General features: G+C 36.5%; 2 protein-coding genes, 1 non-coding gene and 5 pseudogenes across 51 annotated transcripts; 7 read left to right on the forward strand and 1 right to left on the reverse strand.

The window, feature by feature from the left end:
- Nucleotides 1-18,225: 18,225 nt before the first annotated feature.
- Nucleotides 18,226-19,099, forward strand: LOC100401404 (ligand-dependent nuclear receptor-interacting factor 1 pseudogene; annotated as a pseudogene).
- A 3,975-nt stretch (nucleotides 19,100-23,074) lies between these two features.
- On the forward strand, nucleotides 23,075-606,546 carry SYT1 (synaptotagmin 1). Of its 48 annotated transcripts, XM_078336959.1 has the most exons (14): nucleotides 23,075-23,473; nucleotides 136,299-136,431; nucleotides 154,139-154,229; nucleotides 200,292-200,357; nucleotides 212,699-212,759; nucleotides 345,554-345,655; nucleotides 375,626-375,808; nucleotides 437,324-437,508; nucleotides 443,542-443,655; nucleotides 447,246-447,413; nucleotides 450,504-450,671; nucleotides 504,135-504,252; nucleotides 598,634-598,767; nucleotides 603,502-606,546. In XM_078336959.1, exons 7-14 carry the CDS (start codon nucleotides 375,643-375,645, stop codon nucleotides 603,706-603,708), a joined length of 1,260 nt encoding a protein of 419 aa, XP_078193085.1. In that variant the 5' UTR covers nucleotides 23,075-23,473; nucleotides 136,299-136,431; nucleotides 154,139-154,229; nucleotides 200,292-200,357; nucleotides 212,699-212,759; nucleotides 345,554-345,655; nucleotides 375,626-375,642; the 3' UTR covers nucleotides 603,709-606,546. The 48 variants fall into 48 exon arrangements, with proteins under 48 accessions (XP_078193085.1, XP_078193068.1, XP_078193093.1 ...); XM_078336942.1 differs by lacking the exons at nucleotides 212,699-212,759; nucleotides 345,554-345,655 and adding an exon at nucleotides 95,178-95,236 and having other exon boundaries at nucleotides 443,533-443,655; XM_078336967.1 differs by lacking the exons at nucleotides 212,699-212,759; nucleotides 345,554-345,655 and adding an exon at nucleotides 95,178-95,236.
- On the forward strand, nucleotides 187,709-187,872 carry LOC118144735 (U1 spliceosomal RNA). Its single transcript, XR_004729474.2, has one exon. It is a non-coding gene; the product is annotated as a U1 spliceosomal RNA (small nuclear RNA).
- On the forward strand, nucleotides 465,097-466,179 carry LOC144577637 (RE1-silencing transcription factor pseudogene; annotated as a pseudogene).
- Nucleotides 606,547-699,488: 92,942 nt separating the features above from the next.
- PAWR (pro-apoptotic WT1 regulator) lies at nucleotides 699,489-811,051 on the reverse strand. Of its 2 annotated transcripts, none has more exons than XM_078336972.1 (7): nucleotides 810,922-811,051; nucleotides 809,769-810,431; nucleotides 734,914-735,045; nucleotides 725,330-725,364; nucleotides 708,688-708,835; nucleotides 706,507-706,611; nucleotides 699,489-704,644 (listed from the first exon to the last, which is right to left on the reverse strand). In XM_078336972.1, exons 2-7 carry the CDS (start codon nucleotides 810,282-810,284, stop codon nucleotides 704,558-704,560), a joined length of 1,023 nt encoding a protein of 340 aa, XP_078193098.1. In that variant the 5' UTR covers nucleotides 810,285-810,431; nucleotides 810,922-811,051; the 3' UTR covers nucleotides 699,489-704,557. The 2 variants fall into 2 exon arrangements, with proteins under 2 accessions (XP_078193098.1, XP_035112994.1); XM_035257103.3 differs by lacking the exon at nucleotides 810,922-811,051 and adding an exon at nucleotides 810,596-810,621.
- Nucleotides 811,052-817,080: 6,029 nt separating this feature from the next.
- LOC100388590 (eukaryotic translation initiation factor 4E transporter pseudogene) lies at nucleotides 817,081-822,297 on the forward strand (annotated as a pseudogene).
- Nucleotides 822,298-859,450: 37,153 nt separating this feature from the next.
- On the forward strand, nucleotides 859,451-860,443 carry LOC103795336 (acylglycerol kinase, mitochondrial pseudogene; annotated as a pseudogene).
- Nucleotides 859,451-864,491, forward strand: LOC100389323 (large ribosomal subunit protein eL28 pseudogene; annotated as a pseudogene).
- The last annotated feature ends 32,997 nt before the right edge of the window (nucleotides 864,492-897,488 follow it).

The raw sequence follows: 897,488 nt of genomic DNA on the forward strand, positions 1-897,488 counted from the left end.
TAAATAGAGAGTTGATTCAGCATTACTTGTGTAATATTTGAAAAACAGAAATGAAGTTGCAGCTATTGGTCACTGAAGGTCCTCCTACTCAGGTGTGATATCAGACAGACACTGACAAATGTATAACATAAAGAACTCGGCAATTTCTACCTTTTCCTTGCATCTCTCCATCCTATACCCAGTTCATCTTTCTAATAATGCCCTCAGACCCATAACCACTCCCTTGACTGCAGACCCACAGAGACGCAACCACTTTCTATAAATCTCTCGGTAAGTTTCATGTGGTAGATCGTTACTAAATGCTAAGTTTACAATTATGAAGAACAGATAACTTAAACCTCTAACTATTTTGTAAAAAAGCAAACAAACAACAAAATGTATTCTCAGGAATTCAGAAGAAAAAAATTTTAATATGTAGAAAGGATATAAAATAGGTTTATCGTTTATGATGGGTTTATAGTTTATGATAGGTGGCCTGGAAAACATAAGGGTCAAAACTGGAGGAAGCATATAAGGGGAATAGTTGTTTCAGATAAATTTGAAGAAAACAACACTATAATTAAATTATAAACTATTTTATATTTAAAAATGAAATTTCCTTCAACCTCTAGAGACATTAACAATGTGGACTGTTTAATTTTAGCACTATTAAGTATGTAATTTGCAAACATATAAATTGCTACAAAATATTTTAAAGTACTATATAACAGTTAAAAATCTTACACATTAAGTTTGAGATTAAAATACACCTCATTGTATTAATGACATTTAATTTCCAGATCAATCATTTTTATGTTTTAAAAACCATTCAGTTTAAATAAAAATATAAACACATGAATTGTTCAGCTAGGAAACCCACACATAAGCAGAGAAATAAGAAAATTTTGAAAATAATAAAACAATTGTAAGCAATATTCATTGAATAGATGATACGAAGTTCTTAATTCTTTCATCACGAATCTTTACATTAGACATGCCAAGACATTTGGGGTAATTTTGATAAAATGCTTAAGAAAGCTGCATCTTGAAGATACATTTTAATAAGATAAAATCATAGAAATCTCAATTGTATGCACCTAAATTTTTAATAAAGTTATTATTTGACCAACAAATACCTAACCTATAGTCTTAGGAATAGACAGAAAAACAAAGTTAATTTCCCAAATTTTAGTTCAATTCAAACTCACTTGAACCACAATTTTTACTAGTTCTTTGCAACCTGTCCTCTGAATTGTCTTTCAATTCACTCCATATTCATTCTCATTGACCTAGTTAACCTTCTTCTAATCAATTCCAAAATCCTCTGGTCTGTTAGATATGCCCAGAATCAGTTCCCCATCTGATCCCCCCAACATCAGAATGTCAAATTCTTACTATTTAAGCTAACACCACCACAGTTTTTTCTTTGTTTGGGAAAAGCTTTTCTGGTCATTAAATTGAAATGGCTGCCTTTGCCTACTTATACCTAGTTGTGTTTTTTTCTTTAATGTTTTACTAGGATAGTCTGAAACTATTCCTATCTACTTCATTCTGGATTTTGCCTGCCATCAACAGTGTGCTTTAACCCTCCCAATGTAGACAATACAGAAGCAAACTAGGTAAAGCAATAGACATAACATCAGTAGAACCAAGTTACACTCCTATACCCTTAATTGCTCCGTAATGTTTATCATGCCCTTTAAATAATCTGACTGTTAATTTATCCTCTGTAAAGTGGGACTAATGGAAATGAGATCAGAAGACTATGAGAATAAGATGATCTGGGTACAAATACTCTATAACATACAAAGTATTCCTATTATAATGCATGCCAATTTTGAAAATATTTTTGTAATATTCTGACATATTGGACTGATGTTTTTCTCCTATAGAAGCAGTATTAAATATAGTGGTTAGGAATGGTTAATATGAATTATTATTATTAAGCTTTAGGTATATAATGGATTCTATAGACCTCTGTGAATTCTCTAGAGGAGCATTATAACAATCCCTCTCTCTGTCTTTTTACCTCTACCCCCATATATATACATATATATGTGTATATATATAAACATATATATGTATATATGTATGTATATATATATGTATATATGTGTATACATGTATGTATATATATGTGTATATATATGTATATACACATATATATACATATATATGTGTGTGTGTTTATATATATAAATATATAATAAGCAACCATCTTACAAATAAACTTTTCATGAAAATTTATTAATTTATTATAAAGGTACCTGTTGATTTTTTTCTTCATATAAAATTATGATCTAAGAAGCTTTCGCAAACAGGGTTAACGTTGAGATATAAGTATTCTACCTTATTGCTAAAAATTATATGCCAGAATAGTACAAATGGCAAGAGTCTTTTTTTCTTATTCTGTTCCACGAATTCGATCACAAATAACCTCTACAAAGTGTAATCTCAAACCTGTACCTAATTCTCAGAGCTGAATATTTTTGATCTATGCAACACTGTCATATCTCCTTTCCATAGGCAATTTAAACTTCACAATTTCCACATTGAACTGACATTATTTTTAAAACGTACTTTTTCTTCATTTGCACCCTTAATTAATAACTAATTTAAAATTTTCAATTAACTGACCCAGAAATCTGGTATCCTCCTATATTTCTCCTTTATCACCTCTGCCCTCAGACTTGGAGAAGTCTTAATTTTATCTGTCAAATATCTCCCTAATGTGTTCCATCTTATCCATTTACTATCACTGACTTCATTCAGGCCCACATACATGCTGAGGCTAAGGGCCAGTAAACTTTTCTTGTAAAAGACCAAAAAGTAAATATTTTAGGATTTGCAGGACATATAACCTCTGTACCAATTACCTACTTCTGCTATTGCACCCTGAAAGCAGCCATAGACAACACATTAACAGTGGGTGCTGTTGGGTTTCACAAAATTTTATTTACAAAAAGAGAAAGTCAGCCCTCACGCTGAGATCCTTGAAGTGGCAATTAATGTCTATTCCTGTAATCTCCCTCTCAATTCCATACTCTACATTTTATTTTCTGCATTGTAAAGAATCTGTCTATGTCTCTTTTAGTTGTTCTTTATTACTTATAGATGCAGAAGGTTTGTCTTTCACAATACAAGTCCTGGGTAAAATTTCAAATTTATTTTGAGAACCCTGGTATTCTCATCTCGAGTTCTAAAGTTGCTAAAGTACTTGCCGTTCTTGGCTCCTTACTCATGGATTTGGTAAACATTTATTAAGTATATATTTTCTGTCAGCAAGGACTATTTTCTTTCGTGTGAATCTCTCTCTAGACTGAACACCTGGAGTGTATCAATCTGGTAGGCCAAATTTGCCTCCTCTAGTTCCTTTGTCAGTTCCACGTAAGGGCTTCACATTTTTATTTACTTCTTAAATTTTTTAATCTTCCCAATGTTTCATTTTCAGTTCTTAATTTTCCATCACTATGCATTTGATCTAGGTTAACACTTCAATGCTCACTCCTAGTTAGTGGAACCTAAAACGCATATTTCTTGTTTAAATTTTTGCTTTAGTTTCAATTCTGTATTTACTACTGTCACATACAAATTCTTTGAAGACATCTCCAACTGAACATAACCAAAACCTGAGCCATTAGCTTCCTTTGTTTCTTATCTTGATTAACACAACTATTAAATCAATTACTTAAAGACTCTTAGCTGAATGTAATAAAGACCACATCTTAAGGGCCACAGGAATATTCATCAAAATTTGAAACTCAACTTTTATTTATTTCAGCTCATTAATACATTAAGATAAACCCCCTGTTCTATCCACCTATCAGAGGAAAAGGTAAATTCTCTGTGGATAAATATATTTTTAGGCTCTACTTTTTTAATAAAAAATGTGATGCATTCTAAAGATATATAATATCAAGGTATGCTGAGAGGAAAAAAATGAATGACAACAATCCAATGTTAAAAAAAATGAAAAAGCAGGAACACAAAGATATTCACAACTGATAACAATACTATAATTAATAGTTAAGCATTTATTAAATAATCATAATTGATAGTCAAGGAAAGTAAAAAGGGGAGCATGAAAATATAGCAAAGGTGTGATAAAATAGAATTAGCCTTTGAAAATGAATGAAATGCATGTTCTAGAACTGAAAAATACAATAATTAAATTAAGTATATTTTATGGATTAAACAACAGATTAAATAGAGTAGAAGACAGAAATTGTAAATAAGAATTAAATTCAATGTAATTCCAAAGAGAAAATAAAGACTGCATATAAAGAGAAAAAGAATAGAAAATACAGAAAGACTATAATACAGAGGTAAAGCACAGTAAAAATGGTCTAGCATATATATAATGGGAGTCCCAGAACAAGAGAAGGTAAAAGAAACAAAGCAATATATTAAGATATCATGAGTGTAAAATTTTCAAGGAAGCTCTGTAAACCCAAAGTAGGACAAATCAGGGGAAACTACAATTGAAATAAGTTTATAAAATTATTGTAAAACAAAAACAAAAAAATTTAGAAGTGACCAGAGTGAAAAAGAAATGTGGAATATTATGCAGCAATAAAAAACAATGAGTTTTTGTCCTTTGTAGGGACATGGATGAACCTGCAGAACATCATTCTCAGCAAACTGACACAAGAACAGAAAATGAAATACCGCATGTTCTCACTCATAGGTAGGTGTTGAACAATGAGAACACATGGACACAGGGAGGGGAGCACTACACACTGGGGTCTGTTGGGGGGAATAGGGGAGGGACAGCGTGGGGTGGGGAAAGATAGCATGGGGAGAAATGCCAGATGTAGGTGAAGGGGAGGAAGGCAGCAAATTACACTGCCACGCGTGTACCTATGCAACTATCTTGCATGTTCTTCACACGCACCCAAAAACCTAAAATGCAATAAAAAAAAGAAAGAAATGTTTCAAGAACAACAATAAAATAGATAACTTCTCAACAGAAAACAATAAAACGAAATGTTTAAATGCTGAAAGAAAGTAACTGACAGCATAATTCTAAACCCTGTGAAAACATTAATTAAAATGAAGGCAAATACGAAAAACTTTCACTTCTAGACACGACAAAAGAATGAGTTCCCCACTTGCATTCTGTTCATACAACACTAGAAAACCGGACAAAATATATGAAGTAATTGTTTTCAAATATTGAATAAGAAATGCATAATTACATTACCTAAAATAAGGAAAGAAAAGAGTGTTACAATCATCCTGAAATTCTGCCTTGCACTTTCTGGACTGCATTTTAGAAAGGAGAAACTGAAGCAGAACATGTAAGTCTATTGAGCTGCAAAGACAGAGACAAACTCGAATCACCTTTGGGTTTGTCTGACTCAAAAGAGACCAGTTGGGACAGTCAGAAGCAGCTAAAATTAACAGGGAAGCCTACTGGAAAGGGTACCAAACAGAAAAAGAACAGAGATCGTGAAGTCAGCATAGAGATTACTTTGATTCTTTGGCTGAAAACTAAGATCCACATGATGGAAAAAGGGAACTTCCATGAGGGTATGAACTCAACAGCTCACATAGGAATAAGAAATAATCAGTTTCTGACCTACTCAAGTGGGGGAACCCTGCTGAACACCCAGCACGTTTAGTAAAGACCTCAGAGAGGTCATGCCTTAGGGAGAAAGCTACGTATCCTATAGTAAAGGCTACCCTAGATACAATCTAATGAAGCTGAAAAAAGCCTTGAAATGAACAAGTTAATCTTAGATAAATTAATCTTCATGCCAGTATATAATTCAATACATTTCAAAAAGAAAGACAACAACACTCAGGTGCTCAGCAATATAATATTCACAGTGCCCTGTGTATTTCTTTCCATAATCAGGAAGAAAATCAGTTAATAGAAAAATCACAGGAATAACAGAGATGATAGAATTAGCAACAAGGACTTCAAAAGAGTTATAATAAATTCAAGTATTTCTCATAACAGAGAAAGAAATAGAAGATAGGAAACAAAACAGCATTCTGAAGTTGAAGGCTCAATATCCAAAAGGAAAATTGAAAGGATAAATAAGTATCAAATAAGATACTGAGAAGAAAAGAACAGTGTATAAAGTGACATAGCAACAAAATTATCAACATCCATACTGAAACAAACAAAGAGAAAAAGTTGAATATCTGAGTTTTGGTTAACTTTGAGAATATTAAGTCTAGCATATGTATGAGTGAAATCTTTATTTAAAAGGAAATGGGTTTAAGGTGGGCAGAAGAAATATTTTAAAAATTAATGGCCCTGACTATAGATTGAAACTCTAAATCAATATATTAAAGAGACTCAATTAATCCAGCGAAAATAAACCAAAAAACTGCACACACAAAAATTATACTGCCATTGGTAAAAACAAATGATAAATACTAAATCCTAAAAGCAGTCAGACATGAGAGACTATACATGGCATAGTTTGCAGGGGGGGCAGATGATGAAAAATTACTTAAATGTGTACAATGTCTATTATTTGGGTGATGGATACACTAAAAGCCCAGCCACCACCACCTCACAAAATATCCATGTAACAAAATTGCATTTGTATCTATTGCATTTATACAAATAAAATAATAATAATAATGATCATCACATTCAGAGAAAATGAAAACATTTTATGAAGGTCGACAAAGAAAAGAAGTTCCACCCATTTCTATCAAAACCAATGCAAACTATTAAAAAATAGAATAAGTTCTAAAGGAATGAGAAAAACCACATATATTTATCAGTCTAAAATTCCATGTTCAATGAAAATATTCTTCAAAAATTAAGAATACATTAAAGACATTTTCAAACAAACTGATGCTCAGATAATTTGTGAACAGCTGACCTGTACTAACACAAAGGTAATGAGATGTTTTTCAAGCTTCTAGAAATATGAACCCAAATGAAACACAGAAATACAGAAAACAATAACGTAAAACAGAAAAAAAATGTGGGTAAAGATAAATGAATATTGTAAAACATTAATAATAATAACCTATAGGTTCTAAATACTTGCATAATTATAAATGAATTACTACAATTCTACTAAAGGTGTCCTAAGGACAAACAAAGTTAAACATTCCTATTTTGTAGTATTATTGAAAATCTGGTAAATATAAAATATATAATGCATATTAGATTGTAGTAAGCAAAGAATAAATGTTCTATAAAGCAATCACTAAAAAAATAGTAAGAGTAATGCACAAATAACAAACAATAGATGGAAATAAAACAATAAACATTTTGTTTTCCACAGAAAAGAATAAGGAAAAAATAGGAAAAAATTTTTAAGATAAGTATAGATTAAAATGTATACATAAATACATTAAATATAAATGGATTAAACCCTCATAATATTTTTAAATTGGAGAGAAATAAATATGTACATGTAGAAAAGCATACATTAAACGTAACAGCATACATGGAATGAAAGTAAAAATATGGAAAACATATATACCAATAAAGTATTAACCAAAAGAAAGTTGGTGATGTTACAAGATTTTTTTTGAAATTACATAATTATTAAGCAAAGTAGATATAACATTGCTAACAAAATAGTTATATTTCATAATTCAAAAAAGGAGTCAATCCATTTATTAATAGAGGATAAAACAATTTTAAATCTGATTGTTTCAAATACATAACTTCAGAATATCTTATAAGCACAGTCAACTAAATTCACAATCTGCAATTAATATCCACAGTTGTAATTCAAGTATTTAACATCTGTATCAATTGTTGACAAGTAAACAGACCCATAAATAATGATATCAAATATTTAAATCATAAAATTTATAAAGTGAGCCTAACTGGCATAAGCAAAATATTGCTAACAACAGACTTTACATTATTTTCAAGTGGCCATGGTGATTTTATCAAGATATATCATACATTGACCAATAAATCAAGTTTCAGCATGTCTTAAAAGATTGAAAATATCCAAACATTCAATTTTTTAAAAGCTGCAAATTAATAAGTAATAAAATATCCCAACTGCTTGAAAATTAAGAAATATACTACTAAATAATCAATGGGTCAAAGAAGAAATTACAATACAAATTAGAAAATATTTTGAACCATAATGTATGGAAATGTAGCTGAAGCTGTGCTTAGAGGAAAACTTATTCTCTTAAATGTACATATTGGAAAGAATCCAATACTAAAATTAAATTATTTAAACAATTACTTTAAGAGTTTGGAGGAAAAAAGAGCATGTCAAAAACCTAATGAAATACTAATAAAATTATTGTACTAGCAAACAAGTGTTCAAAGGAAATCAAACAAAACAGTTACTATTTTCAAAATGTAATCAAATTCATGAGTATCTATCAAGACAGTTCAAAGCATAGGAAAATAAAATGCTACCAACAAGAAATGAAATTAAATAATATTAATAAGGCTCTTACTATTATTAAAAATATAGTGGAGGATATGACTAATAACTTTTTGCCAATACTTAAATAGTTTTATTAAATCAACAAATTATTTTAAAACACTATGTACCAAAGTAGTTTTTAAAAGAAATAGAAATCAGGAAGCCCTGTAACTCTTAAATAAAATCCATTAGCAAACTTTCCTGTAAATACTTCAGTTTTAAATATGGTTACTAGTAAATTTTTTCAAACATTACAAACTAAATAGCAGAAATTAATATGCAACTATTTCAAGGAGAAAAAAAGAGAAAAATATTTTGCAACTCATTTTACAAGACCATTATAAATTTGATACTAAAATATGTAAAAATATGAGAAAAAAATTACAGAATAATTTTTCTCACAACTGTGTATTCAAATATAAGATATATCTATATTTTAGCAAACTAATTTTAGCAAGATATAAAACTACAATCTCTAATGCCCAAGTAAAGGATATTCTGGAAATGGGAAAATGACTGAACACTTGAAATGAAATCAATGTAATTTACAAAATATAAAGGAGAAAAATCATATAATCATTTTTATTAATGCAGAAACCCCATTGGTAGAAATTTATACTCAAATAATTAATAAAACACTTTCAAACCACCACAAACAGAAACATTCTTATTCTAATAAATGTTACCTACAAAAGTCCCCCCAAAACAGCATGTTTAATGCTAAATTGTTTCACATTTTCTGAGTTTAGGAATAAGAATATCTACTGTCACCACTTTTGAAATTTCTTGCCATGCAGTAAAATAAGAAAAAGATTAAGATTGGAAAGAAGTTATAAAACTATCACAATTTACAGATAATTATGCACATAAAAATCATTTTAAAACCTTGAGATATTTATGAGTATCAAAGAACATTCAATATATAGTAATAAATCTAATAAAAGTTCTGTGTGATCTCTACCTGAAAGTTTTTAGATATTATTAATAAAATTAGGGAGCATCTAAGTAAATTGGGGCATTTACCATATTAATAAATTAGGATTTTTAATCAATATTATGAAAATGTCAGCTGTTCATAAAGGTAAGTATAAATGCAATTCACTTAAAAATCATCCATACCATAACAAATGTATTAATTATGATAGATAAAATGATAATGTTATAGTCGAAAAACATGATAGACACTACCTTAGCAAAATGATCAAAGTTAGTATCACCAATAATGGAGCAAATCAACAGCATAGCCGCCTAAAGTGGTGCACTGAGAAGAACAGAGTTTCACTTCTGTGGTATTACTGTCAAAAGTATGTAATTTGATTTGAGAAAATGTCAGACAAGCCCTGATTTTAGGGACAGTCAACAAAGTAATTGTGCTGTACTCTTCAAAAAATATCAGGGTAAATTCAACTCACTCTTAGATCCTGGCATTTTCACAGAAATGCTCACAGGTATTTTTCTGGTGGTATTATCTGTGGTATTTTTCACAGTTATATTTCTGTGAAAATTGCCAAACTAATTTGAAAGAGCATATTGAAATGCCGAGGACTAAGAACTGTCAAAGTAGTCTTGGAAATAAATCCGCAAAGTATGAAAACATTATATTACCAAATTCAAGACCTATGATAAGGCAGCAATGTTAAATAAAATAGTGCAATATTGTCATAAGGATAGACAAAGCAAACCAATTGAACAGGATATAGATTCTATTAACAAAAGAAAACCTATGGTATATTGATTGATGAAAGTTGCTACTGCAGTGAAATGAGCAAAGGATCATTTTAATAAACCCCGTTTGGTCACCTAGCTATTCACATTGAAAAAAATCTTTATCCCAACTTAACACCATACATAAAATTTAATTCCAGATGGAGTACATAAGTGAATGTTCAAAGCAAAAAAGCAAAGATTTTAGATGAAAACACAGGAAACTCTCTTTATAATTTTGAACTCAAGGAAGATTTCTTACAATAGACACAAAACAAACCAGCCATAAGGGCAAGATGTGAAAGGTTGTACTACATGGGAAAAAAAAAAAAAAAAACATATGCCCAATATATTTTATTATGGTGCTACAGTAACCTTGATATCAAAACCAGGAAGTACAGCTCGAGAGAAAAATTATAGTGAACGATAGGAATGCAACCTTAACAGAATATTATAAAACCAAATCCACTAGTTTATTTAAAATATTACATTATATTATAGTTCATTTATTTCAAAAGTGCAAACATAATTTAATTAAAGTATACATTGTCCAGGTGCAGTGGCTCATGCCTGTAATTCCAGCACTTTGGGAGGCTTAGCGGAGGATTCTTTGAGGCCAGGAATTTTAGACCACCCTGAGCAACATAGCAAAACCCTCCCTCTACAAAAACCAAAAAATTAGCCAGGCATGGTGGCACACACCTACAGTCCCAGCTACTTGCAAGCCTGAGACAAGAGGATTGCTTGAGCTCAGGAGTTCAAGGCTGCAATGAGCTATGATTACACCACTGCACCAGCCTGGGTAACAGAGGAGACTTTGTCTCAAAATAAATAAATAAATAAATAAAAATATATGTTGATGTAAATCATGGAAACCACATTAAGAAATTGATAGGAAATTTCCCTCTCAGTATGTGTAAACAAAACAACAATCATAGACAAAATTTAACATCCATTCATGGTTACAATAATTAAAAAGTAAACCCCAAAAATAGAAGAAAACTTTCTTACCTTAATAAAGAACTTTGTCTAAAACTCTACAGCAAACATTAGATTTATTGGTAACATATTATAGCATTTTTCTTAAAGGGAAGATATAAGAGTGCTTTCTTTAAGTGGATAATTCACCCAATGCAATAAGTAAGCATAAAAACTGAAAATGATAGATGTTGGAAAAAAATGAAAGCTACTTTTCATACATTATATGTTTGGCTCTAGAGAAAATTGTTAAAATCTGCATATTATTATTATTATTATTAATTAGATAACAGAATTGCTAGCTATTTAATCCCTCTACAAAAAATTAATTTATTTCATTTTATGAGGAAATGTAAGTTTTAAAATGGTAGAATTTACAATAAAAATTGGTATTCAATTAGATCTAGGAAAAAACGTGCCTTGCCTTTATTAGAAAATATATTAAATTTTTATTGGAATGCTTAGAGGAAGAATTAAATAATGAAAATATAAGCCTGCTGGATAGGGTCAAAGTAAAAATAATGCCAGTTTTCCTCCAAATTAATTTAAAAACATAATAAATGATATCAATAGATAAGGCAGATTTTTGTTTTGCTGGAAATTTACAAGCGGACCCTAAAATATATATGATGCATGTTAAAGATGAAGAATAGTCCAAACATTTTGGGAGTAGAAGGAAGAATTAGTGGGGAAATGCTCTTTCAGTTATTACATTATTAAGCAGTATGCTATTATATTAATACAGGAATAAAGAGATCGATTAAACAGAATGAAGACTTTAGAAACATATATATAGACGAAAAATGATAGAGCTAGAATTGCAGGTTGATGGGGAAAGGAGAGGCTCTCAATAACTGCTTGGAAACTGGTCATTAGTGTAGAGAAATGGAATTAGATTCTGTCTCAAAGCATAAATAAAAATTATTTTTAGAAAAAGAAACCAAATATAAAATGATTAAATTTTATTAACTTATAAATATAGAGAATATGAAGAAAAATGACAGAATTGGACTACACTAAAATAAGTTTCTCATATGAAAAGAAAAAAAACTCCCAAAAATTTAAAATATGAGCCACAAGCTGGGAGAAGATATCTATCTATCTATCTATCTATCTATCTATCTATCTATCTACACTATATAGATATATATATATAGTATATACTATATATAGTATATAGATATATATAGTATATACATATATGGTATATAGATATATTCAACAAAGTATTAATATTCAAACTATATCAGGAATTTCAGTGAATCAAAAGGAATTATTTAAAAATAGACTATGGCCAAAAGATCTGTGAAGGCATTTCACAGAAAAAGAAACATGAATTGTCAATAAATATAAGATCTTGTTCTCAAATTTCTCAGTATTAGACAAACACAAATTTAAAACTCAAAAATATATCATTGGTATCCACCACATTAACAACAATTATTATTGTGATTTCTTTTCTTATCCCAATAAACATAAACATTGATGCCTAATTTGAGGCTATTTTGTTTTTACAAGAGACCCTAAATGATAAATATTTCTGATCTACAAAACCTGGATCCAATTCTTACCACAGGTGTATACCCAAGAGAAGCTTGTTTATGTGTGACAATGTTCATAGCAGCATTGTATGTAATATAAAATAATAAAAATGATGCAAATATCTAAAGATAGAAGAATGAGTTAAAAATACCTCATTACAGCGTGAGGTAGCTCACACTGCACTTTGGGAGGCAAAGGCAGGCGGATCATGAGGTCAAGAGATCGATACCATCCTGGCCAACATAGTGAAACCCTGTCTCTACTTAAAAAAAAAAAAAAAGCTGGGCATGGTGGCGTGCACCTGTAGTCTCAGCTACTCAGGAGTCTGAAGCAGGAGAATCGCTTGAACCTGGGAGGCAGAGGTTGCAGTAAGCCAAGATCAGACCACTGCACTCCAGCCTGGTGACAGAGTGAGACTGTCTCAAAAAAAGAAAAAAAAAATGCAAATGAACACAATCACACCTGTAATCCCAGCACTCTGAGAGGCCGAGGCAGGCGAATCATTTAAGGCCAGGAGTTCGAGACCACCCCGGCCAACATGATGAAACCATGTCTCTACCAAAAATACAAAAATTAGCCAGGCATGGTGGCAGCTTCCTGTATCCCAGCTGCTCAGGAGGCTGAGGCAGGAGAATCACTTGAACCTAGGAGGCGGAGGTTGAATTGAGCGGAGATCACATCACTGCACTCTAGCCTAGGTGACAGAGCGAGATTCCATCTCAAAAAACAACAAGATTGATAAGAAACAAATTTCAATTACATAAATAAATCTCAAATTTTACCCTTAAGAAAGCAAGTTGCAGAAATATATATTGAAGCATGATTTTATGTATAAAGCATCAAAAACAGTAAAACTAATATATATGGTAAAACTATAAAGTATAGCAAAATAATGGTAAACACAAAATACAAGATAGTAGTTACCTTGGTTGTGCATCTAGGGAGAAATATCAGATGGGAGAAAGAAATAGGTGATGGCAAAGGTTACCTTAATACTTGATTTCTGAAGCTGGATTGTGGGTATATTGGTGGCTTCATTGTTAATCTTTACAACGCACACTATTTCCTAATGAAGTTCTAGCCCATAGCTAAAACTCAGTCACCTCATTGATTTAGGAGAGTAGCTGGAAATATATCCCTGCTCTAGCTATGTGGATTTCCCTTGGTGTTGATGAAATAATTATATTCATAGATGTGATTTTAGCTGTTCCTACATAAATCTTTCAAGTTATTCAGTATTTCTAGAGTCTACTCAACTAGGCTGGTAGTCCTTGAAATAGTCACAGCTATTTTTAATACCTCTTAGATGTCTATTAACGTTATCAAGCCATGGCAGTGAAGACATGGAAGAGGAGTTACCCACAGTGTGATCTTCCAAAATTACTTAACATTTCTGTGTCTCAGATTTTGCAAAAATATTTGTATTTATTTATATTATTGGCCTCCTGATACTGAATTCTAGTTCTTCAGTTGTACTCAGGATAGATGTGGGGACACACAAACTGGACAACTATGGTCCAGGAGATGTCGTTTTTGTTGCATCCACAATAGGCTTCCACTCCCTGGAGTGGAAGCATGCCCACAGACAAAAAGCAATCACTCATGTTTCTATCACCTCTGTCATGTCTTTAATATCCAAAAGTCTTTAATATACAAATGAAAGTATGCCCAGATTCATGACAGACATTTATGCTGGGGCCAGGGGTAGAAAACCTGGTCTCCCTACCCTTTTTATTAGTTCAATGTCCAATAAATGAACCTTCCTTTAAGAGTCCACCAATTTATGGGCCTTATTTAGTATTAGGTGAACTAGAGACAAGTAGTACAGATTACACAAAATATTAAAGCAAACCCATATGGTTCACTCTGCAAAAAGCCATCCAGAAGTGTCCCGGAAATGATCAAATGTGTTTCTTTCTCAGCCTTTATCAGAACATTAAGAACCACTGCAGAATCAAATTTTGAAGTAGAGGTTTTGATTGTCTACCATCCTTCTCTCCACAATTACGTTATTAAAATAGTTTTATTTTGTTTTATTTATTTTTTATTTTTTATTTTTTTTTTTGAGGGAGGGAACAAATGAGTAAATGTGGAAAAATATTGGCAAAGGGTGAATTTGTTCTCTCTCTTTTTTTTTTTTGAGACATAGCCTTTGAATGTTATGTTCATGAGGTTACTTATGGAGAGGGCTATGAGAGATGATGAAGTTCTCTTTTTTTTTTTTTTTTTTTTTTTTTTTTAGGGAAAAAGAGAAAAAGAAGGGGAAAAAAAGAAAAAAAGGGAAAAAGGAATATTACTTCATTCCTAAAATGGGTTTCAATAATAGCCGATCAATATTTTGAGTGTTTAAAGTGGTTAATGCATATTTTATGTGTTTAAAATGGAGACCTCTATTGTGTTTATTTGTTCTGGCTCTGAGTTCAAATCCTGGATATCGTTATCTATTTGTTGTCTCGTTGAATCTAAATCTCACTATGTATCTTATGTATCTGGGTGTTAAGATCTCTTATTGTTACATTAATCCTTTTACCCTTGTATCCTTATAGCTTTGAAATTTATTTTGTCAAATGTGAAAATTGCAACTCCTGCTTTTTATTTATTTATTTTTGCTCTCCATTTGGTTGGTACGTTTTTTTTTTTCCAACCCTTTATTTTGAGTCTATGTATATCTTTGGATATACCGTTGGATTTTGTCTGTATCTTTTGATTGGGAGATTTGGTTGATTTAACTTTAGGGTTGCTGCCATTTGATATTAACTGGCTATTTTGTCCTTTTGTTGATAAAAATTCTTCTTTATGTTAACGCTCTTTACTTTTTGGTGTATTTTTAGAAAGGATCATACTGGTTGTTCCTTTCTGTGTATAATGCTTCTTTTAGAAGTTCTTGTAAAGCAGGCCTGGTGGTAATAAAATCTCTGAGTACTTGCTTGTTCCTAAAAGATTTTATTTTTCCTTCAAATGTAAAGCTTAAATTAGCAGGATATGAAATTCTGGGCTGAAAGTTTTGTTCTTTAAGTATATTGAATATTGGCCCCCACTCTCTTCTAGCTTGTAGGGTTTCCGTTGAGAGATCTGCTGTAAGCCTAATAGGCTTACCTTTATGGGTAACTTGATCTTTCTCTCTGGCCGCCCTTAATATTTTCTCCTTCGTTTCGATCTTGGTGAATCTAACGATTATGTGCCTTGGGGTTGGTCTTCTTGAGGAATATCTTTGTGGTGTTCTCTGTATTGCCTGGGGTTGAATAGTGTCCTGCTTTGCTAAATTAGGAAAATTTTCCTGGATAATGTCCTGGAGAGTATTTTCCAGCTTGACTTCATTCTCTCCGTCACATTCAGGTACACCAATCAAGCGTATATTAGGTCTTTTCACATAGTCCCATATTGCTTGGAGACTTTGCTCATTCCTTTTTATCCTTTTTTCTCTATTCTTGTCTTGTCGTTTTGTTTCATTAAGTTGGTCTTCGACCTCTGATACCCTTTCTTCTGCTTGATCCATTCGGCTGTTTAAGCTTGTACATATTTCACTAAGTTCTCGTGTTGTATTTTTCAACTCCATAAGTTCATTTGTATTCCTCTCTATATTGTCTATTCTTTTCAACATTTCATCCAACCTTTTTTCCAAGTTCTTAGTTTCTTTACATTGGGTTAGAACAAGTTCCTTTAACTCCCAGAAGTTTCTTATCATCCACCTTTTAAAGCCTACTTCAGATAATGGAACACAGTCCTTTTCCATCAGGGCTTGTTCCGTTACTGATGAGTCCTTTTCCATCAAGGCTTGTTCGGTTGCTGATGAGTCCTTTTCCATCAGGGCTTGTTCCATTGCTGATGGGTTCTGATTTTGAGTATACTCAGCCTTCTTAGGCTGTTTTTTTCCCTTCATTATAGATGAACCGCCTTTCTAATTAGTTTTCTGAGTCGACGTCCGACTTACTGATTCCCAGTGCTGGGATCCGAGCCACCCACTGTGGCAGCCTAAATAGCAGCAGTAAGACTGATGGTGCTCTTCTGCCCGGGAATCTCTGGTCTGGCTTCCCTCTTGAGTCCGCAACAAACGGCTCTGACTTCCCGGAGCTCCAAACTCCGGTCAGTAGGGGAAGCAGTCCCGTTGGCTCTGCGTGAAGAGCTGCTGCGCCGAGACGCCGGCAAAACCACTGCGGCGGCCACAAGAGTCGCGCTGGCGACCCGTGGGGCTCCTCCACTGGGAATTGGCTAATCGGTGAGTGACGAAAATTCGTCTAAAGATGTGGCGTCGTCTCGTTCTCTGAGCTTTCACTGGGAGCTACAATCCTGAGCTGTTAGTGGTCGGCCATCTTGAATCGATCTCCTTTATTTTGTTTTAAACACAGAATCTCCTCCCACCCACACCCAACCCTCTATGGCTTTGGGTCATTTGATTAGTCTCTCTGGACACACTTTCAAATAGGTTGAGTGAAGCAGCTAAACTATTATTCTCTATGTGTTCAATTAGATAAAAATCCTTCCTCTGATTTCAAAAGAAATTAATGTAAACTTTAATGTTGTTCTTGCTTTATTAGCAAACTGGTTTTCACTACAGTATATTCCTTTTATGATAGAGTATTTGAAACATATATCATTTGTTTCCTTTCTAAGACCTTTAGCTAACATTAGCTCAAACCACTTTTATTTTGCCCCTGAGATAGATTCACCTAAATGATATTTTCCTTGCTAACCTCAACAGCCTGACACAGTATATTACTTTTTGAGTCACTGTCCTCCTTTTCAATTCCAATACTTCCTTAGTCATATCTTTAAGAAAAGGATTTTGTAAAGCCACACAGAAAATAACTACCTGGTTATTTTCCTTTCTTTGGAAATTGTAAAGTTTTGTTGTTCAATGATGGGGCTCTAACTATCTGCTCCAGAGACTTGACTCCCATCAGTATTCTTTTCTTTTTCTTCACCCATTTCTAGATTCTCTTTATTAAATACCATGGATGTTCAGTAAAAAAATCTCCATGGCTAATTTCTTATCTAATTCTGATATAGGGAGCCTTCGTGTTTTTTTCTTTACCAATTGGTTATAAAATCACTAGCAGTAATTCCAGGATAACTGATCTTGAGAAAGATGAGTGGAAGAGAAACCAAAATGATGGCTCTTCTGTCTTTAAGAACATTTTCTAGAAAACAAACAAAAAAATAGTGCTCATCAATTTTTCACCACCAGAATTGGGTATTTCTTAATTTTAAAGAATAATATAAACAAACTTTTTTATAGAAAAAAATCTTAAGTACACAGTCCCTAAAAACTAAATTAATCATCTCCTAGAAGATTACAATGTAAGAATATTACATTCAAGACAGATGACTGTTGTCATTTTACATATTAAAAAACTTCTGCATCCAGATATGTTGGCTCATACCTATAATCTCAGCACTCTGGGAGGCCAAGGTGGGAGGATCACTTGAGCCCAGGAATTCAAAACCAGCCTGGGCAGCTTGGGAAAATCCTGTTTCTATTTTTTAAAAATGCAAAAAATTAGCCTAGCATGGTGGCACACACCTGTAGTCCCAGCTACTAAAGAGGCTATGCTGGGAAAATCACCTGAGCCTGTGAAGTCGAGGCTGCAGTGAGCTACTTTCCTGGAAGAGGTGTCCCCTTCCTCTCCACTAAAATGTCAAATAACTTGTGGAGGGTCTTCCTGAAACCCGCAGAGGAAAATTCAGGCAATGCCTCACATTGATCCGTAATGAGATGGTATCAACATCAATAGAAGATACCCAAGGAAGAAATGACAAGAAATATTTTCAAGGAAGAAGTAATAAGGCATCACATCTGAAGAGTGATGCTGAATTTAAAAAGACATTTGGCCTTACTAAAGATTTGAGAGTGTGTCTTACTCAAATTCCTGACAATTTGACCTCTGGAGAAGGTTTTGATTCCTTTAGCAGTTTGGTAAAGAGTGGTACTTACAAAGAGACAGAGTTTATGGTAAAGGAAGGAGACAAAACAGCAGAATTTTCATAAGAAAAGAAAAGCAAAAACCATATGCAACAATATTGCATGTTCTTCACATGTACCCCAAAACCTAAAAAGCAATAAAATAGATACTTAAAAAAATAAAAATAAAAATAAAAAAGAAGATGGATCACACAGAGAAGAGAAAAACAGAGAATGCTTCTAACACAAACATAAATGGAGGAGTTAGTGTCATCAGTTCTCAACCCCTAAGCAGTAGTTTACCAACTTCAGATGTGTCACAACATAATACTCTCACCAGTCACAGCAAAATCAGACAAGAAAAGAGAACTGAGATAGAATACTATACCCATTAGAAGCAAGAGAAAGGCACATTGAATTCAAATGCAGCTTATGAACAAAGTCGTTCCTTCCATAAAAACTATACTGAAGATGTTTTCCCAGTGACACCACGAGAGTTAGAAGAAACCATTACAGATGAAAAAATAGGAAGACTTAAGCAGGTACTGAGGGAGAAAGAAGAGCTCTTGAAGAAATCGGTAAGAAGATGCACTGCACTCTTGTGTGGTCTACAGAGTAAGACCTTGTCTCCTCCTATCAAAAAGTAAGTCAAAGTTCTTATAACATGAATTAACACCCTTCTACCTTTAATGCTTATAAGTGAAGAATCTATGGCTCACTATTGGCTTAAATGAATGAGATGATGGGAGGAAACCCCATAACCCAGAAATCTGAAAAAAGAAGTAGTGGCAGAAGTAGCAGCAATGATAATGATAAAATGATAATAACAGTCATTAAGTTCTTGCTATGTGCTTGGAACTAGCACTTTATGTGCATTGCTTTTTTAAATACAAAAAAAAGATAAGTGTTATGTTCTTATGTACATATTTTAGATAAGAAAACTGAGGCTTGGAGGAGTTTTGCACATTTTTCAAGGTGACAGTCAATTAGTGGTGAAGCTGAAATTCTACCCAAATTTTGACACCAGAAAATATTTAATTAATTATCTATCCTGGAGAAAGAGCAAAAAGTAAGTATCTTGAAAAACACAGATATAAAGTGAAAAGAATAATAAGATATGCATCTATATTTTAAAAAAAGAAAAATTTAGAGAAATCAATTATTTTTATTTAAAAAACAATTCTGAGTAATGATATTTATAAATAGCTTTTACCAGACAACTAGTGTGGCTACTAAAGATATAAAGTTTAAAGATGTATGAACCTTGATTAAATGTAACTCTTTAGTATCATTGATCAACCAGGAAATTCAGGCCTTTCCACCAACATGTGGAATTTTCTTGATACCTCTCTCATGTTAAGTATTCTTTCTGTGGTTTACAGAAACCTTGGCTAAGTTTCTACTTAATGAATTTCTAGTTCTAAAGTCCCTAATTCCCACTCTTGCCATAAGACACATTTTTCTCATCAGTGCCCCAATCCAATTTAGTTTCTATTCTGCTCCTGTAGCCTAAAATAGATGGCAAAGGAAGCATGAAAGTAGTAAATAGATGAATCCAATAAAAAAGGAATAAAGAAAATATTGAAAATGAGATCTTGATCAGAGCAAAATGTAAAGACAAAATTAATAACACCTTTTTTAACAAAGAAAGAGGAAACAAACCATTAAAATAGATTTTTTTAAAGTTCTGAAAGTAATATCTTTTAAATACCATACAATCAGGGGATAAGCTAATTCTCAATAGCAAAAGACATAGGAATTCTAGATATAAAAGTACTTAAGTAATGGGATAATAAGAGTGACATAGGGAAAGATAGAACAATTGATCCGATTTTCTGTTTAATAAAAATGAGGTGGCTACAATAGACAAAGATGATACACACTCTCTGCAAAGTATGATGTTGTGTCAGCCCAGAACCAGGAGGACATAACCCATTCCCAAGAGCTTGGGGAGAACTTAAGAATGGAGGGAGAGTTAAAAATCTTAGTATATCTACAGCTACTCTTTAAATAGAGTCTTCAAAATATTTATGTACAGAGAATGCTATTAATTCTAAAGTTTAGGACAATATACATGTAAAACCCATTTCTTAATTTAGCCTGCAGTCTCCCTCAAGTAATATTGGGATACAAACCTCTGATACCATTCATGTTGCCAAGGATTCTGGTTAGAGAAAGAGAATGATTGCTAGGTAAGATGTGAAGTAAACAGGAAAAGAAATTGATTAAAATATTGATGGTAGAATCAGGGTCTGGAGCAGAAATTTTAAAATCTGTATTTGTATTCTGATGACTAATTTTTTCTAAAATAAGCATACATTTTTTCTACATGCAGCTATTGGTAAATAGGATAATCCTTCTCCTCCCATTCCTCCTCCTCCAACTGCTTCATCTCCTTTTCCTCCTGTTATTTTTCCTTGTTCTCATCTTCTTCTCCTCTTCTTCACTAAATAATTGAAACAAAATTTAGAACAACTTCTATTATCTTCTTTTCTCCAACTATGAAATTATTTTAAAATAAGATTTGGAGACCGTTTTGGAAAATGGAAAGTGAATATTCACATAAAGTTACAAGTCTGGGGTGCATTATTATTATTATTATTATTATTATTATTATTATTTGAGACGTAGTTTAGCTTTTGTTACCCAGGGTGGAGTGCAATGGCGCGATCTCGGCTCACCGCAACCTCCGACTCCTGGGTGCAGGCAATTCTCCTGCCTCGGCCTCCTGAGTAGCTGGGATTACAGGCATGCGCCACCATGCCCAGCTAATTTTTTGTATTTTTAGTAGAGACGGGGTTTCACCATTTGACCAGGATGGTCTCCATCTCTTGACCTCGTGATCCACCCGCCTCGGCTTCCCAAAGTGCTGGGATTACAGAGGTGAGCCAGGGCGCCCGGCCCCTGGGGTGCATTATTTTTACACTTCTACCTCTAATGTTAAACTTCCTGTTTTTCAAGCATAACCAAAACTCAAGTATTTGTCACTTAGAAGGATACATTTATACCATGTTGCCTTCTTTTCTCATATGCTTAGAATAAGGATCTTAAACATTACATAAGTAGAAGAGATTTAATTAAAAACCGGAAGAAATGTGTTACTGTTAATTGAATTCTTGCTACATTTACCTTTGCACACCAATGTTAATAAAACTCCAGTTCAAAGTTGGATGGGTTTGGGGAATTGAGATAGCTATTTGTTTCCCTACCTGAGATGCCAAGATAATCTCAGTAAAATAAAGAACTCAATTAGGAGAGTTCTTATTTGTAGCTATTGATCAAGTTTACACAAAATACTAGGGTTTCTAAGTAAAACAAGTAAGAGGTTCAAAGGCCTTTAAAGATGTTGAGGGAGTGAGAAAGGGAAATAGTTCTCTGCGTTTTGAAAGCCTTTCACTTGTGGAGCAGATGATGATGGACCCCTCCCTCTCAGAGCTGGGCTCCGCTCCCGCCCCTAGCCTGGCGCGCGGTCCCTTCCCCCAACCCGCTGAGCCTTCCTGTTCGGTATCTCGGTATTACAAAGCTATAAATTGCCTGAGAGCTTAGAGACAATCAGGTCACCACCGCCCTCACAAGGGAAAAGCTTCTTACTTCCGAGCAGAACGGTTCAGCTGGGAAAGGAGGAAGCAGGGAGAGAATCTATGCCTTAGCCGTCACTGCTCTGGCGAGGGGTCGAGAGAGATGGGGGAGGGAGGTGGCAAAAAATAAAAAGCATTCCTAACAATGTCCGCACTTGATCCAAGTCTACAAACTTATCGGTCGCCGCGATGGAAACTCCCAGTGCACTCTCCACGGCCTGGCAGCCGCCGCTGCTGGGTGGAGTCGCGCTCCCGGCCCCACCTATGGGACGGAGCCGCTTCTCCTGCATCTCGGCTCCACCGCACCCTTCTCAGGAAGTCTCCAGGTTTCCAGCAGAGCTCAGCTTCTGCCACCCTCGCTCCCAACCCCGAACCCTAGAAGAATAGCAGGATGAGCCTCGGATAGGCTGGCGGGCCACCTCCCCGCGGCTCAGTTTGAGGACAGTTGTGCGGAACCCTTTCAGGTCCCCACCCTGCCCAGCTTTCACAACTCCGCTGGGTTAAATGGCCAAAGACAAACTTCTGCCTCTCCAGTCCCCAGTCCCGGCTTTTCAAAAACCCACAGCTGGCGAACCCACACACATCGAAACTCCTGGGTCGCTGTTGCAGTCTGGGCATGCTCAGTATCAGGGCAGGTTTTCATTGAAAGTACAAAAAAAATAAAAAAGCTTTGTATTATGCTCTCTTTCTCCTGTGCATATGGCTTGCTGAACAGGTTGTGGGGCATTCCTGAGTCTACCCAGAGGTTTTATCAGATGCCCTTGATTGTGTCTCCTTGGGATCGGTTTTCCTCTTACTTCGCCCCCTCCCTCAACCCGCCTCCACCCCCTTTCCTAAGTCGCTGTCCGCTGTGGGGATGGAGAGACACTAACAGAACTGGGATGGGCGATGCTGGCTGAGCGGATCCACCTATTATTAGTGCGCTGGGATTGGTTCCTTGGCGCAGCGTACCCGAGGTGGAGCCAATCACGATGCTGGGGCTGGGAGGTGATGGGCGGCCGCCTCCTCACTGGAGGGATTCCTGGAGAAGCTGCAGTGTGGGGATGCTCTAGACCGAGTACTGCCCCCAGTGTCTTTCCACCTCCTCCTGCAGCAGCGGCAGCGGCAGCAGCAGCAGCAGCAGCAGTTAGCAACGGCAACTTGAGGCTGCACCCCGGGCAAGACCCCAGGGTGGTGCTCAGCCAAGAAGGGGCTCGGCGCCCCGAAGGGGTGTGTGAAGGGTGGGGGCGGCCAGCTGGGACCAGCTGGTGGCCCTGGAAAACCTCCCACACACCCACACCCACACACCCCTTTTGTGTTGCAGGCTGCCCCTCCAAGAGCGGAGGCAGCGAGAGTACGCGTGTGCCTCGCGCCGGTCCACGCGGGGAGAGCACTGGGGACGGAGACCCGGCACCACCTCCCGGTCCGCCTTCCAGGTAAGGAAGCGGGACTAGCGGCGCGGCCACCTCGGCGGTGCCTATCTGCTCGAATCCATCCCAAAGATTTTCCTTTCAATACACTTGGGTTTTAGTGGTGGAAGTCTGAGACCTAGGGAGGGATCCCCGGGTGGCCTATTGTGAGAAATATGAGACTACATGTGCATCTCCTGGAAAAGCACTTTGCACAGCGCCCGTGATTTAGAGCCTGGAGTTGATGTTGGGCATCCCCCATCTTCTTGCTTCCTCTTTCCTTCTCTTGTTCTTTCTCCTCCGTCCCCCACCCCCAGTCTCAATCTTCTCTTTCTTTCCCATACCTCCCCCCCGCCCACCTCCCACCCTAAGCATGCACAGGGTTTCTTTCTCCTCCTGGAGAGGATTGTCTTTCTTACAGGAAAGAAGGGGAGTGAAGAAAGGAGAAAGATTTATTTCTGTTGAGGAGAGGGATGGGGGGCGTAAACAAAGTAGAATACAACCTCTGCGAAAATCAGAGCACAGAAAACAATTAAACTGAATAAAGGGTGTAGACGAGCCATCCAGCTTGGGCTGTCAGGGAGAGGAAGCGTCAAGTTTGACTTGATTTCCTCCTTGCAAGAGGCTATGTCTCTCACTTGATTCGTTCAAATGGAACAAAAATAAATCGACAATCCAACCCACTTTCAACTGCTTAATTGCTGTTGCTTTTGAGTGCCAACCATCTGACTTTTCCTGTTTCCATCTGTCCTGTGGGGCTGACAATTTGGTATTGCACATCAGTGTTAATATCTGAACTTTGAAAGGTTCCTTGAGTAAGAAAAAAAATTAAAAATATATTATTACTTTCCTGAGGTTCCTTGGTCTGGCCTGTTGTTGGAGGATCAAAAATGTAAAGTTTCAAAACATTTGCAAGGGACAACAGTTCTATAGGGGGGCTTAGATTTCTACTTTGAGAAAGCTAATCTTCTAGTTAGCCTTGTGTACAAGTTGATACTCACTTTCTCCCGTATTAACCCTTCGGTGAAATAAAGCAACTGTTTAACTTTTGTATGGAAGCTACACTTGTGTACGAATTTTCACTGTATTCCTCCTTTCTACTATCTATTTACATTTTATTGTCTGGATACCAAGCTTATGCCTGGCTTTATTTTCTTTTAATAGGAGAATATTTAATGGATGTAAACATGAAGTTTGTACAATTTCAACACTCCCTTTAGAAGGCACATGGAGGGTCAGTTGGACAAGAATCCTCCTGTACTGGAACAAAGTTTAGAAAGTAATTCTAGAAAGATAGCCTAAATTTTAAAAATCCCGAAGGGGAAAACATTTTTGTAACGTCTTGTTAAAAGAAGGAAAAATATATCAAACTAGCAACATGCCCCTAGCTGCCTGCATAATAGGTCAAGTAAATGGTACTTGTTGGACAGAGCTTTTACAGCAGCTTCAGCAGTCTCTAATTCCATCATTGGAGATACAAGCTTTGTTTTCCTATTATTCATCAGGGACAGCTAAGCGATGAGACTGTCAGATGGAAGGAGGTGTAGAGAAGTGCCTCGTTAGATGTAATAGGAAAGCATTCCGAATGAGTCTTACCTGAACACAGAAAAATCAGCAGATGTTAGTATACAAACCACTTCTTTCTATTTATCAGAGGAAATACAGTCTTACTTTTTTTCTTCTAGATGTCCACTTGATATAAGAAAAGGGAATCTTCTATCTTAACTCTGACCTTCTAATTTTATATCTCAGAAAGTATTTTTTCACCAGTATCTTTAATATGTAAGTTTACACACTAACTTAGAAAAGAGCTGGATTCATTTGCCATCAGTATAATGTGTACTATTTTCAAAACCATTTTCCATTTGAGGCAATGATCTCTCCTACCTAAGCAGAATTACCAAGTCACAAAAAAAAAAGATTTTCTTTCTAGGGCTTTGACATTTAAATTACTTTTTTTAAAACACATAGTGTCTCTGTTGAAAGCTAACTCTGATTTTTAGAGGTACCACCTTTTGGTTACAAGGACAAAGGGATAATAATCACTTAATTACCTCATGTGTATGTACAACTGAATTAACAAGTTTAGACATGAAAAGATGTACAAAAAGGAAGCCAGCTGCCTCCATGTGAGAAAAATAAGATTTTGTTGTCTCATTTCTCCACTGTGTTAGGAAAATATGAAAGTTTAGGTTTGGTTTGTGACATTTATTTTCATGACTCTTTGCAAATGTTAATTATAGAAATAATATGTAAAAAGATGGATATGACTAGTTTTCACATACTTCCAAAAAATTAAACATCTGTATATTGGAAATCAGAACTAATTCCAGTATATAGTGAGTGGATTGCAGAGAGAACTTAAATGATATATTATAGAAAATTATTACTCTGTTATCCCGCAGAATAGTCTAATGTCACAATTGCATACAATCTTTCTTTTTTCTCCCTTTGACAGGATATTTCAGTAAATCTCATTGATGTTTCAGAGTAAATATGATAATTATGCCTTAAGGTATTTTTATCAGAACTGAAGACTGCTAATATATAGGGAAAATCCTACTTTCACAAAAATATCACATGATTGAGAGCTGTTGCTGAGTAGTTCTGAACTTCATTTCACAATTCAGAATATTAGTTATTCCATCTATTATCAGATAGTTCTAATCAAGAAATATGAAAATGAATAGCAATGTATTTATATGATTTGCATATTAGACTGAAAATAAAACTAAAAAATAGTATTATATGCGTGTATTAATTATATGCAAGATGAGCTGGAAGATTAACAAAATAAAATATAGAATGTGTTGGAAATCTGAAAGTTAATTTGAACTTCCCCTTAGCCTAATAACACCATTGACATAATTTCAGTTCATCACTTTGATGTCAGTGTATTAAAATAATTTTTAGCAAATTCCTAAAATGGAGTTTTAGAGCCATTTAATCTTAAAGAACACACATTTAATGCAGACAATTATATGAGACTGAAATACAGTTTTTATGATTTCCAGTTTATGCAACAGCCAAGAAGAGGTATCATTAATTTCAAATTGAAAAATAATATTTATTTTTCTAATGGTAATAATTAAATAATTTGGGGAGAACAAAACAGTAAAGCAGTTTGATTATATAATGGAGCAAATCTTTGTCTACTATGACAAGAAACCCATACCAAAGTTAGATTTTCTGCCATTGTGTAATGTAGGTATGGGTCTTGCATGCATTCTTCTGAAAATATAATATTTTTTAAAAATTAAATATCTTATGTAGTTGTAATATTTTTAAATTTTCAAATAATTTATTTTGTCATGAATGAATCTGTATCAAAAGTTTAATACTTGATGTGCCTGATTTTAACTGATTTTTTTTTTTCATTTAAATTGGCCAAAGCCATTTAAACAGAGACAAAGTATTTGGCAATCTAAATAATAATTTCAGTTAGGATTTAAGGATACGTACATATATATGTTTGCATGTGTTTGTGTGTATATATATATATATATACATTCTAAAATTATGTAACTTTTTCAAAAAGGATTAGAAATTCATGGACAGTAGAATATAATTTGCTGAAACTAGGGGGCATTCATGTACAAAGTACCATTTACAGAAAGGTGATGGTGTCTTGGGAATGCTTTTAGTGGTTCTTTGGTTGAAAGTCTGGGAATACTCAGAGATAGTATATTAATGGGAACCTAGATATTTTATTTTAAAATGGGGTGCTATGGCTTTGGGCAGAAGTGATTTTTATATGTGTCATGATTGAAAAAAAACTCTCGGTACAAGATGATGCACTTCTTTATACAGGTAACAAGTCAAACTCATATTTTTACATGGTTTGGATATGAATGTGATGGCTGATAAAAATTCTGTCTTTCTAAGGCTTCTGGTAGATGTTTCTTTCAATACTTGCATTAAGGTAAATGTTCTTAAATATTTATGTAATTGAATGGCATGATTATCATTGAATTGGGTGGGAGAATGTGGATTGATACGTTTTCATTCAGTTCCTCAAGAAATGATCAATAATTTTCCATAATCTTTTTGCAAATTTGATTTAAACTCCACTGAGTGGGCCCATTTTCTTAAGTAGAAATATAACATTTCCAAAAAATAAAAAAAGCTTTTTTTTAAAAAATCTTCTTCGTCTTTTTAAGAGGAGCTAATTTTTGTGTACTATAACATAAACTGTGGAAGCTTGGCATATGAACATTACTCCATTCATATGTATTAGCAACAGTAAATAAACTTATTTAAAATTTTAATGCAAATGTATGCTAACTGTTACAAGTAAGAGAGCATACCATCACTTTCTGTCTATATCAATACAATTTACTTTTGTTTTATTAAAAAAGGAAAACTTTCCTTTAAAATGGACAATAAATATATTGCTATGTTGTAGAAATGGTAAACACTAGAGATGCTATTTCTGCAATTTTAAATATAATATTAGAGATTCTATTGCAAAGAATCTTCCTTTTAAAATGGCATCTACATTACATTATTTTTTAAAAAACAATATTTAAGAGAGTTTCAAAAGAAATTAAAACCTACATTAAAGTAAAATAACATTTATGGTAGTGTTATAAATGAATTTTCTAACATGTCTTTGACAAATGCAAAACAGATATTTTAAAGAATTGTTTCTATAATTGCTCTAATTTTTATATTTCTTTAAACCTCAAGTTCTAATTGCTGATTTCCATATTTTACCAATGGTGCAAATGAAAGGTCAAAGTTTATCTTTCTTGGTCACTGCTATTTTGGAGATATAAAGAAAGCATAGTGGTTACTCCCATAAATATCTCACATACAGTATGTTTAACATATTACTTAATGCACATAGAAAGGCATTTTGTTAAAGAGAAGCTCTAGAAAATTATAAAGCAGATGAAGATAAAAAACATGCCTCCTATTTCTTAGCTGTTTGTACAAACTGAGAGCTAGGGAATTTCCATGTAGAATGGGATTGGGCTATAAACTAGTGTAAGAATCTAGTGAAACTATTTGGTTAAGATATGATTTCCAAGAATTCATAACAGCCTCGTTGGACAACATTTCATCACAGATACTAGCTTACAACAATGCTACAGCAACCATAAATACTGTACATAAGACATAGCTAAAAGTGCCTCAATTAGAAATTAATTTCTGATTGAAATATCCAGTTAATTAAATTCAGGTGTGGTACTGAAACTTGGTCATACCTTAGCTCAAAGAACCTGTTTCTCTACTTGTAAAATGTAGCTTTGTTAATAATTTTAAAGTACTAAGGTTCCAATATTTTTTTTTTGCCAAAGGGTATTATATAAGTAAAAGTAATTGTGTCTTATTTCCTGTGATACAAAAATGCTTTCTTTTTCTTTTGAAACAGTTTAACTAAAATCAAAGATAAAACGTACATATACACTTAAATACAAACACATTTGACGAGTTTGAAATATGAACATTCTTATTCTGCAATTGCTTACATGAGAAGTACTGTCTCCTATCCTCTTCCAGGAGACAGTACTTCCAGAAGTACTGTCTCCTGTGCCTCTTCTGTGACAGCAACCATCATTTCAGTCCCTTAGGATTAGAAAGGAAAGCAGACGAACCCACCTGAAAACTCTGGTGAAAGTTTTTGTGGTGTGGCCTCTGGGGAGCAGTCTGTTGTTTTACTTGCGGCTCATTTCCTCCCGGCCAACCTCCTTGTGTGTCACTCCATGCCTACTGTGGGTAGGAAGCAGGTACTTGGATTGACTGATTGCTGCTTTGAGATTCCTTGACATCTTTTTTCATCAACATGAAGGCAAAAGGACATGAATACTCAGTCGAAACATGCAGAGCTGTAGCAGAATTATGTAAACACTTTCAAAATACCATACTGAATCATATAATTTTAGGATAATTTATGAAAAAGATTTTCTTTCTTGGAATTTCTTTTGTTTACTCACAAGTGATCCAAGCAAAAGATGAGGCTGTTAAACCATGAGTCAGTATCGTATTTTTTTTAACTTAACACCTGAGGATAAAGCTGAAAGGATTTTTTTCAAAAGAGTTTCAAATCATACTTTCAAATCCATCTGTGTCTTGTTTATGGAGACCCTTAAATAAGCACATACTTCATGGTCATTATCCTGGATAATTGACAGTTTATTTTTCTACAAAATCTCTAGATATTGTTGTGAAACATCACACTCGAGTTTGCTTTTAGGATGGATTATTAATAATGTATTTTCAGACACAATTGTATGTGAGAGTTTCTGGAAGTGTAAACAGCAAGATAACATCACAGCAGCGGGCAACACTCACTAAAGCATCAATTTAGAATTATCTGCTCTCTCTTTGAGAAGGAGAAAGAGCTAATTGACTGTCCTTTTCCCTCATAATATACTGGTCTCCCATATCCCATTCCATACAAACAGCACAGTCCTTGCTTTCCTCCTATGAAATATGGAAACTGCCTACCTGCTTATTTATTAGGGAAAAAAACATATCTAGAAAGCTTTTAGACAGATGACTTAATGGTCTTTGAAGCAAGGACAAGTGCTATAACAGTTTATTAAGGCATAGTTGAGCTCTAGCAATCTGGTTTTGAGTTATCAAGATTATTAGGAAGAAAAGTTGACACAGTTTCTCAGGAGGAAGACAAGAAAGCAAAGCACTGAAATCTGCTTCTTACTTGGAGTGTCTGCCAGATCCTAGTTTACAAGGCTGGCTTTCTGCCTAATCCCTAGCATTTTCATCAGATTTGAAGAATGAATAAAGTGAACCTTTGGGCATTAGAGCATATTTCTAGAGCACTGAGACCTCTTCTATAAATAGCATAACATCACCCTTCTATTTTAACTAATGTTCAGAATCCAAGGCCACAGATTTTTATATTTAAATATATATAAACCAGATCATTCTATGCCTGAAAGTACTAGGGTTTTATCTGTCTGTGTACAGGAAATTCTTATGTTAAAAAGCTTAATTAATAACATGACATTACAAATAATGTACCGATTTTTAGTGGTTTTATTAAATTATAATGTTAAATTTAAAAAGCCAAATATTTACCTTGAGCTACATCTGAGCCTGAGAATTCAAAAAGGGACATTTCTATAGAAAGCCAACATAGCCTTAAACTGACAAAACTGCCCTGCTTTTAAACTGTTTTGTTAAAAATACCTGATATGCAAGTTTCCAATGACTTTTTTCCTGGAGAATCTTAGATACTTTCTGAACCACTCCTAGACAGCACAGAATGGATAATGATGACAGGAGAGAGCTGACTCCTCCAGGCAAAAGTGGATGAGTTAAGTTCTGTTAGGCCTTTGAGAATCTGTTTCATCATCTATACCTATTTCTCTTGATTTCTGGACTTTTAGACCTGTATGAATTGGAGCATATTACAACTTACAGCCTGAATAGAAAAGATTTGTTCAGTTCTCAGGCTGTAAGAATGATATAGGAATTCCTTTGGGTTCCATTCCTTTCTGCGCATTTTATTCCTTTCTCATGTCTTCCCTTCCTACTCTGCCCTTCCTCCTTATTTTCTTCATTCTTTTACCTTTACATTCTTTCTTCATATCTTAATGTAATATTTTCTGATAGAATCACTAAATGAAGGTTTGGTACTGTTGACCCATAGTAATCTTCACTAGCTGGATGTATTTTATGTCAACAACCAAGAAATGTAATTTTTAGTTTATATACATTTTAGGTTAGCTTCACAAAATATATGCATAGATAAGTAAAGGAGCAGCCTTTTAATGTGTTTATGTAATTGGCATACTTAAGTGGAATGTGTCATGATTTGAATATTTTTAAATTGTTGCATGTAAAGCCTGGCTTGCCGATAATTTCTAAACCATAACTGTTTGCAGAGAGACAGAATAATCATGTTTTAGAGTCCAAAAAATGGCACATACTATTTGGCATGTTTTTCTTTATTTTCTATTTTTCCATTGCAATGGTAATAAGTTACTGTTTTCATGACAGGTGTGCAGCACTGTATTTTCGTTTATTTAATTTATTTATTTTATTGACTTACTTGATCTTGATAATAAAGAGGTTTTCTGTCTTACAGATGAAATAAAGGAGACTCAATGTTGTTACTTGCCTGCAATTACACATTTAGAAAGCCTCTTGTATTTTTTATCTATTGGAACTTACTGCCTCAGCACTTAATAAAGGAGGGAAAAGTATGTTTTGTATTTCTCTTAATGTGTCAGAACTAGCTTGCCTTTGCTTATCTAACATCATTATTGAGTATAGGATACACAGCCTTTATTTGTCTCATTGAAAAATTCAGAAAGATTTGATATAATTTCATTTCTTCTATGATTCTAATTGCAAAATAAATTGCGTTTGTGTTTTAAAATTATTCAAGGGGCATTTTTGTAATCTACCAAGAAAAGACACTAAGCCTGAGTCACTAAGCTAAGTTGGCCTTTAGTCATCGCTCTATCACTATGATGTCAGGTACGTCGTCTTATTTGTTTTCTTATTGTAAACTTTGTAGTTTCAAGCCACCACATAGGGTGCAATGAAAAGTGATTGGAATCATAAGTACTAAAGCTTTATCACTAGCTTTCTGACCTTATCTCTCATTATTCTCTTTACTGATACTCATACACATCTTCTTGCTGTTCCTTCAAATACCATTAATGGAAGTTGTGAATCTATTGATGCTTTCTATCTTTTATTCCAAGGCAGTATGGTTAAACATTCTACTCTAAGTGAACATATCCATCCCATAATTATTATTCAATTCAAATATGAAGTCTATTAGTTGGCAATTCTTTATGTTAAGAAATACATTTGGGAACAACAGCTAATAGTCAAACCATTGCAATATGAATTAATATAAGTGTGTTTGTAGCTAATCTGATTTAAGAAAACAGGAACTTTAGTTGGGAAGTGCCTACAGAAAGAATACAAAATTATGTGAGACATAGGATAGGTATTAATGGCAATATTTGAATGAGTACAGGTAATGTTATTGTTTCTTAAACTATGTCAGGCACACTTCTATGTACTTTCAATGCTTTACCCCATTTGATATTCTCAATAACTCCTTGGGATTTGTGCTAATCTTTTCATAATTTTGAAGTGAGAAAGTTGTGGAAAAATAATATTTGAGTAACTTTTCCAGGGTCATATTATGTAGTAAGATGTAGAATCAAACCTAAACTACCTATTTACAGGGACAATCACAAGTAGTCACACCATCAATAAATTCATAAATTGCAGAAGAAGAGGAACAGATGGTGGCAAAGAGGTAGAAGTACCCAAGAGATTAGAGTGACAGGCAAACTGATCCACTTTATGGTTTAGGTCAATATGAACATGATGACAATAAGATAAAAGTATGAAACTTAGAGAGCTGGGTTCAGATAGCCAACTCTGGAATGGTGAACTTTAATAAGGTATTTCACTGCTAAAGTTACCCCCTTCCCCGACCCTGCCAGGAATGAAAATGCAATAATATTTGCAAATTGTCTGGTACTCTGTTACTATATGGTGGATCTGACCACCTTTGCTCTCTCTCTTTCTCTTTTTGTTTTAAAATTTTCAGAAATTCTTTTGCTTGTAAAAATGCCACCTGACTCAAAATGGCTTAAGCAAGAAAAAGAATTTTGGAGCTCATGTGACCATAAAGTTCAGGAATATTCTGGCTTCAGTCATAGGTGGAAATGGGTGGGGAGTCAAGCCATGTAGTCAAAACCAAGCCTATTCTCCCTCTCACCACTGTACCAATAGTATTCAGTAGTTTAACAATTGGTATGATTATACCAGTGTGAAAAGTCTATCCATCAGAGGCTATGGTCTGAGTTATTTAATTCTAGTTTTGTCCTTGCCTTACTCTCTATAGCATCATCTCAGTTTAATACAGAAGCGTAGATCGTCTTCATTCATCTCATTGAAAAGATAAGAGGAAAGTCCTTTATAGGATTTAAGAAATTCAGCTTAGTAGAGCTAAGAACAGCAAATTGCAGAGCCACTTGTGTATAAATGAGAAGTTCAAACTTTTATTAGTTTTGTAAGGAAGGAAAGTTATTTCAAGGAGTTTATAAAATTTTAACCTATGTATGCTACAGACTAAACATTATCAATTTGTACAAACATGCTATACATTTTTATATTTGCTATACCCCAAATTGAAGAGGAAATATTTGGGAATAATATATTGCTTCAGTAAGTATGATGATGTACATATTATATGCCATACACCATTTGGATGCTGAGGATACAGAAGTAAAAATAGCAGACAGGTTCTCTGCATGTGGGAGGTTATAGTCTAAGGAAGAAGACCATTGAAAACATAGTTTGGTTGGTAGTTATATAATAGATGCTATAAAATCATAAAATAAGCTAATAGAGCACTAGTGGGAATGTGGTCAACCAAAAGTTGAGCCTGAAAAGGAAAAGGAGCCAGCCCTGGAACTATCAGGGGAAAGCACTGAGGTCAAATGAAGCAAGCAGCGCAGAAGCTCTACAGTGGGAATGAGTTCAGTCTACTTAGGTATAAAGACGCTAGTTTTATGTGTTTACCCTGCCTTAATATTTTAATTAAAAATAATCTGCAAACATGATTAAGAAATTTTCAAAACAGCATAATCATGTATAATCTCACCATGCTCTAAATATATACTCTCATTTCTGTGTAATATGTTTTCGGTCTGTGTTCATATGCTTACATTTTTTATGGTGACAGTCATGGAATATACACTATTGTTACTTTGACTTTTAAAGTGTATTCTCAGGTGTCTCATAGACATATATTTTTATCCTCCTGTTTTATCTTCAGAAGAGTTACTGCTTTTCCTTTGTTCTGTATATTTTTAGACACTTTCTGTGTATCATTTTTTTTCTTAAATCTTAATAATTCTTTCCCTTTCCCCTCATTTCTAAAGAAATTAAATACATGGCTTAACTCCAGTTTTATGGTTCCTATAAATTTAAGTGAACACCTTAACTTTTTATCATAGTCATGACATTTTTCAATGTAATTTCCTTTCAAGTATATTTTTGATTATATCCTACGAAACTCTAATTTAGATTTTGAAACAAAAGTAAATAAACATTGAAAACATAATGAAACAAATCATTTTGTGTCGATTATCACTTAGACATCACAGGTCTTATAGCAGTAACCGGAAATTATTTTTCCTCTATCTAGTCTCATATCCTGATTTCAAGAACTCAATAACCTAAGTCTACCCAAGTTGCTATATGATAGCAAACCAGTTACTTACAAAGGCATATTAACTTTTGTGAGACTGCAATAACACTCAATCTGCTACACAGTAATGAAGTAATAATTAAAACATCAATCTTAAATGTCCTTCTTTTTATTTCTCCTAATGCTCTCTATAGACATTATATTCTGATAATATGTTTTGAAAATGGAGTTTTCTTTGCTAAATTACTCTGGTTTGTAAGGCTCTTTTGTTTTCTAAATATTTTATGTTATAATATGTATATCATACACGTGTATATATAGTATATTTTGATTTTTTAATGCATCTGGTTCCTCTACTAAATGCCAGTTTTTCAGAATTTTGCAATGACAATTTTATCATCTCTGACTCTTCAGTGTCTGACAGATCTTAGGGAGTGAATATTTTATAGAACATTTATTGAAGGAGTATATTAGTCTGTTCTCAGTCTGCTAAAAAAGACATACCCAGGACTGAGAAACTTATAAAGGAGAGGTTTAATGGATTCACAGTTCTACATGGGTGCAGAGACCTCACAATCATGGCAAAAGATGAAGGAAGAGCAGGCAAAGAGAAAGCATGTACAGGGGAGGTAAAGAGAGAGCATGTACAGGGGAACTCCCCTTTATAAAACTACGAGGTCCTGTGAGACTTATTTATCATGAGAACAGCATGGGAAAAACCTTCCCCTATGATTCAATTCCCTCCCACGACATGTGGGAATGATGGGAACTACAATTCAAGATGAGATCTGTGTGGCAACACAGTGAAACCATATCAATGAGTAAATCTATTAAGTCTATATTTTCTAACATTTTTAACTGGCATCCAAATTTAGTACACACCTATACACAATATTAGCAAAAGTTCTATGAAATATTACTTGTTATGCACTTTCAATTATCCTTTTCTATTTTATTAAAAAAATTACTGGTCATGATCAACTAAGTTTATATTACAGTCTGACAATATATAACAACCTGTAGTTAGTTGTTTGAATTTTTTTTTTTCTTTTTGAGACAGAGTTTGGGTCTGTCATTCAGGTTGGATTGCAAGGGCATGATCCTCCCACCCTAGCCTCCTGAGTAACTGGGATTGCAGGTGATTACTACCACAACTGGCTAATTTTTGTATTTTATGTAGAGACAGGGTCTCACTATGTTGCCCAGGCTGGTCTTGAACTCCTGGCTGAAGAGATCTCCCTGATTCAGTTTTCCAAGGTGCTGGGATTACAGGGATGAGCCACTCCACCTGGCCCCAAAATTATAATCTTCTTGCTATATTCACATATAGGTAATTTTGTGTGAATTTATAACACATTATTTTAAAGTCCACAATCTAGCAATCTAGGACCAATGCTGTTATTGGCCACCATCAAGCAGATTCATGTCAGTTGGCTACCTTTTAAGGAGTTAAGCTAATAGCTCTTAAGCTTTCTTTTGGTTGTCATGGGGTTGATATTTTACACTCTTCTTTTCTTTTTCTTTCTTTCTTTTCTTTTTTTTCTAGTTGTGGATAAACTTTCTTGTACATCAGAAGACAATACACAGAAGGAATAAGGGATTACTTCTCTTCCTTTAAAATAATGAGTGGAAAAAAATAGACAGTCTATGGAAAAAAATAGACAAGATTAGCATATGTATTTAGAGTTTTGTGTTCAAATCAAGAAACAAACAAATAACATGCAAACCCTCAATCCACCACCAACTTCAGGATGTGGGAATTTTACTAAATGATCTAATTGACACCTTTCAGTGCTAACATGTGAAGTTCTGTAATTGACCATGACATTTTGCTGCAAGAAAATTAGGTAAGTAGCCCAGCACATAAAGCCTTTGGCTTCCCTTCTACCATTTGAGTATTCTCATAGTGGTGAATAAGGTTGAGATTATGTCTTTCATCTTTCAGTCATTCATTAATGTACTCAAAATATTTAAAGAACGCAAATAAAACCCGAGACACTATTAGACACCCATAGAATAATTAAGTACTGTCTAGTTAAGGGTGAAACTATAAGCAAGTAATGATTAGCTCACATGTGAGCTGTGAAATAGCATCATGTAGGATATTCTGTGGTAGCAAATAATATAAAAGCCTAAAGGGATTCAGCACAAAAGCTTTATTTCTTGCACATACCACATAGATCAGAGTGTTTGGAGGGTATGTGATGGGAGAGTATCCTCTGATTTACATAGTCATTCAAAAATCTAGACTCTGAGGGCTCCAGTGCCCCAGTGTCTTACAAGGCTGTCATCTCAATGTAAAGTTTAAGGAATTCGTTGCAGTAGGGCAAAGAGCACCAGAGAGTTTCTCACCAGCAATTATCTACTTTGACCCCATAAAAGATACATAAAATTTCTACTCACAGTCCATTAGCCAGACCCAGTTACGTGGCTCCTAATTACAAGGATATAGAAAGTATAACACACCCGTTCCCACTCTAGGCTTGGAAGAAGAGGATATTGGCAAGTACTTGAAGAGATAAGCTGCATCAGGAAAATGCTAAGCTTTGTGCAAACACATGAGAATGAATGACAGTTGAGATGGAAATGGCTTCATGTAGGAGATGATGTGTAAGATATACTCTGAGGGACTTTGGTGTTATTATGTTAGGTGTTCAGTTCATTCATCAGTGAAAACATCTCTTTTTAAAAATCTAAGTCTCAAACAATGATATGTGTTTGGTTCAGAATACCAGCACTCCTGAAAAATTTGGAAGCTGAACTAAATTGTTCCTGTCTTATTAGGATTCCTGACACACAGTCCAACCACCTACATGGCAGATCTATTTAGATGGCTGAAAGACAACTCAAATTCACCACATTCAAACTGAACTCATTATCTTCATCAACATATCTAGTCCTTCCCTAGTGTCTTCAATCTTAGTGAATGATTCCACCATTCATCTAACTGTGTTTTCTAGAAACCCAGGAGTTATATTTGTTTCATATGTCTCTCATCTTTAATCTCAAATTCAGAATGTGTAAGTCTTGATAAAATTTTTAACTCATAAATATATTTTGCCTATGTTTACTTTTCTCTATCTTCATTGAAACGCCATAATTGAAACTTGCCATCTCGAATCTGCTATCCTTAACTTGACTTTCAAGTCCATGCATTATCTGACCCCACCTATTCACCAGCCTCATTTATCATACTGTTCTTTTCTTCTGATACTGTAGCCACATTGGCCTTCTTTCTGGTTTTTAATATTCCAGACTTCTTTCTGCCTCAGGATCTTAGCACATGCTGATTCTGATGTTGGAGTGCTTTCTTTTCTCTTTTATCTGGCTAAGTTCTATGCAGCCTTCAGCTCACACCATAGGTATCAGTTATTCAGGGAAGATATATCTGACTCTCAGAATCCCTCAGAACCTTGCATTGTACCTCCTCGTAGTGATCTCTACTTTCTCTTTACAGAATTTATCAATTTATGATTATATATTTATTTGTGTGGTTATTTGATTGGTAACTTCTCCTTCGACCAGATTTGGAGTTTCAACAAAACAGGCATGATCTGTTTTCCTCATCTGTATGGGCCAGAGCCTCACAGATAATAATCAGTCATTATATTACATTTCTGCTTCAGATCCTTTGTTCTTTCCCTTTTCACTGGCTGGAATGCTCTTTCTCTGTAGTCTCCTTTGATTACTTCTTCAAACCCTTTGTATGTTTACTCAATTTTTGTGTGGTCTTTCCTGCCCAATCCTATAGTACTTTTATATCTCTTCCCCTTTCCCCAACATTGTTATTCTTAGCACTTACCACTATTTGAATACAGTTTTTAAATTTATTTATTTATTGCCTCCTTGTGATTATTAGAATATAAATTCCAGCGTGACAGAGATTTTTATATTTTTTATTTTCTGCTCTCGCAATGCCTAAAACAACACATATTTGTTGTTCCATAAATACTTGTTGAGTCAATGACTCAGTGAACTGTGAATTACCTCTCCATTAATTAGAAGAGCTCTATACAGCTCATCCAATGAAAAGAAATATTAAATTACCAGTCTGAACAATTTGCATAGAGATGACAAGCTTATAGCTTTAAAGTGCTTATAGGAAATATTTTATTTGTAGACCAAGTTACAGTTTACAATAAGAAGTCCAAAATGACTTAATTGTCTATTAGGCCATACATGGAAGCTTAAACTTTCTAGTGAAAGAGTTATATTTATTATATTAATAATTTTCAACTTAGCTATTTTCTGTCATCATCCAGTCAACTCCATCGTACTGAACTTTTCCTCCTAACTATTGCTGATTTTGTCCTCTAATCTCACATTGATTATTGTAAGAAAAAGACAGAAACCTTTTTCTAAATGGTTTTTCTACCTTAGGGTCCTACTTTCTTCCAATCCATCTTCCTCACAGTCACCTAAGTCACTGAACACAACTCTGATTATATTATTCTTCTGATTGACATACTATGCAGCTTCCTCAAAATTAAATAAACAAAAGGGAATGTCTCTCATTACCTATGTACCCATTATAATTACCTTTACTGGCTCATCACAGTACTTGTCACCCCTAAATACTTCCCTCCTGTCCCTCTCCATGAACAACTTCCATCTCTAACTACATCCATTTTATATTGCTCCCGTTATTTCTAATTTATTTTTTATGTTTGTTTATCAAGGAAATTTTTCCCAACCCATTTCTGGTAGTTCAAAGCTTATGTAATACTCTCAGCATATTTCCAGCATTACATTTGTCATGTTGTTTTAGGATTATTGTTCATATAACTACCCCCCGGTTGGTTTTGAACTCACTGGGTTTAAAGATTATGTCTTATTCTTTATATTCCCGTTTACTGGAGGAATATCTGGCACATAATAGACATTATCAAACCTTGTTGAATAAAAAGGAAATGAGTATATTTAGCCTTGATGGGGGAAACTTCTAAAGCATGCACAAAATCAGGCATTTTCTAACTGTGTTTATAATGATAAACTTGATTATATCACTAGCCATTTATGCTTTGGAGTTTAGAAAGCTTCATGCAGTCTAGGGAAACCAAGTAAACTTCACTTGTAATTTGCCTTTCAAAAGAAGAAAAGAGGAGAGGAGATGAGGAGAGGACAGAGAAAAGGAAAAGATAGGATAAAGAGGAGATAAAAGAAGAAGAGTATCGGCTGTCTTTGAGAAGCTTATTCTAGGGCTCATCTTTGACAACAGAAATGTTAAGATGATTTTTTTTTTATTGCTAAACTTGACTTATCCCTCAGGCATCAACTTAAATCAGAGAGGCTATTTCTAACCTCTCAATGACAATTTTGTCTCCCATTATATTTTCCATAGCACCCTGTATTTTTTGATAGCACTTGCACAATGTGGAATTATGTACTTATTTATGAGACTATTTATTAAATGCCATGAGAAGCCAGTAAGAACATAAACTGCAAGAGGTCAGGGGCCATGTACGCTCTATGGAAGCGGCCACAATGCAGTCACACACACAACACCTGACACATAATATAGGTGCTTCAGAAACATTTGCTGAATAAATGGGAAGATGATAAAGATGCATAGGAGACTGACTGAACTTTAAATGGGTGCTTTCTTTATCCCCTAATTTTTAAAGAAGTATGAAGTTTTCTATATTGGGAAGAAACAGAAAAGAATATTGTAGTTTGGTATATTTGAGAGAGGATGAGCAGGCTTGGTTAAAATAGAAAAACCACAGTGATTGGATCCAATCTGAATACAAATTTAATCACCCTTTGAATGTATCTACTATCATCAGACCCTAAAATTGTAAATTCAGCAATGTAATATGGCTGCCTTTTTAAAAATAAATTTTTATTATTTATATCTGAGAGTAAATATTCAGTTTTTTCATATTATAGTAGTATGAATAATTTGCTTTCTGAAATTCCTCCAGAACTGCCAAGAATTGGCAAACTCTGTGTAGTAGAGAGATTTGGATAAATAATTGCAACAAAAAATATTTCAATAAACCCTAAGTAGATTTTAAGTTTGAAAATGTTGAATACTTAACTGATTTTAAAGAGGGAATATATTTATTTATAAATTCATATCTCATAGGTGAGGGTACTGATGAGACTAAATTTAGTTGATGGTAATCTGAAGTGGGATGCATAGAAGTGCTTTAAATATATATTGCTGACATTTTAACCTTGAGGCTTTTTTTTTAATTATTTTGATAACATGTTTTCTCAGAATCAGGGCATCACAGAATTTTTTCTTCTTGTTTGCTTCTTTTCTTTGTAATGGGAACAGTCTGTGATCTTACATCCTCTGGGTGTGAAAACACATTTTCAGAAACTATCTAAAAACGCACAGTGAAAAATAAATCTTCTAGATAAAGATAAAATAGAGATTGTTACCGAAATACAGATTCAAATGACTTTTAGAAAGTCTCTTACTACTTTATTACTCAGTTGAGAATAATTATGTCAAAAAATCTCTGAGATTATATGTGTGTATTTCTACATTTTCTTCAAACAATAATACATTAAACTATAAACTTATAACAGTGAAGAAATAATATTTATTGCCATAATGCAAAAATATAAGACTGAATTTAAGGGCTCTATGATTGCAGGAACCATTTTATATTGTTTGCAATTTTATCCCTAGTGCTGGCCTAGCAATACATGGCACTTACTAAGTAAGCACTTAAAAATTTTCAGTGGATATTGCTGAATGTATTATCCTTCTTGATTTTTTTCATTTGTTTATCACTCATTTGCATATTTCTTTCGAATAAGTGTAATAACTTAATGTGAGGCTTTGGTAATAAGTCTTCATCAACTGAAATGAGATGCAGTCAAGTCTACTCTTCCAAGGTGAAATATGACTTTCTTTGTTTTCTCAGTCTTTGCTTCCGTAGATTAAATCAGAAGGTAGCACACTGTTAAGTTTCAAATAAAATATGGCAATTTAAATGCTCATTTTGTGGCAGACAATTAAGAGTGAAGAGATGATATATAATAATATATTCCAATTCCTCTTTAATGGGACCAACTAATGTTGTGGATTATTTGAATCGATGTTACCTATCAAACAGATAATCATTCTTGACTTTCTCTTTTCCCTTTACTTTCTCTCTAGTTTTTCTTCTTTCTCTATTTTTAACCATTTCTTCATATATATTATAAATCTCTATTGCATCCAAAGTGCTGAGGAGTTCTGTTACTGAAAACGCTATTTCTGTAAAGACGTTCAATATATATACTTAATACTATACATGTGAAGTGATATTTTTAGGAAAAGTATGATTCATTGCTAGTAAAGAGCAATGTTTTAAAATAAATATTTTAGCTTGTTTTTTAAACAAAAAATTATTCCATAAAATTATTTAAAATAATCTAATAATATACAAATGGAAAAATTAGTCTTTTTTCAGACATTATTTTCTTCCAGTCAGCCACTGTTATTAACCTCTTACATTCTCTAACAGAAATAGTAAAAGCCCCTAACAGAAATATTGCATTTGCAAACATCATATTTAAACTCAGTGTTCCATGACATTCACAATGGTCTAAACATTTTCAGTTAGATTATTTTATGTATGTTGGATTATATTTTACTTTATACAAACTACAGTGATTTTTAAATACATAGTTACATATTTTATATATTAGGAATAGTTTTATCTATTGCTTTTGGTTAATGCCTCATTAAGTAATTGTGTGAAACATGTTAATTTGAACTGATTTTTTTACTTTAACTGTACACTAATTCAGTTTGATAATTTTAGTTTTCTTTCTAGTAAAATTTGTGATGATAGTAACAATGCACCTGAGGTTTATTAAAGGATTTTATGTATTTGATCATGTTTAAAGATTTTTGTAAATGTTCCACTTTTTTCATACTTCAAAGTATCCTTGTGTTAACATATTATATAACATCTTGTTTGTTTAATATTTTCCCTTAATAATTGATACTCTATATCAATCTTATAATTTTAATGTTTGCATTTCTATATACATTCAGTCATTATTATAAATACAATTATATAATTATATTTAATATATCTTTGGTTTGGGGCTGCAATTGTTAAGCTTGAGAATATTAAAGCATTTGAAAATGCAAATATGTTAAGAACAAGCTTGCATATGTTAGATACATGTAAAATATTTTAAAACAAAAAGAAAAATATGGAATATGTCTGAAGAAATATGAAGTTTTAACAGTGTTTATAAAATTTGGTAAATTTAATAATAACAGTTTATATGTTTAGAGTTTTCATTACATATCAGGTGCTGTGTTAACTGTTTTTGTATATTACTCACTTAATACTTAAAAACCTCTGTGAAGTTTCAATTATTATAGTGCTTATTTTAGAAATAAGAAAATTGAGGCACAGAGAAATGATACTATTTGCTTTAAGTTCATATCTGTTAAATGTTAGGGGATTTGGATTTCAATACAATAGGATCTAGATAATTTATTACTTCATTAATTTAAATATCTCTGAGCCTTAGTTCAAAATGTTTCAGTAAGTTCTTTACTGAATGAGTTCTTTACCCTCAAATAACTTACCTTTCAGTGGGGACAGAATAATAAGTGGAGAAAAGAAGGGAAGGATGAGAAGAAAGAGGGAAGGAGGGAAGGGAGAGAAGAAAGAAAAGAAGGGAGGGAAGGAGGGAAGAAGGAAGGAGGGAGGGAGGGAGGAAGGAAGGAAGGAAGGAAGGAAGGAAGGAAGGAAGGAAGGAAGGAAGGAAGGAAGGAAGGAGAGGTGCTATTAATAAGCTTTATTTTCATGAATGCTATCAAAAATAAAAATAAAAACAAGAAAAGGGAGTAGAGAGTGCCCCAATTTGGGGATATGAAGGCAGAATACATTTTTAAATAAAAGTGTCATATAAAGTCACATTTCAGCACAGATCTGGAAGAAGTAAGGAATTAAGCAAGGGTTAGAGATTAGGACATGCCTAGTGATTTCAAGGAAAGCAACGTGTCCACGTGGGCCACGTGCTGTGGGCTGAGGAAGCACTAAGAGCTTTTTTCAGAGAGGTAGCACAGAGCCAGATGGTGTAAGGCCTTGGGGCAACTTTGGTTTTATTTGGAATGAGAGGGGAAACCAGTAAAGCATTTTGAGCATATGAGTAACACATCAAACTTCGATTTTCTTAAGGATCATTTTGAATAAAGTGTTCTTGCTGGAATAGATTGAATGGGGCCAAGTGTGGAAATAAGAAGAGAATTTGGACTTTTTGGTTTTTGATGGAAGCAAAAGTGCTCCATATCTATTCTATGTATTTCCTAGGTTTTATGGCCTGTAAGCATATTAAGAGGGCAGCGGAAAGCTTAGAAATACATTCCTATCATTTTTTTATGAGAAATGGAGTTTACCTTCCCTCATACGAGGTAGAGTTTATTATAACACTGATTTTTTTAACAGGTTACATGCTTCCTCAGCCACTTTCCAGCTACTTTGTTATCTTGGGGCAAGTAAAAAAAAGTTGGGTTAACTTCAAGGCATCTAGGAAAATAGCAGAAAAATATCTTTTTATTTTTTTCTATGATCGAAAGACTTACTAATGCACTCAAACTGTCAGAGAATGAGAAGCATTGTTAAGGGTTCATGAATATAGAGTGAGTCCAATTGGTTCTAAAACCTATCCCCCACAAAATTCCTCGAGTGGCATTGCTTTTCAAGGAAGATATTTTGAGACAAGTTGCTTTTGCTTGTCAATATTTACATTTAGTTTCATTTTAAACAAAAACAGATTGATACCAACATCCACAATGATACCTACTGTACTGAAGACTGATTTAAACAGTTGTAAGACAATATATGAAATTCTTTGAAATTAATCATTATGTAAAGGTTGCTTATTATAGTCAACTACATAGCAACAAATTTAGAATTAAAAGATGTTTATAACCATATGCCTGTGATAATCTATGTTTTAATCAGTACATACTCCTGATGTTTTTAATACATAGTCAGCAAGTATTTACCTATTGCTTGCTAAGATGAGCCTGCAGCCACATTTGAATTAAGACATTCAAATTCAGTTTAGAAATGTTTTGAAAGGCTTGGGTTGTTTTCAGGGAGGATATAATATAAACAGCTAAGAAAGACCCACAAAATGCTTTTGGAGAAAAGTGTATGATAATTTGTTATTTGTTGTTCAAATAAAGACAATGGATACTTAAATAAAAGCCACAAGAAATAAGCAGATACAAGCTGTATGGGGTTAAGTCATTCAACACATTTTCATGATCTATATTTAGGCATAAGATTAGACTGGAAGCCCACCAGTTGGTGTAGGATGGAACACCAGTTCATGTATGAAATTTTAGAAGGAATATTTTCCTTTGGGATTAAGGAAATAATGGTAGCCCATGATACTTGCACTTTCTACCTTTTACAGGAGTCCCCCTTACCCACAATTTCACTTTCTGTGGTTTTAGTTACCCATTACTATGTCTGAAAATATTAAATGGAAAAATTCTAGAAATAAACTATTCATAAGTTTGAAAATTCAAGTTGTTCTGAGTAGCGTGATGAAATCTCACACCATCCTACTCCATCCTGCCCAGAACATGAATGATCTCTTTATCGAGTATCTCCATGCTGTCTGTGTTATCTGCCTGTTAGTCACTTAGTAGTCCTGGCAGTTGTCACACTGGCTATCGGTATTACAGTGCTTGTGTTCCAGTAACCCTTATCTTACTTAATAATGGCCCATAAGCATATGAGTGGGAATGTTGGCAATTAGGATATGCCAAAGAGAAGCCATAAAGTGCTTCTTTTAAGTGACGAGGTGAAAGTTTTTGAGTTAATAAGGAAAGAAAAAAGAATCATATGCTTAGATCATTAAGAGCCATGATAAGAACAAATCTATTCATAAAATTGTGAAGAAGGAAAAAGAAAGCCATGCATAGTACATATTAGTAATAGCCATGATTTCAGGAATACCCTAGGGGAGCTGGAACATAACCACGAGGATAAGGAAGGATTTCTGTGAGGTAAGTGCTTTTGTATGTTATCTTCCCTATTAGAATAATTGCTCCTCATAAGTAAAGAGGATATCTTAATCATCTTTATATCCCAAATTATATCTCATAAAGTTAACATTCAATAAATATTTATTGATTGGATGAAGTAGGTCATAAAATACTAAAATACAATTTCAGTATCTAGCCCTTTTTTTAGGAGAAATTGATTATTAATACTTTTTTGAAAAACCAGATTGTGTTTCTCAAGTATAATATTCTTGGCTTATAGAAGGCAGATTTACATTTTTAAGATTTAAATAATTAAAACAAACTAACTGAATGTTATTCCTAAAGAGGACTGCTCAAGTTTTGTGCACCAAAAACTGTGATAGACAATTTAAACTAAGCTATTTTAAAGTTATAAATAGTAATCGAACTCATTACATGAGAAAATTACGATTTTGTGTCATTGGTAGTAGTAATAAGAAATATAAATTTGTAGAACCACATATATTAAAATATTTTTAAATCATTTTATAAGAAATTTATATATTTTAATCTATTATTTTGGAAGACTAGGTATTGTAGGTTTTAGCTTTGTTTATAGAAGACTACACATATAATTGTATGAAGTTGTTGTAAATGGATTGCTCATATTTCAATTCTTAGAACTCATCTTTATTTCCTTTCCTGGAAATTCTTGTGTACAATAACCCTGGTAAATGAATGGACCCATTTCAATATTTTATATTTAATTTCATTTTACAGAAAAATAGACTGACATAAACATCCCCAATGATACCACTCGGCTGATTTTGAAAGTTGTAAGATATTTTATGCAATCATTTAAAATTAATCATCACCTAACTATTCCTTATTATATTCAAATGCATAGCAACATATTTAGAATCAAAAAGATTTTAGCATAATGCTGGACACAGAAAGTCCCATTAATATTTCTATGATAGTTATAATCATCTTACTAATCTTGGAGTTGTTCACTTTCAGGAGTGCTTCAAAAATCACTTCTTCCAGCCACCTTCTGAACTCCTCTTTACTTTTTATAGTTCAGCATACCTCTACCTGCTGATTGGTTAATATCTTTGGTAGCTTCTGAGTCATGGTTCATCAGGAAGCCAAGGGTGTGATTTGCATTCCAGCAAATCCTCCTCCTCCCTCCTGCTCACTGTCACTTCTATTTTTACTTTGAAGCACAAGGTTTTTTAAGGCATCTTGTATTCTGAGGCTTCCTGCATTTACAAATTTACTACCTGCTTCTCTATAAGAAATGTGTACTTGGTGACAAATCTTTACTAGAAAACGACAGTTGTAATTAGATTAATACCTAAGGCCAAAGTTTTTCTATGCACATAAACCCATATTATTTCCCCCTTTTAGACTATTATCAATTTTTACCCCAGTTCCTTCAGAGTGCCTGTTGTTGTTTTTTTTAAGAAAAATCAAGACTTATCTGAGAACCTATAGTTGATGCATTGACAAACATGTATTGTATTACTACTTTGTCCAGGAATGTTTGTTAAGAGCTAGTTCAGGATTTCTTATCCTGACATCCATATTTCTTCAAGTGTTTCAGAATATTTTCTCCAAAATCATATACAAAATGTGCTGCATATATTTGCGTATGCATTGTTTTTCTGGGAATGATATTATAGCTCCAATCACGTTGCCAAAGGGTTAAGACTCCAAAGAATGTTAAGATTCATTCACTACATAGTCAGAAATATGCAAAGCACATTCCTTTGGTTGAGGAACTTGTAATATAAGTGCAGCTGACACCATAAGTGGCACTATAAAAATAAAGGTAACGTGCTCTACAATAAGTAAAAAGACAAAAATCACTTAATCATCATTTTGGAGAGGAAGAACTGAGAATTGTTCTGGATTTAGAAATGTTGCTTATGAAAGTTTATGGGACTTCTATCCAGTGTGGGAAAGATCATGAGCAAAGCTTTGGAATTAGTATTAATTAGAGTGCATGGAACATAACAAAGAGCCCATGTCTTAAATAATATTGATTTATATGGAAAGAAAAGCTATTGAGCATACGAGATATTAATAATTCCCATGGTTTAAAATGTTGACTAGTACAATGATAAATTTTAGATAACATTTCAGCTAATCACCCTTAGATTTAAACACCTTTGGATTTTGAAAACCTTAAATATTCTTCAAGAATGTTTTGTAAAATGATTCAATCACAATGACAATCATAATACATAATTAAGAAAGACAGTAGTCCATTTCCCAAAGGTGCTAAACACAATTTTCCAATAATAAATCACGTTATAGCAGTTTACACTGACCCAGACTGCCCAAACTTATTTATAGTTGAGTTTTATTAAGTATATTCAGTGCATCTTGTATCTGGGCTTCTGTTTTATTTGATTTCTAAAAAGTGTTCAAATTTTATGACTAAAGAGAGCAGACATATCCACTTGAATTTTTCACTGTCATCTGAAAAATAATATATCTTAAAGTAGAATGTTGAGGATGCTCTCCTCCCTTCTACTTATGTCATCTTCCTCCTTGTTCCTTTTTCTTCTGAGCTTCACAGTTTCTGTCCATTGCAACTGGTCTTTCATTCTCCAACTCTCCCATCCTTTTCAAAATTGACTGCTTTTACCCAAAAATTACTTTCTTCATCTTCTCCTTACACTGTCTTTCTCATTTTAACTCCCCACTATAACCGCATTTCTGTTACCTCCAATCTACCATCCAGAGTGATACTCTCTTTCCCTTCACCATTTTAAATATTGCTCTAACTTCGAGGCTTGGCTGAAGAGTAATCATCTACTGGAATGTTGTTGCAATTATGCAATAGAACTATGCCTCTAACATGAATCTCTCTAGATTTTACATAAAGAGCTCACTATTTTATTTAGACTCAATCCTACTAATTCCTAATGTATGTGTGTATTGCCTATCTTCTCACCCACACTATAATCTTCTTGTGGGCAGATATAAGTCTAATTATTATTGATTTATTGTTTATTTTACTTTGTTTTGTTTTCATCTATCAGATCATTGGGCACAAAACTAACTTTTGATATGTAGTTATTTGTTAAGACACTGGCAAGATTTTAAGAGGAGAATGACATATAATGGCTAACCACCAACATATAATTTACGGTGTACAAAGAACTTTTACGTGCTCATTCTCATTTACTAATCGTAACAATGCTATTATATATTATCATCCACATTTTGCAGATAAGTAAACAGGTTTAGAGAAACTCGCTGACTTGGTTAGGAATAGGAAACTAGTTAATTGCTAAAGTGAGCATTAAATTCAACATTTTTACTCCATAGCCAGCTTTCCATATTAACATAGCTGTCTTCTAAGGCTTTATTTTGTACAAGAGAGTTAAAAATGAAACTGTTTCTAATATCTGTTTAATCAAAGGAAAATATCTGGAACAAATTTCTCAAGATAACAAACAGAATTTCTAGGTGTTACTGAATTTTAAAGTCTCCATGACGAAATGATGGTTAACTAACATTTATTTACATAGGAAGAAGGCATTTTTGTCAGCTTTTTAAGGTGTAAAACTTAAGACAACTCAGAACATGTAGGAAAAAAGGAAACTTTGTTAGGAATGTCTTGAGAAACCTGTGACAATTTGAACTGTGCTCAGGAGGAAGGACACAGGTCATGGCTGTAGTGATATGTGTTAAGTAGTCATCCCTCTATAGCCTCTCTTTAAAAGCTAAGTAATGGGTGGCAAAATATACCAAACTCAAACAGATGCATGTCATCTCATTAGTGTCTTCTTAGATCCACAAAGCTAGTATTGATAAGCTCAAGTGCTGAGAATTGTTCAAATAAATCCTATGTGCAATAAATAGAAGATCTAAGAAAACTATGAATAAGTTAATCACTGTAATTTTATATAGTAACAGGTTTTCATTCTCTTCCTCTTGATATAAATTATTTTTGTCTCAATTCTTATGAATTGAGGACCAAGCTCTGATTATCTTTCCATATCATATATGGTCTACCTGAACTCTAGATATGGCAAGTCTTTGAACTATGTATGCTAAGTGGTTTAAGTGGGATAATACTTAATATACTTTGATTAAAAACCAGGTGGTTTCCTTCACTTATTAACCTCTTGGATTCACTAATATGGAAAACATCGTCTTACCAAGTTTTTAACATGAAAGCAACCTACCTACTGCCTACCACTAATTTTTAAAATAATAATCTTATCACTGAAGTCATAGAACATTTTAGATTCTGCACATGATATTACTCAGAAATTAGCTTAGTCACATACACCCAGGGGATCTATTATAAAAGATCAAAAAAGTTATAAACCGTTCTTCAATAATATCAAATACAGAAATTATTTTAGCAAAATGAAAAATGACCAGTATAGACCTAAATAATCAGTTGTTTCCCTTTCCCTACCTCTCTAAACACATACTTTAAAATAGGAGCCCCATCAAATTTTATATTGTGACAAATAAACAGAAGACTTCAAACTTCCATAGAAAATAACATTCATTTTATTTACTGATGGTCTGATTTAGAATTAAGTAAAAGAAGAAATGCATACTAAGTAATTGGTAAAAAGGAAGACAAGATTAATTTGATACTAGTGGGATGCAAATATATATGGATGTTTGGTTTAGCAATACATTAATCAACCAAAATTATCTCAAAGAAAAAAGTTTAATGACAATAAAGAGGAGAATTATTTTTTGAAAATTGCACAATAATAACTAGGTATGAATCCTAATTTGAGTAAAGTCATTTTCACAGAGAACTTAAGAGAAACAGTCATATTCTTGAATCAAAAATTGGGATGTATAAGTGGCATTATAATGTTTACATAATGGTTTGGAAGAGCTTCTAACTAAATTGCCCAAATAAGTTGATCTACTGCTAGCCTTTGCCGTCAAAAATATTTACCAAGCTCCACTAGGATTGTGCAGGTAAATGCAATGGCTGCCATCATTACAATGAGTATGCATGTACTGCGGAGGAGTCTACAAATGAAAACCAATTCCTGGGAATTTTGGGGCAATTCCGATATCAAAAGCAACAGTGACCAACAGTAAACAACAGGCTACTTTGTTCAATTTGCTAATAATGATTCTTGCTTTAATTTTTATATTTCCATTGGCTGATTTATCAAAATATATGGATTATTAACACTGACCATAAAGTTGTAATCTAGATGAATCATTATTACTTCTGAATGCTAAAATGCATATTTTTAAATTCGATTTTTCAAAAATTCAATTTTTTCTCCAAAATTTGAATCCATGTTAAGCATAACTTTCCGAACCAACTCACCCAGCCAAATTCTTCTCCATCTATATTAAAGAGGAGGACGGTCTCAGTGCCAATAATCACTGAATATTCAAAAAAATAAAAAGCCCACAAATTTAGATTATCATGAAGTCTGAACTATAAGAGGATATCATGAAAAAGATGAGGCAAAGATTTTAAGCCTTCTATCTGAATAAAATTTATTATGCTCTAATTTCTGCCTACACTAGACTGGTAGATGACAATGTGTTAATGAAAACAAACTTAGGAGAAACTAAAACCTTAACCAAAAATATAGGTTTAAGGCTAAACTTTTTCTCGTGTTTTATAGGTAAGCAAAATTAAAAACCATGGTGCAGTGTTAATAAATTAGAAATGAGTTTAATGTATATTTTTATACAGATACTTCTGCCATAACCAAGGCAATGATATAAAACATCATAAAGTTGTCCTTTGCATTGCCATGAAGACCTAACTTTCAGAGTCTCTCATGTGCACAGATACTACCAGGGACCTGGGGGAATCGGGAGGCTAGCAATGGATATGTTTTGTTTTTGGAAAATCTGCAAAAATAAGCTATTTTAACAAATATTGATGAAAGCACCGTGATCTTTCTACCTAACTTTGTATTCATATTGCTTTTATTATTTTTTTTTCAAAAAGGTTCTGATAATTGTACAAGTGTTGGGAAACTTAACACCTGGACCAACCCCTACATAATTTTTTCTGCTTCAATATTTCTCCTTGTCAGTCCTGCTCACTGAAATCCTTCCTAGCAGTCAATGCCTACCCGAAATACCTCCTCTTCTAGGCAGTTGTAAGAGTATGTTTACAGTCCTTTGTATCTATTTTCAGTTTAATTTTACTCAGTTTTAATTTATGATTGTGTTCTTTTATGTGTGTGTGTGTGTGTGTGTGTGTGTGTGTGTGTGTGTGTGATCAGCATAATCTAGTAGCAAATGTCTCTAGCCTAAATCAGGTTGGCAGAGACTGTATCCAAGCCTCATGACTTTCTGTCTGTGTAACACATAGAAAGTCACTTATTCTTTTACTCTGATTGAACCTCAGTTCTCTCACCATCCAATAGGCATCAGAATAGGATCATCTTCATAGACTCCTCACGATTAAATGAAACAATGCATATTAAGTGTTTATCAGAGATCTTGGACAAGGATGAAAATTCATTATGAGCTAGTTCTTACAATTATGGCTATTTAAAGCCAGGCACAGAAAGCCAAATACCAGATGATCTCACTTATATATGGAATCAGAATGGTGGTTGCCAGAGACTGGAAAGTGGGAATAGGAAGCTGTTGGTTAAAGGATACAACATTTCAGTTAGACAGGAAAAGTAAGTTTAAGAGACCTATTGAACATTATAATGACTGCAATTAATAAGCATATATTGTATACTTGAAAATTGCTGAAAAATAGATTTTAAGTGTTCTCACCACAAAAAAAAATAATAATTCACTGAGGTAATGCATATGTTTATTAGCTTAATTTAGCCATTCCGCAATATATACATATATCAAAACAGCATATTGTACAGTATTAACATACACAATTTTTATTTGTTAATTAAAAATTAGAGAAGCTAAAATTTTAAATTTTAAAAATTTATGACCAAGCCACTATTTTCAATGTATTCTCCTTTGAGGTTTTCCATAGCATCTTCCAAAATACTTTGAAAATACATATTTATTGAAATGAGTACTTTATGAGAAAATTCATTTTTTGAGACATTATTTTGAATACAAAATGAGAAAAGACAAAAAAAAAGTGTTTTCTCATACAACTAATTTGTGACATTTAGGATTATAGGATTAAGTAATTAGTTTTATTAAATAAAACAACCCAAAATTTTTCAACTGTAATGTTTATTCTGTCAAATGCATCATGTAAAATAATATTTGTTTTGGCAATTACTGAAGAGTTAGCATTTGTTTGCCTCCCACCTAATAAACAGACTAAGAAACTACATTTGGTAGCTTGAAAAATGTCATCTTCATATGAAAAAAAAAAATGTTTCTAAAGGTACATTATCATTTCTTTGTGATTAAGATTTTATTTTTTTATTTTTTTTGAGACGTAGTTTAGCTCTCGTTACCCAGGCTGGAGTGCAATGGTGCGATCTTGGCTCACCACAACCTCCACTTCCTGGGTTCAGGCAATTCTCCTGCCTCAGCCTCTTGAGTAGCTGGGATTACAGGCACGCGTCACCATGCCCAGCTAATTTTTTGTATTTTTAGTAGAGACGGGGTTTCACCATGTTGACCAGGATGGTCTCGATCTCTTGACCTCGTGATTCACCCACCTAGGCCTCCCTAAGTGCTGGAATTACAGGCTTGAGCCACCGCGCCTGGCCGATTAAGATTTAATTTTAAGTATTTTTTAAAGTATTATATTAAGGCATTCCATTTGTTATTGTTGATCCATTTATTTAGCCATATATAAAATATTTTAAATAATAACATATTTGAAGCCACAAGGCACAAAGATGAATGATTATGAAATGTGCAAAGTATTTGAGTAGTGAGAGCTAATTTTAGACTATTAAGCACAATAAAAAGTGCAAGAGTAAGAGCAACTGCTAAAATGATCTTTCAGCTTTTAGTCCCTATTTTGGCCTATGGTCTAAATTGAAGTTTATTGCTTCTGTAACTCACTGGAGTTCCAACCTAGATAAATTAGTCACTGTATTATACTGGGGACCTTATAAAAAGTATAATGGTTTAGGAGAAAGAAAAATGGGTAAAAGAAACATAAGGACAGGAGGCAAGCTCAGCTATTTAGTTACCATGCAATGCAGTTATTTTGGGGCTTTTTCTCAAATGTAAAATGGAAACAATTACACCTATTTCAAAGCTGGGTGGTGCATAGAGCATTTGGGTTCATTTCTGGTATACAGTCTGTGACTGAGCTATGTAAATAAATAAATAAATTTAAATCTAGAAATCCAAGTCTGCATACCACAAAATATCTTTATTATTTTCTTTTTTCTAAGCATTTAAAGTTTGAACTGTATTTTTCTTCTTAATTTAAATTGGTGCTTGCCCTATTTGAATTTTTTTAAAAAAAAACCTATTTCTATGGTTTTGCTAAATAGTGAATGTGTAGTGACCTCACAGGAATTACAAGAAAAACACACTGAAAAATATACTTAGAATAAGGAATATGTGGAAATATTTGATAAAGAAATAACTAGGAAAATGCCCTAGGATAAATTATGAAAAAAAATTTAGCTACCTTTTTCTGTTGAATAAATGAGAAAATGTGGTCAATAAATAAGTACAAATTGAGAAAGAAATTTATCTCCTACTATCCAAAATTTTATTTTATTTTTAAAAATTTATTTATTATACTTAAGTTCTGGGGTACATGTGCAGATTGTGCAGGTTTGTTACATAGGTATACACATGCCATGGTGGTGGTTTGCTGCATCCATTGCCCCATCACCTACATTAGATATTTTTCCTAATGCTATCTATCCCTCCCTAATACCCCCAGCCCCTGCTCTTCCTCTCCTAGCCCCCCACCCCGCAGGCCCCGGTGTGTGATGTTCCCCTTCCTGCATCTGTGTGTTCTCATTGTTCAACACCCACTTATGAGTGAGAAGATGCAGTATTTGGTTTTCTGTTCTTGTGTCAGTTTGCTGAGAATGATGGTTTCCAGTTTCATCAATGTCCCTGCAAAGGACATGAACTCATCCTTTTTATGGCTGCAGAGTATTTCATGGTGTATACGTGCCATATTTTCTTTATCCAGTCTATCATTGATGGGCATTTGGGTTGTTTCAAAGTCTTTGCTGTTGTGAAACATGTTTATAAGAAAAGGCAGAATAAACATATTCTGAAACATAAAAGAGGTGAGTTTAACTTAAAATTAAGAGCAACCACCCTTCCCAGAGGAAAAAAATCTCCAAATCCACTCTCCTCATGTAAACACAGACTGTGCAGTATTAACGATCAACAATATTTTTCTTATTTTTAATGTACAAGGCTAAGCCATTTAATTCCGTTTTTCATGTAAAACACTATGAAATACAATATATCTTAAAATACAAAATTATGTGTAAAGAAGTATTTGAATTATATTCATATGTTTTTGATGAATACAAAAAAAGAAAAAAAGAAAATAGTTTTTACTTTTCAATTTTTACATTTTTAGAAACATAATAAGGAATCTTAACATCCAACTTATAAAATATCACTTTCTATAGCAAAATTACTTTCAGTAAACAGAAACCTATAATTAAAAAATTTACCTTCCTTGAGTCTGAGAACCTCACAATCATTTTGACCTAACCCTTCTATCCTTTTGACCTAACAAAATATCTAAATAAATGTATGACAGTGTCAGTAGTCAACCAAAGACAACATATTCGAGGTAAATTTTGTTTTAAACTTTTCTTCTATTTATCATATATAGACTACAAAGTAGCACACCTTGCATTTAAATACATAATTCCTTCAAATTAATTAAACTAAAACATGTCATAGCTAGCTTTTATACATTTCTTATTGAAATAACACTTGGAAAACATTCAGGCTAATTTATCCTTAAAATTGTCAAATATCAGGATACTTGTAATAATTTTTGAGCATGAAAGAAAAGCAACTTTCCTTTCTCTGTGTTTCAAAGATACCAACATAGTAATATTACCTAGTAAACTATCCTTTGTGTAGGATTATATGAGCAGTAAGCAGAAGCTAGATTGTTTTGTTTTGTTTAATAAACTAGGCTCAAACACTGTCCAAACCTGAAAGTGGATCTTCATCATTACATAAAAAGCCTAAAAAATGACAGCCCAATACAGTTATATAGAGACATATGCAAGACTTTATCCTCATCCTTTAAAATGAATAATCAGATGATGCCATAACACTGATACCAATTAGATCTCATATGCTGATTTGCTCAATAGCACTAACAAGGATCTATATATAATTTATTAAGTGCCACAGGAGGAGCCTGCGCTAAGGCTTTACATCTAACATTTCAAATGCTCACCAAAATCATAATTAACCTATTAATAAGTTTGTACTGAAAATTTAAAATTTGGAGACATTATTTTTCCAGTGTTTTCTGAAATATGTTCATTAGAGAATACAGTGCTGAGCCTCTGATGCTTCTGTTGGCTTTTATTTCATAAAGTTAGTGTACACAGCACCTCTCCCTGAGAAGAGCTGAAATTCCCAAGTTAGAACATTAACCAAATACAAGAGCCCACTCAGAGCTTGGGTTTTGACAGCCTTCCTCACCTTTAGCTTCTAAAGGGTGAAACATCTCAGACGAAAAACCTCACTAACCAAAACTCCTAATTACTAAATAAAACTTTCTTAATGCATTCATAAATGCTTAAATGTCTGAAATTGCAAGTCTACACAGTTGAAAATGCATTTTCAGAATTCAGATTTTTGCCCTTGCTACTTAAAAACTGTAGAATATTGAGTAAATTGCTTCAACTCAGTGTCTCATTTTCTTTTTTTTTTTTTTCCGAGACAGAGTTTCGCTCTTGTTACCCAGGCTGGAGTGCAATGGCGCGATCTCGGCTCACCGCAACCTCCGCCTCCTGGGTTCAGGCAATTCTCCTGCCTCAGCCTCTCGAGTAGCTGGGATTACAGGCACGCGCCACCATGCCCAGCTCATTTTTTTTTTTTTTTTTTTTTTTTTTTTGTATTTTTAGTAGAGACGGGGTTTCACCATGTTGACCAGGATGGTCTCCATCTCTTGACCTCGTGATCCACCCGCCTCGGCCTCTCAAAGTGCTGGGATTACAGGCTTGAGCCACCGCACCCGGCCTCATTTTCTTATCTGTAAAATTGGAATAAGACTAGCACTGCCTCATAGACTTGTTTTGAGAGTTACAGTGACTTAATAAATGTCAATATTCTTGGAATGGTGCCTGGCAAAATTATTATTGTTTGACCTTGTTGTTATATAGGTTGTCCCCATAACATGCCAAAACCATTCTGTCACTTTGAGGGGGAATAACTAACAGTCAAAATAGCAAGTTGATGCCTGAACATTTACTTTCCTTCTGGTTATTTTATCATTGTGTCAAAGAATTACAAACAATATAACCCCTATTTTCAAAACTTCCTCAGCCCTCTGATCTTCTCAGAGTCACAGAAAGTAGTATTTGAATGGCTTTAATCTAGTTTGTCTTAGTAATAGACCCACAGTCTATCAAGAAACAAATGCCATTCTATGGCCCTAGTTAAACAGAATTCATGATTGTTTTTCCCCTAGGACTGCATTGCAACCTCAGACAAGAATGGCAGACAGCCAGCGGGTTCTGCCAGCTGGCTTTGTACTGCAGTCGGGGTTTTACAGAACAGGAGCACAGATATTTTTGATCCTGCAGGCCAATCCAAGCACAATTTACAGTGAAGAAGAAAACCTTTAATAGTGATTTCACATGTAGAGAAATTATATTTTTAATATAAAAAATTATAATTTCTTAACATGCATGCTTTTGAAATGGATACTGACAAATTATCAGCTAACACGTGACATTTCTTTAAAAAGTATGTTTTCCAACAACTGATTGCAAATCCAGTAAAGATATAAAATGATGTAACTTGATTTTGAAATATTTTATTCATTCATCTCTTCAATATGTCTTTAGTGAGTGCCTACTGCTTGCTCGACACTGGCATGACATTGTATTAACTTTATTATTGAGAGCTTTGATGTGGCAAATTCTGCTGTAATATCATTGTTTATACTGTACTAATACTGGAAACTATTACTCACTATAACTAGTTTCAAATAAAATCTGAGATTAAAATTTAGCATTTAATTTTCTTAATAATTAAGATTAATGCTGAATTCATTATGAATGTTTTTAGTGTGGGGAACTTTACCTTGTTCCCCAGTATACTGGAACAGTGCCTGCCAGTTAAGAGTGCAATATAATAACTAATTCAGTAAATAAGTATGAAAATCTAAGAAATGCAGAATGTCAATTAGAGGAATTAAGCTAATGATGAAAGGCTAGAAACTCTGAAAAAATATTTTCATTTCAAAAATCTACACAATATTCTTGAAATATAGTTTTTATTTATATTTTAAAAGATGTATGATATATATTCAATATATATGAATGTAAGATAAAAGATGCATGCCTGTATTTAAGTGTGAGTAGAGAGAAATACAGTCTACTCCATTTAAAAGTTTCTAAAATATACTTGTGAGATATTAATTTTTCACCTAAAAGAGATTTTTCCTTTTTTCTTTTTTGCTATTCAAGATTTTCTCTTTGAAATTTAATGTAGCACTTAAAAATATTCAGTGCTTTGTTTAATATGCAAACCTAGTATAATTGGATTCTCTGAGCCTGGCTCTTAAAATACTATGCGAAAACTTTTCCTCTAATACACTTAGTTCAATATGCTTTATATTTCTTATCAAAATGTAATGAATTTCAAAAATAATTGTATAGCTAGATTATTTTATAAGTAAAAAAGAATATTTTCCAAGATGAAGTTCGTTGAAGGGAAGTCATTAATTTTGTTATGTAATTGAATTTGGCTCCTACTTTGTAATCTAAGTTCACTTTTAGAAATATAAATTAAGAAAGTCATATGAATAGATAGACTCCTTACCTAAAGTAAAGAGAGCATTATCTTGTGCTTGTACAGTAAGACCAAACACAAATGTGGTAAACCAGGTTAATCAAATAAACGGTCATTGAAAATTGCTAATAAATGCATAGTGGTGACTAAGAGAGACTGGGGTAATCAAATTATATTTCCATAGTTTTCTGATAAAATAGATGTTTTAGATGTAAAAAAAACTGAAGGGATGTTTATTTACTTATCATTTTATACTTTCATTTAACAAATATTTATTTAAACTGGACGCTTTGCCAGACACTCTTCTATTACTAATCCTAGATTTGTGAACAAATCAGATAAATAACTGCTCTCAGGGAACTTACATCTAAGAGGAGAGGCAGATGTTAATACATTGTAACTATGGTGAAATCAGATGGATTTAAGTGTGAGAAGAAAATAAGAAATGCCAGAGAATGATTTGAGGAGACAGGGCCAATTTAGACTGAAGAGTCAAGAAAGTCTCCTTTGAACTGAGACCCAATGACAAGAAGATGCCAGCATTAGAAAATTGTGAGTCCTTTTCTCTAGGCAGAAGAAAGAGCCAAAGGTTCCAAGGGAGAGGGTTGATCTTGGTGTGTCTGAAAAACTGAGAGAAGGCACATTTGACTGGAGCATGTAGAACTGGAGGAAGGAAGTGGAGAAGAGGCTAGAGCACATGCAAAGCATACCACATAGGGCCTTGTAGGCCATGGAAAGAATTGGACTGAACTCCAAGTGCAATGAATTGTGAAAAACATATGGGTAGTATCTTATTTATAATTTTAGGAATTTATTTTATGTGAAAGAATAGAAAATAACTTTTTATAGTTACATGAATTTGGATTCCTATTGGTGAACATTCTTATTTTTTAATTTGAATACTCAACACAATCAAAATGCTTGTAATTTTTAATTCAATGTGGTTTGTCAGAACACTAGAGGCAATTAAAATCATTTGACATAATATTTTCCTTTTTATCTTTGTACATGAATGCATTTTTCAGTTCTTTTAAAATTCAATCAAACAAAATCTAAACCATTTATTTAACAATATCCTTCCTAAAGCATCACACTTCTGTAAAAAGTGTATGGGTATGTATCTCTGGTTGATTTTATATTGATCCATTGCTTCTTTGTCTAGAAAGAATAGTAATGAACAACATCTTTTCAGGTTAATGATTTAATGTATCATGAATTTTTTCATGCATTGTATCATGAAATATTTCATGATAATAAAACTACTTATTTTCTTAAAAAATAAATTAACTTTGAATTGAATGTGGACCTCCTAAAATAATTTTTCGCAAAAAGAAAATCTTCTTCCATGAATGACAAAGATTAGTATTGGTTACTGAGTTCAAGATTTTATTTTAGTGTAGTATTTTTTCCTTTTTCTTCATTTTCCAGATATGCATATCTGCCAAGCAAACACTATATTTAAACCCTGAGAAGTTCAAAAGGGATTGGAGACAGCAAAGGGAGGTCTTTATATTTCAATATCCTCTGTAATTAACATTTCTGTCTTAGCATTAATAAAACTAAGCTTTTGCCTGCTTTTGATTTTGATTTTAGTGGTTGAAGCCATTATTATTTGTGCAAAAATACAATCTAGTAACACAAGTGTAAATTGGAGGGTAATTGGAAGAGATAATTTGCTGTTATGAAAACATGTCCAAATATTTGTTCATGTTGGCAAAATTGTGATCATAAGACCAATCCAATTCTCCTCAGACACCAACTGTTTGTTGTTGAGTGCTTGGCCTTCACAGTAGTCATGAGATCAAACTCCATCATACATGCTTGAAACATCTCAAAAAATGAAGAGTACTCTTAATGAACGAAATATGAGTGCTGCCTCTTTACTGCTACATTCCTAAAAATACACTTTAGTCCTGATTCATGCTGATAGTATTAAGATGATCACAGTTACGCACATACTGTTAACGTAACTATGCCCACTGATTATTGAAAAAATAAATTGTTAAGAATTCAATTGAAAGCAAGCTCAACATATAGAGTAGTAAAAACATGAAGTTTATCTTAGGGATATCTCTGTACCTTACACATAAGGCAATATAATATGTCAGAATTTATAAACAGCCATTTTCCAGAGTGTTCCTTATAAACAGTGCAAACTAGTATAGGTAATATAAACAGAAAATATGGAAAAGAAAAAAATTTATCAGCAGTAATAGCCCTCAAATTGAACTATAGAAATACTATTGATGGATATCAGCATTCCTGGATTTTTTTTTTCCAGGAGCTTTCTCATTGTTCTAGAAAGTGGTAGACTGAGTTTTTTTAACAATCAAATAAATATGCAAAATCAAATTAAGGATAGACAAGAAATTTAAGTGTATTTTTTCATTGATGTGGGTGCACACACATTAACTGCAAGGCAAAAGTAAATTGATAGTTAGTTATTTCACTGGCAACTGTGTTTTGTTTGATCTTGACCCTTTTAGAAAAAAAATATTTTTTCATCTGTTAGTCATGGAATTTGAAGCCTGCTGTGAAAGACTCTGACACTACTAAAAATTTGAAGCTCTAAATAAATATACTGGATGCATCATTTTCTGAAAGTCATTTGTGGAATTATGTACTAAAGCAAGGACCTTAAATTCAAGTCCTACTTTTCAAATTCTACTAACATAAGTCTGAAAGCTGAATTAGAGTCATAATGTTAAATCAGCTGAATTTGGCCACAATTATACAGGATCAGTTCTAAACTCAGAGAATTGACAAAAGTCATTTATATTATACCTCGTATGAAAGTAGTATGGCAGTTCAAAGTTAGAAGTAAAATAAAAAATTGTCAAATTTGAAATGTATCTTTCAAAGTCAATGTAGATACCTTTTAATATTTTATATTAAAAAAGTTTTTTGTTTTGTGTTTTATATTTAAAAAGAAAATCTCAAAATATTTGTATATTTTATGTAACACTTGTATTATAGTTATCTGTTAACTTCAATAGGCTTTTATTCTTCATTTCTTAAAAAGTTTTTCTTTATTGATGAGATACACATATATTATAATTTCAAAGGTTTTTCTTAATTGAAGATACATATTATAATTTCAAAAATTACTGAATAAAAATGATAATTTACAGTATTCTGAATATTTAAATTATTGGTATGCATATTTAATTATCATGATCTTGAATGACAAATTATAAAATAGTTATACATAAATTAATTTATAAATGTGTCAAAAATTTTTTACAGTTTTCAACCATATTTAATAAAAATAAATTTTTGTACTCTTTAAGCTAGAGGACAATTCTCTTACCTCATTATTTTTTTCTGTTAAAAAATAACCTATTATTAAAGAACCACAATTGAAGCTATATTACACAAAACTTAATCTGTCTCATTAATAAACCAAATCAAAAGTATATTCAGTAATAAAAATTTAAAATAATCATAAGGATTATTATAACCCCTACTAACGAAAATTTAGTCATAAACCAAAATTACTAATTTTTGTTTATATAGTAAAATATTACAACTTGAAAAACAAACTGGAAACACCAGTGTGTACTAAATTTGAATTTATATTTTCATAGGCAATGTTTGCCTGTAAATATTTGTAATATTTCAAATTAGTCATGATCTGCATATGACTGAGCCTTATGATACTTTTATATTAAGTTACATGTGATTTACCCATTGGAAAGCTAATGTCAAGCTTAGATACATCAAAGAGAGATAGTGTTAAGCTGTAAAAATATAAAATTTTAATTTTTTTATAAGTATTTAATGTGCACCTCCTCTGGAAAAAAATAGTGTACTGGATCTATGGAGAACACGGATGTATAAAACATTATAACCTCTCTTCACCAGTTTTCAAGTATCTCTATCTAACTCTGCCCAACGATGAAATTCATTAATTCTAGAGTAGCTCATGATATACTAGTCAACCTCACATACAGAAAAACTATCTTTGTATAGAACACTTTTAACAAGGAAGAGTGCTGCAAGATAATGTTGTCATTTGACATTTGAGTGGAAGAGATACATATTCCATTATTCAAAATAATGCACATTCAGCCTTATTACATGAGTAATATTATATGACCCAAAAATCTATACATTAAAGTACACAAATGGACATACTTAGTGTTCTAATAACATACACACAATTTTAACCTGAAAGATCAAATTATATATATATAATTGTCATTGTATTACCTTGGCAATTAGGCATAAGAGAACTAAATGTTTTAGAAGAGATCTTTTTTTTTAGTAGAATATTTCAGTTTAAATAGAATCAACTTTTTTACTGCTCAAATCTATTTGATAGTTTTAAATATTGTCCTATAATTCTTGAGTCTCAATTATCATTTTATTTAAGAATCTTATAATGAGAAGGCCAAATGTGAATTAAACAATCTCCTAATAAAAATGTCTCGTATACCTCTCGCATTTATTTATTTATTTATTTAAGTTCTTGCCTGAATACATCCAGTACTAGGCACTGATTACTTTGTAAGGTAATATATTGTTTTAGGACCATTCTAATCTTGAGAAATGTCTTTCAATTTTCTGTAGGCCAGGAAAGTTTATCATCTTTCTTTAGTAACATGTTGCCATGATTTTAAAGAGATTAGTTATCTGTGGCTAGCCCATAGTTCCTTCTTAGTAGAAGTAAAGAAATCCCAGGGTTGGGGCAGAAAAGAATTGACTTATCTATACACTTCCATATAACATAAAATGGGTTTTGCCATTATGATCAGCTTTAGGACTAAGTATCCACTGATTTCACGAAGAATCAGAAACTTTCCCTATCCAAATTATCTAACGTGTATGTTGACAGTGGTGGCATGGTGGGAATTGAAGGAAAATGGTTGTAGTAGTAATAGCTAAATTGTCTTGAGCACTCACTAATATCAAATTTACATTCAATGTTTCATTCAGAATTTATGTTTGTTAAAATTCCTCAAACAGGAATGGTTTGGAAAAAGGTAATCCATCCACTCTTCTCCCCTAAACTTTTATTACATGGCATCTGCAATATATTAGATTTTGCTTTTCTTACTGTTATTTTCAGTTTCAATAAAATAAACATAAATATCTGAACATTGGACTATTATTCCTTTTAAGGAAAATGACCTAGAGTTTTTGACATATTTAATTTTTTTAATTACAGCATATTACAAGGCCATTAAAAGTGTTGTAAATAATGTAAAACCTATTTGAAACTCTAATATGGAGAAAAGCTACTCTAATTATATGTAATGCAGCATCAAGGAAGTTTTTTCCCCCTGAAGGGTTTCTCATATTTTATAAACACTGATGAGTTTTTCCTTCACTGAGGTAACATCAAAATTATATTTGTAATTTAGAAGTATTTCTCCTTGTCAATATATTTCAAGGAATCTGAAGAAATGAAAGCACTATTTTTTAGCATACTCCAATCAAACCAGTAAATAAAGATATGGAATATATAAATATTAAGAAATTTTTGATTTAGAAAGTACAAGTATAAAAGATGTTTTTTTAATAGAAGATGACTTACTGAATTATTTTCAATAACACTAAGAAAGTCTTGAAATAGAAACAAAAATCAAATCAAAGCAAAGTTATGGTGATTGATTTTATTGTAGGCTTTTGTATATATATTCAAAAAATAGGAAGATATTCTAAAGGAAAAATGTATTTCCTCATGACAAGTGGAAGTTTATTCAAATATTTAATAAATAGCGATGAGTACCTGCCAAGTACCTGATTCTAACGGCTGAAGATATAGCAGTGCACAGAACAGAAAAAGATACCTACCTTCATTTAGTTTATGGGATAATAGATAGAAGTATATAGACATACTAAATAGTAAATATTTAGTATGTCAGACACTAAAATGCTATAGAGAAAAGAAAGGGAGAAAGGGCATACTAGCAGTAAAAGTGTGAGTTGTTTGTGGGCCACCAACTCATATGACAGCGTTCAAGGTTTGAAGGATACCGTGGAAGCCCTGGGCTCTTGTGGAAATTAGAGTAAACAGAGGATTTGTTCTGCCTGCCTTGATGCAGGACCTGGTCAGACTGGGAGTGTCTTGGTGTAGGAAATGACCATAGTCCTGCCAGGAGGAAGCAGTGTTCTGGGCTCTATCTTTACTCTGCTAGACCACCAAGGTATCCCTAGGTTATATTGATCATTCTGTCATTTTCAGTTTAACATCGCATCAGCAAAAGATTTATTTTAGTGCCTACTGTGTCAAACGTCATGCTATATCCTGTGAATACAAAGGAAATTAAGACTTTATAACTGCACATGAAAAGCTTAAATTCTGGCACTTCAAGAACACTTACTGGTATAACTTTTTGATGTAAATTATTTAAAGATAAGATTTTCATGTTGTATTTATTAAAGTATACATTTATGGCAAAGTATGGCTAGGCAGGGAATTTAACATTTATTGAGGTTCTCCTCTTATTTGTGTTTGTGGTAGGTGCTTCATGTACATCACCTTATAAAATCAGTAAAATATTATCTTGAGTTGGGTGTCATGATTCACATTTTAAAAGAAGAAAAAACAAGATATCCAAGTTCATAAAGCAAGCAAGTGGCAAAGCAGACAATTGAATCTTAAGTCTTTATTTATTCTTTCTGTCAAAATAGGATGTCCACAGAAACCACCCCATAAAATAGATTCATTCTGTAGCTTGAAAATATTACCATAATTGACTAAACAATATGGAAAAGTCGATTAGTTTATATGAAAATACATTCAATCAGAATATATTACATAATATATTATAGAATATATAAATATATTTATGTAAATCAGAATAAATCACAATTATATATAATATATATTAATTATTTAGAATATCACTTTTCTATTGAAGGACCAAGAGATTGAGTTTTTGTCACAAAGCAAAGTGATCAAGTTTAGGTGATGATTCTCAGAGATTTACATCCTCAAAACAGTCTTTCTTTCCAGAAGTTGCATATTTATTAGAGCATTCAACACTAAATTCTTCTTTTATGCACTGATGAAAGTATCAGAGGATGAGCTGTCTGAAGCCAAAGTATAAAATGCCATGTGCAGTTAGGTCAAACACTCTGATCTGCCTCCCAGTTATTACTGTCATGAAGCTACTTTTTATTTTGTCAAATGAAATAAAAATGTGAGTTTGCCTATGCTTTGCAATGAAAAAAGCATCATCGTAACCTCAAGTTCTTAGGACTTAGTAGAAGCAAAATAATCAAAATGGCTCTTTATACGAAGCATTGATTCAGTTCTCTGCTTTATGCTTTCAAGGTAATGAGTAATTTTAATTGCCTCTCAGGTATATAGAGAAAAGTTTTTCTCCATATATTTCTTAGAGTCTGAAATATATGGAATTGATCAGTCACCAGCCATGTTATCACATAGAAAATATACAAATTTTGGTTTTGCCTAAAGTAAAAATAATAGAAAATCACACCAACCTATAATAATCTTACTTTTTTTCTGTTTTTCTCATCTTGCCAGAATTTTCAGAAACTCAACGATAATAAATTTTCAAGGATTCTTCACTGGCTGATCATCCTGAGGCAAATAACTTCATCTTCCTCAGCCTCAGCTTTCTTCTATTCACAATCTCCACAATTCCATGAAAATCCTACTCATTTGACTAATATTCATGGAACTTCCCATTTCTAAGCACAGAGGGTCTTTCTTATTCCATTATTTTAGTTGAAATACTGAATTTAAACTTACAAATTTTGAAGACTGATGAGGTTTTTCTTTTAAGTCCTGGTTATGTTATTTCTAAATATAATGTTACCTTAAGGGCACATGGCACAACTTTAAAGAAACCAGAAGCTCAGGCTACAGTGTCATTTTCGTAAGAATATGTCTCAACAATATAAAACTTAGCAGAACTCAACAGTTCACTCTTAGACCAGAATCTATGTCAATCATTCTGCTCTAACGATCAGTACTTAAAGTCAAGATACTTTCCCTAATCACTGAAACTTGATTTTTCCATATTCTAATGGTTATTTGATAATATTTCCAGTTTACCCTGTATTATAACTTTCTGTATTTCTATAAATTAAATAGGCTTAATAAAATATTGTAGTGGAAATGAGTAAAAAGGACTCACAGAATGAGTTGGCAGAGTCCACTATTTTGGCCATTAGTAAAATTATGACATGGCCAGGTTTAACCTCTTACCTGGAATATCGATTTTTTTTAACCTTACTTGTGATTGATTAGGTTCTGGGACACTAATCTCTATTATATGCTTTCATAAAGAAATGATTTAAAAATCAGATCATGTTTTGTTAATGTATGATTAAGGCATTTCAATCAACCAAAAGATTCCTAATCCCTGCGGGACAAAGAGGACATGGAAGTTGCATTTTATGACAGACTCTCTACTGCTTCTCCATGTGAATATGGAGTGATTTCTATCCAGAAATGGCTATCTTATTGGTGTTACACTGAGAAAATATATTACAGTTCTCTTTTTCTCTCGCTTCCATGAATTTTATTGTGCTCCCATTCACAATTTTATTAACTTATTGTAAATATTTCTAAAGTGAATATCCAATATATATGTATGATGAGTTTAATGACTTTATGAAATTAAAGTATGCTATGATTTACAGCCATTTATTTATAACATCTTTCAGGGTAAGCTATTTCTAAATTGCTTTGCTTCATCTGTTTCCTTATTTTGTAAGTAGGGTAATTATTATTTCTTTCTTATTATGTCTTCAAATTGTTTTCAGGATTTATAATTCCTTTTTACTCTTAAGATTCTAATTAAATTCCAACTGCAACAAAAATAACAAATATAAGCTTATGCTTTACCCATAGGGGAAAAAAGTCCAGTGACATGTATACTTCCTTCTTTCCAAAGAGAATTGTTATAGAAACCATTCTAACCAGACTTATTTGCTGCCATAAGCATAAACCTAAGCCCCGACCTCCTTGCCTAGTTCTTACTAGTTCCTTTATTGCATATCCAGCATCTGAGTTCCTAAACATTCAATCTCTGCCTAATGCCTTCTACCAAACCTGGGTTAACTTTTTTAGACTCTAGATGTCCAATTAAAAAAAAAGGCTTAGGGATTTTTTTGCCCTTTTAATTGATTCCTCAGCTTACCTTAAATCCCTGGATATTTATACTCATCCAGTTCAGACTGCATACATTTCTTTGTTGATTCATTCAATTGGTGTATATTGATTTTTTAATGTAGGCTGTTGAATTTTGCATACAATGGGGAGTAAAAACAAGCGAAGCCCTTGCCTTCATGAAAATTTCAGTCTAGACAAATAGAGTAATTAGATGATTATCGCAAAAACATGCAAAGTTAAAACACTGAAAAATTCTACAGAAGAGAGTAAAATATACAGAAGAATCTAGGCTTTCCCCAGCAGGGTACACATGAGCTGACCCAGAAGGACTAACTGGAGATAACCTAGATGATGTGCATGGGAAAGAGAATCCAGGCAAATTATGGAGAGGGCAGACAAAGAACTGAAAAGTCTCCTATATGTGGAAGTTCAGGCAATGCAGAAAAGCATGTGTAAGAAAAGATAAAAATAGAGATAGGTCATGTAGGGCGTTTTAGATTACGGTGAGATTTGTTTAAGAGTAATAGGAAGCCTCTGAAAAGTGTTGAACAAGGGAGGAAAGTGATCAGATTTGATTTTTAAATTATCATCCAAGCCTCAGTGTTGTAAGTAGATGAAAGGAGCACTAAGGTAGATGTAGACAGATTAGTTTGTTGTCAAGATTAGTTTTCTGGCTTCTACAACTAGATGGATGTGGGTGTTATTCATTGAGATAGAAAACACAGAGTGTGTGGGAAGGCTGTGAATTTGATTTTGGACATGAATATGTGTTTGGAAATAAATCCTAGGAGAGAGATCTCATAGAAAGTTGAATATATTGATTGAGAGCTCAGAGGAAATAATTTGTGTTTAGGCAGTAATTTAAGCTGTGGATGTGGACGAAAGTATACATGAAAAGATGGAGAGCCTAAGACTGACTCTTGGGGTGCTGCAACATTTCATGTCTATGTACACAAGAATGATCCTGTAAGTTGATAGAAGAAAGACTAAAATAAGGCAAATATGTGAGAGAAGACCTGGGAAGAACATGGTTTAAGAGTGAGAAAAGGCATTGTATAAAAAAAAAGTCTACTCTGAGATCACCTAAAAACTGAAAACTGTCCATTAGATTTAGTATTATGGAAGTCACTGGGGATTCCAGCAAGGGCTGTTTCAGTGGAATCATGGGACCAGATGACACAATGGTGTGGGGTGAGGAGATAAGTAAAGACAACTCCAGCCTCTCTGAGATTTTTTGGTGGTGACGTTGGTGACTCCTTGAAAAAGTGAGGAGACGTAAATGCTGGGGAAACATTTGTCATTGCCTCATTTCTTTTGCTTAATTCCACACTTGGTAGTGATAGAGTCCTATAGGCTTTCCATTGAAACTAGCCACTTTGTTAAATTACTAAATGTGATGAATATGTGCTGACGATAGTACCTAATTTGTATTAATAGAATCATAATGTCTTCTACAAGGCTCAAGGGCCAACATAATTGATGACATCTGTGTCTGACTTCCAATATTCATGACTTCCCAGGTGAGTTTTCATATTTCTGTAAGTTTTCTCAGTAACAGTTGGAAAATAGAATTTAGAATTGGGATATATAAGAAAGATAATATTAGGGATGGAATGTTAGGTGTGTATCTGTCATTTGTGATATTTTACAAAGTGAAAATGGATTCATTCATATATTTTTACCCCATTTTCTTCCTTTCTTGTTCTTATTTTCTTCTTGTTTTCTTTAAGAAATGAATACCTAATGTTTATTCTGTACTGTACAAGGCACTAGATGATAAATAGAAAAAGGAAATTATGAGATAATGATAAATACACTGAAATTGCTGAAACAGAAAAGCTATGTCAGAATGAATAAAGATAAGGTTAAAGAGAATGGAATTGAGAAGACAGGTTTGATAGATACTTTTGAATTCAAGGCTGAGATGTGGTGGTGAATAAAGCAGTATTGAAAAAATAACATTTAACAGAGATTTCTTAGCAGCTCTGTGAAGGTCTAAACATAAAGAAAGGTTGGTATTGTAATAACCTGGATATCAAATTTGGGGAGTGAATATAAATGAAAAGGATTATGTAATGGAAGTAGTCTGAAGACCCAGTAATAAACAGGAACATGCAAAGGTAAAGGCACTGAATTTGAAATCAACACTAATTTTTTTAAAGATACTTTAAAAGGGAGATTTTTAAAAATGAGTAAAATGATAATTATTGGCTTATTGGGCATCGTGTGTTGGTAGGACATCTAAGTGTTCATATAATAAGGCAGGAGAAAATGTTCACACACTTGGGGTTGTCCTGAACTAACTTCAAATTATCACTGGGAATACTCACTCAGTAACCAGCATTTTCTAAGAGATACTATACATTGATAAAAACAAAGGATAATGACCTTTACAAAAGAAGACATACATGAGGCCAACAAACATATGAAAAAATGCTCATCATCACTGGTCATTAGAGAAATGCAGATCAAAACTACATTGAGATACCATCTCACACCAGTTAGAATGGCGATCATTAAAAAATCTGGAGACAACAGATGCTGGAGAGGATGCGGAGAAATAGGAACACTTTTACACTGCTGGTGGGAGTGTAAATTAGTTCAACCATTGTGGAAGACAGTGTGGCGATTCCTCAAGGCCTTAGAAATAGAAATTCCATTTGACTTAGCAATCCCATTACTGGGTATATATCCAAAGGACTATAAATCGTTCTACTATAAGGACACATGCACATGAATATTCATTGCAGCACTGTTTACAATAGCAAAGACCTGGAACCAACCCAAATGCCCATCGATGATAGACTGGACTGGGAAAATGTGGCACATATACAACATGGAATATTATGCAGTAATCAAAAACGATGAGTTTGTGTCCTTTGTAGGAACATGGATGAATCTGGAGAACATCATTCTCAGCAAACTGACACAAGAACAGAAAATGAAATACCGCATGTTCTCACTCATAGCCAGGTGATGAACAATGAGAACACATGGACACAGGGAGGGGAGCACTACACAATGGGGTCTATTGGGGGAATAGGGGAAGGACAGTGGCGGGGGGAGCTGGGGAGGGATAACATGGGGAGAAATGCCAGATGTGGGTGAAGGGGAGGAAGACAGCAAATCACACTGCCACGTGTGTACCTATACAACTATCTTGCATGTTCCGTACATATACCCCAAAACCTAAAATGCAATAAAAACAAAAGAGAACAACAACAACAAAAAAGAAAATGTCCATTGATTGAAAATGTTACAAATCTATTAGATTTATTTACATAAGACCAGAAAGTTACATTTTACTTTAAATTATAAGTAAAAATATTTTAAATGTATTCACTTCTACTAGATTTTATTTAGTCTATTCTTAGAACATTACCTAAATAGAATATTTCAACTTTGTCATTAAAAAATGTACACAATAATCTTGATTTTCCATTTAAAATTTTTATAAAGAAGGCTTTTTTATTGCATTTTAGGTTTTGGGGTACATGTGCAGAACAAACGCAAGATAGTTGCATAGGTACACACATGGCAGTGTGTTTTGCTGCCTTCCTCCCCTTCACCCACATTTGGCATTTCTCCCCAGGCTTATTTTTAAGGAACTACATTCTAAAGTTTATTTATTTATTCTTCATAGATATATTTTATTTAATTATTGAATTTTCAGTTCTTTTAAAATTATTTTAAGCATATTTATCTTGCTTTAATTTATATTCACTGTAAAATCTGACATTGACCTAGGACTAGTAGGTAAATTTGAACTAAGCAAAATATACTCCTTTTACCTTATTAAATGTGTATTTGAGAAAATTCTTAAACTTTGACAAAATAATATTTCTTCAAGAAACAATTATTAAATTTCTATACAATGCAATGTCAAATACTTTACTAATAGTTAAGGAACTTTATATATTTTTTCTCATGGTCTCATAATAATTTAAAATCCATGCATGCTTGAAAAAATGCTTTAGTATGCTCATTTCCTCAATTATTTAACTGAAACATGTCCTCTGATGATGTCAGTGATGACTTTATAAAATGCAAAATTCCTCATTCATTCCTTGCTCTGAATAAGTCTTTAAGTAGATTTTTTCAATATGAGTTTTTGTTTTGTTTAATTTATGCTTTACTTGATTGATAATCAGATTGATTGCAATATTTGGTCTGATAAAATATGTGATTTATTTGACACTATAATGGATACATTAAATGATTAGTAGTAATTACAGTCTAACCATTAATCAGTGATATAAATGGTGAACAAGTTAACCTTATATATCACTCGTCACATACATGGGAAGATTGGAAGAGTATATTGCTATCCAAAATGTTATTGTATCTCTAGGAGTCTCATAAAAATTTAAGTATCTTGGGAAAAACAGCCATGTTGTAAAGGGCATTGAATTGGATTTGCCTTGAGAAAATCAGTTAATTTTATTTAGTGTCAGTTTCTTCATTCAGGAGATATAGATAATAATTTTTACCTATTTCACAATGTTATTCTGACTATAAATTAGATAATATATTTAGCTTTTCAAAATAAAAAGATTATGTTAACATTCAATTAATTATTCTTTTGATCACTTATCAAATTAATCACTAATGAAAATTCTGAGGAAATATATATATATATATGTGTGTGTGTGTGTAAATGTAAAAGGAACATTGGGAAATGATTGTAGATATTTTATGTAGGAGAAATGAGTTTTGTAGTGAAGATACCCTGGAAATTATTTCTGTGAGTGGGAAATTATTTCTGTTGTGCTATAATAAAGAATGAGATGCATAACTGGGACTAGAAACACAATGGAAAACTTCTATTTCCCGGATTGTCCTGGAATCTATTCTGTTAACAGTCTATGGATTCTGCACAGATGTTTTTGTATTGCTTAGCCACCAAGCACTTTAATGAGTTAGGCCTACTATGAGAGCAACAAATTATAAGGTAATTTGTTTTTATTGATGCACATGTTATAGATAGATAGATAGATAGATAGATAGATAGATAGATAGATAGATAGATAGATAGATAGATGATAGATAGATGTGTGTAGATAGATAGATAGATGATAGATAGATAGATAGATAGATAGATAGATAGATAGATAGATAGATGTTTCCACTTTAATGTCCTCATTTACATAAGTTTAAATAGATGTATGAATTACATCTCAGGCTGATTTGACTTCATTAATGAGTTCCTATACCTTTTGATGTTAGCCAAAATATATATTCAGCTTAAACGCTATATTAGGAATATTGATTTTTCTTCTTATAAAATCTCCGAATTCAGGAAGATTATTTTGTTTTCTATGTCTTTTCATGTATTAATTTATATAATTAAATATCTACTCTTGTTTGATATGTATACAGAATACAGTTTGTAGACGATTATAATACAAAAGTGAAGATTACAAATGCCATATGAGTAATACAGAATGTTTGGGGAGTCCAAAGAGGGAGTGATGTCTTGTCACAGGTGGTGAAAGTGGACATCTTGGGGGAAGTGTCTTTTGATCAGTGCCTTGAAAGATAACTAGCTATCTCTTTAAAAAGATAGATGGGAACTCAACTATGAGCTATTGAAGCTTTTAAAACAGAAAGGCATCAGAGAGATGCTTTAGGAAGATTGAAGTAGTGGCTTGAACCAGGTGGATTAGAAGGCAGGGGATGATTCTGCAGGTAAAAATGCAGTCAGATTGCTATTTTAATAATAGATCAAAGGCTCCAAAACACTGAACCCCAGCTACAGAAGCATCTGCAGAGACTTTTAAACTGCAAATTTCCAGGTCCCTCCTCAGAGCCCAATTCAATTGGTGTTAGATATAGTCTCAGAAGTAATACCAAAAACCTACAGAGTGATTTTGATTCATAGCCAAGGTTAAGAACCACAGGCTGCAATGAGAAAGCTTCTGGCCTCGCTGATAAAGACTGAAAGCAGGGTGAGAAGACAATGGGGTCAAAAAAGAAAAAAAAAAATTTAGAAATGACATAGAAGGTATTTTAGTCTCTGTTAACTGCCCAGTATTCAAAATAATAATTTCTACTGTTATTTGAATTTAATAAAAAACACTTGCCAAAAAGTTTGTCTTTTAGATGCATTTTTCTGTATTTTACCTATAGATGTATTGAATGTTTCTTTTTCTGCCATTTTTCTATTATTTACAAAACAACAAATTTTGTCTGAATAAGCTTAACATATTTCTTTTTTCTCTATTTATTCTGGCTAGAATGTTGAAATTGTTTTAATATTTGATTTTTTTCAGTTACACTGATATTTAAAATGACTCTGCTTTCTACCACAGATATTTTTAAGAAGAAAAATATTATATGAATTGATGAGAAAGAAACATTAGGTTTGAGACCATTTTCAGGGCTTTGTTATCTACTCTTCATCCCAAATTCTATATATTTTTGTTAAGATTCCAAAATGCATAAGAATAGAAATTATAATTTATTTTTAAGTGCTAACTTAAAATATTATTACTTATTTATGCTATGTTAATAGGGATGTTTTATTCTAGACTTTAATCAGATGTTTCTGTGCCTAAATGAAATTTAGTCTTATTTTAATTAAATGGTAGAACATGCCATTTAATGGTAGAAATGATGGGTAAAACTACAGGAAATGAACCCCAACAGAAGACTCAGGTTTCAGTTATCAGTTTTGTAGATATAGTTAGCTCTGTAGTGAACCTGCCAGACAGGCATTAAAATTATGGTATAGGATTCATCTGTTGAGATAAGATTTTCTCTTTTTCAACTTTATTGAAATATCTGAATAAATAACTAAGCTAAACGTATGATTTCTTGTTTAAAATGTATAAACATCATGGCATAAAACAAAATTCTCATATGAAGTAAATAATAAAAATAATTGTGAATAGGTCACCCAAAACATTTTTTTATTAAAAAAAAATTGTGGAGGGCTCAGATTTGGTTATTGAAACCAATATTCCTTTGATAATTTACTTCTCTTTTTTCTTTCAAAGTTCAGACTAGCTAATTTGACTTATTTCCCTCTTATTCTACTCTTTAATATTCTTGCAACTAAGTGAATTTAGTTATTTCTTATTGATCTGTTTTCTTGAACCATCTGTCTTTTTTTCCTATTGTGTATGTATAAAATAAGCAAAGTATTCTTTATTTATAAAGGCCTTGGTTAGTTGTACCCAATGAAACAATCAAAACCTATTTTAATTACTTCTAAAACTCTATTCTCTGTTCAAGTCTCTGTGTTTAATATTTAATATTGAAACCGTCATTTTTACAGTTTTGCTACCTAATTTCTTTTTGAAGACTTAATTTTTTTAGAGTACTTTTAGGTTGACAGGCAAAATTGAAAGGAAGGTACAGAGATTTCCTATGTACCTCCATCCTCACACATTCATTTCTTTTTAAAAAATATAAACTTGAAAACTTTTCTTTTCACAATCTTAATATAAATTCTCAAAGCATTTACAGTTGACCCTGTTCTTTATTAGAAAGTTCTCACCCAGGCTGGAATGCAATGGCATGATCATGGCTCACTATGGCCTTGGCCTCACAAGCAATCTTCCTAATTCAGCCTCCTGAGTACCCGGGACCACAGGCATGTGCCACTATGCCCAGCTATTTTTTGTGTATTTTGTAGAAAATAAAAGAAAGAAAGTTCTTTCCTATATTGAATTGAAATGTTTTCTTATATTTCCACCAAGAGCTCAATCCCTTGTGGCTATACAGAACCAATCTTACTCTACACAACAGCTTTTCAAGAATTCGAAGACAGTTATATTTATCCTCCTACATCATCTCTGCTCTTGGCAGTTTTTTATGAATCATGGCTTTGACTTCTTTATCATCCTGTCTTCTGAACGTATCCCAATTAGTTTCTATACCCAAAGTTGACTGCAGGACCCAGTTGTAGTCTGAACATCACAGCAAAAGGCAAAACCAATTTTGTTCTTGAGAATATATTTCCATTAACACCCTTTGCTGCCCACCCACACATCCCCACAAACCTGCCTGCAGATTAGCTTTTAAGATGATTGTTTCATAATCTTGACTCATATTGAATTTAAGGTCGACTAGAATTGGGGTCTTAGATAGAAGTAAAGCCTATGTTGCTTGATAGACTCAAACACAAAATTTGTTAACTCTTAAGAATTCATGTTTTATATGGAACAAAATCTTTTAGGAATTCTAAAAGTTATATATCAATAAAGAGATTTGTTATGTCTTTTGTAAGGCTTTTAAGTAGTCTCATATTAAATCCGCTATAATTTAGCTCAGAAATATACAAACAATATTAAAATAAATTTTTTTTTGCTTAAATAATTCATTAGCCTCTGTAACTTTTAGAATGTACAAAATAATGCCAGGATTTCTTTTAGATGTCTTTAAATCTGCTAGCAAGCTAAAGAAAAGTTTAAACTTTTTTAGACTCTATGGTTTAATGAAAACAAAAGCATATGTTTTATTGTAAATAAGTGGATAACTTTTCTGTTGAAATTTCGAGCAAGACACCATACATGCTCCGAATGGGCTTGACTCCTCCAGAGAAGAGGCTAGGAAAGCATTGATGTGAAACAGCCTTTCCCTTGCCATTCTCTCCATTCCAGGCAGGTTATCTGCCAAGAAGCTCATGCCTATCTGTAAAACTGCCATCATCAGTTCATGCAGCATTCATGTGTAATTTGCTTTTTCTGGACAGCCATACCAGGGCAGAGTTGACTGATTGAGGGAATTAAAAGCTACAGAATCTGGGAAAGGAGGGCTGCTCTGTGGGCATATGAGCTGGTTACATTTTGGTCCTGTTTCAAACCAGGGATATACAACTCTTGGTATGTATAGGAAAGGCAGAACTGCCTATACTAACAGCGCCCCTGAGCAGCACAAATGATCCACATGGCAAGCACATCATTCAGAGGACTCATCAGAGGAGCACCCAGACAAAAAAACAAAGCAATACACAGAGACCAACTGGGGCCAAATTTTGTATATAAATCATTCCTCATAGAATGACTTATAATGGGAAGAAAAAGGAGACAATCTGAATGGCAAAGTATTACAGTACATCCATACAAGAAAATATTATACATCTATCTATGATAATGGTTAAGAAAATCCTTTAAGATCTTCAGAAGAAATATTTAAGAGGTAGTAAATTAAGTATCAAATTTCAATGCATTATGTATATTGGTACCTCATTTTTTAAATACTTAACTAATGTGTTTGGAAAGAGAAGTAGTAATTGAGATCAAGATGTGGAGACAGGACAAATGAAAGAATATAATCAAAATTTTAAAAGATTTATTTTGAGATGACAGAGTTATTGATGACTTTTCATGATTTTTAATTCCTGTCTTTGTGCTCCTATGTGTTATGCAAATATTCCACAGACAATAACGTTACTACTTTTGTAATAACAGTATGTAATTAAAAATTAAAAAACAATTTGACAGGTATGAAAGTTTCTAGTTTATGAACGATCAAAACTAGCTCTGGGGACCTTGAGCAAAATAATGATGGGTTAGAAGGTTATTAAAGAACTCCTGGAAACTGCTGGGTGGCTGGATCCAAGCTTCTGAAAGATGTCAAGGGAGGTTTCAGGACAAGGTGAGACCAGGGAGCTGAACACAAAGCTGGATCAGGCAGATCAAGCTAATAGTCTGCCTGCAGCTGGTCCAATTGACAGTCAATCTGTGCCACAGCCATTTGAAACTTGGGCTCTCAGGCCCTGAATAATCATTAGTTTTCCTTACATTTTTGCTTTACTTTGAAAAGACACAAAAATTTAATATGATGTAGTATATATTATGAACCCATTGCCCATGGCATATGCCCATGTCTGAGCTTCCAGGGACTTGCATGTATATTTACTGCTTCCTTTAGCTTCTAGTGAAGGCACATCTCATATTTTGAGATTTCTGTAACTCCCTGCCTACAATAGAAAGGTATTGGATGCTAAGTAGTGTTAAATGTCCTGCATATGAAATAGAATGGTAACATATTATGTTAGCATATCTCTGGATATTCTTAAAATCTTTAAAATAAATGTTTACCTGTGTAAGAAAATCTAATTATGTGTGCTACAATTTCTAAGCATCTAGAACATTTCAGTAATTTGTATTATATAGTTGAGACATAATACAAATACATTTTCCTAGCAATCAATGTATGCTCTGACTTATATATGCTTTGTGAGCCTCAGACACCATGTATTAGTAGCAATATATTGTAGAGTTCCATTAGGATATTTTTTTTGTTCAAATAGCTATGATATTTAGTCTTTTTGAAATCCGAAGGCAGAAAACATAATAAGCTAACTACCAAAATTTAAATTTTAAAAAATATATATAAATAAATATTTTCAGTTTTTAGTGATATGTAGTAATTTGTCTTTTTATTAATGGATTTGAATGAAATGTGCAAACTAAATTAAAATCATGGAAATACATAATTAGGTTAATAATCTAGTGACAACTTCTTACCAGAGAAACAATAACATTTAATAGGATATGCTTTTTTCTTTCATAAGATGTTTTACAAGGTAAGAAATAAAGTTATAGATCTAATAACTGCAACTGAGTTGTCTTATGAGCTAATAGATAACAATCAACAAATGAAAATAAAAAGACAAAATATGCATCATAGAAAAATAGATGATGCCATCACCTATGAATGTGCATTATAGGTTATTGGAATGGCTTTAACACATTGAAGTTGGTCTAATAAAATTTCAAGAAGCAGTTTTGTTTCTAATTCGCATTTTTAAATTTCCTTTTTTACCCATTCACATGCATGCATTTTTGTAAATTTTTATAACCAAAGGTTCTCTAAATAAGCATATTTTATAAAAATAATCACATTGAGAATAGAAAGAGCTCTTTAAATATTATTACCTTGGTATATACAAAGTAAGTTTCAACTGGCAATTCAAAACCTTCTATGATCTATTCAGTTGAAATTAATTCCCTTCCTTTCCCTTCACGTTTCCACTAAACTTTGCTTCTACCTGTATTATCTGATTCAAATTTTCATTATATGATGCTGCTAATAATGAACTTTTAGTGATTTGCAAATTAAAGATTAGACAGGTTTGCAAATCAAAGATTAATTTGTTCAAGACCATACAGCTGATAAATAAGATATTAATACTAAGATTCAGTCCTGAAGAGTCAGACTTGAGTCTATAGTTTCCATTTCTATGCTATTGATAGATTATCTATTTTCTTCTCCGCATCATCAGTTTTTTTTGAAGGCTCGGCATTGATTTTATTTCATATTATAGCTTTTAAGACACTTAGGACCACAACGACCACCAAATGAGTAAAATTAAAAGAAAATATACCAAAAATTTTAGTACAGTTGTTGTATAGTGTGATAAGTACTGTATCTCATGCTTTTACAACTTTATGTTTTTAATATTCTATAATGAACAGAAGTTAGCATAGGGAAATAATTAAGAGTGGATGAATGAAACAAACATCCCTTTTAATTTTATTACAGTCTGTCACCTAAACCAGCACAGTCCAATGGAACTTCCTAATGTGAAAGAAATATTCTGTATTTATGCTGTCCAGTATGGTGCTTAGTAGCCACATTTGCCTTTTGAGCACTTGGTATGTTGCTAGTGTGATTGAGGAACCAATCTTTTAATTTTGATAATTTTAAATAATCACACATGGCTGTTGCACATGCAAGCACTTATTGGGCAATGCAGTTTAAGTTCTATATCAAAGCTCTTCAGTGTTTTCCTTATTGGCATGTGTGACAGCTCCTACTTACATGTGAGACACTCTCCCATAGATAAAGGCTGACAAGACGGTAAACTAGTGACTAAAAATTTAGATGCTGAGGTTACCTAAGTTTAAATCTTGACTGTGGTGCTTACTTAGTATGTTACTCTGAGAGTAGAGCTGACTTACCCTTAAATTGGGATGATTATTAAACTACACCATAGAACTGTTTTTAAAAAATATGTTATTGTGATATAATTTTGTATTTCAGACATTCAGAAAAGAGACAAGAATTATACATAGAATAACTGCATGAACTTCACTTAGAATCTCTATTTCTGAACTCTGTGTGTGTGTGTGTGTACACTTCATTATTTTCCTGAACTATGTGAAAGTAAGTTGCTGGCTTACTCCTTTTCTTTTAGATGACTTTTTTTCTAAAAACAAAGGCATTATCTAAAATAAATCAGGAAATTAACATTCACTAGTCTTAGTACTATTATCTACCCTACAGACTTTATTCAGATTTCATAGATTTCCCAATAATTTCTTATACAGCTAAAGAAAATATCATCTTATGCCTTGCATTTCATTTTCACATCCTTGAACTTCTTATTCTCAGTTTCTCAATCTTAATTTGTGTTTCATGACATAGACATTTTCTAAATAATGTAAGCCAGTTATTTTGTAAACAGTCTCTCAATTTAAGTTTGTCAAAGTTTTCTCACAATGAGATTTATTCCATGCCCTTTTGGTGGCAATACCACAGAAGTGATGATGTGTCTTTTTTAATGCTCCATATCAGAAGGTACATGATATCCATCACTCCATTATGGTGATGTTAACTTCAATCACTTTATCAATGCGTTAAGCTGGTGTCTATCAGAATAGTGTTTGCTAGTTAAGGTGATGTCTGCCAATAATTTCAGTGTATTTATTATTTTTTCCCTCTGTAATGAAAGGTATATTGGGGAAAGTTACTTTGAGAATAACTAAATACCCTATTGCTGCCTTGAATTTTTACCCACTTATTTTTGCAATTATTGATGATTCTTGTGTATATTCTTACAATGATTTCTAGAGATTTTCTAATTCCGTATGTTGTTTACTTTTATTAGTTGAGTTTCAACCTGAAAAATGATTTTTTTCTACCTAATTATTTATTGATATCCTGGCAGACTTGCATTATTCAATGGGTTTTGAATATCATTTTATCATTACATATATGTGAATATATGTATCTATATAGATAGACAGATATAGATCTATATTTCTGTGTATCTTTTCTTTGATGCTTAAATTGTCCGGGATTTGAACTAAGGGAGCTCCATCAAACTTGCTTGTATGTCCTTGTGATGTAATCACTAATTTCTGGCACAAGATGAGGTTTTATACTGTTCTTCTGCTTTTCCTCACTAGCCCTGGAATCAGTAATTTCACCAAAATTCCTTGATTTTTTTTTTTTTTTTGAGAAACAAAAATGTTTAGAAACCAAGATCATGAGGCTAGGTCTTCTTGCTGCTACTGAGTGTCATTGCTTCTAGGCCTTCTCAGCAGATAGCCTGAAAGTAGGTCAGAAATATTCATGAATATATAATTATCTATATAAATAAATACATATACAGGCATATATATTATATACATATATGAGTATATATGAGTATATGTATCACTACATATCTATGCCTATTTTTATGCCTATCTATATATCAAGCTATCCATCTTTTTTTTAAGTTATTTATTTTACTTTAGGTGCATACTGTATCTGGCATGGGGAGAAATGCCAGATCTAGCTATCCATCTTAAAAGTCCTAAATTCAAACTGACACCTCTAAAATCAACACCTTGGAGTTCATTCTATCTTCTGCCTTTCCATATTTGTAATCCCCTTCTCTAATTTAGCAAAACTTAGTTACCATTGGCCACAATTTATTTCCTTTATTTGTTCATCTTACAATATATAGAAACTAATTTCCAAATTGTTAATCTATGAATCTAAACAAGGAAGCTACTCACTAGAACTGAATATTTGTTCAGAGTTCTTGGTCTTCAGACTGATAGTACATCGTTCAAATAGTCAAAGTTCATAGAGTTCAAAAGTTAACTGAGCTCCCTCTATGCTGTGTGGCCATGTTATTCATTTGAAATATGACTCTGTTCACATTTTTGTTTTAGTATTTTATTCTAGGAGTTTTTTCCTTCCATGCTTATTGGTTCTCTGTTGTTTTTAAAGTAGGCATGTGAAACATTAAATATTCCCAAAAGTCAGAACTATACAAAAATTATACTCAAGAAAGTATTATTCCATCCTCCCTTTCTCCACAGAGCCATTTCAAAGAGTAAATAATATTTTAAATATTTAAATTTTGCGCTACCTGGCACATATTTATGTCTTAAAAAGTTTAATCTAGCTATTCATCTAACAATAGTACTTTTTCTAAGTTCAATTACACACTTACTAAGTACTACATATCTTTGTCTCAATTTATGAAACCAAATTGGAATGCAAATATGTGAACAAAACTCTTCTCAAATTTTGGTATTTTAACTCTTACTAGCAAAATATTATTTGTAATCTTTCTCACAATTGATCACAAAACAAACTATTATGTCTATTTCCCAGCTAAGAAATAATGGCTTATTTTATTCCTTAAAAAGTGGACCATGAATGCTGCATGTAGCATAAGCATAATGTTATTGCAGGAGCAATATAGGAAACATATCGGGGTCAGAACTCATTTAGCAGTGCCTTAAATGTGAAGAAAATAGCTGTAATTCTGCATAAATGTTATAATTGTCAGATTGCAGTGAAACAAATGAAGAGTCCTGAGGCACATCTGAAGAAATGAGCAGATTACATGCTTAACTAATTCTGGAAGATAAGGTTTCTAGATTAAGTCATGCTCTGCAAGAGAAACAAATAAAGCAAGTACTACATCATTAGAATCAAATTTATTTTAATGTATTTCTTTAAAGAAAAGCTTTGCTTCTGGAAATGTCTAACATTGCTATGTTTTCCTCATTAAGTCTTCTGTGCATACTTAACTAGTGATTCTAATATGTATACATTACTGTAGATATTCAATAAATATGTCAGAGAACAGATTTCTTCTCTTGGTTAAATGCTTGCAATAGTATTTCTGGATAAAATTTTAGTTATTTCCTATTTTGTGAATCATATATTCTTTTTTTTAAATTTTTTATTGCATTTTAGGTTTTGGGGTACATGTGCAGAACATGCAAGACAGTTGCATAGGTACACACATGGCAGTGTGTTTTGCTTCCTTTCTCCCCTTCACCCACATTTGGCATTTCTCCCCAGGCTATCCCTCCCCAGCTCCCCCACCACGCTGGCCCTCCCCTTTCCCCCCCAATAGACCCCTGTGTTTAGTACTCCCCTCCCTGTGTTCATGTGTTCTCATTTTTCATCACTCGCCTATGAGTGAGAATATGCGGTATTTCATTTTCTGTTCTTGAGTCAGTTTGCTGAGAATGATGTTCTCCAGCTTCATCCATGTCCCTACAAATGACACGAACTCATCATTTCTGATTGCTGTATAATATTCCATGGTGTATATGTGCCACATTTTCCCAATCCAGTCTATCATCAATGGACATTTGGGTTGGTTCCAGGTCTTTGCTATTGTAAACAGTGCTGCAATGAACATTCGTGTGCATGTGTCCTTATAGTAGAACGATTTATAATCCTTTGGATAGATACCCAGTAATGGGATTGCTGGGTCAAATGGAATTTCTATTTCTAAGGCCTTGAGGAATCGCCACACTGTCTTCCACAATGGTTGAACTAATTTATACTCCCACCAACAGTGTAAAAGTGTTCCCTTTTCTCCACATCCTCTCCAGCATCTGTTGTCTCCAGATTTTTTAATGATCGCCATTCTAACTGGCATGAGATGGTATCTCAGTGTGGTTTTGATTTGCATCTCTCTAATGACCAGTGATGATGAGCATTTTTTCATATGATTGTTGGCCTCATATATGTCTTCTTTCGTAAAGTGTCTGTTCATATCCTTTGCCCATTTTTGAATGGGCTTGTTTGTTTTTTTCCTGTAAATCTGTTTGAGTTCTTTGTAAATTCTGGATAACAGACCTTTGTCAGATGGGTAAACTGCAAAAATTTTTTCCCATTCTGTTGGTTGCCAATTCACTCTAGTGACTGTTTCTTTTGCTGTGCAGAAGCTGTGGAGTTTGATTAGGTCCCATTTGTCTATTTTGGCTTTTGTTGCCAATGCTTTTGGTGTTTTGTTCACGAAGTCCTTGCCTACTCCTATGTCCTGGATCGTTTGCCTAGATTTTCTTCTAGGGTTTTTATGGTGCCAGGTCTTATGTTTAAGTCTTTAATCCATCTGGAGTTAATTGTAGTGTAAGGTGTCAGGAAGGGGTCCAGTTTCTGCTTTCTGCAAATGGCTAGCATCACATATTCTTAATAAAGTATCTTTTTACTTGTTTTTTGAGCATGTATAAAAGTTATTTAATATAAGAAATTTCAAAACATTTAATTTTATTTTGATCTCATAACAGAAACAGAATTTAAAAAAAGAAGTATATTAGAGAATCCTTGAATGACATAACAACCATAAATCTTAATCAAATAAAGATGATACATCAAGATCAAAATGTAAAATCCATATAAGTATCACTAGCATGACAATATTTCTAAGAGATGGTTACTTTTATATATACTCTCTATATTCTTAATAGTATATAGAAACATTTTCTTGTCCATATCTTAATAGCAGGGTGAACTTAGAATTAAGTTATGAGTTGCATACATTCAAATGTTAATTTGAGTGCACCTTTGGTGTATTTTATATTTCAAGTTGAAGGAAAATTTTAATTCTGTAACAAATATCTTAGAAGATGCTTATTCATATATCCAGAGACTTTAATAGATATCCAGTTTTACCAAGAATTTTTGTAAAGGAATATGCAGATGCTTCATGATTGGTTAGTACCCATCTTTCACATTTCTGAGGTCTCATCTTCTAAATGAGGTAAATTCAATAACATTCCCCAGCTGTACCACCTCAGGATCCAAGTCCTCTCCATGCTGTGGCCAGGGCTTCCAAAGTTCCTCATTCCTCACATTACCACTCCTCTTTAAGATCTCCTTCTTTCCAGATTTTTCATACAACCGTTTTATACCCACCTCTGTCCTTGATGTTGGAGGGGTAAGTGCAACTGCCAAACATTGTCACCAGATGTGTATGAAGTCCAACCTCTTACTGAACCCCAGATTTCCTTGGGCTGTTTTGAACACCCAATCTTCGTGTGAGATTATTTTTATGAAAATTTGGTTTCAGCTTTCTAAACAATCGAACTGTAAATTTTACTGTAAGATTACTGTGGGTCTTTTTTAAAATTTTGTGTCTTCCATGCATTGTGAGATATGTCCCATTCTGCAACCTTTGACCATGGAATCAAGCCTAAGTTTTTATGATGCTTTTTGAAATTACATGTGCCTTGAGTTTGTTTTTAACTAATATTCACCCACCCGCCTTGTTGTCTAAATGAAGGGGAAATTATCCTAACAGCTTTATTTTCCTTCTTCAGAAGGAATTGATAGCATGGTAAGGAAAATAAATGTATTAGCTTTTCCATATGGCAAGGAAAAAAAATGTATTAGCTTTTATTCCAATAAGATTTCCAGTAGCTATCAGGATAATTTAAGGCTTCTGTTGCTACAATTGCTAGCCTTTCTCTCATCTGGTTTTGAAATTATCATTAGGAATAAAGCATGTATACTTTCTCCTAGCTAGCTGTCTATAGCACAGTGTTAAATATACCTTTAACACGATGCTTGTTTTCATTTGTTACTTCATTCTACTAATTTTCCCTATTCGTTCACCCAAAAATCTATGGTTTCCACCATATTTTGTTTTTCATATTTCTCCCCATGTTCATGTACTGGAATTTGACAGTATGCACTTGAGCTTGAAATAAATAATAGTAATTGACACAATGTAAGAAATATTCTGCTATTACAGGATGGAGAGAGAAATAACTTAGACATAATTTGTAACAATAATAAACGTTTTGAATATTTTTTCTTCTTGGCTGACTTCATTAGTAACTATCATAGAAGCATTTGACACTTCATTTTAAAGTATAGGAGTCCCCATTATTCTCCAGGGGATATGTTTGAAGACCCCCAGTGGATGCCTGGAACTGCAGATAGTACTGAACCCAATCGCTGTCAATCAGTACACATTTCTGTTCATCTTCCAACTACAACTTTAATACTTCTTCTACCTTAAGTAAGCACTTATCATGTGTTCTAGCCATAATTTTATAGTGAAGTATGACAACAAAGCTTGCACATTTGTTTTCCTTCTTCATGATTTCATGAATAGAAAATGCATTCTTACCATAGACCTTAGCAACTTCAGCATATTTTTTTTCTGTTTCCTTAAGTGAAGAATTTTCACCTTTTCCCTTAAAGGAAGCACTCCCAGCTTCTGTTTGGCATATCCAAATTCTCACCAACATTACTCTTGTGCGTTGGGCCATTACGAAGTTAAATAAGGGTTCCTTGAACACATGCACTGTGATATCACAGACAGTCAATCTGAGAACAGAGATGGATTCTAAGTGACTCCTGAGCAGGTAGTGTGGACAGCATGGATACACCGGACAAAGAGATAATTCATTTCCTGGGCCTGTCGGAGCAGAATGGCATGAGATTTCATCAACTACTCAGAATGATATGCAACTGAAAATTTAAGAAGTGTTTATTTCTGAAATTCTTTATTTGATGTTTTCAAACTGCACATTGACCACAGATAACTAAAGGCATGCAAAGCAACACCTTGAACAAGCGGGAAATGCTATATAGATATCTGAACCATACTCAATTGGGGATAATTTACATAAGATACACAGCATACGTATATCTGTATAAACAGCACAGGTTTCACTGTGAAAATCTTCTTAAACATGAACATAAGATTGTTAACTAAAAAAATGGTGGTAGAAAATTATATATAGTTTTATTTTATGTCTTAAATAATAATCAGGAAATTGGGATAAATATACTAAAAGTTATCAGCTGCTGGGTGTAGTGGCTCATGCCTGTAATCCTAGCACTTTGGGAGGCAGAGGTGGGAGGTCAGGAGTTTGAGACCAGCTTGGCCAACATGGTGAAACACCATCTCTACTAAAAATACAAAAATTAGCCAGGTATAGTGGTACATGCTGGTAGTCTCAGCCACTCGGGAAGCTGAGGCAGGAGATTCCTTGAACCTGGGAGGTGGAGGTTGCAGTAAGTGGAGATCATGCCACTGCAGTCCAGCCTGGGCGACAGAGTGAGACTCTATCTCAAAAAAAAAAAGTTATTAGCAGCAATTAGTTTTATAAAGATAGGAAGAATCTTTATTCAGTAATTTTATTTCTAACTTCACAATTTATGTAGTGTTTGAATGATTTACAGTTAGCAATTATTACCTAAGTAGGAAAAGAAAGATATTTTCAAAAGACAAACAATTTTAAAAAGCCAAATGATGTAATGGAAGTTGTGGAATTTACAGTCAGAAAATGTAGCAGCCATCTAACCATGTGACTTAGTAGATGTAATTTATTTCTTATGAGCCTCAGTATTCTTATCTGTAAAAGATGATTAATAATTACCAACCTAAAAGTTTGCTCTGCAAGCAAAATATGGTAAATGCAAACTGCAAATAGCAAGATACATCTTCTAGTTTTGTATGTGTAATTTTATACTGACTTGTAGATACTTATAATTCAGAAATAATGTGGTAGGGAGGGGTGGTACTGAGTAGGCCCATTTGTAAAATGATAATAACAAAATTCAATAAAGAAAGCTCATGTTTCTGTGAAGTGGGCTTTTTTAAATTATGCAAATAAGTGAGGTCATAAGAGGACAGATGGGAGGAAGAGATATGGAGAAAGAGGAGCTGTTGATCAAGGGATAAAGTTTCAGTTAAACTGGAGGAATAAGTTTTAGTAATCTATTGCACTGCATAGTGACTACAGATAATAATAATGTACAATATATTTCAATATTGCTTATAATAGATTTTAATGTCTTCACCACAAAAAAATCAGTTGATGAGGTGATGAATACATTAATTAGACTGGCTAAATTTTCCTGCAATGTATCATTGGATGAAAACATCATATTGTACTCTATAAATACATACAATTATTAATTATCACTTAAAAATAGATTAGTGGAAAAAGAAAGCTTATGTTGAAAATTGAAGGCAGAATGGGAAGGAAAAATACAATGCAAATATACCGTAAAATATTTTCAATCAACGTAAAATAGCTATTTAGTGATGGAAATAAGGGGAAGGAAAATTGAAGAAAAAGTAACATAGTAAACAAAAATGTCAAAAGATGGGAAAAAAAAATAGGTAGAGCTAATGACTCAGAAACTTTTAGAAATGGCACCAAGCTGTGAAGCCCAAGAATGGTCATTTGATTTGGAAAGGATGATGGAGGTCTCTATCACTTTTGTAGATAGATAATGACAGGATTAAAATATTTTTAAAGACTGTCTTAGTTATGCTACATAGTTGGAGGTTGGGAAGTGGTGAAAACTTAAACATAATCAAGCGATACAAGCAAAATTTGATCTAATGAATGTAATGCACCTCTTCATGGCTTCAGGTAACAGTGAGCAACAGATATAAGCTAAACTTTAGAGTAAGATAGAGATTTGTAATCTTGTGCAAATTGCTTTTCTTTCTTCAGCCTCATTTTCCTCATCTGTTTAATGAAGTTAAAGATAATAACTATTCCATAAGGCTGTCAGAAGGAAATAATGTGGTGCAATACTTAAGACTGAATAAATGGTAAATGTTAGAATTGGAAAATTCTCCAGTCATTGTGCATCACTGATTTAAGAAGTTAAATATGCAGGCTGGGTGTGGTGGTTCACACCTGAAATCCTACCATTTTGGGAGGCAGAGGCAAGCAGATCACCTGAGGTCAGGAGTTTGGGACCATCCTGGCCGAGTTGGTGAAACTCTATCTCTACTAAAAATACAAAAAAATTACTAGCCGGGATTGGTGGTGGGTGCTGTAAACCAGGAAGTTACCGGGAAGGCTGAGGCAGGAGAATGGCTTGAACCCAACAGGCGGATGTTGCAGTGAGCTGAGATCTCACCTTTGCACTTCAGCCCAAGCAATAAGAGTGAAATTCTGAAAGAAGAAGGAAGGAAGGAAGGAAGGAAGGAAGGAAGGAAGGAAGGAAGGAAGGGAGGGAGGGAGGGAGGGAGGGAGGGAGGGAGGGAGGGAGGGAGGGAGGGAGGGAAAGGGAGAAAGGAGAGGAAGGGAGGAAGGGAGGAAGGGAGAAAAGAAAGAAAGTTAAATATTCAGAGACCTTCCTTATGCCCATAGAACTCAGACGTTAATTCACATCTTGAGAATCCAAATTGATTACTTAGAACTGAGTGAACAAGTGTGTAGGCATGATGTAGATTTATCTGTTTCTCTCTCAGCAGTTATTTTAACAATTTTGCTTTGAGACCTCTAACAGACTTTCTGGAGCTGCCCTACCAGCTGCTATTGTTCTGTGCCCCTTGCTGGCAAGTACTGTCTTTCAATAGAGATGAGCCAATTTATTTGATGCTGCCTCTGGAGAAGAGAAAGGCCCTTTGGGTATAAAGTGTGCCTGTCATGCAGATGACTTCTCTAATCTAATGAGGTAGAGAGCTGAGCAGTCAGGAGAGGATGGAGTGTTGGTAGAAGCAGAGTCTGTTCTCTGCACCGACTTCTCCCATCTATATATGAATAGCTAGTACGAGAGCAAATTTCTAAAATTTGACATGACTTAACAAGGATGACTATCCTAGAGACAGTCATATCTGAGTGTGTGCATGGCTGGTATATCAGGGCAGTCTGTTTAGACGGCCATTTTTCTCTACTACAAGGTGCGTTTTCTTTTTATTCTTCGTGACAGTTTGGCTTATAAATTCTTCCCTTATTGGTGCAATTGTGAGAGACTAAATTTCATTCTTCCCCTAAATCTGTAACATCTTTAGAATATAATCCGAATATCCAAATTTAGGTTTTTGGTTTGGTTTTGTTTAATTAATTTTATTTAACCATAAATGCTTCTTTGATGAGAAACCAATTGTAGCTTGTACAATAACCTGATATTGGTGATGAAGAAGACATATGTCTGCTGCCTTAATGCTTTCTGTGCCTCAGTTTTCTCATGCATATAAGTGGGAAATACATCACTATCTTTGATCTCATGGGATTATATTCAGTGACAATTATATTTGTTCTAAGACACTTGAAATGTTATTTCTGCCTTCAAAATTATCTAATGTCACATAAAAATGGAAATTTTGAAAGATGCTATTGCAATGAGCTGTCAGTTTAAAATACTTGGATTTGGACTTTATTGAAAGATTAAAACCCAGTTTAGGTTTTCTATGTGAAATGCTTAAAATTTGTGTAAATATTAACATCACAAGGAAATCATATTCTATTTAATTTTATAGCCATCATTTATTTTTTATCTGATGTTCTTCATAATTTCCAATTGCCTTCAGGGAACAATATGCAAACTCTTCAAGAACTCATTTAACTCATATCAATTTGTACCAATAAAAATCAAAGCTTCTATAGTATTATGCAAATATTTTATTCACTTGAATAAGAGGGAGTCCATTCAATTCTACTAAGTCAGTTCTTGTATTAAAATAATTATTCATTTTATTTTATCATTTCAATTATAGGCACATAAACTTATATCTTTTCTCAAACGTAAGATCTCAGAACGTCTTACTTTCATACAAGAAATTGATGCTCTAAATCAAGCAAATTTCTATAACCTTACGATGTCTAAAATTATAAAGGTTATTGGACATCACTCCTGGTATCCTTGGAAATATTTGTTTGATTTTGAAGAAAGCCTCTAAGCAGTCAAGTTGAGTAATATTTTTAACTTACTTTTCTCTACTTTGAAAGAGTGCACCTGGGAAGAAATATCTAGGGCATGGATATTTCCTCATCTCTCTTTATCATTTTCTTTCTACTCTGTCGGTCTGCATATGGTTAGATGAATCTGTGTGTCTAATATTAGAGCAATCTTGACCCTAGTGTATCAACTTCTGTGAGCCTGGCTTGTCTGAAATGAATTGTTGGCTGAGTTATAGAGACTCTAAGAAACTCTTACTAGAAGAAGGAAGCCAAGTGGGCAAGTGAAGCGGTCAAAAAAGGAGCTAGAACTTACTAAATAAACATTTTAGTGTGTACTATCAATATAAAACTAACTCAGAACCATTGTTATGGCTTCTCTATTCTTGAATTTAGTGATAAAAATAATTTGATTTTGCCTTAAATGTAATGTTCTATTTCTTAAGGTCCTGTTTATCAAGCTCCCATTTATTTTCACTCTAAACTGCTTGTCAAGCTCAAGACCATTTAAAAAAAAATAACATTTTGCTAGTACACTTTATTAATAACCATCTCATTTAAATGGATATATATGTCAGGTGCGCTCAAATTTGTTTCAGATCACCTTGTATACTATCTGTTTTAGTATTAGTTTAATAATTTTTTATAATTCATCATAAACTTCCATCACAGATATTAGCATGAAATCTACAGGGCAGTTTTTTTTTTATAAGTCCTTGTTTTACCTCATCAAGAGAGATATAAAGAGTGAGAGAGAGTGATGTGGGGTAGAATCTGATAAGATTTAGATTTAAGGGAATATGTCTGTTTTATGTGTTTGCTTGGTTCTTTCCAGAAACATAGGAAACTCATTAGGGGAAATTGAATATAATGTTCTGTATTAAGGGATGTAGTTTATACACCTTTTTGGTCAATACAGTTATTCCCTTTATTCAGGGGGATATGTTCCAAGACCCCCAGTGGATGCCTGAAATCATGGATAGTAGCAAAACAGTATATACACTGTTTTACACACACACACACAAACACCACACACGCACACCTGTTGATATGATTTGGCTGTGTCCCATCCAAATATCACCTTGAATAATCCCTACGTGTCAAGGACGGGGCCAGGTGGAGATAATTGAATCAGGGGGTGGATCACTTGAGTCAAGAAGTTCAGATCAGCTGAGCAACAGGGCAAAACCCCATTTCTACAAAAAGGTATATAATTAGCCAGGTGTGCTGGTGCACACCTGTAGTCTCAGCTACCTGGGAAGCTGAGATGGGAAGACCACCTGAGTCTGTGGGGTTGAGGCTGCAGTGAGCCGTGATTGTCCCATTGCACTCCAGCCTGGATGACAGAGCAAGACCCTGTCTCAAAAAAACAAACAAAATAACAACAGCAAAAACGCTTGTCTTATATCATGTCTGGAATTGAAAACACCTGCCAAGTGGTCAAAAACTGGATTAATTGCCTACGTGGAATATAAAAAAAAAAAGAAGTTTGAAGTGAAAAATCTGGAGCAAAATATTCAGATTAAAATAAAATGTGAGCTGTTTTTTGAAAATGATACACTGAAATTTACTAAACAAATAAGTCAAGGCTCTCTCTGAATAATGTGGCATATAATCTTTGTCTTTAGAAAGTGGTAGAAGCATGGGTATGGCTGCACAGCCTCCACATCCTCTGCAGGTAGATGAAATCTTGAATTTAGGAATTCCAGCTGGTCATGCTCTCTGCCCTTAGAGAAAAGGTATTACGTGTTGGTAACTGGAGTATAAAAAAACAAAGCCCAGATTTTGTCTTGTACTCCACAGAAATCATGCCTTGCCCAAATCTATAATGGGCTGAATTCATTTCCAACGAATAAAATGCAAAAACATGGAAAAGACTAAAATTGAAACTGTGATAATATAAAAGATTTAAGTTGTGAGGATAGTACATCCTGGACCTAGAGAATTTTGAATCTCTCTTTGGACAGGTGGGCAACTATAGGAAGCAAGTAGGTGTCTAGAGATGGTTGCAGAGACATCCCATCCCCTGGATGGCATTGATTGCATTTTTATGAAGGTTGCTCTTAAAATCAAAGCAGACACTCTGCTGAGAGGGCTCTGAGAGGTTAGTTCTGGGTTTCATTGATTCAGTTAATCATTTATTCAATTAATAAATTTTGAGCTCCTGTTGTGAGTCAGGCAGTATGCAAGGCCCTGTTGCTACAATATAGGCATAGTTCATGTTTTCAGCAAACGACATTTTACTGCTTTGGTAAAAATAACAATTCATCAGAAGAAAGGCTATGTGCTAAGCTACAGAGCATAACAGAACTCAGACCCCTCCAAAAAGGAATATGAATATACATGAATGAATACGGATACCCTTACAAGTATGGGTTCAGGTTGGATAAAGAAAACTATGGGATTAGATGCCCTTGCTTTATGCTGAGAACTAAGAAAAACAAAAACCTTTCGTGTTAATCCTCTCTAAGGTAAACATGCTTTTATATTCTGCTTTTTATTTTCCATTTGCCAATGAAAGGCATTTAGATAGCAGGTAAAAGAAGTCTATATAAATTAAACAAAAAAGGAAATTCTTCCTAGGTTACTAAGTATTTAGAGCTACAAACATATATAAAAACTAAAAAAATTGTTGTAAAGCCATTTGAAAGGGAGTATACTTATCTGTAGCCACCTAAGTTATACTGTAGGGCAGAGTAAGCCTATTTGATCATATAATCTTGAAACCAGAATCATGTTAGCCTCACAAAATATTTCCAAGTATGAAGAGTTAATGTTTTTTGATACAACAAAGGAGAGACATAACAATCTTAAATCCAAGGCAAGCATTTAGATATAAAATTTTTAAAAGCTTAAAGAAAGTTATCTTATTATAACAAAATCAATTATTGAGACCCACTGTATTTATGTCACTTCTTTTAGAGTTACATAGAAATTTTAAGCTTTGTCTACAAATAATTACAATTTAAAAGAAAAATTTCAGTGTAGGAAAGGTTAACCAAAGGAAAGATCCTATCATATTTGGGAATGTTTGCTTAGATAAGGACATAGTATTTATTGTTTCCTCATCTGTCATATGGTGGTTTAATTAGCATTATCTCTAAGTTTCCAGGTAACTTGAACACTGTGATTCTTAAACTCTAAGGAATCAGAATTCAAATGAGGACTTGTGTGCTTGCTACCATATAATTGAAAAGTTAAACCTTGGTTATTTACTGTTTCTTAAATCATTATATATATGTTACGACTTTTAAGCAGCTTTTAGTATAACTCTTGTTGATTGACTTTGTAGGTATGCCTGTTTATTTTTTTTATTTATTCTTTAAATTGAGGATTTATAGGTAATTAGGAGGTAAGATTAATTATAAATTTTCCTTAAAAAGCCTACTTTTATGTTCACTAAATAATTAAAAAATGCATGTTCTTTATTTCTTAGTATATGTAGACTGTATTTTTCTGACTTTAATGCAGTTTGGCAATTTTTTATGAACAAGCAAGGAACACTTTATTCAAGACTATTGCAATAAGAAAAAAAGGCCAGAATTCAGTCTGAGCTCAACTCCACTAAATAAAAGGCAGATATGTTCTTAAGAGCTGTGCTAGGGGAATGTTAGACCATATGTGTTTGTAAATTGTCTTTACCAAATGGAAAGGAAAATTTTCTTATATCTTCCAGTCAAGGGTCGAGGGATGGCTTTACCGCTTGGAGCAAGGTACTCCTGAAAGTTAGGCTCCTACCCTCCAAAAGACAGAGGAATAGGAGCTCCGTCTTCTTGATGACTACATTTCAAAAGGATGGCTCCCAGGTTCTTGAGAAAGATATTTCTGGGTTGTAACACTGACAAGAAGCTTTTTAAAAAAAGATTTACATTTCAAAAGGAGGAAAGATTTTGCAATTACAAGTTTTCTAAAGCAAATACTCTAAGAAAAAAAGAGTTCAAGGGCCAGATTAATGAAATAGACTGCCTAAAATTTAATGGAGCTGAGGGGAATATTTAGTCCAACTCTGCCAATATATTATGCTGTAATTTAACTTTTTTTAAGGTTCTGTGATTTTGGACCTTCTGGATATGACTCATTGGACTCTTGGAGGTGGGGGGAAAGTAGGGACGATGCTTTGACTACTCTCCTTTACTTCTGCTGTCCACTATTTATTTCTAGAGAATTTTTTGTGGTCTTCAAATTCTTTTAGTTGAGTCAAAATTAAATATTTATTCTGGTAACAAAAAATGAAAATTATCATTGAAACACAATCATTAATCGTATTTTTAGTACTTTTTTAAGAACATAATCATGATGGCGATTAAAAAAGGGCAGTGGTTATATTACAAAGATTAATAAATTCAAAAGTAAGTCATGATAAGCAACTAGTTAAACAGAATAGCCATATTCTCATATTAGCTGCTTCTTACCTTCCAATCGAAGTAAAAAGAGAAAGGGTGTTTATATCATGTATATTAAGAAGACTGTGATCATTAAAAATTCTTTTTTTTCTTGAAAATCTTCTCAACACAAAGCCACAGTTTCTGGAAAATTCTATAGTGTGCTATAATGCTGAAAGTGATTCAGAATAAAGTTGCTCATAAAATGTCAGTAAGAAAAGCTAACTAGAAAATTTTTATTTCTCTGAAAGCCAGAGCTCTCTAATATCTACTTTTGGAATGCTGCTTAGGGTAATTAGGTATGATTTTCCAGTTACTTGGGGATGAGCAGATGTGACTGGTATTGCTGAGATCCTAATTTTATACTGCTAATGTGAAGCTTACCGAACAAAGGAATGTGAAGGTGAGATAGTTAACAGTCAATGTAAAGATCGGAAACTGTGAGTCTTCAAACTATATTTAAAATAATTATAACTAGGGCTAAAAATAATTTTTGCATTTCTCTTTTTTCTTCTTTCTTAGTTTCCATCAACCATTCTCATAGCACCTGAATTCTCAGGGCACTGCCTCTCCCTTTCCACCCTTTTCCTTCTATTTCTTTCTCTTTTAACACAGATTTTCTCCAGGAAAATAGGACACAGAAAGAACATCTACCTTCAAACAGCCATCAGCGAGTAAGTCCTGATCATGCCAGTACTCAGTAAGCCATGTCTGACAACTCACCCTTTCCTCGGAGTTTAATAGGATAAAGCTAGTAGCAGAATAGAAATTGAGAAATGTGGCTCTACTGATAAGGAAACCTTGTCATAAAGTATGAATTAGCAGCAGTTGAGCAGATTTACTTCAGGAGTGTTTCATTGCTGTTATATTGCCTGTTTTATCGTTTGGCTTCTATGGACATATTATCTGAGATAATGACTTTCAATCTATTTGCACAGGTGCAAGTAAAAAGGTCCTAAAATGGACACACAAACTCACACACATACACACATCGAAGCATACTAAATTATAGTAACAAATAATTCATCAATAAAGTAAACATTATAAAGTCTTGTGACTCGTCATTCATGATTTACTCATCACACAAATTTAAAAATAATTTTGAAATAAGTTGACAGATTGGACCAGAGGACAAATCTAGGCTATCCAGGAAGTCTAACTCTGTACAGTAACACTAAAGGAACAGCTGTTGTCTTGAGTAGCTCACACACAGGCTGCTTTTATAGACCCTAACGAGGACAAAACCAATCAGCAGATTAGAAATTGCCAGAAATCAGAGACTCTCTGCTTAAGAATCATTAAAGGTTTTGGCTAATGCTATTCTTTGTTCATCTAAAGATTTATGGAATGAGTGTCTTATGTATAAACATCTGCTTCTTCAGGGAAGCATCTATCATGCAGCCACCAAATAACATGACAGATGGTACCATGTGCATTTTAAAAGTCTTAAGATCTGTGGTATTGCTCAAGTTCCACTGCAGATTAAAACTTTTAATCAGGTAGGTTTTTTTTTAATAAAATAAACCTATCTCATAAAATGAACAGTTGAATAGTTTAATGTAAAAGAAAGCATTTCAAAGGATATTTCATTTAAATGCAAATGTGGACTATGAGTTATTAAAGAGAATGGAGCATTTCATATTCTTGTTTTTCTAGACTCCTGGGATCAAAGTCACCTTTTGAACTTGCAAAGTAAGCTTCTAAACTTATATCTTACTGTTAGGATTTAAGTTCCTTGTTTTCACTATTAAAAGACAAATGCTACCTGAAGCTTTATCTGCAGCATTAATTGTCCCGTAAAGGCAAGGGAACTGAATTAAGAGGGGAAAGGGTAGGACTCTAGAACATTTAGGTCATGGCTTTGGAATCCGAGCTCTCAGCAGTTTCATGCTTTGTGGATAATTAAAATCGATACGAAATAATTACAGAACTAGAAGGATCTCCAGATACCTAATCCAGTCCCTTGTCTCCAGTAGAAACTAGCTCTAGTCTAAACTAACTTCTGCACAGACACTCGGGTTGTGTGAGAGAAGTTGGGACTCCAGATTCATTTTCCGCACTTACCAAGAATATTGCAAATGTTTCTTGGTAACCAGTGTTCAAAAAGAGATTATGGTTTTTATGAGCATGACACTGGTATCATGAAACTATCTTCTACAGTCTCAAGATAAGTAATGGAAGGCAGTGATGGCCAAAATAAGATTCATCTCTCACATTACATTTGCAGAGATATTAGGGTTTCTGACAATGCCCCATCTGCTAGGTTGTCTTGTCATTTTTTGTGGATCTTATATCTTAAAAGTTCAGATCAGGTGCTACTTTCTCCATGAAGCTTACCAATCTCAATTCTCACTGGTTATTTTATTTTTGGTTCCTTTATTTAATAATGCTTTAGGATATATACATAACCCTATAGTAAAACTATAAATGACCATATAAAGCAGCATTTGCCATCTCTCTACTTAGATGAGATGTGCTTGAATGCTAGTTCCCAAAGCCTAACACAATACTCTTTACTTAGTCACTACTCAAAAAATGCTGGTTGATGACTTTTTTTTCTAAATCTGGTTGAAATTAATTCTCTTTATTATTCTGTTCTCAGGGAAGATGAGGACAAGAATGAGAAGTATTGAGTCTCCTGGTTTCAATTCTGTATTCCAACATTGTATTTTTCTTTATACCATTTCTAAGGCTCCTTTTTGTTATGAACTCAAACATTAGAACAGAGTGAAACAAATATTTCCAAATTCCATTAATATTCCATTTCTTTAAGTGCTTTTAAAGAAGCAGGGTCTTGCTCTATTGCCCAGGCTATAGTGCAGTGGTGCAATCGACTTGCTGCAGCCTCAAACTCCTGGGCTCAAATAATCTTCCTGCTTCATCCTCCTGAGTAGCTGGGACAACAGGTGCCTGCTGCCATGAACAGCTAATTAAAAAAAAAAAAAAAGTTTGTAGAGATGGGGCTATGTTGCTTGGGCTGGTCTTGAACTCTTGGTTTGAAGCATCCTCCTGCCTCAGGCCCCCAAAGTGCTGGGATTACCAGCATGAACCACTGCACCGGGCCACTTTAAGTAAAATTTAATGTGACCATATTACTTTGCAACAAAAGTTTCTGGATGATTCCTTGGACTTTAATTTATTTTTAGATACACTTTCTTCCTAAACAAAAGGGCCATGGTTATTGAAGTATTTTGTAATTTTGTAAACTAGTAGAATACAAAATGCCTAAGGTAATGTGTCAAGTTAGATTAGTGGACTGGACCAACAATACTTTCTGTTTCAGAAAGGTCAACATTGAAAATGTATGTGTGTCTGCATTACTGAATTGAATTGGCGAGTTGAATATTTAATTGTGTGCTATGTGAGAATAACTGCAGTGAGATACATATCATTTAAAACATTTCTTAATAGAATCTACACACACACAAATACACATATACTATGTAACACTTTAGAAGAAAGAGATGGATCGTTTTTATTGTTAGAGAAGGTCTTAATAAAATTTTATATATTACGTCTACTTTTCAAAATAGAAGAAAGCTTCGCAAAAATAGAAAACAGATTTTAATCAAGAGTTAACGTTAGACAGCCATATGGAACTGCATCCTATTTCACTGTCTTGCCATCCTTGACTACTGTTCAAAATGAAAGACTCCTATTACAGGAAATGTTTCCCATTGATTATTTCTACAACCAACAGTCTCCGCCATCATTTTTCCATATTCTCCGACTTGCATCTTACATTTCTTTACAAATGCTTCTTCTTCCTCCTTGAGCTAATAGACACATGATTAGTTCATCTGCCAAAAACTCAAGACATCCCAGATGGAGGCTATTCATCATTACACCAAGTGGGGCTGAAAAGAGAGGAGAGGGCTGAACACAGAGATGACGTCCTCCTCAGTTTCCACTGCCGTTCAAGGACCATCACTTTCCTCTCATGGAAAACCTTTCCTCTGCACGCACATCCCAGCACTGTCTTCTAATCACTGAGGACACTGAAATCTGGCTTACCATTTTCATTTTAGCCTCTTTTGTACAACTTTAGTGTCTTTGTGGAGAACCCTTCAATATGCCAACCTCCTCTACTGACATTCCATTCAGCAAACATCAAAACTAAGGTCCAAAGAAAAGAATTCACCTTTATTTGATTCCTTATTAAAATCTCTCTCTTTCTCCATTCAGGCTTTATAGCCTTTAACCCTTTCTGTCCTTTAAAATTATCCATTTAATCTTCCAGAAGCACCACATTATTGCAGACAACGACTGCTTCCCATTATCACATGTCCAGTCTTCTTATCCTGGAATTCAGTTAGCTTCAAAATTGGTTCTTAATCACTGTCTCCAGACATTTCTTTAATTACTTGCATGAGATTATAACTCCAAACATGCCTAGCTTTCCAGACTCCAAATCTTTCTCATGTTCTCTTCCATATTTTCAATTCTCTTCCTCCCCCACCACCCTGAATAAGTATTCCTTTTAAAACCCACATTTCCAGGCGTTCCATGACATTTCCATTCGAAAGTGTTCATGTCCTTCTCTAAACTTCTACAGAATTGTGTCCCACTGTCTGAAAGCATTTACTTTCCTGCTTTGTGGTTAACCATATATTTATCTAAGTCTCCTTAACCACCTGGAAGATAGAACCAGCTTACTGTATTAGTAAAATAGGATATTAGTTCAGTTTCTGCTTCTAATTAGTGTTTCTGACTTATCTCTTCACTTGTATGAACTACAGTTGTAAAATTTATCATGCAAGGATACTGGTTACAGTGCTTTGAGTTCTGTATGTGTTCTATGAAATCATCAGGAAACCGGACCAGGGCTTTCTTTCCTATGTTTATTTTTTCCACATCACTCTCTGTGTAGTAGCCTAATAACAGTAGATATTCAATAAGTGTTCATTGACTAAGAAGAAGGTATTTACTAAGTTCCTTTGTATAGAGCACAATAATTTATAAGGAGTTTCTAATCTATTCAAGTGGCTGGTTCTTCAGTAATCTACTACTTCTTTTATCCCATTTGTGGTTGGGATTTCTCATGGAGCCTCATTGTGTTCAGCTGTTCTTGCATTGCTGTAAAGAAGAACCTGATAGTGGGTAATTTATTTAAAAAAAAAGAATGTAATAGGTTCATGGTCCTGCAGACTTTATGAAAAGCATGGTTTTGGCATCTGCTCAGCTTCTAGGGAGGCTTCAGGAAGCTTACAATCATGGCAGAATGCAAAGGGGAAGCAGGCACCTCAACTGGCCACAGCAGGGGCAAGAGGTGAGGGGTGAAGGAGGTGCCACATGCTTTTAAACAAATGGATTTCTTGAGAATTCATTCACTAGCTTGAGGACAGTACCAAGGGTATGGTGCTAAGCCATTCATAAGAGATCTGCCTCCATGGTTCAATCATCTCCCACCGGGCCCCCTCTCAGATACTGGGAATTACAATTTAACATAAGATTTGCCAGGGACATATATTGAAACTATATCACCCATCTCACAGACCACAGCTTCAGCCTATGGCAAATACTAAAACTAGTAGAAAAAGCACGGCATGTCAGATTTGGCAAAACAGATTTTTAAGTAATAGTGACAAGTCATACCATGTTACAACGCCATGGTTGCTTTGAAAATACTTTGCAAAACTTCTCAACTACAATTCATCATATAGCTCTTGTACCTTGTGACTATTTCTCTAATAAAATGACATAAAATTGGTACTATTACTCACCACTGCCAAGGCTCCATCACATGATTCATCTTGCTTGAACCTTACTTACTAGGTCAGAAGTTATAACTTCTTTCTGCTGACTTGGTTGCCTATCATGACTAATTTTGCATAATTATATAGATGTTTCTTTAAAGGATGATATCTTGTAAACATTGCAATTTGTATTTTTCAGAAGCTTATACCTTTTTGGTTGTATGTACTGATAAATAATATTTAAAATTAGTTTATTCTTATAAAGATTTCAGAATTTTAAAATCTCTGAGAAGCAATATAAGCTAAAAGATGCTTAATGTTCAGTGTAGCTGAAATATGTCATATACTTAGAGGAAGGTTTTTCTTTTTAAACAGTTTAATAATGGTAAATTTGGCAAGTACCATACCACCCCCCTTTTTGCCGTGTATAGTACAAGAGTGGTGATAATGTTAGCTATTAGAGATACTGATTTTTTTACATTTGTCCTGGAAATAAAGGCTGAGTAAAAGATGAAAATATTTCTTATAAATAAGTTACTACAAACAGTGTAGTTTTTATTTAAAAAGTAAAAAAAAGCTTCTAACTCAGCCTCAGGACATTTATTTTATTTGTGTACCATCTAATATTTGTTTTGTTTTTTTAATTTTTACATTTTTAAATTTTATTTTTTTAATAATATTTCTTTGTTTCTTTCTTTTTTTTATAAAGATGGGATTTCACCATGATGGCCAGGCAGGTCTTGAACTCCTGACCTCAGGTGATCCACCCACCTCGGCCTCCCAAAGTGCTAGGATTACAGGAGTAAGCCACTGCGCCCAGCCACCATCTAATATTTGTAAGTGGACTTCATTTTATCTTGGGAGTTCAGAATGCAAATATAACAACAAAATTCCTGGGGGGAAAATGCAGTTATTGAAAACTCCCTTAGAGAATTATCAAATGCTACTTTATTTACTACAATAAACAAAAGAATATTGTGATCACAACATAAAAAATGAAAATAATCCATATTTGAGGCAGAACAGAAATAAAATTAAGTTGTAATAAATTCAAAACAGAAATATGCCTTATTTGTAATTACCTTATTTATGACAGCACTTAATTTTTCCTTTAAATATAATTTTGAAGAAACTAAATTTCTGACTAATTTTTTATTTTAATCAGCACACACACAGTGTAGCCTTATGTCATATTAACTAAGATTTATATACAGTATACCAAAGTGCTTGAGATTAATGTAGAATAATTTTGAAGGAAAAATGTTTTTTCCTTAGATGTGTGATATGATTCAACATTTGATACTTAGAATTTCCTTTAAAATGCTGCAGAGACAAATTGTACTCAAATTCAAATAAGAGCAATTTCCGTTATTCCATACCAATCCTGGAAATGTGTGTGAGAATTACAACTGCAATCACCACCACGTCAGTTTCCTTCGTTGTTGATTTCTTAGTAAAACCAGTATAAAAAAAAGTGTAGCTACAGGTATGTATAGACAAAACTGAACTTAAAAATAACACAATTCAGCTGTTTGATTTATTTCAGAATAAATAAGTAAATATTTAATTTTTACACATTATTTCTAAACTTTGGAAATATATATGAACCTTGACTTGATTTTTTTTCTTACCTGAACATCTATGGATGATTAATTGGATATTTAGCCTAACATGTTCTTTTATGTATGTTTTTCTTTGTAGGAAGTTATAAAGCTATGCACAGATATACATATACATATATAATTACACATATTATATGTATATGTTATACATATGCATATATGTATATAATATATCATACATATCTTACATGTATATTATGTCTGTGTATGTGTCTGTATATGTGTGTGTATATATATGTTTCTTTTTTTTTTGTAAAATTACGCAGTTTTAGGTTCATCAATGATGTGATTAGTCAAGTGTTTTCAAGCCAAACCTCTCTCCTCTGTTCAGGAAATGAGATTAGCAGTGCTTATATGACACACTCCTTGAATCATCAGTCTTTGGTACTAATTTAGTCAAATTAGGGTTATGCTTCATTACTAATGTAGATTTTGACAGTGTAATCCACAGACATGAATCTCATAATATTAATAGGAAGTCAATTCCATTTCTATAGAGAGAGTAAAGAATGGACAATTTCGCCGGTCCACCCATATTCAGTCCCTTGTTTTGCCTCCCACAAGCAACATGCCTCACACATATCCTACCTATAACTGAAGGCAGCCCTTCTTGGTTTTACCACTTTTTCTCAGTTCTTTAGTCTTGGTAGAAGAAGGTTTAAGGGGAAATAAAAGACGTCTAGTTCTAAATATCCAGTTTCCTCTTCAATGGCACCACTCAACCTAATACTGTTGAAAGAAAAATTCAGGACCCTTTTTTTTTTAAACAGTAACATCCGTCAGAAAATTTTAGGCTTTAATAGACTAATAATACTGTAGCTGATTAAAAACACACAAATAGTTGTATATTAGAGAAGTCCTAAATAAAACTCCTTTGTTTATATTTCAATAAAATGTCCCTTTAAAAATATTTAAAATCTGAAGTAAAAATTTCCAAAAGATCCTCTCTTCCAATGAGGGAACAGGTTTAATCAAGCCTCAAGAATTTGTAGGGCATCTGGTGAATATCAGGTGTCTCCTAACTGAAGATACAGCAGGAAACAAGATGTCTTGTTTTTGAGATGTTTACATTCTAGTCACACTTAATGGATAAAAGCATATTTGTAGCCAGGGGACAGTGGCTTACACCGTTAATCCCCACACTTTGGGAGGCCAAGACGGAAGGATCTCTTGAGATCCGGAGTTTGAGAACAGCTTGGCCAACGTGGCGAAACTTTGTCTTTACTAAAAGTACAAAACCTAGGCATGTACAGGTGGCACCCACCTGTAATCCCAGCTACTCGGGAGGCTGAGGCAGGAGAATCACTTGAACCTGGGAAGCAGAAGCTAAAGAATCGCTTGAACCCAGGAGGCAGAGGTTGTAGTGAGCCAAGATCATGTCACTGAACTCCGGCCCTACAGCCTATGTGCCAGAGTAAGAGTCTGTCAAAAAAAGAAAAAACACAAAAAAACATATATTTGTAAAACTCAGAGCTATTATGAAACCCACTAAACTCAGTAATTCTATAGTGCCTCTACCATTATGCTAAATAAGTAGTAAATAATTTTCTGATGATACACATACTCACCAAATTTGATGACCAGTGAAGATATGTTTTTAGCCAAAATACTCCAGCTTTGGGATGAAGAGTAAGTGCACTGGATTGGATTAGAATGCAGTTTAGATATATCTATTTGTTATAAGTCTACCTCTTAATAAAAAGTGTATTTTTTTTATTGGATTTTAGGTTTTGGGGTACATGAGCAGAGCATGCAAGACAGTTGCGTAGGAACACACATGGCAGTGTGCTTTTCTTTCCTTCTCCCCTTCACCCACATTTGGCATTTCTCCCCAAGCTATCCCTCCCCACCTCCCCCTCCCACTGGCCCTCCCCTTTTCCCCCAATAGACCCCAGTGTTTAGTACTCCCCTTTCTGTGTCCATGTGTTCTCATTTTTCATCACCCGCCTATGAGTGAGAATATGTGGTGTTTCATTTTCTGTTCTTGTGTCAATACCACTCTGTTTTCAAAAACACACCAAAACACAACTTTTGTTTCCTAAAAGTGTTTAATGACATTTATTTATTACATCTGAATGATTTATTACTGTATTGTGGCATAGCATCACTTAAAGTTGTTTGGATTTTTTAAAACTATTCCCGAAAGATTTACAGCTACTTTCTCCTGCTTTCTTGGCTTTTTCCTATTATCAGTATAATGTGAATGATGTCTCTCATGTACTGCTGATTTCTTGAGCTTTTAGGTACCACTTGGCAAATATATCAAACGACAGAGAGGAAAAATGGAGGTATTTTTACACTGAAATTTTTTTTCAATGCAAAGCTCTTTTCCTCATATTTAGGTTAGATTATGTGTGCATCATGACCTAGAATTGGAAACCTAGTGGCTACTAAATTGGGACTCTTCTAAAGCCAAACCAAACAATTTGAGCTCGAATTATGGACCATTCACACACGTTATTAAACCTAGCAAGATGAGAACGACAGTGTCTGACGAAAGTTTGAATCTAGTGAAAAAAAAGATTCACTTTGGGGAAAATGGCTAATACAAAATTAAAACTTTAAAATATGTACTACATTAGTGTTCTCTGGGCTGACAATATTCTCAGTGTCTACAGAGTACAGAAAAGCTAGAAATAGCTAATGTAGCTTTTGAGGATAACAGGAATTTTGTTTGGTTTTGTTCTTATGTTTTCTTCAAAATGTTGTATTTTATAGAAGTATTTATGTTATTTTCATTGGTTAAAAAACCTCGAGTCTCTTCCAGGAGGGATTGTTTAAAAAAAAAAAGATCTTAAGAAGGATGAATGAGAAAGAAATAAGTCAATATGTCTTTTATATAAATCAATCTCTTAAAAATCTCAATAAATATTTTAATCTAATAAAATACCTTTGTAGCCTACTAGCATTCTAAAATACCAACTATAAGTTTTCAAGTTCATTTCTTAGAGCTTTGAAAGAATAATAGATATATGAGAAAGTTGATGGACTTAATAATCGTTATGGGAAAAGATACAAATATAACAATGAAAGATCCTGGAGATTATTTTAACCATTTAATTAAGAAAAAGAGAGAGCCCCATTACTCAGATAATTTTTTAAAGTCAATATTACTATAACTCACTATATTAAAGGCTTTCAAAATGAAGGAATTAGTCATGGAATAAAATTTTGCATGATTAATGATATTTAATTTTTTTATTTAGTTGTAGTGCTAACTTAACTGCTAATCGAAATACAATTTACAGAATGTATTATTTTGTCTAGAAATTAACAGCTGGCTTGTAAGAAACATTTAAGTTAGGTTAATTACTGCCTTTTACATTTTTATAATATGCTGCTACAGAAAGTTAATGATGCTCACAGTATTTAGCATAGTTCATAACCCATATTTTAATGAAAATATAGTATTATTAATGATACAGATATAATATAGTCTAATTGCTGGTCATTTTATGTCTGTCCTATATAATTCTATAAAATGAAGCCATATTCATCCTGCTTATTAATTTTGACTTCACAGAGAAAAATTTGCATTTAATATATTCATGTGTATATTGGATTATGTGAATTTAATCAACCTAAGGCATGACAAGTGGGGTTTGACTGACAGATTCTCAAGATTCTAATCTGGTCAAGAATTCATTTTTCTTTCATCTTATCACAGTCATATGAGAATCTTAAATTAAACTGAACATGTTAGCATTTTAAGTAGCATCCATTTTCTTCCTGAGCGCTATGCCGAAAGTGAGATAACTACTTGCATAGTGTCCATGAAGAGGTGTTTCCATAACATGCCCTAATATTAAATTTGTAACAACTCCAGTTCTGGTGTCTCAAATGTAAGTTTCTTACAGAGGCCTAAGTTAAATTTTTTTTCTTTTTCTGTAGCAAAAATCAGGGTTCCTTGTATTATATTACCAGCCAGATTTAAGTTTCTCAAATTGGGTCACTGCTTTCTTTAGTCCCACTAAATTCAGTGATATTCTTTATGCCAGTGGCTAGTTATTGGCTATAGGACTTCTCCAAAATAAGGACTACAATTATAGGAAAGAAATGGTGTACCTCTGAGCTAATATGAGAACACATATTTTTAGAACCATAGGTTAGAAATACTAGGAAAAATGTCTTGGTATTTGTACTGGAGAAGATAATTTTTGAAATATAAGACTGCTGTGAAATGCCTGCAGAAAATTTGATAAATATATTTCATGAATAGTCAAGATGATCATATTAATAATGAGTGTGAAAGAAAGTTTTATTGCTCTTGTAAATTAATACCAACAAACCTCTGTGCAGGGCAATGATAATAAGTAAAATGTGTCCATTAGTTTCAAGATACTTCCAAGTAAATTTAGAAGATGTGAGTTCTCACAAGATAATATGGCTCATTAAAAAAAGTTAAATAATATCCAGTTTAAGAGACTTCAAATACAATTACATTTCTAATTCACTTTGAAGTATCTATATTCCAGAGACTGGCTGACAATGGCAAGTGTTTCTGAGTCATTGCTATAGAATATACCCAAGATGGGTTATTGCAGAAATAAAACTTCCCCTAAAAGAAGATAATTCAAAGGAGCCTAGTAAGGAAATTCACTTTTAAGCAAGAAAATATAATTTTCAAATTTCTCATTTTGGCTTATTGAGCATATCGAGAAAGAAGCACATCAGAAAAACAGAGAAGCCACAGAGGATAGTAGGGCAGTTCTGTCCCATTAGGATGAAAGGACAAACAGGAAAATTGTGAATCTTGGCAAACTAAATTCCACTGGATTATCTGAACTATGAAAACCTTTAAAATGTGCATTTCTCTCTAATTGAATAGAATGAGTAAATAAATCTTACAATCAATGATTGTACATAGCAACAGAATAACTTTTTTTCACAAGTTACAAATATTTTAGCATTTTTCTGTTAAGCCACAATTCTCCAATTATTTTTTCAAAAACACAAAGAAAGCAAAAGTTTCCCTGTAATTATTAGTATATACTCTAAAAGCAACTGCAATCATCAGTTTGGTGTGAATCCCTTCAGACTTTTGATAGTGCATGAATATACAGTTTTACATTATTGACATTTTTCTATAATACTCTGCTGTAGACTAGTTTTTCATTCAATCAGGAGGCATAAACATTTTATATTGTTACATGTGAACCTAACTTATAACATTGTCACTACAGTGGTTAAATAACTGTTTCATAATTAAATTAAATACTCCTTATTGAAGTATCTTTTAATATAGTAATATAAATTATTATGTAACATATGTAAATGGACAATCATGCAACATACATACTTCTAGTGGAATTTACATTTTTACAGTTTCTAATAAGCCTCTGTGATAGGAAGGGACTAATTTCAGTGAAATATATACAGTTCCAGGGACTTTTTAATATATTATTTCATAAGATTACAACATTTATTTGTGGAAATTCTGGGCACTGTTTTACAGTAGAAGACAATATGTTTCCAAGAAGTTGAAACATTTGTTGAAAGACACATAGCTAATATGCGGCAAAGCAAATATTCAAAATCATTTGTATTTGGATGATTCCTTGCTCATTCCAGGTCAACAAACTTCAAGAAAGGCTCTTTAAAAGTGTATTTATTTGATTAGATCATGTTTTTTTAATCAGATGGTTTGAGTCTCAAACTGTCTTCCTTAACCACAAATCTCTGATTTGCTGTTCTAAACAGTATAAAAAGTGTACTGTTCTGATTTTCACCTAACATCCTTAATAAGAAACCTGGCTACTCAGACAAAAATGGAGTCGCCATTGCACTCTAGCCAAAAGTATCAGCTGGCAAATTGTCTCAGCAGGAATGATGGGTTTCTATATCTTTACATTTTAAATACAAATTGACATCACCATGGACATCAGAGATAAAGTTCTCCCGTCCAATGCATTTTATAGTATATTGGAACTAATGGGTTTGGTTGGAAAATGAGGTAACCCTCTATATAAATGAATACGTGTATTCTCTCCAGAATAACAGTCAACTCCAAACTCTAGTATATGGATTAAATCTTCTCTCTAATTCAGTAATCCCATTGTTTTCATAATAAATCCTTTCTTCTAACTTTTTACACAACAAATTTTTTTTTCTTTTGAGTAAAAAGCATTCATTACCTCCTAATATGTCAGGAATTGTGAGACCAGGAATTCATCTATTTATTAATTAAACAAAACTTATGAAACAATTACTGTTTCCTAGATCTATGCTAGACTCTAGGGATATAAAAACAAATTAGACATAGAAACAATATCTTCATGTAGTAGTTACCAATATAGTAGGTAGGAAAGTTATATGGACAAAAAATTGTGATAATAAAGAATATAAGGTGAAATTATAGTCCAAAGTTCATTTTAAGCTCTAATACAGAAGACATATGAACACCAGTGTTATTTTGGTTTCCAGGACAACATTAATATGATATTTAATAACATAAAAATTTTAAAGTAATTGGACTACTCCAAGATGGAGCAAACACTAGTTTAAAATGTATCATTTAATATGTGATGTCAATGTGTAATTATGCAAAGAAATAAAATGCCTCGTTAACATTAATTTAAGACTCTCCTTGTCTGTATTTTGAGTCAGTACAGTGAACAAGTTAGTCAACCTACCAGTGAGCACCATGTTAAAAGCCAGATGAATTACCAGATTTTTTGTTCACCTGAGTGGGTATTTTGCCATTGTCTAGTCGCAACCTCTGTGCATCTCCCAGTGATTTGGCTATGAGAGTGCTTTCTGGAGCTTCTGTGTCATTCAGGGCATCTCTGGCATCTGCACTTCTGTCTGTTCTAATGACCACACTCAGCAAGCACCAGCTTTCGAAGGAGACTCCGCTAATTAGCTTAGTCGACATAGCATCTGGTAACTGGTTGGTGGGATAAACAGAAAAGACTCCTGAAGTGAAGGATGGAAAAATGAATTCTCCAGGCCACAAAGAGCAAAATGAAATTATGAGCCTACAACCCAAAGCTATGAAGAAGCTTGATCATTTACATTAGCCGCATCTGTAACATTGCCTGGCACGAAATCCTGGGCCAAAATGGAGATAATTGGAATTACACAATACTCAGTGCTTCAGTTTGGCATCAGTTTCATAATATAATAAAACTTATCATTTGTAAGCCTGTCTGCTTTTTCAAAAAAAGACCTAGAACAATTTGATCCGTCCTGCTACAGCAGACACTGATGCAGGTGGTTTAAAAACAAAGCATTTAATCAGGCAGGGTTTTACTTAAACTACTTGATGATTCATCATCCAGCCTCTGCTCATTGTCAATTGTGCCTCTCTGAGCTATTATTTATAGAATATTTAAAGAGCCTGGACTGCATGTGTCTCTGTCTTGGGTTCTATTGTACTATAAATTATAGGTCCAATTTGTTTCAAATTCGGCATGGACGGTCATGATGCCATGACTCATCCTCTGTTCAGATGATTACTGTATATGCCTTAACCAAAAAAGTACTGTTGTTACTATCAGTTTATTGGTAATTCTGGAATATTTCTAGAGAACAGTTTTGTCATGTTTTAGATCCACAGAATCACTTTATTCCTATATTCCCTTAAATTCTTCTTTCCCCAGGGTAAAAATAAATTAATGGCTTGATGAACACTATGTACATTCTCATCTCCAAAATGGCCACTGCTAAAGGAGGTTGTTCAGGATGACACAACCCTTCCTCCATCATGAAAACAGACCAGCATTTCCTAAGTAGAGACTGCACGGATTTCTTGAATCACATTCTACATGCTGAGGGATTTTTGTTTTGTTTTTCTTAAGCTGATTATTAATAACAAAGTAAGTCAGAATTGGATTAAAGAAAGGAAAAATTGACCTTAAATGAAAAAAACCATGAGGACAAATTTTTTATGTCTCATTGTTAGCACCTAATAATTGTAATTAAATCAATATTTGGTTTACTTCATCCCCACAAGCTCCTTGGAAGCATAACCATAACTGTCTATTTTCTAATTACTCTATTCTAGCCTTTAACACATAGTAAGGGCACAATAAAATGAGTGGTGTTAGGAATTGATGCATGAGTGAATGAGTACAAGGTAAGTTGTGTGGCTAGACTATTGTGAAGCTAGAGAAAGTGGTTTATTTTTTAAAATATTAAAGTGGGAAAATAGAACTGTGTGATATAGGAAAGAGAAGAAATGGATATGTTTGTATCTGGTCTGAGCGTCCACTACAAAATAAACACCCCGTCTTCAGAGCACACTTGCATTGCTCCTGTGCTGCTATTGCACCCATCATATTGATTTGTTATAGCTCTTAGGGGTTACTTAGATGGATTAGTTCATCTTTTTATTTCCAGCATAGACTGTGGCACATTGGAAGTATTCAGAGTGCATTTATGAATATACTAACTCATACTAGATGAACAGTATTGTCATCAGCCAATCCTTAAAGTCTTGCCTTGTTTAAGGAGCTTTAAGGTATTGTCTTTAAAAATCATGCAAATTGAAATAATGCACCAGAAGCATTGTCTGAAAGAATTTAGACATTAAGCAAACACAAATTTTAATGAAATTTGAAAATCTAAACCACAGTATGACATTAAGAAAAAACAAATATTACTTATCCAGAAGAAAAATGGTTTTGAAATTTTTCATAGAATATTTAGGAAGAAAGAACTTGGAGCATGGAGCAGTAGAGTGAGAAGGAAAGATATGTGGGAGAGAAGAGAAAGGAAAAAGAAAGTGGATTCGATTTTTTTGTTAGCACTAAACTGGCTTTCTTTGAGCCCCTAGCCAGGGTTGATTTTTAAACATATCCAAATATTATTTTAAAGTCCTCAATGATATTTGTATGCCCACTAACATTTCAGTTATTTTATAGGGTCAGTGATATGAAGGCAAATCACTCAGATTCACATGGCTAACAAAAACACTTCATAGAATTCTTGGACCACTTAGAGAATCAGAAAGATATTTTCTCTAACTGATACTTCATTTGTGGCCTTTGAGAAATAATGCACTAATCTGCAATTAGGTCATGTCATCTTTCAGGATGTTTAGCTAAGGTGAAATGTGTAATTAGACATTTTAAATTGCATGTCACCTCCACCCACAGGGTTGACACACGTTTTCTCTTTGGTATAGCTTTGTGTAAGGATTCACTCAGCATATCCAGAAGTCACCTTGACCATGAAAATAGATCTGCTGCAAATACACCCTCACAATTAACTCAAACATTATCTGCTATTATTTGTGTTCTCTGACTTGAGTGAGCATGTATTTGATAAATGTTTTACTTTTTACTTGTTAATTTAACATAAATTTTATATTTGAAGATAAAATGATTTGTTAAATTATCACAATGACAGTATTGAGTAATAGTCTTAAAAATGATCTTATGTGGTACCCTGTGTACCTTTTCTTATGATAAAAATATACATGGAACGTCGGAGAGAGAGAGGAAGAGAAATATGTGTAAATATCTTTTTAATATTGAGCTAATTTAAGCTTCATCAGTTTGTTGTGCATATGGTATTACCCTATAGATTTGTTTTCAATAGTGGCATGTTTGTTATTATGAATAACTTTAAATATAAATATTTTTCATTTAGAATTTTGTTAAATATTAGCACATGAGGGAAAAATAAAACATGCAACTCATCTATCTGTATAAACTAATGAATGCTAGATCTAAGAGAGCCATTTGCTAAAATGTACTTAAACGCAGTTTGCCTGCATTATATTTCTCTGCTCTTTTATTGCACTATTAATCAGAAATTTAAATTTCATTTTTGAACTTGTGATTATCCTGAGTACTATATGAAAGGGAAGTGATGATGGAATTTTTATTTTAGTGTTATCGACAGTTTTCAAGGGAGATAATCAAGATCTTTATCTGAGGCTTGAAGATGAGAAAACTGTAAATCCATGTGCTGAGTTCATGTGCCTTTTGAGATTTGCTTTGCAATCTGTTAATTTCACATTTCTGGTTTTTAAATTATGTATCCTATAAAAGAATTTTTTTATGTCATCAATGCTGATTCATTTTGAAGTGACGGTTAAACAGAGTAATAATTTAACAGTTCTGTTTGGTTTTGTACAACGTGTTATATTCAGGTGGTATCTGAATGATCAGCAGGATCACAATTCAGGAGACAAGAAAAGTGTTGTTCGATCAATTTTCGAACACACATTCAGATTTTGTCAGTAGATCTTAAATGGCATAACATCAGTTGTGCCTCAGGGAAAAGTATATGCTTACTTGTCATATAGATTTTTAGGTGGTATCTTAAGCCATTTGGGTCACTATAACAAAATACCTTAGACTGGGTAATTTATAAATAACGAAAATGTATTACTCACAGTTCTGGGAGCTGAAAAGTCCTGGATCAAGGCAATGGCAGATTCTGTCTGGTGAGGGCCCATTCCTTATAGGTGGCAACTTCTATGAGTCTTAGGGGTAAGGAGGATTCCTGACATCTTTTAGAAGGGCACTACTTCCATTCATGAGGGCAGAGCCCTCCCAAAGGCCCCACCTCTTAATGCCATTTTTGGAGACACAACCATTCAAACCATAGTAATTGGCGTAATTGGTGGTTTTAGTGTCATTGAACTACAAGCTTTATAATGATCAGGAAGAAAACTTTATTTTTTTGTTTTGCCCTTAACCTAACAGTTTGTTTGGTCCATGCATTTTATTTTCTGCAACAGATTTTGTGTGTGTGTGTGTGTGTGTGTGTGTGTGTGTAGAGAGAGAGAGAGAGAAGCACTCAAATACAATGTCTGCACTATTAATTGCATTTTCTTCTGTCTTTTGAAAGTTCAAGGTCAAACTCATAGTTTATGATTAATATTTCTCTTTGGCTGAAAATAAATGAGTTGATCTGTGTGGAACAAGGTGATGATGTAAGAGGTCATGGTGTATGGGTAAGGATGGAAACTAATATAATATGAAAAAATATTGCAGAATGAAAGTGCTATGCTCTGTATTGATACTCTGTACAGATACTTTTTTGAATGGAAATGTAGTATGTAGCAATTTGGGTGAGACTATCTTAGTAATAATGGAGTACCAACATTGACAGAATGACTGGTATAGGGGGGTGAAATGTGTATTTAATAAATATTTCACAAAGTGCAATAACATTCTTAGAAAGGCCTGGAACATTTTAACATAAGATATTAATATAAAGCACACAGCCAAAGAATCTGGAGACGCACTTACTGAGTTTGAATCCTAGCTCTTCTCCCTTATTTTTTTATGATAGGCAATTTATTTAACTTCTCTGAGCCTCAGGTTCCTCATGGGTAAAACTGGGGAAATAGCATCTATCTCATTAAATTTTCTTCATGATTAACTGAATTAATATCTCTCCCACTTCTCCTGCCAGAAAGAAAACTTCAAGAGGTTTTAATATATTTCAGGGATGTGGCCCAAACACCTGAAGCAATGATGACAATCATTTTAAGCTTAAAATACCTATCAAAAATGGGGAAAAAGTGTTTATTATCAAAATTAATGACATTTGTGCAGAGGTTCTATGTTTTAGTAGCTGATTACTCTATATTTATTGAGATTTGACCTCCTTTATATAAGGGGGCTTCAAAAAGCTTATAGAAAATGTAGTTAAAAGATGATATTTAAAATATAGACCTTATTTCTTGACATAAGCTCCATCAAGTTCAAAATACTTTTGTACATGAAGAACTAAGGTTCCTGGGAATTTAAACGTACTCTAGTGCAGTTAAATGGAGCCTATTATTCAAAACCCATCTAGGCCATAAAGCCTTTCCTGACTTAAAAAGAAAGATCAAATAGGATAGGATTCCCACATCAGTGATTTTATGAAGAATGCACAGAAGATTGAATATGCACTATATCTTCTGGCCATTTTATCAAAGGACCAAGGAGTTTAGGTCAGAATTAGAAAAGGACTGGTTGTTGAAAGTCGCATTCCTGGATTCCACTGGGTGTCCACTATTTGAGGGAGACTGATGGACAAACATCTGCTTAGTTTTTCTATCGATTGTCAAATTACTGGAAAATATACCCGTGTGCCTTGATTATTAAGAATACCTAAAACCAGTCACAGTCACTCTGCCTGTTACTGAGTTTGAATCCTAGCTATTATCCCTTATTTTTTTATGATAGGCAATTTATTTAACTTCTCTGAGCCTCAGGTTCCTCATGGGTAAAACGGGGAAATAGCATCTATTTCATTAAATTTTCTTCATGATTAACTGAATTAATATCTTTCCCACTTCCCCTGCTAGAAAGAAAACTTCAAGAGATTTTAACATATTTCAGGGATGTGGCCCAAACACCTGAAGCAATGATGACAATCATTTTAAGCTTAAAATACCTGAGCCCAACACTTTGGAAGGCTCAGGCAGGAGGACAGCTTGAACCCACTGGTTCAAACTATCCTGGGCAACATGGTGAGACCCCATCTCTGTTTTAAATGAAGAATACCTAATAAGTGCTTACTTTTTTTTTTCTACTTTCACTTTATACTTAAATAAAAATGCTTTCTAAGTATTTTAAAGAAAAGTCTTCTTTCTCATCCTGCCTCTTGCTGAAGCACTTATGAAATTCAGGAATTAAGCATTATGCTTATATTATTTCAACAAATACAAAAACTCTTTGAGATGAATTTTGTTGACTTGTTTTGGAAGTTTTAATATGAACTCAGAAAGATTAAGTAATTTGCCTGTGGTCATATAGCTAGTAGGTGGACAGAGGCCAGGGTTGGATCTTGTTTCTTTTTAGAGGAAAAGCTTATGTTTTTTGTATTTCTATGGGAGTCAAAATAGCATGCTGACCTGAATCACTATGTGGATTTGATTATTTTTATTGTGTTATTTTGGGTTGTTAAGATCCTGTGCATGTTTTTTTTAAACTTGGAGATCTTAATCATGTAAGGTGTTTTCAAATAATACTCACAAAATAAGTAACTATAGAAATCCTACAAAATGTAGAAAATCAGTAACATTATACCAAATCGTTTGGTTCAGGAATCACTTAAGACTTTAAAATCAATTGACCCAACCAGCAATTTTATTTATATTACAGCACTCAGATAATTTTCAAGCATAAGAAATAACTAAAAAATTTAATTTATCTTTTCCCTTAAATCCTTACAGTTTCATGTGAGATCATAGCCTCTTATAATTCTGTTCAAACTAATTTTTATGGAAAAGAAAAACCATTTTGAGTACACGTTTCATCTTTCTTTGTGAAGAAAGTTATAGTGTAAGATAAAGGTTTATCTCCCTTCTCCAAGTATCCTTTAATAAATGGACTTTGCTTCTGAAGCCCAGGTAGTTTCAAACAACAGCACAAACATTGCACATAAGAGCTGTTACTTAGAAATAAAGTAATCAATAAACACTTCATATTTCTTTTTAAAATTTATTTCACAAATCCAAACAAAACAAGTTTTTCTGTATGTTCCTTGCCATATTTCTCTGTTTATATAATTCTTATTTAGTCTCTATCTGTTATGTTCAGGAACACACCTAATTTCAGTCAAAATATAAGGTCAGTCATGGTGATTCACGCCTGTAATCCCAGCACTGGGGAAGCCGAGACGGGCGGATCACCCGAGGTCAGGAGTTGCAGACCGGCCTGGCCAACATGGTGAAACCCCATCTCTTCTAAAAATACAAAAATTTGCTGTGTGTGGTGGTACAGACCTGAAATCCCAGCTACTAGGGAGGGTGAGGCACGAGAATCACTTCAACCTGGCAGGCAGAGGTTGCAGTGAGCCAAGATTGCACAACTGCACTCCAGCCTGGGTGATGAGAGCAAAACTCATTCTCAAAAAAATTAATAAATAAATACTATGCATTATTCTTTATGGTAATTAAGTTTTATTACTTTAAGCTGTAATTCGAAAACAGGAAACTACACTATGCTTACTCTCACTTTGGATCATTTGTGCAAATGTGGAAGACTTTCAAGATTCGTATATCTGAGAAAAAATATTTAGAAAGCTTGTGAATCTATATTTTTATGATACCTGAAATGATTTCATATATAAATATTCTTTTTTTTTGAGGGAAAAAGAGAAAAAGAAGGGAAAAAAGAAAAAGAGGGAAAAAGGAATATTACTTCATTCCTAAAATGGGTTTCAATAATGGCCGATCAATATTTTGAGTGTTTAAAGTGGTTAATGCATATTTTATGTGTTTAAAATGGAGATCTCTATTGTGTTTATTTGTTCTGGCTCTGAGTTCAAGTCCTGGATATTGTTATCAATTTGTTGTCTCGTTGAATCTAAATCTCATTATGTGTCTTATGTATCTGGGTGTTAAGATCTCTTATTGTTGCATTAATCCTTTTACCCTTGCATCCTTGTAGCTTTGAAATCTATTTTATTAAGTGTGAGAATTGCAACTCCTGCTTTTTATGTATTTATTTTTGCTCTTCATTTGGTTGGTGAGTTTTTTTCCATCCCCTTGTTTTGAGTCTTTGTATATCTATAGATATATCGTTAGATTTTGTGGATAATGTATATTTTGTGTGTTTAAAATGGAGAGCTCTATTGAGTTTATTTGTTCTGGATCTTAGTTCCAGTCCCAGATATCGTTATCAATTTTCTGTCTCGTTGAATCTAAATCTCATTATGGGTCTTATGTATCTGGGTGTTAAGATCTCTTATTGTTACATTAATCCTTTTACCCTTGTATCCTTGTAGCTTTGAAATCTATTTTGTCAAATGTGATAATTGCAACTCCTGCTTTTTATTTATTTATTTTTGTTCTCCATTTGGTTGGTACGTTTTTTTTTTTCCAACCCTTTATTTTGAGTCTATGTATATCTTTGGATATACCGTTAGATTTTGTCTGTATCTTTTGATTGGGAGATTTGGTCGATTTAAATTTAGGGTTGCTGCCATTTGATATTAACTGGCTATTTTGTCCTTTCGTTGATAAAAATTCTTCTTTATGTTAATGCTCTTTACTTTTTGGTGTATTTTTAGAAAGGGTCATACTGGTTGTTCCTTTCTGTGTATAATGCTTCTTTTAGAAGTTCTTGTAAAGCAGGCCTGGTGGTAATAAAATCTCTGAGTACTTGCTTGTTCCTAAAAGATTTTATTTTTCCTTCAAATGTAAAGCTTAAATTGGCAGGATATGAAATTCTGGGCTGAAAGTTCTGTTGATTAAGTATATTGAATATTGGCCCCCACTCTCTTCTAGCTTGTAGGGTTTCCGTTGAGAGATCTGCTGTAAGCCTAATAGGCTTACCTTTATGGGTAACTTGATCTTTCTCTCTGGCTGCCCTTAATATTTTCTCCTTCATTTCGATCTTGGTGAATCTAACAATTATGTGCCTTGGGGTTAGTCTTCTTGAGGAATATCTTTGTGGTGTTCTCTGTATTGCCTGGGGTTGAATAGTGTCCTGCTTTGCTAAATTAGGAAAATTTTCCTGGATAATGCCCTGGAGAGTATTTTCCAGCTTGAATTCATTCTCTCCGTCACATTCAGGTATACCAATTAAGCATATATTAGGTCTTTTCACATAGTCCCATATTGCTTGGAGACTTTGCTCATTCCTTTTTATCCTTTTTTCTCTATTCTTGTCTTGTCGTTTTGTTTCATTAAGTTGGTCTTCGACCTCTGATACCCTTTCTTCTGCTTGATCCATTCGGCTGTTTAAGCTTGTACATATTTCACTAAGTTCTCGTGTTGTATTTTTCAACTCCATAAGTTCATTTGTATTCCTCTCTATATTGTCTATTCTTTTCAACATTTCATCCAACCTTTTTTCCAAGTTCTTAGTTTCTTTACATTGGGTTAGAACAAGTTCCTTTAACTCCCAGAAGTTTCTTATCATCCACCTTTTAAAGCCTACTTCAGATAATGGAACACAGTCCTTTTCCATCAGGGCTTGTTCTGTTACTGATGAGTCCTTTTCCATCAGGGCTTGTTCCATTGCTGATGGGTTCTGATTTTGAGTATACTCGGCCTTCTTAGGCTGTTTTTTTCCCTTCATTGTAGATGAACCGCCTTTCTAATTAGGTTTCTGAGTCGACGTCCAACTTATTGATTCCCAGTGCTGGGATCCGAGCAACCCACTGTGGCAGCCTAAATAGCAGCAATAAGACTGATGGTGCTCTTCTGCCCGGGAATCTCTGGTCTGGCTTCCCTCTTGAGTCCGCAACAAGCGGCTCTGACTTCCTGGAGCTCCAAACTCCGGTCAGTAGGGGAAGCAGTCCCGTTGGCTCTGCATGAAGAGCTGCTGCGCCGAGACGTCGGCAAAACCACTGCGGCGGCCACAAGAGTCGCGCTGGCGACCCGTGGGGCTCCTCCACTGGGAATCGGCTGATCGGTGAGTGACGAAAATTCGTCTAAAGATGTGGCGTCGTCTCGTTCTCTGAGCTTTCACTGGGAGCTACAATCCTGAGCTGTTAGTGGTCGGCCATCTTGGATCGATCCTCATAAATATTCTTATATTATGCTAACTCAAACTTCATTCTGTCATTTTTCAGCAAATGATTCAGTCAATTCATTTACTTTTTTACACACTGATAGAAAGCTATCAATATATACAAACTGAAAAAAAGCTATAAAAATATAGCATATAGGAAGTCCACTTGCATTCAGGTGAATTTAACTTGAATACCTAGATAACTTCTGGGACTTGAAGAAGCTACCTAAGATGGAATGTACAACTGTAGCTCCCTATTTAACCTCACAGTAGTTGTTAGAAAGGAAAAAACTAAAACCCTAAAAAATGCAGCATGTATATACAGATATGCATGCTGTATTGAGGGAAACTCAGGAGATGTTCCAAAGTGTTGAATCAGCTAGAAGAAAGATTCTTTAACTAAATATGTATGTTTATAAATGTTTTTACAATAAAACTATAGGTAACTGCAAATGTAATAGCTTAAGATGTTTGTTTAGAGTTATTGAGATTATCTTATTTTAAAATATTTGTAATTTAAGAGCTACATTACATAAAAATACTGGTTTATTTTGCTTCAAATTTGTTCTTTAATCCTTCGTACACATCTGGTATTACAAAAACATTGTTTATGAATTGGCAATGTTACTTCAAAATGTAAATGAGGGTGAACTTCACCATAGATATGCATTATTCTGTTGGACAATTCTAGCAAGAGACACCTAAAAAGAAAGAATAAACACAGAGGTTCTAGCCCTTATTACAAACAACAGCTGCCAGCGCTTCTTAAAAATTATGTGCCCATCAGAAGGCTGCCGAGTTCTACCCAGTCTGAAATTAATAAAAATGCAGTTGCAATGCCAGCTATGTAAGTGAGGGAGGAACTCAGTGGAAAAGTGAGATAACAGTGGAAATGTTTTTACGTCTTTTGGAGCTGTAAGTGCATTTGAATGTCATGCCGTGAAAGGCCATATGAAGCAATTCTGTTTCTAAAGAATGTGGTTATAAAGAGTTCGAACTACAGGTATCAATAAACAAATAAATACTACTGGTGATTTTGAAATTGATACAAAGCCAAAGTTAGGAAAAATTGCATTCCAGAACTGTTTAAAAATGTCATATGAATTCAAAGTTTCAAAATTTATATATTTAAAAATCTTACCTTTTTAAATTTTACTGTCTAATAGTCAATACATCAGTAAAGACATTTAATAAAAATGACAACTTTGCCATTTATATGCTTTGCTGGTAGTTTTGCTAGTTTTTGTTTTAACCCCATTTGAACTCATTATTTTAGGGAGATTTCTTTCTAACCATTAGCCTTTTCAGACAGTCTTTAAACAAGCATTTCTAGTAATGACTTGAATTTCAGGAATTTTTTGGTCACATTTTTGCCACAGTTTAAATATATACAGCAATCTGGCAATACAATGACTTGCAAAATCAATGCTCATTCTTAAGTGAATAAGTAAATATGTTTAAAATTTGAAAAATATAAACACTTTTCTGACTCAATTTTTCTCGTTTCCCTTAACTTTTTAAAAATTTTTTTTATTGTACCTTAGATTCTGAGGTACATGTGCAGATCATGCAGGATTGTTGCATAGGTACAAACATGGCAATGTGGTTTCCTGCCTCCATCCCCCCATCACCTACATCTGGCATTTCTCTCCATGTTATTCCTCCCCAACCTCCCCACCACCCTGCTGTCCCTCTCTTGGCTCCCCCAAAAGACCCCAGTGTGTGCTGCTCCCCTCCCTGTGTCCAGGTGTTCTCATCATTTAACACCCACCTGTGAGTGAGAACATGCGGTGTTTGATTTTCTGTTCTTGTGTCAATTTGCTGAGAATTATGGTTTCCAGATTCACCCATGTCCCTACAAAGGACACAAACTCATCATTTTTTATGGCTGCATAGTATTCTGTGGTGTATATGTGCCACATTTTCCTTGTCCAGTCTATCATTGATGGGTATTTGGGTTGGTTCCAGGTCTTTGCTATTGTAAACAGTGCCTCTATGAACATATATGTGCATGGGTCTTTATAATAAAATGATTTATAATCCTTTGGGTATGTACTCAGTAATGGGATTGCTAAGTCAAATTGAATTTCTATTTCTAGGTCACTGAGGAAGTCCCACACTGTCTTCCACAATGGTTGAACAAGTTTACACTCCCACTAACAGGGTAAAAGTGTTCCTATTTCTCCACATCCTCTCCAGCATCTGTTGTCTCCGGATTTTTATTGATCACCATTTTAACTGGTTTGAGGTGGTATCTCAATGTGGTTTTGATTTGCATTTCTCTAAAAATCAGAGATGAGCATTTTTTTCATATGTTTGTTGGCCTCATATATGTCTTCTTTTGTAAAGTGTCTGTTCATATCCTTTGCCCACTTTTGGATGGGTTTGTTTGTTTGTTTCTTGTAAATCTGTTTTAGCTCTTTGTAGATTCTGGATATTAGCCCTTTGTCAGATGAGTAGATTGCAAACGTTTTTTTCCCATTCTGTTGGTTGCTGGTTCACCCTAATGATTGTTTCTTTTGCTGCACAGAAGCTCTAGAGTTTAATTAAATCCCATTTGTCTATTTTGGCTTTTGTTACCAATGCTTTTGGTGTTTTGGTCATGAAGTCCTTGCCTATGCCTATGTCCTGAATGGTTTTTCCTAGGTTTTCTTCTAGGGTTTTTATGGTGTTAGGTCTTATGTTTAAGTCTTTAATCCATCTGGAGTTAATTTTAGTGTAAGGTGTCAGGAATTGATCCAGTTTCTGCTTTCTGCACACTGCTAGCCAGTTTTCCCAACAGCATTTATTAAACAGGGAATCCTTTCCACATTGCTTGTTTTTGTCAGGTTTGTGAAAGATAAGATGGTTGTAGATGTGTGGCATTGCCTCCAAGGCCTCTTTTCTGTTCCATTGGTCTGTATCTCTGTTTTGATACCAGTACCATGCTATTTTGATTACTGTAGCTTTGTAGTATAGTTTGAAATCAGGCAGCATGATGCCTCCAGCTTTGTTCTTTTTGCTTAGGATAGTCTTGGCTATGTGGGCTCTCTTTTGGTTCTATATGAAGTTTAAGGTGGTTTTTTCCAGTTGCATTAAGAACAGTAGCAACAATAAAACTGAGTTCCTTTAGAATGAATGAAACCATTTGGTGAACTAAGTCTAACAGATGAATGTTTTCACGTGCTCCCTGCTCTGGGACATCCTGGGATCCTGAAAAGGACCAAGTACAGAAGCCAGTGCAGAGTAGCACCATTAGTATCATGTTATGATGGGCATTACAGGATGCTCAGGTACCTAGGAAGAATTCTCACTTAAATCAATAGGGCTAGAGATAGCTTCTGGGAGATGTTACCTGGAGATACTTTTGAAAATTTTCAAGTGGAAAAAACTTAACCTAGCTAAAAGTTTTAAAGAAGGACCTACCATGTTTTTTCCTGTAGAACTAAAAATATTAGTTTATACTTGAATTGCAAGGATGTCTATTAACCCAGTGGATTGTGTTCACATCTTAGCACTTTGGAACATATGGTAGAGGTGGAAAGCAATATAAAACTATCAGAATTGTTTTATATAACCCAATATGGCTCTTTCATCCATTAGTTTCTTAAAGTTTTCTTCAAAAACACATATATGTTCATTCTTCCTTTCTGAAGTAGTTTATTTCTGTACTCAAAATATTCATTGTGTTGAATATTGAGTATTTCTTTTGTTACTGTTTTCTTAAGTTTGCTACTTCAAGCTTTATTTTTTTTTTTAATGTTTTTTTAGAGACAAGTTCTCACTCTGTCATGCAGACTGAAGTGTAGTCGTGTGATCAGAGTTCACTGCAGCCTCCAACTCCTGGGCTCGCTTTCTACCTCGGGCTCCAGAGTAGCTGGGACTACAGACATACATTGTCTACTCCTGGCTATTTTCTTGGGTTTATATTTTGTAGAGACAGGGTCTTTTTGTGTTGCCCAAGCTAATCTTGAACTCCTGGCCCCAAGTGATCCTCCTACCTCAGCCTCTTAAACTGCTGGGACTACAGGCATGAGTGACTGCTCCCAGCACACTTCAGGCTTTAAATAGTTCTTACCCTCTTAAATTCTAGTGATACAAGATTTCTGTGAGTGAGTTAATATTGGGCCAATCAGCTGCCTTCATGTCTTCATGAAAACTGATTATACCTCTTTGTCTTGGTAAAAGGATAAGATTTTATCTTTGTAACTGTGTCTCCTGTAGTAGGTTGATATTTCTCTGGATCGCAAGCAGTATGGCATATAAACATGAGAAGGTAGTTATAGGATACATTGCTTAATAGTGAGCAGTTCTTAGGCATTACTAATGGCAACTTGAAACTATTTAGGCAGAGGGGCTCTTAGTACAGATAAAATGACAATCCTTCCATAAGCTGTAAGCTGTATAGTTAAACTGGAATAATTGTTGAACATGGTCTTTTCTCCTTGATATGTCACATTTTGGTAAGTGGACATAATCATTTACTAAGTAGCTGCTATTATACTTTAGCAATTTCACAGTGACACCTTTTTGACTCATAAGTTACTAAGAACCTATCAAAGACGAAGGGTAATAATGTAATATTCTCATAATTTTAGAATATTACATTATTCTTATGACATTAAAAAATATAACTAAATACAATACAATCTCTGTAACTAAATTGTATTGAGATGAATGTATTGGATTATGTTGTTTGTTGTTTCATAGATTTCTTCTCTTGTTTTAGTTTCTGTTTTTTGTTGTATTTTTGCTCTGTTTGGCTTGGTTTGGTTTGGGTTAAGCTTAGTTTAGGTTTGCTTACTTCAGTGTTTTGGATTGTGCTGACATAGAGAGTCTACACAGAAGTTTGGGTCACTCAGCTAACTTAGGAAAACATCTCAATGAGGTTGGGTATATAATGGACCAAACATACATAGGAACTATCTAATATGATTGTTACAAAGATTAAATAACTTAATACAAGGTAAAATATTTTGACCACTGATTGGCACACAACAGTCACTTGATAGCATTCTTTTCTCAGTGTTATAATTAATAAATATCTTTACTTCATAGGTCACATACCTTTGCTTTTCTTTCATGTAAACATGCTGTATAGTCTTATAATCAATAAATATTGGAAATCACTATTAGAAAACTATCTCAGTGCTTATGACTGAATTACATCAACCAAGTGGGTAAATTTGTAAAGAGATTGGAACAATTGAATAAGTATATATATGTGAGGTGTGTGCATATGCATCTCTTGCAGTAGAGAGAGAGAGAGGTTGGCCTGTGTGTATTCTCATTCCTAATCTCTATAGAATATTCTAAATCCAAGCTGTCATTCAAATTATTTTTTAATAATGTGGGTTATAAGAACAAGGAATTTGATTAATCAGAATTGGAAAGAAAAAATTGTGTAACTCAACTCGTCCATTATTTTTTCCCTGAAATCTACTCACCATGACACAGCCAAAATGATATTTCAAAAATTCGGGTCTGATTAAGTAGAACTGCCCACCTGATTAACAATTTTTAATGGCTTTCTTTTTTGTTTTATTGTGGTAAGAGCAGTTAACACACGATCTCTAGAATTAATTCATTTCTATAAACTGATACTTCATACCAATTGCCCAACTCCCCAGTTCCCCTTTCTCCTAGTCTCGGGCAACCACCATTCTATTTTTTTATTCTATGAGTTTGATGATTTTACCTATCTCATAAATTAGAATCATGAAGTATTTGACCTTCTGTGACTGTCTTATTTCACTTAGTGTAATATCCCCAAGTTTCATTCATGTTGTTATATATTGCAGGAATTCCCTCTCTTTGAAGGCTGAATAATATTCAATCGCATATATGCATATCTATATAGATAGATAGATAGATAGATGCATATCTATATATATATGACTTTTTAAACCCATTTATCTGTATTCCTAAAATAAACATAGGGGAAAACATCATGACATTGGTCTTTGCAATGATTTCATGAGTATGAAAACAATATCACAGGCAACAAAAGCAAAAATAGCAAATGTGACTACATTTAGCTAAAAAGCTTCTGCACAGCAAAGGAAGCAATGGAGTGAAAAGGCTGACTACAGAATCGGAGAAAATGTCTGCAAGCCGTAGGTAATAAGGGGTAAATTTTTAATGTAGGATCTCCGACAAATTGATACCAAAAAACCCACTGACAACCCAATTTAAAAATGGCCTAAATACCTGAACAGACATTTCTTTAAGGAAGACATGCAGATACGCAGCAAATATATGAAAAGATGCTCAACATCACGAATCATCAGAACAATGCAAATCAAAACCACGAGATACACCTAACACCTATTAGGATGGCCATTATCAAAACAAAAACAAAAAAAGAACAGATGCTGGTAAGGTTGTGGAGAAATTGGAACCCTTATATGCTATTGGTGAAAATGGAAAATGGTGCAGCTGCTAAAAAAGCAAGAGGAGGCCCCTTGAAAAATTAAGAATAGTACTATCATATGACTCAGTAATATCACTTCTGGAACTTAGTCAAAAGAATTAAATCAGGACGCCAAAGAGAAATTAGCACTTCCATATTCATAGCAGCAGTATTCACAATAGCCAAGATGTGGAAATAACCTAAATGCCAATCAACAGATGAATAGATTTTTTTAAATGTAGTATATATATGCAATGTGCTACTGTTCCACTCCCACTTTGCTTTCTGTGCTTCAGCTGTCCTCAGCACATGCTCACTCATTTCAGAGGAACCTTTGTGCATGCTGAATCATCTTCCTAGAACACTCTCCTCTCCAGTCCCAACCAACTAATTTTTAATCATAATTTAGATCTCAGTACAAAGGCTGGCACATAGTAAATCCCATAAATATATGTAGGATGAATGAAAAAAAATCAATGAATAATTAATTAAGTGTGTATTTTCTCAGAGGCTCTGGAATAAAGGATAATTTGAAAAAATTTCATTAGTGGTTTTCCCTCTATTTTAGTTAGTTTTATATTAGAATTACATCAAAACCCAACCTAAAGCTTCTCTTTCTTATATTTCATAATCATGTATCTGAATTTTTAAAAGATTCTTAGCAGGGCAACAGAAAAGAAATCCTTTATCTGCTATTATTTTCTTTTTAAAGTTAGGGTTAATGCATTAAGCAGGGGAGGATAATATATACTCTCTTTGGAATTTTGGAAGATTTGAGATAAGGCCAAAAACTTAGCTCACTGAAAATGGAATGACTGCATGAATCAAACCTACCCTGAGTGGTCACAATTGAAATAGTGAGTATGCTGTATATGGCATAAACTATTTTATTACTTGTGCTCTAAAGGTGTTATAAAACTACAGTCATACAAAGATAATAAGATTTAAAAATCTTAAGGTAAAAGAATTCCTGTAAGTGTTATAACCTGAATCTTCGGCAACTGTCTCAGTCCCCTCTCACAGAAGCCTTGGTTGTTTAGAGTGAGTAGCCAAGACAAAAGGAATTCTTTTGAAAGAAAAAATATTTGAGCCCCAAATGCTGATAAGTTTTCTTCTCCTCTTAGAAGAACCAAAAGAAAGAAAGATACAATCTCTCAATTTTACTTTTATATGTAACAAGGTTCTTGTGGTCAAATAAATGTGAGGAGTTTAGAATTCTACAAAATTATAAAATAATGATATAAATAATATTTTATTATTAACTACTATTAATGCAAATATATTCTGATATGCCACTGAGGAAAGTGATATATTTTATCCACACTAAATAAAAATAGACCCAATCTGACAATAATAAATTATTTCTAACCTTATTTCTAAGCTTTGTAAAATTTGTAATTTTAAATCATTCAACATTTTATATTCACTTTAATCTTCCTCCATTTATTAGTTCCTCGCCATATTGAAAATCAATATTTGTTGTCTGATCTATTTCTTAAATGATAGGAATTAAATATCATGGGATGTATCAGGCCTTTAAGAGATGTCACTTTTCCTTTTCAGTTTATGAAAATGCTGGTTGTCATTTTGCATATACAGATTAGGTGGCTCCTATGAGCACAGAACAATAATACTAAGCAAGTGATGCACAATCTCTGCTCTCCTGGAGCATATAGTCTATAATCCTCTATTTCCAGCTTCCTACTAGATATTTGTGCTTGGTTTTCCTATTGGCATTTCAAATATAAGATATTTAAGTCCAAATTAAATTCATGTTTTCTCCTCAAATCTACATCTCATACTAATACTTAATATCTTTAAAACTATAACCCAGTAAAATCAATATTACTTTAGCCTTCAAAGAAAGCAACTTTTTGAGAGTTTTCACAAGTGAGAAACAGGAGGCTTAGTGGGCTTGGCCACTTGCCAACAATCACATAGTTAATAAGTCCCAGAGCTGATACTCGAACCAAGATCAGTCTCCTGGCCCCTTCTCCATCATATGATACATTCTCATCACAGATCTCATGTTGCCTGGAACCTAGTAAATCATCAAAAATAGTCTTGAATAGAGTGGGCGTGGTGGCTCATGCCTTTAATCCCAGCACTTTGGGAGGCGAAGGCAGGTGGATTATGAGGTCAGGAGTTCAAGTCTATCCTGATCAAGATGGTGAAACCCTGTCTACTAAAAATACAAAAATTAGCCAGGCACAGTAGTAGGCACCTGTAATCCCGGATACTCAGGAGGCTAAGGCAGGAGAATCACTTGAACCCAGGAGGCAGAGGTTGCAGTGAGCTGAGTTAGCACCACTGCACTCCAATCTGGGGACAGAGTGATACTCCATCTCAAAAAAAAATTTCTTGAATAAACAAATATAATCAACTTTTATTAATTCAGAGTTCATATTTTTACTATGTCTATTTCCGTTTTGTTGACAGGGTAGTGGGAAGGGACCAACATTTGCTGAACATCAAATATTTATATACCTGAATCCTTTATTTCTTATGTCATCCCATTTTATCCTTATACCTCTAAATCACCATTTTAATGAAGTGAAAACCCAAGAAATTGAACAATTTTCTCAAGATTCCTGGGCAGGTGTGTGTTAAAGTCACAATTCAATTCCAAGACTGTCTAATTCTAAGAACTTAACAATTTTTCTACTACACCATTTTGCTAATCCATTTTGCCTGGCAATCTATAGAGAGTAGTTTCCTTCTTCATATGTGTAGCTTTTCAAAAGATGTATGTCAAACATTTCTGCCATATCACTTATGTCAGATAAGTCAGAATAAAAACATTGATGAGATGTCATATACTTACTTATAGTGCTTCAACCTGAACCCAGAAGCATGATTCAAAAACTCAGGCATGTGTGTTAATTTCCCTACGATGTTGGAGAAAGTACTTATTCCTTCCATATCCTACAGACACATATAAAGCATACCAAAAAGTTAATACTGATAAAAGTAGTTTCTTGCCAAGAATAGTAAGACAAATTTAAGAGAAATAATCATTGATTTTTCAGTTCTCTTAAATATGTCTATTTTTGAGTTACATGTAAAATCAATATATGCTTCTAAACTCTCTTTAACTTTTCCAGTATGTTACAGTTTTTAACAATCTGTGGTTCAAAAAGTAAATACTTGAGATTTATAAAATATTAGATCATATTTGAGCATAAGCTATTGACAGCAACAGTGTGATTTTCTTCCTTTATGTCAGAGGGGAGCATCGCATCTCAGTCAGCCTAAACCAATGATGACATATTTTCTGTTGTTTTTACCCACACCTTATACTTAATTTAACAAATATTTATTAAGTGCATAGTTGACAAGGTGACACTATGGAGGAGATGAAAAAGGCTAAGATATCATTTGTGTCCCTCAGGAATTAATAATCTGATGGCAAAAGCCAACATGTATACAATCAACTGTAGTATTTCAAAAGATAAAGCAAGTCCTTTAATAGCAATATAAAGTGCTCTGCTAGTATTGAGAGAGCAAGGCTAGAGGGCAGAGCAATGTGGAGCTTAGATTGAAGTGGCAGGATATTAAAGGCAAGACATCAGTTACGAAACTAAAGCACATATAGGCAATAACATGATAACGGCCTGAATTAGTCAGTGGACTGATAGAATAGGAGGAAAAGGAATACCAGGGGCATTTCAGTGGAAGAATCAATAGTATGTGACAATCAGATGTGAGAGTGGAAATTAGGAGGTGTCAAAGATGAATTCAAGTTTTCTTATCAGATACTGAGCTAGGGAACACAAAATTAGAAAGCTGTAGGAGAAGCATAGGACATTTCATTTGAGGCATGTGGGTTTAATATACCAGTAAACCATCTGTGAGCAGATAGCCATCAGTGGGAAATTTGAGTCTACAGTACAGTAAAGAGACCAGCACCAAAGATATACAGCATAGCAGTAATTGGAGTACATCGAAGATTATAGAAATAGAAGAGTGCTGAGGATAAAAACTTGGGGGAAATTAAACACAGATATGATAAAGGAAGAGTAAGCAGAAAAATATACTGAAGTAAAACACAAAACTAGAAAAACAAAAATGTGTGTGCATTGACATAGAACCAAAATTTTGAAACAAAGAGTGAAGAGAAGCTCAACAATATTAACAATGTTGAGAAGTTCAGAATTGAGAATGAGGTATGGGATTTGACAACCAGGACTTTTGTGATGACTTTAGTGGATGAATGGGGAGCCTAGATTACTAAAGATTATATATATATGTGTGTGTGTGTGTATGTGTATATATATATACACACGTATATATATATACACACATATATAAAATCTTTATTAATATATATACGTATATATATATATGTATGTGTGTGTGTGTGTATATATATATATATATATATGAAGAATTATAGCTAGGAGGTGCTAGAGCCTAGATTTGAACTCAAAACTGTCTTTAAAAAGAATCCAATGACAACCAAGAACTAAGAGCTTTTAATAAATCAATTAATATATTTTTAATTGACAATTTTTAAAATACTGTGACTATCACTCAAAAGATTCTTTTCTTTTTTTTCTTTTTGAAATGGAGTCTCACTCTTGTTGACCAGGCTAGAGTGCAATGGTGAGATCTTGGCTCACTGCAACCTCCACCTCCCAGGTTCAAGCGATTCTCCTGCCTCAGCCCCCCAAGTAGCTGGAATTACAGGCATTTGCCACCACGCCCAGCTAATTTTGTATATTTAGTAGAGACAGGGTTTCACCGTGTTGGCAGGGCTGGTTTTGAACTCCAGACCTCAGGCAATCCACCCACCTCAGCCTTTTTCACATAAGATTCCATTCATCGTTTCTTAAATGGACTTAATAGTAAAATGATAATAATTATATATAATAATATATTGTTTCAAACTATTTAAAAGTTTATATTAAATAGCACAAATATTAAATTATTCTTCATGGAAAGATTTATTAAAAGATACATTTTGAAACAAGAAACTAAAAAAATTTAAAATTTAAAAACATGTCGATGTTCTTCTGGTTCTCAAGTCTCCTTTCTCTAGAAATCTGAAATTGCCTACAAAGTATTGCTTTTGTTAGTTACCCTGTGCAGTCACACATGTCAGAAAGTCTGCTGCACTTGGAGCAACTGAATCCTGTGCAGAGTAAACTTCTAATTTCCTGGCTTATTCAATCCAAAAATTATTGTCAAATGGAGAGTTATGATGGACAATTACCCTGACTTTAGTTTCCTAAAGTGTGTGTGTGTGTGTGTGTGTGTGTGTGTGTGTGTGTCTATAGAGAGGGAGAGATTTTTCGTGCTTTTTTGCTTTTCCCAAATTTATTCTCCCAGAGGTTTTTCCTGCACTTGAGACCAGAGTTTACCTAAATTCCTACAGTGGTCAAAACTGTTTCCAGTATTGGTGTTATTAGTTATCTAGTAACCGATATCCAATATACCACTCTTTACTGTTCAATGGATCATGTGCCTTAAAGATTATCTCTCATGATGACTATTTAGCAAATCTCCAGACTAGATCCCTTTCTAACCAAATTTATCTTATAAAGGAGTCCTAAACTCTTTTGAATAATTTAAAATCAAATTTGAAAAATAAATTTACAAAAGATAAAAGAAAGACATTCATCTGTCCTCACTAACAAAGGACTAGAGAAAGTGAAGGCAATCAGTTGAATAAAAACAGGTTGTTAAAATTCACAGCATAGTCTGTGTTGAGATTTTTAGAAATAATAAAAAAGTGAATGTAGATGCATTGTTCCAGGGATTAAATCAGACAAGAGAGCTAAGCTTTTCAAATTCACTTTTCTGAACAATTCAGAAAGAAAAATTATATAAAGTTTCTTGTCCCTTTCATTTCACATTGAATAATATGGCAAACAATTTTTCCCAACATTTTTGATACAAAAATCAAACAAATTCTAATTTTAATAATAAAGCAAAAACTTATTTTTCTAAGTATCTTATGCTATTTTAACTTTGTGATTCTAGAGGCAAGTAAAGTCCTATGATGGCTTGACTTGAACTATATATTATAGCAGAGGCAATATATAGTCTATAATGAAAAGCATAATTTTCACTGACTAGACTGAGAATCCATAGATATGAATGCTACTTCAACTATGCTACTAATAAGCTTTGGGCAAGTAAATCCATTTCTGAACACTTATTTCAAGGAAAGGAATCAAAGGAATCATTGACCTCTTTTAAGAATCTGGTGAAAATGCATACACACGTACAATTTTGTAAAATATTTCAAGAGGTTTGTGGACTTCTAGGAATTAAAGTTCCCATTAATGAGTAATTAAGTGAAGACATACATAATCCTAAAGTGTGTTTACATTCTGTTTCTAAAACAATTTGTAATTATTTAATTCCCAATTATTTCTTAAACTAACAATAAATAATAGAGGGGTATAGGTGAAAGCCTTGCTCTTCTATTTTCTCCTCCACTTGCTGCCTTTGCCCTTTGAAACCAAGGTTCTTCTTATCTAAATATCATGTAAGATATCTTGCCACAAAGAATATTTCAGTGTAATTATTCCTTAAATATTCATGTCTCAGGTAATTAGCTGGTATAGCATCTGTGCTTTGCTTATACATCAGGTCAAAAACCTGAGGTAATGCATCAAAAACTAATCATTTCTACTTTCTCTGCCAAGGTTCACTGAATCTTTTAACCTACATTGACTATGATAAAGTTAATTTTCCATATTAAAGTAATATTCCAATTAGCCTTTTAAAAATTATACTATGGGGAAAAAATGAACACAAGGAAGTCAAAATTAAGGGTGCCATACGCAAATAACTTGGCAGGTTTTCTTAGCAAAAAAAATATATATATATATTATATATACGAAGCACATTTCTCTAAGTTATTTAAGTTGGTATATTAAACCAATTTATATCTAATCCAGTGAAATTTATGGCACATATGTTAATTAGGGTAAAATAATTGATACATTAAGAAACATTTCACTCTGTAAAAACTCAATAATTGTATCATATTAGATTTTTTCGTTCATCTTTTAGTTTTTATGAACTTATGTTTATGCCACAAAAATATCATATTGATATTAGAAAATGTAAAATACATACATTTGGATTAAGTTATATCTCCAGTCTCTCTGTCAAATAAAGGGTGCCAGACAGTTCACCATCTGCATCTATCTCTTAATTGATAATAACTAAAGGATTCTGAATTTTATGTAACCATCAAGAGAATATGCTGAAAATAATTGGCTTTTACACTACAGTAATTGAACTTCAGGTCTCAGAGAAATACGTTAAATGTATTTTGCTTTCCCGTTGGCCTCTTTATCTTCTATTTTTTTATCCATTTGTTTTGCCCAATCGGGGTTTATTTATACCTTTTTAGTAAGCTACAACTCTAACAACTGTTTATTTTAAATTAATTTTTTTTATTTCACAGGTAAAATTATATGCATTTACACGTACAACATGATGTTGTACGTTTTGAAATGTATATGCATTGTGAAATGACTAGCGTTACCTCACATAATTACTATTTTTGTGGTAAGAACACTTTACATCCACTCTTAGCATTTTTATGACTACCTTATATTATTAACTACAGTTACCACGCTGTACAGTAAATCTCCTGAACTTATTCTTTCTAACTGAAATTTTGTGTCCTTTGACCAACATCTCCCCAACCACCTCAGGCCCCGATAACCACAATTCTAAGGAGACTTCTCAAAAAATTAAAAAAAAAACTACCTTATGATCCAGCAATCCCATTAATGGGAATACATCCAAAAGAAATGAAAACAGTATGACGAAGAGGTGTCTCCATTCCCCTACATATTGCAGTGCTAATCACAATAGCCAATGTACAGAATCAACCTAAAGAATGTTTTTAATGACAAATAACCAGGGATACATATTAACCTAATATGCTACACCTTACTAGGCAAGTTGACCTTGCATAAAAGCAAATTTATGAGAATATTAGCAGTAAATAATTCCTAACATCTCGGAGACCGTTTTTAAAACAATATATTTGTTGACTCATTCAAGATGTATTTACTGAGCTACTACTGTTCTATGCCAAGTCATATTCTAGGTCCTACCCATGCATCATAAACCAAACTGAAAAAAAAATTAACTCTTGTAGATTTTCAAAGTTACTATGGTAGAGAGATGAAGAGACGAACAGTCAGAAAAAAAATATGTAGTCATTCCTTACTTAACGAGAGGGATATGTTGTGAGAAATGCACCATTAGGTATTTTGTCATTGAGCGAACATCATAGAGTATACGTACACAAACCTAGATGATATATGCTCACTATACATGTAGTCTAGATGGGATGGCCTGTTGCTCCTAAGCTCCAAACTAGTATAGCATGTTACTGCACTGAACACTGTAGGCAACGGTAACACAATGGTAAATATTCGTGTATTGAAACACAGTATAAAAATATGGTAATACAAGCTTATGAAACCATCATCTTAAATGCAATTCATCGTTGACTGAAATTTCATTATTTGGTACATAGCTAGGTTAGATAATGATAAGTACTGTGAAGAAAAATATAGCATTACTCACACATTAAGAAAACAGATCAATCTACTAAATATCAGGTCATCCAAAAATTATTTTTTAAACCAATATAATAGTTACTCCTGAAAATAGGTTCAAGAATTTTTTTAAATCATGATAAATGTCATCTCCTACCCCTCTTCATTCCCGCCTCCCTCTCAATCCATTCTTCAAAGAGCAGCTAGAAGAATCAGATCCTCTAGAGGCTTCTCATGATCCCCCTCACTCAGACCCCTCAGCACAAACTGACCCATGCTGGCCTCCAGCTTCATCATCCTCTGTGTTTCTCTAAACTCACTATATTTGAGCCATAATAACGTTTTGTTTTTTTAAGTCTGTCAAACATATAAAGTGTCTTCCTGCCTTAGGTCTTCACACACATATTGTTCCCACCTTGGGCCCATCCCCACCTCCCTAATCCCAACCCACCTCTTGCTCATTTTTCAATACCTAAGTATGATTTCTGCATGGAAACCAATACTCGATGAGGTTCCCCTGTTTTCACTCTTCAAGGGTCTTTACCTATCCTTTGGGAATTTAGTACTATTTAAATTATGTCAACACTTATGTTATACTCTGTATATTAGTCAAATATACCTCATCAGATTGCAAGCTCTGTGGGATGAGGTGGGAGGAGGGGTGGAGGCAGTTGTTTCCTTGGCCAGCGTACTTTCACTGCTCTGCACCCTGCCCAGCATAGACTAGCATTTAGAAAATTGTTCCTGAGAGAATTAAATAATAAAATTTCATCAAAAGTGTCTTCAGTTTACAACATGTAGTTTTATGCAACACATGGCAAAGTGGGTTCTGGTGGGAGCTGTGAATATCCTTCAAACCATTGGAATGAGCAAATGATTCTAGTTGAATCTGTGTTGTTTAATCGGTGGGGCTCTTGCTCCAGACTCTGCTGGAAGTCTGCTGCTCACTTGTAAGCTCATAGTCCCAATGACAGATGGTTTTTAATCTTTGCTATTTGGCTTCCAGGATGGGTATGTCTTACTGACTCATATATTTTCTCTAACATGTAGAATCTGATTCTGATGGCCATTCCCTCTGAGGAATAAGATACTTTCTGGGACTTGTAGCCATGGGAGAAAGGTTTAAAACACTTTCAGAGAATTGAGGAGAAGCCACTTTATGCTTGGAATCATTGTTGAAAAAAATTCAGTTATGAAAAACCACAAATGTGTAAACCATTAATAATCCCAGATAGCCATAGCTCAGGGAATTATTGTTCAGACACCTCATGCTAAGTATTCTAAAGAACACACACACATGGCAAACACAGGGTTGGTGATGTTTTCTACATCTTTCAGAGTGAGAAATTAGAATTATTTTGAGGATGAGAAGAATCATTTTACAATGACTAGCATATCCCAAATTTCCACCATGACACAAATTTATAAAAATATTTTACTTTATTTCCATATATGTCACCCCAATTTATTCAGAGGCAAGAACCTATCTTTTCTATTTTTTATCCCCAAGACCTGTCCAGAAAGAAAAAAAAGTTTAAAATAGACAGTCAATTAATATTTATTAAATAAATCACAGATAGTAAAGAAGTATTAGAAGCAGCCTGAGCTGAAGCTAACTCTCTCTTGTCTCTATCAGCCAGGCAAATTATAGCTCAGAAGCCACTCAGGGAGTAGAACTCTCTTGTGAAGCATCTAGTCCTTTAAACTAAGGCCTTAAGTTTTCCTGAACCCTGTAAATTCCCAGATTCTTCTATATGGATTTATGCAAGAATGATTCCGATCCACTGGTTGGCAAAGAGAACGGTTTAATAACAGCAGAGGAAATATAAAATTCTATTCAGAATACAATGAAAGCTGTTGGGGATTATGTATTCATTTATCTTATAGTACAAAAACGCAAATCTTCAAATAACAGAGTGTTGCCATGTCAGCTTCCTCTGGAGAGTTGAAAAATAAACTGTGAAGACAGCAGAATGACGTGATTTGTATTGAAGTCACTGGAATTGACAAAACCTAAATTCTTTTTTGTGATTTATTTATTTCTGTTAACAAATGACAAATTTTATAAACTAGTGGTATACAATATGATTTTAATGTATGTTCTGCTATGCAAAGCCTCAGTTCTTAATTGATCTACAGGATTCAGCTGATAATGTGAATTCTGTCTACCTGTGTTTTTACATTTGTGAAAGAATTATGCTACTTTATTACTCAGTCTTTTTGAGATTCTATAATCTAAAATTATTACTTTCAACCATCAAATATAAGGTAGTAGAAATATGGGGCAAAAGTATTTGCAGTTTTATATCAAAAATTAGATAAATGCAATAGGGAGTGCATTAAAGAGAATAGAAAGAATTTTTTTTAAGGAACAGGGAAAAAAGAAGAGAAAAGAATGTAAAATAAAGGAGAGAGGAAGGGAGGCTGAAAGGGCAAAGAAAGTGAGGAAAGAAGGGAAATATTAAAGTATTTGATAGAGCTTCCCTACCACTCAGATGCTTTTGTATGTGCAGTATTTCAAAGTTCTTCCTAGGTAAATAGCAATGTCTTTCCTTTTTATTAGCACTGCTGCAGCTGCTGTTGCTCACAAAGAGATCCACAAATCAAAATAGACTCAGTTAGCTTTTCAATAATTCTGAAAAGGTAGGAGAACATTGTCAGAGAAGGATAGCACTCCAGTATCATAACATGGAGTCTTGTTAGCAAAACAAAGTGTGAATTGCTTAGATAATTCCCTGCTGTTGGTAATTCCACTGGGTGCCTTCTGTGGCAGCACAGGCTATTTCTTCTCTATAGACCAATGCCATTGAACAGGAGATGTCAGAATAATATGAAAAAGTTGCTCTTTTGAAATGTTTAGTCTTTTAGATTTTTTTAAAATGTCAGCATGATTCATACCTATTGGTTCTTAGCCTGGAGCACCCAGCACACCAGGAACTGAGGAAGCTAGACCAGGAGGTGAATAATGAATGGGCTGCATAAGCAGAAGTCTATACTCAGTCAATAGTAAAGGCATGTGCAGAATTGCAGGCCAGCATTTTCAGAGATTCTTTCTATTATTCTCTCTCTCTCAAGGGAAAACAGGAAAACTAGCAAGAGCTAGCAAGAACTAGCAAGAGCTTGAACAAACGCCTGGACTCAGATTGGAAAACTGCTCATTTGTCCACCGCTTCATTCCTGGAAATCGCACTGGAACTGCCTGATTAAGGTATTTGGAAAAAACAAATTTTGGCACATTTTGTTGATTATTGACCTCCTTTATTCCTCCATATCTTTTGATATGTGGTGGCAGGGTGGAGGGGGTAGTATTTGTGCCAAAGATCGGAAGATTGAAGAAATGTATCTCTTTCAAAATTTTGTGATATTAAGGGGAAATTAGTATTTGTCACATCTTCTGAAATTATTACTAGTATTAATGTTTTTGAAATGCTGGTTTTGTTGGTGGGCCACTGGCTCCTTGTATAACATGTTTGCTTTCTCCCACTGTCATTTTGTACTCCATCAAATCCAAAGTTGTCATGGTTCATTATCTGTAGATGATCTTGAGCAGCCTTGCATTCTAAAAGAATATGCCATGGCATCTGCCTCTGTGCTTTTGTGGCCTGATGCACAGATGATATTTTAGCAAGACTATTGGGTGAGGGGCTAGAGGAGAGAGCAGAATTTGTCTCAGACCGATGTTTCTTTGTACCATGCTGTGTCTCATTCTTTCATACATGCCTAATTCGGCAGTGAAGTACATATATCACACTGTGACTATTACATACATTAGAGTACATAATTGGGGTTGTAAAGTATCTGTTGAATGTCTTAACTAATGAATTCCATCAAATTCAATTATCATTCTTAGACTCTTCATTAACCAATCAAATTACTCTTTTGGTATAAGTCATTTCTAAGACACATTTATTAGACATACACACAATTCTATGAAGTAAATGTGAAGTGATTAGATTATCTCATGATTCTTACTTGGAGTCCTGTGCTACTGAAGTTTGGATTTCTAAAGAATAGCCTTTCACATTGCTTCCATTGTATATAGGAGAAGTAACAGTACAGTGTGAAGCTCTGTCCTTAAGGCTATTTTACTACTATATCTTAAACTTTTTCTTTTCCCTGAGGGGGTTTGCTACAGTGAGTCACCAATACAAAAATACATAGAAATATACCAACCATATATGTCTATAAAATTAACCTAATTATTAAGTAAATATGTCTATAGACTTGTGTCATACTGAATCATAATGTTCTTCACCTTTTAGGAATAAATTATATCAGTGTTAGAACTTTCTCCTATCTCTTGCAGTAAGATACCACAGTGTAGGATCACAGTTGTTATTGTCAAAACTTTTTTTTCAAATTATTATTTCTTTACATGGCTTTCTTTTGAAACCAAGTAGTTCTGGAAATGCATATACCCAGTATTGATAGTACTGTAGTTTTCTAGGAAACAATTGCCACATTACTAATTTACATTGGATATTTCAATCATTTTACAAGGAAGGGCAGGTGCCTAATGTCCTTGTAGTATGATTCTTACCATACAGATCTTAAAATATTTCCTCTTTGTTCTCTTCTACTTTAATGTCTTTTAGGAACATTTGCATCTTCTGTCCTACAACTATTTTGAGAAACATCTCAAAATGTGATCTAAAGCTAACCTACAAAAATATGTGCCTGGGTTTCATGCCAAACTTAAGTCAGAATCTTTGGGAGTAGGCCCTAGGACTAGAATTTAAAATATACTATTAGGTGATTGTAATGTACTCCAAAGTTTAAGAAGCCCTGCTTTACAAAATGAGAGCAAGGAAACAACTGATAGAAAAGCATTGTAAAACTACAGACATATAACTGATAGCAAAAATAAAAATATCAAAATCAAGTTAAATTTGGATTTTAACTTTTTTCTACATGTTTTCATTTCTTGGGGCTGCACTAAGCATTCTAGGATGTTTATTCCACCTTTAATATAAGTCTTAAATATTTTAAATAAAGATTTTAATATTTAGTGTTAATTAAGGATATTAAGGATATGGATGTCTCTTATTTAAAAGCTTTTCCAAGTTGCCTATCGATGTTTGATATTTATAATGGTAAAAGGTATTAAATTCACAGTTTGCATAATTCATTATTATTTTCATATTTGAATCTTTAGTTTTACAAAGCTTTGTAATAGCAAGTCTTTTAATATTTTATATATCTAATAAACACCACTTTTTAAAGAATTTCAATCTATGTTTTTGTTATGGTTTTCATTGTGATGAATTACCTGGGTGTCTTACTTTCAAAAGATGCTTTATTAATACAACTAAATTGAATTATTTGAGCTTAGATTTGAATATTTCCATGTTATCTAATGTTAGTAAGATGATTTTCTCAGTGCAACAAGTAAGACATTGTTTGCCAATTTAATATACCAAACTCTAAAGTAAGTATATACTCAAATGAGAGTTAGGGGACAAAGAACTGTCTTCTGAACCATGAAAAGACAGAATGTCATGATTACCTCAGGCACTGAAAGACAGCAAATATCAACATTAGTTCTAGTAGAAAGACTACAGAGAATGTTTGACCCATAAAATTAATTTTTGCTCCCTACATAGCCAACTCCATGGAGACAAAGTCTAAAAAGGGAAAATGGTCAAAATCTTAGGTTTGTAGGTTAACTTACTTTGTAAACTAAATGTGTCCTGAAAAGACTGGAATAATTTAAATTCTCTCCATGTCCATAAGAATCATTTTATAAATCAAAAAGTCTTTTGTTTTGAGCTAGTTTTAAGGTTGTATTTAGATTATCGACAGGCACTACTGTAATTGGGTTGTATTTCAAAAGTTTTATTTAGAAGTTAAATATTTGGAACTCAAAACTTATTTTCAAATAGAGAGAATACTATACATGATGTTTCATGCCCAGATTTAATATTATGAAATCCACAAAATTATAGTAAAAGTACATAATTTATAAAACTAGAGAACTGAAGTGAAGAATCATTGAAAACAAAACTATATGATCCTCAAAATTAAGTCATTTAGATCAAAAATATTAAATTATACATTTACTTTGAATATCAATGCTAAAGGAAAGTAAATTTGCTTATAAATAAATGAGAAATTAAAAGAGATGATAGGATATTTTTCTAAAACACTGAGAAAGCGGGGTTCTAGCATAGCAGTATTCTTCCCCTGAGCAGGGGAAAATGAGATGGAGGGGAGAGATGCCAGGTAGACTTAGAGAATCAAAAGCAAAAGGATCTCAAGTATGAGTGGCCAGCAGCATCGAACTAGCTATTAAATAGAAAATTTGCTTGTAAATGGTAAGTTTAAAATCCAAAAGAACAGGTGTATTCAATTCTTTTGTTGTTGTTGTTTGTTTGCGGCGAAATTTCACTTTTGTTGCCCAAGCTGGAGTGCAATGGCGTGATCCTGACTCACTGCAACCCCCGCCTCCCAGGTTCAAGTTATTCTGCTTCAGCCTCCCAAGTAGCTGGGATTACAGACATGTGCCACCATGCCCAGCTAATTTTGTCTTTTTTGTAGAGACGGGGTTTCTCCATGTTGACCAGGCTGGTCTCAAACTCCTGACCTCAGGTGATCCACCACCTTGGCCTCCTAAAAGGCTAAGATTACGGGCGTGAGCCACCACGACCAGCCTCAATTCTTTAAAAATGAGTAAATAACACATCCATTTAGAAAGCAGCTGTGTAGAGGAATGGTTAAAGAGAGAAAGTGAGCATGCATGCGAATTCAGTGAGTGCCAATTAATGGAGTGAAGGGAGAGCTAATGAACCTCTGGCCTTCTATCAGTGGCTTTTTCTCTGAGTGGATTAACTCCTTACTCAACTATTTAGTGAATTCCACTTTCTAAGGAACTCTACCCTTTGTCTCTTTCTAAAAATTCTGCATCAAGTGAACCAAATTTACCAATTTGCTGCCTTTGTGAGCACAGTTGTTCATTTAATTTATGAAATATTTATTGAATACCTACTATGTAGTCAGCACTTTGCAAATTTTGTTACTTTTAGCCCAGATGTTAAGACACAAAGAATATTTTGTTGTATTTGAATTTTAGTATTTTGTATTTTACCATTTCTCTTTATTTTTTGTTTCTAAAATTTGGACAGTTGAAGGAAACAGAATGGGGGGCTAGCAGTGTGGATGACACAGAGAAGAAGGCCAAAAAAGGAAGTACCTGTCTTATTTCTCTATTCTTCAGGTTTTAAGGAGGTCTTAGCAGTGCTAAATAGAGCCCCCATCACTTCCACTTAACCTTAAAAACAATTGTTAGAGATGGAAAGACAAAGAGAACTATTTGCTCATGATAAAAATTCTCCATTCAAAGTGAAGAAAAATTAATACATTCAAAATGAAGACCTGCAATATAGAGCACTTTTTGAGCTGATGTATCTTACTACTAGGCTAATCTATGTTTAAGAAGCAAGAACTCAGAAAGGCATCCTGGAAAAATGGCCCGTAATTCTTCATCAACTGTAATTTTCAGTAAAATAAAAATCTAAATCTCCATTACTAGTTAATTTGAAGTATGGAAGACCATACTTCCAAAATTCCTTCTAACTCTAGAAATTCTACTGGACTAGAAATTCTATTGGAGAGACAGATGAATAAGACTGGAAAAAAAGAATGGCTCATCTTTTATTGAAGAAAGATGTTTAGAGGAAGTTTTGGGGTTTTTTTGTTTTTTGTTTTTTTGTTTTTTGAGACGGAGTTTCACTCTTGTTACCCAGGTTGGAGTGCAATGGCGCCATCTCAGCTCACTGCAACCTCTGCCTCCTGGGTTCAGGCAATTCTCCTGCCTCAGCCTCCTGAGTAGCTGGGATTACAGGCACGCGTGACCATGCCCAGCTAATTTATTTGTATTTTTAGTAGAGACGGGGTTTCACCATGTTGACCAGGATGGTCTCCATCTCTCGACCTCGTAATCCACTTGCCTCGGCCTCCCAAAGTGCTGGGATTACAGGCGTGAGCCACCATGCCCGGCCCTAGAGGAAGTTTTAAATATAAAGCACCCCTTCTTTCCATTCCATTTTCAAGAAACAAGAGCAAAGGATGAGTGTTGTCAACATTCAAAGAAGTGTCTTAGTGCAGGAATGGTCAATGTCTATGTTGAGTTATCTGAATCTATTTGGCAGCTTCTGAAAGCTACTGTACAAACCTGGACTCAATAAGAGGATGATGGTATAGTCTCACAGCCTTGTGTGAATTTTCCAAATTGTTTTTTTCATCCCAAGCCTTAGAAGTGATAGTTCAGAATTGGATGACTGATGCTGTATCATCAGTTATACTCACGTATAAACTTGCTTGATAGTATTTCCCATACTTAAGTTTCCAGTCAATCTGTCTTTGTTTCTTACACTTCCTTGATCCAACAGATTTTACTCACCATGCAGCCTGAGTTCACACCTTTGTTTATTCAACAATTTTATTAACCATCTACAACGTCAGTCATTCTTCAAAGCCTCTTGTGCAGGCCTCTGACCTCATGGAGATTACATTCTAGTAGAGAGGTATACTATAAACAAGGAACAAATATACAAATAATAAGACCCACCAAAATCTTGTTTATTCAGTAACTTTAATCATATTTCTGTTTAAATTTTCTTCCTCCAAGTTGTTTTCAGTAAGTAATCCTACTCTTCATTTTAGCTTCATTGATTCTTACTGTTTTCAACATTGCACTCAAATTAATATAATCCACTTATTTTAACTCTTTTAACATTTTCCATCATCTTAAGTGGAAGGGAAAAAGAAATTCATAAATTTGCATATTACATAAGATGAATTGCCTGATAAATCTAATACATATAGCTAGATGTAAGTAATACTAGAGTGGCTCCAATGGGCCATTATGGAATCAAATAACTCACAGCTCAGACCTCAAAGGCATCTTTTCTTATCATGAGATTTTTCTTAATTACATTTGCCAGTGGCTAAGTGTCCCATTTCAACACATTGGAATGTATTTTCTGTAGTAAGTTGTCAGTGATCATAAACTATCTGGCAAGAATTTATTCTAATTATCCCAACAACCTCCTCCAGGTTCTCTAGCTTAACCATTCTACATTTACTATGTGTACTTGGCACAAAGACAGTATAAAGATTTAGCCCCTAAATTGTTTATAAATTGTTCACACTATTCCAGGATATTAGAACTGGACAGTCATTTACATGTATACCCATATAAGTGTCCAAATGTACATCTTGAAAACGCAATAGGTTATGTCTGAACTAACCTGTTCAAGAACTAGAAGGAGAATCTTAAACGAACACAATAATTTCACATTTTAAGTTATTGCTAAGAAGAATAGCAATGTAAGAATTTAGATAGCTGAAAAAGTAAAGAATCAAGGCAGTTGAAAGTTTCTATATTTTAGGGTACTTAACTAGCTGTTAAAAAGGGCACCTCTCTGATGTCACTGAAATTTCAAAAATTTGATACAAAGATGTATCAGTAACAAGTTTGGTCTTTAGCAATATTCCATTAATAATACTGTCTTTTTCATTCAGTGAATCCAAGAATAATAATTTTCAGGCCTAAATATTTACAACCACAGCTTCATCACAATGCAGAGAACATATATTTTATTGAGTATGCCTTTATCTAGGACAAATCTTAATAGCATCTAGAGACAGACCGTCTACTAAGACAAATTATTGAGACAATTATTAAGAAATTTGTGTAAATAACTTTATTACCTCTTAGATTTTAAAAATTCTCAAAACAAGTACAACCTTTACATACCTGTGATGGTTTTTTATTCCATGGACAATTTTTCAGGAAATTAAAAATTCAGAGCACCTTAGCAACACAGTAGTATATTTACTGTTACAGTATTCCCATTTGATTTAATTTTAATGGAAAATACCCTAATGTTTTTATTTATTAACCTATGCAATATTGGCTGAAGTATAACATAAGTACAGGAAAGTAAATTAAACATACATTTTATATAGCACAATGAGTCTTTTTTCTCTTCCTTTTTGGCCATTTGATCTTGATAATTATATATTTTTAGTTATTATTATGATTTAATATCCAGAATATACAAGGAAATCCTACAACAAAAACCTAATGTGTCTATTTATTAAGATAATTACAAATTAGAAAACAATGAAGACTAGGATTTAATTGAATGGAAAATATATTAAATGTTTGTATTCATGGAAGAAACACACAGAAAGATGAATTATAATTTTCTATCAAATTTACAGAAAATTAGATGGAGTTATTGATTCAGAATAGCTGACAAGTTGACAATATGCTAATGTTAAATAAGCATTATTCTAAAGTATTTAAATAGAAACATAACAAAAATAATCCTGGGTATGATCACTTTGTTAGAGATCTGGATTCAAATTTATATTCCACAATAGAAAAGTAATTAACAGCAAGGTGGAAAGAGCAACCGAACCATAGTTATTTGCAGTTTCTAACATAATCTTGTAAGAAAAGAAGTTCAAGGTGCTAAAATTAGAAAAAAGAAGGAAGCATCAAATACCATTACAAGACACATTGTGCACTAAGGACCAAAAAGCAACTTACTGAAATTGTAGGAAAGAACAATGAATGACATGATGCAATATTCTGAGAAAAGAATGTTGAATTTTCTTTTTGAAATTTTTTAAAAAACAGTTATTTATCATTTGTGGAAAACTGTAATACAGTTCTGTTTAACAATGAAGAACTACACCACTGTATTACATCCCAATTCTCACATATTTGTAGATAAATATTGAAACTATACTTAGTATAATAAACCTAAATTTCTGAAATATGAGCACTATCACAATTTTCTAGGTGTTAAGTTATACACAATCTTGTTATTTAACTGTAAGCAAGGGAGAATCTGAGAAAAAACTTTCAGAAGAATATATTCTCTTTCTAAAATGACTCCCTTTCAAGATGGCAGCTGAGTACATAGAATAATCAAATTGGTCATTTGGGTTTAGTGGTTGTTTTTATGTTATGTAGAAGGAGAAATGACCATTCTCTGATGGCATCCAAGAAGGTGCCTCTGCGAGGATAGAATTTTTACCCCAATCACAATTGCTCATGAACCCCTTTCATATTAATGGGCACATTCCAAGTAGAAGATACAATAATAAATTCCTTAGGTTCTTTTAGGACTTTTAATTCTAAAAATATTGGGACTTCTTATATACTGCTAGTTAACTTCTGAGTATGAATGTTAGGAAATTCTGTTTTGTAATTTAGTTTTATAATTTAGGGTCTTGAATAGGACTTTACAGATTGATTTATGATCAGTATGCTTCAAGTTCCCTTTGAAATGTTCCCTTTATTGAATCTACTTAAATCAACGAAAGAAAGAATTTCAAAAAGTATTCATCCAATAAACTGTAGTTAGGAAAATGTGCATTAATCTAATTTTATTTACCAAGAACTTTGTCCTTTTCTTTAGAAAACACATTGAAGGAGGGAAAAATGAAAAACAGAAGAAAAGAGAAATTATATACAACTACAAAAATTATGTGCAGTTTTGCATGCTTTTTATGTAACCTAGTATTCAAAACGTATCTGGTTTTATCAGATTCTATTATGTTATGGACACACAGACTAGTTTCTTCTAACTAGGAAGAATATTCAAATTGAAAATCTAAATTAGTGTTTTTCTACTGAAAGAAATGTCACTGGTGAATAGGGAAAATGATTTATGTGCATAAAACTGACCTTATAAAAATAATTTCTGTGTTCATCATAAAGTTGAATTTTATTGCTATGAAACATTTGTTCCAGTTTCTTTTTGTAAATCTCTGATATACCATTAGTTTGTAGATCTCTGATACCTTAGAATATGTAACAGTTTAAAAATACCTATTGTGTTTTCCCAAAAATTATTTTGTTAGTCAGTAGTTTCTTTTGATGCAACAGTGACAACAATTTCTTTCGTGGTTTCAATTTCTTCAGTGTTTTAGCTAACATATTTTACAAACTGAAAATTATCTTTCCCTTTGATTCAGAAATTAAAAATTAAATATATTTATTAATTCACAATTATATCTCCAAAGTAAAGTAAAGGTTATTTGGTTTCTAATGCTGGCAGTTCTTGTTTATATTTAATAGAATTCACATTTCTCCTGATAGGGAAAAAAAATTATTTCTCCACATTAAGAAGGTCTTTGCATTCACATCTTGAAACTACATATTTTTGTTCTGGAATATAAATTATCTATCCATTTTATATATATGCTGAAATTTAGTTTGTGCAACAGAATATGTATCTATCTATATGTCTCTCTGTAATAGAATTCTAGACTGTGATGAGTTGTTCTCCATATACATGAAGGATTAGATACATATCTTTTTCTTCCCAAAAATGCCATCAGCATTGTCAGTCTCAGAAAACAAGTGGAAAATTGCCTCAATGTTTCTGATATCTCTTATTAAATATAGTCACAATGCAGAACCAAAAAATACTGAAGTTATATGAAGCATGACCATGAAATAATATTTTTTTAAATAAAGGACTCATGTATGGAAATTTATATCCAAATGAGTGTTGTCCTTCACTGTGGTCACCTTAGATTTCAGAAATGCTTCCATCTTTCAAAACATTTTGTTATGTGTTTGCAACTTTCAGAGCCAGTTTATGCACCAGGAAGCAGTCTTTGACAAACACCACTGTGAAGATATTATGTCATTATGATCAGTACAAATGAGGAGGCAGCCTTTCTAAACATGAAGACCATTGCTTTTAATGAGTCTGTGCCCTCTCCAAAAGTAATATGCATTCATCAAGTACACTTTAATTCGAAATGGTGTGTGCTTTTTAGACAAAAAGATAAATCTTCCACGAAGGAGGAGTACTCTGAGGCTGATGGACTCATGAGGTCACGTGTTAGCTAAAAGACCTGATAGACTATCCCCAGAACATGAGTTAAACCTTTTCAAGATTTGGGGAAAAAAGAAACATAAAGTTTTAGGCTGAATCAATGAGACCACTTTTTGCTCAACTCTTGTTATATCATATAGTTATATCCCTATCCCAGACAGGATATAAGGTCCTTTCAAGAACCCATGAGGCTATACATGACCTTCCCCTGCTACTTCTGTTTATTGGAATATAAAACCTTACTTGAGCCTCCAGTACTCTGCATACATACTTACCACTTGCTATTTACTTTGCTTAGGGATACATTAAAAACTCTAAAAAGCCAGCCTCTACCAAGCTCAGATGGGCTCACTAGCGAATTTTACTAAACATTTAAAGGAGAGATTTTACTGGTTTTCTACAATCTCTTCCAGAAGATAGAAGCAGAGGGAATATATCCTAACTCATTCCATTAGGACAGAATTACATGAATATCAAAACCAGACAAAGGCAATACAAGAAAAGAATACTATAGATCACCATCTCTCATGAACATAGATGCAAAAGTCCTCAGCAAAAGCCATAAGCCATCATGCCCGGTGAAAAGGTAGTGGAACTGTAGAGGGATGTTCTGCTTCCATTTCAAACCATTCATTTATTCAACCAATATTTACTTTTATGAGGTTGCTTCTATGTGGTCAAGAAATCAAACTTGTCATCTCTCTCATTCAGTCAGTAACTCATTAATTCACTCATTGAATCAATATTTTTTCAAAGTGTTCAATGCATTAGCATTATACCTTGTGCTAAGGGATACAATAGTCAGCAAAATAGGCCAAATTTCTGTCATCACGGTTTTACATTATATTGGAGAAACAGACAAATAACAAGATATTAAGCAAATACAATAAATCAAGATATATATATATATTTTTATTATCTATATCTCCAACATAATGTAAGATGTATATTAAGATTTATATCATGTATAGTAATATTATATAGATATATAATGTAAAGTATGCTAGTGATACATGCCAAGAAGAAAACAAGAACTTCACATGTACATAGGGGTGAAATTTATGTAGATTGTTCAGAGATGGCCTCGTTGAGAAAATAACTTTGTGTAAAACCCCAAAGGCAATAAAGAAAAGAGTCTTGATAATGTTTCCTGGAAGAGCATTGCAGACCTAAAGAATAAGACAACACAGAGACTGGTGTAGAGTGAGTGAGGAAATATGCTTGGAGCTATGAAGTCAGAGATTTAGATGCAAATCAAATCATGCAAAGCCTTGTGAGAAATGGCAAGGAGTTTTTATTTTCAGCCAAATGTAATGAACAGCCTTTGGAGAGTTTTCAACAGGGAAATGCTATAAAATAATTAACTATTGTAAAAAAAATTATTCCAGTTTCTGTATAGAAGACAAGATTTATATGTCAAGAGTACAGGCATATAGAACAATAGGAAGTTACTGTCATACTCCAGGTGAGGCTGCTACCAGAGTTGGTAATTTTGATTAGACTTGTAGCTATACAGTATTGAGAGGTTAATAGACTTGATATATATTTTAAAAGTAGAACCTATATTTTAAAAGTAGAATCTAATATGATTTATTGATGGATTGAATATGGGAAATAAGAGAGAAGGAATCATCAAAGTAATTACCCTACATTTTTTTCCTTGAACACTTTGGTGAAGTCATTTATTCTGATGGGGAAGACTCCAACAGAAATGGGTAGGGGAGGAGAAGACAAATTCTGTTTTTATGTATTAGGTTTGAGGTCATCCTTGGACTTCTAAGAGAAGTCAGTTAGGCAGTTAAAATATAGAAGGCTGAACCTCAGGGAAAAAGACTGGGATGAAGATATCAAATTAGGATTTGTATGAAGTAAGATAATCTCAATAGCAAATTAAAGAACACCTTACAAAAATTTGCTTAAATATTACTGATATTTGTTATGTCACTTTATATCTATGTATTAAATCCAACTCTAGAGAGTACCAAGATTTATTCAGTGGATAATTGATATCAAAACCCTGGGTCAGCCTCTCTGGGAGTCTCTGGGCCTATCCCCCATGTCTCCAGACTGCGCAGCATCTCAAGCATCATATCCTCCCACAGCAACAGATAAGGCAGAGTCACTGCAAGGAGAACATGCAGAAGAAAAGGGTTCTTTTAAAAGTTAGCTCTCTCTCCTGATTGTAGAGAAGAGAGAAAATCTTTTCCAGAAAATTACCAGTGGATTTCCCAAATGTCTTCTTCCATAGCTACATCAAATGTCCATCCCTATACCATCCTTTGCAAAAGGGAAGTGTATTATCTAAATTTGAGAGGACAAGTATGAGTTATTATTTGTGACTGAGGTTCCATCATCAAAGAAAAATCTAGGACGTGTTGGGAAGGTAATCATCCACATCTGCTACAGTAGGCATCCTTTTATAGATCGTATTTAAAATCAGGACCAAATGATGTCCCCAAAAATACACCAACTGTGCACTCAAGATATCTTCATCCTCTGTATATAAAACTCTTAATGGCTAGTGGAAGAAATGGATTATATCAGCCTGAGAAGGGAATAGACAGATCTATTAAATCATAAATAGAACAAGAAGAAATAATAAAAGAGCTTATAATATTCCCAGAAAAGTAGAAGAAACTGAATTTCAGAAAATAAGTTTCTGGGTTTTATACCATAATTAGAGATTGTGGGATGGTATTTGAACATGAGCTAGTGCACCTGAATGTCTTAGGTGCCTGTGAATGCTGCCATTTACCAGAAGCCTCTGTGAGAGGGGTTAATAGGTACTAACTGTTCATTTGTTTCTGAGACTCTCCAATATACCAGGTGCTGTGCCTGAAGCAAATAAAAGGCAGGCCTCTATCCTCAAAAAGTTCAAATCTCTCATGGCGATCTAGGTAAATAAGTAATACATTAAATATTTTTCCAAAGCTCTCCTATTATTTTAATTTTTTCTGACTTTAGCTCTCCTATTATTGTAATTTTTTCCGACTTTAAAAACTATAACCCAAGAAATCTATTGACATTTAAATCACGACTATCTGGTTTACACTATCTTTCCAGACATTTACTTTGTTCTATTTGTTCTATTACAGAAAAGACAATGCGAGTTGATATCTGCATGTGTTTTAAGTACAAATTCTTATCTGTGTCTGCCATATCACACTGTATTGTGAGGAGTCCAAAATTTAGGTTCTTTCTTAAATGTAATTATCTGGTACTTTCCTACAAAACAGTGTGTCTCCTATTGACATTTCAAATTTCATTTTGTTCACATATCTTGTGTGTGTGTCTCCTTGATATTGATAACAATGGCTGAAGAGCTTATCTCTTCTTGATTCTGAAAACGTAATAAAGAAGGAAAATGCAAAGTAACAGCCACATGTGCCAGTTATTCAAGCAACCATCCAATTTCTGTATGAAACTAATATTGGGAGAATATGGTATGTATGCTGCAGCTCAGGCTCATTCGTGTCAAAGAGAAATATGGATGGCAAGGGATGGTGCTGCTTTGACACACACATAAAGAAATAAAGTATTGAAATAAAATAAGTGAATGTGGTCTTATGAGAACCTTTGTTTTACTTAGAAGGCAGTTTCATGCATGTGGTCTTGTTTATTGTATTACTCTTTTTACTTCAAAACAACAGCATTTGTATTCTTATCTAACAGTTTATGAATACAAATAACATGAAAATCAGGAGATATGTTTCCTCTTTGTTTTGATTTTTATTCCACTTACTCCACTTCAATATATATCCAAGTAATCATGAAAAGTAAATGGATATTTGAGGAAAAAATATAATATTAAAGAACCTCTGAGAAATTACATAGTTCTTGCCTGGCTCTAGGCAAATTTATAATTTGTAATGAAGAAGTTTGTATAACCTATTGTAGAAATTCTTCCTTATTTCTAACTCAATTTTTTTATATTTTATATTAAACTTGTTGAAGTTTTTTCTTAGAAAATTTGTAATAAAGCATCATGTCTCTTTGGCCTATAGCGAATGAAAAAATCTCAGAGTTAATTAATGCAGAGATTTTAAAATTATAGGTCTCCAGATAACTCATTTTGTTTCCTTTGTATTTTATACATAAACACTGATTTATAATTAAAAGAAGGGAAAAGTTTATGATTTGCAATCATTTTCTGTAAAAGAAGAATAGAATTAAATATCTGTCACTATTTAAAATTAGAGATTAGGCATTTTTATCAAAGAAAATTCTGGAGAAATAATTTTGATTTTCAAATATGATTAGAAAAACTCAAACATTCAGCCCTGGCCTTTCTTTGAACTCTTTCTTAGGCTAACGAGTTCTCCTACTCTCATAGTTTTAGGTGCTGCTTATAAAATTGAGAGTTGTACATTTATAAATTTTTAAAAATTGTTTTCATTTTGTGGACAAGTATCTTTATACCAAATTTATTTGGCTTTGTGAGGATTACTGTTGGAAAAAAGACTGATCATTTTGTAATGAGTATCATTACATGAAGAGCTATTATTTCCTGGAACCTTTATTCTGCAGCCTTAGAACATAGATCAGGGGCCCTAGCAAGTTAAGGGCCAGGCTCGTCATCAAGGTCATTGTGCTCTTTATACCATTGCCCTTTCCCCAACTCAAAGTCAGCCTAATAGGAAGATTCACTATAGGGAAAGAAAAGGAATGGTGCCTTCTTTACTAACGCCCTGCATAGCAAGTAACAAATTCCTCAAAGTCATATGATTACCTCAAAGTCATTGTGGAGACTTGGAATATCCAAGAGTTTTAGAAATGGTTATGATCAGACACCTGTGTGTGACCCCAGGTAAAGTGCCTAAGCTCTCCAACATATTGTCCTTTATACACAATTATTAAAAAGGGTCCTCAAAACATCTCTAAGATAAGTTATGAAGGTAGTTATGGTGTTTCCAAACTATTTTGACTTGTACTTTGTCAGTAGCCTGAGGCTATATTAAGATATAACTTTTCATAAACAGTGGATGGCCATGGAATCAAATTAGTGACTTGTGATTGGCATTTTGAGTAAAATAAAATAAAATAGAAAAAATAAAGGACAGAAGTTGAACCAAATGCAGTGAGAATCAGTATTGCTTTGTGAAACTCTGCATATGAAATTGTGCTATAAAATGTATTTCTTACCATATGTAAAACTTTTCCAAAAATGTTTAAAAGATGTCTACAGAACTGGACCATCTAGTACAACATGAAAACGTCCTAAAAAAATATCTCTCAAAGATACAGAGCACCGATGAGCATTCAGGACCACTAGAAAGAAGCAGTGCAGTGATGATCTTCAGGGTCTGTGATAGCTTTGGGTAGTCTTCTTGTTGACGTGTTGCACTGAGAAAGGCAGCTGAGCTGTAGATGTCATGTGGGTGTAATAAAGAAAAACTCACATATGTCCACTCAGTTGGACACTTATGGGAAAAAAGCAAATAAAATAATGTGTCCTTATTTAGTTTATGTAAGAACTGCTTTTAGGTATCTTTCCTCAGAATTCATGGTGCTATCATGACTGCAGAGAAAATCATCTACATGTTTTTTCTACACACTTCTACATTTGCTCTCTGGCATTTTTTTGTTTGTCAGCAAAAAGATGGCTACTGTATACTAATAAAATCCCCGTGCACCTACCCACAACTCATTCCTTCTGATGGCTCTATATCTAATTACTTAAAGCCTGTATTATGTTTCTCTATTTTCTAAAACAGAATATGAAACTGTCAGGCCTAAATTATCCTGAATCCCAATCTGTGAAAGGACACACAATGATGGGAAAAATATATTCCTTATCAGAACAACCAGGCGTTCTCAAATATTGACTGAGCTGCATAATCATTTGGGCAAAGTATTTTCTTGCAAGAAAAGACAGTAATGTTCAAATTCTTACATTTTTATTTTCCATGAGTTTGGTGTTTTCCTTTCAGAATAATAACTTTTCATGTTCTTATAAAATCAAGTTGATGCATCAAGTCAGCCATCCTTGAAGGTATAAAGCCTGTGACATTAGGTCCTGTGATGTTGTTTACATGTTGATTACTGGCATGGGTGCCCATTCAGAAATTATGCTGTTCTACCGGGACTCCACTTTTGTTTTTCTAGAAGCAATTGCATCTCCATAGAATCTACCCTCTGGAAAGAAAACCTTCAAACAAAACACACTCTGCATTTGTTTATGTTAAGCCTCATTAAAATTTTAAAAGGCAAACAAAATTTTAAAAGTATGTACATGAACCATATGAAATTGCTGATATTTTAGTTTTTTTGACCTATAAAAATGATGATTTCATATAGCTCAATCTAATATTACTTTTCTAAAAGCAAGGCAATATTCTAAACCCAATAGGCAATTACTTTTAAATATCCAAATTCTTTCAGTTCAGCTGGTATTAGAAGCAGTCTGGTGCTTTTCTTCATTCTCATATTTAACAAATATTTTCCTAAGTTTCTACTATGTTCAGAGTACCAGGCACCTGGTAAAGAAAAAAAATAAAGCTGACACAAAATAATTATGAAACAGTATTTTCTGATGATAGTAGGTTGTTGACAGAAAAAAAAAAGTTATATGTTTCCTTTGCTCATAAAGTGACCCAAATATTTATAACTCCTTTAAATGTGTGGTTTTTCTTAAGCATTTGCTCAACTTGGTATTGCTTTTATCAAATTGCCTTTCCTTATTTCCTCCTGAGTAGATTCACTCTGAATCAACCTGTCAGTGTAATTTAGTCTCTCCCAGTTATTGTTCCCCAATTTTTAATGTAAGAATTAGCCTGTCTCTTGAACATTTTTTTGAAACATTAACAACGCACTTAAGTAAGTCTTTATCATTTCAATTGCACTAACCACGATAAATAAAACGTTTGTTCTCATATGTTATTGTTCCTTCAGTTTTGAGGAAAGAATAACAAGGGGATGTCTATGTAGTTTGTTCCTTTGTAAGGCATTCACTGAATAGACTGCCTGATGTTCTATCTAGCTCTTTCACATTTACTTGAGAAGTTGCATCATATTTTGTATTTTGTTTTCTCTTTTCTTTGCTTTCCTTTTCTTCTCCCTTTTTTCTTTTTTTCTTTCTTTTTTTTTTTTTTTTTTTTTTTGATTGGCGAGCATTCTTTGTTCTAAGGAAGATATTTTTGAAACAAATGCATCCCACCATCAATACCCGATGCTGTAGAGTTTCCGTTTTTTGTTTTTGTTTTTTTCAGAGCTCTCACTTTCTCTAAACTTGGTTATCCCACTTGTGATTGCTGCACTGAAGCTCCCCAGTTTATATGCTGAATATAGTAGGGCAATTCATGGAAGCCAGCGATTCTCCACCTTCACTTCACCCTGGATCACCTGGGGGGGTTTAAAAATACTGACACCTGGGTTTCACTCCCAAGATTCTGATTAAGTAGGTCTGAGCCAAAGCCTGGGCATTAGGATTTTTTAAATCTCCCAGGAGGAGCTTAATGCACAGTGAAGCCTGAGAACCACTGATTGAAGTTTTAACAAGAATCCCCAGGCATAGCCTTGTGCCTTTGACCTCACTGAAACCAGGCCCAATCATTGGAATAGGCTAAAACCTCATGTCTATATCCATTTTCGGAGCCCATTTTTGTAATTTGTTGGCTACCATTTATTAAGTGTTTTCTGTCCACCCGAAATTTATCAGAGTGGAGTTCAGATCTCAATAGGGGTGAGAAACAATAACCATAATAGTCTTGAAGTCATTCTTTGGTATCCACTGCCAGATTATGCTACTCACCTGACAATTTGGGCAGCTTTCTCCAGAGAGTAATTAACATTTGTGTAAAGATGTAATCACCTGAAGCAGCTATGTAAGCAAGAACGATCTCAAGAGCTTTCATTTCTAGCAGCAAAGAAATTGTATTACAGCAGCATTTTGGCAGCATATCTTAGAACATCAGTGTAATCAGTATTAGAATGAAGCATTGTAAGACTGAATAACAGAAAGAGATTAATTTCTATTAAATATCTACATCTGTTGGTTCCCCAAGGTAGATTAGGCTGGGAAAAACTAATGGGGGATTTTCTTTAACCCAGCTTCCTTTCACTCCGTGCCCAATTCCTGCAGTTGTTGCTGAGGTTCACCAGATGGATTAAAAAAATAAGAAGAAGAAGTGGCCCCAAACACGTAAGCAATCCCCAATTAATTGCTATTTGAGTGAACTGTGGTGTTTTTTGCACTTAGTCTTAATTTACATGGAAAAATGACATCTTTTTGCTTAGAAACAAAGATAGTTGTCTTTCTCTAAGTAACATTACTCACTGATAGGATCAAAAACTTGCCTGAAGTCTCTGAACTGAACTTATTGTTGTCCATAATGTCACTAATAACCCAGGTCTATCTCCACCCACGATTGTTACACTAAGGTTTACGGGTGAAATTATGGGCATAATTTGACCTCTTTTTTACTACCTTCATACCATTTACTTGAAGAGGGCTGAAAGATCTGTCAATTTTTGCTGAACTTTATGCTTCGCTGCCTCAGTGCATTAAGTAAACCATAAAAAGAGGCATTAGTAGTAATTTCCAATGAACCTAATATCCAGCTGCTCTCAAGAGAAGCCCTTGATCACCTCTACTGCCATAATTTTGGCTTAGAAAAATATTATTAAGCTCTGACTTCTACCTTAAGGAAGGGTTGGTTTAGGATTTTGTAGGGGAATCTTGCAAAGGCACCTCTTCCCTTTGACCAGTGTATTGAGACCAAGTTAGAGAAAAGCATGAAATGGGAAAAGCAAAAACCTCTGCTAGGTTTCTGTTCTGTTTTGTCAGAACTTTGTTAAAGCCCTAGGGAAGAGCTTTAAACTTCCCTTGATGGTTATTTTAGACACTAATACTCAAAGATATTCTTTAAGGCCCTCACAGTTCAGAAAAGCCACACTGACACTGTTACCTATCAAGAGTTAGGTTTCCTAACACCATATCAAACAGCATATGCAGAATGAGCCCAAGAACATTATGATTTGAGGATGCTGTAGAGTTCTATGCCACACCCTACGAATCCATATACCTGCTTTTCCTACTCAACTCTAGTTTGCCAAAATACAGAAAATGGGTCAAATAAGTCAGAGAGATAAAGAACAAAAGCAAACTAACAAAAGCAGCCTGGGAAATGTAGTGCTTTAAAGGAAACTCAGAAACAGGGTTTGGATTATTCACTGGATAAATATAGACCTGGTCACTGTATGAAGAATCTTTGAATGCTAAATCATAGAAACCATGTGAGCTAATCTCAGTGATTTTATCAAAAAAGTCACTGGGATATCTACAGAAGCCAAGGACGCATTAAGCTTTAACATCTCAAAGAGAGAGAGATCAAAAGCAAATGCCGGGAGCTCAGCAGCAGGAGTCTGGTCTCCAGGTTTCTGGAAGTCTCCTAGAGGCCCAACAGCATATGCCTCTTCCCATTCCAAACAGGCGGGAAAGTCATTTGATTTTTGTATTTTGGATAAGAGGCCCATCCTATATTAATTAGCAATAGCCAGGAAAGCTGTTCTTAGAACAAAAACATGGCCCTTGGGAATCATTCCTATGGACTGTGTGGGCAGTTCTCACTTAGGAGGAAGATTCTGTTATGACTATTTTCACAGAGTCCTTAAAATAAAAAGAGGTCATTAAAATATAGGGAAACTCATGTATCACTTTATTTCCAATGCCTTGGGCTTTTCTATTTTGCCTAAATTGCCTTATATTCTTGACAGCTAGATATTAAATAATTATGCATTGAGAGAAGGTGGTAAACTTTGCTTTTAAAAATAGGATTGTACTAGTCTGTGAGAAACCTTGAGTTACTTTTCTCTTGAGTTTCTAAGTGATACTTGAGGAGGAGAGTGCACTGAATGGATTTTCTGCCCTCCCAGAAGTCACCTCTTACCCTATTAATATATCTTTCCCCTTTCTTTTTCCCTTTTCTTTTTTCTGTTTTTCTTTCTTTACTTTCTTTCTTTTTTTTTTTTTTTTGGAAAGAGAAATGGAGAAGAAAACAGTGGAGTTGGGATGGGATGAGAGGATAGGTGAAAAGGCTGTGAGAAAGAGACACATGGGGAAGAAAAGACCATGTCTAGCAGAGAACACTATTGTTAAACAAGGTATCCCCTCACCCAGCACCCTCATGGAAAGAGAGCCACTGCTTCAAGGAATAATTCTGGAGAAGTGAGACTGACTCCACAGTCACCCCTGTCTTTCTCTTAGAGGCCCGATTTCCTGAAATGACTTTACAGAAGCTCAGAACCTCAGTCCACATTTAACAAGGAGAGACTGGGTGGATTTAAATTCAAAACAAGTGACAAATTGCTCATATCAGATCTTTGCCCCAGACCAGGTTTTGCTAGATCTGAGAACAAATGAAACAAAAGAATTACAATAATCTGAAAAGGAAAAGGAAAGAAAGAGCAGGATCTGAGACCCCCCTCCAAAATGACTCTTGCTCTCTTCATAGTTTTTCTGATGCTGTCCTTGATTAGAAGTAATTTTATAAAGTGTCTGTTTATATCCTTCACCCACTTTTGAAAGGGCTTGTTTGTTTTTGTCTTGTAAATCTGTTTTAGTTCTTTGTAGATTCTGGATATTAGCCCTTTGTCAGATTGCAAAAAAAAATGTTCCCGTTCTGTTGGTTGCCGATTCACTCTAATGGTTGTTTTGATAAAACGGTCTTGTTTGTAGATCATAACATTGATGTTCTAGAGCAGCAACACTCTGGACTATGTGACATGGCTTCTTTTAGTTCTCTGCCCTATCAATTAACCAATAAATAAATTATAAAATTCAAATAGAAAGCTCTGATCCATCAAGTAATTTTTGGAAATCCGTATCTGGTGTTTTTCAACTACATTAGCACCGTTCAAGGAGCAGTAGCATGCTCTTGGCTGTGGTCCTAAGTGTTTTTCAACCTTCATTTGTACCATTCTCTCTAGAAAGGCAGCAAACCATTTAGAGGCAATATGATGGCGTTATTTATAAAAGGTGATTCCTTTGTATATTTATAGTTTCACTTTTGGGGGGTTGTTTTTAAAGAGTCTAGATCTTTAACATGTTTTCTATATTTTTGTCTAAAAGTAGGAGACTAATAGTGCTAATCAAAACCAGGATAACCATGGCGTAAACTGCTTCTGACAGCCCTTGTAATGACAAGTTCAATTATGATTTATATCATTCTTCCTCTTCTTTTCTAATCCCTTCAGCCTGGAAGAAATAGACCATTTTGGATAAAATGTATGTTTGTCCGAACACATGTGATTAATAGCAACTGGAATTAAATTAATCACAACCTCAGTATTTGAATCTGTTTGTTATAGAGAGGACAGGTATGTGTAATGCAGGATCCAGTGTAGTACTTTGGCCGCTGAATTGAGGTAATTCAGGAATCAGTCACTGTCATTACTTGATGTATTCCATGTTAGTGTGAATGGAGGAGGGGATCATCAGGTGTAGAAGCTTGCTAATATCCCTACAAAGAATTCATTAACTGCAATGTGATGTGATTTGAAAGAAAACGTTCTAATCTTCTAATCACACATTTTAAATATGCACTTGCACTTAATAGGTGCCATGGTTTTGATTTTACAACTGCATATTATTTCATACTGAGAAATGCTGACTATTTGAAATGTATTGGTGAAGTTCATGGAAATATACAAAATGGTTGAAGTGTGAAATAAATGCAAACATTATGAATATTAGATCAGATTACATTAAATTGGATTGGGGTATGTTAGAATATAGGACAGAGTACATCTCTAAAGTAATTCAAAACTAATTCACCATTACTAAGCTGTGATTTAGCTGCAAACAAAATAGAAAGCACAGTGCAATTTTTTTTCAACTAAGCAATGGAAAGATAAAAAATTGTAAACTTCTTGGAAACAAAATACCTCCCTTGCTTTTTAACATAAGTGGTATTTTAAAATGACTTTTTAGAATTGCTTTAACCACTTCTTTTTTCTTTTTCCTTTTCTTTTTTTTTTTTTTTTTTTCTTTGAGACAGGGTTTTGCTCCTGTTGCCCAGGCTAGAGTGCAATGGCACAATCTTGGCTCACGGCAACCTCAACTGCCTGGGTTAAGCAATCCTCCTGCCTCAGTCTCCCACGTAGCTGGGATTACAGTTATGTGCCACCACACCCAGCTAATTTTGTATTTTTAGTAGAGATGGGGTTTCACCATGTTTGTCAGGCTGGTATCGAACTCCACCCACCTCAGCCTCCCAAAGTGCTGGGGTTATAGGCATGAGCCACTGCACCTGACCACCTTAACCACTTCTGAATTTGAATACATAAAGCTCTTAACCCTTAAAGGGTAATTATACTTTGTCTCTATAATTGAAGCTGTCAAGACTGAGGTTGGATTTTCTAATGGTGCCCTAGTCACATACATTATTATGGGGCCAAAGGGCTCCAATCAGCATTTTGTTTGCGGAAGAAAATTTTTTGTCATCATAATTTAATGAATTAAATATTGTTAGACCAAGTGGCTTATCTTTTACATCAGCATCTACTAGTCAAATACCTGTATACTCAGAGTCTCCAAGAAATGCCAATTTAAATACCCTAAAATATCTCTACTTACAAAAAATAAACAAAAACAAACTTAGCTACACTGTCAACAGTAAGTTTCAGATAAATTAGATAATTGGACAGTGCCTTTCCAAGAATTCTGAAAGTTTACAGTTCTAAAGTGTTTGCCAATGTGATCCTTTATCCGTCCATACCCTAATTCATATACTATTCTAGTATAAACATTACAGTAAGTATTAGGGGCTCCAAGAGATTTCTAGTTTAAACTTCAGTAGCTTAAAATTGCCATTATGTAGACAATTTACCTATTTTATGTGCTACATTTATTGGACTAAAATGATGATATTTTGCAAATTCTTTACACATTATGAAATTCATATCTTTAAAAACGTCCCTATCCCTTTAATGAAGCCACTGTCAGTAGTACAGAAGAACATTATGAAGTTTCATCATTCAGAGAATAATTTAGAGAACATTAACTTTAGTTCCTATTATTAGTTGGATTCAAATATCAATATTTAGTTGTTTTCTTTTCCTTTTGTGCATATTTTAATTCTATTTTATAAATAAGAATACAGTTTAAACAATGCATCTAAGAAGAATCTCTGACTAGAGTTGAGAAGACTAAAGATGTTACACTGCTCTCTCGACAATCCATTCTGATGGTTGGAAAGCTCATGTGCTATTAGTGACTATATAAAGGCTCAGGGAGTCAGTACACCACCATTATCTGACTAATTGCTTTGTGAAGCGCTTTTAGAAAAACTGGAACTGAAAGGCACTCCATACCACCAATTTATGTTCTATTCTTAGTGTCAAGAGGATGCTTGAGAGAACAGCATATTGTGAAGTATGTTTTTCTGGTGATAATATTTTTGTCAAAGTGACGCAGATTTTACAATACTCTCTTACTGCAAGGGACAAACTTATCATCTGTTTTTCCTGATATGAAGTTTATCCTCTGGATGTTGATTTCTTCAACTTTCTTCACTCAAACTAGTTTTTTTGGCACTTGCTTTGAATTTAAAAGAAGCTAAATAGAGTAAATGGATTAATTTCAGTGGTTGAATTAACTGAGACGTCTTGCTTTTGGTGATTTCAGGGTTTTATAATTCTATTTTAAGAGCATTCTCTGCTTTAATCATCTGCATGATAAAATAACTAAAATATTTAAGGAAAAAATACTGCTACATGTTACATAGAAATGTTTACAGATCACTTTTATTAAAAATGTATGAAAACACATATTTTGTTTCTCATCACTTTCAAACAATTAATTCAATTTTATTGTAGATTTACTACAATCCTTTACTGGTTAAAAAAATTAGCAGAAATAACATGGATAAAGTAAGCTTAAGCAAGCATGAAGTGCATCAATGCAGCGTGCTCCCTCCCCAGTCGGAAGGCTGTGAAATAAAATCAATCATGGCATATGCTTGCTGCTCCTTTGTTATAATTTTCATTTATGAACAACTTACTTGCTCTTAGCTGAAATTTCTTCAGTAGGAGGAATAACAATGTACTTGTGATTTCAACATGAAATATTCCTTGTTTGGTTTTTTTGCTCATTGCCAATTTTTTTTTATTATGAAGGGAAATTTTGCTTAAAATAATGTCTCATCATTTCACATTTTTAAAAGTTTTTCCTAATGAATGAAAATTTAGCTTTTGGACCTCAATTTCAGTATCCAGATAGGGAGCTACATAGAAAATGTTCTTGTGCTGTTTTTATTGAAATGCCCTGAACTCTTGCCCTGAGTTTATTTCATTTATATTCCAAGTCTCCTCTAACTGTGAATCCAGTTTAGCATCACTAATGACTATATATTCCTTGACTCTCAAATTCACTGAATTACTCCTTTGTGATCCTTCTGTTGTTAAGGAGATGAGGAGGTAAAATAAGGCAGAGTGAGAAAAATGGGAGCCCCCATTTTGTTTGGAAGTGATTTTATGAGATTTAACATGTTGGGTTTTAAAAATATGTCTGTTATATTAAGATCAGTATGTAGCTTCCTTTTAAAATGAATACAAGATCTTACATTTATGCAGCACTTCATCCCTAAGGAATGTTTGAAACTATACAGAGTACAGAAATCACTTGACCCACCACTGGAGTGGAACACAACAGTTGTTTAACAGATCACAACAATACTGCAAAACCATTTAAGAAAGGAATTGAATGAGAGAGTACAGCATCCAAAAGAAACTACAAGGAGACTTAGAAAAGCAGACTACAATCTCTCAACTTAGAATTTGGCTAAAATATTCAGGCCAAATGTTTCACTCCATTTTTTTTCCCTTAAAAATTGCAGTGCCTTTGACCCAATGATTGCTACCTCGAAATTTAAGTGTTTCTATCACATGGCATCTCCTAGACATAGTCCCTTGGAAATTACCTGTCTAGAACAGATCCATCCCCCAGCAAAAAATAATTCCACTTAATGACTTGCAGTCTTCACTCTTCTAGTGTAGCTGGCTCCCTACCTTCATGTATTCTTTCCAAACATCAGCAGTCCTAGTCAACCGTTAGCAATATTGCAACACACATGTTATTTAAAACCCACAGAGGCAGAATTGTAGCTTCTCAAATGTCTCATAAATATGAAAAGACACAAACTTAAGACCACTGCAAAATTAGAAAGATTTAGACAGATTCAGCGAAGTTAAGTAAATAATGTAATAGTAAAATAAACCTAATATGCATCATTGATTGGTTGTTGCTTCTTTGTTTTTAATTACAAAAGGGTATACTTTAATTTATATTATACTGCAGATCTTTCTGAACTCCTGAATATGGCCTATTCATACTTTACATTTTGATGATGTAGTCTATTTTCTCAATTTGTAAGTGTTGGACAGTTCCATTTCATTTTACGTAATTCTATAGAAACTGCTTCTACAAAGAAAAACATAGGCTTTGAAGTCAGATTAGAGCTTTTTTTTTCAATCTGGCAGGTTTGAATTATTACTTTCTCTATTAAGGATTAATTTCTTTTGTTACAATTTTAAAGCAACAATTGTCAGCATCTTGAAAAGCATCAATTATGTGGAAAAACAGCTCTGAGCAGAAACAATAAGAAAATAGTTCACCTCCATCTTTAGAGTAACTGTGATGCCACTAATAATTCCATTTTCTCTGTTCCCAAATATCTAACGACCCTGCTTCTTAAAATCTAATACTCTATTCAAGAAAAGATAATCACATGTGCTTTATATGTATAAGAAATGATAATGAAAAAGCATTCATATTCACTGGAATTTTGTTTGATTTACAGTTATTAGTGAAAGTTATCAGTTGTCTAAAATTCTTAAAGATAACAGTTGGACATTGTAAAGTATGCTACATTATTATTAAAAACAAATTATATCATATATATAAAAGTGATGACAATTGCAATTTTTGTCAAAGTAATTATAGCATGTAACTAATTCAGCTAATTCTCACTGACCTCTCTTATGTACCTGATTAATTCCAGGGTTTGGATATGAAGTGCTGAGAACAGTCTTGGGAAATACTGAGCTCTATACAAATGTTGCCATTCTTATCATACCATTTTTTTCTTTAGTTGCATAAATAGTTGGATAAATTACCTTAGCATAAGTAATTTGAATGAAATTTCAATAAAATAGCTATTTTGTTTTGTTAGCTTGGGGCTAAAGATAAGAAATATTTGATGTTGCAATTGCTTTTGGATATTTCATTAGTATCATAGTAATTGCTCAAAATAGAGTAAAAATAATGTAATTTTGATATAGATGTGAGAAGACTCTCTAGGCCAATATTTTGTGAGCATTTAATATGTCTCAGCATTCTTTAAGTACTTTATCTCATTTCATTTCATAACAACATTATTGAGAAAATATTATATCCATATTTAGATAAAGCAAATGGAGCAGAAAGTAGTTTAGTAACTTGCCCCAGGTCACATGGTTATAAGTGATAGATCAATATAGCTAACTCTAAGATCATTTCTATTAAACAATAATTTTGGCTTGGTGAATAATATGCTCATATAATTTCAAATTTTCAAAGCAGAGTTTACACAAAAAGACGAAGCTTAACTTTACTTGTATAATACCTCCATGAAACCCTAGGGTTCCATGGGAGGTAACTTGAAAACCATAATAGATAGCATCTTATACCAAGATCCTTATTGTGTGGGCACAGTAAATCTTTCCTTTAGCACTTTTAGTCCTAGCAAATAAGGCTTCTCTGTGACCATGCTAATTTTATTTGCCCTAGATATACATGAAGTCAGCAGAGAACCTTATTTCAAGGGTGTAACCAACATGTGTTACAGGCCAGCCATAGATTTTTGAAGAGTATGAATGAACTCATAATATATCAGAACCTATTTATTAATAATGTTTAACATGACAATATTTTATTCATATCATGAAATTCAATTATATAAATGCTTATTAATAGAAAGCATACCCCCATGAATATTAAAAACATGGAATTTAAGGTCCCACAAACCTGGATTGCAATCCCAGTTTTCCCTTTGCTAGATCTAGATCTAGGACAAGTGATATTAATTCACTCATCTACAATTTCCTTATAGGAAAACTCAGGCTAAAAATAATGTTTATCTCAGGGCTGCTGTACATTAATCATGTATTAAATTAGATAGTATATGTAAAACACTTGATGGGATATCTGACCCACAGGAAGCTCACAGAAATGATCCTTATTATTTTGATATATGTAATAGCATTATTATTGATATAGATACTAGACAAGGTTCTTAATAGTAAATAGACATGGCCCCTACATAGACATGTAGGTTATGGACTGAAAAGACAGGCAGTTAAACAAGCATTGGCCATGCAGTTTACTAATTACTTTGCCAGAAAAGAATGAAATTTGTCAGAGTTCCAAAAGTTTCACTGAGTTCAAAAGTCATTTCAAGTTGAGAACTAGTCACATTGAAGGTATATATGTCATGAAGGTCCCAGTCTAAACTCACATTTTCAAATTGTCCTTCCCACCACGGAAACACCTCACCACTCATGGGTAAGAATCAGATACCCTAAGAAGTACTGCCATTTGGACAGGTGCTCAGTTTGCCTACATTTCTTTTCCTTGATTGGTTTGCATTGAAAGGTTCTGGAACACCATTTAAAGATGCCAAAAGACCACAGGTGTCATCTCCTAACAACCAGATGTGATTGTGAATAGGAAGTTTAGAGAGGTTTCTCATTCAGGGTTTTCTTCTCTGGAGGACCAAAGTCTTGAAATTGACTAGAAATGCAATTTCTATTTTAGCTTGGAGAGGATATGATGGCATTCATTACTTTCAGGATTTCCTGTCTCCAGCAGGTCAACTTGTGACCATGTATGAAGATCACTTATATCAGGTTTGGGAATTAAAGTATTAGATCTGATCATCAAAGGAATGCTTGATTAGGACTAGCCTATGGACCAAGTTGGCTACTTATGACTGAAATTGTCAAGCCAAAGGGTGGCTAGTATGTAAGGAGTGGTTCTCATAATAAGTTGTCAATGGAATGCTCTATGAGGGGAAAAGCAGAAGCAGCAGTGACTGTAAACGAGATCTATGCAACAGGTGATTTTCTGGAGAAACTGGTCATGTTACTAAGAATGATGATGATGATGATATATGTTTGGCTTTTCTTGTTTTTGGCAGTCAGTAGGGATGAGTATTTGGTGCCATCTTCTGAGAGCCCCTGAAATGACATCTGTCCCATCTGTTTTATTAATTTGTGTGTGTGATTTCTTTTTTTTGTTTTGAGTTTTCTAATCTAAAATATACTATGTAGGATGATTAGATATTTGTGAGAAGACATTCTCAGAAAGCTTCAGATCTTTACTTAGTTTAAGTCTGATTGCAATGGTAGAAAAGGGTAGGATCCTGCAGCACCGTTCCTGCTTTCTCCATGATGGGCCATGCTGATGCTTTTGGCAAAACACATTATTATCACGCTTAATTGCTTTGAAACACAGTTTAGTTATAGGTAATTAAGATAGTTTGCATTGATATTGACTGCGGTTGATAGATAGCTTCTGATATTTTCTTGCTTTGTAAATTTTTTCAAGCTACTAGCAGAGTTCTAAAGAAAGAAATAGGTTTGTATCCTTACAAATATACTCCTAAGCTGGTCTGCTCATTAACATTTCAGTTTATGGAAGTTTTAAATGTTTTCAATGTGAAATTATCCAGTTGCCTTGTTGGCCATTTTTCAGCAAAAGGGCCACTGCTTCTGCTGACAGGCATGACAGCCAGTCAAGAGGAACTGGGCATAGAGGAGAAGCAAATCTCCCCTCAATATTAAGTGAGGGTAAATTACATGACAAAATATAGCCACAGTTTAAAATCATCCATAGTTCAAGGACCACATCAAGTGCCTCCTCCTCTGTGATGCTTCTGTAATTACTCCAGGCCATGCTGACCACCCTGTCCTCTGGACTTTGATGGCTCTCAGTTTATTCAGGTATGTAAAATTAAAAATAAGACATATTAGTCATTGAGCACATGAAAAATATTTTCCCAGAGGGTGAAAACATGCATGCTTTATGTGATCATTGTATTTTTTTTGTAGTAATCTTCATTACCACTATTAGGAGATCACTGCCTGGATGAGTCCTGACCAAAGCCTTTTAACTGCTATGTAGTAGTAACAGTACTGCAGGAACCTGATGCACTTAAGGACCTCTATGTTCAAATATCTGGAAGTTACTTTCTCTTAATTTAGTAGATCTTTTGAACTCAGAAGTTAATGGAAGGTTAATTTGGGAGTGGAGGGCAAAAGCTAGATGATATTTATACCTTTTTTTGTTCCCATACATCAACCTTCATTTCCTGGGAGGTGTCAAGAAAAGGTTTTGGGAACAGAAGGTGAAGAGCAGATTTGAGAGAGCTCAATTCTTATTAGAGAAGTAATGAAATAATTTCAGTGCAAAAGTTTATCAAAGACAGAAAAGCATGTGGGAAGTAAATGGCTTCAGAGATAGGGAATACATGTGGATGAAAAGTATGAGTAATGGCCGCCTTCAGTCATTCAACATTCAACTAACAAATGCTTTCTAGGTGTCTGGCACTGGTTTTAGGAAGCACTTGGAGATACAGTAATAAATATGTTAGCCAGGATCGCTGCCCTCAAGGAACTTGTACTCTAGTGAAACAAAACAAGAAAATAAACCATATGCCTATAAATAGTGATTACTGTGGTGGGGAAAACATGAACATTAAAAGGGAATAATGAGGAGTAACCTGGGAGTAGAAGGTTCATTTGTATGGGATGGTCAGAGAAGGGCTCTCTGAGACAGTTACCACTTAGTTGAAACCTAAAGAATAACAACCATCCTGGAATATCTGAAGGAAGAGGGCTCCAAGAATAGGATTCAGCATATGCAAAAGTCCAAAGGCTGGAGTGACTCTGGTTTGTTCTAGGAGCAGAGAGAAGGAGTGTGTGCCTAGAGTTTAGTACAAAGAAGAAGAGAGTATTGGATGAAATCATCAGGAGCACAGCATGTAAAATCCTATAAGCCATGACAAGTGGTTGAATTTAATTCCAATTGCAATAAAAAGCCACTGAGATGTTTTCAGCAGAGAAATACTATCACCCTAGATTATATTCAAGAAATTTACTCTAGCTATTGGGTAGAATATGGACTATAGGGAGAAAAGTTTAGTTATAATAGTGAAGCATTCATTCAAGGGAATAATGAAAGTGATTTAGACTATAATAGTGGCTGTGAGAATGATAGGAAGTAGTTAGACTTGGACCACTTTTTGGAGATGAAATAGATAGGTTATGATAATGTAGAGAGTGAGAGAAAGAACAGAGTACAGATGATTTCCAGGATCCTTGACTCAGCAGCATGTTGGATACATAAGGTGCTCCAAATACCTTCTCAGCCATCTCCCATTGCTTATTCTTGCTTTTTGAAGCCTTGTTTTCCTGCCTACTGTCCTTCTGGACGAGTGCCCCCATGTCTTCTCTCCATACCATGTCTAGCATAGCTTGAAGTACACATCAGGGGTTCAATTACAACTCCATGAATTTATTTTCTCTACCACCTGGAAAAGAAAATATGATTCAAGAATAATTTTATTCTATAGAAAAAACATTTTTGGTAAAATTTATAGAAACTTTAGCTTTGCTGTAAACATGTTTATGCTTCCAAGATTACTTGGAACAGTTGTTCTGTTTAGTGCCTTTGCATCAAATTTAAAATACGAGTGGTTCACTTTCACTACATACTTAACTTGCACAAAGATACCTCTTTTTGTTATTATGTGATAACTTCTGTTGTGGCTGTTAAATATAAGATAATATTTTGAGACCTCTATAGATGATTAGTACTTTTTAATAAGAAAAAACATCTCCATGATTACTGTGTATTGTATTTTCCTATACTAATACTTTAAATCCTAATGACTTTATTTCTACAATTTAGATAAAGAGCCCTCTGGTTGTTTGTTTGTTTTGTTTAGGAATTCCAATTATTTATGCAAGGCTATATGCTCTGTGGATTGTCTACAGCAGTAGGCAAACCTACTTTCAGTCTTCCCTGACCTCCAGAATAATCTTTGGTTGTCTGCACACTCCTTATGGATGAGCATTAGCAAATGCAAATCATAGCTATTAATACTAAATTACATGCATTAAGTTCTTACTTGCTCCCTGGCACCATAATAAACACGTGTATGTTTTATTTCATTTAATCATAACATAATTATCCCCATTTTACTGATAAAGGCTGAGGCTTAGAAAGGATCAACATTGTGTCTATTATCATCTAGCTGTTCAACCAGAACTGCAGTGAATAAAAATCCACAACTCAAACTCTTAGTTGTTTAGATTTTCATCATTTGAAATTCTATGTGCTTTCACCTGCTTCTGTTATTTGTTTCCCCATCAATATCAATTCCATTTGTTTTATTATCCTCCTAGGTTTCCTTTCTTTTATTTTTGTGTCCAAACCTAGATTTGGTGCTTTATTTCACAGGTACTTAGACCTTAGCACAAAGACAGGCTCCTCCATATTTCAACGTCTCCTGGATTCACAATACTGAGCTCTGATAATATTGCCAACATTTCTTACTTGCCTTCAAGTGTCTGTGAATGGAAAACTGCTGTGTGAGTCTGAGGTTTGTACTGGAGGTTTTACAGGTTTCTTGTTATTGCTAGATGAATACTGTAGGTTATTATTATTACTGTAGGTTAATGTTTCTTCATCCTGTTCTTTCAATATTTTCCTAGTATGATGGAGAGAGAGGTTTAAAAATCAATTGAATTAGAATTGAAAAGAGACCATGACAAGATGAAAATTGGATAGAAACAAATTAAATGATTTTTTTTTCCAAGTTGAAGTTCAAGATTGGAGTAAGGAGATATCTCCAGCTTCTCTCAGAAAACAGAAGGCGGGGAATGTCTCACACATATCTATCACATGCCCCTTTCTCACTTTGGTTGCCTACTATGGAATCCTCCATTTCATTCTAAACAAACTCTCCTCAAAATGCTTCCTTATGTGTTCATAGCAGGGACCAAGTTGTTTGTAGTAACATTTCCTACTGCCTCCCTTCATGAAGGTCTCACCTCTTTACATGAAAGTGAGGAGGGGAAGTACCTGTATTTTAACCCCTAATTTATTAAATAAAGCCCACTAAACTGTTCTCTACTATATTTTTAAATTAAGCTTGGATTCCTGGTTTAAAACATCACTTCCTCTTTAATGCCTTCAAAACACCCATATCTTCTAAACTTTTGATTGTCACTGATTATGCCTTTATTCCTTCAGTACCGACTCATAAGGTCCTTTCTTGCTATCAGTTTTCAGACCATCCCTGTGGAAGTTCAAAAATTTTTCTAGAGCCCATCCTAATCAGTTTTCATTTCTATCTGTATTTTTATTATTCATTTCATAAAGACAATTTTCTTCTAAAGCTAGATCCTCTAAATTTACCCTTCATTTAATATTTACCTAATTCCTGAGCAATCCTGCTCTCATAAGAATTTTTCATTTTCCAAACAGATTTTATTTCCCCTCAAAGGGAAGGAAGGACAGAGATGCCTTGGTCTAGGACTGTACCCTTGCAGAGATGGTGACGGGTAGCCAGATTTATATCATTATGCCAATAATTGTCGAGAAGTTCTTCCAGAATCTGCTTTCTATTTCTATTTTTGTTTATTTGTTTTTGTTTTTATTTTACTTTAAGTTCTGGGATACATGTGCAAATCTTGCAGGATTGTTACATAGGTATACACATGCCATGGTGGTTTGCTGCCTCCATTCCCCCGTCACCTACATTAGGTATTTCTCCTAATGTTATCTCTCCCCAATTTCCCCACCCCCTGCTCTCCCTCCTCTTGCCTCCCATCCCCTAACAGACCCCAGTGTGTGCTGTTCTCCTCCATGTGTCCATGTGTTCTCATTGTTCAACAAGCACTTATGAGTGAGAACATGCAAAAGTTGCATTAGAATCTAATATGAAACTGTACACAAAATAATATACTGTCATTAGTGAAGAGGAATTTAAGGAAGAGACTGGGCAGTCTTCAAGTAATAGAAACATTTATCTAACATTTATTGCCTATTTTTTCTTGTAATAAGTATTTATTAATCGCTAGGTTCTCTGGTAGATATTAAAGATTCTGTTGAGCACACAATAAACAATATCTCCTTGACTTTACATACTAGCTCAGAAGAAGGCCAATTAATCAGTTTATTACAAGGAAATGTGATAAGTGACCAGATTGGGAAATTACAAAGAAGTGTGTAAACTTATAGTAGGCCATTCTATCTAGTCAAGAAGAAAATGACATTTCATCAGAAACCCTAAGAATAAATCCTTTCCTAAAAGTTAATCCTATCCTAATGTTAAGGAGAGGAAGTTGAAAAAAAATGCGCCTGACCTCAAAGAACTTACAACATAGGAATCTATATACTTTCTGAGAGATTTTTCTAGAAATAATTTAAATAACCTAGGAAGAATTTTTAAAAACAATAGCTGCTAATTTTGCTCTTAATAGTTACCTGAGCTTTGTAAAAACAAAACAAAAGGAAAAAAAAAAAAAACACCTGTGACCAATCACCATTTTAAACCTCCTGAATTAAAATTTCTAGGTGTAGATCCTGGGAATCTGCATTGTATACACTCCCTGGGTGATTCGTATATATACAAATAGTTGGGAAGCATTGCCTAAAATATAAACATAGGTTTTCTTAAGAATCACCTGTGGGGATTTTAGGCTGGGCATGGTGACTCATGCCTATCTATAATCCCAGCACTTTGAGAGGCCAAGGTGGGTAGATCACCTGAGGTTAGGAGATCAAGATCAGCCTGGTCAACATGCTGAAACCCCATCTCTACTAAAAATACAAAAAATAACCAGGCATGATGGTATGCGCCTGTAGTCCCAGGTACTCAGGAGGCTGAGGCAGGAGAATCGCTTGAACCTGGGAGGCAAAAGCTGCAGCGAGCCAAGGTCATGCCATTGCACTCCAGCCTGGGCAACAGAGTGAGACCCCATCTCAATTAAAAACAAAGGAATCATCTGTGGGTGTATTATATCTACATATTCTCAAGCTGTACTTGAGAACCTGGAATTTCTAGAGAGGCCCAGATTCTATTTTCAGGAATCAGCACAGGCAGTGCTGCTTGAGGAGTTGATAGACCACACATGGTAATTGAGTACTCTAAAGTTCTATCACAATGTTATCTATTACAGAAGACAACTGTGGACTAGACACTGACTTAAGTTTTAGAGGCAGATTAGATCCAATCACCTAGATGATGCCTTACTTTATTTATGACCACATTTAGCACAAACCCTCTTACTCAAGCATAATTGATCAGGTGCTACTCTGATACACAAATGGCAAACACTTCCTTGTTCATAAAAATGTAAATATATGTAGAGCTGTCAATATGTAAGGAGAGAATCACTTTTCCAATTCTATTATTCGTTATTGTCATACTTCTGGGATCTATGTGGTCATGTCACCAATATATAGCCCTTGCTTTCGAAAAGAGCTGGAGGAAGATTTTATTATAATATCCCCTGGTTCTTTGTGAAGTGTGTAGGCAAAAACGGACAGCTTTCTATAAACAAGCATTCAGTGCTTCAGAATAGAGCAGAGTGCACCTTGTAACTGCTCCCTGTGCCTCCTTCCAGACTGCCTTTTCTTTGTAGTCAGAAATTTTCCTTCTGTGGTTTCTCACTACGCTTTATGATGAGGTAACCTCCTTAATGTGGCCCGCTGTGCTTTCCAGGACGTACCCCAGCCCACCTCCTGATGCATCGCCACTCTTTCTCTGCTTCATTAACAGTGCCACACCCTTTTCTATTACAAGGCCCCTCCTCCCATGCAATCCCTTCCACCTGGAGGTCTCTGCCACCTCTGCTTGCTTCCACACCAGCGCAGCTAACACTCGTCTTTCACATGTCAGGTCAGGAGTCCCTTACTAAAGAAGCCTGCCTTGATTCCCTGTCAAGGTCAGTTATTAAACACTATTTCTGTCTTGTAGAGTGCTCTTCTTACTTTTTATTATACTGGCTTTCATGAGTTTATTTGCCTTATATCACCTTTACTAGATTAAATGCAGGGATTGTGTGTTGGGGTGTGTGTGTGTGTGTGTGTGTGTTTACCATATTGCCTAAGCATAGTAGGTATTCCATAAGTATTTGTTGAAGAAGTGAATGAAGGGTTTAAAATACTCTGAGAGCATTAAGTTTATGATTTCAGTTCATTGAGTGGGTTCATCAAATAATTATTCAATATTTGCCATGTGCTGAGTCTAGTAATGGGCACCAGGAACTCTAAGAGGGCACCAGGAACTCTAAGAGGGATTGTCTAACTGTTTGTAAACTTACGACAGCATGCACCCTGAGTTTTAGCCAACTCTCTTACAAGTAGATGCTGTTGGAACACCCATTTGTATAAGTGGTAGTCCTTTCTCACTAACTCATTTCCCCGTCTTATCTGCAAGGATCTTAAGCATACTTTACTATATTTCTTCTGTTTCTTCCTCTGTAACTTCTAGGAGGTCTTAATAAAAATATCCAGTTCAGTCCAATTATAGAAAACAAACAAAAACATCAGATAGTTCTTCATTTACTATATAAAACCACTTTGATTCTAGATAGTTATAGAATATAAAGGCTAGGAGAAAATATTAGAAGGGTAAGCTTATAAGGTTTTCTTCACATAAGACAAAGATTCTACCATTTCCGTTTTGTTAGAAAATAAGCCTTGGGTATTTTTGACAACTTTTAATGAAAAACCAGTTCAAATACTTTCACCAGCAACAACTCCCAATAGTTAGTACCATTTGTTTTTTCTGAAATTTAATCTGAAACCTACATTCAGATATGATTCCCACTCTTTCCAAATACTTTATACTATTTAGAAAAATGTTTAGAATTCTTCCCTTTAACCATTCCTATTTTAGTGCAAATATTTCTTATTTTGGAAAATGCATTCTAAAACTTTGATATTAAATGTAAGTTAAAAGTTTCAAAGCTAAACTTGCACTCTAACATAAGCTTATGCTGCATAGACCTGACTCTGATTTAAATATATTTGTAATATTGTCCTTTTAAGTAACAATAAGTAACTGACTTTTTAATTTGCTTTTCCTATTTTTTATAGCTGTGCACATCAATTTATACTATATATTCTCTCTTTGACAATTTGTTTTATCTGATTCATATTGTTGCTGTCTCTATCACTTACTGCTTCACTAATGGTTTAAACTAGAAGAATGAGATCCTAAATTGCCAGAAAAATAAAAGTTTATTCATTAAATATATTTATCTAAACAAGATATGCAGCCAGAATATATGTGTCTAATGGACCAAACTGAATATAATCGCTCCCATTTGCTTAAATGAATCCAAAGTACCTAGTTGTCAAAACAGTTCTGAAGTTCAAATGAAAGCAATTTGTTTAAAGGCTTATGTGAAAGACACAGTAATATTCTTATGTCATTATCTTTATCCTTTATATCAATAATCCTCCATGTACGTACCTATTTAATGTATTCTGCTGGTGTTTATTTTTGCCAGGCTAGGTAGGCAAAGATTATCTGCACTTCCTCTAAATGAAAAATCTGAGGTAATAAGGAGAGGTTAAATGACTTTGCCAAGGTCACACAGTAAGTCTACAGCAGATCTAAGATGAAAACAAAGTGTAATGAGCCATGGTGTCTCCCTTCCTGGAAAATAATTTATCAAGCACTTATCCCAAATCAAGATTAATAGGGTCAGATGATAAGTCTTCCTTCACTGAAACACATTCAACTAATACAACAGAGATCTGTTTTTGTTACCATTTCTAAATTTTGTGTGTAATGAAACACAAAGACAGTTAAAAACAGAAGTTCTTTCTCTCTAATAATACCAAAGATTTCATATCTTTTCACTATCACAGCATCTGTGTGAGGTAGGGTATGTGTAGTGAATTTATCACACATATATCCAGATAAAAGCTAAAAGGAAAAATAGGTCTATGGCTCCTCAGTGCTCTGATATCATACTTGTTTCTAGAATTAAGACTGCATCTAGTGTGTTTCCATAAGCATTATGCTTTCCTTTGGTTCCTGTTTAAACAGCTGTCCTCAGTGCAACTGCTTTCATACTGGTTGTAATTATATTTCAATAGAAAATCATTGTTGCATTGTTATTTATAACTTGGGGAGGGAAAGCAAGTTAAACTACATAAAGGTCAGTTTTTCAGAACTAGAATCGGTTAAATTATTTACTAAGGGCGCCAGTGTCAGAAATATTATCCTCTGGTATATTTATACATTTAAAGGGGAAAAACTCAATTATAAAATCCCTGAGCATTAAATGGGTAGCAATGCTTTCTGCAACTTAATTTGAAGTGAATTTTTTAAATCGATGGAAGTTGTTGCTAATGATGTCATGGGGAAGGCACAGTAATTAAGTTAAGGTCCTGTATATGCCCAGGATTTAAATATCTGCATTTGGTCTCCCATTCGGTTTGTAACAGCTTAATAAATAAATTCCAACAAGGTATAAATTTGGGAAAATTGTAATTTTTATTTGAAATGTAGTACAGTATGAGGGATAAAGGCCACCATAAATCCATTCCACTATATACTAACTATGATGACTTTGGACATTTTAAGAGGCAAAACATTGGTCTCTTTAATTGCCTGCTCCTAGATATGGACAAGGGGCTTTTTGTGTTTACATAAATTTTCTTACATCCATCACTTATTGACCTATTAGAAATCCCTGATGGGAATGGAGAAAAATATTGTGACTCCCTAATATTGCACAAGACTGTCAAAGGTGGCTTTAAAAAACAACCTAAAGTCAGCTACCTGAGAACTTGGAGCTTCTCTGCTTTATGATATGTAGATATTCCCATTTAAGAAAAAGATGACTTCAGATCAGAAGACAAGAATATTAGAAATAATTGTAGCACATTCATTTTATACTTACTTGGGTACCAGGCATTTATTTTATATAAAGCATTCCAAAATACTTAATCACAGTCCTTGTCTTCAATGAGTTGTCTAATAAAATAACCAGGCATGTAAGCAAATAACCACAGTGCAGTGGCAGAGTCTCTAAGTGAGGCACATAGACCAACAAAGAAAAAAATTAACTAGGATATTTCAAAAAATATAATAGAGATGTTGCTGAAGAGATAATGGTTTAATGGTTTTTCAAAGTATTTTATTTACCAGCAAATTGATGGATGAGGAGGGGATTGTCAGCAATGCGTGTGATACAAAATTAGGAAATCTAAAAGGACATGACACATTGTGGGGAGGGGATGGACTTCCAGATAGTCAGAACATGTAAGAGTTGGGAGCCAAAATTGGAGGAAGAGTTTGGAAATACAAAAAGAGGTTAGGTTAATAAAGGTCCTGCATGCTCTGCTAAGGAATTTCAGGAAGCAGCTGTTGAAGATTCTTAACCAGAAAATTGACATGATTAGATTGTACTTTGATAAAATGTCTCTGTCAACAAGGAAATAGATGGATAGGAGTAACATGAGTTATATAAAACTAGTAGCAAAGAGTCTAGTATAGAATCCATGGCAATGATCCAGGCTGAAGGAGAAGAGGTCAGTAGGGATGGTTTAAAAAGACTGGTTTGAAATAAAATTGCTTATTTTTGTTAGAAGAGTAGTGTTGCATGGATGGCAACAGATAATGAGGGCAAAGAAGCAGATGAATATTTCTTCCATCAATAACAGGAGATCTAGGTTTAGGGCAAAAGATAATGTTTTTTAAAAGTTTTTCATGTTCATTAAAATCTTTCCTCTTGTATGACACAAGTGAGAACCAACTGCCAGGAAAAGAAAGAGCTGCTAGAAGTGAATTCCCCTTGGTGGGATGGGCCAAACCTAAGTTCTATAAAGCCCTAAAGAAAAACAATTGACATTTGGAGGTAGAGACTTTTTTATTAATCGTACTTTAGGTTCTGGGGTACATGTGCAGATCATGCAGGATTATTGCATAAGTACACACATGGCAATGTGGTTTGCTGCCTCCATCCCCCCATTGCCTACATCTGACATTTTTGCCCATGTTATCCCTCCCCAACCCCCCACCCCACTGTTCCTCCCTTGGCCCCACCAAACAGACCCGAGTGTGTGATGCTCCCCTCAATGTGTCCATGTGTTATTGTTCAACACTTGCCTATGAGTGAGAACATGCAGAGTTTGTTTTTCTGTTCTTGTGTCAGCTTGCTGAGAATTATGGTTTACAAATTCATCTAGTCCCTACAAAGAACACAAACTCATTTTTATAGCTGCATAATATTCCATGGTGTATATGTGCCACTTTTTCCTTGTCTAGTCTATTGTCAATGGATATTTGGGTTGGTTCAGGTATTTGCTATTGTAAATAATGCTGCTATGAACATACATGTGCATGTGTCTTTATAATAGAATGATTTATAATCCTTTGGGTATATACACAGTAGTGGTATTGCTGGGTCAAATGGAATTTCTATTTCTAGGCCCTTAAGGAAGCGCCAGACTGTCTTCCACAATGGTTGAACTAGTTTAAACTCCCACTAACAGTGTATAAGTGTTCCTATTTCGCCACATCCTCTCAAGCATCTGTTGTCTCCAGATTTTTTAATGATTGCCATTCTAACTGGTGTGAGGTGGTATCTCAATGTGGTTTTTATTTGCATTTCTCTAATAATCAGTGATGATGAGCAATTTTTCATATGTTCGTTAGCCTCATATATGTCTTCTTTTGAAAAGTGTCTGTTCATATCCTTTGCCCACTTTTAGATGGGTTTGCTGTGTTTCTCTTGTAAATCTGTTTTAGTTCTTTGTAGATTCTGGATATTAGCCCTTTGTCAGATGAGTAGATTGCAAAAATTTTTTCCCATTCTGTTAGTTTCCAGTTCACTCTAATGATTGTTCCTTTTGCTGTACAAAAGCTCTGGAGTTTAATTAGATCTGATTTGTCTATTTTGGCTTTTGTTGCCAATGCTTTTGGTGTTTTAGTCATGAAGTCCTTGCCTATGCTTTTGTCCTGAATGGTTTTGCCTAGGTTTTCTTCTAGGGTTTTTATGGTGTTAGGTCTTATGTTTAAGTCTTCAATCCATCTGGAGTTAATTTTAGTGTAAGGTGTTAGGAAGAGGTCCAGTTCCTGCTTTTTGCACACTGCTAGCCAGTTTTCCCAACACCATTTATTAAACAGGGAATCCCTTCCCCATTGCTTATTTTTGTCAGGTTTGTCAAAGATAAGATGGTTGTAAATGTGTGCTCTTGCCTCCAGGGCCTCTGTTCTGTTCCATTGGTCTATATCTCTGTTTTGATACCAGTACCATGCTGTTTTGATTACTGTAGCCTTGTAGTATAGTTTGAAGTCAGGTCGTGTGATGCCTCCAGCTTTGTTCTTTTTGCCTAGGATTGTTTTGGCTATGCGGGCTCTCTTTTGGTTCCACATGAAGTTTAAGGTGGTTTTTTCCAGTTCTGTGAAGAAGGTCAGTGGTAGATTGTTGGGGATAGTATTGAATCTATAAATTACTTTGGACAATATGGCCATTTTCACAATATTGATTCTTTCTAACCATGAGCATGGAATGTTTCTCCATCTGTTTGTGTCCTCTGTTATTGTTTTGAGCAGTGATTTGTAGTTCTCCTTGAAGAGGTCCTTTACATCCCTTGTTAGTTGTATGCCTAGGTATTTTATTCTCTTTATAGCAATTGTGAATGGGAGTTTGCTCATGATTTGCCTCTCTGTTAGTCGTTATTGGGGGTGGAGACTTTTCAGAGTTGGGCATCAAGACATTCCTGGAAGAAAAATTGTTCCTTATGGGTATCTTTATTTAGCTTCAATAAGCAAAGAGACTGGATTCTTTGAGAGTTAAAGAGTTTCCTTCTAATAATTTGGGGAAAACACATGTTAATCCCAGTTCCATGAATTACTAGTTATAAAACTTTGTATAAGTCACTTTGATTCTGAAACTCAATTGTATTATGCTTAAAATGGGAGAATAATATTTGTCTCATAATTATTTCTAAAATGAAATGAAATAGTATAAGGTGTTTTAAATTCTGCTTAGCACATATGTACTTTGTAAATGGTAGCTATTTGTCAAATTCCTATTGAAAGTAGTACACGTGTCTATTAAATTAAGGAGTTGCCAAACCTCAGTTTTATATTTCTTTATATCTTGGTTCTCTTTTTATTCAATCAACATGCAGTTTTTGAACTCTTGTCCTGTATGAAGGGGTCACAGATTTCCTGGCTATGTTCTGAAAATCTAATGGACAGAGAGAAATATTGTCGAATAAAGAAAGTACAATGTGATTTCACAGTCTACAAATATATATGAATAATATTTCATTCATGAGTATTCTGTTAATGTCCTTGTTAAAATAACTTAATTTGGGGTTTTTCCTTAGAACTTTTGCAAAAATTTGAAACCACATTAAGTTACCCATGAGGTAGCTAGTTTGAATTACTATCAGAATTTCCAGGGTTGTTTTGCAAAACCTATAGATGATGTAACTACATAAACCAATCTACACAGTGATAATATCATGATAATAATCATAACAATGGTAAAATTTAATGCAAACGTAATAATTCAGAGTGCCTACCAAGCACAGTTACTATCTATACAGATGTAATGATCAAGAATAATCAACATGGCACGTTTTATCTATGATTCATCTCCCTAGTTGGTACTATGTTAGTTACTTTTAACTTTGATGGGCAAAATGACATTACGCTGAGAGTAAATAGAAGTAAAGAATCAACCTACAGTTTTATGTTTCTCTGGCATGAAAGGAGTTTTATTTATTTACTAAACTCCTTTCATGCCAGAGAAACATAAAACTGTAGGCTAGAGAAACCAGAAGTAGAATCTGTAAGTGAAGCAAAACCAATTCTAATCAATTCTTGTTATATTAAAATACTTTCATTTTCATAATCCATTTAACAAGTAGATGTTTCTTATGATGCAAAAATACATTTTTTTTCTTTCCACACCTCTACAAATTGCTTTTGTGTGATATACTGCACCACAGGACACTTATCCAGAGAGCTAATGTAAAAACCTCATTTTGAAAAAAAAAAGTAATGTCAATTTATATGTCAAGAGAATGAATACTGCATTCCAAATTGATGTAGGATCTGACATCTCAAATCCAAAACAAATTATTTGGAAGACCCACTGTCTTTTTTTCTGACCTCTGTATTAACAGCTTTTGTGACCTTAAATGCAAATGAAGTACAATACTAAAGATGTTCTTCATCAGTATGAATTAGAAGTTCCTTAATGTATGTTTCTGCGATCATCAGTTTATTTTCCAACGTTTTTTTTTTCTCCCTAAATCAGTTTAACCAGCAGCATGTTGTGAATATGACTCATGTCATCTGTGCCTGTGGTTAACATTATGGTTAACATTATGTTGCAGCAACAAGTCCACCTGACAGATTTTTTTAGCCTAGGAAGTTGTCCATTTCAATTAACAGGATGCCCAGGACATTTCCCTGGCAGAATAATCAAAGTGCACACTGGTTCTCCTCCTCTCTGAATAAGAAGAAAATATTATGTACTATTAGCATAAAGTCAACTTTCTATTTTTTTAAAGCCCAGTCTTAGCAGGAAACCAACATAAATAAGGAAAAGTAATATGTATGTGCTAAAACTTAAAGAAGTGTGATTTCTTTATTCTCTGCATTACAGTATACATGCCAGGCATTCCTTTCCTAATTCTATCTCTCCTGTAGAAAAATAGTTGGGTACATCTATGAATTTATATTGCTGCTATTGCCTGCTGTTCCCTGTCCATTGCAATAGGTCTGGATTTTCTGTGCTCTGAAAAGAAAGTACTTTGAAGAAAATGCATCATCCTAATGTTTAAATATTGTTTACTCTATGAACTCTTTGAAGAAACTTGTGGTGTTTAACTCCTAGGCCAGTGCTAAGCAAGGCTACCTAAAGGGTGGCAAAGTAAAAACAGTGTGATGATGACTCCAAATGGCTTCATGAAGAATTGATTCAGCTTCTCAATAATACTTTAATGAGATAGGAAACTCTGACATTGTCTCACATTTAGTCAACACTGGTCTAAACTTTTAATAAAATTGCATTGTAAACCATAACTCTTTAAGTCCAACTCAATTTCTCTATGTTCTAGCCTTGATTTTTTATTCTTTTTTTTTTTTTGTAAACCTATATCAGATAAGAGACCAAAAAAAAAAAAAAAAAAAAAAGAAAAGAAAAAGAAACTGAAGCAAAGCTCCATTCAGCTATTAAAACATCCTTCCAAATGTATGCAGGCACTCCTTAGATATACCATTTTGTATGGTTGAGCTTCACAAACTCATCTCTGCAGCAGGCTCCACATTTGGCTAGGAGACAACTGAGTTATAAAATTGGTTTTGGACCATTGAGAAAAGAAATGGAGCTAAAGGACGGAGATTCTATCATGAGCCCTGTAAAGTAGGAACTATTTCTTCTGGTAAATTTCTCCTCTAAAACTGGTTTATTTTCTTTTATATGAAGCCTGATCATTATCAAGTTACCTCACCCTGTTTCTCCATACACAGCAATCCTCTATTAAAATTGTGCATATATAGTAGAGATGAGATGAGCCTAAATAATGCAAATATCTCCTTTCTTTAAAAAAATCAATTATTACTAAAAATAGTATGATAGCATTAAACAATTGATAAATTATAGCATTAGGAAAAATAATTATAAAGAAAAAGAACCATAACATCATACAATTTAGGAGCTGAAAGGATGATCAGTTAACCCCTCTGAAAAATATTTTAAAGATGAAAACTGCTGTGCACAAATGTCGACTTGCACCAAATCAGAAAGCTAGCTAGAATTGGAAGAACAGAAGTTTAGAAAATTTATAGTGCTCAAACCAAGGCTTTTTAAGAACATAATTTACTGTAATTCTTTTTATTTTATTTTTAAAAGAATTGAATTTTGTCTAAGTAGAAAATTTAACTCACCCATTAACATTTTTATTCTGTTGCCAAAATAAATGTACTTTTTTAATATTGAATGCCCCTTTTATTTTTTCAAAGCATCTTTTGACTTAATAGGTCTAAAAAGCCAAAGAGGAAAAGATGGGTGATAAAACTTGCACATTCCAAAGTGAGGGGCTAGAGTCTCCATAGAGCTCTCAAAGGCAGCTTTAAAAATTGGTTTGACAACACTGCTTCTACCTGAATAATATAAAAGAGTTGAAGTAGGAAAAAACAGGTTGTTGGAAATTAAATAATTTATTTGGATGTGGCTGTCACTGGCCTCTGAATCTTCCTGGGGGAGGGAATAAGAAAGCTTCTCTCTCTCACAAAACCTGAGGAATGGGGCTTTAGAGAGTCCATCTAGAGATTCTCAGCTGTAACACGTAATGTTTCTGGTGCTCCACTGCAGATATCTGACCCACGGCAGGAAAAGTCAAGGGTGGGATATTGTGGATGGGTCAACCCTCAAATGAAGGAACATGCATTGGAGGCTTCATTGAGAGCAATCTGTACTTACAGAGACTGACAGCCAAGAATGATGTTTCCTCTGGAACCAGATATTGAAGAACTAGCCTGTAGCCATTGTTCTTAGTAACTTTTTATTTTTTATTATATATTTTATATGGATAATATTATATTCATTATGATTACATAATTATATTGCACTTTTCATGCCTGCAGAAGAGTTACAAGCACAAAAAATTCCCATATACTCTTTACCAAGCTTCATCAATTGTTTCTGTTATCACATTTGCTTTATTATTCCATCCATCAATCTCTCTCTCTCTCTCTGTCTCTTTTTCCATGCACATTCATCACACATACACTTTTGTTTTCCGAACCATTCGCCTACAGATTAGAGACATCACACCTTTTTACTCCTAAACACTAAAGTGTGTACTTCCTAAGAATAAGCACATTTTCTAATATAACCACAATACAGTGGTCAACATCAGGAAATTTCACATTGATACATTATGGGATTATCTAACATATTGCTGGAGTTGTTTTAAATTCTTCCCAAGACTGCCTGGAAAGGCATCCTAACCTCACAGAGAGAGAGAACTGCTATTTTCCCAACGCTTGAAGGAGGAAGTGTGAAGGGCAAACAGCTGAAAATGCATGGTGTTCTAACTCAGTCTTTGAGTGTGTAGCAGCAATTCTAGGAAATTGGGGTTGGAAACAGAACAGACTCATTTACCAAAGGAGAGTTCAAAGACATATTTGCTGGGTAATGGGATTAAAAGAGGTGCGTGGCCAGCAAGCAGCAAGGCAAACTCAAGGATGGGTTGGAAATTACATACCCCAAGCTCCTGTTTGTGCCTATTGACTAATGTCAGAATTGGTGGTAGAACCCAGGGTTGTGCTGCTTCAAAAAGTAAAACACTTTTGTGCTCAGCCACCAAGATTAGCTACTATATTATTATTCAAATTCAGAATTTTGCTTGACAGCATGTTAATATAATGTGTAATGTATTTTACCATTCTAGGGCCATAAACTCATTTATTAATTTAATAATCAAATATTAACTGAATGTCTACATGGTAAAGATTCCTGAGCAGTTTGTTCAACATTCATTCATTCAACAAATATTTACAGATAAGAATAATGTACCAGACTTTCTAATTGCTAGGAAAACAGTATTTGACTAAAATGGGCAAGATCCCTGCTCTCCCCTGGAAACTACTTTCTAGGGTACATTCTGTTGTCCTTGTTGAATTTAGCAGTGTCATTACTGTAGGGGATGCCGAAATGTTTTGGTATATCAGGCATACTATGGTTTTTTTTTTTTCTTTTTTTTTATTGCATTTTAGGTTTTGGGGTACATGTGCAGAGCATGCAATACAGTTGCATAGGTACACACAGGGCAGTGTGTTTTGTTTGCTTTCTCCCCTTCACCCACATTTGGTATTTCTCCCCTGGCAATCCCTCCCCACCTCCCCCTCCCACTGGCCCTCCCCTTTTCCCCCTATAGACCCCAGTGTTTAGTACTCCCCTCTCTGTGTCCATGTGTTCTCATTTTTCATCACCCGCCTATGAGTGAGAATATGCGGTGTTTCATTTTCTGTTCTTGTGTCAGTTTGCTGAGAATGATGTCCTATAGTTATTAAGGAAAGATTTGGATTGGGGAATAACGCTAAAGAAAATTTTGATCTAGCTTTGTTCCTCTGAATGATCTAATAACTTCTTAAAGTCCTGTTTGTTGGCTGCATATTTTGTTATTTTTAAATAGTTCCAGGATAGTAGGTACTTTATGCTGCATTTATTGTGACCTTTGATAGTCTATGGCAGAGCAGAACACTCTTATTTTACATGTGCTTATAAGATGCTTCTTTAGGAAAATAAAATTTATACATTCTTGAGCAAAAGCTCACAGATGTATACATTATTGTTAATGGATTAATTATTGTGAATACCAAGTCCCAGGGTTGATTTTATATCCAAACTTCCATGTATGTTTTTAATATTTAAGCAGTTATGATTTGTCCACAAGTATTTTGACATGCTACATATGTTAAACACTCAAGCCCGAATTCAGAGTAATTTTCCTTTGGAGGCAAGAAAATATTATCTGAACCATCATTTCGTTTTACTTCAATGTGAATTATGAGTGTCATCAACATGATTCCATTTCCTCTAAGTTGACTTTAAGACTTTTAAACTCAAAGCCAAAGCTATAATGACATTTGGTTATTGAGCTTTATAGAAGCGTTGGGAATATAGAAGCAATATAATTTAAGCCTGAAAATGATGCTTAAATTATATTGAACCTTGATATTTCTAGTAGCCATTTTTTAAATCATGAGAAGCGAAGTTTAGTAGCACACTTTGGGGATATTATTTCTAGACACACAAATCCAGAGAAAAGTACACTGTGTCAGATTTCTGACTATTACACATTGTAGAATAAAAACATGATTGATAGCTGAGGCATACACACACATATAATACATATGCATATAGGTGATATATATACGTATATTTGTTTTATATATATATATATACATATATTTCTTCTATACATATGTATATGCTCTGTATTTTGTTCTTCAGTACATGTAAAGTATGCATATATATATATATATGTTTATGTATGTGTGCACAATAGCTATTAAGTGGTAGCACATTATAAAGCTTGTTTGACTCTAGAGCTTTTTAAAAAAATACCAGGCATTGTAAATGTATAAGTGACCTTTTCAGAAGGTTTGTAATATTGACAACCTCGTTGGGAAGTGTGTTTTGATTTTACTAAATAAAAGTAGATTATGTTTATATATGAATGAGTGACTAAAGTGAATCTTTTCCTTGGTGCTACATATAAGATACTGAAAATAGTTATTTTAAAAGATCCTTGAAATGCAAATGCCTTTGGCATAATATTATGATAAAGCATTGTGTTTTAAACGCTGATTTGTTAATTTTATGCATCATTTATTTGAATTTTATATAATTTTTAAAGGAAATATTACTATTCAAGTGTTTTAAATCACTTCCTTTTATAATTCCTTTTTTTTTTTTTTTTTTTTTTTTTTTGAGATAGAGTTTCGCTCTTGTTACCCAGGCTAGAGTGCAATGGCACTATCTCGGCTCACTGCAACCTCCACCTCCTGGGTTCAGGCAATTCTCCTGCCTCAGCCTCCTGAGTAGCTGGGATTACAGGCATGCGCCATCATGCCCAGCTAATTTTTTGTATTTTTAGTATAGACGGGGTTTCACCATGTTGACCAGGATGGTCTCGATCTCTTGACCTCGTGATCCACCTGCTTCGGCCTCCCAAAATACTGGGATTACAGGCGTTAGCCACCGCGCCCGGCCTTCCTTTTATAATTCTAAGTTAACAGATTGCTTACAGCAGTTAATGGTTCTAGTCAAACACTTTAAAGATAGAAGAAAATTATTAACTTGTTGGGCATAGAAATTATATCTGTTCGATAAACATGTTCCAAGTACAGTACACAGAGTTATTATTGCTTCTTGATCAAGGAGGAGTTCATGTCCTAGTTATAGAAATGAAGAAGTAAAGATTCAAGAATTAGTTGCATTATCTGATGTGTAATGCATTTATATATTGAACATTGGAAAAAATGCTCATTCTTATCCATTTAGTGTGTTCTTTCTTGATAAGAAAATGCCATCACGCAGTTTTAAAAGGCAAAAAGTTATAATAAATAAAACACTATGCTTTTATGTTATTGGAATCACATGGTTTATTTATTTATTGGTTTTTAGACATAAGAATATATTTAAAGCTAATTGAAAAATCCACACAGAACTGCATACTGACTTGGTCCTTTTATACCTAATAGACCACTTGAATTGATTTCAACAATAATCTGATCTTAGCATTTGGAAAATACTTAATATTTTTAATGTTTAATTGACACAGATTATATATATTTGAGATGTACAATGTTATTATTTCATATATGTTTAACTTGTGTAATAATTACCACAATGAAATTAATGAACACATCCATCACTACCCATGTTGTACCTCAGATCTTTAAAACTGGTTTATCTTATAACTGAAAGTTTGTACCCTTTAACCAACATCTCCTCATTTCCCTCACCCCCAGCCCCTGGTAATCACTTTTCTAGTCTCTGTTTGCATTAGTTCAAATTTTTTAGGTTTCATATAGAAACGAGATCATACAGCATTTTTCTTTCTGTATCTGCTTATTTAGCATAACATCTTTGAGGTTAATCCATGTTGTTGCAAATGGCAGGGTTTTCTTTTATTTTTATGGTTATTCTTTATACATATATATATATACTTATATATAATATATATAAATTATATTAATGAACACATCCATTGCCACCCATATATATATATTCTGATACATATATAAATATATATATGATAGATCTATCTTATATATATATCTCATATATTATGATATATATATTATATATTCTGAGATATATATCCTGCATTATTAAATAATTGCCGCATTATTCACAATAGCTACAATAAGGAAACAACCTAAGTGTCCATTCTGCTGCCTCAAGCAGTGTACATGCTGTATATATAGTATATATAGTGTATATATAGTATATACATACTATATATATAGTGTATATATAGTATATACATACTATATATATAGTATATACATACTATATATATAGTATGTATACTGAGGCAGCAGAGAGGCAATATACATTTTGCATATATATATATATATCACATTATCTTTGTCCATTCACTATCAATGGACACTTAGGTTGTTTCTGAATCTTAGCTATTGTGAATAATGCTGCAAGATATATGAAGGTGGGGGGGCCAGGTGCGGTGGCTCACGCCTGTAATCCCAGCACTTTGGGAGACCAAGGTGGGTGGATCATGAGGTCAAGAGATGGAGACCATCCTGGCCAACACGGTGAAACCCCGTCTCTAATAAAATACAAAACAATTTTCTGGGCGTGGTGGTATGCGCCTGTTGCCCCAGCTACTTGAACCCACGAGGTGGAGGTTGCAGTGAGCCAAGATTGCACCACTGCACCCCAGCCTGGTGACAGAGCAAGAGCCCATTTCAAAAAAAAAAGAAAGAAAGAAAGATGAAGTGGGGATATATCTTTGAGATACTAATTTTATTTCCTTTGGATTTCTCAAAACCACATTGAAATATCACCTCACACCTACTAGGATGCCTTCTATAAAAAAAAAAAAAAAAAAAAGCAATAACAAGGGTTGGCAAGGGTATGGAGAAAAGAGAATCCCGTACACTGTTGACAGAAATGCAAATGGTACAGCCATTACAGAAAACAGTGTGGAGGTTTCTCAAACAATTGAAAATAGAACTACCATACAATCCAGTATATCCCACTTGTGAATGTACTCTGCTTTATTTAGAGAATTGATGTTCTTGCTATTTCTTGAACACAAACAACTCTCTGCTGCCTCAGGTCATTGGGCCTTCAGCTCTCTCCACCTGGAAGTTGCTTACCTGTATCCTCAGCTGATTGTTTTTCTTACTTTACTCTGGTTTCCGCTGAAATATTTTTCCAGAGATACCTCTGCTGAACACCCTACTTTAAATGGGCTCTCCTCCCTGTCTCCTGCTTACTTCCATTAAGCTTTACCTGACTATATTTTTCTTCTTAGCCATTATTACTACCTAGATTTATATTGATTCACTTTCTCACTGAGTCCATGAAAGTGAGGACTTCATCATATTTAACGCTGGAAAAACTATCATTAGGGAGGTGTCAAAAAATAAAGTGTAAATGTATATATAAAGCATATATATGTACACTTTTTATTATATATAATAAATAATATATAGATATTACTTAGATATGTATACTTTTCAAGCCCTCTGTAGAATAAGTGCATTGGGCAGGTTGAAAACCAAAAGCTTTTAGGCAAGTGACAACCATACATACTTGAAGTCAATTTGTGATCTTAAAAAAAATTTATTTTTTTCCACAGAAGAAGTCAAACTAAAACACAATATTCTATTGATATTTTAACTTGGATCAATAGAAATAAATTATTTAAAACTACAAATCAGAAGTTTTATTATGATACATTCTGCCTGCAGCAATATAAAGGCATAGCACCACGCCAATTATCTTGAATTTGCTTTAAACAGATAAAGACCAGCCATAGAATTCACATCAACCACTGGCCAAGTTTTCATGATCTGATAGCCAACTGTGGATGGACAGTTCTCCTTATACATTCCCAGCTTGTATGCATTTGAACTTGTCCATTTCTTTATGTAGTCATTATAGATTGATAAAGATATCCAAATTTTGCAGAATAAAGGGGGGAAAAGAGAATACTGAATATGACTAAATCCATAAGATGATATTATCACTTGCTTGTTCAAGTAATATTATAAAAACACATGGTGAATTTTGTCATCTCAAAGGTGTTTCTGTGATGAATGTGTTAAAAAAACCAGAAAAATCACGTACTGTGTATTGAAAGCCTCTTCAAATTTTCTGTCTGTTGACTTATTTGTATTCTACTAACCCTGTCAGACCTTACCAGATATTTCTTTACTTCAATAAAAATTCGTTTTTAAGCATACATTACTGTATGCTTAAATTACTTACATTACTGTTCTAAAATTTTAAGTGTAAATGCTACAGAATAATGTGTGTACCTGACTAATCTAATACTATAGAAGTTCAAAATCAAAACACAGAAATAAAGTAATATGGATAGAGCTAAGTGCTATTCAAAGTTTTTTCTGTAGAGAAAATTAGAGCCTGCGTATTCATTGTAGAGACTGTAAACACCATGAGCGTAAAGTCCGAGTATGCACTGTGGGCCTCATATCCAGGCACTTAGTACTATATCTGGCACATAGTAGACACTCAATATATCTTTGTTGGATAAACAAAAATTTAAGACTATGTAAATGATCCCTTCTCCCCCAAAATTAAAATAATAATAACACAGTATTAGCCATTTATGTATAATTGGTAAATAGTTAATATAGTCTTACTTTGGTCTAAAATGTGCTTGCTCTTCTGAATGTGATATTGGGAAGGAATGAATTATATTCACTAAGCAATGAAATATATAAGCGTGATAATTGTATAATTGAGTGAAGATGTTATGCCGTTCCTTAAGTAAAAACTGAGCTTTACTCATGACCTTGTCTCAAGACCTGGCAGGGGAGATACCATGATCACGAAGGTGGCTTTCCCAGGGCGAGGCTTATCCATTGCACTCCGGATGTGCGGACCCCTGCGATTTCCCCAAATGTGGGAAAATCGACTGCATAATTTGTGGTAGTGGGGGACTGCGTTCGCGCTTTCCCCTGAAAAAAAAAAATAGTTGAAATGGGACAAGATATAGAAAATATATGTAGAGGTTCCTGCCATTCGAGGTGGAATAATAACAGTAATGAATTTTCTAAGGGCATTATTTCAAAGGACTTTTATGTTACCAGTAGTCACATAAATATTTTTCTATATCTAGTGATGGGTGCATTAGTCTCTTAATGCAGAGATATGCACAAGATATATTTTTGCTTTTGAAGTCCTACATGGTAGTAGGATACTTTCTTGTTCCTAGGTAATTTCTACTAATGCCGATATCAATTATGCCTTCAAACTATTCAATATCTCACCCTTGTGTGCTGTGAGTAGTGCAGGTTGTTTTTGTTTTATAGCCTTTGTTAATGCATTTGCAGACTGCACTGAAAAGAGCCTGAGAAAATTACTCCATATATCAGCATCAACAGTACAAATTGCTTTTGTTTCTTTTCCTTTTAATCCACACTGTGCTAGTGTGCCATATTGTACAAATCAGTAAAAAAAAATAATAATAATGTGATTAAAGCTATTCTGGAAAGTTGTAGTGCTGAAGCAAATATATATTTTTCAATGTTTTTCAAAACTAAGCAACAGAAAGCTTACAGAAAGTAAAATGTGAAGCTAAGCATGAATTCTGCCCTCTTCCAACCACAAGGATTTGAAACATTTGCAATTTCTGACTTGGTGATTAATTTAGCATCACTTGTGAAATTAGTGAAATTAAAATATTTTTAATGCATATAATGCTATTCTCTAGATAATGAACCTTGAATGAAATTTTATTTATGTAGATAATGCTAAGTGTGGACATAGGAAGTTACATGATAATTATTAGTTATTAATAATAGCTGTAATAAATGGCATTTTAAGAAGTCTTACAGTGACATTTTACAATTAAAGATTATTTTGTAACCAACTGTATTATCAAGATAATGATTTTCTTTACTCAAAAGCGACAGAAAAGTAAACTAAATTATATGTTCCTAACAAGTATTGTATAAACTCTAATACGTTAGTTTTTATGTCAGACTTGCTTCATCATTCACACTTTTTCTTTTCCTCCTTCAATACAGATCATCAGTGCCATATAGATTAAACTATGTGAAATTTTGTGATTTTAAGTCAATCAAGTTTTCTCTTCAACATGTGATGAATTTCAGTGTCAAATACACTTACTTCTATGAAAGAAACAAAAATGTTATATACTTCATAATTCACTTTTTAAATTTTGCCTTACAGTATTTTAGTTTATTCAAGTATTGTGACACAACATTAAATAAAACATTACCTGATCAAATAAATGCTACCAAGTTCTCGGGCCATACTAATCTTCTGAGTTTATCACTATTATCATGAGGAACCTGAATTTGCTCTTTGTTGCCCTCTGTAACTTTATTATAAGGATGTCTACAACATGGTCCAATCTCCTTTTCCAGTCTTCTTTCTCTCTCCTTCCCATACTTACTTTAATCTCCTGCCACACTAACCTACTGTCTAGAATCCAAACATGCCCAGTACTTTTCTCCCTCTATAACTTTGCTCCTTCATAACTGAAACACTTTTTTCTATCAAAACGCATAGAAAGAATGGTCACTCTTCAAGGACCATATGCCATAAGGCCTTTTGCTGTTCCACTGAGCTTTCATTTGTATGCATGGAAAACTCATCATAGTCTGCCTTGGGTATAGTTATATCTGGGTTTAACTCTCTCTTTCCCACTCCATCTTCTGGATTAAAAATTCTTAAATCCAGAAATTTCTTGAGATTTCTCACTTTTCTATTTTAAACAGCATTTGTGAAAATTCTTTGCCCAAAATATTCTGTCAGCAAAATATATTGAACCAATATATATTATAAGTGAATTGCATCAATTACTTTAGTGAGGCCATTTCAAAATAAAAACAATAGTTCTTTATACAGTTTTATGTTTAAATTAAGTGAAGGGGTGGAGTGTTGCCATCAGCTCTACTTTGTCTTAGAAGTATACCTACGTTGTCTTTAAATAATGACTACATTTAGATGAAATAGGTTGAATTTTCTCAGAAATATGTCACATCTCCACTAGAGGTATAATATTCTTCAATTCTTACCTCCAATGTGTACTCAATCCCAACAACTGCCATCTAAACTTTTGGAGCTGCTCATTTATATATATTACGGAAGGAATACAATGCATATGTTTAAATATATAATAAACATATTTTTGAATAGTTTATATAAATAATATCTATTAAAATTAGCTTCTCAATAAAATCTATACTAATTGAAATAATCATCAAAATAGTATTGATTATATTGATATTAACTATTAATATCACAATTATTTGACTTCTCTCATGTGAAAACTCTATCATAGAAAGTAAATAAGAACATTTACCTGACTTAGTACATTAAATAAATGCAAATTTTATTTTATACCTTCTGTAAGTACTTCTGATTTTCCCTTTTAAGTAATAATATAAAATTTGAGGTTGTAGTAAATTGTGCCTAATGTATTCATCAGGGCTTACATGTTAAATTATTTTTTGGCTTTGCTTCTTTTTGATAAAGAAACATGAACAATGTACAACACAGAAACGACTTCTCAAGCTTGTGGATAATCTGTGATAGCTTGTCAGAAAATGCAGGGGAATTTTATATTTGTGGCTTGAATATCCCTAAATCACCAAGTCATTCAGCTCTTACTCCCTCTTAAGATGATAGTTCTTGTTAGTATCCTATTATGTAACTTTTATATTAAATACATCACAGAATTAATCCTGACTTTTTCTTATAGAACTTAAAAGAAAAGTGAATGAGGGCATAGTTAATGGGCAGGAGGTTAGTAAGGTTTGAGGTATAGTAATTAACAGACTGGGAAAGAGAATAAATGAGATACAGAATAAGATATAATAATATTCTACTTTTGGAATTCCTAATCATGGAAATGTCTAGAATATATGTCCCACATATGGCAAAATATCTTCTGTGCCCCTTTTTTCTTTCTATTAATGGTCACAAAGTATGTATAATTATGCAAGCTGGCATGTAAGCCTTTACGAAAATATATAGGTTATCAATCTAAATAAATAAATATTGGGAGATAATTGAAAATTACTTTGATGTCTCACATAATAACTAAATATCTTGTAGTAATCAAGTAAGTTTTTTCATGATTACATAAAAATCGGGAGCATAGCTAATATCAAGCCTAAGTGTAATTGCAGCTCCATAATTCAACTGTACCACCAGATTGGCAAGATAAATTCTGAGTGAGAGGATGCTGTGTTAAGAAAGGGGACTGATTAAATCCTCTATGCTTTTAGTTCAACAAGTATTTATTTAGAACCTTTTATGTATATGCCAGGCAATGGGCTAGGTACTGTGAACTAAAGATTAGTTATATAGGGTTTCTTGGGGAGCTTCTATTGCCATAAACAACAATAACAAAAACAAATGTCAGTGTCATGCATTACATGATATATGACAGAGATATGAGTTTTATAGGCAGGGACCTTATCTTGTACTATTTTTTACACCACACAACTCCTGGAATAGTACCATTGAAAAATTTATTGATATTTGCCTGTTTTAGAGATTGAACTTTGGCTTCACTGGGGGCTAACTCCAGCATATTGACAGTGAGAATACAAATCACAATAATACTGTGATTTGTATTCAGCTAGAAGGGCTGAGCTTCCCATCAACCTCTGCCAACCAAGTTCGCTACTCTTAATGCAGTTCACATTTAAATGATTTCATTATGTTGACATTTTAGTTCATGTTACAACAGTTAGTAAAATTAAAAATCCACATGTGGTAGATGGTGTTACAAGATTTCATTAAAGTCTGTTAAAGTGAATTATTATATGATTATTTTCTGATTATTCCCTATTTCAAGGATATGAAGTAATTGTAATAGTCAGTTTCTTGTCAAAAATAATATAACCTTAAACTATAACCGAAGAGAAAATTACAATGCTAAGGGATTCTATGACAAATACCACAATGATGACACTGAAAAACAAAGCGAAAATCACTTGCTATAGTATATAACTCCAAAAGAATTTAATTTCAAATTAAAGTTAGATAGGGTTTCTTGGGGAGTTTCTATTGCCATAGAATTTAGTTGAATTTTATATCAGAAGACCAAAAATTCAGATCCTTATAATCTGCCTTGAGTTGTACCTCCCCGGAAATCTGCCAGTTCTAAGGAATTAATTTGATATTTATCTTGAATATCTTCTTTTGTCAGTAAAAATTAGTTGTCATCTACATTAGACACCTAAAAGATCAAAGATTGGAAGCTGAGAGAACAGCTCATCCATGTTATTGCTTCACTTGATCTGCTGTTATTCTATTCATTATATCATTTCATGGGTGAAATGAGAGACTCCTTCAAACCAAATAGTGTCAAAATCGTAAGTGAAATTGCATTGAACTCTTCCCCAAATCTCTCACCATAGTGCACCCAATTGCTTCCTCTAGTGAAAACTTTAGTAAGACTGAAAGATACATTCCTCATGTAATTTGTTGAATGCTGTTCATTTCTCTCAAATACAATTACATTATTTTAAAAGCATCTTGAATTCTCCTCAGACTAAATCATTGATTTAGAATTTCATAGAATTGCATTTATGCTCATTTTAACATTAAAGAATAATTTGATCAGAATTAGGTGGTTGGTTCTTACTTTTGATGAGCTTCTTTCTTGCATCCCCTCCTACCTTTGGTCTTTTCTGTTAATCCGTATGTTTTCATCCATTGAGGGGGTATCTAGAGTCTAATATTGTGAAATTGTGGCTTCACAAGTACTCCAGCTTCTGAACTTCTAAGTCTAAGCTTTTAAAATGTGTTTTAGCTGCTAAAGTAAATTTTTAAAATTTTACTTGTAGGGCTTTTAGAATTAAATAAATGCTGTCTATTTAAAAGGATTGTGACTATTCGGGTTAATGTGGTCTTTTGTGATTTCAAGTCCCCATGTAACGTATCTCACCCATCTCTCTAGTACTTAGATTTCCACTCACATTTAATGGACTATAATTAAGATAAAACATATCTCTAGACTTCCATAGCCATGTGGTTTTATTTTCTGCCTAACATCATTCTATGTGAACTATGTAGAAATAGATGTTCTGGAGTTAAAAGTAGTATGAAAAACGTTTTGTACTTCTCGTAAATTTATCCTGAAAGCAAGCCCATAATGTAAAATCATCATATGTAGATGAAGCTGTCATGTTGATTTTGAATTTTTTTATTTAATATAAGAATCATGCTCTTCAGGCAAAAGCCCCAGGAAAACTGATCAATTTAAAGATGTTAGTATCTTGAAAATTCTTTGGAAAGCCTTTTTGCTTTAAGGCTTTTTTTCTTCTAAGATTAGATAAATGATTTTCAGAAATCTAAGATATGTCAATAAATTAGCAAATCTGGTCTCTTTCCTTTGGGTAAATATTGCTTTCTCCTCATTTTACACATGAAGAAATTAAGATGAAGTAAACATACTAATATGAAGGTAATATATCTAATAAGTGATAAGAAAGGTCTAGAAAATACATTTCCTACCTTTTCAAAGTCCATTCTAGCATTTCAGAGACTTTTTTGCAAGACAAAAATAGGGTTTGGATACAGACAGAACTGAATTTAGATCCCAGCTCTGCTACTTATTAACTCCAAAGAAGTTATGAACTGAGTTTGCTCATATGTAAATAGAAATACTTAACGCCTACTGCACCATTTCCTTGTGAATCTGAATATGATAAACATGTGCAATCTGCTGAATGCAGCTTATTAAATAGCAGTTATAATTTTTTTAAACTATGCTGCTTCTCCATAAATAGGCATATAGCCTCCTCCAATGAATCTCTGTAAAGGGCAATTTTCATGTGAATATAAAGGTCCAGGATATCTGTAAACCAAGCTGTATTGTTGTTTATAATCTGACAACTTTTTAAAAGGTTGTATTCTATTTTTAATTGACATATGCCCTTTTGATATACCTGTAAGCCGGTGTCTTAAAGACAGGGATAAATAAGATGGTGTCTTTAGAGTAATTTAGCATAAGAAGTTGATTATTCTTATTTTACTTCTATAGTTGTTCTCTACATTGATGTTCAACAGTGGAAACCAAAGACCACTTCCTCTAGGCTGTAATTTTTGTCCTTCCCACCCTTGTCATCACAGGGTATGGTGCTGAACTAAACTCAAATATAGCAAAGCACCTGAAGCCTGCTAATCAGCTCAGAACTATAAAAATCTCATGCCAAATCCCAACATACCACTTACTTATTCAATGACACAGTGCTGGGTTTGAATATGGAGCAAACCAAGGTTTAAATACATCATTTTCTCTTCTTCAGCCTTCAGCATGTATTAGATAATTGCTACCCCATTCTCTCTACCTCACTTTCCCAGAATTATGTTCATTGTTTATCATTTCACAGACATCCTCCATCCTCTTAGGAAATGTGCAGAGTTTAGGCAGCTACCCTCGAGTACTTTGTAAAGATTTTTGATTGGCTTCTCCTTTTTATAAAGCCAAAATTATGTATCTGTTTTATCTCAGTATTCTCCAGTCTGTAACTGTTGGAGCATCAGAATCTGTGTAGATATCAATACCTTCTAGAAATGAACCAATTCCTTTGCATTCTCTTTCCCTTGTGTCTTCCTCCTCTTCTGTAGCCCCCTTCATTTGCCCACCACTTCCTGCCCGCAAAGCCACCCATTCTGCCATCACTTCCCTGCCAGCTTTCTTGCAGGAATATTGCCATGGTGGTCTTGATTTGTACACAGAATCATAAGAGACATTCTGCTGTTTTGATAATGCTGAGAAAATGACTCTTGCTCACCCCTGTAGACTCAAATGACAAGGAGCTGAAGCCATAGCTTCAGATGCTTTTAAGGCTTTTTAAATAGACCTTTCTCATTAAAGAACTATACACCTTTGAACCTCTTATGATAAATGTCCTGGCCTCTCTTTCCACAAACACCTAAGAGAATATGACAATGAGAAGAAAAAAAAAAAAAAAAAGGCAGAGGCATCACAGAAGTCCAGGGTCACCATCCAAGTTTCATGCCTGAGTAGTCATCTTTGGCAGCTGCCAATCAACATTCCTGTCCAGTTTTTAAGCTCAGAGTATTTTCTGCTCATCTTCATTTATTGATGAGAGTTTATTTAGCATCTACTCATTTTAAGTACCAAATAAAATGGGAGCACAAATATATAGTGAATGGCCTCCTGTAGTTGTCACAACAAAACCAGCATTGATGAAACTGAAAAAATAGAGAGATCATGTATAAATAAGCGCCAAATTTTATGTTACAGAATGTAAGTACCTGACAAGCTTATAGGAAAGAAAACACCTGAGGAAGCCACTGTTGGTATGGAAGGCTTTATGGTGGTGTCAGCAATTGCCAAATGGGTACTGAATTAGCTCTTCATGGAATTAAATATAGATGCTAAGAATTTCTTCAGCTTTCCCTCTTCTACAATAGACAGTTTCAATTCTATGACCTTGTAGTAAAATAATGTTTACATAAACTCCTACCATTTTGTAGTGTCTTTTGAACACTGTTCATTTCTCTTGACTTGGGGATGCTAAATGTGGAAGCAAGAACTGTGCAGAGTTACTCTGTAATAAAAAGAACAGATAAAGATTTCTATATATGCATACTTGTATCAATAGTACATGTGAATGTCACTTCACTGCATATAAAAACCATAAATTACCTTTTGCATTCTCACTTTTAAATTAAAGTCTCTTTCAGTGGTACTTGTTTTTCATTATTTGAATCAGTGCATTGATCCTTTATTCGTATTTTCTATTTTTCCTCATATCTCTTTATCTAACTCATATCAGGCTATTCTGTTTCATGAGAGTGTTCACAATGATCCATTTTAATAAACCGACCTGTACACAGAAATATTTAGAGCTAGATGTCACCTTGGAGAATCACCTTTTCCCACTCTCTCATTTCACTGCTAATGAAATCAAGGTCAAAACAGATGAAGTGATTTGCCTAAGGTTACGGACTAAATAGAGACAGAGTCAGAAATATGATTATAAAATACAGAATTTTACTTGTGTTATTATGTAACCTTATTCACTGAATAAACATTTATTTATGTGACAGGCACCACTCTAGGGACTGGAGGTCAACCAAAGCCCACCCCTAGGCACAGTTCTGCTCCTGATAGTCACATTTCTGCAAAGTTATCTTAGAAGTACTCAGTGTGACTTTCTGCTATACATTTTGGTAAATAATTTTGTTTCTTCATGCTTTGATAGTGCCTTTATCTTCACTCAGTCCCAATTAACTTCCCCAAGGTTCTCATTTAATTAGTTCACATCGTTTTTTGTTTTTCAAGGTACATACTGGCTCTCCTGACTTAGTGCCATCCTGCCTCATTATCATCCCCCCTTTCTAAAATAATTATTTTGAGTATAATGAAATGTTAAACATGATTGAACCCAATATGTGATTGTTGTAACTCTGGCTGCCAACAGATGTTTTCATAATTATTGACTTGTATAATAAAGTGTCACAACAGAAAAATGAGTAGTTCCTTCATCCCTGCCCCCTCTCCCTTTTTAAATTCTTTGTTGGTAAATATTTGCTTCTATCATAATGAGAGCAGGCTTGTAGACTTATGCCTTTGAAATGGTTGTCAATGGTTAGACACAAAAGAGAAAAAATAGAAAAATTCTTCTGCTCTAAATAGGAGGTACAATCCTTTAGCCTTCTACCTTCATTTTCAAGAAAGTCCATATTCTATATCATTGCCTTCCACACGGGTCCTACCAGCAACACCACAGGTACTTCCAGCGGTTACCTGTAACTACAGAACACGTCTTTGTTTACTCTATGACTGGATGGATTCCTTTTCTTTCACTGCCTAATACTCTTCAGTAGTTATCCAGATAAACATTATTATCTTTTACAGCTGTGGACACAATCAGATAATGTTTTGCTTAATGAACAAACTAAAATAGCCACAGTTTTGTGTAATACAGTATTGATCATGAAAATGGCATTTTATTTTTGTTTAATATTTTTAAAGGGTAGTTATATGGTCTTTTTTTGTAATGTTTATTTCTCTACAATTTTAAACTCTCACAAAAAACTACAAGGATAGTACAGGTTCTCATACGCCATGTACCTTGACTAATTGTTTACATTGTGATATATATCGTCCTTTCTCTTTGTTCTCTCTATATATGAATGTATTATATATATGACACATAACATAGTATATAATTATATATTATATATGTAATTTTATATATAATATATAATTTATATGTATAGATGTGTGTATATACACACGTGTGTGTGTATATATATACATATATATAGATATATATATATATATATATAAAGAGAGAGAGTTCAAAAATTTTTTCTGAATCATTTGAGAATAAGTTGGAGAAATGATATGCCCCATCTTAAATACTTAAAAGTATATTTCAGTATATTCCTAAGAACAGGACATTTTCTTACATTACACAGAACAGTTATGCAATACAGGTAACTTATCTTTAAAATAATACTGTTATCTAAATCACACTCTATATTCAAATTTCATCTACTGTCCAAATAACGTTCTTAGCAGCTAATTGTTTTATTCGCCCCCGGTCCAGGATCTAATCTAGAATCATGCAGTGAATTTAATTGCCATACAGTGCTTTATTTTTGTGTTGAAAAGCTTAAATTCACAGTAATGATCTGGACAGTCTCCTTTTAAAAATAATCTCTGCTTGCTGACTGCTGTTCCAAGAATAAGAATTTAAGCCAAAAGATACGTAACGAGATCCCCTAGGATTAGTGACATCTGTGCTAAGGATATCTGTGCACATCAACCTTGTAACTATTATCTAATGACAAGTTTTGGCATTTCAATGAGAGAGGGTCTAAGAAAGACAGAAGACTCTGAGTTTATCAATATCTTACAGTTTTGAAATACAAACCTTAGGATTGCCATTCTAGTCCAATATGGGTTAAAGGGATAGTGTTTATAAGTAGCCATGGAACAAGGGTTCACAATGCATTATTTAAAACCAATCCTAAATAAATATTTAGCTCAGTGCTATGCTACTGAAGCCTGAATTAAAATCAGTGTCTTCCCCAAAAGAAATGCTTGCTGTATTTAAAAGCAAAACCTGGATGAAAATATGAGTTACTTGTCATTCTTGAAATTAAGTCCTCTTTTTAAAAACTTACAGCTATGCACTTTTGAATGTCCAATACAAAAATGAATGTAAATAGTTGTCTTCCTCCCCCAAAATGCCATAAAAATTATTTGTATATTTATAATTCCTAAAGCATATGGTATTTTGCTTAATTCTGTAAACAGACTATGGTTAAGGCTACAGGGTATGAGCAGTTTGCTTTCTAGCCCCTGTCAAAGCAATAATAATCCCTAAATCTTGGATATTTTTTCCTCATGTCATGTTTTATCCTGCTTCTAAAACTGGACTAAAAAAACACTAAAATGTCATCAGCTTTACCAACTACGAATGCATATAATATTTTGGAAAAACATATACAGATTAATGTTCTTTTTAAAGTATTGTACAAAAACCTAAAAGTATCAAGCCTTAACATGAGAAAATTATTGGAGTCAGTTAATACCAATTACATTACCAAAAAGTCAGATAGATGATGGAAGGTGCAAAATAATCCTGTGCTACATTCACTTTTTCTCTAAAATAAAGAGAAGGCATTTACACATGCAAAAGACAGAAATTAGCTACCAGAAAAACGCTGTGCACATCCATATTCAGAGCATAGATTAAGAATAAAATAGTTGTTTGTCCCCTGCAGTAGAAGTTTGCCCATTCATCCTTGTGATAGATATGCATGCACAACCAAAATGAAATCAAATCCCTACAAATGGCTTATAAGTCACAAAAACTGTTTAATCCTTTCACTTCATCTCTTTGGGAAGCCTGGCCCTTGGTAAGTAATAATGTACAATGTACATAGTGTCAAGTATTCTCTTATTTTTAAATAGAATGTCCTTGTCATCTTTAACAGGGTTTTCCCTCATATTTCTTGTAAAAAGCTCTGTGTCACTCTATTTACCTTAATGTATATGTCCACAGAATCCTGCCGTAGTTTTTGTTTTAATAAAAAAGAAATGTCAGTATACAAAAGCTATACAAAGCATATCTAAAATTGATTGTGGCTCAAAGTCATGTTTTAAGAGGCAGTCAGGCAAATTTAAGTGCATTTTAACATTGCTCTTCCTAATAGATTTTGCTGGGAAACAATTGAGTTTCAAGCAGGAATAAAGGAAAAGCAAATCTTGAAGATTTAAATGTTGAACAGACGCAGTAAATGCGGCTTTGGAAATACAGCTGTCACTTCAGATCTTTTCTGCTGAGTAGCTATGTCAGCCAACAGCTAGAGCTGACATTAAAATATTTTTGTAATTCTGTTGAAAATAGATGCCTTGAGAACTCTTAAAAACAGTAACATACCTATTATAAAACCTATTTTAAATATTTTGTTCTTTCCTCATTTTCATGATACCTAAATTTTTTGAAGACTAAAAATGAGAACTTATATGAAAAGGTACTTGTCTACTTGTCTCTAGCACCATGGAAATTTTCACTTATGAGTTGTAAACATGTCAAACCAAATTAGAAATTCCTGATATCTTTATTACATTAAAGCAATTCTTAATCTTGCCTCTTGAGGATTTAATTTTTTTTACTCTTTAAACTAAAAGTTTATCTTTTTTATGCAATGATATACAATTATTTTTCTCCTAATCCCTGATGGACTTCTAATATAAACATATTTGTGTGTGTGTGTGTATGTGTGTGTGTGTATGTGTGTACACACATATCTATTAATGTATATAAACATATATATTTAAATGCATGTATGTTTATCCTATGTACTAGAATAATTAGTAGGTTATATCTAAACATTGATTAGATTCTGAAAATAGGCAAATATGAATAACATTAAAGTTTTTCAAATAGTGAAAAATATAAAATTTAAAAGTAACATGGACTATACAAGTTTGATTTGTAATAATTATATTGATACTCGAGACAATACTAGACATTTACTTGACTAAGAATCATGTGATTTATTTTAATGAATGTAATATTCTCCAATAATATCTGCCTAGATTAGTGTTATTCTAATTTCAATTTAAAACACTATAAAAAGCATAATTGACTTTTCACAAATCAGTATATAAACTGTCCACAGACTCCTAATCTCTACCTCATCAAACAACTTTAAAATCCAACGCATATGTATTATACTATATATACCAAATACGAGTATAAATGACATTTTTATTGGAATATATAGTAAGATTTTAAGTAGAAATATTAAATAATAAAATTAACATATGTATGACAATCTGAAATAATACTGAACTATGTGTAGTAAGTAACCATTGTATATATTGTTTTCCTTTTAGAAAAACAAAATAATTCTGGAAGAAAGAACACAAAGAAAATCATATTCCAGAATTCCTAATATAACAGTAAGTACTTTAATGACACAATGATGATAATAAATCTGTAAAATTAGAGCTTAGAAACGTCTTTTATAGAAATATTAACCTTTCTGTTTTCTAAGATAATAAATTAGCAGAGTAAGCAAGTTGAGCTCTCAATTTACTGGAGTAAACTGAAAATCATTTGTCTTATAATCCTCTTAAATAAGAGGACAAGGTAATCTTTGTGATACATTTATGGGGCAGAAAATGTTTATGGTGACTCCATCATTTCTTTTGGCTAGCATAGTATATCTTAAATTCTAAAGAAGAAAACAGTAATAAGCTAATTGTAATCAAAGTGCCTCATTTTCTCCATATGTGATAAAAAATTTTTGATGTGCTTGTTTATTTATAATCACTGAACTGGAATTATTTAAAAAGGCAGCTGTCTGCAGGCTTAAAATCTGCAGCATATTCTCATTAGTACATTTGTTTCTAATCTCACAACATAACTAAAAATGTATTTTCCTAGAAACATATTTCCTTGCTATTGTTTGATAATGATAATAGTTTTCCAAAATATGTTTTCACTAAGCAAAGTTAAGTACATGTTGGTGTCAACCTTTATGATAAAATTGGTGAAATTATAAAAATTTCAAGATGCAGGCAATTTTAGATTTTGAATATGTGAATATGGAGAACAATAACATAAAGATAGAAAAGCAAAATCTATGTTGGTGGCCCACATTGTATCACATTTAATACCATTGAGTTTGAAAATGCAGTTCTCAAAAATTAGAAACAAATATTAGAGTAAAACATAGTATAATAAATTAACAAAATGAAAACTCTATATATTAAAATATATCAAAATAGAGTCAAGTTAAATGGAAAGAATCTAAGTTTGATATAAAAAGTAGAAATTTCTGAATAATTTGTATAGAGCATATACAAATTATTCTTACATAATAAAATTTTCTAGCCCCAAAGAACTTTGATGCATAAGTCACATCTTAATTTTGAATGATTAGGTATAATTAAGCATCATATTATAATATAACTGAAATGTATCTGAAATATATTTTATATATTTATAAATCAATATATAAATTTATTTTTATATTTTATATTTTAATAACTTTTTATTATTATTAATAAATAATTATTAATAATAAATAATTATTAATGCCTCTGTGAGAAAGGCAGAGAGAACACTTTTTTTTCTTTTACCTGCCTGTCTGAAGATTATTATGTTACAACTTCACACAAAGTACTGTGCCAGTTACTTTTTGGTGTAGTTATGAATGGTCATTTATTTTAAATCAGAAATCTAAAAACTTTGTAATTTGAAATGTTCACACTTTTAAAAACTGTGCTTTGATTTAAACAATTAACTCCAAATGTATGAAAGTTTATTTTGAGTTTTCAGAGGAGGTTATAGACATTTTTATATCATTCTGAGTGCAAGAATAATTTAATAATCAGATTTTTCTGTCATATATAATAATTTTAAACTCTGCAAATCTGAGTTACAAGATACCAAATAAGTGAGAAATTTATTTATGACATAGAATTTTTTTATCATCTTAATAACCTAACATAGTCAATGAAATCATTCAGCCAAAATAAACATTTTTCAACATCTAAAAGAGTAGACTGTTTTAAAGTTTTGTTTTTATGTATACACAGTTTTTAAACATAATTTAAATTCTGTGCAATATTCATTGGAAAATGGTTGAAGTTTCTTAAATTACAGGACCAGACATATTTGTTATAAGCTCTTTTTACAAGAACCAAGTAACATCTACTTCACTCCCTTACAATTTCTCTTCCCTCTGAGTATAATTTCATGTGAAAACAATCATCAATGACTCATTTTCTACTCTGATTTATGTATAAGTTATTTGGTCTGTGGTTCAGGTGTGTCCTGTATAAGTTATTTGGTTGGAACTGCAACTTTCACAATTGTATTGAAATAGGATTTAGCATAGCATACATAGGAGAGATGTCATTCAAGTAATGAGATACTCTGTTCATTTGGAGTAATCTTTAAAAAAAAATAATAACATACATGTTTCCAAAGAAGAAATCACCCCTCTTTTTGATGAATTTTTATGTAGTTTGAAGCAGTTTTTCATCTCAGATTTTAATTACCTATTAATAAGTATATGCTAAATCACTCATAAATTACATGCAAAGAAAAATGACTCTTAATTCAACCCATGTAATAAAAATATAATTTATTCTTTAAAAATTCTATCAGATATTTAGGAAAAGGAATATTCTGAGTTAAATGAAATTGTCAACATATAAGAGTTCTTAATATGTCTTAACCACTAAGGAGTTCATGAGTTAATGTTAGACAATACGTGGAATAAAAGATGATATGAGATGAATGTAATAGATAATACAGTGACTACATTTTATCTATAGACTGTGCATGTGTTGCTAGCCTATGAATGAGTTTTATGAATTGTATTTGAACAAAAACTTTATAAATGAAAGATTTTTAGCATAAGAAATCTCTACAAACCTTTTACAATTTTGCTTTTAAATCCATAGCTTAAGAACAAGTTGATAGTTGATTAAAATATTACTATACTATTACTAAAGAAATTAAGAGCACATTGCATTTATTGCTCACAAAAGGCTTTGGTGCTTAAGAAAAATAAGAAATATAAGATAAAAGATAAAAATATAAGATGCATTATTATAAGAATAGAAGAATAAAAGACCATTGGAAAGTGTATTCTAAAATACAGCTAACCCTTGAACACCAACTCCCACGAAGTCCTAAACTTCCACGCCTAACTTTTAACTCTCCCAAAACTACTAATAGCCTACTGTTGAATGGAGGCTATCAATAACATAAATGGTTCATTAACTTATATTTTATATTTTATGTGTATAAAATATATACTGTATTCTTAACAATAAAGTGAGAAAAGTTAAGAAAATGTTACTAAGAAAGTCATAAGGAAGAGAAAATGTTTTTACTAGTCATTAAGTGGAAATGGATCATCATAAAAGTCTCTATCCTTGTCTTCACATTAACTAGGCTGAGGAGGACAAGGAATAGGAGGGATTGGCTTTACTGTCTCAGCAGTGGCAGAGGCAGAAGAAAACCTGTGGCTAAGTGGAGCTGCATAGTTCCAACCCATGTTGTTCAAGTGTCAACTATAGTCATTTTTCTCTTGATTACTGAAGCTCAGTAGTACTTTCAAGAATTTCATAGTCTGCTCCTTATAAACTCTAATTACACCAGATAGTAATAATCAAGAGTGTGTGTTTAAAAAAATCTTCAGATGCTCAGACATCCTTTTTTGGAAACTATTCATATTATTCTAGATTTCCCAATCCACTTTAATACAACTGGGAGTTGATACACTTATTCAAAGTGTGACAATTATGAACAACCTAGCTTTCTTGAAAAACCAAATACAGCAAAAAAAGTTTTCAGTAGAGTATTTCTTATGAAAAGCAGATTTTAACCAATAAAACATCTTGTGGCTCATTAGAAAATAAATATTATTTGCAAATACCCCAAATGTTACCTGTAAATGCTCCTGACAAGTTTTACTTAATATTTCCATATTAGAATAATAAAAAAAGCCCTGCAGTAAAAAAGTATAAGGCTTTGAGTGTGTGTAATAGTGGCATAAAGCTAGGAGAAAATTTGGAAGTCACCTATCTAATATTTTAATTTTATAGAGGTTACCTCCTCTAATATTCTCATTTATATATGGCCTGATAGGTCATTTGCCTAAGCTCTTATATCTAGCGATAGAACTGAGAAAAAAATCTGTTAACCAACCACCATTTTTTTCTATCTGCCATATTGACTGAAAGTGCGGTTATTAAAATATGAATGTGTCTGAACTGTTAAAAAGAAAACTCTTCTCCAAATTTAATCTTTCTTCAATCAAAATGTTGGCAAAAATTTATGTAAATTATTGTTTAATGTCTAGTAGTCTAAAATTGTATTTTGATATAGTTTTATTAGGATGATGTTTATAAAGGTTATATATCTCCACTATATAACATATATATATCCATATATATGTATGTATATAGATATATATATACACTGTGTATGTATAAGGAGAGCTCAGGTATATAGATATCAATTTATTTACTTATATTTAGGTATACATATATCCACTTTATACATATATCCACTGTATATGTATAAAGAGAGAGCTAATCTGAGTCTTGGCTTAATCCAACTCCCCCTACTATTTATTAATGATAAGTAGTAAAGAAAAATAACATGTGCACGTTAAGCATTCATGTGCAGAGAATCCATAGGAGAAGGTGAGGACATTCAAGATTACACAGTTAAAAAAACTACTGGGTAATAATAATAGGTAATAATACATACATTCCATCAGCAACACATAAGCAGTTACCTCAATAAGTCTCTCTTTTCTCATCTGGGTAATGAAAGATGTCTGCCCAGCATACTTCCCAAGATTCTCTGAGATCCTATTAACTATATGGAGATCTTAATAGTGGTATTTGATTAAAACTTTTTATAAATTCTTATGTATAAAATAACGCATACCAATGTTAAATTAAATTATCTTATAATATTGACAAAATTATTAAAAATATTATATATCACTAATAAAATATATTTATTTTTAATTAAAAACAAAATTTATATATAACAATTAAACACTTATTTTTAAATAAACAATTATTATTACATAAAATCTTATAGTATTATAAAAAGAAGTCCTTTCTGTGAACATTTGCCTTAATTGTTTTTGGAGTACCACGTATCATTTTATAAAGGCATGTTTCTGAAAAAAAACAAAGTTGTTGGTTGATTTTTGCTTTAGGCAATAATGATCATCCAGAAAAAAAAATTCTCTTTTTCTTGAATTTATAAGTATTTTTAATCCTCATCAGTGTTCTCCCACATAAGCCTAAGAGAGTTCATATATAGAAGGAAGGGAGTTGGGAAAGGAAAGGAAGCATTCATTGAGCTCTCATTTTACATCAGGTGTTTAGTAGGTATTGAACTAAACTTAATTTAATTATTCAAAGAACTCTTCTGATGTTATTAATGGTTTTACCAATGATAAAAATGCGATTGAAAGCTTTATAAAGTTAGCCTACTTAGTATGCAGCAGAGTTACCATTTAAACTCAGATCTGTCTACTTTCTCTTTTGAAGTTCGGATTCAGCTAAACAGGGGCAACTAGTGAAAGTAAGGCACATTTCATCTTCCTATATGAGTGTCTATGCAAAATAATGTGGGCACATTACTTTTCTTTACTACTTGTCATTAATGAATATTAGATTGCATCATGCACATTTGTCCTTCAGATGCTAAAAATAACCCATTGTAGGAGAATTTAATTATTAAAGACAGCAATTTTTGATAGGAAAAGTAGAACCAAAATCAAAATGGATTATAACCATAAGTATAAAAATTCACCTAAAGGAGAAAAACAATATTTATTTTGTTTTTAAACAATGATACAGTAGATATTCACCATATAGATATTTAGATTTTTATACATACTACATTACCTGGATTTATTCTCTTTAAAATCTTTGGTACAACTTTGGAAATTTATTCCTTTATCCTTCATTCTTTATTCAACAGCTGCTATTGATTACCCACTGTATACATAGCTACAGGTGTTTTAAATATAGGAATAAACAAAGCATAGTCTCTGTCACCAAGTAGTTTCTATTTTGAGTAATTATAAATATAGAAAAGTTTGCTTCATAAACAGAATAACAGTTTTATTAACTTATAGTCATAGATTTTCTATTCAAGCTACTCATCTGATTAACCATGATCAGATTATGGTTTTATTTGTCAAACTATTCGATGTTTTGTCACTTTCCTTGAATATTGAGTAAAATGCATTTCCCACAATTATCATTATTCATGATAAAGCTAAACCATATTTCACAATTTATAGTATTTTTAATACACTAATAAAGAAGCCTATTATAATCTTATTCCAGCATAGTACTGGCTTTGTAAATTCTCTGTATTCAAATGCTAGCTCCATCACTAATTCACTATGGGATGCAGGACAATTTTGTAGACCTCTATATATTTTGATTTCTCCATTTAGTGATATTAAAATGAGTCAAATATATGCAATGTCTTTGTTTATATGACAGTGTCTTGTTAATAGTAGGTACTGTATTCAAGTTGGCTATTATAATTAGTTGATAGAATTCAGTCCATTGTTTCTAAAACTTCTTATTAATCTTTGACTTGGAAGCTCTTATTGATATTAGTCTTTATTTTATTCTGAAAAACATTATCCTTTTTCATGACTGATATATAAATTGTATAGTTAAAAGAGATAAAGTAAATTTTCCATCACATTCCCTAAAGCCAATGCAGAAATACTACAACTTAATCTTATATTCTTAGCTTTGCTTAAGAGGGCTTACTAAATCAAAACCTTGTAGTTCCCTTTAACAGAGACTGGAGTTATGATGCGTATGTTATGACTCTTGGCCCACTGTCCATGCAACCCTAAGTGCAAGTTGATTTGCTTTCCAGAAATCCCTGTGGGCTGCTCTTTATCTAGTTCAAAAAGATGTTTTGGGTCAGATTAGACAATGTTCCTGGCTCTACAGATTGCATATAAACTATCATAAATAAATACAGCTTTTTCAGGGAACTAGTTGTAAAACTTAAGTTCTTATCTGCTGAAAACAAGTCTTAACATTAAGATGACTTTATTAAGTCAATTTATAATTAGAATCAGACTTAAACCTAGCACAATTAACTATTGTGTTGGTCAAGAATATTTAAAGGATTAGTAGAGGTAAGGAGAGACATACTCAGATATTAAGGTAGAGATAAGAATGTTAAGTTGCATTCATTAAATACTAGTCACACCATAAAAGTGCCCGGTAGTTTAAAATACACATAAGCAATGAAATGTATGCCATCTAATCTCTCATTTCTGTGATGTGAATATTTTTAACCCCCACCTTTTGTAGAGGGAACTGACAAAAGTGACTTGCCCAAGGCCATATTAGCTGTGAGAGAGAACCCATACATTATCTTCAGAGTTCTTGCTATCACTCAAAGAAGTAGGCCAAGATTAATAGGGGTTTATAATCGGTAGGAATTATAGCTAAACACAAAATTATGTATCTGTACTATTGACATTGTATCTTGCCAGTTTTCAGTAAAATTTTTCATTTTGTTATGTATAAATATAGTTAAGTATATGAGTAACTGGTTCTTATGCTGCTGTCTTGTATTTTTACCAGTAGGAAGATTGCAAAAGTTAACGTATATAAATCTTAAAATATTTTTAAGCTTTATGTATAATAAAATATTTTAATAAACTCCAAAAAAAAAGAGATAAAGTAGAAATTATTTAAAACCAGCATTTACAGTTTTGAAGAAATCATGTTAAGTCCAAAGTTAATAAGAATTTAAACCAAATGATGTAGCTATACAAATTATTAGTTTTGATCTGCTATAACATTATGATTTTATTACTTGTCTACACCAGGGTATTGCTTTGGGTTGCATTGTTCTCTTTTGTAATTAAGAATGTTTGCACTGGATAAAAAAGCTGTGTTCAAGTGCTATTTCTGTCACTTTCTACCTGTGTGTCTGCAGAAAGACAAAATAAGCTGCTTCAATATCCTCACTTATAATAATGAAAATGAATCCTACTTTATAGGTTTCATATGAGAATAATAACATGTTTATTAACTGCTTATTATAGAAATTAATGTAGTAACATAACTAAAAATTAATGTTGTTATATTTGTTATTGAAAACATCTTAGTAATATCAAAAGGGCATTCTTTTCTTTCAAATTCATTTATTTATTTATTTGAAATTGTTGTGCCACCTAACATTTCAGTCAATGATAGACTGCTTAAACAGCAGTGACCCCTTAAGATTATCACATGAGAATTTTGTTGTATCTTTTCTATGTTTGGATACATAAATACTTACCATTGTGTTACAGTTGCCTACAGTATTCAGTACAGTGACATGCACAGGTTTGTAGCCCAGGAACAATAGATCAAACCATACAGCCTAGGTGTGAGGTAGACTGTACCATCTAGGTTAGTATAAGTACAGGCTATGGTGTTCAACAACAGCAAAATTGCCTAATGATGAATTGCTCAGAATGTATCCCTGTCGTTGAGTGATACTTGACTGTATATATTAATATACTTGGAATAAAGAGAAAAGGAAAGTGTGAAGGAAGGAAGAAAAGGAGAAAAGTCTGGTTGGAAATTTTGAAAAGAAGATGAAATTTGGATTTGACAGAGTAGGATGCAAGCTTACTTTGGGAGGAGGCCACCATGAGCCCTCTCCTTGAAGGCCGCTTCCTCCTGAAAGCAAATACAGAAGTTAGACCATCTTTATAGCACTATTCCCTTTCTGAAAGGTCAAGAATAAGGCCTGAGACATTTTGACAACCTTAATGGCCCTAGAAGTAGGCTGATTCAGTATACATTATGATGTGAAGGGTAGCAAAAATACTTTCTATCTTACCATGAAACTATTTCCTTTGGAATCACAAAGGGGCCCATTTTCTCCAGCGAAAATAGACCTAACCAAACTGTAGGCTGAGTAGATGTCCAGAAATAAATTACATCCAAGACACTGTTATTACATGCACCATTTTAAAATTAAGGGCAGTATGATGCCATTACATGGCAACTCCCACTTTAAAAAATAATAAAATTTTGTATATGATGCCTGAAATTGAAATCAAATCATTATTCTTTTACCAAAGAAATCTCAGCTGACAAAGTTGCTTATTTTGCTGCATTTTTCCTCTCATGATACAGAATACTTTGTTTCTCCTCAATTTAAAATCTCAATTAATTATCTTCAGATGAAAATTTTCATACTCGTCATTTTAAGTGGCTTTGTTGTTTGAGTCGTTCTTTTGAAAACACCATAAAAATCCCTTTATAATACCGATATAGGCTATCAATCCTAACACCACTTCTCCTTTCAATAGAAAATCTTGTTATGCCTCTAAAGATGAGTATATCCCAATCTTAAGAATAACTATTCCTATTTCAGCAGAAAGTAATTCATAATGAATATTTTAGCATTTTCCTCTTTTCCTTGGAATTGAATCATTACAAATACTGACAATTTTATTTCTTTTCTATTCTTAAAGATGAAAAATCTGGTTCAGCATATGCTCCATTGTACATTTGAGCAATTTATGTCCCCTTTTCTTATGGTTAATATGAATTGCTTAATCCTGTGATTGTTTTGTTTTCCACTTTCAAAGGGATCCTGGCAAAGCCTATGCTTATGAATTTGTACAAAATGTTTCGGACTAAGGAAAATGTCTCTAAACAAATGCTCAAAATACATTGGTTTCTAACTCATATGACCCCCCCAAAGTGATATTATATGCTTTTTCAATAGTCTGAACTATATTGTAAGAAATAGTTCTTAGCAGTAGTTTTGCAAATTGCTCGGGATTTTTGCTTATCCATTTGACATTTGCATGTAGCATTGACATAATTTGCTATAACATCTCCTAGGAAGTTATTTATATTTTATTATACATATACTATTTGAGCTATGAAGGTTAGTCTTAGATGTTCCTTCTCTTTTGTATTTTAAAATGTTTTTTTCTAATTTTAGACGAGATTTTCTTAATATTGTTTATGTCTTAGATTCACTGCACAGGGGTGTCCAAGGGAGAGAATACAGTCATGGGTTCTTAGTTTCTTTTTATGACTGGGCCAGAAAAGCCCCTTCCTCGTCTCTCTTTTCTGCTTATCATTAGACACAGAAACCAAAAACTATGGCTTCAGGCTGCTAAAAGCCTGAAACAAAACAAAACAGAACAACAACAAAATAAGGCAGGTTGGACAAGCTCATGAGAATTACAATGTCACTACCTTTATAATAAATACCATTTTACTACAGAATGCAACAGACATTTATTTGAATTATGCCCAGTACCATAATTACAGAAAAAAATGGGTTTTCACAATTTTATAATTATAGATATATCCATTGTTCCCATTTTAAGAATTGAACAATAATTAGTGTGTTCTTTTGAAAGGCAAAGCCAGATTTGTCATTGAGACAGCTAAAAGAATGGAAGCAATACAGGCAGTTCCCAACTTATGAATGAGTTATATAACAAAATTGCTTTTAAGATGTTTTCTTTCCATTTTAAAAGATGGACATTTATCCAGAGTAGCCACAAAAACAAACCTGTGAAAACGCACAGCTTACACTGAACGACTATATTTTTAGCATTGGTTATGGTGACTGTTTGAGAGGGACATAAGGAAAAAAATATTTCTCCATTTTCCTGATATTCAATTGACCCTGCCCAAAATGTGAAAAATAACTAAAGCCGGCTTTTCACACAGGCTTTTCTCTCTCACACACCTGTGTGTTCCTCCTGAGGTAGTTCTGCTTTCCATCTGATATTCTTTAATGGCCTTTTCTTTAAAGTGGTTTTGGCTTTGAGTTTTATAACCCAGCTTGTCTCTTGATCAGAAGGACTCAGTACAGCTGGTTTGGGGAAATGTCTAAGAAAAAAGTAACTGGACCCAAGTATTCACACCAGCCCTGCATCCTGCATCCCCTCTGCTTCTCCATTCCCCACCCCTACCCCACAATTGGTAATTTCAATACACAAATAACTTAAGGAATTTTAGGCAATGTGGTGTCCTGGAGTGATAAATGTAGATGGTATGGGTGAAGATATTTGCAGACAGGAACTGAGATAGGTGAGATTTCAGCTTTAAATGCAGCATCCCTTGCACTGCTCTTGAAGTAATACATCTTGTTCAATTCTATACTTAGGAGCCTATAGTTTCTTTATTTTAACACATACACATTTTCCCAGTGGGTATCATGAAGCTTGTTATAGAAGCTTTGTTAATGAGGTGTGTATTAGTTTGTTCCCACACTGCTAATAAAGACAGGCCCAAGACTTGGTAATTTATAAAGGAAAGAGGTTTAATTGACTCACAGTTCCATATGGCTGGGGAGGCCTCACAATCATGGCAGAAGGTGAACAGGGAGCAAAGGTATGTCTTATATGGTGGCAGACAAGGGCGCATGTGCAGGTGAACTCCTTTTTATAAAACCATCAGATCTCATACGACATATTCAGTATCACAAGAACAGCATGGGAAAGACCCACACCCATGATTCAATTACCTGCCATTGGGTCCCTCCCACAACAGGTGGGATTTGTGAGCTAAAATTCAAGATGAGATTTAGGGGGAGACACAGCTAAACCATATCAAGGTGTAACAGGCTAGAGATAACTGTGCTTTAATTTTTCTAAAATGTAAAAGTAAATGTAAAACACATGATTATATAATATTGTTTGCCTATATTTTTTTTCAATACCACAAATGTAAAACTATCCTCTCATATTTTTTAAGAGTTACCTCTATATGAAGGAAATTGTTATTTGTATTAGCTATACCATTCCTTGTACCAGACCACCCAAAAGAAGAAAATAATCAAGTTTTTAATTTTCAATTTTCATCATAATGCTGAAAATAAATATAACTAAAATGTTTTCAGCAATTACCCCTTGCACAATGATCAAACAAATGCTGTTTGATCATTGTGTGCTGGCATCAAAAATCATGAAAGTGGCTTGATAAAGCCAGGACAGACCCAGATAGCCCATCCCTCTGACCCAGGGCTTATGGAAACATAAGGAGGCTGGTAAATGAACACTTAACTCCTTGCTGCATGCTTCCCATGTCATGAGGAGTATATATTCATATCTGTATTTCAAAAATAAGGAGACAGATTCTGAAAGGCAAACCAACTTGCTCAAAATAAAATAGCTTATACATTTTGAGCCAGATGCAGACCAAAGTCCGTGTAATGCTAAATCCTGTGCTCTTAGACTTTATGCAAACTGTTTCATGGGCTTACACTGGAATAATATCTGATGAATTTCTCTTTGCATAAGAGAGAAACTCCACAAGAGTGGTAAGCAGAGCATCCTCATATCTCAGAACCTGACACACCAAAGGTGCTCAATGCTGGTTGAAGCAAACTTTTTTACCTAGCTCTATCAAAGCAGTAACTTTACTGAAAGTTCTCTGTTCCCTTACTTTTTCTCACAAAAGGTATCCATGTTCCCAAACAAAGCCTATGTTCCTGTATCAAAAAGCTTTTATTTTCAAGAGCTGTATCTTCAGCCTTTTTAAAATTGTGATAAAATATATACAACATCAAATTTACCATTTTAACCATTTATAAGTGTACGTATACACCTCAGTGGTATTATGTACAGTCACACTGTTGTTCAACCATCACCATCATCCATCTTCAGAATTTTTTCATCTTCCCAAGTTCACTCCATACATATTAAACCATAACTCTCCATTCCCCCTCCCCACAGCTTCTGGCAGCCACTGTTCTACCTTCAATCTCTGTGAACTTGACTATTCTAACTACTTCATGTAAGTGGAATTATACAGTATTTTTTCTTTAGTAACTAGGTTTCATGTTGTATGATGGTATGATGTCAAGGTTTATCCTTTTTGTAGCATGTGTGAAAATTTTCTTCCTTTCTTAAGGATGAATAATATTCTATTGTATGTATAAATCACATTTTCTTTATCATATCTGATGATTTACTGAATAATGTAGTTGAAATGGAATCTTTTTGCCAATTCTTTAACAGAAGGATAAGATGCAAATATAGAAATGTAATGAGTTCATGATTTGTAGAATATCTCTCTTTTTATATCATAAGCCCTAAAATTAAACAGGGAAAACTTGTTCAGTTTAGGCAATTGGCAAAATAAATAGATGGGTTTAAGATAATTTAGGATTTATAAGTTATAAATATGCCACATTTTAACTACTCAGGCTGGAATTAGCCTGTCTTCATTTGATTGTCTGTTTTTAAATATTGACTGTTCTTGAAAAGATTCGTGAAGCCAGGGGTATTTTTAAATTGCCAATTCTCTAATATTAAATAAAATAATAGGGAGAGGAGCATTGATTCTAAATAAGAATGCAAATTTATAGCTGTCAAATTTTCTAGTACTATCATTTAACTTCTAATCAGTATATTATGGAATATTCTTGTTCAAGAATTGGTGTCTGAATCTTAAATGAATAAGAAGGAAATAATCTATACAGTTTTTAGTATTTTCAACAGCTTTCCTTATGTGCTAACCAATAATATTTTAGCTGGGATTTATCAATGCAAGAGACACATTCATATACATATACGTATATATCCTCTAATACACAAACAGTATCCTCTAATTCTCTAATCCTTACACTGAAAGTAGACGTCATCACCATTTTACAAATGAGGAAGCAGAGGATTGGAAAAGTTAAGTGACTTTCTCAGTTAATAACTGTCAGAGTCGGCATTTGAGAACAGGGCTTCTAGATAGATACAAGGCTGCTGCTCTGTCACCTCACACTTCCCCTACATCTGTGCATGGTTCTGGGGCACAAAAATGGATGAGACAGTCTCACTATGGTATAACTTATACTGGAATGGATGGACATTTTTAATTAATTAAAATATAGTAGTATGAGTATTAGAAGTGCTTTTGAAGACAGCAGGTAGACATAGCTTAATAGTGCCTGAAAAGCTTTGCAAAGGAAAGGGCATTCCATCTTGGCCTTACATGACTTCCTTCCATGCTGATTTTCCATTTTAATTAGTAAAGAATTTAGTTAAGTACATGATACGATTGGTTAAAGTTGAAGCTCTAATGAGATCATGAAGGTTAAATTAAAGTGTTTGAAGTTTATCTCTTAGCCGTGGAAAACAAATGTTTTAATGTTTTTGTTCGTGTTATTTTTTTCTGCTTAATCTACCATTCTGTAGAAGCCTTAGCAATAAAACAATAGTAGGAGAAGAAAAAGATAAGTTTTTAAAAAGAATCCTTTTATGAGTCTATGCTAGCTTATTTTAATGTTCTTGCATCATAGACATGATTAAAGATTTTAAGTGTGTGACCTTGCATGTTGATCAGTTATCATCTTCCTCAAGTGCTGCTCAATAATACAATCCATAATGACATTTTGTTGTTATTTTCTGAGCTGTTGGGTGAGGCACTAAAGCTAGCTTCCCTAGGTCTATGTTGCTTTAAGTTACTGTAGTGAGAAAATTTCACAGTGCTGTCATGCTTTTGGTTAATACAGTTTTGTGTTTTTCTTGGGAAAGACAATTCTGATAGTGTCCTATTGATTCAGATGTTTTCTGACAGTAGCTGCCTACCAGGTTTGCCTTCATTGACTTTTCAATGTTCTGTTACAAATAACTTGCATGTACAATTTGATATTGAAGAGCCTAGAAGGTTCCCCACTGTGCATGAAGTTAGAGCAGCCCTGAGCCATGGGGCAGTGAGTGCTTATTATCATTCTGAAAATCATCCACTTGTCCTGGGCTGTTGCCATAAAAGAGTTGTGTTTTCTCTGTTATTCTTTTTTTTCTTTTCCTGCTTCTTTTATTCTTCCAGACATTCCAATGCACTTCTTATTCTTGAAAGGCTTAAACTTCATTCTTAAATATCCCCCATGGTGACTGAATCTTGAAATATAAAGTCACAGGTGCTTTCTGATGTTTTTGAACACAGGAAATGCGAGATGGCTTGGATTGCAAGTACTTACTTTGTTAGTAAGATTTAAAAGAAATCTCTTCTGTGAGATTTTTCTAAAATGGTGAATGGTTAGAAACATATTTTATAATCATAAGAAAAATACCATTTATTGAATGCCTACCATCTGCCAAGATCTGTGCTTAGCAACTTTCATGTTATCTATAATACTGACAACTGTGTACGGTAGATATCATTAAACTATTTACAGATAAAGAAACTAAGAATTTGAGAAATTAAGTGACTTGTCCAAGAGTGATTACTTCTATCTTTCTAACTGCAATTAACTTTTAGTTATCCAAAGTGATAGTAATACCATTTGGATTTGCGGAGCACCTCACAGTTTACATAGCAGTTTCACATATGCCACCTCCTTTAACCTCACAAAACTGATAATTATATTTTGCGTTTCATCTTAAGCTTTATAAGACCATCTTGAGGCTCCAGATCAGAAATGGAGTATGGATGTACTTGTGCTGAAATATAACCCTTTGTTAAGTTGGCCTCATTTGCAATAATGGTTTCATTTCTACCGTTACTAGTCTATGCTTGCATTTTATCAGGGGAGAAGGCAGCTGGAGAACTTGCCTATTGATGCCCTTGAAGAGTTTGTGGGATTATGTTTACCCAGACAATAGCTGCCTTTAGCAAAAACATAATAATATTTTTGAGACCCAACTGCTTTGCCCCTGAAAACTATGTAGGAAATACTTACATAGCTGCTCTTTCCTGCTGTCTCCTCCCAGGATCCCAGCCTGTGGCATCCCTGCTTTTCAAAGAAAGTCAACTGTGCAGTCTGTCCCTATCTCTGCTTGTAAACCAAAGCATAATGTTCATTTATACGTAAAAGTGGGGGAGGGAGATGGAGAACCTTATAATATTACAAATAACATAACATGATAATGAGTAATAAGTACAATTTCTGCCTCATCACCAGTATTTCCAAAACCCGATGGCATCAAATTCTCTGAAATAATTTAGGACTGTGAAGTGGGAATTGACTAAAAAAAAATAAGTAAAAAGATTGTTGGATTCAATAGAGAAAATTAATAAAACAAATACAGCAACATGTACAGTACCCTCTATCCCCCATGGAAACACCAAAGCAAACCACTCACTGTTCCAAAGGCTATCATTTTTTTCAAATATCAGAGCTTTGACCCAGGAGTCTGACCTCACTTTTCCTGACCTAGCTCCTCCTGGGCGAGGTTAGTTTCTCCCTCTGTTCTGTATTCTCAAAGCACCTAAGACATGCCCCTGCTTCAGTATCCATCTCTTCTACTGAACATGAGCAAAATGAGCCTCCTCCTCATCCCTACCATTCCAGAGAGCAGTCCATCACTTGGAGCACAAAGCTTAGTGCACAGTAGATGATTCTATTCAGCCATGCAATAGAACCAGACCTTGTGCTGGTACTGAGTGCTATATTTGGAGAATATTTAGAGAAATGAGGAAAGAAGAAAGGGAGTGAAGAAGGTAGGAAATGTAGGAATGAGAGAGACAGAAAGAAAAGACTAAAGGAGGAAGGAAAGAGGGAGGGAGGAAGGAAGGAAGAAATAAGAAAGCCTGGCCCAAGATGTGAATAAGTATGTGATGATTTAATTTATTGCATAGTATTTCACATAATATCTATTGTTTACTTTCAGCAAAAAAATTTATTTTGAGAATATGAATATTTCAGAGGGATAGTCCACAGTGGAGATGGGGGAAATGGTTTTGTAGAAGACTAGATATTAGTTCTTAAATGTTTCTCTTTCCACTAATTTCAAAGTTTATTTTTCTTACTACTATAATATTTCCACTTTTATGTATGTGAAGATAAAACTTGCTCACTCCTTAGCTAATACATTTTAGAAACTGTTTTATATGTTTTATAATATAATATATGAAATGAGAATACTAAGGAATTTTATCCACCACCTACATATTACCATATTAAAATATTCCTGAATAAAGTAAACCTCACCATAAATGTGGAGGACGGGCGACGGGGGTATGATTTTTCTTTTGGGTCTATGAAACAGATTATGCTAATTTACACCAGCACTTCTAATAGCAACTAACCCTTCTGCACCGCAAACACACACACCATCTACTCTTCTTTCCAGCACTCTGTAATGTTAGTTTAGTTTCCCTCTTTTATTGCCTAGCTCCACCCTCTTCAGACCTAAAAAAGAGAGAGAGAGAAGAAGAAAACCTCTTCTCATTTCTAGGGCTCTGAGGTATCGCATTGCTGCCACTCTACCATTCTTCACACATTCAAATTAGAAACCCAAGGGTGGCCAGCACAGTGGCTTGTGCCCATAATCCCAGCACTTTGGGAGGCTGAGGTCAGAGGATCGCTTCAGCCCAGGAATTTGAGGTCAGCCTGATCAACATGGCAAGAATTCGTCTTCACAAAAAAAAGAATATAAACAAACAACAACAATAAAAGTAGCGGGCATTGTAGCACACACCTGTAGTTCCAGCTACTAGGGAGGCCGAGGCAGGAGGGTTGCTGAGTCTGGGAGGTGAAAGATAGAGGCTGCAGTGAACCTTTAGTGTGCCACTGCACTCCAGCCTCGGCGACAGAGTCTGGCTCTGCCCCAGAAAGAGAAGATGAAGGGAAAGGAGGGGAGAGACAGGGAAGAAAAGAAACCCAAGGGTGCCATGTATCAGAGGATGCTTTCTTGTCTGCTTAATCTCAAATCTGGCCAAAAATTCGAATTTCTGGCCAGATTTGAAATTAGCTGGTAGTCTCATTTTCTTCCTCTCTGCTACTGAAAGCAAACTATCCCAGTAGCAATAGTTAGCAGTCACTGCAGGCAAGAGGATAAACAGGAAAATAAAAAATGCTCTTGAGGGAAAAAAAAGTCAAGGATGATTTTGAATATTTATTATAGTATCTTGAAATCCATCATAATCACCTCCCAATTTCTTAATCAAATCTGACCAACATGTGCTCCCACTATTTGTTGAGATCTGTAGGAAAGTCAAAATCATACAATTTCTCATTGTATCATTATTTTTTGTGCACTTATGTACACAGAAGCCACTGTGTGAATTAGTTTGAAGTTTCCTTCTTTTCATTACCTTGTGGCTTAATTGGTAATGAGCAGCAAATTTTAAAAGATTAAAAATTACAGGAGGGAGGGGAAAGGAAAGTTAGTGTCCTAGATAGAGTGACAAAAATTACAAAAGAACAAAGTAATTATTCACGAGATGGGGAAAATATCTATTTTTTATTTATTTTTATTTTTTTATTTTTTATTTTTTTATTTTTTTTAATTTTTTATTGGATTATAGGTTTTGGGGTACATGAGCAGAGCATGCAAGACAGTTGCGTAGGTACACACATGGCAGTGTGCTTTGCTTTTCTTCTCCCCTTCACCCACATTTGGCATTTCTCCCCAGGCTATCCCTCCCCACCTCCCCCTCCCACTGGCCCTCCCCTTTTCCCCCCAATAGACCCCAGTGTTTAGTACTCCCCTTTCTGTGTCTATGTGTTCTCATTTTTCATCACCCACCTATGAGTGAGAATATGCGGTGTTTTATTTTCTGTTCTTGTGTCAGTTTGCTGAGGATGATGTTTTCCAGATTCATCCATGTCCCTACAAACGACACGAACTCATCATTTCTGATTGCTGCATAATATTCCATGGTGTATATGTGCCACATTTTTGCAATCCAGTCTATTATCAAAATGAATTGAATTATGGGTCAGACAGAAAAGACCACACATATACACATCCACATGTACAAACATTCACAAACCCAAATAAACATACACACGCACACACATACACAAAGACATGCACACATGGTCTACACTACACACATATCCACCCACACAAATGCAGAGACCACACATTTGCACACCTTCTCACAAACACGCTCACCCAAACATGGCAAAATTATGCTCCCAATTTAATTAGTGAAGAATATATTTTACCAGAAGCAAGGCAAAGACCACACAGAATAATAGCATGTATCAGAGTAGCCTCCCTTGATCCCAGAGTCCCTGAGGGGGCTCACAACCACCTATGAATGGAACATGTAAGCAGACCTACAAACCTAATTCTTCCTGCAACACTGAATTTTTATATGCCAGATGTCCAGCACGATGTCACAAAATCTTAAACTTCTTAACAATCTTTGTGCCTCTGACTAACATTAAGCATCATATCTCTTGGTTCTCAAAAAAAAAAAAAACACTTCAGTGACATAGAGGCCATGTCATCATCTGGGAAGAGAGAGCAGTCAGTGAGCAGAAGCCATGAGCAAAATGGCATTACCTTGTAATAAATATTGTGAATAATACTTAATCTAATATTCAATTTATACATGGGAATTAATAACTAGTGCCTAATGAGAAATAAATGAAATAATATTGGTAACATAGATAACACAATGCTTGGCACATAAAGATGCTTAAAAAACCAGAATGAGGAAAGGTGAGACAGATTTTCATTCCTTTGTTATAATTGATGATTATCCAGTTGCTCTTGGTCTGGTTGGTTTTCCTCACATGATCCATTAGCTTAGACCCTAAATAAGTAATTGCATTTTCCAACTTGATCACTATTTAATGTCTCAAGATGTATTTATATGGGCAACTGGATCTACATTAATATATCTCTGAGACCTGAATAAAACCTTAAAACTTCCAGGGATAGGTTAGAAATACAAATTATGTGAGTGTTACCATACATTGCTTCCATGTATTGTGCTTTGGGATCATGCATCAAAATGGTGGGGAAATCTTCCTGCCACAACAAGCCAGTTAGTTTGTCCCACTGTGAGATTCACCCCAGATTGCAAAATAGACATGCTTTTTCAAAAGAAGTGGTTTTGTTTAAATTCGTTGAAATGTCAAAAAGAGCCTAATGTCATAGATTTTGGTAAAAGGTAGTTTTCCATTATCAAAGTCATACAGCTCTTACCTATTTTTTTAATGTCTATTATACAAAAACAGTCCTTACGAGTATTGAACTCCTACAGTTGACTTTAAATTCTGCTCTCTGTATTGAGCAGAAAAATAGTCATGGAACTGTGGAATTGTAATTTGAAGGTGTGTATTTCAATGCCATTTAAATATTAATAAATTTTTAATTTATTAAAACTACATCAATCAAAATGCAGTCATTTTCGAGAGTCAGGTTATTTCCTAGAGGAATGTTAAAAAATGTTATTTTTTAACATTCGAGATGCTTTACTTGGAGTTCCTTAGAGAAAAATTTCTTCAAAAGCTGAGATAATATAAAAACCATAGCTTTCCAAAAAACTTTACATAAACTTCGAAACAAATAACTAGCATGGTATGAATGCAAGTGAGGCCAAGGAAATAGTCTGTAAGGAGACCTTGCAATGCAGAGGGGTAGGGGATTCCAGGGAAAATATCAATACCAACTGTACTTTTATGCTCTGTGGTGTAGGAAGGCAGATGAGAGAAGTCGGGATACTGACATAGGTTCTGGACTTTTAAAGGTTCACTTAAATTTCCCCACTTTTTTATCCTGGCACACATCCTCCCCTGTGATCAAACTGCCCTGTGCTAGAAATAAAAACTCAGAGTATATTTGTTCAAGATCACACAGATGAAGTAGAAATCATTATAGAACATATTATGTGCTTCCACGTTTCAGGGTTGAATATAATCATTTGACAATATCACCTCTACATTTTTATTTCTACCAAAACACATCCATGTGACACGCCTTAAAGAAAGTGGCAGCAATAGATATTATTCCCAGAGCTCCTGCTGTTTAGAGTCACTCAAGGTGATTGGCAAAATATTAAAGGAAATATGCTTTGGATTACAATCTTATCAATTTGGCTTGAAGTTGTAAAAAATGCAGGCCAAAAAAGAAAGTTTGAGTATTTTATGAAACCCAAACACACTTGTCAAACCTAACCATGCAAAACAGCACAAATTAAGTCAGCTTTCAATCTGGTTTTGTGCCAAATGGAATGAAACCTCTGGTGGGCTGGACAGCTCTATTTCCCGCTTTCAATTTTGGAGAGTCCAATTAGTAAATCAAACTTTAAAAAGCTGTCTAAAATAATTAATTAGGTCGTAATTACTCAGAAGCATATTTTATAGTGTACTCTAATCTAGTATCTAGTCTAAATACTTGAAAAGGGTATCAATTTCATTATTAAAGAATTAATTATAATTGGGCCTAATCCTTTGGTGATGAACGTTGAAAAAATACTCTGGGGATAAACTGTTCACATAGGCGAAGTGGATAAATTCTTTCAGAGCTCAAGAACAATAGTTACACTCTGGAATTGTTTTCTGCTTGTATTAATTCCTTTATTAAAATTTTTACAGATATCACCCAACAAATGAAGAGGCTCTTTTTCCTTTTTTCATAGGAAAAAGAGCCCTCTGTTTAAATGAATTTATCCCATATGGACAACTGATTTTCCTCCTACTCTATCCCCAAAATTTTCCATAATCAGTACATTGGTACAAAAAAAGAGAGAAAAGAGAACTAACCTGCCAGGCATGGTAGTTCATGCCTGTAATCTCCGCACTTTGAGAAGCTGAGCAAGAATTCTTTGAACTCAGGAGTTCAAAACCAGCTTAGGCAACATAGTGAGATCTTGTCTCTACAAAAAAATCGTTTAAAAAAATAGCCAGAATAGCCAGGTGTGATAGTGTATGCCTGCAGTCCCAGCTACTTAGCAGGATGACATGGGATCACTGGTTAAGTCCAGGAGGCAGAAGCTGCGGTGAGCTGAGATCACTCCACTGCACTCCAGCCTGGGCGATAGAGCAAGACAATGTCTCAAAAAAAAACAACCAACCTTTGTAAGTGCACATATTGCATCAGTCACTCTGCTAAGGAGTTTTACCTACATTATCCCTTTCAGTCTAATAATATAATAATTATATAATCCTGTGATAAATATATTATTTTTATCTATTGAGGAATTGAGTTCCAGGGAAGATAAATCATTTTCATCATTAATAAGGATAAGAGCTAGGGATTGAAGTCAGGCCTATCTATTTTCAAATCTCACCCTAAGTTTTACTATTTCAGCATTTGTCATACGTCCTCGTAGCATGTTTTCCTTGGAGTTTATAAGCACTATGGAATAATTTTTTTAAATTATGCTGTCTCATTTCCATTACAATCTAAAAGTTTATATAGTTCACCATTTATGAATATAAAACAGCTATGTTAACGGTGATGGTTCAGAAATGAAAAACATCTTAATAGAATAAAACTTTATTCATTAAGCCATGACTTCTCAAACAGAATTCTCAAGCCCCACCATGTATCCTCAGTGATGTTTTCCTTTGAAAGACACTTGTATATGACTCATACTTGCAAAACCCTACCTTACACTGCAATGCAATATTCCTTACAGACTTCTGAGTATTTTAAATTAATTTTTCAAATTCCAGATTGTGGGCTTTTTTTTAATTTTCACAAGCACCAATGATCTTCAAGCCCCTACATGTTACAATATCAACAGGTATGAAGAAATATCTAGTTATGAACTATAGAATTTGAGTTATATAATTATACATTATGAAAAAATTTTATTTAATGAACCACTAAGAACCAATATGGGTGTCTGAAACAAGAGCAGATTTTTGATCAAATGATTCTTAAGATAATAATTGCTGTTTTATGCATTTAACATTTTTATTAATATTATCTAATTTCAACCAGACCACTGAGTTATCTTTTATATATTGTTTATTTTCTCCTAGTTTGCATATGTTTTAATGAGTTTCATGAAGCCTGGTGTGATAATATCTTTGTCTCTTTCATATGCTAGTATGGTATGCCCTTATTTGACAATTAGTTTTTATCAACAAGGTTTTAATGCCACATTCATAAGTGTTCTAGCAGAAATGCTAAATACAATTTGTTTTGTCAGTGAGGTGTGGTTATGAAGATATTTCCATCAGAAAAGATATATGAAAGGGATACTATATAAAAAATAGAAATTATAATTACCTTACATCCTAATATTGATACAAAATAATATAACTTCTTACCAATTGCAAATAGAAAAAACTCTTCTTTAAAGACAATATTATATCTTCCTGTAGAAAATAATTCACAATTTTAATTTGATAATAGAAATCCTCTCTGTAAATTAATTAAAAATTCTTTTTTGGAAAAGCAGCTTTGTGTGTGCGTGTGTGGGAACTTACATAAAGATTAATTTTCCCTAATCTTTTCTTTCCTGTACCATGAAAAAGAATGCCAAGAGGGAAAAATGTTACTAGTTCTTTAACTTCCTTCTCATTTCTTCCTAATGTTCTTTTATAATCTAGCAAATCAAATTTAAAAACTCAATGTATCATAAATAATGATACCTGAGATCAGTATAGCTTACTTGTTTCTATCTACATCAGAGAGAATAAATATATAAATATAGACCATTTCAATCCCCTTCCTGCATATGTAGGTCAACGAGAATTATAAAGCCAAAGCTCTACAGTTCAATAAAGGAAAGTCAGCTAATGATTATACTTTAAGGGGTAAATTGTTGTAGTGAATTAATGTGTTCTTCAGAAGACAGTGAATAGGAATGGCAGGTGTTCATCTATAAATGGCGATGAACAATGTGAAACCAAGACCACAGGTAGTATTTCTGGTACAGATTTCACAAGAGTATAAACCACAGCAGCTAAAAACAAAACTTAAATCCATAAGCAGAATAGTTAATCAAAAACATATTTTATGCAATGTTTCGCCTCTATTTTTAGACTTCACAAAATATAATACATACACTACTAAGGCCACAATGCTGACTTAAGCTCTTATTTAAATGTATTTTTGAAAATAATTCAGAAACTTTTTCAGAACTTATGTTATTTTCATATTTGTCTATACACATTTCTATTTTTTTCAGTTGTGTTTGACTGTTGAGACTCTAAGTGATTTCTCCATTTATGGAGATTATAATATTAATTTTAATACTAATTCAAAATTTTTAGAACATAAAAAGGAATCTAAAAATCCCTGTTATGTAGAATGATGGCTACTATGACTCACATGTGACTTGACATTGACTGAAAAATATTCAAGTATGTCTACAAATGAACATTAAGGATATTGTCAGATGTTAAAATCCCTTTCTGGATCCTAGTCCTCCTGGCAAACATAAATGTTGTGTTACTCTTTGTATTTTAATGGGAGCAAAGTGTTTGGGTAAAAGAATAAATTTTACTTTTATCTCTTTCCAAAAATACACGCACTGCTGTTTTCAGATGCAAAATGGAAAAATTGAATAAAATAGAATTAAATCTCATTGTTCAACAGAGTCAATAAATAATAATTAAATGAGAAAAGTAAATATAAAGAGATGTTCAAATATAACCTTGAATATAATGCTTTTTGCAGGATTGTAAGACTTTTTAAATGCCTTTCATTTTCATCCTCTTAAATTTTTCAAAAGCTACTTAAGGTGTTGTAAGTAAATAGTAATGCTTCCATTATAACCAAAGCCTATTTTTGAAGACTGTTTATCACCCATTTCTGCTGTTTTATTAACCATTATGGACCTACCAATAAGATACAATCAGTGGCATACACACTGATCAAGATAGACTCAGGAATCTAGATACACATCCATCGGTGTAAGAACATCATTTGTCAAATCAACATTTTTATCTCCAAAATCCTCTGTAGATCTCAAGAAATTCTAGCAACACTCCCAAGAGGACATTTATTAACAATTTAATGGCTAATTACTTTGCCCAAAGACAAAGAAAGTAAGATTATAGTTTTCAGGCTAAATTTTTTTAGTTCAATTGATTATCGGCATTGCATTATCTCTTTTTTTAACCTTGAAGTCTTTTTATTCTCATAGAAATGTGGCGTTGTTTGGTACTGTGAATCTATATTGTGGCTATACTTATGCTGGAGATTGCACTGCTATTTTAAGTTCCTATTTCCAACATCAAGTTTTTTAGACATTTTTCTCCTCTCTTTTTCTTTTTTTTTTTTTTAAGTTTTACTTTATTCTGGAAAGCTAAACTAGAAAGTTGCACTAACAATTGTTTGGCATCGGGTACACGTGACCATAAACATGGGAACAACAGACACTGGGGATTACTAAAGAGGAGAGACAGGGACAGAGAAAGGCTGAACAACTACCTGTCGGGCACTATGCTCCCTACATGAATGATGGAGCATTTGTACTCAAAACCTCAGCATCATGCAATATGCCTTTGTGACAAACCTGCATGTGTGCCCTCTGAATCTGAAATAAAAGTTGAAAGAAAAAAGAAAGAAAATTATTTCGTTTTGTTCCAATTATCCAAAATTTGAGATAAGTAATAGCTGCAAGTAGTAAAAAATATTTTATGCTGTGTGTACCTAAGAATGGGTAACTCAAACCTTGGTTCCCCTCTAAACACAAACTCTAAGTAAAGGAAAAGAGGTCTGCCTTTCAAAAGAGAAGATACATAGATGAAAGAGACCGATAACTTGAAATGCTGAGCCTCGTCCTTTACAAAAAATATTTTAAGTAGGAAAATAACATGAAAATAGAATTCATGTGTGTGTTTGAGAGCAACAGACGCTTCTTCAGTATATTTTTGGCCGGAAGTATAGAGAAGTCTTTGTAAATTTTATTTAAAAGCAATTTATTGGCTAATTCAACATTTTATTTACTACCTTCTATGCCAGAACAATTATGAGTTCTGAAGTTACAATAATAAATGATATGGATCTTCTCCTTATAAAGCTCACCATCTAAGAAAGTGGGGGAATGCAAAGATAATAAATCTGTGCTGAAAAAGTACAAGGGAAGAAGTAATCATTAATACTTTCGTGGACAATAAACATTATTATAGATCAGAAAACTGGATCCCAAAGCATAAATGTGGTTAAATGCCTATTTTATTTGTTTGGTAAGACCACCATAAGACACCACCGATTTGCATAGCCTCAACAAAAGAAATGCATTCTCTCACAGTTCTGAAGGCTAAAAATCCAAACTCAAGGTGTCAGTCAGGCAGTGGTTCCTCTGAATGCCTCTAGGGAAGGCTCCTTCCCTGCTTGTTCAGCTTCTGGTAGCCCCAGGCACTTCTTGCCTTGTGGCAACATAACTCTGATTGCTGTCTCTGTCTTCACATGGCTGTCTTCTCTCTGTGTCTGTGTCTCTTCTCCTCTTCATTTAAGAATATCGTGTTGGATTTAAGGCCTACCTTACTCAGGAATGACTTCACCTTGATTACATCTGCAAAGATCCTATTTCCACATAAAGTCTTATTCATAGATACTGGGGATTAGGACTTCAACATATCTTTTTGAGAGGCATAGTTCAACACAAAACACTTACTCAGCTAGATGCTCATTAAAACACTGGATTTCTGCCCTTCTGGATTCAAAAGGTAATAATTTAATTAAAACATCAAACAATAAAATGACATGTTAGTGTTTTGCAGTTCACAGTTCTATATATAGGCATGTATATACACAGCTGCCATTATTTCATTATTATCTATAGAATTTCTTATTTCGTCTTTAAATATAAAAAGGATTATCTTCTCTAAACAATTAAAAATGATAAACTAAATTTAACTACCAATTAAAGATGGGGGTAATAAAGAGCAACAGCAACTAAAACAGAATAATCATGGATATTGTGTAATCTCTCTCTCGTAGCTTGTTTATACAGGGAGACTAATGAAATAGAATGATAAAATCATGTCCAGCAATGAGGAGGGGTATTAAATGACATCCTTTTCATTTAATATGAATATCATAAACTTCAAAGGCAAAAATGTGAATATAATAAAGTTTGAAATTTTTGAAAATGATATGACACATAAGCATAAATATGTACATAAGATTAACACATTTTATATATGTTATTTAAATTTATATACATATCCAACCTGAAAACTGTTTAATATTTGATTTTCTTATAGTTTCTAAGAATGCATAAATGGTATGCAAAAATATTTTCAATTTAATCATTATACTAAGAGATTTCAGCAAGATGAGAATTAAGAATAGGATGAATATTCCAGAGAAACGGAACAATTAATTCGTTCAATTAAGATCTGTTGAGAGCCTGCTTTATAACAGGCACTGGTCAAGGTATTGGGAGCACACCAATGAATACAATGTTCCAAGTTTCTGCCTCAAATAGCTTAACCTCAAGCAGCTTAAATTCTAGGTAAAGGAGTAAGGGGAAGGAAGGGAAAAGGGATGAATTCTAGATAAATAACAAATAAATTTTTAGTACAAATATATTCCATGCAATATTTGGGACACTTAAATAAACAATACGTTTTCAGTAAAGTAATGACAAGGAGAAGTAATAATATTTTTCATATGTCTGATGCAATAGTTAGAACATGATTATCCTTTTTCTTAAAACAGGACATCTCACTCTGTAGTCATGCTGAGGTGCAGTGGTGTGATCATAGCTCACAGCAGCCTTGAACTCCTAGACTCAAGCCATCTTCCCATCTCAGCCTTCCTAGAATCTGGGACTATGGGCACATGCCACCATGCCTAGACTGGACATAATTAACTAAAAAGGTTTTTGTTGTTTGTCTAAAGTTCACATTTAACTGGGTGCCCAATTTTCATTTGCTCCATCAAACCATCTTGGCGGGAAGAGATAGCAAATAAAGGCATTTTTAAAAGTAGTATGCCATATGGTGATACATGCTTTGGAGAAAATAAGGTAAAGTTAGAAGAATTCGAAATGTTGTAGGAAATGAGGGATCCCTACTCCGTACATCAGAGGGATGACCTCTCTAATAACGAAGCCTTTCAACAGGGACTTGAAGGAAGTGAGCAGGTGGTTCAAGCCACCAAAGCCTTCCTGGCTAGAAGGACAGCAAGTGAAAATCCCTGAGGCAGGAGAATGGTGGATCTCTCCAGGAACAGAGAATCTAGTGGGCTGGAGCAGAGGGAAGGAGGAGAAAAGCAAATTTTTGCTTACCCTTTCAGTATTTGTTGTTAGCCAGGATTAATTCTTCGATGCTAATCAAAACATGACCTTCAGCTGTATGTGTCCTGTCTCTGCCTGTCTCTGTCTGCCTGTCTCTCTTTTTCTGTCTCTCTCTTTATCTCTGCCTCTCAGCACAGGCACCTATCTATCTTCATATATAGCTTACTTATAGACCGAACACAAAGTAATGTCTGCTGCAAGAAAAAATAATGAGCAACTTAATTAATCCAGGCCTTATTTACACTTGTGTTGTCAATTTTGATCATTTGCTTATTTAACTAAATTGTTCTGCTTTCATTCCAGTCATTAGCTTCCATCTATAAATAATAATGTGTTCACATTCCATAAGTACGTTAGAGTTTCACATATTTTGCATTTTGCAAAACAGACCAAGATTCTGGAGTGTTTTTATTTCATAAAACCTCAATCAGATCCTGTGGATTTACTAGTAATTAATCTTTAAAATAACACCATATACAGGACTTTAATACCCCAATTTGTTAACCTCATCTTTTGTTTTGAAAATCGCCCTCCATTTAACATTCTATCACACTGTATGCTGCCTCGCTCCTGCAGCCTTCATCTCCACACAGCTGTGGTCTACGTGGCTCCAACATGTGGATTCAGTACTGGCCCCCAGTTGTAAATGAGAGGTTTAAAAGCCTCCAGATCCAAATGACACATGCAGCATTTGTGTTCAGGTTCTGCCTCCATCTTTGTGCCTAAATCTTTGTGTAGCTCCCCATGATCGCATCTCTAGAAGCCTGGAACTCTACCTTTCTCCTGTTAGTAACTCTTTAAAAATCTATTTGTTCCCTTATTTCTAGCCCAGTTGCTGATATATTTTCACCTGCTGATAAAATCCTCTGAATAAAATGTCAATATGAATCATCCTTCATTCTGGAGTTTTGCTTACTCATGAACTGCGATATCCCAAGTCAGCCTCTTAGACTCCTATTGTTGACTTTTCCCTAGTCTTGTGATCTGCCGTTGTCATGCTTCTTGACACAGGCCAAGGTTTGCCTGATAGACTAAACTTTCTCTGATCATCAGTTGATGCTCTTGGGCTTCACTCAAGCCTGATTCAGAATGTGATTCCAGATTCTATTGTCCCTGTCTGCCCTCGTTGGATTTGGCAGAGCCAAGACACTTAGGGATAAGGTAACCTCTGTCCCTATTCTCAGTAATGGGATTGGTTGGATATTGCTTTTTATGTCCTATTTTCCATGCAGTGGGAATATGACCAAAAACACTGTGTACTTCTGAAGTCCCCAAACAAAAAATATCATCAGAAATATCCTGATCTCAAATTAGATGTACCAAACACATATTGTATCACTCTTCCAGACCAGGGATTAGAAGAACAAGCTCTATATTTGCAAGAATACAAACCTTAACTAATTTTTTTTTCTTTTTTTCTTTGAGACAGAGTTTTGCTGTTGCCCAGGCTGGAGTTCAATGGTGCAATCTTGGCTCACTGCAACTTCTGCCTTCCGGGTTCAAGCGATTCTCCCGCCTCAGCCTCCTAAGTAGCTGGGATTACAGGCATGGGCCACCACACCTGGAAATTTTGCATTTTTAATAGAGATGGGGTTTCTCCATGTTGGTCAGGCTGGTCTCGAACTCCCTACCTCAGGTGATCTGCCTACCTCAGGTGATCTGCCTGCCTCAGCCTCCCAAAGTGCTGGGATTACAAGCATGAGCCACCGCGCCCGGCCTATATTTCTATTCTTTTTAATTTTACATACCGATGCAAAAGAGATACCAGGAGTTCCTCCATCAGTTCATTCAATTTCTTGCTTCTTGGCCAAAGTCTTCAAGGCTTTTGAATTTCATAGTGAATTTCTTTTTTCGGTCTGTGGACCCACTCTTTCTCTTCATTACATCTCTTTTGAGGTTTTCCCCCTTATACTCACTAGAACTTCTTTTTATTGCTAATCCAAATAGATGTTTGGCCTTGCCCTAGCAAACATTTACCATTTTCTTCCCAGCAAGCGTCTGTCTCTAAAGCTTGATGCATAGTTGCCAAAGAACACTTTCTTAATGTAAGTAAACAGAACCAGGTTTGATTAGGCTTTCAGATGAAACAGAGAATTGTCCTCTTCACTGTGGTGAAGAACATCTGATGCTTTAGCATTTATATTCTAGATCTAACATTTAGACTATTAGTTGTGTGACCTTAATCCCCAAGTCTTGGTTTCCTTATTTGTAAAATAAGAATATTGGCTATTTGATCTGCAAGGTCACCTATACCTCTGCAGCCTGTGACACAACAATTTATCACATTTAGCAGATGCTCTGCTCTTTAGAAAAATCTCAAGCCTTATAGAACCAGATAGAATTTAAATGATCCCAGCATCATTTTGCCCTCTCAGGATTTCTATCTCCATAGTTATATACACATTTTTTAGAAAACCCCAAGAGAGAAAACCATGCAAATTAGAGGTAAATGTGTATTAGATGATTATAAATCACAAATTATATCAACCTTGTAGGGGAGAAAAGATTTCTTTTCTCACCCATAGCTAGGTTCATGGCTGAGACCTTTATAACAAAAGTCATATTAACAAGAGAAAAGCATATATTTTGTCATAAAAATTTTATGACATATTACAATATTACATTACATAACACAGGAACCTTCAGAAGTGAAGAGCAAAGGAACAAGGAAACCTATGACCTTTATGCTGAGTTTGATGGAGAAGTGGATACTTGTAGAAGTATGATTTGATCTAATGGTAATACGCTGGGGGGAGTTTATCAGGGCCTATTTGTTCGGCTTCTCCTCTGTGTCCCTGTGTCTTCAGAGATAAGGATTTTTCTTTCCTCTGGGTATAGGGAGGCACCTCTAGAATGAGGGTTTTGTGACCTGCTTCAGGGGAGAAAGATCGGGGAAGGTGACAGCGACCTTCTTGCTTCTGTTCTTTCCTCAAATGCAAAGATACAATATTTTGTGGTAGTGTGTCCTGAGCTCCATCATATTTAAAAATAGAGAGACTTACTAAAATTTTCTGAAAAGAAATATTATACCATTTTACATTTTGTTGCTATTTTATTTGGAGCTGAATACATAAAAAGTTTCAGAATTTTCAAAATTAACCAGATCAGGTAAAATGCAGTTATGATCCCTGGCCCTCTGTTTTTTCCTTTCATAGTAGATATTATAAATATAAAACATTCATTGTGAGCATATTTATAAGACGGTAAAGTGTCAAAGCTAGGCAGAGTAGCTCACAACTATAATCCCAGCACTTTGGGAGGCCGAGGCGGGCATATCACAAGGTCAGGAGGAGACCAGCCTGGTCAACACGGTGAAACCCCAGGTCTACTAAAAATACAAAATTTAGCTGGGCCTGGTGGTGTGTGCCTGTTGTACCATCTACTCATAAAGCTCTCTTTATGACACAATATACTCTAATTTACAGACTGGATTGTCTATAAATTAATGTTTAACAAATATATTTGAATATGGAAACAACCACTGTAAGAGATCCCAAATAATTTTATGAACTAATGTTTAAAATGAATTGGGATGATTTATTAATCTAAATAAATATGCATGGTTTATCAGTGGGCTTGTCGTTGCAGACTTCCATGCCTAGACTTCACTAGTATTTACAGTGATGGTTTTTAGCCTGACTTCCTTCCTACCCCAACCCCAATTCTTCTCTGGAATTTTCACTTGCTGGATGTACTCTGTCAATTACTGAGCCAATCTTGAAAAAGTTCAGGTGTTTTATTGTACACCACAGCTCAACATGCACAAGGTTTGGAATGTCTTGCAGAATAACTTAGTAAGTTCTAGCTCTGCCTTTATTCCCTTGTCCCAGCTGCTGCATTAACCACCATGAAGTTTCTGCTTTGTTCTGCTGCTAAGCCTGAGCTCTTTTGGATAAAGCCTTATTCCTGCTTGGTTTCTGTCAGCCCCACCTGTAGAGAATAAGAAGCTATTTATTCCCATAACATTGCTATGTTCCTTCCAGAAATGGGCTACTTGGTCCAAATACAAAGCACTGCCATCCACCTAATTCTGGTATTAAACATACTGCTTATTCTTCCATGACTGTAACACATTCACACTACTGGATTCAACACATCCCATAACCACACAGAGATCTACCTTTAATATTGGATAGGACCAAGGGCAGGTATACCTTCCAGTTTCCAGTTACTTGCCCATTTCCTTTCCACTGTCTCTTGTTGATGAAATGGCTCTCTGGCCCATTCTGACAAATCCAAATAGTGAGGAAAATTAGGTAGTTCTTTGGGTCAATTATCATGTTCTTGGACAATTAATGGGAAAAGAATTGAGGCAATATATGAATATTCCTCTTTTAAAATAAAATGATATTAAGCAATGTATTGAAGGGTCAACTGCACAGTATTTCCAAGAAATAAATGAGAATTAATTCAATATATAAACTTTTACAAGAGCATTACACATTTTCTACTTTTCAATGTGTTGTTGCTTTTCCTACAAATTGGTAGCTGAAAGGAACTATGAAAAGTTAATAAAAATAATGTCATATAGAAATAAGCATTGGGCTGTTCAGTATATTATCATGACTATCTTGCTGGTCCTATTAGAAATACTATGCCCTACTAAAAAATCGTATGCTTTTTTTTCTGGTTTGATAAATTTTTGCATTTAAATTTTAAATCATTAAAAAGTACTATTCACATTTTTATTATACATTTTCTGAAATATTTTTACATTAGTTTATATGTTAGTAGGTACTGAGAAATTTTTTTTTTAAGGTACATTTGATAATTCATTTTTGGAGTTTAAAACTTGTTTTTCATGAGTTTTTTTTACTAAAATTTCAATAAGCTTCACTAGAACTATCAAATTAAGGTCACCTTTTTCCCTTTACTCACTGGTCATTGTCCAGTTGTAATTTATCCTCCTGACCATCATTTGAGAGCCAGAATAATGTTGCAGAGGAACCAAGTTGGCTTTAGACTTAGAGTCGTGTGCCTTCTCCCCTCATCTTCACTCTGTTCTTGGATCTCACCCTCTTCAGCACTCATATTTTCTCATATCTAAATAGCAAGAATATCAGTATCTTTTCTAGTAGAGGTCATTGTAAGGGCTTTTATAATAGCCAATATATGTAAAGCATTTAGTTTAGTACCTGATGTACAGTAGGAGATTAATAAAGTAGTTACTTAAAATGACATAGTAATTACCTAGCTCTGATGGAATTACCCTTTTTACATTTTCCATTATTTTTTTCTAATGCTAACAACCTGCCTTATTTTTTCTTCAATATTTTTAGTTCCAGGGTTCATGTGCAGGATGTACAGGTTTGTTACATAGGTAAATATGTGCCATAGTGATTTGCTAAACAGACCAACCCATCACCTAGGTATCAAGCCCAGCATCCATTAGCTATTCTTCCTGATGCTCTCCCTCATTCAACCCAACCCTCCAACAGGCCCCAGTGTGTGTTGTTTCCCTCCATGTGTCCTTGTGAATAAACTGCCTTCTAAGAGAAGAATATATATATATTATATTATATGTAATATATATAATATATTCACATATATTATATGTAATATATATAATATATTCACATATATTATATGTAATATATAATATACTCATATGTATTATATGTAATATATATTCACATATATCATATTTAATATATAATATATTCACATGTATGTAATATATAATATATTCTTATATGTAATATAAGAATATATTCTTATATGTTATATATAATATATAATATATTCATATATTATATCTAATATGTATTATGTATATTCTAAAAAAATTATTCTGGTATAAAAATCAAATCTTACAGGATACTTTACACCTCAAAAATTAGTTATGGCTTCTTCTCTTAAAAGGCAGTTTGTGTATATACACACACACATACACACACACACAGAAAGAGACAGGAGCACTATTTCCTGGTTTAGATTTTCAAGAAGGTCTTGTACATATTGTTTGTCCCTGGATGCAAATGAATACTTATGCTATATGGTATGACTTCATGGACAGTCCATTGTACTCAATGGTAGGTGATATATTCAGCTATATTAAGAGGAAGAATTTAAAAGGCACACGAATTTAAAAGGATGCATGAAATCCACCTAAAAATTCTGTTCTGACAGGGGACTAATTTAGGCTACAACCCTGAATCCTCAGTATTTTTAGCTCTTCTGATGTTAGGAATACCCTATAACTAAAGAATGACTAGAAAATATTTAACTTTCAATCATGGTAAAATAAAAGTCTAATATAGAAACTATTGTCACAAGCTGGCCAGAACATGAGAAAAAAATTTCAACTGACTTTCACCTCTCCCTACACAGAGATTAATACAGTAATAATTTTACTTTGATGTATAATCCATATTAAAATACACAGAGTGATTTAAATGATTCCTATACTATATGAAGCATTAGTTACATCAAAAGCCTCTGAATTGAAGCTGTAAAAGCCTTGGAACTTTATAAGAGGATTGACATGTATTTGTGAGATTATTTTTTAGAATGTAAAATAGGAAATTTTACCTAGCTAAATTTAAATCGCCACTAACACAGATTATCATCTCATTTAAATTAAGATTATATATTGTTATTTATATCTTAATTTAAAGTTGTTATTTCAATAAATTACCTAGATATTTTATACATAGATATGTGAAATACAATTAATGTATCAGAGTATGATAGTAGAAATGACATTTTCAGATATTTGAATTCCTTTGTTTTTTCTTTTATTATAGCAATTTGCTGTATCAACCACAGAAATTTTGAAACATGCATGTTATGTTATAAACATATAAATAAATAATTTTATTCTTTTGAAAGGCCACAATAATTTCAAAGAACCATTTGCAGTTGACATTGACCAAAATAAAATACACTGAAGTAATAAAGCAGATTTTAGGTCTTAAAGTTGTAGTCACTGTTGTTAACATTGAATAGATCCATAAACATGAAAAATGGGCCATCTGTCCTTTTTGCTGACTCAAGGAGAATACCTTAAAAACAAGTTTAGTACTTTCAGATAGCTGCTGATTGTTATGGATAAAGAGAACCTTCAATTCAAAGTACAAGATTTTCTATTCTTCATCTATGAGTCATTGTTACCAAAGTAAAACCTTTACTTCTTCAATAGCAAACTTTCTGCTCTTTCAATGAGATTAAGCATTTGACTAATCCTTATTTTATATTTAATATTAACTTATTGATCCCATAGCAAAACAGCCTGAGGATTTAGTTTATAGACATTTACCCAATGATATAATATCTATGTATTTGGACAAGAAAGAAAATTTTATGCAAATTACTTATTTCTTTTTACATTAGACAGCTGCATATTTCGGACATCTGGATATTTGATAACCATGAACCTCAATATGATTAAGCATTTCATTTTTTATCTAAATAATCTGGCACCAAGGCTAAACAGACTTAATAATTATTAATTAACCTTTAGGTCAAGGGAAAGTTAGAGAAAGTTCTGTTATAAGATATAAGAGAAGCCATTCACTACACTAAAATTATACTGCCCAAATCTTAATCTGAAAGGAATCACAATGGATTGTGGGTGGCTATACATATAAATACATTTTCTTCAATCTTTAAGACAAAAAAAAACACAAAAAGATGGTGGGGTTGAATATTTAGGTTTTATAGGCTAAATGTCACAAGCAAAAATTGAATGGAAAGATATACTGGCTCCCATATAAATTAGCAGCAATTATACCAGGCAATATTTAGACTCTATTCTCTTAAAGACATTCGGATTTTACCAAGTCCACAAGGTGTCTACTTGGATGTAATAGCTCCAGAGAGGCTGCCTACCAGTCACAAGGATGCTGTTAGACTAATTAGGTTAGCACCTTCCACTTTGAAGACTTCGTCAAAATAGTTTAAGATGATGGATGGGGTAGGGAATTTAGGAACCCAGGTAATGGACATGAGATTGGAGAGTGTTTACAGCCAAGTCGTGGGTTTATGATAAAAGCAGATTAAAGAGGATACTATTGTGACTGGACGGGGATTTAGGTCATGCTGTAAAACTCTTTAGATGGTATAGAGACATATGTTGGGTCAGTGCAGAGGCTGAGGGTAGTAGGAATGAGTCTGTAAAGGAACTGATAAAAGTTTGGGCCTGAAAAGATTTTTAAAAGACAGACATCTTGGAAGAGCTATATGTTATGTCAGAAACAATTGTGTGCATGTGCATATGCATGTGTACATGTGTGTGCAACTTGCACACATAACCTGCTGCTTATTCCTCAGCTCCTGTGTTTCTTCTCCCCTTCCAGAGTCAGCCATGTACTTATGAATGTTTTAGAGCTCATATATAAAATTTACCAAAAAAAAGAAAAAAGTAAATTACTACATTTTTTACCTCCACAGTGTAATCTGGGATACCATTATGTCACACAAATTCAAATTCGCATTTTCTTTTCTTTTTTTTTTTTTTTTTTTTTTTGAGGCAGAATCTCACTCTGTTGCCCAGGATGGAGTGCAGTGGCATGATCTCGGCTCAAGGCTACCTCTGTCTCCTGGGTTCAAATGAGTATCCTGCCTCAGTCTCCCAAATAGCTGGGATTACAGCTACCTGCCACCACGCCCTGCTAATTTTTGTATTTTTATTAGAGATGGGTTTCATCATATTGGCCAGGCTGGTCTCAAACTGTTGACCTCAGGCAATCCACCCACCTTGGCCTCTCAAAGTGGTGGTATTACAGGTGTATGCCACAGCGCCAGGCCCAAACTCTCTTTTTCTACAAGTGACACTTGAGGCCTATTCTGTATCTAGTCATTTGTTCTCATTTTTCTCTGTATTCCACAATTTCTTCTTCCTATCAAGTTTAAAATTAATAATTTGTTCCTCTGATGGAGTATATTCTCTGTCAATTCAAGTACTTCTGCTCTTCTTTCCCCAGGAGCTTCTAAGACCACAAAGGACTGCTTTACCATTGAATTCATCTCACTGTAAAGGAGTGTTTGTCACTATATGGCTCTTACTTTCATACATGATAGCTGACTGATCATGTGACATTACAATCTTGGTTTTTCTGCATCTCAGTTAGAAAAATAGAAGTAGTTCACTGTATGTACTATTTCTATTCTGTAGAAAATGCTTTTCTATACAATAGAAGTAGTACATATATTGACATAAAACTTTTTCCTACTGAAACTATCATGGCCAAGATTAATAGTATAGTAAGCTAGACCTCAAATGCACCTCTATTGAAAGGCTTGTGTGGATTCAGTACAGATTTTGGAAGGAATTTTGACCCTTTTATAAATGCTATCTTAGAAAAGACATTATGTAGACTTTTTCAGACTTTTGTCTTTTATTTATTTATTTATTTATTTATTATATTTCTAAAAATTTTTGTGTGTAGGTCTCTTTTGTCTTTTATTCTGCATGTTTCCACAAAGGCTTATGAACCCATCTCCCACTCAACAGTCTGCAAGAAGTAGCTTCAATAAGCATCACAGGCTTGCAACTTTCCAGGTGGAATGAGGAAATCTAATCATTGATTTATTAGTTCATTTAACATAAATTTTTGTGTACCTACTGTATCTCCGGAAGTACCCTAAGCACAAGGATGTTTGCTCTGAACAGACATGATCCCTATCCTCAAGAAAATGGTACAACAGAGCAGAAGTCAGACAATACATGAGTAAGAAATAATATATACATAAACATATACCTTATAATAAGTATGACAGATAAAATAAGTTGAGCAGTAATAGGAAATAGCTATCAGAGAATTATGGGAAGAAGATGGCTTGAATATATCCCTGAACCCTTGCTGCTGCTGTACCTGAGCCAAGCAGCTGCGAGGCCTCCTGCCCTGCTAAAGTCTTGAAAGAAAGAGCTAGGGCAAGAATTTTTACTTCATGAGCCTAGGAAGATCAGGGACCAGTTAGCGGAGGTCTAGGGAAAGGCCGCCATGCATGTGTTAGTTCTGACAAAAGTCTGGCCTGAGGGGTAAGGTGAGCAAAACCTGCCTGTGAGAGTGGTCCTTGCCAGGTGAACAAATCTTCTCAGGCTTTGAGCAGCTTCCAGGAAAAGGAATAATTTTTTAATGAAAAAAACAAAAATAAAATAAGCAATAAAAGAAATCATTGTTAAAGATAACTCCAAGAGGTTTAAAAGAAAAAAATAAATGCATATGTAAAAGAAGCTAAAAAAATGAAAGAACAAGTCAAGATTAAGAAAATATATTTAGAAAACAAATAATCCAGAAGAAAAAATAAATAAGAGAACATCAGCTATTTCATTAAGGAAAAAATTAGAATGTCAACAAATATATCAAAATATGTTAAAGCTCACTAGCAACTTCTGAAACATTAATAAAGGAGGTTGATCAAAATTAATTAATTTTTAAAAACCAAGATACTAATAAAGATGTGAAAAGGTAAGACTTAGACATTACTGACTGAAGTGTAAATTAGTACCACTGCAAAGGAGAGTATCTTCAAAACACCTGGTGAATTTGAACAGGCTCATGAGCTATGACTCAGCAGCTTTAGTAGATGAATTCCCTAGAGTAGCTCTCACACATTTCCACAGGAATTATGGGCCAGGATGCTCAGGCCAGCTCCCTTTGTAAAAGTGAAACACAGCAACAACATAATTATTTTTCAGAAGGAAAATAGATCAATAGTATTGGCTGAAAAAAATTTATGCTAGCCATATGATTTTTAAAAAGGAAATTGCTAAAAAAATTAGTATTAAAGTGTTTAAAGTTGTAAAACATACATTAAATGTAAAAAAGCATTTATATACAAACTTTGACTCTAGAAAATAGCATTATATATATTGTTTATACAGATATCCATATTTTATGAAATATAAAATTATGCAGATATGTAATATGTACCGACTTCAGCAAAATGATTGCATTTGGGAAGGAAGGGAGGACAAAAGGATAGGAGAAGCTTTAGCTGATGTCTAATATTTGATTCTTGGAGAGAGAGAATACAGATGCAAAGACGTCAACTCGAACTTCTGTGTTCATGGAAATGGACATCCTTTGTAATATTATTTTTATATTTCATAAAATCAAAACTACAATGGAAGGTTCACAAATGAGCATATATCCTAACAAGAATAAAAACTGCAGTTTGTCAAGGAGAGAGGCAGGCTTAGGTTGTCCAATGTCACAGAAGTGTATACATATAGAGTAGCTGCTGGTGTGCTTTGGGATCAGGTGTGGAACAATTCAGATGTAACTATTTACCAGATGTAAACTTTTAAAAGACTCATTTCTCCTTTTAATGATTTAGTTTTTTTATTAACAAAGTGGAGATAATCAAGGAATCTACTTCACAATATTATGAGGCAATGTACTATCGCCTGTATAAAACAACTGTCACTAGAATAAATGTTCCATAAATGTTGAAGGACACATAGTTTATTCATTCATCTAGATATTATTAAAATTTCAAGAATAAAAACATAATTAGCATAAAGATATGATGAGGGTAAATGGTAATTTAATAGTTAGAATTAGTTGAATGTACACTGGTCTCCAGCTACCTTACATAATTTACCTGATACCCTCCAAATAATGATGCAGTGGTGACTCCATCATTCTGTGTAAGGAGACCAAGACTCTACGAGGCTCAGTGTTTCGCCTAAATCTGAGGTCCAGATTAAAGTCCATATCTGACTGCTGCACTTTTTCACTTATAGTGATATTCACACTGGACTTGCAAAGGATATGACAGCTTAAACATATTTGAGAAGCATAATCCTACACTACATTGTCTTTATGAATACTAGTAGATGTTTGCTAAGGTTTAGAGGAAGGCCTACACAATTGGCCAATCTACAACTTTGATGCCAGTATAATATATTAAGTATATAATACAAATAAAATTAAAATTGCTTAACCTTAAGCTTATAGTTTAATTTTTTTAATATAGATAAATTAGCTAACCAGATGTATAAAGAAAATAATACAGGTTGAATATATTTTAGCTAAAATGCTTGGGACCAGAAGTGTTTTGAATTTTGAATTTTTTTCAAACTTTGGAATATTTGATACACAATGAGATTATCTTGGGTTTAGAACCCAAGTCCAAACATAAGATTAATTTATATTTCATATAATACTTATACACATGACCTGAAGGTAATTTATACTATGTTTTTAAAAACGTTTGCATGAAGCAAATTTTGTGCACATTGAACCGTCAGAAAGCAGAGATGTCACTGTCTCAGCCACCTATGTGGACAACCTGTAGTTATTTGGCATCACCATCATTCCTGACTCTGAATTTATATGCTAGTGATAAGCAATCATTTTCTTACAGTTACTTACACATAAGTATTAGCAGTAAGAAATATGATATACCATTAATGTGAAAATTTAATGTGTCAGGGTAGACTTTTCCACTTGTGGCATCATGTCTCTGCTCAAAAAGTTTCAAGTTTTGGAGCATTTCAGATTTGGGATTTTTGTGTTTGTGATGCTCAACCTATACAAAAATGATTCTTATGCTTGAAAATCTTCATGTCTTCTGGTTTTTAAGTCATCTGGGAAGTTTATATGTGGCAGAAAATGCAACTACCCGCATCCCAGGGCAGAGGCCTCCTCCAGTGCTCACGGTGGAGCCCACTGAAGTGTTATGACCTTGTTCTGTCAGTGATGTGTTCCTTTCTTTGGGCTCATGGTGGCATAGAAAGATGTGACCTAAGTCCGGGGAGCTGGGTCCTAATTAGAGAACTGCCAGTAACCAGGAGTAGGACCATGACACCTGGGACTCTCAGCTTCCTCTCTCCAGGTCTGTTTTGAATCCTACAGCCCTTTATGCAGTTGAAATTTGAAGCAAATGTCAAATATGTAAATTCAAGCCTGAGATGGGACTTTGAGTACTCTCCCCAAATCCTTAGAGACATTTCAAGAAGCATTTTGGAACAACTCAGAGAAATATTTGTAAAAATTAGTGGACAAAATGAATTCTAAGATTGAATTAATTACAGAGAAAATTGAGGGTCTGATAATATGATCACCAGGCTTGAATCCCAGATCCTCCAGTTACTAGTCAGTCTGATATTGACTAAATTACTTAACTATTCTACAAGCAGTTTGCTAACCTTTAGAGTTATTGTGAATATTAATTAAGATAATTCATGTGAAGCACTTAGAAAATAACTTAGGACAAAAAGAAGACATCAATAAAGTGATCTGTGATCAATTTGCCACCACCATCATCACCATCACCATTATTGTTATTATAAATGTAATCAAATGTATGAGAAAAATTTAGCAGTTGCCTGGCACAAGGGAGCTACATATATGTATACATGTGTGAGAGAGAGCCTGTGAGTAATTTTTTAGCCTCCATCATTTTTTCTACTTTTCTGTCAAGATATCTACTCTTCTCTATCAGGCGCTAGAAATAAACAATGTTATTAGTTTGAATTAAAAGGTACTGAGAAATGAAGTACCAATCTCAGAACACAGCAATGAAAAATATTTTCTACAGATTAAAATCAATGTCAAACTAATATCATTTTTGTTGGAAACTTTCCTTCATCCCCAGAAGTTTAGCATTCCCTTTTCTGAAAATTTTAGTGGTTGAATCATCCCTGACTACACAGGATATGAAATGATCATTAAAAGAAGCATCATGGTCGCTGCCTTGTAAAGATGATTCTAACAGCCTAGTTCCTTCTGAACTACTTGTGTGTTGGCTGGCCCTGACTCTGCACAAGTTGCCCACTGAAGCAGAAAAATCACCGCCAGGGTTGTCAAATATCATTGGTGCAAGGTGCCTTTCTGTGTGCCTGGCTGAGCAGCTTCCAATGACATGTAATGTGGGTTTTCTCCCAAGGCTGTGGCGTGCTGTGTGCAGCATTTCTAAGCTGAAAGACTAGTGCATGGCTGGGTATTCTTGGTAGGCCTCCAGGCATTTCACATTCATTTATAAAATGCCTTTTTTCTACTTCAAATTAATCTTATGTTCTTTCCAATCACCACTGTAATACTCTTTTGACTTTATATTCTGACAAGCTTGAAATAGCCATATAGGATTGAACTGAAGTATAAAAAACCAGCGTTATAACAGTCAGAAACAAATGAAAAACTGAAACCAAGTCTGCAGTTACCTCCACAGCTGTGTTAGTACACAATTCCGGCCTTTTCTGGCTTTATGCTTCTCAGGCATGTCTTTGTTTTGAATTAGGTTGCTGGCATTATGTTTGCAGAGCAGTTAATCCATCTCCAAAATCTGTAATGCTCCTGGTTATTCTGTGACTTGCACTTCAAATGAAACTTCAGTGTCTGGTTTATGGGAGAGCTATTAAAAAAAACAGAAGGAGAATTATCACAAGTCTCTTATGGAGCTCGTTAACTTATGGTAATTAATCTAAATAGGACATTTATTTGAATTCTATCTAAGCAAACCAAAGCAAACTTTCTCTTCCTAGATGTGCAGTTTAATGCTCATTTATGTTCAAATATTATATTTTTTTAAGTTGTTAGTCACAATTTGTGTTGCTGGGTCACCCATTCATTTAACAAGCATGTATTTGGCACTTCTTGTGTGCCTGAATCTTAGAACTGAGAGATGAATAGGACTAGTTCCTGTCCTCAGAGAGTTTCTAGTCTGTTGGAGGAGAAGCTATGCAAACAAAGACTGAGTAACGTGCATCAAGCCTAGTGGGAGTAACATGTACCAGGCATAGGGATAACAGAAGAGAATGGCATTAACTCATTCTGGGAGCTCAATGAATACTTTTTGAAGAAAGTGATATCTGAGCTGGCTGAAAAGGAGTAAGATAGTGACAATCCATAATAGAAGCTCATGTTTGATAATTTGTTACACAAAAGATTCCCAGTAATTGAAATAGGGTATCTGAACGATTTGCATGGGGCCTTCTGTTTAGCACTTTCCTATTTTCACCTGTTCATTTTTTCCTCCCTCTTATAGAAACTCCCTGAGATATATAAACTGATACTCCTCTGATTTTTCAAGTTGGAGAACTGGCTCTCAGGGTACACTCAGTGGCTATTAGTTGAATGAGATAACACAACCAATATTTATTTTTATTGAGTCCCTACTGCCTCTCTGTGCCTTAATTCTTTATTTGTAAAATTTGCATAATAGCCATGTCTCTCTCCTACGATTATGGTAAGGAGAAAATGAGATTAATAGGTCATATAACATAAATTAGCATTGGCTCAAAATCAGGATTATATAAGCCAGTTATTATTACTAGTAATTTTCTAGATAACAAAAAATTGGTTTAGGGGTGAAGGGAATCTTCTTTACCCACTCAATAATTTGAGTCTATAAAACAAACTGACAATAGACAGGTTAACAGGAAACAGGCATACAAAGAATACTAGTGTGATAACTAGTACAGACATGCCACACACTGTTTTAAGCACTGCACGTCACCAGAACAAAGTCAGGCTTTCATGCAGTTTAAACCACGGGGCCAGGGTGGAGTGGCTGAGGAGGGGAGCAAATGAAAAGAAACGAGTTGAAAGACTTGCTGGAGGAGAGAAAGGCACAGATTTCAGAAGGATTTGTAAGCCATGATGAGACTACAAAATTTTAGGAACAGAAGAGTCAGAAAGTTATTCAGATCATAGTGGCTTTGGGTCAGAAAGTGTGTGTGAGCGGGTGGAGAGAAGAGGTCAAAATCTGGATGTATTTTGAAGGTTTACTAGGCAGAATTCACTAATGGAGTAGATATATGGCACTCAAGAAAGAGAGATTCCAGAATTTTCGCCTAAGCAGAAAAATAGAAGCTTCCATTTCTTGAGATGGGAGAAGATTTATGAGAAAGAAAATTGGCTTCAGTGAATGAAAATTTTCATTTTAGACATGTTAATAATAAATCAGTGAATATAATATGGTATTACAAAAGACCAAGGAATTAACCTGCGTTAGGAAAGATGGATAGAGATTTAAAAAAATGAATGAAAGAAAAATGTTATTATGGCTTCAAGATCCAAGGTGAGAAGTGGGAGACAACAAGCCTCATAAAAGAGAAATGCTGTTTGGATCTGAATCAGAAAGATTACACAGGATGATAATTAACTGGACAGAAGAAGTCAGGATTTAGAAGGCTAGGGTGAACAGTTTGAACTCATTTACTAGTAGCTTGGCAACAGTTAAAATTTTCATAACAAGTTGATTTGAGCTAAGTATCTTAGCATTTGCCACATTATACTGAGTTATCTATTTCTGTGTTTTGCTCTCCCAGCAGACTATAAATTCTGCTATGTTTAATTCATCTTTTTACTGCTCCTGTGTAGCACGGTCCCTGGTACATGCTTGGCACTCAGTAGTTGCTTGTGGAAGTCAACTGAAAAAAGCAGTGGCTTGTGCCCAAACAAGGACCCAAATTGAAATAATAGGATGAGCTCCATTGGTTCAAATTCAAACTATTCCCACATGCAAAGGATACAAGTTTGCTGAGACCCCAGATCCAAGGCCCAAGATACCTGTATTAAGATGATAACAAGGGGTTACACTCCCTCACATATCCCCAAAATAATTTTTAGTATCCTGCTACTACCTCATTTTGTCTCATACCAGAATTGAGGGCAACCATTCAATGTTTCTTTTTCTCTTACATTTAATTTGCTGAACTCCAAGTCAAATTGAACTCTGGTCGACTTGAAGAAAATACAGTGATGTAGTTTCTCCTCCCCTGTGCAGTCTCATTTATCTATACCTTAATTCACTCAAGACTCAGAGGAAAAACACATCTGTATTGAAACATTTGTATGGCATTGATTGCTCCCCATGTGATTATTCCAACAACAACTATGTAACGATGTTACAGTGAAAATAATCTCTGTAGCTTGTTTTGTGTGGGCTAACACCCTAGTGAGATGGAAAAATAGCCTAAAAGTCTTGTCTACGTTTCCCTGAGACCTGTCTTTTCAATTAGTCACTGATATGTTTTGAAGATAAAACAAATTATCTTTTCTACTTGAAAACACAATTTATTTTTATCGTAGTAAAACTATCCCATTAAAAAGTTTTTAAGATGTAGAGAATAGATCTCATTTTAAGTTGGTACAACCTATTCAAATTTTGATACAATAAATCAAACTGAAGGTGTAGGATAGCAAATGTCTTTCTCCAGTTCCACTTAATAAACAAAACTGCATCATTCCAATATACCTGCCTCCATTTGGTTTCTTGCTCTTTCCTATCTTCCCCCAAGATCTCTCAAAACACCTCTCACACTTTCCTGTTTTACCCATCAAGCCGATATTCCCTCATTCCTAAAAAATTAGGCCCACCAGAGACCCATTAGTAATACTGGAGTTCATGTAAATCATAATTTTCTAGATATCAAGAAGTTGGTTTAGGGATGAAGGGAATTTTTCTTACCCCCTTCTGAAGGTTAGTTTGAATCTATAAACCAAACTGACACTAGACAGATTCACAGGAAAAAAATATACAAATTTATGACATGCAAGTGCACAGGGAGCCACACAAAATATGGGACTCAAAGAAGGGCCTAAGGTTTTTATATGATACAGAAAGCCCTGCAGCTCCTGGGGGCTGTGGTGACAGGTTATGGAAGGGTAAAGGGAAGAAATGCACTGTGAATAAGGGCTGTTGTTTCATTGTGCAGATAAAGCCTCTCAGGTAATAGCCCTCAGAAAGAATAGATGGTAACCTGCGGTAATATTTTCTCTGTCAGACCTTTAAAAGTGTCAAACCTATCTTTAACCTCTTTTCCTGTGAGTTAATCTTTCCTAGATTCAGATAAAAGGACCTCAGAGAAAGCATCTGTCTGCATCCCTTGTTTGCTTTATTAATACATAAATGTAAATTTATTTTACAAAAGGGTAGATTTTTAGAACCATGCTTGTGTATGCAGACCCTCTGAATAGTCATCTCGAAATATGCCAAAGAGGCACAATTTGGGGTGGCATATTTTAGTTTTCCACAGCCCCCTCTTTGAAATTTATTTCCAGAAAGTTTTGTGTATTAAAATAGGATTGATAACAGTGGAAAATTTAAGTTAGACATTTGAGATAAGACACCAGCAAAGGGAAGAAAAACGTAAATTGGAATAAGTAGAAAGTGTCTCATTTTAGGAAGTGGTGTTGTAGGATTCCCACAGTTAGGTCACTACATGGTGTAAACAAACAGGTTTTTAATGTGAGACATCTCTAAGGAAACAAAAGAAAAACAAAAATTAATAATTGGAGCAGCATATAAGCTAGTTCTGAGTCCAGCAGTTGAAAAGATTACTAGATTTGGCCTCAAAACATCTTCAGTTGAAGTGGGGATAGACAATGACAATCTGACAGATTTTAAGTTGTTACTGTGATTTCTCTGGAGTTTATCAAGTCAACCAGCTTCAGCTTTCAGGGCTTCAAGAAAAAGGCACATTTCATTTCAGTGATTTCAAGTCAGGAAAAAAATGGAAGAAAAAAGTGAAAATGTTAGTTGGGAGAGTCGCAGCCAGACATTAGAGGAAACTAAACAATTTCAGAATCCAGTCTAAATCATAGGTAAAGGAAATCTCAAAAATAATGAACAGACCTAGAATCGAATAACAGATACATTATAGTTTTCTTTTAAATCATAGTATTGCTCTCTCCTATTCCCCACTTTTAATCAAAAATAATCACAGTAAAACTAATTTATTTGCAAAATAAGTTTTAGGCTTGTTATACTTTGCCTAATAATTTACATAAGTACAGCAAAATGATGATTAATCATATAATCCCATTTTCAATTTTACATTGCTGGAACTTTTCACAAGGAATCTCAGATTAAGCTTTTGACAGCCTCTTGAGGCTGGGAAGCCAATCCAAAAAGTCACACTCAAATTGTGCCTGTGATACCTTTAAACTTGGATGAATACTTCTCAAAGTTCCCCAAAATATCTTCAGGTTCCAGGGCCTCTCAGGAAGTGACATTTTTTACTCACCTATAAAATAACCATGTTAATTATTTATCCAAGATATCAGGATAGATTTTCCAAGGGGTTTTAATTGGCTTCATAAAGTAAACTTTAATCCCTTAGAGCAATCTGGTCATGGCTGAAAATAGGACATCTCAGGCAAAGCCTTGGAAATACAGCTAAGGTTTCCAGTTGTGCCCTATTACAAAGAGAATAGATTCTTCTTGAATGTAAGCAAATAACTATATTGCTATTGAGATAAAATCACAAATAGCCTCCACACTCTGGAGGGATCAGGTAGATAGAAAAAAGTTTCAATTCTGCCCACAAAAGTACACCTTCCTATATTCCTATAAACTATAGATAGCTGAAAGAAAAAAAATTTAATGTGGAAAATGAAATATAAAATAATAAGCCATATTTCAAACAGAAAAGTCATAAAATCATAATCTTTCACTATTTTGGTCCCATGTAATAATTCTTATCCTACTTGATGTTGGGTTAGCAGTTTTATGAGTCCAGCTTTTTCATTAGAGTTCTGGATTTCTTACCCTTACCCAATCAAATAATATGATCTCAAAATCATCAGAATCCTATTTTCAATGGTACTTGTCAGAGTCTTTTCTATAAATCTCATTGAAGAAAAGAAATTTGGGGCTATAACTGATTGTGAGATGCTTTTAGAGAAGAAGCAAAACTACTGTCTGTCTATGACAAAAACTTACAATAACCATGGTTAAAAACCCAATGAGAATTAATAACAAGTCATTGACAAGGAAATGTGTTTGTGGTGTATAAATTCTTAATGTAATAACCATAATTATTACTGATAATGTGCAACAGGACTATAAATTTCTAGGAATTTTATACAATTTTGGAATACATACATGTGAATAGCATATCTATAAAAATATAACTCAGAGAAGGTTAAACATCATTTGCTATTTGGAGTGCTTCCCACATAACTTCACCTATTAAATAGGCCTAACTTGTTTAATATCTCACCTTTGTACTTTTAGGGGTCCTTCTGGAATGCCCAAAAGTTAGTTTGGGATCAAAAAGACTTAATTTTGATTTGGGGAAGGTTGTTAAAAACAAAGCTTCAAAGCATTCCATCAAAAATAGGATCACAGGTTACTGTGAAATAGTAGTTATTCATTTAACCAAATGATAATTAAAATACTTCAAAAGAAAATACAGAAAGTAGCATAATTATAGAAAAATTTTAACTATTTAACCCAGTTTTTTTAAGTAATCAAAGACCTAATAATGACAGTATAAAGCACAGGAAATTATTTTGATAAAGTGTAAAATATCTACCAATACTTTGTTTTTGAAAGAGAAGACCAAATTTAGTTTTGTATCAGTGTGCTTCTTCTATTAAAGCTCATTTCTAAAACCTTTAATTTTATTCACTTTTAGTCAATATTTTCTCACCTTACAATATTTTCTCACTCTCTTTTCCAAACGCTCTATGAACTGTCATTCAGCTTTTTATATATGATTTCTTCGTTCTGAAACAGCCTTTAAATTACCTTTAAACCGAAAGAATTATTTTTTCTTCAACAACAACAAAAAATCCTCATGCCTTCCTTATAACCAAAACACATCCTAGTTTTCTTGTACGCTTACATACAGAATTGTTTCTCTTATCTCTAGTAGTTTTAATTACATATATTAATTCGAATTTTAATTCTTAGTAATCTTATTTTCCAGTGAAAATCTGAGAAGTAAACAATCTTGAACTGTCATATGCCAACACATGTTATCAATACAGATTTCAGAATTTCTAGAAACATAAGCTTTCTCATAAAATAATTTTTCAATATGGATCAGGGTATATTTACTAGCTGACCCAAATATATTTAGTTCTCTTATAAAAAGAAGTCAAAGTAAATAAGCTTAAATGTCTGGTTAGCAATTAATATTCCAATATTGTGTCTTATTTGGAAATGATCTAAATATTTAATGAATATTCATTATCTAATTTAGTTTAACAATACTTTAAAGATGTAGTTACCTAAAAGATTTGAGAAAGCTTTAAAAGAACATATTATAAACGATAATTATTGTTAAAAAGTAAATGTATGAGGTTTTTTTCCACTTACATCTATTTAATTTACTTATGTTAAAACCAACAGCCTCAAACTAGTCCTATTTGTGAAAGATTTACCCAAGTCACATGAACTTGAATAACCTTTGAGTTTCTTACTATATTTCTAGCATTTTAAAAGTATTTAATTTATGAGGACTAATTTATCTTCAAGCCAATTTGAAACTCTTCCAAGGAATTTTATCTCATGTAGATATAATTTAACCATACATGTACACGTATATAAACATATACAAACATACAAAAATGATACAAACAAAAATATTACAGTTTTTATTTTAAAACTTTAGACCAGTACAATAATATAAAACTCACCAGCCGGGCGCGGTGGCTCACGCCTGTAATCCCAGCACTTTGGGAGGCCGAGGCGGGTGGATCAGGAGGGCAAGAGATCGAGACCATTCTGGTCAACATAGTGAAACCCCGTCTCTACTAAAAATACAAAAAATTAGCTGGGCATGGTGGTGCGTGCCTGTAATCCCAGCTACTCAGGAGGCTGAGGCCGGAGAATTGCCTGATCCCAGGAGGCAGAGGTTGCGGTGAGCCGAGATTGCGCATTGCACTCCAGCCTGGGTAACAAGAGCGAAACTCCATCTCGAAAAAAAAAAAAAAAGAAAGAAAGAAATTATTATCATGCTCTGAGTATGAACCAGAGTTCTAAACCAAAGGAATATCTACAAGAGACTCAACACCAAAAATAATTCTCATGACCTAAATTAATGAGCCTTTTAATGGCTTTAACCAAGTGTCTAACATTAGAGCAAAAAGATGCAGGCTGTTGAAAATCCAAAGCCACTCCCAAAATAAAGGCAATCAAAAAAAAGAAAAGCTTTGCTAGCCAAAAATGAGGTACAACATTTCTGTCCAGCTATATTTGCGGAGCTGTCAACCTTTTGGTAGGCCACCCACACATGAAGGCCTGATAATCTGTGTGCCCTCAATAGACAAAAAGTTTAAAAGCAACAACAGTTGGTAAGACAAACAGGAAAACAAAAGCCGTTCATCCGAGGGCAAAGGATCATTATCAAATGAGTACCCCAAAAGTCAACAGTTATACAAATTCAAAACAAAGAATTCAAACAAATTCTTATAAACTAATTCTTACAAATATTTATCTCCTGATCTAAAGGAATTTGCTGAAAAACATGGAGGTGGATTCAAAGAAGGGACGTTTTAAAATCTGGAGCCCAGAGATCCAAAAGATTTTCTCATTTAAAAAGATTTGAAATTTATTCTAAAATTATTTTTTATTATTTTAATATTGCTAAGAGAGTCTTTAAGGTAAACAGTTATATTTACTTGTGTCTCTTCTTTTTTTAAAATTTGTTCTTTTCGTAGCTACAAATAGTTAAGTTTTTCTAAATATAACCAATTTATTACAAAAGTGATTCAAAACAACAAAAGACCTCATTTATAGACATGTTTTCACCAGCAAATCTGAATTTGAAAGAAAAAGAGACAAACATGACTTTTACCACTCTTACTCAACTGGGCATTCAAGGCAGAGATCTGGGAATACTGACCTTGGTAAAAATTCTTACCTTTCTTTGTTGGCTTTTTTGTCAGTCGTCCCAGGGTCCCATTTACAGGCTCCAAAATGAGCAGAGTGATTTGTTCTCCTGGCTGGGCTCACCAACTTGTTAGGGATAATGGGAAATTTTCTCCCCTCTCTTTCTGAAGTTTCAGTAATTTGGATCCATAAAACAAACTGACAAGAGGCAGATTAACAGGATAAAAATGCATACAAATTTATTACATACACATGAGCATTAGAGTCACACAAAATATGAGACTCATTAAACAGCCAGATGGCTGATGTTTTTATATTGTACAGGGAGAATAGAGGCTTGGAGATCCTGGGGACTGTCATGACAAGTTATGGGAGGATGAGGGGAGGAAATGCACTGTGAACAAAGACTGTTGTTTCATTGTGCAGATAGTTTCTCAGGCAATAGCTCACAGAAAGAATCGATGGTAACCTATAGTAATACTTTCTCTGTCAGACCTTTAAAAGTGTCAGACCTTTCTTTAATTTCCTTTTCCTGTGATTTAATCTTTCCTAGTGTTGGAAATAGATGCTTGGTGCCACAAAGAAAAATTAGCACCAAGACAAAGGATCTTTCAACAACGCAATTTTTCTTCCTGGACTGCAGGAAGGGTACCCTCACTAGCCATCATGCCACCAGAGTACAATGGACAAAGGAAAAACAGACAGATTTATCCCTTAGGTATTTGGGGTCGTCCTTACTGCTGAGTCTGATCTCTGTTGGCTGGAGCCAGACCTCACAATCTAAACTAAAACCCGATTGGCTAACAACTTTAAACTTTTCTAAACAGGTCAAAGCAATGGAGAGCTGGAACATGCCTGTGAGCACATTCAGCACAGATAAGTACAAGGACTTAGAATGTACTACATGCCTGTAAGTATGGCATGTCTAACAACTACATAGGAAATAGCTTAGCAAAGAGTTATTAGCACACTTAATGATTTATTTTTTAACAAGAAAGGAAACTTTAAAAATGAACTTTTCTACTTCCCACACCTAGGTTTAGAAAAGGACCTCAGAAAAAGCCTCTGCCTGCAAATTTTGTTTTCTTTATTAATATAGATAGATGTAAATTTGTTTTACAAAAGGATAGATTCTTCAGAACTATGCTTGTGTCTGCAGCCCCTCTGAATAGCCATCTCGAAATATGCCAAAGAGTACACTTTGGGGTGGTGTGTTTGGTTTCCTACATTGATCAGGTGGAACAACATATCAGCTAGCAGAGATCTTTTGATCTACCAAGAGACAGACCATGTAAGTAAACTTTGCTAAGTGTAATTAATGCTGAGAGGATACGTTTCTTAATCCTTCCTGGGACAGCTGAGGAATATTACATGCAGAGATGATGTTTAGTTGAACCTTGAAGGATAAGAGGGAATATTCCCATGAAAGGAGGCATATTAGGTGAAATAAGCAGTATGTTAAAAGGAACAGAGGAATGCGACAATACGAGAAAAGAAACTAAGTGTGATTGGAAGGAAGAATCCTTAAAGATCAGGGGTAGATACTGGCGGCACAGCTATTAAAGGCATTTGAACAGGAGCATGACATCTTCACATTGGAAACAATGTGGAGTTCAAATTAGCTTTAGTACCCAGTTCAGATAAAAGTCCATTGCCATATTCACAGTGAGGTAAAACAAAGGCAGAGTCAGAGAGATTAAGAGGCTGGGAAAGATTCAAGAGATTTTTAGGAATCAGAATCTACATCAATTGATGACAAGTACCGAAGGGCAGAATAGCAAGGAGGACAAGTACAGAAGGGCAGAATAGCAAGGAGAGAAAGTAAATGATAATTCCTAGGTGCTTCATTCACAATAAATTGTGGAACAGACATTGGCTGATTTTGGAAGTGTTGCATTTAAGGGGACTTTGATTTGAGCTAGTTATATACTTGGGAATCTTTACAAAAGCAGGGAGATTGAAGCCACAGATGTGGATGTACTTACTAAAAGTAGAAGAGGTAGGGTGAAAAGGGACATGGAATAAAGCAAAAGCAACATTTGAGACTATCCAAAGAATACAGGTGTATTCCCTTACTGTAGTAGTCAAAGTCTGAGAGACCCTGAATAGGCTGGTCCCTCTTAACTATGCTGAGGGCTACCAGCCATACATCTGGGAGATAAACATATATTCCTTGGCTTAAAAAATTAATATATTATCATCCACTAAGATGCATGAGACTGCCAGAATGACCCATTAGCCAGAGGTCATTGATATCATCTATCTGCAAGAATTTAAACCTCTGAGGTCTTAGAAAGTCGTTTTTGGAGGTGCTATAGAAACAAATGTTTCCCTTTTCTTATGACTCTCTATGGCAGGCAGTATCACCATAAAATATTATGTAATCTTTGAAAGTCCCTCTAGAAAACCAATATACTCCCAAAATAAAGCTAAGGTTTTGTCAAATGAGGCCTTACCCAGCTTTCTTCAAGAAGGAAAGCAGTCCTATTGACCTCTAGGAAATGATCTATTTGCCTTCTCCAAGGAATAGTAGTAAAACTATAATAACTGTATATTTATATTTGATAATGATAGAAAATTTAAACTTTCAAGTATCCTGCTTAGAGAGGAAAAGGCAGGACTCTCAAAGCTACATTGCCAGTTGCTAACCAGGAAAAAGCTTACTTTCTTTTCCTTCTTTAGTGTGAAACAAGAGTCCATTTTGGGTGTGTGCATGTGAGTATGCATATTACTCACACATACATGTTTACCTGACATCTACTAAACATTGCATGGTCTTTTTAAAACTTGTTTTGTTTTCCTGAAATGTTTTCTATTTTGTTTTCTCTTAGTCTCTCTGGGCTTATGTTATATCTCAGCCACCATTTAATGAGTTTCTATGCTGTTCAAAATCATAGAAGTTTCACATTCTTCATATCATTTCATTTTTCAATATTTATATGAATGAGATGTTAACATCCAGTTTTATACATGAATCTCCCTCTGCAAAAGGCTCAACAGCTTGCCCAAAGTAAGTCTTTCTGACCCAAAGCCATCACATCTTCCACAAAACTGTCATCTCCAAATGAGCTGAATAGAAAGTGGCCCCTAGAAATTCTAAGTTAACTTGAACCTCTTTATTCTAGAATTTATCACCTAATGCAAAATTTTTGTATGCCAATAATAAAACTAGAAGTAAAAAACCTTAAAGTATTAGCAATAAAAGTCCAATAAGTATGAAACACCTGGCAAAAGAAATTATTTATGTTGACTAAATCTAAACTTGTCTGTCAGTTAATATTATTTATTGTATCCTGTCTCAAAGGATACACTAGAATTTCAAGTTATGAAGATGTGGTTTTAATTAAATATTTTAAAGTAGTTCTCAAAACAGTTATTTTACAGCGTCCAGTTATTCACTAAGAAAAAAAAAACATTTAATGTTCTGGTTAGTGGTGACTTAGTACATGGTTTCCATCCTTGGCCTCTTGGCCCCTTGGCCCCAGTCCAATAATAAACATGTTGTACCCTGCAGTGGTACAACAGGAGAAAACCACCTGTTACAGAGGCTCCTATTAAGACCTTTGAGGAACTGCATCTCTTTGTGAATAAGCAGCTCCTAAGAAAGATCTGACCTAAACATAACATGAACTCAAAATTGTTGCCTCTCCACATGTTATTTCAGAACCTGTGAACAGCACACTAAACAGCTTGGTAGAAGAGCAACGTCAACTGGTTCAAATGGATGAGTATCGACTTTTTATCCTTTAGAGCTTTCCTGATGCCTCTCAAGGGCAAATTAGGAAGTAATTCCAAAAAATGCAGCCAATGGTAATTTTCTACATTGTGAGCACAGGAAAGGAGGAAATAAAAGAAAAGATAAATCGGTTACCCTAGTATCCTAGCTATCCTTAGTAACTGTGTCCAAACTTGGCAATGACAAACCTGTGTAAACTTTAACCAAATAAACGTAGTGCAGCCTGAAGGTGAATTTTGCTACTTGGCTCATAGTCCTGATCCTGAGAAAATTGTTAATTCCCCGATGTCCCTAAATACTCCCTATCAATTAAGAAATGTATTAATTCAAAAAATCCATTTTCAACATAAAAGAGAAGCTTTAGCACAATAATGTTCTTTTTGTCTAAACATTATTTATTCATTGCTACTGAGAATTTTAAAACAATGCAATTTGTAATAAACATATGCCTGGTTAATGTTATCCTTTAGAGAGGAATAAAAATTAATAATTTAAAGCCATATAGTTATAAGGCATCTGGTTTGATAGAAATGTAATCTTGATGTAGAACAGTGAACAATTACTCAAAAAAGTTAGAAATATTGGAAGAATCACAACTTCTTGGGCAGTTAAAGTAGTCTGTAAATACAAAGTAGAGTTTTTAATCCTTATATTGCTTGTCATTTCTAATAATGTGAAGAAATGTATTGATAAATATCTTTAAAAGAATGAGTTTTTTAAAATACTTCTGGTTAAAAACAAACACTGGTATACTTTGAAAAAATTGTCAGTAATATCCTGTGTGATTTTATATAAATAGCGTAGACACTAATCCCCAATTATGGCAATGACTGGCTTACTGGATTCCATTGGAGATTAATCTAGTTCACATTTTTTAAAGCACAGCACTAATACTCTGGACTCCTGATCAGGATCTTCCATATTAGAATCTCAGGGGAAGCATTTCTATTCACCATTCCAGGTAATTGTAGGCATGATAAAGTTTAGAATCACAGTAATCACATGTTACTGTAGAAATTTCTGAAGATTTGTCACATTATTTAACACTCGATTAAATAATTGTACATGATCTTTCAACTTTAAGGTAATAAAATAATATATTATTCATATGCTATATATAAGCATATTCAAAAATAGATTTATGTTATATAATAATAACAAACACTTGAAGTGCTTCCTTGGAGGTATTATTTTAAGTTCATTAATATGAATTTGTTGAGTACTCACAGCAACTGTATGAAGTATTATGTTTATTCCCCCTTTTTATGATGAGGAAAAGAGGTAACTAATTTTAATAAATTGCCTGAGGTCACACAGCTAGCAAGTGACTGAACTAACTATGGACTCATGCAGTCTGGCTTCCAAACCTCTTCTTAACCACCAGGTCATACTATATCTTAAAGGTTTTCCATTGAAAACTAGTCTACTTAGAAAGTCATAATACTGGGAGAAAGCTTATAACACATTATTAATGAAAAACAAGAGGAAGAAAAGGGAAGGAGGAGGGAGGAAAGGAAGGAAAGGAGGAAGAGATAAAGGATCTTACAAAACAATATAGATACAACTATTTTGCAGTCAAAATATGCCTAGAAAATAAAAGACTAAAGAGGTATAAACCAAGATACTTATGATCTGATGATGGAGTTGCAGTAATTTACTGTTTGCTCTGTTTTCCAAATTTCCTGTAATAAGAAAATGAATGATCATGGATTGCTTTTATAATTAGAAAACAAAAATTGAGTCAGTTTACAGACTGATTACATATGTCTTAGTTGACCTGTTACGTAAATATACAGATTGATTTAGATTTTTAATTATACTTATTACTTAGCTACCTTTAGAACTACATAACTATATAACTAATAACTTTTTTTAAATTGAAGAATACTTTAATCCTTATATAAATTTTATATATTTATGTTATGTTTAGTTGCTCCATGAAGAAAAAAATGCAGAGTACATAGTGGCATTAAAATAAGTTTGCTATTTCTACACCACTTCAATGGAAAACATTCCAATCTTATTTTGTTCTCCAATATTATATACATACATAAATAAGATTATTTATCAATACATTTTATGTTATATGTATTTCATTATTCTGATCAGAATTAATTTTGTTAGAATCAAGAAAAACTGTACCTTAAAATGAAAGAACAAATATTTGTATACTCATGTTCCTAGTAGCACTGTTCACAAGCATCATTCATGAGCAAAACAATTCATAGCACTATTCATAAGTGCCACTCAGTGGATAAGTGAATAAACAAAATGTGTATAAATGTACAATGGAATATTTTTCAGACTTAAAAAGGAAGTAAATTCTCACACATGCTACATGACCCTTAGAGACAGTATGCTAAGTGAAATAATCCAGTCACAAAAGAACAAATATTATAGGATTTCACTTATATGAGGTGACTAAAGTAGTCAAATTCATAGAGACAGAAAATAGAGAGCTGTTTACCTGAGGCTGAAGGAAGGAAAGAATAGAGAGTTGGAGTTCACAAGGTACAGAGTTTTAGGGAAGGTGAAAAGTTCTGAAGATGGACAGTGGTGTTGGTTGTACACTGTGAATGTAATTAGTGGTATAGAACTGTCCACTTAAAATGGTTAAAATAGTCGTTTGTGTTATATATAATTTTCACAATAAATAAGCTTGGTATGGCAGCTTGTACCTGTAATCCTAGCACTTTGCAAAGTTGAGGTATGCAGACCACTTGAGACCAGCCTGGGTGACATGGCAAAACTCTGTCTCTACAAAAAGTACAAAAATTAGCTAGGCATGGTGGTACATGCCTATAGTCCCAGTTACTCAAGGGCTGAGGTGGGAGGATCACTTGAGCATGAGAGGTTAAGGCTGCAATGAGCTATGATCACACCACTGCATTCCATCCTGGGTGACTGAGTGAGACACCTTCTCAAATAATAATAATAAGTAAAATTATAATAAATTAATAAAATAAAAGATGTTAAATACTATTTTTTTCATTTGTTATTGTGTTCAAGACATATCACACTCTCAAAATCTTATAATTACCTATTCATAAGGGTTGTACTCCTAAAGACACTTTAATAGATATCTGTTTTAGAAACCTTGAATTTATCTCCTCCTAATTTGTCTTTGATCATAATATATCCCTGCTTATTGAACTCCTCCTGTGGCTATCATTATAAATAAAATCTGAAGTCAAAGATACAGAAGATGCTTTATAATATTGGTTTCTGTACGTAGAAATATACCTACACATGTGTCTCCTCCCTCTTTCCTTTCTCTCTCTCTCTCTCTCTCTCTCCCCCCCCCCATCTCTCTCTCTCTATCATACCTTCCTACTGCTGCACAGGCTTCTTGCTGTTTCTGGTACATACCAACTTTTTAACATTGTCAATGACGTGACACTCAGTACTTCCGCTCCTAGAAAGCTTCCCCTAGACTTCTGTTCTTTTGCAGCAAGGTCATTCCTAAGGGCCCCGTCCAAAACAGTGTTGCTTCTAAGATGCAGTCACCCTACTCTCTAACCTTCTTTCTGTTTCCTCTTTAGCACTTCATTAACTAAAGTGCTGTATGGTTCGCTTGTGTGCTTTCTTCTTTCTGTAGTGGAATGTGAGCTCCAGGAGAAGACACGTGTTGACTGTATCTCCAGTGACACAGCACTTAGCACATCGCCTGGTACAAAGTAAATACTCTGTAAATACTGGGTGTGTAACTGTTTGTATAAACATATTTAAGATACCTCACTGGCTGTCATTGATATTTGTGGTATAGATAAAATGAGATTGAGGATTATAATAGTAAGGATGAGACATTTCTGAATCAACAAATTGTTAAGTAGGTAGTCATTTGTACTCTGAGATAATATCCTGATTGTAGGTAATAGAATTTCATAAAATGGACCCAACCTTTTTCTCCACTGAGAAACAATTTGAAGATAGACATTTGTTATGTATTTTCTTAAATACTTTACATTCATTGTAGCAGTTCATCCTCACAACACAGTAAGGTAAATATTTTTATTACTATCATTTTACAGATGCAGAAACTGAGGTACAGAGAGCAATTTACCCCAGATCAAATAAGTATTCAAATTGGATTTCACTGTTAGCAATGATTCCCAAGCCAGTGCCTTTAAGCAGCATTCACTGTGGCTTCCCCTAAACACAGATAAGTTTTATTTATCATCGCATTTTTTACTACTGATTACATTTAAGATGTGTGCTCATTCAAAAAAGTGAAAACATGAGTATTCAAAGAAAAAATATACAAATCATTCCTAATCCTTTAATTAGACATTACCACTTTTTAAATAAATTGTTCTTATCTTTGTGCTTTGCATAGACAACTTAAAACAAAGTGAAAGAGGAATGAAAATAGTGAACTAGTAAAATTCCAGAGTAATACCTAAAAGATATTTTTCTCAAATGAGAACACATGGACACAGAAAGGGTAGTACTAAACACTGGGGTCTATTGAGGAGAAAAGGGGAGGGCCAGTGGGAGGGGGAGGTGGGGAGGGATAGCCTGGGGAGAAATGCCAAATGTGGGTGAAGGGGAGAAGAAAAGCAAAGCACACTGCCATGTGTGTACCTACGCAACTGTCTTGCATGCTCTGCTCATGTACCCCAAAACCTATAATCCAATAAAAAATTAAAAAAAAAAAAAAAAAAGATATTTTTCTCATTTAACATGTTACATGTTTTTTCAATTTTATCCATTTATTTTTTTTTTACTTGAACTGGAAAGAGGAGTGAAAGTTTACTTGCTACAAGATTTATTTAAAAACTGACCTGGCAGACAGTAGGTATATTCTTTTATGTAAGTAAATATAAAATTATTTTAAAAGTTTTCATTGAATAATATAGCATAATATTTATTCCACATAATTAAAATATTTTAAGTAGTTATTGATGTTAGATTCATAGTGGTTTCTGATATCTTTAGGGAAATAAGAATGATGTGACCTATTAGTGTCCATCTCAACTTCCCGGGTTCAACTGTATCTGTGAGAATTAATCATATTTTGAACAGATTTACTCTGAGCAGGCATTTTTCAAATGTGTGACAATGATCTATAAGAGTTTTAACAGATAATGGCAGGGGATGGACTCTCTTAAGAATATGTACTTACCCACATTAGTAGTTCAGTTTTACCCTTGGGTCTGTAACTTTAACTTGATAGATATTCCACATGTATATTGTAAGAATATAAGGCAGGAAATAGAGAAAAATTAATGCGAGAATGCTCCCACAGTGACAAATAATAAAATTATATTAAAATAGCTTCACAGGGATTGTTTTACAGTATTCTTATAAGCTGTTGTCACTGGAAAATAGTGTTTGTCTTGCAGTACATTGCAATGTTATATGATCGGTTATTATAAAAAATATTATGTTAACATTCAATGGAGCCAAAAAAATTTTTTTATTTGGTCTACATTAGACAACACTTATCTCAAAACGTACTTCAAAATACAAAGAATTCTTTTTTCAAATTTAATAGAGAATAGTGAAAACTACGGAAACTATTAAATAAGGATTTTATGGTGCTTACAAAACTGGATGAAAGATCATACTTCTCTTTTGAGAACTTACAAATTAGGAGGGAGTGGGATTTTTTAAAACACAATACATGATATATACAATGTGTTTACAGCATGTTCCCTAATAGCTACAAAATGTAAAGGCAATTGAGAGGAAAAATCAACCATAACAACTATGATTAGGAAAAAATGGCGAGATGCATAAATCCTGATGTTTCATCAGACTGATGGCTTTAATTTGGATCCTGAAATATTATTAGTAGACTATTAATAGGCAAGAATCTCTTTATTCCTTACACACATGCTAATTTAGCATCATACTATGAACTTGTCCAAGGGCTAGACAGAGCAATTGAACAACACTAATTGAACCCCTACTCTAAAGCCTTCCAGTAAACAAATACTAGATAAATTAGGTAAGTTCAAACACTGATAAATTCTATTACAATAATAGGATAATAGCAGAGTGAGTAAGTTGCTTGAAAGAGGGGAGAAAGGGGCCTTTTTGTGAGGTAGGGCTTTCAGGAAACACAGTATCTGAATAAATATTAAAAGCCAGTCTCAAATAGAGCATTTCAGAAAAGAAAAATAGCAGATTTAGAGATTCCGAGATTAAAACGATGTTGGTCATGAGTTCAAGAAACAATAACTAGAACAAAATGGGGTAGTGCAGTATGGGGTCAGATTAGAGAGACAGACACAGGTCAGACTGTGCAGGATCAAGAAGATATTCAAGGCAGAAAGAACAGCAAGAGCCCAAATATAATTCAGAACACACAGAGCACAATGGTTGAACATATGTGGCTATTGGGATCAAATGGCTTGGCTTCAAATTCTAGCTCTTCCACTTCCTGGTGGTTTAGCACTGACCACATTATCTATTTTTTTTGAGCTTCAGCCTTCTCAGTTATAATGCAAAAATAATGATGATGCCGGCTTCCCATGTGTGATGAGTACTACTTGGCATAATGCATATTCAGGGCTTAGCAAAGTGTCCAGCACTAACAAAGTAACCATTCTAGAGTATTTTGGAGAACAGAATTCAGTCCAGTTAGACTGTTACATATAAGGAAGAGTAATGGAAAATGAGTCTCCAAATAAAATAGGAACTAGAGTAAGCAGAATATGGAACATCAGATTATTTCATAAGCAGGAGAAAATCCTGGCACCCCTTTGAGCAGGAAAGCAATGTGTCAGCAGTAGGCTTTAGGTAGATGAATATAGCAATTGTTGATAGATTAATATAGCAATTGTTTTGGATATTGGAGATATGAAAATAAACAATTTAATTAGTTCTAAGGTAGAGACCAAAGAGAAGGACTGGATTGCAGACATCTTGGAGGTTAACTTAGCAGGACTTTGTGACTAAATGAATGAGTACAGTCTTGGGAGCCTGAGAGAATGTATAACTGAAATACAGATGGTGGGGAAGGAAGCAGTTTGAGCCAGAAGAAAATGAGTCAACTGTAGACCTGCTGCTCTGATATTTCTACAGCTATCCAGCAAGCAGTTGGAAATGCAAAAGTAGACTAAGGGGAAAAGTATTGGTTGGATATGTAGGTTGGAGAATTACTAACATTTAGATTTTAGCTGCAGCTTTCTGATTGTCGGTTGGATTGTCAGGAGAAAAGAATGGAGATAAAAGAGCAGAATACTAAGGATATAACTCCAAGGTCCAAGTATATTTCCCTAACAAGACCAGAAGAATGAGTTTATGAATGAGACAGGGGAGTGATCCACATGGTCCAAGGAAAGCCAGAACAGGGATCATATTCTACATGTCAATTGCTGGATATAAATTATACCTAAATAATGAATTTCAACATTTTAACTCAGATATTCAGTTTATGGGATGGCAAACAATTGATTTTTAAAATGTTTACAATATTTCTTGCTCATAATGAAATGATGTAAAAATTCCTGAACTCTGTGTCTTTTTCCTGTATATATCTAATTTACTTACAAAACTCTCATAGGGAACTTTTTTTTTAAACGTTCCATTTTTAAAGTCTAGAATAACTTCCTAAGGAAACTGTGAAATATTCAGACCCAGAATAGCTTCCTAGAAAGTAGGTCTTACTAATAGGGAAAAACTTTTTCTTTGACATAACAGCTAAAGTGATGAAATTATTTCTTCTTTAAATGACTCTAGTCCTATGGTGGCATTTAGAAATGGATTTAAGTGAAGTGTTATCACAAAGTCTTTTCTTTCTGATAATTTTTCCAATACTTTATCTTTAATCATAGCAGAAACAAAGTATAAACAAAATCAGCAAATATAAATAAAATTTGTATACATTGTTCTATTTTACTTGTTGTTCAACTCATGTGTTACTTTGCATTGTATAGACCAGAATTCAGGTTCATAGGAAAAAAATGTTTCTTCAAATAAGCATGCTTATTTATATAAATAACATTATGAATGAGATTAAGAAGTAGTAAAACTGATTTAAGATTTTGAAATACTATAATGTATGTTAATAAACTTGAAAATATCAGTGAAATAAACATCTGAAAAGATAGAAATGATCAAAATTTACTCAAGACATATAAAACATAAAGAGTTCAATAAACAAGAATTAAATTTTAGTTTTTACCCAAGAACTTTAGGAGATATAGTTTACCAATATTATTTTAAAATTCAAGTAATAGCTTGCACAATATAGAGAAAGTGAAATGGCTATTATTGTTTCTGATGATTGCAAAATTTGATCAACAGTATGAATAATTATAGTACTATGATGCTGCTCTTAACATAGATGAATACAAAAGTATAAAACATATACCAACAAGGTAATTCCAATAATACATTAGTGTATTGATGACATAAGATAGGTTTGTTCCAGAAATTTAAAAAATATTAAATCAATGAATTTGAAAATTTATAATATTTACCCTAAAAGTATTACCATTAAAACCAAAATATGGCATACTTATTCTCTCCATTATTTTCAAACAAGAAAAAAGTTATTCTTTGCAGAGCTCATGCTTACATGTATAGAATACCCCAGAGAGTTATTTGAAAACTGTCAGATATTCTTAAAGACTTCAGCTACAAGAATTTAGATACAGGATAAATAGCCTAAAAACCAGCAACCTGAATATCACTGATGACTACTTACAAGATGGAAATAATTTATTATCAATTAAGAAAAAAAACTAAAACACTAGATGGGCTACTGAATGGAAACAAATGTGGTAAAAATATGAATCATAAATTTAGAGATTTAATGCTATCTTCAGCAAATTACTAGAATATTGTAAGAACTTAGCATAATTCTAAAGTACATTTGGAGCAATAAAAGTAGAAAGACAGCTACAATTAAATGACATTCCTTTTTTTATACAAGAAAAAAGAATGAATCATTTTTTAAAAGAGCAAAGATGAAGATATGTGCCAAGCTGATAATGATACTAATCTCTTGGGGATGGAATTAAAAGGGATTGATGGAGGGGTGAGGCTATTTGTTTCTTGCTATACTTCTTTAGTGAGGGCGGCTTTTACTTTCTTCTGACTGTATTTTTCAACTTAAAAAAAGTTATTAAAGTAATAAAAGATGAAAATCTAGGAACTATAATCAATATAATGAATGTTTAATATTGATAAAAATATGTATCAGCTATAGTATTAAATATATTATAATAGAAAATTTTATAAATATTATCAGGTAATTGGTACTGAAAATAAATTAAAAATTTAACATAACAAAAAAATACATTTTTAAAGTAGAGATAGCCATTTTATCTTCATAATTTTGTGATTTAAATGTTAAGACTGATAAGGATACAGTGAGAGAGACACTCCTGTGCCCTTTGGATAGGAATATAAAAGGGGAAATGAAAATCTCCAGTTGTTGAATCATAATGCATTTTTATTTTCCTTCTCATATATTTGTGGATTTTTTAAAAATTCTATAATACTACACATTATTTCTATATTAAGAAAAAAAGTATTTCAAATTCAAGACAGTTATGTTTTATGTAAATGCAGCAAGCTAGAACTTTTAAATATAGTACTTCCTTAAAACACCACTTTTCTTAATTTATTTATGAGTATTGAACATGGTTATGGTCTCAATTTCTGTCTCCAGTAAGTCCATGCCTAACATTTTAGTCATTGAAATGGAAATATGGTGTCTTCTCATAAACATAGTGGTATGCATAGTAATAACTATCATAATGTTGGTAATGTTGTGGGAACTTTTCCATAGCTCAGCTGAAGACGGATGTCCTTGTTACACAACCATAAGAAATCAGGCTTGCAGACAATCTGAAGCGTGAGGAGGGCAGGGTTTACTGGGTGAAAGGAAAAGAGGGAAAACAGGGACTCTCTGCAAGGCCAGAGGCCCTGCTAGAGTGCTTCCTGCCTGGCAGATGGAATCCTAGAATCTACCCAGGAAGAAGAGGGGCCAGGCTCCTCCCTGCTGCAAAAAGCACAAACTTCTGTGGCTCCAACCCAGTATGCACCCCTCCCAATATGCAGGCCAGTTGGAGGCTTTGCCAGGGAGCCCTTCCCACCTGGCTGTCTCAGTAATCGTCAAAATATTGAACGTTATCATATGGTGGATACAGTGTTAGTCTCTTCGGAGGCATTAACACAGTTAAACATTGAACCCTACGTGATGGATATTATTGCTTTCACCAAAAGAATTGAGGGTCAGAGAAGTCACATAAATGTCCAGGATGGTGGGCCTTGGAGGAGGAATGCCAACACCTATGCCCAGCCAGATCACTTCTTTGTTTTCTATCTTCCCTGAGAGGCCATTTAACCTTACTGGAGTCAAAAGGTTCTCAACTCAGCTGTAAAATGGAAATAATAACACTTGGCAATGTTGTGAAACCCAAATGATGTAATATATGCGAAAGCACTCTGAATAACAAATTCTATAAATTTAAAGCAAAATAGAGATTAAGTATTGACATAGTTTCCCTCTTAAAAGTATCTTTCTTATTTTACCACTTATCTTTGCCCCAAACTTTAAAAATTGTGATATTTCATAGGGGAAATTATTTTTTCTTATTGAGGCCAGTATCTGAAACTTTGTCTACCCAGTGTTGCTGGTTAATGTTTTATTGCAAACTAACCTATTAGTGGCCTCTTTAAAAGTAAATCCCATCCACAGAACCTATCTTCCTGTGTAGGACTTTAGATGCAGCAAATAATAATGAACAGAAAGCTCTCCACTATATATTGCTACTGCCAAAAAATACCAGATGAGCTATGAGAGAAAATAAATTAGTCTCATATGACTTGAAATGTAGTGAACACTTTGCAAACAAGTATTTTTTAGCCTCTTAGATAAATTTTGGTTAAATTGCATCTCATTTATAACACCATGTTTCATCCTAATTTCAGTCTTTACTTATCCATTTCACAAAAGCAGTAAACCTTTTTTTCATTTCTGAACACAACATTGAAGGTAGACCCTGCCATGAGTGTAGAGTCCTACACAAGGAATAGCTAAAGGTGTAGTTCAATTATTACCTATAGGAAAAAAAAAAAAGTGAGTTGATCTCCAATTCTTTCTCTTAAGTTTTCTCTGTGATATGGTACAGGAAAAAATAAAAAACAATTTGAACAAAAAAGCAGCTTTTTCAGTTCCATAGCAATTTATGAATAGGACATAAGAAATCCTTTTTTCCTTCTAAGATAAGGACTGTATGGGGTTTTGATCTTGTTTTTTTTAATAGTGGTTGGAGAATCTGATCACTGAAGTAATAAGAAACAAATGAAACTCTAGAAAACATTTTGCATTTTGTTACATATTTACAAATAGCATGTTTTCACTTTCATTCTAAATTATTTTTATCAGAAATTTGTATCTTATCTACATGATTGGCTAATAAGACAGATTTTTTAATTTATAAACTTTAATTCTTCATACAGCAGTCTGATTGAACCAATGCATTTTTAAAATTTTTATCAGCTGATTGAAGTATAACTTGAATTAAACACATATAGACTTGAAAATAAAACATAAATAGAAGTGCACAAAAAAATGAACCTGTGATTGGTTCTTAGGAAATTAATAATAAAGGCCAACATTTGTGGAACTCTTACCAAGTATGACATGCAGTATCCAGTTATGGTATGCATTACTTCTTTTAATGTTCATAATAATTATATAATTAAGTACCATTGCTATTTTATAGTCAACTAATCAAGTGATTCGCCCAAGGACATGTAACAAAAAAAGTGATGAATTTGGATTATGCAGGCACTGGTCAAACTCTACAAGCAGTTTTCCTCACCTCTCATCTACACTGTGGGTAACATTTATTTTTCAAAATATTAACTATATAAAGTATATCAATGAAAAATGAAGAATGTTCTAAATATAAATCGTCCTCACTTAAAAATATATTTTGTAAAAAAACAGCTACAGTGAAAAGAGGATCCTCATAAGTCAGCATGATCTAGCACAGTATTCCTAACAAAGTTGAGGCTGGGGGCAGTGGAACAAAGAAGGGAATATCCCTAGAGGAATATATTAGAATTAAAAAGGAGCATTTTCATACTATGCACACATCACCTCCCTACTCTAGAATTTCCCCACCAGTTTTTCTCATGCCTTACATACCCTTTCAAATACTCTTTCTCTTCCTGAAACACCTTTTCTACCTCTCCCTCACTTCAGGGCTAAGTTCTGCAAGTTGGTCTCTTCTAGACTGTCAGAACCTTCTAAGCAAGGACAATGAGTTTTTTATTCATCTTAATGTAATAATAAACTGTAATAATAATTTATAAGTTAAAACAATTTTAAAAACTATGATAATGCCTGCCAAAGGCTCAACACTCAACAAGTATTTGTTGAATAGACAAATATATTTCAAAGTATCTCACAGTTTGCAATGCATCTTCTCATAATACCTCATTTAATTTTCATGGTAAGCCCCTATGGTGAATATAATAATCTCATTTTTAAACAAGAAGAAATCTGAGACAGAGAAGCTAAGAAACTTGTCTAGAGTCAAAAGTCCTGCAACAAAAAGAACTGAAACTCAAACTCATACATTTCAATTCTGCATCCAGTATTGTTTCTCTCATAGTTCAGGCAAGAAATAGGTCTGGCAAAGTATAAGGGCTACCTCTTAGCTACCAAATTTCATGCTCTAAAAAATTTTTGTACACTGAAGTGGTTACATTCCACAGAAATTTTTTAACTTTTCATTTCAAGTTAATTGTTTATTGCATAACACAGTGGTAATAAATAATAGATAGAATCTTTGCCCTTGGGAGAACTTAAAAGTTTAGTTAGAAAGAATCAGAAAAAAAACACACACACACAACTGCAATTCAAAGCAAGAAAGAAATGTTATAAGAGAGTCAACACAAATTTTATTAGGTACCTAATTCTATGCACCAATCTTGATACAACGTGCTAGTACATGAGGAATTTAAAAGAGGGGATTGTAGAGTCAACAAAAAAAGATACTAACAGACTCATGGATATGGTAGAATCTGAGACAAAACTTGAAGAGCTGGTTTACTTTTAAAAGACAAGTATAAAGGTAGTCAATCTGAGATAAACATGAGACATTAAGTAAAAGCTACAATGTGCATGTTTTGGAGAAAGCCAGTTTAGTTAGCGTCATACCAAAAAAATATTCTATTTCTTAAAATATAAGAGTGAAATATTAGGACCTTAAATGCCAGACTAAGAATTCATTCATAATTTGATAAGCAATGTGCAGCCATTGAGAGTTTTGAGCAGGGGAGTGACACTATTGAAGCTGAGGTTTATAAAGATCAACCTACCAGTGAATATAGGATGCTGTAAGAAGCTCAAAGTTGGGACATTAGTCAAGGTTTCAGAGATAAGGATGATAAAGTAGCATCCCTTAATTACACCATTATGTCTCAGAAAATACTTCAGTGATCTAAAATTAACACATTTTTTTAGTTTATTCCCTCAAACAGATAAAATAATTTTTAGAGAGTCCCCAGTGATGAGTTTTTATACTAAACAAAATGTTTATTCGGGTGAGAGATTGCAACTCAGTATGGTTAAATTAGATTTGTTATTTCTTAGAACTACACTCCCTTTGGTACTTGTAGAGAACTTCTATTGCAGATTTAAAAAGAAGAACATAAAGCGTATGACAATTTTTCATAGTTATTACGGCTGACATCTAAGCTGGCAGAGTACAGACAAAGGAAAGGCATATAAATTAGACAAATAAAAATTTCTCTAGATTCATCCACAAACACCAACAGAAGTGTGTAAGGAGATAATGAACTTGCCTAAGGTCACCACTGCTGAATGAACAAGCCCAGATATCTATCAATTCCAAAATGTATTTGACATAATAGTCAAGTTATTTTTTATTGCTGTTTTTTCAAAAGCCACCATTTTTAGAATATTTGTGTTTCTCATTTAAGTTAACCAAAATATTTTATGTATGCTGTCCATTTTAGCTGTCAGTAATAAGTATATTATGCTAATAATGACCATAACAACTGGCATCTCTAAACAACATAGGTCAATTTCATCGATTTAACTTGATGATTTTAGCAAATAAAATAGAAGAATGTTTGCCTTGGTGCTGACTACTGAGTATGGCACTTACTGGTACTGAATAAGCAGTTTTTTAATAACTATCTAATACTAGAGAGATATGACTTTGAAACTGCATTGTATCCATTGGCCAAAACTTTTACAGTTATAAATTTTGTTAAATTATCTACAAAAAAACTGCTATTGTCAATTGAATTTTGGAAATTTGTATATCTTTTTATTTTGGAGATACATATTGCATAGTCACCTATTAAAGTCTATCACGTCACTTTGGGAGGCCGAGGCAGGTGGATCACAGGTCAAGAGATCGAGACCATCCTGGTCAACATGGTGAAACCCCGTCTCTACTAAAAATACAAAAAATTAGCTGGGCATGGTGGCGCATGCCTGTAGTCCCAGCTACTCGGGAGGCTGAGGTAGGAGAATTGCCTGAACCCAGGAGGCGGAGGTTGCAGTGAGCCGAGATCGCACCATTCCACTCCAGCCTGGGTAACAGCAGCGAAACTCCATCTCAAAAAAAAAAAAAGTCTAACACATGCTATGTAAAAATAAAACCTACTTAACTTTCTTTAACCCAGTGCTTTCCTAACTTATTTGACCATGTAATTGATTTATCTTCCTTGGGCATCTAGTCAGATTCCATGCTGGCTTTAGGGAATATTGCCAGAGAACAAAGAAAGCAGCATTACATGCCAGAGAAAAGTGAAATTTTAATAAAAGATCTGTGCACCACTGATCCCGGTTCCCCCAAAAACTGCTATAGTGTCCTGGTCTGATTCAGCCCAATAGGTGTTGTTCAAATTTACATCAAAACATAAGTGTTTACAGGATTTTCATAGTCCCATCCAATTATGCCTCAAAAATAGAAAATTATCTCTGATTATTTTATCTCCCCATGTCTGCTGCCTCCCTCCATTCATTCAACCAGGACTTTCTGTTCTGACTCCACAAGTTCATACTTGAAACGAACTCATGAGCAAACCTTGTGGTCCTCACCTTAGCTAAACAAGCAGGGTAGTAGAAGAAAAAGACAAGGAAAGAACCTGGTATGTCTTCGCTAAGGAAGATACCTTGTGTTATGGGAACTGCCTTGGTGGATAAAGGTAGTTCTGTGAATAAACCAAAATCTGAAGGATGAGTAGGTATGAGGGAAGGAAGAGTTTCAAACAAGGTCTTTATGTGGGAGAGCATAAGTGCAGTAATTCATTCCATCCATGCAGTACAGAGCCTAAGGGAAAATATTTTTTACTGTTAGATTTCTCTTGTCAGGAAAGCTTAGAAACACGAAGCAATACCTTTAGGGTAATCTGGAGGCAGACTGAGGTGGTATCACCCCTCTTACAAGCTTGACCTTTGGCTCTTTAATCAGGTAGCTGCAGGTATTAGGAGGTAAGGAGGCTGATGCTCAACTCCTCCTACCCCTAACTCCCATATCTTAAGTCCAGAGTGGCAAAGGGGGACCCACCTACATCACAACTCCTCCTACAGTGCTTTTCCTCTGGAATTCTATCCAACCTTGGAGAAATTCCTTCATGCAGACTCCGAGTCTTTGCAACCATACCTTCAGGCCAGAACACTTCTTTATTGAGATAGAATACAGCCTTTGAAGTATGTTCCCAAAATACAAAATATGTTGGAATACTTCTGGCCAGGCCTCTATTGATAAGTTTGTTTCTTGTCAAAATATTAATTTGTCTTGAGGAGAAGACCCACCAGATTTTGAAATCAATGTGTATGCCACATATAAGCAAAATTAAAGAGTTTCTACAATTGAAAATTTCAGCATTTTTCATATAAGCTCAAAAATACCAAACTGGCAACATTCCAGTAAAATGAAGATTAAAATGTTTTTTTAAATGAAAAACTGGATTGTGTTAGTATATACAATTATTCTACATTTTTAAAAGGAAACATTCACAGGAGAGTGTGATCATTTATCTTCCTGACCAGACCTCTCCCACTCTTTTCTCTTTAAAGTTGAAAATGCTGCAATTATTCTGTTACGCCTCATAAAATAGTAAATTATCTCCAATTACTGTAAATTCACAGTAGCAGTAAAAAGCTTGTGTAGAACAACATACTCCCCATAGTCATCTTGAAATTTATTACAATATCATAAAATTATAACTCAGAAACGAGTTTCAAAAACACGTCTAGTCCATTTTTGTTACCTCTGGGTAGGACTGAGCTGTAAATAATTCCAGGAAACTATCTAAAGAGAAGAATCAATAATTATTCTTGTTAGCTAGAGGATTCAATCACACTCATGTAGTGATAAATATTTTTCCTATATGATACATTTCTTAAATGTTTCCTCATGTTCATATGCCTCTAAATTCTCAAAATTCATATTCTACCACCTCAACACAAGTGAGTGGCCTCTGAGCAATACATAAATAAATAATTTTACCCTTATGAACTTAGGAAAAACCTTTCATTTATTTGCCTTCATATTTCTATTTTCATCTAAAAGATAGCACTACCTAGAGAAATGTTTAGCCCTCTTAGAGGAAATATCAAAAATATTGTTTTAAGAGCATGAGGGTAATCTAGCCTCTGCACAAAAACATCTTGTTCTTCGCACAGAAACCATAAAGTAAGCACAGCTTCCACCACTTACATTGTAGAATATTAAGTATTTTTTAATTATAATTACTAAGTTTTATTGGGCATCAGAGTAATGCCAGATACCCTTTCTAAAACTTTAACACAACCAACTGTTCTTTTATTGCTCTGCATGCCATCCAGGCTCCATCCCAGGGCATGCCCTTTCACAGTTTAGGATTGCTTTAAATATTTCTACAGGAGTTTTCAGACATTAGCCTGTCAATCAAATATGTAGTAAGTTCTCACAAAATTTCTCACTTCCTCACACTCTGAAAGCTATAATGGGCAAACAGAGGAGACTTTAATGATGTGAACAGGATAGCATAAAACATTTGAACTTAGATACCTGCTTCTGTCACTAACTAGCTGGACCTTGGAAATATCATTTCATTTATTTGGAAATAAATTTCAGGTGCCTTGTCATTAAAATGGGTATCATGATGGTTGCCTCATAGGTGAGAATAGGATTAGTTGAGATAATTAATGGAAAACAAATAATAGCTGGTCAAGAAAACTGGCCCTCAGCACATTTTTTTTAAGCATTAATTTCCTTTTACTTCTGAGCATGATTCTAGCCACAGGGCAGGGAGAGTGAAATTAAAAAAAGAGAAATATGTGTGTACTACTGCTGAATACAGATGAAAAAAACTGGTTGCAATTATCTATAAAAAGCAGTTAGGAAGGGAAGCATCAGGATGACAGATCTAAAGATTCCTTTTGCAAAGGAAGAGGGATTGTGAAAGCACGAGGAGAGAGGAGAGAAAGAAGTTTCCTCAGCACATGTTTATAGTTACTATGGCTGATGTTCCTGTTGTTCCTAGTACTACTACGTCTGTTGGGAGTGTGAGAGGATGGGGGCCCAAAAAGCCTAACAAGAACTTTAGGATTGGTATTAGTGTTCCCTAGGAGAAGTGCTTGGGGTTTTACACTGGCAGGGATGTACACAATATTCAATAGAGGAAAAGGTAAGTGGAAATTAAGAAGGCAAAGTATTTCCTGTACAGGTTGAGGTGTTGACTTAGGATCCACACAAAATCTCTAATCAAGCAAAACACTCTCTTATTTGTATCTTATTTCATAAATGAGGAACTCACAGCATAGAGTATTAATAAAACATGCCCAACATGACTGAACTAAAGGATTTAAACTTAGGATTTCAAAGTCCAAAGTGAATGCTTTCTTTATTCACTTTTACCAAGCTCATCCTCTGCCATTTACAAGAGCAGCCTTTCACATATTCTTCCCTATGCAGACAACCACTTAGTCCTTTCCTATACTGAATTCCCATAGTATGAGATACTCACTTTATTATAGGATAATTACTTGCTGTATTCTATCACTTTCTACTAAATTGTGAGCTCTGGGAGGTCAAGGAGAATTTTGAATTTTCCATTCAGCTACATATCTCAAAGCCTACACCAAAATCCTGAGTTTCACCTTAGTTGCTTCTCTTCCTCTCCAGTGAGGAGGGCAAGCGGGATTCTATTTGGCCTCTCTGAAATCCACAAGCAGCTCTGCAAATAGAGAAGAGTTGATGTAGAGACTGATTGGCAATAAAATTAATGAGGAAGCCATGGTACCAAATTTTATAGCCTTTCTGTTCTGAACTAAAGTCAAATTCTTGAGTGTAGGAGTTTCTTCTTTAAAGCCCTGTTACTGGAGAGATTAATCTACCAGCAATACACAAAGACAGATTAGTGAGAGGTGGTGGTCCCAGTAAAATCATTCATAGGCTAATTAAATTCCTTCTTTACTCAGTTTTACTACAATTAAAATATAAAAGGTCTGTTTACATTTTTGGTGCCTGGATATGTATTGAGAAATACGATATTCTTAAGCAGGTTTTCGCTTTGCATTTCTCTGCTTTAATATAACGAAGTCATTATCCATGTGGGCCCACAGTGCTCCGTGTTAAATTCACCAACTGCTGTTCTGCACATTCCCTCAGCCAATTTATTTCAATTTCAGAAGGAGCAACCAACTCCACAGTGGATGACTGCTGACTGCAGTTCCACACCATGACTCTTCAAGAGTAAACTCGAATCAAGGAAAAAGCTTCCACATGTGAGCATGGGTATGATCAATCTCCTGTTAGCAGCCGCAGTGTCAGGCCTGTTAGACCCCAGCTTCTGCATGTGGGGTGCAAAGCTACAGACAGCTCACCTACCTCTACTACAGGACAGGCTTTGTGTGTGTGTGTGTGTGTGTGTGTGTGTGTGTGTGTGTGTATTACATTTTATATGTGTGTGTGTGTGCGTATTCCACATACATATATTTGATTATTCTCATCCATTATTTTCCACTGTTACTTTTCTTCTGAAATTTTATAGCCTTTCTTTTCTATAGCCTAATCTGAGCCTCAGATCCAGATATCTATACACACACACACATATATATGTATTATATTATTATATGTATTGTATATATGTGTGTATATATAATATAAAAGAAAAATAGGTTGTATAGAGATTTTCAAACCAATCATTAACACATATAAGAGCTAGGACATATTTGTGGTATTGTTGGTGGTGGCAGATATCATAAATTCTGTATTATAAATACTTTTAGATGAAATTATGTAACTATTCGGATAAAAGCTTAAAACTCATAATTTGCAGAGTTAGGGGGTTAGAGCCTAAATGTTCAGAAATTTCCCAAAAATGGCTATCATCAGTTTAAAATAGCTGTGTTTACCAAATAAATTATACTGAGCTAGACATGTGGATTAGCAAATCTATAGCACAGAGCTGAGAAAGGAAGCCTTGGTCCTTTTGACCTCCCTGCTCTTGTCTCTGATTTTCTCTGTTTGCTGATTCCATCAGTTAATTTGTTCTTTGTAGAGCTGATCTAGCCTTGTTTGACAAGACCCTTTTCTCTTGAACTACATTATCACTTACCCCATTACCATGTACTTGTGAATAGCATATTAGAATGAGTCATTTTGCCACTTAATATGTGTGGTTATGAATTATTGGTTGCGTATTGTCATACTCCACTAAAACTATGATTTCAATATAGAAGCTGATGCTTTGAGAAATCAGTAGTCTCTCTACTGGGTTGGGTTTTTCAAAATTTGGGTTGTGCATGATCATAAGTTTAAACATTTTTCAAGTGGAACATTAAGAACAATGTTTTCATGTAATTTGGATAGACAAGCCATTTTGTTCAAGTCTATATACAATTCTCATGTGCTAGTCTTGGTGTAAAAACTAATGGTAGACTGTCTTTTTGTGCTCTTGTTTTAAATGATAGTAATCAAGTTTACCATCTCCACCATTCAATGAAGCAAAGAGCACTAGTGTAGAAATTAGGAAGGAAATAAAAGGAGCATTTAGTGAATGTCAATGTTTGATAACACAATATTGTACACGTGTTAGCTCCTCTAGTTTCCACAAAGCCAAAATGAAGCAGTTATTGTCTGAGTTTTAGCGGTATTAAGAAATTTACCAAATGTGCCCTGTGAGACCTTTAAATGCTGTATTCCACGAGCTCCCCATACTGAACACTCTAATTTGTATGGTACATAATTTACCTGGGTGATCTCATCTCTTTACTTGGTTTCAATTGCTACATATATACTCTGGTTACTCTCAAATTCATTCTTTTCCACTGTTACCTTTCTTCTCAACCTCAGATACAGAAATCTAGCTGCCTACTAAACATCTCCTTCTTGTCCCTATACACTTCATCCTTCAAATATCCACTTGTGAATTCCCTATTCTCTACTCTGTTTCCTGTATTCTTCAGTGGTTGCTGGTACCCTCCAGCCAAAGTAGGAAAGGGCTGCTCATTTTCTTTTTCTCCATTACCACTAATATACTCCTACAAATTTTACTTCCTCAAAAATGTACAAAAGCAACTACAGAATTTGTGTCTGTTCTCTCCACTCTCCCACTAACTTCCTATTGTGTCTATCATCATCTCCTGGCTGAACTTTTAACAGGTCCTCCTGCCTTGAGTCTTAACCTCCTGAACTCTGTCCTCCATACTACTGCTGGAGAAGTCAGTAGTAAACAATGCACGTATGCCAGTTTGCTTTTGAAAAATGTTTAATGGTTCTCCATTTCCTGGAGAAAACAGGCCAAGCTCCCTAACAAGGCCCTCCTTGATCTGGTTCATGCTATCTTCTATAAAACTTCACCCCTCTTCAGTTTTTAACCCATGAGTTTTTTCTCCAGACACACAACCCCTTATATTTTTTCTCACATAACATGATTTTTCTTTAGTCATAACTTTTCTTCAGCTGAGGTCTTATCGGCTCTTTCACTTTTCCTATCTGACTCTTCCTCACCCTTTAAGATTCAGTAAATGTCACTATCACCAGAAATCCTTTTCTGATGCAGTTTTACCAAAATGTGGAAGGATCTTACATTTTGAAAGTTGTCACTATCACCAGAAATCCTTTCCTGACCCAGTCTTACAAAAATTTGTAAGGGACTTATATGTTTGAAGTTGTTAACTAAATGTCTAGAGAGTTGACTAGATCAGTAGTGTTAGAACTTAGTGAGCAGAAATATATGCTTGCAAATGAACTCAAAAAACCCAGGACTCACTGAAACAAAAAGGAACATTTCAAATCGTTTTGGAAGATTCCTTTACTTCCTGAATTAATTCAAAAGTTGTTTTTTTTTTTTTCTCAGCTAAATTACTTAAGTAGCTTTATTCTCCTTTTGAGTAAGGATGGAAGCTAATTAGGCATCCTCCGAGGCGCAGATGGGAAAAACATCATCTCCCTCCTCTTTTCTTAATCCCCAGTATAGCCAGACATAGTGAAGGTCCCAGCAGCCTCCTAAAGACCTGCTGTGAAACAACAGGATCTAAGAGACTGGGCCAGCCAATCAAGCTTAACATTTGCATGCGAAGACCTCCCAGAAGCAAGGAATTCAGCTCCCTGGCTCCATATCCATTCTACTGCTTATGGGCAATAGCATCACACAAAGAAATGGGCCTGAGCTTAGGAAAGAATAATATTTACCCAAGTCAGAATGTTCGTATGTGGTGATGAGAAGCCAACCGTTTTAAGAAGACAGAGCAATTAATTTATATATTAGTTTTAAAAATACAAATTGACGTAAACATGGAAAAATAGACACTGTGGACTACTAGAAGCGGGAGAGAAAAAGGGGGGCATGGGTTGAAAAACTACCTATTGAGCACTAGGCTCACTACCTAGGTGTAATATTCCCATGTAGATCTGCACCTGTACCCACTGTATCTAAAATAAAATTTAAAATTATATATATATATATATATATATATATATATATATATAAATGGAAAATTCGAGAGGGAGAGCTGCTTAAAACAGCTCCAAGGATTTTTATCTTTCTTGAATTTCTATTCAGCAATCAATGTTTCACACCCATAGTACATAAGTATCAAAACTAACATATTATCAGTAAAACTGGATTTGGATGGCATAACTTATACACAGTATCCTCTAAAACATAGTTGTTCCCCATGTACATCAGCTAAGTGAACTATAAGTATCAAAGAAATCTACATGAAAAACGTATGTTTATCTAAAAGTTATATGATGTTTTATGTGATTAAATTCTAAGAAAATGTTCCTAAATGTCTCATTCTTACAGCTGCAAAGCAGTGTTGACATCATCCGATCCAAATTCCCTGCTTTGTAGCTGAAAATCCAATGCATGTAGCAGTTCAGTGGCTTAATGATGGCACAGCCAGTGTTAGTCTAGAAACCAAGGTGCCTAACCTTGAAGGAAATTCATACACACACACACACACACACACACACACACACACACCTATATATATTCAGGTGTTTTATATATATATATATATGATTGGTGATAGATGTATGAACATATGCATGTATATATCCAGGTTAGGAATCTGTTTTCCTTCAGATTACTCCCAGCCACTGCCTTCTCTTTTCCTACTCCTCTGGCAAACCCACTTCCCAATCAAAAGCATCCCATTGCCCACTTACACACTGCTCACCACCCGGAATCCAGAATGTCGGGATTGAGTCCTACTCCCAAGAGACTCACTTCAAACCACCTCTTTCCCAGACATTGCTGGACTTGACACTTGAATGTTTTTGCTCTGCAGTAGATAGCCTCATGTGCTAATCGAGGGTTAAAGTTTTGTCTGTTGGGTTTCCTCTTACATCCTATGAATAATCTTCAATGAAACACAGGGAAAGCTTTCAATGGCATCAAAAAGGCAGACTGCTATTCAACATTGCTAGCCTCTGACTGATTCCAGAAGTAAAGCCTCTGTAATAAAGTATTCAATTTTACACTTCTGTTCTATCCCCACTCAGGACTTGCTAATCACAATCACCCCCTCACTACACAACCTGCTCCCATGCCTATTTCTTAGTGTTGGGTATAAGGTCAGGCCACAGACAGCCAACAAGCAATGAGTTTGCTACACTTTCTATTAGCCACCAGAGCGACTAATAGAAAGGAAATTTTCGTATTAGATGCTTTCAAAAAATAAAATTCTGGAGCTTAAGTATTGTCTTTAATGCCCTAAGGGCAGATCTTATATAGAGAAGTCAAACCTTGTGCTTGCTTAAATAACAAGAACCTGTCAATGTATTGAATGATATATAACACAGTAGATGTGATTCAAGCCAACTAGTGCGTATTGAGTTCCTAACACAAGATAGCCTGAGATATACAAGAAATGAAAAGCCGTGCTTCCATGGTAAAGAGGAACTAGGAAAAGCTGTATTTAACCACACGGTTTAATGAAAATGTTCTGCTCTTGTCATTGCTTTCAGCACTGTTTAAGTAGATGTCTTCTGTTTATCTTATTTCCTGGCAAGATTTATAAGAGTCTTCAAATTATAGATCTTTAGCACAAGTCTTGAGTACACTGTCATTTCTTCAAACTCATCATCACTTATATAATTAGATATAAAAGACTGTAGAAAAATATAAAATTCCTTTGAAAGAAATCAATAAAGAGATTTGTATTTTGAATGTACATGAACTTTTAACTAGTTATTAAAATGTTCCAATAAACTGAGCTATTACTAAGCTGGAATATACCTAATTCAGATTCCAAATGTGATGAGTAAGGCACATTTTTCTGGTCATAAATAAGTTCCATTCATTGTATTGCCTTTAAATTGAGTCTGGTAAGTTTGAGTGAGAGATATTTGAGCATTATGATATTTAAGGTAATGCTTTGTTTCCATCAAGTTCTTAGTGAGTAATAAATTCTCAGTTATTTTGAGAAAGATGGCTTTTATTTTCCACATACTGCCAAAGCCTCCAAGTTATAATTCTAACTGTTCATCCAACTCACCCTAATTTTTATATAAATGATGACACCTCCTAAGTAAAGTGATCATTAACATCAAAAAATCCATCATTTTTAAAAGCAGTTCCACTAAAAATGAAGAATTATAATGAGAATAGAACCTAGTTTTACAAGAGGGAATTTTACCTTTTCTGTAGAGACAAGTACTACAGCCACCCACAAAAACTTGTATGTTTAATTCAGTTATGATGGAAAGAATAAAATATCTTCTGAAAGCTCCAACCTAATTTACCATTTTATCGACAAGTTTCTAGTAGGCTCTAACACTAAGCAAAACAGAAGCTAGTAGATTTCTAGGCAGAACCTACCTTAACTGTCCATCTATCTAAAAATGGGCTTTAAGTTCCTGCCTCAGCATTACAAGTCCTACCTGGTACTCAGTAACACTCTGTTATTTCTAAACATCTCTAAAAATGCAATGTCTGTATCAGGTGTGTGTGTGTGTGTGTGTGTGTGTGTGTGTGTGTGTGTGTTTAGCTACCATCTCAGAAATCAGGTAAGCAAATCCTTGAGGAAACAAAATAGGAAACCATGTTAAAAATACTAACACCTAAAGTTTATTTCTTTTGGTCCTCTAGGTACTAACATCAACTCTATTCTACAGATGAGGAATCTGAGGCGCACAGGGACTGAGTAACTTGGTCAAGGCTATGCTCTTAACCACAGCACTGCATTATTGTATTGAAATCAGTTTGTTTACTTACAATTTAGAAACACATTTACTGCATAAATCCAGTGCTGCTGTGCATAGAACCTTATTATACTTTTTTCCTCTGGCTAAAATAAAATTGAAGCATTTTACATTTCCTTAATTTTCAGCAGGTGTCTAAAGTTTCCTTTTTTTCATTTTCTGGTGTTAAAACTGAACGAGCTCATATTAGTGATTCCTGATAAACATGGAATAAATAGAAATGCTTTTTAAAAATTAAAGAATATTGTTCTTTATTTCATTGACCAGAAAATTAGCAAAAAAAGGAAAAAGTCTTGAAGAGCTTTACTCTTCCCCTTAAGTGAAGAAGAGGCTAATTAAAAACTCTCCAATGCCAACAGGAGAAATATATTTCCCACCCTGCTTCTGGTTTTGTATTGCTCTTGTGTTTTCGGCTAACATTTATCAAGCACATACTATGTGCTAGACACTGACAAAAATCTGCATCTAAATAAGCAATGCTTGTCACAACCCCATGGGGTTTTCCTGAAATAAGCCACATTAAAATTGTCAAAAAGAAAACCTCTTGCAAATAGCTGATCAGAATTCATCCTCTAAAAGCCATCCTCTATCTCACACATTTTGACTCTGCCCTAATCATAGCCAGAAGTATGTTGTCTTTCAAAATTATGTGGCCTGCCATAGGAAAAAATTCTCCAGCACCAATATGATGTAATTGGAAGAACATAGATTCCTAGTGTTTGAATACACCCTTGGTAACTTTCTTGCTATATGATCTTGGAGACAATGCCAAACCTCTCAGAATCTTCATTCTCCTATCTGAAAAAGGATTATGCCAAACTCATAGTCTTCTGAGATTACAACTTATGACTCTTCTTTGGCTTCTCATGAGGTCGGATACAGATAACATAGAGATAAACTGGAAAAAGGAGTGCCCAATAAATAATAGGGTATTACTCTCACCATCATCATCATTATCACCATCACCATTGTCATCATCAGCATCATCGTATGATACATTCTTAGATTTATTGGGGGAAAATAGGTAGGAAATGAATAGAAAATGAGACTCCTCCATGTGGTAGTTGTATGTATTATACATACACTGTTGTATGTATATATGAAGTCATTTCATGTTTGGTAACTAGACAATTATATCCCTACTCTTTTTTAATATTATTAATCAGATGTTCAGTACATAAAGGTTAAAATTAAGTATTGAGTAATTTAATTATAACTGAAGAACTTAATTTGTTTCAAATGAACTAAGGGAAAAAAGCCTGGAGGAAAGCCAGGAAAGAAAGGAGGGAAACTGAGAGAAGGGAAAAAAGTTGAAATGTCAATTTTTTTTTTACATTCTCTGCCCTTGTGAGTTTTAGTTTTGTTTTTTGGGTGGGACTATAGCATAGCGTATGCATCCTTGCACTTTTTATTTCTCATGATGAATAACCCATCCATTCTTTTGTAGGTGTCATAGGGCTTAGCATATTGCTTTATCACAGAAGGTTAAATCACAGAATCCTCAAAAGAATGGGTAGAGCTCATTATAAACTGTGCAAATGGGAAATAACATATACCAATTTCTTTTTCTGTTTTCTTCTTGTTACTTCAGAACTTTATTCTTCTTTGGCAAATATTGTAGAGCAAGAAAAATGTTCAGAGGCTGGAAGCAGTAGCTCGGGCCTATAATCTCAGCAATTTGAGAGGCCAAGGCAGGAGGATCACTTGAGTCCAGGAGTTCAAGACCAAAAAAAGTCAGCTGTGTGTAGCAGCTCATGCCTGTAATCCCAGCCACTTGGGAGGCTGAGATAAGAGGATTGCTTGAGCCTGGGAGGTGGATACAGCATTGAGCTGTGATTGCACCACTCACTGCACCCCAGCCTGGGCAACAGAGCAAGCCCCTATCTAAAAAAAAAGAAAAAAGAAAGAAAGTGCTCAGAGTTCTCAGCATATTTATATAAAATTTAAAATATAAAAACTATATTATTCCTTTGACTGCGCTAATATCAATATCCAGCTTGCTAATAGGCATATCACATTACTTAATAAATGACATTCACTCGTCCTGGAACAGGTAGTGCCCAAGTTTCTTCATGTCTTTGCACAAAGGCCTCCTTATCAAAGAAGACTTTCCTAACCTCTGCAGGAAGTAAGTTCTCCAGGTTATCAATCACTACCCTCCTTATCTGGCCTTTTCTTTATTTTCTTTAAAGCACTTCTTGCAATGTAACATCTATCTATTTATTTAGTGTCATTGTCAGTCCATTAAAAAGTAAGTTCCATGAGACCATGGATTTTCTTTGCTTCACTACTGTATGTCATGGTAGAAAACTTCAACAATAATTATTTCAAGTGATAATGTAATGATTATTGAAGAGTGAATATTAAAGACTATTATCTTCTGGAAGAGCAAAGTTCTAATTGATTAGATATCAGAGACTGACAAAAATTAATATCAGCATATTTAAAATACATAGCTGATATCCTCAGTGTGTAACCCACATATACGGCCATTATTAAAAGTGGTTGGATTTTTTCTGTTTTGTTGTTGTTGTTTGTTTGTTTTTGAGACAGAGTCTCACTCTGTCCCCAGGTTGGAGTGCAGTGGCACGATCTCAGCTCACTGCAACCTCCACCTCCTGGGTTCAACCAATTCTCTTGCCTCAGTCTCCCAAGTAGCTGGGACTACAGGTGCGCATCACCACACCCAGCTAATTTTTGTATTTTTAGTACAGACAAGTTTTCACCATGTTAGCCAGGATGATCTTGATCTCGACCTCAGGATCCGCTGCCTCAGCCTCCGAAAGTGCTGGGTTTGGGCCACTGCGCCAGGCCAAAAGTGTTTAATAATATGTTAGAATTGTCACTTAAATAACGCCAGTGAAATAGCCACTTTGGAGGATTTATATAAGCAGCGTCAAATAGCCTCATTTAAGGTGTCTATCTGGACACCTCAAAATGGTGTAAGAATTATTTTAAGACCCAGAATAAGATAGTGTCCTGGATAACCTGGATCCGTAAGTGAGCAGGTTTAAGGGGTACTAGAGAGTAGGGACTCTCTTCCCGTATCTTGGACTCAAGATTGTAATTAGGGTAGGGTTTACCAGTGGCATTAATTCCGTGCTTATTTGCCAACCCTATGGTTGTCTACACTCAATTCAGTCAAACTCTGGCTTTCAACTTGAAAATTAGCACATGATAGTTGTTTACAATTTTATGACATTGACATTGGTGAGAGAGTCCTATGTAGGACTACAGCCTACCCGGAAGAGACTACTGGGGGTCTGCTGGCAGCATCTCTCAGCATTTAATCTATTGTCTCACACTGTTAATTTGGCCCCAAAATTTTATATTTTATCCACAAAATGAAAATTTTGGAATTATCTGGACTGATCTTTCTCTGAAAGCAGACAAGTGGCATTTGTTACTTAAGCATATTTTTTAGAGCTCCATTCTCTTCCACTAGGTTGTTCATTAGAGTATTCCTCCCAGTGGCATAAACAAGCTCTAGGAGATGGAATTTTCTCCATCTTCTAAATTCCAAAAATAAATTTTAGTGCCCCTCACACATTGGCTTCCTGGCAAATGCCTGACTGGCCCACACTTAATCTGACTTTGACTTAACATAGCACTGGTTGCAAAAGATATGAAAATCATGGGCAGTTTTCATGAAACAGATTGTGGTTCTTGAGCTTAGTCATGTTGAAGAGCAAGAATTTTGAAGCCAGTGTGGCTGGTAACAACCATCTGAATGTGGGAAAGTTCCTTAATGTTTCTAAAGCTCAGATTCCTCAGTTGTAAGATGGGAATAATAACAGTACCTAGCTCGGAGGACTGATATGAGAGTAAGCACCAAACAATGCTGTCTTAGGCCTGAGCAGAACAGTGAACATGAAATGACTATCACAGAGCAGTTCAACATGTCTGTTGTTTTCATGTGCTGCCAAAATCCTGCATTTTTGTGGCTGTTTCTGTTTCCAGCTGTCTTTAATCAACCACACAGAAGACAAGAAAAAGCTCATAGGAGTCCTAGAAAACAATGGTTACTTTTTCTTTATTCTGAGTAATAGAAGGGCCCTCCTTTAGGAATGAATCTTGGATCAGGCTGAAGATGGTGATTAACATTGTTTAATATGGTTTAAATTCAGCTACTTAGGAAATGAAATGTCTGTGCTGAGAATAAAAAATCATAGATAGACAGATGGGTAGATAGATAAATGCGTGATGGGTGAATAGGTAGATGGAAAAACAGAAAGAGTTATAATATAGATGGGTGGATGAGTAGATGGGTGGATGGACGCAGAGATAAAAACATTTATGGGTACACAGATGGATAGTTAGATAGACAGATTAGATAGATAAAGAGGTAGCCCAGGCACAGTGGTTCACACCTATAATCCTGGAACTTTGGGACGCCAAGACAGGGGTGGATCTCTTGAGCCCAGTAGTTCAAGACCAACCTGGGCAACATAAGGAGACCATGTCTCTAAAATAATGAAAAGATTAGCCAGGTGTAGTGGCTTGCACTTGTCATCCTAGGTACTCAGGAGGCTGAGGTAGGAGCACCTGTTTGAGCCAGGAGGTTGAGGCTGCAGTGAGCCACAGCACTCCAGCCCAGAATGAGTTTCAGTCTCCAAGAAAAGATAGATAGACAGTTAGATGATTGGTTGATGGATAGACAGACACATAGATAGATAGAAAAAACAAACCTTGGAGCTCCCTGCCCCATTTGAGTTACAGCTGAACACACTTATGTTTTACGTCTATGCTCTTCAGGCATGGAGCACTCAAGTTGCAAGGAAAACCTGGCACATTTTCCTAGAACTTCTGATTTGTTGATACCCTCTTAAAATTGTCAACATGCCCCTGTACAATTGGATGAAATCCAAATTTCTATATAGAACATAAGAAACCTGTTATTATCCTACTTACATTACTAACTTCTGTTCCTGTCAGTACTTCCTACTCTTCAAGCCAAGCTGAATTTACTGGTAATTCTCTGAACGCATTATGGTTTCTACATGATTTCTATATTCTATTCTTCCTATAATTTTGTGTTTGTGTTTAAAAAAGTATAGATATAAGACAAAACAAAAAATTTATATTTATATTTTATAGAACAAAAGCTTAAAGAAACAGTGGCATTTTATGTTAGAGAAACATGGCTGTGGGTTACAGTCCCCCGACCCTCCTGATGGTATCCTTTTTCTCTCCTTTGCCTTTATGGGTACTTTGGTGAAAATTTTTAGAAATGCATGATTAACCAAAGGACTGCAATAATTGGTGTGACCTGACTCATAAAGCCTTCACAAATTTTGTTTTATTATGCTTTTATTTTAACAAGGTATGAATTCATTTTTGCTAATACTAAATACATCGGCTATTAAAGTGATGTTGATCAGATGATACATTCAGCAGAAAGGCAATGAGATGCAATGGAAAACGGAACACAGTTTGCTATGGGCAGGAGATAAAAGGCACAGATGCATGCTCAGCCAAAGAAAGATCAAATACTCAATAAACCCATGAAATTTTCCCTCGTAGGTCTATAAAACAGCATGGTCAAGCTGATAAAAGTTCTACTGAAAGGAAGAGTCACTGTTGAAAGGAGATCAATTGAGTAGTGTATTGACTGTGGATGCAATTTTCTACAGCTTTGTAGAAATATTGATGTACTCTAGGAGGGATTACATTATAAAATGTGCTGCCTCATTCACCGTATTTGAGTATTTTAACCCCATTAAGTATGAGTGTCAGCAAAGATTTAGTACTTGAAAGTGTGCTAAGAGTTCAAAATGGTTAAGAATCTCTGTTAAATTTTGCATTTTAAATCAAGAGAATTACCAACACCTTTTATGATCATACCAGAACCAGAAAATCAGGGGTGGGGAGGAGGCAGTGGCTTTTAATATAGTAGAACTAAGTATAAATTTATAAATTTCCATTTAAGTCACAGTGCTTGCATGAAACGTAAAGTTATAACAAAGATGATTAAAATATGGGTGTATTATAAACATTTACAGAGGTGTAGTATTTTGCAAATGGTAAAGACCTCTGCAAATGGTCAGATGGAGAGAATTACACATATACAAAGGAATTAAGTAGCATTTTTAGATTAAAAGTTTGCAGATCTTTATCACAAACCTTTATAAAAGCAAGTAAACTTTTTTTCTTTATACATAGAAACATGGAAAATTAGCTACGTTTCAGTTGGAATGTGGGGTATACACTTTTAGCCATGAAAGCAGAATTTTTATGCTCATCTGGAAAGAATTTCTTTTCAGGGATAAAGTATTTTTTCCACAGTAAGCTGTAACTGAGTGTTTATATATGTATTCATGTGAGATGCTTTTGAGAGAGAAGGTGCTAAAACAAATTTTAAAATATTAATTGATCATTAGCAGGCTTTGTCCAGGCTTTTCTTTGAGCAAACTGGAACACACAGTTAATCAAGGAATGACAGCTACTGCCTCAATATCATTTGCCATTGTATGTATTATATTGAACACCATCTCTAAACTCTCTGAGTCTCACCATTGTATTGTTCAGAGACAATTCTCCATGGATGTCTGTTTCCACACATCTTCAGAGCACAGGAATTGGGTGCCTGATTCCAGGCGATCTTTTCAAGAACTTTTGTATGGCAAAGAGCTTCAGCAACTAGAAATTTGAAGCAAAGATCAAGTTCATTTGTTTGTATCTTTTATAAGATTTGTATTTTCTAAGATTAGGATTTCTCAGTTCTGACTTAAACCCACCATTTGAACATCATCTGCTTGGGCCATGCCACATTACCCCCATGGGACTTGGGACTTGGGGTGTCAAAGGGAACTTGCACAAATATAAAGCTCACGCTACTTGTTATGTCATAAATAATTAGGTCCTTTGTCTTTGAACCAGGAGTCTTTGTCTTCTGCTAGCATCCATGAATTGATAGCAGGCTAACTTGTTAGTTTACAAGCAGGTCAGAACCTCAGTCCCTTCATAGTTCTTAACACACATCTACAGGGCAAAGGTAAAACAAATAAACATTATAATAGTGATATTTAATCCAGTTGCATGTTAGGGCACTGAAAAGGGATTTGGAAATAAACTGTAATCCCACTGGATTACAATCATTTTGAGTTACTCTGAGCAAATTATTTCACTTCTTTCTGCTACTCAGTTTCTTTTTTCCTTTTTTTTAATAAAGGAACTTGTACTAAAATGCAAATGTGTGCATGTGTGTATTCTTTTTTCTTCTTATTTGCCCATTTTAAAATTATACTTTAATTTCTGAGATATATGTGCAGAAAGTACAGGTTTGTTATATAAGTATACATGTGCCATGGTGGTTTGCTGCACCCATCAACCCGTTATCTACATTAGGTATTTCTCTTAGTCTATAAAGTTTCTGAGAGAGGATGGTGACCCTGTAAGGTATAACTCTAAATTCTTAAAAGTTCTTATTTTTTTCAGTGTTTTTCATAACTGTGTCCCTTACTCCTTCCACTAGGGGTGTGTGTGTGTATGTGTGTGTGTTTGTGTGTGTATGTGTGAGATAACTTAAAAATCAGAGAACATTAGATATGGTAAGCTCCTAAGAGATTATGTACTTTAGAGACTTCCATAATTATGTTCTGATGAATCCTAGGGTTTCTTCAGAGAAAATTTTGGGTCTCAAAAATACTTGATGAAACTTTAATTTATATATATATTTTTAAATTAATTTTTAAACTAATGAAACAACATGTACACTCAGATGTTATAAGCCAAGTGGTAACACATAGAAGACCATCAATGAGTCAAATTATATATTCACTGACTTTAAAAATGCAAATGCCATAAAATTTCATTTCTAAAACAAATCTACACTGATCATATATTTGTTTTGACTGTTTTTCTATGGAAAGTTTAAAACAATAAATCACTTTGAACAGCTTATTTTACAAATTAGAAACATGAAATAATAGCAGGAATATTAGCATGATAAAAGAAGGTAGTTAATTCAAGTAAAGAGAAGACAGTGGAGGCAGGAAGTTAGCTGTATATGTGTGGAGCTATGATCATTTAGTTGAAGATTTTTATTCCTTTTGAGTTGAGGATCACATTTTGTTTCTTTTGAGTTTCTGTAGTTAAATGCTGCAATACTTTGGAGCATAGTTAACCAGAGTGAGTTTTCTTCCTATTAGAAATTGTTATCAAAGGCTTTGTTATAACTAAACAGCAAAGAAATGAATAATACCATTAAAATTATGCAAAGGACTGAATAAACATTTATCAAAAGAAGACATACAAATGGGCAAGTATATGAAAAAATGCTAAACATCACTAATCACCAGACAAATGCAAGTCAAAGCCACAATAAGGTCATCTTACCCCAGTTAGGATGGCTATTATCAAAAAGACAAAAAATAATAAATACTGGTAAGGATGTGGAACTATCATACATTGTTTGTGGGAATGTAAATAGAACAGCCATATGGTAAATGGTATGGAGTTTTCCCCAAAAATACCTGAAAATAGAACTATCATGAGATCCAGCAATTTCATGACTGGGTATCTATTCAAATGAAAGAAAATCAGTATATGAAAGGGACTCCTGCACCCTCTATGTTTATTGCAATACTATTCACAACAGCCAAGATATGGAATCAACCTAAGTGTTCATCAGTGGATGAATAAAGAGTATGTGGTAAATTGATATATATATATATATATACTATGAAATAACAGTCGGCCTTTAAAAAATGATGACATCCTCTTATTTGCAGCAACATGGATGGAGTTGGAGGTCATTGTCAAGTGAAATAAACCAAAAGCATAAAGACAAATATCACATGTTCTCACTCACATGTGGAAGCTAAAAACATAGTTTGTCTCATGGAGGAACAGAATAGCATGATAGTTACCAGAGGCTTGGAATGTGGCAGTTGGGGTGGGATGAAGAGAGGGCGATTAAGAAGTTAGTTAGATAGAAGGAGTAAGTTCTAGTGTTTGATAGCACACTAAGGTAACCATAGTTAACAACAGTATACTGGGTGTTGTATATTTCAAAATTGCCAGAAGAGGGTTAGTTGCAGTGGCTCACATCTGTGATTTCTGCACTTTGGGAGGCTGAGGTAGGAGAATCACTTAAGCCCAGTAGGTCAAGGCTGCAGTGAGCCTAGGTGATGCCACTGCACTCTAGCCTGGGTGACAGAGTGAGACCCTGTCTCAGAAAACAAACAAACAAACTACAAGAGAAGATTTGAAATGCAAAGAAATGATAAATGCTTAAAGTAATGGATATCCTAAATACCCTGTTTTGATCATTACTCCTTGTATGCATGTATCAAAATATCACCTATACCCCATAAATGTAGGGCTAAGGGCCCCACAGGGTGGTGGGTTGTCCCTTATGCTGTGCTGAGGCACAGGATCTGAGAAATAAAGAGACAGGACACAGAAGTACAAGGAAATGCAGCTGGGCTCAGGGGGACATGCCACCTGTAAGCAGAGACAGGCAAGGCCCCAAATGTCCAGATGCATCTGTATTTATTGAGTATAGGTTGAGGGGCAGGGTAGTGAGTGAAGTCATCTTTAAGGATAGTGATAGGGTCGTCAGCAATAAAACAAGGGGTCCACCCCCATTAGGTCACCTAGACTAGGAGGTGGACAGTGCACAGTAAGGGGTCCACCCCCATTAGGTCATCGAGGCAAAGAAGTGGGCCATGTGCAGTCAGGGGTCCACCTCCATTAGGCCACCAAGGCATGGAGGTGGGCCGTGCACAGTGAAGAGGGTGCAGTGTGCAATATCTCTATCTATGGGCATGCTACTCCTAAGATCTATAGGATCAGGGTCTACCGCCACCTGCTGGCAGCTTCCAATGAGTCCTATAGGAGGATGCTTTTTGAGCTAGCACAGTAACAAGAGCTGATAAAGTTCACAGTCACCAAGGAGCAATTATCCGGAGGGGTTTTGAGCCCTTGGATGCTAGAGGGATTGCCAATCTAAGGGCAGCCTTCCACAAGAACTGAAGCAAGGTCCTACAACTCCTTTATCAGGAGGAGTGGCTCTTGCCCCAAGCCTGCCATACAGTGGGTATCTTTATGATACTGAATGCTGCTGTCTGGGCCATGGATTCTTGTCCTGGTATAACTGTTTTTTCCTTAAATCATGCTCTGCACTGTGTCTGCTCCAGACATTCCTCCAACTATAAGCTGCTTATTCCTTAATTCATTCTCTGTACTGTGTCTACTCTAGGCATTCCTCTGATTATGAACTAAGATATATATATATATATATATATATATATATACACACACACACACACACACACACATATATACATATATATACACATATAGTTTTATATATATACACACACACATATATACATATATATACACATATAGTTTTATATATATACACACACACACACACATATATATACACATATAGTTTTATATATATATATACACACACACACACATATATATGGAAATAACTGAGTGGTAAGATATTCCTTAGGCACTCATTCTATGAACTAATATATGACTATATATAGAGGATTATATAAAGAGAAATAACCGAGCAGTAACACTATAAACTGAGATATTCTTCAAGCCCTAATGCTATAAACTAATATATGATTATATAGAAAGGACTGTATAAAAGGAAATAACTGAGTAGTAACACTATAAACTGAGATATTCTTCAGACACTAATTGTGCCAGGATTCTGCTTAGATCTTCTTCCTCAGTACCTATATGATGGGTTACCCACACATAAATATTTACAAATATTATGTATCAAAAAAAAGTTAAAAGGATTTTATATACATCCCTTCTTTGGAATTGCTACCTCCAATGATGAGATGATAGACCTAAACTTGGGAGAAACCAACTAGAATGAAAAAGAGATATGTATAAAAGACAATATGAAAGAAAAACCACAGAACTTAATGGCCGGTACAAGTACAAAAAAAAATTAAACATTGCTCTTGCATCCTGGTGACTGTGAAAATGATTCTATTGGTGACAGAAATATGAAAGTAGAACAGAGTAACCAGTTTTGGAAGAAAAAATTATGAACACAATTTCAGAATGATAGGAGTTTGAAGAGATAGCAGAATGTCTGCTATAAATCCCCAACGAACAGATCAGAATTGAAGAGAAAGGCCTAGATAGAATTATAGATTTGGCAGTCATCTGTGTCCATTGACTGCGGGCTTCATATATGAGAAATTATCTATTATTCTTGAATCTGGACGTGTTGATCATGTGGCGATTTTCTGCCACTTTTTCCAATAAAAAGTAAACATTCTGATTTCCTTATGGCTCAGTAAATTGCCTCAAATCTCATACACTGTTTTTCTTGTTACTGGGTGTCAAACCCAAATCTACCTTCACTTTAAGTGTAAATGTTTTAAAACTATGTTGTGTATATGCAAACTGAATTGTTACATATTCCTTTACCTGAGAAACATGGAAGCATGGAAAAAACAATAATAAATCATTTCTCCTCAATCAATGTAAGGAATCCAGGTTTACAAAGGCATATTTGAATTACTATAAAAGAAAAGGAGACCTGACAATTTCTGTTTGATTGTGGGATATATAGCATCATCAAAATGACAAGGTACATGCTGAGGAACATTTTTCTGAATGTTGGAAGAATTGACTGGGTATTCAGCAGAAACTGAATGAAAATGTCAGAGTAACTATGGCGATTTTGCAGTTTTTCACACTCTGATGACTGGTACATAGCAAGATTTGATCATGGCTTCATAAAATAAGAAATCAAACTTTCAAAGACATTGCCGGTACTAGAATATACTGGAATGCTCCTTTAGTATGCATTCAAGTTTTTTAATAGTATATTACTTGGTTAATATTTATGTCTCTTTCATCCCTTAAGTCTATATACTTTTAAATTTATTTTTTTGCACACATAAAATTATTCTAAGCTTACCTCAGACACTAGTAAATAAGTAACAAGGGCTCGACTAGTATCAATTTTATGCCTAGCACAGGGCTGGGCATTATAAGTTTAAGACATTCTAAGAGAATAGAACAGTGGTTACCAGGGGCCAAGAGATGGAGAAAATAAGGAGATGTTGGTGTAAAGGTGCAAAGTTTCCATTATAAGATGATATTCATCTTATACATTAGATTCCAGGGATCTAATGTAGAGCATGGTAATTATAGATAATAACATTATATTGTACACTTGAAATTTGCAAAGAAAGTAGATCTTATTCTCACCACACACACACAAATGGTAACAATGCCTTAACTAATTTGATTGTGGTAATTATTTCACTATATATATATATATATATATTTGGGATATATATATATCCCAAAATATCACATTGTACACATTAAATTTATACAGTTTTATTTGTCAGTTATACCTCAATGAGGCTGGGCTGGAAATGTGAGCCAGGACTTCTGGCATCATGCTATCAAGGCATTTATAAAATGATATGTAATTACTGTGTTCCTTTTGTAAAAACTCAGTTTCAATAGTTCATAAATTATTTATTCATTATTGGTCTCTCTAACAAGATAAATAAATATGAAACAGCCTTGCACTTAAGAGGGAAAAGCCTATGAAAAAATTACAAGCTACTTGGGAAGCCTTATTTGGATACTAATCAAGTAAGTTGCTCCAGATTTATTCTGTAACAAGCAAGAGTGAGAGAGTTGGATGATTTACAGGAGCATCTTGCTCCTGTGATAGTAAAAGGCACTCATTGGAACATCACCTTGTTCAACTCCATGCCTTTACTTTTAGAGCCACAGGAAACAGGGGTCAATGATGGTGAATGCATGCTTTTTCTCTTGACAGAAGTAGGAGGACTGAAAGATAATGGTGCCTTAAATGTGGTTGAATTTCTGAACAAATAAGATCCTTGCAAGAGTAATTAAAATAAGCTGCTAATTAAAAGCTTTGGCTATTTGAACTTGGGGAAGCGAATCAAAGTGGCAAACTTTCATTCCAAGTCATCTCGTTGCTCTGATGCCCAGAAGGGCAGCTTGAGACAGCATTACCTAAAAATTTCTTGAATGCCTGAAAAGAGTTGAGTTCAGCTTAGAAGTTTAGGTTGGAAAAAGAAAATGAAACACCGCATATTCTCACTCATAGACGGGTGATGAAAAATGAGAACACATGGACACAGGGAGGGGACTAATAAACACTGGGGTCTATTGGGGGGAAAAGGGGAGGGCCAGTGGGAGGGGGAGGTGGGGAGGGATAGCCTGGGGAGAAATGCCAAATGTGGGTGAAGGGGAGAAAGGAAGCAAAACACACTGCCACGTGTGTACCTACCCAACTGTCTTGCATGTTCTGCCCATGTACCCCAAAACCTAAAATGCAATAAAAAAATTAAAAAAAAAAAAGAAGTTTAGGTTGGAAAAGATGTCTGTGTTTAGACTAAATCATGGATTTTTAGATTTAACATTTAGAAAGAAAATTACTTAATTTTGATTATTCTAAAAATAAATCTACCATTCCAGTTAGTAGACTAGACATTCTTTCAGCTGCCATATATTAAACTCTTATTAACAGCCAGACATCTGCTAACTGCATAAGCTTAGTTAAATCTCACAGTAGTATTGAGATTGATGTTTTAGTTAATCCACTTTTATAAAGAAGAAAAAAAAGAATGAATAAGTAACGCCAAGATTCATTAACTCACAAGGGTGAGCCTGGAGTTGTAACCCAATGAACTGACTCCAAAGCCATTGTCTTTACTACCATATTTTGCCAAACTTGACCAGCAGTAAACCTCAGGAACCATATATGAATGTACTGGGTAAAATAGTTTCCAATTACTAAAAGACTTCTAATCTCCATTTTTTGTACTACATATTACTATTATACTTTTTTTGTAACTTCCAACATACATAATGCTCTAATAATGAGATTCTAATTATTAATAAAAATTGCTAGTGCTACTCTATAATTTTCGCTTTTAACATGTTAACTGAAGTATTTTTTACTTAAATGTTTCTTCTTGGTCAATGATTTATGGGCCTTGCTAAACTCAAAGGGAAAAAATGTGTTTGATGAAGTTTTTCATGTAAATGGTAAATCTTTTTCATTTAGAAAAAAAATCATTTCTCTTGTGTTTTTCATTAATTAGAATAGCAATGCTCAATTTTAAATATGGCCTCACCTGCATATTAAAATTGATTTCCTTATCAGGTTTAGTTCTGCAAGTTTCACTTATTTGGGAGACAAGAAAAATTATAAATTGTTTTTATTATTCCATGTTTGCAAAGTATGGGTAGTCATTTCTAAAGGTCAGATATTTGTTCCAAAATACTATTCCTTTGCTTCCACAAACACCAATAATAATTAACTGTTAGGTCTAACATTTATTATTCAATAAACTGATATGTTCCAAATACTATGCTGGGAACTTTTTTTTTTTTCCAAGACGGAGTTTTGCTCTTATTGCCCAGCTTGGAGTGCAATGGAGCAATCTCGGCTCACTGCAACCTCCGCCTCCCGTGTTCAGGGGATTCTCCTGCCTCAGCCTCCCAAGTAGCTGGGATTACAACTCTGCACCACCACACCTGGCTAATTTTTTGCATTTTTAGTAGAGACAAGGTTCCACCATGTTGGTCAGGCTGGTATCAAAATTCCTGACCTCAGGTGGTCTACCCTCTGCGGCTTCCCAAAGTGCGGGGATTGCAGGAATGAGCCACCAAGCCCGGCCGGAACTTCTTTATACTTGGAACTTTATATCCATTATCTCATTAATACAACCATCTTATAAAGCAGCTATCCTGCACAATTAACAAAAGCAATAGGGCTTAGGGAAGTTAATTAATTCTCCTATGTCTTAAATTACTAGAGACAGGCCAGGTGCGGTGGCTCACGCCTGTAATCCCAGCACTTTGGGAAGCCGAGGCGGGTGGATCACGAGGTCAAGAGCTCGAGAACATCCTGGCCAACACGGTGAAACCCCGTCTCTACTAAAAATACAAAAATTAGCTGGGTGTAGTGGCGCACGCCTGTAGTCCCAGCTACTCAGGAGGCGGAGGTTGCAGTGAGCCAATATCATGCCACTGCATTCCAGACTGGTGACAGAGTGAGAGGGTGTCTCAAAAAAAAAAAAAAAAACAACAACAACAATTAGAAGAGACAAATGCTGCTCTGAAACCAGGACTACCCGCTTCCTAGTACTAATTTTTTCCCCATCATCTTGCTGCATCCAAGATACCTTTGAAAATATTAAAAAATTAAACTGTAAGTATAAAATAAGACCTTGAGTTCATTTAATATTTGGTTTGTTCTTCATAAACATTTTAATGCACACTTTTAATTTTGGATGAATAAGAATTTGATTTGGCTGTAATTCTAAAATGTGTTTCTTTATGTAATTGGTATCATATTAACTCTTTGTTAGCCTTACTGACCTTTCCTAGCACTGGTATTTATGTATATGAGCCTGCGTTTGTATTGACTGTGAGTATTTCTTTCTCTCCTATTCCCCTTGCTTTTGTATTGACTATGGATATTCCTTTCTTTCCTATTTCTCTGCACAAATCTCTTTGCTGTCATGTTGTTAGCTGATATTTATTCCATTCCTGCAAGCAGTCATGCATAAAAATATGATAATAGATATTCATGTCCTTTCTTAAGCCCAACACATACTGACTTAACCATCACGTCATTCGACAATATTTATTTCACCATGACAAGAAGGGCAACATAAATAATTAATATTGATTTCCCTGATCTTGGATCTAACCCATACAGCTTTCTCAAGTACTGATTGATAGAAAAATACTTTACCTCTAAAGCTCTCTCACATTTAAATATTTAATTCCCATCTCATAGTTCATGAAATATTACTAGAGTACACCAAAAAAACTACTAAAAAAGCAGTAATTCAACTAAAAACTTGAGGAATCAACTGAAACCAATGAAAAAGAAACCTTTAGAAACTTGCATTCAGAGCATCAAATTTATGTTTTTAATCTCCATGAAAGAGGCAAGAGCATTATTGCTATTTAGTAAAACCTTGAATGATATTTTGCTGCATTTCCCAAATGCAGTAAGAGCTATTACTAGTAGTTTATTGGTGTATAAAAAGCAGTATCTTAATTCATAAATAGATTACTCTCTCTCACTTCTATTCACCTCCTCCCTTTGACCTTTCAGCTCTGCAACTTTGGGTAAATTACCTCTTTGAGCCTTCCTCGCTTCATCTATAATTCACAGGATTAAATATGAGTACACGCATGTAAATATTCTTTGTGTGTGTGTATGTGTGCATATATATAACAAACAATGCCTGGCTTACATGTAGTAGGTTCTTAAAAACTGTGAGTCCCATTCTTCTTTACCCTATATGTATATTTATATCATCACCTGTGTACACACCTAGTTAAATACTTTATATTTTGCAAGGCTTTCACATATGGTGGGGTTAGGGTAAGGCAAGTGTGCCAGTTGTCTTATGCACAAAATTTAAGATGGTAAGAAAAAAAACTCAGTAATTAAGTTCAAATAATATTTTTAAGCAATATTTTTAAAAATCAGAATTTATCCAAAAATTTCTGATGAACAAAACCTCAAAATATAAAATGACGGCAAGATCGGCATGACTGGCATTTCCTTCGCCTCAGACTCCAGCGTGGCTTGGCCCAGTTCTGCTTTCACCAGCATTATCTACCCATGTCCCATAACCCTGGCCCACACGTAGAAACAACACCCAAGACATCTGCATTCTTAGTCCTAGGCCTCCTGCGTAAGCTCACAGCCTCATTCCTTATTTTGGGTTTGAGGTTGAAAGGTTTAAATCTTGAATTTGGAGATAGGAATGAAGGCGGAACTCAAGCTGAGAATTTGAGAGAAAGTAAGAATGGGAGAGTCCAGAACATCACAAAGATCTAGCAATGAGGGAGCTTCATTCTGAACTTACCATGGTTGAAAGGCTATAGACGAGCACTGTCTGTTCCCTCACTTTGCAACAGCTTCTTCATCCAAGAATGATTTTTGATGATGACGTTGAATAAATATCCATGTTTCTCTAAAAGTTTTAGGAGGCACAAAATGAACTTCTGGTTTATCTTAGGCTTATAAATGTAATGGAGTATTATATAGTTACTTTTCCTCCTACTGGCCTTGAAAAAAATACCCTATTAGTTACCTAAGTCCTCATCATGTATAGGTCTAGAGTCAATGTTAATAGTACTTTTTGAGAAATAAAAATGATTTGATTACTTCCTGTTTCTATAATACTTTCCTATTATGTCATGTTGTTTCATTCCCAAATATTTAAATGCACTTCTACTAAAACCAAATCATAGACTAAGTCAGAGTGCTTGGTTTTGATTGGTTCTCTCCTGAGACAGGACACCTTTTTCTCTTTGATTTACCCCAGGAGAAAGTATTGTCACCACTGAACAACCCAGTGAACAGAATAACCAAGTTACTGAGCAGAATGAGTGAGTGATGGTGTTTCTGTCCCTCCATTACCAAATTGTGCACAAAATATATCTGCAGCTGGTGCTGCCATGTATGCAGCATTTCAGGTGGGCTATGGAGTGCCGGGAAGAGTATACAAACCTACAGAATGTCCCTGATTTATTAACAAGTATGCTGAAGTTAATGGAAACAGGGGCTCTTTATGGCAGGAAGAAGCATTTACAGACTTCTAGTACAGAAGCATTTACGAACTTCAGACTCTACACGTTCTTCTACAACATCTGCACACAGGAAGCCCACATCCTCTTCTGGAAGAGAAAGTAGTATCAGGTTTCCCTCTACAGTATATCTGCCTTTAGAATTCTTATGTCTATAAAAAACCTCTTTTCTAACAGAATACTCCTTGATACAGATTTAGTATGCCTTTACCTAGGTGCTTTCCATATATAGTGTGATCTTAAGATAATAGCAACTTCTCTGAAATGTATTGTCTTTACTGTGTGCACAGTTAAGTGTTTGTTGAGATTTTAGAGCCAATGGATGTGTTTTAGAGTCAGGCCTACCTGACTATTAAAGACCGTGTGCTTCGTTACCATACAGGGTTCTACAGATTGCATACATCAGAATCATTTAGAGTGCTTATCAGCACTTCATTGCATCTAGTACTGAATCTTTGTCTTGGGGTATGGGGCCCAGGAACTGTTAGTTTTATAAGCTCCCAATTGACTCATACGTGCTGAAGTTTGGAAATCATTGCTTTAATGTTATACTGCATCCTGGTTGCACTGATTCCTTCACAATTTGAAGTTCTGGTTGTCTTAAGAAGAGGAGCTTATAAGATAACAGATTGCCAGCACTCCTGTGACCACTACTCTTTGCTTCCCTCAAAAAAGCCACATTGTGGATGGGCATGAGTCCTTTAGTCACTATCCCACCCTGAGCTGAGCTTACCGACATCTGAATGAACTGGCAGTCAAAGCTGTACAGTGTCAAGGAAATTAGCTTCCTAAGAGTTGCTCATGAAAAATGGAGGCCAGGTTTGCCCCTTGCTTTCTATCTTGAGTTTTGTTAAAACAAAAACTATTTTTATCTGTGGAAACAAGCATGTGTGCCATCTGTTTCCTTGAGATATCAAAGTTCTGTATTGTTTTTAATTCAGTCACAAATATTTATTTTGCCCTTCCATATGATGTTTATTCATCCTCGTCTCCTTTATCCCACCAGATTTATCTGATTAAATTCAGTCTATACATTGGTACATCAATATTGTCTTTGTGTTAAATTTTTTCCTAATTAAACCTAAGGAATTTTATATTTTAATGTATTGTGACACTGTGGATTTCTTATTTCTTCAAAATTATACTCTTTTGGAAATGTACAAATATACTTGTACCTCTGCTATTACTTAAATTTATTAGTTAGGCACATAATATATATATAATATAGACATGCTGGAATGTGTGGTTTAGCTAAAATAAGCTACTTATTTTGTTTTCTTCCATTTATATTATTGTGGTTATACAGGTTAACATACTTGAAAAACATAAGAAATATATTATAATTAAATTATTTTGCATTCCATAGTCTAAATAAGTAAAACTAATGTTGTTCTAGCATTGACAATGAGAAAAAGAGGGGTCATTGGATAATTGGGAAAAAGATTAAAAATATCTTGATTAATAATGATTATTTAGACATGAAAGACAAGATAATATCTACTAAAATATAGATAAACTGATATTCAGACATATTCCACTGTCATAATTAATTTGAGCCTTGGGTATAATATTTATGGCTTCTAATGCTCTCGTAATATTTTGTGTCTTATTGAGCCCATATTTTCTAAGAAACATCGTAGGGCCATATGAACACATTGCCTTCAGATGCATAATTCATTAGGTTAAACAGTGTATGTCATTGGCTTGGGTTTCTTTCTTCAGGGTGCTGCCAAAGTACATCAGAACCCAGTTTAACTGGCAACAATTTGAGATGCAGAATTAGCACATTGTTTCTCGGGGAATGCCCTTGAATGTGCTTGAGTAGCTGGTTGTGCAAGGCATGAGCAAAATTGCTAAGAGCCAGAGAATAGATGGATTCCAGGCATCATGCAGAAATCGTGTGCCTTGCCTAGTTTGGTATCTCAGGAAAGCTCCTCAGGAAATGTCAGATCATTGTTGAATGATTAACGCACAGGCAGTGCAGACCAGAGTTATACCTGGGGACTCACAGCTCACTCATATTACAGCACACCTGTGCAGAATTCCAAAGCAAGGAATCCCTGTGGTGCCAGGTAAGCATCTCACCTTCAGGGCCAATGCTCTAAAGTTACACCTAAGAAATTATTGAGAAGTTAAGCTGCAACTTTGCTACAACTTGAAAACTTAACAAATTTTGCCTTTGTGGGGCTGGAGCTTAATATATTTGTGTCCTGGAAGAGACAATATACAGAAATAAATACAGTGCTGGCTTGTATAAGTATACTAAAAATGTGGCCAGAAAAAGATATAAAGAAAAACAAATCAACCTCCATTGGACCAATCATTAGAGCTTAGCAATGTGACTTTTTTTTTTTTTTTTTTTGAGATGGAGTTTCGCTCTTGTTACCCAGGCTGGAGTGCAATGGCGCCATCTCGGCTCACCGCAACCTCCGCCTCCTGGGTTCAGGCAATTCTCCTGCCTCAGCCACCTGAGTAGCTGGGATTACAGGCACCCGCCACCATGCCCAGCTAATTTTTTGCATTTTTAGTATAGACGGGGTTTCACCATGTTGACCAGGATGGTCTCAATCTCTTAACCTCGTGATCCACCTGCCTCGGCCTCCCAAAGTGCTGGGATTACAGGCTTGAGCCATCGCGCCCAGCCGCAATGTGACTTTTTATTAATCTCACATGCCAAGAGACCGTCCTTACTAAAATAGATGGGATAGAATATTTCCATTTGGCAAAATGCTTGCAGGTAAAGCAAAATTTAATCAATCAAATGCAAATATTAGTAAAATGAGGAGAAATAAACTCTAGGCAATTCACAATTTCATAAGAACTTTCATTTGTCTTTTGAGCAAAGAATAAAATGGCTATCATTGCTTTTAATCACTGGAGAACCAGAATTCTTTTTAGACTTCTATCACTTATTGTTGAATATGCTTGTGTCTGAGTCCTCCAGTGTTCTGAATCAGAGAATGGTTTATTTATGGGATTTGTGTCTGCTGCAGAATGCTTGGAGGAATATCACTTTTGTTTACAGAAAATTGAAATAGGTATGGTAGGGAGATACTCCTGTGTCTCAAGTATGTTTTAAAGTAGGAGGTCAAGCCCAAGTCCTTGGACAAGTGAGAAGCAGACATAATAACAAAACTTCAAACCCTAGGTTGTCTTCATGTAACCTTGTGGGTCTATGATTCTGATAAAATGTTACACTTTAAAAAAATGGGTGATTAGGTATAGAGAGCAATATGCAGTTTTCTATGATGATACTCCAAAAAAGGATTCTTAAGAACAGATCTTGTTAAGATCTTTTCATGTTGCTAGGAGCAGTTGTTACCATAGGAACAATGGTACTAGTGAGCATCACTTATATACCCATAAGATGCAACCTAGAAAGTAATTTAATTAAAATACCTTTAAAATTACATACCGTTGTCTTTTGCAGAATTTTCATGTGTATGGTACAACTTATTAGGCCCTCTTTTAGGCAAGCACATGTATATTTGCTCACTGGTAACTTTTATTGGTTTATATCCTCACTCATTTTGTTACATTGAAGTTTAGTCTTTCTTTGGCATAGAAGAAAAAAGTATTAACATTCTGAGCTTGATTGTCATTTTTGTAGGGAACTTTGAGTCACAGCAGTGATGGGTGCTCAGCCCTGATGGGGCTGCCATAATCAAATAAGAAAATACAAGAAAACATTGACACTGCTGCAGATTTACATTGTGCTTCACCCACAACCCAGTTATCTTATCCTGAGTATTATTTTGAAAACATAAAATCAGAACAAGTAGTCATCCTTAAATTCTTTAAAACATTTCTTTTTTTAAGTTTTTCATTAAAAATCACATTATCTGATCAAGCTGAAAAGAATTCAGCTCAAGCAATGTTGGGATACGCTCCTCTATTTCCCCCCTTAAAAGAATAGTTAATTAGACTATATTACACAGATATAGATTACGGGCTTGTGGTTTGCTGTTCAAAGAATATGCTAGCTCAGGTTACAGATCTCTCTAAAGTCAAAAGATAGTAAGTCTGAATTCAGGTTGTAAATTGTTAAAATATTGCCAGAAAATGAATTGGGAGATGCTGTCCTTGGCTGTGGATGTGGATTTGTGCCATGATTGTGGATTTCCTGAAATACTCTAAGTAGAGAGTCTTAGGTACTGGGGAAGATAAAGCACACCACACTTCACTGCAATAGGCTTCTGCTAATGGCACATCCATCCTCACCTCCTTAACCAATCATTTCCTCCAAAATTAGCTCATTCAGTGTACAATACATCAAATTACTTTTCAGTTTCTATCAATAAAGTGTGCTATCTATTATTACAACTGTGTAATACACTGACAGGGCACCAAACTTATTACTCCTGAATCCCAAAAGTGGACAGGAAAAGCAGAATCAGTAACACCTGTTAACAAGGATTGAGCATTCAGCAATGTATATAAAATACTGGGTTCTTTAAAACATGATAGAAAACAGAGATGTCAGTCCCTGGGCTCAAATCCCTTCCCCGGCATTTTTCAGTGGGAAGCTTCCTTTTTTTTCCCACTGCCCAGGAGATCATGTCTTATCAGTTTCCTCAGTCCACATTGGGATAAAGGAAAGAAGCTTCTGATTTGCTGTGTGAGGACCCTTTCCAAGAGCACTCAGACCTCAGGCATTCATGGCCCAGGATGCACAAATTCCATTTACAAACAACTAGGCTAGACAGCACCAGGAAGCAGGTGACTCTTGCAACAAGACCCTTCATCTGGGTCAGCCGTTGCAACTATTGGCTCAGCACTAGGAAGACTACGATACCTCTCAAACCTCTTCATACGCTGGCTCATTTCGTTTAAGAGACTTATTTCCCAAGAAATTGGTGTGGGATAAGCTTCTAATCAGCTTTCACTTTAAACCACCAATAATTCTGTTTTACCTTTCCAGGGGTGAAATACTCTCGCATCCATCTACAAAATCAAAATCAAAGCACTGTTTCATCTTATTTTGCTGTAGCCTGAAGGCACTTTCTAAATTCAACGCATTCGGAGCTTGGTACCCTCAGTAATGAGTTTCAAAGTCTGACCTTGCCCTGGACAATTTTTTTTTCCCACAAACATAGAAAGAGCAAGAACCTTGGCATTAGCAACGCTCTAAACTTCAGTTTATCTGTACGGAAAATAAAGAACATCACTTTACTCCATAATATTATAATATGAATGAGTATCAAGCTAGATAATGCATATAAAGGTATACAGCACAGCATCAAAAATATAACTCTTGTTCATTTCTACTCTTCCCCCAAATGCTTTATATGATAACAAATCCACTTAATATTCTGAAATGCATACTATATATGCCTATTAATATATTATTGAATTTTATAAATCCCTATAACTTTGACTCATCTTGATTAAAAATATACCTTTCTAATTTTATTTAGAATGTTAACATTTTTTCAAAAAATATGAATTAATGAAATTTGTCATTTTCTTATATGTGAATTTTAAAGATCATGATCTTCATAACTCATCAGAAACATTTATATTAATGTTTATTTTTTATCTGATTTTTTCCATGATTTTAATACTTTTTATCTAATTCTTTTTATGCAATAATTAGTAATAGCAAACATGTATGTGGTATGTGTGTTTACAATGTCCAAAACATCATAACCATTTTTAATGATTTTTACATATTAAAAATTACTCCTCATGACAACAGTCCAATGAAATTGATGTCATTATCAACAGCCTTATTTTACAAATGTGTAAATTGTGGCTCAAACATTTTATGTGACTTCCCCAACATAACACAGCTAATTTTCAAACCCAGATAGTTGGACCCCAGAACCCAAGCTTCAGACATAGTGTTTTAAGTCCTGTGGAGAAGAGGGAAAAGGAAATTGCCTAAAATCAAAAAGCTAGCGAGCACAATAACAAAACAAAAACCACTTCAGACTTCAAGGAGCTTTAATCATGAGAATGTACAGCCTGGGTCCTAACCATCCTTTCATCCCTAAACATATTCCCACAGACAGGCGGCACATTCGTACACCCTTAGCCATCTCACTACTCCATCCTCATGCTTCATAGTAAATGAAAGTTACAAGAGAATGTAAGGTAATGTTGCTGTAGAAAACAGTCCATTGGAAGGACTGGGACTAACAGATTGTCAGCTATATGTCAGGATCTTTCCCTGTACTGTCTCATGTAATCTTCATCACTTTAGAGAAAACCGTGGCCTAAGAAAGCTCATTACCTTTCTGAAGACCACATAGATGATTATGAAAGTTCTGGAATTCATACCTCATTCTGACTTCAAAGCCCATAACACCACCACACCACAGTAGAGAGGCCCTAACCCAAACTTCCGGTTTGCTAAGACAGTGCTTTCAGTAGTATCAAATGCTTATCTTCTCCAGACATTCACCTCAGAAGCCATGAGACTTTAATAATAATAATAAGAGTGTCTGTACTTCAACAATTCTAGAAAATAATAAACTTTAAAACATGACCTTACAAAGTGGCATGGTAGAAGAATAAGCAGAGGCTGTTGAAGTTCATCAAAGGATGTTGTCTGAAAGTTTTTAGATCTGACCTGACTTTTTAAAAAATTATGTAAAGTGTCTACAAGGTAAAGGAGATAAAAGGCTAAACACCATATATCTACTTCTAAAAATCAATAAATCTTCCAAATGTGCTCATTGTTCATAAACTGAATCTTTGCAACCATTACCAAAAATTAAGCTGCCTACTCTTCATATTTGCTCCCTTCCTCTACCTCTTAGCTAAAATAATATTTATTCTTAGCTATCATTGTCTTTATTTTCTAAGTACATGAAAAGGAAAGACAGGCCTTTAGAAAGTATATTCTTAGTGTTCCCCTAATTACAGGCTTTCTTGAAAATTAAAAGACAAAGGAGCTAAGGTATGTTTAAGGTGTACAGCCTGGGTTTTTTTCTAGACTTACACTGATTTTTAAAATATTTTTGTGAATTTTGAAACTTGGGGAAAGAGAGTGTTACAATGCTCATCACAGTAATTATAACTTAGACAATCTTAAGTAGGCTTTATGTGATTAAACCATATTAACAGACCTTAAACTCAAAAATTTGATAACTAATTACAACGTTTCTTACATTATTCAGTACCAAACACAAGTAGCTAATAATTCACTTGAACAGTCCCATCACAATGATTAAAAATATGTCAACTGATACAAAGGAAGTTACACCTAATGAATTCAGGATAGTCTGAGATTATCTACAGGAAGAAATATCAATCCTGAATGTCTTAATGTTTTAATATTTGTAAGTCAGGATGAGGGTCAAACTTAAAACTTTTCAAGGATGTATAAGGGAATTTGTATTTGGTGAAATAGCAATGAATTTCAGCACTAACATATAATTGGTTTGAAATAGGAACTTTTGATGCCACATCTGGAGAATAGAATAATATAATCCACAACAGGTAGTAATTACTGAAGGTAATTGTAATACAGCTTGAGTTGTAAACATTAATGAAAAAAAGATTTCTAAGCAAATGAAATCTCAAGCATACAAAAGACAAAAAGTTTGTGATAAATGGTTCATTTAGGCATGCAGTGCTGTGTGGGCAAAATTGGATTGCAATCATAGCCATTTCAAAAAATGAAAACATTAGGAGAAAAGAAAATTGGACAGAAATGACAGGGAAATTACAGCCTTTGATCCATTCTGAAGAACCCTTTTTTTTTCTGAAGCATCATCATGAGTGGGTAGCAAACTCCTTCCAATCTTCTGTTGAAACTTTTTTGAAACCTTGGAGACCACGAGGTGAAAATGATCAATTTAGGACAGACCATGGAAATATTTTTCAGTGATAATATTTGTTTCCATAAAATTGTACAAAACTAATTCCAAGTTAAATTGCTATCTGATCTTGAAATTGACACTTTTAATTTCAGGAGGTCTTTCCCAAAACATTTTTGACCTGTCCAATTCAAGATCAGTTATTAGACACATGCTTCATGGCAACTTACATGGAGATGGCACAATTTCACAAAAATAAAGAGTATTGTAATGCTTTGACTGATATATCATTGAGAATGTTATGGGTCCAAGAATCATACTCTGAATAATCACACCTTGAAACGTAAGTGGGTGCTATGCTATGGAAACAGATCTTTGGCTATTGTAAATAATGCACTATAGTCTCCAAAGTCCTATGGTGCTATATCCGTATGTGCAGAAACTTAAATTAATCCCTACAGCTTTGAAACAATGATGATCATAGACTTGTTCAATCATTGTTAAAATGTCTGTAATTTGATTGCAAACCATTAATATTTGAAATTACTCATTGGGTTTCTTTATTAAATACTGGTAGTCATTTCATGAGGTTTTTTGACCTATATTGTTAAATCTTGGTTTTTAAATTAGCTTCCAATATCATTTAAATTATTTCTTGCATATAAGATTATTTTAAGTTATTATCTTTGGAAGAATGTTACATCCTAAAGTTCAAAAGAAGAATTACTGGCAAATAAGTATAAGAACATTACTTTACATTTGAGTAAATAGTAGCTTTATTCTTCTGAAAGGGCTGTTTAAATCAGATTTACAATGCCTGAAGCAAAATCTAGATTTATTTTCTTAGTTTATTTGACTTGACTACATTCTGTTTTCATTAACATTTTCTATTTGACCTTTTAAATTATAGACCCCTTCTAACCTAAAAAGATGTTATTATGAAAGAAGAATGTGTGTGTGTTATATCTTTAAAAGTGAATACTGGTTTTATTGCTATTTGAAAATATTACTTAAAATATACGGATGTGAAATTTTAAATGATTTGGCTGAAATATGTTTTTTCTGTCAAGATTTGTAATTCAACTATGGGTGAAGTAGTTTCTTTTTAGGATTTATTAATCTTCAAATTCTATAACTAAAATGAATGATTTCTGTGACACTTCTAAGATTCTAATGGTACTTTTTCTAAATGACCCCTAACAACTTTTAGTAAATAATTCCTAAACAGCAGTTTTCTTAGGTCATTGTAACATACAACACGTTTTTTTAATCTGAAAGATATGAAAATCCTTGCTCTTGCCCTTGAAGAATCCATATTTAATGAAAAAGATAGATAAGTGATAAATTTAAAACTAGTGCGATAAGTGCTGTAAGGGAGGTGCTTAAACATCACTGCCTCTGGGACCGCTAGACTAGATTTTATCCCCTGTGATAGACTGCCTTAGCACACTGAACTTCCCCTGCTACAGTGTTCCACATTCTACATGGCAATTACATTTTTCAAATCTGTATTCATAATAGACCATAAACTCTACACAAGCCCCACACTCTCTCTCTTGCTTGCTGTAGTATCTTCAATACCAAGCATCATTTCTGACACATAGTAGCTGCTTTATACATACTCACTGAGGAAATAAATGAATGAGGGTAAATGAATGAAAGGTATGAAATGGTGTTTTGTTATTTAACCCAGATTAGACTAGGTTTGAATTTTTTATTTTTTATTGACAAATAATACTTATACATATTGATGGAGTCCAGTGAGACGATTTGATATTTGTATACGACATGGTATAATTAAATCAAGTAATTAATATATCCATCAGTTCATATTCTTATGTTTTCATGGTGAGAGCATTTAAAATCCACTCTTTCAACGATTTTGAACCATACGTTATTACCAACTATAGTCTAACAGATGAATGGACAAACAAAACGTGGTATAGGTAAACAATAGGATACTAGTCAGCCATTAAAAAGGAAATTGTGTCGTTTGCAACAACATGGATGAACCTAGAAGACTTTATTCTAAGTAAAATAAGCAGGCACAGAAAGATAAATTGTGTGGTCTCACTTGTATGTGGACTCTTAAAAAGTCAAACTTGTAAGTAGAGAGAAAAATGGTAGTTACCAAAAGCTGTATTGGAGTGGAGGGGTAGTAAGACTTTGGTCAAAAGGTACTAAGTTTCAGTTAGACAGGAGGAATAAGTTTCTGAGATCTAGTGCACAGCATGGAGACAGACCATACTTAATAATAATGTGTTGTAGATTTCAGATCAGGCCGTTTTTAACTGTCATAAAAGAAAGTACAAGTGAACATGATGAGGGGGCACAAGAGCCAAGAAGATAGTCCTGCCAAAGTACAGAGGTGAGAAAGAGCACAGAGTAAGCAAGTTAACTGCAAGGAATATGGAATGACTGGGCATTCATAGAAGCTGTGAAACAATGGTGTTGCAGAATAATTGTTTAAGATATTATTTTGTATTTTGATATTATTCTTCTCCATTTCAAGCACGTAACACATTCCTTGTCTAAGGGCATTTTCCTTTCAGAGAAGAAAGGAGAAACAGCCAGAAGTTAGTAGCAGTTGTTGGTTTTTATGAGAGTTTAAATGCATTGAAGAGATGTGTTAAGTGTCCAGAAAAAGAAGCATAAAGGGGAGCATGATTTTGAGGGCAAGGAGAGAATAAGAAGAGCAACTTCGCAAGCTAGGAAAGGGGAACTAGTTTGTCAGGACCTTAAGACAATGGTAATGACTATGCCACAGACCCAGAGGCTGCTGGCTTCTCCTGAGAGTCCTGTGTCCCAATGACAGAATGAAGAAAAGGGAGGATAGGGTGAGAAACCCACTGAAGAAACCATGCTGGCTAAGAAATTGAAACCATGCTGGCTAAGAAATCGGGCATCTCAGAGGTGATAAGGGTTGACAGATGAATTGTGGCCAGAGGAACTTCCATTTCTATTTGGCATTCAGTAAATTCCGGAGACTTCAGAACAACCTGGAGATTATAAAATTCCATATGTACTAACATTGACATTCCCACCTGCCAGGAAGAATGGAAACTTGGAGTCAGTTTTAGGATAATTTATGAACATAAATAAATGTAGTCTTTTTGTCATTTGAATTTGAAACTAGATTCATACGTGCTACCTAACTGAGAGAGAATTGAGGCACATCATTGAAGGACATCACATATTGAGCTAATAATACATTTGAAATTGATTCTGCAGAGAGTTGGCCATTAATGGCTTTTAATCAGGAGAATAATAGCAAACATCACCCTAATGGCCACAAAAGGATGGACTGGACAGCAATAAGACTAGTGGGAAGTTGACCAGGTACAGGCAAGGATTCAGTCGAGTTGACGAACTGGACCTAAGATCATGAAAGGAGCTGATGGTTTGAGAGATATTTAGGCTATGGAATCATCTTGATTAGATGTCTGTGGTGAAGTAAAAACAAACCTCAGGTAGCTCCCAGGTTCCTGGTTCACAGCAGGGCAGTATGGGAGAGATGTAATATTATCATTTGTCCCAAAAACTGTGAGGGATGTGTTGATGAGAGAAGGAAGGAAATGATACGGAGTTCAGGAGAGAAAAATTGGGGGCTAATCAGCAAAGTTCAATGTAGAAGCACATAAAAGAGACATGGTCCAAAAATGTATATATAGTAAAAGGGCTGAGAAAGGAACTGTGTGTATTCAGGAAGTTTCAAAGAAGACTGATGAAGAGTGAGCACAAAGCTAGGAGAGCAGTAGAGGATGATGTCACAGGAGAAACGAGAGGAGAAATTTTCTGGAAGGAGAGAGAAGTCAGCTGTGCCAGATACTACTAAAGGGAGAGAAACTAACATAAACCTAGGAAATTTGAGTCATAAGACCTTAGGTGACCTATGAGAAAAGAATGTGAGGATGTGGAAACTGAATGAACTTCAATGGGTCAAAAAGGCAGTCTAAGTGATGATGTAGATATGTTACAAAATTTGATAAGGGGGAGAGAGGGGGAGATGCAGAACCCCAAATGGGCTTTAGGACATAGGAAGTTGGCAGCAGAAAGTGGGGGTAAGATATGAACAGACACACCTCTTCTATTGGCGTGGAAGGGGAGTTAAATCCTTATGAAATCAGAATCATTTTGCACTTTGTACCGGACAGTTAGAAGTGGAAGAAAAATGCCAACTATCAAGGAGATTATTGTTTGCCTCTATTTTCTGAAAGAAATTATCTGTTATATAAGGAATATTATGTGAGGGATTATCTATTCCTAATATAATCTCATATTATCCAAATATTTATCCATTATATCTATTCTATGAGAAATTGTATGGAGGTATCTCTATTAAATGAGAGAGGAATTATAGACTGAGAGTGAGGGCATAGCTTGGAAGATTAAGGGTTTAGAAGTAAGCATAGTAAGTATTGGAAGAATAGAGTGGAAAGGGAAGCTTGACTAGGAACAGGTGAAAGGGGGATTATAGAAATTTTTGCCAGGAGCAAAGCTGTCCTTTTGGGTTCAAACTATGGAAATTAATTTACTGATGATGCTTCATAAAAGCAAGAAAAATTTAAAAAACAATAATAATAAAAGCAAGAGACATTAAGCCCTAGCAGAAACCCTAGGTTTTACTCAGCATTATTACCCTTCTCATTTATATATAAGAAAATTCAAGACCCTACAGGTAAACTACATTAATCTTGACAATAAGCTATAAACACCTGTTTCCCAAGTTGTCATCAATGACCCAAAAACAACCCAAAAGAAAGGCATTAAACTCAAAAGGAAGCCTCACTGGGAGAGGTTGAGGGGGGTGGGGCTGAGTTCTAGCCTGAGACCTAGGTATTTGCAAAATTATTTAATTTCATAGATTTCTCATCTTTTGTCATCTGGAAAATAAAAACTTTAAACTTAACAGCACTTATGATCACTATAATCAATAGGATGTCAATCAAATCAAATTCACCTGGTTTCAAATTTAGCAATAAACCCATGCCTCTCACTAACTTTCTGGAAAATTATGTGTGGGAAGAAGATCCATTGAACATGTTAGAAAACTTTGTTCTGTTTCACTAACTAAAAGAAAAATTTATTTACCATTTTAATGGTTTTAATGCATTTTAAAACTGAATGCATCCTATGTTATAGAATGCTGTGATTAAAAACAGAGGTGATGAACAATAGAGACACATTAATTATAACTGGACAAAATAAACATAAGCACAGAAGATATAATGCATTTTATATATAAATTATTCCACCTTATGATAATCAAACTATGTAGCAGTGGTAATCCTTCTTTCACTATAATGGTTATATTCAAATGCTTTTACTTCACTGAGTGGACTTCATAGATGATAATCTCTAGCATGAAAAATCATTCAATTGTCCTCACTATTTCTTCAGAAAATTTGGGAGTTCTTAGGTCTTTACCTAAAATGAGTCATTATGATGATTCTATTTTTCTTTCTATGGTTTATCTGACCATATATTCAATTAGACCTTTGAGGTTCAGAAATAAAGTCAAGTTGAATGTTCATCAGTTGGATATAAAACATGTACCACATGGAAATCACTGTTGCTAATAATATTGCCTCTATTTTACAGTCAAAGAAATTGACATTCAGAAAGATTAAAGAACTTATGAAAAACGAGCAGATTTTAGTTGGCAAATCTGAGAATCAAGCCCCTGATTTTATAAACTTCAAGTCCATTGATGTCCACTCCATATCTTAGACTTTAGCTACCTTCTGCAAATCATTAGTGTGAAGTTAGTCAGATTCACCAGCTCATGTTAACACTAACCTTACTCTTGGTTAAATTTCTGTGATGTATATCAGAGTTAAAATATTCAATGGTATGTTAAAGAGCTAAAATTTGGGAAATGTAAGAGAGATGAAAATAAAGCAAGAAATTATAAAGAGACATAAAAAAATCATTTTATTGAAGAGCTAATCAAATATTAGAATGGGCAGCCAAGAGGGATTATAGAAGCTCTGTCTCTGAATATCAGAAGGGAAGCTGTTCATCCTTATTAATTAAACATTCAGATGTCAGAAGGCAGGGACTCCCTAGGATCCCACTGTTAATATAGAAATCCATACTCAGCTGTAATCATTGTCTCTGAGGCATTAACAATCCAAACATGCTTGAATTTCTCTGCTGACATTATATTCTTTTAAAATAGGGTAAGAGTTTCTTCTCATCTAGGCAACAAATCAACTGTACATATTTTGTTTAAAATCTCTGAGTAATTTAGTAGTGTCCTAGATTCACAGAGTGATGTCCCTAAATAACACAAAATATTTGTAATGTACTTTATATATCATGAAAGACAGCCTATTACATTTATGTTTCCATTAATGCACTCTGTAACAAAATTAGAAATATCTAGTTTCACTTTTAAAATGTTCATTAGAATGGAACAAACTTCTCTGACAGACTTTTAGTGATGACTTCATTTCAGAAGGAAAAGGCCAAAGGGAATTCTTCTGTTGCCTTCCATCCCCTCTTGTGTGTTTCCTTTTCACAGAGTAGAACTTGAGTACTTTCAACCAACCAGCATGAGATAGGAATCTGTTAACAATTACATAACCTCAGTGGATAACTTGATTGCCTAATCAACCATTGTTACAGTGTGGAACAGATTACTAAATCATGTACTCAGTCTAACCAATCTTTCTGGAGGAAAAACATATTAAAATCTACTTGGGTCTAAAATCTGGTCATTTTATACCTATCAAGTACTAGATACCAAGAGTGTTACATATACAGCCTCATACTAAGAACAGCCTTGGACAAAATGAGTACTATTATTGTTCATTTTATAAATGACAAAACTAGGACTCCATAGGGTTTCACGAATGAGCTAGCAGAATTGTGAAGCTAATCCAGAGAGGTTTATCTGACTTAGAAATCCCACCATCAGTGCATGAGGCCATATGACCTCGTTTTAATTAGAGAAGCTCACTGGTGTTCCCTGTATGCACAGATGGGTTGTATGGGTAAATTATCTGTGTATGTGTGTGTCCCTTTGAGGTTGCTTGCCTTCAGTGACTATGCTAATCCCCAAACTGCCTGAAAAATGCAGGCTGTTCAGTTTATTTTTAATTCAATTATTTAATCAAAAAAATCATCAAAATTTAACACAAAAGTTCTGATTAGATGTGCTCAGTGACTTTACTCAGAGAAGGGTCCTGCTTAGTGAGCGTTACTGTCAATTGCTGCAAGCAAACACTTCCAGGTCAACTTTCCCCTCACCAACCCAGGCAGGAAGTGTCCACTGCCTAGACTGATCCTGGGTCTGGGTCATCCATCCCTGCTCCTGCCACCTCTGCACCTGCTGCAGTTAGTACCGTGTCCTTTCCACTGTCAGGCAAGCTTGTTCCGCAAGACAAAGTGAACTGCTTGCTGTTTATTGCAAGGGAACTTTTTAGCAGTGACCTTTAAAAGCACTGTATCCTATAGGCATGACTGTCATTCACCATTTGCATTGATGCAGCTGGCTGGAAGTATGATACCAGGTTATGCACCTTGGGCAATTAAACATTGTAAAAGACAGACTGACACAAGGTGAAAAAACTAAAATAGCTACTTCAGAATCAACCTCCATCCTGCTGCTATTTTAAGACCTCCTTTTTGAAATAGAAAGCGACAAAAAGTCCCCCACTTTAAATGAAACCTAAACATGTTTAACTCTCTCTGTACAAAGAATCTGACAAAAATAATTGACCCATTTGACCTTATATGATAAATCTGTGCTTCTATTCCATGTTGGTTTGATGGCGCTGTTCCTCTAATAAATACTCATGAAGTATTGGACAAATGTCAGGAACTAGATTGGGTATTTAAAATGTAAAGAAAAAAACAAGGCATTGTTTCTATCAGGGAAAGACTGGCTTCTTTATTGGGAAGGCAAACAATTAGAGAACTTTGTACTACGAGCTTTAACCTTACTATGCACTGGAATTCTTCTAAGTGATTTAAGTATATTAACTCAATAATTCTCCCAACAACTTTTTACATGGTTGCTGTTATTATCCCCATTTTACTATCAGAGAAAATAAGGCACAGAGAGGTTAAGTGACTTACTAATTTATTTACTAATACCTGCTGAAACTACGACTCAAACTCAGGCAGCTGACTCCAGAGACCACATTTCTATCCACCATGCTATAAAGCTGTGGTCCCCCATCTTTTTAGCCTCAGGGACCAGTTTCATGGAAGACAATTTTTCCACAGACCAGTGGGGAATGGAGTAGGTAGTTTGGGGATGATTCAAGCACATTACATTTATCATGCACTTTATTTCTATTATTTTTACATTGTAATATATAACGAAGTAATTATATAACTCACCATCATGTAGAATCAGTGGGATCCCTGAGCTTACTTTGCTGCAACTAGATGGTCCCATCTGGGGGTGATGGGAGACAATGACGGATCATCAGGTGTTAGGTTCTCATAGGGAGCACACAACCCAGATTCCTCACATGCACAGTTCACGGTAGGATTGGCCCTCTTATGAATATCTAATGTCACTGCTGATCTGAGAAGAGGTGAAGCTCAGGCAGTAATGTGAGCACTGAAGAGGAGCTGTAGATACAGATGAAGCTTTGCTGCTCACCTGCCACTCACCTCCTCCTGTATGGCCTTGTTCCTGACAGGCCACACACTAGTACTGGTCCATGGCCTGGAGTCTGGGGACCCCTGCTATAATCATCTAAAATTAGAGAGTGACTCTTTCAGGGGAACTAGGAAATACTTTTGAACGATGATGTTAGATGATAAAAGGCCAGGCATGGTGGCTCATACCTGTAATCCAAGCACTTTAGGAGGCTGAGTCGGGTGGATTGATTGAGCTCAGGAGTTCAAGACCAGCCTAGGCAACATGGTGAAACACTATCTCTGCAAAAAACATACAAAAATAGCTGGCTGTGGTGGAGCATACCTGTAGTCCCAGCTACTTTGGAGGCTAAGGCAGGAGAATCACTTGAGCCCAGGAGATCGAGGCTACAGCGAGCTGTGATCATGCCACTGCACTCTAGCCTGGGTGATGAAGTGAAACCTTGTTCAAAAACAAAATTGATAAAAGATAGGTTGAATTTAGTCAAACAAAAGTATTTTAAGGCAAAACATGTAGCATGTCCTGAGGCTGAACACAGTTTAAGGAACCTTAATAAACTCTGTAAAAAAAAAAAAAAAAAAAAAAGGTATTTAAAGTGTGGGGGAGAAATGAAGAAAGGCAGAGAAATTGCATTAGGACCAGATTGGAAAAGGTCTCTTATGCCATGCTGAGGAGATTGCATTTTTATCCTGCAAACAATAGAGAGACAGCCAAGGTTTCCAAAGCAAGGAAGGAGAGGTGAACGGTAAGGTGGAGCACAGGCTGGTGGATTCTCTCCAAATTATAGAAAACACAAAATGTAGAAATCAGATGGGTTTAGAGATGATGCATACATATAATATTCTGCATTTTGTTTTCTAAGACTTATTCTGAGGACTGACAAACAGAGTACTTGGGAGTGAAGACAGAAAGAGGAAACAGGTGGTTTGCTTTAGAAGGTTTCAGTTACCTATGGTCAACCACAGACTGAAAATATTACAGTATTTTGAAACAGAGAGAGAGAGAAACAGAGGGATAGACACCACATTCAATAATTTCTATTATAGTATATTATTATAATTGTTCTATTTTATTATGGTAATTGTTGTTACTCTCTCATTGCGACTAATTTATAAATTAAACTTTATCATAGGTATGTATATACAGGAAAAAAATCATAGTATTTATAGAGGGCTCAGTACTGTCTGTGGTTTCAGGCCTCCACTGGGGAACTTGGAACATAACCCCTATGGATAAAAGGAGGTTACTGTACGCAGAAAACCATTAGCATGTTTCATCAAATCCAAGGCACCATCAACTGTGAAGCACATTAATGTTAGAAATTCTAAGAAAGAAAAATACTTCCAGTTAAACATCATCTATTATTAGATAAATTCCAGTTCCTCAGATGTTAAAATGTAGCAGTGAATGAATCTCAGAATCTATGAAATATTGTATAATAACTTAGGCAAAAGTAGAATTGATCACTGGTTCCAGTCACTGAGTAAATGAAAACATAAATTAATTACAAAAATACTTATTGAGTGTTGCAGAAATACTTATTGAGTATTATATAGAAATATAATTGAGATGTTAAAAATAAGTGGCAGCTGTGATTGAGGGGAAGAAATGATAATGATTTAAGGTATTTAGAAAATAGAACAATTAGGCTTTGATATGCTACTGAATGCAGACGGTGAGGGAGAGACCTTGGAGTGATGTCTAAGATGGCTGACTAGCTAATGTCTTTAAGACCAAAAGGACAAAAAGAAGAGCATGTTGGGCTATGATATCAAGTTTGGCGTTGGACAGGTTGAGGTTGAAATAGAAGTAGGACTTACATGTGGGATCCTCAGCAAGCAGTTGGAATATTGGCCGCAGCTCAGAAAAGAAGCTAGGACTAGAGGTATTGATTTAGGACACATCTAAGTGATGTGGTCAATGAAACCATAGAAGTGGATGAAGCCACTTACAATAAAAAGTCTGGCTAAGAGGTTATGTTCACTTGAACTAAAGGAAAGAATTAGCAATAAATGAAAGGAGGCAGATTCAAGACCTACTGTAGGTCTTGATAACTGATGATCCTTAGGTATTAAGAGAAAGATGGTTCCAGTAAGAGATACAGGGAAGTTAAGAAATACAGCAGGTTAGTTGGAGAAGAGTGGAAATTTCAGTTCTAGATGTACTATGTTGGAAGTGCTGCCAAGATATCAAGTGAAAATGACCCAAGAATAGTTGAAAATGTGTTCTGTATTTCTGGAGATGGGGCAGATCTAGAGATTTAAATTTGAAAATCATCTATTCATAGTGAGAGTTGGTGCTGTGGCATAAAAGATTGCCAAGATAAAAATATTAAGAAAGAGTAAAAAGGATTCAAGCGTAGAACCTTAAAGTAATTTCTACTTTGCAGAAGTCATGTGGTGCATAATGACATTTTGACCCACGGCAGACAGCATTTATGACAGTGGTACATAAGATTATAAGACTGGGCCAGATATGGTGGCTCACACCTGGAGTCCCAACATTTTGGGAGGTTGAGGAGGGTGGATTGTTTGAGCCCAGGAGTTCAAGACCAGCCTGGGCAACATAGCAGAAACCCATATCTGTTTTTTAAAAAGCACAAAAAATATTATCCACGCATGGTGGGAGCACCTGTAGTCCCAGATACTCAAGAGGCTAAGGTGGAAGGTTCACTAGAGCCCAGGAGGCAGACGTTGCAGTAAGCCAAGGTTGTGCCACTGCAATCCAGCGTGAATCACAGTGAGACCCTGTCTCAAACAAGTAGGGATTATAAGACTGTATTTTTACTTTACCTTTTCTATATTTAAATACATGTAAATATCTGAATACCATTGTGTTATAGTTTTGCCCACAGTATTCAGTACAGTCACATGCTAGGTTTGTCGCCTAGGAGAAAAAGGCTGTATCATATAATCTATCTGTGTAGAAGGCCACACCATCCAGATTTGTATAAGTACATGCTATGATGTTTGCTCAGTGACAAAATCACCTAGCAATGCATTTTTCAGACTGCATTCCATCGTTGTTAAGTGATGCATGCCTGTGGTTCGATCTTATGCTAAATGATACTATTTAATAAAATACTAAAACTACTATATAGTGAATGCTGTTAGGTATAAGACATTTTACATCTGGTTTACAATACTTATCACTGCACAATAGATAATAAACTGTCTATTTTACAAGTGAGGAACATCTGAGGTTTAGTAACTTTCCCAGGGTCACACAACTAGCAAGTGGCTGAGTAGCGATTTGAACCTGAGGCTTTTGCTTGAAAGTCCTCATGTTTCATAATGCATCCAGCCTATACAAAGCCTATTCTCCTCTAACTTTTATACATTGCTTTTATGTCTTTATAGAGTACACATACCAAGCCCAAATTCTTACAAAAGACAAAAGTAAGTAACATATGAGAGACCCTAGCTGGGCCTTTCCCTGAGGGTATCTGGAATTGTATGCTTCTGACACTGGTATGCTTCTTTTAACTATGAAGATGTATTCTTTAATTACACACACACACACACACACACACACACACACACACACAAATAAAAAAAGGGTTTCTTGAAATATGTGATCTTCTTACTCTATTGTCAATTTTCCCACTTTTGACTAAAACATGGAAACAAATATTTTTCTACCATAATAAAGCAACAGTGTAAGATGATGGTAAGAGCACCAGATATTTGAATTCAATTTTGTGTACAATAAGGAATGGTGAGAACTGTTGCAAAATGGGGAGTAAAGCTCAATCAAAAAGGTGGCAAACCCTCAAAGTTCTGTGTTGCTAAAATTTCATATTTTGTAAGGGAAGGTGGAAATTTAAAATATTAAGTGAAATCTCCATTTATATTGTGACTCGTTATTTTAAATAGTATGCAAGTCAAAGAAAAAAATGCCTGTGAGCAAAATCCACTTTAAAAGATGACACTGTGCCACTGCACTCCAGCCTGGGCAATAAGAGTGAAACTCTGTCTCAAAAAAAAAAAGGACACCACACTGCCTTATGGTCTCCAATTTTAATATTTCCAATTCCTTCAAGTGTTTATGTTGCTTGATTTACAAACTTTACTCTCCTTTGAACAGAGACAATTCTGTCAACGTTCCTTTTAAAATATGACATCTAGAGCTAAACAAAATCATGTAGCTTCTCTCTGGCCTTCTCAGAATTCAGTGAAACTGCTACTATTTTTGTGCAGAGCACTGTATGCTAATGTAACCTAGTATTGCATTAGCTTTTTCTTTTTTTGGCATTTACATTTTACTGTTGCCTAATGAGTTTTAGTCCATAAAAACCCTTAGTTATTTTTTCACATTAACTGCCGAGATAAATCTTAACTCATCCAATGCTTATAACGAAGCAGCAATTTTGTTTTGAAATTAAATGCAAGACTTTACATTTTCTCTATTAAGTTGTTTATGGTCTAGATAGAGTTGAATAAACTTTATTTTATTTATTTGGGCTCATTATTCTAGATTTCAGGCAGAGTTTTCAATCATCTGGCTCTTTCCACAGCTTCAAATATAAAGATCTACAATTCATTATAGGTACTGTTCACAGGCACAATGAATGTTCCTGAGAAACCTTATCCACCAAGGTGCACCCAATTTTAAAAGGTCCAAATCAGAATTGACTCCTAATTAGAATATTACATTAGCCTTTAAGAACTATCCCCACAGCACCCTACAAATGCGACAGCATTATCTGCATTTGCCTGCATTATTTATTTGCACCCAGGGATGCCACAATGAGTGGAACACCTACTGCACACAGGATATAATTTCAGTGATTTCAGCTATTTGGCTTCTTCTGCTATTATCCAGAACTTCAGCCTTACATCCTCTTCAATGTTCATCTTAATTATGAAATTTTCTTTCTGGCAACTGTAAACATATGTTTAATGGTAAAGAACATTCTCTTCCTGTTCCTCTGTTTAAAAGAACTAGCCAATAAACATCAATTTATCGAACTCACTGGGGTCTTACACTCCACATGGCTTCCTTTCAGGGAACTGTGTAGGCTACAGTATCAATAATGATAGCAACTCATGCATCCCAAGGGGTCACTATGTGCCAAGCACTATCCTGTGCACTTTATGTAAGTCATCTCCTATATTCCTTGATAACATGGTCTAAAGAAGGACTTAAGAGCCAAGGAACTAAGACATACAGAACTTGAGTAGCCTCACAAAGTCAGTAATTGTCAGGGTCAATTTTCCAATAAGTCTGCCTACACTGAAAACTCTGCTCTTGATATTACTGTTCTCGTTCCTACGCAGGTCATCTGACCTTTCCTTCGGTGTAGTCAAATAAATTACTAGATCGACAGCAGAACCCACCATTACCAAAGAATGCCCTGTGTTCTGTGTTCTAAAGAGCTTATTTGGCAGGCATGTATCAAACCCTAAAGTAGAGTTCCCTGATAGTCCACTACTAGGTCTATACATTTTAGCCTTTTTAAATCAAGGGGAGAATTTCTCAAACATTTTTCTCTTTGTTAGGTCTGTGCTTTAAAGGTCAACATACACCTTTATTTCTTCAATCAGGCTGTTGGTGAGATATTGAATGAGAAAGAATTCTGGGGTTGCCATTGTTGTATGACTATCTTTTTTCCACCATGATACAGATAATTGACATACATATCTGTATCAAGTTCATAATCCCCATTGCACTTCTAATTCTGAAGCTTCTTTTTCATTAAAAAATAAGATCACAAGCATAAAATAAAGAAAGCATAACATTATCATTGGGACAACATCAAATCGGTTTTACTTTTTAAAGGAAGTAATTAAGAAATGTTGGTGCTTAACTATCAAGGATAAATTACTGGTGTCCCAAGACACTACGGCAGAGGACCATTTAGCTTGATGCATTCACAGAGAATTTAGTGGCCATCTTTTTTTTAAACTTCCATTGTTCCATCAACTATTAATTCATCTAAACTAGATTGCCCTCTGATTCTTCATTTTCCCACTTGTTTTTACAAAATATATTGCAAGAAGTTGTGGATGCATCATCACTAAATTAAAAAATATGTGTATGTGAATAAATATTGATTATTTTTCATCCACATCAGGCTTTGCTGCCATGAGATGAGAATAAAGAGAAAGAACTACATCCCTTTACCTGCCTTAGAGCATTCCCAGAAAAACACAATATAGAGAGAAATCCTTAGTAATTGCTTCTATCAATGGCTGCAGTCTCTGTTGAGCCTCTTGTTTTGTCTTTGGAAATGTAATGTTTAATAATTTGTAATATGTCAAAACTTTAGTTTCTCAAGAGAGAGGCTGTGCAGTAACAGGCATTTGGAGATCATTGTTTGCTTTCCAAAGTGGATAGATTAGATTTAAATTTTTTTATTGGATCGAGAAATATCCAGCTTTTACATTTAATAAATAAGAAATGGCAAATGAACAAAGAAAAATGGTGATGTAGACAGAACCCTGGTGCATATCTAAATTTCTGTTGAAGGAGATGTATCCCTTTAGTTTAAGACTTTGATATAAAGTAAAAGGCAAATATCTGGAGAGGTGACCTTTTGGCTATCACTACTCTTTTGTGAAAAAGTTGGACACAAATTTTGGTAAGAAGTCGAAAGAAAAGACTCTTATACTGCAATTCTTGTAGAAGTGAGGAGAGCAATAATACTTTTTTTCCCCATTATCTTCAAAATTTTTGCTGACTAGTGTTAGTGTTTAGAAATGTACTTTTTCTTAGGCAAATATCAGCTAAGCTCATTTAAGAGAAGCTTGTTCTGGGTGACATTTTTGCTGCATTTATCTTTAGAAACAATTTTTAACTCTTTTTCTATGTCATTTATGGCTGAAAATTATAATTGAACAGTTAGAAAAAAATCTCTGTTGATTAATTACATAGCGTATGTGGTATTTAAATAGCCAAATTTATTACATATTTGTAGCTTGAGAGGATTCTTCACAAATAAAAGCTTTTTTCTGGGCTGGGCACCATCCCAAATCAGATTTAGAATCGTGTTGGAAAGGTTTTGTTCACTAAATGTATTCCAAAATTCTAGTGTTCTTTAAGGACGATATGGTTGCTGATTTTATTTGATGGTTTACTGTGAAGACTCTTCTATTAAAATGTGTTTCACCGAAAATTTATTCTTCAAGCAGACGCCTTAGAAATTTATCTTGATTGCAATAGAAGATGGCAATTTAGAACAATTATTTATCCTTATAATAACTCAAGAGCTTTTATCATCAAGCACTTGCTATTTGAAGACCTGACTCCCATTGCTAAATAAGTGAATATTCATCTGATTGTTTTTAGACCTTATAACATAACTTAATCTTTTGCTAGCCTATTGCATAAACTGAGTAAATATTAAACAGGACCTGAATTGTTCACCTTCTCCACTGTTTATAAAGATACATATTAGATATGTTACAATAGAATGAATGCTAAAGCACATTTTCTTTTGAAGAATAATATTCTAGGAAACGTAACTTTCATTACTTGCTAAAGCTCACTCGTGGAATTCAATTTTTTCTTAGTTTTTCTCATTTTAACTACCTGCCTCATTACACAAAAACATATTACTATTTATAAGAAATCATTATCCTTCATTTTCAAATGGAAAAGGCAAACCAAAGACAATAATCAAAATCGGGTGTAATGCCAGATTCATCATCTTGGAGTTCCAAGATTTGATTATTCAAAACATCGAACAGTACCTATAAATTCTTTTTTACCTTTGTAAGCCATCTGGAACTCAAGAGCCATCAGATCTGCTTTTGCAAAACACTGTTTCATACAAATAATTTTTCAGAAGGCAATTTAGAATTTTGAAGTACATACCAGTTGTCACAGTCTGTCAAATTCTGCTTATCATTAATTTTTTAAAACTTTGATTATGGGTAAAGTCTACCATAATAATTGTAATAGAATACATCACTCTTGAATGTAAAAGTTTAATGCAATGCATAGAATAGAGTTCATAAGCTGACAATAAGAGCGGTCACTTCATAGTCTATGCAAGGAAGCCCCAACACTAAACTGATATATATAGAGCAGAGACTAGGAGACAAAGGTAATATTCTGAAGAAGAATATTTTATGGAGAAAAAATGAGAAATTGAATAGCCATCTAGGTGATTTTTAGGCCAAAATTTTATTTAATTTTATTTTTATTATATAATGTCCTAGTAATGGTTCAATAGCATCATAAATAGTCCTAAACCTTGGGTGATAACATATTCTCCTTCTATTTTTAGAAATGCAATTGACATCAAAATTGGTATAAAAATACCTACCTCCCTAGGTCTTGTGAGGATCAGATGAGATGATGTGAATGAGAGACTTCAGATGCTATACAAATGTTAGTTGGATTCTATGGGAAGGCTTCAGAGATGCCTTTGCACAGTGGAAGGATTCTTGGACTTGGTAGTTAAAAAATGTCAGTTTTGCTAGCCATGTTATCTTGAGTAAATCATTTAAATTTAATTCTTCTGGGTCATCCTTTTTACATGTAAAATGGGGATAATAATTTCTACCATAGTGCTGTTTTGTAAATCACCTCAAACAAAATGATATCTATAATGAAAGTGCTTTATAAAAATGAAGCATAGGCCGGGCGCGGTGGCTCAAGCCTGTAATCCCAGCACTTTGGGAGGCCGAGGCGGGTGGATCACGAGGTCAACAGATCGAGACCATCCTGGTCAACATGGTGAAACCCCGTCTCTACTAAAAATTACAAAAAATTAGCTGGGCACAGTGGTGCGTGCCTGTAATCCCAGCTACTCAGGAGGCTGAGGCAGGAGAATTGCCTGAACCCAGGGGGCGGAGGTTGCGGTGAGCCAAAATTGCGCCATTGCACTCCAGCCTGGGTAACAAGAGCGAAACTCCGTCTCAAAAAAAAAAAAAAAAAAGAAGCATAATGCTAATAATGTAACAGATTGTTAATAGAGTACTTCTTAAATATGGCATAAGTAAAGGAATGACATTTGTAATAAAATAAATACAGTTGTTTAAGTGAAAACTATATGTAGAAAGGGTTGAGAATTGAACTGAGTTCTTCTGTTGAATACTTCCCATAGTGCAATCTCAGGGTCCCACTGAAGACGACAAAGTCCTGGCCTTGCAAATGTTAGGATTTCAAGAAGAACCTCTTGAATGCTCCTTCTGCTCATAGAGCAGACTTTGGGTATCCACAAGATATAAAGGAAACAAACCCAAAACTAAAAGTTGCATTATAAGCCACTTTTATGATTGAATCTCATTCCTAGTATGCCTTTTTATTGAGAATTAATTGTATAGAAAGTATTGTCTTATGTCCTGATTTGTGGGAGAGTGTGTTTGTGTGTGCTATGTGTAGCGGAAATGGATCTGAAAGGTACACTGCAAAAGAATGTAAATATGTTTGCTTCTCTTTCCTCAAGCTTATATATTTGAGAAACATAAATTTTGATAATACAAAGAATCACAAAATAAGTATCAAATGACTTACACTAGTATGTACTATTGAGACTTACTAAGCCTACTATGTGGAAAATGGTCTTTAATTATTTTTACCATAAAAAAGTCAAGGCTTAAATGTCAGGGACTGAATATTTGTGACTATACTTTCCCCCAAAATCTAACAAATTGAAATTAAAACATTAAGAATTAAGAATAATTATGCTTAAGACAGCAGTCCCCAACATTTTTGGCACCAGGGACTTGTTTCATGGAAGACAGTCTTTCCCTGTGGGGCACAGAGGGCTGGAAATGGGCTGGTTTGGAAATGAAACTGTTCCAGGTCAGATCATCAGACCTTAAATTCTCATGAGAAGCGCAACAACCTAGATCCCTTACGTGTGCAGTTCACAATAGGGTTCACTCACCATAGAGTTCATGCTCCTATGAGAATCTAATGCCTCTGCTGAGCTGACAGGAGACAGAACTCAGGCAGTAATGCTCATTCGCCTATCTGCCACTCACCTCTGCTGTACAGTCTGGTTCCTAACAGGCCATGGACAAGTACCCATCCATGGCAGAGGTTTGGGTACCTCTGGTCTAATACATATGTATATACTTAAATTCTTCCTCTTCCAGTGATTCCTTTAGAAATGTGAAGAGACCTGGAGCTTGGGAGAGACAGCAGGATCTGGTTTGAGCCTTGTTTGAGTAAAAGTTATCAGATTATCTCCCTAAACCTCAGTTTCCTTATCTGGGGGGAAAGTCCTAATTCACTGGGTTGTTGTAAAGATTCAGCATTATAATGAACACAAGTGAACCAAAACTGTGCTAGGCAAATGCTTGAGTCTCAAAAAAGTGAGTGATTATTCAGTGTCTCAGTAATCTTTATTCTTAATAAACCCACCAAGTGATAGTTTGATCTGGCAAAGATGGAATGGGACACCCAGCACTAAACTCTTCTTTCCCACAGAACATTGCTAGTTTTTATCGGTGAATTACTAATATTTACAAACTAAAGACACCTGTTTAGTACATTTTAGTTTTAAATTTGCATTATAAATTTTTCTGATATAATCACTGGAAAGATAAAAGAGAGTTTGTTATAGTCAGAAAATAACACAATTTTCTGAAGTCTTTTTCATGAAATGTTTTAAACTAGAGCTTTGTCTTGGGAAATTCCTGCTCTTGGGCATAGTTATCATGTTGTTTGAGGTTAGCAAGGATGTGATTTTGAGGTCACAACCAGCTATTGTTTACTGAATGTGTGTAAGATAAAATGAGATGAGAGGCTAATTATCTGTAGGTTTACCTTAATTAGCAGATAACATTTTCTAATTTAACAAGACCTCCGTGATCATAATCAACAGTCAAGTTTCTAAATAGCTTTCCCATATCTTTGTGGGCCATTAATTCCCACATCTTCAAGTTTTCTACATTCTTTTCAAGGCATCTTGAATACTTGAGCAGCAATTTTCCCTGTTTGCAGCAATCACCAGTTGAATGCTTTTGTGAATGAGAAATTAAATGGGTTTTCAACAATGTAGATAGTTTTAAATGAGAGTCCCAGTGAAATTATGGATGAATCAAGGGACAGCAGGAAGTCTGTGATTTTCTCCATTTGCAAATGTCTTTCTAAAAAATGCCATCCTGAGAACTCTTTATAGATATTAACCTATTAATACCAATGCCTCATTTTTTGAGGAAATTCTTACTCTTTTTTTAATGGCTCAAAAAATTCACAGAAGAATAGTTAGTAAAGTAGCAGTGAACTATACTCACCAAATTTCATAAAGTGCATTAAATATACTACTACTCACTGGACACCTCTTTCAAAATGTATACATCCATGACTTCCAAAAGTATCGATTATAAATGTATGTAAAATGCTTCGGCATTTAAAGAGAATGTAAGAACTTCTGTAGGGGAAAAAAAAGAAATATGTACAATCTTATTTAGCGATCTGCTTATTATCGCATGAATTTGTGAGCAGAGTGATCTAGAGAAGGCTTTCAAGATGTAGTGAGACAAAGAGAATTTTGAAAACTCCTCTGGAAGAAGATGGAATCAGTGAAAGTTTAAATTCACCTGCAAAAGTTACAAGCAGATTTGAACTGTGTGACCAAATCTAGCTGCACCTAGATATGAAAGGACACCATTGGGATTTGCCATGTATGATTCTGAGAAGGAGAGTGGTATGAGTAGAACTATTTTTTTTCTTAACTTTTAAGTTTAGGGGTACAAGTGCCCATTTGTTTCATAGGTAAACTTGTATAATGTGTGTTTGGTGTACAGATTATTTCATCATTTAGGTATTTATCCTAGTACCCATTAGTTATTTTTTCTGATCCTCTCTCTCCTCCACCCGCAGTTCCAAAAGGTCCCAGGGTGTGTTGTTCCCCTCTACGTTTCCCTGTGTTCTCATCTTTCAGCCCCTATTTAGAAGTGAGAACATGTGGTATTTGGTTTTCTGTTGCTGTGTTAGTTAATGACCTCCATCCATGTCTCTTCAAAGGACATGATCTCATTCTTTTTATGGCTACATAGTATTCTGTGGTGTATATGTACCACATTTTCTTTAGCCAGTCTATCATTGATGGGCATTTAGGTTTATTCCATGTCTTTGCTAATGTGAATAGTGCTGCAATGAATGTACACATGATGTGTCTTGATAATAGAATGATTTTTATTCCTTTGAGTATATAGCCAGTAATGGGATTGCTGGGTCGAATGGTAGTTCTGTCTTTAGGTCTTTGAGGCATTGCCACACTGTCTTCTACAATGGTTGAACAAATTTACACTCCCACCAACAATGTAAAATCATTCCTTTTTCTCCACAGACTTACCAGCATCTGTTATTTTTTGACTTGTTTGTAATAGCCATTCTAAACTGGTGTTAGATAGTATTTCATTGTGGTTTTGATATGCATTTCTCTAATGATCAATGATGCTGAACTTTTTTTCATATAATTATTGGCCACATGTATGTCTTCCTTTGAAAAGGGTCTGTTCATGACCTTTGCCCACTTTTTTTATGGGGTTGTTTGTGGGGATTTTTGTAAATTTGTTTAAGTTTCTTATGGATGTTAGATATTAGATCTTTGTCAGATGCATACTTTGCAAATATTTTCTCTCATCTGTAGATTGTCTGTTTACTCTCTTTATAGTTTCTTTGGCTGTGCAGAAGCTCTTTAATTAGATCCCATTTGTCAGTTTTTGCTTTTGTTACAATTTCTTTTGGTATCTTTGTCATGAAATCTTTGCCTTTACCTATATCCTGATTGGTATTGCCTACGTTATCTTCCAGGGTTTGTATAGTTTGAGATTTTATACCTAAGTCTTTAATCCATCTTATGTTGATTTTGTATATGGAAGGGGTCCAGCATCAATCTCTTGCATTTGGCTAGCCAGTTATCCCAGCATCATTTATTGAATAGGGAATTTTTTCCCCATTGCTTGTTTTTGTCAGGTTTGTTGAAGATCAGACAGTTGTGGGTGTGTAGTCTTATTTCTGGATCTCTATTCCATTGGTCTATGTGTCTCTTTTTGTACTAATACCATGCTGTTTGGATTACTGTAGCCCTGCAGTATAATTTGAAGTTGGGTAGCGTGATGCATCCAAGCTTTGTTCTTTTTGCTTAGGATTGCCATGGCTATTTGGGGTCTTTTTTGGTTCCATATGAATTTTAAAACAGTTTTACCTAGTTCTGTGAAGAATGTCAAGAGTAGTTTAATAGGAACAGCAGTGAATCTGTAAGTTGCTTTGGGCAGTATAGCCATTTTCACGATATTGATCCTTCCTCTCCATGAGCATGGAATGTTTTTCAATTTGCTTGTGTCATTTCTGAAGTTTTTGAGCAGGGGTTTGTAGTTCTTCTTATAGAGATCTTTTACCTTCCTAGTTAACTGTATTCCTAGGTATTTTATTCTTTATGTGGCAAGAGTAGAACTATTTTTAAGGAAGATGATTCTTGCTACTACTAAATAACCATAGAAGAGGAAGAATCATTTGGCTTTCACATGAATCATGTATTATAAATAAAATAGGTCTTTCAAATGGATTCTATGTTTTATATATTCCTTCCATAATTCAAGTATTCAATTCTGTAAAGGCTTAGTCTGCCAAAATCACTGCATGATTTTCCAAAGGAGGTAGGTATACAGTAGAAAAGTGATTAGAACCATAGGTTCTGGAGCTGGACCACATGGGTTTAGATCTTGGCTACACTTTTGGCTAGCTGTGTGACAAGGATGAGCTAGTTAATCTCTCCAAACCTCAATATCCTCAGTTCTCCTATTATTAATTAAATGGATATAATAATCATGTCTTTCTCCTTATTTTAATGAGAAGATTAAATGATAGCATGTTGAGAAAGCACTTCCACAGTATCTGGCATATTATAAATGCCCAATAAGTACTAGTTATTGTTAGAATTTCTAGATTTAAAGAGATCACTTACTTTAAGGTATCTGGATTTTTACTACTACATCATGCAAATCTTTATCTCTTTCAATTATTTATTTAATAACAGAAAAATAAAAACTGAAAAATTCAAAATTGATTTTCCAAGTCCCTAAGTAATTTCTAAATGGCGATATAAACACTTTAAGTTCACAATAATATTGCATTTCATTCGAGTTTTACATCTACTGCTCGGTTATCAATTCTTTGAACTAGATAATTAAACTTCTCACATTTTAAGACAAACATAAAATACATGCATTGAATAACCTAACTTTAGGTATATTGAGACTTTATTTTATAATGAGCAGTTATATGAAGACTGCCTGCTCCCAAATAAGGACTTGCCATGCTTCAATTTTAAGTGGTAAGACATTTATTGAGATACAGGGCAAAATTATAGTGAAAAATGTGAAGATGGTATCTGAGTAATGATAAGATAATTTTATTGTCTATTTAAAAATAGGCCTTGGAAATTGGAAAATATTAGTTAAATCTTTTTTGAGCTTTTGCTGTTATTGTTTTTATTATTTTATTAGTTTTGCTTTCTCTTTTCTATCTTATAATTTTTCCCTAAACAATTGAAGTTAGTTATATGGGGCAATCTAATATGATGGTATTTATAATGCTCTGAATTAAATTTTTGAGCTAAAAAAATCAGTCCTAACACTTAAGATTTGTCAATTTTATAGTGAATTATCAAATTTATCTCTGTGAAGAGTTCCAATTATGGAACTTCTATGAACTCTCATTATTTTGCCACTGCTTTCCCTTATTTATTTTATAGAGTAAGGCATTTAAGCCTATGTTAGCAACATCTCCCCTTGGAAATACTATGATCATTTGATAATACTGGGTTTCAAACTCTAGATGCCTTTCTCACATTGCCATCATAGTTCAATTCACTAAGTTTGTGTCAAGATACTACTACTAAGATTACTAAGAGCTCCTGCTCTCAAAAAAAAAAAAGGCGTTTTGCATGTCCAGAAATAAAATAATGTGGTGGAAAAGATGTACAAAAACTCTTGAGATTTTTGGGAACTGATTAATAGCATCTCTACCTTTTCATGTCAGAGTCCTGAACCAACTAAGAGGTAGAACAAAGTATCAAGCTGCTACAGTTCAGAATAGTAGCTTTTTCCACTATGGGCTTAAATGTGTAGCCCCAGTTTGCTTCCTTGAATTGAGCTTACAATTCAGATCAGCAATGCTCCCTGTAAGCTCCCTATCAGCAAGTTCCCTGTAAGCTCACTATGCATCTGATAGAGCAGCATACAGCCTCTCAGGAGGTAGACATATGAATAGTAAGAACACTAAATGTCCTGAACTAAGCATGCTTAATTTCTTCCCCCATATGTGTCATTCAGGCCAGGTATCCTTCCCATTGCCCCACCTGGGAAAGCTGGGTGAATGAAAGGAGCCCAAAAGATGTAAGTGTTCTTCCCTTTTTTCCCTTTAGTGCGTGCAGTGGAAATTCCCCATCACTCGGTTGGAATATGAAGAATAAAAATAAGTGTTCCCATGCTAAAAGAGACAACACGCATTGCGACTCAAAGAAGAAAGATTCCAGATGGTTGGAATGATCAGGAAATAATTCAGAGAGAAGATAGTGTCTGAGAAAGGCTTAAAAGAGGAATACAAATTATACAGGAAAGTTGAAAGAACAGAGATACCATAAGGAGCCTGGCAAAAAGTCCAGAGGAAATAACTGGAAGAATTTCCAGGCATCAAAAAGGACCCAGTTAACACTGGAGTCAATTCTTAATGAATTTAGTCAGTATATCTGAGACTTTCTTTATTAATATTTAGAAGGCAAGGATAAGGCAGACATCATAAGGTGTTTACAGTTAATAAGTGCTGTAATATATATTTAAGTTAATGTGGCACTCCAAGAAAGTAGTGCGTCATTACAATAGATGTTCAGTTCGTGCTTCATTGCTGGACAAACGAAACTGGTATCTGTGTCCGTCTAGGAGGAGTAAAGATAGGAAAATAATGAACAGATTTATAGGGAAAAGTAGAAGACAGAAGTCTATAATGAAAGACTAAAGTCAAAATGGATGATATGTAAAGTAGATCAATGCCCAGAGATAAAACCCACACTATAATTATGAAAATCATTAGAATTATAATAAAAGGAATTTTGAGGGCTAAGTAGCAGAGGGTCATTAATTTATGCTGAAATCACTAAGGACGTTTCTAAAAGTTTTGGCAGAATGTGGTGTAAGCTAGTGGAGAAAGATGGATACCCATTCCAGAAGTTGTTGGTAACACTGATGAAGAATTTTAAATAGCATAAGTACAGAAAAAAAAAATTAAGTGGCTTTCATAAGCGCTGTTGATTAATAATCTGAAAGTGGTATTAGGTGATATATAATGTGCTGATCCATTCCCCTGGCCTTATAAAAATATAGGCTAGGAGGCATCAGGGAGAAATCAGGTTTCAACTAATAAAAGGTGTAAAGAACCTTGAAAAAGATTTAAGATTTTATTACGATATGTAATAAAATGTAGGTAGTCAATAACATATGATGTATGAGATACTAATAAGGAAATGGGCCAGAGTATATTTGGCCTGGGAAATGAGAGAGATCTAGGTGAGAAAAGGGAGTTGGGAATTATCAATAGCAAGGATTAAGAAAATGGGTTGAGAGGGAAGCTCCAGGAAAATGCTGACAGTACAGAAGGTGGAATAATTTAATCACTTCAGTCCTTTGGAATGGTATCACCAAGTCACTTTGGGATGTTAAAAAATTATATTCCTTCAACACTTTATAATTAGGAACAGGAATTGGCGTCATTCTATTGGAGCTTGCTGCTAACAGTGTGGGAGTTTTTAGAGACAGATAGGAGGTCTTGCCAACACATTCTAATGTAGTTGCAATGCCATCCAGTGGTTGGTTTGGTTACTTTACAGGTACTTTCCATTGCTCTTAAAGAATAAATTTTATTTTCTAGTCAATATTCATCAAAGTTTTAGAAAGCTTGTATGGAAAGTGTTTTATTATACCTTCAAAAATTGCACAGCAGGGATTTGATTTGCTATGTACTTCTAAGCTAATGGAGTTATATCCAGCTTGTTTTCTATATGTGTTATGCTCTGGGAAACATGATTTAGCCTGTCCTCTGTCGAAATTAATGCAATAAGGAACCATGAAATAATGGGACTTACACTGTATTCAATTTTAGTCCTAATAGAAACACAATGGAAAATAACATCTGCGACATAGGCCTGGTTGATCAGAGGACAGTAATGGACATTTGTTGCTGTGATTTTATTGGTGCTATGGGCTTTATCCTTCATGGTATGCTCATCAGTATAGAGACAATGTAATAAATACTTTTGACTTGATTTGTAGTTAGTCTGTTTGTCTGTAAGGTCATGATGGGTGCACTTAAATGGGAAACTTTTATTTGGCAGCTGACAACGTAAAATGAATCTAGCTGCCATTAGCAAAGTACTTTCTTAAATTTTTTATAAAAGCACAGCTTTCAAGTTAACTGCACATCTCTTTAAAAACATATTTAGAAGTAATTTCAGATACATCTATTTGGCACACTCAAACTTTTGGTGATGAAATTCCCTATTGCCACAAAAATTCATTATTTGAATCTCCATGGTAAATTAGCTTTATGAGTTAGCTATTGTAATTATTTTTCTGTGAAGCAAAGGCATGAGTAGAGACAATTTCATCATCTTCCCATCATTTCTATGTGGAATCACTAAAGAGTTTGCCCATGCAGAACCATGAAAGTCCCTGGTTTACCCCTCTATCAGCTGGCTTAAACATATCTAAACCACCCTGGAAAATGTACATTAATATTGCTTCTAAAGACCTGTGGGTTGGGCATGGCATCACCACAGTCAACAATGTTAAACTGATCAAATATTTTAAATAATTTTAATGTCAAAATTATTGGAGCCATTTCTTGTTTGATTGTTTTCACACTGTTGGTCCTTAAACTGTTTAAACTTGGCTCAGAAAACACAGAAGCAGGCCAGGCATGTTGGCTCACAATTGTAAACCTAGATGGAAGGCTGAGGTCTGGAGTTCAAAACTAGCCTAGCCAACATGGTGAAACCCCCTCTCTACTAAAAATACAAAATTAGCTGGTTGTGGTGGCACATGCCTGGAATCCCAGCTACTGGGGTGGCTAAGGCAAGAGAATTGCTTGAATGCAGGCAGAGGCAGAGGTTCCAGTGAACTAAGATGGCTCCATTGCACTCCAGCCTTGGCAACAAGAGTGAAACTTTGCCTCAAAAAAACGAAAACAAACAAACAAACAAAAAACAGAAGTGATTTGGAAAAAAATGATATTGATGTGAATGATAGCACGTCTGCAGATTTTCAGGGGTGTGGGAGCAAGAGATCTAATGTTACCCAGACCAAGTGGCAAAACTGAAGATGATGACCACAAAAGAAACACTTCACAATTCACAGAAGTTACAGTATTTTATCTTCACTCATGTAGCTAAATACTCCAGTTGATGTTAATTTACCAATATAAATTAAGCTGAGTAATTTTTTAATAAACACCGTTACTCTACAACCTGCTTCATACAATACATTTACTGGGGGCTTTGTTCTTGTTGTTGAGGTCTATATTTTTTTAACTTTATATTTGCAAACATTTTAGACTTACAAAAAAAGTTGAAAGAATAGTACAATGAACACATATTTACCTTTGCTTACACCAAATGGTAACCTCCTTGCCACATTCGCTTTGACTATCAATTTATGTTTTTTGAGTAAACTAAATAAAAATAAGTTGAAGACACTTCCACCTATAACCCTGTAAACCTTAGGGTTCACAACCCTAAGTACTTCAGTAATATCTTCTAAGAATAATAGTACTATCCTATATAACCACAATGTCAATCACACATCCAAAAATTGAATATTCATGCAATAATATTATCTAATATATAATCTCTGAACTTAAATTCCCCAGTTGCCCAAACTTTCCTTGATAGCTTCATTGTAAAAGCACATTTCTATTCTTATCAATAATATTCTCTTCCCCAGATATCTTCTGCCCAGTGTTTTCAGCATAGTTGGCCCTTGCCTGAATCACTTATTATATTGATTATTGCAAAAATGTGATTTTCTAATTCTATCATTTCCTTTACATTTTGAGACCATTTTTTTCTGTAAAGAAAATTCTCTTCCTTTTACTTGATAATCTCAATCAGCCGTGTAGATTTCTTTCTATTTCAATTTTTTGTAATCTATCTGTTACCATCAGTTTTCTTTTTTATGCTCATATTGTCCAAAATTTAGCTGGTGAGAGCTCCTGAAAACCAGCTTCTGTGTCCTTTTAACATGTCCTCAATAGACTTTGGGCATGTCCTTACTTACAAAATAAAGTATTCTAGGCCCACTTTGTACCTTGCCTATTCCAGACTTAGAAACAAGAAGTCCTGGTTTTTAATCTTTGTTTTTTTCCTATGGGCAATGACATTTGGAAAGCTACATGTGCTCATTTTTACTGTACTATTATTTTTCTAGGCTCTTTTGTTGGACAGAGTTATATTTTTTTCTTAATAATGAGTACATACTTATCCCTCCAAGTCGAATCTAATACCATAGGATGCTTCCCCACTTTTCTTCATTTCATATGTTTGTCTCAGATCTCCCGCTGGGAAAACGGTGGTTTCTAGCATCATTGATCTATTTGCCATTTGCTCTGGCCTAAGTTTCAGATTTTTAATTATTCATTTTTGTCCTTGGACAATGTACCACTAATGATGTTTCACTTAACAATGTATATTGAAACTAACTTTTTATCAGTTCATAGAGATATGCTTAATTCTTTTTTATGGCTTCACAGTTCTTCATTTTATGGATCTAACAGAATTTACTCAACCAATCCCTATAATTTGATATTTGGGATTTTCCCCAATATTATGCTGTAATGACTTACTTTGTGCATGTTATTTTATATTCTTCAAGATTTATCTTCAGGGTGAATTTCTAGAAGTAGAAACACAAAGGCAAGAGTTGCTAAAGATATATGCTTTCATCAGATATTGCAAAATTTCTCTCTATAAAAATTGTACCATTTTGCATTTTCACCATTATACTTTCTAAAATAACCAAAATCATTATTTCTCTTTGAAAATATGAACAATATTAATTAATATTAAAAAATAAAGAGTTTTCTATAACAAGCATAAGAATTTCTTATATACTATCCTCACTTCCTGATTCCAAACTCAAATTTAAATTTTATAGGTAGAATATGCCACTGCAGAAACAGAGAAGACTATAATACTAGACAAGCCTCAACATATGTAATCATTTAAAGCTTTAGTATTGGTATTAGTCCATTCTTACATTGCATTAAAGAAATACCTGAGACTGGTAATTTATTTTTTTTTTAAGCGGGGGATAACTGGTTTCGAGTTCTACAGGCTGTACAGGAACCATTATACTGGCATCTACTTAGCTTCTGAGAAGGCCTCAGGAAACTTATAATCGTGACAGAAGTGGAAGGAGGAGCAGGCATCTCACATGGCAGGAGCAAGAGAGAGTGGGAGGGAAGGTGCCATACACTTTTAAATGAGCAGATCTCAGGAAAATGAACTCACTACCATCAGGACAGTACCAAGAGGATAATGCTATAAACCATTCATGAGAAACTGCCCCTATGATTTAATTACTTCCCAGCAGGCCCCATCTCCGACATTGGGTGATAAGGTTTGGCTGTGTGCCCCAGCCAAATCTCATTTGAATTGTAGTTCCCATAATGTGAGAGGGACTCAGTGGGAGGTAACTGAATCCTAGGGGCCATTACCTCCATGCTCTCTTCATGATAGTGAGTTAGTTCTCATGAGATCTGATGGTTTTATGAGGGGCTTTTCTCCCCTTCACTCTGTGCTTCTTACTGCTGCCACATGAAGAAGAATGTGTTTGCTTCCCCTTCCACCATAATTGTAAGTTTCCTGAGGCATCCCCAGTCCTGCAGAACTGTGAGTCAATTAAACCTCTTTCCTTTATAAATTACCCAGTCTTGGGTATGTCTTTATTAACAGCATGAGAATAAACTAATCCATTGGGGTATACAATTGATCATTAGATTTGGGTGAGGACATAGGTTCAAATGATATCAGTATTTATGATTGCATTTCTCTTGAGCTAATTAAAAATATAAAATAAAACAAAGTCATTCATTCTATAGAAATTTGAAGTGGAAAAAAATTCTCGGGGATTTACTTTTGTGGATCATATTAGCAGAAGGTGAAGTACTGACAAGATAAAAATGATTGAATGCATATCACATTGTTTTAGAGTATGGATCAATCTGTACAGCATTTTTGTCACTTTCTACTCAAAATACAATCTCCTCTCCCTTTTTTTCTTTCAGGGCCCTCATTGTTCTTCATATCAACCCTATACCATTTTAGATGTCTAATATATTTAAACAATTCCTGAGATCCTATGATCTGATTTCTGAGTTTCCATTCCCAAGTCACTAAGTATGGCAGACCTGATCATGTGACTGGACCCATTATAGATTCTCTGCATGAGACATCAGTGGGCTTTCACTGCTACTCAGTGCTCTTGCTGCTCCAGTCTTCAAATGTCTGAAATTCCCCCAATGCCTCTAATACCTTCTCTTTCAGCTGTTGATCTTGGTTTTTACCTCATATGAAGACCAACAACATCCTGTTTGTGTTGCTATCAATTTTATCATCCCTTTTTCAGAACATCTTTATTTTCACTCTTTTTTCTCTTTCTTCAAGATAAGCCCACCCCTACTTCATCTTCCTTGCTCTTCCTCTGAAACTCTCTCATCTTCTTTTAATTTATAATGTTTTAAATCTTTCTCACTTCTGGTAACTTCTCTTTGTCCACACACATGTATAGGTCTCTGACATTCTAAAGATACCTTTTAACCTTGTTACCCTGAGTTACTACTTTGTCTTTGTCCCTTCAACTGCAAAATTCTGTACTATTTTAAAATCACAGCTTTTTACTTACTTGTCAAGCCCTGGTAATCCAGCTTCCACTTCATAATGCTGTTCTCTTAAACATTTCTAGTGACCTCTGATCTCTAATTTCAATAGTCTTTTACTGGTCTTCATCCTCTGTAAACTTACTTTCATGTTTGGTACTACTGATTGATTTTTTTAACTTTCCTTCTGTGATTATTCATGATAATTTGGTATAATTTTCTTCCTAAATGCTCTTATTCTCTCTTGTTCATTAGTGTGTCCCAACTCCTAAAATTAAGTGTTCCCTGAAACAGAATGCTTAATTTTAAACCTATTTGAGTAATTCACCAAATGAACAAGTTGAGCACTACCCATGAGGATATACTCCTGGATTGTGAAAATGGCATAATGCATCCTGGGGACTAAATTGACAAAGCCTCATAGTAAAAGGAGAAAAAACTATAGATATGGGTTTGTCCAGATCATATGCATATTAGTTCAAGGACTTTATTTTTTAGGACAATACATATTACATTTAATCATATCAACAGTTTTTAACTGATTGAAAGCAGAGATCTGAACTATAGTTTAAAAGCATAACTGTTTACCCTTCTAGCATTTCTGCTGAAAAAATGTCTTTCAATCTAATAACCTAAAGTAAATTCCATAATATTGGTGTATCTAAACTGCCCTTCGTTAGGGCATTAATAATCATCTGTTACTTCTCATTAGAAATCAGTTCTGTTTCCTCATTTTTAAAGGCCTAACAATTTTGGATAGTTAAATATTGTGTACACATAATACTATTGTTACAGTTTCGTTTGATGTAGGTCAATTTCTGGTGCAACCTTATCCTTGTAATAATCATTCAGAATAAGAACCAAATGTGTTATGTTCTTTTTAATTAGGAATTAAGGAATATTTCATCACACACTTATTGCCTAAGTCAACAAATGTTGATTGTGCACTGATTATGTGAAATTCACTCTTCTGAGCATTAGGGATTCAAGCTAGACAAACATTTCCTCCTGGAGCATGCACATCTCATCTGAATGAATTGAACTGGCAGAGCTGTTACGGTATATGTAGCTTATGTATGAAGCACCATTCACTTTGGGAAGAGCCAAATCTTCTGCAGTGAGTGGTGCTGCTTCATAGAATGTATCAGCTTTTACTGAACACACTAAGTTGGGCAGACAGGAAGATATTTGTCTTCTGTAGAGAGGAACATGTTCATCTTGGCCAGTGGTTCTCAACAAGGGATGATATTGCCCCCCAGGGGACATGGGCAATATCTGGAGATATTTTTAATTGTCACAAGGCAGGGGAAAGGGTATTACTGGCATTTAATGATGCTGCTAAACATCGCAAAATGCACAGGATAGCTGCTCCCAACCACCAAACAAAGAATTATCTGGTCCAAATCATCAACCATGCCAAGGCCGAGAAACCCTGCTATAGGCCAAAGGGTCATGTGGCTTAATTACTGGATTCTTTCTTAGAAGAACATATGCCATACTTCTCCCACAGCCCCTCTCCTCCCTCTGACCACATAGATCTCCTTTCAAGCTAATTTTTCCAGCCATTTTTTATTCCATGGGTTAACAGAGAATGTTCAGTTTATATCTGTACCTTCTATTTGTTTTTCAAGCTGTTTTCAAGGGTCAATAAACGCTTACCAAAGTTTTCGAGCAACCACTAAGGCAGTAAGTTCTGTGCCTGCTGGGCATAATTATAGGAAACAACTTTGTTTTTAAAATCTCATAACAAGAAGCACAAGCACAATCCACAAATTACAATTCCTTTGCAGTGTGTTTGTACCTTTAGCAGCTCACAGCAGGGCCACGTCATCGTCTCCGCCAGCCACCATTTTTCTAGCTACCTTCCTAAAATATCAGAAACAACACACTTCCCAGGGTGAGGAAACATTCTGCAGTTTTGCCCACATGGATCAGTATTTTTCTCATTCAGTCATTATGTTGCTATAAAGTAGACAATAAATTATTATGAAAACATGAATAGAAAGAGGAAGTGAGTCATATGAATCATTGTTAGTATTCTGTTTCACATGGTGGAAAACTCACAGCGATCTTGATGTTAGTCCAGAATTAATTCGTCCTTTCCCTTTCTTTTAAAAGCTGGGGAAAAAATTGAGTTATAATGTTATCATTGTGCTTGTAGAAGTATATGGCTAGGTATGAACTAAGTTACTTGGCAACAGTTGAGCTCCAAATGGGACTTATACCTTTATTAGATATATAACATTAGATACATTGTTTAACCTTTCAAGGGCTGAATTTGGTAATATGTTAAATAAATAAATAAATTGACCTAGTATCTGGCATGAGAATCCTGGGTTTGAATTTGGCATCATCAGTTTCTGGCCATGTGGCCATCAGCAAGCCACCACTGTGCAGAGAGATTATAATGAGATGAGATTAACATGGGCATTACAAAGATTTTTGCCATTGCTGTTGTCACCACCAGATAATTATCTTGCATGTGTCTTCTGTAACACAATTTAAAATCACTGTAAACAATATTAAGAGATACTATCCAGCATTCAGAATATCTAAGTTTGTCAGAATTAGGTAGGTTTTAAAACTCTATGTTTCAGCTTCTTTCCAAGTCAAATATGAATAACTATAATGCACATCTAGGAATAGACGTCTAAGAATGGAAATCTAATTTGCACCCCAGTGGTTCTTGACATCATCTTTGTTAACATGCACACTCTAAGTATTTTAGATTCACTGGGAAACTGTTGATATTTAGAAAGGGAATATTTCTCTTTAAACTAGTGAAGCTTAAGCATCTCCTTTAAAAATTCTTCTATCCCAGGATCTCTTCTTTCCTGACATAAAACTGCATGAGCTGTGTTCTGATAGCCATAGCATCTTCACTGGCAAACAGAAATTTCCCCTAGCAAAAGGAGGTTTCAAGAAGCCAATCAGTTCTCTCCACTAGGAACTGCCATTTTGGTCTGTATTACTGATCCTCAAGAGCACTGGTTATGCTCAGAAATGGAACCTCTGACATTATTTATGGATTCTGTGAATTTCTAATTACCTTTGTTCACAAGAAGTCAACCACAAATGCTTATGAGGAGTCACTTGTTTGAATGACAAATAACTAAGTGCTGGAGATTTATTAAAATGAAATTAAACACTCCTTCATTTATCTTTCACCTATCCATTTGCATTTCTATTTTTCCAGACTATTTTTCTAGCAGTTCTTTTGAGTATAGTAAGGTCTTCACCTCCATCAGGCACTTTTAGGGTTGAATGCACTTTGGAGTGATTCTAGTGTGAGATTTTACAGAAGAACTATTCTACCTTTCCAATATCCCTTCTGTGTTAGATTTATCCGGAGTACACAGATAATAAGTGGCCACATTATATCTTGTTACATAAGTTTGCACTGCAGAAGGAATGGTCTGAGTCTTCAAGGAGCTGACATCTTTATTAGAGATAAAAGACAAACACATGTAAAAAAGAGTAGCCCATTCAAAAAACATCAGTCCATTACAGCAAATCATCAGCAGTATGGAATAAAAATGTGGAACAGTAGTATATAGAAGTGATTTGAAAATATTCATGATTATATACCAGTTCCATTGAATAAAGTTTCATATCAAATAATGATTATTTTATAGCAAAGTTAACTATACAGGCTTTTTCTATAAAGTATGTCCTATATTTCCACTAACTGACGTTAGAAAATGAGAGATATTCTCCATTTTTTTTAATCTTCAGCATTTTTGGCCAAAGAAATATTTAAATGCAATCCTGTAGCATGTAACTTCTTTACTTTCTGACATTTTAATTCTCAAAAAGACTTCATTTAGTGTTATTGCATTTTTAACGTCATCTTTCTTTGTTCAAGAAGCTCCTTCTATCACCTTTTCCTCTGCAACTAAAGGATTTTCTTTATGTTCAAGGATTCCCTCATATTTACATCTTCGATAACTTTCATGTGATTTTCTAGTGTCTTCCAGATTTTACTTATTTCATAAGTATAAAATTTTTATAAGTAATATGACGTAAAATTCAATTACTTTATCAAGTCTGTAGATTCAGACTTTCTCTTATCTATTCTACCTCACTTGCAAGATACCTGTGTTAGTTTGCATTTTATTTATATTTGTTGCACAAAGCCATTGCTTTGTTAAAAGTATTCTTATGGTATACTGGAAAGAGTATAGAAAACCTGGGTTCTAGTCTTACATTGCTTGATATTTTCTTTCCTCAATATTAAAATGGGAAGATTAGACTTGACTGTGTTCCTTTGCCCATAAATTTTATGTGTGTATTTTTTTTATTCATGTACACTTCAATGTATTATCCTCCCCAGGTCTAGAAAGGAAATTGAACTTTTGAAAGTTTTTCCTTGAGAGAAAGGAAGTAATTTTATTCATGATGTCCATTTCAGTCAGTAAAAATGTCTTTAAGTGGCTAAGTGGCTCCCCAAAGATTAGATGTCCAATAAGCAATAAAGTTGGAAGTGGACTCCTGGCTCCCTGATTTCCCACATCGAAGACTAGCTGCCGTATATATTTCCTCTTACCAGATTTCTCTTGAAATTATAATTTGTCATCTTCTGTGTAGTAGACAGTGAAAGCCTAAGATTTATTTTCCTTGCAAATGAATAATTAGTGAATGTCAATTTCATAATTTCTTTCAGATTATGTGAAAGTCAAAAATAGTCATATTAATTATACTTAGCAGGCACTTTTCTATGATGAGACACCAATTCCTGGAGATGAAATGTTAATATTATTGTTTTCCTCCTTAAAAGATCATCTAATCTGGTTTTAAAAGTTCATTTAACATTGTCTTCTTTATAGATGAATTCAAAAGTGTTTTTCTAATTAGATAGAAGAAAGACAGTCCCCTCATCTAGACATTATTTTATATACACTTGCATTTAGATTTTTATTGTTTCTTTTTTCTCTTCTTCTACACCTCCTTATAGCACAAGGTATCTCAAACCTCAAGCAGCAACCATCTGGCTTGTTTTATATAAATCTCTCAACCCATTCAAGTGGCAATACACCAGTGAAGAATAAAAAGATATATATTGGATGGAGCCCAAGAACTGCACCCAAAATAGCTTTTTAAAAGTCATTGAGCATAACAGTGGGAATAATAGGAAGGTCTTAAGCGGCAGCTGCTCAGGGAGCACTGGAATAATTCTCCCATCATTATGCCGCAGGTATCGTCCAGAAAGTAATGCTCCTAGCACCTCCACGTTCTCCTTTAGTTTTTATGTCTATCACTCAAATTGCAACAGCTGACAAGCACCTGGGATTTAATTCCTGCCGGATTTCATACATTCACATTAATTTTGGTAATTTCCCAATTGTAACAGTGAGAACCTTCTCCAATTTGGGTGAGTAGCTTTAATATTTCATTGCATATTCATGTATCACCTCACGTTATTTTTAGTTTCTAATGGAGATAGCAGATGAGGCTTCATAAAAGATTAGTTGGAGCCCTAGAATAGCATTATCTCTGTTCCAGTATATTTCTTTTTTCTTTTCCTGAGAGGGCAGTAAAGAATTCCCTTCAAAGAAGGCATATTTGGTAGCGAACGAAAGGGAATCTTCCCAAGACCACTAGCAATCTCACCGATAATGTTAGAATGTTTAATTTTGATTCTCTCAATACAGACTACCACATGCCCCTGTTCAGTGATTGTAGGGCATAAGCCCATCTTGACATTTTGTTTCCTTCCTCCCAATTCTTCCCATTTGAATTATTTAAAGACTCTGTCATGTTTCATTATTTCTACATTTCTTTTACTGAAATATCAAGACTTGAGAAAGAAATACATCTTTTTTAAACACACACATATACAACACAGTTTATTCCTTTTCTATTTCAAATAATTTATTCATATTATATTGGTATCTTGTAACTTTCATATTGACTCTGCTGCTTTTCAAAATAACTTTTCAAAATGAAATTCCCTATATCATTTCCCTTATTCATCCAGAGATTTTTATAAGATCGTATAGTATGTAATATGGTAAAAAGCTCAACATACCAGAATGTATTTTTAGAATAGAGATATTCTACAAATGGCAGGGGGTTTTTATTCCATTTTATGCCTTATGAAAAATGGATTTGGAACTTATAAAAAATGTATCTGGAACATCTGAGTGCAAGATTTTTTATTGGATTTTAGAATTCAGATCTATGATTTAAAAGCAGTTTCTTCCTTTCTGAAAGTGGCCATGTCAAATTGATTTTTAAGGATAAAGAAAGGGTGTAATTGGGATTCTGAACCCTTTTCTCAGGACTTAGATTGTTTCATTTATGTTGGCTTCCTTTATCCTTATTGCATCCTCATGGAGTGGGAAAAGCCTGTGTTTTCACGACTTTTTTTGCAAGGGTTGACCACAGGCAAAGCCATAAATAAGGCTTTATTCTTCTTTGTTCCATTTCACCTTTCTAGCTATACATCTATTAAATGCCAGTGTGACTTTCTAGCTAATACTCTTTTTTTTTCTATCTTGAAGGGTAAGTCTTAATATTTTGTGGCATCACTCCAAAAAAGAATTTGCTTTCCCCCTGCCAAGAAAGAGTAAGAAAAGGAAATAGTCAACACAAGTGAATTAATCACTAATGGCTGACTTTAAGTAAAAATCCAATGAATGTGGAGTAGTTGTCTAGGAGATATAATTGGAAATTTTTCAAGTATTTGAAAACGCACAGAACAATACAGAGTCCCACTTTATCATTCTTATACAAACCAAAGATTTGAATATCAAATCACTAACCAATTTTTTTTTTAATCTTGATTTTAAAGTTCTGAAAGTAGTTCTTTCTCAATCAGGCTTCTAACTTCTATGATGGTTGCATCCACTTCAATGTTCTAATTTTTAGCACAGCTAGTGGAGTAAAAAGGTAATTGAGTAAAAAGATAACTAGAGCACTCTCTAGTTTTCTGACTTTTGGAAGCAACCGTCCCTTTCTGAATGTTATTTGCCTCTTCTATAATTAGGAGGCACAAGCGTATTTTTAAAAAATACCTCTGCGATAAGCTTCTTGGGTTTGAATTCAAATTCTATTACTCTACTAGTTCTGTGGTCTTGTTAAAAACTATTTAATCTGTCTACGCTTTAGTTTCCTTACTGTAACATGGAGATCATTGCAAAACCTACTATGGAAGGAATTCTATCAAATGATGTATACGCTTAGTTGGCTTTCAATAACTTTTAGCTATTATTTGATTCAGAGGTATGTTAAAGTCATTATAGCGATGTAAAACAATTAGATTAACTGACAAATGTAAACAGTTCCTAAAGATTTGTATAATAGCTAACATTTTATTGTTTATTAAATGTAAAACACAAAGTTCTTTATTTGCATATTTAAATTATTCTTCTCAGTAACACAGTATAGAAGATATAATTATCCCTGGTTTATCCATGAAAAAATTAACCTAGGCAGAGCATGGTGGCTCACACCTATAATCCCAGCACTTTGGGAGGCAGGCAGATCACCTGAGGCCAGGAGTTCGAGACTGGCCTGGATAACGTGCCAAAACCTCATCTCTACTAAAAATACAAAAATTAGCCAGTCATGGTGACACTTTCCTGTAGTCCCGGCTACTCTGGAGGCTGATGAAGGAGAATCACTTGAACCCAGGAGACGGACATTGCACTGAGCTGAGATCACACCACTGCACTCCAGCCTGGGCAACAAAACTCTGTCTCAAAAATAAAAATAAAAATAAAACCTAAATAAGCACATAGTCACATGAGTGAAAGAGTGCTGGGAGTGTCATATAAATGGAAGCATGTTCTCCCGAGTTCACTCTTAATCACTGGGCTGTATTGCCTTCCACTCTGGTGTCCTCTGCCTTCAGTCTAGATGACTAATGCATAATTAACTGCAGTACTACATTCTAATGAATACCAACCTGTCCATCTTTCTTGAATCATTTTTATAATTAATATCTGATTTATATCACTTCTTTTCCAAACTTGCCAGAGAACTTTAGAATATGTTGTGTATGTATTTTTCAGGCATGCAAACCCACAAAGTCAAAGAGAGTTTTCCAACCACAGCTTGTTACTCCTCTACCTTCCTTTCCTGTCAAAATCACTTATGAAGAATCAAGTTTCTCAGAAAGCTCAGCAACTTGTTGAGATTTAACCTGGAATTCACATAAAACTAGATAAAATTAGTGCTAAAAGGCCTATAAGAGCACCATAAAAGAATTGACATCAAAGCACACACACACACACACACACATTTTCATTTCAAATGTAAGAAGTCAGAGCTCTGACCCCATTGCTTTCCATAACTGGTGAGAAATATGACTTTTAAAATCGATACATTTCTTTTTTTTTTTTTTTGAGACGGAGTTTCGCTCTTGTTACCCAGGCTGGAGTGCAATGGCGCAATCTCGGCTCACCGCAACCTCCACCTCCTGGGCTCAGGCAATTCTCCTGCCTCAGCCTCCCGAGTAGCTGGGATTACAGGCATGCGCCACCATGCCCAGCTAATTTTTTATATTTTTAGTAGAGACGGGGTTTCACCATGTTGACCTGGATGGTCTCAATCTCTTGACCTTGTGATCCACCCGTCTCGGCCTCCCAAAGTAAAATCGATACATTTCAATCTCCATGTTATCATTCTAGTACAGTACTCCACAGTGCTGGGAAGAAACATCAGTGTTTCATTCTCCAGATTAATGCTCTTCTTTCAGAGATATGACTTTCTGCTATTTTAGACTATATGCCCTTCATTTGAGAAGCAGTTTATATTCATTTACTTACAGTCACTATTCACTAATATCATGGATTGATGGAGTTAAAAAAGCCTTTCATTAGTTCTTCTAGCAAGGCCAATTTTTATAGCATTTGATCATTTTACTTCTAGTTGCCCCCCCGTTTTTAAGGACTCTGTGTCCCCCTATCATTCTTTTGATAGAGTAATAGATTACATGTTTTTATCTACAAAGATTTGCCCGTGTCCCCAATAATGAAAGCAGCTACTCATACACACAAAAAAGGTTCCTGTTCCTTGTACTAATTATGCACAGAAAGTTCTACCTCTCACTTACCCATGAGATAATTGAAATGTGAGTCTTGGAGCAGAGGATCAGAGGTTTGGATGCTTGTATAATACATATTTTACTGGCTAGTAATTTGTACAGAAAAAAACATAAATATAAATATATATGTGTGTAAACTCTTTGCTCCATTTCTCAAGTATCTTATTACTTGTTTATTCTTGCAGAACTTGTTATGGCTAAATTCAAATTAGTCACAAGTTCATTCAAGATAAACACTATTCCACGGAACTGCATACCAATTATAAAAATAAGGAATGTCTTGATAAAACTTAGATATGGATATAGAATAGATATTCCTGATCTCTGAGTGTACATCAATACTGGGGTTCTTTCCTCATTAAATGTAACTTATCAACAACATATGTAAAAACTCTATTCTGCTATTCAAAGACATTCACATGAAATTTTTTTCTGTGAAGTGGCAGATCTGAGTACATGAAGAGCCTTGGGAATAAAGAAGAGACAAAGCCTTATAGTAATAATTCCTGCTAGTAGAAATATTTATAATTACAGTATGACATCCTGTTTTTAGTTGCTATGCAATTAACATTTTCTCTTTTCTTCTACTTCCTTTTACACTTAGACACATGAGGATATGTGGGTTTCATCATACCAGGATGATTAGGTAGAGATATTAGTTGATATTTTAAGAATTTTAGGACATTTTCTAGACTTCTAAAATGAGTAGGTAGTTATTTCTTTTTTGTTGTCAAAAACTTGTAGTGGACATTGCTATGTTTCAGGGACTGCACACATGCATAGCATCTTCTTTAATCCTCATGCAACCTCTGAGGACTTGCTGGTCTAGTATGGAATATGGGATATACACCGGAATCACCACAACTTAAGGCACAAAGTCATGACTGCCATGAGCAACATACAGAGATAAGTAGCAATAACCAGAAGAAGAAAATGTTGCTTCTACCTGAAAAAATATAAAAGGCTCCTTTAAGAGGTGACATTAGGAGCTGACCCAAGGAAGGGGGGGAAATGGTACTTTTAATATCAATCTAACCCCTAAATCTCCCCTTAACTTTAGATGTGTATCATTAGCATTAATCTTGTGTTAAACAAACAACATTAGGAGGATGCTTTGGCAGGAACCTGAAATGAAGACAGGGGTGCAAGCAAAAAGGAAACAGATTAAAAGCCAGAGAATGTCAGAAGCACCTAGCAAGGACTAGGAGTGAGAAGGAACAGGAGTGTGTGCTTTAGTGAAAAGAAACTATGTAGAATGAAAGGAACCAAAATCTATTTCTAATGAGTTAAAAATAAAAGGATGGAAAGTAGGAAAATTATTGTTTGATGCTCCTTTGATACAATCACCAGATGATATCATCAAGACAGTCTAGTTTATTTGTTGCCTGAATTGACCTATTCAGATGCCAAAGGAGACTCTTTGTCTTCAGGTTGGTAGGGATAAAGTGAGAAGAGTTTAATTTCTGACCTCATGTATAGGACGTTGGAGGCTCAAATGCTCATTACTTGGGGAATACCTATGAGGACGAAAGAAGACATACATCATCTACTGAGGGTCTGGAGGTTTACTATTGTTAATACCTACAATGTGGAGGGTGGGAAAAGGATGCAAAGGAGGAAAACACACTTGTTTTGAAGGTGGCCAAGATGGCATTTACCCTATAGCTAAGCTGAATGACCTTGCTTGTAGGTGAAGTATTTTGTGAAATCATTCTGGCTCACTTAGGGGCCAGCCTTGTGGATTGTCATTATTCATAGAAAGACACAGTGTTTGTTCCCAACGTTGACCCTACAGTATAAGAGTTAGGTAATGTGAATGAATTAATTATTTATTACTTATTCAAATTTAAGATTCACTGGTCTCTAATAAAACTAAAGTAAGAAATTTTTTTCTTCCTTCTTTTCCAATAAGTTGACACCAATATCTATGCTTCTCACAAATGGATTCTCTAGAATGAAGTTATTCCTTTCAATACTGCGGACTCTCTAACTGGCTAATTACACCCGAATTAAGGTCAGTCCCATTCAGATGGTTCTACATTTTATTTTACACAATGCCGTAGCCAGGATGACCCAAAATAATTTCTTAATAGCCTGAAAGAGTTCCTTAGCTTTCCAACAAACTTCAGGATAATTAAATAAATCAGGGAAACAATTTTTTAAACATTTTCTATATGCTAGGGTTGAGCAAGACACTACCTAACTTTCATGGAGCTTACAGTATGACTTTTTGAAGCATTATTTTTACAAATATGAAAAAGATGTGTCAGTAATAAATATAATACTAGGCAATGGGACATAAGAGATTTACTAGGGACATAAATAAATGTTGACTTGGCTGGCTTAGAGAAGAAGAAAACAATTGACTTAGAACCTAAACCATTACACGGATTAGGATAGTCAAGAATTAAGTGGGAGTGGAATTTGGGTAGAAAGTTTGCCAGGACTGAGGAAAACTGAGCTCCTATCAATATGGTAAGTTAATTAATAGAGTTAAAATTCAGGTGTGTAACCCAATAATTTACTTGCATCCTGGCTTATCATTACTTATTTCCATATTTTAGTTTTTTGCTATTATTAAGATTCATCAAAGCTAAGTACAGTGCCTCACACCAGTAATCCCAGCTATTCAAGAGGCTGTGGCAAAAGAATCACTGATGCTCAGGAGTTCAAGGCAGCAGTGAGTATGATCATGCCACTGCACTCTAGCCTGGGTAGTGAGACCCCCATGTTTAACATTCACAAAGTTGTCATGACCAAAATATCTTTTGTTTAATACATGAAAAATGGATGAAGCTAACATTAAATATATTCTTACACATTTCTTCATCAAATTCCATATTTTTTATTTTTAAAACAATTCATCTTGTATTATTTTATTTTTTCTTACTTCTTAGGTATTTTTAAATCCCAATATGCTCTGATAAATAATTATCATAGAGCATATGATTCTAAGCAGAAGAATTTTAAAAGTATTTTAAAAAATACAGACCCATCATTGTCATCATCTAACTTTTGTTGAACTCCAAATTTCAAATTTTTGCTAAGCACTGCAACTCATTTAAAATTATTCAGAAAAGCAGCATTTTATGCAGAGTGAGACTCTGAAAAAAAATTATCTGTAGTCTAAAAAACTTTTGTAAATAGGCCTACTATAAAATTCAGTAGACTGACTTTCCCTGTCTCGCAGTAAATCTAATATAACATTGAAAAAGATCACTATACTTGGTTTGAAATCTAAATGAAATAATGGGCTAGAATTAAGAGCCATATTTTATGAAAAATATAATTGTTTTTACTATTTTTTCCTGAGTGGTGGTGTCACCTATGTTTCATAATGTAACTGCAGTATTTCTCAAAAATAAAACATATCAGAACCACTTGGAGAGCTTGTTAAACTCAGTTGCAAAATTCTACACTTAGTAGGTCTAAGTGGGGCTTAATAACTTTTTTATTATTTTTTTTCTTTTTTTTGTAGAGACAGGTCTTACTATGTTTCCCAGGCTAGTCTTGAACTCCTGGCCTCAAGAAATCCTCCTGCCTTAGCCTCCCAAAATTAGAATGCAAACATGAAAGGATTTTTATTTTCAATGAGTAATCAGTGTTGCTGATGCTGCTGGGTCTAGGGGACCCACTTTGAGAACCACTGTGTATACACACACATGCTTGAAACACATAAATATCTATATCTTAAATTAATTTGTGATCATGAAAAGTATATGTGTGTGTTTAAATACCTGTGTGATTGTGCATCATTCAACCAACTACATTTTTTAACCATTAGTCATTTCCTAATTATGTGGCAGTGAATATAACCACTTCTAATCTATAGAACTGTTTTGATGTGCAAAGCTTTCAAAACCAGTTCTCAGCTGCTGGGAATGCCTTAAACGCTAAGGTCAAATTGTCAGTAGAATCTTGCCGGTGTAGGTTTAACACCAGTAAGATAGGTCTAAAATTGGCATTTCAATAAGCTATTTTGCTAAACTTTAATAACGCAAATTCTGTTAACCTTGAAGCCCTGATTAAAACATAGATAAGTGACAAAATTCCTATTGTTAACTGAACCCATTTTGCATATTTATTGCTACACCTTTTAATTTGTAAGGCCATGGCAGACTGTATAAACTATTCTCTAGTTGCTAGGTCTTTCCTTTGTCTTTTCCATAGTATATTACATGTAGATGCTAGACATAAGTGTAGTAGCAGCTTACCTATATTTGAAGAAAATATAAAAACCTCTGGAAAAGTGTTATCATTCTGTCATTTCTTTCTTAAGTCTAATTTTTCCCTACATTTGTCCATAATCTGTTTTCAGAGCCCAAAAATTTTAACTAGTTTTTTCACTCCACCAGAATGAAAATTGTAACTATATTTATTTAACTATTTATTTTTTAAAGAAATACTGGATTTTGTTGGGTTGAGTAGCATATAGAGTCTACTAAGTGCTTTGGTTAATTCAAAGGTATCCTTCGCACAATCATATACTTGAAAAAAGAAAGGTAACCCTGAAATATAGAAAGAGAGAATACAAGATGAATGAGCTGCGATTGGACAGTATGATAATACTGAAGTTCAAAAACGTGGACTGTTTGGCATCCAAGAAAATAACCACATAGTCATCATCAGGCGTTGGGACTGTTTATGGAGGGAAAAGAGAATGCCCAAAGTAATTTAATGAAACACTAAAAATAGTGATTTAGGAACAGATCAGAAGGTGCGAAATTCATTATTTCATCACATGATCTGACTTTCTTTGCAGTCTAACTTGGGAGAAACTAAGGAAGAGAGCATGTCAATCAAATTACCTGCTTTTCCTTTTTAGTAAAATTATAGAAGACAAAATTAAAACCACATCTCATTTCAACTGCATCTGTTGATCTCTTACCAAGAACTGTCTCCAGTGTCACAAATAATTTTAAATTGTTTGCATTGTTTATATTTAAAGACTATAAATTCTACTTATTCCTCCATTCTACAATATTTGTTACACAACTTCTGTGTGCCAAGTGTTAGCTGAAAGAAACATAGTTGTGAACAGACATCTCTTGCCCAGCCAGGTAGTTAAGACATACCAAAAAACACTAATAGCAATAAAATGTACAAGAAGCTATGTGCATTTCTAATTTTTTTTATTTTTATTTTTATTTTTTGAGATGGAATCTCGCTCTGTCACCAGGCTGGAGTGCAGTGGCGATCTTGGCTCTCTGCAACCTCCGCCTCTCGGGTTTAAGCGATTCTTCTGCCTCAGCCTCCTGAGTAGCTGGGACTACAGGCACCCGCCACCATGCCCAGCTAAGTTTTGTATTTTTAATAGAGATGGGGTTTCACCATGTTAACCAGGATGGTCTTGATCTCTTGACTTTGTGATCTGCCCACCTTGGCCTCCCAAAGTGCTGGGATTACAGTCGTGAGTCACTGCACCTGATTGTTCTTTCTAATTCTAACATATATGGATACTCCTCTCAACTCAAAGAACCTTAATTTGGAATTTAATTTTAATTATATGGAGGGAAAGGAATCAGTCCAACCTCTATGCCTTTTCTTTTAGTAACAACTGCAGAGCAGAAATATGTCCCTTTAACCTTTGAAGAGGCTATTTTCCCTTTCAACACAGGGGAAGAAAGCTTCAGATCAGAACTAATTGTTCTGTGATTGACTGATAGTTTCCCTCTTGTTACTACATACAGCCCAATGACATGCATTGTACACACAACAGGCGGTAAGAGAGTCAATCAATTAGGGAAACAATTAGTTCCAGTTTCTACAATTCATTTGATGTAGATGAAATTGCCTGAAAATATTAAGAACATCAAAGATCAGTGGTGAAACTTAAATAAATACGTTTATATTCAAATTTTAGAGGCAGATGCTTAGTTGATGCTGCTTTTCTGCAGATAGATGATGTTAATGCAATAACAATTACAATTTGGCAGTGATTAATAAATGGACTGTCAAAATCAGTCAAGTTGTGTTGATGGTTTTGGAAGGCTGCTGATTTTAGCTTTGACAAGATGTGGCTGAAGTGTTGCTGAAAAACTCAACATGATTAATTAATTTAGAAGATATAATTCTGTGACTCCCCTTCTATGAGTAGTAGTTGGAAACGAGGGAATCCAAACATTCAATGCAACCTGATTCCTTCTTTGGGGTCCATATTTAATTAGTATTTATTTCTAGCAAGTGCAATATATAGGAGTATTCTAAGATTTATGAGGTTGATTACATTGCAACCAAGAAAATATGAGTCAACTTGGAGGAATATAATTTGATGAGATCTTCAGGTCACAGAGAATTCTAGATTTAGAGCTTTTGTTGTAATATTGGGGCATAAAATTCAGGATGGGGAAGAAATTAGGATGGGCTAGGGGTGATGGGCTAGATCTAAGTGAACTCAAAGCTATGTCTCATGCAGAACAATGTGAGAGACTGAGGTCCCTCTCTTCCTTGGGGTAAGAAAGTAGAAAGTTAATAAAAATGATCAAGAACATTTCATTCAAAACAGTAGGAAAGGGAAAATGTTTAGCAATTTTATTATATTTCTTCTAAAGCAAAATATATAAATGAGTTTAAAGCCATAATTCCATTCATCAAATTTTGACTTTATATGTTAACCTATCCTTAATAATGATCAAAGCTGCATAAATCTAGAAAGTAAATCCTGATTAGTTTCACATTATCTATTAGTTTGTTCAACAAAGAATAAAGAGAATATTGGTGTTGACATGTGTATGTCTACAGTGTCTAAAATCTAACACATTCTGGGAAAAATGTCTAGAGTGGCTCAAGTTCAATCCCTCAGAGAAAATTTATATTTTTTAAAAAGTAACACTGTTACTTTGATTAAATTTTTTGCTAAAAATCTCTGGATACAACTAAGACAGCAAAGACATACGGAAAGCAAATAAATCATTACTATCACCCAGGAAAAAACAAGTTAATACTAACAAAGAAAATTAATTCTCAATATTAAATCCATTTCTAGACCAAAAAGAAAAGAATTCTCATCACCTTATTTGGGTTTTTCTAAACTTTCAATGAAAACCTTGTAGAAATTTGTTATCAAAGTTCATCTTGTAATTTGATATTAGGAATTAATTAGGAAGAAAAACAAATTGATATTCTCATCTCCTTATCTTTGGTGTTTTAGTACTTATATTGTCTTTTGTGTTTTAATTAATTTTACTAATCCCTTTAGTTAATGAATAAATAAATCAGGACCAGGGGAAAAATTCATCAGTTGAAAGAAAAGTGTAGAAAATTGTTAATTCAGAAGTAACCCGTAACAACCACAGTGAACTTGTCAGTATTGCATTGCTCTCTTGCTGATATTCTAATTTCTGTTTTATTGTTCTTCATAGAGCAAAATGTTTCACAGTTAATCTTTACAGTACTTTTGTTTCTAAGCCTTCTAAAAAGCAGTGATTTGGGAATAGCCAAATATTTGAATATAAATTGATTTTATACAATACACAGAAAACAAGTATTTTATTGATATAAATGGTTTATTTATTTGTAGAATTACACTTAAAATTATTTTGAAGCAGCATGAACTCTCTCTGGATAGTATTAGAATTTCATGCCTAAATCAAGTTGAACATTACTTTTATATGAGCTTTTTGTCTTCTGCAGTAGCATAAATGCCTATGGTTGGAAGGGTCAGGGGAGTAGAGATGGGGATAAAAGCTTCAGGAAACAAGATGTAAGTGTGAAAGATGACAGAATGTTCACGTGGGAAGAAATTGCCATAGCTTTTCTTTCCTTCATTCCTCTTTCTAAAAGAAATACTTAGATTTAAGGACTTTAGTAATTTTCTTTCAATCTGGTTGAAAATAGCAGGAGATTCAGGCTTAACTTACATATTAATTAACACAGAAAATGCCCAGACATCATAGAGAAAGACATGAAGAAGGGGAAGCCAGTGTGAATTTTTGGAATGACAGACCTTGTGTGCTGATACTCTGATGTCAGTTGACATTCTGATATTGATTTTCCTTCACTGATGAAGTAGTTATAATCTTTAACCAGCATGGCCGAGAAAGAAGTCTCAAGGGCAGTGGAGACTTTTGCTATTGTCTAAGTTCTTCTTATCCTCTTTAATGCCACACTATTCTTGCCCCTTTGGAAGGTTGTTTCTCATTCACAACCATCTCAATTTAATTCAGTCTCTGATGATGGACTTCTATGAAGTGCATCTTAATCAGCAGATTTCCACAGAGACTTTTTCTCTCTCTAACACCCTCTGCAAAATGCTGGCTGAAATTCTTACTTGTTACCATGAATAACAGCATGATTTTGCAGCTACATGTTCCCCTCTTTCAAAAGTGAATGCTCTATATTCGTTTTTCCCTACCAGCTGCCTTCCCTCTCTCCACTGTCAGCATTTTGTGATGAAAAAGATTCAGTTACAATATGTGCCCCATATTGTGTAGGGTTTATATTCACTTAGGCTTTGAGTCAGGCTTCCATTCTCACCATAGAAATGCCCTATCACCTCTCCAAATACCAATTCTCTCTAAAATTAAATTTAATGTGATATAACATGCAAAACCTAGAAATGCATTCAAAGCCTACTTCTGACACCAGAGAAAAATAAAAAATCATGAGCAAATTCACCTAAGTTTACCCACATTTATATGTTTTATTCCCTTTTAACAGAGTAATGCAATATTAGGTTTATACCAATATAAATACATATCATAAGCACTATGAAATTTTATATTGTGGTAGGGATTGTCACACTGTGGTGAGTATTTCAAATACAAGTGTGAATAAAATCCTTTCCCAAAACTCAGGGAGCTCAGAGCTGATTGATGAAATAGATACATAAGAAGACAATCATGATATATAATTCTAGAAATGCAATAATAATTCATAAAAGTTGTGATCTTTTCTTTTTCCCAATATAATGGTAAGGAAGTTTGTTTAAGAAAATATGTTTAAGAATTTTATACTAGAGTATAAAATTTTTTTCATTCGAATTATAAAGAGGGCTTCTCTTCCTGGTGACATCTTAACCACAAGAGATTATTTATGCTTCCTTCCAAAAGCTACTAAAATAGTATAATAGAAGAGAGATGAAAAAAAGTGAAGGACATAAAATTCTAGGCAACATGAAAGTACCTTAACAAATTAGAAATTCCGAATTGTTTCCAAAACATAGAAAGCATTTTATAATAATTAATAAAGATACCAGATCTGAGAAAAAAAAACTGCAACCCAGAAGTGCTTGGAAGAAATGTGCTGCAGAGAGAGGAGCCATTTTCCCCAGCTGGCCCTTGATAGTCTAACAAATTGCCAAGGGATTTCTGCCTGGAGGGTAATTACAGTGGAGTAATTTATTAAAGGAGAATTACCTCCTCACAGCTGGACAACTGGCTTCAGTTTACAAAGAGGTGCTAAGAGCCACTATGAGGGCTCTCTGAGTAATGTGGACAGGGTGTAGGACCAAACAAGAAGCAAACCACAGTCCTCTGAAGCTCTAAAGCGTATGAAAGAGTAAGAATAGTCCCTCTGCCAGACAGAAAATCCTGTCCACTCACAGAGAAATGCCTCCCTTACCTTGAAAATTGAGGGAACTCCTAGCCTATCTACTGCTACCTGCCCAGGCATTTAGAAGAAGTCTGTGTAACTATGTATACCATGCTCTCTGTCAACACTTTAATTCAGAGAAGAAGCTAACTGGGGAAAGAGATTTGCCCAATTAACAAAATGTATACCAGTCATAGACTAATCACCATAAGATTCCAGCATAGACTTCCTAGCTTCATAGCCAATGCTGTTATGCAGATCATATCTGAACCAGTCTACATAATTCAGAAATATAATCTGTCCACCCTCCCTGTCATATTTATCTTGATTAAAGGGGATTTTTTTTGTAAGCCAGATTAATATTCAATTGGTGAATCACCAACCTGTACAAATAGTGAAATGGTAAAAAATTAAGGAAATGTATTTTGAATCAGAGGGTTATCACAAGGGTCAGCCGGTCATTTCATGGAGCCATCCTTTGATCATCTCCCGGCTGTTTTCAACTCTCAGAACTTTTTACTTCCTTCTTTGCTGATGCTGTGGAGCCTCTAAAAGGCTTATAGTTTTTTAGGCTAACATTCCTAAGATCTGTAGTGGAATGGCCCATGCTAGGCAAGGGGTGATTTTTCACATGTGTATATTCTGGAAGTTGGAACATGTAAATAGTTGACTACCTCTGAGTGCCATGTAAAGCTAAGCGAGAGCCAATGAGAGAGTCTAGTCAGTTTCACAAAGAATCCTGAATAATATCTTCAGCAGCAGCTATCATTTTAAAATTTGATAAATCTGAGAATATCTTTAGACCTTATTCTATAAAGAAAGGCAAACAGCCTTCATCAAGAAATTGATAAAAATACTTTCAGTTGTTTATGTTGCTATAAGACCAAAGGATAGTGAAGTAGGGACACAAAAAGTTAGCCATATTCCAGGATCTGACCTTCAAAGTAATAGGCTCAAAAATTTGTTTAAAGTCATCTTTTGGTATGACTCACACACAAGGGGCTAATATATAAGCCATAATTCTAATAATTGTTTAGTGACTAGACACAGTGTCTTTAGATCTGTGCATTCTAGTAGAAATGCCCAGATCTAGTAGAAAAATCTGTAGGAAAACACTATATTAACCGTTACAAAATCATAGTAGAGCTCTACCCTCTAGTAAAGTTACAGTGTGCATATTCTTTATACTTCTACCATGGGGAAACCTCTAAGTTACCTTTGTAAAAATCTTTCTCATATATTTCAGTTTGATTTTATAATTTTACTCCAATTATTTTAGTGGTGCTTTGGTAGCATTCCTGCTTTTCCTCTTTCTTTCTTTCTTTTAGGCACAAAATTTTGACACAATCTTTTGGGATTCTTTTTCCCTTCTCATTGATTTTTTCTTTGATTGCAAAAGACCTCCAGTGGTTTCTAAACATAAAACTGCGGGTAAACAAGAAGAATTTTATTGTCGTATCTTCTATTTTATTCTATATTTCACCTTCTATAATATAGGGTGAATCTTTTAGTTGATTAAAATCAACACTCATATTTTATTCATGCTATCAGTGTGCTTCTTAGCTTAGTAAAATGTTAGTTTATCTGTAATGTAATATTCAGTTATGAATATAATTTGTAATCGTGTGTCCTCACTCAAATATGTCTCCTTAGCCAGTTGGATATTAATTGAGATTTAACTTATATTACCTATTTTAAGAAAAAGCAATTGCATATGAATGGCATAGAAGAAAAAAAATATCTGAGTAAATATAAACATGTTTTCTTCCAACTATGCATCATAGTTTATATAGCTTATAACTAGAATGATGAAACAAACGTGGAGTCCTAGTCATCAACAATCTTAAGCTACACCATTGGAAAAGATGCAGATCCTCCATACATCCATCGCTTTACAGTAAGGTAGAAATGACTTCTACTTAAGAATATTTAAAAATTATAATACGGCATTTTGAGAATAAGAGACATCCAACAACTTTTAAAGTAGAAGTTTGGCACACTCAGTACAAGTACTTGAGATCATGTTTTAGTTCTCTTTTAATGTTATAATATCAAATTATTGATCAATAAGTGAAGAAAGTCCAAAGAGATGAGGCAACTGCCTGTAGAATGACTTCATATCAATGAAATTATAACATCTATAATTACTGAATAAAACATGAAAAGGCAATTTAGCTCCATATATTGCTCTTGTCAGTAAGCCAGCATGCCTGTTTATCATGCAAATAGGATAGTATTTACAGATCATCCTTCAAATCAGAAACTATATTCTTTCTGAACTTTTTCTTTGAAGAGCTGAGATGCAAACTGTGGTATATTCGTCAGTCTTATTAAGCAACTCCAGATGGAAATGGCATTAAGTCCAGGCATTGGCCAAAGTGAAAATAAAAGTTAAAGAACCAGAGATAATGACCTTTTATTAAAGTTACTTATTTCACAATGTTCAATGTGATGGTCTAATGTGAGATGGTGACTTATTAGTATTTTAGAGGAAATCTGTTCTGAACCCCACTTTCTTAAAGTGGTATGATCTGGGTTTGTCAAGATGAAAGGGAAGATGTGAAAATTCATCATGGACATATCCCTAACTTTATTAAAGCATGACTTGTTGAAGAAACAGAAAATAAATTGTTTCTTATGAAGAAACAAAAGCAAAGAAGAAACAGGAGAGAGGGAAGAAGCAAAAGAAAAGTAATTTACGGCCGGGTGCAGTGGCTCACGCCTGTAATCCCAGCACTTTGGGAGGCCGAGGTGGGTGGATCACGAGGTCAAGAAATCGAGACCATCCTGCTCAACATGGTGAAACCCCGTCTCAACTAAAAATACAAAAAATTAGCTGGGCATTGTGGCACGTGCCTGTAATCCCAGCTACTCAGGAGGCTGAGGTAGGAGAATTGCCTGAACCTAGGAGGCGGAGGTTGCAGTGAGCCGAGATCGCGCCATTGCACTCCAGGCTGGAGCAAAACTCCGTCTCAAAAAAAAAAAAAAAGAAAAGAAACTTACTAAGAAACACATGGAAACTATGCCACATAAGAATCGCAATAGGGCACCTGCCTTTCAAATATGCTTTCCAGTCCTCCAAGTCCTCCAATTCCTCCTGATTTATTTGTAGAGTACTCCTGATAGATCAGGGTGTAGTTGTCCACTGCCCCCTCACTCGCAGACTTTGATGAATGATGGACACACTAAAAGGTAGAATATTCCATTGGAATGTAATATATAAAATTAAACCCTTACCTAAACATTTCAAATCTTTTAAATCAGCTTAAACCAATCACAAAACCATTTTTTTCTTTCTCTTCCATCCTTCCTTCCTCTTTCTTTTCTTTTCTTTGTTTTGTTTGTTTGTTTGTTTGTTTGTTTGTTTGTTTGTTTGTTTGTTTGTTTTTGACGATGTTTTGCCCTTGTTGCCCCAGCTGGAGTACAATGGCTGATCTGGGCTCACAGCAACCTCCACCACCCAGGTTCAAATAATTCAAGTGATTAGCCTTCCTCAGCCTCCCTAGTAGCTGGGATTACAGGCATGAGCCACCATACCTGGCTAATTTTGTATTTTTAGTAGAGATAAGGTTTCTCCATGTTGGACAGGCTGGTCTCCCAACCTCAGGTGATTTACCCATCACAGCCTCCCAAAGTGCTGGAATTACAGGCAGGAGCCACCATACCCAGCCTACCAATTTTCTTATAATTCACATCAACTCAATTCATATTTATCCAGCTCCACAGGATGCAGGGTGCTGAGCTTCACCATAATTTACAGAATGTAGGGAAGACAACCCTGTTTTGAATAGGAAAAAAAAATGTAATGAAAATCTCTTAGACTTACTGAGAATCAAATGCTTCAGGCACACATAGGTAAAGAGTATTAGCAACAAGCCAAGTTAGCTTTGCCTAGTAGAAAATAAACCTATAGCAAAAATAATTTTTTATTGTGAAAATAAGATCATAAAGTATTTGTGTATGCTTGTTTTTGGCTACAAGCAACAGCAAATGCAATACAAAATGAATTAAACCATAAGGGAAATGTATTATTTTCCATTATGAGAACTCCCAAGGTATGGTGGTCATGGGTTGATTAACACAGCTGCTCAATGCCATCATGAGGTTATGGTTAACTTTCTGCTTGTAGCTTACTGTCCATAGAGTATCTATCTGCCTTCCTTTTCACCAGATTCTCTCAGCATCATGACATGGCTGCAAGCAGTTCCAGGTATCATATGCAAATGCACACCCAGCAGAGGAGACATTACTTCCTCTGTATGTCTTTTTAAAAATTAGAAAAACACTTCAGGAAATCACCCAACAGAATTCCTCTTATATTACTACAGTTCCAAATATTGACACATATGCCCTTTCCTAAACCATCGGCAAAAAGAATAGGATTTCTGTGATCAATATATAGACTAATAAGATTTTCTCATGAAATAGGAATAAGGTAATCTCCCTAGAGCAGTACTCATCAGGAAAAAAATGGTTTGTCTTAAATTGAAAGGAAGGAATAGCTGTTAGGTAAAAAACCAACACACTGTTAGGTAAACAGTCAATGGTGTTGTTTATTATTGTCTCGTAGATTGTGGATACTCTTCATTCTTGTCTCATGTCCCCAAATTAATTCATTGGCACACAATAGAAGGTAGAATTTCAGGAGAAGTAAAACAAATCACCACTTTTTACACTTCATATTGGATATATTTAACATATAAACTTAGTTTCAGGCCCTGCCATACTCAGATATTTTAAATCTCAATGGTTTTCTATGTGTTATGTTCTCTCAGTACAGTCTCCTCTGATTATTTATACTAGAGTATGTTTTGGATTTTAACCATCTGTGTACATGGCTGTATCCCCAGGCATTCAAATGGTAAATGAATTACTTGAGAATTATTCAAAGCACCTAGTATAATATTGGACACATTGTAGACACACAGTTTATTCATTCGATCAACATTTATCTATTCATTTATTAGTGAGGCAGACTTCCATGGACTCAGAGCTGGCCTGTTTCAATTTAAATCCTGGCTCCACCACTTACTAGCTGTGCAAACTTTGGCAAGTTCTCCCATCTATAATAGAGAGACACTGTAATAATATTGCCTGACTCATGGGATTTATTTTGTGACCATTATATGAGCTTAGATGTTTAAAGCACTTATTATAATGTCTAGGTAATAGTATCAGCTTAATAAATTTTAGATGTTTGTATTTATTATTATTTCTAACGGGTAGATTGCAGCATTTTCCATCATCCTATTTACCACATTCTGAACTGTGTATGGATGGATTTTAAGGTTTTGCTTCACTATGTGACAAAACAATGACTGTTTGAACACAGTGTGATAAAAGAGGGCTGTCAGTTGCAAGCTCAGATTTTCTGTCAAGTGCCTGCAGCTCAGACACAGCAAGAATTCAGAGATGCGTTTCAGCAAAGCAATGGAGAATGGAAATTCCAAATTGTTTATTTGTAACTTCTATAAAAATTACGATGAGAGCCAATTGGATTGCTCCAGCTAAGCTGTGTCTCTTCATAACTACCAAAAGCATCTAGTACCATCTTACTATACAAAAGTTAGAGATCACTTCAATTAATATACTATACAGTGAGCACAGTCGCTAAGAAAAGCTATGTCAAATTCCATCTCTAGGCCATTACATCTAACTTTTCTATCAAAGGCAGTTGTTGAACAATGAGAACACGTGGACACAGGGATGGGAGCATCACACACTGCAGTCAGTTGTGGGGAGCTAGGGGAGGGACAGCGGGGGTGGGGAAGGTGGAAGGTGGGGATAAATACCAGATATAGGTGAAGGGGGGAAGAAGGCAGCTAACTACCTTGCCATGTATGTACATATGCACCTATCCTGCATGATCTGCACATGTACCCCACAACCTAAAGTACAATAAAAAATGGAAAAATAATAAATTAATTAAAGAGACAGTTATGTTGTAACATTTTTTAAAACACTACAAAATATACCTTAAGTTTTTATAATGCATTTGAAAAGACTCATATCTTTTCTTGATTATGAACCTGTCATTCTTATGAAAATCTTGGGAGGCTTTTTAAAGCCAGGAACATTTTACATCATTCAGTAGCACTTTAAAAATAAATGCGGTTTTTGAAACTGCAATGATAAAATATTATATTTGTAGAGAAATTGATGTATAATAAATGGATTATTAGCAAAATGATGTTAATTTTGTGCATTCATCGATGAATATGTTTTTCGTGACAACTCTAATGTACCATATTTTTAAGATTTATATCCCTATTGTAGGTTTGTATAAAACCTTCTAATTTTCTGTATATTATTATAGTAATTTAGTACTCGAGTTTTCTCTTGGATATGTTTTTGCTTGTTTGTTTTCGTTCTTTTATTCTCTACAATATAGGTCCAAAGGGGAAAATAACATAGCAATGAATACAGTTTTCACTTGCTTATGGATTTATTTTTATTTTAGCTAGTTCTTCTGAAATTTATGTTGACTACAATTGCTAAATATAATTGTAATTGATCTTCTGAGAATAAGAAACACAGTTTAAAAATTTTTTTGTTTTCCCTTTCAATGCATTACTCATAAGTAATACTCATATTTCTCCTCATTCTTTAGGAAATATGTATTTCATGTACTCTAAGAGATCATTAATTATAAGATGCACCATTATTTTACATAGCATTAAGAAAAAATGTTGCAAAACAATTTCAAAAATGGTTTTATGTTATTTGAATTTTATTTTATATTAAAAGATCATTTAGACAGATTTCATTTTGTCACTCTTGTACACACAAAAATAACAAAAATAAAAGCAAAATAAATTGGTTAATAAACTTCTAAAATTTCTAAATCTGTTTTCAATACTCAGATTTGATAATGCGCTTTTTTTCACACACCATTTTTGCAAATATTGCTTTACTGTTGCCTCCAAAATCTTCTAAATTGCTTGCGTCTCATTCTGCTAGTTTTGATGGTACAGCCAGTATTGGAAGGTTTCCGACAACAACCCGATGCAGATCCCTTCTTCAAGTCACCTTTGACTGATTTGTTGACCGGAACATCAGTAGGAATAACAACTGTGTTGGGTGTACATCGAGCAAAATGACAACCAAGTCTGGCAGACAGTGATAGTAAGATGCCACATATTGTAAGAAAAATCCCCATTTCAGAGATGTAAAAAATGTGAAAAAAGGAGGGGACTCAAGATGGCGCTGTGAGAACAACCCAGGATTGGAGCCCGCGTTGAATCCGCAAATGGTGAGTCAGTGCTGCATTTCCAGACTGATCTTTCTTGCCCACAGAACGGGGAAACTCCCAAGTATAAAAAGACACGGGACGCCAGGCAGTAGGTCTGCCTGGCGAAGCCGGCAGCCGGGGCGGCGGCGGCCGGCCCTACCCAGCAATCCCCACTGGGCGCGCTTGTCCGGGTGCCTTGTTGAACCGGCAACCTGAGACTTCAGAGGGCTGGACTTGAGACTGAACGAGACTTGCACAGAAGCCCAGCCCAGGGGATTGCAGGGACAGATCGTTTGGGATACCCAGTGGGACGAACAAAACCGCGATTTCAAACTATCCCGGGCAGACGGTCCGAGAGGCTCTGTGGGGGAGGGGCGTCCACCACTACGGAGGCAACCTGACCCAACTGATACACACGCCCACTGCTGACGCAGCCAGCCGTTGCCGAGGCAACCCGCCCCAACTGAGATACACGCCCACTGCTGACGCAGCCAGCCGTTGCCGAGGCAACCCGTCCCTACTGAGATACACGCCCACTGCTGACGCAGCCTGCCGTTGCTGAGGCAACACGCTACAACGAAGAGACTCCGCCGCAGGGCGTGGCGGAGACCACAGCAGAGCCGGCAGGAACAGCGCGAATCACACAACAGCAGGGCGGAGCCTCGGCAGTCAAACAGTGGCTAGTCTGCCTTCGAACTGGGCAGGACACCTAATTGGACATCCAAAAATAAAGCCCAAACCCCTCAACACAGAGCATTTGAGAAAAAAGAAAGGGTTGTTTAATGAGCTGTGTTGCAGCAGAATCAAACATAGCAGCCTAACAGCCCTGAATGAACAACAGAGTGCACAGCTCAGCAATTAAACCCCTATAAAGTACAAACTGTCTCCTCAAGCAGCTCCCTGACCCCTCTATATCCAAAAGACTGTCATTAGGCAGGCATCATCCTGGGACAAAGAGAGCAGAAAAAGAAACTGGTAGCATCCCTCGCTGTGCCACAGCTGCTAGAGGTGCACCCCAGACAAGCAGGGTCTGGAGCGGACCTCAACAGTCATACAGTGAAGGGGCTAGACTGGTAGAAGGAAAACCAAGCAACAGAAATACTTCATCATCAACATTCTGGGTGTCCACTCAGAGACCCAAATGAAAAGTCAGCAACTACGCAGACGACCAGAGGACAAATCCACAAAGATGGGAAGAAACCAGCGCAAAAAGGAGGAAAACACCCGAAACCAGAACACATCGCCTCCTAGAAAGGACCAAAACTCCTCACCAGCAAGGGAACAAAGCTGGACGGAGAATGACTGTGACGAAATGACGGAATTAGACTTCAGAAGATGGATAATGAGAAACTTTTGTGAGCTAAAAGATCATGTATTAAATCAATGCAAAGAAACTAAGAACCTTGAAAAAAGATTTGAAAAAAGATTCGAGGAAATGATAACAAGAATGGATACCTTAGAGAGGAATATGAATGAATTAAAGGAGCTGAAAAACACACTACGAGAACTTCGCGAAGCAAACGCAAGTTTCAATAGCCGAATTGACCAAGCAGAAGAAAGAATATCTGAAGTCGAAGACCAACTCAATGAAATAAAACGAGAAACCAAGATCAGAGAAAAAAGCGCAAAAAGGAATGAACAAAGTCTCCAAGAAATGTGGGACTATGTGAAAAGACCAAATCTACGTTTGATAGGTGTACCAGAAGGGGACGAAGAGAATGAATCCCAGCTGGAAAATACTCTTCAGGACATCATCCAGGAACATTTCCCCCACCTAGCAAGACAAGCCAAAACTCAATTGCAGGAAATACAGAGAACACCACAAAGATATTCCGCAAGAAGAGCAACCCCAAGGCACATAATCGTCAGATTCAACAGGGTTGAAATAAAGGAGAGAATACTAAGGGCAGCCAGAGAGAAAGGTCGGGTCACCCACAAAGGGAAGCCCATCAGACTCACAGCAGATCTCTCGGCAGAAACACTACAAGCCAGAAGAGAGTGGGGGCCAATATTCAACATTCTTAAAGAAAAGAACTTTCAACCCAGAATTTCATATCCAGCCAAACTGAGCTTCAGAAGTGAAGGAAGAATAAAATCCTTTGCGAACAAGCAAGTACTCAGAGATTTTGTCACCACCAGGCCTGCTTTACAAGAGCTCCTAAAAGAGGCACTACACATAGAAAGGATCAATCAGTACCAGCCATTCCAAAATCACACTGAATGCTAAAGAGCTTCAACATAATGAAGAATCTACAACAACTAACAGGCAAAACAGCCACTTTGCATCAAAATGGCAGTATCAAATTCACACATAACAATATTAACCCTAAATGTAAATGGACTAAATGCACCAATCAAAAGACACAGACTGGCAAATTGGATAAAAATCCAAAACCCATCAGTGTGCTGTATCCAGGAAACCCATCTCACATGCAAGGATACACAAAGGCTCAAAATAAAGGGATGGAGGAAGATTTACCAAGCAAATGGAAAGCAAAAAAAAGCAGGAGTTGCAATTCTCATCTCTGATAAAATAGACTTTAAAGCAACAAAGATCAAAAGAGACAAAGAAGGCCATTACATAATGGTAAAAGGATCGATACAACAAGAAGAGCTAACGATCCTAAACATATATGGACCCAACGCAGGAGCACCCAGATACATAAGGCAAGTTCTTAATGACTTACAGAAGGACTTAGACTCCCACACAATAATAGTGGGAGATTTTAACACTCCACTGTCAATACTAGACAGATCAACCAGACAGAAAATCAACAAGGATACCCAGGGCTTGAACTCAGACCTGGAGCAAGCAAACCTGGTGGACATTTACAGAACTCTCCACCCCAAATCCACAGAATACACATTCTTCTCAGCACCACATCACACCTACTCTAAAATTGACCACATAATTGGAAGTAAAGCACTGCTCAACAAATGCAAAACAACTGAAATCATAACAAACAGCCTCTCAGACCATAGTGCAATCAAGTTAGAACTCAGAATTCAGAAACCTACCCAGAACCGCACAGCTTCATGGAAACTGAACAACCGGCTCTTGAATGTTGACTGGGTAAACAACGAAATGAAGGCAGAAATGAAGAAGTTCTTCGAAACCAATGAGAACGAAGACACAACGTGCCAGAACCTCTGGGACACATTTAAAGCAGTCTCTAGAGGAAAGTATATAGCAATAAGTGCCCATATGAGGAGAATGGAGAGATCCAAAATTGACACCCTATCGTCAAAATTGAAAGAGCTAGAGGAGCAAGATCAAAAAAACTCAAAACCCAGCAGAAGACAAGAAATTACTAAGATCAGAGCTGAGCTGAAGGAGATTGAGACACGAAAAACCCTTCAAAAAATCAATAAATCCAAGAGCTGGTTTTTTGAAAAGATCAACAAAATAGACAGACAACTAGCCAGATTGATTAAAAAGAAAAGAGAGAACAACCAAATAGATGCAATAAAAAATGATAAAGGGGAAATCACCACAGATTCCACAGAAATTCAAACCATCATCAGAGAATATTACAAACAACTCTATGCACATAAACTAGTAAACCTGGAAGAAATGGATAAATTCCTGGACTCCTGTGTCCTCCCAAGCCTAAACCAGGAGGAAGCTGAAACTATGAATAGACCAATAACAAGGTCTGAAGTTGAGGCAGCAATTAAGAGCCTACCTCACAAAAAAAGCCCAGGTCCAGACGGGTTCACAGCCGAATTCTACCAGACACACAAGGAGGAGCTGGTACCATTCCTTCTAAAACTATTTCAAACAATCCAAAAAGAGGGAATCCTTCCCAAATCATTTTATGAGACCAACATCATCCTGATACCAAAACCCGGCAGAGACCCAACGAGAAAAGAAAACTTCAGGCCAATATCCATGATGAACATAGATGCAAAAATCTTCAATAAAATATTGGCAAGCCGATTGCAACAGCAAATCAAAAAACTTATTCATCATGATCAAGTAGGATTCATCCCAGGGATGCAAGGCTGGTTCAACATACGCAAGTCTATCAACGTAATTCACCACATAAACAGAACCAAAAACAAAAACCACATGATTATCTCAATTGACGCAGAGAAGGCATTTGACAAAATTCAACAGCCCTTTATGCTAAAAACCCTCAATAAACTCGGTATCGATGGAACGTATCTCAAAGTAATAAAAGCTATTTATGACAAACCAACAGCCAATATCATACTGAATGGGCAAAAACTGGAAGCATTCCCTTTGAAATCTGGTACTAGACAAGGATGCCCTCTCTTACCACTCCTATTCAATATAGTACTGGAAGTTCTAGCCAGAGCAATCAGGCAAGAAAAAGAAATAAAGGGTATTCAAATAGGAAAGGTGGAAGCCAAATTGTCTCTATTTGCAGACGACATGATAGTATACCTAGAAGACCCCATCGCCTCAGCCCAAAAACTCCTGAAACTGATAAACAACTTCAGCAAAGTCTCAGGATATAAAATCAATGTGCAAAAATCACAAGCATTCGTCTACACCAATAACAGACTTAAAGAAAGCCAAATCAAGAGCGAACTGCCATTCGCAATTGCTACAAAAAGAATAAAATACCTTGGAATACAACTCACAAGGAACGTAAGGGACCTCTTCAAGGAGAACTACAAACCACTGCTCAACGAAATCAGAGAGGACACAAACAGATGGAGAAACATTCCATGTTCATGGTTAGGAAGAATTAATATCGTGAAAATGGCTATACTGCCCAAAGTAATTTACAGAATCAACGCTATCTCCATCAAGCTATCATTGACTTTCTTCACAGAACTGGAAAAAACCACCATGAACTTCATATGGAACCAAAAGAGAGCCCGCATAGCCAAGTCAATTCTAAGCAAAAAGAACACAGCGGGGGGCATCACACTACCGGATTTCAAACTATACTACAAGGCTACAGTAATCAAAACAGCATGGTACTGGTACCAAAACAGCATGGTACTGGTACCAAAACAGAGATATAGACCAATGGAACAAAACAGAGGCACCGGAGGCAACACAACATACATACAACTATACAATCTTTGATAAACCTGACAAAAACAAGCAATGGGGCAAGGATTCCCTGTTTAACAAATGGTGTTGGGAAAACTGGCTAGCCATGTGCAGAAAGCAGAAACTGGACCCCTTCCTGACACCTTACACTAAAATTAACTCCAGATGGATTAAAGACTTAAACATAAGACCTGGCACCATAAAAACCCTAGAAGGAAATCTAGGCAAAACCATCCAGGACATAGGAGTAGGCAAGGACTTCATGAACAAAACACCAAGAGCATTGGCAACAAAAGCCAAAATAGACAAATGGGACCTAATGAAACTCCACAGCTTCTGCACAGCAAAAGAAACAGTCACTAGAGTGGATCGGCAACCAACAGAATGGGAAAAAATTTTCGCAGTCTACCCATCTGACAAAGGGCTGATATCCAGAATTTACAAACAACTCAAGCAGATTTACAGGAAAAAAACAAACAAGCCCATTCAAAAGTGGGCAAAGGATATGAACAGATACTTTACGAAAGAAGACATATATGAGGCCAACAATCATATGAAAAAATGCTCATCGTCACTGGTCATCAGAGAGATGCAAATCAAAACCACATTGAGATACCATCTCACGCCAGTTAGAATGGCGATCATTAAAAAATCTGGAGACAACAGATGCTGGAGAGGATGTGGAGAAAAAGGAACACTTTTACACTGTTGGTGGGAGTGTAAATTAGTTCAACCATTGTGGAAGACAGTGTGGTGATTCCTCAAGGCCTTAGAAATAGAAATTCCATTTGACCCAGCAATCCCATTACTGGGTATATATCCAAAAGACTATAAATCGTTCTACTATAAGGACACATGTACACGAATGTTCATTGCAGCACTGTTTACAATAGCAAAGACCTGGAATCAACCCAAATGCCCATTGATAATAGACTGGATTGGAAAAATGTGGCACATATACACCATGGAATATTATGCAGCAATCAGAAATGATGAGTTCGTGTCGTTTGTAGGGACATGGATGAATCTGGAAAACATCATCCTCAGCAAACTGACACAAGAACAGAAAATGAAACACCGCATATTCTCACTCATAGGTGGGTGATGAAAAATGAGAACACATGGACACAGAAAGGGGAGTACTAAACACTGGGGTCTATTGGGGGGAAAAGGGGAGGGCCAGTGGGAGGGGGAGGTGGGGAGGGATAGCCTGGGGAGAAATGCCAAATGTGGGTGAAGGGGAGAAGAAAAGCAAAGCACACTGCCATGTGTGTACCTACGCAACTGTCTTGCATGCTCTGCTCATGTACCCCAAAACCTATAATCCAATAAAAAATTTAAAAAAAAAATGTGAAAAAAATATTGTGAAAGAATGTATTCCGTTCAGTGTTCAATCCATCACTCAACTATGAGTCTCCATGGCATTTTCCTTAGCTTCCATGATGGGATCCCACATCACTCAATGCTGTCAGTTCTAGTAGTCTTCCATGTACATCAGTTAGGAGTGCAGAGTGAAGACTTACTGATAAAAGTCATCATTTCTGGCTATAAATTCAAAATGATGCAGAAACTAACAAGACTAGTGACTCCACACAGTAGGTTTTGTTTCTCGTAATACATTCTTGATTACAAGGTGTATATATACTCAGATCACCATCAAGTCTGAGAGTTTGTGGGATACTATGTACTGAAACTCAGATTGAGGTGAAAACCAGATCAATGGAAGTAGAATAACTGTGAAGGTGACATTGCATAGTGATCACAGATGTAAGCCCTGGGATCAGATAGCCATACTGGAATCCTGGCTTCACCACTTATTAACTCTGTGATGATGAGCATGTTTATTTTTTTCTCTATGCCTCAGTTTCTTCAAAGTTTTTCATAGCTTAAATTCCTAGGGAAAGATTCTTATTTGTCTAACTCGCCTTTTCATGGCAAACAGAGTCATTGGCCTCAATCCAATGAGCTACCCTTGAATCAGGTGCACATTCCTCCTTAAATTTGCTGTGACTATTCTGTAGGGCATGGCCACACAATGTGCATGAGCTGTTCCCCACCTTTAGAGCTGTGAGAACAATTTTACTGAAAAGGAGCTATCCATGGGCACACACTAGATTTCACACTTTGAGTACATCTCCCACCCACCTTGATTAGGATCAAGGAGAGATCCATCTCTCCTTAGAAAAAACAAAGGTTTTGTTTGTTTGTTGTGATTTTATTTTATTTTAGGTTTCAGGATACATGTGCAGAATGTGCAGGTTTGTTACATAGGTAAACGTGTGCCATGTTGGTTTGCTGCACTCATCAACCCATCACTTAGGTATTAAGCCCCTCATGCATTAGCTGTTTGTCCTGATGCTCTCCCTCTTCCTGCCCCACCGACAAGCCCCAGTGCGTTGTTCCCATCCCTGTGTCCATGTGTTCTCATTGTTCAGCTCCCACTTAAGAGTAAGAACATGCAGTGAAAAACAAAGTTTAAAGAAAGAAAAAAAGATAAAGAGATGTTAAACCAGTTGGGCCAGCTTGGAAATAAATCTAGAAAACAATGACACTTTTTGACACAGGATGTTATGATTTTTAAACAAGGAAGATTAGAGTTAGATGGGAAAATAACTAAATTCTTAATATAACCTGTCTCCTTCCATCTTTAAGAAAGATGGCTCTTGAGCTTTTGCTCAGCTTGAAGAGACAGGGATTGGAGTGGATGGACACTGGAGAATCTGGAAAACTAAATTGCCTCACATAAGAAAAAGACAGGAAAGAATTCTCATTAACAATATGAAATTTACAATTTGGCAAGTCAGTTTTCCAACCTCTAGAAGTAGGATTAGCTAGGTACTTAAACATTTAACCTCTAGTTTTTAACATAGACTTTTGCTTTTTAAGCTATTTGTCCATTTTGAGAAACTGACAGCTGCCTGTCTCTGTGCTTATCCCTTTTGGGCCCAAATTTCCTAATTCCTCATCCTATTTGCTATTTCTTATTTATGCTTTCTCACCTGCTTCCTGGAAATCAGAGTCATTTTCCCAATTGTCTAACTATGTCAGAAAGAGAACTATGAGTTGTAATTTACCACTATCGGTTTTCAGGAGATGCCATTGTGGGGGTATATTTTAGTTTCCATAATGGGAGGGAGGGTCAGCAAGCAGAAACTCGTGGGCTTTTTTAGTGGTGTGAATTGATATCTGATTCTGCTATTCTCCAACTTCACACAAAGCATAAACCTCACTAAATTCTCATTACTTACATCAAGTCCTTAGTACATGGTAAGTAAGACCGAACTAAAAGTGATTCTTGTTCTCCCCTTAGGGAAAAAAAAAATCAAAGAAAGAAAAGAAAAAGTTAAGACAATGGGGGTTATAAGAGAAAATGGAGACTGAAGCATTTTGATCAGAATGAGAAAAGAGAGAAAGAGGAGAGAGGGATATGAGAAGGAAAGCCAATAGGGCTGTAGGAGGCTGCAGAGAAGTTCTGAAGAAAAAAAGAGAGAAGACACATAGCATCTTCAATAGAGCCAGAAACCAGGGGAACAGAGATGTTTAAAGGGGATTCTTAGGGAAGGCAGCTGGTGAGCGTGCAATATTTCCTTCTGCTTACATTCTTCCAAAGACACCTTCAGCACAACACCTCTACACACCTCCTCATTGTTTGTATTGTGGAATTTATGAGATTGGGGAAGAATGTTTGTTTGTTCTATTGGCAAAGTAAAGCTAAGAAGGTCCAGTTATATTCAATTTGCAAAAGCACTATGAGAAATACTTCCTGGAAGGCATACTCTTTAAAAAAAAATTCTCCCTACACCTCTGATGAAACTTGTGTGACTTGTTAAATGGGTACAATATGGAGGTAACTAGATCCATTTGGAAAAAAAATGAAGAACCCAGGCATCTTGTGCTTTATGTTAGGCAAACCGCTGTGCTTCCACTTGTTCCAAGGTCTGGGAAACAACCTTTCGTCAGTAGCCCTTTCTTTGGAACTACCACGGTAAGTCAGCTCTCCTCCATAGTGACAGGGCTGTACAGTCTCTTGCTTCCTTCTTACTTCCCTCAAGAGAAATTGTGTTTGAACTAGAGAGAGGATATACCTTGAGCCTGACATTCAAACATCTGCAAACTTGTGGAAGATTTTGATATGCTGCTAGGCTTTACTTAACTGCCTAAGGATCTTTGGATTCGGAAAGAATTTAAATGAAAGTTTTGACAATGGTTCATTTTTTTTTTCAAAAAGATTTAAGAGTAGGTGTTATAGGTCAGATTCTTTGGGAACCTGTTCTCAAACAGAGATAGTTTACTTGGAAATGTTCTCTGTGCAAAACACTGAAGGAAGCAGATGTATGAAAGGGGAGATGCTTGCTGAACTGATCCTACAGTGTCCCTCAGAGAGGAACTAAATCGAGCCAACATCCACCACTCATTGCGTGAAGGCTCTTCCTGGGTAAGGGGCCTTAACCTTCAGCAAAGCAGCTGCTTTTGGCTAAGGGCAATTTCTTCAGAGTGACTCCCTGGCTGTGAGCACTCAGCAGGCAGCACTGCCTGAAGCTGAGAGAAGAGGCTGAAATCCTTACTCCTGAAAGCCACAGGGCACGGGAAGAAGTGAATGCACGTGGCCCTCACTTATGGATTCTAGCTACACCCACAGCAGATCAAGGAAAACTTGGATGTAATAAAATCGCTACATTCTGCCCTCCACCTCAAAATATACTCCGACACCTTCCATAATATCTCCTAGATTCTTTTAAATAATTATTCCAATAGTTAGTTTCAATATAGGGCTTTCTGCATTAGAACACTTTTTTTAGCAATAATATTTTTTCTACCTTCTCCTATAAGTGCTTTAATTTTGCATGCTGTTGTTATAAAATGCAATACTTAGAAATGGAAGTAATGCTTTGTCTAAAAATCATGATGCTATTGCAGTATAGTAGATTTTCTTACTACTTAATCTGAGAAATCTATGTCAATTTGTAGATCTAGAGATAGGTATAAATAAAGTCCTACTAAGAAGAATAATTCTAAGGGGACAGGGAAGTTGTCATAGCAACCAATGTCCGGATTTTCCTCATTTTATACCATAAAACTATAAACTTTTTTTCATATCTCATTTTTTTCCATAAGTTATTGGGGTACAGGTGGTATTTGGTTATGAAGTTCTTTAGTGGTGATTTGTGAGAGTTTGGTGCACCCATTGCCCAAGCTGCATACACTGCACCCTATTTGTAGTCTTTTATCCCCGACCTCTATACCACTCTTCCCAAGTCCCCGAAGTCCATTGTATCATTCTTACGCCTTTGCATCCTCAAAGCTTAGCTCCTGCATATCAGTGAGAACATACAATGTTTGGTTTTCCATTCTTGAGTTACTTCACTTAGAATAATAGTCTCCAATCTCATCATCACTGTAAATGCCATTAACTCATTCCTTCTTATGACTGAGTAGTATTGAATCATATATATGTACTGCAGTTTCTTTCTACTCATTGCTTGATGGGCATTTGGGTTGGTTCCATAATTTTACAATTGCGAATTGTGCTGCTATAAATATGTGTATACAAGTATATTTTTCATATAATGACTTCTTTTCCTCTGGGTAGGTTCCCGGTAATGAGATTGCTGGATCAAATGTAGTTCTAACAAAAGTATAAACTTTAATGGTACCTTCATATCTTTTCTATATTGTATTTTAACCAGTGGCCATTTTACATATTTGCTAAATATGTAGCTGCATCATTCATTCTTGAGATTCAGCTTCTGATTACATTTTAAAGTATTGTTTGAAAATCTGGCATTAGGAAATTAAACCTCTTCTGCAAGATCCAGTTTTCTCCAGAATAAACGTTTTGGAGATTTTTTTTCTTTTTCGTAATTTAAAAAAATCAGGTTTATAACATATTGAGAATGTAGACCTATAGGGAAAAAGTAGATATTCTACCACAAGGTTAACACTTTTCAATGCATCCTTCCAGCTTCTTCTCTACAAAAGATTTTTTAAAGAAAAATAGGACACTTTATATACTGTTTCATAATTTGTGTTTTTACCTGACATTCCCATGTATTTCCAGGTTTATAGATGGCCACCTTTTAGATAATTTTTATAACATCATTTTATAGATGACTATAATTAAGAAGTTTCTCTATTAGATAATTTCTGGTACTTCTAATGTTGTAAATAATGTTACAAACATCCTGATAGTAAATTGCTTTTACATCCATCTAAGATTAATTTTTACTGAGAATTCCTAGAAGAAAAATGACCCTTTCTAAAGCTTTTGATATGTTCTGTTGGTTTGGTAACTATAAAGTATCTTTCTAATCTAGTCTTCTTCCTAATTGCCCATTTTCTTGTACCCTCACCTTCACTATCTATATTTAGCCAGATTTATAACTGAATGTGTCACTTTGCGGTTATTTTAACTTTCAGTTCTTTATTTGTGAAATTAAATTGTTTATGGTTTTGCTTTTAGTTTTTGTTAGGAGACAGAGGAGTTTGTGTTTCTTTCTTTGAAAATTGCTTGTGCTGCTATTACAATAGGAAAGACTTGGAACCAACCCAAATGCCCATCAATGATAAACTGAATTAAAAAAATGTGGCACATATACACTATGGAATACTATGCAGTCATAAAAAAGAATGAGATCATGTCCTTTGCAGGGACATGGATGAAGCTGGAAACCATTATTCTCAGCAAACTAACACATGAACAGTAAACCCAACACCACATATTCTCACTCATAAGTGGGGGTTGAACAATGAGAACACATGGACACAGGGAGGGGAACATCACACACCCGGGCCTGTTAGGGGTGGGGAGCAAGGGGAGGGGGAGCATCAGGACAAATATCTAATGTATGCAGGCCTTAAAACCACCATAGCACATGTTTACCTGTGTAACAAACCTGTACGTTCTGCACATGTATTCAAGAACTTAAAGTAAAATTAAAAAAAAGAAAAGAAAATTGCTTGTGCTGGACTTTCTTTTAGAAGATAATTTAGTTTTCTCTTCAGTAATATTTCTCTTGACAATTTAATTTTCTATTCAATAATTTTTTTTGTATATTTCAGGATGTTAAATTCTACTTTAACAAACTAAATGACTGTGCCTCTAAAACTAAACACTATGTTTCCTTTTAGTAAGATGACTTGTGTCTTCCATTTACTGGCAAGTAGATTCCAAAGAAAATCATAAACACTTCTTCAGTACTGATTTAATTGTTTAATGATGCTTACATCTTATTATTAGAGTAGACCAGTGAAAGGAACCTTGGATCAGGCTAAATCTGTGTAGGACCAATCACACTATCCTGGGCAAGCCACAGTCCAGTTTCTTCTGTAAAATACGATTGAGTTACTTTTCAGGGTTATAATAGGAATTGAGAATTATCTCCTTCAATAGCAACAACAGTTTTTTGGCACAAAGTAGGTGTCCAATAAATGGAATCATTAGTTATTATTGGCCCCTTTTGGTATTATTTTATTTAAACATGTCCCTTATTTCAGTGGTTTTTCAAACTATAGGTCTCAAATCATGAGTGGATTGTGAAACTAATGTACACAACTTTGAGATAACAACTAGAACTTTTTAGAAAGAACCGAGCAGAATTAACTATATTTAAGTATTTCACAGAAGTGCTTTTATGTGAAACTTTTCTTCAGTGTGTAATATCTAGGCAGAGAGTGTGTACACTTGATGACAATGTAAAATAAACTCTTACTATGGGTTGTATCCAAAAACTTCACAAACAGGATTATATTAGATACTTGTCTGATAGTTTGCAAGTCTCTTGATACTATAGTGGCTAAGACACCTTGATTCAAATTCCAACTCCGTTAATTACTACTGTATGACTTTAACTGCCTGACTTTTACTGTATAACCTCCTATGCCCTAGTTTCCTCACCTAAGAAAGGGGTGATAATTATTCATGGAAATAATATGAAAAATACTGTATGCTTTAATATGTGTAAACCACTTAGCAGGTGCTCAATAACTGTTAGCTTATTTTATAAAGACTGATTAGAATAACTTGTGTTTCTGAATAAGCAAATAGTATACATGAAAGAATATAAAGTCATCAGGCTGGGTGCAATGGCTCACACCTGTAATCCCAGCATTTTGGGAGGCCAAAGTGGGCAGATTACTTGAGATCAGGAGTTCAAGACCAGTCTGGCCAACATGGTTAAACTCTGTCTCTACTGAAAATACAAAAGTTGGCCAGGTGTGTTGGTGGGCGCCTGTAATCCCGGCTACTCAGTAGGCTAAGGTAGAATTGCTTGAAGCCAGGAGACGGAAGTTGCAGTGATCAGAGATTGCGCCACTGCACTTCAGCCTGGGCAACAGAGGGATGCTCTGTCTGAAAAAAAAAATTTTAATGAAAAATAAAGTCATCACATTAGCCAGGACTGATAATCAGGTAGTTTTTTCATCCACAAAAATGATGCTTCCTGATAAGCATCTTATTTCCATAAATGTGAATTTTCAAGAACGAAGTAACTATTCTTAGTTTTGCTATTTACAAAAAACATTATCTCTCAAGATATGAAAGAATAAAAATAAAACACTAATTAATCAATTAGTCTTTCTTTGTCAGTATATTAGATCCTCAATTACCCATTAAATTTTTTTATTTTATAAATTTTTTAAATTTCACAGTGGTATGCATTAAGTAAAAAGAACTTTGTCTGTATTTAGCCTAACAACAGAGCAAGACCCTATCTCATAAAATGGAGAGAACTAGTCAATTATAAAATAAAAATTCTTATCTATGTATATGTGTTAGCTATGATCTCCTGGAAGTAGATCCAAAATATCTGGATTTTGGTTAAGATTTTAATAAGAATCCTATGCATCTGAGATTACTCTATTTTCAATTGTACTTTTACTAAATATGTAAGTGTGCATAGCTAACTCACAAATCGTTAGAATTTCATTTTGTTAAAAAATTGTTTGCTGATCATCTCCACATCTTTGCAAAATAAAAGGTTTTTATAAGTTCATCCACTTTTCTGTTGAGAATATGAAGTGAATCCTGTCCAGGCCTCTTTACTTACCTATTTGTGCCCCAAATCATGCCCATTCACTCATCAGAAAGCCTGAAATCTTAAGTCGTGCAGGAAAATTACAAAATTGAGAATATTTTTAGATTGGAGAATATTCATTTCTACTTCCTTAGAATACCCTCCTTACAATTGTACCTTCACATGTTCTAAGAAAAAATCTAGGAAGAGCAGGTTTTAGTCCTTCACATTTCAGAAAGTGGATAAATTATGAAGTCAAATGCCTTGTTAAAGTTAACTTAGCTAGTAAAGAAGATGAGAACAGATGTCTTCTGAATTCACAGCTACGATATTTTTATTGATCATTTTATTAATTATTTTGGGATCTTTGGGAGGTGAACAAATACTTAAAATAATTGAATAAATTAATAAAATAAAACATTCAAATTAAATAAGCTAAATAAAGTAAAATAATGAAACTTATAAGTTGTATTTCATTAGCAGGACCTTGATGCATATAGTCAACCACGCCACATTAATAGTGACTTAAAAAAATTACCCAGCAAGATAAGTGAATTATTGATCAGAGTATTGTTTACAATAAACGTCAAAAAAGTGATTGGGGTGAAAACTTACCATCAATAAATAAGATTCAAGAACCAATTATTATCATACATTCATAACATGTTTGAGTATCAATATTATAAATAGTGTATTTATAACTATTTTAAAGTCACTGGCATTTTGAATGTATGTTATCATTTATTAACATTTCCAATACAAATATTTTCTCTCTTTTTTCCTTTTAAAAAATACAAAACATTTAAAGTATAGAGCATGTATTTTGTCAAGAATTAATTGTTTCATACACATTTTGGTAAGATATGGGTTAAAAGTTAAATATACACAGCAAATAATTGGCTGTATAAATAACTAATAGATTTGACAGTATACCTAATATTGTTGGAAGAGAATGCTATTCAGTAGCTATGTCTGGTCTTACCTTCTGGGGAAAAGGTCTTTATTCACTGTGGTTCCATAAATATTTCATAAGCCAACACAAAGCAATATGCTAATGATGGACTGTTTACCCAGTGAGCAGGTGCCACCTCTGATGCTGTTTCATCTCTGGAATACCTTTGATGTGGGAGCAGTTAAGCCATCTTGAATTGTTCTGTCTTTGCTTCCCTCCCCTCACAGCTTCACCTGAACCTAAAATGGTGAGCGAGAGTCACCATGAGGCCCTGGCAGCCCCGCCGGTCACCACTGTCGCGACTGTTCTGCCAAGCAATGCCACAGAGCCAGCCAGTCCTGGAGAAGGAAAGGAAGATGCCTTTTCTAAGCTGAAGGAGAAGTTTATGAATGAGTTGCATAAAATTCCATGTGAGTATTCTATATTAGTACTTGAGTAAAAATAAGTGGTTGAAAAACACCCTATCCATTGGAAAGAAAGCAGAACTCCTTTTAATATACTATAAATTTACATTTAATTTATTACTATAGGAATGATAGTATCCCAATATAAAATGAAATATTCCTGGAAATGGAATATTCTTCTTGTCTTTAAATATACTTTATAAATGAAAATCCAGTTTATAAAAAGAAACTGCAGTTTGTCTTCAATGTAGGTAGGTTCTTTTCTTCAGTGTCTGTTTCTCTCAAGAATCCTTCATGTTTACAGATTGTGTTGTATGTATTTTGGATTTACAGTTATGAAATTATTTCATTGTAAAGATTGTTTCTGCACAATCCCTAAAGTTTGCTTTCCCAATATCACAGGTTTGATTTTCTTTCACTCATTTGTCAACATTTAAAATCTTATTGTGATTTTTTTAAAGTTTCTTTATTGTCATCTAAAAAAACCTGCACATAGGTGTATTTGGATGAGTATAACCCTAAGTTCAATCAGTGACATTTAACTTTTTTATTTTATTTTTATATTGACAGATAAAATCATACTGTTGTACAACATAGTGGCTATCATTAATAATATATCTATGGTGTATTCCAGAAAAATGTTAAGAGAGTGAATATAAAGTGTTCTCACAACAAAAATGATAGCTATGTGAGATTACACATATGTCAGTTAGCCAGGTTGAGTTATTCCACAATGTATCAGAATATCATGTTGTAGACAGTAAACATGTTTTACAAAAGATCTCTCAAACTTATTTCTCCTCTCTAACTGAAATGTTGTATTCTTAGACCAACATCTCCTCAATTGCCACCTCCCCCCAGTCACCACAGCCACTGGTAACCACCATTCTACTCTCTACTTCCATACTATCAACGTTTTTAGATTTCACATATAAATGAGATAATGTCATATTTATCTTTCTGTGCCTGGATTATTTCACTTAACAATGTTCACCAGGTTCATTCATGTTGTCACGAATGCCAGGATTTTATTTTTTTTATAGCTGAGTGGTATCTCATCAAGTGAATGTACCACAATCCATTCATCTGCTGATAGTCATTTGGGTGGATTCCATATCTTGGCTATTGTGAATAATGCTGCAACAAACATGAGAGCGAACATATCTCTTTGTCATATTGATTTCATTTTCTTTGGATACATACTCAGTGGCAGGATTGCTGGATCATATTGTAGTTCCAGTTTTAATTTTTAAAGAAACCTCCATACTATTTTCCATAGTGGTTGAACTAATTTACATTCCCAACAACAGTGTGCAGGGTTTCACCTCTCTCCACATCCTTGCCAACATTTATATTTGATTTTTGATAATAGTCATTCTAACAGGCTTGAGATAATATTTCATTGTGGCTTTAATTTTCATTCCCTTGATAATTAGTGGTGTTGGTACTTTTTCATATTTCAGTTGATCATTTAAATATCTTCTTTTGAAAAAATGTCTATTCAGGTGATTTGCCCTTCTTTTGATTGGGTTTTTTGTTTTCTTCCTATTGAATTATCTGAGGTCCTTATATATTTTGGTTATTAATCCGTTAACAGTATATAGTTTGCAAATATTTTCTCCCCTTCTATAGATTATCCCTTTATTTTGTTGATTATTTCCTCTACCATGCAGAAGCTACTTAGTTTGATATAATCCTATTCATCTGTTTGCTTGTATTGCCTGTGCTTTTTGGGTCATATCCAAACAGTTATTGCCAAGACCATGTCATAAAGCTTTCTTCCTGTGTTTTATTCTAGATTCGTAATTTTGAAACATATTTAAATATTTAATTCATTGTCGATGATTTTGTATATGTTGTGAGATAGAGTATAGTTTCATTCTTATGCATTTGGCTATCCAGTTTTCCCAACACCATTTACTAAACAGACTGTTCTTTCTCTTTTATGGGTTCTTGGCTCTTTTGTTGGAAGTGAGTTGGGAGTAAATGTGTGGATTTCTTTCTGGGTTCTCTATTGTTTCATTTGTCTGTGTGTCTGTTTTTATACTGGTACCATGCTGTTTTGGTTACTATATCTCTGATATAAAACTATAGCTCTGTATGTAGCATATTGAAGTCAGGTAATGTGATGCCTCCAGCAATGTTCTTTTTGCTCAAAACAAATTTCTTTGGCTATTTAGGGATTTGTGTGGTTCCATACAAATTTTAAGATTGTTTTTCTATTTTGTGAAGAATCTTATTGGTATTTTGTAGTGTCTTTGTCTGGCATTGCTATCAAGGTGTTGCTGGCTTTGTAAAATGAGTTTGGAAGCATTCCTTCTTCAATTTTTGAAAGAGTTTGAGAAAAATTGGTATTAGTTCTTTAAATGTTTCATAGAGATTGGCAGTGAAGATATAAGGTCCTCACTTATGGGAGATTTTTTATTACTGATTCAATCTTTTTGCTTATTACTGATCTATTAAGATATTCTATTTCTTCATAATTCAGTCTTGGTAGGTTGTAAGTGTCAAGGAATGTATCCATGTTTTCTTGGTTATACAATTTGGTGTTGCATAATTGTTCACAATAGTCTCATGACCCTTTGTATTTCTATTGTATCAGTTGCAATATCTCCTTTTTTGTTTTTTATTTATTTGAATCTTCTCTCTTTTTTTCTTAGTTAGGTTTGCTAAAGGTTTGTCAATTTTGTTTTAACTTTTCAAAAAAACAGTTTTGTTGATCTTAGTTTTTTTTATCCTTTCTGTTGTTTCTGTAGTCTCTATTTCATGTCTCCCTGTGCTGATTTTTATTGTTTCCTCCCTTTGCTAAATTTGAGTTTAGTTTGTCTTTGTTTTTCTAATTTCTTAAGGTTCAACATTAGGCTATTTATTTGAGATTTTTCTTCTTTTTGTGATATAGACATTTATTTCTGTAAAATCCCCTCTTAGAATTGCTTTTGCTGTATCCCATAGGTTTTGCTATATTGTGTGTTCTTTTTCATTTGTCTTAAGAAATTTTTGTCTTTTCAATTTCTTTAATGATCCATTAAATTCAAGAGTGTGTTGTTTAATTTCCATGTATTTGTACACTTTCTAAAGTCCCTTCTGTTTTTGATTTCTAGTTTTATACCATTGTAGTCAGAAAAAAAATCATTTGATAGAGTTTTAGTCTTCTTAAATTTATTAAGACTTGTTTTGTAGACTCACCTATGATCTGTTTTGGAGAATGTTTCATGTGCAGTTGAGAACAATGTGTATTCTGCAGCTGTTGGACAGAATAATCTGTGTATGTCTGTTGGGTTGATTAGATGCAGATTGTAGTTTAAGTGATGTTTCCCTACTGATTTCCTATCTGGATGGTCTGTTCATTACTGAAAATGGGGTGTTAAGTCACCTTTATTGTATTACAGTTGATCTCTTCCTTCAGGTCTATTATCATTTGCTTTGTATATTTAGGTGCTCCAATGTTAGGTGCATTTATGTTTGCAGTTATTATATTCTTTTGCTGAATTGACCCTTTTTATCATTGTATAATGATCTTCCAATTTTTTTTACAGCTTTTGTCTTAAAATCTATTTTATCTGGTACACATATAGTTATTCCTGCTCTCTTTTGGTTTCCATTTGAATTAGATATCTTTTTTTCATTCCTTTATTCTGTATGTCCTTACAGGTAAAGTGTGGACAGCATATAGTTGGATCTTTTTAAAATTCATTCAGTCACTCTATGTCTTTTGATTGGAGAATTTAACCTATTTACATTCAAAGTAATTATGAATAGTTAAGAACTTACTTCAGCCATATTGTTAATTGTTCTCTAGTTATTTTGTAGATCATTTATTTCTCTCTTTTCTTTTTTGCTGTCTTCCCTTGTGGCTAGGTGATTTTTCTCTAGTGGTATGTTTGATTCCTTGCTTTTCATTTTTTGTGTATCAACTAGCAGTTCCTTCTATGTGGTTACCATGAGGTTTTCAGAAAACATCTATACTTATAAGAGGTTATTTTAAGCTGATAACAAATTAACTTTGATCACGAAAAAACTCTACAGTTTTACTTCTCTACTGCTCACATTTCGAATTTTTGATGTCAAAATGTACATCTTTTATATTGCATTTTCCTCTAAAAATTATTGTAGCTATTATCATTTTTAATTGTTTTGTATTTTAGCCTTCATACTAAAATTATAAGTAGTTGACACACCAGGATTACAGTGTTACAGTATTCTGCATTTGACTGTGCACTTACTTTCACCAGCAAATTTTATACTTTCAAATGTTTTTGTGTTAATCATTAGCAACTTTTTTTTCAACTTCAAAAACTCATTTTAATATTTTTATAAGACAGGCCTCATGGTAATGAATTCCCACAGCTTTGTTTGTCTTGAAAAGCCTTTATCTCTCCTTTATTTCTGAAGGATAGCTATGCTGGGTACACTATTCGCTGTTGGCAGTTTTTTCTTCAGCGTCTTGTATAATATTCTACTCTCTCCTGGCCTTTTCTTCAGCATGTTGTGTAATATTCTACTCTTTCCTTGTGCAGTGGTAAAATCTCAGCTCACTGCAACCTCCACCTCCCAGGTTCAAACGATACTCCTTCCTCAACCTCCTGAGTAGGTGAGATTACAGGCGTCTACAACCACGCCCAGCTAATTTTTTGTATTTTTAGTAGTGGCAGGGTTTCACCATGTTGGCCACGCTGGTGTTGAACTCCCAACCTCAGGTGATCCACTCACCTCAGCCTCCCAAAGTGCTGGGATTACAGGTGTGAGCCACTATACCCAGACCTGACTTGGGTTTTTTTAAAGATCATTCTTGCTACAGTGGAAAAAAAAAGGCAGGAGAGGGAGATAGAGAGAGGCAAGAACAGAAAACAGGTTCTTGTGATCCAGATGAGAGACATAACCTGTATCCGAGAATTATTCTATAAGGACACTGAAAAACTAAATGAAGCATACAAGGAATCAGTTTCTTATTCCTCTTATTAATGAGGAATAAGCAACTTGTTAATTTGTCTGTCCACTTTTAAGAAATTCAAATTGATCTAAGCATACTCTTAGCACAGTTGTCAGTAATTACCATTCTTAGCAGGAAGATTTGTAAGCCAATAGAGATGAAGATGATCCAATACATCAAACCCATCAACTGGGAAACACAAAATCTCAATTCTCATCCTTGTTCTGCTGCTGAGTTAATGGACTGACATACCAACTCCAGGCACTTCTGATATAACTTTGAGGTCATAACTACATAAACCAAATACATATATTATGGGTGTAAACTTCCACTTAAGGAATATTTTGTCAAAATGTTTACATAGGATATGTTTTAGAGAAGCAGAGAACATAATGAAGACCATAAATCAAATGCATATCCTGCCTTTTGTTTAACACCATCTTCCTCTCTGGAAGAATAAACAATATGAGACACAAGGCGAGGCTGATTAACTAAAGGATTGAAATGCTCACTGTATACAAGCCTAACTCATTAACCCATTTCCTTTCAGTCTTTGCCCAATATTAGCACCTCCCCAACCACAATATTTAAAATTGCTATCCATTCATCTCGCCCTATCTTTGCCAGTATTTCCTGCCCCCCTGCTTGCTTTATTTCCCAGCATATTACTTAGCACCATTTTAAATAAAATGTATTTTATTATTTGGTTTTAAATTGTTCTAGCTTCCTCCAAAATTACATAAGCTCTATGAAGGCAATATGTTGGGTCTGTTTTATTCATGGTTATATCCACGCTAATACCTAGCATATAATGAGGCAGTAAATATCTATTTGATGAGTGGGTGGATTAGTGACTACCAATTTAACTTGTATCCTAAATCACTCTTCTTAGACTTTGAGGCCTTAATATTCTGAAAAATTTAATCATATTACTAAAGCATAAACTTTAAATTTCAAACACTTAGGAAAGCATCATTTTAATGCTTGACTTTGCAATAGACATTGAAAATGCAATTGTTTCCATCTTTAGCGACAACTCCTCGATCTTTTAGCCTTTCCCACTTAGAGCCGGCTATTGCTTTATTTTTTCCTCCCTATTTGTTAGTAGGAAAAGCAATCAGCTGAAAAAAAAATCTATGAAACTCTTTCTTTTCTTTTGTTTCTTTTGGGTAATCTCACCTCTTTCCTTCCCAAACCATTGTCTTAGTCCTGTGTCCCTTTATCAGGCACTAGAAATCAGACCAGATAAACAATCCGCTTGTCCATGGAGATTTGCCTTTGGCCAGCAACCTAAAATAATAGAATGTCAAAGAATCTGGGTACCACCCCTAAAAAATATTGTTGCTAGCACTCTCCTTGATTTAATAGGAAGAAAAAAGTAAGAGAACTAAAATCTTAAAGTGGTATGGTAAATCAGTGTTAGAAAACACTGCATCATAAATACAAGCCATGACATTAAAAATGTGTAATAGTGCATATTTTACACTTTCATTTTTATCCATCACAATTTTTACCACCTGTGTAATTGACATTTCTAATAGGATTTATATACAGGAAGCAACACTGAACAAAAATAAAGCACATCCTTAAAATCAAATTTCTTTAGGACCATATGTTATATAAAGTTTATCACTTTTGACTTGGCATAATATAGTGTGATACTAATGACAGGTAACAAATTAGAATATTAATCGATTTCAGTCTCTGAACTAAATCTTAGCTATCTGGCAGATGTGTTTTTTGCAAAATTGATAGCAAACAGCTTTAGTCTGTCACTTGAAATTCCCACTTGTAAGAAGAGAGGTGTCACAATGGCAAGGAGTGTGCATGTCATTAGTTGGGTAATCTGCACAGTCCAGCATGAAACATATTCAAACCAAATTGCCTGATGATATCATCCATAATACCACAGGGCTCAAATTTTTTCAAAAAAAAGGAGAAGGAAATGGTAAATGCTTAGCATTTTTATCTTTCAATTCATTCTGCACACTGTTATCTAAATGAAGCAGACAAGGTTTTTCAGAATGTTTTTTTATTTTGCAACTTTGATTTTAATATGACTAGGGCCATAGTTGGTTTGTAAAGCATGAACTCATGTCATCTGAATAGCTGTGATTAAGGCTTTGATATTCATGAGCTTCTTGAGGTAGAGTGCACCTTTAGTTAAGCACAGTAGAAAGCCAAATAGCCAGAACCTGACTCTTAGTCCAGAATAAGAGCAAGTGGATTAAGAGTAGTTGTATAATTCATGTAGAAATGTTATTGGACTGACAGTTTAATTCAGAAATTAAAAATACAAGCTCTAGACATAGACTACCAGAGTTCAAATCCTAGCTCCACTGCATACTGGCTCTGTGACCTTGGGTACATTAATTAATTTTTCTGAGTATCAGTTTCCTCCTATATAAAATGGAGATGAAAATAATATTCCCATCATAGGGTTGTTTGGTAAAGGTGTCAAGGCATATGAAATGCTTAGCAGTGTGTCTGGCACTGAGTAAGTGTTCTATAAATGATAGCTATTATTAAACGCAAGCTGTCACTTTAACAAGTCTATTTCTATTTTAGAAAAACCCTCTATTCAGGTCAGTCACCCAAATTGAGAAAATTCTGGAAACTTTGCAGCCAAATACATGTGCATTGTGTTCTTTAATTCCACTCTAGTTATGTCTGTATTAGAGAAGGCATTTCCTCATTTCATCTTCTCCTTTAATTTTTTGGGGGGTCCTGTAATTTTACTTTCCCCCTCCTTCTTTCCCTCTAGCCTACACACATGATCAAGATTCACATATCTGAAAGTGCCTCGCAAAATTCCAAGCATAGCAGATTCTTAAGAAATGCCAGTTTTCTCCCTTTATACTCTAAAAATTTCTTCCCCTACTTTACCTCTCCCATCAAGCTATCATTCTCTCTCTTTCCTTTACATCTCCACCACACTTATTTAAAAACATAATCTGGACCCTGACATCTGTTTTTACCACTCTCATTAACAACTCAATTCCTTCCACTCTAATTTCCATCCTTTGAGTACTATTAAAATTGATTTCACTAAAGTCCCCAGGTACTTCCTGATATACAGGTTATGAGGATTATTATCAATATTCAGCTGCTTAGATATTTTCTCATTATTATCACTATTAGCTTCATCTTCTGAAAACTCTTGAATTCCAGAACCACTCTCCTTTCCTTCTCTTCTTTCCTCCCCTCGTTATTCTCCTTCACTGACTGGTCCTTCTTTTTTATTATTTTTCTCCCCCTAGGTATTAGAGGTCCTTTTTTTCTGGGGTTTCTCTTTTAATCCAATTCCGTTTTTATTCTTCATGCTCTCCTTGGGCAGTTTCATTCACCTAGCCATTCAAATAAAAGGGCTCACTGTCATTCTTGACTCCTTGAGCTATTTCACCATCAGTTCTGTACCTGCATTGAAGTTACGTGAATTAACTTGATCACCTTTCAAAACCAGCCCGCACTTCACTACAACAGTGTCTCCCCTCATGATTTTCTCTCTTCCTGGGCTTAATTACCAAAATTAACATTATATCAGTGTGGTTCTTGTGCCATGCTCAGAGAAACTGTGATCTAGAAAGCAGGAGTTTTCAAACCATTTTAGCCAAGGATTGCTATGTTCAAATGCAATATATACAGATACTTAAATGTATACGGTCTTATTTTATCATCTTCTTTAGTTTATAATTTTAGTTTAATTTTGACTCAAAATATAGAAAGTGTGTGTGTGTGTGAATACTGTGTACGTGTGTTTTAAGAGTTACCTTTAAAAACAATTTTATGAAAAGTCTGGTTCATCTAGAGCAGTAGTTTTTTGTTTTTCTTGTTTTGTTTTGTTTTGTTTGTTTTGTTTTGTTTTGTTTTGTTTTGTTTTGTTTTGTTTTGTTTGAGATGGAGTTTTACTCTGTTGACCAGGCTAGAGTGCAGTGGCACAATCTTGGCTCACTGCAACCTCCACCTCCTGGGTTCAAGTGATTCTCCTGCCTCAGCCTCCCAAGTAGCTGGGATTATAGGGGCCCACCATCACTCCTGGCTAATTTTTTATATTTTTAGTAGAGATGGCATTTCATCATGTTGGCCAGGCTGGTCTTGAACTCCTGACCTTGGGTGATCCATCTGCCTTGGCCTCCCAAAGTGCAGAGATTACAGGTGTGAGCCACCACACCCTGCTGAGCAGTAGTTCTTAATAGAGATGGCACTGCTCCTACAACATATGGCAAATATTTTGGGGTCATTTTCAGTATATTTAAAAAGTGGGCATGCAGGAAACTCCTGGCATTAAGAAGACATGGTCACAAGACCCTACACATTCTGCAGAGTGTGGGACACTTTCACAAAATAAAGAATTTTTCTGCATCCCATATAAATTTCAGAAGCCCTATAGGACATACACATAGATGGAAACCCTTTTTATAATTATCTGAACCTAAAACTATTTTTCATATAAACACAAAGTATTTTTGCATGGCTCTCATATATTAATACATGGAATAGTCTAGCTATATTCTACTGTCCACCGTGAGTTTAACCTCCAATTTTCTTTTGATTTTTAAAAAAATCTTCTGATTATCTTCTCTAAATCTAAACATCCTTTTTAGTATTAAAAAGTTTCAAACATTCAATTATTTCACTCTCTTATTGTCTAGTTGCACCTGAAGATTTTTGTACTGAAATATAAATATTTAAATAAATTACTATGTCATTTCTCCAATATATTATAGTTGGCACATTTTATTAATTTTAAAATTACATATGTAGGCATGTTATATTATTATTTAAACTTGAAGACAGAAAAAAGAAATATTATAAAATACTTGTTATGAACTAGGGTATTGTGTACAACATGTGTTGGAAACAGATACTCAGTGCCACAAAAAACATTAGCATTGAGACAAGGGATTTCTCAGAAAATCAGTTTTTACTTTCTGTACTGCAGGAAGGGTATGCTCACTAGCCATCTTGCCACAAGAGTACAATGAACAAAGGAAAAGCAGACATACTTATTCCTTATGCATTTGGAGTCATCCTTACTGTTGTGTCCTTACTGCTGTGTCTGATCTCCATTGGCTGGGGTCAGACCTCATAATCTTAACTAAAACCCAATTTGCTAATAACTTAAAACTTTTCTAAACAGGTAAGGGGCATAGATTGTGAGCTGGGATATGCCATAGAGCATGTCTGGCACAAATATCTTGGTTAAAGTATAAGGACATAGAATGTACTACGTGCCAATAAGCATGTCTAACAGCTACATAGGATAGGGTTTAACAAAGAGTTATTAGCACACTTATGATTGATTCTTTTACAAGAAAGGAAACTTTAAAGAGAAACTTTTCACAATATGTATTTTTAAAAAACAAATGTGCGAAAGGACTCTATCAAAATTCCATATTCAAGGTGGAAAACTAACATTCTACTGATGCTGCATTTCAGGAAAGGTTGTTTATATGTGTCCTTGGAGTTTGCTTTATAAACTAGTGTTGAGGGGATTTCATAAATTTCGAAAGCATAGGTAATAATAAGCATAGTAAGCACACAAAGGCACCAAGTAGATTAAAATCACAGCTACGGTTCTAAACTTGATTCAGCTGTATTCCATTAGCACATCAAAGATATTAAGCAAACAGGAACACACCTGAGGAAAATGAGGTCCTTGAATAAGATTTTGGACCTATAACCAAAATGACTCAGGAATTATCTTGCTGCAATACCATACAAATGTACTTAAAAATAGCTTTAAATGTCTACTTTGTTTTTGCCACGTAGCAGATACATTGCAAACTACAGACCACATTTTCACAAAGCAAAATATGACTACAAAATCAAATCTGCTAAGACCACAGAGTGAGAGAAGCTGGGAGACTGCTGTTTTCTCCTTACTCATCACTATGTAGATCTCTTATTGCATTGCTGGTCTGTCAAGTTTGCGCCAGTTTCTATTAAATTGAGTAAAGAATTTAGAAGCAGAAACCAGAGGGAATTTATGAGATGTGCCATTATATTTTTAGCACTTGGCTTTATTTTTCTTTGTTTTGATTTTCATTTATGAGACTACTATAATAAAGAGATTTGTACTTGATATCTTCAGAGTCCGTGTGTCTCCCCAGCCTATCTTTTGAGTGAACCTAAGTAACTTTTAAATAAAGATTAAGAAAATACTGGCCCATTTAGAGTTCCTCACTAAGTAACACTTTCATTGACACTGCTGCCCTGGAAAAATTTCAAAACCACTTGAACCCTCTTTTTTTCTCTCCTCTTTCAAGTTGTTTTCACAGATACAGGTTTTTTTTAAAAGATAATAGTAGACAACAAATAATAGAAATATATGTGAACTGATAAATATGCCATTTTCCAAAAGTAATTTATACCTGTCCATAGAAACTCAGAAAAGAACCGGGATCTCAGGACAATAAACTACAACTGTATAATTGACTGAGTCATATTGTTCAATGCCTTGTAGATAAAATATTATTGTAAATAATTCATTTTTGTAAGGATTTGGATCAGATTATTTTAAATCAGGAAACTATTGCAGTGGATTTAAAACATTGCTTTTATAATCATGCAAATATTACTACCTAAATTATTTGGTACACTTTAGTAGCCCAAAAGCGGTGGCAATTTATCCATAATGCTGTCTTAGTCACTCAGAGACTCTGACCCAACATTAGCAACTAACCCAGGTCAGGGGAACATTGTTTGCTAGGATGAGAATCTATCAAATGAGGTCATTTGCAGTATGAGCTACAAAGTTGGTCTTCCCAAGTTCAGAATTCTAAATCTACTATTTCTAGTGTATGATCTTGGGCAAACCATATAATTTATCTGTAAAATAAAGCAAGAATAGTACTTTACCTCTGGGAAGATGTGAGCAGTAAAGTATTCATATACATAAAGTTCTTAAAACAATGTCTGGAAGATAATAGCCACATTCAAAATCCATAAGCTTCCACTGCATTTATAAAGCACCTACTATGTGCCAAGCTGTATATGGCATGGTAAGGAGTTAAATCAAAGCACATAATTTTTCTGAACCTCAATAGCATTATAACTCAGAACTTTTCTGCTAGAAAGTTCTAACTTAAAATATCTTAGCAAGACAGCAATGGCTTCTTATGATATAGCCCTTGCATATTCTCCAGCCTCCTCTACAACTATTGGCCCTCACACAGTTTGCTCCAGCACGACAGAACCTCTTAACAGTTACTCTATGTATTATCTATAGTTTATCTTGCTTCCAGATCTTTATACAAACTGTCTCCTCTGCCTGAAATTCCTTGCTTGCCATAGCTTGTTTACCTAGACTCCTAGTTAGCCTTCAGAACTCTACTTTTGCTTAAAGCCTTTCCTGTTTTCTGTTACCAACTTCCTAATCCACTATTCCTCAGCAATTCTCCCTCCATAACAAAGTTTGTACTCTGCATAAGAATATAATTTTTACTTTCATTATTTTGTATTTACTTGAGGCCAGGGACACACTGTCTTTTCATCTTTGTGTCTCCAGTCCCAGCACAAAATCTGGCTCATAGGTAGGCAGAATTATTTTTCTCCATTAGCTCAAAGGCCCTCATATCAATTTATAAAGAAAGACTTCCAGAGAGCTCTTACGGGAAAAGAGTGAGAAAGGGCATAATAATCAAAGGTGACATTCACCGTGAAGCTGAACTGAAGATAGGCCACCTTCCAGAGCAATTGTGCCTTGCCCTAGACCCCACTCTACTCTATAATCCATCTTTTTTTTCTCTCTCTCCTTTTATTTTTCTCCCTTTACTCGACCTTCCTTTAAGATTATCATCTGTTCCCTTTCTTTCCTCCTTGCCCATGCTGATTTTAAATGTTCATTGTTTATTTTGTTCTCTATCTGCCTCATGGCAGCCCCATCTAATTCAGACTCAAGATGAAAGCAGCCACCAAATTGGTCCTCCAGCTAAGCAGTGTCCCCACCCTCAAGCATGTTTATTCCAAGTGGAGATCAGGGACTCAGTGATAGCTTCATCTTTTTGTTTTAAAAATAATGGAATATATTAAAATGTCCACGAAATAACATTAGTTCATGTCATATGATGATTATGATATAACATAGCCTGGTATCCTGTGTTTTCACTGAGAGAGTTCAACAGATAGCTGAATACACTGTTACAGTGGCTTTTCCCCCAATGGGTACTTGTGTGAGGTTTGCTTTGCTGAGTAGCTGTTTATAGGAAACTTGTGTTTCTGTGTTCCACCCTATCAGGACCACAAAGCACAGCAGTTTCTCTTTTCAGCTACGTTGTCAATATCACCACAACTGTGGATATCATTTGAAGTGGTGCTTCCACATGACCTTGACAGCCATCTTCTGCCCACACTGATTGGAATTGTTCTGTGTCACCTCACTTTTCTACAGCTGCTGTCATTCATCCACCTTTCTTTTTCAGATCTGCTAATGTGGCTCTAATGCGATTTACCTGGCTGTCTTCCAGGCCCTCATCAGTAGTGAATCTGTTTTGCTATTTTGCATTAAGTAGTCTTAAGCACCAGTGCTACTGATGTGAAAAGTAAGGTACTTCCATAAGAGCTTTAGTGTAATAATTTTTCTAACAGTTGAGGCCTGCATGATTTTACCAGTGCTGAAATTACAGAAAAACATATAGGCAGTTTCCCAAAGTCAGTTCTACTGCTGTTATTTTCCTTTGCAGATTGATGCTGCCTTGCCTCTAATCTGGATTACTTGATTTGGCCCCTTAGGTAGGGTTGGTTGCATCTATATGTACAAGGCACCCAACACAATGTACCTTACTGTTATTGAAACTCTCCTCTCCCTTGACTTCTGATACTCAATTCTCTGATAACTCTTTCTTTCCTTCTAACATTCTCTTTCAGTCTCCTCCAATTGCCTACAGGTGGGTACTCTCCAAGGTCCTGCCTTTGACATTCTTCTACCCCTATGATTTCTTTATCATCTCAGGATTTCCGATTCTATCTTTATGTAAATCACACTCAAAACTCAGTCATCTAACTTGATGTCTCTACTGAACTCTCCTTTTTTGTTACATTAAGTTTATTGAAGAATGATTTACATACAATAAGATGCACCCATTGAAAATGTATAGTTCTGTGCTTTTAGTCATATATAAGCAATGTAATCATCACCCCCCAAAATTACTTCTAGTTCCTTTCTAGCAATTTCTGCCCTACTATCTCTAGTTCTGGGAAATTTCCAATCTGCTTTCTGTTACTACAAATTAGTTATAACTGTTTCAGCATTTCACTAAAATAGAATCATGCACTGTCTTCCATGTCTGATTTCTCTCACTTAGCACAATGTTTTTGAGATTCATCTTGCCTCTTTCAGTAGTCCATTTCTTTTTATTGCTGAGTAGCATTTCAATGAGTGGATATCCACAAGTTGCTTATCTGTATATCTGTTGATAGACATTTAGGTTATTTCTAGTTTGGGGCTCTGAAGAATAAAATTTCTATAAATATTTTTGAACAACTCTTTAAGAGAATATATACTTATTTATGTTTTGTTTCTCTTAGGAAGCACCTAGGTATAGAATTGCTATAGAATTTCTATGTATGGTCGTATAGAAGTATATTTGCCTTACTTTATTAAAAAAGCTGCCAATCTGTTTTCTAAAGTGGTTATATTGTTTATATCTCCACAGGTGATGTATGAGAGTTCTAGTTGCATTATATCCTTGCTAACACTTGGAATTATTTAGTCTTTTTCATTTTAGTTACTCTAGTAGGTGTGTAGAATGTATCATTGTGGTTTTAATGTACAATTCCTTGGTAACTCACAATGAATTGCAGACTAAATGTAAAAGTTAAAACTGTAAAACTTCTAGAAGAAAACATAGACAATAATTTCATGATCTTGATATAGACAAAGATTTTCTTAAGAGGTCACTGAAATCGTTAAGTATGAAAGAAAGACTTGTTAGATTTTTTCAAGGAGTCAAGATGTCTGCTTTCTAAATATATGACTAAGAAAATACAGAAAAAAAGGCAAGTCACAGAATGGGAGAGAATATTCATTTTATATATATATATATATATATATAATGGAAATAACTTCTATGTCATTATATATATTCTATATATAAAATTCTATATATGAATTCATATGTAGAATATATATAATGACAGAAGATATATAGAATATATATAATGACATAGAAGTTATTTTATATTTAAAACTTCTTACAATTCAACACAAATATGGGCAAAAGATTTTAATAGACACTAAATGAAAGAAATTATGAATGGCTAAGTTTATGTAAAGATGTTCAGCATTCTTAGTAAAAAAATGTAAAATAACAATGAAATGCATTTTAAAGCTCTCTTTTAGAGATTTGTTCATCTATATACCCATTAGCAATTGAAATTCAGTGTGTCCAAGACTAAATTCACCCTCTTTTCTTTTTCCCCCAACAAAACAAACAGATGCATGTTTCTTGACTCTGAAGCTCAATCCCAGAGCTTATGTTTAATTCTACTCACTTTGGACCCCATTGTCCAACTAGTTGGCAAATCATATTTTCTGATTTTCTATCTTCTCTCTAGTCTCAATTTCCACTGTCATTATTCTGGTTTGAGCCCTCATCTATATTGTAAGAGTCTCTTAGGAGGTGTTCCCACAACAATTTTCCATTATGGCCAGCCCATTGTACATAAATCTTTCAGATGATTTTTCTTAGAGCCCGGCTCTGAAAATACAAGTTCCTTGTTCAGAAACCTTTAGTGCTTTACCTTTGGCTGGCTTTTCAACTTCTTTATTTGGCATGCAAACCTCTCTATAGTTTAATCCCAACCTAACTTTCCAGCCTCTCTTTTAAGTACTCGGTACTTTGTGAGCTGAACTAATCACTGTTCTACAGATACATGCTTTCATTTCCTGTCTTTTTACCTTAGTCTATGGTGTTCTCACATCTGAAATGGCATTACCCTCATCTCTTCATATTCAAACCTCCTGTCCTAAAAGACTGACTCAATTCAAATGCTAGCTCCTCTATAAAGCACCTGCTGAATACCAGTATTACTCATTTAATATACTTTTTATCTTCCACCAAGTGGTATTATTATTAGCTCATATCTTCCTTATAGATTTTTAAGATTACTGTATAAATTGACCCATTCCTATGTAGTACCAACTATATGATATAAGCCCTATGAGAAGAAAACAGTCAACATGTTTGTGGCATGGATAAACAGCTTGATGGTGGGATATAAAATAGAATAAGTCATCTCATTCTTACAATCTGATAAGAGAAATAGGATATGCATGGAAATAATAACAACATAAGAATGTGATGCATAATAAAACTTGTGACAGATGTGTAAAGGAGTCATCATAGAGTAATTTGCAATTAGGTTATAGAGATCCATCAATATCAGGATGTTTAGACTTTATTTAATAGTTAAAGAGGAGCCAGGAACCATTCAAGATGTTCCAACACAGAAGTAACATAATTACAGTTTTGTTTTGGGAGTATCAATCTGGCAGCAATGTGTGGGTAGAATGGTTTGTGACGGGGAAACCTGGAGAGAGAGACAGGCAGGACAGAGGGAATTGAAGGAACACTGGTGTGAGATAACGAAAGACTAAATTGCTAGCAAAAGTGCAGATGTGACAGACTCTGTGAACATGCTGTTGACAAGCGCTGTGTCTGGGTCTGAAGGTGTATAGAAAAGAAAATGAAATATAATTTCAGAGAAGCTGGGTATCCATTCCAGGGTCATGCCATGCAGGGATTAGAGAATACAAGAAAGAGTTTAGCATTAGAAATTGAGATTTCTTTGACCACATACAAGTTTAGGTTGTATTAAAAAAAGTGGATATATGTTATTAGTGATACTACATAGAGGGGGGAAAAGAGAGAAATCCAGTGATAAATTCCTAAAATACAAAACTCATGGAAGAGTAGAGAAGTTGATGAAGAGATAAATGAGCTGTCAGAGACTGTTAGGTAAAGTAGAACAGCGGTGTGTCATGGAAGCTCAATAGAGAGTTTCAGAGAAACAATTGTCATTTCAATGTGAAAGAATGTTTTTGAAAGTATTGCTTAAAGTCTGGAAGAAACAAAAGAAGGGGAGTCTCTGAGCCTACTCCGGCTCTAGAGGCTGCCCATTAAACATTTTGAATTAAAAAAAGAAACAAAAATGATTAAAGCAGGCAATCTATTCTTACAGTGTTTTCAGTCTCATGGGGCAGAAGGAGCAGGCTTCGTTCTCATCATCACCATTCCCATCATTTTCCAACTGCTTAGTACAGGCTGTCATCTGTATATTGAATTATAATTTTGCTAACCCTATACATTTATGATCCCAATTTTGTAGGGGAGTAGAAAGTCTCAAAGGTGTTATGTAGAATACATTTTAGTACAGGGCTAAATGAAGTAAATATTAAAGAGAGATACAAGTGAGTTAAGCTCAAAGAAAATAGAACTGGTATGGGAATGACAGAAAAGGATGACCTTTGGTTAAATGGGTAACCTCTAGACTATGCCTTGAACCAAAGAAGAGTTTGCATAACCAGAGAGTTGATAAAAAGTCATTCTACACTGAACGAGGTGAGTATCATCAGAGTTTTGTGGTTAACAGTGAGGTTGGTGTGATTGCTTGATGTACAGTATATTTTATAGCCTACAACCTACTGTAGGATACATTTAGTGGTATGGCTAGAAGAGAAAGCATGTGACCCCATTTTCTAAGAACATTTAATGCCATCCTAAGCAGGATTTATGCTGCAAAATCTAATCCTCTATGGGCTTTAAGGAACAGAATATGACCCAACTTAATGTTTTTTTCTTTTTGGACCATTAAAGAAATAACTAGACATATAAGCATTCAGGCATGGCAAATGCTTCAGAGTGATCACAGAAGATTATGCCGGAAAAAAAAGCCAGTGGATTTAGAGCTCTTTGTTGACCTTGGAAAGCCTTGTTTCATTAGAGAGCTGTAATCAGAAGCCAGCTTGCAGGGTGCAGGGTGAGAAGTTAAGAAGTGAGAAAACAGAGTGAGAATCTGAAAGCAGTAAGGATGAATTGTTCTCTTCCATAAGAGGACAAATAGAATTACGGCTCATGCACTTAACAAGATGCAGGGCAATTGGGTAAGTGTTGCAGTAGTGGATAGAATGAAATGAAAATAAACAGGTTTTTATTACCAAAGGCAGAGCTAACTCTCTTGCCTACTTCCAAATGCCACCATATGTCCACACCCTTGATGTCATTACTAATCCCTCTTTTTTTTTTCGAGACGGAGTTTCTCTCTTGTTGTCCAGGCTGGAGTACAATGACATGCTCTCAGCTCACCACAACCTCTGCCTCCCAGGCTGGTTCAAGCGATTCTCCTTTCTTAGCCTCCCAAGTAGCTGGGATTACAGGCATGTACCACCATGCCCAGCTAATTTTGTGTTTTTAGTAGAGATTCGGTTTCTCCATGTTGGTCAGGCTGGTCTCAAACTCCTGACCTCAAGTGATCTGCCCACCTTGGCCTCCTAAAGTGCTGGGATTACAGACGTGAGCCACCACACCCAGCCTTAATCCCTCATATTTTTTGCAACAGAAGTTACTTGTGAACCTGGGACAGAAATATTGATGAGAATCTAACTGATCATCTTGAATGTGAGAAATCTTTTTGGATATATTCATATGGCTAATTTGCTTTGACTATAAAGTGTGTTGCTGAGACCACATTAACATATTTGTGATATTTCCCCAGTTTCTTTGATCACAGTCTCCCTGTCCTTGGAATTCTCCATAAGCCTCATGCATATAACACTTGCCAATTTTATTTTTATGTTCCAGTTATTTGCCTTATTCTTCCAGATTATCTCACATTCTTTAGTGGCAGAAATGGATGTTTAATATGTACTGTTCCTATAGAGCAGACACTAAATAATTACTTTTAGATTGAAATAATTTTAGAGATTATGTTTCTCTATTATAAATATATGTAAAAAATTGATGTGGAGATACATTAATTTTCTGTTACCGCATAAAATTTTACCACAAACTATGCATAACTCACAGCCCTACTATAATTATGAGAAAAATGTCAGACAAATCCCAATGTAGAGACATTCTGAAAATACTTGTCCAGTGCTTCTCAAAACTGTCAAGGTCATCAAGAACATAGAAAATCTGAGAAATTGTTATAGCCAAGAGAAGCCTTAGGACACATGACAACAAAATGTAGTGTGGAGTCCTGGAATGGAAAAATCCAGAAAATCTGAATGAAATATTGACTTTAGTTAATAATAACGTATTTATGTTGGTTCGTTCATTGTAATAAGTGTGCCATATTAATGTAGACATTCATAATAGGGAAAACTAGGTATGAGGTATATGAGAAATCTCTGTACTATCTTAACATTTCTGTAAATCTAAACCTATTCTAAAAAATAAAGTTTGTTAAAAAAAAAAACATTTGCTACAATCTTAGTGACTTAAAACAATACACATTTATTATCTCACAAATTACGTGGATCAGGAATCCGAGCACAGTCTAACAGGGTCCTCTGCTCAGAGTCTCACAAGGCTGCCATCAAAATGTCAACTAGACCTCAGAAGAGGGAGTCAGGGCTTTTTTCAAAGCTCTTTCAAGCCTTGTGGCGAAATTCTGTTCCTTGAAGTTACAGGACTGAGATCCTCAGTTCCTAAAGACAGCTTTTCCTTATGCAGTTTACAACATCGTGACTGCTTCTTCAAGGCCAGAGGCACAGCTCTCTCATCTCAGGAAAGGCCTAGCCATGCTTTAAGGGCTTTCAACTGGACTTGCCCAGGACGGTCTCCCTTTTGATGAACTGAAATACAACTTATTTGGGACTTTAATTACATCTGCAAAATCCTTTCACCTTTGACACACAGCACAATCCATTATAATCACAGCTCTTTCCCATACTCAAGGAAAAGGCTTGCATAGGGCATGTATGCAGGAGAGGGTAGAGTCTTGAAAACCATCTTATTAATAAAATTCTGCTTACCAAAGATTTGGAAAGAGAATGAACATATGAGAGGGAGCAAAAGGATTTTTTACTTTATGAAAAGGCAACAGAGATTACCTTTTATCTAAATAATGTCAAATTGCACTACTCTATCTTTTACAAAATTTAAAGGATTTGAACTGGAAAGCATCTTCCTTATTCTTATTTTCTTCTCTTCTTTTTGATGTCATTCCATTATAGCCACCAAAATAGTGTATTTTTGCAGGGTTAGCAGCAGCATGATTATTATAGTGGCGAGATCTTCCAGTGCAGATTCCTTAGAGTCTGAGCATTGTTTAAAAAGAATATGAAAGCTATATCAGTTTATTATTAACCATTCTCAGTCTAGTGAAAACTTCAAAGGTTATATTTTGCTGATGGTGATCAGTTCACATCAACAGGTTCTGGAAAGGCTACATCCAAGACTATGAAAACAACGTATATTCCGGATTAGAGACATGGTTCCAATTCCAAACTTTTGCTTAAAATAGAAAGTGATTAGGAAGAAGTAGAGTTTCTGTGCTTAATTTGATTTCAGATGTACAACTCGAAATTGTGAGCTAGAATACATGGGATTGGTTATTAGAAATTGCTAGCTTGACACATTCACTTTTTAAAAAATAATTATATATTGGAAGGTGTTGATACTGTCTTTTATAAGAAATATGCATCTAAAAAACCAAAAACGTAGAGGAGAATATTTTATTTAAAAAAGAAAGGGCTGGGCACAATGGTTCACACCTGACATCCCAACACTTTAGGAGGCCATGGCAGTAGAGTAACTTGAGTCCCGGAGTTTGAGACCAGTCTGGGCAACATAACAAAACCTCATCTCTATAAAAAATTTAGAAACCAGTATCACGGGCACATACCTTTAGTCCTTGCTACTCAGGAGACTGAGGTGGGAGGATTGCTTGAGCCCAGAAGTCAAGGCTGCGGTGAATTGTGATAGTGCCACTGTGCTTCACCCTGGGCAACAGCATGAGACTGTGTCTCAAAACAAAAACAAAAACAAATGGTAAGTAAAATCCTGAGGAAAGATTCTAGGAAAAAAAAATGATTTGTTTACTGAGGAATGATTTATACTGGCAACATTTTTTTGTTTTGTTGTTGTTGAGATGGCGTCTCGCTCTGTCTCCCAGGCTGGAGTGCAGTGGCATGATCTCAGCTCACTGCAGCCTCCACCTCCCTGGTTCAAGTGATTCTCCTGCCTCAGCCTCCCGAGTAGCTGGGACTACAGGTGCATGCCAGCATACTTGGCTAATTTTTTTGTATTTTTAGTACAGATGAGGTTTCGCCACGTTGGCCAGACTGGTCTCTAACTCCTGGCCTCGGGTGATCCACCCACCTCGGCCTCCCAAAGTGCCGGGATTACAGATTTGAGCCACCATGCCTAGCCTATGCAAAACTTTTGAATATGTTTCCCAAGACATAAAAATTCATGTTTTTATAAAGCATAGGAAAATGACTAAGTACAAAATAATTGTTGCTGGTAAAAAGAAAAAAAATGTATCTGAATTAGGGAATTAGAAATGTATTTTTTAAACTCAAAAGTAGATAATGTGTGCTGTAGGTCAAATCATGTGCCCCATACCATATGTTCAAGTACTAATCCTTGGTACCTGTCTGCAAATGTGACCTTATTTGGAAATAGATCACATTATTTTTGAAGATCTAATCAAATTAAGGTGAGGTCATAATGAAGTAAGATGGCCCTTAATCCAATATGACCAGTGTCCTTAGAGGAGATAGAGAGATGTAGGGAGAAGACCATGTGGCAATGGAGGCAGTGATTAGAATAATACATCTATAAGCCAAGGAACACCAAGAATCGCTGGCAACACCAGAAACTTAGAGAAAGGCACAGAGCAAAGTCTCTCTTAGAGGGTTCAGAGACAGCATGGCCCTCTAATACCTTGATTTCAGACTTGGAGCCTCTAAACTGTGAGAGAATAAATTTCTGTTGTTTTCAGCCACCCAGTTTGTGGTCATTTGTTACAGCAGCCATATGAAACCAATATAATGAATGAGCTGCATGTGGATCACCTAAGTCCTTGTGTACAAATGCTGAGATGACTTTACCATCTCTGCCCAGGATCATTGTCAATCACTGCTCCTAAAGGAGAGAATGCCACTTAAGAAGAGGGTTATAGAGTGGCTTGGGAAGCTAGGCTTCATCTACTTATCATCTTCTCTTGGGCTACTTAGGTCTACTTTCGATCGTGTGAGGACAAGGAAAACTCTGGCCGGAAGCCCTTTGCAATGAGAGGCTCCTCCTCTGTGTGCTTAAAAGGCCAATTTATGCACTGGAGCATGATTGTCCTAATAGCCATCATTGACTGAGTATGCACGTAGTAATGCACAGACAGAAATTGACTTTTCAAGCAACAAGCAAAGTGATCTTTTTTTAAAGCATGGCTTCTACACAGAGGTACAACAGTTTCAGAAAATGAAGACCAGAAATTGAAGATCAGAAATTCAAGATAGATTTATTAACCAAGATTATTCAACTGCCAAGTAGCTGGGCAGGATTCAAAACTAAACCAAAACTAAGTTCTTGAACCAACCAGGTTCTTTGCTACTATATGCTGCTTACTCCTCCCAAAATGCCAGTGGAAGACTGTGTGTCGTATTTAATATTTAATTTGTATTGCACTTGTGTATAACTTATGTAACTTTACACTGAATATTGTTCCTTGCTGCTTTTTCCCTAAAATGGTGTATTAGTCCATTTCTATGCTACTATGAAGAAATACCGGAGACTGGATAATTTATAAAGAAAAGGAGGTTTAATGGACTCACAGTTCCATATGGCTGGGAGGCCTCACAATCATGAGAGAAGGCTAAGGAGGAGCAGAGCACATCTACATCTTACATGGCAGCAGGCAAGAGAGCGTGTGCAGGGGAACTGCCCTTTATAAAACCATCAAATCTCATGAAACTCATTCACTATCACAAGAACAGAAGGGGAACAACCCGCCCCATGATTCACTTACCTCCCATGGGGTCCCTCCCACAACATATAGGGATTATGGGAGCTACAATTCAATATGAGATTTGAGTGGGGACACAGCCAAACAATATCAAATGGTCTCCAAAATGTTCCCATTTTACCACTTTTTTATGTTTGTTTTCTTTATGACTTATTAAACAGAATTTCTTAAATTACCCGAGCATAGCCACATGCTTTCTCATACTTCAGTGTCAAGCAAAACATCAAGTACAGGGCATATTTTTCACATTGATGAAACTTTGCTGGTAAATTAAGATAAGAATATTTATTAGATCCCTTTTGGTTTATGTGTTAAAATAAATTATGAAATAAACTAAGTACAGTTAGAATAAATTTGAGGACCTTCCTTGGGAGCAACAATTGCTAAAGTTGGAGACTCAGTGCAGAAAATCAAATTCCTTTTCTCTGCTTCCAAATTCAAGCATCAGAAAGCATTCATACTGGCAAACAGGAGGTCTCTAAAACTAAAGTCACTCCAGAGTGGCAGAGTTGTCACTTTAAAGATAGGCCTTAATTGTAATGTTGATTTCAGACCTCTACTCCTTAAATGTACTAAGTATCCTTATCTCAGAAATGGAAAACAAGGTTCACAGGGTCTTCCAAGTAGAAAATAAGGGTAACAGTACAAATTTATGTAGCATAAAAAGTAAGGAAGGAGGAAAGGAAGGAAGGAAAAAAAAGAGAGGAAGAAATGAAGGTGAGAAGGAAGGAAGGAAGAAAGGGAGGGAGGGAGGGATGAAGGAAGGAAATACAGGATAGGGTGGCTAAATTATACATAATAAAGTTTAGAATGTGGTATAAATTTTATGACATGAAAAGCATAATCCTGTATACTCTATCATAAAGTAAAAGAAAGTTACATGTTTTACCAGTTTCATAATGAAATGTTTTTTCAAATGTGTTAAAACAATTGATCAATTCACCTTGATTCCATTCTGGGTACTATAAAGTACTGCATTGAAGGACTGCATACTGATAACTATTAGTGTTCTCTTTTCCTGACTGAAAATTAAGGTACTTTTATTAATACCTTCATGATTATCATTAGATTTCCACATGCCATACTCTCATTTACTTTACAACTTGCTAAGACTTTTTTGTCTCTCTTTGGTAATGTTGATGCTCAAGAACTTTCCACATTATTTCTTTCATCGTCCTTTTGCATTATTTTCCTCCTTAAAAACTTTCATTTTTTTTCTACACTGCCACAAGAAACTTCAAATTTTGATCATAAAGCTAAAGTGATGGCCAGGTGCAGTGGCTCACACCTGTAATCCCAGCACTTTGGGAGGCCAAGGTGGGCAGTTCACCTAAGGCCAGGAGTTCAAGAACAGCCTGGCCAACATGGCAAAACCCCATCTGTACTAGAAATGCAAAAAAATATTATCCAGGTGTGGTGGCGCCCGCCTATAGTCCCAGCTACTCAGGAGGCTGAGGCAGAAGAATCACTTGAACCCAGGAGGCAGAGGTTGCAGTGAGCCAAGATCACTCCACTGCACTCCAGCCCAGATGACAGAGCAAGACCCTGCCTCAAAAAAAGAAAAGAAAAAAGTTAAAATGATCCACATTTATATTAGCCTTCCCCCATAAGTTTCTACACATCTCAATTTAGTATTTGTTGAGCGAGGGATGCTGGGCTTCTAATTTGACTTTTGAATGGCTCTTTTTTCAACTGAGATTTCTATCTTTAGTTTCTTTTTCTATGTGACAAGAATGGAATGAGAACTTTAAAAGTTACTCAAAAACTTTATCTGATGAAGTAGGTAGCTGTCTTGGCAAGTAATGCAATTCCTGAAAATTTTTTCCACTAGAATGATAGCTATGTTGGCTACAAGATAAGATATAAGCAATGAGTTTTCTTGCCGAAGGAATGGCTCTGAAATTGTCATACCTCTGTGCAGAAGACATGCTTTAAAAAAATCACTTTGCTTTTGCTTGAAAATTCAAGCATAAATAAATAACTCCTAACCTGACTTTGACTTCATAAGAACTTCATTATATATGTATTTGTGCAGAACTTTTGAGAAGTAATGTTTTTATGAAGAAAAATATAATCCCAAAGCATCGTGGCAAAAAAAGAAAAATAACACAGAAAATAATTATGCAGTTTTGCTAATCCTACAACCAAAGCAAGCTGTTTTGGGGAGTAACTCAGGAGAAATCTCTCAAACTAGCTTCTATCACTGTCTAATTATATCCAACATGATTTCTTACAGATCACATAGTTGGATAAATATAGGTGAGATACTAAATGAACATAATACATGATTTCATCAGTTCTAGAAATGTTTTACAGAGTAGTTCAAGAGGATTTCATGAAAAGTAAAAAGAATATATATCGGTAGACTAACACCTTTTTTTTTTCAGGAAAGGAAACCACATCAGCAAATGCTTTGATGTGGCCTGAACAGGGCATAATTGAGAAACATAGAAAGATTGGTTTGGTGGCAGAAAATCAACCCCTGCATCATAGTATGGGACATATGTTTAGCATCTAAACATAAAGTACTTTTAATATCAATTTAAAGTAGATTATTTTTTATTTTAAAAATAGGGAGTTATTAAAGATTTTTACTGGTATTTTAATCATAAGATTAAAATATTTTATGGAAATTATGCAAAAGACTTAATGAAGAACAGATTCTGAAGACCAGTAGATATATTAGTGGTCAATTCCAAAAGACAAGGCAATTTGTACAAAAGATAATGTTCTCTTTTCCAATATGGTACTTATTTTCACCTCTGCTCTTTTATTCACATTGCATCTCTCTCACCCACCAGCTTTGCATGTATGAATTTTGCACATCTTTCATAATATCACCCTTATAAGTCCATTCCAGTTTTCCAGTTCTTCCCTTCTTCCTCTGAATTTCCACATTTTTTAAACTTTTGCCTCTGTCTTAGTCCATTCCTACTGCTACAACAAAATATGTTAGACTGAATAATTTATAAAGAACATAAATTTATTGCTCACAGTCTTGGAGGCTGGTAAGTCCAAGATCAAGGTACCAACAGGTTCAATGTCTGCTTAGGGGCCTGGTCCTTGCTTCTAAGATGGCGTCTTGAACACTATCTCCTCACATGGTGGCAGGTAGAAGGGCAAAAGGGGCAAATACTGTGTGAAGCCTCTTTTATAAGACATTAATCCCATTCACAAGGGAGGAGCCTTCCTGACTTAATCATTTCCTAAGTACCTTGCCTTTTACAACTATCATACTGGTGATGAAGTTTTATTATATGAATTTTGGGGAACACATTCAGACCATAGTAACCTCTGAGGCAATTATCATTAATTCTGTCTGGAATCCTAGTCATTTATCTCTCATTTCAACTATTATGATTTTCAGGAAAATTAAGATGATGTCTTGATTTCTTTTTATCACCCTTATCCAGCCCAGTGGCGGGAACATAATGGTTCAATATAAGGTCGACAGTATTCACCTGTTGGGGGTGTTACAGCGGTAAAGTGACAGAAGTAAAGATGTACGGTTGCTCACAAGTCAAAGCATAAAAGCAAGAGATTCAAAGGATGATGGATTTTTTTAATTAAAAATTTTAAATTTGTTTCTGATTCCAAGTGTTATAGAGGTTGGGAAAAATAAAGATAGTTACATTTAATGATTAGTTTATCACCTGTGACTTTCCAGTGTATGGTTTCTATAGAGCAGGTATTAAAATTTTAGGGAGAATATTCAAAAGTCAAGTATGATCAAGCATCTTTTCTCACCTGTATAGAAAATACATCCTCATGTCTCCCATTTACCCGTACTTTCAGTTCACTGCTTTTAAAAAGATATCTGAAGTTAAAAACCATCTAATAAGTATTACTCATGAGGCAGGGATGACTTTTCTTATAATTAGACTTTATAATATTGTTTTTAAACATTCTTGGCGTAGAACTAACATGCCACTATTGGGATATATAGAGTATAATGCAAAGTAACACAAGCAAAGACAGTGATACACAATTCTTCCTTATGAGAGAAACAATTTATGGGAAATTATTAAGAACTCCAGTATTATTAGCATCCCACCTACAATTGGAATGGATGTTAATATATTCCCTTAACACATGGTAGATTGTTTTGCAACCACCTACACATTGGCCATGGATCACTAAACATTTAATGAGTGCCTGCTGTGTACTAAACAACCTTCTAGAGTACACAACAGTGACAGGGGAAGACACCTACAATACCATAGATGCTTATAGCACACACACATAGTTGCTCAAAAGGCTCACAATTACACAAGAAAGGAAAATCTATATATATAGGAGTTGAAAAACAGCTTCCAGAGCAGTATTTCAAAAACCACAGGAAGCTACAGTAAAAATCTAGGAAGATGCACAATGAAGAAACACAAAGTATAAAAGTAAAAAGAGCCATGTTGGCTGCTAAAAACATTTCTCTTAAAAAAGGACATCTTCAGTTGGGTGTTCAGAAAATGAAGGTCAATAAAGAGCTTATTGGTTAGAACAAATAGCAAAGAATAGTCCAAGTGGTTAATTCAATTTTTTTAAGTTCACTTAGACAGAAAGAACTAAGCCCGTTTGACCCAATTGACACAGTCCATTTAAATCTCCCTTAGCATGCCCCACGTTAAAGCGGGTGAACTAATCACATAACATAGGTGCAAACCAATGACATTTCTGAAAAAAATGCTTTAAGTGAATTCTCCATTAATGGAGAGTTGAGAAGATTATTTTTATATCCAAAAGACAGAATTTAATAGTAAGTGGAATAAGTGAGATGAAAAAAGGGTACAGTAAGATTAGATTGCTTAAAATAAAAATATATTAGAAAGAAACTAGGAATCAACAGAGGGAGAGATTGGGTTGTGCAGGTGATGGAGAACCTCTATTCTACCTGATATTCTTAAAAAGAAAAATATAAAAAATATTTTGACAATAGTATGAAAGCTAGAGACCTTTCTCGTCTCCTTGTTTGGAAATTATTATTATTTTTTACATGTCAGTGTACTTTATCCATCACAAAATCAAGGTCTACAAAACAAACTCTCACAAGTAATAACCCCAACATTGCACAAAATATCACCATGTATAGGAAAACACAGAATAGTCTCCAATTAAATGAAAAGAAAACTAACAAGAGAACTTTTCGAACATGATAATAAATATATTCAAAAATTTATAATCATTTTTAATCAAGAAAAATGATAATTTTTTGTTATAACTTTTTTATTTTACTTTAAGTTCTGGGGTACGTGTGCTTTGGAAATTATTATAGCAATTCAGGCATGGAAATATCAAAAGGAAGGAGGAGTATGGTGTTTATGAAAATGAAAAACTCTTAAGTTTCAAAAATGCCACGGAGAGGAATTTGGCAGTGGATAGAATGTAATTGAGTACCAAAGAAGATGGAGAAGGCTAAATTAACCGAAGACTAAAATGAGAGACATGAGTAAATGGTATGTTTAACGAAATGCAAATAGGCAAGAAAAGACTTGATTCTGGAACATGTCAGATTTCAGATCTTACACAAACACCTCTGGGCCAAAAGTTGAAATCAACTGGAGACCCTTGACATTCTAATTGAGAGTTAGCCTTGCAAAGGAGGTGATAGATGAAATTGATTCTAACACATAACTGATTGTATAGAAAATCTGAGAACATTGTATAGAAAATCTGAGAATACTGACCCTTTAAAAATTTATGAAATTAATTCTCTGTTTTTAGAAGGAGAAGATCTTTGACAGAATAAACTAATTGTATTTCTCTGCATGTGTTTTAGCTACTTTTGACTCTTGAGCATGTTCCATCTGTCAAGCATATGGCTTTTCCAGCTTAGAGTTGTTGAAGGGCAACCACTACATAACTTGTTCCCTCTTTTCTTTATCTTTTTCTTAATCTTCCATCTGAAGAGTTGGAAGTGTGAGTGGTGAGAAGTCAAATGCATCCAGAGGAGACAGACTATGTGGCACATACACAACTCTATGGAGAACTAGACTAGTCGGAGAAAGACCAAAAGTTATTGACTTTTTTTTAGAGAGATTGCATCAAAACATTTTGAGCCAGAAGTAAGTGATAAGTTACTCCAGAAATAAGGTAGAAACAAGGGGCTGGTCATTTAGAGATAGCCAGGCAGGTAATGTGGCGGCCAGTAGCAGCAGCCCAACCTTGGGGATGACTTTACTCCTATCAATGAATCAACAAAAAGTTTGGTCCCTAGTCCTGGAGAAACAGAAGTTAAGACTTTTCATATTAATACCAGTTTAGAAGAATAAAGCCCATTTTAGTAATTAGACTAGAATGTAAAATATCAAAGTTTTGAACCCCAACATCAGAAACGAATCTCCAAATCAGAATAAGGCAAATGAAGAAATCTAGAACTTCTCAAAGTCCCCAGACCAAATTAGAAAAGGTTTGGGTCCGGAACCTGTAATATGATCATTATCACTAATTCAGTGATTATTAAGCACTTTACCTGAATGACCCATGCAATTCTATAAGATGAATATTATCATTATTTCCATTTTAGAGAAATTGACTTACCCAAAGCCTTACAGATAACATGTGTCTAGGAAGATACAAAATCTATCTATAAGTGGGTGACAAAAAATACTACTGTGTAGATAAAAGGAGGATTCAGGACTACTGAATATCCCTTCTAGTAGTCCTTCCAGAAAGAAAGGGCTGTGTCTAGGTGTGTCTGACTTCCAGAATATGATACCTCCCAGTAAGAGAAAGATCTTATTTCTTGTTCTTACTCACCCTTTATTAATAAATACAATTCCAGTCTGTAAACATATTCCTCATGTTCTTATTAAGGGCTTTCCTGGAACACTCAAAGTGAATCACCCTCAGATATGTCAACCTTCTTGAGTCCAGCAAGAATAGATCACTCAAAATATTTTAAATTTGAGAGTAATTCTCGTGAACAACTTTGTTTTATCTCTGGAGATGTTTTTATATCTTTGGAGTTGTATTTATAATTTATACTGCAGCAATAATAAAATATCTATGAACAACATGGTCAAATCAGTTATTTTAGAATGATACAATCTTGTCATTTTGTTATAGTAGACCAGAACTAGAAGCATCTTCATATGATAAATGGGCTGATCTATGAATTGTATTTTAGGTGGGAGGAACTCAACTTCAACCTGTGTAAGTGTTAAGGGGATTTTTGTTTGTTTAAGAATTAAGAAGTAGCCACCTACCCTGGCTTCCACAAAGCCGGACACCAAAGCTTGAATTATGTTATCAGCACTTAGTTTTTACTTTTTCCATCTTTTGGCTTGGATTTCTTCAGGTTTTAACATCACTCTTAGGCAGGTGTCCTCTACATGGTGGCTGTCTGGCAGCTCAAGGTTTCCGTTTAACCAGCAGAGCAGTTAAGCATAAAGTGACTTTTCATTCACTCAACAAATATGTTGAGTGCTTACCATGTGCCAGCACTGTACTCTACTTGGAAATACATCAGTAAAGAAGACAGCAAAATTTCTACTCTTCTGTTGCCTTTTCTAATCCTAGAATTTGTCACAATAGTCTCAAGTCCAAGTACTTCTAATATTGACTTGGGCCATGTACTCATCTATGGACTAATTATTTTGCCCTGGAGGAAGGAATGTCCTGACTCACCAGACCTGAGACTTATATCCACCCTTAAAGAAAAGAATTATCAACGCTCTAATTACCCTGATTAACAATGAGGAAGCATTATTTTTCCAGAGAGGGATTTGAGTGCTTATATCAAACAATGTATGTGAATGTGGAGAAAAACAAAATTCAATTAAAACTCCAAAATCCAAATTCAGGAAAGTTAAATGAGGAAATCTCCCTGGAAAATAAATAGAACTTGCTCAGATAAGAGAAAATGGAAATTTGAGTCAAAATGAACCTCCAGAGTCATCAAATCTAGATGCTCCCTTGTCTAGTCAACAAGCACAGGCAGGAAAATAGTCTTCCAATAAGGAATAAGTTGGTGGGTGAAGTTGTTCTTCCATGGATAATCACTCTCTGTGGTCACTGTCTGAATGCATTGTCTGAGATTTGTAACTTCTATTTATAGAAGTTCAGCACTCACCAAGTGAAGAGATCTGGGCTATAGATACTTGCTTCTTTCCATGGGCAGTAAAAAGTGTATTCAATCTTGACTTAACCCCAAGTGAGTAGGACACAAGCTGTTAGTGGTTGAGGCCTCAGGATTTTTAATTTATAAAATATAATTTGCTCTTCTGTGTTATGGAGGAAAACCTGCCAACCTCCATGCTTTGGAAAAGTTGATTCAAAATTCGTCTAACATGCTGACTTCAACTAATTGTATAGCTACTGATAACTATCTCCTAATGGAGTTTTATCTTATTTTTCCCATTAACAGTGTTATGGTAGTTGAATATATTTTTTCTTAGCAAGATACATGATAGATACATAATAGACAGATGTGTATCTGTATATCTATATATGGATATGTGAAGAGCAAAAATGTACAGATTTATGACATGGTAGAGCATGTTAGTTAAGAGCATAGGTTTCACAGCTACACAGCCTAATAGACATAATGCTATTAGACACCTAACAAGATACAGTATAGTGTAAACAGAACTTTTATATGCCCTGTGAAACCAAAAATTCATGTGACTCACCTTATTGCAATATTCACTTTATTGTGGTGGTCTGCAACTGAGCTTGCTATAGCTGTAAGGTGTGCCTGTACAAAACTGATTTAATTTGGTCAAAATCCATCCCACACATCTGGGAAAAGGGCCTACTATTCATGAGTAAATGAATCCTGCGTAATAATGGAACAAAATCAGCATTCTCTTAGCAAAGAATAAGGAAGAAGAATGTCTATGTAGCCAGGAACATTTTTCACAAGAGTAATGGCCTTCTATAAGACTCTTTGTAGAACTGAAAGATTTCTTAAAATGAGGTGCCCTTGCATTTGCTGTATATGTGGTTTTGTCCCAGGAGGGAGTGTTGGACTTGCTGAGAAGAAACTGACGTATACTGATAAGTCTCACTGCTTATGTGTTATAGTGGATAATGTGGATTTCCAAATAGATTTGCTCAGCCACATTATTAGACAGATGCCTAATAATATAATGTACACTAAAGTATGTTAATAGGAGAATGTGTAATCATAAATTAATTACCAAGATTATGATTATCCCAACTTTAAACAGTGCTTGAATTAAAATATATCCCTAGAATACAAAATGAATGGAGGCTTAACTGTGTTCTATGGTGAGAGATAAGGGATGTACAACCCCTGGTGGCTTTGGAAAATGGCACCTTTTGCAATTTGAAAGCATGGATTTCAGTTAAAAGCAGATGGCTGCCATGACTTTCTATAACATGATCATACAGGACATCGAGAGACACGGAAAAACAATTCTGCCTTGTGGCACATATTTTCCCTACTAGTATTTGCAATTCCAATTTTCAATAGCACAGGTGTATTTAATTGCCTCTGAATATTGACATGCAAACCCATTCAGTGTTGAAAACAGGAGCCCAAAAAGGAATCTCAGGCTTTGTTGGCCTGCAGAATCTTGTAGCTGCAGATTGATTTTAATATACCCAGGGAATGTTTTTTTCTTTGTCATTGTGCTTTCTTTAGAAGGGCATTTAAATTATCAAACCATTACCTTACCAAGCACAAATGTTCTGCCAATCCTTGTGATTTCTGAGTTATTTGTGCTAAAACTACATGAGTTCTACTGAATATTTTTATCACATTCAGTGATGGAAACATATTTTCTAATACTGTAAAAAGGATTGGTCAATAACTCAAAACCATTTTTTGATGAAGAGATATACACTACTAATAGTAGTAATCCTTCCAAAAACTTTTAACAACAGGAATACTTCTAAAATGTTTAATGCCAATTACTCTGCCTGATGTAGAAGAAAAATGCTATCTATTCAAGTTAATTAATCCAGTTTCTCATTTGTTTGCCCTACATTTGAGTTTTATCTGAGTAACAATATTACAAATGTATTTACACAGTATAAAAATATTCTATTTTTCCTTGGGTATACCCATGATTCATCTTTAAATTAACTTTAGGAAATCTCAAATCAAAACTTGCTAATGTTAGCTTCAGCTCCATTTCCAAAGGAGACCATGTTGCTAATAAAAATAGCTTCTAGCAACTTGATAAGAGAGTCTCTGTGTGTTCACGGCCAAAATAAATTATCTTAAAGATTTAGGGCACAAAAGACAATTTTGTTGAAATTAGGCTTAACACATATTTAGTAGCATGTATCAAAATTCAATTTTGTCTGAAACTGAAGAAAACCCATCAGATATTATAATACGACAATAACTCAATTCCAACATGTAAACAAAGGTGATATCAATCAATTGAAATGCGGAAAAATAGTCAACCTGTATCCTTATACCATAAATCAGCATGTATGATCACTGGAAGCTTCATTTTGATGATTAGCAGTCACATCTTGAGGCTAAATGATATGTTTGTCTCACAGCTAACAATAACTAAAACTATTTATCATCTTACCAGTGGTACTACAGTGAGGTCACAGTTTTGGTGCAGAACAAAAAGAAACCAGGAATCTGTTAACAGCATCCCATTGTAACATTACTGTTGAATGAACCAAGAAAGAAAGAAAAAAAGCATCTAACTATTAACCTCATATACTTTTGGAAATGGATGTCTGCGTCCACATCCCCTTTTATATACTGGTTATGGCCTTGGTGGTGAAAATCCCTTACTGTATATACTGGGTCAAAAAAGTAGGACGAATGCTGACAAACATTTTAGGATGCATCACAACATCTGAATTCTCCCTTCTGATGCTTAGCATTTTATTTCACATAAGGCAAAACTACTAAAAGAATAAATGAATCAAGTCTTTAGATGAGTAAGCAAAATTAAGTAGTAAATGTAAAAAGTGATTATTTGGGTTTTGCTATGACAATAAACAAGATATCTCCCTCTCAGAAGAAAGTCAGCTAAAATATACTTTTATTATACTTATTTCTATGGGTTACACATTTGAGAATATTAAGGAATAGTAATTCTGATTTATTTTATTTCAGAATGACTGTGATGGTGTTAGAAAGCAGGATTTTTGCTTCTTTTCTTATGTTTTTCTGACTTAGTATCTTACCTGACTTTCAAACAGTTCCAAGGAAAGAGTACCAATTAGACAATGGAAGAAGGTGAGAGATTACCTGAACAGTATAACTTTTGTAAACTGAGAGTTACTCCAAGGATAGAGTGTGTAAATGCTGACCTACATTAAATACAAGTGGCATGGATTTCTGGGCATATGGGATGCCTTGGTAATTTGAGTGACAAATCACGTATGGTGCATTTAATACTCTTTTGTGGTTTTGAAGTTAGGTGATTTTGACTCTGCAGCATGAAAGTTCAAAGAGCTGTTAAGATTTCTCTGTGATGTGTGAGGGTTTTCTTAGGAAGCCAAAGTCCAAAAAATTCCCCAGAAGACACATATGTGCAATAAAAGCATAAAGAAGTGTGCATTTAAAAAAAACCACTAGATTTTATGTAGAGGTTACCTCTTGCGAAGAGAGCAAAGAATGCAATCAAAAGTAGTCATACGTGGCCTCAGCAACACCCATACTTTTTTAGTTCTTCACTAAGTGTGGGTAAATAAATATTGTACTTTTTTACTTGACTAAATTGTAATAATATTTGAAAGAATTAGAAGTCCATGAGGTAATGTGACAATTTGTAATGAAAATGGCTGAATACAAAATTGTATATGTTATGAAGACAACTCTAAATATTTGTGCGGAGATGGGGGCAAGAAGAAAGAGCTAACTTTTGAAGGTGGCAGAATTATGAGAAATTTGTACAGAAACTGATGAGAAAAGTGATTTGGTGATGAAGAAAGGGAGACTATAACCTAAAGAATATTGAAGCTTCTTTCACATAAAACTAGGAAATGTTTAGCATGAATCAGTTTCACCAATTTGAACCTGGTCTTCCTCTCTATCCTCTCCCTTGTACTCACCAAATCATTTTACAATCTTCTAATTAAGGAAAAATACTTCCTTTGGTATGAATGTCTAGAATTAATATTTATAGTTCTACAAAAAAATTCAGAGCTCTAAATCTAAAACAAGTAAAGTACATTCACAGTTTTTAAATGTTAAAAAGACAATACCTGACACTAAACTGTATTTCCTCTATATTGCATATTCTAAATTTAACATTGTCTAACACCTTTAGGCTTAAAGCTTAAATTAGGCATGTAAAACAAGATAATAACAAAAGAAAAAAAGGCTGAGTATGGTGGCTTATGCCTATAATCCCAGCACTTTAGTATTCAAGCACTGGAGAATGCCTGAGCCCAGGAGTTCAAGACTAGCCTGGACAGCATAGGGAGACCCCATCTCTACAAAAAATAAAAATATTAGCTAGGCATGATGTTACACATCTGTGGTCTCAGCTAGTCAGGAGGATCTCTTGAGCCTGGGAAGTAGAGGCTACTGTGAGCTATGATTGTATCATGGAACTCCAGCCTGTGTCACTACCACAGAGTGCGCCCCTGTCAAAAACAAAAAAAACTTGTATTTATTTTCAAAAGGGACTTGATTATATGGAGCAAAGTGAAAATATACCTCGAAACTACTTAAAAATACCTATTATTTTTTCTATAAGTATCCACTGCCAAAAAGAGCAAAACTTGCTGAGCATGATTGGCAAAAAGATTTTCTTTTGTTTTGATTCCACTCTTCCTTCTATTTCAGGCCTTGAATAAAATCAAATACAGCACTGTTACAAAAAAATTCAATGTAGAACCTATAATTTAGCTACTATTGTTCTGTTGGATTTATTTTATTTTGATCAATTTCAGTCAGATTCCCTTGATTTCTCCAAAATGGGAGAGTATTGTATTCTAAATGAATGACTTGTCTTTACTGGTTGAAGTAAATAAGCAATTAGAGCAAAAGGCTACTTCATAGAACTTCAAAGAAAATTGTTTTTAAGATTCTGTTGTTCTGTAGCCCTTAAATGCAGTCATTATACTACAGAAATCCGTCAGAGAATAGATTTTTATTAGTGGCTAACTTTACGCACACACACACACACACACACACACACTACTTCAGAAGCAGAAGCACAAGGTACTTCCTCAGAGAACCACAAACATCATGAAAGTCTTGTTTTAACATAATGCTACTTTAACAAGAAATTCAGATTTATGGAATGAAAATTACTGTAGTAACAAGTATTTTGAAACCCACTCTAGTACCCAGAAAGTAACAGCAAATCCCAGTGCTTCAGTAACTCTGGGCCAGTTAAACTGTAGGACAAAAATTGTGCTGTGTTCTGGTATTACTGTCTTTCTGAACTAAGACTGTATATTTTTCTTTGGACGATAGGAAGCAGTGAGGGTCCTACCTTTCCCAGATTTGAACTTTCTCAAGTGGTTGAGATCTTCCTTGCAACTCCTAAATTTCATTATATTTTTCTCCATTTCATAATCCCCAACCAGTAATAAAAATCTATTCAAAACCCGAAATTAGAGATTCTTTCATTTACATCTAAGTGTTAGATTATTTTTCTAAGGAAAAAGTTAAGATTCTGTTTTTACAGAAAGTCTGATTTCTTTTTTAGTAGACTTGGGTCTCAAGCCATTTTGTTAAAGGGGGAAAAGAGTAATATTATTATATTAAAATATCCAACTGTATCATGAGATGAAAGGATAAAAACATCTTGAGGATCATCTGGTGAGTCCCTCTATCTGCAGAAACCCTGCATGTCTGCATTGCTGTGAACAGCTCAATGTGGCCCAGGGGTCACCTAGCTGTTGGAAATTCAGTGGTCCCACACAGTCCCTAAATCCAAACCACTCCCTATTCCCACCTGTCATTGTTCTTTGGCCTTGTAAAGGCCATTAAGTGCTCAGTAGTCTTATAAAAACATGCGGATTCCTCAAACAGAAATAATAGCTTATTTTGGTATAATTTAGAGCTGTAAGTTTCAAACCCAGTGGGAGACAATAAGTGATGGCCCGGCAAGAAAAACAAAACTCCCTGCCAACCTTCACTGCCTACAAAATTTAATGATCTATGCCAGATCGACTCTTTGTAAAATTCTTTCAGAAAGTATCAATTCTCAATGTCAAGAAATGTTTACCTTCCTTCCTCCAATATTTTCAATCCCTCTGCTACCCTATGTTTATATTCTCTCACAATTCTAATACATCCCATTGTCCAAGGAGTTCCCATTGTCCAAGGCTTAAAAGCTGTGATTTTATGCTGGATTAACTTAAATTATCTGTATTTCCTCTAAGTTGTAGAGATTACATTGGGCCAATTTTCTTTTCCTTCAATTTTTAAGAGAGGCAAATCAAACTAAGTCTTTAGAGGAAACATAGCAAGTCTTATATAATTTTATTGTTTGACTCTAATTATTTTAAATATGTTCCAAGGAAAAAATTAATTAGGATAAAAAAGTTAAGTTTTAGAATAGAATTTTATATATATTTCTTATTATTTAAAATGGGAAAGGGCATTAGGATTTATTAAATCTCATCTGTGTGCCAGGTATTCATATGTATCATCTTGTAATTCTTTTTTTTTTTTTTTTTTTGATATGGAGTTTCGCTCTTGTTACCCAGGCTGGAGTGCAATGGCATGATCTCGGCTCACCGCAACCTCCGTCTCCTGGGTTCAGGCAATTCTCCTGCCTCAGCCTCCCGAGTAGCTGGGATTACAGGCACACGCCACTGTGCCCAGCTAATTTTTCATATTTTTAGTAGAGACAGGGTTTCACCATGTTGACCAGGATGGTCTCGATCTCTTGACCTCATGGTACACCTGCCTCAGCCTCCCAAAGTGCTGGAATTACAGGCGTGAGCCACCGCTCCTGACCCTCGTAATTCTTATTTTATTATTATTGTGGTATTATTTCAATTTTCATGTAAACAAAAAAAGTTCAAAGAAGAAAATGACTCACTGAGTTCTGAACACACAATTCTCTGAGTCCAAACCTCTAGCACTTTCTGGAATACAATGAAGAGTGGAAATAATTTATAACATTAGAATTAATGTTTTATTATTTTATTGTTTTATTATTAAATTACACATTTATTAAAATCCACACATAAACATTTATTTTAATTTAAAATCAAATTATACTGACATAGTGCCAAAATAACTGCTCTATGAGATCAATAAATCCAATCTATTCTGATGTAGTAAGGCAAAACCCATGTCTGTTGCTTTATAATAGTAATCAAATAGTCATTATGTTTTAGTCATTCAGGAACTTATTTTTAATTATTGTGTATTGATTATGATTCTGATCAGTTGTAGCAAACAAGTCTTTTTCTCCTTATACTTTGCTTTTTTCCAAAAAGCCTATTTAGTTTTATAGCATGGTTGGATTCTTGCCTAGAAAATTATGAATGTATTCAATATAAGCAGTATTTATCCCAACTTTCTGAAGAAAAAGAAACTTCTATTTAACTCCAGCCTCATAACTCTTCTCTGATATTTTTCCAGCCGTAGGTGTTAGCATCTGCTGTTGTAAAATCTTTGGTGTTGATTGGTGAGGACTGAGGTGAGGACCAGAGCCAAGATCACTTTTTACATAAAATATTATACAATTCTGCCCCGTGTCCAACTCTACAAATTACTGGAGTTTTATGAAAGAGTGTACATCTTCAAGCTTATCTTAATCATTTGCACATTTGTATTCTTGAGATTATACCTGAGATTCTCATCCACACAATCCTTAATTAAAGCCGCTGACTTGTTTCTCAACAATGTAGGAAAATGGGGGTGCCAACTGCCTCTGCCAACTCCTGAGCACTGTTGAAGCTCCTCAACGCTTCTTCTCTGAGAAATGTACTGCAATTCTCACACTACTTATCACCTCCTCTCCTCATTTCAAAAATTGTCCTGCTCAGAGACATTCAGAAAAAGTCCAAAAGAACAAAATAGCTCCAAATAGCTTTCTGCAGTTCTGTGCTGTATTCTCCCCTCTGTTGATTACCCTACAAAGCAAATAAGCATAAAGCAACTCACAAAAGAGAATACACAGAAAAGAGAAAACCAAGGCATATGGCAGCACCATGTGCTTCAAGAAAGACCTGGAGTAGAGCTTGGAGCACAAGGTTCAGGCACTGACCTAGGTTAGCATAAACATATGGTCACTTACTGCCCCCTCTGCAATGACCACAGAATGCATTCCTAATTTTCATTCCATTTCTCTCCAATTCATGATAGGATTTCAAAGACTCTTGATTAAAGAAGTTGTTCAGTGCAATCAATCACCACTTATAAGTCAGTGAGCTCCCATTCTGGGTTGAGTGCTAAGCTTTTTCAATAGACAATAGCACACTGCATTCACTTCTTTGTTGTTCTTTCTTAAGATCCTTCTTCTGGTAATTTTTTTAATATCCAGAGTTCTATTATTTTCTTTCTTTCTGCCTAATAATACTTAATTTAAAATAAATACATCTTTTTCAGAAATAATAATTTGATCCCTTGTAAAAACATTTACCCATACAACCCACTATATTTTGTGTTTTATATTCTTTCATTTAAAAGTACTAAGATGAACTTCAAATATAAATTTTATATTGCTTGAAATGTATTTGCCTAAATATGCTATGTGTCTACTGTAGTTTTTCAAAGAACTTTGACTTAAGAAGCCACAAGTATATTAAAATAATTCTATTTCTTCCAGGAAATGGCTGGATTTAGTTATCCTGCAAGGTTATAAACATTAAAATATTTATATTGACCAGGCTCTTGATTTAGATAGTTACATATAAGCAAAATACCAAATGAAGACAAAAAACATAGCTATCCCTTTTATTAAGTTCCATTGCTTTTAATCTCCTAAGGAAATCCTTTAGCTATTTCACTCTTTTACTAAATCATATTAAAATGTAAATTTCCACTAATATTGCAATTCTAGTAAAAGCCACAAAAAGAAAAAATGGGCTCCTAAGTGTTTAAAAAAAAACTATGAGCACACACAGCAGAAAATAAAGGTTTCCTATAAATGAATTCGGCATCTACATTGGAATTATGTACATGGTAAAGGACTAAAAATTGTGTAGTCCTAAGTAAGTTTAAATCCTATCATCATTGATTGAATAAAGACAGAATTATCAGAGATTGGATTAATAAAAAGAGCTTGACAGTTCAAAGAACTAAGCTTGTGAATGGGCCATGATTTTTTCCAAGGATTTTTGGATAGTCATATTATTTTCTGTACCTTAAGTTTGCCATCTGTGATTAAAGATAATATTGACTACATGAAAGAATAAGCCCACTTATTTTTTATATTATTCAGTGGAAATATGATAAAATTGTTTCTCAATTAAAAATGATCATTATCATGTAAATGGGCAGTAAATACTTATTGAATAATAAAAGTTGAACTCAAGGTAGCTTTTTCAGCCACTTAAAATACTCGGCCAATTTTGAAGAAAGAGAGAAAACAGCACGCAAAAGTCTATTGTTCTTGATGCACTACAGAATTCAGAGTGTGTTCAAGCAAAACCTAGCATTTTGCCAATGGAAAGATAGTAAAAATCTTGCTGCTAATGTCTATACTGCTCTGTTAAAATATTTATCTCAGGTACTGTTAGCTGGGATGGTTAATTATTGAAAATACAAAGTAGTGCATATTATTTATTTCCATTAGTACAAATTTAATATTATTCTAATGCTGCTTGCATTATCTGAATAAGGTCAACAGTTGTCAGTCACTGTGACTTCAAAGGACTATTCTTTATTCTCCCTAAAGTTTGATTTACTCATTCTATTATTTATTCATGAATAGCTGCATACTACCAAATGTCTTGCCTTTCAGTTTTTCAACAACAATCTTTATTTTAGAATGTTACTCTGACCTTCTGATATATCATTAAGTTTGAACATGTTGAATGCTTTGGGGGTTTTATACATGTAAAATTGCTTGTATTTCATCTTTTATTTAGATAGCTTTTATAGTTTGTTTTTTTTCAGCCAAGTTTTCAACATTTTTAAGTTATGAAGTTTACTAGGCATTGCTGACAAACAATAATAACTGGCATTTTTAAACTCTCCTCAATATCCACTACACTAAGTACTTTACATATTATAAATCTATATATCACAAATCACTTACAGGTTTTCTTATATGCTTATCTCCTCTCCCCACCCCTTTTCATTTTAGAGATAGTAAAACTAAGGTTCAGAAAGTTTAACTAATTTGATCAAATTTATTTGGCAATTTAAGTGGCAAAACTAGGAGTCAAAATCCATGAATGAATTTTTTATACTTGACATTGCCCTATTGTTGTTATGATTAATAGCAATTATGTTTTTGGACAAATGATTTTCACTGATTTGCAGTAAATAATTTAAAATTATTTCATTTAAATTAAGCCTAATAGTGCTATACTAACTGATATGTTACAAAACTAAACTCTTCTTAGCAGTAATATCATTAGCATTTGCTCAGTTCTCAGCATGAGCACAAAAGAATGCCAGAATCTCTGGAAAGAGTATGAAAGCTGAACCCCAAGGACCTAAGTCTGATCCCAGTTTTAATAGGAATCACATTACAAGAGCTACATTTTAGATCTTCAGTGTTATAATCTGTAAAATGAAGATAATTTTAGCCACTTTAGCGGTTCTACAATTTGGCGTTTTGGATCAAATAAGTTGAGGTCATATGAAAGGGTCTCAGAAAGTGAAGAAAACTATAAACAAAGATGGAATTAGTCAATACTGCAAGTGCTGCATGCAAGAAGAGTAAAACTATTAGCATTACTAATACAATGTTAAGAAAACATTTTCAAGAGGATCTGCTATGCAAAAATTATTTAGAAAAAAATAATTGACAGAAGACAAATAAGTCTCTCTGTCATTTCCATAGTCTACCTAGAATAAAGAGTAAGGAATACTTGCATAGATTTTTAAAATAATCTGGAAAAGTTGATATATCTCTGAAGTTTTATTAGGATTTGATCCATAGTATTTTTAAGTGTATCATTTAGATTTAATAAGGAGTCCAGTGGAGCCATGCTTACACTATAGGTAAACAATATTTGAAAAAAGCTTTCTCTGCCTCTAATTATATTTTTATGTATCCAATAAGCATTTGCTAGACTTCGTATGTACCCAGCCTAACTGACACTTCATAGAAGGCAAAGGGAAGGAAGAAAGCAGTATCCCTCTTCAGGTAGCCTTCCCCATGTTAGAAGGACAAGTCACGAAGCTACCAGAAAGCAAGGATTGATATAATAAAGAACGAAAGGCGTGAAAACATGCAGATAAGAAACAAAATAAAGGGCTCACATATGGTATTACTTAGGTAGACATTTGGAAGTAATCTTTTGGGAACAATGTCTTATTTTGGCAAAGAAAATAAAGGGAATTCTACTTCATTAGGGGAGATCTGTGAAAACTTATAGTAGCAAGAATCTTGCAGGGCCTTGTGGTCACGTGCTTATAGTTGCAGCGCTTAGAAGCACAAACTCTAAACAGAAGAGCCATGTGATGGTAAAAGAAAAAAGTCACGAAGAAAAAGCCTCTGTGCGTGAGACTGACAGGTATAGGGAAGGCCCTCCAGATGTAAGAACGGACAATAAATCAAGGATCATGGGAGTTGTAGAATGAAGATGACAGTTTAGAAGCCAGGAAACAAAAAGAAAAAATGCTGCTACAAATTGGGGATCGGACAGATAAAATTGCCATGGAGAGAAACTTATTGACAGAAACAGAGCAAACTACAGATGGGGAGGAAAATTAATAAGCTTGGTCTGTAGCAGCAGAAATCTATTGGATAACCAAGGTAAAATGTCCCATGGTTACTCAGACAAGTGAGGGGCTTTGTTTTCACTGTTGCCTACCTGTCACTTTGTATAGTAATGAAATTAATGATCCTGACTCTTCCCTTTCGTGACTGTAAAGATTCAAACACCCTGTTCTTCTCTACTCAAGCACAGCAGCCATACAATTCTGTCAGTGCAATCAAATCTTTCCAAGTTACAGAGAATTCTAAAAACGCACTCACTTGTTTCTAGAATCTTAAAAGAAAAGTAATGGAGGAAAAAAAATCTTCCAAAAAACAAGTAATAAGGTATTTTTGTTTGCTTATTGCTTATAGCTGTTGGCCTTAAATTATAAAATAGCAGGTACTATATCTGCCCCTTTAGCTGATAATCTTTTATCATAATTGAATTTAATCTCAATAACATTAAATTGCTTAGAATAGAAACAGGTAGATATTCAAATATTGAATTATTCAGAAGTTACCAACAGTGGCCATGTTCAATTCTTGGAATGAATTTCTTTTTCTTGGGCATCTTTGTCAAAATTAGAAAACAGGTTAACAAAATTGTTAACCAAATTGAAAGCATCAAAATAAAGCCAAATACAAATTGGGTCAGAATCCAAGAGCTGCTTATTGTGAAGTCTTCTAACATAAAAGTTTAGAGGAAAGTTAGCTTCCTTGACAAGAGAAAAAAGACTGATAGGCGACATGCTTTTGGTTTTGAACTTAGAAATCAGAACTGAAGAAAGACACACTGAAAATTTCACAGGATAAATGGATTTCCCTTTAACCACAAAATTGTGTTGTCCACAGAATGATTGAAAACTGTTACAAACTTCCAGAGGCTTCAGATAATTAGCCTGTGAATAGCCTTCACCTCTGCCAACTTACCTGGCATCCTTTATGTTTACCAGTGCACTTCTCCCTGGAGCCTGCAGACAGCAAGCTCCTGGGCTGACTGTGGAGCCTTATCTAAATCCTCTGAAAGTTGTGCTGGGATTTATCTCTGCCTGAAGACCCATCATTTTGCATGTCAAATTTCAGACATTCCAATACTGTGAAGATATGGATGGCTTTGCCTTATCATTTAAAGCAGACTAGTATTATTATAGGCATTTTATAAAATTAATTATTTGTCTAATACATGTGCAGATAAAATGTCCTTCATTCAACTAACTTTCATCATCAAGACGAATTCCTGCACGTAGTGAAAAACATCAGTAACCTTAATAAGTTACTCAGTAGGGACTGTGAATTTGTTCAACATCACAGGAAATACAGAAATCAGAAAGGGTAGAGGGTCTGGTAAAAATTTATTGTGACTTTGTGTATTTCAAAACAACATAATATACTTTACTAAAGGCCGGGTGCGGTGGCTCATGCCTGTAATCCCAGCACTTTGGGAGGCCGAGGTGGGTGGATCACCAGGTCAAGAGATCGAGACCATCCTGGTCAACATGGTGAAACCCCGTCTCTACTAAAAATACAAAAACTTAGCTGGGCATGGTGGCACGTGCCTGTAATCTCAGCTACTCAGGAGGCTGAGGCAGGAGAATTGCCTGAACCCAGGAGGCGAGGTTGTGGTGAGTCGAGATCGCGCCATTGCACTCTAGCCTGGGTAACAAGAGCGAAACTCCATCTCAAAAAAAAAAAATATATATATATATATATATTTATATTTATATATACTTTACTAAAGTTTCGATGTATTGACAGTTGAGTTTATGGGCAAAGAGAGGCAGATTTCCCATTCTATTAAATGTTAAGATTTTTTTTCTAATCATCATAAAAAGTGTATTCATTTGACATGTAAGATAAGGTTGCTATGACTATATAGCAGAATCAGAATCCATTAACCATGGATTAACCATTAACCATTTGATTTGTAATTTAACATGCTACGTGGCATTTTTCACAATATTTAATGTATGTTAGTCAAATCTGCCCAAATAGACTGTAAACTAATAAATTATTTCAAACTTGTTCAAATGGATGAGGAAATGAATCAATGAATGAATGAGTCTCTCTTCTAGATTGCCCCTAATCACAATTTATCTACCCTGAAAAGTCACAGATAACTGACCCAAGTCAATGGCTTGGAGCATTTTTACAATATTTTTGCACAGACATCCAGTTTCCTCTTTGTCAGGAACACAAATTGAAAAGAGAAATAGAACTATGTGGGAGGAGAATGTGACATGTATTCTTAAGGAGACAATTCTGAAGGCTATTTGGAGAAGGCTACATGAATTTACTATAAGGAAACGTTTTTTCATCTACTATGATTTAAAAAAAGAATGCAGATTTTTGATGTCTGTGTCATAATGAAAACTCTGTTTAACAGAGTAATCACTAGGTGATAAATTAGATTAAAAGGAGTCTGAAAACCAAAGGAAAGAAAGAAGGAAAGAGAAAGAATGAAAGACCGGTAGGAAAATAACTGAAGCCTTCCAAATATCATTTTCACTGTGGAGCAAGCAGGGCTTTGGAGCGTACCTCAGAACTCACCTCCTCCATGAAGTCTTTTTTGAATTCCAGGCCCCTTTTATCTTGCCCTTCTCTAACCAGCTACATATCAAGACTTTCTGCTCCACTGAATTTTGTGCTTAACTCTGTATTGCCTCCCATCTCTAGTTTTCTGTTTTTTGTTTTTTGGGTTTTTTTTCCTGAGTGTCAGTCTTTCTAAGTTCCTAGGGAAAGGGAACCATCCTTTCTTTCTGTGTTCCCTGTTCTCTGTTCTCTCACTCCACCCTTACGTAGTTTAAACATATAGCAGATTGTCAATAGGAAAGAAATGAATGGTTAAATGACCTGATGAAGGAATAAGTTTTTCTTTGGCCTTGGTGCATCTTGCCCTGATGCTCTGAGAAATAGGTTTTTAATTTGGGGTCCAGTTGTCTTCCAGACCTGAGGAACAATGATCTGCACTCAGGTACCACATATTACCAACCGTATGAAAAAGCAAAGTACACACACACATGCAATGCACACACACATATATCCAATTTCCCGTGAAGAGTCCACAACTTTTATCATATTTTAAAATGGACCTATGATTCAAAAAAGGTTTAGAACCATCATTCTGAATAGAAAAAGATACTGCAATATCCAGGAACCTAGAATTGGTAGTCTTTGAAGCTGTTTTAGACTGTAATGAGAAATTCTTCATTTGGACCTCTGACTGACTGATTTAATCTTAAACTGTGTTCTGTAAGACTTTATATACTTTTTCAAATGTGTGTTTAATATTCTGTCTCCAGAGGTGGCTAATGAGTATATAAATGCACATATTTCCAGAAATTTTTCCATTTATACTGTACAGTTTAGAAAAAAAGATTTCGATTTTTGCCAATTTTTGAAAAATTATTCTTTGTGTGTTTTTGAAAACTAATCATAAACAGTCCCAAAAGCAAGACTTCGAAATAAAGATTAGTTTTAGTACTAGTTGATAGCAAAATAATTATTTCCATATTATATTCTGTACCTTGCATCTACCTATAATGATCTAGAAAGATGATGAATTGTTTTGGATAAAACTAGAAATTGGCAAAAAGCATCAGTAAATAGAAGAGTGAAGAAATATGTATATTATTCATAAAATGAATAATGCAGACGTTCATGCAGTGGTGAAGCATTCAGAAGAAAAAATAGAGATATGCTGAAGGTAGAAAATGCTTGAAGTTACTGCTGAATTTTTGTAGTGGCCATAGCAATGGTATCACCTGTGTTGTCTTGAGGATCTTAGCTGAAATATCTGGGACTGATGCAAATGTACAAGCTTATATTTTCCAGGGATGAAAATATAGCTCATTCTGTGAAAAAAAAAATATGGATTTAAGGTTGTTTCTTAATATGATGAATGCAAATGGAACTAGTAATACAAAGCTGCCCTTAAAAGTGAAACCAAGGCAGAAATATAAAAAACAATGAATTATGACATAGATTAAAGCAAGATCCCAGTACATAAATCTACCAAAGTTTCCCAGCCTGGGAGACAGAAATAGCTGACTATGAATGGGAATGAGGAAGAAGAGAATCAGTGCCAAGGAAAAGCCCCTTGGGATGGTGACGTACTTCAAAGACTGCCCACTCTACTTCTACTTGAGCTTGAGAAAATGGCTATGTGGGTTTCCTTCAAGTCATCTAATATTTATTGAGCACTGACTCAGGCGTTTTAGGGACTGCAAAAAAGATCCATTTAGAAGTAAATTCTCAGAACCACATACAGCCTGCCTCCCCTAGGCCATAGGCGCATTATATCAACTAGAAAAAAGGTTTCTTCCCAATTGTTCATTCAGTAGGTCTGACATTCAGTGAACATCTGATGAGCAGACCTCAGATTTGAAAGCATAAACTTAACAAGCACAGCAGCTAGCTATAATACCAAAGATTTTCCTTTTGAAAATATATACTCTTCAACAGCCTGGCTCTTGGTTTAGATTTCGTCTTTGTTTTCACAATGCTCAATTTAAAGAGAAAGATATTTGGAGCATTTACTTTTAAAATATATACAGGTCAGTACTCCTTAAGTAAATAATTTTTTTAAATTTCTATGTGGTTCCAAAACTCCCTGGAAGAAAAAATACTGATGCTTTTCTATCTGAGGGTTAGATTTTTATTATAGAAAGAATATTTATTAGTAGATCTCATCAATAGTTGTATCCCTGAAGTGCTAAATTTGTATACAAGAGTCTGTTAAACCATGTAGATTTCATTAGAAAATGTACCATACTATGTTGTAAGAGCTCAGTTTAGTATATATGAGAAATTGAGTTCTTTTAGTAAAATAAATAAGACTGAGATTTTAACACTTGGGAAATAAATAATAAACTTCATAATTGCATAAACATCTTTAGCACTGTATCCCGATCCTGAGAAAAATGCCTTGCACGAAGTAGGTGCTCAATAAATATATTTGATTAAATAATTTTTAACTGCTCAATTTATGCCTACTTGTCATGAAAAAGCAGACTTTCTTGATAAAGGAAAATCATTGTCTTTTTCCAACAAAAGACTTGCTAATGCTAATTTATTCCTAAATGGTTCCAAGTATTTCTATTTGTTTGTATTAATATCAGTGCTCATGAATAATCTACAGAGAGCCAAGATTTAAGTCAGAAAGAAAGAAATTTCTTGTATGGGAAGGGAATTTATTAAAATGCATTTTATACATTTGCACACATTTTATCTCTTCTTTTCTTAATGCATCTTTTTATACCAGTCTAACATAAACCAGTCAATGTATTGTACAACATAGTCAATATTTCTACCAATGGGGGGCAGGTTTTAACAGATGTATTCAATATTTTTATTTAAAAATCTGTCATGATAAACGAGACTTGTGGTAAGCCTTGAAAAGGAAATATTATTTAAATGACTGGAGAGGAAGCAGAATAGCATTTGAAAAAAAGGAATGTCCTTTAGAAAACACAGGAGTAGAACTGAGCAGGAAACAAGTTATCCAGTCTGATATGAATAGAGGTGAATGTGGGGGTAGAGTGAGAAATAAACACAAATAAGTAGGCTGGGCTAAATGACAGAGGACTTTGAACACTGTGCACAAAATAATTGATAATTACATATTAGAAAGTTTTATCTGATTACAATGAATGGGTAAAATGAACAGAGAAGATAATTGATGGGAAAAGAGATCAGATGGGAGATAATATCAGTCTACACCTTATAAATAGACATAAAAGAAGAGTAAAACACATTGAAGGAGAAATGGCAAAGCTTGCCAACCAGTTGGATTTGGGAATAAATATTTCCCCATTTTTCCGGTGTGGTAGGAAACAACAGAAGCATTGACAGAGCCATAGAGCTATTTTGGAGAACTGGTTTGGGGAGGAGATAAAGAATTTGTACAAAACATTCTATAGACATTGGAAATACAATCCAATATAGGTATGGAATAGAGAGAAGAATGGAGTAACTGACCAAATAGTAAGCATGGGAAAGGATGTGCTCAACAATGAGTGAATGGGAAGATAAGCAAGAGGCTAAGAACCACCTTAAATAACACATTCAAGATTTGAGAATAGAATGGGAAAGAGAGGGGGAAAACGTAGAGATGTAGCAGGACATGCTGGCAAGGAGCAGTAACATGAAAAATAAAAGCAGAAGAAAAATTTCAAGAAGGATTATGTGGTCAAGATTTTCTAATACCACAGACAGTGTTGTTGGGGTTTGGCCAAAAATGCCATTCGTTATCTTTTGGAGAATCCCTTGAGAATAGTTGCAAAATGAATAGATAGAAAGGGTGGATAAGAAGAAAAGACAGTTCTTTTACCCCCAAGATAACAGATTGGAGGCTTTGTTAGTATGCCTCAGCCCAAAGTAGTGTGTGTTAACTTTTTTTTTTTTTTTGAGACAATGTCTCACTCTGTTACTCAGGCTGCAGTGCAGTGGCACAATCATAGCTCACGGCAGCCTCAAATTCCTGGGCTGAAGTGATCCTCTCACCTCAGCTCCCACATAGCTGGACTACAGGTATGCCAAACACTCAGCTAATCTTTTTTTATTTTTTGTAGAAATAGGGTCTCACTATGCTGCCTAGATCTTGAACTCCTGGGCTCAAGTGATCCTCCTGCCTCAGCCTCCCAAAGTACTGGCATTACAGGCATAAGCCACCATGCCTGGCCACACACTGTGAACTTTTATAGAAGAAGGAACACAGAAACTTAACATGAACAGTGAAAGAAAGTTCAGAGGAGTGGTAGGCAGCAACTTGCACCAGGAGTGTGGCAGAAAACTTTGAGTCTCCAGAGTGCAAAAGAAGGAGAGAACATCACTGTGATTCTCATTTCCACTGGAGAGTCTGGCAATCCAGGCCGCAGGGGAGCACCTTAACCCTACCCAACATTGAAGCTGATTTTGTGAGCAGTGAGGAGTGTTTGAGAAGGAGCAGCATCAGGACATGTTTGCAGGCACTCCTAGACCCCAGTGAAACAGAAGGAAGACATTCCTGATCCTAACTGGCCAGCTAAACTCAGCCGGTGCTTACAGCTTGCAAGAAACTCCTAACTGAGATTTGTGATCTAATATCAAGTGGGGATGAACCCCCAAAGCCAGAGCTGAGCACAAGTCTGAAGTGTGCTCTTGCTTTGCAGGTCAGTCCAGGAGGAGTATGGCCTGAGAGCTGTGGTTTGTGTCTTGAGTGGAAAGTCTTGCATCCTGGGGCAGTTTTGTATCCTGAGCATGGACTGCCTGGGATTCCACTGGTAGTTACAGCTCTCTTCAGCAGAAGTCTGAAGTTTTGAGACACACCAGGTCAGGGGGATGGGAGCTATGTAGGTCTCATTGTGGCCTACTGCACCTCTCTTCCTATGCAGACTCTTTTGTACAGAAGAAATGGTTCCAGTCCTCTCTAGAACACTACTCTAGTGGCCAGGGAACTTCCTTTCAATCTTCGCTGCTTGCACCTGCACTTGGGGAGCCAGAGCACACTCCTGGCTGACCCAGCCCCCACACAGCTTCACCTCCTTTACATGCCTTGGTAGCAGACTACGGATAAAAACTTTTGAGAGTTCCATAGCCCCAACCATCACCTGAGATATCTGAGTACTCTTTCTGGGTAACAGGCTGTGCATACATCCCACAGTCACAGCTGGCTCTCTCCTGCAAGTGCCACCTCTAGCAGGTGTCAACTGGCACCGCTTATTACATCTGCTGACACAACATAGTGCTCAGAAAGAAGAAAACTTTTGTACAACCTCAGCTCACACTATTGCCCATACCACCCCTGCTACTCAGGAGGTGTGGAGCCTGTTCACATGTGCAGTGAGCATGTGAACATACTTGCAATAGCTGGCAATTCAGAAAGCCACCACACTAAGGCTGTTTATAACCAAGAAAATCTTACAGAGTCTACATCACTTCCCCTTCACCCCCATCAGAGCTGGTGCTTGCATCTGCCACTGGGAGACCAGATGACAGATCAGCCTTGTCCAGCTCCACACCCCACCAGCATGGATTGTGGCAGCCCCACCAGGTGGCTAGATCCAGAGGAGCAGGAAGATTCAGTTTTCTGACCCTAAGGGACTGCCACTTCTAGGGACAGAGGAGTGCACCACACCAAGGGAGCACCCCACAGAACAAAAGAAACCAGAGTGCCAACTTTTATCTATACCAGAACTCCTGCTTATGGGCAGGGAACAGCCGCACCTCTTTAAGCAAAGGCACAAGCACAGTGCTGGCCTCAGTGGAGGAAGACTGTGGCTCTGCACAGCAGTCGATCAGCCCCAGTGCTCATGAAGAGATATGGAGAAGGGGACTTCTTGTCCCCCTCAGCCATTGCTGCAGACATAGCCAGCGATTATCCTGTGAAAGCCCAGTGAGAGTACACCTGTAGACAGCCTTTCTGGAACATTTCGGGGTGACTGCATCCCCAAGGGAGCTGTGCCCTCCAGGTTCCTGCTTGCATGAGGGGTGGAATTCCATTCCCTCTCTACATGGATACTGGTATTCCTGCAGATGGACCGAGATGCCTATCTGATCTGAATACCAAAAGTCCTGGGATGGGGGCATGATAGGCAGGTCGCTTTTGTGCTGGCCTCACAGTGGAGCTGAGATGAGTCCTTTCCTTGCCCCGTAAATACCTCAATGTATTTTACTGGGAGCTCCCTCAGACTCCTCTGTCAGAGTTGCGACTTTTGCTCACTATTGGGCATTGCATTTACGCACCTGCTTCAGCCGCAGGCAGTCCTTACCCTTAGGTGCCTCCTACTGGCCTGAAGGCTGAACTGTTCAACAAAATGAAAAACTACTGGTGGGGAAGGGAAGTGCACATGACTGGGTTATGAGATGAGCTTCCTGAGACCTCTGCCATTCTAGCCCTATAGGAGACAGTGAATCTGTTCACACACCCAGTACATCGCTACTACAAGCAGCATGTGAGAAAACCATTGCACAAAGATTCTCTATATCTAAGAAAATTCATGAAGAGACTACCATGGAAAGCACCCAGAGCCAAAGCTGGCAATCATAAACTATACACGTTATAGTAACAACTTCAAATGGGGGGGAAAAAACCCAGTTCAATCAAAATAAGTTTTAAAATAAGAAGAAATTATATCCCCAGATGAGAAGGAACCAGAAAAATAATTCTGGCAATGTGGAAAAAAAACAAACAAACAGTTATACAACACCTCCAAAAGATCATACTAACTCTCCAGCAATGGATCCAAATCAAAATAAAATATTTGAAATACCAGATAAAATATTGATTGCAAAGTTGCTCAGTGAGATCCAAGAGAAATTTGGAAACCAACATAAAAAAAATAAAATTCAGGATATAAATGAAAAAATACCTAAAAACAGATATTTCTTTAAAAAAAGAACTTTTGGAAATAAAAGACTTGCTTAGGGAATTATACAATGCAGTTGAAATTTCTAACAGTAAACTAGACCAAGCAGAGAAAATAAATTAAGAGCTGAAGACAGGCTTTTATGTTAAACCAACAGACAAAAATAAAGAAAAAAAATTTTTTAAAAATGAACAAGTTCTCCAAGAAATGTGAGATTACATAAAATGTTCAAACCTAACAATCACAGGTATTTCAGAAGAAGGAGAAGAAAAAAGAAGGAAGAAGGGAAAAGAAGAAGGAAGAAAGGGGAAAATGAAAAAGGAAGAAGGGGGAAGAAAGAGGGAAAAAAGGGGGAGGAATAAGGAGGAAGAAAGGGAAAGAAGAAGAAAAAGAAGAAGGAGAAGATGAAGAGGAGGAGGAAGGGAGGGAGGGGGAGGAAAAGAAAAGGAAGAGGAGGAAGAAGAAGGAGAAGGAGAAGGAAGCAGTAACAAAATGTTTAGAAACCTATTTGAGAGGACAATTGAGGAAATATTCCCCCATCTTGCTGGAGTATTAGAAATCCAAACACAAAAATCTCAAAGAACTCCTGGGAGATCCATTGCAAAAAGGATATTACCACAACATATAATTATCATGCCACATAAAATCAATGTGAAGAAAAGAATTCTAGGAGCAATGAGACAAAATAACTTATAAAAGAAATAACTTATAAAGGAGTCAAATAACTTATAAAGGAAAGCCTATTAGACTAAAAGCAGACTTTCAGCAGAAACTGTCTAAACCACAAGGCATTGGGATTCTGTCTTTAGACTTCTAAACAGAGTAACTGTCAGCCATGAATTTTGTATGTTGCAAAATTAAGTTTCATAGATAAAGGAGAAGTAAAGTCATTCCCAGACAAGCAAATGCTGACAGAATTTGCCAGCAATTCCTGACCACCTCTACAGGAATTGCTCCAATGAGTGATAAACATCAAAACAAAAGGTTGATATGCACCAGTATAAAAACACTCAGAACTATAAATTCATAGAGCTTATGAAATAACACAATGGAGAATACAAAGCAATTAGATAATGATCCACATGATGAATGGAACAGTAACCCACATTCACTATTAACTTTGAATATAAATGTTCTAAATTCTCCACTTAAAAGATAAAAGTTGGCAGAATTGATAAAATACATAATCCAAATACCTACTTCCTTCAGTAGACCAACTTAACACATAAAGATTCTTATAAAGTCAAGAAAAAGAATGGTAAAATATATACTATATGTTGGGGTCTGGCACGTCTGCCGGGGGACTACCGACCTGCAGGAGTCCCCGAGACCACCAACGTGGATGTCTCGTTCAACCTGAGGGAGAGAGTGCACAGAAGTGAAAGAAAATAGAAAAGCGGAGTCTGGAGGGCTGGCTTAGGCTATGTCCAAGCAGCAATTTTATTTTTGCAATATGTTTCCTTATATACTTTTCTGAAGTCAAAGTTGTTTACACCAGATCAACTACTTAAGTTACAGTAAGCAAGTTACGCCCACTAAGTTACCCAGTAAGTAAGTTAATCCCATTAAGTAGGTACGCCCAGTAAGTAGGTTACTTTCAGTAAGTAGGTTACTTTCAGTAATTAGGTTATGCCCAATAGATCAATGTAAGTAAGTTACAGTCACGCCCTGTAAGCTATGGTAAGTAAGTTACAGTTACACCCAGTAAGTTACAGTAAGTAAGTTACCAAGTGTAAATACTTAATATTTTACAATGAAGGTAACAAGGGTCCAAAATGAACACAATCAAGCAATAAACCATAAGAAGCCGAAAGTGGTCACAATGCTTTGCAAGTCCTCATATCTATAAAGTAATGTCTGTTAATTATTTTGAATAACATATAGTTCCTCTCTCGGTTCCTGCTTTCCCTCAGCTCGACTCCCCCAACCAGGGATCTGTGTCCGGGCTCAAGCTCACCGTATGGCGAGGCCCATTTCCTAGGGGCCTCACATGGGAGCGATCCCCACAGATTCCCTCAACTATACAAATGGAAATCAAAAGCAAGCAGCGGTACCTATTCTTACATCACATAAAACAGACTTTAAATCAACAACAGTAACAATGACAAAGAAGGTCATTATGTAATGATAATGGATCAATTCAACAAGAAGATATAATAATCATAAATATATATGGACCTAACATCAGAGCTCCCAGATTGTTAAAACAAATACCACCAGACCTAAGAAAACAGATAGACAGCAATACACTAATAGGGGAGAATTCAACAACCCACTGACCACAGTAGATTGTCAAGGCAGAGTCAACAAAGGAACAATAGACTGGACTCTGGAACAAATTGACCTAACAAATATTTACAGAACATTCTGCCTCAAAACTGCAGCATATATATGCTTCTCATCAGCATATAGAAGAATATTTTCCAGTATAGACCATATGATAGGCCACAAAACAAGTCTCGATAAATTTTTAAAGATTTAAATCATATCAAGTATCTTCTCAGACCACAGTAGAATAAAACTAGAAATCAATTTTAAGAGGCACTCTCAAAACTATAAAAATACATTAAACAACCTGCTTCTGAATGATCTTTGGGTCAATGATAAAATTAAAATACAAATTTTTTTAATTTTTGAAAGGAATGATAAGAGTAACACAAGGTATCAAAATATCTGAAATACAGCAAAAGCAACGCTAAGAGGGAAGTTTATAGTGCTAAATACCTACATAAAAAAAGAAAGATCACAAGCTGACAACCTAATGTCATGCCTCAAGGAACTAGAAAAGCAAGAATAAACCAAACCCAAACCTTGCAGAAGAAAATAAATAATGAGAGCAGAACTAAATGAAATTGAAACCAACAAAACAACACAAGGATCAATGAAACAAAAAAGGGGTTATTTGAAAAGATAAATAAAACAATAGATCAATAGCTAGATTAACCAAAAAAAGAAGAGAATTTAAATAACCTCAATCAGAAATGAAAATGAAGACATTACAACAGATACTACAGAAATATAAAATATTATTCAGGATTTTCAAGATTACTATGAACACCTCTACACACACAAACTAGAAAATCTAGAGGAAATGGATAAATTCCTGAAAAAATACCACCCAAAGCTGAATCAGGAAGAAATAGAACTCTTGAACAGACCAATAACAAGTCATGAAATTGAATTAACACTAAAAAAAATCCCAACAAAGAAAATCCCAGAACTAGATGAATTCACAGCCAGATTCTACCAGACATTTAGAAAACTGACACCAATCCTACTGAAACTACTCCAGTGGGTCAAGAAGGAGAATCCTCCCTAATTCATTCTACAAAGCCAGTATCACCCAAATACCCAAGCCAGTAAAGTGCACAACCAAAACATCTATGTCCCTGATGAACATAGATGCAAAAATTCTCAACAAAATACTAGCAAACCAAATCCAACAGCACATGAAATGATTAATTCACCACAATCAAGTGGGTTCCATCCCAGGGATGCTAGGATTGATAAATATATGCAATTCAATAAATATGATTCACCACATAAGCAGAATTAAAAATCTTATGATCATATCAGTAGATGCAGAAAAATTATTCAATAAAATGTAACATCCCTTCCTGATAAAAATTTTCCACAACTTAGGAATAGAAGGAACATAACTCAAAATAATAAAAGCCAAATGCAAAAAACCCATAGCCAACATCATACTAAATGAGGGCAAAGTTGAAAGCATTCCCCCTAAGAACTAGAACAAGACGAAGATGCCCAGTTTTGCCACTTCCATTCAACACAGTACTGGAGGTCTTAGCTAGAATAATCAGGCAAAATTAAGAAATAAAAAGCATCCACATTGGAAAAGAGGATCAAAGTGTCTCTGTTGCCTGATGATATAAATGCATGTGTAGAAGCCCCCAAAGATTCCTAGACTTTATAAATAAACTCAGTAAACTCTCAGGGTATAAAATCAATGTGCATAAATTAGTAGGACTGCTGTAAGCCAATAATGATCAAGCTGAGAATCAAATCAAGAACTCAATCCCATTTACAATAGCTGCAAAAAACATAAAACATCTAAAAATATACTTAACTGAGGAGATGAAAGATCTCTACAAGGAGAACAACAAAATACTGATAAAAGAAATTGTAGATGACACAAACAAATGGAAAAGTACCCCGATATCATGGATTGAAAGAGTCAATATTGTGAAAATGACCATACTATCCAGAGCAATCTTCAGACTCAATATAATTGCTATCAAAATACCAATATCATTTTTCACATATTTAGAAAAAAAATCCTAAAATTCATATGGAACTGATAAAGAGCCTAAATAGGCTAAGCAATCCTAAACAAACAAACAAACAAATCTGGCAACATCACATTACCTGACTTAAAATTATACTACAAGTCTATAGCAACCAAAACAGCATGTTTGTAAAATAAAAGTAGTATAAAAGTAGACATATAGACCAATGGAACAGGATATACCCAAAAATAAAGCCACATATCTACAGCCAACTGCTCTTCAATAAAGCAGACAAAAACATACACTGAAGAAAGGATGTCCTATTCAGTAAATGGTGCTGGGAAAATTGGATAGCCACATACAGATGAATGAAACTGGATCTCTATATCTGACCATATACAAAAAATTAACACAACGTGGATTAAAGACTTCAATGTAAGACTTGAAACCATAAAGATTCTAAAAGAAAACCTAGGGAAAAAGAAACTCTTCTCAATATTGGCCTAGGTAAAGAATTTATGACCAAGACTCCAAAGGCAAATGTATAAAAACAAAAATAAATAGGACTTAATTAAACTTCTGCACAGTTAAATAAATAATCAACAAAGTAAATAGACAACCTATAGAATAGGAGAAAATATTCACAAACTATACATCCAACAAAAGACTAATATCCAGAATCTACAGAGAACTCAGCAAGAAAAAAAAAATCCCGTAAAAAGTGGACAAATGTGAACAGACCCTTTTCAAAAGAAGCCATACAAATGGCAAACAAACATATGGAAAAAATGCTCCACATCACTAATCATCAAAGGAATGCAAATTAAAACCAAAATAAGATATCACCTTACAGTCAGAATGGCCATTATTAAAAAGTCAAAAAACAATAGATGACATGGATGCTGTGAAAAGGGAACTCTTATACACTGTTGATGTATTAGTAAATTAGTACAGCGTCTATGCAGAACAATATGGACAGTTCTCAAAGAACTAAAAGTAGGTCTACGATTTGATCCTGCAATCCCACTACTGGGTATCTACCCAAAGAAAAAGAAGCCATTATGTCAAAAAGATAACCGAACTCTTGTGTTTATTGCAGCACTATTCACAAATGCCAAGGTGTGGAATCCACCTAAGTGCCCATCAATGAATAAGTGGATAAAGAAAATGTCAAATATAGAGATAGACATACACATAGATGTAGATGATATAGATAGATATAGATAGATAGATAGATGATAGATAGATAGATAGATAGATAGATAGATAGATGATAGATAGATAGATAGATAATGGAATACTCAGTTATAATAAAGAACAAAAAAATGTTTTTTGCAGCAACTTGGTTGGAATTGGAGGTCATTGTCCTAAGTGAAGTAACTCAGAAACAGAAAAACAAATACCACATGTTCTCGCTTATAAGTGAAAGCTAAGCTATGGGTATGCAGGGGCACACAGAGTGGCATAATGAACATTGGAGGCTCACAAGTGGGAAGGGTCAGAAGGGGATGAGAGATTAAATATTACCTGTTGGATACAATGCACACCATTCAGGTGATGGGTACACTAAGAGCCCAGACGTCACCACTATGCAATTCATCCATGTAACCAAAACTACTTGTAACCCTAGAGCTACTGAAATAAATAAGGAGGAAAATATAGCAGAAAATATATGAATAGCCCACATCAATATTACTATTGTATAGTCATCTATATATCTTTGTATCACTTGAGTTCCTATGGTTGCTATAATGAATTATTCCAAGTTTGCTGGCATAAAAACACACATAATTATTATTTTCCCATTCCGGAGGTCAGAAATCTGAAATTGGTTTCACTGAGCTAAAATCAAGGTGTCAACAGGGCCAACTCTGTCTTTAAGGAGTAGGGGAGAATCCATTTTCCTGCCTTCTCCAGATATACCTTCAAGAGGTATATCTGCATTCCTTGGTTCATGGTCCCTTTTTTCATCTACAAAACCAACGAGACACTTCAAATCTCTCTTTCTTGGACTCTGACATTTCTGCCTGATAATGTCAATTCTGCCTGGTAAAAACCCTAGTAATTGCATTGAGTCTTCTCAGATAATTCAGGGTAATCTCTCCATCCCAAGATCCTTGACCTAATCACATTTGCAAAGTCCCCCTTGCCAGGGAGGGTAACATTCACAGCTTCCAGGAAATAGGATATGGACATCTTGGAGGGGCCATTATCATGTCTATGACAAGGTATAAATTAAAACATTAGAAGTCATTTTAAATTAATTTGCCTTGGACTTAATTCTTATGCATCAGTTTACTTTGGGTCAAATATATATGTTAGATTGACTCATTAATTAGAAAATGAAAATAGTATTTTAATAGGGTTCTTACTACCAGTCTATTATTTTCTGCTGAAAAGCCTTTAAGATAAATGTTAAAATTCTTATTATAAAATTCCATGTAATGGTAGTTGGGTAGTAATAACAATAAACTGATATTTTCTGCCAGTAGCAGTATTTTGATGAGGCTATTTTTGACTGACACTCATTTTATATTTTAAAAATTACTGTTGGCAGCATTTTATGCTGTTATGTATTTGCTTCATTGGATTTTTAGGTTTAATATGTTCTATTAAAGAGTTTCAAAGCTAGATACAGTTTTTTTCTATGTATACATTTTTAATATTCACATTTTTTAACCTAACAACCTAAGGATATATTTGAATTTCTCAAACAATTCAATCTGTAGAGTTTTTCCTCCATAAAACTGAAGTGATACTGAACAAAACTGCCTCAAAGACCAAGTTTTTCAGTGGTTATGAATTACCTTCAAATTGCATTATTTCAGATTTCTTCCTGTAATCTCATAGTCCTAGCTCTTTAACTCCCTTTGATTAAATAATGTTCCTTTGCTTTCACTATTTTCTTTTTGTGAACTTGTCAAATCATCTTTGTCTTGTCTTAGTATAATTTAAGAGACTTTTATGTAGCTCTCTGAGCAACTATCACCACACAAGTCCAGCAGGGAGAATAATTTATGAGGTTCAAAATGAAGGGTCATTATGAATGCTGTCTTTCCTGCAATGAATACGAACACTCTCTTGTTCATGCATGACAGGATTTTAACTAGATCAAGGGAGATAGATGCTTTTACACGAAGTATTATGAATGATATCATCGGTTACATAAAATACTTTACTTTTTTAATATTTACATTGTTTAATAAGTTTAGAGAACTGGAAGAAAACATCTTTGGATGTAGGTTTATCTATAACTTTCACATAAGTATTTTTCTGTTGAAAACACAATTTCAAAAGTGGTAGTTTTATGTCCTTAGGTTAACATCTAGGATCCAGTCATAAGCTGGAATAATATGCATAGTAAGTATTCTCCACAATGATACTAAATGCAGAGGAAAGCAAGGAGAGTAAATTTTCTCAGTTTTGAAGAGAGGTTAATTCTTAAGTGTTTTTACTTTGTCAAAGTACTCCTGACTGGTATTCAGCAATCATTGGTTCTGGTAATGTTTATTTGGCTATTTTTTTTTATTGCAACAGACAAATCTAATTACTTCTGATTAATCTCAGTAGTTGTGATTTGTATCATGAATACCTCCCTTCCAATCTAACTGAAATCCTAAATGTTTCCATGTCACCTTATTTTTTATAAGCACGTGGTGTAAGGCATACCAAATAAAAAAATATATCAACCTTTAGCAGAGGGAAAATTGTAATAGAAAACTAAATGTTTATTTGAGTATATTTATGTATATATGTTCATTATTTTAAACAGCCTGGAAACCTAAGCCTCTCCTCTTATCCAAAAATCATCTTTCCTCCTTTCATTCCCTTTGCATTTTCACTAAACTTTCCTCAGTGTACTTATCTTGCTTTTTACATATTTATCCTGAGCTCTCTGCCTTACCCGCAATGCCTTGACTAGAAAGAAATGAAAGCTAACATTGGCCAGGTGCCGTGGCTAACGCCTGTAATTCCAACACTTTGGGAGGCTGAGGTGGGCGGATCACAAGGTCAGGAGATCGAGACCATCCTGGCCAACATGGTGAAACCTTGTCTGTACTTTAAAAAATACAAAAACTAGCTGGGTGTGGTGGCGGGGGCCTGTAGTCCCAGCTCGTTGGGAGGTGGAGGCAGGGGAATCGCTTGAACCCGGGAGGCGGAGGTTGCAGTGAGCCGAGATCGTACCACTGCACTCTCCAGCCTGGAGACAGAGCAAGATTCCATCCAAAAAATAAAAAGATGGAGGGAAGGAAGGAAGGAAGGAAGGAAGGAGGGAGGGAGGGAGGGAGGGAGGGAGGGAAGGAAGGAAGGAAGGAAGGAAGGAAGGAAGGAAGGAAGGAAGGAAGGAAGGGGAGAAAGGAAGGAAGAAAGAAATGCTAGCTAACATTAATTGAGCTCTTGCTATGTTCCAGATGCATTCAAAGCTTTTTAGCGTATTAATACATTTAATCTTCAAGCCAGATGAAATGGGTACCACTATAATCTTCACTGTATAGCGATGAAACAGAAACTCAGAACAGTGAAGCAATCCGAGCAGTCACAGAGCCTCTAAGTGGCCATGCCAAAATCTAAACCTGGATTAAGAGCCACCAAACACATGACCATCACACACATCTAGAGAACCTCAGTGCATACATTTCCCCATGACTGACTTTCAAATCACCAGGTACTTCTTCCGAATCTTCACTATTGTTATGATTTTACATTTGCTGTTCTATGTATATGACTAATATCTGCCCCCCACCATGACAGAATGTAGGAATACAACACCTAGTATTTTACAGATAAGTAATAGCAGCTACCATTTATTAAGCTTTTGCCATGTACCAGGCACTGCATCTTATTATTTAATACTCAGAAAGATCTATGGGGCACCTACCAGTTTACTTCCACTTTAGAGATGAGGAAAGTGAGGCAGAGAGAGTTTAGATGACTTGCCCATGGTCACACAGCTAGTAAATCGTTGAGCCAGGATTTAAACTCAGTGGTTGAACTCCAAAGCTTGGGTCTTAATGAGTGAAGAGATGTATTCATAGAAACCTAGTTTGGAGAGTCAAGAAAAGCAATAGGAAGGAGATGACATTTGACATATCTGGAAGGGCAAAGTGGGAAAGAAAGGAAACAATACACTCAGTGGAGAAAACAACATGGATAAAGTACTGAGGAATGGTGTACCTGGAGCATAATGGTGCTCAAAAATGCAAATAAAATGAATATCTTTATAGCCCATGAGTTAAAAGTTTTTGCACATCTAAGTGTTGTATGACTAGTGCTCTCTGTGCATTTCTTTCTTTCAGTGCCACCGTGGGCCTTAATTGCAATAGCCATAGTCGCAGTCCTTTTAGTCCTGACCTGCTGCTTTTGTATCTGTAAGAAATGTTTGTTCAAAAAGAAAAACAAGAAGAAGGGAAAGGAAAAAGGAGGGAAGAATGCCATTAACATGAAAGATGTGAAAGACTTAGGGAAGACAATGAAAGATCAGGTAATGTATTTCTTCTACATTGCTTCTTAGATTATTTTCTTTAGAAAAAATAAACAAATGGTTGATTATTTTATGCCATATATTATAGAAATAAACAACTTTTGGACCCATATCATTGTGAGATGCTTTGCAAGCCTTTCAGTCACTGTTCTAGATCCCAAAGCATTTGGCAGGGTTTTCCAGTCTCCTGAGCAAATGGAACAGAAAAGGGCATCCGTGATCATCAGGCTCATCTTGATGGGTTTGGCATAGAGAATGATGCCTGAATATTTTGATTACATCTGTTTAACTAGTCTTCATTCTGTTTAAAGTTAGAGAAATCAAATAAAGAGTGCCTGAGTGTTTTTGCAACTGGGCAGAGGATCTTTCTAATTTCTACTTTTCATAGTCACCATTAAATAACTGAGTTTTACGGCTGTTCATCAAACTTGATGAAAGCTGCCTTTCCTACATATCCATCCAGCTGAAAAATTAGTTCTCAAGAATAATGAGTTGTATAGGAGAAGGGAGAGAAATATGAGCCAGTTCTAAATATCAAGACAGGATAGAATTTTTCCCTTATAAGAAAGTTTTCTTTCTTATTTCTTATAAGACAAAATTCTTATTCCAATTTAATAAGGACAATTAAAACCCTAACACTTGGTTATAAAATCCATTTGGCTGGGTTATGTTTCCAAGCCCAAGAAAGCTATTTGAATGTCTCATGTTGCTATCTGTTTTTGGCTAAATTAATTGGACAACATGGTTCAAGATAATGTTTACTATTACTAATGATAATCATTAAATGCCTCTTCATTTTTGAAATAATAGTCATATTGAATATCTCTAAAGAATATTTAATTCATATTTTGAAATTAAAATGTAAATGTACAAATTTTTCATAGAAATAACATTTTCAATTATCAATGTTTTTCATCAAATACAAAAGTTTTATTTATTCCCAAATAGAAAAATATATAGGCAGTTTTATAAGTTCCTCTTACAGTATTATTATTAATCTAACTCTTAAATCTGAATCTCCTTAAGAACAATTTAGTCAGGTGTTACAACAGGCATTTTAAATACATTTGCATTGTTTCCTAGTTCATTACACATTCAGGACACTAACTTCCCTTCCCAGCTTAAGTTTTAAACTCTTTTTCCTCAAAGACACTATAGTATCTATTGATAATAATTTCACAGAGGCTCATTTTTTACTCCTTGCATTTGTGTTTGGTTTTTGGAGCTATAGGATGGATGGAATGCCTGTACTCACACTCAAGAGAGTTTTGGCCTGAGCTCGGAGTAGCAAGGGTTTGATTTTTCTGGCAGTTTCTAATTACAGTCACAAAGCCCATGCACAAATGTCCAACTACAGATGTCTAATAAAGATTTTTCTCTTCAGTTAATTTAAATAGAAACTAAAATTTTAAATCCTGTCCTACTTTATTTCCAAACTTTTCATAGTAAGCAGGACTTGATAAAGATTTCTTTAAACAGCTTATTGGGAGAAATAAGTACAGAAATAACCTACTAGATGGACAGGGACTGAATAATATGTATGTTAATTTTAGCAATATTGTGAAAACAATAATTTGACAATAGATTACTATCTTTTTCATAATTATCATAAAATCCGAATGTGGTTTCCCTGTGTTCTAGAATTAGTTAAAATTGCTGAATGTAAAGTGATAACTATAACATTTCTCCCTCGGACAATAAATCTATAATATTTGTGGGATTTGTTCCATATGATGTAAGATTGTAATTTACAGCATAGTGGTGGTGTTTATTACTTCTGTTATAACCTGGATAAATGACCAAGATCTCAAATATAGAGAATTAATGGGGGTTAATTTTTCATTGATGAACTATTTTTTGTGTGGGAAGGGACAGAGAAAATTATTCAAACAAAGAAATACTAACAAGTCAGAGATAGTGTATAATAATGTTATCACAGATTATTTAGAATTTCAGGCACTCAAAAATATGTTTTCAGTCATTTTAAGTAGTCTCAATTTTACTAAGTTATGAACAATTAAATGTACAGAATAAGATACAATTTGGACAGATGAATATACACTCCAGTGATAAACATTTATATAACCATAGCTTGTGTTACTTTTTGAAGCAGACAAAAGTAGCTAATAATGAGTTCCATCATTTATAAAGAGGAAGGATAAAAAAGCAAAACAGAATGTGCAGATTTTAAGAGGATGTTTCATCACATGATGATCACCAGATCACCCAAAATTCAAAACAGCATAAATACAAATTAAAATTATTATTAAATAATTATATTTTCAAAATATCTTAAGCAGAATGTTGAAGTGAACATGGGGAAGAAAATAAAGATGGCTTATGCCTCTCTCATTTAAAAACAAGACAGAGGTGATGGGCACTTTAGATATAATTTCTTAATCTTAAGAAATATATATATACAGGCTCTAGATACAAGATATAAAGGCTGTAGGACAATGAATACATTTTTTACCTTTCAATTCATATCAAACTCACAGAAATTCAGATTTCAATATTCATGGCTACATGTCTCTTTAGAAAGGTTTTTTAACCAAAGAAGATTTTTAAAATATTCTGCAATGACTACAAAAAGTATAGACACTTTATGTTGCATAAGATATATATTTTTGTGTTCTGTCATATGCATTAAAACCGGAGAACACTAACCAGACAGAGGGAAAATATTCACTTGTAAAGTCATAGGTCTGGAAAGGTCATTTCTCCATGGTTTTCACTAATGTGTGTGGATATTTTAATTTTTATTTCTTCCTTCTATGTCCTTATCTGTGTTGTGTCTCATGACTGTTCTGGACTGTCCCTTGCGGTAGGTTTCCTCTGCTACTTAGACATCCCTAGTCAACGCTCAGATACATCTAGTGGCCTTGGCACCTGGGGCTCCACAGCTGAGGGTATATCATTCTGACACACATCAAGAGGCTGAACTAAATTGATTTTTTTTAAAGATAAAGTGTTCTCATTTTGAACGTGCTAACGGATTAAATATAACAGTATTAGAAAGCTCAAGTTTTAAGTTGATGGATACTGAAAGAAATTCAGTCCCTGTGCTGCTTTTCTAGTGTGCCTTATTAAATCCAAATCTGAACAATGTAACTTACAGTGAACAAATGCTCCTTCTGATGGTTGCGAACAAAGCACCTGTTGAATGTCAAAGCAAACCATAAGCATGTGCACTAATCTTTGAAATTTAAAATAAGGTTTGATGTTCCGAATCCAGCTTTTTCTACTGCAATTTATCAAACCTCAGAACTACTGGGTTTACAAGCTTTTTCTTCCAAATTTTGTTCCATGGAGGGGAAAATAGTGCTCTTGAGATGTTATAATAGCTACTGATATAATAGGTCTGAATTTAATGTGATGGTACAGACAATGTCTTGCTTAAGCTCAGCCTTTGGGACAGGAATAGACTTAATCACTTTCGTGATGAACAGTGGCACTGAGAAATTATCAAAAATTTAGCCCTATTTCATGCAGAATAATTGCATAGATGGTCCTGCCTTCTATTCAGGCAAAAACCACTTAGGGAGAAGGAGATTTAATATCTCAGCTATTTCAAATTGCACTGGGCCTGAAACATGATACATGAATTGTCAGTTCTGAAAGAGACTTTTGAAAAGGTATTTTAATCATTGAATTGTTGTATTATAATGATAGAGTGACATGCAGATTTATCAAACAGAAATATGTGTTAAATAGTTTGCTATTATTTTTTAAAAACAAAATCTTATAGGGAGGCAAATTACCTAAGCTGCAATTTCCCAAGCACATCTACAACAGTGTTAAAGACTTCTACACAGCTAAGGTTTTGAAAGGGCAAAGGGATTCCACTGCCTAAAGTTCTCTAATTAAACTCAGTCTTTTTTTTTTTTTTTGTCACTTTACTATCCTATGTTCCCTTTAGTGACCAAGCCCCTTGTTCACAAGTTAAACAATTAATATGAACTTTAAAATATTTTCATGTTGTTTCCTGCCTTTAGCTATTAAGTCACCTTTTAATATTCAAAGAAACAACCGAGTGTAGATTAAACTTTCCAAATTAAATGGTTTGTAGCTAACCAATTTGAAAATGTTTCTACACAGTTGTGTATCATGATGGCAATTTTCAATTTTCCAAACTCACTGTAGGCTCTTAAGAAATTTCCAGCCAAAAAAGACAAGGCATCTCTGACAACAGCTCAATTCTATTTACATGGTCTTCCCACCTGAATGAGTTCTATTAATGTGTGATACAGATTAATAGAAGATAGAGATTAATAGAACTCAGTTTTTTAGAATCAAATTAGAGTTAACTGGGTGAAGCCAAATTAGTAACTCCTGTATATTCAAAAACTGAGGGTGCCAGTTGAAGCACCACTGAAGGTCCCTGAGTAAGTGGGTGGATTGAACAGAGAATCTCCTTCCCGACAATGATGAATACAGCAGAGAAAAACGACTATGTACTCTTGGATGTGAGGGTAGCAGAGTGAAGGAACTGCAGTCTGACTGATGCCTCTCTACAGTCTGGTTATACTTCTTACATTTGAATTCTATGAGAATTCTTAGATTCAATTTGAGAGCTAACAAGAGTTAAGATTCCTTTACTTTGTCAGAGATACAAAACAGTCCACCACTGGTATGTCCACTTTGATTTCTGTGAGATTCTACAATAATACACGCATGCATATACATATACAAAAATAGCAATAAAATGCCAAACCATAAAACTAGAAGATAATAATTGTTATATGGAACACAACAACAAAGCTGAAATTTTTAAAGTACAAAGAGCCTTTGTAAATCGATAAGGGAAAGGTGAACAACACATAGACAAATTAGCAAAGGATATGGACAGGCAGTCCCCAGAAGAAAAAATACAAATGGTTAATATAAATGTTTTTAATCTTTTCAACCTCACAAGTGGTCGGGATAATGTAATTTTGTATTTTTTTGATTTTGAATAATGACTGCATATAAATTTCTAATTAATTGTTCTAATTACTTGAAGCAATAAGAATTGCACATCCCTAAAAACAAAGCTTCATGTACTTATAAACTTTGTAACCTTTGATATTTTTAGAAAAATTTTTGCAAGATAGGAAAATACATTATATATTTTTATTTTTTTAAAAAAAGAAGAGCATTTGAATGTAACTTATGAGATAATGAGCTTTCTAGTATTTCCATTTATAGTACACTTGTTTTAGGTTATAAATATTCAATTGGTTAGACTGCGTTTTGAGAGTTCAATACAATTGATTTTGTTCTTAAATGCAAAATGAATGTTTATACCAATTTGTTTTTGACAAAATTGCAAACCTAATTCTTTTTATCTTTTGATATCAAATAGACTCTTAAGTCAATTTAATTCAGCCAAGCTTTTGATGGAGCTGTTATGAAAATAAAGTGGTAAACTGAAATTGGAAGTGGGGTGAACTTTCCTCTAAACATGGATTTGCTGGTGGCATGTTTTTTTCCTCTTTTTCATACCATTACAAATGTGTATGTGAGACAAAGGGAATTAAAATTTTCTGAGGATCACTTACTGAACTACCTTTTTCATAGGAAATAAGTCAACAAAAGGACATACCTTTTATATTAATTATTCCACTGCATGTAGCAATGATATTTTATATGATGCTGAGCATCTCTTTAAACTACATGAATGTGAAATCTGGCTTGATTAGTAGCATGTTTATCTTTCCTCAGAAAGCAGCAGTTTTATCAGAACCAAATACAACACGAAGTTGACACTTTCTTTGCAACGATGTTACATTTTTGCTTGCAGTATTCTGAGGGGGCTTCTTCCATTGCTTCCATTTTGCTTGCTGATTGGGGGAAAAAATTCCGTGCACAAATGGAATTTAAAAAATATGTAAGCAGCAAATGTGAATGTGTGTCAGACAAACAGATTTCCAGCATCTTAGTGCTTGCTTCGAACAGCTTGGAAGTATAACTACAGGCCCAGTTAAATTTGAGTTTTGATGAAATTTAGTGGCATTTACCTGTGATCCACTTCTCTACACATAGGCCCTCAAGGATGATGACGCTGAAACTGGATTGACTGATGGAGAAGAAAAAGAAGAACCCAAAGAAGAGGAGAAACTGGGAAAACTTCAGTATTCACTGGATTATGATTTCCAAAATAACCAGGTCTGAAGTGGGGAAATGTCTTCTAGTTCCATTATGTTTTCTGAAATTACCAAGTAGAAATTGAAGCAAGATACTTTTAAAAACATTTTGTTTGCTGTGAGGGAAAATGCAATTATCAAAGCTATTGATGAAATAATTTCTAAGAACAGGCAGTCCCCAACTTGCTAATTTAACATCTGGTAATTAGAATTTACAGTATTCAACCGATTACATCTACTTGTGGCACTTTCAACAGGCAGACAGAATACAAATTAACTTGAAGCAGTCAGTCTGCTTCTGAGAGCTTCTAGCCACAGTCTCCCCGCCTCAGCTCCCTCAGCCTGAGCTGCAGCAACCTTCTTTGGACTTTACAGATTTAGAGCTAGACATGGCTAGGGGCCTTTGAATTGGGCCACTATTACAGCCAAAGTTTTGAAAAATCATCTAATGGTTTGATAAGGAATCAGGGATTAAAAATTGACTCTGGTTCATTAATTTTAAAAACAGGATTGCCTTTTATGATGCTAGTTGAAACTCCTAGTGTTAATGAGATAGCAATTCTAAGAGTGGGAAGACCAGAGACTAGATTTCTAGTGCCTAGGAATATTGCCCAAAAAATGACAAAAGAAAAAACTAAAGAAGGTAACAAAACAGGCATTTTTGCTCCAATTTCTCAAAAAATCGTGAAATGTCACCTAGATGCATGATAATATTGGCTACCTTTTACTGACTGCCGGCAAATAAAATAGAGATTGCTGAAAGATAACTGTTAGAAAACTTTTTGCAAATTATAAAGCATAATAATAATAAAACCTGTGCACCCCCCACCCCCCAAAAAAAGAAAACTCTTTACATTCGAAGACATTCCCGGATCCACAACACTGATGAAAATGTTCCTTACCTTCTGAATTGTTAAAGAAATGTAAAAGTTGGATAAGAATTAGGGGGAATAGGCTAAGTTAGAGATCAGGTTCTTAAAAATCTGTAAGACATAGATAGCTCTTCTCCAACTAAGAAGGTTTTAAACCTCTCCAGTTCATTTTGCTTCACTCATCTTTTTGGGCAAAGAACTGATAAATGTAAAATAAATACCGTTACTAGCAATGCAGCGTGTGTTAATGATTTCCAGTTTGATGAGGAATGAACAACAAATGAGTAAGATACTAATGCTCATCTTTGATGACTGTCCACAGCCAGTAATGCTGTGAGAGCTCTGAGCATTTGCAGAAATTTGCAGAAATTCTGTGCTTTATTTAGGAATTGACAGTTCAAATAATGCCTTCACTTTCTGAAATTTCCAGAGGGTTCCTCATAAAGAATGTATAAACATGCTGCCATATTAAAAGTAATTTTTTGATCAGCTTCATTAGAGCCTGGCTAGTTATTACATAATACATTCTAGAAAACTATGTTGTTGGCTTACAGGTACAGATTTATAGTTATTCCATTTTTAGTTAATTACATATGACATTTGTGGTCATGTCTATCACTTCTACCAAAATTTGAACATCAGGATTTGGTTGGGAGCAAACCTCTTGTTTATATATTCTAAAAAAGATCAAAGACAACTTATATTGGTTTTAATACATAACATGTTTTCCAAAAATTTAATCTGACTTTCTATATGCATCCAATATTTTTCTTGTCATTTATTGTCCATTTATATTTTCAAGTGAAAAATCTACTGGTGTCTCATCCTGGTTAGTCATAATTTTAAAGCTTTTAAATTAATTATTAATACTGTAAGTATCATTTTATAAAGTGGTATTTTTAAGAAAATAGATAAAACTGAAAATTTTTTTACTAAATATAGTGACAGTACATTTACTGTTCTCTTTCCAGCAAACATCAAATCTAAAAAGATGTTTTATTCTGAGAAACTGATGAATTTTCAAATTATTATGCATTTATTTTTCCCAAATGTTCTCAACTAATTTGATTTATAAAGTGTATCCTAAGAGGCAGGAAAGTAAAGTCTGAAAAACTCCATAAACTTTTAATCAAATATATATGTTTTCTTACCAAAACCAAAAAAACCCTAAAATATTCTCATTAAGAACCTTTATGGTAGAGAGAAATGTGACATTTATCTCTTAGGCAGAAGTCAGAATAAGGTTGGAAAAAGTAACTCCATTCTTTCTTAACAGAATATCCAAAAACTCTAACTTATAAACCATCTAGTTTCTAAAGAGTTTAAGCCATCTCTCTAGCATTTTCCCTGCTCAAAAGAAAACTGGTCATAAAAAGTGAGGATGAGGAAATAGAATATTGCTTATTTGCATTGCTACATAAAGGCAAATATCAAATACCAATTTAGCAAACAAAGAGACAGACTATTTGCTTTACTAATCATGTCGATCTAATCTGATGCCTATTTTTTAGCTATTTTAGCTTTTTAATCTGATGTCTATTTTTTAGCTTTTTTTTTTGACCATCTATCTGTGTTTTGTGTACCTATGATCTAGCACTCTTGTTGCTACTGTTGTATCATGATGCCACAAAAATGATATTGAAGCATTAAAATAGAAAAAACATAATCATTCGGGATATTGGTCCATGTTAAAAATTGAGCCACCTAGCCAAAATGCACTTAAGAATACGGTGGGTCACAATGAAAATGGATATGCATTTTTTTTAAGGAGGTGAATTGCTTTTTTACTCTACTAGCTAAAAAGGCATGAATGCAGATTTTCAGGCTGTGGTGTGACTGCATTTATTGAATAGCATATACCTTGGATAACAATAATAGTGTACTTCGTTTCCTGTATTTATCTAAATCAGTCTGTTGACACAAAATCTCTAATGGCAGAGTATCTATAATAGTCTACTCACACCTCTTTGTTTCTTTGCAAAAATATTAACAATGCCATAATACGGTAATATCATAATGAGGCTTAAGAACGTATTGGTAAGAAAACAGACTTGAAGAAATATAGACAGTTCTGTGGTGTTTGGGAAAAATAAGAAACATCTTTATCCGTGATTTAAAAACCTTACCTCTAATATCCCTTCCTCTCTGTGAAGCTGAAATTACATTTCTTTCACTCCACGTCCTATATTTAAACACAGAATCTCATAGATAATAATCATTCTACTGTAAGTTAAAATAAATGTAGCCAGCACACAAGTGAAGGTCAAATATAACAGAAACTAGAAGATCTTATTTTTTATCTCAAAATGCCACCCAATTTCTAATAAATTTCTATTCAGCTGGTTACAAACTTAAGATTGCTTAACAATGTATTTTCACTTACAAATCATGCCCTGGAAAGAAAAACAATGCACAAGGGCTTTTAGCAACTGGAAAGTTATTTGATTACAACTCTTTTACCAAAAAAACGAATTCCATATTTAACTGCAATCAGCAACCTTTTAAAAGCCTCTTTTGCTTAAAACTAGGCTTCCAGAGCCTGCATCTGTCATAATTGGATTTCTGAAGTCTACATAGTTCACTTAATTTGCCTTCTGTGTTCAGATTCACAAGAGAATAAGAGTTTATTAAAAATAAACAGAAGTGGGAGAAATCACAATATGCATCATTGTGAACAAATTGATCTTTTCCAAAATCTCCACTAATATTTATGTTTGCTCTATTCTGTCATTTATTTCAGCTGCTGGTAGGGATCATTCAGGCTGCCGAACTGCCCGCCTTGGACATGGGGGGTACATCTGATCCTTATGTGAAAGTGTTTCTGCTACCTGATAAGAAGAAGAAATTTGAGACAAAAGTCCACCGAAAAACCCTTAATCCTGTCTTCAATGAGCAATTTACTTTCAAGGTATTTTTAAATATTTACTTATAACTTTTCCTCTGTTGTTTTAGTTAAAAGACTGATCTCATCCTGACACATACATAGACATGCACATGAATGCTTATTCAGGGACTCACAATAATTTCAGTCAGAATATGCAAACTTCTTATCTTCACCACAGTCAAGATTCAATATTGCCTTTCAGTGTGTTCAGAGTAGGATTCACTTCAGTCGTTTCAGAATGGAATGGACTACAACATGACGAGGATGTCATAGTCACATCTAAAAAGTGAGATCGCTTTCTAAAATAAAGCCAAAGGAATGAAATCATTGTTCTTCTGAATTTCAGTTAGTGAAAATAGGTACATCTGTTGAAATCCCAAGATTAAGTAAGCTATGTCCCAGTGCTTAAATGGTACAGATAGCTATGATCTTGTTACAAAATTCTATGTGTAGAAGGGCAGTTTGAGCACTTTAAAGTCATTCTTTTTAACTAATCAATAAAAAGAATACGAACATATTGTTTTATTGCATTTCTAGCCTTTTTCCTTTACTCTAGGCTCTGCCCTGATGTTCTTCAATTTGTTGAGGCACCTGGGTTGACAGACAATAACAGAGAGATTCTGGCCATATATCTCATCAGGAAAACATGCCCTGCAGGTCTCCAGGATCTCTGTGGATTTGTGGGTCTTGTTTTGAAATCATTCATAAAAACAATTCTTTTGTAGATATCTCTAACATGAGAAACAACTTTTTAATGCATTACTTAGAACAATATGTTTCTGAAAAATAAATGTCTGTGATGCCAGCAGGCTAATTCAAAATCACCCCGTCCTTCAGCCAGGCTTAGCATGTGCCTTGTGTTGGCAAACATTCTGGGGCAAAATAAATTGAAATTGAGGGCATGAGTCATTTTCTCAAACCTTGTTTTCAATTATGTAAAGGAGAAGTATCTTTCTATTCACTCTAAAAATTCTGAGTTTTCAAGACAAAAATCTCTGATGTATTGTTAGTAATCTTATTTAAAATCTGCTTTTTCTGTACCTAGACAGTGAATTTAAAGTAGCAGTAAAAACATTCTGGAAATACTCAGCTCACAAAGAGCCTAATCAATATAGTCAACATACCACGAAATAGAAAATGGAAATAAAATTTTAAAAATATTGTAATAGCAATCACAGTTGTTTTATTCATCAGCAGTTTCTGACCAAAATTTGGTAAGGAATTCTTAAATTATACGAGCTAATGTATTGGGGCTTTGTTTTATACTGCATTACCTGCATGTTATTTCTAAAAAAGTTGCTAATAATGTTATTGTAATGTTATAATATCAAGTATAATTATTGAAATGTTTGAATTCTCTATAAATTTTAGTCCCACTTTATTTCAGAAAGGTTGATCGAACTATGCATAAATCCAAAGTATGATATGTTCTGTATTTTAAAATACTTCACTTTTTCTAGAGAACTGGTTAGACATTGTAGATTACTCATCTTGAAATGCCAGAAGGCAATATGATATAGGAATGGAAGCATAAGAGACTTTAAAGAGAGATGGCTTTACAATGGATTTCAGTCACTTAACAGGAACTCAACATGCCCCAAACTAAATTCATCTTCTTTTCCCCAAAACAAACTGTTATCTGAAGGAGCTATTAATCATTCAAACAATACACATTTCTTAAGTGCGTCCTCTGTGCTAGGGGTTTTACCTATATTCATTTACCCTCAAAACAGCCCCATGAAGTAGCCACTATTACAGTATTATCACAATTTAATAGATGAATAAACTGATGTTTAATCACCTGCCCCAGGCCCTTTAGTTGGAAAGTCCAGAAATCTGGTACAAGGTCTGTCTGACCCCAAGCCCAGGTTTTTGACTTTTGCTCATTTAGTAAATCATCAAAAAGTCTAGAGAGATTTTAGATATACAAGAAAGTTTTCAAGGGTTTATCCCTACTCTAAAATATTTTGCTTCTTTCTTTGGGAGTCAGCTCTTTGGAAAGGTTTATTTTCCATTTCTTCTAAAATGGAAAAAGTGTGATGCTTACTTTTTAATCATAGCATTTTAATAAAATAATCAGATTCCAAATAGATGATAAATGACCGAAAAGAAAAACTCTTTGGAAAACTAAAATTTCTAGTATGTAGATGGTCCAATATTCTTCCTTTTCTTCCCTCCTTAATATACAGAGTTAATTGAGAAATGTTTGCTGAAGCATAAGACAACCATTTACACTGATAAGATAATAGGAAGTATATGAAAATTGATCAAACCTTTAAGACAAGTCTAAACAATTTCTTAATTAGAGATTTCTACTCAGTTACTGAAGTGTAGCTTGCTTGGATTGCCCTGCTTTCACTGAATATTTAAAATGTCACTAATAAACATCCCAACCCATAGCATCTGTCCCAGATATATTTGAACAGCTGGAGAATTCATCAGTTTTTGGCCTTTTGCCACCACTCATCCTAAAGCATGTCATACCCAAGAGTGAACTTCAAAACCCATATTATAATGCACCTCTGATATTCAAAACATCAATTTCCTAGTCAGTTCTTGTCAATCAGCAAATTATTTTAAGGAGTAGGTGAGGCACTTGTGAATATCATTTCAATCCTTTCAGACTCCTAGCATAGCCTTTAATAAATCATTGCTCCATTGAACTGTGGTGTTTATATGCCTTGAAAGAGTTAATGGAACATTTGAAAAAAGTTATTTGCCCCTCAGTAAGTTACACCTGGACAACATAACTTATAACAACAACAACAAAACATTCTACAAGAAAAACTTATTTATAGTCAAATGCAATTGTCTTGTTTATCCTTTTATTAAAGTAGTTATAGCATGACTAATAGCAGGATCCATTATTAATAATGCTAACAGCTTCTAGAACTTTGAAATAAAGCAATAAATCACTATAAATTCCCATTTTCTCTCAAGTAATTTTAGCCTTAAGCAGTTTGTCAAAAGTCTTTATTTAAAAAATAACCAAAACCAAAATTATCTCCCTGTTCTGTTTATGTAACATAAATATTAAATTAAGCACTGTGAACAAGTAACATGTTTCAAGCATTTTTGTGACCGGATATTTTATTCCCATCTCTTTTTATTAAGGTGCCATACTCGGAATTGGGTGGCAAAACCCTGGTGATGGCTGTGTATGATTTTGATCGTTTCTCCAAGCATGACATCATTGGAGAATTTAAAGTCCCCATGAACACAGTGGATTTTGGCCATGTAACTGAGGAATGGCGTGATCTGCAAAGTGCTGAGAAGGAAGAGGTAAGGCAATTATTAGCATTTCTAACATCACAAGCTGTACTCGCCAGTCGCTGCTCATATAATAACTTATTGAGAGATACTCTTTACAAAGGGGAACGTGGGCCTCTAGTTGGTGATAGCTGGTAAAATAGGACCAAGGGCATTGCACCACCTCATTAAAAAGTGTACAGGTCTTCTGACTGTTATTTGAAAGGAGAGAGAGAAATTTGTGTACTGGATTTATAAACAGCAACCCTGGACACACACAAACACACAGGCACACAGAAACTCTTTCTGAAAGCTTACAAAATGCCACACACACAAACTACTGCTTCAAAAGGACAATGAAAAATCATTTTATTCCTCATATTTTCCACAATCATTTTGTGTTTTCTGCATAGGTTGTTACATGAAAATAAAATGGTACCTTTTCCCTTATTGTTTCTGCGTATCACAGACAGTTCATTGTTTCTCCTGAAGATATGAGAGCATAATTGGTGAAACATCAAATATAATTCACAAAGCCTGATAGTAAATCCACTTTTTTAAATGACACATTTTTATGCTACTCCTCACATTGTTTATTCCCAGTTTAAATAGTTTAGACTGGTATTTTTACATGACTTAAAAAGGGAAGTTCAATATTTTTGTGCACTTAAGCTTCATAATAATCAATCATATCTGATTATGCGATTCCTGCCTAGCACCAGCATTTTTCTCTGCAAACATTTCAGTGTACCAATACCAGAAAAGCAAAAAACCCTCAGCTCTCCAATCCTTAAACAACTTTTTTCCTAGTCACTTTATAGTTCCTGACATGTTGCTATAATTACCCAAGGGACTGCCGACATCTCCGTCATTTAGGATCTCCAGATCCCTAGGATTCCCTGTCCTCTTGGGGTCTCCAGGAAGATCACAGAGATCACCTTCAGAGAAACTCAACCAAGCCCATCACCTGGAAATCCTCTCAACCTAAGGTTTTCTGTGACCAATCTGAAGCTATGAACTTCATACCCACTATAGGATGAAATGAGGTTTTAGAACAGGCTTATTAATTCCCATGCTGAAATTAAACTTTTCATTCTAAAATTGCTATTTTCTATTTGATTTTACAAAAGGAGTCCAAAATACTTAAGCTCTGCTTTCTTTTTGGAAATAAGTATATATACTACTTTCTAAAAAGAACCAGAGCTTAAATATTTTTGTGTATAATATACATGTATACATTGTATGTGTGTGTGTGCGTGTCTGTGTGTGTGTATATATACTGTCTCAGTATGTGTGTGTATATGTGTATATATACACATACACACATATATATGCAATGTATATATATAAACACACATACTTATATACACATATATATGTATATAGATGCACATACATACACATATGTACACATATATGTATATATACATATATATGTATATATATATGTGTGTGTATATATATATACCATTTCAAGTACTAAGAATGTTGACTAACCTTTCTTAGATATTGAGACAGATTTAGTTCTACTGTGGATATTCAAGAATAACCAAGAAAAATACTGAGTTTTAAAATTACATGATTTCATGTAATTTTCCCTTAAGCGAACTATATTAGTAATCTTATGGACATCTTTATTAAAAAAATTCAATCATTTAATTACAGTGCTTATAATTATTTAACAAAGTAGTGACATGTTTTGCTGAGTTTTTTGAGGTGTGTTTGACTTTGCATAAATTCTTTGGGTGATAAAGAACGACCATAGCAAATGTTTATTAACTGATTGGTTTTTATTAATTGGCTGGTATTTGGTTGGCTTGTTGGTTGAGTATCAGAACATGAACCACTGGTACTTCACAATGCCCAGCTGTGCAGGGTGCATGGCTCACACTTGTTACTTTCACCTTGATAATTACTATGTGGTAATGGCATCCAAGATCATACCCACTGGGTTTCTGAAAAATTGTGAAATATTTTTTCTGAGTTAAGGAAATGTAGGCCATTGAGCAAGTTTCCTCTTTCAGAAATCTTTGAGTACAAGCAGAGTTTGAAACTTAACACCAACCTGCTAGCTTTCACTCTAGAATCTACGGGGTTAGGTACACTCCTCATTCAGTTTTTTAATCTAGAAAGTGGCCTAATGTAATTTACCCCTTATCTTACTTACCCATGAAATAGAATAGAATGTGAAGTAGCCAGCATAACATGTGGCGTATGGTTAATGTTCACTATGTGAGAGTTCTCTCGAGCCTTCTTCTTGGTTAATTTTGTGTGTGTGTTCTCCTTCCCCTTTTTGTGCGTTCATCTCCCCATTTTTTGTGCCTTTTCCCTCTGTTTTTATCTGCTTCTCCATCCTTTTTCTCACCATTGCACTTACTCAAGATCTTTAGGAGTTATTAATGGGAAATATTAATTTTACCATTACAGTTGTAAAACGCTAAGACTTTTCTCTTTGATTTCTACTCAGGAATAGAAATTTTTGCCTTTCAGTTGAATGACTATTTCTCTTTATCAAGATATATAGGTTATGAAAAATTGTATAAGACAACTGTCTAGCCTACAAAGTATCTCTGGATGACTAGACCCAGTTAGAAATGTTTTCATAATAAGGAAGTAAGATTTCAATTATATTTTGTATCCGAAGAATTATATATTCTCAATGATATGTGCTCTAACTTTTCATGCCACTGTCCATTAATTGCAGAAAATTATAATTGTGTGAATCAATTGAAGTCTTAGATTGACTTTAGTTTTATGATTTTAAATTAGAAATTGTTTTTTCACTTTACATGAGCAATTTTGTTCATGATTTTAGTTTTGCTTTCATCTAACAGTGTTAAGCATTATTTTTAATGTCATAATGAGATGAAAGATATCAAAGAAAGTGAGAAAAAGGAATTCAAGGAACAGCTTTGGAATCTAGAAACAGTACTGCTAATCACAGTAATGTTCTCCCAGAGACCTGGATTTAAACAGGTTAAATCAGACTCACTGACAGCCAACTCTGTGATGTGGAGTAACGTTTTGTTGCCAGAAAGTTAACAACTGTAAGTCATAATATGATGAAGCAACTGTGTAAGTTAAAGAATTATGTACTATTTTAGTGACCAAATGATGTACAAGCAATTTAGAAAGAAATGGGAAGGAACATTGATAGTGTAAGAACCACATTTGGAGTGACTAGCCCCATGTTTAAAAAGGAAGTCGTGTGGAAGAGATAAGCTTACCAGGAAGAGCCACAACAAAAGCACATGGTTCCCACTATTCAGTCCTATCCCCAGGTGGAAACATCACTGGTGAGGTCTTCATTTGGCTTGATAATGTTCCACAGTTCACATAATCAAAGCCACCTCACTGGTTTCTGTTCACTTGCCTGGTTTTTTTAATGATGGATGGTGGACTACTTTCTTCCTCCACTTCCCCACCTTCTAGCAGATGAAGGTAGAATTTGACCTTGGAGACAGGTCAACCTTTCTCTTATTTTTGTTTCTTTAAAACAGAAATATGTATCCACTGAGTTTCTAGAGATGGTTATATATAAAACTGTTGTTCCTTAATTTTTTTCTTTCACAGTATATGGCTTCAAAATCATCCTTTGTAATCAGTATATACAATTCTTCAATTTGCAAAAGGCTACCAATATGTATAGCCCCAAGTAGTCTATGCTGAATCTTTCAGATTTTTCTTCTTTTTTTTTTTTTTTTTAATTTTTTATTGGATTATAGGTTTTGGGGTACATGAGCAGAGCATGCAAGACAGTTGCGTAGGTACACACATGGCAGTGTGCTTTGCTTTTCTTCTCCCCTTCACCCACATTTGGCATTTCTCCCCAGGCTATCCCTCCCCACCTCCCCCTCCCACTGGCCCTCCCCTTTTCCCCCCAATAGACCCCAGTGTTTAGTACTCCCCTTTCTGTGTCCATGTGTTCTCATTTTTCATCACCCACCTATGAGTGAGAATATGTGGTGTTCCATTTTCTGTTCTTGTGTCAGTTTGCTGAGGATGATGTTTTCCAGATTCATCCATGTCCCTACAAACGACACGAACTCATCATTTCTGATTGCTGCATAATATTCCATGGTGTATATGTGCCACATTTTTCCAATCCAGTCTATTATCAATGGGCATTTGGGTTGATTCCAGGTCTTTGCTATTGTAAACAGTGCTGCAATGAACATTCGTGTACATGTGTCCTTATAGTAGAACGATTTATAGTCCTTTGGATATATACCCAGTAATGGGATTGCTGGGTCAAATGGAATTTCTATTTCTAAGGCCTTGAGGAATCGCCACACTGTCTTCCACAATGGTTGAACTAATTTACACTCCCACCAACAGTGTAAAAGTGTTCCTTTTTCTCCACATCCTCTCCAGCATCTGTTGTCTCCAGATTTTTTAAAGATCGCCATTCTAACTGGCGTGAGATGGTATCTCAATGTGGTTTTGATTTGCATCTCTCTGATGACCAGTGACGATGAGCATTTTTTCATAGGATTGTTGGCCTCATATATGTCTTCTTTCGTAAAGTATCTGTTCATATCCTTTGCCCACTTTTGAATGGGCTTGTTTGTTTTTTTCCTGTAAATCTGCTTGAGTTGTTTGTAAATTCTGGATATCAGCCCTTTGTCAGATGGGTAGACTGCGAAAATTTTTTCCCATTCTGTTGGTTGCCGATCCACTCTAGTGACTGTTTCTTTTGCCGTGCAGAAGCGGTGGAATTTCATTAGGTCCCATTTGTCTATTTTGGCTTTTGTTGCCAATGCTCTTGGTGTTTTGTTCATGAAGTCCTTGCCTACTCCTATGTCCTGGATGGTTTTGCCTAGATTTCCTTCTAGGGTTTTTATGGTGCCAGGTCTTATGTTTAAGTCTTTAATCCATCTGGAGTTAATTTTAGTGTAAGGTGTCAGGAAGGGGTCCAGTTTCTGCTTTCTGCACATGGCTAGCCAGTTTTCCCAACACCATTTGTTAAACATGGAATCCTTGCCCCATTGCTTGTTTTTGTCAGGTTTATCAAAGATTGTATAGTTGTATGTATGTTGTGTTGCCTCCGGTGCCTCTGTTTTGTTCCATTGGTCTATATCTCTGTTTTGGTACCAGTACCATGCTGTTTTGATTACTGTAGCCTTGTAGTATAGTTTGAAATCCGGTAGTGTGATGCCCCCCGCTGTGTTCTTTTTGCTTAGAATTGACTTGGCTATGCGGGCTCTCTTTTGGTTCCATATGAAGTTCATGGTGGTTTTTTCCAGTTCTGTGAAGAAAGTCAATGGTAGCTTGATGGGGATAGCGTTGATTCTGTAAATTACTTTGGGCAGTATAGCCATTTTCACGATATTAATTCTTCCTAACCATGAACATGGAATGTTTCTCCATCTGTTTGTGTCCTCTCTGATTTCGTTGAGCAGTGGTTTGTAGTTCTCCTTGAAGAGGTCCCTTACGTTCCTTGTGAGTTGTATTCCAAGGTATTTTATTCTTTTTGTAGCAATTGCGAATGGCAGTTCGCTCTTGATTTGGCTTTCTTTAAGTCTGTTATTGGTGTAGACGAATGCTTGTGATTTTTGCACATTGATTTTATATCCTGAGACTTTGCTGAAGTTGTTTATCAGTTTCAGGAGTTTTTGGGCTGAGGCGATGGGGTCTTCTAGGTATACTATCATGTCGTCTGCAAATAGAGACAATTTGGCTTCCACCTTTCCTATTTGAATACCCTTTATTTCTTTTTCTTGCCTGATTGCTCTGGCTAGAACTTCCAGTACTATATTGAATAGGAGTGGTGAGAGAGGGCATCCTTGTCTAGTACCAGATTTCAAAGGGAATGCTTCCAGTTTTTGCCCATTCAGTATGATATTGGCTGTTGGTTTGTCATAAATAGCTTTTATTACTTTGAGATACGTTCCATCGATACCGAGTTTATTGAGGGTTTTTAGCATAAAGGACTGTTGAATTTTGTCAAATGCCTTCTCTGCGTCAATTGAGATAATCATGTGGTTTTTGTTTTTGGTTCTGTTTATGTGGTGAATTACGTTGATAGACTTGCGTATGTTGAACCAGCCTTGCATCCCCAGGATGAATCCTACTTGATCATGATGAATAAGTTTTTTGATTTGCTGTTGCAATCGGCTTGCCAATATTTTATTGAAGATTTTTGCATCTATGTTCATCATGGATATTGGCCTGAAGTTTTCTTTTCTCGTTGGGTCTCTGCCGGGTTTTGGTATCAGGATGATGTTGGTCTCATAAAATGATTTGGGAAGGATTCCCTCTTTTTGGATTGTTTGAAATAGTTTTAGAAGGAATGGTACCAGCTCCTCCTTGTGTGTCTGGTAGAATTCGGCTGTGAACCCATCTGGACCTGGGCTTTTTTTGTGAGGAAGGCTCTTAATTGCTGCCTCAACTTCAGACCTTGTTATTGGTCTATTCATAGTTTCAGCTTCCTCCTGGTTTAGGCTTGGGAGGACACAGGAGTCCAGGAATTTATCCATTTCTTCCAGGTTTACTAGTTTATGTGCATAGAGTTGTTTGTAATATTCTCTGATGATGGTTTGAATTTCTGTGGAATCTGTGGTGATTTCCCCTTTATCATTTTTTATTGCATCTATTTGGTTGTTCTCTCTTTTATTTTTAATCAATCTGGCTAGTGGTCTGTCTATTTTGTTGATCTTTTCAAAAAAACCAGCTCTTGGATTTATTGATTTTTTGAAGGGTTTTTCGTGTCTCAATCTCCTTCAGCTCAGCTCTGATCTTAGTAATTTCTTGTCTTCTGCTGGGTTTTGAGTTTTTTTGATCTTGCTCCTCTAGCTCTTTCAATTTTGACGATAGGGTGTCAATTTTGGATCTCTCCATTCTCCTCATATGGGCACTTATTGCTATATACTTTCCTCTAGAGACTGCTTTAAATGTGTCCCAGAGGTTCTGGCACGTTGTGTCTTCATTCTCATTGGTTTCGAAGAACTTCTTTATTTCTGCCTTCATTTCGTTGTTTACCCAGTCAACATTCAAGAGCCAGTTGTTCAGTTTCCATGAAGCTGTGCGGTTCTGGGTCGGTTTCTGTATTCTGAGTTCTAACTTGATTGCACTATGGTCTGAGAGGCTGTTTGTTATGATTTCAGTTGTTTTGCATTTGTTGAGCAGTGCTTTACTTCCAATTATGTGGTCAATTTTAGAGTAGGTGTGATGTGGTGCTGAGAAGAATGTGTATTCTGTGGATTTGGGGTGGAGAGTTCTGTAAATGTCCACCAGGTTTGCTTGCTCCAGGTCTGAGTTCAAGCCCTGGGTATCCTTGTTGATTTTCTGTCTGGTTGATCTGTCTAGTATTGACAGTGGAGTGTTAAAGTCTCCCACTATTATTGTGTGGGAGTCTAAGTCCTTCTGTAAGTCATTAAGAACTTGCCTTATGTATCTGGGTGCTCCTGTGTTGGGTCCATATATGTTTAGGATCGTTAGCTCTTCTTGTTGTATCGATCCTTTTACCATTATGTAATGGCCTTCTTTGTCTCTTTTGATCTTTGTTGCTTTAAAGTCTATTTTATCAGAGATGAGAATTGCAACTCCTGCTTTTTTTTGCTTTCCATTAGCTTGGTAAATCTTCCTCCATCCCTTTATTTTGAGCCTTTGTGTATCCTTGCATGTGAGATGGGTTTCCTGGATACAGCACACTGATGGGTTTTGGATTTTTATCCAATTTGCCAGTCTGTGTCTTTTGATTGGTGCATTTAGTCCATTTACATTTAGGGTTAATATTGTTATGTGTGAATTTGATACTGCCATTTTGATTCTAAGTGGCTGTTTTGCCTGTTAGTTGTAGATTCTTCATTATGTTGAAGCTCTTTAGCATTCAGTGTGATTTTGGAATGGCTGGTACTGATTGATCCTTTCTATGCGTAGTGCCTCTTTTAGGAGGTCTTGTAAAGCAGGCCTGGTGGTGACAAAATCTCTGAGTACTTGCTTGTTCGCAAAGGATTTTATTCTTCCTTCACTTCTGAAGCTCAGTTTGGCTGGATATGAAATTCTGGGTTGAAAGTTCTTTTCTTTAAGAATGTTGAATATTGGCCCCCACTCTCTTCTGGCTTGTAGTGTTTCTGCCGAGAGATCTGCTGTGAGTCTGATGGGCTTCCCTTTTGGGTGACCCGACCTTTCTCTCTGGCTGCCCTTAGTATTCTCTCCTTTATTTCAACCCTGTTGAATCTGACGATTATGTGCCTTGGGGTTGCTCTTCTTGCGGAATATCTTTGTGGTGTTCTCTGTATTTCCTGCAATTGAGTGTTGGCTTGTCTTGCTAGGTGGGGGAAATGTTCCTGGATGATGTCCTGAAGAGTATTTTCCAGCTGGGATTCATTCTCTTCGTCCCCTTCTGGTACACCTATCAAACGTAGGTTAGGTCTTTTCACATAGTCCCACATTTCTTGGAGACTTTGTTCATTCCTTTTTGCGCTTTTTTCTCTGATCTTGGTTTCTCGTTTTATTTCATTGAGTTGGTCTTCGACTTCAGATATTCTTTCTTCTGCTTGGTCAATTCGGCTATTGAAACTTGCGTTTGCTTCGCGAAGTTCTCGTATTGTGTTTTTCAGCTCCTTTAATTCATTCATATTCCTCTCTAAGGTATCCATTCTTGTTATCATTTCCTCGAATCTTTTTTCAAATCTTTTTTCAAGGTTCTTAGTTTCTTTGCATTGATTTAATACATGATCTTTTAGCTCACAAAAGTTTCTCATTATCCATCTTCTGAAGTCTAATTCCGTCATTTCGTCACAGTCATTCTCCGTCCAGCTTTGTTCCCTTGCTGGTGAGAAGTCTTGGTCCTTTCTAGGAGGCGATGTGTTCTGGTTTCGGGTGTTTTCCTCCTTTTTGCGCTGGTTTCTTCCCATCTTTGTGGATTTGTCCGCTGGTCGTCTGCGTAGTTGCTGACTTTTCGTTTGGGTCTCTGAGTGGACACCCAGAATGTTGATGATGAAGTATTTCTGTTGCTTGGTTTTCCTTCTACCAGTCTAGCCCCTTCGCTGTACGACTGTTGAGGTCCGCTCCAGACCCTGCTTGTCTGGGGAGCACCTCTAGTAGCCGTGGCACAGCGAGGGATGCTACCAGTTTCTTTTTCTGCTCTCTTTGTCCCAGGATGATGCCTGCCTAATGACAGTCTTTTGGATATAGAGGGGTCAGGGAGCTCCTTGAGGAGACAGTTTGTACTTTATAGGGGTTTAATTGCTGAGCTGTGCACTCTGTTGTTCATTCAGGGCTGTTAGGCTGCTATGTTTGATTCTGCTGCAACACAGCTCATTAAACAACCCTTTTTTTTTTCTCAAATGCTCTGTGTTGAGGGGTTTGGGCTTTATTTTTGGATGTCCGATCAGGTGTCCTGCCCAGCTCAAAGGCAGACTAGCCACTGTTTGGCTGCCGAGGCTCCGCCCTGCTGTTGTGTGATTCGCGCTGTTCCTGCCGGCTCTGCTGTGGTCTCCGCCACGCCCTGCGGCGGAGTCTCTTCTTTGTCGCGTGTTGCCTCAGCAACGGCAGGATGCGTCAGCAGTGGGCGTGTATATCAGTTGGGTCAGGTTGCCTCCGTAGTGGTGGACGCCCCTCCCCCACAGAGCGTCTTGGACCGTCTGCCCGGGATAGTTTGAAATCGCGGTTTTGTTCGTCCCACTGGGTATCCCAAACGATCTGTCCCTGCAATCCCCTGGGCTGGGCTACTGTGCAAGTCTCGTTCAGTCTCAAGTCCAGCCCTCTCAAGTCTCAGGTTGCCGGTTCAACAAGGCACCCGGACAAGCGCGCCCTGTGGGGATTGCTGGGTAGGGCCGGCCGCCGCCGCCCCGGCTGCCGGCTTCGCCAGGCAGACCTACTGCCTGGCGTCCCGTGTCTTTTTATACTTGGGACTTTCCCCGTTCTGTGGGCAACAAAGATCAGTCTGGAAATGCAGCACTGACTCACCGTTTGCGAATTCAATGCGGGCTCCAATCCTGGGTTGTTCTCACAGCGCCATCTTGAGTCCTTTTCCTTCTTTTTAATCTTTCAAAAAAATAAGTATTTATGGTACACACAAGTCAAACCTGAAACCAATCTTTATCCTTTTAGAACAATCTATTCATTTAGTATTTTTACTTAATTATTTCAAACATTATGATCAACAGCTATGACTCTATTTTTCTCTTATAAATTTCATTTATGTCCATTTTTAAAATTGTCTCATTTCTGCACCCCAGGATCAGGTAGATCATCAAGTATTTAAACCCTTTTTATTTTAACGTTTTGTTCCTATTTTTAAAATTCCTTTTTATTTCTATGCCTTCCACTGATGTTTGTTATCTCTAAAAACAACGTAAGGAATAGATAGCACCAGAAAAAAACTAAGCCTTTTTTTTTTAACATTCTGCCCTGATACGCTTCAAGCTCTCATGACTTGGCCAGTACTGTTTTGTTGTTTTGTTTCCATTAGAGAATAAGTCTATCACCTCTGCTTTGTGTAAAATTTGGTAAAGAGTGATTTTTAAATGAGATTCTGTAAACCAGTGCAAATGGAAAAAAAATTGATTGCAGAATTAAAACAAGTTGAAACATAATTTAATTAGTATCCAAGCTGAAGTGGAGAGAAACTACTTTAGTGCCTTAATGGAAAATCAATTTTGCAAGAAAATTTCACATTTTTAAGCTTAATTAGAAAAACATTGACTTCACAGAAAAGCATGTGAAGAATACATATTCAATCAAATGACAACAGTTTTTTTCAGCTTCCAATGGTCAATTCCTTGGTGCTTCTTCAGAATGAGTTATAGTCATTATTCCTTATGGTATCTTTTATGCCCAAGGATCATGAAAGAAGTGATGATGTTTCTGAGGACATTTAGCAATCAGATGGCAACTATGCTTTCCAAGAATCTCCACCTAACAGTCAAGGCTCTGATTGGAAATCCTTATAAAAGGTTAATTGATGGAACTTTAAACATAAATGCCAATAAGAACCTTCCTGGTCATTCACAACCTATCACATTTGAGAAATGTAACAAAAACATTAATTTGCATCCATAGCATTTCAGGAGTTACACTTGTTTCTCTTTACTTGTTCATTGTTTATCTTCCCCACCAAGCAGGCAGCAGCCATGTCTATGGTTCCTCACCAAGTTTAATCACAGAGGCAAGCACACAGTAGGCGTTCAAAAATATTTTTGAATGGATGAATGGAGATGTTTATTATACTATAAGAAATGATTCCAAATGCCCGTTTTAAAGTCCGTGTTAATAGTCATTGTGTTCCTATTTTACAAATGATGGTTAAAGTATTCTGAAAGCTAATCAGCAAAATGTCCTAGCTCTGAATGCTGAAAGTAGTTTAGTGCCTCTTTGGGGTTTTTTTTGATATTGCCTTTAAAGATAGAGGCAATACAGATGCTTAGCAAAATCAGCCTTGTTATTGTTTACGTTTATGTTTATGATTTTGAAAATGATAACAAATTTTGTTTCAATAACTTTTGTTTGTTTGTTTGTTTGTTTGTTTGTTAAAGGCTTATTCAGTGTCTCCTTCCTTTCTGTAATCCTCTTTTTTTATCCTGTTTCCATAGTGCACACGGAGCTCATAGATTAGCTTAATTTAACTTTTGTTTAAATTTAAGACTTAGAGCTATGGTGTAAGTCTCTGCTTTCATCATGGAAATTGATCCAGAGGAAAATGGGAAAGAATTCGTTCTAGGGAGAATTCAAAGAATGGGAACAAAATCTAAGTTTATCATGCCTAGAATATTTGTTGTTAATCAATTTTATAATATAGTAGATATAGTTTAGTAGTACTGGATTATTTTAATTAGTATATTAAAGCTATAATATGTATTAGTGTACATAATATCTATGTGTCCATATGATGGGGCTTGGAACATATTGATTTCCCTTTAAACTGCTACAGAAGTATAGATGTGTTTCCTTTTTTATGGTATCTTGGGCCATAGCTGTGGTTTATTTGAGTTTGAGTGTCTGGTTAGAATTTCTACCACCAATTATAATTGTATTCTTATGCATAATAAATGTTATTCACTTCATGACATGGTTTCCAAGAACATGATAGGCAAAAGCAAATAACTTGAAATATCTCTCTAGTATGCAGGACTGTAATTTGATTACCTTTCTAGTTAAAAAGGCTTTTCAGGCACAGGTAGAAGAAATCCAAATTCTTACTTCAGAGTTTCTAAACAAAAATATGATAATTTTTATTTTAAATTCCCTGGAAAAGTAATACAAATTAGACTCCAATTTGAAGCAAGAATTAAAGTGAGGAGAGACCCTGGGCATTTTCAAAATGCACTTTTACTACCTTCCTTTGTTCTCCCTCGCATTGTCATACTTTAGCCCCAGTGCACCTGCCTTCCCAGTCACAGTGACACCACCCAGAGGTCTTGGCTCACAGCCTGGCTCTCTAGTTTCCAAAGTTTATCTTCATTAAAGCTTATATTAACTTCTCTATCTGTGCTATAAACACAAATAATAGCTACCATTTTCTAAGAGTCTACTGCATGCTGACAAAAAAAGAAAAAAAATTCTCATAACATTCTTCAGAATTGGCATTATGAAATCTGTTTTACAAACAGGGAAGGAAGGGACCTGAACAGGAAAGTTTAAGTAATGTGTCCAAGTTCACCCAGGCAGTGCCAGAGCTAATTCAAACACAGGTCTAAAAGCCTACACTTTCTATTTTTTGAGACCGAATCTCGCCCAGGCTGGAGTGCAGTGGCATGATCTTGGCTCACTTCAATCTCCGCCTCCTGGGTTCAAGCAATTCTCCCGAGTAGCTGGGATTACAGATGCTCACCACCACACCCAGCTAATTTTTGTATTTTTAGTACAGATGAGGTTTCACCATGTTGGCCAGGCTGGTCTCCAACTCCTAACCTCAAGTGATTCACCCACCTCAGCCTCCCAAAGTACTGTGATTACACGAATGAGCCACTGCACCCAACCCACACCATCTTTTTTAAAGAGTCTCTCTTGTTTTTTTTTTTCAAAGAAAAAAAACATTTTTGGGGGTTTTTTCTGGTTCCCAAACCCATTTTCACTCTACATTGCCATACTGCCATGAAGACAGTGCAAGGATATTATCTGTTTTGTTTATCTATTTATGCCCAACACATTGCACTGTGACTGCAACATCCAAGGTGCTTAAACAAATACTTTCAAGTAGATTGGTCAAACAAATTAGAACTTAACAAACATGTATTCTAATGTTATATCACCTTCTAGAGAGTCATCTTTGAAAGATACCCGGTTATTCCAGTTGCACTGCTTATATGGTATCCCCAAAACATTTTTGAATTCCAGTCCCTCTCTCCAAATATCTTTCTTAGTGTATATTATTTTATCTGCTCTCAATAATGACTTGTCTTTGTCTTGAAAAGGTAAATTTCATCGAAATGGTCATAACTGTGTAGGGTCAAGTGTAGGCTATTAGTTGATGATCAAATTAGGTAAAACAGTTTTAATTACTGTGGTAAAGTGATGAGATGAATGTTCTTGTGAGATTATGTTCTGACTCTGTCCTGAATGATTTGCGCATTAACATCGTTACATGGTTTCTCCAATGGGTTGCTATGGGGAAAATTCTCATTAGGAGATATAAATTCTGATAACACATAGTACCAAGAAAATATAATTGTTTTAATAGAAATCAATGTAAGTATTAGGTTTTCCTTTTATCCAAAGAATAAAAGGACTGAGAGTTTTCAGTCGAATTTTAAATAAAGCAGTGGAAAGTGGTTTTGGGAGCCTGATTTCATGTATGTAGTCTGTCAAAGCAGGAACTGAGAAGTGGGGGTTGAAATAGGAACAAATACATAACAAAAGGAGAATGAGAATAATCATGTAGACAAGAGCAGTCTTGTCTACATCTGGATTTTCATATTATTGAAATAATGAAGAGGATTTTGAGTGGGAAGCAGTGTGAGCAACGCAGGAGAATGCCTTGTTCTGTCTTCCACAGATTTAAACCTTTTAAAATGTAATCTTTTCTTTTGAGTTCATCATATGCTTCGGAGCAATTTTTTTTATCTTGTTTGTGAATCTTCAAATTAGATGTTTTTACCTTCTGTCTTACTCCTACCTACCATTGAGCAGGCCAAATGTTTGTGCTGTAAAATCTTTAATCCATTACAATCTGTTACTCTGCAATTAGATGAAATGTCAGTGAGTGAGTTGTACTAGTTGTACTACAGAATAAAGGAGGAGAATGAGGACTTGCTGAAAAACAAGAGCTTAATAACTAAAGAATCCAAGAGAGAGGGAGCATACACAGACACACAGACTTATTTGCTTTAAACATGATTAAATTACTGCCAATTATGAAAAAGAACTTTTAAAAACTGCAAATTAATTTTATTTATTCATTCTTTCATGGATTCATTGTATATTTATTAAGCCTCTTTGGTAAGCCACGAATTGTGCTAATTTCAGGGAATACAGTGGTGAATAAGATAGACACCCAGGTTTAACCATCTGACCTCCCGAGCTAGCCGGGCTGTGGCACGCTCCTGCCAGGCGCCGTGGGGTAGTAAAGTTCGAAGACTCCTGGAGCACCCAGGCCTGGGCGTTGGGTGAGCCCGGGGGCAGCCGGAGAAGCCCGAATGCCGCCTGCGCGAATACAGTTATGGTCACCCAGGTGATGGGGCAGTCTCTGGAGAAGGGGGGCTGTTTACCCGCAGTGGCAACATTGGGATGACCTTGCCTAAAGACATGTATGACTTGCATGACCTCTCCAAAGCTGAACTGGCAGCACCTCAGCTTATCATGCTGGCAAATGTGGCCTTCACTGGAGAAGTAAGTGGCAACTGCTGTGATTACCTGATCAGCGAAGAAAGACACATGGCAAAACTGATGCCTGTTGGGCATAACAACTTTTCAAACAGTGAAAAAGAAGAAGGATTTGAAGAGTCTGCTGAAATAAAAGGTGAACTTCGTGGACTGGAAAACGTGGAACTGAGAAGTTTGGAACTCAGCGTTGTAGAACCTCAGCCTGTATTTGAGGCATCAGCTGCTCCAGAGATTTACAGCTCAAATAAAGATCTTCCTCCTGAAATACCTGGAGCAGAAGACAAAGGCAAGAACTCAAAGACCAAATCCTTTCACTGTAAGTCATGCCAATATGAAGCAGAATCTGAAGAACGGTTTGTGCATCACATCAGCGTTCACAGTGCCAAGAAATGTTTTGTATAAGAAAGTGCAGAGAAGAAAGCAAAAGCCAGGGAATCTGGCTCTTCGACTGCAGAAGAGGGAGATTTCTCCAAGGTCCCTATTCATTGTGACTACTGTGGCTACAATACCAATCAATACGATCCCTATACTGTACACCTAAAACGCCACACCACAGCTGGGGCTGAGGAGCGAGTCTACAGGTGCGTCATCTGCACATACACAACAGGAAACGATATTTGGAAACTTCAAACCTGGAATTAGGAGACATAATTATTCATTCAAGTTTTTTGTTTGTTTTTGTTTTTGTTTTTTGAGACGGATTTTCACTCTTGTTACCCAGGCTGGAGTGCAATGGTGCGATCTCGGCTCTCCGCAACCTCTGCTCCTGGGTTCAGGCAATTCTCCTGCCTCAGCCTCCTGAGTAGCTGGGATTACAGGCACGCGCCACCATGCCCAGCTAATTTTTTGTATTTTTAGTAAAGATGGGGTTTCACCTTGCCGACCAGGATGGTCTTGATCTCTTGACCTCGTGATCCACCTGCCTTGGCCTCCCAAATGCTGGGATTACAGGCGTGAGCCACCACGCCCAGCCCCTTCAAGTTTTCTAGAATATCACTTGGGAGATTCTAAAGCCATAGCTATTACACGGCAAACCTAGGATAAGGGAGGTAGTATGTATGAGTGCTGGTAGACCAGCTACAACTTTCCTATACAGTGAAAAAGGCTAGTGAAACACGTTCAGGCCAGATTTTTAAAAACCATAGTTTCTCAGGGATCTCCACAAACTAGTGGGTGTCCTGGCCATCTCTGTGATAGCCTCTTTCTACAGTTGAGGCCACAAATGAATTGCATCTATCCTGGTGTTCCTGTGGGGGCACTTTGTATGAAAAAGGGCATGTGCTCCAAAACATTTTTGTCTTTGTCGTGTTGCCAAAGAGTATGAAAGAATCCAGTGCAGGATTTTTCTTACTGATAGCAGTTATTCATTGCAGTAAAACAAAATACGATACCAGTAGGGAATCTTGAATTCTGACCTCCCATATTCTATTTAGAAATAACCACTTGGTGTTTCATTTTTTAAAATCTGATGATCTCTTTGAGGCAGGTTTCAGATTTTGGCAGTACAACATGAAAGATTAGGAAAAGCATTAATAGTCTGTGGGTAGAAAACTTGTTAAAAATCTGAGAGTGAATCTTGTTTGAACATAGAATTGACTGGGAGACGAAAGATTTTTAAAAAGCAGAAGATTCTTCTCTTCAGACATGAGGAGTAAGTTGTATGATAATGGTGTGTATTTTGTGGTGAACAAATGGAAATTGTAAATGTTGAATTCTAGGCCCCGACAATGACTGTCAACAGAAGATTAAGCTGCAAATATTTATGCTTTAAAACTTAAATTATAAAGGTAGTTCATTCTGTCTAACAACCAGTTTTAATATTCATGGGTACATTTTACCTAAGTGACTGTTCACTTTGCCTAGAGAAAGATTCACCTTAAGCACAGATTGGCTATCAGGAATTAGTTTGGGGAAGTGGTTTCTTGTGGATTCCTTCATACTACAAAAGAAAAACCATTTGCCTTCTGGGGAATTGAACTAAATTCTAATCTAGTCTTTAAGACTGGAACGCTTGAAGACTGGAAAACAAAAACATGAAGGAAATTAAAACCCCTTATTATTTAATCAATTGGTAAAAAATATTGTTACTGGAAATTGATCGGACTTGAAGCCTTCTGCCAGAAAATAAGGACTTGATTGTCAGGCCTGTATTAGGTTCTAAACCTTAATGCCATGTAGTTGTATTTATTAAAAATCGTTCAATGAAAAATATTATTAGCAGTATGAATTTCTGGTCCAGTTGGAATTTCTTCCATTTGAAAAATGTGATATTTACATGGAACTGTTTGCATCTTTTTGTTTTCTAGTCCCACTCCCCCACACTGGATAAAATTTAAGTTAGAATTTTCCCTTTTGATGAAAGAACAAAAAATGAATGTGTTATTTGTAAATTGATGTTTAGTAACTAGTGATAAACTTGAAATATTAGAATACATTATAAACCTTACTCTTAGGTAGTCTTCTGAAAACAAATCACTTAACTATCTTTTGAACCTATATTCACATTGGTTTTTCAGATTTTTTAAGTTACTATTTTTTTCCTCGTTTTTTCAGAGCTGCTTCTTATTTTGTGGCAACTTTTTTGTTTTATTGTGTAATTCACAAGGGGCTGCGTTTGTTTTTTGATAAGGCCTATAATTATGGCTGGATGTTTTGCTCTAGTCTTCTAAGAAGGGCCATTTTATTTTTCAGAGTCACTTCTAAAGTCATGTGTAATTAACTTTGGAGACTGTTTTATATATGAGAGCTGATACAAATTAAAACTCAAGTAGACCTCATTGCATGTCACCCTATAAATGTTGACAATGGAAGGAATACCTTGCTTGTAGTATACTGTCACTTCTGGACTGAAAAGCTGAGGAATAAACTTAATTTTCTTTTTTGCACAAGTCAGAAAAACTTAACAGCTAATGTTTCCAGTTTCCTGGTTGACCTTAGCAGATGAAATGAACAGATTGAGGAAATCAGTGTTAATTCAGATTGAGGAAATTGGATGAATCTTGGTTCGTGTAGGTTTACAATCAACATACAATGCTAACTAAATCAGATAGCTTTTACGTTACACACGTGTATATAGGTTCCCTCCCAGTCCCTTCCATACCCATCAGTTATTGAAATTTCTAATTCTAATTCTATTTAAACATTACAAGAGTGTTTTGTTGCAAATTTTATAAACTTATGCAGTGCAATACGTGTTATTTTTTTGAGGTAAACCAAAGGTAAATTTCTCAAGGTTCTTGCTGCATTTGAGGGAGGATCTTTTATACATTTGTAATAGATAAAAATAAACCAGATTACAAATCTTTTTTTTTTTTATCTTAAACCATGTACCAAGTTTTTGGTCCAAATTGTGTCGGATAAGTTAAGCTTAAATTGCATTCTATTAATCAATAAATGTGTATTTCTGTAAGCATAGTTATGTTGAAATAAAGTTTTAAAAAAAAGATAGGCCCACTAAGCTTAGTCAATTATGAATTAATGGTGAGACAGAACTGCAGGGTAGATTAAAGCTCAGCCTGTGTGGATCACTATGATCCCACTTACTACTCATGTGTCCTTGGGTGTGTTGCTTAATCCTTTCATAAAATGAGATAACATTACTCACCTCCCTGAGTTGTGACACACTCTAAATGAGATAATTCATGTAAAGCACATAGAACAATACTTGGCAGCAGATAAGCTCTCAAAAAGTATTAGTGGTTTTTGTTATTGAAAACATTGGTCAGAGCCCTTATTTCCTTGCCAGCTGAAAAGCATTGCTCTGAAGACTAGACTTATATCCTTCCTTTTTTGAGGACACTGGGACAGCCCAAGTGTTCAGAAGGCATTGTCGAACATGGTTTTAATAAAAGAGTAGATATCTGAGCCTAGATCCCATGTGCAAGAGTCTGTGGGGTATGAAAAGATTTCACAAAGACGAACTCAGTGTAAGGCTCAGCACGTGTGAGTGGAAGATAGTGCTACCCTGGTGTGACCTCAGTGATTGTGTACCAATTAACTCCTAAGCTCTGACACCACACAAAGGAACCAAAGTTTCAGGTTCTTCTGAAATAAGACAGACAATAACAAGGGTTGGTGAAAATGTGAAGAAATTCTTATACATTGCTACTGGGAATGTAAAATGATGTAGCCACTTTGGAAACCAGTTTGACAGTTCCTGAAAATGTTAAATTAAGTTGCCAATTCTACTAAACAATTCTACTAAGTTCTACCCAAGAAAAATGGAAACTCATGTACACACACCAAAAAATGTTACAAGAACAATAGTAGCGTTTTTTTTATAGCAGCCAAAAAATGTAGAAATACCCAAAATGTTCATCCTAAACATTATATTATTTTGTGTCTGGCTTCTTCAGCTCAAGATGATGCTTTTGAGATTCTTCATACAGTAGTATTGCACTCCTTTTTATTGCTAAGTGGTCTTCTATTATGTGAATATATTAGGATTTATCCATTTTCCTATTGGTGGACTTTTGGGTTGCTTCCAGTTTGAGATTGTTAGAAATAAAGCTGTTGTACATGTACAGCTTTCTATGGACATATGCTTTTATTTCTCCTGAGCTTCTGGTTCATAGGTAGGTGTATGTATCACACTTCTTAATGCTAAGACGACCAGGACCCCAGGTAACAATCGATATAGGAATGTACTGTGATACCTACTGTATGGGCTTCAATCATGTTTTCTTTTCATTCTCACTAGACTTCTTGATGATGCTCAGCACTGCCTTGATTCTTGGCCTGGGTACTATGTTGCCTATCCTGCACCATCCAGCTAGCACTTCATTATACACATGCATATTCCTTAAGTGAAGGTGCATAGCCACACAATGCTGTTACATAAAAAAATGCCTTGTTTACTTGTTTCTGCTGTCTCGATAGGTAGAATATAAGCTTTTTATAAGTGATGAAAGTGTCTTAGCACTTTTTCACATCACAGTAATTAGCTCTTAGGAAAAAGTATGGAATAGATCAAATGAGCATATAACTCAGGGTCCAAATCACATCAACTCTGAGCCTTGTTTCTTCATATATTAAATGCTATTGAAAAAATGTAAAATAAATTATGTACTTATGTGTTTGAAATTTAAAAGTTATTAGTCTAGCACAGGTCTGTCCATTGCCACATGAATTCCTAAAATATGCAATCAGATACATCAAGTAGCCATTCACTTTCACTATTTTATGAGGAGAAAACCATCCATTGTTTCCAGAACCATTTAAAAAGTTGAGGAGTATTTTCACTCTTGCTGCAGGGCTGGTGAACATCTCAGCATCTTTATCACCACTCCCTTCCATTCTTCCCAGATTTTAAGTGCTGGAAGGCAAAGTGGAGTGACCCCTAAGCTTTTTTTCCAGAAAGCTGATAGGATTCCCTGTCAGCCTACTTTATGCAAAACAACTTCTGGCACTGGCTGTCACCCTGCCAGGCTTATCTCAACTCTTCTTACTTTTTGGTCTACTTTAAACGTCTCTCAAATCATTAACTATATGCAATTATTTTCCCCCTGGGACAGGCCACAGTGAGATTGTGAACCAGAGGTGGCAGAGTACTCACTGGGGTGCCTTGCTCCTGGGCTTCAGGAGCTGGCAGACTTCTAGCTTGGAAAACAGCAGAATATTGCACAGTGGGCAAACCTGGGGCACACAAAGCCACCTCGCGCCTAGCTTATCTACTTAAAACTTTAAAACACTTACAGGGCAATGTCGTGGGAGGTGAGTGCCGGGCGAGGTGTCAGTGCCCCGGGCGGGGTATCGGGAAGTGGTCAGCTCATGTGTTGGTAAAAAGAATTTACCGACAGCAGCATAGGTTGTTTATTAGAAAGAAAGAAGACTGCAGAAAAGTGCAGCGGTGCACCTCAGTGAGAGGACGGAGCACACTGCCGTGAATTTTTCCTTAGGGTTATTCATGGACCTTAAGGCGGGAGCTTAAGGGTAATTTGGACCATATTAGCCCCATAGGTCATGATAAATGATTACATTTGTAGATATTTGGATGTGTTAATGTCAGCAAAATTTGCAAAATGAGTTTTGGCATGACATTCCAGAGGTAAGATACTGAGCTATGAAAAATCGATCAAAATTTAAAAGTTTTTAAAGAATAAGAAAGCTACCAAAGATGTAAGATTCCCTAAATGTACTGCAATGTGAACTGTGACACTGACCATTCTCCTAAATTAAACTTCCTATACATCTGGTGTTTCTATATATATCTCTGTTTAGAAATTTTAATTACTTACACAGGTTCAAAAAGGCCTGGAACCAGAGGCCAACTTTAGATATTAGGGAAGTCTAATTACTTCTAATTTTCCCAGATAAGGAGTTTTGCCTCTGGTCGACCAGCTTGATAGTCAACAGCTGGTCCTTGCTCCCTTCGAAATTCCTCAGTTAAGGACTTTTTGTCTCGGGGACCTGTTCAATGGTCACCAGGTAATTTTCACTCTCCTGTTTCCAGCATCCCCTCTGAAAGCCTTCTACACCAATATTTCTCTTTTCATGTGGACTATAACTCGTTTATATGCAAGAATAAATTTCTGGACCCTGGATAACACTAGATTACAGACAGGAACATTTATGAGTGAAGTGAAAGGCCCCATGTACAAAAGGAAAATTTGAAACTATCTCTAGTCAACTTTTCTCATTCTCAAAGCTGCAAATATGCTCTGGAATGTGGTCAGAGGTTATGATTTGTCACAAGTTAACCAACTTCTCTTCCCTTTAAGCTGTGATTCTACATGAATAAATCAATATTCCGAGAAGGTGCTTTCCTGAATTTTCACATTCTGCTAGTGTTTTAAAGAGAGGAGAAAAAAATGTCTTTCAGAAACCAACATAGTGTCAGAAATAGTCTGCTCTTAATTGTATCTCTGTGTCAAAAAACAAAAACAGGGTGAGATTAGAATATTAAAATAGGTAGAGAGTGTGGAATTTTATGTTTTTATTTTAGAATATATTTTTGGAAAGTCTAAGTCATAAACAGTGAATATAGAAAGCAGCAAGCAGCCTTTGAAATGCCTGCCTGAGATAAAATCAACATTAATGTTTAACGTAGAGTCTGAGGAGAGATGCTTGCCACTTTTCAAGGTCATTGACTTTCCAAGCTGTGTATACTGATGTGTTTGCGTTCAGGCCATGTAGCCATGTTTGAAGATCACATAAGGTGATGGAACCTACTTGTCGCAGTAGGATTGTCTGATTTTGGTTAAAAAGATGCCATTTTTGTTTCTTTTTGGTAAACAGTGCTCTCTGTAACCCAGAATATCATGTATTATGCAAAGTTACCTTTACCCATGTTTAAGCTCACATTATTAAGTATCTGTTTAAGCCAAGCATTGTGCTGTGTGTAACTCATTTACTCACAACACTGTGGGGTAGGCACCATTATTATCCCCAATGTATAGACAAAGAAGCTGAAACTCAGAGAAGCTGGAATTCCATGTGGTCAAGTAGCTAATAATAATAGGAGGGCTGAGATTCAGAATTTTGTCTGACTGCAAGGTTCTTATCCATCATGTTAAATTTCCTCTAAGTTAGAAAGAGGTTACAGGACCTATGCTAGGGATGATGTTTTGGTCTGCAACACATACACTCTACACATGCCCTATTGTTATGTGTTTCCTTACTCCAAACCCCCAACAATTCTGCCAACATCACAACACTGTATGGTACCAAGGGAGGGCTGCAATAGCCAGCATTCATTCAACACCTTTTCCAAGTCTCTCAGCTGTTCCCAAGATTTCTGGGTCACTCTTTCCATGATACACATAGATGTGAAACATCCCATATAAAATTCAAATGCTTCTGTTTTCAAGTCTCTCTATTCCCCATCCTTTGGTTTATTCCATTCCACAAATATTGCAAGTTCCTGAAAAAAGGCAATAATTGCTTCCATCTCTTTCATCACCTTTTCTTTTACCAGACAGGATGAGGAGCATGGAGTAGAATATCCATCCTTGTAATTATACCTAAAACACTAAAGATCAGTGAAGTGTATATTTAAATGTTCTCCAAATAGCACTTAATTAGGAGTACTCAAATATATGAGAAATGTCTTTGCAAAGTAAATGTTCTGTATGCTTAGAGTTTTCTAAGCCGCCATGTTTCACAATGCAATATAAGCTCTTTATTAGCACCCTCTGACTGGGGTAAGACACTGGGCTGTGAAAATTTGCCCAAAATTTTAAAATTTTTAAAGATTAAGAAAGCTACCAAAAATGAATGTATGGTTCCCTAAAATGTACTGCAATGTGAACTATGGCACTGACTATTCTCCTGAATTTCCATCCCAAAACCCTACCCCTCATGAAAGAAAGAAAGAAAAGTAGGGAGAGAAAAAGCACATGCTACATCTTACAAAACTAGATAATTACTAAATACTTGTCATTTGGTCCCCAAATTATCCTTTTTTGAAATCCTAATCTTTAATATTTTAAAGAATAAAGTGCCTGGAGGTTTCTATGTCATCATTATAGGAATTATTTTGACCAATTTTAAGTACAACTCAGCTAAATTTGTCAACATATTTTGTGTTAGATCTGAATCTTGCAGCATAACTAGTCTGTATTAGATGAGGAATGGCTGTTGTCAGTTTCAGTTATGACTCTCAAAACTCCATGTCAGCTGGTGCTAGCTGCATCAGCAGCACCCTTCTTGGTAATTTCTGAAGACCGATTCTCACCACCACTGCAAATACCCAAACCCAACCCCTTCTACCTTCTGGCTTGTGTTTCTTCTTCAGAACTTTCCAATTTTTTGATTCTAATTGCTGGTCAGTCCCCTTGAGAAGAAAAACAATGGACAAGTTCAGTTTAAGTCTGAAATAACTAATTAGTTCAATGAAATCTCACAAACTATGTTACAGATATTATTAAGCCAAATTTGCAAAAGAGGAAACTAAGACTCGCAGAGGCTAAGAAACTTATCTGGAATCATATAACTAAGCAAGTAATGGCAGAAATTTAAATCAAAAGTTTGCTTTATTCCAAAGTCTATGTTAATTACTATTTTCTCTATTATTAAATTTTGTTAAAGCAGGGACTTCATGTTAAATTTCTAGTATTTGGGAGTTCAGGAAATGTTCAAGAAAAGTATGAGGGAAACTGGTAATGAACTTATGAAAAAAATGTATCATGTGACTGTGGTGGTCTTTCCTCTTTTAACAAATTGATTGAAGGTTTTCCTGAAAAAGTGATCAGGGATAACTTTAAAAGGTGCCTATTTAAATTAGCGTACAGGCAGTTTGAATTCTAATTCTTCCTCTTTTGGTATGAGAGGAAAGAAAATAGTTTATCCCAGTGACTGCTACTCCATAGACAACTGAACTGAACCTGAAGATAGAAAAGGGATGGGACATAGCTGGATTTTAACAAAGCTAGTTTAGGCCAGTGCTGCTCTTCAGTGCATGGGTTTGAGTCCGAGACTAGTATTTACCAAAATGTGTTGTAGAAGTTATCAGGAGATACATTCATGGAAAAACTGAGTACACAGCACAAGAACCAAACTGTCTTTCAGATCCTCATGTTCAGCACATAATGAATTCAGTGCCCTGAGCTAGAACTTAAATAACTGGGAGCAGAAACCAGTTCATCATGTGTCATTTCTACAGGAAGGTAATGCTTCAGGTATTGTGTGATCTCCTCCAAGTGGAGCACAGCCACTTGCCCAGCCATTAGTTAGAGTGCTTGGATGAGTGGAGAGAAGCAGAGGCTGGGAACATAACTGGGGGGTGCAGTTGATTGTTCCTCTCAGGCCAAAATGGAGTGACCCACCTTTCCCACCACTCCTCGCATTATCAGTAAACAAGCTGGTCAATGTTCTCTAAGAAAATGGTTCATTCACCATGCCCCCTTTCCAGCTGAAATCATATACACTTCACTTCAGAACTGAGAACGAAAATGGTTCTTCCTAAATGCAAGTTCTAGCATGCCTAAACAGAAATTTTGTAAATAGTAAGCTAAAATCTCCCAAGGAGTTTAAGGCATAACTTATTCAAACATATTCTAAGACTGTGAAAATTGAGGACTCATCTGTCCTCAAATGGAAACTGCTGCTGGCATCATCTTCTGTGCCTTATCCTTCCTTTTAAAAAACTCAGATTTATCACTTAAATGCCTGCATCTGTTTGGATTTACTTTCATGTTCCATATATTTCTATTTTTATTAGTCCATATTTGTCCTCCAAATGTAGGTCATCATACAAGGATAAGTTTAAGTAAGATTCACATTCTTTTTTTTCTTATGGGTGTATCGGTGAATATTATTAACATTGTCTCACATTTGTAGGACACTTACATGTGCTATAGAAGCCATTGGAACCCAGCCCTGTATTTTTGAACCAAATTCTCTCCTTCCTCAAACCTCAGAGCATGGGGCATTCCCTCAATTATGTGGCTTATATGGTAATTTCTAATCTGATTGGGGCCCTTAAAATAGAACCAGAATCTCTTTTTTGGAATGAGAGAATGCAGCGATGAGTATTTATTAATTAAGGAAAAACCTCCTCTTGAGGCAACTGGGAACGACTTTCTAAAGACACTAAAATCCAAATTTTAAAAAATGCATTCAAATGTGGGAAGAAAAAGTAAACCCAATTGAGATCCTACTGAAAGTATTAAATGTTGAAATGGATATCTGAAAGAACAAACTTCTTTGGAGGATTTTTAAAAATAAGAATTGGGGCATGAATTTGTAGTGTTGCTTCAAGGTAAGGGAACAGACAAGGTGATCTCCTGTGGGATCTCACAACCCTGTAATTCATCAAAGAGGGTATTTAAAAGCAAAGCCATGGGGGGAAAGAACAGTAGCATCAATCTAAATCAAGCCTTGCATGCATTTTCTCTTTTTTGTTCCCTTCTAATCTCTCCCTGCGTTTTCGTAAGACACATCACAATAGCACATACTCTCTACAATTACTTTGACAAACAGTGATAATAGCACTTGGGTTTTTAGTGTCTTCCAAAGTAATTCACTTTTGACAGTGAAAAATAGAGGAAACTAATTCCTGATGCTGTGGACTACAATGACAACTTTGGGGATCTGATTTGCCAGAGTGGGTTTCCATATATAAGCCCTGGCTGACATTCTTGGGGAAGTACTCACAGGCACCAACTCTCAATGGAAAGTTGGATAAATGTAATACAAACAATAGTCATAAGTTGACTTTCCTACCAGGTACCTTGTAAAAAAAGTACAAAATTTTAAAAATCTTTTATTTCAATGAAGTTTACTTGACACCAAAAAATTCAGTCCAACAATGTGAAATTTTACATTATAAAAAATTATGGCAAATAGAAACACTAACAAACTAAGCCTCTAGCTGTCATATCTGAAATACTATACATACCCATATTTATGGATGCTGACCTGCTCTAACATAATTTTACATATTAAAATAGGCTCAATTTTCAACAATAATAAAATGGCTACTTATACTATGACTTCGTGGAATATTAGATAGCCATTAGACATACTTATGTGGAAAAATGCTTTAGTATGTTAAATAGAAAAAGCAAAATATAAAATTATATATAAATTATATATATGCTTTTGTAGCGGTTTTTAAAAACATTTGCATATGTATAAAAATAATTTGGAAATCTGAAATAAGAATAATTATCTTAGGAGGCTAAGATTATGGTATTTTTGTTCCCATTTTAAATACACACAGGTACAAATGCACACACACAGACATAGACACTTGATGTAACAAATGACCAGTCTTTCAGAACTCAGTCCATTATATTATAATGGACTTAATGTAAGAACAGACTTACATTAAGTGCTCTGCCATGAATTTTAAGAAAAAGTGAGTAGACCCACATGACCCTTCCTTCACTCCCTTTTCTCCTCTCAAGACCTCTGCCAGCAAAAGCCCACACATTGAGTGGGCCATTGTAATTTAGATCCATCTGGTAAGATTCTTTATCTTTTTCCAAATTAGTTTGTTCCAAAAGTATCCAGTAGATTGTTCAAGAGAAGCGTTTAGTATTTGCCTTTAATAAATGAGAAAATAGGAAGGTCAAAATGAATTAGCTTTTAAAAATAAGACCTAGCACCACCCTGTGGTGCATCTGCAGGGTCTGAGATGTGCAGCATCATACATATATCACTAGAAATTGAGACATTTGGAAACAGCTAAGAAAAGTCACGTTGCTGGAAATAATCATGACTGGCAAAAAAAGCTTTTTGTGAATATTCTCTACCCTACAAAGAACGGTACAAAAATAAATACATAGAGACTTAAACCCTAGAATAATATAGCAGAAAATATCTTATTAAAAGACTTTCAATACCTTTGAGATACCATGACACAATCATATTAATCCAAAATACTTTCTTGAAGCATGGATTTTTAGAGCTTGCCTTTTGAATGCCAGTTGGGCTGTATTATAAGTAGCCATCAAATTTTTTGTTTCCTTTTTCTGGCCATGTCAGAAAACTCTTTGGTATTTGGTAAGTTTGCTGTATTGCAAAAAAAACCTGTAAACCTTGGGACATTCTGCTGTAATATATGAGTCCCATTTAAGTATCTTCCCAGGAAAAGCATGGGGATTATAGCGGGGGCCAAACCATCTGCTTATTTTAACAAGGCCTTTGGCCTGCTTCTGATGATTAAGGAGAGTTAACTCCCAGTCTCGCCTACCAGAAGCTCAGAGAATGAGAGTTCCTGGTATTTACAGTGTTACTTTTTAAATCAGTTTAAGAGTGTGACTGATACACCTTCCTAGGCAGGAAAAAGCTATGTCACGGCTGAAAAGAAAAGAAGCAAATAAACTTATTTTCGGTGGATGTGGGAAAACAAACCATTTGGATACCGAAAAGAAATAAATACTGTTAAACACTTAATTTCATACATAAAATATATAGTGAACTTATTTTAAGCTTTCTAATGCCTTTTAGATGCCAAATTCAGATCTAATTATAAATGCCAGCTTTGAGTAATTCAAACATTTATATAAAAGCATTTCCATGAAACTTACAGTTTATGGAAAACAGAGAAAGGATTGCCCATTTCATGTAAGTGATTTCCTCCTTTTGCACTGACTTAACATGGCTACAGATAAAGTTCATAGAATACAAACATTTTTGTAGTCAGACCTGGGTTTGGATTGCCTCTGCCATTTATGAGCTGTGCACACTTGAAGTCAGCCTGCCTCCCTGTGCTTTAATGTTCTTATGCGTAAGATAGAGAATATAAAACCTCGTCACAGTGTTATTGTAAGGATTAGATGAGATGCAGTATGCAAAAACACCCAAAACTAACAAGTATCCAGTGAATATTAGCTCCCTTTTCTCATCCTTCCTCTAGGCTCCTGGGCTACTGTAATTTACACATTAATTGTATAACTTAAATTTCCTACTACCTCTTTAAAATACAGACCATGTTTATTGATAGAGGGAAAAATATACAAAGCTTAAAGCATGTGCCATAAAATAGTTCCTTAAAGGGCAGTACAGCAAAATGGAACACATTTTCTCACCCATTCACAGAAAGACAGTGAATGCATAATTATTGAAAAAACTCAGCCACTCTGACTTTTTACAATATCTAGTGATCAAGAAAACCTTTAGATTATATTACTTTTCCTCTCAATGTTGTAGTTAGGCACTCAAGAGAGGCCTGTGACAAGCTATAGTTAATAAGTTTTTCATGGTGTCAAAAGTAATAATATTAACGCGCCGTTGTGAGTTAAATTAATTTTGTTTTGTGCACTGGCCTGCATAAACGTGAATGACATTTCGAAATATGATCAGGCAGGAGCTGAGAAGGAGCCAAGTGGCAAGGCAGAATGAGATTCGGTCATTAGAGCAGAACAGGCAGCTGCAAGCATTTGTGAGTGCAGGCCGAGTTACAGGATATCATCAGAGCAAACTTAGGAGGGTTTCTTTCAGTTCATTTTGCCCTTTTTTAAAAAAAAAAAATATTGATTTTGTCTTTAGAGGAAACTAGAGATGTTTGACATCCGGGCTCCATGTTTGAAAATGAAAGACCATCTTCCTGCTAATCACTGATTTCAAGTGTCTTTCAACCCACAAATTTTTCATCTCTGCCTGCAAGAGGCAGCTGATTAATAACAGCTTTTAAACTGATGACCAAAAAGTGGCATTTTAAAACCTTAATGGTTGAGTTTATTTCAGAGACTTCTTCAGATTCCCCACCACTACCACACACAAAGGAATATGCCTCCTGCCAATAGAACAAATAAATATGCTGCCTATAAACAGTTAAAAGATACAGGTTGAGCCTAGGAAGAAAATACCTTAGGATGCCTCAGGGATCAGATGACCAAAATGGCTGGTGTCGTAAGTTTTATACTTATTACAAAATGGCTGCACAAGTCCTTTTCCACTTGAGCTCTAGTATTTTAACTACTGTAGTCAGAAATCAAATTATAAGAAAAATAAAGATGTTCCTATTAAGGCAATCACTGTAAACAAGAACTGGATACTAATTTTGTAAGGGGTGCTGTACCTCTTCATATGTTAAACTTGACAATTTAGTTTAGGCAACATCCCACAGTAATGAGTCTCTGCATTTCTTTCATGCATCTAGTATCACAACAGTTTTTGTGATTGTTCAGTACTGTTCAAAAGTACTACACCTGCACCAGCCCATTTTTAAATTTCTCTATTTTAATAAAATGAAGAGCTCTATATTCAGAGCTGTATATACTGTTTAGTGCCCACAGCAATCCTACATGATGTGAAAGCACTGTTATCCTCATTTTACAAAGGAAAAGTAAAGGAGTTCTCTGAAAGCCGTATGACTGTTAAGTCCCAGAATCATGTATTAACTCAGATCAACCTAATTCCAAAGTCTGTGCTCCAGGTGACATATAGCCACAAATACACATGGCCTATTTCCTTCCCCAATCCACTGTACCTTCTATGGTAAACAACTATGTTCTGTGGCTTCTGCATTTAACTATCTCAAATGAAAAGGCCCCAGCAAAGGATATGGCTTATTCTGGAAGATTTTGCATTAATCGGATGATTCACTTCAACAAACTTACATCTGCAGATCAATTCTTGCTGGGCACTGGTGATGTAAAGATGAATTAGACAGTGATGAGGAAGGGATGATGCCATCTGGAAGTGGGGTGTTCAGAAGAGATGGTCAAAATGTGAATTTGAAATAGGTTATAAAGAATAGGAATTAACAGGTTGAGAATAAGGGCTTCTAAGAAGAAGAAGCAGGGCAAGCACTGGAACATTTAAAGAACAAGATGTCCAGATCTGATTAGGTTCTAGTACTGTACATGTGACAGGGGAATGGTGTGAGTGGTAAGCCAGAAAAATAAATAAGGGTAATATTTTAGGGCCTTGAAGGTGGGAGTTGACGTTTTAGCCTCACATTTGGCAGCCAGCGAGAATAAGGCTGTCAGTGGTCAGATCAGCTCTGTGTGAGAGAAAGCGAATTTTTTGGCTCTTGCCTCCAGTTAGGAGTCTATGAAACTATATGGCTGTAAAGATAGAATATGAACTTGAATTTGAAAAAGTATTTTCAAAACCAGATTTTACAGAATTTTGTTATCAATCAGATAGAGAGGTGAGGGGAAGAGAGCGCTATTGAAAAGAATTTCGATTTGTTTGGTTGACTGAGAAATAAGCAAACAGAGCAATAAACGAAATTACAGAAAGATGCACTAATTTTAAGGGAAAACAGTAAGTTCCGTTTAGGACATGTTGATTAAAACAGAGTTCATTTCTATTTGAGATGATGTTAACATCCTTTTTTAACCCTACCACAACTTGTTTTTAATATTTTATATGCAGTATTTAATGTTCTCCTAAATATTACCATACCCACAGTCAAGAAGCATTGCTTAATTTTTCTGATTCCTCTGTCTCTTTATCAACCTAACACTTTCTAAAAATAACTCACAAAGAAATCCTAGAGCCATATTTTTTTCTTTTAAAAGAATTCCAAAGGAAAAAATACCTTGAAGAATAGAAAGCATGGCCTTTCTGCTTGCAGCTGAGGATGGTGTATTTTCAAGTTTCCTCATGGACTTTATGATTTCCATTTCAACACATCCCAGTTAGTAGCCAGGTGTAATAAACTGCTACACCCATCTGCTCTTTACTGTGCTGATCCAAGCTCATGGCCACAGAGGGGTTAAGTGGAAAATAAAATCCAACTATGTTATCCAAGCACAGGATTTAGTGGACTTCAACTCTGAAAGACCCATTGGATGATGAGGCCCTAAGCCACACTGCAGGAGAGCCTTGGAAAGGGCCCAAGCGTGGTAAAATACATATCTCCACATAGATGTCTTATCAGGCCTCTCTCCATGTGCTCTTCTGTGTGTCTAAGAAAAACCTGGTAAGAGGGCTGACTTAGGGAATGTCTCTATATAAACACATGACATTATCTTTCCATTAATGAATATACTGAAAATATAGGTGTCTGTTACATGCCAGGCACTAGCTGAGCAGGAAACACACAAAGTTGGATAAAACATTTAAAAATTATTCTTAATTATCTATGGGTGGGAATGCTACTGTACTGGAATAATAATGAAATAACTAGCATGCATGCAGACTTTCCACATTCTAGGCACTGTTCTGAGCACTTTATATATCCCATCTCATTTAATCCTCCCAACCAGGTGAGATCAGTACAATTATTATCCTCATTTTATGCAATAGGAAATTGAAGCTTAGAGAAATGAAACAATCTGCACAAGGTCACCTATCTAGTAAGTGGCAAGCCAGAGTTTCCAAGCTGTGTCTGTCTAATTTCAGGCTTCAGCTCCAAACCCCTACTCTGTGTAACAAGTGCTTCAGTCACACAGCCATCTCTACACTGTATCCATTGACCTTCAGTCATATGAAAACAGAGAATAGAGTACTTATCACTTGTTCAGAGACAGTGGCTTGCTTTTATCTTGTTCTAATTCATGCCTTAAAATTATCTCTTTCTTGCATTTATGTATCCTCTTTTTTGCAGAAAGCTTATCTTTCCACCTATTTTATCTTATTTGACCTCATTAAATTCCTATAAGGAGAGAGAAATACATTTTATTACCCCTCCTGAGTCAAGGCACTGTAATACATCTACTCTTAGTCAATCTGTTTAACTCAGGCAACCTCAGGAACATAAAGGAAAATTGGGAGCTTGTGTTTGGACATGCTTCTGCTCCTCTGAGAAATACTTTCACCTCAACAGTCTACAGATTTCCATGGAAGACCTTGAGATGGTCATTCAGGAATTGTAGCCTGCTGTTTCCTGTGCATTCAGGAAGACATGAAAGCAATTACAAATTGCTTAACAGATGATGCATAATATTAGAGATGAAGAATCTGGCTGCAATCACTTACACCAGGGAAATTCTGCCGTGTGATTTTTTTTTTCCAGATCAGCACCTTGTGCTAACAGTATTTCACTGGCATGTTGAGTACTCCTAAATAATGATTCAGTATAAGAAGAAAATTAAAATTTCGGAAACTTTCACCACATAGAAGAAAGAGCATGACATCTGTACAGATCTGTTTTCTGAGTTCTAATAACCTTAGGAAAATTACTTCACAGGGCTGACCCTCAATTCATTCATTCACAAAATGGAGATAATAACTATATTTCAGTGCTGTGAAGATACAAAATTAATTGCATGAAATACCTAGCACATAGAAGTTGTTCCACAAGTGATAGTCTGTTATGACATTGAATAACATTTATTGAGCACTTGGTATATGCCAGGTGCTGTTGTATGCACTTCATGTGTATTAATCCATTAAATCCATACAACAGTCCTTTCACTTAGGTACTATTATCATTCAGATTTTCCTATGAGGACACGATAGTCCATAAAGTTTAAAAATATTAGCAGATCACATAGCTAATAAGTGATAAGCCAGAATTTTTGAACCTACCAGTCTAACGGTAGTCTTACTTATGGCCCTCACTGTCTCTAAAATTCTTGAGAAGCTAACATCTTTCAGGCATACAGACTTAACCTCCAGTCCATTTTCATTTCTTGCAGTTCCTTATTAGTAAACTTAGGAAATATTTCTCAGTGACCCCAGGAAAAATTGCCCCAGCTTAACTCTTTAGCCTTTTCAGTTTTACCCACACATGCAATTGAGAAGTTTTTTGTTTTTTTTTTTTTGAGATGGAGTCTCATTCTGTTACCCAGGCAGGAGTGCAATGGTGTGATCTCAGCTAATTGAAGTTTCCATCTCCTGGGTTCAAGCAATTTTTTTGCCTTAGCCTCCTCAATAGCAGGGATTACAGGCACTCACCACCATACCTGGCTAATTTTTGTATTTTTGTATTTGGCCAGGCTGGTCTTGAACTCCTGACCTTGTGATCCTCCCACCTCGGCCTCCTAAAGTGCTGAGATTACAGGCATGAGCCACCACACCCTGCCAGAGAAGTGTTCTTAATTTAAAACAGCAACAGATTTTTTCAGAAAGCTTTCCCACCTAACTCTACCAATCTCACTTGTAAGTGACATCACTGGCTCATTTCTCTACCTTGAATTTCACCCTGGATAAATTTAGACGTCACCTGCTACAATTTTACACATTTTCTTTAAATTTTTCCCACAACATAAACCTACAAGATTCTTCTTTTTTTTTCTTAATAACTTGCAAAAGTAGTCATATATATCTATAATTCATCTCCTTCAGCCAATTGGTCTCAAATATTCCAGGACTTCAACTGCCTAAAGGCTTTTTCAGATAACACAATTGTGCACATACTCTTTTCAGCTTTAAATTCAAAATGATTTCCCTTAGATGTTTTATAGTCTCCTAGTTTAAACATTTTTGGGACATCTAAAATTTGTTTGGTTTTTTAAATTTATGTCTTATAAGTTATCTTCTTCTTTCATTTTGCCAAGAATTAATATGCATTTTAAATCGATGGAAATAATTTGTGCCTTTGCAGCATTTTTTATCCTTTTGCAGAATTTATTAAACAGTAGTTACTGCTTTTATGAAGAAAATTTTCCATGGACATCTACAAACTTCTTTAAAGTACAGTGTTAGTAGAAAACATGCTTTTATGAGATTCCACATGTGGAAAAAAATAACTTTTTAAAACTGTTTAGTTTGATTTCCGCCCAATAGGATATCATATAATAAAATTATAGGTAGAAGTCAGGCTGAGCATGGTGGCTCACACCTGCAATCCCAGCACTTTGGGAGGTTAAGGCAGGTGGATCACCCGAGGTCAGGACTTGAAGACCAGCCTGACCAACAAGGTGAAACCTCATCACTACTAAAAATGCAAAATTAGCTGTGTGTGATGGCACATGCCTGTAACTCCAGCTATTTGGGAGGCTGAGGCAGGAGAATCACTTGAAATCAGGAGGTGAAGTTTGTGGTGAGCTGAGACCATGCCATTGTACATTGTACTCCAGCCTGGGCAACAAGAGCAGAACTCTGTCTCAAAAAAAAATATATATATATATATTTTTTAATATAGGCATGTATATGTATATATATGTATATGTATGTAAAGTTACAAATAAAAATAAAGTCATAAAAAAATGATAAAAGTTGTCCAGTGAAATTGACCAGGAATTTATGGATCAATTTTCTCATTTACATTTTTTTAGAAACATTAATTTTTCTTCATCAAAATGTGATGCTCAAAAGTTGAAAGCCAGAAGGCCATCACAAATAAGGAGAAAAATTGTCATAGTTTAGAATGCCTAGAGTTACAATTGCATAACAGATATTGTTTTAAAAAAATCCTCTATTAGTCGTTTCTCTTAAAAATCTGTGATGAACTTTATGTAACCAAAAATCCTTGGCATCTCAGCAGGGTCATTCCAGCTGTCAGTGTGAATGCTTGCAAAATGAACCAAACAAGATATACCTATTTGCTTTTTTTGTCTGAAAAGGATGGCTTTCATTCAAATTCACATCATACTCACTTGCAGATAACTATATTTTTGCACTGTGTGATTTAGTGACATCACATTTTCATGCAAAGGACCATTGAATTCCCTAATGATGTTCTGATTTTCTTAACAATGAACACCAGCGAACTTTCCCCTAGGCAAACCAGATGGAAACTAAATTGTTTCTGCAGAATGAACAATTTGTGAAATCTTGGCAAATTGAATTCCAAATATACTTAGAGATGATCTTGACTTTCTCTGTAACTCTGCCACAACATGCAATGCGTTTAAGACCTACATGGGAAATGCACTAATTAGTTGCATAACCTTTAAGCAGAAATGAATGAGAACAGAAGATCACCATCGAAGAAATAAAAGTCAAAAACTCTGAAAAAGAAGTAAATGCAGATGGGACATCTTCACTAAGAAAGTATGAGTTTAATGTAGTTATTGTGGGAGGTATTCACCTGTCATCTTTGAATTGGTTCTTTTTAACCTATTTCCTGAAGGAGGTAACTCAAGCAAGTGTCTTTACATTGTTTCAAATACATTGTTTAGCCAGTTATATGAAAATCTGAATTCAAATTCCTAATCTATGTGTCTATATTTGCTACTTCACACATCTCATATATGCCCCAAAATGGAATTAAATGGACTGTGCATGAAAAAGATATTGTTTCTATTACCCAGAGTCTGATTATATTCTTTTCATAGTGATCTTATGAAACTATCCAATAGATGCAACATGCTTGTAGCACAAAAGATAAATTGTGCCTTCTTCTTGACTTCCAAGTAAAGAATCCTTACAATTCTCATAGCATTCCATCTACAGAGGGTTATAATTTCCCCAGATGTGACTAAACTGGCATGGCCATAGTTATCATTAGGTTTTATATCTTGTCTTAGTCCGTTTAGACTGCTGTAACAAGATGCCATAAACTGAGTGGCTCATAAGCAACAGTGATTTATTTCTCACAGTTCTGGAAGCTAAGTCTGAGATGAAGGTGCCAGCAAATTCGGTGTCTGGTGAAGTCCTGCTTACTGGTTTATGGTATTTTCACCATATCCTCACATGTCAGGAGGGGCAAAGGAATTCTCTCTGGCCTTCTTTACAAGGATACTCATCCCATGCAGGAAGACTCAGCCCTCATCATCTAATCACCTCCCATTGGCCTCACTTCCTAATACCATCACCTTGGGAGTTAGGATTTCAATGTATGAATTCCACGGAGACACAAAAATTCACAGTACAGTGTACTTATTCAGAAATTCAAATATTCCACCTCAACTACTATGTCATCAAGTAATGAGGGCTTTTTTGCATTTTTACAGAGTTCACTCATATCTAAATCTAAATATAAATCTAAAGAGGGTTATTTTGCATCTTTGCAAGATTCAGCCACTTGATGTCTTTAAAAAACAGTGAGGCAAAGTCAGGGAAATGCTTTTTAGAAAGGGTAATTCTATTGGCATTAAACTAGCAAGAAAAACATATTGGCATCTTTCATTTAAAGAACAGGTTTAATTTATTAACACTTTTATATTTTGATTTGTTTATTCTTACCAGCTCTTTATTGTAAAAGATGGTTATATTGTTATTTATAAATCTAACAACAAACAACAAACCAGCCAAATTCCCAATGTTATTTATATATCATTTTTCAAACCTATTCATTTCTCTCAAATTGTGATTCTCTTCTTTTGGTCTCATTTACATTTTTGTCTTGCCTAGTTAATTCCCCAGTAGTCTTTATACATTGTCCGTGGCATTTCTACTCTCCCAGAAAGATACCCAAAACCCTACTTCACATTTTTTCCTTTGCTTTTAATAAGAAACCCAAATGTATCTTAACTCTTAAAAAAAAAAAAGTTACTGAGTATCGGCTATGTGCTGGGCAGCTTCTACTTTTTAACATCACTGTTGCATACAGCACAGCTTTTCATTTTTTTCTCACAGTCTTGACCAACGCACTACAAACTTTTCTTACCAAGGTACAAAAACTAAGAACGACTATTTTCTCTGTCCTATGCCTTTCCCACAGTAAAAAAACAATCTCATTCTATATTCACCTTTAGCCATACGGTGCACATGGTTAGGCAAACCAATTAAAACACAGAACGTGTTTAATGAAAGCGGGAGAGAGGTCAGCAGACATTTACAGCACAATATTGCAAGTGCTGTACCGAGGGTTTGGAAAGGTGTTATAGAAGTGCGAAGAAAGAAGAAGGGCCAAACTCTGGTGAGAATGGCCAGGAAAAGGCTCAGTGAAGAGATGATAGTTGAGAAATAAGTAGGAGACCAGTAGGAAAACACAGGGAGGGAAGTTATACCAGGCAGATGAAGCAGCATGTTCAAAGGCTTGAAAGCACAAGAACATGGTGCAATCAAGAACATGCACACGTCAGCTCTCCTTTTTCTATTTCCTGCAACCCTATGTGAATTTGCTTTGATGTAGTAAGATTTCTGTTGTGTAAGCTTATTCTCCCTTGATATTTCTTTGATAATACTTTCATCATTTTTCTTTTTATGTCCATAGCCTTTATCTTCTACTCTAGCATCATCTTCATAGGTTGTCCTTGTGTTCTCAAAAATCTTTTCAAGTGGGACCACCTTTTCCAAGAGGCTGTCAAGAGGTTAGGTTATATTTAACCTGGACCCTCCCATGTCTACGGTCTTAATATTTCTTGCTTATAAAGATTAGGAGAGCCAGAAACATTCACAAAACTGGTCCTTTTTTTATTTCTCATGACACATTGACACATCAAATTCACTTTTTCCTTCTCCCACAATTCATTCCCCACTACAGGTAACATTCTTCCCCTATTGATGAGTATCACAAACCCAAGCCTATCCCTTCAAATGTGTTAACCTCCCTTATTTTATGTTATTGTAAAGTGCTTGTGCTTAGTAGTAAATTCCATTCTGCTTCCAACACTGCAAGCAGTGCTTTCCTATGCTTGTATGATTTTATTTAGGCCCCCAAGTCCCTTTCAACTAGATCTTTCTTTCTAGGATCTACTGTCTTGTCTGGTAGTCCTTTTTTCTGGAACTTGGGTTTTATCCCCAGAAAACCTGATATGTTTGTCTGTTTTTCCAGCCTTTCCTTGTATTTCTGCTGTGTTTTTTATGCCTTTCCCTGTGTTCTCTGGTGCTTTTTTTTTTTTAACTCCCACTCCTTTCTTAATTCTGCTGTGGACCTCAAACACAGGTCTGTGTTTGAAAAGGCAGTGGTTTACCTTTCCTCTGCAAGAACCGTCTTCTCAAGGCACTTTTATCTTGGCTTTTGCTCTTTATGACTAGCTTATTTATATTCCTGCTGTACCTTTAAACCCATTCTGAGAGAAGAACAAGTAATATGTAACATTGATAACATTTTCCTCCATTCAATCAATGATAGTTTACCCATACACATACCCAAAATACCTAATGACAACCTCTTTTTAGGGTCCTTCTACCCAAAAACACATACCTTGTGCTAAATTTCTCATGCTACCTTGTCCTTTTCTGAGACTCTTCCCCAAGCACTTAACTCTCATGTGATCTGTTAACACACATGTAAAGAACATCTCTGGCTGTTCCAGCAACAGCCAGAACTTGTTTCTGTTCTGGATTAAAAGCAGCTGGAAAATAAGATGCCTGTGTTCACCTTGACAGCTTTCTATTCCGTACTTTTGTTTCCCTGTCCTAACACCAAATCTCTCTGCTGCTGTTAATGAAACTTCTCTACATCATAATGGGATTTTTCAATGAAATTGCCATATGACCTATCTCCTGTGTTACAATCCCTGAAGAGAACTAATAGCCTTTGGCTTTAACTTTCTTGGGGAAATCACCAGTGCCTCCTGCTTTTTCTCCCGATACAGCCCACAAAATATATTCATTTTCTCTGTCATCTGAGGTTCACATCAAACTCTTTGTATCTGTGGATTTGAATTACTGCAAATACGTCTCTTGGGTTCTTCCCCGTTGAACTAATAATTAGGGTCCTATCACATAGTCCCTCTCCAGGCAGCAGCTCTCATCCATTATGAAGTAAATCCACAAAAAAAGGTCTTTCAAAATCCTTCCACTGCTTTCCCGAGTTGACTTTCCTTATCTTCTCTCTTCCTTCTGTCCTCTTCCTAATGGAAGATAAAACAGACAAATTCGCCCTTTCCACCTTTATTCGCTTCCTCAAGCTTCTTTTTCCCCCTCTATATCTTTCTCTATTTTTTTCTACTGCTTTGCCTCCCTGACTACAATTCTTTGCCTTTTGTTTCTGTCTTCCCTCCTTTTCTAAGTGTGGCACTTGCATTTGCTATTGACAGACGCCATAGAGAAGCCTGCTTTGGCCCCCTCTGACCTCCCTAACACTGCACTCATTCATTCATTCGTTGAGACAGGATCTCAGTCTTTTACCCAGGCTGGAGTGCAGTGGCAATCATAGTTCACTGCAGCCTCTAACACCTGGGCTCATCCAATCCTCCCACTTCAGCCTCTGGAATAGCTTGGATGACCAGAGCACACCACCATGCTGGGCTAGTTTTTTTTTTTTTCATTTTATGTACATATTTATTTTTATTATTTTTTATTTTTGTGGGCAGAGACAGGGTCTTGTTTTGTTGCACAGTCATGCAAAGACTTTGTATCCTGAAGTCCTGGTCTCAAACTCTTGGTTTCAAGAGATCCTTCTGTCTTAGCCTCCCAAAATTTTGGGAGTACAGCATGAGCCACTGCACCCAGCCCCTAACACTGCTTTTAATAACTCTTCTCACCACCTATTTGTGACTTGCCTTAGTCTATCCCATGCCTTTTTATGTTCTCCTTTTTGGTTCTCCTCCCGCCAGTATTGGGCTCCCCTTAGCTCACAGATAGATTGTGTGCCATCCTCACTAATAGGTTGATAGACATTTACAGTCAATATTACAGTAGACAAAGCAGATATTATTTATCCATTTTGATGGTGGGAGGAGCACATGCTCAGAGTGCCCCTTGGAGTGGATTAGTGCAGAACTGAGGTCTGCTGGATGTTTTTACCCACTGCTCCCTAATGAGAAGGAAAACTTTCCTTGAGTAATGGCATCTCCAAATTGCATAGCCATTGCCATTCCCTCCAGATATTTCTTCTTGGTTACCTTTTTCCCAAAACTAAGAAGAGAAAAGTATTCTTTGGATAGAACAGCATTCTGGCTTCTGAGCTTTCTCCATCAAGACCCCATTTTCCCCATGATATCCTCTCAAGTTAATTAGGATGCACCAGCAGAAGTAGCTACAGAGTGACAGAACTTCAGGATACAAAGTCTTTGCAGTCATTGAATATGATTGGTAAAAATGTAATGCTGCTCTGTCAGGAAGCCTGTGTATAAATCATTCAGATACATATCTCTGCCACTAAAGATTATGAGTCTTAGAGTTAAACGTACTGAACAATGCCTCCCAAGGCTTATCTGCCATTGTTTTTCATAAACACTCCAGAATCAATAGTCTACTTCCTGACGTATTACTTTAAATGCCCCCTTTCTAACTGCACAGGTCAAATCTGCATTGTTATTTAGAAATATATGTTGCCCATATTTCAAAATCACTTGGTATCCACATTTATATTTTAACAGAGGATAATACTGGTTCCCATCATCCAAATCACTATGAGGCAGCTTTATCCCAGAGCCTCAAAGTCAGATGAGGACAGAAGAGTAGAATGTTTAAAATTGAATTTGACCCAGAAAACCAAGGACATGTGGTTGACAGAGAAAAAATGTTAAAGTGGCAAAGCAACTTGGTAAAGGCTTGTCTTTGGACACTGTCCACAAATCGTTCTCTATTAGTTTCCTTCCACTTCACACGTCCTTAGGCAATTGGCCATTTACCTGCATTCCTACTTAGCCCTCTACTGAGAGCATCACCCAAGCTATGGGGCCAGCCTACCATCATCCCCATTTTTGGCTGTTTCCATTGGCTTAGAGAAATCATTCATATTCCAAGAAAATGTCAACTAAAAATTTTTCTTTTCTTTTTTCTTGAGACAGGATCTTGCTCTGTCACCCAGGCTGGAGTGCAGTGGTGCAAGCATAGCTCATTGCTGCTTCAAACTCTTGGGCTCACACAGTCCCCCTACCTCCTACCTCAGCCTCCCAAGTCACTGGGATTACAGGCGTACACCACCACACTCAGCTCATTTTCTTTAATTTTTGTTTTTAGTCACTTTGTTGCCCAGGCTGGTCTTGAACTCCTGGGATCAAGTGATCCTCCTGCCTTGATCTCCCAACACACTGGGATTACAGGTGTGAGCCACCACATCTGGCCAACTAAAATTTCACACTGTGATAGATGTCATGTCGCCCATTAGGGAGCAAAACAGTGTTTCATATTGTTTTAAAGGCTCTGTAGAGATCTAAAGCTTTAACTAAAGGTAATAAATGGTGGAATTTCAAGTACCTCAGCACACTATAGCATGAATAATCTTTTGACATGGATATTTTTGGAATTCACTTTTCTCTACTCTCCAATAAAAAGTCAAATAAGTAATTATTTACAAATTTCTCTACCTTCTCTATATTGGTCCTTCTTAATACATGTTTCTACAATGGCACCTACAATTTCATATGAAATTTTTGTTTATATGCTTGTTCACCCCAGCACTGAAAAAGCTTCTTAAGGGCAAGGACATGTTTTAATCATCCTTTATTTCTAGTTCTTTGTAGCATGACCGGCATATGGAAAACACAAAATAAGGGTTTGACATGTAAGACTAAGCTTTACTCATTTTCTATAAGCCACAGATTGTTAAGTGGATCACTAGTTATACTTCTGAAAACACTGTTTAGAAGTCATTTATTTATTTGTATTAATTATGTCAGGCTAGGCTACAATAACAAATAGGCCCAAACATGTAATGAGTTCCGCAAAAGAGAAGTCTATTTTTCGCTTGCTCAGTGAGATAAAGAGGTTCCAGCTTGGCAAGTAGGGCTCTGCTTTATTACATCTTCAAGGATCCTGTCTCATTGAACCTCTGCCATCTTCAGCGTGTAGCTTCCAAGGTCACGCTGAGGTCACTGTCACAGACATAGAAGAGAAAAAAAATCATGGTTAGCAGTTTTGGGGGGTTGGGTCTAGAAGTGGTGCACATCACTTATGTTGACATTTCATTTTCACTAAAACCCAATCACAAGACCACATGTAACTACAAGGAAGGCTGGGAAATGTAGTTCAGCTGTGTTCTCAGGAAGAAGAGAGTGGACTTTTGGTAAACTACAGAGACTCTGGCAGAGTGGAACACTCAATAAACGTATTCATTCTTTAGCTTCATAAATACGTACTCATAATACAGATATGCCAGGTCACCTGCATATAGATAAAAGGGCACGATGTAAAGGAGGTCAAATTCATTAAGGTGAGATATAATCGAATAATCCTGCAAATTAATACATTATTACAAACTAATAGATATTTTAAAAGAAGCGTACAAATCACTACTAACAAATCTATTAAAAGGTTCTGATCTAGTTTAATGAATCATTTGAGTCTTCTCTAAATAAATGAATTTTGAGGAGACATGTGAAAGATGAGTAAAAAAAAGTTAACTAAATAAACGGGAGGGTGACAAGAGGGCAGGAAGTCAAGCAAAAGGAACCGTTTATATGAAGCCTCTGAAAGTGTAGGTGACGTGGCATAGTTAATGATTCAAAGAAGGTTTTCCCCTTGTTGTACAGAGGGAGAAAGGCAGGAGACGAAGCAGAGGAATAAGCAGGAAATAGAACTCGAAGCCTATTCTAAATGATGGTAAGAATTTGGGCCTTTGACTCAAGACAGATAGGAGGCCGATTTAAGGATTTTAAGATTTGGTTTTTTGATGTTTTGTTTTTTAGAGACAGGGTCTTGCTCTGTTGCCCACACTGGAGTGCAGTGGCACAATCATAGCTTACTGAAGACTCAAACTCTCAGGCTCAACTGATCTTCCTGCCTCAGCCTCCTGAGTCAATGGGACTACAGGCATGTACCACCATGCCTGACTATTTTTTTGTTTTGTGTAGAGACAGAGTCTGGCTTTCTTGGCCAAACTGGTCTCAAAACCCTGGCCTCAAGCTATTGACCCTTCTTAGCCTCCCAAGGTGCTGGGATTATAGGGGTGAGATACCATGCCTGTTATTTAAAAGGTGACTTTGTCAATTGTATTCCAAGAGTAAATTTCAGGAAAGCAATTAAGAGGCTATTGGAGTAATCTGTATGAGCGATTATTCGATCACATTGTGAAGATGATAAGAATGGAAACAAGTGAAACTATTGAGAGATTTTATGATAAATAAAAACAGAACTCAAAAGAAGTCAATGGTCAATGATAATGCCCTGTTTTCTGGCTTAAGCAGCTTGCTGGATGCAAGTATCATTTGTTGAAATCAAGTGAACCAGATTTAGAAGAAAGATCATAAATTCTGTTTTTGGCATTTGAGTCTAAAATGAGTGCAAGATATTCAATGACTAGTGGACAGTTGGATCTAAAAGTCTGGGGCTTAGAGAAAATACCTAAACTAGAGATACAAACTTGAGAATCACTTCCATATTATAACTGAAACCATGTACTGGGATAAGATTAGTTAATGAAGAAAAGAAGTCAGCTATAACTACGCCTTGCAAAAGGAGACCAAGAGTGAGTAGCCAGAGAGGCAGAGAAACTAGAATCAGGAAAGCATTGTATTACAGAATCCAAGGAAGAGAAGGGAGTCAATAAATTCTGCCAAGAATTTATAAAAATGAGCCTGCAAAATATTAATGGCTTGGTAATAAGGTGTTATTTTAAATCTTAGTAGTAGCCATTTCAATGAAATGATGGAGAGAGAAATCAGTAGAACAGGAAGAAATAGGGACATTGATTGTAACCAATTTCTTTAAGAAATTTGGCTGTGAAAAGGAGCAGAGAGACATGGCACTACGTAGAAAAGAGGATGTTGAAATAGAATGCCAATTGTGGGTGAAGGGGAGGAAGGCAGCAAAACACACTGCCATGTGTGTACCTATGCAACTATCTTGCACGTTCTGCACATGTACCCCAAAACCTAAAATGCAATAAAAAAATATATTTAAAAAAAGAAATGGGAATTTTGTTATAATAATAGTGATCATTCACATAGCACATTTTGTGAGCCAGGAACTGTTCTAACTGCATTATACATACTAACTGATATAATTCTGCTGACTCCATTGCTATTCTTTCATTTTAGAGATGAGAAACGTGAGGCACGAAAGAGAAAGTACATTTCCCAAGGCTTAGTAGGTTATAAGAAGCAGACCTGGGAATTGAACCTGAGTAGCCTGACTATAGAATTTATGTTGTTACAAAGTCACTGAGAAATCTTCTAAGCATATTTAATGTTGAATAACAGATCCCAAATGTTATTTTGTCTTTTGTCAGTAATAAAATATTTGGTACATCCTCTCAATATTTCTATCTATAAATCATATACACATTGTCCTATACCAATATATGATGTGTTTAATAAAACATATAAATGAAACACAATTTAAAAATATGGGATGAAAGTTCATATAAATAGAAGGTCTAATATTTTCTTCTCATACTCCAATGGATTGCTTTATGAAATCTGCAATGAAGATAACTAAAGAAGAGAGGGAAAGGATAGAGAGAAAGAACTGAGTGCATTTACTGGTTTTGATTGCATGTGACAAATTTCCACAACTTCTGTGGCTTAAAACACCCATTTATTAGTTCACAGTCCAGTAAAACAGAGAGAACAACTAGACAGGTAGCTATAATAAAGTAAAATCATGGAAACATATGACTTCCCAGCCAGAAGAACCTTCAGGACCATGTTATCCAAACCTGTTTTATAAAGACAAGGAAGGTGAAGCCCAGATGGTTAAGCAGCTGACCACCTTTCACCTCCTTCAAATCCTTCTTACAGAGAGACCTTCCCTAACTTCCTGTCTCAAATTGCTCTCCCTTATCCCCCTGGCTGCTTTACATGTTTCCACAGCACATGCCACACCAAACATGCTTTTTATTTTACTGCTTATTTTCTTCATTGACTTTGCGTGTCTTACTGGTCACTGTGTCCAAGTGCCTAGAACAGTACCTGGTACAGAGGAGGTACCCGATAAATATCAGGTGAACCCAAAAATAGGGAATGAATACCCATGGCAGTCCAGTGCACTTTCTACCTCTCTATACTGTACTTTACTGTCACTTTTCATTTGTTTTTATTTTTGAGACAGGGTTTCACTCTGTTTCCCAGGCTAAAGTACAGTGGCGCCATCTCTGCTCACTGCAAACTTCACCTCTTGGGCTCAAGTAATCCTCCCACCTCAGCCTCCTGAGTAGCTGGGGCTCTAGGCACGCATTACCACACGTGACCATTTTGTTGTATTTTTTTGTACAGACAGGGTTTTGCCATGTTGCCCAGGCTGGTCTCAAACTCCTGGGCTCAAGCAGTCCACCCGCCTCAGCCTCCCAAAGTTCTGGGATTCCAGGCATGAGCCATCACACCAGGCCTACTGTTACATTTAAGAAACACTTTGATTTTCTATTTTCATCCTTATTTTGATCACATCAGAAAAGGGGACACCCTTTTCTGTTAATTATGATTTCTAATGGGACCACAAGTATATCCATTAATCAAAATATAAATTAAGGGTATCATGAGGAAATCTTGAATATCTAAATCATAAAGTAGAAATCCATTTTCAATTAAATTACATAAGTTTTAAACTTACAGAAGAGTAACTTAGTTTTAGCAGTTCAAGGGGTGAAGTACTGCGTACATATATTCCTGTGCCTAGAACACTCACGCCCTCTTGTGGACAGGGTTCATCCCGACTTCCTGCTGAACCTTCCTTATCTCAGCCCAGGTAAAAAGGCTCCTCCAGGACACTTAAATGTCCCCTGCCTTCCTCCTTCTCCCATAGACACCAATTCTGGTTAAATAGGGAAAGCTAGAAGGCTGGTCTTCAAGCTACATTTGTATGGCTAGCACATTGGCTTTACAAAGAACATGCATTTAGGGTGGCTTGCAGAAATTTATAATCATTATTGGGGGAATAAATCCCTAATTAAAGTTCCCCTCTCCTTAGTTCTGTTACTAGACTCTGGAAAGTTTCAATCTTCAACTCCTATAGCTTTTGTGCCACCTCTATGGTACCGTCAACACATTATATTGTTACTCATCTAGATACCTGCAGAGCCTATACTAGAGCCTGGGAGAGTCTATGGTGGAATTCAGTAATTATTTTTAATAAGAAATGAATCAATATAAATCAATGAATTATAGAGTATCCCCAAAGAATAAGCATCCAAAGATACACTCTCTCTTTCACCTGAACAATTTCCTGTACATTTGTACACTAGGCCAGATTCAGTCTTTCCAGCCTGAATACATTACACAGCAACATTTCACACTGTGACCATCTGGTCCATTAGATGTAAATACCGATTTGGCAGATACTTCAGGAATATGAGAGTAGTGTGGGAATAAAATAAAGCTGAAAAATACTATCATATAAAAGATATATTTAAAGCTACCCATTATCTTATTGAAATTAAAAACATGACATTGTCCTTCATATAAGTGAAGAATGTCTCAGTATTTTTACAATGAGGATTATGCAAATGGTCTGAATTTTCTTCTTTTTTTTTTTTTTTTTTTTTTGAAACAGAGTCTTGCTTTGTCCTCCAGGCTAAAGTGCAGTGACTTGATCTTAATTCACTATAACCTCTGCCTCCTGAGTTCAAATGATTCTCCTGCCTCAGCTTCCCTAGTAGCTGGGATTACAGGCACCTGCCACTATGCGCAGCTAATTTTTGTATTTTTAGTAGAGACAGGGTTTCGCCATGTTGGCCAGGCTGGACTGAAACTCCTGACCTCAGGTGATCCACCCGCCTCGGCCTCTCAAAGTGCTGGAATTATGGGTGTGAGCCACTGCACCGGCCTGAATTTTCATTTCAGAGATAATTGGGTCTCCATTTGTTTGTCACCTCTAAACAGACTCTCAACCTCAGAGAAAAACCATCTACTCATCAAAGAATCTGTTGCCAATTTAACACATAGAAAAATCTTCCTACAATTAACATAAATAGAATGTCCTTTTAAAATGTCACAGTATTAATTCAGGTACTTTTGAAAAACTCACTCAAGAGTACAGTGTTTCCATCAAATGTATGAACTTAGCCCCATTTGCAAAGGTCACTAAAATGAACCCATCTTTTTACACATAAAATGATGTATGGGGCTACAGAAGCCATCAAATAAATAATTCATTTTAAATCAAGCTTTTTATTTATCCATTGAAGATGCCCTCTCTTCTAATTATCTATAATGCTTTTCAAAAAGGAAAGGTATTTTTTTCATTGTCTAGTGAATCATTAATTTGTGTCTTTATTCAGTGGCTGCATTTTTTAAAAAATAATGAAATTATCAAGCTGCTCAGAACAAAGCTGCCTTCTGGTTGTCAGCTCCATATTCTCAAAGAGCAGGTTAATTTCTCTGAATCTCACAGCTGGAACTTTTCTAGCATTAACTGGTAGTTTCCACCTAGTGATCAAGGCAATTGACTAAAATACATTATACATAAAGCTGAAATTCCTAATAGTAATAAGGCCCCTTCATGAGATAATCACACCAGCAAAAGCACTCATGCGTTGGCTGCAACCCTACAGGGTCTTGAAATTATCTTATAAAAACTATACCTCCAGAAATGTCTTTGTTTCTAGTTTCATGACAGGGCTAGTGTCCATAGTACTAGGTACAAAGGAGGAGATCTAAAAAAATCTATTCGTTGACTGCATTAAGCTGGAGATGTTGTTGTTAGAGCACTGACATCAGTGCTATTTACAAAGCAAAAGACTGCTGAGGCCCTCATTTCAATACAGTTAACCGACAATTATTTAGAAGCCTTTATTATGTGCCTGGAGCTCAGCATAGAAAAGTAGTATAGAGTCCCTGCTCTTCTGGAGTCCAAGATGAGTTGAGCTCACATGTAAAAATAAATAGGAAAAAAGTAATCTCTAGGCACCATTCTAACAGCTATGAAGCAATTGCTAGCAAAAATCCATGTGGGCTAGAATAGTAAGGAGGGTTTTTGGTTTTTTTGTTTTTTTTTTTTGGAACACGGACTAGGGCTTACTGGTTAGGAGTAATTTGATTAGACAGAAGGGAATTAAAGCATTGCAGATGGATTTTCCAACTAAGCAAAAATCTGGTGGCGGGAAGGAATATAGCTCACAGAGAAACAGTGATTGCTATAGCAAACTTCCCAATCTTTGTACCATATTCATAACCAAGGCATTTATTAACTAGGATCTCAGGAGTATTGATGGCTGACAGCTTATAACTGAGTTCCCCCTTCCTGGCATCACCCTCAGCTGAAAAGATGCTGACCCAAGGTGTGGGAGCAGCTCACATCCAGTGTTTGGGAGATTCAAGATGATAAAGTCTCATCCTTGTTGCCCCAATTCCAAATATCTCTGAAGAACTCTTCCAGCTCCAGAGTTCCCCATAGAATTGACTGGGACTTTGATGTAACTGTATCACAGCACAACTTCTCCAGAGGCATTGATCTAAAGGACCACCCCTGTAAACCTCATGTCGAAAATCTGCTTGTGTCTGCTTCCTCAGAGAACTCAACTTGTGACAAACAAAGATGCTGAAAAGACCAACCTGACTTATTCAGTTGCAGGGAAGCTACATGTTCTCATTCAATAGGCATAGACACTATTCTAATGCTGGGAACACAACAGTAAGAAAAGCAAGTCTCTTCTCTTATGGATCTGATATTCTGGTGAGGAAAACCTAAATAGACATAATGGAATGTCAAGTAATGACATGTACTAAGACAAAAAAGAAGCAGAGCAAGAGGAAAGGTAGTACATGTGTTTAGGACTGCACTGGACTACATTAGATAGAGTGGACATCGAAAAAGTCCTTAAAGAGGTAACATACAAACAGAAAGCTGAATAAACTAATGAAACAATTCACAGCGGAATCTAGGAGAATAGTATTGCTGACAGAAGGAAGATCAATGCAAAGACCTTCAGACAGAAGTGTGCTTGGCATGTTTTGAGAAGAGGAAGTGAGAACTGGAGAATAGTGGTGGGATATGAAGGGGTCTGATCATATCAGGCTTTTTAGAATAAGGAAAGGATGTTATTCTAAGTAAAATGGGAATATATCAAAGGGCTCTGAGTGGGATTGTCCCATGATCAGGTTTCCATTTTAAAAAGATCACACTTTCTTTTATGTGAGAAGGAAACTAGAAAGGAGCAGGAAGAGATGCAAAGAGGCTGTTAGGAGGCTATTACAGAAGGCTAGCCCAGAAGGGACAATGGCATGGGCTTAAGGTTGCCACTAGTCATGGCTTGCCTGGGACTGAGGGGTTTCCCAGGATACCGGACTTTAGATCTTAAACCAGGAGGATCTTGAGCAAATCAGGATGTTTGGCCACTTGGACTAGAGTGATGACCTATGAATGAAGACATGTGGTCAGGTTCAAAATATATTCTAAGGGTTGAAGAAGCACTGAAGCAGTAGAAACTGGTTTAGACATTTAAGGCAGAGGCAAAGCATAAACTTTTTGAAAGTCAGGAAGAGGAAGAAGGGTTCAGACCTTTCAAACATTCACTTGGCATTAGTATGCAGTATGCACTGAATTTTGGAAAGACCATAACCAAAGAGGTCTTTAATCAGACTATTTCAGAAAATATGACAGAAATGTCAATAGGGCTCAAACACAACGGAACGGATGGTAAAACTTGGAGGTGGAGGTGACTGAAGTGGTGGCGTTAGTCGTAGCAGCAATCCCAGTGTAGGGTGGAGAAGGTGGTGGTGATAGTGGCAAGTATTATATGGAGATGGTGGTCACATTGAAGTGCATGTGGTGGGGGCTCAAGGTTACATTGATGATGGTGGACAAAAAAGAAAGAAAAAAAGAAAAAATCCAACCTGAGAGACATTTACAAAATCAGAAATATCAGGAGTTGTGGGTTAAATGAACAGAGGGAAACAGAGAAAAAGAAATAGGCCACTAGAAACAGATGAGTTAGTGACCCTGACAGAAGGATGTTGGAAAGAATAGTTGAGAGGAGGGATTGGTGTTGAATATTAATTTCGTTACAGAAATAAAGTAAGAGTGGAATAATCAAGTGGATGGCCAGCTGGAACATTAGTTTCTATCATTTCCAGACAGCAGTGTACTAGTAAAGAAAACTCATGATTTTGAGTCAAAAGAGCCTGCTCCAGTTCCTCTCTGAGGCTATGTAACCTACAGCCTCCGCATCTCAAAGTCTTTATATATAAAATGGACATAACAGTATCTAGTTCACACGGCTATTCTAGAAAAACAGTAGACAAAATTGTCAAGGAGCAGCAAAGATCTGATTTGGGTATCTTCTTTTTTCTTTGTAAATTTTCCAAGAACCCTTTTAGTCCCCATCACCACAATCCCACCAAAGAAAAACTTTTTTTAATTTTGAGAATCTTTATTTTTAGAACTTTAGAGTGATAAATAATTTATATTAAATGTTTATAAATTACTACACAGTCATCTTTCTTCCAAACTGGCCTGTCAAAACTATGAAATTAGAGTTTGATGTAAAACTGTTCATGTAAAACTATCAGGTTTTTTAAATTCCTCTATACTGATGGAATTTACTATACTCTATAGTAAAGCCTTCACATGCTAGAACAAGACTCTAGGAACAGATGTGCTTTCCTTCCCATCACACGTTCAGGGAAAGACTTCACCAAGAAAATGAAAATATTTGTTTCCAAAAAGTCGTACTGGCATGAGTCTTTAAATCTGATTCAGTGTGACAACACTGGCTTACTATGTAAACCATAGACACAACCCTTGTTTTGACTGCGGCAGAATAGAACACACCTTAGGGGTTGACCCAGGAGTCCAGAATCATTCTGCCATGAGTGTCCTTCTTGCGGGCAGCATTAGGATGCATGTTCTGGCTCTCGTTCCATATGAACTTCAAGTCCCTCATCCTCCACAACATGTGAAAAACACATGACAATCGTATTTGCAAATGTCCTAAATCAATTAATCATGGGTTAAACCATTAGGTAGTAAAAGAAAGTTGCCCTAATTCTCAAACTTTGGGTAGAAAATTATTAAAGCTGATTCTTAGAGCATTAGGGAAAGCATGTACTTAGACCTCCAAAAATTTCACTAACAAGACAAAGGTTCGTATAAACTGGATATTTTCCTTGCCTTTTTCTGAAAATGAGTTTTTCTCTACCTTGTTGATGCCCATAAAGGACATAAATCTCAGGAAAATCAAGGACTGAATTTTAAATATCTTGGAGATCCAGAAGTAATAAAATGTTAATACTTTGAAAAGTAACTTCAGTTAATTGATATAAACTACACTTTCAATTTGGCATACCAATTATGATAATTTTATGAGCAAATGAAATTTTACATTTAAATTTCTTAAACAAATGAAGGAAATGTAGATCTGTAAAGGGTGCTTTTAAAAAGTCACTTTTCCACATTTCTCTTTCTCCCAAAATGCCCATTTTTTTTCTTTCAAACACTAATTCTTCCCCCATCCCATAACTTTAAAATTACAAGTAACATCACACACTTCTTCTGCTTCAGGATGCTTTTTCAAACCATACAAATACTCTCTTCTAAAGATAAATATTATGTAAAATCTTTTAAATTTCCTATGTGTCATAGATAGAGGTATAAAAAGATATTGGAAGAAAGACAAGTTGTAACTTTTTTTGTTTAAAACAATTGCAATGCCCCTAAATTAATCATGGAATTAGATTATGGCTCATAAAGGGAGATGTTATTTAAGAGAGCGCAATCATGTCTGAAATTCCTAATTAGAACAGTTAGAGTAACCTGATCCTGCAACACAATTAGTTCTCCCAGGAGACTACTGGGGAAAATAGACAGAATTCTGCAAAAAAAAAAAAAAAAAAGGAAAAAGAAAAAAGAGCCCTCCTCCTAATGAGCATTTTAAACAGCAATTTTGTTAATTTACATTCCTCTTGTCCCATAGAGTTCAGATGAATTTGTCCATATTTTATATTAATTTTCATGATATTGTCTCCCATTCTTTGTTTTCAGAGACTCTGAAGAGTAATTTATTCCACTAGCCTCTCCTGTTATATAAATTAACTCCTAAGAGTGAGTAGGCACATCAGGTGAATTTGGCACATTGGAAGTAACTATTATTTATATTAATGGAAGGGAGCTATGACCTAGATAATTCAAAACAGGTATTTTCTAAAGTTTCCACTTATTTAGGTTTTGAAACTGTATGGAAAGTGATAATTTAGTCATGGATCCTGTCCTCAAGGAGTTTACAGTCATGTGGGAGAGTTAAGACACATACACACTAAGACAAAAACAAAGTTCTTAGTAACAGAGAGATGTATGGTAAAATGCTATTGGGACTCAAGAAGTGAAAGACTTGGAGCCATAAACGTATATGGTGATGTTTCCAGCACAGGCATTACTTTAGCAGAAAGAGGCACTATTTCTCCCTCACATATTGAATGTATTACTTCTCAATTATAGATAAATTATAACCTTTCTCTTTAGAAAAATTGATATAATGAGTACACCCCCCCCCAAAAAAAGGGGGGGATTATATTTCCTTACCTTGTTAAATTACATCTAGGCACCTATTTCCATACTGGAGACTCTGACCAACTTAACACATATGTCAAGTTATAGATAAAAACACATGTAGTCATAATAAGGGTATAACTTGACAGTGCCTTAGTATATGGCCTTCTTTACCTCATTCTTTTATTAAAGGTCCATCTGCAGCAGCCTGACACACTATTGCCTTCATTAGAATCAGAATTTGCATTTGATTGGGGAAAATACTAAAATAAATCCTGATTTGCCATATAGCTAATTCTGCATGTCAGAACGCACTCTAGAGCCTCCAGTATCTGAGGGACATACAACAAACTCTCTCTCACACTCTGTATCTCTTATCTCATGCTTATAAATATGAATGCAAATTCTACTTATGTTGAACAATAATATGGTTCTCAATTAGTCATCTTAGAAAATAAAATGAGGAGAATCAGTAGGAGTCTTTTTAAAAAAAAAAAAAGTAAAAGTTCTCTATACCATCATCATTGTAAACACTTGATCAGTTGTTCAAAAATGCCTCAGTACAGGACTGTTGAATGTTCTTTGGGACTAAAGTGTGGTATCAACAAAATAACATGAGAAGTTATGAGATGGGTTTGCGTTGTGTTACTGTGGGTTTCAATTTGCTAGCCTGCTGCTCAGATTTTTAGGATTAGGAAAAAAAGTCAGACCTCACTTGAAATGAGTAATACTAAAAGTGCAAAAACATATTTTGTTACATTTCAGTTATTTGGAATTCATAATTTCTCACAATAAATAGAATTTGATGAAACACAAATGCAAGTCTTTTTTCCCAAAAACCTAAATATAGAGTATTAGACATAATCCTATTTGAAATGTAAAAAGACAAAAACAGGTAGATTGATTCAACTAAAAAAGTGTTAGCCTTTTTTCAAACCTATTTAACAAAATTATGAAAATTTTGCCAAGAGTTGTGCAGTGCTGTTCAGAACACAGTCTCTTTAAAAAGTCATGTTGTTCTCATTTCCTGCACCATTGAATTATAGATATATTTTGATGAACATTAAAGTATAGCTGATCTTTGTCAAAAAGTGAAATAGATGGTCTTGAAAAAAAATAAAAGCTGTTATTCACTCTTGATACCTTAATCACTGAAAGGCCACTCTGTAAATCCCAATGGACCTAAAATTTTCAAATTCTAATCAACATAATTCTCCTCTTGAAGAATTTACACCGTATATGTTAAAACTCTATTTACTTTTATTTGAAAAATTACTAATACTTTCTTTTTGCTTTTCTTAGCAAGAGAAATTGGGTGATATCTGCTTCTCCCTTCGCTACGTACCTACTGCTGGTAAACTGACTGTTGTCATTCTGGAGGCAAAGAACCTGAAGAAGATGGATGTGGGGGGCCTATCTGGTAAGCCTGCGGTGTTTATTGATTTTCTTTAAATGCTGTTTCATCGTGGAGACCAAATGCATGGCACACATGCTGCGACTCCCCACTCCTTAATTGATCACAGTTCTCTTTCCTACGGAGCCTGGAAGCAGGCTCAGAATTCATCCCAACACAGTGCCCCAGGAAGCCACTCTCGATTTATAGCAATTGGCATAGAAGATAAAATCTATTTTCCTTCTTTGGAGCCAAAGTATCAATTGTCTTTTTGATGGCATTGAAAGCTGAAAATGTTTGCTTCTTTTTCTGAAAGAGAGTGCTTATGACAGATAATAATTTTGTTGAGGTTAGGGTTTTTTTTTTTGGTCAAAATTCACATACAGTATAAAAAATAATCTTTTCTCTGAAACTTACTTATTAGGTATTTGATAGCCTAACATGGTCCCTACAATGCCATTTATTAAAGACACAGTATTTCAATACATATGCATAATAAAATCTCTGTTTGAGAGTGAACCCCTATGGTAATGCATTTAATTCCACAGCTTACATTGAGGATGGGGGAAATGTGGGGATTGAAAGTTCTATAAAACCCAGCCCTACTAAGACATGGTGAATAAAGTATACCCTTGCTCAAAAGCAAAGTCAACTCAAGGACTTGTCACTTCCACGGTTAAACATAATTTTTCTTCTTCTCTGTATGATTAAATCAATTATATTTTTAATTTTCCGCTAAATCATTAAAGTGTGAGGAATTTTCTTGATATGCCACAAGGTCATCGTAAGGTGACTGCAGTTGTCATTGTTTGTGGCTGAGGAATTACAACCAACATTACTGGTTACTCAATGACTCAATGCTTTCTTTAATAAAAATATTGCAGACTTCAAAAGGTTATCCTAAGGCAGCATGGTGTTTTTTTATTCTAAAGCATAACAACTAAAAAGTGCTACAGCTGAGCGTCCCCTCACCCACTCATTTGTCAACCAGATTCTCCTGGTACCTGAGTTTATTTCTCTTTATAAATAAGTCACCTGGGGAAGCCGTACTAATTCTTTCATGTCACTAAGACCCTATTAAATAACTTGCTGTTTTTATTGTGCCTAGTAGTGTAACACAGCAATTTTAGAGCAATCAGCACCGTTTTCTCTAAAAATATGGAATATTTAATGTGACTATAGGTGAAAAACATGCAGAGAAATTTTTAACTACAATAACAGTTCACTCCCAGATTATTATTTAGTATCCTAAGGTAACATCAGATACCTTTGGCTTTTCCCTGTCCTTTGGTTCAACAGCCAACTCCCATGATGTGGTTTCTTTGTATATTCTCTCTTAGGCTTTATCCCAAATGCCCATGCCAACCATCCCCTCATCACCTACGTCTAGTACTCTGCTAGTCTTCCTAAGTCATTCTATACGCTTCAGCAGAATTCCAGGGCAATTTTACCATGAAGCCAAAAAAGCTTCAGGTCCCCTTATTTGTCCTGGCTTCTTCCAGGGTCCCAGAAATGAGTTCCCATCATCACAGACAGATGTTTCAACCACAATTTGTTCATCCCAGTTTGCTGTCTCTTTCCACTGTGGCTTCTCCACTATCTATTTCTTCTTGTTGAGTGGTATCAGAGAGGCTGGCTGCAGACATTTTGGAAACTTGGCTAAGGGAAGTTAGTTCTAGCAGGTTATTTTGATGTGGCTTACAGTCATATCATGTATAGTCAGGTTATTGCCAGCTATCCCAGAGAAGGAAGGGTACCTGAAATGCACTGACTAACTCACCATTGTGACATAAATAAGGACAGGCCAAAGGTCATACCTAATTTAGTATTCATAACTTTATATTCTATTTTTCTAAAGAGAACCGGCAAAATTGTTTTCACTTCAGGATCCACACCTGAGTTCACCCCTACATTTGAATTACCTGGAATGATTTTAATTATCAAGTAAGATTATTTAAAGAGTAAATATCCTGAAAAAGCCCTAATTTTAAGGGATCCCCACTGCCCGTGGAATTAAGCCATAATCACTCTAATCACTTGAGTCTAAGTAATGTGGATATGTCCAGCCTATGTCATGCCATATTTCATTTTCACCAAATTGACCAGACACTCTTTTGCAAACAAACAATATGACTTTCTGCCTCCATTGTTTGTTTAGGTCATCTTCTTCACCTGGAATTCCCTTCTTGCCCACAATGTCTGTCTAAATCCTACCCATTCTTTAGGTCCAACTTAAGTTTTATATCCTCCATTCATTCAATAAGCATATATTGTGTCCCTACTTTAAGTCAGCATTGTTTTTAGCACTAGGCTTTACATTACTGGATAAAATAGCCCAAAGACCCTCCCCTCCTGCAGCTTGTATTCTAATGTAAGGAGACAGAAAAGAACCCAAGTGATAGCGAAAGCATGAGTCTATCCTAGAGGTAACAGATGCCATGAAGCAGTAAAGCAGGAAGTAGAATGAGAAGTATTGGGGATTCGTTTTAAATGGGGTTCAGGGAAGCCCTCATGAGTAGGTGGCATTTCAGCAACAACCTAGAAGTGAAGAATTGAACCATGGGGTGTCTGGAAGAGAGAACAGATACCTCATGGCTCACTTCTTCACTTTTTCCAAGTTGCGGCTGAAATGTCACCTACTCATGAGGTCTTAAGACCTCACGGTTTTAAGATCCATCCCAGTAGAACAAATCTTTGCCTTTTTTAAATGCCACTAGCCATTTGTTTACACCTCAAGCATCATGCTTCTCTCTCACTAGACTGTGTTCTGTATTTATGCCTCCCACAATGCTCTCAGTGACGGGCAGCACTAAGCATAGCTGCTGAATGAATAATGAATTATTTACAAAGGAGCTATGGCCTGAGAAAACAAGCCTTGCATTTCAAATGTGTTTAACCTACTTACCACTAAAATAACTTTAAGCACTTGGATGGTCTGTCTCAAAGTATGTTGACCTGTGTACGAGGAGACCAAAATTGTATAATAAGATCATTCCAGGTAATTCAAATGCCAAACTGCATTTGCTGGAAATGTCTAGTTAATTGGAACTAAAGTGGGTTGTTTTGCCAGAGTTTAAACTCCATCTGCCACTAACTAGCAATTTGACATTGCACAAGTTATTTATTTAACTCTTCTAAGCCTCAGCTGCATTATCTATAAAGTAGAAATAATGAGAGGACTTTGTTGATGACGCTATGAGAAATAAATGAAAGCACAGGGCCTGGCACAACTAAGTGCTCACTAAATACTATTGTAGTCATTTCTATTAGTGATTTTGTCAAATCTGGGGCTAAATACGCAACATGGGAAGGCAACCAATGGATGATTTAACCAATTACTTGCTTCAGTGGAGAAAAAAAATGTTTATCTGACTGTTTGTTGGAATTAGCTGATTAATTCAGGCAAAAGTATCAGTAGGCCCATGTTTTGCATAGACCCTATAGTGAGTTAAGATAATTAACAAAACAATTGAGAAAATAAAACACAGAAACATATATAAAATCATTTTCTTATTGCTCTCCAACAAGGTTATTTCCTTCCTATGGTATTCATTCAAAATACATTGCACAGATTTTGCCTCTATTGTATATCATTATGACAAACAATGCAAATCCCAGCCCTTCACACTTTACAGTTAAGCTTAATTGGACTATGCACATCTCTACAGTAGATCCTTGCGCTTCCATTGTTAATATCCCAACTTTCAAGTGCTTGTGAGTAACAGTGAGGATTTCTGAATTTAACTAAGGCAGTCACGTGTTGATTAACGAAAGGCATACATTTTGAGAAGTGTGTCATGAGGTTATTTGATCATTGCACAAACATCATAAACACAAACCTAGATGGTACAGCCTACTACACACCTAAGCTATATGGTTTAGCTTATTTCTCCTAAGCTAAAAATCTATACAACATGGTACCATACTGAATACTGTAGGCAATTCTAAGTATTTGTGTATCTAAACATGGAGAAGGTACCATGAAAATACAGTATCATAATCTATGAGACCCCCATTCTATAGGCAGTCCACCCTTGACCGAAATGTTGTTACACAGTGCATGACTGTGCTTGTATCGAGATCCTGAATCTTGCAGGCTGCAAGACTGTTCTTCAGGAGCAAGCTGGTGCTGTAGAATATGTATACTTGGAGAGAATCAAGCCTTCTGCCTAGTAAACATGTCTCAATAGCTTTGTTATCTTTTACACATCTCTGTGTAGAGTAAGTCTTCCTTCAAATAATAAATGTTTTCTACTTGGGAAAATTGTGGAAGAGAATAAAGAGGTTAAAGTGAAGGCATTGGAAAAACTGAGGATTCCCAATGGTATGAATGAAGTCGTATATCTCATAGTTTTGAGCGAAAGTATATATAATTTTTATTCTTAAATGTATATCTGTGTAAGCTCCCAAGTCAGAGACTAATCAGATACTTTGCTTCTTGTCCCCATTTCTGTCACAGAAACTACTTTCCTCAAGTTTGGTGGGTTTTTGTATTTTTTGTGTCTGTTTTTGTCATCTCAGAAATGTGAGACTTCTGATTACAGCTTTAAGAGGAATGTCAATACTGTAAGTTTAGTTTAGACTTTGTATCATAAAGTAAATGAAATTCTGAAAGTTTTCTATTTTAGGGATGGCTGTTTAAAGAAGGAAACACTAAACTTTAAAATCAGCAAAAATGGAAGTGATTATAGCTTTTAAATTTTGATCTATTCAGTAGAAATTCTATTTTTCTACTTCAATCTGAGAATTATTTTTAACTGATAAAAAGTCACATTATCAGTTATAGAACACCATTTAATTTAGAAATCTTTTTTGAACTTGATTTTCTCATGGGGTTCTCATGATAGCTCTATGAGGTAGTTTCTGAAGATAATATTCATATCTTACCAGTGAGAAAATTGAAGCTTAGAGACATTAGACAATGTATATAAACTATCTTCCTGTATGTGTCACATAGATGGGGGTCTTCAATACTTACAATTGCTCTTATCGCTGCTGACATTTGAAGTCAGCTGATCTGAGGGTAGGACTGAAGTTCAGATCCCCTGGTTCTCAATGCAGAGCACTTTACAGTATGGCATTCAGCCTTGGCCACACCCTCACCTTCAACATGGGAGAGTGAGGATTCCTCAGCTCTAACCTGTTAAAGTGCCACTCCTGCCCAAAGCTGAAACATCGAGATGAGGTCCTCACAGTAGGTAAGACTAGAAATGGAGTCTTCGTGGATTGTTGGAGATGGAGGGATTCTTGGAGACTTGGGAAAATGTGCGTAAATGCAAACCCTTATGGTTACTCGCAGTCAAATAGATCCAGGACACCCCCTTTTCTTGCCGTCTCAGAATCACAAATTGATTTTCTTGCTTTATTTGTGGTTTCTGGCAGATTCCTCTTCTTGCCGGGCCCAAAATGAAACAGAATGTGGCTTCATAGACTTGATCTAGTTCCCTCATTCCCTGAAGCCAGCACGTAGTTCTTTTGAGACTTTTTTCTGTGTTTGTACTGCCAGTAGCCATGGCAAATCTACAAGGGCAGAAAGTGTGCAGTCCTGTTCCTTTGACGTGGTTTGCATTCACCTGAATTGAGGGAGTGGGGTACATAAGAAAAGTATGTCAAGCACGGGGGCAAGCTGGAAACCCATGTGGTAAAGGGCTGAAATCACATGTAGCTATTCCAGCAGTCTCCTGAACATCAAGACGCTAAAGGGGTGGCTAGGAGGTGGGATCAGATCTACGATGGTTGCAAAGTTCTCTCCTTCATCATTTTTCTTTCCCTTTCACTCTCTGTTCTAAGCTCCATCCCTCTTCCTGGCCATCGCTAGTCCTTCCTTGTCACTTTGAAATAAAATCTGTACTGTGAAAAGCAACATTTGGGTCTGTAGAAGAGATTCCACGAGAACCTCTAAGTCTCCAAAAGCAAAGACAAATGAAATGTTGGAAAGTAACAGCAACTACTTGAGGGAAATGATAAGCGAGGGAACAGGGGACTCGTGGTGATGAAATAATCACCATCACTGTATGTCACGCTACCCGTATGTGCATTATCTGACCTAGGCCAGCAAAATTTACCCTGTCTCTCTCCCTCCACCCACACACACTCCGTTTTCTAGAAGGTGCCATTTTTAAAATGTGGCTCATGGGTTTTTCTTTTCTCTATCTGCTTTTCTACTGTCCTAGAAATGTAATTTGGGAAATGCAGACAGATTAAAATATTTGAGATCATTTAGGGAAGAGCAACTCACCCAACCTCAGGTAACTACGAGATTCCAAGGAGAAACCATGAAGCAGCAGAGGTAGGCCATTCCCTCAGGCAATATTTATCCACGTGATATTTTGCATAACCCCATCAGAATCACCTACGGTACTTATTTAAAACTAAGATTTCAAGGACTAATTCAAACTGAGCTGTAACTGAGTATCTGGGAGTGGGAACCTGGAAATTGCATTTTAAACAGGTCCTCCCCATCCATACACACACACACACACACACACACACCCATGTTATTTTTATGCATCTTAAATTTGAAAACTACACTTTAGAGGCTTAAAACACTATGTCATAATTTTAACTGAGGCCTAGGTCAGCCAAGTTCTGAGTTAGAATTTGTTTTTTGTGCAGTAAAATAGAATACATCTTTTGCTTTAAGTAATGGAATTTCCTCAAATAAGTTCTATTTCTTTCATCAGTCCAGTATCCTCTTCCCTAAAAAACACCATTTCCACATATCTAAATTATTATCTTTTTTTCTTGAGTCTCCTCCACTGAAAGAGGAAATAAAAGCAGTAGATGTTTCCTTTGTACATTCTGAAGTTGTTTCTAATACCCTTGACTACCACTCTTATCTGTCCTTCCACTGGTGCTGAAAGCACAACAAAGAAAAACACTCCAAATTCAATTGATTTGAACTAAAAGCCACTAGTCTGGGAGCCGGGCCAATAAATAAAATGGCAAAAACTTATTTGAACCAATTAGATAGGGATATGCAAATTAATTGGCCATGATATCAGGGTCAAGCAATAATATGCAAATAAACTGGCATCTTATTGAGCTAATGGGACAGGAATATGCATAATAAATTGGCTGTGATGTCAGAAGCTTCATCATAATTTTAGGCATGAATGTTACAATATAATATCAATTCTGGGACACTTCAAAATGCTTAATTATAATATTGATAAAATAATCTGAATTCCTAAAATGTGAACAGATTGGTCTAAAAAACAAATGACAAGTCTTAAAATTGGATCGTCCTAGAAAATGAGTAACTAGAAAGGATTATAGCCAAGCCCAGTACAAGTTGGGACCCAGGCACAGTTACTTATTTCCACAGAATGGATAGAAATGCTGTGCCTGAAGGACTAACAGTTTTAGAGAAATGAGCAGATGTGAAATCAAGAGAAATAAGGGATAGACTGAAATGTATTTGTTCAGAACAGTTAGCCCAAAAACTCCTAAGTAAATTCTTTAGCCAGCAGGTATGTATCCAATCAGTCAACAACCATCATGTAAAACTCCTCTGTGCCAGGCACCCTGCCAATCCTTGGGAATATGAGTAAAAACAGCAGACACTTGCATAGCGGAATATGAGCCAGACACTGTTCTAAATGCTTTACATATGGTCAACTGATTTAATCCCCATTACAACCCTGTGAGGTAGATAATATTTTTAATGTGATTTTATTGATAATGGAACTGAAGGACAGAGAGGTACATAACTTGCCCAAGGTCACAGAATTACTATTTGACAGAGCTAGAATGTCAACCCAAGCAGACTGTCTTCAGACTCCAATGAATAAAACATGATGTCTAGGTCCTTATCATTTCTCACCAGGTTCAACCTAGAGAACAGGTGGATAACTACATGTTGCAGTTTGAAAGATGTGCAAGTGACCTGATTCCAAATATCCTCTATACTCAAACTAAAATTCTATCACAGAAGTCATTAATATAAATCAGCTGGTTGACTGTTTAGTTAGTTCCTTGGCTACTTAGACAGCAAAGGTGAGATCAACAAGTCTGGCCAGGTGCAGTGGCTCATGCATGTAATCCCAGCACTTTAGGAGGCTGAATAGGCGGATCACCTGAGATCAGGAGTTCGAGACCAGCCTGACCAACATGGAGAAACCCCATCTCTACTAAAAATACAAAATTAGCCTGGTGTGGTGGCACATGCCCATAATCCCAGCTACTCAGGAGACTGAGGCAGGAGAATTGCTTGTAACCGGAAGGCAGAGGTTGTGGTGAGCCAAGATCATGCTACTGCTGTACTCCAGCCTGGGCAACAAGAGTGAAACTCCACCTCAGGAAAAAAAAAAGTCCATAACACCAGACATTGAATAGTCATAGAGGACTTTTATGCTGGAAATGACTGTATCTGTTTCCCCTTAATGTACAGATTGGTATGTTATTTTAGTGACTCATCCTTCACACACAAAAGAAGATGAGACACAAAACAGTGATATTTCAGCTGTGTCTGTGGTGCAGAAGAGAGGTTGCTGAACATGGTGGAAGAGAGGCCGAGTTTCAGGGATTTGAGTGCCTTTTAGGTGGTAGAGAGAGATTAAAGAAAAACTTTACCTACAACTAAATATATCAAAAGCTGATTCTGCTAAGGAATACGTGATATGATTGGGAGAGGGCCAGTATGATGTAGGAGTACAAAAGCTTACTACCCCTGTAAATTGTTATAAGTCTCTTTGGGTCAAATACATAAATAAATATTAAAATTAAAGAAATTTGAATTGCATTAGACAACCTACCAGGAAAATACAGCTCAGCTAGATAATGTTAACAAGGGAAATCTACAGATGACAAAGTGGAAATAGGGAGTTCCAAAGAGATCTGTTCTAAGGCACTTCACTAATCACCTTAAAATTCGTAATTTTGAAGGGAAGATAAATGTTTCCAGCCATTGAAATGCAAAGCTCAGTGAGTAAATAAAAAAATCTAGCTAGGCTGAGAAGGCCAAAAAATGTGGTAGATGAGCTTCATTTAGGTCAAGCTAAAAAATAATACACTGAAAGGAAAAATTGACCCAAATTAGAGTATAGAGTAATAGGATCAATTGTAAATGAAGAACAATGTCACATAGAGCCATCCATTGAAGACATTCATCAGTGAATGTGTCTTTTTTGCTACCCAGAGAAAGGCTCGATGTTGTCACAGATTTTATACCTAACAGGGAGGGAAAATGCCCTACCTTTGTCCAAGTCCAGAGTTCATTCCTGTGTACAATACACATAGTTTTGGTTGTCCACCTCAGGAAAGGCAGTGGTGTTAGATGACTATCTGCTGGAGGAAGGCAGCTACAAAAGGGGCTGTGTGAGGACAGGCTAAGGACAGTGGGACTTTGTGGTCTGGAAAAGCAAGGCGAATATGATGAAAGTGTGAAAATCATGAAAGGTAGAGCTAGAGTAATGCCTACCTCTTTATCACATCCCACAATACTAGAATCAGGAAGTAACCTTGATGTTTGAAAGAGAACAGATAAAAGGGACAGCTATTCAGGATGATCTCAAAGGCACCTTTCTACTCAAAAATTCTTTGTCAAATTTTCTTTACTACTTTACAATTGGGTTGTAAATACATGTTGCTCCAGGAAATGGAACAGACTGAAATATAAGGCTGAGATAAGTGTATGTCTGTTTTGTGTTATAGGCTTACAAGGAGACATTTCTAAACCTTTGTGTTGTCTTGTAAGAACCCGTCATGCTGTTCCATGGGTAACCATAAATAGCCCACAGCTGCGTATCTCACTAATTCAACCTAGAATGCTTACATTTGCATCCCTGAGTCAACCACTCTATTTCCTTCTCTTCATTCAGTATACAGAAAAGAAAAAAAAAAAAGAGGGTCAGAATTTCTAATAAGTGATTGTGCTGGGAGGAATAGAGCCCCATATATTCCTATTTTTTAAAAAATTATATTTAGTGGGTTCTTTCAGGAGGTATTTGGGATTTTCTAATAAAACAGTTAAAAACATATAGCAAAAGTCTGTGCTTTTTTCCTCTTTCTTTTATAAAGCTATAGATTCCTGTTAGCAAAACCTATAATAAGTGAAAAAAGCATGAAAAGTTTTGAGTCTCAAACACTGCAGTAATGCTCAGAAGTGGAAACATCAAAAACAGTCCTTTAAAAAGAAACTGTACTGGCCAGGTGCAGTGGCTCATACCTGTAGCCCAGCACTTTGGCAGGCCAAGGTGGGGAGATTGCTTGAGTTTGAGATCAGCCTGAGCTACATAGTGGGACCCCCAACTCTACAAAAAAATTAAATTAAAAAAATTAGCCAGGAATGGTAGCATACATCTGCAGTCCCAGCTATTTAGGAGGCAGAGGTGAGATCTCTGGAGCCCAGGAGGTCAAGGCTACAGTGAGCTGTGATTGTGCCACTACACTCCAGCCTGAGTGACAGAGTGAGATCCTGTCTCAAAAAAATTAAAAAAATGTACTTTATTATAATCACCTCTGCTTCCAAAAGTATATACTGTTTCTACTTGGTTTCTTAATCCCTTATTCTTAATCTCAGTTATAAAGGTGTCATTCTTGTTACATTTACCACATAGTCTTGCCACCTGCTGCACTATGACCTATTTTGAGAGCAGGGACTGTGTCTTCTTATGCTTGTGTTCTCAGAGCCCCTAGCATATATGCTGAAGAAACAGACCTTCACATACCCTGCCTAAATAGTCAGTTAGGAATTTTAAAATTCCACTAATCGAACTGATTATTTTGTCTTCATCTTCCAAATGGTCTGACTTAACTTCATCACTTAATGCAATTATTTTGGCGTCATATAGTAGTAATCCTATTATAATAGAAATAGGGCTCATAAATAAAAACCAGATAATGGAATTCTTAAAATCAATTGGTTATTTTAGCCATCATTTTCAGAAAATTTTACTTCCTTCATTTCCCCCGCTCCCTACCCTCTTTATTGGTTAAAAAAAGAAAAAGAAACAGTCTATCTCCAAGAGATAAAAGAAGAGAGTCTCACAGAAATGCACACATTACAGCAGTTATACCTCAATGACAGTCATAAAGGCATTTTCAAGGGAAGAAGTAAAGACAGAGAATGATCCCCTGGTCACCTTTTGCCCAGCATGAACAGATCAGGCAATGTTTCAGCATCTTATTTGTCCACTGTTTTAAAGACTAACTCTTTATCAAAGGAAGTCAAAAGACCACACCAGCTGACTGCCTTTTGAATTACTAATGGCCTAAGTTTTGTGGCACATCATTTTCAGTGATGACTGGAAAACTAGGAGGCTTCCTGTCATTTTTTCTTTCAAAAATAAATGATTTTATTTAACTTTAAAAGAAAAAATATACACATTTATAACCTCAGAACCACTGAAACTGCTTTTATCTGAAACTAAAGCAACATGATTAAGAAATTAATAGATTTCAAACTACTGATTTCAGTCAACAATATGACAGTGTAGTTAACTAATAAATTGCCCATTAACAAAAAAAAAGAACCGAATGCACATTTTGTGATAGTGTACTTGCAGAATTACTACATATACATGTGAAACTGCAGGATTACCCAGTAATCTACTGTTGCAGCTGTCATTTGTCAAGAATATTATGAACTTTCGTATCCTTATTAAGGAAACAAATGCTTTCACAAGTAGCATGTGTTTAAATATTTCTCTAGAATTTTAGTTTTAAAATTATAGGAAAGCTCAAGAAATAAACTAAACCCATACCACACCACTTTTTTTCATATATAAGTGAAAAAGTAACTCAAATCAGCCTCCTCTAATCCCTTTCCATTCCTGAGAGTTAATTGACTCAAGTAAATAATTTGAAATTTCATATCCTTCCAGATTTTCTTTCTGCTTATTTCAATTCTGTACATATATATACAAATATATATGCATTTTACAAAAATGGGATTTTAAACACATTATTCTTTAATTATATTTCACCTAGCAATATATAATGGAGATCCTTTGGGCCAACTTATAGATCTACCATATCTAGTGGCTGCACAGCGTCCCTTTGTTTGAATATATCAGAGTATATTTAGTATACTCTTATAAATATAACTATGAGAAAAACTATATAACTTCACCAAAAGACTTCAAATGAGACCTAAATAAATAGAAATATAGCATGATGCTCTTAGATAGGGAGCAATATAGTAAAGATGTCATTCCTCCCAAATAAATGCCATAAATGAGTTTGAAAGGTAAGTAACACACTAAAAGAAAGCTTTGCCTCACATAAACAGATCAAGTATTAACATCCCTATAATACGAAGAGTTTCTACAGATCAATGAGAAAGAAAAGCAATAGAAGGAAGTCTCCGTTTTATTAGAGTTCCTAAAATTTTCTTGCTACTGCTTCTACTACTGGCTGCTCTTGGTGAGAGGTAAAATGTTGCATATATACAATGTAATTATGCATCTAAATAAGAAAGGATTTTAAAGTAAGAGGTAATTACCCTAAGTTCAAAACCTAAAAACGTGTTGCTTAAAAAGACAACCTAAACTGATTGCAAGGAGTCCCAGGGAAAAAAAAGGAAAGCAAGTCATTAGCTTGTAGATTTTCAAATTTTCATCAACTATATTTTCAGGAGTTTGAATGCATTAAAACACTCAATCCAGCAGCATTGTTATGATAACAATCTGAAAACAATTTGAACAGTCACTGAAAGTCAAAGTAAAAATATATACCACTATGAAAGTCATTTTTAAGGGAATATCCCAATTTCTGGACTTTACAAAAACAATCGAACATTTGAAAGTTGTTTTTACTATAAGTTGCCAATTCAATTTGTGTATCTAGAAAACACTCCTGAATTTTACTGTCTTTAATGTAGTGAAAATATTGTGAATGAAATTAGCCTAAAGAGCAATAGTATATCACAGTAAATCTCCAGTTTACTATAATCAGGAATCTACTTTAATCTTACCTGAAAGACATGTTTGTGTTTTATGTTTATAAGAATTTCACTGAAATTTTTATAAAACAGCTTAATAGAAGAGATTTTAAAAGAGGCAGCGAATGTCTATGAATTATACAAGTCTGAACTTTCATTTTAATAACTTCATTAAAATATAAAAACCTTAAAAGCCTCCCAACAGGAATTTAACTTTATAGAAATGCTTTATATGTGCCCTGACCTTGCCAAGAGGCAGGCCTAAGGCATGATTTAACAGTTACTACAGAAAGCCTAATAATAAACACCTATCTGAAAATGCCAGCATTTGTCCTTGCCTCCCTGGCCCCCAGTGGGGTTGCAACTCAGCCATAAACAGGCCCTCTCCTGAGAGACAGCAGGGTGCAGCAGAAAGAGAACAGCCACTGGCCTTGGAAAACCTGGATTGGAAGCCTTTAACCTTTCTGATCCTCAGTCTGCTCATCTATAAAACTGGGGTATTAGAGACAGCCACATTGTTGAGTAAACAAATGAGATAAAATGTTTAGTGGAAGCTCCAAGTAAGAAGCACTGTATAAATGTTGGTTATTTCTAAGCAAAAGACAGTTCTTGGTTAACTCTTAATTTTTCTCACCATATCTTGGCTCCAGGAGAATGTGTGTTCCTATATGACTGATATAAATAATACTGTGTGTGTGTGTGTGTGTGTGTGTGTGTGTTTTCAAAGAATGCCTCTGCATTATTTAGATGGCAGTCATCTGCTTTGACTAACTTATGTTCGCATCCTGAAGCTAACAGCAAATCCTCCTCCCATCTCCAGTTACTATGTGGCCACAAGACCCAGGATATTTTATAAGAAATCAGACCAGTAGTATATTTCTACACCTTCAGCTTGTTAAGCTATTTATTTGAGTTAGGACAGTGAGTTCTCTTCCAAGTACTTCTTTCATGATACCAGATCCAAGACAAACACAGCTAATTGGGCCAACAAATGGGAACAAAGAGGAAGAACAGAGCCTCTGTCATCCTAATTATCAAGTTAATGCCTGATTGCAGGACAAACTCTCCCTCTCTCTAAAATGAACCACCAAAAAGTGGAACGTGATGTTGCAATGTTAATTTGACTAGAAGTGGCAAGACCTGGTCCCAGAGCAGCTTCTGGTTGTCTTTCCAAATAATTTAGCCCCAGCTAATAAATACCTAACTGGACACAATATGAGTCAGTATTTGTTGTTCATTGTTGCATAATTGAGTGGTCAAGATTTCAACTTTCACTTGTCTCTACAAATTCACAATCTCCACAAATAGTCAACACCAAAAACAAGAAAATTACCCATGTAAATTTCTACATCCTTGCATCCAAAGACCCTTTGACCCTCTTCAGCTTGCTTTCCTCTAGCTGAAATTTCATTGTCTATATTAAACAGATCCCAGCCTGTGCCCATTAGGCATTTCAAAAACAAATAGAAAAACCAGGTTGGATTTTTCATCTGCCTCCTCCTTAAATCAGATTAATTGCTTCACATGCCAATAGGAAAAGTAGCTCAGTTAAAGCATATACTAAGAATCTAGGTAAGAAATGTGAAAAATTGTTGTTTATTAGTCCTACAGCAGAGATGATAGCTTTATATCACTTTTTTTTTAATAAAAGATTATTTTATTTATTTATTTTTATTTTTTAATTTTTTATTGGATTTTAGGTTTTGGGGTACATGAGCAGAGCATGCAAGACAGTTGCGTAGGAACACACATGGCAGTGTGCTTTTCTTTCCTTCTCTCCTTCACCCACATTTGGCATTTCTCCCCAGGCTATCCCTCCCCACCTCCCCCTCCCACTGGCCCTCCCCTTTTCCCCCCAATAGACCCCAGTGTTTAGTACTTCCCTTTCTGTGTCCATGTGTTCTCATTTTTCATCACCTGCCTATGAGTGAGAATATGCGGTGTTTCATTTTCTGTTCTTGTGTCAGTTTTTTAACCATTTGGCATTGTTATTTAATGCTAAATTTACCCATACCAGTCATGTTGAACTGTGCCTCTGTCAAACAGCTAGCAAGACTGACCTGAGGTTGAACCAATTGCTTAGGAAACATCCTCTATGAAGCTATGAACCTGAAAGCTATCTATATTTCATTCTCTGGAGATGAAAGTGTCAGAGCTAGCTGGGAATGGTGGCTCATCACTGTAAGCTCAACACTTTAGGAGGCTGAGGCAGGAGGATTGCTTGAAACCAGGAGTTTGAGACCAGCCTGGGCAACATGGTGAAATCCTGTCTCTACAAAAAAGTATTAGCCAAGCGTGGTGGCATATGCCTATAGTCCTAATTACTCAGGAGGGTTAGGTAGGAGGATTCCTTGATTCCAAGCGGCTCAAGCCCAGGATCACTCCGACACTGGACTCCAGACTGGGTGACTAAGCGAGACCCTGTCTCAAAAAGAATTTTTTAAAAGTGTCAGATGAATTTAAGAGGTATGTTTCAGCCTGATCCATATTGAGATTAAAGGGCTGCCTTGTTTTTAAATAAAGGTATGTTTAGTATTTCTACAACAGGATTCAATACAATAGAATTGAACATATATGTAAGTTTAGCCCAAAACTAAAGAGAAAGATACTATTCTCAAGCCGAATTGCATACAGTATGTTGATGTGCCTGTATCTTTATCTTTTTTTTTTTTTTTGAGACAGGGTCAGATATAAAATTAACTTGCCCTCACACTTTTATAGCACATACAGATTTTGATTCTTATAACTGTCACTTGAAATTTTGTTTTTTGAAGCTAAATTAGTCCAACCATCTTTAATGCTACAAGAGGAACTAATTATTCAAGCTATGGGAACTTAGTATTTGCCTACAAGCAAGATAGCAAGAATTGAGTCTTTTTTGTCTTGGATGGGTCAGTGAGCAAAAAGACATTTCTTTTTATTTCTGTGTGCTATTGGTGTGGGTGGTTCTCGTCATTGCCTCTCTAACTTTCCATTTAATTTTCAAAATGATTTAATCTGAAATGTAAAACAACTGTGAAATCTTATTACCGAGATTATTTATTTCAAAGATGAGTCTCCAGCAACAGAGTTCCTATACTCTATGCTGAGAGGTCTGGAATATTGCATTCATTTCTGCAAACACTCTTGAGAGGAGACACATTAACTTCCTGAAGCAAATCCAGCAGGAAATCAGGGTCATGCAGAGGGCAGATACAGTCTCAGTCACACAGTTCAAGGAATTGGAGATGTTTAAGCTGCAAAATACAGAACTCAAAGAGGATATAACTGTCCGAAAAATGTGGGGAAAGAATTAAACCTATCTTATTAACTATAAAGATCTGAGCTGGGATTCATGAGTATAAGCAATGGAAATCCATACTTGGTTCTTCTTATTTTTGTTCTCAAGCAGAAGCTAGAGGAAAATTAATCAGAAATACTGAATTAGGGATGGTACCCTACCTACCTGCCATAGGTGAGAGAATTAACCTATTAAATCACTCCAAGCTCCTAAAGTTTCATTTTAAAATTCTAAAAGATCATGCCCAGCCTAAAGATAACATCAGCCCTTGAAGAACACATCTATTAGAGACAAATGTACCCTTACCAAAAGTGATTATTTTATTTTTTCCTTAAGATAATAAGAATGTAAGACTACTACTGCTAATAATTATTATAGTTTTACTCTAGTGAGTGCTTTCTCTGCTGTGCACTTACTAATTTGGTCTTATTTAATCCTATTCATACTTTTATGAGGTAGGTATGATTATCCTCTTATACGAATGAGAAAACTAAGGTTTGGAAAAGTGACTTGCTCAAGGTCACAGGGTGAAGAAATGGCGAAGGCCCAGCTCCTCACTCCAGCTGCGTCTGTTACCTAAGCCTGCCCACTTACTCCCAGCATCCCCCACCTAGACTGTGCACACTGTAATTTCAATTGGCCATAATTCCCAAATTATAGAAACCTCAACTCTAGAAGATAATGAATGCTCTTGAGCAGCAAAATGATCATCAGTTGACTCACAATGAATATTCTCTATAGATTATTTTGACAAAGTAATGCTATCCAACTGTGCCTGCAAATGCCAGCACATGCAAATCCCTGCGACTTCATAAACAGCAAATGCCCTAATGAGCTAAAGAAACAATTGCTCTTTATTCATTTTTTTCAGTGTGTTTCTTATTTCTGCTGGAAAATAATGTCCAGAAGGAATTTGTGTTCTATTCAGTGACTATAAAAAAGAGGAAGGTTAGTGTTTACAAGTTTACATAATACAAAAAAGAGTGGCCGTGAAACAGTGAGCTGTGGCTTCCTGGTGGGAAGACAATCATATGCAGCCCGTGAATTCCTGGGCAGTTTTAATTTACTTTTAATCATTTCAGAAGTCGTGCCTCAGAGGTTTGAGATGAAAAGGTTCATAGCATCTTGTCTTCGTCCTTCTTGTTTGCCCCTCCTTTTTAAGCTTGGTATAATGTAGTCCAACAAAAGAGGTGAAGGGGAAGAACCGGTTTAAGTATTTGCTCCTCCAGGAAACTTCGTCACATATCCTAAACCCATCTTTGTTCATCTTTACCTTTATACTTTCCACATTTTTTCACTTGATCACTGACTGTTGTGTTCCTTTGATTGTGTCCTATAAATGCCTTTTCTCATTTTTGAGACGGAATTGTTTAATCATCAGGGTTGCCAACATCCTCATTATTTGTTTTTCTGTGTTCCCACGGTCCACTGGAGTTATCTCATTCCATGATTTATCACACACTTTTGGTATCCGTGACCCTTGCTCTGGGAAATCCTTTTGCAGAGACCCAACTGAATTTACTTTTGCATAGACCATCTAGCATCATCTAGCACATAGTAGGCCCCCAGGAGGAAATTAAATTAAATGAAAACTCTAATGGTTCATATAATCCACAGTGTTTGACATAGAGTATTAATTGAATTGAGTTGAAGTGAATTAAACTCAATCAGAACAAACAAAAATGAATGGATGTGACTATATTAAGACATTATTATGTTGGGTAAAATTATCAAGATTATATTTATAATTTGTAGAAAAATTGATTAGCACAGCCTGGTTATGTTGTGTGATTCCATTGATGGACACTCCAGATTGCCCATTACGTTACTACCATAGAAAGGTCGGCAGCCTTTAGGCCTAATATTGCAGTTTGTTCTTTAAGTTGAGGCTCTAAGAGCAGACACAGTCTAAATCACTAAGTATTTAAAGAATGGCTGAGAAATATAGACCAACCTCTGGAAGGCTGACATTATTTCTGAACAAGCAAATGATGTTTAAAGTGAAATGATGCCATTGATTAGACAGGAGAATTCCCAACAAGTAGATCTAAAATTTCATTTCCAGGGCTAAGTCACCTTCTTGGTTCATGGTTTGCTGTGATCCCAGAGGGAGAGGAAACCAAATCCACAGCAGCCCTCCTCCCTCTCCTCTCTTCTTATCTCTAGCTTCTGAAAACTAGTCCATCAGCACCCACCGTGCATCCCTTCAGGGTTCAGCCCTGTGTTAAGCACCTGAAATTCAGTCAATGAGACGAACATTATCTCTCCACTTTTGGGTCCTAACATCTCAAAAAAGAGACCAACAATAACTACCAAAATATTAAACATAAATGATCACAAATTCCATCAGGATATGAAAGAGAAATGAAAAGGTATTTCCCTCATCCAAACATGTAGACTCTGATTTAGGAGTATAGGCAATTCTTTTCTCAAAATTATATCCCTTTTCATCAAAAAAGTAATTAGTTGTAAACCAGATAAATAAGCATTTTGTAAAAATGAAAATGACTAGGACAGAGAGGAATAGCACCCTAAAATCTGTGCTTAACTAGCATAGTTTTGTCTAATGAGACCGGACATCTTTTAATGTTGATGATGCTCACCCATCAGTAAAACTTTGGGAGCACATTCCTCTTTATACATTGACTTGTAGGTTTGTAAGTATACATTTACTACTATAGTAATATAAAATAGACATTATAAACCTAAAATTCAAAAAATATAAAAGGTAAAGCAAAAATAAACATTTTTACCATTATTTGGTTTGTGAATAATCAAAATGTTACTCTTCCTTTAAAGTATAATTCCTATGTTAATAAATATGCCTCATTTTTCTTCAAGATATCAGTTTAATTTTGTAATGTAACAATTCACAAGTATAATATTAGATTCCATTTATTTCGACCCTTAGTTTTATAGATGGTCACATCTGAAAAAATGCCTCACAAATGCACAATATTCATAATATTTAACGTGAATTTAGTTTGGAGCTTATAGAAAATATGTAAGTTATCACATTGAAGATTTTGATGTTTTTTTAAATTTTAGCCAACTTCTCTAACCTGAAATAGATTATTATTCTTACCTGTAGACATGACTGATACAGAGCACAGCTGAAGAAGAAAGAGGTACCCGCTCTGCTATATTCTCATTTCTCATTAGTGTTTCCATGATCAAGTTTTCTTCAAGCCACAGTTGTTGTTCAGGACTCATTTTAGGCAACATGCTCATTTTGTGAGGATTAGTTTGGTTACAATTAAATAACATAATCTATAAACCAATTTAACTGGGCTCAAATAAAGTGCAATACATAGAAAAATGCTAACACATTAAAGTGCAGGCCCCGCTGGCACCCTGCCGCATGGTGGCGCTTCCCTGCCACCCTCAGGAAACATTGAGTACTGCATGTGAATCATGCCTCAACAGGGGTACCTGTGATACTGTACATCAGACCTTAGTAAATTTTCAAACCCTTATTTTTAGAAGAAGAAAGTAAAGTAGAAACTCTGATATTTTCTACTGGGTGCCAGAAGTAAATTCAGAGTTTCCATTTTATTCTTTCCACACTGGAGATCAGAGAAATTAAAGGTTTCAAGTTCATAAACCAAAAGTCAGCTAGCAAATACATTTTGCTTTTTTTCTCTTACCAAAAAGAAAAATGTTATATCATATAGATTAAGTTTTGTCTTTATAAATCAATTACTCATTAACCAGAAGGACAGATCATTGTTATTTATCAATGTGATACCTAATTCTTATTTTACAATAGTACACATTCTAACAAATGGTAAGTTCTTCATAATTTTCAGAAAGAATGCTAGGTTTTCAAAAGAAAAACATATGTGAAGAGTCACTGAACCAGGTTAGTTTCAGGACACTCAATGTCACCAGAAGAATAGGAATACTACTCAATGTCACCAGAAGGATAGAAATGCCTGAAGGTTTCACCTATAAAAGGAAAGACTGGATGGGTAGCAGGATGACCGCTCACAAGAATTTGACAAACTGCCTATGGACAAAAGTATGGAATCAGATATTCATGGAATAAATATGTATTAAATGCCCACTTGCTAAGTACCACAGTTAGGAGCTGGAGAGCTGACAGTACTGAGATGGACTTTGGATACTTGCCTGTAAGGAGCTTGGAACCAGCTCTGAGAGATCCACTTTAAAATAGATTAGGAGTAAACAAACTTTTTTGGTAAAGGAGGAGATAGTAAATATTGTAGGCTTTGAGGCCACATGATCTCTTGCAACTAAATATTCAGCTCTGCTACTGCAACACAAAAGTAGCCACAGACTGTCTGTAAGGAGTAGGCATAGCTGTGTTCTAATCAAACTTTTTATTTATGGATACTGATATGCAAATTTCATATAATTTTATATGCCATGAAGTAGTAATCTTTTTTATTTTTTCCCACTCTAAAACTGTAAAAACTTTTTTAGCTCATGACTAATATGCAGGGGCTAGATCTGGTCCACAGGTAGTCATCTGCCAAGAGCTAATTAACAGGATTTCACAAGAGCTCAGAAGAGTACTTAACCTCAACTGGAGATTTCACAGATGCTTCCTGAGACACCAAGAACTAGGGTGAGGGATTGTGCAGGGCAAGGGGGCAAGGCCAAAGGATAGTGAGAGCAAAGGCCTGGCTGTACAAAACAGACTGGGGAGTGCAGAGGAACTGCTAAGAAATGAAGTTAGAGAGGCAGAGCCCAGTCAGGAAAATTGAACTCTGTTCCAGAGGTAGTAAGTAGCCACCGCAGGGAGTTTGTGTTGGAAAAGGTACTGTAACATCAATTCCAGCTCAGGCTGTGGAATCAGCTTCATATGGTTAAGATCCCAGTTCTGCCACTCACCAAGCATATAAACTCAAATCATTTTCTTAGCCTCTTCAAATATCAATTCTGTCATCCGAAAACCAAAGATAATCCCTACCTTACTGTTTGTTATTCTCTGTTCTTGTACCTTTCCACTTCACTTATTGCTCAGTGTCACAACTAATAATATGAATTTCTTTGCTAACTTGTTACTTGACTGATGCCCCCTCTAGACTGTGGGGCCATGTCATCCTCCATATACACCAAGTTCTTCACAGGGGGCCTGACTCAAAAGTACCTGATGAATCAATGGAAAAAAAAAATCAACTAACAATGATAAAGCCAATGATCTCCCACCTTGTAGTTCCATCACTAGCCATGCTTGCTTCTTGCTTTACAAGGATAAATATGTTGTATCATTGATTTAAAACTTGGAATAAAGTCATAAAAATGATTAATCATTGTCTAAGCAACTATCTTATCCATAATGTTTATTTTCTTGAGCAAGTTCTCATTACATTTCATTTTGGCACACGGTTTTTCCCTCTTCCACTGAGATGCACTTCCTCCAAGAAATTTTCTTAAACTTTCTTAATCTAGATGTTACAGGAAAGAGGTCCCAATCCAGACCCAAACAGAGGGTTCTTGGATCTTGTGCAAGGAGGAATTCAGGGTGAGTCTTCAGTGCACAGTGAAAGAAAGTTTATTAAGAAAGTAAAGGAACAAAAGAATGGCTACTCCATAGACAGAGCAGCCCGGAGGGCTGCGGGCTGCTGGTTGCCCATTTTTATGGTCATTTCTTGATGATATGCTAAACAAGGGATTCCCACCCCTTTTTAGACCATATAGGGTAACTTCCTAATGTTGCCATGGCATTTGTAAACTGTCTTGGCGCTGGTGGGAGTGTAGCAGTGAGAACAACCAGAGGTCACTCTCGTTGCCGTTTTGCTATTGGTGGGCTTTGGCCAGCTCCTTTACTGCAAGCTGTTTTATCAGCAAGGTCTTTATAACCTGTATTTTATGCCAACTTCCTATCTCATCCTGTGACTTAGAATGTCTTAACCATCTGGGAATGCAGCCCAGTAGGTTTCAGCCCATTTTACCCAGCTCCTATTTAAGATGGAATTGCTCTGGTTCACACACCTCTGACATAGGAGGACAGTTTTCTAGTTTATACTGCAGTGAGCTGGAAATGAAGCAAAATCTTTCCAATTCATAATTGAGGTTAACTTTTTAACTTAAACTCCCAGGTAAGCTAAATGGCCCATTTCATTAATGATCTATAAATGTCTGCATGTCTCCTTATCTAAATTGCCAAAATACATTTATAAATTGTGAATATATGATTTATCTATTTATTCGATTTCCAGAACTCTTATTCTAGGGCAAACAAGAAAGCAATAAAATCCATGTTGAATTTTAGCTCATATTGCTCCTTATTGTTCAACTTCATTCATTTGTTTAACAAATATCTATTGAATGCTTACTGTGTGCCACGTACTGTTAAATCTTCCCTTTTGGAGACATTTATGGAACATTTTTAAGGTGTTTATTTTCTAAATAGCTTAAATCTTAACCAACAATTTATTTTTTAATTCTATATGTGTTGGTAACTGTGGCCTAGATAAAAGCCCTAGCAATTGTAGTGACAGGGCAAAATATAAAAATTTTCAGGGCTATTTAAATTATAAACAGATTTTAAGAAGCACTGTGTTGTTTTCTGTCATCCTTCTACTTTCCAAGAGAATATATCTGCATCCTTAAATCTAATCGAATTTACATATGACAGAATTACTTTTGGAAATTCAGACTTTGTCCATATTGTCTTTGTTGTATAAACAACTTAGCTTCCCTTTCTCTCTTTTAGTTCTAGAATTCTTTGGGACTAATTATAGATTGAGAAAATCTAGAATGCTAAACTTATGTACAATTTACTCACCATATCCAATCTGTTACTAGGAAAACGCTGGCATGTTTTTAAGGAATGCTTATACTCACATTCTACATTTGTTTTTATCACTCCAATCTTGAATAAAATTAAGCAGGGGATCATTTGTATGAGAAAATAGATAATTATTTTTCTAGAAATGAGTTATTTCCAAAAAAAACTCTTTTCGAATATGACACGATCTCCTGGGATTTTTTTAAGTTTTAATTTTCAATTACTAATTTGTTAAACCGGAAAAATGGGAGATACATATTCATTCAATGCTATGGATCAATTTTCTATAAATAGACATATTTTATGTGTATATACATATTCTATTATATATGCTGTAATTATTATCCAAAATTCTAAGGATTATTTAGCATTTTAGTAAAATATACATAACATACACAGTATTTAAAGCCTTAATATTCAATTAGGCACATGGTAAATACACAAAAATAGCTGTTGAATTAGTCCATTAAGAGTAAATTGACATTTACTATTGTTTTACCTTTCTCTTTCTTCCCTGATAGCTTTATTCACTCATTAATTCAAAAAATATTTATAGAACACCTGCTGTATGCTAGGCATGTCTACAGGTTAAGGATATAGCAGTGAATATAACAGGCAAAAATTCCCTCTCACAAAGATGGCATTCTAAAGGGGGACAAAAACACTAAACAAAATAAATTATCAAAATGCAAAGTATGTTAGATAATAAGAGCTTAGAAGAAAAATAATGCAGGGAATGTTAATGAGAAGTGGTCAGATTCTGGAGATATTTTAAAGGAAGAGCCAACAAGATTTGCTTCTGACCATGAAAGAGAGTGAGGAGCTGAGGATGAGTGCACTGGTTTTGTCCTGAGCGACTAGAAGAGTGGAGTTGCTAAACCCTGGATGCAGAAATCTGTACTAGACCAGGACTAGGGAGAATCCAGTTCAGAAAGAGTGGACAGCATGGGCTTACTTGGGGACATATGAAGCCTGTGATATCAATGAAGACAACAAATGAGACATCTCCACAAATGGAGATGTCCAACATGCAGTTAGTCACCAAAATTATAACTTCTTATTTCTTAAGTTTTTCAAACTGCCATGGAATAGTCCCTTTCTCATTATCTCACCCATGACAAATTTCTCCTATTTGTCACTGCCAATACGTTTGAAAGGTGTTAGCTATCTTGCTCATTTATTCCTCACATTATCTAATTCTTAAAGCTCTGAACTACGTAAAATGCAGGCCATAAATCAAGGAGTTTTACCTTATCCTTATTTTTACTTCACATTCTATATTATCAAATTCGAATTCCCTTCCATTAGAAATCCTTGCCTCACTAACTGGAAGAAGCTCAAGGCTTGATTCCTTTATGAAATCCTTCCAATCCAACCCCAGTTTACAGATGTGTGCCTTTTTCCAGGATGAATTTGGAAACCTTCAGAAATATCACAAATATGACGACTTTGAAGGATCTTCTATCGTGATTGTATAATCTGTGACACATAAACACAAACTCTTAAAATTTCAAAGGGAATCGTCCGCTGAAAGCAACCTTTTTTATTCTTCTTGCTACCAAACAGACTGGGAGACATAGTCCATGAAGCCAGTTTACGGAAATGGATTTGTAAAGAAAATTGCGGTTTTTAAAGAATCAACTGAAGAGAGGTTAGTTTGGTGGCCTCACAGACTCATTAAAAACAAGTATGGGTCCTGATTTGACAGTGATTTTCAAACTATTCTGATTCAACAACCACTTATGAAGATCAAAAGCACAATTTACTAGCTTCATTGGCTATGAAAACAAACAAAATATGACCCCAGTTGGGTAAAGGCTTTTGGTGAGACACTAGCATTAAATCACTAACTCATGCCAGAAACAAAAATATAAAGATTGGAATCTAGGTCAGTAGTGATTAATACAAGGAACAAGCTGGAATGAAACAACCTAAGGACCCTACTTGGGGAAGCACTAAATATCATAACTAAAAATGGTCATTAGATGAATTTACAGCCCAAATTAGGAAAGTTCTTCCATCAGTTACTTGCATACAGAACTTAGGAAATTTATGAAAGTCATGATAGTGACTTCCAAAATCGATCAAAAATTAGTGCATGTTTTGAAAACAGACTTTGGGTCAAAGTGTTGCTTTTCAAAATAGGAGTGGCAGTTGGGGATGTGTTACCCTCTAAAATCTTCCACAGTAATTTCCTCCTGAGAAAAGAAATGCATTTCATTCCAGTGTTCCCATCATGTTTTCGGCAATTTACATCCTCATTTTTAGTTCTGAAAGCACAGTTTAGTAAATGGTCCTCAGACCCAATAAGCATATCAACAGAGAATTTTTTAGGAAGTTAATCAAAATACAGGGAAAGCAATGCGATATGCCTGAAATAACAAATCAGTGGATTACTTCCTTAGGTTAGCAAGACGGCCATAATGGAAACGCTGTCGTTTTTTAAAACCTCGGTTGAAAATACTTCTCGGTGATGATTCAAGGAATGAAGAAAATTGGCCTTTTTGAAGGTTACCAAAATGTACCAGCTGTGCACCATTCCGAGGAGTCCTCTGAGAACCCTGAAAATACATATGGGTTTTTGTAAATCATCTTAAAATCTCAAAGAGCACTCTGTGCTACACAATAATACACGAAATCCACATGAAGCTTCCTGGTGTTTTATGGAAAGTCCTAGTTAGGCCAAGCTTTTTGGATTTGGTTGAGATCCTTACTTCCAAGCTCAGTAGCAAACCCGTGAAAGCTGTGATTTCAGATAAATCCATCAGTTGTGTCTTTTGCCCCTTCATATAGTAATCATGTATCTGTTTATATACTGAAGCATCATCCAACGGAAGTCTAGCCTTGTTAGGTAGGTTTACTAAGAGGATACTAAAATTACCCATAAGATAATTTAAGGGAATTAATTACCCAAATAATAAGAATATAACAATAAAAATAATCATAGACATTGCTGAGAGTTTACTTGCTGTGCTGAAAGTTTACTTACATGCACAATTATGGCTAATTTACCTTGTTGAAAAGATGAGGAAAAAAGCCTAAGGAAATTAAATAATTTGCCAAAGGTTACACCAGAGAGTAAGCAACTAAACCAATCATCTAACTCAGGCCTTCTAACTCCATTTGGATGATTTCTGGTTTGTGGCTCTAAAACCCCCTTTCCAGAAACAATCTGACATTTTTAGAAAACTTCTTTTAGAATTGACCTATTTTACTGAAAAAGATTCCATTTCTTCTGAAGATGAACCAGAGATTTTAAGGCTAATATTGTCTTTTCTTTCAACATTTCTTCACCACTGTACCCCCACAAAAAAAGAGAGAGAGAAAATAACAGTTTCTGTCATTTAGATATTTTGAGAAAATATTAACAGCAGAAACAAATTAGCATACTCCAAAAAACAAGTCTCAGAGTTTAGAGAGACTCTGACAAAGATGCAATTTGAGTGTGTTTCTCAAGCACATTCATTCCCATTTTACCTTATTCACAAACGGCAAATGTGGCAGTGTCTGGGATGAAGACTTTTTTGTTTATTTATTTTAGAAACAGAGTCTCGATCTGCCACCCAGGCTGGAGTCCAGTGGCATAATCATAGCTCTCTGAAGCCTTGAAACTCCCCTCTTTCCTTAGCCTTCCAAGTAGTTAGGACCATAGGTACAAGCCACCCTGCTCTGCTAATTTTTTTTTAAGAGATGAGGGTCTCTCTGTGTGGCCCAGGCTGGTCTTGAACTCTTACCTTCCAGGTATCTGGGATTACTGACATGAGCTACCATGCCCAGCTGAACAAATTCTTTCCTAAAAGTGAAGAGGGCTTGTTTAGAAGGACTGGAATAAACTTCCTTGCAATTCCCCCAGTGGACTTTGCAAAATGTCCTCCTCCCCTCAACTCTTCCACCTCCCAGAAAACACCTCTTCATGCCTTATTCTTCCTGGAACCGCTAGGAGTCGCCTAGGGTTCCTTGAGCTATGGCAGCCCCATATGTATGATTCTAAATTAGACAGAGGAATGTAACCTGTGTCCTGGAGTGCCAAGCCAGGAAAGAGAATTTGCACCAATATGTGATACTTTGTGTTCCATTAGAGTTAAGATAACTGCTACCACTTTGTGTTCCATTAGAGTTAAGATAACTGCTACCTTATTTAGAGTTTACTATGTGCTAGGTACTGTGCTAAACACTTAACTCTCTTTCCCTCATTTAATTCCTATGACAAATCTAGCTAATACTGTCATTATCAACAATTTGCAGATAGGGCTTAGAGACTCAGAAATCTAAAATACATGCCTTTGGATACTTCACCATAATTTCTCCTGGGATTTAATAGTTTTTATTCCTTGAAACATTGACAATGAATGGCCTACTATACTATTATGCTGAATTCCCTGAGTCCTACTTTAAAACACAAGTTTCCATTTTTGAAAGATTATAGATACATCTCTTTTGATTGCCCAAAAGTAACCCCTTCTTTCTTCAGAGATAAAACTGTACACCTAAACTTTGTAAAACTCTGTAGTCGAGACTGTCTCAAGTTTCTATTGAATCAGATAATTCTTATCAGATCTCCTTGAAAAAGATAAAAGGACCACCATGGTTACAAAGTGCAGAGCAACAAAAGCCAAGGTCCAGTTAGCAGCTTTTCATTGAAATGCAAGAGGCATCTCTGTGTACTGGCTTTCCATCTTAGCACACAGCAGAGCAGGGGGTTGGAAGGATCTGAATTCTGAATTCTGTTATAATAACATCTGCCAAGAACATGCCCTGAGTATACTACTTGTCCCTGTAGAGAAGAACGAGAAACTTATCATGCAGGTCTTTGTCAAGATAATACCTACACCTGTTGTCAGGCTAAAGATTTAGATACTCCTGGATGAAATTCCAGGTCTGCTGTGTGAGGGTTAGGGAGCATGGTTGAGCTACAAATTGCCTGGAAGCAAGCTGATTTTAAGTTGCCATGGCAAAGAAAATGCAGAGAATGAGAAGCTTTTACATTAGTATTTTCTACATCTTGTTATGATAGGATTGTCCAGCTGAGGGGTGCTTTTTTTGTGCTTCTACTGACATGAACGGATAAAATAATAAACACTAATTATAGAGTATTATAATGATTTCTGGGCTTGCCTCAGGGGGGCGTCTATCTGGCTAGGTAATTACTTCCCTGACAGATAGATTGTTACGTGAGAATGGAGCATGATGAGCCTAGTTTATTGCCTGCTGATGAGACCACGGGGGAGGAAGGTCATGCGGTATGCTTATTAGGACCATTTTAGTCAACCTGTTTTTCAGTCAGTCATCAGGGTACCCACCCCTGGTTAAAGAAATGCTGCAGATGAAAATGGCACAGTGATTCTCAGTCGTGCGAGTCTGTTACTTTAGGGAAGTGACTAAATAGTAAGAGACTTCTCAGGTTGAAGTGGAAGGCATTTCTTAAAAATATGATACCTTTGCCTATCATGCTCGAAAGTTGATCCCTAGTGTGACAGAGAGGGCTGGTTTCTTTATGGTACTTCATTCCCTGAAAGATTATTTTCCTCAGCTAATTCAGATTCAGGTTTCTACACAATTCTGGATAATGTTTAGGAGGTATCTTGACTTCAAGGAATTTATATTTGAAAGTACACAAACACATGCGATTTTTTCCCTTCTCCTATACCCTAATTGAATTTGCCAGGAAAAGGGGGCAATGATTCCTTCCTGTTGTTATTTACTAATAGATAATAAAGAATATATACTAGGGTAAAAAAGAAAGAAAATCAGAGAATCCAGAGAGGAAAAGAAGTCAAAAAAAGGCGGCGGGTGGGGGGGGCCGAGGGCGCAAAAAAAAAAAAAAAGAAAAACTAAATGCAGCTTTGACAAAAATTTGATAGTGTACACATGCTGCCCTTCTTGAAATGATGCATCTTCTTCAACGACATGGTTTCAGTGCTTACCTCTTAGTCCTGCTACACCTATGGAAATTCAGAAGAAAGCTAGATTTATCACTTTTTAATTGATGGAAAAATGTTGTGTGCTCCAAACACTGAGTAGAGATTCTTGGATTGGGACAAAATATAAAAGCGTAGTGCAGTCCCCACTTTGAATTACTAAACAAACTTAAATACTGTAAAAAGGCAGGCATTTCTGGACTGCTCGTACAGCATAAACTTTTCTCCCAGGTAGTCTGTGTCGTGTATGGAACTGTAGATAATAAATCTAGGAGCGCTTGCCATGTCTTCTATGAATGCTCCACAGGAAGTTTATCCACACCTAAACATAATGGTTCAAATATTTATTGGCATGATATGGTAGCAGAGGCCCTTATAGTGCTTTGTAGAACAGACACATATACAGTCACATGGAATGGGGATATGTTTTGAGAAATGCACAATTAGGCAATTTCATCATTGTGTGAACATCATAGAGTGTACCTACACAAATCTAGATGATATAGCCTGTTGCATACCTAAACTATAGGGTATAACCTATTGCTACAAGGCTACAAACCTTTAGAGCATATTACTGCACTGAATACTGTAAGCAGCTGAAACACAAAGGTAAGTATTTGTGTATCTAAATATAGAAAAGGTACATTTAAAACACATCATCATAGTCTTACAAGACCACCATAGAACACGTGGTTCATCCCTGACCAAAACATTCTTGTATTTTCACTTCCTCCCTAACTATGGATACTTTTATTCTGATAAATATAGTACAATGGCAAAATACGTTTATACAGTATAGATGACTAGTCAAGATATAGTGATTTAAATAAAAAGTAGGATTTTTTCTTGAAAACAAAACAAAAGAAAATCTCCTCTTGCTTTTAACTACCCTTTATGTACATTTTGTTGTTGTCTTTTGCAGACATGGGAGAATGATCAGAATTTAATTAGGTTTATTTGCTGTTGAAACAGCTTTCAAATTCTTTCATCATATAAGGAGTGAATCCCTGGATTCCTCACAGACACATGAAAACAGAAAACTACAGAGGAATTTTCACATTGCACTTCAGTTCTTAATCATGTAAAGCACCTGGGCCTTCTAAAAGATGCACATCCCTCTTTATTATTTTGATGAGCTAACAAGATGAATTCATCTCTAGAACACTATAAAAACTAAATTGTGAAAAATGGCCCCCAACCATATAACGTCTCCTTGATCATATCTATTATTTGGTAATTCTCTGGGGAAACTAGAATCTTATAGAAGTATTATTTGTGTCCTAGCTACTTAAGTGGATGATTTACCCTTCTCTATGAAACTTAATATTGAGAATAGACTGAGAAGTGATCATCTTAAGCTGGAAAATTTTTTATAAATTAAGGAAATTGAGTTTAATAGTTAGAGCAAATTCTCCATATGCATCATTTTTCTGTACTGAGTACTGCACTATACAATAAATACAGCAACTGAAGACAAGTTTTCAGTTTTGAAAATATCTAGCAGATTCAAGTATTGTTATTTGGCCTAACAACCTCTTAAACATATGCTCATTTGCAATTGCAAATATAAAAGCATTTGTGCAAAAGGCTTTATAATATATTGTATACACAAAATATAAACCAAATTTTATATTATTAGATTTGTATGCCAAAAATAATTTTTCATATATATGATTATCTGATTCTTAGATATCAAAAATAAGACTATTTGAACAGTTTAGTATTAAAATAAGTGGCAATTTACATTACCTGTGGGGGCATGTAACCAGAGTGGCTATATCTGAACTAGGTATAAAAAATGCTTAATAATGCAGCTTAACACTAGCACGTAAAATGTATGTGAATTCAACAAAACATATTTTCAGTGGCTTTACATTCCATTACTCTATGGGTTATAGACACAAAGTTATGGCACTGAGATGAATCACTACTTTTGACAAACATTTTTGACACTCTGACCTGGGAGATCTGAAGTAGCATCCACTGAGAGCCAAATGATCTTAATTTATAGTTCCATCATTTCAAGGCTTGCATAGAAGCAAACAAGAATAAAAGTTGATCCCTATTGTTGGCAGATATGAAAAAATATCATCGCTTATTATATGATAGGTTTGGTTGGCTTTTTCCTGAATTACATAAGATGGTATGCTCCTGATCCGTTTGGGTATAGGTGTTTAATATGTTAAATACCCAAATCTTTAAATTATTGTTTGATTATTTACTGTCTTTTGTTAGTGGTTATTCCCAATAAGAAATTTATAATAAACAGCTAATGGGAGAGACCACTGTATTTTTTTTTTTTTGAGACAGTTTTACTCTGTCACCCAGGCTGGAGTGCAGTGGTGTGATCTCGCTTCACTGCAACTTCCACCTCCCACGTTCAAGCGATTTTCTCACCTCAGCCTCCCGAGTAGTTGGGATTACAGGCACCCATTACCACACCCAGCTAATTTTTGTATTTTTAGTAGAGACAGGGTTTCACCATGTTGGCCAGGCTGGTCTCAAATTCCTAACCTCAAGTGATCTGCTAGCCTCAGCCTCCCAAAGTGTTGGGATTAGAGGTGTGATCCACTGCTCCTGGGCAGGACCACTGGATTTCCATGTGGAACAAACTACTATCAAAAAGAGAAATTTTTTTCCAAATTCTACATAGATAGGGACTATATAATCAGTTATTAAAAATGCATTCTCAGGATTGTCTGCATAATTTATTTTCCATGTATTTGTGAATGCTCAATCAAGCTTTATGTATATTCATTGACTTTTTTTTCCAATATGATTAGCCTTTTTAAAAAAATGTTATGCATGCTTATTCCCACAAAAAATGTGAGCCACAATTAAAATTAAAATTATGTGCTGGACGGGGTGGCTCACACCTGTAATCCCAGCACTTTGGGAGGCCGAGACGGGTGGATTACCTGACATCAGGAGTTCAAGACCAGCCTAACGAACATGGAGAAACCCCATCTCCACTAAAAATACAAAATTAGCCGGGCATGGTGGTACATGCCTGTAATCCCAGCTACTCAGGAGGCTAAGGCAGGAGAGTCACTCGAACCCAGGAGGCAGAGGTTGCAGTGAGCCGAGATTGTGCCACTGCACTCCTGCCTGGGCAACAAGAGCAAAACTCTGTCTCAAAATAAATTAAAAATAAATAAAATAAAATTATGATACCAAACTTACTGGTGGTAGCATGCTAGAATTTATAATTCAAGACGGTATGAGGGCCACATTATATACTAAACTGATTTTGCATATACAGGCCATCATAGAATTTAGAACAAATTGGTATACTAGGCCAGAGTTACCAATTGAAGGGAGCATCAACCAGTTGTGGTTATACAGTCAATTACCTTTTTTTTTTTAATTCAGGAAGATGTGTTGCACATGAACAAACTAAATAAAGAAAATGAAGCCATTAATAGTTTGTGCCACTAATGTCTTAGGTGAGAACATATACCACGATTCATAACTCCACTAAGATTGTTATTGTCAGTTAGCTAGAAAAAAGTGGTCCATGACTAAGTTAAAAAGCTAGAAAAATCTTGCAGTCAAAAGGAAAACAAACTTTGTTAAGGCTACTCAGGCTGGTGGGACAGATGACGGTGCATGGCAGTGCTGGTGAATATTGCTGTGGTCTCTAACACTGCTGTAGTGCTGCCCAGCTGCCACTTTAAAGAGCATTGGCTAATTGTGGGCCTTGAATTAACCCTTAAAGGTTATATGATCCATTACCCTGCTGTTAGATAAAATCACTTTAAATCATTCCTAAAGAAAGGTATCACATCCTTCTCCAAAGATTAAGTTATTAGTTTCTTAACAAAAAAACACGTTTATTGAAATAAAAAATTTTCAACAAAAAATTCACTATTATAAGAATTCTTTGAAAATTGCCATGGTTTCCCCACATACATTTTGGGTTTTTTTTCCTTCCTTATTATTCATTAGTTTTCTATCATATGGACATCTTCTATGTTTATTTTGCTTTTATTAAAAATAAGAAATCTGTATCTTGGTATTCCCTGGTGTTTGAATCTTTAAATACCTGTTAGAACCATAATTTCTGGAACATAATAATCCCTTACAAAAAGTTTCAGTGCCCGTTCCTGAAGTTTGTAGTTTCCAAACCTCCTCGATGCCTGGCTTTTTGCATCCATAGATATGTGATTGCCCCTGTAGCATTCTCATTGCTGCTTCAGTTTCATTGTTACCTCCTACTTCTCTTCTCTACAGCTGTGCACTCTTCTTATCCTTCTTACTTTCTCTCTCAACATTAACTTCACATATGTGAAGCACATTGTACAGGAAGAATAACCTACTCCAGCATTTAATAGAGCCATTCTAAACATGTCTGACATAAACATGGCTGCCCGTCACCTGCCTATTCGGGATAAAGGAAATAAGCTTGATTGGAGGTACACATATTATTTCAAACCACAATCAAGGCTAATATCTTAACCTGACTTTATGCTAATTTATCTCTATTTACCTTCATTTTCAGCACTTCTGCTATTTCCACCTTCTCTTACCCACCTTGTAATCTTTGAATATTGTATCTAACTGATATCCTTCATAAAGCGAATATTTTGACAGATACTATGTACTTTTACTTGAAGAATAACCCTCCAAGACAGCAGAGGTCCAGAACAGAGACTAGAAATGTAGTGATAATTCATAAGTCAATATCTGCCTGTCTTTTCTACCTTAGTCAAGTTTAATGCAGAGAGCATTAATTACGCTTAGTTCTAGTCTCAAGTCTACCACAATTAGAACCATAATCATGGGTAACTCGCTATCTGGGCATCAGTCTCTCAGTGAAAAAATTAAACTATTTGACAATATGGCCCCTTTTATGTTTAAATCAATTTTATTGTTTTTTTACTAAATGAGGTTTAGAATATTGGCCTATCAAATGAAGTCACTGTAAATAATAACTAATAAAACTTATAGTTAAATAAAATTTCAAATATGAAGCTATTTAAATTTCAATTGTGCGGGCAGTTTTTGAATATTTCTAGTCAATTATAATCACTCTTTTCTCAGTCTTTCTATTCTACCTACAAGCGTTTGATTAAAGATGACTTTTGTGTATCATCTTAATATGCATTCTATTGGGGATACCAATTAAAATTTCTTTAACTTGTTTACTTTAGAAGTTGTGTATAATGTCAAACAATAGTTGTTAAGAGGATAACTTTCCCAGTAGATGGTCTTGAAAACTTCTATAATATCTAATTATGTATAGATCCAGACTGTTCATGTTTGGCATACAAATAATTGCTGTGAGTTAGAATGGTTTCACTAATACACCAATCAAGCACACATATGTTAACCTTTTTCTTAAAAAGTTACTTTGTTATATGAACATTTATTTCTTAGGTGATATATTTAATCCCAAACCTTTGCTATCTCATGAAGACCACTTTGTCATTAACATTTAATAAATAACATTTTGTTCAATTAAAACAGAAGAGCATGTACATCCTATGCATACATACTTTTTCTTCTGCTACATTGAACAAACATTTAAACCTGTGTGTGTATAACTTCAGGAAACTATAACTGGAGCTGGGCCAGAAAATGTCTACAGTAGCCTTGCAATAGTTTTCTAGTTTTTTGGTCATTACTATGCATTACTAGTGCCTTTACCTATGTCCTTTTTCTCTTCAACAGACATATACACAGACTTTTTCCTGCTTCTTTAAGTGGGGAAAAGCCTGCTAATTCAGGTGAAGAACTATGTGTTTGAAAAAGTATTTTCAAATAAAACATTTGGCCAGTCGTGATGGCTCACATCTGTAATCCCAACACTTTGGGAGGGTGAGGTGGGTGGACCACACGAGCCCAGGAGTTCAAGACCAGACTGGGAAACATGGCAAAACCCCATCTCTACTAAAAATAAAAACAAACAAATGGCCAGGTGTGGTGGTGCACATCTGTAGTTCTGGCTACTAGGCAGGCTGAGATCAGAGCATCACTTCAACCAGGGACACAGAGGTTGCAGTGAGCCAAGATCATAACACTGCACTCCAGCCTGGGCAACAGTGAGACTGTGTATCAAAATAAATAAGTAAATAAATTTTGTATTGGTAGAAGTTTCTAGGCAGGGATTTCAATGTCCTACTCATAGGAAAACTTATAGAACAAGCAGGTAGTTTAAACCCCAACTTCTATGGCTAACTGCATCATAAAAATTCTTCTATAAGGACTTGATCTACATCATTTACATCACGTTTGATTCCAGCCCTCTTTGTCTAAGCCTGTGACACATACTTAAACCCTGCCATTTAACAAACTCCAAGGGAACCCATCTTTGATTGTCATTAAGGATGTATATCTGCCATGCTAAAAACTTTGTTATCCCATAACGTTTAGAAAAATCTGCTTAATGAGTAGCTGTATCCCCCTTGTTTATTACTCTGCATGGGTACTCTCTATCTACTTACAACCAAGTTGTTCTCATTCACATGTACAAACCGTGACAAGAAATAAATATGTGGGAATATCAGTTCTCTGCATCAAGGGACATCTTTAATAGACTGTAGAGTATCTTACTAATCAGGTATCCTAACAACATATATCTTAGCCATAATTTCTGTACTAAGACACTGAAATTACATCACATTGTAAAAATTCTAGTATGAGGTATTTATATGTTCCTGGCATTGTATCTTACCTAAAAACCCTAAATTAAATAATATGCCCAATGAAGGTGAGACCATTTTTAGTTAATTTAAGAAAATAATGTCAGATATTTGTAGTTGCTAAGCATTTGATATGAATAAGACACTGTGCCAGGTACTTTATAGAGAGTAGCCCATCTAATCCTCACAGTTACCCTATAAGGTGGATACTGTAATTAATATTATTTGACAGGGAGGAAACTAAAATGTTAAAAGCTTAAGTACCTTGCCCATAATTATAATTGGAGCTAGAATTCAAATCAAGTTTGTCTGGCTCCTGAATTATTTTTTGTGCCACCCCCTACCAGCATATTTATATTCAGGTTTCTTTGGGTATCTCACCATGAAATGCTGTCACCCCATTTTAATGGTTGAGGAGATTCAACTCTCAGTTCTACCACAAGTAGCAGCATGCAATTTTAACTATAACTCTAGAAGTATCCAGGAGTAGTTAGTTCAATTTCCCAGCTCTTTGGGTTAAATTCATAGTCTTAATGTGTTTCACTCCAGCCACCCAGTGCAAATTATGTCACTAGGAACAAAGGAATAGTCACTACTTTTAAGATTAATCATAGACTTTAGACCAGTGGTTAAAGCAGTTGTTGCCAATCGGTAAAGTGCATTAGAAGTTCTGGGGGTGTTTGTTAAAAATGCAGGTGCTCAGGCCCACCCCAGTGATCCTGAATCACTTTTTGAGAAGCACCAGCTCAAAGATATACATCAAAAAATAACAATAGGCAGCAGTGATTTCCAAAGCCAACAATAAAAGAAGCTTCCAAAAATTCCTTCCCAGTTCTAAAATATATACATTGGGGGATGCCAGAAATATATTGCTTAATATTTTTGAAAAGTTCCCTAGGAATGAAAAAAAAAACCCTAATTTAATAAAGAAAACACAGTCCATAGGTCATTAACTTCAAAGCATGTGTTAGGAAGATGGCCAAGAGCTAAAGTGGCCCATTTTCATTATTTTCTGAATGTGGGAAAGATGTTGCCAAGAGCAAAGAAAAGAAAACATTATCTTTTGTAATCATTGAAATAGAATTTTTAGTTGATTCCCCCCAACAGTTTTGAGTAGACCATAAGAATTACATATGATTACACCACTTAGAAAAGCCGGAGAAGGGAACAAATGGATTTATTTTTATTCAGAATGGCTGATATTTTTGTGGTCAGAAACCAAAAAGTGGTTTCTGGTCTTCTCCTGGGACAGAGAAGACCAGAAACAGCTGCTGTCAATTTACACCTTGTCTCTGACTAACCTAGAAGCTATAGCAGGGGTTGCATTAAAGACATAAAATATTATTTGGCTGTAATCTGCTCTAATGCTTTGGCATTTGGTCACATGTATTATTTAAAATCAGATAAATAAATAAACTGTTCACGTAGCCCAGATAGCTCAGTGATAGCACCTGGTAAATGCTAGGGATATGTAGCTGGGTATCAATTTAAATTGGAATGGGCCAGCAGATATGAAAATGATTTGGGATATTACCAAAACAGTTGTTAAAATGGAAATCATATTGCTTTCGCTGGGAAGAAAAAAATGAAAATAGTAAAAATGCAACTACAAAAAAATTACAGGCAGAAGCTCTATAGTGTGTCAAGTTTAACCTGTGTAGGCAACTGATAAACACTGATAAAGATAGATTGCTATGACAGCATATAAAACAGTCTGCAGGATCAGTATCCAAATGTGAACCCATTTAAGCTAATAAAGATCAATACCAACCAGAAGATGATGATGTATAACCCACCCTTTATTCCTATGTCTCATATTAAAGGTTAACACATTTCAAAATCCATATATTTAAAAATACTTAACTTTTAAGATAGAAATTGATTTGGCTTATTTTATATTAAAGAAAAGTGTTTCAGCTCACATCAGTAAAATATAATACTTAACTAGAATTCATCAAAAACAGGTTTCTACTGCAACATATAAAAAACTAGATAATATGTTTTTGCGTTTATTAATCACTCAAATGCTAAAACATCTGGACTGTAAATTTAATCTTCCAATGAAATAGCTACACACTAGCGAGATTTTTGCTATTGAGTATATTCGGTTATTATGCTGTTTACCTAAAATTACCTCCATAATTACCAATAGAATTAAAGTTAAGTAGATAAATTTCATGGGAATTCCAATGTTTGAAAACTATTTTCACACAATACACGTAATTTTATTATCTTATATTATTTTTTAAGGCCAAGATAATTTTAAAGAACTTGATACGTAATAAGCATTAAATACATTTGTCAAAGTGATGAAAGAAAAGGAGGAAGGGAAAGAGGTAGAGAGGAAGACTGTAGAAGAGACACAAATCAACCATATCTGCAGTTTAAAAATTCCTCTGAATAGGGCCAGGCGCGGTGGCTCAGGCCTGTAATCCTAGCACTTTGAGAGGCTGAGGCAGGCGAACCCTGTCTCTACTAAAAATATAAAAATTAGCCGGGCATGGTGACAGGTGCCTGCAATCTCAGCTATTCAGGAGGCTGAGGCAGGAGAATTACTTGAACCCAGAAGGCAGAGGTTGCAGTGAGCTGAAATCACGCCACTGCACTCCAGCCTGGGTGACAGAGCAAGACTTTGTCTCAAAAGGAAAGAAAAGAATTCCTCTCAATGATTAATTATAGATTCATTACAGAGATGAACTTTTTTTTTTTGAGATGGAGTCTCTTCTTTTGCCCAAGCTGGTGTGCAGTGGCATGATCTTATCTCACTGCAACCTTTGCCTTCCAGATTCAAGCAATTCTCCTGCCTCAGCCTCCCAAGTAACTGTGACTACAGATACCCGCCACCACACCAAGCTAATTTTTGTATTTTTAATAGAGACAGGGTTTCACCATCTTGGCCAAGCTAGTCTCGAATTCCTGACCTTATTATCCACCTACCTCAGCCTCCCAAAGTGCCGGGATTACGAGCATGGGCCACCGTGCCCAGCCATGTATAAACATTTCTAAACAGAATATTTTAATGCTTTAGAAACGGAGTGAGGTATTTAGTATGCTGACATTTTATAAGGTCCAAAGAGAATGCTAATGGAGTTCCAGGTGAGAACAAGAAATTTTTATAATGATGGCCAATTTTCATCTGGGAACTCCCTTGATGCAGAGGGATTGGTTTATGTCATGTCTGCCCTAAATTGATAATACTTCACTTGAATACAAATTTAGAAAAATATGTTGATAATTCTGCAGCATATTGCAAGTAAATATTAATTTAAATATTGAATGCGTAAGTATTAAATTAAACACTAATCCAGTCTTTCTCAACCCTCCCAGTACCTCAGAATCACCTTAGTGGATTTTTAAAATACAGATGCCAGGGCTCTATTCCAAGAGAATCAGTTAGTTGAAGGCTATAGGAAATAATGATTTTTTTGAAAGTTTCCCCAGATGATGCTAATCCAGTACAAAACAGGATCAAATGAAATCATCATATTCCTTTTCTGACAGAATAAATGAATAGAGCTTCATTCAAAGAATGGAAGGTCTATAAATTCTATATCTAGGCTAAGTGGACATAATCATAGGTTAAGTGGAGAAAACTGTGGCTCAAATACTTGGTATGGCTTGGTTGAAGGATGATATTTTCAGACAGTGTGTCAACAAATATTTATTGAGGATTTATTTAGTGCCAGGTATTCTCACGCTGGTATTAGGAATAAAGAGATTAACATGATATTTGCCCTTCAGCAACTTATATTCTAGAAGAGATAATTAAATAATAAACATAAAATAATTTGGGGTACTGGTAAATGCTACAAAGAAGACAAATCGAATAATGTGAAAGGTAAATGAAGGGGTGGACTTAGATCTGGTAAACAGAGAAATTTCTTTAAAAAGGTAGCATTTGAAAATCTAGAGGAAGAAAGTTTCAAGCAATAAGAAAAGTGAGTGCTAAAGTCCTCAGAGAGGAAGAAATTTTATATATGTTGGAGGAATATCCAGGACACTGGAATGGCTAGAACTTGGTCCAGCACTGGGAGAGTGGAAGGGATGAGGTCTGAGAGGCAGGCAAGAACCAGCTACTGTAGAGTCTTTGAGGCCATGGGAAGGGGGTTGCTTGTATTCCAATTGCACTGGAGAGCTAGCCATCAGAGGTTTTATTTTATTTTGTTTGAGACAGGGTCTCCCTCTGTCGCCCAGGCTGGAGTGCAGTGGCACAATCACGGCTCACTGCAGCCTTGATCTCCTGGGCTTAAGCAATCCTCCCATCTCAGCCTTCCCAATAGCTGTAATTACAGCCTTGTGCCACACATCTGGATAATTTTATTTTTCTGTAGAGACAGGGGTCTCCCTATGTTGCCCAGGCTGATCTCCAACTCCTGGACTCAAGTGATCCTCCCACCTCAGCCTCCCATAGTGTTGAGATTACAGGCTTCAGGCACGGTACCTGGCCCATCAGAGTTTTTTTAAATAAAAGGAGAGCTGCCTGCGTTTTGGAATGTTACTCTGGTTCCTGTGTGGAAGTTGTCCTGAAGAAAGAGATCAAATTTGGAAATTTGGAGGCAGGATCCCTGATGCTGCAAAACTATGGTAGCTGCGAAGATTCTAATCAAGTCTTACCAATAATGATTTTTCTTTATCATTCTTTTAGTTCAAAGACTCTGCTACAAGGCTTAAAGATGTGGGGAGGGTGTGATTCATATAAAAAGGAAGCATCCTGATAGATTTTTCCAAGTATATGAGATGTCCTCATCCAAACAGCTTTTCATCCATGATGTTTCCATCAAGTTGTCCACTATACACTGTAAATTCCATATCACGACGTAGAACCAAAATCCCTGAAGTGTTTGTGTTTCTCAGAAAATGCTGGTGCACCCTTTTAGTCTTGTAACTGAATGAGGTTAGGTTATGTTCATGCCACAAACATTAGATTCCAAATTACTGCTTAAAGTTGAAAGTTAACATTCTAATTGAATTAATTTCTACATATATTTTTCCTGTTCCACCAATTATATTCCATTTGTCATTTATTACATTTCAGGAAAAGTGTTCTGTATGAAAGGTCAGTCTGATCCTCAACAGAATAAGGGTAGGAGGGCTCTTGCAACTTCATAGGCTGAGCTCCTCTGAACTAATAGGAGCTAGCATCTGTTCAAATGCTACTGAATGAATTTCATACTTTAAGAAGATAGAATACTGAGGATCACACTCTGAGTTTATAGCAGTAGCTATCCCATATTTAATAATTAATTTGGCTTTGAAATACTGTATTAAAATATCTTCTGAATTGTTATGTTTAATTCTTAACTTATCCTGGTTTTGTACTGTTAGCCAAGTTAACTTTAAATTTCCTGATAACAAGGACTAGATATTATACATGGTCCATGTGTGTTAAACCTATTGTGGCATAAAATACATATTAGGAAGTCAGTAAATATACGCCAAAAAAAATAAATGTTTAATAGAATATGGCCCTTATACTCTAGAAGTCAAGAATAAAGTCCTTATACTTTAGACTTTAAAATAGATTTAAAATATGATTAATGTTAACTTATACAAATCAACATGTATAGAATTTGTCAACAGTAGACATGTATCAAAACAGTTGCAAATAGGATTTATTGATGAGGAAAATTTTCTGGGATAACATCTAAATTGCTATTTTAGAAGGAAAAGGATTGCAATATATAACATGGACATGGTTTTAAATAGTGCACTTTTAGTAGGAGAGGGTGGAGAATTTGATATCAGGGACAAAACAATTTTCTGTTCAACAGCTATTCCTTTTACAGTATTTTTGTCATGACTCTTGTAGCTGATTCCTCTCCAACCCCTGCTCCAAGTCACTGTCCAGCTCAACATGACCATACAAATAACCAGTAGAGTAAATGAAAATGAATCATGTAGTTTCAGGAAGTCTTCCATGTTTCTGTCTGCTTAGTCAATGTTGACACCATTAATACATAGTCCAGTATTATTGTCCCTGGTCTCCTTTGAAATGCTGCAATTTTAAAATCCCATTATTTCAGTGACATTTATTTTCTTAGGGGATTGAATTAGGGCATGAATAAAAAGAAATATTTATCTTTTCCCAGTTCTTTTCAAGTTTTAAAAGGTTTCTTGATATTTTTATTTTTGATGCAGATTATTATATGACATTGAAACAAGTCATCTGCAGTAATTTGAATTTTTTTTTTTTGCCTTTCAAAATTCCAGTCATTGTCTTCAGTAGGTAATCTCCAAGAATATTATGATAAAAGATAACATAAAAATGCAGATACGATATTCCCGTTATTTAGAGGTTAATTTTATTTTTCTAGTGAGACAAGGTCTCACCCTGCAAGCCAGGCTATAGTGCAGCAGCATAATCATAGCTCACTGTAGCCTCTAACTTCTGGGCTCAAGAGATCCTCCTGCCTCAGCTTCCCAAGTAGCTAGGACTACAGGCAGCAGCCACCATGTCCAGATAATTGTTTCACTTTTATGAAGTCATGGTCTTGCTATGTTGCTCAGACTGGTCTCAAAATCCTGGGCTCAAGCAATCCTCCCACCTCAACCGTGAGCCACCAAAACTCAAACATATTTAGGCCAAAACTCAAACTTTTTTAGGAAGAAAGAGACTAAGAAGGTGGCTGCCCCTGGGATTCAGTAATTGTGTAAGCCTAGCACTGTTTGCCTAGTGAGTATTTTAGCACTTTCAGAATCTCAGAGCCCTTCACAGATCCTCTAACAGGAGTTTGCCCTTGGGCTTGAGTCAATTTACATTTCACCTTGCAAGCTCCAATAGTAGAGATTTCTCCCATGAAAAGTTTCCATAATGCTACATGCAAACCCCTTGGGAATAGTAGCTCCTCTCTTGCCTGGAAGTGCAGGCTACTTTCTGGAGCTGCTGTGTCCCACATGGCCAGTACGTGCTGCCATGTAAACTTATGCAATTTCCCCATCTCAACACAAAATCAAAGCTTCAAGCTTTGGGAGAAAAAATCTGGGTTTCAAGTTTGATAAAATCTTCTTCACAGTAGTTATCTAGGATTGATCAATTCTGAAAGCTCTAATTTCTGTTCTTCAAGCTAATTTAACAGAAGGCAGCCTGAACAATGCCTCTCTTGGATGGGCAGCCTAAGAAACAGATTTTCGCAGGTGTTTCCTCTGTGCTGCAAACCTAAATAGCCTCCTACATTCAATCACATGGATGCCAGGGGCAGGAAAAAATACTGCAACAAAAGAAGAAAAGAGAGCAAGCTCAGTAAAGCTGACTCCTCAAGAGCTGTTTTGATGTAGAGATCTCTGTGAAAGCTCATTAAATCCTCAGTGTGTGAGGCAGGGCTTAGGGAAGATTGAAATAAGGATAATAAGACACCATATCCATCCATACTGACACATTTGTAAAGCATTCATTAATTAAAATACTCAAAGGAAATTCCACATGACTTCTCAGCATGTTAAGGGCCTGAATCAGCTCTTCTGGTTAAACTTACAATCCAGATTAACAGGTACATACTCAAGAGATACAGTTGGTTTTTGTTTTGTTTTTCGTTTTGTTTTTCATAATACCACAAAAAAACCTATCGAAAAAGCAATTCAAAGCATGGTTCCCATAATGAAGGACCAGTTGCGTCCTCTTCAAGAGGAAAGATGGCCCTATACACTATTAATATCTAATATATTTGAATAAATGATAATAGGTCATTAGATGATGGGTGTATATGAGAAAAGCCCAACGTATTAAGTTAGGTCCCCACTGCTTTTATTTTCTGGAAAATATTCATAAGGAAAGGTGTATCTTCATGCTTCAGCCTAAACCTGAATGGGAGTAAGACCTTCTATTATTCAAGATTCCCCAGAGAAACAGAACCAATAGTGAGGGGGTCAGGGGAAGAGGCGGTCAGGGGAGAGGAGGAAGAGAGAGAGGCTTGTCTTAAGGAATTGGCTTATTCAGTTTTAGAGGCTGGCAGGTCCAAAATTTGCAGAGTTGGCCAGTAGGATGGAGACCCAGGAAATAGGATGGAGACCCAGGAAACCAGTAGGATGGAGACCCAGGAAACACTTGATGTTCAGTCCAAAGGCACTCTGCTGGCAATGTTCCCTCTTCATCGGGGAGGTCTTTTTTTCTCTTAAGGCCTCTAACTGATTGGATGAGGCCACCTAATGACCTCATTGTAATTTAATTACCTCTTTAAAGACATTATCTCCAAATACAGTAGCATTCTGGGGTGCTACGGGTTAGAACTTCAACATGTGAATTTAAGGGGACACAAGGTAGCTCATAAAATACCTCAGTGGGTTTTATTTTGATCTAGATATTAACGTGGGGGAGAGGTTGATAAGGACATGTATTTTTCCAAGCAGTGATTCTCAAAGTATGGTCCTAGGTCCAGAAGCATCAGTATCATGTGGGAATTGGTTAGAAATGAAAATTCTCAGTCCCCACCCCAAATCTACTGAGTCTGTGCATGGGGCCCAGCAATTTGTTAGAAAACCTTTCTTCCTGGTGGTTCCAATGAAGGCTAAAGTTTGAAAACAACTATCTTAGAAGTTGCTTGATTACAAAAATGACGCCACCTAAGAAGTTTTCCAACAAACATGGGTGTAAATATTGTTCAATCTATGTGATTTCATTAAATGTATCAAGCTGAGTCATATTTTATTAGTCTTGGATCTATTTTACTCTTGTAAATTGAAAACGAAGCCAGAGTTCCAAGGATAAGCATCACAACACTGCAAAGAAACTTGGCCTCCGAGTACAGATTTCACAGGGTAAAAGCAAAACTGTGAGTACTCAGTAAAGCTATTTATCAAATACCAGGGCAGTCTAATTGCTGTCTGTCTGGTTGGGAGCCTCAATTACTTTATGTAATTCCCATGAATGGCAGACTAAATTATAAGGTGGAACTTAATAAAATTCATTATACATTCTTCTTAAAAATGAAAACCTATAAATAGAACTACTAAGTGGCCACTTTTGAACAAGAATGTAGTTTATATTATGTCCCAAAACCCCTTCCACACCCTCACAGCAGTCGCATTTGCAAATACACTGGCATTAAACAAGCCTCTTCCTCATGGTCTTTGAGAATCTACAGTACAGCAGCAAGAGCAAGAAGTTTTAATTTACCTGTAAGTTATTTTCAAGCTTTGCTGGTCAGATCTGTGAACAAGAATGCACAAGACCAACTTATCTAGAGAAGTCAGCTTCATCTGAGCAGCTATTCTACTTGGTTGTCAGGTACATGTCTCTAAAGGTAAAGCCTATCTCCAGGAAGCTTACGTGACTCGCCGAGCACAGTTCTCAGCACATAAGATGCTAGATCACATTGCATAATGCAACAAGAACTAACACTCATAATTACTTATGTAAACTATAAGACAAGAATTTCCCAGGCCTTTAGGGAAAAATGTTTATTTGTGGAGCCTAATTTTTTTATATCAGCTATCAAGAAAAAGATCGCCAAGGAGTGTATTTGATTATTGGACTTGGATCTAGATGTACCCTATTTGTATCATTGTCACATAATGACAACCTGAAGGTTAATACATTAGGGCAGCTTCTATGTGAGTGAAGCTTCAAAGCTACTTATAAGTTGCACTATTTAACTGTGTCCAGATGGAATAGAGAACATTCTCACACTGAGCAATTATATCAGCAGGCCATTGATTGGGAAGTTGATGTTTGTCTTTTCCAAATGAACAAGGGCTGTCCCATTGCTGGAAGCTAGTGCTCTATCATTTTTAAATAAAGAAAATGCTTGTCATTAGCATTTTCCAAAGCATTGGAGATACTTGATCTGAATTTGCCTTTGTTCCCTCCTGATAAAATGAAGTCTGCAAAGCCTCCATATACTCTTGTGCAATCTTGCCACTTATTTAAATCATAGAAGCTCACAGAATCAAAATTATACTTTTCATAAAAATTGTTAATCCCCAAAATTCCAAACAGGCAGAAATAAACAATACCTAGAGTTCTTATTGGATTTTTCAATGGGTGCCTTCCTAATCAAAGGATTATAGTTTAAAATTTGATTAATTTAACTAGAATTTTAGAAGTTCCTAATATCACCTCAGCTGTGAGGATTACAAAAATAGATCATTAACAAATATTTTATGACCCTTGCTATATCTCAGAAATTATACTGGAGTTTGACAAATAAATTTCTGACCACAAGTATTCATCGACCCCTGCCCTTAAGTCTTCACAGATGGGATATACCCTAAGCAATATATATTTCAGTTAAGAATGCATTGGGCTGCAAGTAACAGAAAACCCAGTGTAAACAGTAGAGTAAGCAACTTGAGAATTATTTTTGACATGTAACAAGAAATCAGAATGCAGAATGGTTTGCCTACTCTATGATGCCATCAGAGACCTGTGTTTTTGCCTTCTTTTCAGCTCCTCTGTCCTTAGTATGTTGGCTCCTGTTCCTGTGATTATCTCCTCATGGTGCAGTTGAAGACAATAGCTGTCCCAACCAAGTTTTTCCTCCTTATCAGTAAAGCAAAAGGTTTCTCAGAAATCCACTCAGACTTTCCTTAGATCTTATTAACTGGAGAGTCACCGGTCCACTTTTGTCTAAAAGGCTACATGAGAACTAGAGGGACAAGATCATCATGGCTGGCTCTTAAGTATAAGAATGACATAGGAAAGTAATAGTTTAAAAAAAATTAATGTGGAACTGAAAGAGGAGAAATGGAGTCAGTAGGACCAAGTGGAGCATTGTTAATATAATTCTGGCATGAGAACATGAAGGTCTAGGTAATGCATCCTCTTATGATGGCTTAGTTTGTAATAGCCTTCATGAAAGAAAAAAACATGATAAACAGGTGGTCAGACACTTCCTAAACAACAGTCACAAGTTGTGCTACGTTATGATGCAGGTTAAGCAGCAGGTTAAGCACTACCCCAAGCACAGAGGTGGCCCTTGGGGCAAGATAGTGTGTCTGAGCTCCTAAGGGTTACATGTTATAGGCCCCAAGCCCCTGAGAAAAGTCAAAAACTACAGATCTGACGTGGGTGCATCTCTGTCTACAAAACACAGTGTCTGCTTACATATATATATATATATATTTTTTTTTTTTGAGACAGAGTCTTGCTCTGTCATCCATGCTGGAGTGCAGTGGTGTGACCTCGGCTCACTGCAGCCTCCACCTCCCAGGTTCAAGCAATTCTCCTGCCTCAGCCTCTCAAGTAGCTGGGACTACAGGAGCGTGCCACCATGCCCAGCTAATTTTTTGTATTTTTTTAGTAGAGATGGGGTTTCACCATGTTAGCCAGGCTGGTCTCAATCTCCTGATCTCATAATCCACCTGCCTCAGCCTCCCAAAGTGCTGGGATTGCAGGCATGAGCCACCCGGCCCAGCCCCATATATCTTTTTCAATGTTATGTGCCCTGATTTCCACCTTATTCTATACACTTTCTGAAAGTTCCAAAGATTCTGCTACATAAATCAATCTCATGCCCAAGTTGGTGGCAGCAGAAATGAAGCTTAACTTATTCCAAAAGGGTTTGAAGAGAACCAAAAGATAAAGCTAGAACCAGATCCAGCACTATCATTATTCTCATGCTACTTTTTAAGGTCTTGTCCACATTAGACAGTAACAGAAAACTGATGTTAGAAACACTGAGCACTTAAGTGTCACTCACTCTGATCTCTAGTTGCTGCTTCTGATAGTTTTCACCAATTAGCACAGACTTCAGTGTCAGACTGAGTTTGAATACCAGTTCTGCCACTGAATAGTGGTATAATCTTGGGGAAGTTCTTAAATTATCTGTATTTTTCTATAAAACATTGATCATAATGGTACCTATCTCACAGAATTGTGGTGAGAAAGAAAGTGAGTTAATATTTGAAAGTCCTTGAAAAGCGTATGGCACATGGCAGCACTCTTAGAATGTTGGCTATTTTTATTACTGCAGCCATTTTTATTCTGGTGTAGAGGTTAACCACCCTGTTTCGGAAGTCATAAAGACCTTGATTCAAATCCTGACATTATCACTTTCTATCACTATGACCCTGGAAAAGTCAATTAATGGTTTTAAGCCTCAATTTCTCTATCTGTTAAAAAGGGATAATAATGCTTGTTTCATCGGGCTATAGTAAGTGTTAAGATGACATGTGACAGTGCTTAGCCCTGGTTCTGACAAATAAGTAATTTGTATTCTTTTTTCTCCTCCATGATTCACTCTTTTTTCTGGATTTATCACTAGAACTCCCCCGGGTGATCTGTTATTTGTGACTAATTATACTCTGTGTACTTGTCCCACTAATATTATTTCAGTGAAACAAACAAATTCAGCATCATTTATCTTGAAAGGAAAATAGATTCATAAGAATAGTCTCTTACAGTTATAAAAAGAAAATATGCCATCTTACAAATATGGGAAGGGTCTTGATGAGAGAGGTAGGACCCTGCCACCTACCATGATTCTTTAGCATCAAGTGGTAATCCCACCACAGTTTTGTCTCACTTCCCCACCAGAACTAAGTGATCTGACCACCCTCTGGAGTTGCTTACCCGCCATTTGTTGGGAAGCCATGAGAGCCAAAGAAATTTTGAGACCTGGGATAGTTGTCCCCTTTTGTCATACCATTGGGATAGCTCTGATTGTCACATTCTCAGAAATGCACATAGTAAGCCCTGAGAAGGTACAGTCTTCTTTGTGAATCACCTCCATCCCAATTTTTGACCTCACTTTTAAGTAAGGTGTATCTACAGCACAGAGTCTGTAATTCTGAGACACATCAAAGCCTATTTAGTGGCCCCTCCTAAATTCGGAAGAGGATGTAATTTTCTATGGTTTCTACAACTCTTTTGCACACAGTCAAGCGAAGAAGGTTTTAGTTTTAGAGTGGTTGTGGCTGTCCTTTCTCCAATAAACCCACAGGAGAAGGACATTGCTGTCTTCTTTCCTTCTATCCTCGACCACATCCCTTCTGTATTGTTACTTCTTCCCAGGCCCTCCTCATACAAACAACAGTTTTATCCTCTTAATCCTGTTCAAACTGTCTTCTAACATTGACCACCACCAAAAGACATTGCTTCCAGAACAGGCTAAGTGGAGAACCTTAAATGCATGGGGAATGTTCCTGACTCTCACCTGGAATCAGTTAGCCTGGGTTTTACAGTTGAATTTAAAGCAAATGTATGCACAGGCGATCCTGGGTGAGCTGCTCTGAACAGGAGATGGCAGTAGCGGCCAAGGATCTGGACACCCCTTTCTAGTCCTAACAGAGATTTCCCATCGATTGATTGTCAGTTCTGGCCTGCAGTTTTGCTTCACCAAACCAAGGTAGCTAAACAATATGCCCAAGATCCCAGACCTTGCTGAATCTCACAACTATTGAAGAACTAGAAATTGCTCAAATTGAAGGCTGAACAACCAAGTGAACACGGTGGGGAGCTGTTACTAAGCCTCACTGCAGAGGAAATGAGGAGCCCTCCAGGAAATAAACAGATTGCCCACTTAGATTGGCATAGTGGGTTTATTGGAAGGAGCAAGGATTAGAGATCCAATGTTCTTTCTTACTGAGACTTTGAGCAAGTCATTTAGCGATGTGATTCAACGCATGCTCTCGTGGATTCAGGGGAGAAGGAAGTCTTCTTCACAGACTTAACAAAGGGTTAAGTAAGATAACATCCAGGAAAACTCATATATATGACATGCTATAAAAATACAAGAAAGGACATTTTGGCTGATTTTACTTCATTTCTTTGAGTTTGTCTTGGCACCTCCAAATTTTCTAGACCAGATTTCTTTCTTTTTTTTTTTTTTTTTTGTCCAAGTAATATGGTCAGAAGCTGTTTGACTATGAGTCTATTACTTCTCTGATAATTATAATTTCCTCAAGAGTTATGGCACACAAATTACTTTGTAATAGCTCTGAATTTTTTGCTTTATCCTGAGTCTACAATTATGCACTTATCCCTGCTCCTGTCATCTGTGGTACTGATTTATGGAACCTTCTGTTCTCAGATCTCATTTCTTACCTCTGCCTCCTTTAAAACTCAAGAAAAGTGGCAGCAAGATCAGATTTCTCATCGGTCCAGCATTACATCCTCAGGTGTAATTATTACTCTCTTAATAAAGCAAGCAGTTAGTTCCACAATGGTCTGTTTAATCCACTAGATAATTGCTAAGCCTTCATAATATAACTTCCTATCCTGTCCCTTGCTATGATTCCAGAGGCACCATGTTGTGGTTTGAAACATCTATTAATTTGGTGCACATATTAATTAAAAATTTATTTCTAGTGAATCATATGATGGATCAAGTGCCATATTAAAAAAAAGGAAAATATAATTAATCTTAATCAATTTCACTTGGAGCAAAAACAATGTAACCGGAAAGTTTTCCAGTAACTGCCACACACTCACAGACTTTTTTATACCAAATTTGAAAACAGAAAAATTCTAAATTTTAAAGTACTGCAGTATCAGTTTTGTATTATGGCAGAAGATTTATAAGCCATGCAATTATATAACATTTTTGATATAGTTAATACGGCAAAGATATATTACTTCGCTTTGTTCTACCTGTAACCTAGAGCGAATTTTATTCACAGTAAAATTAAACCTTACTAGGTTCTTATTCCTGAATGGTTAAGAGGTAGAAAAATTTCCATCACAGCCTTATTAGAGAGTAGGATACATGACAAGACCATAATCTAAAGCCAGTTCTCAGTTTTATTATTTACTTTGCTGCCTTGATCATTTTTTCTGCACTCATTTGGCTTGAAGGCATAGACATTCCCTGTTGATGATTTCGGCTTGGCAGTGGGTTTCTGCTACACATTTTGATTCCTAATATGGTAGTAGGAGAGGATTTTGTATGAGTTCCAGCAAGTTTCTCTGGGCTTGTGGAATGCAGCAAGGAAAGAATCCTACAGAGATGAAAACATGAACATTTGCATTGATAAAGAAAAAAATGAAAGAAAGAAAGTATCACTCTAATTTTTTTTTCATTTTCTTACTCTGTTCATTTTCACTTCGAATAATGTCTTACACTTTTGGGATGGGAGGAATTAATGCTGTGTTCTTTTATTGCCCATATCCTCGTGGCCATTTCAAAAGTTATTTTGAAATGCCTGAGTGTTTTTATAAAGGCTGTGTTAACAAAATAATTTTCATCATCCTCAAGGTTTAAATCCCTGAAGCACTCTATTCCACTGTTTTGCACATTAGCCACAGGAAGAAAACTGAGAGAATAAGTTTCATGTTGCTAAAAGAGAATAATAGGTTGATCATGTATATTCACAGGGTACAAATTACATTGTCTTAATTTTGCAGCAATATGAACTATTGCTAAAGAAATACCTTACTTGCTTATTCATCTATTGATTGTGTTGGAGTTCAATGCAATTTTTCTCTCACAGTCATCAAGTCATTCACAGAATCAGGGGTGTCCAAGGGTGAGAATTCAATCATGGGTCTTATTTTCTGTTTCTGGTTGGGTCAATAAAGCCCCTTCCTCATCCCTCTTTTCCACTTATCACTAGCGACACAAACTTAAATCGTAATAAACCACTCCACTGGTAAGGGAAGAACACCTCAAGTAAGCATGTGTACAACCCCAGTAAACCCACTGTGCAGGCAGCTCTCCCACATGCTAGCAGGCCACTGTGCATGCAGACAGCCCACCCAAGGGAAGAATCAGGGAAGAAGGGACACAAGACCCTGGAAGTATGCCAACCTATAACACCTCATGCACCTGATCTTTCAAGTCACCTGTTTGGCCCTCTTCCAAGTGTACTTCACTTCTTTTCATTCCTGCTCTAAATTTTTGTTAATTAAACTTTCACTCCTGCTCTAAAACTTGCCTCAATTCCTCACTCTGCTTTATGCTCCTTGGCCAAATTCTTTCTTCTGAAGAGGCAAGAATTGAGGTTGTCGCAGACCTGTATGGATTCACTGCCACTAACATACTTGCTACGTCAAAGAAAGCAACTAGCTGGGATCCTTAAAGGACCACAGACTGATGCCTTATGCAGGTGGACAAACTGCTTCAAAAGCCACCAAAAAGTTGCCATTGGAGCATAACAGAGAAGAAAAGTGTGTGGTAAGTCATAGGAGCTGGCGGAGCCAGGGTTCCCATTAGTGTCTGTCTGGGCAATGGGCCAACAGATGGGGAAGGGTTGGAGGTCATCTGAACTCTTTAGGTAAAAACAAGTATAATCTCAGAGGACAACTGCAGGGGAACCCATATCTTTGCTGCCAAGCAAACGCAGCAAGAGCTGCGGGTACACAAATAATAGGGATTGTGTGTTTTAATATGTGAAGTGAAACTACAGAAAAACACAGACTTGCCCCTAAGGCAGACAGTCTGGTGGATGTGCAAGGCCATTGCAGAATGCACACAAAGAAAACAGACTAGGTAGTGCAGGTTCTTGGGGAAGAGCTGATGTTAGTTGCAAAAGCAGAGGAAACACCAGACATTGCACAGTGTTAAGCTGTAACCCTACGTCACCTGTCCAGGAGGGTTGTTAGTGCCTCAGTCCTACTCCTACTTGGTGCAGACTCCAAGGTCCTTCCCGCCCATCAGGCTGAGCTGAGAGATCAGCCAAGGGGAGTAGAGCCACTATGGCAGAGAGGAATCATTCTGGCAGTTGGTTAGTAAGCAGGAAAGCAAAAAGGGAGAAGGAAACCATGTATGAGGATTGAATGCCTCTGCTGAAGAAAGTGAGGTGTAGAGGTGTCTTACGACTAGGGAACATATCTGTGTCACACAGAACCACAGTATGTTAGCAGTAGTGAATCCATACAAGTCTGCAGCAGAACAAGTCTCAGTTCTCTCCTCCTCAGAAGAAAGAATTCGACAGACTGGTATAAGGCAGAGTGAGAGACTGAGACAAGTTTTTGACCAGGAGTGAAAGTTTATTTAAAAGCTTGGAAGAGGGCCACACAGGTGATTTGAAAGATCAAATGCAGTTTGACTTTTTGACTTGGGGTTTGATACACTGGCATGCTTCCAGGGTCTTTTGACCCTTCTCCCTGAGTCTTCCCTTAAGTGGGCTGTCCGCATGCACCGTGGCCCGCCAGTGCTTAGGAGGAGCTACATGCACAATGTGTCCACTGGAGTTGTACACGTGCTTACTCGAGGCTCTCTTCCCTTACCAGTCACGTGTTCCTATAAGGTAATATCCCAGTTAGACTCCGCCATCTTGCCTCTTAGTTTGCATGCTTCCGCCCACTCCCCCAACTCCTGAGATCTTATCAGGAAGTTGATCACCAGTCTCAGGTTTTTCTGTCTATTGGGAGACTGCCTTTCCCTAGTGCTGTCTGCAGCCAGTTATTATTTTAGAAAGGCAGTTAATACTTGCCTGACCATTGCCTGATGGTTGCCTGACATTCATGGGGTGGGGCAGCGGAAGGTCTCTCCTACCTTGCTTATGTCTGACCAGCTACCTAGTGTACCACTGTCGTTAATGATTTTGAGTTTTTCTGTATTAGAAGCCACACTGCAGTTAACATCGTTGTTACTAAATCTTTGCTCATATCCTTAATTACTTTTCTTAGGAGATAGTTTTTCTGATAAAATATTATGCATATCTTAAGGCTTTGATGTGCCAAATTCCTCTCCAGAAAAATTAACATTTTACATTGTTACCCTTCCATCTGAGTATAATGCCATACTTTTTGACCAGCAATGAACATCATATAATTTTTTAAAACCCTTTACCAATTTGATAGACCAAAACATCAGTCTCAGTTTAACTATGCCTTTGATCACTACTGAAGTGGAACACTTCCCCTGCCTTTATCTTTAGCCTTTTTTATTATTGTGGAAAGATAAGGGAGGAGAGAAAGAAGCTCATGGGCTCAAATTTGAGAACACTAACTTCAGACTGAATAGAAAAAGTCTCTGGTTCTGAAGATAAGTCATGTATGCTAACTCAGAATGGCAACATTAAAGGAGAGGTTATCCTTCCATTTCAAGGCATTCAATGAAGCTGCCACCCAACCTTTTCCAATAAGGTACTCAGATTTTTCCTCCATTGAAGAAAGAAGCCGCCATGATCTTGGCTCACACTGTGCTGTGTTTGAAGGACCCTCTTCATATGTGATTTACGAGTTTTCTCCCAGCACAGTTATTCCCTTGACTTGACTGTCAAGCTCTTGTCTCCAGAGCAACAAGTGAAAATACTCCAAGGGGCTCAAATTTAACTCAAATAGCCAGTAAACCACAAGATCTGTCTGCTCAACTATTTTCATACCAAATAGGATATTTCCCATCTAAATTTGTAACTGAGCTGGAAACAACTTTGTGCCTTTAAATATTTGATGTTGTGTCACGTCTCACTACATTTAAAGCCAATACAGTAAGTAGCCAGATCATAATATGCCAAACAGCTGTTTGTATCATGACATGATATTTGCTAAGTAGAGAATTTCAGATACCCTAGGCACATGCTATGTGTGAATGGGATTGATATATTGTCTTGCTTCTGTGTTGTATAAAATACTCTGGAGTAGTTAATTCTTTGCAAGTTTTTAAACCTTGTCTCATGCTCAAAGGCTAAATTTTAAATCAAGAATTAATCTAAGAGAGAGTTTGAATACTCTCTCTTAATTCTCTGTTAGATTATAAGGACAAACCCTCTGATAATTGCAATCCTAAATAGTAAGGTACAAATAAAAATAGGAAGAAAAAAATAACTTCAACCTCTATCAGCAAAACCAAAAATTAAATGTTAAACCATAACTATCTCTTTTCCTCTATAAGCCTAGCAATTCTCTTCCATATAGGTAAGGAAGGCAAATATGCATTTTTGTTTACAGTTTAGGCTGGGACTGCTACAGTGACTCACCTGGAGTACACCCCAGTGAAAATAACACAGAACACTCACTATAAGCCCATAAAATTGTAAAACGTTATTGGAGTTTGCCCATCCTCCAATTGTCTTGCTGGAGTCTATTTTTCCCTTCCTATAGGAGAAGCTATTTAGAGTCAAGCATCATTAAATCAAAATGCAAAGGAAGGAGAAAATGAATGTGGGTTAATTGCATTCTGAATGCAACTGAATTGCAGTTGGTACAAATTACTGGAGTATAAGAATGCATTGTGCATACCAGGAAGACAAGTAATTAGGTGAAGCCAGATTGGGTGTGTACCAGGAAGTGGCAGCAGATGAAGAGTCTGAGTGTGTTTGTGTGTGTGTGTATATGTATGTGTTGGCAGGTGGGAACACATTGGATCCTTATATGTTGCACTAAGAAGTTGGGACTTTATCCTGAAGCATAAATCTCCCAGGAGAGTTGCAGCTGCTCACTAGGAGTGTCCGATTCTATGCAATTTGGCACTCTCTGTGTAATCTTCTCTTCTTTATTGCACAAAGAAGTCCTATGCCTGCAATCTTGCTAGAGAAGTAAAACCTGTATTCCTTATCAGTAGATCTGCAAGGTGATAAAGGGAACATTCTGACGGGAGCAGCTGCAATGGAATTGAAGACCTCTTTTTTTCTTGCCATCAATTGCCTGAAGATAAAAGGAATACAATTAATATAAATAAAAGGCAGAAAGGCACAGACTCAAAAGCAATTAATTCTTTGTAATAGGAGTGGGAAGAAAGCAGACCAATGAGGGCTACAAGAATCACAACAGGCTCCTGGGAGGAGGTGATACTTGCTGTCCCTGCCAGACATAAAGCATAATCTTCAGGGTCCTCAAGAATTAAGTGACAGTTGGACTCAAAAAAACGATTTCTCCAGTAGGGATACAGTGATGTGCAAAAGAGACAAATCCCTGGTCTCATGGCTCACCACAGAAAACACAAGTACCTGTGTACCTGTGTTTTTTTGCAGAGCCTTGTTAGGTTACCTGTACCCAAAGGACTTAGGTAACTGCTCCTTTATATATTCTCCGTTTTATTTACTTATTTATATAGAATTATTTGCTTGCTTATTTACAATTTTTGTTTGTTTGTTTAAGTTATAAAAGTAATCTGTGTTTATGACAGAGAAGTAAAAGCAGACTAGAACTGCAATCCTCCCCTGCCCTACCCAATCCTTCCATTTGGAGATAACCAATGTTAAAGTGTTGCATGTGTAACCTTTCAGAAATTTTTCATACATATGTATGCATGGATTTATGTTATGTATAAATATTATCATACTATTTTACTTTTTCATGTAACAGCTATAGTGATAGCACCATAATGTTGATATAGGAGGGACCCCACCCTCCTTCCAATCTGGTTGGAAAGACGGTCTTGAAGCTCTATTGCAAAATACTTACATAAAATAGAATATCGATTTTTCATATTAAAGAAAGGAAGGTGCTGGAAAGTAGGAGACAGTAAAGCCCCACCAAGTAAATCCGTTTTTGACAGTTAAATATTTTTGTATAATAGCACATAGTTGCCTATGATTCCCTTGAGTGAATGGACCAGAATTTCTTAATCATTCTCCAGTAGTAGACATGTAAAGTATATGTAGAGTTTTTGCCTTCATAAAAAATACTATTTTGAAACCCTTTATACATAGCTTATACTTAGGCAAGGGAATCTATAACATCAATTCCTATAAGCAGAATTTCTGAGTGAAAGAGAATATGCATTTTAAATGTTAATAGATGCTGCCAAAATTAAGCCAATTTTCCAGTTTACAGTTAATGGCAGAGAACACTGTTTTTTAAGAATGTCCTTGTAGAAAGAAAGTGCTGAGTAATGCGGCCACAGAACTAGTACTTCTAGCTAAAGTTTCAAAGTCTACCTACCTACCCATTTGCAACTAGGATCCAAGCCAGGCTTTACAAGTTCAGCTTTCTCCGAGCGTTTAATAACAAAGCTGTTTACATTAGCAGTGCAACTAAACTGTGGAGTGGCATAGTCCCATCTACACTGAGAATCATTTTTGTTTTAGCTTGTGGGAGTGTAAATTACTATTAAAGGAGTTCCATTTCAAATCCAAAGAACGTTCTATTGAGGAAAAAAACTTCAAACATGAAGGCCAAGTTTGAGCTGCTGACAGCAAGGCAGATAGAAAGAAACAAGGCAAGGCAGAGAAACAAGTTCAAGAAATTGAATAAGAAACTGTGTCACAGTCACAACCATTTAGGTCTCATGAAACAAAAGGTATGGTAGATATTTGCCTGGAAGCCCCTTGGAGAAAGGATGGCAGGAAGACCTAAAGGCAAACACAAAAAGTTGAACATCTTTGCCATTTTCATCTCATGTTCAGATGCTTCTTGGAAACATACAACCTTATCTGCATTAACATTTTGACATTTTATTTATGTACAGATCCTCTTCTAAATAGAGTTTAGGTTTATATTCATGTTATTGTAGTAAAACAACAGATGATCACTGTTTTTTCAAATATTAAAAAATATGACTCATAGAAAAATGCGACCATTGGTAATTTAGTTTCTGGCTTTACCAAATATCTTTCAAAAACTCAGCTAATAATATACTAAGGCTTCTCATACATAATTTATATTATTGATTAAAATCTAAAAATGTAAGGAAAAAGCTAAGTCTAATTTTTTTGCTAAAAGAACGAGTAAAAAATAATCAGCCATGTTAATATTTCATGCAGCAAACTATCTGAAATTCACTTCTGCTTTGAAAGAAAAGTTTGAGACTAATAAGTTCCATTACACACTATTGATAAAGAAGATATAAAAGATACAATATACTCTTAAAAATGATTATATTTTCAATGAAATATAAAAGAATAGCTTCTTTTTTGGTCAGTAAGAAAACTATTTGAAACCCTGTGTAGTCATAAATAGCAAAAATACAATGAAAATCCTAAAATGTGTGTGTATATGTATGTGTGTTCTCTTCTTCAAATTTCCTATAATATCTGATATATTTTTAACTTACTCTAAACTGTAAAGCATGCATCAATGTTGGTTATCAGTTGTTATCAGTTGTCAGTTATCAAAAGCATCTCTGACGATTTGAGGTAGCAAAAAAGCAATGGAACAATGAACATATTCATTTAGTCTTCCCTGCTTTTACAATTTGTCATTGAAACCTGTGTCTTCCTCTTAATCATGTGTTCTTAAATTTTACATTTATTTAGGATTTGGTGATTAAGAGTTTGGGTTTTCTGTTTGCTGGTTGTTGGTTAGTTGGTCAGTTGGTTGGTTTTTCTTCATCCAGTTGCATACAATGTATTTCTGAAAGGATTTTTAAGGAAATGTGGAATGTCATTTAGTAATATGCCCTTTTGCCCATTCCTCCTAAGTATCTCTCCTATCTCTACCTCTTCTTCTTTCCTGAGGCCAGCCTTGGTTTAGGCATTCACCACTTCCCTACTGATGACAACAGCCTCCCAAAGCCCAGCCCTCTTGGCTCCTGCCTTGACGTTATTGCCAATGGCCTCGTCCTAAAGCAAAAATCTCATTATGCCACTCTCCTGTTTTCAATGCTTAATTGGTTTTAATTAGCTTCTCACTACCTTCATGGTGAAATCCAAATTCCTTAGAATGCTCTGCAAGCCCTTTCATGACAAGGCCCAGGCCTGCCTCTCCAAATGGCATCACTTGTAAATGGCGTCATTTACCCTATGCTGCAGCAGTAATAACACCATGCATTTCACACTGGGGAGCTTTGGTCGGTGTCAGTGCTCTCCCTGAACTGTCATCCTTGTAGCCCCCCACTCCCACCCCTCACTTCAACGTGGAGAACCTCTAAAGTTGTGCTTTTCTGCTTTTCCTCTGTGTATCATGTCCTGAGAATCTTGTTAAAAAGAAGATGTTACTTCTGTGAGTCTAGGATGGGGCCTGACATTCTGCATTTCTAACCAGCTCCCAGACAATGCTGGGAACACACACTGAAGACAAAGCTCAAAAACCTTACTCTGCCATCACTCCCTCTGTGAAAGACTCTCCTACAAAGCGGATCTACACAAAGTGTCCTCTTTCCAATGTTTATGACTTGTGTATAGAACGTGTACAGGTACTCTTAGATGTCTCACGCCCTATTTAATTACCTGGTTACAAGGCTGTCCCTGTAATCACTAGTCAATCAGCAAGGGCTGGAACAGTGACTGCTGCTACTCATAGTCCCAGCACTAACAGTTGGTTCGCGAATGATCATCTGATAAGGTGTTGTTAAAAATGTTCACTGAATGGAAGGTTAAAATAACTTCTTAGTTCTCAAATTCATGGGGTTTTATTATGTGATTGACAATCTCTCCAATGGGGTTTTGGTTAGGGAGAGGCTTAAAAGAATTGATTTATAATTCTTTTAACCAACTTGTAAGTCAAGAGGCTGGCCAAGAATTTGAAAAGCCCAGACCTATTAAGACAGTACAACCAATTATCTTTGTGACCTTGTGGGTAACTTCGCCACCCCACCGCCCTGCCTGTTTCCAAAACACCTGGCCTGGCAGAAAAGAATGGAGAAAGAGCCAAGGCACAGCGAATATTCTCCAGCAGAGTTTGGGCAACAAGTGACACCTCAAAGATGTCTGAGTAGAGAGAGAATTAGTGGAAACTGCCAGGTGTGGTGGTGCATGCCTGTAGTCCCAGCTACTCGGGAGGCTAAGGTGAGAGGATCGCTTGAGCTTAGGAGTTCTGGGATATCATGTGCTATGCTGATCAGGTATCTGCAGTTCAGCATCAATATGGTGACCTCCTGGGAGTGGGGGACAGGAAAACCAGGTTGTCTAAGGAGGGGTCAACTGGCCCAAGTTGGAAATGGAGCAGGTTAAAGCCCCTGTGCTGATCAGTAGTGGGTTCGCGCCTGCAAATAGCCACTGCACTCCAGCCTGAGAAACATATCGAGACCCTGTGTCAAAAAATAATAATAATAATAAATAATTTTTAAAAGAGAGAGAGAATTGGTGGAAACAAATATCTATCCAAGATTTCTCCCATCATATCACAAACTTGACAAGAAAGTCCAGCAGTAACTGTCCCAACCATGGTAACCAATGGCCCTGAAATTTGGTCAGTATCAGGTATATCAGAACATGAGAGATAAGAGTGGTTCTCAATACTGTATGCAGATGAGAATCACCTGGGAAGTGATATTTGTAAAATATGAACATCTGAGGCCCCACCCTAGAACAGCTAATTCAGAATTTCTGGGGGAATAGCCAAGGGGTCAGTAGATTTTAAAACTCAGGTGGTTATACTGTAAAGCCAGAGCTAACAGCCGCTGATAGAGGGTAGTACCTTCTTCCCCTATGGGTGCCTCAGAAGTGAACATCAGAGCTGACAGCCGCTGATAGAGGGTAGTACCTTCTTCCCCTATGGGTGCCTCAGAAGTGAACATCTAGCTCCAGCTCACACATCCCAGTCATTGGCCACCGAGTCTTACTTATTTTAGGCCAAATAAAACCAATAGAAAGTTTTGCCTTTTCTCAATGCCAAAGGCACTAATGAGTCTATAACTAAGAATTTTTAAATTTCTACTCACATTCCTGTCACAGAGTTGTTGAGAAATTTTTGAGAAAAAAATGTGAGATGTAGAAAGAAGGAAGCTGAATTCACTTAGAAAACAGAATTACAAATGAGCTTAATTTCCGTTTACCTAAATCATAATAATCTACCTTGCTTTTATTCGCCTTCCACTTTCTCCACGAATTCATCAGTCATAGTGGTGAGCTCACAGTATCCAGCAGCAGATCAGGTGGGATCACACTGACTAACAAAGGATCTGAAGGTACAATGCAGAAGTTGCCAGATAATGGGATTCAATTACATTTATAAGCATAGACTTCTCCAGTGTTGGCTGTCACGCTGCCAGATGTGGAAGAGCACTGTGATATCTACATGGCAGGCACTTCATACATTTTAGTTGAATTTGACTTGGAGTTCCTCAATTTTTTTAATGAAATATTTGAGGTCGCAATAATAAGTATAAATAATAATATAATGAAGACTTGTACCTACCACATTAAAGAAATAAAACCTAACATATATAATCAAAATATCCTGTGTCCTCTTAATCTCCTTTCTCCCATTCTCTTCTCAGAAGTAACTGTTGTCTTGAATTTATTATTCCCAATCCTGTTTTCTCATTTTGTTTGTCATTCCAATGTATGTTTTTACGACACACACAAACAATTTTGATTTTTTGTGTTTTTGGATATATAAATGGCACTTTATTGTATTTTGTGCATTTTCAAGCTTTATATAACGTTTATCATATATTCTTCTGCAACTTGACTCCCTATTTCTCTTGAGATGTATCCATGTTGATTAAATTAATGCTGTTACTTTTTATTACTGTATAACATATCATGGTAGGTAAATATCCCAGTTCATCTGCTAATGAATTTTTTAGTTATTTCTAATCTCTTGCTGTCACAGACAATGCAGTGTATCTCCTTATGCAGATGTGGATGAGTATCTCTAGATATTTATGTAAGAGTGGGATTGTTAGAATGTAGGGTATGCACATTTTAAAATTCCCTAGATGTATTAAATAACACCCCAACCAGAAGTATGTGAGCTTTGCTATTGCTCACATCCTTGCCACGTTGGTATGTTAGACTTTTAAATGTTCAGCCAATTTTAACTGGTGAGTTTTTCCTTAAAAACCCTGAAGAGGGCAGCATATCCTGGCAATTACTGTATCCTATACCTGCATTCCAGTTTATAGATCCCTCCCTTCTTTACTGCTTGAAAATCTTTGACCTCAGTTACTCTTCAACCCACTCTCTCACCTCAGTCAGCTCTGGGCAGTATCTTAGAAGGACAGACAAATATAACACTATCTCAAAGCTGAAAATTCCCTCCAGCTTTTTCATTCCACATTCCTGGCACACTTCTGTCCTCTGACAAGGAGGTAGTGAAACAGAAACAAGTCAGTCTGGAATTAAAGCAGTTTTTCCAGTTCAAAGAGAACAAGAGAGATATGTATGATGTGAGTAGAGAGTAAAGTCTTCCACCATTCTAAAGCAGTGGTTTGTAATCTAAATAGAGGGGCATTGTACACTATCGTAAACTATGCTTATGTAAATGGAAGAAATACTGAGAAGTAGGAAAAAGTTTGCATAGTGGCATTGTTTTTCTTCTGGAATAAAAGCTATGTACTCCTTTGCCTTCTCAGTTACACCGTTCCTGGTTCCCTAAGGAAGAAAACAGTGTTAAAGCTTCAGAATATCTCCTAAAATTTCTCTCATTTAATACCGAGCTAAAGTCCTGCCACTTCCAGGGTTCTACAGTGGGAATGCAGCCTTCATAAAGATGCTTTCCTTTAAACAAAGCAGGTGTGAAATTGAGCCATACTTAAAGATTTGACATGGCTGCTTTAAGAGAGAATGTATTGTTAGTACTTTCAAAGTAGACCTACAGCTACCACTCTACTTTTTTATTCCTGAAACCGGATTTTAAGATTGTATTGCTTTAAAATAAATAAATGAATAAATAATAAAATTTCATTAGTTGAGGAGGAGGAAGTAGGCAAAGGAATATGAATTGTTCTTGGATTGATTGCTATTTTGAGTTACTAAATCTTTTTCCCCTCCATTGCGATAGATCAAACTTTCTCCAAATGAGATCTGCCGCTTTTTCATTAATGTCTTGGAGTCTTTTATATGCTGCTGTGTTTTATAAATTTCTAAGGTGTGCCATTTAGAGAGTCTGTGCTTCTGAACTGTTTGACCAGAGTTTCCTTGTTCAAGGAACACTTCACTGGAGTTAAAAGGTCACACTTTGGAAACTGCTAGTGTAGCTGTTCTAAAGTTGACTACACCATCATTACTAACCATGCTGGCCAGAAGTTCACAAGACCCAATTATATGTCAGTCTTGACTGAAATTCCTTCATGGTAGAATATCTGTCTTGACATGTTGGTTGGTATACATATTGCTCTTGCATTGAATATAGTTATGGAGACATTTGAAGCCAGTCTAATTTTTGCTTTATCCAATGTGATTTTTTTTTTTTTTTTTTGGCTCAAATTCCCAAGGAATGTCTTTGTTCTTGAATTTTAAGTATTCAATCAGGACTGGGTTAAGCATGCTGTTATCAATGTTTCCTAAAATGTGTGTGCTCTGTCAATCTACAGATGTGGTTATTCTTTCTCTTTGGTGAAATTTCCTGCATGGTATTTGTGAATACTTTTCCTGTTACATTTACTGAAACTTCTCCTTCAGGGACATCAATTTCCTCATGTTAAGTGTTTCTGAACTCCAATCTGTCACCTTCTAATTCCTTTGGTCCCTTGTATCTACAAGTCATTCCTCAAGGCCAGTAATTTTATTTGCAGCCATGTTTATTTTGTTCCTTGCCCTGTCACCTTTTAAAAAATCACTCTATAATATTGTTTCTGTACTCAGCTTCCTCAGTTCTGTAACCTTCCTGTGGTTCTGTCAACTCATCTTTGAGCTCTTGTTTTTCTGAGTTCATGTTCTCATTAACTTGATTCATAGTACAAAGCACTTCTGAGGAATTTTGTTTTGCTCTTTGGACTATGTTTTCTTTAAAAGTGGAAGTTTTATCTTTCTTTCGCATGCTATGTTCCTTTCTTTTAAGGTTGATTGATTTTGTTTGTTTTTATCTGGGAGCATTGCCTTGGCTTGTTTGGATGTTTGTCACTGGCTTCCCCCATCTTATTCATACCTGAACAGCTTTACCCAGACCTTCCCTGTTCTATCTAGTATAGGTGACTTACTGACTAATGTTTTCCCCGAAGTTATGGTTAGAGAACTTGATTTTGGATATCATCTACTTAACTGCGGCCTAAGGAAATGGTGCAGGGAGTAAAGAGGGAAGGGAAGCTCTGTGAAGCTGTGTGACATCTTTGTTAGAACCTCTGGGCTCTGCACTCTTGGTTTCTCTCTCTCTCTCTCTCTCTCTCTCTATCTCTCTCTCTCTCTCTCTCTCTCTCTCTCTCCCTCCCTCCCTCCCTCCCTCCCTCCCTCCACCCCACCCCCCTCCCATCCCTCCCTGGGATTCATTAGATGTTTTGAACTACATTTTAATCCCTCTCTTTAATCAGAATACATGTCCATCCTGAAGGGAAACAGTGTATGATTTTTTTTTAATCATTCAGCAAATTTTTATTGAGTCCCTCTCCTTTGCAAGGCACTATTCTAATCTAGGTGCTAGAAATAAGCAGTGTGAACAAATGAGACAAGACTCCCCTTTTTAATGAGTTTATATGCAATGTAGTATCTTTACTGATACATGTGGTGTCAGAAAGAAGCAGCCCACTTCTGTCCAATACCAAATCCACTACCCTTCAGACAAAAATAAGAAAAATAAGAATAGTCATTTAGTTATTTTCTCTCTAAATTCAAAGACCATAGTGAGGTCTTAAGATTTCAGTAATTCACCAGTAAGGTTCCAGGGGTAGGGAGGGAGCTCAGGGTTAGAAGCTACACTGTGCCACTCCAAGATCTGTTTTTTTCTGAGCCAGCATTATATGTGTACGTGTGTGTGTGCACCTGCACATGTGTACACACATGTGCATGCATGCTTTGTCATTTAATGTCCACAATATTAGGTTACAGTCTTCTCCTTATTTCCTTGCTGACTTATTACTAGAAAGGAGGGAGCTAATGTTTCTTGTTGTTGGCAGCCCTTGTTTTTAGTTCTGAGAGAAAGAGAGAGAGAGATTCTATAATCTGTTTTCACTCTATCACCTGATGCTGGAGGCCTCAACTAGTTCTTTTAACTCTAATTAAACATCTTACCATAGAGTCTGCAAGTATTAGATTGCTATGAAATAGCTCTGTTCTCAGAATTTTTTAAGTACTTTAAGACACAGACACACACACACACACATGCACAAAAACCTGAAGCTGAGGTGGTTTGGCTTGGTTCTCTGCCAGCTTAGCCTCTTACTGTTGGCTAAAAAATATTTCAAGGACTTAAACTGTGGAATACTGCTAAGGAATTGCTTAGTCATATCCCTGGACACCACAAAATGGATTCCCTCAGATTTAAGAAACACATTTATCAGAAAAATTCTTCAATTTCATGATACATTATACTCAAGATGTTATTGCACAATCCCATGGAAATCCAGTCCCTCTACTAAATATGCCAAACACATCTACAGATTGAGGCAAGCAGAGAGAGGAAGTGAGAATGAACACCTGTTCCTGAACTCTGCCAAGATACCAGCTCTGGGTTGGAGGCCTAAGCATTTGGATCTATTAACCTAAATAGAAAAAGAAATAACCATTTTTGTTCAGGGTAGACTGGGAAGATGGTGCTGTAGGACCAACTCAGGATTGCAGCTCCCAGTGAATCCGCAAAGGGTGAGTGGACGCCGCATTTCCATATGGATCGTTATTGCCCACAGACCAGGAGATTCCCAGGTGTAAGAGCCCCACAGGCCGCCAGCGTGGCAGTTTGGGCCGGCACGGCAGTTTGGGCCGGTGTGGCTGTTTGGGCTGAGGCCGCAGTGCAGAGACACTCTGTACAAAATACACTAGTTTGGTTGCCCGGTTAAACCGGCAATTGGAGATTTCGGAAGGCAGATTAGCACATTTATCTCATTAAACGGGACTTAAACAGAAAGCCAGGCCAGGAGATTCTCGGGCAGCAACGTGGTTTGAGCCGGCGCAGTGGGTCACTGCACAGGAAATCACACAGATCCCGGCACCCTTGCAGCAGGCGACTGGAACACCTGGGAGACAGTGAACCATTCAACTTAAAAAAAAAAATGGGGGCTCTGAGTGAGGGAGCCAGGTGGTCAGGCTCGGTGGGTCCCACCCCCACAAAAACAAACAAAACAGCAATTGGAAACACTCGGGGTTGAGAGCTTCATGGCAAGTACAGCTGAACACAGGACAGTGCAGCTCTGTGGGGGAGGGGCGTCCGCCATTACCGAGGCACTTGACCCCTACGGAGGTACACTGCCATTGCTGATGCAGCCTGCCATTGCCGACGCAACCCGCCATAACAGAGAGAGTCCACCACTACAGAGGCGGGCCACCATCGCCACTGCAGTTCTAACCACACCCATATAAACAGGACTACAGGGAATTATACATGGCAGCAGGGCAGAGCCCACGGCAACAGGGCAGAGCCCATGGCAGCTCATCATAGCCACCACAGGCAGGCAGTGACTAGACTGCCTCCTCGCTGGGCAGGAAAGTGCAACAGATACTCATAAATAAAGCCCTAACTCCCTGGGACAGAGCACCTGAGGAAAAAAAAGGGGGGCTTTATGAGTTCTGCTGCAGCAGACATAAACGTACCTGCCTAGCAGCCCTGAATGAACAATGGAGCTCACAGCTAAGCACTAGAGCTCCTAAAAAGTATAGACTGTCTCCTCAAGCAGCTCCCTGACCCCTGTATATCCAAAGAGTCACCTCACAAAGGACTGATCAGACTGACATTTGGCGGGCATCATTCAGGAACAAAGATAGCAGAAGAAGAATCTGGTAGCAACCCTCACAGTTCCGCAGCTGTTACAGGAGTTCCCCAGGCAAGCAGGGCCTGGAGTGGACCTCAGCAGTCCTACAGCAGTGGGGCCAGACTGTTACAAGGAAAACTAAGAAACAGAAATACTTCATCATCAACAATCTGGACATCCACTCAGAGACCCAATTGGAAAATCAGCAACCACTCAGATGACAGGTGAATAAATCCACAAAGATGGGAAGAAACCAGCACAAAAAGGAGGAAAACACCCGAAACTGGAACATCTCGCCTCCTACAAGGAACCACAACTCCTCACCAGCAAGGGAACAAAGCTGGACAGAGAATGACGGTGACAAAATGATGGAATCAGACTTCAGAAGGTGGGTAATGAGAAACTTCCATGAGCTAAAAGAACATGTTCTAACTCAATGCAAAGAAACTAAGAACCTTGAAAAAAGATTTGAAAAAAGGTTTAAGGAAATGATAACAAGAATAGACAATTTAGAGAGGAATATGAGTGAATTGAAAACAGTGAAAAACACAACACAAGAACTTCGTGAAACATGCATAAGCTTCAACAACTGAATAAAACATAAAAAGGAATAAACAAAGTCTCCAAGAAATGTGGGACTATGTGAAGAGACCTAATCTATGTTTGATAGGTGTACCAGAATGTGTCAAAGAGAATGAATCCAAGCTGGAAAATACTCTTCAGGATATTATCCAGGAAAATTTCCCCAACCTAGCAAGGCAGGCCAATATTCAAGTCCAGGAAATACAGAGAGCACCACAAAGATATTCCACAAGAAGAGCAAGCACAAGGCACCAATCGTCAGATTCACCAGGGTTGAAATGAAGGAGAAAATGCTAAGGGCAGACAGAGACAAAGGTCGGGTCACCCACAAAGGGAAGACCATCAGACTCACAGCAGATCTCTCAGCAGAAACCCTACAAGCCAGAAGAGAGTGGGGGCCAATATTCAACATTCTTAAAGAAAAGACCTTTCAACCCAGAATTTCATATCTAGCCAAACTGAGCTTCATAAGTGAAGGAAAAATAAAATCCTTTGTGAACAAGCACGTACTCAGAGATTTTGTCACCACCAGGCCTGCTTTACAAGAGCTTCTGAAAGAGACACTACACGCAGAAAGAAACAACCAGTACCGGCCATTCCAAAAACATACCAAATGCTAAAGAGCATCAATAAAATGAAGAATCTGCATCAACTAATGGGCAAAACAGCCAGCTAGCATCAAAATGGCAGTATCAAATTCACACATAACAATATTAACCCTAATGTAAATGGGCTAAATGCACCAATCAAAAGACACAGACTGGCAAATTGGATAAAAAGCCAAAACCCATCGGTGTGCTTATCCAGGAAACCCATCTCACATGCAAGGATACACAAAGGCTCAAAATAAAGGGATGGAGGAAGATTTACCAAGCAAACGGAGAGCAAAAAAATGCAGGAGTTGCAATTCTCATCTCTGATAAAATAGACTTTAAAGCAACAAAGATCAAAAGAGACAAAGAAGGACATTACATAATGGTAAAAGGATCAATACAACAAGAAGAGCTAACGATCCTAAATATTTTTGGACCCAATACAGGAGCACCCAGATACATAAGGCAAGTTCTTAATGACTTACAAAGAGACTTAGACTCCCACACAATAATAGTGGGAGACTTTAACACTCCACTGTCAATATTTGACAGATCAACCAGACAGAAAATTAACAAGGATATCCAGGGCTTGAACTCAGACCTGGAACAAGCAAACCTGATAGACATTTACAGAACTCTCCACCCCAAATCCACAGAATATACATTCTTCTCAGCACCACATCACACCTACTCTAAAATTGACCACATAATTGGAAGTAAAGCACTCCTCAGCAAATGTAAAACAACTGAAATCATAACAAACAGTCTCTCAGACCATAGTGTAATCAAGTTAGAACTCAGAATTCAGAAACTAACTCAGAACCGCACAGCTTCATGGAAACTGAACAACTGGCTCTTGAATGTTGATTGGATAAACAATGAAATGAAGGCAGAAATAAAGAAGTTGTTTGAAACCAACAAGAAGGAAGACACAACATACCAGAATCCCTGGGACACATTTAAAGCAGTCTCTAGAGGAAAATATATAGCAATAAGTGCCCACATGAGAAGAGTGGAGAGATCCAAAATTGACACCCTATCATCAAAATTGAAAGAGCTAGAGGAGCAAGATCAAAAAAACTCAAAACCTAGCAGAAGACAAGAAATAACTAAGACCAGAGCAGAACTGAAGGAGATAGAGACACGAAAAACCCTTCAAAAAATCAATAAATCCAAGAGCTGGTTTTTTGAAAAGATCGACAAACTAGACAGACTGCTAGCCAGACTGATAAAAAAATAAAAGAGAGAATAACCAAATAGATGCAATAAAAAACGATAAAGGGGAAATCACCACAGATTCCACAGAAATTCAAACCATCATTAGAGAATATTACAAACAACTCTATGCACATAGACTAGTACACCTGGAAGAAATGGATAAATTCCTGGACACTTGTGCCCTCCCAAGCCTAACCCAGGAGGAAGCCAAAACTATGAATAGACCAATAACAAGGTCTGAAGTTGAGGCAGCAATTAAAAGCCTACCACACACACAAAAAAAAGCCCAGGTCCAGATGGGTTCACAGCAGAATTCTACCAGACACATAAAGAGGAGCTGGTACCATTCCTTCTGAAACTATTCCAAATAATCCAAAAAGAGGGAATCCTTCCCAAATCATTTTATGAGATCAAAATTATCCTGATACCAAAACCCGGCAGAGACTCAACAAGAAGAGAAAATTTCAGGCCAATATCCATGATGAACATAGACACAAAAATCTTCAATAAAACACTGGCAAGCCGATTGCAACAGCACATCAAAAAGCTTATCCATCATGATCAAGTAGGATTCATCCCAGGGATGCAAGGCTAATTCCACATACGCAAGTCTATAAATGTAATTCACCACATAAATAGAACCAAAAACAAAAGCCACATGATTGTCTCAATTGATGCGGAGAAGGCCTTTGACAAAATTCAGCAGCCCTTTATGCTAAAAACCCTCAATAAACTCGGTATCGATGGAACGTATCTCAAAACAATAAAAGCTATATATGACAAACCAACAGCCAATATCATACTGAATGGGCAAAAACTGGAAGCATTCCCTTTGAAATCTGGCACTAGACAAGGATGCCCTCTCTCACCACTCCTATTCAATATAGTACTGGAAGTTCTAGCCAGAGCAATCAGGCAAGAAAAGGAAATAAAGGGTATTCAAATAGGAAAGAAGGAAGCCAAATTGTCTCTATTTGCAGACGACATGATAGTATACCTACAAGACCCCATCGTCTCAACCCAAAAACTCCTGAAACTGATAAGCAACTTCAGCAAAGTCTCAGGATGTAAAATCAATGTGCAAAAATCACAAGCATTCCTATACACCAATAACAGACTTAAAGAGAGCCAAATCAAGAACGAACTGCCATTCACAATTGCTACAAAAAGAATAAAATACCTAGGAATACAATTAACAAGGAATGTAAGGGACCTCTTCAAAGAGAACTACAATCCGCTGCTCAACGAAATAAGAGAGGACACAAACAGATGGAAAAACATTCCACGTTCATGGTTAGGAAGAATTAATATCGTGAAAATGGCTATACTGCCCAAAGTAATTTACAGAATCAACGCTATCCCCATGAAGCTACCATTGACTTTCTTCACAGAACTGGAAAAAGCCACCATGAACTTCATATGGAACCAAAAGAGAGCCCACATAGCCAAGTCAATTCTAAGCAAAAAGCACACAGCGGGAGGCATCACACCACCGGACTTCAAACTATCCTACAAGGCTACAGTAATCAAAACAGCATGGTACTGGTACCAAAACAGACATATAGACCAATGGAACAGAACAGAGCCATCGGAGGCAACACAACATATCTACAACCATACAATCTTTGATAAACCTGACAAAAACAAGCAATGGGGAAAGGATTCCCTGTTTAATAAATGGTGTTGGGAAGACTGGCTAGCCACATGCAGAAAGCAGAAACTGGACCCCTCCCTGACACCTTATCCAAAATTAACTCCAGATGGATTAAAGACTTAAACATAAGACCTGGCACCATAAAAACCCTAGAAGAAAATCTAGGCAAAACCATTCAGGACATAGGAGTAGGCAAGGACTTCATGACCAAAACACCAAAAGCATTGGCAACAAAAGCCAAAATAGACAAATGGGACCTAATCAAACTCCATAGCTTCTGCATGGCAAAAGAAACAGTCACTAGAGTGAATTGGCAACCAACAGAATGGGAAAAAATTTTTGCACTTTACCCATGTGACAAAGGGCTGATATCCAGAATTTACAAAGAACTCAAACAGATTTACAAGAAAAATACAAACAAGCCCATTCAAAAATGGGCGCAGGATATGAACAGACACTTTACAAAAGAAGAGATACATGAGGCCAACAAACATATGAAAACATGCTCATCATCACTGGTCATTAGAGAGATGCAAATCAAAACCACATTGAGATACCATCTCACGCCAATTAGAATGGCGATCATTACAAAATCTGGAGACGACAGATGCTGGAGAGGATGTGGAGAAATAGGAACACTTTTACACTGCTGGGGGAGTGTAAATTAGTTCAACCATTGTGGAAGACAGTGTGGCAATTCCTCAAGGACCTAGAAATAGAAATTCCATTTGACCCAGCAATCCCATTACTGAGTATATATCCAAAGGACTATAAATCGGTCTACTATAAGAACACATGCACATGAATGTTCATTGCAGCACTGTTTACAATAGCAAAGACCTGGAACCAACCCAAATACCCATCGATGATAGACTGGACTGGGAAAATGTGGCACATATACACCATGGAATATTATGCAGCAATCAGAAATGATGAGTTCATGTCCTTTGTAGGGACATGGATGAATCTGGAGAATATCATTCTCAGCAAACTGACACAAGAACGGAAAATAAAATACCACATATTCTCACTCATAGGTGGGTGATGAACAAAGAGAACACATGGACACAGGGAAGGGAGCACTACACACTGGGGTCTATTGGGGGGAATAGGGGAGGGACAGTGGGGGGGGAGCTGGGGAGAGATAGCCTGGGGAGAAATGCCAAATGTGGGTGAAGGGGAGGAAGGCAGCAAAACACACTGCCACGTGTGTACCTATGCAACTATCTTGCATGTTCTGCACATGTACACCAGAATCTAAAATGAAATTACAAAAAAAAGAAATAACCATATACTTGTGGGTTATTTTGTGTGTGTGTGTGTGTGTGTGTGTGTGTGTGTGTGTCTTAGTCTTAAAGTTCTTAAAAAATTCTGAGAACAGAGCTATTTCATCACAATCTTATACTTGCAGACCCCAAGGGTAAGATGTTTAATTAAATGTTTAACCAACAAGTATTTGGTTATTTCTTTTTCTATTTAGGTTAATAGATGGATCATTACCTGAAAATGAGATGAAGCATTACCTACAAATATCCCTCAAACAAGTCATACTTAGTTCAGATTATAAAGATAATATTTGATAAATGCTGTACATATAAGGAAATTTGAATGGCACTAGCTTGCAGCTTCTTGTGTCACTACCATGCCTCTAATGTTATTTCCCCCATCTAGAAATGTAATCCTCAGCCAGTTGCCTTGAAAGCTGGTTACCGTGGAGATGATTATCAGTATTATGATGACCTATTTAGAAGAATTTCTGCATTGCCAGAAAACAAATAACCACAGAGAGAGCCTTTCAAATGAATCATGCTCTTTCTCTGAAAGTGCCTTTACAAACAAATGCCATGGATGTCGTGTGTTTGTGTGTGTGTGTGTGTGTGTGTGTGCGTGCACGCGTGCACACGCGCGCGTATGTGCTGTGTGTGGATTTATTCATTATTTGGATTTGCAAAGGTTTTAGTGAAATTCCAGTTGTCTTTAAGTATTCTAAGAGTAGAGAGGGTAGTACAAACAACAGGCATAAGCATATAGACATCTGTTCTCTTCCTACAATTTGAAATGCATGGTCATGGCTGTATTGATTTCTCAGCAATGTTAACATTTCTTTCATTTGTACAGTTTTTCTTGCTCATCCACTGTTTTCTGAGCATTTTCTAGGAGTGCTGGAGTGTGGTTAGCAGTTAGTTGGTAAAAACTGGTTTTTACAAACTGATTGATCGGCCATTCACAGCTCCTAAACACACTATGACTACTTGATAGCTATTTTGATTTTCTCAAAATTATGTCACGAAATCTTCTCTTAACTTCTACCTGGTCTGCCATTTTTCTGTACAATAGTTTTCTGTGTGATTATATGCAGATCTACCCTTTTTTTGTAAGTTTTTGAGTTTGTCATCCATTAATCATTGCTCTGCTCCTTATAGGAAAGACTGATGTTTCAGCTACTGCCCTTTTTGGTTTTGTTTTGCTTTGGGGTTTTCTTTTTCTTTATTTTTCTTTTCTATTTTTCTTTTGAGACATTTAATTTGCACTTGTAAAAATTTCAGGGATAAAAATTAAACTTTTATTATGTTCACAGTAGCAGCAAATAACAATATAAACCAAATGTTACCCCAAATATGTCCAACAAATCTAATATTTTCCTTCCAGTCCATGAAGGTCATGGATTGTGGCATTTTATATTCGTTCTTATTGCACTTTCAGGCATGCTTCTTTTTCTACTCTCATCCTTCCACACATTGTCACTTCCTCCAAGGTAATGGCAGGGATGTTCATATTTTCTGCTGTTATTTCATATCATCTAGCAAAGTGCTGGATAATAGATGTTTAATTAACCTGACCCATCATATAACTTCAGAGATTTCAAACATTCTTTACCCAGATAAACTCCATTTTCATCTGTTCACATTCACAATGGCCTTCCAGTGAAAATTATCTAGGAATCTCCATTTTTTAAACCATGTGCAGGCAGTCTGTTTTCCACAGCACATTTTGGGTTCAAGTCAATTCATTAATTTTGGTTCCATTTTCAATATCTGTACCATAGACTTTTCCTTATGCCTGAAATCACATTGCTCTGAACTGAGGGCAAATATCAAATTTATATTAAGTACCTCACTAATATTCTTAGGCTGATCTAAATGCTATGTAAATCCCAATAAAAATCTCAATATGAGAAAATTTTCTTCCATTCAACTAAATACAATTCTTTCTCTTTGAATATTTTTTAGAAAGAAGTACATTGACATTTTAATTAATAAGTTCTTAGTTACAGTTTAACTCCAAAAAGTCTAGTAAAATATATTTAAGTTGACTGTGTAAACTGTTGACTTCTGTCCATCTAACATAGTTGTATAGGCACAGTTTTACCTGCAAAGCATTAATAATGTGTGTTGGCATATGGCCTTTGACTCATATACCATTTCCCAAAAGAGGCATGAAAGACACAGAGAACTTTTCCATGTAACTCAGAGCCCATAAATGGTAGCTCCTCTTAGAATATTATGTCTACTCTCTTATTCAATTATTCAATAAAGATTGTTAACCCTCCTTCTAAAGTGGCCTTCGGATTAAGTAGCAAGTTGTGAGATGTTTGAGTATATTCACATCCAGCACTGCTTTATAAAAAATTAGCCTTTCTGAAACCAGACTTGGAATCCTAGTCGCCCAGAATGGATCCAGACAAGATTTAGAATCAGGCCTCTAACTGTGCCCAACAATTCCTCTAAATTAATTCACTCTGAACTCTCTTGGATGAACTTGGAAGGCAAATCATGAGCTTGCTTTAGAATATTTCCTCTTTGTCTCATCTTCACTCCTAGAGATGTTAGTGTTTAGCACTTAGCACTCGTAGTCCTTCCCACCCTGAAGCTAAACTGGGAAGAATGAGAGCAGAGTGTTCTAACCTTATTCATACCACAGGCAATTATTCAAGAAAAAAAAACATATTTCACAGCCTTTCACTAGATAAACTTGCTTTCTGAATAGAGCACAGTCTTCAGAAGAATGATGTGGAATAACTTTTCTCCAGAAACATTCCATGGCGTTATTCCCTCTTCTCTAAGAAAATTCATGTCCTTAACTGCTAGCTATCCAAAGCAAATGATTAGCACCCCATGTGTCTCACAATGTTGTATGATAGCAATAATCTAATATTAATAACCTGCAGACCTGCTCACTCCAGGAAGTTATCAAAAAAATAATAAGACAAGTGAAAAAAGTACGGCCACACAACAGAGTTAAGATTTGTGTTTCTAATAACATTTTTTAAAAGGTTTCTAATTAGTGCAAATATATTATGATATGGTTTGGCTGTGTGCCCTCCTAAAATCTCATCTTGAATTGCAATCTTCATAATCCCCACATGTCAAGGGTGGGACAAGGTTGAGTTAATTGAATCATGGGGGGAGTTTCCACTATGCTGTTCTCATGATAGTGAGTGAGTCTCATGATATCTATGTTTTTATAAGTATCTGGCATTTCCCCTGCTTGCAGTTCTCCTCCCTGCCACCATGTGAAGAAGGACATATTTGCTTCCCCTTCTGCCATGTTTGTAAGTTTCCATTTTAAGTTTCCTGAGGCCTCCCTATTCATGCTGAACTGTGAGTCAACTAAACATCTTTCCTTTATAAATTACCCAGTCTCAGGTGTGTCTTTGTTAGCAACATGAGAACAGAGTAATATATGTTAATTCACTACAATTATTCTAGCTAATAATTTTTGTCAGGTTCTATCCAATCTGGAACAGTACCTGTTAGGGTATTTCTGATGAGAAGCTCAGGGAAGGTACTGTTGGATAAATCAACTGTTTACAGCAAGTTCCATTCACCATCATTTTAGTGTCCAGTGACTAAACTGTGCCATCTAAGATTTCCAGGGACAGCTCTGATGGAGCTGTGCCCAAGAAGCCCCACAAGGTTTAGAGCCCTCATTCCAACATGCTAAGAGCATAAACCAAAAATCATGTATTCATTAAAGAAGTGCTCATTGAGGATCCATTGTGTGCCATCAGGTTCTCCAGTAGTACCGAAGATACGATGGGATGAAAAAATAAAAATGGAAATGGCCCCAGTCTTTATGAGGCTTAGAGCTTAGTGAGGGAAAAGGACATTAAAAATCACACAAATAGAAAAGATGAATTGGCATTTTACAAGAATTATGAAAGGAAACTCTGCTTTAGAACAAGGAGTCCAAGGAGTTTCCACGAAAAAATCATGTTGGAGCTGAGCTTAATTGAAGAGGTGTGGGAAAGTGACATGAGGAGGAGGCATCCCAGGCATGAGGCCCCAAAGAGGAGTGGAGCACATTCGAAGGACAAAAAGGTCACTGAGGCTGGAGCTGAGGCAGCAAGCGGGAATGTCCTGAGCGAAGAAACTGGAGAGACAGTAGGAGCCCGATCATTCAGGACCTGTTAGTCTAGTTCAGACACGTCTGCATTTAACTTATGGTATAATTACTGGATTAAAACCAACATAAGGAGTTATACCATGTTTTAGTCCTTCCTTACACAATGTATATAATCTAAAAATGATAATGCTTATGAATGTTGAATTACAATGAATGTTGAAAGTCATAGGACTTCTGTGACAACTAATATTCACTGTGTGATCATGGACTGATAACTTTTTTTTTTTTTTTGAGACAGAGTTTCGCTCTTGTTACCCAGGCTGGAGTGCAATGGCGCAGTCTCGGCTCACCACAACCTCCGCCCCCTGGGTTCAGGCAATTCTCCTGCCTCAGCCTCCTGAGTAGCTGGGATTACAGGCACGCGCCACCGTGCCCAGCTAATTTTTTGTAATTTTTAGTAGAGACGGGGTTTCACCATGTTGACCAGGATGGTCTCGATCTGTTGACCTCGTGATCCACCCGCCTCGGCCTCCCAAAGTGCTGGGATTACAGGCTTGAGCCACCGCGCCCGGCCAGACTGATAACTTTTATTCTTAAGAACCTCATCTATAAAATGGAGGTCATAGTGCCTACCTCTCAGTGTGACCATGTCTTCATAGACAAATTGGAGAGACGGGATGGTGCAGTGCCTGGTCAAAGCCTTTTAAAAATCGGAAGGAATATGCAGTACAGCCCTTATACCTGGGAAAGAATGAAACCCATCCTGGAACCTAGCGTTTAGAGGGTCTTATTCTGGTCCTCCCCTAGCGACACTCTAACAGGGTGAAGAGTCTTCAAGTCCAACAGAATATACTCACCTGGAGGTCACACTGAGCTCCATATTCTAGATCATGCTCTGGATACCTGGACCCCAAACCTGAAAGTTTCCTACCAAAATGATTCATGATGATACCCAAGGTCTTTAAGGGTCCTTTCCCCAAGCATGAATCATCTGAAGGCAGATGCATATCCCATGTCTGAGGGATGGCTAAGGAGCAGTGGTGAATGGAACTTGCACACGCAGGCGGAGTGTCCCCATATGTATATGTGAAACTTCTTGGAATGTACACTGTAGCTGTGTGAGAAGAGGAGGGGGACGGGGCAGGGCCAGTAATAAACTTTACCCACACTAGCAGGTTCTGTTGTGGGATCCCAGTCTGAGAATTATAAATGTGAAACTAGATTCTCTGGTCATTATGAACATTTATTTGTCAAGATATGAGAACAGAAAATACATATTGCCTTAGCCCACTTGCATTGCTATAAAGGAATACCTGAGACTGGGTCGTTTATAAAGAAAAGTGGTTTATTTGCCTTATGGTTCTATAGGCTGGACAAGAAGCATAGTGCCAGCATCTGCTTCTGGTGAGGACCTCAGGAAGCTTCCAATTGTAGTAGAAGAAAGGGAGCAGGAGTCTCATGACAAGAGAAGGTGCAAGAGAGAGAGGGGGAGGAAAGTGCCAGGCTCTTCTTAACACTCAGATCTCATGGAAACTGATAGAGCAAGAACTCACTCATTACCACAAGGATGGCACCAAGTCATTCATGAGGGATCCACCCCCTGACTCCATGACCCAAACACCTCCCACTGGAACCCAGCTCCAACATTGGGGATCAAATTTCAATGTGAAATTTGGAGGGGAAAAATATCCAAACTATATCACATGTTAACAGTTTGGATTTTTTTTTTTTTAAACAGAGTCTTGCTCTGTTGCCCAGGATAGAGTGCAGTGGTGTGATCTCGGCTCACTGCAACCTCCACCTCATTGGTTCAAGTGATTCTTCTGCCTCAGCCTCTCACATAGCTGGGACTACAGGTGTGCACCACCTTGCCTGGCAAATTTTTATATTTTTAGTAGAGATGGGGTTTCACCATGTTGGCCAGGCTGGTCTTGAACTTCTGGCCTCAGGTAATCCGCCCGCCTCGGTCTCCCAAAGTGTGGGGCTTATAGGCCACCACACCCAGCCTGGATTTTTAATTTATAACTTTATTAGACATATGGCACATGGACTTGTATTTGTAGTGTTAATCTGAGCAAGTAAAACAGGCAGGTCTGAGCCCGTGATTTACAAAATTCTACATATCACAGAATTCCATTTCATTTGAACCATCTTAAGATATACAGATTTCCTATATATGAAAATTACATTAGGTTAGTCATCAGTTTCTATTATGGACAGGAAAACTAGAGAAAGCTAAGGGACAAAGTAAGTTCAAAGGAAGACAGTCCCTCTAGTGACCTCTTTCCTTCTCTACCTACATGTAACACTATCCAAATATCACTGAATTTGTGTCTTATGAAACTGTGTATCTCTATGTAGAGATGGAAGGAGAAAAAAGCATGAAGATGATGTTTAGAATTAACAAAAGGTTAGTTCCTGTAAAACTTTTTAGTACAGTCTAATTATAGAACCTCAAATTCAAATTGAGCATTTTACAGCTGAGTGAAAGGTGCATGCCAGCTGAGTGAAAGGTTCCTCTCACAGTTATTGCTGTACAAATCATTTAGCAAGATAACATACATTATCTTAGGCTATCTTTTCTACTACAAAAAATATAGACTAATATAAATATAATTTTTTAGGAATTGATGTCTTCTATTCCCAACTGAACTATAAGTTCTTCGAAGAACAAATTGGAGTCTACAGTTGTCTGTATGTCTTCATTCTCTTGCAGCCCCTAGGAGTTGCTCAGGAAAGCCAGGCATGAGTCATCATGCCTATAATCCCAGTACTTTGGGAGGCCAAGGTAGGAGGATCACTTGAGTTCAGCAGTTCAATACCAGCTTAGGCAACATAGCAAGATCTCTTCTGTACTAAAAATCAAAAGAATTAGCCAGGTGTTGTGGTGTACACCAGTAGTCCCAGCTACTAGGGAGGCTGAGATGGGAGGATCGTTTGAGCCTGGAGGTTGAGGCAGCAGTGAGCCATGATTGTGCCACTGCATTCCAACCTGTGCAACAGAGTAAGATCCTGTCTCAAGACAAAACAACAACAACAGAAGAGATGCTCAGTAGATGTTTATACTTAATTGGTTCATTCAGTTATCTAGCAAATATTAACTGGATCCCCACCGTGTGCCAGGCTCTGTGTCAAGCATGGGGATATGGAGCTGAACAAGACACTGGCTGAAAGATAAATACCTGGCACATAACAGACACTCATCAGTAAATAAATAAATGAATGAATGATTCTGTACCACAAAGTAAAGAGAAAATATCAAGAAAACTGGAACCACCATTTAAGTTATCTTACATCCTAAGTCATCATGGTGAAAGATGTCAGCCTGGCAGAATGCCTGCAATTCTAGAAAATGGAAAATCTGAGGAAAACAAGACAGTCCTAACATTTGTTCCTCTGGATCATCTCCATGACCATTTAGTATGTAATGCCAGAATAGTGCAAAGAATTAAATCTTTTCATAGAAACAAAATGTTCTATTTAAGGAATTTAACTAATACCCCCACTCTCACTTCTAAGGGACAAAGCAAAGTATGTAATGAAATTTCTTTTGCCAAAAAATGAGTGTATACAATAACGTTATTGTATTTTTTACTGAGATCTGAAATACTAATGGGTGATGATTGACTTTAATCAGAAATTTGCTTCATAAAAATCTGTGAAATCAGCACAGAATTGTATTACTCCATGTTATTTTCCTATATGTTGTATAATATTAAAGCCATACTTTATTCCTTTTTATTTTTTATTTTTTGAGACAGAGTTTTGCTCTTGTTGCCCAGGCTGGAGTGCAATGGCACAATCTCGGCTTACTGCAACCTCCACCTCCTGGGTTCAAGCAATTCTCCTGCCTCAGCCTCCCAAGTACTTGGGATTACAGGTATGTGCCACCACGGCAGGCTAATTTTGTATTTTTAGTAGAGATGGGGTTTCACCATGTTGGTTAGGCTGGCCTTGAACTTCTGACATCAGGTAATCCGCCTGCCTCGGCCTCCCAAAGTGCTTTACAGGTGTGAGCCATCACGGCTGGCCCCATAATGTATTTTTATTTTCTCCTTCTAATATTGTAAGAAAACTAGAATACCAAGGTAGAAGTTGATCTCTCCTGCAAAGCTCTTTACCTGCTTGATGTGCAGTATGCCAGCTGATTTTAAACAGAACTTTGCAGCTTTATGAAAGAGAACCATATTGGGTCATCAATGAATTAAAATGAAATACCTCTCTGGAAAGAGAAGGAAAATCAACATTCAAATATAAAACCTTGATAATAAGCCAACTAACATGTTCAAAGTTTCTATTTTTAAAATATGGCCTACATTATTAATAATATAAACTTTCAAACCAAATATTAAAGATCTTAAAAAACATTATCACTTTTTCTAATGGGAGAAAACAAGTACATAGTTCATCCTCTTCCAGGTCCATAGACTCTACAAAGTCATTTAAGGATAGAAAGGGGGTAGAACAGGGAAAGAAACTCCCTTAAAAAAATAAGTTTATTTTCTTTTTTTTTTTTTCTTTTTTTTTTGAGAGAAGGAAAGAAAAAAAGGAGTGAAGGAGAGGAAGAAAGAGGAAGAAAAAGGAGAGAGAATGGAAATGTTGCTTTATTCTAAAAAAAATGGGTATTAATAATGGCCAATCAGTGTTTCATTTAAACCTATGAGTAGGTGTGATGTGGTATTGACAAGAATGTATATTTTGTGTATTTAAAGTGGAGAGCACTATAAATATTTATTAAGTTTACTTGTTCCAGATCTGAGTTCGAGTCCTTTATATCCTTATTAATTTTCTGTCTCATTGAGTCTAAGACTCTATGTATCTGGGTGTTAGGATCGTTAGCTCTTGTTGTTGCATTGAAACTTTTACCACTATATCTTTGTTGCTTTAAAATCTATTTTATCAGATACGAGAATTGCAACTCCTGCTTTTTATTTATTTATTTATTTTTGCTCTCCATTTGGTTGGTACATCTTCTCCATCCCTTTGTTTGGAGTCTTTGTGTATCCTTGCATGTGAAATGGGTCTGGATGTAGCATACCGTTGGGTTTTGGCTGTATCTTTTGATTGGGGGATTTAGTCGATTTAAATTTAGGATTACTGCCATTTGATGTTAACTGGCAGTTAACATCATCAGTAATGATGTTTTATCCATTCATTGATGTAAATTCTTCTTTATGTTGATGCTCTTTGCTTTTTGGTATATTTTTAGAAAGGCTAATACTGGTTGTTTCTTTCTATGTTAATGCTTCTTTCAGAAGCTCTTGTAAAGCAGGCCTGGTGGTAACAAAATCTCTGAATACTTGCTTGTTCATAAGAGATTTTATTTTTCCTTCAGTTGTGAAGCTTAGTTTGGCTGGATATGAAATTCTGGGCTGAAAGTTCTGTTCTTTAAGGATGTTGAATATTGGCCCCCACTCTCTTCTGGCTTGTAGAGTTTCTGCTGAGAGATCTGCTGTAAGTCTGATAGGCTTCCCTTTGTAATTAACCTGACCTTTCTCTCTGGCTGCCCTTAGTATTTTCTCCTTCATTTCAACCCTGGTGAATCTAATGATTATGTGCCTTGGGGTTGCTCTTCTCGAGGAATATCTTTGTGGTGTTCTCTGTATTACCTGGGGTTGAATATTGTCCTGCTTTGCTAGGTTAGGAAAATTTTCCTGAATGATATCCTGAAGAATATTTTCCAGCTTGGATTCATTTTCTCCGTCGCATTCAGGTACACCTATCAAATGTAAATTTGGTCTTTTCACATAGTCCCACATTTCTTGGAGACTTTGCTCATTCCTTTTTATCCTTTTTTCTCTAATCTTGTCTTCTCGTTTTATTTCATTAAGTTGGACTTTGACCTCTGATATCCCTTCTTCTGCTTGAACAATTGGAGTGTTTAAACCTGTGCATACTTCTTGGAGTTCCCATATTGTATTCTTCAGTTCCATTAATTCACTTATATTCCTCTCTAAGTTGTCTATTCTCATTAGGATTTCATCAAAACTTTTTTCAAAGTTCTTAGTTTCTTTACATTGGGCTACAACATGTTCTTTTAACTCACAGAAGTTTCTTATTATCCATCTTCTGAAGCCTGATTCTGTTAATGGGATGCGCTCATTCTCCATCAAGTCTTGTTCCTTGTTGATGAGGAACTGTGATCCTCTTTAGAGGGAGAGGCGTTCTGATTTTGAGTATTCTCAGCCTTTTTACGCTGGTTTCTTCCCATCATTGTAAATTTATCCACCTGTCATCTTTGTAATTACCAACTTTCAAATTAGGTCTCTGAGTGGACATCCAAGTTGTTAATTCCCAGGGCCGAAATATGAGCAACCCACTGCGCCGGCCAAAACAGTGGCGTTAAGACTGATGGTGCTTTTCTGCCCAGGAATCTCCAGTCTGGCTTCCTTCTTGATTCCGTAATAGGCGAATCTGCCTTCCCGGAGCTCCAAACCTTGGTCAGAAGCGGAACCAGTCCCGTTTACTCTGCACCAAGAGCTGCCGTGCTGAGGTGCTGGCACAACCGCTGCACCGGTCACAAGAGTCACGCTGGCAACCTGTGTGGCTCCTCTAATCCTCAGTCAGAAGGGGAACCAGTCCCGTTTACTCTGCACCGAGAGCTGCCGCACCGAGGTGCCAGCGAAACCGCTGCGCCGGCCACAAGAGTCACGCTGGCGACCCGTGGAGCTCCTCCACTGGGAATCTTCTGCTCCGTGAGCGACCAAAATTTGTCTGAAAGTGTGGCGTCCTCTTGTTCTCTGAGCTTTCACTGGGAGCTGCAATCCTGAGATGTTAGCGATCAGCCATCTTGGATTGTTCCCCATTAAGTTTCTTTTCTTTTTTCTGAGGTAGGGTCTTGCTCTGTCTCCCAGGTTGAGTACAGCGGTGTGATCTCAGCTCACTGCAACCTCTGCCTCCTGGATTCAGGCATTCTCCTGCCTCAGCCTCCTGAATAGCTGGGATTACATGCACACACCACCACCCCCAGCTAATTTTTGTATTCTTATCAGAGACAGAGTTTCACCATGTTGGCCAGGCTGGTCTCCAACTCTTGACTTTGTGATCCAACTGCCTTGGCCTCCCAAAGTGCTGGGATTACGGGTGTAAGCCACTGCACACAGCCTTATTTTCTTTTTCAAGCAGAGAAAGAAGCACTGAGACATTTTCAGCTAAGATAACTTGGAAGCCATTACCCAGCCCCCTAGGAAATATACCCAAACACTTGAAAAGTACTAGAAATAGTTCACAATGAGGAAATGAGAGTGATTCTTCCACTTTCTGGAAGCATTTCCAGATCTCTCCCTCAATTATCCTCAGATTATCTCAGTCCACACACTGCTTAATTCTTAGATGGCAGAATGTTTAGAAAGCATGCAGATATTTTAAAGCAAGTGCATTCAAGGAATAGAGAGTTAATGAAAGTAAAATTGATTCTGGCCAAACCAGTTGTATAACTGAGGGAGCCTGAGTAACTCCACTAAAGAGCCTGAACCCCATGTAGTCATATGGTATATAAGATACCCTGTATTCTCACATTGTTTTCATTTTGTACTCAGATTAAATTGTCTAGAGACTGTCTCTATGTGGATAAGTAGCATTAATTCATCCTATTACATGTAAATTTATTAAAAATCCTAGCAGCAATGTTACTAAGTAACAATGTTACTGATATTATTTCATTAATTAGAAATGCTGAATCATTTTTTAAAGAAAAATCTCACTAGTGGCCTTTCATCTGATGTAAATAAGAAGCTAAGTCTATATCTCAGAAAAAAAATCAAGTCAAATTTACCATTTGCAATTTTGTTTGCATTACTGAATCATTTGACTTGTTTTTGTCTTCGTGTTTGTAATCAGCTTATACAAGCAGTTTATCCTTGGTCATTCCACCAAACTCTTTGTAGTCATCTAGAAAGAATCAGACATTATTACCACTGTTCTTCCTCTCACGCATTTGCCCTTCCTGAAAGAATTTCCAAAGAAAAGGAGAAACGGGCTTGAATTATACATGAAGAATTTCACCATAAAATCTTAATGGAAAAAATCCAGATTACACAAACATAATGTACTTGCCTCTCTACTAAGAATGCTGCTGCAACCTTCACGCTGATAATTTCACCTGCCCATAACCATGCCCCACCTGAGAACTCTTTCTCTGCCATATCCTTGTTTTTCAGCTTTTATATATGCATTCCTACATTTTTTGTCAAGAAGCTGACAGTCACAGGCAGTCCATATGGCAATGTTGGAAATCACTTGGAATTCACTGGTTTCCCCCACCACTAAGAAAAATGCTTTCCATTTATTTATACTAGTAGCAGTTTGCATTTATGTTTTTTATCTGTTTCAAAGCACTCTGCCACCATTAATGAACTAAATCAGCCTTTGATATTTTATGATGTCTCATTAAAATGGAGTTGATTTTCTCTGTAGTAGTCACTTGCATAATGTTGTTTTCTTCTAGCAAACACTGCACTTAACTAATGTAAATTCATTTTTAAATTGTGTGTTTACATAGAAAATTTTCCCAGAATATATTTTTAATGCTACATCCTTACATTTCAGGGAGCATTATTCTATATAGACATTTTAAACCATAAAGACACTTAAATGTTTTAATGTAGTCTTCTCTAAGTACTTGTCAATTATTTATAAAGACCCCCCTCAAGTAAATATGTTGAAGCTGCCAATGATTGAAATAGAAATTGTTTGCTCTGTGAGTGCTATTAACTCTTAATTATTTGTATACTATTAAATGATGGGCTTACTGATGAACTAAGGCTTACTCAATCAATGAACATGAAAACCTGCAGTTGGCAAAGAGACTCTGAGTGTTAGATTTATTATATTTTAACTCTGTCTCTGTTACTACTGGACCACTTTATACAAGTGCCTGATGGCTCATGCCTAGGAATTTGATCTAATGTGGGAAGAAAATATCTCTCTGCAAATAAGTGCAAGCACGCATTTCCAAGTTTAGGCAGAGATGGTGCTCTAGTGACTCTAGGTTGAGAAACTCTATAAACATCAGTTGGTTGCCACCCACCTTCCATCCTCCCTTCTTTCAGCTAGAGCCTTCTGGCTTCTGCTTGAGGAACCACCCTATTCTACTCTAGCCTTGTGCTTAGAATACAATTGAGCTTACCCCCAGTTCCAAAGGTAGGTCTACCTGCCCCTCCAAATGATTTAAAGATAGACACGTAATTCAACCTACCTCATCACATTCTTTTAGACACAGGGATTCAGGGATTAATGTAGAATAAGCATTTCATCTATGTTAGTCCAATCAGAATACACTTAGGACTTTCCCTGGGAATTCTGGATGGGTAGACTGTCTTTTCCCTTGAGTGGTATAGTGTGATGATATAAGACTTGTAGCTGGTGCAGTCATTTATATCCATAAGAGAAAAGCCTAGAATGGCTGGAAAGGCTGAACATGGGACTTTGCTGATACTGTTGGATTTGTATTAGATAGGGAACAAACTGCTACAACAAAGAGTTTCCAAAATACAGGAACACAAAAAGATAAAATTTCCTTTATTAAAATTCTTTTTTGTCTTTTTGTGGAAAATGGGGTCTTGCTATATTGCCCAGGCAGGTCTCGAACTTCTGGGCTCAAGTTATTCTCCTGCCTCTGCCTCTGAGAGCTGAGACTACAGGTGTGAGCCATCACACCCTGCTAAATATTTTATCTTACTTACATCTCCTTTTATCTACCTCATAACTACATGGCTGGCCAAGACTGATAAGCAGTTTGGGGTTGTGAGGTCAGCTAGGGACCCAGGATCGTCCTATCTTGTACTGCTGTCCTGCTAGAGTATTGTCTTCATGTTGCAAAGCCAATGATGCTTCAGCACGCTCCCATCACGGCCATGTTTCAGTTACAAGAAAAAAGAAAGGAAGAGTTGAGGGCAAGAAGCTTAGTCTAAGGCAGGGCTTATCAATCTAAGCTTTATTGACATTTTGGGCCTGGTAATTATTTTCTTTGCAGTTGTCTTGCATATTGTATGTTTAGCAGAATCCCTGGCCCCTACCACCTAGATGCCTGTAGCATTCCCCTCTCTAAGTAATGACCATCAACAATGTCTCCAGACATTGCCAGCTGTCTGGGAGGGAAAACAGCCCCCCGCTGAGAACCCCTGTTTTAAGGATATCTATGGAGGTTACACATATCACTTCCATCTAAGAGTCAGACGGTAACATGTGGACACACTGAGTCATAAGACAGTCAGAGAGAAATGTTTCTAGCTGGGTGAACTTTTGTCTGGGTAAAACTTCAAGGGTTCTATTGCTAAAAAATGAGGGAAAATGGATTTTAGAGGACAATTCACAATCTCTTCATACAGCCGTACTTTTTCTATCATATTAGCCAGTACGTTACCTTTACAATTTAAACAATTTGGAATAGGTTTTTCAGTCACTTGAAGTTCAGAGCCCTAATTGATACCAATATTATTATCTTTATCCAACACTGTAAGTTGAAAATAATGAACAATATCCAAAGGAAAAAAGATGAAAGGAATAATACCTGAAGATACTCAGAAGCTGGGTACTGGCTAAGAAGGGATTGAACAAAACAGCTGAAATGAGGCTATTCCTTATCAAGAGAAGTTTGGTTGAAATGGAAAGGCCATGGTCACAGGACCCGCAGTCACTGTAGTAGTTAAGAAAAAAGGCAGTATAATTATGCTAAATTACCAAAATGAAAACTGCAGGCATCTTGCATTATTTGGCTTTGAAATGCTACTTTCTAGTTCTCATTGTAAATACAAAAAGCGTTTAGTGGCTCCTTTATATCTCACACAAAAGGATCATTGCTTATAGCCAGCTGTTTGGCAATTATATTTCTATGAAGTTAGCATAATTTGAGATTCGAACTGCCTGAGAGAAGAAGGGGGTGGTGATAACGTTCCAGGCATTAAAGTAGGGTAGGGAATAGTGATGGAGGAAGCGCTGATTTTAGAAGTGAATGGCCTTTCCAAAGTTCATCTCAAAGCCAACAGTTCTGAATTCAAAACATATTTTCCCATAGGAATCTTATTTTTTAAGTTATTAGATTACCACAGAAGTCTTCCAATACCAGAAAAGAAAGAGATACGTAGTTTACGATGGTACAAAAGAAAATGCTGCAGGGCAGAGGATTTGTCCGGAGGTTCAGACTGAGGAAATCATTAGTAAAATCTTCAGGGAAGAGGTGACTTTTAAACTGAGCTTTAGCTGAGAAAAGAAAGAAAGAGCATTTCAGGCTGAAGCACGGCCAGTTCAAAGACATGGTATTTAAAATTCTCTGTGAGGAATAGTAAGTGTCTACCATGAGTAGAGCAGAGTGTTTGTGGAGATAAGACAGTAAGTAAGTTAGGATGCAGCTTGAAGGCATGGTAGAGTCTGGATTTTTTTTTTCTCAGTCCACAAGCCACTAAAGAGTTTTAATGAGGAGGATAGTATGATAAAATATAGCTTTAATAATTATATGAAGAATGCTTTGAAATTGAGGACATTACTGCAAGAGAATTGGATTTCTAATCTTGAGACATGGTAGTAAGTTAGAGAGAAATAATCAGAGAAACAGCGTGAAAATAAATTGGCATGAGAAGTAGAGAAGAAAGAATCGAATCAAATATGGCTCCAAATTTTTAGGTCTACAAGGTTGGAGTCACAGCACGAGGACAGGATTAAAAGGGAAGGAATGAGCTCGGTAGGTCTCTGTCTACAGGATAAGAGAAGAGGTAAGGTAGTTGTGGCCTTATCTTATAGCACATGGGCTGCATTTACATTTCTGCAAAACTTGTCCACTGTTTCCCTATAATTGGAGAAAAATCACGTATTAAATTTTGTGCCTAGTTCCAAAGTCTTCCTCCAAGTTTACTTTATATTATTTGTTTGGGATATAGCTCCACATGTTGAAACTGTGCCCATGACACCAGTGTTGGTGAAGACATTGCAATTCAGTGCCAGATTCTGTGGTCAAAAATTTTGTTTAACAGAGGAAGCAATAATATTAGAAGCATAAGGTTACATTATAGAGTGTCTGAGAAAAGGGGTGCAGACAAAAATCCTATCAAACGTGTTAAAATAATTTCAAAAGTGATATACTCATTAAAATATGTCCTTGAGCATCCTGGGGCAGAGGAAGGGATGGGAGAGAATAAAGGAGAATCATCTCAGGCTCAAAGAGAAAAAAAGAGAGCAAAGGAGAGTTTAGCAGGAAGGGTACTGTAGAAATGCCAGCAGAGGTGGGATCAAGAAATACCTGGAAAAGAGAGAATTTCTGGGGTATCTTTTGATCCACATCCAACTTCCTTTTTTCTATTCCCTCTAGACAGTTGAAGTCATCAAACCAACCAAGCCTTGTTGGTTTGATGACTTCGGCATGGTGGGTGATGGAGAAGGCCAGTAATTGGAATAGCAAGGAAATAGAGACATATGTCACATGCCATATAATGCCTATATATCATATGTCATCATCTCTTCTTACTCCCTGGCCAAAAAAGAGGGCAGATTCATTGTATCCAGAGTATATTAATGGAGGCAAGTAGGATGGAATGCCATGCCTGACGGACTAGGTGGAGGTGATAGTTCACGCTACCTAGAGCTAGATACTGGAGCATCAGGGCTAGATCAACCTGCTAGGTACTGGTTGCTGGAAAGAACCCTTTAGAAGTGAAACTCCTACCAATTAATATGAGAGAGCTATGTTTCACTCAAAATTAATGCCAGAATATGAACTAAATGAACAAAAAAGAATGGCACCAGGCCACAGGCTGTCTACCCCATGCATTATATTCAGAAGGGCTGCCCATTTGTCAGAATTGTAGAATTGCTAGTTTATCTTTAGAGTTGCTCATAGACTGGAGAGGATCAAGAAATTACAAAACCAGTTGAAGAAGGTCTATATTCTCATCCCTGAAAATAACTAGTGAGACCAAAGTGCTCATCTGATCTCCATGCTGGGATCCTCTGCTTCCTTCTCACATGGCATACTCAGTGTTCTAAGTCTCCACTGTCTTGGAACTGAGAAACAATTTGATTTGATTTGATTTGGTAAATCATATTGCTGTAACTTTAACACAGTGACTCCCTATTCCTCATTCTGAATTGGAAAGCGTTTGGGATGGGGGATAGCTTTACAGCTAAGAGGAAACCAGAAAGAAGAAAACAGACTATAAAATTTTCTCACAGCAGAAAGGAGTCAAGAGAAAAAGTAAGGGAAGAGGTATGGCTATCACCTCTCTCCAACACCAGCACTTGTTACCACATCTCTAACAACAACAACAAACCTCAAACCTGTGGTATTCTTCTTCTATAATTCCTCATTTTCAGCAGAATATGGAAAGTAGATAATTCAGGCATAATATGCTTAAGTGTATCAACATGAGCTGGCCTCAGAATCTGGAAAGAAGCGCAGCAAATCAGTATTGATTCAGACCATCCTACAGCTTCAATAATAAGATTTCACCTGGAACTCTGAGTTTAACTCTTCATCCCTGTATGATTTGATCTATTCATGTCAGGAGTGGGAGCAAACTGTTGCAGGATGTTAAATCAGTTTCCCATCTCACCCCGTGAGACCACCTCATATAGGCAGTGATGAAAGAAATGCTCCCTTTGTCTTTTATCTCATACATGATTACAATCTTCAAAATGAACCAGTTGTTTAGAGTGGGTATGCTTCTTTCCAGAAATAAACTGGGACTGGGATAGCTTGGCTTACTTGTGCAGCAAACGAGAAAATGTTTTCCCATTAGCTAATGGTGGTTACCAATTCAGCAAAGTGAGTTGAAGGAGAGTCTGATTCACATATGCTGACTTAGATGTTAGCCCTTTCATAAAACCGTAGTAATAATTAACAATGAAGTGTGCCAGCCACACTTTGAGTCACTTACCACATGGTAATTCAATTTAATTTTAACAACTTTATGAGCTAGGTATTATCATTTTCACTACTTTACAATTGAAGGAATTATGCCACAAAGAGGTGAAATAACTTTTCCCAGACCACACAGCTAGAGCCAAGATCCAAATCACGCTGGCTCTAGAGTCTGTACTTGTAAACACTGTATTAAATTGTCTCTCTGACATATCACAAAGAGCAGCAGGTTTGGAGTCAGAATGGACTGGTTTGAATTCTTTTTTAAAAAATCAGCCTTTTTGGCTGGGTACAGTGACTCAACCCTGTAATCCCAGCAATTTGGGAGGCCAAGGCAAGGCAGATCACTTGAGGCCAGGAGTTTGAGACCAGCCTGGGCCACATGGCAAAACCCCATCTTTCTCACCACAGCCCAGAAATGTTCTCTGTTTTTAAGGGCTCATGTGGTTTGTTTTTGCCTCCTAAATAATCTAGGATGATCTTCTCATCTCACGATCCTCAACGTTAATCACATCTGCAAAGTCCCTTTTGCCCTATAAGGTAACAGATTCCAAGGATTACAATGTGGCCATCTTTGGAGAGCTATTATTCTGCCTCCCATAATTGTAACTGGTAGGAGCAAATAACCCAATTTGGTATATTAAAAAGACTTGTCAACATATAAAAGTTTGAGGATAATTTTATTACGGTGTCATGAAAAACTTCCAAGTTATAACAACTGTTATGACAGAAAGGAGATAAAGCCCAGCAAGGCTAATTTCAGACAAAAAGAAAGCCTGACAATGGTGGATAAAGGATAGCAGTGCCACATCAATAACGAAGCCAAACGAAAGCCCTGAAATTATCCAAGATAAGGCCATGTATCTGCATTCACTGTACCTGCAGTGTGTTGTTGGGAATGAATAACCTTTTTTCTGATCTCAGTTCATCATTTTTCAGAAGCAAACAGTTACAAACATTAGTAGAAACTAGATAGACATCAGAGAACAGATTTCCCTTCTACCAAAGTTTTTTTTTTTTTTTTTAAAAGGGCTCAACTATTTTTTTAAGATAAGTTAAACAAAAGAAGTGAAGAGTCTCACGTCTTGCATCTATTTCACTGGCAACAAGGATTATCTAAATAACATTGGAGATGGGGTGTCAGTATTTAGATGATGAAGAATTCCATGAGTTCTTGTTTTGGGAAACAGAATAAATCCATATAGTTGCAGAGATATAGAGGGCCTAGAAACAGTAGTCCAATTTTTTGGTTGCAGATTTCCCATGCTGTTTACATGTTTTGAAAAACCTAGTGAATGTTTAGATGTCATGTATGGTGTCCAGCAGTTGTACTCAGGAAAAACAAGAGCAACATTTGTGAGTTTCATTACATCTTCTTTTCTTATTTGCATAAAATTGTGTTTTATTATGCAATCATGAGGACTTCTAAGCCACCAAGAAACTGACAAGGATTTTGCTTTGCAGAACAACCCCTAAAGCAGAACAAATTTAATTATCCAGAGGCCTATTTTGTAGGAGAGCTAATCTTTGCTTTAGAATTTTAAAAAGTGTGTTCTTAAAGCACAAATGTGACTCATAGGTGGGTGTATTTCCATTTAGAGGACTCAGCCACTAGCTAGGGATATAGGAGCAAGGTCTATGTCTCAGTAAAAGCTACAAACAAGCTAAGCAAGAGATTAGGGATATCGCTAAAGGGACCCAAGTTCAGGACAAGACTTCAATACAATGAAAGAACTAGAAGGCACTTAGTTTCCTGGCAATCAAGACTGGAAGAAATTGAGAAGCAATCTAAGACTTCAGATTGCTGGGCCAAGAAGATGCTCAAATGTGCCCATTCCAGGTACATATGTCAAGACTTATCCAAGCACAAAAGCTGATAGAGAACTCTAAGTTACTTCCAGCTTTTGTTATGATTAAGATGGGAATTTTGCCTGCAAAGTAAGTGCGTTGGTACCTGCATCAGAGTCAATCTCCAAAGGTAAAGATTGAGACTACCGATTTATAGCAGCTCCAAACCTGCTCCACTTTCTTTTTTCTCTCTCTGTTGTTGTTGTTGTTTGTTTGTTTTTTTGAGACTCTGGCTCTGTTGCCCAGGCTGGAGTACAGTGGCATGATCTTGACTCACTGCAACCTCCATCTTCCTGGTTCAAGCGATTCTCCTGCCTCAGCCTCTGGAGTAGCTGGGATCACAAGTGTGGGCCACCACGTCCAGCTAATTTTTGTATTTTTAGTAGAGGGGAGATTTCACTATGTTAGTCAGGCTGGTCTCGAACTCCTAACCTCAGATGATCCACCTGTCTCAGCCTCCCAAAGTGCTGGGATTACAGGCACGAGCCGCTGCGCCCGGCCCTCAACCCTCTGTTCTCTTTTTTATATATCATGAAATTGTAGAATACATCTAAATCATCAGAACTGGCAGCTTCTGCTTACAAAAGTAACAAATCAGCAGGTCCTAAGTTACCTCTTTGACCTCACCATCCACCTCTGTGTCCCTTGCCTTCTATTGTTTCACAAACATGTAGAATGAGGGGCAACTTAGGGCCTTTGCAGGTACTGCTCCTTCTGGCTGGTACAAGCATCCACCATACAGTCAAATGACTGATTCTTGTCTGTCAGTTCTCAGCAAAAGTTTGCCATCTCAGTGAGGACTTTCTTGATCAATCTTTTTAAAATTACCCTATTCTCCCCAAGGCATTAATAACATCATATCAGAGTTCTTAGCAAAATCTGAAACTATCCTGTTGGGTTTTTAATTTGCTTACTGAAATGGCAGATGTGCAAGGCTTTTTCTTATCACTTATTGTGTTAAATGAGTCAACGGATACTCACAGTGCTTCTCTTGAGAAAACCTGTGCCTCAATTAGGTTGATAAAGTTTCAACACATGAACACAGGAGGCATATATAGTAGATATGTGTATTTCATCAGTGCCAAAGAACAACTGGAGACATGATTATCTTTGTAAAAGTGTAAGGGAGGCCAGGCACAGTGGCTCATACCTGTAATCCCAGCACTTTGGGAGGCCTAGGCAGGTAGATCACGAGGTGTCAGGAGTGTGAGATGAGCCTGGCTAAGATGGTGAAATCCCGTCTCTACTAAAAATACAAAAATTAGCCAGGCACAGTGGCAGGCACTTGTAATCTCAACTCCTCAGGAGGCTGAGGCAGGAGAATCCCTTGAGCCCAGAAGGTGGAGGTTGCAGTGAGCTGAGATCACGGCATGGCATTTCTTCTAGCCTGGGTGAAAGAGCAAGACTTCACCTAAAAAAAAAAAAAAATACAAGGGGGTTGATGGGGGGCTAGGGAAGTTTATAAGACAAACAAGGTCTCTGAACCAAATCAACATTGGCTGTGAACAATAACATGGATTATCAGTGACATTTTTTGCTTCCATTTACAACTGTTTATAGTGGATTTTTTTTAACTGAGCAGCTCTTTAGTTTATGGAGCTGGTTTCTCATCTCTAGGCCTGGATTTTTTGGGGTTTTTTTTGTTTGTTTGTTTGTTTGTTTTGAGATTGAGTCTTGCTCTGTCACCTAGGGTGGAGTACAATGGTGCCATCTTAGCTCACTGCAACCTCCACCTCCGGGATTCAAGCAATTCTCCTGCCTCAGCCTCCCAAGTAGTTGGGACTACAAGCATGTGCTACCACGCCTGGCTAATTTTTATATTTTTAGTAGAAACGGGATTTCATGGTGTTTGCTAGTAGGGTCTTAAACTCCTGACCTCCTGATCCACCTGCCTCGGCCTCCCAAAGTGCCACCACACCTGGCCTCTAGGCCTGGCTTTTAAAGATATTCTTAATTTTGAAGAAAAGCTTAATTATAATCCCCTTAACTGGATGTAATATTTTTTTAAAAATCTCCTAACAACACATATCCTGGTAATGTAGGCTTTAGGGGAGTGGGAAAAAAACAGGACTGGGAGTCAAAAGACCCAGACTGAGGCCCTAAATAAGTTCCACTTATTCAACAGAAACTGAATATGTGCCAGGCACTGTTTTAGCAAGTTCAGATAGTGAATATGACAGACAAAGTGTCTATCCCTTAGGAGTTATGTTCTACTGGGGATAGGGAGAGGGAGATAAAAATACCCTTTTTTTCATCTGCAGTTTTCTCTTCTAAAAATAGGTGGGCATTAGACTAGATCATCTGGAAAGTTTCTCCCAGCTCTACATGTTCCGAGAGAGAGGAAAGAAATTTGAAAGGTTTAGCAGTAGTTATTTTGGGGAAGTAAAATCCTAGATTCAAATTTTTTTTTCTTTTCAGTCATCATTGCTCTCTGATATTTTTTTCTATAATGAGCATGCATTACATGTGAAATGGAAAAATGTTTAAGAAAAACAGTAGAGATTTTCCTTCAACTGTGAGCATTGGTTTCTAGTGACCTGAGGTACAATATTCATCCATTAGTAATGGGAGCTGTAAAAGGGAATTGTTTTGCCCCTCCAGTGACTTATTACTTGATCTTTGCCTAATGAGGCTTTAGGGAAACTGCTCAGGGGATCTGTCTGCTCCTTTTCCCATTACTTTGGTGTGTACCGGTCTCTTCTCTTTTCCTCGAACACTTGAAGTTCTTCTCTACCTAGAAATATTCAGGCTCAGCTGGCCTCATCTCACTCTTCAACCTTCACATCTCAGTTTAAATTTTACTTCCACAGATGCCTTACAAGAGCAATCTAAAACCTAAATTGCCTTCCTACTTTACTATTCACCATACTATCCTTGGTATTTCCTATATTATCTCTATTCTGCTTTTTTTTTACAGAGCACTCTTGTCAACTTATAATTTCAAGTCTTTTGTTTCTATACAAACCTAGTTTATTTCCCCCACAGACTGAAGTTTCACTTTGAAGACAGGGATAGTCTATTGTGTTTCAACTATATTTCTAAGGCCTAACTGTGCCTATCACATCATAGGCACTCAACTAATACTGATTAAATGAATAAATGAATGAATGAAATGGCTCCTTTGTTCTCTCTCTGTTAAGAGTTTTATTCTCATACAGTGTTGTGCTATAGGCAAGCCCTTTGCCAGCTCACAAGAGTGAACTGTTAATTTTTTAAGCCAATTGTTAAGCTTAGTGGCTTGACATTGGCCTTGGTTGGGATATATATATATGCCATAGACATGGGGAAATGCTACATGTTAATACTTCTTTTCCCCTGAAGAGCTGGTTTACCAGCATACCACTACTCTCATCCTCTAAATCAAACTATAAATATTGAGCTATCATGGCAAAAAGCATGCCCCATAGTACCTTAAACTATTTCAATAACAAATTATTGAATTTTAAAAATACTAAATACATGCTATATAATTATTTACCTGTGGGAAATACTTAATTCTTTTATAAGCTAAATTATAATATAAAATATGTGTCTCTGATCTCCTAAAGTTTTTGTTTCCTGTTTTTCGTTCAGATCCTTACGTGAAGATTCATCTGATGCAGAATGGCAAGAGGCTGAAGAAGAAAAAGACAACAATTAAAAAGAACACACTTAACCCCTACTACAATGAGTCATTCAGCTTTGAAGTACCTTTTGAACAAATCCAGGTAATGTCAAACATAATTTTATCCTCCCACTCAATTTCATTCCTTCAGACCACATGAATTATACACACAGATCTTGTAAGTTATCAGTGCACATGTCTTCATTAGAACTGCTGTTCTTTCTCCCATGCACATTTGATGGCTGAGCTACATCAAGAGGGATAGGATAAAATATACAGCACAGGACATGCTGACTCGTCAGCCAAAAACAACTGGCACTGTGTTGAGCAGAAATAAAGTCGGAAAAAGAAAGTCAACACAACAACTCTGCTAACTCAAAAGTGCATCTACAAAAGCTAAAAAGCCAAGAGAAAAAATGAGCTTTCACTATTTACTCCTAGGCCATAAGTAAGTCTCCTTGTCAGAGCAAAAAATAGTGATAAGAGAAATATTTTTGGCTGATGCTAAATATGCAGCATATTGAGTCTTTATTAAAAGATGAGTAACAATAGAAAAATTAGGCCAAGTTACATTTTTAATTATTTAAATTCAGCTTCCTGTGTCTGAGTTGGAATGGATGGCTATTTTAGTAAAAGTGGAGCCTCAATTTGCCAGACAATATTTATGATGGGAGGTATTCTATTAAATGTCCTTGTGGTTAACATGTTCAAATTAAATTGCTATGTGGAGCCACAGTGATAACATGCAACCTTATCATTTAGGGTTTTTTTTTAATATTTACATTTTCTCACCCCATCTACATAGTTAGCCTGTAAGAATCCAAAGTTCATATCCAATAATTTTGGGCCATTTTTTGCAAATCTTTAATGGGCATCAGAGAGTCAAACTGCATAAAGCAACACTTTTTTTACATTTTATTAAATAATTGGCACAGGTGTATATTTTCAGTGATATAAAAGTTTGTTCGTAACTTGAAGGAGAAACGGAGAGCAGACATCAAACCTACAACAAAGGGCCTTCTAAAGGTCCAGAATAACAAAGATTCTTTCTTTATTTTATTTACCAAATAATAGTTGTACATATTCACAGGGCACATAGTAATGTTTTCATATATATAATGTATTATCAAATCAGAGTAATTAGCATATTTATCATCTCAAATATTTATCATTTGTTTGTCTTGGGAACATTCAATATCCTACTTGTAGCCATTTGAAATTATATCATGTTATTGTTACTATGGCCATCCTATAATGGTACAGAACACTAGAACTCATTCCTCCTATGTAGCAGTGATTTTGTATCCTTAAACAAATCTCCCTCTATCTTCCCTTTCCCAGTCTTTAGTATCCTTTGTTCTACCTTTTACTTCTATATCAACTTATATTTAGCTTCCACATGAGTAAGAACATACAGTATTTAACTTTCTGTTCCTGGTTTATGTCACTTAACATAATATCTGCCAGTTCCATCCACTGCCACAAATGACAGGATTCATTCTTTTTTATGACTGAATAGTATTCCATTGTGTATATGTACCACATTGTATTTATCCATTCATCTGTTGTTGGACACCTAGGTTAATTCCATATCTTGGCTGTTGTGAATAGTGCAATACCACTCTGAATATGCCCAATTGTGTGCCATTTACCTTTAATCTATTCTTAGAAGACAGTATCTTATGAATTAATCACAGCTTTATTCCATGAAGAAAGCTAATATAGTATCTACACTTATGTTACACATATAAAATATGTATGCCTGTGTGTATATATGTACACATACATACATTTTATATATAAAATATATGTTTTATATATATATAATAAGTATAGCTATATAATATATACATATATAAAATAAGTGTAGCTATTATATTAGTTTTCTTCAGGAAACATTAATCCAAAGAAATATATATACATATATATGTATATATAATGTGCCTAGGTCCAAGTTAACCACTTTATTTACATAATCTCATTTAATCCTTAGAAGAACTTTATGAGACGAGTACCATTGTTATTATCTCAATTTTATATGTAAAACAAACAGGCTTAGAATTTCTTTACTATAAAATAGGAATGATAACAGAATCCTGGTCAAAGTGAGATTGTGCATATAAAAGCACTTGGGACAGTGCCCAATACATAGGAATACACAGTAAATTGTCCTATCATCATCATTAGTAATAGTAGTTTTCACATGCTGATGTCCTCTCTTTTTCAAGTTAACATTTTATTAGAAAATGGATCTAACAATAAGTTTAAATCAATATATAAATTAGAGCTGTCCAACAGAACTTTGTGATAATTTAAATACTCTGTCATCCATACCGTTCAATAATATGGTAGCCCCAGGTGGCAAATGAGTACCTCAGTCACTAATGTGACCAAGGAACATTATTTAACTTCCATGTATTTAAATTGAAATTGAAACAGCTAGATGTGGCTAGTAGCTACTGTGTAATATAGGGCAGTCTTAAATGATCCAAAATAACCAATAACTCCACCATCTTCATATTGGTTGATAGTTTTAAATACAACGTTTATCATATAAATTTTCACATGGTGACAAATTATACATACTTACCTACTTTAACCTCTCTTATATAAGTAAATGCAGAGGACACTGGTTTCCTGCTCCCAATAATTTGTTCACTAGCCTGAACCAGTGGGCCCCCTGCTTTGGACCCCCTTGCAGACCCTTAAGACATCAATTTTTTCGAACAATTTATTTTGTAATATTTCTTCAGTGAACTCTTTTGAGTTCTAAGACCTTATTCCGATAGAAACTAACACCTCCTGGCATTTTTTTTAATTCCACAAAATAATATTAAGCAAGGGATTGAGATGAAAATTCCCATTGAGCTACAATTCTATGACTTTAAAATAAACAATCCTTTTCAACTACAAGCTGCAGAAAATGCAAATATATTGAAAGTGAAAAATGTGAAAAATAAGACACACGTTAGGTTTCTGGGGCATCATTTTAGAGGCAATAACATTTTGTCAGAACAGACAGAAACTGAGCCCAATATAGAATACATTAGACATGGAAATAATGAGCTTTCCTTTGTCTGTATCCCTCTTTCTCTGTTCCTTGAGTCAGTTTATTATTTTTCTTTTCCTTTTTTTATAGGAGGCAACTTTTATAGTCTTTGCCTTTTTCTAGAAAATATAAGTATTTCACATGCTAAAATAGGGGTTTAGGTTTCCCTTATCCCGAAGTAATAAAACAATATGCCTGTCCTCTTTCTGTATCCCTACAAAATGTATTATGAAAGAAGCAAAATACGCTAATTTCCAAATGCACATGAAAATGTAACCCCGCCTCCCCAAATACAGAAATAAACTACACATGCAACTGGAAACATTAATCCAAAACCTTCAAAAGGATATTTTGTTTTGAGTGCTACTAATTAATGCATTCCTAAGTGAAAGAAACAAACTTTAAAAACTTCCGTTACTTTTGTGTATAATGTATCCCACCCCATTCATTATAATATGATTGTTGCCTGATAAATTTGCTTAGGACAAGTTTTTAGAATCAATATATCCCTCTTCTTGGTTCCAAAAACTACCCATTGGATAATTAATTTCTTTAACAATGGAATCACTACAAGGGAAGATTGTCTCTTTTATTGCCATTCTGTTGCTAAATTACATTCTAAATTCCACTTCCAGAAAGGATTGTTTTCTCTGTTCTGAAGCTGTATATGAATGACATTTCTCATTTCATTAATATAATAATTCAGTCTCAGCATATAAAGTCCACTAAAGGGCTATAACTCAGCTGTATCTTCATGTGGCCGTAGCTTTTATATTTTCTGCTACTTTAACTCTGGCCATAAATGTTGCATATTCCATTTATTTTAAATTCTTATCTTTACACTCAGTTGCTAGATTGAAACCATTACATATTCTGCTAAGTAAATTCATTACTCAGAAAATAGAACTGAAATGTGCTTTTAAAAAGTATATCTTTCATACCATAGCTGTATAGATTTGCTTTCATCAGTTCAATCATTCAGAAAAGGAAGTTATCAAATTTTCAAAATCTGATGGAATCACTGAAGTAAAACCTATATAGCCTAAAAGGATATTTCCATTTGATATCAATGCCAGATACATAGTAGTTACTCAGTAAATGTTTACTGAGAGAATGTATGGATGAGAAAAAAGTATCCTTATTACTATTTTTTAAAGACTTTCACTGTATTGTCACATTTTATGCTCACAATCATATGATTAATTGAAATTCTATATTAATTTTTTTGTAACATGCTGTCACCCCCTTGAAATGAGATTATTGCACATGGTTGCCGTGGGAATTATAATCAAATAGAGTGGCCTGAACACCAATACCAGAAGTTTCACTGATGAGGCTGTTGGAGCAAATGAATTTAGAGGTTAGCACAAGTTGACACAGACTCCATGGCATAGAGGATAGGCTCTGAAAACCAAACAACTCATTCCTTAAACAACCTCAGGCAGGTTATATAATTTCTCAGAGCTTCACCCATCCTTATCTGTATAATGGCAAGATTAATAGGATCTGTTATGAGAAGTAACAGTTCGTTCAGGTAAAATACTTAGTGCGAAATATATAATAAAAAATAATGTTTGAGTATTAAGAGGATGATGGTGACAATGATGATATAGTAATGGAAAAAGAAAGATTAGACTCAAGCTTTTACATTCAAGCCATTTTCATCCTCATCCTAGTGGTTGGAGATTGATTCTTTTATTTCCAATTCCTTAGATTTCAAGGAAGCTTTCTAGTTGGGTCTTATCTCTAGAGGTAGATAATTCATATTCATTTTGTATCTCCCTTCAGAAAGTGCAGGTGGTGGTAACTGTTTTGGACTATGACAAGATTGGCAAGAACGATGCCATCGGCAAAGTCTTTGTGGGCTACAACAGCACCGGCGCGGAGCTGCGGCACTGGTCAGACATGCTGGCCAACCCCAGGCGACCTATTGCCCAGTGGCACACCCTGCAGGTAGAGGAGGAAGTTGATGCCATGCTGGCCGTCAAGAAGTAAAGGAAAGAAGAAGCCTTTCTGCATTTGCCCATATAGTGCTCTTTAGCCAGTATCTGTAAATACCTCAGTAATATGGGTCCTTTCATTTCTCCAGCCATGCATTCCTAACACAATTCAGTGGTACTTCAAATCCTGTTTTAATTTGCACAAATTTAATGTAGAGAGCCCCTAAGTTTTCATCATACCACTGCCCTCCAAATCTACTCTTCTTTTAAGCAATATGATGTGTAGATAGAGCATGACTAAAATTATTTATTGTATCACACCGTTGTATATACCAGTATGCTAAAGATTTATTTCTAGTTTGTGTATTTGTATGTTGTAAGTGTTTCCTAATCTGTGTATATCTAGATGTTTTTAATAAGATGTTCTATTTTAAACTATGTAAATTGACTGAGATATAGGAGAGCTGATAATATATTATATGGTAAATATAGTATCGTCTGCATTCCAGCAAAAATATCAACTGGTAAGGCACTAGTACAGTTAAACTGATATCTTAAAGGACAACTTAAACCTGAGCTTTCCAAGATAAACTTACACCACATACTTGGTAGGTGAATCCAATTTTTTAAAAATCCTACACAGGCAAAATAGCATGATCTGAGCAGCAGCATCCAGGCTGACCTCAAGGAAGCATAGCCACAAACCAGAATAGCATCTGTCTGTACATATTTACAAAGCTAAAATAATGGCTTCACTCTTACATTTGAGGAGGCAACTGAACAGGAGTCAATGATTTCATATTACAAGGTGGTGTGTGTGTGTGTGTGTGTGTGTGTGTGCATGTGGTGTGCACACATTTGTTTGGGGATGGGGGAGAAGAAGCCGAGGGGAGAAGTCAACATTTATGAAATATTGCCTGATTATTTAAAAAGAAAAATGTAGCTCTCCATTATCACCTTTATACAAAATGTGCATCCTGTGAATTCTGTTCCAGATTTCACACTTATAATAATTCCAAAACGGTTGCACATTAGAATTTGTAACAAAATATTTTATGATATAAAACCAGATTAGAAGGAATGCAGAATATTTTTAACACAGCAATCTGTGCTTATTACACAAAATTACTTTGTGGTAAACAGACAGTATTGTGATCCCACCAAAAGATGGAAAAAAAAACAACAACAAGGATTAGCCATAGTTCTGAATGCACTTCAATTAAGCCAAAACAGACAGCTAGTGATCTTTTTATATACTCTTTTTACTTAAATAAGTTTCAATTTGTCCTTTAAAAAAAGGTGTAACAAACCAAGAACAAGTTCTAGAAAACTGAAGCAACCTCTTATGTATACTAGATGCTTGATTTAGGAGGAGTTTTTAAATGTTTTCAATGTTATTATGTAGTAAATGGCACTATTATGAAGCTACTAGTCATTCCATAAGAGTCTTAAAGGACTGCTCTGTGTAACACTGTGACTGCCGTGTGTGCTTAGACACGTAGTTTCCTCAGTGGATAGCACTCAATTTATTCCGTAGTGATATTGTAACAATACTGCCATTCCCTTCTACTGCACTGCCCAAGGTGTGTGTAGCACAAACAGTTCTCATTACAAAGGACCAATTCAGAACTGAAAAGCTATGCATAGGACAAGGAAGATACATAGAATGGGGTGGAACACAGCATTTTGTCAAGCACTGTGCAATATTCCATATTTTTCCCCACTATGGTGGACAACCACTTTGTGGAAGGGCAGCCTGTTAGGTCACATTGCATCTACTCACTTTTCTCCCACTCACTTCTGTGACCCATTTTAATTTCCGGCCCACAGACAGTAGTGATCCTCTGAAATGAAAGTTTATCTTTACAAATACCAAAACAAAATGGAGGAAAACTAAGCATTGACCTCATGTTCAGACTTCAGGATATCACACCATGTCTTTTAAAAAACTAAAGAGAATTCAAAAAGGGCTGATGGTAGGCTTTGAACATGGGGCTGGCTGTTTCCTAGAAAATCTGGAATTCCTGTTATTACTGTTTCCTTATCAAAGAAGGGGCAAGTGCTTTTGCCTTTTAGCCCAGACATAGCAAACACTTTATAATTGGGACAGACACAAAGGACAAAAGAAAAATACCATCTCCTTCTGCTGAAGGTCCATACATCTAAAAAACATAGGTAATAGAAAATATACACGAGTCAGATTGTGAGATTAAATAATGGCTTGAACAGAAAATTCAAACAAGACTCTTCTCAGTTTAAAGGACCAAACGCTTCCAAAGAGAGGGAGTTGATTGGCTTTTAAAAATTATTTAAGTATCAGAAATGACGTTTAATTTCACTGTCTTCAGCGTTAAGTTGTTCACAATGAAACAACACTTTAAAACAAGCAGGTTCAAGCTGCTGAGCAGATATTATTTCTTGCATTAAAGTTCTGCTAATGTATTCTCTTGCAACACTGCCAGACATGGGATTGTCACCATAGAATTAGTTGGTACTATGCCATCTTTCATAAGTCAGTGATGGAACCTGCTTTATGACCAAGATTCATCCTCAAATAAGCCACATGTACCTTTCTGACAAAGCTGTGTAAAGTATTAGAATCCAATACTCTAGAAAGATCCTAGTTGCCTTTGTGTATATTTACTGCCTGCTTGAGTGTTTCTCTGTGTGGGTTTTTTCTGTATCTTGTAGAAATGTTGGGGTGTTTTCTTCTGCCATATGGCTCGTGGCCCACGAGCCAACTACTTCAGCTGTATTTTACCTTCATTTTTGATGAGGTGGTTTAAATTTTGTTTCACTTCGTGTAGTGAATTCCACAGTAGTTTTCTGATTGTTGTTAAAAATGACTTAACATATTACACAGATATTCAATAAAAATGTTTTATTTCCTGTTGATGTTGCTGCCTTCCCACTCTTTTCCTTGCCTAACTCTGGTGGTAAGCCAATGGCCTATTGACTTTGGGGAACTCATGGAAACAGCAGCTAAACAAAAGTTTGCACTGAGTGCCAGCGTCTGAGTCACTGATGACTGATGACTACAGAATGGCTGGAGGGAAAACAATGCCTGGAGAGCATTTGGCCATGACTGCTCCATGTTCCTGGGCAGTGTCATTCTCAACATGTGTTTCTCTATTCCTGTTTGTGATCAGTTCATCTGGCATACTTTGAGGCTTTTCACTTGCCCCAACATGCATCCTTCAGAGTTTTCACTCCAGAGCCCAAGTCACATTGCTTTTCCAGAATGGGACTGCAAACAAGATTGTTTTAACCCCAGTTTCAGAGAACTGCATGATACATTAAATTCTATACCTACTGCAATTGCCAGGAGAAATAAGTAAACACTTTTTCTCCGCTAAATTGAACATTTATCAAGTGCCTACCTTACTGGATGCTGGAGCCCACAGTCTCAGGCTGATGTAAATACAATATCGCAGTGCACTATGATGTGCACTTAAAAGTAAGGATCTTAGGTCCCTGAGGACTTTTATACTGGATCAATCATAGTAGATACCATGGCATATCACCATGATTCCCCTTCAGCAGAGAGGTATTCTTGCTGCAGCTGCTAGAAGTGGTGCTTGCTGATAGCTGACAGCTGTGTTCCTCTGTGCTCTACAGAAGGAAGCTGTCTCACCTAAGTTTATGCATCCTCCCTGGGAGCAGCCCACATTTGGCTGCTGATGTGGGATCTCTCTGAAGTGCCATCTCAGTTTCATAGCCCCAGGGGTCAGTGGAGACTGCTTTTGCAACTTCGCTGCAATTCAACTTCTTTCTCTGCCCTGTTGGCTTTCCTCATTGCTTTGCAGGTGTTATTCCTAAGAGAACTTCCTCCAATAAAACCCCTTTATGTACAGCTTAATCTCATAATCTGTATCCTTGGGATCCAATCCCACAAGACATTGTTTGGGGAGGAGACATCAAGAAGAGTTTTCTAGAGAAGATAACATAGTGAAGTACAAAAGGAACTGGCAGGAGTCACCCAAGTCAAGAAGTGAGCAAGACTTCTGCAAAATTGATCTCACTTGACAAGTGTATTCATGACAGGGTCTTTGAGGGTTGGCTACATACATCACACTTCCTTCCTTCAGCTCTATCAGTCATGGCCAAATAAAAGTAGGAACGAAACCCAAACTGCTAAGACAACCAGGAAAGATTAAGAAAAGATTGTTTAATTACTATTCACTGTGAGGAGGCTGTTGACAAAGGGTTCTAAATCTAAGTTTTTAAAAGAAAATGTAAGGCACAACTAGGTTTACAAATTTTTAAAAATCAACATTAAATAATCACAATTGTTTGGTTTTCAATGGTGAGGATTTTCTTTCTCAAAATGCTCTCGAAATTTGGTCCAAAACTATTTAAAGAATATTTCTTAATGAATTCTCAAAAAGAAAAAAAATATCACTTCATCCGTTTTCAATGTATTTTCCCAAAAGGTTTGAAGGTCTAATATAAATACATTTAAGATATTTATTAGGTGTACTAGCCAGGAAAACAAAACCATTTCACATATTTCAATGAGGGAATTTAACATAGGAAACTGGCTGCATAAGGGAGAGCTGAGAAAGCAAAGCAGAGACAGTGGAGTAACTCAGAGATTAGTAGTCACCTCTGGGCTGGGAGAAGAAAATAGAGGATGTAGTGTTCATGGAGCCCGAGACTGAAAAGGAGGGGCTGGAATCTTGGACAAGGTTGCATGGAGACTGCATGATTCTAGGACCACAAAAGGGTATTGGGTGCTGGTCCACCCTAGAGGTAATGGAACTGCCAGAAAACCCTGATCCATTAGCTGCTCACTACTGCTAGAAGGAAGCTGAAAGAAGCTGAAGGCAGGAAGAAGATCTCTTCTCCTCTCCTCCCTTCCACTTCAACCAGTGCTTCCCATTGGCAGAAGCAGCTGGTACGAGATTCTAGGAAAAATAATCTGCAAAGGCTCCGACCCCACCCCAAGTATATAGCAGAGTACAAAGGTGGGAATGAGAACAGCCAGAAAGTGATCAACGCATTAGTAAACGTGTTACCAGCTGCAAGCACTTCTTAAATGCTTTTCTTTTTTTCGCAGAGGACTCAGATGTTTCTGTCTGAGTCACACAAGTCATCCCCCACCTGATAAAACATGCATAGAAATCACATTCTTATTCTATTTATGCAGAGTTTACTCTTAACAGATTTGAAAATTCCAACCATGATTGTAGTTACCTCCCACCCCCACTGCAACACATCTTTATTACATATGCACAGGACTCTTTGATGTTTAGCAACTGATTTAGGCTGCACACAAATCTTTACCATAAAACAGTCACACAATGACTTTGGAATAAGAAGGTAAAAAAGCAGGAAAATAAAAATGAGAAATAGCCTAGTACTAAATGTACAAAGAAATTTTCCAAAGCATACAGAGCAATAATTATGCAGGAGGCGCCATCAAGAGAGACCCAGAAATAAAAGCACTATGCAAACATGCTGATGATTTGTGTAATCTAAGTTCTGAGGCTGGCTGTTATATGCATTTTCAAATCCACATTTCAGCTATATTGATTTCTTTGCCCCCCACCTGCTTCCCACCAATGAATATCCCCAAAGTTCTCACATTCATCTTTCCTTGACAGTAACTATCCTGCCAGCTAAGCCTATACCCTGTGCAAAATATTCTTGCCCCTACTTGGGCACACACAAGGTTAAGAGGTATTTTATACTTAGTAAGTTGGGACTCACTTTCTTTTCAGCTGTCCACTTTAACTGTCAACTTCCTTCCCCTCTGGACTCTGCAACAAAGTGTTGACACCTTTTATAGGTAAGAATGTTTGAATTGCAAATGGAAGAAATCTAAATCAAGTTGTATTCAGGAAAAAAGAGAGAAAGAAACGTAAAAGAGGAGAGAGGGAGAAAGAGATAAACAACTGGCTCACCTAACCAGGAAGTTCCAGGGAGGTGATTACTTTTAAGAAGAGCTGGATCAGAGAGAGATCCAAGATGGCTGATCGCTAACAGCTCAAGATTGTAGCTCCCAGTGAAAGCACAGAGAACGAGAGGACACCACACTTTCAGACGAATGTGTGTTGCTCACAGACCAGGGGATTCCCAGCAGAGGAGCCCCACAGGGCACGGCGGTTTTGCCAGTGCCTCGGCCTAGCAGTTCTTGGTGCAGAATAAACGGGACTGGTTCCCCTTTTGACCAATGTTTGGAGCTCCGGGAAGGCAGAGTCACCTATTTAGCTGATTGAAGGACATACTCAAGAAGGAAGCCAGACCAGAGATTCCTAGGCAGAAAAGCACCATCAATTTTAACGCTGCTGTTTTGGCCGGTGCAGTGGGTTGCTCAGATTCCGGCTCTGGGAATCAATAAATTGAACGTCCACTCAGAAACCTAATTAGAAAGGTGGTAATTACAAAGCTGACTGATGGATAAATTTATAATGAAGGGAAGAAACCAGCCTAAAAAGGCTGAGAATACCAAAATCAGAATGCCTCTCCCTCTACAGGGGATTACAGTTCCTCATCAGCAACGGAACAAGGCCTGATGGAGAAAGACTGTGTTCCATTAACAGAAGTAGGCTTCAGAAGGTGGATGAAAAGAAACTTCTGGGAGTTAAAAGAACTCGTTCTAACCCAATGCAAAGAAACTAACAACTTTGAAAAAAGGTTTGACAAAATGCTAACAAGAATAGACAATATAGAGAGGAATATAAGTGAATTAACGGAGTTGAAAAACACAACACGAGAACTTCGTGAAGTATGTACAAGTTTTAACAGCCGAATTGATCAAGCAGAAGAAATCGATATCAGAGGTTGAAGGCCAACTTAATGAAATAAAACGAGAAGACAAGAATAGAGAAAAAAGGATAAAAAGGAATGAACAAAGTCTCCAAGAAATATGGGACTATGTGAAAAGACTTAATCTACATTTGATACATGCACCTGAATGTGACGAAGAGAATGAATCCAAGCTGGAAAATACTCTTCAGGATATTATTCAGGAAAACTTTCCCAACCTAGCAAGGCAGGACAATATTCAACTCCAGGTAATACAGAGAACACCACAAAGATATTCTTCAAGAAGAGCAACCCCAAGGCATGTAATCGTAGATTCACCAGGGTTGAAATGAAGGTGAAAATACTAAAGGCAGCCAGAGAGAAAGCTCAGGTTACCCATAAAGGGAAGCCTATCAGACTTACAGCAGGTCTCTTAGCAGAAACCCTACAAGCCAGAAGAGAGTGGGGGCCAATATTCAACATCCTTGTAAAGCCTGCTTTACATGAGTTTCTGAAAGAAGCATTACACATAGAAAGGAACAACAAGTATTAGCCTTTCCAAAAATACAGCAAAAAGTAAAGAGCATCAATATAATGAAGAATTTACATCAACTAATGGGCAAAACAGCCAGCTAACATCAAATGGCAGTAATCCTAAATTTAAATTGACTAAATCCCCCAATCAAAAGATACAGCCAAAACCCATCAGTATGCTGCATCCAGACCCATCTCACATGCAAGGATACGCAAAGACTCCAAACAAAGGGATGGAGAAAGATTTACCAACCAAATGGAGAGCAAAAATAAATAAATAAATAAAATGCAGGAGTTGCAATTCTCGCCTCTGATAAAGTAGATTTTAAAGCAACCAAGATATAATGGTAAAAGGATCAATGTAACAAGAAGAGCTAATGATCCTAAATATATATGCACCCAATACAGGAACACCCAGATACATAAGATCTATAAGAGACTTAGACTTCCACACAATAATAGTGGGAGACTTCAACATCAATATTAGATAGATCAATGAGACAGAAAATTAATAAGGATATCTAGGACTTGAACTCAGATCTGGAACAAGTAAACTTAATAAACATTTATAGAACTCTCCACTTTAAATACACAAAATATACACTCTTTTTTTTTTTTTTTTTTTTTTTTTTGAGACGGAGTTTCACTCTTGTTACCCAGGCTGGAGTGCAATGGCGCAATCTCGGCTCACCACAACCTCCGCCTCCTGGGTTCAGGCAATTCTCCTGCCTCAGCCTCCTGAGTAGCTGGGATTACAGGCAGGCACCACCGTGCCCAGCTAATTTTTTGTATTTTTAGTAGAGACAGGATTTCACCATGTTGACCAGGATAGTCTCGATCTCTTGACCTCGTGATCCACCCACCTTGGCCTCCCAAAGTGCTGGGATTTCAGGCGTGAGCCACCGCGCCTGGCCATACACTCTTATCAGTACCACATCACACCTACTCACAGGTTTAAATGAAATATTGATCGGCCATTATTAAGCATAATTATTGACATAAAAGAGGTTTTCAATACCCATTTTTAGAATAAAGCAACATTCCCGTTCTCTCCCCCTCTTCCTCTTCCTCTTTCTTCCTCTCCTTCATTCCTTTTTCTTTTTTCTTTCTTCAAATAAATAAATAAATTCTTTTGACTAGGTTTTCCTAATACAAAAGTAGTTAACTTTATGCTCTGCCATCTTTCATTTATTTTTTCTAATAATCCTGGAGCTATTTTACTAAGAATTTTGGACAATGCTAGCAAGAAATTCAAGTTGGAATTCCAAAAAATCCATTAAAAAAAAAAAAAAAAGAAGAGCTGGATCAAGAGCCACAAATAGTGTCTCATTTTCTCTCTCTTTCTCCTTCTTCCTCCTAAACTCTGCTATCCTTAGTATTGACTTCATTGTCAAGCTTCTATGTCCCCCTGTAGCAAGAGGGATGATCCTTGGGAGCCTGACACATATTCTTCCAGCTTAACATGATTGCAGAGAGTGTTTGTTTCACAATTATACCACCAGCCAGCTGTGGTGTCTCATGTCTATAATCCCAGCACTTTGGGAGACTGAGGCAGGCAGATCACCTGAGGTCAGGAGTTTGAGACCTGCCTGACCAACATGGAGAAACCCTGTCTCTACTAAGCATACAAAAATTAGCTGGGTGTGGTGGCACATGCCTATAATCCCAGCTTCATAGGAGACTGAGGCAGGAGAATCACTTGAACCAGGGAGGTGGAAGTTGCAGAGAGCTGAGATCGTGCCATTGCACTCTAGCCTGGGCATCAAGAGCAAAATTCTGTCTCAAAAAAAAATATATATATATATATACCACCAAAATTCCCAAACCTGACTCATATGCTTAGGTCACATGCTTTTAAAACAATCACTATAGCCAGATGATGATACAGTATTTGTTTCAGCCACAACTAGGCCATGTCTCTAGACCCAGAGCCAAAGAGATGGGGGAAGGATAGCTCCTCAAAAGAAAATCAAAATGATATGAACAAGAAAGAAAAGTAGATACTGAGCAGACAAAAACAGTAAACAGCTACTCTTCGGCTTCTGGTATACCTCCAGCCCTAACAGGAGGGACAAACTCAGGTGATAGCAGCATCCTGGTCATTTCTCCTTTTACTAAAAACACCGTTAGGAAATTTTTAAAGTGTGTACCACCTTTCGATTATCTGAAAACTTCCACTTACTTTCCTATTTGTTGCCAGGAAAATCAATCACTTGCTGTATATTTTAAACAGATTATTATTATTATTATTATTATTATTATTATTATTGGAGACAGGATCACACTCTGTCACCCAGGCAATCATAGCTCACTCCAACCTAAAACTCCTGGGCTCAAGTGTCCCTCCTCAGCCTCACAAGTAGCTGGGACCACAGGTTCACACCACCATGCCTGGCTTTGTTTTTTTTGTTTGTTTGTTTTTGTTTTGTAAAGACAAGGGGTCTCACTATGTTGCCAAGGCTGGTCTCAAACTCCTGGGCTCAAGCAACCCACCCACCTCGGCCTCCCACAGATGCCTTTTTTTTGAAATCACTGAGATATTAATACAATTTTAGATTCCTGGCTTCATGAAAAGAACGTATAGTTACAGAAATTTAGCAAGGCAAAAAGGAAATAGAAAAGAACAGTAATCACTCTTCACAGCACTTTACGCTTTTTGCTTTCACATACATGCGCACGTTCTTGGTCCACATACATCTGCCTTCTAGTTTTAATCATAATATGCATAGACTTCAGTATTAATTTTTTTCACTTAACATGAAAAATAAGCCTTTTTTCTTATTGCCACACAGTTTTAATAATTTTTTTAATGGTCAAATGACTTTCCTTTTCAAGTGGATAAACATAAACTTAATCATTTCCCTAATATCAGATATTTAAGTTATTAGTTTAATTTTTACATAAATACATTGCAGTTGATACTTTAGTGACTATGTATAAGACAAATTGCTAGCTAGATGGACAGATAGATAGATAAATGATACATAATCCTTTCTACTTATTTTCTTGGGATGCGTTTCCAGAATTAGAACTACTGGGGAAAATACAATTTCACAGCTGCCACTATGGTTTCTTGGAAGGTTACATCAAAACACTGCCATTGGTATTACACCTTCCAGTTTCCTCACAGGCTCTTCAGCTATGGGAGACTGCTAACTGCATAGGTCATGTACCTCGGTGATGACAGGTGTAGAGCTGGAGTATGAGTCTCTCAACTCTGGAGCCACAGTTCTTTTCACTCCTCCAGGCAGCATTATTGGAAAATCAATGACATGAGGAAAGCTTTGGCAGAGAGCCTGAGAAGGAAGTGCAGGAGGAGAGAATCTCAAGGAAAATAATGTGTCCGGATGTGACTCTTCCTTCTGCCTCACCTTCACAACAGACCCCGCGGACATTCAGCACTGTGAGGTTTCCCAGGTCCTGCCCTGCTCAGTTTGCCCATCGCTCCCTTAGACTTGCAGCATCCTCCCCTTCTATGCCACAGAAGCTGCCTTTGGTGACAAGTGTTCAGCTGGCTCACAACAGCTGCCCCACCCTGCTCCAGCTCTCTCTGAAGAGGGAAGGAAGTGCCAGCTTTCAAGCCAGCAGCCCTGGGCCAAATCCTGCTTCATTCACATAACTGTATAGCCCTGAACAAGTCACTTAATTTTGAAAATGAAAGATAATGGACATTAAAACCTGGTATAAAATAAGCATTCAATAAATGGTAGTTATTGTCTTTCTAAATCTAGCCGAGAAGTCAGCAGACTTCATCTGTAAAGAGCCAGCAGTAAATATTTCAGGCTTTGTAGGCAATACATTCTCTGTCACATCTTCTGTCTGTCTGTCCATCAGCCCACCCTTCCTTTCTTTCCAATCCTTTACAAATATAAAAACCACTCATAACTCATCAGTCACACAAATACAGGCAGGGGTAGTTTGCTGACTAGATTCAAGTCATGTCACTCTGCATCTAAAAAAGCTTCAGTGTTTCCTATTCCTCAAAGATTAACATTGAAATTCTTTAGCATCGCAAGAATGATGAAGGCCATCCCCAGGTACTATTTCCTTCTCTCAAAGCCTGCCCCATTTTCTAGCAACAAAATTCTCTAAACAAGCTGCATGCTCTCTCATCTCCATGCCTTTATAATGTCATCCCTTCCACCTGAAATTTCCTGGCAAAGTCCTCCAGGTTGGTGAGTGAGGTGGGGAGGAAGGGAAGGTGGGGAGGTGCTCAGGCAGTTTGCGGGAGGAGAGAGATGTGCCATTTATTTCCACCTGCCCTGCACTGCCATGCACTTCACTCTCTGTGAAACACAGCCCAAGTTCTCAGGCTCATTGGTTACTGCTGTGTTCTTCTAGCCCACAGTTTCTTCATTTCCAGATGCCTATGACCCTTAGGCAAACAACAATGCTTTCTAGAGCAGCAATGCCTGAAGAACACACCACTTTCCTTGAACACATTGCAGATTTTTTTTTTTAATTCAGGGGAAAAGAAACACATTTCAGAATATGTAAGCAATGCTTCCTCCAGCAAATGTGAGATAGTAGGATGCCTTATAAATTATAGAAAGGAATTGGAAATAGGTCCCTGACTCGTTTTCTGTCAGTGTCACAGTTGCTTCATTTTCTCACATTTCCCTAAAAATATGTGCTTCTGGGCTTCTCATAGCCAAGACTCAGACCCAGATGACTCCAATTAGGCAGGCTTGGGAGAGTAATTATGGGCTACATGACTCACGAACCTTTGCTCTGCCTCAGTCTCTACCACCATTGCTGGTGTCCCATGGCCAGGAGTGGAAGAGATGAAGGCATCCTTCACCATTTGCTTCACCAACCTCAGAAGCCACTGTGACTTGAGCTCACCCAGGCCTGCATTTTTACTCTGAAAGATTCTCCTAGTTTGCTGAGAATTCTTCAGGAGGATGTATGCCATCTCCACCTATTTAGTCTTTGAACACTTGCTCTGAACTATCTTTTGGTTGGGAGTCTAAGGCAGACCTAGGTGAGGGTCACTGGGGCCTGTTATGGATTGAATTTTATGTTCCCTCCAAATTCATATGTTGAAGTCCTAACCCTTTGTACCTCAGAATGTGACTGTATTTGGAAATAGGGCTTTTAAAAAGGTCAAATGTGGGCATTTTAAAAGTTAAAATGTGGGCATTAGAGTGGACCCTAATTCAACCCAGTATATGTCCTTATTACAAGAGGCGATTAGGACCCATAGAGGCACCTGGGCACCAAAGGATGCCTGTGTGAAGGCAGCAAGCAGGTGGCCATCTGCAAGCCAAGAACAGAGGCCTCAGAGAAGCCAAACCTGCCAGCACATTGGTCTCAGATTACCAGCCTCCAAAACTGTGAGCAAATAAATATCTCTGTTTAAGCCACCCAGTCTGTGGTATTTTGTTATGGGGGGTCTTAGACAAATCCAGGACCCATCTCTTTGGCCCTTGACAGAATTAAAAATGCGTCAACCCAAGCGAAACTGGCTTTGCTGGGACTGTATATCAGATCTCTCTGGCCCTCTTGAAACAGAACATACTCACTCCTTCCAAAGTCAACATAGACCCTTTCCTTCACACTTCCCATGCTCTCTTCCTCCTCCCGCTGGACAATATAGAACCTCTCCTCCTGCCTCACTTACACACTCCCAATGCACATACTTCTCTTCCTACAGTGACCACTATTCTGCAAAACTCTGGACTGTGGAAATGTGTCAGGGAGGTAGAGTAGGGGGGTCTAGACATGGTGAGTGTCTTTCCTTTGTCTCATGCATGTTGTATTAGTCATGTTTCTTCAGAAAAACAGAACCAACAGAATGTGTATATGTAGCGTGGAAAGAGAGGGAGACATGCATTTTAACAAATTGGTTCAAGCCATTGTAGAGGTTTAGTAAGTCCAAAATCTAATGAGCTAAGCTGGCAGGCTGGAGACAGAGAAGAGTTGCAGTTTGAGTCCAAAGCCCACCAGCTGACACAATTGCTTCTTACTTGGGGAAGTCTGTCTTAGTTCTAATCAGGCTTTCAAGGAATTGAATGAGGCCCATCCACATTATGAAAAATAATATGCTTTACTCAAAGTCCACTGATTTAAATGTTAACCTCATCCAAAAATACCTTCACAGAAACATCCAGAATAGTGTTTGACCAAATATCTGGGCATGCGGCCTAGCCAAGTTGACACATAAAATTAACCATCACACATGTTATTATTGTACTAAACTTCTTGGCCCCATTCTCAATGTACTACTTAGAACTATACTGTCCAATATGGTCACCACTAGCCACGTGGTGCTATGGAGCATTTGAAACGGAGCCAGTTCAAGTTCAGATGTGCTACATATGTAGGATATACACTAGGCTTTGAAGACTAAGTATAAAAGAGTAAAATATCTCATTAATAATCTTTATATAGATTTCATCTAGAAATCATAATTTGGGGAGTATATGGAGCATATTAGCTTCCTAGAGTTGCCATACAAATTATTGGAAACTTAGTGGCTTAAAATAACACATTTATTATCTTACTTTCTGTAGTTCAAAAGTCTAACTCAGGTCTCATTGTGCTAAAATCAAGGTTTTGGCAAGGTTGCATTCCTTTTGGAGGCCTTAGGTGACAATCCTTTCCCTTGCCTTTTCCAGCTTCTAGAGGTTGCTCACACTTTTTGGAGTGGCCCCTTGCTTCATCTTCAAAACCAACAATGTCTCCTCTCTAGCCCTTCCCCATTCTCACATCTCCCTGACCATAGATTGGACCCACCTATATGATTCTTTATACTCTATTCTTCTCAAGGCCCGTAGCCTTAATCACATGCAAAGTACCTTTGCCATGTAAGAAATATACTCACATTTCAGGGATCCTAGATTCGTTTTTGAGGTTACTATTTTGCCTACCTAACTGGGTTAAATAAAATGTTATTGAAATTAATTTCACATTTTTAAAAACTTTTTAAGTGGTCACTAAAAAATTTTTAATTACATATGTGGCAGGCACTTGTGGTTATCAATATATTTCTATTGGACAATGCTAGATTAGAAACTGAAAAACAGAGATTAGAGGGCTTGTCGAAATTTAGCAATCACATCAATAATGATGCTAAGGACTTTGGGGATTTTTGGTTTTTGTTTTGTTTTGTTTTGTTTTTTTTTGAGATAGGGTCTCACTCTGTCGCCCAGGCTGGAATGCAGTTGCACTATCTCAGCTCACTACAACCTCCGCCTCCCAGGCTCAAGTGATCCCCCTGCCTCAGACTCCAGAGTAGCTGGGACTACAGGTGTACACCACCATTCCTGGCTAAATTTTTAATCTTATTGGAGAGACAGGGTTTCACCTTGTCGCCCAGGCTGGCTTCAAACTCATGGACTCAAGTAATCCAGCTGCCTTGGCCTCCAAAAGTGTTGAGATTACAAGCATGAGCCACCGCACCCAGCCCCTAAGAACTTTGAAGGGCCTCAGTTGGCTTAAACAGGGATATTTATTTGCTCACAGTTTTGGAGGCTGGTAATCTGAGCCCAATGTGCTGGCCGGTTTGGCTTCTCTGAGGCCTCTGTTCTTGGCTTGCAGATGGCCACCTGCTTGCTGCCTTCATACAGGCATCCTTCAGTGCCCAGGTGCCTCTGGAGGCTCACTATGGGTCCTAATCGCCTCTTGTAATCCTCCTCTTTCCACACTCATCTCAGGTGATCTTACCCTGTCTAATTACTTTAATGCTGCTGCTCCTGCTGCTGCTGCTGCTGCTGCTGCTGCTGTTGTTGTTGTTGTTGTTGTTGTTGTTGTTGTTGAGACAGGTTCTCACCCCGCAGGCCAGGCTGGAGTGCAGTTGGCACCATTACAACTCACTGCAGCTGCCTCAATATCCTTGACCCAAATAATCCTTCACCTCAGGCTCCTGAGTAGCTGGGACCACAGGTGTGTGCCAGCATGCCTGAATAATTTTTTCTGTGTTTTGTAGAGATGGGGTCTCACTATGTCGCCTAGGTTGTTCTTGAACTCCTAGGCTCCAGAGGTCCTCCCACCTTGACCTCCCAAAGTGCTGGGATTACAGGTGTGAGCCACTGCACCCCAACAACTTGAATGCTATTTACATGCTATTTTACATACTCCAAAATGTTTATCTTTAGCCCAGGCCTCACCCTTGAACTAGCCTGACATCCAGCTGCCTACTCAATGTTTCCGCTTGGATGTCTAAGAGGCATCCGAAATGGAATGTGTCTCAAAGGGAACACTTGCTCTTCCCAGCACCCCTGCCACTCTTCATCCCCACCCATTACTCATAGCATTTTTCCCATCTCAGTAAGGCCAAAAACAATCTTGACTACTCTTTCTCTTTCACGACCCATGTCCAATTTATCAGCAAGCTCTGTCAGCTGTGCCTTTGAAATATATCCAGTATCTAATTATTCACCACCTCTACCCCCCCACTCAATCCCAGCCACTATTGTATTTCACAACAGTGAGTACCACAGCCTCTTAACAGACCTCTGTGCCCTTGACCTTCTCCCATTTAGTATATATTCAATTCAGCAGCCAACGTTATTGCTAAAACACACAGATTGTGCCATTTCTCATCTTAAAGTTTTCCAGTGGTTTTCCTTCATACTCAAGAGAAAAGCCAAATTTTTTACCATGTTCTACAAGGCCTTACATGGTCTAGCCTCTGGCCGATGCTTTGACCTTTCTACCCAGCACTCCTTCCCTGGCTTGCTCCCCTCCAGTCAGGCTTGCCTTCTTGTGTTCTTCAGGCATGCCCAAAATGCTCCCGCCTCAGGGCCTTTGCACCTGCTGCACCTGCTTTTCTTTCTAATGCAACAGTCATTCTCCAGAGAGCTCTATATCTAATTCTTTCACTTTTTAAGGTCCTTGATTAAATATCAACTTGTCAGCATCCCTATTCCATCATCCTCTATCCCCCTACCCTGCTTTTTTTTTTTTTTTTTTTTTTTGATGGAGTCTTGCTCTGTCACTCAGGCTGAAGTGCAGTGGTGCGATCTCACTACAACCTCCGCCTTCCTGATTCAAGTGATTCTCCTTCCTCAGACTCCTTACTAGCTGGGATTACAGGCACCCACCACCAGGCCCAGTTAATTTTTGTACTTTTAGTAGAGACGGGTTTCCGCCATGTTGGTCAGCCTGTCTCGAACTCCTGACCTCATGTGATCCACCCACCTCAGCCTCCCAAACCCTGCTTTTTTTCATTAAACATCAATATCTGACATACTAAATATTTTCTTGCTTATCTGTTTATTGCCTGTTTCTTTTCCTCAAACCCTGGGGGGACTGAGCCTTTCAATTGCTTGTTCATTCCTTTATCTCATGTATCTAGAAAACTTGCTGGCTTTGCAAGCCCTCAATAAATACTGACCAATAAATATATGAACTATCTGATTCAGAAAGAATTAGTAATATTAGGCTGAATAATTAGGAATAAGCTCGATAACCACGTGTTCAATATTATTTTTTCCAGACCTGCATTATTTAGTTTGGCAGATATTTAAAGGCAAATTATCAATCATATTAGCCAATTTTCAGATGTCAATCTTATCCACCAAAGATCTAGTGGTTTCAAATCCTAGTTGCCCTTTTGCTATTCAAGATCAGGGGTTTTTTTTCTACATAGATAATTGTTTCAATCTAGTCTTTAGAACTGGCAGAAGAAAAATGCAGATAATTGCTGTTATAATAAATGGAAAAGCAGCAAAAATTACTGATTTTTTTCAGTTCATTTAATCCCTAATCAACTGTCAAACAAAACGTCCTTCCCAACTGGCAGCCTCAGTTAGCAAATTTAAAGGGCCTGCTTTTCTCAGGCTCCTGTCACATTGCAAGTCTCAGAAAGCAAGTTAATTGCTTATCACTTATGCAGAATGGGAGTGGGGCATTATATTTTCTTACTACTGTGCAATTCTATCTCCTTATTGGCTAATATTTTTGGAGCTGTTGATTTCAACTTTCAAATTGCATGTTTTCCCCAACCCATACCAATACCAGATGTTCATGACTTTGAAGCGCAATCCTCTTTTGCCTTATTTTTCTTAAAATCACATTGCATTCGACACTATTGTCTACATGTGGTATTGCCATATTTTATAGAAGCTTCCAAACTACTAATAGCCTTTTTTCTTCTTTCCATAAAACCTTGAGCTAATGTTTACATTTTGCTAATGCTTACATTTTTACCAGTCCTATGGCCCTTAAGGACATTAAAAAGTAGAAGGAGCTGTTCTACTGAATCCAATGAAATTAGACCTAAAAAGAAATTAAAATTTTTTTAAATCATCATAATCCATAAATGAGGACAGTACTAACTCTTGCTCCACCAGATATTAGAAAGTTAGATGGTCACCACACTACACAGATATCCCAATGGCATAGAAAAGAAAGTCCAGAAAGAGACCAGATAAATATACATATAAGAATTTGGTATAGGGCAAAGTGGCCATTTCAGGAGTTTTTGTTTTGTTTTGTCATGAGACAGGTTTCACCTTGCACCCTGGCTGGAGTGCAGTAGCATGATCTTAGCTCGCTGCAGCCTTAACCTCCTGGACTCAAGCAATCCTCCCACCTCAGCCTCCTGAGTAGCTGGGACAACAGGTGCATGCCATCATGTCTGGCTAATTTTTGTATTTTTCCTAGAGACGGGGTCTCCCCATGTCTTGAACTGCTGAGCTCAAGTGATGTGCTCACCCCAGCCTCCCAAAGTTCTGGGATTACAGATGTGAACCACCATGCCTGGTCTTCAGTAGGTATTTTGTTTGTGTTTTATAACTGTCCAATACATTGAAAAACAAAATCTTTAAATTCTATAACAGTTTAAAATGCTCTGGCTGCAAATAACAAAACAAAAACTAACAAAGGCTTAATACATAGAGATGGCACATATTACATAACATGAAGTCCAAAGTCAGAAAGTCCCAGGATTGGCTTAATACCATAAAGATGTCTTCAAAAACCCAGGCCAGGGTGGTGACACAGAGAGCATGCTCCTTTAATATCTCCTTCCTTTTTACAGGGACTAACATTGTTTACTTAGAAGCCACCCAGAAGAACTCCTCTTACATGCTGTAGAGAATGCAGGTTAAACCAGTGTCTGACTTTTTCGGTCTCTGCAATAGGCGATGGACAAGGGAAGGGGCACTGGAAATAGATATTTGATAGCCAATCAGACCATCAATTACATATATCAATATCAAATACATACTTTTGTCTTTCCTGAAAATTAAAAATCCACCCTCTCTATAACCACCTTCTCTGTTGTTTAATACACTAAACCTGCTTTAGAAAAATCTAGAGTCAAAAAGTGCCAGAGAATTTAATTTCTCTTCTTTGGTTTCTAAATTTCTCTGCCATATTTCTTTGTCTTGATTCTCTTTAGGAATTCAGTTATTGTTTTTTCTGACTTCTGACTTATACAGATTTCTACTCTTGATTTTTTTTGAGGGGGAATAGTGATTTTGGGGGGAACCTATGTAATGGGTACATTTTTTTCACTTTCATTTAGTTTTCGTGTATAGCACTATGCTTGCAAATTTAAAAGTAATATGGTAAAAATAAGATCTATCTGTCAAAAAGCGAAGTGAAATTCACTCAGATGCAGTTCTGTACATACTAGTACTTAAATGAACTTTTCATGTTTTCTTACCTTGTATTAAAGTTATTTTTGATATACTACTCATCTCCAGCTGACTACATTCCAAATATGTGTCCAAAAAAAAAGAATAACTATCTTTTGTACAACCAGAAATGCACCAATCCCCAACCCAAATACTATTACATGGAGTTAACAATACTTAAATGCTGATGTGAAGTCAATAAATCTTATGTCACATGATAACAAAGGAAATAAAATGAAGATATTTTCTTAGTAGAAGTGTATAAATGCACAAACATGTTTTTAACAAAAGAAAAATTATATTTCAGGATATTATCCATGAAAACTTCCCCAATCTTGCTGAAGAGGCCAATAGTCAAATTCAGGAAATACAAAGAACCCCTGCAAGGCTATACACAAAAAGATCATCTGCAAGAGATATAATTATTAGCTCTTCCAAGGTGGAAATGAAAGAAACAATGTTAAAGGCAGCTAGAGAGAAAGGGCAGGTCACCTACAAAGGAAACCCCATTAGGCTAACAGCAGATCTCTCAGCTGAAATTCTGCAAGCGAGAAGAGATCAGGGGCTTATATTCAACATTCTTAAAGAAAAAAAATTCAATCAAGAACTTCATATCCAGCCACACTAAGCTTTCTAAGTGAAGGAGAAATAACATCCTCTTCAGATAAGCAAATTTTGAGGGAGCACATTACCACCAGACCTGCCTAAGAAGAGATCTTGAAAGGAGCACTAAATATAGAAAGGAAAGACCACTACAAGCCAATACAGTAGCACACTTAAATACACCAGTGGCACTATAAAGCAACTACACAACCAAGCCAGCATAATAGCCAGCTAACAACACAATGACAGAATCAAACCCACACCTTTCAATATTAATCTTAAATGTAAACAGGCTAAATGTTCCACTTAAAAGGCACAGAGTGGCAAGCTGGTGAAAAAAACAAGCCCTAATGGTATGCTGTCTTCAAGACCCAGCTCACACATAATGACATACATAGGCTCAAAATAAAGGGATGGAGGAAAACCTACCAAGCAAATAGAAATTAAAAAAAAAACAACAACAGGGATTGCAATCCTAACTTCAGACACAACAGGCTTTAAAACAACACAGATCATAAAAGACGAAAAAAAAAAGGCATCACATCATGGAAAATGATTCAATTCAAAAGAAGATGTTAACTATTCTAAATACATATGCACCCAATACAGGAACATGCAGATTCATAAAGCAAGTTTACAGAGACCTACAAAGAGACTTAGACTCCTACACAATAATAGTGGGAGACTTCCACACTCCACTGACAGAATTAGACAGATCATCAAGGCATAAAATTCACAAAGATATTCAAGACCTGATCTCAACATTGGTCCAAATGGATATGATAGACCTCTACAAAACTCTCCACCCAAAAACAACAGAATATACATTCTTATCATTGTCACATGGCACATACTCTAAAATAGACCACATAATTGGATATCAAACAATTCTTAGCAAATGCAAAAGAACCAAAATCATACCAAACACACTCTTAGACCACAGCACAATAAAAATAGAAGTCAAGACTAAAAAAAAAAAAAAATCCCTCAAAACCATGCAATTACATGGAAATTAAACAATATGCACCTGAATGACTTTTGGATAAATAATGCAGTTAGGCATAAATGAGTTCTTTGAAACTAGTGAAAACAAAGATATAAAATACTAGAATCTCTGAAGCACAGCTAAGGCAGTGTTAAGAGGGAAATTCATAGCACTAAATGCCCACATCAAAAAGTCAAAAAGATCTCAAATTAACAACCTAATATCACAACTTAAAGAATTAAAGAAGCAAGAGCAAATTAACCATAAAGCTAGCAGGAAAAAACAATTAAATAGCCAAAATCAGAGAAGAAGTGAAGGAAATTGAGACACAAAAAAAAAAATTCAAAAGATCAATGAATCCAGAGTGGATTTTTCAAAAAAAATTAATAAGATACATAGGCTACTAGCTAGGCTGATAAAGAAGAAAAGAGAGAAGATCCAAATAATTACAATTAGAAATGACTGAGAAGATGTTACCAATGACCCCACAGAAATAAAAATAACCATCAGAAACTGCTACAAACATTTTTATGCACACAAACTAGAAAACACAGATAAATTTCTGTACACATACACCTTCCAAGACTAGACCAGGAAGAAATTAATTGCCTGAATAAACCAACAAGGAGCTCCAAAACCGAATAAGTAATAAATAGCCTACCAACCAAAAAAAGCTCAGAACAAGATGGATTCCCAAGCTACTTCTACCAGATGTACAAAGAAGAACTGGTACAATTCCTACTGAAACTATTCCAAAAATCAGAAAAGGAGTAACTCCTCCCCAGTTTATTCTATGAGGCCAGAATCATCCTGATAACAAAACCTGGCAGACACACAACAACAAAAAAAGAAAACTTCAAGCCAATATCCTTGATGAACATTGACGCAAAACATCATCAACAAAATACTTGCAAATGGAGGACTGCACTCAGTGGCTCACGCCTGTTATCCCAGTATTTTGGGAGGCCAAGGTGGGTGGATCACTTGAGGTCAGGAGTCCAAGACCAGCCTGGCAAGCATGGTGAAACCCTGTCTCTACTAAAAATATAAAAATTAGCTGGGCATGGTAGCAGGTGTCTGTAATCCCAGCTACTCAGGAGGCTGAGACAGGAGAATTGCTTGAACTTGGGAGATGGAGGTTGCAGTGAGCTGAGATTGCACCACTGCACTCCAGGCTGGGCAACAGAGTGAGATTCCATTTAAAAAAAAAAAAAAAAAAAAAAAAAACAGCTGATGCCATGATCAAGTAGTCCTCATCCCCAAGATGCAAGATTAGTTCAAGATGCAAATCAATAAATGTGATTCATCACATAAACAGAACCAAAGACAAAACCACATGATTATCTCAATAGATGCAGAAAAGGCTTTTGATAAAGTTGAACATCGCTTCATGTTAAAAACTCTCAATAAACTAGGTTTGAAGGACTATACCCCAAAATAATAAGAGCCATATATGACGAACCCAGAGGAAACATCATACTAAATGGGGAAAAGCTGGAAGCATTACCCTTGAAAACTGGCACAAGTCAAGGATGCTACCTCTCACCACTACTATTCAACATAGTATAGGAAGGCCTGGCCAGAGCAATCAGGCAAGACAAAAAGATAAAGAAGAGAGAAAGTGAAACTATCCTTGTTAGCAAATGACATGATTCTATATCTAGGAAACTCCATAGTCTTGGCCCAAAACTTCTTCAGTTGATAAACAATTTCAGCAAAGCTTCAGGATAAAAAAAAATCAATGTACAGAAACCCCTAGCATTCCTATACACCAACATTCAAGCCAAAGGCAATCAAGAATGCAATCCCCTTCATGACTGCCACAATAAGAATGAAATACTGAGGAACACAGCTAACCAGGGAGGTGAATAATCTTTACAATTGGAATTACAGAATACGGCAGTATTTGGATAAAATGTTTTATAAATGTCTATTCAATCCATTTGGTCTAAGGGAGAGTTTAAATCTAATATTTCTTTGTTAATTACCTGTCTAGATGATTTAATGCTGAGAGTAGGGTGTTGAAGTCCCCAACTATCATTGTATTGGAGTCTATTTCTCCCTTCAGATCTAATAATATTTGCTTTACATATTTGTGTGCGCCACTGTGTGTGCTATATGGTTTATAATTGTTATATCCTCTCGCTGAATTGATCCTTTTATCATGGTATTTTTTGTCTCTTTTTATTGTCTTTCACTTAAAGTCTATTTTATCTAAGCCCAGCTACTTCTGCTTACTTTTCGTTTCCATTTGCATGGACTACCTTTTTCCATCCCTTTAGTTTTAATCTATGTGTGTCTTTACTGGCAAGATAAATTTCTTACAGGCACCATATAGTTGGGTCATGTTTTTTTTTTTTCCCCTCCATTCAGCCAAGTCTATATCTTTTAAATTGAAAGTTTAATCCGTTTTAATTAAAGGTTATTAATGATATGTGAGGGCTTATTCCTGTCATTTAATTAACTGGTTTCTGGTTGCTTTGTATATCCTCTGTTTCTTTCTTTCTCTTATATTATCATTGTGTTTTGGTGGTATTCCATAGTGGTAACATTTGAGATTTGGTGAACAACACCAAATCTTCCTTGTGTATTCACTCTACCAGATGTTTTTGTATTTTCATAATGGTAGCCACTGTTCATTTGCTCCTGTGTGTAGATATCTCTTAACTATTTATTGTAGGGCTGCTCTCGCGATGAATTTCTTCCATTTTTGCTTGTGTGAGAAACACTTTATTTATTCTTCATGTATAAGGATAATTTTATCGGGGAGAGTATTCTTGTCAGGCAATTTTCTTTTTCTTTCAACAGTTGGAATATATAATTCTGTCTTTTCCTGGCCTGTATGGTTTCTACTGAGAAATCTACTGTTAGTCTGATGGGTGTTCCTTATAAGTAACTAGACACTTTTGCTGTTTTTAGAAGTCTTTGTCTTTGACTTATGATATTTTGACTATAATGTACTGTGCTGAAAACCTTTTTGAATTGCATCTATTTGGGGGATTCCGAATCTCCTGTATCTGGATGTTTAAATCTCTTGCTAGGGTTGGAAAGTTTTCACTTATTATTATCATTAAATAAGTTTTCCAACCCATTTGTTTTCTCTTTTCCTTCTGGGACACTGAAAAATGAAATATTTGTTACTTTACAGTATCCCATATACCACATAAGCTTTGCCCACTATAGTTTATTTTTTCTTTACTTTTGTCTGATAGGGTTATTTTAAAAGACTGTCTTCAAATGCTGAGCTTCTTTTTTCTGCTTGGTCTAGTCTATTGATAAATCTTTTGAATGTATTTTGTATTTCATTCAGTAATTTTTTAAGTTACAGAGTTTCTGTTTGGTTCTTTTTTATGATATCTACCTCTTTAGTGAATTTCTCATTCATATTTATATTCTCCATTGTTTTTTCTGATTTTTTTTTGTACTGATTTTCAATACTCTCTTGTATCTCACTGAGCATTTTTTTTTTCCAGATAAGGTGCCTCACTGTTACCCAGCCTTGAGTACAATGGTACAATCTTGGCTCATGGCTCACTGGAGCCTCAACCTCCCAGGCTCTACCAATCCTCCTACCTCAGCTGCCCAAGTAGCTGAGACCACAGGCATGCACAAACATGCCTGGCTAATTTTTAAATTTTTTGTAGAGACAGGGTCTCACTATGTTGGTCTTGAACTCCTGGGCTTAAAGTGATCCCCAACCTGGGCCTTCCAAAGTGCTAGGATTATAGGTATGAGCCACCATGCCTGGCTTTGAGCTTTTTTCATATCAATATTTTTCATTCTTTTTTAGAATTTTATAAATTTCTATTTGATTGGGATCTGTTGCTTGAGAAACACTGTGTTCCTTTGAAGGTGTCATATTTCCTTGCTTTTTCATATATTTTGTGTCCTTACAGTAATATCTGTGCATCTGATTTAACAGTCACTTCTTCCAATTGTTTTGTTTTTGTTTTTGTTTTTGTTTTTGTTTTTGTTTTTTTGGAAACAGTCTCTGTCACCCAGGCTGGAGTGCAGGGTACAATCACACCTCACTGCAGCGTTGACCTCCTGAGCTCAAAAGATCCTCCCAACTCAGCCTCCCCAGTAGCTGGGACCACAGGCATGCACCATCATGCCTGGCTACCAATTTTTTAAATTTGCTTCTGTAGGGGAGGATTTTTTCCTGAAGATACATCTATGGTGTTGGTTGGGTAGGGCACTTTGGCTTTGATTCTGTGTGCTTACAGTAGTGTAGTCTCTGTGTGATTTCTTCATTTGTAAACAGTATTAGTGGTATCTGTGATTTCGTTGGTGTCTTAGTATGCAGTTATTAGTGGAGGCTGTGGTAAAGATATGCTGGGATATAGGATGCCATGTGGCCAGTCTTTGGGTCTCAGTGATGGTAGTGGTGGGCCAAACATATGTCCCAGGGTGACATACACTGGTACCAGTGTTAGTGGGTCCATGCAGGCCAAAACTTGGGCCACTAAGTGACTTGCCTGGATGCTGAGAATGGCAGTGGTGGGTTGGGTGGATGGACAGGTTCTCCAACCCATGGGCAGTGGGCACTGCATGGGTGACTGCAGTAGTGGTGAGGGGACAGCCCTCTGGGACCCAAGTGGTCCCTGCTGGTCTTGGCAGTGATTGTGATGGGCTGGGAAGACCAGTCCCCAAACCTTCAGGTAGCATGTGCAAGTGGGTTCCAGCTGTAGTGGTAGTGTCAGGTTGGGTGGGCCCAACTTCAGACCTGAGGAGGAGTTCTCAGGTGCCAATGGTGGTGAATTTGGTTGGGTGATCCCAGGCTCTTGGACAGCATGCTCAGGTACTGGTGGCAGCCCTAGCCAGGTTGGGTAGACCTGTCCTTAGACACCCTGCTGATGTGTGTAGATGCTGACTGTGGGAGGCAGGGGCAGCATGATACCTAGGCCACTAGCAAAATACTCAGATGGTAGCAGCAGTGGCTGTGCTGCAACCCTTCTACTGGAGAAGGTAGGAATACTTTCAGTGGGAACAGCCACAGGCAGGTGGCTTGGGGGCACACACTTTGCTTGCACCTCAGCCTTGCTGCAGCTTGCAGTGGTGGTGGCTGTGGGCAGTAAAATTTGTTCTTGAGGTGTGTAAAAATGCTGCTTGGGGGTGGGGGATGCAGCGTTGCTACCAGTGGCTCCCACCTCAACCCTGGCTGCAGCAGCTGCAGGCAGGGAATGTTAAGGAAGCTCCAGGAATGTGGAGGTGCAAGGGCTGTCAGGCCCCAAGGCAGCATGCAGTCTGGTAGGAGCTGGGCTCTCAAAATGGTGCCATGTTGCAGCGGCATAGGCCTCCAGGGTTTGTGGGATTCAGCAAGAACTCCCTCTCTGGTGCAGTGCCATTGCACAGTCTCCAGGAGGCTCCCTATGTTAGTTTTGGGCCTGTGGCAGTCAAAGTGTTCTCCTGTGGCTAGGATTGTAGGAGTCTGTGGCAGGAATATGGACCACTGGAGGTCTCTCCTTTATTCTTTCCTTGCATCATGGAGCCTTCAAGACTCTCAGCCAATCCTGGCAAAGCAGGCTGCCTCACTTCCCTCGCCTTCCCTTGCTTTTGGTGCTTCTTGTCACTTCTGTTTAATTCCAGTGTTTTGTCTTAGATGGCCTGTTCGAAGAATGCTAACCTACTTGCTGGTTTTGTTCCTCTCTGTGGAAGAGGCAAGTAGTCAGCCATCTAGTAATCTAGTCAGCCATCTTGAAGCCCCTCCTTGGGCAGTTTTTCTCCATATACCTATATCAAAAACCAGTTACTATAACAAACATCTTATATTTTATATCCATTTTTCTATCTATCTTTACAAAACAAAGCAAATTCCTTTTGTTCAATGAGGAAATGTGCTCAGCTAAAAATGCCCATCTTAGATCTCCTTATGATCTTGTGACCAAGCTTTGGCAAATGAGAGCTAAGCTGAAGTAATGAGGTTATAATTCATAGGAAAGAAATTCAGGAGGTACTAATTCTATTGGCGTGCCCATTTTGCCTTTTGCCTCTGTCACTTTATCCTACCTGGAACACAGTCATGGTGCCTGAAGTATAGCCAGCATTTTGCAGCTATGAAATTGAAACCCACACTCTAAAGAGAACAGAGCAGGAAGATGGAAGCAGCCTGGTCCCTGATGGCATTATTGAGCTGCTCAGGCTCCAGAACTTCTTTTTGTTTCAGAAAAATAAGCTTCTTTCTTATCTAAGCCAAGTCTTCTTCTAATTTTAACAAACACATTCCTAACCAACAGTCACATTTATGATAACTTTTTACGTAATTTTTTATCTTTGCAATTAGTTAATTATGTTTGGGATTTATAATTCTCATAGTTTTATTGAATATCACCTCAAGCCCTTCTTAAAGTAGGTACAGTATACCTGAATCAATAACAAAAACTTATAAGTATTATAAGTTCTACACTGCAAACTTTGTAGAACAGCAATTAGAAATAAAAATACAAGTGGCTTGCAATGATTTTCCTAAGCCAAAATGTTGACAAAAAAAATCTAAAGCCATTAGTTTTAAAAAATTTTTGTAGCAATCACCTAGTACAAATTAATATGTTTGCATTTATAATTTAAATACATGAAAATAAATTTTGCAGTGAGAATTTTATTATACCCTTTGTAAAACTATAACCACCCTTAAGTATTGTAATCTTGAAGTTGGGATGCCAGAACCAGATACATATCTGTATCTGCTTTGTTCTCTTTGCATGGAGAAAATCTGAATTCATTCCAGTTCCCAGCACAACCAGACTTGGGAATGCTGGGAAATTGATAGCTCTAAAATATGAGGTAAAATGAAGGGGATATAAATTGCTAAGTATTATCATCATCTTGATGGCATTGTCATCTTTTTCTCTTCTTTAGACACAGATTCACTGGTGGGAAAAGAGACACAATTGAATTCTATAAGTCTACATGAGAATGGAAAGGTAATAACCCAAACTACTCTCTAAGTTCTATTGAAGATGGGTTGCTTTGCAGTTATGGCAAATTGCCTTGCAATTTTCAAAGGTAACTATAAAGACTTGACATTTTTAGAGTGGAAAAGTAATGAAACAGAATCCAGGCTCATTTAGGAAGTTTCACCTGATTGAAAAAGGGTCAAGGAGGCCGGGTGCAGTGGCTCATGCCTGGTAATCCAGCACTTTAGGAGACAGAAGAGGGTGGATCACTTGAGGTCAGGAGTTCAAGACCAGCCTGGCCAACATGGTGAAACCCCATCTCTACTAAAAATACCAAAAGTAGCCAAGTATGGTGGTTCACACCTGTAATCCCAGCTACTTGGGAAGCTGAGGCAGGAGAATCACTGGAACCTGAGAGGCGGAGGTTGCCGTGAGCCAAGATCATAACACTGCACTCTAGCCTGGGTGACAGAGTAAAACTTCAAAAGAAAAAAAAAAGCCAAGGAAATAAAGTACAGTTCTGGAAATTTCCATGCATATTCTTCATAGTTGCAAATGGAATTCTATGGAATGCTGAAGCTGTCACTTAAAAGCCTTCTATATAACCTGCCATAAAGAGAGAAAGATCAAAGAGGGCAATGCTTAAACTTTGGCAAGAGTCACCTCAAATAAATTACAAAGAATGTACCTTTTAACTTTGCATGCAAAAGCAATCTCCTTCAGGTAAGTAATTAATTGACTCAAAATATATTCTGAGCAATTGATAAATGTAACAAACTCGTATTGAATGCCTATCATTTGTTATCACCGAGATTCATGCTAAGAATACAATAAACATTAATACGGCAAAAGTATGTAACTTTAAAAGTTTATGACAGAAAAGGAAATATAAAACAAATACAGAAAAAAAAATGATGATACATAGACTAAGTATTCTACATCCAAGTGACATAGCCAAAATGACTAAAGGAATCCAGCAAAATAAATAAATAAATAAACAAACATAATAAATAGAATGCCATGGGTAACAACTCTGTAAACAGAATGGGCTTGAGTCCCTATTCCATCCACTTCATGTTCGTGACTGGACGCATGTTGTACAACCTGTCTATGCCTCAGTTTCCTCAACTGTAAAACGGACTTCAGAACTGTACCTACTGCACAAGGATGTTGTAAGGATATTTATGTAAAATGCTTCTACTGAAGCATTTTACATACATTATCATATTTGTGTAATGTATGATGTCAATTACATAAACATTATCACATTTGTGTAATGTACATTATCATATTTATGTAATGCATGTATAAGTACATGATAAATATTACTTTATATTACCCACTATAAAAATTATCAGAAGAATGATAACAGAGGACTGGCTCTGCATCTGCATTGGGAGTCTTTTTTAGAGATGTTGCAACGGATTCAATTTAAACAAGTAGAGGACATGGAATCACTGAACACATGGACTCACGTGAATAAACACAGGAAAACAGGAATGCATGGGGAACGTTTTGGAATTAATAAATTTGCATGCAGCTGAGCAGGAGTTTTTTACTTTAAAACAAATATTACAATGAATAAAGAAGCAAAGGGTATGAGTGGCAAATTAACAAATTAGGGAATGATTAATAAATGAACATGGAAAAAATGTATGTTTACAAAGAATCAAAAGTGCAAATTAAAATACAATGAAAGAAAGAGCTTGAGTCAAGATGGTGAATTAAACACACAAATCTAATTATTCTCTGGACCCGAAATCCCAAAAATGACAGGTGTGATATTAAGAAAATAGAACAAAGTGCCACCAGCAGACTAGAAATATTGTGAAATTTTTTAACTATAAAAATCACACTGCACTGGACTGATGGAGAATACTCAAAAGAATGTGTGCAGAAAAAGACCTCTACTGTGTAGAATGCAGCCGTTCTGGAGGTTATCCAAGTTCACAGGTAATTAAAACATGGAGGAGCTGGGATGAGTAGTTGTGGGAATTATTGGGTAGCTGCTGTAACAGACACATCCTGAAATCTCACTGGTTTAATACAACAGAAGCTTCTTTCTCCCACTTGCATCATGTGCCATTAGCAGAAAGGATGAGTGGGAGCTGCAGGATGGGGGCACTGTTTCACGCTGCCCTTCGGTCTGATGGCATGCTCTGCCATCTTTATAACTTTAGGTATTTCTCTGGAAGGGAAATAAAGAAAGGGAGGGAAGTAGTAATGCCTTTAACCAGGGCAAGTGAGGCTTTTCTCCTGAGTCATGCCACTCAGGGATCCCTGTGCTTTGGAGCATCTTCCTTGACATTTTCTAAACCTGGTGTCTGGAACTGCCCAGACAGCCAGTATCTTCCATGCAGAGCACTTCAAGTCTGGACCTGGTCTAACATGATCATGGTCACCAGCATCTCACCTCTGAAATTTCCTAAGCTCACTCCCAGGGCTAGGAACAGCCTGAGCTGGAAGTATCATCCAGGTGAGGCACCCTGGGCCAGGACTGAGTGGGTTTCAGTTTAGTCTCTCCCCTTCAGACTGTTCTGTGACTACTTCCCACATCTTTGTTTTATCTCTAACGTGTCTTTTTTACTTTCTGGTTGCTTTTCAGAGTTTTCTCATCACTACCATTTTTCAGCAATTTTATTATGAGTTGGTGTGGCTTTATTCATGTTTCTTATGTTTAGTGTTTGTCAGGCTTCTCATATCTATAGGTTTATAGTTTCATCAATTTTGCAAAATTTTGAACCTTATTTAAAAATTTTTTTTCTCCTCTCTCCCTCTTTTCCTGGAAATCCAATTACATGTAGTTTTGACTTCTTGATATTTTGTCCCACAGATCATGATGCTGTTGTTCTTTCTAAGGCTTCTTGCAATCTGTGATTACTTTTTTTTTTTTTTGAATCAGAGTCTCACTCTGTCACCCAGGCTGGAATGCAGTGGCGCCATCTCAGCTCACTGCAACTTCTGCCTCCCGGGTTCAAGCAATTCTCCTGCCTCAGCCTCCTGAGTAGCTGACACTACAGGCACTCACCACCATGCCTGGCTAACTTTTGTACTTTTAGTAGAGACTTTTGTACTTTTAGTAGAGACTTTTGTATTTTTAGTAGAGACAGGGTTTCACCATGCTGATGATGCTGGTCTCAAACTCCTGACCTCAAGGATTTGCCCACCTTGGCCTCCGAAAGTGCTGGGACTACAGGCATGAGTCACCACACCTGGCCAGTCAAGGGCTAATTTAGTTCCAGTACTAACATAACACTCTTTGGAGGTTTCTTCCCAATGTGTTGTATGTAATGAAATCTTTCCCTGTGTTTAGTGGGCAAATTTCCCAGCCTTGATCTCCAGTCACAATCCTTCCTACTCCTTTCTGATGCTTGTTATTCTGGTCCTGGAGAATTTTTTATGACAAATCAATACTTAGGACCCTTCTGCAACTCGGTCTTTCCCTCCCTCTTTTTCTTTTCCTCCTTTTCATTTCTTTCTTTCTCTCCTTTTCTCCCTCCCTGTCTATGCCTTTCCTTTCTTGTCTCCTTTGGGAATTACTTTTATGAGGTTAGTTAGAGTTAGCTTGGTGGTATTTCATAATTCTTGCAGGCCTTCTTCACTCTTTGTCATTCTTTTTTCCTTTTGCTTCTCTGATTAGGTAATTTTATATGTTCTGTCTTCAGTCTTGTTAATTCTTTCCTCTGGTTGATCAAGTCTGCTGTAGAAGCTTTCTCATGAGTTTTCAGTTCAGTTACAGTATTATTTCTAGGATTTCTATTTGGCTTTTAAAAATTGTTTCTATTTATTTGCCAAATTTGTTATTTTGTTCCTGGGCTGTTTTCCTAATTTCATTTAATTTCTATCAATTTTTTTGTGATTCCCTGAACTTTAAGAGAATTATTCTAAATTCTCTATCTGACATTGTATACATCTTCAATTCTAGGTCCATTGGTTCCTTTTGATGGTTTCCTAGTTCCTATGTTTCCACAATCTTTGCATCTTTACATCGATGCCTCTGCATTTTAAGAGACAGTCACCCTTCAAGTTTTTGCAGGGGTTCTTTGGTAGTATTAGACCTTGAATCTTGTCTCTTCCCATTCTGGGGAGGACCTACAATGAGCACCAAAACTAAAACACTGCAGTGGAAGTGATTCATTGTCCTGTTGTTATTTTCTGCCCTGGGGAAGACTTATAGTGAGCACCAGAACTTAATGTTGCTCTAGAAATATATTGCTGCTCTGCCATTGTTTTCCAGTACAGGGAAGAATAAGGGGGCACTGGAACTTAATCTTGACCTTTTCGTTGTTTCTAGGCCAGGGAAAGGCTCCATCAAGAACCTGGGCTTAATGAAAAATCTGACAGGAGATTCAGGCCTTCCTGTGAATCTTGCCCCTGTGACACTATGGCCCCAGCCTGTGTCTTTATCATGGCATCTCTGCTGATGGAAGCACAAAGTATCCATCAAAATCCACATGCTAGTTGCTGCGATTCATGCCCTGCTCTGTCTGCAATTCACTCCAGGTGGTTCAGCCCTCTGGCACCCCAATGGTTCCTTTGGCACAGGACTAGAGTAGGATTCCCTTGAAGATTTCTAGACTGGTGGGAGATAAAATGTCCACCTCTAATTCCCTTCTCTCACCTGGGAAATTCTCTGTAAGTGGTGTTATGCAGGCTTGCCAGAGGGGCAGCACAGTCTGAAATGATCATTTCTCTTACAAGTCTTAGCTTCTCTCTAGTCTGTGGTCCCAGGAGGTTTTTCTGCTTTCTCCCCTGATTTCTGGTGAATTAAGGATGATATTCTTATCTTGGAGTAGTTTCAAGTTGCATTTTTGGGAGGCAGGGAGTGATGCCGTGGGCTCTTCTATCTCACCATCTTGCTCATATCATCTCCTTCCCTCCCTCCCTTTTTTCCTCTCTCCATCTCTCCCTCTCTGCAACTCCATTCTCTGTGGTACTCTGAGAATGTACTCCCACACATTCTTGGAACTTTGGCCTCCTCAAACTGTAATCTGTCTTTTCACTTAACGGAGAGTGCCAGATTCTGTTTGGGTCCCCCTCCCTGTGCTGTGGCCTGGAAACTGCCTCCAGGCAGTAAGCTGGCACAGCCACAGAGCTAACCTTAATTGTTTTCCTTTTCTCCGAAATATATATCTGTGCTGCCTATTATTCAATGTCTAAAAACTGTTGTTTCATATATATTTTGCCCAGGTTTTTAGATAAGGTGAGAAAGTAAATCTTGTCCCTTTATTTTACCCTGGTCAGAAACTTCTCAATGTAGTTTACATTTCTCTGATGCTGAATTCTTGTTCAAAGTGTATATGCATTTCCAATGTTGAAAACTACTGCCTACTTGTTCTCCAGAAAAAGTGTGATAAATTTTTATTTTAACAGTTTTGGAGAGTGAGTATTTTCTTATGTTCAGGACAATCCTAATGATTGCCAATCTTAAAACGTTGGATATGGATAGACAGTAATCAGAATAGGAAATACAAATGCCTTTAAACTTAGGAAAACATGCTTAACCCAATATGGAGTACAGAGACCCAAAGCACAAAATTAGAAAAAAGTTACTTAGTAGTAAGAGAGACTATGCAAAAAGAGAAAATATCAAACAATATGTTCTATTCCGTTTTGTTTTTTGTGATGGAGTCTCACTCTGTCACCCAGGCTGGAGTGCAGTGGCTCGATCTCGGCTCACTGCAGCCTCCGCCTCCCAGGTTCAAGTGATTCTCCTGCTGCAGCCTCCTGAGTAGTTGGGATTGTAGGTGCCCACCACCATGCTTGGCTAATTTTTCTATTTTTAGTAGGGACAGAGTTTTGCCATGTTGGCCAGGCTGGTCACAAACTGCTGACCTCAGGTGATCTTCCTGCCTCGACCTCTCAAAGTGCTGGGATTACAGGCGTGAGCCACCGCACCCCACCATACAATATGTTTTTGATCAGAGAAGATAATGCATTCATAAGACAAGATGCTATTTTTTAAAAGAGACGTTTCAGAGAAGAAAAAAAGTACTCTCATAAATTTAAAATGTGATGACAAAAGTTAAAAAAAAAAGAAAACTCCCAAGAAACAAAAGACAGTTTGCTAAAAGTTCCCATAAGTTGTACACTCATACAAACAGAAGGACAAAGATAGGAAATAGGAGGAAAAAAAGATTTAAAAAAAAATAGAGCCAATCCAAAAAATCCAATGCTTACATAGTAGGAGTTTCAGAAACAGAGAATATAGAGGAGGAAATTATCAACAAAATAAGTCAGAAAAATTTCCCAAAACTGAGATACTAGTTTAAAAGGGTACAGTGAGTGCCCAATACAGTGGGTGAAAATAAGAATGAAGCATATTATGGTGACATTTCAAAACACTGGACCAAGAGAAGATTCTCCAAGTTTCCAGAAAGAAAGGGAGAGGAAAAGGAGGAAATAGAGGAGGAGGAAGAGGACAATGAGAACAAGGAAAAGAACGTAGTGACCATACAAAGAATCTGATACCAGAATAACATTGGACATCTCAATAGCTATACTGGAAGCTGAAAGACAATGGAAAAATGACTTCAAATGATATCCAACTTAAAATTCTATACTCAAGCAAATATCAAACAAGTGGATGAAAGTGGAATACAGGCATTTTCAGGCTCAAAACAAATATATACACATATATATATGTGCGTATATATATATGTGTGCATATATACATATATACATATACATATACATATATGCACACATATATATACATATATACACACACGTATATATATATATATATCCCACTAACTCAATATTAAGTAAAATTGATGAGTAGGTTCTACCAAAACAAGGAAGTAAACCAAGAAAAAAGAAAACATAGTATTTAGGAATGTATGAGATCCACACAAAAGGGAAGCAAATTGAATACCCAGGAAAAGAGTAAAGGATGATCCCAAGATTACAGTCATATAGGCATAGAGGCCAATCACAACAGTATTATTCAAATGACTGTCATATTGAGAAGTATCATGAGCAAGAGTCTCCTTTTTCTGTCATTTTAATCTGAGGATTGAATGCCCAAATAAAGCCTGGCCCAGGATTTTATATATACTTGGCTTATCTGAATCATGTGCAGATGCATCTCTTCACTCCACACCCTGATTTCTCTCTTGTGAAATGTTTTGCTTTGACCTGTTCCTGAAAGTTTGAGGTAGGCCATCGTGAGCTCGTAAGCAGAAAATACAATGCAGCCTTTCCCCCTATTCCTATTGGACATCTGGTACGTGAACATCCACATTCCTTCCAGATACCTCAACCTGTTTCACTGCATTCATTCATGACCATGTCCCCTGAGATCTGCAGGAGGAGCCCCTGAAAACTTTTAGGAAAGCTGAGGCTAGGCTATAATCTAATTATTCTTGGAAGTTTTTAACTAATATTGGCAACATTGACTTTCCCTTACACAGTTAAGTTTGTGCTTGGCACTTAGTATCTTTAAAATTAAACAATGTTTTTCTTTTTTATTTTTCTGAGATTGAGTCTTGCTCTGTTGCCCAAACTGTGCAATGGCGTTATCTTGGCTCACTGCAACCTCTGCCTCCCAGGTTCAAGAGACTCTCCTGCCTCAGCCTCCCGAGTAGCTGGGATTACAGCACATGCCACCATACCTCACTAATTTTTCTAGTCTTAGTAGAGACAGGGTTTCACCATGTAGGCCAGGCTGGCCTCGAACTCTTGACCTCGTGATCCGCCTGCCTCAGCCTCCCAAAGTGCTGGGATTACAGGCGTGAGCAACCACGCTCAGCTAAACAATGTTTTCTTAAAAGATACAAATATATGTGGTACAGCTATACAGAGAAACATCATAATAAATACAAAACTCACATAGCATTTCCTGTGGAAGGGAAAAAAGGAATGCAATTAGGAAGAAACACAGAGCTTTTTCCAAAGTGTCAGTGATATTTTGATCTGGTTAGCAATATACAATTTTTCACTTTCTAATTATTCTTTAAAATATGTGTATATATTGTGTGTGTGTGTCTCTCTCTATATATATATAGACATGCATATATATACATTTTATATATTCTTCCATGTGTGATATACTTCACAAACTTTACAACAAAAAAGAAAAAACATATGACAAATAATGTTCATAATTGGAAAAGCACTAAAAAAGTATTTACGTATTCAATAAAATTGAATGAATGCTGTGGTTACAACTGTAACCACAGTTGTAACTGTGCATTATATGACTACAGGGGAAAGAATGGAAGGCAGTGATATCTAAATAAAAACAGTGAATTGTATTTAAAGATTACACATGGTTTTCTCACAAATGCAATAGTTTTCAAGTGACTCCAAATGCATTATCCCATTTGGTCCTCACCATTCTGTGAGGCAAAGGTTTTTATCAACTTTCATATTACTTATGAAGCAGAGGGCTCACAAAGTTTCTCCATAATCTGACAGCCAAGGGTAGTGATTCTGGAACCCACCTCTCAGCCTTCTGGCTTTGACTTTGCCCTTTGCTCTGTCCTCTATGCCATACAACATCTCTATCCCAGGCTATTTTCCTACTTTGGTCAAGTGACAACTTACTAAGCCTCAGCTTCTTCATCTGTAAAGTAATAACAGTGATAGGGCTTCATTCAGAGTTATCAGGATTAAATGGAATAAATCATGTAAAGCACTTAGTATAATACCTAGCACATAATAAGGGCTCAATAACTGTTAAGTTTCAGTAATAGTAACGTTAAAATTAAAAACTAATTAGTTGAATTCGAGTATTATTCAACTAGGCATTAGGCATACAAGAAAGAACATGAGCTCACTGTCCAGAATAGACACATAAATTCAGGAACCTCTGGGAGTGACAGCAGTATACACAGGATGCTACGGGAATAGGGAAAAGGAATATTTGGATTGAGACTGGCTGGGTAAAGGCAGCTGGGAAGCCTTCCTTGAGATGTTACATCCTCTGAGATGCAGAGCTGAATTGGAAAAGATATCTGAGATGATCATACTATCCCCTCAACTCCACCCGAGAAAAGGAAACATGATGATAGATAGAGTAGAGGCCAATATATTACTATATCCAGAGTTTAGTATTACATTACTGAAAAGGTCTACAGTGACTGTCCAAACAGATGGAAGGAATAAAGACCAAAGATCATTTTTGACAATTAAAAGATAAGCAGCATTAGAAAAACTTGAATATGTACTGGGAATTAGATAATATCAAGAAATTTTCAATTTTGTTGTGTGTGCGAAGTTACAATTTTTATAGTAATAATTTTTAAATGCCTTTATTAGAAATAGAGAGTTCAGTTCACATAGTTATCTTTAATTTATACATTTGGCCCACAATGCAATGGGATGGAAGGAGTCAGGATTATTAAAAGAAGTATCACAAGAAAAAACATCACCAGGAATTCAATGAGAAGAATAATTTTATCTTTACTTTCATATATTTTTGGCATTTTTCTAAGACAAAATTTAAATTTTAAAAAAAGTCGGCCAGGCACGCTGGCTCATGCCTGTAATCCCAGCACTTTGGAAGACCGAGGCAGATTGCTTGAGGTCAGGAGTTTGAGACTAGCCTGGCCAACATGGTAAATAACTGTCTCTACTAAAAATACAAAAATTAGCCGGATACGGTGGCCAACACCTATTGTCCCAGGGAAGGGAAAAAGGAAAGGAAGAAAGAAAGAAGCCAGCAAATAGAGAAAGACTGAAAAAGTAAAAGAGAAGGATGATAGATTAAAAGCCCTGATGACAGGCCTGGGTCCTAAAAGGAGAGGTGATTCAGCTATCAATAAAAGAGCAAAATAAACTATTTTCGAAACCTCATCCAATGGGACAAAATCTTCCGCTTTCTTCCAGCCTGATCCCCCACAGTTTCAGGAAGACAGCAGCCATCGCCATTATGGCTGGGATAGGGCTATTTTGTTGGAAGACCTGACACACTGGAGATGCCAACGAAACGGAGAGAAAGCAATATAGCTACCCAAAGTGAAAAGTTTCATGCTGAAAGACTCTGGCACTGCAGTGAATCATGCCATTCACCCACAGCCCTGCTGCTTCATCACTAAGTTCAATCAGACTTCGTTCCAGCAAATGACCTACCTGACACTCTCAGACCTCATGTTCAGGAAAGGCAAGAGGTCTGACCTAAGTTGGAGTGAGTAATCAAAAGGGTTAATACAGGCCTGAGGTCACTGGGACAGGGCCGGGAACTGGAGGTGTCAGTATCCACGTCAAAGAAATTCTGAGTCCCAGACTCAATAGGTCTTGAGTCTCAGGGGTCAGTCCAAACTTAGGCCAACCTTCTTTTGGTTTGAAATAGCAGCAGGCTGCTTAAATGGCTACTCACTAACAGTACGTATGCTACTATTCTACACTAAATTCAGTGATGCAGGAATTTGGGCTCAACACTTCTCTGCAATTGAATTTCCCAACAGTTACCCCTAAGTTGGCCCCATGGCAGGAGAAAATAATTTCAAAATAATCATCATAAGAAAAAAATAATAATTTCAATGACAGGAATAAAATTATTTCTCTCCTGTATGCAAACAGAAAAAAAAATTCCTACCTTTTCCCCCACACCCATCCAAAGACATAACTGAATCAGTGGTCTTTTGAGAGTCAACAATAACTCCCAATTGTTAAGGAACTAGAATTCTACTAGAATAAATCATTTTCCTCACAATGCTATGCAAGGAACTGAGAACTATTTGTTGCACTCTTTAGTTGTCTTAATAGGACATCATTAAAATTCCCTTTTCCATTCACTACTTGAGATGCAAAGCCAGGGAAATGGTCCACTACATGTGAGTAAAGACACTCTAATTGGTGTTATTGTAACCCGGTTTCCTGCCCGTGGATATGCTAAATCATGTGAACTGCCTGAATAGCTAAATACAGTGACAAGTGTTTCAGGTCTGCCTGCTGTGCTGAATCTATATTCTGCCCCTAATTAGAGTTACAAAGATTTCCTATATACAAGCCCACATTTCTAACTCCCCACCCATTATTAACTCTTCCACAGTCCTCTCAGCAATGCTCACTCCTGTGTATGTTTTTTATTCCCTGGAACACAGTCCATTTCTCCTGGCCAGGAATTCTCACTGACAATACCTGGAGAGCAGAGTTATTCTCAGAGAACAGCGTGCCCAGTGCCAGGCTTCATTTGTCTTTCCCTATGGGTCATTTATCACAGGGAGGTGGCCTGTCGAGGTAAATCCCCACTGAAAGTCTGTGTATTCTCTGTGTGCAACCTGATTCCAGCACTGAGCAAAGGAAATTATTTTGCGCCCTGCATACAGGGCGCACCAGTACAGAAATGAAAAGCCTCACCAGCTGACAATAACACATGCCCTATCAGTGTCTTTGGAAGACAGTCTTCAGTTCTTAGAGTAATCACATAGTATGGCGATTTACATATGCTACCTGAGATTTCCTCCATGCCAAAGGCTTTCTTCTCCAGTAGCTGTAACTACCTTAACATCAGAACCCAGTGCCAGAAGGTCAGGTTCCTAAAGTTAGGCATGTTCTTACATCCATTTCCTCACCCTTTCAGACCTTCTCTCCACCCTGTTGAACTTGACATTATAGATAAAATCCATTTGTAAACAATTTGAGTACATTTATTCTTGATTCAGTAATCATCTGTAAGGTTTCTGGTATGCACCAGGCACAATGGTAATAAGCAAATCTAAATCATTGGTGAGTAGAATTCTGATTCTAAAAAATTATACATCACACTAATACAAGCATTCATTAATGATTTTCAATTTTTAGGGTCAATCTATACACAAAACTTCACCTAGATAAAAATATGCAGAACAGCATGTGAATGTTAGCAAAAGTGACAATGTAAAAAACCTAGATGACAGAGTCTGGGAAGTGGAAGGCAGAAAACATTCCTCATGGGGTGCACTGGGGAATCAAGAAATAGTTTCTAGGGTCAATGGAAGAATTTAAAAAAGGCATAAATAAATTAAACCTATGGAGTTAATTATAGCAGACATTATTTGTGCCTGCCCTATTACTACCTCTCCTCTCCCTCTTACTACTGCTCTCCCCCTTCCTACTTCTTTCTTTTGTTAGCAGAGACCAGATTTTCACTCATGTGTCCACATTATCTTCTGGGGTCAGTTATGAGCTCAGAAGGACTGAGGTAAATCGTCATTATTGCAGATGATAGTAATGGCACACCCCTTGTCAGTCATGAGTAGTGGCTATATGGCTGCTTTTAGTCAGAGACATGAGGAGGAAACTGCACTGGGCTTCCAGGAGTGCTATAAAGGCAGAAACAGCCTCTCATATTCTTTTAGTCATTATCTGAATTAATTAATCTTACAGCTGACTTATGTTGGGACATCTTATTGTGAGAAACTACATTTTCCTTACTGCTTAAATATTGAAATGAATTTTCTAGTACTAGTAGTGAATGCACCTTTACATAAGATAAATCACTGAGGAGTTGAAAATGATGATTTAACTATACCGGAAGGAAGGAGAAAAGACGGGGGAGGAAATACAAGTAAAGAAAATTCTCATGTAAATTGTAGAAAGTCAGTAGATAATAGACGTATAGCTGATTTTTTTAAAGGAAATGAAGTAGTGGTATAATACTATTTAGAGAGATGGAAGTAGTCAGCAACATAAACAAGAGTTAAAAATGGGACCAGAGGAGGGGAGGGGTAGGTAAATGTTGCTTTTCATTATTAAGCCCTTTCTCACTATTTTATTTTTAAACTATGTACATGTGCATGTATTATTTTAATAAAAGTTTTAAAATTGACATAAAAAAGAAATGAATTTAAAATCACAAATTGCACGCCTGTAATCCCGGCACTTTGGGAGGCCGAGGCAGGTGGATCACGAGGTCAAGAGATTGAGACCATCCTGGTCAACATGGTGAAACCCCGTCTCTACTAAAAATACAAAAAAAAAAAAAAAATCACAAATTGATTTCTCTTCTGGAGGCACTAGAAAGAAAGAAAGAAAATAAGAATTTTTCTCTGAGGCAAATCAGCAAGTTAATAGAAGTGCTTTTAACCCAGGAAGAGTTCCAAGCGCTCCAGTGCTTTTCCTTGTGCTATTACTGCAGTAGTGTTCTCTTTGTGCAGATGTGGATTAGGCTTTTGGCAGTGAAAGTGTTTGAAACAGGAAGAGATAAAGAAGCTTGGAGGGCAAATAAAGAGAAAAATCCCCTAGCTACAGTCTGATCTGTTTTTCTCTCCCCATCCAAATAATGCAAATGACACAGATTCTCCGACTCCATTTTGTGTTTGTTTGCAGCATCACTTCGTTGCCTCACTATGTTGCCTAAGTTGCCCAGTCTGGAGGGCAGTGGCTATTCACAGGTACAATCCCACTACTGATCAACACCGCAGTTTTGAACTGCTCCATATCTGACCTGGGCTGGTTCACCCCTCCTCAAGCAACCTGGTGGTCTCCTGATTTGGGAGGTCACTACGTGGTGGCCGAATGTAGTGTGGACACTCTATCAGCATAGCACCCTGTAGCCCAAAACTGCTGGACCCAAGTGATCCTCCCACCTCAGCCTCCTGAGTACTTGTGACTATAGGCGTGCGCCACAGTGTCCAGCTTCATTTTGTTAAAACAGTGTTATATGAATTAGATAATTCAGCATGCTGGATTTCTGCCACTAAAGTAACTCATCAATTTTCTTCAAGCTAATTTCACTCTTAAAAAGTACAACAGAAAATTGTCTTGGTTATCTTGACAGTCTCCTCGGGGATATGAACACAGATCACACTTCAAACTGTATCTCCCACACCTCTTTGATGCCATTGCCTAAAAGGTACTACTAATGCCCTAGCTTGAGCAACTAGCACTGCTTTAAATCAGCCAGACATTCTTCTTCAATAAATCCCAAAGCCTCCAAAGCTGCAATTGTGTTCTCAGGAGAACAGAGTTATTAAAACAAGTTCTAAGAAGAGGACAATCCTATAACTTCCAAAGTCCATGAGAAATAAACATTTACTTCCAATTTTATTCACTATGTCCCACTGAACTCAGTGGTAAATAGGCCATTTTCTTTAAGTGGTTTTTCAGTAATGCAAGCCATACATATTGGTTTAAAGTCAGTTAAAATAAATCCTAAGTTAAAGTTTTCTTTAACCTATTACAATATTAAATATGTCTTTAGCCATGCATATATCTATGAATATATGCTACAGAAAAACATACAATGTTGTACATTGCAGCATCTCTTCTTGAGCAGACATTATTTGAGGCAAAATATTTATATTTGAGGCAAAATATAAAACAAAAACTGGAAACAGTCTGAAAGTCAAATAGTAGAAGACTAATTGAATAAGTAATGAGGTAATCACTTTATGAAACATCATGCAGCTATAAAATCAAAAACAAACTACATAGAATTCCATGAATTGACAGAGAAAGGTGTTCATGATACATTGTTATATATTTAAAAAGCAAGCTACAGAAATATGTGCCCAATTTTATTCCATTTTTCTTTTTCTTTTTTTTTGTGAGACGGAGTCTCACTCTGTCACCCAGGCTGGAGTGCAATGGAGTGATCTTGGCTTCCTGCAACCACCACCTCCCAGGTTCAAGCGAGTCTCTTGCCTCAGCCTCCTGAGTAGCTGGGATAACAGGCGCGTGCCACTGCGTCCAGCTAATTTTTTGTATTTTTAGTAGAGACGGGGTTTCAACATCTTGGCCAGGCTGATCTCGAATTCCTGACCTTGTGATTCACCCACCTCGACTCCCCAAAGTGTTGGGATTACAGGCGTGAGTCACCGCGCCCATCTCATTCCATTTCTCTAAGAAGAGGTATGTATTCTTATTTCATGTAACTCAGGGAAGGTATAAAGGGGTATACATCAAACTATTAGTGATAATCAATTTAGTGCATGGAATTAGAGCACAGTAGAGTTTTACTTTATATACTAATGAATGTTTTGAATTATGATATCAATCATACATTATTTTTCATCAAGGGAAAAAATAAAATTTGTTTGTTGAGAATGTGGGAAAGTTATCAAATCCTTCTTTCCAGGACACTCTGAATATCATAATTTAATAAAAATATGTTCAGTTTTTTTCAATATCTTCAGTAGATAAGGATTTTACGGCTGGGTGAGGTGGCTCATGCCTGTAATCCCAGCACTTCGGGAGGCTGAGGCGGGTGGATCACCTGAGATCGGGCATTCGAGACCAGCCTGATCAACATAGAGAAACCCCAACTCTAGCAAAAATATAAAATTAGCTGGGCATGGTGGCACATCTGTAATTTTGTCATGATACTAGTTTTGTTTATCAAAAGGCTAAAATGTATAATATAGTAGGTAATTCACATGCAGTTACTTAAGTTACTCCTCTAGTAACAGCACAGGCTCTATTAGGTCCATTTTACAGATAAGAAAACAAAATAACTTAAACAAGATCACGTAATTCTAGAAAGTAGCCCAGCCAAGATAGTACATAGACTGGAAAGCAGACCTAACTAGAAAGTTAATGTTCTTCCTAACCTTAAACTGGATCTATGAGGCACATACATCTAAGTTAAATCATTCACTTCATTTCAAATTCATTTGTAAATAAAAGTAGTATTACTATGGGGATCTAAAAAACCTACCTTTTAGAGTTGTTTTAAAAGGATGAGAGTGTTTAAAAAGGATTAAAGTTTTCCCAGTCTTCAGCAAATCCCTCTTCTTCCACTCACCAGACTTGGCTCCTAAAGAAAACTGTCCTCCATGAGCCACCATGTCTTCTGGTACTCAAAGTCATACTCTTCCTGCCTTATATTCTTCCTTCAATCTCTTTTTCTTTTTTTGAGACTGTCTTCCTCTGTCATCCAGGCTGGAGTGCAGTGGTGTGATCTCAATTCACTGCAACTTCTGCCTCCAGGGTTCAAGCAATTCTCCTGCCTCAGCCTCCTGAGTAGCTGGGATTACAAGTGCCTACCACCACACTCAGCTAATTTTTATATATATATATTTTTAATCTTTTTTTATTATTATACTTTAAGTTCTGGGGTACATGTGCAGAATGTGCAGGTTTGTTACATAGGTATACATATGCCATGGTGGTTTGCTGCATCCATCACCTTGACATCTACATTAGGTATTTCTCCTAATGCTGTCCCTCCCCTAAACCTACCCCCATATCCCTCCCCTAGCCTCCCCACCTCCAGACAGGCCTGGTGTGTGATGTTCCCCTCCCTGTGTCCATGTGTTCTCATTGTTCAACACCCACTTATAAGTGAGAACTTGCAGTATTTGGTTTTCTGTTCTTCTGTCAGTTTGCTGAAAATGATGGTTTCCAACTTCATCCAAGTCCCTGCAAGGGACATGAACTCATCCTTGTTTATGGCTGCATAGTATTCCATGGTGTACATGTGCCACATTTCTTTATCCACTCTATCATTGATGGGTATTTGGGTTGGTTCCAAGTCTTTGCTATTGTAAACAGTGCTACAATAAACATAAATATGCATGTGTCTTTATAATAGAATTATTTCTAATCTTTTGGGTACATACCCAGTAAAGGAGTTTCTGGGTCAAATGGTATTTCTAGTTCTAGATCCTTGAGGAATGGCCACACTGTCTTCCACAATGATTGAACTAATTTATACTACCAACAGCAGTGTAAAAGAGTTCCTATTTCTCCACATCGTCTCCAGCATCTGTTTTCCCCTGACCTTTTAATGATCGCCATTCTAACTGGCATGAGATGGTATCTCAATGTGGTTTTGATTTGCATTTCTTTAATCATCAGTGATGATGAACTTTTTTTATATGTTCATTGGCTGCATAAATGTCTTCTTTTGAGAAGTATCTGTTCATATCTTTTGCCTACTTTTTGATTTTTTTTTTCTTGTAAATTTCTTTAAGTTCTTTGTAGATTCTGGATATTACCCCTTTGTCAGATGGGAAGATTGCAAAAATTTTTTCCCATTCTGTTGGTTGCCAGTTAACTCTAATAATAGTTTCTTTTGCTGTGCAGAAGCTCTTAAGTTTAATTAGGCCTCATTTGTCTATTTTGGCTTCTGTTGTCATTGCCTCTGGTGTCTTAGTCATGAAGTCCTTGTGCATGTCTATGTCCTGAATGGTAATCCTAGGTTTTCTTCTAGGGTTCTTATGGTGTTTGGGCTTATGTTTAAATCTTGAATCCATCTGGAGTTAATTTTTGTAAAAGGTGTAAGGAAGGGATCCAGTTTCAGCTTTCTGCATGTGGCTAGCCAGCTTTGCCAGCACCATTTATTAAATAGGGAGTCCTTTCCCCATTGCTTGTTTTTGTCAGGTTTGCTAAAGATCAGATGGTTGTAGATGTGTGGCATTATTTCTGAGGCCTCTGTTCTGTTCCATTGGTCTATACCCCTGTTTTGGTACCAATACCATGCTGTTTTGATTACTGTAGCCTTGTAGTATAGTTTGAAGTCAGATAGCATGATGCCTCTAGCTTTGTTTTTTTGTTTGTTTTATTTTTATTTATTTATTTATTGCTCAGGATTATCTTGGCTATGTGGGCTCTTTTTTTTGGTTCCATATGAAGTTTAAGGAGGTTTTTGCCAATTCTATGAAGAATGTCAATGGTACTTTGAAGGGGATAGCACTGAATCTATATATTACTTTGGGCCATATGGCCATTTTCATGATAATGATTCTTCCTAACCATGAGCATGGAATGTTTTTCCATCTGTTTGTGTCCTCTCTTATTTGCTTGAGCAGTGGTTTGTAGTTCTCCTTGAAGAAGTCCTTCACATCCCTTGTTAGTTGGATTCCTCAGTATTTTATTCTTTTTGTAGCAATTTTGAATGGGAATTCACTCATGATTTGACTCTCTGTTTGTCTGTTATTAGTGTATAGGAATGCTTGTGATTTCTGCACATTGATTTTGTATCCTGAGACTTTGCTGAAGTTGCTTATCAGCTTAAGGAGATTTTGGGCTGAGATGATGGGGTCTTCTAAATATATAATCATGTCATCTGCAAATAGTGACAATTTGACTTCCTCTTTTCCTAATTGAATACACTTTATTTTTTTTTCTTGCCTGATTGCCCTGGCCAGAACTTCCAATACTATGTTGAATAGGAGTGATGAGAGAGGGCATCCTTGTCTTGTGCCAGTTTTCAAAGGGAATGCTTCCAGTTTTTGCTCATTCGGTATGATATTGGCTGAGGGTTTGCCATTAAATAGCTCTTATTATTTTGAGATATGTTCCATCGATACATAGTTTATTAAGAGATTCTAGCATAAAGGGCTGTTGAATTTTGTCGAAGGCCTTCTCTACATCTTTTGAGATAATCATGTGGTTTTTGTCTTTGGTTCTGTTTATGTGATGGATTGCACTTATAGATTTGTGTTGTTGAACCAGCCTTGCATCCCAGGGATGAAGCTGACTTGATATGATGGATAAGCTCTTTGATGTGCTGTTGGATTCGGTTTGCCAGTATTTTATTGGGGATTTTTGCATCAATGTTCATCATGGATATTGGCCTGAAATTTTCTTTTTTAGTTGTGTCTCTGCCAGATTTTGGTATCAGGATGATGTTGGTCTCATAAAGTGAGTTAGAGAGGAGTCCCTCTTTCTCTATTGTTTGGAATAGTTTCAGAAGGAATGTTACCATCTCATCTTTGTACCTCTTGTAGAATTCAGCTGTGAACCTGTCTAGTCCTGGACTTTTTTTTGGTTGGTAGGCTATTAATTGCTGCCCCAATTTCATACTTTCTAATTGATCTATTCAGGGATTTCACTTGTTTAGTCTTGGTTTAGTCTTGGGAGGGTGTAAGTGTCCAGGAATTTATCCATTTCTTCTAGATTTACTAGTTTATTTGCATAGAGGTGTTTGTAGTATTCTCTGATGGTAGTTTGTATTTCTGTGGGATCGGTGGTGACATCTCCTTTATCATTTTTTATTGCATCTATTTGATTCTTCTCTCTTTTCTTCTTTATTAGTCTGGCTAGCCGTCTACCTATTTTGTTGATTTTCTCAAAAAAAATCTCCTGGATTCATTTATTTTTTTGAAGGGTTTTTTGTGTCTCTATCTCCTGCAGTTCTGCTCTCACCTTAGTTATTTGTCTTCTGCTAGCTTTAGAATTTTTTTATCTTGCTTCTCTTGTTCTTTTAATTATGACTTTAGGGTGTTGATTTTAGATCTTTCCTCATTTCTCTTGTGAGCATTTAGTGCTATAAATTTCCGTCTACACACTGCTTTAAATGTGTCCTAGAGATTCTGGTATGCTGTGTTTTCATTCTCATTGGTTTCAAAGAACACCTTTGTTTCTGCCTTTATTTTATTATTTATCCAGTAGTCATTCAGGAGCAGATTGTTCAGTTTCCATGTAATTGTGCAGTTTTTAGTGAATTTCTGAGTTCTGATTTGATTGAATTGTGGTATGAGAGACTGTTTGTTATAGTTTCCATTCTTTTACATTTGCTGAGGAGTGTTTTATTTCCAATTATGTGGTCAATTTTACAATAAGTGTGATGTAGTGCTGAGAAGAATGTATATTCTGTGGATTTAGTATGGAGAGTTCTGTAGATGTCTATTAGTTCCACTTGGTCCAGATCTGAGTTCAACTCCTGGAATTAGACAATTCATTGATCTGTCTAATATTGCCAGTGGGGTGTAAAGTCTCCCACTATTATTGTGTGGGAGTCTAAGTCTCTCTATAGGTCCTTAAGAACTTGCTTTATGTATCTGGGTGCTCCTGTATTGGTTCCAAAAATATTTAGGATCATTAGCTCTTCTTGTTGCAATGATCTATTTACCATTATGTAATGCCCTTCTTTGTCTCTTTTGATCTTTGTTGGTTTAAAGTCTGTTTTATCAGAGACTAGGATTGCAACCCCTGCTTTTTTTCCTTTCCATTTGCTTGGTAAATCTTCCTCCATCTCTTTATTTTGAGCCTATGTGTGTCTTTGTATGTGAGATGGGTCTCCTGAATACAGCACACCAATGGGTCTTGACTCTATATCCAATTTGTCAGTCTGTGTCTTTTGATTGGAGCAATTAGCCCATTTACATTTAAGGTTAATACTGTTATGTGTGAATTTGATCCTGTTATTATGATGCTAGCTGGTTGTTTTGCCCATTAGTTGATGCAATTTCTTCATACTGTCAGTGGTCTTAACAATTTTGTGTGTTTTTACAGTGGCTGGTACTGGTTGTTCCTTTCCATAGTAGTGCTTCCTTCAGGAGCTTTTATAAGGCAGGCCTGGTGGTGACAAAATCTCTCAGCAATTGCTTGTCCATAAAGGATTTTATTTCTCATTTGCTTATGAAGCTTAGTTTGGCTGGATATGAAATTCTGAGCTGAAAATTCTTTTCTTTAAGGATGTTGAACCCCCACTCTCTTCTGGCTTGTAGGGTTTCTGCTGAGAGATACTCTGTGAGTCTGATGGGCTTTCCTTTGTGGGTAACATGACCTTTCTCTCTGGCTTCCCTTAGCATTTTTTCCTTCATTTCAACCCTGGTGAATCTGACAATTATGTGTCTTGGGGTTTCTCTTCTCAAGGAATATCTCTGTGGTGTTCTCTGTATTTCCTGAATTTGGATGTGGACCTGCCTTGCTATGTTGGGAAAGTTCTCCTGCATAATATCCTGAAGAGTGTTTTCCAACTTGGTTTCATTCTCCCTGTCACTTTTAGGTACACCGATCGAATGTAGATTTGGTCTTTTTATATAATCCCATATTTCTTGGAGGGTTTGTTCATTTCTCACTCTTTTTTATCTAATATTGCCTTTTCACTTTATTTCATTGAGTTGATCTTCAGTCTCTGATATCCTTTCTTTTACATGATCCATTCAGCTATTGATACTTGTGTATGTTTCCTGAAGTTCTCATGTTTTGTTGTTCAGCTCCATCAAGTTGTTTATGTTCTTCTTTAAACTAGTTATTCTAGTTAGCATTTCATCTAACCTTTTTTCAAGGTTCTTGGCTTCCTTCCATTGGGTTAGAACATACTGCTTTAGCTTGGAGAAGTTTGTTATTACCCACCTTCTGAAGCCTACTTCTGTCAATTTGTCAAACTCATTCTCCATCCAGTTTTGTTCCTTTGCTGGTAAAGAATTGTGCTCCCTTGGAGGAGAAGAGCCATTCTGGTTTTTGGAGATTTCAGCCTTTTTGCACTGGTTTCTTCCCCTCTTTGTGGATTTATCTACCTTTGGTCTTTGAAGTTGGTGACATTTGAATGGGGTCTCTGAGTGGACGTCCTTTCTGTTAATTTTGAAACTATTTCTTTTTGTTTGTTGGTTTTCCTTTTAACAGTTAGGCCCCTCTGCTGTAGGTCTGCTGGAGTTTGCTGAAGATCCACGTGAGACTCTGCTTGCCTGGGAATCACAAGTGAGGATTGCACAATAGCAAAGATTGTTGCCTGTTCCTTCCTCTGGTAGCTTCATCCCAGAAAGGTACCCACTAGATGCCAGCCAGACCTCTCTTGTATGAGGTGTCTGTCAGCCCCTGCTGGGAAGTGTCTTTCAGGCAGGATACACGGCTGTCAGGGACCCACTTGAGGAGGCAATCTGTCTCTTATCAGAGCTTGAGTGCCACGCTGGGAGATCCTTTGCTCCCTTCAGAGCTGTTGGGCAGGGACAGTTAAGTCTGTTGAAGCTGAACCCACAACCACCCCTTTTCCCAGGTGCTCTGTCCCAGGAAGGTGGGGGCTTTATTTATAAGTTCCTGATGGCCTGCTGCCTTTTTTCAGAGATGCCCTGCCCAGCAAGAAGGGAGTCTAGTGAGTGACACAGTCTGCCTGCAGTGGCCTTGCTGAGCTGCTGTGGGCTCTGCCCAGTGTGTGTGTAAACTTCCTGGTGACTTTGTTTACACAGGCAAGGTTAAAACCACCTACCAGAGTCTCAGCAATGGCAGACGCCCCTCTCCCCACTGAGCTTGTATGTCCCTGGTCAAGCTCAGATTGTTGTGCTGGCAGCAAGAATTTCAGCCATAGCTCTTAGCTTGCTGGCCTTTGTGGGGCTGGGACCCAGTGAGCTAGATCACTTGGCTCCCTGGCTTCAGCCCCCTTTTTCAGGGGAATGAGTGGTTCTGTCTCACTGACATTCCAGGTGCCACTGGGGTATGAGGAAAGAAAAAACACTGCTACGACTAAAATGACTGCCCAGTTTTTTGCTGGAAACCCGGGGTGCTGGTATTGTAAGCACCAGAGATCTCCCAGTCAGTGGGTTGTGAAGACTCTGGGGAAAGTACAGTATCTGAGCCGAGTGCCAGAGTGTCAGGAAAAGTCCCTAATGTCTTCCCTTGGCTAGAAGAGGGAGTTCTCCAGCCCCTTGCACTTCCCAGGTGAGCTGATGCCCCACCCTGATTCAGCTTGCCCTCCTTGGGCTGCACCCACTGTCTAACCAGTCCCAATGGGATGAATCATGTACCTCAGTTGGGAATGCAGAGATTACCTGCCTTCTGCGTTGCTCTTGCTGGGAATTGTGCACCAGAGCTGTTTCTATTCAGCCATACTGGCAGAAGTCCTCCTAATTTTTATATCTTTAGTAGAGACAAGGTTTTGCCATTTTGGCCAGAATGGTCCCAAACTCCTGACCCCAGGTGATTCGCCCACCTTGGCCTCCCAAACTGCTGGTTTTACAGGCATGAGCCACCTTGCCCGGCCTACCTTCAATTTATTTTTCAAAAAGTACCTCAGTGAAGTCTCTCCAAATTCTCTAGGTTTCTCTAGACTTGATACCTGATCAGGGATCTATAATATTGAAGATTATCTCATGACTTCTAAAAGCTAAGATTGTATTCATATATCTGAATATCCTGCAGGTGTGGTGTTATGTTTTGTACATTAACAAAATAAAAAATATTGCAGACTTATAGTCATTTAGCTCTAATACCTTTTTCAGCTCTACTTGCATATGGTTTGTCATTCCTGGCCTTGAATTTGTAATATTTGTTAGAAACTCTATGGGGGGGACAGTAGTCAACAATTTTTACAGGGAAATGCTCATTACAGCAAAAGATGAAAACTCAGTAGGGTTTAGAAAATGCAAACCATAGTAAATAAGAAATGAGAAAATACACTAGACATCAGAGAGGAGGTAGCTCTGTTCCCTATTGTGTACCCTAAGACATGGCTGAATTTATTACTGATGCTGTATTCTCACACAGTTTCAGTGACCACAAATGCTTTTCATCCCATCTCTGACTGGTCCAAAGATCATACTCCCCAGGGACCAAGCACTTCATAATAATGATTCATTATTTATTCTAGCCCCAGGACATTTCCAATGAGTGTTTCAAACCACTGCTGGTTATTATATTGGATTTAACTCTACAGATGCATTTATTGACACCACAGGAACCACTGAAATGCAGTGGTCTCCATAGCGCTTTGAAAGCTGCATCTTTATTTGATTTTCTTTCTTGAATCCTGAAACCCAGCATAAGAATCTTTCTATAATAATTAATCAAAAGAAACATATTTGATAAATCAATTAATAAATGAATAGTTTTTAAAACTAGCAGAGTAAAATCTAATGACTTTAAAGTTTTAAAGAACTAATTTTCTTTTTTTTTTTTTAATTTTATTTTACTTTAGGTTCTGGGGTATATGTGCAGGTCATGCAGGGTTGTTGCATAGGTGCATACTATATCTGGCATTTCTCCCCATGTTACCCTCCTCACCCTTCCCACCCCATGTTGTCCCTCCCCTAGCCCCCTGCAACTGCCCCCTGTGTGTGATGCTCCTTTCCTTGACGCCATGTGTTCTCATTGTTCAAGACCCACCTATGAGTGAGAACATTTGGTGTTTGGTTTTCTGTTCTTGTGTCAGTTTGCTGAGAATGATGGTTTCCAGATTCGTCCAAGTCCCTACAAAGGACATGAACTCATCATTTTTTATGGCTGGGTAGTATTCCATGGTGTATATGTGCCACATTTTCTTTGTCCAGTCTATCATTGATGGGCATTTGGGTTGGTTCCAGGTCTTTTCTTAATGAGCATACCAAACATTTTCCGAGCCTATGCCAAGATAACCGTGAAGGTAGGAGTGGCATCTGGTGTTACCTGGCATATCGAAGAACTCAATTAATAGTTACTGAGAAAATGAATAACAAACTAGATTACCAAAACAAGTTATCTTATTATTTTTTCTGATATTATACAAGTGCTATGGAGTAGAAATTGGAAACATGTCTACTCCTTTTATATCTACCTTTAATCTTTCTGCCTGGGGACATTACTACCTCAGTCACAGTGTCTATATATCCTGCAAATAGAAAGATACATAGGTCATCAGAGAGAAAATTCAGAAGAGTGCTTCAAAGTCATTTCCAGAAAACCAGTCTTCAGAATCAACAGAAGAAAAGGAAACAAAATAACACACCCCCACCCCCACCCCCACCCCATATCTCCCAAAAGCATAGATACTGCCAATTGGAAAGGATGCTTTAAGCCCTGGAGAGAAAGCTTATCTGGAGTCTACAATGAGTAAGTCTTCACATTTGCATTTGTTTGAGCCCATAAGAAAGGATGTAGAGGAATGAAAAGAAGAGGCTGTTAGTGTAAATGGTCGACCACATACAGTCCTGTGCCACAAAACATCTTGATCAATGACAGATCATATTAATGATGGTGGTCCCCTAGGATTATAGTACCATATTTTTATGACACCATTTATGTTTGGATATACAAATACTTACTGTTGTGTTACATATGCCTACAGGATTGAGTACAGTCACATGCTATACAGGTTTGTAGGAACGAAAGGCCATACCATAGATCCCAGGCGTGTGGTAGGCTGCCTCATCTAAGTTTGTGTCGGTACACTCTGATGTTCGCACAGCAGAAACACCTAACGACGAATTTCTCAGAATGTGTCTGCTTTATTAAGAAACACATGAGGCTGGGCGCGGTGGCTCATGCCTGTAATCCCAGCACTTTGGGAGGCTGAGGCGGGCAGATCACGAGGTCAAGAGATCGAGACCATCCTGGCCAACATGGTGAAACCCGTCTCTACTAAAAATACAAAAAAATTAGCTGGGCGTGGTGGCGCATGCCTGTAGTCCCAGCTACTCCGGAGGCTGAGGCGGGAGAATTGCTTGACCCGGGAGGCGGAGGTTGCAGTGAGCTGAGGTCACGCCACTGCACTCCAGCCTGGCACCTGGTGACAGAGTGAGACTCTGTCTCAAAAAAAAAAAAAAAAAGGAAAAAGAATACAAAGAAATACATGACTATACTTCCTTGGAATGTCCTTGGATTAATGTATGACTCAAGTCATATAACAAAGCAACTGAATTATCAGATTTAAAAGTCTACTGGTATTAAATGGTTGGGCAATTTTCTTACTCTGATCTATAAAAATTTGCTTATAGAATTTCAAGAAGGCACATATGAACCTATCTTTCCTAAGAGGCACCAAATACACTAATGGTGGCTAAGTCACAAGCCTATGTATACAGAGAGAGCTGGGAAGGAGGACACAGCTCTGGGAGGAGGGGTGAAGGGTACTGGTATTTATTTACTTTTCATGGTCATACTGTTACCATAGCGACCTAAGTAACTCCCACATGGAAAACCCTTCAGTGGCTCCCCATTACCCTGAAGATTACTCCCCTAACATGATGTCTACCCTCTTTCAGGATCTGGCACAAAACTTCTCCATCTGGGATTTAATCAAATTAAACTTATTGCTATTACTCATTTTAACTATGAGAAGAGTTAATAATAATTGCCAGAAAATACTAATAGGCCAGTCGCAGTGGCTCACGCCTGTAACACCAGCACTTTGGGGGGCTAAGGAGGGCAGATCACCTGAGGTCAAGAGTTCAAGACCAGCCTGGCCAACATGGTGAAACCCCATCTCTACTAAAAATACAGAATTAGCCAGGTATGGTGGTACATGCCTGTAATTCAGCTACTCAGAAGGCTGAAGCAGAAGAATCACTTGAAACCAGGAGGCGGAGGTTGCAGTGAGCCAAGATCACACCATTGCATTCCAGCCTGGGTGACAAGAGCGAACTCTAACTAAAAAACCAAAAACAAACAAACAAAAGAACTAAACTAATAGACTATATAAGTTTTTGTACCAGATGAGCTAATAGAGTGCTTAAAAACAGTAGATGCATAATGACTAAATGAATGAATGAATAAATGAAAGAACAAACAAATGAGACATTATTCTTATGTATTTATGTCCAGTTGTTTTGATAAAAAATTTGCTAGTTTATATTCACAGGAGGAAAAAATTTTAAATATATCTACATATGCTAATATTCACAGGAATAAAGAACATATATCTATCCATCTATCTATCTGAAAGCCCAACAGAATCAGGCATTAAAGATATGGTTGTTATCTTCAACAATAGGGATTCTTGAACCCAAGAATTACTTGTGTTTACTTTTTCTTTTCTTTTTTTTTTTTTTTTTGAGACAGAGTCTTGCTCTGTTGCCCAGGATGGAGTGCAGTGGTGCAATCTTGGCTCACTACAACCTCCACCTCCCAGGTTCAAGCGATTCTCCAGCCTCAGCCTCCTGAATAGCTGCGATTACAGGCACCCACCACCATGTAAGGCTAATTTTTGTATTTTTTTTCAGTAAAGATGGGGTTTCACTGTGTTAGGATGGTCTTGACCTCCTAACCTCCACCCACCTCGGCCTCCCAAAGTGCTGGGATTGTAGGCATGAGCCACCACACCCGGCCTGTGCTTACTTTTTCATCCTCAAGGCTAATTTTTTTTTATCACTCAACATGCCAAAAGTCCCCGGAGCCAACTAAGTCAACCATATGATTGAAAATAGAATTGTAACCTGGTCATCTAGTGACTAGGGAACTAAGCAGGATTCCAACTTACTTCCTTAGTACCATGTTAGTCTGAAAAACAACAACTAAAGAAATCACATGCCAGGAGTGGTGGCTCATGCCTGTAATCCCAGCACTTTGGGAGGCCAAGGTAGGTGGATCACAAGTTCAGGAGATCGAGATCATCCTGGCCATGGTAAAACCCCATCTCTACTGAAATACAAAAAGTTAGCTGCGCATGGTGGCACGCGCCTGTATTCCCAGCCACTCGGGAGGCTGAGGCAGGAGAATCGCTTGAACCCGAGAGGCAAAGATGGCAGTGAGCCGAGATTGTGCCACTGCACTCCAGCCTGGCAACAGAGCAAGACTCCATCTAAGAAAGAGAGAAAGAAATCACATATTTCTGGTATTAATGCATGACTCAGATCACCCAGGTCACAAATGGCAGGCAACTGAGTATCAGAAAACAAACTGCCATCTAAAAATGCCCCCTGTAGATGTCATTAGTTAAAAAAGTATTAATGCAGCTTTCTAATTATATTAATGAAGTTGTTTAGAACAGAATGACTAATTCCTTTGCATAATTATGAAGAGAACTCTAGAAAATCACTTTGTCATAAAATCTCCCTTTCTTCCCGATTTCACCAGCAACCTTAATAATAGCACCACTATCTACTCGTTGCTCACATTAAAAACCTAGTAGTCATCCTGGGCTCTTCTCTTTCACATCCAATCAGTTTGTAAGTCTTGAGAGCCCTGGCTACAATAAATGTCTCTAAACTGACCATTTCTCACCTTCGTTGTTACCACCCCATTTTAAAGCAACTAATAGGTCTCCTTGACATCACATTTGCTATCACATTGGCAAGGAGACCCATTTAATGATCTTCTTGACAACAGACAAATTGATTTTTTCTAATTACATGAGGCCTCATTTCTTTCCTGCATAAAACACTCAGTGACTCTTCATTGCAGCGTGAGTAAACACCAAACTCCATTCTATGGCCCAAAACACCTTCAGTGATCCAGCCTCTGCTTTCCTCTTTAACCCCATCTCTCTCTACCATTCTCCCTTGTTCACCACATCCCAATCTACTGGTCTTGTTTCTATCAGACATGCTAAGCTCTATCTCTTTCCCCTCAAAATTGTCAAATTGTTGCCTTTTCCCCAACATTCAGACCTTAATTCAGATATCATTCTTCTGAGAGAGCTTTCTTAACCAATTTAGGTCAATTTCTAATGCATCACCCTATTTTATCTTTTAATGTCTGCACTTTTATTATTTGTCTCCCTCCACTAAAGTGGAAGCTACTTACGGCAAGGAATCATCTGTGCTATCCCTTTCCCTGTCCTCATGAACAGAACAGTTCCTAGCACAAAGTACACATTAGTAAATATTTGCCAACTACCCAGTACCATCAAAAAAGGATATTCTCCTCCAAATAACAAAGCTTTGTGTTCAGAATTAGCACACCTGGGAGCTGAGCTCCATTTTGAAGAACAAACAGCTTATGTCTTTGAAAGGAATATGCCAGACCACCGTGTGATACGATTTGCATCCTAAAGTAAAGAAATGTCTTGTCATGGGCAGACACTATGGGTAGTCCATCTTTCATTCTCACTGGATTAAGATCTAAAAGTCTGATTTCAACATCCTGAGACCTTCACACTAAACTTGATGAATTATTTCCCTTCTCTGGTCAATGGATAAACAGAAACTTCTTGTCAAATCTCACTATAATTTACTCAATCTTAAATCTTTGGAAATCTGTTTCCTCCATCTTAGTGCAGTTACAGCTCCACTCTGTGGAAAAACAAGGAAAATAGGCAATAGAATACAGGTATGTTACGTAAGTGACCAGTGAGAAAATTTGAAAACTATGCATAAGAGATTATAATCTGTAAAAACATATGCACAAAATAGCAGAATAATAGAGTATTTATTTGTATCTAGAGTTGATATGGTATTTCTAAAAGTTAATTATGAATCAGGGACCAATAAATATTTGATTATTTGCATACTCTCTTTCCCATCTTCTCGCCTTTTATTTCCATAGCATACTTGAAGCTGTTCAGCAATTTTCTTTTAACTACTGCATCTGTCAGTAGATACCTTGACACGTATAAAAATCAAGTTTCAAATACAAAATCCAGTTTTGTATTTGACACGAATACAAAACATAAAATTCATTCTAGTCAGATCCAGAAATAAGATAATTTAAAGTAAATAATTCCCTGTGTGTAGATACATAGAGATGCAGCCATGGAAACTAGCAGAGGCAGCACTCCCTTTTCTGAAAAGGAAAAGAATATTTTTCACTGACTTGCATCCCTTGACCTTTGCCTAGGAAAAAAGATCCTTCATAAAACTGCCAATAGTTATGAGTGACACTAAATCAAGACCTAGTCAATGTGAAACTGGCTCAGTTTCCAGGAGATCAGGTGCAGAAATAAGTTAATAATCTCTTCCAAAAAAGCTCAGAAATATTTTCAACATCCCTTAGGATTTAATACATTGCAATTTGGGGTCTTCAAGGCACCAAAGCATAGTCTGATTTCTAGTAACACCCAAACAAAGAGCTACACAGCTTCTACTGGTTTACCATCTAAGACTTTAAAACCATTTCAGGCCCAATTTCAACATATGATTGATGGAAATAGTATAATCCTTTCCTTCCCTAGCTTCAGTGAGTAGAATTTGAACTCCATTATATACTACTGGGTCTTTCACTGGACTAACTCATTAGAAGGCTTCAACTGTTAGTGAAATAAGAAACTAGACGCCGGGCACGGTGGCTCAAGCCTGTAATCCCAGCATTTTGGGAGGCCGAGGCGGGTGGATCATGAGATCAAGAGATCGAGACCATCCTGGTCAACATGGTGAAACCCCATCTCTACTAAAAATACAAAAAATTAGCTGGGCATGGTGGCGCATGCCTGTAATCCTAGCTACTCAGGAGGCTGAGGCAGGAGAATTGTCTGAACCAAGGAGGCAGAGGTTGCAGTGAGCCTAGATCGCGCCATTGCACTCCAGCCTGGATAACAAGAGCAAAACTCCATCTCAAAAAAAAAAAAAAAAGAAACTAGGCAAAGTTTAATCTTTGGTGACTCAAGTAAGATAAACCCTCGTCTCCACTCTCCCCCATGCTCCTGCTACTCTTTAGCTCTCAAGTTCTTTTCCTATCAAAACACCCTCTGTGCAAGAGATCTGAACACCTTAACATTAAAATAAATATTTGCTAGAAGCTTCAAGAATGACCTTTCTCAAGGAGCTAAGGAAACAAATAGGAATCAGAGCTTTGAATTATAGTATGTTTTCCAGAATAACACAACAGGTAGGGGGATGATAGGGGAGTTTTCCCTGAGCCTGTCAAATTGTACAACACAGCAGCCTCCTGCTTTGTCTACACTGTGCTTGTCAATTCAGTTAATTCAAAATCAGACTCTTCTCTCAAGTTCGTAATTCAGACAAGTAAACAATTAATTTGCATTCATGAAATAATTGCAAGAATATTTAAAGGAGATAATTAGTACCAAAAAAGGTTAAGTTTTACAGGGGAGGCAATGATGGAGCTTGGTTTTCAAGAATGAGTAAGAATTTGTCAGTGGTTGAGGTTAAAGGACATTTTAAGCAATGGGATCAAAGTAAGCAAGGTAAAGAGAACTGAAAAGCATTGTCTTAGTAGCATGGACTCTAATTCACCTCTCTTCCACCTCCAGAAGATTCTGACCTTAAGTATTATGAACTCTGCTTACAACTTACCAGTGCTCAGTTTTAGAACATAAATATGTGTTGAGAATACTATTGATGGATATTCACTGCATGGAACACAATGATGAGTAAGGTACAGCCCAACCTCAAAGCAGTTTACAACATAAGGGGTTTAGACAGAAATGTATGCAAATAATATAAGATCACTCAAAATGAAAGTCAGGAAATCCCCCAGTCTAGACATGGTTCTCTGTATGGCTGCCAGCAGCTGCCCATCCCTGCTTAGACCAGCCTTTACTCAGCTATTAGTATGCAGTCCTGTTAGAGTAAGGAGAGCGCAGCTCCAAGTGTTGACAAATATCGTTCCCTCTGTAGCTAGATCAGCCTGCCTGATCATTCGTGATGAAGGCTTCACCAGGAAGACTTGACTCCTTTGGCCAGATATCCAGCTGATTGTTTTCAACAATTATGAATTGGGTAAATATTTTCTTCAGGCTGAAATTGTTTGGGTAAATGCTCTCCAAAGCTTCAGGTATAGAGTCAACCACACTTTCCCTTTAAAAAGTCTCACCCCCTCTCTTTTAACCTTTTAAAGCAGTATGGGCAAGATTGGAATTCACTGCTGCTTTTCTTTTTTCTTGTTTGGTTTTCTTGAGTGCAGAAGCATGGAAGACCCATGTTAAGGGTCCTTCTCTCTTGAGAAAGCATCTGAAGTCCAATCGCCTGCCTTGAAATTCCCACTTATGGAATGATATGAGCCCCTCATGTAAAATGAATGCAGTAACAAAAGATGAAAGCAATCTCAGTAAACACTGAGATTTAATTATATGAAAAAATGTGAATGAGGTATTCTGCAGTTTAGAATCACAGAAGCATAGACTCAAAAAGATCTCAGAGGCCATTTCATCTAATTTCTCATTTTATGATTTAGGGAATTCATTTTCATTCACTTACTTATTCAAAACTCAAATGATTCATTCCAGGCCAGCATTCACCTTACTGACTCTCAAAGTATAATCCCAGCAGCATTAACATCACCTGGGTCTTCCTAAAAATGAAAATTCTTTAATTTTAATTTTATTTACTCATTTATTTATGAGACAGAGTCTCACTTTGTTGTGCAGGCTGTTTTCAAACTCCTAGCTTCAAGTGATTTTTCCCACCTCAGCTTTGCAAAGTGTTGGGATTACAGGTATAAGCCACTGTGCCCAGCCAAAAAAAAAAAGGAAAGTTCTTAAAGTTCTTGAATCCCATCCCAGATCTACTGCATTGGAAGCTGTGGCAATAGGGTCCGGAATCTGAATTTTAACAAATCCCCCAATTTATGATAGCGCATGTGAAAGTATGAGAATTACTGCCCTATACCTTATAAGTGAAATGTATTAGTGAGGGCTGTACAGTTTAACTGGATTAAGCAAAAAAGGGAACCTGTGCTCTGTGTAACTATTAAGTTCAGGGAATAATACTTTCTCCAGAGTATCTGTGAAAACACCGTGTTTTTTCAATGACTCCCAATTTCCTTCCCCATCAACTGCATACTCCTCTGTTACAGTTGTACAGATCTTGCTCCCAAGTTGCCTAACTGGATTTTCCACTGCTCTTCCACAGGCATCACAGCTAGACTTTGTACTCTTCTCTCCATGCCTTGACCATGCCATGTCCATCTCCCTCCTTCCCATTTCATCCATGAAGTTCTCCTTGACTGCAGCACTTGCCATTCCTTCCACCCATCAAAAATCCTGCCCAGACATTAAGACTTAAGCTCACATTCTACCACTTACATAAAAAACCCTTTGTCTGCTCCTACCCTCTCTTACAACTTTCTTATGAACTCCCAAAACATTTCGTTTCTGACTCATATGATGTTAATTACATTTCTGTCTTAGGGACTGTTTTATTGTAAAAGAACCCACCTATGTTAGCTAAATAAATGTAGAGAGTGGGCTGGGTGCAGGGGCTCAAGCCTGTAATCCCAGCACTTTGGGAGGCCAAGGCAGGTGGATCACGAGGTCAAGAGATCGAGACCATCCTTGTCAACATGGTGAAACCCCGTCTCTACTAAAAATACAAAAAATTAGCTGGGCACGGTGGTGCGTGCCTGTAATCCTAGCTACTCAGGAGGCTGAGGCAGGAGAATTGCCTGAACCCAGGAGGCGGAGGTTGTGGTGAGCCGAGATTGCGCCATTGCACTCCAGTCTGGGTAACAAGAGCGAAACTCCGTCTCAAAAAAAAAAAAAAAAAAAAAGTGTAGATAGTAGTAAGGATTTGGATGGATTTCCTATAATCCAATTGCAGGATAATTAGCTAAACCTCAACAGGTTTGAAAGTCTTAACAATTAGATAAGAGTACTTACTCCTCATGTAGCAATATGAGTAGACTTATATTGGCCTCTTTCCTTAACCCTCAATCAATCTTAATCAATTATCTGACTGGTGAATTTGGAGGAAGAAACTATACATGCTTTGTGCTGCCCTTTCCTTTCTTCTCCCTGGGGATCTTCTGTATGGGGCATTCAAGGGCAGGTCCCCACAGCAGGGAAAAACCAGGGTGGTACAGTAGGCAGCACTGCACTTTTCCAAGTTTGCCTTTGATTAGGTAGATAAGTTTATTTCTGCAGTGAAGTTGGTAAGCCCCTTGATATCGCAAGATTAAAGTCATTCTCCTGGCTGTGCACGGTGGCTCACGCCTGTAATCCCAGCATTTTGGGAGGCCAAGGCAGGCAGATCACAAGGTCAAGAGATCGAGACCATCCTTGCCAACAGGATGAAACCATGTCTCTACTACAAATACAAAATTTAGCTGAGCATGGTGGTGTGCTCCTGTAGTCCCAGATACTCAGGAGGCTGAGGGAGGAGAATTGCTTGAACCTGGAAGGCGGAGGTTGCAGTGAACCGAGATCACACTTCACTGCACTCTAGCCTGGCGACAGAGTGAGACTCCGTCTCAAAAAAACAAAAAAGTTGTCCTTCAAATGGCTTAAACAGCAATAAAGGTGACACTTTTATTTCCATGTGCACAACTTAATTATCTGTCCCTCAATTGGTTTGAAACTCAGGAGAGGAAAAAGGGGGTTATCATTGGTCACACTAAAATTTAGATAATAGGCAGTGATCCTGTCTCTATCTGGAGCTATAAACTTATGATTTCTGCAGTAATCTACTCCAATTCATCTCACTCTAAAAACTAACTTCTTTTTAATTGGATCTTCTGGTTCCTCATTAACTTGGGCTGTTACATGGAACTAGTGTTATTATTAGTGACAGAGACTACTAATTTTCACCAAAATTTAATTTCCTCTGTTCCTTTAGTAACAAAACACCCTAATTAAATGGTGAATCGTGGCCCAGAATAAAGAATAAATTTCTCACCTAGGTGTGATCATGTGTTAAAGTTACCACCAATGAGATTTAAGTAGAAGAACTGTGCACAACTTCCAGAGGATATCCTAAAACGGGAAGGAGCTTGATCTTTTCTTTCAATTTCTTTCATCCTATTGATTGAAATGCAGTTTTAATGTCTGGAGTGAGAGTAGCCATTTTGGACCATGAGAAAGAAGCAGAGGTGTGCTAGCTCTGGCTTATATGAGCTTGGGAGAGCAGATGGTTAAACAATAAGGAATTCTGCAAGCTGGTTGTTAAACCACTGTAGCTTGCAATTAGCCATGGTGGGATTATTTCCACCATGAAAATCAGGCAAATGCTACAAATCAAGCTTTTTTTTTTTTTTTTTTTTTTTTAAAGAGGGCCAGTTTACCAGCCTACCACTGGATAAAAGCTACATGTTGAAAATGGTAGAGCAGGCTGGGCGCGGTGGCTCACGCCTATAATCCCAGCACATTGGAAGGCCGAGGCGGGTGGATCACCAGATCAAGAGATCGAGACCATCCTGGCCAACATGGTGAAACCCCGTCTCTACTAAAAATACAAAAAATTAGCTGGGCATGATGGTGCGTGCCTGTAGTCCCAGCTACTCAGGAGGCTGAGGCAGGAGAATTGCCTGAACCCAGAAGGCAGAGGTTGCGGTGAGCCGAGATCGTGCCATTGCACTCCAGTCTGGGTAACAACAGTGAAACTGTCTCAAAAAAAAAAAAAAAAAAAGAAAATGGTAGAGCAATAAGACAGAAGGGGTCTGAGTCCCTGATGATCATGAAGTGGCTAGCCAGATGAGCCTGAAGGACTGCCTGTATTTGCATGAAAGAAAAATAAGTTTTCATCTTGCTTAGGCATTGGAATTTTTGCTTTCTGCCCCTCAAAGCCAAATTTAATTGTAACTAATGCTCATTTGAGGCACTAGGCCCAACTCAACAATATCTAAATAAAGTTTTGGAGTAATTAAGGAAACTGAGAAAAAAAAAGTAACTAGTTCAGTGTAGGTCAGGTGTTCACATTCCTCGTACAATCTGTGGGGCCAGAGATGTGGGTTCCACGGTACAAACCTGGCCACCTAAACCTATCCTTTCAGCAGGGACTATTGATTCACATCTGAAAAGGAAGATATGGGCTGATAGACATCCTAACTAGTTTACTATGCTACATAGCACAAAAAAAAACCTCTGTGCTATACTACCATTTACTATATGCTAAACTCCCTCGATCTCAAGAAAAGAAAAAAAAACCCTCTGTGCTATACTACCGTTTTTCTTTTTTTGAGATGGAGGGAGTTATATAGTAAATGGTAGTATAGCACAGAGGTTTTATTTTTTATTTTTATTTTTTTTTGAGATGGAGGGCGTTTCACTCTATTGCCTAGGCTTGAGTGCAGTGGCGTGATCTTAGCTCAGTGCAAACTCTGCCTCCTGGGTTCAAGCAATTCTCCTGCCTCAGCCTCCCGAGTAGCTGGAATTACAAGCACCCACCACCACGCCCAGCTAATTTTGTATTTTTAGTAGAAATGGGGTTTTACCATGTTGGCCAGGCTGGTCTCAAACTCCTGACCTCAGGTGATCCACCCATCTTGGCCTCCCAAAGGCCTCCCGATTACAGGCATTAGCCACTGTGCCCAGCCCTTACCTAATATCATTCTATGTAGCAGCTATTCCTTTTAAGCCTATTAGTCCAAATTATTTTCCAAAAACATTTTATAAATCATTGTTTATATGTATTTTTCCTTTAATTGCTAGATATAGATTTTATGTTTTGCCATGAGTGCAGTAGACTATTTTATACTCTCTCAGCCACTGAGTACTCTACTATGCTGCCCTGAGTTAAGTATCTTGTTTATTCCAATATGGTCTCTCTCCAGTTATGTTATGTTATAGCAAACCATTTTGACCAATAATGCCTGACAAGAGCTGTTCAAATAATGGTGCTGTACCTGCTTAAAGGAACAAGAAAGAGTATCACAGGAGACCTTCAAATGTTTTACTGCAGCTCTACACACCTTCAAGGAAACAGAGAATAAAGGCCCTTAGGGAATAAGAGACTTGTAAAGATCTTTTGACTATAAGAAAACCGTCATAAACATGACTGCATCCAAGGAGGACCAACCGATAATCGTGTGAATATGGAGCTAGAAGAAGACATAGATGGAGGCATATCAGACTTTAGGAGATCTGAAGAGACTGGAAAAGCTACTGCCACTGTAGTTTTTCAGTAGAAATGCATTTCCAGTGGACTTTGCTATAATGACCTTTTATACTGCTGATTCAGTTAGGGCACCCAGATTCAAGGACACATGCAACACAAAAATGCATCTATTTAAAGTGTATGTGTGTGTGTGTATTTCATACCCAAGTTGCTAATATTATATTGCTAACCAGATTATAAAGTCCTGGAGGACCTGGAGAGAAAAAAATGAATAAGACAGTATCCTTAACCTACTAAACAGAAAAATAAAGAGAATACTACAAAACACTCTAAAAAGTGCCGTGAGAGAGGTAAGCAGAGTGTAGTTTTCATAAAAGGTGACGTTCCAATATTCATCCCACCACATGTGAACAGTCTAACTCCACCCATGAGAATCCTATTTCCTTCATTGGCAATTAGTTTCAAAGTGAACATATGATTCAGTCTTGGCTAATGAGACAGAAGGAAGTGGAAAGTTTTCTGAGAAAGTTTTCTCACTTCTAAACTGGAAACACAAAGAAGAGAGGCTCCCTCTCTTGCTCTGAACTTTGGAGGCAATCACCTCCCCAGTGGGCTTACTGTAAGGCAGTAGACATTATTTTAGCAGATGGAAAAGAAGGCCTGGAAAGAAAAAGGTATCTGAGTAGACAGACTTTAAATGCCATAGGAGGAAGTACCACTCTTCTCGTGGCCAGGAGCTGAACCTTTTAAAAAGAGGCCAGATCTACTGCTTTGTATAATAAGTAATAGCAGAAGTCTTATCCATACTCCTATGTTATAGGGCCAAAGCAAGATCACAAGCACAGCACCTTGGCCATCCCAACTGGCAGTGTTAAGAACAAAAATTCCAATTTCTTTTTCTAAGAGAGAGATTGAGTATTTGATCGTGAGAAAAACAAAATGATTAGTAGGAAACTTTTGGGGGAGAAATGAAACTACTCAATGATCCCTAACCCTAAATTCTTCATCCCCCAATCTACTCATACAGGAGTCTTGCTTTCTTTTTCCTTTCCTCTTTTTTTTTTTGAGACGAAGTTTTGCTCTTGTTGTCCAGACTGGAGTGTGATGGTATGATCTCAGCTCACCGCAACCCCAGCTTCCTAGGTTCAAGTGATTCTTGTGCCTCAGCTTCCCGAGTAGCTGGGATTACTGGCATGCACCAGCACGCACAACTGATTTTGTAGTTTTAGTAGAGGCAAGGTTTCTCCATGTTGGTCAGGCTGGTCTTAAACTCCCGACCTCAGGTGATCTGCCCGACTTGGCCTCCCAAAGTGCTGGGATTACAGGCCTGAGCCACCGTGCTAGGCCTAGGAGTCTTGCTTTCTTCAGGTGCACCTCAAGAACCACATGTTTCTCAAGAGATTGGTATACTAACCAACCTCTATAATTATTTCTAAGTACTGTCCTTTCAGAGTCTTGTTCTATTCTCCACTGGTCATGTGAGGTTCTTAACCCTCACTGTGCATCAAATCACTAGATTAAAACAAACAACCACACACAAAAAAGGCTTAAAACTACAATACCCAGACTGGTTGAATCTAAAATGAAGCCAAGTCTGAGAACCACTAACTCACTGTACCACGGGCTAAACATCAAGAATTGCAGAGGAAGTCCCGGAGCTAAGAATAAAACTCTACCTTACATTCTATGTCTGGAGAAGTTACAGATGTAGGGGACAGACATCCTCATGCAGGGATTAAAGGCAGTTAGCCAACTCTCTTCTCTGATTAAAGACCTGGAGAAAACAGAGGTCATGTAGGCAGGTGACACACACCTGTAATCCTGTCACTGCCAAGGGAGGCGGATCACTTGTAGTTAAGAGTTCAACACCAGCCTGGCCAACAAGATAAAATCCTGTCTCTACATTAAAAAAAAAAAAATTAGCTAAATGTGGTGGCACACACCTGTAATCCCAGCTACTCCAGGGGCCAAGGCCAAAGAATCGCTTGAACCTGGGAGGTGGAGGTTGCAGTGAGCCACAATTGCACCACTGCACTGCAGACTGGGTGACAAAGTGAAACCCAGGAACAAATGAATGAAAGAACAAAAGAAAGAAAGAGAAAGAGAGAAGGAAGGAAGAAAGGAAGGAGAGAAAAAAGAGGTCATCCTTAGGGAGATGCATTTTGTTTTTGTTTGCTTGGTTTTTTTTCTCTCTCTCTTACTGCCCAGGCTGGAGTGCAATGGCACAATCTTGGCTCACTGCAACCTCTGCCTCCTGGGTCCAAGTGATTCTTCTGCCTCAACTTCCTGAGTAGCTGAGATTACAGGCATGCACCACCAAGCCTGGCTAAGAGAGATGCATTTTGTAGAGAGCTGACTATCCCTTCTACCATCTCTTACTGTTTGGGGGTTAGAATGTGACCAGGCATTCCACATGAACTGAAATGTGCTTCCCACCAACACCACTAAGTTGGGGATTGGAGATTGGCTTTGATCTGAAAGTTGTCACATCATTGACCAGACACAGCACCTGATCCTTTGGAGAGGGAGGGAGGAGAGAGGTGCAGAAGCTGAGAAGTGCCTGAAGGCAGACTGCATTGCCATTCTTTGCAGTTGCAAGGAGAAAGGGTTTCACAGGACACTGATAAACGCCAAGGAAGGTGGGGGTGGGTGGGGTCTTAAGCCTTCATGCTTTCTCATGAGACTGTGTACAATGGTATGAAGAAGATTATTATACCTGAGAGAGGGCTCCACCTAGAGCCTGGTCAGAAATATCCTGTAGAGTCCACTGAGGAACTAGCACATGTGTCTCAAGAGAGACCACATTCAGACTCCTTCCCGTGGATTCAACTAAAGGACAGTTTGTTGGCCAAATAAACAGGCACAACTTACAGAGAGAAGTGAGGACAAGACAACCTCACTAGAGGCAGGCAGGTAAGAGGAGTCAATGTCAGCTTCAGTTTCTACATCAGAGGGTAACCACAGGAAAGGGGGCTAGGATGTTAAAGAACAGACCAAGACCCCCCACTCCACCCTCTAGTACTTAAGATTACTACACTATTCTGTGGATAGATAGAGGAGAAATAAGACTTTTGGATAGAAAATAATTTTTATACTTTTTATTATTTTTATTATTATTATTATTATTTTTGAGACAGAATTTCACACTGTCACCCAGGCTGGAGTGCAGTGGTGGAATCTCGGTTCATTGCAACCTCCACCTCCCGCATTCAAGCGATTCTCCAGCCTCAGCCTCCTGAGTAGTATCTGGGATTACAGGTGCCCACCACCACCCCCGGCTAATTTTGTATTTTTAGTAGAAACAGGGTTTCTCCACGTTGGTCAGGCTGGGCTTGAACTCCTGACCTCAGGTGATCCACCTGCCTCGGCCTCCCAAAGTACTGGGATTACAGGCATGAGCCACTATACCTGGCTACACTTTTTAAATGAACACTTCTGAGTCTTAAGATTCCAATAACAGCATTTTTAATAAACTGGATGTGAACAAGTTATAGAACTAGGCTGAGACACCATGAAGGGAGCTTACTACCCAGCAGGCAAACAGTTTTAAAAGAACACAGTTAATAGCAATTATGGTGAAAAAAAAATCCTTTCATGTTTATATCTTAAGGAAAGATTCCCACTAAATTGGTTAAGAATGGTAATGTTTGCACTCCTTGAATGTGAGTTGAAGAGTTGACTCTCCTAAGTAACATATTTATGTTTCCAAGGTGGTTTTTATGGAGACAAAAGATGTTGAAGGACAGTCCTGTGAAGTGGCTGTAACATTTGAAGGTAACAGTAAGTCTTCACCAAGAGTCAGACATGCCTCAGGATAAAGGTAAATAAATAATTCAAAGCAGAGGCCTCACATTACCAGTCTCAGTCCCAACCAACCAAATCACGTTCCTCATTTGAAATTCCTCTCAGTGTCACAAAGGTTATTGTGTTTGTGATGTGGGTTTTGACTGTCCTCATGTTACCAGATAGGGGTCCCAATCCAGACTGCAAAAAAGGGTTGCTGGATCTGGAACAAAAAATAATTTGAGGGGAATCAGTAAAGTGAAAGAAAGTTTACCAGGAAAGTAAAGGAGTGAAAGAATGGCTACTCCATAGACAGAGCAGCCCCAAGGGTTGCTAGTTGCCCACTTTTATGGTTATTCCTTGATTTTATGCTAAACAAGGGGTGGATTATTCATGCTTCCCCTTTTTAGACCACATAGGGTAAACTGTCATGGCACTGATGGAGGTGTAGCGGTGGGGACCTGAGGTCACTGTCGTTGCCACCTTGGTTTTGGTTTCGTGGGTTTTAGTCCGCTTCTTTACTGCAATCTGTTTTATCAGCAAGGCCTTTGACCTGTATCTTGTGCTGCCCTCTTATCTTGTCTTGTGACTTAGAATTCCTGTCTGGGAATGCAGCCCAGTAGGTCTCAGCCTTATTTAACCTAGCCCCTATTTAAGATGAAGCTGCTCTGGTTCAAACGCCTCTGAGTTGAATAAGACACATTCAAAGAAACCAAATAAAAAGCTTTATGTGGATAGAGAATCAGAGAGACTGTGGTGATAGTTCTGAGTCCAACCTTAGCCATTTTCCCTTCCTTTTCTTTAATGAAATTAGACTCAGGAGAAGTTCCAGGATTTAACAAACCTAGGAATAGCAGTCTACATTTCAACTCTGAAAAATTTTGTTACTTTGTTTACCAACTATGTGGACTAGGACTAAAATATTACAAGAAATAACTCATGTCTCATGACTCAGAGCCAAATTAATTTCACATATCTATAGTTTGCTACACAAACAAACCCTTTCCCAGAGGCCTCTGTTCCTAGGTCAACAAACACGAGATGACTCCACGATGAGACTCCCAGCCTTCAGACAAGTCCATAGCCTTAGGTAATTATGATCTGAGGTGGTTTTGAAGCCCCTCTTACATACACACAGCAATCCCATCCCTCCCACCCCCTGCACCCCACCCCATCTCTGGACCAAAACTTTCCTTCCAGTGGGTCTGAAAAGTACTGCCTGAAATTCTCAGCATTCCTGTCATTCCACAAGGGCTGAGGCAGCTCTCTAAACATTCTTTCAGGCACCTGAGGAATTGGGCCACCAGCTCTTCTGTGGGAAGTCAGCAGGAAATTAAGTATAAAGAAAGGGTAGAAAAAGTATTTGGAAGATGACAATGAGGCATCAAGGAAACACAAAGGGTGAGCGTGCAAGAAAAGAAGCCTGGTCTACCTACGCACTTTGCCCTGCAGACAGTTCTACCTCTCAGCACGTGTGATGACCTACCTAGGAATGGAATGTGGGCCAGGGGAGGGGAAGCTGGTACAAAGCTGTGGAGGCCGGAAAGAAACCCAGGGCCCTAGAACAAATCCTGAATAGTGACTTTTAGCTAGAATCACTTGCTGGAAGCCTGAAGAAAAAATGTTTTCACTGAGGGCCTAATTGGATGCCAGAAGCCCTCTACAGAAAGCCTGGCTCCTAGAGCTTCCTAGTTGCTGAGATGGGCTGTCCTGGCAAGAATCCTCTCCCTCCACCTTTCTTTCCCTCTCTCTCCACCTTTCTTTCCCTCTCTCTCCCTTCCTCTTTCCCCTCTTTTCTCTTTCCACACACAATCTGGCAGTTTATTTGGGAAAATTATTTGGAGAACTGGGGTGCACCTTCAGTATATTCATTTTTAAGCCACGGACACACCACCAGAGGGCAATGTTATCACTAGTCGCTTAAACTTATCTGATTTCTTCTGGCTTCAGCATTCAGCAGGCCTATCCACATATCCTGTGACAGGATGTTTCGGAACTTTTCCTTCGATTCTCATTGTAAATAAACAGCCTGGGGTGAATACATCCAGATGCACATCACAGCGACATGCAGCATGAATTGTGCAGGGCAGTTTCCGGTCTATCTGGAACAATCATGCCTAATATGCACCACAGTTCAGAATCCAGAGCTTAAATTGGCATTTTTGTCTCGAATTTCTGCCTGAATTTTGGAATTTCTCTCAAATGCTTTCCCTAAGGGCAAAAGGAGCCCTTTAAAGAAATAAAAAGGTAAATAATACAGCATAGCCCATTTGTAGAGAATTCTGTTTCCAAATTCAAGTTACAAGTATTTAGTTTGCATAAATGCAGCATTGCCCAAATGGTCAAAAGCTATTAGTATATTAGTCATTTATGCAAGCATGGGGACCAGGGGCCACATGTTTCTCTCTGCTTGAGAAACTGTGTGTATAAACTGGGTCCCAGTTTATGTGGTCCTACCTGGGGTGTACCAAAGAAAGCAAAGCTAGCCAGGGGTGGTGGCTAATGTCTGTAATCTGAACACTTTGGGAAGTTGAGGCAGGAGGATCACTTGAGGCTGGGAGTTCAAAGTTAGCCTGGACAACGTAGCAGACCCCATCTCTACAAAAATAAAAATAAATTAGACAGGCAAGTTGGTATGCACCTGTAGTCCCAGCTCTTCAGGAAGTTGGGGTGGGAGGAATCTTTGAACCTAGGAGTTTGAGGCTCCAGTAGCTACGATCACACCACTGTACTAGAGCCTGGGTGACAGAGCAAGACCCTTTCTGAAAAAGAAAAAAAAAGAAAGGGAAGAAAGAGAGAGAGACAGAAAATAAAAGGAGACACAAAAGAAAGTGAGAGAGAGAGAAAGAGAGAGAGAGAGAAAGAAAGAGAGGAAGGAAGAAAGAAAGGAAGGAAGGAAGGAAGAAAGAAAAGAGAGAGAGAAAAGAAAGACTGCTAGAAATCTAAACTCCTCCAGGCACACTGGCTCACGCCTGTAATCCCAGCATTTTGGGAGATCAAGGTGGTCGGACCACCTGAGGTCAAGGATTTGAGACCAGCCTGGCCAACATGGTGAAACTCTGTCTCTACTAAAAATACAAAAATTAGCCAGGTGTGGTGGTGGAAGCCTGTAATCCCGGCTATTTGGGAGGCTGAGGCAGGAGAATCACTTGAACCTGGGAGGTAGAGGTCATAGTGAGCTGAGATCGTGCCACTGCACTCTAGCCTGGGTGACAGATTAAGACTTCGTCGTCTCAAAAAGAAAAAAAAAAAAAAAACTTAAACTCCTTGAACTTTTTTGGCAGAATCTCCCTTCCTATGAGTTCCACTACTGTTCCCAGGCATACACTCTGCACTCCTGTATAGGGGCAAACTAGCATCTGACTTTTCTGAGATTAGTATTCAAGAAGTCATGCAAACTAACCTACTAAAGTTAGACTTAGACTGAAGATCTGGATAAAAATGTAAATCAGAAGGTATTCAAGAAATCAGGTAAAAGACATAACAGGCTATTCACTGACCGGGATACTGCTGCCTCCAGCACTGATGCTGTACTTCTTCAAGTACAGCACTTCTTCAAATATTTGCTGATGTCAAGCTTATCCTCTATTTATCAGCAGAGGCAGATAAAATGAGGAAAATATTTGTAGGCAGAGAGATTTCTGGAATTTTCCTACAGTGCTGAAATACCATCTGGAGTTCAAGTGGGCCATATTTGGACAACGATTGCTATGTTATTTTTTTCTCTCTCTTATATTTTCACTGCTATATAATAACATTAACACTCTTTACACAAGGTCAGTTCTATTTACCTAAGACTTTCCCAAATCTTTTCCATTCTCTCCCCTCAAAGGGTCATGAACACATTCTATGTTTCTGAAAGGAAAAATATAATAGAGGAAAATTTTACTGAAATTAGTCAGGTGGGGATTATAATTCACCAAATCTGCATTTACTAGAAGGAGGACAGAGCAGAAAACTAGTCCCAGGGTTTAAAGATTACAATTCAACAGAAGACTCCTATGGTTGTGCCAACACTGCATTTCATAGCAGGCGAAGAGAGAGAAAGTAAAGAGAAACAAACAGGAACAGAAGTATGGTGTAGGAGGATGCACAGTGAACAAAAGAAAATGTTATGGAAGACTACTTCGCACCGAGCAAAACCTGACCAGGTGGAATGTGGACTGACGGTTGAGATGAATTCAAGAGTTTTACAGAGGGCACCTGTCATCTAATCACAGCCCCAACAACGTCACCAAGAAAGCATCATGACCTTTTCTTTTACAGGCACTTTGATTACAGGACTGCACCCCAGGAAATCAAGGAACAGGCACCTTATCTCTTCCAGATCACTTTTAGAATCCAAGCTTTGGTATACTGGGACAAATGAAAACACATAGTTAGGAAAGGGTAAACAGTAGACGAGATCCCACTTACAACTTGGCTAAATATAGCTGTTTCAGTACCTGACAACTTGAATTCAATCTGGAGTATTCTAAATGTGGCCATCAGTTTCCAGTAGAGGAACTTTTGTTTTGCTTTTTTCCCCCCGTTTCACTCAGAAGGAATGGCTTTCTCATTAGGAAATGTTCACGTGCCCTCAGAAAATGTGTTTGGAATAGAAAGACTCCCCGGAATCACAGATTAAAACGCCAGCAGAGTTGAGTATGTTCTTCCCCATTTTGAGCTAGTTAAATGGAAACTCACGCCGTTCTCCACGCAGGGAGCTTCTCAGGTAAGACTATTAAAGCCATGGAACCAACTACTTAGTGTGGTTATTAAAATCCTGTGGCGCTCTGGTCAACAGTGGTGTGGACTGGCAGCCAGAACATCTTTTCCAATTCTAGCCCCTATATTTCCTGGATTTACAGAAGCAAAGTAACTAGGAGAGAGCTGTAGGTCTTCTCTCCCATTTTGTAGATATTTATCAATGTTTTAGGCACTGGAGTACAGTAATAAACAAGATCTAGCACAGTCCTTACCTTCACAGTTTAGAGTCATGAAGGAAATAAACCAGTAAAAAGGCAATTGTAACTTCATCCACTAGCATGGCCATCATACGAGAGAGAGACAGAGAGAGAGAGACAGAGAGACACAGAGAGGAGACAGAGAGACAGAGAAGAAAGAAGAAAACAAAAGGAAAAAAAGAAAAAGTAAAGTGTTGGTGATGATGTGAAGCAATCAGAACCCTCATACAGCATTGGTGTCAATGTAAAGCAATGTGGTTACTCTAGAAAAGTCCTCAAAAAGCTCAATACGGAATCAGAATAACTATACGATGTAGCAGTGTCACTGCTAGGCACATACCCAAGAACACTGAAAACATATGGCCACACAAAAACTTGTATACAAATGTTCACAGAAGCATTATTTATTAATAGCCAAAAGGTAGAAGCAAGCCAACTGTCCATCAGCTGATGAATGGACAAACAAAATGTGGTATATACATACAATGGAATATTTCATCCATAAAATGAAGTACTGATACATAATACAACACGGATGAACCTTAGAAACATTATATTTAGTGCAAGAAGCCAGACACAAAGGGACAAATATGGTATGATTCTGTTCATATAAAATGTCCAGACTAGGGAAATAGAGATATAAAGTAGATTAATAATTGTCAGGGGATTGAGGGAAGGAGAAACAGGGAGGGGCTGTCGATGGGTGTGTATGCGGGTTCTTTTAGAAGTGATGAAAATGTTTTCAAATATATAGTGATTGTACAACCTTGTAAATATATTAAAATCCACTGAATTGCACAATTTAAAAGGGTGACTTTTCTGTTATGTAAACTATATCTCAATAAGACAAGGTAATTCTAATAAGATGACGGCCATATTAGAGGATGCTAGTCTACAGGTGTAGAGGTAGTATTGGAGAAGAGGTTCAGAAAAAACTTTCTGAAAAAAATGACTGTTAAGCAGTGATCACAAAAGAGAAGTAAGAGTAAGAAGGACAAAGGAGGAAGAATGGATCGATGCTAAAGGAACAGGAGAACATGCCCACGGCAGAGGGGAGAGAGCACATTAGGTACATCTGGAGGAATAGTGGTCCTGCTGGGCTGAAACATGGTGTTCACAGTGGACAGTGGAGAGAAGTAAGGCTAGGGATAGAAGGAGCTAACAAGCCATGCTAAAGAATTTCTACTTTATCCTAATTATCATAGGAAGTACTTGAAAGAGTTAAAGCACAGGAGCGACAAGATCTGATCTGTTCTTTGGAAAGGTTGTTCTAAACGCAATGTGAAGAATGGACTGGAGGTAAAGCAAGAATACAGGCCAAGAGATTAGTTAGGAGGTTCTTGCACTAACACAAGTCAGAGCTGACCAAGAAGGGAAAATTAGAAGGTAATGGGGAAGTTCTTCCAAGCTCCCTGTAATGCTCTGCCAACTATAACAGTACTAGGCTCTGCCAGGAAGCAAGATGTGGTTTCATAAGGAGGTGGTGTCCATGCTAAGGCTGCTAGAAAGCCTTCCAGCAGACTCTATTACTGCTTTGGGCCAAGCTTTATACTCAGTCTCCTCTAGACCTGGGTTCCCTTTTCCCTCCACAACAAACATAAAGATCCTCACCATGTGCAACAGAGAGACAGTCTACTCTAAGAGTATGGATTTGAGAGTCAGAAGCACCCAAGTTCAAATTCCTACCCTGCTATGTCCAAGCTTATGTGATAAGATATACTTAACCTCTGATCTCAGTTTCCCCAAATGTAAAATTAGGAAGATATTAACATAGCCCAGTTTTCTACTAAGGATTATATGTGACTACAGCTGTAAAAAAGACTTGCACTAGGCCTGCCATTTAGAAGGTGCTCAATAAATGTGGTCTCTGTGCCATTCAAACCCTTTGGATCACAATCCCTATAGTTACAATCATAATTCTTCAATGGAAGCATGACACCAAAGGATGAGGCCTGCTACTGTCAAAATTTTAGTGAGCTAGGAAGGACGACTCCATATCATTCTAGAAACAGGTATTTGCTAGTTGACAAACATAATTGTATCCATGGTTCCTTAAATACCATTTCAAAGTCAAATGTATTTAGGGCCAGGTGCATCCCAGCACTTTGGGAGGCTGAGGCGGGTCGGTAACCTGAGGTCAGGAGTTTGAGACCAGCCTGGCCAACATGGTGAAATCCCGTCTCTATTAAAAATACAAAAAATACAGGTGGGTGCCTGTAACCCTACTCGGGCGGCTGAAGCAGGATAATCGCTCAAACTCGGAGGCAGAGGTTGCAGTGAGATGAGATCATACCATTGCGCTCCAGCCTGGGCAACAAGAATGAAACTCTTGTCTCAAAAAAGAAAAAAAAAAGGACAATAACTAAGTCAAATCTATTTAAATTAACTCCTAAAAGGAAAGCTCTGAGAGCGCCTCGGACAAGTCATTAAATCAGGCTTGTTTATGCTCAAGCAGGAAGGCCAAAGTTCCAGGTAAAGGCTCTCCTTTCTAGAATCAGCATAACTGCAAGGCAGCAGACCATATAAATAGTTTGAGGCGTTGAACAAATGGAATGTCGTCTGGAATGATAATGTGAAAGAGTTCATGTCAACACAGCAGGCCATTTAATATAAAGAAACACATTTTAAAAGCTACCTAGAGCTTTCTAGGCACAAGCATTTTGTTCAGGTTTTTACACAGACAGAAACACAGTTTTAAAAAGGGCAAGGATAGAAGGTATCAAAATGTGTTTTAAAACCTATCTTAAGGAGCTGATAACTATCAGCACTAAAACCCAGTCTTTACTCTTCTTTACCAGGATTTGAAATAATTAGTATAAAACCTTTTAGCAATCAACCTGAATGCTAAAATCAACTGTATAAAATCATTTGGTCTAGTCATTTGCTTTAGACAGTTGAAAAGCTATTATTATTCCCTTCTATTATGGGCTCAAGCAAATTCCTAGAACTGATCTAATATAGTAAACAATCCTCAGACCTTTGGAGATTTATCCCTCTCTGTCTCTCTCTCTCTCTACACACACACACACAGAGTTTTGTATCTTTCATGTATTCCTCACCCTGTTCTTTGTACTATGAAGTAACATTTACTCCCAAAGAAGTAACAACCTTGTTAAGTATGTTTCCTTCTAATCACTGCAATGGATTTCAGAAAGCACAAGGTGGCAGAAGCACACTAGAAATGCAGCTGGAATAAAAGGCTACAGCAATTTGAACATCATGAAAATAGCAGCAAACTCTATTTTTTATAAAAATGAGTGCTTTTTCATCATAACATCCTCAATAAAATTTTGACAATATGACAGGTAGAAAAAGAAGATTGTATTACCCAGACATAGGACAAATGTTTAATTCTTCCTACTACAATTATTAGTTGTGATTTTATCATATATGCCACTTTATATCCTCCCTTTTAAACTTTAACAATGGGAGCACTTCAAACCTGATTTATTGAAACATCTCTTTGTTTCACAAAAGATTTAAGGCATTTGCATGTGTCCATATTTTTATAAGCATTTTCAAAAGATCACTGATTACAACATGGCTAGTTTTATCTAACCATTTTCCCATTAGCAATGATTAAGTTAAACATTATCAATGAATGATATCTGAGCCAGTAAATTTACGTTTTAAGATCTCATTTCAAAAAACAAAACAGGCTGGGCATGGGTAGCTTTCGCCTGTAATCCTGGCACTTTGGGAGGCTGAGGCGGGCACATCACCTGAGGTCGGCACATCACCTAAGGTCAGGAGTTCCAGACCAGCCTGCCCAACATGGCAAAACCCTGTCTCTACTAAAATTACAAAAATTAGCCAGGCTAATTTGAAATTATTAGTTCCTCATTATTATACTAATAATGGTGGGCGCCTGTAATCCCAACTACTCAGGAGGCTGAGGCAGAAGAATCAGTTGAACCCAGTAAGTGGAGGTTGCAGTGAGCAGAGATTACACCATTGTACTCCAGCCTGGGTGACACAGCAACTCCGTCTCAAAAATAAATAAAATAAAATAGAAACAGCCATCTGAGAAAATCAGACCTGAATAAATGAAAACATTTTATTCCAAAACAGAAACAAATGATGCTTCCTTTCTGTTTACTTTTTGTGCTGGCCTGTAGGTACTTGGACCTTTGTTTTCCTATTTTACAAACCTGTATCTATCGTGTTTGTGTGTATTTAGAAAATCATTTTATATGTCAAAAATATGACAAAATAATTTAAAAAATACTTAAGTATTGTGGTAGCAGTCAAAAGTTATTTATACTTTTTAAATTGCTACTAACTAGATTTGCCTCTGGAAAATTAACCAAAGCCATAAATCCTTTGCTGCTTTGGAATCAACCTGAATGCTAAAAACAGCTGTATAAAATCATTTGGTCTAGTCATCCGCTTCAGACAGGTGAAAAGCCATTATTATTCCCCTCTATGAAGGGCTCAGGCAAAGCCAACATCAGTGGGAGACAGGGTGCTCAGAACTCGGTCAAGTATGGGAAAAATGTTGTATCTCCGGATGTCTTGTGACCTTAATTTAGACCTTTAATCCACAGGTCAAAATATGTAAAATTAGAAATAATGTAATGACTCTTCCCCTTTTTAACTAAAACTCAGTTTTCTCCATTAAATGAGCAAAACAATGACTTCCATGGGAAAGGAAATTCAATTGTCAGGAACAAATGTTATTACATTCCAGCAACTTCTGAATGGTTAGTCTTGAGTCTTCCTTTTGCAAGCACTAACTAAGCAATCATAGGGAATTCTCTTCGAGGAGCATTCTCACTCATGATTTTCTCCAGGCCCCAGTGAGAACTCTAAATTAAAGGGCGCTTCACTCTTTATAGCTTCACTTGCTTCTTCCTGGCTTCTTCCTTCCTCAGTAGCTTTGAAGAAATTTCCCTTTTTATTCAAATGCACTCAACCAGTTCAGAGAAGGGATTTCCTGAACTCTAAGCATCAAGGTTAAATCTTCCACGGTCTAACACCTTGCAAGTTGCAAATAATTGAAGAGGGGGAAAAAGCTCACCTTAAAGAAATTATTGTATAGAACTTTTCTGTACTTTCTCAACATCTCTTCTCCTTAGGCCTGCATATGAAATTCAAGACAAAGTCTGGATAATTCAACTATAAACTCAGCATCAGAACTTTTTTGCCTTCCTATTTGCTAAGGTTTCCCAAAACTGGGCTTATCCAGTCCCAGAGCCCTGGAAAAGATTTGAAAACATGAACTACATTAAAAATAATGTGCCTTGTCTAGAGAGCATACACATTTTAAAAGCCTAGAGATCCTGGCTTGGGAAAGCTAGAAAAGTAAATATCAACTATGATGACTGGAGAAGCTAATCTAAATTCCTTTGCTGAATCTTGTCCCCAAACTTCCAATAAAAATAATTTAGGCTTTGGCTCTCAGAACTATTCATTACAAAAACTGCTTATCATTATACAAGAATAGTTTCCCCTATTTTTTTGTTTATTTGTTTTTCCTCTAGTTCTATTCTTTCCCACATAGATTAAACCAAAATAAGAGTAGCCAAACCTAATTTGATTCTAATCCAAGCCACACACCCTATGTATTCCATTACAAATCAAGTTTAATTTACTGACTTCCCTGGGTCCCAACTGAATAACCTACTGGAAGCTATGAAAGGGGTCACAGAGTAAGACTGCAGGCCAAAAAAAGAATGTGAAAAACACAAGCAAGCCTGGAAACAAATTCGCCCAAAAACATAACTTGATTAAGATGTTTCTTGTGGAATTTGAATGCTAAAAGGTCAAGTCTCTTAACAGAAAAAGCAGCCAACAGAGAAGCAGATGCATTCACATTCACTCATTTGTTCATTCATTCATTCATTCTACAATTATACATAGACCTCTTATATTCATGAATTTTAACAACAGTAGAAACTGGCCGAGTGCGGTGACTCATGCCTGTAAGCCCAGCACTTTGTATGCTGTAAAATATGTGAACATAAACTTTACTTTTTATCTGCTTTTATTTTTTGGTAATTTGGAAGCTGAATTAAAAACACCATCTTTAATTTTGGCAACCAGTAGCTTTTAGATTCTTTTAATCCAAGGGATTTTTAGACCTTCTGAAGTCAAGGTTTACTTCTAAAGAATAAGGTAAATTTTGTTTGCTAACAATGTGAAAGTAAGAGCTAATTTAATAGCTATGTATGGTCTTATACAAGTAATAAGTCATTAATGTTATTGCTTATGTTACAAACGTTCACAATATTTTTGATCCTCAAAAATCACCCTCATGACAGCAGTAGTACTCCAGACGAGTGTGAGGAGATGAATGAAAAACCCAAAAAGAAAAAGAAAAAGAAAAAGCCCCAGGAGGTTCCTCAGGAGAATGGAAGATCCATCTATCTCTTTCTCCAAACCCAAGAAAAAGAAATCTTTTCAGGCCGGGCGCGGTGGCTCAAGCCTGTAATCCCAGCACTTTGGGAGGCCGAGGCGGGTGGATCAGGAGGTCAAGAGATCAAGACCATCCTGGTCAACATGGTGAAACCCCGTCTCTACTAAAAATACAAAAAATTAGCTGGGCATGGTGGCGCGTGCCTGTAATCCCAGCTACTCAGGAGGCTGAGGCAGGAGAATTGCCTGAACCCAGGAGGCAGAGGTTGTGGTGAGCTGAGATTGCGCCATTGCACTCCAGCCTGGGTAACAAGAGCGAAACTCTGTAACAAAAAAAAAAAGCTATACACATATATACAATTCCTCCTTGGCCTAGGCAACATGGCAAAACCCGATCTCAACAAAAAAATACAAACGTTAGCTGGGCATGGTGGTGTGGGTCTGTAGTCCCCATCACTCTGAGGTGAGAGGATAGCTTGGGCCCCAGAGGTTAAGGTTGCAGTGAGCCAAGATCACAGCACTATACTCCAGCCTGGGCAGCAGAGCCAGACACTGTTTTGAAAAAAACAAAAATTCCTCCTTATGATTCAAAAGATTCCTACATAGTCCTCAATCTTTGGTTTTGCTTTAAGAACAGATCATCTACCCCATTAGGCTTAAAAACAAAAATTAAAGACATAATACAAACATGAGACTACAAATGCATTAGACTTCCAATAAATTGAACAAAAATGTTCACTGTTTAGTTACAGCATATCATTTGGTGAACAGAAAATTAGAGAAATGATTTTATTCCCCATTTCAGCATTATTTAACTAGAAAACCTTGGATAAATCTCTCAAGTTCTGTGCCTCTGTTTGTATACACTATCAAATGGGTATAAAAAATTGTCCTTCAGGGCGGGGTACGGCAGCTCATGCCTGTAACCCCAGCACTTTGGGAGGCTGCGACAGGTGGATCATGAGATCAGGAGTTCAAGACCAGCTTGGCTAAGATGGTAAAACCCCGTCTCTACTAAAAATACAAAAATTAGCTGGCACAATGGCAGGTGCCTGTAATTCCAGCTATTCGGGAGGCTGAGGCAGGAAAATCACTTGAACCCAGAAGGCAGAGGTTGATGTGAGCCGAGATCACCCCACTGCATTCCAGCCTAGGCAACAGAGCAAGACTTCGTCTCCCCCCACAAAAAAAATTGCCCTTCAAATTTTATAACCACTACAAAATCATTATATCTAAAATTGTTATATATTTCCTAGTACTACTGGTATAAGAATTCTGAAAAAAGAGAAGAAAAAGCTCACTTTCAGTTTCGTCTCATGCAATAGTTTACAAGGCACTTCCCCCCCCCACCCCCACTTGTTTAGTATCTAGAATATTGTGTACACATTCATTAAATTCCTGAAATTCTTTTTACTGATATCCCTTTGCACCCTGAATCCAAAATTATGTAGCCTTTTTCCCTATTATATAAATAGACTGGTTTGCATAGATTACACAGTAAGTTAGCAGCAGAATCAAAGGTCAAAATGTCTGATCGATATCCTAACCTGCCAGGATCTTTAGGTCACACCACTGCTAACAAGACAAAACTGTGACAGTCTCTCTAACATACCAGAATTCTCTAAGCTGAACCTTATTTTTTCAGTTCCCATGCTGAATTTTATCAAATCTGCTTCTCACTCTCTATTCATGCCCAATGAGCAAAGAAATAAAAAAGAAAAGCTGTAAAAAGCAGAGCACAGCATCTAGATAATCCACAAGCCAGAAAACCTGACATTTAAATAAGGGTTAACTAAATGGATTTTTTTGTGGATTTGCTTTTTTCTGAAACAGGATCTCACTCTGTTGCCCAAGCTGTGGGCAGGTACACAGTCACAGATCACTGCAGCCTCAACCTCCTGGGCTCAAGCCATCCTCCTGCCTCAGCCTCTTGAGTAGGTGGGACTACAAGCACGCACCATCACACCACTCTGATGTTTTGTTTTGTAGATATGGTTCTTGCTATTTTGCTAAGGCTGGTCTCAAACTCCTGGCCTCAAGTGATCCTTCCGCCTCGCCCTCCCAAAATGCTTGGATTATATTCATGAGCCACTGTGACTGGTTGGATTTCCTGTCTACAGTTTAGAAAGTGAATTTTCTTTTTTTTTTTTTGAGACGGAGTTTCGCTCTTGTTACTCAGGCTGGAGTGCAATGGCGCAATCTCGGCTCACCACAACCTCCGCCTCCTGGGTTCAGGCAATTCTCCTGCCTCAGCCTCCTGAGTAGCTGGGATTACAGGCACGCGCCACCATGCCCAGCTAATTTTTTGTATTTTTAGTAGAGACGGGTTTCACCATGTTGACCAGGATGGTCTTGATCTCTTGACCTCCTGATCCACCCGCCTCGGCCTCCCAAAGTGCTGGGATTACAGGCTTGAGCCACCGCGCCTGGCCGTGAATTTTCTTTAATCACCTAATGAGTGTCACGATATAACAGCAAGATACAATGTGAGTTTGTGATTAAATTTTATTTTCATGAAATTTTTTGCATAGCCAGAATCACAAAACAAAAATGAGGAAATGCATAACAAAAAGTGAAAGAAATAAAACACACCTGTGGGAACTCCTTCACCACAAGACAACAAAAAACAAAAAAAATCACAAAAATCTTTCAGAAAAGGCAGTCTAGTCACCCAAAGAAATTCATAAATTGACTGGCTGGAGAAGATCTATTGAAAATATACACATAGTCCTTATGAATTAAGAAGTAACATATGGAGTAAATGATCAAAGCGTATGTGAAAATAATAGCAATAGTTCTGCATTTACCATGTGATTTATAATGGACTATACATTTTTAAAATCTATTATTTTACTTAATCCTTACAAATGCTAGATTGAGTAATTTTCAAACTTTGGGTGCGTAAGAACCATGAGTCGATCCTGCTAAGAGGGCAAATCTCTATAACCCTAACCCCAAAAAACTTGACTCAGTATATTATCTGAGTTTGATCTAGTGCTTATGTGAGATATTCAACAAACATTTACTAAATTATTTTATGCAGTACATATTAAACTCAATTTTACACACACAGAAACAGAGCCATGAATATATAAAGTAATTTGCTAAAAGTCATAAAACTTAGATTAGTCAGCAGAAGTACAATAGACAAGGTCTCTCACTTATTCGTTCCTATATTCACTTATTCGTTCCTATATTCACTTATTCAACAGGTATCTCGAATACTTCCGATAAGCTTTTGCAAGGGAAAGGCATTCAGACAACAAAAATCAATTATTTCTGTACCATTAGCTGAGAGTCCTGAAAAGTTTCCCTCTACCAATGTAGTACTGGAGTATACATCAAAAAAGGTGCAAATCAAGAAGCAAGAAAAAGGGGATGTTCTAGTTTTATTTCTAGAAATAGCAACTATTTTAGAAATAGCTGTTTCCTTTGGACACTAAATTTTTTCCAATGGGGAATATTTTAAAACATATTTTTTCTAGGCCAGGCACGAGGCTCACATCTGTAATCCTAACACTTTGGGAGGGCAAGGTGGGCAAACTGCTTGAGCTCAGGAGTTCAAGACCAGCCTGGGCAACAAAGTGAAACCCCAGCTCTACAAAAGATACAAAAATTAGCTGGGTGTGGTGGTGTGAGCCTGTAGTTTTGGTCACTTGGGGATGCTGAGGCAGGAAGATGACTTAAGCCTGGGAGGTCAAGGCTGCAGTGAGCTGAGATTGCACCAGTGCACTCCAACTTGGGTGACGATTTAGGCAAGACCCTGTCTCAAAAAAAAAAAAGTGCCTTTTAAATGTCTTTTTCTGTTTAACGTCTTGGTTGTCTTCTCACTGTTCAGAAAATTCATCTACCTCTTTAAAACTGTATTATCTCTGGTAATCCCTATTATTCTATATTAAAAGTTTCCAATATTTTTATTAATAGTTAAAAAGATTCTGTTTTCTGCTTTTTCTCTTTAATCTCACTCATGGAAAAAATAGCTCCTACTATGTCTGAATTTTTTTTTTTTTAGACAGGGTCTCACTCTGTCACCCAGGCTGGAGTGCAGTGACACAATCTCTGCTCACTGCAACCTCCACCTCCCAGGCTCAAGCAATACTCCCACCTCAGCCTCCCGAGTGGCTGAGGTACCACTATACCCAGCTAATTTTTTATTTTTTTTTTGAGACACAGTTTCGCTCGTTACCCAGGCTGGAGTGCAATGGCGCAATCTCGGCTCACTGCAACCTCCGCCTCCTGGGTTCAGGCAATTCTCCTACCTCAGCCTCCTGAGTAGCTGGGATTACAGGTACGCGCCACCATGCCCAGCTAATTTTTTGTATCTTTAGTAGAGACAGAGTTTCACCATGTTGACCAGGAGGGTCTCGATCTCTTGACCTTGTGATCCACCCGCCTCAGCCTCCCAAAGTGCTGGGATTACAGGGTTGAGCCACCACGCCCGGCCCTGCCCAGCTAATTTTTTGTATATTTAGTAGAGACGGCATTTCACTATGTTGAACAGGCTGATGTCAAACTCCTGGGCTCAAGCAATCCACGTGTGTTGGGCTCTCAAAGTGCTGGAATTGATTACACGTGTGCACCACCCTGCCTGGCTCTGAACATAAAGATTGAGATTAAACTTTATTTTCTATATTCCACAAATTTCATATAATCACAAGTAAATATCCCATGTTTATGCTCAGCAGAGTACTGACCTACTTACTAGACAGTATTTATTAGATATGCAAAGTCTAAGAATGTTAAGTGTAAGAGCCAACATATTTAAGGAAAAAATACAGCATGAAGAAATTGTCCTGTGTGTATAATTTAATATCAATACATATAATTGGACAAATAAAATATCCACTTCTCAGTTAAAATCCTTTTCTAGGTCATAAAATAAACCTTACTTTCAAACTTGTGGAATTCAGTAGAAAAAAAAAGTTTTGTTTTAGACCCTTTCAAGTGCCCCTGTGACCCTCTCCTGCAATGATTCAAAAAAAAAAAAAACCCTATTGCCAATACCTATAATTGCGCCTTAAAGCATGCACATCCAAATTAATAAAAATTGCTTCTTGTACAGGAGGAGGTCAGTAGACAAACAACTTCCTGCTTTGGTAATGTTTCCTGTTTTCTGCTATCAGGACATACCTGTAAGTATGTAGTAATCAGGTTCACTGAAAAAACAAATTGAGAAGTAGAGAAATAAACTGACTGGTTGCCAACCCACGTGAATTCAAGCTAATTCATCCTGTTTAGTTCCTGTTTCAGCTTAGTTAATGACACTTCTCTGGAATGAATATATTTGTTTAGGAGTCCAAGCAGAGACATTTCTTACTAGGAAAACAGGCCGAGGTTGAGCACAGAGATTTCAGAGAAAAAGAAACCTAATTGGGAAACATTTTGAGCTTCTCAAGTAAACTAACTCAAGAAACTCTTTCTTTCTAAAAGATGTTTTCCTTTACCCAAGATTTTGTTCAATGTTTCTTCAGTAGCTACAGTTTACAGGTGACTACAGAGATTACATTACATCTGTGTCAACACATACTGCATTCTTTAGAACAGAGTTCTGATTTACTTCAATTGGGTTTCTAAGGGACATAGAGTCTTCCTAGAAAAGAGGAAATTTAAGACCAGAAGGCAGTTTGTTAATAGTCCAGAAACTTCCTTACAACTCCCTTTTTTTAAAAAAATATTTTTCAGGAAAGACCACCATCATAATCTTCTCAATTTCATTACTGACACAAACCATACTATCTCTGAAAATGCACTGTGTCACACGATTTACATGCATTATCTCATTTGTTCTTCACAATGACCCAACCAAGTTAGGCCCTATTTTGTCTTGCTGAAGAAGAGGACTCTGTAAAGCAACCTGCCCAAGGTGACACAGCTAGTAGTGGTAGAGCCAGGATTTGAATTCGAGTAAATCTAACTTAGAAGCTAGTGCTCAAGTGGGTCTGATTTGGAAGCTACCACTTCATTAGGTGGTGCTTGTACAGAGAGCCTTAAATGCAGCACTCAAGTATAATAACCATGGTTCAGTCAGATGTTGAATGCATTTTTCTAAATATTTCTATGATTGAAACCAATCTTTCCACCTCAATTACTTCAAACCTTGCCTTAAATGCTAGATCCTAAAGAAGTCTCTCCCAGTCCTTTAAGGAATGAATGAATCTCTCTCTTTTTCTGCTTGTACACATTCTGTTCTCTATATGTAACTATATGTAAGCTTTTTTGAGAATGGAACCAGGCTGATTCCTTTGAGTATTCCTATGTGCTCCTGGTGCTTCTGATGCAGAAGTAAAAGTACCACGTCACACTTAAATAGGCCTCCAACTGTTGTTTGTAATACTGAATTCATATCATGTTCTAGACAGGCAAGAATAAATAAGCATTAATTGCTACTCTGCTCAAAAATAATTTTTATAAATTCCTATATCATATGGCTTCATAGTATTTTGTAATTCCTAATTTTTCTTCTAAACAGACTGTGTTGCAGACTAATTTTATTAGTGGCTAGATAATTTTCAGGAACTGGCAGATACCTGATTTAGTTTATATCATCATGTGACATCAAAACAAGTAAAATATCTCCCTCAGTCTTATTCTCCCATCTACAAATAGATTAATCAACTTTTTAAAAGTCAGGAAGATGTTATAAACTCATTTGAGGCCAAATAAGAGAAACTTCTCAAGTATCCTAAGGAAGGAAAGTAGCTCTTATCAATTTAAGTTGTTTTAAGAGTTTTAAAAAATCAACGTATAAAAAGCTAAATAAATACTATTCTAATGATCCAGGTATAGTAAATCCCCCAAATTGGATCTAATTCCCCTATGGTCTCAAATGAAATAAATCTTTACATAAGAATCACAACAAAAGAACAAAGTTTTCTGGATGAATCAATTCCTGCCCCCACATCAAAATAGTGAAAGGATGATGATTTCAACCACAGTGGGAGTGTTTCTCAAATAACTAGATATAAAGAGCTTGTGAAGTATACTGTACTTAGTTCCAACTCAACTTTGGATCTCAGAAGGAAAAAAAAACACAGGAAGAACAAATAGATTTAATTGTGGGTGACTTTGGGAAATTTATGAGCTATAGGAACTCAGATATTTGGAAATCCATTATAAAATTAAGAACAGAAACTGAGTGTAAATAATTATAAATGTTTTAGAGGATCAGAATGTATGAGAAAATGTGGGATTCTGACCTCCTACCAAGTACTTAATAGCACTGGCCATTAAGGACATGACTTTTTTTTTTTTTGAGACGGAGTTTCGCTCTTGTTACCCAGGCTGGAGTGCAATGGCGCGACTTCTGCTCACCGCAACCTCTGCCTCCTGGGTTCAGGCAATTCTCCTGCCTCAGCCTTCTGAGTAGCTGGGATTACAGGCACACACCACCATGCCCAGCTAATTTTTTGTATTTTTAGTAGAGACGGGGTTTCACCATGTTGACCAGGATGGTCTCGATCTCTTGACCTTGTGATCCACCCACCTCGGCCTCCCAAAGTGCTGGGATTACAGGCTTGAGCCACCGAAGGACATGACTTTTAGGCAAAAATGTAATTTATGTATAGGGGACGGGCTTCAAGATGGCTGACTAGAAGCATTTCATGCTCATCGCCTCCACTTACCAAAACAATGTATAAACAATCATGCTTCAAACAGTATCCAAAAAAGAACACTAGAATTAAACAGATAAGTGTCATGAGATACCAAAAGCACAAAAGGAGAAGGAAGAAAGGCAGTCTGTTTGGCTGGGAGCCATGAGTGACTTCCCAGTGTGGGGAAACACGAGTGAGAGACTTTTAGAAGTACACATCTCCACCATGGAATTATGCATTCCTGACCACAGTAGAACCCCTTGATCCTTCCCTTCCTTGAAACTAACATAGGGAGCTGCCAAGAGACCCTGGGACAGAACTGCTATCTTACATACCTACATACCTTCTGAGCGCCAAGTGGCTACAGCAAGGCATCATATTCAAACCTGACCATTGGCAGACTGCGCTCTGTGCTGGATCCAAACAGCACTGGTACTGACTGATGAATCAGGGAAACAGTCTGTCATAGCTGGGACTGGGACACAAACTGACAGCACTCCCGCTGGCAAGGCTGAGCAGTGAGTGAGGTGTGAGCTGCAGCTGCCAATCCTGTGCCCTTTTAGGACTAGGACATGAGACAGATGCACAGTCTCTACCTGCCAACCAAGGTTGTGGCTACTGAGGCCAACTTTGCTCTCTCCAGTGGCAGGGTCTCAGTGCAGCTGCTACCACTAATTATGCAAGCATTCTGCCTGGGACCTGAGATCACCTGGTCCCAGTCCACCAAAGCTGGTGCAGACTCTCACCATTGGGGGACTTCAGCAAAAGCCTACCCAGTCTGGTTTCACCTCTACACCCCAATGAGAAACAGAACACTGCTCAGGACCCAGAAAATTGTTCTGCCACTGCTATTGCCTTGCCCAAACAATGCTCAATGCTCACGGGCCTGATAATATGCCCACCTGCCTGGTCCACTGCTGCCACTACTGGAATACAAATAAACCATCTGGCAGACCAAAATCAGCCCACTGATAACTGCCAACACAGGTGACAGCATATGCCACGCTGGGGCACAAAGACAGCCATAGTCAGCCTACTGCTGCTACGACTAGGGCCTGAACACTGGCTTACCTGACATCCCAGTCCCCAGTGCAACTTCACCAGCCTTCACTAAAAACAGTACCCTAACCCATAGAGGAAATGACAGATACTGCTAATGCTGTTTATAGCTGAAGAAACAACACAGAGTACATTACTGCATACACCCAAAATCAAAGCCAAACTGCCCTACAAAACCAACAGCATAGATATATCTTAAGGAAAGAGTTCTCTCCTACAAAAGTAAATCCAGGCCAGGCACAGTGACTCACGCTTGGAATCCCACCACTTTGGGAGGCTGAGACAGGCAGATCACCTGAGGTCAGGAGTTCTAGACCAGTCCGGACAACATGGTGAAATCCCATCTCTACTAAAGATACAAAAATTAGCCAGGCGTGGTGGTGTGCACCTGTAAAAAGAAAAAAGAATGAAAAGTAATGAGCAAAGTCTAGGTGATACTTGGGACCACATAAAGAAATGAAATTTAAGTCAGGAACGGTAGCTCAAGCCTGTAATCTCAGCACTCTGGGAGGCCAAGGCAGGAGAATCACTTGAGGTCAGGAGTTTAAGACCAGCCTGGGCAACATGGTAAAACCCTATCTTCACCAAAAAATACAAAAATTAGCCAAGGATGATGGCACACGCCTGTAGTCCCCAGCTACTCAGGAGGTTGAGGCAAGATAATTGCTTGAACCCAGGAGGTGGAGGTTGCAGTGAGCCAAGATTGTGCCACTGCACTCCAGCCTGGACAAAAGAGTGGATTCCATCTCAAAAAAAGAAAAAGAAGAAAGAAAAGAAAGGAAAGAAAGAAAGAAAGAAGGAAAGAAAGAGAAAGAACGGAAAGAAAGAAAGAAAGAAATCAAATTTAAAGGTAATAGATGAAAACTGCTCAATTCAAGGAAGAGATTTAGATATTCAGATAGAGAAGGCTCAGCAATACCCAGGTAGATACAATGCAAAAAGGTCTCTTCCATGTCACATTGTACTCAGATTGCCTAAAGTCAAAGAGCAAATCCTAAAAACAGCCTAAGAACATCCAGTCATCTCTAAAGAAAACCCCATCAAACAGCAGATTCCTCTGCAGAAACCTTATACACTAGAAGAGAATGAGATTAATATATTAAAAGTGCTGAAAGGAAAACACAAAACTATCTGCAAAGGATACTATATGTAGCAAAATTATCCTTCACAAATGAAGAAGAAATGAAGTATTTTCTGGACAAGCAAATGCTGAGAAAATTTACGTATTACCACTAGACTACAAGAAATGCTCAAAGAAATTCTAAACTTGAATGCAAATGGATGCCACTTACCATTGCGAAAATACACAAGAGTACAAAACTCATTGGTAAAGCAGTCACACAAAAGAGAAAGGACTCAAATGGCACCATTTGAAAAATCTACCAAACTACAATGACAAACAGTAAGAGAAAAAGAAAAATATATATATATAAAATAGCCAGGAAACAATGAACAATTATGACAGGAACATAATAACCCTGAATGTAAATAAATGAATTAGATTCTCCCCTTAAAAAGAATTAAAAAATAAATAAAAATTCTCCCCTTAAAAGATACAGAATAGCTGAATGAATTAAAAAACACGATCCAACTTTATGCTGTTTACAACAAACTCGTGTTAGCACTAAAAAAACGGTTTGAAAATAAAGGGATGGAAAAAGATATTCCACACAAATAGAATTAAAAAGCAAGAAAGAATAGCCACACTTGTATCAAATAAAACAGACTTTAAGTCTAAAACAGTAAAAAGAGACAAAGGCCTTTATATAAAGGTATCAAGTCCAGCAAGAGGTTATAACAATTTTAAATATATATGCATCTAACACAAGGAGCACCCAGATTCATAAAGCAAATATTACTAGATGTAAAGAGAGAGAAAGACTGCAATACAACAATTGTGGGGGACTTCAAGACTTAAGTCTCAGCATTAGACTGATGATCCAGACAAAAATTCAACAAAGAAACATGGATTTCAATTGGATGTTGAACCAAATGTACCTAACAGACATCTACAAAACATTCTATCTCCAAACTGCAAAATATACATTCTTTTCATATACATGAGACATTCACTAGGATAGACCATATGTTAGGCCACAAAACAAGTCTTGACATTTTTATTTTTTATTTATGCATTTATTTTTAATTATACTTTAAGTTCTGGAGTACATTTGCAGAACGTGCAGGTTTGATACATAGGTACACGTACACCATGGTGGTTTACTACACCCATCAAATTAAAAAAAAATTTTTTGGGATGAAGTTTTATTCTGTTGCCCAGGCTGGAGTGCAATGGCTTAATTTTGACTCAATGCAACCTCTGTCTCCCAGGTTCAGGCGATTCTCCTGCCTTAGCCTCCCAAGTGTTATTATGTATTATAAACATGTAACAGAATTTCAAATGCACTCCATATATTTGTAAAAATAAAGTAATAAAATTCATTTAACAAATTAATGGAAACATAAATTTGTGCCCAAAATCCCCAATCGTTCTCAATTTCTCAAGATTAAGGGAATAAATCTGTCTTTTCCAAACATCAGACCTATCAGCATAATTTTTTCATCACAATTTATGACCCATGACATGTACCGACACCATTTCTGTCGAGAAACAAGTGGAGTTCAATTCTCATCTTTTGGAAAGGATCAAAGAATATTTTAACCAGTCCTCAATTCTGTGCCAACACTCTTTCATTGAGTAACTAAAAATTAAAATAGTGCCGGTTAGGGTTCTTTTGTTCACTGCTATGTTAATAGTACCTAGAACGGAGCACAAGTAGGCACACAATTAAGTATTTGTGAACCAATACAACAGACAAAATGTAAAAACTCTAGGTTTCAGATGCTTTTCACATTCTGGAAGAAAACAGTGGAGCCTTCCTTTTACCAAAATTATAAAGTGGTATCCCAAGTGATGGCTGCCAGCAACTGGGCTTTAATCCAAGCACTGCAGAGGCTCTTGGTGGTTCCATCAGCCAAAGGGCAACTTCACAGCCTGCTTTGAGCCATCAACCAACACTTTCCTCATCAGGACTGCCTCACAGCCAGCTGTGAAAACTTACCAATGATCGGCACCCACACAAACCCTCATTCAGATGTGACTGGAGATAAGTATCTAATCAGGAGCACAATTTGGGTACCACTTTTAAATTATATATTTAATTTACCTGGCTCTAATGTCTTTTCACATCTATACATTTTTACATAGTTATAAGGCTATCTATAAATCCATACATTTTAATACATATCTATATATATATGTATACTATAGAAATGTACATATACTATGTACCTATAGTATCTATACATTTTTATATAGTTGTGTGGCTACTGCCTAATTTGAACACAACTTTTAAGTGCTTTTAACTATCAAAAAAAATCTTGATTTTTATAGCCAATCTTCTGAAGTCCCTAACATATATGTATAGGTTTAAATAATAATAATAAAAAAACTAGATACGGTCATCCCTATTTGTAAGGCATTGGGTATAGGACGCCCTACAGATACCAGTATCTGTGTAGTAGTTGCATATACCCCATGCATACCCTCCTGCATACTTCATCAGGCCTACTATTACTTATAATACCTAATACAACGTAAATAGTTGTTATACTATTTTTAAATTTGTATCCTTTAAAACTGTTGCATTAATTTTTTTCCTAATACTTTCCATCTACGGTTGGTTGAATCCATGCATTCAAAATCCATGGATATACAGAGCCAACTGTGTATCTAAGATCTGCCTGTCTGGCACAGAATATGTAAGAAAATAAATTTTAAGAAGGCAAAGAAACAAGCAGACTTGTCATCTTCTTAAAAATTTTCAGTGAAAGTACAAGTTGTAGGCCAGGCATGGTGGCTCACGTTTGTAATTCCAGCACTTTGGGAGGCTGAGGCAGGCAAATCACCTGAGGTCAGGACTTCAAGATCAGCCAGGCCAACATGGTGAAACCCCATCTCTACTAAAAATAAAAAAGTTACTTGCTCATGGTGGTAGGCACCTGCAATCCCAGCTACTCAGGAGGCTGAGACAGGAGAATTGCTTGAACCTGAGAGGTGGAGGCTGCACTGAGCTGAGATCATACCACTGTACTCCAGCCTGGGCAACAGAAGGAAACTCCTCAAAAAAACAAAAAAAGTACAAGCTGGAAAATGTTTCAAAATCCTTACAGACTTTACAGTTAAGCACTCCATGAACAGGCTGGGTGCAGTGGTGCAAGCCTGTAATCCCAGCACTTTGGGAGGCTGAGGTGGGTGGATCACCTGAGGTCAGGAGTTCAAGACTAGCCTGACCAACATAGTAAAACCCCGTCTCTATTTAAATACAAAAATTAGCCAGGTGTGGTGGTGAGCATCTGTAATCTCAGCTACTCGGGAGGCTAAGACAGGAGAATTGCTTGAACTCAGGAGGTGGAGGCTGTAGTGAGCTAAGACTGTGCCACTGCACTCCAGCCTCGGCGACACAGTGAGACTCTGTGTCAAAACAAAACAAAACCAAAACCCTCCAAAAATGCCCTCTGGTTTTAATACCATCTAACAAATTAGATGGTTGTCAGGCTTTAATTATCTGAGAAACTGTCACATCCAAGAGGAGTTTATAGAGACACAACTACTAAATATAATGTGGTATCCTGGACTGGACTCTGGAAAAGAAAAAGGACACTGGGAGAAAACTGAGGAAATGTGAATCAAGTATGAGCTTTAATAAATAATTCTGCATCAATATTGGTCCATTAACTGTGATAAATGCACAGTATTAATGTAAAATGTTAGTAATAGGAGAAACTTGGTGTGATGGCATATGAGAACCCTCTGGACTATCTTCACAATAATTTTGTAAACATAAAACTGTTCTAAAGTTTGTAAGAGGTAAACAGATGTAGCTTATTTAACTATTTAACATATGAGAATATTGATCCTGAATCAATAAATAGTGTCTTTCAATTTTATATGGATTTTTCCCCATTGATAAATTAGCTCAAAAGCGCTATTCATTTTCTGAGCTCACAGAAAGTACATTTTGAAGATTCAGATTCCTCGGGGACCATCCCAGTGTCCATACATACAAAACAAAATTCTACCTCTGATGAAGCATACATTTATTTGTTCCAGTCAAGTCTTAAAATTTGACTAAAGTGTATTATTGCTACCAAATATCTTCAGGTAATAACAGAGATAAACCTTAACAAAGAAAAACAAAGATTTCATTCCACAGTCTCTTGTACCCGGGAATCCATTTGAGTTCCAGAGAGATACTAAACTAATGGGGTTATGTCAGGATACCAATGTCCATGACGAGAATTTTCCTGATACAACTTTTACAACGTAAGCAACAAAGATCAGGTGCCTTTAAAAAAAATACAAGTTCATGTTATGTTATTTCTACAATGTCCAGAAGACCAAGATAGTTGCTTAAAATAGAAATGTGGCAAGTCATGGTGGCTCATGCATGTAATCCCAACTCTTTGGGAGGCTGAGGCGGGAGGATCAAGAGGTCAAGAGACTGAGACCATCCTGGCCAACATGGTGAAACCCCGTCTCTAATAAAAATACAAAGATTAGCTGGGGGTGGTGGCACGCACCTGTAGTCCCAGCTACTCAGTAGGCCGAGGCAGGAGAATCGCTTGAACCTGGCAGGTGGAGGCTGCAGTGAGACAAGATCACGCCACTGCACTCCAGCCTATCAACAGAGCAAGACTCTGGCTCAAAAAAAAAAAAAAAAAAAAACGGTGAAAAAAAAAAAGAAAAGAAAAGAAATGCGTATTGCAGTGGTTCAAAAACTTCAGCCTCCATCAAAATTACGTGAAGGGCTTATTAAAACAGCATAAGCCCCATCTACATTTTGTGACTCAAGTGTCAGGTGGGGCCAAATAATTTGTATTTCTTTTTTTTTTTTAATTTTCCCTTTTGAGATGGAGGTTTGCTCTTGTCCGGGCTGGAGTGCAGTGGCACGATCTTGGCTCACCACAACCTCTGACTCCCAGGTTCAAGCGGTTCTCCTGCCTCAACCTCCCGAGTAGCTGGGGTTACAGGCATGTGCTACCACGCCAAGCTAATTTTGTATTTTTAGTACAGACAGGATTTCACCACGTTGGTCAGGCTGGTCTCCAACTCCTGACCTCAGGGGATACACCCGCCTCGTCCTCCCAGAGTACTGGGTTTAAAGGCGTGAACCACTGTGCCCAGCCAAGAATTTGTATTTCTAACAGGTTTCTAAGTGAAGTCAATGCTACTGGTGTCGGAAACACACTTTTAAGAACCAATAGCAAAACATTTAATAAGACAATAACTGTCATAAAAGTATATTGCAGCCTAAAAGCAAAAATCTTTGCAGTCAAAGACTAGTTTTGTGATACAATGTCACCTTACAAGTTTGTACATTCCACAAGTTTTTAAAAATTAATATATAAATCACCTAACACAACCTGGCACACGTGGCTACTAAATTACTAATGAACACTATTATGGTATAATAAGTTATGGTTAAAGTTATGCTCAAGTTGTTACCTAAGACGCTATGCTTCACTGAAACTATTTTGATTTTTATTTATTTTTGAGGCAGGGTCTCACTCTGTCACCCAGGCTGGAGGGCAGCCTACCAAGTAGCTGGGACTACAGCTGCATGCCATCTTGACCAGCTCACTCTTTATTTTTTTGTACAGACAGGGTAAGCCTATGCTACCCAGTTTGATCTTGAATTGGTAGGCTCAAGTGATCCTCCTGCTGTGGCCTCCCAGAGTGCTGGTATTACAGGCATGAGCCACAGCACCCAGCAGGTATACTGATTTTAAATGGGTTACACAAAACAAGAGGCACTTTTAGACTTCCTATAATCATTAATCAGCATTTCTAAAGCACGCATTTATTCATCTCATTAACATTTTCACTGATTTAAATAATATAAACAGACTGACATAATTTTACTTAAAATTAGTGTTGTTTATTGCCCTAAGCTATCCATACATAATATGTTCAATTCTTTTTTTTTTTTTTTTTTTTTAAAGAGTCTCACTCTGTTGCCCAGGTTGGAATGCAGTGGTGCCATCTCAGTTCAAGGCAACCTCAGCCTCCCGAGTTGCTGGAACTCCAGGCGCATGGCACCATGACCAGCTAATTTTTGTATTTTTTAGTAGAAACAGGGTTTCACCATATTGGACAGGCTGGTCTTGGACTCCTGACCTTGTGATCTGCCCACCTCGGCCTCCCAAAGTGCTGGGATTACAAGTGTGGGCTACCGTGTCCAGCCTTCCAACTTTTCTTAATACTATCAGATCAATGTATTCTTACCAAATGTGATTTACATATTTTTCAAATGTGGATTTCTTAGACCTCTGACATTGACAGCTTTAGGCTTTTGCACTACAAGAAAAAGTCAGACACCTTTCTATTCATTTCTTAATAATTTGTTTCCATAAAGCTAAAATGTTCATTGATGACATCTATCTTTGGTTAATCACAGCAAATAGTTCACATTTTAAAGGAATGCAGATATTTATTTGGATAGAAGCCTCTAACAATATAAATATTGCAAATTTCAAGTTTCATATTTCAAGTTCTAAACAGGGATGGCAACTAATCATATGTGGATTAACAATATATAGTGAATAATTGAGCACATTTTAACATGAACAACATATACAGCAGTCAGAACTTACCGTTTTTCATGTGTAGAGTATATTCAGTCTATCTTTCTTAACTGACTCATATTGTTTCCATGTTGTTCAGCTATCTGACAGAAAAAGGCTTTTTCCTTTCTTTAAAAGGATTTTGATTCAGTCACAACAGATTTTTGAAAGTGAGGGTAAAATTGTGCATTTGGTCCAGGATTAAGAGGGAAGTTTTGCTTGCTAGTTTCCTTTTTAACTTATCCAGTTAGACATCAGAATAAAATGAATGGACTGTAAAAGATCTTATAACCAGTCTATCTCATATATGAAGGTCCAACATTACACAATTCTTTACAAGAGTTGACCAGGAATGAAATGTTAACATCTTTTAGAGATGAAGAAAAACTGGAAGAATGAGATTAAGAAAATATGCAGGTAGTTTACAGCTGCTAATAGAATTGTGTGCACGCATGTGTGCATGAAACACAAAGTGGATCTAGAAGAAAAAAATCAGGTTTTATGAAGTCTAAGATAAAAGGTTCCAGTTTCATTTAAGATTATGAGATCTTGGTAAAATTTACGGGCTTGCTAGTGGAATATGTTCTTACATAAGGACTTGAAGCATTTATCTAAACAGACTGACTTAAGGATGCTTATTCACTTGTTAAACTTCTATGATATTACTGAGTAGATTAATTTAGAGTTCTAGCAGTAGAGAAAACTGATTAGCTTGTGCCTGTGTATGAAGAATGACACATTATGTAAACCTACTTAGTAAAATGTCTAAATTTTCATATTCCTAGTCCCCTACTTATCTTTTACAAACTTTGAAGGACCTGAAGTTCTTTGGACACCATCAGATTTAGTTTATAATAGTTCTGATGTTTGAATTAAGAAATAATCCATGTAGTTTTAAAACACAATTAAAATTTTCAGTCAGGCTGAACTTTTGTGCACTTCCTCATTTATGCAAGAAGCCCCACCACTAATATATTTAGATCTTAATATGATGGTATTGATTTTTAAATCATTGTCCACCTAATATACCAAATAAAGATTTAAAAAGTACTACATATGGTTTCTGCAACAGCTAAATAGATTACTAGCATTATCCTTTAACTTCAAAAGTCCAACTCATGGTCAGGATTTTATTGATAGTATAGGAAAAAAAAAATAACCACTGTTGAAAAATAAATGAAAAACATTTTATTGAGTATTAATTTACACATGCAAATTAAAAGTGAATCTATATTAAGTTGACTATTCCACAATTAACACCTATGCAATGGGAATGATCAAAACTGTCTACACAATACTAATGTGTTCAATAAATTATCCAGATGTTTTTCCACAAATATTTGGATTACCTGAATTAGCTGATTCAACAAAAGTTAAATTTTGCTTTAATATGGTAGTAGTGGCCTGCTACGAAGAAAAACATATGAATAAAAACCCTGACTAGCATAGCCAAATCTTTCAAGAAACAAGTTCACCAAAAAAGTAGCATACACCTATTTGTTATCCAGAGGAGGAAACAAAACAAAACACAGGCACTTAATCAACATCCATCAAGTGATCATCACTAACATTCTATTATTACCAGAGCAACTGTCTATATGTGAACTGTAGATCAGAACAGACTTAAATGTCTAAAACCAGTAATTAATAATATTATACAGATATACTAACTTGAAGTCACATTTAAATACCATCAGCAGTTTGGTGTATCTGATATATACTCCATTCATCACTGTATTAAATTCCTTAAAAGTGTTCTTTTCCTAATGTAACATTATCTTTTTTTAAAAAATGGCATATTTCCCCATATGCATTAGTTCTTTCACTCCGCCATTCAGTAAACATTGCAGTAAATTAAATAGAACCTATTAACTAGATCTAAAAACAATAGCTAATTAACAGAAAAAAGTACTTTTGAGTGAACTAGTCAGATTAGCAGGCTAAATAAGACTGCATTTTGTGCTACTGACATGCACTATATAGATTGTACACTACTAGATGGAAGGTTGGTCCATGTCCATTTATTTAAAGATTCTGTAATAACTATAACAGTATTTAATACAGCTCCTACATACAATATTCCTCTTACATAGACATAATTATTGTTAGTGAGGATAAGGATATGACTTTAACATGCTAAGAGATTCTAGCTAAGTAAAATAAAAACAATATGGGCTCAGGTTTTCTTAGGTAATATTAGTTCAAGTTTTTAAACTGGGAAACAAGCAACTTCCATATACCCAGGAGCTTAGCATGGGGGAGGTGCCTTAGTTGATGTGCCTGATAAGCAAACTGTTAGTTGTCTATGAGTATTATGTTTTCAGCTTAATGTAACAACAAAAGAAAGGTGTCACATTACTTCTCAGATAAGTGATATCAAATACAATCTTGGGGACTGTAATTGGGATTACAATTACAATTGGGATTAAATTGGAATTACAATTACAAACCCCTGGCATATGCCTTATTCATGAAAGCATAGTTCCAATGCAAAAGTCAAGTTTTATGATTACATATTAGGATAGTTTCAGATCCAATACGACAATGTTTAGCACTAACTTTAACATGTTAAAGTTCTGATTCCTGAATGTTTTTCTCACTTAGTATTTTCCCTCCAGTGACAATCTGGTGTGTTTGGCTTCTTATGCTGAAAATATATGCCCAAACCCTATAACAAGGTAACAAAATCATGAATAGTTATTAAATAAGTGCCAGCACTACATGGAACTTACTGGTCACCAACTCAGAACCATAAAACTACATACACATGCACAAAGAAAACTCCAAAGAGACTGAGCAAGGTGGCTCACACCTACAATCCCAGCACTTTGGGAGGCAGAGGTGGGCGGATCATGAGGTCAGGATTTGAGACCAGCCTGACCAACATGGTAAAAGCCCATCTCTGCTAAAAATACAAACTTAGCCAGGTGTGGTGGCGCATGCGTGTAATCCCAGCAACTTGGGAGGCTGAGGCAGGAGAATCGCTTGAACCTGCGAGGCAGAGGTTGCAGTGAGCTGAGATCGTGCCATTGCACTCTAGCCTGGGCAACAAGAACAAAACTCTGTCTCAAAAAAAAAAAAAAAAAAAAACCCAGAGAAAGATAACTATCACTGTACATATGAATATGTCTAGGATATCAGATCAATTATCAAATTCAAGGTCTCTGCTATTTTGTCTTACAGTGTTGAATATATGAATGGTTTTCTATTAAACTGACTTGTATTATTTTCACCAAATTATTAATTGGACTCAAAATATTACATTTTTCTTTCGAATTATAAAATCCAGATTAATCCAGAAAACATAAACCACATATAACTGAGGTAGGTTTTGTACCCTAAGAATACATTGCTTCTACCACAATTTAAAATTTTAAAAATTGAAGAAAAAAAAAACTACATGCTCCATATACCTGCCTCTGATACTTAATTTTCTATGTTTGAAACTACTTGAACAAGTGTGACAGTGCTAATCTATAATATTTAGTAAATCCCTTAGTACCTAGAAATACACACCCAAAAGCCCTTCCCCCCTTATCTAATGGTAACTGTTGTATAATAAAATTACCAACTCTAGAAAGATGAAATAAAGATTTCTATAGCAATTTTCAATTAATGCATTTCAGAAATCGAGGAAGCAAGTCATGTTCATTTTAAAGATGACAAACTTACTATTTTGAAAATGATCTCATAGACACATTAGAACTTTGGATGTGCTTTATTATGTCACAAATTCCCAGGAGATTTAAGAAATAGTATTTCTGAATAGTAATAATAACTTCACAAATACTATCACTTTATTGACAATAGGCAAGTTGTCTAGGGTAGTGCATATGTACTTAAAAACTACCTTCTAACAATCTCGACACTTTTAACAAATTTTCAGGGGAAACTGAAGCAGATCCTATTTCATTTTCAATAGTTAGTGTAAAAATCTGTATGTAAAATAAATACATATTTTAAAGAGATGGGAGAAAGACTGCATGTGAAATGCTTTGCCTAAATTGTAAGGATCCTGTCTTTATACTCAGTATCATTTATGTTAAAAAGCCCAAAAAAATCACTACTAGAAATGTTCCCCAAAAACTGAAAGAAAAAATTTTTTAACAGCTGTCTTTAAAAATATTAATAACTGATATAACATTTTTAAAGTGAAGTGAAATGTTTTCATTTAATGTTTTTATGAATTAAGTAGAAAATTCAAAGTAATTATTTTAATAAAAACCCATATACTAATATATTTTAGGGTTGGATACTGACAGCATTTTCACAAGATCCAAAGTATGGATGAGGAACTAGGCAATAAGGACATGTATGCCACATAACTAAGGGCAATTAAAGATGAGTACAACCAAAGGCAGTAACTGTGCCTGGCATACCACCATGTCATGTGGGCAGCAGATCACTGTTCCCATGCTGCATAAGAGTCTCCAAGAAGGGAAGCCCTTATGCATTAATTCTGCAACTATATTAAATTAGGTAATCTAACATTAAACTTTTTCATGAGCAGTGAATACATATATATACATGGACATATGAAAACCACCCTGGAGACCAGGTTAATTATTAAACTAAAAGGGGGGAAATGTTGGTAGATAAAATTATGTCAATTCAATGACATAAAGATACATACTCAGTTTTCAATGAAATAAAGATAGAACAGCAGCTGCTTCAAAACTAGGCTATGATCAGAAACCTCAGATGATAACCTTTAAAAATTGTGGAGTCCAGAGTCCCAACCTAAACTTATATAGGAACTACAGCCAAGGAATTCTTTGTAAGTTTCTCAGGTGATTCTGATGATCAGCCAAGCTCGAAACTTCTGAACTGGGGAAGACCGAGAGCCAGTCCAGGTAAATGTAGAGGCTTTTAGAATTCAACATCTGCTATTTATCATTTACTGCACATTTCCCCCCAGCTGTTTCACCTTCTCTGTTTTTCTAAAGGTGAATAATAAAAGAGCTTGGCAAGTGAAGGAAAAAGTCAGTAGAGTACCCAAACTGGATCTGACTATATTCAAGCCACTTTCATATACTAACTAGATAAAAGGGTATCATACTGCTGTTTGAAATTCAATCATCAGGCAAAAATTTCATAATGTTCATCATGTATTTTAAGGGAGGAGGGGGTTCTTAACATGAAAATGTAATATAAAACAATTCTAAATAATAATATTAAATAGAAGAGAAAATTTGTATAATTCTTTAGAAGTAATTCTGTTTTAAAAATTTCAATGTTAGGAAGAAAATCCTCTAAATTTGAATAGGAGAATATTCTCTCACAGGGAAAAACTGTGTCACAGTGTTATTCTTCAGCTTGGAAATTAGGCAAAGTATGTTAGTACTATTTCTGCTTACATACTGTTTTGTATAAATGTTTTAAGTATGAATAACATTTTGGTTTTGATTTTAATGCATATGCTAATATAAAAACATGGATTTTTCTTTTACACGGACTTTGTACACTTTCTAGGTTTGAAGAGTAACTTTTAAAATATCCTATGTTCACTAGCAAACCTTGGAAAAATAAAAAAAGGTAGTACCTACATACAAAATTTTACATTAAAATTACAATTGTATGTTTTTCAGGAGTTAAAGTTCAAACACAATAGTAAATTTTGATTTACTATAGCATAATTCAAGTATTCCCTTAAATTTATATTTAGTCAACTAGAACATGACAGTGACTTTATAAGAGCTTTGCTTTTAAAAGGTTACTGTTATACAAAAGTATGACTATATTACTCTAAATTGCTTAGAATATGTGGAAAGAACAAATGACAGTAGACAAAAACCTTTATGAGTGAGTTATCAACACATAAAAGGTTGCACACATCAGTAATAAGGCATTTGTTAAGTAACATCCCAAAAGTATTTGAACTCATGTAAACAACGACTATGTATATTCCTTTAGGGAGAAAATGTACTACCAAAGATAAAATATTCAAAAGCCTGTGACTTTAAACCATATATTAGTTGAATAGCACACAAAACCAAAAAGGCATTATCTATCATTTAATAACTGAAAGATATTACTTATTTGTGAGATAAAAGGTTAATGCTTTTTTGAACCCAATAATGATAGAGAAGTATTTTGAAAATAAACGACCGTTTTCTAGAAATAAATATACATGCTTAGTTATTTTAATGTATTGCAGCATAGGAATATTGTTCTAGCATTGACCATAACATTCAGTAGTTTAAAATATTTTTTCAACATTGGGTCTTGAATCTTCTACCTTGTCAGCTGACCAACAACTTTCAAAAGAGTTTTATTTTCCTGCTTTAGTTGTTCATTTTCATCTTCTATGTCATCTAGGTCCTTAAAGAAAAAAAAATCATACTTTAAAAATACTTAAAAATATTCTAAGGGAGATGAAAACACTACATACTCAAAAATAATTCATACAACCAATTAATTTTGAAATGACGGCAAACTCTGAAAACAACTTTAGATGTAATATGTCCCACCTAAAACGACCATCCATTACTTCAATGTTTATTCTTACAAGTCTAAAGGCCAACTCTTAAGATCTTTCAGTTTTTCAAAAGAAGCCAAAAATCAGAATTCTAAAATGTGAATCTTCCAATTTTCAATCATCATAAATAAGTTAGTTTTTTAGCTAAACAAACTCCACTTCCCTTCCCTAAAATTGAGGCTAAAAAAACCTACACAGGCAAGTCATATGTGGTATTGAGCCCTAGGTTGCAACCTTCTGTCAAATTAGGCATCAATAGATGCAGGTAAAAGTTCTAGATGCACTCCTACCACTTTGTCTGATCTTTAAAGGTGTGTGATGAGGATAACACTCTGGGGAGGTGACAAAACTGAGGTCTACAGAAAAGGGTATCTGGAGAAATATTGAGTTGATCTGGTTCAATTTATATGCTGGACTTTTTTCTATGACATTTTAAAGGAAAGGTTTTAGAGCTAAAAATAATTCAAAGCCACTAAATTAAGTATTCACTCTCCAGTTTATAAAGCATATGATCCAGCTCTTTTTCCCCTATATTAATCCTTGTCCCAAATACACTACCATCTGGTTAAAAACAATTCACTATAAGTTACAGTTACAAGAAACACTATTTCAAGATAAGACTCTTTACTGTTAAAAAAAAGCAGACATTTATAGATTTATCCTTGCAGTTTAAAATAACAAAGCTTGATGTCATCAATTTGAATCACTGCTTTAACAGCATTCTAATACATTCAGTATATTGCCTTTGGATAATTAGGTAAATGATTTTAAAATTTATAAGATCAGAATTTGCATTTATTCACAAACTAAACGAATAATGTTGGAAAACATTTGTTAAAGCAATAAAAAATATGGGATTTCTAAAATTACTACAATTGAAATCTACCTGAAATTTAGAATTAAATGATAAAACATATTCATGTACCATTATTAGATTATAAACTCTATAAGGGCAGGGGTTTTATTATTCTTATTAAGGCCTGCAGTGCCTAAGACAGTACAAAGCCAACAAGGACATCAAAAATATTTGCAGAAACAGACCAGGCATGGTGGCTCATGCCTGTAATCCCAGTACTTGGGAAGGCCGAGGCAGGTGGATCTCTTGAGGCCAGGAGTTCAAGATCAGCCTGGCCAACATGGTGAAACCTCGTTTCCACTAAAAGTACAAAACTTAGCTGGGCATGGTGGCTCATGCCTGTAATATCAGCTAATTGGGAGGCTGTGGCAGGAGAACTGCCTGAACCCAGGGGGTGGAGGATGCAGTAAGCCGAGATCATACCACTCACTGCATTCCAGCCTGGGCAACAGAGTAAGGAACTGCCCTCCTCAGCCTCCCAAAGTGCTGGGATTATAGGTATGAGCTGTAGTGCCTGGCCAATTTTAGTTATTTCCTGAGGCAATTCTGTGCCAATGCCCTTACATATGGTGGTGACCAAGTGCCTGTCACCTCCAGACTTTAACAAAACATAGAACAAATCTATAAATCAGTCTATCACCAAAAGAATAAAATTAAGTGAACTAAACTGATAACTGCCCAAAGGAAATCAGTTTATGGAAGAAAATAATAGTTCTTATTACTACAAATTAGTATTTCACTAACAAAAGCACAAAGTAAACAATGCAATTACTAATTTCTTCATATTTATATATTTTCATCCAATTGCCAAAAAAATCCTCCAAATATGAAATATGGCAAAATACTCACTCTATTTAATAAATCAATTTCTTCTTTCAGTTTTCCAATCATTTCCTCTTTATCTTGCATCAGTCTCACAAGTCTTAGGTTTTCTTGTCTTTCTCTTACTACTTCCTGGTAGATATAATTGCAAAACAGTAATTAAGAAGTAACTGGTCATATATAATCTTCCTAAATGGCATATATCTGCCAAGTTCGGTAAAATGTATTACACACATGAAGATTTCCAATGAGTTCCTTGAGATATTTGGTGAAGGAACAAAGATCCCACCACCAAAGGAATCAGAGAATGAGGGGAATACAGGAGCTGTTAGGATGCTCCTGAGTAAACCTATGTTTATATAAGTTTTTAACTTATGTGTTAAAAACTTAGATGTAATAGACAATGTAATAACAATGTAATAGACTCAATGATTTAACCTCTTTTTTTTTTTTTTTTTTTTTTGAGACAGTGTCTCCCTCTGGTCGCTGAGGCTGGAATGCAATGGCGTGATCTTGGCTAACTGCAACTTCCACCTCCTGGGTTCAAGCCATTCTCCTGCCTCAGCCTCCTGAGTAGCTGGGATTATAGGTACGTGTCACCATGCCTGGGTAATTTTTGTATTTTAGTAGAGATGGGGTTTTGCCATGTTGGTCAGGCTGGTCTTGAACTGCTGATCTCAAGTGATCTGCCCACCTTGGCCTCCCAAAGTGTTGGGATTACAAGCGTGAGCCACTGTTCCCAGACTATGATTTAACTTCTTTAGCTTATCACCACTTTAAGTTATGAACTAACTAATTTCTTAATAGGTATCTTCTTTGAAATAATTCAAAGTTAATTTTTTTTTTTTTAAGTACAAAGTTTAAGAAAAGGAGAGGGCCCAACAGAAACTCTAAACAGAAAAACAATGGTCCTCAATTTTACCTCTGGCTCTGCCAGTTAACTAATAATGGATTAAAAGAAGAAACTAAAATAGATTACTGATTTTTAATTTTTTTTCCTTTAAACAATGCAACACCTTTTTCAAAGAAATCTTATTTAGAATCCAGAGCATCAGACTTGGTGAGACACCTTGGGGGCAAAAGGGAAGCAGAACTAAAAAGGCTTTGCCCAGAACTTGGCTTCTTTCTGACTAAACTTCCCAGAGAACAACCAACCATCCATATCCCTTAGCTGCTGCCAACTATTAGCAACTCAATCGAAACTCATGGAACTCAAGAAATCTTTCTGGGTAACTCCCTTCAAAACTATTAGATTACATATTGTCTAAAGCTTTTAATTTAAAATTAATGAAATAATAGGCTGGCAACAGTGGCTCATGCCGGTAATCCCAGCACTTTGGGAGGCCGAGGCAGGTGGATCACCTGAGGTTAGGAATTCAAGACCAGCCTGACCAACATGGTGAAACCCTGTCTCTACTAAAAATACGAAGAAAATTAGCCAGGCTTGGTGGTGCATGCCTGTAATCCCAGTTACTTGTGGGGCTGGGGCAGAAGAATCGCTTGAACCTGGGAGATAAAGGTTGTAGTGAGCCGAGATTGCGCCATTTCACTCCAGCCTGGGCAATGAGAGTGAAATTCTGTCTCAAAAATAAATAAATGAAATAATAATTCTAAGAAGAAACTATTGCTAAAGCTTAGAAATCTGACCTCAAAATAATCATAAATGTTATAAAATAGAAACAAGTTTGAAAAATTAAGTTTCTTTATATAACATATAAATTAGATCTTTTATAGAGAATAATCTCCAGTAAAACAAAACACATTGTCAATAATTACAAAAGAATTCAACACCATTACCATTTTTAAGGGTTGAATGTCTAAGGCACAAACCTGAGACCCTATGCTTAATAAATTTATGCCAACAGTCATCTGAATTGTACTGAAAGACACTTTTAAACAAGCATATTGTTATACAAAATTGTTTCAAATAGCAAAGATGAACCTAACTCCGATTTACTCCTGTAATTTGTAAAGTTACAAATGAAAATCTGTTCAGACAATATAATAAATACACAGTAGTATATATTGCCAGCTCAGACTTCTAACCATTTCAAAAACAAAGACTGTAATATATTAAAGGTAACACTTAGCATAATAGAAGTGCACATATTAAATATTATATTATTTTTCTCAGTTACTGTGAAACTAAAAAAAAGAATTCTAATGGTATATTAATTTCATCAATCTTAAAAAACTTATAATCCATACCTTTTCAAGATCTTCAATTTTCTTTTCCAATGTGTTACTCGAAACCAGATTACCTGAAATATTTGCATCCCTGTTATATCTAGGGAACCCACTTCTATCTGTTCGAGGATATCTACTTGAGACTTCTTCTTCAGAGACACTGGTTGTGCTGTGGAAATACAAGTATTTTATAAAAATCCCTTAGTATTCAACAAGAAAAATGCTAAGAATATTTTCTATTCAGCTTAAAAAAATTAACATTCCCCAAGGACATATGGTTATAACAGCAACTTATTTCTAACTGTAGAAGTTAATCATTATTCCAACACAATGAAATAATGTAAAAGTAACATTAATTCTTTTAGTCAAGATCTCCTGAGTAGCTGCTAAGTAATGAACACTGTTCTGGATACTGAATATGTAACAGCAAACACACACATGGACTCTACCTTTCACAGAGCTTTCAGTTAAGAGGGAATATAATCTTAAGGTAAGAGTAAAAGGATTAATGCAATACTAAGAGATCTTAACACCCAGATACATAAGACACATAATGAGATTTAGATTCAACGAGACAAAAAATTGATAACGATATCCAGGACTTGAACTCAGAGCCAGAACAAATAAACACAATAGAGCTCTCCATTTTAAACACATAAAATATGCATTAACCACTTTAAACACACAAAATATTGATCGGCCATTATTGAAACCCATTTTAGGAATGAAGTAATATTCCTTTTTCCCTCTTTTTCTTTTTCCCTCTTCTTTTCCTCTTTTTCCCTCTAAAAAAAAAAAATCCCAATGGAAAAAATATTAGTTCTGAACTGTCATATATTAAATATATACTGACAAGCAATGCAGCTACCTTAAAAATTACATAAATATAAGACTGTTATATTACTCTTAATTCAGCCTTTTACTTTCCACGCTTAGAGAAAAGAATCAGTTTGAGGAAATGGAATCACTATTTATAAAAAAAAAGAATTATTTCAGTATTTTCCAGACTTCTCTCCTCCTGCTTGTTTTTGACCTCTTTAAGTTTCTTCTCAATGTGAGCATCTTGCAAAGAGGTAAATCAAGTCATGTCATCCTTTTGTTCAAAAAAAAAAAAAAAAAAGAAACTCCGTCTAAAAAAAAAAAAAAAAAAAAACTCCTCCTAGTGTGAATTCTCCAAGTCAAGAATATAATTGCCGTTAATTCCACTGGAAAAATCTGCATGCACACATTAGTCCCTGAACGAACACTCATTTATTCTCACACCCCATAGACCCATTAAAATGGACACTGATAATTAACATCAGCTAACACAGCACAATGTAGGCAAAGTCTCTTAATTACCCTATAAAATAGCTGTCTACATACATTAGGCCATTCTTGCATTGCTATAAATACCTGAGGCTGGGCATTTTACAAAGAAAAGAGGTTTTGTGGGTTTTTTTTTGAGATGGAGTCTCACTCTGTCACCCAGGCTAGAGTGTGGAGTACAGTGGTGTGATTTTGGCTCACTGCAACCTCCACTCTCCCTGGTTCAAGCAATTCCATTGCCTCGGCCTATTGAGTAGCTGGGATTACAGGTGCCTGCCACCATACCCGGCTAATTTTTGTATTTTTAGTAGACACGGGTTTCACCATATTAGCCAGACTGGTCTCAAATTCCTACCTCAAGTCGTCTATACATCTTGACCTCCCAAATGCTGGGATTACAGGTGTGAGCCACCATGCCTGGTGATTTTTTGTATTTTTAGCAGAGACAGGGTTTCACTATGTTGACCAGGCTGGACCGAACCTGCTGACCTCAAGTGATCCACCCACCTCAGCTTCCCAAAGTGCTGGGATTACAGGCATCAGCCACCGTGCTTTTTTTTGAGATGCAGTCTCACTCTTTTGCCCAGGCTGGAGTGCAGTGGCACAATCTCAGCTCACTGCAACCTCTGCCTCCGGGTATGGTGGCAAGATGATCATTAAAATAAGGTCAGTGACGACTACTATGAGAACTATGACAGGATAGATCTCCCAGATTATTATTATTATTATTATTTGAGATGGGGTCTCACTCTTGCCACCCAGACTGGAATGCAGTGGTACAATCATGGCTTACTGCCGCCTCGACCTCCTGGGCTCCAACAGTCCTCCCATCTCAGCCTTCTGAGTAGCTGGGACTACAGGCATGTGGTCACCACACCTGGCGAATTATTTGTATTTTTTTCAGAGAGGGGGTTCCACCATGTTGTCCAGGCTGGTCTCAAACTCTTGGGCTCAAGCAATCCGCTCACCTCAGCCTCCCAAAGTGCTATGATTACAGGTGTGAGCATCTGTGCCTGGCCTAGATCTCCCAGCCTATCTGTGTTGAAAAACCACTTTGCTTTTTCAAAATACCAATGTTTCATGGACCAATACTTTTATAAAGTAAAAAAAAATGAACTGCTGGAAAAATAAAAGTTTAAAAGGTCATACAAAACACAAGTCCAAATGTTTTATTAGATTCAGATCGATAACATTATAAACAGAAAAAAAAAGAAAAGAATTACATAAAGTGGCAAATTCTCCACTATAGGTATTCATACAGGCAATTAATACAGAAAACTGCTACCACACTGATAATCTTGTCATGCCATAATGCTAATTGAATCAAAAGTTCTAAGTAAAACAGCAATTCTTTGAATACCAATTCATATCCTCTGAACTAACAGCACATCAGTATTTAAAGTTTTTAATGTATCAAATCAGTTTGCTGTAATATTACTCCATTAAAAATTACCCCCAAATTTACACGCATTTTTTTTTTTTTTTTTTTTTTTTTTTTAATATGGAGTCTCACTCTGTCACCCAGGCTGGAGTGCAATGGTGTGATCTCAGCTCACTGCAACCTCCGCCTCCCAGGTTCAAGCAATTCTCTGCCTCAACCTCTGGGAACTACATATGCGCGTCACCACACCCAGCTAATTTTTGTATTTTTAGTAGAGATGGGGTTTCACCATGTTGGCTAGAATGGTCTTGATCTCTTGACCTCGTGATCCGCCCACCTTGGCCTCCCAAAGTGCTGGAATTGGAATTACAGGTGTGAGCCACCTATCAAAATTTCTGTTGGTCAGGAAATGTAGAAGCAGCTTAGGTGGGTGATCATGATTCAAGGCTTCTCCTGAGCTTTTAATCAAGATACTGGTTGAGGCTTCATTCACTGGAAGGCTTAACTGGGCTGGAGAATCTGCTTCTAAGCTCACTCACATGAGTGATAACAAGGGCCTCAGTTCCTCACTGTTGGCCTCTCTGTTGGCCAGTTCATTACATGGCAGCTGGCTTCCAGAGACAAACTGACAGAGCAACCAAGACAGAAACTACAGTGTCTGTCATAACACAACCTCAAAAGTGACACACTATCACACTGACCTTATTCTATTGTCCATACATATCAACTTGGTATAACATGTAAGAGGATTATACAAGGTATAAACATCAGGAGGTAGGGTTCACTGGGGGCTGTTTTGAAAGCCAGTTACCACATTTGTTAATTAATCTAGGTTGGACTGATGACAATGCTATTCACAAGAAATATGTATATCTAAACTATTTCTGTGTTTTGTTTTAATAGCACTCAGAAAACAGTCTCAAAGGACAGAAATAGGAGTAAGTTTAATGCAATTTCAGCAAGCTCATTCATTTTTAAAAACTTTTATCTAAAATGCAGAAAATTTGCTTTTCAAAATTTATTTTTAATCTTTTATTGACTGGCATTCAGTTCCAATAATTTATCCAGCAAATTTATAATTAAATGTAAAGTGACTTCTGGTTTTAAAAAATTGATTCCTCGTCTACGAATTTCTTTCCCATGGATTTTCTTTTGATAGAAAATAAAAGTGTCCTATCAAATTTGTAAGCTTTTCAAAAGTGCAATACCAAAATCATCACCTACTTTACTGATAGCTGTTACTACATCGGAGAACCCTTTACAATAAGCTAAGGTAACTTTCTCCTCAAATATCCAACTTTCATTTTTGTCACCTGATCTTCTCTGCCACTGGAAAGCCTTTGACATTCCTTCTTTGCATGTAAAGCTAAGATCACTTAAAAAGGAAAAAAAGAATAAGGCTATCAGACAAATAAGTCTAACTCACATATTTTAAAAGCTGGGGACCAAACTGGTTTCTTATCTTGCAAAAACACCAAGAGTTCATCCCAAAGTTCAAATACGCTTGACTGAAAGGTTACTTTGAAGACCAATGTACACCCTAGCATATGATAACAGTTGATCAGCTCAACTCCCAAACTACAATATGTAATTTTTTAGAAACCTCACATTTTATGAATTAGCATTTGTTAATTCACACTTTTAGTGAACTATACTGTTACTTCAGCTGATATAGCAAGAACACTGTGTAGTCCAGCTGACAACACAAGACTTTCTGAATGAAAGCAGCAGGACACTGATTTACATTATGGTACAAGCTTCAGCATGTTTTTCTAACACTGTGTCTGCATAATTAGAATATACTCCGACAGAAGTAAAGCAAAACTCCAAACCACATTTGTTGATACTGTAACCCTTTGCAAGTGTTACATACTTCAGAGCAAGCTGTATTTGTCAGCAATGAAGCTGAAAAATAAATTCTTATTTCCTATCATTGTCATGTTAGCAAAACCAATGTGCTCATCATATTGTAACAAAAATTCCTTTGCTATCCTTATTTGTCTGAGAGTTAGTCTTCTGTATCACTATCCTGTTCCTAAATACCTCAAACTATGGCATTGCTGGAAAGTGGTATGTGAACTATCTTCTTTACTACAGATTCATCCAACATTTCCAAGTAAACATATTTTGTCATGTGTATGCAGCTTTTTAATGTGAGCAACCTCAGGTGAGACTATCAGAAACCCCCAAAATACTAATGATTATATGTGAAATCCTGAACATCCGCTCCTGTCACCTTTGTAATACTCTTTCTTTCAAATAATGAATTTGGTTTTGAACATATTTGATGAATTGGTCTTGAACATATCATGCCTACAAATACCAATTAAATTTAGATCATTTTATATTGTCTGATTAGCCAGTGTTATCTCCAAACAACCCATTTTGCACTGTGCCCATCAATTATGGCTAAAAACTAACATAAGACACATAGTACTTTCCAAGAAAACTAGTACAAACTCTTTTATCTGTATCTCTGAAGTTACTTCCTTTGTCATCTGGTTTACTACTGCTAATCCATTTAAAAAAGTTCAGTAAATTCTGTTTTGTCATCAGTAAATCAGACTTAAAAGTAAATAAGTTTTGCTTCCAGGATTTAAATACTTGTAAAAGAAAAAGATTTTTACATTTTATTTTTATTTACTATATATTTTAAAATTATTTACAGGACAAGAATAAGCATGATTCTGAGATTTTAAAAATAAATGCTTTGCTTTTTTTGAGATAGAGTCTTGTACTGTCACCCAGGCTGACGTAGTGTGGTGCCATCATGGCTGACATACAGTGGTGCCATCATGGCTCACTGCAACCTTGAAACCTCAAAACTCCTGGGCTCAAGTGATCCTCCCACTTTAGCCTCCCAAGTAGCTGCGACTACAGACATATGCCACCATACCTGGCTAATTTATTTTCTTTTTTCTTTTTTTGGAGTAGAGATGTGTCTTACTATGTTGAACAGGCTGGTCTCGATTTCCTGGCTTCAAGCTATCCTCCTGCTTTCGTTTTGGGATTATAGGCATGAGCCAGCCACATTTTAATTCTTACACATTTTGGATTACAAATGACTAACTTCAAAGTATCACACATTGTAACAGTCCTGCTGGGCATGATTAGCATGCAACTCATCATGGCACTTGAACTAGTCTATGTCCTATTCACAGAGTAATCCACTGATCACGCACTTGGATGTGACGATGACAAGTCAAAATTTCTAAATGCTTATTCTCAAGTTCTTTTCTTGCCTTAGACTGACAACAAACAGTTCCAGGACTATACTTTGAGTACCACTATGTTAGAGAAGGTTGAAACTTAATAAAAAGGACAAGAATGTGCAAAAATCCAGAAACTGTGGCCTATTTGAGAAACAGAGAGGTCCAATACAGCTAAAGCATGGAGTGTAAACGTTAAGAGAAATAAAATACGAGGCTGGAAAAGAAAGCAGGAAACCTGTTTTTTTTAAAGAGATGGTATCTCACTTTGTGGCCCAGGCTGGAGTGCAGTGGACAATCATAGCTCACTGTAAAAACTCCTGGGCTCAAGCAATCCTCCTGCCTCAGCCTCTGGAGTAGCTATATGTGCAACCATGCCCAGGTAATTTTTTTTTTTTGGAGACAGAGTCTCACTCTGTCACCCAGGCTGGAGTGCAATGGCGTGATCTCGGCTGACTGCAACCTCCACCTCCTGGGTTCAAGCGATTCTCCTGCCTCAGTCTCCCAAGTAGCTGGGACTGCAGGTGTAGGCCACCACACCTGGCTAATTCTTGTATTTTTAGTAGAGACGAGGTTTCACTGTGTTGGCCAGGCTGGTCTCAAACTCCTGACCTCATGATCCACCCACCTCATTCTCCCAAAGTGCTGGGATTGTAGGCATGAGCCACCGTGCCTGGCTATGCCCAGCTAATTTATCTTATTATTTTTTTTCAGAAGTTAGATCTTGCTACGTTACCCAGGCTGGTCCTGAAGTCCTGGCCTCAAGCGATCCTCCTGCCTCAGCCACCCGAAGTGCTTGGATTAGAAGTCTGAGCTACCCCCTGAAAGCTATTTACGGAAGAATTTAAACTAAGGGTCTCCAAATATTATTCATAATTACATACTCATGTTGGTATGTATGTTTACTTATCTACTATTTTTATAGGATTTACAATATGACAATATAAAATAATCGCCTGTATACCAAAAACAGAGCATACAAAATATGAAAAAGACTAAAATTTGATTTGTGGTATAAAACTTCGTTCTCACAAATATTTTAAATAAAAGGATAATTGAATACGCTTCATTATTTCTGAAAATCTTAACACTGTGTGATATAGAGATTCAAAGATCTAGTTCTAACATCAGTTTGAACATTTTATTTTTAACGGCTATCAAAGCAGAAAGGATGCCTTACAACAAAAATGAGAATATTTTAAAGGTTTCACTTAAAACCTCTAAATCAGCATAATAATTTTTCTTGATTTATGAGAACAGATTTGATTTTGTATAGCTTACCAGCTGAACAACAATGTTATCTTATCTGCAGTTAGACACTTGGCTTGATTTTCTCCATAAATTCCCTAATCCAGACTTACGTATTTTGTGAGTCATAGTTAAAGTAAATAATTCATAAGTCCATGTAAATGGACATTCAAATTATAGTATTGTACAACATGCAGAAAGTGAACAAAGTATGCTTCCCTCAGGACACCTTTAGTACCAAATGACCATCTGACATATAGAGCAAAGAAGGAATGACTAAATAACTATTACACAGTAATAGCTTTTGAATATAAATCCCTTAGTGTTTTTCAAATAAAAAGAGAAATATGAATAAAAATTCTATTATTTTCTTCCTGCACCCTAGCAGATTATCTTGCATATCACCCTACTTTGGAGATCACTGATTCAGACTCCGCTTAAAGGTAATGGTAAGCTATTAAAGCAGGGAAATTAACAATATCATTTTTATAAAATATATTGGAGATGAGATAAACTGGAGACAGGGAGGCCAGTGTGGAGGCTATTGTAATCACCTATGTAAGTGATGATGGTGTCCTAGATTGGGGTGATGGCAATGAGATACTCAGAAGATAAACTCAACGATCATTGGTGAATGAATGGGTATGGGCTAGATAGTGAGGAAAAAAAAGTAAGTGCTATAAATAATGTCCTGGTTACTGACTTGAACAAAAGTAGATGTTGATGTCAACTACTGAAATCCATCAGTTTTCACAAGCTTACTTTTGATAATGCTTAGTTTAGTATGTTTCCGAGATATCTAAAAGCAGATATTTAATAGCTGTTGATTATATAGGTATGAAGCTAATGATGTGAAGGCATCAGCCTTACGTACATATAGTAATTGAAGTCATTGGAGTGAATGAAATTTCTAGCACAAATACACAAAACCAAAAGAGAATAAAGTCTAAGATTAACAGCTACACAGGCTGAGCATGGTGGCTCACGCATGTAATCCCAGCACTTTGGGAGGCCAAGGCAGGAGGACTGCTTACATTCAGGAGTTCAAGACCAATCTGGACAACATAATGAGACCCTATCTCTATAAAATAAAAATAAAAAATTAGCCAGGTATGTTCCTGTAGTCCCAAAGCACTTGGAACTTGAAAGGCTAAGGCAGGAGGATTGCTTGAGCCCAGGAGGTTGAGGCTTCAGTGAGTGATCTCTGCAGTGAGCGATCACACTGCTGCACTCGCCCTGGATGACACAGTGAGACCTTGTAAAAAGAAACAAAAACAAAAACAAAAATTAAGTAATAGCAATACATAAAGAAAAGGTACAGGAAAGAAAGAACTACAAATAAGACTAGGAAATACCAGCAAAGTGGTAAAAAGAAAATCACTAAAGCCATGCTATATTATATAGAAGGTATCACTAAAGCCATACTATATTATAGAAAAGCATTAGAACCATTTCAAAGGACCCATTTTTCACACAAAAAAGTCCAACTTTCCAGATCCATCCATGACTTTTTAGGCAGAAACTATAATGATGACAGCTACAAACGGTCCATCTAGAAATATGGATATCCCTTAGTAATTGTGTATTTACTTGATGAACAAGTTTAAAACAATACTTCGAAAAAGTTTAACCTATTAACAATTTTCGAAATCTTCCATCTTAGGCTTGTCAATACATAAATGGCATCATTATACAATTTTGTTGTTGTTGTTTGTTTGAGACAGAGTTTTGCTCCTGTTGCCCAGGCTAGAGTGCAATAGCACTCTCTTGGCTCAATGCAACCTCTGCCTCCTGAGTTCAAGCTATTCTTCTGCCTCAGCCTCCCTGTTGTCCAGCTTGGGCAACAGAGAAACAAGAAAGGAGGGAGAGGGAGGGAGGGAGGGAGGGAGAGAGAGAGAGAGAGACAGAGAGAGAGGAAGAAAGAAGAAGAAGAAGAGGAGGAGGAGGAGGAGGAGGAGGAGGAGGAGGAGGAGGAAGAGGAAGAGGAAGAAAAAGAAAGAAAAGAAAAATAAATAATAGATCTTGAAAGAAATAGATTTCATTAGGGTCATATACAGCCCAAGAAGACTCTCTTTCTTCAATTACTGAAAGATACATTTGGTCTTCTTTAGTTTGGATTTCTTACCTGTAAAGAATCTAGCTGATTTCTGGCCAGGTGCTGTGACTCACACCTGTAATTCCAGCACTTTGGGAGACCAAGGCAGGCAGATGTTGGCCTAGCCTACAAGTTCACGACCAGCCTGGGCAACACAGAAAAACCCCAACTCTACACAAAAATTAAAAATTAGCTGGGTGTGGGGGCACATGGCTATAGTCCCAGCTACTTGGGAGGCCAAGGCTGGAGGATCACCTGAGCCTGGAAAGTCAAGGCTGCAGTGAGCCATGGTTGTACCACTGTACTCCAGCACTCCAGTCTGGGCATCAGAGTGAGACCCTGTCTCAAAACAAAAAAAGAATCTGGCTGATTTTTCTGGTTTTGACCCTTGACCAACAAACCAAGGAAGTTTCAGTCTACTTGGTGGTTCTCAAAACAAGATCTACTTACTGATTAAAACAATGATCATAGAGTTCCATTTAGAAAAAAAAAGTTAACATTGTGTTTCAACATCTTACTTGAATGAAAACTACGTTTCTAAATAAATTATTCATCTCTTGAACAGGTTCTAGTCAGTTTCTTATGAAAGAGCTTTGAGAATAAAGTTGAGAACTAAAGTCTAAACTGGCCGTCCCCAACCTTTTTGGCAACAGGGAGCAGTTCGACAGACGATAATTTTTCCATGGACCAAAGGTTGGCAGGGAGGATAGTTTTGGAATGAAACTGTTCTACTCAGATAATCAGGCATTAGATTCTCATAACGGAGCATGTAACCTAGATTCCTCAAATGAGCAGTTCACAATAGGGTTTGCATTCCTATAAGAATCTAATGCTGCTGCTGATCTGGAAGGAATGAGGCAAAGCTCAGGCAGTAATGCTCACCTACTGCTTACCTCCTGCTGTGTGGACTGATTCCTAACAAGCCATGGACAGGTAGCAGTCCACAGCCCGAGGGTTGGGGACACCTGGCTTAAAGTATTTCACAATGTCTCAAATTAAATACATTTATGTTACATAGAAGTTTTATCATTTAAACAATGGCAAAGATTTAGTTTATTGAACCATCGACCCAGAGTTAGTTCTGCTATAACACAACATAGGTGTTTCTAAAAATCAATGTGCTATGCAAAAACCACCCAATAAACACATGAGGGGGCCAGGCATGGTGGTTCATGCCTATAAATCCCTTTGGGAGATCAAGATGGGTGAATCACTTGAGATCAGGTGTTTGAGACCAGCCTGGCTAACAAGGTGAAACCCCATCTCTACTGAAAATACAAAAATTAGCCAGGCATGGTGGCAGGTGCCTATAATTCCAGCTACTTGGGAGGCTGGGGCAGGATAATTGCTTGAGCTCAGGAGGTGAAGGTTCCTTGAGCCCAGGAGGTAGAGCCTGGGTGACAGTGTGAGACTCCGCCTCAAAAAAAAGGGAGTGGTAATACAGAAAATGGGGTTATAGGTACAATGTTCTAAAACTTCATCAGTGACACATTAAAAAAGATAGGATCCTAATGTAAAATAGTAGTACAGTTTTACAGGTTAAATAGCTATGAAATACATAAATACAGCATTTTAATCTTGAAAAAATAGTGACGTTTCCTCATAGAAGATGGTTGGCAGCAGAAGAGTTGTAGCTTGTAGGTTAATATGAAGTGTGAGAAAGAAGATATCTGAAATTAGACTTGAAGTTTTAACATCACCTGTGGAAATGACAGGGACAGGAGGCAGAGAAATTCCGGGCAGAAGAGGGCGGTCCTGGCAAGGGTCCCACCCTCAACCCTTGAACCACAGCCCAAAGTGAGAACATGCATTCCTGTTTTCCTGCTCAAATGTTGCCTTTTCCAAAACCACCCATGGCCTGCCCTCCTCCCCCTCCTGTGTCCATAAAAACCCCTAGCTCCACCAGAGTGGAGTGAGGAGAGGAAGAGAAGTAGCTTGACTTCAGAGTAACAGATTGACAGCGCTGCTCCAGGGAAAGATTATCTTCCCACTCCATCACTTTTCCAGCTCCCCTTTCATTGCCAATATAATCCTCCATATTCACCGCTCTTCAATTCGTTCATGAGACCTGATTTTCCCTGGACACTGAACAAGACCTCAGGTGCCATGGGTGCAAATGCTAAAGGCTGTCACAGTTGACGCTCTGCCACCACTAGCAGAGAGCAACCGGCTCACACGAAAAGGCAGAGGACCAACTGAACTGTTTAACACTTAAACTGTCCATAGACAGCAAAGGTAAAAGAGTACTAACTGTAACACTCCTTCTGGGACTTCAGGGGTAATGAGCATCCCCCCAGATACTGCCATAGGGACAGTACAGAATTCCTCACTGCCAGCTTCCAAAAGGCTCACCCCTGCTCTTGCATCTGCTCACCTACACTCACCCTCCCATGAGGTTCCCCTCATGGGAATGCAGCAGGTTTGAGTGAGTGGAATTTGCCCCTGTTGCATCAAAGCACCCGGGTAGGTCCAGTGCCTGTGCACTCCAGTTCCTGCCCGCAAAGAGGTCAGGGAAACTTTCCTGCTTCAGAAGCAAAGCTGTAACTCATACTGAGATACCTGGTAGATGTTTGCCAGGTATGCCTGAGAGAATTTTGTGTATTCCTATGTAGCCTGGTTGAGCTGGGTAAGATTTTCAGCATTTACCCTAGCATTTATGGTGAACAAAATCGTATATAAGCAAAGGCAAAATTTGAGTTAGGGTCAAATTGTTCCCTAATGTATCAATTAGGACCAATTTGCATTTTTAAAACAAGCATTATAGCAGAATTGACTTTGCAAGAAAATTCTGACACTGAAGAAAAAGAATCTTAGTCATGTTTTATCCAAATAAAGTAGACAGAAATTATGGGTCCCCACAGCAGTGATAGTGAGGATTTCTGTTGTATTTATACGTTTTATTTAAAAGGCAGAAATCACTCAGTTGATACTAGCCATTATTTAGAGAACTTAAAAGGTGAAGATACTCATGTTACATTAGGTGAAGAACAAACCAGAATGTGAAACTGTATATCCATTATTCTCACAGTTATACAGATAAAAAGCCTAGGGAAAAAAACGGAAAAAGTAAAAGCAATGCTAATAGTGCTTGACTTAGAGTATGGTAAGAATTTCTAATCCTACCTTTCTGTACTTCTTAAATCTTCGATAGTGGGTATACATTACTTTTTAAATGGAGAAGACAATGTTTAAGTTGTATAAAGTTTCTATCTTCATCATATGCAGTAGTTGTAAAAAGTATTAAGAAAAGTCCTGATTAAGCTACATGAATTATAAAACTATAACAACACTGTGAAACACTACAGATATGAAATAAGGCTTAACATCAACATTTTGGCTAAGGTTAATTTTTTCTGACATTCATATCTTGATGTGTCCATGCTCTTTATAAAAACAAAAACTAACAATATTTCCTCTCTTTCTGTTCAGAGAGAATGTGGTAAGAGTTCACTGAACTAAACAAAGCCTTTTCTCTCATCTGTCAAAGACATGCTTGCCCTGGCTGCCACCTGATGAGGCTAACTATTGGATAATGTATGTAAAAGTGCTTTACAAACTACTAAACCTATTAAGGTTACTTGGAGGAGGGAAGAGGGGAGTGCTGAGAACAACTTACTACTTTGCATAAATGTTTCTTAATAAAATAATACTAAATTAAATATATTTGTGAAAACAAAAGCCAGTTAATAACTAACTGAATGATAAAACAGTATCTGTCCTGTTTCCCCTGTTGTTTATTTTATTTAGAGTTGGGATCTCACCATCTCCCAAGCTGGAGTTAGGTGGCATGATCATGTGAGCCTCCCATCTCACATTTCAGTCCCTCTAGTGTAGCTAAAGACTGTAAGTGCTTATGACAGCATCCGACTTAATCTTTTTCTTTTTCTTTCTTTCTTTTTTTTTTTTTGAGATGGAGTCTTGCTGTGTTGACCAAGCTGGTCTCAAATTCCTGGCCCTCAAGCAGTCTTCCCCCCTTAGCCATCTGAGTTGCTGGGATTACAGGCATAAACCACTACACTAACCTCTCCTGTTGTTTATGAACAGTAAGTTCCCATACCCTGGCTAATCCTGCTCTTTATAAGTCCTTAAGACTGTCTTGCCTTCTCTTTTCTTTTTTAAAAGTCTTTAACCAGCGTACTATAAACTTTCCAAATAAAAATTCTGTTAAAAAAATTACACACTGAGGCCAGGTACAGTGGCTCATGCCTGTAATCCCAGTACTTGGGGAGGCAGAGTTGGGAAGGTCACTTGAGTTTGAGACCAGCCTGGGCAACACAGAGAGATCCTGTCTCTACCAAAAAGAAAAAAAAAAAAATTACACACTGAAAAAAAAAAAACTCACAAATTCACAACACTGATCCATCTTTACTAAATCTTTAGTTTCAGAAATTACACAACCCTCACCTCCAAATAGTTCCCTAAAGTTATTTAAACACATTTTATAAGGAAAACCAAGAATATGTAAGACACATTCCACGTAAGTCAATTCAAGTTTTAAAATACAGCATAATTAGACTGGGCATGCAACAAACTCAAGGCTAAAAATATACATTCTTATCTGTGAGAAAAAATTAGGTATTTAATTCATAATTTATAAAAGCATACATTCAAATAAATCTTCTGGGTGTCTGAACCTCCTAATGACTTTAAGAGTTATTTATAACTATATACATATATTTATATATATCTATATATATTTATAAATATATATAGATATATATATAATTTCTCATAAGTTATTTGGCTTACTGAAAACATTTTCTGTTTTCAGATATATATACATATATAAAATCACTTAATATATGATGCCAAGCTTCTTTTACCCTATTCTCCCTTTTCTTCATTCCCATTAGTTAGCAGACAACCTCACTAAGAAACATCTGTTCTCTAGTCATTGCTATAACTTGCTGACAGATTAATGAAAAAATGAACTATTAATGACAGATTAATAAAAATAATGATATAAAGCATAACACATTTCTACTAGTTAAGAGATAATTTCATATATAGATTTTAGGTTTTTGTGGCTTTTTAAGTTTTTGTTAGTGTCTTTTTTTTCTTTCTAGATGGTATTAAAATGGAGGTGGAAACCAATAAAAAAAATGATGAGAAAGTTTAAGATATTTATAACAGTATTAAACAGGGGTAAATCTTTGAAAGCTGAAGAGATGCTTCAAGCCACATGCTCTAGGCTATGAAAATACAAGTATGAAAAGTACAAATTCAGGGAAATGTCACAAGTAATGTTCTCAAAGGTTTCACAAAAATTCGTACCAAAAGAATAATTTTCTTTCGGATTTAACACAATGACATGTAAATAAAGCTTTTGATAGGATTTACAAAATTATTTCCCTCTCGATTCTGAGAACACAAATTTGAAAAGTGTCGTTCATAATTTAAGATTATTATTTAATAAGAACTAAATGTGTAAGATCCATACAACCAACTTGATAAGTTGCCAGAGGTTATCTTCAGTCTCCAAACCAAAAACTTGGTTTGCTAAAAATTTTTTGGTTTGAGAATGTGGTTTAGAACAGGCCACATCAAGTCTATTTCATAATTATTTCTGGAAAAAGAAAAAGGATTTTTTCCAGTTTAAACTATTAATGGTAAGTAAAATTATCAGGCAATGTATACATGTTAAAAAGCTTAAAAAAAAAAAAAAAACCAGGTTTCATTATACCTACATCAAAATTACCCAGAAATCAAAATAAAAGTAGTAACAGTAGCAAATGTATTGAGTGTTTTTCCATGTGCCAGAAACTATTTCAGACTTACTCACTGTTGCTGATTATCTTAGACTTCTCATCTTTTTCTATGACTAATAAATACTGCAGCCCTTGACAAATATTAAATTTTATTTTTACATAACAGCATAAAAATTAGAGTACTGGTTAGTGTTTTATTTTAGATTAAACAGCTAAAATATTTTAAATTCCAACATACAAACACAAATAGATGAAAATAAAGGGTTTATATGTATAAATCTAGGCAGATGGTCTTACACAGTTAATAAAAATGTGGGTTTCCAGAGTCAGGCTGCCTGAGTTCAAATCCAGATTTTACCGTTGACTAGGTTTATAACCCCAGAAAATTATTCTACTTATTTAACCTCACATCTCTCATCTATAAATGGAAATAAATATTATATCTGCCTTTTAAGATAATCATGAGAATTGAAAGAACTCTATGTAAAGCACTTTGGACACAGTAAATATTCAGTAAGATTTATCATTCTATGATTATTAGCACAAGTATGACCATATGCTTCTGCAATCTTTATGGCCTCAAGAGGGAAGAGGAAGTTAATATCCTAGACACCTCCACTGAAAAACTTCTCGCACCCAATTCTGATTTTCTTCCTATACATATACACTCACAAACACATTCTCTGGTAGAAGTGTTACTCATTGTGTACAGGTGGTACAATGGATTGAACTACGTCCTCCCAAAATTCATATGTTGAAGCCATATCCTCAGTGAGATGGTGTTTAAAGATGGAGCCTTTGGGAGATAACTGGGTTTAAATGAGGTCACAAGGATGAGGCCTTCATGATGTGATTAGTTCCTTTATAAAGAAGGGACCTCAGAAAGCTTACTTTCCCTCTTCGTCCCTTTTTCTCTCTGCCACATGAGGACAAAGTGAAAAAGTGGCTACCTGTAAGGCAGGAAGACAGTCCTCACCAGAACCTGACAATGGTGGACATGTGGCCTCCAGAAATGTGAGAAAATTAATTTCTATTGCTTAAGCCACCAGTCTATGGTATTTTGTAATGGCACTCCAAGCGACCTAGTACAGATGGGTCTACTTGTATTTCCAGTGCTCAATAATATGAGAAACAGCAATTCTAGGCATTTATTTTGTAAATTTCATCAGACCCTTGCAAATTCATGGTGAATTTTCAAAGACTGTTGGCATGTCAGAATAAGCCATGGTCAGGCAGACATTATACTCCTGCTTACAATATAATGTATTTTTAAGAGCACAACAGTAAGGTTTCTTACTTTTATTATTATTATTATTATTATTATTTTGAGATGGAGTTTTCACTCTTGTTACCCAGGCTGGAGTGCAATGGCGCGATCTCGGCTCACGGCAAACTCTGCCTCCTGGGTTCAGGCAATTCTCCTGCCTCAGCCTCCTGAGTAGCTGGGATTACAGGCATGCGCCACATGCCCAGCTAATTTTTGTATTTTTAGTAGAGACGGGGTTTCACCATGTTGACCAGGATGGTCTCGATCTCTTGACCTCGTAATCCACCCGCCTCGTCCTCCCAAAGTGCTGGGATTACAGGCTTGAGCTGCCGAGCCCGGCCGGTTTCTTACTTTTCAATAAGCTGCTTTAAACAGTTCTAGTTAAGTCAATGTCAGACAGATATTACAATCATGTCTATAATATGTTTAAGTCATAAGGATTCTTACCTTTTATATCTGCCTGAAACTGTTCTAGATGGGTCCTGTAAAGTAAAAATAACTATGTATCAGTTTGAGTATGTATGTATACAGTTACTGACTATATAAAATAGCTGATAAAGAATACCTAATTTTGAAAAGATCAATTTGAAGCAATTAATATTTTAAAAAATTCACATTGCTGGTCAAACAAAACAAGAGTCTACATCTGATTTTTCAACCCAAATCAATCACTTTTTAAAAATTACATTTTTAACACAGAAGTATTTTAAAAGCTCAGAAAACGGACAAGGGTGGGGGCATCATTCATCACCCAGTAAGCTTAAATCCTTTTGAAAGTGAAGGGGCATTAAAAAGTACCACCATTATATTCTTTATATATTCCCCTTTGTCTTTTTTATGCCATCAATTTTTCTAAAACTTACAACTCACCATATGCATGTAGCAATTAGTTCTTATTTTTAAAGACTATATATACAGCTAAAAATGAAAAGTGAAAAAGTACATTGCAATATTGTGCTGATTCTAAGCTACTAATAACAAAGATTGCTGAAAGTTCACATTAACCACTGGGGTGGAAAAATTATTACCTTCCAAATAACAAGGCAGTCATTTCTCTGTTCAAACTTTTGACAGTCTAGGTTCTCCAAACACTTTTGTAGTTTCATTTTCATAAAATAGGTCAAAATCAAATGATGTCTTTAAAAATTGACATTAACTTTTTTCCTAATTAATCATAAGGTTCCCAAGAGAGATCCTACAATTAAAGAAGTTCTCATCTGATTAAATTAAAGAATAAGTTACTTTTTTTTCCTTTTTATTTATTTTTTAATTGTACTTTAAGTTCTGGGGTACATGTGCAAAATGTGCAGGTTTGTTACATAGGGGTACACGTGCTGTGGTGGTCTGCTGCATCCATCACCCCGGCATCTACATTAGGTATTTCTCCTAATACTGTCCCTCCTCTAGACCCCCAGCCCCGACAGGTCCCAGTGTGTGAGGTTCCCCTCCCTGTGTCCAGGTGTTCTCATTGTTCAACACCCACTTATGAATGAGAACATGCAGTGTTTGGTTTTCTATTCTTGTGTTAGTTTGCTGAGAATGATGATTTCCAGCTTCATCCATGTCTCTGCAAAGGACATGAACTCCTTTTTTATGACTGCATTGTATTCAATGGTGTATATGGGCCACATTTTCTTTATCCAGTCTATCACTGATGGGCATTTGGGTTGGCTCCAAGTCTTTGCTATTGTGAACAGTAAATATATATGTGCATATGTCTTTATAGTAGAATGATTTATACTCCTTTGGGTATATACTCAGTAATGGGATTGCTGGGTCAAAAGGTATTTCTGGTTCTAGATCCTTGAGGAATCGCCACACTGTCTTCCACAATGGTTGAATAATTTACACTCTCACCAAAAGTATAAAGGTGTTCCTATTTCTCCACATCCTCTCTGGCATTTGCTGTCTCCTGACTTTTTAATGATCACCATTCTAAGTGGCATGATACGGTATCTCATAGTAGTTTTGATTTGCATTTCTCTAATGACCAGTGATGACGAGCTTTTTTTTTTCATGTTTGTTGGCAGCATAAATGTCTCCTTTTTGTCTGTTCACATCCTTCACCCACTTTTTGATGTTTTTTTCTTGTAAATTTTTTTGTAGATTATTAGAGTATTAGCCTTTTGTCGGATAAAAAGATTGCAAAATTTTTCTCCCATTCTGTAGCTTGCCTGTTTTGATGATAGTTTCTTTTGTTGTGCAGTTCTTTAGTTTAATTAGATCCCATTTGTCTATTTTGGCTTCTGTTGCCATTGCTTTTGGTGTTTTCTGCATGAAATCTTTGCCCATGCCTATGTCCTGAATGGTATTGCCTAGATTTTCTGCTAGGGTTTTGATGGTTTCAGGTCTTACATTTAAGTATGTAATCCATATTGAGTTAATTTTTTTAAAAGGTATATGGAAGGGATCCAGTTTCAGCTTTCTGCATATGGCTAGCCAGTTTTCCCAACACCACTGGAAGTTCTGGCCAGGGCAATCAGGCAAGAGAAAGAAATAAAGGGTATTCAATTAGGAAAAGAGAAAGTGAAATTGACTCTATTTGCAGATGGCATGATTGTATATTTAGAAGATCCCATCATCTCATCAGCCCAAAATCTCCTTAAGCTGATAAGCAACTTCAGGAAAGTCTCAGGATACAAAAATCACAATCATTCCTATACACCAATAACAGACAGAGAGCCAAATCATGAGTAAGCTCGCATTCACAATTGCTACAAAGAGAATACCTAAGAGTACAACTTACAAGGAATATGAAGGACCTCTTCAAGGACAACTGCAAACCACTGCTCAAGGAAATAAGAGTGGACACAAACAAATGGAAAAACATTCCATGTTCATGGTTAGGAAGAATCAGTATCATGAAAATGGCCATACTGCCCAAAGTAATTTATAGATTCAATACTATCCCCATCAAACTACCATTGACTTTCTTCATGGAACTGGAATAAATGCATTTAAATTTCATGTGGAATCAAAAAAGAACCCACATAGCCAAGACAATCCTAAGCAAAAAGAACAAAGCTGGTGGCACCATTCTAACTGGCTTCAAACTATATTACAAGGCTACAGTAATCAAAACAGCATGGTACTGGTACCAAAACAGATATATAGACCAATGGAAAAATAAGCTACTTTTAAAAGATAACCAGCTCCAGAGTAAAAGAGTAAATATTGACTGCAGGATGCAATAAAAGACTAGCAATGTGGGGAACCAGTAGATTAAACCATATGATTAAGAGGATGGATCAGATCAAACTTCCAACCAGACAGCCTACTCAGTAGCTAGAAGACTATGGGCTTAACCTCTATCAGTGACTCCTTATCTCTAAAATGGAATAACAGTACCTATTTTATTGGGTTGCTGTGGCGATTCCATGATATAAGTGAGTAAAATTAGCATAATCCCTTCCAAACAGATTTTCAATTTCAATTTGATAGCTAAAACAAACAGAAAACTAACAAGGATACGGAAAAGTGTTTATTTTCTGCATGCAATTTGAATAAGTCTGTCTTAATTTTTCCAAGTCAGTAAATTCCCACTACAGAAGCCTATATCACCTAGTTTAATATAATTTCTTTTCTGAGGCAGAGTCTTGCTCTGTTGCTCAGGCTGGGAGTGCAGTGGCGCCATCTTAGCTCACCACAACCTCCACATCCTGGGTTCAAGCGATTCTCCTGTCTCAGCCTCCCAAGTAGCTGGGACTACATGTATGCGCCACCGTGCCCAGTTAATTTTTTGAATTTTTCAAGAGACGGGGTTTCACTATGTCGGCCAGACTGGTCTCAAACTCCTGACCTTGTGATCCGCCCACCTTGGCCTCCAAAAGTGCTGGGGTTACAGGCATGAGCCACTGTGTCTGGCCCTTAATTTTTTTTTTCTTTGGAACAGAGTCTCGCTCTGTTGCCCAGGCTGGACTGCAGTGGTGTAATCTCGGCTCACCACAGCCTCCGCCTCCTGGGTTCAAGAAATTCTCCTGCCTCAGCCTCCTGAGTAGCTGTGACTACAGGCACACACCACTGTGCCAACCTAATTTTTGTATTTTTAGTAGAGACAGGGTTTCACTATGTTTGCCAGGCTGGTATCCAACTCCTGACCTGGGGATCCGCCCGCCTCAGCCTCCCAAAGTGCTGGGATTATAGGCATGAGCCACCATGCCCGGCCTATAATTTTAATCTCAATTTTACATGTATATGTCTTATTTTCTAAGTAAAACATCAAGTGTCTGGCAGATAGGGACCCTACACTACCAATTCCTTTCTTTGTCCTCCCAAACCCCAGCTCACCTAGTATGCAATAAATATACACTGACAAATAACTTCTTAAGTAATCTGCAGTTACAAAAAAGTACCACTTGGGAAGTAACCAGTTGTAGGAAATAACCAGGTCAAAGAATACTCAAGTGGCTGTATGTGTGGGCTTGACCCCATAAACAGGCTTAGTTCTGGGGAAGCCAAGCCTTGACAGTTGATACAAAGACATTTTAACCCTTTCTGAGCATCAGGTATTCTTACAGCAGGGACAATAACGAAACCTGGCAAGCAAACTTTAAAGAGTTTCTTTTCTGCCTGTCATTAAGCCAGTATCTATTAATCTCTGCTTTTGTACCAAACATGTAAAACAAATCCCCTATATAGACATTTAGATGGTTATTTAAAGTAGAAAGAAATATTAAGCTTATAAAGTAGAAAGAAATATTATACTTTGTGTGTATTCACACAAAGTATATGTTATTAATGTGAGTGATGACAATTCATACAGAAGTTTTCCCAGCTGGGCACAGTGGCTCATGCCTGTAATTCTAACACTTTGGAAGGCTGATGGGGGTGGATCACTTGAGCCCAGGAGGTCAAAATCAGCTTAGGTGAAACTCTTGTCTCTACATAAAACACAAAAATTAGCTGGGTTATGGTAGCATGCACCTATAGTCCCAGCTACTCAGGAGGCTGCGGTGGGTGGACTCCTTGAACTTGGGAGGCAAAGGTTGCAGTGAGCTGAGATGACACTACTATACTCCAGCCTGTGCAAGAGAACGAGATGTTGTCTCAAAAAAAAAAAAAAAAAAGTTTTTCCCCTGCCAGTTTCACAAACAGTATTTGGATTAACATTTTGCAAAGAGCTCTTCTTTTATTAAATTCCCTAATACAACCCTATATGAACTAAAACTAAGGCATATAATTTCTGTCTACACATGCATGAAAAAAAAATACCAGATCTCTAAAATAAAGTTCTAAAACATCACATACCATTTCTCTCATATCTCTCTCATTTTGGTTATATTTGAAACTTCTCAGAATATGCCACATCAGCTTGATTGCCCAGATTGCCTTTTACTGAAATGAAGTCAGCAGAATTGCTAAATGAGAGCAACCTTTACTAGATTTACTGATTTGTGAGTTACTGGTATATCAACTGAAATGATATGAATAACTTGGCAACAAACGGTATTCTGGGGCTTAAAACAGACATTTTCTGTAATATGGTAAAACTTAGAGTAACAGAGATTTAGAGGAGAATTTTAACAAAAACAAAAGTAAAATGGAGGGCATTTTCAGCAACTCTAAATTGCAGGGGCATTAAAATAATTTCACACTTTGACCCAATCATAAATGACTTAAAAGTCGGTATCAGACAAGTTTTGAGTTAAGCTAACCAGAAGCCATGTAAAAATATCAGATTTCTACATTTCTTTACAGTTGTTTGGTTTCTTTTTTTTTTTAAACATTTAGTCACTTAAAACATACCTCAGTAAGTTTTACACAGTATTTTCCACACTGCTAGCTTGATGCAGTTGATAAAATTAGAACTTCCACATACTAGGATGGTATGAAAGTAATTGCGGTTTTTGCCATTATAGTCATTCCATGCTCATGTCTGAGATTTATAAATAATCAGAATTTAAGCTATACTTATTTGTTGCATATAGCTAATATTTCAATAGTTAAGATTTTGATTCAGACAGACAACATTTAAGTTTATTCTTTATTGGTGGATTTGAATATGGTCTTTTATTAAAGATTATACATCTTGTAGCTAAATGTTATTTTAAAGCGATTCTTGTAATCAAAGTATAAACTTTAGGCCAGGCGCAGTGGCTCACGCCTGTAATCCCAGCACTTTCAGGGGCCAAGGCGGGCAGATAACCTAAGATCAAGAGTTTGAGACCAGCCTGGCCAACGTGGTAAAACCCTGTTCTCTACTAAAAAGACAACAATTAACCAGGCATAGAGGTGGGTGCCTGTAATCCCAGCTACTCGGGAGGCTGAAACAGGAGAATCACATAAACCAAGGAGGCAGAGGTTGCAATGAGATGAGATAGCGCCACTGTACTCTAGCTTGGGTGATAGAGCAAGACTCCATCTCAAATAAAAAAAAAATTTAACAATAATATGTTCTGCACACTGGATAGATTATATTAGTAAGCTTAGAGACTGGGAGGGGCGGTAGCCTTCTCACAAGTGTTAAAAATGGGCAATTAGAGGTGAAGTTTAAAGTAATTTCTATATCCTGGTCAAAAAGAGAAAACTGGGCATATCTTAAATTAGAAATGTTAGATAGAAAAAACAAAATTAACCTATATGGTACAGTAAAAGAGCCCCTTATAATTTTTTTTAGTTTTATTTTTAATTAACAAATAATAATTATATATATGTATGGTGTACAAAGTGTTATTTGGATTTCAATACATGTATATATTATGGAAGAATCAAATTACAGTAACTAGCATGTCCATCTAAAATATTTTGAATGTCCCCCTCAAATCTCATGTCTCTTGTTGAAATGTAATCTCCAATGTTGGAGGTGGGGCCTGTTGGGGAGGTGACTGGCTCATGGCAGTGGATTTCTCATGAATGGTTTAGCACCAATGAGATCTTGCTAAGAGTTCTGGGACCTGCTCCTTCTCTCTCTTGCTCCTGTTCCTGTCATGTGACATGCCTGCTTCCACTTTGCCTTCCACTATGAGTAGCTTTCTGAGGGCCTCATGAGAAGGTGAGCAGATGTTGGTGCCAGCTTGAACAGCCTGTAGAACTGTGAGGCAATTAAACCTCTTTTTCTTATCAATTACCCAATCTCAGGTATCTCTTTATAGCAATGCAAAGAATAGCCTATACAGAATTACCTTAAATACTTATGACTTCTTTGTTTTTCTTTTCTTTTCTTTGAGACACAGGTTTCTTTTCTTTTTTCTTGAGGCACAACCTGTCACCCAGGTTGGAATGCAGTGGTGTGAACTCAGCTCACTGCAAACTCTGACTCCAAGGTTCAAGTATTTCTCGTGCCTCAGCCTCTTGAGTAGCTGGGATTACAGGTGAGCACCACCATACTCAGCTAATCGTTGTATTTTTAGTAGAGACAGAGTTTCGCATATTGGCCAGGCTGGTCTTAAACCTCTGGCATCAAGTGATTCACCCACTTCGGCCTCCCAAAGTGCTAGGATTACAGGCGTGAGCCACCATACCAGGCTCTTATCACTTGTTTCTGGTGAGAACATTTAAAATACTCTTAGCTATTTTGAAATATACATTATTATGACCTATAATCACCTTGCTGGGCAATAAAACAGAAATTATTCCTCCTATCTAACTGTAACTTTGCACCCATTAATCAGTGCTTCTCCTTTCTCCATCTAGCCTAGCCTCTGGTAATCACCATTCTACTCTCTACTCCTATGAGTTTGACTTTTTTGGATTCACATATAAGTGAGATCATTGCAACAAAATGGATGAGGGTAAAGGACATTATGTTCACTGAAATAAGTCCCTAGTAATTTTAAAGAGGAAAATGCTTGACATTCTAACATGTTAGAACAAGATTCTACACAAATATAAACGTCACCTTACATGTCTTAACTATATTTCTGTAGCCACAAAAATTTCCAGGCAAAGGAACAACTATATAATTATTAGGCACTTTAATAATTACTACTCCATATTAAATAGAGGGGAAAAAATGGAGAAATACAGTAGTCCTTTTTCTCTTATCCAAGCTTTCACTTTCTAGTTTCTGGTACCCATGATCAAGCCTGGTCCAAAAATATTGAATGGAAAACTCGAGAAATAAAACTCACAAACTTTAAATTGTGAGTTGTCCTGACTAGACTGATGAAACCTGGTGCTGTCCTGTTCCATTCTGCCCAGGGCCTGAATTATCCCTTTGTAAAACGTACCCACAGTGTCTATGCTCCTACTTGTTAGTCACTTGGAAGTACCTTGGTTATCAGATTGACTGTTGTGGTATCCCAGTGATCATGTTCAAATAACTTTTTAGTGTTCTTAATAATTACCCCAAAGTACAAAAGCAGTGATGCTGGCAATTCAGATCTGCCAAAGAGAAGCTGTAAAGTGCTTCCTTTAAGCGAGAAGGTGAAAGTTCTCAACTTAATAATAGAAGGAAAAAAAATCATATCCTGAGGTTGCTAAGATTTATGATAAGAACAAATCTTCTATCTATTAAATTGTAAAGAAGGAAAAAGAAATCTGTGCATAGTATATATAGCATTCAGTACTATCTATGATTTCAGGCATCCATTGGAAGTTTCAGAACATAACTCCCATTGATAAAGCGGGACTGCTATACAAGTATCATTGAAACTGCTTATAAAAAGTACAACTGTTAAGACTGGTACTGGGCTTAAAACTTTCAAAGACTAGATCTTCCCCAAACCCCTAAGTCTGTTACACAACTGATTTCAAATATACTTTTTCTGAAATAATCTTTCTTGCAATGGGATGGTTTCTATTACTAAAGGGAAGTGGGAAGATCTATGTAGAGCTGAGAAAATGTTGGTAAAGCACAAACTGTTTTCTGTAAGTTTAAATAAAACATTCTGCTTTACTCAGGCTTATAATGATCAATAAGGAAATCCCTAGGAACACAGTCTTTACAGGTGCAGTGACAGATCAGAACTTGTAACGTATAAACAAGTATAACAGCATAAGTGAAATAAAATCAGACAAATACAAGCCTAGATGAATACAGCAAAGGAATACTGATGTTATTCAAATAACCTAGCAACCAAAGCCCTCAATAAAATTATGGCATAACATGCTAACCGGCCCTCGGGACTAACTTAAAATATCTATATTGGCATGTATAATTTAGTATGATATACTGTTGAAGAATATATATGCAGAATATGACTGCAGAATAAAATTTTTTAATGTATAACTGATAAAGAAAATGAAAAATAAACAAGAGCTTTATCAAATTAACAAAGATTTTTAAAGGAAAAACTCATCCTTCTTCTTCCTTTCCTGAACAATTAAGTGCTAAAGCCATTACATAGGGCAGAGCAACATGGAGAGAAAACACAACGTCTCAGACCAGGGTATCAGAATATGAGAACCTGTCGTAAAGAAGAGCTGCCTGGCATAAAGAATTCAAGTCCAAGCAAATGAAGGAGACTGCCCACATAGCAGAGCTCATGAAGTCTGACCTAAGAAATCAGAGCCTGAGCAGAATAAGGAAGATCTGTACAAAGCAGGGAAGGAAACACTTCATTCCTGAGGCAAGGTCAGAAAGGGAGTCTCATAAAGGGGCAGCCAGAGTGGGATTCTTTTCAGGAGGGTGGCTCAGAAAAGAGTGACAAAACTTTAGAAGGGTAAAGACTGTCTACCCTTCAAGAGGCAACCTGGCATGGGGTATTCTGTGCCAGAGCCCAGGCAGGATAAAGTGAATGTCCACATGGAGTGGCAGTCTGGAATGTAGGTCTCAAAATCTAATCATGTTGAGGAAGGGTCCCCATGGAGGAGAAATCTAACATGAGTTCTCTGAATCTCAGCAGGAACAAAGAGAGGCCCTATGGCAGAACAGCCTGTCAAAAGATGCCCAAGCCAGAAAAGGGTAAAGAGAGTGAAGACATGCTTAAGGGGAGCCCAACATGTGATGTCAGAACCCACTTTGGTAAGGAAGGCACAAGTAGGAGGAAAGATGGCAATGGAAGGTATGTTACCACATACAACTCAAGAATCATAATTGAAAAATTGCCATTAAAATAGTTAGTGACTTCCTGGTATTTTTAAATACTTGCCTGTAGCAGATAGGAACTGCCTGGATCTAGTAAGTTTACAGCTTCATTCTGCATAGTGTTCTGTTGTGTAATTGCATCTTCTCGTTTCCGCTCTTTCTGCCCTGCTTCATCATCTTCATACTCATCTAAGCACTGAAAGAAAAAAAAGAGTTTCCATTTTATTTCCACTATTAATAGACTTTTTCAGTAGTATGTGAAAATATATTTTGATAGCATTAAAGAAATATTTGTGCATTTAGAAATTAGTTTACACGTGTTTTTTTCAGCAACATATACATTTAATTCCTATAAATTATCTGCTTAAAAATTATACTTCCATATTCACACCACTGCCAACAAATCTTTTCCCTAAACTCCAACCACCAGTGACAGAGTTTTCTTAAAGGAAAAGCTCATTCATTCTTTATCATTCATTCAGTAAGTTAACTACGTCTACTCTAAACAAGGCATTCGGCAGAAGGTAACAAAGGATACACTAAAGAAATGAAATTTATACTCTAGTAGGAAAGATAATATATATATAGATAGATAACACTGAAAGGCCATTTTCTAGCTTTATATTCTATGAGAATATAAAGGAAGAGTATCTTTATGTGGTGAGTTAGGAAAGACTATAAAAAACTCTTGTAATTTAAAGAATGGTTAAAATTTGGAATTGTAGATACTAAAAAAAAGAATTACACATGTAACAGCATACTGAAAAACTTACAAGAGAGGGTTGCTAAAAAACGGAATCAACACCAGGAATTATCTAACTCTATACTTTTTACATGAAAAAACAAAACAGAAGGAAATCTCTATCCATTATACACATTATGGACTGGGTTATTTGTTTCTTGCAACTGAATACATTCCTAACCAATACGATGCCCTAAAGGTTTCTGTAAGAGAACCCAGGCCCAATCCCCCACCCCTCTACACTCACAAAAAAAATCCCCAAAAAACAAACAAAAAAACCCCCACCTCTCTGCAGAGACACTAAGGCACTGATCATAGCACAGTATGACAGTATGTCAGTGAAGACAACAGGAATTAAAAAAAAAAAGTGTGCAGAGAGAAAACACTGAAGCCATGGTGCAAACCAGGAAGGTGCACTGGAATATGTGGAGATAGGAGGAACATACTGAAAGGGGTACCAAGCTTGATAAGCAGCATATTCAAAGACAAGGTCTACAATGAAAAACATGGAAGAAAGCATCTGTCTGAGATGGAGTCTTACAACATTAGAATGACAAGGAGAAGAAGTCTGAGGACAGAAATGGAAAGGGCAAATGAAAGGAGCAAGCAGGTTGAGATTCATAGTTCTTCCCCTGAAATGCAACAGACTGCTTATATGGGTGTCACCTGGCCCTTGTAATATCAACCTGTGAAGAATGGGGCTCGGGGAAATAGTACAAGAAAATTATGATTCTGTAGCTACTGTTATTGCTATGACAGTTAGTTCTTGACTCTAACCCAGGATGCACAAACTGACATGCAAGTGGGGTGTGATCTCAAAGCCATCATAGTTTTTGAAGAGGTGATGACTGGAAAGGCACAGACGGAACATAAATAACAGATAACCCAAGAGGTTTAGACTCACTCCATAGCTTGAAAAGATGTTACAATGCTATACAATTCCTTGGGATAAGAGCAAAATGATCAAAAATTTTTGGGGGAAGAACCTGGGTATAGCAATGCAGAGTACAGGAGCAGGGAATTAAAGTGAAAAGACTAGTTAAACAACATAATAGGCAATTTCATCCTATGAAATATGATGTATCCTACACGGAAACAGAGTCAATGAAAGAAATCTAGTACAGGGCATTAAAGTGTTAAGAAATTAGTCCTCATTAAAAAAAAAAAAATCTCTCTTAGAACTTTTTCAAAAACTTTCTCAAATCAATAGACAATATCATGTTTGATGACAATATACCAGCAAAATTTAAAAGTAAAATCAGTCAAGGCATTGATATCCACCATCAACATAATTATTAACATCATTCTGAAGTGCTAGTTGACAAAACTAGGTAAGAATAGATTTTAACATTAGAAAGGAGGCAAAACTAACATCATTTTAGAAGTAGTTATTTTCGCAAAAAACAAAAATATTTTAGAATTATGAGTTAAGATTTTTTTCAGTAAATATGCAAAAATTTCCCAAAGTAACATCAACAGCCAGTTACAAACTTTTTAGTAACAACCATAAAAATAAACTAAAAAAACAGAGTACGTGTATGAAAAAGCTATAAAACTTTACTGAATAATACAAATTAAAACCTACTCTTAAATTAAGAAAATCCTAGTATTGGCCGGGCGCAGTGGCTCATGCCTGTAATCCCAGCACTTTGGCAGGCCAAGGCGGGCGGATCACGAGGTCAAGAGATTGAGACCATCCTGGCCAACATGGTGAAACCCCGTCTCTACAAAAAATACAAAATAAAATTAGCTGGGTGTGGTGGCAAGTGCCTGTAGTCCAGCTACTTGGGAGGCTGAGGCAGGAGAATTGCTTGAAACCGGAAAACGGAAGTTGCAGTGAGCTGGGATCCTGCCACTCTACTCCCAACCTGGCAATAGAGTGAGACTCCGTCTCAACCAAAAAAAAAAAAAAGGAAAAAAAAAAATTCTAGTATTGTGAAGGTGTCAAAAACATCTTAACATATAAATTTAAATTCCGATCAAAATCATGATTAAATTTATTTGGAAAGTAGGGGTCCATCATCTGGAAGAATAAATACATAAGATATCAAAAAATTACTTTTATAAAGAAAAGATATGGCCTAATGCTCTAGTTAACATTAAAATGTATAAAACTACAATTATAAAAATACGTGATAGAGGTTCTAGAACAGAAAGGATAAAACAGGACACAAGGCACTTTAAATCAAGAATTTCCTTAAAGAAGTGGGGGGAGGTCAATCACTTCATGAACAGTAGCGGAGGCAAAAGTATAAGATCTGGAAAATAAAGAATGGTCTCATCTCTAGTCTTCTACTTCATCACTCATTCTCCAGCATATGGACTCAAAAATCCCTCACCATGGGATCCAACATCATTAGCTTAAAGTTAGAATTCTTAAATTGTCACAGATTAGTATAAACAGAAAGTAAAGTTGAGGCAGATAACCATGAACTCCCAGAGCACTGGGAAGCTATTTTACTTATCTTTGTTTTCATTTTCTGAGACCTAGCCTCACAACACTAACTTTCCCTTCTCCTACCCCTTCAACAAATATAGACTCCCTTACAAGCACATTAAAAGAAAAAAGGAAGGAACAAAACACTCAGTAAATGTTTCATAAAAGAATGAATGTATTACCAAGATGAGACATATCATCTTAGAGATTAACTGGGAGACGAACTGTGACATCTCAAATTATAATTCGGAATGCTCTTTCTCATGGCAACACTGTTATTCATTGACCTGGGAACCTATTCATCACACATAGTATCCCTGTGGATACAGTATGTATCTAACATTCCAGACAACTTTTAGTATAGGGATTACTTGATGAATCACAACTTCCGTCCAAAATTTTGTTAGCAACCACTACAGTTCTTTTAGTGACAAGCATCCTAGAAATTCTTAAGCAATCTATTTTAACTGGAATAAATACCTTTGGAGGAAGAAGTTGGTGGAAATCATGAGAAATAAGAGAATTCCTGTATCTGCTATACCTAAGAGAATATGTGGATTCTCCTCATTCCTGTCTTCAACTGCACAGTAATTTTATTAAGTAGATGCCCCTACCATATTTTAATCAGGGCTTTATTGATGAACATTTGGGTTTTTTACACTGTCTAAGAAACCCATGTTACAAAGTCTTATATATAGATAGTTTCTGCATATATGCAATGGATTCCTGGATAGATTATTAGCATTAGGATTGCTGGCTCAAAAGGCAAATAAATATGTCAATTTGGCAGGTACTTCCAACCTCCACTCAATAGGGACTGTATCATTTTAAGTTTCCTTCAGCATGACATTACCTGTTCTCCCAACAGAGTTTTCATATTTTGCAGTTTTTGCCAATATAATAAGCGGAAAAGTTATCTTGGTGTAATTTTCGCAGCTGTTGCTATGGTTAAGAGTCATTTAAATTTCTTTTGAGGTCTCTCTTTACTTTTCCATTTCTCTATAGGTTAATCTTTTCTTTTTCAGTTGTTTATATATTAAGAGTATATAAATTAAAGTGACCTGTGAAACAGTATCAAGCAGTCTAACACATGTATAATTGGTATCTCAGAAGGAAATGAGAGAGAAATAAGCAGAAAAAAGCAATTGAAGAAATAATGGCTGAATTTTATCCAAATCTGATGAAAATTATAAACACACAGATGCAAGCTCAACAAGTCCAAAAAGAATAAGCAAAAAGAAACCACACATATATTATAATCAAATTTTTTTAAAAAAAGAGAGAAAATCTTAGAAGTAACAGAGGAAGAATTAAAAAACTAAATATTTAAATTAAAAAAGAGGGGTGAAAGCAGATTATATGCTAAAGCATATAAGAAAAACAAAGTATGAAGAATTAAAGTGAACTTACCAACAGAAATTATACAAGCCAGAAAACAATGAAATGACAACGTTTAAGTATTAGAAAGAAAAATTTGTCAAATAAAGGTTCTAAATGCAGTAAAATGTTTCAAAAAGAAAAGAAAAATAAAGACTTTTACAAAGAACAAACACTGAGCAGCAGACCTTCAGTATAAAAAAAAAGGTTAAGTGAAATTTCTCTGGAAAAGAAAAGGATACCACAAGGAAATCTGAAACTGCTCAAAGGAATGAAGAACATCCAAAATACATGAATAAATATAAGAAACTGTTATTTCTTATTATTTGGTAATCTCCTTAATATATAAGTGATTATTTAAAGAAAAAATAATAGTGACATTTGTGAAATTTATAACACATGGAAAGGTAAAATGTATGGCAATGGCACAAAGGCAGGAAATAGAAGTATACTAGTGTAAGGTTCTTACACTATACATGGCAGTATAATATTACATGAAAGTAGACTGTGATAAGTTAAAAGATATGTATCTTACAAAAACTGAGCAGCAGACCTTCAGTATAAAAAAAAGGTTAAAGTTTTGGAAATCTGGAACCACTCAAAGGCATGAAGAACATCCAAAATGATAAATACATGAATAAATATAAGAAACTATTATATATATGTATATATTAAATGTTTTATATATATATGTATATATGTGTGTGTATGTGTGTGTGTGTGTGTGTGTGTGTGTGTATATATATATAAACACATTGTATGTTCAACAAGACAGAACATATCGTGGTGCATAAAACAGGATTTGTGCAAACATAAGTTGATGAAATTATACCAAGAATGTTCTTTGACCATTATTGAATTAAAATCAGCAACAGAAAGCTATCTGAAAAATCTTCTAAATATTTGGAAATTAACTCACAAATAAGTGAAAAAAGAAATCACAAGTAGAAACTATTTTCAAATAAAATTTAAAAGCAAAACATAAAATTTGAGATCCACCTAAAAGCAGAGCTTAGAAGAAAATTTGTAACACGCATGTTTATTTTTTTAAAGTTTCAAATCAATGATCAAGGCTTTCATCTTAAAAAGCTATAAACAGAGCAAATGAAACCCAAAAATCAATGGAAGAAAATAAAAGTAAGAGTGAAAAGCAATAAAACAAAGTAACAGAAAAAATTTAGGAAACCAAAAGTGGGTTCTTAGATGTAATTGATAAAATTAGTAAACCTCTTAGTAGACTGATCAGGAAGAAAAAAGGCAAGACAGAAAATCATTATAACAAGTAAAAGTAAATGATGATCTATGGTATTAAAAGATTAAGAAAAAATTATGAAAAACTATGTGCCATCAAATTTTTTTTTTCAAGACAGTCTCACTCTGTTGCCAGGATGGAGTACAGTGGAGTGATCTCAGCTCACTGCAACCTCTGCCTCTCGGGTTCATTCAATTCTCATGCCTCAGCCTGCCAAGTAGCTGGAACTACAGGTAAGCACCACCATGCTTGCCTAATTTTTGTATTTTTAATAAAAGAGATGTAGTTTAGTCATGTTGCCTAGGCTGATCTTGAACTCCTAGCCTCAAGCAATCCAGCTGCCTCAGCCTCCCAAAGTATTGGGATTACAAGTATGAGCCACCACGCCTGGCCTATGCCAGTAAATTTGATAACTTTTATAAAACTGACAAATTCCTTGAAAGACTGAAGCTACCAAAGTTCAATAAAGGAGGAGTACATAACCTGAATAGCTCTCTATAGTAAAAGAAAGTAAAGAAAATTTCAAACAAAGATGGTTTGGTAAACTATCAAACTTTTAAAGAAATACCAACTGTTCACAAATTCTTCCAGGAGGAAAAAATATTTCTCAACTTATCATAAAGCCAGCAATGCTCTTGTACCAAAACAACAACAAAAAAAGGGACATTCTAAATAAATAAAAAATATAGATCAATGTACTCTGACAAAGACAGACACAGAAGTCTTCACAAAATTTTAGCCAAACAAATGCAAAATATATAAAAAAGGACAATCATGACCAAAATGGGGTCTATCCCAGTAAAATACTTCATTTAACCTTTAAATCAGTGTGATTCATCATCTTTACAGAATAAAGGAGAAATATTCGTGTGTGTATACATATACATATTTGCCAATACATTAGTAACAAGCATGACACAAACACACCCTTGTGCCAAAAAAAAAAAAAAAACAAAACCTTAGCAAACTTAGAAGAGAATAGCCTTAATCTGATCAGAAAAACCCATATCTAACATCACATTTATTGGTAAAAGAAATCAATCTTTTCCCCTAGGACCAAGAATCAGGTAAGCTGCTTTTACTATTTTTGCTCTCACCATTTCTACTTAGTATCTATCATACTAGCAGTCCAACCAGGACAATAAGGTAAGCATAAGAAATAAAAGGTATACTTACTGGAAAAGAAAAAGATATACTTACTGAAATATCTTTATTTATAGATGGCATTGTCTTCTATATAGAATATTATAAGGACTTATTTAAAAACAAACTACTAGAACTGACAAATGAGTTTAGAAAGATCACAAGATACGAAAATCAACTGTATTTTTATATATTGGCAACTAATAAATGCAAAAATTCAAATTAAAGAAAAATGCTATTTAAAATACAAACAAAAACAAAAAACACACTATACCCTTACATTAAAACTATAAAAATCTTGCTAAGAAAAATTTAAAAGACCTCAGTAAATGGAAAAACATGCTTTGTTAGTGATCTGAAGACTCAATTTTGTCAATATCACAATTTCTCCTCAACCTGATACATAAATTCAAGGCAGTCCTAAAATCAAAATCCTAACAGTTTTTTTGTACAAACTATCTAACTGATTCTAAATTTAAGTGGAAATGAAAGGGATCTAAAATAATCTGAAAAAACATTTTTAAAGAAAAAATAAAGAACTTATACTACTTGATTTCAATACTTACCAGGGACAGTGATCAAGACAGTATGCTGCTAGCATAACGATATTCATACATATCAGAAGAATGCACTAGAGTCCAGAAATAGGACTATGCTTTTTTTTTTCTTTTTTGAGACAGGGTCTTGGTGGTCTTGGCTCTGTTGCCCAGGATGGAGTGCAGTGGTGCAATCATGCTTCACTGTAGCCTTGACCTCCTGAGCTCAATCCATTCTCCCATCTCAGTCTCCCAAGTAGCTGAGACTACAGGCACTTGTCAGCATGTCTGGCTAATTTTTGTGTTTTTTGTAGAAATGGGGTTTTGCTATTTTGCCCGGGCTAGTCTCGAACTCCTGGGCTCAAGTGACTTGCCTGTCTCCCAAAGTGCTGGGATTACAAGCATGCACCACCATGTGCCCAGCCTGGCCCTTTAATTTTCAGCAAAGATGTCAATTGGGATAGAATGATCTTTTCAACATTCATTTGTGCTGTAACAAAGATATCCATACATTCCCTCTCACTAAAAGGAAAAAGTTAACTTCAATCCTTTAACTCAATCAGTTACAAAAATTACCTCAAAATGTACCATCATAGGTAGGCACAGTGGCTCACACCTGTATTCCCAGCACTTTGGGAGGCTGAGGTGGGCAGATCACTTGAGGTCAGGAGTTCAAGACCAGCCCAGCCAACATGGTGAAACCCCATCTCCACTAAAAATATGAAAATCAGCCAGACATGGTGGTGGCATGCCTGTAGTCTCAGCTACTTAGGAGGCTGAGACATGAGAATCACTTGAACCAGGGAGGCGGAGGTTGCATTGAGCTGAGATTGCACCACTGCACTCCAGCCTGAGCAACAAAGGGAGACTGTCTCAAAAAGATAAAAAAAAATTGACTATCAAACTTAAACACTTTTGCTATTCAAAAAATATTGCTAAGAAAATAAAAAGGCATGCCAGAGATTAGGAGAAAATATTTGCAAAAATACACACCTGAAAAATTTATAGCCAAACTAGATAATAAGCTCTTAGAATGCAATAAAGAGCAAACAACCCAATAAAAAATGACCAAAAATGTGAAAAGACATTTCACCAAAGAAATGTCAAATAAACACACAAATAGATGTTCAACATCATGTCATTAGGGAAATGCAAGTTGAAACTATGATGAATCACCTACCAGAATGACTAAAATTAAAGACTGATGATACTGAGTTGGTGAGGATTTAGCAGCATAAAGTCAGGTGGCTTTCTTTTCTTTCTTTTTTAAATAAACAGCCTTTAAAACTACAAAAACCACTCCTGGATCTCTGTCATATGAAAACAAGCCTCTGCTGACCAAATGGCCCAGTTTCTCCAACTTATAAGTTGCAAAAAGAAGGGAAAGAGACATATTAATTAGAAACTCAAAGGACAATTGAACCAACAACAAGGTACTCATCTCATTTGCATCCTTATTCAAAGAAACTACTTCAAAAAGTATTTAAGAAACAGTTCGAACAATGAATATATACTTGATGAGATTAAGGAACTACTTTTTAAAACTTCTTCAAGTGAGATAATGATATTGTCCTTTTGGTTTAAAAAAAATCCATATGTTTTAGAGATGTATACTGAAGTATTTAAAGATGACATAACATGCCACCTAGGATTTGCTTCAAAATAACACAAAAGGTAGAATGGGCAGTGTGCTGGTATAGATAAAACAAAACTGGCCATGAGTTGATGATTATTGTAACTGAATATGAGTACAGAGAGACTTCATTATATGATTCTCCTTACTTCTCTATATGATTAAAATCCCCAAATGTATTTTTAAAATAGCAATAAAATTATCTATGTTTTCACTAAATAACTAAAAGTAGATAAATATTTTATTCAATTTATCCATAACACTTCTGCCTCTGGAGAATGGAATATTATTTGAAAACAGTTTTCAAAATAATGCTGGAAAATGCTTCCAATTTAATATATGAAAATATGCAGGAATGATAAGGATACATTATCTCTTGGTTTTTTTCTTTTTAAAAAAAAATAATCTATAACATGGGTGCTGGATTACACAGCTACAAGACAAGAACTCGGATTTTAGAATCAGAAACCTAGATTCAGATCCCATGTCTGACACTTAAGGTAGGGTACTATTTAGCACTAAAATCCAGTATCTCATAATTCTTACAATAATTTTAGGAGGCATACACAATGTACATTTAAGAAGATGAGACAAGAATTAATGCTTAAGGACAGAGTTGCTGAATGGTCCAGTCAGAACTCAAACCTAACCAGTCTAACTCCAAAACCTGAACTTAAGTTTTCCAACTGCCAGGTTTCCAAACTGTCAGTCATGAAATCAATGTACTTCATTGAAACACAATTTTTATAAAGAAACAGAACAGATAATAACAATGAGCAGTTTTCAAAACTTTGGTTTCAGATTACTTATGAGTATACTGGATCACTTTGTAGAACACAGAATTACTGAGAATTACAGTCAAAAAAAAAGTGACTATGGGTTGATGATTATTATTGCTGGATGACAGTTATATAAGGATTCATCTGGCTCTACAGCTTTCTGTATGTTAACATTTAAAATTTTTTTTTTTTTTTTAGGGAGGGAAGGACGAAGGGAGGAAGGCAGGAACGGAGGGAAGGTGGAAGGGAGGGAGGAAGGAAGGGATGAAAGAAGGAAGGAAGGAAGGGATGAAAGAAGGAAGGGAGGAAGCGGGGAGAGGGGAGGGAGGGAAGGGAAGGGAAGGGAAGGAAGGAATTCAAGTATTGAGAGAGACATTGCCGACCTGGATCTAGGGGTTTACAAGTTGATTTCTTTTTTTGAGAGAAGGAAAGAAAAAAAAATGAGTAAAGGAGAGAAAGAAAGAGGAAGAGAGAGAGGGAGAATGATTGGAAATATTGCTTTATTCTGAAAAAAAAAAAATGGTTATTAATAATGGCCAATCAATGTTTCATTTAAACCTATGAGTAGGTATGATGTGGTATTGACAAGAATGTATATTTTATGTATTTGAAGCGGAGAGCTCTATAAATATTTATTAAGTTAACTTGTTCCGGATCTGAGTTTGAGTCCTTGATATCCTTATTAATTTTCTGTCTCATTGAATCTAAGTCTCTATGTATCTGGGTGTTAGGATCGTTAGCTCTTGTTGCATTGATCCTTTTACCACTATATCTTTGTTGCTTTAAAATCTATTTTATCCGCTACGAGAATTGCAACTCCTGCTTTTTATTTATTTATTTATTTATTTTTGCTCTCCATTTGGTTGGTAAATCTTTCTCCATTCCTTTGTTTTGAGTCTTTGTGTATCCTTGCATGTGAAACAGGTCTGGATGTATGCAACATGCCATTGGGTTTTGGCTGTGTCTTTTGATTGGGGGATTTAGTCAATTTAAATTTAGGGTTACTGCCATTTGATGTTACCGGCTGTTTGATCCATTCATTGATGAAAATTCTTCTTTATGTTGGTGCTCTTTACTTTTTGGTACATTTTTAATAAGGCTAATACTGGTTGTTTCTTTCTGTGTGTAATGCCTCTTTCAGAAGCTCTTGTAAAGCAGGCCTGGTGGTAATAAAATCTCTGAGTACTTGCTTGTTCATAGAAGATTTTATTTTTCCTTCAATTGTGAAGCTTAGTTTGGCTGGATATGAAATTCTGGGCTGAAGGTTCTGTTCTTTGAGGATGTTGAATATTGGCCCCCACTCTCTTCTGGCTTGTGGAGTTTCTGCTGAGAGATCTGCTGTAAGTCTGATAGGCTTGCCTTTGTGGGTAACCTGACCTTTCTCTCTGGCTGCCCTTAGTATTTTCTCCTTCGTTTCAACCCTGGTGAATCTAACGATTATGTGCCTTGGGGTTGCTCTTCTTGAGGAATATCTTTGTGGTGTTCTCTGTATTACCTGGGGTTGACTATTGACCTGCTTTGCTAGTTCAGGAAAATTTTCCTGAATAATATCCTGAAGGGTATTTTCCAGCTTGGATTCATTCTCTCCGTTGCATTCAGGTACACCTATCAAAAGTAAATTTGGTCTTTTCACATAGTCCCACATTTCTTGGAGACTTTGCTCATTTCTTTTTATCCTTTTATCTCTAATCTTGTCTTCTTGTTTTCTTTCATTAAGTTGGACTTTGACATGTTATCCTTTCTTCTGCTTGAACAATTTGAGCGTTTAAACCTGTGCATACTTCTCGGAGTTCCTGTATTGTATTCTTCAGTTCCATTAATTTACTTATATTCCTCTCTAAGTTGTCTATTCTCAATAGTATTTCGTCAAACCTTTTTTCAAAGTTCCTAGTTTCTTTACGTTGGGCTACATGTTCTTTTAACTCACAGAAGTTTCTTATTATCCATTCCTTGAAGAGTGATTCTGTTATTGGGATGCGCTTGTTCTCCGTTAAGCCTTGTTCCATTGTTGATGTGGAATTGTAATCATCTTTAGAGGGAGAGGCGTTCTGATTTTGAGTATTCTCAGCCTTTTTACCCTGGTTTCTTCCCATCATTGTAAATTTATCCTCCTGTCGTCTTTGAAATTACCAACTTTCAGATTAAGTCTCTTGATTGGACATCCAAGTTGTTAGTTCCCAGGGCCAGAACGGCAGTGTTAAGACTGATGGTGCTTTTCTGCCCAGGATTCTCCTGTCTGGCTTCCTTCTTGTGTCCGTAATGGGCGACTCTGCCTTCCCTGGGCTCCAAACCTTGGTCAGAAGGGGAACCAGTCTCGTTTACTCTGCGCCGAGAGCTGCCGCGCTGAGGTGCTGTCACAGCCGCTGCGCTGGTCTCAGCAGTTGTGCTGGGGACCCGTGTGGGTCTTCCAAACCTCAGTCAGAAGGTAAGCTGGCCCTTTTTACTCTGCTCCGAGAGCTGCCGTGCCAAGGTGCCAGCGAAACCGCTGCGCCGGCCACAAGAGTCGCGCTGGCGACCCGTGTGGTTCCTCCACTGGGGATCTTCTGCTCCATGAGAGACCAAAATTTGTCTGAAAGTGTGGCGTCCTCTAGTTCTCTCTGCACTTTGACGGAGAGCTGCAATCCCGAGCTGTTATCGATCGGCCATCTTGGATCGTTCCCCTTAAAATATTTTTTAAAAAGTTTTAAAGGGGCTATCTGGAGGAATTGTGTCAGGTCTCATTTCCAAGTTTACACTTCGGTCACTAACAGCAGACCCAGCTTCCCCAAGTCTCATCCATCACTGTACAGATTCTCACTTCTGTGTTGCTCTGTACATATCCTAATATGATCCAATACTGCATTCTTCCTCTGTCTTCCAAATTATTCCATTCTACTGCCTAAAAATCCTGCTCAGTGATGAACATCTTGCTATCCTCAGATGCAGATTGAAACCTGGCTGGCTCCCTGAAAAAGACTCCCTGTAGCCTCTCAACTGAAAGCTATTTGTTTTAATTCCCCTGATAGCTCGAGACTTGGTAACAGGGTTAGAATCTTCCGAGAACATCTCTGGAGCAAGTCTCTACTTTGACCATAATGCTTCGGGCTCAATGATTCTTGCTGAGTCAGTCTCATTCCCTAAAAGGCATTATGAAATTCTGTGGAGGCATTTTGGTCCCATTGATGACTGAGGGATGTTACTGGTTTATGGAGAACAGAAACCTGGAATGCTACCTATCTTGCAATCTGAAAACACAGTTCTGGTTAGAAAGAACTGACCTACATCTTGTTTAACTGGGGAATGTAATACTGAATAGGCAAGAAGGGGAAAAATAAGTTTATAATTATCTGAGCCTAACCACTTACCTATAAAAACAAACCAGGAGAAGTACTGGATTTTAAAATACATATAGTTTTTTTTTTCCCCAGAAAACAGCTATCCTGAAAATCCAGAAAATATTTTGTTCGTAATCTTATTTTAAAAAGTTGTCATTTTGGAAAATGTCATTAACAGTAAAACTATTCATGATATTAGCGTCACCAATAAAGCAATATTTTATCTGTCCAAAAAAAGTTTGAAAGCCACTGCTATGTTTTGATAGTTCTATGACTTTCCTTGGGGCAATAGATTGCACCATTATAATATTATCATCACCACAGTATTTCATACTCCTGTTATTATAAAACATGGTAGATGTTGTACATATTCAACAAATGTTTGCTGAACTACCAGGGTGTTTTGTGGAGAAACTAGACTGACTGGACCATATTACAAAGACACTGAGGCTAAACAGGAATTGGGACATGAAGTCATAAATACAAAAAAATCAGCCAATCAGGGTAATTTCTTGAACAAATCAGATAAAATATAGCTTTTGAAAGACTAATCTTACCATGATATAAATGTTAAATATGGAAATAAACTCGACTTAGTAATCGTAAAGGCAATAGTTTCTTACTAATATTTCTATTACTACAGCTCAAAGGTTTTAATGTAGAAATTAAGTTCATAGACTGAAATAATAAAAAAGATTCATCTCATGATAGCTTTTCCCTAACAGTTTTATAAAACAGAATTCCATAAAACTCAGTTCAGAAAAAGCAATCAATATACCATTGGCCTATATTAAACAAAAACTGTATTAACACATGTTTAAATGTTTCTAATATGTGGAAAAGACTATAACGTTTTACTTATATTAATAAGAACTCTTGAAGGGGGGTAAAGCTAAGCACCTAAGACAATTGTCACTTACAGCACTATTATTTATCTAAAACACATCACTATTATTTATCTAAAACTATGCATATTGAACTAAACAAGAAAATACGATTTTAAAAATTTCAATATAATATAAACATTAACTGTTCAAATTAATTTTTAATAAGTGCTCAAGCCAAAGTTTTGATAGCTTAAATTCTGTGATCTACTATTTCTCTAAAAAATTCAACTAGATATTGTTTTACTTTCTCTATTTTCCCATTTGTTCTCTCTCATAAGTAGTAAGTCTTACAAATGAATGCAACAATTTATTCATTCTATTTATTCATTTCTATTTTAAAACAGAATATATTTACAACAGCTGATAAAATCCTTTAGATTATATTGATATTCCTTATAATGCTTGTTTCTTCAACTCAGAATCTTTAAAAAAAATTTAATCTCATTTTCTTCTATCCAAATAACTGTTGACGCAACATATGCACATCTTAAGAATCCACACAAATTTCTTAGGTGTTTTAATTTTCTACCAAATTTTTGCAAAGTATAAACACTCCTCAACAAGGCTCTAATACTAATAAGGGAAATATGGCAACATTTAAATTACGAATCAGAATGACAATAACTACAACAGAACTAAAATGAAATACAAATTTTAAACAGCCAAGTAAGTTTAACTGTATTTATGTACAAAAAGTTATATAAATGTAGTTCAAAAACTATGACTGCCTACTACATCTAAAAAATAATCAAGTAAACAATCTTTGCAAAGCTTCTTGGGGGGAGAATTAGAACCCCCTAAAAGGGGGGGTGGAGGGGGAAAGGGTCTGTATTTGGGATCACACAATTAACAACCATGTGTATGCATTAAGAGCCTGTGCTTTCCTAAATGAGTTACTAAAACCATGAAAGGTATTAGGGAAGTTAAGATAGATTCCACTCATTTTCTTCAGGGAGACCATGTCAATCCTATCAGTGCTGCTACTTCTTTATCCACCTCCTTCTCTGGAAATACCCTTTTTATCTACCATTAGTCCTTCCTTTATCTAGCATAAACCATTCTGTCATCACTCAACCTCTGCCCTAGCTTTACCTTACCTTCCATCCTTGGTCCTAAGCCAAAAGTTACTTTGAGATGATTAAACAACAAAAACACTGAACATTAAAAAAAAAAAAGGATAAACTGAAATAAGGTCAAATTATTAAGTATTTCTATGAAAAGAAATGGACAAAATAAACAACATCTAATTGAATAGCAAAAAAAAAACTTATTAATCTATGTTATAATGAACATACATTAATATGCTATAGTCTGCTACACACACACACCAATACTCACAAACATACAATTATACCTCTAAACTAGAAAGCTTGGGAACTAAGTGGAGTAAATTAAATCTTATAAATTTCCAAAACTATTATCATCTTAAAAAAATAAAAATCATTCTTAATCTTAACCAACTATTATCACTGTGGTACACATCTTTCTACTAGAACTAGTTCTTTTTTAAATTCAGATAGATGTGGATATCCCATTCTGAAGTGTACATACATCATCTCTTCATTTGTAACAAAAATTTTAGTAGCTACATAGTATTATATCAGCTTAAGAATACAACATGATTTGTTCAATCCAGTCTGTGTCTTAAGATATATAAGTTATTCAGGTAAAGTTTTGTGTATATCTCTAATTTTTATGGTTCTTTTAACATACTTTCATTCTTTAGAGTACAGCTTCTAGGTTTCAAAAAAAAAAAATTAAACACACTGCCAATATTGCCCCAGAAAGCCTGTGTAAGATTGATCTCACCCTTATTTTTTCAACTCTCACCAAATGTATTAGGCAAATAAGGGTTTCACTGAATCCTAATATGATAAACTTGTCATACTTTTATTGGCTTTATATATTTATGTATTTTAATCTTCTTCACTGATGCTGTCAATTTCATTTTCTTAGTACTTTTAAAAGCAGTATATATCAAGAATGGTAACCTTTGTCCATCATACTGTTAATGTCTTTTTCTAGCTTACCTTTCAATTCTGTTTAATCTTCCTTTTGCGATTTCTCCTTGTAGTTCTATGCTAAAAGAAGGTTTTCCCATTCCAAAATCCAATCAACATATTTTCTAATTTTTACTATTTCATTTTTAACTTAACTAATCTCATATTTAATTTGTTATATAGTGAAGTTGGACTCTATTGGTTTCTACTTTGATAACAGGCAATTGTTCCAACTATGTATACACAAAATAATACATAACTGCAACAATGGCAGTGGGTTGCATTAATAATGGCTCCTACTGGAGTACAGCACTCCCTCAGCCCTACTCTGGGTTCATATCCAGGAACTCTAGATCCTTCTATCAACTCAAAATGCTATCATTATATTTTCATATTTGGGTATGTATTCATATTTATATTTATGAGATGGAGTCTCGCTCTGTCACCCAGGTTGGAGTGCAGTGGTGCGATCTCAGCTCACAGCAACCTCTGTCTTCTGAGTAACTGGGACTACAGGTACATGCCACTACGCCTGGCTAACTGTTGTATTTTTAGTAGAGATGGGGTTTCACCATGTTGGTCAAGCTGGTCTTGAACTCCTGACCTCGAGATCCGCCCCCCTTTGCCTCCCAAAGTGATGGGATTACAGGCGTGAGCCACCACGCCCAGCCTATTTTTAGCTTTCAATACTGTTTCACCAATTTATCTAAAGAAAAGCCATATTACTTTTATCATTATAAGTTAATAATATCTATTAATACCAGTTATCTTCCTTATTATTCACTTTAAAATTTTTCTTGGCTTCTCCCAGCTAACATATTTTCCGGGTAAAATACTTATGTCAATACATTTTATTTAATGTATAAATTATGTGGAGAAAATTACTAACAAGATTTATTAGTAGTATGACCTCATAAAATAGAGACCATGGCACTGCCCACATAACAGGGTTGTTGCTATATAGGTTACCAATGAGTTAGAACTCACTGGAAATCAAAGAAAGGAAATCAAAAGTATAATGGACCATGACTAAACTTACAGCAAACATCTGCACAATCTGACTGAATTAAGGAGTGGCAAAAGCAGTAAGAAAGAGAAGTAATAAGATGACTTCTGCATTTGTAACTCATGCTGTCATTCATGTACATAGAAAACGTAAAAGAAGGGGAAATGAAAAAGTTTGGTATTGAACATCTGAAATACTGATGGGACATACAAGACGAAACAAAGGATCCAAGGAACAGAAGAAAGGCTAAGCTTCTTCTCTCAAAAAATGCAAGAAAGGCTCTAACAAGATGAATCCAAATATAGGTAAGCTAGACGATACAGGCAAATGAAAATTGAGGGAATCATGACAACATTCTCTAGTTTCTCTGAGAAATAATTGTACTCCTCTCTGCTGACAATCATGGGTAGAAGTTTAGGATAAGATAATTGGCATGAGGTCCCTTAAAAGTTTAAAATAGACATTGTAGAAAACATGAAAGTAAGTGAAATAAAAATATGTAAAAGATTTTCAAATAAGTGCTGATGGTATGGCTCAAAATTTAGACCCTAAGACTTTTAACAACACTAACCTGTAACATTAGTTGTTACCAATTTAAAGATAATTACTGCTGTGAGTCCAATTCTACAAAGAAAACATTCATCAGTATTTTCAGCAAGTTGTCTATTTTTAGAATGACTGTAGAAAGACCATCCCATAGCCCTTAATTGTTCAAACAGGTGACTCAAACATGTCTTGACAAGCAGGAATATTAACTGTGCAATTACATTTGAACTTAACTTTGTTGCTATCATTTTCCATCAATATTTGACATTTCCACCCCACCAATAAGTATTTTCTTCTGTTACTTAATAAGAAAGACCCTAGGATCACACTAATTTTAGGTAAATATTATTTCCTCAATTTTAAATTACAAACTTTGATTATCTACCACAAAAGTTTTAACCTAATTAGACTCAATACTTAACAAATCATTGGAAGTAGCAGTCCTACGTAACATAAAATTTCCTCTACCCAAGTCACACAAACAATGCTAGCAAAACAAAGTAAGCACTAAAGAGATTATCTTCAGAAAGAACTGTCAAAACAGGTGAATATGTAAAATGTATTTATGTTAAAGGTATTGATGATGACATATATATATACTTTTTCTTTTTTTTTTTTTTTTTTTTGGCAGTCTCCCTCTGTCGCCCAAGCTGGAGTGCAGTGACACGGTCTCAGCTCATTGCAACCACTGCTTCCCAGGTTCAAGCAATTTTCCTGCCTCAGCCTCCCGAGTAGCTGGGATTACAGGCACCCATCAACACGCCTAGCTAATTTTTGTATTTTTAACAGAGGTGGGTTTTCACCATATTGGCCAGACTGGTCTTGAACTCCTGACCTCAAGTGATCCACCCACCTCGGCTTCCCAAAGTGCTGGGATTACAGGCGTGAGCCACCGTGCCCAGCCTCAACGTTGACTTTTAAACAAGCACAGTGTTGTGGTTGGAATAACAAACATCGCACTCTTCACCTCAATAGCTCACAAATTATTATGCCCCCAGAGAAGCAACAATGTAAATAATATAATCCCAGCACTTTGGGAGGCTGAGGCGGGTGGATCACGAGGCCAAGAGATCAAGACCATCCTGGTCAACATAGTGAAACTTCTGTCTCTATTAAGAATACAAAAATTTAATCCCAGCACTTTGGGAGGCCAAGGTGGGTGGATCACGAGGTCAGGAGTTCAAGACCAGCCTGATCAACATGGTGAAACCTCATCTCTATAAAAAAAAAAAAAAAAAAAATTAGCTGGGCATAGTGGCACACGCCTGTAATCCCAGCTACTCAGGAGGCTGAGGCAGGAGAATTGCTTGAACCCAGGAGGCGGAGGTTGCAGTGAGCCAAGATAGCACCATTGCACTCCAGCCTGGATAACGAGCGCGAAACTCCGTCTCAAAAAAAAAAAAATGTGAATAATCAAAGAAAAACCCAAATTTATCTAACTTTCAACTACTGTATTCAAACAGATCAGTATTCATAGTCTTTCTTCGGCAACGTTAAATAATGCAATCTAATCCCATAGTAGTGATTCTTCAACCTCCTGTTTGGGCAATTAATCACTTGATGTTTCAGTTTTTCTCATATGTAAAACAGGGATAATAGCAATAGCTATACTCCCATAAAGTTGTGAGGATTAAAGAAGATAACACACAAAAAGCTAAAGAACAGCAAATGACACACAGCACTAAATAAATATTATATGATCATGATTTATTTTTACTTCCATGAAAAAACACTGTCTAGTAAAAGTTTATCACTAGACTATCACTTACTATGTCTAGCAAAAGTTTATCATTAATTATTAGCATATTTAGTTGTAAGTCAGAATATAAACATGCTAAGAACTAGTGATAAACTTTTACTAGATACTTAACTACGTACTAGGCATTATTCTAATACTTTATTTAGATTATCTCATTTAATATTCACAAGTAAGTATTATTACCAATCTAATATTTCTTCTGAGAATTCAGAAATATTTGGATAAACAAAATGACAGAGTAATTTGTATACATACTTGACCAAAAGGATGGACAGAGCATTAAACTCTTTAGAGTTAGCGATTATCCTGAAATTATTTTTATCCTTTAAGAAACAAAAACCAAATAGCTTCTCTGCCTCCTTTAGCCAAAATTTCCAAGGAAACATTATTTGGCAAATATTATTAAAAAGAAATTACAAAGTAAGAAAAAGTTTTAGGGAAGAGATCCTAGAAAAGAACAAGATGAGAGTTATGGTTAGGTTTCCACATGCACAGAATAAAGCTCTGTGTCCAAATTCTCTGTAGAATCTACATTTGTGGTTTAGTGTCTATCAAGTTCATCTTCAGCCTTTTTGGCCCCCTAGGAATATTCAACTGGCCTTCAAGAAACTTCACATTCTTGTTTATATTTCCTTGCCCCCTATACTTCTATGAACATCCTCTCCCTTTACTCATATATTCATCTGAAAATAATTTAAACTTATATAATGCACACCTTCATTTTTAAGAATTGTTCCTCTCACTAAAAATTAGAAGTTTATGTCCATATAAAACAAATTAAAACTACCTTGTATGTAAACTAGCAATTAGCAGTGGCTGGCATACACTGTAAGTATTTAAGAATGTGTTAGATACAGAATGCCTGTTCCTAGGTACCACAAGGAAAAATCAGCATTCATACAAAAAGTTTTCTCAGCAAGGCAGTTTTACTTTCTGCTGAAAGGGTGCTGTTCATCAGCTATCCTGCCATGAATGCACAATGAACAAAGGAAAGGCAGGCATATTTATTCCTTATGCATTGGGTCCTTACTTCTGTATCTGATCTCAGTTGGTTGGAGCTGGACCTCACAATCTAAACTAAACCCAACTGGCTAACAACTTAAAACTTTTCTAAATAGGTAAAGGCAATGGAGAACAAAGAAAAAGAGGAAGTTTCTTGAGAAAGGTCATAGAAAAGTAGTAACATTCCCAAATAAGGAAGGGGCATAGGCTGAGAGCTGGGACATGAGCATGTCCAGCACAGATATCTTGGTTAAAGTACAAAGACATAGAATGCACTTATTCCCTTATATCTAACAGCTACAAAGGATAGGGCTTAACAAAGAGTTACTAAAATTAACTAGGAAAAAGCAAGAAGGCTTTAAAGAAACTCTTTAAAAGAAGCTATTATTTCTAACATTATTATTATTCTTCAACAAGAAGGAAAACTTTGAAGAGGAAATTTTTACTTTCTACAGAATATCAAGTAAATTAATGAGCAATTTCACAAGTAAACAAATATATTTATTTTATTCTTATTTTTTGAGATGGAGTCTCACTCTATTGCCCAGGCTGGAGCGCAGTGGTGGCAATCTCAGCTCACTGCAACCTCCACCTCCCAAGTTCAAGTGATTCTCCTGCCTCAGCCTCCAGAGTAGCTGGGATTATAGGCACCCGCCAATATGCCCCGCTAATTTTTGTATTTTTAGTAGAGATGGGGTTTCGCCACGTTGGCCAGGTTGGTCAAACTGCTGACCTCAAGTTATCCGCCCGCCTCAGCCTCCCAATGAGTTGGGATTACAGACGTGAGCCACCGTGCCTGACCATAAAATCTATTTCAGTGTAGCAGGAGCGGCTGCAGCAAACAGATCTCTTGAACACCGAATAAAGGAGGGAGAAGTTTATTCGGCCAGGAGACCAGGCAGTAATTTGTCGAAAGCCCAGCTCATTTTAACAAAGGAAGGTTCTGCCTTTATATAGGCTTATACTTAAAATGATACACATGGAAGAATCTTAGGTTTATAGCTTTAGGAATCACATATGAAAGGGTTCCTTCCAGTTTACAGTTTAGGACTCACATGCGAAAAGGTCTCTGTTTACACTTTCAAGAATCACATATGAAAGGGTTCTGGTTTACAGTTTAGGACTCACATGTGAAAAGGTCTCTGTTTACAGTTTTGGTAATCACTTATGAAAGGGTTCCGGTTTACAGTTTTAGGACTCCCATTTGAAACAGTCTCTGGTTTGATCTTGTTTTAAGTAAAAATAGTATCTTCCAGAGAGTTTCCCCAAGACCAAGCATGTTATTTTCAGGAAGGAGATTGAGGAGGCGCCAGCTGACCTGCTCTCTCTTCTATTGAGCTGCACAGTGGATGACAGAGGTGGAGGGAATCCCAGAGGCCTGGGTCTCCTTCCTCATTAGCAGAACCTACTCCCTTCCCACCAAGAGAAAGACTCCTCATTTTCTTTCCTTAGCAACCCCTTAGTCCTAAATCCTCTACTTTTCTCCCATCCCTCCACCCCAAGACTCAAGGACTCAGCTCTATTTGCTGTAACTTCTTCCTTTACTGCAGACCTTCAATCACACTGCAACCCAAGTAGGCGATTCAACCTTTATGACAAAGAAAGACTTTGTCTTCTCAAGCTCATGAATAGGGTGGGTGTAGTGGCTCACACCTATAATCCCAGCACTTTGGGAGGCCAATGCAGGCAGATACCTTGAGCTCAGAAGTTTGAGACCAGCCTGGTCGACATGACAAAACCCTGTCTCTTCAAAAAATACCAACATTAGCCGGGTGTGGTGGTGTGCACTTGTAGTCCTAGCCACTTGGGAGGCTAAGGTGGGAGGATCACTTGGGCCCTGGAGGTTGAGGCTGAGGCTGCAGTGATCATGCCACTGCACTCCAGCCTGGGCACTAGAGCAAGACTCTGTCTTTTTTCTTTTGAGATGGAGTCTCACTCTGTTGCCCGGGCTGGAGTGCAGTGGTGCCATCTGGTTCTCTGCAAACCCCACCTCCCGGGTTCAAGCAATTCTCCTGCCTCAGTCTCCTGAGTAGCTGGGATTACAGGTGCACGCCACCATGCCTGGCTAATTTTTTGTATTTTTAGTAGAGATGGGGTTTCACCATGTTGTCCAGATTGGTCTCGGACTCCTGACCTCATGATTCACCCGCCTCAGCCTCTCAAAAGTGCTGGGATTACACGTGTAAGCCACTGCACCCAGCCAAGACCCTGTTTTTAAAAATAAAAGTAAAAATTTTAATACACATATGCCCGGCATGTAAAAGAGAAAGCTCTTAGGAGAATACTGATTAGTTGGGAGCACAGGGATATATATTATAGAAACTATGTCCTATAATAGCTTGATAGTAAGGTTCTTGGATGAGAGCTTGTGAGTTATGTGTCTGTATATCTGAGAGTTTGATGTTAGGAGAAATAACTAAATTGTATATTCTATTACGTTGGCAGTGGCTACATACTAAAGAAAGTAAACAGAGGACTAAAAATTTAATCCTAATTTTATCTAATTACCATACAACATACCCATCATTAAATGTTAGGTTCATTTAATTTTAACTTTCATTAGGTAAGATTAAATTCTATTTTACCTTGAATTCTCAGGTTTTGTTGCTTATATAGAAAGGTAATGAGTATTTTTTTAATGTTTAAGAGAAAACACTATGGTTAACTCAAATAAAGGAACAACGATAACAATAGCAGCTAACAATTACATAGCACCTATTTGACAGCCATTGTTCTAAGAGCTTTTCAGAGCAAAACTCTTAACCTTCACAACAACCCTACAAAATAGGTACTATTATTATCCCTACTTTATGAATTTGAAATCAGTTAAGCATTTGCTTGAAGTTATGCAACTAACAAGTGATGGAGCTGTGAGACGAACTTAAGACATTCTGTCCATCTATTCTCTTAACTATGAGGCCACACTTACTGTTTAATGAAAATTAACTTATTCCCTATTTTTAGCTAGGTAAAACAAGGTCTCAAATATAGTACATATTTCAGACAACATTTATTAACAGAATTAAAAAGTCATATGAATTAACTAAAAAAAGCTACACAATAACTCCTTTCCTGATTGTTGTGAAGAATCACAAATATTTGAGATGCTACAAGAGGACCTGGAGTGATGGGATATAATGTAAAATATGTATCTCATTCAACCTAAGATGCCAGTGATTGAAAACATACCTTTATTTTATGTGCCACTGAAAAAGGAAACTGCCAAACTATAACACATTACCATTTAAAATATACTAGTATATAAAAAGGGAATAAAAGTATAAATAAATAAATGATTAGAGTCACTTACCAAAGATACCTTCAATTTAAGGCTGCTTAATAGGTAAGACTGTGTACAAGAAAATTAGTATTTCTTGAAAGCTGTTTACCTTCTGGAAATCGATGTATTTGGAAGAAATCAAAGATTTGAGAATAGCTCAAGATTGAGGTTTGAACTGTAGTTGTAGAGAACTTCAGGACAAGAAAAGTTGGTTTATCAAACACATGGCTACATTAGGTCATATGTATTATTAAATAGTTTGCTATGCTGCCATTAAAACATAACACAGACCAGGTGGGTTACATCACAGAAATTTATTTTCTCACAGCTCTGGAGGTTGGAAGTCCAAGATCAAGGTGCTGGCCGGTTTGATTTTTCCTCTTACCTCCTTGGCTTGCAGATGGTTACCTTCTCATTATATCTTAATTTGGCCTTTTCACCGTGTGTGTGCATCCTTGGTCTCTCTATCCCTCTCCTAATAAGAACACCATTCACATTGGCTTATAGTCTCACTCTTAAGGCCTCATCTAACCTCAGTTACCTATGTAGAGGTCATATCTGCAAATCTCCAAATGCAATTCATATTGGGGATTAGGGTTTCGACATATGAATTTGAGAGAGACAAAATTTAGTCCATTAATAACATAATAGTTGATCTCATTGGAACCAAATATGTAACACTTGGAACCTGAAATGCAAAACATCGTTTCTGTTATAGCAAGCTACTGTTGAGGTAATAGCATTCAATACAAAGTCATTTCTACAGTAGGATCAACAACTCAAAGAAAAAACAAAATCATATCAGTTCTTAATTTAAGACTAAAATTAATTACTATAGGAGATTTTTCAAAAATTGTTTAAGCTTAAGACAGCGTCCTTATTTTTGGTTCCTGCTATATTCTTATATACCAATCAATTCACATTTTGTATTACAAAGGCAAATCTTGCTTTCAGACAATTTTTGCACACTCTTTTCTATACTATGGAACAAGAACCACTGTTAATCTTTCACTCACCAGTGCCTTCAATGTGTGTGGCATAGAGTAGCTACTTAATAAATATCAGAGGGAGGAAAGAAAACAAGGTAGTGAGGAAGGGAGGAAGAAGGAGGAAACTAAGTCAGACATTTATTAATTTATATAGCATCTTTTATTTGCTTTAGTTTGGCCCTCTGCAGATTATATGAAGCAACATATTTAATATTCAAAGTCATGAAAATACACATAACAAATTTAAGGTACAACACAAACTTCATATCACAGCTTATAAAAGTAGAAACCAAGAAAATCTTCTGAATAAAATAACCAAATACCCCTACCTCCCCAGCCATGAATGAGCATTTAAATCCTATTTGAAAGTATAAAGACACCACTTAAAAGACACTTCAAAGCCTATATAAAATTGCCAGAATGTCCTCCAGTAGAGTTTTTAAAACCAGCTAATTCTGATGTTTCAACAAGAAATTTTTACAAAAATTCCTCCCTCACCTCTTTCTTGGTTATGAGAAGCAAAAAGGAAAAAAAAAATAAAGAAAATTCCTCCCTCCCCCTACCAAAAGGCGAAACCTACTCTAAATCCTAGTTAATCAGAAATCATCCAGTGAGTAGTCAGCTCTTTCAGTTTACTTATATTTTGGCTCTAATCTACAAAGGAAAAAGTCAAAGCAGAGTCAGCTAGAGCTATGTGAAAAGAGATACTCAAACATTTACCTGTTATTTTTCAGCTGTCAGGGAGTATCAAAATTTTACATAGCAAAAATAAAGCAATATCTAAATGTTTGGTTAGGTGTTAACAATATAAAAAGTATTTCACTGACACTGGACTAAATAATAGCTATGTGAACAAACAGATTTTCGTCTACTATGTGTCCATGTTGCTCTATAAATTCATACAAGTTAGTATGAAGCAACTGGTAAGACAGTAACACAATTGATTTAGATGTGTTAAATCAAACATTAACATACAATGGTTGTTTAGAAGGGAAAACTATTCCTTCAATACAAACATGCTTATTATGTGGTTTCTCTTCTTTGTAATTAAAATTTTAGATTCATTTAAATTGCCAAAATGTCATTGAGTTTTACTGTATTTTAAAAGGACCCAAAGTTCTTGACCTCATGTCAGAAGGACAGAACAGGACACTTCTAGAAGAAAGAGAGAAAACAAAATGTCCACATAAAAAAGTTAATTTGTCTCATTTTTGACATTTACTGAAAAACGCTCTTGTGCAGTATTATGTCTCAAAGTCTTTTAAAGAATGATAATCATATGTCTTTCTCATTACATAGTTCACATCAAATTATATGCCTAACAATTACAACCATGAAGTATTCATTTACATACCTCCCTTTAGTGTTCAAAACACGTTTACTGTTGACCCAATCACCTAAGTGGAAGATTTAACTAGACACCAGAAGACAAACATTGCATTTCTCTATACCTCAGTTGTTTCCCTATTCCCTTTATCAAATAATCGGTACTTAAGTAGTTTTCTGCTTCAGAAAGTTTAAATAAATGAAAACTTTTGTCAATGATTCTTTTTAAAAAATCTGTGAGCAAAGATAGAAAGCTTTGTGGTTTTTTATTTTGATAGCAAAAACATTTTCACATAAAGCAAAACAGAAAATCCAAGGTAAAGAAAACACAACTTTACTTGAAGTCTAAACTGAAACTAGTCTTTAAAATTCCCTTGGATTCTAAACGGGTTTGCGTTTACATGTCCTAACGCTAAGATAGTTTCCAAACAGTACACCAAAGTGCAGTGAACTCAGACACCTCAGTCACACTTTAAATTTCTGAGGGAAACAAAGTAATTTTAGATATCTTGGATTACTGTATGAAACAGTCCACTAGATCCTATTATAATCCTTTCCATAGTATCACGTCTTTACAAAACTGAGTCTCTGCACTGTGAAAAAGAAAGAATCATGCTTCCTCTACCCTCACTGCAAAAAAAAAAAAAAAAAAAAACACCCCACAATGTGGAAGAAGTTGTACAGTGTCCAAGAGATACACACATCTCATTAGAAATGTTGGTTACTTAAGAATGAAGTAAAAATGTTTATTCAAATAATTCATGTATTATTTATTCAAATGGCTACTAAGTTGTTAGGACATAAATACTTATGTTGTTTGGACCTAACTACTAAAAAAATAAAACTATTTGGTATTTCTTTAGGTCTAAGGATATCATGAAAAGATCACTGGCCTACTAAGAGTGTGATGAACAGCCAAAGTTTGGGAACCTTTGCATATGGGTAGAAACAGAAATTACACTAGGGCTGTCACTAAACTTAGTGAAACATTAACTGGCTAGCTTATATTATTACCCAAAGGCCATTAGTGCTGTGTAAGGGCTAGTATACTCTATTTACAAATATCTGAGGGCTAATTAACTGAAATCCAGCTGGAGCCTAAGGAGTCCAGTTTCTCTGCAACTCCCTCCAGGAAGAAATGCTTCTCTGTTCTAATCTGGGCCTTTACAAAGTCATCTTCTTTTATCAGTACTTAGGAAAAACATCCAGTGTTATAGGTCTAAAACTCTTAAACAAATTAACAGAGATCCTGGTAACATTACCCTATCAATGATAACATTATTAATATTATACATAACTTTTCCAAAAATACTTTCAGAGATATTAGGGCCTAACTATAGCGTTTCATTGTATAATCTGAAGGCCCATTGGGCCAGCTCACTGTGATTTGATTATCACAATTCAAAGAAGGAACAGCTTTTAGTAGATAATGCCCAGGATTCACAATTAAGAACAAGTGTTTTGAAATCAAGTTCTGTCACCTCGTAACTTTAGGCATGTATCTCCATCTCCTGGACCTCATTGTCTTCAACCATTTTTAAAAGAATTGTTTTTATATTAATACAGGTACAGTCTCCCTTATCTGAAATACTTGGGACCATAAGTGTTTCAGATTTGGGATTTTTTCCAGAGTTTGGAATATTTGCATAATATTGACTGAGCATCCCTGATCCAAATATTCAAAATCTTAAATGCTCCAATGAGCCTCTCCTTTGAGCGTCATGTCAAGTGCTCAAAAAGTTTTGGAATTCGGAGCATTTTGGATTTCAATTTTTTGGATTAGGGATACTTAACCTACATAAGTTTTGTAATGTCCAAATGAAATTAAGCTTATTAAAGGAATTCATAAAATGCTACTTGTTATACAAACAACCAAATGGATACGTCATTCAAATATTTATACACAAAAACTATTATCACCAATGAACACAGAAATACTCCCTTTTCATGGAATTTAAGATTCTAATGGGAGCTGGGTGCGTGGAAGGCCAAGGCGAGTGGATCACAAGGTCAGGAGTGATCAGCCTTGCCAAGGGTGAAACCCCATCTCTACTAAAAATACAAAAATTAGCAAAAATTTACAAATTAGCCAGGCATGGTGGTGCATGCCTGTAGCCCCAGCTAATTCGGAGGCTGAGGCAGAAGAGTTACTTAAAGCCAGGAGGTGGAGGTTGCAGTGAGCCACTGCACTCCAGCCTGGGCAACAGAGTGAGACTCTGCCTCAGGAAAAAAAATAAGATTCTAATGGGGAAAATAATATAGTTAATCTTAGTTCCCTTCCATTAAAATGACAAGAAATTTTAAAATATATTAGCACATAAAAACAAAAAGTCTGCATGTAACAGAATGAAAGAAGACAGCTAAATTTTGGACTATAAAAAGCAAATAGACAATTGGTGATTTAGCAGAGGAGAAATTTCAAACCACTGAAATCTAAATGCTAACCAAAAATGGCAGTGGTTGGAGAATTATTTCAAAAACTGGGGAAAAGGCTTAGGAACCAGAAGTACCAGAAGCTCCTAAAAGCAAGGGGAAAGGATGGGCAAAGGCAAAGGCAAGGTGAAGGGTAGGCAAAAGCAAAGGCAAGGGGAAGGGATGGGCAAAAGCTGAAGAAACGAAAGTCTGCAGGAGGTCACAGAATCATAAATCAGTTGATTAAGAAAAGGTAGAAGTAGTAGTAGTGGTAGTGGTAGTGGTGGCAGTACTAAGGACACTCCTGCCCCATATACCACCTCAGGTAAGTATCCTATCCCCATGGAGATGGTTTATTCTCTGTAGATATTGAACTAAAGACATGTCTGACTTGGAAACATTAATAATAGTCAAGAGTGGAGGCAGGGAGCAAACCATTTGAGAAATAAGGAGTGAAAGTCTACATACAAAATACTGGGATTACCAGTCCCCCTCCCCAACATGTGTCAAATATTAAAATGAAAAAAGTGTAATATTCCTGTATGTTCATAGTTATCAGATTTACTATATACAACAAATCTTTATAATGGTTCCTGTCCACCAAAAACCCACATCTCACCATCAAAGAAAAAGATTTACTGTGGTCAAGTTTTATACAGAAAGAGAAAAAAGGAGAAAGGGAATTATATTCAGAGGTTTAAGTAATCTTTAGGAGATGCTTGAAGCAGTAAATAGATAATTCAATACAATTAGGTAGTACACAAAGTGGTTATATAGTTACTTTAATATACATTAGAAAAAAACATATAGCTAGTATATAGAACCTGTAATTTCACAGATATTATTGCTTAAGCAAGGCAAAGTTTTTAAACTATCAAGTAAATATTAACATAGGCATTTTGTAGAAATGGCAGTAGTATGTGAATGTCTAAACTTTCAGGCACACTACTGCAGAGACAATTACTAAATTGGGTGGTGAAGTTAAGGCCAGATAAACTGAAATTCCTTCAAATGTGATTCTAGAAACTTTTAAAAATTGATATAAATGTTATACAAAGTTTAACTTTTTGAAATTAGAAAGCAAGTTTTATTGGGATTTACACTGACATAAGACAGGTTGACCACAGATACACTTTGTCAGGAAAATTTACCCAAGATAGGAGTTAACATCAAGCAAAATTAATTACTGAAGTTATTGCAAGTTTAAAATTCTAAAAGCAGTTAACAGACAAGCTGAAGAAATAAGGAAGCAATTAGATAAGACAGAAAGGAGGATAACTAGCAGTTATACTGACAGAACTACCATTTTGTGTGAGCTTCTACTACATGCTAGGCACAGTTAGGTAATCAAAATAGGTAGTCTTTATGCATATCTGCCTTTTACAGATTAAAACCTAAGACTCAAGTTAAATAATTGACTTGTAGCACCAGTTCTGGGGAAGGGAAAGTTGAAAATGAAAAAAGTGTAACATAAAGGCAAAAAACCCTTTGATAACCAACTAAGTATCACAATTAAATTCCCAATGTAGTTTTCTAACACAACGGTCCCCAACCTTTTTGGTACCAGGCACTGGTATTGTGGAAGACAAGACGGGCAGGGAAATGGTTTCAGGATGAAACCGTTCCACCTCAGATCAACAGCGATTACGTTCTCATAAAACAGCATCCAACCTAGATCTCTGACATGCACAGTTCACAATAGGGTTCACACTCCTTTGAGAATCTAATGCCCCTGCTGATCTGACAGAAGGCAGAGCTCAGGCAGTAATATTCACTTGCTTGCCAGCAGCTCACCTCCTACTTTGCAGCCTGGTCCGTGACAGACCAAGGATCAGAGAATGTTCTAACATACCTAACCTCGAAATCCTTATAAAATCCATAAAGTAAATAAAATGACTAAAGATGACTGCAGACTGGTAGGTTAAGAGATGGTCAATAAATTAGATTTGGTGCATTTAGCTTTCCAAGAAGGTACTGTGCCGAGAAAAAAAAAACCTTGAATTTGATAGGACAGATTCATAATGTTCCTCCTATCCTAGCTGAAGACTTAATTACATTGCTTCTTCAGTAAATGTAGTCCTACCCAAAACTTCTTAAATGGCCGCATTTCCACTTTTCAATTAAACAAAGTCAGAAGTTATTGAGCAACCCAAAACAATAACAACACCACAAACACATCTGGATACACGCTTGAAACTTCTATGATCTGTATAATTTGTATAAAATGGCTGTGTGCAGTAGCACACACCTATAATCCGAACAATCCGGGAGGCCAAGATAGGAGGATCACTTGAGCAAAAGAGTTCAAGACCAGTCTGGGCAACATAATGAGACCTTGTCACTACAAAAAGAAAAAATTAGTTGGGCATGGTGGCACATGTCTGTAGTTCCAGCTACTAGGGAGGCTGAGGTGGGAGGGGTCATTTAAGTCCAGGAAGTTGAGGCTGCAATGAGCCATGACTATACCATTGTACTCCATCCTGGGCAACAGGACAGCTCTAACAGGAGCTAGATAGACTGTGTCTTAAAAAAAAAAAAAAAAGGTAAAAGGTCATTTAGCAATTAAACTTAAATCCTCTAAGTTTTTAGAAATCCTCCTACACTTGGAATATCATTAAAAGTAGTAATTTTATTAAACTGTAGAGAGATTGCTATTCATGCTTTTAAAATGTGCTTTTAACTTCTCTGACTACTAAAGGCTATAATAATGTCACTTGGAAAACAGAAGGCTGAGTGAGCATCTGAGGGTAAAAAAGAATGTTTCCACAGACTCACTTGGTAAATACCACTAGCTCTAGCTAAACACTGTGATTCCTTAACTGGAAGCCAATCACGATCTTAATTTTAAAAGTCTCCTTGTTACATAGGGCAATGGGCAGCCATATTATCTCAATTACTCCTTCACATAAAACCCAAGGGTTGAACTTTAAAGCATCATAAACATCTGTTGCTTTTTACCATATTTCTAACTGAGTCCATACGAAGAGGTCAGATTTAACTGAACTAGTCAACAGGCTCAGATGTTAGTCTAGTTTGGGTACTACAAAAGGCAGCTTTTTCTTTATGTTAAGGGCATTGATTATATATTCTATATAATAGACAATAGACCAATATATACAAAAACATATGTAACATATGTCAAGAATATATCTAACATCTAATACATGTATGTTAGGATATTTATTACAGCACTGTCATATTAAAAAGTTGGAGACAGTCTAAATACCCATGAGTAAGGAAATAGAGCTAGTCTCAGTGGCTCATGCTTACAATCCCAGCACCTTGAGAGGCCAACACAGAAAGACTGCTTGAAGCCAGGAGTATGAGAGCAGCCCGGGCAACACAGCAAAATACTGTCTCTACAAAAATTTTTTTTAAATATAGCTGAGCACAGTGGTGTGCACTTGTAGTCCCAGCTACTTAGGAGGCTGAGGTGGGAGAATCCTTTAAGCACAGGAGTTTGAAGCTGCAGTGACTCCAGCCTGGTGACAGAGTGAGACCTAGCATAAAAAAAATAAACATGTAAGAAAATAGTTAAATCAGCAGTCCTCAACCTTTCTGACAATAGGGACCGGTTTCATGAAAGACAATTTTCCACAGACTGGGCTGTGGTAAGCGGATGGTTTGGGGATGAAACCGTTCCACCTCAGATCATCAGTCATTAGTTAGATTCTTATAAGGAGCATGCAACTTTTATCTGTCGCATGTACAGTTCACAATAGGGCTTGTGCTCCTGTGAGAATCTAATGCCGCGCTGATCTGACAGGAGGCAGAGCTCAGGCGGTAAAGTTTACCAGCCACTCACCTCCTGCTGTGAAGCCTGGTACTGGTCTGCAGCCTGGGGTTTGGGAACCCCTGAGTTAAATTTGCATGCCCATAAAATAATACAATGTACAACCATTTAAAACAATGAGGTTAGATCCATAATGTACTGGTTATTTCACAAAGTTTATTTAAAGCATTTCATTTTATGACACATCTTAAGCACATTTTTTTTAGAATTCTTGCAGTATCTGCTGAGTTGCAAAGGAAGGCTAAAAGTTACATTGGCATTGTACTTTTTACCAACAAAATTGCTAATTATTAAATTTTTTGTTTTTGTTTCAATGGATACATGTTCAAATACTATATCTTCAGACTCATCTGCATATTGCCAAGGACTGCATGTGAGGATTCATATTCCATACAAACATCTCAGTATATTTAGTAAAACTTACTAAAACACATCAAAGAATCTTTGATCTACTAAACCAGGAGTTGGCAAACTTTTTCTCTGTAAAGAACAGATAGTAAATATTCTAGGCTTTGTGGACCATTAAGGTCTCTGTTGTTGAAATCACAGACAATATATGAACATGTTGGGCTGTGTTCCAGTAAAACTTCACTTACTCAAGTCCAACAGAACTTAAAGGTTAAAAAAACAAAAAACAGACAACAACAAAAAAAGACAGGCAGTGGACTGCACTTGGCCCACAACCACTAATTTGCTAACTCCTGTGCTAAAATCAAGGTGCTGCTAATGCAATCTTCTTTTTAACAGTACCCTACATGCATGCTGTTATCCTTCAAAGACAGACCTTTATAATGCACGCTTTCATTTTCATTTTTCAAATGTTGAATTTGCAAGTTAGAATACAAGTGCTTTAAGGGAATAATATCTTGAGGATCTCAATACAGAACTTCAATGTCAAGGCAATTCTTCATTGTATTAAAGCACAGCAGTGTGAATAAGGCAAGTATAATGGAGGAAATAATTCTACACAAATATATCCTATAGCAATAAATCTGCAATCAAGAAATCCACTTGGGTGCTAGAGTAAATGGCCTTGAACAGAACTATTATCTAGGAAATGCATAATCACATTAATAAAAATTTCTTTAAAAAAAGCAAAAGGTTACATTTTTAAAATTTAAAGTATTTTTCTTTCTTCACACTTATATTTTTATGTTAAGTGACTGAACAGAAAATACACCATAAAGATGAATAGGGAATTCAGAAAAGAAATACAAACACCTAGTAAATAAATGTAAATATACGCAATCTCCCAAAAAAAGTAAATTATAACCAGAAGAAATATCGATTTAAAAAGTTAGGGTGCATAATTTGCATGTGAAGCTTTCCCTTACAAGACTGAATTCTCAATCCCAGATCTTCATCTTCCGTATCTCAGCTTAGCCTCTCCAAATATAGCTGCTCATCAGTATTTCAGTTTAGATCTGGCCAGATCATCAGGCTACTTCCATTATCTAGTCTGGGCTACAAAAGACTCAAGTGACATTGAAAAAAATGAAAGATGATGAGCCAGCCATGGTAGCTCACGCCTCTAATTATCTGGAGACTGAGTGGGGAGGACTGCTTGAGCCTGGGAGTTCAAAGCTAGCCTGGGCATCACAGCAAGACCTCATCTCAAAAAAATGGTGGAGGGAGCTGTAATTTCAATGCTTAAATTCCTTGGTCCCTTCTGTAGTGGATTTCTAAACCATTTGTAAGGCAATAGAAGGCAATGGCACAATCAGTATTTTAAATCTGTGCCATGAAAGAAAAAGCAAGCCAGTCAGTATCCACCAACCTACCAATGAATGGATGAAGTGTTAGATACACATAATGGAATATTATTCAGCCTTAAAAAAGGAAATTCTGGCACATGCTGTAACATGGATGCACCTTTGAAGACATTATGCCAAAGGAAATAAGCCAGTCACAAGAGGATAAATATGTATTATCTCCCTTCTACTAGAGTAGTCAAATTAGTATAGACAAAGTAGAATGTTGGTTGCCAGAGGGGGGTGGAAAATTAAGAGTTATTGTTTAATAGATACATAGTTTCAGTTTGGAAAGATGAAAAAGTTCTGGAGATGGATAATGGTGATGGTTACAAAACAATGTAAATACACTTAATGCCACTGAACTCTACACTTAAAATGGTTAAATGGTTAAGTTTTATATTATATATCTGTTACCACATTAATAAAAAAGAAAAGAAAAGATGAAAGCAATTAAGTTTACAACTGCAATGACCCTAAAAACCTTTCAACAGAATTAGTGGAATTTAAATCTTTAATTTACTAAGTAATACAAAGATATTCGTTGGCTAGATATACTCTGCAACGCAGACCACAACCTGATAGATGCGACCAGATTAAAGAAGGGCTTTCAATACAAGTTACTTTTAAGCTTTTATGTGAAGAAGCTTCATAATTCTGAAAGGAATGTGCCTTTTCAAAAGCTCTTTGGAAAAAGTTCAATCATAAAACAAGACAAAAATATGGAGCATCACGTATTCCACTTTCCAACCTCTATATTAACCTGCTCCTAAAATGTATTTTAAAAGAATGCATATTCTTCAGCAAATCTTTTCATCAATCACCATGTGAAAACCTTTGGCAGGGACACTGTGCATTCCTGGGAGGATTTAAATTAATTTGCGAGGGACTGAAACCTGGCTTATAAGCTAAGAATTGGATTTAGGATTTGACAAAGACTTCTTTTCTGAATTTAAAACGTTGTACCATGAGTTCACATTTATGTTCTCCATCACCAGTAAAGTAACAAAATGATATAGGACTTAAATTCAATTAAAACTATAGTTTTCTACATATTTATTGTTATAGCTTTATCTGTCTACAACAAAGTATTTGAAATCACATTTCTACTTTCAGGAAAAAAAAAACCTAAATTAAATATTCCAACTGTAAGAAATCCTATTTCTTTTTTATTTGTTTATTCATTTTTGCAATGGAGTCTCGCTGTTGTCACCCAGGCTGGAGTGCAATGGCTCAATCTTAGCTCATGGCAACCTCCATCTTCCAGGTTCCAGCAATTCTCCTGCTCAGCCTCCCAAGTAGCTGAACTTACAGATGCCTGCCACCATGCCCAGCTAATTTTTGTATTTTTAGTAGAGATGGGGTTTCACCATGTTGGCCAGGCTGGTCTCAAACTCCTGACCTCAGGTGATCCACCAGACCCAGCCCAAGAAATCCTGGTTCAATTCATTTTAAAACTCTTACCTGATCTAATTCTAAAAAATAGGAGCTTTCTACTAAAAAGCAGAATACATTTTTTAATTGTAATTTCAGTTTTCTTAAATATTTTTCATTTGAATGTTTGCAGTACTTATTTTTTAAGAATCTGCCTCCTCACTTTATTTATATTTCAAAATCAAATTCCTTTTTTAAAAAATATTAGACAAACTATTCTAACTGCAGACAACAAGAATTCATTTAATTCTGCAACTTTTAGTTACAGCCTAAGAACTCAAAGTGATTTATACCATCGTTATTTGTATTGAGGTACAGAAAAAAAATCAACCTCAACTGGAGGTACTACTGTATCTGAATGACATAAAATCTTCTGTAATAGCTGAATTGTCAGATCAATTTAAAGTCGTGAAATATGTTAAAACAGCTGCTGTAAACATGAGAGAGCAAGATAAAAAGATTAACAAAAATGAAGTGATGATCCTTAAGAGACAGGGAAAAACCAAAAGATTTTGTGAAAATACCGGAAGAATATTTCAGTTCTACGACTCAGGTAAATAGTAGACTATTGGCGCAACAACAGTGATTCAAATATGAATGGAATTTTCCCCACATCGGCACCCCCCATTCAATTAGCTTTATGTTTGGTTACATCAAAGGATTAAATTTTAAATGACTGTATTTAAAATTTATTTTAAGTACAAATGCTATTCAAAGCACTATCAAAGTATGGGGGCAGGGGAGACATGGACTTGTCAATCTAATGGTTATAGTGACTAACAATAGTAACAATAAGGCAGTACATGTGATCAATAAATTTTAAAAGAAGGAGGGATGTGCTTCCATATAAATACAAAGCTTGCATCATATCTAAGACACTGGTTCAAAAGACAGCTTTTTTGTACCCCGTCCAAAAGCAATCAACCCACCAAAGCTCTGGGAGAGCTGGCTTCCCTACTTAACATGGGAAGCTGTTTATAAAGCCTAGTTCTTGTAGAGGTTTTCCACCTCTATTAGTCCATTTTCACACAGCTACAAAGAACTGTCCAGTTTATAATAACTGAATAACCATAAATAAAAGGTTTAACTGACTCAGTTCCACACGGCTGAGAAGGCCTCAGGAAACTAACAACTATGGTGGAAGGCGAAGCAGGCACTTTCTTCGAAGCTGGCAGAAGGAGAGTATGAGCGCATAGAAAAAACTACCATTAATAAAACCACTGGATCTTGTGAAAATTCACTATTATGAGAACAACATGGGGGAAACTGCCCCCATAATCCAATCACTTCCCTCCCTCTATAAATGGGAATTACAATTTGAAATGAGATTTGAGTGGAGACACACAGCCAAACCATACCACCACCCCATGGGAGAGGGAGTTACCACTTGGATACTGGGGATTGCCAGCAGTTAAATGCCCTTTATTCTTTACTCTGTTCAATAACAAGGAATTCTTTCAGCTTGCTAAGGTGCCAGGTACTGCTGCAGTACTCAAAAGGAGTACCTTTTTTTTTTTTTTTTTGCATAAGTGTAGCATCTGTGTTAGTTTTCTAATGCATTGTGTGGAAGCTTGTTAAGAATGCAATGTCAGGTCTTTAAACAAATCCGAGGATTAAACAAAATCTGCATTTTAACAAGAGCCTCAGGTGATTCGTATGCACATTAAAGTCAGAGGCATACTTGACCTATAGTGGCCACAGCTGCCAACCTGACAGCCACAATTAGCTCCAGGCCCCCACTCTCCAAACATTTAGGCTTTTACAATGAATGTGTGAAAGCAGCTCAAAATCAAAATATAAACTGACAGTTTCTCAAATTCCAGACTAAAAAGTTAGAGGAATTAAAATTAAAACAAAGGTTTCTATTCCTGGCTCTTCTTAGAATTCCCTGAGCACTAGCTTTACCAAAATATCAGTGCCAAGGACCCACACCAAAGGATTAAATACTGGGCATCAGTTCCCCAGGTAATTTTAACATGCAGCTAAAAAGGATAACCAATAAACTCAGAGCATGGCTTCTTAACCTTTAGAACACCCCTGCATGACCTGTGGATCTGTTAAAATGCAGATTCAGTAAGTCTGTATTGAGGCCTCAGATACTGCATTTCTAACAATATTCTGAAAAGGAGCAGTTCAGCCTCTGCCCTTGTGTTCCATAAACTTAGAAAAAGGTTGTCAAAAAGACTTCAACGTTTTGCCCTCGGGTCATATTTCTCTACAGTCAAGTATGATTATAGCCTCCAATTCAGAACTTTAACATGTGTCCTAAAATGTTTTAGAGAAGCCAATACAAAAATTAATATGATGTAAATTCCTATCCTTGTGGAGCATATAGTGTAAAATATGTAAAAGAGACAAATAAGCAATTAAAATAGAGTGCTGATAGAAGGTATCTAACCCAGATCCAAGATCAAGAAAAATTTCTGGAGTGATTATCTAACAGAGAAAATCAAATGTGGGATGGAATTCCTTCAGTCAAAGTGTAGTACACCTCAAGATCTGAAGATGAGGAAGAGAATATCACATCTGAGGTATCCAGTATTTCCAAAAGTCAAGAACATGAAGGATAGAATATTTGAGAGGTGAGACTGAATGGGCAGAGAGAGCAAAGGCCAAAACATAAAGAATGCTGTAAACCACCTTAAATATATTTTGGACTTGTTCTAAAGAAAACAGAAAATTATATGAACAGACTTGTGTTATGAAAGCTAGCTCTAACTGCAGGATAAGGAACAGACTAGAGGCAGATAAATTAATTATGATCACTATAGTGGTTCAACTGGTTGACATTGGTAGCCCGAACTGGTGTGGTAGAAATGAGAATGGGAGAGAAGCAGATGAATCTGAGCAATATCTAGAACTAAAATTGATAACATACGGTGAATGAATGTGTAACATGTGGGTGAGGCAGGAAAAAATTCAGAACATTCATGGCAATGACTTGGAAAACTAGGTAGATGGTGCTACTATTCACAAATTAGGGAATACAAGAAGGTTCAGCAGGAGTCATGACATTTTAGAAAAAAAGCAGAAAACGTCCAATAGGCAAACCAGCACCCATGTGTCAAGCTCAAGAGGAAACTATGGACTGGAAATACAGATTAGTAAATTCAATAATGACATCCAGTTCTCGCCAAGTTGGAATAATTGGGACCAGATTTACCATAATCCCTGAAATAACAACAAAAAGAATAGATCAAATATACAAAATAGTTTTCAGAGACTGAACATACCACAGCACAAAACAATGACCCTGAGAGACAGAAAACAAACCAGGTGAGCTCTACAATTATTGCAGGTTAGTGAGGGAGAGCCTAGGCAGAGACCAGCACTCTCCCTGAATTGAAAAGATGGAAATGAGAGTCCAGGAATGCCAAGGTAGCTAGTTTTCAGGTCAGAATTCTGAAGAGGAAAAACAGCAGAGATCTCTCTCTAAACTAAGTATTGAACAGCGTAATATGCACATGAGGAAATGCTCCAAGGCTGGGGAGAGAGCCACCTGAAAGGTTTAGGGGGAATAAACCTAAACAAAGCCAATAGAGGCAACATGAATGGATCTCAAAATAAGTGTGCTCAATGAAGCCAGATTTTAGGAAAAAAAAGAGTCCATAACACATGCTTCCATTTATATAAAATTCTAGAAAATGCAACGTACTCTTTTGTGATAGAAAGCAGTTGCCTTGCACTGGGGAAAGGATTACAAAGGAACACAGGTAAACTTTTGGGGGTGATGAATTGTTCATTCAATACTTTGACTGTGTTGGTTTCATGTGCCAAAACTTGTTGAATTGTACACTGCAAAAAAATGCAGTTTATTATATGTCAACTATACTTTAATATATTTTAAAAACTATCAGCATACATGAGAAATCTGAAGAGTATGGCATCACTGAAGCAAAGGGAAAAATTTTTTTCTCTCAGGGAGAAAATATGAAAGATTCACAATGTCAAACAAGACAAAGCCTTAAAACGTCCAATGTGCATATGGCAGAAAGACTATGAGTTAGGCATGGTGTAGGAAGAAAGAGCACCAAGGCAATCTCAACCTTTATCCAAAAATTTGTGTCACTTTACCTAGAAAGACTAAGAAATCTAGAGGAATTTTTATTTCAGATTTGATATTTAAAAAAAAAAAACATGAATCCTAGATGCCAACAGATTTTACATCTGGCATTGGCACACTCCTAATATGTTATATTCACTATAAGCAATAATTGTCCTTAAAAAGTCTTCAAAAGAAATTAAGCCAGAATCATGCTGAGTTATAAATGCATACAACTCATTAAGGATAAGGAAAAGTTCAACTTAGAGGTTTATCGTCCCATCTGAATTTAATAAGAAACTAAATACTTGAAATTCTTCCAGTTTTTCTTTTTTAGTGAGTAATAGGGTTATTTACGTTCCTCTTATCGGACAACGAAGCAGAGAAACAAGATTTTTGCCTTGTTTTTGTGTTTGCGTAACATCATCTCATTTGCGGCCACTTATTTTATGTCTGTCTTCTCACAGAGGAAGGACTCTGTAAAACCCATCATTGTATGCCTATAATCTAGCACAATGCCTGATATATCATAATATTCAAATATTATTTACTGAACAAAGACCATTTTCAAACACATGGAATACAAATAAAACAGAAGTGAAGGACAGGGTGTAATAAAAAGGGAAATAAAAGTACAAAGACACAAAGAGAAGGCTCAATACAAATTCACAAGTATTTATAGGAAGGACTACCCAAATCTTAATGAGAATGACAGTAACTGAACACTAATTTCATAAGGTAGCAACAAACTAGAGAAATCTGTGTGACAATGCTACAGAAAATGCAAAAGAGTTACAAGAAAACTCAGAGAAGATTCTTATATCATTAAAAAGATATTTCAAAATGAAAAGTGTGGTGAATTAAAGTGGACAAAACAATCTTGTAGATGTACTATCTTTAGACATCTATGATACTAATCATCATCATTGCTAAAAAAATTCATTAAGTATCTATGAGTCTGACACTACAATAACCATTTACATTTAAGCAATCCCTCCAAGGAACTATTCTATACATTTTACAGGTGAGTAAACCAGGCTGCTTTATCATATTCAGAAAGTAAAATAAAAAAGTAACAAAGTAAAAATAAATTAAAACATCTCAAACAATAACCTAAATGTTGCCACTTTAATAAATGATAAAAAAGATTCTCATGCCAAAGAATAGTATTTTCAAAAAGCTCTATTTCACCTTAGAATTCAGGACACATTACCTAAATGACAGAAAAATCTCAGTCAATAAGCATAGTAGCATTTAGCCAGGCACAGTGCCTATGGTTGCACTGTGGCAGGAGGAATCACTTGAGCCCACAAGTTCAAGGGCACCCTGGGAACATGGTGAGACCTCATTTCTTTAAAAAAAAAAAAAAAAAAAAAAAAAAGTGTACTAACGCTTAAGAGATCCAGAACTTTAAGGGCTGGAAACAGTAATATGAATCATTTGTAGTTCACATTTGACAAAATAATTTTTATAGATAACATCTTGTTTAATCCTCACAATCACCCTGGGAATAGGTTTTGATTTATTTTAACAAAATAATCAAGGATCAGAGAAGTTAGATAACTACTCAGAATAATCAAGCTGCAGAAAAGTCCAAAGTCTTTTAGTTCTTTGCCTGTGACTTTCTACTGTATCTGCTATGGGAGGAAATCTAAATATCCTGCAATTATTAATCTCTTGCTTCCATTCACATTCTAGTTCTAGACCCTTCAATAATGAACCACACTGCCAAGCCGACCTAGAATTCAGTTCAGCTCGCTTCCTTCTACAAGGCAAACGTATCATTCACACATAAAGACAAAAAGCAGGAGCCCAGCTCTTTATGGATTCCAGACTAAGAAAAGCACAAAAGTTTAAACCAAATCACATAAAGCCCATTTATACAAAGCCTTCAATGAAATCACATAAAGCCCATCTACTTTTTCTTAGATTTCTTAGGATTACTAAACTCCTAGCACTTGGCACATGAAGATAGAGTATGAAAACATCAAGAAAATGCTATTTTTAAAGTACTAATTATTAATCACAAGAAAATAATTAAAATGATTCTATGGTGACATGTTGTCATTAAAAATAACTATCCTTTGAGAATGATAGATTGATAGATCTCATATGGCAGATTAGTTTGAGTAAATGCTTTTAATTTATTTAATTCTAAGTCTAAAACAGGTAGTTGAACCTCCTTTACACTACACTAACGAGAAGCCTGTCCAACTACCTAATTTTATGCAACAAATAACTAACTCACTCTGAAATTCATCAACTTCAATCTTTCTGTAATGGGAAAATGAGTGGCTAAGATGTTTAGTAGCAAAAGGCCTGCTCCCTTGGTGGGGCCAAAGAACCCCAGTCACTTACTCTGTATGCTAGGGTTTTGCACATGGGATATAGAGATCTGTATTCTAGGGTTTTGTACATGAGATAAGATTTTTATTGGTGCTTTGCCTCTTTCTCCTATCTCTTGTATAGTTTTAAGTGTTGATGCACACATTTTAGAACTATTTCTTAATCTTCTCTGTTCTTTAAAAATAGACCTGATAGAAATGGGTGCCACTTTTGACTTTTAGTTTACACTTAATCAGAATTACCTGGGAAATGTAGATTCATCAGTCCTGTCACAGATTCATTAAAGTTCCCTTCATGATTTTGAGGCAAATAAAATTTAAAACTTCATTTACTTTACACTGTGGGAGGCTGAGACAGGAGCATCACTTGAGCCCAGGAGCTTGAGACTAACCTGGTCAACATGGCAAAACCCCAGCTCAACTAAAATATACAAAAAATTAGCTGGGTGTGGTGGTACACACATGTAATACCACCAACTCGGGAGGCTGAGGTGGGAGGATCATTTGAGCACAGGAGGTGGAGACTGCAGTGAGTCATGATCTGCACCACTATACTCCAGTCTGGGCAATTTTTGGGCAGTCCAGTCTTTTGAGATCCTGTCTCAAAGAAAACAAAAAACCCTACTTATTTCAAATAGCATAGTGTGAACTTCTGACACACAAACTTTTAAGAGAAATAAATGAAAAATTGTATTACATGCAGTGATCTACTAACATCCCAGTTAACTGAAGAACGGTAAAATTAACCAGGCTAAGTGTTTATAATGTAATAAACAAAAATAAATCCAACTACAAAGTATATGCCAAATATACATTTTATGAAACATACTGAGTATTAGCAAATACGAAACTGCCAATGTACCAATTAGAGAAATAGCTTATAATAAAATAGTCCATCTTACATTCCAAAGAGAAATTTACCCATTAAAAATAACTAGTCATAGTGAGAAATTTGGGAATACTTACCACTATTCATAAAGGATTATTATCTTAAGAGGTGTACAGAGTAGGCTGGGCACAGTGGCTCACGCCTATAATTCCAGCACTTTGGGAGGCCAAGATGGGTGGATCACGAGGGTCAAGAGATCGAGACCATCCTGGTCAACATGGTGAAACCCCGTCTCTACTAAAAATACAAAAATTAGCTGGGCATGGTGGTGTATGCCTGTAGTCCCAGCTACTCAGGAGGCTGAGGCAGGAGAATTGCATGAACCCAGGAGATGGAGGTTGCGGTGAGCTGAGATCACGCCACTGCATTCCAGCAACTGGGTAAAAAGAGCGAAACTCCGTCTCAAAAAAAAAAAAGAAGTGTACAGAGTAAATCTCCTAAGACAGTCAATGGAGGCCACAACTTCAAGGGTGGGGCTGCAACTAGACCCCAATTATTTTTTTAAGTGAATTTCGCTACTCAAAAAGATTTGGAGATAAAGGATGATGATCAGAGTGATTTTCTTCTTTAACTCCACCTCTGCAAAACCCACCCTCAATTAAAAAAAATTATATAGTGAATACTCATTTCTTTACTATCTTAGAATCTTCTCTAATTTTTAAAACTTTAGGATCATGCCATGTTTCCAGACCATTAACTACCAAAAACTTTAGTTACCAAGTTTTTACACTAAACCTATATTTACTAAAACATGCCCTGAAAGGACATTTTGTTTTTAAACCCATGTCATTATCTTGTTTGGAGTCACATATTGTTTTTTAGAAAGTCAATGTTTCAAAATGTAGTATTAAAAATAAGGTCCTAAGTGTGCTATGAAATTATCTTGAGCACAGTAAATTCTTTGGGGGAAAAGGGGAGGGAGTCTTACTATGTTGTCCAGGCTGGCCTTGAACTCTTGGGCTCTCAAGTGATCCTCCTGCCTCAGATTCCCAAGTAGCTGGGACTACAGATACATGCCATCATGTCTGGCTGTGTTTTTTTTTTAAAGCTCCAAGGCCTACACTCAAATAACAACAAAATGAGAACAAAAAACAGTGATTATTGTGTAAGTATAGTTAATATGCATCTACTATTTATGTAAACTGGAACCGTAGTGAACATTCAGTCACTGCATTCATCATCAACTAGACAACACCTCTTTAATTTCCAACTTGGAAGAAGGAGCAGCAATTGACTAAACCATTTTCCAAAAGTCAACAATAGTTATACTTTAAGGTTTACTATGTACCTCCAATAAATATGAAAAATCAGATTACAACAATGAAAAGATTTGAGTATGTTTCCATAGAACTACTGTAGTACTCATAAGATTCTCCAAAAAGTCTGATTTTTAAAGAAAATTTTATAGAGACAAAAATTATTTCAATTTATTTTTCTTAGAATCTACAAATATGTAACTAAAACAGATATCTTGAAACCCTAACAACACTATTAAGTTCCAATCTCTAAAACAATTTTCATCAGGTCCAAAAACAACAAGAGATTAAGTCAAATTGGAAAGGATTTATTTTGCTGACACATTATTCTATTTGGTTCAGCTTCCTTCCATACTTCAACTCACATCCTTCCCACTTCTAACCCACATTAAATAACTATTTAAACTGCCAAATATTTTAAGATGTATAAATAGTTGGCTCAATAAACTTGTCTCAACATATTTCTATTGTATCATAAAAATTCTGTAAGTCAATTAAAATAAAAAGTGTTACATAGAAGAAAACTGACTTCACATTTCATCTCAAGTATATACAAGTAAGGAATTAAGACGACCTTCCCCCTTTATTTGTACTTAAGAACAAGAACTGAAATTTCATTATGCTTAATTAACCTAGTGCTTACACTACTCTGATACACATCTCCTTTCTCTAGACTTCATTCCATTCCAAGTCTTAGTCTCTGGGTTGTATCATTTATGACAGCTTACAAACTCCCTGTCTTGCTTCAAGAGCACTTAAGTTTTTGAAGTAATTCTGGAAGCAAATAAGAGTTTTATAAAATCCAACTGCAGCAAAACTCAACATCCCAAAACAGAGCCTGATTTTTCTCTTCCATGGAGTCAATAGTAATATATCTCACAATAAATAAGCGATTTAAACTAATCGCAGACATTATCATGTTAATCTTTACATTTCCATATGGAAACAAATGGGTGAAAGTATCATATAACCTGAAAGCTTCCAATCCTTTTTAGACTCCTCAAGCAAATTTCTTAAAGAGACTATGTGGTGTTAGTTGGCATAGCACTAAAATAAGCAACCTGTAAGATACAAATTGCATCTTAATAATTAAAGAAGGCAACTGTACTAGCGGAGGCCTTCCTTTCACTTGTAAGTGGAGGCGGTTTCAATTAGTACAAAGGGGGCTTAGAAGTAGTCCTCTCATCTCTTTCTCACACAGTAAAGTGAGTGCAATTAAGCTTCTGTCTTCTTAAGGAAAAGAATCAAGCATCTAGGCTATGTTATTTGTACAAATTGTATCTCAAGGTAACTAAACAGTTGTTTAATGAATATTTCTCTATATAAAATACTTGAGCTAATAAATTACAAAGAAATGATAGAATAGAATAACACCATTTTGCAACCAATAATAAAATAGATCTAGACCAGCAGTAAGCATAGTCCAAGCACTCCTGTGAGTCCCCAAGACCATTTCAGAGGACCTGCAAGCTCAAACTATTTTTACAGTACTAAAATGTTACCTGCCTTTTTCCTCTCCTCATTCTCCCATGAATGTACACAAAGTGTCCAGAGGCTACATGATATGTAATATTACAACAAATTAAACGATGAAGCAAATAGGAGAAACAGGATGTCTTCAGCTGGACAATAAAAAAGAGATTTACAACAATGTAAATCAGTGGATCAATTTTCTAAATGTTTGGAAAATAGCTTTCACAAAAATGTTATTTATATAAACATGCAATGAGCTTCTTTTTCAAGGAATAACGGGTATTTCTAAAATTTCTTGGTTTTAATTTTTAATAAAGTAAATCCTCATATGTACAGTGATATTTACATAAACAAAAACCCTTTAGGATACTCAATAATTTTTAAGAAAGCAAAGTCCTTTACATTAAAACTGAAAAGTTTGGTGCGAAAGAAAATAAATCTTGGGACCCCCAAAATCACTAAGCTAAAGGAAAAAGTCAAGCTAAAATTGCTTAGGGCAAACCTGCCTCTGACCTGGAAGCCCCTTCCCTCCTTCAGGTTGCCCCGCCTTTCCAGATGGAACCAATGTACACCTTACATATACTGACTGTTTCAAATGTCGTAGTAAAATGTAGTTCAAATGCAGTTTCAAATGTAGTATTAAAATAAGTTCTCATTTTAATACTACATCTTGGGTTTGTACATCTAGGGAGACATGAGGTATCTCCCTAGATGTACAAAACCAAGCTATGCCTGTGACACATGTCGTCAGGACTTCCTGAGGCTGTGTCACAGGCACATCCTTAACCTTGGCAAAAAAAAATTTTCTAAACTGACTGAGACCTGTCTCAGATATTAATATTTTGGATTGACAGCTGATCTAGTGATTTACCAGTGATTGCTAACTTTTACTCCTCCTGATGGAAGTACAAAATACCATATATAATGTATCTTTGCCCAGAAAAAAGAAAAATATTGAATGGATCTGATCAACCTTCTAGTTTAAATTTAAATTTACCAAAGTATAGGAAATAAAGAGTTTACAGGATTACATTAAACAAGACCATGGGGATGCATTCAGCAAAATCCAGACTGTGAGAAACACTACAGGACAAACAACAAGCTTTATTCAACAAATAAACTGTGAAAAAATAACACAGGAAGAATGTAAAGATTAAAAGAAAGTTAAGACATACTGCAAGCAATTATAATGTATAGACCTTATTTGGACAAAATATAAAAGACATGTATAAGACGTTCATGAAAATTTGAACACTGATTGGATATTTGATATTAATGAATTATTATTTACATGTAATAACGGAATGTGGTTATCTTTAAAAAAAAGCCCCTTTTATAAATTCATACTATTTACAAATGAAATGATACCATATACAGTGTTGTCTCACAATAATAAAAATTGATAGAAATCAATAAAGTAATATGGGCCATAAATTAATAATAACTGAAGCTGGTTAACATGTTCACACATAGGGTTGATAATATTACCTTGTTTTCTTTTGTTCACTTGATTTTTCTATAGTAAAAATTTGGGGTTTTTCTTTTAATGTTTCAAGTACAAGAAAATGTACTTACATTGAATCAACCGTTAAGGGCATTAACAATGTTTCTTTCTCCCATTAAAACTACCTGATGGAGTCCCGTTTCTGCTTCACAAGATAGTCCTGAGATAGTTTGTCTTTGGCTTTCTAGTCTCTTACTTCTGAACACTTCACCTCTAAAATATTAAAAATGAAAACAACTGGTTAAGTAAGGAAAGTTTTAGAGCAGTGGTTCCCAACCCTTTTGGCACCAGAGACCAGTTTCATAAGACACAATTTTTCCACAGACCAGGCGGGTAATGGTGAGGATGGGTTAAGGATGAAACTGTTTCACCTCAGACCATCAGACATTGATTAGATTCTCATAAGGAGTGCACAACTAGATCCCTCACATGCACAGTTCACAATAGAGTTGTGTTCCTATGAGAATCAGGGTGCCGCTGATCTGTCAGGAAGCAGAGCTCAGGCAGTAATGCAAGTGATGGGGAAGGGCTGTAAATACTGATGAAGCTTTGCTCGCTTGCCCACCGCTCACCTCCTGCGATGTGGCCTGGTTCGTAATAGGTCATGGATCAATACAGGTCTATGGCCCAAGAGCTGGGGACCCCTGTACAGAGAATACAAATATAAGGAGATGAATCCAGACAAGTGGGGGAATTTCTACTGGAAGGAAATACTCTCATCTTAATCAAATACAAACATATTTACACTTCAAACTGGGTGCTGTTAATAAAGAACAGTTCAAAACAAAGCCAGGGAAAGGAATAATGGAGTACGTTTTTAAATAATTTTACTTATCTTCTTCTATTCAAATACACCAAAGACTTTAATTAGTCTTCACATTTTAGTTTGAATGACTTCTGTCTTGGTGATACTGTAAAAATTGCCCTAAAAGTTATAGGCGTGAGCTATGCAGAAGATTCCCTATACAGTGGAGATTATGTAAAGATGAGGAATGTAAGATCAACAGTATTAAATTGAGGGTTTCTTGTACAATGATCTTAATAGAACTTCAATTTGCAAAATTAAGAATCCGAGAAGGCCTCAGAACTTTCCCTGCATGGTAGGGAAGAAGCCAAATCATAGAATACGGCCCTATCTATTCTCAGAACTATGCAAATTTCAAAATATATTGTACTATCCACAGACCTTAAATAACTAAGAAACATATTTTAAAAAGATCTCCTCTAATAACTGTCTTAAATTATACATACTTCATTTTCAAGTCCTCCAATGAAAGCAATTCTAACAAACATCTAGATAATCTATCCTTGAGTAATTGTCAAATATTCTCTTAAAAAAATCAAATGATACATAGAAAAAATATTTCAATAATATATTAGAACTGTTAAATAATTTATACAATGAATAAAAAGGTATTCTTTTTTGTTTATTGGGTTTTTTTTATTGCATTTTAGGTTTTGGGGTACATGTGCAGAACATGCAAGTTGCATAGGTACACACATGGCAGTGTGATTTGCTGTCTTCCTCCCTTTCACCCACATCTGGCATTTCTCCCCATGCTATCCCTCCCCAGCTCCCCCCCACCGCTGTCCCTCCCCTATTCCCCCCAACAGACCCCAGTGTGTAGTGCTCCCCTCCCTGTGTCCATATGTTCTCATTATTTATCACCCACCTATGAGTGAGAATATGTGGTATTTCATTTTCTGTTCTTGTGTCAGTTTGCTGAGAATGATGTCATCCAGATTGATCCGTGTCCCTACAAAGGACACGAACTCATCATTTTTGATTGCTGTGTAATATTCCATGGTGTATATGTGCCACATTTTCCCAGTCCAGTCTATCATCAATGGGCATTTGGGTTGGTTCCAGATCTTTGCTATTGTAAACAGTGCTGCAATGAACATTCGTACACATATGTCCTTATAGTAGAACGATTTAGAATCCTTTGGATATATACCCAGCAATGGGATTGCTGGGTCAAATGGAATTTCTATTTCTAGGTCCCTGGGAATCGCCACACTGTCTTTTCCACAATGGTTGAACTAATTACACTCCCAGCAGCAGTGTAAAAGTATTCCTATTTCTCCACATCCTCTCCAGCATCTGTTATCTCCAGATTTTTTAATGATTGCCATTCTAACTGGCGTGAGATGGTATCTCAATGTGGTTTTGATTTGCAATTCTCTAATGACCAGTGATAATGAGCATTTTTTCATGTTTGTTGGCCTCATATATGTCTTCTTTTGTAAAGTGTCTGTTCATATCCTTTGCCCATTTTTGAATGGGCTTGTTTCTTTCTTTCTTGTAAATCTGAGTTCTTTGTAAATTCTGGATATCAGCCCTTTGTCAGATGGGTAAATAGCAAAAATTTTTTCCCATTCTGTTGGTTGCCGATTCACTCTAATGACTGTTTTTTTTGCCGTGCAGAAGCTGTGGAGTTTGATTAGGTCCCATTTGTCTATTTTGGCCTTTGCTGCCAATGCTTTTGGTGTTTTGATCATGAAGTCCTTGCCTACTCCTATGTCCTGAATGGTTTTGCCTATATTTTCTTCTAGGGTTTTTATGGTGCCAGGTCTTATGTTTAAGTCTTTAATCCATCTGGAGTTAATTTTAGTGTAAGGTATCAGAAAGGGGTCCAGTTTCTGCTTTCTGCACATGGCTAGCCAGTTTTCCCAACACCATTTATTAAACAGAAAATCCTTTCCCCATTGCTTGTTTTGTCAGGTTTATCAAAGATTGTATGGTTGTAGATATGTTGTGCTGCCTCCGATGCCTCTGTTCTGTTCCATTGGTGTATATCTCTCTTTTGGTACCAGTACCATGCTGTTTGATTACTATAGCCTTGCAGTATAGTATGAAGTCAGGTAGTGTGATGCCTCCTGCTGTGTTCTTTTTGCTTAGAATTGACTTGGCTACGCAGGCTCTCTTTTAGTTCCAAATAAAGTTCAAGGTGGTTTTTTCCAGTTCTGTGAAGAAAGTCAATGGTAGCTTGATGGGGATAGCATTGAGTCTGTAAATTACTTTGGGCAGTATGGTCATTTTCACGATATTGATTCTTTCTAACCATGAACATGCAATGTTTCTCCATCTGTTTGTGTCCTCTCTTATTTCGTTGAGCAGTGGTTGGTAGTTCTCCTTGAAGAGGTCCCTTATGTTCCTTGTTAATTGTATTCCTAGGTATTTTATTCTCTTTGTAGCAATTGTGAATGGCAGTTCATTCTTGATTTGGCTCTCCTTCGGTCTGTTATTGGTATATAAAAATGCTTGTGATTTTTGCACATTGATTTTATATCCTGAGACTTTGCTGAAGTTGCATATCCGTTTCAGGAGTTTTTAGGCTGAGACAATGGGCTCTTCTAGATATACTATCATGTCGTCTGCAAATAGAGACAATTTGGCTTCCTCCTTTCCTATTTGAATACCCTTTATTTCTTTTTCTTGCCTGATTGCTCTGGCTAGAACTTCCAGTACTATATTGAATAGGAGTGATGAGAGAGGGCATCCTTGTCTAGTGCCAGATTTCAAAGGAAATGCTTCCAGTTTTTGCCCATTCAGTATGATATTGGCTGTGGGTTTGTCACAAATAGCTTTTATTATTTTGTGATACGTTACATCTATACCGAGTTTATTGAGGGTTTTTAGCATAAAGGGCTGTTGAATTTTGTCAAAGGCCTTCTCTGCGTCAATTGAGATAATCATGTGGTTTTTGTTTTTGGTTCTGTTTATGTGGTGAATTAACGTTTATAGACTTGCATATGTGGAACCAGCCTTGCATCCACGGGATGAATCCTACTTGATCATGGTGGATAAGCTTTTTGATGTGCTGTTGCAATTGGCTTGCCAGTATTTTATTGAAGATTTTTGCATCTATGTTCATCATGGATATTGGCCTGAAATTTTCTTTTCTTGTTGAGTCTCTGCCGGGTTTTGGTATCAGGACGATGTTGGTCTCATAAAATGATTTGGGAAGGATTCCCTCTTTTTGGATTATTTGGAATAGTTTCAGAAGGAATGGTACCAGCTCCTCTTTGTATGTCTGGTAGAATTCGGCTGTGAACCCATCTGGACCTGGGCTTTTTTTTGTGTGGTGGGCTCTTAATTGCTGCCTCAACTTCAGACCTTGTTATTGGTCTATTCAGGATTTCTACCTCTTCCTGGATTAGGCTTGGGAGGGTGCAAGTGTCCAGGAATTTATCCATTTCTTCCAGGTTTACTAGTTTATGTGCATAGAGTTGTTTGTAATATTCTGATGATGGTTTGAATTTCTATGGAATCTGTGGTGATTTCCCCTTTATCATTTTTTATTGCATGTATTTCGTTATTCTCTTTTATTTTTCATTAATCTGGCTAGTGGTCTATGTTGTTGATCTTTGCAAAAAACCAGCTCTTAGATATATTGATTTTTTGAAGGGGTTTTCGTGTCTCTATCTCCTTCAGTTCTGCTCTGATCTTAGCTATTACTTGTCTTCTGCTAGGTTTTCAGTTTTTTTGACCTTGCTCCTCTAGCTCTTTCAATTTTGACATTAGGGTGTCAAGTTTGGATCTCTCCACTCTTCTCATGTGGGCACTTATTGCTATATATTTTCCTCTGGAGACTGCTTTAAATGTGTCCCAGAGATTCTGGTATGTTGTGTCTTCATTCTCGTCGGTTTTGAAAAACTTCTTTATTTCTGCCTTCATTTCATTGTTTATCCAGTCAACATTCAAGAGCCAGTTGTTCAGTTTCCATGAAGCTGTGCGGTTCTGAGTTAGTTTCTGAATTCTGAGTTCTAACTTGATTGCACTGTGGTCAGAGAGACTGTTATGATTTCAGTTGTTTTGCATTTGCTGAGGAGTGCTTGACTTCCAATTATGTGGTCAATTTTCGAGTAGGTGTGATGTGGTGCTGAGAAGCATGTATATTATGTGGATTTAGGGTGGAGGGTTCTGTAAATATCTATAAGGTTTCCTTGTTCCAGCTCTGAGTTCAAGTCCTGGATATACTTTTTAATTTTCTGTCTGGTTGATCTGTCTAATACTGACAGTGGAGTGTTAAAGTCTCCCACTATTACTGTGTGGGAGTCTAAGTCTCTCTGTAAGTCATTAAGAACTTGCCTTATATATCTGGGTGCTCCTGTATTGGGTCCATATATATTTAGGATCATTAGCTCTTCTTGGTGTATCAATCCTTTTACCATTATGTAATGTCCTTCTTTGTCTCTTTTGATCTTTGTTGCTTTAAAGTTTATTTTATCAGAGATGAGAATTGCAACTCCTGCTTTTTTTTTGCTCTCCATTTGCTTGGTAAATCTTCCTCCATCCCTTTATTTTGAGCCTTTGTGTATCCTTGCATGTGAGATGGGTTTCCTGGATATGGCACACCGATGGGTTTTGGCTCTTTATCCAATTTGCCAGTCTCTGTCTTTTGATTGGTGCATTTAGCCCACTTACATTTAGGGTTAATATTGTTATGTGTGAATTTGATACTGCCATTTTGATGCTAGCTGGCTGTTTTGCCCATTAGTTGATGCAGATTCTTCATTTTGTTGATGCTCTTTAGCATTTGGTATGTTTTTGGAATGGCTGGTACTGGTTGTTCCTTTCTGTGTGTAGTGCCTCTTTCAGGAGCTCTTGTAAAGCAGGCCTGATGGTGACAAAATATCTGAGTACTTGCTTGTTCGCAAAGGATTTTATTTTTCCTTCACTTATGAAGCTCAGTTTGGCTAGATATGAAATTCTGGGTTGAAAGGTCTTTTCTTTAAGGATGTTGAATATTGGCCCCCACTCTCTTCTGGCTTGTAGGGTTTCTGCTGAGAGATCTGCTGTGAGTCTGATGGGCTTCCCTTTGTGGGTGACCCGATCTTTCTCTCTGTCTGCCCTTAGCATTTTCTCCTTCATTTCAACGCTGGTGAATCTGACGATTATGTGCCTTGGGGTTGCTCTTCTTGAGGAATATCTTTGTGGTGTTTCTGTATTTCCTGGACTTGAATATTGGCCTGCCTTGCTAGGTTGGAAAAATTTTCCTGGATAATATCCTGAAGAGTATTTCCCAGCTTGGATTCATTCTCTTCGACACATTCAGGTACACCTATCAAACATAGATTAGGTCTCTTCAAATAGTCCCACCACATTTCTTGGAGACTTTGTCCATTTCTTTTTGCACTTGTTTCTCTAATCTTGGCTTCTCATTTTATTTCATTGAGTTGATCTTCGAATTCTGATATCCTTTCTTCTTCTTAGTCAATTCGGCTGTTGGAACTTGTGCATGCTTTGCGAAGTTCTTGTGTTGTTTTTCTGCTCCTTCAATTCACTCAATATTCCTCTCTAAGTTGTCCATTCTTGTTATCATTTCCTCAAATCTTTTTTCAAGGTTCTTAGTTTCTTTGCATTGAGTTAGAACATGTTTTTAGCTCATGGAAGTTTCTCATTACCCACCTTCTGAAGTCTGATTCTGTCATTTCATCACACTTAATTCTCTGTCCAGCTTTGTTCCCTTGCTGGTGAGGAGTTGTGGTCCCTTGTAGGAGGCGAGGTGTTCCAGTTTCGGGTGTTTTCCTCCTTTTTGCGCTGGTTTCTTCCCATCTTTGTGGATTTATCCACCTATCATCTGAGTAGTTGCTGACTTTCTGATTGGGTCTCTGAGTGTACTTCCAGGTTGTTGATGATGAAATATTTCTGTTTCTTAGTTTTCCTTCTAACAGTCTAGCCCCTCTGCTGTAGGACTGCTGAGGTCCATTCTAGGCCTTGCTTGCCTGGGGAACACCTGTAGCAGCTGCGGAACAGTGAGAGTTGCTACCAGTTTCTTCTTCTGCTATGTTTGTCCCAGAATGATGCCCGCCAAATGTCAGTCTGATCAGTCCTTTGTGAGGTGACTCTTTGGATATACGGGGGTCAGAGAGCTGCTTGAGGAGACTGTACTTTATAGGAGCTCAAGTGCTGAGCTGTGAGCTCCGTTGTTCATTCAGGGCTGCTAGGCAAGTACGTTTCAGTCTGCTGTAGCAGAACTCATCAAGCTCCTTTTTTTTCTCAGGTGCTCTGCCCCGGGGAGTTAGGGCTTTATTTATGAGTATCCGTTGCACTGTCCTGCCCAGCAAGGAGTTAGTCTAATCACTGTCTGCCTGTAGTGGCTATGCTGCGTTGCAGTGGGCTCCGCCCTGCTATCGTGTGCTCTGCCCTGCTGCCCTGTGTAATTCTCTGTAGTCCTGTTTATATGGGTGTGGTTAGAGCTGCTGTGGTGATGGTGGCCCGCCTCTGTAGTGGCGGACTCTCTGTTATGGTGGGTTGCCTCAGCAATGGCAGGCTGCGTCAGCAATGGCAAAGTACCTCCGTAGGGGTCGAGTGCCTCGGTAATGGCGGACGCCGCCCCCTGCCCCCGAGCTGCACCGTCCTGTGTTCAGCTGTTTTTTCTGTGAAACTGTCAACCCCAAGCGTTTCCAATTGCTGTTTTGTTTGTTTTTGTGGGGGTGGGACCCGCTGACCCTGATCACCTGGCTCCGTGCCTCAGACCCCTTTTTTTGTTTTTTTGTTTTTTAAGTTTAACGATTGACTCTCTCCCAGGTGTTCCATTTTTCTGCTGAAAGGGCACCGAGATCTGTGTGATTTCCCATGCAGCGACCCACTGCGCCAGCTTGAACAACGTTGCTGCCTGGGAATCTCCTGGCCTGGCTTTCTGTTTAAGTCCCATTTAATCAGATGAATGTGCTAATCTGCCTTCCGAAATCAATTGCCGGTTCAAGAGGGCAACCAGACCAGTGTATTTTGCACGAAGTGCCACTGCACTGCATCTCTGACCCAAACAGCCGTGCTGGCCCAAACAGCTGCGCCAGCCCAAACAGCCACGCTGGTGGCCCGTGGGACTCCTACACCTGGGAATCTCCTGCTCTGTGGGCAATAAAGATCCGTCTGGAAATGCGGCATCCACTCACCCTCTGCGCTTTCACTGGGAGCTGCAATCCTGAGTTGGTCCTACAGCACCATCTTCTCTTATTTTGTTTGTTTGTTTGTTTGTTTTGAGACGGAGTTTCGCTCTTGTTACCCAGGCTGGAGTGCAATGGCGTGATCTCGGCTCACCGCAACCTCTGCCTCCTGAGTTCAGGCAATTCTCCTGCCTCAGCCTCCTGAGTAGCCGGGATTACAGGCACGCGCCACCATGCCCAACTAAGTTTTTGTATTTTAGTAGAGACGGGGTTTCACCATGTTGACCAGGTTGGTCTCGATCTCTTGACCTTGTGATCCAGCCGCCTCGGCCTCCCAAAGTGCTGGGATTACAGGCTTGAGCCACCGCTCCCGGCCGTTTGTTTGTTTTTTTTTAAAGGACAGTGTCTTGCTCTGTTGTCCAGGCTGGAGTGCAATGGCCCAATCTCGGCTTTCTGCAACCTCTGCCTCCCAGTTCAAACATGCTACAGGCATGCACCACTATATCGAGTTAATTTCTGTATTTTCAGTAGAGATGGGGCTTCGCCATGTTGCCCAGGCTGGTCTCAAACTTGTGAGCTCAAGCAATCCACCAACCTCTACCTCCCAAGGTATCAGGATTACAGATTGGGCCACCATGCTTAGCCTTTTTTCTTCTTAAATGGGTTACTTTTCTAAGAAGAATGTCAATATTTTTAGCCTAGGGGTAGACAAAATGCTAAAGATAGGTGGAAGTTTGAAATAGGAAAAACAATTAAGTTGTTAATCACACTGTATTCATTCCTTGCACCACAACATGATTCTATTTTTTCCCCCATTTTAAAAAGCCACATAAACCGTTCTAACAATGACAGAAAGTTTAAAGCAACTAGTTGGTAGTATATAAGGAAAGTCCAAGAGAAAAATGCAAGGAAAGTTACTAAATTATTTAAAAAAAGGTTGGTTGGTTGAATTATACTTTCAAAGATTATGGAATCAGGCAATGTAAGCTTAAAAAAAATTATCAAATATGTTCCTAAACCAAAATAAAATCAAATGAGCAATATATTTTACCAGGAGAATGCCCATCTTATGTGTTACTATTACACATCATATTTTCTTGGGCAAAAAATAAATAAATAAATAAATGCAACAAGAAAGAAAATTCTTCACAGAAAAATCATTATGTTTCAAAATGCCAGAAGTATCTCATTCAATTCATTCTGAAAATTCCATCTTACATTAAAAATATATGTATATTTCCTAAGACAGCAAATGTTACAAAGAGAGTAATCTGCAGAATATCAAGATAATAGCAATTACTGTAACTGAACCGCTAACTACACAAATTTATGGATACTCTCTATTCAAATATTAGAACTTCAGTTCACAATTTTAAAAAAAGGCTATCATAAGCTGAACTTCAAATTTCAAGTGTACTTTAAGATTTTGTGATTTTAACGCAAAACCTTAGGAGAAAACACCATTTATAAGTGAAATAATTTCCATATCAGGATATATTTGTCATGTTCTTTGTTTAGGGTTTTTTTCCCATTATTTCCCTAGTTGATGAACCACTTTCTTAATCCTACATGTCAAGCAATGAGATAAGTATTGAAGATGCTAAAATAGACTATCAAGAAAAACCTAGCTTAAAAAGGAAAAACATTACCCAGGCACATTAGCACAAACCTGTAATCCCATCTACTCTGGAGGCTGAGGCAGTGTAGCTGGGCAAAAAGCAAGACCTCAGCTCTTTAAAAAAAAGAGAGAGAGAGCGAGACAGAGAGAGAGAGTGTGTGTGCACACGCGAGAGAGAGAGAGAGAAAAGAAAAAAATTACATTCAAATACTAATTTTAAATTCCACTACAGCCTGAAGTTGTTTGGTGTTGTTTAAAACTTTAATTCAACAAAATGGAAAGTACTAGAAAACAACATTGAAATATTTTTCTCTAATCCATTTACCATCTAAAATATTCTACCAATTTCAAGATTTAATCCCTTTCAGTAGGAGAATCATGTGGCTAGATTTCATCAAAACAGGAAAGGTTTTAATCAATCTAATATAGTGGAAACACAGGCCTTATGTGTATTTAGGGTAGAAGTGGCTTCTCTGAATTCAAATATATGGCTATAGGTTTTTGTAGATATTCTTGATCAAATTGAGGTCATTTCCACCTATTCCTAGTTTACCAAGAAGTTTTTACTGTGAACGATATTGGATCTTGTCAAATACTTTTTCTCCATCTATTACTATGATGAGAATTTTCTTCTTTAGCTTGTTGATGTGATTGATTACATTAGTTGAGTTTCAAATGCTGAACCAGCTGGCATACCTGGGATAAATTGTACTTGGTCATGGTGTATACTTTGTTTGACGAGGCAAGTTTTTTACCATGTTAATTGATCAGTTTCCTCAATATGAAGGATATAAAGACAAATAGTTCATATAATTGTTGAGGATAATTAAATAAGTTTATACGTCATGAACTCAGAATAATGCCTAGCATATAAATACTCAAAATGTTAGATTATTTAAAAGAGGCTCAATCATAATTTCTATAAAAAAGGCTACAGCCAAGCACAGTTGTGCACCTGTAGTCCCAGTTACTTGGGAGACTGAGGCAAGAGGATCACTTGAGCCCAGGAGCTCAAGGCCAGCGTGGGCAACATAGCAAGACCCCGTGACTAAAAATAAAAATATTAAAAAGCTATGCTTTTACATGACACCTTTTTACTGCAAGAATAGCAGTATACTGATAGTTAATGGCATCACCATCCACCCAATTGCTCTGAAGAAAAACCTATTTATCATTTTGATTGCTCTGCTTCTCAAAGAAAGTGCTATCAGCTCTACCTCTAAGAGAACATATTCCACATGCAATCTCGCCTCTCCAAGGCCCCTATCGCTCACCTGGTCACTCTCCCTTGTATTGCCGTAGGGGTCTGCCCTCTCTTTCCTTCCCACACCAAGAGCACATTCTCTACCTACAACCTAAACTGATCTTTCTGAAACAAAAATTAGATCAAGTACTTCCTCTGCTTCAGCCAATGAGGAGCTCCCAACTGCACTTAAACTCCAAACTCTACCATAACCTGATCTCTACCTATCTCTTCTCACCTACCCAACTTTTGCTCTAAGCTGAATACTTCATGAAGTTACCTGCTTCAAAGACTTTGTAATGTCTTTTCCCTCTACTAGGATATTTTTGTTTGTATTTCTTTCTCCCCACGATCTCTTCCATTTCTCCTACCTAGAACGTTTTTTTTTTTACCCCAGTTCCTTTCCCTAATTTTAACGTAATTGGCTTCTTCCAAAGTTTGGATCTCAACTAAACACCTTGCTCCAGAGAGGCTTTCCTTAACAACTCTAAAGTGCTACCACCAATCTGCAGCCTCTAGTCTCTAGCCTATCTCATTTTATCCTCTCCAAGTTACTTATTACCAAGTTTACTGTATGCACTAGATTACATATATACCCCTCAACTAGAATCAGTTTTATTAATTTGAATGTATAGCAAACAAATTTATTTTTCTGGAAAATTTCAAACATATATAGCAGTAAAGAAAATAATAAAATGAATCCAAATTTGTCCATTACTGCAATTTCAACAAATATCAATTTCATTTACACTTCTATTACCTTCCCACAACCAACTGTCCTATATTATTTGGAAGTAAATCCCAGGCATTTCTTCTCTAAATATACCAATATATATCTCTAAAACAATTATTTTACAACACACACTACACCATTATCACAACTAAAATAATGAATAATGATTTCTTAATATTATCAAATATCAAGTTCGATGTCAAATTTCTCAATTACCACAACCTTTATTAAATGAGTCAAATTAATCATATTTCTGTCAGTCTCTACCAATACAAAAGGAGAGAAGGAAACTGCAAGGCTGGAGAAGGAAGAAGTGATTTGTTCTTCAAGTTTGCTTCCTGTTCCTGTCAGTTTCACCTGAGCCTCACTTATTCACTATGGCAGCATTCATTCAGGTAGTAACAGCTGAAACCAGTCTGATTGTACCCCTCAGTGACTCCATTACCAGTCAGTTAGAAGCCTCTCAGAGAGCTGAGTCTGAGCTCCTCTTCCAAACTCAGTAACCCAGCACTAGCCAAACTGCACTCCCTTCTCAGAGGTCTGAGATTTGTGAGAACTTAAAATAAGAGCTAAAAATTGGTAATATACTTCATATTTGCATTTTTTATTCCTCATATAAGCACTTCACAAGGTTAAATTCTTCTATTAGGATGTAATCCCATGTAATAACAAGAACCACAAAAAAGAATAAAACACCTAAGAGAGTAAGCTAACTAGGGAGGTGAAAGATTTCTACAACAAGAATTACTAAACACTGCAGAAAGAAATCAGAGATAACACAAACAAATGGAAAAAAAAAATCCCATGCTCATGGATAGAAGTAATACTGTTAAGATGGCCACACTACCCAAAGCAATTTATATTCAATGCTATTTCTAACAAGTTATCAATGACATTATTTGCAGAATTAGAAAAAAAAAAATCCTAAAATTCATCTGGAAACAAAAAAGAGCCCAAATAGCCAATACAAACCTAAGCAAAAAAAAAAAGAACAAAGCTGGAGGCATCACACTACTTGACTTCAAACTATACTACAAGGTAAACTATACTACGGTAACTAAAACAGCATGGTACTGGTATAAAAATAGACACATGGACCAATGGAACAGGTCAGAAAACCCAGAAATAAAGCTGCACATCTACAACCATCTGATCTTTGACAAACCCAACAATCACAAGCAAAGGGAAAAGGACTACCTATTCAACAAATAGTTCTGGGATAACTGGCTAGCCATAGGCAGAAGATTGAAACTGGACCCCTTCCTTTCACCAGACAAAAAAAAAATCAACTCAAATTGACTAAAGACTTAAATGTAAAACCTGAAACTATGAAAACCCTAAAAGAAAACCTAGGAAATATCATCTGAACATCAGCCTTGGCAAAGATTTCATGATGAAGACTCCAAAAGCAATTGAAACAAAAATAGGGCCAGGCACGGTGGCTCACGCCTGTAATCCCAGCACTTTGGGAGGCTGAGGCGGGTAGATCACAAGGTCAAGAGATCAAAACCATCCTGGTCAACATGGTGAAATCCCGTCTCTACTAAAAATACAAAAAATTAGCTGGGCATGGTGGCGCGTGCCTGTAATCCCGGCTACTCAGGAGGCTGAGGCAGGAGAATTGCCTGAACCCAGGAGGCGGAGGTTGTGGTGAGTCAAGATCGTGCCATTGCACTCCAGCCTGAGTAACAAGAGCAAAACTCTGTCTCAAAAAAAAAAAAAATTGACAAGTGAGACCTAATTAAACTAAAGAACTTCTGCACAGCAAAATATCAAGAGATAAAAAGACAAACTACAGAATGGGAGAAAATATTTGCAAACTATGCATCCTACAAAAGTCTAGAATCTACAGGGAACTTAAGCAAATCAACAAATAAAAAAAAATGACCCCATTAAAAAGTGGGCAAAGGACATGAACAGACACTTCTCAAAACAAGACACACACGTAGCAACAAGCATATGAAAAAATGTGCAATATGACTATTCATTTGAGAAATGTAAATTAAAACTACAATGAGATACCATCTCAGACTGGTCAAAGTGGCTACAATTAAAAAGCCAAAAATTCACAGATGTTGGTGAGTCTGCAGATGTTGGTGAGGTTCCTTACCTGTAAAATAGAAATAATAATAGCAGTGGCCCATCTAAAGCTGTTCTAAAGATTTAATGAGTTAATACACGTGAAGGACTTTGAATAGTACCAGGCTTAAAAAGCACACAAATGTAATCTCTCATTAAAATGACCTGCTTATTCAGAAATATAAATACCGTTCTTCACCCATAATTAAAATAATAAAATATTCTAAAAGCCAGCTTGTAGTAATTTCTGATTTAATTAGTCTTTCAAATTATCATGTGACTCCAGATAATAAGCTCCCCTCTGTACTCCAACTGAAGACACTAACAGTCAACTAGTCATAAACCTGAAAACATATTAATAAACTGTATTCTACTATAGTGTTCTAATGATTTCACATATAATGTCTCCCTAACTAGAGTATGGCAACAACCTCCCAACTAATCTCCTTATTTCTATTCTCTCCTTCTTCTAATCTGTTCTGTGTACCACAGCCCAATAGCTGATCTTACTAAAATTTTGTTCTCACAATATGAACATATCCTGCTCAATTTCTCCTGTAGTTGGACACATCAAACCAAAAACTTGTTTTTTAAGATCCTTCACTATTCTGCTCCCTCAATTTTACCTGCTATTATTATTTCCTAATATAAACCCTCTACCCCAATCAGGTAACTAATTCTCACCTTTGTATCAGTGCCCACTCTGCTTTCACAGTCTGAAATAGAACTCTCCTCTTCACCTGTCCATATCTTATCAGTCCTTCAAGATTCGGTTCAAATCTCAACATTCCCTCCACAAAATTACCTGGACCATTCAATCCTCTAGGGCTCTCTCAAATATCTGTACCAAGAGTATGACCTAACATTTAATATTTTATTATACTCATTTTTTAATATTCAAGAATTATCCTATATAATCTTGTTTTTCTGAGTTAGATTATAAAGTACTCAAGGACAAATATTAGAGTTTGTCCAAATCCTGGCAGTGCTGATAACAGAACAGCTATATTAACTCAAGAGTTCAAAAGGCCTAGTACAGTGTCTAACATGTACTAATAAGATAGTAAATGTATGCTAGCCACATTGGAACATCCAAATTGCAAAATATTCTGTAGACATTAAGAATAACATATTTATGATATTTGTAAAGATACTGGAAACAAAAACCTTGTAACAATGTTTGTAGAATAATTACATTTCTGGATGTATAAATACATTTATTTTGTGTGTGACATCAAAGAATTGTATTCCAAAAATACAAAGTACTAGTTATCACTGGATAGTCAGAATCACTATCCAATGATAATGATTATGAAACAAAAGTGCTTGAAACAACAAAGAAATAATTAACATTTCTTTTTTTAAAAAAGTCTTAAAATGAAATCATAAAATAATGTCAAGTTTAAAGGCAGGTTATAAGACTGTGCCTAGAATATAATCCCAATATATAAAAATAAAAATGGAAGAAAATTTGTCAAATTTATAAATAATAATCTATAGCTGATTTTTGCACAATCCTAGATTTGCTATTTCACTTCAAATTTTCTAAACACTACTCCTAAAACATGGTTTGGAGATGCCACTGAGTTCCTCTAAGACACTAGTGAAGAAAACATTTGTAGAAGTTAAACGAATAATACATAAGGAAAAATTCAAAAGCAATGCCTATCGTTAAACACCTATATTCCTACCATCTGTATTTCAGAATGAACTGGAAGAATCAGAATGCAATAAACATCTGCTTTTATATTAAAGCACAGGGCAAAGTACAAACTCAGGGATAACATTAAACTATAAACTTCTCCATGATTACACTAGAATCAAACTCTAGCAATTTAATATCACTGGAGTTCCCCATCTCCACTGTGTCTGCCCTCCACCCCAAAACGCTCGTTCTCAAATTTTTCATTACATAATTATTTTTGTAATCAAAAGAAATCACTTGATACAATTTTGTTTAGATCCTATTCTCTAGTTTCTTTTCAATCCATATGGGAATTTTTATTTATTCTACTATATGTATGTTATTTTTACAGTATTTTGTGTTGTTTACTACTTTTGAATAGATACCTGCCTCCAAACAAGAAAATCTTTTTAATGATTTCAAATTAAGCAGACAAAACTGTTTTCTTTCCAAACACTGTGAGAGTTATTTTATAAACAGGTATGGACAGAGGAAGGAAGTACCCAGCCAACAATACTCAACAGCAGAATATGGTCTGAATTCCTTGGCATGCCATTAAAATCCAACACAATTGGCCAGTATCATTCCTCTTTAACTGTTCTCCATTCACTCCCCACCATGAATTTTCTGAACATCAACATTTTCTCTGTTAGAACATATCCTGCTTATTTCCAACAATGATAACCAATGTGTGGGCACTGGCAGCCAAACAGACCTGCAGTCAAAGCCAACTTATGCCAGTTTGGCCTTTGGGCAAGTCAAAACTTCTTTGAGGCTCAGCTTCCTCATCTTGTAAAATGATAAATACAAAAAACCTTCCTCATGAGTTAATGTGAAGGTTAGATGTAACACATGGAAAACCTCCTGTGCAGCACTGGACATAAGGTAGACATGCAATATAAAGTTATTATTTCTATTACTTCCCAGTTATGTGCCTTTGCAAGTGCTATTTGCTCTACCTGAAATGTTACTCTGTTTCTTTCTTCACTTGGAAAATCCTTCTTACCAACTAAGACCTAAAGCATAATACCACCTCATCTTATATAAAGCCTTTCTTGACTTCCTTAATTAAAGGCTCCCTTTAGGGTTTTTTTTTTTTTTTTTTGGCAGGGGTGGGGGAGGACAGGGGTGGTGGTGGTGGTTAGAGAAAAAGTCTCGCTCTGTCACCCAGGCTGAAGTGCAGTGGCATTATCATAGCTCACAGCAGCCTAAAATTCCTGGCCTCAAGTGATCTTTCTGCCTCAGTCTCCCAAAGTGCTGAGATTACAGATGAAAGCCACTGTGCCTGGCCCCTGGCTCCCTTTTCTGTGCTAATTCAGTACTTTGTTCTTTTCTCCATAATCGTTCTTATTATACTAAACTATATTTACTTATCTTTTTCCCTGAGAGAAGATTATAAGTTCCTTAAAGACTGGTGAGTATTTTCTCTCACATAGCACTGAGCCTGGGGCACACAGTAGGCATTCAAATATTTCTGAAGAAACCAACTTATAAAAAAAGTTGCAACATATAAGAGGAGTGACAAGGGCAAATACTACAGAGAGGACAAATGGAATGAAAGAAGCTGTCACATTTGGCAATTAAGAGGTCACAAATTTACGACAGTGGTATTAAAAAAAAAAAGGTCACAATCTTAGAAAGATGCATTTCAATACAGTAGTAAGAAATGAGCAGTCAGCAGGTGAAAATGTTGCCTTTAAGAAACCGACCAATTATGGGGAAAAAAACAGTAAGTTGAACGTAACGCCAACATTAAGGAAACATTTCTGCATGACAAGTAGAACTAGGAGGTAGACGCTGAGTATTTAAGTAAGAGGTAATAAAATAAACAAAATCCCTGATACAGAAGTAGTATTCGCCTGGTGGAGCCAGGAGAAGTGGGGAATATGCTAGACCCAGCTAGAGGAAAATGGTTGAGGTTGAAATGCAATTTAAGTTTTGAGGTAAATGCTTTCTGGAAAGTCTACATTAATGTTTTGTTTTTTCTAATGGGCTAGATTATCTCTAAAGATTTTTCCAGCTCAAAACATCCAGTTATGTAATTTTTAATGCCAATGAAATATCTCTGCAATCTATCCCTCCTTTCCTTTTCTACCACCATTGCCCTAGCAATCATTATTAGTATACTCTTACATGAGTACTCCCATTTCTCTGCTTCCTATACCTGTCCTCTATATCATTACTTGGATCGATCTTCCCAAGCCACTGTTTTCTATGTTTTTACAATGTTTTACATATTTTAAACACGTTGATGGGGATAGAGATATCTATGTATGGATAGACATATGCACTATAACATTTGTTTAGAAAAGCATGAATCTGTCCCAATGCCAATGATAAAAACATATGTCAGGGAACAAGTTGCAAATGACACTAATTTTGCATTTGCTTATATGCAAATGCAAGAATGCTCAGCAGGCTCAGAAAACTGCAACCCAGCCATGTAGAACTATATGCATATACACCTCAAACATCTGCCAGTTACCTTAGTTCACTGCATATGTTACGTGCTACACCCATCCACATCTGGTGTAACACTCTCACTTCAATTTCAGATAACCTTCTTCCTATCACTTTACAGAAATTCACAAGCTGCACTTTCCAACACACTTCTTTAAAAGTTTAGGTATTTTTCAAAGTAAAGTGTCATATTTATCGTATTTATGTATTTATTAAGCATTTAACATGTGTAAAACTGCTAGTTCTTATCAGGTTTCTACTTTTTAAATGTTTTTGAGTGTTATGCCCCAAACTCCATCTTCACATATGCCCTACAGTGCATACCATGATGAGTTTTAGGAACTTATCTCAAGGATAGCATACATACATTTATAATTACTGCAGCTTTAACCACCACTTTCCCAATGAAATCAAGGGTTACAGAGGTTTAAAAAAAAAAAAAAAAACTTCTGATAATCCTTCACAATTACCTAAAAGACTTATACCTATGAGACACTTTCAATGGCACAAACACTTTTCTTGAGGAATGTTTCAGGAAACACAATATATGAAAAGAAAAAAATTGGCCAGGTGGAGTGGCTCACTCCTGTAATCCCAACACTTTGGGAGGCCAAAGCAAGAAGAGCACTCTCGTGTGCAAGAGTTCAAGACCAGCCTGGGTAACACCATGAGACATAATCTCTACAAAAAAAATAATTTAAAAATTAGCCAGACACGGTGGCACAAGCCTGTAGTCCCAGCTTCTCAGGAGGCTCAGGTGGGAGGATCTCTTGAACTCAAGAGGTTGAGTCTGCAGTGAACCATGATAGTGCCACTGCACTCAGCCTGGGTGATATAGACCCTGTCTCCAAAAAAAAACAGAAAAGTAAAAAGAAAAGAAAGAAATAACTGTTACCTAAGACTATTTACGGGCTAATCAAAAAGCCACATGATAAGGCAGATAAGCAGTAAGGTCTTTTCCCAATGAAGTCGTGGTTAAATATTTTAATAGCAAACAGGACAAAACACATGCATCCAACTAGACATGGTGGCTCATGCCTGCACTCTCAGCTGCTTGGTAAGCTGAGGCAGGAGGATTGGCTGAGCCCAGGAGTTTGAGGCTGCAGTGATCACACCATAGTACTGCAGCCTGGGGAACAAGCAAGACCCCTGTCTCTAAAAAGTACAAAACAAAAAAATCCACATCAACCCCTATTTTTGAAGTTATAGAATAACATCATAAAAATACCCATGATGAGTGGTTACGTACACACACAAATCGATAGTGTGGTTCCATTTCTCAAACGGATGCACAGAAATAAGATTAGAAACACAAATATTAATATGTATAAGATAACAGGTTTTTCTACCTTTCCTTGGCTTTATTTCCATGAGAGAACTACAATGAACACACTGCCTTTTCAACACATTACTTCTACCAGCTGAAAAATATTAGGATTATATAAATTTGATTTGCATCAACTTTTGCTTACATTACAGGATAAGGAGAAGTCTATCAAGAATTTGAAACCTAAAAGTAACTTCTTTATTTCAACATAAAAAAAATTACTTTTTTATTCCTATTCCTCAAGCACCATCTTCCAAACGTTAACTGTCTTCTTTCTGAGATTTATATTCTTTTAAACACTACTAAAAAATATTCTGGAAAAAACTCCAAAAATAGAAAATCAACTGATACTTTACGTAATCTGCAAATTCTTAAATATTAAGTAGTTTGCTTATATGACCACAGATAAGCTTATTCTCAAAGACTTTTTTTTTTTTTAAGATGAAGTCTAGCTCTGTCACCAGGCTGGAGTGCAGTGGCACGATCTCAGCTCACTGCAACCTCTACTTCCCGAGTTCAAGCGATTCTCCTGCTTCAGACTACTGAGTAGCAGGGACTACAGGCACATGCCACCATACGTAGCTAATTTTTTGTATTTTTAGTAGAGATGGGGTTTCACTGTGTTAGCCAGGATCTTCTCGAGCTCCTGACCTTGTGATCCGCCCGACTTGGCCTCCCAAAGTGCTGGGATTACAGGTGTGAGCTACTGAGTCCGGCCCAAAAAATGTCTTTTTAAGTTAATTTTATCTGTTTCAGTTCCGTATTTCAAACCCTAGAGTTTTGCTTTGTTTGGTTTTTCTGAGCCAGAGTCTCACTTTGTCCCCCAGGCTATAGTGCAGTTGAATAGTCACAGCTCACTGCAGCCTCGAACTGCTGGGCTTAATTGATTCTCCCACCTTAGCTTCTTAATGTGCTAGGATTAGAGGTGTGAGCTACAGTGCCTGGCCCCATATAATTTATTATGAAGAACCTGAAAACAAAGTTTCAGCTGCTACAGAATTGTAATCTACAATATAAATTCTCTCCTATCTGTTCATTTCAGCAAAGTCTAACAAAATATTAATTTTCAAAATACAACTGCCCTATTTCCTCAACTACTTAAAATAAATGAGACTCTCATTGAAAAATACACTGTGACCCATAAAAATTTGTTGAATAAAATCTCCAGAAACTGTCACAGAATAAACATGTAATAGTCAACTGACATGCTAAGATTTGAACTTGCAGGAGCTGTTTCTACCTTTGAAGTGTGTGATTTTGCTGCTTTTAGAAATTAAGTATTCCTATAATTTCATTCAGCCATGGTGCCATACTTTTACACAGTCTAAGGAAAATATAACAGGTGGCTGAGGCTCAACTCTATACAAGTAGGTATATGGCTGTAACACAACTAAGATCTAAACAGAAAGTGAACTCAGCACTTATACAAATATGTTTCAGATCAACTGCCAGTCAAGGATGTCTATAGGTCTAACATATAAGATTTTTAATTAATGGGAAAAACTTTTGCACTTGACTGTAGTTTGATAAGATGTCAAAAACAATGCTTTAAAAATCTGAGTTGCTAATTATCAAATATATTTATAAACGCAATTATATGCTTTTACTTAAAGATACATAAAACTTAAAAATGAGTGAAAGTAAAGTTCTAATTATACATTTAACTATTAGAGGTGTTTCTCTCATCTAGACTTGCCTAAATTCTGGAAAAGAGGCAAGGCAGCCACAGTATTTTGCATGAAGTATGTGACATTACATAAATGTTTAAAGTACTTTGAATTTCTAAGTGCTCAATTTGTCTGTTAAAATATGTACAGTTTTTAATTGGAAGAAAAAAATGAGAAGTTTACAATCTCATAGAAAATTAATCTCTATAGTAACTACTATTTATGATTTGGGCATTTTTACAACATTTTCACAAACATCATTTTATTTAGTTCATATAACAATCCTGTTAGATAATCAGTATCTATTTCATATGACGGATCAATAAACTAGTATAAGGTATTTAAGTTAGTTCTTCTCAAACTTTAGTGTGTACAAGAATCACTCAAGTTAAAATGCAGACTCTTAGATAAAATCCCTAACCCAGACTGGGGTGGATCGCAGAAATCTTCATTTTAAATAAGTAACACAAGTGTTACAGGTAGGGGTGGACCCCCCCCGCCCGCAGACACATCTTTTAGGACACTGATTCTAGTAATATAACTAAAGTGGTAAGTGTTGGAAACTCCGTTTTTACTCTGAATCAATGTTCCCAAATGTTTAGATAACAGAGCTTTGCAGTTCTCCATGAAAGATATGTAAAAATTTAAGTAAACTGGAAGTATTACACACCATTAAATTATTAACTTTGTGCAAAAGTAATCCAATTATTAGGTTGGTACAAAATTAATCCAATTATTAAGTTGGTGCCATTACTTTCAATGGCAAAAACTACAATTATTTTTGCACCAACCTAATAAATATGTATTATACTGCAAACAAATGGTAGTAGGTGCCCAAGTTTTAAGAAATTTAAAATTGAGGAAATCCTACCATAGTTTCCAACTTCTCTGTAAAATGTGGGAAAGGCTGATATTAAATTATTTTAAGTTAATAGCTTCTCATAATGTGAACACCATATCACTTTACTGGAAAGAAAGCTAAAACTTAGGCACCACAGATTCTAGGAACATAATGAAAAATAAAGATGAAAATATAAAAGTACTTAAGAGCATACCATGTGAATATTTAAAAAAATTGAACTGTACACTTTAAAAGGGTAAATTTTACTGTATGTGAATGGTATCTCAATTTTAAATAAAGGAAAAAGGCACTGAGAAAATATCAAACCTTAATATTTGCCAATAATTTTATACTTGTAAAACATTATATCAACCTTGCTATTAAATGGCATAATTATTTAGCATTACAGTGCTAAAAAAAAATGCAGAAATAATAAATAGCATAAACAGGCTGGGCATGGTGGCTCCCGCCTGTAATCCAAGCACTTTGGGAGGCCGAGGCAGGCGGATCACTTGAGGCCCGAGGTTTGAGACTAGCCTGGCCAACATGGTGAAACCCCATCTCTACTAAAAATACAAAGATTAGCTGGGCATGGTGGTGCACACCTGTAGTCTAGCTACTTGGGAGGCTGAAGCAAGAGAATCACTTGAACTCAGGAGGTAGAGGTTGTAGTGTGCTGAGATCATACCACATGCCACTGTACTCCAGCCTGAGTGACAGAGCAAGACTCCATCTCAAAAAAAAATAGTATAAACAGGTCACTAGCTTGATGATTTTAAATAAGAATTTTAATGCCAGTGTCTATACATTCATTTGTTCTCAAAATTTTCCATTAAAATCTCACTTCATCCATCCTGCATAAATAGGGCTATTTTCAAATTCTATAGTCATATACTAACAATTTAACACTAAAATATTCTTTGTATTTCTTAAACTAGATATTCATTATGTAATACACTGAGGTGTAGCGTTAAGATGGTTTATTATACACAAGACTGTGAGTGCAGACTATCTCTCATCTACTTCTCACACATATATGACCTGAAGCAAGTAACATCCCCTGTCTGTTCCATTTTCCCATAGGGCTGTGGTGAGAACTAAATGCACTAATATACGTTAAGTGCTTAGAACAGTGCCTGGCACTTAATAAGCACAACATAAATGTCATCTACTTTAATTACGTAATTTTTATGACAAATGGCATCCCAGCTTAGACAACTCAGTACAAATCCTGATAATATTAAAATTTCAATTTACTTTACCAGTGAGCTAAAACATTTAAGAAAGCTGGGCTAATATCAGCCCAGGCTTTATACTAAGCAGACTCAGTGTTAACACTATACCTACCCCATTCACAAATCAAATTTTCTCCAACTCTGAGTCATTATTAGTTTCTCTCCTGACTCATCACACAGAAAGGTAGACAGTCTGGAGCATAATGGGAAAAACAAAAGGCAATTCTTAATCAACCTGGATTTATAAAGTTTACTAAGTGGAACTTGTCCTATATCATGTTCAATAAATATACTAAATGATTATGATCTAACCTGTGTTCACTTAAAAGTGCTTTCTATATGCTTAACGCTCCTTTATCTTCCCTTTTACTATCCCAAATTCAAACTGTGAAGTAGGTGTTATGATCCCATCTTCTTAGAAAAATACATCACTTAAGTAAAATCAAAGATCCACATTTTCTTACCACTAGACAAAAAAAAATTTACATTTTGCTGAGTGTGGTGTTCAAAATTTTGCTAATTTAAATTAGAAGGTCAGAAGCAATCTCTGAGTCCACGAATTTGACCTGAAATTCTACTCAATTCCATACCTTTACTGTTTTCCTCATTCAGGTGTTTAAATTACTTAAGATAATTTTTAGTAAAAAGTTACATAAAAAATCTAGGGAAATATGCTGAATAATAAAAGCTAGGCTAATTCTTAAAAACCTTCCTTTCCCTCGATATATACATATACACAAAATGCACAAAAACATTTAAAATATTGCTCTGTCGCTCACTTTCTATGTGATCGTGAATCATTTAAGCTCTAAGTCTCCATTTTCACCTCTAGAAATGGGGATAAACAGAATAACTATAACAACCACATGAGATTGCTGTGAGCATTAAGATAGTACATAAAGCACTTTAGCCAACCACTGAAGCTAAACCACTCTATCCAACCACTATTTTAAAACAGAAGTTTTAAATACCATATGTTAACTCTTATACTTAAATCAAAACCTCAGGGCCACCTCTCCCTGTTGAAAGATTATATTTTCTATGGCAACCATCTCCATTAACCCATTCGTACAACCCTATTTATGGCAAAAGTTTCACAAGCACCCTGAAAACAAGTATATAACCGTCTAGGAAGCTTTCTTCAACTATCCCTCCTCCTCCCTGGGTTAGGTACCCTGCTCAGACACTAAGTTATACTTACAGCTCTGCTTTTTACATTTCCTTTTATTACCTGAGAGTACCTTGTGGGCAAGGCTTATGTCCTATTCATTTCTATGCCCAGACTGCAGCCCGATAGTTCTTAACACTGACTCACATTTGAATCAAATAGTACACTTATAAAAATATTAATGGGCCCAGGAACGGTGGCTCACACCTGAAATCCCAGCACTTTGGGAGGCCGAGCTAAACGGATCATCTGCGGTAAAGAGTTTGAGACCAGCCTCACAGACATAGCGAAACCCTGTCTCTACCAAAAATACAAAAATTAGCCAGGTGTGGTGGCAAGCGCCTGTAATCCCAGCTACTTGGGAGGCCGAGGCAGGAGAATCATCTTCCACCCAGGAGGCAGAAGTTGCAGTGAGATGAGATCGCTCACGCCACTGTACTCCAACCTGGGTGACAGAACAAGACTCCATCTCAAAAATAATAATGATAATAATTAATGCCTGGGATCCACTGTAGATCCATTCAATTATTAGAGGGTGGGGTGAAGGGACAAAGAGGGTAAGAAATTAGCATGAGCAAACATTTTTTTTAAAAGATCCCAACATGATATCAATGTGCTGCTCCAGTTAAGAACCACTGTATGCTGATACTTAATATACTTACAGTTATGTATACATGCACATATGTGAGAATATATGTAAAAATATACAGGCATCGAAAAGTTTAAGACTCAGGTCAAGATTCTCAACATCAATAGCTTCTCCCAGCCCAATCATCTCCTCCCTTTAAACACACACTATTTCCAATAAATAGTTACGTGCTTCATTAAGATGGCTTTTGGCCAGGTGCGGTGGCTCACACCTGTAATCCCAGCACTTTGGGAGGCCGAGGCAGGAGGATCACAAGGTCAAGAGATCAAGACCATCCTGGCCAACACGGTGAAACCCCATTTCTACTAAAATACAAAAATTAGCTGGGCATGATGGCGTGGGCCTAAAGTCCCAGGTACTAGGGAGGCTAAGGCAGGAGAACTGCTTGAACCCAGGAGGCGGAGGTTGCAGTGAGCCGAGATCGCGCCACTGCACTCCAGCCTGGCGCCTGATGACAGAGCAAGACTCTGTCTCAAAAAAAAAAAAAAAAGATGGCTTTTAAACTGTTAACTCAGTACTTAAATTTTTTCATGTAATCATGCCTTATCCTTCTTCCTAGTTTACAGCCTTGCTCCCTGAAAATATACACTGCCATATTCTTGTTTTCTCCAGTGCTTAAGGACAGTGTCTTTAACAGGTATGTAACAAACATTTGACTGATCTGATAAACACACACAAAATTACTGGCAAGAAGTATGCCACGTCCAAATTATGCAATTCAGGTGAATTACTATCAAAAAAATTGAAAATGTAAAAATATAGAAAAAAAGGATAAAAAAAAAAACTCTTAGTAAATTTTATCTCATTAAAGAAGCTCTGGATATTTCAACTTTCCATTCATCACACACAGTAACCACCCAGTCTCCTATCTCCCAAATCGACTAGTTTCAGTTTTTGACCTGGTTCCTCACCTAAAACTATCTTCTCGTCGATTCTAGTATCTTTAGCTGCTTTCAGGTACCTTTATAACAGTATTATATAATCTATAACTAGTAAAATGAGGTAATCAAAGTCACAATAAACGTATCACACAGATGTTTCGTAAGTACTTCCTTGAAGGAGCTTCATGTTTATCAACCATTAAAACAAGATCTCTACATACGAACTACATGTTAATCTACTAATATAAAATGGCTAGGAATCATGTCTGTAAATAAGAGTTTTACTCAACATTAGATAAAATATAAGACTACTTCTGAATATAGATTGGTCGTTTGCATCCTTTTACATATTTTCATACCTGAAAACATTGCAAAATATATATGACTTTTTAAAACAGGAGTGCTAAACTAAATATTACACAAGAAACTCCACAGCAACTGGTATTCTCACTGTTGAAACTACTAGAAGAAATGGCACACAATTCTAAAAAAGCAACAATATAAAGACATGAAAATGGCTCAGCTTAAAAGTTTTGCATCATGTATTTTACCACTTTAAAATAATCTGAAATACTTAAGTTGTTTTGAAAAAAATGACAATATATGGAGGAGGCATTCAAGAAATATGTCTGTTAATTAGATACTGTGGTAAAAAATTATTATGTTTTGTTGGGTCCTACAGCTTGAAACGGATAGAGCCATAGTTACCACTAAAAGAAAGCAGTCCTCAATTCCCTATTCAATAAAAAGGTTCAAATTCCACAGACCAAAAAAAAAAAAAAAAAAAAAGGTACCCTTGGTTTGTTTGTTTTTAAGGAAGATTAAATTTAGGAGTTGCCAACACCCAAACGAAAACATTCCAGAGTATTATACTCCATTGTAGTGGGGAGTCATCTACATTCTCAGCACTATGTTCTCTTACTCAAAAGCAGGGGTATTAACAAAAGATGTTTCTTAGGATCTCACAAGATACACCCTACTTCCTTCCCTCAGTAAACATTGAAAAATACTTGAAACATTGAAAAAACTACTTGAAAAATAATATTAGCACATGCAGCCAGAAAAAAAGTGAAGTTTAACATCTGCTGAGTTATTTCCCAAAATAAGACCCCTGTCAGATGAACAATTAGGAAAAGACTGAAAAGGACAAAATCTTTTATTTGAACTATCAGCTACTTTTAAAAATAAAGTTGAGGAATGTAGCTTTCCCAAAGCTTTGTCTTCAATTTCCCCTTAATCTTCATATTTTTAACTTAAAAAAAAAATGGAAATTTGATTACCACCCTTAGAATTCCTTCTAAAGCAATTTAATGAATAACAGATCTTTTGTGCAAGGAGCAAACCACAGAGGACAGTTTTTCTGGCTGATAAAAATCTCAGAAACACTCATATAAAAATACACCCTACAAAGATACACTATGATTTTCTAGGTATGGAAATCATATTAATTCTAAAAATTTAGGTGTATTTTATATACACCCTAACTTATTGCAAATGCTTTTACTTAAACCACAACTAAAGTTAGTAAATTCTTAATAGTTATTTACCGGGTGGCAAAATTGAGTAAAATCAGAAAGCAAGGAGGAAAAAAAGTGAAAACTAAAGGGTCAATGAGAAAAAGATGCAACTATTTTAGGTGAAACAAGGTAGTTCAGCCACTTCCTCAAATCCGTGAGCTACTATTAAAGTAACCAAAACTTGTTTGAGATTGTTTTGTCTTGTTTCTGGTAGAAGGAGGTGTGATTATACACTTAGTAAAAATGTTTTACCCGTCAGTCTAACGGGAAGATGCTGCTACCTGTAGCAACATTTTGAAAATGCTCAAAAATGCAAACAACCCAAAACAAACAAAAAACCCTACCACATATGTATTTCAGATACAGTACTTAAAAAGAAGATGAGATCGTCTTAGCAAACAGAACTGTAGGTTACTAAAGGATGCCTATTGTCCTAAATATCCCTCAGAAAAAAAACCTATGTATGTGTTTAGGTGCACAACTTATAAACAGTTGATACATGAAAGAGTGCATATATTCATTTAGATATATTCATCTTAAGTTCACTGGAAGATAAAGCTGTCTTGGATAATTGCTAAGGCCACATTTTCTTTACAGGTACTATTAAACGTCGGTAGGAAAGAGATAAACTGGCAACTTCACATGGGCACGTGGGACCCTAGAAAATGTTGTCACCACCATTAATCAATTTTTCTAACTGATCAAGCATAAACAGCCAGGTCCAGGTGGGCAAGTCCTGGAGCCACAAGTTGTCTTTCCACCACGGTAAAGAAAGATACTGGATCTGAGACCTGGCCAGGAAGCCTGAAGAGGGCACATGTCCTGCTCTAAGTTTGAGGAACTTCCCAGGAAGCATTTGTGGAGAATAAAACTCCATCACCCCCGCCTGCCTAACTCGGTGAAGGGACAAGTACGAACCAGAGGAGGAAAACTCCAGGCCCCGGGGACTCCCAGGAGGAAGACAGCGGAGGCATCTGCCCGCCCCGGCCCGGCTGCGGCCCCCGCCCGACTCACCTCTGCGGCGGGGATGTTGACCACGCCGGTGGAGCGCCGCTTCTCCCGCAGTTTCCTCTTCTCGATCTGCCCTTTGCCTTTCCTGGCACTAGGGCCCGAGCTCTTGCCCTTCTCTGGGGCGCCGTCCCGCTCCTCCTCGTCACGCCGGGGCGGCAATGCAGCAGAGGAAGAGGCGGCTGGGGGCTCGTCCTCCGACCGCCGCGGGCCGGGAGCCGCCCGGGTCAGCATGGCGGAGCCGACCGCGCAGTTCACGCCCCCGGGCCCGGGGGCGGCAGGTGCGGCCGGCGCGCCGCCAGGGAGGTTGTTGTTGAGCTCGTTGGCAGCGGCGGCCGCCGAGGTGGCCAGCGCCCCCGCGGGGGGCTTCCCGGCGGCGTCGCTGCTGCCCCCTCCCGGGGCGGCGGGGCCCGGGGGGTTCTGCTTGGCGCGCATCTTCTCGCGTTTCGCCTTCCACTCCTCCAGGAAGTCTGTGGTGCTGCTGCCGAGGCCGCTGCTGGTCCGGTAGCCACCGGTCGCCATATTCCCAGCGGGGCTGGCCGGGTTCTCACCTCAGGCCGCCCACCAGGGCTCCCGCCGCTGCCGCCTCTTCCTTCCTCCGTCCGCGAGGATGCCAGGGAACGACCTCCAGGAGCTTGGCGGCCGCCGCTCCCCCAGCAGCCAGCTGGTCTGAGGGGAAAGACAAAAGGGGGCGGGTAGGGGAAGCGTAAGGTCCCCGCCCGACCCGAGGGTCTGCCCCCAGGCTGCGCCCTTCGGAGCCCTCGAGCGTGCCAACTAGTCCCTACCGGCGAGAAGCCGCCGGGTCCCCACCCTGCAAAGTTTCTCCCACGCACCTACAATGAGGGCCCCGACGATCGCCGCCCCTCGAAGGGAGGAGAGAGGACTGACCCCACCCCCAAGTTGGCCAGCCCGCCCCGTCCCCACCGGGGTCCGTGCTGGAGGCGGTGGAGGTACTAGGGCCAGACCCGCCACCTGTCGGCCCGTCGTATCGCCTGCTCCGCGCTCTGGCCACTGCGGGTCCGAGGTCCCCGCCAGCGACACCCCACACCCAGGGCGAGGCGCGGAGCTCCTAGCCGGCTCGCGGAGGAGGCGGGGACCCCGCTGTCCCACCGAGCGGGGAAGGGGACGGGTGTGAGCAAGCGGCCGGGCAGCCCCTTACCTCGGAGGAGCTTGTAGGGGAAGAGGCGTGGGGCTGGGATCTGGCGCCCAGGTGAGCCGAAGCTGGCGCACTCGTCCGCCGCGCCCAAAGAACCGCAGCAAACTCGCGCTGCGGAGCTCCAAGCAGTCCCAGGACAAGAGGGAGGGAAACGAGAGAGGTAGGGAGGGAGCGAGGGGCGGGAAGGGAGCCGAGCGGCGCCGAAGCACGAACGGAAAGGGCCGAGGCGGCGCACGAGGGGCGCGGCGCGCGGTGGGTAGGGTCGTGGCCGCTGACGCCCCGCCCCCGGCGCTCAGGTGCGCGGCGCCGCGTCCCGCCCGCCGCTGCCGCCTGCTTCGAGCCTGCCGTCCTCCGCTCCGCACCCGCCGCCGGCCACACTGCACCCGCCGCCGACCGCACCGCGCCCGCCGCGCTCCGCCCGCGGCTGGCGGGTTGGACCGCACATTCCTGGGCTAGCAGCCTCGCGGCGTCCGGCCTCCCGGCGCCTGCGACTCCGGGGCGGGAACAACACTCCACGCCCTTCTCCTCGCTTGTCTTCTCCGCCTCTCTCTTCTCCCACCACTCTTCCTTTTAAGTACAAGACCGTATTATTTTAGAGAAAGTCTCGAACGCTGCTGGCTAAGGGGAAAAGTGCGATAACTTGTGATGATTCAGGGAATGACTAGACAGGATGGGAAAATACCCACGTGTCCCTTTCCCTAGTCGCTGCTCCCTTTTCAGATGTACTTTGGGCAGCGTGCAGGAGAATAGAAAGAACGGAAACAAACCCACCACCCTCCTTCTAAGAAAACTGGTGTCCTGGTGAAAAGGGTTGGCTAAGAGGAAGGAGTTACTAATAGACTTGTGGGAGAAAAAAGTTCGACAGTTTATTGTATTGGCGATCCCAGTCTTGGAGTTTTCCTCTTAACCCTGTCTCTCCCATCTCCTCTTTACAGAGTGAATTTAGCAGCAAAGCTGCCTACCAAAGTACTAACGCTGCACTGATGCTAATTTGAGATGAGCTGGGCAATGATTGCCTCTATTTTTTTATTGTTAACATGCCAGAGGCTTATCCTCAGATGCAAGTCATCTAAAATTTCTGGATCAGAGGTGGTGGGTGGGCTGCCACTGACGCACCTGAGAAGTCTGACCTTTCTATATCCAAGTAATGTCAGGGCACATAATTGTGGGCGGCGACAAATGCCAGATCTCCATTTTGTAAAAAAAAAAAAAAAGTAGGAGAGCCCTAAGTCACATTCTTACCCAACATAAACCATTCTTCCTACTTAATATTCCTGTTTTGCCCAGGAGCACATGGTGAGTGAGCAATCAGTGTTTGCCTGCCACAGAACTGGGAACAGAAGAAAGTGATTCACATGCTGTGTATTTCTTAGGGAAAGACAATTCTGGTCTTTGGTCTGGAACATATGGAGAGAGGTGCGGAAAAAGCCTTAGAAAATTAAAGGCTTTTCTTGGGAATAGGACTAAAAGGGTAAGCAGCTGTTTACCTAGCTGGTACCAACCGCAGTGTGCCACCTGAAATTTATCAGTTACATAGTCATTATTTTGTTTTCTGAGTTTTACAGAAAGGAAGGAAGGGTGGGACATTAAATGTATTCACATTAATATGCTTTGTAACTTAACAAAGGACTTTCTCTTAGAAGGGCTGCAGGATATAGTGGAGAGAGGGTATAGTCAGCCTGGATACAAACCTATGTTAAGTAGATGAGAAGTCTTGGGCATGTTTAAATTATCTGGCACTCAGCTTTCTGTACTATAAAATCAGCAAAAATCACATTATTTTTCAGCTGTCTTAACAACTGACACTGCACATAAAGTGTGCTTGATTTGAGGAAGGCACTCAGTAAACCTAGTCACTTGTAGGGACTTACAGTCCTTGGTCTCTAAAAAGTATATGGGAGAAGAGCAAAGTAAAATAGGTGGGGTACTGAATATACAATATCAACCTAAAAAACAATAGACTTTGAATGAACTGGGATAACACACCACATAAATTTATCACTGCATGGGTTAGACCAGTTCTGTTGGTATCAATAGGTTCTGAGTCATGAATTTTGAATGCTACCGACTTGTGTGGCTTTGGGCAAGTTGCTTAACTTTTGTGCCTCTGTTTACTTATGTATAAAATGGGGATAATAATACTTCCTACATTGTGAGAGTGTTGTGAAAGTGCCTGCAGTCCTCAGATAAAAGGTAGTATGTGACTACCAGAGTAGTTATTATTAGTCTATAAAGTTCTTTAGGAACCGTGGATGAAAGAGATTATTGAGGTACAAAGCTCTGTGTTTTATTATTATTATCATTTATTATACCTTTTGTCTTTACCATTCTCAATATTCCCGAAGGTATATTTCACAGCCAGACTGCTTCCAACATTGCCCCAATGTATTTAGCTGAGTCAGTCCTAAATTGCAAGATGTTTGCATATCATCAGTCTTTATGTATAGCGTTCTGATGAAATAATCCTCAAAGACTTGGAGCTTGGTTTCTCAACCTCAGCACTATTGACATTTGGGGCTGGATAATTCTTTGTTGTCCTGTTTAGCAGCATCCTGGGCTTCTGCCTGTTAGATACCAATAAGAACCCCCGACCGGTATTGTGACATTGCCAAATGTTCCCTGGGATAAAATTCTTCCCCCATTGAACACCTCTGAATTAGCCTAAAATAACCAGTTTTTAGCTATGCACTTGCCCTTAATAATAAAAAGAAATATGATAATGCCAACAAAACATTCATTTTAATATGTCAGAGTGAAACCTATTCTGTATGTTAAAGTCTTAATGCTTTGAGGCATGGTATTATTGATATGTATGGATAGCTGGTATATTGGGGAGTAGCCATTTTGCCTTAAATGCAGATATTTCCAGAGCATATGTAATTCATCCTCTAACATCAAAATATTACATGTGCATAGTATAAAAAATTACATTTTTTAGTTCTACAAGGAATACAACAAAAAACAGCAATCCCCTCTCTACCTTACTCACTCTGAAAACCTTACCCAAAACTTTAAACTTTTTAAACTTTTTAGAGATCTTCATATTTTTATGTGTATATCTGCTATTGTATGTCTTGATTTTTCCATTTTTAGATATCTCATAGAAGAGGATTTAGCTCTGATATACTAATGACACAAATACTTTTCATACTCCTACACTCCAACTATATTTATATTATGATTTTTATTGAATAAACCTTCAATGTTTTTAGTATTATGACTACAAATACTGTTCACAGCTGAGTCATGTGGTGTACTATGATTGCATTTTTTACAACTGTTTTTCCTTGTTGCACAACTATACCTTTTGTTTTAACCATTTTTCTGCAGTTTAATCTTGCCTCTTTTTTATCATCTTTTTTCTTATATACTAGTCCCGAGTTTATACCCAAATTTCCTTCTTTCAATGAAGTTAATCACACTGAGTAAGCTATTAGTTCTGTTCTATCTTATTCTCTCTTTTTTCGGGGAGAGCAGGGAGAAACTTCTCTTCTGGAGCCCTCCATCCCCTGCTTTAATCTGATTGTTGATTTTTTTTTTCTTTTGGAGATGGAGTCTTACTCTGTCACCCTGGCTGGAGTGCAGTGACACGATCTTGGCTCACTGCAGCCTCCCCCTCCAGGGTTCAAATAATTCTCCTGCCTCAGCCTCCCAAGTAGCTGGGACTACAGGCGCACACTGCAACACCATCTAATTTTCTGTATTTTAGTAGAGACAGGGTTTCACTGTGTTGCCCAGGCTGGTTTCAAACTCCTGAGCTCAGGCAATCTGCCAGTTTCGGCCTCCCAAAGTGCTGAGATTACAGGCATGAGCCATTGCACCTGGCTTAATCTGGATTGATTTTAAGGCTTGTTGCTTTGTGGTCATCCTGGGATTATGCTTCTCTAACATCTTGCGAATCATTTTCTCTGCAGACTTCTTGTTTCCTTAATTCCATACTTTTCTCTTGTTTGTTTCTCCCTTTCATTTTAGTGAAGTATATCGGTATATTCTAAAGATAGTATAATTCATTCTTAGAGACCTCGCATATTGGAAAATAGGTTAAATTCATCTTCACACTTGATTAATAGTTTGGTGAAACATAGGACTCTAGGTTTAAAATTATTGTCCTTCATAATTTTTAAGGCATTGCTTTATTATATTCTAGTTTCCAGAGTTGCTGTTTAGAAGACCAATGAATGGCATTCTGATTGCATTGTATCTTTTGTCTCAAAATTTTTGGATTTTCTTACCCAGATCCTCTGAAATATCTTGAAGATATGCTCTGATTGGGTCTTTTATCATTATTATGTTAGGCATTCAGTGGACTCTTTTAATTAGGTATCTGCCTTCCAGTTGGGAAATTTTCTTATTCTCTTTCTTTGATAAGACATTCCTTTTACTTTCTCCATTCCCACCTTCTGGAACTCCTGTTAAGTAGATATTGGACTGCTAGAAGTTCTCTAACAAATTTTTTTATCTTTTCTCTTTTTTCATTTCTTTGGCATGTTATTCTACTTTCAGTGAAATTTCCTTCACTTTATATGACAGTTTTTCTATAGAATTTTCTGTTTCTGACACTGTTTATTTCTAATCTGTTTCTTATTCTCTAAATATTTTTTTCTCTAGCATCTTGTTCTTGACACATATTGAGCATTTTTTTCTCCCTAAGCAAATTGCCTACTTTTTAAAATTTGTTTTAATCTTCATCTTTCATGTTAGAGCACTTCATCAGTCTGCTGTTTATTCGTATTTAAGACTGAAGAACTGAAAAGCTCACTGCACTCACTCAAAGCTCTTCTGTGAAAGGGAAGAGCTTGTTGACTGATGGGCCTCATTTAGGGAGCCGGTGTTTGACCCCAGGGATTTTTCTGGAGGCGTGCGTCAAATGCAGCATCTGTGGAGCTTCGCTTTTGGCTCAATAATTTTCCTTGAGTAAAACTGTATTTCTGCTTGTGTTGTCAGTTGCCAATGTTTTCAGATGTCAAGTAGGGAAAGGAGACTGGCAGCGTCTCGTTACTCAATATGCAGATTTTCACATAATCCCTATACTTAGTATATCTGACATACCCAGTTTCAGGGCTTTTGTAATTCAACATCTGTACAACGTGAACTTCCAGTCCTCTGCCAGGATCAGGAGAGATAGCTTCCTTGCTACTGAACCCTGCAGAGAGGATCTGATAATTTGTTTATTGTGTAGGTTTTCAACTAATCTTTCTGTTTTCACCCCCATCCTTCACTGTTTCAGAGGTATATGCTGCTGCCTCCAATTTCTGAATCTTTTTCAGGGCTCTGCAAGACAAAAAAAGATTACTTCTTACTGGCTTTGTCTCCTGTAGGTTGGAATTTACCTTTCTCTGCTTTGCTAAAGTCTGCATTTTTTCTCCCTAAGCAAATCTTTCATCTTCCAAAATTTTGTTCTTACTGCTCATCCTCTTTGTTGTTACTGGTTTATCATTTTACTTTGGTTTTAGTGAAGTTACTTGAGGAAGTAAAGATAAACATGTGTGTTCAACCTATTATATTTAATAGGAAGTCCAATTCATCCATTTTGCAGATTTCCAGTTACTTTGCAATCTATTCCATAACTCCAGATCAGCAGAGACTTCTACATCTTATTTCTGTCTTTAGTGAGTTACATCATAAGCCCATATTGATGTACACTGTAAGAAAGAGCTCTAAAAATTGGTTTTATTTTCCACAGGTTGTTTTTGAAGGTGTTTTTGAAGGCCCATTATATTACATAATGTTTCTGTTATTAAAAACCTAGACAAAAATTCTGATATCCATATTAAAAATAGATGTAGTTCTCTTTTGCAACTGTTTTATAACCATTTAGTAAAACTATTTTTGTATAGCTAGTGAATATTCTATTTTCAATTGCCTATAGGTAATCTTAGACCAGATTTTTGGCCTATCCAGGGAAGACCTAGATTTTATGGTCCCTGAAGCTTACATAATTTGGTGGACTTTCTATAAGAAAAAGAATGCATAAGAAAATAAATATTTAGAATAAGTGAGAAATTATTTTAAATAATGAATTTTAACAAATTGACAAATGCCACAAATATCACAAAAATCCAGAAAAAAACCCTATTCATTTACTCTCTGACACATTTCTATGCCATTTTGTATGCATTTTATTATTGATATTATTTATTGATTCATAAAGTACATGTCTTTACATGCAGCTATATCCACTATTTGTAGTACAAGTATATAGGTTTATGTCTTACAAACACAAGAACTCTGATAAATTTTACATCAAAAAAATTCTACTTCAAAAAAGAAAATGATGTATTGGCCATTCATAATTTTATCTCTAGCATTGTATCATGTATTTCTGATAGGAAAGCATATAAAATGCCAATGAAAACTTAATTCTTTGCTTATTTTACATGTCTTATGATTGGAAGAATTTCCCACAGACTGGCTTTAGTGCCATCAGACTATACTACTCTCCACAAAGAGCAACTCATTGTTCCTGTCATCAACGTACCTCCAAGTTACTCTTACTTACTGAGGACTTTAACTCCTAGCTGACCTTCTTCCTCTCCATACCTCTTTATGTCCAGTTCTTAGTGATAACATCTACAGACAATTTATCCAGGCTCCTGGCATCTCAAATACTTGACCTCCTCACTCCAAATAATGTTTTTCCTCTTTGCCTCCCACTTCAGCTAGATATCTCTTGACTTTGTCATCATCAATAAGCGCATCTTCAGAATCTCAGTTCTGAACATTCCATTTTTAAAACACTACCACCTAACTCTGAAGTACACTTCTGTCATACCCCCACTCCAACCATTTTTTGATCTATTGATCCTACCAATTTCCTTTCCATGTCCTAACTTCCTTACTCAGCTTCAGTTCTAAAGTTTATAATTATTAGGCTCTTCTGTGTATATCTGCTCAACTAAAGAAGGATATTAAAAACACTATGGCATGCTTCCTAACCCTACTTTAATGCATGATTTCAGTCTCAACGAGGCAGTCCATCCTATCTAGCAATCCTGCAATCCTAGTAAGCTTGCTCTCTGGTACACCAAAATGACTAGCTTATATCAATCTTTTAAGCCTCTAATACCACCTTATACCAACCTCACTCTCAGTTGATGAGCTTGACTTCACTTCACTAACTAAAGCAGCACCACTCAGATTAGGGTTTATCTTCGCAAGACAGCTTTACCCAATCTTCCTGCATCTGGATCTACTCTCTGCCTTCTTATTTTAAATGAAGTTATCTGCCCCTCTTAAAGGCTGTCCTTCCATCTGTGTCTTTCCTCATTTGAGGGTTTTGCTTCTACAATTATACTCTCATGCACATTCAGTTTCTTCTTCTCCATTAAATCACTCCCTCAGCATACAAATGAGCTCTAGTAATTCCCTCTGTATTAGTCTTCTCTTTATTGTTGTAACAAATTTCCACAGACTTAGCATAAAAAGACACACACACACACCTTTGTCATCTTACAGTTCTGTAGGATACAAGTGCAACCTGGGTTTCACTAGGCTAAAATCAAGAGGCTGGCAAGGCTGCATTCCCTTGTGGAAGCTCTTGAGAACATTCTATGCTCTTGCCCTTTCCAGCCTCTAAGAGTCCACCCACATTCCTTGGCTGGTGGTCCTCTTCTCTCAGAGCAAATAATGGTGCATCTCTCTGCCTTTCCTCCATAGTCACATCTCCCTGGGATTCTCTCTTTTGCCTCCCTGTTCTGCTTTTAGGAAACATTGGGACCACCTGAATAATCCAAGATTTTAAGGCCAGTTGACTAGCAACCATAATTCTATCTTCACCCTTAATTTCCTTTTGCCATGTAACTTAATACATTAGAAGTTCCAGAGATTAAGGCCTGGAAGTTGTTGGAGGCCATTATCCACCTACTATGCCGGCTTAAAGAAATAAACTTCCTGGCCAGGCTCCAGTTACTGCCGCTGAAGAGAGACAACGGAGCAGGTCCGGGTGGGGGCGGCAGAGCGAAGGCTGTGGGGAGCGGCGCTGGGACCCACGGGGGCGGCGGGGAGGGGAGTGGCAGCCGAGGCAAAGGGGCGCCGAGTGCAGAGCATTGTAGACCAAGGAGCCATGGATAGGAGATGTGTGGGTAAAACAGAAAATGGCAGTGCTTTTCTTGACCTAAAGAAGCTGCTGCCTCCAAATGCCCCCATCGCCATACAAAAGAAGAACTCTTGCATGTAAAAGAACTCCCCCATTCCAAACAGAGGCCTTCGTGCCTTTCTGAAAAATATGACAGTGATGGTGACTGGGACTCTGAGAAGTGGCATGCCTCTCTTTGCCCAGCTTCAGGGTGGAGCTCACCAGTGGAAAGTCTAAAGAAAGAGTAAGATACAGACTGGTCTTCCCTGGTGTGCAGGATAGTAGATCCACCAGAGAATGTGAAAGAAAATGACTTAGATGTTGTTCTCAGCCCTCAGAGATGGAGCTTTGGAGGGGGCTGCCACGTGACAACTGCTGTTAGCTCCTGGTGCTCAGGAAGTCCGTTAGAAAAAGACAGTGATGGGCTTCCTCTGCTTGGTGGAGGTAGGATTGGCAGTGGGAGGATAATCTCTGCCCGGACCTTTGAGAAGGATCACTGTCTTAGCGATAAAGCCCTGCAGTACTTGAGAGACAAATTGAGAGAGGGACTTCAAGGACAAGGGTTTCAGGAGAGTTTGGGGATAGTAAGCATGTCTTTGGTGAGCATAGTATAAATGATTCTTACACAGAAGAGAACCAGAATGGTTCTCAGCTGGACCCACAAGTCAGTCTGAAACCATCAAACTGACTGGCTTCAGTGGCAACATACTAGAAGAAGATCACAAAGGGAGAAAAAGAACAAGGAGATGGACAGCCTCTGTGAAGGAAGGTATAGTAGAGTGCAATGGAGGAGTGGCTGAAGAGGATGAGGTAGAGGTCATCCTTGCCCAGGAGTCTGGCTGATCAGGAAGTGCCACGGGTTGCTGTCTTGCCTGAGCAGTCCCAGGAGAATTTGAATTTAATTAGTTATTTAACCTTGATAAGGTGTCATGCTTGGCTTCGATGATAGAAGATGTTTTGGAAGAAGAGTCAGTCTCTGCCAGTTAGTTCAGTAGGTGGTTCTCTAACTGGAGCAGATCAGGAAGCTGATCCAGCAGTCTTGGGTCAACACCACATGAAGAGCTACAGAGACTTGCAGGTCTGGAGCGAGTCTCTCCTGGACAGAACTCGGGGAATTACTTCGCTCTTATACCATTGGAAGACCATACTGAAAATAAAGTGGGTATTTTAGAAATGCTACAGAAAGCCACAGTGGATTTGAAACCTCTTCTTTCCAGCCTTTCTGCAAATAAAGAAAAACTTAAAGAAAGCTCACATTCAGGGGTTGTGCTTTCAGCGGAGGAGGTAGAAGCAGGACTGAAGGGCTTGAAGGTGGACCAGCAAGTGAAGAATTCAACTCCCTTCATGGCAGAACACCTAGAAGAGACCTGGAGTGCTATAACCAACAATCGACAACTCAAGAAACTTGGAGACATGACTGTGTTCAACAAGCTGGTGAGCATGATGAAGGCAAGTGGGACTTTGCCTTCTCAGCCCAAAATCAGCCTAAACCCTGAAAGCCATATGATGTCCCCTGCTGAGATTCCAAGCTAGCCTGTCCCTAAGAATATCCTGCAGGAACTTCTGGGTCACCCAGTTCAGAGACCTACTTCTTCCAATCTTCTGAGTGGCATTTTGGGGAGTGTGAAACCTACAACATCTTTACTGGGCCAAAGAGCACCTTCTTCTCCCTTTTCAAAGGTGTTTCAAACTTGAGCGGCCTCAGCAGACTACCTTCGTCCAAGAATACCATCACCAATTGGTTTCACACCAGGACCACAGCAGTTACTCGGAGATCCATTCCAAGGCATGCGTAAACCCATGAGCCCCTTCATTCCCCAGATGAGCCAGCTGGAGTTGCAGCAGGGAACTTTAGAGGGACTGGCCTTACCACATGACCTTGCGTACAGGCAGCCAACTTGTACCAGCCTAGTTTTGGGAAACCACAGGCGGCAGAACCAAAGATGAATTCAGAAACAGCCAGTGACTAAGACAGCAGTACCAGTACATCAAAGGAATTCCTCTTCCCCCCCGACTGATGCCTTCATCACAAGCATGCTTTCTCATTTCTGTACCCCTACCTCAGTGATTTGTAAGATGTACAAGAGCAAAGAGGAAAGCAAGAAGGAGCTAGCATCTGAAAAAGCAGCTCTTGGTGACAGTAAAGAGGATATGCAGAAGGCCAGTGAAGAGAATCTCCTGTCATCCAGGTCTGTACCCAGTGCTGATTGAAACTTTTCTCCCACTACAAATTCAAAACTGTTAGCATTACAGAGGTCTTCGTGTTCCACCCCACTGTCCCAGACCAACCATTACACCAAAGAACAAGATTATCGACCTAAAGCAACTCGGAGAAAAACACCCACCTTGGTATCCCCAGTTCCCGCAACACCTTTTCTCCACCCTGTCCACCAAGTTCCCCTTGTCCCACTTGTCGCTATAGTTTGGCCTGCTCACCAGCTTCACCCACGTTGGTACAGAGGATGCTGGCCCAGGGAGTGCATCCACAACATCTTCCAAGTTTGCTCCAAGTTGGTGTGCTTCCTCCTGTGATGGACTTGACTCATTTACAGGGAATATCTGGCCCTATCCTGGGTCAGCCCTTTTACCCTTTCTTTACCTGCTGCTAATCACCCTCTCATAAACCCTGGTCCTGGAATGCCTCTGCATCTGGCAATGGTGCAACAGCAGCTGCAGCACTGATTTCTGCATCCTCCAGGCTCTGGTTCCTAGGCAGCAGTTGTCAGCATTCAGACAACCACTCAGAACATGCCCAGCTGGTTAGGCCTGCCCCACATGCACTCCCAGCTGAAGCATTGCCCCAACCAGAGGAGCAGCTCCCCCATGGGACTCACCAAATGGTTTGGCTCAGATGTGCTACAGCAATCCCTGCCCTCGCTGCTCACCAAAGTTGTCAGTGTAGATGAATTGGAATACTGACAGTGATCAGGGCACACAGATTCAACTAAGCCTGGACCTGTGGTGGCATCCTGGGCAGGACTCTGTTTCCTCATCTCAGGTTGGTTTATGGGCTTTTACTTTGGAGCACTCTGTGTGAAGTTGCTTGGGGGAACCCATGAACCTGGTGTGGTCCACATTATGATGGAAGGAACTTAACCAGTCAAGAGGAGTGTTCATTGTCTGAATACAGGATGCACAATGTTGTCAATCCTGGAAATGGTCTTTCTTTTTGTAAGATATGTGAATGAAGTGTTGGCGTCCTCACCAAGAGGTGGCACAGACCCATGTATAAGCAACTTTTGTATATACATATAGGATAGCTTTTTTGAATGTATACAGTTGTACATAAAAGTAGCTGATATTAAGCCTGTGTCAACAGTTTGGATTTTTTTCACTTGTACATTTGTGATTTTCTTTTGGTTGATTAAAATTGCATATGCTAAGCATGTGAATGAAGAATAGATAGATAGATAGTTAGATAGATAGATAGATAGATAGATAGATAGATAAACTTCCCTTGACTCCAGAATCTTATCTGGTCAATGTTATAATTCGCTGTCAATATTCTTGGAAGGTTTATCTTTAGTCACTGTTGATATTTTCACCCTTACCATTCTTTCTATAATAATTTCCAAATGGTTGTTAGTCTTAGTCACTGTACTTCTTATTCACCACTCTTGTCAAAATTATCGATAAGCTTCATATCTTTTTTTATCCTACCTACCTTTCTGTATTATTCAGAACAAATGACTCCCTCATTTTAAAAATCCTCCTTCTTACAACTTTTTAAAAAACTACCAAAAAAGTTTTCTTTTGTCCTCCATCTTCATTGGATACACCTTCTCAGCCTCCTTTACCCACTTCTTCCCGTCTGCTTAATCTGTGAAAACTAAGATCTTCTCAGTACTTACTCACTGGTCGCCTTTTCTTCACATGCAACACTTTATCCCTAGGTGATTCCATGGAATACCATTGGTTTAGGAGTCACTCTCATATCCCATTTGCCAATTCGACATCTGTGTTAGTCAGGGTTCCCCAGAGGGACAAAACTAATACGAAAAATATATATATGAAGAGGAGTTTATTAAGGAGTATTGACTCACGTGATAAGGTGAAGTCCCACAGTAGGCAGTCTGCAAGCTGAGGTGCAAAGGAAGCCAGTCTGAGTCCCAAAACCCCAAAATTAGGGAAGGTGACAGTGCAGCCTTCAGTCTGTGGCCAAAGGCCTGAGAACCCCTGGCAAATCACTGGTGTAAGTCCAAGAGTCCAAAAGCTGAAGAACTTGGAATCTGATGTTCGAGGGCAGGAAGCATCCAGCAAGTGAGAGAGATGAAGGCTGGAAGACCCAGCAAGTCTGCTCTTCCATCTTCTCCTGCTTGCTTTATTCTAGCCACAGCTGATTAGATGGTGCCCACCTAGGTCAAGGTATGGCCTGCCTCTCCCACTCCACTGACTTGAGTGTTAATCTCCTTTGGCAGCACCATCACAGACACACCCAGGAGAAATACTTTGCATTCTTCAATCCAATCAAGTTGACACTCTGTATTAACCATCAAAACATCTTCATATGGATGTCAAATAGGCTTCTCAAAATGAACATGGCCAAAAACAACTTCCACCTTATTCCCCTCTCATTTCTCTCCCATCTTGGTAAATGGTCTCACCATCCATCAAACTGTTAAAGCAAAAACCTAAAAGACCTCTTTGATTCAACTCTCCCTTACCCCATAAATCCAATTCACCATTCTATTAGCTCCCATACCAAAATATATTCAATCCTCACAACAGCCAGAATGTTCTAGAAATGTAATCAGACCATGTGACTTCCCTGCTCTCAGCCCTCTATAACTCCCTATTTAACTTAAAATCCAAACTCTTTACATTGGTCTTTAAGACCCTGTATGATCTGGTTCCTGCTTTCACCTTTAACGTTGATTCTGATGACTCTCCTCATTTTCATTAAACTCAGCTTTTTGTCTGTTCCTAAAATATTCAAAGCTCATATCTTGGTGCTCCTTCACTGCTTAGAAGCATTTGCCCCCAGATCTAGCTAAAACCATCATTGAGATCTTAGCTCAACTGTCACCTACCCCCCAAAAAAGCCTTCTTTAATCACCCAATCTAAAAAAGCCAAATTCTCTACCCTAAACTTTAATTACTATTGTATTGCCATTTTATAGTATTCATAATACTAGTCACCACTAGAAATTATTCATACATGTTTATTAGCAGTCTCTCCCACTCTAGAATATAAACATACTGAAACAGACGTCTTGCCTATTGCCTTCACAGCTCTATTTCCAGCACCAGTAACTCCCAATAAATATTAGGCATTCAACTTAATCTGAGTTCTATGTATAGATTTAGAAAGGTCTACAAATCAAGTAAGGGAAAAAAAAAAGCTTATTGTTCCCTTCAGTGTCTTCCTTTTTGTTTTACATTTGTCTGAACAATTTACATTTGTTGTCAATTTATGACTTAATTGACTGCTAACAGATACGGAGACTGAGAAGGAGCATACAATTTTGATATCATGTTATCTGTATATTGTTAGGAATTTAACATATGCTGCCCTTAAAATAATGGGCATCTTTTGTTTACATCAAGCCTAGCTTAAGTTGAAAAATATCAAAGAAAAGAAGGTCCTACAAAGGCAGGTAGGATTGTGGTGGTCAAAAGTAGTTCACATCAACTTCAGGTATTTCTAAGTCACATGACTTTGGGCAAATTACCTAATTTCTCTGCCACAATATTTATCTCGCAGATTATTGGGGGTATAAAATGAAATTTATCCTTTAAAAAAAAAAAACACAGGGTCTTACTCTATCACCCAGGATGGAGTACAGTGGCATGGTCATTGCCCACTGCAGCCTCAAACTCCTGAGCTGAAGCAGTCCTCCTGCCTCAGCCTCCCAAACATCTAGGACCACAGGTGAATACCAAGATGCCCAACTAATTTCTATTTTTAATTTTTTTGTGGAGACAGGGTCTAGCTGTGATGCCCAGACTAGTCTCAAACTCCCAGCTTCAAGTGATCCTCCTGCCTCAGCCTCCCTTATTTAACTTTGACATAACCACTGAACATATTGAGACACAAAAGTCATAGCATTTTTAATACAGAAAGATGCTTGCCAACAAAATCAGATTTCAACAAAGCTAAAAGATCATATTCGATCTTGTACATATACAGCCAAAAGAAGAAAATAAGAGTTCTTTATTGAAAAGGGGAAATGTCTTAAGGCATCAAAGCCAAGAATGAACAATTCAATTAAATTTTTTTTTTGAGATGGAGACTCACTCTGTCACCCAGGCTGAAGTGCAGTGGCATAATCTTGGGTCACTGCAACCTCCACGTCCCAAGTTCAAGCGAGTTTCCTACTTCAGCCTCCTGAGTAGCTGGGACTAAAGGTATGCACCACCACACCCAGCTAATTTTTGTACTTTTAGTACAGATTGTTTCACCACATTGGCCAGGCTGGTCTTGGACTCCTGACCGCAAGTGATCTGCTCGCCTTAGCCTCCCAAATTCTAGAGTCACCATGCCCAGTCTTGTCACTGTGGGCAACCTTGAGTACATCTTTTAAAGTGACAATAGGCAGGGCAGTGGTGGCTCATGTTTGTTATCCCAGCACTTTGGGAGGCCGAGGTAGGAGGTTTGTTGAGGCCAGGAGTACATGACCAAGTTGGTCACCATAGCATGACCCTGTTTGTACAAAAAATTAGCCAGGAATGGTGGTGTGCACCTGTAGTCCCAGCTTCTCAAGAGGATTGCTTGAGCCTGGCAGTTTGAGGGTAAAATGAGCTAAGATCACATCACTGCACTCAAGCCTGGGTGACACAATGAGACCCCGACTTAAGAAAAAAAACAGTGACAATAAACAAAGTAAAAAGACAAACCACAGTAAAGTGGAAAGTAGAAATCTGCCTGGCACATAATATAAAGAGAATTATCCAGAATATTCAAAGAACTGTGACAAATCATTGAGGAAAAAAGCAACCATGTTTTTAAAATGGTCTAATCACACTTGTAATCCCAGTGACCCTGGTGGCTGAGACAGAACTGCTTGAGGCCAGGAGTTTCAGATTAGCCTGGGCAACATAAGACCTCATTCCCAAAAATAAAAATTTTAAAAATTAGTTGGGTAGGGTGGCGCATGCCTGTAGTCCCAGCTACTTGGGAGGCTGAGGCAGGAGGATCACTTGAACCAGAGAGCTAGAGGCTGCAGTGAGCTATGATTGCACCTGCATTCCAGCCTAAGTGACGGAGTAAGACCCTGACTAAAAAAAATTGCCTACGAATATGAATAGTCCATTAATAGGAGAAGAAACTGAATGGCAGAAAAATATAGGAAAATATGCACAAAAAAATTTCAAAACAAAAAGTATCCTTTTATACCTATTGCACTGTCAAGAGTTAATGTCTGATAATGCCAAAGGGTGGTAGGCAAATGAAAGGAAAACTCAAGACTGAGTATAAATTGATCCAATGGAAAACTGTTGGCAATACTTAGTTGAAGATGTAATTTTCCAACAACTCAGCATCTGCATTCTTAGATGTCTACCCTAGAGAAATCCTGATCTATACACAAAGACACATGGACATAAATATTTATCGTGGCCAGGCACAGTAGCTCATGCTTGTAATTCTGGCACTCTGGGAGGCCATAGCAGATGAATTGCTTGAGCCTAGGAGTTCGAGACTAGCCTGGGCATCATGGTGAAACCCCACGTCTACAAAAAATACAAAAGTTAGGCAGGTGTGGTGGTGTGCCTCTGTAGTCCCAGCCACTCTGAAGGTTGAGGCAGGAGGATCACTTGAGCCTGGGAGTTGGAGGTAGCAGTGAGCCGTGATTGTGCCACTGCACTCCAGCCTGGGTGACAAAGTGAGACTCCATCTAAAAAAAAAAAAAAAAAAAAAAAAAGAGTAGCACTAATTAGCATTTTCAACTGTTAGTTTTAGAGTGGATATACATAGTTATATATACATATATATAATTGTACTTTAGGTTCTGGGGTACATGTGAAGAACATGCAGGATTGTTGTTGCATAGGTACACACACGGCAATGTGGTTTGCTGCTTCCATCCCCCTGTCACCTATATCTGGCATTTCTCCGCATGCTTTCCCTCCTCAACCTTCCTACCCCCCACTGTCCCTCCCCTAGACCCCCCAACAGACCCCTGTGTGTGAAGCTCCTCTCCCTGTGTCCATGTGTTCCCATTGTTCAATATCTGCCTGTGAGTGAGAACATGCAGTGTTTGATTTTCTGTTCTTGTGTCAGTTTGCTGAGAATGATGGTTTCCAGATTCATCCATATCCCTACAAAGGACATGAATTCTTCATTTTTTATGTCCGCATAGTATTCCATGGTGTATATGTGCCACATTTTCCTGGTTCAGTCTATCGTCGATGGGTATTGGGGTTGGTTCCAGGTCTTTGCTATTGTAAACAGTGCCATGGTGAACATACATGTGCAAATGTCTTTATAATAGAACGATTTATAATCCTTTGGATATATACTCAGTAATGGGATTGCTGGGTCAAATGGAATTTCTGTTTCTAGGTCCTTGAGGAATCGCCACACTGTCTTCCACAATGGTTGAATTAATTTACACTCCCACCAACAGCGTAAAAGTGTTCCTATTTCTCCACATCCTCTCCAGCATCTGTTGTCTCCAAATTTTTTTAATGATTGCCATTCTAACTGGTGTGAGGTGGTATCTCAATGTGGTTTTGATTTGCATTTCTCTAATGAGCAGTGATGATGAGCATTTTTTCATGTGTTTGTTGGCCTTATATGTCTTCTTTTGAAAAGTGGCTGTTCATGTCCTTTGCCCACTTTTGAATGTTTTTTTTTTTTTCCTTATAAATCTGTTTGACTTCTTTGTAGATTCTGGATATTAGCCCTTTGTCAGATGGGTAGATTGCAAAAATGTTTTCCCATTCTGTTGTTTGCCAGTTCACTCTAATGATTGTTTCTTTTGCTGTACAGAAGCTGTGGAGTTTTATTAGATCCCATTTGTCTACTTTGTCTTTTGTTGCCAATGCTTTTGGTGTTTTAGTCATGAAGTCTTCGCGTATGCCTATGTCCTGAATGGTTTTGCTTAGGTTTTCTTCTAGGGTTTTATGGTATCAGGTCTTATCCTTAAGTCTTTAATACATCTGGAGTTAATTTTAGTGTAAGGTGTCAGGAAGGGGTCCAGCTTATCTTTTCTGCACATGGCTAGCCAATTGTCCCAACACCATTTATTAAACAGGGAATCCTTTCCCCGTTGCCTGTTTTTGTCAGGTTTGTCAAAGATAAGACGGTTATAGATGTGTAGCATTGCCTCCAAGGCCTCTGTTCTGTTCCATTGGTCTATATCTCTGTTTTGATACCAGTACCATGCTGTTTTGATTACTGTAGTCTTGTTGTATAGTTTGAAGTCAGGTAGAATGATGCCTCCAGCTTCGTTCTTTTTGCTCAGGATTGTCTTGGCTATGCGGGCTCTCTTTTGGTTCCATATGAAGTTTAAGGTGTTTTTTTTCCAGTTCTGTGAAGAGGGTCATAGGTAGTTTGATGGGGATAGTGTTGAATCTATAAATTATTTTGGACAGTAAGGCCATTTTGAAAATATTGATTCTTCCTAACCATCAGCATGAAATGTTTTTCCATCTGTTTGTGTCCTCTCTTATTTCCTTGAGGAGTGGTTGAGTAAAGGTCCTTTACGTCCTATGTTAGTTGTATTCCTAGGTATTTTATTCTCTTTGTAGCAATTGTGAATGGGAGTTCACTCTTAATTTGGCTCTCTGTTTGTCTATTATTGGTGTATAAGAATGTTTGTGATTTCTGCACATTGATTTTGTATCCTGAGACTTTGCTGAAATTGCTTATCAGTTTCAGGAGATTTGGGGCAGAGATGATGGGGTCTTCTAAATATACAATAATGTCATCTGCAAACAGAGACAATTTGACTTCCTCCTTTCCTAATTGAATGCTTTATTTCTTTTTCTTGCCTGATTGCTCTGGCCAGAACATACAATACTATGTTGAATAGGAGTGGTGAGAGTCTAGTGCCAGATTTTAAAGGGAATGCTTCCAGTTTTTGCCCATTCAGCATGATATTGGCTGTGGATTTGTCATAAATAGCTTTTATTATTTTGAGATCCAGTCCATCAATATCTAGTTTTTTGAGAGTTTTTAGAATTAAAGTGCTGTTGAATTTTGTCAAAGGACTTCTCTGCATCTATTGAGGTAATCATGTGATTTTGGTATCTGGTTCTGTTTATGTGGTGAATTACATTTATAGACTTGCGTATGTTGAACCAGCCTTGCATCTTCGGCATGAAGCCTACTTGATTGTGACAGATAAGCTTTCTGATGTACAGTTGCAATCACCTTGCCAGTATTTTATTGAAGATTTTTGCATCTATGTGCATCATGCATATTGGCCTAAAGTTTTCTTTTTTTGTTGAGTCTCTGCCAGGTTTTGGTATCAGGATGATGTTGGTCTCATAAAATGATTTGGGAAGGATTCCCTCTTTTTGTATTGTTTGCAATAGTTTCAAAAGGAGTGGTACCAACTCCTCTTTGTATGTCTGGTAGAATTTGGCTGTGAACCCATCTGGACCTGGGCTTTTTTTGGTTGGTAGGCTATTAATTGCTGCCTCAACTTCAGCCCTTGTTATTAGTCTATTCAGAATTTCTACTTCTTTCTGGATTAGGCTTGGGAGGGTGCAAATGTTCAGGAATTTATCCATTTCCTCCAGGTTTACTGGTTTATGTGCATAGAGTTGTTTGTAGTAATCTCTGATGGTAGTTTGTTTTCTGTGGAATCACTGGTGATATCCCCTTTATCGCTTTTTATTGTATCTATTTGATTTTCTCTCTTTTCCTTTTTATTAATATGGGCTAGTGGTCTGTCTATTTTGTTGATCTTTTCAAAAAACAGCTCCTGGATTGATTTTTTTTTTTGAAGGGATTTTTTGTGTCTCTATCTCCATTTCTGCTCTTACCTTAGTTACTTTTTGTCTTCTACTAGCTTTTGAGTTTTTTTGATCTTTCTCCTCTAGCTCTTTCAATTTTGATAATATGGTGTTGATTTTAGGTCTTTTGTTGCTTCCCATGTGGGCATTTATTGCTATACATTTCCCTCTAGACACTGCTTTAAATGTGTCCCAGAGATTCTGGTATGTTGTGTATTTGTTCTCATTGGTTTTGAAGAACATCTTTATTTCTGCCTCATTTCATTGTTTATCCACTCAACATTCAAGAGCCAGTTGTTCAGTTTCCATGAAGTTGTGCAGTTCTGAGTTAGTTTCTTAATCCTGAGTTCTAATTTGGTCTGAGAGACTGTTTGTTATGATATCCATTCTTTTGCATTTGCTGAGGAGTAGTTTTTACTTCCTCAGCAAATGCAAAAGAGTGGAGTGGTCAATTTTAGAGTAAGTGTGATGTGGTGCTGAGAAGAATGTATATTCTCTGGATTTCGGGGGGAGTGTTCTGTAGATGTCTATTAGATTTGCTTGGTCCAAATCAAATTTTAAGTCCTGGATATTTTTGTTAGTTTTCTGTCTCATTAATCTGTCTCATATTGACAGTGGAGTGTTAAAGTATCCTACTATTATTGTGTGGGAGTCTAAGTTTGTAGGTCGTAAGAACTTGCTTTTTGTATCTGGGTGCTCCTATATCAGGTGCATATATATTTAGGGTTGTTAGCTCTTCTTGTTAAATTGATCCTTTTTCCATTATGCAATGCCCTTCTTTGTTTCTTTTGATCTTTGTTGGTTTAAAGTCTGTTTTATCAGAGGCTAGGATTGCAACTCCTGCTTTTTTTTGCTTTCCATTTGCTTAGTAAATCTTCCTCCATCCCTTTATTTTGAGCCTATATGTCGTTGCACATGAGATGGGTTTCCTGAATACAGCACACTGATGGGTTGTGACTTTTCATCCAATTTGCCAGTCTGTGTCTTTTGATTAGGGCATTTAGCCCATTTACATTTAGCCCATTTACATTTACATAACATTGTCATGTATGAATTTGATCCTGCTATTTTGATGCTAGCTGGTTGTTTTGCCCATGAGTTGACACAGTTTCTTCATTGTGTCGATGCTCTTTTCCATTTGGTACGTTTTTGGGGTGGCTGGTACTGGTTGTTCTTTTCTGTGTTTAGTACTTCCTTCAGGAGCTCTTGTAAGGCAGGCCTGATGTGATGAAATATCTCAGCAATTGCTTGTTAATAAAGGATTTTCTTTCTCCTTCACTTATGAAGCTTAGTTTGGCCAGATATGAAATTCTAGGTTGAAAGTTATTTTCTTTAAGGATGTTGAATATTGGCCCCACTGTCTTCTGGCTTGTAGGGTTTCTGCTGAGAGAGCTGCTGTGAGTCTGATGGGCTTCCCTTTGTGGGTAACCTGACCTTTCTCTCTGGCTGCCCTTAGCATTTTTCTCCTTCATTTCAACCCTGGTGAATCTGATGATTATGTGCCTTGGGATTGCTCTTCTTGAGGAATATCTTTGTGGTGTTCTCTGTATTTCCTGGACTTGAATGTTGGCCTGCATTGCTAGGTTCAGGAAGTTCTCCTGGATAATATCCTGATGTGTGTTTTCCAGCTTCAATTCATTCTCTCTGTCACATTCAGGTACACCTATCAAATGTAGATTAGGTCTTTTCACTTGATCTCATATTTCTTGGAGGGTTTCTTTATTTCTTTTCACTCTTTTTTCTCTAATCTTGCCTTCTTGTTTTATTTCATTGAGTTGATCTTCAATCTTGGATATCCTTTCTTCTGCTTGGTCCATTCGGCTATTTAAACTTGAGTATGCTTTGCAAAGTTCTTGTGTTGTGTTTTTAGCTCCATCAAGTCATTTATATTCTTCTCTAAGCTGTTTATTCTCATTAGCATTTCATCTAACCTGTTTTCAAGGTTCTTAGTTTCTTTGCATCGGTTTAGAAGGTGTTCTTTTAGCTCAGAGAAGTTTGTTATTACCCACCTTCTGAAGCCTGTTTCTGTTAATTCATCGGACTCATTCTCCATCCAGCTTTGTTCCCTTGCTGGTGAGGAGTTGTGACCCTTAGGAGAGGGAGAGGCATTCTGGGTTTTGGTGTTTTCATCCTTTTTGCACTGGTTTCTTCCTATCTTTGTGGATTTATCTACCTGTCGTCTTTGTAGTCGGTGGTTTTTGGATGGGGTCTCTGAGTGGACATCCTTTATGTTGATGTTGAAGTTATTTCCTTTTGTTTTAGTTTTCATTCTAACAATCAGGCCCCTCTGCTGTAGGACTGCTGGAGGTCCACTCCAGACCCTGCTTGCCTGGGGATCACCTGTGGCAGCTGCCGAACAGTAAGGGTTGCTGCCAATTTCTTCTATTATCTTTGTCCCAGAAGGGTACCCACCAGATGTCAGCCTGAGCTGTCCTTCATTAGATGTCTTTTTGGATATATAAGGGTTGGGGAGCTGCTTGAGGAGAAAGTCTGTCCCTTATATTAGCTCAAGTGCTGAGCTGGGAGTTCAGTTGTTCCATTCAGAGCTGCTGGGCACGCACGTTTAAGTCTGCTGCAGTGGAACTTATAACCACCATTTTTCCCAGGTGCTCTGTCCCAGGAAGATGGGGCTTTATTTATAAGTTCCTGACATGCTGCTTCCTTTTTTCTGCCCTGCCCAGCAAGGAGGTAGTCTAGTCATGGTCTGCCAGCAGAGGTGTTGCTGAGCTGCTGTGGGCTCTGCCCAGCTGCTGTGTGAACTTCCTTGCAGTTTTGTTTACAGAGGTACAGTTAGAACTGCCTCAGTAATGGCGGTCTGCCTCAGTGATGGCGGACTGCCTCAGTAATGGCAGATTGCCTAGGTAGTGGTGGACTGCCTCGGTAATGGCTGATGCCCTTCCCCCCGCCAAGCTGGACTGTCTCGGGTCCAGCTGTGCTTGCTGTGAAACTCTCAATCCAGAGCATTTCAGATTGCTGGTCTTTGTGGGGGTGGGAACCTCTGAGCCGGATCATCTGGCTCCCTGTTTCAGCCCCCTTTTTTTTCAGTTGAATGGGCAGCTCTGTCTTCTAGGAGTTCCAGGAGCTAGTTAAAATGGCTACCTAGATTTATGTGAGTTTTTGCACAGAGACCCACAGTGCAGACTGAAACAGCTGTGCTGGAAACTCGTGGCGCTTTTTAGCCTGGGAATCTCCTGGTCTGTGGGCAGTAAAAACTCATTTGGAAATGTGGTGATCACTCACCCTCTTGGTTGTTCTCACTGGGAACTGCACTCCAGAGCTGTTCCTATTTGGCCATCTTCTACAGTTGTCACATTATAGTTTTTTAATATAATAGAACATGTTATAGCATCTCAGAAACATGTTTAAAAACTAGTTTCAAGGGGATATGGAAAGTATATCATTCATATAAATTTCTAAAATGTGCAAGCAATATGTATATTGTTGACAGATACATATTTTTGTAATAAAAGCACAAGCACAAAAAATTCAGTTTATTAGTTGCTTCTTTGGACATATAGAGAGAAAAAGCTATAGGAGCTGTAATATTTCTATTGTTTATAATGTTTTATTTCTTTAAAAAGAAAGATCTAAGATAAATGTAAAATGTTAACATTTGTTCAATTTGAATAGAAGTGCTACATAAACTTATCTTTTGTAATTTTGTATGTTTGAAATACTGTATAGCAGGATTCAAAGTCATGTTTAAAAAAAACCTGGACTTACATTAATCATTTCATTAAAGTTTTTTTTTAATTTAAAATGCTAAAACTTTAATTTAAAAATATTAAAGTTTTAGTGTTTTGAAATAAATTTTTAAGTTTGCCCCAACTAGTCTTGGGGCAAACTTAAAATGTCAGTATTTTTCTAACAAGCAAACACACACACACACACACACACACACACACACCACACACACAAAATTGGAGAAAATCTAATGAAACCAAATACCCTACAGATAATTGGTTTGTGGCTTGGGGCAAAAGAAGAAAACTGAAGTCATGCCAGTTTTAAAGATATGATCTCCTTTTGAATCACTGATCTTTCTTCTAATATCTGGAAACAGATCCCTAAATTGGCTCCTAAACTGCTTTATTTCATCAGGCAAACAGCTGGACAAAACTGGATACCTCTCATTTTAACCAGCTCTTCATTGTCATCTTTTATTTGTGCACTAGTGCCACTGAAGAAGTAGTCCAGTTGTTCTGATTTCCCTTTGGAAACTTGACAAGCCACTGCCATTTTCTTTCTCTTTCTTTCTTTTCTTTCTTTCCTTCCTTCCTTCCTTCCTTCTTTCTTTTTTTTCTTTTTTGAGACATAATCTTGCTCTTGTTGCCCAGGCTGGATTGCAATGGCACAATCTCGGCTCACTGCAAACTCTGCCTCCCATGTTCAAGTGATTCTCTTCCCTAAGCCTCCCAAGGTAGCTGGGATTATAGGTTCCCACCACCATGCCCGGCTAATTTTTTTTGTATTTTTAGTAGAGACGGGGTTTCGCCATGTTGGCCAGGCTGCTCTGGAACTCTTGACTTCATGATCTGCCCACCTCGGCCTCCCAAAGTGTTGGTATTAAAGGTATGAGCCACTGCGTCTGGCTGCCACTGCCATTTTCTTTTCTTTTTTTTTTTTTTGGAGGGGGGAGGAAGGCAGGAAGGGAGGGAAGAAGGACGGTAGGGAGGAAGGAAGGGATGAAGGAAGGAAGGGAAGAAGCGGGGAGGGAGGGAAGAAGGATGGTAGGGAGGAAGGAAGGGATGAAGGAAGGAAGGAAGGAAGGGAGGAAGCGGGGAGGGAGGGAGGGAGGGAGGGAGGGAGGGAGGGAGGGAAGGAGGGAAGGGAAGGGAAGGAAGGAAATCAAGCAATGAGAGAGACATTGCCGACCTGGATCTAGAGGTTTACAAGTTGATTTCTTTTTTTTTGAGAGAAGGAAAGAAAAAAAAAATAAGTAAAGGAGAGGAAGAAAGAGGAAGAGAAAGAGGGAGAGTAAATGGAAATATTGCTTTATTTTGAAAAAAATTGAGTATTAATAGTGGCCAATCTATGTTTCATTTAAACTTATGGGTAGGTGTGATGTGGTATTGACAAGAATGTATATTTTGTGTATTTGAAGTGGAGAGCTCTATGAATATTTATTAAGTTTACTTGTTCCAGATCTGAGTTCGAGTCCTTGATATCCTTATTAATTTTCTGTCTCATTGAATCTAAGTCTCGTATCTGGGTGTTAGGATCATTAGCTCTTGTTGTTGCATTGATCCTTTTACCACTATATCTTTGTTGCTTTAAAATCTATTTTCTCCGATACGAGAATTGCAACTCCTGCTTTTTATTTATTTATTATTTATTTTTGCTCTCCATTTGGTTGGTAAATCTTTCTCCATCCCTTTGTTTTGAGTCTTTGTGTATCCTTGCATGTGAAACAGGTCTGGATGTAACATGCCCTTGGGTTTTGGCTGTGTCTTTTCATTGGGGGATTTAGTCAATTTATATTTAGGGTTACTGCCATTTGATGTTGACTGGCTGTTTTATCCATTCGTTGGTGTAATTTCTTCTTTATGTTGGTGCTCTTTACTTTTTGGTGTATTTTTAGAAAGGCTAATACTGGTTGTTTCTTTCTGTGTGTAATACTTCTTTCAGAAGCTCTTGTAAAGCAGGCCTGGTGGTAATAAAATCTCTGAGTTCTTGCTTGTTCATAAAAGATTTTATTTTTCCTTCAGTTGTGAAGCTTAGTTTGGCTGGATATGAAATTCTGGGCTGAAGGTTCTGTTCTTTGAGAATGTTGAATATTGGCCCCCACTCTCTTCTGGCTTGTAGAGTTTCTGCTGAGAGATCTGCTGTAGGTCTGATAAGCTTGCCTTTGTGGGTAACATGACCTTTCTCTCTGGCTGCCCTTAGTATTTTCTCCTTCGTTTCAACCCTAGTGAATCTAACGATTATGTGCCTTGGGGTTGCTCTTCTTGAGGAATATCTTTGTGGTGTTCTCTGTATTACCTGGGGTTGAATGTTGACCTGCTTTGCTAGTTTAGGAAAATTTTCCTGAATAATATCCTGAAGGGTATTTTCCAGCTTGGATTCATTCTCTTCGTCGCATTCAGGTACACCTATCAAACGTAAATTTGGTCTTTTCACATAGTCCCACATTTCTTGGAGACTTTGCTCATTCCTTTTTATCCTTTTTTCTCTAATCTTTTCTTCACATTTTATTTCATTAAGTTGGACTTTGACCTCTGATATCCCTTCTTCTGCTTGAACAATTCGAGTGTTTAAACCTGTGCATACTTCTCGGAGTTCCTGTATTGTATTCTTTAGTTCCATTAATTCACTCATACTCCGCTCTAAGTTGTCTATTCTCAATAGGATTTCATCAAACCTTTTTTCAAAGTTCCTAGTTTCTTTACGTTGGGCTACAACATGGTCTTTTAACTCACCGAAGTTTCTTATTACCCATTCCTTGAAGAGTGATTCTGTCATCGGGATGCGCTCGTTCTCCATCAAGCCTTGTTCCATTGTTGATGTGGAACTGTGATCATCTTTAGAGGGAGAGGCGTTCTGACTTTGAGTATTCTCAGCTTTTTTACACTGGTTTCTTCCCGTCATGGTAAATTTATCCTCCTGTCTCTTTGAAATTACCAACTTTCAGATTAGGTCTCTTGAGTGGACATCCAGGTTGTTAGTTCCAAGGGCCAGAGCAGCGGCGTTAAAACTGATGGTGCTTTTCTGCCCAGGATTCTCCTGTCGGGCTTCCTTCTTGTGTCAGTTGTAGGCGACTCTGCCTTCCTGGGGCTCCAAACCTCGGTCAGAAGGGAAACCGGTCCTGTTTACTCTGCGCAGAGCGCTCCCGCGCCGAGGTGCCGTCACATCCGCTGCCGGGCTCTGGTGTCCTGCTGGGGACCCCGGCCGGTCCTCCGAACCTGTTTACTTTGCTCCGAGAGCTGCCGCGTCAAGGTGCCGGCGGAACCGCTGCACCGGCCACGAGAGTCGCGCTGGCCACCCGTGTGTTTCCTCCACTGGGGGATCTCCTGCTCCGTGAGTGACCAGGATTTGTCTGAAAGTGTGGCGTCCTCTAGTTCTCCGCGCCTTCCCTGAGAGCTGCAATCCCAGGATTTTAGCGATCGGCCATCTTGGATCGTCTCCCGCCACTGCCATTTTCAAAATGATGAATACATGTCTGTGTCAGGGAAGATTTTGTAGATGGAATGTTTTGGTTCTCTGGGCACATAATGAGCACCTGAGAGTCTCAGTAACATACCTGATTTGGCTGCTTTGCTGAAGACAGTCCATGCATTGTGACTTGCTGCTCTCACCATCAACAGGAACTGGGCTGTGCCAGCAATTCTGAAGGAAGTCTCCTCTACTTCTGTGAAAGTCATCAACTTTATCAGAGCCCAGTCCTGACCCCAGGCTTTTCAAGAAATTTTGTCTAGAAAAAAGATCACAGTAGAAAACTCTTTTCTATTACACATAGTTTATTGACTTTCCAAGGAACAAATGGTAAAATATGTAATTGAATTCCGTGGCACCAATGGGAAAGGAGGTAACTGATCAGAAAAGTTTTGGAGTTCTTTCATGGTTTTGTTACATTGTAGATGTTCTTGGTCATGAGACTCAGGTAAATCTTTTGATTCAAAATCCTAGAACATTGTGTATGCGGCTAAAAGAAACCTCCACCAACTCTTATAGCTCAGCCATCGCTTCTTTAGTGCCAACCCAATGGACATGGGTTATAAAATTCCCAGTGTGGAGGAAGGACTTTCTGTAGTCTGAAGCCCACTGTGAAAGTTGTATTCATTTCTCTGCAAGCAGAAGTCTTCAACACCTAAAACACCACAGAATTCTTCTGAATGTTACTTGTGCTCAGATGATTCATGTTTAATGAGTACCTCACCAAAGATGGTTCCATTGACTTACAATGATTATGATGAGATATTAATTCAATTCATTCTTGGAGTTTTGACCTTTGAGTCAATGTGTTCAGTACTTCTTGCCATGCAAACAAACAACCAAAAAAAAAAAAAAAAAACAACTGGATGACATAGGTGATGTAACTTCTAGATTTAATTCTAAAACACAGATTCAAATCAGAAGCACTTTTTCACTGGAATTCACTATTGAGCAAAGTAAAAGTTGCCTTTTATTTTATTGACACACTTGAATTTAATTCAAATTACTGAAGATATTTTGCATAATATTTATAGCAGTAATTTTTTTTTTTTTTTTTTTTTGGAGACGGAGTTTTGCTCTTGTTACCCAGGCTGGAGTGCAATGGCACGATCTCGGCTTACCGCAATCTCTGCCTCCTGGGTTCAGGCAATTCTTCTGCCTCAGCCTCCTGAGTATCTGGGATTACAGGCACGCACCACCATGCCCAGCTATATAGCAGTAATTTTTTGATTACTATAAGCAGAACACTGTGCTAATCACTGCATATACAGTGTATTAGTTCATTCTTGCATTGCTATAAAGAAATAACTGAGGCTGGGTAATTTATAAAGAAAAAATGTTTCATTGACTAATGGTTTTGCAGGCTGTACAGGAAGTATGGTGCCAGCATATGCTGGACTTCTGGTGAGGGCCTCAGGGAGCTCTCACTCATAGAAGGTGATGGAGATCCAGAATGTCACATGGTGAGAGTAGAAGCAAGAGAGAGTAGGGGGAAGTTGCAGACTCTTTAAACAACTGGCTCTCACATGATTTAACTAAGAACTCACTTATCACCAGGGAAGGGTGCTAAGCCATTCATGAGGGATCCTACCCCAAGATCCAATTTCCTCCCACCAGGCTCAACCTCCAACATTGGAATCATGTTTCAACATAATATTTAGAGAGGACAAACATTCAAACCATATCCATGTTTAACCCTGTAACAGACCTATGAGAGGAGCGTTGGTTACTTTTCTTTGACTGATCAGAGCTGTGAAGCATAGAAAGATTAAGTATCTTGTCCTGGGTCACACAGCTAGTACATGATAAAGCAAATATTTCAGCACATCTCTGTGATTCCAGAGCTCATCTTTAGATTATACATAAAAGAAATCAGTTTTCAGGGCCATAAAATACACCAAATGCAAACACCACAGTTTCTGTGCATTTTTCTCTAAAAGATTTGCTTTGATTTCATCAAAATTTCAGGGCTTCATAATCCATAAAAGACAGAATCACTCATCTATATAAATCCCATAATTTGGGCTCCTTAAGGACTTTCTCTCTCTCTCTCTCTCTCTCTCTCTCTCTCTCTCTCTCTCTCTCTCTCTCTCTCCTCTCTCTCTTTCCTCTCTCTTTTTGCATCACAGTGTCTGGCATACAGCAGGTGCTCTATGTATAAATATTTGTTAAATGGCACACAATCAGAACCACCGTCCTAACATGGCCCCAGAAACAAGCTCACTGTCTCCTAAGGCTTTACTTGGGATATGAGGGCAGTTTGTGGTAGGGAAGTATTTCTCGGTATATATACCATAGCCAGTGTTTGACCCTCAGACTTACAGCTTCAGAACTTTTGATTTTATCATCCCACTGATGGCTCAGGGACAAAGTCACATTAATATCTACAATTTGCCTGATATAAGAGCCAAGCAACTCACTGATTTATAGGGAAAAACATGAAGGTCAGAAACACAGGATTGTTAAAGTTGTCATGATCAGCATGTGTTCTCCAAGAAGGCAGACCTACATGGGAATGAAAGCATAACTGGAGTTTACTTGGTAAATATGAAGAATGAACAAGAGAGATTGATTAAAGGATTCCAGTGTTTACTGGACTCAGCTAAGAGAGCCTAAGGCATCCATCTCCACAAATAAGGAGAGCCCTGCCACAGTGCACAGAGCAGAATGGCTCTCCCCAGGACCTTTGCCATGCAACTGTTCACTAAGAAGGCCAACTAATGCTGCTACGATGAACACATTCATTCTGTGTGCATGCTAATGATTTTAGTCTGGTGGAGGTCATGTTTTATTGGTCAGATCTCTTTCAGGTGAATTTGCATATCTCTGTAAAATCTATTTTTTGAGCTTTTCAAAGTTTAATTCTTACAAGACAATTTTATTGGTGGGTGTTCTGCTATAACTTTAGTGTACTAGTGACTAACATTTTTGAAGGCCACTCAAAAGATGTCTAGTCCCTGTATTCCATTGAAAATTGCTCCTAAAGTCAATATGTAAACCACATGAAGAAAAGAATTACAGTCATTTACTCAGTAAACATTTTGGGGGCTCATTTACTGTGTACCAGGCTTGCTCTATGCAAGTTACTGTTCTAGGCAATGAAATGCAAAGAAGGATGATAGCTCCACCTTCAAGGAACTTGCAGGTGTGTAAACACATGTAAATAAAAACAGGATCAGAAAAGAATATCTATATAAAAAAGACTTGTAAAAATAATGATATTCAGTTCTAAACAGAAATATGAACAAATTACTGTGGGAAGCACAGGATGAAAAAAGAGATGGCTTCACCAAGAATAGATTTTTCAAATAGACAAGATAGGGAAATGCATTCTGACAGATGAAACCATTTATTCAAGGGCACAAAGATGTAAAGTGACTACAAGGAATGGGGAAGGTGGTGCCCTGGATGGCTGGAAGTGGGGACAAAGATGGTTTGGAGGAGACACAGACGTAAGGATGAGACTAAATTCTTCAGGGCCAGAGGCGCAGGAGACCTTTTCTACCTCCCTGGCATACTCAACTCTCCTTACTTGCCTCCTGTACATTTTCTGTCTCTTTTAGAAGCTTCTGTCTTCCTTAGCTCATTTTAAAAATCAGCAGTTTAAAAAATGAGTTTCTGAATGCATAATGCATGTATGTGGCACAATATTCAAAAGCTATAATGGCAAAGTGGAAAAAATCCTACACCTGATAGCTAGCCACACCATTCTGCTCTCCTGCTCCCTGAGACAATCACTGGACCAGCTTACTGCATATCCTCCCAAAAAGTCTCTACATAGGCAAACGTATGTGTATGCATGTATGCATAAGTGTGTATATAAGTTTTTAATATATAATATTTCACATGGAGAACAGAATATTAGTATATCTAGAATTCTTCACTCTAAAATATATTTTGAAGATATTTCCATATGACTATTTTATTCACTTATTTGACAGGTATTTACTCAGTGTCTACCATGTATTAGGCACTCTTATGTGGTGAAAATACAGCAAAGGACAAAATAGGCACAATCTCTGCCTTATGGAACTGACATTCTAGTAGAAAAGGTGCAGGAAAAACAGACAAAAAATAAATAAACAATGAAATATATATAGTAAGCCAGATGGTATTAAGTGCTGTGGAGAAAAATAAAGCTGGGAGAGTAGAAAGATGGCCATGAGGATCTAAAGGATGCAGAGAGAGAGAGACTTTCTTCCTTTATTGATCCAGTAGTATTCTATGATTATGCCACATATCACATGCAACTGGATCACAGTTTGTATAATCAGTCCCCTTCTGATAAACATTTACATTGTTTCTAATATTTTGCTGTTCAGTGACCCAATCCTTATATATAAGCCATTGGACACATTTGAGAGTATATTTGTAGATTAAAATTATAGAAGTAAAATTTTCATTTCAAAGGGTCTGTGCAGATTGATTAAATGATTTTCGAGGCAGAGTCTCTCTCTGTCACCCAGGCTTGAGTGCAGTGACACAATCTCGACTTACTGCAACATCTGTCTCCTGGGTTCAAGAAATTCTTCTGCCTCAGCCTTTCAGGTAGTTGAGACTATCAGTATGCACCACAACACCAGACTAATTTTTGTATTTTTAGTAGAGACAGGGTTTCACCATGGTCAGGCTAGTCGAACTTCTGACCTCAGGTGATCTACTTACCTCAGCCTCCCAAAATGCTGGGATTACAGGCGTGAGCTACTGTGCCTGGCCTGCAGTTTTAATTTTAACTGATATTGCCAAATTGCTCATTATTTTCTGTAAGCTTTCTGTTCATATCCTTTAAACAACAATAATCATTCAAATTTTTGCACGTGTGTGTGTGTGTGTGTGTGTGTGTTAGGAGATGGCTTTTTTTTTACTTTTTTTCATTTTTTATTTGTAGAAACTCTGCTTAGTAATGAATTTAGCTCTTTGTCTGAGACATGGGTAGTAAATATTTTACCCAATTTGTCAGTTCTCTTTAATTATGTTTACAAGACATGAAGAAAATGTTTATTGTTTTGTGGTTCAATTAAACAATCTTTTTATGGCTTCATAATTTTAAAAATTTCCAATGTTTCCTTCTAGTATTTTTACAGTTAGTTTTTAACACTTAAGTGCTTAATTCATCTGAAATTCATTCTGTATAAGGTGTAAGTCATGACTCCTGATATGGTTTGGCTCTGTGTCCCCACCCAAATCTCATCTTGAATTGTAATTCCCATGTATCCAGGGAATGACCTAGTGGGGGATGACTGTATCTTGGGGGCAGTTTTCTCCATGCAGTTTTTGTGATAATGAAGGAGTTTTTATGAGATATGGTGGTTTTCAAATTGGCAGTTTTTCCTGCTCACTGTCTCTCCTGTCGCCGCATAAGACATACCCTGCTTCCCCTTCCCCTTCCACCATGATTGTAAGTTTTCTGAGGTCTCCCCAGCCATGTGGAACCGTAAGTCAATTAAACCTCTTTTATTTATAAATTACCCAATTTCAGGTATTATCTTTACAGCAGTGTGAGAATGGACTAATACAGCTCCAATTCTTTTTTTTCCAAACTGGTTACACATGTAACCAGTTTCATGATGGGGTTTCACTTTGTCGGCCAGGCTGACCAGTTTTTCATTTGATTCTCTTTAGTTTTCCAATAATCATAGCATTAACAAATAATGATACTTTTGCTTTACTTTTTCCTATTTCAATTTTTTTAATTTCTGTTATCTAATTGTGTTGGCTGAATAACAATGGTGATAAAGAAGATATTTTGCTTATTATTGATATTAATGGGAATGCTACTGTGCTACAAGCTTCTCTGTTATAGTTAGAAACAAAAGTCTCTGGCCAGGTGCAGTGGCTCATGCCTGTAATCCCAAAACTCTGGGAGGCTGAGCGGGGAGGATCACTTAAGCTCAGGAATTCAAGACCCACCTGGGCAACTTAGAAAGATCTCATCTCTACTAGAAATTAAAAAAAAAAAAGTCAGATATGGTGGCATATGCCTGTACTCCCAGCAACTCGGGAGGCTGAGATGGGATAATTGCTTGAGCCCAGGAGGCTGAGGCTGTAGTGAGCCATGATCATGCCACTGCACTGCAGCCTGGGCAGCAGAGCAAGACCTCATTGAGAGAGACAGAGAAATCTCCAATGAAAAGTTTTTAAGTCGTTAAAGGTGGGGTGCTTCTCAAGGACCAAGTCTTTGAACTTGAAGAGGTTTATATACAGGTTATTTCTGGCAATGGGGAATTTATCATATGAATATTTGGGAAAGTGAGGGGATAAAATACCTTGGCAGCATAGTTGCTAATTACTCTTCATGTCACTCTTCTTTGCCATCATAACACTAGAGTATCCTCACATTTTTACACGCATAAGGTAGTCCGAAATGTACCTCCTCAAGAGTTACAAGCTATATGCAGAGGCAAAATTCTCTAAAATGAAGCTAAATTGATAGAAATTACACTTTATTGGCCGGGTGCGGTGGCTCAAGCCTGTAATCCCAGCACTTTGGGAGGCCGAGGCGGGTGGATCACGAGGTCAACAGATCGAGACCATCCTGGTCATCATGGTGAAACCCCGTCTCTACTACAGATACAAAAAATTAGCTGGGCATGGTGGCGCGTGTCTGTAATCCCAGCTACTCAGGAGGCTGAGACAGGAGAATTGCCTGAACCCAGGAGGCGGAGGTTGCGGTGAGCCGAGATCGTGCCATTGCACTCCAGCCTGGGTAACAAGAGCGAAACTCCGTCTCAAAAAAAAAAAAAAAAAAAAAAAAGAAATTACACTTTATTGCTCTGAAATTGCTCATTATTTAATGGATGTACTGGCGAATAATGAAATTCCCGAACAACAAGAATAGGAAGGCATGAGGAGATCCAACTGACCTTCGAGTACATGAACTCATCAGACCTCAATTAGCCAAAGTTTGGTCTTGGAGACTTTTTCCTCAAACATAGAAAAATCTGGCCTCCACTTGTCTAATCTCTCAATACTCAAGATTTCTTGCCTAAAAACACTGCCTTGAGATTGTGCAAAAAGTATTTCATTTTGATTCTCCACAATGCCTCAAATATAATAGATGTTAAAAAAGACCTGTTGCATGAGTACATGTTAAGTAATTAGTGCACTGTGTGTGTTTTATTGGTTTTATATTAGTGATATGTTGCAATGTATACGGAACAAATGAAAGACTTTAGTCTGACAAATGCATTCGTTATTTAAAGATGATAAATGTGGCTCACGCCTGTAATCCCAGCACTTTGGGAGGCCGAGGTGAGTGGATCACTGAGGTCAGGAGTTTGAAACCAGCCTGGCCAACATGGCGAAACCCTGTCTCTACTAAAAATACAAAGATATTAGCCAGGCATGGTGGTGGGTGACTGTAATCCCAGCTACTCAGGAGACTGAGACACAAGAATCGCTTGAACCCGGGGCACAGAGGCTGCAGTAAGCCAAGATCACACCTCTGCACTTCAGCCTGGGCAACAAAGTGAAACTCTGTCTCAAAAGAAAGATAATAAATGTGTTTTCAAAATGTCATATTATTATAAGAATATCATGTTTATGGATTGCTCACAACTGGATTTGTACTGAAATTTTATCAACTATCGTGGTGAAAATTTACTCTGTCCTCTGCTGTTTTATTTTTTGTTTTCCTTTTAAAACACCCAAAAGGTACTATAACCCTCTAACTCTGTTATTTATTAACAGCACATATGTTGAGATAAGGACATTTTAAGCCCCCAAATTGCTCACTTTTTGATGTTTTAGCATCTGTTTGGTTTTTCTTTCATGTTGCAATGGTGGGAAAAAGAGCTGAGCTGAATAACTTACTTTCTACTCTGCGGGTAATAGGACAAAACTAAGAAAATTTTAATAGTCTGAAAAGGGTTTGTCAAAACAATCCCTTTGGCTTAATTCTTTAAACTCTCTTTAGCTATTTGTTTGATATGAGCCATTGCAAATAAAATGATTTAATCCTACAAATGCAAATAATATATAATTCATCTTCAAATCAATTGCTAGGCACTTAATAAATGATATTAAATGAATTAATGGATAAATAAACTCAATATATCTTTCTTTTTGGAATTCTAACTTACCTACCTACCTAGCTATGGAGCATAGAATTAGTAGATTCAACTATTGATATATGACTAGAAAGAAATGTTTCATAAAATTTACTCAACATTTTTCTTTTAAATAGGAAAATATTCATATTTTCCTTCTGAGTCACTTTTTTTTTTCTTTTAGAGACAGGGTCACGCTCTGTCACCCAGGCTGAAGTGCAGTGGCAGGATCACAGCTCACTGCAGCCTCAACCTCCCAGGTCTAGGTGATCCTCTCGCCTCTCTCCTGAGTAGCTGGGACTACAGATGCTTGCCACCACTCCTAGCTTTTTTTCTTTTTTTTCTTGTTTTTTTGTAGAGGCGGGTTTTTGCCATGTTGTCCAGGTAGGTCTCTAACTCTTGTGATCAAGCAATCTGACCACCTGGGCCCCATAAAGTACTAGGATTACAGGTGTGAGCCAACATGCTTTTCTTTGAGTCATCTTAAATGTTTTAGAATTTCCACAAAATTAAGAAATAAGATGAAAGAAAATAAGTTTTCTATTTTGTGCAGTACTCTGACAATGGCTGGTCATCAACATTCACTTAATCATTTATTCATTAAAGGGAATCCTAGGATCAGAGAACATTAAAAGCAACATTAAACATCACCTAACACAGGACTCACAAATTGGTGACTAGCAGATCCCAGATTGGTTTTTCTTGACCAGCACTTCCTTTTTTTTTTCTAAATATGATTTGAACTCTTGACAAGGGTCAAGCACCTCACAGTGCTGTAGGTTCCTAAGCTCTATATTATCTCCTGGGCTTTTCCCCCAGCAGCCTCAAAAAATTTTTTGGATTCCCATGGTTATTTAATAAATGAATTCTAGTCCAACACCTCACTCTACAGATTAGACCCAGAATGTAAGTAGATACGATGTGTTAATGTTAAAAGTCTGCATAAGGCAGCAGTTGTAAAAGTAAAGGATGGATTCTTGGGATTTTAGGGGGATTTCTAGATGTATCAGAGGTTAGTTTCTCACATCATTACATATGGCAATAGTCAGTGTGCTAAGCTCTTTCAGGTTGCCAGGGAGAGCTTTATACTCAGGGTCTGTCTGTCTGGTGATGGAGATTTATTGAAAGGATATGAGAAAGGGAAGAAGAAAAGAAACCATGGTAGCAATTGAAAGACCAGGCCTGGGGAACTAAAGCCCAGTGTAAAATACAACAGTGGATTCAGTAATCTTCCATTTTCATGACTTATCAGCTCCTTTGTTTCTCTCTTCACTTTTCCATCCTAGTTCACCACTCCCTGTCTCCTGGTATATATTGTATTAAAAATCCAGAGGGAAAATATTTGATTGATTCAATTGTCACAATATAGAATCACTCCTTCATGGGTTAATTATCATCTCAGGTTCCTGGCTATCCTAGGAATCAGCATTTATCAGGTATTTTGAACACAACCTGCAGCAATAAATATATTGTACATGTGATCTTATGCATGCATGCATATACTTTTTTTTTCTTTTGAGATGGAGTCTCATGTTCTATCACTCAGTCTGGAGTGCAGTGGCACAATCTCAGCTGCAACCTCTGCCTTCAAGATTCAAGCGATTCTCCTGTCTTAGCCTCCCAAGTAGCTGGGACTACAGGCACATGCCACTGTACCTGGCTAATTTTTTGTATTTTTAGTAAAGACGGGTTTCACCATGTTGGCCAGGCTGGTCTCAACCTCCTGACCTCAGGTGACCCACCCACCTCGGCTTCCCAAAGTGCTGGGATTACAGGAATGAGCCACCGCACCCAGCCATTTATACTTTCTTAAGATAATATTTAGCCAAACTATGTTTTACACTCTGACAATTTCTGTTCTTCACAGTCCTATTCTGTCCCATACTACTCTATTCATTTAGCTAGTTATGCCATGCTGAATTTATTCCATAACTGTAAGTTTGTACAACAATGCTATAGATCAGTGTGTCTCAAACTTTAGCATATAAACAAATCACCAGGGGGTCTCATTGAAAATGCAGATTCTGATTCAGTAGGTCTGAGATACTGTGTTTCTAACAGACCTCAGTAATACTGACACTGCCAGTCTATGTCCCACACTTTGAGAAGTAAGCGTGTACGTAGTTTGTCTTTGGTTCTTGTGGCTCAATCCCTGGTTTAATCAGCTGAGGTCAGAGGCTTAGAATCTTTTTATAAAGTAGCTGGGCATAGTGGCTCACGCCTGTAATCCCTGAACTTTGGGAGGTAAATCATCTGAGGTCAGGAGTTCAAGACCAGCCTGGCCAACATGATGAAACTCCATCTCTACTAAAAATACAAATATTAGCTGGGCATGGTGGTGTGCACTTGCAATCTCAGCTACTCAGGAAGCCGAGGCAGGAGAATCGCTTGAACCTGGGAGGTGGAGGTTGCAGTGAGCCAAGATCGGGCCATTGCACTCCAACGTGGGCAACAAGAGCAAAACTCCGTTTCAAAAAAAAAAAAAAAAAAGAATCTTAGTATAAAGTATGGAGATCTATGCACAAAGGTCTTTGGCTACTTTGTTGAGAAAGAGCTGTGGCCATGATAGGCATTCAGAACAGCAGAGACTCGTACCAAGTATGGTGACATTTAGTTCAGATCTTAAATGTGATAGTGTTCACTTAATGAATATTTATTTATAGAAATTTACTATGTGCCAGGCCTAGTTCCAGGATAAGACAAAGTCTTTCTTTTGTATTTTATACGTTAATGGGGTAAATAATTAAATCTATTATTTCAGGTTATGGTAAGTGAAACGAAGAGAAATGAAGGAGGGTGAAGGGAAAGATCATGGCAATGTGAGGTGTTCGATGTGTTAGATTAGGTGTTTGGGCAATGCCTTACAAGGCCAGTGGCATTTGACAAAGACTCAAATGAAGAAAGACAACCTTGGGAAGATTTAGCCCAGGCAGAGAGAACAGCAAGGGCACAGGGACTCAGGTGGGAAAACAGTGATGTTGGAGGGTTCAGCCAGAAGGCAGGGCTGACTAGAGAGGAGTAAGAGAGGAAACATGAGGTTAGTTAGGGAAGCACCCCTGATCAGGGAAGACGTTACAGGCTGAGCTAAGTTTGGGTTTTATTCTGAAGGTGATTGGAAACACTGAAGGGTTTTGAGCAGGGAAATTACATGAGATTTTACTTTTAAATGATCACTCCAGTGAATATGTAGAAAACACACTATAGAACAAGGTGTCCAACCCACAGCCCCTGGGCCACATGTGGCTCAGGATGGCTTTGAATGCAGCCCAACACAAATTTGTAAACTTTTAAAAAATATTATTTTTTTTGTGATTTTTTTTAGCTCATATGCTGTTGTTAGTGTATTTTATGTGTGGCCCAAGACAATTCTTCTTCTTCCAATGTAGCCCAAGGAAGCCAAAAGATTGGACGTCTCTGCTTAGGTCAGGAGTAGAAGTATGAAGACTGGGTAAGGCGTTATAGCAATAGATCATATTGACTCATTGTGTCCACTGAATGGATTATACCAATTTGTTTGTTTAGAATAGGGGATAAATTGAAGTATTCAGCACTGCTGAAAGACTATAAGACTGAAAATACAAAGATACTTATTTATATTAAGAGCTTTGTTGATAATTGACAACTATCAATTCAGGATGCAAAATTCAGCAAAGGATAGTGAAAAAATATAATTGATTGCCCCATTTTTTCATAAACTCAGATTTCTAGGTGAGTTCCAAGCCTGCACAGCATTGGCCTGACCTCCATCCCCAGTGTCCAAATACCAGAGTAGAAAATTTCATCTTCCTAGAATAATCAAGTGTCCTGAGACTGACTCAAGTAACAGGAAATTGTATCATTTCTTGTTTTAAATAATAAAGTAATGAATATTGGTTAAAGGCACCATCCCCCTCATCTCTCATAGGTGATAACCGTCTCCCTCTGGGCTGGCTTGTTCTAATCTGATCTTGCTGCTCTTATTTCTCGTATTATTCTAAATTTAAGATGTCATCATGTGGATAATGATGTACCATTATTTAGTATAACATAGAGAAAGAAAAGATACCAACACTGCCAATTAAGTAGATATATCATCAAATATAAGATGAACCTCAACTTCAGAGATGTCAAAATGTGAAAAATATGTCCTTCTTCAAAGTTATGAGGTATAGGCCGGGCGCGGTGGCTCACGCCTATAATCCCAGCACTTTGGGAGGCCGAGGTGGGTGGATCACGAGGTCAAGAGATCGAGACCATCTGGTCAACAAGGTGAACCCCGTCTCTACTAAAAATACAAAAATTAGCTGGGCATGGTGTTGCGCGCCTGTAATCCCAGCTACTCGGGAGGCTGAGGCAGGAGAATTGCTTGAACCCAGAAGGCGGAGGTTGCGGTGAGCCGAGATTGCGCCATTGCACTCCAGCCTGGGTAACAACAGTGAAACTCCATCTCAAAAAAAAGAAAAAAAGTTATGAGGTATGTATTTTGATCATTATCCATCTACTCAGAAACCTAGAGGTCATCGTAGGCTCTTTCAACTCTAGTCAGGTACTGGAATTTCTACTCCCCAAATATCACAAATTCTTGTCTTTTCTTTCATCTTGGAAATCTCTTGACTGTTCTAGCCTGAACAACTTTATTAACTAAAGTCATTCTCCACATTAAAAGGAGAATGATAATCCAGAATATAGATCTGATAAATACAATACCAGATTAAAAACTTCATTATTCTCTAGTTTACTTCTGGGTCTAGTCTAATCTCTTCATAATCTAAACATACTTTTTGATCTTGTCTCTACCTCTGTTTTTGTTTGTTTTCTTTTGTTTTGATTCAAGACAGAGTTTTGCTCCTGTTGCCCAGGCTGGAGTGCAGTGGCGCAATCTCGGCTCACTGCAACCTTCACCTCCCGGGTTCAGGCGATTCTCCTGCCTCAGCCTCCCAAGTAGCTGGGATTGCAGGCACCCACCACCACGCCCAGCTAATTTTTGTATTTTTAGTAGAGACGGGGTTTCACCACATTGGCCAGGCTGGTCTTGAACTCCTGACCTCAAGTGATCTGCCGACCTTGGCCTCCAAAAATGCTGGGGTTACAGGTCTGAGCCACTGAGCCTGGCCTCTACCTCCTTTTTAAGTAGGTTCAGGAACATACAAACAAACTAGCATGTAAAAAATGTATTACCTTCTTCTGTAGTGGCTTCACCTTCTCCTTTTATTTTTTCCTTCCTTGAGACAGGGCCTCACTTTGTCGCTCAGGCTGGAGTGCAGTGGTGCAGTTATGGCTCACTGTAAGGCTCAAGCAATCCTCCCAGCTCAGTCTCCCAAGTAGCTGGGACTACAAGTGCATGCCACCACACCTGGTTAATTTTTGTATTTTTTGTTGAGACAGGGTTCTGCCATGTTGCCAAGGTTGGTCTCAAACTCATGAGATCAAGTGATCCTCCTAACTTGGTCTCCCAAAGTGTTGGGATTAAGGGTATGAACCACCTTGCCTAGCCCCTTTCTCCCTTTTCTGCCTTGAGAATACCTACTTATCCTACGATAATTGGTTTAAATGTTGCCTCCTTAGTAAACTTTTTCGGTACCTTCTGTGCCCACTCTCCAAGAATCTAAGTGTTTCTTCTTCTACAATAGTTGACTTATAGACCCCTACTTTAACCTCTAGCCAATGTTATAACTGCTGACCCTTCTGCATTGTAAGCTCCTTAAGGTCAGCAAACCTAATCTGTATATCATCACATGCTCAACACACAGCTTTGGTCCTGGCACACAAGTAGGCCCTTAGCAAATGTTTGCCATTAATAAGGAAATGATATGATGCTGAAAAAAAATTATCCTTAGTAAATAATATGAGATCTAAAAGTTATAAAATACCAGTTACTCCAATTTTAAAGAGGAAGTCAGGGCCAAAGAAAAGACATGGTCCCTCTTGCCTTTCTCATCCCCCAGTGTGAAGACCAGGGTTCTTGCATGGAACTCAGAGTACTGTGGAGCCCTGATCCTGGGACCCCCTGTGGCTACAGTGGTCCCTGAAGTAAATTTGTGAGGCAAAGCAACCTGACTAGCCATAGAATGTGGGGATGCCTTTTTGTCAGCCATCATTGTATTCAACAAAAGTAGTCTAGATTTATAATCAATTGATCCATGTGGCTTATCACTAGAAATTATTTTATGAACTTTCAATCAGCATTTCAAAAAATCATAATGGGTAATTTTCAAAGTTAGTCAACCATATGGTGAAAGAGCAATAATCCCTGTAAAACTTTCCTCTATAACTCTCCCTTAAGGGTAGGTGGTCAAAAATCAGAAAACTTCAAAGAAAACTGAATAGTCCAATGTATAAATTGTTCTTTACATTATTCTAAGGCCAAGGGGATGAGTTTCTTTCCATTTCACATCTTTCTACACCATAGCACCTCACAGAGTGCCAGTACCTTGTGGGTACTTAATACATGTTGATTGAAAAATGTTGAAAGAAAAATCTTACTTTGAAAAATTTTGTAACTTTAATTTTGCCTTGGGCTTGTTTCTTTCAAACTTGGATAAATAACAGGGAAAAACATAATCAGTTTCTAAGCCACTAAAATTATGACTGGCTTCCGTATGCCCCTATATTACTAAAATATAAATATTACAATAAATATTCAAAGTGATGTTCAAGCAACAGAAGGTCAGAAAGCAATAGGACTATATTAAGGGAAGGCATGAGGACCCAAATTTCCTCTTATGTGGCATTGCTCTAATTATGGTCTACAGAGTTGTGAGAGGTTTGAACAATGAGAGGGAGTATAAGGACTATTCAAGAACTAAAGGGAGAAATAAGAAAATAATTATATTGAGACAGACAATTTATATACATCGAGCCATTTTTAAAATGCCATTTTGTAGTCAAAAATGGTTGAAGATATGAGCCTGTAATCCCAGCTACTCAGGAAGTTGAGGTGGGAGGATTATGTGAGCTCCAGATTTCAACCCTCTCTCAAACACGGGGGAAAAAAATGGTGAAAAGAAAATATTTTTTAAAATAAGAGATAACTTGAAGGACTCAAAATGAAAACAGCCCTTCAGAATCTGTATCAGCCAGAGACTCTGTAGTATATTGGTTAAGATATGAATTTTTTAAGGTATTGGTTCTTTTTTTGACAATTTAAAGTAACAAAAATTATATATATTTATCACATGCAACAAGTTTGAAATATGTATACACTGTGGAATGATTACATTGAGCTAATTAATATATGTACTGCCTAACATACTTATCATTTCATATGATGAGAACACTTAAAATCTACTCTCTGAGCAACTTTCAAGAATACAATACCCTGTTATTTACTATGGTTTCCATGTAATGCAATAGATCTCTTGAACTTATTCTTCCTACCTAACTGAAATTTTGTTTCCTTTGACCAATATTTCTCCAATACCCCCCTCCCCACCTCCCTCTAGCCCCTGGTAACCAGCGTTCTACTCTTTAATTCTATGATTCCAACTTCGACTTTTTAAAATTCCACAAATGGGTGAGATCATGCAGTACTGTCTTCCTGTGTCTGGCCTATTTCACTTACCATAATGTTCTTCAGGTTCATCCATGTATTGCAAATGACAGCACAGTCATCCTTCTATGTTGTCAGAGGATGGATTTTCTTACTTTTAAGGCTGAATGTTATTCCATTGTGTATACATTTTTTTATTCATTCATCTGTTGATAGACACAGGTTGATTCCATATCTTGGCTATTGTGAAAAATGCTGCAATGAACATGGGAGTGCAGATATCTCTTTGACACACTAATTTCATTTCCTTTGGATAAATGTCCAGTAGTGTGATTGCTAGATCATGTGGTAATTCTTTTAAGATATGAGTTTTAAAGTCAGAATTCCTTTAATTGAATCTTGCCTATACCACTTACTGTATGATCTTTGTCAAATTACTTCATTTCTACTGCCTCAGTTTCTTCACCTGTAAAAGAAGAAAACAACAATATTTACTTCATTGGGTTTTTATGTAGTTTAAGTGGGATAAAGCTATAATGAGCTTAGAATGGTGCCTGGCACATACCAAGTTTCTACTAGATGAATGATGTTACTTCAGTTAGTCCTCTTCAGTCAGAAAGGAAACTTGAAGTTAGCAGTCATTTATGTGGGGGCGAATAAGAATTTTGAGTTCCTAATTATTTTTATAGACTTATTAGGGAAGATGAGGCTTTGGGGTCAAACACTTCTGGATTTGTCTTAGGGGAAACTTATTTACCTTTTCTAACATAATTTTCAACTGTAAAATGGGCAAAAGATTATAACTAGGTTATATATTTTTTGTGAAAAGCAAATGAAATTAGTTATGGAAAATCCTCAACAGAAAGTTCACAGAGTGCTTAATAAGTGGTAGCTGTTGCTATCAACAATAACTAATTACATTTATTTATATATTACAGGTATATCTTCCTAGTTTCCTAAAATTACCCAATTAAAAAAGAGCTTAAAATGTTATTACACAAACCTATTCTTGAATATTCTGTAGTAACAACTGCCTCCTTAATTTTTTTAGAGCTAATTAGAATTATTAAAAGTATATAAATTTTGAAGGTATACTCTATTTTATATAATCAAAAGATATGAACAGTGTTGAAATTTCAAAATGAGGACCACATAGAAACATTAAAACAATTATATTACTTAACCTGTTAAAAAAAATCACAGTTTCTAGTTTTAAAGTTCTGTGTGCAAAAATGAAAAAGAAAGAAATTGAAACAAAAATACTGTAAACAGTGGGCTTGTTAGCTCACACCTGTCTGTAATCCCAGCACTTTGTGAGGCTGAGACGGGTGGCTCACTTGAGGCCAGGTGCTTGAGACCAGCCTGGCCAACATGGCAAAACCCCATCTCTACTAAAAATACAAAAATTAGCTGGGTGTGGTGGTGCAAACCTGTAATCCTAGCTACTTAGGAGGCTAAGGCATGAGAATCACTTGAACCTGGGAGACAGGGGTTCCAGTGAGCTGAGATCATGCTACTGCACTCCAGACTGGGTGACAAGAGTGAGACTCTATCTCAAAAAAAAAAATACTGGTAAATGAAGGCATATTTTGTCGATCAGTGCAATGAAGAGGAGGCAACACAAGGTTGATAGAAACCTAGTAAAGGGGGTCCAATATATTTGAAGGGATAGCTCATGTTTTATTTCCCTTTTTATAACTATATAGCTCCTACACAGTGGTGGTCTGATTCATAGGCCTCAACTCTAAGGAGATATTCTTCCAACCAGCATGTTCTTGTGAATGGTATACTTTAAATGCTGATAATAAAAAGCCAAAGGTAGTTGTTGAAATCAACTTGGAAGACTTGGGAGAGAAGCAGATAGAACATGAACAAGAAAAGATCAGCTCAGATTGAGTCTTCAAATAATTTTAAGAGGCATTTGTTTAGAAAGACACTCCTAGGGATCTGTATGTTCAAAGAGAATTTAAAAATGATGTCATGGCTATGCATTTGTTTAATGGAAGGGACAACATAAATGGTTATAGAAAATGTGCTTTTATATAACTTGAAAAGGTAGAAATTGATACACAACCTCAAAACACTTCATCGACTAGGAATGTGTTTTCCCCTGAGGCTCAAGAACTTTAAAGTCACATGAAATATTTCATTGTCTTGTGATTCATAATGCTGGCACATCTTACATCACACTCAGTTAAAGACTAGGGTCTGTTTCTATACATCATCTCCCTACAGAGAAACTAAGGAACTTGAAGGCAAGTTACATTGTCAGAAATAAGATCTTCACTCCTATATTAGACATTTTTATTCATTTCTTCTTTGATATCTCCATACCTGACTTTTAAGTTTCTGTTTCCAATATACCATATACTCATATGTTTTTCAATTTCAATTTGCAACAGTTTCATTTTGGATGAAATTAGGCAGGTACCTGGAGGCTTTCTACATACATTTGTTTTGATTTCAAAAGGAATGAGTCAGTATAGCAGAGTGGTTAAATTTCATTATTAGGTTTCAGACAGACCCAGTTAAAATCCAGATCTGATTTATGTACTTCAAGTCTCTAAACCTCAGTTTTCTCACTTGTAAAATAAGTATAATAATAATAATATTGACTCCTTCTGGTTGTCTAGAGCATTAATTGTATGTAAGGGACTATGGTAAAAACTAAAGGCACGATAATTATTTTTGAGCTCTTTTTATATAATGTTTGTTGAATTATAGGCATTTACTTATTAAGATGGGAACTCAAGTCTTTCTTGCTTCATGGAGTATCCTTAAGAAATAACGTCTCTTCTGCATTTAATATTAATTGCATACTTTGAAATACCTTTATTGTTATTTTCTATTGTGGGGTCGAGATTATTATCTCAATGAATAGAATAAAATGACTGGAAATGAGACTTCTGCTTCTGGTAAGATGGAGTAGATGTACTTTTTCCTATTCCTCCCATTAATACAACTTAAAACTCTAGATACTATCTATAAAACAAATATAGACTATGAGAGGTGGAGGGAAGAAGGCAGACCAGCTAGGGAACTTGGGATTCAAGGAATGACATGGTAGTGAATTTCTTCAGTTTTCTTTTTTTCATTTTTTTCTTTCTTTTTTTTTTTAAGACAGAGTTTTGCTCTCCTTTTTTTTTTTAAGATTTTTTTTTTTTTTTTTTTTTTTGAGACACAGGCTTGCTCTGTTGCCCAGGCTGGAGTGCAGTGGTGCATGATCTCAGCTCGCTGCAACCTTCACCTCCCAGGTTCAAGCGATTCTTCTGCCTCAGCCTCCTGAGTAGCTGGCAGTACAGGCGTACACCTCCACGCCTGGCTAATTTTTGTATACTTAGTAGAGATGGGGTTTCACCATATTGGCCAGGCAGGTCTTGAACTCCTGACTTCATGATCTGCCCACCTCAGCCTCCCAAAGTTCTGGAATTACAGGCATGACCCACTGCCACCCAGCCGAGTTTTGCTCTTATTGCCCAGGCTGGAGTGCAATGGCAAAATCTTGGCTCACTGCAACTTCTGCCTCCTGAGTTCAAGTGACTCTCCTATCTCAGCCTCCTGAGTAGTTGGGATTACAGTTACCTGCCACTATGCCCAGCTAATTTTGGGTATTTTTAGTAGAAATGGGGTTTCACCATGTTGGCCAGGCTGGTCTCGAACTCCTGACCTTAGGTGATCCACCCACCTTGGCCTCCCAAAGTGCTGGAATTACAGGCATGAGCCGCCGTGCCTGGCCAGGTTTTCTTTTTGCTTCATACATCCTGGATTGGGTGCTGGAGAAGGGTATAATCCAAATCACAACAAGCACTGACCAAAAAGTAAAAGCCCCTCAAAAAGTCTGCTTTGTCTAACTAAAAAACTAGGAAAAGGGCAGCCTAAAAGGACAGAAAAGTTTGAGAAAATAATCAATCTACGTTAGCAAAACACCATAGAGAAAACTGGCCTCATTCCTCTCCACAATAAGAAAGGACAAATGGGAGGCTTAGACCTCCATCCTTTCCAGGCTGAAATAAAGTACCTCAACTACCCCACCGGAGTGATGTCAGAAAAAACTAACTAGGGAGCTGAAACTTTTGTTTCCATTACGCAGCAATGAGCCTCCAACTCCCATGCTTCACAATGACAGTATAAACCATGTGGGGGGCTTGGTCTTCCAGTACCACCAAGTAATAATGAGATGTCCCCCCACCCTACTGTGTTGGTGTAGAGGAGGCTAGGTGGAGAGATAGGACTTTTACTACTGCCTAGCAGTAATGAGACCACACTCCTCCATCCCTCCATGATGTCAGTAGAAAACGTACAGAGAGGAGTGTTGAGACACTCCTACTTCTCTAAGTCAAAGAAGCCTAGTGCGAAGCCAGAACACATAGCCTTGCCAAGAAAGAACAAGGAGCCCCTGACCTGAGCTGTCAATGAAAGCTGAGTACTGAACTTCTACCCCTACCTGGTAATAATGAGATAACATCCTACCACCCCACCTTCCCTGCTAGAGTGGTATCAGAGGAAGCCAGCTAAAAAAGTTTAAATAAGATTCAGAGTCTCATAATGCTTCAAAAATCCCCATTTCAATAGAAAATCACTTGTCATACCAAGAACTAGGAAGATTTCAAACTGAATGAAAAAAAGTCAATAGATATCAACTCCTAGATGACAAGAGAGTTTAGAATTATCTGGCAAATATTCTAAATGAGCCACCATAAAGATATTTCAATGAGCAATTACAAACATGCTTGAAAGAAATTTTTTTTAAAAATAGAATTTCAGCAAATAGAAAGTCTCAGTAAAGAAGCAGAAGAGATGAAGACGAATCAAAAGGAAATTTTAGAACAAAAAATATAACTGGAATAAAAATGAAAAAGCAAAATAGAGAAGACAAAGCAAAAAATCAGTAAATCAGAAGACAGAACAATAGAAATCCCCCAATCTCAACAACAGAGTTAAAAATAGTCTGGGGAAAACAAAAATGAACATAGCCTTAGAAACATAAGGAACCATAACACAAGATCTAACTAACTTCAATGTCATTAGAGTGCCAGAGGAGATGATAAAGAAGTACTTAAAGAAATAAGACTGAAAACTTCTGAAGTTTAACAAAAGACATAAACCTACAGATTCCAGAAACTGAGCAAATGTGATAAATCTAAAGAAATAACATAGACATATCGTAAGCAAACTTTTAACAATCGAAGACAAACCATCTTGCAAGCAATGAGAAAAAAAATGACAGTTTACATTCATTACTAGGGGATAAACAATTCAAATAACAATGGATTTCTCATTAGAAATTATGGAAGCAGAAGGAAGTGGCACGACATTTTTCAAGTGGTTAAAGCAAGAATCATCAACTGAGAATTCAGCAAAAATATCCTTCAGGAATAAAAAAAACAATAAAGACATTCTCAGATAAAGGAATATCAAGAGAACTTGTTGCCAGCAGACTTACACTTTAAAAATGGCCAGTGAAAATGCTCTAAACAAAAAGAAAATGATGAAAGAAGGAATCTTGGAATATCAGAAAAGAAGAAAGAACAGTACAAGAAAGATAAGCAAAAATATGGGTAAATATAATAGATTTCTTTCTCTTTTTGAGTGTTCTAAATTACGTCTTATGGTTGAATTTAAAAAATTACAATACTCTTTGATGTGGTTTTAAATGCTGGTAGAGAAAATATTTATAGTAATATAAATGGGGGATATGTAAAAGGGTATAAAGGGAGATAAATTTCTACATTTCACTAAAAGTAGTAAAATAACACCACCGGTAGACTGAGATAAGTTATATGTATGTACGTAATACCTAGTGTAATGGTTACTGCCGAGTTTAAAATGAGGAAACTGAGGCCAGTATAAGAACAATCAGATGCCAATTTATTTATCTCCCGGGTGAGGTTCTGTGGTCCTAAGGAAAGGGGGCCAGAGAAGTCGTGCTTGACTTCTCAGAGCAGGGGGTTTTATGGGGGTTAGAGGGGGGACTAGCCTAGGATGCATGGGGTGGGCTGCCATTGGGTAAGGCTTGGAGGGATTTCTTCAATTTTCACAGGTTCAGATGTATAGTTTAGTGCTGAGAGTGCACAGTTTAGTTCCGAGGTTCAAATGCATAGCTTGGTGCTGAGAGTGCATAGTTTAGTGCTGAATATAGACCTGGGGGCAGAATGCAGAAGTGGGCGAGGGGAGCCAGCATGGAGGAGCCAAATGCTGAATAATGTGTTCTGCCTGATAAACTGTTATCAGGCATAAAGAGGGGTGGGTGTTGTTCATCTGGCTTTTAGCAAGGCTATTGGCCTTACACCTAGAGCAACCAATAAAAAAATAAAGATTTTTATTTTAAGACACTGTATATAGGCCAGATGTGGTGGCTCACATTTGTAATCCCAGCCCTTTGGGAGCCCAAGGCAGGTGGATCACAAGGTCAGGAGATGAAGACCATCCTGGCTAACACAGTGAAACCTCATCTCTACTAAAAATACAAAAAATTAGCTGGGCGTGGTGGTGGGCGCCTGTAGTCCCAACTACTTGGGAGGCTGAGGTAGGAGAATTGTTTGAACCTGGGAGGCGAAGGTAGTAGTGAGCCAGGATTGTGCTACTGCACTCCAGCCTGGCAAGAGAGTGAGACTCCGTCTCAATCAATCAATCAATCAATCAAGTACAGTAGATAAATAAAAATGGAATTCTAAAAAATGTTAAGTAACCTCCAGGAAGAAACTGAAAAAAAAACAACAACAACAACAGACATTAAAAGGATAGAACAAACAGGAAAAATAAAACAAAATGGCATACTTATGCCTCCAGGTAACAATAATTGCTTTGGTTATAAATGGTCTAAATATACTAATTAAAAGATAAGATATTGGCAGAGTGGATTAAAAACATGACCCAGAGAGTCACGAGCGGGACCAGCCGTGAAAATCTCTAGAAGATGATGGTGTTCTTTAAAACATTTTGAAATCACTGGAAGAAAACTACAGCTGGGCTCTGCCTGCTGACCTGGGGAGGCCACTGGCTCTATGGAAAACACTGTGATAACCTACTAAAGAGAGCAGCCTGTCAAGAAGCTCAGGTGTTTGACAATCAACTTATTCATTCCTCCCAATGCACAAGTGAAGAAGACAACTGTTTTTCTCAATCCTGCAGCTGGCAAAGGCAAAGCCAGGACTTTATTTGAAAAAAATGCTGCCCCAATTTTATATTTATCTGGCATGGATGTGACTATTGTTAAGACAGATTATGAGGAACAAGCCAAGAAACTCCTGGAACTGATGGAAAACCCAGATGTGATCATTGTTGCATGAGGAGATGGGACACTGCAGGAGGTTGCTACTGGAGTTCTTCAATGAACAGATGAGGCTACCTTCAGTAACATTCCCATTGGATTTATCCCACTGGGAGAGACCAGTAGTTTGATTCATACCCTCTTTGCCAAAAGTGGGAAGAGAGTCCAACATATTACTGATGCCACACCTGCCATTGTGAAAAGAGAGACAGTTCCACTTGAGGTCATGCAGATCAAGGGTGAAAGGAACTGCCTGTGTTTGCGATGACCAGCCTTTGCCGGGGATCCTTCAGAGATGCTCCCATCAAAGTTAGCAAGTACTGGTATCTTGGGCCTCTAAAAATCAAAGCAGCCCACTTTTTCAGCACTCTTAAGGAGTGGCTTCAGATTCATCAAGCCTCTATCTTGTACACAGGACCTACTACAGAGAGACCTCCCAGTGAACCAGTGGAGAACCCTGTACAAAGGCCTTCTTTGTACATGAGAATATTACGAAGGCTTGCATCCTATGGGCACAACCACAGGATGCCCTTTCTCAAGAGGTGAGCCCAGAGGTCTGGAAAGATGTGCAGACCTCTGCACAGCAAAGGAAACAATCAACAAAATGAAGAGACAACCCACAGAATGGGAGAAATTATTTGCAAACTACCTATCTGACATGGGATTAATAACCAGAAAATATAAGGAGCTCAGACAACTCAACAGAAAAAAGAATCCAAATTGAAAATGGGCAAAAGATATGAATAGACATATCTCAAAAGAAGGCATACAAATGGCCAACAGGTATATTAAAATATTCTCAACATCACCAATCATTAGAGAAATACAAATCAAAACTATGAGATATTATCTCAGTCCAGTTAAAATGACTTTTATAAAAAAGCCAGGCAATAATGGATGCTAGCACAGATGGGGAGAAAGTGGAACCTTCCTACACTGTTGGTGGGAATGTAAATTAGCACAGTCACTGTGGAGAACAACATGGAGGCTTCTGAAAAAAAACTAAAAATGCTCTTTCCGTCTCAGGCCACTGCTGCAAAGGGAGCTGCCGTCATGTCTGCGCATCTGTAATGGATGGTCGTGCAGAACTGCTGCAGTTTCATGATCAAAAGGAATAAGCAGACCTACAGCATGGAGCCCAAAAACTTGAAGGCCTGCAATTCCTTCTGCTACAAGGGTCTGATTCACCACAAGACCGTGGGTGTGGAGCCAGCAGTCGTCGGCAAAGGTGTGGTGGTCATGAAGAGGAGATCCAGCCAGCGGAACCCTGCCACCTCCTACGTGTGGGCAACCATCAATAAGAATGTTCGAGCCACGCTTAGCCGCATCAGACACATGATCCGCAAGAGCAAGTACCGCCCTGACCTGCACATGGCAGCCATCCACAGGGCCAGTGCTATCTGCGCAGCCAGAAGCCTGTGATGGTGAAGAGGAAGCAGACCCGCTCCACCAAGTGCTCCTGAGCCCCCGCCCCTAAAGCAGTAAAGACTCAGCTGGCTTTCACACACACACACACACACAAACTACAAATAGAACTATCTGATGACCTAGCAATCCTAAGCTGGGTATAGGATCCATATAAAAGGAAATCAGTATATTGAAGAAGTATTTGTACTCCCATGTTTATTGCAGCAGTATTCACAGTAGCCAACATATGGAATCAACCTAAGTATCCATCAATGGATAAATGGACAAAGAAAATGTGGTACTTATATACAATACAATATTATTCAGCTACAAAAAAAGAATGAAATTCTGTTATTTGCAACAAAATGGATGGAACTGGGGGCATTGTGTCAGGTTAAATAAGCCAGGCACAGAAAGACAAAGACAAATATCACATGTTCTCACTTATATGTGGGAGCTAAATGGGTTGATCTCATGAAGATACAGGGTAGAATGAGCATTACCAGAGGCTGGGAAGGATACCCGAAGTGGAGAGAGGGCAAAAAAGAGGGATTGGTTAATGGGTACAAAAATATAGATAGAAGAAATAAGATATAATGTCTGGTAGCACAATAAGTTGACCATAGTTAACAGTAATTTATTGTATATTTCACAACAGCAGAGTGGAATTGGAATGTCCCTAACACAAAGAAATGATAAATGTTCAAGTTGATATCTCAGTTACCCTGATTTGATCATTACACATTTAATGCTTATATCAAAATATTACTTCTACCCTATAAAATATGTGCAACTATTATATATCGATAAAAAGTAAAAATTAGAAAAAAACCCTAAACATGCAACTACACAATGACCCAGCAATTGCACTCCTGGGCATTTATCCCAAAGAAATAAAAATTTATATTCACATAAAAAGCCATACACAAATGTTTATAGCAGCTTTATTTCTAAGAGTCGAAAATAAGGACCATGTGCAGTGGCTTATGCCTGGAATCCCAGCACTTTGGATAAGAGGGAGATTGAAGTAGGCGGATCTCTTGAGCTCAGGAGTTGGAAACCAGTTTGGACAACATGGTTGTCCAAACATCCTCGTCTCTACAAAAAAATACAAAAATTAGCCAAGTGTGGTGGTGCATGCCTGTGGTCCCAGCTACTCAGGAGGCTATGGAAGGAGGATGGCTTGAGCCCTGTAGGCAGAGGTTGCAGTGAGCTGAAATTGTGCCACTGCACTCCAGACTGGACAACAGAATGAGACCTTGTCTCAAAAACAAACATGCAAACAAACTAACACCTGAAAACAATTTAGATGTCCTTCAATCCTTCAGTGGGTGAATCTTTAAAAATCTGTGGCACATCCACAACAATACTCAACAACAATAAAAAGGAATGCATTCTTGATACATACAAAAAACCGGATGAACCTTCAGAGAATTATGCTTAATGAAAAAATAAATCCTGAAAGTTTACATACAAATGATTCCATTTACATAACATTCTCAAAATGACAAAAATAGAAATGGAGAACAAATTAGAGGTTCTCAGGGGCTAAGGAGAAGTCAAGGTAGGAGTGAAATGTGTGCAGCTATAAACGGGAAACAGGGACTCTTGTGTTGTTGAAATTGTTCTGTATCTTGACTGTATTCGTGTCAATATCCTGGTTGTGATATTATACTATAATTTTGCAAAATATTATCATTAGAGGAAACTGGATAAATTTGACATGGGATTTCTTTCTTTCTTTCTTTTTTAACAACTGCAAGTGAATCTCTAAGGAGACTTTTAGAAAAATATTAAATTGACAGGCGCTGTGGCTCACCCCTGTAATCCCAGCATTTTGGGAGGCCGAGACAGGTGGATGATGTGGTCAAGAGATTGAGACCAACCTGGCCAACATGGTGAAAACCTGTATCTACTAAAAACACAAAAATTAGCCGGGTTTGGTGGCATGCGCCTGGAATCCCAGCTACTTGGGAGGCTGAGGCAGGAGAATTGCTTGAACCTGGGAGGCAGAGATTGCAGTGAACCGAGATCACACCACTGCACTGCAGCCTGGCGACAGGGAGACAGTTCATCTCAAAAAAAATGAAAAATATTACCCACCCTTAGTTTACTATTTATCCGTAAATGGAGGAACTAATAGCTGTACTGTATCCTGGAATTGGGCAGCTAAAGTTGGAAAATGCTTAAGAACTTGGACACAGTGCTGCATACTTGGGTTTACAAATTTCTGGATCACACAGTTGTTAATAATTTTCTATTTCATTGGTATCCAATTTATTTTTTTTTCTGGACCACAGATTGGACACCGAGGAGACTGGTGGGAAATAGCAAAAGGCGCTTCTCAGATCTTCTTCTCCTTCCAGCATCCAGCCACATTTCCCTCTCAGTCTTGCTTTCATCTGTTTTCCATATTAGAATTCTGAAGGGTTTTGTAGAAGAAAAGTGGGTTTAACTCACATTTTGAAACCAACTCATCTAATCCCAATCTTTCACTTTACTGATCAGGAGATAGAAACCAGAGAGGTTTAGTGACTTATTGAAGACACTGAGGCAGTTGGTGGTGAAGCTGAGAACAGAACCAGGACTAGTGACCCCACAGTGTTTTTTCCACTAAATCATGGTGACTTGTATGTTGATTGCTTTCTCAACATTTTTGTCAACAATCAAATAGCTTCTTAAGCAGCTAATAATTTAAGAAAGCAACACCATTTATTGTTGTCTAGAGGCATAATTTTGTGCAGTGATTCTTAAGCACATGGGTAGAATTTTAAGCATATTGGTAGTTGTGGTCTGGGATATTATTCAAGGAGTGTCTTAAACATAGGTACATTGTTTAGAGTACATACTGGAAAAGCTCATTGGTGCCACCTAGTGGTTGGAGTGATAGGTATTAGCAGCAATTCAGAAGACATCTCAATGCCCCACCCCACCCCACTTTCGTTTATGCTGTATCAATGGATACATTAAAAGTCAGCGCCAACCACCTCATTCACTTTATTTCTATAATATTTTAGGTGAAAAATGCTTTTTAGAATACAAAAGAAGAGACTTGTTTTTGGGTTAACCGTAAAGTTTATCTCTGCTAATTAAAAACTTTCTTCTTAATACAGCAAATTATTTAGATGAATTATTTTCAAACTCAAATTACCTGCTAGTTACAATTAATTCTTAAATCAGAAAAAAACAGACACTTAGCACAGATCCTTAGGATTCCAGTAAAATGAATAGTTGGGTTCAGTAAGTGTTTAGAAGTACTATTTTTTTTAAAAAAAATTCTGTGATTCAGATTTTTTACTAAAACAGGTATTTTTCTGTGTTAAAAAATCTTGTGACCATATTAAAGACTATTGTCATAAGAGCTGCAATTATAATTAAGTGTACAATTTAATCATTAGAAGATTTTAACCATTTGAAGTTTTCTAATGAGCATACATTTCTTTCCATGAAATCTTATACTGAACAGATACAGTCCTTGTCCTAACATTAAAGCAATTATTTGCAGACCAAACTCATCAGTACAACTATCAAATACCTAAAACATTTAATTACATATTTATTCTCACCATATAATTTTTTCCTCATATGAAGGGTCATGAAATGAGTGAATCATAAAATAATTTGTTTGCCCAAGGTGTTATTAACTTTAGAAATTGCTGGTCTTCTGGGCTGGCCCACTTATCAAAGCCATTTTCAGAACAATTATGACAACGGTGACTAAATACACAAGTAGACAAAAGATGTTTAGCAGACAAGGAAAAAGGAAGTTGTTAACAAGTCTGTAAAAGGAACTTGAATAAACCCAAGAATTGCAGGGTACAAAGGTGAGCATTGAGAGGAATGGGACAAGTGACAGGAATAGAACAGAAAAATGTTTTAAGAAAAAAATGCCCGGGTGTGGTGGCTCACATCTGTAATCCTAGCACTTTAGGAGGCTGAGGTGGGTGGATCACTTGAGGTCTAGAGACCAGCCTGGCCAACATAGTGAAACTGTGTCTCTACTAAAAATACAAAAATTAGCTGGGCATGGTGGCGAGTGCCTTTAATCCCAGCTACTCCGGAGGCTGAGGCAGGAGAATCACTTGAGCCTGGGAGGTGGAGTTTGCAAGAGCTGAGATTGTCCAGCCTGGGCAACAACGCAAGACTTAAAAAAAAAAAAAAAAAAAAAAAAAAAATGAGATGTCATCAGAAAAGGGAGAAAGTTCTGAGATAATACTGTATAAGGCTGAAAAAGTTTAATGGGAGGAATTTGGAAAATATATTTAAGTGCCCATTTAAAACTTTCAACCTGTGCAAATTATGCTTTCTGGTGGTTTTTTTTTTTTTTTTTCTGAGACAGAGTCTCCTTCTGTCACCCAGGCTTTGAAGGGCAGTGGCATGATCACAGCTTACTGCGGCCTTGACCTCCTGCGCTTAAGTCAGACTCCCATGTCAGCCTCCTGAATACCTGGGACCACAGGCACACACCATCATACCCAGCTAATCTTTGTATTTTTTTTGTGGAGACGGGGCTTTGCCATGTTGCCCAAGCTGGTTTCCAACTCCTGGGCTCAAGTGATCCTCCTGCTTCAGCCTCCCAAAGTGGCCTGGGTCACTGTGCCTGGATAAATTTATTTTAATAATTTAGAAATTTTAAACCATTGACCAGATTTATATTTTCAGACTGCCAATTCGAAAAGATTTACTAAGAAAACATGATGCAAAGGTAGTCCACTTTCAAGGGCAAGGATCAGACATGAAGTTTTTGGGTAGTACTCATCACTCATGTCAGAATATATTCCTCCTTAAGAAAATCTGAACATTGGAACACCCTCAGAATTCTTTAGTTCAGTGTTTTAGATTGAATGTTGAAGACATAGGAGAAAATGGCAGGTTATGAAAGAAAAGTACATGAGAACTTTTGTGTTGATTTGAAATTACATGAAGTAGAATGAGCAGTAAGATATTGTTCAGCTCTTGGCTTCATTGCTTATGCTTTAAGCTCATGAATTCAATTTCTTCCTCTTAACTGAAAATCATACTGTCTCTTATGGTTGTTGTGAGAATTAAATCATATACTGTGCATGAACTGCCTATCAATGCTTGGCACATAGTAAGGTATAAAGAAATGTTCATTTCTTTTTTCTTCATAACTAAACATACCAGATAATATTTAGCAAAGCAGTCAGCAAAGCCTTCAAAGTTCTTTCCTATACATAGTTTTTTGGTTTCACTGGTTTCATAGACTTGTAATGGCAAAAAGTCACAAGTTTTTTTTAACAACACTCACATAAAATTCTTAATGCCCGAAGAATCTATTATCACACATAATTATAACAAGTAGATTTTGTACATAGTGACATATATTTTTAAATTTTCGAATAATACAAGATAGGAAAACTAACAATTCATTTTGACTTGAGGTTGCAAATTTCGTAGTCTGGAGTCAACAAGGAACTTCTTGAAGAATAAAGGAATAATAAATATACAGGCTACAAAAATAACACTTCTATTTTTTTAGGATCAGTGTCAAATAAATGTGAAATATTGGTGATTTCTTTCCTTTTTTTCTTTTTTTTAGACAAAATCTTGCTCTGTTGCCAAGTTGGAGTGCAGTGGCACTATCTCAGCTCATTGCAACCTCTGCTTCCTGGATTCAAATGATTCTCCTGCCTCGGCCTCCAAAGTTGCTGGGACTACAGGTGCATGCCATCATGCCCAGCTAACTTTTGTGTTTTTAGTAGAGATGAGGTTTCAGCATGTTGGCCAGGATGGTCTCAATCTCCTGACCTCGTGATCTGCCCGCCTCAGCCTCCTAAAGTGCTGGGATTACAAGCATGAGCCACTGCACCCGGCCAATGTTGGTGATTTCTAAAGAGACTTTTGTATCAAGATTTGAGAAAAATATTCTTGCTTCTATTAACATTTTCAAAGATGTATATATGAAAGCTGGGCACAGTGGCTCACACCTGCAATCCCAGCACTTTGGGAGGCTGAGGCAGGCAGATCACCTGAGGTCGGGAGTTCAAGACAAGACTGACCAGCATGGAGAAAGCCCATCTCTAAAAAATAAAAAAATAAAAAATTTAATTTAATTTTAAAAAAAGATGTATACATGAATACAGATGATAATTTTTAAGGAATATATGCAAGATTTGCCACCCCTTCCAATGCTATTCCTGTCCAAATCCAGAAACATAAACATGCTATGACAGGCAAAATGTCATTATTGAGATAGTATCTACATTATGGTTCCTTAACAACTCCATAACAGTAATCACACACTCTCACATTAATAAACTGTGTTTGCAGACATGTCCATTCAGTGGTTTACTGATTAACTTGGAAAAAAATGTTGGCATATAGTAAAGTGCAAATATATAGCCCTTTTTAAAAAAAAGTCTGGCAATATTTAAAGTAAAAGTATAGTGTAAATTTTTTTCAAAGTGTAAAATATTGAGTACTAATTATATTTTCGAATAGTGCCTAATTATGCCTATTAAATGTACAACTTTGCCATATGAAATTGTTTAACATTTCTCTTATTAAGCTACTAAATGTATTTTTGTCCTTATATTTTTCAAGTAGATATTTCAAAAACTAGGCCAGGCGTGGTGGCTGATGCCTGTAATCCCAGCACTTTGCCAGGCTGAGGCAGTGAATCACTTGATGTCAGGAATTCGAGACCAGCATGGCCAACATGGTGAAACCCCATCTCTACTAACAATACAAAAATTAGCCAGGCATGCGATGCATGCCTGTAGTCCCAGCTACTTGGGAGGCTGAGGCACAAGAATTGCTTGAACCCAGAAGGTGAAGGTTGCAGTGAGCCGAGATGAGGCCACTGCACTCCGGCCTGGGCAACAGAGTGAGACTCTGTCTCAATTAAAAAAAAAAAAATTAAGCCCATCAATACATTTCTTTACTTTCTGTGAATTTATATTATCTCTGGATATATATGTTATTCTGTTCAGTTATTCAGTCATTTACTCAGTTTTGAGTGTTCCTCACAATATTGAGGAGTTTGGATTTGCCTGTATCCCTGATGTACATACTCCAGCCAAGGCTTCAAACACTTTGAAGTGCATTTCTTTTTCTGGGCAGTCACCTAACCTCATCTTCAGCACAGTTATAGTCCTCCTGCTATACTCCTGTCTCTTGCTGTCTCAGGGGACGAAGCATAAGAAGTGGGGATAGGAGCTTCTTAATGTTGCTCCAATCAACCCCCCAAATTCAGATGTGAAGAAAAGAGGGCATGTGTAACGGTGTGCCCCACAGTGACAACCACTGGCCTGTGCAAGGAGTCCCTGAAGCTGCGAGAATGGAGCGTGTGTGATTTTAAGTTGCTAGCACCCATTCTCCTCCGCTCCTGATCATCATTTCCTCATTTATGAATCTGACATTCTAGCTTACTTGCCTGAGAATTTAGCTGCAGTAACTCTTTCTACCACCTACTGGCTTTTTATCCGTTAATCTCCCTAGCTTGATAAGGAGGGGAGAATTAAAAAGGCTACAAGATCAATTCCAACTCTGTAATTCTATAGTGTTCACTAAAGTTTTTTATTAAATTTTATAAATGACAAAGTGCTTCATTAACCTTAGCTTTTATCACAATTTTTGTCAGATTCTATGAGTATCTTGTTCTATATTGCTGTACTAGTTTTGCTGCCTGTTATACATGTTGTTCTTTGGTACTTAAAATGGCCTCTAAAATGGATTTAATTTGTACAAGGATGAGGGGAAAAGAATGACTCAATTCAGGGCCTTAGACAAAAATAAGATATGCTGACTTATGGTTTTATGGGAGGAACTGATTGATGTACTCAAAGCCAATTATAACCACTGTGGCAGAGGCAAAAAGTAGTGCCATGAAAACCCAAAGAAAACCCAGCTTCACAAAAGGAGTGCCATGTTAGCTGGCCCTTGACAGCTGCATTGGAAACAAGGTAGATTATAGATAAAGACATGGAAAGTTAGAGGCCTGCTCTGAGAGTGAAATATAGATGGAGCATAGAGGGGGGCAAATCAAAGTGTGATTGACTTAAGAAGCAGACCTGGCATAGTGCCTGGCTTATAAGAGATGGCCATTCAACGCTGAAAGAAAAGAAGATGGATTATGTCACTCTTCTGCCCAAAATCTTTCCATCACATTTGGAATAAAAACCTAGGACCATACCCTGGTTCATGAGCCCCTACAATGCCTGCCCTCTTCCCTCCTCACCTTATGTCTTACTATTCTTCACCCTGGTTAGTTCTGCTCTGGCCTGCTGTCTCCTTCACTTCCTCAAGCAGATGAAATACATTTCTGCCTCAGAATGTGTATCTGCAGTTCCCTCTGCTAATCCCATCTCCTTTCCGATATGCATGCAGCTCCCTCTCACCTCCCTCAGGACTCTGGTCAAATGTCTCTTCCTCAGAGATGCCTTTTTTTCTGTCCAACCTATCTGGAATAGTTGCCTTCGGTTATACCCTAAATGTTTATGTCCCCCACCCGTAAGTTCACATGCTGAAATTCTACCTACCCCCCAATGTGATAGTAGGAGGACATAGGGCCTTTGGTAGGTGACAGGGTCATAGGACAGAGTCCTCATGAAAGGAATTCATGCTCTTATAAAAGAGAATCTGAAGGGTTCTGCATCAGTGGTTGTCCATGAACCAGGAAACAGGTTCACACTAGACCAAGATTTGAGAAAAATATTCTTGCTTCTATTAACATTTTCAAAGACGTGTAAATGAATACAGATGATAAGTGGAAACACTTAGTGCCTTGATCTTGGGCTTCCCAGCCAAGAACTGTGAGAAATAAATTTCTGTTGTTTATAAGCCACCCACTAGTGAAAATAAGTTGTTATAGCAGCCTGAATTGACTAACACATCCTCATACCCAGTTACTACCCCCTTCCTCGAGTTTTTTTTTTTTTTTTGAAATGGAGTCTCTCTGTTACCCAGGCTGGAGTACAGTGGCAGATCCTGGCTCACTGCAACCTCCACCTCCTGGGTTCAAGCGATTCTCCTGCCTCAGCCTCCTGAGTAGCTGGGATGACAGGCACACGCCACATGCCCAGTTATTTTTATTTTTATTTTTGAGATGGTCTTGTTGCCCAGGCTGAAGTGCAGTGGTGCGATCTCGGCTCACCTCAATCTCCTCCTCCCAGGTTCAAGCGATTCTCCTGCCTCAGCCTCCCGAGTAGCTGGGATTACAGGCATGTGCCATTATGCCCAGCTAATTTTGTACTTTTAATAGAAACATGGTGTCTCCATGTTGGGCAGGCTGGTCTCAAACTCCTGACTTCAGGTGATCCACCTGTCTTGGCCTCTCAAAGTGCTAGGATTACAGCAGTAAGCCACCGCACCTGGCCTAACCTGGCTAATTTTTTATTGTTATTTGAGATGGGATTTCAACATGTTGGCCAGGCTGGTCTCAAACTCCTGACCTCAGGTGATTGACTCGGCCTCCTGAAGTGCTGGGATTACAGGCATGAGCCACTGCACCTGGCTTACTTTGATTTTTTAATAGCACTTATCACTGCCCAATATTGCTTCCTTTATTGATTTGTCAATATTCTGTCTCCTTCACTAGGCTAATATGTTAAGTCATCAAGCATAGGGATTTCACTTAGCTTACTACTGTTATCTTCAGTGCCTTGTACATAGTAGGTCTCAATAAATTATTTGGAAGAGGAAAAGAGAGAGGAAGGGCCTAGTTGGTGGACTTTGAATACGATGTCCAGTTATTCTGACGGACACTGTCTCACCAGTCAGGCCTGTTTTACCCATCTCTCAGCTTACAAATAGACACTTCATGAATTCTTATCATCTTTTGCTTGATTAAAATGGAACTATGTTAAAAACTTAGCATGTAGATGGTATGCTATTATGCATGAAGTAGAAACAAAATAAATCAGTAGATATTATTTAAGTATCTGTTTGGAAAACTCTGCCCCTACCATGAAAGCTCTCTTTCCCTCCCCCACAAAGAGGCTCCCTTATCTCTCACTCTACATACCGCCCTAGCCTTCTCGCCCAGCCGCAGCCACCTCCCGCCCGGCTTCTGCCTCATCAGCCCTCCCCAGCTTCCCACCGCCTGGCTTCCCGCCGCCTGGCTTCTGCCTTATCAGCACTCCCCAGTTTCCCGCCGCCCGGCTTCCCGCCGCCCAGCTTCCTGCCCAGTGGTTCAAACTGACCAACCGTTGCCCACCACTTCGGCTCTCTCAGCTTCCCCACTCCCTCAGCCCTTCAGCCCCCTATAAAAGAACCCTGCTCCTCTGAGCGGGGCGGCCATTTTCCTCTTCTTCCCGGCTGGCCTGCCCGGAGGCTCTTTCCTCTCAATAAAGCCTGAACTTAAGACTTTCTTCTAACCTGCAGTCCGGTTTTTTCCCGAACGAGCTCAGTTCTCCCGCAGAGGGTAGGTCGGACAAATGGTGCCGAAACCCGGGAACGGCCCCCTCCCCCGACCTACCCAACACTGGCCCTGCCACCTCCATGCTCCGATTAAGGTAAGCCAAGTTTTTCTTGCTTTACCCCACCCCTTCCCTTCTCCTCCTCCTACGGCATGGTGCAGTTGCTCCCCTCCGGCATTCTGCACGGACTCCTTGCCTAGTCTCGGCTGAGCCAAGGAAGTCCTCCGTTCCGGCTCCAGGAGACTTCCGAGGGGTAGCTGCCAGACAGGGGACGCCCCTCTGACTGCTTCCCTAACCATACTTAACTGTACTCCGGGGAATTTGCAACGAAAGGGGACGCCTTTTCTTTGCATCTACCCAACCGCGTCGGAGGGTCTGTAGCTGCACCTGCCATGGGAAATTCGGAGTCCAAAATACCTTCCAGCACCCCTCTTGGGTACTTGCTGCGAAATTTTACCAAATTGGGATACTCCCAAACCCTCAGAAAGAAAAAGCTTGTCTTCCTGTCCCAGGTGGCTTGGCCCCAATACAAACTCAGTAACCAGTCACATTGGCCCCCGACTGGCACTTTTGATTTCAACACTTTCTGAGATCTTGACAATTTTTGTCGCCGCACGGGCAAAGACAATGAAATTCCTTACGTTCAGGCTTTTTGGGACCTCCGTACCCACCCTGACCTATGTTCTTCCTGCTCCACCTACCAAATCCTCTTAGCTTGTACCCCTCGTAAATCCTCCTCCACTACCTCTCCTCCTCCCTACTCCTCACCGGAAGACCTGCCTGAACATCTGTCCCCTCCTGCCAACCTCGGCAACCAGTCACCATCAACAGCAAGCCCTCCCCCACTCCCTCTGCACCTCCTACCTCAGAGGCCATGCCTCGCTCTTCCTCTACTCCCTCTGGGCCCCCTCCCTCGGAGGCCGCACTTCCTCTTGCCTCTCTGGTGGTGGCCCACACCCGCTCTCACCAACCAACTATCCTGGCCCCACTCCGAGAAGTAGCAGGTGCTGAAGGTTTAGTCAGGGTCCATGTTCCTTTCTCACTCCAAGACCTGTCCCAAATTAAGAAACGTTTAGGATCCTTCTCAGCCGACCCATCCACCTATATTAAGGAATTCCAATACCTCACTCAAGCGTACAGCCTCACTTGGCATGATATCTGCGTTATCTGTACCTCCGCCCTCACAGTAGAGGAGCACGAGCACATCCTAGCGGCAGCCAGAAACCAAGCAGATAAAGATCATGCTATAGATAACCAGATCCCCTTAGGCCCCGAAGTAATCCCAGGTGAAGACCCCCAATGGGACTATCAGGCTAATCGAGGGTCTGATATACCCAAGAGAGACCGCATGATTAGATACCTCCTCAGGGGAATGGATACTGTATCTAACAAAGTTGTAAACTATGATAAACTAAGAGAAATCACCCAACTACCCGATGAGAATCCCGCCCTCTTTCTGGCCCGCTTACAAGAAGCCCTAGTCCGGTACACTCAGCTAGATCCAGCCTCCCAAAACGGGGCCACTGTATTAGCCTCCCATTTTATCTCCCAATCAGCACCTGACATAAGAAAGAAACTAAAGAAAGCAGAAGAGGGGCCAGAGACTCCCATCCAAGACCTGGTAAAAATGGCCTTTAAAGTATTCAATGCCAGGGAAGATGTGGCTGAGGCTGCCCACCAAACTCGCATGAAGCAGAAGGCTGCCCTCCAGACCCAAGCCCTAGTGGCGGCCCTAAGGCCGGCAGGGAACCAGAAGCCCAAGGCCGAAGCCCATGCCCCTCTGGGGGCATGTTTCAAATGTGGAAAGGAAGGACACTGGTCCCGGGCCTGTCCACAACCACGGCCACCAACTAAGCCTTGCCCTATCTGTCAGCTCCCGGGGCACTGGAAGTCAGACTGCCCCAGCTTCCCCAGGGTGCCGGTTCCTCAAAACAGACACACTGGCATTATGCAGCCAGCAGTCACCCTCCGTAGGGAGGAGCCTGTCTGCCAGGAGCTGACCTCTGAGGGAGCTCCATTCCCCAGTCTACTAGGGCTGCTAGATGACTAGTGGGGCCCTGGCTTTCCGACTCCGGTTACCCTCGCTGAGCCAAGGGTCACACTTCAGATAGCGGGTAAAAGTGTCTCCTTCTTGCTGGACACGGAGGCTACCTACTCCGCACTTCCTTCCTATTCTGGCCGTCTCACTTCTTCCCAGGTCTCAGTCATGGGAATCGACGGGACCCCGAGTATCCCCTACCAAACCCCACCACTCATGTGCTCATATAACTCCACTCCATTTACCCACTCTTTTTTAGTAATCCCCACCTGCCCAGTACCCCTCCTAGGAAGAGACCTCCTTTCAATGTTAAAGGCCGTCATAACCTTCCCCGCTGCCAACCCACACAGCCTCTTTCTCCTAGCCCTCACCTCAGATACTGAACCCCAAAAAGCCCTATCCGAACTACTCCCCGGAGTCCACCTTCAAGTCTGGGACATTAACAACCTGTCTGTAGCTACACACCACCAGCCAGTTCAGGTCTGCCTTAAAGACTCCTTGCCTCGTTTTCTCTCCCGCCCTCAATTTCCCATCTCTAAAGCCCACCGTATGGGTATCAGACCCATCATAGAGAAACTAAAAGGTCAAGGCCTCCTAATCCCCATTAACTCCCCATGTAATACCCCCATCCTCCCAGTACGAAAACCCTCAGGACAATATAGGCTGGTCCAGGACTTGCGCTTAGTCAATGAAGCCGTAATTCCCATACATCCAGTTGTCCCCAACCCATACACCATTCTCTCTAACATTCCCCCAGGGACCACCTGTTTCTCAGTGTTAGACCTAAAAGATGCCTTCTTTACTATACCTCTACACCCCAACTCCTAATTTATCTTTGCCTTCACTTGGGATGATCCCCTTACGAACATGTCCCAACAACTGGCCTGGACAGTCCTTCCACAGGGCTTCCGAGATAGCCCGCACCTATTCGGCCAGGCACTCGCCACCGACCTACTCCACTGCAACCTCAAGCCCTCTCACCTCCTCCAGTACGTAGATGACCTTCTTATTTGCTCTCCTACCTGCCAAGAGTGTATTCAGGCCACCACCGCCCTGCTCAATTTCCTAGGAGATAGGGGATACCGGGTGTCACCAACCAAAGCACAAATAGCCTCACCCCCCGTCACCTACCTAGATATACAGCTCATGCCTGGGTGACGGTCTATCACAATCGACCGACTACAAGCCTTAAAAGCACTCCAGGCCCCTGAGTCAGCAAAAGAAATCCTCTTCTTCCTAGGACTAGTAGGGTTTTTTCGCCACTGGGTACCTAATTATGCTTTGCTAGCTAAACCCCTATACCATGCTGCTGCAAAAGCCCCCGAGGGACCACTCTCCTCACCAGGTTCTGTCAACTGGGTGTTCAAGTCACTGCTTAACACCCTATGTACCTCCACCAGCCTAGCCCTGCCTAATCCCAACTTACCCTTCCAGTTATACACGGACGAAAAACAACACACAGCTGTAGGAGTGCTAGTCCAACCAGTAGGAAAGACCCTTCTGCCCATAGCCTACCTGTCTAGACAACTTGACCCAACTGAGTGAGGATGGCAGCCGTGTCTTAGAGCCCTAGCTGCCGCCGTCACCCTAACCACAGAAGCTCTTAAGATCAATCTACAACTCCCACTCCAAGTCTTTTCTCCACACAGGTTGACTGAGCTGCTCAGTCAACACTCCCTGCCCCACCTCGGGCCCTCCCGTATCCAACTGCTTCACCTACTGTTTATTGAGTGAACTAGTCGCCCTCACTCGGGCCCTATCCTGGTCCCAGAACAAGGAAGTAAATATATAATACTGACTCCAAGTACGCCTTCCTCATAGCTCACTCACACTGCATGATCTGGAAAGAACGAGGCTTCCTCACCACTAAGGGCATGCCCGTCCTCAATGGAAAACTCATTGCTGCCCTTATTCAGGCCGTTCAACTCCCTAGCAAGGTAGCCATTGTCCACTGTAAAGGGCATCAGTCCCTGAACTCACCCATAGCCGCGGGGAATGCCTTTGCAGACAGGGTGGCTAAAGATACGGCAAGAAACCATCCGCCACCCACTTCCACTCTCTGTTTCTTGTCCAAGTCATATAGCCCCCAATACTTTGCCTCAGAACTTCAGATCCTCCAGTCTACCCCCGGGGTACGGTTCAAAGATGACTGGGCCTTCAAGCATAACCTCCTCATCCTCCCTGAAAAGCAAAGGTACCAAATAATCCAAGACATCCACAATTCACTCCACATTGGACCTAAAGCCCTATACCAGTTCCTCAACCCACTTTTTCACCCCCACCACCTCCTCAGTACCATACAGGAAGTCCAGTCCTCCTGTAATGTCTGCGCAAAAACTAATTCCCAGGGTTCCTGTGATCCTCGGTGCCAGCTTCATCAGCTTCGCGGGTTCCTACCTGGCCAAGACTGGCAAATCGATTTTACCCATATGCCAAAGCACAAACAGTACCAATATCTGCTAACCATTGTTGACACTTTTTCAGGCTGGATTGAAGCTTACCCCACAGCCTCTGAGTCTGCCAGGACAGTGGCCACTCATCTCATTCAAGACATCGTCCCATGCTTTGGACTCCCGGCCACCATACAGTCAGACAATGGCCCAGCCTTTATCTCCAAAGTCACTAATGCTGTTTCTACCTCTCTAGGAATTCAGTGGAAGCTACACTCCACCTACCATCCTCAGTCCTCTGGTAAGGTGGAACAGCCCAATGGCCTAATAAAGGAGCATCTGACCAAGCTCATGCTTGAGCTCCACCAATCCTGGGTAACCTTGCTTCCTATTGCCTTCACCAGGTTAAGAGCAAGCCCCCGAGGCCCATCACAGCTTAGCCCATTTGAGCTGCTGTATGGTCACCCCTTCCTACTTTCAACTCCCCCACCGCCAGAAACCACTCCTCCCCTACTTTACTCTCCTCCGCAACCTTCTCCGAGAGCACGCCAATGCTTCTCTTCCCCAACCCACCCAGCCATCTGAAAATACACAGAAAGTCTCCCCTGGAGACTTAATTCTTATTAAATCCCTCTCCCCAAAGCCCCTCGCCCCCAAGTGGGAGGGACCATATACCATCATCCTCACTACTCCATCAGCCATAAAAGTCGCTGAAGTCCCATCTTGGGTTCACCTGTCTCGGGTAAAAAAGGCCCCTCATGGACCCTCCTCATGCTGGAAAGCTGTTCCTACTGGCCCTTTATCTGTCAAACTTACCAGGGCCTAGCAGCCACACCCCCTACAGATGGAGATTTTTTGTAACTGAAAACTATACCAAAACCACCTTTATCTGTAACACCCCCCCCCATACAACCACAACCATCTTCTTGCAACTGCTGACTGCCCCGCAGCCGGGTGCCAAAGCGCCATATACCTAAACTTCACTAAATTCTACAATGTCCATGAAGGAATTGGGATTAGACCTACCATATGCTTCAACTATGACCAACCATCAGGAAAATGCAATGATACTCCCTGGCGCTCCTGCTTGGGTTGCATCTGGGGCTACTGTTCCCTACATGCAGCCCTTGACATACAGCAGCACCCAAACACTCCTGCCCGGCTCAAAATTGTTCCAGATGTAGATGGAGAAGGAAATGTCAGAACCGGTTATACACAGTATTCTCTTCTCATACCTGACCCTTGGCATGACCGGTGGAAAAGCCCCCAGAAAGCTGCCCTATATGATTTCCGAGACACTGCATATCCTTCATCCCACCTGTACATTTGGCGGGCATACCTACGTATGGTCCACCAAGTCCATTCCGCTATTAACCTACAAGAAAAATCTCTAAATAACCAATTGCAGCCACACTCGTCTCCGTTTTCCTGGCTAACCTTCCTCAAAGAAGGAATCAAGTTAGCTAACCTCTCAGGATTAACTGACCTAACCTCATGCCTCATGTGTGCCTCCTTAGGACAGCCTCCCTTCGTCGCAGTCCCCTACCCCATCCCTCTCAACCTTTCAGCCTCAACTTCTCCCTTCTCCCCCATCAGGGAAGTAAATCTCTACACTCCACCTGATTTTACACAGCTACCAGTATGCTACTCCCTAGGCCGGACCTACTCCAACTGTAATAAAACCATACCGGTAACCACTAATCTGACAGCTCCAAAGGGAACTTTCTTCTGGTGTAACAGAACCCTCACAAAAACTCTCCACACCAGCCAATCCCCAACTCTCTTATGCCTCCCAGTGACCTTAGTCCCCTGACTCACTATATATACCTCAGCCGAATTCCAAATGCTACAAGCACCGCTCCACCACACCAAGCGAGCTGCTTTTCTGCCCCTAGCTGTAGGCATCTCTCTAGTAACCTCGGCACTTGCAGCTGGACTAGGAGGAGGAGCACTAACCCACTGTCACCAAGCTATAGCCCAGCTAACCTCACAATTCCAAACTGCTATTGATGACTCTGCTGAGTCATTAGCATCACTCCAACGACAGATTACCTCAGTTGCCCAAGTTGCCTTACAGAACCGAAGAGCCCTGGATCTGCTCACCGCCGAGCGAGGAGGAACCTGCATCTTCCTACAGGAAGAGTGCTGTTACTACATCAATGAATCCGGCCTAGTAGAAACCCGAATCGGGAACCTCCAGAAACTTAGAACTAACCTGCAGAATCAAAAATTCTCGGCTGAAGCCACGGCGTGGTGGTCTTCCTCTATGTATACCCTCTTGTCCCTGTTGCTTGGGCCCCTAATAGTCGTTTGCCTAATCTTACTTATTGCTCCTTGCTTTCTACAGTTCCTACAGTGGCGCTTTCAAGAGCTAACTCGAGTCACCATTCACCAGATGCTGCTCCAACCTTACCCTGAATAAGTGCTAGAAGCGGACCTCTCCCCGAACATCCAGACTCCTTAGGGAAAGAAACCTCTTCAGAACCCCCCGTAGACCCTTGTAAGCAGGAAGTAGCCAGAGAGACAACCGACGCCCCTGACCCCCTCTTTTCTTCTTTTCTTTAAGGAGTCAGGAATGTTTGGAAAACTCTGCCCCTACCGTGAAAGCTCTCTTTCCCTCCCCCACAAAGAGGCTCCCTTATCTCTTACTCTACATACCGCCCTAGCCTTCTCGCCCAGCCGCAGCCACCTCCCGCCTGGCTTCTGCCTCATCAGCACTCCCCAGCTTCCCGCCGCCCAGCTTCCCGCCGCCCAGCTTCCCACCCAGTGGTTCAAACTGACCAACCGTTGCCCGCCACTTCGGCTCTCTCAGCTTCCCCACTCCCTCAGCCCTTCAGCTCCCTATAAAAGAACCCTGCTCCTCTGAGCGGGGCGGCCATTTTCCTCTTCTTCCCGGCTGGCCCGCCCAGAAGCTCTTTCCTCTCAATAAAGCCTGAACTTAAGACTTTCTTCTAACCTGCGGTCCGGTTTTTTCCCGAACGAGCTCAGTTCTCCCGCAGAGGGTAGGTCGGACAGTATCAAACATTTGTTAGATACTTATTATTGCCAGGTGCTAGTCTAGGTGCTTGGCATATAGCAATTATTAAGACAGATATACTGTCACAGAGCTTATAGTCCGACAGGGAGAGTTACAGTGAAGCATGATGAGCATATTATATAAGGGAAAAGAGTAGGTTCTTAAGTAGATGAAAGTTTATTAGAGGAAAGGCTGTTCAAACTCAGGCCTGAGAGATTCAGTCGGCCAAAACAAAGAAGAAAGATGAAGTATCTGAGAACAACAAGAAAGATGAGTATCCCAGAACAAGGAAACAGAATAGGCAAAAGGAAGTGTGAGGAGATCAAAGAAGCTGTATATGGCTGAAAGCTCAAAATCGCAGTCTTCCAGATGCTTACAAATTCAGTTTGAACACTGAAAGAAAGGAAGACGGATTATGTCACTCTTCTGCTCAAAATCTTCCCATCACATTTGGAATAAAAACCTAGGACCATACTCTGGTTCATGAGCCCCTACAATGCCTGCCCTCTTCCCTCCTCACCTTATGTCTTACTTCTTCACCCTGGTTAGTTCTGCTCTGGTCTGCTGTCACCTTCCACTTCCTCAAGCAGGTGAAATGCATTTCTGCCTCAGAATGTGCATCTGCAGTTCCCTCTGCTAATCCCATTCTCCTTTCAGATATGCATGCAGCTCCATCTCCCACCTCCCGCAGGCCTCATCCCTCAGGTCCTTTAGGAGATAAGACATGGACATGTGAAACAGTTAAGTAAGAATGCAAGCAACGTGGATGGAACCGAAGATCATTATCTTAAGTGAAATAAACCAGGTACAAAAAGACAAATACTGCATGTTCTCATTTATATGTGGCAGCTAAAAAACTGGCTGAGATGGAGGTAGAAAGAGGAAAGAGATAACAGAGACTAGGAAGGGTGAGAAGGGTGGGGGAGGAGGATGAAGGGAAGCGTGTTAAAGGGTATAAATATATGGTAAGATAGAAGGAATAAATTTAATGTTTGACAGCAAAATCGGGCAACTATGCTCAACAAGAATGTACTGAACTCAGCTGACAAACACCCCTAAATACCCTGACTTGATAACTATATATTACACACACGTAACAAAATTTCACATGTACCCATAAATTTGTACAAATAATAAATATGAGCCAGGTACAGTGGCTCACACCTGTAATCCGAGCACTTTGAGAGGCTGAAGCAGAACTGCTTAAGTCTAGGAGTCCAAGACCAGCCTCATGAAATCCCATCACTACAAAAAATAGAAAAATTAGTCGGGTGTGGTGGCACACCTGTAGTCCCACCTACTTAGGAGGCTAAGGCTGGAGAGTCACTTGAGCCTGGGGGGCAGAGGTTGCAGTGAGCCAAGACTGCACTCCAGCCTGGGCGACAGAGTGAAACCTCATCTCAAAAAAGTAAAAATAAATAAATAAGAATGCAAGTACCTGTAAGAAAAAGATCAGTGGTTATAATACTGAATGAAACAGATTTTCAGTCCGTTGGAGAGAAAAGAAAGGATACTGTGGGCGGAAGGTGCCTACTTGTCCTCAAGAAGCAGATAAGATGCAAGCAGAACATGGAAAAAATGTCTGGAATGTGGCTAAACAAAGGTAAGAAGCCTTCTAATCAGGGGAATCAGTACTTTGGAGAATAGGATGGGCTAGCACTGCTTAGAGTGTTAACATGGGAATGGAGGAAGGAATAAGGTTTGGTAACAAGATTACAAAAGGAGGCCCTTGAAAATAAGCCTGAAGAATTTAGTGATTCTCTTGAGAATTATTAGGAGAGAGTGAAAGTAAAATGTCAGTGAATAACTGACTCAATAACAAATACTGAGTATCTATTATATGTCAGGTACTACACTGTGCCAATACAGCAGTGAACAAAACACATCTCTGCTTTCATGGGGGTTAGAAAAAAAACACATTAGCTGATAAAGATATGTAGGATAAACTGGGCAGGAAGATTAGCCCTGACCGAGAGAAAGAGATGCACATGACATAATACATTTGCAAAATAGGAAAAAAAGGGAATTGGGCAATGAATGAATACGGAGAACAAAGGCAAGACTAGAGGTTTGGGTCTTTGCTTTGTTTTGCTTTCCTACCCACCATTCTATTTTTCCTCACAAATGAGAAATTAGTCTGAAGTTAAGACTTTTAAGGAATTGAGTGTTGACTGACACCTATTTATTAGGTTATTAAGATGTTCGATTTTACAAACAGCTTTGTAACAATCTACTTACAACCCCACAGATTCTCTCAATCTCTCTGCTGTCTTATATGGGTGGCTTACATAAACCAGTCAGGAACTGTGTAATAAATAATTTGCAATAATGGTTGAAATAGAAACAATGCATTGCACATAATTAGGCATTCAGTAAGTATCTGTAAATGAATGAATAAAGTTTTCTAATTATTTGCTTTAATAAGTTAGAGCAGAATCAGGGTTTTCTGATAAGAATGTTTTTCTTACTTAGCTGAATTCTAACATACTTCCCTGAATGTGCTGAGAAAAAATGATGGCGAGTAACTTACTGCAGTCAGAAGGGGAATCTCCCATAATCTCCAGTTTGTTTTATCTATGTCAAAGATCACAATTTAGTAGAAAACATTGGAATGTGAAAGTCATATGGTATGTGTGTCCCAGGGGGAAAAAGTATTTGAGATCTACTGCCTTAAAAGTCATCCTCAAATCTCATCATTCTACAGATTAGTTGTTTTCCTTTTTCCATATTCCTTTCTGATTTGCTCTAATGCATACATATTAGTTGTATACATATATTCATTTTTATGTACCATTAAGCTGGACATTTAAAATGAAATATTAAAGGTTATTTGATAGCAGATTCTTTTACTACATAAAGGAATCCAGTAGGTTTATAACCTAGGCACTTGGCAATGAGTTGTGGCTAATTGCCTTTGTATATGGTAGATTTTCCTTGCTTTTTTTTTTTTTTTGATACAGAGTCTTGCCCTGCCTTCCAGGCTGGAGCCCAGTAGTGTGATCTTGGCTCATAGCAACCTCTGCCTCCTGGGTTCAAGCAATTCTCTTCCTCAGCCTCCCGAGTAGCTGAGGTGCCTGCCACCACACCCAGCTAATTTTTTCTATTTTTAGGACAGACAGGGTTTCACCATCTTGGCCACACGGGTCTTGAGCTCCTGACCTTGTGATCCACCTGCCTCAGCCTCCAAAAGTGCTAGGATTACACGCATGACCCACCACACCAGCCACTTTCCTTGCTTCTTTAAACTTCTCCACCCCTGCAAAACCATTTTCCCCCACTCAGCAGGTAAGACAAAGGTGACTCATGTTCTTCACACACAAACGCACCTTTTACTTTAACTTATATACTCTCTACTTAACACTGGGCTTCACTGCAGCCCAGAGAATAGAAAGGGTATAAGTTAATTTTCAGTGGAAATTGCATTCACTGAGAAAAGTTTAATGAAAAAAAAAATTATCGCTGGCTGTGGTTGCTAACACCTGTAATCCCAATACTTTGGGAAGCCGAGGTAGGTGAATTGCGTGAGTCCAGGAGTTCAACACCAGGCTGGACAACATGGGGAAACCCCATCTCTACAGAAAATACTAAAGTTAGCCAGGCACAGTGGTGCATGCCTGTAGTCTCAGCTACTTGGGAGGCTAAGGCAGGAACATTGTTCGAGCTTGGGATGCAGAGATTGCAGTGAACTAAGATTGTGCGATTGCACTCCAGGCTGGGTGACAGAGACTCTGGTTCCAAAAAAAAAGAAAGAGAACTCAAAAATTGCATTACAGAAAATTTGAAATATAAAGGAAAAATATTACCTATAAAACTAATCATTAATATAAAAGATTAATTTTAGTCCATTTGTTTTATCCCTTTGTAAAGGTAGTTTTTAAATTATAGAAGTAATAAAGTAATATAGAAGTTTTGTTTTCAGTAAAGGCACAATAGCTTATATTGGACTGTTCTCCACAGATAACAATTTTGGACCCTGGACAACATTTTTAAAAGAACCAAAAAACTGAAAACTGACCAAAAGTAGTCACAAACTGAAAAAGACTCCGCCCTGGTACTGTGGTTTCAATATGTCCCTCAAATTTCATGCATTGGAAACTTAATCCCTTAAATTATATGTTGATAGTATTTGAAGGTGAGACCTTTGGGAGCAAATTAGAGAACACCACGTAGTAAAATCTATGTTTAAACAGAGTAATTCCTGAGAGCATTTTCCAATCAGTGCAGTAGAAGGAAGCTAGAACTCAAGCTGAAGTCTGATTGGCTTTAAGTATGAGAGGACAGAATTTGAGGCTGCCAGCACAGCTGGGAATTGGGGAGAAAAGCTCTGAAAATGAGAGCCATAAAGATGGGAGTTCCAAATCTGTGCATTAATTACTTTCAAATCCTTGGATGATCTCTGAATTGCACATGCATTGTCTCAAAAAAGTTCATTGTAAAGCAATAGCTTCAAAATGCTCAGCAGAGGCCAGGCATTACGGTAGCTCACACCTGTAATCCCTGCACTTTGGGAGGCCGAGGTGAGTGGATCACTGAGGTCAGGAGTTCAAGATCAGCCTGGCCAACATGGTGAAACCCCGTCTCTACTAAACATACAAAAAATTAGCTGGGTGTGGTGGCGGGCGCCTGTAATCCCACCTACTCAGGAGGCTGAGGCATCACTTGAACCCAGGAGGCCTGGGTGACAAGAGTGAGATTTCATTTCAAAAATAAACAAACAAAAAATGCTGATCTTGAACTCCTGACCTCAGTGATCCACTCACCTCGGCCTCCCAAAGTGCAGGGATTACAGGTGTGAGCTACCGTAATGCCCGGCCTCTGCTGATTTTCCTTATCTGTCCACGCGTGTTCCCTACCTTTTCCATTAAAGGCTAACATTTTAATCATAATTATTTAAAATTTCCTATCTGATCCAACATCATTGGCATCTCCAAATCTGGTTCTATTGATTGCCTTGTCTCTTGAAAATGGGTTTAAATTATTATTTTTTTGGCTTTTTTGTATCTTGTACTTTTTAATTTCTTGCTGGACAGAGAAGGTAGGACAGTAGAAATGGAGATAAATAGTAATAAGTACTATTTATTACTGGAAATGACATTTCTACTGTTTGCTTGTAGAGGTTTGAGTCAATATAGTCAGGAATTGAGCAAGATTTGTCTTTTGCTGTTGCTATGTTTATGTTCTGTGTACCACAGGTTTAAAATTGCACAAGATTTACCTAGTGCCTAAGGTGGGATTTGGTTCCCAGAGGGTTTTTCCTCAATGTCCTGCTTCTTCCTTAACTTTATGCCTTCTCTACAAATGTGTACCTCAGAGTTCTCCATGCTTTTGCCTCTTCCCCAAAAGTAGACTTCTGTTGTTGTCTTGGTACTTGTTATTTGGCACTTGCTGTGGGGGTAGGGTAGGGAGAGAGAGGGCAGAAGAAATTTCTGTGGTCCTGCCTCAGTCTCAGACTTAGGCAGACCCTGTATCTCTGGGTCTAGGAGTGAAGGTTTCTCAGTGATCATATCCCTCACCCAGAGGCAGGAAACCTCTCATGGAATGGATCCATAATAGTTTCTTGCCAAATTAGAGGGTTTTGTTCTTTATATTTCTCCCAGATGCAATGGTATGTCACTTTTGCCCTGGGGGAGGTAAGTTTACTGCCCTTACCCTAACAACATAAGTATTTTGTTTCTTAGGGGAGAAGGGTCTGGGTGGAGCTTTGTGTGTTTACCACAGAACTGGCTATTCTCTTCTCCAGGTCTATACTACCAATGGAGACTTCCTATGAAATCCCGCCCTGACTCTAGTCTTTGATCTATATCCAGTGAAGTTGGTGAAAACAAACCAGCAAGAGAATGCAAACTATCTTTGAGTCTAGGGCTCTCAAGGGTTCTATCTCATGCTAGAACAAACTCAGCCTTTAGCAATTTGTTAAGTATTTTAGCTGGATTCTTCTTACCTGCTGGTATGGTGGGCTTTCGTTCCCCTTATGCTTTGCCACAGGTAAGTCAGGGCTTTTCATCTTCTCTCCTCTTGAAGGTGCCTATTTTTCCTTAGAATTTCAGGCTATTTTGGTGCCTTACCTCAGTTCTCGAGTTGGGGGGTGGTTCAAGACAAATTATGATTTTGTTCATTATTTTTTCTTGTTGTTAGCAAAGTTAAAACATTTCCAGCTTTCTAGATATTAGGCAGAAGCTATAAGCATTCCTAAGGATATAAAATGTCATATTTATCATATTCTAAATTCTCATATATATTTGGATTGATTTCTAAACTTTTTATCCTATTTCACTAATCTGTCAATCGATGCATGCACCAGTTACATGAATTGTGGCTTTACTGTAAATAATGAGGGACATTTCATCCATCCTCATCATGTTATTTTTCAAAAATTTCTTAGATATTCCTGCTAAGTTCATTTTTAAATATAAAGTGTAACATAATTTTCACTTTAGAGAAAGAACTGCACTTAAAATAGTATATGCTTAAGACAGCACTCTACAGCTGTAGGTCTAAAAGAGACCCTATTTCTAATCTTTTAACAATTTAATAATGTTTTTCTCTTATCAAATCCACACTTATTCACTATCACAAAATAAAACATAATAGTTAAATAAAAAGTAAAATTACCTGCAATTCCAGTATCCACTGTTAGCTTCGGACTATATCCTTGTTACAGAACGTTTACTACAGAAGCAGACACATATTACACCTATTACATATAAATGATTTCACACTGCATAATCTTTTAAACTTAAAATTAAAAATTAAATATTAAAACATTATTAAAATATTTAATAATCATTTAATAATAGTAAATATTAACAATGGTTTACAAATAGATACCCTTCTAGGACAGTGATTTTCAAATATGCTGCTTGGAACTCTAAGGATTTTTAGAAAACTTTTCACGGAGTATTCTGCACGGGGTTGGAGAATAAAGCTAAGCCTGGCTCTGGCCCACTATTCTCTTTTCTAGTAGAATATTTATTTGTCTCTTTTATTTCTTAGGATTCTGCATAGGTTTTAATTTAAAAAAGGGCCCCAAAAAGAAAAATATGTCAAAAAACACCATTTTGCACCATCAATTAATTTTGTATAAACTACTTCAGGCATACAAAAAATAGAGTATAATATAAAACTTGAGCATGTATCTCTAACCTCAATGAATGGATATAATTGAAGCTTTCTGAATACATCTTTTTCATTCCTCAGAAGGAATCAGTCACTATCCTTTATCACTCTTCTGCAAGTTCTTTTATATTTATATATCCTGTAATCCCAGGACATTGGGAGGCCAAGGTGGGTGGATCACCTGAGATCAGGAGTTCAAGACCGGCCTGCCCAACATCATGGAACCCCATTTCTACTAAAAAAATAAATTAGCTGGATGTGGTGGCAGGTGCCTGTAATCCCAGCTACTTGGGAGGCTGAGGCAGGAGAATCACTTAAACCCGGGAGGTGGAGGCTGTACAGTGAGCTGAGGTCATGCCACTGCACTCCAGGCTGGGTGACAGAGTGAGATTACGTCTAAAAAAAAAAAAAATCCTTTCCAAAGAAGTTGGGGCAATTTATATGCACATTAAGAATAAATGAAAGTTCCAGTTCCAGTTGCTTCACAGCCTCACACTCATGTTCTTTTTGGAAATTATTATTATTTTTGAGATGGAGTTTCTCTCTTGTCACCCAGGCTGGAGAGCAATGGCACAATTTTGGCTCACTGCAACCACAGCCTCCCAGGTTCAAGCAACTCTCCTGCCTCAGCCTCTCGAGGAGCTGGGATTACAAGCACATGCCACCACACCTAGCTAATTTTCATATTTTTAGTAGAGATGGGATTTCACCATGTTGGTCAAGTTGATCTTGAACTCCTGATCTCAGGTGATCTACCTGCCTCCGCAGCCTCCTAAAGTGCAGCAATATAGGCGTTAATGCCTGGCCAGTTATGTCCTTTTTAAATTCATTTTTGCCAACCTATCTAATTTGGTCTTAATTTGCATTTCGTTAAGAATGAGCTTGCACAGGAGGTTGTAGAAACCTCTGTAATATTTATTGGCCATTCAGGTTTCCTCTTCCGTTAATATTGTTAAGCATATTTATAGTTCATATTTTAAAACTAATCTTGGAACTAATCAGTACTATGTATTACAAATATCTTCTCCCATTATGTGACTTATTTCATTTTTGTATATGTTTTCTGTGCAGAAAAAATTTAAAGTTGAATGTAATAAACTATTCAGCATTTTCCTTTATGTCATCTTTGTGTTTTATTTTCATTTTTTTTTAACCTTACCTCTAGATCAAAAAGATAGTCTCCCACATTCTATTAAAAATGTCAAGGTTTTGCTTTTATTTGGGCTTGTAATTTGCCGGAAAGGTGTGTGTTTGTGTGTGAGATACAGGTCCAATTTTATTATTTCATTTAGATAACCAACCATCCCAACCATTCTTTCTCTGATTTGTGATTGAACATCTGCTACTTATTAAGTTCTCACAAGTTTGAGACTATTTTGGAGTTCTGTGTTCTGTATCTATTGTTTACTTTTCTATTATTGAGTTTGACATTCTTTAAAATACTATGATTTTATAATGTATTGAGAGTTTTTAGGGTAAAACTTCACTTCATCCTTAGTCTTCAAACTGTCTTGGCTATTCTTGGCATTTAGCTGACTCACATAAACTCAAATTCTTAATTTCTGAGTAATAATGTTGTCCCTAAATCATCTAATTTTCCATTTTTGTTAGTATATAGAAATGCAACTGATTTTTGAAATTGGCCTTCTATCCTGAGACCTTGATAAATTCATTCTTAGTTCTAGTAGTTGTTTTGTTGATTCCTTAGGATTTTTTGTACAAACAATATGTCATCTGAAAATAGTTATACTTTTTCCTTTCAGATATTTATCTTTTGTTTTTTCTTAATACACTAGCTAGGACTGCCAATACCATGTTGAATGGAATGAGTAAGGAAGGAACTAAGGGGACATCCATTACTTGTTCCTGATCTTAGGAAGAAAGCATTTAATATTTCACCATTATGTTGGGTGTAGGCTTTTAATTGATGACCATTACCAGATTGAGAAAGTTATTTTATATTTCTAGTTTGCTGAGAGTTTTACATTACAAATGGGTATTGTATCTTGTTAAATGCTTTTTCTGCATCTATTGAAATGCTCATATTTTTTCCCTTACTATGTTAATATGATGAATTGATTTTCAAATCTTAAACCAACCTTTCAATTCTAGTATAAACCACATTTAATTATGATGATTTATGCTTTTTATATATTAGTTAATAATGTTGAAGATGTTTGCATTCATGTTGTTGAGGGATACTAGTATCTAATTTTCTTGTAAGGTCTCCATTAGGTCTTGGTATCAGGCTAATGTTGAACTTACAAAATGAACTGTAAAGTGCTGCCTCCTCCATTTTTTGAAGAGTTTGCATGTAAAATGTTTTATTCCTTCCTTAATTTTTGGTAGAATTCAATATGGAAACCATCTAGAACTTTAGTTTTCTGTGAATCACAGCTATTTTAAAGTTTGTTTCTGATAAAACAGTTGTACTGTCAACTTGGACAAGCTGAAACTACATTTCAAAGAATCTCCTTCCGTTTTGCTCTGGATTGGTTGGCCAAAATCAAAATATGCATGAGATTTAGAAGTCAGAGTGCAGTAGTAGCTAATATACTCTGATGGTTCTTTGTGGTGAGAAACAAATGCAGAGGTGCTGGTGGGTTCCGGTCTGTTCTTGTTCTTCCCTGCTCCATGGCCACCTTATATTTCTAACTGCAGAACCTGTTGACTGATTATGACCCAAGGCTCACTACCAAATGAAGTGACAATACCTTTACACAACTTATACAGCTTTCTTCTGCAGACCCAATTCAGAACTGGATATGCCTGGCTTCTCAATTTACCTGACAAGCTGCAATTTGGCCAACTATACCTGTGCTTCAGAAGGGCTGGTTCATGACTTTTCTCTGATCCACCAACTAATCGTTTGGGATCCTTACTTCCTCAGTTTCTTCCACAATTGTGTCAAATCCTGTGCTATAAATTCCTTATTTCATAATACTCACACTGGTTCTGCTTCCCTGATTGAACTTTAATAGAGGTAACTTAAAAACTAAAATTTGCTATGGATCTGTTTTAAATATCCTTTCCCCTTTCTGTTTTTATAGTCAGTTGGTTTTATCTTGCATGCCTTGTAATTTTTTGATTGCATGCTGGACACTGTATCAAAGTTGTAATAACTTGAGGCTCTGGATGATGTTATCTTCTTCCAAAATGATAAACTTCTAGCAGTGAGTTAGGGTAAGAACAGATCATCTTAATCTTGTTCAGAATTGAGCTAATTTCACTTTGTGATGGCTTATTTTGGATTTATGCTTTTCTTTTAGGAAATAGCTCTTCAAGGATCCCCACTTTAAAAAAAAAGCTAGCATTTAATGGAGTTCCTCCCCTTTGGCAGGCCATGAACTCCTGGTTTGAATCCCCTACCCTGTGTGAGTGGTAATAGAGCTGCTCAGTTTTTCAGTCTCTTGGCCACTGGTTATAAATTGTCTTTGGGGAAAAGTGGTGTTAAATGTTAGGTTCACTTTTTTTGAGCTTCTCTTCTTTTTAGGATTCTGGTCCCTCAAGGCCTTTCTGCAAAGCATTGGAAAAAATTATCTATACTAAATCCAATTATTTCCCTCTCATTCTGATCTAAACAGGATTTCACGCCCGCCCCTGTGGTTAAACTGCTCTTACAAAGGTCATATTGCTATATCCAGCTGACAGCTCAGTCCTTAGCTAGTAACAGCAAGCACTGCTTCCTGGAAGCATTTTCTTTATTCTTTAGAGCATCAGTCTCCTTATTTTTCTTGTTTCATTGGCCAACTTTCATTATTTTTTGTTGGGTTCCTATCTTCCTGATCTCTTAACATTAGATGGCCCAGGCCCCAATCCTGGGGCCTTTACTCTTACTTGAATATCCCTTGGTAATCTCATTCAGTATCATCAATTTCCCTATCATGCATATGCTCAGGCTCCCAGATTCTATCTCCAGTTTAAACTTCTCTTCTGAACTCAACGTCTTGACTTAAATATACACACATTGGTAAGAATTTCAAACTTGTCCAAAACATAACTTCATACTTTCTACCACAAACTTGTTTTACTGTCTTCTAAGTTAATTGCAATCTATCCTTCTAGTTACTAGGGCTATAATCCTGAACTCCTCCTACTTCAAATCCAATCCTGTGGGCTCCAACTTCAAAATAGATTTAGAATCCTCCCGCTTCTCAGAACCTTCACTGTCAACTCCTTGGGCCAAGACACTATCATCTCCCATCTGGATTACAGTAATAGTCTTCTAAGTAGTCTAAGATTCCTTAAAAATCTAAATGAGATTATATTATTCTCTCAAATCCTTCAAATGGCTTCCAGTCTCAGATTAAAAACTTCAAGTACTTACAATGGTTTATAAGACCATTCATAATCTTGCCTCCAAGTATTCCACTGGCCTCATCTCTCACTCTTGTCCTTGTTTACTTGTCTTCAGCCACACTGGCCTTCTTGCTATTTCTTAAAAATGCTTCTGCCCCCTGCCTTTGGGCTTGCTGTTCCAAATGAACATACTCAGAATGCTCTTTCCCAGGAATCTTGATGGATCACACTATCATTTCCTTCAGTCACATCACTGTTCCTTTCCTTAACCTACTTAAAACCAAAACCCTCCTCTCTAATATACTCTTCACCAACAGTCCTTAGGCTTTTTCTTATCCCTGCTTTTTCTCCAAGGACTTATAATTCTCCCTATAATAACTCTGTTTTTCTGCCTACATCCAGTAGCATATAAGCTTCATTATGGTGGTGTTTTGTCAATTTTGTTCAGTGCTTTATCCCTCACACCTAGAATAACGCCTGATACATAGTAGCACTCAATATTTGGATAACTCATCAATTTTCAATAGATTCTGATTAAATTTACAAGTCAATTCTAAACAAGTGGTGACATTTAAAGGTTTAAGCTTCAATGATCAGGTTCCTCTTAGATTATATTCCTGTCATTTATTTTTTTGCTTGCGTTTTGTCCTTATTCTGGTTATAGCCCTCTTCTTTTTTTGGGGGGTGGTAGGTAGTTACTGTAAATCCTTTATATCTTCTGGCAATGCGCTAACCATAAAACTTTACTTCACGCTTGCCCAGAGTGGTGAATAGAGACCTAGGACTGACCAATTAGTACTCCATCTCCATGGAAAAACATTAGCTCAAGGGATGAAAAAGGCTCATTTCCTGGGCTTTCAAATACTAGCTGATGGGGTAAGAAATCATTTCTTTCCTCTGTGGTTGTTAGTCATCCATGTCCTAAGTTTTCTCCATTTTAGTAGCACAGATGAGGTCAACGCACAGAAGAGGAGAGAGGTGACACCCATTAGATTCTAAGGACAGCTAGACCTCTGGACTTCCTTGCAACTTCAGCCAATATATTTTATCCATCCTCCCACCAAATTGCCTTCTAGGCAAATAAAAATTATCTCCCCTCTTTTTTATCTCCCCCCAAATAAAAATCTCTTGTTGGGTTCTTTCTGTAGGGATTCCCTAAAAAAGATTTTTGAAGTGAATCTGCTCCACTTAAAATGAATTCATTTGATTAGAAACTTCTCGAATCCAGTTTCAGAGATTAAGCTGCTCTCTAGCATTTTTCAAATGGTGGAGACAGAATCAGGGGTGTATTCCAATACAGCCAGAGATTTCTCACCCCACTAATTCTTTTCACTCCTCACTAAGAGCCTTGAGAATTCTTTTTTTTTTTTTTTTCAAACTTAGTTCTACTTCAGCCCAGGTGATCTAGATTTGAAACCTATTGGTCAGTAGTTCTCAAACTTCAGCTTGCATCATAATCCCTTGGCAGGGTGCTGAAAAAGACTGCTGGGGCCACATGAGAGGCTCATGCCTGTAATCCCAGCACTTTGGGATGCCAAGGCAGGATTGCTTGAGCCCAGGAATTCGAGACCATAGGAAGACTCTGTCTCTACAAAAAATAAAAAATTAGCTGAGTGTGGTAGTGTATGCCTGGTAGTTCCAGCTATTCGGGAGGCTGAGACCTAGGTGGAGGAGGGTGGAGGATCCCTTAAGCCCAGGAGGCCAAGGCTGCAATGAGCCATGTTCATACCACTGTATTCTGCTTCAGCCTGCTAGAGCAAGACTCCATCTCAATAAAGCAACAACAAAAACCGTTGTGCTTCATCTTCAGTTTTTGATTTTGTAGGTTTGGGGTGTGGTCTGATAACCTGTACTTCTAACAAATTCCCAGGTGATGCTGATACTGTTGGTCCCAAGATGACATTTTGAGAATTACTAATGGATTCATATATTAATAATATAAAGTGGTTAAGTATATTTTCCCTTAATCCAAGTACCTAGGTAAGTGGCAGTCTTGGTATATCTAGCCGCTTAAGTCATATAGCAAATGGATGCATATTTTAGAAGTAGTAGAGTCCCTACATTATGCTGTGCCATGGTGATCATGCACTTTACAGAATGCAGAAAGCTTGGGCCTCAAAGATATGAAAACGTTGTTGGCTTTCCTAAGAATTTAAGCTTGCAAGCAATCTAGACTGTAGGACATTTTCCTCCCCACCTGGAATTTTTAGCTTTCTCTCTCTCTAGCAAGTAGAGAAGAGATGTAGGAGATTGGCTACTCTTAATCAAATGTAAGGGACTATCAGCTGTTTGTCTCATATAAAAAAATCTTTTTCTAATTTGACTTCCCGATAAAACAGATTAGATTTGTTTGTGTATTTTTCCTCTGCCATGGAATATGTAGCATGATTGAACACGTGATCTTTTATTTTTTAACTATTACTCGTGTTACCCAAGGTTTGATATCTATATCTTTTTTAACTACTAAGATAGAATACCTACATTTTAAGTTCTCACAAGTGATTTTACTGCTGAACTCTATTTTCATTTGGAAAAAAGACAATTGATAGTGTAAGTTTCAAAATATGGTTTCTGGACCAACCAACAATATCAACATCATCAGAGAACTTGACGGAAATGCAAATTCATGGGTCCCACCCAGACCCTCAAACTAACTTAGAAACAGGAGCAACCAAAATTGTGTCTGAACAAGTTTGCCAGGTGATTCAAGTCTGAAAACCACTGCTGTAGAGGAATAATTGAGATCAACACTCCTAGGACAAGAAAGATGGTGAATATTTCACACTGGGATGATATTACTATGATCCCTGTTGGAATGACAGCACAACATTTATGGAAGCACACCTCAATATTTTAGCTGAGACAATGCAGAGACAAATGAGGACAATGTGCATTAAGTGTACAGACCAATAGTAAAATCTGTGAGAAAAAATCATTTTCTGATAACTGCTCTAAAAATGTTTACTTTGCCCAATGAACTGCTACAATTTTTTAATATAACAATGACATTTATAATGATTAATTTTCCTATTCCTAACTTGGCTGCTTGGAGATTTTGAAACTGTTTACACTTAAATGTATGTTTCTTCTAGGTGATTTGGCTTAGTTTTCTAGGTTAATTATCCTCCTTAACAACTTATCATATTCTTTTACTGAGAAGAATTTACAGTTATATAGTATTTGTAGGTTTTATTAAGAAGAGTTACAAATTCTTCTTGGAAAACAATATAGATAACATTTTTGAGGGAGCAAGTCTAGCATATAATACATGGTCAATGAGTATCTGGATGAAGTCCTGAATTCAGCTCTCTTGTTGCCTCTCTGACATTCTCTCCTATTACTCTACTTTCTCACTCCAATATAACCATATTAACCTTACTGTTTCTCTAACATATGAGAACATATCTGCACCTCAAGGCCTTTGCTTGTGTTCTTTCCTCTGCATGGAAATCCTGGTCTCCTAGACATCTGCATAGTTTTTGCCCAATCTTTCTTGCAGTTTTGGCGCAGATCATTACATTCTCAGTGAGGCCTTCTGTAATTAGCTCTCCCTTCGCTCCTGAATTTTACCCTTCTCTAGTTTTTCTCTAGTTATCTATTATCTTGTAAAACAACATGTAATGGTTTATTTTCAATCTTTCTGCTATTTGAATGTAGACTCCACAAGACAGGAATTTTATTTTTGCCTGTTTTGCTTTTGGATGTATCTCCATCACCTACAGCAGTGCTTGGCATTTAAGTGGGAACAGGAACTTGTGAATGACACAAAGTATACAAGAATCTGGATGTTTATATTTAGTAACTTTAAAAAGCTTTCTTAAAAATCTAGATGCTAGCCTAGATTTTTTCTTCCCCAGCACTTACCACAACTATTCAGATTTAGTCTTTCCTCCAAAACATTTAGTAAATACCTACTACATGCCAGTCACTGTGCTAAGGGCTGAGAACAAAGATAAAGGAGATTCTGATCTTTCCAGGGGCTCACAGTAAAATAAATGACTTTTTAAAAAACCACAAATACAAGATATACATAGGGTTTTATGCACAAATAAATACTAAAGTTTAGGTCTTTTCCCCTCTGGTTTTTCCTGCTACTAGCCTCAGTAAAGCAAATACTAGACACTTGAGGGGCAGTACAGCACAAAGAAAGAATGAGATGGGTAAGACTAAAGCTTCAGACAAAAGAACGGATCACAAATTATAACATTCTTATGCAGAAGAGCATTATGTAACAAGGTTAGTCTGACCTGAAGGCTGACAAATGGCCCAGATGACCTCAGGATATTTTAAGAAAAATTATGTAAACTTTAAGCATCCACAATTAATGATAATCCTGACATTCCAACAAATAACTAAGAAATATTTTCTTAATTAACAATGATTAGCTATTAAGTATTGATTAAAACATTTACTAGCCCACACTATCTGTCTTTTCTATGGCAAATAACATTTTGTATGTGACACCTATAAACAGCCTGCCACTTTTCCCTATCTTTCCTTCTCTGGTAATAGCAACTAGAGTTCACAAAGCAGACTCACATGGGTAGCAGGTCAGTGTCCTTGGAGTCCTTTAGGACACAGAAGTGTCCCTCCAGTGTCCCTGGAGTCTTTAGGATGGACAGCATAGTTAGAGGTATACTTTCTTCTTTCCAATGGTACAAGGAAGTCCTCTGAAATCCACCTCTTAAACCTTTCTCCCTTACTAGTCTGAGTAAAAAATTAGCTGTTTATGGTAACCATGGAAATTATTTCAAAATTTTGCTTTGAGATATTTTAAGAAGAAACAATAACATTACGTTTTTAAAACAAGATGCTTTGGATATATGTAACTGACTTTTATCAAATGAAGCTGAGATTCAGATTTAGATGTGATTGAATCCAAAGGCCCATGTCAAGGTTTACACATCAGTGTCCCCGTAGGGTTTGCAAAAGTATTTGCTGGATCTCACAAAATTTAAATTCAATTTTTTTTTGCTAAAATGCTTTAATTTTTAGAAACAGTAAAAATAATGTTTAGATATAGGCAAAATTTGGACAATATTGAATACTAATGCACTAACCTGTACTGCGAGATTATCTTTGTGTGAGGCTTCTCCTACCCTGTACCTGTATTTGGTCTTCATTGTTGAGGAAAGTAATAGCACACTCACTCACATAAACTAGTATACTACTAGAACATGTGTATAGTGTATGTATATAAAAGGTCAGATGCATCTGCTAAGCAATGCTGTGGTCACAATCTAAGAATTGTGCAGTAGCAAGTGGAGTCAAGCTGCTGTCATTCAACTGTCTTCCAGAGGCCCATTTTGGCTGCTTTTTTTTGGAGGTGGGGAAGTTCATATCTATGAGTTTATATAAATACAAATTGTATGTTTTACATAGTTGGTATTCCATATGTTTTATTGGGGGAGAAAAATCTGTTAAAACTATAGGACTAATAACGTTGCTTATCTTACTAGGGAATAAAAAAGCGTTCTAGGGAATTAAGCTCTGAGCACCAATTTAAAAAAAATTAATTTTTGAAGAATGCAAAAGAAATTTTTCATGCAGGTATGTTAAATCTTTTACAAACTTATAATGGACTACCGGGCATCATTACAGTTTGCACCAGAGAATCAACTAACTGCTTGAGCATTATTACGGCATTCCTCAATCTAAAACAAAAAGAAAAACAAATTATAGGGCAAAGTGGTATTAAGTAAAAAGAAGCCCTAAAAAAAGGAAAAATTTAGCTGGTGTAGGGGTGAGGATATCAGATTAGAGGAGGAAAAAAAATAATCAAGAAATGCCATCCTCAAAGATAATCAAATATTTTAAGCCTAAGTATATAGACTCAAGAAACTTATGTAATTACATGTAAATAAATTGTCAAACTAACTGGTATATGAAAAAAGTCTTGGATTCAGAGTTGGGAAATACCACCACTGCAAAGTTTTGGTTAGAGTTTTGTGTTGTACCAGGCTTTCGATGCTGAACCAATAAAGAATCTGTGAACCTCAGCTTTCTCACCTGTAAAATGCAGCACTTTAAGGATCATATGAAATATGCTATTTAAATAGACGTGTAAGAAAAACTGAGAGGAAGGGAGGAGAAAGTAAATCTCTTCTTTTTCACTATCACTCTTCCAGACCTATAACCATGAAGTATATGTTCTACCAGTTATATATTGTTGAGGACAGAATCTACTAATATCCTTCATTTCTTCAAACTTTCCCCCTTTTCCTTCAACTTTTTAAAAATGAAAATGCAGTTGGTTTATGAGACCCAGACATTTACTGGAATTTGAGCAGGAACATGTTTGGATAGCTTGGCTCAAAAGAACTTACTTCTAATAACCTTTAGACAACTTTTAATAATAAAACATTGAAGTTACAGTAATAAGGTAGAATTCATTATTTATGTTTCCTTATTATAAAAATAAATCTCACACTTCTGACTCCTGTAGTTTTATTTTAAATGTAATCTAGTTATTTTACAGGCAAGGAACAGCAATATAATACTCTCCACATCACTTATCTAAGAGAAAGAGCACTCTTGTTTATATGGCAATTAATGTGAGAGTACCTTTCCAAAATCAAAGTCAAGAAATGGATTTAGTTATAGAGAAATGAATAATAAACTTAAAAATAATCAATATTTCACTCCAAACCCAATGTTTTTTGGAGAGCAGTTCTTATATGTACATTATCCCTGCAGAACATCATACCTAGATACATAGAGACCACACATATACAGTGTAAAACATGGAACATCAAAGCAAAGACTCAGTATCAGCTAGCTTTCATCTTTGCAAACAAAGGTTATAATTAGCAAGATAGAGCTAATGAATAATAATTTTTAATGGAGTTTCCGCTGTGTTCTGCTTATAATGTCAAAGTGAAGGATAATCTACAAAGCTACTTATTATGTCCAATGGGAAATGTGTTGGAATTGGGAGTCATGACTGTCTCAGATAAGCTAGGGAAGACTAAGTGGTAATATACTTTTACGCAAAAGAAAAAGTTAGGT

Source organism: Callithrix jacchus, chromosome 9, assembly GCF_049354715.1.
Source record: "Callithrix jacchus isolate 240 chromosome 9, calJac240_pri, whole genome shotgun sequence".
Taxonomy (NCBI): Eukaryota; Metazoa; Chordata; class Mammalia; order Primates; family Cebidae; genus Callithrix; species Callithrix jacchus.

Excerpts from the sequence above, each read along its gene's own strand:
- SYT1 (XM_035257083.3), top strand. The coding sequence starts at position 339,804 with ATGCTCCTAGCACCTCCACGTTCTCCTTTAGTTTTTATGTCTATCACT. Across the intron at positions 375,809-437,323 it reads TGAGTTGCATAAAATTCCAT|TGCCACCGTGGGCCTTAATT; the intron begins GTGAGTATTCTA and ends TCTTTCTTTCAG. Across the intron at positions 437,509-443,532 it reads GGAAGACAATGAAAGATCAG|GCCCTCAAGGATGATGACGC; the intron begins GTAATGTATTTC and ends CTCTACACATAG.
- PAWR (XM_078336972.1), bottom strand. The coding sequence starts at position 810,284 with ATGGCGACCGGTGGCTACCGGACCAGCAGCGGCCTCGGCAGCAGCACC. Across the intron at positions 735,046-809,768 it reads TCAACATCCCCGCCGCAGAG|TGCTTAGATGAGTATGAAGA; the intron begins GTGAGTCGGGCG and ends TTTTTCTTTCAG. Across the intron at positions 708,836-725,329 it reads GTTTCAGGCAGATATAAAAG|CACAACCAGTGTCTCTGAAG; the intron begins GTAAGAATCCTT and ends GTATTTCCACAG.